The 1,153,433-nt window shown below is 40.9% G+C and overlaps 3 protein-coding genes, 1 long non-coding RNA gene and 1 pseudogene across 13 annotated transcripts; 3 read left to right on the forward strand and 2 right to left on the reverse strand.

Annotated features, from left to right (window-relative positions):
- Positions 1–23,496: 23,496 nt before the first annotated feature.
- Positions 23,497–211,704, reverse strand: AOAH (acyloxyacyl hydrolase). The gene is made up of 22 exons (XM_027539535.1): positions 211,565–211,704; positions 207,938–208,783; positions 189,725–189,820; positions 177,683–177,749; positions 170,432–170,531; positions 149,115–149,174; positions 143,182–143,252; positions 132,998–133,058; positions 131,823–131,893; positions 130,917–130,965; positions 127,335–127,383; positions 125,061–125,155; positions 106,569–106,660; positions 84,460–84,542; positions 63,481–63,517; positions 62,644–62,718; positions 53,815–53,987; positions 47,997–48,055; positions 47,853–47,912; positions 46,507–46,603; positions 39,645–39,721; positions 23,497–24,928 (listed from the first exon to the last, which is right to left on the reverse strand). The coding sequence occupies exons 2-22, from the start codon at positions 208,062–208,064 to the stop codon at positions 24,800–24,802; spliced, it is 1,728 nt and encodes a 575-aa protein (XP_027395336.1). The 5' UTR covers positions 208,065–208,783; positions 211,565–211,704; the 3' UTR covers positions 23,497–24,799.
- Positions 211,705–231,703: 19,999 nt separating this feature from the next.
- Positions 231,704–232,310, forward strand: LOC113891882 (annotated as a pseudogene).
- A 73,200-nt stretch (positions 232,311–305,510) lies between these two features.
- On the reverse strand, positions 305,511–895,294 carry ELMO1 (engulfment and cell motility 1). Of its 10 annotated transcripts, none has more exons than XM_027539540.1 (24): positions 894,927–895,294; positions 829,500–829,653; positions 783,365–783,514; positions 756,615–756,655; positions 755,508–755,580; positions 708,461–708,511; positions 699,548–699,717; positions 688,502–688,537; positions 679,493–679,592; positions 671,030–671,181; positions 668,573–668,651; positions 662,871–662,915; positions 661,775–661,825; positions 658,976–659,098; positions 657,195–657,326; positions 599,901–600,005; positions 560,172–560,280; positions 471,340–471,476; positions 346,303–346,466; positions 338,447–338,559; positions 328,284–328,391; positions 320,925–321,007; positions 312,070–312,147; positions 306,711–306,911 (listed from the first exon to the last, which is right to left on the reverse strand). In XM_027539540.1, the coding sequence occupies exons 3-24, from the start codon at positions 783,440–783,442 to the stop codon at positions 306,711–306,713; spliced, it is 2,229 nt and encodes a 742-aa protein (XP_027395341.1). In that variant the 5' UTR covers positions 783,443–783,514; positions 829,500–829,653; positions 894,927–895,294. The 10 variants fall into 10 exon arrangements, with proteins under 10 accessions (XP_027395346.1, XP_027395344.1, XP_027395345.1 ...); XM_027539539.1 differs by having other exon boundaries at positions 894,736–895,294; XM_027539545.1 differs by lacking the exon at positions 662,871–662,915 and having other exon boundaries at positions 305,511–306,911; positions 894,736–894,930.
- On the forward strand, positions 556,155–573,437 carry LOC113891468. The gene is made up of 4 exons (XR_003510768.1): positions 556,155–557,173; positions 557,747–557,899; positions 568,916–570,758; positions 572,609–573,437. It is a non-coding gene; the product is annotated as an uncharacterized LOC113891468 (long non-coding RNA).
- A 217,460-nt stretch (positions 895,295–1,112,754) lies between the features above and the next one.
- On the forward strand, positions 1,112,755–1,121,324 carry GPR141 (G protein-coupled receptor 141). The gene is made up of 2 exons (XM_027539547.1): positions 1,112,755–1,113,842; positions 1,119,175–1,121,324. Exon 2 carries the CDS (start codon positions 1,119,189–1,119,191, stop codon positions 1,120,098–1,120,100), a length of 912 nt encoding a protein of 303 aa, XP_027395348.1. The 5' UTR covers positions 1,112,755–1,113,842; positions 1,119,175–1,119,188; the 3' UTR covers positions 1,120,101–1,121,324.
- The last annotated feature ends 32,109 nt before the right edge of the window (positions 1,121,325–1,153,433 follow it).

Here is a 1,153,433-nt window from a genome sequence, read left to right on the forward strand (position 1 = left end):
TGTGTCTTCTGTATTGCAGGCCGATTCTTTTACTGACTGAGCCACCAAGTACTCTTGTAATAACTCACTAATTTTCTAGAATGTCCTGAAATTCTAAGGACAAAAGTGGATCTTTTCCTTTATTCAACAAATAGTATTTATCTAGTTAGGTTTCTCTGGTATAGTGGAAAGACAGATCAGAGTTGGACTATCTATCTGGTGCCAGTTATGTTAACTTACTTGAACTTTAGTTTCATTATCTGTAAACTGGCAATAATGCTAAACCATGTGTATTCCTAAGTTTAAAAGCATTAATAACTGTTCTTTATGTATGCCATAAGCAGCAAAATATTTAACCAAAATATAACTGGATCATTTTGGTTTTTAGATATCCTGCTATTTCCTGGGAAGATTCTCTTGGGGGATGTGACTCCTTTGACCAACTAGCCACAACCGATGAGGGCCCATCCATTTAACTGCCCCTTAAAGTTACAAGTTAACTTGTAAAAGCTGATATGGTGTATGTGTGTGTTTGACCTGATAGAAGATAACCCCAAACGTTATGGTGTTGCTGCTCTAAAGGAAGTTAACCAATTTTATATCTAACCTGACATTCTCATTTTTGCTTTCATTTTCTCACTATTATAGTCTTATTTCTCAAATGCTTTTCTTGCCAGCTCTTTTGTCTCTCTGTTGACCTCCTCATTATGTAGTTAAGTAAAGCTTTGTTTTATGTTTTCTAATTGTAAGAGAAAAAAGGTTTTTTTAATTAGTTTGAGAATTAAGCTTTTAACAAACTAAACAGAAACAAACCAAAAAAACCCCCAAGCAACCCAAACTTGGTTCCAGAATCTTTGAAGAACAACACAAACTGTCACTGAATATTCCCAGAGACAGGGTAGAGGGGATTATCATGCCAAATTACCAAAATGCACCCTGTAAGTTTCTCTGACTCCCCCAAGTCCCAGACGCATAAGTAGCTACCAAAATTCTGTTTGTCCGTCTCCCAAATCAGTGTCTTGCAGTCCCCACGCAGTCCCCACGAAGTCCCCAGGCTCTGCTGTTGTCACCTCTCCCCTCCTCTGGCAGACATACCCTAAGGTGACTCCCATTCAACGACATGGAATTGTATGATCTCCTTTGAGTGAGGGTGGGAGGAACCTCTGACTTGTTTCTAAGCAGTAGAATATGGTTGATGTGATGAGATATATTCCTGTGGTCTCATTACCTAAGACTGTTTTAGCAGATTGGAAGGAGACTCTCCTACTCGCCTCCAAGAAGCCAGATGCTATTATGTGAACTGTCTCTGAAGAGAGCTGTGTGGCAGAAAACGGCAGAGTCCTCTGTGAGCTGAAGACCTCCATCCTATCACCATAAGGAACGCAGTTCTGCCAACACCCATGTGAGCTCAAAAAAGGACCCCAGATTTCAGGAAGGAAACTGACCAGCTGTCAGTGCAGCTGGGTGAGACTCTGAACCAGCTAAGCCAGCCTATACCTGATCCTTTGTGAGTAGATCAAGTGAGATAAATCCACAATGAGATAATAACTGGGTGAGGTTTCAAGCTGCTTAGTTTGGATAAATTTGTTACACAGCAAAACCCTCTCACAGCAAAACCCTCTACACAGCTCTCTTGGCTTTTTTTGTTTTGTTTTGTTTTTCAGACAAAACCCTCTCTTTCTCTTGGTTTCTTTCATTTGCATTCCTATAAATCTTCTCAGGAAAATTAAAGGATATTCCTTAGCACCACACTCCTGAGAAGCCAGGGTGTGTGTGGGGATGTGTATGTGTGTGTGTGTATGCATGCATCAAAAACAGACCAAAAGTCTTACTCCACTATCTGATTATATTAATTTGCTCATCCCCCTGGCAAAATCTATTGACTAATAACTATCCAGATGCCAGTAGGCTGCTCTCCAGTATGTGTGTGCATTTCTGCTTCCACAAACAAATGGAAAAAGAGTCAATGTTGTTTGTTCCCAAATCTGATCATGCCAGTTGTAAATGTTATTGTAAATGACATAGTTAAATATTACATAAACTGAAAGAGGGAGAGGGGAATTTTTTTTTCCTATGAGAACTATGAGTTCTATAAAGAACTGCTATCATATTAAGCAGAAAAGAGGAAAGTAAGAGAAATCTAGAAGGATAGTACTCTGAGATGACATTACAAGTGTCTTTAAATTCTGATTCTTTTTAGGGACCTGAACATTGCACATTGGTTGTTTACGTAAGGCAGAAGCCCTATAGCTCATTCTGCACACTTCTGCTCAAATGAAAGGCCTTGTCCTCACAATACACTGGATGAATGAAAATGAATATTTGAGATGTGTGTGTAATCTTTTATAATGCTTTCCCACTATAATTGACTTTTTCAATTATTTGATTGTGTTAGATAAAAGGGCTCCTTCTGAATTTTAATTTTTAACATTTTTTCTGCTGTCACAATAAGATTGCATACAAGAAATTGTTTGTAAGTAAAGGAATGTTTTGGGCTTACTGGCTGAAAATATTTTAAGAAAAATCTAAGGCCTTATCATAAAGTGAACTCTTGGATTCTTCTGTTTATCCTAGAGCAGCAGCAAAAATAGCTGAAAAGTTAAATGATAGGTTTGACAACAAAACAGGAAAGTCATCTCCAGGTGGTAGCTCTTGATATGTTTTCAAATGAATAACTTAACGTGGTTGAAAGATACTGTTATTGCTGACCTTGACAAAGAATCAATGGCTGTTGAGAATTAATTTATAAAAGGTAAATAACAAAGGACTCCCAGAGAGGACTTCCTCCGCCCTTCCTTCTTTCCTGCTTCTTAGCTCTACAGTTTATAACCCATGTTTATCTTAAGGCATAATGAGATGCCAGACTTATTCCTGATGGTCAGTACAAGAATACAGAATGGTCATATCCCTGGAACTAAAAATCCAGACAGTTGGTTTACCAGTGGGATAGACTAATTGAAACTGTGGTATTGATTTCACTTTTGCTTTGGATTTATATAAAAAGAGCTTGTGACTATTGCTAAGAGCATAAGAATCTGAATTTGGACACTGCCTGAAAGGTTGCCTTATTTCTTTTCTGTCCTTGGGCAGGCCTTTGGAGAAGACAAATACCTTTCTTAGCCAAGGGAGTATTCAAAGTCCTGCTCTAGAATCTGCTAGGATAAGAGTCTTAGGAGGCAGGACATAAGCATAGTAGAAGATTTGCTTCTTTATGAAGATTCATGAAAATGGCTTTCCAGACAATAGGCTCCTTCCTGGGCTACAGGCTCTAGACACCTGCCTCTTCTTGCCCTGGTCCACATCCAAACATGCACTTCCTCTGTCAGGCCAAGGGCACATGTCCATTCAGAACCTGCACCTCCCCTCCTGGGCCATGCTCCTGGCTTCTAGGTCCTTAGAAATTCTTACCCAAATGGCCAGAGTCTGCTTCAGGGGACTGTGTGGCTCTTTCCTGGGTCATCCTCTCAGAGGTCAACCATGATGATATGCTTCCTTGACCCTGAGGGGTGGCTGTTTAGAGGGTGACATGAATAAGGACTGGAGGTGCGGGTGTCTACATGTGTGAATGCATGGACCGCCCCCTGAGTGTGGGATTCAGGGATTGAGAGAGAAGAGGTCAGCTGCAGGCCATAGATTGCTCACTAAGTTGTGTGGTAGAACTCTGAGCAACCCATGATTTCTAAATTCAACCTGGAAGTTATGGTCCTGTGAATATTTTTCACAACATTAGAATAGAACATATATACTTTATTTAGCAGCTTGTGAGCTTAATTTATAAGTTTTACATATATACTTTTCTATAAATGGTATGTAAATCTTCACTGTACTTTGTCCAAGACTCTGTGTATAGTTGCATTGCTGGTAAAAATACAAATTAGTGCAACCCCTTAGGGCAAGCTGGCAATATCTGTTGAAATGAGGAGACACAGCTTTGGGAAATGTTCCTGGTGTTCTCCTTACTTCCTGTAAGTAATAAATCCTTCCTTCTCCCCTCTCCAAAAAATCTTTCAAAATTATGTGTGTACTCTATGGCTTGGAGCTTGTCAGGTGGCTCAGCGGTAAAGAATCCACCTGTCAATTCAGGAGATGCAGGAGATGGGGTGTTCAATCTCTGTTTGAGAAGATCCCCTGCAGGAGGAAATGGTCACCCACTCCAGTATTTGTGGCTGGAGAATCCCATGGACACAGGAGACTGTGTCCCCCATAGTGTTGCAAATAGTCAGACGCTACTGAGCATGTGAGCACCCTATGGCCCAGAAATTCCACTCCTGGGAATTGCACAGATGAATTTGTACAACTGCAAAATAAAATATACACAGTGCAATTTTGAAATAACAATTAAAAACAACACATGTTCATCAATGAGTGGTAGTTAAATAAGGTAGGGTACATCTATACAATGGCACAATGGAATATCACCATCCTGCGTGCATGCTCAGTCATGTCCAACTCTTTGTGACCCATGAACTAAGATCTGCCAAGCTCCTCTGTCCATGGAATTTTCCAGGCCGGAATACTGGAGTGGGTAACTGTTCCCTTCTCCAGGGAATCTTCTCAACCTATGTCTCCTGCTGTGGCAGGCTAATGCTTTACCACTGAGCCACCTGGGAAGCCCTACAATGGAATATCATGCAGCAGTAAAAGAAGATGTTCAAGTTTTCCATGAACTGATGTGGAAAGATTTTCAACATTTATCATTAAATATAAAAGCAAGCTGCATAGAGGAGAGGGTGTGGATTCATATTTGCTTATATTTGCAAAAAGAAAGATTGGAAAAAATGAATAAAAATTATTATTTTTGTATATTTGGGGATGAAAACAAGATTCTTTACCTTTGTATATTATTTTTATTTTCATCTCCATGAATGTATTACCTATTAAAAATATAGGTAGATGTTTTTCCCCCTGGCGAAGGAAATGGCAACCCACTCCAGTATTCTTGCCTGGAGAATCCCATGGACAAAGGACCCTTGCAGGCTACAGCCCATGGGGTCCACAAGAGTCAGGCATGACTTAGTGACTAAACTATGTTTTTCATTTTTATTTTAAAAATAAAATATTATTTATATTTATTTTTATAAAAGTTAATGAATAAAATATTTCCCATTTTTATTTCTCAAAGGAAGAAATATATAATAAAAGAAAATTGAGGTCCAAAATGTGGTTTGAGCTCTGGAACTCTCAGTGAAATGGGCATCTGTGTAAGTTGAGGCAGGTGGCTGTACCACTTGGGAGTGATATCTGTCCTCACCTGGGTCCCAGGCAGGTGGGGCCTCCTGGCTGCACCATGACTGCACTTTACCCTCACTGTTCACCTCAGTCCGGGGACCCTCCTCCCTGGCATCCTGCTTCTGGCTTTTCCCTACCCAGGGGCTCAAGCACAGTTTCCTCAAGAGACCAGAAGAGGAGCCTCTGAGCAGCTTCTCAACCTGGGGCCTGGTTATGCTCTCGAATGGGGTGCGGTTGTGTGTGTGTGCGCTCAGTCCTGTCTGACTTTTGGTGACCCCGTGGGCTATAGCCCTCCAAGCTCTCTGTCCTTGGGATTCTCCAGGCAAGAATACTGGAGTGGGTTGCCATTTCCTCCTCCAGGGGATCTTCCTGACCCAGGGATCAACCCCCATCTCCTGTGACTCCTGCATTGGCAGGCAGATTGTTTACCGCTTGAATGAGGTTGGGGGCCAAGAAAAAGCTCTGAGGACACAAATGGCCTCCTTCATTCAGATTCTTCTGCGGCACCAAACATTGAGCTTCTAAAAGCCTCTTCACAGCCTTTTTCTCTGTGAACGTGGACTTAAAAAACTCCCTGTTTCCAAGAAAACCATTGTTGAGGGGAGTCAGCTACTTCTGTTTGGCACCCACGGGCCCAGAAGAGGCCTCTGAAGTTCTGAGGGAAGTGGGAGGAGCCTGTGTCCAGGAGGCCTGGGTCTCCAGCCACTGCCCTGGTGGCAGCTCCCAGCCCAGGCCTCTGGGAAGTTTTGCCTCCCTAACCTAGGCAGAGACCGCTGGGACCAGCACATGGGGAGACGTTGAGGCCCAGAAACTCAACACAGGACAATGACCAGATTCTCTAAGGGATGCTGACTCCCTTTTCCCTAGGACTCAAAGCCACATGGGGTGGAGGTGGGGGGGTTGGTCAATAGGAGCATGCTAGGTCTGATGAATTCCTTTCTACCCAGGGTCCTGTGAGTTTCCCTGCTATGAGGGGAGAAAGCGACCTGAGCCTCTCTGGTTAAGTGCCTCAGAGGAAAAGTTAGAGGTTTTATTATTTTTTTTTTAATAAATGTATTTATTTTAATTGGAGGATAATTACAAAGTTAGAGTTTTAACAGGGATGCTGGTGTGGAGGGTTGTTACTATTGCTCTAAGTGAGAGTAACATTGGCCAGCGGCAGGAGCTTTTTAATGCTGTTTTGCACATTTAAATATTGCGTGTTTTATTCTACATGCTATTTGTTGTTTTCTCCTTAGTTCCTCCCATCCTTCTTTATTGTCTCAAAAAAGTACCAAGAGCAGGGCTTTAACAGACTGCAGCCTCTTGTCTGCTCAAGGGGAACTGAGTGCAGTGATGTGGACCCAGGACTTGGCTTTGATGCACTCATGACAGGGCTCCTTCTTCTCAGGGTCCAGCTTCTCAGCTGTTGCGTTTGGCATGAGAAACCGAATACACAAAACAGACAATGACCAGACTACACGTAAGAATAGAACTCTGCCCCATGGTCTGCAGCAACCAGCCAAGAGCAACCAACTCATTATCTATAATAAACAGCCTAGGAAGCAAGTTTGCTATCTAGATTTGTAGAAAGTGGAGCCATATCTCTAGTAATTGTTCCAGGAAGCCAAACAGTAACCTCTGTAACAATCAACCCCAGATGGTCAAGACTTGATTACCAACTGACAGCTTCCCTAAAGTCTATCTCCAATTCCGATTTAGGACCAATGTGAGAAAGCTAAACGTGTACTCCTAACCAGTTGTATGTAGGATGCTGTGCTTCTAGGTAGCCTGCCAAAGCTTCCCCACGCCAGCCACCTCGAGTCAGGCCACTACTGAAGCCTTCCCCTCTTCCCACCATAAAACTTTCCCACTCCTCCATCTGCCTCTGAGTCTCAGCCAACACAAGTGAAAGATGGTGGCTGACTCCCTTGCTATAGCAATTCTTGAGTAAATTGTCTTTGCCTGTTTCTCATTTGGGTAGCCTTTGTTTATTTCCATGACCACCACAATTTTCCAAATCTCTCTAATTCTCACATCTAACCCAAAGGCAACATTTGAATGCTAAGAAAGATGACTCAAAATATTTATGTCTTTATTATTTACTTGATACATGCAAATATTTTTTGAAGTTTTCTGAGGTGGAGTGAAAGGATTAAACGTATTTGGAGTTGGGAACCTGCAAGTATATACACGTGAGCATGTATTTTGATTCTTATAAAATAGTTCCTTATAAAGCTTTTTTTATGTATGTTTTCTTGTAATGTATATATGACAATAGGGCTTTCCTGGTGGCTCGGACAGTAAAGAATCTGCATGCAATGCAGGAGACCTGGGTTTGATCCCTGGGTGGGGAAGATCCCCTGGAGAAGGGAATGGAAAGCCATGCCAGTATTCTTGCCTGGGAAATCCCATGGGCAGAGGAGCCTGGTGGGCTACAGTCCATGGGGTTGCAAAGAGTCGATATGACTGAGTGACTAACACTTTGACTTTCAAGCATGACAATATCTCAGTTTATTAGAGTGAATTTACAGAGTTGATTATAGAAATTTTGGAAGGAGACCAGCACTGGAGGAAGTAACGCTGACTTAATCAAATAACCTCTTTCAGTCTAAGGATTGAATTTGTAGCAGCTGAAAGTGGTACACAAATACATTTGTAGCTTTGAGTTTCACCAGAGGATGGCGCCCATACTTCTCTGATAGGTTTTGCCAAGTTGGTTTGGCATCCTTTCAAGCCGTATCCGAGAGACGTTTTAGAGACTGGTTACCTAAACTGTTAACCAAATTAAGGCCTTTATTATTAATTCAGTTAAAATGAGTGTAAGTGTATAACATCTTCAGAACAATTTATGCCAAAGAATTAAGCAGGCTGAAATGAATGGAAAGCTACTTATTTCCTGTAACTGTACTCACACTTTATATTTAATTTATACAACTTTTAAAAACCAATTTCTACAAGTCAGATCTTTCAACATTTTCATTTTCTTGCCATCTGCTGCTTTGTAAACCAGCCATTTAATATGAAAACTTGCTCAGAAGCTGTACTTTTAATGCACTTACTAGCTCATCAGATGATATCTCTAATTGAGCTGTTTGCTCCTCAATTGGAGGCAAGTGCAAGTTGCTGGTCTGTTTTCTCGGCTTTCCTGGTGGACTTGAGCCAAAGGTATGGTCATCTTCTCGTTTCCTCTTCCTTGATCCCCTCATTTGTTCAGTGGTGTCTTCTGATCAGCAGTGACCATAATTTTTCCTCCTTAAACTCTGTACCCTGGATACTCAAGGGCTGTCTGGAGGTAGCAGAAGCCTGTGCTCAGAAACTGTGCTTCTCTCTTGAACATGACCCCAACCTTACTTATATCATACATAGATGTGCTTAGTTCTCAGTCGTGTCTGACTCTTTGCAACTCCATGGACTGTAACCCACCAGGCTTCTCTGTCCATGGGGATTCTCAAGGCAAGAATACTGGAGTGGATTGCTATGCCCTCCTCCAGGGGATCTTCCCAACCTAGGGATCATACCTGGGTCTCCCGCATTGCAGGCAGATTCTTTACCATCTGAGTGCAACAGGGAAACACTTATGTAATAGAATCCACTCACACCACAATCAGCTCACATAAAGTCTTTCAACATAAGTTAAATCCATACATGGAAGGTTTTGCTGTGCCATGAAGTAGGAATATGCTATGCTAAGTCTCTTCAGTCGTGTCCGATTCTGTGTGACCCCATAGACGGCAGCCCACCAGGCTCCCCTGTCCCTGGGATCCTCCAGGCAAGAACATTGGAGTAGGGACTCTAAAGTACTAATAAAATGAAGATGTCAGATAGATTCACAATCCCATTTCTGAAATTCTTAGGGCCAGATGTGGTTTGGAATTCAGAATATTTTGAATTTATAAAGTTAATCTTGTGTGTAAACCACATATTATATGATACTCCAGAAGGGTCTAGGGCAACTCCCCCTAATCAGAACAGTAATACTTCTGCAGAGAAACATGAATGTTCTCATTAAGTGGGATGAAGACTGAATGGCCTCGGGTCAGGTCAGCTTTCGCTCCCAAATAAGTTAGGAAAAACTTTTAGTTATTTGTGGATTTGAGGAATGTAGATATAAGTGTTGTGGAGTTATATTAGGTGCTTTCCACGTGCTATTTCATTTAAATCTCACAGATGTTCTATGTTAACTGCAGGAATCTGAGAATTTAATTTAATTTAATCCAATTTAACTTCATTATTAAATTACTGCTGCTACTGCTACTGCTAAGTCACCTCAGTCATGTCCGACTCTGTGTGACCCCATAGACGGCAGCCCACCAGGCTCCCCTGTCCCTGGGATTCTCCAGGCAAGAACGCTGGAGTGGGTTGCCATTTCCTTCTCCAATGCTTGAAAGTGAAAAGTGAAAGTGAAGTCGCTCAGTCGTGCCCGACTCTTAGTGACCCCATAGATTGCAGCCTAGCAGACTCCTCTGTCCATGGGATTTTCCAGGCAAGAGTACTGGAGTGGGGTGCCATTGGCTGAGAATGTAATTTAATTTAATGCAATATTAAATACAAGAATCTGAGACCCAGGAATCGGGGGGTCAGAGTGGTTAAATAACTTTCCCCAGGTCACACAGCAGAGTCAACGTTCAAATTTTGGCTTTACTTCCAAAAGGCAATATGTTGCATTGTCTCCCACAGTTACTAAAAATTTTGAATATTCTAAAATGCTTTAGCTTCCTTGCCAATTTTGAGTTTTCCACCCATATTTTGTGCTAATCTTTATTTTCTTTGGGGTCTGTGACAGAGAATATGATGGCCCAGTGAACTATTAACACCATGATGGAGAGAGGTAAAGCGCCTCTCTGGCATCTTCAAGGAGCAGCCTTGTTTGGCTGGGAAGCAAACAGTCAATGTTGCAAATGTCAGATTTTCCAGTGATTAGACATTTCCCTTGTGGTCTTGGTCCACACAGCCACTCAGCTTTGACATCATCTGCAATATAACCCAGGATGTAATTAATGCCTTGCACTTTTCTCTGGCAAATGTTGCACCAGCCTGGCCTCCCATAAAGGGATTCTGCTTCTTTGAATGGGGACTGCTAGAAGTCATTTGGCTTAATAAAGTTGTCAGCCGGCCAGGGAGGAAGTTTGGCTTTATTCTGTACCTTTTCTCAGGATGGGAATGAATTAAGATAATTGTGTTTTAAAATTATGCTTTCAAGGTAATTCATGAGCCATGTTTTTTTTTTTTTTTTTGCATCCTAATTCTCCTTTTTTTCTTTTCCCTTATGTCTTTCCTTCTTCCAAGTTATGATCCCATTTATACTCTAAAGTTTGGGAGCTTACAGTCTTTTTTTTTTTTTCTCTAGTATTTCTTTCTTGTAATTAAACCAATAGCTTAGCAATTGCATAAACGTAAAACTCTTTATATGCCTGTAAAAATATTACAATTCACAATAAACTGTGAAATATTTGAATGGATTCTTCCAGTGACCTTTTATAGACTCTCAAGATTTGTTAGAAAAATGATTTATCAATAGGTGTACATATAACTATATGTTATCCTTAAGGTATTAAAAAATCCTCCTTGACATTTTTATAAAGATTAACAGCAGTTACAGGTATCAGTGCATTCACTAGCTTCCCACCAGTCCATAAAATTTACATACAACGAAGCGCACAAATCACGTTGTACTTTATTGTTTTTTATGTTGTATTTAAAATATATTACAATTTTATTTGTCAATTATTTCTCAATAAAGCTGACCCACTACAATAGGACACAACTTCAAACATGTTTGGATGGCTGTTATTTAAAACAAATAAAAATGGAAATTAACAAGTGTTGGTTGAAGATGTGGAGAAATTGGAAGCTTTGTGCACTGCTGGAAGAAATGTAAAATATTGCAGTCACAGTGAAAAATAGTTCAGTGGCTCCTCAAAAAGTTAAATGTAGAATTATCATATGATCCAGAAATTCTCCACTCCAAAGAATATACTCAAAAGTATTGAAAGCAGAGACTCAGACAGATACTAGTAGGCCAATGCTCCTAGCAGTATTATTCCCAATAACCAAAAGGTGGGAGCAACCCAAGTGTACATCAGCAGATGAACAGATTAGCAAAATGTGGTACATGCATACAAGCTGAATATTTTTAGCTCTAAAAAGGGATAAAATTCTGATACATGACATAACATGGATGAACCTTGAAAACGTGATGCTAAGTGAAATAAGCCAGACACAGAAGGACAAATATTGCATGGTTATAATGAGGTACCTAGAATATGAGGTACATTATATGAGGCACCGAGAATAGGCAAATTCAGAGACAAAAAGTAGAATGGAGGTTACTGGGACTAGGGGGAGGAGGAAATGGGGACTTATTGTTCAATCAGTACAGAGTTTGAGTTTGGGGTGATGAAAAATTTCCTAGAAATGGTGGTTGCAGACATCATGAATGAATGTACTTATTGCCACTGAATTATACACTTAAAAATGGTTCAAATGAACCAACACAATATTGTAAAGCAATTATCTTCTAATTAATAATAAATATTACAAAGTTAAAATTGAAAATATATATCATTAAACAGAATAAAAATGAAAAGGGCAAAAAGAACGTTTCCAATTCAATTAAAAATATACTTAGGGCTTTATTACATGTATATTTTTATTGAGGTGTAATTTACATATAAAATCAGTTTCAGTTTACAACATGATTCAATATATGTATATATCATAAGTGATTACCACAATAAGTCTAGTTAACATCTGTCACCATATCTAGTGGCAGTTTTTCTTATGATGAGGACTTTTAAGATCTACTCTTTTAACAACTTCAACTATACAATGTAGTATTATTAACTATAGTCAGCATGCTGCACTTTCCAAAATGTGATATAGCTGGTATCATGTAATACATACCCTTTTTTTCTTGTTTCTTTTTTTTTTTTTTTTTGGCTTGTGAGATCTTGGTACCCCAGTCAGGGATTGAACCTGGGCACTGGCAGTTAAACCACAGAATCCTAAAGCCTCTGTGTAGCTTTTTTGGCAGGGCATTTACCCTATTTGGTGTAGTCTGAGATTCTTAGATCTGAGCTTTGATGTCCAACCACTGGACTGCTAGGGAATTCCAATATGTATCCTTTTCAGATTAGCTTCTTTCACTTAGTAAAATACATTTAAGTTTCTTCCATGTCTCTTCATGGCTCAGTAGCTCATTTTTTAAAGCACTGAATAATAATCCATTGTTTGGTTGTATCACACAGCTAATTTATCTATTCATCTACTGTAGGACATCTTTATTGCTTCCAAGTTCTGGCAGTGATGAATGAAGTTGCTATAAACATCCATGTGCAAGTTCTTGTGTGGACCTAAGTTTTCAACTCTTTTGGGAAAATATCAAGAAGTGGGCTTGCTGGACTGTATCATAGAGTATGTTTGGTTATTTGGTTTTGTAAGACACTGCCTGTCTTCTCATATAGCTGTATTATTTCATATTCCCAGCAGCAGGGATGAATGAGAGTTCCTGTTACTCCATGTCCTCACCAACATTGGGTGTTGTCAGTATTTTGGATTTTTGTCCTTAGGTTTTCGGTGGTAACATGTTGTTTTAATTTGCTGTTCCCTAATGACATATGTTGTTGAGAATCTTTTCATATGCTCACTTACCATTTGTGTATCTTCTTAATTGAAATGTTCAGATTTTTGGTTCATTTTTTTATTGTTTTTTTTCTTATTGTCAAGTTTTAAGAATTATTTGTATATTTTGGATCACAGTCCTGTATCAGATATATATTTTGTAAATAGTTTCCTCCAGTCTATAACATGTATTCTAATTCTCTTGACAGTGTCATTGAGCAAACATTTTAAATTTTAATGAAGTCCAGCTTATCAATGGTTTTTTTCATGGATTGTGTTGAATCTAAAAAGTCCTGTCAAATGCAAGGTCATCCAGGTTTTCTCCTATGTTATGCTTTATAGTTTTGTATTTTATGTTTAGGTCTATGACCCATTTTGAATTAATTTTTGTGACTGTGTAAGATTTGTGTCTAGATTCATTTTTTTTGCATGTGGGTATCCAGTTATTCCAATACCATTTGCTGTCATTTTCCACTGTCTTCTTTCAGAATTTTTATCTCCTATTTTCTGCAATTTGAAAATGATGTGACTCTGTGTAGGTTTTTCAGCAGAGCGTTTAGCCTATTTGGTGTACTTTGAGAGTCTTAGGGAGAAGGCAATGGCAACCCACTCCAGTACTCTTGCCTGGAAAATCCCATGGACAGAGGAGCCTGGTAGGCTACAATCCATGGGGTCGAGAAGAGTCGGACACGACTGAGCAACTTCACTTTTACTTTTCACTTTCATGCATTGGAGAAGGAAATGGCAACCCACTCCAGTGTTCTTGCCTGGAGAATCCCAGGGATGGCAGAGCCTGGTGGGCTGCCGTCTATGGGGTCGCACAGAGTCGGACACGACTGACGCAACTTAGCAGTAGCAGCAGAGAGTCTTAGATCTGAGCTTTGATGTCCGACATTAATTTGGGATAAATTCTTAGTCACTGGGCTTCCCTGGTGGCTCAGACAGTAAAGCGTCTGCCGGCAATGTGGGAGACCCAGGTTCAATCCCCGAGTCGGGAAGATCCTTTGGAGAAGAAAAGGGCAACCCACTCCAGTACTCTTGCCTGGAAAATTCCGTGGACGGAAGAACCTGGTAGGCTACAGTCCATGCGGTCACAAACGTCGGACACGACTGAGTGAGTTCACTTTCTCTCTTTCTTTTCTTTCTTAGTCATTATTGTTTCAAATATTTCTTCTTTGTTTTCTCTTTCTTCCCCTGGTATTCCTATTAAATGTATATTATAGCTTTTATAGTTGCCTTACAGTTCTTGTATATTCTGTTCTTTTTTTCCCCATCTTTTTTCTTTAGCCTTTATTTTAAAATTACAGCTATTTTAAATTTCCAGTTTGGTAATTTCAACATCCTTGTCATATCTGAATTTTGCATGATGCTTGCTCTGTCTCTTTAAACTGTGGACTTCTTTTTGTTTTTGCCTTAAGTACGTCTTCTAATTTTTTGTTGAAATCCAGACACGATGTACTCTGTACTAGTTTCCTTGCAGGTTGTAAGATGTGATTCTCTGTATCTGCCTGTCTCTCCAACTTTGGGTGCAGTGGTTTGCTCTGTGACCTCAATTTTCTGGTAGATCTAAGAGGTTTTTAGTTTGTTCAGCTTTTTACTTGTTATTAGGATGGAGTGACAACTTACAAACTCATTATACACCAGACCAGAAACCAGGAGTCTCTCAGGGCAGTTTCATTTTGTATTTATCCAATTATGATCGAAGTTGAACATACTTTCCTATTTTCCTCTGTATAAGGGGCATTTGATCCTTCTGTAAACTTTTCCACTCATTCTCTGCCAAGTTCAAATTTAAATTATCTTTTTCCTTCTTTATTTTTAGGAATTCTTCATATGTTGGGAAGATGATGAGCTCTTCGTGAAATGAATTGAATTCCCTCACCCGCATTTTTCCATTTGTCCTTTGACTCTACTTGTGGTATGTGTGCGTGCTAAGTTGCTTCAGTTGTGTTGGACTCTTTGCGACCCTATGGACAGTAGCCTGCCAGGCTGCTCTGTCCATGGGATTCTCTAGGAAAGAACACTGGAGTGGGTTTCCATGCCCTCCTTCAGGGAATCTTCCCTACCCAGGGACTGAACCTGCGTCTCTTATGTCTCCTGCATTGGCAGGCAGTTTCTTTGCACTAGCACCACCTGGGAAGCCCACTTATGGTATATTTTTGCCTTATGAAAGGTTTTACTTTTAAAGAAGTAGATTTATAAATGTGTCAGTGTTTCTAGTATGGATTCTAAAAGATTTTGAAATGCATGAAAGTAAAGAAGAATTTTTTACTATTATTATTCCAAACACCATCTTCCACAACTACTTCTGTCTCCCAAGGGAGTGGCATTCTTTCTCTTCAAAGTAGATTTTTTGGTAATCTCCCTAATGAATCCTGTAATGTGAAAAGATAAACCTCAGAGGAGTAAGGTGAAGAGAGGAGAAATAATTTGCTCTGCACAATGAAGTAAAAATTGTACATTTCCAGGAATACTTCAAATAGGGACTCAAGGGAGGAACTGAGAACTGACCAATATGCTAAGTGGCCAGTGAGCCAGGAGCAGGAGACCAATGGAGGATTTCCAGGTGGGGAGGGGGTTGTTAAAGGCGGGGTGGGGGATGTGCAGTTTTATGTCCCTGCTATGCTGCGCTACAGTGTAACCCCTGCATTACTTCCAACCACAAAGTGCGGACAGACAAGCCAAAATGAAGAGAATGGGGTGAAATGGGAGCAAGAGAGTAGAGGCCCCAAACAAATTTTCAGAGAGTCAGGTGAGAGGCTGCAGCCAGGGTGACTCAGAAGTTATTCAGGAGACAAATTCTTTCCCCCAAATAGCCTAGAGCCATCATTTGCCAAACTCGGTTATACATTAGAATCACTAGCAGGAGGTTTTCAGAATCACAAACACCTGAATTTCACCCAGACCAATTAAATGAGAGGCTCTGTAGGTGGGACCCAAGCTTCAGGAGGCTTTAGAAAGTTTCCCAGGTGATTCTGACATACAACCAGGGTTGAAAACTGCTGTTCTAGGTCAGTGCTTCCCAAACTATTTCAAGTATGCAAATAAATCATCCAAGAATAGTTATAATTCAATTACGAATCATTAGCAGGTGGCCCAAGATCTTGCATTTTTAACAAGCTTCTGGTTGATGCTGATGATGCTGGTCTGAGAACCATGTTTCAAGTAGCAGGGGATGGAGGTAATTGACATGTGGGTTAGTGGTAGTGCTCAGTTGCCTTCCAGGGGGTTCTAATTTACCCTGAGTTGAGACTGCTACTTTTCCTACATCTATCTTCCCTTCTCTCCTGATAGTAAACTCATTTTCAGCTGCACACTTGGCTAGATAGAATTTTTAGCTTTTAGCTGTCTTTAGAGCTGGCATACTAACGCTTGGCATACTAAGGTACGAGTAGAAGTCATCTTCCAGGGAGGAGATGTGGCTGATCCTCTTCTCACCCTTCTTCCCACTGGTCCAGGAGCAGTTCAGGCAGCAGTTGCTCAGGAAACCTTTCTGAACTGAGTGGAAGCTAAATGCTGAAGATGGCAGTGAAAATAGAGAAGGAGCCTGGGCACCTGGCAACAGAGTCTCGTTCCAGCCTGGTGCCACCTACCACTACAAGTCTCTTATGTGAGAAATAACCTTCTTTCTTTTAGCAGACTCAGGGTTTGGACATCCTGGCTCTTTTTTGTATATTTTTAAAATTTATTTAGCTGCACCGGTCTTGTGGCATGTGGGATCCAGTTCCCTGACCAGGGAATGAACCGGGGCCCTCTGCGATGGTAGCATGAAGTCTTAGCCACTGGACCACCAGAGAATTCCCCTAACCTTCTCTCTTTTTACAGCATTATTCTTTGGGGTTTCACTCATAAGCAACTGAACCTTGTCCTAGAGATACTTATGCCTTCTGGCAGATTGTGTGTCTGTTCTGTATCTTCCCATCTGTGACAAAGACGAGGTGAGCTGGATCTTGAAGAACAAGCGGGAGTGTTCCAGTGAGAGAAAGGCCAGAAGGCTGAGGAGAGAGCAGATTGAAAGACATGGAACTGCAAGAGGGCTTGGCCTTTGTTCCTTCACTGTTGCTGTAGAACAGCCCCCTGGAAAACTCAGAGGCTTGAAATGAAAAGATATCCCATGATTCTGTGGGTTGGCTGGGCTCCATGCAATCTTGCCTGGGAATGCCTGTCCAGCTGCATCCAGCTGGTGGAGGGCTGGTCTAGGAGGTCCAGGAAATCCTCTTTCACACCTGTGAGGCCTTGGTGTGGGCTGGGGCACCTTGGATCGTCTCCCTGTGACCTCTCTCTTCCACATGGTGTCTCATCCCCCAGGGCCTCCCTCATAGCAGCATAACCTCGACCATGCAAGACAATTCTGAGACCTAAGAGGTGAAATGGCAGCTTGTCCTCCATAGTGTTAGGCCTGGGTATGGCCGGCCTGCCTGCACCTCCTCCTCTGGGCTGGGCTGGCTTACAGTGGTGGGGATAGGGGCTACGTCTCCGTGGAAGGAGTGGCAGGGAGGGCAGCCGGTGGAGACTTACCCACTGCCTGTGCTTGTAGTGACAAGTTCCCTTTAGCCTACATCTCCTGTGGGATGTAGGCTAAAAGAAACAGGCAGGAAAAGAGTGAGCCTGTAGAGGCCCAGGCTGTGTCTGTTGATGAGTTCTGGCTTCCTCTATAGACAAAGCAGACTCCAGCCTGTGTGGTGGCCAAACCACACTCTGGCTAGAGAGACAATGAGAGCAAGTGCTGATCAACCACTCGCCATGTTGTACAAGCATTATCTTTCACAATAAAGGCGGGCTTATCTCGGGGCTAACAGCACAGAGCCTGGAGCCAGATGGCCTGGCTTCAGAGTCCTGATTCATCATATATTAGCTGTGCAATCTCCATCTAGTTACTTGATTACCCTCTGTTTCTGTTTCCTTCTCTAAAAAAAGGAATAATCGTGGCAGACCTGCCTTATATCATTGTAAGGACTAAGTGAGATAATACATGTCACATTGCCCTCTGTAAGCATCCACTCTTGTCCTCAATAGTCTCAGTAATTCTGGGAAACAGGTGTTAATACTCTCATTCGGAAGAGAAGTAACTGAGGGACCAGAAGCTTAAACAAGATTCAAACCCAGACAAGTGATTCCAAAACCTGTTGCTTCCTAAAATTCCCACTGGTTGTGTTTTGATGTGTTCCCTAGCTCCAGGAGACAGAAGGATGGTGTTTTGTCTTTATCCTGGAGTTATATGAGCCTGGAGTCTCCACTTATTATTCCTCAAAAGCTCTCTGCTCCCTTAGCAGCCTCGCTCAATGTCCAGGCTCGGGCTGATGTTTGCAGAGGGACCATGTGGAGATCACTGTGAAAATACTAACACCTGGGTTTTTTTTCTGAGCCTGTGCCAAGTGTGCATCTCAGAGGGTAGAGTCCTCAGGGGAAGACTGAAAGCCTCTCAGGTTGGAAGCTGCCTTGAGCATGGGCCGCCACAGAAGCCCTTGGTGCACGCTCTCGCCCATCTTTCTGCCGCAGTTTATTGACTGCCGCTTTGTGAACCCGTGAGTTACATTTGCAGCGCTCTGAGGCTGAAAGGGTTCCTATAAATGGTCCACGTAATTAAGTATAAACAAAGCAGCCAGCCAGGAGCACAATGCCCAAAGAAATTCTTAGCAAACCTCATTGTGTTCTCTTTATTTCTCCTCTCTGTTTCTATCCATCCAAGAGCTTCAAAAGTGTAATCCTCTTTAATGACAGATTCATGATGATGAGGCTCTTATTTTTTGGTATTGCAGTTTTAAGAAGTGACCCAGAAACAAGCTTTTAAAGTAAGCTTTTAAACCCACCCCTAACTCCTTTACCCCAAGCAAAGGACCAGATTAAAAGAGCCCTGGCTTATATGAATATTTATGCTAGACCCTCTACCAGATCAGATTTGAGGAGTTCATCCTGCTAAGCAACCACAGATTCTGTACTCAGATTTAATGAGAAAACTGACATGTTAGTAGCATATTGATGCATTCATTTATCAGGAAATCTATACATTTGTCTCAGGGCCTAGGAGAAATGCTGCCTTAGTCATTTTTAGTTCTACCAGGAAAGCTTTTGTTGCAATGAGAGGAATTCCAAAGACATCCCGCTTTACTCAAGAGATGAGGAGTGGGGGTTCTAGTCTAAATATACCTGGGAAATTCTCTCTGGATACTGCTGGTGAGTGTGTTAGAGGTTGATTCCTCTTCATAGCATCTTCCAAGGTGTTTCTGTAGACCATGATGCCCACAGTGTTAATAGCTCTCCTTTGAGGAGAAGGGGCTCTCGGTCAAAACTGCTGGGCAAATGATGAGCTAAGCAGATCTTTTTACTGTAGAACTTTCACCCTATGACTTCCCAGGAAGCAGATAAATTCTGCTGTGCTCCCAGACATTTTAGACCGTGGAGTTCTTCCTTCTCAAAGCAGAACACCCCAGAATGTATGACTTTGTGTGTGTCATGCAGCCCTTTGGGAGGCTGGGCAAGCTGGAGATCCTTTCTCAGAATAACATTTTTAATTGCAAACACAAAGGATTACAAAAAGAAACCCTTCGTATCGAAATGAAAGTATCACAGTACTAAAAATATTTTGAAATATTTAAAAATGGGCGTCCATTATTGGGGTATAGCCGATTAACAATGTTGTGGTAGTTTCAGATGAACAGTGAAGGGACTCAGCCATGCATATGCATGTACCCATTCTTCCCATATGTACTTCTTTTACATTGGGTCTAATAACTACAGGTGTTTCAAAGTACTGATGGCCATAAATGATATTTCAAGATATGGTCATTCCGCATTATTCACAAATTCTGGATCTGTAAATTCACATACTGGCTAAAATATATTTGTAACCTCCCAATTAACACTCACGACACTTTTGCGGTCATTCGAGCAATGAGAAATTTCCATCACCTAACCTGCATGTTCCCATTGCTGAGATTGAAAAAGGCAGGACTTTGACTTCTTGTTTCAGTTCTCACACGGAAAACAAGAGTCCTTTCTACAACGTATTTACTGCCTCATTTTGGTCGTGTTTATGCTTTCTGTTGGTGATTCCACTGTTTAAAATAGTCCCTGAGTGCAGAGCTGAAGCGCTACATTGTGTGCTTAAGTGCAGGAGACCAAGATGTGCCTTATGAAGAAAATAGATGGGTAATTAAGCTTCATTCAGATGTGAGCTCTAGGGCTGTTGGCTGTGAGTTCAATGTCAATCAATCAACTATAAATTTAAAAAGGTGTCTTTAAACGAAAACCACACATTAAAAAAAGATTGTATATTGATTGATTCACCATGATGCTGTGACCAGATTCTCACAGGTATGTAACCCTGTATTTCCCCTAGGACCAGCAGTTCAGCATTTGCTAATTCAGTGTCCAAGGTGACTGTAGAACATAACTGTCCCAAGTAATGAAAATTGATTGCATCTGCAACAAAGTGAAGTGAAAATATTTGTGATCGACTGCTAACAATACAGCTATAAACATACAGTGTTTTGTTGCCCCATTCATAATTAAAGGAAATGGTGAATTTTACCCAGAGGGTACTACAAACATTTTTCCCATTCAAGTTCAAAGGCCCTCTTAATTCTGGAAGAGGGTGGTTCCCATAGACTGCATTTCAGAATCCATTCTCTTGTGGGACTAACTCAGGGAGAGGGTGGAGTGGCGTAGCTGCTGCAAATTCCTGGGGACTCTTGTCCCATGATGTGCATGCATGCTAAGCCACCTCAATGGTGTCCAACTCTTTGCAACCCTATGGATTGTAGCCTGCCAGGCTCCACTGTCCATGGGGTTCTCCAGGCAAGAATACTGTAGTGGGTTGCCATGCCCTCCTCCAGGGATCTTCCCTACCCAGGGATTGAACCCACATCTCTTATGTTTCCTGCATTGTTGTGTAACAAATCTCAGATAAGATTTTTTTAATTGATTTGCTCTTGCTTGGGGTCTGATTTTATTTTTCTACGAGAGCCTGAACCCAAAAGGCTCTACCAAATGAAAAACGCCCAGGAAGTGGGGATAGAAGTTCTTGATAATTATTCATGTGGAAAATGAGGAACCAAATTTCAGTAGCAAAGGATGAGAGAAGTCTTTGATCTGAACAAAAGAGAAACAAATTACAATATAGTGTTGGGGAGTTTAGATGAAGATCATGCCTCCCCACCAAGGGGGCCCAGAAAGGAAAGCATTCCCTGTGTTGATTGCTTTTCTCTTTTACCTTTCTCACCAAAAGGAGTGTGATTCAATGGGACTAACTCAAATGTGGCAGAAAAATGCTCCTTTTTTTTTGCCTAAATAGCAAGATATAAGGAAATGTATCCTGGAGAGCAATTCTAATATCTCATTCATTCTTTCACTCAGTAGTACAAATCGAGCACCTCTTCATGGACAGGTATTGTTGTAGGGCTCTGCATACAGAGTGAACCTGACTGGCCAGGTTCTCGTCTTGTGGAGCTTCTGTTCAGGTTCAGGTCCTTGTCTCTAGGAGGTCACTCCCGGATGGGGGAAGGGCATGGAGAGGGGTGCCAGCCACACCAATAAAGGGGTGCCTCTCAGAGGGCAGCACCCACATACTACGATTCTGAAAAACCAGAGGCTGACAATAGTAGCTCAAGGGGACAGCAGTACAGAAATACGGGATAGAAGCTGTCCCCCATGGCTCCACGATAAATTCTGGACACTCAGAAGTCATCAGACGTACACACAACACCTTACAAGGACAGGATATCTCCAAGCCAGAGAGAAAGCCACAGTGGGATCTCAAAGAAAGAACATGTCTGGATTAGAGCATATAGAGCATGCCCTAAGTGGACATGCCTCAGTCTGGACTCCCAGTCCAGGGGAGTGGACCTGACTTGGGAGTCCAGTTCTTGTGGAGACAGTAGTGATACCTAGTATTTATTTTGTGCAGTATTTGTGAGAAAGGAGTACCATCTTCCCCCATCCTTTGGCTTCTTGGTGCTGTGCCCAGGAAGGAGGCCAAGGCTCAGAACCCAGGGGCCTCCATTCTCCCATCTGAACTGGTTCACATGGAGAATGAGAAAGATGGAACTGGTTAAATAATCCCTAAGGTGGGAGTTCAGTCTCTAAGAGAATTTAAACAGGAAAAAGGAGCAAGGACAAAGATGACATCTGGGGTGGGAGACAGGAGGTGATCAGACTCAGGACAGTCCTCCCTGGGAACCCCCTCCCGGGACCCTCTAAGTCTCCCTATACCCTCTTCTAGTTTACCCCAATAAAATAACTCCATTCCTTCAGGGCCTTCTGGAAAAAGATCAAGGCCTGAAATGAATTCTCCATGCCCCCAACAACAGCAAAAGCAATACAAGATGATCAACTTCACTGGTACTCTGGGAAATAAAAATTAGAATAGCAATGAAGTAACTTGGAAGCATTTTAAACAGAGGGGATTGAATAGAATTCTTTCTAAATGAATACAAAATTTTAGTGCAGTGTTCTCTGGGTATATTTTGAGACTGAATGATTTAGATTTCAGATTTAAAAAAACAATAACAAAACAACACGAGTATTGGTATTTTAGTGCTTAGAAGTAAGATGAAATGTTGAAACATCAGAACCAGGAGGAGACAGGTATACCAGGTGTCCACAGCGCAACACCTCACATCTTTAATCTATTCTCCAAGTTCCCTTGTAGTTCAGTGGGCAAAGAATCTGCCTGCAATGCAGGAGTCTGCCTACAATGCAAGAGACCTGATTTCAATTCCTGGGTCCTGAAGATCCCCTGGAGAAGGAAATGGCAACCCATTCCAGTATTCTTGCCTGGAAAATCTCATGGACAGAGGAGCCTGATGAGCTCCAGTCCATGGGGTCGCAAGAGTCGGACACGACTTAGCAACTAAACCACCACCACAGCCCAACACCTCACATCTTTATTCTCCAAGTTTGTATTTCCTGCTTCAAACAAGCAGCCTCCTGAGGACTTGTTGGTCCCCTGCTGATCTACCTCCTGAGGACATGTGCTGGTCATTCTGAGCCAAGGATCCTACTCAGGTGACAGAAATTAATGGGTTGACAATATTTTAAGTGTGTTGGCCCTCCAAACACAAACCTGGCAGATTAATCTTGTGAGCAGAGATGGATTTACCATAAATCTAAGAAAGATTAAGTTTTAGAGTTTCTTCCAAAGCCCTGGAAGGGGCCCCAACAATGAGTTCACAGGGTCCAATGCTTTGTAAAATTGGCAAAAGTAAGATATTTTAAACACAATTGCTTCCTCTCTGTCACAATTTCCCTTTTATCTGGTGGCTCTGGAAAAGCCATGGGAATTTTGGGGAAGTTGAAATGGAGATCCATTTAGGTTGCACTGTGTGTGTGGTTAGCTGTTATTTCTGTGCAGGTTACTGCCAGCCATCCTGGGGCAGGAAGGACTTCCAGGTACGCTCCTACTGTCCACCAGCATGGAGACAAAGTGCAGGGCTGGTGGTCAGATCACAAGAGAAAGTGAACTACAGCTCCTGGCACGGGAAGTATGTGGATCATGGAGGAGAAATGAGATGTGAAATGCACAAATCTGGGAGCTAGTCTGGGGTAAGGTCTTCCAGTCATGGATACGATGACTGCAAGATGTGGTTCATGCTGGTGCCTGGACAAAATAGAAGTGTCTCCCTATCAGGAATAAATAAATAAATTAAAAATAGTAAAGTAATAAAGCATACACAATTATACACATACTGTCATTATAATTTCATCTTTATTAAGACAAAAATTTGGGTGCAGGTGGTTTATTTGGGGAGTGATCCCCAAAAGTGGGAAAGGAGAAGTGAGGAGAGTGACACAAGGAAGGAAGAAGAGTCATGTAGGGCGACGGCTCCTGTGAGCAAAGGAGGCTGATTCTGTCGAGACCCTCTGAGAAGCACACAGAGTATATTCCCAAACTGAGCACTAAACGGAGAGGCTGGAGCCTTTATTCCCCGGCCCCTGAGAACCCTGGTCAGAACTGGCCCACACTCTGGGCTGTGCCAAGCAAGCTCCTGAGGGCAGAATGTAGAAGGGCAGGCCTGCTCTGAGGTGGAGTGCTGGCGGCACACAGACTCTGAGCCCCATCTCCATTAGCGCCGGGAAGTGCCACATGGGTGAGAAGGATGTGCAATAGAATCTATCAGAATTCTTATATGTGTGCTTATATGAGCACAAAGCTTTACCAACACTACAGATAGGGTGTGTGTCTTTAATGACTCCTCCACAAAAGAAATCTGATCGAGGTCTTCCCAGTTGGAAAACCATCCTAGAAATTTACACAGCTTTACCAGTGATGAGTTGTGTAGCTGAAAGAAACTCTTCTAAACTATCAATAATAAGAAAAAAAATTTCTGTTCTACCTATAAACAATCATATTATAAAATCATTATTATAGGAAGAAGTAATCAGATTATGTAGCCAAAGAATGTAAGAAAATCTTTTAAAGTTGTCATTTTTTCCCTAGATTTTGTGGCGCTTATATTTGTTAACTTCTAAAAATTTGTAATTTGTTGTGATTTCTTCTCTCATTTCTTCTCTCATACATTTAAGTAAGTATTTAAGTTGTACCTAATTCTGTGTTGTAGTTGCATGTTCTGGTGTGAGAGGCCTTGGCAGCCAGCCAGCAGCCTTCCTGGGAAGAGCCATCTTTAAGGAGTCAGCCACAGAAGGAGGGTCACTTCCTGACACACCAAGACCCTGGGGAAGTTGCTGAATGTCACTCAAGCAGAGTTCTTATTTATTTTTTGGAACAACTAGCCATTCAAGGGTGCAGACAGATACGCTGTGACTCAGAATGGCACCCAAAGCACTTCATTCGGGGTCACTTGAGGGTTACAGGGGCACTGATCCTGGAAGCACAGAGTCACACCATTATTTAGATGAACTCTTAAATGAGAGAAAACCAAGATGATGCTATAGAGGGTCCTGTGAGTTTGTGACAGGCAGCCCCTATAGCCATTTGTTGAATGAGTTTAGCCAAGTTGCTGCCTCCCCAGAAGCACATGTCCTTGGGGCCTCAGTGCCCCCCTTGGTCTCCAAACACCTGCTCAATCTGCGGATTGAATGGATTCTCCTTTCCCAGGACGTGGGGCCACTGGTGCTGCATCTTCTTCCAGAAGTGATCTGCCAACAGCTGTAAAACCACCTGCAAGCAAGAACCCAAAGGAAAAGGAAAAGGGGGATTATACCAAAGTAAAGAACTTATCGGCAAGATTTACTCTATTCTTTGAGTGGTGGACAGACCTTAGGCTGGCTCCCAAGGATTCCTACCTTTGATGTGGGTGGAACCTATCACCTGGTTCTAAGCAACAGAGCACAATAAAGGATGTCCTTTCAGTGACTGTCGTGTTATCTATGACTCTGCTTTGCTGGCAGACTTGCTCTCGAGACCCTCCTTCCTGGGATGATGAAGTTAGAAGCCATGTTGGGAAGCCACATGGCAGGTAACAGAGGGTGGCCTCTAGCTCACATCTAGTAAGAAGTTGGGCCTTCAGTCCTACAGCCACAAGGAAATAAAGTCTGCCAACAACCCAAGTGGGTATGGAATCAAATCTTCCCCAGTTGAGTCTCCAAGTGAGAACGTAGATGTTAGTCTGTGAAATCCTAAGCAGGGAGCCCAGTGAAACTGTGCCAGTACTTCTGACCCACAGAAACTGAACCAAGTATGTATTGTTTTAAGCTGCTACCTTTGTGGAAATTTGTATTTGGTAATAGACAGCAAATATACTTTCTCAGAAAGCCATTTATTCACTTACCTATGGACAGCTAACACTTACTACAGGCGTAAGGCTTGGGTTTTGGAGATAAACAGGATGAATTCTTTCTTCAAGGAACTCCCAGTCTAGTGAGGGACTGAGACATGCAGAATGATGCTACCAAAGCCATAGGGAGGGCTGTGAGGGGTGCTGGCAACTCTGCTGGGTGGGAGGAAAGGATAGGTCCACTCTGTAGAGTGTGATAGCTGAGCTGAATTTTCAAGGAGGAATTCACCAGATGGATCAAGAGGGAAGTAATATACATGATAGAGGATGCAGCACACACCAAAGCTCAGAGGTACAGAAGAGAATGGCCCATGGGTGGGGACCCAGGGATGCCTGGGACATGAGGCTGAATGGGTGCCCTGGCAGGGCTGTGGGCATGAAGAGTGTGGCTGGAGTGCCAGGGTGAGGAACGTACAGGCTTAACTCACAGGTCTGTCCCTGGCTCTCCCAGCCCAGTGCCCACTCCCTGGTTCCATTGTTGTATGTCCCTTTATTCACAATGTCACCAGGATCCATTCTTGGTGTTCAGTCCTCTGGCCTGTCATTAACATGTCTTTGATGAGGAGTCTTTCTCTGCAGATAATGCCTTCATTTAGCAAATGGGGCTTGGACAAGCCTTCAGGCCCCAGATGGCTACATTTCCCTGGGGTTGGGTAGGGGGTGGTTAAAGCTGAATGAATAGAGGAATGTGATTGCTGAAGGCTTCAGAGGGGAACATATTGTTCAGCGCGGATGCTCAGTGATGTCCCTGACTTATTCAGAAGCACATGGACATTGTCTTCAAAGGGCACATCCTGTTCATCTTGCCAATAAGCAGTGCTGCCAGCTCCCTGTGGATGTGCAAAGCCCTCTTCTACTCTCTGGGCTGAAATTCTCTCGTTTGCAAAATGAGTGAATGATCTGATGACTTATCTGGGTCTAAACTTTGCATAAGATTTTAGCACTTAGAAAAAAACTAGAACTGGTTGAGTCGAGATATTAAACATCCTTGGTATTTTAATACATTCTGAGCCTTCTGAGGTGGATCCCAAATTCCATCCATCCACCAATGTAACCTGGATTATTTCTGTGTGGTGTCTAACACATACACACCCCAACTGCCACTATCACATACAACATGAACCACACACACACACACACTCAGACCTAAAGAGGCTGTCAGGCCAGCAGGTTTACTGGACGATCTGATCATCTCTCACACACTAAATCAGTCAGTGTTTTTTCAAAAGAGAGGACTGGTTTCAGACTGTTTTTCCTGCCACTTCTCAACATAGTAGCCTCCTTCTAAGTCTGTGGAAAATTACGAGTTCTTATTTTTTGGTTTTTGCATTTTACCTTGATATACCTAAGCAGTCTTCCTAATAATTATGTGGTACCAAGGTATCTGTGGTCATTTATTTCCCGGTCTGAATTAATAAGGGAGGAGATGGGGATGAGGATAAGCAGAGGAAAGTTAAAAGGAAAGAACTCAGATTTGAGTATGGGTAGCTGTTTGGTTTGAAAGCAATTAGTTGGCTGTCACTCTAATGGAGATTAAAATATTCATGAGTGTGCACTGCTGATATTTTGGATCTAAAATGAGAATGGCATCATTATTACTAAACTAGAAATTTGTGATAAAATGACCCACTATAATTATTCATTGGTCTGAGAAACGTGTACTGAGCACCTACTATGAGCTTCTTAAAACCAACCTTCTCTGGTAACTCCCATGATACACTGCTCAGCACAAGGCTCAGCTATCCTTATTACCCTGGATGAGCTGGTCCTTAAGCACAAATATCTTTTGTGCTTCCCTATTCACAATTTAAAATATTAAGGCAATACCTATACAGTTGAGAAAAAATTTAAAAGACAGTTAAACAAAAAGAAAAACAGGATACAACACGTCTTAGTTGAATAGAGTCACTGTTAGCATTGAGCCTTTCTGAGCCACACACACATACATACACTGGATCCCTCTGTAAATATTTTATAATCTGTCCTTTTTGAGGAATAATTTACACACAGTAAAATTAACTCTTTTTGGTAAACAGTTCCATGAGTATTGACAAATGCATTCAGTTGAGTAATCATCCCACCAATCTTTAATCTGCTTTTATTAATTCGTTCTATATTACAAACCTATTTCCATGTCACTGAAAATAGATCTCTATCGTTTTTATTCATGGCACTATACTCCATCAGATAAATGTAAGCTAATTTATTTCACCAATAGAGATTCTTGCCACACATTTCCCTAACATCTGTCCTCAGGTCGGGTAGAGACAATTTCCTGCTGCCGGTGCGTACAACATCTGCAGCCCAGGGTGGGTTCACAGGCTGCCTCATTCACTACCCCTGCTAGACACGTGCACGGAATGAAACTGGTCCAGCGGAAAGCTAGGGGACATAGGGTCCTGGGTAAGTGGAATATTGTGGTGAACAGGGTCAGGCTCTTCCTTGTCTCTTCCTCGGCAGTGACTCAGCTGCCTGTGCTCTCGCAGGGCCCCAGCTGCAGAGTCCAGACGGTTGCCACAAGAGTGGTGCTGCTCTTGTCCAGGTGCCACTCAGTTCTAGCAGTGCAGCCCTTACTCTGGGTAAGTCCATATCAGATGGGCACTGGTGCCGGTCTGCAGGCCGCCCTGCAGCCCCAGTGCTTAGGTGGGGCACTGTCACCCACTCATCTGCCTGCTGCAGAAGCCTTCATGGTAGCAAAACCATGTGATGGCTGTTTCCTCTTTGAAAAGTTTGCAAAGTTTCCCACTGCAAAGTTTCCTCTTTGAAACTCTCACAGAAGGGGTGACCAAGCAGGGTAACTTAACCTCCCATTGTTTTATGTATTTTAGTGAGCAGCTTTTTCAGTTTTTACTTGCAGCCTTTGCTCTCTCTAGGATTTGGGCATGAGTCCATGGAGAGGGGAGTTGGAGGGTGGGGACTTGGTGCTGTTTCTTGATTCAGTCCTTGATGACAGTCACCATGTGATTTTAGAATTGCTCTCCCTTCTGATGACAAGTTAAAATTGAGCCACATTTCTTTGCCTAACCATATTTGTACTTATGATGAGTTCTTCCCAGGCAGTACTGGTCCTCCAGGCAAATACACCATGCCAGATTCAGCCCACATGCTCATGATCTGCTCACATATGCAGACATGATAGAAGCCCAGCAGTGCTCATAGCTGGACATCATCTGAGATTCCTCCACACTCCCACTTCAGAAGATATTTGTATATACTTTTTTCAGTTCAGTTCAGTCACTCAGTCGTGTCCAACTCTTTGCGACCCCATGAATTGCAGCACGCCAGGCCTCCCTGTCCATCACCAACTCCCGGAGTTCACTCAGACTCACGTCCATCGAGTCAGTGAGGCCATCCAGCCATCTCATCCTCTGTCGTCCCCTTCTCCTCCTGCCCCTAATCCCTCCTAGCATCAGAGTCTTTTCCAATGAGTCAACTCTTTGCATGAGGTGGCCAAAGTACTGGAGTTTCAGCTTTAGCATCATTCCTTCCAAAGAAATCCCAAGGCTGATATCCTTCAGAATGGACTGGTTGGATCTCCTTGCAGTCCAAGGGACTCTCAAGAGTCTTCTCCAACACCACAGTTCAAAAGCATCAATTCTTCGGTGCTCAGCCCTCTTCACAGTCCAACTCTCACATCCATACATGACCACAGGAAAAACCATAGCCTTGACTAGACGGACCTTTGTTGGCAAAGTAATGTCTCTGCTTTTGAATATGCTATCTAGGTTGGTCATAACTTTCCTTCCAAGGAGTAAGCGTCTTTTAATTTCATGGCTGCAGTCAGCATCTGCAGCAATTTTGGAGCCCAGAAAAATAAAGTCTGACACTGTTTCCACTGTTTCCCCATCTATTTGCCATAAAGTGATGGGACCGGATGCCATGATCTTCGTTTTCTGAATGTTGAGCTTTAAGCCAACTTTTTCACTCTCCACTTTCACTTTCATCAAGAGGCTTTTTAGTTCCTCTTCACTTTCTGCCATAAGGGTGGTGTCATCTGCATATCTGAGGTTATTGATATTTCTCCTGGCAATCTTGATTCCAGCTTGTGTTTCTTCCAGTCCAGCATTTCTCATGATGTACTCTGCATATAAGTTAAATAAGCAGGGTGACAATACACAGCCTTGACATGCTCCTTTTCCTGTTTGGAACCAGTCTGTTGTTCCATGTCCAGTTCTAACTGTTGCTTCCTGATCTGCATACAGATTTCTCAAGAGGCAGGTCAGGTGGTCTGGTATTCCCATCTCTTTCAGAATTTTCCACAGTTTATTGTGATCCACACAGTCAAAGGCTTTGGCATAGTCAATAAAGCAGAAATAGATGTTTTCCTGGAACTCTCTTGCTTTTTCCATGACATCACCAGATGGTCAACACCAAAATCAGATTGATTATATTCTTTGCAGCCAAAGATGGAGAAGCTCTATACAGTCAACAAAAACAATACCAGGAGCTGACTGTGGCTCAGATCATGAACTCCTTATTCCCAAATTCAGACTTAAATTGAAGAAAGTAGGGAAAACCACTAGACCATTCAGGTATGACCTAAATCAAATCACTTATGATTATACAGTGGAAGTGAGAAATAGATTTAAGGGCCTAGATCTGATAGGTAGAGTGCCTGATGAACTATGGAATGAGGTTCGTGACATTGTACAGGAGACAGGCATCAAAACCATCTCCATGGAAAAGAAATGCAAAAAAGCAAAATGGCTGTCTGGGGAGGCCTTACAAATAGCTGTGAAAAGAAGAGAAGTGAAAAGCAAAGGAGAAAAGGAAAGATACAAGCATCTGAATGCAGAGTTCCAAAGAATAGCAAGAAGATATAAGAAAGCCTTCCTCAGCGATCAATGCAAAGAAATAGAGGAAAACAACAGAATGGGAAAGACTAGAGATCTCTTCAAGAAAATTAGAGATACCAAGGGAACATTTCATGCAAAGATTGGCTCGATAAAGGACAGAAATGGTATGGATCTAACAGAGCAGAAGATATTAAGAAGAGGTGGCAAGAATATACAGAACTGTACAAAAAAGATCTTCACGACCCAGATAATCACGATGGTGTGATCACTGACCTAGAGCCAGACATCCTGGAATGTGAAGTCAAGTGGGCCTTAGAAAGCATCACGACGAACAAAGCTAGTGGAGGTGACAGAATTCCAGTTGAGCTATTTCAAATCCTGAAAGAGGACACTGTGAAAGTGCTGCACTCAATATGCCAGCAAATTTGGAAAACTCAGCAGTGGCCACAGGACTGGAAAAGGTCAGTTTTCATTCCAATCCCAAAGAAAGGCAATATACTTTGTTACAAAAATGGAACTCTTTAGTAAGACAACCATAAAAACAAACCCTAAACAGTAACTACCTTTTTGCTATATATATATATATTTATTTAATTAACTTATTTTTAAATTGAAGAATAATTGCTTTACAGAATTTTGTTGTTTCCTTTTTGTAATATTTTTAAAGAATAAATTCTTGCAATTCAGAGAAAGATTATATAGACTTCACCAACAATTTATGAGCAACCTTTTAAATTGCTAAATTTAACACTGGGGTTCTACCAGACCAAAGTGAAAAATCTCTGAATTTATTTTTTCTGCAGGAAGAACACATCCAGTCTATCTTGGTAAGATTGATTTTAAACGCCTGCAAGGAAGCCCTCACCACAGGGAAGGCATGGTTTTATTTCTCTGGCCTCTTAATCTGCTCAGAAACACAATCTATTGGACCTGGTTGCTTTTGTTCCCAATTAATTTTAAATTTGTAAGCTTACAATGTGATAGTGGTATAAGATGTGTTTTAAAACATTTAAGGAAAAATGTAAGTTTCCAGCTCCAGCCCGTCTGTGCTGATTCAGTGTGCCACCACTCAAACCACTGCTGCCAGCTGGTGTATAAAGCAAACTGAACAAACACGGTCCTTCATACCTGGGTGACCAGCCTAAATGACCACTATTTGAGGGTTTCCTGGCCCAGAAGGCCCTTTCTCTTCTCTTTCCCCACTGCCAGCAGAGATGCCTTCTTTGAGGGACTCCACAAGTCTGCCATGGACCTGGGGTCCCAGGGACTTACGTGTTGAGACAAATAAAGATCTAGAGGCTATTAAACTTATTTAAAGCCACCCTACTGATTATATATATAGATGTTTGCTTCCAGCAGTGTAAATGAGTCAGGGCTCAAGAAAGAAGAGGGAGTTGATATCATGGAAGATTCACTGCCTGCAGGGAGAGTTTGAAAAGGTTGGTTTGAGTTGCTCCTTGCATGATAAGAGATGAGGCTGTTTTGCAGAGACTTTGTTGGATGGAGTTTCTAAAGGCAGAAGGTGTCAGGAATGTTTAACTAGAGAGTCTCAGCATAGCCAAGAAAACTGGACTTAATATGTTTGTGATTCTTTCAACATTTCCTGTTTACTATTGTCTGATTTTAGACTCAGAGATGTTTTGAGTGCCTTTTCAGATATTTAACTTTGCGAAGATTTTAAAAGGTAGACGTTGAACATATAGAATTGCTGCACCTTCCACAGGTCACCAATCTGGGTCTTGGGTCTTTACCATGATGTTTCTTTTCTAGGACAAACTTTCTTTGCATTTTGTCAGTAGTTTGACAGCTATTCCCAACTCTCTGCTACATCAGCTGTCTCCGGAGGCATCTAGTGATCTCCCAGATCTTCTTTCCAGTGGGTCCTGCTGGGAGGGCCAATAGTTCCGGATTCATGACAGTCACACCTGTGTAATCCCTCTCCTTTGAGTGTGGTGGAACTTGACATTTGCTTTTAACTTCCGGGATATGGCAAAGGTGATGGAACGTTACTCTGAGATTAGGTTGTGTACCATTGTGACTTCTGTTTTGCTGGCAGATACTCTCTGTTGCCGTTTTGTCCTCACTGATGAAACAGGTCACTCAGGTGGCCTCTGAGCAACAGCCAGCTAGGAACTGTTGCTAGCAACATTTTAGTTCCACAAGCCTCAAGGAACTAAATTCTGCATGTGAACTTGGAGGCAGATCCAAGTTAAGCTTTCAAATGATACCCAGCCCTGGAAGACAACTTGATGGCAACCTGGGAGAGACAGTGGAGCAGGATACCCAGTTAACCCATGTTGCTGGCCACAGAAACTGTCAGATAAGTAATGTGCATGGTTTTAAAATCATTTGGTATGCAACAGTAGACAACTAAAATACCTTCTCAATCTTAATCCTGTTTGATCTTTATTTCTCTTCATAATTTGATCCCATGGGCCAACCTCATCCCTGCCAGTGTCTCTAACTCTCACCTAGAAGCAGGTGATTCCCAAATCTGTGTCTCCAGGCCAGACCCCTCTCCTGAGATTAGAACTCATAAACTTGATCTAGTGACTGGATATAGGGCAGGTACCCCAAATTTAGAATGTTCCAATCTTCTCCTGACAAAATGTGGTCCACTGGAGAAAGGAATGGCAAACTACTCCAGTATTCTTTCATTGAGAACCCCATGAACAGTATGAAAAGGCAAAAAAATAGTACACTGAAAGATGAACTCACCAGGTGGGTAGGTGCCTAATATGCTACTGGAGATCAGTGGAGATATAACTTTAGAAAGAATGAAGGGATGGAGCCAAAGCAAAAACAACACCCAGTTGTGGATATGACTGGTGATAGAAGCAAGGTCCAATGCTGTAAAAAAGCAATATTGCATAGGAACCTGGAATGTTAGGTCCATGAATCAAGGCAAATTGGAAGTGGTCAAATAGGAGATTGCAAGAGTGAACATCAACATTCTAGGAATCAGCAAACTAAAATGGACTGGAATGGGTGAATTTAACTCAGGTGACCATTATATCTACTATTGTGGGCAGGAATCCCTTAGAAGAAATGCAGTAGCCACCATAGTCAACAAAAGAGTCTGAAATGCAGTACTTGGTTGCAATCTCAAAAACGACAGAATGGTCTCTGTTCATTTCCAAGGCAAACCATTCAATATCATGGTAATCCAACTCTATGCCGTGACCAGTAATGCTGAAGAGCCTGAAGTTGAACGATTCTATGAAGATCTACATGACCTTTAGAACTAATACCCAAAAAAGATGTCCTTTTCATTATAGGGGATTGGTATGCAAAAGTAGGAAGTCAAGAAACATCTGAAGTAACAGGTGAATTTGGCCTTGGAGTACAGAAAGAAGCAGGGCAAAGACTAATAGAGTTTTGCCAAGAGAATGCACTGGTCATAGCAAACACCCTCTTTCAACAACACAAGAGAAGACTCTACTCATGGACATCACCAAATGGCCAACACTGAAATCAGATTAATTATATTCTTTGCAGCCAAAGATGGAAAAGCTCTATACACTCAGCAAAGACAAGACTGGGAGCTGACTGTGGCTCAGATCATGAACTCCTTATTGCCAATTTCAGATTTAAATTGAAGAAAATGGGGAAAACCACTAGACCATTCAGGTATGACTTAAATCAAATTCCTTATGATTATACAGTGGAAGTGAGAAATAGATTTAAGGGACTAGATCTGATAGACAGAGTGCCTGATGAACTATGGACGGAGGTTCGTGACATTGTACAGGAGACAGGGATCCAAACCATCCCCAAGAAAAACAAATGCAAAAAAGCAAAATAGCTGTCTGAGGAGGCCTTACAAATAGCTGTGAAAAGAAGTGAAAAGCAAAGGAGAGAAGGAAAGGTATAAGCATCTGAATGCAGAGTTCCAAAGAATAGCAAAGAAAGATAAAAAAGCCTTTCTCCGTGATCAGTGCAAAGAAATAGAGGAAAACAATAGAATGGGAAAGACTAGAGATCTCTTCAAGAAAATTAGAGATACCAAGGGAACATTTCATGCAAAGATGTGCTCAATAAAGTAAAGAAATGGTATGGACCTAACAGAAGCAGAAGATATTAAGAAGAGGTGGCAAGAATACACAGAAGAACTGTACAAAAAAGATCTTCATGACTAGATAATCATGATGGTTGATCACTCACACTCACCTAGAGCCAGACATCCTGGAATGTGAAGTCAAGTGGGCCTTAGAAAGCATCACTATGAACAAAGCTAGTGGAGGTGATGGAATTCCGGTTGAGCTATTTCAAATCCTGGAAGAGGATGCTGTGAAAGTGCTGCACTCAATATGCCAGCAAATTTGGAAAACTCAGCAGTGGCCACAGAACTGGAAAAGGTAAGTTTTCATTCCAATCCCAAAGAAAGGCAATGCCAAAGAATGCTCAAACTACCGCACAATTGCTCTCATCTCACATGCTAGTAAAGTAATGCTCAAAATTCTCCAAGCCAGGCTTCAGCAATATGTGAACCGTGAACTTCCAGATGTTCAAGCTGGCTTTAGAAAAGGCAGATGAACCAGAGATCAAATTGCCAACATCCGCTGGGTCATTGAAAAAGCAAGAGAGTTCCAGAAAAACATCTATTTCTGCTTTATTGACTATGCCAAAGCCTTTGACTGTGTGGATTACAATAAACTGTGGAAAATTCTGAAAGAGATGGGAATACCAGAACATCTGACCTGCCTCTTGAGAAACCTGTATGCAGGTCAGGAAGCAACAGTTAGAACTGGACATGGAACAACAGACTGGTTCCAAATCAGGAAAGGAGTATGTCAAGGCTGTATATTGTCACCCTGTTTATTTAACTTCTATGCAGAGTACATCATGAGAAACACTGGGCTGGAAGAAGCACAAGCTGGAATCAAGATTGCCAGGAGAAATATCAATAACCTCAGATATGTAGATGACACCACTCTCATGGCAGAAAGTGAAGAGGAGCTAAAGACCCTCTTGATGAAAGTGAAAGAGGAGAGTGAAAAAGTTGGCTTAAAGCTCAACATTCAGAAAACTAAGATCATGGCATCTGGTCCCATCACTTCATGGCAAATAGATGGGGAAACAGTGGAAACAGTGGATGACTTTATTTTGGGGGCTCCAAAATCACTGCAGATGGTGACTGAAGCCATGAAATTAAAAGATACATACTCCTTGGAAGGAAAGTTATGACCAAACTAGATAGCATATTAAAAAGCAGAGACATTACTTTTCCAACAAAGGTCCATCTAGTCAAGGCTATGGTTTTTCCAGTAGTCATGTATGGATGTGAGAGTTGGATTATAAAGAAAGCTGACCACCGAAGAATTGATGCTTTTGAACTGTGGTGCTGGAGAAGACTCTTGAGAGTCCTTGGACTGCGAAGAGATCCAACCAGTCCATCCTAGAGGAGATCAGTCCTGGGTGTTCATTGGAAGGACTGATGTTGAAGCTGAAACTTCAGTACTTTGGCCACCTGATGAGAAGAGCTGACTCATTTGAAGAGACCCTGATGCTAGAAAAGATTGAGGGCAGGAGGAGAAGGGGACAACAGAGGATGAGATGGTTGGATGGCATCACTGACTGGATTGACATGAGTTTGGGTGGACTCTAGGAGTTGGTGATGGACAGGGAGGCCTGGCTGCTGTGGTCCATGTGATCACAAAGAGTTGGACATGACAAGGGACTGAAGTGAACTGAACCGAATCTTTTCCTTTTTCTGAGTTCCTTGACTTGGTATTTTCACCTCTCTTCATCCAGGTGTCTAATTTTGTGAGTCATCTCCTTCCTACTCATGAAATCCATTCAATCAGCAGGTCTGGCATTATATTCTTCTAGTCCCATTACCCCCTTAAAATGAAGAAGGTATTTCTTAAAATTCTGTTCTACATTTTGGGAATGAGATAAAAAATAAAGTGATTGTTAGTATATCAGGATTTTTCTATATTTGCTTACTTTCACTTAGATGGTGAATACAATCTGGCTCAAAAATTAATATCTATCATAAATTTGAACTTTTAAACAAAATCCATGTTTATACTTAATTACACTTGTCTCTCTGAGAAAATTGGAACAGTTGAATCAATAGTGATTATACACTGTCCCCCTCTGCTTCTCCACCATGGTTTTAGAAAGAAATAGGCCAATAAAATAAAGCCTGCTCCCCTCTTGGTGGTGAGGGGCCAGTAGCAACTGTCTTGCTCAGAGGTACAGGAAATGGTGAGGGGCACTGGACAAAGGTTCGTGTCTACTCTTTTGGTTGGCATTATGTCTGTGCCATCAACATGAGGTCCTGTGACTCAGCTTTGACCAACTAGCTCTTTCAAGATGGGAAAGGGGTAGACTCCTCTAGCTTCCCCATGGTGTAGAAGAATCCATTCACATGCCTTCTGCTATAGGGCACGCCATTGGGAGGAAAGTATATAGGGACATTCGGAGGCTGCCTTGAAGGCTTCAAGTCACAACCCTGTCCTGATGCTGCTCACATCTGTATCTACAGCTCGGATCCCTTCCTGAGCTTGCTGCAGAGACATTCTATAGGATCTTTAAATGCAACTTTTACTAACACCTCCTCAAACCACCCTATCCCCCTAAAGCTGTTCTTGATCTCAGCAGGCAATGTCCTGCTGCTCATCTATCCAATTTCCCAACTCACAAAAGAAGCGTCATGCTTAGCATCTCTTTCTCTTTCACCTTCACATCCAATAAACAACCATGTTTTGTTGATTTAACGGTCTGAATCACTCCAATAGAGGCTTTCTCTCTCCCACTCTCACTACCTCTGTTCAGGCTACCACACTCTCCCACACAAAAGTGTCCTCCAAACAGGTCTCCCTCCCTCTGGACCAAACCATTCTCCACGCCACCACCTCAGGTATCTTTTTAGAGCACAAAGTGAAAGAAGTGAAAGTGTTAGTCGCTTAGTCATGTCTGATTCTTTGCGTGACCCCATGGACTGTAGCCTGCCAGGCTCCTCTGTCCATGGGATTCTCCAGGCAAGAATACTGGAGCGGACTGTCATGCCCTTCTCCAGGGGATCTTCCCGATCCAGGGACTGAACCCAGGTCTTCCACATTGCAGGCAGATTCTTTACTGTTTGAGCCATGAGGGAAGCCCTAAGTCTGGGTATTTTTCCTTCTTGCTGAAAAAACCTTCAATGTCTCCACTTCCATAGCTGAAAGGTCAAATCCCATACAGACCCTATGTGATCTGTCCCTAAATCTCTCTCTTCATCCTTCTCTCTCCGCTCCACTCTCGTGTTCTGTGTCTCAGCCACACTGAAGCACTTTTACTTCCTCCAATGTGCTGTGCTTTCTTTTGTATTCAGGTCCTTGCCTTTGCACTTTCTTTGGCTCAAAATACTTTCTGCAGCCCCTTCCCTCTTCCTGTCACTTGACAAGTCCATAGTCTTAATTCTGAGTTCCCTCATCCAAAAGTTTTTCTCGTACCCCTTTGCTCCATCCCATCTCCCATAATGCTCCCTTAGCATCTGTGCTTGTAAATTAGAGGCATTGACTACTTTACATTTAATTATCTGTTTACTTCTCATTCTCCCACTCTATCCTATAATCTCCTTAACCGGCAGGGGTAGTTTTTTGTTCATCCTTGACTTCTCACTGTATTTGATACCGGATAGGCACTCAGTACACATTCTTGGGTGGCAATTCGCCATCTAGACTGTTCAGCTCAACATACAGGCTAAGTAGGCAGGCTTTAGGCATATCTCTCCATTGTCATCCACTTTAGTCATAGCTCCGCCCACTGTGGCCCACTCCATCACCCACTCCCAGCATGTGAACGAATTTCTCAGGAACGACTGAAGATTATAGCACACACTGATTTTCAGCTTTTGACTCTGTTCACAACAATTAGTTATTGGTGAAACCGTCTGAGTGCAAGAAAGAGCCCCAATCTGACAGAACTTGAACCCTAATGCTATTTTAAGAGGCAGGGACACAATACTCTTTTGATAGATCAGACAGATATGTCCCAAGGGATACAACAAAGCTGTCTTTGACCCTCTTCTTTTTAGTTTGTTCCTCATTACTCCCCATCCGACCATCTCCTCTCGTCCCTGTTCTTGGTAGAGTCAGAGGGTAAAATTCTGTGATGTACAAAGAACGATAAGAACTACTACCTCATTACTGCCAGAAAGCAGGTCTCCACGTGAACTATTCTAAAATCAGACATCATTGAGGGGAGGGGGCAAACTCTAATATTTAAGCAGCTTCTAGTCAATAATTCTCTGGATCAACATATCCAAGCGATACACAGGAAACTTAGATATTCTGAAGTGCATTACTTAGATTTTTTGGGTTGTTGCTATTTAACACATGGGCGTTTAATATTCACTTTAAAATTTACCCAGCATCTATGGGACTCCACTGTCCATCATCTGATGGTGGAAAAGCGGTCTTCCTTTTCTTTTGAGATAACTCTTAACCCTGCCCATGGGTACTCATGGGACCTAGAACTCGAGGGAAGGAGAACGTGGTTCTCTTCAAGCTTCTGCAGCGATGATCAGGCCTCCCTGTGGCCTGACTGACCAAAATGTAACAAGTGGCCGAGATAGCCCCGCCCCCGGTTCTTTTCCTATTTTCTGTATAAAGAGATATTATAAGGAAGTCCAGTATATAGAACAGATAAAAGAGGAACTTCCCTGGCTACAGCCAGGATAATGGACAGAATGAAGACAGGAGGGGACAGCATCCAACCTTCCAGCTCCCCTTGCTCTGTGAAGAGACCAGAGCAGAACTACTTTCCAGAATTGTCCCTTGGAATCCTAGATGGGAAACAGCTTTTACAGCAGGATATTGCCAAGGACATTGTTCTCCTCTCATACAATTCTCATTTTCTAGAATGATCTGTAGAAGAAATTTCTCACAGAAATTTCTCTAATTTCCAGGAATCCTTCTGATTTTTTTTTCTGAGTACTTAATTTATTTTTTTTTTTATCTTTTGAAGGCCATGGTTTATGCCTCTCTTTGCATCAGCCTCTTGGAAAGCCTGGAGTTGATTCTGTGGGTCCTTGCAGGGAGTACCTTAGGAATTTCTGGGACAAATCATGAATTGTAAACATTAAGTCAGGAATCCAGGTATCATTTCTATCTCATTTTCCTTTTACTCTGATTTTTACTTTATTCTTTAAAATGAATATTAAATTAATTTAATTTATGTTTATCTTCTATCTTACACATATATGTATATCACTTCAAACTCTTTCTGGAATAAAACAGGATAAAAATGAACATATGGATGCATATAATGAAAAAATAACAACTTTTAGCAACCATCATGTGACTGCTCTTACCTCATTAGGGTGAAATCCATCCACAGGTTCGATGAGCTGCCAAGGCTGCCCACCTCTCCTTTGCCACTCCTCCGTGACTGCAAGGCAGACACACACAGAATTAGAGACATGCTTTTCTGAGCAGTGGTCAACACCCAGAATAAGGGCTGTGAAGGATGCTCCTCCTGGGCTGATGTTTACCCAGCCACATCTGCCTCTGAGTCATTGTTTCAGGATGGGGGTTTTCTAAACAGAAGTGATATTTCCATTGTATCAGTTTCCCCCTTTAACTCAAGAAGAAAAACATGTGATAGTGTTGGATGAATGTGGTTTGTAGAGTAAGGGGGGTGGGAGGGAAGGGTGAGCTGTAAAATATTCAACATTGATTTAAGTCCATCTCATTTCTCAGTGACCAGAACAGAATTTCAGAAACAAGAGAAAACTATTAAACTAACCTTTCCTTTCATGGGTTGCCATTTCCAGACACTGCCTGCATATATCAAGCCATCATCATTAAAACTCACATAGTTCTCAGAAATATAATTACATAAAATGATCTCAACATCACATGTAGAGCATAGCTACAGAGAAAACACTATGAGCCTTAAAATGATGAGCAGCAATAAAACTGTTCTTCAACAGGGGTGAAACCCAGGAATGTCAGTTGCCCCAAGGCAATAGCACAATGAACTCTACATTGTAATATCATATTGTCAATAAGGATTTCTCAAGGAAATTTCAAATCCCCAGAAAACCTCCAGAGAGAAAATTGTGAGACCTACCGTTACTAGAGTAGCCCACCATGTCCTCACTTCCCTGGTGTCCTGAGAAGGGAGTGGGCACAGCTGTGATTCCCCCAGTTCCTCCCTCCTCGTGCGTATGTGTTCAATCACTGGTTGTGTCTGGCTCTTTGCAACCCTGTGGACTGTAGCCCATCAGGCTCCTCTGTCCATGGGGATTGTCCAGGCAAGAATACTGGAGTGGGTTGCCATTTCCTACTCCATCTTCCCTCCTCACTCCGCAAAAACTCAAGGGCAGGGATCTGTGCCCTCTTGCCCCACCCCCCACTTTTTATCTCCCTTTGCCCCAAGGGAAGAATGAAAATTCTATTAGGGGCTCTGACTGGACAAAAGAAGCTGGACTTCCCTGGAGCTGAATCAATACTATGCTGCTTTTGTAATTAGTTCTAATATCACGCCAGGCCATTTATACTTGCAGTCCAATCCCTGTCCCCAGATCAGATCAGATCAGATCAGTCGCTCAGTCATGTCCGACTCTTTGCGACCCCATGAATCGCAGCACGCCAGGCCTCCCTGTCCATCACCAACTCCTGGAGTTCACTCAGACTCACGTCCATCGAGTCAGTGATGCCATCCAGCCATCTCATCCCCAGAGGGGCTGCAAATACTGCTGCCCTTCTCACAGCACAGGAGACAATCCCTGCTGGTGGTTTGGAGTCTTACGCTGGATTACCAGTTCCTGTTGGCTTTTTCCCTGCCTGAATGGCCACCACTGAGCCACTCTCTTATACTTTGTGTTTTACTGGGTTTTATTGGAGTGTTCTAGAAGAAACAGCTATTGGAAAATGGCCTTTGCATTTGTTGTGACACTCAAATCAATGACATTGTCCACTGTGTCCTCCACATGTGGTCCTGAGGGAGACTGCTTCATGCTGGTAAATGATGTATCTCTCTGAAGGAGTAGCATATATCTGATCTTCTGATAGGAAGCTTAGAGTTGCAATGATGCTGAAACCACACTAACCCTTATGAAGACTTATTCTGCTGAACCAGCTTGCAGACCTCAACAGTTTCTTGCAGTTGGCCACAGGGACCCTGTGAAAGACAGAGCCTTGGGCAAGCTTGCCTGGCTCCAGCTTCAGTCTGCCTGGCTGTTCTGTTTTTCAGGCATGACCTTGGAATCAGATTTTCTGTTTCATGTTAAACTCCGGCTGCTGCACCTTAACCTCTGGCCCTGAAGCTGAAGCACCTGTGGGCTGTGCTGGCCTCCTGGGTGCATAGTGCTGCTCCCGCCCAGCTCTGCTCATCTGTCTTACCTGCTGTGAGCTCCCAGTGTTTGGCTCAGGCTGTTCCTTCTCCCCTTTGATTGACCAGGAGATGATGGGCCAGTTTCCTACTCACTTTTTTGGGGGGTCCTGTTTTTCTACTTTAGAATTTTACACTGATTCTCTGAGTCACTGTCAATCTGACTATCCAACCAATTACCCTTAATGGAGCACCAGGCATTTGGAAAGGTTTCTTCAAAGTCAGTGTCACCCATTACTGAGCCCACTCCATACTTTTTGCTCTTCTGTATGATCAGCCTTATCCCTGTCTTGCAGTCCCAAGAGTTTCTAAAACAAAAATCAATAATGATGCAGAAAGGTCCAGCCCAGGTTAAGACATCAGCCTCCCAGATTATCTATCCCAGGAGAGGTGACCTCGCTTCTATGCTACTTGTGCTCTCTCACCTCACCCAAGTTCTCAATGAGCTTTTCCACCCTTTCTCTTGCTTCTCCCTTTATTTTCAGTTTGGTTTCCCTTATGCTGAACAAGTGTGAAAAAGAAAAGAAAGAGAGAAAGAATCTCTATCCAGTGTTAAGTAATTCCCAGTCCATGTTAGACCATGGAAAGCAAGCCCAATGAAGACCTCAGAAAGCCTGATGAGAAGCTATAGAGTTGGATGAATAAGACATGAGGATTGTATTAATAAGATGGACAGCAAGGCATGGGTCTGACCTGGACCACCCACACATCCTCTGATCCAGCAGGGGCATGAAGTTCCTTACAGTATTTTCTGGCTCTCCTTGTTTGCAGAGAAGGTTCATCAACAAATTCAATCTAAACTTGTGCCTTTACTGGCTAAGAGAACATTCGGAAAGGAATTACAGTAATCTAGAAAGCTGGAAAATCCACAGTGGAAAGCAAATTTGAGCCCATAAGTGAAACAAATTTGAGCCTATAAGTTTAAGCCAAGATGGTGTTCCTGGAGAGAAATGTTTACTGAGAGCCCCATATTATAAATACCAGACTTCTTATAACTATGTTTCTCTAGTGTGATTAAACGCTAGCCTTAACCAAGCTTAAAGTTAGTCTAGACTGTTTCCATTTTGATTTGAATTTTATGTGCATTACTAACTACTAAATGAAAAACTATTTCCCTTAGAGGAAGGGAGAGGTGGTGATGGATATTATACTTCATGGAACAAATTCAGTCATCAGAATTAATGACTGTTTTTTAAATGAAAAGGAATGGTCATTCCTTCTACTCCCTTGGAGGCTTGATCTCATAATGTAGGATCATTTTCTCACATGATGATTCTATCTTTGAGGGTTACCAGTCACTAAATATCTGTAGACATCAGAATTACAACACTTACAGGAAGAGTCAGTAACTCACAGGCAAGAGTTTAAGGTTTCACCTGTGTTATGACCAGACAGAGTTAGATAGAATGATCCTTTTTAGTTTGTTTATCTCAGGATGAAATTTTGCTCTTTAGAATAAATACAATTGTAGACAGTAGTCTCTATTTCTTCCTGACTGATTTTGGCGTGGGATGTCCAAGCAGGGTATCATGGTAAATTGGTCAGTTTCCTTCCTACCTGGGACCATAATTAAAAATAGGTATACGAATTCCATTTTTTTCTTTGGAACAGCTGATTTAAAGCTCTTGAATCAGCATGAACGATCTCTTGGGATATGGTACCTACTGTATTTTCTTTATTGGTAAAGTCAAAACTTTGCTAATAACCAGTTTTTCAGAGATGCAATAGAAATCACAGGAGAAGACTCATAGAACATTTGCTAGCTCCTTGATGAACAGCAATATTAGCAGATACTTAAAGAAAAATCTGAGTTCTGGTCAGATTTCATGGCTATTGGTCATTTTACAAACACACGTGGGGGAACCAGGTTTATTCTAATTGAGTTGTCTTAGAAGCTGAGGGAAGCTGGTGGAATATTTAAAGTGTCAGTGAAAAAATGGCCTTGTCAGTCAAGTGGCATTTTCCTTCCCCCATTTGGGAGGTGTGGTAGAGATGAAGAAAAAGGACATCACCTGCTCAGGCTGGCATTTCCTGAAGGGAGAAAAAAATTACTGCCTCTGTTTAGCTCATAACCAGTTGGAGGATGAGTCAGCGAGAGACAGAAAAAGTCTTTAAGGTGAGCAATCATCTTTTGGAGCTGGACTGAGGCTGTCAGAGTGGAGAACAGACAGGTCTCATGTCTACCCTTGAGGGACAGGGACCCTCAACAGTCATTTGCTCTGCCTCAGGGTGTAAAATTGTGAATTACATATGAAAGTAATATTTGTGATGCTCAAATGCAGTATAGCAATGAGAGCAGAGATTTTCACGTGACTACTGAGACTGCAGATTTAGTAAATGACTCCATAGAGTTTCCCAGGAGGTGCAGTGGTAAAGAAACTACCTGCCAAGGCAGGAGACACAAGAGATGTGAGTTTGATCCCTAGATTGGGAAGATTCCCCTGGAGGAGGGCATGGAAACCTATTCCAGTATTCTTGCCTGGAAAACTCCATGGACAGAGGAGCCTGGTGGGCTACAGTCCACCGGGTCACAAAGAGTTGGACACGACTAAGTGTGTGTGTTGGAGGCTATGCATGGAGATGGATCTGGGAGTGGATGCGCCTTCTGCCTGCCCTGTAAAAATGCTAGTCTCAAGGTAGGCATTCTTTTTGGAGTAGTCTAACACTGGGCATCGGTGAAGACGTCACCACAGACGTCCTGAAAAGTAGATAGAGATTCCAGCTCTTTCAGAAGTGCACGTAGCTATTAAATGTGGGATGCTGAATCAGATGTTTTCAGAGGCAGATCCCAGGGTACCATTTCCTCTGTCTCCCCTCTCCCTCCCACTGCGTCTTCTCTAGTGGAGACTAACCTCATATGGAGAAGGCAAAGAAATCCCTGTACCAAAACTGGCCCTTCAATACCAGGAAATTCAAAAATTTCAGGAAATTCCTTGAACTACTGATGAGAACTGACAAACAAGGAGAGATACCTAGGAGGTTTCTCAGTAAGATGGTCAATCACCATGTTGATGTGGCATGTTCAGTTTAACTGAAACTTTTAAATTGCATTTATTGCTGCTCTGAGGATAAGAATGTGCTGAGGAACCTCTGCTTCCAAGCATGTGGAATGCTGGTAAGGATGGGGTCTGGGAGGAAGCTCTTTTCTCTATCTTTCATGAAGAGAAGGACTGTTCTGTTTTGTTAACTATATTCCCAGCACCTGTACAGCACATAGGAGGGCTTAGTAAAAATATGATGATTAAGTGACTAAGTTCTTAATCTTGGAGCATTATCGGATCCCCACTGATTAAGTTTTAATGTGTGTACGGAACATCTGTGGATTATGTCCAGATGCAGACAGACTCTGATTAGGCAGGTCCTAATTAGGAGTGGGGCCTCGGGCTCTGCATTTGCTGTATGGATCCCGTTCATTCCGAACTGTGTATTAAGTGGCCAGGGTATGAGAGAATGGTGCTCTTTCCTAGGTGCTGATTATGTTCCAGGCATGGCATTTAGGAGGATTATACATTGTTTCACGCAATCATCACAAAGACTTGTTGTGTAGATACAGTGTCTCTGTTTCCAGGTCTGGAAAGGAGAGTTTGAAAATGTTCAGGGACTTTCCAACAGTCCCAAAGATAACAAATGACAGAGCTAGAGATCACTGTGGAAATGAGAAAGTCTCTAGTGAAAGCTAGGCATTATTATATTTTTAAAACCTTTATCTACATTCAGGGTTGGTGATGATCAAAGACTACTTAGTGGTACATTTGTTTTCACCAGGAATTCATTAATGAGGCTTCAACTCTGCATTTTAATGAGAGGTTATTTATCAAAATGTCTCTCCCCATGAGGGAAATACGTATCACCTAGGCAGGAAATCTAGTTAAGAGAGATCAGTCTTGTTGAAAAGATGTTCAGAATTGAAGTACTAGAGTCTACAATGCAAAACGTGTCAGCTAATGCAACATTTGATAATTCATGATGGCCATCTGCTTCATCCCAGATGCTTGGGCTGGGGGAGCTGGAGGTGGGGAGATAGAGATGATAAACTCCTTATGAGAAATCGTCCATCCTTTGCACATACTGCAAAGCTTTTCGTTAGCATCATCTCAGCTGGCAGTCAAACAACAGAGGCTTTTGTCTTGTATAACAATTACTTAGAAATGAAAATGGGACTGGAAGGATTAAAGTCAATAGATAATAATTTTTCAGAGTCAAGATGTAAAGGATAAATCCAGTAATCATGCTTGCTTTCTTGTGACCGCTTATCAGTGACCCCAGTGTTTGGAGAGAGTGCTAGAAAAGCAGCAGCAATGTTTTTTCCCGAAAGCTGGCATATGGTTTGTCCATTTTACCATAGGCATCTGAAGTCCCTCCCTTGGAGACTCTGATTTGTTTCATCATGTGAGGGGGCTGGGAGTCTGCCTTGCTTTGAGTCCTTAGGGAATCCAGTGCCCATGAGAAGAGACATGGGCTTATCCCTCAGGCCTCTCACATCCTTAGCCCATTCATAAGCAGGGCATTACTAAACTGTCAAGAATAAGTAAGATGATTTCACTGACCTGTTGGCTCCCAGCCCAGAGCCGTTTCCGACTGGTCACTGGCTCTATTGCTGCAGGGATTCTAAAATAATGGTGAAATAAGGAAGCGATGCTAAGCTTCCACCTTTCCAGAAAGAGTATCATACTTTATTTCTTCCAATACTCAGAGCTATTAATGTGTCAGGATGGGCAACAGTGACCGTGTCCCTGCTACTGCCTGTTTGCTTGTAAACAAACACCTTGCCCAGGCAGGCTCTAAATGGTGACTGCTGCTTTTGTCTTGTGTCAATACCTAAACCAAGCAAAACTTACTTTCTTGGAAGTCGAAATCTAAGTAGAAAAGGTCGAAGTTTGTAAATTTCTGGCTGGTTGCAATTTTTTTCAGCGTTTTGGAGAGTTGTTCTGCTCTCTGAATACAAAGGAAACAGGGAGAATTTCATGAAACCTAGACTTGGGCTTTAGGGAGATAATTCAGGCAGAATAAAGAAATCAATAGTTCCCACTCCCACCCCCACTGCAAGTCATCAGCAGAGAGCAGCTCTGCATATTAAATTCTGTTCATGCACAAATGGCCAACTGTTAAAATTCATTAGGAACCAAATCAGTGCAAATTAAAGTAATAAGATACCATTTTCTCCCCATGGTATTGTCAAGGAAAAGATGAACAATTGTGATAATAAAGAGTATTGCCATGGGATATGTGATTGAGAATGTCAATTTGTTTAACCTTTCTAGAGAACGGTTTGGTGATATGGATCAGATCTGGTGTACTCTTTGACCTAATAATTTTCTAGGAATTTATCTTAAGAAAATAGACATGCCACACAAAGACATACATTTTTATATATAAAAAGGTTCATCACAATGCCATATATCATAGTGGAAAATTAGAAACAACTCATATATCCAACACCAAGGGATGATATAAACCATGATATATTCATGCACTCTGTATTCTAAAATGATTACAAAATAACGATGTAGAGGAAGAATTATGAACATTAGAAGGTATAAAACAATACATGTGTTCTGATACTATGCAGGCAAAGTCCCCAAAATATGAAAGTAATACTGGAAAGACATACATATTAATTTTGGGTGGTGAGATTTTGAGTGATTTTTGTTAATGTTTTTTGTATTGTTTTACATTCCAAAGTTTTAAAAAATTGAAACATATTTCCCTTGTAAAAACTTTTAAATAAATTCCTTACAAAGAGATTATTTACCATCTGTGAAAGAAATGTGGGAACCTTTTTCAGAGAAGAAAGGAAGGCTCTGGGGCATCTGGTCCTCCCTTGCCTTGGGAGACTTCCAGCTCTGTGTCTACCTAACCTTGCTCACTTCTCTGATTCTACAAATATGTCTAGGACAAGCTTTCACAGACATCTCTGTGTGTGCGTACATGCGTGATGTGCATCCAAGAGAGGCACACAAAGAGAAACTGGCAAGATGACAGGCTCAGGGAGGCAGAGTGGAGAGACAGGGCACCCCACATTCTCTTGGCTCCTCAAGCATCCAAGAGTTTGAATTTGTTTTTTTTTAATTCACCACCTTGGAGGACATTGCCCTGCCAAAACCCCATCCCCAGTGAAAGTCCTGCAGCAAACACAGGGAGAGAATGCTCAAAGATGGGATCAAAGGACCCACAACAGCCCTACCTCTGAAGTGAGAGTCCGCAGCGTCTTGTTGGAAGACATCCAGCCATGGCAGGGGCTGACCTGAGAGCAGGAAAACACTTTGAATACAGAAGAATGGTGCGAGTCGTGGGAACATGACCTTGGAAGCAGTCAGCGTGAGCTCACCTGGAGACAGTTGAGGAAGGAGTAGAAGTGCGCGTAGGTCACGTCCTTGTTGAGCTGGCCTGGAAAACAGAGGGATCTGGCCTGTGGCACGCACTCAGAGATACAGCAGCCAACGAGGGACCCTGATGGGTGATCCTGCCTCCCTTGAAGGAGGCTGGGGTCCCCAGGGATCTTCCCGGGTTTTGCACTTGGTATTGCTCTTGAGGAAGCCTAGGTTTTCCTTCTTTCTGAGCTCCCTAGACATTGAGACCCAGAGTTGGGGAGAAGCCCTAAGGAGTTCACTCCCATCTTGAGCTCTTGTCATGGGCTAGGGCAGGACTCCAGGGAGAGGGATACAGGGCACCATATGGACCAGAACACCACTAATGAAGGACTTGGCAGAGCAGCGGGTTTCTCCCGGCAATGGTATCAAACATGGGGCCCAGGGAGCATGCAAGGTGTAGTTGACCAAATCCTCCTTTTGTGTCTATGAAACACTGAAGTCTGACCCAATTAAATAAATATTCCAATTATGACAGGACAATCGAGTGTCTGAAGGTCTGATCATGCTCTATTTTATAGTTTGGTGAACTGAAGGTTTCCGCAAGTGCTTGGGCAGCCATCGAATGGGAGCAGCTAATGTTATACCCCTTCACGGCCCACAAGTTCTCTTACATGAGCCCTCATTCATAGATAGGCTCTATTTTTGGTGCTTTTGGAGCAAGTTAAAGAAGTACATAAGAATAAAGTGATAAGCACCAAATGCAAGCTCATGCAGAGTCTTTCCAAATATCACCTCTAGATCCAGAATCTGGGGGCATAATTTATTTTCTCTTCACACCTCCCACCCCTGGCCCTTCCACCATATCCCCTGCTCCCCACCCGCTCCCTCCCCTACTTCACCCCAGAGGCAATTCAACTTTCATGCTGCAGCTGGGACACAAAATCCAGGCTCTCCGGCATTTCAGGGGTGAATGACTGATGTCTTATCCATTAACACTTCTCTCACGCCCGAAAAAATAAAGGAAAATAATAGGGCCTATCTCGGAGCGAAGAGAAAGATTGAAGGTGATAGAACACAGTCTTATTTTTCACTTATACCTCAGATCAGTTAGACTGAAAGATAGATTCAATTTTCTTGTCGTAGGGGAAAAATATATTATGTCTCTGTGTGGGTGAGTGAATCCCAGGACTGGAAAACTGCAGGCTTATTATCGCCATTAAAGTCACAGTGACATGCGGGGCCTTCTCTGTGCTCCGAAGGTGTCTGCGTTTTCACATTTTAGATGAATCCCAAGCCACTGGCTCTTGTCTTCACTTTTATTTTATGGACTCCACATGGAGCTCTCAGCTCCCATCTTTCTCCAAGATCCCGCTCTCCGTCACTGAGTCTGCTTTCCCTGTGTGTGTGTGTGTGTCTGTGTGTGTGCGTGCGTGTGTGTGTGCATGTACTTTTGCAATTTGCCTCTTTTCTGCGTGTGTCCCTGCCTGTCTCAGCCTAGCCCAGCTGCAATGACTGACACCTCCAACCTGCATCGCCACCCTTAACTCTCCACTGCCGGGAGGCCTTGGCTCTTGCTGACCCAGCCCCTGAGTGCCAGCCTTTCCTCTGCCATCTTGTTTCTTTGTTGGTACTGGGGCCATGTAACAAACCTTAGAGAGCTTGGCTGGGGCCCTGACAGCCTGCTTGGCCCTGACTCTCACCCAGTGGCCTCTCTCTGTCTTTCCCCTGCCTGGTGGCTGAAGTCTCTTCAACCTGCCGGAAGTGGCACCTCATGCCTGATCACAAGAAACATTTCTACACCATCTTCTTCCTCCTCTGAAAGACTGGACTTCACTGATATCCACAGGGACTGGAGTTTATCCTGCTCCTGGATGCTGGAGAAGTCATCTGCTGTCTCCCCTGTGGGGGCTAAGCCGATCCATAGTCTTTCTGCGTCCCAGCTTACTCCCCTCTTCTTGCTATGCTACTGCCGAGGTCCCAGCAAACGTTAGGATGAGACTACAAGGCATATCCTCCTTCTGGATCATCTCCTAGTCCCTTTTCCTTCCCCTCTATGTCCTGGCTATTCTGGTTCTGTGTCTAATTGGATCAGGTTGATGGAGAGGAAGTTCTTAGGTGAGTAGGTAGGTCTGTGGATGGGATAAGGGCATATTAACTGTAGTTAGAAGATAAATAGGAGAGATGTAATGGGTTGGTTTCCCTTCTCTCTGGTATTTCTGCCTATTAAAGGTTAGGGTGTCTGGGTCTGGTCTAAGATCTTTGGATCTTCGTTCCCACAAGACAGGAACCAGCAGTGAAGCAGGTTAATGCTGGGTCAGTCTCAGGGCTTGGTTGCTTTGCCCAGGTTAGGGTGAATCTCGTCTTAATCAATAGACAAACACCTGAGTCTGGTTCCCGGGTCATAGTGCTCCAAAGATTGGAGGTGGAGCAGAAACAGAATGGAGACAATGCGAAGGCAGCAGCCCCCTACTCAACCGTGTCGTCTTACGTGAGTTAGGAGCCTGCCAGAGGAGGAAGGAGGATGCTGGGTAAATCCCACCTCCTTCCCCAGTCTGTCTAGGAAGGACCCTGATGCTTCTTGAGGAATTCAACACTTATTTCCCATGGCAACCAGACAGCAGGGATAATTTAAGATATGAATAATAACTGAAAAACATTAGACATTTTAGGTGGTTTCAACTTTCTCCCTAATTGGATCCCCCTCCCCCACCCCAATGCACCAAACTAGGGTTGTTTATATAGAACACACTTGTTCCACCTTTTGCTTTAGTGCTGTGAAATGCTAGTCTAGATCAGCGGCTGGAGGGAGGCTGTTTGAGGATAAGACAAAGCCTAGGGCTGGGTTTCTCAGCCTTGGTACTGTTGACAGTCATGGTTGTGGAGGGGCTGTCCTGTGCACTGTAGGATGTTTAGGAACATCCTTGGATTCTAACCCTTGGATGCCAGTAGCACCCTGTATCTCCAAGTGTGATATGGTGGGGTTGGGTGGGTAGTCCCTGGATGAGAACCACTGGCTGAGAGAATCCTCCAAGTGATTGAGTTCCTGATCAATCACCTTTTTCCTCTCCTTGCTCTCTTCCAAATTATGTAGAGTCATTTGTAAATACTATGGTTGAGTCAAGGGAATTGCATGGCATATCTGAAAAAACTTATGTATGCAGTCTAACTTCAGTTCATGGAAAAGGAATGGGATTTGAAGTCAGAAAACCCAAAGTCAAGTCCCTAGTGGTGTGAGAGAGTAAATTGGGAGCACATTTCCCCTGCCTCCAAGTTCCCTTCTCTAAGCATTTCTTAGTGTGGGTGAAATCTAGGAATCTGAAAACATCTGTTGTGCCATGCTTAGTCACTCAATCATGTTCGACTCTTTGGAACCCAGTGGACTGTAGCCTACCAGGCTCCTCTATCCATGGGGATTCTCCAGGTAAGACTACTAGAGTGGCTTGCCATGCCGTCCTCCAGGGGATCTTCCGAACCCAGGGATCAAACCCAGGTCTCCTGCATTGCAGGCAAATTCTTTACCATCTGTGCCACCACGGAATCTGAAAATATCTGTTAGGGGAACTGAAATTTTCATCCCCAATGGCTCAAAGAGATATTCTCAGCCCAAGTGGTTGTCCTTCACATGTCCAGGGCAGCCCAGAATGGAGTAAAGTTCACTGTGTAATCACACGATCGTTTCTTCAGGGTGTGGTCGAAGCCATGTGAACAGGTGGAACATGCTTTCCTTATGAAAGGCTAAACTATGTTTTCTTAGACAACAATAACATTCATAGTATATTTCATAACTGAAGAAGAAAATTACTTTAGTCCGTTGGTAGGGAGTGTGGTATGTGGACATCTCCTATCGTCCCCCAGTAAGGGGAACTCAGTGAAGGGATCAGAGCCCTTTGAGAGCTGGTTAGAGAGTCTCTGCTCTTTTCTTGTGTGGGGAAGGGTGGAACTTGCTGAGGGAGGTAGTAGGGAGGTTAGATTAAACAGGAACTGCAGGAAGAAGCAATGGCAAGCCACTCCAGTACTCTTGCCTAGAAAATCCCATGGATGGAGGAGCCTGGTAGGCTGCAGTCCATGGGGTCTCAAAGAGTCTGACGCGACTGAGCGACTTCACTTTCACTTTTCACTTTCACACAATGGAGAACGCAATGGCAACCCACTCCAGTGTTCTTGCCTGGAGAATCCCAGGGACAGGGGAGCCTGGTGGGCTGCCATGCATGGGGTTGCACAGAGTCGGACACGACTGAAGCAACTTAGCAGCAGCAGCAGGAAGAGGACATGAGAGGACTGAAAAGACACAGGGATGTTACGGATGCAAGGGAAAGCTCTCGCCTCCACCCACTATGGAGGACACAAAGGAAGGAGTTTCGGGTCACCCCCCTCTGAATTGCTCATCTGACTCACAAGAAACTGCTTGTACCTCCAGGGTTGGTCTAAGGAGGCAGACCTGGCAATACCAGGGAAGGGACAGTCTCTTTCCATGAGAGACTGGCACAGGTGCTGTGGATATGGGGCTGAGATGATGGTCCCCAGGCCTCTCCCTGTAGATGCCTCTCTGAGAGGCCTGAGGCCAGCGCTTCCCATCTGCCCTTTGTTTAATTTTCTCTAGTAACACTCAGCCTTCTCTGACTTTTGGAATCTTTATCCCACTGTAACCTAAGCCTATGCTGGCTGAGATTTTTGACTATAATGTTCACTGATGGTTACACAGTGTCTTGAACAGCACATAGCATACAATGAGTATTTTTTGAAAGGACATTCTTCCCTGAAACACAGAAAAAGAACCCTGCTACACCCAGGTTACATATACAATAAGCTGTGCAACATTTGGCAAGCTACCCAACCTTTCTGAGCCTTAGTTTTTTTCATCAATCAAGTGGAATGAACAGAAACATTTATCCTACAGAATTGTTTTAAGGATCAGTAATGGCAGCTCTTCCCAAGGTGAATTACTACTACTTGCCCAATCTTTGTAAAGCAGCATCTGGAATGCTACACATGCTATCAGAAATTTCCTGGAACTTTAAAGCATTTCAGGGCCAAGAACTCCAAGAATGTAGAAGCAGGAACCAAAGCTTCTGGAGGACTGTGTTCTGTAGAACTCCCAACTGGTCACTAGAGTGCACAGAAAGTAAAAGTGAAAGTCGCTCAGTTGTGTCTGACTCTTTGTGACCCCACGGACTATACAGCCCATGGAATTCTCCAGGCCAGAATACTGGAGTGGGTAGCCTCTCCCTTCTCCAGGGGATCTTCCCAACCCAGGGATTGAACCCAGGTCTCCCACATTGCAGGCAGATTCTTTACCAGCTGAACCATCAGGGAATCCCAAGAACACTGGAATGGGTAGCCTGTCCTTTATCCAGCAGATCTTCCTAACCCAGGAATTGAACCAGGGTCTCCTGCATTGCAGGTGGATTCTTTGTCAGCTGAGCTACCAGGGAAGATTCAGGGTGCACAGAAGCCATTAGAATTCTGGCCACCAGGGGCCGCTCACCACTGAGGTCTGGAGAAATCCTTCCCTTGGACTTACTTGTCCCCTTTCTGTCTCTTGTTTGGACTTCGTTGGCTTGTTCTGTGTTCTGTATCTCACCTTCAGCGAAGGAGTTTCCTTATTTAAACTCGTACCTTTCAATTTGTCCAAATTCTTTACTAACTGTGTCTGCCCTGTCTGACTTTGATATGGTTCTGGCCACCTTTGGATACTGACCTTTAGATCCTATACCTGGGTACTCTCTCCTTGATTGGTTCTGGTGACATTTAAGGTGTATTCTTATATAGTTGAGCTACATATATTTGAATTATGAATACACTGACATTGTTAAAGAGTAAAAGAATCTCTGATACCAAGAGGATGATATCTGTCATGCAAATGATCCCAGAGAAATCTTCCATCTGGTAAGCCATATAAAATAACATGACTGTCATTTGGCAGGTGGGAATCTAGATACTGCAGAGTCTGCATGACCTTGGAGTACAATTTCTCAGGAGTGGTCATTTCTGGGAGAGGATCAATATTCCTGTTGGCAAAAGAAACAGAAAACATCTTAGTAGGTTATAAGGATAAATGCATGCAAATACACTTCCCTGCCCATGACACACACACACTCTCTCTCACACACACACTGATTATTTATTTGCAAAATATTTCTGACTTTAGGACTCTCTTGTGATTAGGAGGGCCACTGACAGGTCTGGCCTACGAGTTGTGAGCAGCAATGGCATTTGTCATGTTTGGTTGTATGAGAGCCAACATACATCTGTGTCTCTTTTGGGTATCTAGGATACCCTTTCTCTTTGCCATGGGCCTGAACAATGTTCTAGAAGGCAGCTGCTCCACCAATGAGTACCGGAACAGGGCTCCATGGTGATCCTTGATGGACAATGTAGTGTGAGTGAGTAAATATTTATTGTGTTATGCTATTAAGATTTTAGGGGCTGTTTGTTCCTGCAGTATAATGTCACTGATCCTGACTATTGCACACAGTTAATGGAATCAAAGAAGTCTGGTACTGCTTATTATTTGTTTGGCGCTTTGAGATCTGCAACTTGGCCTTTGAAATTTTTCATATATATCATAGTCAGGGAAACAGACTTTCACTGCAAAATGAAGTGACGTTATGTGTCCATACTACATCCTTCCTTTCTGCACTAAATGTGAACTTTCATGAATTTCCTGATAGACTGCTATTCCAGACTGTACCCCTGCAACAATATCTGTCAGCAGACAATTCAAATTTTCATCACTGCCTTTCTCTATGTGGTAGTGCTTGTGCTCTATAGAGGATATTTAAAATTTAAAATTTTATTTTTATCTTTTTGTTCCATAAAAGTTAGTGAAAACAGAAAATGAAAGTATTGAAAGTATTATAAGAGCATGGTCCTAAAATCAAAGAATTTAAGACAAACATGTAAATCATAAGTGAATTAAAAGTAGCAAATCTGTATAATAGGCTCCACAGAGTGAAGTAAGCCAGAAAGAAAAACACCAATACAGTATACTAACACATATATATGGAATTTAGAAAGATGGTAATGACAACCCTGTATGCGAGACAGCAAAAGAGACACAGATGTATAGAACAGTCTTTTGGACTCTGTGGGAGAGGGAGGGGGGGGATGATTTGGGAGAATGGCATTAAAACATGTATAATATCATATAAGAAACAAATTGTCAGTCCAGGTTGGATGCAGGACACAGGAAGCTTGGGGCTGGTGCACTGGGATGACCCAGAGGGATGGTATGGGGAGGGAGGTTGGAGGGGGGTTCAGGATGGGGAACATGTGTACACCCGTGGTGGATGCATGTTGATGTATGGCAAAACCAATATAATATTGTAAAGTAAAAAAAATAAATAAATAAAATTAAAAATAAATAAATAAATAAATAAACAACAACAACAAAAAATAAAAGCAGCAAATCTTTAGCTTCAATGAGACATTTTTTAATTTAAGCTGGTTGATTTATTTTCATTTGTCTTGGAAAAGAGCAAAGAACAAAGATAAGAAATGTAAAAAATACTAGAAATAAATCATTGAAAATTTCATATAAATCTCCCTTCTTTTCTTTGTTTCTATCTTTTTTTCTTGTTATGTTTAAAAGGCAAGGTACAAATAGGGATTCTAGAACATTTTTTGGATTTAATATCTAAGCCTACTATTATTTTTGCACAACTGATTTTTGTACAAGCCCTAAGTACACATCAAATTTGACTTAAGATACTAACCTGCATTAACCTGGGAGAGAAAATAGAATTTTCTGATTTTCATCTACTCTTTAGGCTTTAAACTGCCTGTTGTTAATCTAAATGGAATCATGTTCTCTAAGTTCTTAAAATTTCAGATTTACCTAATGATCCTGTCTATGGATTGAATAGCATCCCTCAGACTGTGACCTTATTTGAAAACAGGGTCTCTGCAGATATAATCAGTTGATATGAGATCATACTGGATTGGGATGAGCCTTAAATACAATCGTTAGGGTCTTTTTAAGAAGAGGAGAGACGCACGTGTAGGGAAGAAAGCCATGTGATGCTGGAAGTGGAGACTGGAGTGAGGCTGCCACAAGCCAAGGAATGTTGAGGATTGCAGGGAGCCACCAGAAGGATGAAAAGACAAAGAAGGATTTTCCATAGACACTTCAAAAGGAACCTGGCCCTTCCCACACCTTGATTTTGGACTTTTAGCCTCCAGCGCTGTGAGAGAATGTTTCCTTTGTTTGAAGTTACCCAGGTTGAAGTATTTTCTCACTGCCACCCTTGGGCGTTAAATGCAGATTCTAAGCCAGAAAAAGTAAGTTCCTGACTCACAGGTTGGACCAGACATACGAGACATGGGAAGAGGGAATAGAAAGAAGTCCCGGGGGTATTCATTATTGTCACTTTTAAGGGACCTGCTCCTAAATGGATATCGGTGTTGTCATTTTGGAAGGAATTTTTCAAAATGTATCAAAATTTGAAGTTGGCTTAACTATTAACCTTGATTGACATTTCTCTTTTGGGAAATTGTCCTTTAATAATGTTTGCACAAATGTGCAAAAATGTACATACAAATATTGCAGCATTTCTTGGAATAGAATAAAATTGGAATAACTAAAAAGCCTGGCTACCTAAATTATAGTACACCCATGCAGCCATTCAAAGGAATGAAGTATCTAGATAAAGGTGATTGTTGCATATGGCACATTCTGAATGTACTCAATGCTACTGAATCATTCACTTTAAAATGGTTAATTTTACAATATGTGAATTTCATCTCAATAAAACAAAATTTTTTAAAAGAATAATCTAAATGTATTAACATGGGAAAGACTGATGAAAAGTATTGTTGATCAAAAAGAACAAATTGCAGAGCACTAAGCATAATAATATTTCATTTCAATGAATATTAATCAGCCTGTAAGTTAGAATTTGAATAGAAAAAAATCTGGATGCAAATACAGGAAGCTGTCTCTATTGGTTAGCTCAGAGCAGGCTTGTGCGGGCTGGTAGGGAGTGACTCTGGCATAACTCTCCCTTCCTAAATCCTGTATTATTTGAACTTCTTACAACAGATGTTATTTTGTGATCAGAGAAACAATCCAAATGAAAGGGGTCCTTGTATCATTTTATTCTTTCTAAAATAAGAAAGAAAACTGAGTTTTAATGGGAGGGGCAGAAAACATTGTCATCTTATGCCATTTCCGCTCTATTTATTTCACTTGGCCAAATAGACCTTTCGCATTGTTGCTATCCCGAGGGTGACAGACTGAGCATGCGTGTGAGGGTCACATGGGCCAGTTGTGACAAGCGTCATGTCCCCATCCAGAGGAAAAGGTGGAGTAGGCCTGATGTTTGGGGCGTTTGTTGCAGTCGGTGTATATGCTTCTACACTAGGTAATGAGTTCCTTGGACTTTGTGATAGAGATAGGAGGAAAGGGAAAAAGATGCCCATTTTACAAAACTCCAGCATGTAGAATAAAATTCTATATTTATGGTTTTTATTACTTTGGGAAAAATTATATGGTTTTATGAGCAAAAAGGCTCTGTAACCTACCAAAAAAAAGTACTCAGAAGAATTTGAGAATAGGTTGCCTACCTACTAGGGGTAAAAGACTGGTAAGGCTTGATTTGCAGATGTCCAACAGCACTAGAAGGACCCCAGTGTGTGGAGGGGATTCGGGCTGCCCCGTGGGCTTGTTCAGACCAGGAGAATCCACCCAGAGTAACCAGGGTTTACCTTCACTGTGTGTTTGGAGTGCAACAGCAGGGGTTAAACAAAGCAAGTTGGGGTCTGTGTCCTGTCTTCTGTCAGTGGTAAAGCTAGCATGCACACCTGTTAACTTTTGCCTTGGCATCTCAGGTTTTGTTTTTTCTGCTGATACAACAGCAGTATGGCACAGAGCAGTTACGCTGAGTAAGCCTCTCCAACCACCTAAAAGCGAGATGAGTTAAGAGGGAGGAAAGTCTCCCAAACTCCCTCTTTAATGATTCTTTTTTGGTTAGAGACACAACCCTGATGATAAACAAAGAATCTCAGCTAATTTGCATTTACGAAAGGGCACCTCACAAAATAAGCAAGCTTAACCAAAATGGCTTGAAATCAGAATAGAAGCCATGATGCTTCTGCTGGAACAGTCTCCAGTCATCTTTGCTACATCACGTACACCTAGATAATTTACATGTGTGCATTGCTAGGTATACCCTGTCATGAGCATAGCAAGCTCGGGCAAGTTCAGAAGGGTCTGAGTGGCAGATGGTGGGTCACTTCTTCTGGATGCCATACAAGGTCCCTGTGACTCTGTATCTGAAAAATTATCAATGCCACTTTTATCTGTGTACTCGTTTACTCATTGGAAAAGACTCTGATGCTGGGAGGGATTGGAGGCAGGAGGAGAAGGGGACAACAGAGGATGAGATGGCTGGATGGCATCACTGACTCGATGGATGTGAGTCTGAGTGAACTCCGGGAGTTGGAGATGGACAGGGAGGCCTGGCGTGTTGCAATTCATGGGGTTGCGAAGAGTCGGACATGACTGAGCGACTGAACTGAGCTGAGTACTAGCATTTTAGTGATCAAAGAGTTCCAGTGGTTTGGGAAACACCTCCCAGGCCTTGTGGGCATGCTAAGTCACTTTAGCCGTGTCCCACTCTTTGCGACCCTATGGCCTGTAGCCCACCAGACTCCTCTGTCCATGGGATTCTCTAGGCAAGAATACTGGAGTGGGTTGCCATGCTCTCCTCCAGGGGATCTTCCCAACCCAGGAATCAAACTAGCATCTCAGGTCTCCTACATCAGCAGGCGGATTCTTTACCACTAGCGCCACCTGTTGTCAAAGGCTGACTGGGCTGAGATGAAACTTTAAACTTCCCCAGGATGCTCTGGAGCCCATGTCAGATCCACTTTGCCATCCTGGGTTTGCCTGCCACCGTGGTGTTTGCATCCTTCTTCACCCACTGGTGAGCTCACACGAGTCACTCGTGGAGAGGTGAGGGGTTGCGGGGACAGAGCTTAGGGGAGAAGTATGAAAACCAGATTGAGAGACATGACGCTCATGCCAAGAAAATAACGAAAGACAAAATGGTGCCCAGCACATGCTGTCACATGTCAGGACCACAGGGCTGGGCTTGGAACAGACGATGAGCCTTGCCTTTGGGGTGGCTCAGACTCTGTCCTCATCCTAATGAATTGTGCCCGATCATGCAAAATAAGCCTCATGACTTGGATGCAGGGCCAGCCAACATCATTTCATTAGCCTGGCAGGTGTTTCAGCCAGATTGCACCTGGTTGGTGGCAGGTGTGCCCCTTCTCGAGGAAGAAGGCAAACAGACTCTGCAGAAAACATTGCCCAGAATCAGAGCAAGAGCCCAGAGACTTGTTGTGGTTGAGTGTTCAGATTTCACCCACAGCTAGTTTTGTGCTTTTGAAACATCCAGGTAAGAGAGGGCTTCCCAGGTGGTGCTAGTGATGAAGAATCTACGTGCCAATACAGGGGATGCCAGAGACACAGTTTCAGTCCCTGGGTCAGGAAGATACCTGCAGTAGGGAGTGGCAACCTGCTCCAGTATTCTTGCCTGGAAAATTGAGGCAGCCGTTTTCTCCAGGCCCGCCAGTTGTAACCACATTATTGACTTCCCACCCCAACTCTTTGAAAAGGCCTCTTGACATAGACGGGGAATGGGGTGGGGACTCACTGGGCCCGCATTACCTGATGCATAGAGGTCCTGGGGCCCTTAAAAGAGTATGTGGTCTGGAACATCCTGGCTGGTTGAGAAACTCCTTGGCCACCCACACTGCCACTGAGGAGGCTGGGAGAGAAAATGCCTCTGAGCAGGAGTTCTGTCCCTTCCCTTCTCTATTGGTTTTCTACCCTTGATTGGATGGAATGGATTGTTTTCTGGCAGCTGAACTCCTTGGAGTCTGTTATCTATCAGCACCTTGGCTGCTTCCTCTTAATGCAGTGCTGACCAGCTGTCCTGGATGACATCTGAAACAACGGCACTGCAGAAAAATGCTTTGCAGCTGGCGACACAGATGACCTCTGTAGGTGGCCTTGGCTCTCTCCATTAGGTAAAAGATATTTAGTTTATAATTTCTAGGTCCACTCTAAAAAATGGAATTAGATCCATTTCTGTGGCTAGTATTATGTGCTTATATATATGTATATGTATATCTATCTCTCTCTCTCTCTCTATATATATTTATCACATTTCCAGTAATTATGATATTCTTTTCAGGGATGTCGTGTTGGGATATTGGGGAAGGTTTGTGGTCACCCTTTATGAACTGAGGCTCTTGAGGCCACTCTCATTTCTCAGCACTCCTATTGCTACCCAAGCCTCTGCTGCTGTGGTTCACTCATACTTGCCCTATTTCCAGGAATTTTTTCTGTATCACTCATATTCTGCAGTTTTTGAAAGCAATGATAGCAAAAGCCCAAGTAAGCTGGGTGAGTTTAAGCCAAATCAAGTAGAATTACAATGACAAAGCTAAATTTGTCTATTTTACTTTTTTTTCTTGAATTCCTGATGCTAAAAGCTATTTTCCAATCCTGACCTTCATTCATTTAACAAGTACTTATTACCTACAAGAGTTTAAAGAATAGAGAAAGAAGCAGAGAACTATCATCATCATTAAAAAAAAAAAGAAAAGAAAAAAGTCAAGCAAATATCCTAAAAGGTTTTTCAGGACGAACTTATTATGCAATGTGTTGCTGGCTTGAGCTTTTTATGAAATCACTTTGCTCATTTGGGGTAATCTCCTCCACCTTGATGTTCTGGCAGATGGGAGGTATAGTTGCCATCTGTCTTTATTTTTCTAACCCCTCCACAGGACGTTGCAAAATGGGCACCGTGGGGACACCCCACACAGCCAACTCTATTCTTTCACCCAAATGCTTACTGTTTATTTGCCCAGACCCCCCGGGGGGAAGAAGGCTGGCGCAGGTCTCTGGCTGATGTCTACCTGCCCTTTAGCTCCTTGGAAAAGGAAGAGCAGGGCCAGGCTGGAGGGACCTCTGCATGTGCAGCTTCTGCTGAAAACATGCAGTTTCAGGGATTTGGGGCTTTTGCACTAGAAGTCTTTCTGCAGGTGTTTTTTACTCAGTATAACTGGCTTGTTCTCTATCCCCTCCCGGGGGATAGGATCCAGAGAGTGGAGGGGCACTGGCTGATCTGACCATAGGTTTTTTTCTGTTCTTTGATGGGACTGGGGGCTGAAGCTCATTGCTTTACCTTTCATAAGCTCTTTGAGGTCAGGGATGGTGGCCTCTTTGCCAGTGTATCCTAGAGCCAGGCACAGAGCTTGGCACATCGTAAGTGGTCAATACATACTTTTAAAAGCACGTGCATAAAAGAAAGCAAATGAGACAAGTATGGATTGTAGAAAGAACACAGAATTTAGCCAGAGAACCTTGCTGGGCTCTCATCTTTGCTTCTCACTAACTATGGAAGTAAGTTTCTTAATACCCTTGCTGAAACTGTTTCCTCATTTGTAAAATGGAGCAATAGCCCTTGCCTCTTAGAGCTGCTGTGGGGATGAGATGATACAGAGAGTGGTGTGGCTCTTGGCTCATGGAAGGTTTTGGGGGTGTTTGCTATTTACTGGAGACTACCAGGTGGCTCATCACAGAGCTAACTTGAGTCCCCAGAATGTAGCCTTGGCAGACTTGGGATTCTGGGGAGAGTGGTAAACCAGCCTAGGGGCTGCCAAGGCAGGGCACATGAGTATCTCTGGGTTGCAGAATGGAATCTCCTGCCCTGAACTCACTTCACTGATTAGGCCTCCACCTCCTTCATCATAAGAGTTCTGAGGCTCTCATGGAGGTTTCCATGAGGGCAAACACAATTTCATAATATTCAACCATGTTTTTAGCACAAGCTTAAAAAGCTCTTGGTGAGTGAAGTACAGAAAAGCAGAAGGTGGGCAGTGAGCAGGGTGGCCTGCTTTTAGTACCCCTTGGGTTGGAGTCCAGCTCTGCCATCCGTCACTAATTGGACAAGTCATGCCCCCTCTCTTGGCTTTGCTTTTCTGTTTTCCAAAATGATGGGTGGGTGGCTACTGGGGAGTTGTTTTAGATATGATCTCACCTTTTTTTTTTCTTTTTGGCCATGATCACAGGACAGATGGCATTCACATGCGTGGCATATTCTTAGGGGTATGCACAGACTTTGAGAAGCCTTCCAAAATGTTGTGGGGGAACGAAGGCATTCAACATTTTGAAATCACTACTGATATTAGCAGTTTAGCAAAACCACTTTCTTACTATGGGCCATGGGCACAGATAGGATTGGCTGTGAATCATGTGTAGGTTTCTTTGCAAAGCTCTAAGTCTGTGCTATCTCAACCATACGAGTAAGTAAATCAGAAGATGAGTGAAGAAGCTGTTCTTATGGGATAGCTGTGATTTTGCTTTATTTTATTTCAAAAGTCACGCTTCTCAGTCTTGGATTTTTGGCTAGCAGCAGCATATTTCTTGTGATGTAATTCAGAGTTGATCATGACACACCCATTTGTTGTGAAGCAGAGCAAAGAATTAATGGGATCAGATATTTTTCAGAGGGTCTTTCAGCTTTACAGGTTGATTCTATTGAGTCGACATGTGTCCAGAACTTGTTAAGATAGGGAAGCAGGCTACTATAATGGAGTGGAGATGAGGGGAAACTCAAAGAACCTTCCAAACATTTTTTAGTAACTCACCCACTGCAGACATCATTTCCAATCATGGCATATATGACAATGGCTGGATAATCCAACAGCTGGTTCCTAGATAAACTGAGAAACCATAGATGGAAGTTGAATATCGAACACTTGGAAACCTAGCTTTGGAACCAACCAATATGAGAAAGAATCTTTAAATGGCCATCCTCTGGGTAACTTTTTGCTATTTTTCTTTCATTCTAGTGTCTCCATTCCCACTTCCCCTCTTCTCTATAATCTTTAACTCACTTCTCCATTAGGAAAAGACCACATAAATACATACCTACATTTAGAGTAGGTTGAAGTCTCCAGTAGGGGGACACGCTACCATCTTTCACAATATTTGTCATCAGTAAATCCAGATCAGTTTCCTGAGGTACTTATGTCCAGATGTGTAGGACATTATGACAGCTGTGGACATAGTCAACTTTGAAAAATCAAGGATTTCTCAAGGTTCCTATTCTGGACACCCCAGGCCTTGCTAATGAATTTTAAGTCAAATATGAGCAAAAACTTGTTTTCTCATTCATAAAGCAGGAATAAGAAGCAGTCTTTTTTTGTCTTTTTCAGATACTTGGGCCAGACCTAAGTTTTACTCACTTTGTATACATTTTTATGACCCTTTTGAAAGTATACATGTAAATTAACCATATCCTGTGGTCACTGGCCCAAGAAGTGAAAACTTCCCAGTGTTTGGAGAGTGACTAACAAGTTATGGATGTTCAGTATAAGTGGCTACTGGATAATAACAGAGAGTTTTTTTTTTTTTTTTTTAATTTTTCAGAATAGAAACCCAACCTAAAAACAACTTCTTATATCCCTCCCTTTTCCACTTACCTTTCTATAAATCTCTCCAGGTTTTGGGAGGATGCACCTGAATAGTTAAAATTGAGAAAATAATTAAAGTTAATAAATCCAAGTCAGCACTATTAGTATGAGAATTAGACTGATGGACGGAAATCATGGAAGAACCATTATTGTATGGTCAAAGGTCATCCAAACCATCATACTGATGAGAATGACTTCATCCTACAACTTTCTTAATGGGCCTTCTGTTTACTTGGCATTATATTAACATAATCCTAACATTTTTGGATTCATAGATTTAAAGACATTTACTGAGCGCGAATGGGTACACTTTCTAATAGATGTGAGAAAAAAGTATAAATCTATCAGCAGAGACAGAAACTATCCACAGATTAAGGAATGAGTTAGGGAATGAGAGGGACAGTAAAAAGGATTGTTCAAGAACTGCACATCTCCCTGGAAATCCCCATTTAATAGCCTGCTGGTGTTCCTGCTCACTCCTGAGGCTCCTCCTGACTGGCTGGCCTGTGCAAGAGTCAGATTGTAGAGCTGATTTATTTAAGCTCCCATAGTGACACATATCGGAGAAGGCAATGGCACCCCACTCCAGTACTCTTGCCTGGAAAATCCCATGGAGAAGCCTGGTAGGCTGCAGTCCATGGAGTTGCGAAGAGTTGGACACGACTGAGTGACTTCACTTTCACTTTTCACTTTCATGCATTGGAGAAGGAAATGGCAACCCATTCCATGTTCTTGCCTGGAGAATCCCAGGGACGGGGGAGCCTGGTGGGCTGCCGTCTATGGGGATCACACAGAGTCGGACACGACTGAAGTGACTTAGCTGCAGCAGCAGTGACACATATGACTTCATTCCCCTATTCTTGATACCATCAATAATGAATCTCTTTTATGAAAATTGTATTCATTGAATGTCCTTTTTATTGTCAACACTCTGCTAAACACTTATTAATTCATTTAGGCCTTAGCACCACAGTACGAGGTAGCATCGTGTGTGTGTGTGCGCGCGCACGCACGCGCGTGTGCTCACATGGGCGTGTGCGCTTGTCTCTTGCATCTCTTGCACTGGCAGGCAAATTCTTTACCACTGTGCCAGCTTGGAAGCCCTAGGCATAGTAGGTCTCCATTTTATAGAGGAGGAAACTGAGGCTCACTTAAAGTGACTTTCCCAACGCCACATAACTAATCATTTGGAGAGTTGCACTTCAAAGTCTGTCCCTTCTGTAAGACTGAGCTCTGGTTCCCTGTGTGACACGGCTTCTCTAGACTGAGTTCACTGTTTCAAATAAGTTCTGTTTCTTTGTCCATTGGAAGATAGTCTGCAGTGATTAGCGAGTAATCCTCAGGTGTGTGGTACAATTTAAGTGGCAAGGGAGATTTTCCTGTAACTTCTAGCCTTGGAAGCTTGGGGGGAAAGCCAGTGGGTTTCTTGTGGAAACAAATGGGCAAAAGGGCAGTGCACAGCTATTAGGAACTAACTAGCCCATGTCCCCTCAAAATTGTGTGACCATGCAGGGTAGGCCTCCTTTTCCACATACAACTAGATACAAGCTATATGTGCAGCATTGATGTTCTCTTGACTGATTCAGGAATTATGCATAATAAATGAATATTGCTTTATTTCCCCTCTCATTGTGGTAAAATATACAACACATAAACATAACCATTTTAATCCTTTTTGAGTGTGCAATTCAGTGACATTAAATACATTTACATTGTTATGCAACGACCATCACTATCCATTTCTAGAATTTTCCCGTCATACCAAATAGAAGCAGTCTCTGATAACACCATTCTATCTTCTGTTGGTATATATTGAACTATTCTGGGTACCTCAGATAGGTGGAATCATACCTTACTCATCTTTTTGTGTTGGACTTATTTCACTTAGCATAATGTTCGCAAAGGACCTCCATTTGTAGCCTGTGTTAGAATTTCCTTACTTAAAGACTGAATAATTTTCCATTTTTGCACATACCACATTTTGTTTATCCATTCATCTGTCAATGGGCATTCGAGTTGCTTCTACCATTTGGTTATTATGAATACGCTGCCTATGAACATCGGTGTGCAAGTACCTGTTTAGGTTTATTTAGGTTATTGAAATCATTGGACCATATGGCAATGCTACATTTAATTTATTTTAGGAATCGTCATACACTCTTTGTTTCCTTTTTGTGGTGGGGCTTTCCTGATAGCTCAGCTGGTAAAGAATCTACCTGCAATGTGGGAGACCTGGGTTCTATCTCTGGGTTTAGGAAGATCCCCTGGAGAAGGGAAAGGCTACCCACTCCAGTATTCTGGCCTGGAGAATTCCGTGGACTTTATAGTCCATAGGGTTGCAAAGAGTTGGACACCACTGAGAGACTCTCAGTTCAGGGTAGTACTAAATGTGCACACAGACATGCAAATTAAGAGCCGTCAGTTCACCTTAGCATGTAAGCATTCGTTCACCCTCTCCATTCATTTGTTGAGAACCTGCCATATGCCTGACACATAGTAGGGAATTAACAGGTGAGTTGGACACAGCCTTTATACCTGAGGATTACCATCTATGGGGGCAGACACACGACTGAGCACTAGAGTAAGGTTGAGTGCAGATCCAAACCAGAAAACTCAATGTGATTTGAGCCTATTATCTCTGCTCAGAGAAGGTGCCAGGTTTTACAACACTGAGTCCTAAACATAGACTCGAAGTACTTCTGGGCGTGAGGTTGTTCCCTTTTGCTCTCAAGAGGGAAGATAAGAAGGACAGCCACTGGGAGCCTACAGTGGCTGACTCATCTTATCAGCTGGGCCCTTCATTCAGTGCCAGCTCCAGGACTCTCAACTTCCCATTTTCAGTAAGATAATAAATCAAGAGGTGTTTAATTCTCACTCTTTGATTTTTTTCTTAATGAGAAATGAAAACTCAAGCCATGAGTGGGAAAAAAAAAATAAAGGGACAGGTCAGGGATTGTCAATAATTTCCCTCATTATCCAGAGTACAAGTGGGAACTGAGGTGCAGAGTACCCACAGAGCTTGAGGAAAATGGAAATGAAAACCTGTCATGGCATGCCATATGGAGAGCCCGTGCCTGGGCCCACATCCCCTGATCTCTCTGCTGCCAAGACAATGATGGCAGGCCAATGGCAAAGGCTTGAGGTGGGTTTAAAAGCAGCAATCACAAACATCCACCCAAGGAGAGAGGAAGTATGCATGCTTCTTTACCCAAATGTTTATTTTTTTCTGGTGGGTGTTTGTAATAGGAGCAAAGAATTTTCTTTGCTCCAAAGTTGTTACACTTCCATGATTTCCATTTTCTTTTGGAAATCTCAGTTTTATGGGATTATGTAATGAGTTTACATAATTCCCATGTTACTTTCTCTTCTGAGCCCCCCTTTCCTGTAGTCCTGCTACTCTTCCACCAGTCAAATCATCATTTGATATCTCTCTCCCTCCCAAGCTCTATTTTCTCTCTTCTCCTGTATGTAGACTTCCTCCAGGCTGCTGATTTTGTTGCTGCTACTGCTACTACTATTACAGAAAATACTTAGTAAAGCAGTTGGAGCTGAAAGATGTGAGTAAAAGAGAAAGATAGCTCCTAGCCTGTGGAATGTGGCAAAACAAGAGCAGCATTCAAAGAACTGGAGATGCCCTTAAGAGGTCCCTACCTGGTCTCTACAGTGATAGATCAGAGAAATGGAAAAGCTCTGACTATGAAATAGGGACATTTAATTTATTTGTCAAGGTAGTCCAATGGAGAATCTACCTGTCATCAAGAAAGGAAAGAACAGTGTCCTTACTGGCCACAAGTCTGAATTTTGGCTCATCTTTTTTTTTTTTTTCCTTTGGGCAGTATGGTCATTTTAACAAATATTAATTCTTCAAATCCAAGAACTAATGGATATCTTTCCATTTCTTTGAGTCATCTTCAGTTTCTTTTATCAATGTTTAATAGTTTTCAAAACATAGGTCTTTTACCTCCTTGTTTAAGTTTATTCCAAAAAAAAAAAAAAAGTTTATTCCTAGGTATTTTTAATGCAATTTTATTTTATTTTTTTAAATTTTTTTAATTATTTTTTATTTTTTATTTTTTTAGTCCATAAGACTGTTCTATACATCAGTGTCTCTTTTGCTGTCTCGTATACAGGGTTATCATTACCATCTTTCTAAATTCCATATATATGCGTTAGTATACTGTATTGGTGTTTTTCCTTCTGGCTTACTTCACTCTGTATAATAGGCTCCAGTTTCATCCACCTCATTAGAACTGATTCAAATGTATTCTTTTTAATGGCTGAGTAATACTCCATTGTGTATATGTACCACAGCTTTCTTATCCATTCATCTGCTGATGGACATCTAGGTTGCTTCCATGTCCTGGCTATTATAAACAGTGCTGCGATGGACATTGGGGTACACGTGTCTCTTTCCCTTCTGGTTTCCTCAGTGTGTATGCCCAGCAGTGGGATTGCTGGATCATAAGGCAGTTCTATTTCCAGTTTTTTAAGGAATCTCCACACTGTTCTCCATAGTGGCTGTACTAGTTTGCATTCCCACCAACAGTGTAAGAGGGTTCCCTTTTCTCCACACCCTCTCCAGCATTTATTATTTGTAGACTTTTGGATCGCAGCCATTCTGACTGGTGTGAAATGGTACCTCATAGTGGTTTTGATTTGCATTTCTCTGATAATGAGTGATGTTGAGCATCTTTTCATGTGTTTGTTAGCCATCTGTATGTCTTCTTTGGAGAAATGTCTGTTTAGATCTTTGGCCCATTTTTTGATTGGGTCATTTATTTTTCTGGAGTTGAGCTGTAGGAGTTGCTTGTATATTTTTGAGATTAGTTGTTTGTCCGTTGCTTCATTTGCTATTATTTTCTCCCATTCTGAAGGCTGTCTTTTCACCTTGCTAATAGTTTCCTTTGATGTGCAGAAGCTTTTAAGTTTAATTAGGTCCCATTTGTTTATTTTTGCTTTTATTTCCAATATTCTGGGAGGTGGGTCATATAGGATCCTGCTGTGATGTATGTCAGAGAGTGTTTTGCCTATGTTCTTCTCTAGGAGTTTTATAGTTTCTGGTCTTACGTTGAGATCTTTAATCCATTTTGAGTTTATTTTTGTATATGGTGTTAGAAAGTGTTCTAGTTTCATTCTTTTACAAGTGGTTGACCAGATTTCCCAGCACCACTTGTTAAAGAGATTGTCTTTAATCCATTGTATATTCTTGCCTCCTTTGTCAAAGATAAGGTGTCCATATGTGCGTGGATTTATCTCTGGGCTTTCTATTTTGTTCAATAATAAATAAATAATAAATAAATAAATAATAAATAAAAAATCAATAAAATTAGAAACGAAAATGGAGAGATCACAACAGACAACACAGAAATACAAAGGATCATAAGAGACTATTATCAACAATTATATGCCAATAAAATGGACAACGAGGAAGAAATGGACAAATTCTTAGAAAAGTACAACTTTCCAAAACTCGACCAGGAAGAAATAGAAAACCTTAACAGACCCATCACAAGCACGGAAATTGAAACTGTAATCAAAAATCTTCCAGCAAACAAAAGCCCAGGTCCAGACGGCTTCACAGCTGAATTCTACCAAAAATTTAGAGAAGAGCTAACACCTATCCTGCTCAAACTCTTCCAGAAAATTGCAGAGGAAGGTAAACTTCCAAACTCATTCTATGAGGCCACCATCACCCTAATACCAAAACCTGACAAAGATCCCACAAAAAAAGAAAACTACAGGCCAATATCACTGATGAACATAGATGCAAAAATCCTAAACAAAATTCTAGCAATCAGAATCCAACAACACATTAAAAAGATCATACACCATGACCAAGTGGGCTTTATCCCAGGGATGCAAGGATTCTTCAATATCCGCAAATCAATCAATGTAATACACCACATTAACAAATTGAAAAACAAAAACCATATGATTATCTCAATAGATGCAGAGAAAGCCTTTGACAAAATTCAACATCCATTTATGATAAGAACTCTCCAGAAAGCAGGAATAGAAGGAACATACCTCAACATAATAAAAGCTATATATGACAAACCCACAGCAAACATTATCCTCAATGGTGAAAAATTGAAAGCATTTCCTCTAAAGTCAGGAACAGGACAAGGGTGCCCACTTTCACCATTACTATTCAACATAGTTTTGGAAGTTTTGGCCACAGCAATCAGAGCAGAAAAAGAAATAAAAGGAATCCAAATTGGAAAAGAAGAAGTAAAACTCTCACTATTTGCAGATGACATGATCCTCTACATAGAAAACCCTAAAGATTTCACCAGAAAATTACTAGAACTAATCAATGATTATAGTAAAGTTGCAGGATATAAAATCAACACACAGAAATCCCTTGCATTCCTATACACTAATAATGAGAAAACAGAAAGAGAAATTAAGGAAACAATTCCATTCACCATTGCAACAAAAAGAATAAAATACTTAGGAATATATCTACCTAAGGAAACTAAAGACCTATATATAGAAAACTATAAAACACTGGTGAAAGAAATCAAAGAGGACACTAATAGATGGAGAAATATACCATGTTCATGGATTGGAAGAATCAATATAGTGAAAATGAGTATACTACCCAAAGCAATTTATAGATTCAATACAATCCCTATCAAGCTACCAACAGTATTCTTCACAGAGCTAGAACAAATAATTTCACAATTTGTATGGAAATACAAAAAACCTCGAATAGCCAAAGCGATCTTGAGAAAGAAAAATGGAACTGGAGGAATCAACCTACCTGACTTCAGGCTCTACTACAAAGCCACAGTTATCATCTTTTTAAAATAAGGCACTGTACATTGCAAGTAAAGAACATTTCCCATAATGTCAGTGTTGGTTTTCCTTTCATGAGTAAATTTCAGCTTACAGTTTCACTGATGGATCAGTGTTGACTATAGCAGCAAGTGCTTCATATTCTGGACATTCAACGGTCTCTAAATAACAGTCTTCTAAATAACCTGTAATTTTTAAATTCTGTGCCTGGCCAGATACTTTTGGATTTTGTGGGAAAAGGCCAGGATGGAATGATTTGAGAAAGTAGCACTGAAACATGTATATTACCATATGTGAAATAGAAGACCAGTCCAAGTTTGATACATGAAACAGGGCACTCAAAGTCAAGCCGGTACACTGGGGCAACCCAGAGGGATGGGATGGGGAGGGAAGTGGGGGGGGGGGGAGGGGTTCGGGACGGGGGACACATGTACACCCCTGGCTGATTTATGTCAATGTGTGGCCAAAACCATCACATTATTCTAAAGTAATTAGCTTCCAATTAAAATAAATAAAAGCAAAAGATCTAGTTCTCATATGAGAACTTGTAAAAAAGGACTGTAAGGTGCATTTTACAACCTCCGCTATACAGTTTTTTTGTCAGATAGTTCCAACATTTTGGCATTGACATCTGTTAGTTTTCTTTTCCCCTGCAAGTTGAGATTTTTCTGGTTCCTTATGTGCTGAGTAATTTTGGATTTTATCCTTGGCATCTTGGGTTTTAAAAGACTCTGAGCCTTGTACTTTTGTCTTATTAGGCAATCCACTCAGGTTCAGGAGGCAAGTTTTACCCAGCCTTCTGGGAGGTTATGATTTCAATGTCCATTCCCCTCTCAAAGCCTCTGTAGTGTTATTCTGATTAGTCTCAGGTCTGTGCCACTGAGAGGGACCTAGACAGAAGTCTATGTCGAAGTTGAGTTCTGAGTCTTTGGTATGCAATTAAGGATCAGATCTGTGCATGTTCAGCTCAAGATTAAGCTCAGGAGTTCATACACTACTTTATGAGGTTGCTTTCCCAAGTTCCTCACACTCTAGAAGCTCCTTGGTCCTTTCTGGTTCCTTGGGCTCCCCTCCATCGTCCTAAAGCCCCAGTTTCCACTCCCCTACTCTCATGTACACTTCTCACAGATTAACTCATTATAGGATCTCATAATAAGAGGACAGAGTGAGAAAATGAGCGATGGGGGATTTACCTTACCCTTCTGGGAGCACAGCTCTTGTCATTAGAGATGTCCCTAGTGGTGGCTCAGATGGTAAAGAATCTGCCTGCCGTGCAGGAGATGTGGGTTTGATCCCTGGGTTGGGAAGATCCTCTGGAGAAGCGAATGGCAACCCACTCCAGTATTCTTGTCTGGAGAATTCCATGGATAGAGGATCCTGTCGGGCTACAGTCCATGGGGTCGAGTTGGACACAACTGAGTGACTAACACCCCCACACCAAGAATTCTAGGCACCTCCTCACTGCTGCCCTGACACTGAGAAGAAACTCCCTTCCCACTTCTAGAGTGAAAGCTAGAGGGCTTCTTCTAACTCCATCAGTTTGTGCCACTCTTCATTTCTGGATTTTGGGAAGTATTGGGTCTAGTTTGGAAAACATCAGAGGACAACAGAATGCCAACACCACTGCTGGTTTGGCTGTACTCCTGATTCTGGTTTTCTTCTCCTGTTTACTTTCCCAGAGTCCTCCAACATCTTTCCCATAGATTCTGTCTAGGTTTTATGGCTGCATTTCTTGGGACAGACAGGGTAGAGTGTGCTTACTCCATTATACCTGGAACCAGAAACCTGAATGCGTTATAAAGAGTATAAATAGTTCATGAAAAATGTGGTGTCATACAGTGACCTAAAATAAATTTAATAATGTCATTTAACTTTAATTAAATTTTAAATAATGCAGGTTTTGCTTATAAATTTAGGAAGCATTTTGAAGAGCACAATTCGTATAATTTAGTTTAAAAAAGTCAGCCATGAGAAATTTAAATTCTTTCTTTTCTCTAAAAGTGTTGCTTGTAATAAGCAGAAATATTCAAGCTAATACATTGACCTCCAACTCAAAATAGTAGGTACTTAATAATTGTTTGTTGTGACAGTTTCTGATGGTGTTTCTACTACTGAAAATGCTTTCAAATTCACAAGTGTGGTTCTGAATTTCTGTGACAAACTAGATAAATGATTCCCCAAAACACGTATTTTTAGAAGAATATAATAACCTCCCCAGAGTGGCTCTAATCTACCTGCTAGTCTCAAAACTTGACATAGCTTCACAAGTATCCTTCAGCTATGCTAAACTTCTCTCTCCTTTTTCCCCAAAGATACTTTGCCCTTGGAGCATGTATGCACTGAGTCACCATCTCCCCATGGTTTTTGGATTTCTATTTTTTTTTCTGCAAGGCTCTCTGCTCAAATGTATCTTCTCTGAAGATTTCCTCTCCTCCAGGCAGAGCTAAGTGGCTCCCACCTTCAGAAGACCTCAACCTCCCTCTCTTTTAGTGTCATTTTCTAAGAACCATAATTGTTTCCATCTTGTCTCTCTTTTCTGGTTACTTATGGTCTCCTTAAAGATGGGCACTTTGTCTTGTTCACCTTTCTGTTTCTAGCACCTATTGCAACATTGGAGAGGAAACAGAGAGAGTGGTGGGGCAAAATCCAATGGAGCGTGAGAGGAAGGGAAGTAAAAGAGAAGAGAAGACCAGTGGTAAAAGGCACAGCCCAAGATACTTTGAAACTGACAAAAAAATCCAGCAAGTTCATTTCAACTATCAACACAAGTAGCAGTGAACTTTCCCTATGATGGCCTTTATCTTGAGCCCTAAACCAAAGGGATTGATTGAAAAGAGACTCCTTGCCATGGACAGTTACATATAAAAGTGTAAGATATGCTTCTGAATCTGTCCTCTGCAGATGTGCTGATTCAAGAAGTACAGCATGAAAATCCTGACCTAACAGAAGAATCTCAAGCATACGCTCATCACTCTTCGTATTATAATTGTTATCAGTTACGCTGCCCTGCTATGATGTGTTGCATGGGACAAGCAGAAGCCAGAAAGGGCTGTGTAGATAAATCCTAAGAAATAGTCCCAATGGAATCACAATATCTCCATTCTTCAATGATTCTTTGAAATTCCAGAAAGTATTAAAAATTGGAATGATGTCCCCTAATAAAAGGAGGGAAATGTATCCCTCTATATGACATATGTAACACTAAAATAGAAACTTTTGAAATCACTCTTTCAAAAATTTCTATTATAGTTAAGTGCTGTATCTTGGAAGCATTTTTGGTCTTTGAGAGAAATAACAAGTTTTGATGCCTGCAGTCCTCCTATAGTATATCTGTGTGCATTTGCCTTTTAGATCAAGCATCTCAAAAATTGGTATTAAAATCTTTGTTTGTTGTTGTGATCACACTAGATCATAGCTCCCAAACAGAAATATCCTAGTTGTTTTGTTATAAATAATTTCTGTTATTTCCTCTCAACATCTTGGGTTGAGACCAAATATTCCACCCAGTGGATGGGTTCATCAAATATTTACTGAGGGCCTATTTCTGTTTGGCAAAGGTGACTTCTTTGCTTCTTCCAATACTCTGTGGCTTTAAAATATTGTCTTAAAAATTTCACTTTGAAAAAAAAAATTTCACTTTGAAATGATTTCTAAAAAGTTGAAATAATTTCCATAAGTTAGAATACTAAACAAGAAGTTGCAAAAATAGAACAAAGGATTTGCACATACCCTTTCATCCAGATTCCCTAAATGTGAAATGTGAGCATATTTCATAACCATAGTGCAGTGATGGAAATCAGGAAATTCACATTGGTTCAATACTATTGTCTGCTCTACAGACCTCATTCAAATTTCACTAATTGCCCCACTGATGACCAGGGCCAGCATCCAATTCAGGATTACATGTTGTATTTACTCTCATGTTTGTCTTTTTTTTTTTTTTTTTAATGTCTGTTTCACCTGCTTTAATCTGGGCTGATTCCTCAGTCTTTCTTTGTCTTTCACAACCTTGACACGCTTGAAGGGTGCTGGCCAATTATTTTATACAATATCCTTCATTTGGGGTTTGTCTTATGTTTCTTCATGATTTAATTCAGATTATAACTAAATACTACAGTAGCAGTAGACTACAGTAGCAGTTGCTCAGTTAAAGTACAAAACCTTTTTTCTTCCAATACAGAGATTTGGGGGAGGGGCTGGGAGGGTATGTAAATAATAAGCCCTTGTATATATAATTGAATTCAGCTAAGCCTGAATTAATACTTCATTTGTCGTTTTTCTCTTAATCCTTCTTTTACTTTTTTCTTGTCTCTATCCCTTTCTGAGAGGACCACTTTTGACAAAGAAAGCTGACACAGAATGCTGGGTCAAGGTATCTAATTCTGACATTCACCTGGCCTCCAAGGCAGGTATTGGTGTCCCAGCAAGTAAGATGGTGGCTTTAGAGTCTAGAATTCAAAAGCAGGACAGTATGGCCTGGTGGGGGCCTGGACAGACATGCTGGTGTGCCCAGTAGGATACAAGCAGTTTTCAGCTCTAACAAGCTAATAGACCATGGACAAGTTACTTCTCCCCACTCCCTTTCACTCTGATTCTGCTCCAAGCCCTCCTCCTTGGAGAGGAGTCTACCTTAGAATTGCATCCTCACCCCATCGCTACCCAGCTTTCTCTTCTCTTCCCCACTACACCCATTCAGCCTCCCTAAGACATTCTCCTGTAGATGGTCTGAATGTGAATTCCGCATGCAGCCCTGAATTTTGCCCCCCTGTTTTAGTTTCTCCAGGTCTGTCAGATTCTCTCCCATTCTACATATGGTTTAACTAAACAGACTGGTTCCAAATAGGAAAAGGAGTACGTCAAGGCTGCATATTGTCTCCCTGTTTATTTAACTTATATGCAGAGTACATCATGAGAAACGCTGGACTGGAAGAAACACAAGCTGGAATCAAGATTGCTGGGAGAAATATCAATAATCTCAGATATGCAGATGACACCACCCTTATGGCAGAAAGTGAAGAGGAACTCAAAAGCCTCTTGATTAAAGTGAAAGTGGAGAGTGAAAAAGTTGGCTTAAAGCTCAACATTCAGAAAACGAAGATCATGGCATCCGGTCCCATCACTTCATGGGAAATAGATGGGGAAACAGCGGAAACAGTGTCAGACTTTATTTTTCTGGGCTCCAAAATCACTGCAGATGGTGACTGCAGCCATGAAATTAAAAGACGCTTACTCCTTGGAAGAAAAGTTATGACCAACCTAGATAGCATATTCAAAAGCAGAGACATTACTTTGCCAACAAAGGTCCGTCTAGTCAAGGCTATGGTTTTTCCTGTGGTCATGTATGGATGTGAGAGTTGGACTGTGAAGAAAGCCGAGCACTGAAGAATTGATGCTTTTGAACTGTGGTGTTGGAGAAGACTCTTGAGAGTCCCTTGGACTGCAAGGAGATCCAACCAGTCCATTCTGAAGGAGATCAGCCCTGGGATTTCTTTGGAGGGAATGATGCTAAAGCTGAAACTCCAGTACTTTGGCCACCTCATGTGAAGAGTTGACTCATTGGAAAAGACTCTGATGGTGGGAGGGATTGGGGGCAAGAGGAGAAGGGGACAACAGAAGATGAGATGGCTGGATAGCATCACTGACTCAATGGACGTGAGTCTCTGTGAACTTCGGGAGTTGGTAATGGACAGGGAGGCCTGGCGTGCTGTGATTCATGGGGTCGCAAAGAGTTGGACACGACTGAGCGACTGATCTGATCTGATCTGATCTGAAACAGGGGAACCATCAAGATGAATTCTTTTTTTTTTGGAGGTGTGGGGGCTGGGTGCTGGGTAGAGAAGCCAAGAAGTTCAAGATTGAATCTGGTTCGTGGGAAGGGGCTTGAGGTTGGGTTGGGTTGGGTAGATGAGTCTGCAAACACATGCACTTTGGCAAATGTTAACACTCTCCACTTTTCGTATCTATATGTTTGCAGTCAGTCCCTTGTGCCCCACTCTCCTACTGAGTGGGTTAACATATGGGTGCATAGAGAGAGGCAATTTCTCACTGTGTGGATGGGCCTCTCAAGAAAACACACTCTTCAGCACTTTTGACTTTCTGAAAACAAAACAACCCCAAACAGGTGTTTACACCAGCTTTGCTAAACTTGCAAAAATAAAATGAAGGAGGTTGCCAGCAGAAAAAGACATTCTATTTCAAGATAGTAAAGTCCCGTTTGCAAACTGTAAAGAGATCCTCAGTGCAACCCCTAAGCCCGTCAGATGCCCTCCTTGGCAGGCTGTGGCCATGGAGATTTAGGGCTGGGATTTGCTTGTTTCTTAAAGCAGAAGAGTCTTGTTTATTTTGGAAGGTGATGCCTTATGAATTTTTATTTACTTTAAAATACATACTGATATTGAATACCATGTTAACATTTGTTTTTCTTCTACCCTTTATTTTAGATGGAGTGTAATCTTGTCACTCAGAGTTTTTGCCCACCATGGAGGTATTCAGTTTGGCAAAAGATTATTGTGTGTGTGTGCTTTTCCTCTCTTCAAAGGTTAAATGTAACCCCTGAGAGTTATTAGTTTAAAAAAAGCATGTTGGGTTGACAGGTACCTCCTACATGCAGCAGAGTCTGACCTCAGGGTTGTAGGTACATGTCCTCAGTGTCAGAGGAGGAAGCCAGACTTGAAGCAAATGACTCAGCTATAAGCGAGGAGATGCAGCCACAGAGGCAGGGACAAAGGGCTTCAGTGAGGGTTGAATAAAAGCTAGTATTTTTTTTTTAATCACACAATCATTTTTAGATGAACTTTTTTTCCCCTTTATTTTTGCTTTTTATTTGTTGGCTGCACTGTATAACATGTGGGGTCTTAGTTCCTTGATCAGGCATTGAACCTTTGACCCTGCATTGGAAGTGCAGAGTTTTAACCACTGGACCATCAGGGAAGTTCCCAAAGCTAGTATTTATTCAGTCCTCCCTGAGCACCAGGCCTGAGTCCCAGTGATGGGGTCCCAAAAACTAGAACATGCAGCATGGGTGTAGGAGGTAGTTTTGGGGTTCATGTTTGCTGTGTCCACCTTTGCAACTGAATACTGACTGGCATCCATGCTTAGAGCTCTAGTCTCTGATGGGTGATCATCACTGGAGAGAAGGTGAAACCCCTCATCTGCTTCTGCTCCTTCCATGTTCTAGACCTTCCAGCTCAACCAGCCAAGGCTTGTTCTCCAGCCCCTTCCAGCCACAGCTTCCATCTCTTGCCCCACCCATCTCAGTGCAGGGGTCCTCCACTGCCCCACCCTCAGCACTTTCTTTCTTGCCTTAACCCTGCCTTGCCTGATGTCTCCTCCAGCCTCTCTAGGGGAGCCCCAACCCTGCTCCCCAGGCTGCATCCACCTTCCATTCCCCAGGGCTCCCACTGTAGTCCCCTGATTTCTCCTCTACCCTTCATCCCAGCTCCTCTCTGTCAGTCTTAGACCTGCTATCTATCAGTTTCCATCACTTCCCACTCCTATCCCTAGCCCGACTTTTTCCTCCCAGAGGAAGCTCCCTTGTTTCTGCCAGATTCTTCCGGTGGGGCCGGCTGCCCCTCACCCATCTCCATTACCTTCCTGCTTGCCACTGTTTCCGTGGGCCAGGAAACTCAATGCTAGATGCCCGTCCTTTTGCCCTTGAATTCTGAAAGCCTTTCTGTCATGAACATGTGTCTTTTAAATTTACTTTTGTTTTTTCAAATCTACTTACTTCATAAAAAATGTTATATTGAAAAAGTGACTGAGTTTTAAAAATGCTGAGTAAATAATAGGCCAGATGATGAAGTTAGCAACAACAATGAATGATCAAGAAGCAATGTATTTCCTCATTCAACCTTACCACAGCCTAGTGAAGTTCACGTGTGGACTGCTATCTCCCCACTTTGCAAAGGGAGCCTCATGTGGGTTTTGTGATGAATTCCTTCATGTCACATGACATAGTTTAAGGAATTGGCTTTACTGGGGAAAGGGCAAACTTACAAGGCTGGGTTTGTCCCCTGAACTTCATCATCCTACTGAATTTAGGTACAGCCTTTCCCCCAGGGAGGATGGGGTAAAGAATCCCACTGGAGCTGGCTTGTTGTCTAGGCAACCAAGAATGAGATCCCGGCGTCACCTTGGGCAATTGTGCTCATCGCACCGTGATCCCCATTTTATAGATGCAGAAGCAGACCAGAGAAATTTAATAATTTGTCCAAGTCACATACCAGTTCCAGCGCCTAAATTCAAAAAATCAGTCTGCTATTTTTTACACAAAGGAAAAAGATTCTATGAAGCAGCAAGGAGGGGAAGACCTCTGCTCTCTGTTCTCTGGGCTTTACTTTACATCTCTGAGAAGTAAGGTGCTGTTCTGTGAGGACCCAGACCACTCTACGGTGTTTTGACCCTACACTGACCCCCACCCGACTCCCATGCTGTTTTGGGAGCTGTAAGGGGTGCTGCAACCGCTCCCCTTTGATGATTGTAAAGAAGGCTTAGCAGGAATCTTGGTGTGCCTAACCCCCAATGCCAGAGAATGGATACCCAAATTAAGATGACTTCAACAGTTTACATTTAAAAATGCCGTATAATTGCTGACAGTGGTTCATGGTAGAGGTATCTATAGAAATTTTTAAGATCTTGTATGTAAACATCAAAAGGAAAACAGGAGCTGTTTCTTTGATTCTCACTATGCAATTTTTAAGAAATGCTTTCATATTTCATTCAACTCTTTCTTCCCTTTTTCCTCTTTATCTCTCACTGGTTCTGAAAAATAAGTGTATCCATAAGTATGCAGGCTGTAGAAAGCTGGCTTTTTCTATATCTAATAAAAACCTTGGGGAGTAATTGAAATAACCTGGCTCCGGTAGTCAGGTTACATGCTGCATAATATCAAAGGAAAAATCCATAGTGAGGAAAGCAGCAGAAAATAGGAAGAGGAGCTGGAAAATAAAGCCAGAACATTAAATAATGAGTAACTATGAGAAACTTAAAAAAATTTTTTTAAATTACATCCTTAGAAAAATAGTCAAGAAGCATTTTCAAAGAAGTTATACTAGACAGAGTGTATGCTCTGTGTATTTCTAAGGATTGTGAATTTAAAGAAAAGAAAGGAAATACCACCCGCCCACCCCTCCGCATCCTGCAACTCCACCCTAGCATCTATTCATTAGATAAAAGTTTGACAGAAGCCATGGGTTTCAATCAAATTTTGACACGCATGTTTTTTCATGATTAGGCTCTCCTCCCATATCTTTTCTCTCTTTTTATCTCCACAATCTGAATTTTAAAGAAATGCTGTCAAGACAGTGTACCACAAAAGGAGAGATGTCGACTATAAATTGTACCAAGTACTTTTCACAGAATTTTACTTTGGTCTTTTTGATTTTACAAAAGATGGCTGCATTCATTGTGGGTACAAAGTGATGTGGAGATGACATGCCTGGGTCTTGTGAGAGAGAGATGCTGGTGTTGCAGGCACACAGGGAGAGCACAGCTTCCAGCTTGTGTTTCTGGCCAAATCCTATTCCTTATTCTGCAGCTAACATGTACCCTCAGCAGAGGACCTTGGACAAGTCCTTTATTTCACTCGGTTTCCTTCTAGATTTTTGTTGTTATTGTTGTTGTTATTTCTATATAAAACCAAAATCTTTGGGAAACAGGTTTAAAAAAAAAAGAAAAACCGATCACACATAATTTATCAAACGTTATGATTTTGGTGTATTTTCTTATGTGCAGCTATTTGTTTTTCTTTCCTTTTAAAAATATAGTAGAAATTAAAGCAATATCCAATTTTACATCCTGAATTTTCTTTTGGCAGTGTTTTGTCTTTCTAAATAAAGATATATGGGGACTTCCCTGATGGCATAGTGGTTAAGAATCCACCTTGCAATGCAGGGGACATGGGTTCCATCCCTGGTCAGGGAACTAAGATCCCATGTGCCACAGAGCATTTAAGCCTGTGAGCCAAAACTAGAGAGACTGCACACCAAAATGAAGGTCCTGCATGAGGCAAGGAAGATTCTAGGTGCTGCAAATAAGACTCGAAGCAGTCAAATAAAATTTTTAAAAGTATAAATAGGAACCAATGGCGTCCTAGTAGGTCTAAAAAAATATGTTGTTTTAAGCCTCATTTTCTAGAGCTGCATAATATTCCATGTGGGTGTTTTTGTTCTTTGATTTTTACAGTCTCTGTTGACAGAACTTTTGACAACACTGGGGCTGTTTAAATATGTCACTGAAGGAAAAAGAGAGGGCAACAAGCGGCCAGTGTTCACTTTATGTCTATGATGATCCTTAGCCAGATTTATTGACAACTTTCCAATAAACTATTGAGCATGTCCATACACAGAGAGACAAAGCTGATCTCTTTCTGCAGGTCAGTCTCAGATGATAGACTGGTGACTGTGTTATCTTTGCTGGTGTCTCAGTGGAGTGAGACAAGCTGGGTATAAATTCTGGCTCTGAACTTCCTATTGATGGGATCTGAACAAAATTCTTGGCTTCTCTATACCTGTTTTCTTAGCTGTAACAATGTGGATATCAATCATTTCAGTTCAGTTCAGTTTAGTCACTCAGTCGTGTCTGACTCTTTGCGACCCCATGAACTGCAGCATACCAGGCCTCCCTGTCCATCACCAACTCCTGGAGCCTACCCAAACTCATGTCCATTGAGTCGATGATGCCATCCAACCATTTCATGCTCTGTCGTCCCCTTCTCCTCCTGCCCTCAGTCTTTCTCAGCATCAGGGTCTCTTCAAATGAGTCAGCTCTTTGCATCAGGTGGCCAAAGTATTGAAGTTTCAGCTTCAACATCAGTCCTTCCAATGAACAGCCAGGACTGATCTCCCTTAGGATGGACTGGTTGGATCTCCTTGCAGTCCAAGGGACTCTCAAGAGTCTTCTCCAACACCACAGTTCAAGAACATCAATTATTTGGTGCTCAGCTTTCTTTATAGTTCAACTCTCACATCCATACATGACTACTGAAAAAATTATAGCCTTGACTAGATGGACCTTTGTTACCAAAGTAATGTTTTTGCTTTTTAATATGCTGTCCAGGTTGGTCATAACTTTTCTTCCAAGGAGTAAGCGTCTTTTATTTCATGGCTGCAGTCACCATCTGCAGCAATTTTGGAGCCCCAGAAAATAAAGTCTGCCACTGTTTCCACTGTTTATCCATCTATTTGCCATGATCTTAGTTTTCTGAATGTTGAGCTTTAAGCCAACTTTTTCACTCTCCTCTTTCACTTTCATCAAGAGGCTCTTTAGTTCTTCTTCACTTTCTGCCATAAGGGTGGTGTCATCTGCATATCTGAGGTTATTGATATTTCTCCTGGCAATCTTGATTCCAGCTTATGCTTCTTCCAGCCCAGCGTTTCTCATGATGTACTCTGCATATAAGGTAAATAAGCAGGATGACAACATACCGTCTTGACGTACTCCTTTTCCTATTTGGAACCAGTCTGTTGTTCCATGTCCAATTCTAATTGCTGCTTCCTGACCTGCATATAAGTTTCTCAAGAGGCAGGTCAGGTGGTCTGGTATTCCCATCTCTTTCAGAATTTTCCAGTTTATTGTGATCCACACAGTCAAAGGCTTTGCATGGTCAATAAAGCAGAAATAGATGTTTTTCTGGAATTCTCTTGCTTTTTCGATGATCCAATGGATGTTGGCAATTTGATCTCTGTTTCCTCTGCTTTTGCTAAAACCAGCTTGAATACCTGGAAGTTCATGGTTCATGTATTGCTGAAGCCTGGCTTGGAGAATTTTGAGCATTACTTTACTAGCATGTGAGATGAGTGCAATTGTATGGTAGTTTGATAATTCTTTGGCATTGCCTTTCTTTGGGATTGGAATGAAAACTGACCTTTTCCAGTCCTGTGGCCACTGCTGAGTTTTCCAAATTTGCTGGCATATTGAGTGCAGCACTTTCACAGCATCCTCTTTCAGGATTTGAAATAGCTCAACTGGGATTCCATCATCTCCACTAGCTTTGTTCATAGTGATGCTTCCTAAGGCCCCCTTGACTTTACATTCCAAGATGTCTGGCTCTAGGTGAGTGATCACACCATCGTGATTATCTGGGTCTTGAAGATCATTTTTGTACAGTTCTTTTTGTATTCTTGCCACCTCTTCTTAATATCTTCTGCTTCTGTCAGGTCCAGGTGGATATCATTAAAGAGCCTCAATTCTGAGAAATGTATTTTAACACATTTGATACTGGGTTGAGAGCTGCAATCTATATGTTGTTGTTTAGTCCCAAAGTCATGTACAACTCTTGCTGACCCCTCATGGGCTGTAGCTTGCCAGATTCCTCTATTCATGGGATTTCCCAGTCAAGAATACTGGAATGGGTTGCCATTTCCTTCTCCAGAGGAGCTTCCTGACCCAGGGATCGAACCTGCGCCTCTTGCATTGGCAGGCAGATTCTTTACTGCTGAGCCACCAGGGAAGTCTCTGTCGTTTTCCACTCCTTAACTCTCCACAGAGCTAACACAATCAGTGGTATCTTAGAATTGAAGAAATATCATATGAAATAATATAATATAATATGTTATATATAACAAATACTTGCTTTATATTTGTGGGAATAATTAGGTGAAATATTTTACATAAATTGTTATTAGCATTTGGATGCTGAGAGGGATTGGGGGCAGGAGGAGAAGGCAATGACAGAGGATGAGATGGCTGGATGGCATAACCGACTTGATGGACATGAGTTTGAGTGAATTCCGGGAGTTGGTGATGGACAGGGAGGTCTGGCATGCTGCGATTCATGGAGTCACAAAGAGTTGGACATGACTGAGTGACTGAACTGAACTGAACTGAAGAGATTAACACCAGCTATTATTTTATCAGTAAGAAAAGAGCTATGTTGTCTTTACAACAGAACATTTGTTCTGTGTAGAATATATATTATAAAAATGTTATTTGTAGGTCATATACTTAGATAAAACTTGTACTGCTTGGGAAATTCTGTAGTACTCTTGTTGATTAGAGATGGCACAGGGATGGCAAATAGGTTTAAGTTTCTGTGCCAAGTCTAATCTGTTGATGATGTCTGTCAGATGTGCTGTACTGTGAGAATCGCTGAGGTGGAATCTGAGTGCAGCAGACAAGAGTGCCAAGGTGTATTAGGAGTATTTTCCCCAGGCTTTGGAAGATGGAGTGGCAACACACACACTAAGTGTTTGCCATCTCTGCATTATTGTCAGAAAACATTACTTGGCAGCTCGTTAGGCAGTAGCCAGGCCATGGTTTCATTGGAAGGACTGATGCTGAAGCTGAAACTCCAGTACTTTGGCTACCTGATGCACAGAACTGACTCACTGGAAAGACCCGGATGCTGGGAAAGATTGAAGGTGGGAGGAGAAGGGACGACAGAGGATGAGATTGTTGGATGGCATCACCAACTCAATGGACATTAGTTTGAGTAAGTTCTGGGAGTTCGTGATGGACAGGGAAGCCTGGAGTGCTGCAATCCAGCACTGTGTCTGGGTCACAAAGGGTCGGACATGACTGAACGACTGAACTGAACTGAAGGCCATGGTTTATCAATCAGGAGTTTCGTCAAAATTGTGTGGCAATGGACTGAATCTGGGTTCAAGGTGGGAGGTGAGAACCACACAGGGAAGAACAAACCCAGACGACACAGATGTCTGGGACACACGGGAAATGGATGGAGACCTGGAAGTCATGACAACACTCTGAAAACAGTTTCTTTTTAAAATGGCTTTGGGGGATTTCAGCCACAAACTCTTAGCTATTTTTCCTAAAACCTCAAGCCCCGTAGAAATGTGGGTGACGCTGCACCATAGGGAAAGCAGAGTCTTTGCAATGACCTGGATTTCAACCTGCCCTTGTTCTGCTAATGCTCACTTAGTTCTGCTAATGCTCACTTAGTTCTTGCCTCCTGAACCTTGCTGTCCTCACTTTGGCCTTTCTAGAACTTTGTGGTTGGATAACTGAGATGCCTGTGTAGTCTTTGTCTTGACTGCATCTTGTCTCGTTCTCTTTTGCTGTGGGTGAAAGGCTTTGAACCCAAGGCCCCCTCTCAGAAAAGGCAATGGTATTAGAAGAGGAATTTGTTCATTTTAGTCTTGTTATCTAATTCTCTGCTTTTGGGTACTTATGAAATAAAACCAATCATTACAGGCACAGTGGTTAAGATTTAAATGGAACACTACATACCATTTTTTGAAATATTCTGATAGTCCCTGTGATTGCAGTGGTTTCTTTTCCGTAAACGAAGGTAAATAGAGTTTTCTTTAATTCTGAAACAAACATATATGTGTATATTTAATTTCAGGACATTTACATGATAGAGTTCAAAGCAGCATGTTTTTATTGTGATTTTTTAAAATGTGAGAATGAACTCAGAAAATCAAATCTCTGCAGACACATTTTCTCTAAATTGTCAATACATTACTAGGAATTGTTAGAAGAACAGTTCTACAAAATGGGGTTGCATTGGTGTGATAAGTTCAAATTTCTTCTTTTTTTTAATGACACTTCCAATCATCCCTTTCTAACCTTTTAACCAAGAGCTGTTTTAAATCTCTTGAGCAATTGATCATTTTTACCAGCTTGATTATTTTAAACCTGACCATGTTCCCTTTCTTCTTTTGGTTGTTGTAAAGCTGTGGCAGACACTCTTGTCTTTCAGATTTCTTTCTTCCCCTTCTTCCATTTTACTTTTCAATTTATTTTAATTAAAAAAAATTTTTTTTGGCCATGCCATGTGGCACATGGGATCCCAGTTCCCCAACCAGGGGTCAAACCTGTGTCCCCTACATTGGGAGCGGGGAGTCTTAACTGGACCACGAGGGGAGTTCCCCCCACCTTCATCCATTTTAATAGAAATTTTAGTAGGACACGTGTCTGCCCCCTGAACAATGATGGCTTTACTCATCTTTACCTGCAGCTAGGAACGCCCATCTCACTAAGCTTTGGACCATGAGATAGAAGTGAAATTCTCCAGTGACGGTTTCTGGGAATGCATCTCAGGAAACAATTGTCTGGTGACCTTGCTTAGTCCTTTTTATCCATTCTGCTGCCCACAATAGGGTAGCTGCCATTTTGGACTGTGGGGATAAGTTCTACACTGAGAAGGCAGAGGGGTGAGAGTTGAGCTCCCATATCAGACGTGGACTGCATATGTGAGAGAAATAAACTCCTTTGTTATCTTATTTAAATTCCCAGACATTGAGTTTCTCTGTTACTTATAGCTGAATCTATTGGGTTAACCAAAGAGTTTGTTTGGGTTTTTCCATAATCTTTTACTTAACATTCAATAATACTAATGGACACAGATCTTAGAGACGAATTTTCAACCAGTAGCAAGCTATAACTGCACATGTTTTAAGTCACTTCCTTGGCTCCTCTTTGTCCCATCTTTGATTTTCTATCTTCTTTTGCCAAATTTTAATTTAATTTAAATGCAATTTAATGTTATGTTCTCCATATTTTCATAGGTTTCCTAAAATCCTTTTTGAAATCAGACCAGCTATAAACTAATGAATAATAATTAAACTCAGACATTTTTTATTATCTTCTCAGGTGTATTTTATCTTCTCTTCATTAAAATAGACTTCCTGTCTCACAACCTTACATAAATTACTATTTATTTTTAAGTGTTATATAAATTTCACTCATTATATTTAGAGTGCTTGCCAACTATCTCAGTGCTTCAGACAGGTAAGCATGTATCAGGTTTGGGATACATATTTGTATCTCAAATATGTACATATTTGGAATACACTGCAAGTAGTGTTCTTTCTGAAGTCTAAGAAAATTAATAATAATAGAAAACAAACTTGTGGTTACCAAAGGAGAAAGGGGAAGGGGGGAATAAAATAAGGGTTTAGTAGTAACACATACACACTATTGTATATAAAATAGATAATGAAAAAGGACCTAGAGTACAGCCCAGGGGACCATACCCAATACATTATATTCAATATTCTGCAATAATTTATAAGGGAAAAGAATCTGAAAAATAATATATATATCTGAATAACTTTGCTATACACGTGAAGTTAATACAACATTGCAATCAACTATACTTCAATAAAAACTCCAAATCCACACCCCAACCCCCCCCCCACCCCCGCTAAATCTTAATGGCATGTATGTGTCAGTCCTGTTCTACTCTTTGCAATCCCATAGATTGTAGCCCGCCAGGCTTCTCTGTCCATGGGGATTCTCCAGGCAAGAATATTGGAGTGGATTTTCTCGACCAGGGTTTTCTGGTTGATCAAGGATTTCCTGCATTGCAGGCGGATTCTTTACCATCTGAGCCACCAGGGAAGCCCTGAATCGTAATAACATTTCTTAATGTTAATAGAAGACCAAGGTCTCTGAGCAATACTTTAATTATAGGATTTTTGCTTTGTGGTAGAGTTTTGAGGTAAGTGACTTATTTTACTTTTTAATATCAAAGCAACCCATGCATATACTTTTCAAAATCAATTCATTTTACCTGAGTGATGTTTATTGGCATACATAGCCTTATTATGTTCTATGTTCTGTATGTTCTACAATTGCACTCATCTCACATGCTAGTAAAGTAATGCTCAAAATTCTCCAAGCCAGGCTTCAGCAATACGTGAACCGTGAACTTCCAGGTGGTCATGCTGGTTTTAGAAAAGGCAGACGAACCAGAGATCAAATTGCCAACATCCGCTGGATCATCGAAAAAGCAAGAGAATTTCAGAAAAACATCTATTTCTCCCTTATTGACTATGCCAAAGCCTTTGACTGCATGGATCACAATAAACTGTGGAAAATTCTTCGAGAGATGGGAATACCCACCTGATCTGCCTTTTGAGAAACCTATATGCAGGTCAGGAAGCAACAGTTAGAACTGGACATGGAACAACAGACTGGTTCCAAAGAGGAAAAGGGGTATGTCAAGGCTGTATATTGTCACCCTGCTTATTTAACTTATATGCAGAGCGCATCATGAGAAACGCTGGGCTGGAAGAAGCACAAGCTGGAATCAAGATTGCCAGGAGAAATATCGATAACCTGAGATATGCAGATGACACCACCCTTATGGCAGAAAGTGAAGAGGAGCTAAAGAGCCTCTTGATGAAAGTGAAAGTGGAGAGTGAAAAAGTTGGCTTAAAGCTCAACATTCAGAAAACTAAGCATCTGGTCCAATCACTTCATGGGAAGTAGATGGGGAAACAGTGGAAGCAGTGTCACACTTTATTTTTGGGGGCTCCAAAATTGCTGCAGATGCTGACTGCAGCCATGAAATTAAAAGACGCTTACTCCTTGGAAGGAAAGTTATGACCAACCTAGATAACATATTGAAAAGCAGAGACATTACTTTGCCAACAAAGGTCCGTCTAGTCAAGGCTATGGTTTTTCCAGTGGTCATGTATGGATGTGAGAGTTGGACTGTGAAGAAAGCTTAGTGCCAAAGAATTGATGCTTTTGAACTGTGGTGTTGGAGAAGACTCTTGAGAGTCCCTTGGACTTCAAGGAGATCTAACCAGTCTATCCTAAAGGAGATCAGTCCTGGTTATTCATTGGAAGGAATGATGCTAAAGCTGAAACTCCAGTACTTTGGCCACCTTATGCGAAGAGTTGACTCATTGGTAAACACTCTGATGCTGAGAGGGATTGGGGGCAGGAGGAGAAGGGGACAACAGAGGATGAGATGGCTGGATGGCATCACTGACTCGATGGACGTGAGTTTGAGTGAACTCCAGGAGTTGGTGATGAACAGGGAGGCCTGGCGTGCTGCAATTCATGGGGTCACAAAGAGTCGGACACAACTGAACGACTGAACTGAACTGAACTCAATAGCTGCTTTTGTTCCTCTGCTTAATGTTCTGAAGTATTTAACATCAATTTACCCTTAAATCTTTTTATAAATATTTGATCTCCATTCAATATGCTCTGATATATCATATAGTTTGGTAATTTCATCTTCTTGTGGAATTGTCTCCTGAAACCTCTTGACCTGCTTAATCTGGACTTGTTCCTCTCTCACCCTGGTGTGCAGCACATGTACTGGGAGCTCCCTTCTTCATCCTCCTGGGGATCTTCTTCACCTCTTTCTGACTTATTGGATATCTCATTTCCTGGAAGGCCACATTTTTTTATTTTTGATGGAGCATACTCTTAAATATTATGTTTGAAGGATGTGTGGGAAGTAACATTATTATTAGCATTTGTATATCTGAAACTGTTTTTACTTTTTGACTTGGTGAAGTGTAGGGTGGTGAGGTATTGCTGGTGAGGTGGAGGGTGGGCCCAGAATCACAGCCTGTCACACCATAAGTATGAACACAAATAGGATTAATAGGACTTACTGGGGAAAAAATTCAAATAGAAAAGAAGCAGTGTTCATTTGGTTTCTGAACTCTCATTATCTCATAAAAAGGTGTCTCAGACAGTACATAGCTAGACTAGCACATCTATATATTTTTAGAGAAAGAAAACTCTTGAGTATATAAATCATTATGTAATTGTAATAATAATAGATTTCTGGAATAGGTAATTGGTTTGTTAAAAAGGAGGAGTCCCTTGGCTTCTTGCTAAGCTACCAATAGGAAGAAGGAAATGGGCTTCTAGGACCATCAGAGTTTGCTCATTGGCCAATATGGTGGATTTAAGAATGGCTTCATATCTTTGACAATCCTACCCTTAAATCTTGGCTGTCGTGTTACTTCTTTCACCAATAAGATGTGGTGGAAGTGACACTCTGCCAGTTTTGGCTAGGCTTTTAATATTCTTGTCAACTCTGGTCTCTTAGAGCCCTGGTCCACCATCTGAGAAGTCTATCTTTCTGGAGACATCATGTAAAAGAGCCTACAGTGGAAGCAACCAAGATGTCCTTCAATAGGTGAATAGGCAAATGAACCAGGTATATCCATACAATAGACTATTAGTCACAACACAAAGAAGTGAGCTATCATGGCATGAAAATACAGAGATAACTTAGGTGCATATTGCTAAGTAAAAGAAGCCAATCTGAAAAGGCTACATACTACGTAATTCCAACTATGTGACATTCTGGAAAAGGCAAAATATAGAGACAGTAAAAAAAAAAAGAAAAAAGGTGGTCTCCAGGGGTTATGAGGAGGGAGGGGAAGATTAACAGGTAGAGCACAGTGGCTTTTTAGGGCAGTGAAACTAATCTGTATAATACTGTAATGGTGAATATATGTCATTACACATTTGTCAAAACTCATAGAAAGCACAGCACAAAGAGAAAACCCTAATATAAACTATGGACTTCAGTTAATAATACTGTATCAATGTTGACTCTTCATTTATAACAAATGTACCATACTAATGCAAGTTGTTAATAATAGGGGCAATTGAGAAGATGAGGCATACATGGAAACTCTCAGTACTTTCTGCTCAATTTTTTCTGTAAACCTAAAATTGCTCAAAAATTAAAGTCTATTAAAAAAAAAAAAAAGCCCTACCTGGAAAGGAAGAGAGGCCCAGCTAAACCCAGCTTTCTGGTCACCCCTTCTCAGGCACTCCTTTACATGAGTGAAGCCATCTTGGACCCTCCAGCCCAGCACCAAGTGAATATCATCAGGTGTCTATGGTCAGTGCCACACGGAGAGGAAGAATTGGCCAGTCAAGTTCTGCTTGAATTCCTGAATTTCTCACAGTGCCAAACCGTGAGATATAATAATGACTTCTTTTAAGCCACTGAAGTTTGGAGTACTTTGTTATACAACAACAGATATCCAGAAAGGATGCTTATAGAATTCTGGGTTAATTTCATGCTCCCTCAGAAGTTTGAAGGAACCAATTCATTGGCTCCTGGCCTCCTAGTGTTGTTGTCTGAAGTTATTCTGTGTTTCAATCCTTTAAGAATCTGGGTAGCGTCCATTCTAAGTGTTCTGAAGCATCGTGATGATAGGCTTGGCGTGGTTTTATTTTCATCCAGTGTTAGACATTTGATGGACCTGGAAATTCATGTCACTCAGTTCTGAGCTATGTTCTTGAATTATTCCACTGATGATTTCTTCCTTTCTTAGAACTCCTGTTATTTAGGTATTGGGTCACTGATTTTCCTGGTTTTTCTGTCCTATTTTCTATCTTTTTGTCTTCTACTCTATTTTCTGGATAATATCCTCAACTTGATTTTTTTCAATACATCTATGAAAATCTTCCTATGTCACTAGTATAATTTACTTTTTTTGTTACCCGAATTAATATCTCCTCCTGTCTTTCTGAAGATATGCATTTTAATTACTTTTATAAGTGGGATATTGTTGTTGCTGTTCAGTCACCAAATCAGGTCTGACTCTAATAAGAGTTAAAAATTGTTTTTTTGGAACATAGTTTCTGTCTTCTTGAAGTTGTTTTTCTCTTTATTTTATGTTGTTTTTTACATTTGAAGTTTTTCTAATATATCTGATAATCTTAGGTTGTTGGCTTATGTTTAAAAGTGGAAATTAGTTGAAATCTTAAAAGTGGATTGAAAAGTAGGCCTGCTGGGTGTGGCTTGCAATCTATTGTCCTCGCTAGTGGGTGAGCTGGCTGGGTCTTTCTCAAGGAACCACTGCTGTCAGAGTCTTTGGGGCTCCTTCCTCTTGGGATGTGCAGGTTCCCCAGAGAAGGGTCTTCTAGTCTCTGGGTTGCCAGCTTTCTGGGGCTTGCAGTGGGTGGACCTTAGATTCAGCATGCTTGTGTTTTCATAGGGTGTTCCTTACCACACTTTGGCGTCTCCTAGTCCAGAAGCTCTTGATTTTGGCATCCCCAGAGAATAAACCCTAGTCTCATTCAGAATAAGGGAAGGGAAGCTTCTTATCTGAGGATCTTACTACTTCTTCAGTAATCTTCCAACTACTTTTCCAATTACCGCTTGCTTTTAGCCTCACTGTCATTTCTAGAACTACTATATGGAGCCAGTTCCCAAGTCCTTTGGGATTCTGCAGTGTAGACTGATTTATTTCTTGGTCTTCCATCCTCCTAGCTTAGGATGCAACTTTCCTGAATTGACTAAGTCAGTTACCACTTGTCCTTGTGTTTCTGGCTTTCAACATTTTATGACTGTTGGCTCTTTCTGTTCTCTTTGTCCTTGTGGACAAATTCATTTTCTGTCATTTTAGTGGGGTTTCTCAAGGGAGAGAAGTAAATGCTTTGTTCAATCTGCTATTCTACCCAGAAGCCTGAAATGAATACTTTATCCACTGCATCATTTATACCCTCTGCATTGACTATTTTATTATATTTCAAAAAAGCAGATGGGAAATGGACATTAGATCTGAGTTCAATGCTAAAATAATTTCACGGTCAATAAGGAGGGGTTATTTTCCTTTGGGAAAGTAATTGTTACCAATATTTAGCCAGAAATATATTTTTGACATCAAAAATCATTTCTAAAAATAGAATTTATGTACCGAAATACTGTTTTGCTCTTGACCTGCTCATGGAGAGTAAATACTGTGGATATTAATAATATAGGTACAGTTCTAATTCTTTCATTACAGAAAGAATATAGACATCTTTACCAATAGCTGAATAGTTCCATTACTATTTCTGACCACAATTACTATTTCTGAATTTTGGAGATGAGGTTTTGTACTAAGTACTAGAAACTATTTCACCTAATCAAAGACACAATTTTTTTCATCCTCATTCTCAATACATAATCTCCCTTATAAATTTTAGGAATTTAATTTCTCATGCAGTGCTCAGGGATTCTAAGAAGATAGAAGGATCAATACAATATGTTGAGAAGCCTGTAATACAATATTTGAGATGCCTATAAATTGAAAAGATTGCTTAATAGAAAGTTATTTATATACAGGGTCAGTGTAACTTGAATGAATAGGCTAAGCTGAGGATACCATGCATAGTAAGGTTAACTGTGATCACCATTCTGGTTTCACACCCCGCCTCCGTTTGCTCTCCCCTCTCTTCTCGGACTCAAGTTTCCCATATGATCTTTATTTCTCTATTTTTCCTCTGTTCTACCCAGTGCAACAGAGGAAACCCCAGTACAATAGGTTAGTAGAAGAGGTGACAGCTTCAGTTCTGTAATTGAGGAGTGTGGAGAAGGAGTGCTGAAAAGTTTTCTTTCTTACACCTTCCACACTGTCTAAGATAGGTGTGTCCTCAACATCCAGAGTAGGCTTGAAAGTTCACCATACTAAAGTCCCAGTTTTATCAGCCCCATCTATGGTAGGGCCTGGGAAGTACAGCCATTTCACTGACACACTAGTCAGATTTTGATTTCTAACCCCAACATTCAGAATAGATAAATCTTAGATCTAGTAGTGGCTTTTCCCAGAAAACACACAAAAACCCACTTTATCTAAGAACCTTCTAAGGACCCCCACCCCTATTCCATTTCACTATGACTGAAAGAAAAACACAACAAGAGAAAGAGTAAAACCAAGAATAAGCCTCAAGAATAATGCAGACAAATGGGTGGCTTTAAAACTGAAAAACGGTCACATCCTTTGTTGACTCAGAGCAGAACCCATTTGGAGAGAGGCAACAAAAACAGTTTCCCAAAGAGCTTAGCATATTAGAGGTTTTGTGGATAAACCAAGTATAATATTATTGAAGCAACAGAGATGTATCAAGTCCTTATAAATAGATTCTAAATCTATTTCTGAACTCTCATCAGGAGCACAGTCAGTTTGGGTACAAATTCTGAGGTACAAGCAATAAATGCTGGAGAGGGTGTGGAGAAAAGGGAACCCTCTTATACTGTTGGTGGGAATGCAAACTAGTACAGCCACTATGGAGAACAGTGTGGAGATTCCTTAAAAAACTGGAAATAGAACTGCCTTATGATCCAGCAATCCCACTGCTGGGCATACACACCAAGGAAACCAGAATTGAAAGAGACACGTGTACCCCAATGTTCATCGCAGCACTGTTTATAATAGCCAGGACATGGAAGCAACCTAGATGTCCATCAGCAGATGAATGGATAAGAAAGCTGTGGTACATATACACAATGGAGTATTACTCAGCCATTAAAAAGAATACATTTGAATCAGTTCTAATGAGGTGGATGAAACTGGAGCCTATTATAGAGAGTGAAGTAATCCAGAAGGAAAAACACCAATACAGTATACTAATGCATATATATGGAATTTAGAAAGATGGTAACAATAACCCTGTATACAAGACAGCAAAAGAGACACTGATGTATAGAACAGTCTTTTGGACTCTGTGGGAGAGGGAGAGGGTGGGATGATTTGGGAGAATGGCATTGAAATATGTATAATATCATATATGAAACGAGTTGCCAGTCTAGGTTTGATGCACGATACTGGATGCTTAGGGCTGGTGCACTGGGACGACCCAGAGGGATGGTATGGGGAGGGAGGAGGGAGGAAGGTTCAGGATTGGGAACACGTGTATACCTGTGGCGGATTCATTTTGATATATGGCAAAACCAATACAATATTGTAAAGTTAAATAAAATAAAATTTAAAAAAATCTTATTAAAAAAATTCTGAGATACTATCAAGCTGAATATCAGGGAGTAAGTCACACACAAAAACAGTGGGGCTTGGAAGGCTAGCAACAGGGTGAGGGAGAGATAAATGGTAACATTTGATGTGAAGGATTAGGACAGGGGAGTATACAGGGATAAAGGTGGATAACTTACAGACTACACAGACTTTATTCAGGGGCCTCTACGACTAGGAAGTTTTAAGAAAAGGGTGAATAATTTTCTTTCCAAGTGGTTGAAGGTCAGGCCAGCATGGGGCCAGGGAATAGATTAAAGAATTTTTTAAATTCCTTCTGGTTCTTTGATACTAGCCACAGCCCAGAGCTCTGTATAAACCTTAATTCACTGCATCACAGAAGAACCAAGGTTTCAGCCTCAGAGAGAGATAAACATGCAGAATATGAATCGTGTATTCAGAGAGTCTGGCAATGGGCTAATTATGCAGGGGGAGTTTGCAGGGGTGAGGATGACTGCAGAGGAGGTCCTAGGAGTTCAGACTTGAAAAGATTAGCAAGACAGCATGATAGATTTTGAATCTGGAGCAGCAGAATAGTACAGGGAAATAGACTTCATGGGCATCATGTTCAATAATTCATGAGCTGCTGTACTCACACGGAGCTTCTTACCTGTTAACTTTCCACTAAGATTCCTTTCTCTGATCTTCTCTGAGCTGGCAGCATTATAACTCTCTCCATCCTCATGTTTGCAGCCTCAGATATGATTCTGGGCCACTGTATCAGGGTAAATATTAAACTGTGATAAAACTTGGGGATTTAAGCCTGTGGATATTTATAAATCCGAAAAGATCACTTGTGGCGTAGAAGAAGATTGTTTCAGTAATCTCAACAGTGTTTCTCAAAGGATGCTCTGTACAACACTAGTTTCATGAAATGTATCTTTCTCATAAAACATACACACATCACATAGCTCTGTGGTCAAATTAGTTTAGGAAATGTTTCATATTATACCTTGGAGCAACATTCAGAAAACGAAGATCATGGCATCCGGTCCCACCACTTCATGGGAAATAGATGGGGAAACAGTGGAAACAGTGTCAGACTTTATTTTTCTGGGCTCTAAAATCACTGCAGATGGTGACTGCAGCCATGAAATTAAAAGACGCTTACTCCTTGGAAGGAAAGTTATGACCAACCTAGATAGCATATTGAAAAGCAGAGACATTACTTTGCCAACAAAAGTTCGTCTAGTCAAGGCTATGGTTTTTCCTGTGGTCATGTATGGATGTGAGAGTTGGACTGTGAAGAAGGCTGAGCACCAAAGAATTGATGCTTTTGAACTGTGGTGTTGGAGAAGACTCTTGAGAGCCCCTTGGACTTCAATGAGATCCAACCAGTCCATTCTGAAGGAGATCAGCCCTGGGATTTCTTTGGAAGGAACGATGCTAAAGCTGAAACTCCAGTACTTTGGCCACCTCATGCGAAGAGTTAACTCATTGGAAAAGACTCTGATGCTGGGAGGGATTGGGGGCAAGAGGAGAAGGGGACAACAGAGGATGAGATGGCTGGATGGCATCACTGGCTCAATGGACGTGAGTCTCAGTGAACTCCGGGAGTTGGTGTTGGACAGGGAGGCCTGGCGTGCTGCAATTCATGGGGTCACAAAGAGTCGGACACGACTGAGCGACTGATCTGATCTGATCTGAAGCAAAGCTTCTGGGGCTTATTGAAGTCTCTGATAAACCTTACACTGATTAAACTTGTTTTCCTTTATTTAAATCAGCACTTCCAAAACTTATTTGACCTAGGAATATTCTTAAAAATGTGCATAATACCTTTTAACATCTTGTGGAACTAGTGCTTCACAGAACAGGTTTTGAAGAACATTGATAAATTACCTCTGTGATCTATATTTGAGCATTATGGCATGGCCTAAAATCTCAAGTTCAGTCAGCTACAAGAATCCTACTAGAAAAATTCGGAGGTTGTACATATACTTTGGTCAATCTGGATTGCAGTCAAATTATATCATTCCAGACAAAAATTCACATCAATGCTTAATTTCTTCAAATAGCAGATCTTTCCTTTGTTTTATACTTTCTACTTGACTACTGAATGGATAATTTTACTTTAAACTTATTTTCTCCAATTTGTTGACTGCAGTTATTTTAATATTGTGATGACTTTTTGCTAATTTCTTGTAGAACATATTTATTTTAGAACACACTTAGAAATCCAAGGGCTTAAGTTACACTGATTTATTTTTATATGTATCCCGCTATGCAGCTGGTGATTCAATTCATGCTGTTTATATTCCTCCTCCCTTGTCCCTGGCGTTTTCCCTAAAATGTTAATTCCTGCAAATCTGATTTGATTTAGGCAATCTGAGAAATTGCAAGGGAAGGAGGTTTGTAGATTGTACCACACTCTGCAAATGTAAAGTAACGTCATTATGAACTTACTCAGTGATTCTTATTATTGAATACCAACCACAGTGCCACACAATGTGCCAGGAGCTCGGGCTTCAGAGAGACGTCAAGCCTGATCCCTGTACTGGAGATGCAGAGTCTGGTGTAGGGTGGGTGGAGTGGTCAGACAGTGAGTAAACAGTTATGACAAGTGAGATGATATTGGTATTGAAGGAGCAAAATAGGAGCACAGGAGAGAGTCAGATGGGGGTTAGTATGAAGATGCTGTCCAAGGAACTGACTCCTAACTTTGGTTGGTGAAGTACGAATGGGAGTAACTAGATATGACAACAATGAGGCTTAAATGCCTATGAAAAATATTCAAATTCACTCATAATCAAGAGGTTACATATGAGAACGTATGTAATAAAATAAAATGCAATAATAAAACAATATGCAATAAAATAGTTTTTGTTAGATTGGAAAAAATTAAGAAAATGGGCAATATTCAGTATTGACAAAGGTGTGGGGCAACAAGTATTCTTATGCAATATTTTGGGGAATGTAAATTGGTGCAGCCCTTTTGGAAAGATTATAATAAATTAAAAATGTATACCTTCTGATCCAGCACCTTTTTTCCTAAAGACATTCTCACATGTAGTCATAAAGAGAACCATAGGAAATTCATTAGAGAACTAATGGAATTTGTGAGGACTTGGAATTAAGTTGACTGTCCGTCAATAGGAGAATGAAACAGCCATACTATGAAATATCATGCAGAATTGCATCAGAATGCAAAATGCTTCAAGAAGTATTATGGAAGCATTAATTTATAGTATATTATGCACAGTATGATGTCATTTATGGGAAAACCCCAACAAAACATTTATTTCTTTATGTAACAAACACATAGAAAGAGTCTGTTAGGAAACCACACTAAATTGATAACAGGGCTTTCTTCTGGGAATGGGAATGAAATTAGGGGAGGGCTCTGATTTTTTTATTATATACCTCAGTATTTTTTTGGAAAATGAAATGTGTTTGTGGTTTGAATAAATAAATTAAAAATAAGTAGGGTTAAAGGGGACATTGTCTCAGTGGAGAGATTGGTCAGTACAAGACAGGAAGAGTCCTGGGCCAGGAGTCGGTATCCTCGGCCCTTCCTGCCCCGAGCAGTGCCTCCATTGCCTGCACTCCATCCCTTCCTGCCTTGTCTAATAACTGTTTCCGCCTCTGTCTGCCTTTCTCCCTCTTTTGGCTCCTTCTATCTCTACAAGCATGTGGTAGGATTTCTCATCTAAAAACGTCTCTCTTATCTCTTATTCCCTATGAGCTATCACCTCACTTCTCTGCTCCCTTTGATAGTAAAACCTGTTTAGAGTTGTGTATGTTCACCTGCATTTACTTCTTTACAACCTGAACCTATTCTCTCCAATCAGACTTCCATCTCTGCCCCACTAAATGTGTCTGGTCAGAGTGTCACCATGATCACCATCTGGACACTCAGTGGCTCTTCTCAGGGCTCATCTTCCTCTCCGTCTCCCACCATCTAGCTTCTGGGCACTTCTCCTTTGGAAAGACTTTCTTCACTTGGCATCCAGGACACTAACTGCTTCTGGTTTCCTTTGCCTTTTAGGGCGGTTCCTTCTCTTCCTTAACCTCTACATGTTGGCATCCCCCAGCCACTGTCCTCAGCCACTTTTCTTTTTCACACTCATTCCCTGTAATAAAAGATCTCAATTTTTTGCTCTCAGGACCACTTTATATTCTTAAAATTATTGAGGAAATCAGAGAGCTTTTGTTTATGTGAGTTATAGCTGTCAATATTTATATACTGTAAATTAAAACTTAGAAATTTAAAAAATCATTTAATTATTAATCATTTAAAATAATAAATCCATTACATATTAACATAAATGAAATATTTGTTTTCTAAAAACATTTTTTTTCCAACTCCTCCCCCAATTAGTGGGAAGAAAGGCATCATTTTACCATTTGGCTAATATCTTTAATGTCTGACAATAGAAGACACCAGGGTTCTCAAATCTGCTTCTGCATTTGTCTGTTGTGATGTGCTCTTTTAAGGGAACTATACGAAGGAAAGCTTGTCTTAAATATACATTTAGGTGGAAAAGGGAGTAAAATTTTAATATCTTTTTTAGATAACAACCAATTGCCTTCTTTGATTCTATACCAAAACTCAGCAAGTAATTATCTCTTAAAAGGCCGATTAGTTGCCATATGGAATCTGAAATGGACTTTTTGCACCATGTTACATTCAAATGATCTAGCTTGTCCTTTGAATGGCATGATTTCCTATATCAAACATTGGCCATTTAGAAAATATTGGTTCACCGAGTTATGCAGATATTCCAAATGTTGACACAACTTATGATGTTGTTGTTCTTGTTCAGTTGCTAAGTCTGATTTTTTGTGACCCTGTGGACTGCAGCATGCCAGGCTTTTCTGTCTTTCACTATTATTTCCAGAGTTTGCTCAAGTTCATGTCCATTGAGTCAGTGATGCCATCCAACTATCTCATCTTCTGTATCCCCCTTCTCTTCCTGCCCTCAGTCTTTCCCAAGATCAGGGTCTTTTCCAAGGAGTCAGCTCTTCCCATCAGGGGCCAAAGTATTGGAGCTTCAGCTTCAGCATCAGTCCTTCCAATGAATATTCAGGGTTGATTTCCTTTAGGACTGACTGGTTTGATATCCTTGCTTTCCAAGGGACACTCAAGAGTCATCTCCAGCACCACAATTCGAAAGCATCAATTCTTCAGCACTCAGCCTTCTTTGTGGTCCAACTCTCACATCCATACATGACACCTTATGACACAATATTGAAAATTGTGTATCTCATTAGAAAGGACTTGGAGTAATAGGAAGTTGTCAAGTTCATAACAGAAGATACAATTTTTAAAAAATTCTAAATTTTCTCTGAAAGCTCAAATTTTATGCTTGGCAACCAATACTGGCAGTTGTTTCCCTTGAAGTGACAAGCTCATTTCATTCATTGCAGATATAATACCTGCCATATATCCAAGTCTAAATAACTATAATTTGTTTTCCAGTCTTTTTCAACAAAAGGTGTTCTGTGAAAAACTGACTAATTCAGTTTTCAACTCCCTCACACAAGTGCTTTTCTTTAGGCCAAACATCATGTTTTGTTATGTAGCAGAAGTGCTCTATGCATATTTCTATTTCATCAGATGACATTCTTAAAAATCATGTATTTACTTTAATAAAATTAATATTTTTTTCCTATTTTATAGGTGAAATTTTCAAGGGCAGATGTCCTCTCTTTTTTAATCTAGAAGGTGTGAAGGTGAAGACCACTATGATTATTAATATGGCTTAGTGCAATTTTGATTCATGCTCATATGTCAGCAGTTTTATTCACCATTGCTTTTTTACCTCAGGTAAATGGCTACACAGTGCAAAAGACAACTACTGTCTTAGCATTGTTGTGAAGATACTGTTCTTATCCTGTGGACCCCCTGAAAGGGTCTTAGAGACCCAGAGGTCCATGGACCACACCTGGAAAATCACTGATGAAGTCTATCTCCCATTCCAGTTGGCCTCACCCAACCTCAGATTACCAACTCTCTGGCTAATTATTTGTTTTGCAAAGTATAATTATAAGATAGCTAATCATTTGCAATTATATCACATATAATTTTTGAATAATGGATTTAATAAGGTTATTAAGCCCATTAGTGCCTCATACGTACATGTCTTCTTTTTTTTTTTTTTCAAACAGGAAATTAGGTTAGCAAATCTTAGCTTCAAATCCCATCTCTCCAATTTTATGTTTTTAATGCCCCAAGTGACTTGATTTGGAGTTATACATTGCTTTTCAAAATTGTTCTCTCATATAATGTCTATTGGGTTGGAGAGAATAGATAACCTTTAACACTCAGATTCTAGGACACTTCTCATCAAAGATGTGTGTTTAAATGTCCTTGAATAGCATTACTGTGCCACTTATAACAATGGCTTTGTCTATTTCTTTCTAGGTGTTTGACTTGTTTCTGGCCCAAATAGCAAATTTAAGTCAGAAGCAGAGGGAGCAGCAGCTACTCTAGAAAATTCCATCTACTTTGCACCAATTTATGTTGGCCCACTGGTCTCACTCTTATCTCTCGAGCTTGATATGGTAACTTTGGTCACTGCTTTTGGTTCTTTTGGCTTTTGTGACTTTTTAAAATTTATTTTTGGCTGTACTGGGTCTTCATTGCTGAGCATGGGTTTTCTCTAGTTTTGGCAGGCGGGGGTTACACTCTAGCTGCTGTGAGGGGACTTCTCATTGTGGTGGGTTCTCTTGCAGAGCACAGGCTCCAGGGCATGTAGGCTTCAGTGGTTGTGGCTCATGGGCCTAGTTGCCCTGTGGCATGTGGGATCTTCCTGGCTCAGGGATTGAACCCGTGTCTTCTGCTTTGACAGACAGATTCTTGTCCACTGAGCCACTAGGGAGGCCCTGGCTTTCATGACTTTTTAAGGCTAACAGCAGTTTCTTACTTTTTTTTTTTTAAGTTGTGATTGTTGCCTTGCTCTTCCCTCCAGCTGGTTCTGCCTCCCAGCTTTGAAGAACTTCTTTATCATTTAGCCCTGGCAGGCAGAACTTCTCTGACTTCTGGCCTCACTTTCAGAAGGGGAGTTGGATAACCATAAATGCTCAGGTTAGATGTGTTGGGTTCAGGTGATTATTTCTGTTAAGGATTTGGAGTCACCCGTTTTCCTCTCTGGCTGTTGCTTGGAGAAAATAGTATGCATGAAAGATAATAATGGAGAACCACTTTAATTAATAGCTGGTCAAACACCTAATGCAGGGCTTACTATGCATGAGCTCGACTTCTATTACACAGTAACCCTGGCCCTACATAAATTTGGTTCTTAGAACATTTCAGACTCTGACCCACAAAATTAGTCACAAGCCACAGTTAGCTAAGGGTTGGAGAAAAGCATAGGAGGTGGCAAAAAGGAGGAGCACCTCTCCCCAGCAGTTTTCCTAATGGCTCTAATTCAAGCAGCAGCTAAAGAAGGACACGGACTCAAACGTCATGTTGCCCTAACAGCAACCAAACTTGAATAACAGAGAGAACTTCAGAGATCAGCAGGTGCAACTCCCCTTCATCACGTAAATGAAGTCCAGGAACGCTAAATGTTCCACCTGCAGCCACATAGAACCAGCACCCTTTCATCTGTCAACACAGACTTCCTCCTACTCTACTATACGGACTCAAAGTGCTCTGGAATTTTAGATGCTGCTTTTCTGTTGACACACATTACCATTTAAGTTAAAGATGTACAAAATAATGATCTGACTTACATCTATCATGAAACGATTATCACAATAACTACAATAACTTTGGTGAACATCTATCATCTCTTATGTGCTCAGTTGCTTAGTCATGCTCGACTCTTTGCCTATGGACTGTGGCCTGCCAGGCTCTCTGTCGATGGGATTTTCCAGGCAAGAATACTGGAGTGGGTTTCTATTTCCTCCTCCAGAGGATCTTCCTAGCCCATAGATCAAACCCATGTCTCCTGTGTGTCCTGCATTGTCAGGCAGATTCTTCATCACTGCACCAACTGGGAAGCCCCATCATCTCTTATAGATACAACATAAAATATTACTTTCCTTGTGATGAGAACTCTTAGGGTTTACTCTCTTGATAACTGTCATATATAATGTATAATAGGAAACTCCAGTACTTTAGCCACCTCATGGGAAGAGTTGACTCATTGGAAAAGACTCTGATGCTGGGAGGGATTGGGGGCAGGAGGAGAAGGGGGGGACAGAGGATGAGATGGCTGGATGGCATCACTGACTCGATGGACATGCGTCTGAGTGAACTCCGGGAGTTGGTGATGGACAGGGAGGCCTGGCGTGCTGCGATTCATGGGGTCGTAAAGAATCAGACAGGACTGAGTGACTGAACTGAGTGCTAACTTTGGTGAACAAAGTTATATTTTTATAACTTTTATAACTTTTTAGTTTTATCTTTATGATTTTGTATATAATGTCCCTAGTAATTATTCATCTTATAACTGTAAGTTTGTACCTTTGTACCTTTTGACTGTCTTCATCCAATTCCTCCTCCTCCTCCTATCCTTGGGTAACCACAAATCTGATCTTTTTCTATGAGTTTGTTTTTGAAATATAATTGAACTATAACACTGTGTTAGTTCCTGATACACAACATAGTGATTCAATATTTTTATGCATTTCTAAATGATCACCATGATAAGTCTAGTTACCATCTATCATCGTACAAAGTTATTACATAATTATTGACTATATTTTTCTCACTGTACACTTCACTCCTGAGACTCACTTAGTTTGCACCTGGAAGTTTGTATCTCTTAATATCCCTCATCTATTAATATATTGCTTTTAAACAAGAAGTTCTTCCTTCCTGAAGTTTTGGTATTGTTTTATATCCTTCTATATAGGTTACTGGGCCTTGGCTTCTTTAACTGAAATAGGATTTTCCCGTTACATTAGTTGTGTTTTAACGTGTTCTGAACACAAATAACTATTTTTAATCTTCAAAAATAGTTTTTTTTTTCTTGCTTCTAGAGTTCTCCCTATTGTCAGGCTCCCAGCTCCTAAGCTGCCAGCCGCATTTTTTGTTTTTGCCTTCAACCTACTCAATTTCTTTCAGAAAGCACATAGTTTTAAGGGATATTACTTTTTGAATTTTCTGAAGCCTGAGAGTCAAGAGAACAGATTTTATTAATGTTGACTCAACTGAGTGATGTAAAGATTTATAAAACTAAGTGGTTATGTTGTCTTTAAATGCATGCATGTAATTTCAATTAGAGTTACTTTCATCTCATAAAGGAGATATTAAATTTTGAGTGGGTGGAGGGTTTGACAGAAAAAAGAAAGGAAAACAACCATCTTCTCTTCCAAATGACATTTTTTTTTGCTTTCAAAGGTACATTTTTTTGCTTTCAAAGGTACATTTTCGAAATAACACTGTGAACATCCAAAGGGTGAGGCAGGAGGCATTTTCCAGAGATCCAGTTGAATAGAGAAATCCATAAATTTCATCCCATGTTGATAAGCATTTGGACCCAAAGGAACATTTGCTCAAAATGCCTGAGGCAGCTGCCACATCTCTCACAAACACTGCTTCTAAGTCAATGTTCTGCTTATTCTGATTCTGCCAGAAGAGGATCCTCATTCTAATGCCAATATCTCTTTAGTGATTTTTACACACTTCATAACTCTTTGTTCTTTAAAGGAGATTGGCCTAGCACAGGTTATCTGAAGGAATAATTTGCATTCCCTTCATGGATCCCAGCCCTGTCATCATGGCAAAGGGGCTCGCGTAACTCAATGGAACTATGAGCCATGATATGCAGGGCCACCCAAGGCTAAAGGTTCATAGTGAAGAGTTCTGACAAAATGGGTCCGCCGGAGGAGGAAATACCAACCCACTCCACTATGTTTTTGCCATGAGAACCCCATGAACGGTATGATTCTCAAAATCCTTTGAGCTAGGTTTTAGCAATACATGGACTGAAAACTTCCAGATGTACAAGCTATGTTTAGAAAAGGCAGAGGAGCCAGAGATCAAATTGGCAACATTTGTTGGATCATGGAGAAAGCAAGGGAATTCCAGAAAAACATCTATTTCTGCTGCATTGACTACACTAAAGTCTTTGACTGTGTGTGTGAATCACAACAAACTGTGGAAAATTCTTAAAGAGATGGCAATACCAGACCACCTTCCCTGCCTCCTGAGAAACTGGTATGCAGGTCAAGAAGCAACAGTTAGAACCAGCTTTGGAACAACTGATTGGTTCAAAATTGGGAAAGGAAGACATCAAGGTTGTATATTGTAACCTTGCTTATTTAACTTAGATCCAGAGTACATCATGTAAAATGCTGGACTGGATGAATCACAGCTGGAATCAAGATTGCTGAGAGAAATATCAACAACCTCAGATATGCAGATGATACCACCCTAATGGCAAAAAGTAAAGAAGGACTAAAGAGTCTCTTGATGAGGGTGAAAGGGGAGACTGAAAAATCTGGCTTAAAACACAACAATAAAGAGACTAATGAAAGGTTGTTGCTGAACCACAAAAGACGCTGGGATTCTTGGCATCCAGAGGAGAAGAATTCAGTCAGGGGCCAGAGACGAGGCTTGGCTGCTCAGAGCTTTTGTGTAATAAAGTTTTATTAAAGTATATAAGAGATAGAGAAAGCTTCTGACATAGACATCAGAAGGGGCAGAAAGAGTGCCCCCTCGCTAGTGTTAGCAATGGAGTTATATACTTTTTAATTAGTTATTACAGTGAATCAAAAGAATGTCTGGAGGTTATAAATACCTTACTAGGCTCACTCCCATAATTTACATTTTAAGATAACAGGATTAGCCAGGTTTTTCCCCAGAAACTGTCCTCAAGCAAGATACATTATTGTTATATAATCCTAAGGAATGTAGAGGGAAAAAAAGGTTCGTCCTTTCCTCTACCTTGAGAATTCCAGACCCCTCTCTCCTTGGGGACCCCCAGACTTCTTATCAACCTGCCTAGGAATTGACTCTCTCACTAAGATGATGGCATCTGGTCTTATCACTTCATGGCAAATAGTGGAAGCAGTGACAGATTTTATTTTCTTGGGCACCATAATCACCGTGGATGATGACTACAGCCATGAAATTAAAAGATGCTTGCTCCTTGGAAGAAAAGCTATGACAAACTTAGGCAGTGCATTGAAAAGCAGAGACATCACTTTGCCAACGAAAGTACATACAGTCAAAGCAATGGTTTTTCTATTAGTCATGTACTCCAGCTGTGATTCATAAAGAAGACTGAGTGTCAAAGAATTGATGATTTCAGATTGTGGTGCTGGAGAAGACTCTTGAATATCCCTTGGACAGCAAGGATATCAAACCAGTCTATCCTAAAGGAAATCAACCCTGAATATTCATTGGAAGGACTGATGCTGAAGCTGAAGTTCTAATATTTTGGCCACCTGATGCGAAGAGCCAACTCATTGGAAAAGACCCTGATGCTGGGAAAGATTGAAGGCAAAGGGAGAAGGGGGCGGTAAAGGATAGAATGGCTTGATAGTGTCACTGACTCAATGGACATAAATTTGATCAAACTTTGGTAGATAGTGGAGGACAGAAGAGCCTGGCGTGCTGCAGTTCATGGGGTCACAAAGAGTCAGACATGACTTAGCTATTAAACAACAACAAAAATAATTTGCATGACAATATATGAGATGGTTTAACAGAAGCTACTGCTACAAGGGACACACTGAATGGTGACACCCTGGGGCCATCATACTGCTGTGATTTTGCTTAATGGGGATCCATTACAACCCTTATTCCAGACAGAGAATTCCCTTTTCTATCGAAAGGAGTTAAATATATTCTTTGTCATGGCAGCTACATGGTAGAGAACACAGAAGCAGGTGGCAACTAGACACTAAGAGAAAGACAACCAGATAGCTTGGGCCCCCACAAATATATAGAGAAAAAAACCTCACACGGAAGGTGGCCAACCAGCCAGGGTGTGCACCTTCTTGGAAATAAAGCTGATAAGGACAGTGCTTAGAGTCAATGTGGAGCAAGTTCCGTGAACAGAGTGTGTTTGTAAATAGCAACACAGAGCCTAATACAAGAAGGTGCTCGGTCAGCGTAGACTAGCTCAGAATAGAGATAATTTTCACATAAGCCACAGCTAGATGGTTCCTTCTTTTGTGTCATGAGGTCAGAATCTCTCTGCAAAGCCCTTATAAGAATTATAAGCCATTTGTGTCTGAAGAATCAAAACTTTTTCTCTCCCTTTTACCCCACTGACTTTCTAAGGAGGACCTGTCTGCCTGCTGGGTTCTGAAGGATGATGGGTGGAAACTGCAATAGGATTGGGGAACTAGCGGGATTTCATATCGATCAGAGAGGAACCCCCTGGTCAGAGGACAGAATAGATGCAGAAAGGACAGGGGGCACTGGCTGTTCCCAGGCCCCGAGTCAACACCCAGGGACACAGAGCAGGCTGGGTCTGGGTGACACTCATGACTTGTCATGCGTCATCTCTACTTTCAACTTCCGAGCATTAAAGCCAGAATGACACTAGGACTTTGAGGCTTGCCTATTATCTTTTAAAATGTTAATGTATATATATGAGTGTAAATAAGAAAGTAAACTTCTTCGTCTCTTGAGTCAGAAAAATTCAGTGGTGTGCTAGAGTCTTTCTTATCAGAGGTCAACTCTAGGGCCCCTGAGCAGGAGTGCTCTTTCCCTGCCAGCACAGATAGAATGTAATTTGCAGGATGCTCCATCACAAGCTATGATGATATGAGTATGTCAGTGGTGGGTTTGTTGTGTCACTTGTGTTCCGGAGGCAATTTCTAATGATCCTCATTTTAACACCTTGGGAACAAACCTCATCTCCTATTGTTCCTTACATAGACACATTGCCATGTTTGAGGGTACGCAGACATACATACCTGCTGGTGGAGTACAGAAATCCAGTAGTACCAGATAGCTGGGGCCAGTCAAGCTCATTGGTAAGAGCTATTGGTAAATTGAGGAAGGATTTCTAAACGAAAAACAAGGTAGTAATTATCAAAATGGTCACTAGCTTTCAACAGGGAGTAAGGTTGTCTATTGCTCAGGCATTGCCCTCTGCCTGTCTCTCTCTCACCTTGTTAATCTCTTTAAGGGACTTTGCATTTAAAGCATATGCCTCTTAAGGTTAACCATCATCAGAAAATTCACAGAGATCAGCATTCACTCTTAAACTGGCTTCCATTCAGCTCCTGTGAAAGATGTAGAAGCATGGCATCTCATACTCATCCCTCATTTGAGAGGGATGCTTCAGGACATGGGTAAACTTTCAACTATTTAATTTCTGAGATTTTCTCCATTTTTAAGGTTGGGTAATCAGAAAATTGATCGTCTGAAAACTAATAATACTCAAGCCTCCAGCAAAAATACCTTCCCTGAGTTCACAGCTATGCCTTCAGTTATTAAGATGGTGTCTCCTGACATCCTTGGGTGGGCGGGGGTTCTTAGACATCTTTGCAAAATCTTATGGTTCCTTTTCTCATAAAGATGCACATATACTCTTGTGATTTTGAGGGGTTCACAGAACTCCTGCAACTCTTGCACAGCCTCCTGTTCAGGAACTCCTGACATGGAATTCTAATTCTAATTTAAACTAGAATTCCTTTGAACCACATTCTATGACTTATGCAAAATCACAAAAGAAAAATGTTGCTAGCTATGTCTCCTGATTGTTCCTTAATATAGATGATATCTGGGATAAACCCCTTCTCTAGTCTAATTCCTAGAAAAAGCTCATCTAGAATAATGTGTTTGGAATAGGCTTACTAGATTTAGCAAATAAAAATGCAAGTGCTCAGTTAAATTTGAATTCTATAAACAAAATGTGGTATACATATTCAACAGGATACTACTGAATCTTAAAGTGAAAGTGAAAGTGTTAGTTGCTCAGTCTGACTCGTTGTGACCGCATGAACTGCAGTATGCCAGGCTCCTCTGTCTATGGAATTCTCCAGGCAAGGATACTGGAGTGGTTAGCCATTCCCTTCCCCAAGGGATCTTCCTGATCCAGGGATCCAACCTGGGTCTCTTGCATTGTAAGCAGATTCTTTACCATCTGAGCCACCAGAGAACCCCATTCAATCTTAAAAAAGAAGGAAATTCTGATACATGCTACAATATGGATGAATCTTGAGGAAATTATGCTAAGTAAAAGAAGCCAGTTTAAAAAAAAAAACAACTCTTGCACGATTCTATTTGTATGAGGTATCATGTGTGTGTGCACAGTTGCTAACCAGGGATTGAATATGAGGTATTCAGTTCAGTTCAGTTCAGTTCAGTCGCTCAGTCGTGTCTGACTCTTTGCAACCCCATGAATCGCAGCACGCCAGGCCTCCCTGTCTATCACCAACTCCCAGAGTTCACTCATAACTTTCCTTCCAAGCAGTAAGCATCTTTTAATTTCATGGCTGCAGTCACCATCTGCAGCAATTTTGGAGCCCCAAAAAATAAAGTGTGACACTGCTTCCACTGTTTCCCCATCTACTTCCCATGAAGTGATGGGACCAGATGCCCTGATCTTAGTTTTCTGAATGTTGAGCTTTAAACCAACTTTTTCACTCTCCTCTTTCACTTTCATCAAGAGGCTCTTTAGCTCCTCTTCACTTTCTGCCATAAGGGTGGTGTCATCTGCATATCTGAGGTTATTGATATTTCTCCTGGCAATCTTGATTCCAGCTTGTGCTTCTTCCAGCCCAGCGTTTCTCATGATGTACTCTGCATAGAAGTTAAATAAGCAGGGTGACAATATACAGCATTGACGTACTCCTTTTCCTATTTGGAACCAGTCTGTTGTTCCATGTTCAGTTCTAACTGTTGCTTCCTGACCTGCATATAGGTTTCTCAAGAGGCAGGTCAGGTGGTCTGGTATTAGGGGTTCTTATAAGAAGAGGAAGAAGGGACATGGGTACTGGACAAAGGCCATGTGATGATGAAGGCAGAGACTGGAGTGATGTTTTCACAAGTCAAGGAACACGAAGGATTGCCATCACCAGAAGCTAGAAAAGAGGCACAGGACAGATTCTCTCTCAGATCCCTTAGAAGGAATCATCCTGCTAATATCCTGATCTCCAACTTCTAGCCTACAGAACTATGAGAATAAATTTCTGTGGTTTTAAGCCACCCAATTTGTGGTGCTGTGCTGTGGTAGCCCTAGGAAATGATGACATGGCCTGAACTGGACAATTTGCTTATAGTTCTCATGAGGGTCCAAGATATAAACCCTTCTCAAAATGAGTCATGTAGTAACTATATTCACACACAGTGGTTATCCCATGCTGTCCTTCCCTTTTTCCCATGGTTCTGTGAACTTCCTTCACTCCCTTTTCCTCAATCATCTTCTCCTTGTACATGCCAATCCCAAGGTCCCCAGTGTTGTTATTATTCTGAGTGCTATTTGCAGTACAAGTGGAGGCTGGAAGTGGGTGGGAGGTGGTTGGGAAGGATGGCTTCTTGGAATACAACTGTATTTGTTATGGTGTTCTTGCCTAGAGAATCCCAGGGACAGAGGAGCCTGTTGGGCTGCCGTCTATGGGGTCACACAGAGTCGGACATGACTGACGTGACTTAGCAGCAGCAGCAGCTGTGTCAAAGGAGCAGAAACTAACTCACGGAGGCTCCCAATAAGTCTCCACAGTGGATGGAATTCCAGCAACTGATACTTTGTCCCCTCTTGGCAGGAAGCACCCACCACTTTCTCTCTAAACTCCACAATTACCATGACTGAGCTACTCTCTCTTTTAGTTTCTGTTTCTCCTGACATTAAAATAAAATTCTTTCTCTGCTTTTTCATCTCATTTTTTCCCTAGGTCTTTCTGCTTATAATATATGTTTGCTGTAGGATTTTAGAATATTCAATTCTACTGGAAAAGACAAGAAAAACAAATAGAGTGGATGAAACTCATAAGACGTGTTAAGATAGTGAGGAAGCAAGTGGTTTGTGAAATGCAGGCAGAATTTATGAGCTGTGCTAAGTAAGTTAGCAGCCTGTAAAAACACATTAAAACTCTAAGAATGACACAGTACACCCCCACATTACTCTATCACCGTTTCTTCAGTCATCTGCACAATGAAAAGCCAGATTTTGAAAACTGAGTATGGAACTGGGCTTCTGATTCTGGGTGGGTCTGCTTTCTCTTCCGAAGAAGGTAGTAGGCAAGAACTCTTCAAACAAAGGGTGGTATGTCTGATATCCTCTGCAACCTGGAATAATAATGTCAGGGATGGTAGTTCTGACGTGTGCCGGCAGAGTAGGGGAGGGAGTCTGTTCTAGGAACCAGGAGATCTGATTTCTATGTCTGACTCTACAAATTCAGTACAATTTCATGATTTGGATATGACATACTGGAAATGGGTTCCATACTCCATGCAGCCCCCATTCTCAATTAGAAGTGGGTAAAAAAACTTTATCTTCCTGGTCGAGGCAGAAAGGATGTTGAGAAAGGAAATGGCCAGCAAACCTATCTTGAGAAGGGAGGGTGGTCTCCGTTCCCCAGTATTATCCCAGTTGTTCTCTCTGGATCAACCTGAAAAAATGGTCTCAACTACCTTGGAGAATCCTGGACTCTGCTGCTCTCCAGGAAGCCCTCCCTCACCAGTCCTGGAATTATCCCCATCAGGAGTGGAGAGCGGCTGGTGCTGAATTGCCACTGGGATCAGGGTGGGTGTGTGTGCATCCCACAGCTGAAGCCCTGAAAGGCCCAGGAAGGTCACCTGTATAGGCATATCCTGGTTACTTGATTAACCTTGAAATAATGCAAATCTGTGTTTTCCTGGTCTAATAATTCAGACTTCATTGATGGTGTTATGGCAAGGCTTTACTACTACTAGCTGTGCAAAAGTCAGGAAAATATAGCTTTACTAGTGTTCCTGTTCTGATATTGCTGACTATTAGCCTATCTACTTCAACAAGACTGTTGGGAGGATCAAGACAGCATCATATTTAGAGGATGGATCACCTACCATCTCTCTTTCCAAGTGGGTTGTTTCTGGTTTTAAGAAGAATAAAGTTTATTGCCAGAAATAATAGAAAATATTTGAGCAGACAAATGGAAACCTCACATATTTTTTTCTTCCTTAGTAAATTTGGTAGATAAAAATGAAAAGTAACAGCCATTAATAGCAAAGGTTTTATAGACCCTAGCATAAAGAGAATGTTTAAGTCATATCACATTAAACACTAAAAGCCTTATTCACGCAACATTATACTCAAGATATTTCAGGCACTTAAGGCAGGAAAAATGCAAATTAAGATCTCCCTCATCAACTCTTGCTTATTCCTCTGGAGCATTATGTTCTCAGGAAACTCATCTTAAGTGTACCTTAAATGTACATATGTGGAAAGACTTAATATTTAGCAAGAAAAAATTTCCAAACTTGTAAACAGCACCAGAAACTCAGTGAGTATTAAATCAACTACTGCATTGCTTCAAATTTTCTTCTGACTTTATCAATGACATAAAAATGTTTTATATCATAACTGGCAAGTGTATAGCATTTTTGTGTAATATTTTCACTTAACATTACTTTGTGTGTATTTCCATACTTTGAGAAACCTCACTGGTTCTCATTTTAATTAATCTTAGTATGTATAATACTTTGGGTTTGGGAATATTTTAAGCCCTAGCTTCAATAAGCAACTTATATTTTCATTTCATAAAGCCATCTTAAATGAGAGAAAGAGAATAATGGCATCCATCACCCATATATCTGGTTCTGCCAGCCTTTCAATGACTAAGGGAATATTCTTGCTACCTTTATTTTACTGTTTACATTTGAGCCCTCCCCATCCAGCAACGCTTTGCACAGAGTATTCTTTAAAAAAACAAACAAACAAAAAAAAACCCTCTTAACTGAGTTAGACCTAAATTGACTATTTTTGAAAAGTACAAAATCACATGGAGAAATCTGTAGCTAACTGCTATTTGAAAAAGATACCGAAGATATCATCAACAGTTAAACAAGTCTTTTTAAAAATTTATTTCCGAGGAACTAAATTCTCAGAGCAAACAGGTTTGTTGTTGGTCTTTTGATAATGGAGTGAGAGTCTCAAGACCTGGGAATCAGAGACAATAGCTCTATCTGTCTAGCATTTGAGACCACGGGGCTCCAGGTCCTGTTTGGTCTGCCGTTATTTCATCTGTCCCGCAGGTGGCATAGGTGAGGTTCTTCCCGTGCTTTACGCCTTTCGATCCCACTGTGCTACTGAACTGCCTCCTGCCTTCTCAGGAAGGTCCTTCCTCACTGCCCCTCCTCTGCACCTCCCCCCACACAACCATAGTGCCTTTTTCTTACAGGAATACCGAATCTATGAAACTTGACGGGTCTTCCTTGACTCTCACACACACTTTCTTCTTCTGGTCCCATTCTTTAGGCTTTGCTTTGTGCATAAATCTGAGAAATGGGCTATTTCCTGCCATCTCAGTAAACAGGGATTTCACAGTCATCAGGGACTGCAGCTCTCCTGTGTCAGCTGGTAAGCCCTGAGGAAACTCAGGAAGGAAAAGAATACCTGCCATCTAGCAGCCATCAGGCTACAACTACACCCTAAGGTGAGCCCCGAGGAAACTCAGGATGTGGAAACACAGGATACAGCCCCAGTTAGCTGAGGTGCATGTCAAAACAAAGATTTTAGTGAGCCCAGACCCTTACATCTTCCCATATATAGAAAAGTGCTAAATTCCTTAACTTGGAATATCTGGTTTTCTTTAACTAACAATAATCTTATGATGTTCTGACTACCTGCTCTTTGCTGCAAAGCTCCTGTGTATACTCATTCCCTCCTTTCCTCCTTGGAGCAGTTTCTCAGAGCTATCTAAAATACTGTCTCTCATTTTGCCCCAAATAAAATTTAACTTGCAACTCTCACATTGTGCATTTTTAAAAGTCAACAAATCTTATAAACTAATGTACACCCATTTTTGGTGCTTGAATGTGCTGTTTCCCAGATAACTTTTGCAATTTAAACCAGAGTGGGGAAGGGAACTAATCTCAAGTTCCCCTTATGTGCCAGGCACTGAGACAGGAAACTTATGAAAATTGTTCAACCTTATGGAACCACTCTGTGAGGCAGGGATTAGTTTTTCTTCCTCTCTTTCTCCTCTCTCTATTCCACACATGCTTTTTGAATAACTATCATTATCAGATGCTGAATATTACCTCTTAAAATGAACAAGTACCCAGGTCTCATATGAATAGCAGTGAATTAAATAACCATGCTTTATCCCAATCAAAGATACTGAAAAAGGGCCTCTTAAATGGCACCCCCCCACCCCCATCACTGGTTCCAGTCTGAGGGAGATTTTTGTATTTTCTGTTAGTGAATCCCTTACACTGGGCAGTGGGGCCCAGAAAAACTACTGTGAACAGAATTTAGAGGGAGTTTGGACAACTCCCAAATCACAGAGCTGGTAAATAGTAGAGGCTGGGATTTGAACCCAGGTTCTGGTGGAACAGGGGCTTCTCTGATAGCTCAGCTGATAAAGAATCCACCTGCAATGCAGGAGACCTGGGTTTGATCCCTGGGTTGGGAAAATCCTCTAGGGAAGGGAAAGGCTATCCACTTCAGTATTCTGGCCTGGAGAATTTCATGGACACGGCTTTTCATAGCCTTCTTGTATCTGATCCTTTCTTTTCTTTTTAGCTGCCAGATCACCTAGAATCACAGCGTTAGCTAGCTGGATTTGCTAGGTGTTGAAAATGAAGCCTCCTGCTGAGGAATGGTCTTTCAGATGCTGTTTCAGGTAAAAAGTTGAAAAATCTATACATAATTCTAGAGTTGCCTCCAACTTTTCCTCCTCTGTCTCTTTTATGGAAGCCATGCATAACTTATGAAGAATGCAGAATAAGTATTTTGCAGATAAATATTGAAATTATATGTGGACCCTACATAGACACCTCTGTAAACACCCCATTCACATTCCCAGGGCCTGTTCTGGCCTGACACAGGCTGAGGAAAGGCAGCCACAGGGAAAGAACAGAGCATTCTGCTGCTCTGGAGGTTTATCTTCCAGAGCGACCTGGCAGTTGAAGTTCTGGGAGAAAAAGGAGAGGACATTTCATCAGGTTTCTGCCTCTGTAGTTGCAGGCGTAACTACAGCAAGCAGCACTGTTCGTGCAGCCAATGTTTTATATAGACAACTTCAAGAACGTAGTGTAACTTTGAGTTAGATTTGCAAACTTTAGAATTTCATGTGCAGTGGGATAAGGCTATTGTCAAAGTCCCTGTGGCCCTATCATTCATTAAAGAGTAGAGAAACAAAAAAGAGAGAGAGAGAGAGATTGAGAAACGCAGCAAGTGCCAGCCTGACATTCTGTCTAGAGGGGCACAGAAAATAAATACTTCCCAGCTGGGTAACCTGGAAGACTTTCCTTAACTCCTCGGTGTCTCAGTCCCTTGTCTATAGAACGGACAAATAACAGCACCTGTATCATTGGAAGGTTGAGAGGATTAGAAAAGATAACCTACACCTAAAGTTTAGAATTGGAAATGCTCAATAAAAGCTAGCTGTTAGTGTTATCGACAAGAAAGAAGGTCAGGGTAATAGAAAGGATACCTATTCCACATGTGGATATTTAGAGAAGGAATCTTAAAAGAAGTGTTATCCAGTGTAAGCCCTGTAAAGTTAGTAAGAGGAAGCCAGTCAAAGACGGGGAGGGGCAAAAGAGTTTAAACATTAGCTGTGCCATATGCTTCAGGTGGCTCAGTGGTAAAGAATCTGCCTGCCAAGCAGGAGGTGCAGGTTTGATCCCTGGGTTGAGAAGATCCCCTGGAGAAGGAAATGGCTAAACCAACTCCAGTATTCTAACCTGGAAAATCCTATGGACAAAGGAACTTGGTGGGCTACAGTCCATGGGGTTGCAAAGAGTTGGACACAACTTAGCAACTAAACAACAACAATGTCATATGGAAAGTCACAAAGCTAAATTCATCATATTATATACACAGAAGACCAGTAAACCACCCTCCCCAACCAACCCCAAACACCAAGTGTGCCAGTTTCCTATTGCTATATAACAAATTACCTCTAAATTCAGCAGTCTACAACATACTATATATAAGCAGATCAGTAACAATAATTTCTCTGCTCCTGGGATGACATCTATTCAATGCACATTTAAACTTCAACTTGAGCTAAAGAAGTAATTTTCAGGGAGGAGGTATAGCATTTCATCTTTAACCCTATGCCAGTCCAGAAACTTATGGGGGCAGTGAAGATATAGTCAAACATAGAATTCTAGAAAATATGACCAGTAAATATAAAGAGGACAGTATGGTAGGCAACAATTTTTCATCATTTTGCCTGAAAATAGCTCTTTTTATTTTTTTATTTTTACCTCATCAGCTCCTCATAGTCTTTTCCTTTTCCCTTTTCTATTATTTATCGTTTAAGCTCTAACCCCATGGTTTATTTATTCGATGAATGAATGGAGGGATGCATTTATCTAAGTGCCCCATATCCAGTGAAAATGCATTGTGTAGCTGGACTTTTCATACAGAATTAAATTCTTTCCATCACCATTTTATAACTTCCCCAGTGGCTCAGTTGGTAAAGAGTCTGCTTGTAATGCGCGAGATTTGGATTTGATCCTTGGGTTGAGAAGATCCCTGGAGGAGGAAATGGCAACCCACTCCAGTGTTCTTGCCTGGAGAATTCCATGGACAGAGGAGCTTGGTGGGCTATAGTCCATGGGGTTGCAAAGAGTCTGACATGACTGAGTGACTAACTTACACTTTCACTTTCATCATCATTTCCAGAGGGACTGGAGAACTATATCCAAATTCATAAAAGTGAGAAAACAAGAGTTCAAAATGTCATGTTCTTACACAAAGATAATTGCAAATCAATCTTTTGTGGGGCAAATGAAAAAAATTCTTTCACAAACAGAAAAAACAACTCCTCTAAGGGCCAGGAACAGATAACAATGAATGAATATTATAAAAGTCCAGTCTTCAGATACCATCACTGGATTTTCTAAAAGTTTGGTCATTTCTGAAGCAGTCAGGCTGCCATTTGTCTTGGTGCGGGGGGGGGGGGGGGGGTAGTTTTCCTCTTTTGAGAGGCAACATCCAGCCTTAGATTCTAGAAGAAGCCCAAAGTCCACAGTCAAACTACAGAGTTGAGGAGAGGGAAAGCCGTTACTGGGGCACCTAATGAGCAGGCTTGAGCTGTGCTCTCCAATCCACTAGCTCACTCAAAAAATTGCTCTCATTTTCGTTCTCTCCCCTGTTTTACCTTAGCCCAAGAAGCTGTCACACAACCTCTCTCTTTCTATCTTTCCAACTCAAGTCAGTGCTACAGCCTCTGGCCAGGGTCCCTGCCTCCTCACATGCCCCCACCATCTTCAGCAGTGTATCCCAGAATCTCATGGGGAGCTTCTTTAAAACATGGATTCTGTTCAGGTAGGTTTGTGCTAGGGCCCTAGAATCCTTATTTTTCAGAAGTGCCCTAAATAGCTGCAGTCACTAGCCAGATTTCAGAAAGGCTGCTCTACAGGTTACTACAGTTACTCAACACCATCCTCACATGGCACCACCCACTGCCCCAGCCTCTTCTCCCAGTCCTCTCTCTCCCACCACTCAACCACCTGTGGCCCCTCGGACCTCAGGGCTTGTCACAAGCTCTTCCTTCTCCTTCTTCCTTTAACCAGTTGCTGTTATTGGTCAATGGAGAAGGAAATGGCAACCCACTCCAGTATTCTTGCCTGGAAAATCCCATGGAGGGAGGAGCCTGGTGGGCTACAGTCCATGGCGTCGAGCATTAGCTAAATCCTGACGTTCTTGACTGCTCTGACCTTCCTCTGTGAGGTACCTTCTTCCTGCTCTCATCACACCTTATTATATGAGAGGAAAGTTTGTTTCCATTGTAAATCACTAATTTGGAGATTCTTTCACAGCAGCTGAGCCTATACCCTGCTTGATTAATAATTAATCTTTTGAGAAGGGATGACCTACCCTTCCTTTTTTCTGGCTAATATGTTATCAATGTGAAATCATGACCTCCTTGGTTCTTTTTTTTAATTGAATTATAGTTAACTTATAATGTGCTAGTTTCTGGTGTATAACAAAGTGATTTAGTTGTATATACATATTATATACATATACATATTATTTTTCAGATGCTTTTCCATAATAGGTTTTTACAAGATATTCAATATAGCTCCCTGTGCTATGGGCTTCCCAGTGGGGCTAGTGGTAAAGGACTCATCTGCCAATGCAGGAGACTTAAGAGACCTGGGTTCAATCTCTCAGTTAGGAAGATACCCTGGAGAAGGGCTTGGCAACCCACGCCAGTATTCTTGCCTGAAGAATCCCATGGACAGAGGAGTCTGGCAGGCTACATGTCCAAAGGGCAAAGAGTCAGACATGACTGGAGTGACTTAGCACATACTCTGTGCTATCAGTAGGTCCTTGTTGTTTATGTATTTTATATATAGTAGTGTTTATATGTTACTCCCAAACTCCTACTAAATTTATTCCCTTTGGTACGCATAAGTTTGTCTTCTATGTCTGTGAGTCTATTTGTATTTTGTAAATAAATTCATTTATAACATTTTTTAGACTCCACATATAAGTGATAGCATATGACATTTGTCTTTGACTTACTTCACTTAATATAATAATCTTTGGTCCATCCATGTTGCAAATGGCATTATTTCATTCTTTTTAATGACTGAGTAACACTCCATTGTGTATATTTACTCTTTGGTTCTTCTTGATCTACTTTCCTTTGGGTTCTTTATCAACTAGGCTTTAAATTCTTGGTGATACCATCTTCAGTTTCTGCTTCTGGAATCTTTGAACCTTGTATTTAATTTTTTTCTTTTTCTTTTTAACACTGAAAACATTTTGTATTGGGGTATAGCCAATTAACCGGAGAAGGCAATGGCAACCTGATCCAGTACTCTTGCCTGGAGAATCCCGTGGATGGAGGAGCCTGGTAGGCTGCAGTCCATGGGGTCGCAAAGAGGCGGACACGACTGAGTGACTTCACTTTCACTTTTCACTTTCATGCATTGGAGAAGGAAATGGCAACCCACTCCAGTGTTCTTGCCTGGAGAATCCCAGGGATGGGGGAGCCTGGTGAGTTGCCGTCTATGGGATTGCACAGAGTCAGACACGACTGAAGCGACTTAGCAGCCAATTAACAATGTTGTGATAGTTTCAGATGAACAATGAAGGGACTCAGCCATACATAAATATGTCCCCATTCTCTCCCACGCCCCTCTCCCATCCAGGCTGACACATAACATTGAGCAGAGTTCCATGTGCTAAACAATAGGTCTTTGTTGGTTATTCATTTTAAATATAGCAGTGTGTACACAACCTTCCCAAAGTCCCTAATTATCCCTCCACCCCACCAGCAACCATGAGTTCATTTTCTAAGTCTGTGAGTCTCTTTCTGTTTTGTAAGTAAGTTCACTTGTATCATTTCTTTTTAGAGTCCACATATAAGGGATGTCATATGATATTTCTCCTTCTCTGTCTGACTTACTTCACTCAGTATGACACTTTCTATGGGCCTCGTATTTCATAATGCTCCCCATAATTCTCCTCTAGGACTGATGGTTTAGCTCCTACCTCTGACCAATCCTCCAGTCGTTGCCTTAAGTAGGAAATCCCCAGAAAATCACACAGAAGCCAGACTTGACTCCCAGCCCTTGGCAAGGACTGGGCTGGGTGATCCCCAGGAGAGGCATGGAGGGAACTATTTGAAGGAACCAGTGAATGAATGGTATATAGCAATCAATTCCAACCATTCAGAATTATTTTTAAATGCTAGAATTGTCCTCTTCCCCCATGCCAATGGATTTGAGATTCTAAACGTTTCCTCTATGAAGCATCACTATCATTAAACCTATTTTATGGCCGAGAAACTTGAGGGAGAGTGAAGCAAAATGGTAGATATAATTAGCTAGAGGGCAAGGATTGTTCTCTGGTCTTAGCAATACACTGGATTGCACAGGTGTTTACTGACTCATGCTGCCTCTCTATGTGGAGATCTCTATCTAACATGCCCCGGGAGCAAGCATGTGGGCTGAGTAATTATAAATGCCTTTCAGAAGTATGGAGCTTAAAATAATTTCCTCTTGTAGTTTTTCAAAACAACCAGTGTTTGTGTCTTTTTAATCCCCACAGAAGGCATAGAGGGCTAAGATCATCAATGATTTCAGAGGCATGAGGCTGCAAGAAAACCGGACTTTGCTGTCAGGTAAGAGACACAGATGCTCACCTTGAGCAGGAAGAAAGGGGCACTGAATTGATCAGGACTGAAAGCAACAGCCCGTCTGCCCTGTGCCCATAAACGGGGAAAGGGAACAGAAGAACATTCTTTCTCATGTGGCCTGTTTGCTGTTGGAGAAAAGGATTCACCATGGTACACAGAACTCTCTTTTCCTGACAGAATAAATGAGAAATAACTAGGATTGGGGCTTCATTCTTCATTGTTTAGCATCTTTAATCCATCAGCTTTTAAGATGTCTGAGGAGCAGAAAATGTAATTTTATCCAGTTTTATTAGACAACAGCCTTTCCTCATCTGAAAAAATAATTTAAAAAGTACCCTAACTCTTAATATTTCTGGAGTCGACATGAAGTTAGTGGAGGTAGAATTTCCATATTTTATTATGTACCGTGAAAATCAGCCTTTATGCTTAATGGAAGCTTTATGCTCACTGATAAATCAAGAGAGCGAAGGCAGGGCTGGGTAGTGAGAGGCAGGGTGAGAGCTGACACTGGCTCTGTTGTCTGTGGGCTAATAAAGAGTAGACTAGCTTGATTTACAAAATCATCTCCAAGAGAGGAAAGAAGTGCAGGGGGACTTGAAAGACTGGCGCTGCTTTGCTCTCGGGTGAATATGCATTTTATGCAGCCAGATTAAGGATTCATTTTGTCCTTGACACAGCACGAAATTCAATCTGCACTTACTTAGCCTACAGACAACAGCCTGCCAGGGGTCGTGTGAAGATTTTATAATAGTACAGGCAACAGTCTTCACCAGCAAAATAAACATTTGGGAAATTGTATTTTGAAAGCATTTCTTCTTCTTCTCTCCTCACCAATCCCCAGCCCGTCATGCAATTCTGGTTCAGTGAAACGCAGCATTTAATATTTTGGAAATAATTTTCAAGCAGATGGGGGAAGAGGCAGGAGGGCAGCTTCTATTACTAGCCTTGATGATCTCTCTACCTTCCCTTCTTTGTCAACAAAACAACTCAAGCAGTGATTGTTTTTCCTTTGCAAGAAAATAAAATAAGACAGCATGAAAGTGTTCTCAGATTTGCTGTCTGTTTGCTTCTGAAATCTTTCTAAGCTGAGGTCTTCTGTGTGATACAGAAAGCTCATTTTGAACCTGACTGCTGAGGATATCTTGGAGAGATGCTAAGGTGTGTTTTTTTTTCTTTTTTAAAGAGGAAGAGGGCAGGATTTTCTGTCCCTGGCAGAGTGAGCCTCAGAACCTTTTGTTTCTGTGTAACAACGAGGATAATTCTTCACACTCTCTTTATTGAACTACAAATATCTTTCCAGATGAACACTCTCCTAATCTAATTAGCTGTAAACAGGCCTCCCGGGTGCCACGCTACTTTAGCTATGGGATGGCATGAGCAGGAGGGGAGAGGGACTAGTTCAGGAAAGATATCCATGACTGTGAGTCTTTTCGATGGGCACAGTTGGGATGGGGTGATGTATCTGCAGGAGACTTTTCTGTCTTATAAGGAGACAAAAGCAAAGACTTATTGACTACTCTCCTAAAGGGCAGAATGGCCTACTATGAGCAAAGAAAGCTTGTTTTTCTATAGCACTTAACTGGTCTTCCCAGAATATGACTTCCTAGTTAGCATAGCAAAGGAATGGCATCAAGCACGCTCGGGGATCCTGAGGGGTCTTGGCTGATTAATATGCATCGCCACTGTCAGACCCTGAGAAAGGCCATGGAGCCAAATGTTCACTTTGGAAGAGGTGATCCCATTATGGTTCCTGGTGGAACACCAGATCATGAGGGATTACAGGGTGGGGTTAGGGGTCAGTGGGTACTTTCAAGTTTCACAGTCAATGGTAGAGAATCCAAATTCAGAACCTCTGTCTGTGCAGAAGGTTGGAGAAAGGTTGCACAGCTTCATTTTTAAAGACAACTTTCAGTTGTTCACCTTCTTCATGTCATTTTGGAAAGGATTCCTAAAGAATCTGCCTGGAATGTGGGAGACCTGGGTTTAATCCCTGGGTTGGGAAGATCCCCTGGAGAAGGGAAAGGCTATCCACTCTAGTATTCTGGCCTGGAGAATTCCATGGACTATATAGTCCATGGGGTCACAAAGAGTTGGTCTCAACAAAGCGACTTTCATTAACTCATTTTTGTTCTAAAGTCGGTATAATCAGTTCCCTGTATTAAATCCATCAGTGTAGCCAGTATCCTATATTAAATCTCCTCTGTTGGAATGCTTTCATTTTCTTGACTAACCCCTGATAAATGTTGATTCTGACAAGAAACCCAGTTTAAAAGGGTTCCACTTGTTGAATTAGCAAAAGGTTGGAGGCTTTCTCCCTTTGTGGTGACATCACTAAAAGAGAACCCATGGGCAGAGTGAGGACTGAGGACAGTCAGATGGGCAGAGATGCTCTCCTGGGGAACTTCAGTCTCTAACATCCTCCAGAAATATTCAGGTTGAGAGATGAGCCCACATCATGCTGATGGCTTCCCCATTTTGCTCTACAATGGTCTGTCTTAGAGTGCTTCTTCCTTGGCATTTCTACACGTGAAGAATTTTGAAAACTACACTGCAGTACTCTACAATCACATCTTTCTTTTGTAAATCCTCAAAGTTGGACAGTGGAGGCAGTGGGAAAATGACAGTGGTTCTCAAGTATAGCCTGAGGACCCATGGGGAATCATAGAAACCCTCAGAAAGTATTCATGAGATCACTATTATTATCACAATAGTGAGACTTGATTTACCTTTTTCATTTTAATTCACTCATAAGGGTACAATGAGATTTCAAGAGGTTACACACATGGATACAGAAACAGGTTGTAGGCAGAAGCAGATATGGGAATTTCAGTTCAGTTCAGTTCAGTTGCTCATGTCCGACTCTTTGCTACCCTATGAACTGTAGCATGCTGGGCTTCCCTGTCCATCACCAACTCCTGGAGCTTGCTCAAACTCATGTCCATTGAGTCAGTGATGCCATCCAACCATCTCATCCTCTGTCATCCACTTCTTCTCTTGCCTTTAATCTTTACCAGCATCAGGGTCTTTTCCAATGAATCAGTTCTTCCCAACAGGTTGCCAAATTACTGGAGTTTCAGCTTCAGCATCAGTCCTTCCAATGAATATTCAGGACTGATCTCCTTTAGGATGGACTGGTTGGATCTCCTTGCAGTCCAAGGGACTCTCAAGAGTCTTCTCCAACACCACAGTTCAAAAGCATCAATTCTTTGGCACTCGGCTTTCTTTATGGTCCAACTCTCTCATCCATACATGACTACTGGAAAAACCATAGCTTTGACTAGACAGACCTTTGTTGGCAAAGTAATGTCTCTGCTTTTTAATATGCTGTCTAGGTTTGTCATAGCTTTTCTTCCAAGGAGCAAGTGTCTTTTAATTTAGCTGTCTTTTATTCAGATATCAAGGAGATTCACAAAAGTAGAAAAGAGTGCTATTATTCTAATTTAACTTTTGTTTTGGAAAATAAAGTTATTTATTATAAAAATATGTTATTTATGTTAATATGTTTCTTATTTCTATTTTCTAGTGAACTAATAAATTCTGGTGTGGAGTTGGTATATTTTCTTCACTTTTACTAGTCACTTAAATTTCATCTCCAGCCCCTGGTCATCTGGAGTTTAGTCCCCACATGGATGTCAAATCCAGGGAAATCATTTCCAAAATTTTCAATGGCCCAGGCTGGTTCTCCCTTCCGTGGGGGGCGGTGGTCCATGTTTTGTCCCAGGACACATACACTTCCTGTCCTGATGCTTCCATCACCACCCTTACATTACTCACAAGAATGTCAGAGTCCAGCTTTTTTGACCCCAGTCTCAGGAGACACCTGTCCAAGCCACTTAGTAGCCTTCCACAGTGAGGAGAAGCATCGCACTCTTCCCCCCATGGGGACAGCTGAGCCCCGATGCCATACTGACACTAACCACCTCCCTTCTTCTGTGGGTTCTGCTGCAGTCCTTCTAATATTTGACTGTGGAAGGTGGGAATAGTTGACCCACATTATCTTGGGGTCTCGGTTGAAAGTTAGGTAGAAATAACTAGTCTAATTTTCAACACCTGTCATAAAATCATCCTGTATTTCTAATGAAATATCTCTCATTATTTATATATTATACATGAGGAAATTAAAGTTCAGAGAAAATATTAATAATTAAAGGTAAGTGAGTAAGCCAGGATTTGAACTCTGGTATGTCCAAAATTGAGAGGGGCATGACAACCCATTCCAGTAATCTTGTCTTTAGAATTCCATGGATGGATAAGCCTGGTGGGCTATAGCCTATGGTGTTGCACTTTATGCTCATTGTCAAGTTGCTTTCAGAGAAGTTCTAGCAACTTAAGTTCTCATTAGTGATGAATGAACATCTCCCTTTCATCTTGCTAAAAGTAGGCCTTCATCACTTTTTAACCTTTGCCTATTTATCAGACGATAGATGATATCTCATTGCTGTTTTAACTTGTTTTTCTTTGATTACTACTAAAGATGAAACTGTTTTTATATTTATTGGTCATGTTCTTGATCATTAAAAAATTAAATTGTTTTTTTCCTTACTGGTATGCAGGAACTCTTTATTATTAGAGGATTTAAATCTTGTCATATGCTACAAATATTGCTCTAGTTTTTCACTTATCGTTTAATTTTATGAATTTTTTGACATTGCACACATTTGAAGATTTTATGTAATTAAACCTAGTAATACTTTTTTTGGGCTTCCCTTTGTAATATCATGCTCAGAGAAATTGGAATACTTCCTAAAATATTTTTTTTCAGGAAGGTATAAATCTGTTATATTTTCTGAATCTTTGGATGACTGGGAATATGTTTCTGTGACTCTCATGTAGGAATAATATCTTGGCAGTTGGAGCATTTTTAACACACCATCCTCAAAATGCTGTAGAAGCTATTCCACTATTTCCCAAAATTTACTGTTGAGAGTGAGGTCTGATACCAAAAAGATTTTTATCTGTTAGTATGTCCCCAGTTATTTGTAAGAGCAGAATGACTGCAAGATTATTCTTTATACTTGGAATAAAAACGAAAAGCCAGACACGATGAGGTGTCTGTTTTACACTTTCTGGAGTTGAGTGGGTTTTGGATTAAAGTCAAGGATTTCTTCAACTAAAGAAAATTATCTTTTTTTTTTTTTTTCAGTTTGGTCACCACTTCTCTGTCTGATGTATTCTCTTCTTCTGGGTTTCCTAGTCAATCCCCAGGACTTATCCTATGCCTCTTATGTGAGTTTCAGAATTTCCCCAGTGGGCTGACTGGTTTTCTCTTTTTTTTTTTTTTGGCTTTATTTATTACTTTTTTTACACTTTATTTTTTTTAAATTTTATTTTATTTTTAAACTTTACAGTATTGTGTTAGTTTTGCCAAATATCGAAATGAATCCGCCACAGTGGTTTTCTCACCCTGTTTGTTTCGCATTGTCCAACTTGCTCGTCAGTATGGCCATCACATTTTTACATCAGGCAATTATTGTTTCACCTAAAAGTAGTCTTCCCTGATCTCAGACTGTTTCTTTTTCACTAGTGTTGTCTCCTCAAATTATTACTGAGAATCTGATTTAATATCTTACAAAATTCACTTTCCTGTTGCAAGCTTTTTTGAAAGAGCTCTCCTCTTTGGAGATCATGAACATTTTTTCTATATTCAAATGTTTCTCTGTTTTCTCATCCTTACGAGGGAGTGCTGTGTTTGCCCAGTTTTGGAAACTGGAAGAGGCCCAGTTAGAGAGTGTTCAGGTTCATGTCTGATTTCTTCAATGTGCAAAAGGATCAAGGAAGAATCGATCATTTCTGTAGTTTAATTTCTCTGGATCAGCAGTCCCATTTTCTAGAAGGTTGAAGATGGAACCACATCCCAAGGTGGTCATGTGACAAGCGCTTTCCCACTGTGCCTGCATTCCTTCCCACGTGTCAGGGGCACCATCCTCCTTCTCTGATGGACAAGATGGTCTTGCTGTGAGAGTGTTGTTCTTATCACATTGTTTGAACTGGACTGAACTGAAATGGCAGTGGAAGTGCCTTTTATGGCAGATTGTGCTGAGAAGGGAAATTCGCACCTGTTTGGAACTGACATTACATTTATAGAGAGCAAGGGGGGAAACAAACACAAAGGCTGGCACACTGGGGATGATTACTGCCAAAATTACTTACCAAAGACATCTGCGAAGCTGTGATCCAGTCAGGAGGGATGTGGAAATGAGCCCCAGCTGAGTCCCCCAGCAAAATGACTCCCCTGGGCTGTGAACCTAGGGGGCACAATTTATTTGCATTATTTATGCACTCAAGTAGTTTGGAGCCTCTAGGTTAGGTAGTTAGGTGAGCACATACCCTGGTGTGTATTCCATGCGTGGAGCATCATAACAGTGATACATTGCCACTTTTTGAGTGGATGAGGGGCATAGCATTTAGGAGCTGAATGAGATTTCTAGGCCACTGAAACTGCCAACTAAGCTGTAGAGATGCAGGTGTGTTTCCTAGCTCCGCATAAAACAAACTGCTGTGCAACCTCTTAAGTGAATGATGGATGAATAAAAACATCAGAAGTTTATCTGAACTCAGAAATATGCCCAGATTTTGGTCCTGAAAAATTGCTTTCTTGGAAAGCATACCCATTTCTGTTATAATTCTCTTTAGGAATTAGTGATATCATGGAGCAATTTTGATTTTTCAAGCATGTTATGGATTTTTAAAGTCCTGAATCTATAAAGGCAAAAGCACGGAATGGACAATTACGGCTGATAGATGGAGAAATGGAAAAATAAAGTCACTGTGCAGCCTTGTACATTTGAGGTTACAGATCACTTCATCTGATTCTGAGGAATTCACCCATGGGTGATGCATGTACTCTTCCAAAATTCTTAAAGTCCTGAAAGAATCAAGTGATACCTCCCAGAGTCAGAGAGGAGAGCTTCCTTTCCCCGCCTACAAACCCCCTGAATCAGGTCCAAGGATGCTCCAGCCTTGCTCCAATGGCTCCCTATCTCAGGACTCTGGGACAGCCAGCATTTGGCTATGCAACTGGGGACTGAGAAGGCCCAGGACATCGAGGAGGGGACGGGATTTAGGGAATCCAAGAGATTCCATAGTGACCCCAGAGCCTCACACCATGGTTTCACTCAATGTTTATTTATTCATTTACTTGTTAATTCATTCTTTTATTCATGCAACAGCATTTCTAAATGGTATGACTTATGTATTGGGTCCTTACATTTTCTACCTCTATCCTACTCCCCTGACAGCTTAGAGATGTTAGACTTTAAGTTGATTGAGGACAAGGACTATATCATGTTTGTCCATGAAAACTCAGAGCCAAGTATAGACCTTAGTGCATAATAGGAATAGGTATTCATGAAATATCCTGTTGAGTGAATGAAATATTTTTAAATGTTAGGAAAAAGCACTGCCTAAACAAAAATAGTGGTGCTACCATAGGGTCTTGTGTGAGGCTCTTTGGGCAACAGCAGTGCCATGTTTTCAGCACTATGTGGTTGGTATTAATAAGTTTCTCCTAAGAGTACTGGTAGGCTTCCCGAGTGGCGCGGTGGTAGAGAAACCACCTGCCAATGCAGGAGACGCGAGAAATGCGGTTCAATCCCTGGGTTGCAGAGATCCCCTGGAGGAGGAAATGGAAACCCACTCCAGTATTGTTGCCTGGGAAATCCCATGGACAGAGAAGCCTGGCAGGCTACAGTCCATGGGGTCTCAAAAGAGTTGGACATGACTTAGCCCCCCCAAAAAGAGTACAAAGACTACTGGTGGCCCAGGGGTCTGTGGCACGTGGGCATTTAGAATACAGAGCTTTTGTTCAAGTGTTTTCGGGAACTCTCAGCAGTTATAGTTTGGCGGCCTCCCTCAAATTACCCACATACAAGCCTTTAACCCATTTGACACAAGGACTTTGTCAGTACAAGCCCAGATGTCTGACCTTATGGTGTATTGAGAAGGACACAGAGCAGAATGAAAATTATCACCTCCACTTATCTTCTTATTTGGAGAGGTGCTGGATTTCAGTTACCATGGTATCTATTTTACAGCTTTTAAGAAAAAACTGAATTTTATATTGGTGTATAGTTGATTAATAATGTGTTAGCTTCAGTTGTACAACAAAGTGATTCAGTTGAGCATATACAAGTATCTATTGTTTTTCAAATTCGTTTCCCAATTAGGTTGTTACATAATATTCAGCAGAGTTCCCTGTGCTATACAGTAGGTCCTTGTTGGTTATCCATTTTAAAAGTAGTAATGTCCATCCAAAACTCCCTAACTATCCCTCTAATAACTTTCCAGTCACCCAATAAAGGAATCAGTTAAACTCATTATGCTGTAGCATCAGGCATTTCCTCATTTGTCTCTTCGACTCAATTTGACTCAGACTAGAAAAGAATATTCTATTAGGATAAGTACACTGACTTTTACCATTCATACCTTCACAGAATTTCTTCTCGTATGGGATTCCATCTTTTGGATCAACACCCTTTAAGAGAGAAGTGATGAGATTAGCAGTTTGCTTTTAAATTTATGAGACACAAGTACAAAATCCTCCCCAGATGGCTTTTAAAGCACAAAGGCAAATCAGTAGATAAAATCCTTTAAAGTCTCTTGAGCCCTTAATCCAAGGTAGCAACATTCTACGTAAGTGAGTTAGGCTTTAAGGACCTGGGGGCAGGAATAAGGAGAGATCCAAAAACTGGACCATCTTGTTCAGAAGGATGCAGGGCAGGGCTCTGAGTGCTGGAAGTGTCACTGGAGGGAGCACTGAGGGTCCAGTCAATGCTGGGACACAGGGTCAGAGTGGGCTCAGCGGTCTCTAAACTAGAGCTCTAAGTATCCTGACTTCTCCAGTGCCTAAGGAGTGATGTTTCTAGAGCAGTGATTCTCAACAGGGCTGGTTTTAAGGCAGCCCCCTACCCGCCCCTGCCCTGCACCCATCCCCAGGGGACTTCGGCAATGTCCAGAGACATCTTTGGTTGTTACAGTGTGGGGAGGGGGAGCTACAGGCATTTAGTTGGGAGAGGCCAGAGATGCCGCTAACCATCCTACATTTTTCAAGGCAGCCTGGACGATAAGACATCATCCCAAATGTTGATACAATGAGACTGAGAAACCCATCAGTGAGGTTGAGCTTGTGAGTTGGACAGGGTTACCATAGCTGAGGGCACTTTCTAACACTGAATGCTAGGTCTGTGCATTAGTAGAGTAACTGGTCCTTGGAAGGTTCAAGCAGAGTCTGGATAACCCTAAGGAAAAGTTAATACACATATATAGTTATGTTTTTTGTTTTGTTTTGCTTGTCAAACTCTGGTCTGGAGAACACTGGCATTCCACTAGATAGTAATGGTATTAACAGGATTCTAGGAAGAGCCTGATGGTCAGAGATGTATTGGAAACAGTGTGTTCACTCTCTTGGTCTTGGGGGCTCCCAGTGTGCAATAAAACATTAAAGACGCTGAGAAATTCGGAAGTAAAGCAAACTGTTTAGGCTTATTTGACCCAGTACTTTCTAAACCTGGGTATAGCACCCCTCCTCCTGTATCTTTTAACCTCCCACTTGACAGCGGAGTTCCTGGACACAGTTAGGGAAATGTTGGACTTGGTGGTTGCAAAATCCTCTCTGAGTTCATGATTTTGTGATTCTGGGAGTCATTTTTCCTCTATGGAAAGGGATAGGTGTGAAGGTCATGTGTCTTTTTCCTATTAACTGATGATGAACTCTGAGTCTTGGCTCTCTGGGCTCCTTGTGGATTTCCACTGTCAGACTTTATTTTTTGGGGGTTCAAAATCACTGCAGGTGGTGATTGCAGCCATGAAATTAAAAGACGATTACTCCTTGGAAGGAAAGTTATGACCAACCTAGATAACATATTAAAAAGCAGAGACATTACTTTGCCAACAAAGGTCCATCTAGTCAAGGTTATGGTTTTTCCAGTGGTCATTTATGGATGTGAGAGTTGGACTGTGAAGAAAGCTGAGCGCTGAAGAATTGATGTTTTTGAACTGTGGTGTTAGAGAAGACTCTTGAGAGTCCCTTGGACTGCAAGGAGATCCTACCAGTTAATTCTAAAGGAGATCAGTCCTGGGTGTTCTTTGGAAGGACTGATGCTAAATCTGAAACTCCAGTACTTTGGCCACCTCATGTGAAGAGTTGACTCATTGGAAGAGACTCTGATGTTGGGAGGGATTGGGGGCAGGAGGAGAAGGGGACGACAGAGATGAGATGTCTGGATGGCATCACCGACTCGATGGGCATGGGTTTGGGTGAACTCCAGGAGTTGGTGATGGACAGGGAGGCCTGGCGTGCTGTGATTCATGGGGTTGCAAAGAGTCAGACACGACTGAGTGACTGAACTGAACTGAACTGAGCACTGTCTCTTATTGGCCTTCCATATGTAGGTGGGGTCACACGTCAGAGGCAGCGATGGGGTCATGGAACAAAGATAGGAGCTTCACATACTAATAACCTCTGTGTCATCCAACAGGACAGCTAAGCTTGACTCTAACAGAACAAGAGCTGCCTTAGGGATCCTGACACCTCCATACCTTAAGACTAGGGGTGATGTCTTCCCCTCCTCATGAGAAGGCAATTTGACTAATGATAGGGTGGGTGGGGTGGGCTATACTGGGGTACAATCTGTCTTGCTCTCCACATCCCAGAAATAACAGGCCATCAGTGTCCTGGAGAGAAGAAACTATTTACAGAAACTTTCTCCTCTTCATCCAAGCAAATAAGGCAGCCATTCAAAGGCAATTTATCTTGAAGCTGCTGCTGCTGCTGCTAAGTCGCTTCAGTCATGTTCGACTCTGTGCGACCCCATAGACGGCAGCCCACCAGGCTCCCCTGTCCCTGGGATTCTCCAGGCAAGAACACTGGAGTGGGTTGCCATTTCCTTCTCCAATGTATGAAAGTGAAAAGTGAAAGGGAAGTCGCTCAGTCGTGTCCGACTCTTAGTGACCCCATGGACTACAGCCTACCAGGCTCCTCCATCCATGGGATTTTCCAGGCTAGAGTACTGGAGTGGGGTGGAATCTTAAACTTCAAGGCCCCTTGTTTGTATGATCCCTGCCTGTGTGAGTGCTGGGAGCAGCTGGGAGCTGTAGAGTGTTTTAGGTGGAGAGGAGTCTGGCTGCAGTCAGAACAATGTTTCCACTTAAGCACTCCTGGTAAATTGGAAAAGAGATCTCAAAAGAAAGTGACCTGAATTTCCAAGACTCCAGGAATTTGTTAAGATTTCTTTTATCATTCTAGTTAATCATACTTTTATACTTGATTTTGTATTTGGTATACTTTTTCCTTCATGCTGCTGCTGCTAAGTCGCTTCAGTCGTGTCCGACTCTGTGCGACCCCATAGGTGGCAGCCCACCAGGCTCCCCCGTCCCTGGGATTCTCCAGGCAAGAACACTGGAGTGGGTGAGGACCCCTCAAATCCTATAAGTTCAAGACCTCACAAAATTTAGATTTGCTGCCATTACTGTCCTCAGATAAGTGTTTGGCTTTTCTCCTTCCTTCCCTTTTCTCTACTGGAAGCTACTAATCTATTCATGAGGAAGCAGGGTAGCAGCATAGCTGCTTCGGGATGTAGGTAGTGGGGAAACTACAGGTAATTTCCACTCTGCCTGGCTAGCCTTATGAAACAGGAAAAAAATGGCTGCAATGAAACGGTGACAGCATGTGATTTGCTCCACCAGCTGTTTGGGTTGCTGTAAAAAGTTTGCTAACACCATGATTCATTTAATTTCACACTGTTTCAGACAGAACCAAGGGGTTAGATGTGAGTGACCTTAAACAAGACTTACAGTGGCTGTGACTGAGAGAGCCTCAGCTCTCATTACATCACTGACACTTTTCACGTGTGATTGGATTCTATGCCGCTCTTTCAAACAGCAGAAAAAGAGTTGCCTTAGCCTACCATCTTATCTTCTTCCTCAGGTCTACCTAAGCAAACAGGCAATGGGCTTGTAAGGAGGGCAGAAAGCCAGAGAATAGGGTTAAGTCTGAATTTAGTTGCTTACCCAAATGCCGTTACAGTTTGAATCTTGATATGAGTCCCAGTTGTCTGGCCTACAGAGAGGACAGCCACATTAGTCTTCAGCATATATTTATCACTCTGAATGTCAGCTTCACAAATGAAGGAATGAATCAATGAGTGCTACACCAAGTGTCACTGATGACCAACAGGTTCTTCAAGGGAAAATGCCACACACCATTGTGTGTTGTGGTCCACAGAACCCTCACTCTGCCTCTTTGTCATTCTCTTGGCTTTGGGTACTTGCTGGGAGCTGGGGACCAAATGCAGCCTTTTCATAACTGACTACGTTCATGGGTGGTATTGTTGGGTAATGGTGCTGATGAGCGTAATGAACACATCTGCAGTCTATTTTCTTCAGACAGGCAACACCATTAAAGTTACGCCTCTAAAGTCCCAAACATCTGGTTTATGCTTCAGCACTGTAGTCACAGCTAAGATGAAGGCTGGCATATCCAGTTTGAGTTTTGAGATGTGATTGGCTGAACATCATCCTGGGACTAAAATGAAACCGGCACTCCACTCCCTGCAGTCCTTGCCTTACTCTTGGTGGAAAAGGCTACTCTTTCTGGACCCAGGGCTGCCTGTAGAGCTCGAGCAGGCGGATGGATAAATGTCCACAATAACCTGTCTACTCACTTGTTTCTTCCACTAGACTGTAAACTCGTATTTCTATTTGTTTACCACACAGCATGATGCAGAATGCTTGGCAATGCTCGATGAGCATTTTGGGGGGCAATAAAATGAACAATTACTGGTTTTTTTCATTGAGTTTTACTTCAGTGAGGACACGGACGTCCCTTCTCTCTGTAAGCACGAATCCCCTAGGCTGGAGGAGATAATTATGCCTCCCGCCTCCTTTTCAAAATCAGTGATGAGCAGAGACCATTACCTTCTGCCTGGGTATGCCATCTTGTTGCTGTCGTTGCAATCTCTCCCTCGCCAATAAAAGCCCCGCAGTGTCTGAAAGTGAAGGGCACACACAGGAAGGGTCAGTTCTGCTCTGATGTTGTCCACGGTGAAGGCCAGTCCGAGCTGTCAGAGGGGGATTGACATCTGCAGTTTCAAATTCAAATATAGTCTGGGAACACCAGAGATCACCAAGAAAATTAAGGTGAATATGCTATGACCTCCCGAGTGAGGTGAAATATAATATGGTGCCAGGGCCAATCACAGGTGTAGCATAAGTGTGCGTGTGCGTGTGTGTGTGTGTGGTGTGTGTGTGCACTGTTGTGTGTGTGCCAATATGTGACAGCATGGGGGTGCACCTGTGTGAATTTTCAAGTTGTGAGCATGTGTACATTCACATGGGTGGTTATGCAAATGCATGTTTCACACACGCGTGTCTGTGTGTACATGTGTGTTCATGTGTATGTGTCTATGTGTACTTCCACACACAGCAGGGCCATCCAACTCCTTGAACTTTCTCTATTAATCATCAACCTTCTCAGGCCCCAAAGCAATTGGTTTATTTTGTTCAACGATTAATAATTTTACTGAATAATTAAAAACTCTAGCCAAACTGGTTACTTGCATGGATTTATTGTATTTTTGACATGTCTGATTCAAAAGGATTAAGAGCCACGATGATGTCAAACAATTCTTTTATTGCTCAAATTGCCAGGTACAGTATCTGAGATCCCATCAACTTTGGAAAGTTTGTGACATCTGTTACTTGCTTGTTGAATTTCACAGAGAATATTATGATATCCTAACTGTTCTAAATCAAACATGTGCACACAAACACATATACACTTTTAAAAAGTAAGTTAAAATATATTTAAGAATTTTGAAAATAATTCATGACATGTTTTCAAGATAACTGTTATCCCCATGGAGAATTCCAGCTGGGAATGGCTTCAGGAAATGAAAACAGTCTAGGACTAAGATCCACTTTGATGGTCCATGTGGAGATAGCATAAAGGTATATAAACATTATAAAAATGGTGTATTATCAAATTAATAATACATTCAAATGGCATTCAATCTTGTCTTATTAAAGGAAAGAAATTTATAGGAAGCAATGCAATATTTACTGAACGTCTGGTTACTCTTAACAATACTTACTGGGAAATCACTATATTTGTCTGAATCGGCATCTTTGAATGGCACAGAATTTTGTATACTTCTAGAAGAAAGAAAATGAAACACCTGTGAGCTAAGAAAAAAGAAAGCGTGTTTGTGAAAATAAATACAGACATGTTTAGATATGACTGTGCTGAGTTTACTTAACAAAACCCCATTCTAAAAATAAAATTAAGGGCCTAAATAAAAATTTTAAAAGTAAAGATAAAATTGAGTACCAGCCCAACTTTGCTTATTCCTACTCGCCACTCAACAGAATGATTTTCTCTCTGACATTTTACTTGGCCTATATGGGTAAGTAAAATATAATGAACTCAAGTGTTAGAGGCCATGGGATATGGCTGTTGAGGTCCTCAGGAAAGGAGACTGCCTTTTGGTCCAGTCAATGAACTTAGTACTAGAGATTTTACACATTTTACACATTCTGGGACAGAAGTCTTTTCTTAAGTTTCTCCTCTTTTAAATCACTTCATCTGAGACCCGTTAGGCATTTAGTTGTCACTCCCCTTTAAGAGCCGGGTGTAATTGATGTGATTGATGATCGAGCAATTAATGCCAAGAACTACAGATACCTCCTTTGAGCGAGGATTTCCCTTAAGTCCTCACTACCAGACTTTTCCAGCTTCCAAATGGCAAACACTGTTTTCCCTTTAGGAGAATCACTTACAGAGTAGCAGGCAAGTGCCATCATATGGCAGAGTGAGGTTACTCTTGGAGCTTAGAATGTAGAGAGAGTAACATGCTCCCTTATAGGTTTTAGTAAATGGTCTTCTGAATCAAGAGCTTCTCAGCAGTTCTGAGAGTCTCCAGGCTAGCGAATTCAGCCAGAGCAAGCATGGAGCCTAACTGGTGGTGTGGAGCCTGTCTTAGGAGCTCTGGGATGGTGGAGCCACTGGAGGTCCACTTTACAGATCTCTTGCGGATGACATCCCCTGGAAGAATAGGTAAGGTTCTCCTATGTATGTATCTGACCTCTTAGCTGATAGCTGATAGCTGTTTTAGGCTCCTAGTTGAGAAAAGGAGGAAAGACACAGAGCAAGAGAAAGAATAAGAGGAAGAGGGGGAGGGAGAGGGATGGGGTAGGGAGGAGAGAGAGGATGAACAAACCCACACAGCCGTATTATCAATCTGAGAAAAAGCACTGGGTAAAAGGTCTTTCTCAATGATGCCAAAACTATCTCCTTCTACCTTTGCCACCTTTGGGGTGAGAGTTTGTCCGTGAAGGAAGGAACAATGAGTTATTTCTAGAATTAGAACGTTTGGTCATTAAATTAACCTTTACTTGTTTATTTTAAAGGCTCAAAGTAACTAACCAAAACCATATATTCTAGACATACGTGGGTAAATCGGCCATCCTAAATCTCATAAGTTGCAATTTACATAAACTCCACAATCCCTTATTCATAGCCTGCATATCCAAACAGTCCTGAAAACCAAGAGTGGTTTCTTATTTTCAATGTTGAAGCTAATTTATTTGATGGCAAAATTTGACCTAAACCAATCTAAGGCAATTCATAACCTATACCCTACTTAATATGACTATCCATATATTTCACTGCTGAAATATAAATGTGTTTAATCAGGAGTGCTAAGAGTGTGAGTGTGGGGAGTTATAGTATACGCATGATATGTCACTTTCTTAAAATCTGGGAAATTCTGAATTCCAAATTACATCTGGCTCCAAGGTTTTGGATAAAGCATTGTTGACTTTTACTATCATTGCTTCTGCAAAATTGTATATAAATTTGAAACATTGTGTATCCTTACAGGTACCTGGTTGTATGCCAAAATATTCATTCATTCATTCCATAGCTATTTTTGAAGTCCCTACCATGTGCCAGACATCATATTAGATATTAAGGATGAGTATTAGATACATTTCCTATGCTAGAAGAACTCAGTGATGGTTGGGGAAAACAATGCATTAATAGATAGCTACAGTGCTATGGAGAAAATTCTCTAAGAGGGTTGTGCACGCAGAGGGAAGACATTTCCCTCTCTACAGGGAGGGAGGCAATCTTAAAGTGAAAGTTAAAGGATTAGACAGCATTTTCAAAGCAAGTAATTGGGTGACAGGCATTCTAGTAGGAATGAAAAATATGGGAAGCCCTATAACATAGCTCTAGGTTCTGAAATTAGACTCCCTGGATTTGAATCTCAGGTCTGCTGTACATAACCTTAAGGCAAATTATTTCATCAATTTTACATCTGTTGGCTCATTTGTAAATGGGGTCAATGTCAGTACCTGCTTCCTTGGACTGTTGCAAAGACTAAATGAGTTGTTATGTGAAGCAAGGAAGACCTGTGCCAAGCATGTGATAAGTATTCACAAAATATTAGCTCTTTTCTTTACTATGCACAGTGCTAACAGCTATTCCAAGGGTGGCTTCTAGGACTGGGCAAACAGGCCTAAGTTGTCTGCTCTTATAACATTTTAGTTTCTGGATATATCCCCAATTCAACCCATGGATTCTCTTCAGATTTTCAGGTTCCCAGCCATACAATGTCCAATCCAGTTATGCATGCCCGTTATTTTTAGATAATTTTACTGTAAACTTCTTTGCTGTAAGTACCTTCACAGCAAGCATTTTTGTTACAAACATTCTCACTGTGTAACTAATTGGCCATAAGACAATTTTCCCATAAAAGGTAAAATGACTGGTTGATAGTTTGTTTTGATATGTATCATACAAAAATCATGACAAATGATGATGATTTGCCCCAAGAGCCAGTTTCTTATTTCTAAACACACTGCAGTAGAGGAGAAAGAGGCTGAGCGCCTGAAAAATCGCGGGTTTGAGCTCACATTTCCCATAAACCTCTGGAATGTTTATCAACAGACATGTGACAAGACGCCAGGATCACACAACAGTGTAGAGGCTTTCCTAACGCAATACAAATGTGTGTGTGCTCAGAGGTGTCCGACTCTTGCACCCCCATGGACAGTAGCCCACTAGGCTCCTTTCTAGGCAAAAGCACAGGAATGGGATGCAATACAAAGCTTGGGTATAAATATGCATCCTAGTATTTGGAAGTTGATACCTCCTCTAACAAAGGAAGAAATTTTAGCAAAAAGAAAAACTGTGATGCCGAATGAGGAGGCGAATCAATGTGTAAAACACTAAGAATGAAAGCCCTGGAAGACAAGTGCTCAGGCACAAGTCACAGAATAAGGTCAGTCATCTGCACAGTAGTGCCGTTAAATCTACGCACCCTTTAAATGGACTTCCCTGGTGGCTCAGATGGTAAAGCATCTGCCTACAATGTGGGAGACCCAGGTTCAATCCCTGGGTTGGGAAGATCTCCTGGAGAAGAAAATGGCAACCCACTCCAGTATTCTTGCCTGGAAAATCCCATGGATGGAAGAGACTTGTAGGCTACAGTCCATGGGGTTGTAAAGAGTTGGACATGACTGACTTTCACTTTTCACCCTTTATATATATTCAGATATTTTGTATTTAGTAATAAAGTCTCTTTAATTGTGTAATTAACCTCATGGCTAATTAGTTATATGGTGAAACTAATGTTTGTGGCAGCAAAGATGTTTAAAACAGGGAACTTACAGTGAAGATACCTAGAACTCCAGTTATCACCTTGGCTGGTGCAGCTGATCACCTCCTTGCTGCTCCTGCCCTTTGCCTGGGGTCTGGCTGACAAGCTTGACCCAGTGAGCAATTGTGACTGCAGCTGAATGTTATTCGTTACATAATATTGAGCTATTCAAGCTCAAAACGCCTAAAACTGTGTCATGAAACTGGGGCATTACAACAAAAGAAAACTAGGGAAAATAAAGTATCCATGAGTATCTGCCTCACATTTGAATCCCAGGCAGCAGTGCAGGGTCAGAGTGCCTCTGTTTCTTCTGCACGTGGATGTGTTACATGCATCTCTGTAAGATGCAATGAAAGCAGAGCAAACCATGGAAAGACACTTCCTGGCATGTTTACGTGGCTCACTGTGTGGTGGGGATAGGGACTGAGGTGAGTGGCAAGAGCAGGGCAAAAGCAAGAAGGAACAAATGAAAAAAGCCAAGAACGATGAAATAAAAATGCAATTAACACAGGATATGATAGCCTGTGTGAATTTATGTGAAATAATACATAGGTGGGCTTAAGCATTTGGAAATTCAATAAAAAGAATAAATTATCGATATTAAGAGGGGGCCCTCCTGACTCACCATTGCTACAATAAAAAAAAATTAGGCAGTGTATAGGCACTGTGAATTCTGATCAGAACAAAACAACAAAATCGTTGGTTGCCCCAAGGTAGTAGCCTGGTATCCTACACATTTGTGTCTCTAATAAACTAGTGTTTTTTCTTTGTTTATTCATTTGTTTCTTCACTGAGTCCCTACTGAGGTCAAGCACTGTGGTAGGGAGCAGGGCTAAAAAGTTGACCAAGAAATGGTTTCCTCACTCTTCAAAAGTTGTTGGTAGGTGTGGGAGACTAATGGGGAAGCAGCCAGGGAAGAACAGGGTGCAGGAGCAGGTGCCGGGGAGTGTGGGGTACTGAGGAGGCTAGCTACATGGCTGAAGACAGGCTGGGAGCTGGAAAACTTCTTACCGTGGGTGGAGATGCCACCATTGCATTTTGATGGCATTAGAACAAACAGCAGGGCACAGGGAGAGGCAAGGAGCAGGAAAGGCATTCTTATTGGAGGGGATTTTATGGAAGGGTTAATGCAGTAGAAGACATGTGGGTCTTGTCTCTACTACCTGCTGACTGTGTTAGTGGGTCAGGCATTAAATGAACTAGAACCAACTTGTTCATCTGAAAGTGGGGCTCAGGGTCAAGGGACAGACAGTGTAGTGGTTCTGGGTCCAAATATCATATGTATCCATGACTAGTTCTGTGACTTGGGGAAAATAACTTTACATATTTAAAAAGGGGGACAAAAATGGGGTCTGCTAACAGGGCTGCATTTACAAGAGTTCTTGGTAAAGAGACAGTACTGGGTTATTCTTCCTTGTCATTATTATCACTGAGCCACAGGTTATTTGAAGAATAAATGAGGTTGCATTTAAATGTGCTTTATAAACCAAACAGCACTGAATAAATTGTGACCTGGTATGAATTATACTAGAAGCACAATGTTTTAGAAGAAGAAAAAAACATATTGCTTTTTCATAAAAAGAATTTCCCTTTTAAATTGGGCCAGGAAAATCTCTGGCCACAGATGCTCTTGAATTCAGTGTTTCAAAGGTGGTTCAATTGCAGAGATGTCGTTTTGGTCCTGCAGGCCCACGTTTGACACAGAAAATGTAATGATGATTTCAGCAAGGAGGAGACAGGAGTCTCAATTCAACAAGAGCTAGGTATGATGAAATGATCAGGGGCCTGGGGACCCAGGGACCTGGCTGTCTCTCAGCCTCCCAGCATCTTCTTTCATGTCTGATATTCCCCCTCCACTCCTCATATCCTGATGCTGTCCGCCTCCACCTCTATTCATGAAAAGCAGTGTTGATAACTGTTTCCGGGATCTAGGCCAGCACTTTGCACAGCTGGCTTACAGGAACTCATGTGGGCAGATGAACCAGGAAAAGTTTTTAAACTAAGAGGTTCTGAATGTGGGTCAGAAGCACAGCCTTCTCTTCTCCTGAGATACTTTCAAAGCAGACTGGGGGTTGTTCAGTGGCTTTAGCTTCCATGAAGCTGATGAGATGAAGGATGGAGGAACATAGGAAAAGTGCCTCTGTTGTGGGTTCAACTGTGTTCACCAAAGAGAGCTGTTGAGGTTCTAACCCTTGGTCCCTGTGAATGGGAACTTATTGGAAAGAGGATGTTTGCAGATGTTAAGTTTGGATGAGGTTATTAGTTCAGTTCAGTTCAGTCACTCAGTCTTTGTCACTCCATGGACCTTCAGCACGCCAGGCTTCCCTGTCCATCACCAATTCCCAGAGCTTGCTAAACTCATGTTAATCAAGTCAATGATGCCATCCAGCCATCTCATTCTCTGTTGTTCCCTTCTCCTCCTACCTTCAATCTTTCCCAGCATCAGGGTCTTTTCCAATGAATCAGTTCTTCGAATCAGGTGGCCAAAGTGTTGGAGCTTCACCTTCAACATCAGTCCTTCCAATGAATATTCAGGACTGATTTCCTTTAGGAGGTCATTAGAGTGGTCCCTACATTACCAGATGGCCAACATTGAAATCAGATTGATTATATTCATTGCAGCCAAAGATGGAAAAGCTCTATACAGTCAGCAAAAACAAGACCGGGAGCTGACTGTGGCTCAGATCATGAACTCCTTATTGCCAATTTCAGACTTAAATTGAAGAAAGTGGGGAAAACCACTTGACCATTTAGGTATGACCTAAATCAAATCCCTTACAATTAACAGTGGAAATGAGAAATAGACTTAAGGGACTAGATCTGATAGACAGAGTGCCTGAAGAACTATGGACGGAGGCTCATGACATCGTACAGGAGACAGGAATCAAGACCATCCCTAAGAAAAAGAAATGCAAAAAAGCAAAATAGCTGTCTGAGGAGGCCTTACAAATAGCTGTGAAAAGAAGAGAAGGGAAAAGCAAAGAAGAAAAGGAAAGATATACCCATTTGAATGTGGAGTTCCAACCAATAGCAAGGGGAGATAAGAAAGCCTTCCTTAGTTATCAGTTCAAAGAAATAGAGGAAAACAACAGAATGGGAAAGACTAGAGATCTCTTCAAGAAAATTAGAGATACCAAGGGAACATTTCATGCAAAGATGGGCTCGATAAAGGACAGAAATGGTATGGACCTAACAGAAGCAGAAGATATTAAGAACAGGTGGCAAGAATACACAGAAGAATTGTAAAAAAAAAGATCTTCATGACCCAGATAATCATGATGGTGTGATCACTTACCTAGAGCCAGACATCCTGGAATGTGAAGTCAAGTGGGCCTTAGGAAGCAGCACTATGAACAAAGCTAGTGGAGGTGATGGGATTTCAGTTGAGCTATTTCAAATCCTAAAAGATGATGCTGTGAAAGTGCTGCACTCAACATGTCAGCAAATTTGGAAAACTCAGCAGTGGCCACAGGACTGGAAAAGGTCAGTGTTCATTCCAATCCCAAAGAAAGGCAGTGCCAAAGAATGCTCAGACTACCACACAGTTGCACTCATCTCACACGCTAGTAAAGTAATGCTCAAAATTCTCCAAGCCGTGCTTCAGCAATATGTGAACTGTGAACTTCCAGATGTTCAAGCTGGTTTTAGAAAAGGCAGAGGAACCAGAGATCAAATTGCCAACATCTGCTGGATCATGGAAAAAGCAAGAGGGTTCCAGAAAAACATCTCTTTCTGCTTTATTGACTATGCCAAAGCCTTTGTGTGAATCACAATAAACTGTGGAAAGTTCTTCAAGAGATGGGAATACCAGACCACCTGACTTGCCTCTTGAGAAACCTATATGCAGGTCAGGAAGCAACAGTTAGAACTGGACATGGAACAACAGACTGGTTCCAAATAGGAAAAGGAGTACGTCAAGGCTGTATATTGTCACCCTGCTTATTTAACTTCTATGCAGAGTACATCATGAGAAACTCTGGGCTGGAGGAAGCACAAGCTGGAATCAAGATTGCCAGGAGAAATATCAATGACCTGAGATATGCAGATGACACCACCCTTATGGCAGAAAGTGAAGAACTAAAGAGCCTCTTGATGAAAGTGAAAGAGGAGAGAGAAAAAGTTGGCTTAAAGCTCAACATTCAGAAAACTAAGATCATGACATCCGGTCCCATCACTTCATGGGAAATAGATGGAGAAACGATGGAAACAGTGGTTGACTTCTTTTTGGGGGGCTCCAAAATCACTGCAGATGGTGACTGCAGCCATGAAATTAAAAGATGCTTACTCCTTGGAAGGAACATTATGACCAACCTAAATAGCATATTAAAAAGCAGAGATATTACTTTGCCAACAAAGGTCCGTCTAGTCAAGGCTATGGTTTTTCCAGTGGTCATGTATGGACGTGAGAGTTGGACCAAAAGAGAGTTGAGCGCCAAAGAACTGATGCTTTTGAACTGTGGTGTTGGAGAAGACTCTTGAGAGTCCCTTGGATTGCAAGGAGATCCAACCAGTCCATCCTAAAGGAGATCAGTCCTGGGTGTTCATTGGAAGGACTGAGGCTGAAACTCCAACACTTTGGCCATCTGATGTGAAGAGCTGACTCATTTGAAAAGACCCTGATGCTGGAAAAGACTGAGAGCAGGAGGAGAAGGGGACGGCAGAGGATGAGATGGTTGGATGGTATCATCAACTCAATGGACATGAGTTTGGGTAGACTCCGGGAGTTGGTGATGGACAGGGAGGCCTGGCGTGCTGTGGTTCATGGGGTCGTGAAGAGTCGGACATGACTGAGCGACTGATCTGATCTGAGCAACTGAACTGAACTAATCCAATATGACTGGGTTTAAAAGGAAAAGACAGACACACAGGGAAGATGTCCATGCACGAAGAGGAAGGCAGAGATGGAGAGATGCAGCTGCAAGCTCAGGGTTGCCAAGGATGGACAGCCACTGCCAGAAGCTAAGAGGTAAGGAGGATTCCACCCAGAGTCTCTGAAGGAATATCAGCAGGACTAGAGTCTCAGAGGGACCTTGCCCACACATTGCTTTCAAATTTTCAACCTCCAGAACTGGGAGAGAATACATTTCTATTGTTCTAAGCTACCCAGGTTGGGGTATTTTAGTACAGCAGCCTTAAGAAATGAATACAACCTCTCAGTTCAGGTATAAGGCCTGACTTTCATCTCTGGAGAGTTCTCCCCTCTATCCCTTCACAATGAGAGCCAGGCTGGACCAGAATGCACTCAAGTGATAGGAACTGCCTGCAGGAGAGTGAGAATAAAAGCAACAGGGGCCCGGGCAGATGGCATGGTCTCAGTGAATATGTTACAGAGAAGGAATATTATTTTGAATCATAGCATTATCTGTACATGTAGCACCTGTGGTCTGGCTCCAGAACTAGAATGTGAGCACTCGGGAGGACATAGTTAACCAGGAGCCTAGGAACCTGCCATGTTCCCCCACCAGGGCTCAGGCCAACAGTCTGCATCTTTAAAACCTCCCAAATGGCTCTATAGCTTGAGTTGAGACATGGGAAAAACTGAGGTTCGGAGACTTGAAGTGGCCCAAGTCCTCAAATCTGGCTCAAGACACAGCACTGCAGAGGAATCCAAAAGGGGATGTTTCCAGAGAACAAGTGTGGTCCAATATACCTGGTGGTGTATGTTGGGTCCTTGTGGTTGGGAAAAGTTACTTTTTTTTCATATTTTTGGCCACACCACGTGGCAGGTGGAATCATAGTTCCCTGACCAAGATCAAACCCATGCCCCCAGCAGTGGAAGCAGTCTTAACCACTGGAAAGAAGTCTTGGAAAAATTACCTCTGTAAGACTCAGTTTCCTTATCTTCGAAATGGGAATAGTGAGGGAATTATGAGAATTCAGTGCAGAAATGCAGTGGAAGTTCAGCATCTGGCCCTGGGAATAGTGGCCGTACAGTGGCAGGCAGCAGCCCTGCCACAGTTACAAGGGAAGGAGCTGGGTGGAAGGAGACCTATGCTATTTTGCCTCTTAGTCCAACGTGCCTCTCAGGATACTGTTCCATCTTTCAATAGTCTGAACAGTAGTTACTATGACACCCAGCACAATCTTAGAGTGAGCTGGAGCATGGGATTTTAGACTGAGACAGGAGGGCTTGGGAACTCTGGACAGTATCTCTGCATTTGGAATCCTGTTCATAGATATTAGAGCTCAGGTTTTTAGGTAATAGGTCGCGCTCTTGAAAACAAAGGTCCTTTACCAGCCTCTTGAGTGCCTTGCACTAAAGATGCTCAGAGAGTCCTCACCATAATGGGTGGCTGACCTCATCCGGATCTTACACAGCAAGGAGGGGCTGTCCTGTCCCCGGTGTGAGCATGCACTGGCAGGCAGGCTGTGTTCCAGCCCAGGACTGTAAGTCAGGCTTGGAGGTTCAAAGATGCTGGTATTCAGTATATTTCCAAAATGATTTGTTCTAAGCTAATTTATCTTCTGATTTCTATACAAGTCATGAGCAAGAAACACTTTCACCTTCAGAAAGATGCCTTTTAACTTGAAGATCATTTTCATCATTAGAAAACAGAAACCATTAAAGATGCTCTCCCCTGTTAGTGCTCAGGAGTGGGCATTCATATACATACAGTTTAATCTTCTGACAGATCTTGGCCAAAAATGGGAGTGAACAAATACCAGCACCACTTCTGGAGTACGTCTGGAGAGAAAAGCAAAAAGAGAAAGAGTTATTTATTTCAAGGAATGGTTCTCCAGTTTCTAAAGGTACTTCCTCTCTTCTTGGCTCCACATTTTGAATTTCTGGACTCTTCTCTCTCCAGAATCTGGGCCATATTACTTAACTCAATTTGCCCCTTGTTCCTGTCCCCACACTCCAAGTTCATTGCACCTGTGTGCTGGCTCCTTCGCTTGAAGGTCTCTCTTCCCCCAGCCAGCTAGTCCCATCTTCTTGTCTTTTCCAGCTCTTCCCAAAAGAAGAGACCCATCTTGGTCCATTCTATTCAGACAACATTCTTCTCCTCCCTATCTTCAGTGGCTTTAAAAAAGGATTTGAAAAATAAAGACTGTTTTCAAATAAGATAATTCCATCCTGTTAAGAGATAAAATAAAGACTAATGGGAGACATGGCTTAGGAAGAAGGAAGGCCCCTTCCCTGGGGGGTAGAGGGGTGGAAGGGGTGCAGATGAAGCCCCCAGAGTTTCCTGAACAAAGGGATTTCAGACAGCAGTTTACATAAGACTCTAGCTGGGGGATAAATTAAAAACCCGGGCTTTTTTTTTTTAATTAAACAGTGCTTTTAGAAGTATTGCAGTTCCTGTGATGCTTTTCACAGACAAAAGGAAAAACAACTGGGTAGAAAAAGTCAGGAACTGGCATTTATCAACAAAGAGAGAAAGGGAGACAGGTATCCCCTGCTTTTTCAACGTTCACTTCTCGCCACCTTGATTCGATGAAAGACCTACGTTAGTATCTATTGTCATGAACTGAAAGAAATCCAAAGAGGAGTTTTCACTTTCATAAAAACAGAAAAAAAAAAGCGAAAAGCAAAAATAGTGTTCATCATCTGTTGTCCAGGAGCCAGAGTGGAGCCAATGAGTAACCTCGAGTACTGAGAGAGGCCCCGCCCAGCTCCTTCCCCAGAAACCACACTGAACACTTAGGTATCAGGGAGAAATAGCTTTGAACCATGTCTGTGAGCTTCTGTGCTTGATCTCCACTTATTGTGTGCATCTGTTAGCAAGATGAGTGCTAAGGTAGTTGCTGCTTAGCCTTAGGAAAGACTTCATAGGAATGGTCTATTTTTGGATAGCAGGGAAGCATGTGGTAATTCTCACCAACCTAGAGAGTCCTTCAGATGGCTGTGAGTGTTACTAACAGTTGTCAGTATTCTGACCCTAGCAACGGCAGACAAGTAACCTTTTCTGGCTACAAATGAGATATTTAAGGATCTTTGTGATCTTTGTACAACTTTCTAGAATGAGGAACAATCCTGACTAGTGTCCTCAACTAAATGCAAGAGGTGGAGCAGAAGAGGCTGTCCTTGTCGTCATGGAGCTTACTGTCTAGTGGAGCATAGGGGTGGATAATCCCAGCTCTTAGCATGCTCTGTGAGGGCTGCTGTGGTCCAGGCATTAATATGGCTTTCTAGGAACTGGAGGAGGAGGCAGGCGAGAAAGGAAGAGACAGATGCTCCACGCTTTTCAACTCAAAGGCAGTTTGCAGACTTGGCTACAAATGTAATTCGTGGGCTCCACCACAATCTACTGACTCAGAAAGCCTGGGGAAGGCCTGGAAATTTGTGTTTTCATAGCTCCAAATCATTCTGATGCTCACTAAGGTTTGAGAAGCACTGCTCTAGACTCTGGCTGAAGAAAGTATGATCACAAACCAGAAGCACTGGATGTCATCTTAGTCTTAGGACTAAGAGTCTCTGGCCACACAGTTGACCTGTTGAATCAGAATCTGTATTTTAAAAAGGTCCCAGGTAGTTGGAGTCCACACCAAAGCCAGAGAAGCAGAGGAAGCACCCGGCACAGGGCTGTGGGCATATGAGTGGGGCTGGCATCTTGCAGGACATTTCAACCTGGCTGGAGCATAAGGAGCCAGGAGAATGCGGTGGACCATGGAAGGAAGGACACATAGGATGAGCCTGGAAAGCTGCATCATGTGCTGTCTTGCGGGCAGTGGGGAATCCTGGGAGAGATCACATGTATTTCAGAAAGACATCTCTGGAGGAGACATGAAAGCCTGGAGGAGGCAAGATGGGACAGAAAAACCCATTGGCAGATAAAGACTTCAAGGCCTGGTCCTGGGCTTTCTAACCTCAGCACTAGTGCCATTCAGAGCTGAATAATTCTTTGTTGTGAGCTGTCCTGTGCATTGTAGGCTATTTAGCAGCATATCTGGCATCTAGCCACTATAGTCAGTAGCCCCCAAATGTCTCCACTTGTTGCCAAATGTCCCCAGGAGAGGTGATGGGGGACAGCATTGCCCCCGGTTGGGAACCACTGATGGAAGGTGGGAGGAGGGGGGATTGTGGTACAGAGATGGGATGTTTGGAGAACTGGTAACTGAGTGAGCTGAGCAGTGTAGACACACTGTGAAACACATTCTGGCGTGCAATTACACCATAACATGGGTGGCAATTGGTAGAGACACATTCTAAGATCCAGAGTCAGGTTGCACTTGAAAGTTTGAGTTACTTCTTTTTATATTTACTTTGTCTGAAGGCCTTGGTCTAATTAACCTAATGGCAATGTAGATTTTAACACAGATGATAACCAATACATCAAACATTTTATAAGGACAGGCTGATAATTACTACACAGGAGATACAATGGAATAAAATGCACAGCTGTTCACTGTTAGAATTCAGCCTGAAGGCTGCAGCTGTCTTTGACATTCCTTGTGCAGAAGTTGAATCTAGGATGTAGGCAGAAGGTGATGTAACTTGTCCAGGGATCCCCAGAACTCCTTCTGTTAAGACAGATGTTTTGATCATCCAGCCTTTTCATCACATGGTATGGGAAAGACTAACGTCTTCTTACAACGTGCAAAGGGAACTTAGATGGACACAGAGCAGCACTGCAGAGACCCTCACTTGCATATTTGACAGCCCCTTCCTTTCAATTCAAACCTTACTAGACAGAGGCAGAATGGGGGCTGTTTTTATCTCAGAGATGGATTTAAAACAGCACATCTGGCTGTGTGTAATCCTATCTAAAATAAAAGTCCCAAATCTGGGCTCTCCTGGAGCATAGGATTCAGGCAACATTTTCATTTTTGCCATCTATTTAGCCAACTTCTACTTGCATCTGGAGCTTTGCCCACCCCATGATGTTAAATGAATACAGAACGATAAGCAGAGGTTAAATAAATGAGAATGTGGTGAATGTGGTAAATAGAGGCTCAAAGGGAGAGCATAACTTCTCTTCTGCATTGCAGGCAGATTCTTTACCACCTGAGCCACCAGGGAAGCCCCCTTCTGTACATAACCAACTTAAAATTGAATTTCTGAGTGATATAATACTTTTAAACCATTGTCATATATTATTTTACTTGAATTTGTATGTGTGCTAAATTGCTTCAGTCATGTCTGAGTCTTTGTAACCCTATGGACCATAGCCTGCCAGGCTTCTCTGTCCATGGGATTTCCCAGGCAAGAATACTGGAGTGGGTTGCCATTTCTTCCTCCAGGGGATCTTCCCAATCCAAGGATCGAAGCTGTGTCTCCAGCTTGGCAGGTGGTTTCTTTACCACTGAGTCACCTGGGAAGCCCAGGGCAAGTCTGAACAGTGGCAATTTTTAGTCTTTCCAGATGGTTCTATTGAGTAGGTAGGTTTACCATCAGGGCCATCGGGTTCAGCTGTACAGATTGTACACTGCACAATTTTAATAGTCACACAGCCTGTGGTGTGAATGGTGCTTCCTGAAATTCAGTACTGAGGAGGTCTGGTTGAAAGCTACTGTAATGTGGAAGGGTTAGAAACTGGGCAGAAGCTAAACCTGGACTTAAATGATGGGTTTCCCACTCACAAACTATGTGGAATGAGGAAATTACTTAACCTATCTGATTCTTAGTTTTCTTATCTATAAAATGGGGTTGATAACAAAAATATGCTCGCTCCTTTTAGGCATTTTTGTGAGAATAAACTGAGGACATAACTCAAGTATTCTAAACATTTAGATGCTCAGTGATCTGTCAAATCCACGAAGACCTCCCTACCCGACCCCTCGACCCGGCTCCCCAGCCACAACACTTAATCCACTTAATCCCCAGTCTGGATTTTCTGACAGGTTGTGCTGAAATGATATTCAACCTACTGTGTGTTTCTCTGCATTCTGGCTAGGTCTACAGTTACATCGGCCATCACAATGGAATTAATTGCAGGCAATATCCTCTGAGCAGTTTTTTAAAGATTCTTATTTGCATTTCCTGATTATTTTTTCTTTGATGGCTTTAATTTAGAGAGTAAATAAATTGCAGGATATTTTTGAGGAGCTTTTTTTTATTGTTGAATTGTTCAGTTGATTTTTTTTTTTTTTGCTTCTCGCAAGGCATGATTGGAATCCTGCCCCATGAATTATGCTGGCAATTTTGGTGACAGAAATGAAAAATTGTAAAGTCCTAATTAGCCTTTGAGTTCATGCCAAGGCAGTTTATGCTAGTGAAGTAAACAAGGCTCTGAGAATAAATTTTTAGATGCATGTTGAGAAGAATTAAAAGAAAAATGGTATTATTCTCCAGTCTGTTTAGAGTTCTGAAGGTGGTGGTCAAGGTTTCATGTGAAGCTTCAATTTTTTGTTCAATGTCTTAAGAGGATTAATTGAACCAGTTATGGTTGGCCTTTAATTACTCACTGAATTAAATAATAATTGACGTTTCAGGCATTATGATTGCTTAATCGATTGTGTAGAAATGTCTTCATGCTGTCATTCAACATGTATCAGACTTGCACATCAAAACCCATGTGCCCCCCTCAAGTAGGGTTGCCAAATAAAATATTGTGCTGGACATACTTATACTAAAAATTATTCATTATTTATTTGAAATTCAAATTTAATCTTCCATTTTTATTTGTTAAATCTGGCAGGCTGAGCCACAAGGAATTTTCCTCCCCCTTCATTTCCATGTTGCCAAATCAATACTACTTTGACTGTATTGCATCAGTGAAGGATAAGCTGGGCCAGCAGGGAGAAGCCAAGGATGAGGGCCATGTCCTCTCATCTCTGACGAATGCCTCCTTCCTGCCAGAACTGCTAGCATCAGGGGAGACACTTCTTCAAAGGTTTACCTTTCTGCTTCCTTTTCATCTGGGGCTGAATGACCACCAGGGCCCAAGTCAAATACTTGACTTAATGATAGCCAGTTTGAACTAACCATTCTGTCTGTTAAATAAAACTATGATTGCAAAGAGGAAAAATTAGGGGAAAAGAATAATAATGGTGATGATTTTAGCTAGCATCTGTTGAGTGCTTGATAAGCCCCAGGTATGATACTAGGCACTTCACACACATGGACTCTCTTAGGTCCTGATACCTAGCTTTGAGAAAGAAATGCTGTCATTGTCCCTATCTCACTGACAGAGGAACTGAGGCTCAGCCTAGATCACATATTTAGAAAGTGATGGAGCAGGAGGCTATAGTCTCCTCCAATGTCATCTGCTGGAGGGCAGCAATTCTCAACAGTGAGTGCCAGAGGATATGTGGCAATGCCAGGAGACATTTTTGGTTGTGGTGACTATGGTGGGGGGTGGCATCTAGCAGATTGAGGACAGGGGTACTGCTAACATCCTACAATGCCCTGGGCAGAACCCACAACTAAGGATTACCCAGCTCCAACTGAAGGTGAGAAATGCAGCTATAGAGAGAAGGGAGGAGAAAAAAGAGAAAAAAAGAGGACGGGGCTCATATTCCTACTTCAGTCCCAATCCAACTGTGGAGTGTTGCGGGCTTGTGTCAGGAGTAGCTCCTGGCCTTCGGAGTGGGAGAGCAGGGGCCAGAGGGAGGTGAACATGCCAAGGACAATGCTGGCATTCTCCCTGTCATTCATTCAGCTTACCAGAGCTGGAGATTTCTTGACAATCTGTCTGGCCTTCTCAAGGGTAAATGTCCATGCCTCCTATAAAAATAAAGTTAGACAATATTACAACTTGTATCCCATCTTTTCCTTTCCTGGGTTTCCAAAGTTAGGTTTTTTGTTTGTCACTTAGCAATAAATGCATTATTCTATAGCTTTCTGATAAAATAACTCACAGGAAAGCAATTTCATGTTAATAGCTCTCTTTAATAAGGGATTTGCTTTGTGCAAGATGCTATGCTAAGTGCTTTGCAAATATTATGTTATTTAATCTTCACAGCATCTCTGAGAGATATGACCTTTTTACAGATGAAGAAATTGAGATGCAGAAAAGCTAAGAAATTGGCTGCAGGTCTCAGAGCCAATGTCCAAAAGAGATGCCATCTGAACCCTTGTCTTCTTGCCTGCTTTGCTAAGCTCAGTGACTTGCCTTTGGGTCTGAAAGCCCCAGTGCAGAAGGTGCAAATTTCTGTTATGGTTTCCTTTTTGGCAGCCTTTGTTAGCTTAAAGTTCATTCTCCACAACATTGAGGGTGGTGTTCCTCTGCCTTAATTATGGGTCCCCTGTTTCTCTGCTTTGGAAATATCCCTTTGAATTTGAGGCCCATCTCAAGCATCTACAGCGTCTAGCACAGTTTCTGATACATCGTAAGTGCTCAATAGATAGAAATAAAATTTTATAGAAATAAAATAAAATTTTATAGAAATAAAAGTGAAAGAAAACATTTATGATATTGTGCCAAGCAAGGAAAAAATAGGTTATCAGATTTTGCACATACAGAAAAGAAAAAAAATCCTGCAAATGTTTGCGTGTGTGTGCTCATTCTACTCTTTGCAACCCTGTGGACTATAGCCCACCAGGCTCCTCTGTTCATGGAATTTTCCAGGCAAGAATACTGGAGTGGGTTGTCATCTCCTACTCCAAGGGATCTTCCAGACCCAGGGATCGAACTTGTATCTCCTGTGTCTCCTGTGTTGGCAGGCAGATTCTTTGCCACTGCACCACCTGGAAAGGCCCTTGCGAAGAAATATGCCATAATAATAGTCGGTGATAACTTTTTCCTAAATTTTCAATAATGAGCACAAATTCAGCAATAAATACTTTTTAAAAAAAGAACTCAATACACATTGCCCTGTTGCTTATTGGAAATGATCTGTTCCCAGTACAGGGATGTAGTGAGGACCCTGAGATCTGGGGGTGAACAGACACTCCTGTCTCCTGAAATTCCCGTTCTGGCAAGGAGGCACCAGGAACAGGTACAGTAAGCACAGCAAGTGGAAGTGAGATGAAGCAGAGAGAAGGTGCTGGCAACATCTTTTTAGGAAGGGCCATTTGGATCCCCTTGAGAGAACTGATCTGATTTTAACCCAGCTCAGTTCTCTAGGGAGACCAATGTTTAGTGAGGAATAAAGACAAGGAAGAAAAAGGAGGAGAAGAAGTGACAAGGGTTTTGCCAAGTACCTTCTGACCCCTTAGTGCTGGGCATAATTGCTGCTTCTGGGTCCCCCCTGGAACGCTGAGGGCAGATGTGTATGGTCTTGGCTTGACAAGAGCAGCACTGTCTCCCACAGTTAAAGTGCACTAATACCATCATAAGAGAAATCATCAGTGCTTTTAAAAGATGCTTTTGGTAAAGCTAAATCCTATGTATTGGAAAATAGTCACCGTAGGATATAGAGGAACACAGATATAATAATAGACTGCAAATTCCACCCAAAGGTCAGACATGCCACTATTTGATGAAAAATTAAAAGCAGAGGAGCTCCCTCCATTTGTCTTCCTACATAACAGAAATGGCCTCAAAGCCCCATTTGTCCTTTCCTCTTAACTCTTCTGTCTTCCACTGGAATTATTTATGCATTTACTACCTCCAGTGGGCAGTCAAGTCCTCAGGAACAGCTTCTTTCAAACCTTGCTCCATTTGTAAATTAATTTATGTCATTAAATTTGGGAGTGAGGAGCAGTTTGTCCTAATAAACTTTTAGAAAAGATCAGAAGTAGATCAGTGAGCTTCTCCCCACCCCTAAACCCCCTCATAAATGCTTGCTTCTTGACAATAAAAAAATTTCATGTCTAAAAGCATCATTTTATGTCCCAGGGGGCTTCTTCCTTTGTGGGAGCTTGTCACTGCTGTCAAAGTGTGATATGAAGAAAAGGCATTTTCTGTAATTTTCAAATCTACTGCTGCTATAATTGATAGCAGAGAACTTGATCACTAAAAATTATTCCCTGTAGAAACTCATGTCTAATAATACTATTTTTCTTTATTTCCTTCACTCCTGAGTGTACCAGAATTCAACTCTTTAACATCACAGAACTTGAGAAGGACCAGTTTGTGACTGTGTCCTGTCTAATTCATACTCCTGAAATGTTGAGGGACATTATGTTGAGATCCGGAGCATCCCGGGTGCACTGTATTCTCTGCGTGTTTTCCCATCCTTGTCAATATAGTGCAGTGTGCTTTGGCTGAAACATCTGAATGTTTGCGAAATGCCTTTCCAAATGATACTCCTTACCCTAAAGTGGCTCAACCCTTTGAATAGGCTAATATGTGCAATGGCTCTCCCAGCAGGGAATTTAGTTTACAGACTTCCCAAACTTTTAAAACTTAACAACAATTTTCTTTTCTAGCACACCCATTAACATCTCCCAGAGTGGGAGTAAAAGCAAGGCTTTTTGTGTCAAACATGTCTCATTTGAATCTGAACAGAGTAACTTACTGGCTCTGTAACTTGGGACAAGTTATTTATCAACACTAAGCCTCGGTTACCTCATCTATAAAATAAGGATAAAGTAATTACTACTTAACACTTTCTACATTGTAGTCTTACCAGTTTGCTGTCATTCTTCTCTCCCAGGATACAAAACCCTTGATGAGAAGGATTATGTGTCATTCACTATTACATCCCTAATATATAATTCATGGCACGACACAGATGCTTTAGAAGAACTTGTGGAATGAATGAATGAATGATTGCACAGAGAAATGACTGGTTGAATGAATATTCCTTTTTTCTTTCATTATCAATCATATGCTCGTGACTACGCTTGTCCCTGGGCTACATGAATTTCCACACAGGTGCGTAGGTGCTAGGCATACAGAGCCAGCGCTCTTCCAACCGTCTGATCCTTCGCATTAAATCATCCACATGCCATAGGAGCTAAGTTTGCCATTCCCCTGAGCCTTGGTGATATTATCTGGCTTGTGTTAAAATTTCAGACTTAATTTATCCTTGGAAAACAGCATGACAATGGTGGGGAAGGTGCTGGAATTCAGAGACTCGGACCACGTGCTCTGCTTGCAGACAGCCAAGGTTAAATTATATAACCTCCAAGTCTCTGCTATCTGTAAAATTGAATGTAAAGACGAAAGTCATTTGTTAAAGCTATTTGTTTGCTTGTCTTAAAGACGGGCAAAGGGGGCAAATTGTAATCAACATGAAAATGAAGATAATTGTTCTCTTACCTTGGTAGCATTTTCACTGTTGGCAATCTAGCATTTTTAAGCCATTGTTTCTAAAGCATGAGGACCACGCTTCTATCTTCTGGAAAACTACAACTTCAGAATGGGTGCAACTGTAATCAGTGATTGGAAAGAAAATTGGGGAATAGGTTCTGAGCCAGATATAAAACTCTCCTGGCTGGAAGCCATAATGATGTTTCTGACTCACTGAGAGCAATCATCTGAGCATAAGCAGATTCTCCATCAACAATGAGGGGCTTACTTCTGGAAATACTCATTTGATCCTGAAATTTGTTATGGTCAAATCTTTTCAATTTCTCATTACTGTCTCCCTTTGATTGCAGTGTTTCCTTATTCCAGTTTCAAATCTCCTTCAGAGTCTCATGAGTGAATTGCAGAGGAAGCCATTACACGGACTCACAGAGATATAAGCCCTCACTCTTGAAACTTATAGTCCAAAGAACCATGGATATGTATATTGCATTTTTTTACTCAAGGACTTGGAAAATTCCAAGGACGACATGACATGGCTCCCTAGCAGTCTAAAAAAGGGGAAAGGCCAACCCTTTGCTTGATCATCAGGGCACACAGTAGCATATACCCATGGAGGCATTGCTTATATAAGTTTGTAACAAATAGTAGCCTGTCCAACTGGAATTTTCTGGTTTATTACATTATCTGCATTCCACTGTAACCTATAGTGGCTATTTCCCAACATGTAGGGTTTAGCTCTCCCAAAGTCCAATTTGATTTTGATGTTCCCACATTTCCCAGTTTTATGACTCTGGAATATGTGAAAAAAAATCATATCAGTTTATGTCATTTTCTTCTTCTGGGGACCAAAAATGGGGGTGGGGGGAGAGAGAGAAAGAAAGAAAGAAGAAAAAACTGTGAAAGTAACTGAAAAACACCACCACTTTTGAATGCATTCCCTTATGCTGTTAAATATCTTTTCTTCATACATATTTTACCATTAGCTAAATTTCCTCTTTTTCTTCTCCTGGGCCATTTTTGCATTGTGGATCTATTAGTATCATTTGGACATTTAGTCACACAGTCTCTATCCTTTTTCTCCAGGAAATACCTTTTTAAAAAAGTCTTATTTTAAATAAGACTATTCCCACCCCACAACTTTGCCTGTCATTTCCTGTAGTTTCCAGAGAGAAATATGTTCCTTGCCTCTGGTTTCTAGCAGCTATACACATTACTTGGCTGATGGCCTCATCACTCTGATCAATGCATTTGTTATCACAGTCTTCTCCCATGCTGATCCTCCTGCCTTTCTCTTATAAGGAACTTTGTGATTACATGGGGTTCATCCAGATAATCCCAGATAATCTCTTCATCTCTAGATCCTTAATTTAATCATACTTGCAAAGTCTTTTTTGATTCTGAGGATTAGGATATGGACTTCTTTGGGGAGGCCATTATTCTGTATACCATACTGCTCATTCAACAAATATTTATTGAGAAATTAATATATGCAGTGAAATGTGCTGGGCTCTGGGGAAGTCACAAAGAATTTAAAAAATAAATCAGCCAGATTATCTGCTTTCATGGAGCTTACACCTTAACAGAAGGGGCAGACATTAAATCATAATTTTACAGTTATTTATCTTATTGTACAACTGTTTCATTACAATTATGATAAATTCTAGAAGCATGGAGAGCCATGAAAGGAGAGAAATCCTAGAGGACCTAACTTGGGGCATCAAGGAAAACTTCTTAGAAGAAATGATTTCTGATCTGAGCTCTGATGTGGGTGATTAATTAGGTGAAGATGAGGGCCAAGAGTGGAAGCTGAGAGACTAGTTATTAAAACTTTAAAACTCAAAGTATCTTTTAGAACTGTTCAAATTCACTAGGGTCATTAGCTTTTCTTGAGCTAAGGGAAGAAAGCATATTCTCAAGAGAGATAGAGTTGCCATTATTTTTTAAGTTCTCAAAAGCAGGCAAGAAAGGTTTACAAATTTGAATACCATTTAAGTACCTTCCTTGGAATTATCTTTTCTTCTCCCTATCAGAAGTCAAGGGTAACATTTGTGTTATTAGTGCTGTCCACTGAGGATTCTCGAGATCTCTAAGAGTTTAATGACCTCCAAATAAGACTGAAAATTTAAGTCTGTGTAGACATATTCTCCAAGCTTCCAAATGTGGGCTTAAACTGAAATGCAGCTTGGAATGTCTATCAAATCCTTTGAAATGCTGGGGGAAATGACTGAATAGCAGACTGTACATTCAAGAGTGGTGTTAAATTCTATTCTCAGTTCTGTTAGAGTTTTAAAACTTCAAGTCTTCAGGGAGTGATTTAATTTAGTGGTCTCTGATATTTACAGCCTTTCCATTTCTGTGATAATTTCTTGTCTAATGATCTTCAAAGAGTATTGTGGAAGCAAAATACATAAGAGGTCGATGGAATCTCACTTAATTTTTACTTTTTTAATTATGAGAAAAGGATCATCATTTCTCCCTATATTTTTGTTCCTTTGATCTTTCTCCATGAGCCATTTTTTTGTTCTTGCTGTGCTTGCTCAGGTGGTTTTTGTGTGTGTGTGTGTGTGTGTGTGTGTGTAAGAGCTCTTTGAATCATGGAGAAAATAATTCATAGTGTGGCATATTACAAAAATGCTTTCCCAGTTTGCCATTTGTCTTCTGACTTTGTACATGTCAGGTTTTTCACCAGTTAGATGCATTCGTATTTCCCTTTGTGACTTTGGGATCACAAATTACAAATAAAATTACTTAGATTTTTCTTCTTTTATGGTTCCATTCTTTATGACTCAACATTTAATTCATTTGGAATTTATTTTGCCATAAAGAATAGACAAGTATCCACCTTAAATTTTATTCCTAAATGGCTAGTCTTTAATCCCACCCATTTACTGAATACGCCAGTGTTTTGTCACTGATTTGAAATGCTATTTTCTTTTTATCAAAAACAAAAATCTCAAATGCATTTGAGTTTATTTTTAGACACTATATTTTGTTCCAATTTAAGCTTTTAGGCTGACTTTTCTGCATCTAGATGGCTATATTCCCCTGTAATTTATCTCATTGCTCATAATTTCCTGAGATGTTTAAAGAGGAACTTTAGAAACACTGTCAAGCAAACAACTCCACAACCAACAATTTACTTGAATTTTGATTTCTCATCTATAAAATTGGGATAATGGAATAACTCTGCAATTGTATGAGAGGATTTTCAATGATGTATGATAAGTAGTTAGTCCAGCTTTTGGTGTGTTACAGTCATTCAAATTGTGGTTGTCAATTACCTTTCATTTTTCATCCCCTAATGTGTACCTATCATACAGTAGGGGCTTAGTAAATGGATATTATGAGAATAACAGAATGACTGTCCATGACTTGAAAGTCTATCAGTGTCAGTCAAGACTTTTTCACCCTAGTACTGAGAGTTGGACTATAAATAAAACTGAGTGCTGAAGAATTGATGCTTTTGAACTGTGGTGTTGGAGAAGATTCTTGAGAGTCCCTTGGACTGCAAGGAGAACCAACCAGTTCATTCTAAAGGAGATCAGTCCTGGGTGTTCATGGAAAGGACTGATGTTGAAGCTGAAACTGCAATACTTTGGCCACCTGATGCAAAGAGCTGACTCATTTGAAAAGACCCTGATGCTGGGAAAGATTGAGGGCAGGAGGAGAAGGGGACAACAGAGGATGAGATGGTTGAATGGCATCACCGACTCAATGGACATGGGTTTGGGTGGACTCCGGGAGTTGGTAATGGACAGGGAGGCCTGATGTGCTGCAGTTCATGGGGTCGCAAAGAGTTGGACATGACTGAGTGACTGAACTGAACTGAACGGAACCATTCCTGGCCTCAGGTATCAAAGATATGTTTGTCTTCCAGGAATGGCATTAATTTATTAAGTGAGGTAATTTGGAAAACTTTATTAAGTCTTCCAGAATATTAAGGCACACAAAAACTGTTCTTGGATGTATGTTCTCTTCAAAAATAACATTTGATTTTCTAATGGTTTGCCAAGTCACAGTTGAAGAACAGCTATCACTCAAGGAGGAAATTTCCTTAATCTAAAACTCTGATGATCACACAATTGACTCCTTTTTTATTTAATAATTTGTTTTCTTCTAGACCTGGATTTGTGAGAAAACACTCACATACTATACAGAGTTAGGGTGGAGAACAGAAGAAGTGCAAATACAGCAAGCTGGGTAGGTTGACTAAACAACTGAAGGAGACAAGAAGCTTGATTTTATTCAGTTTAGTTCAGGTTTTGAGCTACTATTTTGCTAGAGTTGCCTGTGGTAGTAGCGATGGAGGCACCAATATAACAAGAGAAAGTAATTTCCTTTCCTTGTTTGACATAGAAATTCTGCTAAACTGAGAACACTTAATTCATTTTTATTTTATATGTACCTGACATAAAAAAGTCAAGTCGTAACAACACAAATAGATTAAAGAAATTTACCCAAACACACACACACACACACACACACACACACACACACCCCATGTTGAAAAAAAATGGAGCTCAGGATCAGAGATTACTTTTATTGAATAAGAACAAAGGATTAACTGCTGGTTACTAGAGAACATTTTGGTTTTAAATAGGGGAGACTCTAAACTCCATCCTCTTGTCAATTTGATTTTAGTGCTCATTCATGGATTCGTTTTATTTTTTAAAAATGTCACCATTGATTCCAAGAACCGTGGTAGCTGCTGTTCTGTAGTAGCCTTTGGAGGTATATTCTTATGCCTCCAAAACTTATTCAAGTTGGGGCTCCTATTATACTGAACTCTAGGTTGTTACAATAGGAGAATAACACAGAGATGCATTTCTGGGAGATAATTATGTCCTTATTCATAAAGGAAGAGTGGAAAGGACAGAATGCATGCCCATAATGAGTCATCTGGAAGATTAGTGGCAGGAAAGCCCAAGTCTAGATAGATGGATCAAGACATCCTTTTTAAAAAAAAAAAAAACTTTATTGTTAAAAAATGGGATCAAGGCATCTTAAGGATTAAGATTAAGACCATCTTAAGGATTGGTCTGTTAAAGAGATAAAGAAGAAGACGCACTGGAAGTATAGACACTAGCTAGTGTTGGGAAGGAATGTAGCAAGAAGAAGAAATATAAAGGCATTACTGTCCTATTTCATAGAAAGAACTGGGTTAAAATGTAATCCATTCATTCAATACACATTTATTGGGCAGTGTGCCAACCTCCTATACCCAGAACAAGCAGTGGGGAGAGAGAACTGGCTCAGATGTAGTCCCAGCCTGACAATTATAATCCAGCGGTCGATCTTATAGCTTCAGACACAGAAACTAATGACTAACATACAAACTGGAAACTGCAATGCTAGCTGTTAGGATATAGCTGTTAGTATCATGGGGACAATGAGGAACAGAATCTAATCCTCACTGGAGTAGGAACATAGGTGTCCAGTGGTTTCTTGAAGAAGGTGACAGCTGAACTAACTAGATCTTAAAAGATGACTCAGGGAAAGGGCATCACAGGTGCAGGGGAAAATAGAACAAGGTTGGGAGGTGAGAACAAGCAGGATGTGATGGGAATGATAAGTACTGAGCTGCTGCAGAGAAGTGGATGAACCAGTTCCTTCAAGAACAAGGCTGGGGAGGTAAGGACAGGCTAGTTTATGGAACTCAGGCTTTGTCTTGGCCTTGATGGATGGCTGTCCATCAAGACAGGGAGCATGTCAGATTTGCATTTTGGAAACATCACTTGGGTGCCTGGATTTGAGGGTTTCAAGGTGGGAGGTGGAGATATCAATTACAAAGTTGCTGCAGGACTCCACCCTAGAATGATTATTATTGTTGTTCAGTCACTAACTCGTGTCCAGTTCTTTTTGACTCCATGGACTGCAGCATGTCAGACTTCCCTGTCCTTCACTATCTCTTGGAGCTTGCTCAAACTCATGTCCATTGAGTCAAGGATGCCATCCAACCATCGCTCATCCTCTACTGCCCCCTTCTTCTGCCCTCAATCTTTCCCAACATCAGGGTCTTTTCCAATCTTTGCATCAGATGGCCAAAGAAATAATAAGTCCCTGAATGAGGCAGGAAGAATTGAAGATGAAGGGGAATAGACTAGGAAGAACCATTTAGAAGGGTGAAGGCTGGTGTCAATACTGAAATATGCAATATGGGAGGAATAGCTGATGTGGGCAAAAGATAATAGTCCAGTTTCTGACACGTTATGTTCAAGCTGTCTTTGGGACCTACAAAAGAAGATATTTATCTGGCAGCCCCATGGAGTGGCTGAAGCTCTGAGGAAAGTCTTGAACTTTGTTTGTGAGGCTTAATAACAAGAGCAAATGTTTTGTATGTTTATGATGATCAGTCACTATTCTAAGAATTTTCATACATGCCAATTTGTGTAGTCTTCACATTATCCTTTGGTGGTAGGCTCTACTCTATTCCTCATTTAACATATGAAAAAACACAAAGCAGTTGAATGATATATCTCAAAGCACTTAGCAAGTACATGGTGGGGCCAGGGTCACTGATCCCCGCAGGATGGCATTGGGCAGTCTGTGCTTAACTGCCAGGCTGTCCTGACTATAATTACTCAGAGAGAAAGCCCAGAGTGAGCAGAGTCCTGGCTGGGTGGGTCCTGGTGTTTAGGAAGGGAAGGTAGCCTCAAGGAGACAGAGTAGTACAAGGAGAACCAGGAAAGAGTAGAGAAGTTTCGGGAAGGGAGTGACAAGCAGTGTTAAACGCAAAGGATAATGGATAAGAATGATCCTGGATTTGATGTTGAGGAAGTCATCAGTGACTCCTTAAGTCATCAGCTTAAGGAGAAGTGTTTTATTAGAGTAATGGGGCTAGAGGCCAACCTGCAGTAACTTGAGAAGAAAATGGGACATGAAGAAAAGCTCTTCTCCTTTAAAAGATAGCTGGAAGTTGCTGCTGCTCCTAACACTTATTAATGCTTATTACAAGCAAAGAAAGCACCATCCTAAAACTCAATCTCCTGCCCCACTATAAAATGCATATACACACTTATAGGTATGTATGCATATAAACACACCTGGAGATATATATTAAATTTTAAAATATTCACAACTGCCCTATGAAGCCTGAGTATTACGTCCACTTTACAGATGAAGAAACTGAGGCCCAGAGCAATTGAACAACTTGTTTAAGGAGAGACAGAACATAAGAAATGCAGCCAGGTTTTGAGCCCAGGTGGTCTGGCTCTAAGATCTGTGCTCATAACCACAATATTGAACTACCTGTCAATTAGAGGAAGGAAAAAATTAGATAGTAGCTGGAGAAGAATGGGAGTCCTGGGGTTTATTTTTATATTAATTTTTGGAATGGGAGCAACCTGAGCTGGTTAATAGGTATCCTCCTTTCCCTCCTTGGGTGTAGATAACTTCAGTGTAATTTGGCCCAATTAGCAAACTGTTATGAGAAAATCCATAAAAAAGGAATGAACTCTAAATATATTGTTTCTAAAACCTTCAGTTCCCTCAGCCCTTCTAAGAGGTCTTAGCAGTGGGGGTTTGGAGACTTGAAGGCCATAAACAGAGTTTGTTAATGAATCCATGAGAAAAGGGGCAGAAGTCAAGGAACCAAGGATGAGACTGGGGGTAAATGGAGACATGTGACTTTGGGTGTCTGGGAAACTACCAGATGACAAAGAAAAGGCCAGCAGCAGGAGGAGAAACAATATTTTCAGGCTTGTTGATGGCAGCTTTCAGGCTTGGGCCAACAGTTTTTACCCTTCAGTGCTCATCAGAAGTTTTGAAGAAGTGCAGCTGCTCAAATCTCACCCCAGAAGTACTGAACCAGATGCCCTTGGGTGGGACTCCACACATATTTCTAAAAACTGCTTCACGTTCTAAAATCAGCTAAACCTTTTATACTCTGGTATGTTCCACTGAGATCAGATAAACCCTTGCAAGGGAGGAATAAAGCAAATACATGTTCAGAAAGGCCCTTTCCATCTTGTCTTTCATGTAACAAAACTTAAAGCACCTACTATGTGTCAGGCATTGCACAGTCCTGGAAACATGATGGTGAGTGAAAAAGACATGGTTCCTATCCTCAAGTGCTAGGAAAGAAACAAAGTGCTGTGTGAGAGCACAAAGAAGACCTTCAGATGGAGTGTGAGGAAGGACATTTCAACAGAAAGCTGAAGGAGGAGAAGTAGCTGACTGTGCAGAGAACTGGAAGGGTTCTAAGCCAAGTACCCAAAAACAAGGGCTCTGAGGCAGATGTAACCAGAAGCCTGCATATGCAGTCAACACCTCCTGCACCTTGGAGGTAGCCGTCTCCACTCCTTCCCAGGGAGAGCCCAGCCCTGCTCTGCTGAGCTTTCTGTTCCTCTTTGCACCCTCTGTTAGAACACTTGTCTCTTCGTCAGAGTTTGTTTACAACTCCCTTGTAGAATCACTATTTGCATCGTGACTGCCTGTCTCATTTATTGGAATACTGTCCTACATAATTCTCTCTCTATAAATATTTGCTGCCTAGGGAAAAAAAATCATTCTGTAGCAGCTACAGGACTATAGGCAAGTCTTTTGATCCTCCAGGTCTCAGTGGACTTACCTATAAAATTGAGGAGTCATATCTGTCCTGCAGATTTGTGATGGTTAAAAGAGATAGCTTACTCAATGTGCCTTGCAGTGGGGCTAGCACACAGTAAGTGCTCAAGAAATGTTTGTTGAGGCGTGGCTGCCTATGTGAATGACTGACCAAATGATTTAACTGGTAAGGAGAAAGTTGGGATCCTTGGGCAAGATTCTTAGAACTTAAGCTCTTCATAATATTTCCATTAAAACTAAAACCAAGAGATGTTTACTTTCTGATATTGAGAACTGGCTACTCTGAATGTGCTTCATAATCTCTGCCAAACACACATGTGCTGATGCGAAGAGTTGCAGGTCTGAAGTCTGAAGCCCCAGGTTAAGTTCAGGTTATTCTCACTAGATATGAAACTTAGGTCCAGACCTTAAGCCTCAACTCCACAATATGTTTAATAACTTTATCTATAAAATAGAGTTTGACCCTTTGATACTATCTAAAGTTGGAGACATCAGTACACACACACACACACACACATACCCACACACACACAAATGGATGGATTCATAGGTTACATACATACATACTTTACTAAATTCTCCACCAGGAGGATCTAGAAGCAATGTCATTCCAGTAACAACTTGAATACCCAGCAACTAGATCTTGGTTTCTAAACACCATTTTCCAATAAAAGGAACCAAACCATCTTAGAAAATGGTGGATTTTAGGGTTGGGGCGTAAAAAATACAAGATGACAATAAAATACTCATCTGGCATTACCAGAAAGTAAGGAAGTTTGAAAAGGAAAGAGGAAAAAATGAAAGAAGGAAGAACAGCAAAGGAAAAAAAAAAAGAAAGAAAAGGCACGGTGTTGAAAAGGACACAGGGCAATATGAAAGAGATCCTAGTAGATCCTAGTGGCCAACACTGAAAAAATCTGACCAAGAAAATAAGTAACAGTAGTGGATTATAACTCAAGTATAAAATACTTATATACAAGTCCATATTGACATAAATGAATAACTGAATAAATAAATAGGAAAGAAGAGACACATCTTTGCAGAAGAATTTCAAATAATGTATGTAGATAGATACTCCTTTCTCCAGGAGGTAAGCTTGGAGCCCCCATTCTGTTAGATTTAGTGACTGAGTTATAATGAATAAAGAAAAGAAAAAGGTAAAGATAGCGACTTCCCAGTGAGGAAACCTGGCAAATGTCACCTTAGCCAACTGATCAAGGTTAATATCCCCCTGAATATAGCGTGGTATCATGTATCCCTGATAAAATGTGATGACAAGGGCACTTAGCCTCTATGGTTTTCCTTCCAAAAACCTGTAAGTCTCTCTACTCAAAATAAAGACATCAGACAAATCCCAATTCGAGGGACATTATATGAATATACTTAATCAGTACTCTGAGAACTGTCAAAGTCATGAAAAACAAGGAAATAGTAAGAAGCTGTCACAGACTAGAGGAAACTAACGGAACACTAAATGCAACATGTGTCTTGGATTAGATCTTAGAACAGAAAAAAGGACATTAGCAAATTTAAAAAAAAGGCGAAAACCAAATCAAGTCTAAACTAGTAATGACTAATAATAGTCACGTGTGCATGTATACTCTGTCACGTCCGATTCTTTGTGACTCTAATAGCCACCAGTTTCTCTGTACATGGGATTTCCCAGGCAAGGATACTGGAATGGATTGCCATTTCCTCCCCCAGCGGATCTTCCCAATCCAGGGATTGAACCCATGTCTCTTACGTCTCCTGCGTTGGCAAGCAAATTCTTTACCACTGAGACACCTGGTAAGAAATACTCATGTGACTATTGATTAAGGACTAGTACATGACAATTACAAGAATAATGTGGCTTCTTTAGTTTTGACTAAGTAATGTTAAAATGTTAACATTATGGGAAACTGAACTTGGGTCAAGGTGTACTCTCCATGGTATGGTATGATATTTTTACAATTTTGGTAGATCTGAAAGTATTCCAAAATAAAAAGCTTATTAAAAATAGTTTGGGGGTGATTAGATGATAATGTATCTAAAAGCGTTTTGTGAGCTCACAGAGCTGAGCACATCATTATGAATGGAAAGGTGCTGTCCATTGTAGGATAAAATTTAGTGATTAATAAATCTTAGAAAATGTCGAATTTCCTGCTCATCTATAATTTTTTCCTAAACTCTACTACCTTCCATTAAAAAGATGCCAGGTATTTTATTAATGCCAGATATTTTCTTAATAAACTTAATGTTTAAAAAATATAAATCCCTGAGATCAGCTTGTTTATTCCTCAACTGAACAAGAATTTGTCCTGTGTCACTATGGACCGTAGCCCTCCAGGCTCCTCTGTCCGTGGGATTCTCCAGGTAAGAATACTGGAGTGAGTTGCCAAGCCCTCCTCCAGGGGATCTTCCAGACCCAGGGATTGAACCCACACTCCTTTGTCTCCTGCATTAGGGCTCCCCAGGTGGTGCTAGTGATAAAGAACCCACCTATCAATGCAGGAGATATAAGAGACACAGGTTCGATCCATGGGTTGGTAAGATCCCCTTGAGGAGAGTATGGCAACCCACTCCAGTATTCTTGCCATGGACAGAGGAGCCTAGCAGGCTACAGTCCATAGAGTCACAAAGATTCAGACACAATTAAAGTGACTTAGCACGCATTGGTAGGCAGGTTCTTTACCAGTACTGCCACCTGGGAAGCCCATCGCTTTCTCATAAAAAGTGCTAATCTACTCTTTCCAAATCTACTTATGTCAGCTTCCTGACTGTTTGGATTCCAGGGAAGCACAGATTCCTTGTGCGTGCCCACAGGCCCACACACTCAGCACTGGAGAGTTATGGTGGTTTCCTGCAGAAATTGGATTTACTGTGGGAAAAGCTGTTGCAAAATCTAGATTGCTTTCCTAAGGCAGCAGATCTCTTTAGCAGTAGTTTAAATGGGCCAGGGGCTCCAGAGAAATAGGAGAATCCATCTCTACTAGCATACACCTTCTGAATATAATTCTCTTTTAATGTGGATCAGAGTGCTGTGAAGTAAGTCTTGAGCACACCTTAGAGGTGCTGGTAGATGCAGCCTGTCTCTCCAGCTCAGGGGTGGTGAAGAAAGGGATCTGTTCAAAGCCACAGGGTCTGCTTGGGGATCTCAGAGTTAGGGGACCAGGAGGGAACAGCATAAAACTGAAGAGGCTCCAGGCTGCACCTAGCCCAGTCGGAGCATGAGCGCATGCACTGTTGTTCTCTGACTGAAAAATGAGAAGAGGTTCAAATCAAAAGGGCACACATGGAGGAACCACATCTGGTTTTCAGTTGGCGAGCTGTGGTACCAGAATCATGCTTAGGCACATGCACACAGAGACACACAGCAGCAGTAGGCAGGGCCTTGCTTGGTGTGTGACGAGAGGAGGGATGACATGAATAATCCCCCTAAAGTGGGTGACACAAAACCGTCTGGATGGTCTTTACAACACAGCCTGCAGGTTTCCTTTTCCTCGCCTCTTCCCCCTTCTCTTGTTTCTCCTTGTCTTGTCCTCGTCTCCCCTCCACTCCCCCTCTTCTCACTCCATCCTCCTGGTGCCCACTGTACACTGCAGACTGTTTCTTGCTTCAGTTAATTATGGATGGAATTGTCATTTTGGAGCACACGGTAGAAAAGGATATAAAGACGAGGCTGAAGGACTGGCAAGAAGTGGCTGAAATTTCAACTTTGCTGCAGATGATGTAGGTTCAGGGGATCCCTACAAGCTGTTCTACCTTTCGCTTTTGGCCCCCCTAAAGTCAGATGTCCATTTTTCTACACTGTGGAGCTCCCCCTGCAGGCCCCTGGAGCAGAGAGATTTCTTGATCCCTCCACCCTGTAAAATGCATTTCACAGGGACAATGGCTCGTATCACACTACATTTTACCGGCATCTGAAACACACACAAAGCAAGACCCCAAGTGTGTAGAGTCCTGCTTGTGAGGAACTAGCTGGCCCAGGAGCAGTGGTTTGACTCAAAATACCAGTACCCCAGGAGAATCAGTGGAGAATCAGAGCACAGTGGAAAGAACTTGGGCTTCAATGACAAACAGACTCAGGGCTGAAGCTTCTCATTGCCATTTACTAGCTGTGAAACTGGGAAAAACTCATCTTCTAGTCTCCGTTTCCTCATCTCTAAGATACATATACTCCCCCAAGAGCATTGCTAAATGAGATCACCCATGTACAGTGCAGTGCCTGGCACATTCACTCATGTATTAGGCATGTGCCTGACATGACGGAGGGGACAAAGATGGGCAAGATGCAGAACTGCTGCCTGATCTATTTACACTCGAACAAGGAAACCTATGTACATGTAACATCTTCCTATCTCTGTGCCTCCCTTTCCTCGTCTGCAACATGTGGCCGACAACACCACCTACTTCATAAGGTTAATTATGTATGAAGCATTTAGAACAGCACCAGCACATGGCAGTACTCAAAAAGCATTTCATGCTGATGACTGAGAGGAGAGTGAACATTTTGTCGAGAGGATTAGGAGTTATTTCACAGAGAAAGTGGCAATGAGACGAGCTAGAAGGATGGGCTTGATGTTGATGGGTCATTCTGGGCAGAAGGGATTATTAAGGACAAAGGTGCAGGGAAGGTGGGAAGGTTGAGGCAACAAACAAATATTTCTTTGTTATGTATAAAGCATTGTCCTACACATTGGGTATACAGTGTAAAGAAGATAGAATCTGACCTCCTGGAGGTTATAGCCTAGTGGGAGAGACACAATCACACAGGTGTATCATTCAAAACAAAGCAACTTTAAAGAAAGAAAAGAGGAGTGTGTAAAAGGATCCAGGGTAGGCTTCCTCAAGCTTTAGGCAAAGGTATTGGGGTGGGGTGACAAGATCATATCTATTTATAGAAAGACATTTCTGGCATCCATGTTCAAAATTTATTGGAAAGAGGGCAAGATTTGGTTGGACTAGATGGGACTATGTAGCAGGAGTAACATCAAAAGATGATTGTGTGACTACTTCATACAACGGTGCTGTTACTCATAATAACATGGATGAATCTCACAGACAAAAGAAGCCAGACACAAAGAAGAATATATCGTATTATTCTATTCACATGAAATTCAAGAGTAGATCTTCATATAAATAAACTACTCTGTGGTGGATTTCAGAGTAGTGGCTATCATGGGGGGTGTTATTGACTGGGAAAGTCAGGAGGAAGTCTTCTAGGGGGATGGAAATTATACCTGTCTCTTTATTACTAATTCACACTTGCTTTGCAGGTGTAATTTGTGTGTCATGAGAATGAAAGGAAGGTCTGATATGTACCATTTAAAAAAATACATACTCAAAACATAAAATTAAGGGGGAAAAGTAAAATAAAATATTGTATATACAACAGTATCATAACTCTCAAAGAAATTAATATAATTTATTTAATACTAAAAGGAAAGCATTCAATATTTTAACATTGGTTATTTCTGGTGGTGGGATTTCAGTTAACTGCTGTAAGGAGACACCCCAAGGGGATTTTCAAGAAACACTGACATAAAGGCTAAGAGATCAACCAGCCTCTCTGAATGAAGGACAGGGACATGAATCTCAGTTCCGGTCCTTCCCAGGGGAGTGAGTTTCAAGTTCCATAACCTTTCTAACTATCAGTTTCCTCAGTCTTAGAAAAGGGGTCATCCAAGTGTGCCTCCATGCTAGGGGTATTTGGGAGATTAAAGAGGATGAAGAATAAGCACAGTGAGTGCTCAGTAAATACCTGTTATTGCTATTAAATGAAATCGTGGAGGCAGATGACTGTCCACACTGCACCAACTGCTCCTCTTTTCTGGGTCATCTGTAAAGCTGGAAGTTGGCAATGCGGATTTGAGGAGGAAACTGATCATTTCTGAGATGAAATCCTCTAACTTCCTCTTACCCAGAAAGGATGGTCAAAATGTTCCCAAACTGGGAATTGAAAAGGGGGTGGTGATGGGAGGACAAGGAAATGCTATTTTGAGTATAAATTCTACAGAGTATAAAAATAAAGAATGTCATTTTAAATGGGATAAAGTTGAACATTTTGTGACTATGTATAGCTGTGAGTGTGAAAATATACGCTATGCTATGCTAAGTCACTTCAGTCGTGTCGACTCTGTGTGACCCCATAGACGGCAGCCCACCTGGCTCCCCCGTCCCTGGGATTCTCCAGGCAAGAATACTGGAGTGGGTTGCCATCTCCTTCTCCAATGCATGAAAGTGAAAAGTGAAAGTGAAGTCGCTCAGTCGTGTCCGACTCTTAGCGACTCCATGGATTGCAGCCTACCAGGCTCCTCCGTCCATGGGATTTTCCAAGCAAGAGTACTGGAGTGGGGTGCCATTGCCTTCTCCCGTGAAAATATATAAAATGATGTTATTTAAGGAAACCATGAAAACCCATATCACTTGCCTTTGTACATAGAGACGTTTCTTCTGTACATTATCAAATAGCAAATATTATAATATCATATTTGCATGCTATTTGAATACATGGAAAAATTTTAATTAAAATTAACAAACTCTTCCAGATATCAGTGGAGCCAACAGCTTCTCAGGTAGAATTAAGGGAAATTTAACTAGCAGTTTAAGTCAACCATCAAGTTAGCATGAAATGCACATGTACCCCAAATATTTACATCTCTATCTCTCTGCTCAAGGAACAGGCTTATGATATTTAATATTTGTTGTTCAGTCACTCAGTTGTGTCCGACTCTTTGTGACCGCATGGACTGCAGCACACCAGGCTCCTTGTTCTTCACTATCTTCCGGAGTTTCCTCAAACTCATGTCCATTGAGTCAATGATGCCATCCAACCATCTCATCCCCTGTCACCCTCTTCTCCTCATGCTGTCAATCTTTTCCAGCATCAGGGTCTTTTCCAGTGAATCACATCAGGTGGCCAATGTATTGGAGCTTCAGCCTCAGCATCAGTCCTTTAAATGAATATTCAGGGTTGATTTCCTTTAGGTTTGACTGGTTTGATCTCCTTGCAGTCCAGGGGACTTTCAAGAGCCTTCTCCAGCACCACAGTTTAAAAGCATCAATTCTTTGGTGCTCAGCTTTCTTTATGGTCCAACTCTCACATCCGTACATGACTACTGGAAAAACCATAGCTTTGACTAGATAGACATTTGTTGGCAAAGTAATGTCTCTGCTTTTTAATATGCTGTCTAGGTTAATCATAGTTTTTCTTCCAAGGAGCAAACATCTCTTAATTTTATGGCTGTAGTCACTGTCCACAGTAATTTTGGAACCCAGGAAAATAAAGTCTTGTCACTGTTTCCATTTTTTCCCCATCTATATGCTATGAAGTGATGGGACTGGATGCCATGATCTTCATTTTTTGAATGGTGAGTTTTAAGCCAACTTTTTCACTCTCCTCTTTCACCTTCATCAAGAGGCTCTTTAGTTCCTCTTTACTTTCTGCCATAAAGGTGGTTTCATCTGCATATCTGAGGTTATTGATATTTCTCCCGTCAATCTTGATTCCAGCGTGTGCTTCATCCAGCCCAGCATTTCTCATGATGTGCTCTGTGTATGAGTTAAATAAAAGGGTGACAACATACAGCCTTGATGTATTCTTGACGTACTTGACCTACTTCCCAATTTTGAACCAGTCCATTGTTCCATATCTGGTTTTGTTTATTCTTGACCTACATACAGGTTTCTCAGGAGGGTGGTAAGTTGATCTGGTATTCCCATCTTCTCAAGAATTTTCCACAGTTTGTGGTGATCCACACAGTCAAAAACTTTAGCGTAGTCAATGAAGCAGAAGTAGATGTTTACTGGAATTCTCTTGCTTTTTCTATGATCCAAGGGATGTTGGCAATTTGATCTTTGATTCCTCTGCCTTTTCTAAATCCAACTTGTACACCTGAAAGTTCTTGATTCACATATTGTTGAAGCCTAGCTTAAGGATATTGAGCATTACCTTGCTAGCTTGTGAAACAAGTGCAATTATGCAGTAGTTTGAACATTCTTTGGCATTGCCCTTCTTTCAGATTGGAATGAAAACTGACCTTTTCCAGTCCTGTGGCCACTGCTGAGTTTTCCAAATTTGCTGAGATATTGAGTGCAGCACTTTAATAACAGCATCATCTTTTAGGATCATGATATTTAATATTGCCAGTCAGCAAAACCATGCCAAGACCAAAAGTGTGTTAAACTGGCCTTTTTTCAATAAAAATAAAAAGGAAATGACAAGTAATCAGAAGCCTGTTATGTTATACACAGAAAGACTACAATTATGGGAAAGGGGGCATAAAATTTTGTTTTATTTTATTTTCATAGGAAGTTTCTGAAAATCATTATTTTGATACCCAACCAGATCTAATCTTATATTTCATTCATAGCATGGGTAAGGCTTCCCAGGTGGCCCTAGTGGTAAAGAGTCTGCCTGCCAGGACAAGAGATGCAGGAGACGCAGGTCTGATCTCTGGGTCAGGAAGATCCACTGGAGTAGGAAATGGCAACCCACTCTAGTAATTTTGCCTGGAAAACTCCATGGACAGTGGAGCCTCATGGGCTACAGTTCATGGAATTGCAAAGAGTCAGATATGACTAAGCACACAGCATTAGCAGGAAATTGTGTCAACACTTGCCTTTCTCTGTCTGCATTCCAAAAAAAAATTGTCCAACATGATAAAATGCACACAGGGTATTCTGAACAGCTATCTCTGAATAATAATAATATTGGTAATAATTATATTAGCTACCATTTTATTAATACTTATTTACACAGCTGGTATTGCACTAAGCATTTTATATGTATTAATTTACCTACTTTCCCCAACAAATGTAGTAGGGAGGTATTTCAGGTATTTGATTAGGCCCACATTAGTGAGAACAATAAAACTTAGACTAGGGGAACCAAATGCCTGAGTTTTCCCAGGATGTGGGATTTCCATTGCTGATACCAGAAAAGTCGTAGGCAAAATACATGAGTTGGTCACTCTATAAAAGTAACTTGCTTGAATTTTAAGGGGTAGAGAGGGATTTAACCTCTCCTCACCTTGGCTGGCCAGATTTCCTATGTACTGCCTGCCCAAGTCTAGATTACAGTCCAAAATAAACAGCAAAGACATTCTTTGGCAGCATGGGGGAGGCATTTAAGTTGAACTTTGGGAATATTATTTTGGGTGATGTAATGGAAAATGTCGTTTTGCAGGTCCCTGTCCCAAACCACGGAGCCAGGGAAGCTGAACCTCCCTTTACAACATGTCCAAAGGGCTTGCGTGTCATTGTGATCTGACGTTCGGAATGAAAAACCACTCACCTTGGGAAGGGGATAGAGGTGACACAAGGGTTGGCCGGGATCCTGTTTACAAAACTCCAGGGTGTGACACACCACATCAGCATTCATATCTGCTCTGAATCTGGAGGGAAATAGGGTAAAACAAAGGCTATTTAAAAGCTCTCAGGCATTAGAAAGCAGAAGTAATTTCAAAAGAAGGTAAATCCCCGGAATGGATTCTGGCATGGCCTTTGAGTCCAGTCCTGTGTAGCTGCTGGATCAGAACAATTTCCTGCCACTTGCATTCTACTTTCACATTAAGGTCCTGGGCGCAGGGAGAGAGGGGCTAACAGCACTGAGCTGTAAGCCAGCCTCTTGCATGGGCACTGGGATGCTTTTCTGGAAAAGCCATAAATAAAATTGAGATAGGAGAAATGGACAGGAGTGTAACAATATTTTAAAGTTTGCTGAGCCTTATAGCAAAAAATATCTTTATGATATGGCCTTAAACAACCGAAATCATTTTCTTAGGTGTAATCAAAGCATCTCTTTTCCTTTTAAAGTAAATTTATTTTTTTACCTTCGACTTTTTCCCCTGGGGATGATGTAAGGATAGTGTTCTTCAAGCATTTGGGTTTATGTTTAGATTTGAAGGGGCTAAAACAAAGCCTCCATATTCAGTTTCTACCTGCCACTCCCAACACGCTTCTTAAACCAAGAAAATGAAAACAAAAGAATTAAATGATACCATAAAAAAGAATAAAATAATGCCATTTGCTGCAACACGGATGGACCTGAAGATTATCATAAGTGAAGTAAGTCAGACAAAGACAAATATTATATGATATTACTTATATGTAGAATATAAAAAATAGCTCAAATGAACTTATATACAAAATAGAAATAAACTCATAGATATAGAAAACAGACTTAAGGTTACCAAAGGGGAAGATGGGAGGGATAAATTAGGAATATGGGATTAACAGATGCAGACTAACATACGAAATAGATAAACAACAAGGTTTTACTGTGTAGCACAGGGAACTGTATCTAATATCTTGCAATAAACTATAATGGAAAATAAAATAAAGAAATATATGCATAATCAAATCACTTTGTTGTACCCTTGAAACTTAGACAATATTATAAATCAACTATACTTCAATAAAAAAGAAAAAAAAATTGAAGGTCACTAGTATGTGAAAACATACTGGAGAAGGAAATGGCTACCCATCCAGTGTTCTTGCCTGGAGAATCCCAGGGATGGGGGAGCCTGGTGGGCTGCCGTTTATGGGGTAGCACAGAGTCGGACATGACTGAAGCGACTTAGCAGCTTAGCAGTAGCAGTATGTGAAAACATAGGCTAAGATCACGGCTTCCAAATTTCATTCCAGCTGAATGAGACTAACAACGTGACTGGCAAGATGGCTTTTCAGCCTTTTGTGAGCACCTGAGTTAAGAGGGCAAAGCGAGATCATCATGAATCATCCACTTGGCCCCAGGGTTTCCGCATGGGAGGTGGAGGGGAAGGTAACCAACTTAAAGGTGGCTAAGCAGTGGGACAAGCTATTTGTGACACACAAGGTCCATTACCAAAGTAATATCTACCCAGGGTCAGTAAATCAGGAGAGGGTGACTGTTTTCACACATCTGTTCTCGATTTAATGGTTCATTTATTTAACTGATGACTGCTGTCTTTGTGGGAATCTGGTATTTAGTGGACTCAGAAGGGTGATAAATAGGGCTCTGCTTAATTTTTTTTTTTTTTTAACCTAAGGCCAATATCCCATCTGTGGCAATTCAGAACCACAAGAGCCAACTCATCATATGGTGTCCACCTATTCTGTTTCCCCTGCAAATAGAGCACAATTTCAAGTAAGTGAACTTGAATATGAGAGTGAAGATGGGGGCCCCTCATTCAGACTGGTGTTCTCTAACTGAAAAATAGGAGAGGGAGGCTGGGCATGTGGTATCCCTCCCAAATCCTCTAAGACCAGAGTTTTATCATCAGAAAGACTGAATGTGAGAAGCACTCCTTTGGACAAGAATAGAAAATGCTGAGCCTCATATGTCCAGACAAGTGTATCACGACAAGGATGTGCAAGCTGCAAAAAAGTGGCAAAGTAGCATGTGTGCTCTTGACCAACCTCAGGACAAAGCCTAGGCTACACATATTTTGTGAAATCCTTAGGAAATCTCCAAATTTCCTACCAGGGGCTTCCCTGGTGGCTCAGCCGGTAAAGAATCCACCTGCAATTCAGGACACCCTGGTTTGATTCCTGCGTCAGGAAGATCCACTGGAGAAGGGACAGGCTATGCACTCTAGTATTCTTGGGCTTCCCTGGTGGCTCAGGTGGTAAAGCATCTGCCTGCTATGTGGGAGACCTGGGTTCAATCCCTGGGTTGGGAAGATCCCCTGGAGAAGGGAAAGGCTACCCGCTCCAGTATTCTGGCCTGGAGAATTCCATGGGGTTGTAAAGAGTTGGACATGACTGAGCAACTTTCACTTTCACTTAGGAAATCTCTAAATCTGTAATAACTATTCCCACTCAACATTGCTTTCTCTTTTCCAGAGCAGCAAATAAGACCAAAATGGTCACATTTCAATTTATATCCTTTTATGACCTTTACAGGAGTGAGTCTTGTGGGCAGGAAACTTCAATACATTTGACAGAGCTAATTAACAAATTTAATTAGGATCATGGTAGAATGAAGTCAATGCTGATGATCGTTCATCATCATCATAACTCAGAAGAAGGGAGCAAGGTCAGGGTTAAGTTTGGACAGACAGGTAGAGTGATAGCCTATGGCAGAGAGCAAGGACAGGGCCTTTCACACATGAAAGCTCTCAAATTTAAACCTTTGACATCACTTCCAAGGGAGGATTTATGCATTAATATATAGTCGCAGAGACACACTCATAGCATTGAAAAAAGATCTTCCTCATATGACTTAACACTTTTATCCCACTTCTGGACTATGCTCTTCAGAGTATACTATGAATTTAATCATTTCTAGAAATCTTGTAGTTATTTTTTCCTTATTTACTCTTATTGAATTATAGCTGATTTACAATGTTAATTCCTGTTATATAGCAAGGCAATTTTCTTATATCTATATATCTATATATATAGATCGGAGAAGGCAATGGCACCCCACTCCAGTACTCTTGCCTGGAAAATCCCATGGGGATCTACATGGGCTCCATGAGGAGCCCAGTAGGCTGCAGTCCATGGGGTCGCTCAGGGTCAGACAGGACTGAGCGACTTCACTTTCACTTTTCACCTTCATGCATTGGAGAAGGAAATGGCAACCCAGTTCAGTATTCTTGCCTGGAGAATCCCAGGGACAGGGGAGCCTGGTGGGCTGCTGTCTATGGGGTCGCACAGAGTCGGACACGACTGAAGCGACTTAGCAGTAGCAATAGCAGCATATATATATATATACACAGGGTTTTTTATTATTCTTTTCCATTATGGTTTATCCTAGGATTTTTTTTTTAATTGGAGGATAATTGCTTTATAATGGTATGTTAGTTTCTGCTGTACAACAATGTGAATCAGCTGTTAAGTATACATATATCACCTCCCTCTTGAGCTTCCCTCCCACCCCTTTGCCATTGTCCTGTGAATGGCTCAGTTGTAATACTTTATATTTTTGTCCTTTAAAAATACATTAATTACACTTAAGGTGTATCAAAATTGTTATAAACTCTGTTTTGCATTTTTCTTCTAAATGTGTTAGTAGTTTAGGCCTCTCCTGATCTCTGAGAACTCTTAAGTTGGAATATAGGAATTTATGATTGAGAGCATAGATACTATGAAACAAGGGAGATGAGCAGAAGACCAGCATCAGGTTTGGTTGGCAATATTTGGCACAGTGGATGTCAGAACAAGGAGGACTAGGCCCCTGGTTGCTGGCTGGGCCAGGCTGCTCCTGGAAGTAGCCCCACCCTGTCTGACCTGGGTTCTTGGGGGAATGAATGCCTGAATGCTAAGTGCCCCACTTCCTAACAATATCTTGTGGTTTGCCAGTGGGTAGAAAATGTAATTGCTGAATAATTAGCCCATGAATCACTGAGAATTGACTGGTGTGAAATAATGAGGAGAGATGCCCTCTGGGTTAGGAAACACATTTAATATTGGAAGCCTGAAACTTAGGTAAAACTAAATTATAAGATTGTCATGTTCAGGGTCTACATCAACCCAGAACTTCATGTGATTGATTAAAACAAGCTGTAAGAAGAGGCCACCATAGGAAGAGAAATTTCTATCAGCAAACAACTAATATGGGTCCTGAAAAATTACTCACAAACAAAACTAACAGCGGATGGAACCGCAAAGAGGGATTGTTTATTACATCTATCTTTCTTCATAGTGGCTTATCCCATGCTAGTGAGAATTAGCCATCTTATAACTTTGAGTCATCTCAAAGAAAGAACTTTCCTCCTTTCCCTATCACCTACTCTTTCAATGGCTTGCTGGGCCCATTCTTTCTCAACCCTCTGTGTCCATTTGTAGTTATTTGAGGTGGTGACTGTCTCTTGTACAGTCCACACCTATAGTACTAGTGCAAAGTCTGTCCTCCCTTTGATCCCATGCTTACCTGGCTCTTGCACTCAGCACCCTCCAGCCAGCTATAGAATAACAATGGATGTCCCAGTGAAGCCAGGCCACTTCCCTATTACTCCCAGCACACTTGGTAGCTAATCTCTGATATCCCTTTTAGATATCTGTGTGTACTGCCCTTTTTTGGCCTCTGTGACTCTCCAGTCCCCTAATCCAGGTCCAAGAAAACCTCTCTGGCCAAGCTGATGTTTCCCCAGCGCACCTGGCTCAGACTAGGTGTGTAAACAGATTCACTATAGGCTATTTTTTTTTCTTTTTTTATATGTTCAAGTAATTTTCTTTGAAGCAGTCTAGTCAGAGTTCATCTGTGGTGATAATTTTGTTTTTAAAAAGAATTAATCAATTTAACGAATGTTTATCGAAGACTTTCTATGCTTAAGTATTGCCCCAAGCCCTGCTGTTACAGGCTTCCCTGGTGGCTCAGATGGTAAAGCATCTGTCTGCAATGCAGGAGACCTGGGTTCGATCCCTGGGTCAGGAATATCCCCTGGAGAAGGAAATGGCAACCCACTCCAGTACTCTTGCCTGGAAAATCCCATGGACATAGAAGCCTGGTAGGCTACAGTCCATGGGGTTGCAAAGAGTTGGACATGACTGAACGACTTCTCTTTCTGGTGATACAAAGATCCCTCCTTCCTCCTTTTTTCCTTCCTTCTGTATATTCAGTATTTTGCTTAAGTATTAATATTTTGCTTAGATTAAAAAATGTAGTCTTAGTTCTCAGAAGTATTTCAATCTCATTAGCAACTTAGAAAAGTAAATGGAGAATTACATTACAAACAGATGTGAAAAGCACACAGGAGTTTGCATAGGAAAGGAAGAATTTGTGTGAGTGTGTGTGTGTGTGTTGGAGGTATCTATCTTAGCCTGGGGATAGTCAGGGAAACTTCCAGAGGAAGTGACCCTGGAACTAAGATCTAAAGAAGTAGGAGATGAGGGAACATTTCACGCAAAAGTCCTGAAGCAAAAACCTTCTGGTGTGTGTGGAAAATTACAACTGTTTTGGAGCGTGGTATGCTATAGAAGAGCCAGGGATGAGTCTGAACATGTTCTCAGAGATAAGGCCATAAACAGCTTTGTGCAGGGGGCTAAGGAATCCTGTAAAGTGTGTAAAAAACTTTATGTTGGAGATTGCCATAGTTAGTTTTGCATTAAGAAGCTATTTGACCAGCTAGAATGTGGATTATGGACTTGCAGGGCAATGGGGGATCCAGCAGGCCTGGGGTCCTGTTAGGAGGCAGTGGCAGTAATAGACAGATGAGCTAAGAAGATGGGAATCCCTGCCTTCTAAACACTCCCAGTCCAGGGTCCATGAAAAATCACTGACCACAGTAGACTGAGATTAACATAAATAGAGGCAGGGGCACAGCACGATGGAGCACTGATTGTCCCTCTGGTCTGTATTGTTTTAAGTTTCTTTTGTCTTTAGAAATCTTTAACTGCAGGCTACCCTGCTGTGGGGGTAGTTTCTCTGAGCCACTCTGCTCTGAGGCTAAGGGCATATAAAACAGGAACCATGTAAGAACGTTCACAGCAGCACTTTCTTCACAAAAGAGAAAATCAGAAAACAAGCCAGATACCCATCAATGGGAGAGTGAGGGAATAGATTCTTGTAGAGACACAATGGGATATTCTATGTACTCAGAGTGCATGAACTACAGCAATGCCACGAATCTATGGATGAATCTTAGACATACAATTTTAAGTGGTAGGTCCCCAAAGATTATGAATGATGTGATAATCTCTTCATAAAGAAATAACTAAAATTTTAAAATATGCTTTAAAGGAATATAGAAAATAATCATAATAGATTTTAATAATTACTTATATATTATTTTATGATTATAATGTATTATATTAATAAAAATATACATATATATATATATATATAACTATACAAAAAGGAAAACAAGAGAATGATGAACATGGACTTTAATACTTGGGTGGAGAAAATCATGAGAATAAAGACAGAGACCCTGTGGTTAGGGTAAGTTATTGTCAAGGTCCAGACTTTGCTTTGGGTGGTAGGTTTGGGGGCTAATGACATTATTCAGAATAACTAGGTAAATAACTGGATAAGAAATGCAAGAAAGCCAAGTTTGGATTCTTGATGAGAAAGAGCCATGGACAGGAATATGATGTGTCTGATTCAGTGTCCTGAGCTCAAAGAAGAAATAAAGGTAGAAGAAAGGAAGCAGACAGAAAATGACAATGGCATGCATACAGGATCCTAAGGGGCAGGGGTTGGAGAAGAGGAGAAGGCCAGGCAGCCAGCAAGTGGGAGGCAAGAAGAGAAGAACCTGAGAAGCATACGGCCTGAGAATCCAGGAGGGAGTGGAGGGAAAGCCCAAGAGAAGGGGGCAGACATCCAGTCCCAGCCACTAGGATCTCCCCATTTATTGGCATTATTGGTCAAAATTCTTCCAAACGGCCCTTGGAGAGAAACTGAGCCAAGTTGCCACACAGTAATTTGAAGAGAGCCTTTGCCTAGGATGACGATCTGAGTCAGGTTTGAATTTTCTACTATTAACAAGAACCAGATAGGACTTATGTCGTGTACAGTAAGTACATCCGGCTGGAAATGGAGCCGGCCATCTCCCAGTTTTCTCCCCACCTCCCACCATGTCCCAGCAACTGAATCAGATGAATGTATTAGTATACTCACAGTTTTGTGATGTCTGGTCCAAATATATGTACCACTAAATAGCAAGTGGTCTTCAAGAACAGTTTTTCTAAGAAAGATAAAGCAGGGGAAATAGATTATTATGATGAATTTAACACATGAGTCAATAATGATCTTTACTAGGAACTGAAGCTGAGTGCTTAATTTATCATTAATTCGAGTGATTAATTATAAGGATTTGGGAGAAATGTTACAGTTATTGTATCCATGAAAATATCACTTCCAGCTCTGGTTTATGTAAATGCTACTTTGCTTACTATACATGCTAAAGAAGGCTAGTTTTTGATAAAAATACAGTTAAATTCTGGAGTCTCATTTTCTTTTGTGTAGCAGGGAACGTCTGAATGGTAGTGAGGATCTCATCTGTTAATGATAGAAACAGGATTTGCTGGAAAGTAAATAATCTGAAGTATTGCTTTGTTGAAAATATTCTTCTCTGGTATTCATTTGGGGGGAAAAAAGCCTTGACTTTGACTATTTAGCTTTTGCTGTTGGTATCCCAGAGATAAAAAGATACTAACAGTCACAGGTGTCTCTGTATTGCCATCTACACCAGAGAGAGCACACACATAGGCACACACAAACCCATTACCTAAACAATCCCCTTCCTCCTGCCTCCCCTGTTATGACAGTACAGGAAGGCTTTGTGCATCAATCTGTTTGCACAATGAAACCTGTTAACTCTCTGGCCCTGTTTCTCTGCTTTGTCAGCCATTGTGGAACCCTGGTCATTCCAAGGAGGACTTTAGCAAGGTTAGGATAGATGGACTGTCCAGGAACAGAGGGGAAACTCTCCCTGGGAATTTTTCTTGTCCTGTTTACCTCAAACTGGGCTGCCAGTTATTTGGGGAGTAGGGTAGTGGAACAACAAGATAAATATGGGAACTCTCTCTAGTACTCTTGAAAGAGACAGTGTTCATCACTTATGCATGTTGCACTCTTTGTGACAGCATGGACTGTAGCCCACCAGGCTCCTCTGTCTTACGGAATTCTCCAAGCAAGAGTACTGGAGTGGGAGTACTAGTAAGAGTACCAATACTCTTGAAAAGTGAAAGTCACTCAATTGTGTCTGACTCCTTATGACCCCATTGACTGTAGCCTGCCAGGCTCCTCTGTCCATGGAATTTTCCAGGCAAGAATACTGGAGTGGGTAGCCTATCCGTTCTCCAGGGCATCTTCCCAACCCAGGAATTGAACCGGAGTCTCCTGCATTGCAGGCAGATTCTTAATGGTAAATAACCATAAGGGAGGCCCAATGTAAATACTACTTTCATATTAAAATAGTTTCATGGGACTTTTTTTTTCGTGATAAAGCACAAGACTTCAAATTCATTATGCTTTTTAAATAGGAACTTAAAACCTATCGCACATTACTATGGACCTTTCAGAAATAAAAAGAATGATAAGGAAATACTATGACATCTGCATGGCAGCAAATTAGATAATTTAGAAGAAATGGACAAATTCCTAGAAAGACAGACTGCTGAAACTGACTTAAGAATAAATAGACAATCTTAATAGAGATATAACAAGAGATTTAACTAGTAATCAAAAATGTCCCATAAAGGAAAGCCCAGGGCCAGACAGCTTCACTGGTGAATTGTACCAAACATTTTCAAAATGCGTCTGACTAGATATTCTCCAAAGAAGTTACACAAATAGCTAATAAGCACATGAAAAGATGGTCAACATCATTAGCTGTTAGAGGAAAATGTTAAAAACCACAATGAGATGCCACTTCACACCCACTATGATATGCTAGAATAAAAATAAAGATAAGCACAAGAAATGATGAGGCCATGAAGAAATTAGAATCTTCATATTCTGCTGGCAGGTATATAAAATGGTACAACCACTTTGGTAAACAGTCTGACAGGTCCTCAAAAGGTTAAATATAGGGTTACTATGTGTGCCAACAAGCCCACTGCTGGCATATACCCAAAAGAATACAAACATTTCCACACAAAAACTTACACATGAATGTTCATAGTGGAATTATCTTTATATAAAATCAAATAAGTGGAAACAATTCAATCCAAACGTCCATTAATGACTGAATGGATGAAAAAAATAGTCTATCTACGCATAACAAAATGGTATTCAGCTATAAAGAGTAATGACTTTCTGATACATGGTACAACATGGATGAACATTAATTATGCTAAATGAAAGAAACATGCTTCTGTGGTTGCATTTATATGAGATGACCACAATAGGCAAATTCATAGAGACAGAAAGTCAACTTGTGGTTGCTTAGGGCTGGAAGGAATGGATGGTTAGGAGTGGGCAACTGAGGTGGGTGGAGGTCCTTGTTGATATAATGAAAATATTCTTAAATATATGGTGGTGATGGACATACAACTCCATTCAGCTGGTAAAGAATCTGCCTGCACTGCATGAGGCCCCGTTTCCATTCCTGGGTCAGGAAGATCCCCTGGAAAAGGGATAGGCTACCCACTCCAGCATTCTTGGGCTTTCCTGGTGGCTCAGATGGTAAAGAATGCACCTGTGGTGCAGGAGACATGTGTTCAATCCTTAGGTTGGGAAGATCCCCTGGAGAAGAGAATGGCTATCCACTCCAGTATTCTTGCCTGGAAAATTCCATGGACAGAGGAGCCTGGTGGGCTACAGTTCATGGGGTTGCAAAGAGTCAGACACAACTAAGTGACTTAATTATTAATTGAAGTATACACTTTAAATGCATGTATAATTGAACTAAATCTCAACACTACTGCTATAAAATAAAAACAGCACCCCCTTGGGTGTTCCTTTTTAGGGGTCCTAAGGAACTTTGATGCTCCAGAACTCAGAGACTTGGGTTTCAGCACTGGGTAACTGGCTTTGACCTTGGTCAGGTTGATTTCCCTTCTGGGTTTCAGTTTCCTCATCTGAAAAATGTAGGAGTAGGATTCAGTCCCCTTCACTATGTTGTCTTGGAAGTTGGAGGATTATATAACTGACATTCAAACTTACACAGACTTGTAACGCACTTTGGAATGAGTTTCCAGTGTTGTTTGTGAGAACTAGTTTAGCCAAGAGCAGAGCAATTTAAAAATGGACACCAGGTGTTCTTTGATACACTTGCAGTGTTGCCTGAAAGGCAGGGAACAATTTTTTTTCTTTCTGGTAAAATAAGAGATGCTTCCGTGTGCATGTGTGTGTATGTGTGTATTTTTTCTGGAATCTTGTTTTGCTCAAGTTGAAGTAAGTGGCAACATTTCCTAATCTTCTGTGCAGGGCCAACAATCAGTTTCCTCAAATTTCGTGATGGTTAAGAATGACAGGCTACTGCAGAAATGGCTAATGTGGGACACGAGCTGGGTTTCTGAGAGCTAAACTCTAGATAGACCTAGAAGACGACAGAGCAGAGATAGGCAAAGTCTCTAGAAAAAGCCTGATCGGGCCCAGTCAGCCATAATTAGGCGATAACCTGTTATTGCTACAACTGAACAAAAGATTGACACCAACATAGTGCTGGTAACCTATCTGATGTAAAAAGTCTACAGTTAAATTGTGCTTGCGGCCAGGAAGTTACAAGAGCGTTTAATTTCTACAGAATGAAAAGGACTTGAAACAGCATAGGGATAAAAAGGTATGGCCAATTCCAAAGGCAAAGGAAGGTTAAAAAAGAAACAATTGCACAGTCATCATATGTTAAGTGTATCCATATATATGGGTGTAAATAAAACCTAGAACATTTCAGGTAGTAAGTCACCTTTAGGTTTACCATCATTTCTTTTCTCATAAGAGACTTTTGAGGGAGTGGTTTTTTCACCCTCATTCTATGAGAAGAAACTTTGAGAATTGAAGGCTTCCTCAAGGGTAGAATGGTTCAGTAAGAGATTAAAATCTTTTATTCCAAAAGCCCGTTATTTGTAGTATGCATTTCAATGTACTTAGGACATTTTTTGATGCCTCATCTACCTCGGGTATGGCAGGTGTATACCAACTTACTAATTAGAAATTTAAAACACAATGAGTTGACCACCAAGATAGTTCTGTGGCTGTGTGTTCTAAGGGTGCATGTAGATTTTCAGAACCTACAGAATGCGAAGAGAGTTGCCTTTCTCATTTTAAGTTGACATCAGTTTTTAACTATCATACTCCACGGAGATAAGATTTCTGCACAGGTGACCCAAGAAAGTGAAGTTCTAGCAAGACACTGAGGGCATAGGAGTCTGCTGACCCCTGGTGAGAATGATTCTATTAATCATTTTTCCATTAACAATTCTGAGATTCTTCCAAGGTGTTTACTAATGAGAGCCAGAGGCAAAAGCAGTGGGTGAAACTGAAGGTCAGAAATATTTTGCACAATTCGAAAAAACTGTCTTCCCAGGCACAGGAAAGGCCAACATGATTTACTGAGTGATTATTCTCAAGAATGTTTCTGCATGCTTTTTTCTGCTAAGGTTATGTTTTATAAACTTATTTAGCTTTGGAGGTAAAAGCAGTATTACTTAAAAGTAATTTTAAAAATCCTAACTGTTGCTGTGCATAATTTGACTTCCCCTCTCTCCCATTCTCCTGGCTCTCCAGAGAGAAGGCAACATTGGGTGTACTCAGGCAGTGCGGATGTTTTCATATTTCATAAACAAAGCAGTCCTAGGATGTCTTCTAGAAGGAGAAATCTTCAGCCAACGATCAGACTGCCACTGTTGCCCTACACAATTCGCATGACTGTTCTATATGTTCTTCCGCCTCCACAAAATGGAAACAGTAACGTCCACTCTGCCTTCCTGTCTGTCAGGTGAAAAAGCCTTTAATCTGAACTGAGTGCTTTATTTCCACCCAGACATAAATGTTAATTAATAAAATGAAAATACCCCCAAGTAGGCTTATGAATTCTTTGAAAATCTCCTCTAATTGAAAGGTAGCCCACTACTGAAAACAGAAATACCTCCTTTGCTTCCCTTTGGTGATGTGCCAGCTACTATTTTACTGGAATCTGACTTTCAGCCTCTCATTTTACCTGAACAAAAATTTTTTGTTAAGAGTCAGAAGGAGCCAAGATGGAACCTTGAATACCAGCAATCTTGGTTAATGCATTTTTATGTTTTGCTGGTACATTAGAACAGGATCATCTGAGAAACAGGATTTTTACTCACGCTTTCACCTTTGAACAACAAAACTTTGCCTAAAAAGAGAAAATCAAACTCAAGGCACAAATGGTGATATCTATCAGTGTGGTCTGCTACACAGAAATGAAAACTAGTCAAAACAAGTCTTAATGATAATTATGACTATTTATTTTTTTTCCTTGTAAAATGATAATAACATTTTCTTCTTCTTCCTCTAATTCAGAGATGTGAGAATAAAAAGTAAGGTTTATAATAGGTGCTGAATGTCCAATAATAAAGGGATGGATAAATAAAATAAGGGACATTTATATGGTGAAGGACTGTAGAATAACTTAGAGGCTCGACCTAAGTCTATGTATATCTTGACATGTATAGATCCAAAAACATACTGTTGACTGAAAACCAGAAGTTACAGAGTGGTATATGCAGTAACTATTGATGTAAAAATGAGATCCCCACAAGGGAGGATTCTGAGGCAGCAGAGTTTTCGTATTTCACTGAATCTCAATTAAAAATAATAATAATAATAAAGCTTCTGAATAGAAAAACCAAAACACTATGAACATTAGTTACAGCAAAACTAGATATCTCCATGAGCCCCCAAATACAATTAAGGCAACAAGAAATCACTCACAACTGTGAGACTTGGGGGTTATCAAGTGTGGGAGAAGGTAAAGGGATGCAAGGGGTAAATAGATGAATCGCCAAAACAGCCTGGGTATTGATGACAAAGTATGGTGGGCCAGTAAGAATATCAGCTGAAAGTGGGAAAGGCGGGGATGAGGTTTAGCCCACTTCTGTAGGAGATGAGTACAAAAGACTCAGGGTTAGAAGGACAAAGGCATTTGAGTGGTGAGGCATCCCCGAATGCTAGAAACTCGTCTACCAGAGCTCCCTTCCAGGATAAGACTCACACTGAGGAGAAACTAGCTGGATAGAAGCAAAACAAAGAGAAAATCCAGATAAAAGTGGGCAGGAAGATAGAATCAGAAAATCTCAAAATGCAAGCAGCCATGTGTTTATTTTTTAACACCAACAAAAACAACAGAGGAAGGAATTCTGTGCATTTGGAGAGGCTGCCCTGAACCACTTCTCTTTCGAAGAGTTTTGGAAAAATAATTTCACATAAAAATAAGCAACAGAAATGTATCTAGGTCAACTCCCATACAAAGTTATTATAAGAAGAAAAAAAAGAATAAGGAACAGAATCACATCCTTGCAGATAGCAAAAGCATGCCAGAAAATCGTGCCAAAAAAAAAGGATTAAAACATAACAGTATTTTTAAATGAGTGAGAAGTATTAATAAAACGATACAAGACATGAAAGAACAACAGAAATCAGAACTGAAAAAACTCAGAAATGGAATAAAAGAATTCAGGAAAGAACACAAAATTATAAAAGAAATGACATCCATATTAGAATGAATGTGAGAAGAAAGGCATACAATAGCTCACATTGTAAAAGAAATAGAAGATGAAAAAGAGGAAAACTTTCAAGATAAAAAAAGAAATGAAGTGATTAAGAAGTATTCATCATATATTAATGTATGTATATGGAGTCTAGGAAGATAGTACTAATGAACCTATCTGCAGAGCAGCAGTGGAGGCGCAGACGTAGAGAAAGACTTGTGACACAGGCGGAAAGGAGAGGGTGGGATGAATAGAGAGAGTATTGAAATATGCACATTACTGTGTGTGAAATAGGTAGCTGGTAGGAATCTGCTGTATGACACAGGGAGCTCAAACCCAGTGTTCTGATTACCTAGAGGGGTGAGATGGGGTGGAAGGTTCAAGAAGGAGGGGACATACGTATGCCCATGGCTAGTTCATGTTGATGTATGGCAGAAACCAACACAATATTGTAAAGCAATTATCCTCCAATTAAAAATAAATAAATTTCTCAGCCTAACGCCATCTTTTCAGAAACCTCCATGCCATGAGAATGAAGTGGAGGAAGAAGTGAACACACAAGCTGAAGCACAAAGGAAGAAAGATGAGGCAGAGGTCCAAGGAAACCCGTATAGCCATGGAAACCACAGAAGCAGAAATAAGGGAAGTTAGAGGCCAGTGATGCTGGTACAAATTGTTGGATGGCATGCCTACTATCTAGAACTTGTCTCAGTGGATCTGGAACATCCATAGCTATTCTGATCACCTTGACCACCTTTGAGAGACCCACCTTGCTTATATCAAAGGGGTCCCTTTAGGTCCATTGCCCTGGACCTGTGATTTTTGGACTAGTTATCTTCTCAATTGTGGCTGAATGTAACATGTATACGATAAATCATCTCTTTTGCTGTCTTAGCTGAAGAAAAGAAATTGTTAAATTATTCATTCAAGAGATAGGCAAAATCATTAATACAGGCAAAGAAGATTTAAAATATGGATACTGTAAATCCCCGAAGAATAAAACCAAATCAAGAAAACTGAGCAAATACTACAAAGTTTGTGAGATTTAAAAAAAATGTATTTGAAGCCACAGATTGAGAGAGCATACCGTGTGCTTGAGGACATCAACATACAACAACTGACACCAAGATATAGTCTAGTTAAATGACTAAATTTTATAAAAATGAAAAAAAATCATTCGAACTAGGCAAAAACAGTAAATAACTTATAAGAAAAGGAAAATTAGATTATGATTAAACTTTTAATAACATACTTATGACACTTGCTGTTACTGCTGCTAAGTCACTTCAGTCGTGCCCGACTCTGTGCGACCCCATAGACGGCAGCCCACCAGGCTCCCGCATCCCTGGGATTCTCCAGGCAAGAACACTGGAGTGGGTTGCTATTTCCTTCTCCAATGCATGAAAGTGAAAAGTGAAAGTGAAGTCGCTCAGTCGTATCCGACTCTTAGCGACCCCATGGACTGCAGCCCACCAGGCTCCTCTGTCCATGGGATTTCCCAGGCAAGAGTACTGGAGTGGGGTGCCATTGCCTTCTCCGATTTACGACACTTAGGGAAAGAAATTACATGCCAAGGAGTTTTATATCTGGAAAAACACTGACTTTCAAGTATAAAGGACAAGCCAGCTTGTTATTAACATGCAAGAATTCAGGGCCTATTGTTCCCATGAGTCGTTTCTGAGGAATGAATTTTAGATAGTAACTCGACTAGAGAGACATCTGCATAAGGGCTGGTGGTGAACATCAGTCTTATAGTTGCTGATGGAACTAAAACTAAATGAGGGTGCAAAGGGAATGTATATATTGTATGTAATGGCTGTATGCTAAAATAATACAGTACAATGATTAAAAAGTGTAGAGATATGGGGAAAGCATATTCAAATAACAATTTAACTGCTCTCAAGGATTATAAAATATATTAATAATAGTAGAATTAAGATTGACATCCTGAGCCTCTTGTATGTGAAAAGGAGAATAGGTAAATGAGTAATCATGAGATATTTTAATTTAATCAATCCCCTTGTCCATAAGAGTTAGGACTTCAACTGTGGAAAGAAGATATCGATATGAGACAGAAGATGCAAAGAAAAAATCCTGCAGTCCTGAATTTGAATTTAAAGTGACAGGATGAACTCATTTGATGTATTATCTTAAAATAATATAAGTAAATATATATATGTATGTTTTCTATCACTGTCAACAGAAGAAGTCTAGAAAGAATGACCGACTGAGTAGCAATGACATTCCTATGCACTCAGACCTTGTGGTCTTAATACTATTTCCCACTAAAAGAAACCAGAGCATCTAAGAGAAATGACTGATTTCAAGCCTGGGCTTGGAAATGTACGAGACAGGCTAGTACAACTCTCATACCAGTTAGTGAGGAAGCTATCAATGATTATGTAGACTTATGTCAAAAGGAGTCAGCTTACAGAAGTTCCCACTGGTCAAAGATGAGACAAATTTGAGCTTCAAAAGGATAATAACTGAAGTAGACTAAAACTCATCAAATGCATATGAATTCATGAGTTCATAATGATACTGTAAAGAAAACCTAGGGACATTACTTTGCCAACAAAGGTCTGTCTAGTCAAGGCTATGGTTTTTCCAGTAGTTATGTATGGATGAGAGAGTTGGACTCTAAAGAAAGCTGAGTGCTGAAGAATTGATGCTTTTGAACTGTGGTGTTGGAGAAGACTCTTGAGAGACCCTTGGACTTCAAGGAGATCAAACTAGTCCATTCTAAAAGAGATCAGTCCTGAATATTCATTGGAAGGACTGATGCTGAAACTGAAACTTCAATACTTTGGCTACCTGATGCGAAGAACTGACTCATTTGGAAAGACCCTGATTCTGGAAAAGATTGAAGGTGGGAGGAGAAGGGGATGACAGAGGATGAGATGGATGGCATCAGTGACTCAATGGACATGAGTTTGAGTCAACTCTGGCAGTTGGTGATGGACAGGGAGGCCTGACATGCTGCAGTCCATGGGGTTGCAGAGTTGGACATGACTGAGCGACTGAACTGAACTGACTAAATGACTAGTTTGGGATGATACCACAAGGGCAATGAATTATTTGAAAACTGGCAAGTAGAGAAAAAGAATCAAGCTTTTACCCTGCCTTTCTTAGAATAAATAGTACCATTAGTAACTGTGGAGAAAAAATACATGCAAGAATTCAGGGAATATTGTTCCCACGAGTCCCTTCTAAGGAATGAACTTTAGACAGTAACTCAACTATCTAATGGAGAAGGCAATGGCACCCCACTCCAGTACTCTTGCCTGGAAAATCCCATGGACGGAGGAGCATGGCAGGCTGCAGTCCATGGGGTCGCTAAGAGTAGGACATGACTGAAGTGACTTAGCAGCAGCAGCAACTATCTAAAGATATATCTAAATGATAATGAAGATGAGGGAAACTGACTCTAATGTATTTCAGCTGCTAAATGAAATATAATTGATATATTAGAACAGCACCATTTTGTAACCCCAATGCAGTAACAGTCATAGAGCATCAACAGTGCTAATATCACAAAAATAAAACAAGAGAAAAACACTTATGATGGCTTCCTGATGAAAGAAAACACCATTTATAGCCTTACCGAAGAAATCAAACTGGAGTCTGGTCAAGCCTCAGATCTAGCTGCCATTTTCAGGAAATACAGACACAGAGAAACACATTCAATCCTACCACAGGGATGCACCAACAAAATGCAGAAACTACAGGGCAGATTCCATAGCTCACTTACAAGGAAAAGGAAGGGATGGAAAAGAAACTGGTAGATTAAAATGAGACTTAAAAGACACATCAAAAATTTAAAAACTGAACAGAACTATGGTGTCTGGAGATACCCAGTTGGATGAGAAAGTTATAAAGCAATATAAGAGGATGATTATAGTAACAGGCAGGTTTTTTTTTTTTTTTTTTCTTTTTTTAGGGAGAAGGAGGAGTTTTTGATGAGATGGAGCATGTGGATGGGACTTCTGGAGTAGCCACCAATCTGTTCCTTTTTGAACACAGCCCTGTTCCTCTGGACTCTGTTTACAAAGATGTTCACCTTTCAATAGCTAATAAAACTATACATTTATTTTGTGTGGTTTTCTGCATTTGTTTCCTTTTACCAGGAAAAGATTTAAAAATTACCCATAGATAATACTACACATCATCTATAGATTCATAGACAATGACGTGAATGTAAAAGTATAAAATTTGATAAAGCTAATACCCATCAAGTTCACATGAATGGTTCTCTCTAGAGAGGTAGAAGGACTACGAAACTGGGATCAGGGGAGGCCAAAGCGCCTTCTAGTTTATTTGTCACATTCTAATTCCATGAAAGAAAGATGATGCAATTATGTCAAAATGTTAGCAGTAGTCAGACTGGGACGTTGCAAGCAAATGTATTTGTGTATTATATTCTCTTAGTTTTTATTTTTAAATACAAAACTGAGCTTATGAGTGTACATTGTGACTGTAAACAATAACTTTTCTAAAAGTGCATTGATGCCATTGACAGAGCATTTGTTAAGTCAAAGATAAAACTGTCTTGAGTCCAACTATCTTACTTAAAAATAATAATGTAGGCATCTTTGGAGAATTAGTTCCTTAACATTAAGTGAATGAATATTTGACTCTCAATGAAGTTCACTCATTGTGATTGTACACCTAAGAATATTCTAATACAAGGGAAATAGAATCAATATTTTCATTCTGATGAAATTTAAAACAACTATACAATTTGCTTAAAGGCTTCCCAGGTGGCTCAATGGTAGAGAATCCACTTGCTAATGCAGGAGATGCAGGTTCAATCCCTGGGTCAGGAAGATCCCCTGGAGAAGGAAATGGCAACCCACTCCAGTATTCTTGCCTGGGAAATCCCATGGACAGAGGAGCCTGGTGGGCTACAGTCCATGGGGTCACAAAAGAGCCAAACACAATTTAGCAACTAAACAACAACAGCATACCATTTGTTTAAACCACAGATTATTTCCTTCTTTTGCAGGATGTGTAAGTGATTTTATTGAGTTCCAATTCATATCAATGGACTGTTCCCAGATTATTTTCCAGTTTGGAATTTTAAGATCCATTGTCTTTTCGGACTAAATAAAGCTCTGTATTAGAAGGGATGTATGTGCATTTGAGAATGTGTATGTGGTTAAATTAACATAAATCATTGAAAATTATTTATTATTGATTTTTTTGCCTTCCTGGTACTTAAGGTCATGATCACTAGGTGGGCAAATCATTATAAATGATTCATAAAAAAATTGGCCATTTGACATTTTTCTCCCTAAATGTCCACAGCAATCTCATTCTGCTATGATGGAAAATGAATGTCTGGGGAAAAAAAATGCCTAGAGTGTTCTTTTGTGTGCTTCTTTTAATCCCTATGATCCCCATAAGAATATCAACTCACAGAAAGAACACAGTCAGATTCTCCTCTGTAAACTCATGTAGGGTATAAATTCACTCATGATGGCTCACAAGTGAGAAAAGAATCAGACCCATAGCCAAGTGACCCTTTTTACATTACCAGGCAAGTAGCTGCACAGTCTCTCCATTGAGATCTGGACTGTCGAGTTGTGAACTTGAGTGAGCTGTTCAATCATAGACACCACCAGCACACAACCTGCAGGGAGCAGAAGAGAAGTCAGCTATGTCACATGGAAAGGTTCTCTGGAGGACTGGAAGAAGAAAGGGGGATATGTGTGTGTCCTTAAGAACACAAACCTTCCCAAAACAGAGAACTTTTCTTTGCCATGATTTTTATAATCGACCACATGAATGAATATGCTGAGTTTTTAGTGAAATATGATAAGAAAATTATGACTTTGGGGGTCAGAAAGACAGGTTATCAGCTGACTTTTGTCACTTTTAAGCTATGTGATTTCAGGGAAGTAATTGAATCTTGCTTTATTTCCATTTCATTTTGATCATATGGGGGAAAGAGGTGCCATTTACAGGAGTTAGTGTGTAGAAGACAGCCAGCCAGCGCTGAGGACAAGCTCATAGAGACTGGCCTCTGCTGTCTGCTCTCCCTCCCTTCTGCCGTAGATAGCTTCACTGTGAGTAGGATCATCCCCACCTTACACATGCTCAACTTATGACCTGGGCTCAGATTTTTAATTGCAGAAAAGCAGTGGAAATTGCCCAACATTTGGAGTCAGAAGACCCGGGACTGAGTCCTGCCCTTGAATCTTGGGCTTATCATGTATCCTTTCTAAGCCTTGGCTTCCTCACTGCAAAGTAGTTAAGTTTCCTGTAGGGCTGCTGTGATGATTAAATGAGATGATAGTACAAATGAAGATGGCTTTGAAATCAAAACACTATTGTAAAATATTATTTTACCTCTCAGCTATAAAGCACTCTGCTTGAAAGCATGTACCAATACAATAAGTGTCCAGAAGGAACCTTGGATTAAATTAATAATATATTTCTCAAGCTACCTTGATAATGGTTAAGGCGCAGAATTGCTAGGCTAACACCCCTAGAACGTTCTGTCACCAGCCTAAATTGCCAGGGAAGACCAAACCTTCTTTGTCCAAAGGGAGGGGACTCTCATCTATACACAAGGGGTTGGTTGTTCAAAGATCAGTAATTCTGAGAAGAAACTGTTCAGCTTCACTGAGATAAGAGGAGTGGAATTTATTGGTAGAGGCTGGTTTCCAAGGAGGCAAAACAAGGACTACATCTAAAATAAAGAAGTTCCAGGGTGGCTGGCCCAGCAATCAGCTCACTATTATCCATCTGCTCAAGAAGCTGGGACCCAAGTTCACATGCAGTGTCATTAAAACCAAATTCCCACTAGGAATCCTTGAGGGAAAGTGGCTGATAACAGATGTGAATAGTACAACTGGGCTTCTCTAGACAGAAAGAAATTAAACCTCCCATAGAATGAGAGATTGCCAACAAAGAAGAAGAAACTTCCACCTTTCTAGACATTGCAACACCTGATCAGGCTTTGGCCTCGGTTGTTCTGTACCCTTCAGTAAAGCTGGGCTCACGAAATCTGAGATAGTTCAACCTTGATAACCACAGTCTTACTGCTCTGGGACCATCTTCCTCTGGGGCATTCAACTTCAATTACCAAGGTGGATTAGGTGTGTTTTTAACTTAATCCATGCATTGAGGGCTTTATTACATTGCAGTGAATTCAGTAGCTGATACTTATTAGCACTATACAGTCTTAAAAACATTTTCATGTATATTTTGTTTTATTTTACCAATAACTTTTCAAGAAAGGGGGCTTCTCTGGTGACTCAGATGGTAAACTCCTGCCTGCAATGTGGGAGATTGGGGTTCAATCCCTGGGCTGGGATGATCCCCTGGGAATGGCTACCCACTCCTGTATTCTTGCCTGGAGAATGCCATGGACAGAGGAGCCTGGTGGGCTACAGCCCATGGGATCACAAAGAGTCAGACACAACTGAGCAACTAACACTTTTTCAAAAGATGGATGCAATGCAATCTCATTTCAGAATATTTTTAAAATATACAGCAGTGTTAAAAGGATAAACATCACTTAAATCATCCAGAGATAAACAAATTTCACTTTTAAACACAAAATATATATAATATACTTGAATTTTTTAAAATTTATAATGCACTTTTCAATCTTGATTTATGTCTCTGCTAATCACTTGTTAAGTTAGGTGGAGCTAAATACATTTTAATAACTGCAATTTAAAATAATTATAAGTAATTATATTGCAATGTTATAAGAGGATGCAGTGTGGTATAGTTGAAAAGGGAGAAGCTTTGAAATAAAAATTAAACTTTTTAAAAAACAAAGTTCAAATACTGGATTAGTCACTTAAAATGGTGTAACTTTGAACAAGTTACCTAACCTTCTGGAACTTCTTATTAAGAGTTTATAAAGAAGACATACAGATGGCTAACAAACACATGAAAAGATGCTCAACATTACTCCTTATCAGAGAAATGCAAATCAAAACCACAATGAGGTACCATCTCACACCAGTCAGAATGGCTGCTATCAAAAAGTCTACAAACAATAAATGCTGGAGAGGGTGTGGAAAAAAGGGAACCCTCTTACACTGTTGGTGGGAATGCAAACTAGTATAGCGCTATGGAGAACAATGTGGAGATTCCTCAAAAAACTGGAAATAGAACTGTCATATGACCCAGCAATCCCACTGCTGGGTGTACACACCAAGGAAACCAGAATTGAAAGAGACACGTGTACCCCAATGTTCATCACAGCACTGTTTGCAACAGCTAGGACATGGAAGCAACCTAGATGTCCATCAGCAGACGAATGGATAAGAAAGTTTGGTACATATACACAATGGAGTATTACTCAGGTATTAAAAAGAACACATTTGAGTCAGTTCTAACGAGGTGGATGAAACTGGAGCCTATTATACAGAGTGAAGTAAGTCAGAAAAAAAAAAACCTATACAGTATATTAATGCATATATATGGAATTTAGAAAGATGGAAATGACACCTCTATATGCAAGGTAGCAAAAGAGACACAGATATAAAGAAAAGACTTTTGGACTCCATAGGAGAAGGTGAGGGTGGGATGATTTGAAAGAATAGCATTGAAACATGCATATTACTATATGTGAAACAGATGACCAGTCCAAGTTCGATGCATGAGACAGGACACTTAAAGCCGGTGCACTGGGACAATCCAGAGGGGTGGGATGGGGACGGAGGTCGGGGGGAGGTTTGGGACAAGGGGATACATGTACCCTCGTGGCTGATTCACGTCAATGTACGGCAAAACCCACCACAATATTGTGAAGTAATTAGCCTCTAATTAAAATAAAAAAAAGAAAAGAGTTTACAGTTAGAGTGTAAGTTCCTTTTGGGAAGGATTGGGGTCTTCCTATTTCTAACTTTGAGTACTTGGCTTGGAGGAAGGAGATAAGAGATGTTGGCTGACTGGAAGCAAACTGACTAGAGAGCCACCTGAGGCACAATTCAGTTGTCACTTGGTAGAGACCTCCATAGAAAAGGGTTAATGAATGCAACCGACTTTGTGTTCTAGCTCCGTCATCTCACGGATGACATTGCTTACTCTTTGTTCCATCTCATTGCAGGACATGGCTCCACTTCTCATCCTGCTGTGCAACAACCAGCACCCTCTCTTAAGTTAACCAGCAGATTCTCTAGCAAATAGTCACGACACACAGCTCAGGATCAAAGACGAACACGGTAGAGGTTGGGTTGAGCTCTTGCATAGCAGTCACTTCATAGAGTCTCATCAAGGAGCTGCAGCATTTGTCACCCAGAGTGGACTTGAAACACACAGGTACATACCTGTTTGTTTTCATCCTTGGCATGGAAGGACAAATGCAAAGAGAATTGTGCTGCTTGAGACCAACCTGCTTCTTTGTCCTTACAAAGGTGAGGTTTTCTTTTACTCAGAGCAGTCCCAACAAGGACTGATGATTTTCGTGGCTCCTTAGCACTACTTACTTAAATAGGAAGTCATTAGATAGTGCCACTTGGCAAGTCCTAAATAAAAAGGAACCCCTTCCCCCCAAAATTTAACTGTCTCTAAAGATTGGGTATATCTTGCCACTATCGCCACTCTGCCTAGTGAAGAGTTGTTATGATCAAAAGAACTCTGCAGAAAAGCAGGTAATGGGGCTTGAAATATGTAAACGCCCGTGCTGGGCTCAGCTTTGATTTGAGTCCCACTCACTTGGACATCCCCGCCCATTTCCACCGAGCTCAACTCCCCTTGGGTTGTTAATTTAGGGTCTGCAGTGAGGTGTGTCCTGAATCCTTTAGTAACAAGAATAGAGAAATTGACTTTGCTATAGTTTCTAATAAGAGGTTTCACTGTCTTGACAGGCTGAAAAAATGTTTTCCCTTGGAGAAATGCATGAGCAGAGTAATTTCTTCCCATTATAGACTATTCTCTGGCTGCTAATAAAAAGGCCTGGGTTTGCTGAAGCAAGTTTGTCCAAGCTACTGTTCATTTAAGAAGTGATGAGAGTGGGTGAGAACTATGTATTTTGCTCAGTGGTCACCATCTGAAATCTTCCATATGGAAAATCTCTTCTCACCTGGCATCTGAAAATAATGAGTATAATAGAAACAGACACCCTTGACATTGTAAGAAAAGAAGCAAATAGGCTAGAATAAAAACACCTGCTACAGGAATCTGCTTCTAGACACACATCTCAGGTAGACTGCAGACTGTACCATGGAATCTTTTTGAAATGAAACAGAACTCTTAAAACTCTAATTATAATTATATCTGTGCTGGCTGGAGATGCGGCCAACTGCAGAGAGAGGTCTATTAGATTTCCCATTTGTCTGAAGCCTGCACTTCATCGAGAAGCCTTGAAAGCACCTGGCAGTTATCAGAACCAGAGTCGGCGTGACTACACTTCCTTTTTGACCCTGGGTTGGGGCATAAATAATTCATTACATGGCTAGAATCTTCTTTGCCATTTTCAAAGAGTTTTGCATACATTTTCATCTCATTTAAACTTCACAACAACTTTACTCATCACTGTAGGAATTATTGCTCTTGTACAGACCAGAAGTCAGAGGCTCAGAGAAGTTAGGTCCTTTCCAAGTATGTAGCTAGTGAGCAAAGGAACTGAGACTGGAACCCAGAATGTAGTCTGGGTCCCTTCTGGATGCCAGGCACCATGCTGAGCTGTGAGTACACCCTGAGAACAAGCTGATATGGTTTCTGCCCTCTCAGAGTTTTGTAGATGGCCAAAGAGGTAAGGATTCAACTTGAGAGGAATGGGAAGCTGTGAATAGGTTTTTGAGGAGAAGACTGTTTCCATTCGATCTGTGTCTTGAAAATATCATGCTGGCTGTCCTGAGGAGGAAGGATCTTAGATGGTAAATATGGGGGCAGAGGGATGAAGAAGGAGGCTGTTTTGGGCCTGGGGAGAGATGATGGTTTATTGGATAGCGTAACGAGAGACAGTGGGAGTGGAAGAAAATAGACAAATCTGGGATCTACTGTGGAAGTTGACCCAAGGGGATTTATTAAGGAACTGATGAGAAATGTGAGGAAGGCAGAATCAAGGATGACTCTTTCATTTCTGGTTTGGGTACCAGAGAAGTGTAGAACACAGGTTTTAGAGTCACAGCCCACCTGGATTTTTGTCCTTGCATCCCTGTTGGACCAGCATGACATTTTCAGTTCATTTCCCATATGACCCATCTCCCCCAACCTGGTGCCCCTCCGCAAATGACTAAATTCTGTTCTCAGATTTTCCTAATCGGGTGGGAGCAGAGATTATAGTTTTATATGTTGTAATTCTAACCAACAACCTTTATACCCAGACTTTCTCACTTTGGTGAAAAGGAAATAAGAAAGAAAGGTAGGAAAACAACCACCTAAAATGATCCTGCAGCCAGCCTTGTTTCCCTAGGATATTATTTACCAAGCCAGATAGGGTAGCACACAGCCCATCTGTGAATACTACACTTTCACCTTTTTGTCCGCTTCCTTCTCTCAGTCTGGACATGGATAGGGAAAGAGGGTAGGAGAAGAAAAGAGACAGGAGGGGAGGAAAGAGAAGGGAGAAACCAGGGTACAGTAGAGAGTGAAGAATCTGGGGCTCAGACAGACCTGGATTCAAATCTTGCTTCTATCATTTGTGAGTTGTTATATTTGGTGGGATTGTTAACCTCTCTGAACCCAGATTTTTGGTACCCACAGAACAGAATAATAAAATGCCCTTGTGCGGTATACATTAAAAATGGTCACAGACATTTTATACTTCCTCCCATGAAGAGGTGATATCTATTTTCCAGCCCTTTGAATCTGGCCTTGTGACCTTGCTTTGATCAGTAGAATGTAGAAGTGACAGCTTTTCAGATCCAACTCTAGACCCCAAGAGGCCTTGCATCTTCCATTTTTCCCATTTAGAATTTCACAGCCATGAGCTTGAGCTAGTCTGCTGGAGAGGCCACATGAAGGGAAAGTCCGGTAATAGTCTGCCAACTACCAGGTTTGTGAATGTGTGTGTGTGTTAGTTGCTATGAGGCCATTCTAAATATCCAGCTCATCATTCCACCATCTACAAACTGAGTGCAGCAGCTGTAGCGAGCCTACCTAAGACCAGCTCAAGGGTCACTGAAAAATGCCCAGGCAAAAAACGCCAACCCACAGGCTTGCAAGCTAATAAATGATTGCTGTGTAAGTACACAGAGGTTTGTAATTCGGCAAAGGCTATCTGAAAACCTGGCAAAAGTCTTGTGAGGATTAAGTGATACAACACATATAATGCACATGGTGCCTGGCGCAGAGTAGATGTTTCAGGTTAGTTTCTACCCCACCTGCTGGGACCATCATAGGGTAAAGAACGTATCTTCCATGACTCTTTTTTAAAAATAGAAGCTCAGAAACCTATTTTTGAAAAACATGTAACATCACTAGTCTTTTTCCTTTTCTATGGTTGAATTTACTTTTATTATAGATATTTTGTATTTTCAATGTATTTGGGCAGATTAGGCTCTGTGTCCTAAACCAATCATCACCTGGAATATTATTTTTATGAGAAAATGCTCAGTGAGTTTCAAACTGCCATCTCTCCCAAAAACACTGGCAGTGAAAGAGGCACTATATTGGATGATTACTGGTGAGAACAAGGCTAAGGGCATCCAAGTGGGTGCAGAGTCCAAGCAAAGCAGCAAGAGGCAATTAGCAGCCTGTGCTGAGAAATACAGAATAGTGTGCTTGGCTAATTTAGAAATACATAGAAAACAATGATAAAGAAAAGACAGTGAGGACACTGGGAGTCGATCCATCCTGTTCTTATTCAACACGTACTTACTAGTGCCCACTACGTGCTCAGAGGCTTGAGTATACAAAGAATAGGAGAGCACAGGACACTAGGAAATGCTGAAGATTAGAAAAATAATCTAGTTATTGCAACCTGCAAGTGTTTGGTGGCGGGACCTATTAGTGCTTTGGGAACACATCAGAAGAAGAAACTAACGCTGCCTTTGGTAAGTAGTGACATTTTCCTGGAGGAGTTGAGTGTTACGAGATGGGAGGACCTTATTTGACAGAAAAAAGGCAGGAAAGGACTTCAGGAAGAGAGTAGCAGTATTTCTAAAGAACTGAATGTGAGAATGAGAAGAGCTGGCCAAGACTTGAGCCCAGGCTCCATGGGAAAGGAAGAGTAAGAAAGTTAGGAAGGAGATAGATCATGAAGAGGCTTGAAGCTCAGATTACAGACCACCAGCTTCATGCTCTAGAATATGCTGCTGCTGCTGCTAAGTTGCTTCAGTTGTGTCCGACTCTGTGCAACCCCATAGATGGCAGCCCACCAGGCTCTGTCCCTGGGATTCTCCAGGCAAGAATACTGGAATGGGTTGCCATTTCCCTCTCCACTAGAATATAGATTAATGGTTTTCAAACATTTTGCTCTGAACCCCCAAAAGAAATTTGAAAAGCTATGTACCCTTCTACATTTTAATGGATGTTAAAATATTATTAAGGGGTATAAGTTCCATTAGTTGCAAGGGGTACAATCCCAGGAAGATTGTAAATATTACAATAGAAAAAATACATTAATCTTCCATATGTATCCAAAAGAATCTAAATATTATAATGACTTATACTTACTCTCATCTACTTTAAAAATATATGATCAAATTCTTCTTTCACAGTGAAAAATTTGCATTGATAATTCCTTTCCTTGAACTCATATTTCAGTGAAAAGTCTATTTCACTGAATTTTCCTTCCACTAGAGTTTTATCCCAATATAGTGTATTTTTATGGTTGAAGGTATTTTTTCATGCTAAAAATATGTATAAAATTTAAATAAAACCTTTACTTTCTTGTGAATAAAACACTGAAAGTATTTTAAAAATTCTTCTGGATAGATTTTTCTTTATTAGTAAAATTAACTTATCTAAGCAATATGTATTGTTAATTTGATAAACAATTTCTAAATAATAAAGGTAAAATTTTATTGGAATTCCATCTTTTAATGAGATGGTTGGACTATTTCAATTAATACCTGTATCTTTTGAAAAATATTACTTACTCTTGTAAAGACACAAGGTTCATGTCAAGTATCATGTCTTTTTTTTTTAATTGAAGTATAGTTGATTATAATTTGTGTTAACTACTGCTGTACAGCAAAGTGATTCAGATATATATATGTGTGCATATACATTCTTTTTTAAATATACACTTCTCCATTATGGTTTATCATAGAATATTGAATATAGTTCTCTATGCTATACAGTAAGACCTTGTTGTTTATCCGTTCTATATACAAAAGCTTACATCTGCTAACCCCAACGTTCTTATTTTTCATTTTTAAAGAGATAACAGCTGAGAAAACATGCTTACTTAAAGAAGTAAAAGAGAATGCAAGGACTTCTGATACGGTGGTGTCACTCAATTCTTTAACTCCTCTGAGTTAAATGTCAAAAATCTGAAAGTGATCAATCACTGAAAATTATTAAGTCTCCCTTCAATTGTGTTGAAAGCAAAAAACTTGATAAAACTGAGTTGCAAAAACATTTGCTGCCCAATCAATGGAGCCTTTCACTTTCTCAATGTCTGAGAAATATTTTAAAAAGTTTTACTAAGACTTACCTTTTAATTCTACCTACTACAATTTCACTTAAAGAGATCTTGTTAAAAACTAATATGCTCAGAAATAATTGGCAAGTTGAAATATTGTTCTTTTCAATACACTTTTGCCTATACAACATTTGAGGTAAAATTCTTTATCTTATTGTGTACCTCATAGACATTTTTGTCAAATGTTGGAGCCACAGATATAGTTCATTCAAGCTATGAAAAATGTCCTCTGTATAAACCTAAATGGCAAAGTCAGATCTTATTATCAAAGAAATTAACCAATCAGATTTTCTTTCAGAAGAATATAACTTTATTTTTTCATTTACTTTTATATTTGAATTTTAAGATAGAGGATGGATGGATAGAAGAAGATGGATTAATGGGTGGGTGGATAGATGGACAGATGGATGAATAGAAAGAAGGGTAGACAAATAATGAGTAAATGGATAGATAGAAAAATAATCTTAGACTATGCCCAATCATTTTTATCCACAAACTTAATTGCTAACTTGAGAAGTTCTCACCTGCCAGCAACAGCTTACTACTGCCAAATTTCTCACATTTTGTTGAAAGAAAAAGGTGTTTACTTTTACTTGTCTACTTAACAATCCAAATTTAGAAATTAAATAAAACAATAAAACAAGATCTAAACTCATTATAAATATAAACCTAGATGGTTTTGCAAGGAAATATACCTGAATATCAATAGTGATCATCTGACTTTGGGGACTACAGTTCATTACATTCTTTAAAAATATCTGTATTTTCTAAAATCTCTATGGAAGTCATATATTCTTTTATAGCTACAAAAAAAAAAAAACCAATAAATTGTATTTTATCAAACAATATCTCATTGAATAAGCTTTTTAATAGTTGCCTTCTACTTCAATCAGCTTAAGGAAATTATGAAAAGACCTTTGTTCTTTCAGCTCTCTACTAGGTGTTTTCACAAACTATATCTCATTTAATCCTCACAGCAACCTCATGAGATTGGTACTTCCCATTTTACAGATGAGAAATATGAGACTCAGAGAGGTTAAGCAATATACCTGAGGCCTTTCAGACAAGTAGTGATTCAACTGCTCATGGGCTAGCTAGTGATTCCTACCCAGATGCACTGAAATTTGAAATTTATACACTGCTGACTATCACAGTGCATACATTAAAATTTTGGATTCTGAAAGTGAAAATTGTCATTTGTGTTAACTAAAATAATAATTGCTATAGTGATGTCTATATGATTTGCGAATATAGTTTCTTAATATTCTTTTCACTTTCTAATGATGTTTTCTGGAGAACAAAGTGTTTAATAAAGTACAACTTGTATTTTCTTTTTGTATAGTTCTTTTGATGTCGTATCTAAGAGTCTTCACGCAGTCTAAAATCACAAAGATTCTTCTTCTGTACTTTTTCTTAAAGTTTTTAGTTTTAGTTTTCACCTTGAGGTCTAAGATCTATTTTGAGTTAATAATTATGTATGATTTGGAGTAAGGAATCAGACAGTGTCAGCTCTTTAACTGGTTTCTTTGAAATTTTTGGCTATTCTGGCTTCTTGTCTTTTCCATACAAATTTTAGGATCAGCTTGCCAATTTCTACAAAAAAAAAGATGTTAGGATTTTGAAGTTATTGTATTTAGTCTATTAGATCAATGTGGGGAGTATTGCCATCTTAACACTATTGAGTCTTCTGATCCATTAGCCTGAAGTTATCTCTCCTTTTCTGTAAAGCACCTTTAATTTCTCTTTACAATGTTTTATAGTTTTCAGTATAGAGTAATTACATTTCTTTTGTTCGATTTATTCCTATTTTTATCACATTATGAATGGAATTGTTTTCTTAATTTCAGTTCTTAAACATTTGCTGTTAATATAAATAAATATAATTAATTTTTATATTAATCTTGAATCTTACCACCTTGCTAAACTTGCTAATTCTAGTACTTTTATTGTAAATACCTTAGGATTTTATATATTCAGGAACATGTCTGAAAATATTGTTTTACTTATTCCTTTCCAATTTGCTTGCTTAAATTATTTTTCTTTCTTTATTAAGCTGAATAGAATCTTCAAAACAATGTTAAGTACAAGTGGTGAGGTAGACATCTACCATGTTTCTGATTTTGAGAGAAAAGCATTCAGTCTTCCCTCATTAAATATAACATTAGTAATAAGTTTTCATAGATGCTCTATATCATGTTAAGGAAGTTCCTTTTTCTTTCATAACTTCTTGAGTGGTTTTAACATGGATGGGTGATTGATTCTGTCAAATTATTTTTCAGTTTCTATCAGGATGATAATGTAGTTATAGCTTCTATTCTACTAATCTGATATATCCTATTAATTGATTTTCAGATCTTAAAACAACCATGCATTCCTAGGATAAATGGTACTTTATTATGGGGTATAAACTAGTTTATATGTTGCTGCATGCAGTTTTTTAATGTTTTTTTAAGGATTTTTGTGTCTATGTTCATACAGGATATCAGTCTCTTATTTCCTTTTCTTGTGATGTCTTTTTCTGGATTTGATATTAATGTAAAAGATGGAATGATCTAGAAAGTATTCCTTCCTCTTATATTTTATGAAAAAAAGGGAATGAATTTAAATGGGTTGGTGAATACATTCAAAGTTGTGGCTAAGTTGGCTTTACTTTTCTTAGGCTCTTTCAGGTCTTCCCAACACTTGCAGTTTCCAAATCAGTCAGGGATGTGTGGAGACCTTATCTTGGCCTTCTATGATGCTCACATTACTAGGGCTTCACTGTGAAATTTCTGGCTGATCGTCATTGTCTCACCTAGGGCCAAAACCTTAAGCTAGCAAACTGCGTGTTCTCCTTGTTAATTCCCAACAGAGTCCATCACTTTTAGCCAACAAAGCCATCTTTGAATCCTGGCTGAATCAAGCCTGTCCCATTAGCAGTAGACCTGCTGGTTTTTGCAGACAGCTCCACGGTAATGAAACTACTGTTCTCACTAACTAAGCTGAGGGCCAGGGTAGATGGAGCAGCTTCAGGCAAAAAGGTCAGAGTTTTACTGTTCTTCTTGAAGTGCAAGCAGTTTTTCAAGAATAAACATTCCTCAATTCACTGTGGTCCAATGGTTGATTTTTAGTGTCCCAAAATGGTTGCTTAAGACAGTCTTTCCAGTTATGCTTGGCCTTTTGCACAGAGGGCTCACGAGCCCCTCATACCATAATAATCAGAATTCCCTCTTGCACTTGTTTATATCTGAAAGAATCTGGGGCTTATGTTAAAGGGCAATCTAATCTGTTTTAATTTACATTTGACATTTTTAAATTGTGGGAATCATACTTTTAAAAAAAGGACTTTGTCCAGGGAAAGATTCGGAAGATTTGTCTTCTTTGTTAACATTGAAGAACAATTAGTTTATTAGAGAAAGGGAATAATAGTGGAGTAATTTATTTTTCTTTTCAAATTCTAAGTGTGAAGGCTGGGAGAAAAAATCTTGACTATCAACCCCTTCCCCCTCAGAAACAAAACAAAACAAAACAAAAAACCCTCAACCCACAGCATTCTCTTCATCTATTAATTTCCTCTATATAGTCATGCCTATTTGGTGAATCACTTTGGGATTCAGTCACATACATTTTCTTTTGCAATACTCCTTAGCATTTAGTTTGGAGACTTTTCTTTTTTAATCATTTCTATGAGTGGTTGGCAGAATGACAAGATTAGTGAGGGCAGAACCTCAGAATGTGATTGGATATCACTTCTGTGATTATGTTATGTTCTATGATAAGAGAGGGGCTTCCCATTTGTTGCTAGTGGTGAAGAACTTGTCTGCCAATGCAGGAGACATAAGAGACTTGGTTTGGGAAGATTCCTAGGAGGAGGGCATGGCAACCCACTCCAGTATTCTTGCCTTGACAATCCCATAGACAGAGGAGCCTGGTAGGTTACAGTCCATGGGGTCGCACGGAGTTGGACATGACTAAAGCGACCTAGCACACAGGATAAGAGAGATTTTGCATATGCAGTTAAGGACTTTAGTTAGTCTACTTTGAGTTAGTCAAGTTTATTGGACCCAACATAATCAGGTCAACCCTGTAAACAGAGGATTTTTTTTTTCCCTCTAGCTGTTCTTAAAGAAATAGGTATGTTGTTAACTTCCTTTGTAAAGGAGTAGCCTCTAAGAGCTGAGAGTGATCCTGGCTGACAGCTTGTAAGTACATGGGACCTCAGTCCTGAAAATCCAAGAAACTAAATTCTGCTAACAACCAGTGAACTTGCAAGAGGACCTGAGTCTCAACTCACATTGCAACCCCAGCTGACATCTCAATTTCAGCCTTGTAAAATTCTGAGCAGAGAACCCAGTTATGCTATGTCCAGATTTCTCATGTGCAGAAATTGTGAGACAGTAAATTTACGTTGTCTTAAACTGAAGAATGTATGGCAATTTATTACACAGCAATAGAAAGCTAATAGACTATGAACGCTTTTTTTTTTTTCCCCATAAGTGCATCTTTCAATAAGATAGCCAAGATTTGAGAATTTGTAGTTACGCAGATAAAGATTGACAAGAAATTATTCAGTTTGCTCGGGCCTCTTTGCTTTATATTAGGTTCAATTTTAGGCCTTTTATAGCATATTTTCAATTGTTTTTTACTGATTTCCCAAAGAGTACATAATCACAACTCCTTTGGGTACTTACTATGTACTGAGCACAGTTGTAAGTCCTTCATGTGTATTTACTCCACATCACCCTGGCTTCCCAGGTGGCTCAGTGGTTAAAAAAAAAAGAAAAGAAAAACAAAACCCTGTCTGCCAATGCAGGAGATGTAAGATACCAGGGTTCCATCCCTGGGTCAAGAAGATCCCCTAGAGGAGGAAATGGCACCCCATTCCAGTATTCTTGCCTGGACAATCCTATAGACAGAGGAGCCTGGCAGGCTACAGTTCCATGGGGTTGCAAAGAGTCAGACACAACAGCGGTATGAACATATACCTAAGCCTCCACACCGTCCTAGGATGCAAGTCCCATGTAATTTCATCTTATAGACAGGGGACACGAGGTACAGAGGGTGAAGCTGTGCCCTTATGTCACGTATGTACAGAGAGGCAGAGCTAGGACTCAAATCCAGACAGTCTGAGCCCAGAGTCCAAGCTCTCTTACTCTTAACCACCATGTCTTACTATTGTTTATGCAAGCTCATCTAGAAAATGTGGAATATTCAGAAAGCGCTGAAAAGAAATTACAAATCATTTGTAACCTCATTACTCACAGATAACCACACAACCACAATTAGCATTTCTCTGTTCATCCTATCTGGGATAACAGCTATATAAACAGAAAGGTGGGTACATTATAACTTCTGGGGGATTTCACTCCACTTAATGTTTTGTGACATTTTTTTTTCCCTCTTTCTCATAATATATTTAAACTATAATCTAGTTTACTGTGTCTCCCTTTCCCTCCAAAAAAGAATTTATTCACTTTCTTCTTGAGGAAAAGCATACTGTCCACTGTTTTTCAATTTTGCACACTTTGGGATCTTTCCCCAGAATTGTGCCCCTCTCTCTAGAGTGTCTTTGTGGGTCTTCTCTGCAGGGGTATGACCCCAGAACAAGCCAGAAAAACAAAAGGCAGATGTGAGCTTAGTGAAAAATTGAGGTGATCATAAACCTACCATCTGCGCCAAGGTTGGGGTTAAATTCTATGATAATCTAAAAATATAAATAGAGGATTTAGGAGAGGGGAAACGGGAAAGTGAGGGACAAAGTGCAGAAGGTTGCATGAAGCTGCAGCTGGGAACCAGAGGGCAAATGGCTACACCTCGAGCCTCAGCAGGGCCTGTGAGGGTGAAGGTGAGCAGGCACCAGCAGGGAGTGACTGCGGACTGCCAATACCAGCCAAAGAGCTGCACCAGCCATGATACTTCCATGTGGGAGCTCTGAGGGCCGGGGACTGTAAGTGTCAGGGAGACACACAGTCTCTCCCCAAGAACCGAGAGCAACCCTCAGAGAGGGGAGAAGGAAAAGAGCCCTGAATTATCCGGAGAGACTAAACCTAAACCCACGAGTGGAAAGATGAAATGTTTTCTGTCCTCAGCAGTGACTGTGATGGTTTATGAACAAGTGTTCAGATATAGAAAAATAGAGAAAATAAAATTTCTGTCCATGTAAATTGTTATCATAGATTTTCAACTTTCTCTGCTGGCTCTGTCTAAATCTTTCCTATTTTTGTCAGTGACATTGTTACTTTACCATTCCCGCTGGCTGAATGCTTAGGATCATTTCCTCTTTATCATTCGAACATAAAATCATCCCTGACCATTGTATGTGTGATGTGGGGGTTGGTTTTAACTTTACTCCCAAGGCATTATATATACTTAACCAAACATGAATGATGGAAAAAAGGTTTTTTGTTTTCTTTTAAAACTCTTTAAAAAGCTTCCTGAGCACCAAATAGGGCTTAAATAAAAACAAAAAACAAAAACAACCTCAAAAGTCAATGAATACATTTAAATGTCAATGACTTCGAAATGTAAGGATTGTTTTGCCCCTAAATCATCCATGTAAAGAAAATAATGTTTTGCAAAAATGAACATGACTTAATATTGATTTCATAACATTTGAAAAGCAGCAGAAAGAGGCCCTGCCCATTCCAGCACAGTAGAATCAGAATTTGCTTGGTGATCAAATGAAATGTATAGTTCAGTGCAAAGAAATTATGGTAAAACTAGGGAAAGAGGCCATTAGGGTTTTGCATTGCTTAGTTCTGATTTTGGAATATGTTCAAGGCCATGCCCTCCAGATCTGCTGGCTGGTTCCCACTGCAAAGGCTCTTCCTGACATAGGCACTGCGGTTGTTTGTTTATGATGGGGATGTTCGCTCAGTCACTCAGTAACCTCTACAGTGGCTCCTTGTGGAGCATCTCTCCAGTCACGACAGTCCCCACTTCCGTGAGCATTGCCAACTCCCTCCCCGAAACTGGCAGCCACATCTGCACTGTGAGCTCTCTTCACTCCCACCTGCCTCTTATTCACTGATCTAAAGACTTAGCCCAGATTCTTTCTTCTAGGAAGTTAGATTGACAGCCAGAAGGAGAATCCCTCTCTGTGTGGGTTGACCTCTTATGTGCAAACTCTGGATTATGGGAGCCAGTAAATTGGAAGGCATATAGTCTTGCTTTTTCATCTGAAAGTTGTTGGGATTAACAGAAGTCCAACAGGCAACTCCTCCTTTACTCCCACCCTCTCCAAGAGGCTCTCCCTCTTACCACCAGCTGAGAGTGGAGTGAGCTTACTTTGCTGCTTCCTAAGACACTTCCACATTTGACCGGTGACTAAGGGCATCCCCAGGTCCCCTTTCAGGAGATACCTCCCACCGCCACAACTGCTGAAGGCACACACTTGACCCACAAAATTGTGGTATGACCAAATGGTTATTTTAAAATTTGTTTTGCAGTAAAATATAATCAAAACAACCACATCCTAGGAATCCCCTCAACACCTCTTGCTAACTCTCTGAGCCTCATTGGGAATGGGGCAGGAAAGGAAATGAGTATATTAGGTCTACTTTATGGAAGTGTAAGACCAAGTTATCTCAGTTCAACCATCCTAAAAATAAAACTGATTTCACTTAAGCCTTTCTCAAGAGCATTTCATTTTATAAGCTTGAGGTATTTGTTTTGAGAAAAAAGAAGGTGGTAAATAATTATTGGATGGAACCAAATATTGAGTGGGGACAACCTCCTAGGCATGTTTCCAATGGGACCACAGATCTCTGTTTCCAGGTCTGTGAAGAATAGATTCTCATGGAATCTGGGCCTTAAGGTTTTAATTTAAAAGAAGACTTTTAAACCAGGGATGTGTTCTTTACCATGTATAATGACTGGAAATCATGATTTTTTTTTTCAAGAAATAGGACTAAATCAGATATTTTCTCTACAGTCTCCAGAAATAATTTATGTGTCACACTCTGTATCCCAATTTTTCATTTGTAAGAGATGGCCACTATGCTTATCCCTTGAGTTCTTTTCTTGGCTCTTTTCCTGGGATCTGCTCATTGAATAATTACTACTCAGACTTTGGCTCCATGGACTGACCCTGTGAAAGCCTGCTGGGAATCTCCAGGTATGATATGAATATCAAAGGTCTTACCCTACTTTTACTCCTCTCCAAAACAACAACAACAACAAACAAACAAAAACACCAAACAACAACTTGGAAATAAAATACTTTAATAAAAGCTAAGTGAAAGAGCCTTATCTCAGCCAGTGTTCAATGTTTTCAGGTGACTGTTTATTGTCAACTCTGGACTCACTGACAGAAAGAACAAAACTAAGATTGCTGAATCCCTACTGTGTGCAAACACCATAAATTTACATGTATGATCTCAATTCTCACAGCATCCCCATGAAGTGGGTATTATGTGCCTCATTTCATTGGTAACACAGAGGCATGGAAGTGTTAAGTTAGTTGCTCAAAGTTTCAGATTGTACAGGATGGAGCAGAGGATGGGGATGGCAGCAGTTCAAAGGTCAAAGTCTACCTTCTTTCTGATATATAATGCTGCCTGTTGTCCTGAAAGGCAGTTGAGAATTTCAGGCTCTTATAGTTGCCATCCAAGGGGAGAAGATTTCAATCACCAATGAGGTGGAACACTTTTAATTCAAGCTAGCAACTATATAGCACACTTCTATACACGCATATTTGCATACAGAGTGAATGCTTACTTTAAGACTCAAAATTTTTCTCTGCTAGTGAGGTTATTGATACTTTAACTGGATTCTTTTGGCCATGGATGCCATTAAATAGGTGGTTTTCTATGAAAGCCAAGATTTTGACCCCATGATATTCACATTAAAAATACACAGAATAAGACTTCCCTGGTGGTTCAGTGGTTAAGAATCCTCCTGTTAATGCAAGGGACACGGATTTGATACCTGAGGAAGACCCCACATGTCTCGTGGCAACTAAGCAAGCATTCTACAACTACCGAACCTGAGGAGCCCATGCTCTGCAACAAAGGAAGCCACTGCAATGAGAAGCCAGACACCACAGCTACAGAGTAGCCCCCATTAACTGCAATTAGAGAAAGTTTGAGCACAGCAATGAAGACCCAGTGCAGCCAAAGATAAATAAATTTATATATCAAAAAAGAAGTAAATAAGAAGTAAAAAGAGCTGAGTTTGTTTTAAAAAAAAATGCACAGAATAATTACTTACCTATGCAGGCATGGCCATTGGAGTGTCTGGTGTCAGGCCAGTTGCCATAGCCTGAAGAGGCCAAGGTGTGAAGGGTCAGGAGAAAAAACACAGGAGCAGCCATAATGAGTTTCCGAGGAGACTTCATCTCAGAGCTATTATATCAGGAGACTTCAGGCTGGTGACAGAAGCTGCAGGCTGAAGGATGCTGAAGTTGAGGCCCAAGAACTGATTAGTCTCTCTCCATTTCTCTTCTGTCCTTTAACACACGCTCACCACACTCACATACACATTTTTTCACTACGCAGAACCCAGACAGGGAGCCGCACGTCTTGGGTCTGGGAAGAGCTGGAGGAGCCCCTGGTGCACAATTCTTCTAAGCTGCAAACTGAAGGAAAAGCTGCCACAGGTTGCATCTGAGGCAGCCAAGAGTGGTTTTGCACTTGCTGGCTGAAGTCAGTGGCGGTAAACCCTAGGAACCTCGAAGCCTCCCGGAATCATCCTGTGGGCTGGTTAGGCAGCTCTTCCTCTTTCTTTCTTGCAAAACAAAGCTAAACTAAAAGTAAAACTGAAGAAGAAAACCTCAACCACAAACACACAACACTTTAGCAATTTGATAGCAGTGTTCAGACTGTAAAAATTACCATCTGTTATATTCAGAAGTTATACAGTTTTGCTCTAAACTGTTTTATATGCTGAGATCAGGCTCCTTTGGTGGTTAAAGAATGTTCTGGTCAAGTAGTTGCTTTCCTTTGGAAATGTTGGATTATTCCTTCAAGGGTCAAGTTTTCCTAGGGCCTTTCATTGGTGTTCAGAAAATGACCAATGAGATAGTCATTGGGCACTTGGCACTGGTGGATTTTCAATCTAATAAGAAAAAAAATGAGCTGAAATTAATCAATTCATTTTTACTTGGCTGTGTATGATACATCTCTTTTCTGAAGAATTTCAAAGTATGTTCAGATCCCTCACCTGAGAATGATTCATTCATTTTTGAGAGGCTGATTTTCTACTTTGAAGTTGAGAACCGAATGCTATTTTTACAAGGAAAAAAAAAAAAAAAAAACTAACTGAAAACTCAACCAGACTGTAGATAAAGACATATAATCTAAATGCTTTGTTCTAAAACAGGATACAGCAAGGTCACAAGCCGTTTCTTATCCAATAAGATAAGAAGACTGGGGCAAATGGCCGCAATCTGATGGGTCTAGGGATCAAGCAATTAACATTCTCCCTTATTAGGCTCTGAAGAAAGCTTGTTATAGACTTTATAAAATATTATAAAAGCTATCAAGGGACTTCCCTGGCGGTCCAGTGGCTGAGATTCCATGATCCCAAAGCAGGGAGCCAGGGTTCTATCCCTGGTCAGGCAACTAGATCCCATATGCTGCAACTAAGAGTTTCCATGTCACTAAAGATTCTGCATGCAGTGACTAAGACCAGGAGCAGCCAAATACATAAAAATATTAAAAATTATTTAATTGTTTTAAAATTTTAATTAAATATAATATTTCTAGTAACATTTACTAGAAATCAAAATTGGTAAAGATTTCTTCTCCTCCTCCTCCCCCTGCTTTTACTTAAGGAGTAACATTTTAAATAGCAGGTAGAATTTTGGAGTTGTATTCTTTCTAGGATGTAGGAGATACCAATTTTTATGGTTTGAAGATTCCTTGAGAAAGCATCAGTTTAACAAATGCCAATTTGTCAAATTTCTGAATCTGTGACAAACACCAGAGTGTTTCCCTTCTTAAGTCCCCAGCACTGGCTGGGTCAATGACTACCAAAAATGTCTTGCTCATCAAGGGCCCTTGACTTCCTTTGAGGCTGATCTGCTGGTTTGCAAGGTCCCTGACCCTGTGGCCAAGGGAAGCTCTAGAGGTCACCAGGACCACCAGAGGGGTCAGGACCCAGGGAAATTCTAGAGAATTCCTGAGGAGGCAGAATCAGAGTTATTACTAGTACTGCCTGCAAAGACAAAAAGATACTTGTTCAGCTATCCTGTCTGATGTTCACTTCTAGGTCAAGTATTAGACGAGTGGTGGAACCTTTCTAAACTTTGGTTTCTTCATTTATGTTGGGATAATAATATTTCTCAGGATTCTAGGAAGGACTAAATTAGACAATGGATTCATGCTATAAAGCAGTGTGTCCTGCAAGAAGTGTTTGGTAAAACAAAGTTTTGGTTACTGCTATCCCAGCAGGAGTATGAGGAAATCTGCACCCGAGGCCAGATTTCAAGAGAATTATTATAAGACATTCACAGTAGTTGCAGGCCAAGATATAGGAAAATGATACTGCCTGCATTTATTAAAGGCTGCACTTATTGAACACCATCTGTGTACAGAACAGCCCTCCAGGAGCACAGAGGGTAGTTTGCTAACAATAGGTGGGTGAGGAATCTTTGCATAGGTTCAGAAAGAGCCACTGGCACAGGCTCTGGGCCTGCTGGGGCTTACCTGGTAATTCAGCAGTAAAGAATCTGCCTGCAATGCAGGAGACACAGGTTTGATCCCTGGGCTGGGAAGATCTCCTGGATGAGGAAATGGCAACCAGTTCCAGTATTCTTGCCTGCAAAATCCCATGGGCAGAGGAGCCTGGAGTGCTACAGTCCATGGGGTTGTGAAGAGTTGGACACTACTTAGTGAGTAAACAACAAGAACACACTGGAGCTCCTGAGGGTCTCCTAGTCTAGGTATGTAGCTGTGAGCCAGACTGGGCCACCTCAGGGTGAGGGACATTTCTCAGTGTTAAGACAGTGGGCAAGTTTTAGACCCGTGGTCATGTGTGCACGAACTCAGGGAGTTTCACCCACAAGCACTCCTGGAATTGTGGTCCTGAGGTAGACTGGATGCTTAGGCTTCAAGCAGGGTGGGCTGTACTGGGAATCCTGGGCTTAGTTCTGCAGTGGAGATAGTCCTTTGCCATTTCCAGGGCTGAAATTCCTCAGCTGCAGGGGAATGTCAACATGGAGTGGTTTTTCCCTAAACAGAGGTGATTTTCATGCTTGAAGGGTGAATTCTTAGTTAGCAGGGTCAAAAGAGGAACACAGAAATCAGGAAATGACTTGCTAATTGATACTGAAGGGAGTGCATGTGCCCACACACCGCTAAACAAACCCTCCCTCCAGCTGCCCAGGTGGAGGTGGAAGTGGGCGTGGAGGCCCTACCGTTTGCACAGGCTCTCTCAGACTCCTGGTCTCCTCTCCCCTGGGCGTCTCACTGGGCACTGAGTGCACATGGCCTAGAATCTCTGTACAACTTGCTGAAAGGCCCTGGACCTATGGCGTGGTTTCTCACAAAAAACCCCTTGTTGGACCCTGTATATGTCCCCTGAGGACCTCCTGCTGTCAGAGGCTCCAATTCTGATTTTCTCAAAATCTCTTTTTAGAAAATGAGATTTCTTCCTTGAAGCACTTTGTTACTTACTTCACCAGAAGCGTTTGGATTCGAATCACAGTCTGTCCTGCTGGCAGAAGGCTGAGGGTTTGTAAATTCTTGAATGTAACACTGGTGGTTTGTTGTGGCTTGTTCTGTTTGAGTATGCTTCCTGATTAGTTTTTGAACTGAACTGGCCTCAATCACCTCATTCACAGCAAGTTCCTTAATCAGAAAAACAAAAACAACAAAAACCCAAAACAAAACTGACCTGGGTGACAGAAGACACTGTAAAATCCGGTGCTCTCTCAAAAGCGCCTCTTCTCTGACTTTCTCTCTCCTCTTTCTGACACCAAGGATCCTTCTCCATGCTTCTGGCTTCCCAGGACTTTCTGGAGTGACTGTCTGTTCAAACTAAGCCCAGATCCTTTGCTGGCCCCTCCTCCGCAGTCAGAATTTATTTATTCTACTTTCATTCAGTCTCTTCTGTTCCTTGCTATGGAAATCCTAAATTAATTCAGGAGAAGGGTGCATGCCAGCTGATTAAAAGCATTCTGGTGGAGGGGAGGTGGGTTCCCTGGTGACTCAGCAGTAAAGAATCCACCCACCAATGCGGGAGACATTCCTGATCCAGAATGATCCCTCATGTGCAGAGAAACTAAGCCCACGTGCCACAACTATTGAGCCTGTGTTCAAGAGCCCAGGAGTTGCAACTACTGAAGTCCACGTGCCCTAGAGCCTGTGCTCCGCAACAAGACAAGCCGCAGCAATGAGAAGCACTGCAGCTAAGCAGTAGTCCCCACTCGCTGCACCGAGAAAACTCGCACAGCAATGAAGACCCAGCACAGCCAAAAGTAAATAAATAAATAAAATTATTGTAAAAAAGCATTCTGGGCTTAGGATCAGGTGAGCTTTCATCTTCATCATGGTTTTAGCACTTTACTGTATGTTCTTGGGCAAGCTGATCCACCTCTCTGAGTATCAGCTTATTTAACTATAGAATGGGTTATATGATGCCAAATATCATAGGGAAATTATGAGGATTACAGAGACAACATGAATTTAAAATAAACTAACAGTGTTAGATACATTTAAAACTAACAATGAATTAACACTATCCTTCTCCAGTATTGGAATTTTAACATGTTTTACTTTGTACATTTTCTCAGAACCTTTAAAGGGATGTCCATTTTAGTTATGCACTTAAGTAGATACAGAGTAGAAATTCAGAACACACTAGAGGAGTGGCCAGCCATGGGTATTATCAGTGGAGGGAGAGAACTTGCAGATGTATTGTAGGAAGTAACCACCTGATAAGAGAGAATGTGGAAAATCACCCCAAGAGGTACACTGGTAACTTCCAGCAGGAAAAAACACCCCCCAGAAAATAAGCCAGTGATACTCAATGTGTTAACAGTGTGGCAATGGCAGCAACGCTGTGACCCAGACACACAATGAGTTCTGTACTCCAACACTCCTTTCTTGCTCCCCGTTAATCATATCCCCCATTCCCACACTCTGACATTCTTAAGACTTTTAGAGATACATTCACACTTGCTGGCAGAGGTATGCCATTTATAACTACAACTGCCTTCTAAGGAGAGTGAATTCTTTAAAATGAACTTCTTTTGTCTGCTGGTCAGCTGACAGTAAATTTGGGAAAAGGAACTGTGGCACGAGTTGCTTTTCAGCAGTGAGGAGGTAGAATTTGGACACAACGTAGAAGGAAGGAAATAGCAGCAGAGAAGGGAGAAGCAGAATCAGATGAGATACTGGGGTCTTGCTGACTGAAGAGGCAGCAGAGAAGTGCTGGGACATGGAGGTGACAAAAAACCCTGAGCTAATAGGAAGTTGTGATATGAAGAGGAAGTTGTTTGCTGTGCCATGTGAGAGATGATGCTTTGCCCAGATTCTGAATGGATTCTTGTGGAAATCAATGAGGAAATGAGTTTCATGTTTGGATCAGAGCTGGGCAGAGCAAAGAAGGTAGTAACAGGTCCAGGGAGGGAGAGGGACCCAGAGTTTATGTGCTCAGGGATTCACGGGTATCTTGGGGAGGGCTTTGGACTTTCACATGTTATAAATAGTCTCATATGCTTTAGACTCCCGTATGCTATAGACTGGGGGGAATATGGGCTTAAACTAGTTTTACCTAGATCTGCAAAGTATAAAGCAGAGTTCGAATGCACAAAACAGAATAAAATAAACAGGTGAAATAAGCTTGAAGCACATTCATTCATTCTTTTATTTTTTTAGATAAAAGAAGTTCAGAGTGGGCAGTTTAGGGCTGTTAGGTTGTCCCATGGTGTCTTCAGGCACCCAAGCTTCTAATTTTCTGTTCGACTATCTTAGAACTAGTAGGGCAGAAAATTTTAGACCTAATATGGCTGCTAGAGCTCCAGCCATCATGTCTATGTTCCAGAGCAGGATTAGAAGAAAGCAGAAGGCTAGTGAAGCTTACACCTTTCTTTATAAAGAGCTTCTTTCCAAATCTTCCGAACATTTTTGCATACATCTCGTTGGCCACACGTGGCTACCAGGGATGCTGGGAAATAGTCATATAAGCCTTCCTAGCTTAAGGAATCTGGGGCAGGTGGTCTTTATTCTGATGGCAACATGCTCAGTGAAAATCCAGAGTTATAAGCAGAAGGAGAAAGAGAATTATTGGGAGGTAACTGTCTACCATGTGTATTATACATAAATATATGTGAATATTTTTCTTTCTCAATTGTATATATTTGATTACCTTGCATTATGAGCATTTGGAAGATGGAATGAGGCACACTGACTCGTCCTATTCTTCCCAGTGGTGTTTTCTTTAAAATATGGACAGCAGATGCTCCCTAAAGGCACTTTTCTCTCTAACTCTTGTTCCGGACAGCTCATGGAAAAACATATTGGCAAAAACTTTCATGAAAATCACAGCTGAGACTGAAAAGGGACAAGCTAACCTATCAGGGGACTGTCGGGAATAAGCCAGGGTCCTGACTTAATAGGGAGTTTGCCACTACATTTGAAAAATATGGATTAGTTAAATCTCTTCTGGGGATATTTTCACGGAAGAAGTGTAAATAAAATTCACTAAGCTTCAAGCTAACCATGAACGAAATGCTAAAAGCAGCTTCAAGTTACATGTGGAAGATGTAGGACATTGCAGCTGCAGAATGATCTCAGAAGCAAAGTGGCTAAATATAAGGAGACCTTGAGAACTTGTCTTGAGCTGCTGCTGCTGTTAAGTCGCTTCAGTGGTGTCCGACTCTGTGCGACCCCACAGATGGCAGCCCACCAGGCTCCTCCATCCCTGGGATTCTCCAGACAAGAATACTGGAGTGGGTTGTCATATCTTGAGCTAAGTGTATACTATTTTATTGCATGAGCCCCAGATGCACACAATGAGTTCAGAGCAGTCTATTACAGGCTTATTTGGAGTTCTACATTCGGTTCAAAGATCTCTTCTTGATATCCCCAGTCACTGTGTCAAGAGTTAGTAGACAGAAAGTAAGGGAAAAGGAGAGAAGATCATGAAATTGCTTCACACAGTATCTGGCACAGAGCAAGATGCTTACAATGTTGCATCCAAATCCACGTCCAGACTCCTGCCAAGTGCCTCCAAAGGGAAGGTGATGGAAGGGAAGCAAAGGGAGGGATGAATATACCTTAATAGATTAAAAAAAAACCAAATAACCAGAATAAATATATCCATGAATGACCTTATGTTATGATAATATGGGCTTTTAGAGAAAAAGAAAGATACAAGGAGTTTTATTAAAGATGAAATTAGAGTTGAAGAAAAATAGTAATCTTATTAAAAAAAACACAGTAGATCATATTATCCTGATGCTTACAACCCGCCATGGCTCCCTATGGTCCACCAAATAAACAGTGAATTCTTTGGAAGGGCTCACAAGTCTTCTCATCATTTTGAGACTCCATCCCTTCAGTCACATTTCTCATCACTTTCGCAGGTGTTCTGCTGGCATCAAATTACCAGTGTTGTGCCTAGACATGCCCAGCTGTTCATGCCTCAGTGCCTTTGCAAGAACTTTCACTCTGTCTGAAATATCCTTTTCCTTATCTTCCAGGACAACTGCTCCTTTTTGTTCAAGTTTACTTCTTCTCAAAAACCTCCTGTGTCCCTTGCCAAGCACAAGTGTTTGACCCATTCTCGTTGTTACCAAGACACTTCAGGCAAGCCTCCACTGGCCCTTGCCTCTGTAGCCTGGACATTAGTGTGGGCATGTGCTACTTCTTCCCCCCTACCCCCACCACTGGATGCTAAGGGCAAGTTGTTTAGCTCTATCACTGTGGAGTATGCACCTACTCATGGCAGGTATTCAATAAATGAATCATGGGGGGAAAGCGGGGAGCAAGCCAAAAGAAAAACTTTAAAGATATTATAAAAAATGCTGTGCAAGATTTAAAGATATTATGGCAATACAGTGGAACAGATGACATTTTTCAGCATGTTCTCAGGAGTATTATGCAAAAGGAAAAGCATTAAAGGCATACAATTTTGTGTTCAGAACTAAACCCTAGTATAAATGCTGTGGAATCATATCAGCAAAGGATGCAAAGGAGGCTGAGCACCTGAGTTAGGATTTGAAAGGCAGTCCTATATCTGTGTAGCAAAAAAAACAAGAAGTGAGAGTGTTATCTTTTCAGAGAGGAGTCTACAGTCATGCAATTTCCTCCCGATTTGTCATGCTTGTTTTAATAAGACGGCAGAGTTGATTTCCCTGCAAACTATGAACCTGCCAGTTTGCTCTGATCAAGGGTGACCCTTCTTCAGACCCTCATCCCTCTATCTTCTCCTGAAGTCATTAATTAGACCATCTGCTTCCCCTGGTGTTTTCTGCTTTGCTGGAATACATTTCAGGAGTGGTTTAGCCTCTCGGGAGATACCATCTCGCTGTTCTGTCTTACCAACACCCCTACCCTCCCTGTATTCAAGTCAAAAAGAATGGAACCATCTAACCGGGTGTTTCCTGTACACCCGGCTCCTTTGAAGCATCTCCCTGCAAACTGCCCAGTGGAGGTAAAGCAACAATCTGGCACCTCATTTTAAAAGCTCTGGTGAGATATCTCTCCCAGGAGGTTAGAATACCTTATGGCTGCAGGCCATGAGATAAGAAATCCACTTAGTTTTTGATTCAGAAATTTCTTTTCCACTCTTTGATGTGAGAAAGTGCTCAGACTTTAAAACAGACCTGTGGGTTTAGAAGGCGGGCCTGACTCAAGATACCCACGTGGAAATGATCTGTGCCAGGCTTCAACCAGCTATACTAAAGACAATCCCATTAACACATAGCACCATGAACGACGTCCTTGAATTTCACCGTGCAGGAAATAGTTCATTCTCAATCAGCAACAGCAGAAAACTTTAATCCTCACATTGTTAGCTCTGAAACTTGGATCTTTTACTTCCATGGAGTCAGAGGTCCTAAGTTACATGATTATTAATGGAAAGAATCAAGTAGTGGTCCTTTCTCTGCATTTTCTTTCATATGTAAATTTTAATAAAAATATAAGGAAATATTATATTGATGAAAGACAAGATTTTTCAGTAAACAGCTTTCAGACATTCAGCATGAAAACAATTATAATAAAATATGACAATGTTTGATTTAGTGCCAATATGTGGCTTTTAAATAAAACCAAATAATTTCCTATTAATTGTCAAGGAAATTAAAAAGTCAGCCTGATTTGACTGGATCCATGGACTGCAAGGAGATCCAACCAGTCTATTCTAAAGGAGATCAGTCCTGGTTGTTCTTTGGAAGGAATGATGCTAAAGCTGAAACTCCAGTACTTTGGCCACCTCATGCAAAGAGTTGACTCATTGGAAAAGACTCTGATGCTGGGAGGGATTGGGGGCAGGAGGAGAAGGGGACGACAGAGGATGAGATGGCTGGATGGCATCACTGGCTCGATGGACGTGAGTTTGGGTGAACTCCAGGAGTTGGTGATAGACAAGGAGGCCTGGAGTGCTGCAATTCATGGGGTCACAAAGAGTCAGACATGACTGAGCAATTGAACTGAACTGAACTGAACAGTCTTCATAGGGTTCTGGGAAACTCTTCATTGAGTCATTCAACACATTTATTGATCATCTGTTACTGATTGCCTTATGGCCAGGTGCTGTTGCAGGCATGGAAGTTAAGAAAACTCACAGATTCCCATCCTCACTGAATTTACATTCTGTGGACTCACAGTGGACCCCAAGTGCCATATGACAAATCAATTTATTTAAATATGGTTGAGTTAAGGCAAACTGGAAGTGTTCAAACAGGAGATGGCAAGAGTGAATGTTGACATTCTAGGAATCAGCAAACTAAAATGGACTGGAATGGGTGAATTTAACTCAGTTGACCATTATATCTACTACTGTGGGCAAGAATCACTTAGAAAAAAATGGAGTAGCCATCATGGTCAACAAAGAGTCCAAAATGGAGTACTTGGATGCAATCTCAAAAATGACAGAATGATCTCTGTTCATTTTCAAGGCAAACCATTCAAAATCACAGTAATCCAAGTCTATGCCCCAACCAGGAATGCTGAAGAAGCTGAAGTTTAACAGTTCTATGAAGACCTACAAGACCTTCTAGAACTAACACCCAAAAAATATGTCCTTTTCATTATAGGGGACTGGAATGCAAAAGTAGGAAGTCAAGAAACACCTGGAATAACAGGCAAATTTGGCCTTGGAATACAGAATGAAGCAGGGCAAAGGCTAATAGAGTTTTGCCAAGAGAATGCACTGGTCATAGCAAACACCCTCTTCCAACAACACAAGAGAAGACTCTACACATGGACATCACCAGATGCTCAACACCGAAATCAGATTGATTATATTCTTTGCAGCCAAAGATGGAGAAGCTCTATACAGTCAGCAAAAACAAGACCAGCAGCTGACTTTGGCTCAGATCATGAGCTCCTTATTGCCAAATTCAGACTTAAATAGGAGAAAGTGGGGAAAACCACTAGACCATTCATGTATGACCTAAATCAAATCCCTTATGATTATACAGTGGAAGTGAGAAATAGATTTAAGGGACTAGATCTGATAGACAGAGTGCCTGATAAACTATGGACGGAGGTTTGTGACATTGTATAGGAAACAGGGATCAAGACCATCCCCAAGAAAAAGAAATGCAAAAAAGCAAAATGGTTGTCTGAGGAGGTCTTACAAATAGCTGTGAAAAGAAGAGAAGGGAAAAAGCAAAGGAGAAAAGGAAAGATATACCCATTTGAATGCAGAGTTCCAAAGAATAGCAAGGAGAGATAAGAAAGCTTTCCTCAGTGATCAGTGCAAAGAAATAGAGGAAAACAATAGAATGGGAAAGACTAGAGATCTCTTCAAGAAAATCAGAGATACCAAGGGAACATTTCATGCGAAGATGGGCTCAATAAAGGATAGAAATGGTAGGGACCTAACAGAAGCAGAAGATATTAAGAAGAGGTGGCAAGAATACACAGAAGAACTATACAAAAAAGATCTTCATGACCCAGATAATCATGATGGTGTGATCAATCACCTAGAGCCAGACATCCTGGAATGTGAAGTCAAGTGGGCCTTAGGAAACATCACTATGAACAAAGCTAGCAGAGGTGATGGAATTCCAGTGGAGCTATTTCAAATCCTGAAAGATGATGCTGTGAAAGTGCTGTACTCAATATGCCAGCAAATTTGGAAAACAGCAGTGGCCACAGGACTGGAAAAGGTCAGTTTTCATTCCAATCCCAAAGAAAGGCAATGCCAAAGCATGCTCAAACTACCACACAATTGCACTTATCTCACACGCTAGTAAAGTAATGCTCAAAATTCTCCAAGCCAGGCTTCAGCAATACGTGAACTGTGAACTTCCTGATGTTTGAGCTAGTTTTAGAAAAGGCAGAGGAATCAGAGATCAAATTGCTAACATACACTGGATCATGGAAAAAGCAAGAGAGTTCCAGAAAAACATCTATTTCTGCTTTATTGACTATGCCAAAGCCTTTGACTGTGTGGATCACAATAAACTGTGGAAAATTCTGAAAGAGATGGGAATACCAGACCACCTGACCTGCCTCTTGAGAAACCTGTATGCAGGTCAGGAAGCAACAGTTAGAACTGGACATGGAACAACAGACTGGTTCCAAATAGGAAAAGGACTACGTCAAGGCTGTATATTGTCACCCTGCTTATTTAACTTATATGCAGAGTACATCATGAGAAATACTAGGCTGGAAGAAGCACAAGCTGGAATCGAGATTGCCGGGAGAAATATCAATAACCTCAGATATGCAGATGACACCACACTTATGGCAGAAAATGAATAAGAATAATGAGTCTCTTGATGAAAGTGAAAGAGGAGAGTGAAAAAGTGGCTTAAAGCTCAACATTCAGAAAATTAAGATCATGGCATCTGGTCCCATCTCTTCATGGCAAATAGATGGGTAAACAGTGGAAACAGTGACTGACTTTATATTTTGGGGCTCCAAAATCACTGCAGATGGTGATTGCAGCCATGACGTAAAAAGACACTTACTCCTTGGAAGGAAAGTTATGACCAACTCAGCATATTTTCATACTGTTCATGGGGTTCTCGAGGCAAGAATACTGAAATGGTTTGCCATGACCAACCTAGACAGCATATTAAAAAGCAGAGACATTACTTTGCCAACAAAGGTCCATCTAGTCAAAGCTATATTTTTTCCAGTAGTCATGTATGGATGTGAGAGTTGGACTGTGAAGAAAGCTGAGTGCAGAAGAATTGATGCTTTTAAACTGTGGTGCTGGAGAATACTCTTAAAGTCCCTTGGACTGCAAGGACATCCAACCAGTCCATCCTAAGGCAGATCAGTCCTGGGTGTTCATTGGGGGGACTGATGTTGAAGCTGAAACTCCAATACTTTGCCCACCTGATGCAGAGAGCTGACTCATTTGAAAAGACCCTGATGCTGGGAAAGATTGAGGGCTAGAGGAGAAGGGGACGACAGAGGATGAAATGGTGGGATGGCATCACGGACACAACGGACATGGGTTTGGGTGAACTCCCGGAGTTTGTGATGGACAGGGAGGCCTGGCGTGCTGCGGTTCATGGGGTCGCAAAGAGTTGGACACAACTGAGTGACTGAACTGAACTGAGACAGCATATTAAAAAACAGAGACATTACTTTGCCAACAAAGGTCAGTCTAGTCAAGGCTATGGTTTTTGCAGTAGTCACATATGGATGTGAGAGTTGGACTCTAAAGATAGTTGAGCACTGAAGAATTGATGCTTTTGAACTGCGGTGTTGGAGAAGACTCTTGAGAATCCCTTGGACTTCAAGGAGATCCAGCCAGTCCATCCTAAAGAAGATCAGTCCTGGGTGTTCATTGGAAGGACTGATGTTGAAGCTGAAACTCCAATACTCTGGCCACCTGATGCGAATAACTGATTCATTTGAAAAGACCTTGATGCCTGGAAAGATTGAGGGCTGCAAGAGAAGGGGATGACAGAGGATGAGATGGCTGGATGGCATCACCGACTCTATGGACATGAGTTTGGGTAAAGTCTGGTAGTTGCTGATGGACAGGGAGGCCTGGTGTGCTTCTGTCCATGGAGTTGCAAAGAGTTGGATATGACTGAGCAACTGAACCTAACTGAACTTAACTGAGTCACTTTTGCTTTTTTGTCATTATTCATTCACATGATCAGAACAGAAGCTGTAGGGAGAACACCTCCTTGGGAAACTCACAAACCTACCATTTCCACAGGGCAGGAAGCTGGCATCCTTTATATTACTCTGCCTTTGAGTCATCCTGACGCTGAGCTCTAGAGTTCACATAGATTGGTTCATATGTTGATTTTTAAGTACATTTCATAGATAAAATGAAACAACTTCTTGTATCAGTAAGTTAATGATAGGCCTTTTTTCTGATCACCTGATATAAAATATCTTCTATTTTATAGTCATAGACCCCTTTGGAAATCTGATGAAAAACTATGGATCTTTTTCCTGGGAAAAAAGCACATATACAAACACACTAAAAAAACAAATTTTACATGTGAATTTTAAAGCATCATAGATCCTTGAAACCCACTTATTTATTTTCTGAAAGTTCATGGGTCCTAGGTCAAGAACCCGTAACTTGGAAGATCTTACTTTTCTCAACTTCTTATTCTGTATTTCACAGATGTGAAATTCCCATGAACTGGTGTTTTCCTCTTTAAACTTATTCCCTTGGGTTGAGAAATTTTGTAAAGTTTGAAAGTGAAGTGAAAGTGTTAGCCACTCAGTTGTGTCCAACTGTTTGCTACCCCATGGACTGTAGCCTGCCAGGCGGCTCTGTGGAATTCTCCAAGCAAGAATACCAAAGTGGTTTGCCATTCCCTTCTCCAGGGCATCTTCCTAACCCAGGGATTGAACCTGGGTCTCCTGCATTGCAGGCAGATTTTTTACCATCTGGGGCACAGCTATTTCCGTATTAGCATGGTGATAGAAGCTCTTCCTGCTAGACAAGGCAGTCAAAATGAACATCAGCCCTGTGTCTGGCTGCTGTCATTAAGCAATGTTCAGGAAACTCCAGCCCAGGGGCTGATCTTTCCCCACACTAAATGTCATATAGTGGTTTTCATTTCTTCCCTCCAGTTTGTACCAGTAACATCAAAGTTCTTTTGCAACTTTCCTTTGCATATTTGAGCAAGCTCTGTTATTTCAGTTTGTATTCCTCTTTTCACCTTTCATAAAATCTGCCGAATACCTTATCACAGTCATTCAGAGAAGAGGGAGTCTCCCTTTTCCCTGCCATGAGGGAATGTTTGCAGAGGACGAAATGGTGACTTTAATTTAGAATTGTTTGTGAAATTCATTTTTCAGTGTGGTAGCCTAGATAATGGCCCTCCAAAGATATTCATGTCCTAATCTGGGAATATGTTACCTCACAAGGCAAGAGATTTTGCAGATGTGATTAAGTTAGAAATCTTGAGCTAGGGAGATTACTCTAGACTACCTGAGTAGGCCCAACATATTATGAGGATCCTCATAAGAGAGAGGCTGAAAGGGCAAAGTAAGAGTAGAAGATGCAAAGGGAAAAGTTGGAGTGATGCAAAGAAGGGACCAAAAACCAAGAAATATAATGCTTTTAGCCTTTAAAAGCTGATAAGGAAAGGAAACAAATTCTCACTAAACCCTTCAGAAAAAAATGCAGCTGTGCCAACACTTTGAGTTTAGCATACAAAACTCAGTTTGGAATTCTGAGCTCCAGAACTGCAAGATAATAAATGTGTGTGCGTGCATTTTACAACATTGATTTATTTATTTGACTACATCAGGTCTTAGTTGCATCATCTGGAACCTTTCATTGTGGTGCAGGGACTCTCTGGTTGTGGTGTGAGGGCTCAATATCACGCAGGCTTAGCTGCTCAGCGGTATGTGTGTCCTTAGTTACCTGACCAAGGAGCGAACCTGCAGCCCCTGCTTTGCAAGGAGGATTCGAAACCACTGCACCACCAGGGAAGTCCAAAATTTAAGCTCCTAAGTTTGTTGTAGTTTGTTACAGCAGCAATGGGGAGCTAATACCATCACTGACTATTTCATTCAAAAAGAACAGAAGAGTAAAGGAGAAGCAAGACCAACCTTCCAGAGGAACCTGCCTGTGCTCTGTCTGCTACAACATCCGGAATACAAGGTGTCTGGAGTTCGTCTGTGTGTCTCTGGTTATTTCTCCTCACCAACTGTCTCTAGACGGTTATGCCTTCATAGTCCTTGTTTGTGCTCCTGCCTTTCTGTCTCCTCTCTATCTTCTTACAGGGCAGATGCTTCCCTGCTCTCATTTAATGTCTCCATTTTCTTGTGGGCTGAAAACCAAACAAATTATGATTCACTTTAAAAACAAAAGAAAATAGGCTTTGAATGAGAGCTCACAGAATCTATCAAAGGGCCATATGACCTTTAAAGGTTTTACTGTGGCATCTATTTTGACCCTAGAGGTTCCATAGCTTGTCATCTTTGCTTAGAATAGTTTGATATTCTGGATAAGCATTCTCCAAATAAAAGAGAGTTAGCTCTGTATTATTAGATATAAATCTCACAAGTAATTTTATATTGATGAATAATTACTATGGTGCCATGCTATACAGAGGTTAAGAGGAAGTTAATTGGAAGCCTGCTTACCTTTGTGTTGCCTTGAAGCATCTTGAAGCAATCTGAACCTGTTTCTCCAACTATAAAATGGGCTTCATAGCACGTGCTCTCTCTTTTTCCTTACTTGATTCTTACAACTGTCAGATGAAATACTTTATGAAATGCTTTTTAGCTGAAAAAATGTGATAGAGTAATACTTGATAGCAAAAGTCGCAGTGAAAATTTTATTTATTTCAACCAGTGTTTGGATATTTCAAGGTTTTCTTTATGCCATTTGGTAGAAATTCATTCATCCATTCTTTCATCATTCTTTTATTTATATAATACTAGCTGAGCAGGTTTATATTTTTATTTTGTAATCCCTAACTCAACTGCCTGCAGCTTTCATATTGACTGAAACCTAGAGAATTCAGAACATATCTCCTTCCAGTGACCTTTGTCCTAGGGCAGTCAGGCCTTGAGATTTACTGGCCTAAGTAAGTGGAAGAAAATGATGTAAGAGGATTTCAGATCAAACAAAAAAGAGAGAGGGAAGCCTGCCCCTTCTGTGCCAGCAAATAGAGGAGAAGGACATAGAGATGAGTGACCAAGCAGTCATAAATATATACACAACTTCTTCTCATCAGCCAAACTGAGGGTCCTATATGTCAGAAAGATTGGAGGGTGGGGGAGTCAGAAGCAGAAAGGTTTCACCCTGCTTTGGGACTGAGAGGGGACACCATCCTACAGAAGGAATCTCTCAGCTGAGTGAGGAGCCTGTGGCTGAGTAAGAGGTGTGGTGAGGCAGGTCTGGCAGGGAGGAAGTCTGAGTTAGAATTCCCAGTTTCTCTCCTAGCACCCTGAAATCTCCTTGTTTCCCTTCATCCACTTGCCATATGGAACAGGAGGTGGGGTACTTCCCTGGCAGTCCAGTAGTTAAGAATTCGCCTTCCAAAGTAGGGAGTGTGGGTTTGATCCCTGGTTGGGAGGCTAAGATCCCACATGCCTCGGGGTGAAAAAACCAAAACATAAAACAGAAGCACTAGTATAACAAATTCAATACATAAAGAAAAAGTGGTCCACATAAAATAATTTTTTTTAAATAAAGGAAGTGGTAAGGAGGTCTGGAAGGCTGAGTGTTTCTCTAGCAGACCTGATCACCTCAGAGAGATTATTCAATCTCATGGAGACTGAGATTTTACTCACTGACTGGTTTAAAGTGTAACCTCTGTGCACATTATCCACAGGATGAAAGGGAGATTCTATTATTAGGAGAAAATAAGGAAGCAATATCTTAGTCACATAAGCTGGCATTGTGTACAATTTTTGACCCCAGTTAACCTGGCAATGATACCAAGAATGGAGGAGCTTGTGGTGGGGTGACCCAGCCCTTGCCCTGGAATAAGTTCCATTAGTTCAGGCTTATGAGTGACCAAAGGCTGAAGGACGAAAGGCCATAACTGGAGAGCCAGGGACCACTGAGCCAAAAGGTGGCTAACTCAGCTCAGGGAGCAGGCGGGCTCCACCACGGAGGGGCGTCTGATTACTGGAGACAGGGAATGTGCTCACCTCTTACAGGAGTGAGGCTCGCGAGGCCATGACACTGAACTGCAGAAGCCTGGCACCTTCCTCAGGCATTTCTAGTTGTAAGTTACAGGAATCTGTGGGAACCAGTTTGAGCAAAGTCTACATTTCAATGGCTGGGTAATACAGAAACTCATGGATACCAAGAGCAGAGACGCTGCAGGACTTTAGGAAGGCACAGGACCTGGGAACTATAAGCAATCCAGAATGGACGTCCTCCCTGTTTTTCTCTGAGCCTCCGCTTCACTCTTCCTTTTGGCTTGGGCTATCTTCCCCTACCCATGTTCAGCCAGGACGGCCACCAGGAGCACATGCGTTTACATGTTGCAGGGTCAAGTTTCTCTCCGTCTCAGTTGAAATTGTGACTCATTTGCCACCACATCAACTCTGGCTGGGAGGATGGGTGATTAAGTGCAAAACCGCTCCCAAAGCAGTGCAGCTTGCAGGAGGGGACTGGCAGTGGGCAGAAGAGAGCCTGTTACCCGTGGACTCAGGAAAGCAGAGTCAGCACCCTCCCAGCCATAAGTCAGGAAACACAGCTGTAGGCAACAGACATTTTCTCTCACTTTTTATATTTTTGTCACCTTAAAAAAAAAAGTGGAACTGTCTATGAGAAAAACAAAATTAATTGTGGGGAAACAAACCAAATCAGAAAATTAGATTAACATTGGAATTTCACAACAGGTTGGTGTACTTATTTTCTTACGACTCCTTAATGAGTTTCAGGGAAAAAAATCATGGTATAATTTTAATGTGATTTTGATTGCTTTATTCTCAGGTCAACCTGAGAGTTTTTTATGATGCTAAATTATTCTTTTTTTATAAGAAACTTTCATAGATAAAAGTATAAGTACTGGGGTGTCTGGGAGTTTAGAGAAAGAGGATGGAGAAAATAAGTGTGAGGAGACAGTGAGAGGTGCCAGAAAGAGGGGCTTTCTCTCTACTCCATCATAGCCAGAGCTGGAAGTACTCCTGTGTTTGGTTTTTTAATTTATTCAATATTAGAGATCCATTCAAAATTCAAGATGAAAAATGTAAAATATTTTCTGTTTTTCTATGGATGTTTTAATTTTTCTGCCTTAACATTTTGAAGTATGCACACAGCAAAATGTGCAGATTAAACATGCAGTTCAGTTAGTTTTGACACATATATATGTGTATCATTTTATTTTTAAATGTATTTTCTTCGTATGACCTGACTTAATCAACCTTCAAATAGCTTTAGCATAATAGTCAAGATTCATAAATCAAATGAATTTTTGTAATTTTGAATTTCATGAAGCTTATTGAAGCAACTATGTGAATTACCATTTTAATGCCAGGCTCCCCACACCAAGCTCACAACCACGCTTGGCTCATAGAACGTGAATCAATTTCTTCTAGTTTGAAGTAAATTGTTTGCTTTATTCGTAAAATTAAGTTGCTCAAGTCTTTGCCTCTGGTAATAAATAACTCTTAGTTTGGCAATTTTGTTTGAGTTATTTTTAACCACTCTTTATTATAAAGGTAAATCATTTTTATTGTTCAAAGGTGAAAAAAATGTAGAAAGGCTTCCCCCCACATTTCCTCGCTAGTAAGTCTATTCTAGATATAACCAATAGCTATAGCTTGGGATACATGCTCCCTGGCATTTTATGCATATTAATTTTTAAAGTAAAAAAATACTGTCATACATTTTTATAAACTGTTTTATATTTACCTTTACATTTACCAATAAACATTTGTCTCATGTCAACAATTATACTTCCATACTTCCATTTTAAATAAATGCATACTAGAGCATGGAATTTGCTTAAAAAATAACCTATTGTTGAAACCTTGGAGTATTTCCATATATTTGCCATTAAAACCCACATGATGTTATACATCCCCAAAGTAAAAACATTTTCCAGTCCACTAATTATTTCCTTAGGATAAAATTAATTATACCACTGCAATTGCTTAGTCAATGTTATACACTTTTTTTTTAAAAGGCTGTTTTTCATATAGCAAGGTTTCCCATGAGAAATTCTTCGCCAATTTGGGCTTCATCAGATGCATAGAAAAGTTTATATTCTCCCCTTACTTCACTAACAAAGGAAGAAAATACGTCATTTCTTTAATTTGTATTTCTTTTGTTACTATTTAGGTTGGGCCTTTCCCCCTTATGTTTATTCTCTCTACATATATATTTTCTCATTTTATTTTTAGAAATGTAAACAAGTCTTAATTAGTATTTATTTTTGGCTGTGCTGGGTCTTCATTGCTGTGCACAGGCCTTCTCTAGGTGTGGTGAGCGGGGACTATTCTCTAGTTGTGGTACACGGGCTTCTCGCTGCCATGGCCTCCCTTGTTTTGGAGCATGGACTTCAGTAGTTGCAGCTCTCAGGCTCTGGAGCACGGGGTAGTTGTGGAATGCAGGTTTAGTTGCCCCGCAGCATGAGGGATCTTCTGGGACCAGGGATCGAAACCATGACCCCTGCATTTTCAAGCGGATTGTTAACCACTGGACCACCAGGAAAGTCCCTATATTTTTATTTTTAAAAATGCTCATTTATGTCTTCTTTGTCTTTTTGGATGGCTCATGTTTTTCTTATTGTTGCTGTTTAGTTGCCACATTGTGTGTTTTGTGCTCCCATGGATCGCAAAGTAGCCCACCGGGCATCTTTATTCATGGGATTTCCCAGGCAGGAATACTGGAGTGGGTTGCCATTTCCTTCTCCAGAGGATCTTCTCAATCTTCTCCAGGGATTGAACCCATGTCTCCTGCATTGGCAGGCAATTCTTTATCATTGAGCCATCAAGGAAGCCACTGATCTGTAACAGCTGTTTGTATATAATATATGGAAACTGTTGCACTTTCATATATGTTGCAGACACTGTTCCCTGCTTGTCATTTGCCTTCTGGTTATGTTTCCTGTTGCAGTTCTGGTGAAGAATTACAGGTCAACCCTGCAGAGTCCTAAGCATGGAGTGCAGCAGCTCACCTAAGGGCTGGCCGCTCACGCAAAGGATCTTGGAGGTTCTACTGAAGAGGGAGGGATTTAAACATATCTAGGGAGTGAATTTTGCTGACTAGATGAGAGATGTGAGAGTGAGGGACTTCTGGCCCAAATAATGAGGCAGAGAGCAATGCCTTGAACTAGATGAGGGCCATCAGGTGGAAGCACGCATGGGAGGAAGATGATGAAGATTATTACATGGAGTTATCATCTTTGGATTGTCTGCAACACCCAGGTATAATGGACCTTCAGAGACACACAGACGAGTTCAGTCTCTGGCACATAGTGGATTGCTCAGTGGGTCAGATTTACCTGAAATGAATTCATTGTCAGCCTGCATATAGTAGGATGTTCTCCTTGGTGCCTTTTGATCTCTCAGTTCTTGGTGCCAGCCCCTCCCAACTAGTTTCAATAATCTCAGTTCTGCTTCTTCGGAACCCACAGATCCCAAAGAGAATAAAGGTCACACACAGGTGACAATCCCTTTACATCTGACCGAGGGCCAGGACCGTCCTAGGGGCTTTGTTTCTTTTCTTTTTCTACTCTGGGGTTTGTATGGCTTTCCCAACTAAGGTAAATATTTGCATGGATATGCATGGATTTCCTGGTAGAATTCAAAAAGTGGCTTTCACCCCTTTCTAATCTTCAGCAACTGCTTTGGCTCAGGTGGAGCAACTCATTTGAACTGTCTTTCAGCCTCAGAGGAGTTAGATGGTCCCTAGAGAAGGTAGTGCTCTGATTAGTAATGGCGTGAAATGCCTCTACCACCCAGCAAGTGCAGGGAGCTGCAGAGCATCCCGTGGGTGCTCATGGGTGAGAGAAGCAGTGTACTAGCTCTGGGGGAACAAAGGTAGGGGGTTGTTAGGTGAGTAGATGGAGGGGAGAGTATTAGAGGGAGGGATCTAAACAGAAAAGCTTGCAGGACATTCAAAACAAAAGTCACTTAATTTTGTAGTTTTCAAAATTCATTGCAATTATAAAGCTCACATTTGGACAAATTCTACAAGTCATTAATCATCTATTACTAGCTGTATGGTATTTGTGATCACATTAGAGGTCCATGAGCAATTGAAACTTCCCCTTTGTGCGTAGAATGGCCCGACTATAAATCTCAGAAGAGTTGGTCCATCTAGAAAAATGGTATAGATGATCATATTTGGAAGCAGAAAGAGATACAGACAGAGAAAAAGCACATGGATACCACAGAGAAAAGAGGGGGGGAAATTGGGAGATTGGGATTGACATATATATGCTATTGACTACTATGTGTAAAATAGATAACTAATAGGAATCTACTGTACAGCACAGGGTGACCTGGGCCGCCACTTTCCCCTCCTCCTCCTCCTCCTCCTCCTCTTCCTCCTCCTCCTCCTCCTCCTCCTCCCACAGCAGCTTCCTGGTCTCCACGTAGTCCGGGCAAGATCCTCCGGGCAGCCTGTTCACCTCCCACCTCCGCAAGTATTCATGACCCCATGCGGGCTACAGCCCCGGGTCTGGACACGGCCAAAGTCGGGGTGCCTGGAGCCCCGTTGGCTGTTGAGGTGGCAAGGACAATCACCAGTGATGGGCTTTGCATATAAAAAGCCAAGGGGTGGGTTGACCGCGTTCAGATCTGGGAGCTTAGGGATGTCGTCAGGCTCAGTGCACCCTTCTACCTCTGGTTCTGCTTCCCTGGGGTGGCCTCCTCCTCAGGGGACCCCAGCACCATTAGGCTCCCTCTCTCCTTCCTCCAGCTCAGCTGCAGAAGAGAATTGCCTCCTAAGTTCCATGCAAAGACCTTCCCTGGTAGCTCAGACGGTAAAGAATCTGCTTTGCAATGTGGGAGACCTGGGTTTGATCCCTGGGTCAGAAAGATCCTCTGGAGAAGGGAATGGCAACCCACTCCAGTATTCTTGCCTGGGAAATCCCAAAGGAGCCTGGCAGGCTGCAGTCCATGGGCCCACAAAGAGTCGACATGACTAAGGGACTAACACACATTCAAATATCATGTTCTCCTTCATCCACTCACAAAAGTATGCAAATTATGGGCAAGCAAGCTTCCTCTTAGGTGCTAGAGATGGTTTGGAGGTGGGAGGAAGCAACATGATCTACCCCATATGTAAACTTTTCATCCCTTTGATATTTCATGCTATTGCCTCTTTTTCATTCACACTTAAAATATTATTGAGTACCTACTTCTGCCACGCCATGCCAGTCATGGACATCTCAGAGATGAATAAAGCACAGTTTGTCTCAGAGAAGCCAATGGGCAGTAGGAGACCAGAGGCACATCAGAGTTTAGAATCCAGCGCCACTGTTGCTGTACAGATGCATGAACAAAGTTCTATGGGATCACCAAAAAGAATGAAAGTAACTCGGTGTGGTGGGGCTTCACAGAGGTCTATGCAATGCAGACTTGTGCAGGTAAAAAGGATTTCAGCGAGAGAAAAGTGTGGAGGGAGAAGCTGTGAAGGAGGAGTGAGCTTTATATGCAGATGTATGGAGGGTTCTTGAAGACAGTGGCTGGAGCAAGAGAGGGAAGAAGTGAGTGGAAATGTAGGAAGGCTGCGGCGTGGGAAGAATTTAGGACTAAGAGTGTGCATTTTCGGCTGAAAGAAAGATAACCCCTTGGGTTATCTTAGGGTATATGTTGAGGTGGTTCTGAAAGACCTTGCAGAAGTGGTTATGGCATAGAGGTTACGTCCCATCCTTTAAACAGACTGACAGTAGAAACTGAAAGGTTTTTTCTATTAGCTTTTAATTCTATTTCATTATCAACATCAAGTATTTATGCAGCTTCTGTAGGGAAGTGAGTCCCACAGTCAGTGAGGGGTAGGAGATACAGAGGTTAATCAAAAGATACAGTCCTTGGGTCTTTATGTTTGCAATTTAAAATAGAAATGCATGAGAAGAATTAATAGTAGGACAGATATATAACATTTTTGTTAATCAAATGTTAGCTATAAGGTTTAGCTAGGTTCTTTTATTTTGTTTGCTCCTTAGCACAGTGGCTTTCAAAGATTTTTAACCATGACCCAAAGAAATTCATTTTATACTGTGACCCAGAACCCATAAGAAAATTTCATCAAGTACTATTGAGATGCACTCTAATGTTTTATATCCTCTTGTATTTTATTATTTAAAAAAAATGCTGATCACTGACCCTCTAAATTGATTTCATGACCCACTGCTGAGTTATAACTTGCAGCTTGAAAATTCCTGTCTTCTCATGTCTTCGAAGGGGTGATGAGTACGTAGGGAAGAGGAATGATACCACAGATAGGGGAGAGAAAACGTGAGCAGGTCTGTCATCAGTAAAGAGGTGACAGAAGCAATCACCACTCTAACTTTCTGTGCCTTAAGAGGGGAGTGAATGACCGAGGGGGCTTCACTAGGAAGAGGGCTTTATTTCTCCAAATTAGAAGACAATCTTTTGATATCTGGTAAAGGTATAGAGTAGTGTGGATAAAACTATGTGGTGCGGAGCATTCTGAGATAATCATGGACATTCTTTAAAAAATCTGATGAGTGATGAAATAAGTTTGAGGAATGTTAAAATTTATATACCCAATTTGGATAGCTTATTTATCCACTTTTATCCAATGGATATTTATCCATTAAATATCCTTCCATATTTATAAACATATTTCAAGAGCTGAAAATACTTCTGGTAACGAAATAAATTTTATCCTTTTTTAAAAATCTAAGATTTGCTCTTCCTAGGCCTACTGGTGTCAGTGGCAGCAACAAGTGTTGGCCACATCTGCCAGGTGCAGGCCATGTTCATTTCCAGCGTGAAGATCATGAAGCCCAACATAGAGAAGTTGGAGGAGTCTGAATTGGGCATCTCCCAGGCCCTCTTGGAACTGGAGATGAACTCGGACCTCAAGGCCCAGCTGCGGGAGCCGAACATAACAGATGCCGAGGAAACTGAAGTTGGTGGTGGCTGGAAAGCTATCATCATCTTTGTTCCCGTTCGGCAGTTGAAATCTTTCCTAAAAATCCAGGGGCAGCTGCTGCACAAGTTGGAGAAGTTCAGAGGGAAACACATCATCTTCATCGCTCAGAGGAGAATTCTGCCTAATCCAACTCAAAAAAGTTGTACGAAAAATAAGCAAAAGCATCCCAGGAGCCTCACTCTGACTGCCATGCATGACACCATCCTGGAGAACTTGGTTTTCCCAAGTGAGATTGTGGGTAAGAGAATCCCCATGAAGCTGGACGGCAGCTGACTCATAAGGGTCCATTTGGATAAAGCACAACAGAACAACGTGGAACACAAGGCTGAAACATTTTCTCGTCTCTACAAGAAGCTCATGGGCAAGGATGTTAATTTTGAATTCCCAGAGTTTCAGTTGCAAACAAAAATGATTAAATAAAATATTATTCACAATAAAAAGCCCAAGATTTAATTGATTAAAGAACCGTTTGTGTTCTGTCACATTATCATCTTGCAAACCATTTGGGAAATGCAGATATAAACGGGCATCATTGCAGAAGACAAAGCTGAGAGTGCAGAGTCAAATGGGAGACTGTTTGCATCCATGGTGGTCTTTTTACTAATAAAGGGTCTAAGCCAGGAAAATGTCTTCTGTAAAGAGCCAGGTAGTCAAGACTGTAGGCTTTGGGAATTCCTTGGCAGTCCAGTGGTAAGGATTTGGTGCTCTCACTGCCATAGGCCCTGATTCAGTCTCGGATCAGGGAACTAAGATCCCACAAGAAAGTAAGTAAATAAGAATACTGTAGGCTTTATTTTTGTTGCAATTACTCAGCTCTGCCATTCTACTGTGCAAGCAGCCATAGACAATACATAAGGGAGTGAGTAGGCTGTGTTTCTGTTCAACTTTATTTATGGACATTGAAATTTAAATTTCATATGACTTTCCTACATCAAGAAATCTTATTCTTCTTATGCTTTTCCTAAGCATTTAAAAAATGTAAACACCACTCTTGGTTTGTGGGTTATGCAAAATCTGTGCTAGATCTTGTGTGTGGGTCATAGTTTGCCAGTCACTGGTCTAAATCTTTAGGTTTTGCATCTTTACAACTCAAAGGAGAGACCAAGAGTCCAAGTGAGGACCTAAGGAGGCCAAAAGGCTGGAATTTGGGGGAGTCCACCCTAACCCACTCCAGTACTCTTGCCTGGAAAATCCCATGGATGGAGGAGCCTGGTGGGCTGCAGTCCATGGGGTCGCCAAGAGTAGGACATGACTGAGTGACTTCACTTTCACTTTTCACTTTCATGCATTGGAGAAGGAATTGGCAACCCACTCCAGTGTTCTTGCCTGGAGAATCCCAGGGACGGGGGAGCCTGGTGGGCTGCCGTTGATGGGGTCGCACAGAGTCAGACATGACTGGAGCGACTTAGCAGTAGCAGGAGCACTCTAAGAAAAGTTGGGTGGAGGACATTTGAGGAGCTAATTTCTGGGTTACAACTGTGTTATAACCCTCAGGAAGAGGGAGAATATTATTAGAAGTCAGTGTATTAGTTATGGTAACACTGGCTGCTTAAACAACCCTTAAAGATAATTAAAGTCTATTTCTCACTTTCCAAAATAGATGTTTCTGATGATCAGCAGTGGTTTTCCTCCAAGTGTTTATTAAAAGAACTAGGTTGCTTTCTTCTTGTGGCCTCATCCCCTTTATCCCTCAGTTCACCATGCACTGTGGTCCCTCACATTAGTCTATAGATGGGAAAGAGCTTGGAGGATCTTATGTGAGAGGTTCTTAAGGATCAGGCTTAGAACTGGCACACCTCACTTCTGCTCACATACCATTGGCCAGAACCCAGTCACATGGCTACAACTGACAGCAAGGCAGTCTGGGAAATATAGTCTTAACCTGTGTGGCCAGGAAGAAGAGGAAATGGATTTGATGCACACTAGTTAATAAAGAAGTAGGGAAGGCATTCCAATAGAGGGGGCAGCATAAATAAAGGCAGAGAGAGGGGAAAGACTGAGACGAAACAGGGAACTACATGCCATTTGGGGTCGCCAGGAGTGTTTGTGGGAAGGAGACGTTAGAGATGGGATGTCTGTGGTATAGAGCTCAACACTACCAACCTCCCCCACCCCCAAACCCCACCTTGCAAGAGGTAGAAAAGGTGCATTTAATGTGAAGACTGAAATGAGTATTTGTGCAGGATGTAGGGGATGGGGGGCTGCTCTCTCATTTTCCCTTCCCCCTTGAAAACAAAGATCAGTGATCTCAGAGTGGGTGCAGGCAAGAAGAGGCCAGGAGCAGGGTGATCAGGCTTGTGTTTGCTTAGGTTCCAAGCCACTGGGCTCTGCATGGTCATACACTTCCTGACAATCTAGTGTCTCAGTCCATCAGACAGAGACTGGGAGCCCGTGTTCCAGGTGTAAAGAATCAGCATTTGGTTGGCATATTCTTTGCCTTCTATCCCCACAGGAGCTTCTGATGCACCAGTAGATGACTGGACACGGAAAACAGAGGCAGGATCAGATTTTAAATGACTACCAGCAGGCACACCCACCTTGTGCTAAAATCTTTCTCAGGTTCCTGCTGTGCTGTTTTATCTCCTCTTCCTTTCAAATGCCTCAAGCAAAAGTCCAGAGCCTTCCAGGGAGGCTGTGACATCCTCCTGGGAACAAGCTCCAAACCCAGGGTGAGAGGTATTAAAGACTGAAGGAACCTGCCATCTGCATTAACTTCTAAGTCTAGTCAAGAAAATTGTGTCTGTCTGCCCGGGCTTGACAAATCAATCAATCTATCACTCTGTTTCCCGAATTTCCTGGGAGCAAGCTCTCAGCTTTTCTGTACAAATACATCCCAGTACTGAGCTCGAGTAATAGACAGGAGGTTATCAGCAATCATATGAGAAGAGAACCTTTCTCTACCATCATTCTCAGCACTAAATTGCTCTTATCAGCACAACTTAAAAGGAGGAAACTGCCTTTATCCACTAAGCATCCTTCCTTTAGTGATGCTGTCCCTGTTGCTCCTCACAGGCTGCACGGTTACATCACTAAAGGTCACTGATTGATGCCACCATCTCCCCTTGAGACCCTTTTCTCTCTCCCTGCATTCCCTTCAGTGATGTTCATGCACCTTTTTCTCAGTCTCCTCTCCTGCCTCCATTAAGTCACAACAAAAACATCCCAGAGCCACTTGAGATCATCCATGCAATGATGGACAGGCTTGGCTATATAATTTGCAGGTCGCTGTGCAAAATGAAAATGTGGGTGCCTTGTTGAAAAAGCAGGAAAAAAAGAACCATATGTTGATTTTGTCATGCCATGAGTAATGGGAGAGGTTTCGTCCTCCTGTTTTACTTTGCTAGGGCTGCTATAACAAGATGCCACAGACTGGTGCCTTAAATATCAGAAATGTATTTTCTCACCACTTTGGTGGCTTGAAGTCTAACATCAAGCTGCTGGAAGGTTTGGTTTCCCCTGAGGCCTCTCTGCTTAACCTAGAGATGGCCACCTTCTTTCTTATCCCTCACATGGCCTCTTCTCTGAGTCTATTCCTCTTCTTATAAGACCATCACTCCTGTTGGATTAGGGCGCCATCCTAGGACCTCACTTAACCTTAATTACTTTTTTTTTTTTAATTACACTTTTTTAAGGACTTCCTTGGTGGCTCATACAGTAAAGAATTGTCTGCAATGAGGGAAACCCGGGTTCGATCCCTGGGTTGGGAAGATTCCCCTGGAGAAGGGAATAGCAACACACTTAAGTATTTTTGACTGGAAAATGTCATGGACAGAGCCCATGGGGGTCACAAAAGGCACGACTGAGCAACTAACACACATACACGCGTGCACACACACACATGCACACACGTTTCTTTAAAAGCCCTGTCTCTAATTACAGTCAAATGCTGATACTCTGGGGGACAGGGCTTCACCATATGAATTTGGGAGGACACTGTTTCATCCATAACACTCCCCAAAGTAAAATGTAATGTCGCCAAATGAAGGGGAAGAAGCTGTCAGGCAAGCAAGAGCAACAGAGGGTTCCAACCTTGCTCATCTGTACCCTCATTTGTAGCACAAATGTGTTTACCCAGCCCCAACTTTCTTTTCGTACTAGTACAATTTTGTTTTTTAATGGTATAAATGTATTAGGGTCAAAGGAGGAGATTTAAGAGCCTGAAGGAGTGCTGGTTAATTCTCAGTTAATCTCAGCCCCATTAACCCCCTGCTGCTGCTGCTGCTAAGTTGCTTCAGTCGTGTCCAACTCTGTGCGACCCATAGACGGCAGCCCTCCAGGCTCCTCTGTCCCTGGGATTCTCCTGGCAAGAATACTGGAGTGGGTTGCCATTTCCTTCTCCAATGCATGCATGCATGCTAAGTCGCTTCAGTCGTGTCCGACTGTGCGACCCCATGGACAGCAGCCTACCAGGCTCCTCTGTCCAAGGAATTCTCTAGGCAAGGATACTGGAGTAGGTTGCCATTTCCTTCTTCCATTCACCCCCATGTCTGCTGTAATAGTATAGGCTGAGAGAAGAGAAATAGATTCTGAGTAAGGCGGGAGAGACTCAGGTTTATTAACTGGACCACGAGGCCCATTTCAAGTGTTGGTCACTTTTATTCCTTAATCCTTAAGGTAAACTATACACTGATACTTCTGTGAGATTTTCTAGAACAACAATCAAACAAATTCTTCACTTTTCTTGACATAAATTAAATCTTCCCTGGTGCCTCCCTGTTTTCTTTCCTCTTTCCATACCTCAAATTTGTCCCAAATCCTCTCTTTAAGATCTATGGAGGATTAGAGATTTATCACTAGTATATCAGCTCTTAGATCTGCCTTCTTCTCTGCCTAGTGGTTTCTCATTATCCACAACTCATTATTATGTGTATTCAGCAACATATATTTATTGAACACCTACTTTGTACCAGCAATTGTTCTGGGTAATTTGGAAACATCAGGGAGCAAAACCAGATAAAGATGTCTATGCTAGGAGAGCTTACTTTCTACTAGAGAGGTAGAGAATGCTCCATAAGTATAATAAATGGATAGATCACATATTGTAGGTTCTGACAATGCCATGGGAAGTGAAAAGATGGAGTAAGAGAAGCAGGATGGGGAGTTCCAGGGCTTGGGGACATATTGATATATTAGAGTACTCAGAGTGGGTCTCCTGCTGAAGATGATGTGCTGGACAGTCTTCATTAGCCCTTCCAGATCTACTCTTCAACTTTCATCCTGCTCTGTGCCCAGGGAGGATGATCTATATGGGCTGTACCAATGGGCCTCTCTCTGTGTGACTTCTCATTGAGTTGGGCCAAAGGATGACACTGGCAGGGCATTAGAGGGCAGGAGTGCATTGAAGTCAAGGTTTTTATTCCCCTGGCCTCTGCATTTCTAGGTTACATATTGGCAGCAGCTATAATCCTTACTGAAGTTTAAGCTCTTTCCAGATTGCCTCTCTTGAGTTCCAAGGGGTGCTCCCATTGTTGCTAACCCCCTGGTGCCTCCTCTATTCCTTATTGGTGTCTATTAAATCTGTCCACATCTTTGTAAAATGGCCCTTTATTGTACTCTCCCATTATCCCCATTTGAATGTACTACTTGTTTCCTGCCAGAATCTTGACTTATATAATAATTAGTAGTGAGAGAAGTGCCCCTGGGACACAGCCTCTTAAAATGAGATTTTGTGATTGAGTTGCCTATATCTGAGAAGTATAGAGACAATCTCCATGACGGGAGGAGAGGGAAAGGGATAAGACACTGATCATCCTTGGCATGCACAACTGTCTCCTCTTAACCGATTCTTATACTCTAGTTATTTTTCCATTCCTAAAAGTACGGTGGGAACTAATGTACTCAACTGGCAGAATACACACATTAGCTCCCTATGGTGTGAAATGAAGATTACATTGACAGGAAGAGCCAAGTAGAAGCCCGCAAATAATCACCTTAATGCAATGTGGTATCCCTGGAGGAACTGCAGAGTTTAATGCCATCATCAGAGACTTAGAAGGTGCAGGGTGATTAATTCTACCATATTTCCATTTAACTAGTCTATTTGGCAGGTGCACAAACCAGATGGGTCTTAGAGAATAATTGTAGATTGTCCCAGACTAAATCAGGTGGTTATGGAAATCACAGTTGAGATTTTGGATGTGGTACGATTACTGGGGCAAATTATAATTACTCCTAGCACCTGGTTTTTAGCTACCAACATGAAAATGCTCTCGATGGATAGTGGGAAAGGTAGCTGTCAGTCATTCTCCTTCCTTGGCTACGTTAGTACTTCTTCAATGAGCCCATGTAGACCATGGCAACAGAGACTAAGATGGAGGTTTAACATGGACTTCTCATTCCCAAGGTTGACTTGGTGAGAGTCAATACGGACTGCCCAACTTTTCAAGTGCAGAGGCAACTGAGTCCTAATAAAACACCATTCCCTGAAGTAAGCAATGATTTGTCCTCGCAGGAATAAATATATATCCCAAATACACATTTGCCTTCCTTTCTCAGAACTCTTCTGCTGGCATTCCCACTTATGCGTCTACAAATGCCTTATTCATTGACATGGTTTCTCACAAAATGTATCCATTTAATGCACTTATTTGGTGGTGAAGGAGGTGTGGCAAAGGGCTCTTGCTCCTGTTACCCCAAAGCAGATGACTTGATAGATTGCTGGAATGGTCTGATGAAGATAGTTCCTTACAAGCAGGTACCATCTTCTTCAGTGTGCATGGACCTAAGAACCAAGAAAAATGAGAGTGGCTTGAGTGAAGTCTGATGTTATCACTATCTTGATATCTGTATTCTATGAAGGGATGTTCTGCCAGAAAAGAGAGTTCTAGTTCAATTAAATCGGGAGCTGAGCCTATTCCCCAGCCATTTTTAGGCTCCTCTTACCAGTGAACTAACAAAGAAGGTGTGGAATGCACAGTACTGGCTGGGGGAATTGGTACAGGGATCTTGTAAAACTAATTTCTGAAAAGACTAGAATAAATTCACAACCAACTGAAATAAATGTTTAAGCAAACTAAAGCCACAAAGTATCACAAAAGGAAATGGTTTATGCAAAATATATTAACAAGGACTTCTTCTTTAGAGAAGCAGAAGGTATGGTCCCCAGAGTCAGTAGGTAATTACACTATTCTTTTTCTCCAAGAGAAGCATCTGCCAAGATTTTCTCACATCCTGGCATATATTCCTTTGAAATATGCAAGGTTTCCACAGCCATCTTTGTAATTTGTTCTTCATATTCAACATAATCTTTATTCATAGCTACATCAGAGTTTGATGATTGGACCATAAAGTAAACATCATGCCAGAAACATAAAGACTTTAGCCAAGAGAAGAAATTGCCCAAAATTCTTGTTTGGGGAAGAAGGCAATTTTTTTTTTTCTATCAGCATCAGTCTTCTGCTGCTCTTTGCTGCACAGGATGCTTTAAGCACCATGATTCTGCAGAAAACACTGCACTGACTTGACATCAGCAGGAATAATCACTAAATCCCTTGGCCTGCTGGGTACTGGTCTGCCAGACATGGTGTGACTGAGACTCAGTGGTGTCAAGGTCATGGATCAGGAGTGGTAAGGCAGTATCAGTGAGACAACAATATTGTCTGGAGGCTGGGTTATTGTCCATCATTGGAGACAGACAGCTTGGCAAGAGAATGATTTGGCTGTTCTTTGGCTGAGAGTACACAATCTCATCCAGGGAATCTACAAAGCTGCAATAGGAACCAAGGGCAAAGGAAACCTGTGATTATAGCAGCTAGACTAGACCCAAGGCTATAATGGTTTCAGTAGTCACCTAAGTGCTACTGCCAGCTTTTAAGATAGAGCTACCTGCCCAGCCCTGCCATGCTTGGCCAGATCGTACAGATTTAAATGGTCTTTGATGACTGTGCCCTTGCTGTTCATGTCTTCTCCAAAGGCACTATTGCCAGTTAGTTGGGGCTTGAGTTAAGGGCAAAAATCCTAACTCTGACATCTACCAGCTGTTGTTCCCAAGGCCAGTTGCATGGAATTTCCCCAAATCTCGGATTCTCATAAGAAAAATGGGAATCATAATATCTACTTCACAAGGATGTTGTAAGAATTCAATGAGATCATGTTTGTAAAGCACCTTCAATAGCATCCGTATCGAGGCTCAATAAAAGATGGTGGTGCCAGTCAGTATCACCATCATCATGAAGACGGTTTCTCCAGAGTCCAGAAGAGCAGCAGATTCAAATGGCCCTGGGGATGGTCTTCATTTCAATGAATCTTTCATGAACTAGGTCAGGCAAGAGTTACACTAACAGGACTCCAAGATGATGAAAATGAGAGATACATATTTGAGTCACTGGCATTGAATATAGTCAAGACTCTGAGGACTGAAGACTGCCTGTACGAGAAAAGGAAGAGATACAATACATAACACGAATTATCTTAGGAAAATGACCAAAGTTAAAAGAACCAGAGGAATCAGAAAAACAGGAAAAGAGAGAGAGAGACTGGGAAGAGACCCTAAATGATATTTCCAAAGCCAAAGGGGAAGTGATGAGAAATCATCATTAAAGGAGAAATCATCATTAAAGAGGTGATGCCTAGTAGAGGGGTCATGCCAAATGAGGACTGAGAAAACTGTTGAATTAGACAGGAAGGAGGTCTTAGTCTCAACAAATGAACAGTTTCCAGGAAGTGGCACATTTATCAGTCAGGGTTCAATAAGAGTGGCAAAACTGGTAGGATACATATGTTGTTTATAAATTATCTGTCAATTATAGATGTTAATATGAATGTGTTCTTTATTGATTATGTCAATGATCAATATATTATTGAGAATAAATATTAATGTTTATGATTATCTGATATTGTTATAATATTATGTTAATTCTCATTAATATATTTCAGTATTTATTATATGGAGTTGGATTATACAATTGTGCTGATTGGCTCAGCTAACCCAAAGTCCATAGGGCAGGCAGTCCGGCAGAAAAGACCTCCAGCAGGCTGACACATTGTGGGGCCAGGCTGAAACTTGTTCACAGTCAGGGAGTTGGGAAGAAAGATCCAATGGGAAAAGAGAGCAATTGCAGGGCCAACTGCTGTTTGCAACTCTAGCTCAGGAAGGGCCTAGGTCCTCTTTCAGAGGTCTTACAACTGATTAACTCAGTCCAACCCATGATAATCTCCCTTTTGATGAACTTAAAGTCAATTGATGAGGTAGGTTACATCTGTAGGATCCCTTCACCATAGCATCTAGATTCATGTTTATTTGCTGAGGTAACTGGGACAACATGGGGAAACAGCTACTTCCTCTCTCAGTCCTCCAGTTTGCATGAAGCAGTGTCTTTTGCAACCTGCATGATGGGAAATACCAGAAGGAGACTTCCCTGGTGATTTAGCCTAGACTAGTTGACACACATCACAAGGCTTTATGTGGTGGCTGAGTGGTGGGGGTGCAAAGACAGTGTTTCTAAGAACTTTGAGGAGAAAGTGGGAGATATTCACAACAAAAGAGAGAAAAGAGCCTGAAGAAATATGTGCAAGGGAAGATTCCAATGCAGAGCAAAGGAATGAAACTGTGGTTGGAGAGGATAAGTAGGAATAAGACTTCAGTATTGTCAAAGGAGGATCTCAGTGCTAGGGAGGGCAATCCACCATGGACCCTGGGCCTCCCTATGCATTCCTGCTGGGTATGCCCAAAGTGAAAGGCCCTGGTTGCTCTTTATCTAGTCTGCTTCTCCGAGTAGTGTTTGCCGTAGGCAGTTTTGAGGGATGAGGTAACATCCCCTCCAGACAAAGAGTAGGTTTGCTTCCACTTGTCCCTCTCCCATGATGCAACCCATGGCACGTGTGGGCACCCACCATGAACTTTCTTTGCCACCCTTTGGAACTTGGTGGGGAGAAATTCAGTGTTGAGAACCAACCAATACAAACCAATGTAAACCTCTGGCTATTGCTTCAACCATGAGTAATAACATTCTTGGTCTCCAACTGGGAGTCTTGTATCCTCTGCCAGCATCCATAGAATTGTAGCAGTCTAAATTATTTACTTGTAAGTAGGGTAAAATCCCAGACCCTTTACAATTCTTGATAAGCAGAGGAGGAGACAAATATTCCTATTTATGACTGAAAGCACTAATAAGTCTTTAAATCTGACAGAAAACCATTCATAATTAACTTTTTAAATTTTTAAATAAATGAATTCCTTGATTCTTAAAATATTAATTGATTGGTTCTTCTAATCTGGAATGAAAACTATGCGTATCCTTATCTAAACCCCAAAGTCTACCTTCAAATGTATTATCAATGTATAATCTACTGATTTGGTTGTAGAATCATAAGACTTGGGCTTGAATGTAAGCTTTGAGCCTTATTGTCCTCAAATATGTAACTGGGACAATAATACCTGACTCTTGCAGTGTAGCTGCATAGGTCAAGTGAGGGCTTGTTGGTACACAGGTGAGACATTGTGGGCAACTCACAAACAATGGTTCTCTCTTCTCTCTTGCGACTCTTAACTTACACACCGCCTTAGAATTATTTTCTAGTTTTTGCATAGAGTTTTCATGTTTCTACTTAATCAGTGACTTTCAATATTGTCAGCTCTTTTGATAGTTCATAGAAGAGTCAACTATTTACTGGGTTTCCTAGTCCTCTCTCATGAGTTCAGCTACTTTGGGCTTAACATTACCTTTCTAGTCTCAGTTTCAATCCATACTCTTTTAAATGTGCTGCTTTCTGTGTAATAAATGCCATTTGCAAGCACTTAACATTTACAAAGAACACTCACATTTATCATCTCAGGTGAGCATCCCTTAGTGCATCATGTTTTATATGACAGCGAGATCAGAATCGTCCACTTTCCAGATCATTAAATGGAAATGTTATGCTGTCACCCAAGATCACAGCTTACCAAGGTCATTGGTAAATGGCAGAGTTGGAACATAAACCCTGGTGCTCTGACTCTGAGTCTGGTTCTCTTCTCACTTTGTCTTGCTGTTTGTTGTATCCACTCTTTTCTCTTCTTTTTTGTGTTTCGCCTACCTTTGGGCTAGATTTTCTGAGGTCTCTTTTTGACAACATTTCTTTGCCATGACTCTGTATTAGCCAGGGCTCCTTCCATTTCAAGTGACAGAAAACCTACTCGAAAAAGATGTATTGATTCGTGTACAGGGAAGAATGGGGAGTAACTGGTGACAGGCAGTGCAGGGTCTGAGGGCTCACAAATATCATTAAGAGTTTTTTTCTCCTTCCTGTTTCTCATCCTGCCTCTTTCTGGTCTTTGGCCTCATCCACTTCCTGCAGATGTTTCCTTTTTGTGGTAGCAAGTATGGCGGGCAACAGCATCTCTGTGTGTCGCCACCATGTGCTACTCAAGAGTAAAGAGAGAGTTGTGCTCTCCATCTGTCTGTATGAGATTAGCTCCATTAAAGTCATGTGCTTATTCATGGGACCAATCACTGGCCAGGGAGTGGGGTATTGTGACTGGTCAGGTCAGCATCATGTGTCTATTCAATCAACCAGAAGCTGAGGTTTTGTGTCTGGCAGCTCATTTGAGTCAGTTGATTAGAACAGGAGAAGCACGGCTCATAGGGAAAAAGTAGGGAAGGGGATGTTCAAGAGCAAAGCTAAACAAAAACAAAAAACCACAGATGTCAAACAAACCCTACATTCCAGATTGGCATAGATAATTCAAATGTCAAAAATATATTTTCTTTGAATTTTCACTTGAGGTTTTATTCTTTGCAACAAAGATTATCCACTAAATTTCATGTGATTTAATACCAGTGTAAGCCTTTCATAAAAATAAACTGAAACTCGGGAGAAAATACATTTGTCAGACCACACATCCGGATTTGGAGCTCAGTACACATGGTCTTGGTGAGTAAGGACAGTAGGGTCCGCGGCAGGGTGTGTCTGCCATTCCTCCACCTGCCCACCTCCGGGACTCCATTTCTTGGCAGGGAAGCCAGGCTGCTTGAGCACTCCTTGAATATATATTTAATGGTGTGACATTTACACGATGCCAAGGGGACTTTGACTAAATTTAAAATAGATCTTAATACCTAAAGCGAGAGAGAGAAAGCAGAACGAAATGAAGTACATTCTGTGAATTTAAAAGACAGTTTACAACAGAGCTAAACCAAATACGCCTGAAGATTTCTGAGAGAGATGTTTATTGTTTTGTCTTTTTTTCCTCTGTCTCTTCCTTCCTCTCCAATCAGAAGTACTAGGCAAATCAGTGAACAATAATAACAATGAGGATATTATTAATAGTGATTACTACTGTTTACAGAGTGCTTACCATGTGCCAAACACTCTGCCAAAACCTTTTGATATAATATCTAATTCAGTCTTCAAAATCACAGAAAGAATGTTATCCCTACTTTATAAGAGGAGACCAAGGTATAGGTAGATTAAATATTTTGTCCAAGTTCATTCAGCTGATAATACTACTTCTATTAGTTTCCAATTTATTCTGCACAGATTACCACAACTTTAGTGGCTTGAAACAACACATATATTGCCCGAGGAGAAGGCGTTCAGCTAGTTAGGGAAAAGGCTAAGATAAAGCAGTAAAAGACCCCACAATTGTTGTTGTTGTTTAGTCATTAAGTCATGTTCAACTCTCTGCAACCCCATGGAGTGTAGCCCACCAGGCTCCTCTGTCCATGGGATTTCTCAGGTAAGAGTTCTGGAGTGTGTTGCCATTTCCTTCTCCAGGGGATCTTCCTGACTCAGGGGGTCAAACCCCCATCTCTTAAATTGGCGAGCATTGGCAGGCGGGTTTTTTATTGCTAAGCCGCCAAGGCATTCCCCACAATACAGCACCCCAAATAATATGGACTTTTATTTGCTTCTCACATGACTGTCTTGCTGGCCGAAGTTGATGGGCAGCTTTGCTCTATGGGAACCACTCATCCCTTTGCCTTTGCACAGTTGAAGATGGGTCACAGACATGTCTGGTTCTAGCTTAAGGAGATAGAAAGCAAGGATGTCTGGGGCAAGCAATATTCTTTTAAACAAGTAAGACACAAACTTCATCCTGTGGCTACACCTATCCTCATGGGAAATGTAGTTTTAGCTGGAGAGTGCCAGGAATCAAGAGGAGATTGGTTGTGGGAGACAACAAACCCTCTGCTGCAGCATGAAAGGAAGACAGGGCTAGACTAAGAGGACACTGATGGCCATGTGAAAGCACTTAAACTTTACCCAGAAACCAGTGGGGTATCATCAGCAGCAGTCCCCAAACTTTTTGACACCAGGGATCAGTTTTGTAGAAGACAATTTTTCCATGGAAATGGAAGAGGCTGGTTTTGGAATGATTCGAGTATATTACATTTATTGTGCACTTTATTTCTATTATTATTACATCAGCTCCACCTCGGATATCAGGCATTAGATTCTGGAGGTTGGGTACCCCTGCATTAATGAATGATGGATTTAATCTCAAAAATGCAAATTCCTGCACAAGCAAGAACAGTAAACTGGACAAAGACAAGAGAAGGATATAGGAATTCCATTTAGGATGTATTTAGCAGTTACCTAGGGCAGAAATCGGAGAAGGCGATGGCACCCCACTCCAGTACTCTTGCCTGGAAAATCCCATGGATGGAGGAGCCTGGTAGGTTGCAGTCCGTGGGGTTGCTAAGAGTCGGACACGACTGAGCGACTTCAGTTTCACTTTTCACTTTCATGCATTGGAGAAGGAAATGGCAACCCACTCCAGTGTTCTTGCCTGGAGAATCCCAGGGATGGGGAGCCTGGTGGGCTGCCATCTATGGGGTCGCACAGAGTCGGACACGATTGAAGTGACTTAGCAGCAGCAGCAGCAGGGCAGAAATGATAAGGAAAGAAAATAAGAGATGAAATTGAGAGCTATTTGGGGGAATCAGCTAGGCTTGGTGATTGCCTTACTGTGAAAATTGGGTAAGAACAGGGAACTAAAGACAATTCTAAAATTTCTGTCTGAGTGAATGGATGTGGCCTTCACCCAGATATATAACTAAATGGAGAAATAAATTTTGGAAGAAAAGAAATAAAATGAGGCAGTTAGATTTGTTTTTTGAAACTCAAGAGAATGATTTGCCCTGAAGATACTGATGTTACTGTGCCCAGTGTATGAGTGGTCATCCAAATCATGGGAGTGGACAAGATTTCTCAAGGAGAGAGGATTAAGTAGGCAAAGACCCAGAGATGGAACTTTGCAAAACAGATACGTTTAAGGAGGCAACATGGAGGAAAAGCACTCTAGTAGGAAAACTGAGAATGTGCTTCAAGAATAGCAGCAGGAAAACCTGGAGATAGCAGTTTGTGGAAGCAAATATAGGAGAGCTTAAAAACAGAAGATGTGCTAAATTGTTTAATTCTGCAAAGAAGTCAAACAAAATAAGGGCTGAAGACACATCAGGTGGATTTGGCCCTGGGAGGTCATTGATCACTTTGGTGAGAAGGGGTTTAGTGGAATGTCAACACAGAAGAGGGTGGAGAATTGGGGATACAAATACAGATGATTCTCCAAGACATTTGGCTTTGAATGGATGAAGACATATAGGGCAGGAACCTTTTTTTTTTTTAATATGGAAGATCCAGGAGAGGTAAAAATTGAAGATAAATATGACCAAAGAGTAATTAATTAATCAAAATGATTAGGACAGAGAGAAATCAAAATGGAAGAAATCAATTCAGCAAGAAAAGACAGACCCAGAGCAATAAACCAATCCATTTTCCCCTTCAATTGAGACCCTTTAGAGAAAATGCTAGAGTGGCAATCAACTGTCAATATAAAGGTAGAAAATGGTAAACCAAGAATGGTGAGATCCCATCCATGATCTAAGGATTTATTTCTAGTTTTGAAGGTTAGAACTAGTTGCAAGACATAAACCAAAACTTGTATAATTAGGGAGTCTTCATAGACTAGTCAATTCAACCACAAGGCAAGGTTACAATATGAGTTGAGTCTAAGTGTTACTCTGAGATGTAATTAATTCCCTGCAGGTACAGAATTATCTTAACAGCAAAGAGATGAATTGGAATGTCAGTTTGCTTTTTTCCATTCTTTCCCTCCCTGCAAGTGTTTTCTCCTAAAGTGAATTCTGTACTAAATCATCTTAATGATGCCCCCTCTCTGACTTGGTTGTTTTTCTGCCAGTGGTATCCTTTTCTGCTTTCCTAACTCACCGAGTTTCACTTTGCTCTCTAAGCATTTCTCTGGGGAGCTTTTAGGTTTCTACATCCTAATTTCATTTTAGTATCTTCACTTTGTCTTTTGCATTATATCAATCATCTGTTACTTTTGGACTTTGCCTTATGGTACCAAGCTGATTAATATATGATTTTCAAAATATGTTTGCATGCAACAAAGTGCATCAGAGTCCAAAAAACAAAGAAGCAATTTGTGTTTACCTACAGACTGAAAAACCAGGCAGTACAGCATTGTACTGAGTCTATAAAGCATTGAGTCTATAAAGATGAATTTGGACTTGGTTCCTGCCTACCCAAATGATGTTTGTTAATTTCCCACAAGAGTGCTGAGTTCATCACAGGTACATATTCAAATGCTGGTTTTCTTTCTTCTTTCACTCCCTCACAGAGTTCACTATCAAATGGAGGAGACAAGCCTAAATAAATACTTATAAAAGGAGTAGAAGGGAACATTAGAGAGATGGAATTCCTTTTGAGAATGAACTGAGGTGTGAAAAAGCACTTTGCATGGAAAGAAGAGTGAGTAGAAACAAGTCCACGCTACAGTGTTTTCCAGAGCCTTGTTAACAACCACACTTGGATTTGGGGAAATCACTTTTACTAACGTTTATTGTTTTGGGTGGGGTGGGGGGCCTGGATTAAATTTCTTTGCTTCACGAGATCACCAAACGAGGATCTAGGCTATTAAATTTTGTGGCAGAGGATTTTTTTTGGCCAAATATAGCCTAGATTTCATTACTCAATATTCCTTGGTGGCAAACTTGTTAGTGAAAAAGTGTTAGTCGGTCAATCATGTCAGACTCTTTGCAACCCCTTGGACTGTAGCCCGCCAGGCTCCTCTGTCCATGGAATTCTGCAGGGAAAAATACTGGAGAGAGTAGCCATTCCCTTTTCCAGGGTATCTTCCCGACCCAGGGATCAAACCTGGTTCTTCTGCATTGCAGGTGGATTCTTTACTGTTTGAGCTACCAGGGAAGCCTCAAACTTGCTGGTAGTATTTGCTAAATATGCTCTGGTATATGACACCTATTACCTGCTAGCCTTGTGATCCTGGCCAAGTTACAAAATCTCCCTTCCTCAGTTTCCTCATTCCCACAGAGTTGGAAGTGGGCTTCAGTTGTTTGGGTTTTTATATTTCTTGAATGATTCATATCGGATAATGTCAGCAGGATAAATGTCTGTAAATTTTTGTTTCATGTATTTTGAAGCTCTCTTCTTAGACATAAACAATTATGATTGCTTTGTCTTCCTAATGAATTGCACTGTTATCATTTTGAAGTGCTTCTTTTTAGCTCCAGTAATTTCTGTTTTGCAATTTCTTCCCCCTGATATCAATATTGTTGCTTTGGTTTTCTTATATTTATTGCTTATTTTCTATCTTCATGGTTCAACTTCTGTCCCCTTTTAATTCTCTGTCTACATTTCTGCTGCTTCCATCTAACTTCTCTACAGATCTGTCTGCCTCATAGTATCTTCAGCTTTGTGGCTTTTGTTCACTACCTGCTTCTCCGGGTTTCCTGTCTTTCTTCACTCATTCTTCCACAAATAATATTACTATTGCTATTGATGCTACTGCTGCTACTACTACTTATCTAGCACTCTTAATACCACTTATACAGCACCTACTATGTGCCAAGCTCTGTCCTAAGTGCTTGACATGTGTTAAATCATTTAATTTGTTGAGTACCTGCTACACCTCCGACAGTCTGCATTTGGGTATGAGTCTTTGTGAGGCCTAGGAGGAACCTTTCACTTTTGCTTACTACTTAAACCTCAGCACTTACCATGGTGTTAGGTATACAAAGGGCGCTAAGAAGTTGTTGTTGTTTTTTTTTAAATGTCTGAGCCTCTAGTTATTTTGTAGAAGAAAAGTTCCAGCCTATCTGATAATCATTCTGTAAAAGGCAGGCTCCCCGCCAGCAGAAATGTTAGTCAGGATGCTCTTTGAGCCTTAGGCCAGCTTTAGATGGGGCCTTTGCACCATCTATAGTGAATCTATGACTTGCTAGGTTATAATCAGCATAGTGGGGTAAGTAGTACAAAACACGTGGTAACCTATGAATTTTTTTTGATGGAAACAATAAAAACAGCATGGGCCACCCAATGGAGACATTCAGGTATATACATATGCATTTGCATGCCAATTTGTGAAGTGTCTTACACATAGTTCCTAGATGTGGGTATGGGGAGAATTAGAAAAGAATGCATGTCTCCTTTAATTTTACTGCTGTGTATTCATTAGAAAAAAGAAATGTTAAATAAAATATTAACTAGTGCCTCAAGATTACCCTGTTAATATTGCCATGTGTGGGGAAAAAGTTTTGGTAGCTGACAGGACCTAGGTGCCAGAAGTGACACTAGATTGAATATATAGATTCTTTCCTTTCAAAACTGAACTTAGTCTATGATTATTGCATCTTGCTGTAATCACAACCATACCTCAGAGGTAAGAAGGTTAACCAATTGCCCTTACACTAAAAATTTCAGATAATAACAGTAGCGAGCAATTACAAGGATTATCTTTTACAGTATTGTTTAAAATGGGGGGGGGGGTGGTATTGGAAAGAATCTAAATGTCCAACGATTGGGAACTGGGTAAGCCAATAAGGGCAAATTTATACTACAGAATATTTTTCAGCTACAAAAACACTGCTGTGAAAGCGTGGGCAATAAACTTGGAAAGATATTAAAACATATTATTAAGTGAAAACAGCAAGGTATAAGCCATCTACATTTGATTCGTTTTTGCTAGGAAATATCTACCTGTTCACTTAGTTAGCCATCAATCAGCATCTACTGAAGGATTTAGTCTTTTAGTGTATAAACTGTTTATCTTAAGATGGAAATATTCTGGGTCATCTTATGTTTTATTTTCCTTTCGCTTATCTTTATTTCTGTGGTATTTTTTCTTTACTGACTATTTATTACTTCTTAAAATAAGTAACATAATTGGAATGTATTATAATAAGAGAGAGTAACAGTGAAACAGAGCAAGTGCCAGCATGCTAGAAAGTGTGTATGGGAGAAAAGAAAGAACGCATTAATTCAGAGATGGACTGGTGTCTCCAGGCTGCCACCTACCCACCCTAACTTTGAACATGACATTGGCTTTCAACCTGCCTCTTTCACTAAAGCAATTCACACCATGTTCCTGATGACTTAGGATGACTAGACCTTTTGTTTATGAGGTGTTTCCCAATTGCTCATACCTGTAACCTGAAATCAACTCATGCCTATCTATGTTGAGCTCCACTTGGACTCTCTCAGTCCATGTAGTGATAATATTCTGTTCTATAATAAGTCAGAAATTGGACTGTAGATGCTGTATCAGGCTGCATAAATTTTGTGATTGGTTAGGACTGCTTATCGGAGAAGGCAATGGCAACCCACTCCAGTACTCTTGCCTGGAAAATCCCATGGATGGAGGAGCCTGGTAGGCTGCAGTCCATGGGGTCGCTAAGAGTCAGACACGACTGGGCGACTTCACTTTCACTTTTCACTTTCATGCATTGGAGGAGGAAATGGCAACCCACTCCAGTGTTCTTGCCTGGAGAATCCCAGGGACGGTGGGGCCCGGTGGGCTGCCATCTATGGGGTCGCACAGAGTCGGACACGACTGAATCGACTTAGCAGCAGCAGCAGCAGCAGCAGCAGGACTGCTTATGGGCTTCTCTGGTGGCTCAGTGCTGAAGAATCCACCGGTCAATGCAGGAGATGTGGGTTCGATCTCTGAGTGGGAAATATCCCCTGGACAAGGAAATGGCAGCTCACTCCAGTATTCTTGCCTGGGAAATCCCTTGGACAGGGGAACCTGGTGGGCTACAGTCCATGGGGTCACAAAAGAGTCGAACATGACTTAGCGACTAAACAACAACAAGGATTGATTATAGGGCAAATACATACGAACATGTAGCAAACTTCCCTTCTATAACGGAGGTACAAGCTAATTGCCCATTATCATTTATTAATGCTTTTTTTTGACACCTAGATCAATTTTCTCAATTACTTTAACTGCCCCTGACGTATATTATATAAACATGAATGCAAATTTTTGTATATTGAAACTTATATTTAAGTCAGATCTCAATTGCTGAGATTTTCATATTTGAGGAAGTAATTTTTATCTTTATAGATTTATTACTTAATGTTAAAAATTATACATTCAAAATTACTTTAAGTTGGTTTTCTAATTCTTTTCATTTATCTAGCTGTTTCATTTGTCAAGGTAATGAAAAACAAAATTTAACTTGCCTGGTTCAACTGAGCAGTTTAATGAAGAGATGGTGCTATGGGCTGAATGTTTGCATCATTGAAATCCTAACCCTCAAGGTGATGGTATTAGGAGGAGGAGGCCTTTGGAGGTAAGAAGATCATGAATGAGATTAGGGCTCTTAGAACTAAGAGAGATTTCCTCATCCCTTCTACCATGTAAAGTTACAACAAAACCAAAATGGTTATCTAGGAAGTGGGGTTTCACCACAGAATCTGCTGATGCTTTGATCTTAGACTTCCTAGCCTCCAGAAATCTAGAGAGAAATAAATTTCTCACTAAGCCACCCAGTTTACGATGTTTTGTTATATAGCAGCCCAAATGGACAAGCACAAAATGGTTTACTATGATGTGGGCAGAGCTGAAGAAACCAAAATGGATGTGGAGACAGCCAGGACATAATAACGTAAGAAATTGTTATTAGCCTTAGACCTAAAGGGACACAAGGAGGGAATAATGTTTCTGAAGCCCAGTGAGAGCTGGTGCCATGGAAGAAGAACCACCTCATGGGAGCTGTGCTCGTAAGGGGAAGAGAGTCACACTGGGGGCAAAGTGCAGAAGGAGAGGGGAATGAGAAGAGGTTCTTAGTGTCTCTCTTCCATCTGCCAATCTCCTGTTGCCTGTAGCCATTGGACATGCAGCAAAAATGCCTGGATAATGCATTCCACAGGCATCAGGACAGAGACAGGCAGAAGAGGATGGAGAGCAGAATGTGAATGGCAAGGGGGGAAATGGAAATAGTGTATTCACTCAACAAATATTTTTTTAACTGATTGTTATGTTCCAGACATTGGGCTAAGTGTACTTAACACATTAAGCTTTGTTTGGGATTTGTAAGTAGATCTATTGGGCATAGATCTAAAGGCAATTTCTTTTCACTTGAATATTATTTCTATTTACAGTATTTCAATAGGGACAGCTCTGTGTGGATTAGACCTCAATGAGGTTTGCTACCTTTTGCTTCTGTTTGCCATTCCACATAATAGCACACTTTGAAAAGCTGTAAGTATAGAGCAGGCACAGATTCTTATAATTAAGCCGAGAAACAAAATACACAATTGAATTTTGGAATTTTACATAAGGGAGTTTTCTAGGCTCTTTGTTGGCTTTAAAGAAAAAGCACAAATAAGGACACAGAACACAGGAGACTGGAGGCAGGAACAAAAGCAAATAACTTAATGAGCTATTCAAAGGGGAATTCACAAACTCTGCTTCCTGAAGACTAGATGAGAAAGATGGAGGCATTTGGGTGGGAGTTCATATTACTACTAGGAATGTGTTGTATGGAGAAAGGCAATGGATTCTCAAAGGAGAAGGCTGCTGATAAAATTCAAAATCAGAAATTAAGGAATATGCTTCTTCATCCAGAGCTACACAATCCAGTACATGAAAGGGAAAGTCGCTTAGTCATGTCCGACTCTGTAACCCCATGGATTATACAGTCCATGGAATTCTCCAGGCAGAATACTGGAGTGGGTAGCCTTTCTCTTCTCCAGGAGATCTTCCCAACCCAGGGGTTGAACCCAGGTCTCCCTCACTGCAGGAAGATTCTTTATCAGCTGAGCCATTAGGGAAGCCCAAGAATACTGCAGTGGGTAGCCTATCCTTTCTCCAGCGGATCTTCCCAATCCAGGAATCAAACTCGGGGTCTCCTGCATTGCAGGTGGATTCTTAACCAACTGAGCTATCAGGGAAGCCCACACAACCCAGTCTGTGGAATAGTAAATGGACTTGCATTTCTCTCTTCTACCCTCTGGCAGGAGAATGGGACGACAGAGGATGAGATGGTTGGATGGCATCACTGACTCGATGGACGTGAGTTTGAGCAACCTCTTGGAGTTGGTGATGGACAGGGAAGCCTGGTGTGCTGCAGGCCATGGGGTTGCAAAGAGTCAGACTCGACTGAGCAACTGAACTGAGCTGAACCCTCTGGCAGTTTTAGAGTCCATTCCTTTATATTTTAAACATGGCCTTCCTCCCTTTCCTTCATAGAAGCCAAGCAAAAGAATTTAGATAGTACAAGTGTATCTTATATCACACAGTCGGTTAGTTACTTCTTAATTAATGTGTGAAGCTTGGGAATTAGAATGTCCATCTTCTGACTCAGGAAGTGTCCATCTTCTTGCACTGTGTAAACTTGGGCAAGTCACTTAATTTCTCAGAACCTCATTGTCCTCATCTGTGAAATAAGGGTGATGGGCGAGGATTAGCTGGGAAACAGAGGGTTTCCCTTCACTTTGGGAAGTCGCTGATTGCATGAATTGTATAGGCAGGTGTATCTGTAAGTATCTGTGTGTTCACAGTCCCCCTTGGGAAGAGAGGGTCAGTGTATTTCACTAGATTCTTTAAGAACTTTGTGGTCTCTAAAAACTACTATGTAATTCCAAACCAAAAAAAGTTAAACTAGAAAAAATTCTACAACTTAATAAACATCTTTGGTTTAGGTTGTAATTTCAGAGCTGCCTCAAGACCTTCCCTTGAGCTTCAATTGGTAGTGGCTTTGCTAATTCTGTTTATACTTTCTTCCCTGTTTTAATGATCTTATAAACACGTAAATCAGATTCTTAACAAGGACATAAGCCATCAAATATATTTGAAACATTCACATTTAAAAGATTATTTTTATGATGTGAATATACATGTCCTGTTTTATCTGTTATTAAAATCACCATTTGAATGTTTTGTTTCTCATAACATGCAAGGAACTACAGCTTGAGATATTTAATAGAATTTCAGAGTAAAAGAAGACCTTGCAGCAGCATTATTCAAAAGAACTTTCTGAGATGATGGAAATTTTCTATAAACTGACACTGTCTGGTATAGTGACCATCAGTCATAAATTTGAGCATTTGAAATGTGGCTAGTGCAACTGAGGAATCAAAATTTTAATTTAATTTAATTTTACTTTACTTTAGACACACACGGCAAGTGACCACCTTATTAAACAACGTAGTAGTAGAGAATGTTCCATATAACGCATTTCAGGAGCTGAAAGTCTCAACACCTCCTAAAGCAGTGGTTTTCAACAGTAACACTATTGAGCAAGGTCAGATAATTCTTTGTGGGGCATGAGGAGGAGGGCTGTCCTGTGCAATGTAAAGTGCTTATCGTCGTCCCTGGTCTTTACCCTCTCAGTTCAGTTCAGTTCAGTCACTCAGTCGTGTCTGACTCTTTGCAGCCCCATGAACTGCAGCACTCCAGGCCTCCCTGTCCATCACCAACTCCCAGAGTCCACCCAAACCCATGTCCATTGTGTCAGTAATCTCATCTCATCCAACCGTCTCATCCTCTATCATCCCCTTCTCCTCCTGCCCTCAATCTTCCCCAGCATCAGGGTCTTTTCAAATGAGTCAGCTCTTCGCATCAGGTGGCCAAAGTACTGGAGTTTCAGCTTCAACATCAGACCCTCCAATGAACACCCAGGACTGATCTCCTTTAGGATGGACTGGTTGGATGTCCTTGCAGTCCAAGGGACTCTCAAGAGTCTTCTCCAACACCACAGTTCAAAAGCATCAATTCTTCAGCGCTCAGCTTTCTTCATAGTCCAACTCTCACATCCATACATGACCACAGGAAAAACCATAGCCTTGACTAGACAGACCTTTGTTGACAAAGTAATGTCTCTGCTTTTTAATATGCTATCTAGGTAGGTCATAACTTTCCTTCCAAGAAGTAAGCGTCTTTTAATTTCATGGCTGCAATCACTCTAGGTATCATTAGAACCCAATCCCCAGTTGTGACAATGATTTCAGATATTATCAAATGTTACTTGGAAGGTATAGTCACCCCAGGTTGAGAAACACTGCCTTTGAGTTAGTTGTCCTTGAGATTTCTTTTTTTTTTTTTTTTAAATACCCAAGGAGCAGGCACCTCACCAGCTAGACAAATTTTGTCTTGAGTTCTTGAAATTATTAGGAGGTTATTCCATATATATATCTGCCCATAAGTTTTTCTCTCTCATCTTTGCACTTGTTGGCAACCCTGGTAAGCTGTTTGTTGAGGAGCAAAGTGAACAAGCTAGTTGAAATGTGTATTAACAGGGAACACAATGCATAGTGTTAAGAGTGTGAGCCCTAGAACTAGAGAGGTTGGGTCCAATTTATGCCTTATCAGGAACTAACTGGGTGATAATTCCAAGTTAATTCAGTTCTCTATTTTTCAGTTTTCCCATCTGTAAAATAAGAATAATAGTAACAAGGGTAGTTTTGGATTAAATAAAATCATGTTTATAATATGTTTGGTTATTATTACTACCAGTAATAACAATGATACCATTTTGCTCTCCTGTTGTGTTAATAGCTGTTTAATATTTTATCACAGGTAATCCTTCCAGTGATTTTGTTATTCCTATTTGATAAATAAAAAATGTTGAGGCTCACATAGTTTAAGAGATATGCCTAAGGGCATGCTTGCTAAGAAAGCTAGGATTTAAATCCAGTTCATCCACTCATATGTGGAATATAAAAAATGTTAAAACAAACAAACAAAAAAGTAAATGAACAAACCAAACAAACACACAGATACACAGAACAGAGTAGTGCTTACCCAAGGGGAAGGGTGGAGAGGGAGGTTGAACAGGTAAATGGATCCACTGTATGGTGACAGACGGAAAATAAATTTTGGGTGGTGAGCAAATTATGGGACATATAGAATAGAAATAGAATGTTATACACGTGAAAATTATTAAAATGTAGTAAGTCAATGTAACCTCAATAAAAATAAAAAATAAATCCAGTTCATTTGGTACTATTTTTACTGTTCTTTCTGCCATAAAGAAAGGACTCTGCCTGATCTCATGATCTTACATTCTTTACCCGTGAGGGATCAGTCTATGTGCTCTAGATATGAAAGTTTTACATACTGATCAGGGATTTATGTCACCTTTGGAAGGGCCAGGGTGCAAAGTCAGAGAAACCACTAGCCAAAGATCAAAGCATGAAATACTGAAGCCAGAAATTCTCCATCTGCCTTGGTGTCTAGATACAACCATCACTGCATCACTCTGCTTCTCTTCTTCCTGCCAAAGTTCTCTTACAACTGCTCTAACCTAGATCCTGTAGGGAATGGCATTCTGGGAAATGTAGTTCTTGCTTTGCTTCTGCAGTGCAGAGCAGATCTAGATGGGGATGGCAACAATACTGAGTTGACAATCAACAATCCAGCACACAGTCAAGGGATTCATTTAGTCACAGTAGGTTATAGAAGTCAGGATGATCTGTGGGAAAGTTCCTGAATCCAAATGCCCCCTTTGGCACCATAGTCATGAGTGGGCAAGCTACTTCACCTCTCAGGCTCTTTGCCTATCAGGATTATGGAAAATAACATCGACTAAATGATTCTCACAGAGTCTGGAACACAGTGGATGCTCAGTATTTGTTCTTGGTCCTGCCGGCTATAAACAGACTAGTGTCTTCTATGAGCTATTTGCCCTTAGTCCTCTTAAATACTTCAAGGCAAATACTCTTTGGGCAGAGAGGACTCCAATATCCACTCTTCCTTCCTCCATAATGATAGAGGCCCTGGGATATCTTCAGATGAAAATCACATTTCTGGACTCTTTTGAAGTCAAGTCTGGCCACAATTGGGCTTCCCTTGTGACTCAGCTGGTAAAGAATCTGTCTGCAATGAGAGAGACCTGGGTTCAATCCCTGGGGAGGGCAGATCCCCTGGAGAAGGGAAAGGTTACCTACTCCAGTATTCTGGCCTGGCAAATTCCATGGACTGTGTAGTCCATGGGGTCACAAAGAGTCAGACATGACTGAGCGACTTTCACTTCACTTCATTGGCCACAGTTCACCTGATATGCATGAGGAGTGATCCATGCAAATGCCAGGTATGGCCTTTGAAAGGAATTGGACCTGCACCCCCCTTCTCTCCCTTTTTCTGCTGCTTGGGATGAAGCCATGTTGATGAGAGCCAGACAGCAGTTTAGACCGTGTGTGAGTTCACAGCTATGGATTGAATGCAATAGAGGATCAAGAAGAAAGAACTAGACTCCTTAGACTTCTGGGACTGCAGGGTCCAACAAGACAGCTTAGGTTCAGACTACTTGATGAGTAAGAAATACACTTCTAATTGCCACCACTGAGATTTCTTTGCTGTAGCCTGTCTTCTAACTATATATTGTTGGATTCAGACGCTCCTACATAATCCCTCAATTATGATATTAAGGCAGTTTTGTGTAGGGGTGTGAATGCTCACTTGAGACAGATTTCAAGCCAGAATGGCCAGTGTCTCACTTAGCCAGCTAATTGCATTTTGAAGACAGATCCTGAAAATGGTAGATGAGCAAAAGAAGTGCAACAATGGGGAGAGGTGTGAGCACAGCCTGGATGCCCTGCAGGGGAAGCAGTGGCCCTTTAAAGCAGCAAGGTGTGCTGTCCAGGTGGAGAAGGCAATGGCACCCCACTCCAGTACTCTTGCGTGGAGAATCCCAGGGATGGGGGAGCCTGGTGGGCTGCCGTCCATGGGGTCGCACAGAGTCGGACACGACTGAAGTGACTTAGCAGCAGTGCTGTCCAGGAGAACAGTATAAGGAATGCTTTAAATGCACAAGTCAGCGCTATTTTCCTGGCTTTCATGAATACTTACGGTGTTAAAAAAATAAAACAAAAAACAAAAACTAACTTGCTCGATAGAGCGATGCTTCCCTTGGCTGATGCCTGGGTGATCATCTATGCTTAGCCAAGCAGCATGCATACTTTTACCAATAATCATAATTTAAAGATTGCAAGTGATAAAAGCATCACACTGAAATATCTGTTGCCTTTACAGACATGAAGAACTGGAAGGTACAGCCACAGTCGTTGGGTTCTTGGCTGGCACATTTATTGTGGCATTAACTGCATCATAACCTCATCGGTTGTATAGATGTCCTTTCTCTAGAATGTGAACCCTCTGTGAATTATTTGCCTTGGTACCCTCTGCTCCTAGGATGGCCGATAAATATTTAAATGGTTGAATCTGTTCAACCTTTTCACTTTGTAGTAACTTGTTCCGAGTCAAAATTAAAAATAAAGAAAAAAATCTGCTTGCTTTTTTTTCTTCCAAATGGAGAGTTCTATTTCTGCTTTCCCCATGGCCTGGATGGTTAAACAAAACTCTTATTAGGAATGCTAGAACCCAGGTACACATATACACACAAAACATATACATACATATACACAGGTATGCAAACAACCCCCAAACGGCTATAAACACAGAGGCCCACACAAGCACACACAAACACGTGGGTTTCACTTGAATTTCAAGTAAACAATGAGTTCTTATTTTAGTATAAATAAGCCGAAAATATTACATACACGAATACATATGGAGCATATTTATACTAAAATAATTATTTGATGTTCACCGGAAATTTAAAATTAGCTGTGGGACCTGTGTTTTTTTCTGCTAAATATAGCAACTCTGCTGCTACTGCTAAAGTCGCTTCAGTCGTGTCCGACTCTGAGCGACCACATGGACTGTAGCCTACCAGGCTCCTCCATCCATGGGATTTTCTAGGCAAGAGTACTGGAGTGGGGTGCCATCACCTTCTCCTCTCTGGTTCCTCTGCCTTTTCTAAAACTAGCTTGAACATCTGGTAGTTCATGATTCACGTATTGCTGAAGCCTGGTTTGGAGAATTTTGAGCATTACTTTACTAGCGTATGAGATGATTGCAATTGTGTGGTAGTTTGAGCATTCTTTGGCATTGCCTTTCTTTGGGATTGGAATGAAAACTGACCTTTTCCAGTCCTGTGGCCACTGCTGAGTTTTCCAAATTTGCTGGCATATTGAGTGCAGCACTTTGACCTTTTCCAGTCCTGACTTTCACACTCATCTGATGCTGTGAAAGTGCTGTACTCAATATGCCAGCAAATTTGGAAAACTCAGCAGTGGCCACAGGACTGGAAAAGGTCAGTTTTCATTCCAATCCCAAAGAAAGGCAATGCCAAAGAATGCTCAGACTACTGCACAACTGCACTCATCTCACACACTAGTAAAGTAATGCTCAAAATTCTCCAAGCCGGGCTTCAGCAATACGTGAGTTGTGAACTACCAGATGTTCAAGCTAGTTTTAGAAAAGGCAGAGGAACCAGGGATCAAATTGCCAATATCTGCTGGATCATGGAAAAAGCAAGAGAGTTACATAAAAACATCTCTTTCTGCTTTATTGACTATGCCAAAGCCTTTGACTGTGTGGATCACAATAAACTGTGGAAAATTCTTCAAGAGATGGGAAGACCAGACCACCTGACCTGCCTCTTGAGAAATCCATATGCAGGTCAGGAAGCAACAGTTAGAATTGGACATGGAACAACAGACTGGTTCCAAATAGGAAAAGGAGTATGTCGAGGCTGTATATTGTCACCCTGCTTATTTAACTTACATGCAGAGTATATCATGAGAAACACGGCTGGAGGAAGCACAAGCTGGAATCAGGATTGCCGGGAGAAATATCAATAACCTCAGATATGCAGATGACACCACCCTTATGGCAGAAAGTGAAGAAAAACTAAAGAGCCTCTTGATAAGCTTGAAAGAGGAGAGTGAAAAAGTTGGCTTAAAGCTCAACATAAGATCATGGCATCTGGTCCCATCACCTCATGGCAAATAGATGGAGAAACAGTGGAAAGAGTGACTGACTTTATTTTTTTGGGCTCCAAAATCACTGCAGATTTTGATTGCAGCCATGAAATTAAAAGACGCTTACTCCTTGGAAGGAAATTATGACCAACCTAGATAGCATATTCAAAAGCAGAGACATTACTTTGCCGACAAAGGTCTGTCTAGTCAAGGGTATGGTTTTGCCAGTGGTCATGTATGGATGTGAGAGTTGGATTATAAAGAAAGCAGAGCGCTGAAGAATTGATGCTTTTGAACTGTGGTGTTGGAGAAGATTCCTGAGAGTCCCTTGGACTACAAGGAGATCCAACCAGTCCATCCTAAAGGAGATCAGTCCTGGGTGTTCACTGGAAGGACTGATGTTGAAGCTGAAACTCCAGTATTTGGCCACCTGATGTGAAGAGCTGACTCATTTGAAAGAGCCTGATGCTGGGAAAGACTGAGGGCAGGAAAAGAAGGGGACAGCAGAGGATGAGATGGTTGGATGGTATCACCGACTCAATGGACATGAGTTTGGGTGCACTCTGGGAGTTGGTGATGGACAGGGAAGACTGGCATGCTGCAGTCCATGGGGTTGCAAAGAGTCGGACATGACTGAATGACTGCACTGAACTTCCTCTGTAATCTTACGACCCCTTCTGGGACAGAGGTTAACTCACCCCAGTTCCAGTATTTTGAAGAAAGGTCCGTAAATTCCTGGTGCTGAGTTCTGACTGTGCTTTTTTCTTTTGATTCTGTGATTTATTCTAATAGAAAAATAAGAATCTCCCAATGGGCAGCTCCTGGAGAACTGGGGAATCCTTTGAGTATATTCAAGAATTAGCTTTTTACTTTTTGTAACTCTTAAGTTTCTTTAAACTTAACAGAAACACTTCACTTATTTATTTTGAATCTTTCTCCCTTAATAATATTAGCTTAAACACTATGAATTTCCCCTGCATACAGTTTTCACTAGAATGTGGTATAGTCATCATTAGTATTTCCTAAGTAGTTTATAACTGCACTTTCGAATTACTCTTTGATCCTAGAGCTATTTGGGAGAAATATGTTTTGAGTTCCCCAAGACTCAAAAGCTTGATGATTTTTTGTTTTGTTTTGTTTAAATTTCTAAATTTTCTGGCTTTCTCACCAGTATCTAGCATATTGCTTGTCAAAATGGTAATGCCCATTAAATAGTGGATAAATGAATGAACAAATGAATAAATGAGAAAATGAAGCCTGTGGATTTTTCCATTCTTGAATTTGTTGATGTATGTTAAAAATTTTTTAACTTATTTTTGGCTGTGCTGGGTCTTCGTTGTTTTGCATGGACTTTTTGTAGTTACAATAAGTAAGGGCTACTCTTCATTGTGGTGCACGGGCTTCTTATTGTTGCAGCTTCTCTTGTTACAGAGCACAGACTCAAGGTGCCCGGGCTTCAGAAGTTGCAACCACAGGCTCAGTAGTTGTGGAGCATAGGCTTTGTTGCTTGGCGGCATATGCAGTCTTCCTAGACCAGGAATCAAATACCCGTCCCCTGCACTGGCAGGCAGATTCTTACCCACTGAGCCACCAGGGAAGTCCTGTTGATGTATTTTAATCCAATTTTTATGAAATTTTATAAACACTTTAAGGATAATGCATTCTTTTGGTAGGATTAAAAAGTTCTTTATTTATTAAACAATTTTGGTGTATGTTTCAAAACTTCTAAATCCTTATGTATCTTTCATTTCTCAGTTTATGAGAAAAAGGTTTAAAACATTCCCATGTTTTAATGTGTCAAAACTAGTGATGAGTATGTTTCTGGGCATGACTGACTGTGAGAATCCTTTAAAAGCAATGGTATAGAGATGACCTCAAAAACCAGAGTCCAAACAAAGCAAGATGAGGTTCAGCAGATAGTTTGCAAAATGGCTTTAATCTCTCTGCTAAGAAGGAAAAAGAACTGCTTTTCTCTACTTCTGTGCAGTTGCAAAATCCCATATTAGTCTAGTGTGAAAGTCACTCAGTCATGTCCGACTCTTTGCTACCCCATGGACTGGAGCCTCCCAGATTCCTCTGTCCTTAGGGATTCTCCAGGCAAGAATACTGGAGGGGGTTGCCATGCCTCCAGGGAATCTTCCCAACCCAGGGATTGAACCCAGGTCTCCCACCTTGCAAGAGGATTCTTTACCATCTGAACTACCAGGGAAACCCAAGAATACTGGAGTGGGTAGCCTATCCCTTCTCCAGTGGATCTTTCTGACCCAGGAACGAAACCAGGATCTCCTGAATTGCAGGGAGATTCTTTACCAGCTGAGCTACCAGGGAAGTCTGCTGCTGCTGCTGCTGCTAAGTCGCGTCAGTTGTGTTCGACTCTGTGCGACCCCATAGATGGCAGCCCACCAGACTTCCCCGTCCCTGGGATTCTCTGGGCAAGAATACTGGAGCGGGTTGCCATTTCCTTCTCCAGTGCATGAAAGTGAAAAGTCAAAGTGAAGTTGCTCAGTTGTGTCCGACTCTTCGAGACCCCATGGACTGTAGCCTACCAGACTCCTCCGTCCATGGGATTCTCCAGGCAAGAGTACTGGAGTGGGATGGCATTGCCTTCTCAGACCAGGGAAGTCTAGTTCCCTTAAATCAAAGAGGGGCACAAGGAGTTTGCCTTGACACAGGAGTCACGCTTGACAGGCTTTACTAGGTAGCTAGTTCAAAGAGGTTGAAATTCTGTCTCCTTTTACTATTTCTCCTGGCATGAAATTAAGGGGCCTAAGGATGACAGAATCATAATGCTATCAGATTTGAAATGCTAAGGGACCACCTTTATTTGTTTGTTTTTCTTTTTCTCTAATAGATACATTAAACAGCAAGCAAGCTTCATTTCCAGACAGAGGTAGAGTGTTCTAAGGAATTTTGTAAACATTATATGGTCTCTCTGGAAAAGAATATGGAGCTTCGAAAAACTGCCACAGTTTATTATTCCCATTTGTTTTCAAAGAGAAGAATAGTTTTTCACATGGAAATGCTGAAGAGCCCCAAGCCATAAAAAGAGATTTTTTTTTTTTCCAAAGAGTTTTCCTATAGCACGTCTTAGTCATGATCTCTTGTTTTTCTCATCTTTTTGTTTGTCTCTCTCTGGTCTATGTTATTCGACATAGAAAGGTGCACACCTGCTGTATTTCCACTGTGACTTGTACTTTTATCTTTTAAAAATAGTTTTTTTGTTTTATTTAATCCTTTTGCCCTGGATTCTACTCTGTCAGATAATAGTATCACTCCTACCTTTTTAAGTGTTTGCATTCACTTGGTAGATCTCTATCTCCCTCTTTCTTTTAAAACATTCTGGTTATTTGCTATTGGATGCATCTCTTAAAAAATCTTATAAAGTGAGGGCTATTGTCTTATAACAGGGAAAGTCATCCATATTCAGTGTTTGATCTCGTTCTTGTCATCTCTAAGAATTTAATTTTTTCATATTTCTACAATAATATATACTTTTTAATTTCTAATGTATATTTCTGTTCTCTCTCCTTTATGTCCTTAGGCTACTCAGAATTATATCTCCATCTTTTACTTGTCAATTGCTCTGTTTCAAATTTATAAATTTCAATTTATATGTTTATTATTCTTTTTCTTAGGTCAATATTAACAGAAGCATAGGTCATGTATTCTTATTCTTTTAAAAATGTATTTGATGTAGCTTTGGCTATTGTTGTTGTTAAATCACTAAGACGTGCCCGACTCTGTTGCTGCCCCATGGACTGTAGCCCTCCAGGCTCCTCTGTCCATGGGATTTCCCAGGCAAGAATACTGGAGTGGGTTGCCATTTCCTTCTCCAGGGAATCTTCCCAACCCAGGGGTCGATCTAGCGTCTCCTGCATGGCAGGCAGATTCTTTATCACTGAGCCACCTGGGAAGTTCCCAGCTTTGGCTATATTGCATTAAAATTTGAGATTCATTATAGCTGCTATCATTTTCTAAATCATCCTTAATTGCACTTTTAATTTCTTCTTACTTATTTATTTTTGGCTGACCTGGTTTTTGTTGCTGCGCTTGGACTCTGACTGCGCAGCGGGAGCTACTCTCCAGGTACAGTGCACAGGCTTCTCATTGCAGTGGCTTCTCTTGTTGCAGCGCATGGGTTCATTAGTTGTGGCTCCCAGGCTCTAGAGCACAGGCTCAATAGTTGTGGCGCACGGGCTTAGTTGCTTCAAGGCATGTGGGATCTTCCCACATCAGGAATCAGATCTGTGTTTCCTGAATTGGCAGGCAGATGCTTTACCACTGAACCATCAGGGAAGCCCTTCATTTCCTCTTTGACTTCAGTGTTACTTAGCTGTGTTTTTTCAGTTTCCAAGTAGAATTTTAAAAAGTCATTTGCTATTAATTTGCTGTTTTTTTGCAATCATGAAAAATTGACTAATATAATGTTTCTTTGGACCTACTGAGATTTGTTTTGTGGCCCTAGATGCCAGTTTTTATAATAAACTATGAATAGTATTATGTGCTATTCATGATAGATAGAATGGTAAATAGATAGATAGTAGAGGTCCAAGCTTATAAATTATATTAACTTTTTATATCTTTAGTAATTTTCTCTATTACTCCAAATTCTAAGCCAGGTATACTAAAATTTCCTATTAGACACATTTTTGCCAATTTCTCCTCCTAATATAATTGTGATGTTTTAATGCTAGTCATTGATTGAATAGATTCAATCATTATTCATGAATATTTTATCTTTATTGGAAATGTTATTCAAAAATATGAAGAAACTCCTTTGTTTCTTTTAGCTATTGTTTCTCTTTATTTCAACTTTATTTGGTATTATTATTGCCATCCGTGTATGCTTTTTTGGTCCAGTGTGTTTTTATCCAAGTCATTATTTTTAACTTTTCTTAATTAATTTTAGTTGAATCTCTGGAAAATCCCATATACTTCAATTTTTTAATTTAAATCTGATTTTTTCCCTGTTTTTAAAACTTCTATTAAATATGCATTGGAAGGACTGTTGCTGAACTCCAATACTTTGGCTACCTGATACAAAGAGCCGATTTGTTGGAAAAGACCCTGATGCTGGGAAAGACTGAGGCAAAAGAAGTAGCGGGCAGCAGAGGATGAGATGGTTAGATAGCATCACTGATTCAATGGATATGAATTTGAGCAAACTCTGGGAAATAGTGGAGGACAGAGGAGCCTGGCATGCTACAGTTCATGGGGTCACAAAGAGTCAGATATCACTTAGTGACTGAACAACAACAATAAGTAATTTAATATATTCATGTTCATTTTAATAATTAATTTCTATCACCTTGATTTTGTCATCTTATTTTGTACTTTAAAACATTTTTCCTCATTTTCCATTTTTTTTTCTTTTTCTACTCTTTCTTTTTTTTCACAATGGTCAAACTTCCCCAATTTTTTTTCTTTAAAAACTGAAATTTGTAACTTCAGTCTACCAGTGACAGTCTTTAAACTGAAAAAAATGTATTTCCCAATTAATATCAAGAATAAAACAATGTATCTTTTGGATACCTGTATAAGCTGTGGGAGATAAATACCCTCACACTTTCTTCTTTCTTCCTCCCTTCTTGTCTACCATCTGTCCTTAATTTTGCCAATAGACAGTGGAATTTCCATCCAGATTAATAATGATAATTTTTTAAATGTTATGAACATTAAATTTAAAGATCTATTCTTTTTTAAAATTGAAGTATAGTTGACTTACAATATTGTGTTAGTGTCAGGTGGATAGCAAAGTGATTCATTTATATATATATATTTTTTTCAGATTCTTTTCTATTATAGTTTATTACAAGATATTGAATATTATTTCCTGTGTTATATAGTAAATCCTTGTTTTCCTGTTGTCTGTATAGTAATTTGTATTTGTTAATCCCAAACTTCTAATCTATCCCTTCCCTCTTTAGTAAACATGTTTTTTTTCCTATGCCTGTGTGTCTGTTTCTGTTTTGTATATTGATTCATTTGCATAATTTTTCAGATTCCATGTATAAGCGATATCATATATTTGTCTTTCTCTGACTTCCTTCATTAAGTATAATATTCTCTAGGTCCAATCATGCTTTAAAGAATTATTCTTGAAGTTTGCATTAAGTTCCACTCCAAGCTAGTATTAATTATTTAATTCAAAATTTTACTTCTTTTATTGCTCATCACCATTAATTTCTTATCCAACCTCCAGACTCAATTTCTTGGCTTGGAGAATTTGTGCATCAGTACTTCAAGTAATTTTTATTAAGGAAAATACATGGATTCTATCCTTCTTAGTTCTCGCATGTATGAGACTCTTTTCTGATGTTCTTGTGTGTGTTAAATATCACTTCACTGGATGAAAAACCCATAGGTCACAATATTTCCCTCTCACATGCTCTGGTTATTTTCCTCTGACTTCTGGCATTTGAGATTTTTAAAGAAGTCTGGTGCCAACTGAAATATTTTTGTATTTGAACTACCACCTATTCTCAAGCCCTGGGTGCCTATAAGACTTCTCTTTTTTTATTCAAGCTTAAAAATTCTACTATATAAACATGCATTTCTTTTGCCTGATATTAAAAACATTTTTTGTGCTGAATCTCATCTTTATCTCATCTTCTTATAAATTCACCTGTCATATTTAAATAAAAATATTTAACATAAATTCACCTATGGTATCCCATCTTCCAAGGGAAACTTCTATTGTATGTTTAAAAAGAACACACAATAGACTTACGTTTAATATTTAATAATGCAAATAGCAAACTAAATCATCTCATTGATAAAAGTTAAAGCGAGTCAAATAAAATGAAAACTGCCCCTAACATTTCCCCAACTTACTTCCCTTCCCCAAATTAAAAAGACATACCTATGTTTCTGTATCTTTTTCTGTGAATTTACCCTCTTATCAAAATGTATGGCTTTCCGCACTATTATTTGCATGGAAAATTTCTATTCATAGTGTTTTGCATCTTGCTCTTTTCAGTCAACAACAGGTAGTGGAGGTCTTTCCACACCAGCTTAGATCAGGTTTCCTGGGAAACAGAAGCTGAGAGGAAATCTGTGTGTAGGAGGCTGATTAGCTGCTGCTCTTGAGAATAACACCTGGGGGAGAGTAAAGGGAGCATGACTGACCAGAAGAAGGTCAACTGCAACGCAGCCACAACAAAGCTCACAGCCATCTTGTGTGGGGCTATGGAGACCCACGTGCATGGGAAATTTGATGTGAACTGCTCCTGAAGGGGCCATGACTTGTACAGGTTATCTCCCCCTTGGCCAAGGACTGCTCCTGGGGAGGGACTTGGCTTTGAGACATTACCAGGAAACCCTCTGGGCAGCTGAGGAAACAGACAAAGCATTACAGCACCCACCGCACACACCAATACTTACAGATCTAATACCACTGAATTCGTGTATGATAACTTTAGAAGTAAGTAGATCATCTGAAAAAGAATACTCTGTTTCAGTGGCTGGTCACTGTGATAGTAGATCAGATGGCAAACACTAAGATATCACTGATACAATAAAAATATTTAACATGAATATTTTCAGACACCAAAAGCTAGAGAGAAAAAAACAATAACCCTCATTAACCAGCACCTGGATTCAAAAATTATCAATATACTGCAGCATTTTCTTTCTTTATTTTTATTGTTATTGTTGTAAGATTTAAAAATAGTCCCACCTAATATCCAGCATAATGACTGTGATTAATAATACTATATTGTATACTTGAGAGTTGCTAAGAGAACAGACCTTAAAACCAATCACTCCCCCCAAAATGGTAATTATGTATGAGAATAGAGATGTTAATTAACCTTATTGTGGTCATCATTTCATAATATCATTTTATACACCTTAGACTTATGTATACTATATTCATAATATAAAATCTTAATAAAGTTGGAAAAAAATTTTAAATAAAAACTATTCCAGTCATCATGTTGTTTTATCCCTGAACACAAAGTCTAAAATAAGATTAACATTTCCTTAGCTAAAACCACCATGCCACAATTACATCTAATAAAACTAAAAAAAATTCCTTAGTATCATACAATATCCAATTTCCTATCAAGATTCTCAGAATTTTTTAAAAGTCCTTTTGCCATTGGTCTGCTCAAACAAGGATCCCAACAGGGTCTGTGCACACCATTTGTTTGTCTTTTCGCCTAAGTCTCTTCTAGTCTAAGCAGCCCTTTCTCTCCTGGCTTGTTTTATGCTGGGCAGTTGTCTTCTAAAATGTCCTGCACCTTTGGGGTATCAACTGACTTGTCCTTTCTCTCTACGCCTACATTTTCTACACATAGCTAACCTTTAAAATGTTCTATTAGATTCTGTTTCTCCTCTTTTTTGGCCAGAGTCCTTCAGAGGTGGTGGTGTGTGCTTCCCATGGCATCATATTTGGAGGCGCAGATTGCCCACAAGAACAGCTTCAAGTGATGCTAAGGTGACTGACTGTGTGGATCACAACAAACTGTGGAAGATTCTTAAAGAGATGGGAATATCAGGCCACCTCACCTGCTTCCTGAGAAACCTGAGTGCAAGTCAAGAAGCAACAGTTAGAACCGGATGTGGAACAAGGGACTGGTTCCAAATTGGGAAAGGAGTACGTCAAGGTTGTATATTGTCACCCAGCTTATTTAACTTATATATAGAGTACATCATACAAAATGCTGGGCTGGATGAAGCGCAAGCTGGAATCAAGATTTGCAAGAGAAATATCAATAACCTCAGATACACAGATGATACCACCCTTAAGGCAGAAACCTTAAGGAACTAAAGAGCCTCTCGATAAAGGTGAAAGAGGAGAGTGAAAAGCCTGGCTTAAAACTCAACATTCAAAAAAGTAAGATCGTGGCATCTGGTCCCATCAATTCATGGCAAATAGATGGGGAAACAGTGACAGACTTTATTTATTTGGGCTCCAAAATCACTGCAGATGATGACTGCAACCATGAAAGTAAAAGACGTTTGTTCCTTGGAAGAAAAGTTATGACCAACTTAGATGACATATTAAAAAGCAGAGGCATTACTTTGCTGACAAAGGTCCATATAGTCAAAGCTATGGTTTTTCCAATAGTCATGTATGGATGTGAGAGTTGGCCCATAAAGAAGGCTAAGCGCCAAAGAATTGATGCTTCTGAACTGTGGTGTTGGAGAAGGCTTTTGAGTGTCCCTTGGACAGCAAGGAGATCAAACCAGTCAATCCAAAAGGAAATCAATCCTGAATATTCATTGGAAGGACTGATCCTGAAACTCCAATATTTTGGCCACCTGTTGTGAAGAGCTGACTCATTAGAAAAGACCCTGATGCTGGGAAAGATTGAAGGCAGGAGGAGAAGGGGATGACAAAGGATAAGATTGTTGGATGGCATCACCAGCTCAATGCAGATGAGTTAGAGCAAGCTCCAGAAGATGGTGAAGGACAGGGAGGCCTGGTGTGTTACCGTCCATAGGGTCACAAAGAGTTGGACATGACTGAGAGACTGAACAACAAATGTGATCACTGGCACTGTTAGTCTTCAATTCAGCCTGAGTACTCCCTTTATAAAGTTCCAAGCAACCTTTGCTCTTTTGAAGCCATATTGTCTAAATCAGTCCATGCATTTAAAATCCACTAACCAAGTTTCTCATATCCAATTAATATATTCTCTCGTCATCTTGATCCTCTTTCAATGGGACAACATTCTCTTGCATCTTGTCAAGATACTGAAAATACATCCTTTCAAACATTCATTTGTATGTGGCTGTTTTCAGTTTGTCGTGTATTTTCCTTAATTTCTCATATAAAACCCCTCTTATTTGAGCTGCTGAAACTTCTCAAATATCTGGCGATTTTTCTTTAGCAAGAGATGTCTCTCTTTCTGAAGTATGGATAATTGTTGTGATTTCAGTCCCTGCAAAAAGAGACAGGCATTTCAAAGGTGGTAGGAGGAAGGGCTACGGTCTCGAGGTGAATGAACCACACTCCTGGTGGTTCCACATGCTAGGGGGCTGAGGTCTGCCACTGCTCCTGAACCCCAGGGAGTCCCCTTGCATGGGGGGCTCTTCTCTGTTGAGATTGTGGGTGCTAGGGGCTCTGAGCTTGTCCTCTCCACCTTCTAGACTCTTTCTTAGTTTTTTAACCTTTGTCATGGAAATTAGGGAGGAATGGAAGTTAAACATGGGGTCTCCCATAGACCACATCAAATTTATCAGCTTAAACAAGGAACCATTATTTATCAATATTTATACAAAGTAGATTAGTGAGCCATAACTTTTGCTTAAAGGCTATGCAATGCTACAGTTGGAACATGTACCAAAACAGTATAAATAACTCCTGTGTATTGTAAGTTCCATTGCTAACTTAGCTGTTGAAGATTTTCTGTTAATGTATTTGCTTCCTCATCTTTCTCCCACGTATGGGCTTCTCAGGGCTGTTTCACAGTTCTTGGTCTTTTACAGCAAGATGAACTTTTACTGTGGAATAGAGATGTTCATTATTTCCCTTACCCACTTTAATTCCCCATTAAACTCCAAAGTGTATAATGGTTTTTACTTTTTCTCTCTGTAGAGTGGAGCATTGCCTACAGCTTGTCTCTCTAGAGACGCTCCTGTTTTTTTCCTCTGCTGTTTCTAAATAGTCTTCAATACGGTGATGTATGATGTCTATCTCCTACTGCTCCTAATTTGGGTTCTCATTTCATCTAAATAATTGATATAATCTGTCAATAAGAAAATCCAGACCTATATATCTATCTAAGATTCTGGTACTATCTATCTATTTTATTATTTTGAAAATATTCATGAAAATAAAACATAGATGCCAGTAGTTAAGTACCATCCATCCATTACTGTGCCATGGGCTGAGAAATTTTTTACGCTGGGTCTTGCTTTCTAAGGGATTAACCCTAAGCTATTCCATTCAATCTCAGGCCAGCAACATCTTTACTTTTTCAGGAAGTCCCACCATGATATTACTGCCTGATATAAATATGGTTGGTGGACTCACAAATCAGGGAATCATGGGACTTACTTGCTCTTTTCCCATACAAAGGTCAGGATTACAGAAACCTCCAAGAGGTAGACCTCTTCAAGGGAAACTTTAAAAAAAAAATCATAGAAAGTGAGCATGAGAAGTGGAAATAAATTGGAATTGTAGTGCAGTTTCTTCCTCAAAGTTCAGTCATGCTGAGTCTCAGTTTCTTCATCTATGGAGTAAAGAAAATGATATCACCCAGCACAGGTACAACATGTGTACCTGCTTGTTCAGTCATGTCTGACTCTTTGTGACCCCATGGACTATAACCCGCCAGGCTCCTCTGTCCATAGGATTCTCCAGGCAAGAATACTGGAGCCGGTAGCCATTTCCTTCTTCTGGGGATCTTCCTGACCCTGTATTGAAACTCTGTCTCCTGCATTGTCAGGCAGATGCTTCACCACTGAGCCACGTGGGAAGCATAGGCCAGAGAAGAGTCTCAGCTAAGTATCTGCCCAAATCCCCATCCTTCAGTCGTTCTCAGTTTTGTATCTTGTGCAAATAATTTACTGGAATCTGCCTTACTACTTTTCACTGTGAAATTATATATATAAAAAAACCTGTCTTTATGAGCACTTTTAATGTGTGTCTGGTTCTGCTCTAAGCACTACACCTGTGTTGCTTACATTTATCCTCCCCACAATCCTAAAAAATTGAGGTGCCATTATTACCCCTGTGGAAATAAATGAAGACCAACCAAATGAAAACAAACCTTTAGCGCTTGCTGTAGGAAGGGAGTTGGCCCCCGTCACTTGCACCTGGCAGAGACTCTGGGCAGTCAGGGGAGTGGGAAAGCTATAAAAAGGGACAGGCTTCATGTCTGCTCTGATTAGAGGCTGCTGGCATGGAGATGCAGGAGGTAGGTTAACTAGAAGTGGGGCATCTTTTGTGATTTGTTTGAGGAGTATATTCAGCTTTCTCAGGTTGGCTGTGAGTTGAAAGGAAGGACAAAAGTCTAGGGAAGCTGGCAGCCTTGGCCATATCCTGACAGTTCTGGGCCAATTACTGTACAGGTGATGGTTGGGCTTCCTGGGCTGGTTGCTATAGAGGTAACAGGCCAGAGTTCTACTGATAGTTTGACCATCTACAGATAGTTTGACCATCATTCATTTGCATATTGTCTCATTCCTACATTGCAGGTGAGGAAACCGAGGCACAGAGAACTTAAATGACTTGGCCAAGGTGTTGTAGCCAATAAAGGCAGATTTGGGATTTGGTGCAAAGCCAGGGCTCAGGTCACCAGGCTGTACCCCACCTCTGCCTGCCACCTATCCCAGTCCCTCTCCTTGCCAGTGTGATCCAGAGCAATTTGCTTCATTCTCCTTGCCTCTCTTTCCTCATTTAATGAAAAACAAACAAACAAACAAAAAACAAGCCAATTTCCTTGCAGGGTTTTGTGAGAATTCAAGGAGCTAACAGCTGTAAAATACCTGGTGTATGACAGATATTGGGAATACGTGTCTTACTTCTGAGAGAACAAGAATGAACTTTGTAAAAATAGATTGGCTTGCAAATAAGATATATCATTACTTACATTCCCCAATTTTTTTGTTTGTTTTTGACAAGGAGATTTGGAGAGTTTATTTGAAACATTTCAGGCTGCTTTACTCTGAAAGGAGTAAGCTTTATGGCTCTACACCCCCACTACTAATTTAATAAATTGTCTAAAAACTTACCCAGCATTTCTGCAAATCCTTTCCATTGAAATTGTCACAGTTTAAAGTCATTTATGCTATTTTCCTTATTCTGGCAGTCCCCACAGACGCATCTGCTTTCTATTTACAGAACTAAACCCAGAGACCATGAGCTGGTCTGATTAATTAGAAATTACCAGAGTAGGTTGCCCTCCCCAACACAGCAGTGACTCTTCTTCATATTCTCAATTGGTTCAGATGGTAAAGAAATCTGCCTGCAGTGTATGAGGTGCGGGTCTGATCCCTGGGTCAAGAAGATTCCCTGGAGAAGGGAATGGCTACCCACTCTAGTATTCTTGCCTGGAGAATCCCATGGACAGAGGAGCCTGACGGGCTACAGTCCATGGGGTGGCAAAGTATCAGACAGGACTGAGTGGCTAACGCTTTCACTTTTCATACTCTAATTTAAAGCATTTGGTCTTCATAGTTGGTTTATTTCAGGTCCAGAGAACAGTAATTTGCCCAGCCACATTGCTGATTACCCAAGGGGCTGCCTGAGCTTCTTTGGGGAATGAATAGCCCAAATCAAAGCCTCTGAGAACCTTGGAGAATCAAAATGCAGAAACCTTGATATTTGCAAGCAAATAGTACTGAGCTCACAGGGACAGAAAGCACAGGGGAATAAAGGTTGGATGAGACTTAATGAGTTATTTACAGCAGAAACCTACCTGTGGCTCTGCACACACTCTGTGTAACCTGAGTGGATCATAATCTTCTTGAAAACAGCACTCACCTCCCTGGGTTGCTATGATGTTTAAATGGAATAATAGATACAATGTGCCATAATAAACTCCACACACTCCAGGGGTAGCATGCTATTTTCCAACAGCTGTCTGGCCAAATAGTACCGAGATTCCACAGGGTGATTCACCAGCGTAATTCACAATCATAGGCATAGATTTGGCCAAACTTACAGTCAGAAGAGGGCTTCCCAGGTGGTGCTAGTGGCAAAGAACTGGCCTGCCAATGTAGGAGATATGAGTTTGATTCCTAGGTCAAGAAGATCCCCTGGAGGAGGGCACAGTAACTCACTCCAGTATTCATGCCTGGTGAACCCCATGGACAGAGGAGCTTAGCAGGCTATGGTCCACAGTGTCCCAAAGAGTCAGACATGACTAATGTGACTTTGCACAGCACACATGTTGTCAGAAGACCCTTTGATTTTTCTGGAAAAGAAAAGTTCTTTAAACTAGGTCTTTCTTTAAGCTGGGTCCAGATGCCCACTGTGAATGGGCAATAGAGAGCAGCCAGGATGAGGGCTCTGAGAGGATATTTGGGAGGAGAGGAGACTGACATTATTCCTGATGTGGTCTGATGTATTGGGAGAAGATTTAGAGAACTGACAGTCTGGGCAAACACAAAGAAAACTACATTTAAAAACAAGCCTACTATTCATTTTATAAACCAATAGTTGTTCATATTCCTATATGACTCGTTTAGAATATTGTTTGTGTGATTATAATGCTAATATTAAATATTGAATTAATAAAACTTTCATTCAAGTATAATTGAGATTTGAGGAGAAATGTGTGTGTGTATGAGAGAGCGATATACATACACGCACAGAGAGAGATGGGAGGAAGAGTGAAAAAGAACTAAATCCTTATTTCCATAGAAAGAAGTCAATTTATGCTGCCTAGCACTAAAAAATCACAAGTAGTGTTTAAAAAGTATGTAACTGAGGGGCGGTCCTAAGATGGCAGAGGAATAGAATGGGGAGACCACTTTCTCCCCCACAAATTCATCGAAGGAACATTTGAACGCTGAGCAAATTCCAAAAAACAACTTCTGAATGCTGACAGAGGACATCAGGCACCTAGAAAGGCAGCCCATTGTCTTCAAAAGGAGGTAGGGGAAAAAAAATATAAAGGATAAAAAGAGAGACAAAAGAGGAAGGGACAGAGATCCATCCTGGGAAGGGAGTCTTAAAAAAGAGAGGTTTCCAAACACCAGGAAACACTCTCACCGGCGAATCTGTGGCAAGCCTTGGTACCTCAGAGGGCAACATAACTGTGGGGAAAAATAAATAAATAATTTAAACCCACAGATTATGTGCCTAAGGCAAATCCCAGTGGAAAAGCAGCGCAGACGCTTGCATTTGCCACTAGCAAATGGGAAATGGGGGCTGGGCAGGAAGGCTCAGGCTGCATTGCTTAGGGTAAGGACCAGGCCTGAATGCCCCGAGGGCCATCTGAGGGAACTAACTTGAGATAGCAAACCAGACTGTGGGATAGCTATCCTGCAAAAAGCCCTGCAAAAAAAAAAAAAAAGATGTCCTTTTCATTATAGGGGACTGGAATGCAAAAGGAGGAAGTCAAGAAACACCTGGAATGACAAGCAAATTTGGTCTTGGGATATGGAATGAAGCAGAGCAAAGGCTAGCAAGGGTTTTGTCAAGAGAACACACTGATCATAGCAAACACCCTCTTCCAACAACAAAAGAGAAGACTCTACACATGGACATCACCAGATGGTCAACACTGAAATCAGATTGATTATATTCTTTGCAGCCAAAGATGGAGAAGCTCTATACAGTCAGCAAAAACAAGACCAGGAGCTGACTGTGGCTCAGATCATGAACTCCTTATTGCCAAATTCAGACTTATATTGAAGAAAGTAGGGAAAACCACTAGACCATTCAGGTATGACCTAAATCAAATCCCTTATGATTATACAGTGGAAGTGAGAAATAGATTTAAGGGACTAGAACTGATAGATAGAGTGCCTGATGAGCTATGGATGGAGGTTCGTGACATTGTACAGGAGACAGGGATCAAGACCATCCCCATGGAAAAGAAATGCAAAAAAGCAAAATGGCTGTCTGGGGAGGCCTTACAAATGGCTGTGAAAAGAAGAGAAGCGAAAAGCAAAGGAGAAAAGGAAAGATATAAGCATCTGAATGCAGAGTTCCAAAGAATAGCAAGAAGAGATAAGAAAGCCTTCTTCAGCGATCAATGCAAAGAAATAGAGGAAAGCAACAGAATGGGAAAGACTAGAGATCTCTTCAAGAAAATTAGAGATACCAAGGGAACACTTCATGCAAAGATGGGCTCGATAAAGGACAGAAATGGTATGGACCTAACAGAAGCAGAAGATATTAAGAAGAGGTGGCAAGAATACACAGAAGAACTGTACAAAAAAGATCTTCACGACCCAGACAATCACGATGGTGTGATCACTGACCTAGAGCCAGACATCCTGGAATGTGAAGTCAAGTGGGCCTTAGAAAGCATCACTACGAACAAAGCTAGTGGAGGTGATGGAATTCCAGTGGAGCTATTTCAAATCCTGAAAGATGATGCTGTGAAAGCTGTACTTAATATGCCAGCAAATTTGGAAAACTCAACAGTGGCCACAGGACTGAAAAGGTCAGTTTTCATTCCAATCCCAAAGAAAGGCAATGCCAAAGAATGCTCAAACTACCGCACAATTGCACTCATCTGACATGCTAGTAAAGTAATGCTCAAAATTCTCCAAGCCAGGCTTCAGCAATATGTGAACCGTGAACTTCCTGATGTTCAAGCTGGTTTTAGAAAAGGCAGAGGAACCAGAGATCAAATTGCCAAGATATGCTGGATCATGGAAAAAGCAAGAGAGTTCCAGAGAAACATCTATTTCTGCTTTTATTGACTATGCCTAAGCCTTTGACTGTGTGGATCACAATAAACTGTGGAAAATTCTGAAAGAGATGGGAATACCAGACCACCTGACCTGCCTCTTGAGAAACCTGTATGCAGGTCAGGAAGCAACAGTTAGAACTGGACATGGAACAACAGACTGGTTCCAAATAGGAAAAGGAGTTTGTCAAGGCTGTATATTGTCACCCTGTTTATTTAACTTATATGCAGAGTACATCATGAGAAACGCTGGGCTGGAAGAAACACAAGCTGGAATCAAGATTGCCGGGAGAAATATCAATAACCTCAGATATGCAGATGACACCACCCTTATGGCAGAAAGTGAAGAGGAACTCAAAAGACTCTTGATGAAAGTGAAAGTGGAGAGTGAAAAAGTTGGCTTAAAGCTCATATTCAGAAAACGAAGATCATGGCATCTGGTCCCACCACTTCATGGGAAATAGATGGGGAAACAGTGGAAACAGTGTCAGACTTTATTTTTCTGGGCTCCAAAATCACTGCAGATGGTGACTGCAGCCATGAAATTAAAAGACACTTACTCCTTGGAAGGAAAGTTATGACCAACCTAGATAGCATATTCAAAAGCAGAGACATTACTTTGCCAACAAAGGTCTGTCTAGTCAAGGCTATGGTTTTTCCTGTGGTCATGTATGGATGTGAGAGTTGGACTGTGAAGAAGGCTGAGCGCCGAAGAGTTAATGCTTTTGAACTGTGGTGTTGGAGAAGACTCTTGAGAGTCTCTTGGACTGCAAGGAGATCCAACCAGTCCATTCTGAAGGAGATCAGCCCTGGGATTTCTTTGGAAGGAATGATGCTAAAGCTGAAACTCCAGTACTTTGGCTGCCTCATGCGAAGAGCTGACTCATTGGAAAAGACTCTGATGCTGCGAGGGATTGGGGGCAGGAGGAGAAGGGGACGACAGAGGATGAGATGGCTGGATGGCGTCACTGACTCGATGGACATGAGTCTGGGTGAACTCCGGGAGTTAGTGATGGACAGGGAGGCCTGGCGTGCTGCGATTCATGGGGTCGCAAAGAGTTGGACACAACTGCACGACTGAACTGAACTGAACTGAACAAGTATGAAAGGGGAAATTAATAATAATGCAATAATAGTAGGAGACTTTAATACCCCACTCACACCTATGGATAGATCAACTAAACAGAAAATTAACAAGGAAATACAAACTTTAAATGATACAACAGACCAGTTAGACCTAATTGATATCTATAGGACATTTCACCCCATAACAATTAATTTCACCTTTTTCTCAAGTGTACATGGAAACTTCTCCAAGATAAATGACATCTTGGGCCATATATATAGCCTTGGTAAATTCAAAAATCATTCCAAGCATCTTTTCTGACCACAATGCCATAAGATTAGATCTCAACAGGAGAAAAATTATTAAAAATTCCAACATATGGAGGCTGAACAACACACTGCTGAATAACCAACAAATCACAGAAGAAATCAAAAAAGAAGTCAAAATATGCATAGAAATGAATGAACATGAAAACACAACAACCCAAAACCTACTGGACACTGTTAAAGCAGTGCTAAGGGGAAGGTTCATAGCAATACAGGCTTACCTCAAGAAACAGAAAAGTCAAATAAATAACCTAACTCTACACCTAAAGCAACTAGAAAAGGAAGAAATGAAGAACCCCAAGGTTAGTAGAAGGAAAGAAATATTAAAAATTAAGGCAGAAATAAATGCAAAAGAAACAAAAGAGACCATAGCAAAAATCAACAAAGCCAAAAGCTGGTTCTTTGAGAAGTTAAATAAAATTGACAAACCATTAGCCAGACTCATCAAGAAACAAAGGGAGAAAAATCAAATCAACAAAATTAGAAATGAAAATGGAGAGATCACAACAGACAACCAGAAATACAAAGAATCATCAGAGACTACTATCAGCAAATATATGCCAATAAAATGGACAACTGAGAAGAAATAGACAAATTCTTAGAGAAGTACAACTTTCCAAAACTGAACCAGGAAGAAATGGAAAATCTTAACAGACCCATCACAAGCACGGAAATTGAATCTGTAATTAGAAATCTTCCAGCAAACAAAAGCCCAGGACCAGATGGCTTCACAGCTGAATTCTACCAAAAATTTAGAGAAAAGCTAACACCTATCCTACTCAAACTCTTCCAGAAAATTGCAGAGGAAGGTAAACTTCCAAACTCATTCTATGAGGCCACCATCACCCTAAAACCAAAACCTGACAAAGATGCCACAAACAAAGAAAACTACAGGCTAATATCACTGATGAACATAGATGCAAAAATCCTAAACAAAATTCTAGCAAACAGAATCCAACAATATATTAAAAAGATCATACACCATGACCAAGTGGGCTTTATCCCAGGGATGCAAGGATTCTTCAATATCCTCAAATCAACCAATGTAATACACCACATTAACAAATTGAAAAATAAAAACCATACGATTATCTCAATAGATGCAGAGAAAGCCTTTGACAAAATTCAACATCCATTTATAATAAAAACCCTCCAGAAAGCAGGAATAGGAGGAACATACCTCAACATAATAAAGGTTGTATATGACAAACCCACAGCAAACATTATCCTCAATGGTGAAAAATTGAAAGCATTTCCCCTAAAGTCAGGAACAAGATAAGGGCGCCCACTCTCACCACTACTATTCAACATAGTTTTTGAAGTTTTGGCCACAGCAATCAGAGCAGAAAAAGAAATAAAAGGAATCCAGATTGGAAAAGAAAAAGTAAAATTCTCACTGTTTGCAGATCACATGATCCTCTACATAGAAAACCCTAAGAACTCCACCAGAAAATTACTAGAGCTAATTAATGAATATAGCAAAGTTGCAGGATACAAAATCAACACACAGAAATCCCTTGCATTCCTATACACTAACAATGAGAAAACAGAAAGAGAAATTAAGGAAACAATTCCATTCACCATTGCAATGAAAAGAATAAAATACTTAGGAATATATAAAGAAACAAAAGACCTATATATAGAAAACTATAAAACACTGGTGAAAGAAATCAAAGAGGACACAAATAGATGGAGAAATATACCATGTTCATGGATTGGAAGAATCAATATAGTGAAAATGAGTATACTATCCAAAGCAATCTATTGATTCAATGCAATCCCTATCAAGCTGCTGCTTCTGCTGCTGCTGCTAAGTTGCTTCAGTCATGTCCAACGTTGTGCAACCCCATAGATGGCAGCCCACCAGGCTCCCCTGTCCCTGGGATTCTCCAGGCAAGAGTACTGGAGTGGGGTGCCATTTCCTTCTCCAATACATGAAAGTGAAAAGTGAAGGTGAAGTTGCTCAGTCGTGTCCAACTCTTAGCGACCCTATGGACTGCAGCCCACCAGGTTTCTCTGTCCATGGGATTTTCCAGGCAAGAGTACTGGAGTGGGGTGCCATTGCCTTCTCCCCCTATCAAGCTACCAATGATATTTTTCACAGAACTAGATCAAATAAATTCACAATTTGTATGGAAATACAAAAAACCCTCGAATAGCCAAAGCAATCTTGAGAAAGAAGAATGGAACTGGAGGAATCAACCTGCCTGACTTCAGACTATACTACAAAGCCACAGTCATCAAGACAGCATGGTACTGGCACAAAGACAGAAATATAGATCAATGGAACAAAATAGAAAGCCCAGAGATAAATCCATGCACCTATGGTCACCTTATCTTCGACAAGGAGGCAAAAATATACAGTGGAGAAAAGACAATCTCTTTAACAAGTGGTGCTGGGAAAACTGGTCAACGACTTGTAAAAAAATGAAACTAGAACACTTTCTAACACCATACACAAAAATAAACTCAAAATGGATTAAAGATCTAAATGTAAGGCCAGAAACTATAAAACTCCTAGAGGAAGACATAGGCAAAACACTCTCCGACATAATTCACAGCAGGATCCTCTATGACCCACCTCCCAGAATATTGGAAATAAAAGCAAAAATAAACAATGGGACCTAATTAAAATTAAAAGCTTTTGCACAACAATGGAAACTCTAAGCAAGGTGAAAAGACCAGCCTTCAGAATGAAGAAAATAATAGCAAATGAAGCAACTGACAAATAATTAATCTCAAAAATATACAAGCAACTCCTGCAGCTCAATTCCAGAAAAATAAACGACCTAATCAAAAAATGGGCCATAGAACTAAACAGACATTTCTCCAAAGAAGACACACAGATGGCTAACAAACACATGAAAAGATGCTCAACATCATTCCTTATCAGAAAATGCAAATCAAAATCACAATGAGGTACATTTCATGCCAGTCAGAATGGATGCTATCCAAAAGTCTAGAAGCAATAAATGCTGGAGAGGGTGTGGAAAAAAGGGAACCCTCTTACACTGTTGGTGGGAATGCAAACTAGTACAGCCACTATGGAGAACAGTGTGGAGATTCCTTAAAAAACTGGAAATAGAACTGCCATATGACCCAACAATCCCACTGCTGGGCATACACACTGAGGAAACCAGAATTGAAAGAGACGCGTGTACCCCCAATGTTCATCGCAGCACTGTTTATAATAGCCAGGACATGGAAGCAACCTAGATGTCCATCAGCAGATGAATGGATAAGAAAGCTGTGGTACATATACACAATGGAGTATTACTCAGCCATTAAAAAGAATACATTTGAATCAGTTCTAATGAGGTGGATGAAATTGGAGCCTATTATAAGAGTGAAGTAAGCCAGAAAGAAAAACACCAATACAGTATACTAACCTATATATATGGAATTTAGAAAGATGGTAACAATAACCCTGTATGGGGGACAGCAAAAGAGACACAGATGTATAGAATAGTCTTTCAGACTCTGTGGGAGAGGGTGAGGGTGGGATGGTTTGGGAGAATGGCATTGAAACATGTATAATATCATATATGAAACAAATCACCAGTCCAGGTTCGATGCATGATACAGGGTGCTTGGGGCTGGTGCACTGGGATGACCCAGAGGGATGGGATGGGGAGGTAGGTGGGAGGGGGGTTCAGGATGGGGAACACATGTGCACCCGTGGTGGATTCATGTCAATGTATGGCGAAACCAATACAATATTGTAAAGTAATTAGCCTCCAAAAAAAAAAAGTATGTAATTTATTAATGGTGGTAGTGGTGGTTAGCCACTAAGTCACGTCCAATTCCTGTGACTCCATGGACTATAGCCCACCAGGCTTCTCTGTCCATGGGATTTTCCAGGCAAGAAAACTGGAGTGAGTTGCCATTTCCTTCTCCAAGGTATCTATCCAACCCAGGGAACAAACTCACATCTCCTGCATTGCAGGAAGATTATTTACTGCTGAGCCACAAGGGAAGTCCAATTTATTGATAAATGAGTAAAAAAAAAAAATAGTAGGAGTTTAAAAAGTTGCAGAAAGTGGTCTCCTAGAAATAAAAATTTGAGATTGTGGGCAATGACTATGGGATTGTTTTTGTTTGGTTTGATTTTGCACTATTTAACTCCATATGCATACACATTTAACCTTGATAAAAAATAAAAACTAAGTTATAAAAATTATGGTATTTGATCTGGAGAAAATCAATGACAATATTCTTCTTTCCCTTGGTAATTTATTGTTCTGTATGGATTCCAAGACTGAGTAAGGGAGACAAATTTTTTCTGCATGTGACCATACAAGTATATTGTGTGTGTTTGTGTGTGCATATGTGCATGTGCACACACATGTGCATATGTGTGTTCATGGGCATATAACATGCTTGTTCACTTACATTTGCTGAAAGGAAGAGATATACATTCATACATATTAATGCAGACTGGCTTGTAAGAAGCAAGAGAGTAAATAATGTGATGCTTATTAAAAAAGATAAGAAGCAATCTAAAATAATGGAATTCATAAAAGGAGCCATAAGCAGAGATTAAATTTTTAAAATTCTAACTGAACAGTTCTTTAGAATGTAACAGCATTGCTTAGATTAAATAATTGAGGTTATGGAAACAAATAATGGTTTACTTTGCATTTATTTTCTATAAATAGATCTAATGATTATCACTGTTAAAAATGATCTATTGTTCATTATAAAACTTATAAACAGAATTAACAAGTTCTTGTCAGTTTCTTGAACAAATCAAAGAAAAAAGCACTGAAGGAAATAAATATTTAAATGCCATCTGATATTTTTAAAGAGAAAATTTGTATTCAAAACATATAAATTTGGCTGATTAAAAATTAACAGGAGTCTTATAAAGACTTGTGCAGTAGTGTAGTGTTGGAGACTGCTGCACACTTCCAGAAAGAAATAAGATTTGTCAAGATAGAATTCTGGAAGGGAAAGTGTGCACTTGATTTGAACCCTGGAATTCTAACTCTCACTGTCTGCTAGGTACCATGCAGCCCAATAACTTTCTAGCTCAGGTGGCATGGAGATGATCAAACATGAACCCACTCCATTAATGGAAACCACATATAGTTGACATACATGTACACATACGTATATATAATTAATTATCCAAAAGTACACATGGAACTCTGATGTTAATCCCTGGCTACTTTTCTCTCTGAGAATGTAATACAGCCATCCTTGGCCAGTTCTTTTCCTGGGTGTTACACATCATACTTGACTCATAAAGGAGATGACCAATTGTTCTCCTTTGTTATAGTACTTAGTTAGAGTCTTAGCATTTGACTGTGTTTCCTACAGATATTAATAGCATGGTTACATTCTGAATCTTCATCACTGATTTCTAGAATGGGGATTGCTTGCTTTAACTCACTTGGCTGATGCTGTGGGTATAGATTCTGTGATTATCTGTTCTGGCTGTTACACCCCATGCTCTCAGCTCTGATGACCACGTGCTTGGCATACTGTAACAAGATGAAGGATGCTTTAAATTCCTTTAGGAGGGAAAAATCATTTCTGGCTTAGAACTGGAGATGAAATCATTCCTTTTTGTAAAGAACCACAGGCACCAAGATATTTTCTATGCAAGACAATTACACCCTCCCAGGAGCAGAGATTCAATGTGACACTGCTCAATTGTTCCAAACTTGGTATCATCCAACTTGCAGTAGAATATTTAACTTGTTCTCTTTTCCTCTTTCCAAGCTGGAGAGATGATTGTACAATGTCAGCAGTTGCCAGTTTCTCCAAGGTATGCATTCACATTGGTTTTTATTAATTCTCCTGTCCCCATATTCTGATAACAAAACTCCTTTTACAGTTGAGAACCCATTCCATGAGATTTATGAAACTGATTTCTCTGTCTTACTGCCCCTACAGGGAAAGGGAAAAGATGTATATTAGGCATTTAGGGAGTAGAAAGAGAGGGAAAGCCAGTGCAGTAGGAAATTCCATCTTCAGGACTTCACCCAAGTAAGAAGTTACAGGGACAGGCAGCATCTCATTTGCTTCCAAGACCTTGGTCTCAGCACATGTGAATTCTGATATGACTGTTTTAATGACTTTTTATTACTCTCTATTATTATTTTTGCCTGCCCTGTTTCCAAACTTATTTGATGATCAGGCTCATCTGAAGAACTTTCAAGTGAAGAAGATGAACAAAATGAATTCAAATCTTCTGCAAAGAGATCTAGGCAATGAGTATTTTTCAGAAGCTGCCCAGGAGTTTCTTAGCAGGAGCCAACTTTGGAATTCACTGACCTGCATAAGCAGTGTCACCCATGAATTAAACCATGAATTAAATGACCAAATTTCTGATCATTGCAGAAAGCTGACAGGATGATGTGACATTTCACAGCATCCATGTGTGTGCCTGCTGCAGGGCCTGTCTTCAGCTTTTATCAGGGAGATCAGAATAAATTCCACTTCCCACTCTATGGAGGAGGCTAAACCTAGGACAAACTGAGCAGAGAGGCTACATCTTCCAACAGAATGGAGTTTAGAATAAAAGTCATTTAATTAACGGATGACACTGCTTATGCAGGTCAGTGAATTCCAACATTAGTGGCTAATGCTTTCCAGGCTGTACTGGAGAAAAGTAAAATCTCTATCATTGAAAGTGTGCATAATTAAGGTGAACAGTGAACTAGTTCGTAAATTGAGGATGCAGGACTTTGCTTCAAAGCAGGCATCTGATCTCAAGGCAAATAATCCCGGAGTAAGAATAGAACAAGACCCACCACAGATGGCCAGCAGATCTTAGACTATCCGGACGGAAGAGGGACCCAGACTAGAATGGAGAAAACTCTTTGCCATATGGGTATCCAGCTTCCAAGATGGTTTTCAATGACACCTGTTTTCTGATATTTATACCCTGGGGGAGTCCCTCTCACATTGTACAGGGTTTATTTTTAATGAGTCTAGGTTGTGAAAGGCTGCAGCTTCTGTCTTGGGCACTCTCTCGTCTGCCTGTGCTCTTTCTCTCTCCTGGACTATTTGCTCCAAGGTGAGCCAGGTTGTGGGCAGTTCTCTGGAGAGACCCTTATGGGGAGGAACTGATATCTTCTGCTAAGAACTGTGTGACTGGTCTTGGAAGTGCATCCTTGAGCCTCAGTCAGTTCTTCAAAGACTGTAGCCCCATATGACACCTGGGATGTAATGTAACCTCATGTGAGACCTTGAACAGGAACCACCTAGCTAAGCCACTCTTCAATTCCTGACCCTTAGAAACTATAAGATATTGAAACTATTTGTTTCAAAGCAATAGATAACTGATAACCAAGCCAGTTCCACAATGAGAAGGGTCTGTAAACTTATTGTCAGAAAACACTCTATTTTTGAAACTTGTAATTTGCTGATTCTTTAGTCAATTTAAAGTACATAATTTATATTCTAGAATGTTGACCAGTAATTCTTGACTAATCTTTTTGTCACTATGATTCACTTACTCAGTAAACATTTAATCACCTATAATACCAGATCTTATTTCAGGCTCCATGAATAAAACATGAACAAGACTGACAAAGACCTTACCCTCACACAGTTTATATTATTGATGACCATAAAAAGTAAACACATAACTTAAAAGGTATTTTCATGTAGTGATAATTTTCATGAAGAAATAAACACACACACACACATATGTAGGTTCTTGGTGGCTCACACAGTAAAGAATCCATCTGCCAATGTAGAAGACATGGGTTCGATTCCTGAGTTGAGAAGATCCCTTAGAGAAGGAAATGGCAACCATTGTTGCCTCGGAAATCCCATGGACAGAGGAGCCTGGTGGGCTACAGTCCATGGGGTCACAAAGAGTCAAATACGACTTGAGTGACTACCACTTACTATATATATATATACACACAAATGAAAAAACTATATATGTATATAGTTGTTGCTGTTGTTTAATCACTGAATCATGTTCGCCAGGCTGCTCTGTCCATGGAGTTCTCCAGTCAAGGATTCTGGAGTGGATTGCCATTCCCTTCTGCAGGGGATCTTCCTGACCCATGGATGAAACTCAGTTCTCCTGCACTGCAGGCAGATTCTTTACTGTCTGAGCCATCAGGAAAATCCTATTTCTATATCTATCTATCAATGTATCTGAATCACTTTGCTGCACACTTGAAATTACAAAATTGTAAATCAACTATGCTTCAATTAAAAAATAAATTAAAAATTTAAACAAAGAAATAAACATGTGAGCTGAATGAGACTAGATGCAGAGCCGCGGTGAGACAACATCTCTTGATCAGGTGGTTGGGGAAGGTCTCTCTAAGGAATGGAATTTGAGCAGAAATCTAAGGATGCAAAAGAGTGAGTTAGGAAGGGCCTGAGAAGAGAAAACCAGGCAGAAAAGAGCAAAAGCAGGGCACTACGGTGGCAAATGTGACTGTAAAGGAATACTATCCTTACAGTGTCTTTTCTACCTGCTAAGGATTCCTAGGGGCTTCCCTGGTGGCTCAGATGGTAAAGCATCTGCCTGCAATGCGGGAGACCCGGGTTCGATTCCTGGGTCAGGAAGGTCCCAGATGTTGGTACCCAGGTGAGCAGATTTCCCTTCAGCAGGTTGCTAGTTCACAGCATCCAGGTGCTTACCTTGGCACATTGCTAATCATTTTTCTTCCCTCCAACATCCTTGGTGTCCTTTCTGAAGAGCGAGAAGAAATACTCTTGTAGATAGATTTATTGGAATATTGTTTCACAGACCAGAAAAGAGAGGCTATTACCCACTTCACTAGACAGTGGAACTCCCTGCTCTTCACACATGGTAGTTTTTAATAAGCATTTTTTATACTCTTAGCTCATTATCTATCTGTGTCTCCCAACTCTGAAAGAATTGAGAGTTTTGGAGACAAGAGCAAGCCATTCTCATACCCAAGTCTCTGGGGAAGCAATCTCATGCCCCTCAGTCTTAGCACTCCACACCTGCCATGTGAATTAAGGAGTGCCACTGGGGCAGGCGTATATCACTCTGAGCCCTGCCTCTCATTCCCTTGCTGTTGCTAACTCTCCCCTTGGTCCCATTCTGTGAGTCTTTCCATGCTTCTTAACAAAGCTTCCCATCTTTAGGAGACACAGCTGCTGTGCTCTGTGAAGGTTGCAAGACCCTCTGATGTGCTGGCCAGCTATTCCGAGCATCCAACGAATCATTACTTTTTCAACAATCTGGTGTGCAGTTCTGCCTGGTCATATTATTTAGCAGCAGATAATTTGGAGGGAAGAGTGAGATTTGCATTTGCAGTGTGCTGCAGTTTCAGAATCAGTCATCGCTCTTAGCTTGATGCAAATACTGTGTATATCAGGGTGAGCCGTGAAGTCACCATGACCGTTGGAGAGGAGCTGGCCTCTGTGCAGTCCTTCTGCTTCATGTGGCAGTGCGTTGCCATTGAAATTCTGGCCAATTTCTCTTTCTTGCCCCCTAAACTCCCTGTGACATAAATTACAGTGATGCTCCAAGTGTCATCAGATTGGTAATTGAAAGGACACTTGGCATGTTTGAGAAGGATTCAGATGGAGAAATAAATCTGTTGGAACATTGTTGAGCTGTTCTTCCCAGAAAATTTCTTCCTCCTGCCCGGATGGTTACAAACTGACCAATAGAATCATGAAATATGGTTTATATGAATCATGAAATATGGTCTAATATGGTTTATATTTAGACACAAATGCAGAGATAAATAAGTCAAAGCAAATTGTTTCTACAAATAAGGATGATAGACAAGTTTTTTTTTTTTTGATAGACAAGTTAGAAAGAAATTAGAAATACAATCACCAACACTAAGTTGAGAGACAACCCTGGATCGGGTTCTTTTAAAGGCTAACAGAAATAAGTAGGTTGTTATTGGCAAAATGCATGTTATGATTTGTTCCTTTTTCCATTCAGACATCTTTAAAACATTATATGCCTTTCCTGATGGGGCCATAACTGAGATGTATTCACCATTTGGTATGATGTTGATAATTAGTAACTTTTCAATGTCAAGTATATTAAAACACAATCTCATGACCTTAGTGTAGGAAAAACTTTATTAAATGTGATACATATATAAATTAAAACCATAAAGGAAAACATTTGTAATCTGGACTATATTAAAATTAAACATTGAACAGATACTTCAAAAACAGAAGGCTTCTAATGGATAATAACCGTATGAAAAGATGCTGAACTTCGTTGGTCATTAGGGAAATAGTTTAAAACCACAATGTGACACTAGTATACCTCCACCGGAATGGTGAAAATGAGAAAGACGGATAATAGTCCCTGGTGGCAAGGATGTGAAGCCACGGTAACACCCATAAGCTGAGGGTGAGACTGTAATTTGGTATAACAATTTTGGAAAAGTATTCCATAGCATCTATTAAAGTGAACATATATACACCTATGAGCCAGCAATTCCACTCCTAGACATATAACCAACAGAAATGTGCACATATATTCACCAAGAGACAGTAAGCACTATGAGCAATACCAAAAACTGAAACCCAAATATCCATCAACTGTAGTATCTGCACAATGGAAAACCATACAGTATTAAGAAATGATTGCCTATAATTACATGCCACAACACAAATGAATCTCACAAAAATAGAGTTGAGTGAAACAAACCAGACACAAAAGACAACGTAGTGTAGGATTTCACTTGTACAAATTTCAAAAACAGGCAAAACTAATCTGCAGAGTTAGAAATCAAGATAATGGCTGTATTTGGAGGGTGACAAGGGACTGGAAAGGGGTTCGTGGGGCTTTTGAGGTTCTGGTAATGCTCTGTTTCACAATCTGAGTGCTGGTTGCTCACTTGATAAAGATTGATTGAAGTGTACAATAAACATTAGTATAATCTTTCCCAGGTGTATTCCATAATAAATTAAAAGTTAACGTTAAAAACCCTCCATAGATGAATGGACAACCAAAATGTCGTGGATTCATGCAATGGAATACTATTCAGCCATAAAAAGAAATGAAATTCTGACACACGCTGCAACAGGGATGAACCTTGAAAATATTCTGCTAAGTGAAAGAAGCCAGTCACAAAAGGCCAGTCACAAAATATGTGTATTTCTATTCATATCAAATGTCCAGTATGACCAAATCCATACAGATTGGAAGCAGATTAGTGGTTGCTATGGGCTGGAGGCAGGACAAGTGGAGAGTGACTTATGATGGGTACGGAATCTTTTTGTGGAGCACTGAAAATATTCTAGACTTAGATAATGGTATTGCACAACTTTGTGAATATACTAAAAATCACTGAATTGTACACCTAAAAAAAAAAAAAAAAATAGAATCTGGGCTTTCCTGGTGGTCCAGTGGCTGAGAATCTACCTTGTAATGCAGCAGACACCAGTTCAATCCCTGATCCGGGAAGATCCCACACACCGCAGAGCAACTAAGCCCACGGTCCATGACTACTGAGCCCACCTACTGCAACTACTGAAACCCCTGTTCCTAGAGCCCGTGTTCTGCAACAAGAGAAGCCCCCACAATGAGAAGCCTGCACACTGCAACCAGAGAGTAGCCCCCACTGCTAGAGACAGCCCACTTGCAGCAATGAAGACCCAGGGCAGCCAAATATAAATAAAGAAAATTTTTTAAAGAATCTTATCATGTGTGAAGTATATCTCAATTTTTTTTAATCCTCTGGAGTACTGGCTTTTCTACAACCATCAAGACATATGGGTCCTTTAAGTTATTGATTATCTGACACAATCTGTCCAACTCATTCAAACTGTAGATTCCACATTAGTTTGACTATTCTGGATCAGGAATCTTAAATTTTTATTTTACATAGAGTGTGGCATTATCATTGAAAGCTTTGTGGATCACCAAACTGTTTTAAATATGCAAAGCTAAACCAGTAGATTGAGGGGAGTCAAGTGTTATGTACAGTGACAAGCACTAAAGCTCTGCTCTGCTCTTTTTTCCTTGGCTGTGCTGGGTCTTCATTGTGGCTCAGGAGTGTGTGGGCTCAGTAGTTGAAGCACATGGGCTTATTTCGTCCACGGCATGTGGGATCTTAGTTCCCGAACCAGGGATTGAACCCACACCCCCTGCATTGGAAGTCAGATTCTTAACCACTGGATTGTCAGGGAAGTCCTTGCTCTTTCTAAAAATTTATATTAATATTCCCATAAACAAATGTGTTACAGAATGTGCGTGTGTGTGCTAAATTGCTTCAGTCGTGTCCGAGTCTTTGTGACCCTATGGACTACAGCCCTCCAGGCTCCTCTGTCCATGGGATTCTGCAGGCAAGAATACTGGAATGGGCTGCCATTCCCTTCTCCAGGGGATCCTCCAGAGCCAGGGATCAAACCCTCATCTCCTGAGGCTCCTGCATTGGCAGGCAGGTTCTTTACCACTAAGCCATTGGGAAAGCCCCTGTTACAGAATGTTTTTCTATAATAGATTATCCAGTGGGAAAAAGCTAACACTTGTCTAATTGAATAGACATACATTAAGATTCTCAAATTTGTTCATACTCTTTGACCTAGTAATCCTTCTTCTAGGAGTCTATCCTAAAGAGATAATTAGGGATGTTTATTCATATTAAATGCCCAAACAATAAGGAAAGAGCAAAAAGGGGTGGAGGTAGGGCCTTCCAACACCCAAGCACAATTCTGGGCACAGAGTCTGAGGGAGTCAACCTGCTCCCCTCCTCCCCACCCCCACACATGTTCCCTGGAGTTAGAGGAATGTTGATAATAGAATTTCATAGATACTGAGGGAGACATGCCGAAGTCACTAATCCAAGTAGTCCACCAAGTATGTGACAGCATGTCCTGTCTCTTCCCTTTTGCCCTCCTCAGTCTTCTAGCTATTCTTTTCCCAGTTGCTCAGGGCCTGACCCTGGCTAACATCCCTAAAGACAACATTGACAAGCTTTTGGCCTTGACCGATTAAAGTCAGCTGGCTAGCTCTGATCCGGAAATCTCTCTTGAAGTGGCATGGAGCTGTGTAAATAAATATTTGGAAACAGGACAATGAAAGTAGTGGAGTGTTAAAACAGGGACATCTTCACTCATTCGCACCAATGAATTCTCTGCCAAATGTTTGATCTCCATGCTGTAGACACATAGAAGCTAAGTGAAAGGAGTGGAAGGAAGAGAAACTAGCAACCTCACCCCTCCTTGTTTAGATTCCAGTTCTTTGAAGAGGAACACGGCAGGGCCAGAGCAGATGAATTTCCTATAGCGGTGCTCCATGGAATTCCAACATCTGTCTTAATGTAGCAGGAGACAGTGTCAGTATTTTCGAGGCTATGTACTTGTAACTTGTTCTACTTTCTATCTTAAAGTCAAAAGAGATTCAGACAGCATAGGAAAATATCCAAAGGACTGTGTAATAACTTTTAAAATTATTTAATTAAAACTATTGTTATGAATGTAGCAAATGTTTATTATTTAAAAAATTATTTTTCCCCGCCATTCTGTCTCACTTCTCAGAAGTAACCATTATTCATAATAACTTCAGTGGCTTTGTATATATCTATTATGCAGATACAGATGGATAAATTTTAGTACAATAAAGCACTTGTTCTCAAATTTTAATATAAGTGATCATCTGAGAAACCTGTTAAAAATGGAAATGGGGCCGAGGTTGTTTTACAAAAACCTCAAAGATATTGATGCAAGTGGTCTGCAGAGCAGACCATTGAAATCTCTCTACTCTATTATCCTTTGAATTCTTTGGAGTCAAAGATTATCAATCCCATGCCTTCTTGTAATGTGTTGAAGTGACACATCATTCCAACTCTTCAGATGTGTATCTGCAGAAGCAGCTTTCTTGACTGGGAAGGGACTTCATTTTATAAGGTAAGAGGGTGTGTGTGTGTGTGTGTGTGCACGCATGGGTGCATTTGCACATCTAACTTACTTTAGAATTGTTTTAGAATTCACTTTGAAAAACCTATACGGCAAAATTTTGCAAGGGCAGAAAGAAAGGAGGTAAGGTATACAGTTAGAAGGGGAAAGATGTCTAATCTGTTTTTCACAGGAAATAGGGGAATTTTTTCCAAGACCTTAATGCAACAACGAGGAAAACAACAACAAACAGCAGGAGCAATGACAGACAACGTTAAGAATAAATGAAAAAGAAATTAAAAAGAGAAAACCTTGTAAGAAAATGACTGTGAGAGATGGGCTAAAAATTTAAGGTAGAAAATTTGAAAATGAATAAAAGAAAACATTTCTTTATGAATCAATAAAATGATTAAAGTAAAAATTCAAACATGCAAAGGGAAGGTTTGGAGATAAAATTTAAACAATTGAAAATAAAATCTTCTGCTCAAAAGCTGAAATGAAAATCAAAACAAAACCAAGTTTATATAATGTAATGTAAGGTAGAATGTTAAAATTAAAAACAAGGAAAAATAATAAAAGGGGACACTCTGAGCTCAGAAGGTTAAATGTTGAATGGGAAAGCAATTAAATAAGACTTGCTGTTGTTGTTTACTTGCTGAGTTGTGTCTGAGTCTTTTGGGACCCTGTGGACTGACTGTAGCCTGCCAGGCTCCTCTGCTCATGGGATTTCCCAGGCAAGAATACTGGGTTGCCATTTCCTTCTCCAGGGGATCTTCCCTGGAGATGACATCCCCAAAATGACATAAGAAAAAGCCATTTTAAAGTTGAGATATTAAAAATAACAATAATAATATGAAAAGTGAAAAGCATAAGCAAACAAGTAATTTGCTGCTAGGGCCGACTGTGGATTCTTCTGGGCCTCAAAGTGAAAGTGAAAGTCACTCAGCTGTGTACCATTCCTTGCGACCCCATGGACTATACAGTCCAAGGAAATGTCCAGGCCAGAATATCGGAGTGGGTGGTCTTTCCCTTCTCCAGGGGGTCTTCTCAACCCAGGGATCGAACCCAGGTCTCCCACATTGCAGGCGATTCTTTACCAAGTGAGCTGAGGGAAGCCAGGTAGGAGTCTTTCAGCAGTGAGAGTGAGGGTCTGCATCACTGAGCTTTGGAGACTAGATCTGCAGCCCAGACACTGTTTCAGAACTTGAAGACCAAGTCCCTTTTGTCAAGGTCAAGTTTTGGTGGGTCTGTACCTTCAAGGAAGAAACCAGTAGCCTCCTTCCTCTCCTATTTCCCCCACCACTAAAAATCTTTCTTTAAGACCATGGCTTGTCATTTTCTTTCAGGTCACCTTCTCTGATTTGTGTAGACAATGGAGCAGGGGTCCAGCTTGTTCAGGCAATTGGGATTGTGGCAATCTTCTCTCCTGGCACAGGTCCTGGGATGGCCCTGGGTTTTCAAACCTCCAGGACCTAAATTGAGATTGAGTCACCCATCTTCCCCCAAATGTGTTCCTCCCAGTCCAAGTTCACTCTGCTGTTTAATGTGTAACCATTGCCCTGATCAGTGAAGCAAGCCACTTCAATCACTCTGGACTGTTTCCTCGTGTTCACCCCTACAACCAATGGGTCACTGAGTGCTGCCTCTTTTATCTCCCGCATCTCTGTTCTATCTTCATCATGTCTGCACTTTACAAACCTTCATTGTAAGTGAAATGGGTGTGAAGAGATAAGCAAGGGTTTTGTGTTTTTTGTTTTGGAGCTGGGAATTCATGAAAACAGTAGCTTGCAGAGATGTATACCATCTCAAAGGCGAGGGTAAAGAGGAACTGGGAAAACTGTGCAGATGCCAGAATTAATTCCACAGCACTAGCTCTGCTCAGTGCCACCCTACTTGGCATGCTTTTCTGATGTGCTGTCATCTTAAGCAGCAGAGGTGGACAGTCAGCTTCTCCGTTATTGAATACAGTCTAGAAAGACAGTCTTCAGAGTTCCTATCTTGCTTAACATTTGTTTTATTCAAAGGAAGACAAAAAGCTCTGAGAGATAACAGAATGCTTGGGGCCAAGAGGCTTTTTAGTAATCATTATCAATCCCTCTGGCTTTCCTGGTGAGGTGGCTCAGCAGTAAGGAATCCACCTGCCAATGCAAGGGATGTGGGTTTGAGCTCTGGGTTGGCAATATCCCCTGGAGAAGGAAATGGCAACTCACTCCAGTATTCTTGCTTGGGTAATCCTATGGAGAGAAGGAGCCTGGTGAACTACCATCCTTGGGGTCGCAAAGAGTTGGACACAACTTAGCAACTAAACAACAACAATAGTCAATCACTCTTATCTTTATCCTCCCACAATAGAGCAGAGGCAGCACAAATCACATATTACTGCTTTTAATGAAAGAGGCTTCAAGTCAAGGGACTGCAGAACATGGCCCAGAGCCTTTTCTCTTACTAACCTGATTAGATACTCAATCTTCCGATGTTCTCTGAATCAGGCCAATGCTTATACACCACTGCATTTCTGGGTTCCCAAGAGAAGCTCTGGACTTAGCTCACATCAAAGCACTTTGAGTTTAAGATGCTGTGAACTGATAGTATCTGGAGACGGTTACAGGGGTGGGAGATGAATATGTGGTTGCAGAAACTTCTGGCAACAAATTCTGACACTGACTTTAGGAAAACACTGCCTCTTGTTTGAAAAGCAGCTCCAAGTGGATGTCATGCTGACAGTAATCAGATTTAAAATTAGCCTTAACATGCCTTCATCAAGGAGGCTTAATTGCAGGGCCCAATCAGTAGACAAAATAACTGCCACGACAATTTTGCTGACAAAGTAATTCTAAACAAACCATTTCAGAATGAGCAAAATCTCTTTGGAATCACTTAGTTTTTGAAGTCACTCAAGACTTCCTTCAGGTCCATCTCATGCACCAGGTTTTTTTTATTTTAAATGTACAAATTCAGAATTTGCATGTTTTCCTTTCTCCAACTCTAGGAATTTTTATTTTTTGGCTGGATACAGCATTCTGGTATAGATCAGATCAGTTCAGTTCAGTCGCTCAGTCGTGTCTGACTCTTTGCAACCCCATGAATTGCAGCACACCAGGCCTCCCTATCCATCACCAACTCCCGGAGTTCACTCAGACTCATGTCCATTGAGTCGGTGATGCCATCCAGCCATCTCATCCTCTGTCGTCCCCTTCTCCTCCTGCCCCCAATCCCTCCCAGCATCAGAATCTTTTCCAATGAGTTAACTCTTCGCATGAGGTGGCCAAAGTACTGGAGTTTCAGCCTTAGCATCATTCCTTCCAAAGAAATCCCAGGGCCGATCTCCTTCAGAATGGACTGGCTGGATCTCCTTGCAGTCCAAGGGACTCTCAAGAGTCTTCTCCAAAACCACGGTTCAAAAGCATCAATTCTTCAGCACTCAGCCTTCTTCACAGTCCAACTCTCACATCCATACATGACCGCACGAAAAACCATAGCCTTGACTAGATGAACCTTTGTTGGCAAAGTAATGTCTCTGCTTTTGAATATGCTATCTAGGTTGGTCATAACTTTCCTTCCAAGGAGTAAGCGTCTTTTAATTTCATGGCTGCAGTCACCATCTACAGTGATTTTGGAGCCCAGAAAAACAAAGTCTGACACTGTTTCCACTGTTTCCCCATCTATTTCCCATGAAGTGGTGGGACCAGATGCCATGATCTTCGTTTTCTGAATATTGAGCTTTAAGCCAACTTTTTCACTCTCCACTTTCACTTTCATCAAGAGTCTTTTGAGTTCCTCTTCACTTTCTGCCATAAGGGTGGTGTCATCTGCATATCTGAGGTTATTGATATTTCTCCTGGCAATCTTGATTCCAGCTTGTGTTTCTTCCAGTCCAGCGTTTCTCATGATGTACTCTGCATATAAGTTAAATAAGCAGGGTGACAATATACAGCCTTGACGAACTTCTTTTCCTATTTGGAACCAGTCTGTTGTTCCATGTCCAGTTCTAACTGTTGCTTCCTGACCTGCATACAGGTTTCTCAAGAGGCAGGTCAGGTGGTCTGGTATTCCCATCTCTTTCAGAATTTTCCACAGTTTATTGTGATCCACACAGTCAAAGGCTTTGGCATAGTCAATAAAAAGCAGAAATAGATGTTTTTCTGGAACTCTCTTGCTCTTTTGATGATCCAGCAGATGTTGGCAATTTGATCTCTGGTTCATCTGCCTTTTCTAAAACCAGCTTGAACATCAGGAAGTTCACAGTTCACATATTGCTAAAGCCTGGCTTGGAGAATTTTGAGCATTACTTTACTAGCGTGTGAGATGAGTGCAATTGTGTGGTAGTTTGAGCATTCCTTGGCATTGCCTTTCTTCGGGATTGGAATGAAAACTGACCTTTTCCAGTCCTGTGGCCACTGCTGAGTTTTCCAAATTTGCTGGCATATTGAGTGCAGCACTTTCACAGCATCATCTTTCAGGATTTGGAATAGCTCCACTGGAATTCCATCACCTCCACTAGCTTTGTTCGTAGTGATGCTTTCTAAGGCCCACTTGACTTCACATTCCAGGATGTCTGGCTCTAGGTCAGTGATCACACCATCGTGATTATCTGGGTCGTGAAGATCTTTTTTGTACAGTTCTTCTGTGTATTCTTGCCACCTCTTCTTAATATCTTCTGCTTCTGTTAGGTCCATACCATTTCTGTCCTTTATCGAGCTCATCTTTGCATGAAATTTTCCTTTGGTATCTCTGATTTTTTTAAAGAGATCCCTAGTCTTTCCCATTCTGTTGTTTTCCTCTATTTCTTTGCATTGATCGCTGAAGAAGGCTTTCTTATCTCTTCTTGCTATTCTTTGGAACTCTGCATTCAGATGTTTATATCTTTTCTTTTCTCCTTTGCTTTTCACTTCTCTTCTTTTCACAGCTATTTGTAAGGCCTCCCCAGACAGTCATTTTGCTTTTTTGCATTTCTTTTCTATGGGAATTGTCTTGATCCCTGTCTCCTGTACAATGCCACCAACCTCATTCCATAGTAGGGAGCACTCTATTTACCTGCTCTGTGGTCCTGGGCAAGTTACTTATCCTCTCTGAGTCTCAGTTTTCTCACCTGTAAAGTGAGGGAACAATGCTCACCTGAAAGACTGTCGAGAGGTTTAAAATACATGAAGTGTGTAAACCCATCTTTATTTCCTTTCTCTTTACCAAACCCAAATGGCTCTGGGTGTGTTCAGCTTAATGTCCCTAGGGACATTGCTGCTGGAATTTTTAAATCATTTGAAAATAGAATTAGTTTGATGTCGGCAGCAGCAGAATATCCCCCTATCCTCAACTCCTATATCTAGTTTAGTGATTCTCAACTGGGGAGAATCTCAATTTTTGGCCCACCCAAGGGACATTTGGTAATATCTGGAGACATTTTTGGTTTTTGCAACTTGCCGGGGGCAAGGGACAGGTACTACTAGAATTTAATGAGTCCAGGGAAGCTGCTAAACATCCTACAAAGTATGGGGCAGCCCCACATAACAAAGGATTGCTGCTGCTGCTGCTACTGCTGCTGCTGCTAAGTCGCTTCAATCATGTCCGACTCTGTGCGACCCCATAGACGGAAGCCCACCAGGCTCCCCCGTCCCTGGGATTCTCCAGGCAAGAACAGTGGAGTGGGTTGCCATTTCCTTCTCCAATGCATGAAAGTGAAAAGTTAAAGGGAAGTCGCTCAGTCGTATCCGACTCTTAGCAACCCCATGGACTACAGCCTACCAGGCTCCTCCATCTTGCCCTAAAAATCAGTAGCACTCAGGTTGAAAACTTGAACCTAAAGGATGGTATATACTCTCATTTGAGAGTTCCCTGAATGTAAGGCATGTGCCTTATACATCATTCTTTCTCATAGAGAAGGTTTGAAAGACAGTTGGGAAAAATACTCCAATGGGATTGCTCTTATTGTTGAATGTCAGGGGAAGATTTCAATTCAGCATGACTTTGCCTCTTTGGTGAAGTTGGGCTCTGTTAGCATTTCTCTAACATCCTACATTGTCTCATTTCCTTTTGATTTGCAGTATCTCCTTCAACTTTTCCCCATTTGATATATAGGATTTACTTGGATTTATTATCCTTCTCCTCTGTTCATACTGGATGCCGAGAAGCGTAGAAGCATCTGTATAGGAAACTTAAGAGAGATATCCTGGTATGTGAGGTTGAGGATGCCCAGACTGACCAGGGCAGTGACCATATGAAATGAGATGCCAAACATTAAAAGAAGCTAAGTAGAATCACTAGATGAGACCTCAAGGAAACCTGGCTACACTAAGGACACAATTGTATGGATAGACTTATTTCCCTAACTGACTCCATTCAGTTGACGATACAAACACTTACAGATGTGTGGAATTACACAGTATCTGTTTATTTATCTATTAACTATCATTTATCTGTCTAATATATGGATAAAAGCCTGGAAGGGGCATATATTAAAATATTAATGCTGGTCATCTTGATTAGAACTCATTTTTTCCCCTATATACATGCTCCTGAATATTCCAGATTTTTTATGAGTATTTGATAAATTGAAAAATAATAGATATAGTTTCAGAAGAATTTGAAGAGTTGTTTTCAACGTGTCTGCCTGAACCTTGTATGCTGAGGATTTCTCCTCCTCTGTAAATTTCAAGTTAGATGTTGGCAAGATGTGGGCAACCATGTGTGCTAAGAGATAAATTGCTCTCCCACCGCCCCAGCTGAGAGTCATGTCTGGGTAACAGCTGCTTTGATAATGACTTTATTTTGTGATGGATGAATTCTTGGTTGCTTTACAGATGTTGAAATGACTTGGGCCAACGAAACTGCACGTACGCCTGTTCATTTCGCCTCACTCCTCTCACAGTGGGTGTGGGAAACAGATAGCCCATTACAGGGCAGAAGGGATGGTGTGACCTGGCCTTCCTCTCCAGAGGCAGCATCAGCCTTAGGCGCTTGCTCTTGGAGAGCTGCATGAAGCTGGCAAAATTATGCACCAACGCAGTGATACTGCCCCACAGCAGGCTCTGCTGGGGTACAAAATGCCACTCCCATCCTTCTCTTATTCCCTCTTCCATTTTGCATTCTGCGGTGATAGAAGATTGCTCTTTTCCAAATGTAAACAGAAAAATGCAAAATCCAGTCTTGAGAAGGAATGATCTCACTTCTGACCTTGCTCTCATTGGTTCTGCCTGACTTCTAAGTATGTTGACTTAGTTTCCATTTTTAGCTTTCTTTCTGCTGATTGGGCCACTGATCCTGGTTGTCTAGGTAACATCCAGGGTCTGGTCCATTTGTTCAACATCACCACTACCACACAAGAAAGTGGAGGTCAGATCCAAATGGTGGAAATAAGACAGTAGTGATTCATGAAGGAAAAGTGCAAATGATATAGTAGAAAGATCCACATGGTCATCAGCTAGCCTAGAAAGAGGAGTAGAGTGTGGCTTGATTCAAACTCCAGCTCAAAAGGATTCAAATGGACATGTGTTTGATTTTTTTGGTATCAGAAAGGTCTAGCTATGAGTATTTACTACTTAGTATTTTTTGAGAATTTACTATACTGAAGATATTGTCCTGTGAAGCTTATGAACATGATTTGAAATAATCCTTCAATAGTTGTTATAAAGGAATTGTATAGACAAAGTGTTACAAACCAGGAAATAACTAGGTCACACAGCTAGGAAGCTTTGGAACTGGAAGTTGATGTAGGATTTCACAGCTTATATATTCTTAATAACTGCGTAACCATGACATTGCTCCAAAGTTGGACTTTTCCTCAACACACATGTACATTCTCATTCTCTCTCTCTCTCTCATGTATGTTTTTTCCTGGTATCATATTTTGTGCTTTTGTTTTTAAAGATTATATTTAGTAGCACCAAGTCGATAGCATTACTTGGTTCCAAAAATGAAATGAAGTGAAATGAAATGAAGTAAAATGAAAATAAAATAAAAATTGATTATGTTCTTAAGATTTAATTCTGTAGGAATTCTCTGCAAGTTCAGTAAGGTCTTACTTGCTAGACTGTCACAGTTTTAGAAAACTGTGATTGGCTTCAAGTGACATTTTAAATGGAGCACCATCAAACCAGAGTTTATTTATTGAAAGTGAGCTACAAACCATGTGTGTTATAGTCTGTTCAGGTTGCTATAACAAAATTCCACTGACTGGGTGGCTTATGAGAACTTTATTTCTCACAGTCTGGAGCCTGGAAATCTAGGGTCAGGGTGCTGGCTGGTCAGATATCGGTGAAAAGTCCTTTACCAGTTTGAAGTGACATCAGGTATTATTCTCATCAGTCGTATCCAAATGGTAAATTGTATTAATATTAAGGAGTATTACAAAATCACTTTCTTTTCCCACAGTTTTACTTGCCTGATATTTACCTGCCCATGTGTACCACAGTGGCTTTGTATTTGCTGGTATTTGCCCATCTCTATATTTTCAACTATTCATGTCATTTTATTTTAAGCATATATCTTATAACCTGTATTTGTCCAGATTTTGTTTCTCCAGCCAATCTGAGAAAGATTTGGTCTGGTTTCTATTTTTGTTTTTACATATTATACTTCAAAAATATATCATTTTCCTTTTTCTGTCCTTGCAATGACAATCAATTTCACCTCTATCACAGCACACACATATATTCTTTTCTGAACTCAGGTTGATCCTAGTAATTTGATTAATAAGCTAAGCTTTTTTAAAAGTGAGGCATCCTTACTTCCAACTGTAAAATAAGTCATGGGATGTAATGTGCAGCATAGGGAATAGAGTCAATGATATTGTGATAACTCTGTATGTGACAGATGGTAACTAGGTTTATCCTGGTGATTGTTCCTTAACGTAGAAAAGTATTAAATCACTATGTCGCACACCTAAAATTAATATAAAATTGCATGCCGATGACAATTCAATAGTAAATAACTAACTAAATAAAAGGGCTTGGAAAAACAAAGAAGGAAAAGCTGGATCCAGAAAATCTGGATTCAAATCCTAGTTTTGTCACTTACATTCCTGCTAAGGGACTTCTTCCAGTAACGTGTTATTGCTGCATTGGCAGAATGTTGTAATGATATTAAACTTATATAAACAGAATCATAAAAAGTGTTTAAAAAGAATGACTCACCTTGGACACACGTTTAACCTGGTCTTGTTGCTTCTAGAGCCACTCTTCCTCAACTTGTCTCTTGTGCTGTGGCCAGATCGAAAGTGGTGATCTTAAAATGTAAATCAGTTCATGGCCATTTACCGAAGTATCTATGTCAGTGGCTTTAGCCACATAAAGAATATAGTTCCAACTTCTGGGCCTGCCATTCAAGGTCCTTGACCTCTTTTCCAAGCTCATCTCTTACTGTTCTCTCTCCCACACTTATGTCTGTTCCAGCTATAATCCATTTCCTCTTTTTTTAAAAATTTAAATTTATTTATTTTAATTGGAAGCTAATTACTTTACAATATTGTATTGGTTTTGCCATACATCAACATGAATCTGCCACGGGTGTACATGTGTTCCCCATCCTGAACCCCCCTCCCACCTCCCTCCCTGTACCATCCCTCTGGGTCATCCCAGTGCACCAGCCCCAAGCATCCTGTATCCTGCATCGAACCTGGACTGGCAATTCATTTCTTATATGATATTATACATGTTTCAATGCCATTCTCCCAAATCATCCCACCCTCTCCATCTCCCATAGAGTCCAAAAGACTGTTCTATACATCTGTGTCTCTTTTGCTGTCTCGCATACAGGGTTATCGTTACTGTCTTTCTAAATTCCGTATATATGCATTAGTATAGTGTATTGGTGTTTTTCTTTCTGGCTTACCATTTCCTCTTTCTAATGGCTCATGCCCTTGATCAATTCTCTTAGAAAGTGCTGAAGGAATGCAGTTAGGTGCCCAGCACTGGGTTCAAGGTGGGGCATGAGAGTGGTGATAACCACTGGCCAGATGTCTTCTTTTATGGGGCTCCCAGCAAGTAAGGATGACAGTGAAAACTCATATGATCACCACAGGATAGGCAGAGGTGGTTGTGGGAGCACAGAGCAGGAGCCCACAACCTTAACTTTGATACCCAGGGAAAGTGACGACCAAACTGGAACCCAAAGGATGAGTAGGGAATGAGCCTGGCCTTCTTTCCCTAGTCACCTGGTGGCTTCCTGCTCATCCTTCCAAGCCTCTCTCAGGCCTCACTCCCTCTAAGTGGAAGCAGTTGCCTCCTGCTCTGTGTACTAGCTCAGTGTTCTCTACATTATGGCCCTTTAGCCATGGGTTGCACTTATTTGTCTGTCCTTCCTGTTCTAGGCCCTGAGCCTCTGGAAGGCAGAGTCATTTCTTATTACTTTTGTATCCCTGTACCCTGTGCATGGTGCACAGTGAGTGCCTGATGAAAGTGCATGAGATTTGGTTCCTGGATCCTGTGCTTCTCTGCCCAGCACATCTCCTAGTCCTGGACCCACTCCATACATTCCTGAACCGTTTTCTGGCCAGACTTTCCTTGGTTGCTCGACTCCCAGAATCCTCTTGATTCTTCTGTTGCTGCTGCTGCTAAGTCACTTCAGTCATGTCCAACTGTGTGTGACCCCATAAACGGCAGCCCACCAGGCTCCCCCGTCCCTGGGATTCTCTAGGCAAGAACACTGGGGTGGGTTGCCATTTCCTTCTCCAACGCAGGAAAGTGAAAAGTGAAAGTGAAGTCGCTCAGTCGTGTCCAACTCTTCGCGATCCCATGGACTGCAGCCTTCCAGGCTCCTCCGTCCATGGGATTTTCCAGGCAAGAGTACTGGAGTCGGGTGCCATTGCCTTCTCCGGATTCTTCTGTTACTCTGTCCCTAAACTGACTTCAGCATTCAGAAGGCTCCTTCTCTGGTACCCCATTGATTTCACTCCTCAAGGGGCTGCAAGGGTAACTCTTTTCATTCCACAAAATACAGAATGACAAATAGCTTCTACTAAGTATTTATCGATGGTGCTTAGTTGCTCAGTCATGTTCAATGCTTTGAGACCCCATGGATGTAGCCCACCAGGCTCCCCTGTCCATGGGATTCTCCAGGCAAGAATACTGGAGTGGGTTGCCATGCCCTTCTCCAGGGGATCTTCCCAACTCAGGGATCAAACCCAGATCTCCTGCATTGCAGGAAGATTCTTTACCTTCTCAGCCACCAGAGAAGCCTATTGAAGGTGATAAGTACTTTTAATAGAATGTCTTCTCTGAGATTAGGTGCTTGGGAAAGGATATTTTCTTATGAGGTGACAGAAATTTAATTTAAAAAATGAGATCTATATATCCCAACTTGCTTCCTTGTTTACACTGACTTCCAGGAAGCCCAGACTTAGATTTAACGTTCAAGTGTATCGCCTCTATTCACATCATGTTTCTGGTAGAATTATCTTCTTCCTTCATTTGGGTGTGTTTTGATTAGTTTTCTGAATTAGAAAAAAAAACATTCGAAGTGTTCAGTTTCTATTTTAAGGTCAGAAAAATTTAATTCCATTAAAATAAAAATATAGAATATTACTACATTTTCACATAGAATTATACCATATTTGCTCCACCCACCTACACCCAAATTTATTTTAAATAGTGGTTTTATTGCAAGTTACCTCAAATATTTAATTCAAGAGTAAGTTCAAATTAAAAATTTTCTTCTTTCCTCCTTTATTGTTTTCCTTTTTCATAAAACAGGTTGAATTGGTTGAAACATGCCATATAGTTTAACTATACTAGAGATCATTCAACCACTGTGTATCAAAAAGGAAAGGAGAGGATTTGAGAGAAGGAGAGGGCATGGATAGAGGACCAAAGGGATGGGAGAGGATTTATTTACTGAGTGATGACAATTTCCAGCCCTATCATCCACAGGCTTCTCAAGTCATGAAATTTCCATTTTAGGATGAGGTAAATGGCTCTCATTTCTTTGATTGGAGAAGTTCAGCAAACTCACTGTCTCATGATCCCCCCTTGCTATCATTTCCTAAAATCTCCCATCAAGTACTTGGTTTTTCAATTAAATTACTTGATTATAATTTTCTGATTTTACAAATTTTATTCTTGTTTCATTCCTAGTGTCTAGCTCTAAATATTTTTTGATTATTGTATTAATATTTATTTCCATTAAGTTAAAGGTTTATGTTTAAGACGGATTGAACCCATGTCTTTCATGTCTCCTGCATTGCAGGTGAATTCTCTACTCACTGAGCCATTGGGGAAGCCAAATATTTCATAACTATGACAAGATGAAACAAAGGTATATATGTCAACTACTCAGTTCATTATAGAACAGGCAAGTAGGAAGACGTTTAGCTGATAGTTCAAAAGTGGTTTAGAGTGGATTTGCAAATAGACTCCAGAAACATTCAGCCATGCACTTTTTCTTCTGCAATAGTCATCAGATTTTCCTATCCTTAGTAGTCACTTTTGAGTTTGAGAATGCCAACTAATTACCCTTCCCCCATAGCTTCTGAATAAGAGCAAGAGAGGAACTGAAGTATCAATAGATTAAAATTCAATGATCAATTTTATTTCAGGTAAAGCTGAATTGGAGAATGTGGCTTAGCCATAGGGACAAAACTGGGCTTTTCCTTCAGTGTCCTTTGGCTTGGCTAATTTGTCCAGGCTTAGAATCCTGTGGGGATGGGGGCTGAGCTGGGGGTGGGAGGCTCACTGGCTGGGAAAGCCTTGGGCAGTGTAGGCTGAGAAGATGGGGTGGCCAAATGTGGAAGGTAACCCAGCCCCACATTGCCACAAAATGAAGGAATGAGGTCACACTCCCAGAATCTCACTAGTCCTTGAGAGGAGGGTCTACAAGGTGGCAGAATACTCTTTTTAATAGCCATGAAAGGGTTAGTTTCTATTTAATGCACCAAAGCAAGAGCAACAGAAGGGAGAAGGGCTCGTTCCTCCCAGCAAGAGTCCCTGGATCTCGGGTACTTGGTCCAAAAAATTCCCTTTTTCATAGATGAAGTCTGGTAACTCCTAAGTGACAAATGGTCTGACTCTGTCTCCCTTCTTTTACCTACAATTTATCATTTTATCAGGCTGATGGGTAAATCTATAAATGCTCCTTATGTGAAGGACATACATGTTAATGTCATCAAAACTTAATGTAAAGGAAGCTTCAACCTGACACTCAGGCGTATGTGCATTGATGGGAAGCATAATTACTTGGGAATTACTATGGATCATAAAGGAAATTTTTTTCCTGTAATTTATGGAGGGTTCATGTCATCTCAACCCAGGTTAGCCTGTAATTGCACATCTTGGTGACAATAAAGAGCAGTGACCTGAAGGCATCTAACACTTCTGCCGTGAGTCAAGAGTGGCTTGTGCTGTGAATTCCACATTTGGAACTTCCTGACATTTCTTCCAGCTGTTGGGAGTTTATGATCCAGATATGCCTCCAATGGATATAACACTCAGAAAAATCCTTTGCTGGGCTCTGACCCATATTTCATTAATTCATGATTAGATTTATCTAGTTCTGGCTTGATTTATTTCTGGTCTGTGGGTCTGCATTCTTTTCTATCGCTAAATTTGTGCCTTCAAAGTGTGGTGTGTTTCATTTGGTCAGTTTTATAAATTATATAATGGTAAGGAAGAAAAATAAAAGATAAAGTCACAGTCAGGAGGTAATAGTGTAAAATGAATAGATTATAAATACATATTTTTAATTTTTTTAAATATCTGTTTTTTAAAAAGTAATTAATATGATCACTATACAGCATGTGGGATCTTAGTTCCCTGACCAGGGATCAAACCCATGCCCCTGCAGTGGAAGCGCCGTCTTAACCACTAGGCCACCAGGGAAGTCCCTACATTATATTTTTATGAAGTAGGTCTGATTTTCTAGCTGACTTGAGATGGTCTTCTTAGAAGGATCATTCTTTACTGATGCTCAGAGCCTATAGTGATCCAGCAAAGGTCAAGAGTCCCCAAAGCCAGTGCTTCTCAAACTTTAATATGCATGAGCATCACCTGATTCTTCAAGATTGGGGTGAGGTTTAGATTCTGCAGTTTCAACAAGCTCTCAGTGATGTTGATGACTGAGCAGCAAGAACCTAAATTACCAAATCAAAACACCAGCTCTCCAACTCATCACAATTAATTTTATTCCACAGCATGTTTAGGGGAATGTTATTCTCAGGAAGATGTTTAGGACTCAAATAATTAAACAAAAAAACCTGGAAAGTACACACATTTATGTATCTCTTCTTTTCATTAAATATATATCTGTTTGGCAAAAAATGTTAGACTCTTTTATACAAAAACAAAGCAAAAAAAAAACCAAACAAACAAAAACCAACCCCCAAAACCAACAACCCAAACCCTTTGCAAATTGTCAATACCTGTAATAACTACAATGATGTAAACTTGGATGTCTGACAGCTTGACCATCTTGTGGAACCTGTGTTGCAGCAGAACCCCCCAGACCCTTAGACAGCAACTGCCTGTCATCGAGGCTTTTAGATTTAGTACATTAGAGATGAAGCAGGACGACTGATTTCAGCATTGTGCTTTCAGCTAAGGGGCTGGAGGAATGTGTGGCAATGAAGAAGGCAGGTCAGGGATGGGGCAGGGAGAAGAAACCCAAGACTAGCTGAGAGACAGAAAGGGTGGTCACAGCCACAGGGCAGACGTGATGTGGCCATGGGACCCTCAGATCGTGTCTGCTGACCCAACGCTTGTGAGAACTAGGATGAGGCAACCGCTGCTGCTCTTGGGACCAGAGAGGAACTGGGCAGGCAGAGGCCAGAATGGGGGAGGGAGGGCATTTAGAAGCAGATTTCAATTCACATGGAACTGGTGGTGTGAGCAGACCCTCTGGGGAACAAGGAGTGGTGTTTGTCTTCTCGAGAAGCTAGATCGTTTCCGGTTCTTCCAGACCCAGAGCTTGAGGCACACCCCTGTGTCTGGCTGCAGATTGGGAGAAGGTCTGGATTGCTGGCTTGGAGCCGCTAGGAGGGGAGGACTTGCCTGCTGGAATGAAGATGGAAGGGCCCTTTGGCTCTCTCATTGGCGGTGGATTTTGCTTTTCTCCCACCTTTGACTGCAGCGACGGGAGGTAACCTAAAGCAATGGAGTCTAGGAACAGAATCGGGGTGGTGAGCAGGATGCCAGGGAGGGGCAGAAAAATGCCAGAGTTAGAGGAGGCGAGGCCAAAGGAAGTGTGGACCCACAGTGTCCCTTGACCACAGCGGATTCCACGGTGTGGGCGCCTTTTCATTCTTCTCTCCTATTAGCTAAATCTTCCAGTTTTGGAGGGGGTGCATCTGGGCCCAGGGTGCTTCAATTACAGTCATAGACGAAGTCATAGTTGCTGGGCTCCTTGGGGATGGGTGGAGGCGCGTCGGGGATCTGAATGTTTTCCAGGTCCAGGAGGCGGAGCTTGATTTCCATGCTGAGCAGCGTGTCCAAGTCATTCCGTGTTAGGTCACTCATCATGTCTTTCCCCAGCAGCGCATTCAGCCCATCTGTCCAGATACAGTACTGGGGAGAAAGAAGGTGACAATGAGAACGACTGATGACAATTACAAGAGGAATAACAATAGCTAACACCAACTGATCACTCAGCAAGGACTGGGCTCTGTGCTAAGGGCTTTGCCTACATCATCATTTGATAGTCAGCACCTCTATAAAATTGACACTTCTGTTAGCATCTCTGTTTTACAGATGAGGGAACTGAGACAATGAGAAATTAAGTCACTTGGCAGTATGTGGAGTAGGTGGGATTTGAACTTATGCAATCTGCCTCCATCGTCTGCACTCTTCTGTACAAATAATGCCTCCCTACATAGCAGCAGGAGGATTTGAATTTTTCTGCCTGTGCAACAGAATATCTCTAACATCCCACCAGTGGATCAAAGAGTTAAAGGTATTGGTAGAATATACCCTAACACTCCTGGACTCAACATCAGATCATACTTGCTACTCTCCTGACTCTGAGCAGTTCTAATCTAGAGCCAGTATCTGACTATCCTGTTTGATTCCTGCACTCAAAACGACAGTCGAACTCCACTCTGGGGCTAATGGTGGTCCTACCTTTGTATTTCTTTTTTTTTTTTTTTTAATTCTTACCCTTGCTTTCAAAGGCAGCGACCCAGGCTAGGCCTACAGTAGATGAGTTTGTTCTCTGAGGCAGGACAATGCAGCTAGGTTCCTGCCCGCGAGTTCCTAGGGGTGCGCGGCCGGGGAACAGCGGCCGCCCGCCTCCTTCCCCATCCGGGGCGCCGGGGTCGTGTCGATGGCTGAGCACTTCCGGGGCCGCTACAACCTCCGCGGCTAGAGCGCCCTTCCTCAGCCGGTGAGGCCGCGATCCTACCTTTGTATTTCTTAGCAAAAGATTTAGGAATAGCTCAGTGCTGCCCAAGGTCTGGTGGACAAAATGGCTAAAATCATTGGGTGATCTTAATGGAAGGTGGCTTAGCTGCCAGTCTACGGACCTCTTCTGCCTGGGCTTCTGGTTTCTAAGGGTTTTCTCCTCCAGGTCTTTGGAGTCTGATCCCTGGGGACATCACCTGTTTTGGAAAGCACTCCATAGTAACCAACTAAGGATTTGGTTCTTCCCCTCTCATTAAAAATTAATCATGCCCTTTTCTTCTTTCTCCAGTAGGCTATGAACTATGCTTCATTTATCTGAGTACCTGACTTGCTCTTGTCAGCATCCCTCCAGAGGCTGAAATCCTGCCCTGACCATTAAAGCCATAATACTTGGTGAAGAACTAGCCTCTGCTGCCAACATCAGAAAACTGCCTGCATTCTGGATGTTGTGCTCAGCTCACCTTTTAGGATGTCCTAGTCCTATTCAGGGCTTCTTTGATAGTAATTTCACTGCTCTTCCTGTGGGACTGATCTTCCTTCTAGAATGTGCTCTAGATTATCCCCTCTCTTGCCCTTACTGGGTCAAGTTGCAATTCCAGACCCTACTTAGCTTGTCCTTTGCACTGTGGTTACCTGGGCTATGTTCCAGAATATGACAGCAGATCTCAACAAAAAAGCACTATGAGACGGCAAGCTCTATACAGATCTTAAGTCACAGTGATGGCTTAGAAATCTACCCTGATGCACACTGGGGGCTCCACTTGTTAAGCCAAGGAGGTGTGTTATTAAGTCTGTCTGAGTAGGGCAGTCCTGAACTGTAGAGCTTTGGTTCGGCCTTGACTATGGGATCTCAGCCAGAGCACTCAACCCATCTAAGTATCAACTGAGGGCTAAGAGGTTTCTGGAAGTATTAGTGATCTTGTGAATGCCTTAGAGGGTTTCTAAACACATCTAAACGTTTGTTTCTTCATAAATAATCTTGATAAAAATAGAACCCAGGTCCTACTCTGTAGATCTTGATCTTACAAATCTTAGGTCAGGAAATTTTATTTAGAAAAGCTTCCAGCTAATTCTGATGTATCTCCATTTAGAAGCACCACTGAACCCCATGCTCTTTGAGGCCCCTTCCAGTTTAGACACTGTTTCACTGTAAATCCCTAAGTGCTGGGGTCGCTACTCTTTGTACACAGCCTTCCCAGTCCTGGCTAGCTTCCTAGTACAGATTAATTTAACCCACAGGAACACTTCTGTGGTGCTTTTCTTTTGAGAAGCAGCAAGCACAGAAAACTTTTTTAAAAAGCATCATGATCAATAAATAAAAACTGTAGTACTGAATCTGAGTTGGAAATATCGGTATAAATGTATGATGTATTTTGTCTTTTAAAAACATAACTCCAAGCTCTGTCTACAAAAATGCCTAAAAATAATCACCAACCCAGTAGTAATAGGCACACTGAATGTCCAGATTCTGGTTGCTAAATACCAAAAGGAGTCAAAACTCCATAGAGAAAAGGCAGGGAATGCTCAAGAAGAACCTGGAGTATCTTGTCATGCCAGAATGCCTGAAAACTGCCAGGGTCATCTGTCAATAGGACTCAGAAGCCAACCAGAAGGTATTCCTACTTTCTCTATAGTTGTTCAGTCGCTCAGTCATGTCCAACTGTGTGCCACCCCATGGACTGCAGCATGCTAGGCTTCCATGTCCTTCATTGTCTCTTGGAGTTTGCGAAAACTCACGTCCATTGAGTCAATGATGCCATCCAACCATCTCATCCCATTGCCCCCTTTCTTCTCCTGCCTGCAATCTTGTCCAGTGAGTTAGCTCTTCACATCAGGTGACCAAAGTATTGAAGCTTCAGTGTCCGTCCTTCCAATGAATATTCAGGGATGATTTCCTTTAGGATTGACTGATTTAATCTCCTTGCAGTCCAAGGGACTCTCAAGGGTCTTTTCCAACACCACAGTTCAAAAGCATCAATTCTTTGTCACTCAACCTTCTTTACGGTTCACCTCTCACATTCATACATGACTACTGGAAAAACCATAGCTTTGACTATACAGACCTTTGTTGGTAAAGTGATGTCTCTGCCTTTTAATACACTGTCTAGCTTTGTCACAGATTTTCTTCCAAGGAGCAAATGTCTTTTAATTTCATGGCCGCAGTCACCATCCACAGTGATTTTGGAGCCCAAGAAAATAAAGTCTGTCACTGTTTCCATTTTTTCCTCCCATCTATTTGCCATGAAGTGATGGGACCAGATCTACTTTTTCTAGATAAGATAATTTGGACACTGATAATGACAATAATGGCAACCTATTGAAATGTAGGACTTCCCAGGTGGCGCTAGTGGTAAAGAACTTGTCTGCCAATGCAGGAGATATAAAAGACATGGGTTCGATACCTGGGTTGGGAAGATCCTCTGGAGGAAGGCATGGCAACCCACATCAGTATTCTCACCTGGAGAATACCATGGACAGAGAAGCCTGGCGAGTTACGGTCCATCGGGTCTTTAGAGGTGCACAAGGGGAGTATTTACAAATAAAATGATGACATCTGGATGCGCTTTGAAAATAATCTGGGGTATGGCAGCTGGGTGTGGGCGGGGATACAGGTGAAACTTCATTGTCTATGAGTTGATAATTGCTGAAGCTAGGGGATGGGCACTGGCAGGAAGTCCTGAGTCCAGGTCCTGCTTTCTTCCTTCCAAGCCACCCAGTACAGGGCTCAGATAGAAGGTGTTTCTGGAACAAGACCCCCATTGTTTAAATCCAGGTTCTATCACTTACTATTTGTTTGATCTGGAAAAAGTTTTTAAAGTTCTCTGTGGAGCATTATTTTTTTTCTTTTAATAAAATGGGAATAACATTAGCTTGTTTCTTTTACAGTTACAGAATGAAGATTGAGGGAGGTGAGGCACACAAAGCATTGAATGGTGCCTGGTTCAGAGTATTCCAGTTATAATTACTATTGTCTTTACTATTGTTGAGGTAGTCAATTTTGGGAGGCTTCTCTCTCCTCCTTTGATCAGTGAAGATATCTGTAATAGAATTTTCTGCTTTATGGAGCAATTATGCAAATAAAATGAGGCAATAGATATGAAAGTGGTCTGAAGAAATTAAAAGTATTCACAAGTGCATGGCATTTTTCTCCTCACTGCATCAATAAAAAGTGGCAGATATGAATAAAAATTTGGCAGTCTCAGAGCATTTATCCTTATCTGGAATTAATGTACACTGGGCAAAACAGCCTTGTATAGATTTAAATAGCATCCTCAGTTCTACTATTTTAAGTGGTTTCCTATATATCTGTATATATCTTGAATATGGTGGCCTGCGTACAACCACAGTTTTATTTAAAAAGAGAAATGGTAGGACACGGTATCTATTTTCAAGAAGATGAAGACAAAGTCATTCCCTTCCATGAACTAAATGTCAAGTAACACAGAATTATATTTAAGCACCACTTTAAATGCAGGATTTGCATCTAATCTTTCTTCTCTTTGGGGGATGTACAATTTTATCCAAAAGCTTCAAAGCAGTAAAAACAAAACAAATACAGAATAACTTCTAAATGAGTTAAATCTCCCTGGGGAAATGGGGAACAAAATTCAAGTTCTATTAAAATGTTCCTTCCTTTCTAAAAGCTTTTTATGTTACCACATGCACAACAAAAATTTGAATGGTATCATCTAAAAATAAGAGTTTCAAGCATGATGTTGTGTTCTAGCTTACAAGAAAAGAAGTTAAATCAGCCATAGCTGCTACTTCATCTTACAAATGCATTTTCCTAGATTTATGCTAAATATTTTAAATATAGCTGACAGTGTGCTTCGAGAAGAGAAACAAATTATACATATAACAAGATGTCAAAAAGGAATAAAAGCATCTCAAAAATAAAATTCCAACAGCAGAGACAGTCCTAAACCTCTTAAAATAACTTAAACATGATAAAAAATCTAGTTCTCAAATGTTTTAAAGAATTGAGACAAATTTATTATGGGAAAATTTTGACCAAAACCTAAATATTCAATAAAAACCAAGCCATAGCTAAGGATGATATTTTTTCTGTAACAGTATGTCCTTACTATGAAGCACTTGTACCTTCTTCTTTACCATAAACTCTTGATTAAGCTAAGAAGAAGCTGAATCTGTTTAATTTGCAGTTTTTTGAGAGGTTTTCATTCTATTCTAAGTCAACAAAATGTGCATTTGCTCATAATTTTTCTTGGGTAGACTTAAAAAAAATTCTTTCCAGTATTTTTTTATCTGCTGTTTTTCTCAAGAAAATATGACATTCTCTCATAAATTAACCCCTGGAGATCTTTACCTCATGCTTGTCAGGAGCTATGAAGTTCAGTTGGCAGTTTGAGTCATACAAGATGGAGAAAGCAAGTTCAAGCACCTCCTGCAAGAGATTAGAGAAAACACCACACTGAAGACAATTTGCACGTTTTGCTTTTCAGTTACAAATGGCTGCAGATTGCACGTGGAATAGTGCCTGTAGTGGGTCCAGGCAAGAGGAGCGGTAGTGAGGCTGATGGGAAGAAGGACGATATTTTTCAAGATTCACAACACGTTTCCTTCTCTCTGTTCATGGGAGGTCTGCATGAACCAATTCGTTTAATTCTCAAGACAGTGCATGGAGCAAGTGTTATCATTCCCTTTTTATGGGAAGGAGCTCAGAGAGGTTAAGTGAGTTGTCCAAGGCCACACAGCCCCAAAGCTATGCTACTTTCCTATCTTCAACATCTCCCTCCCAGGGAGACCATGGAAAGTAGTAAACTCTTTCGCAATCAGCAACATTATGGGCTACTCTATCTTCTATCATTTCCAAAAAGACAGGTGTTCATAGTGGGTATAAACTTCCTAAAACATGGAAGCTACATAGGAGGTAATGAGGCTTCGGGACGAATCCACTATCTTTAGGTAGTATGTCTGCCCTTTGATCTCTGAACTACTGTAGAGCAAAGTTTATATGAAACCTAGTTTTATCCTATAGTGGCTGCAGGGTATAAAGGACAGTATGGGCCCAAGTGGCAGAATAGCTGGACTCATTCATTGGTGAATGTCTCTTCGTTCGAGTGCCTGGGTTCATTCATAGTACAGACTATGAGACAGACCCAAAGGGCCAAGGACTAAGTGTTGCAGTCATTCCATTGTAGCTGAATGACCTTGGCTGAGACACTTAGTGTTGTTCCTAATATGTGCGTTAAAATATGCTTCTCAAATTGTACACACTATGCACTAATAGATATAATGATTATTCTACTGGATTGAGCAGTCAGCAGGTACAGTCTCTGGAAGATGAGAGTCACTGAACATCTTAGCACCCTGTATTGTGTTTATGTGCGTGTATTAGTTGCTCTGCTGCTGCTGCTGCTAAGTCGCTTCAGTCGTGTCCGACTCTATTCGACCCCATAGACGGCAGCCCACCAGGCTCCCCTGTCCCTGGGATTCTCCAGGCAAGAACACTGGAGTGGGTTGCCATTTCCTTCTCCAATGCATGAAAGTGAAAAGTCAAAGTGAAGTCGCTCAGTCGTGTCCGACTCTTTGCAACCCCATGGACTGCAGCCCACCAGGCTCCTCTGTCCATGGGATTTTCCAGGCAAGAGTACTGGAGTGGGGTGCCATCACCTTCTCCAATTAGTTGCTCAGTCACATCCAACTCTTTGTGACCCCATGGACTGTAGCCCACCGGGTTCTATCCATGGAATTCTCCTGGCAAGAATACTGGAGTGGGTAGCCATTTCCTTCTCCAGGGGATCATCCTGACCCACGGATCGAACGTGCATCTCCTGTGTCTTCTCCATTATAGGCAGATTCTTTACCATCTGAGCCACCAAGGCAGCCCCTCTCAACACCCTAACAACTCCTAATTTGGAGGAAAGAGCCAAGTGAGTCCACATCGATGCTCTGCATCACTACAAAACTCATGTGCTAGCCTACCTTCTGTCTCTGTGTCTATTAGGCACCACTGAGGACTGCCCCTTTCCCTCACGGTATGATCTAGGAGCTGCATTCTCAGTAACCACCCACAGGCGTTCTTTCTTAGGGAAGTAGACCTCTCCACATCATTCTCTACCTCAACATCTGTCAGAGGATTTGTCTTTGGCCAGTAACTCACAGCAAGAATGCTCCAGAAAGAAGACAGAAGGGAGAAAGATGAGGTCACTGCCTCTAGATTTAAGAATTTCAGATGAGAAAGAATTCTCCCAAGCGGACTCCAAAGGCTCAGCATTAGGCGGATGCCTCTCCTGACACAGTCAGCCATCAGGCTATTTGTGGCTCTCATGAATTCTGTGTTTGGCTCGACTCTAGCTGTCCCCTCATTAAGGGAAAGCAGCTTTTGTTCTGAACCCAGACCTAACAGTATCTCATCCTCTTAGGGTATCCTCACCCTACCAGAAATAGAAACAGGTGAAGGAAAAACTGCTGAATCACAGACCAGGATCTATTCTGCAAGACTACCCACTCTGAATTTTTCATTCTTGTTTTCCTTAGGATTCTATTCAAGCCAGCCCAGGAAAGATCAATAAAATTGGAAAAGAGTTCACCAACAAACAAAAACAATTTCCCCATAAGTTTAGCATCTCTTTCAGGTCTTTTAGTGCATAATGAAAATGGTCATGGGTCCTGACAGTGGTGCCATAATTGGTGTCATCCTTTTAAAAAAGCCTGTAAGGCAGTCCATATCAAGAACAAGCCGTCCCACTTTTGGAGTTACTCCTAAAAAATTTCAAAAGGAAGCAAAACTGTATATACTATTATCTGTAAGAATGTAACAGAACAGAAAAACACAGCACTGCACTCAGTTGTGCCTGACTCTGCGACCCCATGCACTGTAGCCTGCTAAGCTCCTCACTCCGTGGGATTTTTCAGGCAAGAATACTGGAGTGGGTTGCCACTTCCTTCTCCAGAGGATTGCTCCATCCCGGGAATTGAACCTGGGTCTCCTGGGTTGCAGGTGGTCTCCCGCATTGCAGGTGTATTCTTTACCAACTGAGCCACCAAGGAAGCCATAAGAATGTAATACAAGGAACTAAATAAATGTCCTCCCTTCTTTGGGTAGAACATTAAATAAAGAAATCACAAATTAGCAACCCTGCAAAATAAATGCTGCTAGGCATTAAGTAGCAGCAGCAGCATATATTTCGCAGGGTTGCTAATGGGAAATGGCAACCCACTCCAGTGTTCTTGCCTGGAGAATCCCAAGGATGGGGGAACCTGGTGGGCTGCCGTCTACGGGGTCGCACAGAGTCGGGCATGACTGAAGCGACTTAGCAGCAGCAGCAGGCATTAAGTATAATTACAAACATTTGATTTTAAGTGGAAAAACAAACAAGAGAAATGAACATTATTTACATACTGATCACAACTAGGAACAATGTCTAGCTGTGGTTGGAGACTGGAACCGAATATGTGAAATGAAAATAATTATGTTAAGGTGCTGGGATCATAGGTGATTATTTTCTTTTAAAAAACTGAAAACATTTTTCAACAAAATGTTAAGCTCTAATCTCCTAAATTCATAAAAACTGTTCTTAGATGAGAAACATTGATATAGATGATGATTTCTTTACTAATCTTAGTGTCATCCCCTGGAAAAATTCTGACTCGTACTTAGGAGATTGGAGAGAAAGGAGAGGAGGGGCTTTGCTTCTGGACAACCAGTCAGTACATCACAGCAGCACCAGGTGACCTTCAGAAGTCAACAGGAAAAGGTGAGACTGACAACGGATTTCTGACTGATGCTAGACCATGCCTGCTGCTCTGCTTAGGGCAGGCACATAGCTAATCATCGCCTTGCTTACGACAGCAGGTGTGAGCATCACCAGAGCCCAGACGTGGCCTCTTGACTAAGTGCTGAAGTCTCTTGAGACCAGAGTGTCAATGTGGCTGTCCTTGTGACACTTTCTCTTCCACAGGGCATGGAGTAGGAAGAAAAAGGAGGGGGGGCTGCCAGCTTTAGGTTTTGCCCTTCTAAGGCATTTACCAGCGAGGACGTGAAAGAGAGGAACTGTCATGACCTAGATTTCTGATAAACACAGGCAGGGAATAGGAAATTCGTGACAATGTCAATCCCCACTTTAATTTCACCAAAGCTGCCTGGGAGGGGTTGGAGGAATTACTTCTCTGAGTCGCACGCCTGCGTTAAAGGCTGCTATCACTTATAATGAGTTTTATTGACGTCTCCAGTTGGCTGTCATTGAGGCTTTGGTGGAGGTCAGCTCTCTAGCACTTTGAGCAGGCAGGTTGCAGAGCTGGCAGCGACGGCCTCTCGGGCTAACACTCTAGAAGCGGCCACCTGTCCAAACTGTCTGTGAGGGAGAGAGGTGCCAGGAGGCGGTGGAGTAAGTGGTTGTGGATCTGGGGCAGCATCCCCCTCAGGGGCCTCTTGTCACACACCACAACACTCTCTTAGATATTTGATGCTCTGCGGTTTTGCTACTCACTACCTAAGGTCTTTTATTCACTCTGGATCTAAGTCAGTGAAAAATCATGTCCAGGAGTAGCTTATTTCCATCCTCCATCTCACTAATTCATATGTCCTCCCCTCACATGTGGAGGAAGGCCTGGGATAAGTGAGTTCTGTGGTTGGAGGATACAGGAGGAACTCGCCCTATGACCTCTGACCCTACTCAACCTTCTGGTCCTGGGTATAATGACAAGGCATACAGGGTCAGGGGATGCTCAGAGAAATTCTGGGCATGATGGTGTCTTGGTTTGGGGATTTCCACCTTCCAGGGCCACGTGATGGGCTGATGGAATATGAGAGTAGAGTTTTATACAACATAATTTCACTGTAAAGTGTTGGCTGCCATTCCTTACATTGTTTTGGGGTGACTTGTCTAATTTGGCCATCTCACCTGGCATTCACTTTAATCATGTTGGTTCTCCAGCATCTATCCATGTTATCTTGAGGGCAAAGCATTTTGATTACGGATGTGTACATAACTTGGCATGTGTGTGTGCTAAACGTGGCCAGAGAAATAGTAGATTTCATAGCTATTAACACTGCAGCTCATCTGTATACCTATGAGTTTGACTTTCTATTGTAGAAGGTAAAATCAGTCATTCATATATTATATAGTGAGAGGGTTTTGCCTTCTGTGAAGTAGCTTTATGTTAGGGCTCCATCTATCTGAGCCAATAGTTCTCCAACCCATTTTCATCTCTGTCCCCACCAATCCTACTGTGAATTCAATGTTTCTCAGTCAGAGGATACATCAGATGTCAAAAGGCCCCATGCGCCTTTCATATATTGTTTCCTTCTCCTAGAAGGTCTTTCCCTCTCTTCTTTTCAAAACCCAGCTCATACATCACTTCCTCCATGAACCTTCTCAAAATCCCAGGCTCCCCTTGTTTTTAAATTTACTGGGGCATAGGCACCATTGGATTATAATAGCATGTGGATCATTAAATCTTGTATCTGCTCTAGACACAAAATATCAGGGGCCAGGTCATATTTATCTTTGGATTCCCAGCACCTGGCACAAGTCTGGTATAAAGAAAATACTCAATATAGTGTGACTATGAATGATGAATGAAGTAACTCTGAATAAAAGGCTTTTTGCTTAAGATCAGGATTTTCAAGTCAATACTAGAACATCATCTTCTAATATAATCTGCTTCTAATTTCAGGTACATTAATCATACTGGAAAAATAAATCTGGGCTCTGGGCATGGTGAAATGGAAGCATCTCTCAGGTCAAACATATTCCTATCCCTTTCACTGATACCTGGTTAGAGTTTTCCTCTGGTGATTGCATGCTATTTAACTTCTAAAGCCCAAGGCAGTGGGATAAGTACCAGGACTGCCTACTTTCAAAAATACAGTAACAAATCAACTTTATTTCATGAACCACAGGGTTTGAATTTAGAATCCTTAATCCTTAAAAGTCAAATTCTTCCAATTCAATTTCCATTCACCCATGAAAATTCTTTTCAAGTATCAGGAATTTCCTAATCTCTCTGTGAAGAAGCCAATACTTTTTGTGTCCACAGAAATTTGTTGCACCAACTTCTTTTAAACAAGTTAGACTCAGCTCCAGGAGGACAGGGCTGTGTCTGCCTGTGCATCACTCTGTGCCTATAGCCCATCCTATCTCAAGTGCTCTAATGCTGACTGAGTGAAGGACTCTATGAAAAAAGACCTCTGCCTCAAGGGAAAGGATCAGTCCCTTTCCTTTATCTATTTCTAGGACCTTAGACTGTGCCTGGCATGTCAGCTGTTGAATGAGCAAGAAGTACTACCAGTTACCAACAGATCTGAATGTCCAGTTTGCCCTGCTCATAATTAAGCTAATGAAGAGTCCTGGGGCATAAAATGTCAGAATCTACCATCTAGCTGGAAAAGCTGAAGAGCCAGCAGCAGGCCTTGGTTGCTGCCCACTGCCATGCCCTGACAGGCCTCCTGTGGACACACTTTGGCCAGCCCTCCTTTTAAGTTGCAGGCCTCTTCTTTCCATCTCATCCCATCTCATCCTCCACTGCCCCCTTCTCCTTTTGCCTTCAGTCTTTCCCAGCATCAGAAGATATGGTTGGATAGCATCACTGACTCAATGGACAGGAATCTGAGCAAACTCTGAGATATAGAGGAGTACAGGACTTAGTGACTGAATGACAACAACTCCCCTTTCCTATCCAGAAGTCCCAGAGGTAGGGAGGAGCAGGCCTCTGGATCATTGGGGAAGGGGTGTGAGTGGGTTAGGAAATAAATTATTAGAATTTCGGGTTTCCTTTCTACTTTCTGACATTTTTCCTGATGCATCAAATATATGAACACTATTAATATTATAAGACAAATTATTTTCATATGTATACAAATGAAAGAGCCAGGCTAGCAGAGCTACTACTACCTCTCTTAGCCTTCTAGGCTAGCAAATCCCAGAAAGGAGCCTTCATTTGAAGTCTTATTATGTGTTTACAGCAGTGTGTCCCATTTATCAATCCATTCTTCCATCATCCAACCACCTCTCTCTCCATCCATTCATCTATCACTCATTCATCTGCCCACTTGCCCAGTTTTCTGTTAAGTGTCACCACAATTTTTAAAAATAAGGTTGGAAAAGTCATTCACTCAGTTTGTTTTGTTGGTCTCTTCTAAAGGGAGAGGAATCTGAAACAAGAAGGCCAAAATCAGCCACATATATCCTAGGCTCAAATGAGCTCATCTCCATACCTGTTTTGACATTGATGGCTTGTATCTTCTTTCATTTTCTTTTGGTTAGTCAAGCTAGAAATTTCAATTTCATTTATATTTTCCAAGGACCAAGTTTTGCATTTGTTGATTTTCTCTACTATTTTCCTGTTTTCAATTTCATTGATCTCTAATATTTATTATTTCTTTTCTTCTGTTTTCTTTAGGCTTAAATTGCTCTTCTTTCTCTAGTTCCCTAAGGTGGAAACTTTACTGATTTTAGACTTTTCCTCTTTCCTAATATATGCATTTAATGCTATACATTTCCCTTTCATCACAACCCACCCATTTTAGTAAGTTATATTTTCATTTTACTTAGTGTAAAACATTTTGTTATTTCTGTTTAGACTACCTCTTTGGACTATGGGTTATTTGGAAGTGTGTTCTGAAATTTCCAAACATTTTGGGGATTTTCCATCTATCTTTCTGTTATTGATTTCTAGTCTAATTCCATCGTGAATTAGAATACAGTTTGTATGACTGTTACTTCTACATTTGTTAAGATCTATTTTATGACCCAGAATGTGGTCAGTCTTGGTGAATGTTTCTTGTGAGCTTGAGAAAAATGTATATTCTGCTGTTGAGTAGATTTTCTATTAATGTTAATTGGATCAAGTTAATTGATGGTGCTGTTCAGGTCATCAATATCCTTATTGATTTTTCTGCTCACTTGATCTATCAATTACTGACAGAGGGTTACTGAAGTCTCCAGGACAATAATGGATTTGTGAATTTCTTCTTTCAGTTCTCTCAGTTTGCCTCGTGCATTTTGATCTTTGTTCATCCCATTACTTTCACCTCTCTTAGTTTCTATATTTAAGTGGGTTTCTTGGAGGAAAACATATATTTAGTCTTGCTTCTTATCTACTCAAATAATCCCTTTTAATTGGCGTATTTAGACCATTGACATTTAAAATGACTATTGACATAGTTATATTATGTCTGCCAAGTTTGCAACTTTTTTCATTTGTTGCATTTGTTTTTTATTTTCTCCTTTTTTTTTTTTTTTAAAAACTTTATCCTGTTTTGAGTATCCTTACTTCTTCCTCCTGTACATTTTGACTTTTCTGTTATTCATTTCACTTATCCATATGCTATAGATATAACACATTTTAAAATTATTATTTTAAGCAAAGAGTTACCTTTTAGATTAATTAATAAGAAAAAAATATACTTTTCTTTTACCTTCATATATTCCTTCCCTAATACTCTTTGCCTCCAAGGGCAAATGCCTCCAAACTGGGGACAAAGGAAATTCCTCTACCTTTTCAGACAATGCTGCCCCCCACACCTTCTGTTATGGAATCTAGGCTGTCATGGTGAACAACATGGTGGGAAGGGTGAAAAATACTGCAATGTGAAGAGTATTCAAGCAATATACACCTTTGGGAACATTTTCTCCCTTAAGCTGAATTTGAACTGTTTCAAATATGGGAAACAATATTTCCCATGATGCTGAAGAATATTAGGCCTTGAAAATTTTTCTCAGATTTTTGGGAGTCATCTGGTCTCTCTTCCATTTCCCAGACTTCTCTGAGACCCCATAGGGGTAACTAAGAAGAAGAAAATGGAAGAGATTGGGGAGAAAATGCAGAAGGGAGACTATGAACATAAATAGGAGGGTAGGAGGGGCCCAGAGGACGGAGATGAGTGGAAAGACTTGAGAGAAGACTGGTAACATCAGTGAGGGCAATTCCTAGGGCTGTATATGGACAGGAAGTGGGAGAATACAAGACATGGTAGGGATTCAGCAAGTGATCAGTGAGAGAAAGAGTAAGGCTGAGAAATGTAAAAGGAATCAGGGAAGGAAAAGGAACTGAGTTTAAGAGATGTGTAACTGCGTGACACATCTGCACACACACACACACACACACACACACACACTCCCCAACCACATAGGCATAGCTACCAAAGAAGGGCCCATTGCAGTCACTAACTGCGTTGTGCAGACAGAACTACTTAGAATAATTTGGAAATCATACCTTATTTTGTTTAAGGGCACCTTTCTCTTTCATATGAGGGCAGTCCTTTCCCGTCACCACAGCTTTGATATCTGCCACCGGCACTGAAATTCATAAGAGAAAATGAAAGTAACTACATCATGTGACCGTGTAAGTGTCCATAAAATAGCAAGACTAAGCATCATCGAGTCTGTTGGGACAGCTGCCATTCCCAGACACGATAGCAGGAAGAGACAAGAGATGAAGAGAGGGAGAAGTCAGGCAGGCTCCAGGACAAGGAACTAAAATATACTCTTAATATTCTGGTAGAAAGTATTCCTGGGGAGAAAAATCTATGTTCATAAGTAGAATTTGTTTCAAGAAAAGAAATACCTAAAAAAAAAGATTGCACACAATAAAAAACCCACCATAGTTGTGTTAAAAGTGATGGCATTAGAAGAACCAATAATGATATAAGTAATAGTGGTACTGATACTGATTTTATGGAAGACATCTATGTGCTAGGAGCAAATGCCAAGTGCTTCCTATAGACTGATATCTCTTACTATAGTAGTGACATCACTTTAGTTTCTGAGTTTTGGATAATAAGGGGAAGTAACCCTATTACAAAAAAATCTATCTGAACATAAACCATTCTGAACTCTCACTCTCCAAATTCTCCCTCTTGCCATCTCATTAATTCTCACAACAATTCTGTGAGGCAGGTTTTGTTATTCCTAGTTTATGGACAACAAAACTAAACTCTATTAAATAAAGGGAACATTCCTTTCTGTTAGGGAAATAGTAGCTGGCACTTATCTTGGAAATCCTGAGAATAATGCAGTTAGATAAAATGATGTTATCTATCGTCTTATTCAGGACTTGCGGGAAGATAAAAGATATGGAAAGGCTTTTGCCCTTAATGTTTTTGTTAAGATCATCTGATGGAGAGAAGGCTGCAGGATGGTTTGGAAACTTTGTGTTTTTTTTTGGTTTGGAAACTTAATTTTAAAAACTGCAGAGTTATCTGTCCCTTTCCAACTCCTAATCTTTCAGTCCCTCAAGGGACTCTAGGGGCTCAGTTAGGATGTGCAGAAGCTTTGATTCATCAATTCCTTGGACTCCTCCAATGACGAAGATAATGAGAGATTTGACCATTAAAGTTCACCTACTTTTATTGGGGCATTGGGTTCTGGGGGTGACATTTAGATGAAGATAAAATTATAAAATATGTAGAATATCAACATGATATAACAGGAAGGCTCTTTAAAAGCTAACATTTTCCGGGTACCCTAAAGTTGCTAAGAACTCTGTCCAAATCCGTGATACCTCCAGAGCTCTCTCGAATCCTAGCGAAGAGTGGTGCTGTGATGAAATCTTCTAGGATTCTCTGACGGCACCTCCTGCTCTCTGTCCCACCACATCTGCTCCTCTAGCTTGGACTCCTGGTTCTAGATTCCTTGGTAGATAGGACTTGTTCTCATTAATAACGTTCTGGGCACATGGAAGACCATGCTTCTCAGCAACTTTTGCATTTAGGTGGGCCCGAATAGTGATTAGCTCTGGTAATGAAACATGAGAGGAGATGGCCTGGCTCTTTTCCTGGCTGAGGCAGTGAGAAGCCCACTTCCATCAGCCTCTCTTCCCCAGCCGCAGGGACTGATTAGGCCACGTGGTCCCTCCAGATGGTACAGCTCTGGGATGTCAGAGCAGCCATCAGCCTGTGTCCCTGTGATCATGCAGAGCAGTCCTTTGAAAGCACATGTCAGTTATATAATTGAGGAGCGAGAAATAAACTGTTGTGAGTCAGTGAGGTTTGGGGGGTTATTTATTCCTGAAGCTTAATGTAGCAATGCAGCCTCTTTTGAGTGGCCTGACCCTTGACCTTGGACCCCCTTCCTCCCCTACCTGGCTTCTTGGGATCGGCATCTTCTTGTAGACAGTCCTTGTGATTTCTGAACTTTCCTTTGATCACAGCTATTGACTTTCAGCTTTTCTCAAATCCATTTTCATAACCAACAATTAACCCTGTTCTCAGTGGCCAACCTGGCTACCTACTTGCTTCTCTGGGAGGAGATACTTGGGCACTTTGGGAAGTTGGGTTTACTTAGTGTTTACTTTTCAGTGGAAAACGTACCACTGAAGTGAATTTGTGATATAATTAATGTACAAACTCCAAAACCCTTCTCAAGCCTCAGATGGAGTTTGAGTAGCAAGCACCTCCTAGAAAGTCTTCTGCTGTTCAAATATGTAACGTGCTCAGTGAATGAGAAAGTGTGTCTATGACTGGTAAATAGTAAGTTACCCCTTGGCTCTGAAAACCCATCATGTGGAGCAGGACAAGGGTCACACTAAGGTCTGCTGTGGGAGCAGTCTTCAGAATCTCTAATAAGCGGGCAGCGGGGGAGAGAAGGCATGCTTCCACCATGCTGGTGGCAGTACGTATTTTATGTGTTTCATATGCATCGCCCCCTGTCAAGGAGAAAAGCTGCTGTGTTTCTCACAGGATTGTGGCTAAAAGGAAAACACAAAGTTCTAAAAATACAGCGTGGCTTTTAAAGATTGTTCTTTGCATAGTTTGTTGTTGGATGCACTGGAAAATTAGGCATTGGAAGGGCCAAAATGTCATCTTCTCTAAACCCACCATCAGAGTTAGACTCACACATTTGGAATCTATACTGTAGGAGGTGACAGAGGGCTCTTGATTACTTCAAAATAGGGCCAGCGTTTCCATCAGGTCTTTTTTTCATGTGGGAGCAGGATAACAAAGTGGGGTTCAGAGATATGAGAACCAGAAAGGTCACCATTGGTTCCCTAGCCCCCACTCTTAACTCCTTGGGGCCTGCCCTCATTTCTTTCAATGCTATTTTCAGTTTGAGCTGGATTGAGACAATCTAATCCAACATTTCCATTTTATAGATGGGAAGACTGAGGCCTAAAGAGAAGAAATATGTCACACAGCTAGTGAGGGACAGAGCTGAGACAGCCGCTTTTTCTTCTATTCCATGGTCTCTTGCTAGGCCATGATTTTCTCCTATGTTTGGAAGGTGTCAGCTCCCCAGATCATGCTAAACACATGTCAGACACAGCCCTGGAAGTGGTTATCACTTCAGATATGTTCAGGAAGCTCTTTAATGGCTAATATCTGTGGGAGAAATTTTAATTGTGATTTAAAACAGAAATGTGTTTTTTTAATTAAAAAAGTAAATGTGGCCATCATGATAAAAATTGTTCTAGCTTTCACCCTTGGGAACCAGAAAGTTGAGGCAGAAATCACCCCAGGAAGCCAGTAAGTTGAGGCAGAAATCACTCCAGGAAGTAGCCAGTAAGCATGATCACTTGCCATATATATAGCTCCGCTGTGGAAACTCCTTTGGGCAGAGATACAGAGGAGGGGCAAGCTGATCCCAGGACAGTTCAGTAGAGGATCTGGCCTCTAACTGGGCAGTCTGGAGTGGCTGGAAGAATCACAGAGCCTGGATTTGAGTTCTAGATGCACCTACTGGCTATGCCACTTTGGGCTTAAGTTCTTGGAGCATAAGCTTCCTTGTGGGTAAAAATCTGGACCAGGGGTTGGATAGCTGCATTCAGGTCTTTGCTCTGTTATTTACTAGACAAGTGGCCTTCAATAGGTTACTTAACTTTTGTGTACCTCTGTATCCTAATCTGTAAAAGAAGGGCAATGGTACGTACTGCTTCAAGTCATGGGGAGGACAATTTGTTAATATGCAGAGCTCTTAGCACAGTGCCTGGTATAGAGTAAGCACTCCAAATATATTTGCAATTATTCTTATTATCAATAATCAGAGTTAATTCTCTTTGTAGATTGAAGGACCTAAATTACTTAGCATGCTTCAACGACCCAAATCGCCCCACTGTGCTTTGCTCTGGCTGCCACTCCTCTCTTCTGTGGTAAGAGGCTTAATGGTCTTGTGTGAGGGACTGAGCCCTCTCCTCCCGGCCCCTTTGATGCAGGAGTGAAGAGCGCTGGCCTAGATTCTCTCAAAGGGCGGTTCTGAGAGGTGGGGGCACTGCTGGAAAGCAGTGGAGTCTGGTTTCAGTGGGGTGATGAGAGTCTGCATACCTGGTGGGAGGAATGTGGGGCAAAGGGAGGTAAGGAGATATGGACTTTTCAAGGGCCATGTTTCCTGTCAAACAAAAGGAATACGAGAGAAGAGATTTGCTAAACTTTTAGGCACGAAGACAGCTGAGTAGCCCTCAATCTCCACTTGCATTCTCTGGATTAAGAGGGTTCAATTACACTATTTGACTCATCAATATCTCAATATTCAGCTGGTTAACTTAAGGGGTGGAAGACAATTTTCCCGTTGGTCTCAAGAGAGGGCAATCGTACATGGCAAGAGCAATGGCACTTGAAATTAATTAAAGGAACAGCTCATTTTTCTAGTGGAATGAGGTTTTTGACTTTGAAGGGCTCCAAGAGGATGGATTATTTTGCTCCAGGCAGAATGCAGAATTGGAATTAAATGCAAACCAGGTGGCAGGCCTGAAGCAGCAAACTTTGGTTTCCTGGGCTGAGGCCTTCTCATTTCCTGCACAAAACAGCTTCATCTGATTTCATTACATGAATGTTCCTCCTCACTGGCCCACCTGGCACACAGATATAATCTCTTTAATACACACACATCTACACACGAACACCTGCACAGGTATGCATTCTTGGTTTATCTTACAATGGGTAAACTGTTTGTAGAGCACCTCTTCTGGAACTCTGAATTCCTAGATTTCTAAGGCCACAGAGGAAACGGGCAGACAAGAGTTTCAGAGCCACAATCAGAAGGGACTGTTGCAATGCTTTCTCTGAACGAGCATCATGACCATGACCAAAAGCTCTCCAGAGATTTGCAGCTCTGTCCTGGCTCTTCTGCAACCACCCTGGCAAGCTGGCTCTCCCTGGCATCGGCACTCCAGTTTCCAGTCCTTGGGGATGCAGGCCTTGGTAGAGCTTGGGGTCATCAGCTTGTGGACAAGTCTAGAGACGGCCCCTACACAAGGCTTAGGTGCTGTCCATGCCCTGACCTTCTCTAGGGGAGAGCTACTGACTTCCTAAGCAGCAGGGCCAGCTAGAATGAGAGTGCTCCATTTAAACTACAACCCATGACAATCTATGAGTTGAGAAATGGATTAGATCCCTACAAATATGGGGATAAAGAATACATTCAGTGCGTGGGAGAGCCGACTCACTGGGCCATGTGGGTCAAGAATGAACCCAGATGTGTTTTATGTTTTCCGGCCCAGACCACTTTCTCTATTTCCTGGCCAAGTTAAGAGAGAGGCAGTGGGAGAGTTTGTAGAGAGCTTCTGATTGCTATGGCCAACAGTAACCTCAAACTCTTCATTTTACCACCTTAAAGCTCTGATTCCAAGTGGCTGGCCTTTGCACAGTTCTTTTGAGCTCATGAGAGAGGATTCTCAGTGAATTTTTCACCAGTTAATAGCAAAGACAGGAAAATGAAGACAATCATTTTTAGAGATGCCATGAGATTTTCATACAGCTTATTTAGTGCAAGGGACTGTCCTTTATTCCAAGGTTAGGCCTTTCTGGTCTTTCCTTTTTTTTGTGATCCAGTTCTTTTTACAATGAAAGGAATGTGATATTAAATTTTAGTTAGATTTTCTTTTTTAATAGCTTTTCTTTTTTTCCCTGCCAAAACCTGAAGTTGGCAACCCACTATCCACTCAGTTTTTTATTCTTTTAAAATGTTTACGTATTGGTGAAAGCCAAATTTAGGGACCCACTGGGAAGCATATCCAATAATATCTAGCCCTGTAGTTCTCACTTTAAATGAGCATCAGAATCACCTGGAGGCCCCATGAACCCAGAGACTGCTGCTCCATTCCCAGAATTTCTGATTCATCAAGTCTGGGAGGGAGTATCTTGGGATCTGCATTTCTGTAAGTTCCCAGGTGATGCTGCTGCTGCGGATGGTCCAAGGACCACAGTCTGAGAACCACTGTTCTAGCTTGTCCGTGGTGGGATGGAGGTTTTCTGAGACTTAAAGGGAGGGTCCTTATCACAAAAAGAGAGGCCTGGAATGATCCCACAACAGGAATGTATGTATAGACACTATCCCAGACTCTGCAGTACTGGGTTTCAGATTTCTTTCCTTTCCTGTTAACAGCGCTAATAACATGGACTGAGACGGCAGTGCTCCCATGAAAGGAAATAAGATTGCTTTCTGAACTAAATGACCCTACAAGGACCAGACTGTACCATTTTTAAGCTGGAGGAAGAGAGAATATGCCAGGTTGTCTGTCTGATACGTCAGCCTAGAGTCTGAGTGTGTCAGGAATTTGCCACTCGTGGTTAATTTTCCCCTGTGACGGCTAAGAGCTGCAAGGAAGACAGTACAGATTGGACTTCCATGGGCCCTGGGGCGATTTTGGGGAGGTGCCAGGACCTAGGGGTAAGGATTTTACCTGTGAATTATGTGATTCATGGAGAGTCAAGGTGACTTTAAAAAGTTATTTTAAAGTGTCTTTACTTTTTCCTCACTGTTAAGTTATTTTAAAGTGTCTTTACTTTTTCCTCACTGTTTGATTTCTCTACCTGAGATATCCTCTGACGCTATGTCTAACTTTATCTCATTTCTATTCCAAATTAATTCATTACCTTTGTGTATTAAAAATTTTTTTGGGGGCCATGTGGTACATGAGATCTTAGTTCCCCAGCCAGGGATCAGATATATACCCCCTGCACTGGAAGCATGGAGTGTTAGCCACTGGGCTGCCAGGAAGTCCCTACCTTTGTGTATTTTAATGTTTCCATAATACTGTGTTTAATTTATATACCTTGTTGTTGTTTAGTTGTTAAGTCGTGTCTGACTCTTTTGTGACCCCATGGACTGTAGTCTGCCGGGCTCCTCTGTCCATGGCATTTCCCAGGCAAGAATACTGGAGTGGGTAGCCATTCCCTTCTCCAGGGGATCTTCCTGACCAAGGAATCGAACCCTTATCTCTTGCATTGGCAGGCGAATTCTTTACCACTGAGCCACCATTCAGTCAACTATAATGAATAAAAGTGGTAGGGTATCAAACACACAATTCAGGTGAGATTATTTTGGATCATCAGAAAAAGACAGCTGACAATCAGGTTTATGCTGGTTTTGTTTCTTAGAACAGCACATGGACAAGTAATATAAAAGCAGATGTTGGAGTTCTAGAGTTGTATCTTTCAGGACAGATGTGTGAGTATTCCTTTCCCAAACCACAAATCCACCAAGGTCTTGTGCTTGATGAGACGGCTCAGGCCAGGACTCAGCAAGGTGGGCCATGTCCAATGGGTTTACTTAGGTTAATAGTCTTTCTGTATGATGTTCTGTGACCAGGAAACAACCAACCAACCAAAACTCAAGCCTCCTACACAGAAGAGACACTTACGTTTGTCCTGCAAGGAATCATGGGGCACTTCTCCCTGGGGACTTTCTTCCAGATCTCCATAGTGCAGGACCTTGTGGTTTGGTGAAAGCCGACAATACCAAAACTTGTCTGAGGGAAGGAAAAAAAAAAAAAAAAGAAAATGCAGATTTACCAGGTAAGTGATTCTGATTTTTAAAAAATATTGACATCCTTATTTCCTCAGAGCCTTTCCTGAGAGAATAGGCAGTTTCTTTGATTTTAAATCCTCAGAAAGGAATGAATTCTAAGAGCCCTGGCGGTCAGTCCCTTCTCCATTTTCATATGCAGTTAGCTCCTGCCTTCCACGTAGACATTTGGTGCCACTGGGAAAGTTACCAGATCCTTTGAGGACAATGGCAACAAGTCTGAGGTGGTGACTTCCAGAGGAGTAATTCATCAATATCTATAATGATGAGGGCATGATTAATTATTCAGTTGGGCCTGACAAAGTAGGGAGAGAGATGAAGAAAAAAGAGCTTTCTCAGAACTTTTCTGCTTCCACTTCCTTCTGTGAGATTCTAAGACTATTGAGATGTTTGTGCCATATCTCAGCTGGCATAGTAAGGCCTTCACCCCTGAGGCCTGTACACACAAACTAATCATGAATATATTATTAGGATGCTAGTAATCCATACACAAGGGGTGGGATTCATGAGGAACCACCCCAAGTCAGAAATGTATCCAAGAATGAGGATGTCACATTCATCTCTTCTCTAATTCGTAGAGTTTAGTTCCCTTGAACAGGCTTGACCAGTACCTTAGGATCATCCTTATAAATAACTCCCTCAGCTTAACTTCATCTGCTCCCTCAAAATGTAATAACAATTTTTGAATGAGCTTGTGAGGTAGTGAGAAGGAGGTAAAGAGTGCTTTTTCTAGATGAGAAACTTAAATTGTGAGAGTGATCTTTGTGTAGCTCTCAGGGCTGGGGTAGATGCTGCCTTCTCTGGGAAGCCCTCTGTGATTACTGCAGCCAAGGGGACTCTCCCCACCCTCTTAGCTGCTCCAGCGTCTCCTTTGATGGTTGGTGCCCTCGTGTTAAATCCCTTAGTATTCCCATTATCTGCCATAGAGCTTAGGCAAGCAACTTGCCCAGTGGGGACATGATAAACAGTTATTAACAAAAGAAGAAGACTCCAGGACACTTAACAGTCCCGACAGTGTACAAAGCCAAGGCTCTCCGATGACAGCCATGGCCTTCATGATTGCACAGCACCAATCCCTTGGCACAATGCCTGCCATGTAGAAGCTGCACAGTTGCTACTGGCTAAATTGATAAATGAAGACCCAAAAGGACTCAGTCAAGATGTGTAAGTCACAAAACATCCATGACCTGTACACCCTTTGTGCAATTACGTGGTTGGCAAGCATAGTGGCCTGGGTCAAATCACCCCATTACTCTGTCTCCCAATACAAATTGCCAATCTGACCAGAAAGCTCTCTATAACATTTAACAAAAATGTTCTTTTATCTAAAATTGCTTTCACCAAAAAGTATGTCTTAACTACAATTCTTTTAGTAGAAAACCAGGTTTTAAAGATGGAGGCAAAAGTCACACAGTGAACAAAGGAAACACCCAACTTGATCCACAAAAGCAAAATGCCTCTGTGATTCCTTTCTCAAGTATAAATAGGGTTTGAGAATTCCTGAATGTAGTCTGTATACAGCAATCCATAGATTTAAAAAAATCTAAACTCCAGTGGAAAAATTTGAGAGGAAAGAAAAAGTTATTTGAAGGCTAGGAAAACATCTGGAATTGCTAAATTTTCAAAATTCTGTTATATATATACACTCAACACAGGGAGGGCGTTTCAAAGGGAGAAAATAAAATCATTCCCTGAATAATTCATAACCACTTCAATTAGGCAGCTTTCCATGAGGAGAACATATTTGAGAATTTGACTTGTAATTCACAATAGGAAAACTGCAATTTGATAGGAGTGGGCTAAGCTTCAGCCATGAGTACCAATAGCGTTCTCAGGGGCCTGGCATGATGGACTATAAAGATCTCTTCATCCCAAAGGACCTTCCACCTTGTCTAAATAAACTGTGATGACCACAGCTGGAAAAACTTTCTATAGTGCTTTCCTTCCCCTGCTACCTCTGAGGTGGGACTTTGGCTAAGTGAGCAACTGTAATAGGGTAACAGAAAGCTGGGAGGGAAGTTGGTGAGCAGTAGCACTTGGACATGCTGGTCTTATTTTGAGTAAGCCTGTTCTTTCTAGAAATCCCTCACTTCTCAAGCTGAGGTAAACTCAAGAGACTAGCAGTGCTAACATGAAGCCCAGGAGTCAATATGGCATAATCAAAGAAGACTGTCATCCTCAACAGATTTGGGGGAGCATTAGGAAATTTAAGTGGTACAAACATATATTGTGGAGCTAAATGCACAATTTACATTCATTTGCAACACTTCAGAAATTTGCTGCATACACCTCCATAGCTTGTCTAGTTAATAGGTTGAGTCTGTTTCTCCAATGACTATTTGCAGAGTGCCTACAGTGCTCACAGGACTCTACTGGATGTAGCAAAAGTCATCAGGATGAAAGGCAAGCACGAGGGACAAAGCCGAAAAGCTCAAGGAGAAGGAGCTCCCGCAGTTCTCAGTGGCAACTTAAAGAAAGATGGTGGAAACACTTGTGTCTCAGGTCTGGGAAATATGGACAGTGACTCAGCAACTCTGCCTGTACTACAAGGAAAAACAGGAAAAGGAGAGATCTCTTGTGCAACAACATTCAGAGACTACTGAAATCAGTGGCTACTTATCATGAGGGTTGAAGACAATCATCTTTGCAATGTTGTAGTCGCTGTTTGTTTAAAGAAACACAAAAGGCTACCTGGAAACCTGGAAATCTACCATAACACTACAGTCTAGAGCTGACAGATTTTCCTCCTTCCAGAGGACTAAATTCTCTTGACTTCTTTTTTTTCTTTGTTTTCAGATCTGAAATCCCTGGGCTTCCCAGGTAGCTCAGTGGTAAAGAATCTGCCTGCCAACATAGGAGACATGGGTTTGATCCCTGCATTGGGAAGATTCCTGGAGAAGAAAATGGCAACCCACTCCAGTATTCTTGCCTGAAAAATTACATGGACAGAGGATCCTGGCAGGCTACAGTCCATGGGGTTGCAAAAAAGTTGGACTTAACTGAGCATGCATGGGCACCGGAAATCCCTGGTGTGTATATATTTATTTATGTATTTATTTATTATTATTGGAGTATAATTTCTTTACAATGTTGCTTTAGTCTTTGCTGTACAATCAAGTGAATCAACTATATGTATATATACATTCCTTCCATGTTGAATCTCCCTCCCACCCCCACACCTCCCTGCTGCCCTGCTCCATCCCGCCCCTCTAGGTTATCATGAGCGCTGAGTTGAGTTTCCTGTGTTATACAGCAGTTCCCTTTAGCTATCTATATTCCACATGGTAGTGCATATATGTCAAAAAATTTTCCCAATTTGTCCCACCCTCTTCTTCTGCCCTGGAATCTCTGGACTTTTAAGACACACTGTCTTTTGGTTTTCCTTCTACCTCTGACTACCTCTTCTCTTATCCCACAGAAGTTCCTCTTTCTCTGTCTACCACTAAAATGGCAGAGAGCAAAAGATCTGTGCATCATCAATGTGAGTGATGTGTTCTGCTCCTCCCATCAAATAAGAAGTCTTGGATGGAGGACAGAATATTGGAAAAAGGGCTGAAGGGCTTGGGAAGGTTGTTTTGATTCATAGACAAATGGGTGGATACTGAGCCAGTCTCTCCCTCGGGATAAAGGCTGGAGTCATTAGCTCCGGGAAGGTTTAGAGGCATCGTAACTTGTGTGTCTGTCTTGAAGGCAGAGCAGCTATAAAGGAAGCAGAGAGGCCGGCTCCAGCCAGCATAGCACACTGACTTGTTGGGTGAGACAGTTTCAGTGTTAGCCACTGGTGGCAGCTTGATTTGCAGTTTCTTTTATGGTAAGCAAAACATGTATTTTCTTTTCAAAACCCAGCATGATGTTACTAGTTCCCCAATCCCTTTGGGCAATGAATGAGTGGATTGTGTCACTAAAAGCAATTAGCAAGAAGCAGTGAGAACATTAGCGAAGATTGTTTACTAGCCTTTAAAGAGAAAGCATGAGTTAATATGGAGGTCTTTCAGTCAATTACAAATGTTACTACATCAATAGCCATTTTTAACTCCCCAAACTAAAAAACTGAAAATATGGAGATAATTTTGTGCTTCACTTTTTTCCCTGTGTGTATGTATGTGTGTGTGTGTGTGTGCATGTGTGTGTATCTGAAGGATCAGAGAGAAAAGCTGGTTTCAAAGCTCACAGCCTGGTAAGAAGGTCTCCAGGGCTGATTAAAGTTATTCCCAATGTCACATAGATCATTATGGAGCTAATCACCCCTGACAACTGTAATTCTTGCAGTAATATTTGATATAAGTTTCTGCACCACTGCAAATACTCTGTACCTGCTTTATTTAATAGTAAGGAAAGAAAATTTGAGTTTTATTTAATTTTAATTAACTCAAATAGCCATAGGTAGCCATACGGAACAGTACAGTTCACTGCCTGTCTTTGTATCCAAAGTGCAGATGAGTGTAGAGTTGGCCAGCAGGTCTTTAGGGCAGATGGGCAAGCTGAATAATAGCTACCATTGTTGAGTAGGAAATGTGGTTTGTAAAGTGAGGCACAGGCCACAGCAAGAACTGAGTCCTGATTGACTCTATCATGGACTCAGGGACATCCTTGTATTGTGTGCAAAGCCTACAGCTGGCAGCTGGCTGCTGGCCCAGGGGGCCCTAAGAATCCTGTGTTTGGGAGACAAGTGACCTTTACTAAAGCCAATTCTTATGGCATTTCCACTAAGATTTTGAGTCTTTCCTAGGTTAACCTAAAATGTGCAATGTCTTCGGTGTGCTCAGGGGAAGGTCCGCTTCAAACCTTCCCACGTTACAAAAACATCAGCGATCCTAGCGATGTGTTTAAAGGGAAATATTCTTGAGTTCGGTGAAGGAAGACAACAACCACAGATACAGAATGAAGGTCATTCTGCCTTTCAAATCTTCCTCACTACACTGAACATTTTTCAGAATAGAGACTCCTGTTTTGAGTCAGAATTCTGCCTCCCCGGAGACTCTTGTTTCACAGCAAAAGATAACTCCAGAGCCCTGAAGACATCTTCAAGATGGTTTAGCTTAACTGATGCTTTGGAGTCCACAAACCTTAGTTACACACCTGGCCTTGACACATCAGCTATGGAGTCTTGGCCAAATTATAAAAATCCTTATGGACTCCTATGGTTCCTTTGTTAGATAACACTAAAAGTTATATGAGTAAAACATATATAGAGTACCTGTCATTCATCTTTCACAGAGCCAGCTCTCAAGTATCAGTACCTTGGTATCTTTCAGTTAACAGTAACCCCTCTCATCCACACTACTGGATGATTATCTGTTATTCTGATCTATTGGAAAGTGCTTTTTTCCTGAAAATAATCTGGCTTTTATTCTTTTGACAATGTACATTTTATACATATTTGCCTTTTTTTGTAAAAATGAGTTATAATAAGGTTTGCTGCTGCTGCTGCTAAGTCGCTTTAGTCGTGTCCGACTCTGTGCGACCCCATAGACGGCAGCCCACCAGGCTCCACCGTCCCTGGGATTCTCCAGGCAAGAACACTGGAGTGGGTTGCCATTTCCTTCTCCAATGCAGGAAAGTGAAAAGTGAAAGGGAAGTGGCTCAGTCATGTCTGACTCTTCGCGACCCCATGGACTGCAGCCCACCAGGTTCCTCCGTCCACGGGATTTTCCAGACAAGAGTGCTGGAGTGGGGTGCCATTGATGATAAAGTTTAATGGAATATTAAAAGAACACTTAAGTCCAAGAGGAAGAAACAACAGGTGCCCCCAAATGGGCTGAATGTACCACTTGACTGCAGGTCTCTGGAGTGAAATGAAAGGGCAAGGCAGGTACAGCAACTGTGGCTGAAGTGCAGGAGCACGCCAACTCCTCTGGGTGCATGTTTTGTTCATCCCTGGGTTTCAAGTTATATTTGTCAAGTTAATGCTTAGAGAAGGGATGCTGGTCAACAAAATGGGCACTGTCTTTAAAGAGAAGTAGAAATTTCATGCTATGATTTCTTGAAAATGACACTCCAATGTGTAGCCCTGGGCTCTAATCAAGACTATTCAATGCAAGTGATTCTGAAAGACGCTAATCTCTGAAAAGGAAGGAAAATAGGAGGCAGTTCTGAGCCTATAGAGTCTCACGAAGCAAATAATGGCTTGAATGTAGGCAGCTTCTGAGATTTCATTAAAACTCTCTTGAGAAGCCCAGGGAACACAGATACAAGGCAAATTTATCATAAAGGACTGTGGACAAAAGCCTTTCACACTCCACAGTGAGTGCGGGACAGAGTGAAGCAGATATATGACAGTCACTACCAGTCCATGGCCTATGTTTAAAAACCTATATTCTAGGGACTTCCCTCGTGGTCCAGTGGTTAAGACTTCCAATGCACGTTCAATCCCTGGTTGAGGAGCTAAGATCCCACATGCCTCGTGGCCAAAAAAACAAAACGTAAAACAGAAACAGTATTGTAACAAATTCAGTAAAGACTTTAAAAATAGTCCACATCCAAAAAAAAAATCTTTAAAAATCAAAAAATAAGAATGTATATTCTGAGTAACTATAAATTAAAATACTAAATATCATTAATGAATGTTTGACAATGTGCTGAGCGCTAGACTAAGCGCTATGCATGCCTGATTTTATTTAACTCTCGAAACAATTTGATGTAGAAACTGATGTCTTCACTTGACAGATGAGGAAAGAGAAGCACAGAGAGATTTATTAGGTTGCCCAAGGCTAACCAGCTACCAGGCAGGGAGGCAGGACATGGACGCAGCATGGTGCATCTCCCATGATTTACTGCTTCTCAGTTCTTCTGTGGTCACAATTCCCAGAAATCCACATTTGTATATATCTCTATTGGACTAACCAAGCAGCAGAGTTGCAAATGAGGCAGACAGAATGATGGGCAAGTAGAAACTCAGGGACCTTCTAGCCAAACATGGCATGATAAAGGGCTCTACATCTGCTCCTCCCCTTTCCAGTTGGGTGGACAGGAGCCTCTTTCCTACTTTCCCCTAGAAAGTTAATACGTAAATCCACTCATCTGTGTCTAACTCCCTGTCGGACAAGTTTAGAGGGAGTGTGGTCATACATGGGCCCTTTGTACTTGCTCTTTAACCAGGGATATATTTCATGGGTGTCCCCGTCTCATATCTTACCTTTCTCAAAAGGACTTTGAGAAATAATTTTACTTCTCAAATAATTTTACACCTGCTGCTGCTGCTGCTGCTAAGTTGCCTCAGCTGTATTCGACTCTGTGCGACCCCATTGACAGCAGCCCACCAGGCTCTGCCGTCCCTGGGATTCTCCAGGCAAGAATACTGGAGTGGGTTGCCATTTCCTTCTCCAATGCATGAAAGTGAGAAGTGAAAGTGAAGCCGCTCAGTCGTGTCTGACTCTTAGCGACCCCATGGACTGCAGCCTACCAGGCTCCTCCGTCCATGGGATTTTCCAGGCGAGAGTACTGGAGTGGGCTGCCATTGCCTTCTCCATGTCCTCATTAATGTGTGTAAATCTGAATGGAATGTTTGGATGGGGTGATAGGAAACCAATTTCAGCACAGTCTGCTTTGAATCTCTATTTTTAAGCACACAAAGCTAGTCACCAGATTTTAAATCAATTTACCAAACCCCAAAAAGCCTTCCTTTCTGCACTCGGAAGGATGATTTTATACTAAACACAGATGGTCATGCTCCCTAGGGAGTTTAACTAATAAATTTATAGTCTAGATGCTAATCATTTTTTGTTCATTAGGTAATTCATTTTTAGAAAACTGAAAAAGTTGAACATTTGGAAATAACGCTTTTTTGGCCAAAAAAACTGTAATTATGACATCTAGAAACAGAATTATTCTAATAGAATCTACTCATTTCAGCCTAGAAAAGGAAGTCTTGTGGTGGAGTAGACTGGAAGGTTAAATTAGCTTCTTTGAATTATTATTATATTCAGAAGAATTGTATCAATAGCTGGCCATGAATGGGGGCATTTGGTGGCATGGGTATATTTGCTACCTTTCCCCTCCCCCACTTCGTGCTCTCTCCCCAGTGTCAAGTACATAAAAACTTTATAAATTACCTAATGTGGGCAATACACCCTGACTATTGATTTTGCCAAAGGCAACGAGGTGATCAGGGCATATAACAGACAATCAGGCTAACTGAAATAACAGATCATCTGATCTTGTACTCCCACTTAACGGATGAGAAATTGTGGACCTGAGAGGTCATGTGTCCTGCCAAAAGACACTCAGGTGGTTCCTCACCGAGTTGAGAAGCCTAGAACCAAGCCTTCTCACCCCCAGCTCCTTGTTCTTTCCTACAGGGTCTTCCAGAATAAAAGAGTAACTACCTTCTACTCCCCCCCACCCCACCCCCCCCTTTTTAGCTGCTTTCTAAGAGATGCATTCATGACCACTTTTCTTCCTCACAGTAAATTCAAGAGACAGGCATTGTTATCCCCATTTCATGGGGGAACTGCCCAAGGTCATGGAGCTGGACAGAGGAAGAGGCCGGATGGCACTCACTGTATCTGGCTCCAGGGCTCCTGTTCTCCTCACTGTACCACACTCTTTTCCTGGAGCACCATCCACTCTGATGAAGGTGCCCAAATGCAGGTGATGCAGCAAAGAAGGAGCAGTGAGCCAGTCCTTCCATGGCTGAATGGAAGAGGTAAGTGCCCTCCTCCTACTGTGAGCCTTTCTCAGTCCCAGCTGTAACTCAGCTCTTTCTTATTCTGCCCATTGTCCTCTCCTGAGGCCCAGCCTGAAGCTCACTGTCATCAGTGAGGGTTTCTTATCCCCTGGGAATGACCTGCATTTTCATTTGTCAAGGAAGTTCTGCCTTTGGACGTTTCTTAATATGATTTTTAATGGTTGCATTTGAAATACTTTGAATTTACTCAATATTCAGCACAAAGCCATTAAAAGTAAATGGCCGGGAGGATGGGCTCAGTATAAACATGAAGTGATGTATGTCATTAGTGGACGGGCGCTGTGTCTAAGCAGGGCATCCATCAGATTTCAAAAATATCTGCCAGGGTTTCTCCAGGGCCATAACTGATGTTTGTTCTTGGTACAGTTGCTAATGCTTATTCTTTTTCCTGACTGTTCCCCAATCTCTTCACCTCTCCCTGAATTTTATATTTCAATTTTATTTTCTATTTGTTTCTAGGACAGTATGAATACGAATACTTTGACTTTGCAATTAGCCATATGTCAAGAAAGCAATCAAAGGAGTTTACCTTCCTGGCTAAGAAACAGCTGGACATGCTTCCCATCTACTGGAACTAGTTTAATGGAACCCATTTGGACTCAATATTTTGGGATTAAAATTTATAAAGACAATTCAGAAATTTCTCTTGCAAGATTATGAAAACTGATTCTATCCCACCGTGGTTCACTGTTACTTATACTATGAATAAAATATTCTGACCTGGAAGAGAATCAGTATGGGGATTTGAAAACAAGGGCCATCCATGCTGAAAATTCCAAGATCAAATCACCAACAGTGGATGCTAGAACTCCTGACAGCATAGTGAATCATTAAAGGTTAGGGCCAGAGAGATGCTGGAGTTTAAATCCCTACTCTCTGTGACTGGGCAAGTTACTTTGTACCCCACTGCTTTAGTTTCCCTCACTGCCTTAGTTTATCTATCTGTAAACCGGGTGTAATCACAGTAGCTACTTCCTAAGGTTACTGGGAAGATGACATGCATTAACATGGGTCAAGTGAGAGCCTGGCACATGGTAAACACTCAGTAATGTTAGCTGTTGTGGGACCACTTCTGGCAGACATGAGACATGAAATGGTTCAGGTGACTCTTCAGTTCCACGGGTCTTCTGCTGATTTTAGATTTTGATTCTTCCTGGGTCTACATGGGAAATTAAAACTTACCTGGAATAAGTTAGAGCTATTCTTATTCTGAGTACAATGCTGCTTAGCCGACCCTTAAACGAACACCCATACCCATGTGATTCCTTAGGGAGCAGGCCACTGTTCTTCCTTGCTAGGTCTGGAAACAATACCTTGCCTCCGCCGGCAGTTGAGTTTCCTAAAGCAGGTCCCTTCTACGAGGCGGTTCAGGCGTTGTTGTTTGATCAGCTCCAAGATTTCTGGCTGGATCTTCTCCTTTAGTTCCCTGTGAAAGGATAAACACATATTCCACAACCCACCTTGAGAAAAGCACTTGTCTGAAAGGGCACCATGGCAGAGAGGGCAGGTGCGTAAAAGCTCCATCTTTTCCTGAACATCCCCAGACCTCCTAGGTTGGTGCTTTAGAGAATCATTTATTAAGCATCAGTAAACAGGGTTGTCTGCTGTAGTAACTGTATAGATTCTCTGACTTTTACAGAATACCCACAAGAGCCCCAATCACTTCAGTGACGTTCTTCTAGACTGATGTCTCCAGAGACATTTTGTCTCTTGTTTTATAAAGTCACAGATACAAATTTATGCAAAAATTCACTTAGTTCTTCTGAGACAATGAATTACTGGTCATATTCTACTCCGTACAGCAGATAGATAAACTCCTAGACTACATGTGTGATCTGACCAAACAGGAGTGATGGACAACCATGCGGTGACTATTGTACAGCAAACACAGTGTTGGGTGAAGCAAAGGACCACTTACAAAGCGGAATAACATATTGTCCGAGATTTTAGCCCATAGAGATGGGGATAATGAGGGCATAAATTAAGGATTTGCATCTTGTCTCAGGCTAATACAGTGTAATTTAGGTTTAGATGTACTATGCTGTAAAGATGAGTACAGTGGGTTGTGAACCCTTTTTTTTTTCTCAAGAGCAGAGATTTTTTTATCTTGTGAAATTTTAGGTAGCACCCTCATATTTGAGTATATTAAAGCTAGAGTTTTTCTAGTTGAAGATGTATAGAGAGACCTAGAGTCTAGCCCTCAGAGCAGTGTTGAAAGCAGTGACCCAAATTCAAAAGATTAGGATTTCCATCTAGGCTCTGCTCATAACTGGCATTTCATGTAGCTCCTCTAAGTCTCTCCTCATTCGTAAAATGGGAACAAGAATGTTTCCTTCCAAAGGGGATAGTGTGAGTATAAGTGAGCTGTAAGCGCTGGGCAGGAATGCCAAGCGTTTCTGGATTTGCTTAGATAATATTCTCGCCTTTCCTCAGGACAAACATTTCTTGTGCCCATGTGTAGTCAAGGCTCACATTTTTCGTAAGCTTCAGCCTTAACTCTGGGCTACTCTGGATCATAAGCAATCTATCTTCACGTGGTATTCTGTTCCCAGGTATGAAAGGCCCTACACATTCAGTCAGTGTGTGCTATGAGCCAGGCAGTGTACTAGGCAAATGTAGCTCATTTAACACCCTTCTCTCCTCCCCACCAAAGAACCCCCGACTTGTGGGAACAGGTATTAATATCATCAGTCCCATCTCACAGATGGAGAAATAGCTTACAGAAGTGAAGCCCTGAATAGGAGTACACAATCAAGTGTTTCTTGTGCAAACTGCTTCTATTCACTCCTGAGAAAAAAATAAAGAATAAAAAGCGATATGAAAGGATCTGGCCATCTAACCAGGTATGCTAGTAAGCTGTTGATACATATTTGGACTTAAATGGCCTCAAATACCAGGGCATTTGATACTGTTCCATCTGACCAGTTTTAAAGCTGAATGTGGATATTCACCCCAATGGTACAGCTTGGTGCATCTGCTCTCTGTGCATTTTCTCTTCTGGTGTGGGTCTCACAGGGTCTCATCTCAGGCATTCAGATCACTAACATTACCTATTATCAGCATTCAGTTTTTGCAGAATGGACTCAGAATTGCAGTTTTGATGAACCCTGCTCTGAATGGACAAGAAGGTGGAAGATAGCCAAGGTAGTCACACATGACAGTAAATCACTGCTTCTGGCTTCAAGTCGGGGTAATGAGGTGGAGAAATCATGGGAGAGAGAAACTGGGAATTTCATCCATTCTTAGGTTAGAGATGCACCTTTAAAGAATAGTTTTCCTAGGCTAGAGTTAACTATTAAAATGGAGATGAGGATGCAGAGATGAGGACCAGAAGGAGGAATAACTGAAAGAACTTGATGATTTATGATTTTTAGTGTAAGAGGCAGATGTTGTCATCATAGCACCTTCCGTTATGAACCATCTCTGGGGATGGACTGTCAGAATAAGCGGATCTGCTGCTACAAAGGTTACCTTTTCTTGTTATGAACCCCAAGGACCCCAAAACATGTTTAGGCAATGAGGGAAATGGAATAGCTTTTTTCTTTTTTGTAAGTGATGTCCTCTTCTTTCCCGCAAATGGGCTCAGTAGCTGCAGACTTCACTCATATTAGGAAAACATATGTAATCCCTACATGGTGTTTCTGTGAATGAGATATGACCTCTGGGGGAATCCTGGTAATAAACATGGGCTGAAATTGGGCTTTGACATTCTCAGCTTGGGGTCAATGAGGTCAAGGTCATGGGTTCACTAGCTCTGCTTTGATAAATATTCCTCTATTTCTAGCTAAAAGCTTTGTAAATAAATAAAAGGAGGAAGATTAATGGAGGTAGAATAAATGAGTGTATGAAGGGCAGTTCAAAGTCTAGCACTGTTTCCGGAAGAGAATTCCAAGTCTAAGCCCAATGAGGACGGTGACATATGCAGAGGACAGACAGCACCACTAGACTGGTGAGCCTCCTTTCTGGACCTGTGTTCACCTAGAACAGAGGCTGCATTGAACACTGGCATTGGCTATGAAAGCCATGAGCGAAGCTTGTGACCAGTCTTTAACAAGGATGTAGATTTGCAGGACAGGAAGTCCTGGCTCTATCTGCTTTTCCTTTTTCTTCCTCACCTACCTGTACTGTACACTCCGAGATAAGATGAGGTGTAAACGAATATATTCACAGTGTCAGTTTTACCATTTCTATATTGATAGTGAGACAACTTGTTAAATTCTGGTTATCGACTCATAATAAGAGTGACTAATTCTCAGAGTGTTTGTTAAGTGCAGGGCATATACTAAGGGCTTTTCATGTATTACTTCACTGAGTCCTCTGAACAACTCAACAGTGTAGACATTTTATTAACTGTTTTTAGAAATGAGAAAAACAGGTTTAGAATGGGTGATAGAACTTGACTGAGGAGCCACATTTGCAAGCGATGGCCTGGGAATCTGATCCCGGGTCTGTTAGCTCCTGGGTCTGCGCTTTCCACATTTTGCTACTCTGCTTCCATGGTGTCTGTCCCTGCAGCTCCCCTCCCCCTCCCCCAACATCATGGCAAATGATCTATTTGGGGACTTATTAAGCTTTTTATATCCATTGCTACTGCTGCTGCTAAGTCACTTCAGTCGTGTCCGACTCTGTGCGACCCCATAGACGGCAGCCCACCAGGCTCCGCCGTCCCTGGGATTCTCTAGGCAAGAACACTGGAGTGGGTTGCCATTTCTTTCTCCAATGTGTGAAAGTGAAAAAGGAAAGTGAAGTCGCTCAGTCGTGTCCAACTCTTGGCAACCCCATGGACTGCAGCCCACCAGGCTCCTCTGTCCATGGGATTTTCCAGGCAAGAGTACTGGAGTGGGGTGCCACTCAGGTCAATTGTGCGGATGAACTTATCTGCCCTGTAAAGTCACACAAGGTAGAAAGTAACAAATACCTTCTTCTGAAATAATTAGTCAAGAGCTAAGAAAGAAAACAGAGCTTCTTCAACCCACTGAATACACAGTCTTCCAAAATATTTGTTCACCCAGAGCTTGCATTTTTCTGCTCAGGAAATATAAACATTTTATAAAAATGAGATGTACGCCTTGAGGGATTGTCGTGGCTCTGAGATTTGCTTCCATGCTGTGTGCAGCAGCCAGGTGAGGGGAAGGGGATGGTCAGCAGTGTTCTGCACCAGAGATCAACCATCCAGCCCAGCCACTGCCCAATCTGCAAAATGAAAAGCTTGAACTGGATGACCTTAAAGTTGCTTTTCAGTTCTAAAATATGAATTCCTAAGCCCCAAGCTTGGGTTAGATGTGTCTCCTATGTGCTTTTGTGACAATCTACCCGCCTGCGCTTCCTCTCACCTGGCACTAAGCACAGTCCCTGATAATCCCTGCTAATCTCAGCTTTGAAGCCTGGCACAGGGACAACCAAGTGTCTCTGTTTCTCTGCCTGTCCCAGCACCTCGGGACCTTGCAGGAAGGAGTTACTCAATACATACTTGTTAAGTGAATGAATGAATGAATACAATCATACATGGTTCTCTGCATTTTCTTTGTTGTGGGTTTATCCCATGAGCCACTGTGGCAGCATTTAGACTTCATCCAACTACAATGAGTTCCTGTCTAGCAGATCATTCTAACAGACAGAGCATCACTGGAGAAGCAGCTGGAGGCTGGTAGCCTCCTGCCTACTTCAGGGGCCAGGATAGGGATAAGGCTGGTTCATGGCCTCCCCCATGAAATAGCTCTGACAAGTTTTTATGACTTTACCAGAGCTCTGGTGGACCATGGTGCTTTTTAGTCCCATGCCCAAGTGATGATGCCAATGTATATACATACAGGAGATTTCTTTTGTATTTTCATAGCTTCTCTCTATACAATAAGCATAAAGGTATATAATAATAAAAATAAAGATAAGAGTTTCTTATAATTACTGGAAAGCAAGGGAAATGAAACTTCAGAACGTCATAGCAGAGCCTTGAGAAGTAAAGATATGAAGTCAAAGCAGGAGCAAAATATTTGAACTTGACAAGCACTTAACAGTCTTATTTGGAACAAAGTCATGGTCAAACATTAATTTAGAATCACTTGGCCTTTTGGACTTAACTGAAGTGGTCCCTTAAGACTCTCTTTAGGCTTTAAGAATTGTTGTCAAAAGCATAATAAAATCTTCTTGTGTTCACACATCTGCTGAAACAAACATGAAATCCAACATTTCAGTACTGTAGGTCCCAGGATGGGGCAAAGGGCCTCTGTCCCTCCTTGCAAGAGAGAAACTGCATCAGGAATCACCTCTCACCAATCAGAATGGCCATCAATGAAAATCTACAAACAATCAATGCTGGAGAGGGTGTAGGGAAAAAGGAACCCTCCTACTCTGTTGGTAGGACTATAAATTGATACAGTCACTATGGAGAACAGTATGCTGCTGCTGCTGCTGCATTGCTTCAGTCATGTCCGACTCTGTGCGACCCCATAGACGGCAGCTCACCAGGCTCCCCGGTCCCTGGGATTCTCCAGGCAAGAACACTGGAGTGGGTTGCCATTTCCTTCTCCAATGCATGAAAGTGAAAAGTGAAAGTGAAATCGCTCTGTCGTGCCTGACCCTCAGCGACCCCATGGACTGCAGCCTACCAGGCTCCTCCGTCCATGGGATTTTCCAGGCAAGAGTACTGGAGTGGGTTGCCATTGCCTTCTCTGGGAGAAGTTCCTTAAAAACTAAAAATAGAACTACCATAGAATCCTGCAGCCCCACTCCTAAGTATATGTGTGGAGAAAACTATAATTCAAAAAAACATATGCACTTCTATGTTCATAGCAGCACTATTTACAATATCCAAGACATGGAAACAATGTAAATGTCCATTGACAGAGAAATGAATAAAGAAAATGTGGTGCATAGATACGATGGAATACTACTAAGTCATAAAAAAGAATAAACTAAGTCATAAAAAAGAATAAAATAATGCCACTTTCAGCAACATGGATGGGCCTAGAGATTATCATGCTAAGTGAAGTAAGTCAAACAGAGGAAGACAAATACCATTTAATATCACTTATGTGTGGGATCTAAAAAAAAAATGAATGTTATAAATGAACTTATACCCCCAAAAGAAATAGACCCACAGACATAGACATGGTCACTTGTGGTTACCAAAGCAGATGAAGGGGATAAATTAGTAGTTTGGGATTAACATATACACACTGCTACGCATAAAACAGATAATTGGCAAGGACCCACTGTATAGCATAGGGAAATATATTCAATATTTTGTAATAACCTATAAGGGAAAAGAATGTGAAATGTATCTATCTATCTATTACTTTGCTGTACACCTGAAACTAACATGACATTGCAAGTCAACTATGTTTCAATAACAGACTCTTTTAATTAAAAAAAAAAGAAATAAACAGCATCTCTGAGGAGTCAGCTGTTTATTCAAAGCTCTTTCTACTTGGTATTCAGGGGCTGTTATCTTCTTCTATTAATAGATGATGACCAAAGCAAAACCCCAGCTCTGCCTCTTACAAGTGCTGCCTGCTGCTTGCTGTGGATATGGGTTAGGTTTTACATAGATGTGAGCTTCCAAAGGGGCTTCCCAGGTAGCTCAGGTTTAAAGAACCCGCCTGCCAATGCAGGAGATGTAGGAGATGCGGGTTTGATCCCTGGGTCAGGAAGATCCCCTGGAGGAGGAAATGGAAACCTACTGCAAATGACAACCTGCTCCAGTATTCTTGCTTGGGAAACTCCATGGACAGAGGAGCCTAGCAGTGTACAGTTCATGGGGTCCAAACTGTCGCATGCAACTGAGCGACTAAGCACGAATAAGCCACCAAAGGCCCTGAGGAAGCATTTCCCCTCCCCTGCTGCCTAACCTCATCCCCACAAAAGCCCACAGTTCCGCTCTGCAGCTTCTAATGATGCTTCTTAAGGCTTGAAAACAAACACAGTAGATGCTATAGCTTGGCTATTTTTTTTTTCTGTGCACTTTTAAAAACTTCATCTTAGCCTTGCACTTGGCAAAGCAGCTCTGGTAGAGGAAATGAATATTAGCTAAGGGATCTGTGGGCTGGAGTTCAAGTCCTGGATCCTACACTTGCCAACAAGTTCCTTTCCTCTCTAGACTATATTCTGGTCCTCAAGTAGAATTAAGACTTGCCTTCCTCACACAGGTGTGAGGACATGATCATAGCATAAGGAACATGAGGAGGTGCTTTGCAAATCGCCAAGCACTGAACATATCAGATATATTGGAGCAAGAAACAGAAAGCAGGGATAAAGAAAAGGAATCAGAGAGAGAGAGATGTTGAAGAGGTGCTTCATGACACCAAGGATGTAAGATGGTTTCAGAAGAAGCCACATTCAGTCTTTCGAGGGAAGAATGAGAGTAAATGTCAAACACCTTCCTTACTTCCCATTCTGTTTCCTATTTTCTTTCCTATGAAGTATAAGGTAACAAAATTGACCTAGTTCTAAGAAAAGGACACAGGAAGATAAACAGCTCAATACTAAGAAAAGATAAAGGAAACAACAGTCTAAAACAGTGTGCATGTTCAAGGTTTAGAACATCATAAAGATGGAGATGAAATTACACAACCATTGCAAGTGCCCCTGATGCAAAGTCCTGTGAAAACGAGCCCCCTGATTCTTCACCTCAGGCCTCTGGGTTGATAGCTACAAGAGATGTTCTGCTGATAGCCATATGAGACGTTCTGATGCGAAGCAGAGCCAATGGGGCAGGGAGACAGTGGGTCTTTCCCTGTCAAGCTCACACTCCCTCCCACCCATGACACTTCAATGGTCCTCTTGTTTTAATTATCGTGAAGTCTCATTCTGGCTGGAGCAGAACATCTTGCCACTCAAGAGTGCCTACATAGAATATAGCTTTATGGACAAAACAAAAAAGATTGTCCCAAGTATTAGAAAAGTTGCCAGTCTTTTCAGCTGCAAATCCTTAGAGGACTCATCAGTAACGGGGTCACTTCTTGGTTTAGATTCTTCTGCCAGCACCTCCTGTCTCCACCTCCCCATAGCCTACCCCTGCCCAGCCTTTCTCAAGGAGTTGCTGAGACTTCAGGAACTGAGTAGAGATCTTTCATTGGCTTTCCATGCAACACAGCCCAGCTGGGTGATAGGCTTTCACTCTAGAAACGGTGCGTCAGAGCTGTTGAGAAGGCAGGGGTCAGAGGTAACTTACAAAATCGGGCGAGACTGGAAATCTTCCTGGTTCATCCTCTCAGACTGGCGGATTTTCAGGATTTCTGTGTAGCTCAGGTTCTGCAGTTTGCTCTTGAACTGGTCCAGGGAGCTAGGCTTGGTTGTAAGAGCTCTCATAACCTGTTCCTTCACCACCTGCATTACCTGTGAGATTGAAGGAAAACCATAATTTTCCTGGGGATTGACCTTACCCATTCAGAAAAATCTTCCACAGATTATGGTTCCCTAGCCCCCGGTTCCCTTCGTTTGCACTTTTGGCCCCAACTTGGAGTGTGCTTTTCCAAAGAGTCAACTGCTATGATATACAGCTTCCATTTCCTTCTATACTACTGGAATTGCAAGGAAAAGGTGGATTGACTAACTTTGAATTGGGAAGGGAGAGGGAGACTTAGGGTGGGAGGGTGTATACCTATTTATTTGCTTGATATATTATATGACTGTAGACAATGCAACTCAAGAGAAAAAGGAGTCTAAGCAACAGCTAGAAGTCTGCATAATCATTATTTTTTTCCAGGAGAAACTCTCTGAGACACAATTAACTGTGGAAGTTTGGTTGGCACTGGTTCAAGTGAATGTGAAATAATACCTACACCCGTCCCTCCTGGGTTGCTTTTGTCATGTAGTTAAGGTCTGAGTGTTCATACAGATGATATAGCCAGAAATGTGCATGTGGTATTGCCTCTCTGAGCCGGGCACTAAAAAAAGAGGTCTACTGAATTAGAGCTGACACATCCCATTGGAAGCCTCAAGGAAAAAGAAGAATATGGTAATTGGCTGCTTCAGGACAGGTCCAGACCACAAAGGCAATTAACCATTGCCTCTATTAATGTGGATTCATCTTCATCCAAATATCTAGAGCAGGAAAAGACCAGAAAACACACAGAGGCATCCAAGAGACTGTAACCTTGCAGCTTCTTTCTTTCAAATCCTCCATTATAGATGCTAACAACAATTGTTACCCTTGATAACATACCTACTATGAGCCAGATACTATGAAAGGTACTTCATATGTATTCTTTCTTTTAATCTACTCTAATTCAGGACGTGGGTATCATCATTATTCCTATATGCAGAAACTGAAGCTTTGAAAACTTTAACTAGTCCAAAATTCTATAGATGATGGGTAGGTGGTTAAGCTGAGATTTGAACTTAGGGCTGACTGTAAATGCTGTATTTTACTGTCTTCATACCAACATTCTGGGGTCATCTGCAACTTAAAAATAAGAGTAGATCACCAGTGCACCTCAATTATGTGCTAGGTTCGGTGTCAGGCACTTTGCTGTTCATCATTTCATTTAATCCTCTTTTCAATACAGTAAACTATATGTTTTTACTAGTACTTTAAAGATAAGAAAATGGACTCAATATTGGGAAAAGAATCTGAAAAAGAATAGATATATGAATATGTATAGTTAATCACTTTAATCACTTTTCTGTACAGCTGAAACTAACACAACACTGTAAATCAACTATAATATAAAGTGCAACATTTAAAAAATATATAAGAAAATGGTTACTGAGAAGGATTGAGAACTTCTCTAAGGTCACACATATCTAGTTGAGATCTAAGATACCTGTATGGTGAACAGAACACACACTGAGTGTTGAACAGCCCCGGGGTACCACCTAGCCCATCATTATGACTGTGATCTCAGTATGCTCCTATGGCTTCTAAACAGTTATTCATTCAACAATTCAAGTACGGTAGATAGTAATTGCTCACTGATGGGGGAAAAAAACCAAACAAACAAGTATTAATTGCTCGTCGTGTCTGACTCTTTGCAACCCTATGGAATGTAGCCCGCCAGACTCCTCTATCTATGGGATTCTTCAGGCAAGAATGCTAGAGTGGGGTGTCATGCCCTCCTCCAGGGCTTCTTCCTGACCCAGGGATCAAACCCAGGTCTCCTGTGCTGCAGGCAGATTCTTTACCACCTGAGCCACCAGGGAATCCCACTCACTGGCTATTCCCACCAAAATGTCAATATTTCATGAAATGTTATTGAACAGAAGTAACAGTTTTATAGGATGGAAAAGACCGTGGCAACCAGAACTTTCAAACCCGAGTGATGGCCAGGTGATGGCAAAAAATCTCACCACCTCAAGTAATATTAGGCAGATGAAATGTCCTCCACACATTGGACAGCTTGTTGCACCAGCTGAGCTCTGTTTAATGGCATTGCCCTTCTCTGATGGTACAGGGTGCTTTCTCCAAGTGGATGTCTCTAGCACAGCTGTCCTATTACAAATAAGGACCTGTCCAGTGATCTGCTGGGGTCCACAGACATTGAGAGGCAGAACAAGAAAATGAATCCTTCTTGGTAGCAAAACAAAATGTGCCCTCAGAAAAACCAAAGCCTTGGGGGAACCCATAAGCCCATGAGTCCCCTCAGCTCAGGGATGTCTGATAGCTCACTCTTTAGTCATCTGCATGCACATTGCTTGCCCTGCCCTTGTGTAACCAGGAATCCCATGTCAACCACATTTTCCTTTAGTCAACTGAACACGGCTGAACCAAGGGTAAGATGAGTCATAGGTGGCCGGGAGACAAACAGGTCTGTCTATTTTCAAGTGCTATCAACCCTTATTTTTCCTTAAATCCTTCTAACCTTTAAGAATCCATGCCCACAGTAAGACTGCCCACTACTAGGTAATCTATTTGCATTTTCATAGGAACTATGAGGCAAGAAGTATTTTATCACATGAAATAAATCTAATTGTAGGAATCTTGAGAAACTTCAGAAGAAAATGTGAAGGATGACAGATCTATATCATTCACTATGGATCTGCTTTATCCAGTAGGCAACACTATTCTCAGAGGACTGTGTGCCATGCTTGCCTTGTCAAGAAGAGGTTGCTGGTGATAACACTGATGTAAGACTCTTGAGAGTACCTTGGACTGCAAGGAGATCCAACCAGTCCATTCTGAAGGAGATCAGCCCTGGGATTTCTTTGGAAGTAATGATACTAAGGCTGAAACTCCAGTACTTTGGCCACCTCATGCGAAGAGTTGACTCATTGGAAAAGATTCTGATGCTGGGAGGGATTGGGGGCAGGAGGAGAAGGGGACGACAGAGGATGAGATGGCTGAATGGCATCACCGACTCAATGGACATGAGTCTGGGTGAACTCCGGGAGTCGGTGATGGATAGGGAGGCCTGGCGTGCTGCAATTCATGGGGTTGCAAAGAGTCAGACACGACTGAGCGACTGAACTGAACTGAACTGAAAGGCATGAAGGCAACTGTCCTCCAGGCCAGTGACTCATGGGACTTTCTGGGGCGATGGCTGGATTACTCTGCAGTGTAATTCCACTGGTTATTAGGATTACCATAAGTCAGACTACATTTTAAAAAATATTTTTATTTATGTATCGGGCTGTGCTGGGTCTTAGTTGTGGCATGTGGGATTTTTATCTGTGGCATGTGGAATCTAATTCTTTGATCAGGAATCTCTGACTTAGCCCCGGTGCATTAGGAGTGCAATTTTAGCCAACGGACCACCAGGGATGTCCCAATCAGACTGTATTGATCGAAACTTTTTTTTTTTGAGACTTGGGAACGGATTTTCTAAAAACCCAACTACATACTGTTAATAAGAAACATGTTTTTTTTTTTTAAATATGTGCTTTTACTAAAATTTTAATTTTTTTTCTTTTTCTTTTTTTAAAATTTATTTTAAGTAGAGGCTAATTACTTTACAATATTGTATTGGTTTTGCCATACATCAACATGAATCCGCCACAGGTGTACACGTGTTCCCAATCCTGAATCCTCCTCCCACCTCCCTCCCCATACCATCCCTCTGGGTCATCCAAGTGCACCAGCCCCAAGCTTCCTGTATCCTGCATCAAACCTGGACTGGTGATTCATTTCTTATATGATATTATATGTGTTTCAATGCCATTCTCCCAAATCATCCCCCCACTCCCTCTCCCAGAGTCCAAAAGACTGTTCTATACATCTGTGTCTCTTTTGCTGTCTTGCATACAGGGTTATCGTTATCATCTTTCTAAATTCCATATATACGCATTAGTATACTGTATTGGTGTTTTTCTTTCTGGCTTACTTCACTCTGTATAATGAGCTCCAGTTTCAACCACCTCATTAGAACTGACTCAAATGTATTCTTTTTAATGGCTGAGTAATACTCCATTGGGTATATGTACCACAGCTTAAAAATTTGCTCGAGAAGCATTATTTGTGAAATCAACATAACAAACATTGCTGAGTGCTCGTGGAAAACAGATGGAAACAGTGGTTGACTTTATTTTTTGGGGCTCCAAAGTCACTGCAGATGGTGACTGCAGCCGTGAAATTAAAAGATGCTTACTCTTTGGAAGGAAAGTTATGACCAACCTAGATAGCATATTAAAAAGCAGAGACATTACTTTACCAACAAAGGTCCGTCTGGTCAAGGCTATGGTTTTTCCAGTAGTCATGTATGAATGTGACAGTTGGACTATAAAGAAAGCTGAGTGCCGAAGAATTGATGCTTTTGAACTATGGTTTTGGAGAAGACTCTTGAGAGTCCCTTGGACTGCAAGGAGATCTAACCAGTCCATCCTAAAGGAGATCAGTCCTGGGTGTTCATTGGAAGGACTGATACTGAAGCTGAAACTCCAGTGCTTTGGCCACCTCATGCCAAGAGCTGACTCATTTGAAAAGACGCTGATGCTGGGAAAGATTGAGGGCAGGCAGAGAAGGGGATGACAGAGGATGAGATGGTTGGATGGGATCACTGACTCAATAGGCATGAGTTTGAGTAAACTCCGGGAGTTGGTGATGGACAGGGGGGCCTGGTGTGCTGCAGTTCATGGGCTTGCAGAGTTGGACATGAGTGACTGAATTGAACTGAACTGAAGGCATGCTCTTTGCCTTGTGTGAACTAAGGCTCTAATAAGAGAACCAGGATGAGCAAAGATTATGACAGCTGAAATGTGGATGTGACAGAGCAGATGGATGGATAAACATTGTTGGCAGATGGGAAGGTATTTCAAAGAAGAGAATGTCACATGAATTTAGAATGAAGTATGCATATTCAGTGATGTTGAAATAGGTAAATAATATGGAAACTACCACATCTTAACTGCTTGAAACCTGGGCTATGTCTGAATTGGAACCAGTTACATAAACATTGTTTCATGCCCCCAGTGTAACGGAAGAGAGGAAAATTTCCAGTTGACCTTCCACCTGATCTGCTTCTTTTTTTACTCAGGCAAAATGCTAAATTTGGGATGCTTCACAAATTTTGAAATTGTGACCATCTCATATCTTGCAGTATAAATGGTGGCTAAATATGGTCAAGGCTGAATTATAACACTTTGTAGTTTCATGTGAGGGGCACTGCAGGAGCTGTCCCTTTCCTCATTTAGAGAAACTCAGAGTTGAGCCAAGGTTGTAATTGTCATCTCCTAATGTTATTTGACCTTCTAGCGGGAGGTAGGACATGTAAGAGAGACAAAGATGTAGCAACTAGAACACCAAAAATGAAGAGGTTTTAAAATAGAATTAGGTTAATGCTGGGGGAGTCTTAACAGCTCTCTCCACTTTTCTCATTTTATAGATGAGAAAACAGGCTCAGAGGGCCAGGAGATTCTCTTATTTCATGAGTTTCTTAAGGAGCTGCCAGAGATGACAGTCACTAGACTACGTGTGACTAGACACAATGATAATGCTAGTAAGAGGGTATGCAGCATGAACTGACCAATCACCATCCTTCCCAGACTTTTCTGACTCGACTTGAGGCAGAATTGAAGTGTGCTCTTTTCGCCTCAAATTGAGAACTGTGAGAATGTCCCTTAACATATGGCAGAGTGGAAGATAATGAGCCCGATGCCAGTAGAATCAGACACAAGAAAGTTAGAAGCACGTGCACGTGTGTGTGCGGGGGTGGAGAGAGAGAGAGAGAGAAGGAGAGAGACAAAGAATGTGTTAATAATGGTGATGCCATGTGCATGTACTAAGTCGCTTCAGTTGTGTCCGACCCTTTGTGACCCTTTGGACTGTAGCCTGCCAGTCTCCTCTGTCCATGGGATTCTCCAGGCAAGAATACTGGAGTGGGTTGCCATGTCCTCCTCCAGGGGATCCTCCTGACCCAGGGATCGAACCTGCATCTCCTGAATTCCAGGCAGATTCTTCACCACTGAGCCACTGGGGAAACCCAATGATGAAGCTATGCTGTTGCTGCTGCTGCTAAGTTGCTCCAGTCATGTCCGACTCTGTGTAACCCCATAGACAGCAGCCCACCAGGCTCCCCCATCCCTGGGATTCTCCAGGCAAGAACACTGGAGTGGGTTGCCATTTCCCTCTTCCTTGCATGAAAGTGAAAAGTGAAAGGGAAGTCGCTCAGTCATGTCCGACTCTTCGAGACCCCATGGACTGCAGCCCAGCAGGCTCCTCTGTCCATGGGATTTTCCAGGCAAGAGTACTGGAGTGGGGTGCCATCGTCTTCTCCAACCACAAGGTTAGTTCAACTCTGGTATTTGCTGGTTTGATTACATAAGCCTTTTTTTCTGGAAATGGTTTGAATGGGATTCTTGTCACTTTCAACCGAAGATCTCAATGAACATAAGCAATGAAGTATGCAGGAATACCAATTTAAGAGGCTGACATTGCCCAGATTGGAGAAAAAATAGGAAAAGGTCACTGGGTAGGAACAATAAAGCTATTTTGAAAACAAATAAGTTAAAATCATCTTCATTTATACGCTCATGGTTGTACCTTTGCATGGAAATGATGATAATCCCTTATGCAAGTATGGGAAACTCTTCAGCTTCTACTTATACTCTGCACTTAAAATCCACTGTTAGAATTCCATTTCTCCTGCTTAAGACTTTGATCCCTGCTAGATGTAAGCATCCATAAGTGGAACAATCCTTTAAATCCCCAACAATCATTTACACTTCAGTTTGAAGAAAATATAGCCCTTTTCTTAAGAGTAGGTGGATAAGGGTGAAGAGGTCTGGATGGCACTGGCCCCAGGAAAAGGGAAGCAAGTGGTAGGTATACAGGATAAAACAGCAGCCAAATATTGGTTTTGCCTACCTCACAGTTTTGCTTGGCACTGGCCATTGTTCTATGTCCAAGAGCAATGACCTGAGCGACAGATGTCATTGTTTCCTTAAGAAGGGGCAAAATAGTCAGAGGGGTCAAACGGCCTTCTATTCCTTTGCAACATACCTTCTACAAGAACTAGAATTAATGATGTGAAGTCTCTGTTAGTGCTCTATGTGTGCAATTTAAATCAGGATACTCACAACCACCATCTTTAACCCCATCCTCTTTGGGAAACCTTTAATCATTTTCTGAAAAACCCACAATGGTGTTGCAGAGGCACGAGCAAATCAATGAACTTAAAACTTCTTAATTACAACATGTGCTTTGCCACAGACATCAAAGAAAACATACTCTTAGAATTTGCATTTGGTATTGACTGATTATGTAATCAAGGTCTGGACCGTGTCTGTGGTCTGAACCGTGTGTTTCTGGAATTTTCCCAGCACACACTGACTGTAATAACATCATATGTTACAAAAGAAGTGGGGGTCCCACAAGACACTTGTACTTTAAATGGAGAAAACCTTTTGGCTCCTTGGCAGAGTGGGTTAAATGTGTAAGTGCTGGGTATCCCTGAATAGAACCAAGCATGCTGGCAGTCTAACGGTGCTCCGGTTTCATTATTGTTAACTGCAATGAGCTTCTGATCCATGGAGCCTCTGTGTGCTCCTGGTCTCATCAGCTCTTTGACCCTGACACACCAGTTACATCTTTATCCAGCATCATTCATCCATTCATTCAACAACTGTTTCTGAGCATCTACAATGTAAAAGGCCCTAAGAGTGAGTGTTCTTGTGTGGAAGGAGCTCCTGGCCTGGGAAAGTGAAAGACTTGCAACTCCATCTGCATCTTCCAAGAGAGGACGTGACGTCATAGTGGTGCATGGGCAAGATATTCATCCTTCAAATATTTCCTGAGCCCCTCTCAAGTGCCAGAGGGCTGAGGGTGTAGAATGGGGATTTTGGCTGGGGTTTAAGGAGAGGCCAGATATGGACATGAGGAGGAGCAGGGAAGGAGCCTGTCTCAGTGGAAGAAACGGCATGAGGCAAGCTCAGAGAGAGGAGAGAACAGCTCTAGGTGGAGAAGAGTGGCTGGTGGTTTCATTTAATTGGAGAAATGAGGTGGAGTTGAGAGGTAAGGCTGGGAAGATGGTAGGTGGCTTTACTAAGATGAAAAATGCAGATTGTTTTTTTCTATTACTAATGATAAATCATCAGAGGATTTTGGGTGGTGTGATGGAATTCAGTAATGTATATTGGGACACATACAAAGGTATCTTTTTTCCTGGGCCAGTTGGGGAAAGGAGGGATGTCAGCAAAGTCTACACGGTTGAGACAAGACTGTTGCTGGGACTTGAAGGATGAATGGGAGTTACGATGTAATGGAAGAGGAAAACGTCCCTCCAGGCAGAGGGACTGGCAAGAGCAAAGGCAGGATGTAGGCAGTGCATGACTCAGGTATTAGAGAAAATATGCTTTTGGAGTTCACGTTAGTAGTTTTCAGCCAATGGATGGGTACTGGTTGCAGGGCAGCTACACAGCCTTTAGAGCTCAACACACACAATTTTGAAACCAGGCTGCCAACCTCCTCAAGATGCTCAATCCCTCCCAGACTCATTCCCATCATCTGTAAACTGGGAGAATGAATCATTTGAGATTCATCAGAGCGTTAGTGATAAAGAATCCTTCTGCCAATGCAGGAGATGCAAGAGATGCATGTTCGATCCTTGAGTTGGGAAGATCCCCTGGAGTAGGAAATGGCAACCCACTCCAGTATTCTTGCCTGGAGAATCCCATGGACAGAGGAGCCTGGCAGGCTACAGTTCACGGGTCTGCAAAGAGTCAGACACAACTCAGCAACGGAGCGCATGCGCATGCACGTGCATGCACACACACACAGACACAGACACACACACACTGTTTATTGTTAATGAGGTAAAGCCTAAAACTCTGCATGGTATATTGTAGATAGTTAGCAAACACTAGTTCCCCTTCTCAAGCCTTAGTTTACTCACTGTGAAGTGGAAATTATAGTACAGAGTTCACAGGGTTGTTGTAAAATCTAAACAACATACTATGTGCAAAGCATCTGACACAGTGAATGGAACATACTAGATTCATGACAAATGTGAGTCCCCTTACCTTCTGAGAATGAAATTATGTCAGAGGTTTCTCCTATAAAAATATTCCCAGACCACATCATCTGTATTATCTGGCAACTTGCTAGAAATGCAGCTTCTTAGGCCCACCCCAGGCCCATGGAATCAGAAACTTTAGGGCTGGGCCCAGGAATCAGCGTTTTAATAGCTGCTCTAGATGATTCTGATGCACCTTCAAGTGTGAGAACCTCTGATTTCAGCAGATGTCCAGCACCACTTCTGAGCCTTTAGTGTGGCCTCTATAGAGAGTCCTGTCATATGTCTATAAAGCAAGGAAGTTAATGACTAGTGTATCTGTAACCCCATCTAGATTGTAAATCCCTGGAAGGCAGGCACTGTTTCTTGTTTGTATTGTGGCCCATGGTACTTAACAAGTATCTGCCGGACTGTAATGATTGATAGGCTCAACACTGAAGATTCTCAGGCTTCTACCGTTCATCTATAGAATTAAACAAATGCAACCTTAACACAACTGTAAGACTGCTAACACACCTCTCAGAGAGCACTTTTCCACAGCCTAAGGAATAATGTCTGTGGCTTTGAGATGGTGTCTTGGGGTTCCAGAGGTCGTTCTGGGCTTTCTTTCAGAGGTGAGCTGGAGGGGGCTGATCTGAAGCTGAGTGAAGGGTTTTGGAAGAAGCCATGGCAGTATACCACTAAAGGGGATGCTTACAAATATACAATTACCCAACCAGTGGTGCCCGTTAAATGGATTTATCTCCATGATGAAGAGAAAAGGCTGTCTTAGAGAAGACAGATGCCAATGCGGTCTGGCTTTAAAATGACTCATGAGGGAGAGTTCTCATTGCTGGGTTTAGGACTGGAACCATTTTTCTTCCCAGAAATTTTCTTTACATAAAACAACAGAAGGCTCAGAAAACTTGAGGGATTCCACCTGGAGAGGAGTATAGGGGAAGGAAGACCCCAGGTACCCATGTATAAGCAGGATACTTTTCTGGAGACTAGGACTCACTCTAGGGGGCTACTCTCCAAGGTTAGAATGTGGGGAGAAGTGGCCTTGCCTAGAAAAAGTTCAAGAAGTTAGGGTGAAAACTGGTGACTTACCTGGAAGGGACAGTTACTGAACCAGATGTAGGCTGTCAACTGACCTCCATCCTTTAGAGGTCTTTAAACTTAGGATAGCTTCTGGAAACTAGAGATGATTCTACTTTATAGTTCTGCCATAGGTAGGGAATGGACTGCCTGAGTCAGTTCAAGCAAACAAGACTTTTGCTGAGTGCTATCAAGTGTATTGTCATGCTGCAGTCAATGGGGTCGCAAAGAGTTGGATACAACTTAGCGACTGAACAACAATAAATCAAATATATTAAATGAAAGAAAGAAAAAATAAAAGTGATTTCTTAGCCCAAGGAGCAGGATTTAATTTTTCTGTATTTATCTTGGGGCAGTTTGATCTAGAGCAGAGGTTGGCAAACTTCTCTTAAGGGCCAGATAAGAAATATTTTAAGCTTTGTGGACCATATAGTGTCTGTAGTAGCTACCCAGCTCTGCTGTGGTGCCATGAAAGTGACCACAGATAATAAGAAATGATGAGCATGGCTGTGTGCCAATAAAACCTCATTTGACAAGATAGCTGGTAGACTGGGTATACAGCCTGCAGGTGGGAGTGTGCTAACCCCTGGTATAGAAGAAAAATACCTGGCTTTAGAATTAGGCAGTGCTCATTTCACAGTGCCTCCATCACTCACTTAACTGGGCAAATTGCTCTAGCTTCTCTGAATCTTGTTTCCTTGTCTATAAAGTGGAGGTGAATATCTCTAGTTAGGATTAGAAGATGCACAATATTTACCCCATTACACTATACTCATCACTAGGAGGCTTCCTGTGAATCACCATTCTAATAACAGCTTATCCAAAGGAAAAAAAATCTTCCTTGTAGCATGCAAAAATCCTCATGACAACCCAGGGGGTTCATAACATGTGCAGGGCAATTCAAGATTATATTTAGGTTGCACTGAATAGAATTGGTTCAGACAGATTAAAGAGTTGTTTCTTTAAACAGTGTTCTCAGCTCTCCCTCAGAATGGTTTCACGGACTGGAAGACACTCTGGCCCATCCTTGCTTCCTTCTACCACACCTCCTACTGGGGTTGGACCAGTGCAGGCCCCTGCTGATGGGTCTGACTCTCCAGGGCCCCATGGGATCAGGCTTAATGTAAGTGAATAGAGACTGTTCTGAAATCACAAGTCAGCTCAGCTGGTGTGCAACCTCCAGCCCATCCTCAATTTCATTCTATGTCCTCAAATTATACCAGATGAATCTGAAATAGTCTGTTCATTAATAAATGCAATAAAGTGTCTCTGCACTTCATAGAGGACATGATCTAAGCCTGGCATGTGATAATCATAAGAACCAGCAAGCTATTTAGCTTCTCCCCATCTCTGATGCTCCAGTGGGTCTTAATAGCTCTCTGAGCTCCTGTGAGCATCCCTCAGAGGGGGTGTCAATGACCTAATTCTGAGCTGTGTGTAACATGGGCTGTGAGGACACCATGACCAGACCTCTCTAAGACAGCATTTCTGAATCCATCAAACACTAGGCTTACTATGCATCAACTCAAAAGCCAAGATATGAACCCAGGAGCTGAGAATAAGAAGAGTTCACTGAAGACTGGGATGTTCCATTGATTTGACTCCTCCCAAATCAGAGTCTGGAATGCAAACTGCTGACAGTCTTGTTCTTAGGGGCCCATGTATCTGTAGTGTGCTGGTATTGCATCTTGGAGTTTCATTATGTCTTTGGTGAGTGATGAAAAACAAAGTAGCAATGATCCAAATGGTGGAACTGTCTGAGCTGGGGAACCTTAATGTTCATGAAAGTTGGGTATTTTGCTAGGAGGATTATAGTTTTCAGAAGTGTGAGATGCTCATTCGCCTCTTAAATATCTATTCTTTTCTTCGACTTCCCTGACCCACCCCTGGAACCCTGCCTCATCACCTGATGCGACTTCCCAACAGCCTCTGGCTTCAACTCTGCCCCTTCCAGCCCCCCTACATAGAGGCTGGATTATTTCCAAAAGGTAATCTCATCACTGCCTGTTGGTGAAGACTGGCTCCTTCAGCGTGACCACGAGGGCCCTCATGGTTGCCTTCCACTCCCCTCTAGCCGATGCCTTCTACACTGTATCACCCTTCAGATTCCATGATCCAGCCACACTGAGATTCTCCCAGTGCCTTGAACTTCATCCTGTAGCTTCACTTGTGCTTACTTCCTCCCACCTGTGACTAATGACCTCCTTCCAATACCTGTTCATTCTTCAAATCTAGAAATCCATCTCTGACCTGCTGCCCTCTCGCTAAAGGCAACGTTGGACCACCTATTCTCCCCTCATAGGACTGTATCATAATGTCATGGGCTGTGTCCTTCTTGGTGATGACTCTTGTATATTTAGAGTCTGCATGATCTAATCACATAGTAATTGACAAAAGGTCTGTTTAATATATGACAGATGGACTCATCAAATGATTAAAAGAAGAAACAGCCTCAAAATCAGTAATTCCCAATTCTCAGTCTACAACAAAATTTAAAATGTACCTTTGGCTGGCCTCACCCCCATAGATTCTGATTCATCTAGCTGGGAATGGGTTTCACACACTGAAAACCCACTGGTCACACTCTACAAAGCTCCCCGCTGCCGCCACCACCGCCAAGTCACTTCAGTCGTGTCCGACTCTGTGCGACCCCGTAGATGGCAGCCCACCAGGCTCCCCTATCCCTGGGATTCTCCAGGCAAGAACACTGGAGTGGGTTGCCATTTCCTTCTCCAATGCATGAAAGTGAAAGTGAAGTCACTCAGTCGTGTCCGACTCTTAGCTACCCCATGGACTGAAGCCTACCAGGCTCCTCCGTCCGTGGGATTTTCCAGGCAAGAGAACTGGAGTGGGGTGCCATTGCATTTTCCACAAAGCTCCCCAGGAGGCACTAAAGTTCAGCTGAGGTTGAGGGCCACTGGTCTTAAATGAGGAGGCCTAAGAAGGTAGGAAGGAGCTATGATGATTGCCATTTCAGGAAAAAGAGAAAGGGACGTTCAACTTACAGATGAGGAACCCACAGCTTGGCTTGTTACAGCCCTCAAGGGCTCTAACAGTTCCCCTAAGGGCTGGCCTTCAGGTACTAGCTACAGTGTGGAGAGGGTGAGTGCTTTCACCTGGGACAGTAAGAGAGATGATCAGGAGACTGCATCTGCTCTGAGCAGGCTTGGACAGGGCTCTCTGATGCCACCCCACTCGGGGGCTGGGTAATTTTCCCTGGGCTGCTTCTCACTGAGGTGGCCCTAGTCACCATGGTGCAAGCATCTGTTACCTGGGCTCAGGTGTTGCTCAGGGACCCACTGTAGCAAGGGCAGCCACCGCCTTCCCAATAAGCCCACAGTCCCCTGGGCAGCAATCAGTATCAGCATTTCCAGATACATGGCAGATGCCTGAGTGCCAACACTGAGTGAGCAAGCCTGTGGTTGGCAGTGTCCAGACGGGCCTGGGGAACCTGATGGAGGGCTATTATTAGAGACACTATGAAAAATAACTTTTTTAAACTCACCCCGAGAGCAAAGCAGATGGCACCAGAGCTGTTAGAAACGGAGCTAGCTGCTTGGCACTGCCTTTTCCTTGCTCAGAACTTCCCCTAGTTCAACTACAAATAAAGTAGGAATCAGATGGCAGGGGGTAGTGATGCTCAGACAGGTTCAATCATCCTGAGAATCTGATCATATCCAAACTAAGAGCTCTGAGGGCTTTGCCATCAGCCCCAAATAACTTATTAAATGATGTCTGATCTGTGGTTCCGTGCAGGTGCTAACTGGGTGATTTCACATCTGATGATGAAGACACAGGCACTAACAGCTGCCCTGCTCTTCACAAGAAGGCATTTTAATTTAAGGTTTCAGGCACTTTTACAGCTATTAAAAAAAAACATTTCAACTAGCAATTCATCTCAAAATCAATTAGTGCTGGCTTTGTGGAAGAACAATGGATGTGGAAGAAACATCCTTCTCAGTTTCTTCAGCATCCACAGGGAGCCAGTTCAAAAGAGGAGGCAGAAGAGGTGAGGGCTGGGATTAATGCCTTCCCTCTGCATCCTGCCCTTAGAGCAGGGGAGAGCAAGAGGCAAACAGTCCTGTGACCAGGCTTCTTTTCCCCACTGAAACAGGGAGCCAGATTAATACAGCCATCAGGCTAGATTTGCTGGTTAGCTAATTGAAGGCCCTGGTGGACAGCAGGGAGCTATTTTCACTAGTGTCTGAGGATGCTTGCCTCAGGCAAGCAAAGTCCCTGCCAATCACATTAGTGGGTGGCATTTAATTCCATGGCTTTGAATAAACGACATGTCAAGTAAGTCAGTCAAAATGCATGACCATGTGTGGTGAGAGAAGCAGAAACCAATGGGGCTGGTTTTCAGGCCATAAAGTACCCTGAAAAGTAGGATAGTATAGTACAACAGCCGACATTCAGGGGCTGGCATAGAGTGAGCAGGAAAGAAGAGTTAATGACTGGAGGAGGGAAAGGAGATGGAAGATGGTAGAGCTGAAGGATCATCAGTAATAGAAGATGGAAGGCAAGATGCCATTTCACTCATGCTAGATATTCATGGCACATACATTCACATCTTTGAAATTTCACAACTTTGAAGGTTCTTATGGAGAAGACTTACTGTAAATGCATTGTGTACTTACTGTAAATGAGGGTGAATCCTGAAGCCTCCCACATTTGGCTCTCCTAGTAGGTTTGCATAAGCTATTAAATAGTGACAAATGAAAGAGGACAACCCACCCCTCTGGAAGGGAGATTGAATAAACTTTTCATAAGCAGACTGCTCAGGAAAGAACACGGGGGAAATGGGGTAGAAAAGGCAAGGTCTGGCTTCTATAAACCAGCTCTGCCACCAGGCAAGGCTGCCGAACTCTGAAGACATGAGGATCACTGCTTCGACAAGTCATTCCGGAAGGACCGTGCACCAAAGTGAACGTGCTGGTGGATGCCCCTCAGCAGACAAACTGCGCAGGGGCATGGCCATGCAGCAGAGCCCACTGGTGTAAACTCTGACATATAGGAGGGAATCTTCTTGTCGTCCTTCTCCAAATACTATTTCCTTTTCAGTACTCATCAAATTAAGAGTGTGATATTTTTTCCCTCTCAGTGGTCTTATTTCACTAAAAAAGTAATTATAAGCTTCAAAATTATGAAATATTTCAACAGAAAATACTACAGCAGATACTTCATCATCCACCATATTAATTTTATTTGTGTCAACATTTTGTTTTAGATGTCTTTTTTAAAGATATAAAATGCCATACCTCATTCTACCCTTGCCAGAGATATATTCTTTCTGTAGATATTTTTATAATTCTACATATGCCTGTATGTATAAATAACATGTAATATTTTCTTGTGTTTTTACAGTTTTAAGCAAATGGTATATCAAATGTTTGTTTCTATAGTTTACGGTGTGATATTATAAGTGGACCATTCTTCATTGAGAAATTTAGAAATGCCTTTTACTTTCCAAACAGATTCAGCTGAATCATCAACAAAACATATGAAGAGTAAATATGCTTTTATTTTCTAAATTTTATCTAATGAGTTGTCAATTCCGGGTATGGCATTAGAAGCTTTAAAAGTACAGTTGACTGTTGAACAACATGGGTTTGAGCTATGCAGGCCCACTTATTTGTGGATTATTTTCAAAGGAAATGCTATAGCTACATGATTCAGGGTTGGTCGAATCCTTAGATGTGGAGCCACACTTACAAAGGAAACGCCCAAACTACGTATCATATGTGGAATTTTGACGGTGCAGAGGGTTGATGTCCTAACTGCCAGGTAGTTTGAGTCAGCTGCATGTATTCAGTCCCGAAGTGCTGGAAACACAAAGAACTAGATCCAAGGCTCACTCTTACAGAACTCAAAGGCAGTCAGGAGGAACAAATAGATGTGAACAAAAATAACAGTGGCCTCAATAAGTGCTATCATGGGTGTGAGTTACCAATATAATTGGGGGCAGGGCAAGCAAAGAGACGATTTAGCATACCACTGTTTTCTGTGCATACAAACATGTTGTTGCTCTTGTCGGATCACTTCAAGGACTTCACTTCCCAGAGTGTCCTGAAATTATGTATTCACTACTGGTTTCCCTTTGAAGGAAGAGACTATACCTCATTTTTCTTCTTATCGTTAGTAGGTTTTAAAATTTCTCATACCTGGAAAATACCCCCTACAGTGTAGTAAACCAAAGGTCAATTTGACTGTATTTCTGAATTACATGCTTTAAAACATGATTTCTGGCCCGTCCTGGTGAAGTCTGGGGTCAAATCTGTGTGATAGTTTTAAGCAGAGGGAAAGAGAGGGTTTGTACAGTAGCAATGATGGATTAACTCTGGTTAAAACACTGATGTACCAACGCCCTGCTGTATTTCTCCCAGATGGTTGTAAATTGGGACATCTCATAAATCCCCAGGCCTTTCCTTTTCCACGGTTGGTTATTACAGAGTCCCAGGGCAGAAGAGCACTTTCCAAAGTAAAGCAATTGTGAGCTATTTATTATCTTTAAAGGAGAACCTGTCAGCCACCATGGCCACAAAGCTCAGACAATTAAAACCACCCAAAGTGCCCTGATTCTGCAAAATCCTTTCAGTCATTTGGTGGTTTGGATCTAATGCATCCAAGGAGGCAGCTACTGTCACAGAAATCCACTGGGTCTGCCCTGTTTTCACCTGAATGTGACACCCCCTGCCCCACTTACTGATGGGTCCTTTGAAAGAAACAGCCTAGATGGCAATTATATAGCACATATCTCAGCATTCTTCTCTCCCATGACAGTGGCAGACATGACTAATCCATCACAGCACTTTCTTTCCTGCTGAACCAGAACTCTGTCTGCAGGCAGTCACTACCAATCAACTGAATTTGGTCTTCACAATAGCACTTATCTATCATCTCTGAAGGAAATGATGTTAGTCAGCAATAGTTAATTTTACCTAACACATTTGATTGTTCAATAACTTTGGATTAAATTTTCTTAAAAGCCCCAGTGCCCCAAACCAAATTTATTGAGAAATAGCTCAAGTTCTTTCAGGGTCTGAACTTATGTTCAGTGGTATGTGCTTGTGAAAGTTGTTCAACCCAATAGCTAAACAGTATTTCTATCTCACTATCTTGGCAATTTGAAGTCAACAATGACACCTCTGGAAATGGTGTACTATCCATGGAAAGAACTTAGTTATGGGTCTAAGAACAGTGCCAAACACTCAGGAGGGGCCAACACATGTTTGTTGAATGTATAAAATAGTGGGAAGACATAGGTCATCTTGTTCAAACTGTAGACCTTCTGATGTTGAGCATGCTCACCTTTTCCTTTCTTTTCAAATTTCAGTTAGTATGAACATCTGATAGGTGAAGAGAGTGAAGTCACTCAGTCATGTCTGACTCTGTGACCCCATGGACTGTATTCTGTCAGGCTCCTCCATCCATGGGATTTTCCAGGAAAGAATACTGGAGTGGGTTGCCATTTCCTTCTCCAGAGGATCTTCCCAATCTGGGGATTGAACCCAGGTCTCCCGCATTGCAGGCAGACTCTTTACCATCTGAGCCACCAGGGAAGCCTGACAGGTGAAAACTGGGGTCTGAGAATTTTCTGGGGGATATGAGGGGAAGACAATGATATCTATTTTTCCCAGTGGTGTCTGCTGATGGATAAACAGAACCATTTTCTCCTAAAAGGAATGCTTGAGAACTTGCAGGAACCAAAATTTTAGGAGTCAAAGGGGACAAGTGTCACTGAAGATGGTGCAGAAGCCGATAGTCCTTTGAAACCAAACTTGAAACCTGGTGACTTCAGTTACTTGGTAGCCACCCATATTTCTATACAGGCCAGTAACTATAGGCTAGTATGCACAGGTGCACAGGATTGATGAAATGCTGAATAAACCATGACACTGCAAATGTTACAAACTGTTTACTGGTATTTGTTCAAACTTCTTTTTCTGAAATCTCATATTCTCAAAGTGACTTTTCCTTTTGGTTTCTTATTTGAGTATAAAAAGAATGAAAAGTTCTTACCCTCAAGGCAATAACTATTGCCCAATAATTTTGCCCAAACTATAGTTATTTTAGGCAATAACTATATTGCCTAAAAGTGGAGATGAGTCTTCTAGAAGATCTCAGGAAGTATCCTGGAAGTTATAGGAAAAGTCTGTGCTAGTAATAAATAAATAAATGGATGAGTAAGTGAATAAAAGAGACAAGCAAATAAAAGGGAGTGTGATAGAACTGAAGAGTAGATGTGGTTGTCCACAATACCATCTGTATGCCACTCCTTCTGCATAAGGCACTGCACTTGGCTCAGATGGTAGAGAATCTGCCTGCAATGTGGAGGACCCGGGTTTGATCCTTGGATTGGGAAGATCCCCTGGAGAAGGGAATGGCAACCCACTCCAGTATTCTTGCCTGGAGAAACCCATGAACAGAGGGACCTCAATGGAGGCTCAGTCCATTGAGTCGCAAAGAGTTGGACATGACTGAGTGACTAACACACACACATAGCCACTGGGAAATGGGGGTGAGACAGGCACAGAGGTATAGGACTTAATGCATACAAGAAATTATATACATTATATAACTTCAGAATCCTATTTTTTTTTTTACATTTACTAGTTTATTAAAGATATGGTAAAGGATACAGTTGAAAAGCCAGATGAAGAGAAACATGGAGTGAGGTCTGGAAGGTGCCAAGTGCAGGAGCTTCTGTGCCCATGGAATTGGGGTATATCACTCTCCTGGTGTGGATGTATTCACCAACTCAGAAGCTCTCTGAACCCTGTGCTATTGGGATCTTATGGAGATTTCTTCATGTGAGCATGGCCAACTATGACTGCCATTTCCAGCCCTTGTCCCCTATCTGGAGGATGGGGCAAGGCTGAAAATTCCAAGCTTCTAATCATGGCCTGGTCTTTCTGGTGACAATTTCCATCTAGGGGTCCACCCAGAGTCAGCTCAGTAGAATAAAAAATTCTCTTAGAGCTCTTATCACTTAGGATTTCCAAATGATTTGGGAGCCTTGTGTTAAGGAAGGAGTCAAAGTCAAATATTCAAATAAGAGATACATTAGTGTTCTTATCTCACAAGAAATTAAAAGAATCCTAAAATTCAGAATCCTAAAATTTTTAACAGAGTGGAACTCTAGAGGTCAGATTGCAGCATGTGCCAAGCTAGAATTAAATGATTTACTCAAAAATCACACACTGGAGAGTGGCATAGAGCCCAAAGCTCCCGATTCCTACCTGGCAGGTGAGACCATTTCCATCTGGGGTGGTTAGGAAGCATCCTATGAACAAAGCAGGTTCTGGTGGGGTTCTTCAGGATGGGTTTGATTTAGATCTAAAAACAGAAGCGAGGGAGATGGGCTTTCCAAGCCAATTGAAAAGCACTTTCTTAAGATCACTTTGGCTTTAGTAAAAGGTCAAAGGAAAACAGTGACCACTGGAGTCACACAGAACTGGGTCTGATTCATGGTTCTCTTACTTTTGCATCTGTGTGTCCTAGAGCATATTTTTTAACTCTCCAAGTCTCAGATCCCTAGTAAACTGGAGATTATAGTATAAACATTGCAGGGTGATGTAAGAATTAAGAGTATTTGTTGAGCAGCTTTTACAAGACCATACATCCATGACAGCTGTTGTTTATGCTTATTCACTTAGGGAGGTGTTGGTGGTGGTTTAGTTGCTAAGTCATAGCTGACTCTTGCGAACCCATGGACTGTGGCCTGCCAGGCTCCTCTGTCCATGGGATTCTCCAGGCAAGAATACTGGAGTGAGTTGCCATTTCCTTCTCCCTCACTTAGGGAGAGGAATAGGAAATAAGCTGTGGGAGACAGGACACGATCAAACTATGGATGCCTGTAGCTGCCAAGTAGAAGAATCTGAGCTCTATCTTGCAAGAAGTGATGAAAAATTAAAATCTTTGAGTAGAGGAAGCAAAGTCATAAAACCAAACATTAATAACTAAGCCAGAACACCTGGTGAATTTTCTTGTCTCATCTCCTGTGTAATCTTGAAGTCATCCTCTCATCTCTGGATTTTCTCCACCCAAATGGATTTGGGCATCCCTATAACTTTTGAATTAAGCATTTCAGATAGGTTAGTGAAAAAATGCCTTCTGAACAAGGGGATTATTTATCTTCAGGAAATACATATCCCTAAAGTTTCTAGCCAGAAGTTGGCAATGGAACTTCAGAAATGTTTTCTGTCAGTTTTATGTCAGTAATAGGGAGAAAAAGCCTGTTCTAGAAAGGATGAAATAAAGTACCATGCCCAATTTTGGCATGCCACAAAATGGATAAGACTCCAGTTAGCACTAAGATATTTTTTCTATAACTTGAAAATGAATGTCTTTCTTCCTCATTGTCTCACATAAAGGATAGAAAAAGGCAAAGAGGAGAAGTTTTGAGTGAAGAAATGGATGCTAAGCCAACATGAAACAACAGGTGAATGAAATGAGAAGGAAAAACAAGAGGTACATAAGGCAAGAAAAACACTATACACAATAACTTTTGTGTGTGTAAAGTTCAGTTGATAAAGAAAAAGTAAAGCTACAAATGCTTGCTCTTTTGCATAAGATCTTCAAAAGGAACATCTCAAAATACTCACACGAGTGACTTCTGTCTGAAGGTGTGGCTGAGAAGGCTCCATAAGCAAGTTATAAATGGTAGGTCCCACAGCATAGGGAAATGATGCAGTTATGAAAGTCTATCAGCAACATGCCTTACACGGAATTTGGGGTACCTACCAAGAAACCACACCCCAAGGCATTTATTTTAACTGCAGAACCTGCCTCTTCCCTAGTTATGACAACCAAAAGTCATACCACTGTTTCTAAATGACTCTCCTTTCTCAAGAGTCCACCTCCTGTGCTCCCATCAGCCAACTTTCAGCTATTTGTCTTAGGCTAACTGGGCTTCTAAGATGGGTCTGCAACTGGCTTATTCCATACACATCATTAATCAGTGCCAAGCTAAACAGGCTCCAGCCCCAGCTGAGAGTACAGTGTCTTGGCTCATCACCCCAACAACTAATGAACAAACATGACTGATGACTACTGGGCAAACACCAGGCAAAGAATGCAAGGTGCCCAGGTGAGTCTTGCTTTAGATGTTACACCTAGGAAGGCTGTCTGACAAATACTGACAGCCAATGTAGAACAACAGGTGAATGAAATGAGAAGGAAAAGTAAGAGGTACATAAGAAAAACACTATACATAAAACCCTTTTTGTGTGTAAAATTCATTTGATAAAGAAAAAAGTAAAGCTATAAATAAATGCTTGCTCTGTGGCATAAGATCTTCAAAGGAACATCTCAAGATACTCATATGAGTGCCTTCTGTCTGAACATGTGGCTGAGAAGTGAGCTTGTTTCAGACATATAGTGTTAATAATGTACCATCAGGTGAAGCTTGCTGGCTTTCATTTAAAGTGTTGGGACTTCCCTGGTGGTCCAGCGGTTAAGAATCTACCTTTCAATGCAGGGACCGTGGGTTAGATCCCTGGTTGGGGAACTAAGATCCCACATGTCCCGGAGTTACTGAGCCTGTGTATCACAACTAGAGAATCAGTGTGTTGCAACAAAAGATCCCACGTGTTGCACCTAAGATCTAATGCAGCCAAATAAATAGTGTTAAATTATAAAAAGGTTAAAACTTGGGTCATCTATTGAGCATATCCAGTAACTTGTGTGACACTGGGTAAATGGATCTAAGCTGTCATAACTGCCATGCAGTAAAGGAAACTTAAGAGTGGCAAGGATTCTTCAATATCCTCAAGTCAATCAATGTAATACACCACATTAACAAATTGAAAAAATAAAAACCATATGATTATCTCAATAGATGCAGAGAAAGCCTTTGACAAAATTCAACATCCATTTATAATAAAAACTCTCCAGAAAGCAGGAATACCTCAACATAATAAAAGCTATATATGACAAACCCACAGCAAACATTATCCTCAATGGTGAAAAATTGAAAGCATTTCCTCTAAAGTCAGGAACAAGACAAGGGTGCCCACTTTCACCATTACTATTCAACATAGTTTTGGAAGTTTTGGCCACAGCAATCAGAGCAGAAAAAGAAATGAAAGGAATCCAAATTGGAAAAGAAGAAGTAAAACTCTGTTTGCAGATGACATGATCCTCTACATAGAAAACCCTAAAGACTCCACCAGAAAATTACTAGAATTAATCAATGAATATAGTAAAGTTGGAGAATATAAAATCAACACACAGAAATCCCTTGCATTCCTATACACTAATAATGAGAAAATAGAAAGAGAAATTAAGGAAACAATTCCATTCACCATTGCAACAAAAAGAATAAAATACTTAGGAATATATCTACCTAAAGAAACTAAAGACCTATATATAGAAAACTATAAAACATTGGTGAAAGAAATCAAAGAGGACACTAATAGATGGAGAAATGTATCATGTTCATGGATTGGAAGAATCAATATAGTGAAAATGAGTATACTACCCAAAGCAATTTATAGATTCAATGCAATCCCTATCAAGCTACCAACAGTATTCTTCACAGAGCTAGAACAAATAATTCCACAATTTGTATGGAAATACAAAAAACTTCAAATAGCCAAATCAATCTTGAGAAAGAAGAATGGAACTGGAGGAATCAACCTACCTGACTTCAGGCTCTACTACAAAGCCACAGTCATCAAGACAGTATGGTACTGGCACAAAGACAGAAATATAGATCAATGGAACAAAACAGAGCCCAGAATAAATCCATGCACCTATGGACACCTTATCTTTGACAATGGAGGCAAGAATATACAATGGATTAAAGACAATCTCTTTAACAAGTGGTGCTGGGAAAACTGGTCAACCACTTGTAAAAGAATGAAACTAGAACACTTTCTAACACCATACACAAAAATAAACTCAAAATGGATTAAAGATCTAAACGTAAGACCAGAAACTATAAAACTCCTAGAGGAGAACATAGGCAAAACACTCTCCGACATACATCACAGCAGGATCCTCTATGACCTACCTCCCAGAATATTGGAAATAAAAGCAAAAATAAACAAATGGGACCTAATTAAACTTAAAAGCTTCTGCACAACAAAGGAAACTATAAGCAAGGTGAAAAGACAGCCTTCAGAATGGGAGAAAATAATAGCAAATGAAGCAACTGACAAACAACTAATCTCAAAAATATACAAGCAACTCCTACAGCTCAACTCCAGAAAAATAAATGACCCAATCAAAAAATGGGCCAAAGAACTAAACAGACATTTTTCCAAAGAAGACATACAGAGGGCTAACAAACACATGAAAAGATGCTCAACATCACTCAATATCAGAGAAATGCAAATCAAAACCACTATGAGGTACCATTTCACGCCAGTCAGAATGGCTGCGATCCAAAAGTCTACAAGCAATAAATGCTGGAGAGGGTGTGGAAAAAAGGGAACCCTCTTACACTGTTGGTAGGAATGCAAACTAGTACAGCCTCTATGGAGAACAGTGTAGAGATTCCTTAGAAAACTGGAAATAGAACTGCGTTATGATCCAGCAATCCCACTGCTGGGCATACACACTGAGGAAACTAGAATTGAAAGAGACACGTGTACCCCAATGTTTATTGCAGCACTGTTTATAATAGCCATGACATGGAAGCAACCTAGATGTCCATCAGCAGATGAATGGATAAGAAAGCTGTGGTACATATACACAATGGAGTATTACTCAGCCATTAAAAAGAATACATTTGAGTCAGTTCTAATGAGGTGGATGAAACTGGAGCCTATCATACAGAGTGAAGTAAGCCAGAAAGAAAAACACCAATACAGTATACTAACGCATATATATGGAATTTAGAAAGATGGTAACAATAACCCTGTATACGAGACAGCAAAAGAGACACTGATGTATAGAACAGTCTTTTGGACTCTGTGGGAGAGGGAGAGGGTGGGATGATTTGGGAGAATGGCATTGAAACATGTATAATATCATATATGAAACAGGTTCGATGCACGATACTAGATGCTTGGGGCTGGTGCACTGGGATGACCCAGAGGGATGGTATGAGGAGGGAGGAGGGAGGAGAGTTCAGGATGGGGAACACATGTATACCTGTGGTGGATTCATGTTGATATATGACAAAACCAATACAATATTGTAAAGTTAAAAAAAAAAAAAAGAGTGGCTTTGTCAGCGGTCTTGTTAAAAAGGACATGAAAAAGCACTGAAACATAAGAAAAGGTGCCTGCCATGTCTATGCCTTATTAAGAAATGCTCATACTTTAGGACAAAAGAAGGCATGCCCATTGAAAATTATCCTGTAAAGACAGCATGTTTAATTATCTCTAATATTAACGCTACCAAAGATGGGGTAAATCACAGGAGAAAGATAGGAGCCAGTTGCTAAGCCACATCCAAAGGGATTTATTTTTGAAATTATCATAATATTAATGATAGTTAAAGTTGGTAAGGTACAACCCCTAGGGATGTTCTGGGTATAAACTGACCCATAATGGGCAGGGCGAAAGAGATAAATGAAGTGGAGAGAAAACTGGAACACTGGGCATTAAGTAAATGGGTCATATTCTGTCTCACTTCATTATTTTGATGTATTTCCTAAGGTCCTTTAGCAATATAGATTGGAAATATCATGAGTTTCACAAACAAGGAACTCTTCAGTTAATTTGTCATTTCTGAGTCTTAATTTCTAAATTAAATTAGAAAAGGCTAATTAAGCCTAAATACAGGTAGGAGCATTCAATTAGAAAGTATAAATGAAAGTATCTAAAATAACTTCTGACACATAATAGGTACTTAATAAGTACTAGTTTCCCCTCTGCTTTTCTTCACGTGTGTGTGGCATGTTTTACTTCTACCTCCCATTAAAGCTTATTTTGTACATCTTCATTAAGCTGTCAAAGTTGCTCAAATTCAAGATTTGTCCAACTATTTACCCCTACAGCACCATGAAGCCCACTCAGGAGGGGTGCAATAAATGCTCACACAAAAATGACCAAAAGACTCAACCCATTAGGCAAGGGGCATCCCTGCATGCATGTTTTATAATCTCCTGAGTTCAACACCTCTACTAACATAATGATCACACTGTGTGCAATTTATAAATCCACATTTGCCTCTTTCACTAGACTGGAAACCCTCAAGGGAGACCTAGTACCTAATAGGCACTCAATAAATAATAGATGACAATATCTTTAATGCACCTTTGTATCTTCTGGGGGGACTCTGTTGGTCTGAAGCACTACTCAGCACATTAGAGGAGAGGAATGCCAACATTCCTCAGCAGGAGAACAAAATGTGTGAAAAAGTTTATCTTGCGAGAACATGTACAGAGCTTGTAGAAAAAGAGTTAAAATACAGAGACAGAAGCTGTGGGATGTTTATACTTTTGTCTAAACAAAAGTGAGTTGACTTCCGGACGTAGAATTTAACCAACTTGAGCAGAGAATGCAGTGGAAGATGACGTGAGTTTGTTCTCACAACAGCTTTCTCAGCTTATGAAATGAACTGGGACAAGACTACATTTGTCAATAAGTAGTAACAGAGTTTGAACAACCTCACATTCTGTTAGCTGCGTTTTGGGGGAAAGTCGGAGGAGGAGTTTATAACACAGGCAAAGAATGGGGTCATGAAAAAGATATGCGTAGTGTACAGAAGAGTTAAAACGAGCCTGTGTGCTCCAATTTTTAGGTATGTAACTGCCTGTCGACGTCCTATTGACTTGGGTCGGTAATAAACCATGTGGTTGCAATTGGACTCTGATCATATAGCAATAGCAGAATATCCTTGATAGTCTCTCAATATGTAACTTGGCAGCTCAGAGATTTGCATCGAGTTTTAAAGTTTCGTGTATATTAACCCTGCTTAATTCCAGGAGTTCTGCCCCTCTGATACTGACCTGAGTGTCAGCCAGCTGAACGATAATTCAGTCTTACCTCAATTTTTTATATGCATCAGCAAAGTATAATATTATTTCTTCATCAACAGCATTATTTGTGGCAAAAGAAGCCAATGACTTGCACAGCTAGATCTGTGTGACCCTGCCCAATCTCCTCATGCATACAGCTGTTTTTTAAAACTCATGTTCCTTTATACAGCTTAAGGCATTTTGTATCTGAATTTACTTAGGTGAAACAGGGATGATAAGATCTACCCCAGAGTAGTTAACATAAAAGGCATGACACATATGAAAGTATTTCATAAAGTATAAGGTGTTATGCAAACACCTTGCTCTCCATCATTTTAGAATGATCACGAACATTTGAGTAAATGGCTTCCTGGTGTAAAATGAAGATCCCAGAAGATCAAGTTGTGAAAACCAACAGCTTTCATTGAACAGAGCACAGTTCCATTTAAAAATCTGGCCCTAGGAATAAAAGGCCCTAGGAATAAAAGATTAAATATACCTAGTCTTGGTCATCTTGCTCAGGTCACTAGTCATGATATATGCATATTTGAAATAAAACTACTCAACAATGTTATTCAACATATTTACTCCTTTATTTAAGCAATAGGCAGGAGAAAGAGTGATTGTGTACATGGGATTCTGGTCAGAAGAGTGAAAACGAAGATAATCAATGCTGACACCACATTTGGCCTCTGTTTGTGTCCCAGATGCACACTCTCTGAGAATAGAGAAGAAGCTTTCAATCATGTAAACCTCCTCAGCTTGCAGCCCAGAAAGAATTCATGAATGAAGACAGAAAGCCAAGTCGAATCAACAACTTTGAAGGACCAGAAGGCTGGACTGCTGTTTTCCAATCTTTCTATCTGAGGCAAAACCAAAAATAGCAGGGGCTTGCGTTGGAAACCCAGGAAATCAAAGCAGGAAAGATGCTGAGGGCTGAGTCATGGCAAGTGACCTCATCAACAAGGAGGCTGAATGTAGCTATAAACGACAGATGATGCGGCTCCATCTGAAACAGGAGGTAAGCACCAGAGAGATGGAGAGGATCAAGGCATTGATATGATGCCCAGCGTGAGACGGAATGACTTATGAAAAGCTTCCTTCCAGACAGAACTGCTTAAATGAAGTTCAAGGAGGCTAATCTTTAAAAGATGTAATGTTTATGTGGAGGCATCCTTAATGCAGTGGGAAGAGTCCTGGTTTTGGAGCTTTGCAAAGCTCTGGGCTTTGGGGAAAAAAAAAAAAAAAAAACAAACCTTTGGGCTTTTCCACTTAAGCTGACATGGTTCACTTTCATCACCTTTAAAATGATATAATAATACCTCCCTCCCAGAGTGGCTATAAGGTGAAATGAAATGAGGCACCAAGCTTGGTGACTAGACCAGAGCACGTGTCCAATTAATGTGTGGAGGCTCCTCCTTCCTTCCCCAGCAGACAAAAAGCTTAGTGGTGCCAGTTCTTGTAATGTTACTTTCTTCTCTAATCATTCCCAGTTATAACATCTTTGCCCAAACAGAGAGATTAGATATGGCCTAGTTCTGCCTTCAACCTAAGCTGGTGATAATCTCGATCATCTCCTGACATATGGCCCTTCAGCCTGCCTGCTAGAACAGGCAGGTGCTACAAGATGGAACTTTAATTGTGAGAAAATTTTGCTGCAGCTGTTAAAATATGCCTACCTCACAAGAGTTTATAAATTCAAATAATGTCAGTGTTTTTCAAAATGTAAAGCACTATATAAATGTAATGTAAGCAAAGAGATGAAAATATATCAGTTTATATTAAGTAGTCTAGTTCTCTAAGGCAACACTTCTCCCCTTCCTCCCCCTTTATCAGTAGAATCCCTTTTCAAATAGATCTTATGTATTACCCAGTACTTTACACCAGGGCTTCCCTGGTGGCTCAGATGGTAAAGAATCCGCCTGCAATGCAGGAGACCAGTTTGATTCCTGTGTCGGAAAGATCTGTCGGAGAAGGGATAGGCTACCCACTCCAGTATTCTTGCCCGGAGAATTACAGGGACAGAAGCCCCTGGTGGACTATAGTCCATGGGGTCACAAAGAGTCAGACGTGACTGAGCGACTTTCACTTTCAATTTCCACCAGGGCTTCCCTGGTGGCTCAGATGGTAAAGAATCCGCCTGCAATGCGGGAGATCTGGGTTCGATCCCTGGGCTGGGAAGATCCTCTGGAAGAGGGCATGGCAACCCACTCCAGTATTCTTGCCTGGAAAATCCCCATGGACAAAGGAACCTGGTGGGTCCATGGGGTTTCAGAGAGCCAGACACGACTGAGTGACTAAGCACAGCACATTACTCAGTACACGCACCAAATAAAGGCAAAGCTTGACTGTGTAAACTGGAAGAGGGGCCTGTGCGCCCTTCCAGTCCCCAGCTCCTTCTTCCATTTCTCTTACACTATGAGACACCTGAACTGTACTGCAGGGCTCCTTGGAGAAAGGAAACTTGAAATCCCCTGTTCTAAGGAGACACAGAGCTCTGATATCAGCCTTGTACTTTCCTAGAAAAAGGGAGAGATGTCACAGAGAAAGGACTGGTTTATAGTGTTATTTGAGCGAAATGGCTCAATTTGAGTCCAAGTAGTAATTAGCTTAATGAAGGCCAAAGCTGTAATTACGTCCAGCCTGGTGGTAATGCAATTTGAGATACTTTGCAAGAATTTCAGGGCAGAAAGGAAAATTCAGTGAAATCTGAGGGACGCAAGCTGCAGACTGGAATTTTTGAGAGCTCTCTTAGTGAATTTCACAGAATGTCTTAGGTGCAAATAATACTTACTAGTTTAAAAGTGTTGTGGACACCACAATTTCATTATTAACAGCTTATTATTAATAGTTTCAAATCCTGCTATTAACTGATAATTATAAACACTGGGATTCCATTTCCTTACCTACAAAGATGGGAATCAAATCTTTATTCTGGGTGGGAAAGTACTTCATAAGATCCTAAAACCATTAACCTTAAGATGAAAAACTGTTGGATTTACCGACATTAAATAGTAAGGATATTTAAAAAGATACTGGTAAGTTACCAGGGACAAATAACAAAACTGGGAGTTAATTATTGCAGCAGCCAGAGCTGACAAAGAATTAATACCTAGAATTTAAAAAGAAATAGAAAAGTGGATGAAGGGCATAAAAATGCAATTCTTAGAAGGTAAGGTAAATAGGTAAGAAGCACATGAACAGAAGCTCAAATTCACTAGTTTTTCAAGGTATGAAAATCAAAACAACAATGACACGTGCTCTCAGCAATCAGAATGGCCAAATGTTCACCCAACGTTGGAGAGGGTATAAGGAGGTGAGACCACTCATGTGCTTTTTCCATTTATTAATATAGGAACAATCTGAAGCTAATAATCATATCATATGACTCTGAATCCCAGTTCCTGGGTATGCATCCCCCAAATAATGCTTAACACGGGTCCCCAAGGGTTACAAATGAGGATGTTTGTTGCGGAATTTTTCGTGACTAGTGGAGATCTGGAGGTGGGATAGGTGTATATCAACTGGAAGGATATAAATAATGTGAAATGAAATACAGGCAATGAAATACTATGAAAATGTCGGGAGTCTACATAATAATAGGGATCTACCTGAAAATATAATGTTCAGTAAAAACTAAGAAACATTTTTTATAGCCTATTTGTATTATAGATTTATCATTTACAAAAATGACAATATACACATACACCAATAATAAGATATATTTTATAAAGACACATGCACATTTGAGTTCCAGAATATGTAGGTAGTTCTCTATTGGGAAGGGGAATGGGTTTGGGAGCCAGGGTGAAGAGGAACAGTAACAAAATAAAAGGTAAACATTAGGAGTGCGATGGGGGGACAGAAGGGAGGCTCAAGAGGGAGGTGATATATTTATAATTATGGCTGATTTGCCTTGTATGGCAGAAGCCAACACAACATTGTAAAGCAATTTTCCTCCAAGTAAAAAAATAAAATAAAATAAAAGGAAAGTCTTCCATGGACTTATGGTGATAAGCTATAGACTGAGGAGTATGCACAACCCAAATCTGTATCTGAGGGCCAACTCTTAAAATGTTGGTAAGTTCCTGTGAAAATTAGGTGAAATCTATAAAACAAATTTCCTGGCATATTGGAAATGCCTATTTGGTTCCCCTGTGACTCAGGAAATATGAAAGGAATGGGGTTTTCTTCCCTTAGTTTATCTAATAATTTAATCTATGAAAATAAATGAGTCTTAAGAAAGCGAGGAACTAAGAGTAGGACTCAGATATGGGTATAGAAGATCGGTACTCAAATCTGGGTGCATATCAGAATCACCCAGAGGATTTACAAAAAAACCACAGATAACCAGGCTCCACACCCACATCTCCCAGGATGGAAGGGATCTTTTTCTCTACATGGGGGAGGTGATGGGGATCAGGGCTGGGGTCTGAAGAGCAGCATTTGAAAAGCGTTGCCATCATGCCTGTCTGTCCACTATATTTCAGCCACTTATGTTCTTTGGATCATTGCTTTTAAAACCTTCAACAACTTTTGCTAAATAAAGCAGCACTGAATTGCTCAAAAAGAAATACATTTCAAAATATATGACTAGTGTGTACAGTATGGTACTCCATCTGCTCTTCCAAAATACTTGAGTTTTAGAAAATAATGTGTAGATAGGTCTATAAATTGCTACCTCCCACAAAACAAAGTAGACTCACTTTAGGGGGTATGAGAAAATATATTTTTTCTTTTGGTTTATCCATAGATAAAGATTTATCTGTAAGAGCAAGCAAACCTGGCTTCCTTCCTTCCTTCATTTATTTAGTCATTCAGTCAACACCTGATGATGGTTCGACTAACTCAAAGTAATTCAACATCTGTAATAAAAATAACTTGCACAAGTTCAGCAACTTTCCTTCTCCTAGCTCAATACTCAACCCAGTAAATGTGCATTTTGAGTTGGATGGTCCTAGAAGGCAGAGAACGCAGCTCTCTCTGTTGGATGTCATTGTGTGCACACGGACTCCAGCATTTGGTTAATAATGACTAGGACAATCGCTCTTTTCTAAGATGCTTTTCTTTCACACAGTATTTAGTACCATGCAGTCTCTGCCTTTCCCAGTGCTGTTCAGATACTAGCTTTGAGCCTTGAGGCTCAAAGATGAGGCTACCTACCCCTTATCTTTTCCGAACCAATCTTTGTCACCAGTCATTGAGGTTTTGACTGGCTCAAGAGAAGTAGCATTTAGTAAAAGAGGAAGAAAGTCGGATAACTCTGGGTTTGAAACTCGGCTTTATCATCTACTGTCTGAGTCTCAATCTCTTCATCGGTGAAATGGGATAAAGACATCGACTTTGCTGGGTTGCTGTGAGCATCACAGAGTGAATGTACAGTGCCTGGAACAGAGTAGACCTGGCAAATACGGAAGTGAGGCTGCTGCTGCTGCTGCAAGTGTACTGCTACAAAACCAATATCTAGTCCTCTCATGTGAGCTCTGGCCCCCCAGTGCTCACAAAGCTCCAATTCATAGCTCAATGCTTTGTGATTCACGCTGGGCTCCTGGTGGAGCAGTTTCTTCAATCCAAAGTTCTCAGGAAAATGGAGCCTACCCTGAACCACGATACGATCTTAGCTGCAACTGGAACAACCCATCTGGCCATTACCAACCTTCTTTCCTTAGAGGCCTAGGCCCTGTCATCCAACCATCCAGCCTGTCATTCCTAAATCTCTAGCCAATGTCTTTTTTTTTTTTAATTTAATTTTATTTTTAAACTTTACATAATTGTATTAGTTTTGCCAAACATCAAAATGAATCCATCACAGGTATACATGTGCTCCCCCTCCTGAACCCTCCTCCCTCCTCCCTCCCCAGGACGACCTCCAGGTCGTCCCAGTGCACCAGCCCCAAGCATCCAGTATCGTGCATTGAACCTGGACTTAGCCAATGTCTTAAATTGAGATCTTAGATTTTATGGACCTCTCAGAGCTATACTGTATCATACTGAGAACTCTCCATGGGGTGCCCAAAGCGCCCAACCCCTTTTAGACACCAGCAGTAATCTGATCAGGATGCTTGGTTCTTCCTTCTGGTCATTCTAGCCTGGACTAATAAATATCTAATAGCTTTCACCTCCAGGGGTCAGCTTTAGACTTCATCCTCTAATCTGGCCTCTAAGACCTAGATCTCACCCCTTCTACTGTATGTAATATGCCCATTGACAGCCATTCAAGAACCAACATATAGGGTTCTGGACCTACACACAAAACAATTTGTTGAATATGAGTCAGTGAGTCCGTGGAAATGAATGATGGAACAAACGAATGCATCACTCCTATTTACAAATGAGATTTGGACTGACTGGGCAGCTGGACTGTTGCCCAGAGCAGGCAACTATCACCTGGCACTGCCTCTGGAGAGAAACGCTGATCTCATGTACCTCTGAAAGGCTTATATTTTCCCATTGTGCTGATTTGTGGATATTTAAAACAACTGCTACAACATCCGAAACTAAAAACAATGTTCTTTAAAGTTAAATCATAACACAGTGTTCAGTTTATACCCTAAAACATACTTTCTCGCTCAATACATTAATTTTCATATCTTCATAATGAAATTCATGTATATATATGTGCATATATTTTAATGAATATCAATAGATCATTACGGTTTTATGCAGGAAAGGTTTTTAAAAAATCTGGCATGAAACATATACATATTAAATCACTCTACAAAATGGTAATTTATGAACAGAATTTTCCATGTTGTTTTCTGCCATTTAACTTCTCTGTTGTTAGACTGACGATCTTGTCTCTTGAAATGTCATTTGTTTTGAGACGTCCTTTCTGACTCTCCTATGAGTCACTCTATTCTCTGTTCACCCAAAGCTCTTTTTATAGGCCTCTATGAACATATTTAGATGATCAATTTCCATGTCCATGAGAAGCAGTGCTACCTTGTAGTTAGGAGCTGGACCACAGGACCAGATCTGCCTTTAGAACTTAGCTCTGCCACTTACTAGCTATGTGGTCTTGTCAAGTTACTTAATCTCTCTTGGCCTCAGTTACTTCAACTGTAAAGTGGGGATAATAACAGTTGTTCAGTTGCTAAGTCGTGACCAGCTCTTTGCTGTTACTACTATTATTATTACTACTACTCCCTTTCCACCTCGTCTGTGACCTCCCTGACAGCTGATGAGGGTCTGTTTCTTGCACTTGGTTCAAGAGTCAAGTATAATCATTGGTATATTGTAGGTATTCAATAACTATCAAATGAACTCTCCCAAATACCTTATTTTCAACACAGAAAAGTTCCTAAATGTTCTTCAGTGGAGCAAGGATCCAGACAAGATTGTGTTTTAGTCTGTTGGAACTGTTATAGCAAAATACCACGTACTGGGCAGCATATATTCAACAATAGAAATTTATTTCTCACAATTCTGGAGGCTAGGAGTTTAAGATCAGGGTGTCAGTATGCTGGGTGGGGGCTCTTTTCCTGGTTCATGGCTGACATATTTTCATTGTGTCCCCACGTGGTAGAATAAACTAGAGATCCCTGTGGGCCCTCTTTTATAAGAACACTAATGCCATTCATGAGAACAGAGCCCTCATGACCTAAGCGTCACCTTCCAAAGGCCCCTTTCCTAATACCAAATGGGGTTTGGGTTTCAACATATTAATTTAGTGGAGATACAAGCATTTGGACCATAGCAGATTCACTGTAAAAATCGCCATATTTGTGGTAGTCGTTTATCTTTCAAAGTTGCATGTCTCTTGAAAAAGTCCTTGGAAGAAGGATCACGTTGACTCTAGGGCATTTGCTGGGCTTTAACTATGAGGAAGTGCCCAGGTGAGGTTGTTCCAGAGAGTGGCAGGACTTCTTTGCATGGTGCAGACCTCCTTCCCTTTCTTATGGCACTCTCTATCAAACTATCAAAATCTATCACTCTCTATCAAACACTTGGGATTCTCTATATTTGCTCTTTGCTAATTATTCTTTTGCCTGTTCCCTTATGAAAGTAAAAGGGTTAGTCACTCATTCGTGTCTGACTCTTGGCAGCCCCATGGACTGTAGTCTGTCAGGCTCCTCTGTCCGTGGAATTCTCCAGGCAAGAATAAGGCAAATTTCAGGGAAACAAAGTAAGGTATCTATTTACAGTAAAATGGTTGAAAGTTCCAAATATAAGACGTAGGTGGTCAAGTCCAGTCGAGTCCACTGTCCAGCTGAAACACTTTAACGTAAGAGAGGAGGTTAAATTGAACAATCTATTCTTAAAAGAAAATCTACTGATTCATTAGCTAGTTCACTATGAATACATTTTCTCTCAACCTCCAACTACACAGAAGCTCATAAACTTCTATTTATTATTTTACTTCATATCCTTAATTTTTTTTTTACTTTTTCCCTTTTAAACTCAGATATCACAGACTGAAGAAGAAACAACAGATAATTGAGTTTCTTTTATCAGCCTCCTCCACCAGGCATTTTAAGAGACATTTTATTTATTCCTGGCTTTTGGGAAAATTTCAGCCTACGGATTATTTGTCATTTTTCTCATTTTGGTCAATTTGTCATTTTAATTAGTTTTATTCTTGGATTCTGGAATCTTTTCCTTTTGAAAATTAAGAAATCTTCCCAAACATGACTTGAAAGAGAAGGAAAAGCAAAGGGAAACAAGGAAGACAAAGAAAAATATGAAAACTTCCATCTTAGAATGCGTGCTTTGTGCTAAGTCACTTCAGTCGTGTCCAACTCTTTGCAACCCCTATAGTCTGTAACTTGCCAGGCTCCTCTATCCATGGGATTCTCCAGGCAGGCATTCTGGAGTGGGTTGCCTCGTCCAGGGGATCTTCCCGACCCAGGGATCAAACCTGCATCTCCTATGTCTCCTGCATTAGTAGGTGGGTTCTTTACCACTAGCGCCACCTGGGAAGCCTGGTGGTACTACACCTTTTTCTTTTCTACATCCCCTAGATGCCAATTAATTAACTAATGAACATTAAGGAAGATTACTCAAACTTCGAGAATAGAATGCAACTTTGAGAACTAATGGGTTCACTAACCTGAGTGAAATTTTTTCTGAACTTGGACTCACATCTTGCAGGATAACCTTCTATGTCAATATTACAGCCTCAGGTAGAAGAGTAAAAGTAAAGAGGAAACTTATTTTCAGTTTAGAGAAAACAGTTCCAAGAATGCCATGGCAACTGAAAATGACAGAAGAAGGGAAACCATGACAAAAACCCTGTGTTGACTAAATTTGTAGCAGTGGAGGACCTCGTCTATGGGCTTAGAATTGGCAAAGCTTTCCAAAGAGCAAGAGGTTGGGTGGGGATCTTGGAATTTTCAAGGCACCTTCTGGAATTTAGAACTTCAGAGAATGAATTTTTAAAAATTCATTGGGATCTTTGGGACTGGGATCATGCGTTAACTCATTCAATTACATTCAGGGGATGTCCACTTTGTTCTCATTACTAGAAATTGAGAAAGGAATATAAATAATTATAATATGGCATGAGGAGAACCATAATAATACCATAGGTTATTAAGCAGGGAAGTAGCACCAAAGATAAGATCTTTCAAATTAGGTCAAGTAGGATGAGTAGGAATTTGCCAGGTAGAAGAGAAAAGAGAAGAGACATTTCTGGCAAAGTTATGAAAAACCCTGGCATATTGGGAAAACTGAAAATAGTTCTGTATAGCTGGAACACAGACAGTGAGAAAGCTGGCCAGTGGAAAGACTGGCAATGAGGCTTCTGTGGGCAAATCACACAAGCCTTCTGTTCCAGGCCGAGGAAGCTGGATTCCCCCTGCAGGAACCACCAAAGCATCTAAACAAAGAGTGAGATGCCCTTCTGAGCTATGTTTTGGAATGGTCCCTAATCTAAATTCTACCTATTCCAGCTAGGTTTCACTTCCAATTCTAAGTTTAATCTTTATTAAACATTTACCATTTAGACTGTTACCCAACAGCCCTGGTCTTGCCTCCATGGTTTAGCTCATCTTTCCTAGGAGAAATGTCCTTCTTTCTTCTTTGGAGGTATGTTAAATCTGGGAGCAAGAAGCTTACAAGTCTATGGGCTGGAAGCCTGTGACCACTTAGTATGAATCTCCACCACCTTACAGGTGGAAACGAGGGTAAAAGAACCTACTGCTGCTGCTGCTAAGTCGCTTCAGTTGTGTCCGACTCCGTGCGACCCCATGGATGGAAGCCCACCAGGCTCTGCTGTCCCTGGGTTTCTCCAGGCAAGAGTACTGGAGTGGGGTGCCATTGCCTTCTCCGGTAAAAGAATCTAAGCAGTACAAAAACAAAGAAGAATCTCTTCCAACACCAAAACAAACAAAAAACAACCCCTCTCACACAAAAAACTCCCCCCAAAAAACAGAACCATAGGGATCTTAGAACCAATATGTCCTCTATGCACTACCTTAAAACAGACACACACACACTCACACACACGCACACACAGGTAAAAAAAACCCAAATGGAAACACTGAGTGGAAATGTGTTTTCTCCCACTAAAGCGACACATTTGGCAAACTTCTTTAAAGAACATATATTTGGTAAATACAATGCAAATATTTCATGACAAAAACAGTGTGCATTAAACTTACTACATGTTGTGGGGGGAAAGAGGAGGGGGGAGAGCATTTGTCTTGGACAAAATTGGAGAATGGAGGGGGAATGTTGCCCCCACGGGATGAAGTGGATGCAAAGTGGGCCCCAGGGAGACCAGTGGTCTGGGGGACACCTGATCATTTAAGAAAAACTGAAGGCAGGGGCCATGGGAATGGTTGTGTCTTCTGGGCAGGGGTCTCACCTTGGGATAATTTTGCCCACCCCCCACCCCACGGACCATTCAGTAATGTCAGGCCACCGCAGGTGGAGGTGGGGCATGCTCCTGGCATCCGGTGGGCAGAGCCTGGGAGGCTGCAACACACCCACAGGGCAGAGGACAGCCCCAAGACAAAGGATTATCCCAAATGTCAATAGCACTGAGGCTGAGGAACCCCTGCACCCATTCTTGGCTGCACTTCCCATGGCTGCGTCTGAAGACTACTGCCAATAGATTTAAAAAAAAAAAACACTGTAATGTCTAAAAATAAAATCATTTTTATACTTCAAGGAACAAACAGAGGGATCATTTTTTTTTTTCGTGACTCTCTCAGTGCTTGAACATTTCCAAAGGCTGGAAGAGCAACCCTGCCTTCTATACATAGCTCCCAGGCTCTTGGATCCTCTCTGAGCTGGGCCGCGCCAGCCCTCTCTGGGCTAGATGCTGCTGCTGCAAAAGATAAGACCTTAATTTATAAAAGGATGCTATTCCTGGCAGGTAATGGCCAGAAATTTCCAGGAAAATCATCCTTTCTTATCTCCAGCCTCCCTCCCTCTCCATCATGCAACCCCTAGCATTTGATCCCTAATTTACCCCCTACTCATTTCAATTTTCCTGGACCCCAATTCTGGGCTCAAAAGCCCAGCAAGCTTTTTCGCCTTTTCTTTCTCTTTGCCCCAACTCCTCTGACTCTGAATGCAAAGACAGGCTGGAAAATGAATTTTCTAACAAGCAATTTTTTTAAAGGCAAAAGGTCCATGTGCCATTAAGAATCCCGAGTCCGGCCGGCCTATTACCTCCGATAAATCACCTCCTCCCAATTTTCTTCTAACAAATGAGGGCTGTGAGGGCTGCCGGGCTATAGCAGAAATTTGTTTAATGACAGTCTCTGGAAAATTAGCCACTGAGCAATGGTGAGGGAGGCCTCTCCCTTCTAGCCCCACCCCTGCGGCCTCTTTTCCACCCTAAACTCAACAGCCACATGGAGGACCAAATATGTGAAGAAGGCTCAGGGCCTGAGGAATCAATCTGGATTTCCCGTGCATTCTGCTTCTTCCGATATCCTTGCAAGTCCCCTTCATCTTCATTCCTCCATCCCCGGAGTCCAGTGCAGTACCGGCTCAGCTACACCTGCAGGGTAGTATTTTTACCTTCCTGCTCTCCTTTTCCTGACCCAGTTACATAAGGAATATCCCGGCTGCCCAAGGCAAGGAAGTGGAGGGAGGGAACTCGGAATTCATGACCGACCAAGACTCCGTCCTCATTTCTGCTCTGCTGTGTAAGCCTCGGTACGGTTCCCTGTTGTCAGGACGATGGCAGACTGTCCCACGGGAGGACGGGGCTAAGACTAAGGCCTGTCCCTTTGTTTTACAGAAGCACTAGGCTTGGGCCTGGAGTGACTGGCTCAAGATCACGCATTTTTTTAGTGGCGAGATTAGGGCCCACGTCTCCTGGGACTCCTGTCTTTGAAGAGCACAATGGGCGATTTTTCCTCTTGTCTCACGTGTGGCAGGGTTAGGGTAAGTCTTTGCCTGGGCCCCCAGAGTCCCATGGGGGAAAGGACCCACTCCAACTAGCAGTAGAATTTCAGATCTTTGTCCTTTTAACTTTGGGCATCACTCAGTTGTTGTCGTCTAGTCACCAAGTTGCATCTGACTCTGCGACCCCATGGACTGCAGCACGCCAGGCTTTCCTGTCCTTCACCATCTCTCAGAGTTTGCTCAGACTTGTGTCCATTGAATCGGTGATGCCATCCAACCATTTCATCCTCTGTCATTCCCTTCTCCTCCTGGGCTTCCCTGAGAATTGCACTTAAATCTCACATGATTAAACCTTCCCATCTCCTCCTTCTCTTCTTACTGTGAAGAAGGAGAGGATGGAGAGAAATCCAGTACTTGGCACTTGGCACCTTGTTCTTACTCTACAGAAGGTTGTATTCATGCATGGTTTCATTATGGAGGGGCAAGTAGGAAACATATGATCTGCCATTGGTAATTGGTACTATCATTTCACACAGTACTTTCTGAAGCCCAGAGCTTGTCCTTCAATGTTTCCAAACTATTATGTTCAAATTCCTATTTGACTCAAAATTTATAGCTTTCTATATAACTAATGCCATGGAATCCCATAATTCATTGTGTTTTCTACCTTTTAAATTAATTTTGACCTAATTCCACACATATTGGGGAGGAAGAAACTTATTTTGAAGCAAACAGTAAGCAATTATTCCTGAAAAAATTGGTGACTATGCAGTTTTCTGCTGCTGTCGTTGTTTAGTCACTAAGTTGTATCCTATTCCTTTGTGACCCCATGGGCTGTAGCCTGCCTGGCTCCTCTGTCCATGGGAATTCCCAGGTGAGAATACTGGAGTGGGTTGCCATTCCCTTCTTCAGGGAATCTTCCCGACCCAGGGATCGAACTGGTGTCTCCGGCATTGGCAGGCAGATTCTTTACCACTGAGCCACCTAGGTGCTCAAATACCCAGTCTTTTAGTCTGAAAAATTATAATAACAGCAATACTGCCCCTTACAGAGCACTAACCACATACTAGGCACAATTCTAAATGTTTTATATGGTTTAATTCATTTAATAGTTTTCAACAACCCTAGGAGGTAGATCCTATTATGATCCTTGTTTTAGAGATGAGGAAACTGAGCAACTTGCTTAGGACCACACAGATAATGAGTGGCAAGATAGGGATTTGAATCCAGACTATTTGGCTCCAGACTCCTTAACCACCAGCCTACCCTGCCTCAAGAGATGCTCTCCGGCAACAAGCTTAATGGCCAAGGAAAAATACAAAGAATATATTACAAATTTGGAGACAACTGGCAAATTCAAGATTCTTTGCTTAACCTAGAGTTCCCTCAGACTTGTTGGACTATGAAAACTTCTTCCTTTTATACCTGCTTACAAAATCTCGAACACATATTTCATGGGATGTAATTTAGAATCTGCTGCTCAGCAACAATCCCACACACAGGAATCCTTATTTAAATTAGTGCTAGTAAAGTTGCAGAGCCTTCCTAGGCTAATTCTCACACTAACAGCAAGCAGGGAGCTATAATAACCTTCTCTTGAGAAAAGTCATTATTAACTGTCCACTGTATGGCTTTATCACATCTCTTGCTGCTGAAGAGTCGTGCAGATATCCTAATTAACCAACTGATTTCACCATTTTTGGCAGAGTATTTAGAAAAGTGTAAAAGCTTGCACTATTTTCTATCAAACCAAAAAATGAGGGGACCAGGACCTGGGAATGGACCAAGGAGTGACTGAGACATTTCATGTGTCTGTGTTCCCCTTTTCTTTCTCAATTCCCCTTCCCAAAATGGAAATTGCTGCTCTCGTTTTCCCTTTGAGTGGATTTTCATTTCCAATTTAAAGAATCTGAGTAACTCCTGCTAGATACGACTGGTGAACAGCACATCAATGCCCTCGCCGTCTGTGGCAAACTACACCCATGTCCCAGCCAATGGGAGAGAATAAAGACTACAGGCCATTCCTTGGACTATGGCTCCAAGTCTCACATCTGGGGCAGTGGCTGCTGTTGTTTTTTTAAAAATCAATTTCCATCTTCACTTGTGAGAAGGACCCACAACTAGTAAGATTTACTCAGACATTTCAAATCACCAGCTGTAAATGCTAATAGACAAGAGTAATCTGGGAGTTTCCAGGTGGTTTCTGAGCTCTAAGAAGGATGAACTCTGATCTATGGGTACATTGCATGGATATACGTCAGGTAGGAATGTATCCTATTCCTTTGTGACCCCATGGTCTATAGCCTGCCAGGCTCCTCTGTCCATGGGATTCTCCAGGCAAGAATATTGGAGTGGGTTGCCATTCCCTCCTCCAAGACATCCTCCCCACCCAGGGATCAAGCCCGTGTGTCCTGCATCTCCTGCACTGGCAGGCGGATTCTTCACCACTGTGCCACTTGGGAAGCCCACAAGGTGGAGAGATCACAGGCTGTTACACAGGGCAAGACGGGCTTATGTGACCTATGGTAAACACTTAAGGAAGTTTCTTTATAAATATTGGTCATTTTTATGGAAACATATTATCTAACTCTAAGAAGTACATATTATATATTATTACATGTATTTTGAACAGTTCTTAATGAAGATCTAGTTAATGTGTAAGCAACCAAAGAAGGCACAGATCAATGATAGCTTCTTGAGGTCCATAATTTTAGAAAATACCTTAATTGGGTTCTAACATTCTTTTCCATAGGACAGTGCTTGCCCTCCCTTCCTCTTTTACAGAGCAAATTTACCTTAGTAAACTAGATTAAGAGCAGCAAGGTGATAAAGTAAACTTATACCCTGATCATTTATAAATGTTGACACAATCCTATTTTAAAGCTGCAGAGAGTAGTATACAGATCAGATTTATTTCTGAAAACATAAGGACATTTATAAGAACAAGTCACATTTCAGGCTACAGCTGCCTTTCCTTGCTCCCAGGAGCAGAACACCCAAACACAATACTGGACACCAAGCAGTAAACACACAGTGAATGGACGAAGCCTGCATTTATAAGCACCCTGTCATCCCCCAGTGCAGCTGGGTGTACCGCTTCTCTTTTACCTGCAGTCTACTACATCTTATCGATGATGGGGATTACACAAAGCTCAAAGCTGGAAGAGCAGATTTGGAAGCTTACAGTACACAGCTAGACAAAACTACCCATTGTGGTATCACATCCAGTTCTACTTTTGGGAGACCGTACCAAACCATTTTATTTATTTATTTTTTTGCAAAATACATGCCTGTTCTTTCCATCCAGTGAGTACAACTCTAGAAATCAAATTTGAAGGAACTAGTCCATACTAGAGTATGAATGATTGCTAGAGGCCCACAGGCTATTTACATATTTAAAGGAATTGGTTACTTCTTAGGACTGTCATTTCAGCTACTGTAATAGTAGCTCAAGGGGGAGAGATTTGGGGGTTCAAATTCAGAAAATAGGTGATTGGTCTCTCAATTCTTCTGGGAAACCAGACTTAAATTCAACAGGAATAAATCATATCAAATTCTGATTATTCAGAAATCCAAACTTCATCTCTTCATGCTTTATCATTTTCTTTGGGTATTGGTAAGTCCCTGATAATCTTAAAAGGCAAATGAGGGGAAAGAATATTCAGAAGTTTCATTTTTTGCCACTTGTTAACCAAGAAGATAAGCTCCTTGGTTCAAGTGAGGCTTCAAGATTAACTCCGGCATTCATAAATGTATCTTTCCTCTGCCCCAGAAAACAGAAAGCTGACTGTCTCTTGCCACCCGCACTTCTATCCAAGAATAGGATTATTTTAAGACATTCTGAATCTCCTCCTACCTTCTACCCTGCAGAATCCAGGGCTTTGACAGTAATGCTTACCCTCTCCATCCAATCAATAGGACTTTAAGCAAATCATTCAGTGTAACCAGTCAAAAGGAACGATCTGTATAAATCAGGTGCATAAGGCAAGTCCAACAGCATTAGTGACACATAAACAGCATTCTATACTTGAAAAGTTGAGTCTTTGATAAAAGCGATGTGTTTTGCCATCTTTTTTAAAAACCCTGATCCAGGAAGCAGTGACGAGAAAAGCAGCAGGGTAGTGACACCCTGCAACCAAAAGATAATGTCGACATCTATTTCAGGCCCTGCTTGGTTCCCACTGCCTGGTTAATAACACTTGCCTCCAGAGTCAGCCAACCATCCTCCATGTCTATTCCAAGTCCTCGCCATAAATACCAACTATGGTCTAAAAATGCAATCAATCATCCCACCCATTGGGCCAATTGGAATCAGACCACCAGGAAATCAGATGACCCTTACTGAAGAGCTTTTTCCTACTAGACTGAATGTGAAAGAGAGCTTTTCTGAATGGCAAGAATGTACCAAAGTGTGCATTCTATACATCTGACACATATAGAGCTGCTCAGCATGTGTGTGAACTTGTGTGCCTGTACAAATGTGGACAAAGGACTAGAAGCACAGGAGTGACAGACAGTAATGGCCGCATAGCCACACCAGCCACTGAAAACCAGCACTCATGGGATGTCTTCTCTGGCTAGCTATTGAGTTAAGCGATGCACCTGCCCTAGTAACGATGTTCTCAACTTCACATTATCAAGAAACGATAACTGAGAGAGGTTAAGAGCTTTACTCAAGGTCACATGGCTAGTAAGTAGCAAAATGAGAATCAAACAAAAGATGCATAGCACATCAAAGCCTGTACACCCTATAGCTGCCTTTGAGGACTGACCTCAGTGTGGGCAGTTGCAGACTGGGCTGTAGACTCACTTCCAATGTCAAAAGCCAGCCATATTGCTGAGCTTTGCCTTCCCCTGCAATATGAATGGGAGAGTAGGTGATGCCATCTCCTCTTAATCCCCTAGGATCACTTCTGGTGAACCTCCTGCCTCCCAAATCAGTTTTCTGAAAGAGGGTAAATACATTTCAAAGTGTTAGAAAATTCCTCACTCCAGGTTGGAATTAAAATTATCACGTAACTATTCCTTACTGGGCAAATATACAACGACTCTCAGCATCACTTTTTAAACCTTTACTAAGCACACCACCCTTATGGCAGAAAGTGAAGAGGAACTAAAAAGCCTCTTGATGAAAGTGAAAGTGGAGAGTGAAAAAGTTGGCTTAAAGCTCAACATTCAGAAAACAAAGATCATGGCATCCAGTCCCACCACTTCATGGGAAATAGATGGGGAAACAGTGGAAACAGTGTCAGACTTTATTTTTGGGGGCTCCAAAATCACTGCAGATGGTGACTGCAGCCATGAAATTAAAAGACGCTTACTCCTTGGAAGGAAAGTTATGACCAACCTGGATAGCATATTCAAAAGCAGAGACATTACTTTGCCAACAAAGGTCCGTCTAGTCAAGGCTATGGTTTTTCCTGTGGTCATGTATGGATGTGAGAGTTGGACTGTGAAGAAGGCTGAGTGCCGAAGAATTGATGCTTTTGAACTGTGGTGTTGGAGAAGACTCTTGAGAGTCCCTTGGACTGCAAGGAGATCCAACCAGTCCATTGTGAAGGAGATCAGCCCTGGGATTTCTTTGGAGGGAATGATGCTAAAGCTGAAACTCCAGTACTTTGGCCACCTCATGCGAAGAGTTGACTCATTGGAAAAGACTCTGATGCTGGGAGGGACTGGGGGCAGGAGGAGAAGGGGATGACGGAGGATGAGAAGGCTGGATGGCATGACTGACTCAATGGGCGTGAAATCTGAGTGAACTCCGGGAGTTGATGATGGACAGGGAGTCCTGGCGTGCTGCGATTCATGGGGTCGCAAAGAGTTGGACACGACTGAGTGACTGAACTGAACTGAAGCATCTTAAAGTCCTCCAGCTGCAGGCTCAGTGTGGTCCAGCTCTAAATGGGTTGCCACCCAGTCACCATTTGTTGAATGGATGAATAATGAATGGTTCAACCAGCTGATGAATTTAAAAGAGGGTATGACTTAAAATCACTATAGCAGAACAATATAAAAGTAGCTGGCAAAGGTATATTGAAATGTTAAGTATTAAAATCTATGGTAGCCAAATCCATCTTACTGGTTTCCAAATGCACTTGAAACACACCACTGCTACATGAGTTGCCTGGATATGGGCCAGTGCTTATCTGGTCAATGATCGACTCCCAAAGTGTAAGTAAGGAGGTTCACCAGCTTTGCACACCCCTTTGGGAACAATTGAGAAAATGAATAGCCTGTTGCTCAATGAGATCCGAGTGGCCTAATGAAATAATACACCTCCACAAGGGCCTAAATGATGTTTGGGGATTCTGTTGCTCATTAGGTAGCATCGTGCTGTGAAAAGAACTGGTCAACCCACAGTGAAAAGTGGTAGGAAGCACATCTAGTCACTGAGCAGCCATGAGCTTACTCCCTCTCACTCTGTTTCTCTTGCAATTGAACTAAGTACCATAGTATATGTGATTTCCCAGCTCATGGGCTAGCTGACATTGACCAGGGAGAAGCCATGGCCCCAGATGTGTCTAGAAATTGTAAGAGGGCTATTTGGGGCCCAAGGCAATTTTGTTAACAATATCAATAGCAGGTCAATGTCATGAAATTCAAAAACTATATTTTGCTTCCAAATTCAGTGAATTTTATTCCACATGCCTATACTTGGCATATTTTAGGATGTGCCTTTTTAAGATGAAAAGAGTTAAAAGCCTACCTCCCTGCAATTCCCTCAAGTTAAAGCTATTTTAAATTTCCTAACCTTTGAAGGTTTGTTTCTCTTATGCTGTCATTAAAATTACTTATGCTTTTAATTTGCTGAGTTGCATTTAGCAGGAAGCCTCCCAAGCCACATGCCGAGCTTCGTTACTTCCTCCTGTGTTCCACAGCACTGTTCCCCATAAGAGTAAGCCCTAATTGAAATGTCCACTAAAACAGGGTAAAATCATCTTCTACAGAATATGCTCAGGTACATCACATTTTAATGCTGTGTTTTTAGACACATCTCACTGATTTTTTAAAATAAACTTTCACTGAGAAAAGTCCATCATCCAAATCACATCATATTTGTCATTTCTGCTGCTTTCCAATCAGGCAAGTGGCAAAAAAAACCAAGCTTGTTCTCCACGGTGGGAAGGGCATGCTTCCTTTCTTCTGCATAAGGAGGGCACGCAGACAAATTCAGTGGACACTTCCAAACAGGCTCACCTGTGAGATGAGTGTATGGGCACTTTCAGTTTCTTTCTCTCTGCTTCCTTCTCCATAATATTATTAATCAGTGGAAAGGGTTAGAATGAAAATGAGTTTCTGGTTTTCCAAGAGCACTTGGTTCATTAACATCAATTTGATAGTTGATGCCTTTATTCTTAACATTGAGTTTGAATAATGTGGAATCTCTGGCCACCATCACTCTAGTCAGAATCATTTTACAGTGAGAAAGACAGATGTACGTTTGAAAAGAAAAATGCTTTCTTTAGAACAGGTAAGGCAGCTTTGGGGGATTCATCCCAAAGAGTCCATGTCCTAGGACTAGTACTAGCTGTGTGAGCTGTAAGAAGCACCATTTGAGATGGGCCTGTTAGTATGAACTCGTGACCTTAAATAAGACCTATTTATCTTCCTAAGGCCCCAGTTAATCACAACACTAATAAAGACTCTGTAGAGTTGTTGCAGGAGTAAATTATAAACACATGGACAGCACCTAATGGCACATCCAGCTCATAGCAGATCCTCCGCATATGTAACCTGAACACAAATCCAAAATGTGAGCTGGGACCTTGGGCACACATACAATAGCCTCCCTGAAAAAGGAGGATGCTATTACCTATTTTACAGAATTCATTTAATGACCATCTGTATGTATCAATTGGTAACTGGTCTAATATTATATGCTAGGAACTTTTGTGTGTTTGTGGCTCTCTTTAAAGATATGCATAAAAATCAGAAAGTTCTGTATGATATAAGGTATTATTTCAGGTAACCAGATACTAAACACAAAAAGCTGTACAGGCCCAGGTGGTAAACACATGCTGAGATGTAACATGACCTGCTCTTTAGAGGGTAAACCTTATTCATTCATTCATAAAACATTTTTGTGGGTAAGTTAAGAGGCAGGCAAGGCGTTATTTAGACCCAGTTTAATAAAACATGGTCCCTGTCCACACACAAGAGAGGGCTCCCATACAGTTCCTGGCTCAACATCCTTCATAGTCAGTATCAGTTTCCTTCTTTCCTTCCTCAAGGAGATCTCTGGTTAATGGGGAGACAAATGAACATCAGTTCAAGGATTGGGTAAAAAGTGCTTAAAGAGAGAAATGTGCCTAATACCCTTTTGTCACTTTCAGGTTCATGTATGGAAGGGGACGGGCTTCCCTGGGGGCCCGGTGGTAAAGAATCCTCCCGCAATGCAGGGGGAGATGCGGGTTTGATCCCTGGGTCAGGAAGATCCCCCTGGGGAGGGCATGTCAACTCACTCCAGTATACTTGCCTGGAGAATTCCATGGACAGAGGAGCCTGGCCGGCTACAGTCCATGGGGTGGCAAGGAGTCAGACACGACTGAAGCAACGGAGCATGCAGCACAACCCTGGTCTCAAAGAGTGTGTGGGCCTGAAAAGGACCTTTTATGCCACTCACTCTGCTTGAAGAAGACTTTACAAGTTCAGGTGGCAGGCTGGGAATGTCTGTACTCCAAGCTCGCTTAGATATAACTATTTACAATGTCACAGACTTTCCATAGCGAAAATTTTCTGGGAACAGACTGAAACTGTGATATTTGCAAGGACACTAATCTGCTTGGCTCAAGACACCCCAGATAGGAATGACTACTCACTTTCTTCCAGGAAGACCAGGTCACTTTCTCCTTTAAGAACAGGATGGACTCTAAGTCTATGCTTTTCTCTTGGAACTTGGATGTGAGAGGATGAACTGTAGCTCCCACCAATCCTCTAAGGTGAGAAGTTAGTTGAAATCACAATTGTAGGAACAACAGTGACCCATGCTTGTCTATCCACACATACCTTGAAAGCTCCCTGGGAAATACTTCTGTGCTCCAGCAAGCTACAGTGAGAGGTGCATGACCAATACAAGCCCTTGGAAGGAGACAGCTCCAGAATGAGGCAATAGATGAGGGTAACACTCACATGCGCTCAAGGGCTCCACCTCTGTGAGAATAAGGGCAATTCCATAGGAACCTTCCAGACACATGTACAACCTGGGGAGTTTGGAGTCTAACTACTAGGCAGGGAAGGCAGGGGCTGGAGAACAGAATGTAGGGAGGCAGGGGCAGCTGAGTCCCAGCCACACCAGAGGGCTCATGGTTTCAGGTCTGTGATTTTTACACTGTGTTCAAGAGAGATGGAGGGATTCACCTCAGAGAACCAGGGGTTAGGGCATTATTTAAGTGAAAATAGCTCTGCTTTTAAAAGTTTTCCCTTAGACATCTACCTCCTCCCCTCCTTCTTTATTTCTCTCTCTCTCTCTCTTTCTTTATTAGAAAAGTTTTGACTGTGGAAATGTTTGAAATTTGCTAATTCAGCTTTCCTGGTACATTCGTTACTGGAGAGAGCCCCATGGGAGTGAAGTCAAGCGTTGAGAACAGGTCTTACTCTTAGAGGATATTTGCAGCAACAGGAAGAGAAAGTAAGGTCTCATAGAGATTGGGACAATATGACAAGGAGCAAAGATGTAGAGAACTGGGGACAACTCAGGTGACTAAGAGGTTAAAGCTTCTGCCTCCAATGTAGGAGACCTGGGTTCGATCCCTGGGTTGTGAAGATCCTGGAGAAGGAAATGGCAACCCACTCCAGTATTCTTGCCTGGAGAATCCTATGGATGGAGGAGCCTGGTAGGCTATATAGTCCACTGGGTCGCAAAGAGTCGGACAAGACTGAGCGATTTCACTTTCACTTTCAGGTGACAAGTCATATTCCTGGCATCCTGTAAACCAGGTTTATTATGTGCACATTTAAGTCAGCTCTTCACCACCCGGGGACAGCGGGATCAAAGACGATGAAATACTTTCCCAATTGGCTCGGGAGCCAGAGAGGTCTGAGGAGTGGACAACATCTGCCCTTGCTTTGGAAACTCTGCAGGAAGAGAAGGGCACGAGCTTTACAGCACTTGCACTATTTTCTACTCCCTAAACACACCTGTGAAGCCAAACCTGCTGGGAGTGCCTTCCAAGGGAAAAGAGAACCTTCAGGCATGACTTGGTAAGGCTAAGAGCTGTTTACTTTGGGGCATTATAAACGTTAATAACATTTGGGATTATTTCTGCTTTGGATGCAAGTAATTGAAATGATTGAAATGGAAATGAAAACATGTGCTTTTGATGATTAGGAGATGAAAAAAGAAACAATTAGCATGAAGGTTAATAATGGGCAAAACAATTTTTTTCCTTGACAATACAGATGCTCACAAGAGGAAATGTCCTTGAAAAACTTTTGGATTTTGTAATGCTCCACTGGTATCGCTAGAAAAAATACTTAAAATAGCCAAGGGCCAGAGAAATGCTAAAGGAAATTCACAGAAGTAGTTCAACTAAGGGTTAGAGACAAATACCCAGGCTGTCCCCAAGGTCTGAGCCTGAGGAAACTCACTCCTCATTTCCCATCACTTGAGTGAGATGCTGGGCATGCAGGAAAGTTTCAGTTCTTCCATCTTGGACATTAATTGTTTCTGCTCAACTAATAGACACCACCACAGTCTCCCTCACTGCAAGTTGTCTCTTGAGAGGTTATAAAGGTATTACCTTGTCTCTCCCAAAAAAGAATCTGATACCTAACTGGTCTGACTGCAAAGTTGGAAGGTACAACTCCACCATCTCCATTCTTACTTGGGGAGTCAGCCTACCTGCTATCTTGCTCAGAGTGCATTAAAGCACAAAAAGGAAGCCAACAATCCAGTGGTTTTATTAAGGCTGTCTATTCAGGTGAGGGGAGAAGGCAATGGCAACCCACTCCAGTACTTTTGCCTGGAAAATCCCATGGGCGGAGGAGCCTGGTAGGCTGCAGTCCACGGGGTCGCTAAGAGTCAGACACGACTGGGCGACTTCACTTTCACTTTTCACTTTCATGCATTGGAGAAGGAAATGGCAACCCACTCCAGTGTTCTTGCCTGGAGAATCCCAGGGATGGGGGAGCCTGGTGGTCTGCCGTCTATAGGGTCTCACAGAGTCGGACACGACTGAAGCGACTTAGCAGCAGCAGCATTCAGGTGAGGGGATTCCCTAATAGCTCAGCTGGTAAAGACTCTACCTGCAATGCAGGAGACCATGGTTCGATTCCTGAGTTGGGAAGATCCCCTGGAGAAGGGATAGGCTACCCACTCGAGTATTCTTGGGCTTCCCTTGTGCCTCAGCTGGTAAAGAATCTACCTGCAATGCAAGAGACCTGGGTTCGATTCCTGGGTTGGGAAAATCCCCTGGAGAAGGGAAAGGCTACCCAGTATTCTGAATACCCAGTATTCTGGCCTGGAGAATTCCATGGACTGTTAAGTCCATGGGGTCGCAAAGAGTTGGACACGACTGAGTGACTTGCACTTTCACTTTTTCATTCAGGTGGGGAATCCATTCTCCTAGCCCAAGGCCTCCTAGAATTTTCTCTCGACACTCAACACCTCAACAGCCTTATTCATTCACAGAAGCACATCACGTGAGGCTCTTGGCACCCTTAGAAGAAGGTGCACAATCAAGGGTGTGGAGACCAAGTTTCTAAGAAGCTGAGACTACGTAACTAGTCCAAAAAGCACACAAAGAGCTCAGCCACTCCAGTAAGGGAAGTGGTACCTGCTACATGAGAAAGCCAGAGACATTTGGTGTTGAACGTTAGTCTAACACTCACAGGCTATGTCATTTTGGAAAGAAGTAATTAACCTCTCTAAATCTCTGTTATTTTATCTGTACACCTGTCTTGCTGAGGTGGACGTTAGTGGTAACTTATATAGTCATTGCCCCCTTTTCCTTCCTAAGAGAAGCCTCATTTTATTCAGATATCCACCTATCCTCTGGGCAGTCCTTGAGCCTGAGTTAACGCTAACGCTAACCCAGTCACCCTGACTGTAGGTGCCAGTCTGATTGGTCTGAGCTCCTCCCCACGCTTTTTAACACTATTTGGTTTGGAACAGGTGTGTATTCAAATTCTAGCCAAGGAGACAAGCAGAGCTTTGGCTGGGTGCTTCCACAAATATTCTCACTCCTTCTAGTATCATATTCTAAAATGACCCATGTCTCATGGGATGTTGTGGTGTGCAATGTCCAGCACTAAAGCTGCCACACAGATACGGGCAGAACCCGGGGAATTGCAAAACTGGAGTCCAGGGAATCCAGAGCTGCAGCCACCCTGGACTGAGTCAGCTCTGAATTCAGTCTCCATTTCTAGCTTTCAATTATGTGAGCCAATACATTTTCTTCTTGTTAAAGATAATGAATAACTGCAAATTTTCTGTTACTTGAAAATTAAAATATATAAAATAATAAATACCTATAAGAATTTGGCAGAAGATAAATAAAAATGAGATGTCCTGTGCTTAGTGTAAGACTAAGTGCAGGGTTTGCATTTAAAACATGCTAGTTCTTTTTGCTGTAGTGTCTTTCCTGGCTGCACTGCCTTACCTAGATTAAGGGATTCTCCCAGAAGACTTATTTTGGTTTTATTCAAGCACAGGGACATCAGTGGCCTTATAAATGTTGAGAGGCTTTGTTTTGTTCACTACTGGTATCTAGGAATTGAGGGTGCTGAGGACAGGGAGAAAAATATTATGGATTGAATTGTGTTCCCCCCAAATATAAACCAAAATCCTGATGCCAGTACCTCAGAATGTGGCCCTATGTGGAAAGAGGGTCATTACAGACGTAATTAGGTAAGATGAGGTCACACAGAGTAGGGCGGACCCCTAGTTCAGTATAATTGGTTTTCTTGTGAGTAAGTAGCAATGTGAAGACACAGACACACAGGAAAATGTCATACGATGACGAGGGCAGAGATTGAGATCACACAGCTGCAAGCCAGGGACTCCTAGGACACCAGCAAACCACCAGAGGCTAGAAAGAGCAAAGGAAGGATTCCCGCACTGGTTCCAGGAGGAGCGTGGGCCTGCTGACACCTTGCTTTTGGACTTCCAGGTCCAGAACTGTGAGACAGTCAATTTCCACTGTTTCAAGCCACCTTGTTTGTTGTGCTTTCTTATGGCAGTTCTAGGAAATGGATATAGTGCCTAATCAGAAACATGTAATAGAAAGAAACCAGGTGGAAAGCAAGCATTTAAAATCATCTCTTTTTTAAAAAGAACTTTAAAATGTTATCAGGTGTCCTCTCTCTACAGCAATGTGTGCCAGGTTGCTAAAACTCTAAAATTTTCTCCCTAAAAGCATCCCAGTGGCCCTTATTTAGAGATACAATCATTCCCTAAGTCTTTTCTTTAAAAATGGAATTAGATGCAGCAGTCAGATGTATAACTTAGATAAAAGCGCAGCTCCTACAGCTGAAGAAAGCTGGGGAGATTCAGACCTGCTGCCAACTCTTTATAATGACCCCTGAGTGACCCCAATAAAATCATCTGGGTTCCACAGCACTTAGGCTGAGAAACACTCTTCTAGGTCATGCAAATAATGGGTGCTTATGGCTATATTTAGAAGTACAATAGGAGTTCTGGTAAATGATTGCCGAGTAACTGACTTGCCATATTAAGAAATGCTCTCCTTCCTTTCTGTTAATATACTGACTGATGCTCAAGATGATGAAAAAAAGTGAAACTGTTAGTCGCTCAGTCATGTCCGACTCTTTGCAACTCCATGGACTGTAGCCCACCTGGCTCCTCTGTCCATGGAATTCTCACCAGGCAAGAATAAGGGAGTGGGTAGCCATTCCCCACTACAAGCTAATCGCCTAATTGCTGTTATGCCTCTGTGCTTTGGGCTTCCCCAGTAGCTCAATGGGTAAAGAACTCGCCTGCAATGCAGGAGACACAGGAGACACGGGTTCGATTTCTGGTCAGGAAGATTTCCTGGAGAAAGAAATGGCAACACACTCCAGTATTCTTGCCTGGAAAATTCCATAGCCAGAGAAGTCTGGTGGGCTATAATCCACAGGGTCGCAATGAGTCGGACACGACAGCACACACGTGGCACAGCTCTGTGCTTCTGCTTCTACCAGTTGTGGAGTGAGATTTTAGGGTCTGCCAATTACACTTGTTAGTGTTTCTGCCAGTTATGCTTGTTAGTGTAATTATGCAATTTGGTTGCATATTATATACACTGATGAAATGTGGGTGTGAAAAAAAATGCTCTCAGCTGCATGATTTAGAAGGCTAGGGGAAAAAGTGGCTAAAACAAAATCAACCTGCTGTAGGGTTAGGTGTGGGTGGGTCAACACAAAAGACTGGAATCTTCTGTACTTGGATTGGTTCCTAAGTGCCTTCAAGATCTCATTCTACTTTAAGAAAACTGAAACGAAATCATGGATGATGTCTTTTCAGCCTGGTTTCTCAAAGACTGGTCATTAAAATCTCCAATCAGCAACTCTAAGAAATGCTTTGGTCTCACATTTTTAAAAGGTGAATTAATATGCATTTATATTTTTTAAATTAAAGTAAAATATTTAAGGCATATCTATATCATGTTACCATAACCATTTCCATGGTCTTTTTAAAAAATTACCTAATCAGCTGCCAATTCCAGCTGCATAGGGTAAGAGGGCCCTTAATGGAAGTTGCTTCATTTTTCATCCTTTGTTCTTAGACAGGCAAATGCTGTTTTGTTTTCTTTCTTAACCTAGTTGTCATCAATGGTCACCTAGAATGTAAGTTCCATTAGGGAGGGGATGTTTGCTTTCTTCAATGAATGATGTTCTAGAATAAAAAAAATTCTATTGATTCAAAACATCAAAGACATTGTTAATTTTTTTAAAAAAGGGAAATGTGTTTACTTGCATAACTTTTAAAGCTATTAGAAAATGGAAAATGACCCATAAATCACCTTCTTTGGAGGTAATTATACCTTAGGAATGAGTCTCAGGAAAGACTTTGTTGATTTCCTGGCCATATCATATGTAGGTCAAAGACTTTGTCACTTACCATAGACAGAAGCCTGAGACCTGCTCCCTACCCTGACCCAGTCAGGTGAGGGCCAGCACTCTTAGAGCAGCTCTACATACAGATTTGGTATATTTCACCTCCTGGAAATGGAAGTCTACAGGGTGTAAACCTCATTCCAACATGGATTTCTGTGTTTATTGTATTCACTCACCCAGAACTGCGTTTTCTGAATTTCTCAGGGATGACATAGTAATAAAACATATCAGCAGTATTGTAGTGGTTCTGGACTATTCCACATGCATATAAGAGTCCTTATCCCCATCCAGATTGCAGATAAACTCTTCCCTTGGGGAGCTGCAGGCACTCTGAGAAAGTCAGGCCAGAAAGGAGAGAACAGGGAGCGTCACAGTGCACTCTCCTGCTTTTAGCTGAGGAGACTGGGAGCTAGAGGGGCCAACTGGCTGGCCCACAGCGTGCATGGAATAGTATCTGACCTAGAGTGAGAACGCAAATCTCCTGTTCTAATCTTTGCCACACTGTATGCCCCTGGAAAAAGGAAAATAGGAAGAGGAATCAAAAGGGTATGAATGAGTTCAAAAGGCCAGCCTGTCCCTACATGTGGCATGTACACAATAAATACTGGTTGGTTTGGCTGCCTGACTCCACAGGTGGCAAAAGGCTGAATATCATGGGGTGTGAACAACATCAAGACTTTGTAAATGAGAAGAATCTGGAATGGCATATGTTGTTGCCATCCTCCTAACCCCATTAGCAGCTGGGCAAGTGGAGATCAAAGAGACAACCTTTCCCAGTTCTGAGACTGTAATCTCTGGAGGGACTTCTGAACACAGCCTACATTGGCAATTAACCCACAACTTCACAAGGGTTTACAGTCATGGCAGGGCAAATCTGGTGAAAGCAACATCAGACAGAGCAGGCCAAGGAGAGCCTTCCACACTCCAAGTGTAGAAGGAAAGGCAATTGCCTGGTGGCTTACAAGTCTTTCATTTATAAGGGTGATTATCTCCATGGGCTTCCTTTATAGCTCAGTTGGCAAAGAATCTGCCTGCAATGCAGGAGACCCAGGTTCGACTCCTGGGTCAGGAAGACCCCCTGGAGAAGGAAATGGCAATCCCCTCTAGGGGATTTCCATGATTTCTAGGTTTTCCATGCTTGCCTGGAAAACCCCATGGACAGAGAAGCCTGGTGGGCTATTATAGTCCATGGGGTTGCAAGAGTCGGACACAACTTAGTGACTAAACCTCCACCACAATCTCCACAGAGGGACTTATAGAGAACAGAGAAGCACAAAGGTACCACTGAGGCTGCTTTTCTGGATTGTGAGTGTTTATCTATTCATCAGCCCCTGAGAGGGTCATGCTTAGTGATCTGAAGCACAGGCTTGGGCAAGAGACAACCCATAGTTTAGAATACTGGTTCTGATGCTGGGCAAGTTGTTTAGCATTTCTTAAAACTTCAGTTCCTTTATTTGTAAACTGAGGGGAAAATGCATCTACCTCAGAGTTTTGTTGTGAATATTAAAAGAAATAATCAATGCCAAGTGCTTAGCACATAGTAGATGTTTAACAAATATTGGCTAATGAATAATAAATAAGTAATGCATGTGTGCTAACTCCTTTCACTCATATCTGACTCTTTGAGACCCTATGGACTGTAGGCCCATATTCTCCTCTGTCCATGGGATTCTCCAGGCAAGACTACTGGAGTGGGTTGCCATGCCTTCCTCCAGGGGATCTTTCCAACCCAGGGATTGAACCCGGGTCTCCTTTGTCTCATGCATTGGCAGGCGGGTTCTTTATGACTAGTGTCACCTGTGAAGCCCAATAACTAAATAATAATAAAAACAGGAAATTGATAGTCTTAAGGAAATATGAGAAACTTTCATCATCTGAGTCAGTCATTTGAGCGTCTAGCACAGGCACACTCTCTAAGCACTCACAAAGCACAGGCATTGTGAGCCTCTAAGAAGCCCTCCACAAAAGGAGTCTCTTCACCAGTAGGGGAGTTATGCCATGTACATAATTAGCTTTTAAGTGAGGTAGAAGATTATAAATGCACAAGAGAGGCACAGTTAAAGTGTGACAAGAGGTTGGGAGAAGAAAAGACAACTTCTAGCTGGGGAATTCAGAGCAGCTTCATGAACAAGGTGGCACTGTCCCTCAGCTATGTGGTCATATAGTGTTTTTTTAGAATAAACTCTACCACTCTCTGACACCATGCCTTTCTATTAACACAGGTGTAAAAAGCTAAGAGTAGTTTCTTTAAGGGCTTCCCAGGTGGTTCAGTGGTGAAAAATCTGCCTGCCAATGCAGGACACTGAGGTTCAATCTCTGGGTTGGGAATATCCCCTGGAGAAGGAAATGGCAATCCACTCCAGTATTCTTGCCTGGAAAATCCCCTGGACAGAGGAGTACGGTGGGTTGAAATCCATGAAGTCACATGAGAGTCAAACACAACTTAGTGACTAAACAACAAGTTTCTTTAGAATTCTCTGCATCAGCATTTTTCAGAATATGCTTTGGGTTACACTAGTTCCATGATATGCTCAGTGGGGTAGGGGAAAGGAAACTGGATAAGAAGGAAAGAATTCTGTGATGTATAATTTTAAGAAACTTCAGTTTTTATACCCTTCTCCTGGAGGCTCACTATATGTATCAGGATATATGAGTTAAATCTATTCAACTTACAAAATAAACCTAGGATATCACAAACATATTTGGTCATGTAACACCTTTTATCTCTTAGTACAATACCTACTCGGAGAAGGAAATGGCAACCCACTCCAGTATTCTTGCCTGGAGAATCCTGTGGACGGGGGAGCCTGGTGGGCTGCCATCAATGGGGTCGTGCAGGGTTAGACACGACTGAAGTGACTTAGCAGCAGCAGCATAATACCTACAGATTTTCTAGTTCACCTTGGAAATTGTTGCCTTGAATGAGTTGCATGCAATGAATACCATGTCAAACCTAACCATATTCAGGCAATCTAGAAGGAAAGTTTGTGGCTTCTGGCTTTGTGCCTTGGGACCACACTCAGGGGAGATGATCAAACACACACTTCCAAAGGATTTAACTCATCTTTTCCATCTTTTCTACAAAACACCCTTACGTGGCCTGTCACAACACCTTGTGAGGTGGACTTTGTCTCCTTTCCACAGGTGAGCAAACTAAAGCTCAGAGAAGGTAGACCAGTGTGCCTAAGACTGCACAGCTGAGAAATGGCAGGACTTGGGGTCTGTTCCTAAGCCTTCCTGGTCACTCTACCCCAGTTGTCTTAGAGGTACAATAGTGCTAGAAAGCTAGGATCACCTTAGTTTAGTGCTGGGTGATTCTAGGGAATAGGGTTTTAAGGACAGACATAAGTAGTAATCTATAATTTATACAAATCTAGTGGAAATACAGTCATCATCTTATCAACAGATATTCAGAGATCCACTTTTTTAAGGTCCAACAGTCCCAAGCATTCTCCTGTTCGGCCAGATCTCCACACACTGGTTCACCACCTGGTGGACACTGAGCACAGAATTGCAGGGTCACTGGGCCACATCCCACCCTAACTCACTAAATGGTCCGCTCTCCTGCCACATCTGGAAAATCTTTCCTGTTCTACCAGGAAGCACTACTGCATGTTAGTTCTAAGACTCCTCAGCTATATATGGAAGAAACAAAGTGATTTTTACAAAACATCAGTCAACAGTCCTTGAAATAGAAACATGAAGTAATTACAAGTGACAGTTCTCCAATTGTGCTAAGACTCAGAAGCGGTGCTTTCCCGGTCTCAGGAGACCAACTGGTGCCACTACCATCTGAGAAAACCTACGACGTGGGCTGAGAATTTCAGAAGAGTTATGGAGAAGATGCTTTCTTTGCTGTAGACAACGAGTTATCTCAGTTGCACGAAATCCACATATTTACACCATGACTGAGAAAATCTGGATAAATGGCATGACTTGCTCCCTTTAAAGAAAGTGTTTCCTGCAATGGAGGATTCAGTGTATTTTAGTTTGAAGGGGTCTTAACAAGAGATCATACATGGCCTTGCATGATAATTAGGAGGTTTACTGCTCTAGCCAGGACACTCAGATAGTAAAGAATCTGCCTACAATGGACGAGACCTGGGTTTGATTCCTGGGTTGGGAAGATCCCCTGAAGAAGGGAATGGAAACCCACTCCAGTATTCTTGCCTGGAGAATCCCATGGACTGAGGAGCCTGGCGGGCTACAGTCCACGGGGTCACAAACAGCTGGATGCAACCAAGTGATTAACACAACACAGCATCAACTGCCCCAGCCAGGACCTTTTCAGGCTCCGTGAAAAGCCTGTACATAGGATGAACACTTGCTGAGAAAAGAAACACAAAGTATAGGAGCCTAGGAGTTGTTATACTATCTGGTAAGATGCTCCCAGGAGGGAGGAAGAGTTAGAAGAAAAAAGGTGGCTGTTACAACATACTACTGAGAGTTTCCAGGGTGCGCTTAGAGGGATAAACTGCCACGACAAGCCACCTTCAGATCACAGCAGCAGCAGGCTGGCCTAGCAGGATGGTGCACGGTGCCAGAGACCTCAGCTACCCATGGAACCTGGATTTCCATCTCAGAGGTGCTCCCTATCAGTTGCTCCCCCCATCAGTTGCTCCCCTCTTATTTTAAGCACCCGGTTCTTTATTTGCACATCAGGGAAAACCTTTACCACATGGTTAGAGGATGATGAACATGCAAAAGAGAATGAAATTCACCAAAGTCCTTCCCATGTATGCATTCATGGCCACTTACTTAGGTGGGTTATGTAATTCTGGGATTGTCAACAATATTTTACTTTAAGTATTAAACAAACTGAAATTATCATTAGTGTTTGTATAAATTAATCTTATTTGCCCCACATCCGTTCTTAAGCTCTGCCTTAGCTTAGGTACTATACTAGTCCTAACACAGAGTTACTCACTTCCCCCTTGTCTACAGTCCCCTCTATGGTGTTCTGGATCATCACTCATGGACAGATCTTCATCCAATTGTTTGAGTCAGAAGGACAATGAAGGACAGACCGCCATTCAGTTTCATTAATTGATATTACCAATTAGATTAGATTTTTGAGATCAAAGATAGTCTCGCTCCTACTTCTCTCCCCAGCACCTGGCATAGGTGTCCAATCGCTGCATAAGAGGGTTTGACTAAATGAATGATTGGAGTGTATATCTATCTTGAATTATGGAACTGTATTATATGCCTCTAAGTAATATACTCACCCCTTGCTAGGTAAACAAGAGTATTACTTTGGATTTTGGGAATACCTTGCAATTTTTTTCAATGAAAGAACATATGTTCATAACAATAAAAAACAAACAAGACCTTCACTCCAGCTCTACATAACAACACTTACCCTCCCTCCTGGGGCCTCAAAGGCCCCCTTTCTGGCTTTGTGTGGAAACTGGCACAGGTGCCCTCTTGATGAGGCCTTATGTACTAGACAACAGTTGTGCAATCCTTTATGAAGATGCCAATAATGTGGCTGGTTTCATAGTTAGTAAATGATCGGGGAATTGTTCAGAAAGGCAGGGATGAGTGAGCGAGTAGGATGGAGGGAGCAAGTACCCCAGGTGGGCATCTTTTCTCAGTGCCATCTGATACTGTCATAAACACACACAGAACACTTACCTCATGCCGTCTGAATCACTCTCTATATATGAATTACTTATTCACCACAGCAACACTCCCCATTTTAAACAAAAAGAAATTTAGGCACAAAAAGTTAAGGAATTTGCTACAGATCTCTCAGCAAGTAAATGGCAGAAAAAGGAGGTGAGCCTGGCCATGTGGTTTGAGTTCCTTCTTGCAACAGTAACATCCTGCTTCTTAGATATCACAGTCCAGAGAATTTGATGATCATTCTCATCTGTATCATAACAATTGAGAAGCTGAGATTCAAAGAGACTCAAAATCTTTCCCAGAGTCCACCGATTCACATAAGGAGTGCACAACTCAAAATGAAGTCTGTCTGATTACGAAGCTCTTACCCTTGGCAGTATCCTACTGGGGCTTCCTATATGATATGTTCTCCCCTTCTTACAGTTTTAGTGGAAGATGCCTCATTATTTCCTAGGCTGAGCACCTGGTTCAGCTATACTGTTGAATATCGAGCTGTAATTTTACCAGGAATAATTTTTCTGGTCTCTTCCCTAACATGGAAACAAGATTCCCTGATAATAAGAGCTCATAGAGTCAGCTCCACTCCCCAAACATTGGTCTGTTGCCTGCTGGCTGCTGGGTGCTGTACAGATTGCTCTGGAAGCAGAAGGCCTGGACAAGCGTGGCCTGGGAGGCATTCAAATCCCTTATTGGAAACATAGGCCTTTATCCATGGAGACAAGACTTGGGAGGAAAAGCCCAAAGCCCTAAACCCTAATAAATTAGCAGTCCTTTTGAGCGTGGAAGTATAACTAGAAGGTAACCAGGCCAGAGAAGCCAAGGAGACTGTGCTAGTGGTGATCAGTGGCCCAGGAGAGGAAAGAAAAGCCCTGAATTCACTCTGTGAACACAGAGCAGAGCAAATATATGTGCTATATTTTATACTGACGGCTGACTCCTATCAGCTTTACTCTCTTCTCTTGGGATAAGACTAAAGGGAAAAACCACAGACAACATTGCTATCGTTGCTTCTTCATTATTTATGTGTTATTTCCTACTGCAGTTCTCCACAATATCTTTCCTCCTAATTTCCTATTTTGAATTGTTCAATTGCATGGTATCTATTGGGTTTCCTTGGTGGCTCAGAGGTAAAGAATGTGCCTGCAATGCAAGAGATGCAGATTCTATCCCTGGGTCAGGAAGATCCCCTGGAGAAGGATATGGCGATCCACTCCAGTGTTCTTGCCTGGAAAATCCCACGGACAGAGAAGCCTAGCAGGCTACAGTCCACGGAATCACAGAAGAGTGGGACACGACTTAGTAACTAAACAACAACATGGTGTCTGTTATTATCATTTGCTTTCTCAATACCTTTTTTTTTTTTCTGTTTTGCTGCACTGTGAGGCTTGTGGGATCTTAGTTCCCTGACCAGAGATTGATCCCAAGCCCTCGGTCATGAAAGTGTGGAGTCCTAACCACTGAACTGCCGGGGAATTTCCATCAAAACTTTCGTGGAAGGGGAAAATAATAATTTTTGATTACTACTGCTATCTTAGGCACCTTCTAGAATCATTTGACTCACCTTATATGATTTATAACTTGTCTACTTCCAGAAGGAATTGAAAAGCCTTATGACAACACAATGCACCAGATCAGTGAGCCCTCAGAAACAAGAAGAAGCAGGAAATAAACATTATAGAAGGAGGGAAGTATACTCCAAACAGAGCCCAGCCACAGTGACAGAGTGTTTAATTTAGCACGAAGCTTTCTGGGCATCCTTAGAATGACCATTTAGAAGGCCATCACTTTAATCTGCATTATTCCAGCTATGGACACTTAGCCCACAATTTAAGAATAAGAATGGCTCTATATTTTTCCAAGAGTGGCTTACTGCATTCTCGTTGCTGTGGATGCACTGAGATGACCACTGGGCCAATTTCTTCTGCAAGATGACTTGCTGATGTAAATGGTTCCTCACCCCACCCATTCTCTTTTAGGTCAGCAGCCATGGTGTGCCCACACACAACAGCCAACATCTACCCAGAGCCCTTGAAGGCACTATTTTTAGCAGAGCAGCCACACAACACACAATCCAGAATGACTGTGTGTCTCACTTCACCTGCTTTTCTTTCCAACAGGATGAACTTAAATTAGAAGGGGCCAACTAATCACTATATCAGACAAATTTCCACTCTGACTGCCAAACCTGAAAAAGTGACATTTTAAAGAAACCCTTTTGGAATCCTGGAAGAACGGCACTGGAGGCAGGTTATTGAAATGACTGATTTCCACCTGTCCCTGCCTCTGCCTGCCAAAGGAGGATGGGACAGGGACAGGCTGCTGGCACAGCAGACGTGGCCCGAGCTCACAGCAAGAACAGCAAAGTTGACAGCTGTGCTTTTCTGCACCGAACACCCTGGGAAAATCAACGCTTGGGCAGCCCTGCTGCCATCTGTGGAGTTTCTACAGCAGACAGGTTATTTATAGAAACTTGTTTGTGCAAAGCCAATATTTACCTGTCTGGGCTGTCAAAATTTACAATTCATCTGTGCCATTAGCCTGCTGTTTTCCTGTTAATAATGGAAATTTCCATCACCAGGAAGAGAGGCTTGGGGTAGCTATGAGGGCTATACTGTGTCCCAGTAGGTAGAGCAATGAGTGGTATTAATGGTTACAGGGAAAATACATCTGCTGTCCAAGTGGCCACTGGACCCTCCTGCTTTGCTGTGAGGATAAAGGGTTGTCAGGACAGAAAAGTGGAACTCTCCCAGTCACTTCATTATGGTTGAAGCCTTAATGCCACCCCTGGCTAAAATCAAAATGGCATTTGCTGCAACAACCTTTATGTGTGTGTGTGTTGTGTGTGTGCATGTGTGTGTGTGTGTGCATACAGGTGGGTGTATGTTGGTCTGTAACTTCTAAAGGAAGATACCAATAGTGAGGATAGAGGTGGGGTGGTTTTCCATAAATTCCTATCCTTTCTTTCTGAAACCATCAAGACTCTATTTTTCACTGAGAACAGCCTTCTCTTCTACCTCACTGATCATCCTCTTCAGTATCTTTTGTGAGTTTGTGTTCATCTGCACGTCACTTAGATGCAGTTACAGGTGTAGACAATGAACTGATGGTTCCCAGGATGTAAAAGGAGGGAGGGACAAACTAGAAGATTGGGACTGACATATAAACACTGCTATATATAAAGTAGATAACTAATAAGGGTCTACTGTATAGCACAGGGAACTCTACTCAATACTGTGTAATGATCTATATGGGAAAAGCATCGAGAAAGATAGGATATATGTACATGGATAACGGATTCACTTTGCTGTACACTTGAAACTAACACAACACTGCAAATCAACTATACTCTAACAATAATTAAAATAAAAAAATAAATGCAGGTGCACAGTCCTGGACCCTCTTTCTCTTCTCACTCTCCACCTTCTCCCTCGGTGGTCTCCTTTATTCAAATGACTTACAGTTCTATCTCATGCTTATGAAACCAATTTTGTATCTCCAGCTAATCCCACTTACCTTTGCTCATCAGTCCCTCTAGCTCTGCACAGGACATGACTTCCATGTGTATGCACACAAATCCCTTTTCATCTAGATCAGAAACTGAACTCATCTCTCCCCAAATCCTGGTTTGCTGTTATTCTCAGAATTCTCTATCTTGGTTAGAGGTTCCAATATCCACCAGAAATCATATTCAATGTCTCACTTTCCAACTCACTCTCAATTGCAATCAACAAATCACCCAGCTCTGTTGATTTCACAGCCTAAACATTGATTGATTCCATTTCCATTTTGGCCTGTACCTTGATTCGATCTTGTATCATGTCCTTCTTGGATTAGCAACCACCTCCTAAACCTCCTAAACTGGTCTCTCCTCTAGTCATCTGGGACTTTTCAATCCAGAAAGTTTTCTTTCTAAAGCACAAAGACCACAGTGTCTACTTGGCTTAATATATTTCTGTAGTCTTCCATAACCCTGGGACAAAGCCTGAATCTCACAGCAGGTTGTACAAGGCCCTTCACAAGCTGACCCAGCTCACATCTACAGCTGTATTTCTTGATGCTCTCCTGCTTACACACAGATCAATGATCTGGAAGCATCCACAGTGGAGCAACCATATTCCTCTTCCTGGAATATCCCACAAGCACCTCTGCCCCCAAGATTCTCTCCTCCTTCAGGATGTTGCCTGAGGATATCAACTAAATCAACTATGTTCATGATAAAATTCACGAAGGTAGGGCTCAATTGACAGAAGATGAGCAAATATTTGTTTGTGACAAACAGCCAAGTGGAGGATTATGTGTTCTTTTGATTTAATTTTCCCAGCTTCTGTGATAGTTCGTAGCATGCAGTAGATGTTCAAGAAATGCAGACTGAATACAGAAGTGGTAAAAAGTGGTGAATAACATAACTAGAATGAATAGGATCTTGATTTTATATGGAATTTATCTTACAGCAGCTTATAAGCACTCTAAAGGACATTTTGCCTTTAAAATTGGTGAGATAAATGGGGGAGAGAGAGAGAGAGGGATGTTCTTCTGTGCACTGACGGGGAAGGTAAGGGAAACTAAGGCAACTTGTGGGATCCAAGTGCACATAACTTTGTGCAGAAGAAGCTGGACTCCTTCGGCTAAACTCTGGAGCAAGAAGATGATCTGTCATCTGGCTAGTAAGTCAGCCAGGTATAGGAACTCTGCATACATTATAATTTTATCCTTACAAAGGTTCTACAACATAGAGGAGAAATACAGAATTTTCTTTATGGCCAAGTAGATGCTCCATAAATGGGCTGGGCTTACTCAACTGCTCACCTTCTCGGGTTCTGCCTTTTTTGGTCAGAGTTTCCAAGCTCTCTATTCCCCCAGTGCTTCGTTACATCTCCTTTTCATCCCTCCTGTCTATCTTACCACTTTTTCAGAGTTTAATTTTAGAAGATGAAACCACTGGCATTTCCCAAATGAACACAGTTTGAGGAACAAAATACTATGCATGTTATACAAACAATGAGGTACATGGCTGATGGGAAGTGATTGACTCCTGACTGGCTGGACTGGCTGACAGGCCCATTATTCACAGATGTGAGAGAGGAGGTGACATTTCTTTTAGCCTCATGAGTGAGACTCAGGAACTGAGCAGCCCACAAGCAGCTTTTTATGTAACCAGCCCACCATCTCTGCAGGAGACATGAGTTAAAACATCTGTTTTCTTTCCTCTTCCCTCCTGCAGTTCACTTTTCATGGTGGGTGACTGGGCAAAGGGTCGCTCACCATGGAGCCCCAGGTTTCTCAAATTTCCTCCTTTGCCCCCAGCCACTCCTATCTTCTGTCCTTTGGTCCAACCTCCCCTGGATTTTGGTTCAACCTCCCTTGGATTCCAGGGCCGGCTGTGCTTCCTGGCTCCAGGAAGTTTACCTCTTTCTCTCTACTTCTTTGCTCATTCCTAAGGGGAAGGTAACAAGTGTGCACCTCTCAGCAAGGCTAGGGACGGACTCAGTCCTTCTTCAGTAGCAACACTGATTTACACAGAGATATAGCCAGTTAGGTATTCCTCAAACCTTTGTGCACACAAGACACTGTGCCTTAGGGACAGAGTCCTTATGGGGATCAGCTCTGGGCATCCTCTGTCAAGGCTCTGGGATAGACTGAAGATATAGCCCGAGAGTTAAGCTGAGGATAGGCTCCAGGAAGCTGTTACAGTGGGATGTGTGCCCAAACGGTTGGGGGTAGGGGTCTGAGATAAAGGCGAGGAGGGTATGCCTGCCTATTGCCCCTGTAGAGCCATAGATGACACCTTATTCTCCTGTCACACCTTATTCTTCTGTCCAAGGCAGAAATGGAGGAAGCTCCATTTCTCTGTAACTTCTCTCTACTCATAGTGGGACCATCAGCTTGTCTCTAAAATATATCTTGGAATCACTTTCTTGCCTCTATGCTCTATTGCCTTGGTCCAGGCCACCATCACCTACTGCTTGGACCACTGCATCAGTCTCCTCACTGGTCTTCCTACTTCCACTCTTAAGCTGCCCCTATCTATTCTGGGTTCAACAATGGAGATCATCTTAAAAGTAATTCAGATCTCATGTAAACATATATCTCTGCTGTATCTATAGCTGATTCACTTTGTTGTACAGTAGAAACTAACACAACATTGTAAAACAATTATACTCCAATAATAAAGTAAAAAAAATTATATTAAAAATGTGCAGGGGCAAACTTCAAATTAAAAAAAAGTAATTCAGGTGAGTGCATCATATTGCTTAACATGCGTCAATGGTTTCTCACATTGCCTAGACTGAAGTTCAACCCCCTCACCCTGGTCTACAAGAACCTGCATGATTTGATCCCTACCCAAATCACCAACATCATCTTCTGTCACTTTCCCCCTCACTCTGCTCTGGCCAAAGCAGTCTTAATATCACTTCCTTGAACAAACCAAGCTCTTTCCTGTCTTGGGTCTTCTGCACCTGCCTGGAATGTACTCTCCTCCACACACTTTCACATAACTGCCTTGGTAAATACAGACTGCACCAGAGGTCAGGGATACAGTCGAAGGACCTGCCTTTCTAACAGGTTGTAGGTGAAACTGATGGTGCTGGCCCAGGGACCACAGCTTTCTCTGACCACACTGTTCAGAAGGTTTCCCCTCCCCCTGGTAGGTTCTGTCTGTGCCCGTTTTGGTTTACTTCATAGTACTTCTTACATTTGAGACCATTCTGCCTCGTTTATTCTCGTGTTGCCTTTGCTTGCCTCCCCTGCTAGACCGTAAGCTCCATGAAAGCAGAACCACGCCTCTTTGGCTCAGCATTGCGTCCCCAGTGACTGGTGCAAGGCCTGGCAAATAGTAGGCTCTCAGTAAATACTTATTCAAGGAAAAACAACACAAAGGGGGATATAAAGGCCAGAGCAAGAGACTCTGAACTCAAAGACCTCTACATGAAATTAGCAAGGAGATTGCAGCTGGAGCTGGTTGGGAACCAGAGAGGAGGGTCTGGGCACCGGCAGGATGTCCCCAGGCAAGGGCCAGTGACTGCTGAAAGGTGTGTCCCTCTGGCAAACCCACTGCACACAGATGCTCAGCGTCAGGTGGAGGCACATCTCCACCCCTGGGGGCCGCCAGGCTCAAGGCAGAACATGGATCTTGAGAAGAACCTCCCAGAGGATCCAGGTAGATTTTAAAGGAAATCAGTCAAAGAGGCCATCAAAGGCCCTTTAATTAAATGTTCTGCTTGGTAACTTCTTAGCGATTGTTCCCTGTCCCTGCGGGGTCAAACACGGCACCTGGCCATGGGAGGTGAGAGAGAGATGGAGTTGGCCACGGAAGCTTCGGTGGCATTTTAATGAATGCTACAGAGAACGAGAAGGGTAGGCAGACAAAAGCCGTGAAAGATGACACTAATGAGTCTTATCCAGCTATGTGGATTTATGTGATAAATGCCCAGCACAGAAGAAACGTTTGATTAATAGGACAGCCTCTCTGTATCATCACTCTCACCTTAGAGTCTCCAGGTAAAGGGGTGGTTGTAAAGGGGCTGACTTGCTTTTAAGCAAGGTTCAAAGAAAAAACAATCACTCTAGACTCAGTTATGAAAATGAGTGGAGGGAAAGTGGGAATTGTAATGGTGCTTTTGGAAAATAAAAGGAAAAAAAAAAGACTTAACACGTTCTTTCCTATCACAGAGAGTCTCAAGAGAGGTCTACTTACATAAGAGAAGTTCTACTGGCATGTGAATGGATGGGGAGGGAAAAGTACTGACATCAAAGAAGACAGGGGTTCTTCTGCCCTTGGAGAAGACAATCTCTTCATTACCCCCAAAGCACTGCTTACGGGACCCAAAGGAAGGTGACAGGACTCTCATGACATTTCAGTACCATGAGGTCAGGTGTCGAATGGTAGAAGACAGGTACTGCTCTCTTCATATAAACATGAACATCACACACAAACCCCAAATTAGTTGTGCAAATACTTTTTAGGTCTGCAGTTAATGTCTGAAAACCCCAACTGTGACAATCTGTTAGATATATTTATGACACAAGTATGCTAAATTCAATGTAATTAAGTTAGAATAGGTAGCAATATTTTAAAATGTGATCCTTAATGCAACCATCTACAAAAAAAAAAAAAAACACTTAAAAATTTTAGTGCACAGCTTTCTAGAACTTTTCATGAGAATAGTTTTAGTATAATATTGTACATATTGTTTTTAAAACCTTTTTTATATAACATAAACATCTTTTCTATATAAAATCTATGCTAATACATCAACATCTTTAAGGAAAACAGTTTTCTATTTTCTTTTCTCCTATTGCTGAACATGTAGGCAGTTTCCAATTTTAACCTCTATTGAATGTACCCACAGAAGAGTTTGGCATCTTATGGGCATGTGTGTTAACATGTTGCTGAATGAATGACTAGATTTCACCTTTCCTTGCTCCAGACCTGGAACAGTATAGTGTGTGTGTGTGTGTGTGTGTACGTGTGCGTTTGGTCATCTCAAGGGTAATTTTGGAAAAAGGAGAAGTAAATGTTTCAATCTAAAGTTACTATCTTTATTCAGAAGCTAATAGACCTGTACTGAAAATTTTAATGCTCTGGACTCGATGCCTAAAACTTGGATACTTGCTCTGAGTCTCAGGCAGGCTTTCCAAAGACACTGCAGTTGCTCATAAGTACGTAAACACACAAGTTGCTGGAAGGAAGGAGAAGCCCATGTGCAAGCTTACATAGAGCATTAAGCTATCTCCCCTTATCTTCATAGCAGTGCTGTGAGCTAGGTGTGTCGACCTCATTTACGGTTGAGAAATGGAAACTAGGAAAGTAAAGGAATTGCTGGAGGTCACAGAGCCACCAAAGTATCAGGGTTAAAGTTCAGACTAAGTGCTCAGAGCGCCTTCTACTGAGGGCAGATGCCCCTGGGCAAGGCTGATGGGGAAGGACAGGCATCTCTGGAAGGCAGTCCAGGGATTGTTGGACTGCCAAATGAAGGATGAAGATAATGGGAAAGGGCCAAGAGGGCCCAGGTGCAGGAGTCTGTGCTCAGTAGCAGGTAGAGTTTTCAGTCCTCCACCCCAAACACCACCAAAGAACTTCAAAAAAGTAATGCCAGCATGCATGCTCAGTCCCTTCAGTCATGTCCGACTCTTTGCAACCCCAGGGACTGTAGCCCGCCAGGCTCCTCTGTCCATGGTATTCTCCAGGCAAGAATACTGGGGTGGGTTGCCATGCCCTCCTGCAGAGCATCTTCCCAACCCAGAGATCCAACCTATGTCTCCTGCATTGCAAGTGGATGCTTTACCCGCTAAGCCACCTGGGAAGTGCCCCCCCCACGCCCCCCAAAAGTGGTACCTTCTTGTTTTGGCCTAAGGCAGTGAGGCAAACTTCAGCTGTGGCACCTGGTCAAAGTGAACCTCAGACCTCAACAAGGAGTATGTGCACTTTCTCTTAAAAGATAAGAATCCAAGGTTCTGTTAACAGGCGGGGCACTTTCTGGCCTGATATTGCTAAGTGCATGTATTTTTTCAGCTCTTTTGAAACTGTTTCTCTAAAAATGGTTTCCTTGAACCACCTTCCTTGGAATCACATAATTTGTTTGTTTTTTAAAGCAGATTCCTAAACCGTATCCCTATTAAATCTTCCTGAATCAGAAATTTTGCAGGTGGTTTCCAAGATTTGGCATTTTTACAAGTATACCAGGTGAGAAATGTTTCTAGGTACTAAAATTTGAGAGTCATTCTTTAAATTCATTGTACAATTTCTGACTTTGGGGTCTTAACAAGACAAAGTTCATAACTGAAAGATTAGAGTCAGTATCAGCTGTCATGTCTATCACGTTTTAAGGCATGAAAAGGCTTTCATGTTACCTCATATATGGTCTCTGTGTAGTTCCCCTTCCACAGAGGAAGAAACGAATGCCAGGAGGTCGTGTGACTTTTGGGCTCACGGCTCCTAACTGCTCACAATAGGAAGTAAACCCTCTTCTCTAGGTGCAAATCCTCTGCTTCTTTTTCTACATCCTCTCATCTCTTAATTATCACCAGTATACCCCTTGGTCTCATTCCTCAAAAATGGAGAATCCATTTTTAAGAGCAAATTCTCCAAGTAAAAGCACTTGGAAAAGCAACATGCTTAGCGGGTATCTTCTTTTATGAAAACACTTCATGATGTCTTGGAAGCGCGTATACCTCTTTTTGTTCCCCTTAAATTCGTCAAAGCTGCCGTGCGAAGGATACCAATTAGAGCTGTGATATCTTTCTGTCCCTTGCTGCCTCCTCGGGGTCCCAAAGGCAACCCTGTCCATGCCTGTAGTCCTCTACTCAGGTTGTTGCTTCCGCTTTGAATTCTCTCTCACATGACCTCTATCCCACTCTAATGGATGTGGCAAATTCTGAATCATCTTCCAAAGTCCAATCCAAGTATCTCCTGCTCTTCGTAGGTTCTCAGCTGCCCCTGCCCCATCCTTTACCCACTTTCTTTTTGCCTCCAAGAGGATTAACTGTTTTCACATCCTCTACTTAAGTCTAATGGAATTCAACAGGGCAGTTGGTTTGTCTGTCTCTACTGCTAGACCACTTGATGCTTGAGACTAGATCCTTTTTTCATTTTTATGTCTCTCTCTTAGTCAGTACTTGATACAAAAATAGATGCCTGATTCAAATTTATCTCTCAATATTTGTTCCCTTTTTCAAAACCTTCTTTTGTCTAGGATGTCCTTAAGGCTATAAACATTTTGATTCAGGAACAAGTCAGAACAAAAATCAATAATTCTCTCCAAATCCTGCATTTGTTTTCTTTTCTTTTTTGAAAGAACACAATTAAGTGAGAAAATTTCCAAACAAGGCCTTGGTCTCTTCTGTATCCAAGAAGTAATTTTAGACCCAAATGCCATCAGATCAATCCATGTATTAAATGCTCGTAAAGGACAACTCTGAAATTGGCTAGGTTGCCTATAAAAAAAAAAGGTCAGTTTATCCAGGAAGTTTTGTTTTACAGCTTGAAAATGCGCTGAGGTGTATAAGAAAATGAGTTCGACTTTGAGACTGCCAAGTGAGGCTGTCTCGCGACAGCCTGGAGACAGACAAGGCTTTTTAGCAGTTGTTGGAAAGACTATCATCAAAAATATGTTGTGCCTACATACAGATGATTAGCCTACATAAACACCATCAGTTGGGAAATTCTTCAATGACTACTTTGAAATTGGAAAAGTTAAACTTATAACAGGCAAATAATGGGTGGTCTGTAGGTTTGATTATAGGGCAGGAAAAAAAAAGTAACAAGAAATGATTAACTGAATTGAGTTTCCACTGTCCTTTCACATCCATCAGCTACTTCTCTGGTAGTCTGAGTTTCCCAAGTCCGAAATGTCTAGTGGCGAGCAGAGGAAAATATCATTTCCAAGTTATGGTCCAAGTAATGTTGTCAATTTCACACCAACTGTGATCGCCCCAAGAGATGGCCAAAGCCATTTAAATGCTATCAGCCTTGTTTCTGTGGAAAGGATGGCACCAACTCTTTTCCAAAGTGAATTTGAAGTACACTCCATCAAAATAGTACTTGTTGAAGCATTCAACCAACCTAGTAATTCTGAAATACATTCAGGCAAAGACCCCAAATATCACTGGATGGTGATTTTCTAATCTAGAGAAGATAATGGACAACTGAAGGAATATGGTTTCTGAAAACCTTGAGGTTGCTCTTGACAGGTTGGAGGCGAAACCCCTAGGGATCCCCAGCCCCTGTCAGACCACTCTCCTTGGCATCCAAAGAGCCTTCCAAGTGCTCCTGGTTTCTGGTGCTATTTCTGCTTTTCCTCCTCCCACCAATCCCACCTCCTCATGAGAACCACCAATGAGACCAGTTCCAACAAGAAACTACTGTCAGTTCTGAGTAGCCCACTCTCTCTGAGACTCCACCGGAATCAGACTGTCACACCTCTCATTGCTTTGTATCTCAGTCAAGACTCCAGCTCATTCCTCATCACCCAGACTCTCACAGATCTGCATTCCCAAAGGTTCTCTGTATTCCCTACTTTGCCTGAAGCTCTGGTCACCCCCTCCTATTATCTTCAGACCTTTCCAGTGTGCCCTCTGAAACCCAAGGTCTGTCATCAGTAAATTCCCCTGTGTCTTCTGAAAGCATTTGTTTCTCTTTCTTGCCGTGGTGGAAATCTGGATGACTTTCTAGAAGACTGTTTCTCTTCTGTAGGCTTCTCTAGTCTTCCTTCTACCTCTTGGTACTACTGCTCTTGGAGATTGGATAAGTTGTCCTTGCTCTTCCTGGCTGCATCCAGACCACTGTCCTTTCTACTCCTTAACCCTTGTCCAGTTCCTTTGAGATCCCATCAGATTATACTACTCACTAGCCCTCCTTGTGTTACTTACTCTCCTCCCCGTCATGCCCACAATTTACTAAAGATTTTCTTACCCTCTTTCCTATTGCCATCGTTCTGTTACTATTCTTAGTAATCCCAATATCCTCACAGAGGATCCATCCAACATCTAGCTTCTTAGTTCCATGGCCTCCTCAACCAATGATCTTGTCCATTATACACTCCAAAGTCACTCTTTGCTGTGATTGTATCTTAAACATTGTTATTGCTGATACAGAACATTAGCCAAAGTTTCAAGTTGACAACTACTATCTCATCTTTACAATTCACTCTTGCTAATATGTCCATTCTGAACATTCTCTGAACTTACTGTGACTTCTGATATTGTCATCATTTCCTTCCCTATTCATGTCTTCACTTTTTTATATCATTTATATTCCATTATAATTATAATCACTCCCTTACATTTGCTTCCAAATACCCAGCACCTCTCCCCTCCATACTTGCCCAGCAAATCACCGATCTTCCTTAAATCCTATTCTCTGCTCTGCCCTTCTGCGGAGTTGAGTGGCTGGAGGAAAGCATACAATGGTGCAGTCTGGCGTCATTTAAAATCTATGACCATGGCTAACAAGTGAGTTAGTTCTGTTGGCAGTCCTACTGTGCTTCCCCAGTTGATCCACTCTTCATAGCTTCATTCTACTTGCAAACCTTCAGGGCCCCACCCCTTCCTTCTTAGTTTTCATCAGATAACTGATTCTCATTTCAGTAAGAAAGTAAAACCAATCACAAGAAAACTCCTCTAATTAGGCAGTGAATTAGAGCTGAAACTGCTTTAATCATGAGCACCAATGACCTCCAAAAGGCCCCTTCTGATAGATAATTTACAGTCTTCATTCCACAATAGGGTTTGAAACAGATGATTACTGCCTCTTCCTAAAAAAGTCTTTCTTCTCCTGACACTCAGAATACCACATTTTGTTGTCTGTGTGCTTTCTATTTTTTCTTAGTATCCGTTATTGAGTTTCTCTCTCTCTCTTTTTTTTTTTTTGGCTATATCAGATGGCATGTGGGCTCTTAGTTCTTCAATCAGGGATCAAACCTGTGCCCCTTGCAGTGGAAGCATGGAGTTTTAACCATTGGACTGCCGGGGAAGTCTCTCATCTTTCTGATCTCTAACTGTTGGGAGTGCCCTGAGTTTGGTTCTTGAAGCTTGACTGTCACTCCCTAGACGAGCCAGCAACTCTCAAATTACATTCTGGTCCCAACCTCTTTGTAGGAGTCAGATGCATCTATTGCACTGCTCTCTCCACATCTGTACTTAGATGTTTGTCAGGCATCTAACACCCAACAGCTCCAAACTCAACTTTTTCTTCCTCTTCCCTAACCCCAGATCTGTTCTTTCCCAGTGTTCCTCAACTCTATAAATGGTGCCATCAGAACCGAGAGTCATGGTTAATTTCATTCATTCTGTCCCATCCCTACTCCAATCAGCGTATCCTATTGGCTGTGTCTGGAACACAAATTCAAATGTGACTGCTCTGTCTTCTCCAACCCTTCCACCTTAGTCTAGGCCACCATGTCCCTTGCCTGCTGATCCCTGCAGCAGCAGCATCCTCATCTCTCATGTCATCTTAACTCCTCTGCAGTCACAGTGACCCTTTAAAACCTATCAGATCCTGCCACTCACGTGCTCACCATCTCCAAGGGCTCTGTGTCTTACCAAAAACAAAAACCAAGGTTCTTTCCATGGCCCTGCGAAGTCTGGACCCTGTCTACCTCTCTGACTCAGTCCCCTACCACTTTACTCCTTGTTTACTACCCTCCAGGCACACTGACTGCCTTGATGTTTTTTAAACACCAAGCTTGCTCCTATTTCAAGCCCCTTGAGCCTGATCTTCTCTCTTCCCAGAATGCTCTTTCTCAGCAATAATTACATAGCTTTCTTTCCACAGCTCCAGCATCACTTCCTTACAGAAACCACCCAAGGGAACTCCAACCAAAACAGCAGCCCCAACCTTTCTCTAACCTTTCAGCCTTGTATAAGTTTTTCTATGATGTTATTACTTGATACGGCATTATCTATCCATCTATACAGGGCTTCCCTGGTAGCTCAGATGGTGGATTGTCTGCCTACAATGCAGGAGACCCAGGTTCGATCCCTGGGTCTATGAGAGTGAAAGCGAAAGTGAAGTCGCTCAGTTGTGCCCAACTCTTTGCAACCCCATGGATAGATAGTAGCCTGCACCAAGCTCCTCTATAATTAATTAAATTAATTATCACATAACTAATTATTGGAGAAATAACTGTATAATAAACTGAAAATAATACTTTTAAAAGGCATTTTGAGGACTTCCCTGGTGACTCAGTGGCTAAGACTCTGTGTTCCCAATGCAGGGGGCCTGGGTTCAATTCTTGGTCAGGTAACTAGATTCCACATGCCCCAGCTAAAATATCCCATATGCCACAATGAAAATCGAAGATCCTGAGTGCTGCAAGTAAGACCTGGCACAGCCAAATAAATAAATAAATATTTTATAGAAGGCAGTTTGGAGATTCCTTGAAGTAGATAAGACTTTGATGAAGATCAGTGCTGTTCAAGGTGTGGTTGTAGAGCAGTGTTAGTCTATGAACTGCTTGAGATTCGACCACAAGATAGAGCTTGCATGAGAAATCAAGTCAATGTGCTGCTTCCTTCATTGAGAAAGTCTTACCAGGGCAAAGGTATAAACTGAACTAAACTGTATGTTTAATGACATAGTTGATTTAAATTCTGTTGCAAATCAGTTACAAAGAGCTCACTCTGAGTAATGCTGATGTAGACCATCTAGCCCAGTATCTTTTGCAACTTTTTCTTACCTCTGGTTTTGAAAACTATTTTTTAATCTCTGAGCATGCCTAGAGATAATTAAGTGTCCCTTCCACATACATATGAGGCATACATTGGTGACAATTTTGGAATATACGTATTGATGATGTATATCAAGAAAATAGAGGATAGATATGAAAGAAGACAAAATAGATTTTCTTTTGAGAATCATGTTGCAATGTATATAGCATGATCATAATTGGATAGATCCAGTGGGTTAGAAAAATAGGTAATGTCTACTATTATAAGCTTCTTTCAGGTTGAGTATGACATTTCTTTCTCCTTTTATATCTCCATAGAGGAGTATATTACACAAAATCTTCACTCTTTGGCTTGCAAACACTAACTCAGCAGATATTTACTGGTGCCTAATGAACAAAGGCCTAGGGACCCACAGCAAACAAGACAGAGACTCTGGCTTTGTGAAAATTACATTTTAGTGGAAATACAAAGAAAAGTAACCAATATTGTTTTAAAATTCCAACTCTGTATCTTCCAGGAATAATGCTAATGATATTAAAGACTATATAGGGTGTTCACATTACCTCGCCTGAGAATTAGGGGATTTTAGTCCACCAAACTCTTTGAGGATTAGCAAGCTGCTGCTGCTGCTGCTAAATCGCTTCAGTTGTGTCCAACTCTGTGCAACCCCATAGACGGCAGCCCACCAGGCTCCCCAGTCCCTGGGATTCTCTAGGCAAGAACACTGGAGTGGGTTGCCATTTCCTTCTCCAATGCATGAAAGTGAAAAGGGAAAGTGAAGTCGCTCAATAGTGTCTGATTCTTAGCGACCCCATGAACTGCAGCCTACCAGGCTCCTCCATCCATGGGATTTTCTAGGCAAGAGTACTGGAGTGGGGTGCCATTGCCTTCTCTGGAGGATTAGCAAGAGATGAGGTTAAATAAACCTCTATTATAGCAATGTCCTCTTCATTTTCACAAATGTGTGTTTTTTTTTTTTTAAACTCCACCATAAATCTCAAGAAAACATACAACTGTTCCAAAATCTCTTTCTTTTCTTTTAAGCTTGATGATACTTATGAATATCATTTTCTGTAAAAAATATAAAGGATTCAGTGATTTTTCAGTACTTCTCTAAGAAAGCTATATTTTAAATATCTTAATTGAAAAAAAAAGTTTCACATGGTGCTTTAACCAGATTTAAATGAAATGACCTCTTGCCCTTCTACCCCATAAAACAATACTTTATACTTTTACACAGCCAAACATGTAGTAGTCTCTAGAGCTGGACTCTAATTTCCACTACCTGTTTTGTATTAGCTGAGAAACAAAAAATCCTGACTCAGCAGGAAAAAGCCTTCATAGCTTCAAAATTGTGTCACTTAATTAAATTAGGCTTTCTAAAAGGAAATAATTTTCTAATCTATACTTGCAAACATGCTGCTCTTTGGTGGAATGCTTTTGAAATTTTTCCTAAAATAATCACATTGTGCTGGATAATTTTAAGCCTTGGCTGAGGGAAGTTTCCAGCTGCCTCTGGCCTCCTGCTTTACAGTGGGTTCCAAGCAGATCAGTGCTTCCTATGTGCCCATCTTGGGATTCACGAAGGGTCAAGCTGCTCACATGGAAATCACAGGGAAGGTTTAAAACATACAGATTCTCAGGACTCAGTCAGGTGACTAGTCCCAGAAACAGACACCTGTAAGCCAAGCTGCAGGGTTGGAATTTTACCTGGAAAGCAATATGGCACCATCACAGACGTTGAAGTTGACCGTGGCATCATCAGATTTACATTACAATGAAGTATGAAAGATGGATTAGAGGGTAAGCCAAACCCAAGAAGAGCAGAACATTTAAAAAATTCTATAGGGATTCAGTGGCAGATTTTATTTTCTTAGGTTCCAAAATCACTGTGGATGATGACTGCAGCCACAAAATTCAAAGACAATTGCTCCTGCACAAAAAGCTATGACACATCTAGACAGTGTATTAAAAAGCAGATCCATCACTTTGCCAACAAAGGTCCATATAGTCAAAGCTATGGTTTTTCCAGTAGTTATGTACAGATGTGAGAGTTGGACCTTAAATTAGGCTGAACACTGAAGAATTGATGCCTTCAAATTGTGATGCTGGAGAAGACTCCTGAGAGTCCCTTGGACAGCATGGAGATCAAACCAGTCAATTCTAAAGGAAATCAGTCCTGAATATTCATTGGAAGGACTGATGCTGAAGCTGAAGCTCCAATACTTTGGCCACCTGATGTGAAGAACTGACTCATTGGAAAAGACCCTGATGCTGGGGAAGACTGAAGGTAGAAGAGGTGACAGGATGAGATGGTTGGATGGCATCACCGACTCAATGGACATGAGTTTGAGCAAGCTGTGTTAGATAGTGAAGGACAGGGAAGCCTGGTGTGCTTTAGTCGATGGGGTTGCAAAGAGACACAGCTTAGCAGCTGAACAACTAATAATAGGGATTCAGGGTCAGTCATCTGGGACCAATAAACTAAACGGGAGAAGTCAGTATACAGATTTAGGATATTTTTTAGGACACAAAATGTAAAGAACTTGGTAACTTATTGGATGTGGTAGGTGTTGAGAGATGAGAGGAGCTGATAATGCCGTCCATGGTCTGGCCTGAGTGACTGATTGAAAGGACTTGATGGCATTGGGATGGGAAGAAAGGAAAAACAAATAATAATTTAAAATTCAGAGACTCATTCAGTGTTTTGAAGCTGCCTTTCTTCTGTATAAAGGATGGCTTCACATCATCTGCAGTTAGAGTCAATTGGCAAAGGTCTTAAGAAAAAGTTTTGGGTACATGTGTGACTCAGTTAGAACTAGGATAGTTATCCCAAATCACTGTTCTCTCCACTTCTAGAGAATGATTACAGAAAAGTATGAAAAGACGTAAAGATTGTTCACCCCAGCATTGATTCTAACATTGAAAACTCAATAACAACTCAGGTGTCAACTCTGGAAGATTGGTTAAACAAATAATGACACACCTGTGCACTAGAGTGTCACATAGCAATTACTAATGATATCACTGAACAGCATGTCTCTATGTTTAAAGAATGAAAAAAGGCGACCACATAACCAGTACAGATAGTGCGATATTCTCATAAACACACACAGAATAATGTCTGAGGGAACATAGATTAGAATCAACAGTGTTTTCATTTGGATAGATGAATTGTACGTGTTTTTCCTTTAGGAATGCTTTCATTTTCTATCTTCAACTATAAACTTGAATTAGTTCTGAAAAAGTGACAATGAAAGCATTAGCCGCTCAGTCATGTTCAGCTCTGCGACCCCACAGGCTGTAGCCCGCCAGGCTTCTCTGTCCATGGAATTGCCCAAGCAAGAACACTGGAGTGGGTTGCCATTCCCTTTTCCAGGGCATCTTCCCCACCCAGGGATCAAACCCAGGTCTCCCGCATTGCAGGCAGATTCTTTACTGTCTGAGTCACTTACCAATCAGTTCTACATGAATTAGTTCTGCATAAAACATACACTATTAAAATACATTCCTTTTCTTATTAAAGAAAAAAAAACACTATTCAATTTTCATAATGATGTCAGTTTTTCACCTACACATCTGATATCCAAAATACAAGTGTCTCTTCAGTTAGCAACACAGACGATGTGCAACTGAGGCTCTGGCAAAGAGTCACCTTTGAACTGAATGAGGACCAGCGCCTGTATGTGAGGTGTATGCGGGCAGAGAAAGCCAGCCTGCAGAGCCTGCCCTCTGCCCTGTCCCAGGGTACTGTGTGTTAAGACCTTGGGTTATAGCAAAGCTATAAACTTGGCTGGATACTTTAACTCTTACCTATAAACATGAAATTCTTGTAGAATCCTGTGACTGACATAAAATTCCATGAAGACCCATTTCTAGAGACTCTGAAAACTAACTTATATTTGTTTTATATCTTACTTTGTAGTACAGTTATTTGTGTATGTTTGCTATGCACCTTATTAAACTGCAAGCTCATGGAAGGCAGAATTTATGTTTGATTATGGTTTGTATTCCCTAGTGTCAACAGTTTGCATACATTAGGTATTCAATATTCATAGAGAATTATTGATGTTTCTTGTATAAGACCCAATGGAATACATTATGTTCGAATTTATTTTAGAAGTTCCTTCCCTTAAGAACGGATAGCCTTCCCTTTTAACTAACCAAAATTACATAAGACATCATTTTCTTTCTTTTTTTAACCCTGGCCCTGAGGAAACAAAGAACTACATTTAAAATTCTCAGTTCCACTATTACTTCATTCTCCCTCTAAATGGTCTTGAGCTTGAATGGACTGTGTTTAGGCATCATACATGTGAGTTACCTCAAAACCATTTAGGAAGCTGATGGAATAAAAATATGAAGAGCTTAATCATAAGTGGTTTAATAAATAATTAAACCAAAATGAAAAGTAAATTTAAATAAAATGAGAAATACTGAACTTCCATCACGGTCCACCAGACACTCCATCAACTAGTTTCCTTATCTTTGACCTCTCTGCCTCCACATTCTCACGGGGCTCCAGCTGCCTGGCTGTCAGACACATCTTGAATACCTTGGCTTTAGGGCTTTCAGAAGCTTTCTTTGCCTGAAACACTCCCAGGCTCTGGATAGATGTGACCACACTTTCTCAGCATTCTAATTCCTTGCCTGACTGTTCTTCCTGTGTTAGCCCTCTCTCTAGGACCCGTCTTTTCATCCATCATTCTTTACTGTCGTTATAGCACCAATCACCTCCCGGTTGCCTGGCTGTCTCTCTCACTGTCTCCCTAAGAGCAGACTCTTGGTCCTTTCTGTTCATTGTTGCATCCCCAATGCCTAGAAATGATGGCTTACAACAGGCACTGGAAAAAATATCTGTCTCATCAAAGAATGAATGAATAATTAAAGGCATTTCCTCCCTAGGTTATAAAGAAGAAATCTTGTTCTTTCTCCCAGAAGACTATTTGCAAACTCAGCTATGGGGAGATGTGAGGAAAACACTGGAAAAAGAGCTGGGGGAAGGGAAGGACCTCTGAGATGTTGTCCAACCTCATTTACATCACAGAAGTGTACTTTCAAGCTGTTTACAGTATAGGTTCTGAGGCTAAAATAAAACTTGAAAAGCAATGATCAACATAAATGATAAGTCTGCAAAAGAATCCTGTCTCTAGTTAGTACTGAAAATTGGAATGGCATTGCTATAAAAACATAATCCTTAACACTATATGTTGCAGTGTAAAGATGGCAGTGGAAAGGTTCAAATGTTACTGAAACCCATTTAGAACATCATTTCCTCTGCATTACCTAGCAGATCATTAACATCTCTTTGAAACATCCCATTTGCCTGTATGATATGACCTTAATTGGAATCAGGCATATCTCCCCACATGAGGAGTGTTAGACTATTAAACATATACCACTGGATAGAATGCTTACATTTTCATGTCTTGATCCCCCCATACTGTCTGTATTAGTATTTTTTTTCCTTACAAAATGCCTTCAAAGAAAAGCTCTGAAGGAAAAAATGAATACAGTTCATTTATTTTTAAATTCTGCCAAATCATCTCAGTCAGGCAATAGAAAGGAAAAGCGGAAAGTGCTTGGTGTAATAGCGCCATATTTTTTTCTGCAGCTTTTCCATTAATTCTCAGGACCTCTGGCTGCCTTCCTTTCAGAATGAAACCTCATTTACATCTTACATTATCTTGCCTACTTCCAGCCGTTCATTATTGCAGAAGTCATGCTACAATGGCATTCCGCCAGCATTAGTTTTAATGTCACTCTTATGACTGAACTGTGTACCTTGGAAGCCACTTGCGAGATGGGAATGAGACTTGAATCAATGGGTAAGCTCAAAGGTTATTTATATTTGAACTCCTTGTGTCGCACTGAATATTAGGACCACAGGTTTTTCAGGTGAGACTTCTGAAAACCCGATCCACACATGCTACTCCTCAGATAATGCTGTTTCACATGATAATCCTGTTTCCCAAAGAAGAGGCAGCGAAGGACACCACCTGTCTGTGATTCCTCAACAAGAAGGCTCTTTCCTCTCTTAATCAATAATGATGACAAATCTATTCTCTAAAACTTGACATGGAGATGATAAATGATTTGAGTAATGTGTTGATATTAATATGAACAGTGTCTTCTTCCCTGCAAGTACTATTAACACCAATGAATTGAATGAATGCGCCATTTGACAGTTTTGAACAAGGAAGTGGTGAAAAGGGATTACCAAAGACTACAAAGAAATAATGAAAAGAAACTTTGACCATGAAACAAATTATGCTACAACAGGGGCCAGAATAGATACACTGGTTAGAATTAGGGCCAGTTTTGAGACCCATTAACCATCTGGAAAATGGGATAGGCAGCATGTTGATGAAATCAGCTGGCTGTTCTGAGTGGAATGGCAATCTAGAAACTGAGAAATCTAAGGTATGGAGGATGTTTAGAAATGTGACTTGAGAATAATGAAGCAACAATTCCCAGGAACAATTGGCCTGTCTGTCATTTGTACTCTCATATGCTGGTAGGTAGTATATGAGGAATAAAAGTAGCAGCAAGTGTCCTCATAAGTGTTCCGTGTATAAAATTAGTACAAACACTTCTGGCTAGTTTATAAGAATTTATTTCTTCTCACGTTGCCTTTCTTTTCTATACCATACAGGAATACATACCCTAGGTCAATAGACCCAAACTTGAGTATTTTAATGATGCTTGTTAGATGAAGCATATATTTTAAGGTATACCCTTATGACGTGGAGCCCAGCAATATGTTTCATTAACAAGTGCCTCCATTAACCCAGCCTGGCACCAGTTTTCAGCCCTGGCTCTTGGGTAGGTCATTTCAGGAGATTTGTTAAATTGCCACTAGGGGGAGTGTTTGCCAAATTTTGTGCTTCTGGAAAAGGGAGGGTGTCCACTGCTTCCGGAAGCTCAGACTAACAAAAAGAAAGGATAAAGGATCAAAAAAAGGAAAAGGAGTCAGTGTTCCTAGGTGAGTAAGAGGCATTTTTAGTAGGAATTTAAATATCTGGCAAGAACAGCTGACTTCCTAGGGATTAATGATGAAAGCCCATGATGGAAGCACTGGGACACTATAGACCTAGGGTTTTGGAACCTTCTAGGCTCCAAAGGTCTCTAGCTAGAACGTTCTCCTGCCTTTTGTATGTTCTTGTGCACTAGCTGAACTTTATCTAGGATAGCAGCCCTTTGACACCCATAACATTCATTAATACTGTTTTAGTCACCCAATGCCTGCTTTCATCTCATTTTCAGTGATAAGTTTTTCATGTTTCCCCTATATTTTCTTTGATAAAATTGTCAATGGTTATTATTTAATGGAAGTAGTTCTTGGATTCACTATTGTTTCTGTTTCCTAGTTCATTATTGGTATTTATCTTTCTTCTTGCCCCTTCTTTGTTCCTTTGTTGTTGTTTTATAACTTGTCCTTGATTTATTTATTCTCATTCTTTCTATAAAAATAATGATTTTTAGGGCTATAAATATATCACATAAAGACAGTTTTGGCTGTATCTTGTAAGGTTCAGCATGCCATGTTCTCACTGTCACCACTTTCTGAATGGCCTCTAATTGTAGCTTTTATTTCTTCTTTAACTCAGTAGTTACTGAAAAGCCTCTTATACTGAGAATTTATTAAGGATCTTTGGCCATGTGACACATTTTCTTGAAAAAGTTGCATAGATCCTTGAAAAGAAGGCACACATTCAGTGTAAGGTGTGAATTCAATATGTACCTATTGGTTGATACTTATGTTTTAAAAAATTCTATATATTTAATTTGATAATATATTAAGAATGCTGTGATGTTTTATCACAACTATATTTTTGCCCATTCTTTTTTCTTAACTTTTCCTTTTCCTTTTGATAATATTGATATGTTGTGAATAAAGATTCATGACTATCTTTATTAGTTTGAACATTTTATCTATGAAATGATTCTTTATCCCATTTGATGATTTGAGGCTTAATTCCTTCTTTGCTGTCCATATTGCTATTCCTATTTCTTTCCAACTTGTGTGCTCTATTTTTCCTTCAAAATTTTTGTCTATCATTTATTTAGGTGGTTATCTTGTGACTAGAATATGATTATATCTTGTTTTATAATCCAACTTATCTTTTCTTAGGAAGTTTAACTTGGTGTGTATATGGCCACAATAGGTGGCATTTTTCATCTTTCACTTCCTCTCTAGCTCTGTACTTTAAGTTGGTACACATCAGAATCACTTGAGTAAGTTGGTGTGGTGGTGAGGTGTTGTGTGTGTTGTTTTTAAACACAATTAAGCCTCACTTGCAATTCTGGTTTATAAAGTTAAGGTGATCCAGGGGCTGGGTCTCTCAATTTTTAAAAGAATCAATAGGTAATTATACTGTGCACCAAGGAATGAAATCACTGCTTTAAATACTTCCAAAACAAACTCTAAATTATGTATCTTCCATAATCAAATTCAGAGTAAACACACTTTCCTATATTGATAATACTGTAAAAGGTTTTTATTTTTACTGTCAGTAAAGAATCCATCTGCAGTGCAGAAGACCTGAGTTTGATCCTTGGGCCAGGAAGATCCCATGGAGAAGAGAATAGCAACCCACTCCAGTATTCTTGCCTGGGAAATCCCATGGTCAGAGGAGCCTGGTGGGCTAGAGTCAATGTGGTTGCAAAGAGTCAGACACAACTTAGTGATTAAACCACCATGACCAATATTTAATTAAGATTTATATTAAAACAATTCATTTTGACATTGCATACCTACAGCAAAAATATGTACAAGAGAACATCATATTAAAAGTAAAAGTCTTCTTCTGCGTTCCTCCATCTCATTCTTCAGTTACTCATTTTTAACATTGTCTTATTCATTTTATAGACTTTTTTTCATATATGCAAACAGACACAAATGCATGCATACACCCAACACACACACACACACACACACACACACACACACACACACACAAATACCAGGGGTAATATGTTGTGTAGTATCCTCCTACCTTTTTTGTTCACTGAGAAATATTTCTTGGCCATTTTTCCATTAAAATATAGTTCATTCTATATAATAAGTTCACATTATCATAATTCATTTAGACACATGCCACTTGGGTATCAGACATGATAGCCTGGTTTGGGGAAGCCCATGCAAGCATAGAGTGCATTGCTCTTTGCCATGAGATATTTTTCCAAACATACAAGTGACAGAATGGTGGCCTATGACTTCATCTTTTTGAAGCTCTCAATTTTGTTATTAACTGGATAGTATCGTTCAAGACGATTTACTCTCTCATAAATTTTTTCACTCTTTTCTAAGATCCTGAGAGCAAAACCTAGATTGTATTCTCTTTGGATTCTTCCCATTTACCAAACACAGTACTAGGCACTTAGTAGTCACTTGATAAATGTTTTGTTGAATCAATGCATATTGATGACAATGCAAAATGACCACACTTCTACTACTCTTCTAAGATAAGAGCAAAACCATTTCTTATTTTCTATTTGCTCAAATGCAAGAACAAAACCCCAAACCCAGTGACGTAGGTACGTGGTTGTTTAATGTCAGAGCTGGTCACTCAGTCTAGAATCCCTTCACCAGAACTCTGCCCTGTGGGATCAGGAAGAAGCAGGAGTCACTCAGAACACAGATGCACAGCGTAGGCTGCCCATGCAAGGAGACTTTGGGGAAGAAGCCAACAGAACTGGATACCATGAGGGGTTCACCATTCCAGCTGTCACTACCACGGGGATGGCCCTGCCCCACCGAGAAGCTCCTTGCAACTACCAAGGGCTTGATGGTCAGGCTGTCTATGATTTTACAGTGAGAGAATAATTTCAGCTGAAGGGAGCTTGAGAAGGATTATCTGGAGAGGTCATCTTTAGCAAAGAATGAAAGGAATAAACATTCTGAATTTCACCAAACACTATCTAAGAGGATATGACAATTACCTACAAGTACTTAGCAGGCTTTAGCACCAAGGTGAGGCATGAACTGTGTAAGGTGCTTTATAGAGGTATGAGAAAGTCTTGGCAGGTGGTGGTAATTAAATTTGTTATTTTTCAGTTGCTCAGTTGTGTCTAACTCTTTGTGACCCCTTGGACTGCAGCACACAAGGCTTCCCTGTCCTTCACTATCTCCTGGAGTTTGCTCAAACTCATGTCCATTGAGTTGGTGATGCCATCCAACCATCTCATCCTCTGTCCTCCCCTTCTACTCCTGCCTTCCATCTTTCCCAGCATCAGGGCCTTTTCTAATGAGTCAGCTCTTCACATCAGGTAGCCAAAGTATTGGTAATTAAATTACATTGAGAAAAATTGCATTTCAGCTGGGGATGTCAGAAAGTCTCCCTTATCTGTTACACAAGGGTCCCAAAGAATATGCTGAAATCATTTAAAGCCAAACTGGACCAGTTATTTGGGAACATAAGAGAAGAACTAGTTTTAAATGTGGGGTGGTGGTGTTAGGAAAGGAGGAGATAGCTAGTTTAATTAGTCACATATGTCCTATTGCTTTGAAGGGTTGTAAACACCTCACTTCCAACTCTAGCTGGGAAAGACAAACCGTCAAGATTCTAGTGACTCAGAAAAGCAGTATCATCGAGAGATCTAAGTAAGCTTGGCATTATTTACCCACCAAATCTGCTTTGAGATGTATTTGGTCAGCTGTGCCTGGCTTCTGTGACTGGCTGTATTTGTCCAAAGGCTAATTAGCTCGAAGGGTAGAAAGATCAGCGAGTTAATCCATAATCTCAAGTGACTGATGAAATCTAACTGCCAACTGGTACCAGAGCAGATACTTTTTCTTTAAAGGATTAATAAGGCATGCTGGCTATTCTCAAATATTAGCCTTTGCAAGAATAAGACAGGATAAAGCAAGAGAAAAGATGATTAGAGGTTTTTTTTCAAAAACCCACTTCAAACATGTATATGGTCATTTCACAAATAAAACTTCCAGGCTGGGTGATTCATAGGTCCAAGGTAGTTGTTCCTTTGATCTCCAATAATGAAGACTTCATTGCTGAGCATCTGTTATGTACCAAACACTCTTTCACATGGTATTATCTCCGTCGGTTCTTACAATAACCTTATAAGGCAGGTACTATTATTCTTCTGTGAGTCGTCATGGCTCAGAGGGTGAAGAATCCACCTGCAATGCTGGAGACCTGGGTTAGATCCCTGAGTCAGGAAGATCCTCTGGAGAAGGGAATGGCTACCCACTCCAGTATTCTTGCCTGGAGAATTCCATGGACAGAGGGGCCTGGTGGGCTACAGTCCATAGGGTCTCAAAGAGTTGGACATGACTGAGTGACTGACACACACACACACACACACACACACACACACATTATTCTATTTAACAAGTGAGGCTATTCAGTCCTGAGGTCACACAGCTGGTAGGTACGATTTAAAACCCAAAAGCTCTGGCTCCAGAGTTTTTTATCTTAAATACTCTGCTGAACTTCTCTAAGCGAAAGGAAGGAGACGAGGGGCCAGGACCAAAGTCTCCCTGGTTCCAGGCCTCCATCCTTAGAGGTACTCTGATAACAGCTTATGTCTTCTCTCTCTGTCTTTTCACATCATCTTCCCTCCATGCATGTCTTACCTCTGGATCCAAATTTCCCCTTTTTATTGGGACACCAGCCATCTTGGCTTAGGGCCCATTCTAATAACCTCATTTTAACTTGATTACCTCTGTAAAGACCTCTGTATAAGGTCACATTCTGAGGTGCTGATGGTTAAGACCATCATAGCTTTTTTGAAGGACGACACAATTCAACTCCTAACATACATCAAGGTTGCTAGACAGGTTTAAACATCCACTTGTCTAGGACAACCCATAGTCAGGGCAGCTAGAGCACAGCACAGACTCCCATCAAGTCTGCAGGTACATCATGAAAAGCCCAGCCTTCTACCTTGTCAAGGAGCATGGCTGGCTGACAGAAAGGCCAGTACAGAGGCTCGTGAAAGGTATTTCTGATCTGAAGGACTGAACCCAGATGTCTAAGAAATCACTCTTTAGCACTGTCCTATTGGAGTCTTGACTGAGGGGTGACATTTACACTTGGGGCTCAGTTTGCCCCATGAGAAGAAAACAAATTCCCTCCATCACTGGATGACCTTGAACTATGGAAAGCCCCATCCCTGATCCTATCTTCTAGAGTACTGGTCTCCTAACTCTCTATTTTTTAAAAATCTACATACTCTTTAACAAATTTTTATGTTGACTTAGGAAAATTTTTTATTGAAGTTGAAATAGTTGCAAAGAATATAATTTTCAGTGTATCACAGTGTTGATATTTAAAAAATAAAATGGTTGCATCGCTTTTAAAAGTGTATCCTTGGATATGCATACAAGAGTGATTTGATACCCATAATTGCTCATTTAAACATATGTGAATAAGTTCTTCTTTAATAACTGGAAATTTCACATCTTCATTTTTCTCATTTAATACAGGTCAGCAAACTTTTAATATAAAAGGCCAAATATAATTTTAAGCCTTCCGGGCAGTCTCTGTCATACCTAATCAACACTGCTATTGTAGCATGAGGGCAGCCACAGACAGTACATAGACAAATGGGCATGGCTAGATTCCAACCAAATTTTATTTACAAGAATAGGCCATGGCTTGGATTTGGCCCATGAGTCACTTGTGAACCTCTGTTCTAGAACTCAAATTCTCATCCTGCTTCCCATTTTTCCCATTCTATCTTGATTCTACTCATAAACTTTTTTCATAATAGAATTTTATGCTTAAATGTTAGCTGTTAATCATACTATTGTACTTCTCTGAAACAGAATATATATATGTGTGTGTGTGTGTGAACTTGAAAGTCATATATATGTGTTTTATACATATATGAAAGCCTCATATATATATATATATATATATGTGACTTTCAAGTTAACTTGGAAGCCACATATATATGACTTCCAAGTTGATATAGGAGGCTTGGGAGTCAGAGAGACCTGGATTTGAACTTCCAGAGAGACCTGGATTCTTCCACTTACTTCCCTGGTGGCTCAGATGGTAAAGAATCTGCCTGCAATGCAGGAGACCCGGGTTGAATGCCTGGGTCAGGAAGATCCCCTGGAGAAGAAAATGGCAACCCACTCCAGTATGCATGCCTGGAGAATTTCATGGACAGAGGAGCCTGGTGGGCTATAGTCCAGAGAGTCGAAAAGAGTAGGACACGACTGAGGGACTAACATTTTCACTTTCACTGCCACTTACTAGATGGATCATAAGCTAACTCTTCTACATCTCTATCCCCTTACCTGTAAAAGGGGATATAATGTCTTTTAACATTGCTGTTAGCACGATACTGAAACTATGTTAGGAAAAAGGATGGAGACTGAGAATCACACTAAAGCCTCCCGGATTCTCGACTTCTATTCATCCTTTGAGTATACAGGGATGCACCTTTTGGTAAAAACTTGTATCCTGATAGACCATGGCATGTGGTAATTTAAAAATAATAGTTACACTGAAAATATTTTTTTAAAGGTTTGAGAAATTCCATTAAAAGGACCTAAGAATATGTAAAGTGCCTAGCATAGAAAAGGCACAATTCATATGCCCACCAAAACAAATGTTTCTAACATTACTCTGGCCTTGAAGCAAGTGACTGGGAGTGAGTTTATGAAGGACATAAATTAAGCAGGGGTGGAAGAAAATGATAGCTCGCTACACACAGTGTGATTATTGTATAGTTACCTATAATGCTCAGATATTGAGCTAAAAGATTTTCCTACCCACTCATACTTATACCTCTGCCCAGGAGACATGGAGTTGCCACAGTTCTTGATCACCATAGCTGGATTATTTCTTCTTTGACAATTCTAACAGTTCAGAAACCTCTGGTAAAGTGAAAAAAATCTGGTTCATCCAAATTTCAACTTGTAAGTTGTTTTGCAAAACTAAAAGAGTGCACAGCTCTTGTGTTTGCTCTTACAATTCAGATCTTCTTCTGTGTTCATTTCTAACTCTGTGCCAGCAAGGCCATAAACAGAGACCAGGAGAAAAGAAGGCAGAAGGTAAGGACAGTTATTGGCCAATTTGTTTTCATCGATTTCTTTCAAGTTGTTTTCAAACAGTTCTTCCAAGGCCCCAATTTTTGAAAGTAGATATTTATTCTTTATGCAAATGGGCATGGAAATAAATGCATAAGTGAATGCATGAATGAATTAATGAATATATAAATAACTTGTCTGTCAGAAATTTTTCTTATCATGGCCGCTGCATTTTAGGCAATTCCAATTTTGACACTAATGATTGCATTAAAAATAAACCTCCGTGCAGAATAATCCATAGATCGTCATACATTATCTATGTTCACAGATAATACTAAGGCCTAGAATTCATACACAGTAGGCATTCAGCAAGTATTGATTGTTGAATAAATTGAGAGAGCAAGCAAATGTGGCCACTGTCCTTTGTTAACAGAGACATATTAGCAAGTCAATCAATTTCTCTGAGCCTCATTTTTTCTACTTGTAATAATGTAACTGCATGGTGCTGCTCCCCTTCCCATCCATGGGACCACTGAGTCCAAATGAAGAGCCCTGGTAACTACCCCCAGTACCCCCAGGCTGTCACCAGACGAAATTTATTTGACATCCTGGGACTCAGGTTTCCTCAAGATCTAGGATGTTCAGTTCAGTTCAGTTCAGTCGCTCAGTCGTGTCTGACTCTTTGCGACCCCATGAATCGCAGCACGCCAGGCCTCCCTGTCCATCACCAACTCCTGGAGTTCACCCAGACTCACGTCCATCGAGTCAGTGATGCCATCCAGCCATCTCATCCTCTGTCGTCCCCTTCTCCTCCTGCCCCCAATCCCTCCCAGCATCAGAGTCTTTTCCACGGGAATACAATAAACAGATCACCAGATGTTACAAAGGAAGAAATCACACCTCCTCTCTTGACAGAATGTATAATTCAGGGGTATGAAGTTCATGGCTGGTGGTGGTAGAGGGTGGGTAGGGGAGGGGAAGAAAGCAATCAAGAAGTGTCTGAGAACTTGCATAGAGAAGAACTCAAAATATGCATGCTTTCAAAGCTGCTTATTATATTTTCAAGAAGAAGGACAGAATTGGTGTCGTATGGCTAAGACTTGGCTATCCAGAAAGATTTATGGGCCATCTGCAGAGACCCAAGAACATCTTGACTTACAAATGTAAACACCACCAATTATTTATGGCAGTTCACAGTATCCCTGAATGCCACAAGGCATCTGCCTAGAAGCACAATATCGTTTGATCTTGACTGGCTTCCAAAATCAGGAAAGTATACATCATCATCCTGGAGCTTCTGGTACTCTGCCTCCAGAAACATCTTCCCAATTATCCTTCCTCAGAAAAACAAGGCTGAGTCGTTAGGAGATATTAGATTTTAAATAATAATAGTAATACTTTATGTCATAATTCACAAAGCACATGGAAAATGTTAATTCTTTGGTTCTTTAGACATTTCTATATGTCAGATTAGTGTAAATAATATTTATATTTTATCTGTGAGGGAAGAAAATACTAATAATTGGAGAGGTAACATGGCAAGACCTAAATCTTAGTAGTGGCTAAGCTGGGACTTTTATCTTGGGCTTTGGTTCTAAGTGCTTCCCTGGTGGCTCAGTGGTAAAGAATCTGTCTGTCAATGCAGGAGACGCCAGTTTGATCCCTGGGTCAGAAAGATCCCCTGGAGAAGGAAGTGACAACCCACTTCAGTCTTCTTGCCTGAGAAACCCCATGAATTACAGTGGGCTTGTGGGCTACAGTCCATGTGGTCACAAAAGAGTTGGATACAACTTAGCAACTCAGCAATGAACAATGGGGTTCTAAGGGCAGTGCTCTCTTCTGGGTGGCCTCCAGCACTAGCAGAGCTGGGATAGCCCCTGTGGTTTAAGGAGAATGACCTGAGAGCAGACAGCAAGCACCCTGGTTGTCCAAGTAGAGAATCTTCCATAGCCAAAGTTTTGAGCTAGATATTCTATGAGATATGAAAAGTAAATGGCTTCTACCCAAGGACTATAATCATACTGTTTTCTCCTTATGTAGTGTATTACAGCATACTAACCACTCACACAGACATCACTCTAATTTTCATTCAACAGCCCTGTGAATTATGCATCTTTACTTCTATTTTAACAGATAAGGAAAACTAGGATTCATAAAGGTTAAATAATCATCTACACAGTGCTTGGAAAACTCAGAATGGACAGGGATGGTCCATAAGGCAGTCTTTGCAAAGCTTGTTGGGTCTAATTTGCAAAGGCATTTGAGCCTAGCTCATGGAGTCAATGAAGGCTTTTGCCCCTCAAACCCTACCACTCTCTATAGCTGGAGGGGTGTGGCCCTGCTCCCACTCTTTGGGGATACTAGAAAGAGTACCAGTGGACAGTACCAGCATAATACCCCTCAAACCTGAGTCTCAAATTAAAGCCTTAATGTTGAGAAGTCTAGAGGGAGTACCAGCATCAGTGACTTTCAGACGCTTCCTGCTTTGAAATCACTCTTTGCAAATGATAAAGCTTCTGAAATGCAGATTTCACTTTGCTGGCCCGTGAGACATGAGCAGGCTCTGCATCACCTGCTGGGACCTCTGGACTGGGCTGGCTCTAGATAGAAATGATTTGTCCCAAGAGGCTCTGACTGAATGAAAGCCAATAGCTGATGGGTGCTTCATTCCAACCAGGCAATTGGATGTTAGAATTGTCCCAGATGCTATCTCAAATGTTCAGCTAGAAGAATTCCAACCAAGTCAGAATGAAATTTTATTTCATTATGCTTCCAGGTCTGGGAATGATGCCAGTGAACTGCTCTCCTTGACAGGTCCCTCATCACTTAGAGCTCAAAGGAAGAGAGAAGTGAGCTCCCGAAGTGCCAGGCTGCAGCCCTCCCTGTCAGATGGCAACACCTCCATGGAACAGCTGAGCAAGGGGCTGAGGCAAGAACTGTCATTCCCTTATCGCTGAAACCCTGCATACTGATGATAATTCCCTGTATGTTCCTTTCCAAAGTCTTACACAAGGCACCGAGCTGATGATGTGACCTAGGAGAGGATGAAAAGTCAGTTTCAGCTTTAAGCCAATTCTGATCCTTTGGCAGTGGCTGACTTAGCGCTGTGTTAAGAAGGATTCTGAAGCTCTGTCTGGGTACAATGGGAAAGACTACTGTAATCAATGGAGCATGGGCCCTCGAGGACTGAATGTTTCCAACTTGACACATTCATGACCCGGGAAGTCACCAAGTCTAAACTCCTCCTTACCCATGTGAAGATGCTGAGGAGCATAAGCGTTAAGTGACTTGTAAAATTTAATTCTTAAAGTAGAGATGACAATACGAGACTACTGCTCTGTCCTCTATATGATAGTTTTCTAGTCCTGACTTTCTAGATGAAATAGCTAGTGAACTTCAAAATCCTGTGATAATGCAAAAGCAATTACTGTAATGATAATTTTACTTATGTAACATACAGCTAGTTCCCAGTGTCTCTGTAATTACTGAAATCCCACAGCACTTCTTTTCATTCATGATTGAGTGGATTAGCTCTTGGCTTGGCCAAATATCAGCAGATTCACATACCAAGTCATCTTGCTCTCAAGAGTCAACACTGCCTATGGTTTAATCTACTTGGTTTGCCACTGTTGTCTCGAACAAAAAGATTAAGTCATGTCATAGAAAGAAAGAAGTTGCAAAGGACTCACACAATTTCACCCAACCAACACTTGTCAAGTGCTTAAGTGCACAAGGCATTCTCCTTGGCAGTTCTGTCCAACACGCTAGAAATGGGTGGAGTTGAACCAGAAGGCATCCCCACTTCTAGGGATGGTATTTAACCGTATGGCATTTTTTTCCTTTCTCAATTTTTTCTATTATTTCTAAAAGAGCTCTTTACTAATGGAAGGCCTAAGAGCACCAAGCTTGGAGTGAGCTTTATCCTTCCACTGGCAGACTGGGCTGAAATTGTCAATGTCAGAATATCTTTAGGAGGCTGGAATTGGATACTTCTATGAAGACTTTGTAGCATCATTTTGATCTAGTTATTGAAGAGGTTGATTCTGTTTTCATGATTGCTTTTATATTTATAAAAAGAAAACTTTAGATAAGGATGTTGAAAGTAAAGATCTTAAGACCAAATTAATTGCAGGCACTATTCAGTCATTAATTTATGTGTTGTTGTTGCTCAGTCGCTAAGTCACGTCTGACTCTTTTGTGACCCCATGGACTGTAGCCGACCAGGCTCCTCTGTCCATGGGATTCTCCAGGCAAGAATACTGGAGTGGGTTGCCATTTCCTTCTCCAGGGGATCTTCCTGACCCAGGGATCAAACCCATGTCTCCTGCATTGGTAGGCAGGTTCTTTACCACTGAGCCGCCAGGGGAAGCCCTCAATAACTTTTATAAATAAATAAAATTTGCAGAATTGAATAAGATGACATCAGTTAAATCATCCCTTAGCCTCAATTATGCAAACAGAATTATCTGTTTGCAGCAAAGTTACCTTCTTATTCTGGTTTGCTTAGCTTATTATTAAAATGAAACTCATGTTCCCTGAGCATATTAAGTTGAAGGAAGTAGTGCCAAAGTGCAGTGAGTGGCAAGGCCAAGATATCTAAGGACTGAAAAATGCCACGGATGGCATATTGACTTTCTGCAATGCAGAATGGCACACCTTTTAATTCCCCCATGCCAAACAGTGCAATGGAGCAACCAGATTTAGCTATATGCTGGATGTGACACACACAATGGTTAAGGGCAAAAGGTAAACACATCTGTGAATACTAATGTATGGTTTTTCTCTTTGTTAGCAGGGCAAGCCTGCTTGATACCTAATAGAGGTAAAAGAGATCAAGGTGCCATGGTCTGATGAGTAAGTGAGAAATGTAACTGACCTAGTTTATAAGGAGAATTCTCTGAGGGTTCACCACTACACTGTCCAGGGGAGTAGCCACGAACCACACATGGTCCTGGGAACCTTGAAACATGTGGTTCATGAGACTATGCAGTTGAGGTGTTTTGTTGTTTGTTTTGCATTTTTTGTTTTAGAAATTTGAAATTTTATTTAATTTTAGCTAATTTAAATTTTAAAATTGATACTTCAGTTATTGGAAAACTTCTAAGTATGTTTAGAACAACTTCTGTTCCTGAATCTACTTTTGTAACTGTAAATTTTGTGAAATCTAAATACAGATTTCCCGTGAAAATTCAGTCTCCAAATTGTGTTGTGCTGTAAGTGTAAAATATATGTCAGACTTCAGAGACTTAGCATGAAAAACTTGAATATAAATATTTTGTTAATAATTTTGTAGTTTGATATAGAAAGGATAATATTTTGGACATATTGGGTTAAATAATATAATTTATTAAAATGAACAGATTTAGAGTTTGGTTTTTTTTTTTTTCTTTTTACTTTTTTAATGTGACTGCTAAAAAAATTAAAATTATATAAATTGCATTGTATTCCCGCTAGACAATGCTGCTCTAGAAAGAGATCTGTCATATTGTTTCTGGAGGACATTGTTTATTGAATGGTTATTAAATGTGTCTTCTACACATATGAATTGTTGCTGTTGCTGTCGTGTCCAACTCTTTTGTGACCCCATGGACTGTAGCCCACCAGGCTCCTATGTCCATGCAATTCTCCAGGCAAGAATACTGGAGTGGGTTGCCATTTCCTTCTCCAGGGGATCTTCTTGACCTAGGGATCAAACCTGCATTTCCTGCATTGCAGGCAGATTCTTTACTGTCTGAGCCACCAGAGAAGCCCACACAAATTAATACTTGGTGTAATACTAGAAACTGCATAATATTAGACACAAGTAACAAATAACCCATGTTTTTAAAAGCTGCTATTAAGACCCCTACAGATTCCTTTTCCATATAGCAATGTAAGCTTGCTTTTATGCTGCAGTCTTTCATTTCTTTATCTGCCAAACTGAAAATTTTGAGGTCAATAATTTTTGTTTTTCCTTCTAGGAACCCAACCTTTCAGGAACCCAACCTTTCCTTTCATTTTTCATTAGTAAGTCTTCAGTGGAGATTGCCAGTTTGCAAAACAGATAGAATGTAGATGCTCTGGTTAAAGTGGGAACTGAAGACTCACCCCTCTTCCACATTACCCCAGTTATCTCAATGATGGCAACTCTGAGGTGCATATTTTGAAATCTATGTCACTTGATGATTTCCAGGCCTAATCTTGACCTTTCAGTTGCTTCGTCTTTGTTTGTCCTCTGTCACTACCTGGAATCTTTCTGAGTTGGGGCCATCACTCCTGTTTGCCAAGTCTTCAGAAAGCATGGTAGCCCTGGAGATGCCCATAGCACACCCTGGCTGCTCTATTGTTGTGGCCCTTAACAACCCTCACCATTGCTATGGCAACTGCAAACCATTCCTGGCAAATGCAAGCAAAGGGCAGCTATGGAAAGAGTGACCTCCCACCTCTCACATATGGCCCAGGAGGAGCTGGTTTCATATAGAAATTGACCCAGTTAATACCAGTCAAATAAATACTCTGCAGAATAAGGTGGCACATCATACAGGAACACGGTGTGGTGGTGGGGTTGAACAAATGCAGCATTTTGGTGACAGGTTTTTACTTAGTTCAAATTTTTTTTCTTAAATGGTATTATTAATAATTTACTCAACTACCCCACAGTGCCTTTCTAATTTGACTTTAATTATTGCAATGACTCTTTAATTCAACTCCCTGGGGTCTGACTCCACTAGTCAGACTAGATGACCTAGGAGACCGCCTTCCTCTACCCACCTGGGCTCCGTCCACCCATAAATTCAGCATTGTGGTAAATCAATGTGTGTGAAAACACCAAGCACTTGCCAGTTTCTAGCTGGATAAACGAAAACAAGTTCTTTACATTTTTGGTGACTCCATCTCCTCACTTAGGAAGTAAGGAATACAAGTAGTTCTGCTGGGCTGCTATAAAGATTCGTTGAGCTATTACATCTGCATAAAATATATTGAACAGTGCCTGGCACACACTTAATGCTCAAGGCAGGTTAACTACCCCTGTTGTAATTGATTTTATTCCAACTGCTGGGAGAACTGAGGAATCTTATCATTCCAACTTAATGCTAAATTTCAGGAATTAGATTCAATGTACTTATATTCACTCTGACTTAATGTTGGGAAACTCTGATAGTCACTTAAAAATCTAAGGGAATTCACTTTTTGGTCTTTATATTTATCTTTATTTTTTAAAAAATATTTATTTATATATTTGGTTATTCTGGGTCTTAGTTGCAGCATGCAAACTCTTATTTGCAACATGTAGGATCTAGTTCCCTGATCAGGAATCGAACCAGGTCTCCTGCATTGGGAGTGTGAAGTCTCAGCCATTGTACCATCAAGGAAGTCTCTACATTTAACCTTCTAATATGTCCTACATCCTACAAATTCCAAGAAGAGGTAGTGGGAAGAAGCCTTCTCTTCCAAGAGCAAACTAAACAGTTACAAACATGCAATTAATTCTGGTCCTTGAAAGAACATTTTCAAGTCCCATAATTCTAGCTTCACCAACCCTCTAAGCTCAGGAGTGAGAAAACCACCATGATCTATAATGATTTCCAAAACTTTTTAATACAGATCTTAGGTGAGAACATCCAGGTTCTCATTCAGATACCGAAATCATTGCTTAAGCCAGACGCTGAGTGAGACCTGGCTGTAGCAGTACATAGTGGACCCATTTGCAAAAAGGAGACAATGAACATGAGCTCATAATAAATTCTTGGCTAGTCACATAGGGCAGAGATCTTACTTGACCCTGAAATGGGCTATCCCCAAAATGTTATGTGATTCAGCATAAAGGTATTTTCTTAAGCCAGGGGAGAGTTTCATAGCTTTCAAACTCTTAGACTTCCATGACAAAAAATAGGCTAATAACTACTCTTATTCTTTTTTCTTTTTTACATTTTGACTGCTTCCATAAAAGGCTATTTTTTTCTCTCATTCGTGCCAACAGGTGCCAGCACTCCGCTCATGTCAAATGACACTAGAGGGGGAGAGAAGAGATCAAAAGAGGATGGAGGGTCATTCTAATGAGGTGACAGGCACTTAATGCAGAGCCTCTAGAAACCAGACTTCCTCCAAATTGTGCCTATACTGAGGTGTACGGGGTAGTGAGATGCAGCAGAGAGATGCTCACACTCGCCTCCAATCAGGTGGAATTCTCGATCAGCACACCATCCTGAGCAGCTTGGGATCACAGGACAGCCTTCATTTCTAGAGAGCTTCAGTTAACAGACAAGACGCGGACCTGGAGCAGCCAGGTTTCCTGTGTGGGATGCAGGCACGCGGAGCTGGGAAACTCTCCATGTTCTCCAGAGAGTTAACCCTATCTCTTTACCAGTCACAAAAGCCGAAGATCTTTCCTAAACACCCAATCACCCTCGCTCTGTTTTCAAGTTTTCTACAGGCAAAACCTTCCTACTCTTTTGTTTCTTTACCGGTTCATCACTGAATCCATTCAGGACACAGCAAATTCCATTCTAGAGCCACGTGAAGACCTACAACGCTCTTCTGTCAATAGGACCTTGTTTTAAAGGACAAGCCAATGAGACTTCCCATATATGACTACTTTACACGCATCTTGATAATGCTTTTTTCTCTTTGTTTCTCTCTGTTATCTGAACCCAAGTGGACTGTAAACAGAAGACGTCAAGTGTGCTGTCAGTCTCCCTGGCACATAACGCGGGAAATCGCATTAAAAAAAAGTCACAGTAATGAAGCTTCAATATCAACAGAGATGCTGGGGAGAGGCTTATTAGGTAGAGCTGGAAGCCCCAAGTTCAGCTTCCACTCTCTGCACCCAAACCAAAGGCAATGCCTCTTCTCTCCACATTCGGAAAGACTGTAGTTCCCCTGGAATCCTACATCCTACTGCTGAGGATAGTGCTTGAGTTCCATTTCACCACATATATATTTAAGTTTGCAGCTAGAAGCGTCCCCAAAGGCAAAGAGTTTCTCCTTTCACACACCGCCCCTCCATTGCCTGTTTACAGCACTGCTTTCTTATTCCTCCTTTTTCTACTCAACAAAATTGAAAATTTCATCACCAGTGTCAGAAAATTAAACCCTAGGGAGCAGAGCACTAGCTCAGAGCATCGGTTCCCTGGCAAAGAGCCAATCCTTGAATTCAACTTTGCAAACCTTCTCTGGTTTCAAAGGATGCAAAACAGAGTCATTTAGAAGCATGCTTCTTCACAGCCGGAATCTCTCTGACTGCACTCTAACTCTTTCTGCAATTAATTTTTTAAAAAGAGAGAGAATATATTTCAATTTGGAGACCGATTTCATGAACGAAGAAAGGGACCCGACCTAGCTCAGTTGCATACTTCCCAAGCAAGAACGGCAGTGCACCCAGCAGAGATGCTTCTTTCTCTGGCTGAGGGTCTGAAGAAGTGTTTGACAAACCTTTGTAATAACATCTCTCTTCACAACGCAAACACCGGCAACACAATCAAGCAGCTCGAAGCTCAGGTCCGTGCCTGCACCCTTCTCTCTCCTCCCAGCCATGCACAGGATTGACTCTCATAAATTTAGTTTTAAAAGCTTCCTCTTTTGAAATGGATTCGTGCCCAGGAAGATAAAGCAAAACTCCACTCCTCACACTGATCCTAGCAAGACAAACCAACATCCCAGTAAAACACACAGTCAACTACAAACCCCATCATACCCGAGCGATGCATGCAGTCTTTGGAATACAGAGGCTCACACATCATGGGAACCCTAGCCTAGAGTGCTGATTCCTCCATGTGCTTGTTCCAATTCACCGTTTTCTTGGCAGACAATAAGACAAAGCTACATTTTAGCTCAGGCTGCTAATACCAGCGCACAGATGTGTAAGACTGAGGTTTACTCACCAAGCCCCCGTAAGTCCATCTTTCCCCAACTACAGATGCTGCTTCTAAGCTGCAGTTGCCACCAAATGACTTAAAGTCGACCTCCAGAAGAACAAAGTGCTGAAATACTGGACGGTTCCTGAGTGAGCTTGTTCACAAAATAGATTTCCAGTTGAGCCATGTGAATGGAGACCCGCCGCACACCTTTGAATGGTATACACTTCAAGTCCAGAAAAATAAGCATGTAGCTCTGCTTATGTTTATGGAGCTGGAACCCAGGGGTGCTCTGATTGGCAGAAGTCGCAGAAAGATCAGCCAATCAAAGGGAGCCTCCATTTCAGGGAAACTCCTGCTCATTTATTTAGCATCTTCAGAGATCATCGGCTTTTCGAGGGAGAGCTTTTCTCTTATAGCACCACAAGAGAAAACAATAACTTCATTTAATTTTAGTGCCCTATGCTCTTCTATCAATAAAGAGATACCTCCTCTTCTTGGTATTCCTCAGCACTCCCCCTTTTCTTGTAAAGAACTAAAAACAAAAGAAAAGGAGGAAGAAGAAAGAGCTAGTGGTGGGCTGGAGATAGTTCATATTCATCAGCCTCCACCTTGTTGGGAGAAAGGAGGGGGGAGCTCCCAGGCTCAATAATTACTGATTCTGTTGCCATGGAAACAGACTGGCTGCAGCAAGTTGGATTCGTGTAGAACATCTGCTGCCAGACCCACAATCTAACTGCAATCTCATCTCTGCCCCCTCCCTACTTTCATTTGATTGTGAGTTTGCTTTCTCCCTCCTTTTCTTCACATACAGTTTTTGTCCAGAAATGTCATGTAACAGCCTCACTCTGTACACACAGTACCAACACGCCAGGGGTGCTCACATACCCAGAAATGCGTTCATGCAAGAGTGCATCCCAGCAGGGCTCCCCCGAGAGGATTCATCCTCTGATTCATACTCAGGATGTAAACAAACACGCACAGCCCCTCCTGAGCCTCCACCTCTCATTAAAATGTACTGTAAGTCACCTATAGAATGAGTGGAGTATCGTTTAAAATATTTGTCATCTAACAGTGCTAAAATCCCTCAAATAAAAGTTTTCGGTGGCATTTCTTGAGGGCACTGTGGTGGTTCCTAGCAAACCTCTGGAATGAAGAGACGAAACCAGGTGCTTGTGGAAGAAAGCTTGCACAAACCCTTAAGTTCAACTTCTTTGCATTAGCACCTCACCAAGGTACCCTGAACGCTGGGGCTCCTCCCGGGGATTTCCTCAGCCCCTTTACATCCCCTCTAACTCCTCCCTTTGCATGCTCCAAATTCTGGTTGCATGACCAGTCAGTCACTTTAGATATGCTGTTATATTTCTCTATAACAGCAGGGGCCGCCACTGAGCAATGAATGGCTGCTTGGTCTGGTCAAACCCAGGTGATCTCACACCTGGGTCTGTGGGAAGCCCTTGACATGATGGAATTCTACAGAAACTGATGGAAAATGGCAAGTGTCAAAGAATGTTATAATTCTGGCTTAAGTTAGAGAGAAAGAAATTATTTTCTGTCCCATCATCATGAATCTTAAGGAGAATCTTTTCTTTCTTAACAGTCTCTATAAAGCCTGGTGACCTCAAACCATTAATGACACTGGCCAGGCTTCCTAGAGGGCTAAAGTCTCTTGCTCTTGGAGCCAAGATGAATTATTCACTACCACACAGACAGTGTCTAACAAGCAACAGGAGCCCTGGACCTCCTTTATTCCTTAACGACTCTTGGTCCAAACCATCTGTTTCCAAGTGCTCAGCTCTGGCCCAGTGGTCTTGATGTTATATTTGCTCTTTCACGAATCTGAGTCCTGGCTTTCCATTTTGTTTCTTTGTGCCACTGTGAGCTTGGGAAGGAATTCTCACCCATGTTCTGCCTCTCAGGCACCCAGCAGTCTTTCTCAGCTCTGTCCAGACTACCTCAACACTCCGGGGTCATGCATATCTCAGATTTCCTCTACCACCTTTCTGGAACCTTTCTAAGTTCCCCTGTCTATCTTCCTCTGCCATGGGGACACCTGCGCATTGCCCTCTCACCCTCCTGAGATTATCCAAATTGCTATTGTTTTTATGCAGAAACATGTCATTCCAACCAGGTCTTCTTCCCTGGTTGGAAATTTAATCAAAATTGAATCATTTGTTTAACAAATATTTAGTGAGTGTTTATGTGCCAAAAGTAATTGTGCTCATGACAAAACAAGCTAGCACGTGTTGTGCCTTACAGCACAAGGACCCTAGCAGAGACACAAAAGATATTAGAATGTAACTTTCATAAGGAGGATGAAGGAGAGCGGTGTGCTATGGGCACAAATAATAAAAAGACTGAACGTAGTGAGGTAAGGCAGAATACTTCGGAGGAAGAGGTATCTAAGATCTAAAGGAAGAGTAGAAGGTAATGAGTTGAAAGCAAGGGGAACAGTGTTTCAGACATAAGGAATAATACATGCAAAGGGCCTTCCTAGACACACACTGCCTACGAGGGAGGGTGACAGCTCTGAAAACCTGAAACAAGCCAAATGTGACTGATCAGAGAGAAAATGATTAAAAGGGCAGTGTGAGATGAACCCAGACAGCAAGCAGAGGCCAGATCTGCAGGGTCTCAGAGATCATGTCTCGGAGTTGGTTTTTATCCTATCACAATGACAAGCCACTGAAATACTTCACTCAGTGACTCCCTGACTTCATCCCTCAACACACCTACGTAACTCAATATATTCCCCAGTTAATCTCAACAACAAGTTAATCTCAACAACAGTCTAATTGACATAGCTGATTTCAAGGCGTGCATAACATGTTGAACTGACCTAGCTAACATTTACGAGTTAATAGTCTGGGTAGCACTCCATCTGGATTAACCAATTTAAGTCTTACAACAACCCAGTGAAGTATTATTATGGTCCCTATTATAACAGTGTGAGGAAATGGAAGTTTAAGGAAGTTAAGTAAGGTTACCAAGATAAAAAGCAGCAGAGCTGGGATGTGAACCCAAAGATTCCAGCTCCGGTTTCTTTAAAAGAGATCTACAGGGACCACCTGGATCAGAATTACCTGGAGCTCTCGGCCAAATGCGGGTTCCTAGGATCCCACTGTATCCCTCCTAACCTATGATCTTAGGAGTGGAACCTAGGAATGTTTTCCCAAGCTCTCCAGGGGATTCTCGTATACACCACAGCTTGACAATCACTCCAAGAGGGGTTAAAATAAGGAGAAAAAAAAAAAGACTAATCCTAAATTAATCTTTAATGCATAAAATGGAGAATGGCATGTGTGTGTGTGTGTGTGTTTGAGAATGGGGGTGGGTCTCACTACTCCAAACCAACCCAAAGAATCCCTTTACATCAGAACAAAATCACATTCCTTTGACTATCAATTTCTGAGTTGAGAGTAGGTACCATACATAGCACAGTTTGCGGCTCAGCAGCTCTGCTGGTGGTGAAGGAATTCACCTTTCAGTGTCATATCTTTTTGCCTTTTCATACTGTTCATGGGTTTTTCAAAGCAAGAATGCTAAAGTGATTTGCCATTCTCTTCGAGTCTCTTGGATAGCGAAGAGTTCAAACCAGTTAATCCTAAAGGAATCAGTCCTGAATATTCATTGGAAAGACTGATGCTGAAGCTGAAGCTCCAATACTTTGGCCACCTGATGTGAAACACTGACTCATTGGAAAAGACCCTGATGCTGGGATAGATTGAAGGTGGGAGGAGAAGGGGATAACAGAGAATGAGATGGTTGGATGGCATCACCGACTCAATGGACATGAGTTTGAGCAAACTCTGGGAGATGGTGAAGGACAGGGGAGCCTGTTATGCTGCAGTCCATGGGGTTGCAAAGACTCAAACATGACTGAGTGACTGAAAAACAACAACAATACTTGCTGGTGAGCAGGTATCTGAAGAAATAGCATGTAAGCTCCCGAAGACCAGATTTACCAGGTAGTTAGAGATGCTATCAGACTTGCCAGCAAGAAGACAGGTAGAGCTCATATTACCTGAATGATATGAAAGTGTTTTAGTTGCTCAGTCATGTCTGACTCTTTGTGACCCCGTGGACTGTAGCCTGCCAGGCTCCTCTGCCCATGGGATTCTCCAGGCAAGAGTACTGGAGTGGGTGTCATTTCCTTCTCCAGGGGATCTTCCTGACCCAGGGATCAAACCCATGTCTCCCACATTGCAGGCAGATTCTTTTATCTGGTGGCTCAGATGGTAAAATGCTAAGAACTGTCATAAATTTTCTTTGGGTAATTTTTTTCTAGAAAATTCATTTTTTAAGACAAAATTTGCAAAGACAACAGAGAACAATTTTTGGCCTTCAGTCTGATCTGCTGCTTAGTCGCTTCAGTCGTGTCCGACTCTGTGCGACCCCAGAGACGGCAGCCCACCAGGCTCCCCCGTCCCTGGGATTCTCCAGGCAAGAACACTGGAGTGGGTTGCAATTTCCTTCTCCAATGCATGAAAGTGAAAAGTGAAAGTGAAGTCGCTCCGTCATGTCTGACTCTTAGCGACCCCATGGACTGCAGCCCACCAGGCTCCTCCGTCCATGGGATTTTCCAGGCAAGGGTACTGGAATGGGGTGCCATTGCCTTCTCCTCAGTCTGATCTACCCCCTCCTCTATTCAAAAGTTAGCAAACAGGCACTTTGGTTCACCTAGCTACTTCTGAAAAATAAGCAGCTTTATCTACATTTCCAGAGGAGTCACTTTATACAGAGTAGCTACAGAATCTTCAGAAAATCTTCCCAGGATTTTTCCCATGGAATGTTGTCTAGTACTTTTGTTACTGAGATTCCAGACGGGGTTAGTCAACTTGGCCATTATTGGGTATTCTTCCCTTTCTACGCTTTGTAATGAAAAAAGTATACACAAGCTTAAAGAGCTACTGATGGATGTAAACTATTATACAGAGAATGGATAAACAACAAGGTCCTGTATAGTACAAGGAACTATTTTCAATATCCTGTGATAAACCATAAGTGAAAAGAATATGAAAAAGAATATGTATAACTGAATCATTTTACGGCACAACAGAAATTAACACAACATTGTAAATCAACTATACTTCAATTGAAAAAGAGACAGCTGCTAATGAACCTCAAAAAAAGGGAAACCTAGATTTTACTGCCTTGATATTATTTGAACTTCTGCTTGTCAAGTCCCCAAGAACTGGTACAGAGCATACATTTAATGGACTTGTACTCTAGAGGCTTAAAAGGTATTATTGGTAGCATATCATCAGTTATGAACACATTCATATTTATTATGTGCTGCCCACAGACAGAAGAAGGAAATCACAGCATCAAATACCTGGAAAATTCTGGGAGAAATAATGCCACCTGGGCATCTGAATAAAATCAGAGAAAAATATCTTTCCATTTTACCCCCACATTCCAGCCTGTACTCTGTTTCCTTCCAGGTAGGCACTGCTGGTGCCATTTATCCTGTGTTTTCTAGGGGAAGATTCAAGCTAATTAAATTCTATTCCTTTCCATAAACATGATTTATCAAATGTATTATTACCAGATTTGATGTAAGTCATATAACTTTGCAATACTTTAAAAATAAATACATAAACCAAAAAGGATTCTGTTAGGTGACAATATATATTTTGGGATCATAAAATAGAGAGATTATGGTGGAGTGATTTCTAAATTTGCAGTCTACATTTTCCTCAGTCTACCTACAGGTTTTAGCTAAAATGAACACCATTTATATTGGGCATTTAAAAGAGAGCTGAGGAAGATTCCATTTACTGAGTTATAAAGAAGTAGCACTAATAGCAAATCCTATTTGCCAACTCCTGGTCCTAAACAGATCACTTCCACAAGCCGGACATCAGTTTTGTTAGGATGCATGTTTCATTGCTGGCAATGTATATGATGGTAATGACAGCCTTAATTCATGATATGGTTACACTGAGATCAAGAAGACAGACTCCCATAGGCAAGGCGTCTAGAGCAGATTCAACTGCCCCACAAGCAGCCTAAGACACGTAACTCGCGTTGTGAGGCGTTAATATGAAGTTTATGTCCCTGAACCTTGCTATTTTTGTGTTTCCCTTAGAAATGCTTAAAATATAAGCAAAATCTACAAACACTGAAATAAAAGTAGATCCACAAAATGCAAACCCATCCATAAACAGGTCTCTAATCCATGCACTTCTTCCCTCCTTCAGAGCAACTGACCTCTGACAGGTGGTGGCCATGATTTGCATTCATAAGGTTGGAGAGTCAAGGTCTAGAAGTCCTTGGGTGTGAAGGATTTAACCAAATAAAATCATCTGGCCTGAGAAGAACATGGGGAGCAGAAGGTTTTTGTTTTTTTTTTGAAAAGTGTGAAAGTGGAAGTCGCTCAGTTGTGTCCAACTCTTTGTGACCCCATGAACTATACAGTCCATGGAATTTGCCAGGCCAGAATCCTGAAGTGGGTAGCCTTTCCCTTCTCCAGGGGATATTCCCAAACCAGGGATCAAACCCAGCTCTCCCGCATTGCAGGTGGATTCTTTACCAGCTGAGCCACAAGGGAAGCCCATGAATACTGGAGTAGGTAGCCTATCCCTTCTCCAGTGGATCTTGACCCAGGAATTGATCTGGGGTCTCCTGCACTGCAGGTGGATTCTTTACCAGCTGAGCCTGTAAAGGGGGCAGGAGAGTAAGGCCTAACATCATGCAGCTCTTATAATTTTGTCTGTCTTTAAAGGAGTACTGGTGAATTCTGAAAGTGTATGGACTTGCCAGCTCAAATTTTTCAAATATACTATGGAAGTGCATTCCAGAATTGCAGGCTGATGAAAAATCATGCCAAAAGGGAAAATGAAAATGCCAAAATCCTCAGCTCAGCCTTGCCAAGCATGTCCACTGCCAGTATGGTGGCAGAAAGCTGCTGGGCCAATGGTAGGATATGCTCTAGATGATACAAAATGGGAAACAGCTTCTTCACCATTTGGAAAAGGGACGCTTCTGGGCTGTCATCACATTCTTCTTGATTTTCAGATCTAATGCATAAGCAAATCTCTCCCAATTCTGAGAAAACATAGAATTTCACAAGCAAATAATTCTATCTTTTGAGAATAAGATTAGCTTCTGATATTCAGTAAAAGGACCAATTTCGTTTCAGTCAGCAGATATTATATCTATTGTTTTGTCAAATGGTTAACACTGGATGCCCTCATTCTTTCTGCTCTTTCTGCTCACAGATTTACAGATAAATTATGTGTCCTGGTCTTTAGTTATAACAGGCATTACACTGCAACATAACATGGTAAACCAGGGATGAAGTGGAAAATAGGAGGGTTTGCTGAGAAAGAGGGAAACCAAGAAGATTAAGAAGATAAGTAGATGTGGTTTATTTAGGCAAGGAGGGAGGAAGAGGAAGGCGTACAGACATCAGTTTCTGGGACGTCAGGTTCTAAGATGTGGAAGGGGATGCTACAAAGCAAAAGGAGTTTAAGGGCTTGAAATAAAGTCCAAGAGGTCTTACAGAACCACATAAGAAACCACAAGGGGAGGACACCCACAGGACCAAAGGGATCCAACATATGAAATTCTACTCTGAGCCCTATTTAAACTCAATCATTTTGCCTTTGTCCCTTAATAAAGACCGTGTTCAGAAGCCAGACACATTACAACCATGCCCCCACCATTTCAATACCAAAACAACACAGCAACTCTCTAGGAAAACCAACTCTGAGTGTTGTGACCACTCATGGCCAACTGGCATCACGACTACAAGGACAGACTCGTTCTGAAACTCAGCCTTCAATATTATCAGCTGGTAAGAGCCAGATTGCTTGCAAACTGTTCTCTATTCTACTTCCAATTAAAGAAAGCTATGAAATGTGAACCATGACCCCTAGGCAAATGATATTAACAGGTTATTCCCAACTCTCAGGAAGAATGAGCTTTGCAACCTAATTTGTGCAGCAATTAAATTCAGTCCAAAGTATAATTTTGTTTTATTGCTCAGTACTTGCCTTCATTTTTTAAGTCAGTAATTGCAGGAAGGAGTTAATTTGATAATATAAATAAAAATTGGCCCCAAAGGGCAATAACCCATCCATTTAAATGCAAAAATGCTCTCCCTCCAAGTCATTCCACAGCAAATATGAAACATGATTTCCAAAATGCATTGCTTGTAATACTCTTAATGCAGTGACAAGCAAAAGAATTGTGAAGCAGATATTTCAAATAATGACATATGTTCAACTATGAATAAGTGCTCTTGTTTACATTTTTGGGGAATCTATTGTGTGTCAGACATCTTAGTTTTTCTGTTCACACACTGAAGAAATATCTTTCACCAAAAAACTCCAGTTTGTAATTAAGGAATCGGGCCTCCATTCATTCAACTAATATTTAGGAAGTACTTATAATGTGCTTTCACATGTTTCTTTAAGGTTGTTTTTTTCAAGTCTTGGATACTGAAGAATACAGCTTTAATATCTTAAAAACAACAGAGCTCTGTTCATTAAGTTTTCTCTTCACGTATTCATTGTATTTCATGTCTTTTCCCCGCCAATTCTGTTCTGCTTACCTGGTGTCTAGTCATACATTAAAACCCTCCCAATAGAGTGCCTCTCCTATACAATTCCTCCTTTGAATTATTTCCATACAATGTATATTAGGTTTTTGCTATTGCATATGTCATGCTATTTTGTAATTATCTCTTTCCAGGGCTATGACCAATTCTGTGAACTCCTTAGAGTCTGATTTATTCACACAACACTAGGAACACCGTCTCTACATGTCTCTGATACCTTAGCCAAAAATATAAAATCTTTTTGCAAACCTTTACACTTAGGGAAGTGATAAAATCCTTCTGAGTACTTCTCTGTTATTCTACCCAACCTCAAGGATAAAGTTATGAGATGAGGATATCTTTGAAAACATCTCAGTGACTCATCTCATGTTTTCTTCCATTCCTTTCTCCTCCTACTTCTGCATCCCGAGGGGCCTCAGAGAGATGGAAAAGAAGTTAGATACCTTCCCTCCAGGAACCCATTTTACAAGCAGCCCAGGTGCTGGGACCCTCTCTCTATGAACTTGCTCACTTTCTCAAGGATGTCACATCTGCTTAGAACTTTTTTGCAGTTAATGAGTCTTCCTCGAATGGAGCCTCAGAGGGTTTTGATCTTAGTACCAATCAACTTCAGGCTGAAGATGCAGGGCACAGGCTCAGCTGGCACAGATAGCTCAAATACACGCTTTATTTTAAGGAAGAATAAATAAACTTAACCTGAGTTGATAATGTGGGCTGTTGTGGTCAGAGAATTCACCCTAGACCAGCACCACTTAGCAGATCACAACTGGAGCTTGATGACAGTTCTGTATTCTCATACTTTAAAGTTGTTCATAAAAATATGACTGTAAGAACATTTATGCTCAGTAGAGAATATGCTTAACATTATAAACTTAGTAAAACAGAAAAAATTACTATTAATCACACCATGAAGAGGAAACCATTGTTAAAATCATTCAAATTTCATGTTGAAAATTTCTTAGTTTACATTTTTTCTTGGTTAAGATATAGTGTTGCATCCTGCTCTCCCCACTACATTTAACATAATATTTTAAAATGTTTTCACAAATATCATTTTTAAATGACTACAAAAATTTGACACATAAATAAATGTGGCCATAAATTAATTTATCATGTTCTCATTGCTGAATTATTGAGTTAATTTCCATTTTCTTGCTGCTGTAAATAACAATGAAATGAACATCTGTATGTTTTCATTTTTTCCCTGGAATGTCCATAATTCTAAACACCTGTATTGTAGTGCATGACTTTATAAATTAGTTTATCAATTATTGGTAGATTTCCCAATAGGAAATTTGTCCCAACTTGTTTCTTAAAATTCTGCTGAAATGTCAAGATTTATGCCAGCAAAATGGTAGCAAGCAGCCCTCTAATGTCATTGTGGATGCCAATTCCTTCTTTCTTTTTTGCAGAGGGAGCTCCAGGTTTTCCAACTGATATAAACAAGGGAGGAGAGGAAAGGAGGTAATCAGCCTCACAAACAACTGGGGACTAGGTCTCCCAGGCTCTGCCACGGCCTGTGTTTGTAGCATCTCATGCCCTGGTCTCTGAACAGGAGTACACACCAGCACAAAACAATCAAATGGTTTTTGTCAAGCACTAAATACCATCAAAACCAAATGCAAAGGTGTTTTTAAGGTGCACACACACACATACACATAATTTCTTTTCTTTCTCTCCTAGAAGTGCCTGAATTTTCTTCCTGGTCCAAAGAGAAATCATCACTCTGTAGTATCTTCCTTCTCCTGCTCATCTTAGCTACACAATAATACCCTTCACTTAAGATTGACTTTATTCCATAATTTGCCAAGTTTGTTCTAAGGTAAGCTTTCTAGCTTATTAAAAAACAGAAACATTATCAGTTTCTTTTTTCCCATTTGTGGCTGGATAAAAAATTCAATCCATTTAATTTCCTGGTGGCTCAGATGGTAAAGAATCTGCCTGCAATACAGGAGACACAGGTTTGATCTCTGGGTCAGGAAGATCCCCTGGAGAAGGGATAGGCTATCCACTCCAGTACTCTTGCCTGGAGAATCCCATGGATGGAGGAGCTTGGTAGGTTACAGTCCATGGGGTTGCAAAGAGTTAGACACGACTGAGTGTCTAACAGTTTCAATTTCATTTCAATATTTGTTGAGTACTTGTATAATATTTCAGTTGGCCCCTTGGGATAGAAAGGCAATACCGAATTTTTCCTTATTCTCTGGAGTAGAGTCAAGAAGGAGAAAGTACATGTGATGAACTATAAAATAAGACCATGGTTTTCATGGGTCTTTTTAGGGTTCTACTGTATTGCCATAGGCAGGCATGAGGTGGGACAAAAGGTGGCTAGGGACCTGCTTGAAGCAAGATAAAAGAGGTTTTCAAACTCAATGTATGGCCAAGCATGTGAAGTGCTACAAGAAAGGGAAAAAGAAAGTGCATCTAAAAGAAAAAAAAAGATTCTACCTCCTTGGAAGGGCTCTGCGGAGCTCATGGGCTGAGTTTTGAAGGATGGGCAGACTTTCAATACAAAGAGTGACGGGTCTTCCTTGTTGAGGGAACATGGGTAGAGACCTGGACATTCAAGGCACACTGGAGGAGCCATCAATGCAATGAATTACAGGTTAGTAGGAGTGAGTCGCAGGGTGCAACAGGCATTTCATTTGGAAAACTGGCTTACAATAAAATAGTTTGTCATCATGCTGCAAGAAGAGGAAACCCAACGTTTCCGAGTGCAAATGTGTTATTAGAAGAACTGTGTTCTAAAAAGGTGTTTCTGGCAGCTAGGGAAAGAGAACTTATAGGTGGGCTGAGTCCGGATTCAGGGAGAATGTTAAAAGACAAACACAGGCTCCACAAGAGTTAATGGTGGCAGGAAGCAGGTTAAAAGTGGTAAAAGCCAGATGACCCTTTCTCATACACTCCTGGACCCACAGGATCTGGGGACGGGGGAGGAGAAGAGGTGAGGAAAGCCAGGGACCGCTGTAAGGTTCCAAGACTAAGAGACGGGGGGCCATTCTTAGAGTTGATGGATGATTGAAGATGAGAGGCTGTGGGACAAGAAAAAGGCATAGGGGGATGCCTAACCCTAAGGGTTGAGCGGCGGTTGCAGTGCTTTGTGAGTCAAGCAATGGAGATGATCCCAGGAGGCACAGGTGGGGACACAAGCCAAAGCTCCAGGGTCATGGAACAGGATGAACATAAGGGAACAGGCCGTTAGACTTGAAACTCAGGGGTGACTGCTGACCTAAATAAAGCAACTTCAGTAGGTGGACTTGGGTGAATGTCAAACCACAGCAAGTGGAGGAGGTGGGCAAGGAGATGGTGATCTCTCCTGGGAAATTTGGCAGAGAGGGGACAAAAGAGCCTGTGAAGAACCTGAAAGAGGAATCTTGAAGGAAAGGAGAGATTTTTAGGTGAAGAGAAGAAACTGAAGAGGGAGGAGGAGAGAGAATGTCAATAAGTATAAAGGAGAAAGGGATAAAAGATTTATTTTTATACATTTTTTGATGTCTTTTTTCATCAGAGCAGAGATTCTTAACAATGTGACTTCTTTCCAGTCTTAAATTAGAACTCAACAATTCGTCTCAATCTCCACTTGCCTCTAAGAAATCCTGTCTTTTATGGCTAAAGAGGTTTTCAAGTATTCAAAATGTGTATTAGTGCATTTTAGAGAGTCATATTTCTCTTCTCAAGATGTTATATTTTTAGCTGTCTTAAAATTTTTTTTTGCCTAAAATATCACTTGTAACTGGAACAATGATAATTATTTTACTTCATTTAATACATATAGTGTATCGTGTATATACCTTGTGCATGTGTTCATATCCAAAGCCAGAGTAAGATAGTTTTTAAGAAGAGAGCGACTAAAAGGGTCATGTGCTTCAAAGAAGGCAAATACGAGAGATTTTAAAATGTCCATCAGAGGTAATTCTTGACTTTGTCAAAACGGGAGGCTTTTGTGGCTAAAGAGTTTTCAAGTATTGACAATATAATTTAGTGTATTTTAGAGTCCTACTTGTCTCCTTTTGCTGAATTATATTTTTAGTGAGAGCAGAAGACAAGTTGCAGTGGATTAATGAATTAATGGAAGAAGAAAAAAGAAATGGTACACAGATGGAACTATATGAGGAAACCTAGCTTGAAGTAGATAGAGGATCAAGGAGTTACTTGTTTTTGTAAAATGCAAGAGATGTGAGTACCTTTTTATCATGGTGAGAAGACAGCATGCAAGAGGATGATACCGATGATGGGAAGATTAGAAGGGACATTGGTGCAGATGACAAGGGAGAGAATTCAAAGCCCAGAAGCAGGAAGCTGCCTCAGGGGCCACCTCTCTCTAGATAGGAGAGGGGTGGTAGGTGCAGGTGTAGGAGAACCATCCAGGATCAAGCACTAAAGGCAGAACTGGACTAGAATCCACGCCTCCCACACCTCATCTGGAGCACTGTGTAATCCTATGGAAATGGCCCAAGTGCTTTATATATATTAGGATAAACCATAAAGAATGTTCAATTTTGTAATTCAGAAATGGTCAAATATCTGCCATTTCATATGACCAGCTCATCTTGGCTCATTTAACTCCCACAACAACCATATCAAGTTGTTATATTAAGTAAAATATCTATATTATTTCACAGATAAGAGATTGAGAAACAAGGCAAGGTAATGAACTGATCCACCCAAGATCACGTAGCAAGGAAATAATGGCGCTAGAGTTTGAATTCCACTCCTTAGGTTCAGGGTCAATGCTGCTCTTGACTTACTGAACTTACTGACTACATTTCTTCTTTCTTTGTGAATCTCCAAACCCTCCTCTTGGTTCCTCAGCAGTGGGAGGGGGTTGGGAGTGGGGAGGTGAGTGCAGTGAGGGGTGGGGGTGGGAAGTCAAGGTTGAGGGCGTGTCTGCAGCAGCTTCTAGGCTCTTTTATCAGCCAAGTCTGTCCTGAAGTGTTCTATAACATGACAGTTTAATGAATACAAAATTTTAGTGAACTGCATCAAAAAAACATCAATATCTTTTATTCACAGTCTCATGTTTTCTGGTACATGCACGAGTGAATTTTATCTGTATGAAAAAAAAAATCAAAACCATCTCTACATTCTAACTGTTATCTGCTTAGTAGAGGCTTGGAACAAATATCCAAAGTTGCTTAGTGCCCGATAAAACAAGCCAGGCATCTTTTTCTAACACATTTGAGGGCAACGGCATCTCCATTTTATATATATTTCTTATCGCAATAGACACATTTTAATAAGCAGGGCATCTCTGAGACATGGTTCTTATCCTTTTCTGCTTCTGCTTCAAGAACACACAGTGGCCTGGGAGCTTTCGGACAGAATCCTATGCTCTGTGATTCAAAAAATGGAAATCTGGCATTATATGCCAATGACATTTACTTCTGTGGCAGCTCAAGCGGCAAAAAGCCATATGCCATACACCTCGATTCCAGCCAAGCCACGCAAACGGGTATGTGAAAGAGAAATAAGGAAATCAGGACCAGAAGAGTTCTAGGGACTTGACTGCACTTTAAACACACAATAACTGTGGCAAGAATCAAATCTTCCTGCTCTTATGAAGCTCTTAGGGAATGCAACTTTTTTCTAATTTAAGGGAAATTTGGGAGGCAAAGGTAAAATACAAATGACAATTTTTATAAACTGCATGATGCCCTCATGTTTACTATTTGACATGTGAGACAGGTACAGGTTTCTTGGGAGTGCTTGGGTAGACAGCAGTCATCTAAGTGGGATGAACTGCTGAAAGGCATGTCTGTCTTCCACACTGGAAAGTCTCTTGGTGGCCATCTTGTGAAAGGATAAATGCCATTACTGGTATTATTTTCCCCCGTGGCCTGGAGAAGAAACAAGACTAGGGAGAAATAGAATACTCCTCAAATGGCCAGGGCATGTGGGTTAAGCAAATCCAATAGTGGATATAAGAAATGAGTTAAGGTGAAACAATAAAACAGAGGTTTTCGTTTTTGTTTTAAACCAACTCCCCTTAGAAAAAAGAAATTTAGCTTATTTTGCAACTCTTCAACATTTTTGAAGCTTTCTATTCATCTTATTTAAAGTTACAGATGTGGAAAAATAATTTTAATTTTTCTTAAAACATGAATGGCAAAATCAGTTGTAACTCCCTCAAAATTCTGACATCTGAAGAGGAGATTAAGAAAGAAGGATCTAGAAGGGTTTTTCAAGATCTATTGGAATCCAGGACAAGAAAATTCCTTATTCTGTAGAACTGCAGAATTCTTAGTAACTATAGTCTCTAGTAATTGAACAACAGTGACCATCCCACAAAAATGGTATAAATTAATCCAGTTTATTGGCTGGGTAGGCCATTATAAATAATGAGTAAATTAAACATTTCTGGCCATTTATTCATTCAATCTTCAACCGTCCAAAAAATGAGCAGAGACTACTTTAAAAATAACAGGAAGATATTAAGATTTAAAACTATAGTTCTTGTTTCCAATGACATATTTAACTTAGAAAGGCAGATTTGTAAATACACTACTACTCTTAGCTCAAAGATATTTTCCAAAAGAAATTTTGAATTCCATGTTGTGGGGGCAGAGGTGCAGAATTTCAGTCTGAATGAAGGGGAGACAGTAACCATCTTCCTAAGGTTGCGCTTGTGCAAAATCCTGAAGTAGAATTTCAACAGGCAGATGGAGGAAGACATTTCTGGCAGAGGGAAGGACAATGAGCAAACACCTCAGCTAGGAAAGTATGATGGCACATGCAAGGAATGGTGGGCAGTTCAGAATATGCAGAGCTTCAGACAGGTACAGGTGAAGATATAAGGATGAAGCAGGGAAAAGTATTTTAGGCTAATAAAAGAGAAATGTGAACATCTTGTTAAGGTTAGGAAACTATATAAGTCAGGCAATGGACAGCTATAGATGGATTAAAATCAAGAATGATACGGTCAGATCAACGTTGCAGGACATTTGGAAAGTGGGAAGGTTTTAAAGCTAGGAGAAAAGTTACTGAAATAGTTGGTTTCTTAGTCAGCTATTAAGAGTGCTGTGTAACAAATAATCCCAACAGCTAAGAAGTTCTTCTATTCACAGGTCTATAGGTCAGCTGAGGTGACAGTGTTAAGCAAGATGTAATTTCATGGGATAGGTAAGGAAACTGCAGTCTATATGCCTCATTCTGGGAACTACAATAAAGGATTAATGGTTTCCCAGGTTATAGACTTTATTTCATGATGAAGGTAGAGTGCAAGAGGCCAACCCAACCACAGAAGCCATAGTCAGGCCTTTGCTCACTTCACATCCATGAACATCTCACTGGCCCAAGCAATCACTTGTACCAGATTTGGAGAGAAGAGGAATATCAGAACCAAGGCAATGATGAGAAGGCAGAGGACCCAACAGTGGTTGTATTGACTCTGGTCACTGACTGGTGGTTTCAGAAAGAGGGACTAGTTTCCAAATAGAAACATAGCAGACTGCCAGCTCCACAAGGGCAGGAATCATCAGTCTAGTCCTTTTCTGTATTCTCAGTGCCTGGGACAGTGCCTACTATGTTACCAACACACAATAATATTTGTTGAAAGGATGGGCAGCATTTAAAGTGTAGATTGGATATTAACACTACTAACCGAAAGTGGACCACTGATGTGGCCATGCTGTGTACATGATGGTTGTGGGAGAGTAACACTGAACACCTTCTATATCCCAGACATTGAGTAGATACCAAGAATACAGAAAAAGCAAGGCTCTACTCACTAGAAACCTGCCAGTTAGACAATTGCAGTTCCTTGTGGTAAGTTTTAGATATGGGTATTCCCAAGGACAGAGCGAGGGGAGCACTTGAAGAGATCTGAATGAGTTGTTGCCAAAAGCCACAGTGGCTTGAGAACTTTCCTTAGGGAGAGTGTTGACTGGGTGTAGGAATGATATCCGACTACCCGCCTAAACAACTTTCTCCATGTACTTCACTAAGCACTCACTATCATTTTTAATTTTACCAGAACTTCAAGGAAAATACATAGAAAAGAAAGGGGAGAGGGAGGAAAGGAAAAGAGGAAACTAGCAGTTTGGAATGTTCATCTCTCATTCAAATTTCCACATTGATTTTTCTCTCTATAACAAATAGGTAGAGAGACTGTGATAAAATTGAACCTTATTGAGTACCCTCTTTTTTGCCTCTCAATCTTAGCTTCTGTTTTTGACCTGTTAGACCCAGTAGCTTATGTCCATGCTTGGAGATGGAGTGGGCAGGCCAGCCTCTGGTGTCATGCCATGCAGGTAACTGCTTTAGCTCCAATTTAGGAAAATGAAGGTGGAGAGTCTTGACTCATCATTCATGGCTGCTCAGATGTAAAAGCATGACTTTGAAAAACCTACACAGGCACATGAGTAGTGTAAATGAGCAGTTAAACTATGTACATTTAAATAATTAAATATATATTTTTGCTTCTGACCGCCATGATCCAGTATTTTCACAGCGGGCATGTGGAAATCTCACTTGGGATCTTCTAACTTCTGCTACCTCTTGTACTGGAGTCTTTGCAACTGGCTTCTGACACTTCTGTCTCATTCTGACTCCTAATCTCATTTTATCTAGGGCCCCTCTTTGCCCTCTATCCCCTGCCACTACCCAACATCTAGTCCCCTCAGGTGGCAAGAAGTGCCTTCTGTACTTCTGTTCCACCTTATGATACACAGGTCTCTGAGGAGTGTCTTCTCAACTCCCTTTTAACATAATTTACTTTGCAAATACAAGATAAATATTTTCTTTTAAATCAAAAAGGACTTGGCATTTTTTGAGAGATTCCCATCAAATGGTATTCTTCTTAGCTATCCATCCCTGTTTCCTATCTGCCTTTTACTTTAGAATGCCTAAATCTCATTATGCCTAGCTTAAAATATAGGCAATTTCCTTTCAATTGGATGTATACTAATAAAATGGTTTCTGTGCCATTATCAAATCCCTCACATGATCCACCATGGAATATGGAATGCAGGTCATAGGAACCAGTTAGCAACTCATACACTGCCCCCAAGGTGTAGTTAATAAAAGGGAAAAGAAGCTTCCAAAGTCATTGAATAGAGTTATAGAGAACAGTTAACTTAAAGAGTTGTCATTATTTTCATGTTCAGGAAAGGTCTGCAGTCGAACCAAGAGACATATACACAGTGGTATAATGTATCACACAGAGAATATAGTCAATAATATTGTTTTAATTCTGTATGGTGACATATGGTACCTAGACTTGTTGTTGTGGTCATTTCACAACATACACAAAATTGAATCACTATGTTGTATCCCTGAAACTAATGTGATATTGTATGCCAATTATAATGCACTAAAATATATATATATATATATATATATATATACTTTTAAAGGAACTGATATGTCTCACCACTGTCCAGTAGAAGAACCTATCAATTCTTTGCTTCTCATAACTGGCAAGTCTTAATTTAGCACACAATCCACCTGCCAGTGCAGATCAAACCCAGGTTTGATCCTTGGGTCAGGAAGATCCCCTTGAGAAGGAAACAGCAACCCACTCCAATATTCTTGCCTGGAAAATCCCATGGTCAGAGGAGCCTGGTGGGCTACAGATCATGGGGTTGCAAAAGAGCTGGACATAACTCAGTGACTAAACAACAACAACACATTCAGAGAAAGATGCACCGAGTCTATGAAGACTTTGGAAACGAGAAAAGCCCTGAGCACATAAAGGAAACTTCAAGATGTATATTTACTATTGTCAAGCTTTTCCCCAAATTGTTCATGAGACTCAAACACAGCAAGTATTATTTTTTAAATGTTCCGATTTTAGAAAATGTCAAGAGAGAAAAACATGTTAGCTGTGTTTTCAACCAACTAAGCCTATCAGTCAGCTTTTAAACAAATTGTTAACAGTTTAACCATTTCTTGTGAAAATTACAAGAAAAGAGTCAACAAAATCTAATTCTTTCTGGATGATTCAGGATCCTTGTATACAACCCCTTCAGAAGGACATACACTCAGGCTGTTAGTGGCACAATCTCAGGATGGTCCCTGCAAATGAACCACTGTACGGTCACCCCTGCTTTCTCATAAAAGTTGCACGGACCCTGTGCAGCTGGGACCACTAAGATGGCATTCTGAGATGGACATTCTATTAAGCCAGTCACTTAAGTCAGAGGGAGAAGCCTGAAAACATTTCGTCGTCAGCTTTGCCATGAGTTTTCTTTTTCAGGGGAATTTAGAATCCTATGTCACCTGGTGCTCGCGCCAGGCCAGACTGAGCCAAGCAGTTTTGCGCCTGACAGGGTCCAGGGCTCAGAGCCCAGGTAGCCATGGTATTGCTCCTGCTGTTCCCTCACAGATGAGGAATCTGAAGCTGACAGGGCTGAAGCCCTTGCACAAGGTTATCCAGCTGACACTGGGGAACCTGGGCTCTTGAAGGACCAGTGTGTCCATCTCTGAGATTCTGCGAAGCTCCTGCATCACCGTGGTACATCTGTGGGCAGGCTGGGGAGAGCGTCCCTCATAACCACCAACTGCACAAAAGGACTTCCTCCTCACTAAGAAATGTGCCCCACTGTGTCAAAATCCCCCTTTGCGGCTAAACCGACGGAGAAGCAAACGGCAACCCACTCCAGTATTCTTGCCTGGGAAATCCCATGGACAGAGGAGACTGGTGGGCTACAGTCCACAGGGCTGCAAGAGTCAGACATGACTTAGGGACTAAACTACCACCACCACCACCCTGGGAAATCAAAGGTGCTCAATTATACTGAACAATCCAAATGCAAATTACTGTTTGTCCCCTGAGATCAGCACCTCCCATATGTATGGGGCAATTTACAAAGCCCACCACTGAGGGTCTAATTCTGTGATTCAGGGAAATATCATTGTTATTATTATTATTATTACTGCTACTCAGCTTACAGATGAGAAGGGACTTGGCGGCTAAAGGACATGCTCAAGGTCACATTTCAGGTGAGAAGCCATGCTGGGACTGCCTGCAGGCTCTTCTGTTGCTCTCCCCCAGGGGAGGTGAAAATTAGTTCTTGGAGGAGCAAAAATTCTTAGTCTTTTAACATGGAAAGTACAGATATACATATATAAACAAATAATAATATATCTGCATAATTGAAATTTCAGGAGGAGGGTGATTAGGTTTGAAAGATATGTTTGAAAGCTCCTTAATGGGGTTGTGATGCAAAAGAGTTGGAGAAATACTGCTTCACACTGAAGCAATCTTCCCATGTTAGTCAGGACTATGTTACCTATAATTAATACATTTCTGCTTAGAAAGTGTACACGCTGAGATCTATTTAAGAAGATACCTCTTGAAAACAATAAATTAGTACAGTTGATCTTTCTTGGTCTTTTCACTGTCTCTCAACAGCATAATTGATATTGATGAGGACATGCCATGATTACTGTCCAACAGAAAGTGGCAAATTACATGAAAAAGGGTAATACCACCTTAAGTGGATACCTTAAACACACTGAAACACAAGCACACACACACACACACACACACAAACCATTTGCTACCTATGCAATGGGAAACATCAAAGGAAAAAATAAACCTATTCATATAATACATTTGCTTCTAGAGGAGATTTGATTTCCTTCCTGCCAAACCTAAAGACCTACGTGAAACATGAGAAGCCTTTTGAATAAATACTTGTAAATGGCCTCGACAGCTGAAAAATGGATAATCCCATATGACATGAGGGCCTTTTAAAAGACTTCTCCTCTACTTAAATATTCATGTTTCAATTAAAACATACACCTACTTTATTAACCACACCAGGCCTGGGTTCAGATCAATAACGGCAGCACTAGTTGGAATTCTAATGAAGATAAACAACGCTGAGTCCCCCCCAGCTTCCCCTGGGCACAGATGCACAAAGCCTCCTTTCACAACTTGCTCCAAGATATTTTACAGTCACCTGCCTCATGCAAATGAGATTCATGTTTATTCATGGTGAGAGTTACAGACCACCTTTCATTCCCTAGGCCAGCTCAGCTAACCAACAGAGCGCTGTCTGCACCATGACGAAGTTGAGCTGGCCTAGGAAGGGGACTTCTGAATAGCTAATTGCCCCCTGAAAAGCATGCATAGAAAGTCAGTAAGCTGGAAGCGGTTTGGGGAGAAAACATATTTCCCTTTTTCATTTATGTGGTCACTGCCTTTGAGCTTTCAAACAATCCCTTTTCTATACCACATCAGAACCCATTAGATGTGACTATGGGACTAGAGAGTGGTTATTTTCCATGGATAACCTTCCAGGGGACTTCTCAGGATGTGTCCCCTGTCTTGTGTCTTGTTCTCCAATTCTTCCCACTGTGTTTTCACCCACTGACTTGGAAGAAGCTGGTAGCTCAGCCAGAGGCAGCTGCAGCTTTGTGTGGTGGGCCTGGGTTCTCCCCGTGCACAGCCTCTCCTCTTTGAAGGGACGATCTCTCATCTGTGAGCTGAGAGCATAAACTCTATCATGTGTGCTTTGCTTATTACGCTGTTGGGTAGCATTTTAAAACAGTGTTTTTACTCTAGAGTGACTGCATTTTTCAAATCATTAGTTTCTTCAGTTTTGGTAATTTGAAGGCATGGCAAAGTCATTTGATCTTGGTTTTTAAGGCCCATTTTGACAGCATCTGAAGTAACACTAATAATATGAACAAATATTTTGATGGTATTTTAGTAGGCTCAGCCACCCTGGGGAGAAGTCTGGGCAACAAGGTAATTGCTGGAGAGGCCTTAACTTTCACCAGACATTAAGTACATGAAAACTGGGGGACCCGCTGATTTTTAGGCTGCTACTCATGGCTTGTCACGGGGAAAATCAAGGTACCTAATAAAGATGTTTGGAGAAAAACACCACCAAATTTTCAGCTTCAACCTATTTCCACCAAAGTTAGATGAGCTGTTTAATTCAGTTCAGAAGTTAACTGGGGCTACATAGACAGCTTCACTTTGTTTTCCTCCCCCTCCCTCCTCTTTTTTTAAAACATAATAGCTAAAAAAATGTCTTCTTGTGAAAAAGCAATTTACTTGTATTTCATAGACAGGATTTATCTTATTACATACAAAAAGAGCACTTTACAACTGCATGTGATATTTTACTTCCTCAAAGTCTTTTTACATTTATGACTTCACCTTAAGATCACACCACTATAAGAGAAAGCGATAGAATTCTGGTATCCACTTTTTTTTTCTTTTTAATTTTCAGGCATAGAGCTCCTGAGTAAAAGAGTCAGGATTAGAACCTGGGCCTTGTAGACTGACAGACACACTGCTTCATCAGCACAAGTCATGAGTTGGTGAAATGTGTTACATGTGTCAACTGATGGTAATTCTATGGACATGATTTAACTTTAGTGATCAAATCTACCTTAATGAAAATCTTTAATAGTGCTGGCTCCACCCCAAAAAATTTAAATTGGCATGTGGTACAGTTGGACACCGGGTTAACAGAGCTTTCAAAAAAGCCCCCTAGGTGATTCTAATGTACAGACAGGCTGAGAAATGCTGTTATTCATAGATACTGAGTTTGATGTATATATATCCTTGTTCAAATTTTTCAAGTGGAGCAGTCCGACAAAAGCTTGAAATGAGATTCCCATACCTGAAATATCCAAGTCACTTGCATCCTCCTTCTTAACCCCCAACTCAAAAGTAAAGGCTTCAATGAAATGACTATGGGGCCACTTACATTTCGGGGGATCCAGCTGTGCTTTAGCTCTTCTCTAATACCCATGACAATGAATAATGTATGCTCTGAAATATTGGTAATAAAAGGCAAAAACACAGAATACAAACTCAATGGCCTGAATCAATGGATTACTCTGCAGAGACTGCTATATTGAGAAATTGAAAGTACTTTCAAAGCATAAATATTGTAATCACTCTTTAATTCTACTTTTCTTGAATAAATTAAAAAAAAAAAACAACATTGCACCTGCTGTTTCCCAGGTCTGGAGCAGCAGTGAGACAGCTGCTTTTCCAAACACTCACTTTCAGCAGCAGTGTTAACTTCCAAGCATTAGGTATTTACCAACGAGTGTCCTCAACAAAGTGGGTTGTAGAAGAGATTCCTGGGTCTGCCAGAATCTGGTATTGTTTGTTGGGAAGAAAAATCAAAATTTTAGATTGAGAAATACTGCTTCTCCACTAATAAGCCAAAGGAGGCAAATAGTTAAGCCTTTCTTAGAGAACCCTGTATCTCAGGTTGATGATTAAATCCACCATCCATGTTTTCATTCAAACAGGCAAAAGCTTGAAAAGATGTCCAAGAAAGTTCAAAGAAACTGTGTCTTCCATTAGACTCTTAAAATACTTCTGAATTTCCATTTGTATAATCTTAGGAAACAAGAAAAACATTAAATCTACCAGTAACACCAAACCCACATTTGTTCCTAAACTCAGTCTCTTCTGCTACCAAGTTAATAACAAGAAGAAAAGTGAACTGATTACAATTTCAGCTTTTCTCTTTTCCAATTTATTATCTGGTAAAGCAAACAGTGGCTGATAGACAGGCAGCAGGAAAAAAATCAGAGAAGACATTCTTCTCATTTAAGTAAAGGCTCTCACTCAGGGTCCTTCCCCACCACTCCCCCACCCACCCCACCCCCGCCCTTTTGTTGTTGTTGTTGTTAAGGCCAGCAACAAAAAAGAGAAATAAAAGAAAAAGGACATAGTTATACCTGCATTTGAGCAACCATTAGCAGAACTCTGCAACTGGTATTATGCTAGTCTACCAGAAAAAAGAACACCAGAAAAGCTCATCTGTCCATTGATTCATGTTTGAATCATGTTTCATTGATTTAAATTGATACTCACAGATACAAATCTATTATATTTACTAGTTAAGTACACATTATGGTAAGCAGAATAATGGCCCTGTGTTGATGTCCATAATCTAATCCCCATACTCTGTGAATGTATTTCCTTTTATAGCAAAAGGGAATTTAGATTGCAGATGAAATTGAGGTTGCTAGTCAGCTGACCTTAAAATAGGAACGATTACTCTGGATTACCCAGGTGGTCCAGTGTAATCACAGGGGTTCTTACAAGTGAAAGATGGAGGCATAAGAGGGATCAGAGTGAAGAGAAATGTGGTAGAAAGGACTGAACTAGCAATCGCTGGTTTCAAAGATGGACAAAGAGGGCCATGAGCCAAGGAATGCAGGTGGTTTCCATAGCCTGGAAAAGGCAAGGAAATGAATTCTCCCCAAGAACCTCCCCAAAGAAACATGGTTCTGCTGACATCTTAGCCCTGGGAGACCTGTTTTTTGCTTCTGAACCAGGGAGCTGTAAGATAAAAAATTTGTATTCTTTATGCCACTACAATTGTGACAATATGTTACAAAAGTATTAAAAACCTAATACACATGCGATTAAAAGTATATAACTGATATACTTTTCTGGTTACAAAAGTAAGGCATGCACAGTATTGAAAAGAAAAAAGCAAACACACCAACATTTGATGTAGAAAATTTAAATGCCTTGTCACACCCATTCCTGATCCTCCACTGATATCCATTCTTGACCAGTGGGCATGTGGAGTGGGGCCCTCTACCTCTCAGGCCTCCAGCTGCCTACCCACAACCATAATTAACCACCCCTATTTGGCAGCAGATTTATCATTTGTTGCTTAGTCGCTCAGTCGTGTCTGACTCTTTTGCGACCCCATGGGCTGTAGCCTGCCAGGCTCCTCTGTCCATGGGATTCCCCAGGCAAGAATACTGAAGTGGGTTGCCATTTTCTTCTCCATAGTTTATGATTGTCCAGTGCAAAAAAGATGACACTTAGGCTACAATAGGAAACTGTATTTGAACCTGGCTCTTAGATCTTGCTGAAGAATGTTTCTGCAACCATATAAGTTAATTAAACAGATTTTCACATGACCCTTTGGGGGCCTTACTGTCACCTACCAGGACCTCACCCTACGCAAGGAGAAAATCATCTTCACCGGCCCGAGCACACAGCAGCCATGAACAAAATGGATCTGAGAGCCAGGCTCACCTCCTCCCTCCAGCCCTGCTCAGCAACTCCAGACTGACGCCTCTGATTTCCTTTGTTACTGATGTATTCTTAACTTTATGTCCTAAACTTATAAGTTCTACAGTAATTAAGTACTTAAGTCTACGTACTTATTCCCTTGAGCTATTCCTTTGCAGGAATTTGCTAATATTTTCTATATACCTCATCTGTGCATAGATCAATAGCAATGATATTAGATTTTATCTTTCACAAAAATGCAGATATCTAAAATTCTGGGGAGGAAGGCTAGATGAACCCCTCCCCCGCCAGAAAGCAGATGGATACCTGGTACCAGAACACATGGGAGCCAGTGACATCTTCTCCTGAGGAACAGGTGTCTCCAGGACACAAGAGCTGAGGACTGAGTGACTTTCAGAAATGGTGCAGCATGGGAAGAGCTGCATTGACCCAGAGGCAAGGTGGGCTACAGCACTCTGGAACTCTCAGAGCCTGCCGACTTAACTCTCCACTTGGTTTGGTCTGATTGAACAAAGGTCTCCATGCTCCTTCTTCCCTCTCTCCTAAGGATAATTTGCACCTGATTTGCAAAGTCCCTCATAATCAAGTAGAGTACACTTAGGCGGCTACAGTTATAATCATAAGGGAATTAACGGGCTTCTTCTTTCTCACTTCCCATCCCAAATCATGTCTGTCCTTGGACACAGTTGCTCAGACACTTGCAGCTCTAGTACACAATCTACAGACTAGTGTTTTCCACAGAGGGGAGTCCCTGGGGCCAATTTCAAGGATTTGAATAGATGGCCCAAGCGAATATACAAAAGGGTTGAAGATCACTTAAACAAACCAGTACACAGATTAAAAAACAATCAAAACATTTCTTAGAAGTGGTTATAACTACAATGAACAGCAATAGGATAAACATGAAGATGTAAAACAGGACATCAAAATCATAAAATGTGGGGGAGGGTAAAAAAGGTCCATCTTTTAGAATGTGTTTGAACTTACATGACTATCAGTCTAAAGCAAGTAGATACCGTTATGGGTAAACTTTCTCAAAAACCAGGGTAACCACAAATCAAAAACATACAATAGATTCACAAAAATCAAAAAGAAAGCAACTGAATAGGTGGCCCAGAATGACTGAGATGGAATGGTGTTCATTCTCTGTTACAAGTGCAGGTAAGATCATTATGCTGATAGAGACAGGTTCTAACCTTGGGGAGGGCTTGGGAAAAGTGTCCTTTCCCTGGTTTTCTTTCTTTTTAGCCAATATTGGTTCAAGATGCCATGAACCTGAAATATGGTGGAAAAGAAGGACTAGATAGACTTAAGTTCAGAGAAAAGGGGACTGGGAGGCAAAGACCATGAAGAATATCAAATGACACCAGAATACAGATATTACGTTATGCCCCAAGCATAAGCCCATGAAGGCCCTGCAGGATGACTCTGAGACCAGACACTTAAGACTCAGAAACAGTTCTGTCCCCAGTACCAGGCCAGGGAACACGGGTGATGGGGGCTAATCAAACCTAGAGCCATATATATTAGCAAATCAGAATTATTACAGTCCTATGCACACCTGCCCCAACCGCCAGTTGTTAGTAGCCACGTCATGATTGCTAACAAGGCTTTGATCTAAGGATAAAGATTTTGTTTATCTTGAAAAGTGCACAAGATGTATCCCCTTTCTTTAAGTTGATCAACACTCTTCTCTCCACCCAACATTCACTCACAAGTGGAAATGTGAGATTCACACTCTCCACAAAAACCAAATGCTTTCTGTAAACCAAGAAATGTTCCATTTCAACTTACTCAACTCCCACAAAGAGGTCTTGCATTTTAATAAAAACTCTTTGTGACAGAGAAAAGGGCAGTTATCTCAACCCATTCATAACCCAGAGAGACCACAGCAGCCTTCCTCATCTCATTCTCTCCCTAGCAGTCACCTGCACAGGTGAAAGGGAGGTGCTTCCCCCACTAGATCTTATACTAACAAGGCCTCCCACCTCAATGCCATTAAAGGCAAAGTTCACCTTATCAATATTTCTCAAGAAAGAGTCTCTGCCCGTGGCTTCTGCTTAGTGAGCCAAAAGGAACAAACTGTTCCAAGCTTATCCCTAGAGAGATAAGAACACCATTGGCACACAGGCTCCTGTCTGTACAGGTATGCCTTCCGTTTTCCATCCTCAAAGCCACCTAAACTCACAGCCATCCTCATTCTCCTTTCACGCGCAGCAAAGAGACCATGCACAGGGTGGGGAGGAGCCTCTTCCAGGACATAGGAAGCTGATGCCTCTGCCTCAGATTCCTCTTACCTTGTTGAAGTCTTCAGAAGTTGCCCTCATTTCCTTCCATGTCTTGTTCAGGAGCTGGATACAGATGCAGAAAAACTCCTCAAAGGATCTGTCATGGGTGAAGAACATCGGGTGGAAATCGTTGCAGGTCTCACTAGCTGGAGGAAAGAGGAGGGAAAGAAGGGAGGAAGTTGAGAAGGGAAATGAAAAGACACGGCCACATCCCCCAGAGGGAGACAATGGGAGGCACATTCGGCTCAAGCCACCATAGAAAAAAAGGCACTTAAAAAGGGCAACCAGAGGCTAGTCCCCATGAAACCTCCAAGTTTAAGGTCAGATGGTCAGACCTACCCTTATGCACATATTTTGATTGATGGAAGTTAGCTCGTAATTCTTCCCATGTTATGATCATTATGGCTTTGTTCCAGGATGCCTGGTGTTGAATATGGGCTCTGCATCTGCCTTATTGACCTTATAAAGATCATTCAAACTGCCCTGTCAATCACAGCTCCTCCATCACCCATAATTTCCCATTTCTCAACTGAATAACTGGCAGAAGATGAGCTTTCCCGAATACACAATTAACTGCAACTTTGAAAATAGCATCCTTGAATTATTTCTCCAGGGGGCTCTTTTCCCTCTTATGGCGGTAAGCAGGGGACATCTGAGATCATTAAGCATCTGATACCATTAACCATTTGTTTGACATTCCCAGATACAGATGGTTGGAGGTCGAAGCAGCCCAAGTGTCTTTGAAGGTTCAGTCCTGGACCAAACCCTTAAGTCAGTCAGACTGCCTTCAAACCACCTCATTACAAAGTTTCCTTTGTCACGGTCAGACCCAGTGCTCTGAATTCTAGGTGTGGCCACCTGTCTCCTCTTCCCAGACCAGCACACCAGCCCCTCCCTTCTCCTCAGCTCTTTGTCAAGCTTACATTTTTACAGTCCTTTTACATACATTCATTTGCTCTTTAGAATACCTCTGACTGTTCATGTCATATGAATAAGGCTACTGGAGCCCAAAGAAGTAAGCTTTGTGACTCCCCTATCCCTGATTCCCCAGGGCCAAAACAGGATTCTACATTTTTTTTTTCTTTTAATATAGGCTGTTGCTGTTGTTGCTGCTGCTGCTGCGTCGCTTCAGTTGTGTCCGACTCTGTGCGACCCCATAGACGGCAGCCCACCAGGCTCCCCTGTCTCTGGGATTCTCCAGGCAAGAATACTGGAGTGGGTTGCCATTTCCTTCTCCAATGCATGAAAGTGAAAAGTGAAAGTGAAGTCGCTCAGTCGTGTGATACAGTGAAAGAATTTCTATTTTAATTGAACTCTATTTAAAGGCAAATTAGTCCTCAAGGCCCCAAATGGTTGAATTTCAAGCCCTAGCAGCCCAGGAGGGCAGGAGGGGTGGGGCGGCAGTAAGGTTCACAGCACTTGGGGAAGGTCAGGGAGCCCTTCCTGTAGTTGAACACAGACCTTATTTAGGGAGAATCCCCTGGGGAAAGCCCCTGGTGAGTGAGCCCTGATCAAACCCATGGGGACATGCTCCACTCTGGAAGGGGCACACCTATGCACAAACCTCTTTTGTCTTCATCCTTTAGAATAGATAGTAAATGCTGTTCTCTTCCTGAGAAGGTAGGGGCATAGGCTAGCAGCAGCCAGCAGTCACACTAAAAAGTTTGGGTCTAAGGGCAAAAGATTTGGGTTCAAGTCCATCCATGACAATGAGGAGCTCACTTCACCTTTATGGCTCTTGATTTTTGAAACTAAAAAGTGGAAATGAAATCTCCACGGCCTCCCCCATTCATGGGAAAGTGCTTTAAAAAGATAAATATGGAACAAAGCGGTGGTGATGACAATGAAGATTGTACCAGCAGATCACTTCCAGGAACATGGGATGTTCTCTGATGGCCCTCAGTTCTTAGTCAAGCCTGTTATTACATCTCAGAAATCAGAGGAAAGAACATATGAGTAACCCCAAGTCCAGCTCCTGTTAGTGGTGACTGGCCGACTGTTAGTCACAATCGTGTCTGACTTTTTGTGACCCCATGGACTGTAGCCCACCAGGCTCCTCTGTCCATGGAATTCTCCAGACAAGAATACTGGAATGGGTAACCAACCCTTCTCCAGGAGATCTTCCCGACCCAGGGATCAAACCCAAGTCTCCTGCCTTGCAGGCAGATTCTTCAGCATCTGAGCCACCAGGGAAGCCCGTTAGTGGTAGAGATGACGAAACTGAAGAAAGTGAAGTCCTGACCTGATATACAAAGCTATTTAAGGAACTTGAAAAGTAAATGCAGGAGGGTTGTGTGTTGCTGCCCTGGGCAATGAGCTGTCACTCTTACTTCCATAAGCACTGAAGCCAGTAAAATTTACAGGTCTACAGCAGCACTGTAAAGCACTATCACCATACAAAAACTTATTAATCACATTATCGCAGTACCTTTTTCAGGACTGGTATGATTATATGTGTACTTTATGCCCTAATTAAAGTTTTATGGGACTACTGGAGCTGTGCAAGCCAGACAAAACTGAGAACAACGAGCCCTGCTCTTGCTGGGGTGAAGAGGGATGAAAACGACATCCTTAATAATAGGGATCAGGTGGTAGAAGATTGTGTGTAACTCACAAGGGCTCTAGGGGTGTTATCTTCACAGCAACCCAGGAGGTAGGCATGATGCTTATCCTCATTTTATATATGAAACTTGAAGAAATTAAGCCTTCCATCATGTCAACTAAGGCACATGGCCCCAAAAGAGCATTGGAAACCTACAGTTTTTGTTGACCCAGCAGCAGCTTCCTGCCTTAGTTGACACCAAGAGCACAGGGCATTTCCTTGTGATTGATGCTTTGAAAGTTAAATTCTCCACCTACTCTCCCAGATCTCCTTGGATTCTTCCTTCAACAGAAACCATGATCTTGATGGACAGCCCAGTGAGGCTCACAGCAACTACACAGCCAGCACCTGTTGATGGATAATACCTGGCCACGTGACAGTACCAACAACGGCCATACCACTGTCATTAGCCACATTTCAGGCCCTACTTTCCTCTAGGAAAATAACATCAATTTCTTTTTATTTAAATTAGAAACCGTGTTAGAAGGGTTATGAAAGTTGTCCAGGGTCACACAGCTTTCAAGTGGCAAACTCAAACTCAGTTGACTTGGCTCCAAAGTCCATCGTCATTGCCCTTCCATTGTTGGGGTGACAGCCCATCATTGTTGCACATCCAGCATTCTACGCCAGAGCCATTCTTTCAACCTCCATAAGACAACAGTTTTCCCATCGTCCTAAGCTTCTTTGGGACTCATCCCTTGTGATGAGAAATGGGCACACAACAAATCAAAAACAATTTGCTCCCTCACATGTTACCAAAGAAACAATGAGAAGACTGGTGTATTTTGGGATTTATGATTTAAATATTTTTCCTATATTAAAGGCAAGAAAAAAGTAGTATTTTTTTCCTCAAAAATATTCAAACTGCAGATATTCAGGATTGAGGATGATTGAGCAGGAAGGACTGGTCCAGATTATCTGATCTATTTTCCCCTTTCATTTTTCAGGTAAGAGCAGTGAGAAAGGCAAAATGGCTTGTCCAAGAGTATGTGTTGGCCGAAAGTAGGCAAAGATGCTGGGAGTCAGGCTGCTGGGGTTCAAATCCTGGTTCTATCACTTACTGCTGAGCCAGCTGGGCCACACATCTCATCTGTCATTGCCCGAGTGTTCTCATCTGTAAACTGGGGGCAACAGTAGAACGAACTTCATCAGGGGGCTGTGGGGATCAAAAGGGAACATGACTACAGGAAGTAAGCTCAAGGCAACTATGGGCCAACAAAATTACACTGCTCTTCATCCCATAGCAAGTGGCCTTCAGCCCAGGCTGTCCCAGTGATAAACTAAACTTGCATCAGCTCACAGAGGTGGCCTGATTCTCACGAACAGGGTCCTTAATCTGGAGATTTAAACAAACAAACAAACACACAGATAAAAATAGGGAAGGGAAGGGTTATTACTGTTTTTTAAGGAAAACAGAAACACTTTTTTGAAGAAGTGTTGAATTTGTAGGCAATGATTTTATAAATGGAATTTAAAGAGAAATTTTCAATGAGACAAAAATAGATTTTTTTAAGAACCAAGTTGTTTTTAAGCACACTATTTTTAACACAATGAGATTCTCTTTTATTAAAAAAAAGGATCAACTTACTGTTCTTTTAAGTCTGGAATATTAAGGTATTTTCAGGGCTGGGAGTAAATGAGTTCTTATTAATTTGCTGACATTTAATTCACTTTTAAATAGGAAGCTTTGAAAACTTCTATAATCCACACACTTTGTTTCTAAAATGAAAAATAAGAATGCTATACACTTATGTAGCATTTTTGCCTTTCAAAGTAGATTTGTTCCTATTTTCCATTGGATACTGTAAGGTGAGGCAGATATGGTCATTGGAGGCTCAAAGAACAATGGCTTTTGTAGGGTAGGAAGTAAAGAATGAAAAGTGAATACAAAGAAAGGGTTCTAGTGCTGCCCTGTGACCTTGAGAAGGTCATCTCAGCTCCAGGGCTCCAAGTTTCTTACTTGTAAATGAGACCACCTGGTAAGGTTCCACACACACACACACACACACACACACACACACACACTACATAATGTATTTTGAAGTCCCTAATGTCCATTAGTAATTATAGAACTTGGAGATTACAACCTGCATTGAACTTTATGTCCTAAATTATTATTTCCTTGAATGACACATTTCAGTTAGGGTATTAGGGCATCAGAGTGGCATTTGATAGGCTTAGAGATGTTTGATAAGCTAGTATTCAATCTTTCTTTCATAAGAAAAGTGTTAGTGTTTTCAGCCCCTTTCAATCTATTAATATCATCGAATGCAGACCATTACATAAGAAAATTACACGACTAAAGATAGAATGACAAGATGACACAGGAAAATGCATATAATTTCTGCTCTTTCATGGGAATTTTCTCAGACAAATGTAATGTTTCAGATGCTGAAAAGCTCTGTTCCTGCTTTCGATGACCCTTGTTATACTCAGACTGTGAACCCAAGTTTGCAAGTGACTAAAGGGACATGTTTTGGTGGCACTAGGCAAATTCTGAGTATTTTTACCATGAAATAATGAGCCATTTCAACTAAACCAGTCTTTGGAAATGGCGCACTTTTGAAAGAGAGATAAGCACTGGCCTAACACAAAGGGCATTTTGTTTTAAAATTCTGAGCTACAGGAAGAAGGGGATAAATCATAAACACAAGAGCGCCGTGAAAAGTGTCAGAATGGCTGCAAAATCTTACTAGGTAGCCACAGCATGGAAACTAGAACTATCTGTGGCTCTAGGGTCAGTCTGGGAAATATATTGATGAATTCACAGATGCAAATGTCTATTTATACCTATGCACAAAATCTCACCCTTGCGACCTTTGAGTTTTCTATTTTTAGACTGGGTATTCCTTAATAGCTTGGCTTTGGAGTTTTGGTGCTGTGTGGGAAGAGGCTCAAAGTTCAAAACCTTTTGTAGGTGGGAGAGGTGAAAAGAGGCAAGGAGAGTGAGGGCAAGGAATGTGAAAAGTTCCCCACTGCTGAGCTCCACCAGTGCAGAAGCTTCCACTCCTGCTATTTCAGGACAGGGGATCAGATGCTTGAAAGCTGCTCAGCGCTTCCCAGCTCCTGAAATCTGGTTTAACAGAACTCTGGATATTCTTTTCTATCCTCTCTCATGCCTAAAAATAGTATGAAATTGACACTAAAAAGACATATCGTCTAATCCAGTGCTCCATTGTTCACTTTCCTTCTGGGCTTTTTTTTTTTTTTTAAGGACATGGAGAGAGAGAAAAAAAAAAAATACCAACTAGTGTTAGGGCTAAAAATCAGACTCTAGCATCAAAAGATAAACAATTCACCAAGAATGACCTGAGGCCATAGCTCAAGCTCACAGTTGTGTGTTAATAAAAGAGCAGAGATTCTAGAGTGAGGTTGATCTGGGCAAATCTTGGTGTCACTACTGAATAGCAATGTGACCTTAACCAACTTACTCTTCCTCCGGGGCTCAGTTTCTTCATTATAAAAAAGATAATGCATCTTACCTCATCAGATTGCTGCTGAGATTAAATTTAAAGTGCTACACGATTCACATATTAACTGAGATAAAATAAGTGCTGGTTGTTACCAGTTTTAATAGCAAAATAATTATTATTATACTTAGCTAAAATGGCAAATTTGGAAGAATTATACTTGTAGATAGACATTATGAAACTATAATAATTAGAACAGCTTGATATTGGTCCATGAATGGAAAAACAGAACAACAAAATAGGATAGGGACTTCTTATCTTCAGATATAGTCTTATATGTACAGTCACTAGATTTATGAAAAAGGTGACACTATAGTGAAAAGAAGTTTCAACAACTTGTGCTGAGCCAATTACATATGCATCTGAAAAATGAATTATAACTCCTTACCTCATACCATCTACAAAAATCAACACAAAGTAGATTATAGGTCTCAGTGTGAAAGGAAAAACAATGAGGCTCCTATATAATACAAAGAATAATACTGATAACTTAGAAGTGAGCAAAGATTTCTTAAACAGAATCAAAACAATAATTAACCCTAAAGAAAAAGGTTTGATCTGCTTATATTAAAATCAAGAACTCTTGTTTATCAAAGGGTACAAGAAGGATGGCAACTTCAGGGTAGGAGAAAAACTTGCAGCATTGTCTGGCAAAAAACTGATATCCATTGTATATAAATACTTCTAATAAATCAATAAGCGAAAGAAAGACAACTCAACAGAAAAATAAGCAAAACATAAGTAGATACTTCACAAGATATCTAAGTGCCCAATGAACACATGAAAAGATACTTGGCTTTTTTAATCGCCAGAGAAATGCAAATTTAAACTACAATGAGATATTTTCAAATATCACCAGAATGGCTACAATGAAAAGATTTAAAAAAATAATTAAATGTGGATAAGAATGTAGAAAAAAATGGAATTCTCATAAACAGTTGTTAGGAGTGTAAATCAGCTCAACCACCTGGAAAAGAAGTTTAACAGTATTTAGTCTACCTAAAATATTCATACTCAATGATACAGCAATTCTACCCAAAGATAGAGATCCGAAAGAAACGCATAAACTGGTGCTGCATAAGAAGGTATCTGAATGTTCACAGTGGCTCTATTTGTTATAACCCAAATCTTGAAACAGTCAAAATGTCCACTCAGTATATTAGATAAATTTTAGTTTATTCATACAGCAATATTTGTTGTTCAGTCTCTCAGACATGTCCAACTCTTTGCGACCCCATGTACTGCAGCACTCCAGCCCTCCCTGTCCATCAGCAACTCCTGGAGTTCACCCAAACTCATGTCCATTGTCGGTGATGCCATCAAAACATCTCATCCTCTGTCATCCCCTTCTCCTCCTGCCTTCAATCTTTCCCAGCATCATATCTTTTCTAATGAGTCAGCTCTTTGAAACAGGTGGCCAAAGTATTGGAGCTTCAGCTTCAGCATCAGTCCTTTCAATGACCATTCTGGACTGATTTCCTTTAGGATTCACTGGTTTGATCTCTTTGCAGTCCAAAGGACTCTCAAGAGTCTTCTCCAACACCACTTTATAGTAGACTTTGTAGTAAGTATATAGCAACATACTTACTACAAAGAAATACTTTTTAAAAAGCTATACTGCATACAATAGCATGAATGAATAGAAAACACAACATTGAACAAACAGAATCCTCTTAAAAAGACCACACACTATGTGATTCCATTTATGTAAAGCTCAAATTGGAAAATTTATCTATGGTAGTGGAAACAGGGTATTCTCCTATTCTCTTAGAGACAGGAAGAAATTGGGGGTAAGGCAGCCCCCAAGGGTCTCTGTGCTTTGCTGTACTTAGTCACTCAGTCATATCCAACTCTTTGTGAACCCACTAGGCTCCTCTGTCCATGGGGATTCTCCTGGCAAGAATACTGGAGTGGGTTGCCATGCCCTCCTCCAGGGGACCTTCCCAAACCAGGAATTGAACCCAGGTCTCCTGCATTGCAGGTGGATTCTTTATCATCTGAGCCACCAGGGGAGCCCCCACGGGTCTCTGGTGGTTGCATAATACTCTAGATCTTGAGCTAAGGAACAGCAAAATGGATAGCTGATTACTAAAAAATTCACTGAGGTGTGTTATGCTTTCAGGATTTGAATACTTCTATTCATTTAAATTAGATTGATATAAAAAGTTAAGTTAAAAGAGTAGAATATGAGCTTTCTAAGCAAATAAGAAGGAACAGCATTTCAGACAGTGTAAAAACTACTGCAGATGATTTTGATGGGCTTTCAGAAGTGGTGCTGTATTTGCCCTGCCCATTACCTCTAGAGCCAGGGATTGGCATTTCATGTAGTCAGGTTAACTGCTGGATAGAAAAGCATATAACCTGTCTATTCAGGCATCCTACTGCAATCACTTAAGTGGTATTAGCCTCTAAAATTGTTCAGGGGTATGTCTCCACACCTGGACTTTAGTTCAATTTCATCTGTTAGGTAGATAAAAGGGTATATGTGTGCATTTTCTTTTGTGAAAGAAATTCACTGAAGAGTATTGCAGATGCTGATGGAAAAGCTTTAATAGATTTGACTGGTTGTATACAAACTCTTAGAGTTACAAGTTTCTTAAATTAGTTTCCTCCCTCTGTCCCTCTCTCATTTCCTTCATTCATCTACAGATCCTTCCTTCCTTCCTTCTTTCTTTCCTTTCATCCACGCATGTGCATGTCCATCTATCCATGCATGTGCATGTCCATCTATCTGTCCATCCATCAGTCCACTGACCCACTGATTCGCTCATCCATCCATCCATCCATTCATCCACTCATTCATCCATCCATACATTCAACTAGTAAGGTGGTTAAGAACAGGGTCCTGGAGCCAGTCTGCCTGAGTTTGGATGCTGGCTCTGCCACTCATTATCTATATGACCTTGAGCTCAAGAAGAAGGAGAAATGAGTAAAATCTGAAGAAACCAGCAGGCATCAGATCATCTAATTCTTTGTAGAACACATTAGGGAGCATGGGCTTTATTCCACCTGCAATAAGAAGCCATTAGCAGGTTTTAAACAGGAGTGGAATAAAGTAACAACTTCCTATCACCTTTCTTCCTCTACCTTTTATCTCTTTTTAATGGAATTAAAATTCAGGTAATTTGAGGATCCCTGTTATTCTGGACTCTACTTGATACTTCAGTGTATTAAGGGCGAGTGATGAACTACATAAAAACATTAGTGCTAAGTAGTTAGGAGTCACCAGAATTGAGGCTAGAATTCTTTCTCTATACTTTCTCAACTAAGTCCTTTATGTCGTCAAGTCTATTATTATGATGATAATAACAGTAATTTACATCTGTAGAACTGAGTAAAGATATAGTGAGAGGAGTCCCTTAAAACACCTAGCATACTTGGCATATAATAAGCACTCAATAAATGGTAGCTATAAAATGCTGTGCAGAATACAAATATGATGTGCAATTTTCCCCAAAATCTTAAATTTAGATTCACACAGGTTTAGTCTGTGTGAAATCTTGTTCACTTGAACCTCCCTTCATGAAAGTAACAGACCCCCTGGAAAATTATAGAGCTGCATCTACCAAATGACAAAATGTGCAGAATTTCCAGGAAATTATGATTTCTAATAAGAATGAGCTAAGTGACTCCTAGATGTTGGCTTATAATTGAAAAATGGGCTTTCTGACATGCTCCGTGTTTGTGCTTCTTGGTCCTCTGGCTGAAACTAAGACGGGCAGTAAAACAGAATCTGGATCCTGACACCTTCTCTCTTGACAAAATAATTGCCTCTGGATTCACTTATACGTCTCTGAATGGTCTAAAGAAAAGAACATAATAGGAAAAACTGAATTCTTTGGGAAGAGTATCAAGTTTGTAGTATGCTTTAATAATACAAAACCAAAATGAAAAATCTAATTTGCTGACCTCCTGGGTGAGGGGTGGCTGCAGCATTGGTAGGCACAGTGAACGATTAGCAAAGAGGAAAGTTCTAGTTGGGTGCTAGACAGTCCAAGGCAGGGCAAAGGAGAGCACATCCAAGAAGTGATTACTGCATGCCCTTATTGAAATTTCCTTTATAAGGAAAATTATTCTCAGAAGTGACACATTAAGAGACTGTCATACAGCAAATTTAGCATGGATATAAATAATTGCCTGTTCAACCATGTGAGATGGGCACTCGAGGGTTATGTTGGGATAGAGACTGATTAATGAACGGCTGGGACGTGTCTCACTGAAGCCCCAGCAAGAAAGAGCTGTGCGCCATCACATGACCATGGATGACATCTTTACCTGAGGCTCAGAGCCTTAACCAGGGCTGCGGATCTGGCAAAGAGGCTAAAAATAAGTAACCCTAAGTCCAGTAAATAGCAAATAAAGGAAAGAGGACATGTCAAGTCTTGCTCATCGCATACATTCTTTCATGTCTTTGGTACTCAGTAATTGAGTCCCCTTAAAAACTTAGTGATTACATGTAGGTGTCAGGATAAAATGCAAATGATTTAGCAAAGCATTCAACACTTTCCAGTCTGCCCCTACTCCATTCTCCTAACTTTTCCTAACTGACCTAGGACTGAACATTAAATTCAACAATAAAGTCATCAAATAAACCTCTTCACTTATATCTGTGGGGCTGCCCCATGACTCAATGGGTAAAGAATCTGCCTGCAATGTAGGACACGTGGGTTCAATCCCTGGGTAGGTATTCTTGCCTGGAGAATCCCATGGACTGAGGAGCCTGGCGGGCTACAGTTCATAGCACTGCAAAGAGTCGGACATGGCTGAGCAACTACACGGGGACACATACTTGTATCTGCACATGTTAAGCTCCTGGGTTTCCCTCTTCATGAAGCCCAGTGAGTCAACCTTCAAAGTCCATCCCTTTGCTAAAGTCATTTCCCTCCAGCTCTGCCCAACTTCTGCTTCCTTTGTGTTTCCAGACCTTTTATTTCTTCCATCCGCTTGGAATCCCCACACTTGATTATGAGCCTCCAAGACACAGGAATCCTGATTTAGTAATTTCTGCATTCTTAACGGTGCTCACATGGCCAGCCTTCCACAAACACATGCCCACAATGCCTTCTCTGGTTTCCTCCTTCTTCTGCCTCCCTAGACATGCTTTTCTTCTATGTGGTTTCCATTACACCCCACTTCATGCACTGTTAATAAAATGGGATGAGAGAAGTTCCCAACTTTTGTATAACACACATTTCGGCACTCTTGCTGTGATAGGGCACTTTGGAAGGCCCCATACATGCTTCACCCACTACTTTAAAATAAATTGTCCAACCTACAAAATGACGCAGTCCTCTGTATCCTCTCTACCAATATCCTGAAATCCAAGTATAGGTGCTCTCTTAATAGACAATGAGCTATGGAGTCTGGAGTTAGCATGTACACACTGCTATATTTAAGCTGGAGAACCAACAAGGTCCCACTGTATAGCACTGCTGCTGCTGCTGCTAAGTCGCTTCAGTTGTGTCCAACTCTGTGCAACCCCATAGACGGCAGCCCACCAGGCTCCCCCGTCCCTGGGATTCTCCAGGCAAGAACACTGGAGCGGGCTGCCATTTCCTTCTCCAATGCACGAAAGTGAAAAGTGAAAGGGAAGTCACTCAGCCGTGTCCGACTCTTAGCGACCCCATGGACTGCAGCCTACCAGGCTCCTCCGCCCATGGGATTTTCCAGGCAAGAGTACTGGAGTGGGGTGCCATTGCCTTCTCCGCTGTATGGCACAGAGGAACTCAGTTATGTGGCAGCCTGGATGGGAGAGGAGTTTGGGAGGGAATGGATACATACATATGTGTGGCTGAGTGGCTTTGCTCTGTACCTGATACTATCAGAACCTTGTTAAAAGGCTATACTCCAATATAAAATTAAAAAGTTAAAAAAAAAGAAAAATGAGGAATTTTATAAGGGAAGCAGATTAATCACATAAATGTAACAACAACAACAAAAACGCCTCAAATCTGGTATGTACCCAAATTATGGTATATAACCCTCCTCCTGTAGATCAACTGCCAACAACTAGTCCTGCCCCAGGGTAGGGGCCTCTTTCCCTCTCCCCGCCCACCTCAGTTACCACATGTGGCTTTGAGCAGGAGCACCGGAACTCAGTGCTGATCTCGAGCCCTCAGCAGACTTCGTTACAAGGAATATATGGCCTCAAAAATTGCAGGACAGTGTTAACAATGTGTCCCCCTACCCATGGGGAATTAAAGGGAATATGGGGGATGTGAAGAGAATAATCCAGTGACAATCATGCTTTTGCCAATGTGGGCTTTGAGAGGATGAAGATTTCTGTCAGTGATCAAAACAGACTTAAACCCCTAATTTTTTGCCTATATATAGTTCCATCAATCCTCTTAAAGAAGAGTGCATATAAGGAGTACGGCTCTCTCCTACCCAGGGTCACGTGGGCAGGTTTGTGCAGAGCGGCCAAGCAGTGTATCCAGCAGAGCACCAGCCCAAGAAGTGTATCCTCAAGCATCGTGTTAATAATGTAGGAAAAAGTCAGGCTTCACACAGGCACTTGACTGAGATTTACCCCAGAAAAGAGGAAACGAAAAGATAAAGCATTCCATATCAAACCAGGAACAGCTGGCTGGAAAACTTTTCAGGACATAGTCTGAATTACCAGTCACTTGGGAAATCTGCCAGAGCAAGTTAGAAGGTGAGTAGCCTAGAAAGCTGTTATTTACTTGATACCATTGCAGTGGCCATGCAGAAGAACTGTTCTAAGCTCCTTACAAGTATTTTCTCATTTAGTTTTCATTACAATTGCATAAAGGAGGTAGAGCTATTATCACCTTAACTGTACAGAGGAGAAAACAAGGCACAGAAGAGTGATGTTGCTTGGTTCACAGAGCTAAGAAGAGGCAGAGCCAGGATTTAACAATAATTTGGGTCCAGAGTCCTTCTTATCAAACTACTCAACACACATGAATTCCCCTCTATGGAAGATTTTTATAGCACAAAGTTAATACTTTCTAGAATGCCTATTTACTGTGATATAAAAATAAATTTAATTCCATTTCTTTCTTCTCCAAGCCATTATTTTAATGAACACTTAATCTTGAAAACTAAAGTAATTTTTGGATATGCAATTCTTACAGTTGGTAAGAATGCTGCATTTTCCAATTTATCTATGGCAGACATGTATTCCCACGAAAATGTTACTGTTTTAATGCCAGGGGAAAATTCAACAATTCATAGACTTTTAATTTCAGGTACGTTTTATTTGTTCATTGGTTTCTTAATAAAGAAGATAGAAAATCTGCACGGAAGATTAGGAAAATCAAGCTAATGAGACCAATTTATTTTTAATCAAACAATTCTATAGCACTTAATATATTCCAGCCTCTGTTCTCTGTGCTTTACAACTATTAAATCATTTAATTCTCATTTGAGACAAGTTCGATTCTCAACTCTGTCTCACAAGTGAGGAAAATTGGGGCACAGAGAGGGTAAGTAACTTACTTGAGGTCACACAGCCAGAGAGAGACAGGGCAGAAAGTAAGTCTGGAGGCTTCAGCCTGCAGAGGCTGTTCTCTGAATATATGCGTAGTCAGTGTACTTGGAGGTCTCCTTGCCCTAGTAGCGTTCTAGTTGCTGCTGGTGCTGCCCTAACCATTACAATACTGATGAAGCAATGAGAGCTTCAGCAGTATTCACATAATAAGGCCATTGAGCTCCTTTGACCCTGAGTGATCACACACATATCCATGACTACCCCAGATGTCTCAGGTTTAGGGTAAGTAGCCAAATTATATTATTTCTATTTGTTAAAAATAGCCCCATGCACTCTAACTTCTTTTAAAAAATTATGTTGGAACTGGATTTCTATTTCACAGAAATAGCTTCAAACAAAAAAATCAGGCATCGGTGTTTTGGTGGTATTTTGGGAAATAAATTTGAGTAAAAATGTGGCACATTCACTCTGGGTGTGGTCCCAGAGTGCATCTCATTATCTTGAATACATGGACATCCAAGAAGTGAATACAGTTCTGCAGTTGATAAAATTATTTTCACTATTAAAGAGCACTAATAAAATTAGGTTTAAGTTCTTGTTATTGCTTTAATGAGACTAGTTTTTCATCTTACAGACTGTGGGCTAATTAGTATTCCAAGGAATGAAACATTGGTTTCTTGTTGTTGGGCCTATGAGACAGGTTCACATACATAGCTTCTGCCTCAGGAATGTGTGTCTGTAGTCAGTCTTAAATTGATGGCAAAGATATATTTTAACCCTTTGTTATCCACATTCTTTTTATATTGAATGTCTGCAGCTTTTTCCTCCATGGTCTTGCTGAGATATAATAATAGTTCTAAAGTTTCTCTAACATCCTTATATATTCAGGTGGTTATTATCCAACGACAGACTGCCTGCCGTTGAACTTGTTCTAAGCCAAATTCAACAAAAGTTATTTTGGCCTTCAGCTTCTTAGCCATCATCTTTCTCTTTCTTTTTAAACTCTCACCAAAAAGACATCGTTTTAGATAAGAACATATCTTAATGAAAAACCGAACTAAGGATAAGACTAAAATAAGATGCTTTTAACTTCAAGAGGACGATTTTCTGATGAAAATTCTCAGTCCTTCCTTCCATATGAAATAAAATGTAATGCTCTCAGACACTTTCATTTCCCTTCTTTGTAGACAGTTATTTTATTTTACTTTTTGGTCATACGATCTTATTCTTCATGTTTTGAAATAGTTTTCTCCCTCGCCTAGGACAAAAGCATTTGAGAACTTTGATTTTATAAAAATTCCCAATTCTCTAAAAACAGAGGGTGCTTCTGACATCACTTCCATTCTCTTACACACATAAATGATCATCAGGACATCTCCTGTGGTCACTAGAATGTACACAGGATACCCAATACGGGTACCCATGTTTCCTAGCAAGAAGGACATTATATCTAGCATGTAGAGTCCCTATAAATGCTTTTGAGGTTATTTGGCAGCTGTTAAGACTCGAGAGGGTAAAACATAAAAACAATAGCCTACTGCTGCTAAGTCACTTCAGTCATATCCGACTCTGTGTGACCCCAGAGACGGAATCCCCGTCCCTGGGATCCTCCAGGCAAGAACACTGGAGTGGGTTGCCATTTCCTTCTCCAATGCATGAAAGTGAAAAGTGAAAGGGAAAAAGTGAAATGCATGAAAGTGAAAAGTGAAAGGGAAAGTTGTGTCTGACTCTTCGCGACCCCATGGTCTGCAGCCCACCAGGCTCCTCCGTCCATGGGATTTGACTAGCACTGGATAATTGTTCTTCCCAATCTCACTGTTCTTTCTTGTCTTCTTCATAGACTTGTTTTTTGTTTGTTGTTTGGGATGGGGGTGGTGCTTTTCTCTGCCCAAGGTTCTGTTCTCATCTTTCTTTTCTTTTTTCTCTTCACTCTTGCCCTAGGAGAACTGAACTACTCCTGTGGCTCCCATGGTCACCGTTGTCAAATCTCGTTTTTGAGCTCAGAACTTTGCCCTGAGCTTCAGATAACCAGCTGCTTACTGGACATGTCTGCTTGGATATCCCTTAGTCACCTCACACTCAAAATGACCCAAACTGAACTCATCCCTTCTATCTAGTCTGGTTCCCCATCCAAGCAGTCTCCTATGCTTAGTCATCCACGGTCGACTGGACTCCTCTCTCAGTCACCTTAGTATTCTGAATATATTTATTTCCTCCTTTCCCCTCCTGCTGCCTCTGGGCTGGGTTCAAGTGTTCATTGTCTGCTGTACCAGATGGTGACAAAGACCTCAAAACGTCTTCCCACCCTCAAGACAGATTCATATTCCTCACTGTCCCACGAGGAATTCATGAAAATCTGTTGCCACAGCAAGATACAGATAGAGCAATAAGAAGCATTTAAACCTATTATTATTAGTGCTTTATCATAGTGAAAATAATTAAGTCACTCTGCTTAAAATCCCTTAGATAAAATCCCAGCTCCTCTCAAAGTCTTTACTGTGTGTACTCTGCCTAGCCTTTAATAGGCCCATTGCACATTTTTTAAAATAAAACTTCCAGAATGTATTTACTGGGGAGAGGGAGAAAACAATTTCAAATTTTGAGAAGGAAATAGAATGACCAAACAAATTAAATCAAATAAGCTGTTTACAAGACTTCTAGACTTAAATAAAAGTTTCTCTTCTGCCTGAAACACCCTGCCTCGTCTCATTCCCCGGTTGGTGTTGTTTAGTTGCTCAGTCGTGTACGACTCTTTTATAACCCCATGGACTGTAGCCCACCAGGCTCCTCTGTCCACGGGATTTTCCAAGCAAGAACACTGGAATGGGTTGCCATTTTCTCCTCCGGGGGATCTTCCTGACCCAGGGATCGAACCAGTGTCTCCTGCATTACCTGTGGATTCTTTACTACTGAGCCACCTACTCAGTGATAACTCCAAAGGTCTTCTAACATCCAGTGCAGTTACCACCTCCATGGGATGCCTTTATTCTCATTACCTGTAGTCTGATACCTCTAACTGTCTCCATCTCACCCTCCATCATTTACCATTCTCTATCTGTTTTTGTGTCTTTCCACAAAAATTCCAAGACTCTGGAGCTCCAGGACTATGCCTTTTCTGTCTTTAGAGTCTCCAAAAATGTTTGTGGAATGCATGGTTAGATGTGACACGCTACTTGTCCCATGGGACAACATTACTGAAGCTGCAACTTGCAAAAAGGCTCCATCTCCTTGCTACACTGAAACACAGCACTGAAATCTCATATTCTTGCCAGCACTAGTTAATCATTAAACATTTCTCCCCACTAACAAAACAAAACATGACCACAGGAGAAGGCTCTGCAGAGACCGTGCCCACACATTTCAATGCCTGGGCTAAAATAACCATGTAAGTGTGTAGGACTCTTCATCATATCGTACCAGGAAACTCGCCCTCCCATATTTAAAAATACACTTGTTTGGCTTGATTCAGGCTGTTCCTCATTCCAGGCCTGCATGAGTCATTGGAGAAACATCCTATTAGAGGGCACCCCACAGATTGGCTTCCTTTGTATGTTTTCGATGAGTCAGGATGTATGAGTCACAGTTCACTCTTATGACAAAAGGAACCTGTTCTCCCTTCCTTTTCATTACTAATATTTTGTGGGCTTCATTGGCACCTTTTAGAAACATCTAAGGCAGCCAGGGGCAGCTGGAGAATTGGCATTATTTATTTTTCACAAGCTACTCTACTTAAAGCCCCTTTCACCAGAACAGCAGGATACGGTGGAGTTCTAGCACATCCAAAGTTCACGTGGCTCCTGGGAGGCCTGCATTTGGCTTTTGCTGCTATGCATGTCATCGATGTGAGCAGGAAGGCTCACAGGAGAAGACACCCCACAAGGCCCCTTTCAGGACAGGTACCTAGAAACGGTCTCCCAGAGCTACCGTTGATAAAGGGCCAGTTGGCTTCTCTTTCTTGGCTATGATAGACAAATGCTTGGCTAAGGAGAGTGACATTTCTCAGCATAATCAATGGCCAACTAGTGAGCACAAAGCTGAGTGGAAAGACAGTCAAAGAACTGCAATCATCTAGATGTCATCCAGGACACTCAGAACCTGCCAATGGAAGAATTTTTAAGCTCCATGATAATTAGAAACAATAGAGGTTAATTCCTTTCATTCCATTCCAGCAAATCTTTCAAGTGGCTATCCACAGAGATAAATCGGGCATGGAATCAGTGGCAGAAGAAAGTACAGTGAGTTATATACGCCACAAAAGAAGAATATGCAAAGGGTCATGAGAGTCCCGGGGAAGGCTAAGTTTATTTTCTTAGAGGAATTGGCATTTGAATTGGACCCAAGGATGAGGAGAATCTAATTCATAGTTCTGAATGTGTTTTTCCTTCAGAACCCAGTCAGGCTCCTTTCAAATTCATTTACATTCAGACTCCAAATTCCATAATCAGCATCTCTGGGAAGCCATTTAAAAGCATGCATAGAAGCCTGCCTGCAAGGGAGATGCTTCTACCCAGTTCTATCAGGAATAGTTTTACAGCGGCCAATAAATGAAATAGAGAAGAGACTCACTAAGTCCACATCGTTCTGCTTTCCAGGGGATCCTAGTGCAGTGAATTCTGCTTCTGCTTTAATAGAAGGTGATAAAAATACTTGCCACCCACTTACCTCAGAGGAACACTGCCGGGATGCATAATGCTCAAAGCACTTTGAATTTTTTAGGTGAAAAGTGCTTTTGAAAACAAAGCTTTGTGATCATGAATGTTTGGTAAAAAGGAAGCAAAAACACTGTCTAGAGCATGTGTTTGTCGGGGTCGGAGGAAACCAGACACTAGATTATAACTTGTATAATCTTGTATAACTAGATTATACAAGAAAGTCAGCATTCTACAGTCAAGCCCTGAAAGTCCTTTCCCAGGAGGTAAGACCATAACTATTCAGGGTACATTTAATATATCAAGAAATGAGGCAAAATTGGTGTCTTTGATGATAGAGGTTTCTGATAAGAATAAAGAATAAGGAAAAGGAATTGCAATTTGTCCCATGATGAGGTATGGGGGATGTAAATTTTGCAGGCTGAGATAATCAGAATTGATTCTTAAAAAGCCAAGAAAAGAACACACAGAGGACACTGGGAGAAAAACTTTGAATGCCCAAGGACGAACGGGGTACATGATCCAAAATATTCAGTAGTGCAGTATAAAGACAACAGAAGATAAAGGAAAGTTGTAAACAGTGAGTAACTCTCTGAATTAGGCTACAGAGCTGTGTAGAAGGAAGAAATTAGACCCTTAGAAGGCTTGAGTGATAGTCCACTCTCTGGTACCAAGCAGATATATATATATATATATATATATATATATATATATATATATATATATATGTTCTCTATGTGAATGACTTAATTTCTCACAGCTTCACACAGCTGAGAGAATCAAAGGAGAAAATGTTAAAAAGTATCATCAAAGATGTGCTGGTATCTACAAACATCAGGGGTGGTGATGATGGAGCTGAATTGGTGGGAATGACAAAAAACCAGAAGAAAGTCCCCAAAGGAGAGCCACACATTTTGGTGGTAGAATTTTTTCTTTTTTAAAAAATACATGCAAAATCCTGGTGTTGAAGGAAGACTTCTGGAAAGGATCTAGTAACGCAGAAGGGATACAACCAGGGTTTAGACTTCCATGACAGGGAAATATTCAAGACATATTTTCAACAAATTGAATGTGGATGAGAAGACAAAAGAAACAAAAATCATGTCGAGAGCCCGTGTCTGCAGAAATTGTAGGAGAACAAAGTGGCCAATGTAAATGGGAAGCTGAGGAAAGAGGGTGGTAAAACGGTGGGGTTGTTAAAGAATAAAAGATAAGCTTCTAATAAAATAGTAAAATGAGGGGTTAAAAATTTATTTATGGAATTTTCTGCATCTGCTAGTTAGCCTCACCGAAAATAAAATGGAAACTCTTCTATGTAAAAAGATTAGAATATGCCCTTTAAGGTTTCAACCAAAGCAAATCTGCAATGAAGAGGTGTCCCGTGGGATTAGGTTGACGTCAACAGTTCCTGTGCATCATGTTTTCTGTTATTTTCAATAACCTCAAAAGCTTTTTGGTTTTACTCCAGAGTAATATTCATGCTTGCATTTCCTTCCCCAATTCATCCAAAAACCTGATCAGCCGTGCTTTCACTGGGTTCTAGCCAGTCCTATCCACTCACACCTATGACTGAGGAGCCTGGAGAATAACTGAGCTGTTATCAGGGGAAGACACAGACATCGCCTGTGATAAGAACTCAGTAAGAGGGGCCAGGAATCAGGCCATCAGATGGCCTGAGCAGAGTGGACATGGGCTTGCAGCCATTGGCAAAAAACCTTGTAACACAGACTAGAGAGGCCAGCTTTGTTTTTGAGAAAATTCAGACATGAAGAAGAGGGATAGGGTAGTGAGAAATGAACTGAGGGAAATAACAGTCTGTGACCAAACGTATAGGAATCAGGCATTAGCCTGACTCCATCATCACCCAAAACCTGAGTCAGAAGTCAAATTTGGTCTGTTTTCTAAGGACATGAAAATAGACACATGACAGTGGGTCAGTTGGAGCAATACCTTAAATTTATATCTATAAATATTTCTTTCTATCCCTACTAAGTTCTGGACTTCTTCCTGAGTATTTTTCATGTATAATACAGAGATTCTTATTAACAAGATGGGTCATTTTCAAAAGCTTTCTTGTTTTTGCTTTAAGACATCATCTCATTTTGACTGAATGAATGATATTGCAAAGTATACTCAGATGCATTTATCTATAGCTTTAGGATATGGCTAATCTGGGCAACTGACACTTCCCAAAGTGTTAATATAGAATAAAGAAATTACAGAAATTATGCAAAACACAACCTATATGAAACACACTGATTGGACATTGCAATCAAGAGGACAATAAACATTTCCAGAGAGGACGGTCTCAATTTATCAGACACTATGCTTAAGTGGACCCATCTGCTCTGCCCATCATCCCCCATATCTGAAAAATATACATTCTTTAATTCACTTGTATGGCCCGTGCTTTTCAATCAGGGGACCACACAAAGACCACCTCAATGGAAGCCAAAGAAAAAATAAGCATGAAGGAAGCCATGAGCCCCTTGGCAACAATTGCCTCAGCCCCTCCACTTCAACGTGTATCTCTCACCACCCCTTCTTTAAGACAGTTTCATCTCTACTTCTTCCTACTTGGCTCAAAATCCCATGTGCACTCGGCCCCAGACTCATACTGCCCCTGGAAGCTTTAGGTCACTGACCTGACTGTGCAGATTCTTGTACTCTAGCACTCTCCCCAGGTGGGCCCTGGTTTCTCAGAATAGTTTCTCTTAATTTAACGGAAACTTTGTTCAGATATTTTGCTGGTGACTCAAAAGATGCTCATATTTTGGAATGGATTTTCTTGTCTCCCTTAATTCTTACCATTGTAAGAAAATTGTAACATTTTCTGAATAATCTAAGCATCACCTACACCTTGGTAGCTACAGATGTTGGTATGACAGGTTTCTTCCTTGCTTAGAGATTTTCCTTCTAATATCACTTTTCTAAGCTCAGGAAACTTTGACATTCTTTTTATTCTTCAAAGAATTAGAAAAAATTCTGGATGAGGTTTAGTGAAACAAATCATTGCTGCTTTACGTAAGTAACTACGATTTAGTTTGCAAGGACACTCTCCTGGGCACACAGGATCACAAAATGGGGGGCACTTTACATCATATGTTTACCAAGGGGTGAGATGTACAGACTTATGAGATGCCATGGTCTGAGGTAAGGTTAGTTTTGTTTCAAAATGTCAACGCTCTTTTGATGATAACAGCCATATTCTCTCCATGCTCCCTGAAGCCTCCTTAGCACTCTGTCCATAGATCATGAAGAAGAGAGACACGGATGGCATCTACACCAGGGCATTTCCTGCCTTGAATCTCCACTGTGGGTCCAGGTAATGTGGGTGGATAGGATGTTCAGCAAACTGTATCTTGGTCCCTTCCCACAGAATTGCAAAAAAGCATCATCATCATATTTTTACTTAATACTGACCAAAACATGAGGGGAAATTGAAATTCTGCAAAGGCAATTTTGACCTTTGAAGTTAAAGAATCACCATCAGAAGCAAGCAATACAGAACACAAAGAATAACTCAATATCATCAGAATTAGGAAGGAAGGTATGTTTTGGTGGTCACTATGCACTTTCCTTATGGAAATCTTTCCATAGCCTGATTCCAGTTGATTCAGTCTATGCCTAATTCCTCCTGATCATTTATAATCAACACTATGACCCACATGATTCACTTGGATAAATGAATTTTTTGGTTTTACATACTTTTGACTTGTATTTATCTCCTCTCTTTATAGGAGCAACATGATGTTGATTTAAGATAAAATGTAGGCTCCAATACAAAATCACTGGAAATGCAATGACTTAAAAAAATCTCATTTTACCTGGGAAAGGTATTGCATTATAGTGTTTTCCAGAAGAACTTCCTGTAATCTTGGAAGCGTGTGTGTGTGTGTGTGTGTGTGTGTGTGTGTGTGTATCTAGTGAAGTGAAAGTGTTAGTCACTCAGTCATGTCCGACTCTTAGTGACTGCATGGACTGTAGCCCACCAGGCTTCTTCATCCATGGGATTTCCCAGGTAAGAATACTGGAGTTGCCATTTCCTTCTCAGGGGATCGTCCCGACCCAGGAATCGAACCCATTTTTATTGCATTGCAGGCAGATTCTTTACTGTCTGAGCTACCAGGGAAGCACCTGGAATGTTGCTAGTATGACTGAGAAACTAAATTTTTAAATTTTATTTATTTCTACCTAATTCAAATTTCAATAGTCAGATGTGGTGAGTGGCTAACCTCTTGGACAGTGCCGTTTTAGAAAGATGGATATTCAGCTTAGGAACCTCCTACTAGGCAAAACCATCCTCAGAGCACAAAACTAAAACCAAGTAGAAATAACCTGAGATGATTTTTTTCTCATCAGTAGCCCATTTGCCACAGACTGAAGGGGTGATGTTGTTCAAAGTAGCTGTGATGCTGTATGAAGAGTTCTTGCATAGATCTTCCAACCCACGACCAACAGAAAGGAGACCACATGGAAAGGAGTTAGTATCATTATGATAAAAACATTAACTGACACAGAAACAGCAAAAATACGGACACTAATGCACCCGACTGTGATCAGTGTGTGCCTGATACGATAGACAACACTGTAAGAGTAACACATCCCTCCTCCTCCTCCCCAAGATCGTACTTCATCGGCAGTGCGCCCTGGTACAACAAAGCCAGTCCCACACTTGAAGGACTCATGCTTCTCACACTATGCTGCCACCACTTGGTGTATTTCTCCACCAGCGAAGGAGAAAGAGGACATTCTATTGCCCACCCCGTCAGTCAAAAATGGTGGGTATAAGGAATAAATGCTGTGTTTCTTTCTACTTGTATCATTACCATTCAATATAAGTCTAAAAGCTGTTTGCAAATAGGAAGTTGGGGAGATCAGGAAAGAGTGTAGCATATATAATAGGTAATGTCAACATCCTGTATAGGAGAGGGAATAAGGAGAAACAACACTCAGGTTACATGGTTGCACGACCTTGGCTGTCTCTATAATGTCCTTAGGGGAAGGGAACAATGTGAAGATTAATGTTGCCATTTGTCATTTTATAGCCATAAGCCTGAACACATGAAGGCCTTATTCATCATGCACAGAGAGCAGGCCCCTGAAATATACAAGGTATATTTCAAACAGGAAGGTCTTTGCCTACATTGCTGAACTACTGTGGGCTTCTGAGTTATCACCAAAACATTTGAGGTCTGTGTGTGGCAAAGGAAAGCAGAGGTGGGGGTGGTGGGGTGGGGAGGTGGGGGGCAGTGCGTTGAACAACAGCCATTGTGTTCATGATGCTAAGGACAGTGTGGACACCTAGAAAAGATGAGAATGTATTTGGTCACCTCACACTGCCCACCACCATGGCAGGTACAGGAAGTCTGCCCTCCCTGATCAGTGCCTCAGAATCTCCATTCGCTTCTCTCTTCAAACCACTAGTAAAACAAAGAAACAGCTGCAGAAAATTGGAAGCAATAGATGGGCCTTCTCTCAGCTAATAGAGCATAAGCTTGAAATAAACTGATTGATTTCCTGAATGTATTAACAGAACACCTCAGGTTTCCTCTGCTTTGTCCCTGAATTTTAACAAAGGCTGAAGGCAGCTCTGCTGACCATGTTTCTGAACCCTGGATACATGTTAGAATAGTCTACTTTAAAAAATGCCAGTGCCACTGAAAACAAATGAGTGGTTTACAGGGCGTGGGGGAAGAGGTGTCAACCCATCGATTCAAAGTGGCCCATCGATTTTTAGGGTGATGCAAATAATCAGTGTGTTGACTATGGCACTGGTTGCATGACTATATGTATGTCAAAACTCAAGGACCTGTACACAAAGAAAGAAGAACTTTACCAAATGTAAATTATGTCTCCATAAACTTACCTGCAAAAAACTACTGATGTTTGGGCCTAACCCAGATAAATGAAATCAAATCATCAAAGCATGAGTCAGGACATTACTGAGAAGCTTCCTAATGATTCTCACATGCAACCAGGACTGAGACCAATGCAATTTGTGGCCATAGGAGAGTCACATGAAAAAGGGGCTGGGCCAAAGACCAGTGGTGTTGCTGGCTCTAGAGAAAGAATTCAGGTTCTCAGTTTTGCAGTTTGTGAACTACATATTTCTGCCTCTTCATTATAGGAATGCCATCCCCATTATCCAATGAGGGACTGGGAACAGTCACTCTTTTGTATACTCATCAGACAGACTCGAGGGAGGGTGGTGATGCATGGGATGTTTGTAAGGGAAAGTGCTACAATCCACTCATTTTGTCCAACAAAGACTTAAACAGGTGCTTGTTTGGTTGGTTTTGATTTTTTCTTTTTTTTTTCTTTTTTTGGTAATACAGCAGATAGGCTCTTTTGGGGCACATGTGAAAATCCTCCATGAGGTATGGTTTGGGAAGAGCTCTGTCCCAACAACCTTACTACTTCTCTCTAACCTCTCTGAAGACGAGTGTCCTTACTGTTAAACAAGGACAAAGATTGCAATGGCCACTGCTCTCCCTTAGATCACCTGGGACACTCAGAACAGCCAACCTGCAAGAAAGTGATCTATCAACTGTATCCCATTAAAATAGCTAGCGTGAATTACACATTTACTGTGCTAAGCATTTTCACATCGTTATATATTCATCCTGAAGTATCCTAAGTAAGACTATTCTTGTCTTCAGTTAAGAATGAGGATGTTGGGACTTCCCTGGCGGTCCAGTGGTTAAGACTTTGAATTTCCAATGCAGGGGTCAAGGGTTCAGTCCCTGGTTGGGGAACTAAGATCCCACGTGCTGCATGGCAGGGACAAAGGGGTAAAAATGAGAATGTTATGGCTTTGCCATCATCTCCACCATGCTAATAGTATATTTCACGTTACCTTTTTACTCCTCCTGAACATCCGTCTTGTTTGATGTGGTGATCACTCCTCCCCTTCCTCTTGGCTCTTGTTCATGAACAACTGATTGTCTGCTTACTGGTTCCTCCTCCTATCCTTAACCTCCAGGTTAGTGCTCAGTCCTGCACATCTAGGCTTCTCTAGCTGTCCTCACTCCCGGGGTGATGCAATCTCATCCAGTCTCTGAGCGCTGAGTCCTCTCCCTGCACCCAGACGCATATTTTCACTACATAGCTGTCAGCACCATTCAGATGTCTCACAGATACCTCAGAAAGACAGCTAAGCCTGGGTTCCTGATTTCCATCCTCAAGCTCTCCCCTCCCCCAGTCTTCCCTTCTGTAGTAAATGACCAAAGACCTGGAGGCATCTTTGGCTCCTGTTCTCTCAAACCCACATCCAATACACAAGCAAATCCTGCTGGCTCTTTCTTGAAAATAAATTCAGAACCTGATTACTGGTCACCATCTCCACCACTACCTGGTTTAGCCTCGTCACTGACTGTCTCATGTGGCCCCCTAACTAGACATCCTCTTCCACTCCTGCTCCAATCTCTTTTCCACAAAGAATCCAGAGGGATCCTTTTATAATGTAAATAAAATTGGCAATACAGAAGAGAATAGAATGTAAACTCCACAGGACAGGCCTCTGACTCTTCTGTTCATTTTGTACCCCTAGTGTCTACACAGGCTGGCTGGCACTTTTGTGAATACTGGTTGAGAGGATGAATGAGCTCGCAATGGCCTTATGTTCTGCACCCAGTCACAGTGCTAAGCCAGGATCTGCCAGGCTCTGTGACTTTCTTCTGCAGGCTGCACGGTCTCTTGGGTGGAATAGTAAGTCACAACTACTGAGCTGCTTGATTACTGCTAGCTTTACTTCCACACACGACACAGAAAGCTTCTAGAAAAGCTACTGTGAGATCAGCAGAGCCTAGAGTTAGATGTTGAGTTTCACTACTATGTCCTTCAACACATGTACATCATTGTTATCCTCATCATAGGGGTCTCTACTCTTATCATTGTGCTGAATTCAACAGCTACTAAAACCATTAAAAGAAGAATGCTTTTGTCCACACTATCTTCTGGGTCTTCAGTCTGAGATTACTCTAGAATTTCAAATAATCTTCAGCTATTTACAGGCTTAGACACATTCTGAGTCAGAGTTTGAAGCCTTCAAAATAGTATATGGTACCAAAATGGTTAGGAATGTGTGTAAAATCAAAATAAATAAGTATGAATTATAAAAGTAATAGTGGAAGTAGTGTGCATGAATGTAGTTGGCACTCTGTTATTTACTACAACTGTTTCAGGCTATTTTTAAAATTCCCATGCTAGTTTCTGCCTGTGTTTTGCTCAAACAAAGTGGCTACACAGCTGGGCTCTAGGTGGAGGTAATCTAGAGCTAGAGTCTCCCAGTATGAGGCTATGAATGCTTTACTAGGATGATCAATAGAGACCCTTAGAAAGAGTAACTAGTTTAACACAGAGACACACTATAAGCTAGGACTGACTCTGAACCACCTAGAGTATAAATCCATGACTAAATATAAAGTGTGTTCTGGGTAGGCTTGTGGAACAGAAAAGGAACATTAGTTAAAAACCAAGGAAATCTGAAAGTATGGACTTCAGTTAATATTACTATTATTGATGGAAACAAATGTAATATTCCAGTGTAAGATGCTAATAATGGCAAAAACTGGGTAGTGGGTATGTGTAAAATTTTTATATTATATTTGCAATTTTTTGTAAATCTAAACTTTACTAAAAAATCAGTTTCATTAAAAATATTTAGTGGCACAAGAAGGTAAGATTTTGCACTGTCTGCTTACTGCCCCCAAACTTATACCATTATTATAAAAATTTCTTTATTTGGACAAGACAGTACATGTATTTTTTTCAAATGACAGTAGCTCAAAAGCTTTTTTAAAAAGGCCCTCTTGCTGACTGCTTTTGCTCTGCAGCAATTTGCCTGCCCTTTATTCTCTATTAAATCTTAAAAATACCACTTATTTGCAAGGAGGAAGAATTATTTATATATTCATGCACTGCCTCATTCTACAAAGTAATCAAGTGAAAGGAAAAAGAGTTAAATAAAGTCTTCCTTTTTCTAGAGTCCCTAAAATAGCTTACAAGATAGTCTATATTTCCATAATAAAAAGTATATTTTATGCAGTAATTCAAAGTTAACAAAGTATTTCCCCACAGATTAGCATACATTAGGTAACCACTGTGAGGTTGAGAATTATCTCTACTTTAGGGACAAGAATACTGAGGCTCTGAGAGGCAAAGTAAAACCTTCCAACCCATGCAGGGCTTTCTACTTCCTGCAGACGTCATGACCTCTTTTATTCAGCTGATCCGGGAGCCACTGCCATCACACCAGATGCAGCCTTCAATGAATTAAATCCACAGACACATCTTGCCAAATTCTAAATCAATCCTCGCTGCGTCCACCTTTGCATATACACCAGTCTCCTGCTTTCTGAATGTAAATAAGCTGAGAGCCGGCTCATCTTTCCTTGTCACCTAACACATAATTTTACCTGTCTCTTTTTAAAATTATACAGTGTGTATAACTGTCCAACAATTATACACAATTTCAACAGATTAACTCAAGGTCAGCCTTGGAAAGAGAGAAAATTGCTTTCTGTACATACATAGTCATGTTAGAAGTCAGAACCATCTCAGATGACTCTGCAAGAAACATCAAGTATTCTTTGTATTTTTCGCACAAGGAATCCCAAGACATTTAGCACTTACTAATGTGAAAAGAAAGGGGGCTCAGGCCTCTGCCCAGCCACCTTCTTGTTGGAGAACACAGCGCCGTGCGCATCCCAGTTGGAGCTGCCTTCCGGGCTTCAGATCAGCTGAGAAAGAACCCTGGTGTGTCTGCTCTCATTAGAGCAGCAGTTTAGGTTTGATGTTTTTGATATGTCATAATCATCGAGGAATCAAACGGAGGAATGAGAATGATGAAAACAAGACAAAACAAAAAAATCAAAGCGTGAGACGAATCAAAGACCGAGGCAAACGTCTGCAGTTAACCCTGACGCTCTGAAACTCATGGAGAGATCAAGGGGAAGGTGACAATATGTACCTTGCTTGAGATTTTGACACATTGGGTAAGGAGATCTTTGAGAGATCAAGGGAGTTTCGTGAGCCAAATAACAGCTAATGTAAATTCGCTTTCTGATTTTTTAACGAGAACCTGGGAACTCTCTTTGTGCAATTCCAGCACAAAGCACAGAGGGGTTTTCAGGATCCTTTCAGCTTGTGGAAGAGGCTGTGAAATGCTGGGAACAACTCACTAGGTGCCACTAATGAAACAAATTCTCCTTCTATGTTTACAACTCACAGATTGTCATATTAAAAAATTATGCCTTAGGATCAATCAAATGTTACACTTAAAAAGAATCTGCACAATTTGTCAATGGAAGTTGTTGATGCTGCTTCTTCAGCTTGCAAAGGAGAAAGAGAAAGCACTGAGCCACAGAACTGAATGTCTAGAGGGGCAGGGCTAGGACTGGCTCACCTTTCTGTCCCCAGCCTCTAGCAAAACATGTTTGTTGAATACAAATGACCTGGCCTTCTACTTGAGAGGCCAACTGAACAAAATAGCTTGTTAAATACAGAAATGGCTCATTAATCAATGCACCTGCCTGTCACAGAATTTCCTCTCTATATTTACCTGATTTTTTTGCTATCTTGTGTAAGCTTTGAAACAAAAAGCTGACAGAGCTGGACTGACCACAAAAGAAGGTTCAATAATGGACCAGAATGCCAGCGTGGCCCCAGTTAACCTGGGTCCATTTTAGCTTATGAGAACTTGAGGTATTCAGGGGGTTTAGAGGAGAACAAATGCACAGAGTGGATGCAGCTGCCCAGGGTCACTTGTTCCCCATGGGATTAATATATCACTCTTCAAGAATCTTCCCCAATAAAGACATTCTGGCTGCACCACAGCTACCAACTCTTCCTGGCTGGGTCATGTGACCTACTCCAGTTAAGTATCTTAAGTATAACCATGCATGCCACCACAAATATATCTAAACTGTGCCTTAGTTCAGTTCAGTCACTCAGTTGTGTCCGACTCTTTGTGACCCCATGGACAGAAGCATGCCAGGCTTCCTTGTCCATCACCAACTATTGGAACTTGTTCAAACTCATGTCCCTTGAGTTGGTGATGCCATCCAGCCATCTCATCCTTTGCCGTCCCCTTCTCCTTCTGCCTTCAATCTTTCCCAGCATCAGGGTCTTTTCCAATGAGTCAGTTCTTTGCATCAGGTGGCCAAAGTATTGGAGTTTCAGCTTCAGCATCAGTCCTTCCAATGAATATTCAGGACTGATTTCCTTTAGGATGGACTGGTTTGTTCGTCTTTCACTCCAAGGGACTCTCAAAAGTCTTCTCCAACACCACAGTTTAAAAGCATCGATTCTTCAGTGCTTAGCTTTCTTTATAGTCCAGCTCTCAAAAACCATAGCTAAATTAAAAATAAATATACCCTGTGCATGAGTTTGACAGACTTCCCTAAATGAAATATATGAAATTTAATGCTTATTTATTTATCACCAAGAGACTTTTCTGCACTCTCTTTCACAGATGTTAAGATGGGATGGAAAGGATTTTCCTCAGTGAGCCTAATGGATGTGATGTGGTCAGACAGGCCCACCAGGAAAGCAATCACTAGCTTGATACTCTAACATTTTTGTCTTTTGATTTACTTACAACTGCTTTACTCATAACAATTTACAGTGATTTAATTTCCCTTTAAGTTGTTTTTTCTGTCTTCTGATTGGAATGTCGACCTTTAAGATAGAGATCACTACACTTGTCTTGTTAGTGGATAAATACAAAAGCACACACTGTACCACCTCGGACACAGCTGGCACTTAATATATATTATTGAATGAACTTGATAAATAAATGCAGGATCTGAGTTGGGAAGAGGTGCTTCCTGAAGCCTGACCACTGCCAGTGTTGCTCTGGGGTTCCCAGGATCCTTTCCCCCAAAGGTCCCTAGACCAGCTTTCCCAAAAGGATTCTCTCTGACTGCATCTCTTCTCCCTGGAAAGACCATTCTGCTGCGGAAAAGATTCAGCTGGGTGGCCTTTTTATACCAATTAATATATGGGGCATATTCAACACCCTTCATCTTTGTGCAACCCAGCTTTCCTATTCTAAAGGAAACCAACTGGCAGAGGCAGGGAGGAGGAGCTTAAAGCTGCAGAACTGTCCAGCTTTCCTTAAAGAACTTGCAAACTTTGATTTCCAACCACACACTTGCAAAAATGAATTAGCTGATTTTTGTCTCCAGATCAGCCCAGGGAAAGAGGAAGGCTTACTGAGAGAAAACAATGAAATCAATCTCCTTTAATAGATGTTTGGGTGAAGAAATACATCCTGAAATGAAATGGTCTCTACAAGGGCTATTTCAGGCTTTGAACTTTCATACTAAAGACTTACTTCTACTAACATGGTCAGAACAATCATATCCTGCTATTCCCAAGGACTAGCCTTGCTGAGGGCTTTCTCTAAGTTAAGCATTCTGGTAGATATTTTACATACATTAGTCCAATCATCCTCACGAAATCAAAAAAACCAAAAATTTTTTTCAAAGAGAATATTCAATAAGTGGACCAACTCTTTAGTAATTTGTATAATTTTTCTAAGCCTAATAAATCTGACCTTGAATTTGATCATGTTAAAAAAATGGCCTAAATTTTGAATGAGCATAATTTCTAATCTCCATTTTAGAGACAAGAAAACTGATATGTAGAGGTATTAGATAGTTTGACTAGGGCCACCCAACTATTAATGGTAGAGTTATGGGGATGTGAACCCAAGACATTTTGTCCTGAACACCTGTTCTGTTGGAAAATAAACCTTTTCATCTGTTAAAAAATTAATACCTTTAATGAGATACAGTTTATGTACCATAAAATTCACCCACCTAATGGTGAAATTCAACATTTTTTACTGTACTTTGAGAGTTGTGTAGCTATCACCACTGTATAATGTTAGAAGATTTTCATCCCACCAAATGAAACTTCAGACCCCTTAGCAGTCACTTTCCATCCTCCTTTGTTTTTAAATCTTATTTTCCACTTTCTGTCATTCTGGCCACTGAAAACAATTTTGTTTTCTTTAATAAATTTAAAATTTTGAATCCTAGCAGTTGACACTTTTCTCTCCAAATGTGGCTTTCTTTTGGGAATGTGTCTTATCATTTTCTTTAGAACAATTGGAGAAATCAAGAACTTAGGTCAGCAACCCTATTTGCCACATCCGATCATGGGATTCAAAGACAATTGCCCTCTGGTCCTCCCCTTGAGGAGATGGATCCATTACAGATTTTACTTAGTATGAATATGTAAAGCCTTCAAGGACAGATGATACCTAGGTGTTCGGTAAGAATGAAAACTTTACTTCCCAAACCTCTTTTTCAGTAGTCTTACAATAGTCTTGAAAGAGAAGGTGGAAAGACAATCAACAGTTGCTGTGTCCCTACAATGATCCATAATGCCTTAGAGCAAGTCTACATGGTAGTTAACTTTTATCAGATGCTTGTAGAAGCCAAGTTCAGAGGCTGACTTGGAGTATTTTTATAAGAGTCTCATCTGTGCTGTGGAAGAAAGTCAAATATTTTTTCATTGATATTTAGCTTGCCCTAAATGAGGTTAACTACCCTCTAGGGGGACACAATTTAACCACAGAAGATAGCACAAATGGAGGGCCCCATTTACTCCAAGGGCTTTGGGCAAGATGCCCTGCCATAAATGTGGAATTTCTCATGAGAATTCTTCCTTTGACATGTTCAGCTTCCTTCCTCCTCTGGCTACTACATGCTGCTTGATCAAATATTGTTTCCTTTCAGAGTGGATATATGAAACACCAAAATGTGTAAAAGAGCTGCAGTGCTAAAAAGCAGGAAGATGATGAGAAACAGGGCTTGTGTACTTGGCCTCTTAATCACATTGGGTAAGATATGATATAAAGAGCTTTTCAAATGGACACCAGGACATCTTTACTCTGGAGATTATTCTTCTTAGGGGAACAAAAAAAAAACTTTCAAAGAGAATTATTCAGTAAGTGGACCAACTCTTTAATAATTTGTATAATTTTTCTAAGCCTAATAAATCTGACCTTGAATTTGACCAGATGTTAAAAAAAATGGCCTAAATTTTGAATGAGCATAATTTCTTTCAGCTCAAAGTTCTTTATGTGAATTCTTATTTAATCACAAAACCTTACAGGATGAACCTTGAGGATTAACTATATCATTTGTTATATTTCCTAAAATCAAGTTTCTATTTTTTCCCTTTGATTTTAGGGAGATTTTTCTCTTTCTATCCATCTCACGTGTATCATAGAAAGCATTTACTAAGTGCATAATTGGGTATAGCAATGTTCTATAACTTAATAACTAGCGAAATTTGAATGAATCCTTTCCTCAAGGAAATTTACATTTAAATTCTAGCTATAAAATTTATGAATCTTAAATGGTTTGGCTTCCATGCAGGGTTTTATATTAGTTACCATTATATATCAGAGATTTTCCAACTTTTCTCTCCATTATGCTTTATGTTCCTTTTCTCCATTAGTAGTTCCTTTTCTTCTTTTTAATTTTAGGTTCACAAATTTTTCTCATTCGAGCTTAATCATAGATCTCTGGGTCCACAGAGAAAAATGCTCATTTCAGACAATTTCTTTGTGTCTGGTGAGACCCCATAGGAGGACAGAAGTACCTTCCCCTGTGTGTCCAGCTGTGTCCCTGTCTTATCTGCAGAACATGACTGTCTACTCTGCACAGCCTGAGTTTATGAGATTTCTGCTTTTGTGGTCAAGATGTTCTGTCAGCGAAGTTCCTCTAGTTGTCATGTGATGACCTTTACTCAAGCTTTTTCATTCTTGCAAAAACCATGGTAAAGAATTGATATCTCCAGCCACTAGAACAGGACTTTGTATGTATAAGAGAAACAAAAACTGAAGAAAAAGTCTAGTTTTCATATCTAGTTTATCAGTGATGTAATCAAACCCTTAATATGCTTTCTTAGCCAGATACCCATCTAATCCAATATTTGCCTCATGTCTAAGTCTACCAAGAATCAATGAATATATACCATGAGATAATTTTGCATATTATTAGAAATGTAATTAATAGGTCAAGAGAGCTCTAAGAACATCATGTTTCATCTACTGCAGCTTTCTCAAAATCTCAAATCTCTTCCATAATTTATCTATCTTGAGAAGTCAGTGGACTGGGGTCAAGGCAGGCTGGGTGCCAATCAGATTTAAGAAAAGCAGGCAAAATCATCAGAAAGCTTGATGTAAGGCTGTGATCTATATGGTATGGAGTCATAATACTGAGGGATGCCAACAGGCAATTGATGCAACCTCAATTGTTGCAGGGAGAGATAAGTAAAGGGCTTCCCAGGTGGTGCGGTTGGTAAAGAATTTGCTTGCCAATGTAGAAGACACAAAAGATGTGGGCTTGATTCCTGGGTCAAGAAGATCCCCTGGAGGAGGGAATGTCAATCTACTCCTGTATTCTTGCCTGGAGAATCCCATGGACAGAGAAACCTACAGAGCTATAGTTAATGGGGCTGCAGAGAGTCGGATATGACTGAGCGTCTGCAAACACACACACACACACATACACACACACACAGACACACACACACAGAGTGAGAGAAGTAAAAAGCAAACCTTAGCCTGGGGGAATGCCTGAAAGGCCCTGCCTTGATTCAGCACCACAAAGAGCACCAAACCACACGCCCTGCTTTCAGAGGTTGTGCGTGTTCCAGTTAGTTGCTCAGTTGTGTCCAACTCTTTGTAACCCCATGGACTGCAGCCCTGCAGACTCCTCTGTCTATGGAATTTTCCAGACAGGAATACTGGAGTGGTTGCTATTTCCTTCTCCAGGGGATCCTCCCAACCCAGGGATTGAACCCAGGTCTCCTTTATTTCAGGCAGCTTCTTTTTTTTTCTTCTAATTTTATTTTTAAACTTTACATAATTGTATTAGTTTTGCCAAATATCAAAATGAATCCGCCACAGGTATACACGTGTTCCCCATCCTGAACCCTCCTCCCTCCTCCCTCCCCATACCATCCCTCTGGTTCATCCCAGTGCACTAGCCCCAAGCATCCAGTATCGTGCATCGAACCTGGACTGGCAACTCGTTTCTTACGTGATATTTTACATGTTTCAATGCCATTCTCCCAAATCTTCCCACCCTCTCCCTCTCCCACAGAGTCCATAAGACTGTTCTATACATCAGTGTCTCTTTTGCTGTCTCGTACACTGGGTTATTGTTACCATCTTTCTAAATTCCATATATATGCGTTAGTATACTGTATTTATGTTTTTCCTTCTGGCTTACTTCACTCTGTATAATAGGCTCCAGTTTCATCCACCTCATTAGAACTGATTCAAATGTATTCTTTTTAATGGCTGAGTAATACTCCATTGTGTATATGTACCACAGCTTTCTCATCCATTCATCTGCTGATGGACATCTAGGTTGCTTCCATGTCCTGGCTATTATAAACAGTGCTGCGATGAACATTGGGGTACACGTGTCTCTTTCCCTTCTGGTTTCCTCAGTGTGTATGCCCAGCAGTGGGATTGCTGGATCATAAGGCAGTTCTATTTCCAGTTTTTTAAGGAATCTCCACACTGTTCTCCATAGTGGCTGTACTAGTTTGCAGCTTCTTAACCATCTGAGCCACCAGGGAAGCCCTAGAGGTTCTCTAATGATGACAAACTAGTCTCTTCCACAGAGAAAGCCTGGAACCAGCATCTGTGGTTTATAGGATGTTCAGCAAGTGTCTTGGGATGTGTGTCAGGTAGAAATGATCAAGTTCTCATTTTTTTCTATTCTTGGTAGTAGGTTTGTTAGAATATTCCTATAGAAATCTGCACTTCCAGACATGGGGGGAATTCATTTTAAAAAATTCCATAACTAACAACAACCACGAAAGACTGTCATGTAGTTTTGGTTCAAACATAATGAGCAATAACTCACGACTTTGCAGTACATATTCATTTGTTTTAACAAAATCAAACAATAGACAAAATCTGTGGTTTAATTTCCTAGTTTACCTCTAGAGTTACATGTGGTAAATCAGACACTTTTTCACTTGGCAATCCTTGAAACAGTTGAAGAAAGTTCTTATTTCTCCTCTTAGGTTTTTCTACAAAAGGCTAATCATACCCCATTTCTTCAGCTGTTACTTACAGACATCATTACTTTCTTCAATATATGCTTATTTGCCAAGGACAGTCTTAAAATAGGTGTCCCAGAATAATCCCTAGTATTGCAGGAATTGTCTGAGGCAAGTGTATCTACCATCAGACTATTACCTCTTCTTGGATTTGGAAACTATTTTGGTGAGTACAGCCTGAGACTTCACTGGTTTTACTTAACAATCATTTACCAAAGGTTTAACTGACAATGTCATCAACTAAAATGCTCAGGTTCTTCACCCAGGAAGATTGATCAAAGTCATTTCCCTGGTTTTAAAATTGTGGAATTGATTTTTTTTAATTGAAATGCAGAATTTTGTCAAAGGTAATTTTGATATTTATCCCACTGTTTCAGCCTACTAGGACATAGAAAAGTCTTTAATTATGAAAAGCTCCTCTTGATTTGGGTATTCTGAAAAGTATGATAAGTACAGTTTGCATTCCTTTATTCAGACTATGGATTCAATTTCTTAAAAATATACAGCCAAAGACAGACCCATGTACTCTCCAAGAAAATGATTCTAAGAAATTCTTAAAATATTCCCTCTCTTAGACACTAGATACACTATATTTAAAGGCACCTGTCTAATTTATCATATTAATACTTAGGACAGGAAAGAAAGTGATTTTTGGTAAAATTGAATTAGGGAACCCAAATGACTCTAAGTATTTGCTACTTTCTCTTACGAAAACCAAAACCTAGGCTTTTTCAATAATACATTTAAAATTTTTGTCAGTGGTAATTGTTTCCAGAATCCACTTTTAAAGATAATGAAAGTGATAACATTCACCCCCCGTCCCTTAGCATACACTGATTAACTGCCTGCCACAAAGACATAAGAAATGGATTCTGTTTTCAAAGATATGGGAAGAATGGGGAATAGGTTATGGACACTATTACATTGGTGTTAGTAACAAAAGGCAAAATGTGCTAATATTTTATTAAATACTTTAAGAAATCATAAGAGAGTATGTGAAATAGAAAATTTTTAGTATTTTATACAATCTCAATTCAAGTTAAATTTAAGAATTTATGTTTATTCAAATTATACTCAGCATACCTGGGGAATTTGTGTAAGATATATTATATAATTAATCCATATTATAAATGGATCTTCCCTGTAGCTCAGACGGTAAAGAATCTGCCTGCAACGAAGGAGACCTGGGTTCAGTCCCTGGGTTGGGAAGATCCTCTGGAGAAGGGAATGGCAACCCACTCCCGTATTCTTGCCTGGAGAATCCCACGGACAGAGGAGCCTGGTGGGTCACAGTCCATGGGGTCACAAAGAGTCAGACAGCACTGAGCCACGAACACTATACCACTATACTATATATTATGCAATATTTTACAGAATCACAGGATTTCAAAACTGGCAATGATTTTACCCTCCCCTTGCAAACAGCATGCATGCTGTAGTAATTTGGAGGAAGGCACCACTATGTAGCAATCTCCAATTTTTGGCACCTCTCCAATCTTCATTGAAAATCTGCTTTAAAAATTTCAATTTTCATTGCCTGTAAATGTGAAATAGACAAGCTTCTTTGGTTTAAACATCTTTCGAACCGTTCATGCACATATTAGCATATGTACTGCATTTCTTGTCCTAGCAATAATGCTACTGCTTATAAACAATGGAGTTAGGCATATTCCATTACCCAGGGAACAGATTTCTAAGGAGCTTATCATTTAGCTTCCCCAAGATACCCATGTCTCCCTGTCAGCCATGTCACAAGCAGTTGTGGCTCATCCTGAAATGTAAACACTGAACATTAAAATGAATATGAGAAAAATGGCTTCTGTGGCCAGTGAATAAATAGAGAAAATGATAAGAAGCAAAGAGCCGGAATGTCTATAAAATAAACTTGTCCAAACTAGAAGCAGGAAAGTATACTGCATAAACGCAAGTTTTAAAGATTTGGGTGAACTCCCTCTTGACCACTTACTAGGAATGGGAATTTAGGCAATCTGAATCCCTCTCTGAACCTCGTCTCCTTCATCTTTTAACAACTGATGCTACAGCAGAAGCCAAAGACCCATGAGTCCACGCAGGTATGTGTGTCAGCCTAAAATCAAAGCTTTAGCACTCAAGATACCAACCCACCCCCTGCAGACTCACAGCCCAGCAATTCTTCCCAGAGCTAACAAAGCATGGTCTCCACCATCCATTTGCAGGATCTGCTCCAACCGGCCTGTGAGTCCGTGTTCAACACAGTGTTAGCTCCAGTCCTCCTGCAGGTGGAATGTCTTATTAGGTCTGTCTCCTGAGATTCTGAGGGTAAGAAATTGTTTGGGGAATGTACCTGCTCACCACATCTGTAATAAGCCCTATAGTCACAGGTCTTGCTGTGCCCACAGATGCATTACTGTGTACAATTAAGCTGAGCCCAATTCTAAAGGGCACCAGAACCACCAGGGCCATGTGAATGGTGCCCCCTACAGCTGGGCAGTACCCAACTATACACAGTGGGCTGCCACAGTCTTTCTAAGGCGGATGCCTGCTCATAGTCTGGGCTGAAAGAGCAACCTTAGATTTTCATATTTCATTCTGTACAATCTAGTAAGATTTAGCATTGATCTTAATAGTAACCAGCAGCCAACCAATCACAAAATATTCAGTAACCATTAGTGCTTCGAGAGGAACAAAAGAAAGGCAAAAGCACAATCCTACCTGGAAAGAATTGATAATACTCTTGTCTCTCTCAATAATAATTCAAAAGAGTTTAGTTTGAGTAAAATTTGTGGAGTAGTTTTTATACTTTGGAGGAAAGGTGATTTATAAACACAAGCTATTTTTATTGACTATAGATCCCGAGCTGGTTCTTTTTATGAGGTCAGTGTACCCGCGAGGAAAGAAATGCAGTGATTAAAAAGCAACAACAGTTGCAGTTTCTTCTCAGTGACTTTCTTGACAGGAGTACTAGGTAGGGTCTGCTTTTCACACATGAGTTCACAACGAGATAACTGATTCTGGGAGCACCATCCTTCAGAACTCCTACTGCACACACTGTGATTAGACCAAGAAGAGCTCCCATGGAAAAGCTGAAACCCAACTGTGATCCGTTAGATGGGGGTGTGATTGCCTGTTAAAAAACAAAATAGGATATCCCTACCACAAAATAGATCTATTTAATCTGTCAATTTTTATTTTTATTTATTTTTTTTTCTGTCTTAATTTTTATTTATTTATTTAAATACAAAAGGTCCCTCTGTGTCCAAAGGGATCCCGCCCTGGTGCCTTGCCTAGGACCCCGGCTAAACCAGGTAGTCAAATGCTTACTGAGAGAGAACCAGACAAGAATACTGGAGTGGGCTGCTGTTTCCTCCTCCAGGGAATCAGCGAGAGCCAAGTACCATTTACCAGAGCATGATGCCACCTCGTCTTCAGAGAATCTCAGTACAGGAAACCCTGGGGTGGCTCGCCAGGCCAGGCCAGGCTCTGGATACTGAGTGTGGTATACAGATCCCCCTGGAAAACCAAGAGGCCCTGATTTCACAGGGGCAATATTCCTATCTGAGAATATTTGGTGGAAGGATTCCACAAAGACTGTGAGCCATTAGAAAGTCCAGAGTTGTGGTCTAATTTCACACACAGCCTAAAAGGATTTTTCAGAGATTTCTGAAACCCATGGTAATTTTCTTCCTTTCTACTACTCCCAATAAAGGACAAAGGGGAAGTGTGGGGAGAGGCCTGTGTCATCAGGCATTATGCTGCTATCCATGAGGCATCTATCAGTTTGAGATGTCCTGGCCAGGCCACCTGGGGTCTCTGTAGGTGAGAGTCTCCAATAAGGACTGGATGCTGGAATCTTTTCCAAAGCCCAGTAAGCCACCCTGAGACAAGTTCCCTTACCTTTGCTCTTCTGTGTTTTCTGTATTGATGAAGTCTCTTAATGAACCCAAGTCTGGATTCTGATATGCTTAGGGAAACCACCACATCAGTTAGGGGCTTTTATAGGCAGATGTTCTATAAGACAGGGAGCCTGATGACCCATAGTCCTCTGCAGTGCTTGTTGTCATGAGTGCCTTAACATAATTTCAACAGGAATATGAACCAATGTATCAGCTTCTCGCATATAGGACATCATAGAAATCGGATGTATCAATAGTAACAGTAGTAGTAGCAGTAGTAGCAGATATTTTATGGCCTATTAATTAGCTGCTATATTTTCCTCTTTCGTTGTATGGCAGAAGCCATTTCTGTGTTTCACTGCTTTACAGTACTGCCATCAATAGTATCTCACAGAGCCAAAGAATGATTCAGTACTATGTTAGTCATTAAGAATTATTCTAACTGGCAAGGAGATTAAGCTTTTAACTCCCACTTAAGGAAATGTGGCTTTGAAGTCATACGAAGGAGGCCCTAGATAGGACAGCTTAATTCTAGGCAGGTTTCTTTTTTCCTTTATTATCCTGTGCCTCCCTCAAATTTTCCTGCATGAGGCCTCATTCCACCAGAGCAATAATGATAGCAATGCCTTCCATTTTCCTGTTAGTTTCCAATGGCTCCAAATTACCAATCTGAGTTGGAAATGGAGAAAAGGCAAATTAATGATGGATAAATGACTTACCTAAGGGCAGGCACGGACTGTACCTCGATTACCTGTTGGCATGTTAGTTTTGACAGCAGTCACTTTTAGAGGTTTCCGTATTATCATTGCAGGAAGAAGTTGGCAATGAGGAGAGTTACGTACAAGGAAAGACATGTATTGAGCACCTTCTATGAATTAGGCCCTTTGTTAGGGAATTTCACATCTGTGATCTTTTTTGATCTTCACAACACAACTATGAGATAAGAAACATCGCTGTTGTTGTTCAGTTGCTAATTCATGTCTGACTCTTTGTAACCTCATAGACTGCTGCACGCCAGGCTCCTTGGTCCTCCACTATCTCCCAGAGTTTGATTAAATTCATGTCCATTGAGTCGGTGATGCTATCTATCTCAACCTCTGCCACCCCCTTTCCAGGTCTTTAAAAGCTGGTACAGAAGGGCTTATAAAAGTACTCATCTGAGGTCACAGAATCAGCAAGAAGCAAAGCAGGGATTTAATCATCTAACCAAACCCTGGTGCTGAGAAAGCAACAGGAATGTTTTTCATTGGGCATAGTCCCTTTCCCTTTGTCTGGTTAGAAATGGTCCCGTAAAATTCTACAACAATCAACCAAAACATAAAAAACTTAGGTCAACAATTATTTTATGCTTTACAGCCGACATAATGTTAGACCATTATCTTTATTTAAAGTATAACTAAACCAAGTAAATTAATTTGTCAAAAATGTGGGTTAATATCCCAAGTTTTAGCCCAATATGGTGATGGGCTGGGGACAGGCAGGAAAAGAACAGGAGGAGCAGGGAACTCAGACACACAAGGTTTCTGACCTCCAAGGCTACTCAGGCTAAGTCTGATTTCCTAGAACACATTTGAATGACCATTTTGATCCATGACTGGTTCTGACCTCCAAAATTTGCTTACTGTTTTATATTTGCTATTGGGAAGTAGGTACCTGGCATAATATCAGGTGTGTTTTAGGAAAAAAAAGTTTCACCCCCAATTTTCACTGACTAACAGAACAGAGAACCAAAAAATAGTTGGAATAATGGTGATAAGAGGATCATTTTGTATGGAAATCAAGTAAAATAAGGGTTTTAAGGAAGAAGGGATTAGAGGACTTCTCTGGTGGCCCAGTGGTAAAGAATCCACCTGCCAGTACAGAAGACACAGATTTGATTCCTGATCAGGGAAGATCCCACATGCCATGGGGCAACTAAGCCCCTGTGCCACAACTGCTGAAGCCCATGCAACAAGAGAGGCCACTGTTATGAGAAGCCCGAGCGCTGCAGCTAGAGAGTAGCCCCCATACTCGTGGCAACTAGAGAAAGCCCTTGCAGCAATGAACACCAAGAGCAGCCAAAAATAAAGTAAAAACTAAATAAAATTTAAAAATAATTTTTAAAATGTCCATGCCTGGGCTCACACCCAGGGACTCAAAAAAACAAAAAAAAAAAAGAGAGAGAGAGAAAGAGAAGAGATTAGAAAGGAACAGATTTAAATGGTAATAAAGATCTTAGTCTACCACTCACTATTGACTACCAAGAGAGATTTACAGAGACGGCCTCCTTTCTAAGCACTAGATACAGTCAACATTTATAGATGGAAAAATATATGTTCTAAACAGAAACTGTATTTCTTTCCTCATACAGTAAACCTAACAAATAGTCAAAGAAAGTGACTCAGGTTGCCCACAGTTCACACTCATGGTGGAAGTACTTACTGGCCCAGCAAGTACTCCCCTTCCTGCCTCCATCCTTCCTTCTCCCCTTTCCTCCCTGCTTCCCTCTCAGCCTCCTTCCTCCCTTCCTGTTTTCCATCCTTCTTTCCTTCCACAATGCTTTCTTGCCACCATATATAGAACAGATATCAAGTTGGAATCGAGGAGGTCAGAGTGATAAAGCAGACAGTGGTCTTCAAGAACTCGTGTCAATAAATGAAGTCATTTAGCAGTGGGGTGACTTAAAGAGGCAGTATTGTCTGGTGCATTTTACTATGAGAATGGATTATAGTAAAATTAAAAAAAAATAAAAAGAAAGTATGTTTGAATCAGTACAATAAATACTCATGGGACTTTGTGACTCAAACATTTAATTGATTACCAACCTTAAGAGTTTCCATGTTCTAATATTTTTCAATCAGGCTTTTATTCTTTTAATCCCTAAGATTCTGCAACTAATATCATCCCAAGTATCAGCTTCATCATCTAAAAATTGAAAATCACACTGAAAGACAACTCGTGACTTTGGACAGAAATAAACCCTGGCCAGGTTATATTTTCTTCTATGGAAAGTGTTCAGCATTCAACCTGCAGCATCCTAGTTGACATAGCAGCATCCTGTAATTACCCCTAAAGGCCATTTGATTTGATAATATATTCATCACCATGTATAATTTACATAATGTTTTACAATTATCCATTAATATGCAAATGTTAGGCTAAAGATTATGTGGCCTAGAAATGCAATGCAAGTACTTTCCTGATAGTCACACTCTGTGTGCATATAGATATCTAACCCAAGAGGCCTTTCAGTTTTAGCAAAGAAATGATTCATGCTGGTGGAAATGAAAGGTGAATTAACAAAACTTATCACCATACACAAAGCCATGTGACATTCAATCAACAGTTATTCAGTTTGGGGCACAAGGTTGGGCACCCAGAGTATGGGGATGAACAATATTTTTCTCTCTTTCAGCAAGGGCCTCCATGATGTTAGAAAGCCTGTCAAAAGTAGCACCAACTAAAGGCAGGAGGTAAAGGTTAGACACAGGCATCTTTGGACTTGTAATTACCATGAAAATAACTGGCCGGGTGAACATTGTGACACACTAATCAGATAAACTAGACTGTGAAAATCAATCCTCTCCTCCTTTGCCCAAGAGTAATCCATCTAACAGGATAAGGAAATGAAAGTGGGAAAAGGAAGACATACGTATATCACTATAGCATCACTGTTGATGTGTTAAATGTACTAACACAAGGAAATTTAGTTATGTTCCCATAGCAACTGCAGCTCGCCTCTTGGACCTGGTAAATTAAGTTATGGAAATTAATCCTATTTAGAGCACAAGGAAACACTGCCCCTAAGCAAGGGAAACCACAGCTACGTTGATCTTCATATTAACCAAGTAGCCAACACTCCTCGAGAGGAAGACCGGGAGGAAAGACGCTCACATTAGGAACTCATTATGGGCTGTTGCTCAGGGAAAACACTTGCATTATAACTCATTAAAGGCTATTGTTCAAAGCTATGGTTTTTCCAGTAGCCATGTATGGATGTGAGAGTCAGACTATAAAGAAGGCTGAGAGCTGAAGAATTAATGTTTTTGAATTGTGGTGCTGGGGAAGACTCTCGAGAGTTCCTTGGACTGCAAGGAGATCAAACCAGTTGATACTAAAGGAAATCAACCCTGAAAATTTACTGGAAGGACTGATGCTGAAGCTGAAGCTCCAATTCTTTGGCCACCTGATACAAAGAGCTGACTCACTGGAAAAGACACTGATGCTGGGAGAGATTGAGGGCAGGAGGAGAAGGGGGTGACAGAGGATAAGATGGTTGGATAGCATTACCAACTAAATGGACATGAGTTTGAGTAGACTCTGGGGGATAGTGAAGGACAAGGAAGCCTGGCAAGCTGCAGTTTATGGAGTCACAAAGAGCTGGACATGACTTAGCGACTGAACAACAGAAGGAATGTTTTCTTCCACCATCACCACTTGACTAGCTGGGGAAGGTACAGTGCACGTGGACCCAGAGACATCAAAGAGAATGAACAGACACCTTTGCCCTGAATGCTAGGCAATTTTATGTCATCCACTCAATAAGAGAAGGATCCCACAAAATGCACACTGTAACATACTATTTATTTGTGAATGCCAATTCCCTTTAGGTTTGATTAGAGTCCAAGAGAGAAAATAAGGTATGGATCTGAAACTCGTGTGAAGGGCAAAGTTTTAAGTCTTATGTGATTGTCAATTCACATGATGTTCACCCCGGAACAAAGTCTGATTGCAATATCTGAGGGGATCTGAAGATTGTATTTTAAATCAATAAGTAGCTTTTAGGGAATAACGAAACCATGACTAATATTAATCCAAATAGGATTTCTTTATTATGCCAGCACTCATTTTCAGGTTCAATACGGAATCTAAATCCTTAGAAAAGTTGCTAATAAAAGATTCCAAACTTAGTACTGAACAAAGTTTAAAATATTTTAAGACATGCTTATACTTTCCCTCTCTGATGAATACAACAAATCTGCGTGGTAAGTGAACTGCAAAACTGTCAGCCAACGCCAGCAATATCCAAAAGTTACACATGCAAAGGTGTCAAATGACAAGTTATTTAACAATAAATATTCCAGAACCAATATCATAAGTCTTTCTCTTCACCAGGACGTCTGCCTTCATCCTGGACTCCTTTTAGGTCCACATATATGACCCTTAGCCTCTGTGCTTTTTGGTTCTGCCCCTCCCGCTCCTGCCTCTCCTTTGCATGATCCTCTTCCTTTGAAGTGAAGGGAAAGTGTTAGTTACTCAGTTGTATCTGACTTTTTGTGACCCATGGACTACAGCTCACCAGGCTCCATGGGATTTTCCAAGATTCCCTTCTCCACGGGATTTTCCAGACCCAAGGATCGAACCCAGGTCTCCTGCATTGCAGGCAGACTCCTTACTGTCTGAGCCACCAGGGAAGCTCCCTTCTTCCTCTATGTGGTCCCTAAAGGAAGGTTTCCTGCAGGTTTATCTCCTAGACCTACACTAGTCACTCTCCAAATTCCCTTGAGGCAATCTTCCCAACACCATGACTTTACTACCAACTCACAGGGCGATGACTCCCAAGTTAGTATCTCTAGCACAGGCCTTCCTCCTGTGTTCTATGATCTGCATATGTATCTATTTTGACAGTGAAAACACTCCTAGAAGACTGGAGGAACAAACCAAGAACTGGAACACTGCCTACCTTGAACAGCAGTCAGGCCACCTGGGAAGAAGGGACAGTCAACCATGCAAGACACTGAAGGAAGGTCTGGAGCCAGACTTCCAGGGCACTGGAGGTGCCTGAGTTTTGCAGTTACCATTAGGAGTGGCATGTCCATTAACGGAAATGTTTATGCACTTATGCTTGAGCTTTGGAATCTAGTATTTAGCAACTTGAGAACAATGGCAAGAACTAGGCAAAATGGAATCTCCCTTGGCACAATGTGACTCTGGGGTCATTCTCTGATAAGGTTGTGATTTCGGGTCAGTGGATTTTAATGCCTCACATACTGATACTGAGAAAACTGGACTCAAGGGCTCATGCCAATTTTAGGTAGAGCAAAATTAACAATAACAATAAGGGAACTGGAGAGCAAGGTATTTGCGATTTGTTTCCAATACTTGAAAATCCACTTGCATTACCCAGTTAGGAAAAACTATGAGGGTACAATCACCTGCAGGAAGAACCACAACTGATTGGACAGAGATGCCAATAAAAAGGACTTGGGAATAAATTCTCTATCTGAGAAATATTCAGGACAGAAAAATTCTGCACAAGCTGTATTGATGAAGCAAACCTGATCAGAATTTAAAGAGGATTCCATAAAAAGGGGATCCATGTATTCTAGAGAAACTTATCCATTTGTCTTTAGATAAAGCTGTTAAATCCATAGACGTCACTGGTTCCTGAGGGGCAGGAGACAGCCCAAACACTCATCTGCAGATACAATGTTTCAGAAGTGAACATTTTAATCAAATGATGCAAAGGTGCCCTCTCAATTGAAAAGAATGAGAATAATTTACGTGATAAAAATCACCCATAGTACATATGTGTGCTGAGCAACTTACAACTTTCAGGAGGTCTCTAGGATGTGGGGTTACAATGATGAGCAAGATTTCTAAACACATATGCTCCAAAGATTGGCAGAAATGCAAAGAATATTAACAATGACTATTGGGATGATCTTTTACATTTTATTTTCTAACTTTAAAATTTCTAATTTCACTACTATGTTTAGGAAACTGTTGCACCATCAGAAAAAGAGCAGAGAGGTTTAAGAAAAAATAAGGAGATAATTTCAGAAATGACTTTAGATCATTAAAACATCTTTGTTTCTAAGTTATCTCTATTAACTTTAGAATCAGAAAATGAACAAACCAAAAATAGAAACTGTTAGTCTAGAATATCTTGAAAACTCACATAAAAAAATTCTTAAAGGGAGAATTGTCTCTATTACTAACACTGTAAAGGTTTAAAAGTTTCCTAGAAAGGAAGCTGGTAAGTATGTTCTTACAGGCTCTCCCTGGACTAGATTAATTCACAAATCTCAAAAGAATGAGTTTGAAATGACTCTAAGCAGGTTATCCTCACCTAGAAATAAAACAGTTCACCCTCTACCTGAGGTTATGAGAATCCCAAATTCAATATGATGGACATAGCCACACCTTCTTCCATCACAGTTGACACTGTGCCCCCTTCACTAAGGCATGCAAATTTTAACATTTGTTTGAGTAAAACATAAGTAAGGAAATTAACCTTACAAAAGAACAAAACAGTGACAATTCAGCTAGCTCAGACATCAGCATGATACACAATATTTAAACTTACAGAACTGGTTGAGTAGGGCACTAATAATGAGACACAGGAATGTTCAGGCTGGGTTTCCAAAGGAGGAGATGGTGCTGCTGACAAAAAAACGGGGATTCTGAGGGGTCCTAGAGAAATCCTCTTTAGAAGGTCTGGGCCCCTCAAGTAAATATTGCTCAGTAATGGTTCTGCTCCCGAGGTAATCAGATGGTTCCTCAAATTATTTGAAGACTGAAGATTCTAAATACAAATGTGGCTGATAGAAATTAATTATAAAATACTGTTTGAATTTAAGTAACAATTCTGCCTTTGAATATAAAAGTGTTGATGACTTCATTTTAAAATGATTGGTGGGTCTCTTGTCCTCAAATGCCTGGTTACTGCAGTTGAAAGTCAGAACCATACCATGACAATCCGGCAGAGGCCTCTCCCAGGACACACTACCACTCACATGTCTACTGTTCCAGCTGCTGCTGCTTGGGGAAGCTCCAAGTGTGGAAATGACTCCACTCCAGTTCTGCACTGCCTGGATTGGTGAGAATTATTGCTTTTACTTTTTACTCCACCATCTGGACAGAGTCTCTGCCCTTCCTACTGGGTCCAACTAGAAAAAACGGGGATACATATGAAAGCTTGCTTTATCCATACAATTTGTAATTCTGTTCCTAAGATGGATCTATTTAGAAGAAAAACTATCTCACAGCTCTGTGTGTCAGATAACTATCTAACTATCAGAAAAACTACCTCACTGTGCTCTGTGAGGGGAGCGGTGGGAGGGAGGTTTAAAAAGGAGGGGATATATATATGTAGTGTTGTTTGTTGTTTAGCCGCTAAGTCAAGTCTGACTCGTTGGTGATCCCATGGACTATAGCATGCCAGACTCCTCTGTCCGTGGGATTTTTCAGGCAAGAATGCTGGAGTGGGTTTCCATTTCCCTCTTCAGGGGATCTTCCCCACCCAGGGACTGAACTTGCGTCTCCTGCACCGGTAGGTGGATTCTTTACCACTGAGCCACCTGGTAGCTGATTCACTTCGTTGTACAGCAGACATTAACACAACACTGTATAGAAATTACACTACAATTTTTTTTAATTTTTTTAAAAAGAAGAAGTATCTGTTTCTAGATCCAAACCACTTCGATCAGACTGACAAAGAAACACCAAATTCCACTCTATTTCTTCCTAGCCCCTTCATCTATAATACTGGATAAAGATCCAGAACTGAAAGCAGAAAGGTTGTGGGCTACAAGTATGAAATGAAGAAATTCCAATTCTCAACCTGTGCCTCAGTGAAGCAAAGAAATGTGAACTACTAATAGGAGCTGAAATTTCTAATGTATCCCATCTCATAACATTTCCCAAATTTTTAATTTATTCCATAACAAGTATTTTTATGTCAATGTTTGGGAAAATTATTTCAAATGGAGCCTATCTCCAATTTTATACCAACAGTTAATGAGAAAATTGATCTCAGACTTAGTAATCAGCTTTGCTAGAATGCTCCTACTCATTCTGTTAAAAATTATGAATTGGAAGAATTTTGAAATCTGATTATGGGTTATGTTCTATTTCGCTCCATCTCACTAGCATAGTCGAAAATTTTCTTATGTGAAGTTAGTCCGATTTCACCCTTTTTAACTTTGAGAACATGAGTTAATTTGCGTGCTCACTCTGCATATTTATATCTAAATCCTAGATTTGCTTGAAAATGTGAATTTTATCAGTTGTCAGAGGCAACTCAACATGGGATGGTGAGATGGGAAATAATCAAATTATATTCACATGAAACTTAAGCTGGCTCCCATCTGGCTAAACTTTAAGCTTAAAATAAATGTAATTTTCTCTTCTTCACCTCATCCGATTAGACATGGGAGACATTCATTTGGGGGGTGAGAAGATAGTAATCAAGGGAGGTAAAAGAGAAGAAGCTGAAACTGCATCATTTAAAATCCTCATTACCCTACCTTCATAGCACCATTTGATGGCAAAAAGACTGCCTGCTTGACTCCCTTCACTCTGCAGTGCCCCCAGAGCCTTCCACCTCTGGGGGGAGTGTGATAAACAGACTTAAAGAGGATACTGCAGGCTGAGAAAAACTCATATGAAGATGCAATCTTCTTTTAGTCTTTATTTCTTTTTCATCAGTAGGAGAGGGCTTAGACCTAAAACAGGGGTTATTTATCAACTAAATAAGCTCACTAAAAATCACATCCTCTCTTGACTCCCATGGACATCTGTGAAATTTGTGGGCCTGTGTGTGCTTGTCTGTACTATACAAATTTGGATAGTATCTATCAATTAGGAATAATGACTAGCAAAAGGATGGGTTTACCTTCATGTGATCATCTATAGCCCCTTGTTTTCTTGAGCATGTGTTCTGGCCATTATTGACTTCTAGAAATAGATGGTGTGACGCATTGCAGATTGCAGGGCATGAGTTTTGCTCTGTTGTCAGGGAAAGGTTCTGGTCTATCTCATAAAACTACCATCTAAGATTAAGCAAAGTGTGGTAATCCAGTGGAGAGAAACACACGCCATCTCTCGTCTCTACTGTGACATTCTTTTATATATGCTTAACAAAGGGTAGGGGGACATGCTCATCAAGGAAAAGTTGTGTGATTCTAAAAGTTGAATAGATAAGATTGCTGAAGGCTTATGGCAATCAGGTTAGATTTAACTTCACCAGCTCCCCCCCACCCACCCCATCTTCCTATTGGCTAAGGACTATTTATCAAAGGCAAAATCAATTGTCAAGAGAACATTCTGAGGGGAGATGGAAATAGTATCTATTCTGATTGAATCAGTTCAGTTCAGTCGCTCAGTTGTGTCCGACTCTTTGTGACCCCATGAACCACAGCAAGCCAGGCCTCCCTGTCCATCACCAACTCCCAGAGTTTACTCAAACTCACGTCCATTGAGTCAGTGATGCCATCCAACCATCTCATCCTCTGTCATCCCCTTCTCCTCCTGCCTTCAATCTTTCCCAGCATCAGGGTCTTTTCAAATGAGTAAGCTCTTCGCATCAGGTGGCCAAAGTATTGGAGTTTCAGCTTCAACATCAGTCCTTCCAATGAACAACCAGGACTGATCTCCTTTAGGATGGACTGGTTGGATCTCCTTGCAGTCCAAGGGACTCTCAGGAGTCTTCTCCAACACCACAGTTCAAAAGCATTAATTCTTCTGTGCTCAGCTTTCTTTACAGTCTAACTCTCATATCCATACATGAATACTAGAAAAACCACAGCCTTGACTAGATGGACCTTTGTTGGCAAAGTAATGTCTCTGCTTTTTAATATGCTGTCTAGGTTGGTCATAACTTTCCTTCCAAAGTGTAAGCGTCTTTTAATTTCATGGCTGCAATCACCATCTGCAGTGATTTTGGAGACCCCCAAAATAAGCTACTGTTTCCACTGTTTCCCAATCTATTTCCCATGAAGTGATGGGACCAGATGCCATGATCTTAGTTTCCTGAATGTTGAGCTTTAAGCCAAATTTTTCACTCTCCTCTTTCACTTTCATCAAGAGACTCTTTAGTTCTTCTTCACTTTCTGCCATAAGGGTGGTGTCATCTTCATATCTGAGGTTGTTGATATTTCTCCCGGCAATCTTGATTCCAGCTTGTACTTCTTCCAGCCCAGTGTTTCTCATGATGTACTCTGCATGTAAGTTAAATAAGCAGGGTGACAATATACAGCCTTGAAGTAACTCCTTTTCCTATTTGGAACCAGTCTGTTGTTCCATGTCCATTTCTTACTGTTGCTTCCTGACCTGCATATGGATTTCTCAAGAGGCAGGTCAGGTGGTCTGGTATTCCCATCTCTTGAAGAATTTTCCACCGTTTATTGCTATTCACACAGTCAAAGGCTTTGGCATAGTCAATAAAGCAGAAATAGATGTTTTTCTGGGATTCTCTTGCTTTTTCGATGATCCAGAGAATGTTGGTAATTTGATCTCTGGTTCCTCTGCCTTTTCTAAAACCAGCTTGAATATCTGGAAGTTCACGGCTCATATATTGCTGAAGCCTGGCTTGGAGAATCTTGAGCATTACTTTACTAGTGTGTGAGATGAATGCAACTGTGCAGTAGTTTGAGCATTCTTTGGCACTGCCTTTCTTTGGGATTGGAATGAAAACTGACCTTTTCCAGTCCTGTGGCCACTGCTGAGTTTTTTCAAATTTGCTGGCATATTGAGTGCAGCACTTTCACAGCATCATTTTTAAGGATTTGAAATAGCTCAACTGAAATTCCATACATATATCAAAACTAAAGAACTGAGTGTAAAACAAATACCATATATTAACGCATATATGTAGAATATGAAAAAATTGGATATAGATGATCTTATTTACAAAACAAAAATAGACACAGATGTAGAGAACAAACATATGGATACCAAGAGGGAAAGAGGGGGATAGGATGAATTGGGAGATTGGGATCGACATATATACACTATTGATACTATGTATAAAATAGATAACTAATGAGAACCTATTGTATAGCACAGGGAACTCTACTCAATGCTCTGTGGTGACTTGGGAAAGAAATACATAAAAAAGAGGGGATATATATACACATGCATAGCTGACTCACTTACGGTACAGCAGAAACTAACACAACATTGTAAAGCAACTACACTCCATTGTAGAGCAACTTTAATAAAAAATTAAAAAAACACAAAACCATACAATAGAATACCTAAAATGGGTGAACTTTACTGTGCTATTTATACCTCAACAAACCTGACTTAAAACGGGAAGCGAAACAAAACAAAACAAAGCTCACCTGTCATGAAAACAGGAGGTGACAACCTAGATGACTCTCGAAAACATTGTATTGAGTGAAAGAAGTGACACACACAAGGCTACATACTGTATGATTCCATTTATATGAATTGTAGGTAGAACTGAATGAACGAATCATTCATCTCTTCCACCCACATACATACCTCATACTCCTCACCACACTTGCAATTCTAGGACGAAAATAATATTTTTCCCAAAGCTGGCCTCATGGTTTCAGGAAGAAACTAGCAGGATTTCATGACTGTATTTTAGAGTCTTGAAACGATTATAGTCCAAAGATAAAATCAATTTTGGACATTGTGATTAACTCTCTAAGAGAATTTCAGAGAACGCTCCTTGAAGATGCACTTTCCCTTATTACTCTCCTCCCCAAATTTAACTCAGTTCCAAAATTTAAATAAAGAGGACAATTTAAGTTTGATATCATATTCCTCTATTTGCATCTTCCTCTATTTGACATAACTTTAAAAAATACTCCTTCTACCATATCTTCTCTACTAACATTAGTCAAAAAGGTCATCTCCTGGAACCCTCAATTTCTCCAAAATGATTAAAATAAACAAAATGCCCTGAGGTAAATCTCACATTGCTTGTGTTCACATTTCAAACATGATATTAGGTCAGACGTTACTCTGGAATATTGCCCAGCTATTAAAATTAGTGAGTTCTATAATATCACACACACACACACACAATACATTAGTCTATGCAATCAGAGAGGACCAGACAAGTTCATCACACCAAGATTACTGCTGAGATGTGGGACTCAAGAAGAAGCAAACTGAGGATGGAGAGGGGAATTCATTCTCTTCATTTTAAATCTACTATATAATTTAAAGTACTTTATAATATCATGTGCTACTCTTTTAATAAAAGTATTAAAAATAAAAAAAGAATCTAAAACCTTAACAAATTTAAAGACTACCCTATACAGGCCTTTGACAACTCAATAATGAGAATGTCTCCCAAAGTGGTTCAAACCCCTACAAACGGACTTTTTTAAAAAGATGCTTCTGATAATAGGGTTTGGATTGCCACAACTTAATTTCAGAATGCTAGTTAATGCGTTCTAATACTAATGCTAGTTAGCTCCTCTAAATATTTTTAAAGCAGTCTTAAATATATAAAGTAAAATGATCACCCTACATATGTTTTAAATTAGAACCACCAATTCTGCTTTATTTCAAAGAATCGATCTTCTTAGTCCTCACCTAAAAATCATGTGCCACCTGATAATGTCATCAGTTTCTCTTATTTATATAACATAAAGAAAGAAATAAAGTGTAGTCTCTTAGTTGTGTCTGACTCTTTGTGATGCCATGGACTATAGTACGCTAGGCTCCTCTGTCCATGGGATTTCCCAGGCAAGAATACTGGAGTGGTTGCCATTCCCTTCTCCAGGGGATCTTCCTGACCCAGGGATTGAACCCAGGTCTTCTGCTTTGCAGGAAGATTGTTTACCATCTGAGCCACCAGGGAAGCCCTAAAATATGAATTACACATATGTGTGCATGCATGCTAAGCCACTTTAGTTATGTCCAACTCTTTGCGACCCCATGGGCCATAGCCCACCAGGCTCCTAACATAAGGCATGCACAATTCTCATGATGATGGGAGGGATTTGGGGGCAGGAGGAGAAGGGGAAGACAGAGGATGAGATGGCTGGATGGCATCACTGACTCAATGGACGTGAGTCTCAGTTAACTCCGGGAGTTGGTGATGGACAGGGAGGCCTGGCGTGCTGCGATTCATGGGGTCGCAAAGAGTTGGACACGACTGAGCGACTCTGATCTGATCTGAATCACTTTGATACATAAAATATAAATGGCCAATTCATCATCAAAAAATGTTTAACATTTCCCATAAAATAGCCAAAATGGAGATGATATTTTGAACTCTCAAGTGAATGATGAGAGTTCTGGGTTTTGTTCTTTTTACAGTAGTGTAGTGAGCAGACACTCTCTCACATTCTGTTGAAGGGGAGGCAAATATTGAGATAACCTTTTCAGAGGGTAGTCTGGCAACAAGTAATCAGAACTTAAGGGTGTACAAGACTAGCAATTTCACTTCTAGGAATTTATTCTAAGTAAAAGACTAAAGATGAATGTCAGATTTATTTACAAGGATGATGATCTCAGAGGTGTTTATGATAGCAAAAATTAGATAAAACCTCAACATGTAAAAAAAGACATCTATTAAATAAATTGTGATGTATCTACACAGTGGAATGGTATCCAGTCTTTAAAGAATATATCCTTGAAGGATATTTCAAGAAAAAGAAAGATGTTATAGATATGATAATTCTGAACAAAGAGAAAAATAGGATTCTGAACTGCAGAGGCAGAAAAACCTTACATTTTTAATATGTGCATATTTCTGCAAACATATGTATATTTACAGATAATGTGAGGATATAAACATAGATACAGTAGAGGGTAGAAGGACATGTATCACTTTGCTTATAGTTGTTATCATGGGGTGGCAGTATAGTGAGTGACTTTAATTCTCTTCTTTAAAAATCTTTCCCATTTTCTGGCCACACTATCCAGTGCAATCTACAGATTTAATGCAATTCCTATCAAATTACCCATGATATTTTTCACAGAATTAGAACAAATACTCCTAAAATTTATATGGAACCACAAAAGTCCCAAAATTGCTAGAGCAATATTGAGGGAAAAGAACAAAGCAGGAGGTATAACATTTCCAGACTTCAGACAACACTACAAAGCTATAGTAATCAAAAGAGTGTTGTATTAGCACAAAAACAGACATATGGATCAATGGAACAGAATAAAGAGCCTAGAAATAAACCCACACATCTACACTAAATTAAACTCTGATAAAGGAAGCAAGAATATACAATGGAGAAAAGACAGTGTCTTCAGAAAGCATTGTTAGGAAAGCTGGACAGCTGTATATAAATCAATGAAGTTAGAACACAACCTCACATCAAACAGAAAAATAAACTCAAATGGCTTTAAAGATTTAAATATAAGATATGACACCATAAAACTCTTAGAAAAGAACATAGGCTAAACATTCTGTGACATAAATCGTACCAAGGTTTTTTTAGGTTTTCTTGCCTCCCAAGGCAATAAAAATAAATGCAAAAATAGACAAATGGGACCTAATCAATCTATGTGTACTTGTACAACAAAGGAAATAATAAACAAATGAAAAGATAATCTATGGACCAAGAGAAAATATTTGCAAATGATGCCACTGACAGGAGCTTAATTTCCAAAATATATAACAGCTGATACAGATCAATGACAGAAAAAACAACCCAATCGAAAAATGGGCAGAAGACCTAAGCAGATGTTTCTCCAAAGAAGGCAGACAGATGGGCAACAGGCACATGAGAATATGCTCAACACTGCTAATTATTAGAGAAATGCATATCAAAACTCCAATGGGGTACCACCTTACTCTGGTCAGAATGGCCATCATTTAAAAGTCTACAAATAACAAAAGCTGGAAGGGGTGGAGAAAAGGGAACTCTCCTACACTATTGGTGGGAATGTAAATTGGTGCAGCCACTGTGGAAAACAGTATGGATGCTCCTCAAAAAACTAAAGATATAGAGTTGCCATATGATCCTGCAATCCCACTCCTGGGCATGCATCTGGACAAAACTATAAAAAAAATGCATGCATCCTAATGTTCATTGCAGTACTATTTACCATAGCCAGAAATGGAAACAACCTAAATGTCCATCAACAGATAAATGGATAAATACGTATTATGTATAAGTAATGCAATATTACTCAGCCTTTAAAAAGAAAGAAATAATGCTACCTGAAGCAACATGGATGGACCTAGAAGTAAGTCAGAAAGAGAAAGACAAATACCATATGATGTCACTTATATGTGGAATGTAAAATTTGACACAAACGAACTTATCTCTGAAACAGAAATAGATTCATAGGCACAAAGAACAGACTTATGGCTACAAGGGAGGTGGAGAGGGGGAAGCGTGGATGAGAATCTGGGAGAGGAAGATGCAAATCATTATATAAAGAATGGATAAACAGTGGGTCCTCCTATATAGCACAGGATATATTCAATATCCTGTGATAAATCATAATGGAAAGAATATGAAAAAAAAAATATATATAAAACTGAATCACTTTGCTGTAGAAACTAATGCAATTAATTAGAAATTAATGCAACACTGTAAATCAAATATACTTCAATAAAATAAATTTTTAAAAAATCCCCGTTTTCTAAAATTTCAATAATAGACATACTGTTTTTAAAAATTTATTTTTAATGTGTTGATTTTATAATCTTTATATATATACATATATATGTGATATGATACTGGTTTATGTAATTTTTTGATAAAGAAATGGCAGAGAGAAATCAAGGGCAATTATTATATAATCATTTATTTAAAAATAAAAATCTGATCCTATATAAAATGCACAGTATCATAAAGGAAATTTAGAAATAAAATATAAGCTACAAAATATCACTTGGCTAAACCAAATATAGAAACCAAAGACTAGTGAAGTCTTTTGTTTCTATGGAACACTTCTTCGTTGAACAGCTTAAGATGACGCATGGAGATTTTGTTATCTCTCTAATAAATGGTTTTATTCACATGGCTGCACTGATGTTAGACTATAAGTTAATGAAAAGCACAAAGATAATTCCACGATTGACTTCTATATTATCTTCAACAAATCAGCCAGGTTCCAGTACCAAGATCAAGATGTGTGACATTGCAGATGCTCAATAGATACTGTCTAATAATTCTGTATGTGGGCTTCTCAGGAGGGAGAGATGATGAAGAAACATGTATTTTTTGAGCACAGTTCTTGAACCATGTAAGTGCTCTACAGAAACCCACTGAATTCAAATTAATCAGGAGGGTCCGCAAACGTTTTGTGCCAATAACCTGGACCATATAGGCTGGGTTGAATTAGACCAAAAACAGTTACAGAGGAAAGTGCTAAAGAGCCAAGGAACAAAAGAGGTAGTTTGGTTTTTTAAGGTACTGCAAATGGCCTATATCTAAAGGAAATGCAAGCTGGTTGTGGCAGCTACTTTAGGGTTTAGGTTTTGTTTTGTTTTTTTCTTTTTTCTTTTTCCCAAGTTGTATAGAGAATAAGGTTAGAAAAGCAGACAGAAGCCAGATTATGGAGATTTTAAAGGTCCAAAGCAATCGGGGATTTTCCACAGTCCTAGGTTTGAGTGGGAGTGAATGACTATTCAGTGATTTTCTTATTAGTCAGGACCTCACAATTGCTTTCTCAGGTCCCACTTATTCTTATTCACATTCCCTCGATTGCATGAAGGGAGCCCAGGAGGAAGGAAGGGCATTTATCGTTTAGCCAGACATTTCTGCTCGGGTTTTAGATACAGGCTTTTACATACATGGTGGTTGAATGGCTTTCCATTTGGAACTGTTTAAAACAGAATATTGTCTTTCAGATGCAACACGGGTAAAACGCTGAAACAAATCAGAAACACAAAAGCTATTTTAAGGCTCCAGTCATTTCTGGCACAAAAGACTGGACACTGCCCTTTCATTTAAAGATATATCTTGTGGCTCCCTCTCATGTACATGTAAGAAATATCACACATAAAATTCTCATTTTCTAATCTGTAAAGAAGCCCTTCTAAAGAGCCTGGAAATTTGGGCTTATCACCAAGAGCTAGAAGTGGTACCAAGAGAAAAGATGGACGTGAGTAGTGAGTAGAAATCATGCAAGAGATGCTTATGGGCAATGATCAGCCTCACTCGTATCATTGGGAGGTAGGCAACTCATCCGTTAAGATAAACTCTATTGGAATAACACATCTGAATAAAAAAATATGCAACGCATACATTAATATAAAAACAGACAATGCTCTATAGCGCAGGTAATTTCAAGGTGAATTGCCTTATGAAGGAGTAGGGGAAGAGGCTTTTAAAGTTTTTCAACCATGACCGACAGCACCAAACGCATCTTGTATCCCAGTACACATGCAGATGAAACTGATCTAATGAAACACTTGTCTCTGCTACTTGTGAAGCACTCTAAAAATTATTTTATTCCATTTTTTAAAACCCTATTCAAAATTCACTACAGTGATTTCATTACCCAAATGAGTCACCATTCGCAATTATTTCAAGAGAGTAATCCATTTGACTGCCTCCTTCCTGATATTTTATTCCTATTTCTTCAGATAAGATGCTTATAACTACATCTCATGAACTAATCAAAGTTAGAAATCAAATGACTCGAGGCTATGACCCAGAGGAATATTCAGAACAGTAGAAATTATGCTATTATCTTAAGTATAAATGCATGCAGCCGCATGGCATAGAGATGGTTAAAAAAAAAAATGTCCACGGGTCCCCTCCTTACCATCTCATCAGCTACAATGACCAAAGTTATAAGAAAGAAGCAAAATGGGCCAAAATCTACAGGGTTAAATATATTTTGGTTTCGATTTTCTTGTTTGTTTCCTCATCTTCTGAAAACTCAACTCTCTAGCCAGTCAAAATAGCTATAAATGTCACTGCCTATGCTTCTGACTTTTTCTCAAGACTAAGAGCAGCAAAGAAACTTGGGCTCCACTCTTTCATAAAGAGAACAATCATCTTGCTCCTATTGGTGATGATCTAAACATAGCAGGATTCACCTGATGGTTTCTAACCTCCATCTGACGGACACAGTCGTATCAATCTGGGCCTGCCCCACCATCCAGCAGGCAGGCCCCAGCAAAGCATAGGGCCAACCCTGGGGGACCAGAGTCCCAGTGCTCGCCTTCTCTAGGATGAAGACAACAGGCAGCATCTGTTGAGTCAGCATCTGTTGAGTCTGTCAGACACTACGGTTAAGACCCATCCCACTGTCTTCTTCATCCCATATGACATCGCTTGTTCTGATTGGGAGGTTTCACTGACTCCCATCTGTCCAAATCATAGTCCCAGAGTCAATGGATTCAACTTTAAAACAAAATTTGTCTTTCCTCCAGTTCCATATGTTCCACTAGCTGTCCCCCAGTGCAGCCTCTGCGTGCTTTTCATCTATGCTGCGTTAGTAGACAGCCTTACGTAAGAATCTCGATGGAACTGTACTATAAAGTAAATGAAGCTGAAGGGAGAAAATGTGCAAAGACAGACAAGGAAATGTCATTTCCATGTATGTGAATGTGCTTCAGTTCAGGCCTCGAGTCCAGTCCTGTGTAATGTTGCTGTCAGGAAGTAGGGGCTGAAGAGTGAATCTGATGTAGGGATGCAAAGGAGCAAAGGATGGATGCTCTGGAAGGGGCCTATGTATGTAAAGGTCCAGAGTGAAGAGGAAGAGTGTCACGATGGGATTTCCGGAGGGCAAGGGTAGTAAGGCAGTGGCTGATTTTGCATCCCTTTCTAGTTATGGCTCAGTGTCCTACTCCTCTCCTTGGGAAGGACTTTTCAAGCTCCCTTGGGGTCATACTCTGGTTAGGAGGCCCTGAACAGCCCCTTATTTTAATCCTGTCTAAGACCAGCCAGAAGAACAAGATTTTATTCCTGGCCATATTCTACAAGGAGAAGACCCTTCAGTATGGGACAAAGGAATCCCTGGAAGGGCTTTTAACACCCAACCTGTACGAATCAGCCTTGGACCAGAAACTACTTATCCTAACAGGAGAGAATAAAGGAAGTTGGAAGAGAAGAAGGTTTTACAACCCCTCGTGGGTAAATTCCTAAGGCATGACCTTTTGGTGCTCTGCCAGTCTCTGTTGCACGCTCCTATTCTACCAGTTGTTAAGCCAAATGGGGAACGTACGATGGTACACGACCTTACAGCAGTAAACGACACAGTGATCCCCACACAGCTCTCCATGGCCATTCTTTATACATATTAACCCAAGTTCCTGAGGATGCTAAAAGGTTTACAGGACTCGATCTCAAGGATGCCTTCTTCTGTACTCCAGTTCATTCCTCATCACAATGTCTGTTTGCCTTTGAGTGGACTAATCTTGACTCAGGCCAAATGCAGCAATATAACTAGTTGCCTCAGGGGTTTGGGGAGAGCCCACCTGCTTGCTCAGGCCTGGGAAAGGAACTAGGGCTTCCCGGGTGGCTCACTGGTAAAGAATCTGCCTGCCATGCAGGAGACGCGGGTTCGATCCCTGGGTCAGGAAGATCCCCTGGAGGAAGGCAGGGCAACCCACTCCAGTGATCTTGCTTGGAGTATCCCATGGACAGAGGAGCCTGGCAGGCTATGGTACATGGAGTCACAAAGAGTCGGAAGCAACTGAGATGCAAGGGTAGTGAACAGAAGTTTGGATTTTATTCTGAGAGAAAACAGGAAGAAATGGGAGCCATCTTATTTTAATAAATCAGATTAAACAGATATGATTTATGCCCTAGATAAAGCCCAGGTTGCAGGATGGAGTAGGGATGGATTAGAGCAAGCAAGTGTGGAGGCAGTACCATGGTGATCTAAATCAGGATGATGGCAGCGCAAACACAAGGAAATAGGGAGACAGAAGAAATCTTAAGTGGTCAAAAGGTATACACTTCCATGTATAAGACAAATACAGCATAGTAACTACAATTAACAACACTGGAGTTAAGAGTGTTGCATATTTGAAGGATGCTAGAAGAGATCTTAGTTCTTATCACGCACACAAATTTGTAATCACATGAGGTGCTGGAGGTTAACTAAACTAATTCTGATCATCATTTTGCAATATATACATTTATCAGCTTCCCTTCCCAAATTATTACATCATAAGGGCTAACACTAATACAAACTTACATGTTGATTATATCTCAATTTTTTAAGAAAATCTAGAAAGAAAGCTTTAGGTGCTGTCTTGACAAGGCCTGGTCATTGACTGACTGTGGACCTGTGGTCGTAACTAAAGATGACCTCAAGTTTTGGAGTTTTGGGAGGACAGCTGGGTAAATAGAGGCAGGGATCAGAAACAGCAGCAAATTTGGGAGGGAAGCTGGAAAGGGTTTACCTTTACTTTTACCAAGTCTTCTGTTACAGTCCACTGGTGGGAGGGAAATGGGATGGAACATATGGGAGAAGAAGACTGTATATCTTCCCTTTGTAACTCAAGTGAAGTGAAACTACTTAGGGACCATGAATATTTATAAATTTTGACTGACATTTTTCTCTTTTATTTTTTTCATAAGTCATATCAATTCATTATTAAAATTACAGAGAAGCATAATCAGGGCCAATCTATCCATGGTGCTTTGCAGGCACAGTACTGAGGGCCTGTGGGTATTAATACTCTCCAGCCCATGAAACTGTTTTCATCTGAATTGCTTTAAAAAATTCACCTTCCCTCCTAGGTGGTCACCATAAAACAGAAAAAAGTTAGAAGAAAAACATAAACAGGATAACAACCAACCCAGAACAGTGAATCCAGCCTGGATTATAGTCATCTTTATGACAATATAGTCTTTTTTGCAGACTTTCACTAATCTCTCTTTTTTTTTAATTTTATTGGAGTGTAGTTGATTTACAATATTATGTTATTTTCTACATATACATATATCTACTCTTTTTTAGATTTTATTCCTATGTAAGTCATTACAGAATATTGAGCAGACTTCCCTTTGCAATACAGTAGGTCTTTATTAATTATCTATTTTATATATAGTAGTATGTATGTGGCAATCTCAATCTTCCAATTTATCCCCTCCCATCTTTATCCTCTAGTAAGTTTGTTGTCTACATCTGTAACTCTATGTGTGTTTTGAAGATAAGTTCATTTGTACCTTTTTTTTAGATTCCATATGTAAGTGATGTCATGCAGTTTTAAAATATAAATTTTAACATTGTTTTACAGAATAAGCTGACCACAAAGGCAAAAGCTCCTGGGGCTTACAAAGGTCATAATGTGTCTGTGGTATGGACAGCTATATGTCATATCTAGACCTATAAGCCTCTGTCATATACAGTAGATCCATGAGATACACGTCCATCTATCTGAGCAACTCCCTACGTCAGGAGGCCCCAGGCCCCACCATCTCAACTAGGCCCCACCATCTCAACTAGGTTTCTTGCCCCACTCCCAGTTTTTTCAGTAGTTTAAAAAACTGTCTCAAAGCTTGTATCTAAATCTTCATGACTGCTTAGTAGTGTGCAAATGCTTCATCCTTTCTATGGGTAAATTGTAAACGAATAAGAAACTTTAAATTTTCAGATCATCTGACATAGAACTTCCACTAAGAATTAATCCTCAGGAAATAAAATCAGATAGAATTACAAAGACGGATATCACAATGCTATTTCCACTAAAAAATGGAACATCTCTAAATATTCTGTAATAAGAGTCTGGTTAAATTAATTATAGTTGATCCACACAATGAAATACTAAGCAGACATTAAATAATACATATAATTATATATTTATTGTAGGAAGATAGTCACAACATATGAAATGGAAAAAATAAGGTATTTCATATATTATAGTTTAATCTCTTCATAAAGCAATATATATATACCAATCTATTTTAGTGATGGGATCATGGATAATTACTAGTTTTGCTTCTCTGAATTTAAAAATTTTTCAACAATGGGCATATGTTACATTGGATTAAAAAATACTAAAAGTACATACTCTTTGATTCAGGATCTGCTGGTAGATATTTAACAAGAAAATTATTACAGATGTGTGCACAGATTTAGCCACAAAGATATAGTTCTCCGTCATCATCAGTTTTTCCCTCTCTACTGAATTTTCCTATGAGCATATATAAGTACCATAATTTCTCCCATTGTTAAAAAAGTTCCACTTTCATGTAAATTAGTGTAGCCACTACCAGAAGATAGTATGGAGGTCCTTAAAAAACTAAAAACAGAGTTACCATATCGTTCAGCAATCCCACTCCTGGGTATATATCCAGAAAAGATGAAAATTCTAATTTGAGAAGACACATGAACCCCAATATTTACAGCAACACTATTTACAACAGCCAAGATATAGAAGCAACCTAAATGAATATCAACAAATGAATGGACAAAGAAAATGTGGTATATATAAACACAATGGAACATTACTCAGCTATGAAAAAGAATAAGATAATGCCATTTGCAGCAACATGAATGTACTTAGAAATTATCATACTGAATGAAGTAAATCAGACAGAGAAAGACAAATAAGCATTTACAGTATAGCACAGGGGACTATATTCAATATCTTGGAATAATCTTTAGTAGAAAATAATCAGGAAAAAATACATATATATATATACAACTGAACCACTTCGCTACACAACTGAATTAATGCATATAATATAATGCATAATCAACTATACTTCAATAAAAAATAATTTAAAAAACAGGTGATGAGCCCATTACCAGTAGTTTGCTGACTCCTTTTCTAGAACATATATTTAAAAAAAAAAAAGACTAAAAAAATCACACTTGACACTTGACTGTAACTTCCCCTCCAGCTTCCACTTTACTTTTTTGCTCTGCCGTAAAGCAAATCATCTTTCAACAGTCCACATCAACACCTATCAAACTCTGTGTAGCAAAGGACCGGTTTATTTTTCATTTCTAATCTGTGACTAGAAACAGATACTCATGGAAAATGAAATAAAATTAATCAATAGAAAAATGATCCTGTGCCTGAATGTCATGACCATGTCAAACTTCTAGAAAAGTTTCTAAAAGCTGACTTTGTACTATTAATACATCCCTGCAGCGATCCTCAGACACGCTGAGCAGGACTCTTCTGTACTCACTGTCCCAATCCTTCTGCCGTCTCTTGCTGTTAACCCATCCGGTCAGGCTCTCTTTCCATCCTTGTGCTGAAACTACCATTGCTCAGATCACCTTGAGCTTCCACACTGCTAAAATCAATGCTCAGATCAGATCAGATCAGTCGCTCAGTTGTGTCTGACTCTTTGCGACCCCATGAATCGCAGCACGCCAGGCCTCCCTGTCCAACACCAACTCCCGGAGTTCACTGAGACTCACGTCCATCGAGTCAGTGATGCCATCCAGCCATCTCATCCTCTGTCGTCCCCTTCCTCTCTTGTCCCCAATCCCTCCCAGCATCAGAGTCTTTTCCAATGAGTCAACTCTTCGCATGAGGTGCTCAATCCTCTTTTAATTCCACAGTCTGCAGCATTTTATACATGCAATCTCTCCTTCACCTTTAATTGAACTTTCTCTTGATTATCTTCCTACATCCCTATGATTCTACTCAGAGTCATTCTTCTTCTCCCCAGCCTTCAACTTTGGGGTGCTCAGAGCTCAGTCCTGGAACCTCTTCACTGTTCTCATCCAATCTCATCACTTTAAATAGGGTCTATATGCTGATGATGCCGAAAGTTAGATTTCCAGCTCAGAACCATCCCCTGAATTCTAGACATACACACACATCCAACTGCAAAGTCAACATCTGGATGTCTAAAAGGCATCTCAACATTAACATGACCAAAACAGAACTGCTAATCTTCTATGCCCTTCATCATTCTCAATGACAATTTCTTGCTTCTTTTTTTTTTTAATTTTATTTTTAAACTTTACATAATTGTATTAGTTTTGCCAAATATCAAAATGAATCCGCCACATCCTGAACCCTCCTCCCTCCCCATACCATCCCTCTGGGTCGTCCCAGTGCACTAGCCCCAAGCATCCAGTATCATCAAACCTGGACTGACAACTAACCACCCATCCTTGACTCCTCTTTTTATTTCCTGGAATTTAACTGCTTTTTAGCATCTCCACTGCTAACACTGGTTTAAGACATCATTATCTCTCAGCTTGGTCACTGTAGTGGAGTATATTAACTTGCCTTCCCCCATAGTCTAATCTCAATAGAAAAACCAAACCATTTTTTCAAATCATAAGTCCCATAACAGCATATGCATGCTCAATCCATCCCATGGCTTCATTTTTCACTCAGAGTAAAAGCTAAACTTGTTACAGTGGCCTACGAAGGGCCTGCAGAGTCTCTCCTTCCTCCGATCCTCTTTATCTCCTGCTACTCTCCCCGGGTTCTCTCTGCTCCTGCCACACTGGGATCCTTGCACTTTTTTTCTGCTGGATACATCTGCTTCAGGGCCTTTGCACTGCTGTTCGCTCTTTCAAGAAAGCTCTTGATTCGATACTACCTTGGTCCCTCCCTCACTTCCTTCATACTTTTGATCAATGTCATCATCTTAGTGAGGCAATGTCACGCATCTTCCCTTTTCTGTCTGATCTGTCTCTGTTGTACTTTTTACCACATGACATACTTCTTCATTTGCTTATTTTCTGTTGGTCTCCAAGTAAAATATACGCTACTTAAGAGAAGGGATGGTGTTCAGTTTAATTTTACTGTCACAGCCCCAGTACTAAGATGCAAACTGTATTTATTGAGCAAATGTTCATCCTGATGCCCTTCATAAAAAAAAATTATTTTAAGCAATTTAAGTATTTATCAATAAGAGATTCACACTTTCAGAAAATAGGATACTATTTATATCTGTATCTACATGATGGCCATAGATATGAAATGGAATACTATTCAACTGTTCAAAGTTTGCATGAACTGCAAATGACTACATTTACTGAGAGGAAAGAAGCCTGTAACATCTTAAAAAGAATCAGATTACCAAGTAATACACATGGCATTAGCTCATTCCTAAAAGGAAAAGTTTTTAAAGTATATGCATCAATGTAAACTCCTAATCCAAAACAACATTTTTTAAAAATTATCAAAATAGTCAACTCCACAAGGCCTTAAATCCGAGGTTTCCTCTGACAACATTCATGACACAGAAGAGCAGCAGGATGGGTTCTGATCTGGCCATGTTGGGATGGTCTGTGCAATTTGGTGGGATTCCATGGGCTCCAGGGCAAAGCTGCTCCTTAAACCATTAAATACCTAATAAAAGCCATAGAACCATCAGAGCTGTGCTTCTACAAGTGGGGATAGGAATGACTTGCAGAAATGTTAAGTAGCATTTGGATTTAGGCTTGTGTCTTCTTCCAAGTTTCAGGATTATTTAAACACTCCTGTTTCCAAGTAAAGATGGGTAAGGCAGCTGCTTCAGCCCCCGACAGCCCCACCGCATCATGGAGTGAGGCAAGAGCCACCAAACCCAGCCGAGAGGATGACAAGGTGGGAAAAGACAGGGTGAAATCATCTAGGCAGGGAAGACTGAAGTGAGAGGAAGGGTTTTTTTTTTTTTTTTTTGCTATTTCCTTTATCTTTTCTGGCAAAATTAAGGTTTAATTCTTTGCTGGCAACAAAGTTGATTTTTCAAAGGAGGAAAACATTCACAGAGAGAAAGCACATTTAACTAAATTTTATGTTCAAAAGGTGAGTGCACTGATATTTGCAAGTCCTCTGGTCCATGCTGAGAGGCTGCCTTATCACTAGGAGTTCCTCCTCACAAGGTCTTTGTGCTTCTCTTCAGTTCTCTGACACGGAATCCACTAACCAATCTAGGTTGTATACATGTAATTAGAGAACTAATGATGGCCAAGTTCTAATTAACTAATGCAGTGGTTAGGGTCACCTTCTCGGGTTCATATAAAGGATTCTGCTGAACATAGCAGTTTTGGACCTGGTGGCCACTTGGGCAATAACAATGTTTTCACCAGAGGAAACTGAGGACCACATAGGAGACGATACTTATCTAGAGCTGGTCAGTAGTGGATCTATTAATAGAACTAGATTTCAGGTCTTCTAGATGACTCAGACAGTGAAGAATCCGCCTACAATGCGGGAGACCTGGGTTTGATCCCTGGGTTGAGAAGATGCCCTGGAGGAGGGCATGGCAACCCACTCCAGTATTCTTCCTGGAGAATCCCCATGGACAGAGGAACCTGGTGGGCTACAGTCCATGGGGTTGCAGAGTCAGACAGGACTGAGCTACTAAGCAGCAGTATCCAATCTAGGGCTCTTAGCACTCCATAAAGATAACCATTTAACTGGGATCCAAATTACCACAGCAGGGAGAAAGGGGGTTGAAAAGAGATTTCCAAACCTAGGAGACGCCAGTCTCGCTGCCTGGAAATGAACTGGGGAGTTTATAAAATGTGCTGATTTCTGGATTCCATTGCAAGAATTTATATATCACAGACATTCCTCTCAAGTAAATCTGATGCACAACCAAGTTCAGGAATCACTGGCCTGGGTTATACAAGACAGAAGAGCATAGAACCCAGCAGATTTCTATTAAAAAAAAAATGCAAGTCATTCTCCTTACTCACTCTATGAAAAAATAACATGGAAATATGCAATTATAAAGCTCAAAATAGCTTCTTCAGGAGGAAAAAAAAAATGATTCACACTTCTAAAGATGCTCAGGCCACAGCTGCAATCTGTTCTTATGGCCAAAACCCTTGGAAAGCCCAATTAAGGGAAGCCACGTTGGGCTTGGTTGCCAAGACCCACCCAAAGCTGTGTTGTTCTCTCTGGAGACAGGGAACAATGACCATACCCTAGGGAGACATGCAGGCAGCTGACACTGACCTTCAAGGAGCTGGAAGCTTGGCTTCCTAACCTACAGCTGTCATCCCATGGGGCCAGGCTCCCTTCAGATCCTAGAGGCTAATGCACCTGCTTGGGCAGGAGGCATCTTGGGAGGAACAGTTTACTGGCCTTTCACTAGAGTCCAAGCTCTGGGCTGGTTCAAGTCCACCCCATTTCCCATAGCGAGGGGGTGGGTAGAGAAGAAGAAGCAGGCTGAGAGCTGTCTGGAGGCAGATGGGGAATATAATAAATTAGGAAGTCACACAGCTGTGTGTTCTGAAACACAAGATTGAAAATAGATCATGTTTTCCTCTTTGGGGAACATACTGTGGTGTTGATATTTTCTAATTCAAATTTGGACCCAGGAGGCCTCCTCACCAAATTACCCCAAGGCGGACGAGGCGGAGGGATGAAGAGGAGTCCTTTGGTATAATTCATTTTCACTTACTTTGGAAGAAAAAAGGATGCTGTTTAAGAGGTTTGGGGATAAAGCAGAGACATCATAAAAAATTTAGTGATATCTGAAAAATATTTTTGGAACTGATTTTGAAGCAAATGGAAAGTTACTCTATTTGTATGGTAAATACTTTTTTATTTTTTTGGACCATGCCACATGGCTAGTGAGATCTTAGCTCCCCAACCAGGGATCGAACCCTGACCCTCAGCAGTGAGAGCATGGAGTCTCTACCACTAGACCACCAGGAAATTCCCATTAAATATTTATTAAATGCAGATTTATGTAAAGCACAGGACCAGAGGCTTAGCTAGAACATAAATTCACTCTGAGCCTCATTCTTGGAAGCGCTTACAGTCTGTAAGGAAGATAGGGCATTCTTTAAAAAATGAAAGCAGTATTGATAGTTTTTCACAGTAGTTAAAAGTAAACAGCACAGTAATATCCCATAATAATTAACTGTATCGAATGTCTTCATGACCTCAGCCTACTTAACCTCTCCCAGGGATGGGGGAGCCTGGTGGGCTGCCGTCTATGGGGTCGCACAGAGTCGGACACGACTGAAACGACTTAGCAGCAGCAGCAGAGTCCCAAGTCCTTCAATTGTAAATGGTGATGCTATAAGGGTTAACAGTGTACTGACCTCACAAAATTGCCTGCCAAAGAGAAAGCATCTGAAAAATGGTAGTGGTCTTGATTTGCTTTTTTTTTTTTAAATAGATTCTTTCTACTTATCTTTAAAGATCAACAAGTGGTTTTTGATTGAAGTTCAAGTGCCCAGAGTTGGGAGATTCTATTGGCATTCATCTCCTAATCTACTCCAGCAACCAGGAAAATCCATCCAAAGCCCTCAGAAGCTTTAAAAGGCATCCTAGATCTTCTGTCCATTGCTGCTCTCTCAACCAATGGGGACTCCCTGGGAGTCAGTCCAACACTGTAGGAAATGAACTGAAGACTGGAGGTGTGGGTATCCTCCTGGATTTCTTGTGTGTTTGTTTTTGTTTGGCACATATATATTTTGGTTTTAAACCTTATAACTTAGCATCTCATCACTATTTCAGTGCAGTTTAACATCTTGATTGTGTTGTTTTAATTCCTTTCTTTTTCTGATCTATTTTATACTGCTTTACCATCTAGTTGAAACTTACAGCATTCTACTTATACTTTTTCTCTAATTTCATCCCTCCCAAATTAATATTCTATTTTTACAACATCCTTGGGTCTTTTATCTCATAACTTGGTGTGATACACTCCTACAATAAGTTCTGCAAAGTGTGACTAATGCTCTGGGGAAAAAAAAAAAACAAAGAGCCTATGGGTCTAACCCTGGGTTTTAGAAGAGACAGACATCTGCAGAACTAGAGGAAGATGGTTTTCATTTGTCACATTTTTGGAGTGAGACTAGTAACTTTAATACTAGATTGATTTCCCAGATGAGAACTGAAGATACCATCCATTTAGACAGCCTGCTTCATCTACTGGGATTACTTTACTTTAACGTTTTTTTAAAAATAATGTTTCTACTTATATAAGAAGCTGCATGTCCTGAAATCCATAGTTTTTCATGTATGTAACCACTGGATTTTTGGTAAGCCACATCCCCAGTATTGTTGAACAGAATGGAAGACAATGAAACTCATCATATATGCGGCTGAGCTGCACTGAGAAGGTGGCAGGTAGCAGTGAGCCTCTCTCAGACCCCCAGTGGTGAGATGTCCTGAGCCCGGCTCCTGCCACTGCTCTAATCATGATGCCTCATCCAGTGACATCCCAAACTTTCCTCCCCACAGCCATCCAAGGAAGCCTCTTGTGGGGCAGGGCTGCGGGCACTTTTTGTTCTAAGAGACAACAGGCCAGAGCTGGATCCAATTTAAAATCATATTTATTTATTTGAACTTTTAAAAAATATATTAAATTTTTTCCTGCAACAAGACACATTTTTTTTCATATTTCCACATACTCTCTATTGTGCATACGTGTATATATGTATGTATGTATGTATATACGTATGTATGTATGCGTAGACAGAGAGAGAGAGAATAGTAAAGCAGATATGGTAAAATGTGAACATAATAGTAGGTGAACCAGGGTGAAAGGTATAAGTGAATGAATTCTTTGGACTCTCTTGCAAAAAAATGTTTTTTAAAAAAGAAATACTTTTACTTCCACTCGTTTATCATTGCTCTTACTTATCAATTCTTCCTTACCAATTTTTACATTATTATTCTTCCAAAGGAACTCTACCATCGCTCTGTGATGTTCCCATCCCAGATCCCATTGGTATTTTGGAACAAGATATGAGCCTGTACATTGACTGGGGAGCTTAAATCTTGATATATGTATGTTTTCCTCCCAGGAATAAAACACTTATTTAAAATTTGTGCTGCATATCTTGGTAAACTCTTACAGTTTTCTTCACATTAGTCCCAAGATGTTTTCTGTTAGGATTATTCCGAAGCAGTTTACATTTTTATTGCCACTACTAGAAAAACCCTTTTTATCCATTTTATAATTAATTATTGCTGACATATGGAAATGTTACAAAGTTTTGTTTATCCACTATGTAGCTACTCTTCTAAATGATATTAATCCTAACAGCATTTCCATCGCTTCTTCAGGGATTTCTAGATAGTTTTATTGTCTATAAAGTACTTTGTTTCTATCACTGTGTTGTACCTCTATTTGTGTCTATCAGCATCCTTTGCATCCTACTCTAGTTCCAGATTTTAATGGCAAAGGAATTTTGTTATTACCATTTTAAATATCATGTTGGCTTGTTGCATTGTAGTAGTTTACAAAATGATGCTAAGAATGTATCCTATTCCATCTTTAACAGATGACATTAGTGCTATCAAATACCATTTTGGATTAATTGAAATTAGCATTTCAGTTTTCATATAGAGTTTATTCAGACGTAATGGGCACTGTTCTGTTTCTTTGTTACTGAGTTGCTTTGGCTTCCCTGAGATAAACGGATCTTTGAGCCAAATTCAAGGTCCACTGCTGCTGCTGCTGCTGCTAAGTCGCTTCAGTCGTGTCCGACTCTGTGCGACCCCAGAGACGGCAGCCCACCAGGCTCCCCCGTTCCTGGGATTCTCCAGGCAAGAACACTGGAGTGGGTTGCCATTTCCTTCTCCAATGCATGAAAGTGAAACGTGAAAGGGAAGTCGCTCAGTCGTGTCCGACTCTTCGCAACCCCATGGACTGCAGCCCACCAGGCTCCTCTGTCCACGGGATTTACCAGGCAAGAGTGCTGGAGTGGGGTGCCATTGCCTTCTCCCAAGGTCCACTGCTAGTAACTATCAATACAAAGGTCTTTATAACATGTACTTTGAAAACACTCATAATCTATTTTTTGTTTTGTTTTTTAATTGCTTTTGTTTTCACCATTTAATTATTTTCAAGTTATCTTTACACTTTTCAGTAAACCACCTCAACTTGTAGGGGAAACAGGGCCACAAATAAGGTAAAAACTCTTCACGTAGTCGAAAGTACAACAGAAGAGACACAGATAAAGTGCTTTAGGAGTTTAGAAGAGGATGTGATATCCTGTTACAGCTGGAGTTCAGGAAGGAATCAGAACAGTCACCCAAATGGGATGTTAAAGATGAACCTGGATGAAAAATATTGCTACAAGGCAGAAGGTGGCAACGGGCATCTGTATCCTGTCAGTATGTCTGTGTCTCTCCTCATCATGAGGTGGGCAAATCTACCAGGCTTCCCTCTCAATCTATAACCTAATTTGATAGGAGGAATGGATACTGATTGTTTCCAGCTATGTATCTTCTCAAAAATAATGTAAAAAAGGGCAAGTCCTAAAAAAGCCTATTGTAACTATAAATTATTTTCATCCATTTATAATTGAGATGTGCTTGATATATTCTTTCAAACTGCCAAACTTAATTTTTCTCAGCAACCATGTGTCTATGGAGACAACCATTACACTGTGATTCAGAAGGATATACAAGGACAGCCTTCTGACACACCAACAAAACACCCCAGAACTTCAGATTCGTATGACAGCCACTGGATGCACAGAAAGAGTTGGCTTTGCTATGGGATGAGATGCATTTCAGTGTCTCTGAATCTCTGCATATTCGAGTACTTCCTTCAATAGGACAGCATTTTATAGTTAACAAAACACTTTAACTGACGTTCTTCCTCTGATTTTCAGATGATGATGATTTTCCTGTGTTACAAATGGGAGACTAAGGAGCAATATGTCTGGCTATCATGACAAAGACAAAATCACTGATGTCTATCAACCAGGGCTTCTGATGCTGGATACAGGAATCAGGCCCTCTCTCTCATGGTACTACTGTTATAAATCCTGATATCAATTGTTTAATTTTAGTTTTAGTGGAGTATAACTGCTTTAAAATGTTGTGTTAGTTTCTGCTGTACAATGAAGTGAATATGCACTATATGTATGCGTATGTCCTCTTCCTCTTGAGCCTCCCTCCACCCCTCCCATTCAATCCCACCCCTCTAGATCATCACGGAGCACTGAGCTGGGCTCCCGTGTTATACAGCAACTTCCCACCAGTTTTCTGGTTTACACACGGTAGTGTATATATGTCAATCCTACTCTCCCGACTCGCCTCACCCTCTCCTTCCCATGCTACGTCACATCTCCATTCTCTACATCTGCATCTCTATTCCTGCCCTGCAAACAGGCTTGTCTGCACCATCTTTCTAGACTCTAGGTCCATTCACATCACAAATGACCTAATTTTGTTCCTTTTTATGGCTGAGTAATATTACATTATATATATTTTAAACAACCACTTTGGACTGACTTTTATACTCTCTCCTATGACATGTTAAATTGGGGCAAAAGTGCATGTAACTTCCTAAATCCAGGCTCAGGGCTTGAATAATTTTTGCTTATTTGCTTACATTAAACTTAAGGCTGAAATAGAGTATGAAAGTATAGAATATAAAGAAGTAGAATATAAACATTTAAGACAGAGTCAACATCTGAGAGGCTTCAACTTGCCATGGATCATGGGTACAAGCTAGTATTAGGAGGAAAAATGTCCTTAAGAGGTTTAATTGTTAAAAGCTAATTTCCTTGAGTTTGCTTTAGCCAGGATGTTCTAAGAATGAAAGTGATGGATGTATTTCTCCAAGTACGAAAACACCAATGTCCCAGAGTTAAGTGTCTATTCTAATTGTTGTGCACTCCAGAGTCCTTCAGATTGCTCATCTGTGTTATTTTTACTTGCTAAAGCAGAGGTGTCTGGGTGATGAATTATACAAGGTGCTTCACTCAGCACCACTGGTATGTGATAATAAATATTTCCACTGAAAGACAAGGTAAGAAAATGCTTAAAATTTTCATAGTGTGTGATGCAGATTTTGTTCTTGTATCTTTTTTTTTAAACAGAGAAGTAGCTATTAAATTTTAATCTAATTATGGTATAGTCAAACAGCTGAAGATGGCAAAGTTATTTCAGAGAAATATGAAGGCTTCAATCATAAATGTATGTCCATCCTGCCCTTCAGAACACACTGGAGAATAACACACACGAAGGCATAATTGAGGAAGTGGAATATCCATTTGCTAAAAAGAAAATAAGGTAGTGGAGCTCTAGTAGCAAAGTGATGAAAAATGAAATACATTATAATCAAACTTCAATTTCCATTTTTCTGCAACCTTTGATATTGTGACCTAAAAAAATACAGTGCATTTCCTCAACTCCAAATAAAGGCAAAATGACACAGGGCTATAATCTGAATTCAATTTGTTATAGTTTTTTGCAGCAGTAAAGAAAATGCAGAAAATAGGTTTCAAAGTACAGGGACAAAATTAAGGGTTTGAGCAGTTTCCCAATTTTCTTTAGCTACCCATCATCCTATGGCCACTCAGAGAAGACTAGTTTCAGTCTTGGGAGAAGCTAATGATTTCTATGACCTTTACATGTTCTAGTTCCCTCTCAGTGACTGAGTTTGACACAAGCAATGGTCACAGTGCTGGCCAAAGATACATGAGAAAAAGTTTGCTAAACGGCTTTTGAGTCTACAGTCACACCACCCTGAACACATCTATTTTATCTGAAGGGCTTTTGAAAAGATTCTTATACACCTAAGAAAGATTCTCTGGAAGACACAGCCTCTTGTTCCTCTGGACCATGTGATGATAGCTGCCATTTTGCTATAAGCACGAGAACAAATTTGGTATGCCAAGAATGGCAGAACCAAAAGATGGAAAGAACTTGGGTCTTTGGTGACATCACTAAACAGATATCCACCCCCAGAACCTACTCATGTCTGAAGCTGTGACATTCAATAAATGTTCTTCTTATGTTGGCCATTTTGAGTTGGGATTTTGATTACCTGAAGCTGAAAACCTCCTAATCGGCTCTCCATTCATTATCTGTGCTAGGCTAGAGTAAGATAAGTTTGTCTCTGGTCCTGGCACTGCATATTGTCATGCTTGCAAGGTCTTGTCACACCCAGAAAACATAATCTAGTTCTAGAATTCTATGCTTAGGACTGCAACATTTCTTTTTATTGTTAAAGTTCTTCTAGTGGTTCCCACTCCACTATCTGGTGAAATCCAGACACCTCCGTGCTGCAAATCCTTATACCTTGATCCTTGCCTCTCCTGTCAGAATCTCCTCCATTTGCCTGCTCCCTCAAGCTTCCTGCTTTTGCTATACTGAAGTACAAGCCCTCCATATCTGCAAGGGACTGGTTCCAGGATTGGTTGGATCCAAGGATGCGGAACCAGCAGATAAGAGCAGACTGCAGAATTCTCCAAACCTCCTGGTCTTTCCACCTACAGGTCTAACCCCCTGGAATTTTCAACAGCTTCTTCCCACCGTGCCTGCCTGGTTATTCTTTTCTTTATCTGATTACATGATTACACACACTCAGATACCTCTTCTTGAACAAGATGGCAGAGGAGCAGGTGGACGTGGAAAACATCTCTCTCCATGGATACATCAGGAATAACCTTCAGACACAGAAGTGCATGCAGAACACCAGCTGAGAGCAGACAGGAGTACCTGACCAGCGGAAAAGAATATATAGACCCACGCAAACTTGGTAGGATGAAGGAACTAGGGGAAAAACAGGAGGGTTAGTAGCACTGGACCTGCCCTTGGCGGGTGGGGGAACTGAAGCAGGGGTCTGATCCCCACATCAGGGCAATTGTCTGAGTCAGAGGAGAAACATTTAAGGCTGAATGTGTAACAGCTGATCTGTGGCAGCCTAAATGGAATGAGAATCAGACAGTCCTTGCCGCAGCCATACATACCCCAGACAGGGACGAAGGTCCCCTGAAAGATGCAGCAGCTGGGAGCTAGAGTTTAGAGATTCTGGAGCAATCCCAGGGCGAGGGCTGCTGTTGACTGTGGAGAGATGGATCGCGGGAATGGAAGAGAGGAGATTGTGGTGGGAAATGCCTATGGAGGAAAATGGTCAGCCACGGAAGCAAGGCTATACTGCTGAGTCATGTGTAGGGGGTGGAGACATCACCATAGCCTCTCTTGCCCCACACACCAGCATCAGCAGCTGAACAATAAGAGAGACTAGCCCATCAAACCCCTGATGCACTGAACTATAGAGTAGGATGCCACCCAGGATGCCCCTTTAAGTGCCGGATGCACGAATCTACAGTGTAGGACCCCAGCCAGAGGGGCCCCTCTATGTGCCTGACGCTCTAAACAACAGAGAAAGACCCCAGGAAAGGGAGCTCTCTATGTTCGTGAATGGGCGGAGCTATGGAGAAAGACTCGCCGAACAGGCCTTCTGATTGGCAGCTACAAGAGGCTCAAATAAAGACTCTGATAGGGTCATAACTCCTGCAGCTGAGGCAGTCCATGTCCCTGCACACTTGGTGCCGCCAGGGTCCCTGTAAGCTAAGCAGCTGCCCCACTTTCATGTTCAACTCTCACTGGGGCAGAACTGCCACAGGCAAAAAAGACTTGCATCTATGCGCGCAGGGTCACTTTGGTAGTGTCTGACTCTTTGTGACCCTGTACACTGTGGCCTGCCAGGCTTCTCTGTCAGGGAGCGGGGTTCTCCAGGCAAGAATTCTGAAGCGTATTGGCCAATACTGGTTGCCATACCCTTCTGCTGCTGCTAAGTCGCTTCAGTCGTGTCCGATTCTGTGCGAGCCCATAGAGGGCAGCCCACCAGGCTCCACCTTCCCTGGGATTCTCTAGGCAAGAACACTGGAGTGGATTGCCATTTCCTTCTCCAATGCATGAAACTGAAAAGTGAAAGTGAAGTCGCTCAGTTATGTCCGACTCTTAGTGACCCCATGGACTGCCCACCAGGCTCCTCCGTCCATGGGGTTTTCCAGGCAAGAGTGGGGTGCCATCGCCTTCTACGCCATACCCTTCTAGAGCACTATATTTCCTGCTGCCCTAGCTGCCAACTTTCCTGAGTACCTGGTGCTACCAGAATACCTGCGACCCAAAGAGCTGCACCACCTCCACATCTGGCCTTCACAGGGGCAAACCAAAGTCCTCCAGGGCAGCTTCAGGAGCAAACCCCAGTGGACGACACACATGCAGAGGTGGAAATAAAACCACAATTGAAACCCAGGGGCAGCGTGGCTGAAGAAGAAGACCCAAAACCTTCCCACCAGCTGTACAAGCTGCAGATTAAATCCACACGATCAACTAGGCAGACTTTGTATCTATGGAATATATAAAAGGTCATTGAGAATTCCCACAAAAATAAATGCACTAGTTCTGATAGCTGTGGACATTGGAGGCAAGAAAACACAGGAGTAGGACCAGATTAGAATCTGAGCTGCCCTCACAGCAGGTCCAGAGATCAGCACCGTGTTGGAGGGCATCCTAGGGAAGTAAGGTGGACTGTGACTTCCATCGAGGGAAAGGACTCTTACAGCAGTGACTCAAGAAAAACATTATTCTGTTTTGACGTGTTCTGTAGATTCTCTTGGAATTTTTTCCCCCGTTTTTCCTCTTCTGTTGTAGCTATGGATTTTATTGGCACTGCTGCTGCTGCTGCTGCTGAGTCGCTTCAGTCGTGTCCGACTCTGTGCGACCCCAGAGACGGCAGCCCGCCAGGCTCCCCCGTTCCTGGGATTCTCCAGGCAAGAACACTGGAGTGGGTTGCCATTTCCTTCTCCAATGCATGAAAGTGAAAAGTGAAAGGGAAGTTGCTCAGTCGTGTCTGACTCTTAGCGACCCCATGGACTGAAGCCCACCAGGCTCCTCCGTCCATGGGATTTTCCAGGCAAGAGTACTGGAGTGAGGTGCCATTGCCTTCTCCTTATTGGCACTATGAAATCTAATTGAGCTTTTGAGATTTTTTCCCTCAGTTAATTAATAATTAATTATTATTAATTATTATTTCATTGTTCTTAGAAACCTCTGCCTCTACAGTGGGCATTTGCAGTTCTGTGGAGTTTTCCTTTTTTTTTTTCTTTTCTCTGTTTTTAATTTTTAAAAAAATTTTTAAACCCAGTATTTTTTCTACATTTATTCCTTTGTTTTTTCCTACTGTTCTTTTCCCCTTGCAGTTAATCTTTAATGTATATAAATCTTCTTTATCTGCCTCTATTTAACTTTGCATATCTATTCTTTCTTTTCTTTCTTTCCTTCCTCTTAACACATTAGTTTTATTTTCATTGCTTTATTTCCCAATTGGCACCTTACTTTGGTTTTATTTTCCAGTTTGTGCTTTTGTTAGTTTTGTTCTGGTAGATACAATTTTTGGTTTCCTTTGTTCACTGGGTCAATCTATTGTACTTTATTTTTGTTGGACTGTATTGATTTTGCTTATGGTTGTATATGTATATGTGTATATTCAGTCACACTTTTTATTGTTGTTATAAACCTCTGCCTCTACACTGGGCTTTTGCAGTTCTGTAAAGCTTTCCTTTTTTCCCTCTTTTTTCTTCCTTTTTTTCCTCTCTTTTTTATAATTTTAATTTCTAATTTTTTAAGATCTACTTTTCTACACTTATTCCTTTGTTTCCCTTTTCTATTGTTCTTTTCCCCTTGCAGTTAATATTTAATGTATATAAATCTTCTTCATCTACCTCTATTTAACTCTGCATATCTATTCTTTCTTTCCTTTCCTCTCAACATATTTGTTAGTTTTGTTTTCATTGCATTATTCCCCATTTGGCACCTTGCTTTAGTTTTGTTTTCCAGTTTCTGCTTTAGTTAGTTTTGTTCTTAACTGGTAAATGTAATTTTTTATTTCCTTTGTTTGCCAGGTCAGTCTACTATATTTTATTTTTGTTGGACTGTTTTGACTTTGCTCATGGGTGTATATGTAAATGTGTATATTCCATTATTTTAATTATTATTTGCCTGATTTTGTAACTGCCATTTGTCTGGGGTTCATCTTTGGTTTCTCATCTTTGGGCATTTGTTTTAATCTCATTTAATGCCATAACAAACCATTTGTGGAATCTTCGTTCCTGACCAGAGATCAAGCCCTGAGCTTTGGAGTGGGAGCACTGACTCCAAGACCTTAGACTATCAAAGAACTAATCTTAGGGAGTTTCAAATAGTGAGCACTCACACAAAGGAAACCACGTCTATACAAGACCCAGCATCACTGAACCACCAGTAGCACCCTGTACAGGATGCCTCATCTAAACAACGAACAAAACAAAGTGCAAACACAATCATCAGCAGACAGGGCTACCACCTCACTCAGCCTTGCCCGTCAGAGGAAAAACAAACAAAAATCCAGCACAAATCTCACCCTATACGAAGCTTACACAAACCACTGGACCAACCTTAGGAGGGCAGAGACGAAAAGGAAGAAAGAATTCAACCTTGAAGGCTGGGAAAAGGAGACCTCAAACGCAATAAGTTAAAAAAAAATAATGAAAAGGCAGAGAAACACTACACAAATGAAGGAACAAACTAGAAACACAGCAGTCCAAATAAATGAAGAGGAAATAGGAACTACCTGAAAAAGAATTCAGAATGACGTTAGTAAAGAGGATCAAAAACCTTGAAACAAAATGGAGAAAATGCAAGAATCAATTAACAAAGCCTAGAAGAATTAAAGAATAAACATACAGAGACAAACAACACAATTACTGAAACTAAAAATACTCTTAAAAGAATCAACAGCAGAATATCTGAAGCAGAAGAATGAATCATTGAGCTGGAAGATAAAATGGTGGAAATAATTTCTGAAGAGCAGAATAAAGTAAAAAGAATGAAAAGAACTGAGGACAGTCTCAGGGACTTCTGGGACAATATCAAATACACCAACATTCAAATTATAGGGGCCCCAGAAGAAGAAGTGGAGAAGGCAATGGCACCCTACTCCAGTACTCTTGCTTGGAAAATCCCGTGAATGGAAGAGCCTGGTAGGCTGCAGTCCGTGGGGTCGCTAAGAGTTGGACACGACTGAATGATTTCACTTTCACTTTCCACTTTCATGCATTGGAGAAGGAAATGGCAACCCACTCCAGTGTTCTTGCCTGGAGAATCCCAGGGATGGGGGAGCCTGGTGGGCTGCCGTCTGTGGGGTCACACAGAGTTGGACACGATTGAAGTGACTTAGCAGCAGCAGCAGAAGAAGAAGAAGAGAAAAAGGAAGGGTATGAGAAAAATTTTGAAGAGACTATAGTTGAAAATTTCCCCAACGTGGAAAAGGAAATAGTCAGTCAAGTACAAGAGGCACAAAGAGTCCCATACAGGATAAACCCAGGTAGAAACATGCCAAGACACATACTCATCAAACTAACAAAGAAAGAATATTAAAAGCAGCAAGGGAGAAGCAACAAGTAACATAGAAGGGAAACCCCATATGCTTAACAGCTGATCTTTGAGCAGAAACTCTGCAGGCCAGAAGGGAATGGCGGGATATATTTAAAGTACTGAAAGCAAAAAACTCTACAATCAAATCCTTGTACCCAGCAAGGATCTCATTCAAAATTGATGGAGAAATAAAATGTTTTTCAGATAAGCAAAAGTTAACAGAATTCAGTACACCAAACCAGCTTTACAACAAATGTTAAAGGGACTTATACAGTCAAGAAATAAGAGAGGAAAAAAAAAAATCTACAAAATCAACCCCAAACAACTAAGAAAATAGCAGCTGGAACAGTGTGTGTGTTAGTTACTTAGTCATGTCCAACTGTTTGCAACCCCATAGACTGCAGCCCACCAGGCCCCTCCATCCATGGGATTCTCCAGGCAAGAACACTGGAGTGGGTTGCCATTTCCTTCTCCAAAAGGAACTAGAGAAAGAAAGAAAGTGAAGTCGCTCAGTCCTGTCCGACTCTTTGTGACCCCATGGACTATAGCCTACCAGGCTCCTCCACCCATGGTATTTTCCAGGCAAGAGTACAGGAGTGGGTTGCCATTTCCTTCTCTGAATTGGAACATATATATCAATAATTACTTTAAATGTAAATGGATTAAATGCTCCAACCAAAAGACACAGACTGGCTGAATGGATAAAAAAACAAGACCCATATATATGATGTGTACAAGAAACCGACTTCAGACCTCAAGACACATATAGACTGAAAGTGAGAGGATGGAAAAATATATCCCCTGCAAATGCGAAGCAAAAGAAAGTTGAAGTAGCAATTCTCATATCAGACAAAATAGACCTTAAAATAAAGAAGATTATAAAAGATAAGGAAGGACACTACATAATGATCAAGGAATCAATCCAAGAGGAAGACATAACAATTATAAATATCTATGCACCCAACATATGAGCATCTCAATACATAAGACAGACTCTAACAGACATAAAAGGAGAAATTGATAGTGACACAATAATAGTAGGGGACCTTAACACCCCACTCACACCAATGGACAGATCATCAAAACAGAAAATTAATAAGGAAACACAAGTCTTAAATGATACATTAGATGAGATGGATCTCAGTGATACCTTCAGGACATTCTATCCAAATGCAGAAGAATACATCTTCTTGTCAAGTACACATGGAACATTCTCCAGTATAGATCACATCTTGGGTCACAAATCAAACCTCAGTAAATTTAAGAAAACTGAAATCGTATCAAGCGTCTTCTCTGACCACAATGCTATAAGACTAGAAATCAATTATAAGAAAAAAACTGTAAGAAACACAAACACATGGAGATTAATCAACACATTTCTAAATAACCAACAAGTTTCTGAAGATATCCAAAGGGAAATCAAAAAATTTCTAGAAACAAATGACAATGAAAACACAACTCAAAACCTATTGGATGCAGCAAAAGCAGTTCCAAGAGGGAAGTTCATAGCAATCTTACCTCAAGAAAGAAGGAAAAGATCGAATAGACAACCTAACTTTCACCTAAAACAACTGGAAAAAGAAGAACAAAAAACCCCCAAAATTAGTAGAAGGAAATAAATCACAAAGATCCAAGCAGAAATAAATGAAAAGGAAATGAAAGAAACAATAGTAAAGATTAATTAAACTAAAAGCTGGTTCTTAAAATTGACAAACCTTTAGCCAGCCTCATCAAGGAAAAAAGAGAGAAGAATCAAATCAACAAAATTAGAAATTAAAAAGGAAAGGTTACAACAGACAATGCAGAAATACAAAGGATTATAAGAGACTATTACGAACAACTATATGGCAATAAAATGGATAGAAATGGACAGATTCTTAGAAAAGTTCAATCTTCCAAGACTGAACCAGGAAGAAATAGAAATTATCAACAGCCCAATTACAAGCACTGAAATTGAAGCTGTGATAAAAAAATCTCCCCAAAACACAAAAGCCCAGGACCAGATAGCTTCACAGGAGAATTCTATCAAACATTTAGAGAAGAGCTAGTGCGTATCCTTCTAAAACTTTTTCAAAAAACTGCAGAGAAAGGAACACTTCCAAACTCATTTTACAAGGCCACCATCACCCTGATACCAAACCAAACAAAGACCACACAGAAAAAGAAAACTACAGGCCAATATCACTGATGAACATAGATGCAAAAATCCTCAAAAAAATTTTAGCAAATAGAAATCAGCAACACATCAAAAAGCTCATACACCATGATCAAGTTGGGTTTATTCCAGGAAAGCAAGATTCTTTAATATATGCAAATCAATCAATGTGATATACCATATTAACAAATTGAAAGATAAAAATCATATGATAATCTCAACAGATTCAGAAAAAGCATCTGACAAAATTCAGCACCCATTTATGATTAAAACTCTTCAAAAAGTGGGCATAGAAGGAACCTACCTCAATTGAGTAAAGGCCATATATGATAAGCCTAAAGCAAACATTATTCTCAATGGTGAAAAACTGAAAGTATTTCCCCTAAGATCAGGAACAAGATAAGGGTCTCCAGTTTCACCACTATTACTAAACATAGTTTTGGAAGTCCTAGTTACAGCAATCAGAGAAGAATAAGAAATAAAATAAATCCAGATCAGAAAAGAAGAAGCAAAGATCTCACTGTTTTCAGATGACATGATACTGTACATAGAAAACCCTAAAGATAGTATCAGGAAATTACTAGAGTTAATCAGTGCATTTAGCAAAGTTGCAGGATACAAAATCAATACACAGAAGTAACTTGCATTTCTATATACTAACAATGAAAAATCAGAAAGAAATTAAGGAATCAATCCTATTTGCCATTGCAATAAAAGAATTAAATATCTAGGAATAAACTTACCTATGGAGACAAAAAGAACTGTACATAGAAAACTATAAGACACAAAAAATGAAATCAAAGATGACATAAACAGATGGAGAGATATTCCATGTTCCTGGGTAGGAAGAATCAATGTTGTGAAAATGACTATACTACCAAACACAACCTACAGATTCAATGAGATCCCTATCAAATTACCAATAGCATTTTTCACAGAACTAGAACAAAAACTTTCACAATTCATTTGGGAACACAAAAGACCCCGAAGAGCCAAAGCAGTCTTGAGAAAGAAGAATGGAGCTGGAGGAATCAACCTTCCTGACTTCAGATTATACTACAAAGCTACAGTCATCAAGACAGTATGGTAGTGGCACAAAAACAGAAATATAGACCAATGGAACAAGATAGAAAGCCCAGAAATAAACACACACACCTATGGGTACCTTATTTTTGACAAAGGAGGTAAGAGTATACACTGGGGCAAAGACAACATCTTCAATAAATTGTGCTGGGAAAATTGGACAGCTACATGTAAAAGAATGAAATTAGAATACTTCCTAACACCAGACACAAAGATAAAATGGATTAAAGACATAAATGTAAGAATAGAAACTACAAAAATGTAAGACCAAAACTAGAGGAAAACATAAGCAGAACACTCGACATAAATGAAAGCAAGATCCTCTATGACCTACCTCCTAGAGTATCAGAAATAAAAACAAAAGTAAATAAGTGGGACCTGATTAAACTTAAAAGCTTTTGCACAGCAAGGGAAACTATAAGCAAGGTGAAAGACAACCCTCTAAATGGGAGAAAATAATAGCAAATGAAACAACTGACAAAGGATTAATTTCCAAAATACACAAGCAGCTCATACAACTCAATGCCAGAAAAACAAACAACCCAATCAAAAAGTGGGAAAAAGACCTAAACAGACATGTCTCCAAAGAAGACATACAGATGGCTAACAAATGCATGAAAAGATGCTCAACATCACTCATTATTAGAGAAATGCAAGTAAAAACTACAATGATATCACCTTACACCAGTTAGAATGGCCATCATCAAAATGTCTACAAACAATAAATGCTGGAGAGGGTTTAGAGAAAAAAGAACACTCTTGCACTGTTGGTGGGAATGTGAACTGATACAGCCACTATGGAAGACGGTATGGAGATTCCTTAAAACACTAGGAATAAAACCACCATATGACCCAGCAATCCCACTCCTAGGCATATACCCTGAGGAAACCAAAACTGAAAAGAACACACGTATCCCATTGTTCATTGCAGCACTATTTACAATAGCTAGAACATGGAAGCAACCTAGATGTCCATTGAGAGATGAACGGATAAAGAAGGTGTGGTAATATACACAATGGAATATTACTCAGCCGTAAAAAGGAACACATTTGAGTCAGTTATGATGAGGTGGATGAACCTAGAACCTATTATACAGAGTGAAGTAAGTCAGAAAGAGAAAGATAAATATCGTATTCTAACACATATATACAGAATCTAGAAGAATGGTACTGAAGAACTTATTTACAGGGCAGCAGCGGAGAAACAGACCTAGAGAATAGACTTATGGACATGGGGAGAGGGGAGGAGAGGGTGAGATGCATAGAAAGAGTAACATGGAAACTTACATTATCATATGTTAAATAGATAGCCAACAGGAATTTGCCGTATGGCTCAGGAAACTCAAACAGGGGCTCTGGATCAACCTAGAGGGGTGGGATGGGGAGGGAGATGGGAGGGAGGTTCAAAAGGGAGGGGAAATATGTATACCTATGGCTGATTCATGTTGAGGTTTGACAGAAAACAATAAAATTCTGTAAAGCAATTATCCTTCAGTAAAAATTAAATTAAAATGAAAAAAAGTCTCTTCTTGAGCGATGTCATATCCCTTCCTCAGCCTGCATGGCTTTCCATGAACAAAATAACTAAACAATGCCCCTAGGAACATTAACATATCTTAAATGTAATCTACAAATAGTAAGATGCTTTATAATTATTTGTTTACATGAAAGACTCTCCAGTCAGTGCGTGAACTGCTAGAGGATGAAGTGTGTGTTCTAAGTCCTCGTCATCAGTATAGGTTTCCCAGGTGGCTCCATGGTAAAGAATCCTCCTGCCAAACAGGAGACCCGGGTTCAATCCTTGGGTCGGAAAGATCTCCTGGAGAAGGAAATGGCTACCCACTCCAGCATTTTTGCCTGGAGAATTCCATGGACAGAGGAACCTGGCTGGACCCATGGGGTCTCAAAAGAGGTACCACTTAGTGACTAAATAACAACATAGAGGAAGAGCTCTAGCTATTGAATGAATGCGAAATAAAAAATAAATATCCTAGCTCTAACTGCAATTGGAATATAACTTATCTGTTGGATCCTTATCCAGAGGATAAGTAATTAACCTATTTGTGTCAGAAATCAAATTTTCTTTGCATTCCTAAAAAGCTTATTATTGTTTTTGAAACAGTACTACAAAAGCAAAAACAACAGTTATCATTGTTAGCTCCTGTTAGGAGCAGGGTTTCTTCATAATGAATCGATTAGCCTGTATTATGCCTCCTTTCCTTTGTAAGGAAACCATTTCCTGCTTTTGCCTATTCTCACCCACCCCACATTCACAAACACACCTCTCCTTTTGAAAACGTTCTCCCTCTACTTCAATATTCTTCTACATGGGGCTGACAATTCTACAACCCAGGCCACGGGGATGTGAGACTACCTCTAGGTCAATAGGATTCTTCTTTTTCTGATTTTTAAAATTGAAACTAAGAGAACACAAGTGCCTCAAACAAGCCCCATGAAGAAAGCCAGCATCAAACCAGTCAATTCTAAAGGAAATCAATCCTGAATATTCATTGGAAGGACTGATGCTAAAGCTGAACCTCCAATATTTTGGCCACCTGAAGTGAAGAGCCAACTCATTAGAACAGACCCTGATGCTGGGAAAGACTGAAGGCAGGAGGAGAAGGGGACGACAGAGGATGAGATGGTTGGATGGTATCACTGACTCAACAGACATGAGTTTGAGCATGCTCCAGGAGATGGTGAAGGACAGGGAGGCCTGGTGTGCTGCAGTCCATGGAGGTCAGAAGAGTCAGACATGATTGAGTGACTGAACAATAACAACAGAATGTACAGAATGAAGAAACAAAGGATATGGTTGCAGATCTTGCTTCCAGTTGTCACTTAAATCAGAGCACTTTCCCTTCTTGGCTTAACTTGGCAGTTTGTTTGTTTACGGGAAGTAAAATCCTATCACTAGAAAAAAAGACTATCATCTTCCAACTAAAGCACATCCAAGATCTCATTTAACCCTCCCAACAATTATATGCAGTAGACAGTATCTTTATTTTATGGATAAGGAACCAGAAAGCTCAGAACAGAGAGAAGCATGCCCAAGGCATCTGATTAATAGCTGAGCTATGATTCAAATTAGGTCATTCAGATGCCAAAATGCAAACACTTGACTTCCCTGCCTCTTTCTGAACCACTCTTTGAGCAACCTGAACACCAGTTTGAATTCAGTGACCTTAGACAATAGGCAGAAAGCACAAGTCTTCTCTTCATTAATCAAAATAGATGCTATTGATCTTGGTTAACTCCTGGGGGTATTACAGACTTCAATTAAATACCTTGATAAAGTGCTCTGAGAATATAAAGAGGCATTGTTTTATAGACTACACTACTAAACATTTGCGTCTTACAATGCCAATAATTGGGATGTAGAAAAACAATGCTTTTTTAAAAAGTAATCCAAAAAAACCTTGTGCATAAATATTAGGTATTAGTAATTTAACTGAACATTAATATGTTTGCTTCAGACACTAAGATATAATTGGTATTTCAGAAGTGGGTTCCCTCAAAAGACCTTAAGTTAAATCAAAAGGCAAAACATTTCTAGAAAATTGAATCTTCCTACTACTGTAGAAAAATGAGTTAGAATTTTAATTAGTACTTCTTTCGTCTCAGTACTTGCTCATAGACGTAATGTGACCGTGATCTTCCCGGTCAATTATTAACACAAATCATTGATTTGGGAATGGAGAAAAGCAAACACACACAGACCAAAGGGAGATGGATTTGTGTGTGAACCTAATTTTCCTCAGAAGAAAAACAGACATCTCCTCCAACGTAAGGGTATGCTTAAATTTACTTTTTCTATTAGTAACTTATTTAATATGGCAACAAACAAAAGGCAATCCATTAAAAAGCAATTTTCCTCTTACTCCAGGGTGTTTCATCATTTGCTATCTAGCACTCAATCAGAATGTAGCAATCCTTTAATATTTTATGAGTAGAAAACAACCAATTTGGGCATGAAGACTTCAGAAATGTGGGGGTCTTTTGTAGGCTTGCAAAATGTCAGAAATGGGCTCTGAGGTCAGTAGAGGGTGAACACAGGTCATCCTGAAAGCTCAACTATCGAAATTTGAAAATTATGCTTTAGATAAGATAATGGGTGTGTGTGTATATATATATATATATATACACACACATGTATTTATGGATATATAAACACACATTTATAGCTAAGAGGAAAAAACATCAGTTTCAACTCATATACTTTCTCAAGTGGAAGACTGATTCCTGGGGACAGAGACCATATCTGGTTCACCTTTGCACCTACAGTGCTCAACATTGTCTCTGGCATATTGTAATTAATCAGTAGATTTTTATTAAACAAATGAATAGATGCATTTTTCATCTTAGAGGAAAGGAAGCCTGCCATGGAGATGTCAGAAACCAGACCTGACCTGGTGCTAAGCAAGTTGCAGCAGCATATTGGAGGTCTTCTCTGCAGCAGAAGGTTCTCACCTTCTGAAATGGTGCATAGTGTCTGGAACACCTCCAGGGATCCCAAAGGTATTTGCCTTCATTCTTACTTGATTACCTCAGACCACAGAATGGGATTCTCTCCTGGTTCCTGGCTTGACTACCAGGTCTTCAAAAATCTGGGGAGGGTGCTCTATACCAGGCAGAGGTCAGCCCCTAATCTATACCAATTCCCTCCCTCAAAGCACAGAGCTGACATTTACATGAACAGCATGCTCTGCTTAGACTCTTGTCACAAAAGTTCTTGTCCACACACCAGATGGGGCACCATTGACAGGGAGGAGAGTCCAAATCAGATACACATTAATCTTGCCCACATATAGCCTGAAATGTGGCCATCCTGTCCAAGTTAGTTTCCCGAGGTTGAATACTGCCTATTCCTAGGGTATTCCTTTCATACTTAACCCTTGCAATTTCAGACACCAAAGTTACTTGTGATCAAGCCAAAATGAATGCAACTACTCAAACCATCACCCCAACCCTGTCTGGGAAAATGTAGGAATATGAGCATGTAGTGAAGTTTGCTACTCGTTACTCAAGGACACAAATGTCATAAGTAGCCAAGACAGAATCCCGCTGCCTGTTGTCCCCAACATTCTCCCTCTAGTCCACCATATTTCTGCTCTGTGCTAACTTGTAGCATAATGGACACATGCCCATTGGGCAAAGGAGAAAAGCAGAAAGCTGGGTATGACAGTCGAAGCACACAAGAGCTTACCTTCTGCTATCATCAAGATGAGAGTAGGATAGCCAAAGCAGGCCACTGGGGCAGACAAAAATGAAGGCAGGACAGGAAAAGGACATTGCAAGGCAGTAATCTGGACACAGGATATACCAGCCAAGCAGAGCGTGACTGTTCACGTTTCTGAAAATCTTGGATAGTCATCAGTGCCTTTTAGCAAGTGACTTTCTAGACTTTTCCCCATCAAATTGAGATAAACAGGAAATAGTCATGCTTATCAGACTGAGGAATTCAGGAGGATTTTTTTGACTCAGGACTTTAATTCTTCAGTGGAATACCTAGTAAGCTGCACAGCAGACATAAGTCTCTACAAGTTAGTGAAATGAGTAGGAAGGATAACTCAGGTCAAGGATTAAAGTAAAAATGAAATGTTAGCATTGGTGATAAGTGAACCCAAACAGACTACACAGACATCTCTCAGGATAGGTTGTTACTCTTTTAATGCAAAAATGACCTAATTTGGGCTTTGTAATGACCTGAAAGCAATGACCTTTCATGGGAGTTCCGCACCCAATTTGGTTTCTTTCCCCCACCCACATTGGGAGGATGATAACACTCACTGTGCTTGGTCAAACAGGCTCAAATTCTTAGCTTTTTTCCTTATTAAGTTCTACATTTTTAAAATTTACCTTAGCAGTGATAGTAGTCAGTTTTACATTGTAAATAAAACATAACCCCCTTTCCAATTTCATCTTTAGATTCCTTCCCATCAATCATTATAGACCATTATTTTATGCTCTCAAACAGGTGACTAAATATTTATGCTTTCACAATAATACCAAACACTAGACATTCCTCTGGTATAAACAGCTTTTGCTGATGCCTATGTTATTAAGTCTACAAGAAAAGATTTATATGTGTGTCGGCTCTATAGCTGTTATAGGGAATGGAATTTAGCTGCTATAGGGAGACTCAGTGTTAACAATGATTGCAGGCCAGGTTAAATCAGATTTGCCTTAACTGGTTAAAACCAAATTATGCAAGGGAGCAAAAGCCAAGAGAATTATCATGCTCTCTATTTCTAGGTATCCTCTCTTAAATTCTGTAACACTGTGTAAGGGAGGAAAACAGCAATAAGCATATTTCTGACCACACAGCTACTCATTTCCTTCAATAATTCTATCTTTCATAGAGAAAGGATTATAAGCAAGTAAAATACTTGGAAGCAAGAGAATTTCATTAAAGTGTGCCATTTTTCTTTATATAAGAAAGATGTTTCAAAAAGCAAAAAGAAAATGATCTACTGGTAGCTTAAAACTGGAATTTTAAAAAAGAAACCCATAGATCTTTTCCTAAACAGAGCAATATACACTCTTACAATATTTTAAATTTGGTCACAATACCTGCACATTTTTCCATTCCTGTAGATTTTAGTATTTATTCCTAGAGCAGACATGCAGAAATACATACACGGGAAACCCGAGTTAAAGAATGTTTGGTCCGTGGGAATGATGCCCATGCTTAGCTGTCAGCACCTTGGGAACCCTGACTGTAGGTGGGCACCCCCAGAAGCTGGATCTCTGCCAAGCTTCATACCCTGTGGGAAATGAGGGTACTTACGCAGCTCGCCCACTTTCAGGATTTCACACAGCATCTTGGTCAGCTCTATACTACTGCGGCCAAAGGGACATTCATGCTTATCTTCTCGGCTACTGTTCTCAAGCACAATCTGCAAGCAGGAAAGGAAGGAGGTCAGAAAGGGAAGTCAGTTTACAGAAAACATCAAAAGTGTTGGCTGTATTGTAATAGAGACACAGATCCACTTCAGACCACCAAACTAGGTCTCTTGGGAGCAGAACAAAATTGTACTCTAAGTATAGTCTCTGTATATAGGGCTGAAAACCCTCTTGTTTTCCAAATCTCCTAAAAACCACTTCCAACTCTATAAGAGGATATTTTGCTCATCAGTTTCCACTTACCCAGAGGTGCCCATGGAGAGTTTTTAAAAATAGTACAATAAAGACTTTTTACTTAAGTAACAAAACCACTCTCTTATTCTCCCAATCATATCTTCCCTTTCCTGGGAATAGCAACTCTCCTTTAACGACTTCAGCTCCTACAGTTTCTTTCTTTTTTTTTCAAATATTCTTTTCCACTATGGTGTATCATAGGGATATTCTATATTGTATAGAACTGTATTCTATACAGTTCTCTATGCTATACAGTAGAACCTTGTTGTCTCTCCATTCTATAAAAGTTTGAAAGAAAGTGAAAGTTGCTCAGTCATCCGACTCTTTGCAACCCCATGGACTGTATAGTCCATGGAATTCTCCAGGTCAGAATACTGGAGTGGGTAGCCTATCCCTTCTCCAGTGGATCATCCCAACCCAGGAATCAAACTGGGGTCTCCTGCATTGCAGGTAGATTCTTTACCAACTGAGCTATCAGGGAAGCCATGTAAAAGCTTACATCCTGCTAATCCTAACCTGCCACTCCATCCCTCCCCTCCAATCCCCTTCCCCTTGGCAACCACATGATTCTGTTTCAGAATAGGTTCATTTGTTTCATATTTTAGATTCCACATAAAAGTGACATCATATGGTATTTGTATTTCTCTTTTTGGCTTACTTCACTTAGTTTGATAATTGCTAACTGCATCCATGTTACTGCAAATGGTATTATTCCATTTTTTTTTAATGGTTCAGCTCCTATATTTGATCACATATTTCCCACAGGAGTTTCCATGTTCTTACAAGAGCTCACCCCAGCATTAGTTGACCAAGCACACCTAATGGACATGTGACACAAAAATGGACCATCCAGAGTTCTTCCCTGAGACTTAGCACCATAATTGGGAAAATTGACCCAACTGTGCTTATATTACCCAAGAGGTATGAGTGTAGGAACTACCTGAAAGTGAGTCTGCAAAAAAAAAAAAAAAGGAAAAGAAAAGCAAGTCAAAATGCAAGGGGAAATAGAGCAGAGGCAGGGGTGGCCGTGGCAGCATTTGAGTGCTGAGCAAAACTACCTCCCCAAATTTATGGTTTATTTGCTCAACCCTCCCTTTGAAAATTATTTGTGCCATCTAACAAATTATCTTCTTTCCTTAAGCTGGTTTGAGATATTCCTACCATAACTAAGGGAGCCATTTAGCACATTTATTAAACAAAAGTAAAACAAAAAAGGGAAAACTCTACTTCAGGAGTAAAGGGCTATTAGCCAACTGTTCTAAAGCACACAATAATAATAAAAAAAATTAAGGTTGCCAAACTTCAAATTCATATGTTGACAAAAAGAATAATCAGCTTATTCATCTCTGAAGCTCCCTATAACTTTCCCAGTGGGGTTGTCTGGAATGTCCTTAAAAGCTATAGGACCTTCAGTAGGTGTCTCCCAGAAGCGTTTACCACTATGACTTCTTCAGTGGAAGAAATGGTGTTTTATTCATTCAATCAATAGTAGTAATTGAGTACCTACTGTCTACCAGAAAAATGCCTAGGCCCATAGAGTGGAGAGCAAGACCAGGGCTTTGACCTATAGGAGCATCCACTCTAACCATGGCAGACAGACAAAATGAAAGAGGCAATTACAGAGAGAAGAGCACTGATATATAAACACTATCATGTATAAAATAATTAGTGGGAAGTTGCTAAATAACACAGGGAGCCCAGACTGGTGCTCTGTGATGACCTAGAGCAGAGCAGTATGGGGTGGGGATGGAGGCAGGGGAGGGAGGGAAGGGATACACACACACACACACATACACACACATATATGACTGATCTGTGTTGTTTTACAGCAGAAAGCAACACAAAATTGTAAAGCAATTTCCATCAATTAAAAAATTAATATACTTTTTGAAAAAGAGGTAATTATAGTTTATAACAAGTGCTACCAAAAAGATGAACTGGTTGAGGTGGTAAAGAGTAACAAGAAAGACCTGCAGAGGAGAGTACAGATAACCAGGTGACTACTAGGAATCAAGGGATGAAACAGAGTTTGCATGTCAAGGTCTAGGAGAAAGAATAGTCCAGGCAGAGATCAAGGACAGAGCCGCTGAGTTGAGTAGGGTATGTTTCAGATACAGTCTCCTCACGTGGCCTGGTCTACAATGTGGAGGGGTCTGGAGCTGTGCCGGGCAGTATTAGGATTCCAGGAGGCCGAGCAGGGAAGAGAGAGCCAGAGGGTGTAGAGGTTGGCTGAAACCACTGCCCCAGGGCTCCAGTGGGTGTCATTTTCAAATTCTGAGATGCTAACCTGGAAGTTGAGACAAGTGAGCAACATGGTCTGATTTGTTTTGAAAGATCTACAAGTGTAAAGAATGGATAGTAGGGCCTAAGAAAGAAAGTGCAGTCCTTGCGGAAGGCCTATAGCATCCCTGGCAGAGATGAAGGTGGCTCGGCTCTGACTGCGAGGGTGCACTCATTACACAGTAAGTGATCAAAAAAGGCAAGGAGAATGAACACACAAGAAATGAATACGGAAAGTGCTTAGGAAAGACGGATAACAGGAAGACCGTTTGGAAGAAGTGAAGAAAAAAGGAGAAAATTAAAAGGGGAAGAAGGAAAAGTAAATCAAAGTGCTGTTTTATTTACACAGACAGGTTCCAAATAGCAAAGTAACATGAGGCAGCACAGGATATGGAGAATGGTTTAAAAACAAAGGAGTAGGGACTTCCCTGGCAGTCCCGTGGCTAAGAGTATGTCTTCCAATGTAGGCGGATCAGGTTTGACCCCTTGTCAGGGAGTTAAGATCCCACACACCTCACCAGCAAGAAAAAACAAAACATAAAACAGAAACAATACTGTAACCAATTCAATAAAGACTAAAAATAGTTCACTTCAAAAATAAATTAATTAAAAAAAACCCAAAGGAGTAGAATTTCAAAATGAATGTGCTCCCATGGTTTTCCTCACAAACACTATAACAATAACACACAGAAATATACACACACATAATCATACGCATTGACAGTATCACAAACAAATCAACCATTTCCATTTGAGGATGTTCCTTCCAGCATCACAGGTATACCCAACCCCAATCACAACAGAAACAGTTCCACTTGCTGCATCAGGGGCAGTTTTCAAAGCCTTCATCATTGTGGCTTTATCACCCTTATGATTGTCCAAGAAGTTGATGAACTATCCCATTTTGTGGGACTTGTCAACTGTTTGCAGCAAGTGTATGCTTGCTCAGTCACTCAGTCATGTCCGACTCTTTGCAACCCCATGGACTATAGCCCTCCAGGCTCCTCTGTCCATGGAATATTTGCAGCACATGCTCACATAAATGATTATGCATTGACTATCAGCATGAATCTAGCCTTTGCTGTCCTTAAGATTCATCATAAAAATTCTTACAGTCTCCTTAGCCAACACACATTCTGAGTTAGTTACTTTTTTCTCTCAGAAAGCTCATCATAAACTCCAACTAAATCCCTTTTCCTGCCAAGCAGAAAGGACCAGCACTGGAGTCCTTGAACGGCTCTGCCCCTGTTCATGGTCTTTTCTGGAAATCTGCCTGAATGTGAACAGTCTCATTCAACTGAGCCTGAATCACTTCTTCCTTTTAGGTGAATCTTTTCTGGTTCTAACCAGAAATTCCAGTTCAGAAAAGCAGAAGGGAAGAACGACCGTATTCCCATCCATCAGTGAATTTTCATTTCTCTTTGAAAATATTTGTATCTGAGACAGCCCCATCAAGGAGCAAATCTGAATCTGTGGATGATGGGGAAACGAAGGGAGGAAACCCAGCAGAAGACAGAACAGAAAGAAAAGACAGGAGACAGGTGGTTTTCAGCCAGCCTGTGGCTCCCACTGACACTCCCTGGCATTTCACATTAACATTCCATCAACATTTCATGAGCACATCAATATTTAATGAGGATGTGATCTGAATACACTGCACGTGGAATTACTGCAGCCAATAAATGTTCCGAACATTTCCAAGGCACTGTTTATTAGCAGGCACTAAATTAAGGAGTAATTTAAGTAACCAATATGTAAATCAGCTTGGAAAAGCCCTGCTCTTCACTTTTTAATGTACCATCCATCTTATCATATTTACCCACCTGAAGAAAAATAAACTCTCCTTCTTTACTGGTTTTTTTAGACAAGACTGACACATATCATTCAAGTTAGTTACCTGCATGGGCTTTAAGGTCAACATTGTCACAAAAATATTCAGAAAAGACTAAATTATGAATATTACTAATAAGATATTACTATAGTGAGAGATCATTCTTAGACAGTAGTTTTTTTAACTTAATATACTAATATATCTGTTTTCAATTTCAACATTCTGGTACTATCCATGTTTATCTGACATACTTAGGCCTCTATCTGGAAATATCAAAGCATATTTTTCATCTTTATTTTTTCGCCTCACTCTTTGGTTTTAAGAGCAAACAAACTGTAACAGAAACCTCGATGGGTGGAATACATATTTAAACTTTCTATTATCACTTACCTTAGAATATTTCATACAGCAAAAGAAGTTGTAACTGTCTGCATATTTTATAAAACACTGGATATTTATGCAATATTAAGTATAAAACATTTGATCAAATACTTCAAGTTTACAGTGTATATTTACATATATTCTATCCACTGACCCCAACAAGTCTATAAGATTAATGAGGCAGATACTATTATTATTCTCTTAGGAAAGCTGAAACAACAGGAAGAGGTGACCTGCTTAGATCATACCTAGGTCACTCCTGGAATTCAATTTTTAAGGTCTTCAATTTCCAAATCTCTTTCTGCCCCATTATAGCTTACAAATTGCTTTCACATACACTTTGCCATGAAACTCAATGGATTTCTTGGTCTCAAGAGGCTAAGAGAACTTTGATCAATTTCCTCTATCTCACTGAAGTGGGTCTATAAATCCCAGCCCCTCCTAGACAAAGGTATAAGGTTCTCTCTTGGTTCATTTATCCCCCGAGGGTCAGTAACAATTACCTGGGTGAATGACTTTGTGCAGAGTGTCCCTACAGGCTTTGTTTTCATGCATTTTGAGTTCTTCTTCTGCACTGGTGCAGATGACAAACCTCTCTGGCTTGGGAGTGACTATTAAGAGCTGAGAACAAGGCCAGCCACACTCTAATAACTGCCCTCCTCTGGCTTCTGGGACCACCCTTCCCCCTTAGCCTCAGCATCACATTGCTGACATTTACATTGTCCCTGGCACACTTTCCTCCACCTTTTCCTGAGTGAGGCTCATCTGGGGTGAGTCCGGTTCATTCAGCTTTCCCTGTAGCCAGCCCTGGAGCAAGCCTCAGGGACTTCCTCCATCTCCTCTCATCTGTGGAGACTTCTTGTGCACGCCACTTCGACTCTGAGTGTCACAGGAAGCCTCAAGGTCTCCTCACAGGCCACCAAAGACAGTGTGTGAACCTACTTACACCAGAAATACAAGATAGAAGGTCCGAGGTGCTTGTATTCAAGCAGGCATCTTCCACGGGGTTATACAAGTTATACACGAGGATATACAAGTTATACACGAGGTTATACAAGTGCTGCTGCTGCTGCTGAGTCGCTTCAGTCGTGTCCGACTCTGTGCGACCCCATAGACGGCGGCCCACCAGGCTCTGCCGTCCCAGGGATTCTCCAGGCAAGAACACTGGAGTGGGTTGCCATTTCCTTCTCCAATGCATGAAAGGGAAAAGTGAAAGTGAAGTTGCTCAGTCGTGTCGGACTCTTCGCGACCCCATGGACTGCAGCCTACCAGGCTCCTCCGTCCATGGGATTTTCCAGGCAAGAGCACTGGAGTGGGGTGCCACTGCCTTCTCCGTATACAAGTACAGACAATGAGAAAGGACCCCGAAACACAAATCACAGTCTGATAGTTTTGGCAATAAAATCCCAAGACTAAACAGTTACAGTCACCATAGGAACCTGTCCTCGGAGCCTTGTCAACCCCACAAGCTCTGCAAAAACTTGTCTCTTCACCCACTAGAGAAAATGCCAATCTTCTCCCTTGTTAAACCAATAAATAAAAAATAAAGACCTTTACTGTATCAACAAGTCCCCTCCCTATCCCCAACACAGCAGTACTTCTACATTAGTAATAGAATCATGGAACACCCCAGAATGAAGTGTTAGCCCTTAGATCTCATCATTGACACCCAGATATTTTCTGAATCAACGTGTAAGGCCGCCTTGGGGGGTGGGGTCTTACATCCACAGGAATTTGGGAGACAAGAGCGAGCCACCTCCTACATTTCCCTTTGTACCAAGGATAATGGTGATTGGTACCAGAAAGCCAGAGGGAAAGCTCTAGAAAGAGCACTGAGCTACCTCAAATGGGCTGCACAAGACCTTAATCATGATCATGAATTTTGAGCAAGTCCCTAAAAATTAAACAGGCATGCCAAATCCCTAATATGCTTTTAAGTGTGCAGAGAACAAAGTAATATTACAACCATAGAAAGTATGCCAAGCAGGAAAATAAACCAGAGCAAATCAGAATCCCAGGCAGTCAGTCTACCCAATCTACCACCACTTCTTCACAGATGAGCATAGTGAGCCCCAAAGTAAATAGCTTTAAAGGCACAGACAAGATGGGAGAAAAAGAGAAACAGAACCTAATATTTATCAAGAACTTTTATTTCCCAGACTTTGTTCTAAATGATTTCACTGATTATCTCATTTAAGGTACATATACTGCTGTGAGACAGGAATACTGCACTGTTCCACTTTACAGATGGAGAAACTGAAGCAAAAAGATGTGGTATAATTTGCCCAGGGTTCATGTAACAGAAATAAGCAGACCCAGCTCAGGGACTCAGGGTGTCTAACACTAAAGCACACATTCCTGGTTACTGACTCCTACTGAAACACATGATACTAACTTTTACTGAAAAAGGAGAGGGTGAGATAATTATAATAAAGCTTTGATCAGGAAAGTTCTTATCAAGGTAACAAATGACTAGAAAATGTGGCTCTAGACAGATACGGTTTCCCTGCATCTACTTCTAATAGATTTGGTGACTTGATAATGACATTCTTAATCTCAGTTTTCTCCCACAAAAACAGAAATAGGAATACCCACCCACAAAGGGCTGTAAAGATTAAATGGAAACAGAAAATGGAGGAAAAGATCTCAGTGCCTGAGACATCTCAAATACTCAATGAGGGAGACGACTGATCTACTATTACTATAGTAATTACATGAGCTCTTGTCTTACTGAAATATTCTTATAACTCTAGGGTAAAGATGTTGAAAAAAATAAAACCAAAAAACCCAGTCACAACTGGTATAGAAATTATTAATCTTGCTCTTTGGGAAAGCAAGAACTTGGGTGGAATAAATATTTCTGACTTAGGTTTCTTGAAGTTCTTTCAGCATCTTTTTACAATGGTAGTTGTCAAACTTGAGTGAGCATTGGAATTATTTGGGGGCTTATTAAACACAGACAGCTGGATTGCTCCCCCAGAGTTTGACTTAGCAGGTATGGGATGGAACTTAAGAAAATATAAAAGCAAGTGAATCGAACTCTAAATTCTTTGGAGGTACTGGGGGGATTGAGGGAGGAAGTGTTAGCAAAGCATTTTAGAGTTCATTTAAAAATTATTTTTAGCAGCATAGTCTTTAAGAAAGAGAAAAAAACTTCGCCCTGAACCTTAGTTGGCCCTTTAGAGAGAGATCACTGTCCATTGTATGCCCAGGGCTGAAAAGCCAGACCTCTAGGCCTTCTGAAGGGCCAATGATACCCAGCAATTCAAATGGAGCAACCAGATAAGAGTCGGAGTAACAGATTACCAAGGAAAAGACCATCCGCAGAAGAGTTTGCAAAAACTTAAGGAGCAGTTTCCAAGAGCAAAAGAACAATGCATCTCAGGAAAAGGAGATTTTTTTTCACCATTTTCAGACTGGTGAAAAACCAAAGTGGAAAGCACACACAGGGAACTGAGATAAATAACAATCTGGACAAATGAGAAGAATTGTATAAAACCCAGCTAATGAGGTGAAATTCTTTCAGAATAAAATTAGGCAATTGCACATACAGAGGCATAATAAAGGCCATAAATATAAAATGGCAAGGAATTGACTGGGTAATGGTGTAGTAATTAAAGCCTGGAGGTTCATAATAGACCTCGAATGGAACATTAATCAACCCAAAAGAAATGCTGCCTGCACTCTGATATAGTGCAACAAAAATAGGACGTGTGAAACACAGCGGGCAATCACATCCACACGCTGCTGAGAAGTCCTCCCTTTAAACATGAAGTCAGGGAGCACCAAGAGGGGAAAGGATTAAATAACAGCAGAGATGACTTGTGTTTGCACCTGTGCCTGCACAATGATGCCGCTGTCACTGGAGGAAGTCGCGGCAACAGCTCTGTTGACTGTTACAGGGGCCAGAGGATAGCAGGAGGAATTCCCTAGCTGATGCCTGCATCGAAGAAACCGGGTTGGAAGATCTCCTCTCTCTGGGCTGGAAGACCACCTCTCCTAGGCCAGTACATGTGTTCTTGGGCCCAAGAATGGTAAAGGTGTGAGGCACGTGTAGTGACCCATAGACGCTTGGAGAGGCAACATCTGGTTTATTTAAAGCAGTGGTTCTCTAACTGAAGCAGGCATTAGAATCATCTGGAAGCTTATTAAAACTCAGATTGCTGTGCCCCACCCTCAGAGTTATGATTCAGCTCTTCTGGGGCAAACCCAAGAATCTACATTTTCTAACAAGTTCCCAGGCAATGTGGATGCTGCTAATTTGGGACCACATTTTATGAACCACTGTTTTTAAAGTTATACCACGTCTCTCCTTCCAGTTTCCATCATTAGCAAACCTCCTGTTTTTAAGGATGTGAAAAGCAATGAGAGTAGAAAGAAGAAGAAATTTAAAAATCTGAGTTTTGGGGTTTTTTTTCCTGTGACTAATAAAAAATATTATTAATAATAATTAAATAAAACCCATAGAAAGAGAATGCAGTTGGTAGTGGCCAGGGGCTGGGGGGAAGGAGAATGGGGAACAACTACTTAATGGGTATATGGTTTCCTTTCAGGGTGAGGATAATTTATGTCTTAAAACCAGACAGAGGTGATGTTTGCATAACATAGTGAATATGCCAAATATCACTTAAAAGTTCACTCTGAAATTGTTAATTTTATGTTATGTGAATTTTGCCCCAGTGCGGGAAAAAAAGAATGAATATATATGGACTGATTACTATGTGCAAACTGTTAAGTGTTTTAACTCCTCTAGTCTTCATAAGCCGTCAAAGCAGGATATGTTACACATAAGGAAACCACACCTCAGACATTGAGTAACAGTTAAAATGTGATATGCCAGCAAGGTATGATTTCTACACTGCAGTTTAAACGGTTTCTTGGGTGACATGAAATGTGTCTGTCTCCAAACTGGGGCTTAGGACTAACCAGATATGGGCACTAGAGGACATAGTTCCAAAACGGCTCAGGATGACACTCCTACAGGACACCCAAGGACAGCCACACTCAAGGGAGTGAAACATGAAGGCCTTACAAAGTCCCCAGTATACACTGATGAATAAGGGCTCCGCTGCGTATGGCATAAATGCAAATCACATAGCTTTCCTTGCATTTATTTGTGAAAGCTCACATTTTTAATTATACTGCAGATAAACAGGACAACTGTAGGTCAGCTCAAACCTTCAAGCACTCACTGCTCACCTGAAGATCTTGTTAAAATACAGATTCTGATCCAGCAGTCTGGGGTAAGCCTGAGGTCCTGCACTGCTAACCAGTTCCCAGAAGATGCTGATGACGCTGGTCCAAAGATCACATTTTGAAAAGCAAAATAATTCCCCAAATGTGTCATTTGAATTCTAGCCCCACTCTCCTTCATACCCTTTGATTGAGTAATTCATCCAACAAGCATTTCTTTAAGCATTGATTATTGCTAAGTAACTTGCCAGAGGCTAAAAATACACATATAGATAAAATACCTTCTTTAGGGACTTGTAATCTATTTGGAAGACATAAAGGGATGGCAGGTCAGATATTCACGTGTAGGGCAGATATTCACTTGCTATGTACCTGTTTTGTGTCCCTCTATATTGTTTGCATTTTTTACACAGAAATAGGACTTTCTGGGATGAAGGTGCATATAAGATGCAGTGGGCAGGCAGGCTTAGCTTCATCAAGAGGGTGAAACTTGGAGAAGAAACTGATTCCAGACTCTATTCTGAGGCATCTCTTTAACATTCCAAACCAGAGGTGAGCTATGGAATGTAATAAAGATTAATTACAACTGGGAAATGGATGCCGGATGAAGGCAGAGAAGCCCCTCTGTATCTTGGGCAATATTAACAATAAATCACACGATCACAAGGCAGAATTTTGACTCACTCAGCGTTGCATTACTGAATACAAATGCCTCCTGTCTCCTTCAATGGAATACAAAGACACCAAGATGTTTGGCATTGTCTGACAGTCACTTTTAGATGAAAAATTAGGCTTGACATTTCTCAAGCCTGATTCCTTACTGAGAAATTGTCACCACTGTCTTAACAGTTATTGCAGTCTTAAAGCTATGTTACACTGAAATTTATTTGGATATAACTTGCTTTACTAAACAAACACATTTCAGGAGAGCTAGTGATGAAATAGATCACACCTGTTTTCTCACTTGGCTTACAGATTTATAAATTCACTCTGTTTTGGAAATATGGACATGAGGGGATGGAAAGGTGAGGAAGAGAGAACTATTTTCCATCATCATCTTCTGGACAATAATAAATTGGCCTTTGCAGAAGCATTTTCAAACAGAAAAGAGTGTCAATTTTCCAATTATATACATATTAAGTTAGCTACAATGGGAAAATTACTTATTGAAATCTAATTAAATTAGGTCATACATTGTTTTACTTCAAGTTAAAGGCATGTGAAAAGAGAATCTCTTCTATTAAATCTAGCTTTTTAGATGGAATTTATCTCATTATATCTGATTCTACATAGGCATCCCAAACTTTGGCTACTTCTGTCAAATAAGAGATCTCTGTGATGAGACAGCCTGCCTATAGAAGTTGGTCCAGATGTGGGTTCCCAGCAGTCCAGAACTGCTTCCCCTGACACCTCCCCACCGCCCCCTCTCCTCCTGTGCCTGTCTAAATTGTCCTTCTCCTTTGGACCCAAGCCAGTGCTACTTTCTCCATAAAATTTTATGCAATTCTTTTGTCTAAAACCTCATCCCTTTATCTGTGAGAAATTTACCTTATTTCTCACTGCACTTCTCACTTTCTGCTCCAAATGTGGCTCAATGAGTAAAGAATCCACCTGTAATGTGTGAGACTTGGATTCAATTCCTGGATTGGGAAGATGTCCTGGAGAAGAGAATGGCAACCCACTCCAATATTCTGGCCTGGAGAATTCCATGGGCAGAGGAGCCTAGTGGGCTACAGTCCATGGGGTTGCTAAGAATCGGACATGACTGAGTGACTTTCACTTTCACTTTTCATATATGCCTTATTTCCCCTAATGGGGCTGAGCCTTTAGGGTCAGAAACCACATGTTAGTCACCTGTGGATCTCCCACACTGCAGCAAAATCATACATACACTCAGTTCAGTTCAGTTCAGTTCAGTCACTCAGTCATGTCCGACTCTTTGCGACCCCATGAATCGCAGCACGCCAGGCCTCCCTGTCCATCACCATCTCCCGGAGTTCACGCAAACTCATGTCCATCGAGTCGGTGATGCCATCCAGCCATCTCATCCCCTGTTGTCCCCTTCTCCTCCTGCCCCCAATCCCTCCCAGCATCAGAGTCTTTTTCAATGAGTCAACTCTTTGCATGAGGTGGCCAAAGTATTGGAGTTTCAGCTTCAGCATCAGTCCTTCCAAAGACTAGTGCTCATTAATGAACAATTATCAAACAAGTGAATGAATAGTACAGGGTACAACTCCAGCCAGGCCCACCGAGGGTCCATCACCATCCTTTATGGTGACCACTAGCTTGTGAGAATTGAACATGGGAGTTTCCATAATCTATTATTTCTGTACATTCACATGCATCCTGAGTTCTAATCATCTTCTCATCCCCTGTGACCCACATTCCCCATCCTATTTCAGAAGCAACGACTTCTGTATGTTCCCAGCAACCTCGGACCTCACTCCTTTCTTCATCATGGGAGTACTCAGGACCCAGAAGTTACTTGCCATACAGCCATGCAGCTAGGAATCTAAGCGGAGGAGGAAACTTCATTTAGAAACTCTCTTGAGGAACTACTGCTGTGCATGGCCAACATGGCAGATGAAGGACAAACTCAGAAGGGAATGCTCTCTGGACCAAAGCCCACATTTCAAAGGTCTGCTCAGGGAAACTGTGTGCTCACCTTCTTTGTGCATTGTGAAAACAAACATTTACAGAGTGTTGGAATGTGTGAAAAATGTCCTCAGTTGCATGTTTATGGAAAACACTTGGCAAGTATTTGCTATAAACGCTTCCTATAAATGCTGAGAATGAAAACCAGCAGAAAAAAAATGTCTGTGATGTGTCTGGGAACCAGCTTCCATAGCAAAGGAATATGCCCTCCACATACCCACCATGCTCCACTTCTCACCCTCCTGTTACCATGAAGGGGTGGCACAGAATCCCCCCTTTTGGGTTTAGGTGATTGGGGCAACATTCCAAGGCCTTCAAATCCAGCATTCCAAATTGAAGTCATGAAAGAGAAGCCTACTCCTGTTTCCGAGGTAGTGATGCTCCCATAGGTTCCTTCTCTTCTGTGCACATTGGGCACCAGCTCTGATTCTAAGTCCCCTGTTCCTGGAAATAGTCTTTCCATACAAACCCCAATTTGCTTGCCTGATGATGAGCCTGTCCCTAAGTTAATTTTATGATTTGCTGTTGTTTAGTTGCTAAGTTGTGTCTGACTCTTTGCGACCCCATGGACTGTAGTCTGCCAGGCTCCATAGGATTTCCCAGGCAAGAATACTGGAGTATGTTGCCATTTCCTTCTCCAGGAGATCTTCCCAACCCAGGGATCGAATCTGTGTCTCCTGCACTGACAGACGGATTCTTTACTACTGAGCTGCGAAGGACACCCACTTTTTTATGATGTTTCCAGGTAAAACATAAAAAATGGGGGAAAAAAAGACTCAAAGTATTCCTTTATAGCAAGATTAATAGGGAAATTTCTTCTAATTACTGTACAATTGACAAAGATCGCTGAAGATATAGGTGGAGAGGGGAAGACAGTGTTGCAGGCTAAAGCAATGAATGCTTGTGATTTTCCCAGGAAGCAACCTTGACCAGCCCCAAACTGCCCTTTGGAATGAACCAAGCTCCTCTTGTGCCACCTGAGGTACATGTGGGGACCAAAGAGAAGGTGGCTGCTCTTGTTTCCAATCAGCTTACATGACAGTGTTAAGAGTGTAAGTATTAGGGAGATAAATGACCTCCCAGTTGTTATAGCCCCCAAAAGACTATTTTTTCCTTCATTTCAAAATCCTTTCTTTAAAAAAAAAAATGACACAAATCTTAATGCACTTAAAGCTGCCAAGGCAAAGAAATGCAGCTGCCTGGCTGTATTTGCATTTACATGGGTGCCAAATTCTGTTCCTTTACTCATACTCGTGTGCAGACACCTCCTGCTAACCAAAGGTCCTCTAAACTGCATGTTATTTGAAGCTAATGATAAACATCTTGCACAGCAATTGTTTTGCTTACTTATAAAATTATTTCCTGTAGGGTTTTCCTGATGGTTCAGATGGTAAAGAATCTTCCCGCAATGCAGGAGGCACGGGTTTGATCCCTGGGTGGGGAAGATCCCTTGGAGAAGAGAATGGCAATCACCTTCAATATTCTTGCCTGAGAAATCCCACAGACAGAGGAACCTGGCAGGCTACGGTACATGGAGTTGCAATGAGTCGGACACGACTGAGCGATTAACACTTTCACTAACTTTTCACTTCAAGTCCATTACTAGAAAAGGAATTAAGTCAAAAGAGCTTGTTTGCTTAAAATATATTTACTGATATAAACCACCATCCAAGAAGCTTGTATCTCTTTATACTCCCCAAGGCAATGGGAGAGAATTACCATTAAAATCATTTCACCACCAAAATCCAGAATACTGACAAAACCAAATGCTAGTGAGGATATGGAGCAATAGGAACTCTTATACACTGCTAGTGAAAATGCAAAATGGTACAGGCACTGTGAAAGACCGTTTAGTGATTTTTAAAATAAAACTAGGAGGAGCCAAGATGGCGGAGGAGTAGGACGGGGAGAACACTTTCTCTCCCACAAATTCATCAAAAGAGCATTTAAACGTGGAGTAAATTCCACAAAACAACTTCTGAATGCCGGCAGAGGACATCAGGCACCCAGAAAAGCAACCCAACTCTTCGAAAGGAGGTAGGAAAAAATATTAAAAACAAAAAAAAAGAGACAAAAGAGGGAGGGACGGAGTTCCGTCCCGGGAAGGGAATCTTAAAAAGAGAGAAGTTTCCAAACATCAGGAAACCTTCTCACTGCCGAATCTGTGCGGAGCTTTGGAAGCACAGAGGGCAACATAACAGGGAGAAAAAAATAAATAAACAATTTAAAACTCGCAGATTGCGAGCCCTACGGTAACTCCCCCAGCAGAGAAGCAGCGCAGACGCCTGCATCCGCCATTAGCAAACCGGGGCTGGGCAGGGAGGCGCGGCGTGGGCTGCATCGCTGAGAGTAAGAATCTGGCCTGAATACCCTGAGCGCTATCTGAGCGAAATAATTTGGGCTAGCAAACCAGACTGTGGGATACCTACCACGCGAAAAGCCAGCCCTAACCTAAGACCTCCAGGCCCGCGCACGGAACAAAGGACTGAACAGAGATAGCCGGCTGCAGACCTTCCCCCTCCGGTGACAGGCAGCCAGAGCCGGAAGGGGGCAATCGCAGCCCCAGAGAGACATTATCTATAAAATTGTAAGCAGGCTTCTTTGCTAACTAAAACTTCTTGGGGGTCTGGACGGTCAACATCTGCCTGAGAAGGTGCGCCGGATTTACATCCAGATAACCGAGTGGCGGGGAGGCGATAAGTCGCAGCATTGGCGCTCGCCTGGGAAGAGCAAATTGGCGCTCGGACCTGGGAAGAGCACAAAACGCAGGCCCAACTGAGTCTGCGCCTCTGAGGACTACCCGAGTGCCTGAACCTGAGCGGCTTGGACCTGGGAGGTGCATGCAGCCCAGGGCCAGCCTCGGATTGTTGCCGGCGGAACAACCTAGAGTCCGAGCAGTGTGGACAGGGAGGCTACACGCGCCGTGAGCAGGGGCAGACCCAGGGTGGCTGAGGCACTGCGAGCCCACGCCAGTGTTATTTGTTTGCAGCATCCCTCCCTCCCTCCCCACAGCGCGACTGAACAAGTAAGCCTAAAAAAAAAAAAAAAAAAAAAAGTGTCCTCCACCGTGCCCTTTGAGTCAGGGCGGAAACCAGATACTGAAGAGACTAGCAAACAGAAGAAGATATAACAGAGGGAAACGCCTTGGAAGCTATAGGCAATAGATCAAAACCCTGTGGATACTACGGACTACATAGGAAGGGGCCTATAGATCTTGAGAAATATAAATCTGACCAAGAAACTAGCCAAAAATGAACTGAACCCACAACACCCACAAAAAAAAACAAAAACAAAAAAGTCCTAGATATATTTTTATTATTTTTACGATCATTCTTTTTTTTTTAATTAAAAAAAAAATTTTAAGTCCTCTATTGTTCCTTTAATTTTCACTTTTATAACCTATTACTTTGCAAAAAAAAAAAAAAAAAGACCCTATTTTTTTCTTCTTCAGCAAACTTCATATATATATATTTTATAATTTTTTGACCTTGTCTTTTTTGTTTGTTTGTTTTTGTTTTTTTCTTCTTTTCTTTAACATTGTATTTTTGAAATTCCAAACTCTACTCTAGATTTTTAATTTTCGCTTTTTGGTATATGTTATCAATTTTGTACCTATAGTTTTTTTTTTATATAATTTCTGTGACTTTTTTTTTTTCTTCTTCTCTGTTTCTTTCTCTTCTTCTTTTATATAATATTGTATATCTGAAATTCCAAACTTTACTCTAGATTTTTAATTTATGCTTTTTGGTATTTGATATCAATTTTGTACCTGTATTTTCTTTATAATTTTTGTGACATTGTTCGTATTTGTTTGTTTGTTTTCTCTCTTTATTTTTCTTCTTCTTCTTCTTTTTTTTTTTTTTTTTTTAACATTGTATTTTTGAAATTCCAAACTCTACTCTAGATTTTTAATTTTTGCTTTCTGGTATTAGTTATCAATTTTGTACCTGTACTTTCTTTACAATTTTCACGACCTTGTTTGTTTTTGTTTTTTCGTTTTTTCTCTCTTTCTTTTCCTTCTTCTTTTCTTTAACATCGTATTTTTGAAATTCCAAACTCTACTCTAGATTTTTAATTTTCGCTTTCTGGTATTAGTTATCAATTTTGTACCTGTACTTTCTTTATAATTTTCGCGACCTTGTTTGCTTTTGTTTGTTCGTTCTTTCTCTCTTTCTTTTCCTTCTTCTTTTCTTTAACATCGTATTTTTGAAATTCCAAACTCTACTCTAGATTTTTAATTTTTGCTTTTATGTATTTGTTACCAATTTTGTACCTTTAAGGACCCAATCTTCAGGACCCATTTTTCACTAGGGAGTGAGATTACTGGCTTGACTGCTCTCTCTCCCTTTGGACCCTCCTTTTTCTCCACCAGGTCGCCTGTGTCTCCTCCCTAACCCCTCTCTACTCTACCCAACTCTGTGAATTTCTGTGTGTTCCAGACGGTGGAGAACACTTAGGGAACTGATTACTGGCTGGATCTGTCTCCCTCCTTTTCATTCCCCCCTTTTATCCCTCTGGCCACCTCTGTTACCTTCCTCCTTCTTCTCTTCTCTGTATAACCCCGTGAACATCTCTGAGTGGTCCAGTTGTGGAGTGCACATAAGGAAGTGACTACTGGCTAGCCCACTCTCTCCACTATTGATTCACCTCATCTCATTTGGGTCACCTCTAACTCCCTCCTCCCTCTTCTCTTCTCCATGTAACCCTGTGAACCTCTCTGAGTGACCCTCACTGTAGAGAAACTTATCATCTTTAATGTAGATGTTTTATCAATGGTGCTGTATAGAAGGAGAAGTTTTGAAACTACTGTAAAAATAAGACCGATAATCGGAAGCAGGAGACTTAAGTCCAAACCCTGACTCCAGGGAACTCCTGACTCCAGGAACATTCATTCACAGGAGCTCATCAAATGCCTCCATACCGACACTGAAACCAAGCACCACACAAGGGCCAATAAGTTCCAGGGCAAGACATACCAAGCAAATTCTCCAGCAACAAAGGAACACAGCCCTGAGCTTCAAGATACAGGCTGCCCAAAGTCACCCCAAAACTATAGACATCTCATAACTCATTACTGGACATTTCATTGCACTCCAGAGAGAAGAAATACAGCTCCACCCACCAGAACACCGACACAAGCTTCCCTAACCAGGAAACCTTGACAAGCCACCTGTACAAACCCACACATAGCGAGGAAACACCACAATAAAGAGAACTCCACAAACTGCCAGAATACAGAAAGGACACCCCAAACTCAGCAATTTAAACAAGATGAAGAGACAGAGGAATACTCAGCAGATAAAGGAACAGGATAAATGCCCACCAAACCAAACAAAAGAGGAAGAGATAGGGAATCTACCTGATAAAGAATTCCGAATAATGATAGTGAAATTGATCCAAAATCTTGAAACTAAAATGGAATCACAGATAAATAGCCTGGAGACAAGGATTGAGAAGATGCAAGAAAGGTTTAACAAGGACCTAGAAGAAATAAAAAAGAGTCAGTATATAATGAATAATGCAATAAGTGAAATTAAAAACACTCTGGAGGCAACAAATAGTAGAATAACAGAGGCAGAAGACAGGATTAGTGAATTAGAAGATAGAATGGTAGAAATAAATGAATCAGAGAGGATAAAAGAAAAACGAATTAAAAGAAATGAGGACAATCTCAGAGACCTCCAGGACAATATTAAACGCTACAACATTCAAATCATAGGGGTTCCAGAAGAAGAAGACAAAAAGAAAGACCATGAGAAAATACTTGAGGAGATAATAGTGGAAAACTTCCCTAAAATGGGGAAGGAAATAATCACCCAAGTCCAAGAAACCCAGAGAGTACCAAACAGGATAAACCCAAGGAGAAGCACCCCAAGACACATATTAATCAAATTAACAAAGATCAAACACAAAGAACAAATATTAAAAGCAGCAAGGGAAAAACAACAAATAACACACAAGGGAATTCCCATAAGGATAACAGCTGATCTTTCAATAGAAACTCTTCAAGCCAGGAGGGAATGGCAAGACATACTTAAAATGATGAAAGAAAATAACCTACAGCCCAGATTATTGTACCCAGCAAGGATCTCATTCAAGTATGAAGGAGAAATCAAAAGCTTTTCAGACAAGCAAAAGCTGAGAGAATTCTGCACCACCAAACCAGCTCTCCAACAAATACTAAAGGATATTCTCTAGACAGGAAACACAAAAACGGTGTATAAACTCGAACCCAAAACAATAAAGTAAATGGCAACGGGATCATACTTATCAGTAATTACCTTAAACGTAAATGGGTTGAATGCCCCAACCAAAAGACAAAGACTGGCTGAATGGATACAAAAACAAGACCCCTACATATGTTGTCTACAAGAGACCCACCTCAAAACAGGGGACACATACAGACTGAAAGTGAAGGGCTGGAAAAAGATTTTCCATGCAAATAGGGACCAAAAGAAAGCAGGAGTAGCAATACTCATATCAGATAAAATAGACTTTAAAACAAAGGCTGTGAAAAGAGACAAAGAAGGTCACTACATAATGATCAAAGGATCAATCCAAGAAGAAGATATAACAATTATAAATATATATGCACCCAACACGGGAGCACCACAGTACGTAAGACAAATGCTAACAAGTATGAAAGGAGAAATTAACAATAACACAATAATAGTGGGAGACTTTAATACCCCACTTACACCTATGGATAGATCAACTAAACAGAAAATTAACAAGGAAACACAAACTTTAAACGATACAATAGACCAGTTAGACCTAATTGATATCTATAGGACATTTCATCCCAAAACAATGAATTTCACCTTTTTCTCAAGCGCACATGGAACCTTCTCCAGGATAGATCACATCCTGGGCCATAAAGCTAGCCTTGGTAAATTCAAAAAGATAGAAATCATTCCAAGCATTTTTTCTGACCACAATGCAGTAAGATTAGATCTCAATTACAGGAGAAAAACTATTAAAAATTCCAACATATGGAGGCTGAACAACACGCTGCTGAATAACCAACAAATCACAGAAGAAATCAAAAAAGAAATCAAAATTTGCATAGAAACGAATGAAAATGAAAACACAACAACCCAAAACCTGTGGGACACGGTAAAAGCAGTCCTAAGGGGAAAGTTCATAGCAATACAGGCACACCTCAAGAAACAAGAAAAAAGTCAAATAAATAACCTAACTCTACACCTAAAGCAACTAGAAAAGGAAGAAATGAAGAACCCCAGGGTTAGTAGAAGGAAAGAAATCTTAAAAATTAGAGCAGAAATAAATGCAAAAGAAACAAAAGAGACCATAGCAAAAATCAACAAAACCAAAAGCTGGTTCTTTGAAAGGATAAATAAAATTGACAAACCATTAGCCAGACTCATCAAGAAACAAAGGGAGAAAAATCAAATCAACAAAATTAGAAACGAAAATGGAGAGATCACAACAGACAACACAGAAATACAAAGGATCATAAGAGACTACTATCAACAATTATATGCCAATAAAATGGACAACGTGGAAGAAATGGACAAATTCTTAGAAAAGTACAACTTTCCAAAACTGGACCAGGAAGAAATAGAAAATCTTAACAGACCCATCACAAGCATGGAAATTGAAACTGTAATCAAAAATCTTCCAGCAAACAAAAGCCCTGGTCCAGACGGCTTCACAGCTGAATTCTACCAAAAATTTAGAGAAGAGCTAACACCTATCCTGCTCAAACTCTTCCAGAAAATTGCAGAGGAAGGTAAACTTCCAAACTCATTCTATGAGGCCACCATCACCCTAATACCAAAACCTGACAAAGATCCCACAAAAAAAGAAAACTACAGGCCAATATCACTGATGAACATAGATGCAAAAATCCTTAACAAAATTCTAGCAATCAGAATCCAACAACACATTAAAAAGATCATACACCATGATCAAGTGGGCTTTATCCCAGGGATGCAAGGATTCTTCAATATCCGCAAATCAATCAATGTAATACACCACATTAACAAATTGAAAAATAAAAACCATATGATTATCTCAATAGATGCAGAGAAAGCCTTTGACAAAATTCAACATCCATTTATGATAAAAACTCTCCAGAAAGCAGGAATAGAAGGAACATACCTCAACATAATAAAAGCTATATATGACAAACCCACTGCAAACATTATCCTCAATGGTGAAAAATTGAAAGCATTTCCTCTAAAGTCAGGAACAAGACAAGGGTGCCCACTTTCACCATTACTATTCAACATAGTTTTGGAAGTTTTGGCCACAGCAATCAGAGCAGAAAAAGAAATAAAAGGAATCCAAATTGGAAAAGAAGAAGTAAAACTCTCACTATTTGCAGATGACATGATCCTCTACATAGAAAACCCTAAAGAGTCCACCAGAAAATTACTAGAAATAATCAATGACTACAGTAAAGTTGCAGGATATAAAATCAACACACAGAAATCCCTTGCATTCCTATACACTAATAATGAGAAAACAGAAAGAGAAATTAAGGAAACAATTCCATTCACCACTGCAACGGAAAGAATAAAATACTTAGGAATATATCTACCTAAAGAAACTAAAGACCTATATATAGAAAACTATAAAACACTGGTGAAAGAAATCAAAGAGGACACTAATAGATGGAGAAATATACCATGTTCATGGATTGGAAGAATCAATATAGTGAAAATGAGTATACTACCCAAAGCAATTTATAGATTCAACGCAATCCCTATCAAGCTACCAACAGTATTCTTCACAGAGCTAGAACAAATAATTTCACAATTTGTATGGAAATACAAAAAACCTCGATTAGCCAAAGCAATCTTGAGAAAGAAGAATGGAACTGGAGGAATCAACCTACCTGACTTCAGGCTCTACTACAAAGCCACAGTTATCAAGACAGTATGGTACTGGCACAAAGACAGAAATATTGATCAATGGAATAAAATAGAAAGCCCAGAGATAAATCCACGCACATATGGACACCTTATCTTCGACAAAGGAGGCAAGAATATACAATGGATTAAAGACAATCTCTTTAACAAGTGGTGCTGGGAAATCTGGTCAACCACTTGTAAAAGAATGAAACTGGACCACTTTCTAACACCATACACAAAAATAAACTCAAAATGGATTAAAGATCTAAACGTAAGACCAGAAACTATAAAACTCCTAGAGGAGAACATAGGCAAAACACTCTCCGACATACATCACAGCAGGATCCTCTATGACCCACCTCCCAGAATATTGGAAATAAAAGCAAAAATAAACAAATGGGACCTAATTAACCTTAAAAGCTTCTACACATCAAAGGAAACTATTAGCAAGGTGAAAAGACAGCCTTCAGAATGGGAGAAAATAATAGCAAATGAAGCAACCGACAAACAACTAATCTCAAAAATATACAAGCAACTCCTACAGCTCAACTCCAGAAAAATAAACGACCCAATCAAAAAATGGGCCAAAGAACTAAATAGACATTTCTCCAAAAAAGACATACAGATGGCTAACAAACACATGAAAAGATGCTCAACATCACTCATTATCAGAGAAATGCAAATCAAAACCACTATGAGGTACCATTTCACACCAGTCAGAATGGCTGCGATCCAAAAGTCTACAAATAATAAATGCTGGAGAGGGTGTGGAGAAAAGGGAACCCTCTTACACTGTTGGTGGGAATGCAAACTAGTACAGCCACTATGGAGAACAGTGTGGAGATTCCTTAAAAAACTGGAAATAGAACTGCCTTATGATCCAGCAACCCCACTGCTGGGCATACACACTGAGGAAACCAGAAGGGAAAGAGACACGTGTACCCCAATGTTCATCGCAGCACTGTTTATAATAGCCAAGACATGGAAGCAACCTAGATGTCCATCAGCAGATGAATGGATAAGAAAGCTGTGGTACATATGCACAATGGAGTATTACTCAGCCATTAAAAAGAATACATTTGAATCAATTCTAATGAGGTGGATGAAACTGGAGCCTATTATACAGAGTGAAGTAAGCCAGAAGGAAAAACATAAATACAGTATTCTAACGCATATATATGGAATTTAGAAAGATGGTAACAATAACCCTGTGTACGAGACAGCAAAAGAGACACTGATGTATAGTACAGTCTTATGGACTCTGTGGGAGAGGGAGAGGGTGGGAAGATTTGGGAGAATGACATTGTAACATGTAAAATATCATGTAAGAAACGAGTTGCCAGTCCAGGTTCGATGCACGATACTGGATGCTTGGGGCTAGTGCACTGGGACGACCCAGAGGGATGGTATGGGGAGGGTGGAGGGAGGAGGGTTCAGGATGGGGAACACATGTATACCTGTGGTGGATTCATTTTGATATTTGGCAAAACTAATACAATTATGTAAAGTTTAAAAATAAAATAAAATTTAAAAAATAAAATAAAATAAAATAAATAAAAAAAAAAAAAAAAAAAAAAAATAAAACTAAACATACTCATATTATTCTGTCCAATGACCACATTCTTTGATATTTATCTGAAGGAGCTGGAAACTTATCTTCATACAAAAACCTATCCATAGATGTTTACTGCAGCTTTGTTCTTAATTGGCAAAACTTGGAAGCAACTGAGATGTCTTAGAGTAGGTGAAGGGATAAATGAACTGCAATATATCCAGATGACAGAATACTATTCACTGCTGAAAAGAAATGAGCTATCAAGACATGAAAAGCCATGAAAGAAACTTAAATGCATATTACTAAGTGAGAGGAGCCAATCTGATAAAGTCATGATTTTCACGATTTCAATTACATGACATTCTAGGAAAGATAAAACTATGGCAATAGTAAAAAGATCAATTCTTGCCAGGGGAGGATGAGGGCAGTGAGGGGAAAGAGAGGCAAAACACAGATAATGTTTAAGGCAGTGAAAATACTCTATATAATACCATAGTGATGGATACATGTCTCTATACATTTATCCAGACCCACAGAATGTACAACAAGCATGAACTGTAATGAAAACTATGGACTTTGAGTGATCACGATGCATCAGTGCAGGTTCATCAACTGGAACAAGTACCACTCAAACATGGATGTCGTTAGTGGGGGCGGCTGTGCATGTGTGGGGGCAGGGTATGCATGGGACATCATTGTACCATCCCCTCAATTTTTCTATGAGCCTTAAACTGCACTAAAAAAAAATATAGTCTTAAAAAATAATTCATAGGACCCATCTGAACCTAGGATGGAAAAGGAAAATCTATATGTCCTTGACATTTTTCCCAGCAGGAAAAGGAAGTGATTAGTAAGCACCAACCTGTCCCAATTACCCCACAGCTCCAGGCTGCCTCCCCACCCATGGCAGCAGCCACTCCTGAGTCCTATAAAGCTGCACCTTTCATGGGATGGGATGGTGATGAGAGTGGGGGCGGGGGGTGGTGGTTCCCCTATAGGCTCTCAAGGGAAGAATTCCTATGTAAGTACGCTCAGTTTTGTCCTACTCTTTGCGATCCCATGGACTATAGCCCACCAGGTTCCTCCACTCCAGGCAAGAATCCTGGAGTAGGTTGCCATTTCTTCTCCGGGGGATCTTCCTAACCCAGGGATTGAACCCAGGTCTCCTGCATTGCAGGCAAATTCTTTACCATCTGAACCACCAGGGAAGCCCAGGTACAAATCACTAAATTCAATTAAGAAAATTCTGGATTCAGAGAAGCTTCATTCTTCCTCTTTCCACTTCTAAGGCATTCTAGTACAAACAAAGTCTCATATCACTCAGGGCCTCTCTCTTCCTGCTCAGAATCACCTTTTGTCAGTTCCTCAGCTTTGCTGACAATAGGTTCCTAGGGGAAAAAGGTCCCTGCTCAAAATTGTCTTATTTGAGAGAAATGACAATTAAATAATAAAACATGTAATTATAGAATTCCAAATTGAGTCAGTGCTCTATAGGAAGTAACAAAGAAAGAAAATCAATAAAAGAGGAGCCTTGAGGATGAAGTACTAAAGAATGAGAGTTACGTGGGCAAGGAAGTATGGGCAGAGAAAAGTGGAGCTGAGACAGTGGGAATGGCATGTGCAAGAGCCCTGTGGCACAGAAACATCACCATTCAAGAAATGAAAGTGCGCCAGACTGACTTCCCTGATCTTGGTAATCACAAGTTTAGGGACAGGTATGAATGACATGTATCTGTGTCTTCTAAAAGCCTCCAAGTATAAGGACCCTTGTATTTATTTACAGAATAGCATTCGATAAGTCAGAGAGAAATTAAGCTGTTAAGGCTGTTATATCTGTTACTAATAGTGCTTCAGCTACTTTATCAAATACAAGAAAAATATTGTCTATGATTTATCCTAAATTTTGGAGTCTTAGTCTTTTTCCTCAAGACAAAGGAAAAATTGATAAAATTGAGATCAAAAATAAAGCTACCTGACAATGTCAAATACTTCTGAGTGTACCAGGTGTATTGCACAGTTCCTAAGGGGAAAGCTATTTTTACTGAAGACAATGGGACATTCAGGAACACTACCATCTAAATTCTATTATACCAACACAAAATGCTTTCTGATTTGGTAGTCAGGCTGCTGATACTGGCTGGACTGAAGTCACATGAATACAATTTAAAAATGAAAGTCAGCAGTGATTCACCCAAGTATAAGCATCAGCATATCTGAGGCAAGGCCATTTTGGGGCATACCTGTATAACTGCTAATTTGGTTTCTATTCCAGAATGGACAAAGGACAGAAGGGCAGCTGCAGTTAGCATATTCCAGATAAAAACCCATCTCTGTGGCTTCTTACCTTGGGGTGACTGGTGATCTGGCCAGGAGGCAGAACACAAGCACCCACTCGATTCAGACACCCACTTAACAGATAAGTGCTGGAGAGTACGTAAACAGCATTACACTTGGAGTAAAACAAAGGAGGGAAGGTGGATGGGGAAAAAAAGATGAAATTACAATCTTATATTTGGTGGTGAGACGAGGCCACCCTGAATGTAGGGGAAGTGAGAGCAAAGGTACCCCTAAAAGGGGAGCAGATTCCCTGGAGAGGAAGCAGCAAGTGCAGACAACCCTCACAGATATTAAAGATTTGCTTCCAAACCACTGCAATGAAGCAAATATCAAAACAAAGCTAGTCACACAAACTTTTGATTTTCCAGTGCATATGAAAGTTACGTTTACACTATACTGTAGTCTATTAAGTGTGCAATAGCATTGTGTCTAAAAAAACAATGTGTCTAAAAAAACAATCATATCTTAATTAAAAAAAAAATACTTGATTGCTAACAAATGTTGACCAGCAACTGAGCCTTCAGCGAGTCATTATCTTTTTGCTGTTGGGGTTCTTGCCTAGATATTGATGAGTGCTGACTAACCAGTGTGGTGGTACTGATGGCTGGGGTAGCTGTGGCAATTTCTTAAAACAACAATGAAGTTGACCCCATTGATTGACTCCTCCTTTTATGAATAATTCTTCTGTAGCATGCAATGCTGTTTGATAGCATTTACCCACAGTAGAACTTTTTTCAAACTTGGAGTCAGTTCTCTCAAACCATGCCACTGCTTTATTAACTAAGTTTGTATGATATTCTAAACCCTTTGTTGTCATTTCAGCAACCTTCACAGCATCTTCACCAGCAAAGGATTGCACCTTAAGCCACTTTCTTTGCTCATCCATAAGGATTTTGTCTCTTAAAGGTTTATTATGAGATTGCAGCAATTCAGCCACATCTTCAGACTCCACTTCTAATTCTAGTTCTCTTCCTATTTCCACCACATTTGTTGTTACTTCCTCCACTGAACTCTTGAACTCCTGAAAGTCATTCATGAGAATTGGAATCAGCTTCTTCCAAACTCCTGTCAATGTTGATATTTTGACCTCTTCCCATGAATCACAAAATTTCCTTATGGCATCCAGAATGGCAAATCCTTTCCAGAAAAATTTCAATTTAGAGATAACAACAGAGGAGTCACTGTCTATGGCAACTGTAGCCTCATGTAATGTATTTCTTAAATAATAAGACTTGAAAATGGAAATTACTCCTTAATCCATGGGCTGCAGAATGGATGATATGTTATCAGGCATGAAAACATTACTCTCCACCACAGCTCTTAGGTTAACTGTCAATGACCAGTAATATTTTGAAATGCAATTTTCTTTTCTGGGCAGCAGGTGTCAACACAAGCTTAAAATATTCAGGAAATCATGCTGTAAACAAGCTGCAATACAGGCTTTGTTGTTCCACTGATAGAGTACAGGCAGAGTAGACTTAGTATTACTAATTCTTCAGGGCCCTCGGATTTTCAGAATGGTAAATGAGCATTTTCATCAAGTCACCAGCTGCATTAGCACCTAACAAGAGAGTTCTTTGAAACTTGACTTCCCCTCTCTAGCTATGAAAGTCCTAGATGGCATCTTCTTCCAACAGAAGCCTATTTTGTCTTCATCAAAAATCTCTTGTTTGGTATAGTCACCTTCATTCACTATCTTAGCTAGATCTTCTGGATAACTTGCAGCAGTTTCTACATCAGCACTTGCTGCTTACCCTTGCATTTTGATGGAGATGACTTCTTTCCTTAAACCTCGTGAATCAACTTTTGCTTGTTTCAAACCTTTCTTCTGCAGCTTCCTCACGTCTCTCAGCCTCTACAGAATTGAAGAAAGTTAGAGCCTTGCTCTGAATTAGTCTTTGTCTTAAAGGGAATGTTGTGGCTGGTTTGATCTTCTATCCAGACCACTAAAACTTTGCCAATATCAGCAATAAGTCTGTCTAGCTTTGTTATGATCCATGTGTTAATGTGAGTAGCACCTTTAATTTCCTTCAAAATTTTTTCTCTGCATTCACAACTTGACTAACTGGTTCAAGAGGCACAGATTTTGGCCTATCTGCCTTTGAATAGTGGTGCTGGAGAAGACTCTTGAGAGTCCCTTGGACTACAAGGAGATCAAGCCAGTCAGTTCTATAGGAAATCAACCCTGAATATTCATTGGAAGGACTGATGCTGAAGCTGAAGTTCCAATACTTTGGCCACCTGAATGTGAAGAGCCTACTCATTTGAAAAGACCCTGATGCTGGGAAAGATTGAATGCAAAAGGAGAAGAGGGCAGCAGAAGATGAGATGGTTAGATAGTATCACAGATTCAATGAACATGAATCTGAGCAAACTGTGGGAGATAGTGAAGGACAGGGAAGCCTGGCATGTTGCAGTTCATGGGGTCACAAAGAGTCAGATATGCAACTGAACAACACCATCTTTCAATATACCTTCCTAACTAAGCTTAATTATTTTTAGCTTTTGATTTAAACTAAGAAACATGTAACACTTCCTTTCTCCTGAACATTTACAGTCCATTGTAGGGTTATTAACTGGCCTAACATCAATCTATTGGGTCTCAGGTAGGGACATCCAAGGAAAGGGAGAGAGATGGGCAATAGTCTGTTGGCAGAGCAGTCAGGAAACATATAACATTTATTGCTGAAGTTTGTCATTTTATACAGGCATGGTTCATGCAACCCTAAACTATTACAATAGTAACATCTAAGATGACTGATCACATATTATATATTATAAAATATGATAATGATGAAAAAGCTTGTAAAGTCTGAAGTATTACAAGAATTACCAAAGAGACACAAAAGGAACAGATGCTATTAGAAAAATATTGATAGACTTGTTTGACAGAGGGTTGCCTCAAACATTCAATTAGTTAAAAAAATAATGCCACCAATATCTGCAAAGAGCAATAAAATGAGGTCTGCCTATACCAGACCCAGAGATTGGAATGTGTACCTGGAATGTAGAAAGTAGACAGAATGCTATGAACTGAACAGTATCTCCCCCTCCCCCAGTGTGTATGTTAAAGGTCTAACCCTTGGTCTTCCAAAATGTGATTATATTGGGAGATAAAGCTTTTAAAGCAGCAAGAAAATGAGGCCATTAGCATGGGGTTCAAATTCAATAAACTGAGATACTTATAAGAAGAAGAGAGACGCCAGGGATGTGAGTACACAGCAGAATGGCCACAGGAAGCCACAGTAAGAAGGCACCTGTCTGCAAGCCAAGGAAAGAGGCCTCAAGAGGAACCAACCCACTGGCCTCGACCTCAGACCTTCAGCCTCCAGAATTGTTAAAGGATATATTTCTATTGTCTGAGCCACCGTGTGTTTTGTTATGGCAGTCCTAGCAAACTAATAACCAAGGGGAACTTCATCAACTTGATAAAGAACATCTATAAAGACTCTACAGCTAACAACATCTTTAATGGTAAAAAACTTAACTCTTTCCCCCTAACATCAGGATTAAGGCTGGATATTCCTTCTGACTTATTCAACATCTTGTTGGAAATCCTAGCTAATGCAATAAAATAAGAAAAGGATATGAAAAGTACACAGATTGAGATAGAAGAAATAAAACTGTTGGTGCACAAATGACATGATTATTTATCCAGAATCTTTCAAAGGACACACACACAAAAAATCCTGGAACTAATAGTCAATTATGGCAAGACTGTAGGATATTGGCTTCATTAAATCCAACAAAGTCCACATTAATGCAAGATGTTAATAACATGAGAAACCATGTGTGGGAGAGGGACTGAGGGGGTAATACATGGGAGCTCTGTGTACTTTCTGCTTAATTTTTCTGTAAACCTAAAACTGATTTAAAAATAACATCCATTATTTAAAAATAACTTAAAGAGCTAAAGAGTCCTATAACACTTTCCACTTAGATACACAGAAGAGAGGGGATTCCCAGAAACTTTTCACCTCTTAAAGGGACAGGCAAAAGTGAATAGCAGCTCTTGGAACTTTAGAGAGTGGCACAGCAACTACAGCAGAAAGAGGAGAGGCCACACCATACCCCCAGCACAGCAGCTACTAAGCCCTCCACAATGAAGGTAGAAAGTGCATAATTAAAAGGGGAACTTAGCTGATGACAGCAGAAAGGAGACAACCTGTCACAGAGCAGGTACTCAATAAAAATGTATTTGTTTAACTAGAATAATGAGACAAACAATGGACAATGTGGACTGAGAAAGAACGGATGTGAGAAAGAATGAGAAGACACGGCTGGGTCTAAGGATGGACCCAGGACAGCCCCTGTTGACTAAGGGTTTAGCTGATACCCTCATGAGCACAGCGTCACCCACACATGAGGCTGCCTGCAGTTTCTAACCTTGCAGTTCACTAGGCCTAGTCTGTACTGTGTCAACTGCATAGAGTTCCTTCTATTGGTTGGTTACATTTTTTTTTTTAATCAAGCAATCCATCCACATGTTTTAAAATCCCACTATGTTTTACAGTTTAAAAACAACAACAACAAAAACCCTTTAGATACAGCTAAGTAAAAAGTTCTAAACCTAATACCCAGCTTGGGCTGGTGCAGAGGAAAATAAAACATGTAACTACCAGGTTTAGACCTGCTTCAGATTCCAGTTACTGAAGTAGGTACCAAAAGAACTCAGACGGTGAGAACTCAGGGCACATGCACTGCTATATCTAGCAATTGTTCACGGATGTGGAACCAGCCTTCATTCCTAAGATGATGGGTTGTCTGAGATAAAACCAAGCTCCTGCTGAACAATGATCTCATCCTGAGGCCTGAAGTATTCCATTCAAATCATTGGCTTTGGAAGTCAGAAATTCTGCTTTCCAGTGCAATTAGTAAATCTAATCACATATATTCACACTCTCAAGGGGTCCTGATTGTTTGGCAGGAACAGCTTGGTTATTCACAATCAATGAAATTAATGCCACTATTTTTAAAACATGGAAAAAATGTACACAAAAACAAGCCTTCAGGCTGCAGAACTTGGTCAAAGAAAGAGTCAAAATAAAAAGTAAAGAATAAAGTATTTAAATGAATAATTAGACAAAGATTAAAGTCCCAGCAAGGCTTTGCCTTGAGGTCCTTGTTATCCTATGGATTCTGTGCCCCAGATCACCTAGAAGGAAAATATCACTCTAATAAAAAAGGTTCCTTTACATGAAAACTCTGTGTTTAACTGGCAACATATAATTTCATTAAAAAAATAAAAAAATTAGGGGCAATTGCTGCTGTAAAGCCATTTCAGGGACAAGGGGAGGGAGGGATCTGTCAGCACTAGGGGAAGAAAAAAAAAAATGATGTGCCACCAAGCTTTATTCCAATCATTTACTTCATAGTTAAGTTTAATTACACATTACACACTGTCTTGTAATTATGCCACTTGGGAAACTGCCAATTTTCCCCTTGAAATGTTAAAAGTTCCTTGATTTATTTTAAAGGCTCACCATTGCCTCCATCAGCACCCCGTTAGTGCATGAGGGATACTCAGTTTCTGTGCCCCTTTATGTGCAGGCTGCGGGCAGCGAGAATTCCATTGCGTGGTCTGACACACAGCACCGAGGGCTGACTGTGCGGAAAGCCCCCAGACACTGGACTCATGTATTTATAATAATATCTGATGCCTTTTTTTCTTTAATATTTACAACCAGAGAATTTGAGAACCATGCCTAATCTTTTCCTCTACTCTTGGGAGGTTAAAATTAAAGTCCTTTATTCTCAGCAAGAGAACAAATACCGAATACAGGATGAAGCATCTGCTCTCCAGGAGCTGACAACAAGGTGAAAGACAACATTCAGCGCAGAAATACGAAGCCCCCAGGAGACAGGACAGTGAACCAAGTATAACTTTATGCACCAGGAAAAGAAAAAGTCAAGTAAGAGACGTTGAGCATCCACTGTGTGATGACAATGCACCCAGAACTTCACAAAGGTCGCTAATATCATGGCTACTACGTCAGGTCCCTGAGGCTGCAGGCAGCCAACTAGACTTCATAAAGCAGCCAGACAGAATGTAATAGGGAGTCCTGGAGCTCGCAATTCTTTTGGAGAGAGTGCAGGCCCTGCCACAGGCAATTTAAATTCTCTCTTCATTAAAAATACTGTGTAAGGTGAGCAAAATACATCCTTAGAACTTACTTGATTTCCCACAGTCCACACAGTCAGTTGCAACCTCTATATGAATCTACGAACCCCTAAAAGGCACAGGGTATGGACATGAAGCATGGAAGCAAACTTCAGTGTTAAACTCAGCTCTAGCACAAGCACTTACTTCAGTTCAGTTCAGTTCAGTCACTCAGTCGTGTCCGACTCTCTGTGACCCCATGAACTGCAGCACGCCAGGCCTCCCTGTCCATCACCATCTCCCGGAGTTCACCCACACCCATGTCCATTGAGTCGGTGATGCCATCCAGCCATCTCATCCTCTGTCGTCCCCTTCTCCTCCCTCCCCCAATCCTTCCCAGCATCAGAGTCTTTTCCAATGAATCAACTCTTCGCATGAGGTGGCCAAAGTACTGGAGTTTCAGCTTTAGCATCAGTCCTTCCAGTGAACACCCAGGACTGATCTCTTTTAGAATGGACTGGTTGGATCTCCTTGCAGTCCAAGGGACTCTCAAGAGTCTTCTCCAACACCACAGTTCAAAACATCAATTCTTTGGCACTCAGCTTTCTTCATAGTCCAACTCTTACATCCATACATGACCACTGGAAAAACCATAGGCTTGACTAGATGGACCTTTGTTGGCAAAGTAATGTCTCTGCTTTTGAATATGCTATCTAGGTTGGTCATAACTTTCCTTCCAAGGAGTAAGTGTCTTTTAATTTCATGGCTGCAGTCACAATCTGCAGTGACTTTGGAGCCCCAAAAAATAAAGTCTGACACTGTTTCCACTGTTTGCCCATGTATTTCCCATGAAGTGATGGGGCCAGATGCTATGATCTTAGTTTTCTGAATGTTGAGCTTTAAGCCAACTTTTTCACTCTCCTCTTCCTTAGCTGTGTGTAATCCTGTGTATCAGTTTCCCCATCCACAAAATGGAAATAATGACAGCATCAACCTGAGTGAGTTGATGTTGAATGTGAATATTGAAAGAGATTTCTCTTCCTTTGCCTGTGTGCAATTGCTTCAGTTGTGTCTGACTCTTTGCGACCCTACAGAGGAGCCTGCCAGCTCCTCTGTCCATGGGATTCTCCAGGCAAGAATACTGGAGTGAGTTGCCATGCTCTCCCCCAGGGAGTCTTCTCGAACTTGGAATTGAACCGGTGTCTCTTATGTCTGCTGCATTGACAGGCGCGTTCTTTACCACTAGCACCACCTGGGAAGCCCCTCTCTTTGGTTTGATGCTTTTTAGTATCTGAGAACAGAGAAGGCAATGGCACCCCACTCCAGTACTCTTGCCTGGAAAACCCCATAGATGGAGGAGCCTGGTGGGCTACGTCCATGGGGTAGCTAAGAGTCGGACACGACTGAGCGACTTCACTTTCACTTTTCACTTTCATGCCTTGGAGAAGGAAATGGCAACCCACTCGTGTTCTTGCCTGGAGAATCCCAGGAACGGCGGAGCCTGGTGGGCTGCCATCTATGGGGTCACACAGAGTCAGACACAACTGAAGCAACTTAGCAGCAGCAGCATCTGAAAAAATGAACCGTTTTTTATTTTCAGTGTGAATATGTCTCCCTCTGAGAAAGATATAAGCAATAACAGAAACATCTCATTTGCACACTTTTGGCTGTTATTGCAACATATTTAAATAGCTTATCTGACTTTTTTAGTGTCTAGGATTAATGAACAGCATGCTTCTGTTTGGCTATAATGCCAAGAAGTTTTGAACCTTCTGAAATTCTTCTGCTTGTCACTTCTCCTGTCACTAGTCTGAAGCTAATGACCACATCTGCAATCTGGAAAGCTTTGTAGTGATCCCTTCACCAGGCTCGATTACCCCTTTAAATAGCATGATGTAAGTAGCAATCAAATATGTGGTAATATGACAATACATAGGAAAAAGACAGCCTCGGTTTTCAAAGGATTTACAATCTAATAAAGACACTATGATATTTATATAAAGTCTGTAATAAAATGGAAGAAGTTGCCACCTCTCTTCCTTTTAGGAACAACCTTCTGATCATGCTAGATTTAGGAAAATCAGAACTGAATATAAACACTTGTTTGATGGTCCCATCAACTTCCCGTGTCTTTAAGCATTCCTCTGAGTCTGTCCCTTTACCCATCATGTCAGGAAAAACAGACCTGTTGCATTCATCACAATCCAAGCCCTGAGAAAGGAGGCTGTAGAATGCAAAGAGCCTAAGATTTGGAAGCCAAAGCCGAAGTTCAAAGTCAGCTGGTCTCCTGGCTGTTTGACCTAGTGGAGCTCTTAGTACTCCTGTAAGTTCTAGGACCTGAATCTATGTGATAACACATCTGTCTCACAAGCTTTTCTTGAAGATTGAGCTAAATATATGGAGCGCATCTTATGTCACCCAACCTGTACTAGGTACTTATTTTCTCTGAACAATCAGCGGAAGACAAGTATCACCATAAAGAATTACTTCCATCCTGAAATGACGTCTTTAGTTTAGCATTTTTCTCAGGTATTTTTTTCCAGTCCCAGTTCCTCCCCAGACCTGACCATTGTGTGTTGGGAATCCTTAGTTTCTTCCTCCTGCTTTGTGGCTAAATCTTGGCTCCCACAATAGCCAGTCTGAGTCTTGAACCAAAAGAAAACAAGTCATTTGGTCTCAGTGGTTTCCAGTGAATAATTAAATACAGCAAGAATATATGTTCTAAGACCCAAGGTTTTATTTCCAATGGAGTCACTAAGCTTCTTTCTTCCAAGGTACTAAGAATTGCCATTCCAGGGAGTGAAAGCAAAAGCAAGATGAAACCACACACGACACGCTCAGTTATCCGTCTCTGAGCGACAGCAGAATCACGGGAGTGAGCCAAGCCCCACCCTCCACCTCACACAGAGAGCCTTGGGTGGGAGTGGGATGGGGGGCTCTGGGAATGAAGCATTTCCAGAAAAAAAAAAAAGCAATTATGCCCACAGTAAATAAGACTCAAAGTCTGAAATCATGCTATGTCTTCAGATTTTACTCTGGGCACAGTGGGATGCTCAGATTTGCAATTTCTCCTTGTGTTCTGTGCCCGTCCAAGTGTGGGTTAATTCAATTATGTCTGCTGCTTTCATTAATACATGGTTACCAAGTTTATTCAAACAATACATGAAAAACCAGACTGCCCATCAATAAATTCATGTTGCAAAAATATACCTTTATATGATTGTTAAGAGAACCAAAGACCATGATTCCCAGATGATAAAAATGAATTGATCACTGGCAAGAGACGATCGAAATAAAACTAAAGAAACTACTCAACTAGCAAGCAATCATTAAAATCCACTATGTGCCAGGTGCCAGAGGTAGAGTTGTGGGCCAGGGGTGGTTCCCAAAGTGTTCTGAACTGTGGTTAGAAAAATCTTTCTAGCAGCTAGCCTGGAAGGTGGGTTCAAAGAGTGCAGGCTTTAGCAGGGATTATTAAGATAATATTGTAACAATCTACATGAATAGAAAAAAGGGAGAACAGATGAGAGGAAAAGAGAAAGTTTAGAATGGAGAACGCATAGAATGTGGTATCTATATAGGTTTGGGCTCACTGTCTATTAGAAACGAAGACCTGGACAGATGCCCCATGTACGTATAGGGTCTGGATGTCTCCAAAGGACTATCCCCTCACAGTGTGCAGATCTATTTCATCTATGACACCATTGTCCATCCACTCAAGCCAGTATTTCTCTCTTCCTTGGAGGGAATCAAATTTATCTCAGCTCCAAAATAATTCATTCAAACTGCTTCTCCCCAATGCCATGGCTACTACCCTCAATCAGGTGACCATCGTTTCTCTATAATTTCCCCAATTTCATTTTCACCACTAGTATTGATTTCTCACGTTTCTTTTCTGGCAGGAGAATGATTTTTCTAAAATCGACTCTCATTCTTTTTCCTTAAAATAGTGCAGAAATTCTTCACCGCCTTTGGGTTAAGGCCTAAACAACTTAATACTACATGAAGGATGCCTAACGAACCAGCCCACAATTATCTCCCAAGCCATGATCATATCTGCCACTCCCTGCCTTAACCATTCTGTGCTATTTGCGGTTCCTTAAATAAAGTGCACATCTTTATGCCTCTGTTTGCATATTTCCCTCCATTTAGAGTACTTTCTCACACCCTTTTCCCCTCACCTGATAACTAGTACTACCCAACAGGTCTAAGTGTTATGCCACTTCTTCCAGGAAGTCCTCCTTACCTGACGTCTATGTTTGTGATGCTCCTCTGTGTCCCCAGTATCACTCATACCCAATCAAAATCCACTGAGTGGCTTGGAAAGTGCTGGTATTTATCTCTTCCCCCAGCTCCCCATACTTGCCATCTGTAGACAGTAAAATCCTCAAGGACAGGACTCATGAGTGACTTGCTCCTTGGGGACTTGCTGTCTCCTCATTCACTGCAGGCTATTTGATAGTTACTCAGTAAACGCACGCAGCCTGAGTGCCTGAAAGGAAAGTGCTCCACAGACTGGGCCATGAGGATCATGCGCATTTGATAAGCAGAGAAACCCATCAGAGAGACTAAAACAGCCAAGGAGAGAACCAAGACAGACACCATAGGCTGCAGGCAAAAAAGGGAGAACCAGCCAATGGAAACAGTGCCCAGTGTCAATGGGAGGGCAAATGAGACAAAGGAGGAGGTGAGGGCTCTTCATGTAGCAGGAGAACAGTTTCTGGAAAGTGACGGGTGCCAAGTGTTGTAAAGTCAGGGGCAGGTGAGTTAGAACATGGCGCAAGGAGACAACAGGGAGGGAAAACAGTAGCTGAAGGGTGGTGGAGTGTATCAAGGGCAAAGAAGGAACGGGTATGCGTGTGTGTGTACATTAGAATTCTTTTTAAAAACCTCAGCCATAAATCTGACTGGCAAAGTGAAAAGTGAGACTATATATTCAGGTAGAGAATACATGCTTACTGAATGAAAGATATAAATAATAAGTGAATAACTGCATTTAGATAGGAAATTTACCATAAAAAAAAAACAAATTTTATCAAAATGTAAACTTATTAAAAACCCAAGAGCCCACCTTTATATTTCAGAAGAGACCACTCAGCTCATAGACCAAAATCTATAATTAGCTGCTGAAATGACAATTTTCATTGTCTCTATTTTACTGCCAGTGGGACATCTGTTTTCATGTGTGTGCGTGTGTGCTGAGTTGTGTCTGACTCTTTGCAACCCCACAGACTGAAGCCACCAGGCTCTTCTGTCCATGGAATTTTCCAGGCAAGAATACTGGGGTGGGTTGCCATTTCCTACTCCAGAGAATCTTCCTGATTCAGGGATAAAACCTTGTCCTCCTGCATCTCCTACATTGGCAGGAGGATTTTTTACTACTGTGCTACCTGAGAAGCCTGCTTTCATAGTCGCTACAAAACTTCTTTGCAGGGACTTGGCTAGTGGGTCAGTGGATAAGAATTGGCCTGCCAATGCAGAGGATGTAGACTCGATCCCTAGTCTGGAAGACTCCACATGCCACAGAGCAACTAACCTCGTGCGCCACAGCTGTTGAGCCTGTGTTCTGGAACCCACAAGCAGCAACTACTGAAGCCAGGTGCCGCCAGAGCTGACGCTCCACAAGAGAAGCCACCACAGTGAGAAGCCCGCACACTGCAACCACAGAGTCGGCTCAGTCTCCACACTAGAGAGCCCGACCAAAGCAACAAAGACTCACTGCAGCCAAAAATATGTACATTAATAAATAAACATTTTAAAAAATCGAAAAGCTTCCTTTGAAATGCCTCAGATTTTGTATACGATCCTGTAATCCCTTTCATTCAGATAAATAGCTTTAGCTTTCCAAGTAGCAGTTAATGACCCCGAAGTCAGATAGGACACAGAAAAAACATCAAGGAAGGGACACTTTTTAGAAAACAACAGATAACTCAGTTATCGGAATGTCTAACCAGAAAGTAAAGTGCATGTGGATGAAAAGGGCCACACTTTCCTTTCAAACAGGATTTTCTTTTAAGTTCCTATCAGATATAAAGTTCTATCAGGTTGCTGTGGTATTAGTTTAACTTATGATGGTTTAGAGAACACATCGAAGAACATGGGCTTAAAATATTATATTACTCTTCTTGAGACATATGTGCCTTATGCAATTAACAATACATTGAGCATCAATATTCTAATTTTAGAAACATTCATCCACAAACATGAATCAGTTAATGCTAAATTTAATTTCTAATAGGCTTCTTCTTTTCACACTCAACTCTCTAAGGCCATACTACATGGTATCTCAAAAATATTAATTTACTTACTGTGGGAGCAATTACATTCCTAGAAAAAAATCTGTGCAATAAATGTACGCACATATAAAACAAATTAAACTTTTTTGAAAAAACTATTTTCTTATGGAAAATTGTATTTCTGACCGAGTACCTGAGAAGTGCATAAAACTTTCAGAGAAATTCATAAAATCCTTCATATAATTAAATTATAAATAATGCTTCAATATAAGTCAAAGTTTGTCAAATTGCATATATAGAAAAATATAAAGTTAAAATATTTGAAAAGACCCTGATGCTGGGAAAGATTGGAGGCAGGAGGAGAAGGGGACAACAGAGGATGAGATGGTTGGATGGCATCACCGACTCAATGGACATGAGTTTGAGTAAACTCCGGGAGTTGGTGATGGACAAGGAGACTTGGCATATTGCAGTCCATGGGGTTGCAAAGAGTCAGACACAACTGAGCAACTGAACTGAACTGAACTGACAGTGCTTACAGGGAACTCAGATCTGGCATGGCTTTTTTTCAAAGGAGTCACTACTGGGTAGGATAATTTTTCATGGTGCAGACTGTCCCATGTTTTAGAGGGTTGTGGCTAGTAGAACCCCAATGGGCATGGTGACTACCAAAAAAGGAAAAAAAAACCCACACATTTTCAAATGCTCCCTGGGGGAATAAAGCTCCCTAGTTTGGAGAAGAAACTGTAGCCCATTCAAAAGGAATGGCTCACATTTACATCACCAGGTAACAATAGTGAAAGGTCTTGAGCCCTGGTCTCCAGAAAGCCAGTGCTAAGAGGGATCCAACAGAGAAGGTCTGGAGTAAATGCTCATGTGCTAAGTCACTTCAGTTGTGTCCGACTCTCTGCCACCCTATGGACTATAGTCTGCCAGGCTCCTCTGTTCATGGGATTTTCCAGGCAAGAATATTGGAGTGGTCGCCATGCCCTTCTCCAGGCGATCTTCCCAACCCAGGGATCGAACCTACACCTCTTAACGTCTCCTGCATTGGCAGGCAGGTTCTTTTACCACTAGCGCCACCTGGGAAGCCCCATACAGGCTCATATCCTACTCCGATTTCAGCTTTAGCCTTCATGCATTAGGATTTTCATTCATTGACTATTTTCTAAGTTTATATCCAGTCATCACTTTAACCACTCACCAATGCCCTTGCCCATTTATTCATATCCTCCTCCATCTCAATCATAGATCTATATTCCTGCCCCAACTGTGGTCCTCTTTCTAGAGACTGGGGACAGAGGTCAACACAAATCCAGGGTCTCCAGTGGAGCAGCCTTGATGGGCAGACCTTCTCTATCACTGTCTCCATGCTCCAGTTCATTCACACTCTGTCTTTCCTGCTGATGCAGAGCTGGGCACCTTCAACTTGCCTTCACCGCACCCACAAAGGAATCTGCCCTGGTAGCTGGTATTTCACTAATCTGTTATGAAATGCAAGAAGGCATTTCATCTCCCTCCCCATCTCTCCCACACTTCTCTGTTTATCTTATTGTATCTACAGCATTAGATTGAACAGAGCAGTACTAGACAGAATCCTGAGACTCTTCTCAAGAAGTCAGAAAAGTCTTAAGAGATTTCCATTTCTTTTTGTTATTTAAGGATAAGAGATTTTGCCATAATCAAATAACTGAATTATATATTTTTCCAGTATCTAATATATGTTTAAAATGTCATCATGTGAAAAAAACCTAAAAGTTAAAAATCCCTACTTTGGTGTTCATTTCATTTAATCTTCATTTTTTACTTTACTAAATAACAGAAGCAAAACTCTGGGGCCACTCATCTAAAGGGTAATCCCTCTATATATACAAGTTGGAAATTCAAATTCAGCAGAAAACCTACAACAGTTGAAAGAGGCCACATGCTTACCCGGATGTAGGCATCCTGATGGTGCTTGGCGAAGTACAGCATGTTGTCCAGAGCTAACATCCCAGGAGGGGTCTGGGTAAAGTCCATGGCGGGGTTGACATGATTCTGTGGTTAAAACAAGAGGTTTGATCAGGTTAGTTCTTCAGTAGATTTCATCAACAACCACTAGAGGTCTGGTTTCCCTCCACAAGACCACAAAGTACCACAGGGCAAGCTCCAAATAATCAAGTAGGACATTTGCCGTCTCCATGTGAGCCTGTTGTGGTGGCGATGGGGACTTCTTTCTACAAGTGCGTCAAAATCGGCTTCTAGACACAGGGTTGGGAGACTCAGCTGAAAATCGAAATATGGGATTATTCTTAGACATGTGACACTGCAAGAAAAGAAAATAATGCAAAAACAGTTATTTCTGGTGGTTGTGCTCTACTGGAACCAGTAGTATTTGGGAAGAAAGACCTGGGATAAAGCTGTATGTCTGCCATTTACCTTTCTGCACCTTAACTTCCTCATCCTCATGAGTGAGGGTAAAGTATGGTCACACCAGTCCATGGTGTTTGTGAACTGTCCAGACTTATAGGTCTCTGCAGACACATGACTATAAAATTCAGATGTTCACAGGATCCTAACATTTCCCTACTTCCAGGGAGTGCTCTGGCCTTGTCACCCACACAGTGTCAAGAACCACACAAAAAAACAAAACACAATAGTTATAAATATGCCCAATAAATTGTCCATATGCTCAAGATTATTCAGTAAACACCACCAGAGACCCCTAGTCAGGGCAGTAAACCACTTTCCACAGCCAACTGTCGAAAACAATTACCAACATCTGTCTTGAAAATTCAGATCTAAATGGCTAATGATTTGGGGGGCTTCCCAGGCGGCACCAGTGGTAGAGGACCTGCCCACCAATGCAGGAGATGTAAGCGTTGAGGGTTCCATCCCTGGGCTGGAAAGATCCCCTGCAGGAGGGCATGGCAACCCACTCCAATATTCTTGCCTGGAGAATTCCGTGGAGAGAGGAGCCTGGGAGGCTATGGTCCATAGAGTCCCACAAAGTCAGATACGACTAAAGCAACTTAGCCCACACGCAAATGATTTGAGGGAAGTCATTTTTCTGCTAAAGAGATTGAAAAGAGATGCTGAAGAGATACTCAAGAAACTACTCTTTCCTCATAAACTAGGTAATTTGTATGAAAGAATATATTTTATTTTGTTCCTGAATACTTCTTAGTAAACAGTCTGACCCTCTGATATGCCAGAGAAATTTTGGTCAATGGTAATTTTTTTTACTTTACATACAGGAAGAATTTTTTGTTCACTTGCTCAAACAACCCACACTTTTTTACCTCCTTCAAGAATACACAGAAGTTATCTTTTGCATGCTGATTTGACATTGTTTTATGAGCTAATAACATGTAAAATTATAGGACAGTGGCTGCCTACTGGCCACAGTTCCTCAATTTCCAGAAACCTCTGTCCATATCTGTAAAGCAATTTGGGCCAATGTACTGACTTCAATATTTTGTTTTAGCACTTTAACCTGATTTGTTTGTTAAGATGTTGAAAAATTTTTTAAATACCGAAGTACTACTAGTTAGGATAAGAAAGATATATTTCATAAAATAAATAAATTGTAACAAAAATGAAAATCATTGAGCACATCAAGTGCAGTGAGATTCAGCCTTAATCTGATACTCACTGGTGTATGAGAGTCAGACCTGTATTCAAAAGTGAGGGGGTGGGTGAAGCAAAATGCTGAAAATAAATGATCAAAGATGTAGACTAAAAAGTAACTTGCAGTGAAAATCTTGTAATATTTTCAGTCCTTTAGAAGAGAATGGTAGAAGTGCCCTCATTATGTGTACATTTTTATTTTGACTTGAATGTATTCGATTTTCATGAACACAGCTAACATAAAAATGTTACTATCTGTTGAATACTCTTCAGGGCTAGCACTAGTTTGGGTTTCACTAGGGTTCTCTCATCTAATAAATAGGTGGTGGGCACTATTGTTATCCTCATTTTATTAATTTTTAATAATACAATGCTGTTTTATTTTTGTTTAATTCTGGAGTAGAATACTCCAAAATTCATCTCATATTTTTTCTTAGGTGTACATTTTATTGAAGTACAGTTGATTTACAACATTATATTAATTTCAACATTTAAAGTTATTACAAAATATTGGCTATATTCCCTGTGCTTTACAATATGTCCTTGTATATTTTATTTTATCCATAGTGGTTTGTATCTTTTAATCCCATACTCCAATTCTGCCCCTCGCTGCTTCACTCTCCCCACTAGTAACCACCAGTTTGTTCTCTATATCTGTGAGTCTTTTTCTATCTTGTTGTAGTCATTCGTCTTATTTTTCAGATTACACACATAAGTGATAGCATACAGTATTTGTCTCTCTCCATCTGACTAATGTCATATCCTCCAGGTCCATCCGTGTTGTTAAAAAATGGTGAATTTTTTTTTTTATAGCTGAGTAGAAATCCATTGTATGGATGGATGTGTGTGTGTGTGTGTGTGTGTGTACACACATATATCTACATCTATGTCACACCTTCTTTACCCATTTGTTTGTGGCTGGACACTTTGGTTATTTTCATATCTTGGCTATGCTGCTATGAACACTGGGATACATGTATTTTTTTGAATTAGCATTTCAGTTTTCTTTGAATATATACCCAGGAATGGAATTGCTGGGTTATATGGTAGTTCTAGTTTTAGTTTTTTGAGGAAGCACCATACTGTTTTTCATAGTGGCTGCACGAATTTTATTGATGAGGAAACTACAGCTCAGATGAGATAAGAATCTTGCCCAGGAACTTGCAACTTGAACTTGGAAGTGCAGGCAAGGTCTTGCTTGGACAACAAGTTTCCACATGCTTTTGCTCCTACTTTTTTCCTTTATATGTTGAATGCATTTATTTTGGTACTGCTAGCCATTTATACTTTATATAGCCTGAGAAAAGCTTGAGAAAAAAGTAGGCTAATCAATATTAGCTGCTACACAGCATGGTCGGGCCAACAAAGGAGAGTGTGCCAAGTAAAAGAGAAAAACATGACATTTACTTCAGACTTATTTCTAGTGTTGGTTTATGAATCTATTCCAAAAATAAGTATATGGAAAGACAATCATCTGAAAAAGAAATTAGTTTCTCTGAATCTAGTTTGAACAACCCTCCAAAGCTATGTGTTAGTGAAGCTGACCAAAAAGAAGGCCCTGTGGGTCAAGGGTCATCAGTCTTGTTTGAACAGTGCTCCTAGGACCCTCTAGAAACCTATTTCAGTCAATTATACACTTCCTTAGGCACACAATGGGGGTATCAAATAGGGCACTGCTGCTTTCAAAGGTCTTACAGTAAAGAAAAAGTATATTTTTATAGCTCTTTTAAAGATTCATGTGGCTATTTAGCAAACAGTCCCAATAAAATAATGCCTGCTATCTGTTAGGTGTTATATAAACCACCTTGAAGATGTTAACTCTTAATCCTCATAAAATTCCCACAGAGCGGGTCTTATTATTTTCCTCCATTGATGGTAGAAAACTGAGGCACTGAGCATCTGGATAGCTTGCAGAGTTTTAGAGCCAGAAGGTGGCAGAACCAGAATCTGAACTAAGGTCACAGGCTTTAAACCAGGATTTTAGTGTCACATAGCTGTTCAACCAGACACCTTTGGAAATTTTACAAAGATGTCCAATGCAGGTTCTCAGTCGTTGTAGTTTTCCCCAGTCAACGCTTTGTTCAGGCAAAGTGGGCCTGTGATCTATCGTTTTCAATAAAAGCTCTAATTTCTCCATCCCTTCCAGACATAACAGACCAGAGTCTCTCTCATGTTCAATAAACCAGGTCTTATTGTCTCCAAAAAATAGGCTCTTATTAAACCAAAGTCAATTAGAAAATTGCCTTTGATTTTCTATGACTTGCTCTAAATTATGAAGCGTCACTGCATTTTAGATTAAAAAATAACTTGCCTTGTGAGTGAACGATAGTCTGGTTTTTTTCTGTCTCTGTCTTTTTAACTCATTTTTCCAGCCTCTCTCTCCTTGAAATGATTGTTTCCTCTTTCTCTTTTGGTTTTAACAGCCAGTGAAATTATTTTACAAGCATAGATTCTGATAATGGAAAAAGTATAAGAATTACTTGCCAAGACATTTGAGAGCTCTCTATACTGTGACGAAAATAATCTGAGAACCCAGCAAGGCCAATAGTTCCCCTATTCCTTCCTTATGTATGAGATGCTCTGGATACAGATTTATTTTCTTTTCTTGTTCCATGTTATTTTTTTCCCACCTGTCTTGAAATGGAAGCTGCAAGTGCTTTGATAAATGACTTGAAAATTTCCCTTGTTTTACTGCAAAGCCTGTGTACCTCTGTACATCCTCCTGAAATGCCATTTGTTAGAGCCTGTAGAAGTGCTGCTCCCTGAATCACATCAGACAGCTCTAAGCCTCTGGAGAAAGGGGGAGCAGCCACTTGCATTTCCAAGGCGCCAAAAATTTTCACTTTGGGAAAATGGTACCAACCAACTGAAGATAGCATGATTTATTTTATAGCGAGCACCCTACGTACGGTTTGTGTTTAGTGTTCCTAGAGATCTGTTTCTCTTCTATTATCCTCATGCCAGTTTTTTTAAGTTGAATTGTTTCAATCACACATCCAAGGTCTAAGACAGAGAATCTTTAAATATGTTCCAGGCCCAAATCACTGGAGGTCACTGGAGAGTTGTGGACTTCAAATATAAGCTAGGCTGGTCATCTGATTTTGCAGTTAAGAAAACTAAGCACCTGGTGAACAGTGGTGCTCCAACTTAAGCAGAAATCCAAGCCAAATCTCCTGAAGGCTCTGCTGAAGCACCAATTGCTGGCCCTTCTGATTCAGGAGGGCTGGAGTGAGGTCCAAGGATCTGCATCTCTAACAAGTTCCCAAGTGACACAGATGCTGCCGGTTGGGGACCACAATTTGAGACCTACTGATGACTGCAATGACTCATCTCAAATAACACAAGTAATATCAAAGTAAGATCTGGAATCCATATCCACTCATCCCCTGAGTCCCATGCAGCTTCTCTAAGCATCCCTGAGTCCCATGATCCCCTGAGTATCATGCTTTAAACTGACTGGTTCCAGGGTGTGACGCATTATAAATATACTTGTTGTTTATCTGCTTTGTGCTTTGGCCTCTTATTCAGAAAACAGAAATTTTCTTTTTCAGAAAAAGGAATTATAATTTAGAAGCCTCTCACTTCTATTTCTCAAATTTTGGACGAAAATAATATATATTAGTACCTCCACGGGGAAGGTAGGAACCTGTAATCAGTCAATATTTTTTACTCCTGAATGCTTCCTGGTTGGGGAAGCAGTGCTGGCACGAGCCTGAATGATTTTTAAATGATCTGTGTTTTTCAATTACCAATGCCATGCTAGTCCTTCATTAGTGTGGATAATAAAGAGATGATTACAATAATGCCTGCCAGATGGCATATCGCAGAGAAAGCCTTTGAGGATTTAGGAGTTAATATTTGTGCTATATGAGTGCCTACATTTGCTGAACAAATATAGCGTTAAAAGCAACCTTTAAAACAAATCACATTGAGTGAATATTCATTCAGTCTAGGAAAAGCCCCATCAAGGCTATTTCTTGAGGCTGGTAAATTAAGGTCATGTTCTCCAAGGGGAAGCAGGTTTTGATGGTTGCAAAAGATCACGTGGGAGTTGCGCCAAACTGTGCATTCCTTCCACTCCTTGCCTCCCAACCCAGGAGAAAGGGTATGTGGGCATTTCAACAGGTTCCTACAACAGCACTTATCCACCTTGGATGCCCCTGAAAATCCCCTTTGGAGCTTTGAAAAATTCTGATGTCCAGGCTCTACCCAAAATCTGCTAAGTGGAAACCAAGCAACTGGATTTCTGAAGCTCCAATGTCCAGCCAAGATTGAGAACACTTTCCCAAATCATTGGGTCTCAAATTTAAGCATGATCAGAATCTAATAGAGCGTCTGTTCAGTTAGATTGCTGGGCACCACCTCCAGAGTTTCTGGTTGAGGCCTGAGAATCTGCATTAATACATGTTTCCAGGGGTTACTGATGGTCTCTGGACCATACTTTGAGAACCTCTGCTCTAAAGCCACAGTAACCCAATGCAAGAGAGTTCTAGGGACCTATACGCACCAACTGATGGAGTTGGAACCTTGATTCCCTGTATCAAAGTGTTTGGTTTGGCAGGGACTTTTATAGTGATGTCTGCTTTAGGGAGGACATGCACTCTTCAAATTGATACAGGCTCAGCACTCTCTCACCTGGCTGCCTCACACAGTAAAATGAGGAAGTTCATAACAGTATCTGACTATTTGACCCCCAACAGAAATCTTTGCATTCTGTCCTTGGTCTCTTTCCATTAAATTCAATAAAAATGAAGAATTTGGATGAATACAGAGAAGGCAGCTTATTAAATCTGACCTAAGAGTGGGCAAGATGGTGAATATATTGAAGAGCAGAAAAATAGCTGTGACTAGGTACAGGTGGGCATTGTGCCAGGTACTCCAAAGGGGCGATTTAATTTAATCTTCCCAACTACCCAATGAGGCAAGTTATTAAGGAGGTAAATGTTATTCTTCTCTGCCTACAGATGAGAGTGATTCGTGCAAGATGCTGGTTAGAAGTGGCAAAGTCACAACTTCAACCCTGTAGCTTTTTTTTTTTTCCTATTTAGGTTCAAAAGGTCTTTGGAGAATAGGAAGATGGGTCCCATTAGCAAGTAGAAGTTTAATCAGAGAAATGTAACATCCCATAAAAAGACTGTTTTAAAAATTCAAGAACAAATCTACTACAGAAAAAGGGAAATCTGGCTCACAAATAATTCATGAGATTCCAGCTCCACATCATTAAAATTTGATTCTTTTAGGTAAAGCACAAAGGATCTACAAGAAAGAAATACTCAGAAAGATGCTAAGGGTTCAGGTCAACAGACTATCCATGCTTCTATGCTGGCCTCCCTCTGAGCTATACATTCTCTTCTTTGCCTGGCCTCTGGAACACCCCTACACCTTTGCTTGTCTTTCTAATGTCATTCACCCACCTGTTACTCTGGTTTTCCTGATCTTCAACTTGGCTCCATTTATCTTCTTCCACAGGTCCACAACTAACCTTTTGGGGAATACCTCCAATTCAGTTGAGCTCTGAGACCATCCACTACTATCCAGTGTCACTAGGAACCCCCTCCCTGGGTCTGTTCTGCAACCTAGGAGAGTTCATGACCTATTCTATATTAAGAAATATGAGTTAGAGTTGACAATATAAGTCCAAGATGAATCAATCTCAAGTGGCAGGCAGGAGGCTCTGACAGGCTAGGTTTCATTAACAGGAGCACAACCAGAAGAACAGAGGAGAATTCCACCATCCAGGCCCAGCTTAGGCCATACCTGTACACAACAGAGAGATCTGGGGGGCCCCACTGCGAACCAGCTCCCAACACATAGGAAATTATACAGAGGGGCAGCCAGGAAGAAGCAGAAATATCTGGACAGAAAGGTGTGTCAGAAAAGTTGGGGGAAAAAAAATTTCAGATATTTAGCCCAGGGGGAAAAGTATATGAGGTGTGACAGTGGTGGTATGTAGTAGGATGGAAGCCGTGATCACTATTGTCACAATTGATCACTATTGTCCTCAGGCATCTCAAGGATTGATATCACTGTAAGGGCAGCTACAGGAAGTAGAATTGGCAGAAAACAGCCTTTTCAGAAATACTGAAGCAAGGACTGGATGTCCAGCCAGAATGTTTTCCAGAGAACTAAAGGGTAGAGAATTGGAGCAAAGGACAATAGATACTTAGCAGCCCTGATTCATTCCTTTTCTTATCAAATAATTTTGGATTTATACTACTGTGCAAGGCACCACAGGAGACAAACATGATAAATTTCATCCAAAGATTTAATCAAAATAGTACTTGGCTTCAAGAAACTTCTGTTTCAGAAGTGAATTATTAAAAGCCTTAACAATACAGCTTTGAAATATGCACATGTGCACATACAGACACACTCTGCACACACATACACCCCACAAGCATCAATAACTTCACACATGCATACTGTGGAAGGTCTCACACAGAAAATTCTGGATTTAAGGCTAATTTCCTTAGTCAAAAAACATGTATATGTATGGGTGAGTCCCTTTGCTGTCCACCTGAAACTATCACAACATTGTTAATTGGTTATACCTCAATATAAAATAAAGTTTTTTTAAAAAATTGTCCTTTTAAAAATTACTCTTAAAAGGTCAGAAAAGGCCATGAAGTGCTATGTATACAATTTATGAAAAACTGGGCTCACTCTTCCTTCATTATCTTGAAGAAGCAGAGTTGAGACTTACTGAATAAAAGAATAAATTCTAATATTGTTTATTTTGTATGTTGATTTAACAGTCAATACAAAGAATTACCATGAAAACTCAATTAAAAACGCCTTGGGAATAAATTTCCTTTAAAATGAAACTGGTTACGGTTTAAAAAAAAGCCTTCATGAATAATGAAACAATGCTGTCAAGGTTTATAAAGATATCTGCAATTTTTCTACTGATCTGAATGCACGCAGGATTCTCATTGACCCAAGCACCGTGGCTCTTGCTAGCAACACCCTACTCTTTCTTCCCTGAACTCCCAGCAGCTTTTTCACTGCTCCTTTTAGAACTCCCTTTTTGCCAGACTTTTGTAGTTTTAAAACAGAAGGTGAACTAGCATCAGTTATGCACAGGGGGTTTTTCTGTCTCCCTCTTTCACCCATCTCCAGGAAGAGCACAGGCTAAAACGTCCATCAAAGGACACAGAACGTGTGCTACCCTCACTCCAGGGCTGGCCCTGCTAGTCATGCAGGGAACCCGTTCCCTCTGAGCCTAGCACAGCTCTCCAGGCAGCCTCTGATATGGGCACCACCACCAACATGGGAGACAAAACCTCTTTTCTGTGATGGAGCCAGGAGCTGGTCAAGATGCTGCTGCTATAGATGGGATGCAGGGGCTTGTGTACTACAATCCCCGCCACCTCCAGGACCTAGCACTGCATGGTGCTAGTGATGATGGTGATGACAGCTCTAATCATGGAAGTGTCACAGCTAACACACACACAGCACTTAATGAAGGCTGAGGACTATTCTAAGCCAGGGGTTACTTCTGCCCAGGGGCCAGATTGGGTCCAGCACTCAATTTTGTAGAGTTGTGAGTTTAAACGTGTATGTCCCTTCTTATATTTTCAAATCTTGTTTTTATTCAAAGGGAAAATAATTACCTTTGACACATGAAAATTATATGAAATTAAAATTTCAATGTTCATAAAGAAAGCTTTGTCAGAACACAGCTATGCACATTTATTTACATATTATCTGTACCTGCTTGAGCATTTGGCCTGCAAGGCCTAAAAGTTTTACTCACTGACCCTTCTTTTACAAGAAAAGTTTGCCAACCCTCTTTCTAAGTGTTTTGTTTTCACAGCAATGCTGTGAGTTAAGAAAATTAATGACTCTTTAATCAAAGTTAAACATCTCAACTATCAAAGAAATGCTAATGTTTGGTAAATGTTCAGTACCTGGATAACACAACCCCTATGTGAACGTTTAATGTTTTGCTCCCCTGGAAAACATTGTACTGATTTTAAAGATTACTAAATTTTAACTGGATAAATCCTGTGTCTTGAAAATGTTAAGTTGAAAGGAATGTTTTTAGTAGCCTTAATTTGTGATGCAAAGTCCCACCTTGGTGTCTTCAGGTCCCTTCTCCTTGCCAACCAAAGGCAAACCTGGGAAGGGACCTTTGACACACTTTTATATAAGACTTTTATACTTTATATAACTTTATGTAAGACTGCCTGCAATTTTGATGAGTTGGGGATCTGGACTGTGTCTCATAAGCATTCTCCTCCTTCCCCCTTTCAGCACAGCTTTTGTAAATGGCAAAGTCCTGGCTTTTAAATTTGGAGACTGTGTTCTCTTTTCCATACCAGTAGAATTCTTATGGTTGTTTTAAAGATGAAGAAATTGAGGAGCAGAGAAGTTAAGTGTCTTGCCAACATTCACACAAACATTATGCTTGGATTTGAACCCAGAAGTTCAGAGCTCATTTTTTAATGGCTATCCTAAAAGGAGAACTGGCTAACTACACAATGAGGGTGGGGTGGGGTGGGGTGGGAATCACTTAATAGAATATTGTATTTGTGCATGCTCAGTCACTACAGTCATGTCCAACTCTTTGCGACCCAAAGGACCATAGCCCTCCAGGCTCCTCTGTCTATGGGATTCTCCAGGAAAAAATACTGGAGTGGGATGCCATGTCCTCCTCCAGGGTATCTTCCCCACCCAGGGATCGAACCCGGGTTTCCTGTATTGCCGGCGGATTCTTTACCTCTGAGCACTGGGGAAGCCTGATATAACATTATACAGCCTTGAAAAATTATCTTCACAAATAAAATAGACAAGCCATTTGCCAGACATCAAGAAAAAAAGGGAGAAGAATCAAATCAACAAAATTAGAAATGAAAATGGAGAAATCACAACAGACAACACAGAAAAACAAAAGATCATAAAACACTACTATCAGCAACTACATGTCAATAAAATGGACAACTCGGAAGAAATGGACAAATTCTTAGAAAAGTATAACTTTTCCAAAACTGAATCAGGAAGAAATAGAAACTCTTAACAGATCCATCACAAGCATGGAAATAGAAACTGTAACCAGAACTTTCAGTAAACAAAAACCCAGGACCAGACAGCTTCACAGCTGAATTCTACCAAAAATTTAAAGAAGAGCTAACACCTATCCTACTCAAACTCTTCCAGAAAATTGCAGAGGAAGGTAAACTTCCAACTCATTCAATGAGGCCACCATCACCCTAATACCAAAAGCAGACAAAGATGCCACACAAAAAAGAAAACTACAGGCCAATAACACTGATGAACACAGATGCAAAAATCCTTAACAAAATTCTAGCAAACAGAATCCAACAACATATTAAAAAGATCATACATCATGACCAAGTGGGCTTTATCCCAGGGATGCAAGCATTCTTTAATATCTGCAGATCAATAAATGTGATACACCACATTAACAAGTTGAAAAATAAAAACCATATGATTATCTCAATAGATGCAGAGAAAGCCTTTGACAAAATTCAACATCCATTTATGATTAAAAAAAAAAAAAAACCCAGAATGCAGGAATAGAAGGAACATACCTCAACATAATAAAAGCCATATATGATAAACCCACAGCAAACATTATCCTCAATGGTGAAAAATTGAAAGCATTTCCCCTAAAGTCAGGAACAAGACAAGGGTGCCCACTCTCACCACTATTATTCAACATAGTTTTGGAAGTTTTAGCCACAGCAATCAGAGCAGAAAAAGAAACAAAAGGAATCCAGATTGGAAAAGAAGAAGTAAAACTCTCACTATTTGCAGATGACATGATCCTCTACATAGAAAACCCTAAAGACTCCACCAGAAAATTACTAGAGCTAATCAATGAATATAGTAAAGTTGCAGGATATAAAATTAACACACATAAATCCCTTGCATTCCTATACACTAACACAGAGAAAACAGAAAGAGAAATTAAGGAAACAATTCCATTCACCATTGCAATGAAAAGAATAAAATACTTAGGAATAAATCTACCTAAAGAAGACCTATATATAGAAAACTATAAAACACTGTTGAAAGAAATCAAAGATGACACAAATAGATGGAGAACTATACCATGTTCATGGATCGGAAGAATCAGTATAGTAAAAATGAGTATACTACCCAAAGTAATCTATAGATTCAATGCAATCCCTATCAAGCTACCAAGTGTATTTTTCAGAAAACTAGAACAAATAATTTCACAATTTGCATGGAAATACAAAAAACTTTGAATAGCCAAAGCAATCTTGAGAAAGAAGAATGGAACTAGAGGAATCAACCTGCCTAACTTCAGACTCTACTACAAAGCTACAGTCATCAAGACAGTATGGTACTGGCACAAAGACAGAAATATAGATCAATGGAACAAAATAGAAAGCCCAGAGATAAATCCACACACCTATGGACACCTTATCTTTGACAAAGGAGGCAAGAATATACAATGGAGAAAAGACAATCTCTTTAACAAGTGGTGCTGGGAAAACTGGTCAACCACTTGTAAAAGAATGAAACTAGAACACTTTCTAACACCATACACAAAAATAAACTCAAAATGGATTAAAGATCGAAACATAAGACCAGAAACTATAAAACTCCTAGAGGAAAACATAGGCAAAACACTCTCTGACAAAAATCACAGTAGGATCCTCTATGGCCCACCTCCCAGAGTAATGGAAATAAAAGCAAAAATAAACAAATGGGACCCAATTGAAATTAAAAGCTTTTGCACAACGAAGGAAACTATAAGCAAGGTGAAAAGACAGCTTTCAGAATGGGAGGAAATAATAGCAAACGAAGCAACTGACAAAGAATTAATCTCAAAAATATACAAGCAGTTCCTGCAGCTCAATTTCAGAAAAATAAATGACCCAATCAAAAAATGGGCCAAAGAACTAAACAGACATTTCTCCAAAGAAGATATCCAGATGGCTAACAAACACATGAAAAGATGCTCAACATCATCATTATCAGAGAAATGCAAGTCAAAACCACAATGAGGTACTATCTCACATCGGTCAGAATGGCTGCTATCAAAAAGTCTACAAACAATAAATGCTGGAGAAAAAGGAACCCTCTTACACTGTTGGTGGGAATGTAGACTAATACAGCCACTATGGAGAACAGTGTGGAGATTTCTTAAAAAACTGGAAATAGAACTGCCATATGACCCAGCAATCCCACTGCTGGGCATATACACCCAGGAAACCAGAATTGAAACAGACACATGTACCCCAATGTTCATCGTAGCACTGTTTACAATAGCCAGTACATGGAAGCAACCTAGATGCCCACTGGCAGAAGAATGGATAAGAAAGCTGTGGTACATATATACAATGGAATGTTACTCAGCCATTAAAAAGAATGCATTTGAATCAGTTCTAATGAGGTGGATGAAACTGGAGCCTATTATACAGAGCAAAGAATGTCAGGAAGAAAAACACCAGTACAGTATACTAACACATATAACAACAGACTGGTTCCAAATAGGAAAAGGAGTTCGTCAAGGCTGTATATTGTCACCCTGTTTATTTAACTTATATGCAGAGTACATTATGACAAACGCTGGACTGGAAGAAACACAAACTGGAATCAAGATTGCCAGGAGAAATATCAATAACCTCACATATGCAGATGACACCACCCTTATGGCAGAAAGTGAAGAGGAACTAAAAAGCCTCTTGATGAAAGTGAAAGTGGAGAGTGAAAAAGTTGGCTTAAAGCTTAACATTCAGAAAACGAAGATCATGGCATCCGGTCCCACCACTTCATGGGAAATAGATGGGGAAACAGTGGAAACAGTGTCAGACTTTATTTTTCTGGGCTCCAAAATCACTACAGATGGTGACTGCAGCCATGAAATTAAAAGACACTTACTCCTTGGAAGGAAAGTTATGACCAACCTAGATAGCATATTGAAGAGCAGAGACATTACTTTGTCAGCAAAGGTTCGTCTAGTCAAGGCTATGGTTTTTCCTGTGGTCATGTATGGATGTGAGAGTTGGACTGTGAAGAAGGCTGAGTGCCGAAGAATTGATGCTTTTGAACTGTGGTGTTGGAGAAGACTCTTGAGAGTCCCTTGGACTGCAAGGAGATCCAACCAGTCCATTCTGAAGGAGATCAGCCCTGGGATTTCTTTGGAAGGAATGATGCTAAAGCTGAAACTCCAGTACTTTGGCCACCTCATGCGAAAAGCTGACTCATTGGAAAAGACTCTGATGCTGGGAGGGATTGGGGGCAGGAGGAGAAGGGGACAACGGAGGATGAGATGGCTGGATGGCATCACTGACTCGATGGACGTGAGTCTCAGTGAACTCCGGGAGTTGGTGATGGACAGGGAGGCCTGGCGTGCTGTGATTCATGGGGTCGCAAAGAGTCGGACACGACTGAGCAACTGATCTGATCTGAACACATATATATGGAATTTAGAAAGATGGTAATAATGACCCTATATGCGAGACAGCAAAAGAGACACAGATGTAAACAACAGTCTTTTGGACTCTGTGGGAGAAGGCGAGGGTGGGATGATTTGAAAGGGTAGCATTGAAACATGTATATTATCATATGTGAAGTGGATCACCGGTCCAGGTTCGATGCATGAGACAGGGTGCTCAGGGCAGGTGTACTGGGATGACCCCTGGGGGACAGGATGGGGAACACATATGCTCCCATGGCTGATTCATGTTGATGTTTGGTAAAAAAATACTACAATATTGTAAAGCAATTAGCCTTCAATTAAAATAAATACATTCAAAAAATTATCTTCATAGAGTATTTAGGAATATAAAATATATGTTGTACTCTGTGTAGAATTTCAATAGTAGTATATATTCCTTGACATTGTATATTTTATATAGAGTACTCTCTATGTATTCTTATTACATATATATATATATATTTATATATATAACAGACATATACATGCAGGCAATATCAAGATATATACTTAGCATGTAATTGTGAGTTTTTAAAAACTGGAAGGAAACTTACCAAAGTATTAATGGTAATTTTTTTTGTAGTGGTAGGGAGATGGAAGACTTTTTTCCCTACCTGTCTGTATTTTTCAAATTTTCTCTAATGAAGATGCATTGCTTCTTACTTATATCTGAGTAGAGGTGTGCCCACTGTTTTCTAAAAAGAAACAGAGACCATCCTGCAGGAAAAGATGAGAAATGGTTTGGAGTCTCACACTGGACTCCGCCCAAGCCTTTGCTGAAGGCCCCCTGTAGGTCATGTTCAGCTGTGCCCAAGGGACACATCTGGGCAGAAAGGTTCATCTCCACCTGCCCAAGTAAGTCCTGTGCAGAACAGCTTGCCTCCTGAACATGGCATTTCAGAAAGTGTGAGAATTAAGAAGGCCAGGAAGAGGTCCCTTATCTGAGTCAGAGGCAATCTCAGGTCCTGAGTCCCCCTGGCTTGGACCACTGCATGGCATTTGCTCAATTTGTCAGCCCTACAAAAGGTACAGCCCTCTGGGCTTAAAGGACTCCCCTTCTTTAACCCGATCCTTTTAAGCCAGCATCTCCTGGAGCCTGACTGTTCACACCTCACTTCACTTTGTCAGGAAACTAGAATCACAGCTTCAGCCTGAGTGAGGCACTTCACTACTGACTGGGCAATCCTGGGCCAGCCCAGGGGCGGTCACCTGTAAATGCTGGCAATTAGACAATATTATCTTGATAGGACCCTTCAGCTCTAAAGTCTTCAGAGCAGTAAATGTTCAGGGTTCCCCAAATATGTAGGGCTGAACCTTTGAAACTGCCAATATCTGACCATTTGTGACCTGCAGTAATGGAATTTCACAAGGTTCAATCTAAAAATAGTCAAGCTAAATAGATGCAGCCACCCCAGTTATCTTGAAAATTCCTGAAAGAAGATGGCTTCCTAAAGAATGCAATGGAAGCAATTCCAAAGAGAATAGCTGGAGCTGAGGATAGAAAGAGTGCCACAGTTTTAGTTTGAAAATCAGTAATAAAATAGATTTTTTAAAAACAAACTTCCAAAAATGCGTCTTATGACACACCTTCTGCCTCTAAGAAATCAGCAAAACCACAGCAGAAAAATCTCCCCTCCTGGCTGTCACTCACAGGACCCAACAGAAAAGCAAGTGATCTCTGCTTGATTTGGTTTTGCTCACACTAAATCTACCCATCTGCAGATACAATGACTGTGACCGTCTCAGTCCTGAGAAAAACGATCTGAAAAACAAGGATTTGAGACCATTACCAACAAGAGAGCAATAAACCCTGAAAGAGGATAAGAATTATTGAAAATGTTAGATAAATAGCATGTGAATGCCAAGTTGCCCCTAACCTTAGCAAACAGATTGAATGGAATTATTAATACAAACTACCACGTCAAAAAAGAAAACACCTCCTGGTTATCTCGCAAACATCACGTGCTCTAGGAACTTGGTCCTAAAGGAGCCCCAGTGTGCAAGGATCTGTCAGGTTACTCAGAGGCTGAGGGCAGGGGTGAGGGACAAGAGAAACTGAAACTAACTTCTTAAAGTCTGATTTATTTTTTGGTGGTTATTTTAACTAAATTCAACCTCCTCTAACAACTGGGTCTTTTTTGTAATTAGATCTCAGAAAAAAATAACTTCAAACATACACATTATGACTTTAAACTGATGATATTATCACAAGACATGTATGTAAAGAAAATTGGACTCAAAATTTCTACAACCATTTTTTTCAAAGTACAAAAACATGCAGGGAAGTGATATGCATCATGATAAGACGGCAGAAGGATAGGGACAGGTGGGGAGAGAGGGGGACATGGACTTAATCTGTAATGTCCTGTTTTCTTAATCATGCCTCCTCCCCAAATAGAGATGTTTGAGGAAAATACAGTTAAATGTTACTATCTATTAAATCTGAATTGTAAGTACAGACATGAATATCTTTGGTGGTGGTGGTGGCTTTGTCACTCAGTCATGTCCGACACTTGCGATCCCATGAACTGTAGCTCATCAGGCTCCTCTGTCCATGGGATTTTCCAGGGAAGAATACTGGAGTGGGTTACCATTTTTCCCTGCAAGGGATCTTCCCCACCCAGGGATCGAATTCAGTTCTCCTGCATTTGCAGGAAGATTTACCACTGAGCCACCAGGGAAGCCCAATATCTTGTATCTTCAGTTATTTTTCTTTGAGTAAAATAGTTCATCATTACAGTGTAAATTTAGAAAGGCTATATTTTGTTAATGTTATTTGACTACAGCAACTGAAGTAGGTTTAATAATTTTAGGACTTTGCACCTTAAATATGAAGGCATAATAAAATGTAAGATGAAAGGTAATTGTGACCAGAACTGAAAATGGGCACTAACATCTGCTATTACTTTCATACTGATTATGTTAACTTTTTCCTCTGCTGTACCCTGGCATGTAAAAGAGAAATGAAATGTATTTTTAACAACAAAAGAGGAAACCAAATATAAAAGAAGACCCTTGGAGATCAGTTTTCCTATTACCTTTAGTGAAATTCAGTTGATACCTCTGTTTCTCTTAGATAAGGAATATTAATAGGAATATTTCAATCCTCCACAAATGAATCTTTCTTCAGCAGAGTGAGTGCATACATGGGCCGTCTGTAAAACCATTCTGAACATATTTATATAAATTCCTCCCTCGTCTACAAAAGAGCATAATTTCCTCTCCTATTCTCCCATTTTTCTAGTAAAAGATCAATTTTCTCTTCAGCACCCCGAATAGAAGAAACTTTGCTGAGTTCTTACATATCAGACAAAAGGCAGAGGAGGTAGAAAGAGTCTATTTGTTCACAAAGTGCTCACTCTTCATCAGTAAAGCTGGTGTAGGTGGTACCTCCCTCAGTGGCACCGTATGCAGGGGGTGAGATGGGAAAAATCAAGGGACAGTTCAAAGGGAGCACAGCTGGCCCCCCAAAAAGACCCCATAAAAGCCTACCTCTAGGACTATAGTGCAATGCTGGAAGAATATCCACCTGGGTCCTGTGCCCACCATGTTCACGGAGCTTATTCTCCAAATATTTCACCCTAAATCACTTTGAACAAGCAGGAAAGTCTCTTCAGTTCTGACAAGTACTTCCTCAGTAAAGGGCCTGGCTAACCAAAAAGGGCAAAACAAGCACCCGTAAAAGGCAGCAAAGGGTATGGTAAGCAGCACAGACTTGGAGAGACACCAATGCGGGTTCCAATGCAATCTTCAAAATCAGCTGATGCTCTTGGAAAAGAAATAGCATCACTGACTCAAGGGACATGAATCTGAGCAAGCTCTGGGATATACTGAAGGATCAGGAAGCAACAGTTAGAATTGGACATGGAACAACAGACTGGTTCCAAATAGGAAGAGGAGTACATCAAGGCTGTACATTGTCACCGTGCTTATTTAACTTATATGCAGAGTACATCATGAGAAACGCTGGGCTGAAGGAAGCACAAGCTGGAATCAAGATTGCCGGGAGAAATATCAATAACCTCAGATATGCAGATGAGACCACCCTTATGTCAGAAAGTGAAGAAGAACTAAAGAGAAGAGCCTCTTGATGAAAGTGAAAGAGGAGATTGAAAAAGTTGGCTTAAAGCTCAACATTGAGAAAACGAAGATCATGGCATCTGGTCCCATCACTTCATGGGAAATACATGGGCAAACAGTGGAAACAGTGTCAGACTTTATTTTTCTGGGCTCCAAAATCACTGCAGATGGTGACTGAAGCCATGAAATTAAAAGATGCTTGCTCCTTGGAAGGAAAGTTATGACTAACCTGGACAGCATATTTAAAAGCAGAGACATTACTTTGCCAACAAGGCCCCTCTAGTCAAGCTATCGTTTTTCCAGTAGTCATGTATGGATGTGAGAGTTGGACTATAGAGAAAGCTGAGCACTGAAGAATTGATGCTTTTGAACTGTGGTGTTGAAGAAGACTCTTGAGTCCCTTGGACTGCAAGGAGATCCAATCAGTCCATCCTAAAGGAGATCAGTCCTGGGTGTTCATTGGAAGGACTGATGTTGAAGCTGAAACTCCAATACTTTGGCCACCTGATGCAAAGAGCTGATTCATTTGAAAAGACCCTGATGCTGGGAAAGATTGAAGGCGGGAGGAGAAGGGGATGACAGAGGATGAGATGGTTGGATGGCATCACTGACCTGATGGACATGGGTTTGGGAAAACTCCAGGAGTTGGTGACGGACAGGGAGGCCTGGTGTGCTGTGGTTCATGGGGTTGCAAAGAGTCGGACACGACTGAGCAAAGGAACTGAACTGAACTGAGGGAAACCTGGCATGCTACAGTCCATGGGGTTGCAGAGTTGGACACAACTTAGTGACTGAACAACAATAACAAAAACCCCCACTTCTTCACCTATAACTCTATGTAGTATTCTCTCTCACTTGCTTGGTGAAGATCAAATGAGATGACATATAGAAAACATTTTGAACAGAGCAACAGGTAATCCCCAGGGAAATGGTAGCTGTGGGTTATTCACTTTCCATCTAGAATTGCATCAGTGTCCTCCCTCACCTTCTGCCAAAAGATCCCTCATTCGGAAATTCTGGTCCTTTTTCTAGTTCTGGTTCCCTTCAAGAAATCAACGGTCCTTGCATTCTTAAGCTTCAGCTTCCAGGCCCCACAGAACTGATTCCCAGACTATGCTCTGCTGTTGCTGAGTCACTTCAGGCGTGTCCGACTCTGTGCGACCCCAGAGACGGCAGCCTACCAGGATGCCCTGTCCCTGGGATTCTCCAGGCAAGAACACCGGAGTGGGTTGCCATTTCCTTCTCCAATGCATGAAAGTGAAACGTGAAAGTGAAGTTGCTCAGTCGTGTCCGACCCTCAGCGACCCCATGGACTGCAGCCTTCCAGGCTCCTCCATCCATGGGATTTTCCAGGCAAGAGTACTGGAGTGGGGTGTCATTGCCTTCTCCAAAGACTATGCTCAACCCACACTTACTCAAAGATCTCACCAATACTGTGCTAAAGGGGCCTCCTTCCCAACACTGTTGAATCATCTCCCCACCCCAGGATTCTGCCAACAGAATCAGAAAAGAATTAAAGAATCAAAAGTTCCCCAAAGATCCTGGGGGGATATTGTACCTTCCCCATCTCCTTGCATTCAAGTGTGGAAAATTTCAGTCTCCCACCTGCATAGTAATTTGTTCTATTTATAGAGACTTCTGGCAGAAAAGATTCAATAGCATTTTTCATTTTCCACTCATTTGTACATTCATCAACATTTTACCTGACTTCCAGGTGCCAAGTTACATAAGATAATGCAGCATTGTATGTTGAGTACTCTGTCACTTCAAAATAAGTGTCCCTAAGCCACCATAAATCTGAGATACATTAATTCTCTTCTTAGGAAAATGACTTAGGTACACAGTTAAGGTGATCAATGCAAAGTTCAAATACATATGAAATTTCCCTCCACTGATTTGTGTGTGTCTCATTGCTTGGCATTTACTGTGCTTCTAAGACATTATAAAAAGCCCTGAAGTAATCAAATAAATATATATCTCAGTTAAACATGATGTCATCTGCCATACCATTCCAAGTCAGGGAGCATTCCTTAATGGATAGAGAGACAGAGAGAAGAAAGAAGAGGGAGAAAATAGGACTGATGGCAGGAGAAGGATAATGTGAGAATAATCAGGGTGTGGGAGGGTAAACCGAACTAAATATATTTCATGTCTGATGATCCTTAAAGGACAAGGGTGATAACTCCAGGGAACAACTGCATACATGGTTGAGGGTTTAGAAAACCCCACTCCTGCTGCCAAAGGAGTAAATACAAAACCTACCTCTGTAGGGTACCCCTGAACCCCCAGGGCTGTTCTGAAAAGGCTCTCAGGATTCTGTAGACAGTTCCAGCTCTGGTTAGAACAATTCCCTACACAAGCCCAACTCCAGCTCCTGAAACTTCCATTCACACAAATAGAATCATTTGCTAATCACGCTGACATCACTGGGTAAAAGTCTTGCTCACATACATCCTCAGCAGTCTACTTTTGAACCTGGTAAATATGCACTTATTATGCTTTTGGGTTACTATGAACTACTACCACACACACTTGTCAAGCTACAAATATATTTCATAGTGACTGGTAATAACTCTATTTCACGTGAGAGATTAAAATCTTGACAAAGGGAAAGGTTCAAAACTTTAATAACAGGACTCCTGTAAAAATACAGAATAAACATGGGTCAAGATTTACTCAACTCAGTAATGAAGAAACAAGTAGGATGATAAAGCTGGTTCATAGTGCATTTGAAGAGGATGGTGTTTGTAGCATCTGCAAAAAGAATATTAGTAAAAGACTGCTATATTACTTATAAAGCTAGTTAATGTCCTACAGAGCATTATAATATTTGGGATAAGATTTCCTGCTAGGCAGCTCTACCAGCTAAAACCTACACAGTAGCATACCATTTCCCACTGACTAGGCTCTAGTAACAGTAAACAACCCAGTTAAACACAGGAATGCTCTCCTGGAGAATGGAATCATCTTTGGCCAGGCTTTTTTTTTTTTAATGCTCCAATACGACATTGAAAGGATATGCCACTCTACTCTTTGCCTCCTTTCCAAATTCTCAATTTTTTTCTTAGTAACTTATTGCCTATAATACTACACATTTCAAATAAAGGGAAAAAATAGCTGTGACTTAAACCAAGTTGGGTCGCAAATTAGAATTTTCTCTCATTGTTTTTCCCTTTTTCTATTAGAAGATTATTCTTAAATCTGATCTCTGAATTTCTTAGCGTAAAACAAAAAGCTGACTCACTAGGGGAGAAAAGAAAAGAGTTTTTAACCTGCCACTTAAATATCAAACTAACTCACTTCAGATGTTCTGAAAAAGAAATGTGCTGTCAATATTTGTGAGCATAAGAGGGAAGGGAAGGTTCACACTTATGAATCTAAGACATGTCAAAATCTCAAAGCTTAGTGCTTTTGACTTATGGCTTTGATTTATGAGCCTTGCAAAAGTCTACAATCTAGAGATAATTCTCATCTGAAAGTATAAAACTTCTAGAAATTCCATTTTTAATTAGTAAGACTCAGAATTAAGGTTATCATCTTCATCAATTCTAAGATGCACTTGTTTTTCATATTTTAATAGTTCTAAATCTGGGTAGAATTCCAAAATCAAGTGGGATCTTTGACTTCTCTCTACCAGACATCAGTCACAAAGTAATTTTCTTTGCATGAGCATGTGTGAATATTAAAAACCCAGCATCACATAGCAGAATGGGTATCAGGATCTGCAATAAAAACATTGAGACAATATTGGAGGTTTTCTTTTTTAACCCCAAGCCCCAGTGGTTGTGCAAAGGGGTAGAAGCAGAGGCAACTGAGCATGATTCACTACATTTTCAGCTGGGTGGCAGCCAAGAGTGGGCCAACTCTACAAAACTGCAGAAGAAGGATAGTTTAAGAGCTCAGCACCACTGACTTTTAATTTGTTTTCAGATTCTTTGTAAGCTGTATCACCAAATGGTTCTTGACAGCACATGGGGCAAATTGTTTGGAAAATATAGATAGATAATGAAGAACTGAGGTGGAAATGATTCAGAAGAGGTGGGTCCATGGATAGAAATTTCAGGAATGAAACTTATTTTCCTGCTACTTCCTTTTATGTGCTTTCAAGAGTGTTAAATATGTACCCAGGGATTGAACCCAGGTCTCCAGCTTTGCAAATGGATTCTTTACCACCTGAGCTACAAACGAAGCCCAAGAACACTGGAGTGGGTGGCCTATCCCTTCTCCAGCAGATTTGCCCAACCCAGGAATCGAACTGGGGTCTCCTGCATTGCAGGCGGATTCTTTACCAACTGAGCTATCAGGGAAGCCCATCTATGTATCAGTAAGTCTGATTGAGCTCTTTAAATAAACATAATATTTTAGAAAATACTTAAATAATTGGAAATGAAGTGTGAAAGTGTTAGTTGCTCAATTGTGTCTCTTTTCAACCCCAAAGACTATAGCCTGCTGGGCTCCTCTGTCCATGTAATTGTCCAGGCAAAATACTGGAGTGGGTAGACATTCCCTTCTCCAGGGGCTCTTCCTGACCCAGGTATTGAACCTGGGTCTCCTGCATTGCAGGTGGATTCTTTACCATCTAAGCCACCAGAGAAGACCCAAATAATAGGATTAAATAAATAGATAATAGTAAGTGTTGGTTAATAGTTCACTGAGTTAGGTTTATTTTCATTCTAAGTTGTACATAAAATGTATATCTCCCAATAAATGACATCTTTGACAATGAAATACGGAGATATAAATGTAATACAGTAGCAAGAAGGTTTATCCAGGAGAATTCTAGGTAAATTTACGTGATTAGCTAAATACAATCCATTAACTTATTACTGTCACTAAGCTTTACTTTCTCTTCAAATACATTTTAAACTGAAGGGAACCAATAAAACACATCTAACATAAAGAGATACTTAAACTCCATGAATTCCTAAACACATTCACACACATACCAAAAGATGAAAATAAGAACTGTGACAACAGTATTTGTCTCCAGGGAAGGGAAGAGGAAGGCTGGAGGAAAGAGATAGAAGGAATCATTTCACCATTTTTTTTTTCATCTTCTGTGCCTTTTAAGGGCTTCCTAGGTGCCTCAAGTGGTGATGAATCTATCTGCCACATCGAGAGATGCAGTTCAATCCCTGGGTTGGGAAGATCCCCTGGAGGAAAAATGGCAACCCATCCCAGTATTCTTGCATGGGAAATTCCATGGACAGAGCAGCCCGGCGGGTTACAGTCCATAGGGTCGCACAGAGTCAGGCACAGCTGAGCACGCTCACACATATACCTTTTGAATTCTGTACTTATCCTATTCAATATATAAGAAAAGATAGCAAGAATTTTTTTCAATAAAAAGTTATCATTTAGAAGAACCCTGTTTTACCATTTAGAAGATATCAATCATTGAACAATGGTAGAAGTTAGGAGTTAAAAGAGCCTCTGATGACCATCCTGTAACAACATTCTCAAAGATGGAGCTGAGTTTCTAGGACTTCAAGTACAATATATAGAGGAAAAGAAAAAGGAATTCCATATGGAGAGTTTTAATTTTAGATGACTTCTCTTGTCAGCTTCATTTCTATTTCTCCTCTTCTTTGAAATTCTGTAAAGGGTTGAGGGTGGAGAGAGAATTGTCTGTGCTTTCGTTTAAAAAAAAAAAAGGCATTTCATACTGAAATCCTCTTCTGAGCCACTTGAGATATTTCAGAAAAGAAATTTACTCTCAATAACTAGGAAGTGTTTTCTGAGTATATCTTTTTTACATAAGAAAGGCCAAGTGAGACATACCAATGCATCCCTCATTTTGCTTCCTTCCCAAGCCTCTCTCCAAAATACTACAACACCCAAATCAACTTATCGTTCTCCCTATCCTCTCAAAGAGTCCATCAGCTAAGCTAAGAAAAAGTAAGATTTGATATGACATTTCTGTAAATTTAGGAAGTAGCCTGCTACCAAGAAGTACTAATAGCCTTGATTACCATATTAGATTCTACAGCAAGTGGCCAAATGCCTTATCTTAGGTGGAGGGCACATTAGCAACAATACAAGAAGTACAACTCAAGTTAACTACTCAGTTGCTATCAAGTTAGTGCATGTATATGCTACGCCTGGAGGGAAAATGGCCATCTTAAGTTGCAACACTGGAGCTAAATAAATAGGTTCTGTGTATGCATATAAGTACACATGCTTGAAACCCCAATTTCCCACAACTGGAAGAACGCACTTAGTCATCTCAACAAGCTATTAGCAGACTAGATTTTCTACTGTGAAAGGAGTAGAGGGCAGCAGGGAACACAGATCCCGAAATAATGAGAAAATTGAGTTGAAACAGACACACAACAACCTCCTGTTATAGTAAACAACTTTCATAAGACTTGACTTTCCTCTGATGAAATGTGAAATAGCATTTCCTGTATCTTAATTCAATCTGCTTAATAAAATGTCTCAAAGGATTACCTCATCTGTAACTGTTCAGAATTTAAGGCAAACCCATTTAACTCTGGAGATACACTCTTTGAAATTAGACCCAGTGGCCTCAGAAATATTTCCCTGTTCTCAGACCCGGCCAGCACGGGCACGTGGGAATGCACCATGTCTTCTTCTATTCCACCTGGAAGCCCCTCGCGCCATCTGAGGGTCCAAGGAAAGGGGCCGCTGAGGTGGGTGGAAGCCAAGTTACAGTGGTCCCCTTTGATGCAAAAAAGCAACAGAGCTGCTGCCGCCAAGTTGCTTCAGTCGTGTCCATCTCTGTGCAATTCCATAGATGGCAGCCCACCAGGCTCATCCATCCCTGGGATTCTCCAGGCAAGAATACTGGAGTGGGTTGCCATTTCCTTCTCCAATGCATGCATGCATGCCAAGTCGCTTCAGTCGTGTCCAACTCTGTTGACCCCATAGATAGGAGCCCACCAGGCTCCTGTGTCCACAGGATTCTCCAGGCAAGAATACTAGAGTGGGTTGCCATTTCCTTCTCCAAGCAATGAAGAGGATGACTGGAAATCCCACTGATTTGCCTTTGAAGGTATTATTCCAAATCTCCCTTTGATTTTACATGAAGCCAATTATCAGAGAAGGGCTTCTCTGGTGGCTCACCAGGTAAAGAATCTGCCTGCAATGCGGGAGTCCCAGGAGACACAGGTTCAATCCCTGGATCGGGAATATGCCCCAGAGGAGGGCATGGCAACCCACTCCAGGATTCCTGCCTGGAGAATCCTATGGATGAAGGAGCCTGGCAGGCTGTAGTCCATAGGGTCTCAACGAGTTGGACATGACTGAAATGACTGAACACAATTATCAGAGAATTCATTTCAAAGTAAATAATGAAACTAAATTGCAAAAACTTAAATTGCCCATGATGACCACTTCCCCGTCCCCATGGTGGCATCTTCCCACAGGTAGGCTCAATGCATGAACTCTAGGTGAACTCCTTCGGTAATGCATCTTGTCTTAAGCTCAAAACTTATTCAGAGAAGAGATAAGAAATGCTTTCCTTTAAAGGACCTCTCTCTTTTTTTTGGCTCCTCTCAGGACCACTCCCACCCCCAAACTCGTATGCACAATGCAGATGGCACCTGCTCTGTTGGCTTTCCTGAGACTGGACAGAGAAAAGCCACGATAGTGGCTTTGATAGCCACTATCAAAGCCATGATAGTGACAGCCCACCCCCAGGTTCCTGTAATTCCAGGTTACTAATTGACTACATGGCCATATCTGCCCATCTTCTGGTGAAACCAAAGTCATCTGCTTCGTGTTCTGAATAAAATCTTAGTGATCACTCGAAGCCTGTTTATATTCAGTCCCTAAATCTGTCTGAACCACCCTGCCAAGCTCCTTAATTAGTAAATGAAACCATGATGGGGGTGCAAATCTTCTGTTCTGTACTCCTTCCCACCCTACCTCAACTTATCTTATGCATCTTAAGCTAATGAGAATTATCCATCCCAGGCTTAATACCCTCCCCACTTCTTTTTTTCTGTGTACGTGCTTGGCAGTCAGCTCGTGGTCTGTTAATCAACACAGAACACAAAAGCTGTGAAAAGGACTGAATCTACAGCAACACTCATTGAGGGAGGCAAGCCTACTTCACTATATGAATCTCTGAGCAAGATGTTTGGGGTTTGGGGAAATCTATTCAGAAGTCTACTTTAATCACCAAAAATTAAGCCTCCCAAGCTTCATCAGGAAAATAAATCAAAGTGTATTCTGATCATTTCTAACAGCCAACACAGATGCTGAGCCTAAGGAGAAAAGGGTCAGTTTGCCTCTGGGCTCCCGGGCACGTAAGCCTTCAGAGCTCATCCGCCATCTGTAGTGAGCAACTGTCTGGGGACACATGTCAGAGCTCTCATAACCCAGCATCAGGCAATGGAGCTTAAATGTCACTCCCGGCTAGACATCCAGGCACATCCCATGCCCACTAGTCCCATGGTTAAGATAAACTTCAGGCACCAGTATGTAGTATTATTCATTGAACTGCACTCACTTTATGATCTGAGGCTGGCACATTGTTAATTACATGGCAAAGAAAGGTCAGAATCAGGTGACAATGGAATCCAGCTGCCCCACAACACAATTGAATTCATCTGAGACACAGGGCCATCACCCTTAAATCACGGCCATAAGCACAAGCTCCTGCAGCCTCTCTTTATCAATAAGCCATAGAATGCAGTCCCTGAATCCTGCAGTTTCTCACTATGAAATGACATTCCCTTAGCATACTTAAAATGTAAAGCCTATTTTCCCAAAGGAAAAAGAAGGGAATTAAGAATGGCAGAAACTAAGACGGAAGGAGAGAGAGAAGAGTGACAGAGAAGAGTGATATAGAAGAGAGAGGAGGGTTGGAAGAAGAGATGTAGGAGGAGAAAAACTGCATTGGAAATACCAGAAAAAGGGACAACAGGAGAAAGGGGACACAAGAGTAAAAGGTCAGAGGGAGGGGACGTCCCTGGTGGTCCAGTGGTTAAGACTCTGCACTTCCACTGCAGGGGTGGCGCACTTCCAGGCATGGGTTTGATTCCTGGTTGGGGAACTAAGATCCTACATGCTGCGTGGCACAGCCAAAAATCATCATCATCATAATAAAATTTAAATTAAATTATTAAAAAATGACAGAGTAAAAGAAAAATAAATGTGGGATAATTTTTGAGATGAGCATATTAATAAAATGCTTATCACTTCCAAATGTTGAACATGGGCTTCGAATCAAGTTGCCATTTACTATCATCACCTCTCGGAGTACAAATTAGTAAGTACTCACAGCTCTTTAAATTTGTTCAGCATATTATTTTCCATGTCTGATCGGAATGAGACAACAATGGTAACCGGTCACAGATGACACTGCTGAGCTACAGAATGAATCCTCCCCTTAAGACAACCAAAACCAAACAGATATTAAGAGAGAGGACGCTACTGAGGAGTTACATCAAGGCTCATCTTCAACCACCTCTCTCAACCCTACAAGGACACTGCTTTGCCTCTGTTCCATGCCCAACTCAAAATGGCCCCGGTCACAGTACACAACAGTGTCTACTCTCTGTGAAGAAGAATGCAGCTATGTTTAATTGCAAGTTGGATTGTAATACTTAAAAATGATTTTCCACAGCAGATTGAGATTCCGGTTAGACATAAAAGAAAGCTTTCAAATGATATTTGGAATGATATACAAGACACCCAGCCAGCTTTTAAAATAGTCTTTGATATTGTTGAGAATATATTTTTACTAGAAAAAATTTCAGTATAGATTACAGCAGGCCGGCGAATGAATTTCGAATTGACCTTTTAAATCCCAACAATTTGATCGTCTCCCCAAAGACTCAATGGCTGCTTTGCTCTCACTATCACTTCCTAAAAGATCATTTTCAGAAGCCCAATAATAAGTCCACATGAAAAGACAGCTTCCAAATGGACTTCCTTATCACCGCCTGATCCCAAGACACGGGCAAAATGCCTTCTTATAAATGACATTGTGCTAAAAACAAACACAAGCAAAACACATCACGGAACCTGAGAACAACGAAAACCTTCAAGTACTTTGTTAGTGACCGACCTCAGTGAAATAATTCAAAAGAAAAGCAAAAGTCATAAAAACAAAGATGCACAATAGAACATTATTCATAAATAGAAAAATACTGCAACATCAAATGTCCAGCAATTAAAAATGTCTAAATACATGACAGTGTATCAACTTAATGACATTAACAGTCATTAGGATGACGGCGATGTAACAATATGAAAAAAATCCTTTTGATGTAATGCTCCAAGTAAAATATGAAATAGTCTGTTTTTTAGCATTATAATTAGGTAAACATTACATATATGATCAAAACTAGAAACAGAGAACAAAAATTGTTGATCCACTGTAATCTGAACATAGAACTCAATTTTCTTTTGTTCCCTTATTACTATTATGCCACAGTTTGTGCAATAAACAGAAATTGGAAAAGAAAAAAGAAGGAAAATGGCGAAAACAGATCACAGCTTTTAGAAGAATATATTCTCAATGTCAGACAATACTGATATAAACCAAGATGGAGTATACAGCTTAATGAGAAAGCACAGAGATGGCATAGCAATTAAAGGAAGAAGTACAGCTGTATACTCCAGTGAGGAAAGAGACAAGCTCAGAAAGAGACACAGCACATTAAAAACTAGAGAGAATGGGACAGAAGAGATCTCAGGGGCGCTGAAATTAAGAGCTTCAAGGAATTACCAAAGATCACCTTTCCAATTAGGAAGCTCACTCATCAGTACTTTAAACACAGCATGCTCTAGTAGAAGACTGAGGGTGCAGCAGATCTGAGATTTCCTTTTCTCTGCCCTGTCAGAAAACTTTCTGAACATATGCGGCTTATGAAAGCTCATGGTACTCAACTTGGTGGCAATGGCTGCCAAATACGTTCACACATCAAGTACGAAATACCAGCAATTAAATACATCATCTGCAAGAGGAAGTACAGAGAAGTGGGGTGGAAATGTGCTTGTTTCAATAGTTCTTGAACTTCAGAGCTAATTAAATTTCTTTTTTTTCCCCTCCCAATTGGAAGGATAGGTAATTAGCAATATTCAAGCTACAGCACAGTAATTTAGAATGTGTTCTGGGAGCCATAATTAGAATTAAATCATAGGAAGCAAACAAGAGTGATCTTCCATCTAAAGATGAATGTTATAAAATGAAAACTACATATTTGTTTTCTTTTGTTTTATGTTTTATTTTATTTGTCACTCTATATTTGGGAGGACGCTATTACAAAGATTTTATGCATTAAATACCAAACAGTTCTGTACACCTGAAATTAAACATAATGTCTTATGTCACTTATACTTCAATAAAAAGGGGGTATTTCTAAAGTAAGCCACGAATTAGAGAAAGATTGAGAGTGACAATTTCAGCTGCTGGTGGTCATAGACTGATTATAGTTTGTAGATCACTTAGGCCCTTCCTCATTTTGGCTCATTGTTTAAATTGAATATTTCTAGGACCCAGATAGTTCATGAGTGAATGGGAAATGAGATACAATCCACATGCATGTTATTCCTTATACTGGCAGGAAAATTTATATTAAGATTAAAATCAGCTTTCTGAAATATCCACAGATGCTCTGAGCCAAATAAAGCCCCATGTCTAGAACTCAAAGAGTCAAAGTTCAGCAAGGAGTTAGGCAGATCAGGACTCAGTCAAGCACATCTATGTCTCTAGCATGCTTTGTTCCAGCGCACAAATCTGACACACTGAAAATAACCTTAAAAGAAATCTCAAGATGTGCTACACTTTGTCCAAGACTCTCTAAACACTTTGAAAGTGGCGTACCCACTGTCAACTTAAAAAAATAGTCACGACCTAAAAGTTGAGAGTTACACTTTATTCGGCAGGAATTGTTAGGACTTTAAACCCAGGAGACAGCATCTCAAGTAACCCTGAGAGAACTGCTCTGAGGAGGTGCAGGAAGGAGTCAGGTTATACAGAAGTTTTGCAACAAAGGGCAGGCAGTCTGAACATCAAAAGATTATTGTTAATTAAAGATAACCAGATAACCTAACTTAAGAAATTTAGGACTTTTCCACATATGGGAAAATGCAAGAGTCTGGGCTCACTGAAACCATTCCTTTCACGTGCATCTCAGCTCTCCTGTGGCCAGAATCCTGTGGTTTTCACATCCTGAGTTCCCTTGGGGCTCACCACAGGCAGTGGCTGTAATTTGATGGCTGTTAGATCGCAAGTATTCCTCTCCTTCCTGAGTGCCCTTAGGCTCACCAGCTCACACTGGACCACTGGAATCATTGACAACTGTGACATCCTTGTTTACTGATATGGCAGGAAATATCCCACTTCTCACCATGCTTTTCAGGTGGAGTTGAGAGGTTGAAAGCATTTGAGAAAGAGGAAACTGTGCCTGCATTTGATTTTCTTTCATTGAAATACCCTATGTTATACAGAAAACTTAAATGAGCTCTGAGGATTTTATGCAAACAACCAAGTAACTGACCATGGTATTCAATTTTTAAAGACTAGTTGTAGCACCATGAAAGTGAAAGTGAAGTCGTGTCCGACTCTTTGGGACCCCATGGACACCAGGCTCCTCCGTCCATGGGATTTTCTAGGCAAGAGTACTGGAGTGGGTTGCCATTTCCTTCTGCAGGGAATCTTCCCGACCCAAGGATCAAACCCAGGTCTACCTCATTGGAGGCAGACACTTTACCGTCTGAGCCACCAGGTAGCACCATAAAGAGGTTTAAAACCGTAAAACAGAGAAAGAATATAAGAAAATTATAAAAGTCAATAAAGAAACCATATATCCCAGATATGATGTGATGAGATTCTCTGAGTAGAATGACACTTCATTTCCATCATATTCTTTCTTAAAAACCATAACCCCCCCCAAAGAAAAATCATAACTCCAGTCTAATCATGAGAAAACATCAGAAAAAAACACAAACTGAGGCACTTTCTGCAAAACACAACACTAGATCTCTTTTAAAAGTGTCAAGATTGCTACACAAAGGAAAGACTGAGACATTACTACGGGTTGGAGGAGCCTAAGAAGACAGGACAACTAAATGCATTCTGGAACCCTGGAAAGAAAAGAGGATATCAGTGGGAAAACTGGGGAAATCCTAGTAAACTCTGTGCTTCACTTAATAGTATCATACTAAAATCAATTTTTAGTTTTGAAAAATATACTACCATTGTGTAAATGTAACATTATGGGCAGGTACACAAAGGGTCACAGTAATTCCCTGCACTATAGTCCCAACACTTCTGTTCATCTAAAATTATTTCAAAATAAAAAAGTTTAAAATGGAAAGAGAACAACGGAGGAATTTTTCTTAGTGGGAACAGACTGCTGAGGGGAATTTTGTCCATGTGGCTTAAAAATAATCCAAATCTAATCTGCATATATTTGCATATAGCTTTTTCATTTCAACTTTTACAACAAAAGCCAAAATCCTTTTAGGAAAAGCTGAGTTATCAAATACAGCAGGATGGGGGAAAGGAAACACAAAGATTTGGGAGAGGCTGCATAAAGGGAGGAGAAAAAAACAGAGAGTCACTTCTCTGGTTCTGATAGCAGCTATAACACTACTAATAAAATAGTCTTAAGAAATTAGCCAAGTACCCAAATTGACATTGTTGATTTGCTTTATAAACTCAGGGTAATAATGCTTTTTTTCTTGGCAGCGGGAAATTCTACTGCCAAGGAAATAAAATGTACCATCCTCCCTGGGAAGGTATACAAGAGTCAAACAAGCAGCCTTCGCCATGCCCTAGAAGACTGGCTTAATTATCTTAACAATTTACATGGCAAATTGTCATTTTCTCACTTAACATTTGACAAGTGAATTAACATAAAGGGAACTCCATTTGGCTCCACAATATCAAAAAACAATGATTTTAACACAGAGGGCTACACAATATGATTCTGTCACTGCCCTCCAGTCCTGAAGCATAAAACTGCTGATAAACCATTCCTAAATCCCCATTCTGCACCCCACTCCAGTACTCTTGCCTGGAAAATCCCATGGATGGAGGAGCCTGGTAGGCTGCAGTCCACGGGGTCGCTGAGAGTCGGACAAGACTGAGTGACTTCACTTTCACTTTTCACTTTCATGCACTAGAGAAGGAAATGGTAACCCACTCCAGTGTTCTTGCCTGGAGAATCCCAGGGACGGGGGAGCCTGGTGGACTGCCAGACGTCTATGGGGTCGCACAGAGTCCGACAGGACTGAAGCGACTTAGCAGCAGCAGCAGGGAAACTAAACCCAAGCCCACAGGGTTAGGGCAGCTTTGCAATGTAGAGCTAAAAAATGCCATCTACACACAATTGCTAGTTTTTGAAGAGATAGTTTGAGATAAACAATGTTACCATGTCTAGCCTTTGGAAATCAGGACTCATTTTTCCACAGTACAGTATAAAATATAATGAGAACTTGAATCCAATGGTGAAAAATATTAGCCAAACTCAGGTTGAGAGACAATGTATGTAATAACTGGCCCATATCCTTGAAAACAGAGAAGGCAATGGCACCCCACTCCAGTACTCTTGCCTGGAAAATCCCATGGACGGAGGAGCCTTGTAGGCTGCAGTCCATGGGGTCGCTGAAGGTCAGACACGACTGAGAGACTTCACTTTCACTTTTCACTTTCATGCATTGGAGGAGGAAATGGCAACCCACTCCAGTGTTCTTGCCTGGAGAATCCCAGGGACGGGGGAGCCTGATGGGCTGCCGTCTATGGGGTTGCACAGAGTCAGACATGACTGAAGCAACTTAGCATCCTTGAAAAATGACCAAGGTTGGAACATGGAGAAAAGCATAAGAGCCACTCCAGATTAAGGGAAAGCAAAGAAAATGGCAACAAAGTGCAACGTGGAACTGTGGATCTGGACTGAATAAAATGGTATAAAGGACATGTGATTAAATTTGAGTAAGGACTGGACAGCAAAATAGTATGTATCAATATTAAATTCTGAGATTCTGGTAACTGTACTAGGTATCCTTTCAGAAAATAAATATATACTAAAGTTTAGTGGGAAATAAAGTTTAAATTGCAGTTGTGTTAAGACTGCATGTTCAGTACTACAGTCCTGAAAAAGAAAATGGGTGTTCTCGGTAGAGAAAAGAATTCTACAATACACAGAACACATCCATTCATATAATAAACCAAAGACTTTATTATGTGTGCTAACATACAAGGTTATGCCTCTCACTACCCTCCTCTTAAAAAACACTGACTGAAAATTGTTTTGCACTCATTTAGCCCAATTAAGATTGGGTCACCTGGCTTGGAAAATAAGAGGTGAAGGTCAATTCAGGTGTGGGTTCGATTCCTGAGTCAGGAAGATCCCCTGGAGAAGGGAATGGTAACCCACTCCAATATTCTTGCCTGGAGAATTCCATAGACAGAGAAGCCTGGAGGGCTACAGTCCACAGGGTTGCAAAGAGTTGGACATGACTGAGGAACTAACACACAAACTTGATCCACTAGGGCCAAACATGGCCCACTACCTCAAATGCCCACTAAATTGAAAGCTATGTGAAGATGCTGCCCTCTGGTGTCAGCACGAGGCAATTGGAGCAGCACAGTAAAGATGAGTTTCTCATCTTCTAGACCATTTTATAACATTGGCCATGCATCTTACATACCACTGCATTTCATACACTGGAAAATATTAGATGATATATTTATATAACAGTGCCATAGTTATTCACTTGCTTTTCAATATGTTCTTGAGAGTGAGAGACAAAGAGGCAGCATAAGAGAGTTCAGGCCAGAAGAAAGAGATATATACAAAATATAAATGAATTCTACCATGTGCTTTCACAGTGGGAAAAGGTTAAAAATTATTGTACCAGAAGCTGAACCAACCACTCATGCTCCAACACCTCCTCATTTGCATTCCTGAGTCCTCTTAACCTTTTATTTCAGAGAGAAGCAGTATGGTTCAGTGCCAAACAGCAGTGGCCTGGAGAATGAGACAAAATTATCACTGAATTTTTGGTGTCACTTCTTACCATCTGTGAGACTCTGGGCAGGTTATTTAACCTCAGTATATTCAGATATAAAATAAGGGAAAAACATCTATTTCACAAACTGGTTGTGAAGATTAAATGAAAAAAAAAAAATCATCTCAAACACCCAGGAGAGGACCTGCCACAGAATAATAAGCAGACAAAAAAGACTGAGTTTTTCTTTCACCCCTGGGTTGATGAACCAAAAAGAAAACTCATACCTCTGCTACTTGTTCTTTTTTTTTCTCTTCAAAGTCCTACACAAAGTGTCAAAAAAAACAGCTCACACATGGAAGCGAGACTCAAAATGCAGTGACTAAGATGCATTTGGTAAAAGTGACTGGTGTGTACACATACTTCTATGGAACCACTTTGTGCTCAGTTGCTCAGCCGTGTCTGACTCTTTGCAACTCCGTGGACTGCAGCCCGCCAGGCTCCTCTGTCCTGGGAATTCTCCAGGCAAGAATACTGGAGTGGGTTGCCATGCTTTCTTCCAGGGATCTTCCCAACCCAAGGATCGAATCCAGGCCTCCCACATTGCAAGTGAATTCTTTACCGTCTGAGCCACCAGGGAAGCCCTTAGAACCATTTTAAAGGAGACTGTTTTAGAGATGGACATCATAAAACCTTCCCAGAAGGACCAATAAAGGAATAGAAGGTGAACACAGGTGTGGAAGACTAGGAGGAGGAAAGACAGATCTATTTATAGTGATTGACCCTTTCATTTTCATCGTGATTAAATATGCTGGGCAAAATTAAAAGCTGATGATAAAGAAAAATGGCAAACATTCTGACAGCCTACTCAGTAAATAACGCTGTTTCAGTAATTATGCAATTTCTTGTAAAGCACTCTAAAACACTTGCAATAAAGACTCGACAATTCCAAGAAAAAGGCAAGGAGATAACAGCAGGAACTGACGGACCCAAAAGCTTTATTCATTCACGCAGTGCCCATCCATTCCACTCCTATTACAGAAAGAGATAAGAAAGACCTAGAAGCTGACCTCCTATTATTTAGGACCCACCAGGGGAGCGAGATGAATCGGGAGATGAATTGGAATTTGCTCTATGAAAAGCAACAAATCTGTGCACAAAGCACAGAAGTAGCACAGAAGAGAGAGGAAGAGTCTGTGCTACAACACCCCCAAACTCCCTCAACTTTCTCACCTCACTGCTCACCTTCCAGAACTTTCTCTTTCCTCAAGGTTAAGGATGATAAAGGTTAGAAGAGGAAAAGATGGACAGAGTTGCTCTGCTTCTATTTCACTAGTAAAAAATGTACTAAAATAAGAGCAAAATAATTTACCTTTTCTCTTACAAATAATAATAGCTTACATTTGCAGGTTTATTACATACTGGGAATCTCAGTGATTGTATTTCTTTTTATTCTAGACTGTCCATTTTGTTCTTTCCTATGGTTTTTATGTCTCTACTGACACTTCTAATTCTGCTAAGATTTTCAAACATTGAAAACATGGTTTGCTTTTTTCACTGTGGACAGTTTTCACAAACATTTTAAATTCCTCTCCTAGTTTCAACATTTGGTTCATCCTGGAGTTGGATTTGAGAGAAATTTGCCTTCATTCCTCATATATCAGAAAACATAAGACTGTTTTCCAGCCATTATGAATGTTAAGTTGCAAAGAGTCTGGATCCTGTTATTATTCTCTAAGGAGTGTTGTTTCCTCTGTTTTCGCAGATCATTTTCTTGCTTATGCTTGAACTGCTAACTGTTTGGAGGCTGAAGTTCTGGTCTCACTTCAGACTTTTTGTCTATAGCTACTGTTTTGGGTCTGCCCCATGCACAGGTGGTTCCGAGGTCAAAGATGAGTATAGACAGAGTTTGGGGATAATTTCACTGGCTACCAAGGTGGTCTGGCTCCAGGCACTAAAGCTATAACTGCAAATACCTGTAGATATGGGTTCCTACAAATTGCTCTATATAAAAAGGGCAAAAAGCCCTAAAATGTAGCCTGGGAAACCATAATCCCTGCAGAATAAAAATATAGCAAACCTAGACCAAATATTTATCCAAATCAACCCGCGTTCGTTGAATTGTCTGCATACATTTAAGTCCATCACAAAGCATGAAATTATTGTTTTTCCTCTGTTCTACATATTTGACCAATCTTCATGGGCTTCTCTTGTGGCTTGGCTGGTAAAGAATCCGCCTGCAATATGGGAGACCTGGTTTTGATCCCTGGGTTGGAAGATCCTCTACAGAAGGGAAAGGCTACCCACTCCAGTATTCTGGCCTGGAAAATTCCATACACTGTATAGTCCATGGGGTTGTAAAGAGTCGGACACAACTGAGTGACTTCACTTTTCATGTCTATTATGCAAAAATCCTCTCACCTTTTGAAGTCACAGCATATGAAGACTGAGGATCATTTCTCCATTATAAATAGGGGAATAAACAGAGAATGAGCTACAGGGAGGCACTCGCCATTCCCTCTCCCATCATGGCCTCAAAGACTTTCTTTCTAAGGAGTTATTCTGGATGAAATCTGATAGCTTAAAGGCAAACAAACTGCATCTTCTTTTGAATTTGCTGTCAGTCTCTACTTTTAACAAAGCAGCAAATAGAGTTTTAAAATAGAAACCATTTCTATACTTTTCAAAGAGAGTACAATGAAATTTGATACAATTTGAGCATAATAAAGAGGTCTAACTAGTATCATTTATGCAAAGAAAGGCTTTGATAACACTTATTGTTTCCACTTGTTAAAGTTTCCATTTGTTAATATAATGCTGCTTTAATAATTACAAGCAGCATTGAATATCCCTAAAAAAACTGCTGTGATTCAGTCACTAAGTCATGTCTAACTCTTTACGACCACATGGACTATAGCACACCACACTTCCCTGTCCTTCACTATCTCCAGGAGTTTGCTCAGTTTCATATCCACTGAGTTGGTGAAACTACCTAACCATCTCATCCTCTGCCAGTCCCTTCTCCTTTTGTTTCAATTTTTCCCAGCATCAAGGTCTTTTCCAATGAATCAGCTCTTTGTGTCATTGGCTATACTAAAGCCTTTGACTGTGTGGATCACAACAAACTGTGGAAAATTCTTAAAAAGATGGGAATACCAGACCATCTCACCTGTCTCTTGAGAAATCTGTATGCAGGTCAAGAAGCAACAGTTACAATAGGACATGGAACAACAGACTGGTTCCAAATTGGGAAAGAAGTATGCAAAGGCTGTGTATCGTCACCCTGCTTATTTAAATTATATGCTGAGAACATCATGCAAAATACTGGGCTGGATGAAGCACAAGCTGGAATCTAGACTGCCAGGAGAAATATCAATAACCTCAGATATGCAGATGACACCACCCTCATGGCAGAAAGCAAAGAGGAACTGAAGAGCCTCTTGAAGAAGGTGAAAGAGGAGAGTGAAAAAGCTGGCTTAAAACAACATTCAAAAAATGAAGGTCATGGCATCTGGTCCCATTATTTCATGACAAATATATGGGGAAACAATGGAAACAGTGAGAGACTTTAATTTCTTGGGCTCCAAAATCATTGCAGATGGTGACTGCAGCCATGAAACTAAATGACTCTTGCTCCTTGGAAGAAAAGCTATGACAAACCTAGACAGCATATTAAAAAGCAGAGGCATCACTTTGCCAACAAAGGTCCCTATAGTCAAAGCTATGGTTTTTCCAGTAGTCATGTATGAATGTGAGAGTAGGACCATAAAGAAAGCTGAGCACCAAAGAACTGATGCTTTTGAACTGTGGTGTTGGAGAAGACTCTCAAGAGTCCCTTGGACAGCAAGGAGATCAAACCAGTCAATCCTAAAGAAAATCAATCCTGAATATTCATTGGAGGGACTGATAATGAAGCTGAAGCTCCAGGGCGATGACCACCTGATATGAAGAACTGACTCATTAGAAAAGCCCCTGATGCTGGGAAAGCTTGAAGGCAGGAGGAGAAGGGGAGGACAGAGGATGAGATGGTTGGATGGTATCACGGACTCAACGGACATGACTTGGAGCAAGCTCCAGAAGATGTGAAGGACAGGAAAGCCTGGCATGCTGCAGTCCATGGGGTCACAAAGAGTCGGAAACAACCGAGAGACTGAACAACAACTTCGAGTCAGGTGGCTTAAGTACTGGAGTCAGCTACAGCATCAGTCCTTCCAATGAATATTCAGGGTTGATTTCCCTTAGGATTGACTGGTTTGATCTCCTTGCTGTCCAAGGGACTCTCAAGAGTCTTCTCCAACACCACAGTTCAAAAGCATCAATTCTTTGGTGCTCAGCCTTCTTTATGGTCCTACTCTCACATCCATACATGACTACTGGAGAAACTATAGCTTTTACTTATACACCTTTGTCAGCAAAATGATGTCTTTGCTTTTTAATAAATGAAAAATACATAAATACCCGCCAAAAATCAATATTTATGTGATCCCCAAGTTCCAAGCCAAGGTCCACTTGCTGGGCAGGGAGCTGCAGTGGACACAGTAAGCACTACACCCTACACACAGCCTCGTGTCGGAGAAACAGTTCTGGATAAGGTGTGGAAGGATCACAATACCCTGGGCAGGTCTGATTGGACCAAGGTGGTCATTTGACTCAAACTGGACATGATTTTCATTTAGAAAGTTTGAAGTACCTCCCTCAGAAGCCACCAATCATCCGTGAGCACAGGACTGAGTATGTTATGTAAAGCTAGAGATGGAACAGCCATTTCCTGCCATGTTCAAGCTGAAGAAAGAAAAATGCAGCTTGCAAAAGTGACCAGTGAAACAGACAAGCAGAGAGATACAAAACTGCTGGCTGGTATTCAGAGGAAGATGGAGCATAGTGGTCCCCTGGGGCCTACCCTGATAACAAGAACTGGATTACTACACTATCCTGAGTTAACTGAGTTACCATCCTTTATTCAAAGTGAGAAAAGTACTAAGCTCTGGGCTGTGCTTCTTGTTAGAAAGACAAATTAACAGTCCAGTGGAATAATAATAATAAATAAGTGCAAGAGAAGACTCTAATAGGAAGATAGGAAATGTGGCTGTGGAGGTATAGAAAAAAAGCATGTTAGGAGATTTTTCTTAAAAGCCTGTAAAATTAGTGAAGACAAAAAAGTAAAGTATTCAGAGTTATTGAAGATTCAGTCAAATGGGTACTTTCTAAGGCTCTTGGTGGAAATGCAAATCATTATAGTTCTTTTTCTAACAAACTGTGCAATATACATCAAAATCCCTAAAAAGAGAGTATGACTAAATCTTGTTGTGGACAAAGATTGCTTGGATGTGGCCGCAAGAGTTGCCTCCATGACTGCTCCTTCTGTGAGAAGCTTCTATGAATACAAACAGAAAAGACAGGCTTCATCAATAGTGCTTAGCTCCCATATTTTTTAATATTTTCACTAAGTTTCTGTCAGATAAAGCTAAGCATATGATAAGATGGCATAAAAATTCTACTACATTTTCACTAGAAACCTTAAAATAAAAATTCACTTTGAAAATTTAAAAAACTAGAAGATCACATTTAGAGAAAGTATACTTATTTATATAAGCATAGAATATATCTGGAAAAGATATGTACCAAAATTGTAACTATTTATATACGAAGGAATATGGTTTATTTTTTTCTAAATAATTTTAGTTAAAATTTTATGAATTCTCGGCACCATGTCTTGCTCTCAGAATTAGAATAGTTTAAAAAAAGAATTCAAATAAAGTAGGTAGAAACAATGTGAATAAAATCAATTTCATGGACAGCAGGAAGAATTTAAAAATAGGAAGTACAAATAAACAAAATTAAATTAGAGTTTCAAAAATATCTGTAAATGTTGACCCAAGTGTCTAATAATTTCTTCTAAGGAAATAATTCTAAATGTGGACTGCACAACATGATCATCGAATCATTTCCATAATTTATTTTAAAATGTCCTTAATTATTGGAGGACCACCTAAGTAAGTTATGGTTTAAGTACTTACTGCAGAGCATCAGGCACTAAACATGATCTTTATCAAAGTTTACATGTGACAAATGGAAACGATTGGAAATTGAACATGAAATTTAATCTCAAATATGAAGAGAACAGAGCCCATAGAAAAAGCAATTAAGGAAAAATACTAAACAATAACAGTTTGCTATTGGAGGGTAGGATTATAGGTGTTGTGTGTGTGTGTGTGTGTGTGTGTGTGTGTGTGTGGTTTCCTGTATGTTCGCTTTGCTTCTTCACAATTTCCTCTCCTTTCCTTTCCACAATAGGGAAGTACTAAACTGACCAGCAGAAAAAAGAATTTTAAAAAGTAGAAAGAGAAAGTCCGTGGGATAAAAACCAAAACAAAACACTGCACATCCCTGTTCAGATCTGGAGAGAGGATTTTTTTGAAGGGCTTTGAAGGATTCAGCCTGACAAGTAATTATCCGTTTACCATGTCTGCCCAACCTTGTGAAAACTACCAAGGACTCCATGAAGTCTTTGACCACCTCCCTCTTGGTTTATCCAGGAGGCAGGAGGAAAATGCCTGTGAGAAGGCAGGCTGGGGACAGGCAAGCATACTTGAAGCCCCCGTGCCTGACAGGGGTCACAGTGCACAGCCCCCAAAAAGATGCTCATCCACCCACAGGCCCCCTGCACTTCTGCTAGGCTGACATTTTCACATAGATCGCTTTTAAGACAGAGGCAATTTTTTTCTGACATGTAAACTGAATGAAGACAACAGGCTGTTAAAGAAGCAGCAGGGGAGGACAGAGAGGATGGACGGAGCTGTGGACCACGGGAGCATCAGACGAGGATGTGGCTCCACAAGCCTCCACCAGGGAAGGTCCTGCAGGACTGGGAGCTTGGAGGAGGAGCACCCTTGGAAACCAGCAGCCTTAGGCAGTAGACTCACACCCAGCACTAAAAATAGGGCAGGACTATCTATACCTTGTTGAGTCACTAGGAAACACTAAAAACAGGACAATGCATAAGGCTCTTTACAGGAAGAGTATCAATTTTGTTTCCTAGCTCTTGCCTGGAAAATCCCATGGACGGAGGAGCCTGGTAGGCTGCAGTCCATAGGGTCACTAAGAGTTGGACATGACTGAACGACTTCACTTTCACTTTTCACTTTCATGTATTGGAGAAGGAAATGGCAACCCACTCCAGTGTTCTTGCCTGGAGAATCCCAGGGACAGGGGAGCCTGGTGGGCTGCCGTCTATGGGGTCACACAGAGTCGGACACGACTGAAGCGACTTAGCAGCAGCAGCAGCAGCTCTTCAAAACAAATCAGACAGTTCCTATGTTACAGGCCATCCAATTTTTCTCTTCTTGTCAATTTCTCTCCTGCGAGCAGATGGGCACACACACCTGTGCACGTACACATAAGCACACACACATGTATGTGTGGAGGCGGGGGGCGGGACAGCGGTAGTGGGATGCCCCAAACAAGGAGTCTGGGTGAGGGATTAGCCACAGAAGCCCATAATCGGGGTATGGGAGCTGAAGTGGGGCTGGAGGTTTGGGAGTTCTTGTGGGAGTGAGAGGATGAGCTAAATAAACTAGTAAACCTATTACACATCCTCTGCTCAGAGGAAGCCACACTGAGTATTCAAACCATGCTATACTGACAGTATTCCCGCCACCGGAAGGCCTACAATACCCCCATATGCACACAGAGAAAAAGGGCTGCAAGAATCTATTCCAAAACAACATCCTCTTTATACTACCATCAAAGTGAAATCTTCATCTTTAACCACATACTCTCCTAATTTAAAATTATCAAACTATCACCCAAACCCCCAGGCACAAATTGCTCATGACTTGTCGTCAAAGGAGCACTTTCTTCACATCTTCCAGTTGTCCTTGCTCATCACTCATGCTCCTCCTTCTCAGCCAGGGCTAATCCGCACTGGTCCCTTTGTTTACCCTCGAATTCCTGCACGTCCAAACACCTCCCCTTCTATGATGCCCATCTCCAATGTCTGCGCCACACGAGCTCACCTCTAAAGTAGGAAAAGTCATGGCTGTGCCTCGTGCCTTGTGGAGGCTCCACTGCATGGGAACCGTTTGGCCCAGGTCCCTAGACGGGCTCAAATGCTGCTGCTAGTGGGGTGGTCACTGTGGCTGTTTTGTCACTGATATAAGACCAGTGGAAACCCTAGTGGGCCTCCTTAAGATGACATAGACCCAGCAGGCTAGTCAGTTTGGTGAACATTTTAAAGAGGAGGAGCAGGAATAATAAGAAAGCAAAGGGTTCATGCACACCCATTACCCTTTTCTGACTACAGAAAACTCCAGAAACAGCTCAGAACTGCGTGTCATCTCTTACTGGTAAGTCTGTGGGTTTTCAAGAGCGCACAGAGAATTCCTCCTGTTCCCCTTTCTTTCCTCTTTGGAGTGAACAACGCAGGACATGTGCCAAGATGCCTGAGCCGGGACAGTTCTTACATAACCACCTTATTCTCAAATTGGTTCTGGTCCCTCCCATTGGAAAGGTTTTGACAGCCTTCCTACACATACAAAATGCCATACCCAGAATTAGAATCCCACACCACGGAGCCAGCTCCTGGTGTATAAATTACTTCCTCCCAGACATAAAACAGGTCTGCATGGCTTGTTCACACCTCCTCTCCCAAGGTCACATCACACCGAATTCAGAGCTATGAGACACATGGACAAATGGTGACCATTTGGAAAAGACGACAAAAAATAGTCTCAGGAAAGAGAATGAGAATACAAGGCCCACTAACTTGACCTGGGGCTGTTCAATTGCTGTCCAAGGCAAGGTCGACAGCAAGCAGGCGATTGCACCAGGGGTCTCCGTCCTGGCATTTCTTCACCCTCTGGCCTGCACCCTGGAAGATCCAGCACTGCTTTTCAAGATGCTCTGATACCGGCCTGTGTGTGTGTGCTAAGTCGCTTCACTCGTGTCCGACTTTTTTGCAACCCCACACACTGTAGCCCACCAGGCTCCTCTGTCCATGGGATTCTCTAGACAAGAATACTGGAGTGGGTTGCCATGCCCTCCTCCAGGGGATCTTCCTGACCCATGGATCGAACGCACGGCTCTTATGTCTCCTGCATTGGCAGGCAGATTCTTTACCACTAGTGTTACCTGGGAAGACCCCTGACATCCTACCAGGGGCAAAATCAAGAGGCTCAGCCACGAAGCAGAGCATGATGGGAAGAGATGCTGGATGTTTACAACAATCCGTCATAGGTAGCAGAATCCCATAACTGCTTGTCCTATTCAAGACTCTGATCAAATGCTCGAGTTCCAGTGCAGTCTAGCCTAAGTCCAAGGTACTCTCAAGGGCTACCCTGTATGGAGTCAGCTAATTGAAAAGTGTTTCCTGTTTGAATAGCAAAATGTCTTTGATTTACATTGTGATTTTGAGCCCTCCTGCCTCTTGGAACTCCTCACAGGAGCAGGTGTCTATGAGGACCGAATCCCTAAGGACATACTTAGCCATGGGCCTGAATGCTGGTTCCTGAGCTGCTATTCAAGGCAGAGGAAAAGGATTTACCTCTTTATTAAACACTTCTTGAAGATTATAAAATTCCTGCCCTGCCAAACACTTTTAAAAAATTCTTTAGAATTCATGGAATTTGGGACCTATTGTATATGTGCGTGCATACTCAGTCATGTTTGACTCTGTGCAAGCCCGTGGACCATAGCACACCAGGTTTCTCTGTCCATGGATTCTCCAGGAAAGAATACTGGAGTGGGTTGCCATGCCCTTCTCCAGGGGATCTTCCTGACTCGGGAATCAAATCTGGTCTCTTGCATTGCAGGAAGATTCTTTACCGTCTGAGCCACCAGGGAAGCACTCTTGGGACATATTATCCCTCAGATTAGCTCCACTTTGAAGCCACTTATTTCTACTCTCTAATACAACTGGTTCCAGTCAATTGGAGAACTGTCAAAGTCAAAACGCAGACCCCACACTCACGGTGGTCACCCAACCCAAAGGGTAACAGCAATAATTAGAATTTATTAAATTTCTCTCAATGTCAGGCAGGTTTCTAAGAATTGGATTTCTGTAACTCATTAATCTCAACCACGAAGCTTAGGTAGGAACTATTACTATGCCATTCTTACTAATGCAGATAATGGGATATAGAAAGGTTAGGTAAATTGTCCAAGGTCACGCAGCTGAGGAGCAATGGAGCTGGGATGCAAAACCAGGCAGTCTGGCCCCAGGCTGTGTGTCCAGAAAGCAATGTTATATTATCTTAGATGAAACTGACTTCTTTATATATCATTAAGCCCACATTGGGAGAAGGCAATGGCACCCCTCTCCAGTACTCTTGCCTTGAAAATCCCAAGGACGGAGGAATCTGGTAGGCTGCAGTCCATGGGGTCACTGAGTCGGACACCACTGAGTGACTTCACTTTCACTTTTCACTTTCCTGCATTGGAGAAGGAAATGGCAACCCACCCCAGTGTTCTTGCTTGGAGAATCCCAGGGACAGGGGAGCCTGGTGGGCTGCCGTCTATGGGGTCGCAAAGAGTTGGACACAACTGAAGCGACTTAGGAGCAGCAGCAGCCAAGTCCACATTGAGCTATTTCAAATCTTAAAAGATGATGCTGTGAAAGTGCTGCACTCAATATGCCAGCAAATGTGGAAATCTCAGCAGTGGCCACAGGACTGGAAAAGGTCAGTTTTCATTCCAATCCCAAAGAAAGGCAATGCCAAAGAATGCCCAAACTACTGCACAATTGCACTCATCTCACACGCTAGCAAAGTAATGCTCAAAATTCTCCAAGTCAAAATTCAGCAATACGTGAACTGTGAACTTCCAGATGTTCAAGCTGGTTTTAGAAAAGGTGGAGTAACCAGAGATCAAATTGCCAACATCTGCCATATCATCAAAAAAGCAAGATAGTTCCAGAAAAACATCTATTTCTGCCTTATTGACTATGCCAAAGCCTTTGACTGTGTGGATCATAACAAACTGTGGGAAATTCTTTAAGAGATGGGAATACCAGACCACCTGACCTGCCTCTTGAGAAATCTGTATGCAGGTCAGGAAGCAACAGTTAGAACTGGACATGGAACAACAGACTTGTTCCAAATAGGAAAAGGAGTACGTCAAGGCTGTATACTGTCACCCTGCTTATTTAACTTATATGCAGAGTACATCATGAGAAATGCTGGGCTGGAGGAAGCACAAGCTGGAATCAAGATTGCCAGGAGAAATATCAATAACCTCAGATATGCAGATGACACCACCCTTATGGCAGAAAGTGAAGAAGAACTAAAGAGCCTCTTGATGAAAGTGAAAGAGGAGAGTGAAAAAGTTGGCTTAAAGCTCAACATTCAGAAAACGAAGATCATGACATCCAGTCTCATCACTTCATGGGAAATAGATGGGGAAACAGTGGAAACAGTGTCAGACTTTGTTTTTTGGGGCTCCAAAATCACTGCAGATGGTGACTGCAGCCATCAAATTAAAAGACACTTGCTCCTTGGAAGGAAAGTTATGACTAACCTGGACAGCATATTAAAAAGCAGAGGCATTACTTTGCCAACAAAGGTCCGTCTAGTCAAGGCTATGGTTTTTCCAGTGGTCATATATGGATGTGAAAGAAAGCTGAGCACCGAAGAATTGATGCTTTTGAACTGTGGTGTTGGAGAAGACTCTTGAGAGTCCCTTGGACTGCAAAGAGATCCAACCAGTCCATCCTAAAGGAGATCAGTCCTGGGTGTCCACACCTGATGAGAAAAGCTGACTCATTTGAAAAGACCCTGATACTGGCAAAGATTGAAGGCAGGAGGAGAAGGGGACGACAGAGTATGAGACGGTTGGATGGCATCATCAACTCAATGGACATGAGTGTGGGTAGGCTCCGGGAGTTGGTGATGGACAGGGAGGCCTGGTGTGCTATGGTACATGGGGTCGCAAACAGTCAGACATGACTGATTTTCTATACTGAACTGAACTGAACTGAAGCCCACATTCCCTGTGCACCACCCTTGTACCTGCTGAATGGTAACCCTTGTTGCAAAATCCCATGTACAAAGAAAGAATGCCAGGAGAGGGCAACTTGAAGGAGTTCGTGACTAACACTGTTTAATAAGTTGCCTTCATAGTTTTGTTTGCAAGGAGACAAAATTCTTGTCGGTTTTAAGCTAAAGTTTAAGGCAGACGGTTTTGGCTGGCCCAGGGTTCAGTCTTTTAAAAATTACCCCACCAAGTACTCTGACTTCTACGAGCTGCTCTTGATAGAAAATATCTTCTGTCTGGAGAGTAACTAACACACATGCCTTTGTGTGGAGCGCCCCCTAGTGACTATAAATCAGCACTGCCGCTGCTGCTAAGTCGCTTCAGTCGTGTCCGACTCTGTGCGACCGCATAGACGGCAGCCCACCAGGCTCCCCGGTCCCTGGGATTCTCCAGGCAAGAACACTGGAGTGGGTTGCCATTTCCTTCTCCAATGCATGAAAGTGAAAAGTGAAAGTGAAGTCGCTCAGCCTTTGTGTGGAGCGCCCCCTAGTGACTAGAAATCAGCACTAACAGGAGATAAATGGCCCAGCTTGGGTACAGTGATGCTGAGAAAGCTTGAGGGCACGAGAAGCGGGTGTCAGAGGACGAGATGGTTGGATGGCATCACTGACTCAATAGACATGAGTCTGAGCAAAGTCCAGGAGACAGTGAAGGACAGGGAAGCCTGGAGTGCTATAGTTCATGGGGTCGCAAAGAGCTGGACACGACTTAGCGACTGAACAATAACAGGCCCAATGAGTACTGAACAGGAGGAGAGTGGGGAAAACGGAGCAGGAGAAACCCATCCTCTCACTCACTTTTCAGTAGTCACCTGAGAGATTCTGCCTAGAGTTAAAACTAATTGCATTAAAATACGAGAGGAGAACAAAGCTCAAATATTGTCATGGCAATGAATCACAGTCCATTTGTTTGTAAAAATTTTCCTTTTCAATATTTCTTTTAAAAATATAGCACTTCAAGAGCGCAGTTATTCACATGTCCCTTATAGGGTTGTTGTACTTTTCTCCATCTTCATGGCATCCATGGGTAACAGCTGGCTCTTGGGGGGCTGATTCTGAGATGAGACTGTCCCCAGTTCTTGCACCTCTGCGCTCCTCTCCCTTGCTAGGGAAGGGAGAAGGGAAGTAACCTGTCACGTACGTGAAGTCACCGAGCTGATGGAAGTGGCAGCAACAGCACAAGCCCTGATACAGGAGTCAGGCAGTGGTAACGGGCCCATCTGTCAGCTCCAACAGTGACAGAAAGCCTGCGTGGGGGCTGCCCCTGCAAGCCCGACACACCACGCCCACTTGGACCATCCGTTCCCACCCCAGCCAGACAGCAAAGGAAGAAGAAGAAGAAACAAAAAGTCTGCAAGTGTTCTACACGGAACTTCTTGGTGTCTCCCTGCATCACCAGCAAGTGTGATGATGCGACCCTGCGATGCAGGCGGCCCTACCACCACACCAACCAGAAAAGCCCACCGCGCAGCAGCTCTGCCCAGTGATCTGCTCCCCACAGTTCAATGACAGAGAAATGAAGCCCAATATCCCATCTTCTGGTTCTGCCAGAGACTTTCGGAAGCGAACTTTTATTCTTCTATGTGCGCACCCACAACTCCAACAATGCTATGGTCTCAACACTTAAAACCAAATGTGAAGATAGCAGATGCCACACTGTGCATCACTGATCAAAAACATCCAATCAGACACTGCAGAGCCCATCCTGGCCAGGGTGTCCTCTCTTCACCTGTCATGAGTAGTTGCCAGACCCTTACCTGCCAGTCAAGGGAGTGACTGACAGAACTGCCTGCAAATTCTGGCTTAAACTATGAGTATCCTCAAACAATGCCCTTCTTTGGCTTTCCCTTTCACAACCCCCTTGCTATTTGTTGAAGTGAGGAAGAGAAAGGCAGGGATAAAAGGGAAAGAAATGTTCACGAGGTTCAAGTACCCCATACCATCAAGATGGGAGTCTCGGTGATCTCTCTGAACAATTAGTTCCAGAAATGGCTACTTGAAAGGGGCTTTCCAGGTGGCACTCTGGCAAAGAATTAGCCTGCCATGCAGGAGACACAAGAGACACAGGTTTGATTCCTGGGTTGGTAAGATCCCCTGGAGGAGGCATGGTTACCCACGCCAGTATTCTTGCCTGGAGAATCCCATGGATAGAGGATCCGGGGGGGGCTACAGTCCACAAGGTCACAAATGGCTACTAAAAGAAAAAGTTGAAAAATGAATCCATAATGTTCTACTCACCTGAGAAATACGTATCAAGAATGAGCTCAGACTTCCACAATAGCTTTGTACCACATCCCAGCTGGTTCATTTTTACTCTGCTACACACTCCAAGTTATTGTTGCTCCACGTTTTAATTATGTATATTTTTAACCCCCCAAATACATTATTATTATCATTGTTTCTACAGTCGATATTCATCTGGATTTTCTATTTACAGTGCATTCTTTCTTGCATTTCCATGTTAAGACAGAAGAAAATATTTGATGTATAGACTCTTAACGCCCTATATAAAATATTTTCACGACAGCATAAGGAAAAATAATTGGAAATGAGCATCAGGAGATGTGGATGCTACATATACATGCTCACTGGCTATGAACAGCAGGCCAATCTCACTTAACAAGGAGGCCAGGTGGGCATCTTAGAATGGTCCTAGCTTCTGTAGGCAGAGAAGGCAATGGCATCCCACTCCAGTACTCTTGCCTGGAAAATCCGATGGGTGGAGGAGCCTGATAGGCTCCAGTCCGTGGGGTCGCTAAGAGTTGGGCACGACTGAGCGAGTTCACTTTCACTTTTCACTTTCATGCATTGGAGAAGGAAATGGCAACCCACTCCAGTGTTCTTGCCTCGAGAATCCCAGGGATGGGGGAGCCTGGTGGGCTGCCCTCTATGGGGTCACACAGAGTCGGACACGACTGAGGTGACTTAGCAGCAGCAGCAGCAGCAGCTTCTGTAGGACCTTGATGAAGGCTAAGCAGACCTCCTGAAGAGATCCTAAGGCTTCTTTTCTTGGCCCTACAGCTTCAAACTCTGCAGGCTGATAAGCAAAGCTGTAATATAACTGGGTGTCCCAGTGGCTGATACTCCCAAGTTCGTGGGGGGTGAGGTCTGACTGAGAGTCGTCAGCGGCTGTGGGTTTACTCCATCTGCTGGCTGCTTCTGCTCAGGCTTCACTAATAACTGTATCTCTCGGCTAGTTCAGTAATGCCCGACTCTTTGTGACCCTAAGGACTGGAGCTCACCAGGCTCTGCTGTCCACGGGACTTTCCAGGCAGGAATACTGACTGGAGTGGCCTGCCGTTTCCTCTCGCAGATGCGCAGTGCTCTGTTAGTTTCCTTTCAGATGGAGCAAGACTAGAAATGATTAGGACCAGGGCCTCACTGCATTTTGAATAGGGAAAGGGGATTTCTGAACAGAATGGACCAGAACACAGTGTCCATGAGGCAGAAGATAGAAGATGTGGTTCTGGGCAATAGGTGCATGTGGTAACTGCCTGTGATTTCATCCAGACTGAACCTAAACATTCAGGGAGTTCAGTTATCCCTTCATCACAGTCTGTAAAAGGTCCCTCCCTCGGGTGGAAGGGGTAGGCTGGGGCTGGGTGGACTGACTAAGACTTGCCAGAGCTTCCGTGAAGAGCAACCCAGCCTAACTAGTTGTCCCATTTTTTATGACCTAATTTTCATGGGTCACATCTTTAACTATTTGAAATTAGGGTTCTTGATTAGGAATACTATTCCAATTATTAAATCATCCCTATGGGAAAAAGTGATTTTCTTTATTAAAATCTGCTTTAACTTGTGGTTCCAGAAATGCTTGAGAAAGGGGGTTAAGGACAGCAAAAATTAGGTAAATGTTAAAATTTACTTTCCATATAGTCTAGATTCTTGCTAATGCTGTCCTTGTAGTCCAAGGGACTGAATCACATTCTCAGTGACAAAACCTTTAAGAAAGTCCTGTTAGGAGTGATGCTGAAATATAAGCCAGACCCACCTGAGGCTGCATTCTCATCTATGCAGAATGAGTTTGGAATGAAACTTGATTATAGGATGAAAATTCACCTAATTACCGGGATGTAGTATTTGATACTGGAGAAGGCAATGGCACCCCATTCCAGTACTCAGAGGAGCCTGGTAGGCTGCAGTCAGTCCATGGGGTTGCTAAGAGTCGAACACGACTGAGCGACTTCACTTTCACTTTTCACTTTCATGCATTGGAGAAGGAAATGGCAACCCACTCCAGTATTCTTGCCTGGATAATCCCAGGGACGGGGGAGCCTGGTGGGCTGCCATCTATGGGGTTGCACAGAGTCGGACACGACTGAAGCGACTTAGCAGCAGCAGCAGCAGCAGTTTCAAGGCAGCCTCTTGAAATAAACAACTCAAGTCACAGTAGGTTATAGTATTCACACCCGCCCCGACTGTCCTGAGTGGTGCCATGACTTGCATACATTTGTTGACGTCTCACATACCTGTGAGCTCTTGAAGGATGGGCCATCTCTTCCCAACTTAGCATGTACAGGACACGTGGTGAGCACAGAACTGAGCCTAGGACCACCTTAGCTTCTCCTCTCCATGGCTCACCCAGCCTGAAAGCTCTCCAGGGCCTTACAGTATGTTGATTCTCTTTGTCTCCTATACCTATGGTCTATGAAATCATCACGGACACTGAGCCATTGTTCCTAAGGGCAGTACAGGTTTAGGTTCCTTTGAGCCCCTGGTCACAAATTTTTGTCAATTGATCAATATATAACCTTGTTTTGCGTGCATTTCTGTTTAAAAACTCACTATGTAGCATATTGTTGATTCATTAACACAACTCACAGCAACAGCAGTGTCACTCATGCCTGAAGTCAGTTTATCTAATACACAGGTTTTCTCCGTAAGGCACGTACATCACCTCCTCTACACTTAGGAAGACTAGACAGCACTTTAGCACAAAGTTTGGGGGCCATTTTTAATGGCAAAATCACCAAGAGAAAGCACAACATTTCGAAAATGTGTCCTTGGCTGGACTGCAAAAGGGATACTCGTTTAAGAGTTGAAATAAGACAGCAGATCCCTTGCTGATCTCGTGAGACTGCCCAGTAACTCAATTTTTTGGCCACTATGTGCTTGTCTGCAAATGACTGTGAAAGCCCACGATGACTGATTTCAAATAAATTGTAGGGAATGGGTGAATATTCAGGTATGGAAGCCATGAAGATTGACTGTCTATTTTAACCCCTCTGAATTTAAAATTCTCTATAATTGGTCTCTTGCTTGTAATGCCAACTCTACTTCTCTGCCCCCAGGACAACATGAACACTGGTCATGACAAATTTCTTGCAGTTTCCCAAGCACACATTATTCCCTCATCTTTGTTATTTTGAACCATGCATTTTCTCATTATCTTCCTAGGAGCAACTTACAACGCTCACATTCCCCCATCATTGTCTCTCACAGTGTCATGGGACACTGCGCAACATTCCAATAATAATATTAATAGTAGCTGTAACACTGTCCAAATTGCTATGTCCGGGTATCATTCTGTACGATTTGTAAGAGTTTACTCATTTAATCCACACAACAAACCTATAGACAGAAACAACTAACATGCCCCATTTAAAGATAAGAAAATTGAGACATGACAATGTCAAGTACCTTGCCGGAATCACTCAGCCTGTGAGTGGCAGACTCAAAGACAGCCCTGGACAAGCGTAATCCCAATGTCACACTCTCCTAGTAGCTGTTGATTTCAGCAGCACTTAGACTAAGACGCTGTCTTCTGTGGTATGGGAACAGAGATGGAGATGGAGATGGAGGAAGAGATATATAAATATGCATCTCATTTCATATCCTGCCATCTGTATTTGAGAAAAAATATATTAAAATGACACCAAGCACTGCATATATAATTATGGATAATTATACTTGTGCATAAGTATCTTCTATCACCCAAGAAGGTAAAAAAATCCTTTAAAAATTTGAATATAAATCTGTATTCATCATTTGTTTTTTCATTTTCTTATATTTTCTGATGCTTTGGAATCTTGGGTCCTTGCTGACATTGGAGGGGCTCCCCTTTGCAGAGTGACCTACTTTCTAGAGATAAGAAGGCTGCCTTCCTTCCCCAACAACCTCCTTTCTCAGGTGTTTACACTCGGGGCCACCATCCACCTGCCCTAATGAACACAGGGCCAAGTACTGGACAACGCAGGGTAGTATGCAGGCTTCAGAACTCAGGGAGATTATTCAAACCAGCCAGTTCTGAGTCTGCTTACCCGCTGTGCCTTAGCTTTCCCGTGGAAACCACAACAAAGGCTATTGCCTTAGCTTTCCCCTTGCTCCCTGTCTCCTGACCGACCCTAGTTCCCCCTTAAGTTCCTGTGAGGTCACATGCTCCCTCCTCTTGGGATCTATGAATAACAACCTGCCTGTTCAACAACAACCATCTCCAGGGGCAGGGCTGGCCTTATTATACCTGAATACAATAAAACCTACATTTTAAAAGAGTCTTAATTCTGAAATAATATTTTTCCCACTACCTTGTTTCACCATCACGTTAGCCATTTTTTTTTATCTGCTAAGACCATCTGACAATGTTAAGGTAAATGCTTATCAAAACACTTCATATTAAAAGCACATTATGCTGTTCAGAAAGAGTTTCTTTTTAAAAAATGAGCTTATTTTATCCCCAGTCAAGCTCAAGAAGAAGAAAAAGACAACTAAGGAAAAAACCCACTCTTTTCCATTTTCTGACATCTGCCTTAGTCTACGAGGGCTCAAAAAAAGAACTACAGATATCTCCTTTTAGACTGGACAAAGGTAAAATCCACAAATAGAGAAGCTATCAATTTGACATCAAGACAGTCACGTTCTGAAGGGTCTGTGGCTAGGAACTCAACTCAACTCTTCTCAGAGTATGCAAAGCATTCGTCACAGTTCCTGGTCATTATAGTCAGGTATTTCCTGTGTTTTCAAAATAAAATCATTCTAAAAATGTGAATCTGCCTTCTGTCAGGTTGAGAAGCACACATGCTCCTCCTTAGAAGTTCCAATAAGATTAGTATTAACCCAGACATCCTTGACTCCCTCTTCTTACCAGGGAATCTATAAGCATGTCCATTTTGCAACTCAGAAACAATTCACTAAAAGATCTTGGAAGAATAAGCAGCTTTGTGTTAAGAGCAAGTGCTTTTCTGTGTTATGACTAACCATATAAGCCATTTAGCCACTTTACATTGGGACTTTAGAATGATTTCACCAGAAAAATCTGCTCTGTTGGGATGCTGCACTGAGAAGAAATGTGAGGCCCATCTGCCTTCTCAAAAGTGTCGTGCTTTATTATCCGGTAACAAACTGTTCTTCTTGCCTTGTTGGAGCAATGGCCCCTCCACTTCGGAAAACTGAAAAAGCTGCCTATGATTTCCTTGATATGTGCTCTCCGAAAAGTAAGGGAGGGAAGTGCCGTTTGCTGGGTGCCTCCACCATGCAGGTGCAAGGCCAGTTGCTAAAAGATGGTCTTGAGCAGGGCCCTCCAGCAGCTGCGAACTAGAAGAGTATCTGCCCAGTTTCATCCTGAAGAAACTGACACCCAAATAGGTTAAGTAACTGCCCCGTGCTTGCATGATAAGTCACTTCAGTTGTGTCCAACTCTTTGCGACCCTATGGACTGTAGCCCATCAGGCTCCTCTATCCATGGGATTTTTCCCAGCAAGAATACTGGAGTGGGTTGCCATGCCCTTCTCCAGGGAATGTTCCCAACCCAGGGATCGAAACCGCGCCTCCTGTGTCTCCTGCTTTACAGGTGGATTCTTTACCACTGAGCCACCAGGGAAGCCCAAGTAACTGCCCCACTGGCCAGTTATTAATAAATGGCTCGTTAGCAGTAAGTGGCTTTTTAAGTGGGAAGGATGGAATTAAAATCTAGACTCACTCAACTCCAAAAATTTGTCACTTAACATTTCCTGGGCATGCCTACTCAGGAGATGTAAAAAAGAGGAATAACAATCTTATATGACTTGAAATTTTCTTCAAAGAGATCCAAAAGGTTACCCAAATCTCAGATTGTGGAGGAGGTCGGTAAGGAGTTTACAGACAAGATTACTCCTCCTTTGGAAGCACAGAGAGAATCCTTTACCAGGACAGTTTCCAGCATCCAGAGCTTTCCGGGCCAGACACTTGAGGTCCTCAACCAGCTTTCTGCGTTTTGCACAATGGCCTCTAGGTGGCACCACCAGCCTGTCTTTCCATTAGTGAGGCCTGTGTATTTCTGCTGACAGGTAGTCAAAAGAGAAAATTTCTGCTTGTGAAAGTGGTTGCATCATTTCTAGCATTAGAAATCATGACTGGTCTTTTCAGTTTCTCCATTACCTGATGCAAGATTGTGGCCTGGAAGAAGTTTCAAAGGAAGGACTAAAATTGAAAGCTAAAAGAAAAGTACCAGGGAAATATGAAGGAAATCAACACTCCATTTTGGTTATTCTCTGTTCAAGATTTTTGCGTTTTTTTAAATGACTTTTCAAATCCTTGGAGTGGAGGCCACATAAGTGCTGAAGGCCTTAAAACCACATAAAATTAACTTTTACTTTAAAAATGCAACATTCTTCATAAAGTACTCACAAAGCAAAAAACACTCAGCAGACGTTGAAAGCTAAGACAGAGACAGACCCCAGAAGCCAACTGTGGAAGGAATTATCAATCGTGTTATGACAGATGGAGTTTCATTGGGAAAAATCACTCAGAGTTTGGCTTGTGGGATACCCTGGAGATTTCACACAGGACTAAAGTATGGAAATAAAAAAGGAGGTGTCTCATACCTCCCACCCTCATTAAGTCTAATCCTCCCTAGAGACCTGCAGTAACACAAAAAGCTGGGATAATCCAGGTCCTACCGAGTGGTCTTTCCTCAACTTCCCTCTCTCCTCCATCCCTCAGACACATGCCCAGGACAACAGATAACACTGTGTGTTCTGGGACCCAACTGCCCCCGACAAAACCCACTAGGACCTGGGTCAGAGACACACTGTGTCCAGGGATCAGTGTGTGTAAAGAGTTCACTTTGCATTTTCCACATTGTTCAAATGCACTAGAAATCCAGGTAGTTAAAAGGAGGAAATCCAGGTAGTCAAAAGGAGGAACATGAATGGCAGTAACTCAAGTGTATGCTATCCACAGGCTGTCCTCCAGGACAGAATATCAGGATTGAGGGGAAGCAGTTCGAAGTGTACACACCTTGGTCTGTGCCCTGGCCATTCTGATATGACCTAAGGGTAAGAGATTGGATGATTTTGCACAACTTCCCAGGTGATTTGCATATAACTCCTGGCTCAACACGGGGCTTCCCTGGTGGTTCAAAAGGTAAAGAATCTGCCTGCAATGCAGGACACCTGGGTTCAATTCCTGGGTCGAGAAGATCCCCTGGAGAAGGAAATGCAACTCACTCAAGTATTCTTGCCTGGAGAATTCCATGGACACAGGAGCTTGGCAGGTTCCAGTCCATGGGGTCCCATAGAGTCAGACACGACTGGGCGACTAACTTTCACTTTCACTTTCCTCACTGAACACATTAAAGTAAAACCTGGAGGGAACTGTCGGGGAGGTAGAGTGTGAGCTTTCGACGGCTAACTCCCTAGCAAATGGAGTCTGCCAACACACGGGTGAGGGCAGGGCCGGGGCCACCTCGGAGCCTTGAGCATCGACACACACCAAGCACAGGGACGCTCACCTCTCCATTAGTCTTGGAGCTTTTTGCTAAAATTTAGACAAACAGATTCAGCTAAAAGATCAAATGGAATGTCAAAGTCAAAACTTGGGATATGACAACATAAAAATGAAGCTCTGTAAAGCAAGCTGCAAAGTTGAATACAATGCTTCAGAAGTGTTCTTCTTAGAAAAAACATGTTAAGACTACCAGTAAATAAGAAATAACATCAAATTATTTTTTTTCTAGTTTTACAAATATTATTGGAGAGGTTTATAAAAAAGTTACTCTGATGCACCAATGGTTAAAGTGGAAATTACCCAGTGTTTATGGAAAGCAATTTGATGATATCAAAAGCTTTAAAAATATATATCATAGAAATGCCAGTTCCATGGATTTATCCTAATGACATGATCAAGGATGTACATCAATACTGAGAGGCACAGATGTTAATTGCAGACTTATCTGTAATTTTAAAACACTGAAATACTCAGTAAAAGAGCTTGGCTAAATAAACTGTAGTACACTCATATAATAACAACTCTTTAGTAATGAAAACAATGCATATAACTGACATGGAAACATTTTCAAAGAAGTCCCACAAAAGATAAGGTTTTCCAAATAACAATAAAGCATAAATACCAATGTGTACAAATGAATATTAATATTAGTGTGTGTGTATGTATATTCAAGGAAAGAGTATTTGCAGTTATAAAATAATGCCTGATCATTTCTAATTACTGAAGACAAAAGTCTGATTTATGTTGGTTATGAAGGAGGTAGAAAGAAACCCAAATTTACACCTGCAGAATTTGAGGTTAATAAGCCAAAGGTCATATAGAAATGTGATAATGATGAAAGCAAAACTGGACCGGAAGCAGAAACAAAAACAACAGATTATATTCAGGACAAGGCTGTGTTCTGATGTGCAAACCAAGTCAAAAGAAAATCTAGGTGGTGACTAATTAGCATCCACAGCAAGACAAAACTTTCAGGACAATATAAACTGCAGGTCACACCATGATCAAATTTCAGGAGACTCTCAATCTGATTTTGATATGGAATCGACATATGTGAATAACCCAGTCACCAGCCCCAAATAAGATTTCTCCCACAGTTGCCATCACCCATTTAATTTAAATAGAATTTTCAGCCTCCTGTGAAGTAGATCTAACGAAGTCTAGATGCTTTCCGGGCTAACTACTCTTGGTTACACTTAATCAGAACTGAATAAACAAACTCAGTATTAGTCACACTTGTACAAGTTATTCCATTCCGCTGCAGCCAGAAGAGATTTTCATGTGATCCTGTTTAAACCAGCTAAACATCTGGAAAATGTGGAAACTATTCTGTAAGGCACAGGAGGACCACACGCTCAGAGGAGACATCGCTTATGTGGCTGAGGTCAGGTCCCCGGGTGCTGGAAGGAGAGAGCTTACTGGAGATGGCTTACTTACTATGAAGCCAAGTTTTTTATAATCCCGGGTGTACATGGACTTGCGCTTCTCCATGCTGCCACTGCTGTTATTTGGTTCAGACTCTGCATCAAAAGCAATTCTTCGAAGTTCAAATATGATGTCCCGCTGAGCCTGAAGGGGTTAGGAAGGAAAAAACGGGAGGGAGAGAGAGCTGCCTTCATTCTGTGATGTTTCATCCACTCCCTCATTCCCCAGGGTCTAAATGAATCATTGGGTACAGGCAAAAGGGAAACAGATAAAGGGCAACCAGTGTTCTAAGTTACAGCTCTGTGAACTTTTTTCCCCCTCCTGCCACTCTCCCTGCTGGTCAGCCTTGGCTTTATTCCACAATTATCCTCATGGCCAAGCCCCTTGGACCTCTGGTATCAACTGCCCTGTGACATTCTCAATGAGGGCCCCAAATATGATGGAAGGCTTCTGATTGGAAAAAGCCAAGTTAGAGGATCTTGAAGTCCTGTACTGTCAGAAATAAAGTGAGAGGTACATAAGGTTTAAGAACAATAGGTAAGTGACAAGGGACCCCTAACTCCACTGAGAAGTGACTTCATAGAGACAAATCTGAAAAATGGTTAAAACGGTAAAGGTTCTGTGGTGCATGTTTAACCACAATAAGAAAAAGGCATGTATCTTTTACATAAAAAGGAGGAGGTTTCCAAGAAGGGAGGGCTGTTCCACCTCTGGACGCACTGCCTTTCGAACTAGAAGTCATAAGGCAGTCTCATCTTTCTGTGATGATTGCACTTGGCCTTGCCAGAAGTGTGGGGCACATTAGACGGCCGCTGGAAGCCTCTGGATCATTCTTAATCGCGTGGCCTCAAGCCACGAACGAAGTGCTGCGGCGGTTACACACTTCGCATGTGCATCCACATCTGCCAGAGATCAGACCCTCACGTGCCAATAACGAGTGTTTTCCTTTCCAAAGCTGCAGCGCTGTTTAAGCTGCAAATATGCTACAGCAGCGCTCCCAGCTGTTTCCTCTCACTCTGTCTTCACACAGTAAAGTTCCCCCAGAGCCTTTTGGATCAAGACTTAACCTCTCAGGCACAACAGCCAGAGACCTAGAGAGATCTGTAGCAGAGAGCCAACCGACAGAAATGGAAGCCCAGAAATCACATGTAACCTGGGACCTCCACCCACGGCTCTGACCACTGGAGAATGGAAATACTCTCTCAGCCTGTAGAAGCCATATCACACAGAGCTACCAAGTGGCTCTGTGTCCTGGGGACTTGAATCCAAAGCTATCACCAATGAAGGCACTAGCCAAGAGTCAGTGTTTGTAGTCATGCGACGTCAGGCTTTCTTATCCAATAAGGAAAGAGTATGCATGTGTTCGATACATAACAAAATATTTCATTTATTTTATTCTATGATCCTATGCATGTTTAGTCACGTAGTTATGTCCAACTATTTGCGACCGTTTGGACTGTAGCCTGCCTGGCTCCTCTGTCCATGGAATTTTCCAGGCAAGAATACTGGAGTGGGTTGCCATTTCCTACTCCAGGAGATCTTCCTGACCCAGGGATTGAACCCCTGTCTCCTGTGTCTCCTGGATTGCAAGAGGAGTTTTTATCCACTGACCTGTCAGAGAAGCCCTCTCTGATTCTAGATTCACCAAAATTTTAAATCCATTTCCCTAAGTTCTGAGATGATAATAATATTACCATCATCAAAAGCCTCCTGGTTTCTAAGAAGCTCAAGAAAAGACTTTTAAGGATGTTCTTTCCCTCATATGCTTTGACTGTTGTCTAATGAGCACTCACCTGGTCCTGTGGGTCCATCTTGGTCATCATCCTATCTTCCAAAAGGTTAAAGGTCAGCACCTGCAGCACATACAGCTGGTGTGCCATTTCATTGTTGATGGCCCGCTGAGCTCGGATGACATGCTAGGGAGATGGTTCATGAGTGAAACATTTTTAAACAAAGGAATAAAGTAACAGCAAATAACCTAATTTACCCACCCCACCCCCATCATGATGCCAAGTAGAACCTCAGAAGACCTCATTTGGAAGCACGGGGCATGGAGGTGGGTGGAACCACTTTCAGGAGAAAGATGAGTGCACAGGTGACCCTGGTATAAATTTTCCTTTACATTTCAGGACCCAATAAGCTTCCTGATCTTTAGGCCAGAACTGGGGAAAGACCTACTGTGTTCAGGGAAGAGTGGAGGTGCAGCAGGAAATGGAAATGCGGTGGCTATTACAGCCATATAAGAGAAGGTATGCCTAAAATGAGAGCGTCTTGAGGAGAGCTGTGGATTTCTACAACAGAAGCACTCCTTGCCTGCTTGCCTTGCCAGAAAAATAAATGGTATACATGTACTGTAAGCAGTTCTGCCATCCTCTTACCCTACAGCTGTCTCTGAGAAGTGATCCCACATCTAAACAGGGAAAGCTTTAGAAGCATCACACAAAGGCAAAGTAGCTATCAGATCTGTCATTAATTCACTGTGGACATTATACAGTGACCACTACCCCAACAAGGCAGTGAGTGAATTTTTTTTTTTTTGGAAAATGACCCTTCCCCTTAGAAACAGAACTAAAATGGAATAAATATAAAGAGTGGCAGCAGACTATAATACGTGGGCCTTTGTCCCCTCGAGGGCTGGGTTTGAAACGGAATTCAAGACTTGGACCTAATATGCATCTGCTTTGGCAGAAACCACAGTTGTGCCTTAAACATGCCAGTCAACCAGAGATTTTCCTGGTGGTTCAGTGGCTAAGACTCTGTGCTCCCAGTGCAGGAGGCCCAGGTTCGATCCCTAGTCAGGGAATTAGATCCTGCATGCTTCACCTAAGACCTAGTACAGGCAAATAAATAAATAAATACTTTGTAAAATGCCAACCAACCAGTCAAAGAGGTGAAACACCCACTCGAATGAGTTATTTTGAATTGCTAGGCCCAACCATGTCTTGCTGTCTCAAGGAATTTTCTCTGGGTGCCCTGAACCTGGACTCCACAGCCTGGCTCTGAGCACCATGATGAAACAGCCAATTAAAGGAGAGGTGGGGTGAAGAACAAGACATAGAAGGAAGTCGCTGAACCAAAATTAGGTGCGTTGGAGGGTGGGAAGCCAAGCAATGGGATGGGGAGAAATCAAGCCTCATATCTTCCAATCTTCCCAAGAGAATGTTAATTCTTGGTATATGTTTAATGTCCAAAGTGTATGGGCACTAAAGCATGTGGCTATTTATTTTATTAGCAACTCAACAGTATCTACACTCCACGTTCTTGCCAGAGAATACCAACCAATCTTAAACTTCCAGTCATCAAGGTCTCATTTAAAACAGTCACGCTGAAGTAAACTGATCTTTGAGACATGGTAGCTACAGTCAATTCACCCACTCCATCTCTGGGCATTCTAACTTCAACTGCCACACCAAGGCGGTATCAACAACAGGCTAAGACTTTAATTCCAGGTTTCTGCTCTTTCATCACCCTCCACCCCCTACACAAATACCTTCATTTCTCTATGATTAATATTGTTGCTTCCACTTTTATTGAGAGTGAGTATAAAAAATAACCGTATTTTGAATCCCTCTACAATTTCTACAAAACCATTCTTGGACAAAGAATATATTAGAATGTTCTGACAATACCCGTTTCAGATTCCAGTTCCAGGGGGTGGGAATATGTCATCCTCCAAAGACCTGGGGTACCCCTTTTATCAAGTAATGAAAAGTACACTCATATGGTTTCTCTTTATCCTTAATAGCCAGGAAGTTTAACATCATACTTGATGACAAATTGTAGTCATTATTATTGGCTTTGGATTCTAGAATATTTATTTTATTTGCCCTCATAAGGTTTTTAATTTTTAATGGCCTCATGGTATTGGAATGTGTGTGTATGTGTATGTGTGTATGTAACTGTATGCTTGCAGAACTCCTTTTTGGAATTACACACACATAAATCTTTATTCTTTTCTTTTTTTGGTAAGCAGAAGAATCAATCACACATGTTTCTTTCAGCCTTTAGTTAAAAGTCAAGTAGCAGATAAGGCCTCAGGAAATCTCGCTATCTGATTTACTTCTAAACATTCACAACATAACATGTAGAGCCTCTTCTTGACTGAGGTTTCAGGTATTTTTTGCATTACAGTGAATGAGTGGGTTTCATGCCTGACCTTCCTGCCTTTCTGTAGCAAAGTGGCCCAGGAAAATGATGGTCAAAATTTCAGGACTTCTCTCAGAGTCTGATATGTTTCTCTCTAGTTTCGTCCTTAAAAACGGTATTAGCTCATATTGGTGGATTTGTTAAAGTCAGGGAGTCCCTAACTTCCTTAAATACAAAGCTAAAGCTCTGGTGAGTTATAATAAACCTGCCACAAGGCGTTTCTCTCTTCCAGGGACCCCCGCCCTCCAATCACAAGGCCATCTCTGGGGGAAAGCTTTATTTATTCCATTTCCAAAAGTACACTTTTACTTCCTTTCTACTTCCCACTGCTTGGCCACAGAAGCAAGTCACAGAACAAACCACAAAACCAAGCCAAAAGAGGAGATCAATAAATCTTACCAGACCCTTCCTCCCCAGCAAGGTGCTCACAACACACAGGTACTCACCGTTAAGATGATGGAACGCAATTGCTTCTGAGCCAAAATATTCGCCATCTCCTGTGGAAGAAAACACGCAGATAGAAAAGCATCAGTTTGAAAGAAACATTTCCACGTGGCCCCAAATGACTTTATGCTGGGGTGTGCTTCAAAACTGGATATCAGCAGTATTTCTTACCAAAGAAAGGGCTCAAATGGACAGTACTACTCAACTGACTTTGTGAATGTTGTTTAGATAATACAGCAATGTCCAAAAACAAAGGAAAGAAATATGGCACCTGTGACTTCTTTCTTTTTTTCTTTTTTTTTTGAATTTCTTCCTTCCAGGGAAAGGTGAGTACTAAATCAAAATCAAACACTCCAAATGAGAGCAGTGGCTCTCCACTGAAATGGCTCATCAGCTTTTATTAGAATATATATGTGCAGAGAGTTGTTACTACAAGGCAACTTATGCCTGCGCCTAGGAGATTTCAATACTAGACAGCCATCACTTTAAAGATCTAAGACTTCTAAAAGCCATTTCATCTGAATCTGTGCAAAACCAAACACTGAGTAGTATATACCCCAAGGCTTAATAGTCTATCCAAATGAATTGAGTGAAGTTTTAGCAAAGGACAGACATCTGGGCAGATGCTATGCTCTAGGTCCACACCCAGTCTCCCTGGGCCTCAGTTCGGCAGATTGTGCACTGGCCTATCTGAGTGGCATAGAGGTTTTGCAGGTGATTTTATTAAATGACATGATTTACAGATGCTCTTTCTAGACATTGTCAAATAGATACTAAGGGAAAATTAAACAGTTGGACGCAATCGGGGTACAAACATCCAAAAGGAAAAATACTGCTCATATTCAGGAAGTCACTGGAATGTTTATTGGCAAAGGGGGTAATTTGAGGGTCACCACTCTTACTGAGTAGAGAAGAAACTAAGTTGTAATTTAAAAACACAACCATGAATTTGATCAAGGTCAAAACAAACTTGTAGAAAGCAAGGGGAACTCAGAACACGGGGAGGAAGTACAAGGGGGTGCACAGGCAGGGCTGGACAGGAGCAGAATGAGGGCGCAGGGCCTGCTGAGTGCTGACGAAGGGAACGTGGGGACTTACAGTCAGAGGACACTCAAGGATGTCAACACTGCTGTCTACACCAACCTAACGGCCATCGCCACCACAGAAAGGAAAGCAGGTAGGAGAGAGAGGGATGGAAATTAGGAGCACTCTGTTAGACATCACAGCTTAATGTTAACGTCCCTGCTCATCCACAGCATTAAAGAGACACGCGTACAAATACTCTACGGTGATCTAAAAAGCCTAGAGACGGCATCAGTCAAAATCCAATGCTGAATCCTCTTCCAACCTCTTGAAAACAAGAAGGCAAGGACAAGGACACCTTCAGAAATAAGTTAAATGGTGATCCAGAAGGAACTGCCCTTCGACGGGGTGAAGAAAGCATGCCTTCTTCATGATCAAAACAGAAAAAGTCCATCTTTTGTTTTTTTCCTTGGACCAGATGAATAACAAAGGCTCAACATTCCTTTCATTCCTTTTCTTTTATAAAAATAAAAGTATTGCGTTATTGGCACACACACACAAATCCTCTGTGCCTATGTTAGCCTGACATAGATGTGCTTAGTCAATTAGTCGTGTTTGGCTCTTTGTGATCCCATGGACTATAGCCCTCCAGGCTCCTCTGTCCATGGGATTCTCCAGGCAAGAATACTGGAGTGGGTTGCCGTTTCCTCCTCCAGGGGATCTTCCCAATCCAGAGATCAAACCCATGTCTCCTGTGTCTAGTGCATTGCAGGGGCATTCTTTACTGCTGAGCCATCGGGAAGTCCATATTAGTCTATCAACTTACAAAGTTTTAAAATAAGTTAGAAGGAATGATATACTTCCAACATCTACTAGAGCAGTTATTATAATGATCTGTTTATGATATTTATCTTCTGCAGAAGAGTATGGTCCTCTCAAGGGCACACAGACTGTCCTTTTCATTTTTGTATTCCCAGCCCACAGCACAATGACTGACACAGAGTAGGCAATGAATGTTTGATAAAACAGTCCGATACCCTCTTAAAGGAACTGGAGCGTGATCAGAGAGAAAACGGAAAAATCCTGGTCCATATCATGGATTTTTTTTTTGTCCAATATTAAAGAATGATTTGAGAGAACTTGAGAATCTATGGAGAATATTTTATATCATTCAGTTCAGTTCAGTTCAGTCACTCAGTCATGTCCTACTCTTTGCGACCCCATGAATCGCAGCGCGCCAGGCCTCCCTGTCCCTCACCAACTCCCGGATATAAAAGTGTATGATTGTGGTTTAGTCACTAAGTTGTGTCTGGCTCTTGCGACCCCATGGACTGTAGCCTGCCAGGCTCCTCTGTTCATGGAATTGTCCAGGCAAGAATACTGGAGTGGGTTGCCACTTCCTTCTCCAGGATAAAAATATATAGATAAATATAAATATGGATATGGATACAGGCATACCTCAGAGATATTGCAAGTTCAGTTACAGACTGCTACAATACAGCAAATACCTTGATTAATATATGTTTACACTAGACTGTAGTCTATTATGTATGCAATACATTATGTCTAAGAAAACAAAGTACATAAAACATTTTTTTACCCTCCTAAAGGAACCAGTGCTTGACCAGAGAGAAAATGGAAAAATCCTCATCCACATCATGGATTTTTTGTTCAATATTAAGGAATGGTTTGAGTGAACCATTAAGAATACTTTATTGCTGGTGGTTGCAATGGTAAGAATCTGCCTGCAATGCGGGGGACCTAGGCTCAATCCCTGGGTAGGGAAGATCCCCTGGAAGAGGACAAGGCAACTCACTCCACTCTGCTTGCCTGGAGAATTCCCATGAACAGAAGAGTCTGGCGGGCTACAGTCCATGGGGTCTCAAAGAGTCGGACATGACCGAGTGACTAAGCACAGGACAGATTGCTAAAAAATCGTAACATCATCTAAGTCTTCATTGACTCATAATCTTTTTTGCTGATGGAGAGCTTGAAAATTTGCAAGAATTACCAAAGACACCATGTGAATAAATGCTGTTGGATAATGGTGCCAGTAAACTTGGTTGATGCAGGGTTGTCACATTCAATTTATATATATATATATATATATATATATATTAGTATCTGTGAAGCACAATAAAGCAAAATGCAGTAAAACGAGGTCTGCCTGTATAGATATATTGACATGGAAAGATGTCCACAAAATCATGTTTAGTTTTAAAAGCATTTTTAAAAATAAACAGTGCATGCAGTATGATCACATCTAGTGAAAAATGATGTCTGAGGGGAAGTCTTTGCACAAAAAAAGTAGGAAGTAGGACCACGACAGTCCCACAGGGATAAGTAGTGGCAGTGTTTCCCTCTCTGGGGACGCAATTATAGGTGTTTTTATTTCTATTTTTTTATTTTAACTTCTTTTGTTTTTTATGATATTATACATGTTTTAATGCCATTCTCCCAAATCATCCCCCCCCCCTCCCTCTCCCACAGAGTCCAAAAGACTGTTCTATACATCTGTGTTTTTAAAACTTCTTCCTTTGGAATCTGTATTTTCTGATTTTTCTACCAAATCTTTAAGCTAAAGGGTTTGTTTGTTTAAAATAATGCTTATCAAAACATAAGTGTTTGTAGAGAAATTTGGAAGTGATCTGACAAACTTCTTCATCATGGAAATAATAAAATGAATAATGGCAACTAGTTGTAAAAAAAAGGATCCATTTGCCCCCTTAACAACAATCCCCTCTCCGATAAAACAGTACCCTTTCTCTTCATTTGGGCAGGAAAAGGGAGCTTCTCCAATATCCGAGAGGCAGGCATGACCCAACCCCTCACCTCCCAGGGCGGCTGACAGGGTACCATTACACAGGAGGCAGTTATACCCCTGCCCCAAGCTCAGTGCTCCCTCAGGCAGGTCAACTCCATGAATGCAAAACAAAAATGTCGCTCAGGTTTGCCTGCCAAGTAAAAATATTTGACTTTGGCAGTATCTTTCTTCAGTAAAAGTAGAAATAACATATTGGTATTCAAAATCCTTCCAAATTCATTAACATTTAAAAAAAAAAAACACCCAAATAATGGAGTCCTACCAATGTGTCTGACCCCGAGTTGGTAAGAGATGTTGAAATAAATAAAACTTTTTGACCGAAGTAGAATTTATCCAATGTCTAAAAGCTTTAAAAAAACAAAAAGGGACATTCCTGTAAATCCAATAAATAAGTGTTAAGGTTATATTTTAATCTAACTGGAGTAAGAAAATGGGCTTGATGTCTCTCAAGTATCAGGAAGTTGTTTACCAGACAAATACAAGGTCATTCTGCAGGAGATGCTTCCTTGACCAGCATTCAATGGGATGCTTTGCAGATAAGAGCAAGAGTAAGGCTGGAATTCTAACATGGACTCTTAATCAGCTCAGCAACCAGTCAAGTTCCTTACCTCTTTGACTCTCAATTTCCTCATTTATAAAATAGAAATAATAAGATTTTCTATAGATATGAGGATTAAATGAAATGACATAAAACATATTTGCAAGGCAGACTCTCAAATATTATCAGTGACAGGCTTTGGCAAGTTTTCTTATTTGCCAAAAATTTCAGAACTTTCAATCTTTCAAAACATAAATCAATCAATAACAAATATATAATATACAGTAAGATATTACCAATTAGCTTGAGCTTTTGCTTTATCAGACTCTACTGATATTCAAAAAATAATGACAAATAAGCTTTCCTTCATTATGAACTTGAAGTAATTTTTAGAGCCAACTCTCTCTTAACTCACTAGAAAGTATTTTATAAATTAAAAATCAAAATACTCCTTTTCTTGACAAATAGTCACTGATTCATCCTAAATTCAACATAGTCTATAAAGTCCAAGTTAATTTTCTATTGACAAGTATTGTCATTTTTATCTCAAAGACTAAAATCTGAATTTTCTCCTGGTTGATAAACAGTCTTTCTTAGTTGAATTGTTTACTTAAATGATTTAATGTTATTAGACTACCTTTTGTGATTTAGTATTAATATAGTAATATATGTACAAACTGTGCTATGTCGGTTTCATATAGCCTAATTTTTCAAAAATAAAAAAGATTTGATTAGCAGAATTCAAGCCTAATATTAACGGCATTTCTAGTATAATGGTACCCCATTATATTTTCATTGTTATCATTGCCCTGGAGTCAGCATAGATTGGCATCTAATTCCCTACTTCTTCACGGTCATTCAATTCCAGTTAATCAGATTAATAGTAATTTTAGTGTAACAGAAAGATGCAAGGGGTATGCATCTTACTCATGCAGAGGTCTGAGTGAAATTGTAGCACTTGGGGTGAGTGTGAGCTTTCCTTTCCTCTAATCTAGCCACAGAGGGAAAGACAGTTTCAAGAGTCTAGGTCAGTTTAGTCAAAGTCTTAGTTCTGGCCTGGCTCTTGACCCCACTCTACAAGCAGCTATCATTGGTCTGGCTAGGCATCCCTGGTCTGGCTAGCAGAAGAATCAAGCTTCTCTGTGATGCCCATGTCAGGCTTGTGAACATATGCAGGCAACTTACTGGCCTGATGGGAATTATCATGCTCCCAGTATTTAGATATAAATATAAAAGGAGCAGCCCTGCCCATGATCCCACTTAAGATCTGCAAAGCTGCCCTGAAATATCCAGACTGGAAAATAGGCTTGGAGACGGCAGGCACCCCCTGGCTCCAGCCAATACCAAACCAAAAGCACAGGAAACTAGAAAGCCACTCTGCTTCTTGTGCAAATGTAACTCCTAGGAATGAGCAAACAAACCTAAATGGAAAACAAACCAGAAACCCTCATATTTAGCCACTGAGGTTTAAAATCCCTGGCAATGAAAAAAATAAAGTAAAAAAAAAAAGTAAAATTCTTCCAACAGTGTTCAGTAGCATGCTAACCTCCTAAATTCTTCTAAAACGATTTATTAGTAACTGTCATAAGCTCCCCAGTATACTTTCTAAATGCTGAAAGATCTCATATTTCCATCTAGTTTCTAAAGGGAGTCAATTGTGACCTAGGTAACAAGTATGTTATGTTGCTGGAAAAAAAAAAAGAAAGGATTCTGAGATGTGAGCCAAATTCTAAGACATGCAAAAGCGCCACTTGTTCCACAGCCACTTTATAATAGTCCTTTCCCTTGCTGAAGAAGAACCAAAGATTGACAAAGGACAGTATTGAAGGGTACGTTCCAAGCAGGTACATTTAAGGGGTTCCCTCCTTCTGATGACACAGAGGACAGGAAATGAATGCTCACTTCTCCTGGGCACATCCACACACGGACAGCAGAAATACCACTAAGCAAAGAGCCTCTTACAGATGAAAGGTTCTCTCAACTGCGGCAGCAATTTACACATTCCCTTTCCCATCTTCCCACCCAGCAAAGTGTGACAGTTCTCAGAGTCTAGCTTTCCTCATCAGGAAAATGGGGACAATCCCTCCCTGGCCCCAGTGAGTATCCAGTGAAATGACAGAAGGCCACAGGGGCTTCTAACTCTGCATCCACCACAAAAGCAGTTTCCTCTTTCTTTCAGCTCTTTGTTTGGGGCTTCTATACTGGGTTTCACATGATGAAAGGGCTTTACCTCTGAAACACTTCATCTCCAACTAGCTCCCACTGGATCTGTGAATGATCCCAGTCTGGCCAGGCAAACTGCCGAGAAGCAGAGAACCCCAGAGGAGTTGCTGGGATTGGAAGGGGAAGGCTTTCCCTGCACCAAAGCTTGTCAGCCCTGGGCACAGGCTTTAAGGCAGAAGAAATGCAACTTACCTGCCTCCTCTCATCAGGGGCCTTCAGGAAAAGTGCATTAATCACTGCAATGGTATAGGTCTGGATTTCTTGATCTGTCCTGTAAAGACACAGACCAACATCAAAGTCAGAAAAGACCACCCCTCAGTGAGACCATGATAAGGGTCATGATTATTGCCCCAAAAAAGGTGAGAGAGAAAGGCAGGACCCAGAGAACGCAGTCAGCACTGTGTATTTCAACCATGAAAAGCTGGAAACATGTGAGGAGACAATTACTATTGCTAGCCGGACAAAACACACTCACCCAGAGATATAGGTGGCCAGCTGGCTCTCTTCCTCTCTCCTCTATTAGAGTTAAAAATATGGACCAGTGTGCGTGTGTTTGTGTGTGTGTAATTTTCATCTGATGCATGAAGTACATCTGGGAACAGTCCTGGGTGTCCCCACATTCCTGGGCTTATTATAGAGGAAACTGCTTTGTCTCCATGGCAATATTACATATTCTAAAAATCTATTTTCAACTAGAAACTTTTAAAGAACAAGAAGGATAGGTTTTTATGTTTACAAATTTGCTTTTCACAGGAATGAAATCAGAAATTCTAAATGAAGCCAAGATCTACAGTTAGGTGCATGGTAAATAGTAAATATTAAGCACAGCACAGCATAAATAGTAAATAAGAAGGACCCAAGGCATAAACAAAGAGCAGAGGCCAGCGAGCTACATTTAGAGATAATTGAGGAAGAGGCAGAGCTTATCACACACAGCCTCAGGAAGGATGAAATTCTAAGCCCAGTGCCCCACTGGCTGGCTGTGTGGCCTTGGACAAGTTCACAGGGTGTCCCTACACAGCTTCCTCATCTGGAACACTGGGTAAAAACACACTCATTTCAAGGAGCTGCTTTTAGGATAAAATGAGGTAATGCACATAAAACCTTTAGTACAGCGCTTGGCAAATAAGAAACTCTCCTCTTGGCAAAGTGCACTGTAAGTGCACAATGATGCCCTTGAGATTCAGAGGAAAGATGCAGACTTTTAAGTTGATACAGGTCGCATTCAGGGACACGTGAAATTGGTACCATTTCCAGCATGAGTTCACACAAAATCATCATTTTAGAGCATGGGCTAATTTTCCCTGAGGCCACAGTCTATAGCTTTTACACTCTAGTCAACCATCTCCTACCCCCAAACGAAGGAAACATCTAATGCATTTTGGTAGTTTAATATAAAGTTTAATTATAAACACATAGTCAACATTTTTGGTATACTGAGAACTACTGAATACTCCCTTGAATCCCCATTCTACACCCGCAACCCAAACAGGCCAATCAGGTTTCCTCTTGAAAATCTGCCAGTGTGACCTGAGAGAGCAGGGGCAGCACTTACTGGGAGCCAAGTCACATTACTGCCAGCCAATATGCCAGAGAAAAGGCCTGTTGTGAGAACTCCAAGGAAGCCATAGTTTCTGTCCTTCCCAAGGCTTAGCTACTCAAGTCATTCCTCGGTTCTATAAAACACGCCAGTATCCTTTCAATAAACTCCCTGTCCTAGTCAGGATGCTTCTTGCCACCTGCAATCCAAAATACTTTCATTGATCAAGTGGCATCCTACAAGGATTCCTTCTCAGGCTGGTATCATCAGAGGCAACCTTGCTAGTTATCTAAGAGTGGGGAGGAGAGATTCCCCCAAAACCCAAGGCTGCTAGGGCAGCTATCTCATAGCTCAAGCGTCTTAAAATTTTGTATTTTATAAAATACACTAGAAAAAGGTTATTGTAATCACCTGGAGACAAATAAAGAAGTCTGGCTTTAAAAACTCCTAATTAACTATGAAAATTCTCGTATCGCAGAAAATACTGTATGATTAAGGATAAAGACTCTATTGAGATTGTAAGAGAACAAATTGCTTTATTGTATCTTATTAAAAGAAAAGCTCTACACTATCTAGCAACATTTATCAGAACTGAGTCCCTACCAAGGCATTGCTGCTAAGCCATTTCAGTCGTGTCCGACCCTGTGCGACCCCATAGACGGCAGCCCACCAGGCTCCCCGGTTCCTGGGATTCTCCAGGCAAGAACACTGGAGTGGGTTGCCATTTCCTTCTCCAATGCATGAAAGTGAAAAGTGAAAGTGAAGTCGCTCAGTCGTGTCCGACTCTTAGCGACCCCATGGACTTCGGCCCACCAGACTCCTCCATCCATGGGATTTTCCAGGCAAGAGTGCTGGAGTGGGGCGCCATTGCCTTCTCCGACCAAGGCACTAGGGACACACTAGTCTCAAGAAGAGGCAAGGGGCGCACCCAGGGCAAGTCACTGTGTCATGTCAGTGTGATGGGGGACAAACATGAGGCGTGGTTTGATTATATACCAGATCAAGATTCTTTTACTGTATATATTTAATGAAACCAATACCAAACCATCATGGGAGCTGTCTGCCTGAAGAACATTCCCTCCCCCTGTGGCAGCGTTGATCTTGCTCACCCTTGGAGATGTGGAATGAGTTGGCCGATGGTGATCTCCTGTGCCACCTTCTGATAGAGGTCGTGGCTGTTGAGCACCATGGACTCCAGAATGGCCAAGGACCGTTGCAGGATGGAGACATCTATGGCCGACTTGTTGACAAAACTTGCTATCTGAAAACCCGAGAGAGACACAATTGATTACTCACGCTAAGCAGAGCAGAGAAGCAGAGAAGGGAGCAAATGAAGTCAATCGGTAGCTCATTTAAGAAACACCAGATATTCAGTGTGAAAAGTACCTGGAATTATAGCAGGATAGCCAGAAATGCACGGTGTCAACAATGATTGTTCACCACCTTATTACAAACCTCTATTTATGGCCTATTTCTCTAATTTGGTAATAAGCAATTTTAGAAAGGAGATGGTTTCAAAGAATTATTCTGTCTGGTGTTTTTGGAATGGTTCTTCTGAGTTTCAGCTTTCAGGGGTAGATAATTTCAACACATATATTGTAAGAACTCTTGTGTTTCTTTGAGACAGCAATTTCAACATATACTAATAGCCATTGCCTCCCATTTTCAGGCTACTCCTTCACCCACACAACCCATGGCTTTTATGTTCTTACTATGCTTCTGTTACATTCTTAAGGGACTCACACAAATCACACTTGTCAACACAGTTCAACTGGCAACTTTTCAGTCACTGGCTAATCTCCTTTTTATTCCTCAGTGAAGCACTCTTTCCCCCATTCTTTCCATTTCTTATGGTTAAAATAAATTCTTCTAATCACTCTCAAATTCAGCAAACAGGAAACCAATTAAATTAGAAGTGCTAAAAGTTAAAATAGTCCTTTAAGCTCTAAAATACATTCCCTTAGGAATTCATCACTAAAGCCTCAAACATAATAAATCAGAATGTAAGAGGGAAGTAAAATAAGGGTTAGAATAATGGATCACAGAAACCCAAACACATGGGTACCATAAAGGTTTTATTTTAGAGGCCTCATTAAATGTTATTACTGTTTGTTGACAACTCACATTAAAATGCTATTATTATATCATCATAATGACTGCTTTCTTAAAAGCTATTTGGTTCCATGACAAATTGACACTTATAGCTTCCCCTTATCAACACGAATATTTCCCTTTTTGCTATTGCATTGACCCCTTCTCCTCATTCCCTCTTCATCTTTGCACAAGATAAAATTCAAAGGCACCATGGCAACTTACAGTTACCAGCTCAACCATTTTTAGCCCAATGACTCCCCAGTGAAAGCAGAGGGTACAGTGAAAAACAGAGGTGGGCAAGTACAGTTATCAGTATGCTCTCTGCCTCCAGATACACCTGGATTTAGGGGATAGAAAATATGTGACATAAAGAAGTAAAGTAACATTATACTAGTATATTCCAAAAGGGTATTATTTTATAATACAGACTATAGGAAGAGTATGAGATTTTTAAGATTCTCAAAAGACTGCTTTAGCTCCTTTCACAGCTAATAAACTTCTTCAATGTGTTTACTGTCCCTGGCAAGCCCCTGCCTTAATCCTCACTGTCTGGGTCTATTCCCCTATCAGATCTACCACGATGAGGCCACTTTTCTTTCCCTAAGTCCATCTATCTCTCACAAAAATCCAGTGACCCTCATGCTGTGCTTAGGGTTAATGCCTAACTTAGACCTCTTCTAAATCCAATATTAATTCCTTGACTTCCTCATCAATGCCACACCAAAAACTTTTCATAATCCCAGTACAATTTTTGACACTTATTGGAAAAAAGAACTTATAAAGAAATATGTTGACAATACCACTGATTTCTTGGCACTGATTCTATTTTCCTTCCATGCTCCTATTCTTACTTCCATGTAGTAAATTTGGATGTACCTTTAAGACTCTGTGGAGAATCTTCTAGTTGAAAGTTTATGACCAAACCCCCTCCTCCACCCTCTTGCCTTCATCCCCTCTTTTCATTCATTCAGGTAATAGGTGTTGACCATGTACTACAAAACAGGCTTGCACTGACCTAGGATCTGGAAATCAAGAGATGAGCAAAGCCACATGATTTTTAACTTCAAGGACCTTATAATCTAGCAAAGATGGACACACAACAGTCATTTACTATAAAGTATGTCAGAGAAGGCAATGGCAACCCACTCCAGGACTCTTGCCTGGAAAATCCCATGGACGGAGGAGCCTGGTAGGCTGCAGTCCATGGAGTCACTAAGAGTTGGACACGACTGAGCAACTTCACTTTCACTTTTCACTTTCATGCATTGAAGAAGGAAATGGCAACCCACTCCAGTGTTCTTGCCTGGAGAATCCCAGGGACGAGGGAGCCTGGTGGGCTGCTGTCTATGGGGTCGCACAGGGTCGGACACGACTGAAGCGCCTTAGCAGCAGCAGCAGCAGCATGTTACATGCTTATTCTTGGCATCCAAAGTATAAGTCCACTTAGATATTCTAAAGTCTAAAATTAAATGGGCTAAAAATCAATCTCACTGACGTCTTTCCTATTCCCCTCTTCTCAAGTATCACCTTTCTCCAAGTTTGCCATGATCATTAGTGATAAATAGTCCCAGTTCCCTACTTTCTGTCTCTGTGAACACATTTGCAATGTCTGAAAGTGTTAGTCGCTCAGTTGTGTCTGACTCTTTGTGATTCCATGGACTGTAGCCCACCAGGCTCGTCGTCCACTGAATTCTCCAGGCAAGAATACTGGAGTGGGTTGCCATTCCCTTCTCCAGGGGATCTTTCCAACCCAGGGACTGAACTTGGGTCTCCTGTATTGCAGGCAGGTTCTTTACCATCTAAGCCACCAAAGAAGCTCTGTGCAACATCTACCCTCTCACATACATGAAGTCGTATATGCACATTGGAACATGGTCCAGCTCATTCCTGGGTTACTATGACAGCAGCTTCTTCAATTTCCTCTATAGTCAAGATTTCCCTCTGATACAAATTTACCCTCTACTTCTGTAAATATGCCTTGACAGTATTTCCTTTCTGGAAATACTCAAGAAAGCATGCATCTGACTCTTTAGAGTCTAATGTACAATTCTGTAGGAGATACTAGTTGTCTTTTGAAACTAACTTTTATCTTTTGGCTTATTTATCAGTAATTTCAGCTTGACATTTAAATGACCCAATACTTTCATCTAATGAATACTAATAAACAAGGTATCAGGGCTGACTGAGCAAACATGATGACTGTCCTCATTGGTGAATGGACAACTTTGTGAGAGTTTAAATGTTACTTTCTATGTCTAGTTTAAAAACTACAGATCGAAGTATAGCTATAGAAGGTTAAAAATCATCTTGTTAAATTTTAATTTCCCTTGTCTTCCTCAAAATCAATCATGACTTCCTTTGCCTTTAAATTTTTTCCAGCTGCATTTCTGTACTTTGGCCAACATGGGTGAACCAGCCTAAACCTGTCAAAGTACAGCTTCTTGAAGGTAGGTCTGTATCAGAGAGAAAAAGAAGGAGGAGGAGCTAACAATAATGATATCTATTACTTCCACATGCTTCCACTCATTTTTAAAGTGCTACCTAGAACTTTGGGGAAGTTATACACACAATGCCATATTTAAAATGGATAACCAACAAAAACCTACTGTACAGCACGTGGAATTGCTCAGTGTTATGTGCTCACACCCCTGGATGGGAGGGGTGTTTGGGGAAGAATGGATACATGTATACGCATGGCAGAGTCCCTTCACTGTATACCTGAAACTATCACAGCATTGTTAATTGGCTATACCCCAATCAAAAATGTTTTCAGTGTTAAAAAAATAAAAACTAAAAGAAAAATAAATAAATAAAGGTGCTACTTAGATAAAACATAGGAATATCTGGGTGACTTTTAAGAAGTTAAGGGGCATCACAGTGTATGAAATCAATAATACAACTTTTTAAAATCACAGAAACACTTTGAATTACTTAGAAAGAGACCTTAAAATGATCCTCTGTTATCAAAACTGAAAAGATACATGGAGAACATGGAGCCCCTCTCCCATATTTTAAGTTATTCAGGCAGTGGTCCATAAATCTCTCAAGCTTTTAAGAGGCAAAAATGACTGGGTCTCTAAACTGAAATTGGCTGGATGTTTATCTAGGCACTGAAAATACTGCAGAGTGAACCAGGCCCTCCTGCAGAGCTAAGGTTTCAAGAGCATTTGTATAAAACTTTCCTTCCAAGAAAAGGCTCTGATGTTATACTTGGCCAGGGTAAAACCAACTCGTAACACAGAAAGTTCTAGGTTGTTTTTCTTTTATTTCATTTCTTTCTTCCCCATGCCTTCTGACCCTCTCTCTAAGTCACCAAATCTTTAAAAAGCAGCAACATTAAAGACTGGCATCAAGGGATTCCAAGTTTCAAAGTGTCCATGAAATGATATTTCTTATTACAGAAAAACTTTGTAAACTAGACTCGAGATCCACACATAACAAAATAGATAGCAGAGAAGGATATCAGGGCTGGCAGGGAAAAAATATTTCTCCAAAGTTGTATGAATTTGGCATTAATAGGAAGCCAAGTCTGGACCACAGAGATAAGCATCTTTTGTCAGCACATTTCCTAGCTGATTTTTGTCTAGATAAAGCTCCATTTAAAAGACAGTTGCCTGTATACAATTCCTGGGTTGTCAAAGTGCTGAATTTGATCCAGCTAATGAATAAAAAGATAACCTTACAAAAACTTTCAATTATAAAGTCATTTTCTGATGACCACTTTTTAAAATTCACGTAAGGAGTAGAGCTCGAAGTAGCAATGCAAGGAAATAGAATGGCTAGGAATGAGGATGGAATACATTATAAACATGTTGTCTTCTGAAAAATACTCAATGTTTAATTTAAACTGCCAAGACTGCTAGTCTTTGCTTCCCTGAATCTGATTTTTTGGTTAATTTCAATGAGCGAAAACCATTTTCATAAGCAATTAGAAAATTAGATTATTGTCAGTCTCTTTAACCACATCTCCCATTTAAAGAAAGATACCTTTGTAATTCCTTTCCATTCATGGCTGAAGTTTTACTTGAAATATATTTTAAATATGGTGGCACTGTATTCTTTTTTTTTTTCCTTCAAGTTTTAGAGTTTAGAAAAATACTTCCAAAGCAAATTTCATTTATTCATTTTCACAGAAATGTATTAAGGTCTGACTCAATGCCACACCCTGAGGAGAGAGGCCAGAAGAAAGCCATGGTTCCATCCTAGCTTTCTTGGACTCATGGTCTTGGGAGAGCCAATCAAAAGAACAAAAAATTCATAGGAGAGTGATAACTGATGGAACAGGGGCATGTACAAGATTCAAGGAGAATGGAGAGCAGAAGAAATCAGTTAACTCTGCCCCAGTGAGGTCAGGGAGGGCTGAACAAGAGGCTATGCTGTTTCAACAAGTCTGTTCTTCTGTCCTTCAGAATCTCTTCTTTCCAACATTTAAAGTGCAGGTACATGCTGATGCGGGAGGGAGCCCTGAAATGGGGGGCCAACGACACCCCACTCTCCATAACCTCACTCTACCTCCCCAAGCCACTGTGTCCTCCCCTCCTGACCAGGAACACACACTTACTGCTCTCTTTTGCAAAGGATTGCTACAGGAATCAAGAGATAATGTTGCTGAAAGCACAACCTAATTTCAAGGAATTCACGTTGAGAACAGCATTGTTTTTATAGCAAAAAAGGCTATAATATCAGAGAAGCAAAGCAATTTGAAAGTAGAAAAGAAAAGCCCACCATAAATCCAGAATGAATTTAAAAATTTTAAGTATAAAAAATATCTGCAAAACCCAGTATCTTCAGATTTAAAGTTGCCTCCCAAGAACTTTTTTTTGTAATTGGAAATATAGTTGAGTTACAGTGTTGCATTAGTTTTAGTACAGCAAAGTCATTCAGTTTTATATGTATTTACGTGCATGTGTGGGGGTGCTCAATCTCTCAGTCAAGTCCGACTGCGATTCTGTGGACTACAGACCTCCAGACTTCTCTGTCTACGGGTTTCTCCAGGCAAGAATACTGGAGTAGATTGTCATTTCCTTCTCCAGGGGCTCTTCCTGAGAGAGGGATTGAACTCTCATCTCCTGCACTGGCAGGAGAATTCTTTACCACTGCCCTACCTGGGAGGTCCATGTATATATATACATACATATTTTTTTTTATTTTTCAGATACGTTTCCATTACAGGTTACTAGAAGATATTGAATATAGTTCCTTGCACTATATAGTATATTCCTATTGTTTACCTATTTTATATATAGTAATGTGTATATGTTAATCCCATACTCCTACTTTATCCCTCTCCTCTTTCCCCTTCGGTAACCATAAATTTGTTTTCCATCTCTATAAGACTGTTTCTGTTTTGTAAATACATTCATTTGTATTACTTTTTAGATTCTACATACAAGTAATATCATATAATATTTGTCTTTTTCTGTCTGACTTACTTCCCTTAGTATAATAATCTCGAGGTTCACCCATGTTGCTGCAAATGGCAATATTTCACTCTTTTATGGGTAAATAATACTCCATTTCTCTAGAACTTTTATCTTGGAGAGACAAAATACAGTAATATTTTCCAATGCATTTAAAACCTGACACTTATATTTATTACCTGCCACCACCAAAGGAGAGTACTTCCTAACACATCCGGATTACCTTGGCTTTCTCTTCTACACTCATTTCTCTCTCTCTCTTTCTTTTTTTCTAAGCAATTCATGCCACTGATAAATACAGGCAAAAAGAGGCTTCATCCTTCTTTTTGTGTTTTCTTGAGTAGTTCTTACTACTCATTTTTTCTCGGCTTTATGCCCTTATGTAAGAAAAAAGGATTCAAAAGTACATCAAGAAGAACTTGGGTCCCCAAACGGTTCTTGCCTGAAATAAACAGACAACATCATTCTGGTATTCAATCTGTGAGACTTTCGTTCCAAACATCCTCATTCGACAGACTAAGGGCTCTCCTATGCTCTTCAGTTTAAGGCAGTAACTCCCTCCAGGTACTGATTGACTTCAAAAGGAAAGGACGTAACTTCAGAGTGGGGAGACCCAGTGGTATCTGCTGGGTCTCAACCACATAATCAAGGTCACCATTAAGAAGAGATATCAACATCACACATTCTAATGTGATCCTCTAAAAAGAGCACAACATTACTTCTCTGACATTCTTGCCAAAAATGCATAACCTTGATTTAAGGGAAATATCAAACAAACCCAAACTGAGGGACATTCTACAAAATAACTGACCAGTATTCTTCAAAACTGTCAGTCATGAAAGACAAGGAAAAACTGAGGAACGATCATATTGGAAGACACTAAGGAGACATGATAACTAAATGCAGTCTCGAGTCCTTAACCAGAGAAAAACTGGTGAAATCAATTAATGGTGATAAGTCTTATAGCACTGTTAATTTCCTAGTTTTGATAATAGTGTTATCATGCAAAATGTTATCATTAAGGAAGTCGGTTGAAGGTCATTTGGAACATTTTGTACTTTTTTTTTTTTTTTAATTTTCTATAAGTCTACCATGATTTCAAAATAAAAGTTCTTAAAAACTCAAGTGACTCATCCTGGATTTTGTTCTTATTTTCTAGCTTTCACAAAGACTCTCTGAAATTATTTTAGACCATTCTTCCCAGGAATCTAGACCTATAAGATAAATATATGAATTCCAAATATCTCTTCATTCTCAGTAACAGCAGAACGAAAGATGCCAATACATTTATAAACCATTTCACAAATACAAAGAGAGGAAAAATAAGTTAACAAATTAATAATGATGATTCTTGATTTAACACTACGTTTAATAGTGGAAAAGTCAAGGCTATTCATTTTTGGTTAGAAGACTGGAAAGAGAATTGTAAATCTGCAGATGTGTTTTTATTACTATTCAACGGCTAGGGATGGTGGGGGGCTCTCCTGCTCCCTCCTCACACCAGGTCCACCTCTGCCTGCCCCTTTGTTACCTTCCTCCTAAGGACAGCAGGAACCAACTGAACGAGTTGATCCCAGAGACACGTACTACAACAAGATTACAAGTGAGCAGGCTTACTCTGCCCAAGAGGCATGGACCCAAGCACCCCATTTTCTCTTACATTTCTGCTTCAGACCCAGTCATGTAGCAATCAATATATTTTGCCTCTTTCCCTTCTCCTGAACACCTAGTTGAGGAGAGAAGGTTCAGGAAAGATACTAGGAACTCTAGTTAGGTCTTAAAAACAATGGAGCCCAGAAGAGGGGTTTTAACATGTCACCTTGACTTCTCTCAACTAGGGGTTCTCTTGTACAACGCCTATGATCCCGCTGGGGAGAAAATGTCATTTTTATATAGAATTTAGGCCCTCAGACCACCATATATATAATACTATCAAAAATCACACTCACGCTTTAACACAAAGAACTAAAGGAAACAACTTTGCAATAAGCTCAAAGCATAGAAAAATATCTGCAGAAAACCAAGTGGTTTGAGCTTGGGAAGCACAATCTGAATTACCTTCTTAATGAATGCCACTGAAAACGTATCCCAGGACACTATTCCATGGTCCATCAGCTCCACAAAGGCCGTCAGGGTGAAGGACAGCATGTCTCCAAAGCTGGAAAACACAAGGAGGCGTGAGCGTGATAGGCCAGGAGTTCCGCACAAGGAGAGACGGGACTGAGAGAGCTTTAGAGGGATGAGTACAAGCAGAACTGGACAAGATCACTGGGATAAGCAGCTGGGCCGCAGACAACGTCCTTACACACGTGGCTCAGTAGGAAGGAGGCAGGTAGCTTCACAGTGAGAAGCCTGGGCCTCTGGGGGACAGACCTGGATTCACAGTCTCACTCAGGTGAGCTGTGTTGCCCCTGAGCGGGTCCCTAAGATTCTCTAAGCCACCGTCTTCTCCACTGAAAAACTGGATAGTGAAATCTGTTCCATCACAGGGCTGCTGGTAGAGCACTGAATAAAGTTCAGCATACAAGCATTCAGAAAATGATAGCTTAAAAAAGCTCCTCAGCAAACAAATATTAGGAAGAGGGCAACACGCTTCTCTTATAATCTCTGGGTATCCAACAGGGAAGGTTATAAATAAGTCTATTAAAAGTATGAGCACTTTGCAAAAGATTCATGTGGCCCATAAATACCTAGGGGTGTGTGTGTGTGTGTTTGTGTGTGTGTGTGTGTGTGTGTGTTTGGTGAGTGCATTTACACACATACACACACTCACAGATACAAACATATATGTAAGTAAGCATATTAATTTCTATGTTACACTGTCCAGCATTTTAACTTTAGTTAACAGGCTTTATAGAATATCTTTCTAGAATATTATAGATAATAACGATTTGCTGGCCATTGACTTGCTGTGATTCAGAAGCTGTAGGAAGTGTCTCATGAATGAGTTAGAAATTTAAACAGATCAGGCAAACTCAGGTAAGAGAATTGCCTTCTATAATAGCTCCACCCACACCCCTTACCAGACAACAACCTGGTTTCTAGTGCTTACAAAACAACTTTGAGAATCTTTTACAGAAACTCACCTCTACTGTAAATTATCACCATAATAGTATTAACTTAAAACCCTCAAGGTAAGTTTTGTCTCTTCGGGTATATTAAATTACATCCATCAGAATCTCCATACTGTATACAACCATACTGATTCATATGCTTGACTTTTTAAAAATAAATTTAGTAGTTCCGATTTTTAATCTGTAGACTCCTATATATCATGACTGCTACTTTACAGAGTTTCATAAAGTGTTTAGATGGAGTCTTCCCATTCATTTTCAATGAACAGAATAGAAAACTGGCTCCTATTTCTTTTAAAACACCTTTGCAGTCCCCCTTCTTCCCAGTGTTCTCAGCCTGGCCTCCATGGAGGACCTTGGAAATCTTGCATCATCTCAGAAGCTGTGATGCTGAAAATAAATCTACAAAAGAGGAAGTGAATCTCAGGCAAGGACTGTAATCCAAAGGCACCAGACACAACAGAGGGGATGAGATGTGCTGGATGGAAATGGTTCAGTGGGTGGTTTCTGGAGTCAGACAGCAGAGGTGGACAGCTGTAAGTGGACAAGTCACTGACACAGTCTGTGCGCAAGTTTCCTCATTTTTTAAAACAGAGGATGACAATGATGCGGCTAGTGGCGGTGATACTTTACTCAAAGGATTCCTGGGGAGATAAAAGGAGTTACCACACGTACAGCCCTCTGAACAGTGTATAACACACGGAAGGCAGCATATGAATATTAGTTATCATCATTATGCAAAGAGGTATTTTAAAAAGGTACACGAAGCTCATGATTTTCAAATGTCTGTCTTCACTGTGACAAGAATTCTCTGTCCTTGGAACCAGAAAAAAAAAAAAAAAATTCAAGGAAAGCCAAACCTTTCAAATCAGATTTAAAAAGCAGCATATATTTTTAAAAGACTTTTCTGAGTCACAGACAAGCAATCCCCATCTTACAGGTTCCCCCTAGGTGGCATCAGAGAATCATGCCCCAAAAAGAAATTCCAAACCAGAAAACTCAAGCTTACTTTAAGAAAACAAAAAAAGTAGATAGTCAGGTGGAAAATGGACTAAAAGGACAAGTAAGAAAGGTTATAGAAAAATTCCAGAATGACTCTTCTACAATGAGTCATAAGAAAATCTAAACACTAGCTTGCAAAAAAAAAAAAAAGGAAATTTCTTCAGGAAAATAAGAAAGCCAGGAAATAAAAACAATTAGTAAGATTTATTAACAGATTATTAGATATTAGTATCACTGTGAAAACATTACATAATTATGTATAGAATTTTTAGTGAACAATATTATGTAATTTATTACTTTGTTGTATTATTAGTGGTAAACAATATTAACTAACTTCCCTTGTGGCTCAGACAGTAAAGTATCTGCCTGCAGTTCAATGCCTGGGTCAGGAAGAGCCCCTGGAGAAGGACATGACAACTCACTCCAGTATACTTTCCCCAAGAATCCCTATGGAGAGAGGAGCCTGGTGGGCTACAGTCCAAGGGGTCACAAAGAGTCGGACGTGACTGAGCAACTAACACACACACACAAACAATATTAACAAGTTTTTTACTCAAAAAAAGGGGAAAAAAAAAACACTAAGTGATAATGAACCTGGAGTCGGAAATGGCAAGTGCTCCAGTATTCTTTCCTGGAAAATTCCATGGACAGGGGAGCCTGGCGGGCTACAGTTCACGGGTTTGCAAAGCATCAGACATGACTGAGCACACACATACATACACAACTGATAATGAATGGTTTGCATTTCTTTACACCTGGCCTGCTGAAAGATCTCAATTGCTAAAAAATGTACATGACATTGGAGGATGGCATTCATAGGTTCCATGCAGTGTAAAAACATTGCCTTGGTGTTGTCACTAAGAGAAAAGCAATGGAAACAGAAAAAGGAGTAACACATGGCTAGAAACAAGCTCTTCTTTACATTCCCTATATCTTGGACTAAAGACAGTATCAGTCCTCATTAACTGCTTTAAAAGCAAAAGATAAATTGTACTTATGCGCTCTAATTATCTGAAGGCAACAGAACTCTGTTCCTCCCTCAATGGACTCATAATCCAAATGGCCTCAGTGACATCTTGGGATACTCCCTCTTGCTCAAATGCCCCAGAACTCTGCCTACAGATTCCTCAGACAGGCTCCCAGGACCTGGGGCAAAAGATGCAGAAAAAGAGAAACAGTATTGTTTGGTTTCCAAATCTCCAAGCTGCTTTGGGGAACTAGTGTTTCAATCTCCATGGTTGGAATTGGAGCACTGTTTCTGAGACTGCCCCTAGGGCTTTCTGTGCTTGGCAATCACCAGTTAGTGTCAATGGTTGAGAAGTGAGAGAAGTTTCTTTACATCACACACCAACGTGTCCAGAGCAAGGATCACTCTCTTGATCCAAAAAAGTTTTATATAAATGTTATATCATGCGTGCTCAGTCACTCAGGAGTGTCCTACTCTTTGTGACCTTGCCAGGCTCCTCTGTCTGTGGGATTATCCAGGTAAGAATACTGGAGCGGGTTGCTATTTCCTTAATGTATACTTATATAATTATTATCTAATAACACTTTCTGTACTTGTGAAAGTGAAAGTGTTAGTCACTCAGTCGTCTTTGACTCTTTGCGACCCCATGGAGTATAGCCTGCTAGGCTTCTCTGTCCATGGAATTCTCCAGGCAAGAATATTAGAGTGGGATGCTGTCCCTTTTCGAGGGGATCGAACCCATGTCTCTTGTATCTCCTGCCCTGGCAGGAGGATTCTTTACTATCTGAGTCACATGTATAATTATAAGCGGGCTCTCCCAGCGGCTCAGCTGTAAAAAATCCACTTATAATGCAGGAGACACAGAAGATGTGGATTCGATCCCTGAGTCAGGATGATCTCCTGGAGGAGGAATTGGCAACCCACTCCAGTATTCTTGCCTTGAAAATTCCATGGACAGAGGAGCCTGGTGGGTTAGTGTCCATAGGGTTGCAAAGAGTTGGACACGACGAAACGACTGAGCACACACACATGTAATTATAAACTCTACAGATTAATGTTATTAGACATACATATGCTATATATTCATATGTATGTATATGTATAATATATAAAATATGTTATTAGATATATTTTATATATTATACACATTATATATGATATGATATCTTGTATATATAATGTATATCTTATATACTGTGTACATATATAACATACTTTATCTATTATATGATATATACATATATATTATTATATAGAATATGTATATAATATATTATATTATATATACTATATATATGACATATATAATTCATTATAACTGGTTGCTGGATGGCATACTACCTTTCCATGGGAGACATTTTTCAAAATTCAACTTTAAATCCTCAGTTGCAAGGAAAAGATGGCAGTGCTAAAATGTTATTACCTTCCAAATCAAGGGACTCACTCACCTCATCTCAATTGAGGCAGCTACAAAAGCTCTTATTGAACCCTGACACAGATGTTTATTTCCACTGCTAGAGGAGTGATTCAGGTTCCAAAGAGGACAGGCAAGAGCCAAGATCCTGTCTCTGAAATCAGTGCTGGGGGCAGAAGATCAAGGCTAAAAGGATTATAGATATAAAGCAACCACATGGCACATGCGTGGAGCATTTTTATTTGTTTAGTTTATTTGTTTTTTTATAAAGTGCTAAGCTAAAGATTTTGCAGTACTGGCTGCGACAGATTAAGCTGACTACAAACTTTACATGCTGGTCGAGAGCCATGTCACAGCCAACACACCATGTGTGCTGGAATGATTCAAATAAATGTTTCTCATCAATTCAGTAGAGACCATCTTCTTTCCAAGAAAATTCAGCCAATCTCAAAGCATTTAAATTTTATGCTGTTAGTTTTATCAAATAGTGCTTCCAAATGTTTTCATTGGGTGCCATGCCCAAGAGAGAAGCAGAGAAAAGATGAAAATTAAGACCACTTTTAAAGTTATTAATAAATCATACTGAATATATCCGTAATTGCCAAGGTTAATGATATAACTTTGTTCTACCTTGCCTGTTGAGTTTTTCCAATTATTTTATTTGTGTGGTAAAACTTATAGACACAGAAATGTATGGATTTCTAAACTGCCCCAGTGGACATTCCCTTTAGAATCATAGCATGATATATCAACAGACATTCTTTCAGCTCCTTTGTTGAAAATTTAGCTGTGGATCAATGTTAGACTCTTTATTCTATTCTATGGATCTGTCTATCCTTTTATACCAATATCACAGTATGTTAATTACTGACTTTGTAGGAAGTCTTTAAGTCAGTTAATGAAATCTTCCAACTTTATTGATTTTTATGGGTTTTTCAAGATTGTTTTGGCTCTTCTAGGTCCAATGCATTTCCTTTAAGTTTTTAGGAAAACTCGTAATTTCTTTTTTAGAAACTGTATTGCACTAAACCTAATTTGGGGAGAATTGCTATCTTAACAATACTGTGTCTTCCAATCCATAAAATGCTGTATTCTCTACTTATTTAGGTCTTCATTACTTTCTTCCAGCAATATTTTTTATTTTTCAGACAACAGGTATTAATGTCTCCTGTTAAAATTAATTCCTAAGAATTTTATCATTTCTGACGTCTGTAAATGGAAATTATAAAATTTCACGTTTCAGTTGTTTGCTATTAAAGTATAAAAATATATCCCTTTTACATACTGATGTTATACTCTGAAACTTTGATAAATTCAGTTATGAGATCAAGCCATTTCTTTGTAAATGCCTTAGGATTTTCTGTGGATAGAGTTGATTTTACTTCTTTTTTTCCAACATGAGTATCTTTAAAGACTTATTTATTTTGGGTTGTGCCCCGTCTTCGTGGCTGCGCAGCTTTCTCTAGTTGCGGCAAGTGGGGCTACTCTCTAGTTGGGGTGTGCAGGCTTCTCATTGCGGTGGCTTCTCTTGCTGCAGAGTGCAGGCTCTGCGGCCCGCAGCTCTCAGCAGTTTAAGCTCCTGGGCTCTAGAGCATAGGCCCACCAGTTGTGGCACGCAGGATTCGTTGCTCCTTGGCATGTGGGATCTTCCCAGATCGGGGGTGGAACCTGTGTCTCCTGCATTGGCAGGCAGATTCTTTACCATTACCATTAAGCCGCCAGGGAAGCCCTTATTTCTTCCTTTCTGACCACGGTCTTTTATTTCTATGTTGACTTATTGCTAAGGCTAACAACTATAGTACAATGTTGACTAGAAGTGCAAAAAGTGAATATATTTGCCTTATTCCCAATCTTTAGTGGGAGGAGTGGGGATTCATCTTCCAACATTAAGTATAATGCTTTTTTTTTTCTTAGATAGTCTTTATCAGGTTGAGGAAGTTCCCTCTCTTCCCAGATTGCTGAGAATACTTATGAATGAGTGTTGGATACTATGAAATGCTTTTTCTGTATCTGTTATCTATTTTCTGTATCTATAAAGGTGGTTTTTCTGTTTAAGTTTTCTCCTTTATTTTTCTAAATCATGGTCACTGATTTTCAGATGTTAAACTTCTTCTGAGATAAATCTTTGTTGCCACAAATCTTCTTTATACCTTGCTTGATTATATTTGTTTATATGTTTCTGGGGAGTTTTGCACTTTTGTTCATTAGGTGGCCTATAATTTTTATTTCCTAAATTAGCTTTGTCAGGTTTTGTTATCAGAGTGATACTAGCTTCATAGGCCTCATAAAATGATTGGGAACTTTTCCCCACCATCTCTCTTTTCTGAAACTGTATGTGTAGATTCAGTATTTCTTCTGCATCTGCATAATAAAACTCACCAGTGCAACCAATTTTCATTGTGTAACCCTCTAACAGTCTGTATTTATACTGAGCTTCCTCTTGGGTTAGCTGGGACTGTCAGATCTACATCTGCTTCCTCTTTTCTTCTTCCTTTCACAGGCATCAGCTCTACCTCACTATCTGAAAGGTATTCATATCCAACCTCACTTTGTGCCACAAAGTACCACCCATCCTCCAATAAACCTCTTACTCTCCTTACTCCATCTCAGCATCAGCTGCTCAGGGACTAAACTGACACATCAAAACTGACCACGAGCAAACAAAAAATCTGAATACCCTTGGGGTTCACATACACATGTGTACATTCACACTTCAGTGATCAGTGATATATTTGGGCAGAATTCATATATATTTATGAGGGTTTCATATCCTCTGAGCCTCCTTTCTTTCATGGATTTTCCTTAATTATCTAGTTGTTCTGCCAGCCCCAAATTATGTCGCATGGACAGAGGAGGCATGTACCACCAGTAACATTAAGATTGAGGGTTTTCATCACTCCATAATACCTGGATGGGGCTTCCCAGGTGGCACTAGTGGTAAAGAAACCGCCTGTCAACTCAGGAAACGTAAGGCATGCGGGTTCAATCTCTGGTTCAGGAAGATGTCCTGGAGGAGGGCATGGGAACCCACTCCAGTATTCTTGCCTGGAGAATCACCACGGACAGAAGAGCCTAGCAGGCTACAGTCCATAGCAGGCACAGAGTCGGACACGACTGAAGTGACTGAGCACACATGCAGAACGCATGCTACCTGGATGAGCAGGGATCCTCAGGCAAAAAGCTGTAAACACACAAATCTCATCTAGAGCCAATTTGTTCTCTCAAAGACTGACTTACTTCTTTCCGTCTGTTTCAGTTGCAATCTAGTTCCTTAAATGCTTGTTTTTAGATGTTTTTGTTTGCAATATTTTGTCTAGAGGTCATAACTGTTATCTATGGTCCTTAGTCTGATTAGGCTACTTTGCCATTACCAGAACCAGGATCCTGAGCATTGATTTTGTCCACCATAAATACAAATCATGATTCACACTTGCAATGCCCCTATAATCCAAAAGATTAAAACTGCTGACAGATAAATTTTGAGAAGTTATTTGGGCTGGAGTCCAAAATTTTACATTAACAAATTGTATTAGGTTATTAGAGAAGAAATAACCAGTTTGAATCCCAATACCACTTCACTTTAACTTCCGCATCAGGGAAATAATGCTAATTTTACTCATCTTGTGTTGTGGATAAAAGTGTGAATTAGAAGTAACAAGTGTAAACATTTAAACATTGAGACAGTGCCCAGGACAGAGTAAATTCTCAACAAAAGATGGATTTTATTGTCATTACCATTAAGTGTTTCTACTGTATTAAAATATATATCAAAATCAGATTTAAGAAGCTTTATCCTAAAAATTCAATGTTTCTACCTTATTAGAATTTAATAACTGAAGAGTTCCTGCAACTAATACTTTTTCTAGTGGGAGGGGCAGGGGAACATGAAAGCTTGGAGACCACTATTACACTGTTCAGGATTTTCTCTGGAGGCTTAAAAATAAGGTGCACATTTTCAGATGCTGTTCAATCTTCCTTCTCAAGCTGAAACTGTATGCTTAACAACTGGGCCAAATGGAAATTCATTCAGCCTATTACAGAGAGTTTATAAGATCCTATTTGGACTCCTCTTGTTTAGTGAATAATAAAGGCATTGAGGAGGGAATACTCTAAGAAAGAACTTTTGAGATCTCCAGACACAATTATCATGCAATTCAAATACATGGGTGACTGAACATTTTCTCAGACTGAAAGTAAATAATTTTCCTTCCATACTTCAATCTTCAATATTTTTATGTGGATCTTTTTCTTACCACGTCATTGAAGAAAATCAAAGATTTTTGACTTTCAACATTACATAGGCCACAAAAAAGAAAGGTTTTGTTTAAAGTAATACATAAAATTATGCCTAGCCTTGCTCCAAGAGAAGGGGAGCAATCCTGATGTGATCATTCTGTGGTTACAAACATAAAAACACTCTACCACAAAGCAAACAGAAAAGGGAAATAATTTTTTTAAGAACCTGTTTATAAGAACATAAAAAAGAAAGAAAAAAAATCACTCAAAATATCTAGACACATAGTTACACAATCATTCAGAGGACAGAGTTTAAATATTCAGAGAAGAAGGAAGTGTTACATCATCTATATCAACAGATCAGAAATTCTTACCAAGGCTTCATGATCTTCTGCAATTTCTGGTATCGTCTGTAAAATTCAAAAGCAACCATGTAAGGCTCATGCATGACAGCGATGGATTTTACACAAATTACATATCATGAATAAAGCCCAGAATGAGCTATATGACAGGTTTAACAGCCATTAAGGGCATTTCATTCATTTCAAAACATTTCTCCAAGTAATAAATTTGTGTTTATTAATGACACAAAACAATCAAAAATAGGGATTAAACTACTATAACCAACCTGATGCATTTACTTTTGAATAAAGGCAACAAAGGGGGCTTCCCAGGTGGCTCAGTGGTAAAGAATCCACCTGCAATGCAGGAGCCACTAGAGACGATGGGGGTTTGATCCCAGGGTCAGGAAGATCCCCTGAAGGAGGAAATGGCAACCCACTCCAGTATCGGCTATAGCCTATGGGATCACAAAGTTTCAGACACAACTTAGTGACTGAGCACGCACACAAAGGCAACAGAAACACTCCCTTTGGCTCAGAACGAGTATATATTCAACCAAGGAGGACATCACTAGAAATAAGGGGGAGCATGTTTTCAATGAAAAAGTAGAGCCCCAAAGCCTTAAACCAGTTGTTCTTTAAGTACATGCTCAATAGGAGAGAAATAGTTGATTATCTTTCTTTGGTAAAATGCTCACTAATTCTACTTCCTCTTTTCTCAGAGGGAAAAAAAAAATGCTTCTTCTGAAGGAAGACATCATGAGACAGTGCAGTAGTCCTGGATGACAGCTGGACCTCAAGGATCGTAGCCTGCAAAAACAGCACACAATCGACAACACTTGTCTGCAAAAAAGGACACTTATGCTTCTTAAAAAACTAAAGATTAGGTCAAAAAAATTAGGTAATAAGTGATTCTATCCTTATCAAGCCACTTCCCATTCCTCAAGCCTGCCAAATCTCTGGCATTAAGTGTGTTCTTCCCTCAGTTGGGGGAATACCCTTCTCCTCCTTGTCAGACTAGCTAAACCCTACCCCACATTCATTCCAGGCTCCTCTGTGAAGCCTCCCTGACCTCTGATTTCCCTTCCTTGACTGGACTGAGTGTGGCACCCATGTTGGCAGCGCTGAGAATACACCGGGCATTTGAGTTAGGACATCTCACAGCCCTTCCAGCACCATGAAGGCAAAGGCTGGCTCTGTAACTCAACTACTAACTATACCATCAGGCACCTGCAGAGTAGGTATTCAATTCAGAAGAAGTTAAATTTCACATTTCAACCACATCAATGTAAATGTAACCACTTCGGAAACCCAAATGACCACGAGGTGATCAGATCTAGTATTTGATAAAACTGGGGAGTTAAAAATGTATGTAATCTTCCTCTTCCTCCCCTCTTCCTCCTCTTTTACTTAGCTTTATCAATAAGTAATAGATATAATTAATTAAATAATATATTATATATGTATTCAGTGTATATATATACACTGAATAAATGCTCTACCTAAAAGTTGAGGATTTTGTTCTAGTTGAAGGACCTGGACTTAAGCCCATAGTACAGCCTCTCAAGACTGCTTCTGAGGGACTGCTCCAAGGCCTTAAGGGAAGAATCAGTATACAATGGAATTTTTGCAACAAAAACCAGTAGTCAGAACATCAAGATTACTGTTAAAGACAAATCGGACTTCTTAAGCTAGTGGATTTAGTGCTTTTCTAAGTACTAGAAGATGTAAGAGTCTGGGCTCCTTGAAATCATTCCTTTGATATGCACCTTAACTATCTAGTGAAGGAAATGGCAACCCGTTCCTGTATTCTTGCTTGGGAAATCCCATGGACAGAGGAGCCTGGTGGGCTACACAGTCCATGGGGCTGCAAAGAGTTGGACATGACTGGGCGACTCTCACTTCACTTAGCTATCTAGGGCCATTATCCTGCTTTTTTCCATCAGGAATCCGCACAGGGAGGGGGTGCAGCTGCAGTGGTTTATGGTTTGATGGCTCTAATGTCCTTTTTTAGCTGAGATGGCTGGAGGACATTTTTCATCCAGATCTGTATTAGCTTCCTTTTCTTCTCCTTCAAATTGCCATGGGCAGAGTAAAAGAAGTAGGCGGCCATGGAGAGGCAAGCCTGAGCAGAGTTTGGGCCCTTTTGCAAGAGCCAAACACTACCCTCCACTAAAAGGAACTGGGGCTCCTTGGAGAAATGACTCTGGCCAGGATTGGGGCAAGAAAAGACCAAGAAAAGCTCAGAACATTTCATTGAGCCAAAAAGTACAGAAATGTTCAAAGAATAATGGGAAACAAGGTAGAACACAGAAGACAGCTTGAAGAAGTTTCCAAAGCAATACCGGGGACACTGAGCATCAAGGTAAATAATAATGGTGATGAGTTCTAGCCCAGGGAATAAAATAAGAACAAATGGGCCTACACTGCTTTTTTTTTTTTTTTTCTTTTTTTTTTTTCTTTTTTTTTTATTCTTCCAATTTTATTTTATTTTTAAACTTTACATAATTGTATTAGTTTTGCCAAATATCAAAATGAATCCGCCACAGGTAAAGGTAGTATGCTGGTACTGTTGAAGAACTAAATCTCTAGGGAAAAATATATAAATCTGATTTGTACCACTTTCCATTTCCCATGGGTAACTACTCAGGATTCTCTCTTAATTATTTAAAAAAGGGGTAAAAAGCATTACTGGGAGATACTTGGAAGGCACTATCTTAAAAAGTGGTCAAAGTGAACAGCAATAATGAGACAGAGATATCATGTGCCATTAATAGGATGCAAAGCATTTGTGATATTCTAGCCAAAGACATACGTTTTCTAAAACAAGAAAACATTGGATAAACCTATAGAAAAAGAGAATTTATGTTTCAAAGGGAAATTGGTGTCCACAGTTTTGTCTAGTGGTGAATTAACTGACTTCTTCCCTGCAGGTGAAAAACTAGTTTTGCCTCTATTTGCAGTTCATTTCAACATTCTTCTGTTTCATGGAAATTTGTGTCCTTTGACTCTTCCTTTGAACCGGTGAAAACACCTGCCCAGTTCCCTTATATCAAATGAATAACATACATTCTTGTAACATATGTTCAATTTTATATGTATGAAAGCCATGCTTTTACCTTTCCCTGATAATTACCTTTTAATTAGCTACTTATTAATAAACCTCAATTGGAGAATATTCTATAGATGGCTGACCTATGATCTTGAAAGTGTCAAAGCCATGAGAGAAAAGGCAAGATTAAGGAATAGCTCCAGACTACAAGAGATTATACTAGGGAACCAGTGATTGAAACTTACATGAGTTGTCTGGCAACAGGAGGTCCCAATGAGGAAGAAAGTGCTGCCACCAAAAACTAACCAGGAGAATTCAGGAGGGGCGGGCCCAAAGGACGGTGGAGAAGCCAACCCGTATGTCCTACCAACCTCCCGAAATCCTTGCTGGAATCCATCTTGGCTGAGAGATTGCATGTACAACCAGGAAGTATGCTGAGTCAGACCAAATCTGGGCACAAGCAAGATGATTGCCCAGAGACAACCCAGAAACTATGCATGACCATAAAACCTGAGATTGTGATCCACAAGGCAGAGCAGTTATTCTGGGTTCCTGTACCACCTTGCTGCTCTCTGTCCAGGCACCCCTTACTAATAAAGTTTTTTTTCTTGTATTTTGTCAGTTCTGTGTCTCCTAGAACAATTCATTTTTGAATGTTCAACAAGCACCTACTGTTCAGACCTGGAAAAGGTCCCCCTTCCTGCAACAATTAGGAGAAGGCAGGACAACTGGGTGCAAAGGGCTCTCTGGGATTAGATCTTTGTAAAGGACACAATCAGGACAACGGGTGAAACTTGAGCGTGCAACTTTTCCATTAAGTTTGGAACTGTTAAACTACTTGAACAAGCCACCCTTTAGAGCAGGCAGCTCGAATACTCTGGCTTCCTATATAATCAATCCAAAACCTGAAACCTACAAATGCCTCCAGGTTAGGAAATGGAAACCTAAGGACGAGCAACCAGACTTGACTAACAGTCTAACAAGGCCCTCACTTGTTTCCACTTCTTCTCTGGAAGAGACTCTTCCCTCCCCAACTAGCTCCTGTGGACAGAGTGTTTCTAACCACTTCCAGTTTGGCACTGACCAATTCTAACTGATTTCTGTTCAAATACACTCTAAAAATGTTTGCTATGGGTCAGTTAATCTTTTAACACAACTGCTTCAAAATTAATGCTTGTCAGAGGTGTATGTGTGTGAAATATATAAAGCAATCAATGCAATTTTTCAAAATAACCTTCTGGCCTCAGGCCTGTGCATCCTTAGGTATATATAAGCGTGTGTGTGTGTGTGTGTGTATGGGTGTGTTCTAACCCCTGTAGCAGATTCTGGCTTTAGAAAGTTCTTGACCAGAGTACAGAGAGAGAAATTCAGTGTTTCTCACTTCTCTACTTCCTCACCTTGGCTTCAGAGAAACATAAGCAGAAGAGGAATTTTTTGTTGTGATGTCTGTTTTCTTATCTGAAGTTCTCTCTCTCTCTTTCTCTCCTTCTCCTTCTCTCTCTTTCTCTGTCTCCATATATATCCACTTCAAAAGAAACATAATCAGGAGAACAAATGATTCTCCAAAGACAATGCTTCACAGTGATCAGAAGCCCCTTACCTTAGCCCAAGCTGTGGCATCCTTTCCCCCAGCAGAAGACAACCTCTCCTTTAAACAGGCTGTATGACCCCTTCTTATTTCTATTATGAGAGTGATGGACAAAGACACAGAGACAAAGCAAAAAGGGATGGCGAGGCGGAGTTTCAGCATAAAGAATTTTCTGCCACACAACCCCCCAACAAAGCCCAAGAAGATCGGCCCCTTTGGCGTTTGTGATGCAAATTCCTGGCAGGGCCCCAGAAGGGCTGCTCCTGTTGAAACTCCCTGAGCTCTGTGTTCTGCAGCGCCAAGAAGGTAGACTGAGGGAGCTGGAAGACTCAGCCAGCTTCTCAGCTGGGGCCCACGGACCACACAGAACTGCTTCTTTCTGGTTCGGCCTGGGGAGCCGCTGGCTCCTCCTCGTGGCCTCTGTCCGAGGTGAAGTACAGGACACGCATGGTGTGACCTGTGCTTGGCGGCTGGCAGAGATTCCCTGATCAATCTGGCCTGGCCTGGACCTTCCACAACAACCATGGTTTATAAGAAACACTGAATTCTCAGAAGCAAGAGCCTGAATTAGAGCCAATAATCTGTGTCCGTGAAGCTTAGCAAAGTCACTTTCAAGAAAGAAATTTATCTTTTGTGTGAAGACAAAAAAGGTCACACATAGTCCCAAACTGTCATATGCATGACTGTGTCCTCTCCCTCCCCACCCAACAACACACACATTCTGTGTCTAACCCATTGTCAGGAATATCTGGCATTCAAAGAATACATACTTAGCTGAGTGAATAAAACCTAGAAACCCATTCTCAAGTGTGAGTGCCAGGCAACATCAAGGCCAAGACATCCTTTTGCATGCTTAATTTAGATCATAACTGAATTTCCACACCTGCCACACAATCACAACTCTGACTCCAGCCAGCAGAAAGTGACCTGAATCATCAAAGTTTAGTATGAAACTGTGTATTAACAATGACAATTTATATGAACAACACACATAGCTATACACACACCTGAACAGCCTCATCTGTGTCATCTATATGACAGAATGGGGAGGAGACTGGCAATTTATACAACAAATGTGGTTTGTTTTTAAGACAATTATTTAAGGGCTTTGCTGTGCTGTGTGCTTAGTCACTCAGTCGTATCTGACTCTGACCCCATGGACTGTTGCCCGCCAGGCTCCTCTGTCCATGGGATTCTCCAGGGAAGAATACTGGAGTGGGTTGCCATGCTCTCCTCCAGAGGATCTTCCCGACCCAGGGTTCGAACCCAGATTTCCTACACTGCAGGTGAATTCTTTACCATCTGAGCCACCAGGAAGTCCACTTAAGGGAAAGAGTCCCATAGTTATTTTAGAGATATACATATAAAGTAACTACGGGACTCTTTCCACTGTTGCTAGCATAGCCAAATTTTGGAGAAATCAACTAAGCAAATAAAAAGTCTTGTAAATTCCCCAGATTAGTGAAAACTCCTCAAATACCTCACTGCTATTTTTTTTTTTTTTGCTATTTTTCTTAGGAAAGCCAGAATCCCTAAGGAAACACCAGCCCAGTATTGCCCAGGGTGTTAGGAATGGACATACTCCTACAAGAAGGGTAAAGTACAAATTAGGACACGTCAGCAAGCTATGGGGCTGTTCTTATTTTAAAACAGTTTGAATATGTGCTGAATTAGTAATTTTATTTCAATAAAAAAATTATTCACAAAGATTCTGCTGAATGAAAAACTGATGAGAGAATGTTCACAATCATAATAAAACCTCAAAACAGTAAATATCCAACAATAGGGGAAAGGTTAATTTCACTCTGCATATCCTTCAAATTATCATATTACAGTGCTTACCAACTGTACTTCAACAGAGCTTTAAAAATGAACTAATAGGCAGACAACAACCTAGAGGGGAGAGATGGGGAGATGGGAAGAATGCTCAAGAGAGAGGGGATATATATATATAGAGAGAGAGCTGATTCACTTTGTTGTACTGCAGAAACTAACATATTGTAAAGCAATTATACTCCAATAAAAAATAGGCAGATAAAAATTATGAAGGGAATATTTAACGACATAGCACTATTGTTAAGTACAAAAAGATTACAGAGACCATTAATATTATAATTCTACCTTTGTAAGACCTGTGTCTGTGTGTGTAAGCCTATGTGTGTGTGTATCTATAAGAAATGTACAAAAACAATATACACCCAGATGTTAAAAATATTTGCCTCTAGTAAGGCAGAAGACAAATGATTCTTATTTGTTTCTTTCTGCTTACTTACATTTATTTTTAAATAATAAATAAATGAGTTTTTGGTAAATATATGGATTTAACTTTTTTCACTCTTAACTTTTCTGCCCAGGGTGGTGCTACTGCTTACTCATACTCCAAGGGCGTAATTTGCCTGTCATGTTGCCAAGTGGGAAACTAGAAGGATCCTGCCCTTTCATTCTTGGAAATGTTCCTCTGTTCTTCTGATTGTTGAACAGCAAAAGGGCACAGAGTAAACCATCCAATTGTGTGTGTGCACAGCAGCATAGACGAAGAACACGGCGTTTAATTAAAACCCTAAGAAAAGCAGTGTTATTCACTACAATGGATTTAAAGTTGCAGGTACAATTTTTTTTTCTTTCAAATAAAACAAAATATATCATTTCCGAGAATCTTTTAATATCTATCCTTAAAAAAAAAAAAAACAGAAAACAAAAATAATTGCCCATTCCTTAATGGATACCATTTTCTGACTCAGGCTGGAGAAACAAGTTTCCCCCAAAAATGTATATGCTTCCACATCTATCGCTCAAGCTGAAACTAGGAATGGAATTTCAAAATGATACAAGAATGGAAAAATGAAATTCAAGTTTTAGACACTGTGTTCTGCCAAAGTGTCACTGCCTCTCGCTCCTCTGTTGTTCATTTTTTCCCTGTAGTCTCTCCTGGTACCAGCTGAAAAGAGACGTTAAAAAGCTCAGCCTTGGGTAATGGCAAGCAGGCAAGCAATCTTTGAATCTCATCATAGCTCAAAGTAAGAAGAAAAATTCCAGCTACATTTCTTCAGTGTTTCCTAAAAATTTCCACAGGTCCTGCTCAGGAAACTGCTGCCTTTCCCACCTGGAAGTCTGCCCAGGAGTCATAAGTAAATGCCTTCCAAATTGCAGGATCTATTTAATTTGTGCAGCTTCTATTCCAAAGGTTTCCTGTTAATTAATTAAAGTCTTGTTTAAGTTTAATTGAGAAGCTGAGTTTCCCTATGACAAAAAGGTCCTTCTCTTTTCCTTTTCATCTGAGCAAAAGATCTGAAAATAACTGTTCATCAAATGAGCAGCTTCCTAGCATGAGTGGCAAGACCTTGCAGAAGGAAGGCAGGAAGGTTGTACAGCTCCGGTGCCCTCTTTACTCCATCCCTATGAGTAGTGTGACTTTGAACTTATATGCAAAATGGTGATAAGGGCACACACCAAGGTCATTCAGAGAGATAGCATCCCTTCCCAGTAACACACTGTGACGGGAAAGTATCAGAGACAATGCAAACCAGAACACACTCAAGATCTGGTCTTGAGGTCTGTTCATCTGTCTGCAGTCAAGGTGGATGTAACAAACTGGGATGGCTTACAGATTACAAATAATTAAAACATGAATGAGTATGATACATTTTGGAAAAAAAAAGAATTCAATTACTGTGGTTCACATACAGTAAATTCGGTATTGACGTGTGAAACCTAGTGATATAATTCAGATCTGCTGTCCCCAATGTTCATTGTGTAGGCCACTCCATGAGTCAAGATAAATTACAGAAAAGGCAACAGCACAGATGAAAACCACTAAGGTTGACAAGGCCATTCATCCGTTTTCACTCTTTCTCCTCTCCAGCACAAGTGGTAGTGTCTCCTTGATGGGTGTCATGGGCTGAACTGTATCCCCTGAAATTCATATATTGAATTCCTGTCCCCGATACATCAGTATGATGTATATGAATACAATGATGATTGTAGTTCTGATAAACCTGGAAGTATTAACACAATGTCATTCTGAATATGCCAGAGTTTAAGCCCCTGGACACTTAGGTATCTGTGGCAGAACCACCTAATATTATCAGGTTCCACTGAAACTGGTTCTAGTACATTGTTTTTGATATGCCAATGGCTGAGATTCAGATAAATCAATAAATGTGGGAACACATTTATGTTTTTGTTTAACATGTTACAAATGTAATGGAGGCAGAAGCTCCCAGGGCTCACTATCCCACCAGAAGTGGTAATGGGTGTGAAGAAGGGCCTACCATGTATGGCAAGCTCATGAAGTCATCCACAGTCACCAGTGAATGTGTTTGTAATCACAACTCACAATCCACTGTCCACTAGTTACAAGAAGTGAAGAATCTGATACACTCCTCACCGGATTCTAGCCTGGAGCTTCCGACAGACAGAATCCTCTTTCTCCTTTTCCTTGAGTGAGCCTCATGGATGGCTAAACTTATTCAACTTCCCTTCAAGTTGCTGCTTCAAGCACCAACTCCAATTTACAGTAACCACTTTGGATTTTGATGACACCCAGAATTTGAGATTCCCTGTCCTACTCCAAGTCCATGTTTGCCAAAAATTTAATAAGCCGAGTTTTAGTCATCATTTACAAAATAGATAAGGAGATAGTTGGATGCATCACTGACTCAGTGGACATGAATCTGAGCAAGCTCTGGAAGACTTGAAGGATAGGGAAGGATAGGGAAGCCTGGCATGCTGCAGTCCATGAGGTCACAAGAGTCGGACACGACTGAGCAGCTGAACAACAACAACAAAACAGATAATACTGTCTACAACTGACCCTTTCCAGGTCACCCAATCCTGATTCCCAGTCCTCTTGGATTAGACTTTCCCCCCTTCCATTATTCACTCCTAGATGTTTTCTCTACTTGTCTGTGAAGTAAGACCCCCCCAGCTCCAAACTCTGGAGAACATTCTAATATAGGAGATATTTCTATTGTTATAAAACATGCTCTTTGAAATAGAAAAAAAGAATCTTTTATTAGCCAGTAGCAGAGGCTAAATAATGCCAAGTGTAGGAGGAGACAGGAAGGAAGGAAGGAGGGAAGGAAGGCAGTGGGCTGAGACAGGTTTCTACTATGTACAGTCATCAGGTCATTCTTTAAATCACCACATACTGAAGAGAGATTTAAATGACCCAGGTTTAAACTGCAGTTCTCGGTGATATTTATTCTTTCCTAATAAATACCTACCCCAGCTCTGCACATTATTCATTTGGCATATTACTATGTAGTTGGCTGGCTCAGCATCCCCACAAGGTCTAACTGGCATACTCTAATAGTCTTTACCAGTAGCACCTGACCATATAGAAATGAGCAGTTTCCTGTGGACCCTAAGCTGTCATTCTGTGGTCAAGGGAATGATCTGTCCACACATATAAAAGCTAGGTCCATCTAGCTCCTTAGACTTCACAATCACACCACAGAATCAAACCTTTCCCTAAGAAGATGAACTCCTCAATCAGAAATGCCCATTCCTTCCTTGCTCAGGATAGAACTCCAACTCCTTAAAGCCCATTCACTGACACCCTCCTGTAAGCTTCCATGAGATGTAACTGGTCCAACCTCTAGATTCCCAGCCCTCAGGAGGAATTGCACCTCAACTGAATTCTGCCTCTAAAAAGTTTTGGATGGCAATATTCACATCTTGTAAAATTTTCCCGACTTCTAATTTTTTGTACACAGTGGGTACCTAATAAATGCTTATTGTGCATACATGCTAAGTCGCTTCAGCTATGTCTGACTCTTTGCTACCCTATGGACTGTAGCCCACCAGGCTCCTCTGTACGGGGGATTCTCTAGGCAAGAATACTGAAGTGGGTTGCCGTGCCCTCCTCCAGGGGATCTTCCCGACCCAAGGATCAAACCCATGTCTCTTTATATCTCCTGCATTGGCACGTGGGTTCTTTACTGCTAGCACTACCTGGGAAGCTGAATGTTTATTGTACTTAATGGTAAATAACTAAATACATGTATTTGATCAGTCAAATGTTAATGTAAAAAAACAATTACTTTAGGGATGCTATTTAGACCTGATTTAAGACTCTGAAATCTAAGGAGGTATTCTAACTTTCTTTAAAAATGGAGTGAGGGGAGGAGAATTCTTTTTGCAGATAAGCAAAGGATGTGAGGGATTTATATTTTAAAGAACTATAATTTGTGTTGGAAAGGCCCTTAGAGATAATGACCTAATATTTCTCCTTCTAAATGTGAAATTTCAGACTGTGTTAGACACTGACTAGTTGGTGGGTGGAGAACATAGTGATCCTTAACAAAACCACACCCCACACACTATCTTAAACGCCATTTTTTTTTCCTGAGCCTAGACAATTTCTGGTATTTAAAACTAGAAATTCTAAGAACAAGGAAAGTATACCCAGAATGAAGTCTAGATAAAAGGTGCTTACTCGGTGCCACTTTCCACCATCTGTGTCAAGAGAGAGATGCCGTCCAGATTTATAAACTCCTGGGCAAATGTGACGTCCCGGGAGAGGCTGGCCAAGTCCTTTAGGGCCTCCAGCTTGGCGTCCATACTCGATGACTGGATTCGCTCATGGAGCTGCTGGGCGTTTTGAGCCTCACCGGAGAGAAAAACAAAGCAAAGAGTGTTCACAGAGGAAACCACCACAGATCAAAAAATAAAATAAAATCACCATCTCATTGAGAAAGGAAGAAACAAAGGCCAAATGCAAAGTTCAGTTAAGTATTACAAACCAAGGGAGGTTTCCAACCATAATGACTTCACCTTCAGGCAATGCTTGTCAATTTCACAACGAAAATCAGTTGCCTTTCTTTGACAGGACCCATATTCCCATCTCAAGGAGAAGCAAGAGCCCAAGAACAGTAAAACCCCGGAAATGGAGCGGGTATGGCAGTGTGGAGGGGAAAAGGGGGAGAATGTTTACTTTTTAAGTAAAATTATTATCTACAAATGACAAAAAGCTATTTGCTTAATTAAGCAATTGCACAAATTTATACAGCATGTTCAGCCATTCAGTCAATACTCTGAGTAATAACTGCCTACACAAAATGTTCAAAAGCATCATTAGACACCCAAATAATCTTTCGGGGTTACTGAAAATCTTCCAGCACAACACAACGGAGCTTGTAAATTCCACTTTTCAACAACATGTGTTTCATGCGCATTAGTTATTTACAGCATGATTTTAAAACAAAGTAATTAAACAAGCAAACACAAATACAAAAAAAATTTTAAACCGAATTAGCAGCTTTGCCTAGAATTAGAGTTCTCATTTTTAAGGCATTGGCACCTGGCTTCTACATCCAAGACAGAAATATACTGGAGGATCTGAATGTCTAGATAATAACGTGTCTTCACATTATGTGGTTTTCAGGGACAAGCAGCCTAAGAAAGCGACACTGATGCAGGGGTCTAATCGACAAAAACTCAGCCACATTGGGGAGGGGCCTCACGGAGGTATGTTGGGCAGCACGAACGGTTGGTGCAAAGGAAAAACAGAAGGAACAGGCCTAGGATGTCTGCAGGGATAGAAAGAGGACCAGTGTGCCTGCGGTTGGAGGACAAAGAGGAGCGTGTAAGGAGGTGAGGACAGGCAAACAGACTGGGCCAGGTGGCCTAAGAAGTTCATAAGCAGAAGCAGCAGAGCTGGAGGAATCCTGGGTGGTGATGATCTTCCCTGACTGATAGGATGAATTTAAACATCTAGACAAATGTGTGGTACCTTTGGAGCTCTTAAAATAGCTTTCATATTCAAACACTAGAAGCAATGAATATATAAATGCACACATATTTGCATAAACATGACCCAAGGAAACAAATCAAGATGTAGCCCACTGTTATTTATGAATTGTAATGTTCTGCATAATTTTTTGTTGCAAGCTTCACTTTTCAAATTTTCCATGAGTCTGTAATATCTTTATATTTAGGGGAAATTTTACATTATTAAAAAATAAAATAGCCTTAGTTTTGATTTTCCAAGCAGTTAGAACAACTGAAAAAGACTCTAACAGCTGTGTGGGTGATTGTATCAGAGAGTATTATTTTCCAGCATTGTCCTAGGAGAGAAAACAAGTTTCATCTTGAGTCACTCAAATAGCATGGTGTGGCTGCCTAATGTCCAGGGATGAGAAAGTTCTGGGCCCAAGCTCAGAGGCAAACAGCCTCTGAGGGATCACAGTGGACACAGAATAGGTATATGCAGTAGATGCGTGCCAAGTATTTACCATCTTTGTTCTTTACGGTCCTAATTAAAGCTTTTCCCAAGGAATTTCCCGAATGGTTCTGGGTCCATGATACCAGCGAAGAAGTAATCAAAAAAGTCTATAGGCTCAGATATTTTCAAATGTGCACTCAATATTGCCCAGCAATCCAACCAAGTTTCCCTGGAATGTCTGCTGCATGCGTACTAAGTCATCAGTTATGTCTGACTCTTTGTGACCCTACGGACTACAGCCCGCCAGGCTCCTCTGTCCACAGGATTCTCCAGGCAAGAATACTGGAGTGAGTTGCCATGCCCTCCTCCAAAAGATCTTGCCAACCCAGGGGATTGAAGGTGTGTCTCTCAGTCTCCTGCAATGGCAGGTGGGTTCCTTACCACTAGCGCCACCTGGGAAGCTCTCTCTAAAATGACTCTTTCACACCTTTTCTTATTTCCTTAAACTCCCTCATTTCCTGTTTCCCTCACACTGGTGATCTTGCCTTACATTTTATTGAGGAAATCAAAGTAATCAGCCAGGAATTTCTGCATCTTCGTATTTCAAAAAGCACAGAGTTCCTTCAGCTTCCTGTTTGCAAGGACACGGCCCCGGGGCCTCTATGCTCCTGCTCTGCTTCTTTCTGAATCTATGTACCTGACCCCTGTTTCCTGTCCAAGGTCAATCGTTCCCTTATCCCCAGCCCTAGAGCTGTCACCCTCTCACTTTCTCAGGCATTCTGCCCCTACTGTGTCCCCCTTTCTTTTGTACATCAGTCTCTCTCTGTGCAGTAGATCAGGTCCAGCTACAAACATCTCTAACAGGCCCTGTTTTAAAAACAAATGAAAAGGTGTGTACATTTGTCACACCTTTGCACATTGAGTCAATTCACTTCCAGCCAGGCCCTCGTTTCACTGCTTCCATTCTCCACAACAGTTCTGGAATTAAGAGTGGGTCTAAAATTGCCACTCACCTCACCTCACATTCTCCTCCTCACCTCCATCCACGAGCTTCCATACTCACCCCTATCTACCCATACAACGTCTCCATGACGCCCTGTCTACCTCGCTCATCTGGTCCTCCTTACCTTCTCAGCAGGCCTCAGCATACCTAAGTGTGCCTAACAGACTCCTAACTGCCTGGTTGACGTGTCCTCATGGACACAGGACAGGCATCTCTAATTCTTCATTTCCCGCTTCCTAAACTTTCTATTCCAGTAAGCAGCACTGCTGTTGATTGTGCCCAAACACCAGGGACATCCTTGCAGTCTCCCTCAAGGAGAACCACAGCCCCAGGATCAGGAAGTGCTGGGGCTTGCCCTCCAACACTCCTTCAGACCCTCCATGTCCAGAACACACAGGCAGCCCGCGCCATCATCTCCAACTGGCACTGCCATCCCGTCTCCTAACCCGGCCCCTTGACACTGGCAATCTGTTCCGGGGCAGCACCCAGAGTGATCCTGTGCCCCCCTCTGCCTAAAAGCTTCCACTGGCTTCCCTCTGTGTTAAGCTCATAGGGCAACGGCAAGAAACAGAACTTAAGACATCCTGCCATCTGTTTTAGGTTTCTCAGCTCAGGAGAAAGAAATTGGCTCAAAAAATCATTAACAGTCTTACAGTTAAGAATCTCTGACAACCTGAATCCACAGAGTGACTGGGGTAACACTGTTTTTCTTTTCGCCACAGTAACCGGCCCCCCAAATCAGCGCAGCAGGCTCTTTAACCCAGATGCTTCTAATATCAGTTCCCCAAGTGCAAGAGAGCAGAAGGCAGGGTTGCGCTTAAAGCTGACGAAGCAACAGCAGATACTTGATAAGGAATTTTATTTAATTTGTCCACATGGGCCAAAATGAGGGATAAGAGGCAAGAAGAGTTCAGGTCATATATAAAAGGGCTCCTAAAAATCTGATAGTTTGGAATACTGGAATGGTTTTAGCATGGAATGTCATGATTCATCTCTCGTATACTGTAGTGACATTATGAAATTTGTTTGCAGATTTATTTAATTAAAAATAACATCAGCCGGGACTTCCCTGGTGCTCCAGTGGCTGATTCCGTGCTACCACCACAAGAGGAACAGGTTCGATGCCTGATCAGGGAAGATCCCATATGCTACAGTTCAGTTCAGTTCAGTTCAGTCACTCAGTCGTGTCCGACTCTTTGTGACCCCATGAATTGCAGCACACCAGGCCTCCCTGTCCATCACCAACTCCCGGAGTTCACTCAAACTCATGTCCATTGAGTTGGTGATGCCATCCAGCCATCTGTCGTCCCCTTCTCCTCCTGCTCCCAATCCCTCCCAGCATCAGAGTCTTTTCCAATGAGTCAACTCTTCGCATGAGGTAGCCAAAGTACTGGAGTTTCAGCTTTAGCATCAGTCCTTCCAAAGAAATCCCAGGGCTGATCTCCTTCAGAATGGACTGGTTGGATCTCCTTGCAGTCCAAGGGACTCTCAAGAGTCTTCTCCAACACCACGGTTCAAAAGCATCAATTCTTCAGCATTCAGCCTTCTTCACAGTCCAACTCTCACATCCATACATGACCACTGGAAAAACCATAGACTTGACTAGACGGACCTTTGTTGGCAAAGTAATGTCTCTGTTTTTCAATATGCTATCTAGGTTGGTCATAACTTTTCTTCCAAGGAGTAAGTGTCTTTTAAATTCATGGCTGCAGTCACCATCTGCAGTGATTTTGGAGCCCCCCAAAATAAAGTCTGACACTGTTTCCACTGTTTCCCCATCTATTTCCCATGAAGTGATGGGACCAGATGCCATGATCTTCGTTTTCTGAATGTTGAGTTTTAAGCCAACTTTTTCACTCTTCTCTTTGACCTTCATCAAGAGGCTTTTTAGTTCCTCTTCACTTTCTGCCATAAGGGTGGTGTCATCTGCATATCTGAGGTGATTGATATTTCTCCTGGCAATCTTGATTCCAGCTTGTGCTTCTTCTAGCCCAGCATTTCTCATGACGTACTCTGCATATAAGTTAAATAAGCAGTCTTGACATACTCCTTTTTCTATTTGTAACCAGTCTGTTGTTCCATGTCCAGTTCTAACTGTTGCTTCCTGACCTGCATACAGGTTTCTCAAGAGGCAGGTCAGGTGGTCTGGTATTCCCATCTCTTTCAGAATTTTCCACAGTTTATTGTGATCCACACAGTCAAAGGCTTTGGCATAGTCAATGAAGCAGAAATAGATGTTTTTCTGGAACTCTCTTGCTTTTTCCATGATCCAGCAGATGTTGGCAATTTGACCTCTGGTTCCTCTGCCTTTACTAAAACCAGCTTGAACATCTGGAAGTTCATGGTTCATGTATTACTGAAGCCTGGCTTGGAGAATTTTGAGCATTACTTTACTAGCGTGTGAGATGAGTGCAATTTTGTGGTAGTTTGAACATTCTTTGGCATTGCCTTTCTTTGGGATTGGAATGAAAACTGACCTTTTCCAGTCCTGTGGCCACTGCTGAGTTTTCCAAATTAGCTGGCATATTGAGTGCAGCAGGGTGCAGCCAAAATAAAATAAAATAACAGCAGCACATGGTACAGAAATATGTATTATCAGAAGTTATAAAGTGAAAAATAGAGTTAGCATAATGCTAAAAGTTTCTTGTGATATTCCTTGAGAACCATTTCTATTCTTTTATTGACATATACCTATTTTCCCTGTGCATCAGGGGGATGACTCTACACATCGTGTTCTGCAACCTGCTTTGGCACTTAATAAAATTCTGAGGTGCTTCTGAGGCAGCACATGCCACATTCTTTTTCACATCTACACAGTATTCTGTCACACAGTTATCACCTAATGCATTTAACTAGTCCCAACTGATAGCTAATAGGTTCCAATAGGTTTTGATTATGGAAAGCAATGATGCATACAGCCCTGTATGGATGTGTATGGGGTGTGTGTGTGTGTCTGTGTGTCTGTGTGTGTATCCTACAGTGCTTTTGTGAGACTATCTACTGAATAAATTCCCAGGAGTCAAATTGTCAGAACAAAGACACATGCATTTTAAGCTTGGGTGAATACAGCTAAATTGCCCTCCAAAAGGCTGTACCAATTTATACTCTTGATCCCACAGCATCTTTGCCTCGTGCCTTGATTATCAAGAAATGTACATTTTCATCTCTTTTTTGAGAGGAAGATTGAGTTTCTTCTTTCATAGCTATAGGTATATAGCCATATATAGGTCTATGTAGATCCTGCTTGGCAAGATAAGATAGATAAATATATAGATTTATAGACAGAGAGAAAGAGATCATTTTTGTTTATAGATTTTGGACCATATATTTTGGGGGCAGTTTATTTATTCACAAGGGATCCTGCAATTTGAGGAATTAACCCTCCATTTTTTACTTACATTGCCAATAGTTTTTCTTAATTTGCTATTTTTTATTTTGTTTCTGGAATTTTTCGCAAATATGAAAGTTCTGTGGTGTTTTTATTTTTGGTAATCAAATTTATTAATCTTTTTCTTTGTAACTTCTGAGTTTTGTGTCCTATTTAGAACTTAGAATGGCTTTCCATACTCCAAAACTACAAATATATTTACTATAAAAACTTTCCAAAACAAAAATTTCAGGAATGTGAAAACAATGGTCTGGAAACCTAGGCTTCCTCTATTAATAACAGGAACAGTAGTCAAAATTTATGTAAAACATGCTTCATGCAACATGTGACCTCAGGTTAGATTTCCATAGCTATTATTAATATTATCATGACAGATACAAGGAAATACTACTTAGCAGCATAATCTGAAGGTCTTCAAACCTTTAAATGCTCAAAAACTCACACATATTCACACACATTTCCAGGGTGGGTTCATGGCTATATTTTCATACCACTGGGGAGATAGATAAGGATATGACATCTAAAAAAGATATATATTTAAGATGGTCAGTAGAGAGATTGTCTGAAGATATGCAACATAGAGGAAGACCATATGCCAAGTGTTGGGCTATTAAAAGAATAACTATGCAGTTTTTTTAAATCTTTTATTATTAATGCCCTATTTTGTTAGGAATAATCCAGAAAGAATAGTTTTATAACAGAGTAAGACTGAAAATAAATCCTTCAAAATGCCATTGATAGAGTGGACATGAGCTGCACATTACCTAAAACAAGAGTGTGTGCATGCATGTGTCTATGAGTGTGGGCGAGTGTGATACTGTGGCTACAGAGAGAGTTCAGCTGAGGTAGATACAAAAACTTGTAAAAGTTAGCACAACACCATTTGCTGGTTTCTTTATGGTACTCTAACACCTCCTTGCAAATTCAATAGAGACAGTTTTCAAAAATATATTTTTATTGTGTATATAAGAAGTGAAAGAGTTAGCATATGCTGACCCATATTTTTTCAGTCAAACACAAAATCTTTAAAAAGAAAATCTACCAGCAACAAACAAAGTTTAAAGATCCAATATGTCTTGCTTATAGAGTAATTCCCAATGCTAGACTCCATGGCTACAGTCAAACCATAAAGTGCTTACTTAAAGTGCAGGAGCTTGGACCCTTGACATCTTAGAAAGATGTCATTATTCAGCTTCTCTTTGAAGGCCCAGACATCAGCATTTTTAAAGTTCTACCAGTGATTCAACTTTGGGGACCACTATTCTCTGGCAAATGTAAACTAGTCTCTTGCAGGGGGACTCTATTGTATGGTGTTGTTTTTGTGCACTGGTTTTTGCACGTCTCCCTTCACTGTGTTGGGTACACGAAGGGCACAAGCTCCAGTGTCCCCAGTGAGGCCAAGTCACACCACAGTGTCAGCACATTGGCTTTCTGGATGCTGAGAAACTTCACCCTGACAAACACTAACCTTCTTGCAAGCAGTAGCTTGGCACTGCAGAAATTTTGTTCATGAAGCCAAGGCGTAGATTAAAAAAAAAAAATGGCGTCTTTCTAATTCTGAGATGAAACAAAAGGTATACTCTTTCTTCCCATCAACCAGATGAATAATTTCAACAGGATATATAGGAACTACAAAACCCAAATGAAACCATGGTCTCTAAAAGTCAAATTAAGGTGAATTCATGCTAACTGAAGTAAGGTCAGTGCTAAGGCAGACAAAAATGTCTTGGCTCAACATGGAGTCACTGAAAAAGGAGTGTGAATGGTAATTTCCCTTTAGTGGGAAAGAAGGTACCAAAAGCCAGTTTAGCCAACTCCAGCAGCGTATTCTATTGAGCCCATCACTGTGTTTACGCTCAAGATGTTACTGGGTAAAATGTTTAGGTGTTTGTAAGCCTCTCTAATGTAATTTTCAACAAGAAGAATTTGTGGTGGTTACAGTACCCACAATTTAATTTTAGCCAGATGCTTTTCCCAATTTTTAAATTTATTTTTAGCCTAGCACATGGCTTCAGTGGAAACTGAAAATGAGAGCTAGACACAGTTTTCATCACATATGCAGAGTGAAAATAGTAACACTTGGTGTATTTTGTGCAGATTATTTTTTAGGAAAGTGATAAAATGCACTGTGAAAAAAACATAGTTTAAATATGCTAATGTTACTACCCAAAGTCTCCATAAGCAAGTAAGAAAGATCAAGTTAAGCAATACAGTTGGCTACAGTAATCTAAATATATTGTAGCATTTTGTTTAGCAGTTTTTATTTGGAAAACTTGAAAGGGTTTTTTTCTAGAATCAGCTGTCAGTGAAACAACAGAAGTGGCAAATATTTCTTAAACTATATTTGATGAATCGTCACAATAACTGACCAAACCTTAGGAAATACTTAAACTTTTTCACTCTTCCATACACAGACACACGCCTTTTGACTTTCAAGGGAAGTTTAACAGGCTGTCTCTACTTGTGTTCCCTTTGTTTGTTCAGATAGTCTTAGGTGGATCTGTGGGTAGGTAGGTAAAACCGATTCGCAGGGTAGAGTTATCCTATCTATGTTATGAGAATTGTTGATATGACCACGGAATTCAAACTTTAAAGTGAATTTACTTGCACATAACCTGGAACAAAAACTTCCTTTTCTGTGCCAGGAAATCAAAGGGCGGCATTCCTGCTACTCCAGAATAGGGGAACACTCCAAAAATCTTTTGTTTCACATGAGTCACCTTGAAAATTTAATATCCCATAATCACGTATAACAAACTGCAAATCACAGAACCACAAACAAGCATCAACTTACCGGAGATGTGGTTAATCGAAGGATAGTGCCATTTTTTATTTCATTTCTATTCTGGAAAAGAAGAAAAAAAAACTGTAAATCTTCAAGTGGAAGCTTGGGAAAGAAGAACACAAAGGCACATATCACCTAGCAGAGAGTCTATATATAAATAATATGCATTCATATGATTCGGTCTATTGTCACTTGAATAATTTTTAATTCTTTCTACAAAGGACTTTAATCTGGGTCCCAAGGCAATGGCACCCCACTCCAGTACTCCTGCCTGGAGAATCCCACGGATGGAGGAGCCCGGTAGGCTACAGTCCATGGGGTCGCTAAGAGTCGGACACGACTGAGTGACTTCACTTTCACTTTTCACTTTCATGCATTGGAGAAGGAAATGGAAACCCACTCCAGTGTTCTTGCCTGGAGAATCCCAGGGACGGGGGAGCCTGGTGGGCTGCCGTCTATGGGGTCGCACAGAGTTGGACATGACTGAAGCGACTTAGCAGCAGCAGCAGCAGATGCATTAACTTTATTTCCCCCTTCAATTCTTTTTTTTTAATTTAATTTTTATTTTATTTTAGAGTATAGCTGACTTATCGTGTTGTGATAGTTTCACATGTATAGCAAAGTGATTCAGTTATACATATGCATATATTCTTTTTCTGATTCTTTTCCTATATATGTTATTACAGAATATTGTATAGAGCTCCTTGTGCTATACAGTAGGTCCTTGCTGATTATCCATTTTTATATGTAGTAATGTATACATGTTAATCCTAAACTCCTAATTTATCCCCCCACTCCTCCCTTTCCCCTATGGTAACCATAAGTTTGCTTTTGGTGTCTGTGAGTCTATTTCTGTTCTGTTTCTTTCTATCATCATGGACAGCATACCATACAGAGGAAGCGAATATGAACCCAGAGAATAGATACATGGGACACAAGGATAGCAATCAAAACAAGCAAGTTTAAAAGATTATTAAAAGGAGTATTATCCAGCAAAATCATTCCTACATACATCCCCAAGAGAACCGAAACTACATAACCATACAAAAACTTGTACCTGAATATTCAGAGAAATTTTATTCATAACGGCCAAGGTATAAACAACCCAAATATCCATCAGCAGATGACTGGATAAACAAAACATGGTAAATCCATTCAATGGAATATTACTAAGCCATTAAAAGAAACAAAGTATTGATTCATGCTACCACACGATCTTGAAAACATTAAGTGAAAGAATTGAGATGCAAAAGCTATGTATTTTATGATTCCATTTGTCAAAAGAGGTCCATCCATAGAGACAAGGAAGCAGACTAATGGTTTCAAAGGGCTGATGGAGGAGGATTTGGGAGTGAGTGTTAACCGGCACAGGAATTTTTTTTCAGGGGTGATGAAAATGCTCTAAAATTGATGGTGGTGATGATTTTAGAAATCTGTGAATATAGTGAAATCCAACAAATTGAAGAATTAAAAGCCAGTGAGTTAAAGAGCCTCTTGATGAAGATGAAAGAGGAGAGTGAAAAAGCTGGCTTAAAACTCAGCATTCAAACAACAAAGATCATGGCATCCGGTCTCATCACTTTATGGCATAGATGGGGAAACAATGGAAACAGTGAGAGACTATCTTCTTGGGCTTCAAAATCACTGCAAATGGTGACTGCAGCCATGAAATTAAAAGACACTTGCTCCTTGGAAGGAAAACAATGACAAACCTAGACAGCATATTAAAAAGCAGATATATTACTTTGCCTACAAAGGTCCATATAGTCAAAGCTATGGTTTTTCCAGTAGTCATATAGGGATGTGAGAGCTGGACAATAAAAATGGCTGAGCACCGAAGAATTGATGTCTTTGAGCTACGGTGCTGGAGAAGACTCTGGAGAGTCCCTTGGAGAGCAAAGAGATCAAACCAGTCAATCCTAAAGGAAATCAACCTTGAATATTCATTGGAAGGACTGATATGAAGCTCCAATACTTAGGACACCTGATATAAAAAACTGACTCACTGGAAAAGACCCTGATGCTGGGAAAGATTGAAGGCAGGAGGACAAGGGGACGACAGAGGATGAGACGGTTGGATGGCATCACCCACTCGATGGACATGAATTTGAGCAAGCTCTGGAAGATGGTGAAGGACAGGGAAGCCTGGTGTGCTGTAGTCCATGGGGTTGCAAAGAGTTGGACATGACTGAGCAACTGAACAACAACAGCAACAAACTGAACACTTTAACAGGTGAATTTTTGGTCTGTGAATTATCTCAATAAAGTTGTTCTCTTTTTTGGGAAAAAAAAAGTTAAGAAGGAATCTGGTTTCTGGTTTCTTAACATTTGCTGGTTTCTATTGAACGTTGCCTTGAAGTTAAGAACAAACAGCATATATGAGCAGATTCCAAATTGGTCCATCTCCACTCAGCAAGTATATTGGAAGTGAGTGTTGTGAAGCTTTCACTTAGCATCTTTGGCATGCAAAGGAGAATTTCACTGGCAGTTTCCTCTTCTGCCACCAGAGTACGCACCATGCTCAGCTTTCAGGAGTTGACCTTCTGGGAGTCACACCACCGCATCCCCCACCCCGGAGCACTGAGCCAGGAGGTTAATAAAGTGCCTTGTGGGTCAATCTCCTGCACCATTTCTGACAAGCCACAAGCTAGAATTTGCTCAGGATGCAGCAGGCACATTGGAGTAGTAGGAAATTTCTCAGAATGAGATGCCATAAACACAGAATACTCACTCTCGCCCTCAGCCAATTCTGATGACTTATTGGAAAATGAATTTTCTAGAACAATTATCTGAAAGCGAGCAGGCCTCAGGCCAGTACTTTCTCCCAAAGAAATCCTAATCTGAACGTTTTACACTGAGTTCAGCAGGCCTGAAAGCTCCACACTGCTAGATCCAAACTTTCCTCGGGCAATTTCAGCCCAATTTAGAGCATCCCCAGCCAGACACCCTGGGCCACCTCTTGAGAGAGCAAGGTCTTCATTACCAGAAGTGTGTAGGCAAGGGCTGGATGACCACTGGGCAGCCCGGTTCAGTTATAAGATGGTGAAATGAATTTCAGTATTTTTTTAAAAAATCTTTCAACTCTAAAATTCTATGCCTCTAAGAGAAATGGAGAGGAAAACCAAAAATACTCATTATAGAATATTAAGGAAGCCAAATAGATAGCTATGTCTTTCCTGCTCAGGTTTTATATGAATGAAGAAATAAAGGAGTCAGAAGGTGAAAACCTAAAATATCTCCTTTATTAGTGATTATGGAACACAGGGCTGAGAATGATAACCAGCAGGCAACTAACGAAGCCCTCAGATTAGCATACCTGTTGAGGTTAAGACCCAAGTCGGGTTCCTTCCCAAGAGGAAAAGGGGGCCTAGTTTATTCTTCCCAAGTAACAAATCAAGCAGGAAAAGAGGGTATAAAGAGGCCTGGAGGGTTTAGCAATAATCTCTCCTCGTGAAAATTAGTAGTGGTGATGAAGCACTCCTAATAAAAGCGGTAAATTAACATTTATTGAAAGGCACTGTGGTGAGGGATTTGGGGTTTTGTTGGAATGGTTATTTAACCATCATAACAATCTTATGTTCACTTTAAAGATAAGAAACCAAAGCTGCCAAGAGGATAAGTTATTTGCCCAACATCAAGGAGGGGGAGGGGGGACTCAAACCCCTCAGGGTGGAGGCAGATGACGTCAGAGGCTGTGCTCCCTCTGGAAAAGGTAAACAACTTAGACCTTGCATTCCTCGTTAGAGGGGCGAGCTCATCATCTGATTGCCATACATGAGAGCAAAGAAGTAAGTGCGGTATTAACAAACGCTCTGCAGATTCCCAGGTGCTCTCCAGGATGTCCTGGACATGAGGCACTGGGTGGAATTATGGCTGGGGTGACCTCAAGCAATTGACCTCCATGTTGACTCCTTCCACACAGACTCCTGACTTTCTGGGATCCAAGAATGAGTACTCTGAAGAGAGTCTTGAGGGTTGTTTATTTAAAACAAAAGCAGTGTCAAAACCACTGACAGGCAGGGCTGGGTTCAAATTCCATCTGACTCACACCACCTTGTAAGCTCAGTGCAAGCTATTCAACCACTCCAATCTAAAATGGGAAGAACAAGTCATTGCTTAGAGAATGCAGCAAGAACCAGATGTGACGTATGAGCTGTGCCTGGCCTAGAATTCTTTCAAAATGGGATTGTTACATTGAGAGCAGCACGCATCCCTTCTCAATCGGCAGCTGATTTGCTTTCTGTCTCTTCCTTATACCCAAAATACATTTTTTAATCAGTGTTTAGTATTTTGGAACAATAGATAAACAACAACAAAAAAAAATAGAAAAGCCACAAATATATGCATTAAAAACTTTAAGGTCCCAACAGAAGGGTAGATCAAACTCAAAGAAAGAGCCAATGGTAGACATCTGCTTCGTAGACTTTTCCATCAAGAAAATCCCCTGGATGCCACCTCTCGTGCCACTGACTGATGATGACGCCTTTTGCTCTCCAAGGAAGTCGAACTTGGGATGTAAACACAGGAAAAGGCTTGGACTTATTCTTATTTCATAAGTCTCATCCAGACAGTGTAGGGCATCACTGATGAGTTGGGTTTCCGGCTAGGATAGTCTGAACTAGATCCACATCTCACTTCTTACCTGGGGAATCTGGTACAAGTGACATAGCTACCTTCTGTGTCAGCTTGTTCATGTGTAAAATAAGGATAGCACCCGTCTCCTAAGGCTGTTCTGAGGATTAACTGAAATAATCCATTTAAAGTGCTTAGGACAGAGAATGGCACCTTGCAAACGCTCATGAAAAAAGTTAGCTGCTTATTATTAAGTGCAAAAATAACATCCGAAAAGCACATTGCTGCATATGCTTACTTGTTTTGAGCCAGTCTCTATATGTAATCCAGCCAGTAAAAATAACAGTCCGTCTAGGTGATCTTGAGTCTCAGACTTCAGGAAGTCAGCAGCACATATCCAGCGGGATAACAAATGCTATCAACCATTCACCTATTCCATCAGCAGATCAGCACGGCTGAGGGGAGGTCTGGCACACAGCATGCTCCACATTAAAGGCTGAGGACCTGGCACCCACTCTTTTATCATACTCTCGGGCCTCTACATCTGTTTCAGAAGGGACTTCTTTGATGCAGTCCTCCAAGCATCCAGCAAGCGGTGTGTGTGTGTGTGTGTGATTTTACTTACTTATCCTGCCCATTGCCTGCCTCCCTCTACCTCCTGTCCATTCCCTCCAGCTTACCCTGACCAATTCACCTCCATCCGCTGATACTCTGCCCCAGCTGGCATGGATCCATTCTTCCTTAGTGAAGTGAGTAATACTCTAGCCAGCTTTGTCTGATCAACAGGTTATGTCAGTGACCTTTGGTAAGCAGATTTCAACAGGATCAATCCAGCAGCATTCAATAGAGGCACTTTTCTCAGGCCAGACAAGGAACATCATTAAATGACTTATAAAAGCATGTGTGTGTGCGTGACGGGAGTACTTCCCTGATGGTTCAGGGATTAAGGGGAAAAAAAAAAAAAAGACTTTGCACTTCCAATGCAGGGATTACAAGTTTGATCTCTTATTGGGGAACTAAGATCCCACATGCTTTGTGGTATGGCCAAAGAAAAAAATTAAATTTTAAATTTTAAAAAATATATAAAATTTTTAAAAGATATGCACTTTAAAGAAAAGCATGTGGGAGAAGGAACAGCAACAACAAAAAAAAGTGAACTCCCTCCCTCCAAACAGAGAGGGGGATTCTGCAAAACTAAAGAATGTATTCATCAACTCACAGAGCCAAGAAACTGTCCCATGCCCCTCTCTGGGAAATCAGTCTTTAATCCCTGATTCTCATGGGATCTTCATAACACTGGCTTGAGAATCACTCTGAGTATTAAAATGCAGATTTCTGGGACTCCCCAGCCCGCCAAGCACACACTCAGGGGCCTCAGCGGCTACATTTTCACTATGCTTGCAAATAATTCTGATGCACAGTAAAGTTTAGAATCATCCCGGTCTAATTCATAAGACCATGCAGCACATTTAGAGTCAGTGTTTGGAATTTCAAGGTAATAAAGTAAGGCAAACAAGACTAATGGCAGCTCCTTACAAATGAAGAAGAGAGCAGCAGAAAGAACATTTCTGCAGAGAATGTCCTAAAGTAACAGCACACAATGTACGGGAAGAATGACAAGGGCCCAGTGAAAGCCGCTAAACCCCGCTGTCACAGCTCCTGCCACCCAGCAGTGGCAGACTGTACTAGCCCCTGACATTCACAAGCATCTCCATAGGATGTCTTTGTGCTTCTTCACAGAACCAGCTCAGTGACTCGGCCTCTGTGTGGATCAGATAATAAGATTCCTCAGGAAAATGTCACTGTTGTCATATTTTGCCTTCTGAAATTTGTTTATCTCAGTAGGCCAACTTTCTATGTAGCCAGGCAATATTAAGAATTATTCCCTGGTCAAAAATTCCAAATTCTACCCCCTTCCTGTGACTGAGAAAGGAAAGCAGGAGGTCAGAGGGGGAGGGGGCACTCACGACCAGACCCCGCAAGTCCAGGCAGCTCCAGGACCTTTTCTCTGGTTCTGCCTTTGTCTGTCACTGTCTCTCTCCCCTGATGTGATGGGGTCCTTACTTTGGAAATAATACTAGGAAATAACGCTGTTCTTTGTATCCATTACTCAGTCATCACAGAGGCTGATTTTTCACTGTAAACCTGATCCTTTCTATCCTTTATGTGTCCATTTGCATGATCTTCAAATCTTTGGGCTGAGGGAAATAACTGAGGACCACATATGACATGCCGGTTGCTAGGTTACAGAGCAATGCCTCTAGACAGAGGACTACAGGTCTAACATTTGAGGAGGAGGATAGAAATACCCTAAAATAAACCTGAACCCCCAAAGGCCAGGAGAAAAAGGCTGAGAGGTGCGGTGGGGAAAAAGAATAAGAAAGAAAGGGTGGCAAACTCTTCTAAAAGCACATTTCACATAACTAATATTGCAGACTTCCCTGGGGTCCTTACCATCAAGGACCATGTTCCTTCCCAGCCCCACGCCCCAGCTCCATATAGCTTGAGCAATTCATCATCATCCATGGACGGAAGGATCTGGATGTGACTTCTTTCCACTATTTTTTCATGCCACTAACTAGATTCTATTCTCAGTTATTGTCTTTCTTTAGTCAATTTATTTTTCATAACACCATGTACCATTCACACAATTCCCCAAAGCAAAAGAAGATAGACAAGACAGGTGATAAGGAATATTTAGCTAATTACCTATCTGTCCTATGTAAACACAGACCATGATAGGGGAGGGCCTGTTCCATCAGAACGCTTTGTTCTCTTTCTACCTGTAATAAGATCTGGGTAAAAGGAATGGAGAAAAGCTGGTAGACAGTCCTCAGGAGCCCAGGGAATCTATGGGATGTAGTGATCCCAGGGGAGAGCCAGAGGAGAATGCCTGTCCCCCTTTTCGTTTTCATCAACTGCTTGTAGGAGACAAAGAACAATGTTTTCTGGAAAAGAGCATGCTTATCTTAAAGGAACAGGCACTATTAGATTTCACTGCTGCTTGGAAAGAGGCACCTTTTAGAAAGCCAGGGAAGATGCTTGCTTTCTCAGCCAATTTCATATGGCAAGAGTGAGACACAACTACCTTTGCCAGTCCTAGGTCCGGGCCCTAGGACCAAAAACTCAGGGTAGAACCCAATCCATGTCTCTGTCCTTCTAACATCCTAGAGAAAAAACTGATTGAGTCCAATCTGTTAAGAAATAATAAAAGGTCACTATGTAGATAGCATATTCAAAAGCAGAGACATTACTTTGCCAACAAAGGTCCGTCTAGTCAAGGCTATGGTTTTTCCAGTAGTCATGTATGGATGTGAGAGCTGGACTGTGTAGAAAGAAGAGAGATGAAGAATTGATGCTTTTGAACTGTGGTGTTGGAGAAGACTCTTGAGAGTCCCCTGGAAGGCAAGGAGATCCAACCAGTCCATTGTAAAGGAGATCAGCCCAGGATGTTCTTTGGAAGGACTGATGCTAAAGCTGAAATTCCAGTACTTTGGCCACCTCATGAGAAAAGTTGACTCACTGGAAAAGACTCTGATGCTGGGAGGGATTGGGGGCAGGAGGAGAAGGGGATGACAGAGGATGAGATGGCTGGATGGCATCACCGACTCGATGGACATGAGTTTGTGTGAACTCCGGGAGGCCTGGCGTGCTTCAATTCATGGGGTTGCAAAGAGTCGGACATGACTGAGCGACTGAACTGAACTGAACTGAACTGATGTAGATGGTGAATCAACCTTGAAGTCAGAGTAGTCAGTTCCCTTGAGCACAGAAGGTGACAGGGATAATTTTGGTAATACAGACAGTGGGGTAAGCACTAGCAACATCTCAATACAATAAACAAAGAGAAAACATTTAAGACTTTTGAACATTATGACGGAGGGAATGTTTCAGAGAAATAAATCTGTCAGCAGCAGTGAATTAGAATGGAGAGTAAGTTAAAGAGATTGGGCAAGGTGGTGGAGGGTTGCAGCAGTACACAGCTGCTTCCATCTCTGCAAGGCTTGGCATTCACTATATTAGACCCCGGATTCCAACCACAAGACTCCTGGCTGGGAGCATCTCCTGTCTCCAAGTTAACAATCCAACAGAGAGACCCAAGAACTGAAAAACTAGTAATAAGCTCTGTGACAAAAATCTGTGCCTTTCTTCCTACACATGACTTGCAGGACAATGAACAAAGACACATTTTTCATGGGTGATTTCATAATGTTTAGCAAAAGCCTTAAAAATCAAAATCAAATTCTATGAAGTTTTTTCCTTTGGAAACACCAGAAAGGCAAACATTTTATGAAAGATGTCCACCGAGGCATCATTTATAACAGAGAGAAAACAACTAAAAGCAAGCCCAGATACTTTAGTTATTCATTTACTGTCTCTTAACCCGAAATCCAACATTCTTGGCCCAACTGCATATTGGAGCTGGGCCCTGCAACCATTTCCCTTTTGCCATCTAGGAGAATGTTAAACTTCACCAACAGAGAGCACTGGAATGATCCTGCCCGGTCATCAAAAGGCGGTTCTCTTTTATCATTGTTATTATCATCACCATTATTATTACTATTATACAAAGAAGTCCACAGGCCTCATCCACCCTCAACCCTTCCCCTAAAATAACTTGTGACGGTCTATCTACTTTTTGGAACCCTATTCTAAAACAACCTGGGATTCTGTAAGGACAAATATTTTCTGATTCAGGTGAGTCAGTGACAATTCTCACCAGGCATTTTTTTTTTTTTTTGCTGCGCTGGGTCCTCACTGCTGTGAGTGGGATCGTTCTCTAGTTGTGCAGAGTAGGGGCTACTCTGGAGTTGCAATGCACGGGCTTCTCATTGCAGTGAATTCTCTTGTTGCGAAACACAGGATCTAGGCACATGGGCTTCAGTAGCTGTGGCTTGCAGGCCCTACAGCGAACACGTTCCAGTAGTCGTGACACACCGGCTTAGTTGCTCCATGGTATGTGCATTCCTCCTGAACCAGGGATCAAACCTCTGTCCCCTTCATTGGCAGGTATGGAGTCTTATCCACGGCGCCACCAGGGAAGTCCTCTCCAGGCAACTTTTAACAACCTTGTGGCTTTTGTCTTTAAAAGCTCCTGACTCTCTTCCTTGGAATATTCTTTTGTGTTTACCCCAAACCTGTGTCTTCTGAATTGCAAATCTTAAGACCCCCCAAAAACTCTTTTCTAATATGCAGCCTCCTGCATTATTTTTAAGTTAGCACATAAAAAATGTAGGTTGCATAATAGTATTGCACTATGAATCCAAATTGATGGAATATATTATGTGTGTATAAACTGATAAAATGCTGATGTCCAGGTAGATCCAGTAACAACTGGGCAACAATGCTTTTTACTTACAACATATGAAAAAAAAGAAAAGAAATTTTTAAAAATGGCTGATATTGTGAGTATTTGCCCACCCCAGCTAATGAACATTGGTTATGTTTCTAGGGGAGAAAGCAATCTCCATGGTTTTGGACAGAAAGATTTGCACAAGCTAGGGTAAACCACATAGATCAGGCCTCCCCTATGGTCCTTTTTTTCTATCTATTTGAGATAGAGATTTCATTGCCAGCCCCTCCTGCTATCAATTTTAACATAACCCCCAATCAGATGGCATGTGTAAATGTTTAAACCTGGATTGTGAAGGGCAAATCTCAGTGGTCTCAGAAATCCACAAAGTGCTGGAGAAGAGAGCTGCACTTACAGGAAAGAAGCTTATGCTTGTAAAAAAAGAAAAGATTTTAAAGGGCCATTCCAGTGGCATTGACAAGCATCACTAAGGATGCTGCTTGTTTTTCTTTGGTCACGTAAGTCATGTCTGACTCTTTTGTGACCCCATGGACTGTAGCCTTAGGCTCCTCTGTCCATGCAATTTCCCAGGCAAGAATACTGGAGTGCGTTGCCATTTCCTTCTCCAGGGGATCTTCCCGACCCAGGGTTCAAACCCCCATTTCCTGCACTGGCAGGCAGATTCTTTACCACTGAGCCACCAGGGAAGCCCAGGAATGCTGCTACAGCTAGGAAAATACAGACGCTATGGCCTACTCTAGGCAAAGCCAATGCAGACAACAGACTATGGAGTGAGAACGAGACGCAAACCTTTATGATGGAGGGGAGAGCTACTGAATAAAATGGGATGGAAACACCAGAAAAGGAAGAGTAACTGAGCTTGCTGCTGGTTTCAAAGAGACAGTGTGGTGTCTGGCATCTCGAACACAACCTGCTGTGATGTGAGCCACCCTAACACTGGTATCAGATGGGACTGATCCAAACCTCGGCATCACTACTGACAGCTTTGTCACCTGGGCATTTGGCATAGAGCCTGGCACATAGCAGGTGCTCAGTGAACATCCGGTCAATTAATACATGGGCATGACAGCTCCTCCGAGCCCACCTCACTGCTATAAGGAAGATCGTCACACCTAGACCGTATGGTGTTGTCATGGGATAAAATTAGACAGTGCTAATAAAGGCTCTGCCTGGCACTGGGTAAGGACTCGATACATCATTCACAAAGAAGAGGCAGCTTGGGTACTGGGTACTGGAAATACGAAAAATCTGTCAGATCAAGAAGCGGGAACAGAAGCTCAGGCAGAGTAAATGCAGTTCAGGCCATTAGGTTCCCCTGCCTGAGATCCTGTAAGGCAGAGATTTAAAGAATCTCTTTTCTTTTTGCCCCCTTTCATGGATGTTTTGGAAGTCTAGTGAAACCTACAGATCACTTCTACAAATAACATTTTTAAATGCATAAAATAAAATACAGAAGCTTGCAAAGAAACCAATAGTTATCCAAGTTTTTGAACTGTATCATAGTAATACATATGCTACTTTTTCAGTATCAGTTCAGTTCAGTCGCTCAGTCATGTCCAATTCTTTGTGACCCCATGAACCGCAGCACGCCAGGCCTCCCTGTCCATCACCAACTCCCAGAGTCCACCCAAACCCATGTACATCGAGTCGATGATGCCATCCAACCATCTCATCCTCTGTCGTCCCTTTCTCCTCCTGCCCTCTTTTTTATCAGCAAACTTTTTCCATCAAGCGCCAGTTACTGAGAGGGAGGAGCCAAGATGGCGGAGGAGTAGGATGGGGAGAACACTTTCTCCCCCACAAATTCATCAAAAGACCATTTAAACGTCGGTAAATTCCACAAAACAACTTCTGAATGCCAGCAGAGGACATCAGGCACCCAGAAAAGCAACCCAATTCTTCGAAAGGAGGTAGGAAAAAATATAAAAGACAAAAACAGAGACAAAAGAGGGAGGGACGGAGTTTCGTCCCGGAAAGGGAGTCTTAAAAAGAGAGAAGTTTCCAAACACCAGGAAACCTTCTCACTGCCGAATCTGTGCCGAGCTTTGGAAGCACAGAGGGCAACTTAACAGGGAGAAAAAATAAATAAACAAGTAAAACTCGCAGATTGCGAGCCCTAAGGTAACTCCCCCAGCGGAGAAGCAGCGCAGACGCCTGCACACGCCATTGTCAAGCAGGGGCTGGACAGGGAGGCGTGGTGCGGGCTGCATCGCTTAGAGTAAGAATCTGGCCTGAATACCCTGAGCGCTATCTGAGCGAAATAATTTGGGCTAGCAAACCAGACTATGGGATATCTACCACGTGAAAAGCCAGCCCCAACCTAAGACACCGCCAGGCCCGCGCACGGAACAAAGGACTGAACAGAGATAGCCGGCTGCAGACCTTCCCCCTCCGGTGACAGGCAGCCAGAACCGGAAGGGGGCAATCGTAGCCCCAGAGAGACATTATCTATAAAACTGTAAGCAGGCTTCTTTGCTAACTAAAACTTCTTGGGGGTCTGGACGGTCAACATCTGCCTGAGAAGGTGCGCCGGTTTTACACCCAGATAACCGAGTGGCGGGGAGGCGATAAGTCGCAGCATTGGCGCTCGCCAAACACCTCATCACCTGAGCTGCTCGGACCTGGGAAGAGCACAAAATGCAGGCCCAACTGAGTCTGCGCCTCTGAGGACTACCCAAGTGCCTGAACCTGAGCGGCTTGGACCTGGGAGGTACATGCAGCCTAGGGCCGGCCTCCGATGGTTCCCGGTGGAGCAACCTAGAGCCTGAGCAGTGTGGGCAGGGAGGCTACACGCGCTGTGAGCGGGGGCAGACCCAGTGTGGCTGAGGCATTTCAAGCGCACGCCAGTGTTATTTGTTTGCAGGATCCCTCCCTCCCTCCCCACAGCGCGACTGAACAAGTGAGCCTAAAAAAAAAAACAAAAAAACAGTATCCTCCACCGTCCCCTTTGTTTCAGGGCGGAAACCAGACACTGAAGAGACCAGCAAACAGAAAAAGTTATAACAGAGGGAAACGCCTCGGAGATTAAAACCCTGTGGTTACTATGGACTACATAGGAAGGGGCCTATAGATCTTGAGAAATATAAGTCGGACCAAGGAACTAGCCAAAAATGAACTGAACCCACAATACTCACAACAAAACCAGAGAAAGTCCTAGATATATTTTTACTATTTTTACGATCATTCTTTCTTTTTTTTTTAATTAAAAAAAAAATTTAAGTCCTCTATTGTTCCTTTAATTTTCACTTTTATAACCTATTACTTTGCAAAAAAAAAAAAAAGACCCTATTTTTTTCTTCTTCAGCAAACTTCATATATATATATTTTATAATTTTTTGACCTTGTTTTTTTTTTTTTCTTTTTCTTCTTTTCTTTAACATTGTATTTTTGAAATTCCAAACTCTACTCTAGATTTTTAATTTTAGCTTTTTGGTATATGTTATCAATTTTGTACCTATAGTCTTTTTTAAAATTTCTGTGACTTTTTTTTTTTCTCTGTTTCTTTCTCTTCTTCTTTTATATAACATTGTATATCTGAAATTCCAAACTCTACTCTAGATTTTTAATATATGCTTTTTGGTATTTGATATCAATTTTGTACCTATATTTTCTTTATAATTTTTGCGACATTGTTTGTTTTTGTTTGTTTGTTTGTTTTCTCTCTTTATTTTTCTTCTTCCTTTTTTTTAACATTGTATTTTTGAAATTCCAAACTCTACTCTAGATTTTTAATTTTTGCTTTTTGGTATTAGTTATCGATCTTGTACCTGTATTTTCTTTATAATTTTCGCGACCTTATTTGTTTTTCTTTGTCTGTTTTTTCTCTCTTTCTTTTCTTCCTTCTTTTCTTTAACATCGTATTTTTGAAATTCCAAACTCTACTCTAGATTTTTAATTTTTGCTTCTATGTATTTGTTACCAATTTTGTACCTTTAAGAACCCAATCTTCAGGACCCATTTTTCACTAGGGAGCGAGATTACTGGCTTGACTGCTCTCTCTCCCTTTGGACTCTCCTTTTTCTCCACCAGGTCGCCTGTGTCTCCTCCCTAACCCCTCTCTACTCTACCCAACTCTGTGAATTTCTGTGTGTTCCAGACGGTGGAGAACACTTAGGGAACTGATTACTGGCTGGATCTGTCTCCCTCCTTTTCATTCCCCCCTTTTATCCTTCTGGCCACCTCTGTCTCCTTCCTCCTTCTTCTCTTCTCTGTATAACTCCGTGAACATCTCTGAGCGGTCCAGTTGTGGAGTGCACATAAGGAAGTGACTACTGGCTACCCCACTCTCTCCACTATTGATTCCACCTCATCTCATTTGGGTCACCGCTAACTCCCTCCTCCCTCTTCTCTTCTCCAGGTAACGCTGTGAACCTCTCTGAGTGACCCTCACAGTAGAGAAACTTTTCATCTTTAATGTAGGTGTTTTACCAATGGTGCTGTATAGAAGAAGTTTTGAAACTACTGTAAAAATAAGACCGATAACTGGAAGCAGGAGGCTTAAGTCCAAACCCTGACTCCAGGGAACTCCTGACTCCAAGGAACATTAATTGACAGGAGCTCATCAAACGCCTCCATACCGACACTGAAACCAAGCAACACACAAGGGCCAAGAAGTTCCAGGGCAAGACATACCAAGCAAATTCTCCAGCAACAAAGGAACACAGCCCTGAGCTTCAAGATACAGGCTTCCCAAAGTCACCCCAAAACCATAGACATCTCATAACTCTTTCCTGGACATTTCATTGCACTCCAGAGAGAAGAAATACAGCTCCACGCACCAGAACACCAACACAAGCTTCCCTAACCAGGAAACCTTGACAAGCCACCTGTACAAACCCACACACAGTGAGGAAATGCCACAATAAAGAGAACTCCACAAACTGCCAGAATACAAAAAGGACATCCTAAACTCAGCAATTTAAACAAGATGAAGAGACAGAGGAATACCCAGCAGATAAAGGAACAGGATAAATGCCCACCAAACCAAACAAAAGAGGAAGAGATAGGGAATCTACCTGATAAAGAATTCCGAATAATGATAGTGAAATTGATCCAAAATCTTGAAATTAAAACGGAATCACAGATAAATAGCCTGGAGACAAGGATTGAGAAGATGCAAGAAAGGTTTAACAAGGACCTAGAAGAAATAAAAAAGAGTCAATATATAATGAATAATGCAATAAATGAAATTAAAAACACTCTGGAGGCAACAAATAGTAGAATAACAGAGGCAGAAGATAGGATTAGTGAATTAGAAGATAGAATGGCAGAAATAAATGAATCAGAGAAGATAAAAGAAAAACGAATTAAAAGAAATGAGGACAATCTCAGAGACCTCCAGGACAATATTAAACGCTACAACATTCGAATCATAGGGGTTCCAGAAGAAGAAGACAAAAAGAAAGACCATGAGAAAATACTTGAGAAGATAATAGTTGAAAACTTCCCTAAAATGGGGAAGGAAATAATCACCCAAGTCCAAGAAACCCAGAGAGTCCCAAACAGTATAAACCCAAGGCGAAACACCCCAAGACACATACTAATCAAATTAACAAAGAACAAATATTAAAAGCAGCAAGGGAAAAACAACAAATAACACACAAGGGAATTCCCATAAGGATAACAGCTGATCTTTGAAAAGAAACTCTTCAAGCCAGGAGGGAATGGCAAAACATACTTAAAATGATGAAAGAAAATAACCTACAGCCCAGATTATCGTACCCAGCGAGGATCTCATTCAAGTATGAAGGAGAAATCAAAAGCTTTTCAGACAAGCAAAAGCTGAGAGAATTCTGGACCACCAAACCAGCTCTCCAACAAATACTAAAGGATATTCTCTAGACAGGAAACACAAAAATGGTGTATAAATTCGAACCCAAAACAATAAAGTAAATGGCAGCGGGATCATACTTATCAGTAATTACCTTAAATGTAAATGGGTTGAATGCCCCAACCAAAAGACAAAGACTGGCTGAATGGATACAAAAACAAGACCCCTACATATGTTGTCTACAAGAGACCCACCTCAAAACAGGGGACACATACAGACTGAAAGTGAAGGGCTGGAAAAAGATTTTCCATGCAAATAGGGATCAAAAGAAAGCAGGAGTAGCAATACTCATATCAGATAAAATAGACTTTAAAACAAAGGCTGTGAAAAGAGACAAAGACAGTCACTACATAATGATCAAAGGATCAATCCAAGAAGAAGATATAACAATTATAAATATATATGCACCCAACACGGGAGCACCACAGTATGTAAGACAAACGCTAACAAGTATGAAAGGAGACATTAACAATAACACAATAATAGTGGGAGACTTTAATACCCCACTCACACCTATGGATAGATCAACTAAACAGAAAATTAACAAGGAAACACAAACTTTAGACGATACAATAGACCAGTTAGACCTAATTGATATCTATAGGACATTTCATACCAAAACAATGAATTTCACCTTTTTCTCAAGCACACATGGAACCTTCTCCAGGATAGATCACATCCTGGGCCATAAAGGTAGCCTTAGTAAATTCAAAAAAATAGAAATCATTCCAAGCATCTTTTCTGACGACAATGCAGTAAGATTAGATCTCAACTACAGGAGAAAAACTATTAAAAATTCAAACATATGGAGGCTGAACAACACACTGCTGAATAACCAACAAATCACAGAAGAAATCAAGGAAGAAATCAAAATTTGCATAGAAACGAATGAAAATGAAAAGACAACAACCCAAAACCTGTGGGACATGGTAAAAGCAGTCCTAAGGGGAAAGTTCATAGCAATACAGGCACACCTCAAGAAACAAGAAAAAAGTCAAATAAATAACCTAACTCTACACCTAAAGCAACTAGAAAAGGAAGAAATGAAGAACCCCAGGGTTAGTAGAAGGAAAGAAATCTTAAAAATTAGAGCAGAAATAAATGCAAAAGAAACAAAAGAGACCATAGCAAAAATCAAGAAAACCAAAAGCTGGTTCTTTGAAAGGATAAATAAAATTGACAAACCATTAGCCAGACTCATCAACAAACAAAGGGAGAAAAATCAAATCAATAAAATTAGAAATGAAAATGGAGAGATCACAACAGACAACACAGAAATACAAAGGATCATAAGAGACTACTATCAACAATTATATGCCAATAAAATGGACAACGTGGAAGAAATGGACAAATTCTTAGAAAAGTACAACTTTCCAAAACTCGGCCAGGAAGAAATAGAAAATCTTAACAGACCCATCACAAGCACGGAGATTGAAACTGTAATCAAAAATCTTCCAGCAAACAAAAGCCCCGGTCCAGACAGCTTCATAGCTGAATTCTACCAAAAATTTAGAGAAGAGCTAACACCTATCCTGCTCAAACTCTTCCAGAAAATTGCAGAGGAAGGGAAACTTCCAAACTCATTCTATGAGGCCACCATCACCCTAATACCAAAACCTGACAGAGATGCCACAAAAAAAGAAAACTACAGGCCAATATCACTGATGAACATAGATGCAAAAATCCTTAACAAAATTCTAGCAATCAGAATCCAACAACACATTAAAAACATCATACACCATGACCAAGTGGGCTTTATCCCAGGGATGCAAGGATTCTTCAATATCCACAAATCAATCAATGTAATACACCACATTAACAAATTGAAAAATAAAAACCATATGATTATCTCAATAGATGCAGAGAAAGCCTTTGACAAAATTCAACACCCATTTATGATAAAAACTCTCCAGAAAGCAGGAATAGAAGGAACATACCTCAACATAATAAAAGCTATATATGACAAACCCACAGCAAACATTATCCTCAGTGGTGAAAAATTGAAAGCATTTCCTCTAAAGTCAGGAACAAGACAAGGGTGCCCACTTTCACCATTACTATTCAACATAGTTTTGGAAGTTTTGGTCACAGCAATCAGAGCAGAAAAAGAAAGAAAAGGAATCCAGATTGGAAAAGAAGAAGTAAAACTCTCACTATTTGCAGATGACATGATCCTCTACATAGAAAACCCTAAAGACTCCACTAGAAAATTACTAGAACTAATCAATGACTATAGTAAAGTTGCAGGATATAAAATCAACACACAGAAATCCCTTGCATTCCTATACACTAATAATGAGAAAACAGAAAGAGAAATTAAGGAAACAATTCCATTCACCATTGCAACGGAAAGAATAAAATACTTAGGAATATATCTACCTAAAGAAACTAAAGACCTATATATAGAAAACTATAAAACACTGGCGAAAGTAATCAAAGAGGACACTAATAGATGGAAAAATATACCATGTTCATGGATTGGAAGAATCAATATAGTGAAAATGAGTATACTACTCAAAGCAATTTATAGATTCAATGCAATCCCTATCAAGCTACCAACAGTATTCTTCACAGAGCTAGAACAAATAATTTAACAATTTGTATCAAAATACAAAAAACCTCGAATAGCCAAAGCGATCTTGAAAAAGAAGAATGGAACTGGAGGAATATACCTACCTGACTTCAGGCTCTACTACAAAGCCACAGTTATCAAGAGAGTATGGTACTGGCACAAAGACAGAAATATAGATCAATGGAACAAAATAGAAAGCCCAGAGATAAATCCACGCACATATGGATACCTTATCTTTGACAAAGGAGGCAAGAATATACAATGGATTAAAGACAATCTCTTTAACAAGTGATGCTGGGAAATCTGGTCAACCACTTGTAAAAGAATGAAACTAGAACACTTTCTAACACCATACACAAAAATAAACTCAAAATGGATTAAAGATCTCAACGTAAGACCAGAAACTATAAAACTCCTAGAGGAGAACATAGGCAAAACACTCTCTGACATACATCACAGCAGGATCCTTTATGACCCACCTCCCAGAATATTGGAAATAAAAGCAAAAATAAACAAATGGGACCTAATTAACCTTAAAAGCTTCTGCACATCAAAGGAAACTATTAGCAAGGTGAAAAGACAGCCTTCAGAAAGGGAGAAAATAATAGCAAATGAAGCAACTGACAAACAACTAATCTCAAAAATATACAAGCAACTCCTACAGTTCAGCTCCAGAAAAATAAACGACCCAATCAAAAAATGGGCTAAAGAACTAAATAGACATTTCTCCAAAGAAGACATACAGAGGGCTAACAAACACATGAAAAGATGCTCAACATCACTCATTATCAGAGAAATGCAAATCAAAACCACTATGAGGTACCATTTCACACCAGTCAGAATGGCTGCGATCCAAAAGTCTACAAATAATAAATGCTGGAGAGGGTGTGGAGAAAAGGGAACCCTCTTACACTGTTGGTGGGAATGCAAACTAGTACAGCCACTATGGAGAACAGTGTGGAGATTCCTTAAAAAACTGGAAATAGAACTGCCTTATGATCCAGCAATCCCACTGCTGGGCATACACACTGAGGAAACCAGAAGGGAAAGAGACACGTGTACCCCAATGTTCATCGCAGCACTGTTTATAATAGCCAGGACATGGAAGCAACCTAGATGTCCATCAGCAGATGAATGGATAAGAAAGCTGTGGTACATATACACAATGGAGTATTACTCAGCCATTAAAAAGAATACATTTGAATCAGTTCTAATGAGGTGGATGAAACTGGAGTCTATTATACAGAGTGAAGTAAGCCAGAAGGAAAAACACCAATACATATGGAATTTAGAAAGATGGTAACAATAACCCTGTGTATGAGACAGCAAAAGAGACAGTGATGTATAGAACAGTCTTATGGACTCTATGGGAGAGGGAGAGGGTGGGAAGATTTGGGAGAATGGCATTGAAACATGTAAAATATCATGTATGAAACGAGATGCCAGTCCAGGTTCAATGCACGATACTGGATGCTTGGGGCTAGTGCACTGGGACGACCCAGAGGGATGGTATGGGGAGGGAGGAGGGAGGAAGGTTCAGGAGGGGGAACACATGTATACCTGTGGGGATTCATTTTGATATTTGGCAAAACTAATACAATTATGTAAAGTTTAAAAAAAAAAAAAAAGAGCCAGTTACTATTTTAAGCATTGCAAGGGAAGAAATTTTCTGTTGCAACTGGGATACATAAATGAATGGGCATGGCTGTAATCCAATAAGTTTCATTTACAAAACTAGGTGGCAACCTGGATTTTGTCCACAGGCTGTAGTTCACTGGCACCTTTATTAATGTGTAAAATAACAAGATATACTATAAGCGCTAATAACTACTATAATTTATAATTAATGCAATTATCATAAATGACATTTTGAGATCATTGCAATAATAGCAATAAATGGAAATATCTATCATTTCTACCTGTAACGCAAACACAGATATTATTTAAACTAGCATGGCTTGTTGTCTACAGTCTCATTGAAATAATGTGACTTTTTTATTGTCATACAGTTATAACTTTCTTCCTATACAAATTCATAGACCCTGGGTTAAAACAATGGCATTCTGTGTACTTAGAAGAAAATCCCAATTCCTATCATGGTTTAAAAGACTCCCGACATGGCTGTGGCCAACCTCTACCATCCTATCTGATACTCCCCCAATGCCCCATCTCACTCTCCTATTCCCTTCTGTCACTTATCACACCAAGTTCTTCATGCTTCAAGGCTTTTGTACTGGTTGTGCCTTTTGCTGCAGTGCTATGATCTGCCTCCTTGTTATTCTTCAGGCTTGGCATGAATATCACCCCTTAAGAAAGATACTTCCTGATGCTTTACAGCAATCTTGACCACAGATGGACATCCGGGGCCTTGCAGAGAGATGCAGATTGTCCCAGAGCTGGCACAATCCCAGTGTAAAGACCCAGAACTCAGACATTAAGCTTGAGTAGCCCAAACTCGGTACCTTAGAGGAGGAGTATAAGTTTGTTTCTTGGGGCACACATAATTGGAGAAGAAGGGTCATAGGCCCCCAGTTCTGGAAACTGTGTCCACTCTCCTGCAGCCTTATTTCCTCTATATCTGTTTATTTGGAAATTTAAAACAAGTCAAGTCATATTTCTGACCCATTCTTGAACCTAAATTACATGGCTAGCCTAGCAGACTGAGCTCCATAGCCATGCCTGCCTACCACACTCTGCTCACAAATCTTTATCACATTACCTCACTTATTTCGTTTGGAGTCTTTACTTCAATCTGAAAAATAAATACCTTGTTATTTAAAAAAAAATCTCCTGTCTCCACCCACGCCCATGAGAACATATGCATCAGAGGAGTAGGCATCCTCTGATTGTATTTTAGTTTTATTCATAGTATTTTAAGTTTTATTCATAGTATTTTAAGTTTTATTCATCATCAGTGCCTAGAACAGTGCATGGTATGTAAAATGTGTTTAATACATACTTTTTAAATGAATGCAGTGGCTATTTTAATCATAATAGGGCCTGAAGCAATAGTCAGAATATATCTGTAAACTAAAACTAACTGCCCACTTTTCTCTTCAAAGATAGAGATACTGTCCCTTTCTTCCTCCCACAATGCAAATAAATCTAAGCCCATCTTTCTTTCCTTGCCCTATTTTACAAACTGCAGTCAATCTACGGCTATTTATTTCATGCCTACTATGAGATACTTGTATCATCTTTTTTTTAAAAAAAAAAGGGAAGAACAGAGATAATAATTGTTCATGTTCCACTATCAATTCTTGTGTTCCCATAATGTCCTGAATGGATGTTCACCGAAGCCACAGCATCAGGCTGCCCTAGCACAAAAGTAGAGTTACAGAGTCCCAGACATCTACAACTGAGCTCTGGGACTCACAAGACCATCCAGAACCACTCCTAGAAACTAAACTGTTACAATCCTAAGAGGAATTGCCCAGTTATGAGAAGAGACCAGATAGAAGCCTTAGAAAAGCAGGATCTGGCCTCGGTGTTGGAAGTGAAAGTACCCAACAGAACATATTAGAGAAAGAATGGATTTGAGCTTGACAGTCCCACTATAGGTTTCTCCCTTCTAGCCTCTCTCTTCCTTCTTGCACTAGAATAAAAACTAGATTTTAGGTAGATCTCTCTAGATGAGTTAGTATGGATGACAAATGAAAGAGAAGGAAATTAAACAATCAAAACTTTGAAAGTATTACCATAAAACTTCCAGAAGAAAACATAGGCAGTAAGCTTTTTAACATGGGTCTTTCTGGGACTGTTTAGATTTGACACTAAAAGCAAAGGCAACAAATATAAAACAATAAACAAGTGGGACTACTTTAAAAAGCTTCTGAACAGCAAAGGAAATCACCAACAAGATGGAAAAGCGACATATTGAATGACAAAAACTGATGTACAAATAATTTACAAATCATGTATCTGATAAGGGGTAAATATCTAAAATATATGAAGAACTCATGCAAGTCAACAGGAAAAAACCAAACAATCCAATGGAAAAATAATGGGCATAAGTCCTGAGTAGAGATTTCCTTAAAAGAAAAATGGAGAAGAGGTACATGAAAAGATGCTCAACATCTCTGAGGGCAATCCAAACTAAAACCACAATGAGATAATGCATCACGCCTGTTTCCATTGATGATCATAAAAAGATAAAAAAATTAAGAGTGATTGCAAAAATGTGCAGAATAGGGAACTCTACTGCACTGTTGGTGGGAATGTAGATTGGTGCAATCACTATAGGAAATAGTATGAAGGTTCCTCAAAAATTAAAAGTAGAACTAGCATATGACGCCACAATCCCACTTCTGGGTATTTACCAGAGGAAAATGAAACCACTTGACTTGAAAAGATATATGTACCTCCATGTTTACTGCATCATTTTTCTAAGTGAAATAAGTCAAAGATAAATACTGTATGTTTCACTTACATGTGGCATCTTAAAAAAAAAAAAAAAAAAAACCTAAGTTCATAGATACAGAGAACAGATTAGACTGGCAATTGTCAGAGGGGGCGAGTTACAGGGTGGGCAAAATGGGTGAAGGGAGTCAAAGTGATACATTTCCAGTTATAAGATAAGTAAGTCATGGACGTGTCGTTATGGCATGGTGACTATAGTCCATAATACTGTATTGTATACTATATGACTCAGTGGACATGAATTTGAGCAAACTCCGGGAGATAGTGAACAACAGGGAAACCTGGCGTGCTACAGTCCATGGGGTCACAAAGGGTTGGACATGACTTAGCGACTGAACAACAACAATACTATTTGAAAATTGCTAGGAAAAAAATATTTGTAATTATTTAGATAAGGGACGTTAACTCCCCACCTCTGACAACTGCCAGTCTAATCTGTTCTCTGTAACTAGGGACTTAGGCTTTGTTTCCTTTTTTCTTAAGATTTCACATATAAGTGAAACATGCAGTATTTATCTTTGACTTATTTCACTTAGCATTCACTTAGACTTATTGTGGTTATCAATTTACAGTATATACAAATATCGAATCCTTATGCTGTACACCTGAAATTAATGGGGAGTGAGTGAAAGTCGTTCTGCTGCTGCTGCTGCTAAGTCGCTTCAGTTGTGTCCGACTCTGTGCAACCCCAGGGACAGCAGCCCATGAGGCTCCTCTGTCCCTGGGATTCTCCAGGCAAGAACACTGGAGTGGGTTGCCATTTCCTTCTCCAATGCATGAAAGTGAAAAGTCGTTCAGGCGTGTCCAATTCTTTGCGACCCCATGAACTGTAGCCTGCCAGGCTCTTCTGTCCATGGAAATATCCAGGCAAGTATACTGGAGTGGGTAGCTATTCCCTTCTCCAGGGGATCTTCCCAACCCAGGCATCAGACCCAGGTCTCCCACATTGCAGGGAGATTCTTAACCATCTGAGCCACCATATAAAGTTATGTCAATTATATCTCAATTAAAAAAAAACTTACAATGTATTAGAAAGTTCATCTACATCCTCATTTTTCACTGGAGCACCTGCCCTGCAGTTGGACCTCTGGGCCTTATCTCTAGAAGCTGTTTGTCTTGCTGGGAGGACTAACCCTCTTAGCACAAGTAAAGTAGTGAGCAAGAGAAAAAACACACTGGCAATTAGAACAGGTGTTTTCCTTAAGAGTTGATTTAAAGATAACTGCCAGAGAAACATTTCTTTTATACACGTCTTCTCTTCCATAAATGTGTCTATCCAGATGAATCAGCTAATTGACATGAAGGAACTTCTACTTGGTGGAATAAATGCTTTTTTCACATAGAGACTCTACAATGAGATTTTTGTTTTTACTATAAAAAGATACTGCGAAACAAGGTGACATACATCAGAGAAACATTAGCTGATTTAAAAGGAAAGGCTTTTAGCAAAAGGTAAAGAATTAGATAAAACTGAGTTAAAATCCAGGTTGTACAATTAGTCATATACAATCCTCAAGTTAATCTCTCTGATACTTAATTTTGCTAATAATAAAAAACAGGAAATACACTGATAAATATATCTAGTGTATTTGCAGAAATTAAGCTCAGTAGAAAACTTTCTATACAGGAAACACTCAATGAATTATACATAAATAGTTATAAAGAGTAGAAGTTCTTAAAAACAGATACAATTTATGATAGACATAAAATTGTGAGTCATATAAATATATATAAGAACTTTGAGGAAGAAATTATAAGAGTTTGTTTAAACAGGTTAAAAAACATTCTAATAAATGGGAAAATATATTGTTCACATGGAGGAGATAGACAGTATGCTAATAAAAGCAAATTTCTTCCAAAATTAATCCATAAGTTAAATCCACTTTAATCAAAATGAGTATCAAAACTTTCTAACTTTTGAAAGAAAATAAAAGAGAATACCTTTATAATATATGACTAGAGGAAGTGCTTTCAGACAAAACGTAATAAGCCCAAGCAATAAAAGGAAAAGTGATTAGTTTGATCATACTGTACTCAGACACTTAGTCATGTCCGACTGTCTGTGACTCCATGGATTGTAGCCTGCCAGTCTTCTCTGTCCATGGAATTTTCCAGGCCAGAATACTGGCATGGGTTACCATTTCCTCCTCTGGGGGATCTTCCTGACCCAGGGATCAAACCCGCATCTCTTACATCTCCTGAATGGGCAGGTGGGTTCTTTGCCACTAGTGCCACTGGGAAGCACAATCATACTAAACCGGTCTTACTAACATCTCTTTAACAACAGACAGCATAGAAAATTAAGCAGTTATGGACTAGTGGACTAGGGTTTCATAGGACTTCATACAAATGAAATCCACACGCCTTCACCCTCCATCCAGTTAGCATCAGTAGGCCTATGGGATGACAGAGGAAGAGATGGCTGGATGGCATCACCAACTCAACGGACATGAGTGAGCAGACTCCGGGAGATGATGAGGGACAGGGAGGCCTGGCAGTCCATGGCGTCACAGAGTCGAACATGACTGAGTGGCTGAAGAACAAAGCCGTACTATGACAAGTACTGGGTAAAAAGAAGGGAAGAGGACTCTATTTTGTGAGTAGGACTGTGTGTGTGTGAAGTCACTCAGTCGTGTCTGACTCTTTGTGAGCCCGTGGACTGTAGCCTACCAGGCTTCTCCATCCATGGGATTCTCCAGGTAAGAATACTGGAGTGGGTTACCATTTCCTTCTCCAGGGGATCTTCCCAACCCAGGGACTGAACTCGGGTCTCCCGCATTGGAGGCAGACGCTTTGACCTCTGAGCCACCAGGGAAGCCTGGTGGGACTAGGCTAAAAGAAATGCTTTGGAAAGCAGTTTGGCAACTCCTAGTAAAGTTAAAGATACAACCCAACAGCTCCCTACATTCTATTCTAGAGAAATGTTCAAATGGGGTCACATAAATATATGAACAAGGATATTTATGACAGTACTATTTATAATACAAAAATTGGGGAAACAACTTCATTGCTTGTCAGCAGAAAAATGGTGATCAACTGTGTTTTAAAAAATCAACTGTTTTGTTCATGCCATGGGACATTACCTATCATTTATCTTGAAAATATAACTTTGAGTGAAAAAATTAAGTTACCTTCAGTATGATACCAATAATTTAAAATTTAAAGCATAAAACAATTCTTTATATTATTCAAAAATACAAACAGACATAGAAAATTTATAAAAATTCATGAGAATAATATACATCCATTTCTGGCTAGAATTTACCTCTGGGGAGGGAGGAATAGGAGGAGAGACAGGAAAAAAGATTAAGCAGAGTTGCAGCAGGACTTGCACTTTTTTAAACAAAACTTGAAGCAACAGGCAAAATGTTAACATCTATTAACACCTAGATGATTGAATATATGGGAATTAGTTATGTCATTTTCTGTACTTTCTTATGTTTGAAATACTGCATGATTTTAAAGTTTTAAATTACTATTTAAAAAACCATCACTACTGTAAAACTCATCTGACTCAAAAGTAGTGCCTGGATTCCTTACATCTATGCATTACTTAGTAATGAGGAAACAATTAAAGACAAACATATATTTAAAAACAATGTGCTGACTATAAATTAGCCTCACACAATCCCACTTTTCTGTTCCCTGTCAAAAGTTACATTCTTAAAACAACCAAAATGCAGTCTTTTTAAAAAGTGCCTATTAGTCAAGCCAATGATTTTCAAATAATGAAATCTTTTTGTTCTAGAAAGGGAAAAGAAATCCCTCAGAACCGAAAACAGACAAAGAGGTTTTGTATCAATATTATCATGTTTTATGTGCTTAGGTTTGTAAATGTATATTTTATTAAAGTTATCAGCAGGAATAATGAGGCTTTTTTATTAACATGAAAATTCAATATCTGGCATTATGGATGGTCGTTAGAATAATACAACGAGTTTCTACATTCAATTTGCTTCTGTGTTTTGTTATCTTATTCAATATAGAGAAAACCTGGATACATCTATACAGTATGCTAGTTTTCTATTGTTGCAAGACAAATTTCCACAACCTTAGAAGCTTAAACAAATGTGTAATGTCACAATCTCTATGGGTCAGGAGGATAGCTCATTTTAACTGGGCCCTCTGTTTAGGGTTGCACAGGGATAAAACCAAGGTGTCAATTGGCTGCATCCTTATTTGGAACTCAGAGACCATTTCCAAGTTTATTCCAGTTGCTGCCTAATTTGTTTTCCTTGGTTGTTTGACGAAGATCCTGCTTCTCCCTATTTCCTCGCCAGCTGTTGCCCAGGGACCACGTTCAGCTCTGAGGTGGCTCTCAGGTCTTTAGCCTGTAGTCTTCTCTGCAACCTGGCAATTTACACCTTCTCAAGCCAACAGAGAAGCATCTCTTTAATGCTTCACCCTTTTTAAAGGGTCTGTCTGATTAAGTCAGGTCCACAAAGACAGTCTCCCTTTTGATGAATCCAAAGTCAACCCCAAAGTCAAGTGATTAAGGATCTTAACTGCATCTGCAAATCCTCTGACATACACTGTGATGTAACCACAGGAGTAAAACGATCATATTCCCAGGTCCAGACCACACTCAAGAAGAGGGAATTATACAGGGCATGCAACAGTAGGGGATGGGAATCTCGGGAGCCACCTTAACTTACAATTCTGCCTACCATACCCAGCTATGTATTATGTAATAGCTATAAATGATGTCCTTTAAGAAATCACCTTGAAGTCTCAGGAGTTTCTCAAGATGGTTAGGGAATAATAGGGCATATTTTTGCCAAAACTGTTTTGCTGTTGTTCAGTCATGTCCGACTCTTTATGACCCCATGAACGGCAGCACACCAGCTTCCCTACCCTTCACTATCTCCCAGAGCTTGCTCAAACTCACGTCCATTGAGTCGGTGATGCCATCCAAGCAGCTCGTCCTCTACTGTCCCCTTCTCTTACTGCCTTCAATCTTTCCCAGCATCAAAGTCTTTTCCACTGAGTCCATTCTTCCTTTCAGGTGGCCATGTACTGGAGCTTCAGCTTCAGCATCAGTTCTTCCAATGAACAGTCAGGACTGATTTCCTTTAGGATTTACTGGTTTGATCTCCTTCCTGTCCAAGGGACTCTCAAGAGTCTTCTCCAGCACCACAGTTCGAAAGCATCAATTCTTTGGTGCTCAGCATTCTTTATGGTCCAGCTCTCACATCTGTACATGACTACTGGAAAAAACATAATTTTGACTATACAGACCTTTGTCACCAAAGTAATGCCTCTGCTTTCTAATATGCTGTCTACGTTTGCCATAGCTTTTCTTCCAAGGAGCAAGCGTCCTTTAATTTTATGGCTGCAGTCACCATCTGCAGTGATTTTGGAGCCCAAGAAAATAAACTCTGTCACTGTTTACATTGTGTCCCCATCCATTTGCATGAAATGATGGGACCAGATGCCATGATCTTAGTTTTCTTAATGTTGAGTTTTAAGCCAGCTTTTTCACTCTCTCCTTTCACTTTCAAGAGGCTCTTTAGTTCCTCTTTGCTGTCTGCCATAAGGGTGGTGTCATATGCATATCTGAGGTTATTGATATTTCTGAGGATATTGAATCAAGCTGGCAATCTTGATTCCAGCTTGGGCTTCATCCAGTCTGGCATTTAGCATGATGTACTCTGCATATAAGTTAAATAAGTAGGGTGACACTATATAGCCTTGATGTACTCCTTTCCCAATTTTGAACCAGTCCGTTGTTCCATGTCCAGTTCTAACTGCTGCTTCTTGACCTGCATACAGGTTTCTCAGGAGGCAGGTAAGGTGGTCTGGTATTTCCATCTCTTTAAGAATTTTCCACAGTTTGTTGCAATCCACACAGTCAAAGGCTATGGAGTAGTCAAATCTGTATAACTAACCTCAACTCTCATTCCTCATAATAAACACTAGAAGTCAAGCAAAAGACACTCAAAACTTACTGAAAGGAATAAAATTAGGTCTCCTCCTGTTACTGGACACCTGATGTGTACCCAAGCCATGAAGCCTGAACTATCCCTGATTGTACATGAACCAGGCACTCAGGTTCTGCGGCAGTAAATCTGCTGGGATGATTTTACTTGAGTAGGCGGGTATATGCTTGATTTAAAACAAAACAGTCCAATCTTTCCAGTCAATGACACATTTATAAGTGTAAATATATGCACAAGGATGAAGGCAACAAAATGTTTCATGTTGAGATTTGCCTAAAGGCAACTTATCCTGGGAGGTTTAGTTAAGAATAATGAGGCTATTATTAGAGTTTATGTTGACCTTTTTTATTCATGTTGAAATAGTTCAAAGCAACAGTTTAAAAGGCCAGATAATTCAAATATATCTACAATTGCTAAGCCATCTCTAAAATCCTCTGAAATGGAATCTTCTTCACAATAATATAGAAGATCACAAGTTCAGCTCCAAAGATGACACTCAAAGTTGTGCGACCTAAAACTCCAAGCTTCCCCAAGACCCTGCGAACCTTTACTGACTGAATGAAATCACACAAGAACATGCCTGACACACAGGGGTTCATCAATAAGCAGTGGCTGTATAAGTCAGGATAATCCAGTTTGATTCTTCATTCAAGTTCTATTGATAGTTTATAAGGAAATAGTTAAAGAATCGGAGAAGGCAATGGCACCCCACTCCAGTACTCTTGCCTGGAAAATCCCATGGACAGAGGAGCCTGGTAGGCTGCAGTCCATAGGGTTGCTAGGAGTCAGACACGACTGAGAGACTTCACTTTCACTTTTCACTTTCATGCACTGGAGAAGGAAATGGCAACCCACTCCAGTGTTCTTGCCTGGAGAATCCCAGAGACGGGGGAGCCTGGTGAGCTGCCGTCTGTGGGGTCGCACAGAGTCGGACACAACTGAAGCAACTTAGAAGCAGCAGCAGTTAAAGAATTACTAAAAGACTCAGTTTAAGGAATGGACATTTTAGCATCTTAAAAAAGAGAGAGGGGAAGAAAGAAAAAAAAGCAAACAACCTAAAATACAAACAAAAAGAACTAATTTTAAAACTGAGTTGGATACTTCTCAGCCATTAAGAAAGTTTGACAAATACATAGGAAATATAACTCACTGAGGGATGACCACGGGCAAAGCGCCTGGCATAGTGTTTTAGCAGCATTATCCCATTTAATTGTCATTACATAGTGGAGTAGGTAGAGTGTATTAATGTGTCAAGATGCATATTATACATTAAGTTAAAATGCAAGTTATGAGAAGAATGTATATGCTATGATCCCAGTTTGCAAAGCAAATTATGCATACTCAAATATATCTGAAGTGTTTACATTAAAATGTCAGTGGTTTTCTCTGAATACTAGGATTCTGATAATTAAGCAATTTTTATTCTTCTTTTTTACTTTGAATGTGTGTCCAACATGTTTATCTGCGTGCATAAATTTTTTAATGAAATTGAAGATTTCATATCTGTTTGTTTAGGAGTAGCAGATACCAAAAAAAGGAAATTTTTATGTAAGTTGCATTAAATTAGTAAAGTGGCACCTTACTATTTTTATATCTAAACTCTAAACCTAACTACAGTGCTTGCAAGTCTAAAGTTTCAAGAGAGAAGGAGAGAAAGAAAAGTTGATGAAGAGAGACTAGGAAGAGAAATTTTTAAAAAGATAGTTAATATTCTAAAAAAGGAGATGGTAATGAGGAAAGATAGAGTGAAAGGAATCAGTAGGAAGAAAAGGGGCCACAGGAGAATTAAAAATAAATATTGGGGACAGAGAAAGAATGAGAAAAGAGAAGAAATACATCAAAACAATAAGAATAGAGGAGGAACCATCCCTTCCTATTCATCTCTAAATGAAATGGAAAAACTTCAATAAGATCACAATGAATCACTTTTAAAGCTATTTTTTATTTTTTGTAATTTTCCCCTGTAAGAGTGAGAAGGGGTTGAAGAATGTACTTGATAACCAAGGTTAACTTGTCCGACACCACCCCAGAACCTCGACAGGACTGCAATTAACACAACAAGTATTTTTCAGCTTTCTCTTTAGTCACAGTACCAAGCACAAGACTGTCTTTGTTTTTTTTTTTTTTTTTTTTTTGATGTTTGAGCGTTAACTCATTATTTATTTTTATCGGTCATTGCAGGCAGATTCTTTTTTTTTTTTTAATTTTATTTTATTTTTAAACTTTACATAATTGTATTAGTTTTGCCAAATATCAAAATGAATCCGCCACAGGTATACATGTGTTCCCCATCCTGAACCCTCCAGAGTAGTGACTGGGTTACAGGTGCCGCTGATGGTAACAAAACTCTTATTTTTTAACTACAGTCTTCAGACATGGTAAAGGAAGTGAACCCATTTCCCCAAAAATTATACTCAAAAGGAGGTATAAATATCCAAGTGCCTAATTCTCTCTAATTTCCTCTGAACACTTGCTCAATTTACCCAGCTTCCTCCTGCCACCCTTAAGAAAAAGAAGCAATAAATTATTCCTCTACCTATACCCTTTGTCAACGTGAAAAATCACATCGCTGATGCTCTGTGCTTTAATGATGTAAACTTTCTTCAATTCTTCTTATTTTAACTATCTTGTCTTCTTCCTCTTAGCTTAAAACATTAAAATCAAGCAAAAGTAAAAGATCGAGTTTAATTTTTGGATAACTTCTGGAAAATAGTAACTCCGCTAACAGCTTTTCCCTGAAGGAGAAAGGTAAAGTGATGTGGCATGTGGTGGTTTAATTAAAAAGCCCCAAAGTTGTTTGCCATCCTTTCCATGGAGAGGAGGGGCCCATATCTTCTCCCCTTGAATTTGGTCTATTTTCAGCAATAGACTACAGCAGAAGCTTCGACAGAACTTACCAGTCTAGGTCATAAAGCGTCAAACATCTGCTCTATTCTCCTGGAATATTGGTTCTCAGGAAGTACCCTTCCAGGGAGCTCCTAGGAATATTGCCACCATGCTGTGAGGAAACCCAAGCCTCATGGAAGGACCATAGGAAGGCACTCCAGTGTACAATCCCACTGGAGCTCAGCCTTTGAGTCATCCCAGCCCAGGAGCCAGACATACAAGTGAAGATGCTTCCAGATGATTCTGGCCCCGGTATTTGTGTCTTCCCGGATGGGACTCTAGACGTCATCACAGACAGGTTATCCTTGCTTTGCCATGTCCAAAAGGCTGACCCAGTAAGTATAACTAATCATCTCTGCTGATAATAGGTTTTCGTTTTATGTTACTAAACATGGGGTATTTTTGATGCAAAAATGAATGGGAACTATGGAGATAAAAAAGAAATGGCATTGAACATGTAAAATATCATGTATGAAACGAGATGCCAGTCCAGGTTCAATGCACGATACTGGATGCTTGGGGCTGGTGCACTGGGACGACCCAGAGGGATGGTATGGGGAGGGAGGAGGGAGGAGGGTTCAGGATGGGGAACACATGTATTAGAAATAAATTAAAAAAAAAAAAAAAGAAATGATCTTGCAATCGTTATTACTGCAACTTAACTCTGATTACAGTAGAAAGTGGGCATCCTAAAACCCCAAATGTCACAGAAGGCCGTATCCAGAAAACACTGAAGACACACCACCTTTCTGGGGTTGCAACCAGATCTCTTTCCTCTGCCCTCTTCCCAATCTTTCTACCAAACTTTTTATCTTCGTTTTATTTCTCTTCCTCCTTTCGGTCATGCCTGCTCCTCAAGTTTGCCTTTAAATCACTGACACATTATTGCTGTGGGCATTCATTCTTTCATTAATTAAATTTTTGAGCATTGTTCTAGATACTGCGATAGCAAAGGTGAGGATATCTAACTTTGTCTGTGACCTTGTAGAGCAAATAGTGTAACGAAATGCTTTTCACACTACAGGTCACAGTCAGTGATAGTCGTGAAGTCATCCTGACGGGTCCTAGCAAACATTTTTAAAAATATAAAACAAAACAGAAAACAATAAAAAAATAATTAAATTAACAACATTATGACAATTGTTTCATGACTTTTTTATGTTACCTTTGGCACACAGAATGTTGTGTTATCTTATAACTTTGAGAAACATAGTTCAGTAGCTATTCAGAACTAAACCTCAGAAGGAAAAACAACAATACAGTATAATAACGCATATATATGGGATTTAGAAAGATGGTAACAATAACCCTGTGTACGAGACAGCAAAAGAGACACTGATGTATAGAACAGTCTTATGGACTCTACGGGAGAGGGAGAGGGTGGGAAGATTTGGGAGAATGGCATTGAAACATGTAAAATAGCATGTATGAAACGAGATGCCAGTCCAGGTTCGATGCACGATACTGGATGCTTGGGGCTAGTGCACTGGGACGACCCAGAGGGATGGTATGGGGAGGGAGGAGGGTTCAGGATGGGGAACACATGTATACCTGTGGCGGATTCATTTTGATATTTGGCAAAACTAATACAATTATGTAAAGTTTAAAAATAAAATGAAATTAAAAAAAAAAAAAAGAACTAAACCTCATTCTTAGAGCAAAAAAACATGAATGGGATTGTGGTCAGGAAATTTGCAATTAGGTTTCTGGCTTTGAAATACAATGTCACAGAGCCGTTCTCAGAATCTCCTCTACTGATACAGGTTTTTGCTTTTTACTGTCTTTTGTTTTGTTTAAAAGGGTATTCTGGGTCATTTTTGGTAAATAAGTGCCTGCCTTTGCGGGAAACCCATGTGTCACTCGTTCTGTATCTGAACATTACAGTTAAATGCTTCAGTACTTGAGTCAATCTATTCACTGGTTTAATAGCTGAACTGGAGAACATGGAATTATCATGACCTCTGGCATTTATTTTTGCCTGCAATTCTAGAAGCAGCCGTATCTTACCAAACACAAGCTAGGGAGCCTAAGCAAAAAAGTTAGCTGCCTGTGTAATCATCTTGTTATAGCCTCTATCCAACAGTCACTGGTAAACATTAAATAACATGTCATAAAACCCACTGACATCTGAGTAATGCTGGTGGCAGTCGGTACCCTCCCTCTCTCGCTCCCTCTCATTTATATGACTCAACTGAGACTGTTTTTTTTTTTTTTCTTCATACTGAAATAAGTATATACTCTTCCAAGTCTTCTCTGGAGGAAAAGCACCAAATGATTTAAAATGATAGCTCCTGCCCAATTCCTAAACTCTTAATTAGAAAACTTTAAAAAAATACCCCACAAATGTTTTCAGAGACTTCAGAAAGTCTAATGCCAGTTTACTTTGAGTCACTAAGAGCAAAGGTACCAGGAGAGGGAGGGTGACTGGCTGGCTGAAGCCTAATGCCAGGGCTGGATAGCTCCTGGGGAAATTTGGAACTGTCTGATGCCTGTATGCATACATACCAATGTGTGTGCATATTTCCATTTTCACAAGTTGGGCTTGATGAATTGAGTGAGAAAGGTCTGAGGGAACCCAAGAGTAGTACCTATCATTCTATCCCAACAACACGCCAGGAACCAAATACCCAAGTATCACGTGGCTATCATCCTGCCCTTTTGTCTTTGACAACTGAACTGGGAAAAATCCAGTATGTCCTTAAAGTAAATATTAATAATCTTTTGGTTCCTGACTTGGAGAAACTCAAAATGTAAGGTCTAAGGGATGATAATAAAATTTTATGGGTTCACATGTGGCATGTGCTACAGACTGTGTCACCCCAAAAGTCATTTGTTAAACCCTAATGCTCAATGTGATAGTATTAGGAGGTGTGACCTTTGGGAGGTGAGCTTCCCTGGTGGCTCAGAGGTTAAAGAGTCTGCCTGCAATGCAGGAGACCAGGGTTCGATCCCTGTGTCGGGAAGATTCCCCTGGAGAAGGAAATGGCAACCCACTCCAGTATTCCTGCCTGGAGAATCCCATGGACAGAGGAGCCTGGTGGGCTACAGTCCATGGGGTCGCAAAGAGTCGGACACGACTGAGCGACTTCACTTCACTAGGTCATAGGAGCAGAACCCTTGTGAATGGGATTAGCGCCCTGATGAAAGCTGTCTCTCCCATTCTGTCTTAGGAGGGCACAGTGACAAGATGGCCACCTATAGACCAGGGAGCAGTCCCTCACCAGATGCTGAATCTACCAGCGCCTTCATCTTGAACTTCCAACTTCTAAAACTGTTGTTTTTAAGACAGTCAGTCTATGGCAGTTTTGTTACCCAAACTGAAAGGTCTAAGACACAGCAAACACAATAGGATAAATTCCAAAGTGCTTTTCCTATTGGCCAAGACTCTCACTACAGCTTCTGTTCTTAGTGACTTGCTTTCACCATGTGTGCTGTGGGCTTAGTCACTCCAGTCATGTCCGACTTTGTGACCCCATGGGTTATAGCCCACCAGGCTCCTCTGTCCACGGGATTTTCCTGAAAAGAATACCGGAGTGGATTGCCTTTTCCTTCTCCAGGGGATTTTCCTGACCTAAGGATCGAAACTGCGTCTCCTGTGTCTCTTGCATTGCAGGCCAATTCTTTACCACTGAGCCACCAAGGAAGCCCTGTTTTCACCATATGAACATATAATTCCAACTACAAACAGCTGCATTCACTTGTTCCTTAGTTATTGGAAAATGTGGCACCACAGTGGACTGTGACTATCCTGTCTCACCTCCATTTAATGAAAAAGAGTGTGTGGGGTGGGCAGAAACTGCTGACAAGGTTTCAAAGTTATTGCCCCTGTTTTCCTTCATGGAAACTCTAAAGCATGTATTTAAGCCTAGAATTCTCTCTGCTCTTCTGTGATCACTGTTTCAAACAGAGTCAACTCCCTGATAAAGAACCAAAGATGGGTGAGCCACAAGAGTATTAATGGATCCCCCAGGGTGAAATAAAGTAAAACTCAGTTTCTCAGAATTGAACAACAAAATAAATCACAAAATTTGGGGTAAATTTTCTGTCCCAACTACAGTTTGGTTCTTAGAGGTTGTTGCCTGCTACAACAAAAATACATGATCATACTGACTTTGAAACTGTATTACTGTTTGATCATCTGCCTAATGATGAATTATTTGCATAACATGAGTTACCAGAGGGTCTCTTATTTTTCCCTTCCCATAGCTATTGCTGTGAGTTCTCAAAAACAGGTCACTGATTCTAAAGAAAGAGTACTGAAATCCATAGATTGGATTTAAGTATCATCTTGTGAAATCTCACGAATCTTTAAAAATTTTAGTCGACATCCAGCACAGTATAAATATTATGTGTGTGTATGTATGTACGTATATACTTATTTTGGGAAAGAAAATTAATCAGTGGTGGAGTACTGAAAGCCAACTTTGTCACACTGATTTAAGACTCTTAAGAGGAGCATTAAGATTCATTTATTCACTCTAGGATTCCTCCACTGTGAATAATCTGAAAGTGTATGTGCATATTCTGGTAATTGAATTAACCAATATCATACATAATTTATTAAGCAACTAATTGTACCTTTTATCTTACACACAAAAAAATGCATCACATAAAATCCACAAGCAATCTTCGAATACCTACAGAATATGTTCGAGGAACCACATGAGACACTGTACAGGGCCCCCCGAGGTAAAAAATGAAGGTTTTGATTGTAAAGTACTTGCAACTTGGTGGGAGGGGGGATAAAAATTAGCCCACAAATAGTTAAGTCACATTTTAAGGCAACAGTCAAGAGATGCAGATCCTGCTTAGCTAACAAATGAACCTAAGAGATAATAAACTAAAGAGACAATCATTCCTACAACAACAGAGCCAAGGGAAGGGATTTAGAGCTAAGGACTGAATGAAGACACTGATCTCCAACACTGGGGAGAAGATTATTTCAGGCAAGCACCCAAGGTCTCTTCCAGCTCAGATCATTTAGAATTGGTAGGGACAGAAGGGTTGACTGTCCTGAAATGGCAGTTATTTTAATGGCATTATTTCCCATGTGTATTCCTTGTTAAGACTCACCTCCCCCAGAAGCAAGGCGTCTGCCATTTCATCTCTTCATACCCAGCATCTAATCTAGTACCTGAAACAGAATAGGAGGGAGTGGGGGGGGGGGGGGGGGGTTGGGCAGGACTGAACTGCAGGTGAGTACAGCTACCAGGGGAGTCAGAGCAAAGTTTATTTGGAGAACATCAAGGCAATTTGGCTAAAGCAGAGAGAATAAGAAAAAGAAGGCAAATTGAATGTGTTGACTGGGGCTAGACTGTGACACACCTTGACAGCCAGGTTAAGGAAGGAGGTTGGACTTCATTCTCTCTCAGCAACAGTGAAAGTCAAGTGAACGCTGTCTCCATTATTAGGGAGCACACAGGACTACAGGCTGGTAAGAATTCATAATATGGGTTTTCTTCTGCAGCCAAAAACACTGCCTGCCATTCTGGTAAACAACAAATGTTGCCCCCAATAAAGTCATCAGCCACAGTAGCCAGTTTCCATGGCGTGCCCTGAGGACAATTTAGGATAGAGAAAAAAACTGGATACTGACCCTAGATACTTAAGATGCATATCTAAGGAATAACTGCAATGAGTCCAGACTCTGCATCTGCCCAAACATAGAAAGCACTAAAATCATTAACTTGAGATGCCTGGTTTTCTATGAGTAGCAGGAATCTTTGATGTTTGACTAAATGTTTGCTGTTGTTTTTCAGCAAAAACTCCCACATATCCTGGTTCCTCCTTTATCTCTTTGGATAAAAGCTATCTGAGAAGCTGTGTCCTGTCCTCAGTAAAGCCCCTGAATAAAACATAACTGATAACTTTTAGGTCATGCATTTTTCTTCAGCCGAGACATTGCATGCAGGAATAAAGAGAAAGGTCCAGAGGCTGCTCACACTTCTAATGGGTAAGGTTCAAATGCGGCACTGGTGGTACCACTTGGACTTGTTAAAAATATTTGAACCCCAGACTTGATCTATTGGATCTGCATCTCTAGATCTGAGGCCATGATCTATATTTACATTGAGAGCTGCTAGATTGGAACTTAAAAATGACGTGACTAGAAACAACACAGCTTTACCATCTAAAAAATAAAGTGCTGTACAACTTTGTATATATACTAGAAACCACTGCACACTTAAATGGTAGTTTTTATGTGTATGAGTTATATCTCAATTAAGATGCTAAAAAAAATCTCAAGCTTAGGACAGTGCCTGGCACATACAGGAGGTCAGTACAAGTTACTTTTCTCAAATGCATGCATGCATGGCTCTTTTCCCTGGACAGCCTTGGATTATGAGCTGGTAGATCCAGGACAAGCAGCTTGTGTAGAAGAGTCCAGTACTTTCTAAAGACTGGTGACAGGCACACAAGCAGCCAACAGGGCAAGGAGCATCCATACCAGAAGTCAGGTTCGGTTACAAATCAAAAAAGGAAGAATTCAGCAGCAAGTCACATGTGAATGTAGAGTGAGGATCAAAGGGAGACAGGCAGCAGAGTGTGAGAAAGGCAGGAGATGGGGCAAAGGGGCAGCAGGAGAGAAATACTGGGAGTCAGAAGCCTCAGAAGAGCTGAAAGGCCAGGGCAAGCTGAAAAGCAGGAACATCTTTCTCTGCCCGTCCCTGCCTGCTGAGTGCCAGTCCTGGAGGCGCTTCCCCAGATCAGCAGGTCACAACCCATGCTGGTCACACCTGGCTGAGGGACAACTTGCTGAGGCAGCCACAGTGGCTTCTATTGAACAAATCCAGAATCTTTCACCATAGGTAGCAGAAAAGGGGATGTCTCGTACAGATGTGTCGCTGGGTTAGGAAATTTACAACATTCCTGGGCTCTGGTTTGCTTAAATTAAAACACCTGTCCCAGTGAAAATTCTTTGAACGAGAGTAACTGAGACCTGCATACAGTGGTTTCAGGGGCAGAACTGAAAATGCCACAGCAGATCTTCTCACAGGGATGCGAAGACAGAAAACAGAGAACAGAATGGAAATAGGATTGGAAGCCTCTCCCCCTCCTCTGGCTTCCTCACAGGCCTTCAGCCCCACCTACCTCAAGTCTCAATCCTTTCTGCAGCCCGGTGTTCACCTTGTAGGAAGATGCATTCGCGTTGACACCTCAGTAGTTTTGACTCCATATGTCCTTTCCGTTCTAGCAAACACCATGGCCCAACTCACCTCTCAAGTTCAGATTTCCAGGAGAGAATGTAAGGGGGCAGGGCTCAGCTAGGGTAAGGCATCAACCAGTCCCTTAGCTGTTGGGGGCAATAGAGAAGGGACAAATGGCCTCCCAGGAGCCACTGGAGAGGCAGCTTCCCAGGAAAAGACATGCCTCAGTTTGCTTTGTGTTTTGTTGGGTGGCAATGGTAGTCGGTGTGTGGGTGTGTGTTTGTGTGTGTGTATTCCACTCTTCAACAAAGAATACATTCCAAACATGAAACTTCCTTAAACTACTTAATATGCAGCACTTGTATGTATTCTCCCGAGTGAATCCCCCCACCTCGTAAATATTTTCAGTGACTTTCAAACATTGTTAACCCCAGGATAAAAAATAAGACTACACGTATATTACATATGAAGCACACGAAACAAATGCTTCACAAAACAACACATGTGATGCACCCTGATCTTTTCTATCCTATTATAGCCATTTTAATGCTCCTTCAACCTGCTAAATTGATTTAACACCCACTAACAAGTGGTGACCAGTGATCTGAAAACCCTACTATTACCTCTATCACCTATAATTTTATCATTTAAAAACAATTTCACACTTTTCATATCATACTTATATAGAAGAAAATTCCCCAATTCTTTCCCAATAATATCCTAAATTCCACAATATTGTAGACAGTTTTAAAAGATGAACCAAGTTTACAAAAGATGTCTAATGCTTTAAATTGTTTACACAACAATGTTCTTAAGCCAGTCACATGACACCCCTGTTCTCAATCTGTTTAGTGACCAGTAGGGACTCATGCACTGTGTCAACCAACCTAGCTGAGAAGCACCACCCACGGTCTCTGTACAAAGCCAAGCTGCCCACACAGGGATGGAACCAGCTCCCTTGGGCTCACCAAACTTGTCCCAATGGGAAAAGAAATTCTGTTGGTAATGTGTGTATCTCTGGGGAATTTCTAAGGCAGATTACTTTCTTCAGCAATGCCGATGCAATTGGGTTATTGGGTCATGGATATAAATAGGATCAAATGCTTGTTGGAGGACCAAGAGGTAGCAGAATGAGGACTGTCAGTAGAGGAAGCTAGGGAGGTAGAAGAGAGGATGGAAAGATGGATTTCCCTCTCCAGCACCAAGAACTGGTGTGACTTCCATCTGCGGCACAGCATGTTGAGAACTGCCGAGATTCCTGCCTGTCCCACAGCATGGCCCAAGAGTGTGGGACACGGGCTCTTCAGTCAGACCTGAGCCCACCCCTGATCTTTACTGACGTCCCCTGAGCCTCAGTTGTGTCCTCTGTAGAATGGAGCAGGTACCAATAAAACCCGGTTCACAAGCTTCCTGTGAAGACTCAAGTACAACAAAGAGCCCATGTGAAGCGCTAAGCCTAGTGCCTGCCACAAAGCAAGGATCCAACATATGTTCCGGACAGTTGTTATCATCCCCCAACTAACGCCCCAGCTCACCTGCCAAAGTGCTTAAAACACACAAGCAGATGTCTTGTCTTTGAATGAGTACTTTTCCCATTAGCCTCTCGAATCTCTTATCGGACATGGTTAGCCCACTCCAGGACCTTTTTGGATCCCTCCTCTCTTCTATAATAAATTGATTCCTTCCTCTTCTTTCTCAAAACCAATGCTCACTTCAATGTTTTCTCCCCCACTAAACCCTGAGATCCATGGATACACAGAATGAAAGGGACTCATCTCACTAAACTATTTATAGTGCCCAAAGCTTGATGGTTCACAATAATTGGACTGAATTCCACACGATAATCAGGTGGTCTCCGGACCCAAGTCAGACACACAAGTACCAGAGAAACGCAATACCTGTCTGCCCAGGGATTCTGGGAAGCTCAAGGCCTGTCTGAGAACCCAGAGCATTTAGGAGGTAGGAATGGCACTAAAAAGGGGTGCCCTTCAAAGACACCACTTCCTTCCCAAAGGTTCCTGGGGCCAGCTTCAAAGAGGAGTCTTGATGAGGCATGGTTATCTCTATTTTTACAAAATAAGAACTTCCGGAAATAAGATACTGCCAAGGTATATCACTATACTTCACACATTCTGAGGTAGGTCTTAGCACACGGGGACCAAATACCATTGTGAAACTGTGAGAAAACTTCAAGGGTCCACCAGTACATGATCTCCTAAAGGTGCCTTCTACCACGCCCTGTGCTTTCAGGGAACCTACCTCTCTGCATGCTTAGGGTTAAGGATAACAAGGCAACTTTCCTATTTCCTTAAAAAATATAGTATTAATCAATGATACTATTTTAGATAATCCAGACCAAAGGCAAATGAAAATGTATTTGCTAATCTCTACTGAGTAGAAGACTATCTGTTATAACTTCCTCCATGCCATCTTCTTAAGGAATAAGGAGGTCATAATAGCGTGGCTCAGTGGTGAAGAATCCACCTGCCAATGCAGGAGATGTGAGTTCAATCCCTGGGTCAGGAAGATCCCCTAGAGAAGGAAATGGCAACCCACTCCAGTATTCTTGCCTGAAGAAGCCCATGGACAAAGAAGCCTGGTGGGTTATTGTCCATGGAGTCGCAGAGTTGGACATGACTGAGCGTCTGACATGCGCACAGACTAAAGCTGGTAACCAGTGCTCACAGGTTGTAACAGCCTATATTTATTGTCCTGAGGCGATTACTAATATCATCAGGATCAATGGCCTAGTGTCAGCAAAAAAAGGGGGGCATCATAAACAAACTAGGGCCCTTCCAGGAGGTGACATAGGTAGATTGGAGGCTCAACCACTGCCCATCTGTACGACCTAAACAAGCTGTTGCATAATCTTTCTCTGTCTCATTTTGCTCATGGTAAAATGGAGATAATAATACCAGCATCATCAGACTGCCATGAAGATAACGGACCACCCACTTTAGCCCTCTCTCTCTATAAAATTATCCTTTCAGAAGACAAATTCTACTAGAATACTTAAACAAATGGGCCTACATTGAATTAAAAAGCTTCTTCACAGCAAAGGAAAGCACTGACAAAATGAAAAGGCAACCTATGAAACAGAGAAAAGTATTTGCAAATCATATATCCGATAAGGGGCTAATATCCAAATTAAATAACAAGTTCACACAACTCCATAGCAAAAACAAAAACAAAAAACACTCCAATTTTAAAAAATGGGCAGAGAAAGTGAATAGACATTTTTCCAAAAAAGACAAGTAGTCAACAAGTATATGACTAATCAGTATCACTTATCATTAAGGAAATGCAAATTAAAACCATAATGAAAAATCACCTCACACCTGCTGGAATAGCTATTATCAAAAACAAAACATAGAAAGAGATACGTATTGGTGAGGATGTGGAAAAAAAGGGAATCCCCATAAGCTGTTGGTGGGAATGTAAATTGGTATAGGTACTAGGGAAAACATAAAGGTTCCTCAAAAAATTAAAAAAAAAAAAAAAAAACGGAATTAAAACAGGATCCAACAGTCCCATTCCTGGGGATACATCCAAAGGAAATGAAAACGTGATATTGAAGAGATACTTGCATTCCCACATCCATCGAAACACTACTCACAATAGTCAGGATACGGAAACAACCTAAGAGATGTCAATGGATGAATGAATAAAGAAGATGTGGTAGAAATATACAACAGAATATTATTTAGCCATAAGAAAGAAGGCAATCTGGCCATTTGTATCAACATGGATGTACCTTCATGGCATCATGCTAAGGGAAAGAAGTCAGACAGAGAAAGACAAATACTGCATGGAATCCCTTATCTGTGGAATTTTTTTAAAAAAGAAAAAGTCAAACTCATTGAGGCAGAGAAACAGAGAGTAGAAAAAGTGGTCAGGAGCTGAAGGTTTGGTAGAAATAGAAAGAGGTTGGTAAAAGGGTACAAAACTTCAGATTATAAGATGACTAAGGTCTCAGGATCTAATGTAAAATATGATGACTTAGCTGATAACACTGTATTATATAGACATGTGCTAAGAGATTAGAGGACTTCCCTGGTAGATCAGCTGGTAAAGAATCCGCCAGCAATGCAGGAGAACCCGATTCAATTCCTGGGTCAGGAAGATCCCCTGGAGAAGTGATAGGTTGCCCACTCCAGTATTCTTGGATGTATTGGTGGCTCAGTATTCCTGGTGGCTCAGACAGTAAAGAGCCTGCCTTCAGTGTGGGAGATCCAGGTTCAATCCCTGGGTTAGGAAGATCCCTGGAGGAGGGCATGGCAACCCACTCCAGTATTCTTGCCTGGAAAATCCCCATGGACAGAGGAACCTGGTAGGCTACAGTCCATGAGATCGCAAAGAGTTGGACATGACTGAGTGATTAAGCACAGCACAGGGCAAGAGACTAGAACTTAAATGTTCTCATCAAAGAAATAATTAGAGGTGATGCCTGTGTTATGAACTAGATAAGCATCATTTCATAATGTGTATGTATATCAAACCACCATGACATATGCTTAAATATTTCACAATTTTATTTGTCCAAGTACACCTCAATAAAGCTGAAAAATACACAATTCACTTTTTATTTTGTATTCTCTCTCTGTCTCTGAGCCATCATTCTGAAATATAAAGTTTCTGGGGCAGAATCTGAACTTGTAAATAGCTGAATCTTAATGTTCTCTAAGCATTTGCATGCTATGCTTCTGCTGAACGCTGCTCGACAATATGACATTTTTTTCCCTTGTGCTGAAAAACAAAAGTTAATGGCCCAATAAGCAAATGAAGACAATTTCAGAAAATGGGCTTGGATAACATGAGAAAAGCAGGGGAGGTGCCTTCCTGAGGATCTTAGAAGACTGTCAACATCCGTCAGTTACAGAATATGTTAGCTTGTCCTGCCAGAGCTGGAGAATTTTTCTTCTTTAAAATTACAGGTGATATTTTATCCCTGCCAGTGGGAGGGGGAACCACTTCATATACAAGGGAAAGTCAGTAACTAAGAATATGCACAAGTTTCAAAAATTAGTCACTGGTTACCATGGTAACGCAAATATTGCCTAACAACTCACTGGGCTGTAAGTAACCAAGATGATGCTAAATACATCACTTCAAAATGGGAAATGGACTCTATTTTTAGGAATACTTGCAAAGAACTAGATGGACCTAACCGCAGACTGAAGGTGGCTCAGATTGACCCCTGTGGACCCAGGATTCAAGGTCCATCTCCTGCCCTGTGTGCATCGAGTTCTGTGTCACACGCATGTGCTATGCCCAGAGACAGCTGCAGGAGGAAGAGTGACGACATTTTATTTACAAACAAAAAACGAGCTTTCTCATTCCTTAAACTTTTAGTAAAGGAAGAATCCTTGCTATTGGGCAGTGGAGACATAACAGATTTAGGCGGCAGTCCCTTTAAATTCAATGTTAAGGATCTCCTCAGAGAAAATAACTAGCATGCCCAATGAAATAAATAATTTTCCTTTTGATTTGAGTAGTTTGAATTTTCTGAATAGATATTAATGTTAGTTAGAATAAAAGTATAAACAATATATGAATTTTTAAATTATTCTAACAACTGACCGTACTTCAACACCCTCCTAAATGAAACTTAGCATATGACTTCTGTTCATGGTGCACAGTGCCTGGGACACTGGGGCCCCAAGTCTTCAGAAAAGTGGTCCCAGAGCAGTGTTCTTCCTAATGGTCCCTGAGTATCGGCATCAGAATTCCAGAGGGCCCTTACAGTGTAAAATCCTAGGCCATATCTAAGGCCCACCCATTCTGAGTCTCTGAGGTTGGGATCTGAGAAATCTCCATTTAAAAAAGATGCTCCCTGTGATGTTTATGTTCTCTGGTCTGCGAAGTCCATCCTTAGCAATCACCAATAAATTGAGGTCTCCTGACAATGAAGACAGAGACAGGACAGTCATCAGGGGACACAAACCAACATGGTTTATCAAAGGCAGAGCTGTTGTGACTCAGTGGCTTTTGGGCCACAACCTAAGGTATAAAACCAGCACAAAATACTTGTATTATATGTGTGTGTGTGTGTATGTATGACCCAAGTTTTTCAGAAACAACATGGGTGATGTACTCTGGCCTACTCTTATTATATTCTAATTTTTAATGTTACAGCAACCAACTAAATTGATTTCACTTCCCACTAATTGGTGGTGGTTGAAAAACTCTATTATAATATCTGTTGTCCTATATTTTTATCACTTAATAATTTAAAAATTTTTTCATATCGTATCCTAAATAGTAGAAAGCCATTCAGTCTTTTCCAATATACCCCCAAAGTCACAATATTTTAGTTACCTTTAAAAAGTGGATCAAGGTAAAGTGACACAGTCTTCTGTTTAAAGGAATCAAAACAATACATTCAACTGCTAGCATTTAACTTTTATTTATTTACATCCTCTTTATCTCATAAATAGCATGCAGATTATATAAGTGTTAGGGGAAGCACACTGATTGAAACCGCCCACCCTGGCCAGGCACCATAGTAACCATTTGCATGAGCTGTTTTATGACAGGAGATCCTGATAAGGAATATGGAACTAATAAGCCACGACCAACCAGAAGAGTTCGGTAAAGGTCGAAAGGAGACACCGCGTGTCCGTCCACTTCCCAGAATCCCTCTCACTAGCATCCACCTTGGCTGAGCGATGTGTGCCCACCAGGAAGGACTCTGAATTAGAATGATTGGCCAAAGACCACCCAGAATCTAATCCCATCACCATAAAACCCGAGACTGTGAGCCACGCGGCAGAGCAGTCCTCCTGGGTTCCCTTACCCTACTGCTCTCCACCCGGGTGCCCTTTCCCAGTAAAGTCTCTTGCTTTGTCAGCACCTGTGTCTCCTCGGACAATTCATTTCTGAGTGTTAGACAAGAGCCCAGTTTCAGGCCCTGGAAGGGGTCTGCCTTCCTGCAACATAAGTATAAAATAAATTAAAAATCTTAAGAAAGTGAAGCAAGAAGAAAAGAAAGACACAAAATTGAGTGCTTATGGAATAAATCAAAGGAACAAGTACAAGTAATAAAGACAATACAGGCCAGGAAATCTAGGCTACATGTTAACTCTTAGCTTTCTGGCCATCAGTGTGCAGAGGAAAACATGATCAGCTATGAAAATTCCAGGACCCATCTGGGAAGAATAAGCAATTTCTAAGAAGCATTTTCAGGCCTCTGGCTGTCTTCCCTTCAGGCTGGACTGAACACTTGTTGCCTCCTCAGGGTAGAGAGGGCAGTCACAGTGGGACAGACCCTTATTAGTGCCTCCACCCTCCACCACCATTTCATTCACAGGGAAGCTGAAGATCGCTCTAAGGATTGGGACAAAGCAAGCCAGGAGCCATAGGCCACCCAGTTCTCCCTTTTCTTGGAGCACTCTGTATTCACTCCTGTCCCAGAGCTGGCCAGCTTCCTGTGATGAAAACTGTTCACAGACCCATCCTCTTCCTCCCCACCAACCCGAAAGGCCATCAGCTCCATGAGGACAATTTTGGCTCCTACGCGTATCAGTGAGCTCTCCATAAAACTGAGCTGAATACTAAACTTCTCCATGAATTCCCCAAAGGAAAAGTGATAAAAGCACAAAGATCTGAATTGGCTTCTTGGTCTACGGTTTATCACTCCTGAGATTTTCGCTAAGCCACCTGACTGCTCCGATTCAGTTTCTTATCTGTTAACCAAAGCCAATGCGGTTTCCACCACAGGTTAGTCTTGTGGACGAAATCAACAAACAGATGTAAGGAGGCGGGCCCAGTTTCTGGCACACAGCAGGTGCTCAATAAATGTTACTTTTCCCTTCTACACAGAAATCTCTAGGATATTAATTGTACTTTCTGCTACAGCCACTATAGTATTCACAATCCTTCTCTCACTTTCAATTTTCCCAGTTAAAATCACCCACGAAAAAGCAGAGTTCCCAAGAACCACAGAACACTCAATGCCTACACAATGCCACCTTCAAAATGGTTTTTGTCATTGTTTCAATAACTTTAAGCAGGGCTTAGAGGTTATTCTGAGGAACAAAAAAAAGTCTGAGAAAGGAAAGCTTGACTAAGTCATTAAGTATCAAATAAATACTTAAACCAAGCAATAAGGAAGAGAGATCATTAGTAAATTCACTGTTAGAAGGCAAATGCTGTTGCTAAAACAGAACACAGAAACATATTTGGTCTTTACTCTTGAATGGGCTAAATATCCCCTTGTTAATACTAAAGTAGCGGTTGGTTGCTTTGCAGACTCTGTTTTCGTGAGAGATGTAAAATTTAGACCAGCATGTTTAGTCTTGAGCAGAGAAAACATCAGCTATGTTTTAATTTCCTTTAAATATAAGTGTTCCAGATTAAATAACGTGGATGACCTACCTTTTCTGTGATATAGAAGTTTGAACTATCAGCATGCTGCAGTGCAAAGTATTCATGGTTTGCAAGGGACCATCTGAAAAATGCAAGCAAAAGCTGATTAAAAAAACAAAAAAGAATCATTTTCATGTTCATATGATAGACTTAGATGAACTTAGCACCCTGTGATTGGAACTGGGCCAGTACCCAAGATATGCACAGGGCAGTTCCTAAAACAAAATGACTTTAGCTCCCTTATCATGACCCTGAGACCAAGATCTTATTCCAAGCCTATTGTTCACCCTTTAAGTATTTTATCTTCACAGCTTTGAGGGAGGGCTCATTAAATATAAAGTTCCATTCTTCCCTATGATGAAGGAGTAAGTGGAGCAGAAAGAGGAAAACAAAGGAAATGAATGCTATTTAAATTTTTGATAATTGTTACATTTCAGTTGTCTCTGTAGTCTACCATCCCCAATCAGTATGCCTGCTGTAGACTGGAACATTTCAGTTAAGAATTGTTGTTGTTTAGTCACTAAGTCATGTCCCACTCTTCTGTGATCCCACAGACTAACTCGCCAGTCTCCTCTGTCCATTTAAGGATCGCAGGTCTTAAACAAACTCCAGGTAAAATTCTATTCATAGTTCTGCCTTAAAAATTCAAAAAACCTCAGGCAACTTCCATATGCATGGATTGTTAGAGCAGCCCAAGAGAAGTAGGAAAGCTCACTATCTTTGTGAAGTTCCACCCACTGATCTGTCTTTTAAATTATTTTATCTTCTGTGGGGACCTGAGTGGTCTTCTCATTTTATATCAGATGAAGTGTGCACTTAACTTCGGGAACTTAGACTGCTTCCTGCTGAATAGGATGAATGAACCACATCTTTTCAAAGTAAATAAGATCAATCCCAATGTCCACATATCAGGACTTCTACACTTCCCACTCTTTGAGAAACAGAGAGAATGTTTTGGTAGAAAAGACAAGGAAATATTACACAGTAATTCTTGGTGTCTTGAGGCAAGTCAAATAGTGACTTAATGAGTAATATTTAACAATTGCACAAGAATATTTTATTTGCCTTTCAATATGGTGCCTGGAGCTCCCTGGATAAATCCTGAGTAACACTTACCCATCACAGACTTCCTTTATTATTGCAGACAGTGGTTTTTTCTGAAAAATAGAAAAAAAGGAAATACTTTCTGTTAGTTTCATTTCATCATTTTAAGCTCTAAAAAAAGAAGAAGAAGAGGCCTAATAAAGACACTTGAGTAAGAACAATTTACATTTTCTATTCTTGGTTGTTGTGAGTTTGTTTTTCTCAAGGTTAATAATCGACCAGCCATCACCACCAACTGCATTAATGATGTATTATCCTTTGGGTCCCTTTTTTGTTGAACAAAATATACATCATATTTCACTTGAAAGTGAAAGTGTTAGTCGCTTAGTCATGTCCAACTCTTTTCAATCTCATAGACTGTAGCCCACCAGGCTCCTCTGTCCATGGTATTGTCCAGGCAAGAATACTGGAGCAGGTTGCCATTTCCTTCTCCAGAGGATCTTCCTGACCCAGGGATTGAAACCAGGTCTCCTGCATTGCAGGCAGATTCTTTACCATCTGAGCCACCAGGGAAGCCCCAGTATTTAACTTAGCCACATTAAAATCAGGATGAAACATAGTTTTGGTCAAAGATCTCATAGGCAATAACAACCTACAAAGTCAATTGATCACCAGAATTCCTCAAGAGTAGTACATGGGTTCAGAGAAGGTAATGGCACCCCACGCCAGTACTTTTGCCTGGAAAATCCCATGGACGGAGGAGCCTTGTAGGCTGAAGTCCATGGGGTCACTGAGGGTTGGACACGACTGAGCGACTTCACTTTCACTTTTCACTTTCATGCATTGGAGAAGGAAATGGCAACCCACTCCAGTGTTCTTGCCTGGAGAATCCCAAGGACAGGGGAGCCTGGTGGGCTGCCGTCTGTGGGGTCGCACAGAGTTGGACACGACTGAAGCAACTTAGCAGCAGCAGCAGTACATGGGTTGGAGAAGGCAATGGCACCCCACTCCAATACTCGTGCCTGGAAAATCTCATGGACAGAGGAGCCTGGTAGGCTGCAGTCCATGGGGTCTCGAAGAGTCAGACATGACTGAGCGACTTCACTTTCACTTTTCACTTTCATGCATTGGAGAAGGAAATGGCAACCCACTCCAGCGTTCTTGCCTGGAGAATGCCAGGGACGGTGGAGCCTGGTGGGCTGCCGTCTATGGGGTCACACAGAGTCGGACACGACTGAAGTGAATTAGCAGCAGCAGCAGCAGTAGCAGTACACGGGTAGGACAACCAGTAGTTTGGCTTTTTGCAAACAAGCTTGGATGTAGGGTAATTTTATGAGAACACGAGGCAAATGGAGTATGAAGCGTAGTGACATTGTTCCTACAAAGTACATAGAATTCTTCCCACAACTGTGGTCCCGGCAAATGTCAATCATGCAGCAGCTTGAGCAGGACACACGCGAGTAACGGGACCATGACACCATGTGCTGTGGTGTCAACTGGCGGCTGACTACAGCTGTACTCTTGGCCTAATAGCCACAGCTGTGCTCTGCCTGCCTCCAGATAGAAAGAATGTAGTGAAGAGACACAGACAGCTCATCTAGAGATGTTGAAACTCTTTCTGCTTTGGATGTAAACAGACCCCAGCTGTCTCCTGGGATGGGCAGGAGTGTGTCTACCAAAGGAACACATCACAGACAAGAAACAAATGGGGAAGAGAAATCAAAGAAATACAACACATGGTCCTGGATTTTCAAATACAACCACAGAATAGCATCTAAACACTTTCTCCTCCGGTCCCTCTGCACACTGTGGTATGGCAGAAGGAATTTGAATCAAGCAGAATTGGTTTAAATTCTAGCCGTGTCAACTTGCATGCAGTGAGACTGACAACTTCCTTAATTTGCTGAGCCACAACTAGCTTATCTGCAAAATGGGCAGAAGACCTACCCACTCCTCAGGGTTGTCCTAAGAATTAAATGAAAATTAAAATAAAGGGCAAAAGCCTCAAAAAAGGGTTAGGGCTCCACTTCTTTACTCTCTCGTGTCACTAGAAGAGCTTGATCTCCTCTTTGCATCCTTGCCCTCGGACCCAACGTTGCTAGGTCCCCCTCTTGGTTAATTCCAAGCACCCCATTCTTCACAGTCCTTCCTGAGGGCTTCAGGGCCCCGGTAAAGGCTCCAGTGCTGCCCTCAGTGTTCCTCCAATGCCCTCCTGCACTCTGGAGCGTAGGGTCTATGACTAAGCCCACCACCATGTTTTCAAAAGAACGTCTGCCTGCAACTCTAAATGCAGTGGGCAGAAGAGGGACCGAGAATTGTGGAGGGGTGGAAAGACAGTACATATTAGCATTTTGAGTTAATCTCTTTTAGACTAAGATTAGAAATGGAGATTGGATTCGACAATGAGGTTACATGTTACAACTTGAGGCCTTTGCAAGAACTTGTCCATTGTTTACAGCTCTGGCTGTGAGTCAAAGAGCAAATGTACACTCCCAACCAAAGGAGAAAGGAGCTTTAGGAATAAAACTTTTTTCATAAATTGAGGATTTTGCACTTCCAGTTGTCAGAGACCTCTCCAGGCTATTAGTATTTCATGAGGACCTACCAGTCTCCTAGATAAGCTGCAGTCGTTCAGATGGTAAAGAATCTGCCTGCAATGCAGGAGACCTGGGTTCAATCCCTGGGTTGGGAAGATCCGCTGGAGAAGGGAATGGCAACCCAATCCAGTACTCTCACCTGGGAAATCCCATGGACAGAGGAGGAGCCTCGCAGGCTATAATCCATGGGGTTGCAAAGAGTTGGACACAACTGAGTGACTGACACTTATTTACCTACCAGTCTCCTAACTCCCCCAATCTTCTTGCATCCTCAAAACTAAAATATAAATAACAGGGTCAAATTTCAGACTTAAATTATATTGAAAGGACAGATCGAGCCAAGAAAGTATTGCTAATGATGTAGGAGAAGGCATTTAAATTACTGCTTTCAGAATGGGAATCCTTAAAGTCTAGGTAACTTAGAGGAATTCAGATTTTAATCCAGGTCTAATTCATAGTTTCAGAGTCAAATTTGAACAGACAGAAGTGGGCTTCTAGAACTATTATATCTAGAACATTCTGAAGTTGGCTATATGAAAGGAGTAAAGACTCTGGAAGAACAAAGTTTAGAGATTTAATAGAGAAAGATTAGAGTAAAACTTCAAACCCCAGAGGAAAAGGACTCACAGTTAACATAACTGCAGCCTCACCAATTGAAATGAATGCTGTGTAAGCATGGGCGGGTCCCACTGCCTGCATCCTACACCCGCCCCCTCCCTTCTTTACATGTTCCAATGAAACACTGAACTCCACCACCCAAACCTAATTCCAATGACTTCACAATTTTCAACTCCCTTAATTCGTCCACATTTTTAATGTCATTACTACCTTCTTTTTGAAACCACCTTTCCAGAGTTGCTGTATTGCCTTCCATCTCCTACAGTTATAAGCAATAATCCTCTGATAAAATCCACGAGATCCTTCATTATTTGTTTTACTTCTAACTTCAGATTTATGTTTCTATCTCTTCTGTTTTCATTCAACTGGTCAGTTCCTCATTCATTTCAGCTATCCCAAGTCTGCAATCTGATTCCACTCTTAGAAATCTCTGGCAGCTTGTTAGAAACAGCATGTTAACTCTCCTTCAAGCATCTTATTAAATATACAAACAAAAATCATTACTCTCACGATTCCCTAACCCAAAAATAGCATGTCCCCACCCCAAAATTCTCGCCATCTCAGTCATGATTTTTTCTATGACACCACTACAGCCCAGAGCATCATTAACCTTTATTTCTTCACACTCTGAGTCTGATTTGTTACAGGTAGTATTACATCTTCCTCTGTGACATTCATATCATTACTTCTCACCTCCTCCAAATTGCTCTTCTAAAATCTTAGCATTCCTCATTCCAACTCCTACCAGATAAATCATACCCCAGTTCCTTCACTCTTAATTCTGCTTTCTCAGCCCCAGTGCCTTTCCTGAGGAACAGCCCATTATTACTGGCATTAACTACTTGCCATAAATTTCCAGTCAAACATTACACTGGCCTATCAAACACAGATTCTGGTCTTGCATTAGTTCCTATATTTGTATTACCTACGTCTAGTAGTTCTCTCATGTAGATTTCTAGAGAACTTATCTTTGCCTTCTCTATTCTGTGAAATACAGATATCTACAAGACACTGAGTCTCATCAATACTTTGCAAAAACCTCTCTCTGCTTTATCCCTTCCAGACCTAAACTACCACCTTTGGTTAAGAATTCTCAGGATCCTGGCATCAGATCCTTGCAAATAAGTCTGTACATCACCAGTTTCTTTCTTTCTAATTCCTGCATTAATTATAATTAGGTAAAATTAGACTTTCCCCATAAACTTTGCTCATGTTGTTCTTTTGCTCTAATATCCACCATAGATCTTCAATGACCACCACCTGTATTGTATAAATCTTTTAGCTTGTCATCCAAGGCCTTCCAGAATCTGGTCTCAAGCAATCAAACTGTCTACTAATGTTGTACACGTTCCCCATACTTTTGGATTAGCTAATGATTCATCCAAAAAATCCCACCCCCATATTTTTACTTTATGCCATTTTTTAAATATTATTTTTGGCTGTGCTAGGTCTTCATTGCTGTGAAGGCTTTTCTCTAGTTGCAGTGGGGTCTACCCTCTAGTTGTGATGTGCAGGTTTCTCTTTGTGGTGGCTTCTCTTGTTGTGGAAAAGAGCTCTAGGGCTCGTGGGTTTAATAGTTGCCGCTCCCAGGCTCTAGAACATGAATTCGATAGTTGTGGCACATAGATTTAGTTGTTCCACCGCATGGTGGGATCTTCCTGGATCAGGGATCAAACTCATGTCTCCTGAATTGGCAGGTGAATTCTTTACCACTGAGCCACCAGGGAAGCCCCAGTGTTTAGGCACTAAAGTTGTCCCCAACTCTTTGTGACCCCATGGACTGTGGCACGCCAGGTTCCTCTGAACTTCCACCATCTCTCAGAGTTTGCTCAAATTCATGTCCATCGAGTCAGTGATCTCAACGTCTGTTGGCCCCTTCTCCTTCTGCCTTCAGTCTTTTTCAGCATCAGGGTCTTTTCCAGTGAGTTGGCTCTTTGCATCAGGTGGCCAAAGTATTGGAGCTTCAGCTTCAGCATCAGTCTTTCCAATGAATATTCAGGGTTGATTTCCTCTAGGATTGACTGGTTAGATCTCCTTGCAGTCCAGGGGACTCTCAAAAGTCTTCTCCAACACCACAGTTCAAAAGCATCAATTCTTCAGCCCTCAGCTTTCTTTATAGTCCAACTCTCACATCCATACTTGACTACTGGAAAAACGACAGCTTTGACTAGATGGACCTTTGTTGGCAACAAAGTCCCCCTATACTTAGCGTATTAAATGAATCACTCCTAAGGACCTAGTATATCTGTCTTACTTTCTTGTCCCTTGAAAACAAGGTATCTTACAGTTCACAGATGCTAACAGGATATAAGAGGAAACAATATATTTCTGTTAAATGGAAAATTCACTTACTTTATTTTTTTTAAAAAAAGAACCAACAGAAAAGCCTTGACTATAAAAGTAAACCATTTCCTAAATGCCCATCAATAGATGAATTGATAAAGATGTGGTACATATATACAATGGAATATTACTTAGCCATAAAAAGAATGAGATGAGTCATTTGTAGAGATACGGATCGACCTAGAGAGTTTCATACAGAGTGAAGTAAGTCAGAAAAATAAGTACTGTATATTAACACATATATGTGGAATCTAGAATAATGGTACAGATGAACCTGTCTGCAAGGCAAACATAGAGACATACATGTAGAGAACAAATGTGTGGACACCACAGCGAGGGGAGAAATGGGGGATGGGATGACTTGAGAGATTGGGATTGACATATATACTATGACTACTACATAAAAAATAGGTAACTAATGAGAACCTATTTCTAATGGAGAATCTTCATTGGAATGACTGATGCTGAAACTGAAGCTCCAATACTTTGGCCACCTGAAGTGAAGAAATGACTCATTGGAAAAGACCCTGTTGCTGGGAAAGACTGAAGGCAGGAGGAGAAGGGAGTGACAAAGGATGAGATGCTATTCAACTGGATAGCATCACCGACTCAATGGACATAAGTTTGAGGAAACTCCAAGAGACAGTGGAGTCAGAGGAGCTTGGCCTGCTACAGTCCATAGGGTAGCTATGTATACATGTGTATACATATAGCTCATTCACTTTGCTGTACAGCAGAAACTAACAAAATATTTTAAAGCAAGTATATACTCCAATAAAAAATAAGGAAAATGATTAATGCATATTAAAAAACAAAACAAAAGAAAAAAAACAACCAACAACATCAAAGTAAACCATTTCAAAGTATAGCCTGGATTAATCAGCACGAATCCCACTTCCTACCATGTAAACCACTGTGGGGTGGCTATAAGCAGCTGCTTAGACATGTGAAGGTTGTCACCACTCCCCACACAGACCGCTCTGTGATTCACAGCTTGGGAGAGAATTGAGCCAGCCAGCTGATGAGGAGTATAATTCAACAGGTGATAAAGCAGATACCAATCAAATGATTGTCACCATCCTTTAGCAAGGCCACACAGGTGAGCAGGAACTATTGCTGTAAACAGGGATGGAACAAGATACTCCCAAATACACTATTTTGGTAGCAGTGCTTTGCTCACTTTCTATATAAAACCTTCAATCTGACATGACCTCCTTGCCTGACTTAAATTCTAAACTAAAGTTTGGCTCTATGTTTTAGTTAATATTTGTTCAGGTTACATAAGATGTTTTTATAATAATGCAAGTTTCACCTGAGGAAAAGAAAGCTTCCAAGGCATGCTTGGAAGTTCACTAAAACTTGGGAGTAGGGTGACAAGCGCATTGCCTTAGTAGCTTTCTGTGGACCCACAAAATATTTGCCTTTCATCTCACTGAGAGAAAAGACTAGAAGAAAAGAAAATTTGATCTAAAAGGATAAAAACTGGCTCTTCTATGAGTCCATAAACCATAAAGGAACTAAAATAAATTCTATACTCTATACAAATATATCTCCATGTAAAATATCAAGGCAAAATTATTTTAATTGCCTGAGCGTGTTTTTGTAACTTAACAAAAATCATAACTAAATCCCTTAAGCTTTTTGTTTTGAAGGTCAAATCGGTCTTCTCAGACTCAGTAATGAACTAAGATGGAAAGAATAGAAATGTTTTTAAGGATAACCCAGAGGGTTAGTCAGTTACCAGATTTCCAAGTGCAGGTGACTGGGAATTAAATAGACTCTCCACTTGTTCCCTTTAGCAATGGTGAGGTCATTGTTCACCACATGAAAGTATTTCTTCTCTTTATACTAATTGGAGAAAATTTCAATAATGACACAAATATTTTTATTCATCAAACAAAGTATGCATTTCCAAATGAATTTTATTGGCAAAGTACTATGTGCCAACAATTATATTCATGGAGTAAATAAGCTTTTTGTTGTTGGATTTGTTTTTTAAATTTATCCCTCCCTTTTAAACTCTTACTCTCCAAAAGAATTCCTTTATTCAACTTAATTTATCATAGACTACATCCAGAAAGCCAATTTCCAGTACAAAAAGATTTTTATTTACTTTTCATAAAATCACCTAGATTCCTGAGAATGGTCAAATTCACTAGCAATTAGCTTGTGATCTATATCTCTGCCTCTGTTCTCACATGGTGTTCTCTCCTCTTCTTACAAGAAGGATGTAAATCCAGGGTGATTCCATCACAAGATACACAATTATATATATAAAACCCCTTTTTCAAATAAGGTCACCTTTTCATATTCCAGGTGTTATAATTTGGACATACCTTTGGGGCCACTGTTAAAACTATTGCAATTGGGTAAGAAAAAAAATATATATATATATTTTTTAAGGATTAGGGAGAAAAGAGAATGCACCCTTTTCTCCCTAATCCTTAAAGTGGGTGTTGGTCCTTCACTTTTCTTCCTAAACTCTTTCTTGCTTTTAATGAAATGCCAGTGTCCCAAATCCCTGAATCCATGCCTCCCACTATGACCCCTCTTCTAAGGTCTGATCCTGCATTTCCAACAAGCCCTGGTGGATCCACATAAACGTCCTGCCACCTCTTCAAGGTTAGCACTACATTCTCTTCCTCACTAAACCATATCCTCCTCCTGTCTCACTTTTATCTAAAAAAAAAAAAAAATATATGTATATATATATATATACATGTATTTATATCTCACTCTCCCTGCCCAAAGCTCATGGTTCCTTTCAGACATGAGAGGGCCCCCCAGAAGAAACATCCTTGGGGATCTCCAGTTGTTTATTTCAGAGGCTGTGGAGTCCAGCCTGCCTTGAGGCACGTTCCCCGGACACAGCCCAGCTGTTGCCCCTCGTCCGTGTCCCCTCGCTGATGAGTGCAGTTCCCATTCAACCACCTGTTCCTGCCTGTTGGCAGCGCACTCGGCCTGGGGATACTATGCGTCCCAAATGCTCACCTCAGAGCTCGCAGGTCCCCTCTGCCCACATTTCTGCCTTGACACTCGCCTGTGGAGACTGATATCTCCCTCATCTGAAGTGATACACACTGGTCAGCAACTATAAATTGTGGGCTGCCGTTCCTACCTCTGACATACACTTCTCAGGCCCATGTCTGTCCTAAAAAGAGCACCACATCAGAAAGAAAGCTTGGCTTCTTCAAAACCTTATTTATTTCAAATGTTTTTAAAGATATGGGGTGGGGGTATGCTTATGAGATAGCAGTAGGGACACCAGAAAAGCACTCAGAATGCTGAATTTTTATCAACAACTTGCTTTTCTACATCTTACCCCCAATAAGCACTGGAATAACTTTAGAAAATGATTTCCTGGGGTAGAACCCCAACTTCTGCAGCCCCTGGTTTTGTAGCTTTAGGCTTACTACTTCTCCTCTCAATGTTTCCATTTTCTTTTCTGAAAATAAAAGTAGCACCTCATTTGTAGAGTAGTGAGGACTAGTTGAGAGGATGTTATATCAAACTCTCAAAACCGCACCTGGTACACAGCGAGGCACTGGATACGTGTTACCTCTGAATAGGTTCTTTCATTTTGTGTATCCAGCTTGGACACTTTGCAGGTACTTTCTTTAAATGTCGGTTAAGAAAATAAAATACATGAATGAATGAACATCCAGTTCTTCTTCCTTCTTCCTGGAGTGACTCCAGCCCCCAGGGCTGCCTTTGGCACTCATCTCATCCTGTTCTTTACTCTTCAATGCATTTTTGTTTCCTCTGCCAACCAGATTATACACATTTGGAGGGAAACACTGCCTCTGAGACTCACCTCTGTCACTTCCCAAGCAAATGGCTGCTAGGCTACAAGGCGCGCAATTAATGAACTTTTCTTTTTTAATTAAAAACACATCTTTTTTCAGACTTTCAGCTTCTTTCCCTTTCTTCTGGTCTCTTCCAACTGCCTCTGAAGCCCAGGCAGAAGCTAAAGATGGAAGACAGCAAGAGAAAGGCAGGAGCAGTCTCCCATCACCACCTCGTAGCCACTCTGCCAGAGGGCCATTGTCAGACAGCCCTGTAATTGCAAAACCATTTTCCACCAAGACTGAAGGTTCTTGGTCCCAGACTATTATAAAGTCTTTCTCCAGTGCTTTCAACGAACGTGACAGATGCTTTGGTTTGACACTCTGAGGTGGTACAGCACAGCACCTGGGATTTTTACTTTCTTTTATAGACGGAAATTCATTGAACATATTCTGCCCAGCAGTTATGAGTGATGTTGGTCCAGAAAGAAAAGAAAGCCAGCTCCTAAATGTCAGGACACCTCTGAGAAGGGATATATGCATGTTGACTAAGATGTAGCCCACAATGTGACTTGGGAAAACTTGCAGGTGCGGTAAGTAACCCATCTAGTTCCCGGAGGTGCCTCCTGACACCATGTCAAAAACACCAGTCATTTTTACAACAGCTTTATTCTTCCTCCAACGAGCCTGGTGACTGCTCTCCATGCTTCCAACCATATACCTTTAATAAGGAGGAATCAGATGTCTCTGAGAGGTGTGTATGAATATTCTGTTTTCCTAATAGCTGCTTAGATAAACTGAAAGTTAATGACAAAACCACACTTCCCTGAGGCAAATTTACTAAGAGCTGGTTCTTGGAAAGCACACATTTTGACAACAGTTTCAATGGGAATCACTGACACAAGATTCCAGTGACTGTTAGAAATGACAGAGGCAGGGGGTGAGGGGAAAGGACGCCCAACTCCGTCTCCAAAGCAGTAAAAACTACGTATCCCATTAATTTTAAAAATAGAAAGATGACACTCTATGACACCTTTTTCTCGACAGATGATTTGTTTCAAAAATAGTTTACTAAAAATGACTTGTTTCAAGCTTTATGAATCTAATTAAATATTAGATTCAGCAAGACCAAGTGCAATCTTTGCATCATAAAAATCACCGGACTATGCAAATGAGCAGACACAAAAAATAATCAGTACTCTCACTCAGTTCAGTTCAGTTCAGTCGCTCAGTCGTATCCGACTCTTTGCGACCCCATGAATCACAGCACGCCAGGCCTCCCTGTCCATCACCAACTCCCGGAGTTCACTCAGACCCACGTCCATCGAGTAAGTGATGCCATCCAGCTATCTCATCCTCTGTCGTCCCCTTTTCCTCCTGCCCCCAATCCCTCCCAGCATCAGAGTCTTTGGTATGAGGTGGCCAAAGTACTAGAGTTTCAGCTTTAGCATCATTTCTTCCAAAGAACACCCAGGGATGATCTCCTTTAGAATGGACTCTCATTAGTAATGAGTTAAAGAGGAGGAGAAGGTTCTCTTTCTCTTTTAGGTCCTCTGATATACCTCTGCTCAGTAGAAACTGTATTCTGCTTCAATTGGAAGCAAAACTGCAATTTTAGAAAATGACAAAAATGTAGAAATGAACAATGCAAAAATAAAGCCCTACTCACATCAATTATCTATTCTGAGTCTTCTTCCTTCTTCTTGAGTATTTTACATTGTCCTAATACCAATGTTACTATGGATATAATTTTTTTTTCCAAATTTCAATATCTCAGGCAGCAAAAACAACAACTTTCCCAACTACTATATCCTTCTCTACCTTCCTTAATATCTGTCTTTTCTAAGAAGTGCTCCCAGATAATTCCAGCCTGTCTGGTGGGCCATTTCATTCCACCACACCTTGAGTCAGTTCAGTTCAGTTCAGTCACTCAGTCGTGACCAACTCTTCAGGACCCCATGAACTGCAGCATGCCAGGCTTCCCTGTCCATCACCAACTCCCGAAACTTACTCAAACTCATGTCCATCGAATCAGTGATGCCATCCAACCATCTCATCCTCTGTTGTCCCCTTCTATTCTGCATTCAATCTTTCTCAGCGTCAGCGTCTTTTCAAATGAGTCAGTTCTTTACATCAGGTGGCCAAAGTATTGGAGTTTCAGCTTCAGCATCAGTCTTTCCAGTGAATATTTAGGACTGATTTCCTTTAGGATGGACTGGTTGGATCTCCTTGCAGTCCAAGGGGCTCTCAAGAGTTTTCTCCAACACCACAGTTCAAAAGCATCAATTCTTCAGTGCTCAGCTTTCTTTATAGTACAACTCTCACATCCATACATGTGAAAAACCATAGCTTTGACTTAGACAAACTTTTGTTAGCAAAGCAATGTTTCTGCTTTTTAATAGGCTGTCTAGGTTGGTCATAACTTTTCTTCCAAGGAGCAAGCGTCTTTTAATTTCATGGCTGCAACCACCATCTGCAGTGATTTTGGAGTCCCCCAAAATAAAATCTGTCATTGTTTCCACTGTTTCCCCATCTATTTGCCATGAAGTGATGGGACCAGATGCCATGATCTTAGTTTTCTGAATGTTGAGTTTTAAGCCAACTTTTTCACTCTCCTCTTTCACTTTCATCAAGAGGCTCTTTAGCTTTTCTTCACTTTCTGCCATAAGGTATGTCATCTGCATACCTGAGGTTACTGATATTTCTCCCAACGATCTTGATTCCCACTTGTGCTTCATCCAGCCCAACATTTTGCATGATCTACTCTGCATACAAGTTAAATAAGCAGGTGACAATATACGGCCTTGACGTACTCCTTTCCCAATTTGGAACCAGTCTGTTGTTCCATGTCAGTTCTAACTGTTACTTTTTGACCTGCACACAGATTTCTCAGGAGGCAGGTCAGGTATCACTTGAAGAATTTTCCATAGTTTGTAGTGATCCACACAGTAAAAGGCTTTGGCATAGTCAATCAAGCGTTCTGGGAACTCTCTTGCTTTTTCAATGTTCCAAGGGATGTTGGCAATTTGATCTCTTTGAACCAGAGATCAAACTGCCTTGAGTCAAGTGTTCTCTTTTATACGGAAATGAGTGAGTGATTCACTCTGTGACTCAATTCAGGTCCTAAGGTCTGCCTACCTTCTCTTCTGTGAAATAGTCCACTTACTAGTGTTAAGCTCATATGTGGAAGGTTAATCCTATTTATGTGCATGGTATGAAAGGATTGATAAAAAGTCAGACAAGCTGGATAGAATAAACAGAAATGACTGCTGACTGTGATGGATAAGGTAATAGCAGACCAGATGGGTAGATATGAAAAAGCCAGATAAGCTCTGGAGGCAAAGTAGGGTTCAAGTTCAATTTAAACACAGGATTATGAATGTTTATCAACTGCGAAGAAACTGACATTAAGACAGCTGTCAAAAGAATACTAAGCCATAGCAAAGAGAGTTTTAAGAAGTAAGTTTACTTTTTTTTGACTTTTTAGTTCCCCTTCTTCTCCTTCTTGTCTCTCTGTGCCATGTAGGTGGTTTACTGTTTGAGTGGATGAGTGGTTTACCATGAGAGGATGCACTAGCACCAATTCACCTTTCTTTTTGAAAAAGTTTATTTATTTGGCTGCATTGTGTCTTAGTTGTGACACATGGGCTCAGTTGCCCCACAGCACCTGGGATCTTAGTTCCCTGACCAGGGATCAAAGCTGCGTCCCTTGCATTGGCATGCAGATTCTTAACCACTGGACCACCAGGGAAGTCCTCCATCCTTCTTTCTTCAGTGGTAATGGATGTGCTGAGAAACGTGCCAGCAAGTAGTGGAGAAACATGGGCTTCTAGGTCTCAAATATATGTCTCATGAGTGTGACCATGGCTATGTGAGGCTAAACCACAGCCTGGAAGAACAATAAAACAGGCTCTTCTGGAAGGATCTGAAATAGGCAAAGAACTTTTAAAATTGCCCTACCTTTGACATACCATTAACCCACACTTTCATTGTCTATCATTATTTGGTCAGCCCTTCTGATAATAATGATAATAGCAATAGCTGTCATTTACTGAGTGACTACCATATCCCACTGCAAGATGATGTTACTGAGCCTACATTACAAATGAGAAAACTGTACGAGGATCTCAAAATGTTAAATAGCTTGCTCACTTGTCTCACTTCTTTTTGTATCCTCTGTCACTATCCTGTGCTGTCCTAAGTCACTTCAGTCATATCTGACTCTGTGCATCACTATGGACTATAGCCCACCAGACTCCTCTGTCCATGGGATTCTCCAGGCAAGAATACTAAAGTGGGTTGCCATTCCCTTCTCCAGGTCACTATCCTAGGCCATGACATAATTATTTCTCACTTGGGCTACTGCAACTAATTACTGTCTAACAAATCTTTCTTATTTAATTTTATTTCTCACAAAACAGTTCTTCAACTTTGACCCTCTAAAAATGCAGATCACATCATGTGCGGTCAAACCTTCTGCTGAGAAACATTCCTTTTTTTCCATAACTCTTGGACAGAGTATTGAGTCCATACAGTTCCTCATGACACACCGTCTATCCATCCAGTGGGCCAAATCCAGAGCCCCGTGTGGAATTTGTTTCAACTCCAAAGAAAGAAGGTATTAGGCAGGATCTCAAATATTACCTCTCCACCATTTCTTCCATTCTTGTTCTTTATTAGTAGGATTGCCAGTTAGACACAGGATGGGACTTCTTAACCTGTCCTTTCAAGATAACTTCACACTTGTATTTTTTGTTCCTTTATCTTTTGGAATATATTCTGGATGTATTCCTTACTTCCAACCTCCAAGTTACTGGTTCTCTCTTTAGCCAAACCCACCATAGAATAACTCTGTGTATTTTACTGCTTTTTTCCTGTTGTAGAGTTTTTCTTACATTTTATTTCTTACTTTTACATTTCTGAGATTTTCAATTGTTTCTTTCTCAAATTTATCTATTCTCAATTTATGTCTACCCATTTTATGCGCATAATTTTCTGTTTGTGAAGATACTATTCTCTCTCTTTTAAAGTCCTTCCTTTGAGGGCCCATGACACACTTATTCTTAAGTCCTCCCTTGAGCGCTATGTTCCTCCACATTTACCAGATAGAATAGAGCCACCTGGAGCAGCAGCAGCCCGTGTGATAAAGAGGGACCAGATGCAAGTTTTCTGAGGTAACTGACTGTCTAGAAAGGCTGAGGGAAAGAGGAGAATCTAGGAAGACATGCAGTTGCAGCTTCAGCAAACTGGGTATATGTTCATACATCACTGAGAAAAGAAATTATTAAGGAAAGCAAAACTGCACAGGTTTGGGGGTGGAAGGAACAATGGGGACTGATTTTGACTATTTTGAGTTTAAGGTGCAAGAGGCATCTAGATGGTCAAAACAAGTAACAGATGGACACTGTTCATATGGGTCAGGAGGTCAAGAATGATGTGACAGTGGAAATTATGAGCATCTTATGGTGATAAGGCTGATGAATGCAAATAGATCACCACAAACTTGTTCCAGTGTAATGATCATGGCTCAGATGGTAAAGCGTATGTCTAGAATGTGGAAGACCCAGGTTCGAGCCCTGGGTTGGGAAGATCCCCTGGAGGAGGAAATGGCAATCCACTCCAGTACATTTGCCTGGAAAATCCCATGGACAGAGGGGCCTGGTAGGCTACAGTCTATGGGGGTCACAAAGAGTCCGATACAACTCAGCAATTTCACATCTCAAAGTCATTTGGCTGTCTTTTGATTACGGAATGCTTTGATGGAAGGATAAAAATAGATCTTCATAAAGTCAATTCATACGATAAAACAATATATTTAGAATGCGTGGTGGGGACAAGGGGAGGGATGTTCTTCTCAAAGGGCCACTCCTTTCATAACTGTATTTAATTGCATCATCAGACAGAGAAGGTGTAAACATCACCTATTTCCTTTGCTCCTATTCTTATGACTGTCCCACACACCAGGCACTGTACTAGGCACGGGGAACACACATGGCCTGTGCAGAGCATCACATAATGAATAAGTGGAGCCATATGGACTGTTACAAATGCATATAACAAGGGCCTGGATCTGATCTGAGAAATCAGATGACTTCTAAGGAGTTTACATTTCATCTGGGATCAAGAGGGAATGGGAGTTAGATGAGCAGAGAAATGAAAGGATGGTAACTTCCAGTTAAAAGAAAAATCACATTTGTAAAGGCTCTGAGAAGTGTGCAGTTATGAAAGAAAAAAAAATTCACTTATAATTAGAACCAAGATAGGAGTTTGGTGGAAGTTGCAGTAACTCTAAGCAAAGCTGGTGAGGTAAGCAAAGGCTGGGGATAGCAGGTTCGTAGCCAGAATGTCTAGATTTTATTCTAAGTGCAGTGGGAAAGCACTGAAGGTTGCTAGGCCTGGGAGAATGCCTTAGAAGGGAAGTAAGAGTGGAGACCAGGAGGCCAGCCGAGGAGGCAAGTGGAGGCAAGCGAGAGCAGTGAGGATCAAGAATGGGGAGGGAGGAGGGTTCAGGATGGGGAACACATGTATACCTGTGGCGGATTCATTTTGATATTTGGCAAAACTAATACAATTATGTAAAGTTTAAAAATAAAATTAAAAAAGAAAGAAAAGAAAAAAAAAGAAAAGAAAAGGTAGACAGAATCAAGAACCACTGAGGAGGTAAATTCCACAGGATTTGCTATTTGAGAGACTTTAGGAGTTGCAGGGGAGGTGGTCCAGCACCATGGTGGTACCACTGACTCAGAGGACTCATGAGTACATCTGATGGAAATTCTAGGAAAAAAAAACAACAACCAGAAAAGCACATATTTCTTTCCCCCTGAGGCTGCTCTCATTCCCGAGAAGTTCTGGGCACCTTGCACAGGTCTACACACCCCTAGAGACAAAGTGCAAGCTGCCTTTCTCTAGAACAAAGCACCTTTTTAGGAGAAGCCAGAGTCCTGCTTCATGCTGAAAGCTACATATTTATATACTCCACCACAAACTGCCAGTTGACCTAACAGGAAAACAAAATACACAGTGTGACATACACGAAAGGTTCTAGAAATGTGAGATGTCTTAGTCATCAAAACCTTAAGGAAACATGGTTGATAAAAGGTTCTGTCCCGAGTTACCCAATCTGCTCTTAGTGACAGAGCTGAGGAAGGGAAGTAGACGGAGGAGAATATCACCCTACCTACCTAGAAAGCAAACTGAAATCTGAAGTTCATCTTCAGAGAAAAAGCAGAATGCTGGAGTTCATGCTTGTGCAATTAACCTGGGTTCTCAGCTAAGGGGAAACATATGTTTTCCATCTTTCTCCTCCAAAGCATGGCAAACTCTAAGATTTTAAGAGATTATACACACTCTCACATACAAAGGGAGAGAGCTAAAACCAGAAAGGGAAGTTCTTCGGTCACTTTATATTAAAGGAAGTTTAAGAAATAGCTGTTACGATACCAAATCCAACAGTTGCAAAAATCAGATGAGCCATGACTTTTCCTGTCTCAGTATCATTCTACCTAGTTATGACAGCACAAAACCCAGCAGTGTAACATCACACAGGCTTCATCACACTTTTCTTGCTGCTGCTGCTGCTAAGTCGCTTCAGTCGTGTCCGACTCTGTGCGACCCCATAGACAGCAGCCCATCAGGCTCTTCTGTCCCTGGGATTCTCTTAAGCGGGACCAAATAAACTCTTGAAAGTGTCATGTTTGTATTCTTTATAAAGTAAGAAAAAGCGAAGAACTATTAGGACCATTTTACTGAAGGAAGCATTAAGGACTCCCTAAACATTACTGTGGGAGCCAGAGGCAGCACCAGCAGAGAGAAATGTATAGGGCCGCACAACAGTTTCTAAATCTGTGTCCAAGAACATCAGCATTACTACGAAGCTTGAAGAAACAGGAATCCCCAGCTCTTGAACCACATCTACAAATAATCCTCTCTGTGTTCAATACGTGTCATAAACAATTCAGATGCAGAACCAAGCTTGGAGCCACTGATTCAGTCCCCCCTTGATATGAGGAAATTTGTCCACCACCCAGGGGACATTGGCACTGTCTGGAGACACTGTTGGTCGTCACAGATGGGGGAAGGAATGCCACTGGCATCTAGTGGGTAAAAGCCAGGATACTGCTAAAATCCTCAAATGCAAAGCACAGACCACAAAACTAAGACTTCTCCAGTCTAAAATGTCAGTAGTTCTGAGATTGAGAAAGTCCAGTGTAATACAACCGTTCAGGAAAAGAGTTCAGGACAGGCACAAGACTTTTCATTTCTGCAGGGCAAGGGTAGAACCTTGTTTTCCAGAAATTCAGTCTCATTTTCTTGATTCTATGGGATCTTTTTTATTATGAACACTGTGGCAAAATACACATTACATTAAAATTACAATCTTAACTATTTTTAAACATACTGCTCAGCAGTGTTAAATACACTCAAATTGTGTATTCTATGTGACTGCAGGGAAGTCAAGAGATACCTGGAGTAACAGGCAAATTTGGCCTTGGAGTACAAAACAAAGTAGGGCAAAGGCTAACAGAGTTTTGTTAAAGAGAATGTACTGGTCATAGCAAACACCCTCGTCCAACAACACAAGAGAAGACTCTACACGTGGACATCACCTGATGGTCAACACCAAAATCAGATTGATTATATTCTTTGCAGCCAAAGATGGAGAAGCTCTATACATAAGCAAAAACAACACTGGGAGCTGACTGTGGCTCAGATCATGAACTCTTTATTGCCAAATTCAGACTGAAATTGAAGAAAGTAGGGAAAACCACTAGACCATTCAGGTATGACCTAAATCAAATCCCTTACGATTATACAGTGGAAGTGACAAATAGATTCAAGGGATTAGATCTGATAGACAGTCAATCCTGAAGGAAATCAGTCCTGAATATTCATTGGAAGGACTGATGCTGAAGCTGAAACTCCAATACTTTAGCCACCTAATGCGAAGAACTGACTCACTGGAAAAGACCCTGATGCTGGGAAAGATTGAAGGCGGGAGGAGAAGGGAACGACAGAGGATGAGATAGTTGGATGGTGTCACCAACTCAATGGACATGAGTTTGAGTAAGCTCCAGGAGTTGGTGATGGACCAGGAAGCCTGGCGTGCTGCAGTCCATGGGGTCGAAAAGAGTTGGACACGACTGAACTGCACTGAACTGAACTGAACATGATTGCATCTGAATTCAGAATGTTTATTTGGAGCTCAACTGTTTTAGTTCACCAGGCTCTCAATATTTAAATGTCTTGGGAATTACAGGTTTTTAGGCTGAAGAGATAACTTTAATGCACTTAAGGAAAGTTTGTATTATTGGTTCCAGTCTTGCTTGAAACATAAGAAAATGGTTCTATTTCATGTATGACCCTGAAAAAAAATCATAATTGGCTCCTAAATGATTATTAAGCAGGGCGCTGAATGACTACCTCACTGAATCCCCACAAAGTCAGGAAGGACCCAAGAATATTGACAGTTCATCCTTACAAAGCAGGAGGCTTGTCCCCTGTCACACAGCACTTAGTAGCAACCCAGATTTTGAGTCCAAATAAGCCCATCCAAAGGCTGTGCCTGTAAGCACCAGGCCAGTCTGCCCCTCCCAGTGTCCAACCCCAAAGAAACCCCCACGTTTCAAGGCTCTGTCTCATTTCAGGTGGGCTCCTTCAATGATAACCCAGACCATTCACCATCTTTTCCCTAGTTTTTAAATAAATTCAGACTTGGCTTTCATCATACACTGTGTCCCAGGAAGTCATCTTGTCAGTGGATGGAGGAGGCAATCCGGCAGTGGTAGAAGTGTCTGTTTAAACGAGGCTGTTGTTACTGGTGTGAGCCATTGAATGGAGCCATAAGGGATGGAGAGACCCAAACAGAACCACCGAACACACAAAATCAGACAGACAGCGAAGGACAAATACTGGTTTGATCCCTGGGTCGGGCAGATCCCCTAGAGGGAGCAAACCACTCCAAGATTCTTGCCTGGAGAATCCCCATGGACAGAGGAGCCTGGGGAGCTACAGTCCATAGGGTTGCATGAGTCGAACACAACTGAAGTGACTAAGCACACACACACAATATCACTCATATGTGGAATCTACACACACACACACACACAATTCAATTTCCTAGAAACAGAGGGTTGAAAAGAAGTTGCCAGAGGTTGGCGAGTGAGAGAAATATGAAGAGATTGGTCAAAGCATACAAACTTTCAGCTGTAAGATGAACATGGCCTGAGGATTTAATATAAAACATGGTGACTACAGTTGATAATACTGTACTGTATGATTGAAACTGTCTAAGAGAATAGAACTTAATTATGCTCCCGACTTCCCTGGTGACCCAGTGGCTAAAACTCCGCACTCCCAGCACAGAGGGCCCAGGGTTTGGTATCTGTTCAGGGAACTAGATCCCACATGCCGCAACGAAGACTGAAGAGCCTGCCTGCTGCAACTAAGGCTTGGTGCAGCCAAATTAATAAATAAATATTTTTAGAGAAAAACAAATGAATTGTTCTCATCCTATGTCAATTGTACCTCAATAAAGCTGAAATGAAATTTAAAAAAGAGCTACCAAACAGAATTATGATTTAGTACAAACGGCCTGGATTTTTTAGTGTCACCCAAAAGTGAAAGTGAAGTCGTTCAGTTGTGTCTGACTCTTTGCGACCCCGTGGATTGTAGCCCACCAGGCTCCTTCCTCCATGGGATTCTCCAGGCAAGAGTACTGGAGTGGGTTGCCATTTCCTTCTCCAGGGGATCTTCCCGACCCAGGGATTGAACCAGGGTCTCCCACACTGCGGGCAGATGCGTTAACCTCTGAGCCACAAGGGAAGCCCAATCTGGATTCAGATCAATAACATCCTATCTGTGTGATCTCAGGTAACTCGGAAAAATTATGAAATGAGAAGTGTAAAGCCTGCCTTGCTAGGCTTTAGGAAGGGGATGAAGTACTCCATGCAGGGCACTTATGACACTGCCGGGCACATCATATGTGCTAATTGGATGGTATACATTATTATTAATATTACCACTATTACTAGTACTATGTATAGAATGAGTTAAACTCCTGTGTCAAGCACAAAAACTTCAATGCGCTTTATGCAATGAGTGAGCCATTAAAAGGTCTTGGGTAAATCAAATTTATGCATATTGAATTATATCTTAAATATATTACAGAAATAGGATAGCTTAAATATACTACAGAAATCAGATAGTTGAGGGAAAACCATGAGCAATCATTTTGTGCACGCTTGCCTAAAAACACATGCATCTATGTTCCTTTTAGAAAAATAAAATCTGCAACCATGTATGAAGAGGGGTTGCTATTGTAATTTCTTTCTGTTTGAAGAATGGAGAATACCAATGTTTTATTCTTATCTTTACTACTCACGATTCAAGCCAAAAGTCATCCCACAGAAAGAGACCAATGTGATGGCCTGCAGAATACAAATGTATATAAAACAGACTGACCACCAGAAGCTTATAATCTACTTCAAAAGACTTAGGCACATTTTAAAAATGTAAATAATATCAGGCTCAAGTTATGTTAACTGTAAACAAAATCTACAGGCAAAGAAAACGATATAAGGAATTAAAAGGATGGGACTTCCCTGGCAGTCCAGCAAGCAAGACTCTGTGCTTCCACTGTAGGGGGTAAGAGTTTGATCCCTAGCCAAGGAACTAAGATCCCTCATGCTACGTGGTGCAGCCAAAAAAAAAAGGGGGGCGGGTAGGGATTAGAAGGATGGAGAAACAACTGCATTACAACAGAACTGAAAAAGACTTGAGCAGAAAGGAGGCTCTGTGTGATGCTAGCAATGCCAAGATTTAGAGTGGAGGGAGTAAGAGAGAGCAGAAGAAAAGTGCATGGGGGAAAGAAAAGTGCAAATATGGGCAGGTACACACACTCGTAAAGGGGCGGTTTGTCCAAAGCAAGAGGGTACTTGAGAACTGTTCACAGCACATGCAAATACCTTGAACCTGGGATAATGTAAGAGAAAATCACAGCAGGACATGAAGCAAGCCAAGGAATCTGACAAGTCTCAGGGTCACCAGGAAGCTCACGGATCATCCATGACTTTTTCTTTTAATTGTGGTATACTTTCTTCAAACAAAATCTTTCCCCAAAGCATCCAAAAGTGAGAAAAGGTCAACAGCCACTGCTGTGGCAGAAGTGGGCATGGAGACCCTGGAGGCCTATGGCACACACCCTTCACCCTGAACCATTTGAGGAGGATCTGCAGAACTAAGGTTGAAAACCATGCATCTCTTTTCATCATCCCTTCTGGGCAAATACACAGCAGAGAATATCTAAGGCCCAGATTGGAGTGGTGGCTTTCTGGCTTCAGTGTAATCCTTGTAAAGAAAGGCATGGGGGGCAGAACAGAGGCAGGAGGAAGACAGTGCAGCAGACAGAAGAGCAGGTGGCAAAGAGGTGGGAGAAAATATTTTGGAGAAATACTAGGGAGCCAGTGAATATTCCACAGCATGAACTTGTTGTGTGGCCAATTAGCATGTTCCTTTATTACTAGGTGATGCCTCCCTCCCACTTGCCCTTTAACTTTTTCTCTTTCCTAAATATTTACAAAGTCATGCAGAAAAAGAAGGATAAAGGTGGGAAACCATTCACGATAGAAGGGCAAGTAAAAAAGAAAACCTGAGCATCTCATTCTCTTATTGGATGAGAACTTGCTTAAATGAGCAGCAGAAAAGCCTTTGCATGCATGCTAAGCCACTTCAGTCATGTCTGACTCTTTGTGACTTTATGGACCATAGCCCACGAGGTTCCTCCATCCATGGGATTTTCCCAGCAAGAATACTGGAGTAGGTTGCCATGCTCTCCTCCAGTGGATCTCCCCAACCCAGGAATCAAACGTACATCTCCTGTGGGTCCTGCATTGCAGGCAAATTCTTTTACTGCTGAGCCACCAGGGAAGCCCAACAATGCCTTTACTGTGCAATTACTCTGAACTGGGCAGTGTCCTATTCTTTTCATACATTTTCTTTAATCTTCACAATGATCATAAAAGTGGTGACTTATTATCTTGACAAGACGAAGATAATGAGGTTCAAAGAGGCTAACTGGGTTCTCACAGAAAGGGGGCCACTGGGCCCACCCCACAGGTTTAAATGTCCCGGAGCCCACATCGTGTTTGTTAGGACACACTGCATTATGCCTCTTGTCCAAGAGCTGGGGGTTCTACACGCTTGACCGAAAAATATCTGTTCAGAAAGCATTAGGTTAACGGGAAGAGTGGACAGGAAGCCTTTTTGGCTCTGTATATCCAGACAATGATCACCTAAAACCGCAAATGGTTCCTGAGGTTGAAAGCCAGCAACAGACAGTGAAGACAGGAGCAGAGGCCGCCGCCATAAACAAAGAAGCTAGATGACAGCTCTTTTGAGAGCCTCATATGATAGAGCAGACTTCACTTGTAAAAGGTTCCTCGGGGCTTTTCCTGTGGAGTAGAAACACAGAACTGTCTCCTCAAAATTTAGAATGAAGATAAACCAATCCACTCCAAGTAGACATCCCCTGCAATCGGGATGGGCCCTGACTGAGCAGACTTGATCCCCACTCAGGAATCTCCCTCTCCCAGCTAGTCATTAATTATTTACTTATATAGAAAGGTTGGTCAACAGGCACTAGAAAAAAAGGTATTCAGAAATGGAGTAATTCAGGCTCAAGGTGGTTTCCTCTCAAGCCCCTGCAGGATGCAGTGAGGGTGACTCTGCTCTAGATTCATTTACTGCTCGTCGCAAACCAGATCAAGGGTCCACCCCAGGTCGGCAGAATCACAATCTCTGCAGTGGGCCTGGGAGTGCACCTGGGATGTTTGTTTCTCACAAGCTGCCCTGACACACTCAGGGTTGAGGACCACCAGTTTAAGTTGATAGATAAGGACAACACAGTGTGACAAGTGGAGGGATACTGGAGGTTTGGGGGAGAAGACAGAGCAGCCATGCTTGACCCAGCTTCCAGAAATACCTTGTAGTGAAATGGTAGCTAAGAGCAAAGGAGCAAAGGTAAAATGCGATGGGAGAGAAGCAGGTGATGTGACCTTTACTAAACAAGGTAGAAGATTAGGAGAAAACTGCCCAAGTCTTCCTTGCTTGTGCAGATACATTTGCGATCCTAGTGCCAACTTCCAACTCAATCAAGAAACAGTACCTGATAGCAAGGCTGCCACTCACTCCAGCTTCAGCCACTGCAGGGCCAAAAGGGACTGGGTCTCCTAACACCTTGTGGAGGTCTCCATATGGCATTAGCAGGAGGTCTACAATGTAGCCAATGGTTGAAAAGTTCGGTCTTCAAAGTACAGAAGGCCTGTGTTTGTGTTCTGGTCTCATTGACTAGGAAATCATCTAATTTCTAAGAACCTCAATATTAGCATCTGTAAATTTAGAACCATCACAAAGAATGAGACAAAGCAACTTTATGTACCTCTTGACGTGATGCCCTGAAGAGGACCCTCATCTCTCCTTTCTGTCTGCCAAAAATGCAAAACATGCATCTAATTGGAAAGAAACACTGGAGAAACCCAAACTGAAGGCCATCCCACAAAATACCTGTACTATACTCTACAGAACTTTCTAGGTCAGGAAAGATAAGGAATCTCCAAAGAACCATTCAAGAGCCGTAAGACCAGAGGGACATGACAATAAACGTATTGTTATGATTGATCCTTTCAGGATCCTGAAAGGATGTCAGACTGAGGAAAATACCTATCAAGGATCTTATTGGAATAACTGATGAAATATGAATATGGGCTTTGGGCTCTGAACCAGATGATAATGTTGAACTAATGTTCAGTTTTCTGGTTTCTATAAAGAGAGTATGGTTATGTAAGAGAATGATTTTGTTCTTAAGGAGGACACATTGATTATTTGGGGTAAAGAGAGATGCTGCCTCTAAGTCACACTCAAATGGTTCAAAAGGGGATATGTATACAAGAGAGAAAAAATAATGAAGCAAAATATTAATAATTAGTAAGTCTGGATAAAAGGTAGACAGGAGTTCTTTGTACTATTCTTGTCATTTCCGTGTGTGAAACTGTATTGAAATAAATTACTCCTCAAAACTATCAGGCCATGAAAAACAAGGGAAAGACTTGGAAACTGTCAAAGACTGGAGAAGACAGAGGAAACAAGATGGATATATTACAGTGCAGTTGGTATTCTTGTATTGGATCCTGTCACAGAAGGACATTAGTGGAAACACTGATGAAATCCTAATAAATTTTGTAGTTCAGTTACTAGCAATCAGCACAGTTGAAGCAAATGTACCACAGTTATATTAAGATGTTAACATTAGGATAAACTTAGTGAAGGGCGTACAAAAACTCTCTAACAATCTTTGTATTTTGTCTGTCAATCTAAAATTGTTACCAAATAAAAAGAATATTTTAGAAAGATTATTGATACACATACAACAAAGGCCATCCCCAAAGGCAGGGACAGGACATGGATTCCACAGGCCCCTAAGAGTATACGTCAGGAATTGCTGTCTTAAATAAGAGGTTTCCAAACACCCTTGGCCATGGCAGAATCAAAAGGAAATAGTTTACCTGAACCACTGACTTAGAATCTCTGGAGATGGGGCCCCAGAGAACATTTGAACAAGTGCCCCAAATGTTTCTGATATGGCCTCGGGCTTGGGCACAGGTATCCAGCTCAATATTTCTCAGACTTAACTATACAAGGAATCCCCTGGGGACCTTGTTAAAATTCACATCTGGGTCAGGAGGTCTGGGTAGGGTCTGAGAGTCTGTATATCTACTGAGCTCCTAGGTGATGTTCAAACAACTGATCCTCAGCCCCACCTGCAGACAAGGCAAAGCAACAAAACAGAATGGGCCTGGGTCCATGACACTGGAGCATCAGTGTCATGTCACTGGAGCATGCCAGCCCAGGATGGCCCTGTGGACTTGAAAGAAAGAAGGAAAGAAAGTTAAGTCACTCAGTCGTGTCCGACTCTTTGCGACCCTGTGGACTGTAGCCTACCAGGCTCCTCCATCCATGGGATTTTCCAAGCAAGAGTACTGGAGTGGATTGCTATTTCCTTCTCCTGGGGATCTTCCCAACCCAGGGATCGAACCCAGGTCTCCCACATTGTAGGCAGATGCTTTACCATCTGAGCCACTAGGAAAGTACTATGGACTTGGGAAGTGCTGTGGACTTGAGAAGCCAACTTCTATCTCTTTGAAACAATTGTTGTCTTGGGTTGTAGACAAACATAATCCTAACAACATTTAGTCTTCACCAAGTAGCCCCAGCCATATCTTGCAGTAATTTTCAATGTGTACCCTCTCTCAAACAGCACATGAAAAAGCGTAAACAACTGTTGTCTGACACAAATGTATGTAAAATAACTGAGCGCACTTCTCTACTTTCATGGATTGCTTCTAAAGTCAACAAAATCTGCCTCAAAGAGCAGTTACAATGATTATGACATGTTGGTCTGATGACACCTTTTTTACAACAAAATTTACTCTTCCTTACATCCATGCTCAAACTCAACTAATTCTCATTTGACCTTTATAATTTAATGAATCATTTGAATGCACACAATAGCTTATAAATCTTCCAGTAGTCTTCAACCAGATAATAAAATCTGACCAGAAAAAAAATGTACAGCATAATCATAAAATAGTATCGAGTACATAAAAAGTAGAGTTGCTATGGTACCCTAATTTTGAAAACGTAGAAAGCCATCCAGAACCCCATACTACATGCTTTATGAAACCCTTAAGCATATACTAGGTCTCGAACTTTTTTGTTTTTAAGTCATTTCTTCTAGAATGACAAAAGTGAGCTCCCTGAGATTGCCTGCAATCAATTACATCATAAGACTCAGTACCCAAGCTAAAGGATGCTTCCATAGGTAAAACCATGCTAAAAATCTTTGTGATATTTTTTCGTGCAGTAAAAATTTACTGGGCATTTTTCATATACCAGACAATACACTAGAGCCACAGTGCATTTAACTCTAATAATGAAATGACAACTGGCTAAGACCCAAGACCCACCCCTCTATGCTAATTTCATCATCAAAATAGTAATAGGACAAAGTCACATTGTACTTGATGGCTGCTTCTGCAAAAACCAGAGAAGAGTGACCCCCAAAACTAAGTTTTGTGTTGTCTATAATAAAACAATCTACTCATAGTCATGAGTCTCTGCAAGGCAGTGCTGGGACAGCTCCACTGCATCAGCTGCCCAAGTCCAGTCCCCTCGTCCCTCCAGCTCCTTCACAGCTTCGGACACAAACCCTGTACTGACTCACTCTGAGTAGATGTTGGACAAGTATAAAAACCCCATCCTTCGCCACTACATGTGGTACAGAAATCAAACTATACTGTAACTATTATCACACCAATTTTTCAACACAGCCAGAGAGAGAACAGGAGAAAAAAGAACTAAGTCTGGGAAAAATTCAGAATAGAAGGGAAACTAAAATAACCGCCAAATGACTGCCAGTCTTACTAACCTGGTCGATCTCCATGAGCTTGGGGTAGGCACCTGGCCATTCTATGGCCACCTTGACGATGTCCGCGGGCGGCGGCATTGCAAATTCCAGGAATGTCCAAAGCCAGTGGAAGTGGGATCCTACGGTGTAGACGGCTGCACGTGTCTACACCTAATGAGGAATGACGAAAAGAGAAAGAGAAGTCGCTCAGTACAAATACAGGGTGAATTTTGCTTTATCACTTCCTGTTTTCACTGGTGGTTTAGGTACAAGAAACGGCTCTGGGTGCAGCAGACTCAGGGCGCCAACTGCACCACTCAGTGGCGGCTCCCCAGGAGGGAAGGTACCAATGCCCTGGGCTCAGAGCCACCGGGAGATGAGGCGCTGGCGAGGGATAGGCTCCCAAGTCTCCAGTGTGAAGCAAGGTGGAACCCTTACCGCCCAGTTCTGCTCTGACCGGTGCCCGGGGTCTGAATGAGCCTGGCTCACTCTGCCCAGAAGCACATGCGAACTCCTCGTGCTCAACAGTCTCCGGAAGGACAGATTGCCCAGGAAGTCATGGCCAGGAAGCAGCATTTCTTTAAAGTGTTTTCTGGGTGTCACAAATAGAGCTCTGCACTATAGCAACCAGGATATCATGAGGAAGGAGCCACGCCCCACGGTTCACACACATGTACACACACCCTCCCTCCCCAAGGCCAGTTCACAAGAGGCGAAGAAAATTAACTGTGGTGGTGAATACAGCATTCAGAACAGACCTTGAATTCTCACTGGAATGAATAGTGTTGCTTACACAAGGGAAGTAAGATTAATCCTCTGCTGCCTCTCTTTCCCAGACTCCCTCATTTCTTTAAGAATGACTTTTTTTTAACATAATATTTTTGAACAGGTAAAACATTCATGCAATTCAAAATGAGAGAGTGTGTGTGTGTGTGTGTAAAGACAGTGTGAATCTCCCTCCTCCCGAACGGATATAACTTCCATCCCATCCATCCAGCTAGCCACTGTTAATAGATTCTTATGTGTCCCTTCAGAATTTCTTCATGTAAGTCAAATGTTAAAACATATATTTCCCATTTTCTTTATATAAAAGGCAGCATTCTAGACCCTATTTTATTCATCTCATATGTCTTCTAAAACCTTCTATATTAGTATAAACACTGTGTCATGGTTCCTTCTACAGCTGCATAGTCATTCTTTGTATAGGAGTGTCTTATCTGAAGAGCGAGTCCCCTGCCATGAGCCACTGGGTGATCTCTCACCTCTGGCTGTTATAAACAAGCCTCTGGTGAATAACCTTATACATACATCATTGTGCTCACTTGCAAGTATACCTTTACAGTAGATTCACAGAAGTAAAATTGTTGGGTCACAGGGTATAAGCAGTTTTAGATTCTGACACCATCTCCAAATATCCCTCCCTAGTGAGAGTTGTACCAGTCTACCCTCCCTTTAGCAATGGATGAGTCTGCCTATTTATACAGACTCACCAACAGATTGAACTTTTGCACACCTCCATGCACTGAAAAAATATATTTCAATGTACTTCCAATATCTATTTCTCTTATTGTGAGGGAAGCTGAACGTAAAGATGTGAAGTCCCATGTCTACTTTACTGTGAACTGAAGTAATACTTTGCCCTTTTTCTACTGGGTTCTTGGTCTTTTATTCAGAAATTGATCTCTGTATAAAGCTTCTAGTCAAACATATGCAACTGATTCTTTATCAAACCCGAGTGGGGCTTGTCAGTTACTAACCCCTGTCTGTGGCAGTTGGACATGGCTAAGATAATAGAGATAACAGAGCTAATAGTGACAGCCTAATGTCAGTTAATAATAACAACACAAGCAGTGATATAAATAACTAACTTCACCAGAGCTGACAAGTAAAGGAAATGAACCAAAACAAAACGGCTGCCCCTCTGGCCAAGGATGATGAAGCCAGACTGGTGTGAAGATAATCAGTGCTAACCAGCAGGAGCATGTCTCCAAAGCAGTGGTGCAGTGGCTCATTCAACAAATAATTATTAAGCCCAATTCTGTGCCAGCTGTTTTCTCAGTGCTGGGGATACAGCAGCAAATCTGCACCTTAGGTGGCATCAAGGGACATGGAGAGAAATAAGTCAGGGAAGGAGAATCTGAAGTCTGTGAGTATATCTGTGTGGGAGGGGCAGGATGCAGTCTTAAATAGGGAAACCAGGGAAAGCTTCAGTGAGAGGCAGAATGTGAGCAAAGGTCTATGAGAAGTGAGGAGGTGAGTCATGCGAACACTTGGGGAAATCATGTCACAGGCCAAGAGAGCGTGTTGACTGAAATAAAAATGCACAACCTAAAAGTTGAGAGTTATGTTTTATTCAGTGGATGTTCTTAGGACTTTGAGCCCGGGAGGCAGCATCTCAAATCACCCTGAGTAAACTGCTCCCAAGAGGAAGCAGTGAGCCAGGATATATAGGAGTTTTTGTAACCATACCAGGAAGTCGAAACAAAAGATTACTGTTAATAAAAGAATACTAGATATCTCAAGTTAAGGAATTTAGTGCTTCTCTGTATATGGTAAGATGCAAGAGTCCGGGTTCACTGAAATCATTCTTTGATGTGCACCTCAGCTGTGTGGGGCCAGAAGTGCTTTCTCATAGAGGAGGGGAGTGGCTGCAGTCTGCTGACTGCTGGATGGCAGACATCCTTTGTTTCCTTCCTGAGTTCCCTCAGGACTCACATTTGGGCCGACTGTAACATGGTGGCTAGATCCTTTCTTTACCAATATGGCAGGTAGTACTTTATTTCAACTAGCAAGTGCAAAGGCCCTGAGGGAGGAGCATGCCTTACCTGTTCCTGAAATAGGTGAGGGGCCAAAGTCAAGTAAGTAAGAGGAAGAGTAATAAGAGATTGAATTCCAGCAGTTTGGGGCCACAATGTGGTAGGTTCACTCACTGTACTCTTGACCCTCCTAGACATTCCTGTGCTAACTCTTGGTCTTAACTTTTAAAGAAGCAAGTTCATGTCCATGCATATCTATCTATTCTGAGTATAAATTAGTACAACTTTCCAGAGGTATCTTTGGCAAACTGTACTCAAAGCCTTAAAATTCTATATTCCCTTTGAGTAATTTTACTTTTCTAGGATGTTTCCTTAAGAAATAACTATTAACTCAACCATAACAATGTCAATTGCCGTTTTGGTTGTAGTTCCCAAAACTTGAAAACAATTGAATATTCAACAACAGGGACTGCTACATAATTATGGGTCTCATAAGTACAAATACAAGCAGCCAGTCTGCACTGGGACAGATTTCTTCATAATGTGTATACTCTTTTAATTCACTTGAGAATTCTAAGATAGTGTATTTTATCTGTACCACATCACTTCAATCCAGGATCCATATTGAATTACATATCCTAGAATAAGAGTTAAGAAAACAAGTTCTAATGTGAAAACAGACTCAGTGCAAATATCAGGTAACACTATTCAAACCAAAGAACACATAATCATGGTGGTGAAGAGAACAGATAATAGACAGTAGAAATAAAAATGCATTTTGAGCAATTTCCTCCCAACTCTACACAAAATAGTCTGGAGTTACTTTGAAAGAGGTCATCTGGCCTTCCAGGAATCAAAGGCCAAGTGTGCTTTTTTTCCCCTTTAAAAGATATTTATTTCTCAAAGACTGTTCAGACAAAACCTGTTGAACAGGTGAGAATAGAATAACACAGTTCTCCTTGTGCCTCAGTAGAGAACAACATAAGAGCGGTGCACAAAGCAGCCATTGAGAGCAAAGAGGCTGGGAGCACCCCTTGGGAACTCACCTAACCAGCCCAATTAGTCCTCATCAGTTTTCCCCACATTAACAAGCAGCAGAGATGGGGTACAGCCAGGTTCCCATAGGTAGAGTCAGGTGTACAACTGCAGAATGAATAATCCCATCCACCTCATTATTCTCAGAAGTCCACATTTTATCCTCTTGAATTCATATTTCCACGAAGAAACAGTTAGCTTCTATATATAGTCATGTTGCTACTGATGAAATTCAGAAGAGAACGTTTCTAGCTCAGGTTTTCTCACCCTTGTAAGATGTTTAGCAGCATCCTTGGCCTCTACCCACTAAAGGTCAATAACCCTGTTTAGCTGTGACAGAAATGTCAGAAATGTCTCCAGACACTGCCAATGTCCTCTGAGGGGAAAATCATCCTCCAGTTAGGTGTGAGCTGCCAAGTTCTCAGGACTTCCCTGGTGGCTCAGATGGCAAAGAATCTGCCTGCAATTCAGAAGACCTGGGTTCAATCCCTGGGTCAGAAAGATCCCCTGGGAAGGGAATGTCTACCTAGTATTCCTGATGCAAACAGCCAACTCATTAGAAAAGACCCTGATTCTGGGAAAGACTGAAAGCAGGAGGAGAAGGGGATGACAGAGGATGAAATGGTTGGATGGCATCACGTACTCAATGGACATGAGTTTGAACAAACCCTGGGAGATGGTGAAGGACAGGGAAGCCTGGTGTGCTGCAGTCCATGGGGTCACAAAAAGTCTGACATGACTGAGCATCTGAAGGACAACAAATTCTTACCTGGGAAATCTCATGGACAGAGGAGCCTGGTGGACTACAGTCCATGGAGTCACAAAGAGTTGGACACAACTGAGTGACTAACACATGCCAAGTTCTCTGGGAAGATACTAATGATCAGGGCAAGCCATGGCTGAAGAGACACAAGACAGGCTCAGCAAGAAACATGAACATTCAGACCCAGTGCCTGGTCAGGCATCACTGAGATGCAAAAGTATTTCTAAATTTCAGTCAACAAATGTAGTCTCCTGGCATCTTTGCATCTTCAGACACAGTGCTCATAGCTTTTGAGTCTTCTCGTCAACCTCCCCCAACCACAGCTTGGAGCACTGTAAGGCAGGGTACACATCCTGATCACAGTTACATACCAGGGCCCACAGGCATCTCATGCATGGTGTTGGCTGAATGCATCCTTTCTACAACTGACATCTCATCAGAGCTACTGGCAGTAAAACTGAGTCTAATCAAAATTGCCCAGTAAATATAAGCTGCATGAATTTATGTAATAAACTCCTTGATATAATAATTGTTATGCAAACTATAATTTCAGAACCACTGAAGGGCAGTGTAGGCGAGATCTTTTTTAACCACTCTGCCTTGTGGTCCTCCCTACCTAAGGAATGAGTGGAGAATTCTACAAGGTTCTGGCTTGGTTGCTGATTAATTTACTTTATGCCAATACTAAGATTCTACAACCTTAATAAGATGCATGTCAAAGGACTTGTTTACAGTTAAGTAAATTAAATGAATAAAAAAGGAGTCACTTCTTACTTGGAAGTGAGTTACCAAAATCCTCAGATGTAGCCCTGAGCAAGTTGAAGTTGTCGTTATTATTCTGCCGAATATCTCCTCCTTATCTTTGAATATCTCCTCCTTATCTTTGGGTCACGTATCTGATACAATGGAGAGAAATCACTCTTGATTCCTATCTAGAAACCTATCACTGTGCATTGTTCTAAACCCAAAGTGCTACATGTTCTGTGTTTGAAACTCATTCCACTGAAGTCTCCTAAAGATGTGTCACATCTCTGCATGTTTTTCCAGGCAGTTTGATTAGATCTTGAAGTTCATAAAGTTCCCAAATATCTGACCCATTTTTTTCCCTGAATTTTCCATAAGAGTTTTAGCTTTGGGTCTCTGAATGGCTTTGAACTCTTTTATCTTATTTCTAGCCTTCCTGTTACACCAGCAAACCCTATTAAGAGAAGAGAAAATCAAGCCTATAAGGATGTTCTATAGGAGTTGTGTAGTGGGAAAGTTAACATGATTGCCCTGTGAACCATGTATCCCCACAACTGTACTGAAAGAGCCTGATAGATGGACCAGTAGAAGTCAAAAGGCAGATCGATGGGAAAGAAATAGCAAACAGCTGGAGAAACAATTTGTTTCAACTCCTCTGTCTCTTCCTTTCCTCCATAGGCAAGCTGTCCCCTGCTCCACTCGCCATCATTATCTACTTGTGACAGATAATAGGTTTATAATGAGTATGGGAATAGTGGGGAGGGAGAACTAGTTCCAGATATTAAATGTTCAGTGGTCCCAGATAGAAAAAGAGATAAGACAACATTTTCCTGTGGTATCCAAGTTATGTAAAAAGGGAAAGGACCTCTGAAAGTGGCTCTGAGAGTAGCCTTTCATTGTAGGAAGGGGAAAAAAAAAATCCCCTTTCTCAATCCTCTTAGGTTCTTCAGCTGGGGACTGCAAATTAAACTAACAAAAAAAATTAAAAGAAGAAAAAAAAGTTTATTTATTTATTCATACAATGCCTGCACATGCCGAAGAACTCAGAGATGAGTAACTCAAAGAGACAGTTAAAATTTGGAGCTCATAACCATCTTAGCAGGGGTGATTAAGCGAGGAGAAAAGGCTGGAGAAAAGGCTAGACAGAGGAAGAGGGGTTCAGGACTTCATGGATGCAGGTGGAAATGTATGTGGTAGAAAGGTAACTTGGAAATGCACACTAAGAAAGGGTTGTTTACTAAGGTTTGTTATGCAGTCAGGTAGATGAGCCATGATCTCCAGGGACCATGGGAGCAGGGGGAGCAGACTTGTGTTTCCCACACTGCAGGGTCCAGATGGAGTGACACATGGTGGGGGTGCCATTTCAGATTCTCCATCTCTGTTAGAAAACTGTTGGCCATTGTGAGAAGAGCGGAGGGGCCAAGGAGGAAGCTTTATGACTTTATAAACGGGGGAAAACCCTGTGCAAGACATAAGCATTCAGAAGAAAGTGAAGAAAAGAGAGAAGTGAATCAAATGCAAAACCAATATCCCATTTTATGGATATGCAGTGCACGGAAACCACATATGGTATCTCACTAATAACTTGGCCCTTTACTTACCAGGTGGGGGTAATGTGCTATTAGATACCTTTGGCTTACAATAGGTTGCAAACTTTCAGAGAAAAATGCTTTCACAGAGGCTTGAACTGTCATCATGGAGGCTATGGTACAGTTGGCAGAAAGGGGCAGGGATGAGCTGAGACCAAGCACTGGATTGGGCATTTGAAATACATACTTTCTTACTTATTCTTTACCCCAGCCCCAAGTGACAGTTGGCAATATCTGCAATAAATGAATGAAGATATAAAATCTCAGCAATTTGAACTACTTCCTCCAAATATTTACCTACTCTCCAGAGGATGATACCTCTCCTCTTGGTCATGATACCTACTGTGGGCTATTGCATTTATTTCCTCCTCTTGATGAAAGTGAAAGAGGAGTGAAAAAGTTGGATTAACGCTCAACATTCAGAAAACTAAGATTATGGAATCCGGTCCCATGACTTCATGGCAGATAGATGGGGAAACAGTGGAAACAGTGGCTGACTTTATTTTGGGGGGCTCCAAAATCACTGCAGATGGCGACTGCAGCAATGAAATGAAAAGACGCTTACTCCTTGGAAGGAAAGTTATGAGCAACCTAGACAGCATATTAAAAAGCAGAGACATTACTTTGCCAACAAAGGTCCTCTAGTTAAGGTCCTATAGTTAAGGCTATGGTTTTTCCAGTGGTCATGTATGGATGTTAGAATTGGACTATAAAGAAAGCTGAGCACCAAAGAATTGATGCTTTTGAACTGTGGTGTTGGAGAAGCAAGGAAGTCCAACCAGTCCGTCCTAAAGGAGATCAGTCCTGGGTGTTCATTGGAAGGACTGATGTTGAGGCTGAAACTCCAATACTTTGGCCACCTGATGCGAAGAGCTGACTCATTGGAAAAGACCCTAATGCTGGGAAAGATTGAGGGCAAAAGGAGAAGGGGACAACAGAGGATGAGATGGTTGGATGGCATCATCGACTCAATGGACATGGGTTTGGGTGGACTCCGGGAGTTGGTGATGGACAGGGAGGCCTGGCGTGCTGCGATTCATGGGGTCACAAAGAGTCGGACACGACTGAGCAACTGAACTGAACTGAACTAGATTCACACGATGAAGTCGCAACTCCCAGTATCTAAGATTGTGACTGTAGTTGGAGATTGGGCCATTAAGGAGATAATTAAATTAAAATGAGGTCATTAGGGCAGCCCTATTTCATCTGATTGGTATCCTTATAAGGAGAAGAAATTTGGACCCACGTACAAAGGGATGACAATTTGAGGACATAGCAAGAAGAGAGCCATCTTCTTATCTCTTGGCTTGATTATTTGAGGACAAGCCAAGAAAAGAGGGCTCACTTAGCCAACCCTGCTAACACCTTATCTCAGACTTCCGGCCCCTAGAACTGTGAGACAACAAATCTGTGTAAGCCACTCAGTCTGCAGTACTTTGTCATGGCAATCCTACCAAATGTACAACACCAAAAACAGAAAACATAGGGAAGGGGCTATAGTTGTTTTGAAAGATGCTTAAAATTTTCTGCATTCCACAGCACATGATAAAAATTTAAACACAAATTACAATCTGAGAGCGTGGGGTCTTAGCCACTGTACCAGTAGGAAAGTCTCAGTTCAGGGAGCCCAGGTACCATCCCTGGTCAGGGAATTAGATCTCACATGCTGCAACTAAAAGTTCCCATGCCACAACTGAAAAACACCACGTGCTGCAACTAACACCTGGCAGAGCCAAATAGTTCATTAAATATTTTAAAAATTGCAACCTGAGAAAGTATTTGCAATAACTATGTCTCATCTTGCCTGGAGAATCCCAGGGACGGGGGAGCCTGGTGGGCTGCCGTCCATGGGGTCGCACAGAGTCGGACACGACTGAATTGACTTAGCAGCAGCAGCAGCAACCTGAGATGGAAATCCCATGGACAGAGGAGCCTGGCAGGCTACAGTCCATGGGGCTGCAAAGAGTCAGACACAACTGAGTGACTAATACTACTACTATATTGTTACCATCAAGAAAAATGTAAAAGCAAAAGCCCTTTAAAAAAAAAATTACTTTGTTTTTAATCCATAATATTTAGTGTAATAAATCTAGCCATTATAATTTCTGTTCTGATGAAACCACTAAAGTAACATTTCTTTAGTGGTTTATTGACCACTGATCTATTGATATTTTGGACAACATCCATCCTGAGAGACTGTGGATGTTCAGTGACATCTCTGACTCCGTCCACTAGAGCCAGGAGCACTGCCTCAGCTGTGACCATCAAAATGTCTCCAGGCATTCGCCCAGTGTCCCCTGGGGGACAACATTACCCATGGTTGAGAACCAGGTCACTCAGGTTACTAAGTCTAATCTTGCTTTAAAAAAAAAAAAAACAACTTTATTTCATAGAGACCAACTTTACAAAGTGGATATTAAGTTGTACATATGATATTTTAACTGCAAAAAAAAGGGAGATGAGATATAAAGATCAATTGAAGAAAACCAACAGGAAAGGGAAGTTGACACAAAAACATGAATACCTTGATACCACTTGAGGGTAATTCTGTAACATTTTACTCCAACATATTTCCTTCACACACATCTCTAATGAGCGCTTGTCACTTGTCAAATAAAAAGATGGATAACATGAGAGTTGCCAGTTAAGTTTTCTTTGGGACAAAATGAGAACGGCAGCTCTGAGAGACTGCTCCAGAGATGCGGTTGGGAGAACGTCAACATATAAGATTTTGGCGGAGGGGGGTGTTCATGCAATCAAGCACTTACTTTACAAGAGATCTTCTGCGAGTCACGAAGAAAGGATGTCACCATGAAGAGATATAGTGGTTTTCTAGACATGAAGAGATGCAAAGACTGGGATCATGAAATCAGTTCCTGAAAACACCTAGGCACCTGAAGACCTGTTCCACCAGATTCCCTGGCTTACAGAGTGTCTCACTCCACCCTGAACTCCCTCAGAGGGTGTTGAAGGTCAACAGGAACAGCAGCACAGGGCTCGGTCTCCGCAGAGGTAAATGGCAAATGCCCTTGTTGTTGTTCAGTGGTTGGCAAATGCTCTAGCCAAGTACCAATTTTTAGTTGACAGGCAAGTGCCAATTTGTAGTTGACACACTCCAATTTTTTTGTCTAGTGGTCTAGCAAGCTTTTCCATCTCATTTCTTCACGTATTAGGTCCTGTCTCACCAGCTATTAAGCAAGAGTAGGCATGCAGCCAGGCCTGACCAATGACAGCCCCCATCTCCTTGGGAACAGTGGTTGGCCCATGGGACAGACATGGTCCAAGCAAATCGATTTCTGGGGATTGATTTATGAGGCCTGGAAGGAGAGTGTTCTCTCTTTCTGCATGGCTTGTTGAGCGAAGCTGTCAGTAGATAGATCCCATCCATGGGGGGGAAGGGCTGTCTGTTACAGGAAGGAATGAGGCAAGGAGAAGCAAAGACAATCAGAGAGGAGAGACAGGAGGGTGAATAAGAGGCCAGGAATCCTGACTATGTAGAGTTTCTGTCTTCTACACTTTTCCTTCCACTCTCTGATCTATCTTAATATTCTTCCTAGACTTTTGAACTCTTAAATTCACCATTATGCTAAGTGAGTTTGGGTTAGGGTTCTATCACTCGTCACTGAAAAATTCCTGACTAAAAAAATCAACTCGATCATAACTGTTTATTGCTCTGAATTAGAATCTTGTTGTTCCCTTAGAGATGACTGGTACATAGAACACACAGTCTAACTTTGCAGCCAAGTGGGAGGGATACTTTGCTCTACAATTCTGGAGCTGTGATACCTGCCCGTCCATATTTCTGATGGAGCCCTCTCTGCCTAGGACCTGCCTTGGCTCTCCTAGACTGCTAACAGAAGTCGTTAATGCATATATGTGCAATCTAAAAAAAAATGGTACAGATGAACCTATTTGCAGGGCAGGAATAGAGTCACAGATGTGGAGAACAGACGTATGGACATGGGCAGTGGGGGGGGAAGGGGAAGGGAAGAGAGTACCACTGGCATACATACACTTCCACGTATAAAATAGATAGCTAGTGGGAAGCTTCTGTATAACACAGGGAGCTCAGCTCAGTTCATAATGACTTAGAGGGGTGGAATAGGGGGTGGGGATAGGAGGGAGACCCAAGAAGGAGGGGATATACGTATACATTTAGCTGACTCACTTCATTGTACAGCAGAGACTAACACAACACTGTAAAGCAATTATATTCCAATAAAAAAAAAGTCATGCCTGCGTTTTAGGAAGTAGTCTTAGGCAAGCATTTCCCACAAACACTACTTCTTTGATATATTAACATAAAGCAAAAAAAAAAAAAAAAAAGAGTCAAAGCTCTTGTAAATCATTGAATGGATAATAGCTAATAGTAATAACCAGTTCATGGACTTTACATACCAACCTTATGGAATAGGTACCACTTACTAAACCATTTTATAAACGAGGAAACTGAGATGCAGAGACATTAAGTTGCTCAAAGTCCCATATCCCCCTGTGGAGCCCAGCCAGAACGCAATCCACATCTGTCCAATTCCAGAGCCCATGGTTTTAATTGCTATCCCATATGTTGAAGAGGGCACATATACTATAGGTCTTTAATATAATGCCCGTGTACTGTGAAATCTTCATATGCAATACACAATATTTCCCAAATGCACCTATCCAGAAAACTCTGATTTTTTCATGGAGCATCTAGTGACTGACACTGGTTTCTCATGGGACACACTTTGAGAAGAGATGCTTTGAGACCATTTGCCTCCTTTACCTCTCAGGAAAAAATGAACTGTTGAAAAGTCTGGGCCAGAAATACACTGGAAAGTGACAGAGAAAACTCTTTCCTTTAGTCCCATATTGAATTATCATCACCTGTGTCTATGGGATTGTCTCCAGGAAAGAAGCCCTGTTCTTTGAGTAATTCTTTCCAGTTCACATAGGAATTCAACTAACCACAGTTTCTACTGTGCAGGCCATCAGAAGATATATAAAAAGAAACAGAAGATTTGTATCTGTGATAGCTGGATTCTGAACATCTCACTTCTCACTTTAAATCTCTGGCAGGTGATTCCAGGCACATAAACCTTTCTGGCGCCCACCTGCCTCTGAGCACCACACCACCAGGGCCCCCTTCCCCATCAACTGTATCCCTGCTCCCCACCCCCTCAGACGCAGGCAATAACAGGTTTTCCCATAAAATCATCAATGATTCTTTTGCAGTGGCTGGTGGTAGCACTACTTAAAGAAGACAAGTCCCAGACTGGCCAGGTCAGGATCACTCTCCAAGTGTATCAAAATCTACTGAGGGGAGAGGGACAGTCCTGAGAAAAAGGTTGGCTATCTCTCTCCTATCAAACTCCTGGCCATTCCCCGAGCTTGCCAAATTTTTGCAGCTCCTGCTTCTGTTCAGTGTTCCCTCTGCATTCCAGAACGTCTCTTTCTCTCCCCCTGGGTTGGCTTCAAAAAAAAAAAATTCCCACCTAGCCTTCAAAGCCAATTTCATGCACCCACTTCTCTTGAGAAATTTCTCTGACTCCATAGGCTCCAAGGCAAGAAGGAAGAGCGCTCACATCTGTCTTCTTAGGTGCTTACAATGCACTGGTCAGAGCACCTTTCCACCTTTCCTTACGCTGTTGGTTAATGAGTTCCCCGAGGGCAGCGATCATCTTACTCATCTCTGGACCTCTGTTCCTGACCAGATGGCACAGCAAACAGCAGCTCAGTAAATATTTTTCAGACAAGTGAATAAATAAATCACTCTTTCCTTAAAAGCAAGTTCAGAGTTTTTGGTTTTGGTTTTTTTTTTGATGTAAGGGATTACTCGAGCCAAGGATGCATTTTTAAAAATCCAGAATCCTTTGCATAGAAAACCTTTAGGGGTTTTTTCAAGTGCAACTGTTCATTTGTCTCATGGGACAGAAACAGAAATGGAGGTGCTCCGAGGTGAGAGCAGGGTTGATTCCGAATTCATTTTCCTCCCAGAGAAATTCTGTCAAAATACAAGATGAGATTAAAGCCACTGATGCTCATCCCTTCAACTCTGAGCTCTCTCTCACACTTTAGGGAATCAGCATCTCAAATGGAAAGTTCATTATTTTCACACTAACGTACACACTTTCTCCCTTGTTCTGGTTTTTGGATATTTGCTTTTCAAATTCCTTTTCAGCTGTTGCAATGCCAGTGTCTGCTCCCCACAACTCCCCAGCATCTCCCCCCAGCTCCCCTCCTCCTCAGGCAATTCCTATCACTCTGTGAGGTGTGCCGGCATTCCCAGTGGGGCAGACAAAGCTCAGGCCCAGTTTCCTATCTCAGAGCCCAGACTTGAGGCCACAGGAAACGCTGGAGCGTTTCCACCATCCTGTGAGCCAAACACTCAAAGTTTCCAAACCTGCTGATCAAAAAACAATACGCAAAACTTCTCTCTCCCTCCCTTTCCAGCAACAGCACAGCCCTAAAGGCCACCCTAGGAAATTCAATCCTATCGGATTAGCAGGGAGGGCCTTCTGCAGAAGGTGGGTGTCCGGCTGCACTTCCACAGGCTTCCACTGACAACTCAGCACAGAATTAATCATCCTAAAAGGCGGTGCCTAATGCAATGCCGAGCACCCCCCAAACAGGATGGCAATAGCCTCTGCCTTTTTCTCCCTCCTCTGGCCTTTTAGGTTTCATTCTTCAGATGAGCACAGACATGTGAGTGAGCATGCTCAGACGTCCACCTGGGTTAATCCTGGTTCTCCTCATCCACAGCTCCCTGACTCTGGACAAGTTACATACCATGGCTCACCTTCAGTGTCCTCATCTGTAAAACAGGAGCAACAGTAGAACCTTCCTCGTAGGTCTGTTGTGAAGACAAAACACATAAAGCAACTAGAACAGGGCCTGCTACAGCATTCTGATGATTATTAATTGACCAGGCATGTGGTACCTGGATGAATAAACCAGGGGATTCTGTCATCTTCTCTAGTGAAATACACGGCATTCCAGTGTGTGTGCTCAGTTGCTCAGTTGTGTCTGACTCGTTGCGACCCCAAGGACTGTAGCCTGCCAGGCTCCTCTGTCCATGGAATTCTCCAGGCAATAATACTGGAGTGGGTTGCCATATCCTCCTCCAGGGATCTGGCCGACTCAGACATCGAATGCACATCTCTTGTGTTTCCTGTATCTCCTCTAGTGAAATACATGGAGGTCCTACCACAGGGGAATTCTTTTTTCCCTCAAGCATCATAATGGAAGTACACAAACTGTTAGGAGGGTAGAGAATGATAACTTGGCCTAAAAGTCTCAGGGTGGGGAGTGGGTCATAGATGAAGATTTTTCCGGGGTTTTAAAGGATGAGCAGAAAAAAAATAAAATAAAATAAAGGATGAGCAGAAGTTTCCAGGTGAGTGACTGGCTTGAGAGGAACTGGAGATGAAGATCAGGGTTAAGATTCAGGAAGGATCGACCTGCACTGCAAAGGCTGGGAGTCGCAGAGAACTGCCTGAGCAGATAGCCTGCTGAAACAGGCACAGGCCTCCCGAGAAAATTCTCTCAAGTATAGGGAGATGACCAGAACTCAACTTCCTCTTGATACTTTCTCCCCAGGGAGGAGTGGATGTGGTCTTCAGTTAAGAGGCAATTAATAGTCCCTAAAGAAGATGATACCACCCTTATGGCAGAAAGTGAAGAGGAACTAAAAAGCCTCTTGATGAAAGTGAAAGAGGAGAGTGAAAGAGTTGGCTTAAAGCTCAACATTCAGAAAACGAAGATCATGGCATCTGGTCCCCCATCACTTCATGGGAAATAAATGGGGAAACAGTGGAAACAGTGTCAGACTTTATTTTGGGGGGCTCCAAAATCACTGCAGATGGTGACTGCAGCCATGAAATTAAAAGATGCTTACTTCTTGGAAGGAAAGTTATGACCTACCTAGATAGCATATTAAAAAGCAGAGATATTACTTTGCCAACAAAGGTCCATCTAGTCAAGGCTATGGTTTTTCCTGTGGTCATGTATGGATGTGAGAGTTGGACTGTGAAGAAAGCTGAACGCCGAAGAATTGATGCTTTTGAACTGTGGTGTTGGAGAAGACTCTTGAGAGTCCCTTGGACTGCAAGGAGATTCAACCAGTCCATTCTAAAGGAGATCAGTCCTGGGTGTTCATTGGAAGGACTAATGCTGAGGCTGAAACTCCAATACTTTGGCCACCTCATACAAAGAGTTGACTCATTGGAAAAGACCCTGATGCTGGGAGGGATTGGGGACAGGAGAAGAAGGGGACAAAAGAGGGTGAGATGGCTGGATGGCATCATTGACTTGATGCACATGTTTGAGTGAACTCCGGAAGTTGGTGACGGACAGGGAGGCCTGGCATGCTGCGATTCATGGGGTCGCAAAGAGTCGGACACGACTGAGCGACTGAACTGAACTGAACTGAAAGAAGGACTAAAGGGGTGTTCTCTGCTCAGCAGGGGGCCGGCCCCAATTACTTCACAGCTTCTCCAGCTGTCTGTCCTTCCAGCTTGGCAGAAGCAGGGATTTTAGAGAGGACAAAGGTACAGTGGCCAATGATTACACAGCTCCTCTCCTAGCTTTAAACAGAAGCACCTCAAAACATTTCTCAGGAAAGATTCCACTAGAAAACATGAATCTCCCCTATTTTCAGGGTTTTAGATAGTTTATCCTCTGGTTACAAGGTACCACCCCACACCCCCAGCAAGACAAACAAAAACACAAGCCTGTAAGTTTTTCGGTTTTATCTCTTCCACCTTAGAAGGTGCTATCAAAACTCCCTGGATTGCAAGAGGGAAATCTCTTCCTTCTGTTTTTTTATCTGGGTTCCCTCACAAGTTTGCTGCAGTTTGTTTTAAGACAAAATGCTATCAGGAGACATGCTATCAGGTAGCCAGGCTTTGAAGAGTGTTTCACACAAACATTAAGATAACAATGGGTCCAGTGAGTGGGCCAGCGTTCCCTGTGGATGGGGGAACAAAAGAATTGCTCTTCCATAGACATATATCCAGAAACTGCTTACTGTTTATTTAAAAATAAAGCCAGGGTACAAACTGGGGGAAAGGTAGCCTGCAGTTCTATTCTGAAAGCCAGTTTTACTGATTACACCCTGAGGTTATTAACATCCAAAAGATCACATTCTGGATGGATTTTTTTTTTTTTTTTTTTTTTTTAATGCTTTTGCCCTTCACTTTTCACTGGGCAGAGCTTCTCTACAATCTGTTTGCATGGCCCTGGGAAGCAGTGAGATTAAAAACCGGTAAGAGGAAGACAGAGGGATTCCAATTCAGTGTTCACAGTTTGCTAACTGAGGACCTTTTAAAGTTTCTGTTGGTAAATTAACAGGATGCTGATGATTTAGGATTCTTTTTAGTTAGCAGATGCAAGCTATTTTATATCAAATGGATAAATAACAAGGTCCTACTATTGCTCAGAGAACTATATTCAATACCTTGTGATAAATCATAATGGAAAAGAAAAATAAAAGGAATGTATAATTGAATCACTCTGCTATAAAGCAGAAACTAACTAACACTGTGAATTAACTATACATCAATTAAAAAAAATTTAAGATTCTTTTTATCTATAAATAGTTGTAGAATACTTGGGACTCAATCTGCTACTATCTACTTTGATAAGGACTCAGTCATACAAAAACTAACAAACTGATAATAATAAAAACAACCCTGCACACACACACACAAACCTTGCTAGATTAGTGAAGACGACTGTGGAAAAAATTAGGAAGAACTTCCATGTATCTTAAGTTCTATTGCAATATACTTTGCTTTGCCTAGAAAAAAGGTCATATATTATCAATCTTTGTGGGACACTTGAGTTCTGCTGACAGATCTGATAATGGGGTCAGACACTAGGACCTAATTATCTGAGGCATGAATTTAATGAATGAGGTCAAAGAAAATCAGATTCTACTTGATACCTAACAATCTTACTTTTTCCAGTTCTCAAATCAAAGCCAACAGCTCCAAAGGGGCAAGATGGCATAAGAAAGAGGATAAGTTTTAGAGTCAGACAGAGCTGGATTTGAATGCAAAAATGGCTGGTGTTTTAAGTCAGGGCACAAGAAAAGCAGATTTGCATTCTGCCTCAGCCTACAGGAAAACAGACACATGTGGAGAAAGAATGAACTGGTAAAAAGCCTGGTAAGATTGATGGCAATGGCTTGCGGGGTTGGCCTTGTAGATGGAGAAGGTGAAGGATTTACAAGCTATTTTTGAAGATTAAAAATCAACAGACGTCAATAAAATGGATCTAGGGGACAAAGGAGAAGCTGGAGTCAAAGATGAGCTGGCTCACTCTGGATGAGCCAAAGTGATGGTGATGTCATCACTGAGCTAAAAGTGAAAGTCACTCAGTCATCTCCAACTCTTTGAGACCCCATGGACTATACAGTCCATGGAACTCTCCAGGCCAGAATACTGGGGTGGGTAGCCTTTCCCTTCTCCAGGAGATCTTCTTAACTCAGAGATTGAACCCTGGTCTTCCGCATTGCAAGTGGATTCTTTACCAGCTGAGCCACAAGGGAAGCCGATTACTGAGCTAGGGCTATTCCAAAAGGAAGATTCATGGCAGCCAATTTGTTGACCACTACCAGTAAGATCCACCTGGAGGACCCAGTGGTAAAGTCCAAGGCACTAGTATAAGAAACATCCTCTCCCCTCTTTGTAAACCTAATCTGCTTTACTGCAGATTACCTCCAAAACTCATGGCCATTTCCTTCTTATTAAGTTGAGAGGCAGCAGAGGATAGCAGTCATGGCCACAGACTGAACTCAGATTGCATGTATTCTAATCTCAGTTTCACTGCCTCCTAGCCTGAGGCCTTGGGAAAATTGTTCTCTGTGCCTCAGTTTACTCAACTCTAAAATGGGGGAAACCACAGTAACTATCCCACAGCTTTCTTGAGATAAGTAATATGATGATGGTAATAGCTAATGGTTGTATAACTTACTATCTGCCAGGTACCCTACTGAACAGTTTACGTATTTTAACCCATTCAATCCTCCCAACCTCCCTCTGACATAGCTGCCATTCTAATCTCCATTCTAAAAATGAAAAATGGAGTCAATGAGGAAACCAGCCACTAACTTGGCTGGTTAGCAATCTAGCCAGTCCAAAGTCTGTGCTCAGAACCATTATAATCAACTTCCTCTGACTATAACATACACAAAAAGCCTAGAACAGGGCCTGGCAGAGAATGAAACCAAGCATTAACCCCAGGAATCAGTAAATCCAGGCTTTTACAACCAGCAAGAAGGAGGCCTTAAGACACTTTTTCCATCATGGATCCCTGCTTCACCTTCTCACCCAGTTCTTACATAATACTGATAGTGATTTCCTGAATTGACTTCTGACTTTGACCCCATAGACAGGAATCATACAGCCTGAAATTTTAGGCTCATCACAGATATATTTGTTGATGCTGTGACAGAACCTGCAACTTGAAAGGAACTCTGAGACACACCTCAGCAGAAAAAATACCCCATGGCTACAATCATCACTTCCGGTGAGTTTAGACAAGGATCTTTTCACAATCTCTAACTTTTTACATTTTCATTTAATGAGTAGATAAACCTTGTATGAGTTTATTCATCTCTCCCCCAGAGAAAGAACAGAAGGAGTCTTTTATAAGCAGGTAACATGATTTTATTTCCACTAACAAGGAATAATCTTAATTGACATCTAGCTCTGTCAGAGTACAGCCTCAGAACAAGTACTCAAAACTGAAATAATGACTTTTTGGTAGCAGGCCTCAGCATTTAATGAGCTTATTATGGCAAAGAACCTAAATAGCAAATCAATTCACTCAGGTACAAGAGAGTTCACTGGGAAGTTATACAGCTTAAAATGAAAGTTTATGAAACTCCACTGAGATTAAAAAAATAATAATAATAAGGTAGACATTTCAAACATCTACTTAAAAATTTTCCAGGCAAAAATTAATTCAGCCATGCAGTAAAGCATAAAACTCTGGGAGGCCAAGAGACAGAAATTATTTATTTTGAGAAAAATCCAGGATCTGTTTGAGGGTATTCTTTGGCATATCCACCAGGAGGTAGGGTGACTGCCTATTCAAAAGTAGGATCAAATTAAGCTCCTCAAATTTCAAAAGGATTTCTACTCAATCCCCAGATCAACTGACTAGTTAAGGCATATGTGGTTCCAAGTAACTGCCAAGAATGAAGAGTAATTGCACTCTGTAGCCTTATCAGTAAGAATAACGTTGAACTCGCTGCCATCTACACAGATGGTGCACTGTATTGTCTTCAATGGAAAAATGTTATAAATAGGCATAATGTTTACTAATAGAAAGTTGATTTAATCACTTATGATAAAACTTTAAGATGGAATAAGCAGTGGTAAAGGATATACCCTCCCAGGATGCCAATCTGGAACCCTAAATACATTTTTCTTTGAAATCAAACTCTCTGATCAGTGTTTATCTCTATCTTTATTAATACAAAATGAGACTTCAGAGATACTCAGGGGACCCTCATATGACTGTGTGTCTAATATCAATTCTGCCAAATTGGCACAGTGGTAAAGAATCCGCCAGCTAAGGCAGTAGACGCAAGACACACAGGTTTGATACCTGGGTTGGGAAGATCCCCTAGAGAAGGAAATGGCAACCTGCTCCAGTATTCTTGCCTGCAAAATTCCACGGATAGAGGGGCTTGGCAGGCTACAGTCCAAGGGGTTGCAAAGAGTCAGACACGACTGAGCAAGCATGCACAGTATTGAATATATGACTAACAGAGTTCCAAATTTCAGACAAAAATCTAGAGTGCTGAAATCTAGAGTGTTACATTAAAAATCTTCTGAAAGGTTTTACTCAACGCACTCCAGTACGCTTGCCTAGAAAATCCCATGGATGGAGGAGCCTGGTAGGCTGCAGTCCATGGGGTCGCTAAGGGTCGGACATGACTGAGCGACTTCACTTTCACTTTCAACCATTTTTCCTTTCACCTAAATGTTAATCCAATTAGAAAAAGGGATTTCTTCCCATATTTATTCATGTGTTTCAAAAATCTTTAATGTATAGAAAAATCAAGGAGTTCTATAAGGCATGCTTTAGTGCTTTAATTCTGGTCTTTATTTCTGCTTTGAAATTTTTTTCCAGAATCCTTACTTTTAGTAATTAAAATTTTTAAAAATTCATGTCAAACCAAATTTCTTCGGCCTTTCTTTTCACAACCTTAACGTTTGGCAATGTTTGCTTGAGAAACTGGAGCACACTGGAGCACTTCTGTGGACACATCCTGTTCTTCAAGTGCAAGACAGCTCAGGATAATTCCTGTTCCATCACCACTGATGGAAAAATAAGATAAAAGATGAATCCTATTGCAGATGGGCCAGAAGCTCTTAACAAAGCTCTGGTGTTTTTATAAACTCTTTTACGTCTCGCACTTGGAACTTGTTCTCTGAATGGTGTCCAAACATCTTTATATTTGACATTTGTGAATGACTGTCATAGCTTGAAAGGTGAGAAATGCAGGTAAGCTTTGAGCCTTTATCAAATGAAAAGCTCTTCCGCCCCCACAGGTTTACATCTGAGCCTGCATAAGGTGGGAAAGCAATCTTAGTTTTCCTGTCTCTTCCCATCTGTTAGGAAACACAGCCACTTTTACTGAAAGGACTTCTAATATCAGGCCACATTTCCACTTTGTGTTTTAAATTCTATGATGTGGTCCTAAATTCCTAGAGTAATCAAAGGCTGTGAAACCTCACAGAGTGAAGAGTCTTTTAAATGGGGATCTGAAAATAAAAGTTGTTTTGGTGAAACTCCTCTTTTCCCAAGCTCACTACAGGGGATCATGTTGAAATGTGAGGAAAACAGGAGTGTAGACAGGACTCAGCCCTCAACAGGGAAGAGAAGCATCCAGTCTCCCTCCGTTAGTGTTGGCCAGCACCAAAGCCGCCGCAGGACAGAAAGCCAGCGGGAGATCTCCTCAACACGGGTCCCTGGAGAGGCACTCCACATTAGAAAAGCAGAAGAAAAGACTGTCTTCTGCTGCAGAACTGACAGTTCTCAAATACCATCTACCCATCTCAGTCACTAATTCTAAAAGCCAAAACTTTGATCTCAGTGATCGTAAAAGTTCAAACCTAATGTAAAGACACAGAAAAAAAAACTGTGGCTTCTGAGGTAAAGTGAAGAGTTGAAGAAGTAACCAAACAGTTAATCAATGCACACCATCTGAAGAATCTTTTCCTCAGTAGTAGACTCTTTTTTCTCCATTACTTGCAATTATCCCAACTCATGACTTATCTTTCGATAGGCAGATAGAGACATACTAAAGTATCACCATGAGCACCATTCTCTTTCCTATGTTGTCACAATATCCACCATGTGCAATGATTTTAAGCTTCATAAGTATAAAAATGTAAAACAGTTAATATTCACTGTATAACCTACTAAACTAAGATCATGACATCCAGTCCCATCACTTCATGGCAAATAGAAGCGGGGAGTGGGGAAGCAGGGACAAATTTTATTTTCTTGGGCTCCAAAATCACTGCAGATGGTGACTGCAGCCATGATACTGAAAGACACTTGCTCCTCAGAAGAAAAGCTATGACATATCTAGACAGCATATTAAAAAGCAGAGGCATTGCTTTGCCGACAGGACTCCATACAGTCAAATTTATGATTATTACAGGAGTCATGTTCTAATGTTTCAGTTTGATGATAAAGAAGGCTGAGCACAAAAGAACTGATGCTTTTGAACTGGTGTTGGAGAAGAGTTTTGAGAGTCCCTTGGATGGCAAGGAGATCAAACCAGTCGATCTTAAAGGAAATCAGTCCTGAATATTCTTTGGAAGGACTGATGCTGAAGCTGAAACTCCCATACTTTGGCCACCTGATACAAAGAGCCAACTCATTGAAAAAGACCCTGATGCTGGGAAAGATTGAGGGCAGGAGGAGAAGGGGGCAACAGAGGGTGAGATGGTTGGATAGCATCACCTACTCAATGGACAAGAATTTGGGCAAACTCTGGGAGATAGTGAAGGGCAGGGGAGCTGTGTGTGCTACAGTCCAGGGGGTCGAAAAGAGTTGGACATGACTTGGCGACTCAACAACAACAATCTACTAAAAATAAAAACCACTACAATGATAAGAAAACATCAGATGGATGAGTCACCAAACTAAGATTTCACTTCCATCTACCACTTACAGGGACTTTTCCACCAGTGAGGTTCCTACCATTATTACAATGACCTAGAATTTGTCTCTAAATTCTAAGCAGAAAACCCCATCATACTCAAAAAGGCTAAAGAATGAGAGGGAAAATTCAGAAAGTTTCCTTACATTTGCCCCTCAATTTTCATAATGGTGCCATTTTTCTAAAAGACAAAGGAAGAAACTATATTCATATTTAGGTGGTGTCAGTGGACTGTCCAGTGTATTTTTTCTTCAAAGTTAGATTATGTTTCATAGAAGAAAAATAAACATTATGAGTAATAACTATTTTATGTCAGACTGTAATTATTTCTCATATATTAAAACAGGCAAACAATCCTTCCAACATCCATCTCATATCATCATATATAAAATCTCTGTGAAGTACGTGGGCAAATACTATTACACAAATAGAGAACTGAGGCATAGAAATTAAGACCCAACTCAAAATCAGATTAGCTCCATTCCGTAACACCTAGTGTTCAGAACAGTGGCTGAAGTAAGACAAAGTTATGGAATCGTGAGTGAATCATTTACCTTGTCTAAATTATGTTTCTACTCAAAGACAGGAAGTCAGATTTTGAGAACTGGCAGTAGTGGTAAAGAATCTGCCTGCCAGTGTAGGAGATGTAAGAAATGTGGATTCAATCCCTGGATCAGAAAGATCCCCTGGAGGAAGAAATGGCGCCCCACTCCAGTATTCTTGCCAGGAGAACTCCATGGATAGAGGAACCTGATGGGCTACAGTCATTGGTGGCAAAGAGTCAGACTTGACTGAGCATCTGGGCATTCATTCATTCATTCAACCCTCACATTAAGGAGCCTCATCTATGGAGCACTTCAAGGCTGGAATGACATCTAACTTACATCTACCCCTTTCCAGTTACATTCCTCCAGAGTCTCTGCAGAACAGCAGCATCTCCCAGCATGATGCAAAGAACCTGCCCCAGTTCAGTGACAGTGTTTCTCAAACTCCTCTAAGGGAAAAAGAGACATTCTCTATTTATTTCATAATAATTAACAAGGATCTTTTGTTTCATCATTCATGGAGCTTAGAGTCTCTGACACAAGAGTGAAGAAAGTCAGAATTTACATATTTATTCTGGACTGAAGAAATCAATGAGACAGTAAAAGAACAAAAAGATACCAGATGCTACTGAATTACTTTACACTCACCTAGTTCCATTATGTCAACAAGAATAGGAAAGTAAAATCTATCTGATGAGTTTTTACAAGCCCAACATGTTCTGGCATCTGTCTCTTTCTCTGTCCCCACCTCCTACTCTGCTTACTCTCTTCTGACCACTCAGGAAGTCTTGAAGCTATTCAGATTTATCACACTTTCCACCCACTGTTCCTACAACTTCCCATAGCTGACATGTTCACCGAATTCAGGACACAGCCCAAATGTCATCCCCTCAGGGAAGCCTTCTCCACATGACCTAATGCCAGTAAAACTGGCATACACACCCCAGCGTACACATTCCCAGTCATCTTTTCCCTCTCTCATTCACTCTCCTTTACTCCTTATCTGTCACTACCTTGTAGCATATTATACACTCATCTGTTTGCTCCACTCTAGAGTTCAGACTCTGTAAGAGGCAGGAGTACTGTTATCCTCACCATTATGTCTCCAGTCATATAGTATATTCTTAATGAATATTTGGTGAATTGGGAAATGAATAAATGAATAAATTGATTAGATTTGGGGGAAGCCATTTATTTCTTAGATGCTTTAAAACAATTCCTTGGCAATACAGTGAAAAATAACAGGTTCCAGATTAAATTCAACAGAGGTGTAACCTAGAGAGACTGGGGAAGACAATAAAAGAAAGAATTAGTTAAGCAAAGTGCAAATTAAGTATTGCCAGGATGTAGTAGGAAAAAATGGTGGGTATCAGACATGGGTTCCAGTCATATTTATGGAATCAGAATTCTCTAAACAAGAAAAAGAAGCTGGAGGACTTCCCTGATGTTCCAGTGGTTAAGAATCCACCTTGCAATGCAGGGGACATCAGTTCAATCCCTGGTCCGAGAAGATCCCAAATGCTGCAGAGCAACTAAGCCCATGTGCCACAACATGCCAGCCTCAACTACTGAGCTCAAGCACCACATCTACTGAAGACCACACCCCCAGAGCCTGTGCTCTGCAACAGGAGAAGCCACAATGAGAAACCCGTGCACTGCAAACAAGAACAGCCCCATTCACATGCAGTAATGAAGACCCAGAACAATCAAATAAACTAATTAATAAAAAACAAAAAACCTGAAAGTAATAACCAAGATGTGGTATTGTAAATGGAATTGTTTTATAGCATATAAACAATGAGAAATAAGCATACAACAGTCACATGTTACTTCCTCTTACCTTTCTCTCTCCACTAACATCCACTGCAGATACATTCATCAATCATTAATAATAAACTTAACTGCCTTCTGTCATAACCTAACAGGGCATCAGAATCACCAACTCATAGTCAATCATAATTTCTTAAAGCCTTTCAACAAAGTAGACAAATTAAGAGTAGAGGGGAATTTTTCTCCTAAATAATGTATACAAAAAGCTGTCATAAACAATAATTTCATTTTTCAAAAAAAGTTGCAAAATAGAGTTTATATTTGTGTAACTCTAATAAAAAGGAAATCATTAATAAACCATTGAAGACAAAGGTTACAAGGCTGAAGGAAGGGTAAGGAATCAGGACTTCAAAGGCATCCGTGATGGTGATGTTCTATTTCTTAGGTTGGGTGGTGGGTACCTGGCTACTAATTTTATTACTCTTCATTAAACAACATATATGAACCTAACAGAAGAAGATATGAAGAAGGGGTGGCAAGAATACAGAGAAAAACTATGCAAAAAAGATCTTCATGACACAGATAACCACAATGGTGTGATCACTCACCTAAGCCAGACATTGTGGAATTTGAATTCGTGGGCCTTAGGAAGCATCACTATGAACAAAGCTAGTGGAGGTGATGGAATTTCAATTGAGCTATTTCAAATCCTAAAAGATGATGCTGTGAAAGTGCTACACTCAACATGCCAGCAAATTTGGAAAACTCAGCAGTGGCCAAAGGACTGGAAAAGGTCAGTTTTCATTAGAATCCCAAAGAAAGGCAATGCCAAAGAATGTTCAAACTACTGGACAATTTTATTCATCTCACATGCTAGCAAAGTAATGCTCAAAATTCTCCAAGCCAGGCTTCAACATTACGTGAACCGTGAAATTCCAGATGCTCAAGCTGGTTTTAGAAAAGGCAGAACAACCAGAGATCAAATTGCCAACATCCACTGGATCATCAAAAAAGCAAGAGAATTCCAGAAAGACATCTACTTCTGCTTTATTGATTACGCCAAAGCCTTTGATTGTATAGATCACAACAAACTGTGGAAAACTCCTCAAGTGATGGGAATACCAGACCATCTTACCTGCCTCCTGAGAAATCTGTATGCAGATCAAGAAGCAACAGTTAGAACTGAACATGGAACAACAGATTGGTTCCAAATAGGGAAAGGAGTACGTCAAGGCTGTATATTGTCACCCTGCTTATTTAACTTATATGCAGAGTACATCATGCGAAATGCCGGGCTGGATGAAGCACAAGCTGGAATCAAGATTGCTGGGAGAAATATCAATAACCTCAGAAATGCAGATGACACCACCCTTATGGCAGAAAGTGAAGAAGAACTAAAGAGCCTCTTGATGAAAATGAATGAGGAGAGTGAAAAAGCTGGCTTAAAACTCAACATTCAAAAAATGAAGATCATGGTATCCATTCACATCACTTCATGGCAAATAGATGGGCAAACAATGGAAACAGTGAGGGACTTTAATTTCTTTGGCTCCAAAATCACTGCAGATGGTGACTACAGTTCCTTTTAATGAAATTAAAAATGCTTGCTCCTTGAAAGAAAAGCTATGATAAACCTGCGGCTGCATCGCTTCAGTCATGTCTGACTCTGTGCCACCCCATAGACGGCAGCCCACCAGGCTCCGCCGTCCCTGGGATTCTCCAGGCAAGAACACTGGAGTGGGTTGCCATTTCCTTCTCCGATGCATGAAAGTGAAAAGGGAAAGTGAAGTCGCTCAGTCGTGTCCGACTCTAGCGATCCCATGGACTGCAGCCTACCAGGCTCCTCCGTCCATGGGATTTTCCCAGGCAAAAGTACTGGAGTGGGGTGCCATTGCCTTCTCTGATGATAAACCTAAACAGCATATTAAAAAGCAGAGACATTACTTTGCCAACAAAGGTCCATCTAGTCAAAGCTATGGTTTTTGTAGTAGTCACGTGTGGACGTGAGAGTTAGACTATAAAGAAAGCTGAGCGCCAAAGAATTGATGTTTTTGAACTGTGATATTGGAGAAGACTCTTGAGAGACCTCTGGACTGTAAAGAGATCCAACCAGTCAATCCTAAAGAAAATCAGTCCTGAATATTCATTGGAAGGACTGAAGCTGAAGCTGAAACTCTAATACTTTGGTCACCTGATGAGAAGAACGGACTCCTTGGAAAAGACCCTGATGCTGGGAAAGAGTGAAGGCAGGAGGAGAATGGGACTACAGAGGATGAGATGGTAGGATGGCACCACCAACTCGACATACATGAATGTGAGCAAGCTCCGAGAGTTGGTGATAGACAGGGAAGCCTGGCGTGCTGCAGTCAATAGGGTCACAAAGAGTGGGACACAACTGAGCAACTGGACTGAACTGAACTGTTTTTATATATCATCATTAGTCTATATGGTATACTTAATAAAATTATAAAATTCCATCATCGTTTACTAAAATAAAAATGTTAAAATTTGCTATTTATTTACCTAGAAAATTCCCTTATGTGAAAGACCAAATTTTAGCATCATAACAAAAGAATGATGCACTCGTTTACTAATTAATAAATCATGGGAGTACTTTGAAACCTTCCGGTATATAGGTAAATTAGTTATGTCTTAAGAAACTATTGGAGAAAGAAATGGCAACTCCAGTATTCTTGCCTGGAAAATTCCATGGACAGAGGAGCCTGGTAGGCTACAGTCCATGGGGTCTCAAAGAGCCGGGCATGACTGAGCAACTTCACTTCACTTTAAGAAACTATGCATAATGCTGAATCAATAAATCAGAAGATACAGATAAACGATAATGAATATTTTCTTTCTTAATCAAGTAAGGAGCATATTTTCTAGTGATGCATAGCTTAAAACCTTGAGATTCTAACAGCACAGACTAACTGCAGTTTCTTCCTGATTCTCTTAACCAGTGGCATGTTTCTTATTCTTTTCCTGAAATACCCTCCTCTCATGAACCACCTGCATCACTCCCTTGATGAGCTGATGGCCTGTCATGTGAATACTTAGCAACTCCAGGGAATGATGGGCTGGGGGTGGGGGTTCTTACAGAGAGAAATGAGAAAGCAGTTGAGATGTAGGCTCAGAAATACCTTCTTTCCATGTCCCTGTTACTAAAACTAATCAAAAGTAACTGTCAAAAGTAAAATCCTGAAATGACTTAAACTGCTACAAATACTTGTTAATAATTGCCATTTAGTCATTCTCTTGACCTTCTGTAATGAGTATCAGGGTGAACATTAGCTCTTCTCAGTTTCAGTTTAAAAAAAAAAAAAGCAAAGAGCTTCTAGTTCCAAAACTCTCTGATTAATCACAAATAATCTAATCCTGATCCCTAATTTTAAAATTAAGAAAACTAATTGGAGAAGTTAAGTGACAGAGGCAACAAATACATCCTCATGTGTTTAAGACCATAACTTCTGAAATCAGGAGGCCTGGCTTGGAATCCTGGCTCTGTCACCAACTAGCCAGGTGACTCTGGGCAGATACTCTCCCTTAAGCTCTCCAGGCCTGTTACTCATCTATAAAATGGGAATAATACTGCTACTTCACAAGGTTGCTATGATGATTAAACGATGCCAAGTGCTCCCATGAGACCCTGCCACACAATATGTTCAATAAATGATTATTATTATTATTTTTATTTTCCAAGGTCACAAAGCCTGCTAGTTCTGAAACAGAACTTTCTATAGATTTCTTTTTTATCCACTTGACCCTAACCCACATGTCTCATATTTAAAGTTACGTCACCTTAATAATAAATTTTTTATAACTCCAAATTGTAGTAATATACTTTTCTTTCCTTTCCAGGGCTAACTGGAACATAGGTAAGTGTATTTCAAACTAATAAAAATGCAGGAATTCAACAAATAATTGTCAGTCTACTTTCTGCCAATCCCTTCAGTCTAGTTTACACATTTAATGGGTATTTTCGTCTGTTTTTCTAGATAAATCCTTCACTCATAAAGGGATCTGGCGGTTGGCACGTCTCTTTAGCACTCTTTTTTTCAAAATTATCTTTCTTTTCAACCTGGCATAGAACAGAAGGCAGGTTAAGATTAACATGAGAGACCTCCCACCTCAGTCAGACAGGCTTTTATGATGGAAAAATGCAGTTAGAAGCCCATCCTGAGGCTTGTAAAGATTCCACTAGTCTTCCACCCAAACCCTCAGTGCTGAGAAACAGTCACAACACGCTGTAACATCTCCAGGAAAAGATCACCCTAAAGATTATCACCTCAAATCCTGCCTCTCCAGCTGCTCTGCAAGTCAGCATTTCCTAGGACAGCAGGAGAGTCAGGTGTAAAGATGAAGATGGCGCTGGGGGAGGTCTGTTCTAGGAAAGGCACGCTTATTTACCCTAAAGCCAAGAGCAAATAATCTAACTAAGCCAATATGCAAAAGTGGTTGTCTAATAAATACAGATTTTTTGTGGCAAATCCCTCTGTTGAGTATTTTGTTTTATTTTTTTTATTACACGAGGTCTAAAGCTTGTTTGTTCATGGTGCTATTTTAATTCAAGCAATGCTTTTTCTTTTAAACAACTTTACACGTTACCATAAACGCTTAATGGCTATGCAAACAATTTTTACTCACTTTAAACCAACACAACTACTCATGGAAGTGCAAAATGTAAACAGAATCAATGCATAAACTCCCAGTTCTCTCCTATCCTTGCTGCCTTAGGAGACCTGCTCTGAGCTCAACAAGGGCTCGTGTTTAAGGCACTGACAAAAACTGATTTCTCATCCAATCAATGAGAAAATAAAACATTATTTGCTACTTAGGAGTTCTAAAAATAAGCTGAAGAGAAAACATGCACTATGTTGGACTTCCTGACACTACTTTATGATTTATTTTTCATTTAAATTATAGCTGGGGTATGGGTACCATGTAGCCCAGGCCCCACTTCAGCCAGCTTTTCCTAAGAGCTGTCGTTTATTATACCCTGAGATTGCATTAACACAGCCACAGGGGCCCAGTGACCAATCAGAATGCACTCTGCCCCCAAGGGACCAGTATAACAGTAAGTGCTGGCTGAAGGCCAGTGCCTTGGAGACCCAGGCAGCCCCAGGCAGCCCCAGGAAGGAAAAAGAGGAGGTAACTGCTAAAGCTTTGCTATTCTTATGCAATCATTTGTATCTAACTGTATCAGCATTCAGGTCCCATTTCTCCATGTTGCCCAAGAAACCAAGACCTTAATAATAAAATTATTATTTTTTAAATAATAAAATAAAAAATTTTGGAAGTCTTGCAAAAGCTCAATACATTATATCCACGGCATCATTACCACTTGCCAGATGAAAAGAATATTAACTGTGTTTTTAAAAAAATTGAGAACTTTTACATAGTAATTTTGGTTATTTGTTCCTATCTCCTTGACTCCTCTAACAGTTCCTCTTCTTGGAAGCAAAGCAGAACTCAAAAGTATGCATAATCACACCTTAACAGGTTACCATTTCTCTAAAAACTTGGTAACTGAAAAAGAAGGAAATTTTGTTTTTACAGACCAGTAATCGGACATCAGATTTATCCCGATCAAAAAGGACCAGCTCCTGCAGTCCAAGAGAGAAAGGCTGAACCAACCCAGCAAGTTTCAGGATTATACCTCTGAACAGAGACCTGACCTTATAACCACAATTTTGTAAACATTTTTGTTTATCCAAGATCAAAAAGTTGCAAGAAATCTGTGAACCTGTAATTCATAGCATCCTTTCATTATCCATTAGTTTAAAAAAGCCATATCCACAGGATGTGGCAGGTCTTACAAGTTTCAAGAAGGGGAAGCTGCTAGGCCATGAGTTTGTCTTCGGGTCACTAGAAGCAGATCTTAGTTCAGAGATGAGTCAACTCTATGGCCTCACACAATTATGCAAATGAGGGGTGAGACACTAGTACCTCCCCAGGAAAGGGAAGGTCATGACCTTTGTGTCCTGAAAGGGTTCCCCTCCCAATATTCCTTGCTAGGCACAGCACTTCAAAGGGGAGAAGATGGGTAAATTTGCATAAGGATAAGGAGTTGCCTTATTTTATTGGGTTCCAAAATCACTGTAGATGGTGACTACAGCCATGAAATTAAAAGACACTTGCTCCTTGGAAGAAAAGCTATGACCAACCTAGACAACATATTAAAAAGCAGAGACATTACTTTGCCAATAAAGGTCTGTCTAGTCAAAGCTATGGTTTTCCCAGTAGTCATGTATGGATGTGAAAGTGGGACCATAAAGAAAGCTGAACACTGTAGAATTGATGCTTTTGAACTGTGGTGTTGGAGAAGACTCTTGAGAGTCCCTTGGACTGCAAGGAGATCAAACCAGTCAACCCTAAAGGAAATCAATCCTGAATATTCATTGGAAGGACTGATGCTGAAGCTGAAGCTCCAGTACTTTGGCCACCTGATGGCAAGAGCCAACCCATTAGAAAAGACCCTGATGCTGGGAAAGATTGAAGGCAGGAGAAGGGGACGACAGAGGACAAGATGGTTGGATGGCGTCACTGACCCAATGGACATGAGTTTCAGTAAGCTCCAGGAGTTGGTGATGGACAGGGAAGCATGGCATGCTACAGTCTACGGGGTTGCAAGGAGTTGGACATGACTAAGCGAAGTGACTGAACTGAAACTAATAGCAGAGCCTCCTTAAAATACAGCTGCCCTCCACCTCCCCTTCAGGAGGAAGACAGACTCTCACCACCAGGAAGTATGAATTCTGCTTCCATCAGCATCAGAAAGCCTAAGAGAACTTTCCATACTTTCCCACCGAAGCTCTAACCCCACCCCCCCACTTTTTTCTTAAATTGATGTATACATCTTTACTTCTGGACACTTGACAAATTACTCCTTACTGAGTACTCCTACAAGCACAGGTAAATAAGCCTTCTCTTTTCTCCTGTTAGGACTTCTCTGGTGGTTCAGATGGTAAAGCATCTGCCTACAAAGCAGGAGACCCGGGTTCGATACTCTGGAGAAGGAAATGGCAACCCACTCCAGTACTCTTGGCTAGAAAATCCCATGGGTGGAGGAGCGTGGTAGGCTACAGTCCATGGGGTCGCAAAGAGTTGGACACGACTAAGCGATTTCACTTTTACTTTCTCTTTTCTCCTGTTAAATCTGGCTACTAATTGACTTGCAACTAATGTGCGCAAAAGAATGTTCAGAAAATTGATATGAAAAATAAAGGAATAACTGACCAAATTTGAATGCTAGTACATACAAACTCACAGAGAGACAGACAGGGAGAAAAAAGAAAACCAAATAGTCTAACAACTTTTATGGCTAGGATAACAAAAAGGGAAAAGAAACTAATATCGAAGAGTGGTTTTCTATGTAAATACACATATCTAATTTGCTAAATTCTTGACTCTGCTCCCTACAATATTTCACCTTTTTAGGGAGTGAAGAATCTATCCAAGCAATCTAAGAGTCATTCCTAACTCTTTCTTTTCTTATCCTATACATTCATATTCATTGTCAAGACAAGCAGATGTGACCTCCTAAGCATCTCTACCCATCTTCTTCTACCTACACTGTGACCATCTCCACTTCCTCTGGGACCTCTTTTTTTTTTCTTAATTTTTATTGGTGTATAGTTGATTACATTGCTAGGACTACTGAAATAGCCTCCTAACTGGTCCCTGGCATTCACTTGCTTCTCCTGCCACTGCCAATTCCATTCACTACAGAGAACTTTTAAAATAGCTTATCACTTCCAATCTCAGAATCCCCCAGTGGATTCCCAGTGCTCCCAGAATCTTTACCATGCACTTATCTTGCATCATTCTCTCCTTGTTCATTACTTTTCAGCCACTAAGGTCTTTCTGGAAAGGGTCAGGCTCTATCCTACCTCACTCTTTACTTGGGAAGATCAAATGAAGCTCATCATCTGATCTCAGATTAAATGTCACCTTTTCAGAGACCTCTTTGCTGCCTGCTCGTGGAGGAAAACTGCCCCCTGCCATAGCAGTAAATAAAGAACGTTGCCTGCAAGCCATCAGCTACTACAGTCGCCCCCAACTGTGCATCCTGAGAGGACTCAGAACGGGAGAAAAGTTAGCTAAGGTACATATCAAAAGAATGATTTCAGTGAGCCCAGACTCTTGCCTCTTTCCATACATAGAAAGGTACTAAATTTATTAATTTGAGATGTCTGATTTTCTTTATCTAATAGTCATCTTTTGACATTCTGACTACTTGGTTTTGTTGCAAAACTCCTATTATGTCCTGGCTCCCCCCTTTGTTGTTCAGTTATTAAGTCCTCCAACTCTTGTGACCTCGTGGACAGCAGCACTCCAGGCTTCCCTGTCTTTCTCTATCTCTTGGAGTTTGCTCAGACTCATGTCCATTGAGTTGGTGATGCTATCCAACCATCTCGTCCTCTGTCGTCCCCTTCTTCTGCCATCAATTTTTCCCAGCATCAGGGTCTTTTCCAATGAGTCGGCTCTTCACATCAGGTAACCAAAGTATTAGAACTTCATCTTCAGCATCAGTCTTTCCTTTACCTCTTCCAAACAGTTCTTCAGAGCTGAGAGGCTGCCTCCTGGGCTTAAAGTCTTCAGAAAGTTCATCGAATAAAACATAATTCTCAACTTTTAGGTTGTGCATTTTGTCTCGATCGCCACATCCAACTTCAAAATTAAGTATTTATTCTCTACAATTACAACCTATCGAACTGGTTATAATTTTCTTCATAGAATGGGTCAAAATGTGTGACAATATACTTCTAAACTCCACGCAGGCAGGGGACATGGTGCTTTTGTTTCCACTGATACCTACTGCCCAGTACAATATCCAGCACCATAGGAGAGGATCAAGAAATATTTGCTGTCTGCTAATGAAATTAGGTATTTTAATCTCCACATTACCTGTTATAAGATGACCATGTGACCCGGTTTGCGTGACACTGTCTTTGTTTACACCTGTTGCACTACCATTATGACTGACAAATTCTCCCTTTCACTCTGGACTTTATGATGAGTAATATAGTTATTCTACCTATAAGGAAGTTGAGATTCGAAGAGATCAAATAGACTCAATTCTCCTTATCCATGGTTGTTATTCTCTATAGAGTCTTCATGAACACTGAATTAGCAAATGCTGAACCCCTGCTCCAAGGTAAAATGCAGAATCACACTCCCTCACCCCAATCCAGGGAATGACTGGTTAAAACACTTCCTTCAGCCAATCAATAAATAACCTGGCTTCATGTGTGTTTCTGTTTAAAGACACCTTATTTAACATGTATTGTTGATCCATTAACCTTGAACTCATGGCATCAACATGCTTACTCATGTCTGCACACAGCTAATTAGCTTCCATAGTTTCTTTTTAAGGCATAGCACAGCCTTCTTGCATTTGGGAACACAGAGAGCACTCCATCACTATGCTTTGGGCTAATTTTAAATAGTGAAATCACAAACAAAAAGAATAAAACTTTGGAAAATGTGACACTAAATAGACTAGGAAAAAAAGGACATTTGTTTACAGTACAAGAGATGAACCAAGAAGGCAGAGTACCTTGTTTGACCTCAGCTGGGAACTTGCTCACTGGGCAATTCCAAATGTTCACTGCTCCCTTCATGTCTTCAAGTACTACAAAAGCACCCTAAGCACCAATTTGAGGTTATAAATAAATAATCTCAAGTAGGCAAATTCACAAATATGGAATCCTCCAATAATGAGGATGCACTGTAGCTTGTCTAAGGTGATTACAGACACTGTAGAGTGAAGACAGACCCCAGAAAATGTCCAATTTCACATCCATTCATTATACCAGTATTACCAAGGGAAGAGCTGCTCTTTTTGAAGCAAGGTACCACTACTCTAGATTTCTTGTTGTTCAGTCTCTAAGTTGTGTCCAACTCTTTGCAGCCCCATGGACTGTAGACTGCCAGGCCCCTCTGTCCATGGGGTTTTTCCAAGCAAGAATACTGGAGTGGGTTGCCATTTCCTTCTTCAGGGGAATCTTCCCAGACCAGGGATGGAACCCACCACCCCTGCATTGGCAGGCAGATTCTTTACCACTGGGCCACCAAGGAGGTCCATTACTCTAGATAGATTGGTTATAATTATTAAAACCCCTAGATTGCCAGTTTATCAAAGTTTCAATAGAAAGTACAGCGAGAGGCAAAACTCCTTCACAGAATGGACACAGATCTGTATAAAACTAGTTAGCAATTGACAACTCTACACTCCTCAAGAGTTAAATTGTAAGAACCAGCTACTAATAAGTGACAACTCACAAGGGAGCCCCAAGTTACTTATAATAACAATAGGTGATTTCACAATAAGATGTAGACCCTAAGATTTACCCAAAAAATGCAAATTTATGAGAATATAAATATTTTAAGACTCAAAATTTGAACCACTCACAAACTAATGTACAGGTAAGTTGATCTACAGACCATGAGAAATCCAGGATCTACACTTCGTCCTTGTCCACAGGGGAGGAAAAACTCTTCAACAACGTTCCAATACTTGATTACTCTATTTAGGAAATCCTCTCTATGGTTTCTCACTTCTTACTGAATTTCTTTTTACTCTTTCACTTTTTTTTTTTTTTTTGCAGAGGGCGGCGGTGGGTGTGGGGGTGGTTTGTGGCATGTGGGATCTTAGTTCCCTGATCAGGGATCCAACCCACGCCATCTGCATTAGAAGCTCAGAGCCTTAGCCACTGGACCGCCAGGGAAGTCTCTCTATTTATTCTTTTAAAACACATTCAATCACAAGGGTTGAGACCAGCCTATAAGTTTATGAGAAGTATGAATAAAAATAGTGTAAATTACAACTTAGTTTTCTACTTAGAAATTTAAAAGACTATTTAAGAATTCAGCATTAGACAAATACTTCCTACTGGTCCACTTTATGCTAACTGGCTTTGTTACCATGTCAAGACATACACTGCTTTATGGATAGAAGGCATAATATCTGAAATAGCTAATTGATATGAATTGCTTTATACTTAAAAAAAAAAGTCTTCTTCCTACCATTTAGAAACTAGAGAGGGTTTAGAGAGGGTTCTGAAATTTGGGAGAAAATTAAATGTTCTCTCCTAAACTCAATTTAGAGTTCATGATTTGAAATAATTTCAGACTTACATAAAAGTTTCAAAATGATCAAAAAAATAAACAACCCAATTAAAAATGGGCAGAAGACGAATAAACACTTTTCCAGAGAGGACACGCAGATGGCCAACAGGCACATGAAAAGATGCTCAACATTGCGAATCATTAGGGAAATGTACATCCAAACCACAATGGGGTAACACCTCATAGCTGTCAGAATGACCATCAGCAAAAACCAAACAAACAAAACACCCACAAATAACAAGTGTTGGCGAATATGTGGAGAAAAAGGAACCCTCATACGCTGTTGGTAGTAACGCAAATTGGTGCAGCCCCTATAGAAAACAGCATGGCGGTTTCTCAAAAAAATAAAACTGGAACTACTATATGACCCAACAATTCTATTCCTGGGTATATATCCAAAAAAAAGTAAAAACAGTAATTTGAAAAGATGCATGTACCCCAGTGTTCAAAGCAGCCAAGAAATGGAAGCAACCTAAGTGCCCATCACCAGATGAATGGATGAAGAAAATGTGGCACATGTTTACCTACGGGCTTCCCAGATGGTGCTAGTGGTAAAGAACCTGCCTGCCAATGCTGGAGACGTAAGAGACTCAGAGGTCCATCCCTAGGTGGGGAAGATCCCCTGGAGGAGGGTGCAGCAACCCACTCCAGTATTCTTGCCTGGAGAATCCCATGGACAGAGGAGCCTGGTAGCTACAGTCCATAGGGTTGCAAAGAGTCAGACAGGACTGAAGTGACTGAGAATGCACATGCATATGTGTGTGTGTATATATGTGCAAGCATATGTACATATACACACACACACATATACACACACACACATATACACACACACATATATACACACGCACATATACACACACACACATGCATATATATATACATATATACACACATGTATGTGTGTTTTCAGCCGCTTCAATTGTGTCTGACTCTTTGTGACCCTATAGCCCTCCAGGCTCCTCTCTCCATGGGTTTCTCCAGGCAAGAATATTGGAGTGCACTGACGCACCCTCCTCCAGGGGATCTTCCCCACCCATGGATGGAACTCTGAGTCTTATTCTCGAGCATTGGCAGGTAGTTTCTTTACCGCTAGCACCACCTGGGAAGCCCCAAAACAGAACACAACTTCTCCTTACAAAGGTATCCCTAGCTTCCCATACCAAGAAGGGAATAGCAACCTTATCACCTGAGATGAGATGGCGCCAGATGGACCTGCACAAGCAAACCCCACTAATTTTGACCCTTACCTTCCATTAGTTTCCACATAGCTTTACTTTCCTACATTTTACCATTCTTGGAAGCCTAACACCCCTTTCCTTCACCTTGTCACTGTTCCAAAAATTTTTGTTCTTTGTTAAAGATACCATACAAGCCCAAGTTCTAACCACCCTTTGAGTCACTCTTCACTGAGTTTCTCCCTTATGTATGCATGCTGCTTGTGTCAGTCAACTCATGTGTTTTTCTCTCATTATTCTATCTTTTCAATCTAATTTGTAGGACCCCAACTAGAGAACCTAGAAGCATAAAGGAAAAAGACGTGTTTCCTCCCCTATAACTATATATGAATAACATGATATCATATATAGTTATAGACATGATATAGACATAGTTATAAACATGATATCCCTGTACCCTAAATATTTCAACATGTACTTCTGAGGATCAAGAGCATTCACTTACAGGGAATTCCTTGGCAGTCCAGTGGTTGGGACTCCAGGCTTTCATTGACAAGGGCATGAATTCAATCTCTGATCAGGGAACTAAGACCCTACAAGCCGTGCAGTGAGGCAAAAAAAAAAAGTTCACTTACATAAACAGAGCATAGTTATCAAAATCAGGAAATTAAAATTGATACAACACTAGTATATAATCTACAAGACCTATTCAAATTCCACTAATGAGCCCAATTATGTCCCTTATCGTACAAAAACAAAGAATTTGCTTCCCTGCCTGGGAGCCAATCCAGGATTGCTAACAGAATTAAGTTTTTCATCTTTGGTTTCTTTCAGTCTGGGAGATTGCTCAGCCTTTGTCTTTTGTGACCTTGACATTTTTGAAGACTACAAGAAAAATCTACAAAAGTTACTTTTCAGAATGTCCCTCGATTTCGGTTTGTCTAATGTCTCCTGGCAATGAGATTCTGGTTATGGATATTTGGCAGAAATACAACAGGAGTGATGTCACATTTCATATCAGGTGGCACCTGTAGCTTGTTTATCCCATTAAGGGAGGTGTCAACTTTGAGCACTTCGTTAAGACTGCCCGCCTGATGAGCTTACAATTTTTTACTTGTCAATTACATTACAAGCATCTGACACAAAAATCTCGAAACACTTCACAAATGAGTCCACTTACATAGTTTCTACTGTCTGTATTCTTTGTTATATTTGTAGAGATTCTATTTGGGGGTTCTTTATTTCCTACCTATTTAATTATTTATTTATTACTATCATGTTTCTATTACTATTCCTTTCTTATAACGTGTTACAAGAAAAATATCTAAACAGATTTTTGTTTTCAGGCAATGTTCAATACGATGTGGGTTTTAGGTAAATTTTGACATACCCAGGTTTTGTTGGTTTCTTCTATACTTGACCTCTAGTATGGATAGAATATGTTGCTTAGACAATCGACTGGATTCCAGTACCTACTTTGGCCATAGAAACAGAAAACAAATGCACATGCATGATATGCTGATGTGGACACTCTTTTAGTCCATTCAGGCCCATAACAAAGTGTCATACACTAAGTGGCTTGTAAACAACAGAAATTTACTTCTCACAGTTCTAGAGGTTGGAAGTCATGGAGCCTGATTAGATTCTAGTGAGAGTCCTGATTTGCAGACTGCCTAGCTCAGCTGGTAAAGAATCTGCCTGCAGTGTGGGAGACCTGGGTTCAATTCCTGGGAAGATACTGTGGAGAAGGTTACCCACTCCAGTATTCTGGCCTGGAGAATTCCATGGACATAGAAGCCTGATGGGCTACAGACCATGGGGTCAAAAAGACTTGGACACACCTGAGTGACTCTCACTTTCACTTTCTTTCATTTTACTTCACCTTTCATCCTCATTGTGGCAGAAAGTAAAAGCTGGCCATCTTCCTGGCCTCTTCTTACAGGGGACCGTAAAAGGCCGAGTGCCAAAGAACTGATGCTTTGGAATTGTGGTGCTCTTGAGAGTCCCTTGGACAGCAAGGAGATCAAATCAGTCAATCCTAAAGGAAATCAACCCTGAATATTCACTGAAAGGACTGATGCTGAAGCTGAAGTTCCAATACTTTGGCTATCTGATGCAAAGAGCCAACTCGTTGGAAAAGACCCTGAAACTGGGAAAAACTGAGGGCAGGAGGAGAAAGGGACAACAGAGGATGAGATGGTTGAATGCCATCACTGACTCAATGGACGTGAGTTTGAGCAAACTCTGGGAGACAGTGAAGGACAGGGGAGCCATGTGTGCTGCAGCCCATGAGGTCACTGAAAGTCCAACACAAGTTAGGGACTGGACAACATAACAACAACAATCTCATTCACGAAGGCTCCACCCTCATGACCTAATCACCTCCCAAAGCCCCTACCTCCAAATCCCAGTACATTAGGATTCCCTCCAAATCCCATAACATTAAGGTTAGGCTTTCAACATAAAAAAGGGTAGAGGGGAACATGGGCTTCCCAGGTGGCTCAGTGGTGAAGAATCGCCTGCCAATGCAGGAGACACAGGAGACTCAGGTTTGTATCCTGGGTTGGCAAAATCTGTTGGAGGAGGAAATAGCAACCTACTCCAGTATTGGGTTCGATCCCTGGGTCGGGAAGTTCCCTGGAGAAGGAAAAGGCAACCCACTCCAGTACTCTTGCCTAGAAAATCCCATGGACAGAGGAGCCTGGTGTCCATTGGGTTGCAAAGAGTCGCACACGACTGAGCGACTTCACTTTCTTTCCAGTATTGCCTGGGAAAACCCATGGACAGAGGGGACTGATGGTCTACAGTCCATGGAGTCACTAAGAGTCAGACACGATTCAGCAACTGAGCACACAAAGAGAGAAACAGAATTATTCAGTCCAAAACACACATTTAATTACTTACACTCGAACAAATAAATGAAGTAATACAAATGCAAATAAAAAGTGCAACTATTTAGAAAAGATATATTTAAATGAGTGATCAAAATAATTATACTGTGGAAAGAATTTCTATTTGTCAGGAAAACACTAAGGTCTAGAATGACTCAAAAGGCTGCCCAGAAATCTGGCCCTGATAAATTAGTTCTTTCACGCTAATCTGTAATAAAACCAGCAAGTGTTGTACACACACCCATACAAAACATCAGTATAAATGCACACAAATTGGTTTGAGTGTGTGACCTTGTTCAAATAACATTGCAGGTATCATATTTGAAAATATATGCAATTATTTTACAAAGTATAGAGTATACATTCCATACTTTGCTTTTAATAAGCACCATCAACATGGCCTAGGGATAAATTCAAAGATTTAGTTTAATATTTTTCTTGTGGCAAATGCATAAACTTCCTTGTACACTGCCTGAAAGTCTACCTCTTAGCAGGTCTTCCTTATTCTACTCTTGCTTGGGATAGTTAATTCTCCAGAATGATCCATCTAAATACAGATCAGATCATTTTCACTCTTTTGTCCAAATCTCTCAGAGGCATCCCATCACATTTAGAAAAATATTCAAAGCTGTATCTATAGTCTGTCATCAGCCTCTCTGATCTGGCCTCCAGGCTCTCTCTGCACCTCCTTCCCTTGTCTCCCCCTCCATTCAAGCCTCTCTGGCCTTGCTATTCTCCAGGACACCAAGCTTCTCTGCCTAGAACATGCACCCCCACAAACTGTCCTGTGACTCCCTCTCCCTCTTCATTCAAGTTCTAATGTCACCTCCCTGGGGAAGCCTGCCTTGACCCCTACTTAAAATAGTGTCCCGTCCTTCCCACCTCCTTCCTCAACTTGATTTTCTTGCTGATGCTTCTCAAAGCAGGATAGCATCTCAGGGATTTGTTTACTTTTTTATTTTCTGCATTCCCCACCAGAAAAGAAGCTGCTTGTGAGCATGGGTGTTTCATTCACTGCTGTACATCTAGAAGAAGGCCCAGCACATACTCTGTGTGTGTGTATGAGTGTGTATCTGTGTGTATGCTCAGTCACCCAGTCAAGTCTGACTCTGTGACCCCAGGCACTATGAAGTGAAGCGAACTGAAAGTCCCTCAGTTGTGCCTGACTCTTTGTGACCCCATGGATTGCACAGTCCATGGAATTCTCCAGGCCAGAATACTAGAGTGGGTAGCGTTTCCCTTCTCCAGGGGATCTGCCCAACCCAGGGATCAAACCCAGGTCTCCCACATTGCAGGAAGATCCTTTACCTGCTGAGCCACAAGGGAAGCCCATGGATTATAGCCCTGATGCCTAATAAATATGTGTTGAATAAAGCAGTGAATGAGTGCCTGTGTACACACACAGAGTGAGAATATGGAGAGTGGAAACTCTGTCTTTACATGAAAATGGCCTTGCATCAGAATGGAGTTTTGAAACTCCAAACATCAGGTCCAATCCCTGGAGATGCCAGTGCACAGGGACTCACAGTGTTCAACACTCCACAATCGATTCTGATTCAGAACCAAAAGCCAAAAACCTCTCTCAAAGGCTGAGCTACCTGTTAACTGAAGATCTTCAATTTGAGGGCTCCAAGGCAGAATTGAAGTTGCTGTGCTTCAGTTGCTGGCTCTTGGCTGGAAATGACTTCACCTATACAGTTAATGCCCACAGGCCACAGTCCTGTGGGCCACAATGACCCTATCCCCAGCACTGGAAATAAGAACACTTCTTAACTAACCTGTTTGATTTGTAAAGAAAGGGTGTGCCAACCAAGAATGCAGGTTTCCTTTTCTTTAGAAGCCTACTGAATGTTGTGATTGTCAGGAGCAGAACTTGGGGAGGGAGAAAGGAATAAGGAAAGAGGAATCAAGGCTTGGATAATGAATGGGCATAAGGTAGCAAGACAGGTTATTCCTATCTCGGGAATCTCACTGAGGAGGAAGGGGAGAATAGGATTGAAGCTTTCCTGAGGTGTCTCCAATGGTATAATGCTTGTCTCTCAGGCCCTGAACTCAATGCTTCACACACAATTTTTCCATGAACCATCATGTTACAGGCTGAATGTCTGCATCTCCAAATTCCCCAGGTTGAAACTTTATCCCAGTGTGATAGTACTGGAGGTAGGGTTTGGAGGAGGTGATTAGGTCCTGAAGGTGTAGCCCTCATGAATGAGATTAGTGCCCTTTCTAAAGAAACCTCAGAGAGCTCCCTGCCCTCTTCTCCCAGGTGATGACGCAACAAGAGGATGAACTTATTGTCCTGACAATTCACAAGCACAGTCGTCTGTTAAAGACCCAGAAAAGGCCTTCAGTAAAGCAATCTGTTGATTCTGTTTTTCCCAGTTTTTCCCAGTGTCTTATTTAACCATGGAACACTTTAACCATCACATCCGTTAATGACCTGTGAAACACACTTTAGGAAACATCTTACATGCTTGTATGGAATGTCATGATGAATTAAAACCTCACACGAGAGTGAAAGTATCAGCACCCAGGAGTGGACAGGCTGATATGGAGACCTGGGTTTCTCCTCGAGCAAACATCCATAGAAACCAAAAACAAAAGATAAATTATGTATATCTGTGGCGGATTCATTTTGATATTTGGCAAAACTAATACAATTATGTAAAGTTTAAAAATAAAATAAAATTTAAAAAAAAAAGAATAAACATTAATCTGTCTTCTAAAAAAAAATTATCATGAACTGCAATTTTTTAAAGTGCTATTTATAATAAACAATTCTGACTTTTGCTCTTCAATCTATGCAGCTGATTTTCTGTAATATAATAGTTCACATGCCACCACACTTTGCAAAAATGACATTTCAGCCTTCTGGGAAGTTGAATTTGGGGAAGGAATATTATAACTTGGGGCAAGACATGTTGTGACTGAGGAAACCAAGTGTCATCTTGTCTCCCTGCCAATATCAAGTTATTGCTTAGAACTAGTCGGACACGACTGAAGTGACGCAGCAGCAGCAGCAGCAGCAAACAGAAACTGGAGAAGGTAGCCTAGGACTTCTCCCCGCCCTGCCCCAGCCATCAGAAATCTGTCCTGTACATGATATGGTCCTGTATTTATACAAGAGACCACACAGAATACTGCTGCCACCTGGTTGAACAAAATACATTCTGAATTGCAACAAAAGCTTCAGAAAAGGGTAACTTGAAGTAGCACACATAGTCACCCAACACACAGTGTGGCTTCTAAAAATAAAACCATGTAATTTACATATTTCTATAGCAAGACTTGCTCAAATAGTTCCCTGAACACAGGGAACCATAGGCCATTTAAACTGAAAGGATTGAATTTTTCAGGTTTTCTCTTTTGAGCAAAGTACACCTTCTTTTTTTAAAACTTTTAATTCAAGAAATAAATTACAATGCAATGCCAAAGCACTATTATCCACAGCAGCAAATTAGAGAGGGCTAATTTGTGGACACAGCCATGCCCTGTTATCTGTACCTTGTCACTTTAATTTAGCACAACCAAAACCTCACCATTTCTTTCGTTTTTACTTCTCCACATAGCAGAATTTTAGCCTTCATGCTGGGTTTCAAAGAGTCCAAATAAAACCAGCACACATTAAGCAAAACAGCCACATAAGACCTGTCCTTTATGTTTGAAGAAAAAGACTTTCAAAGTTTAGGAGGAGGTTTTTAAAAGGCACTAAGTCTTGGGAAGGTTTTTTAAAGTCTATTTTAAAACATTGAGATTTATTCCCCACCATTCGTTGACATGAATGTGAACAGACACATGTATTTCTTCAAACAGAAGCAATGAAGTTGTTTCTTGAAATCTGCACACAATAATCTGTTGTTAAAACATCTCAGCTATGCAAGAATCTCAAAGAGTCACAAATTATCAAAGTTAAAAGATAAACCTATACTGTCTATCATGCATTACAGGCAAGAATGATAGATTGGGCTCAGAGCTAGTTTCCAATTCTCAACATCCTGTTCTTACAATAGCGAATACAGCCATCTCTCAACCATAGGAAATAAGATTGTCAAGTTGCAGTAGACCCAAATGCTTCCACCTTCACCTAAGGGCATGCATACAGCATGAAGCATGGGTGCCCCCAGGATCCTTAATTAACTCTCTGGCACACGCAACCCTCAAGAGCAAGAGCTGCTATTTGAGACAAAAATCAATAATCGTAAACAGAAATATACGTTTTCCACACAGCCTCACGGGTGTCACCCAATTTCCAAAACCTCATCATCTTCTTTCCCCATACCACCTTCCTTTCTCACCCCTTGAAATTCAGAGCATATTCCATGGCCCTTTCATCCCCCAAGCAGCAAAGCCTTAAGTATCCGTCACCTGTGCTCTCATTCCATAAATCAGTTGCTTAGAAATATTAGCAACAGTGGATGGCTATGTATCGGCTACCACAGTGACAAGTTGTAAAAATGCACCACGGACGCGAAAATGTCGACTCTTTTGAAACTCAACTGGTAATTGGAATTCAGAGATAGTGCCCCACCATAAATCTGTACTTTGCAGCTGTCACTGGGAGTAAAAAGTCTGTCTTTTGACCGAGCAGGGACCCAAAGCCCATTACAGGGAGCGCTTCCTTACACAGCTGTCAGCCTCCAGCCCCTTCGCCACTTGGAGGAGCGGGATCAGTTTCACATCAGTTTCACATCCAGCTATCCCCTCTCCCCCCTTGTCCTGGCCAACTTCACCTAGCAGATGCCTGGCAGAGCTGAAGAGGGTAGAACTCTTTCTATCAAATATGAAATCTGACTAACAGAGGCATAGCTTAGTAAGATACCCCAAGGAACACATTTTTGTTCCTGCTTGTCTCTCCCCGCCACCCCAGCCCCCAGTCCCTGATGCAAGGCCACCTAGGGACAAGGTAAAAGTGAAAGTTATAGGTCCCTAAGCAGACCACAGGGCCTACCTGCTTTGAATACATGTTTCAGGTGATTCTATTTCTAATTCTTTTCACTGGTCCACAGAGTTTGGTACTTACCACAGCCTCTGACCCTTAAAATAAATCAAACAGATGGCAAAAACTGGTGCCACATGGGGCTTTTTGTTTTGTTTGCAAATGGAAACCAAGTCTCTGTTTCTTGAGCCTTGCAGGTGCTCACCACTCCACCCTCCAAGCTATTGTTTCTGTCCACCAGGTGCTAAGGGCCATGAACTCCTCATGAGGCAGCACTTTTAGAGGAGAGGACGATCTGGTTGCCAACATCTGCCACAGAGCACAGATGGCCAAGCTAGGACTCAACAGCCAACCTGGTGACCATGTAGACACCCCAACTGAACACGTGGTTCAATGTCCACAGTGTAGAGACGCAAATCAGGCATGTTCCAGAAAAGAAGTAGTTATCCTTTATAAAGGCATTTGTATGAAAGGTCTTATCATGGTATGGGCAAAGGAGTAAACAAAATATAAAATTACACTAAATTGAGGACCCTGAAGTTGGACCAGGGTGGGCTGGTCCATGTATATATGTGTGCTTCCTTTATAAAAATCAAAACAACCTTCTAAGCTTTATTTGGGGAATACAGGGTCCATGCCTAAGAACTCCTGTGGTCTTCATCACTCAGAGAAGTATTCAGACCCTGTCGGCTCATCTCTCACCAATGAGCCACACAGAACCATTGCTGCTGGGCTGCAGGTAGACGTACTTGCATGCCAGGTTTCCAGTTTGCAGCACCTCTTCAGAAACAGATTCTAGCACTAAGAGCCTCAAGGTTTGGGTAACTGCAGTAACACTCACTAGAAAACAACCAGCTTTTTTACATAAGGAGCCATTTGGGACCACAGGTTCCAGGGCTAAGTACCTGGGGGCCTTGAAGTGCTTGGCCACCAGTGTGAGAAAGAACAACAAACCCTCCAGGGGAGAGGGGATTGAAGCAGCAGAGCTCTGAGGCGTGGGGGCTCACCCCTAGAGAGGCAGCATTACTCACTTATAGAAAGTGAATTATCATCTTCATGCACAGACAACAAGCCCTCAATGGACTTTGTGCCAAGGAGCCGAATTCCTTTGGTTCACAGTAGTGGGGGCACACTGGTCTCAACAGGGAAAAAAATACCCATTGGGACTAAATCTCTAAAAGAAAGTCTGCAACTGGGGAAGTTAAATAGAAGACAGTAAGATATTCCAAGAACGTAAGCCTCTTTAAAAAAAAAAAAAAAGCTTTCCTTCCTTTTACATGGCTTAAAAAAATAAATAACAGAAAAGAGGGAAGTTGCTACTCTACAGTCTCTCTCTAACCCAAGTTCCCATGTGGCCAGTGGCAGAAAAAAAAAAAAAAGATCTCTAAGGAAACTGAATAAAGTGGTAAATGTTCCTGAGAGTGAACGTATAAAATCAACCCAGAAGGAAGTCACACAGAATCACACACAAGCAAAGGCATTCAGGGGTCTTCAAACTGCCTGAGGCTATTTCAGTATCTAAAGAAAGAACACAAGCAGAGAGGTGGCCAACCATGAAAGCAGACCCAAACTGAAGTTTGGGAGGCCACCCCAGCTGTACCCAAGGCAGGGCAAGCCCCACCCCAGACTCACGCCTCCACGTAGCATTACCAGGTGCGAGGCTCCCACGCAGAATGCAGGAACCAGGCTGCCCCGGACCGGATGCCTCTGGACCTTCTGATCACACTGGCCAGCTCCTCGCTCTGTGCGTCCTTATTTACCAAGCAGTCTCCTGACTGCACCTGGCTTCCTCCTTGAAGATTTCCTACAGGGAGGAAATCTGCTAGTCAAAGAGTGCCAGTGGCCTTGAGTACATTTCCCACATTCAATCATCAAATTGGCATCTCTCTCCCCAGTCCCCAGAAACTTGCTAATTGCACCTGTCCCTGGGAGGTAGCTCTACTCTTCTGGAGCTGACAGTCTTTCTTCTGAGTCTGTTTTCACCCGCTGAGAGCTATTGAGATGCAGGCTTGTTCCTAGCTATGCCCTAGGCTTCACCACCTCTTCACCCCTAAATCTTCTCAAGGAAAACCAGGACCCCTCTTCCCCACATTTCCATCAGCATATAATGCAAAGCAAATCTCATCAGGACAATTCATCTGTGGAAAGAAAGTCCAAGTTTGTTTATTAACATTTTTCTTTAAAATACTTGTTTTTAATTTTCAAGCAATCTCAAAGTTACAAAAAAAAAAAAAAAAAGGCAACTAAAGTACAAAAAGCTTGCTTCCTTTCTGAAACACTTGAAAATAACTTGCCAAACAGAAGCCCATCACTCAATAACATTTCAGTGTGCATTTCCTACAACAGTGACATTCTCCTCCACAACCACAACAAAACCATCAATATCAGGAAATGAACATTTAATACACGCTGCATTTGCTCCTGGACACTATTCAAATTTTACCCAATGTTCCAGTGTTGTACTTTATAGCAAAGGGAGTCAGTTCATTCAGAATCACACAGTGCTTTTAAGCTGTTATGCCTCTTTGTGTGTGTGTGTGTGTGTGTGTGTGTTTATGCATGCTAAGTCACTTCAGTCATGTTTGACTCTTTGCGACGCTATGGACTGCAGCCTACCAGGCTCCTCTGTTCACGGGGATTCTCCAGGCAAGAATACTGGAGTGAGCTGCCATTCCGTTCTCCAGGGGACCTTCCCAGCCCAGATCGAACCTGTGTCTCCTGCATCTCATGCATTGGCGGGTAGATTCTTTATCACTGCGCCACCTGGAAAGCCCATTATATCCCTTTAGCCTCCTTTATTCTAAAACATTATACTCAGTCTTTCCCTGATTTTTCTGACCTTGACGGTTTTTAAGATCACAGGCTGTTTATTTTGGATAAAGTCCCTCAATCTGGCTTTGTCTGATGCTTCCTCTGATTAAATTCAGGTTGTGGATTTCTGGCAGAAAATCATGGAAAAGTGATGCTACATCCTTTCCCTTGAATGTTATCAGGTGATCCATGATTTTGAACTGTCCCTTTGCTGGTTATGTTCACTTTTTCCCCTGGTTTGTGTGTGTGTGTGGTGTTCAAATCCCCACAAGTCCACGAAGATTGGCCTATCTAACCCAAAGACAGGCTGAGCAAGTGAGGGCCCAGGAGTACCTCGGTTTGTATTTGGTTGGCCAAAAAGTTCATTCAGATTTTTTTCTGTTACATTGTATGGGGAAACCCAAACAAACTTTTGGGCCAACTCTATATCTTCTCTGCCCTCTATCACAAACAGTGCTCCACTGCTCTGCCTCCCCCTTGTAGGGAACAGTAGTGATGGCAATGAAAGCAGATTTATAGAGATGGATTTATAGAAACGAGACATACAGAAAAGGAAAGAAGAGAGATGAGATGCTTTTGTGGGCAAATAACAGAATTCCTTAGGTCCTACTCACACAATTTTTCCCTACAAGTAAGTTGCATTCACTTCCTCAAGCAAAAAAGGTCCCCCTTCACTTATTCATTCACTCAATCTACAAAGAAATATATGGAGAGCCTCTCTGTTAGGCATGGGGACACCGATACACAGAGGACACCACCCTGCCCCAAAGGACAGAATGGTCCCTTACAGAAATACCATAAACAAACAACTACAATGAGTTATTGAGGAGAACCTACTTCAGGTTCACAGGAAAGCAATCCAGCATGGAGACTGGCTAGCTCAACACAGGCTGGCGTGTTCTGCTGAAAGCAGGTGTAAACAGATCCCAGGTCAGCCTGAGAGCAAAGCTGAGCTGCAGGAGACGACAGATTGGAGAAAGAGGTAGACAGGGACTGGGTCAGAAAGACCTTGGTAGGTTTAGCAAAAGTCTTCATTACTCATCCCTTAAGCCATGAAGAACCACTGAAGGATCTGAAGCCCAGTGGCAAAATCATGCAGATACTTTTACAACAATCTGAGGAACTATGTACAAAGAGGAAGAAGGGGAAACGGAAGGGAAGCTAAGTACACAGAATATATTGAGGAGAAAATTGCAGTCATCAGCCGGACCAGAGGCTGATGAGGGTTAATCTGGGGCAGGAACAATGAGGAGGAAACAGGGACCAGATTCCATGGAAACACAGGATGCAATATTCAAGGGATTTTGCAGGAGCATGAGAAGCAGGAGATCAAGACATATCAGAAGTGCCTGGGGGCTTCTGGATTAAGTGGATATGAGTACGGTGCTTTTAATCAGAATCCAGACTATAACAACAATAGATGTTGCTAATGACACTTCCAGACACAAAACTAATTTCCCAAACTCTTAAATCTGGTATCCTAGTGAATTTATACTCATCTGGGTTGGTAGAGGATTTCAAGGACTGTTTGCTGCTACGGATAGATACCACAGCATGCTGAGTTTCAGCCCCAGTATTTTAATTACATTTGAGTTCCTAACATTACCTACTGCTGTGATTATTGTGGGCATAGCTGGGAGTGATTGTACAGTAAGAGAAAGAGTGAGAGAGACATTTAAGACTTGTTCATCCTTGCCTCACTCACTGCCACCTACCACTTACACTTCCCTAATCATTTTCAGAAATGTTGAAGAAGCCTATTATTGACTTAATGACACAGCACACTTCTCATACATTTTTAAGTAATATGAATTATAACCAATTTTGTTTTGAGAACTTTAAGAGGTAGATCATGGCATCCAGTCCCATCACTTCATGGCAAATAGAAGGGGAAGCAATGGAAACAGTGACGACTTTATTTCACGGGTTTTCAAAATCACTGCAGATGGTGACTACAGCCATGAAATTAAAAGACGCTTGCTCCTTTGAAGAAAAGTTATGACAAGCTTAGACAACATATAAAAAGCAGATACATTACTTTGCCAACAAAGGTCCATATAGTCAAAGCTGTGTTTTTCCAGTAGTCATGTATGAATGTAAGCTGGACCATAAAGAAGGCTGAACGTCAAAGAACTGATGCTTTTGAACTGTGGTGTTGGAGAAGACTCTTGAGAGTCCCTTGGACTACAAGGAGATCAAACCAGTCCATCCTAAAGGAAATCAATACTGAATACTCATTGGAAGTCCTGATGCTGAAGCTGAAGCTCCAATACTCTGGCCACCTGATGTGAAGAACTGACACATTAGAAAAGACCCTGATGCTGGAAGATTGAAGATTGAAGGCAGGAAAAGAATGGGATGACAGAGAATGAGATGGTTGGATGGCATCACTGACTCAATGCACATGAGTTTGAGCAAGCCCCAGGAGATGGTTGATGATAGACAGGAAAACCTAGTGTGCTGGAGTCCATTGGGTCACAAAGAGTTGGACACGACTAAGCGACTGAACAGCAACAACAACAGGAGAAAAACTGAAAACACCCTACAATGCTCAAAAGCTAAGCTTAGGAACTGTACATTTACATGGTGAAAGATGAAAACTATGTTTGGCTGAAATCTAGAGGCATTTATGGTTCTTCTCCTCTCCCAATATTTTGTTTGTCCTGCTAATGTAAAGCAAACACCTCTGCTCTATCTTATTTTAAACTACTTCTCTCTATACACCCAAAAAGCAAATATTCAGGTCTGAGGTAAGAGATGGGGACTTTCCAAGTACAAATCTATGCAATGAGTCAAAATAATTGCACAGACCTTTTACACACATTGTTTTTGATTTAAAAAACAAAAAACCCAACAGTATCATAGCTTTTCTGTAGGCAGTCTCAGCTCTTTTTCCTTTACTTATTTCTTCCTTTTATCTATATTCTTTGGTGCACAGTATTGGGTCACCCTCAGCCACACTTTGCCATCACTCACCTTGGTGAGAAGCATTTGAGTTTTCTGGGCAACACAGTGAAGTATATATAATCAGCAGTGGACCTTGATTCATATAAACCTGAGCTGATCTGGTGCCTCCACATTACACCCTGTCTACCCTAAACTAAGTCACTTGAGCACTCTTAAGCCTGTTTTCCTAAGCACAATGATGATAATGATAAGCTCACCTAAGAAGATTTATGTGAATATTAAATCACAATGCATGAAACAAAGATTCTCTCCTTGCCAAACTTTGGTCAGGCTCCCCTGAGCCCTCTGCTTCCGTCTCTGTCCTTATAGAACCCAGTTTTAATAAGAATTCTGCTAAATTAGTTCAGAAAGAATTCTTAATATCTGATCAAATTCCTCATCCTCCAGTTGAACCGTGATCACCCTGGCCTGCCTTTAGCCAGAATCCTGTCAATGCTTGCTTGGTTTAGCAAGAATCCCATATTCTTAGCTTTCCCCCTTAGTGACTTTCCTTCTACTGTCCATTCCCCAGCCCTGCTGCACACGTGCATGCTCAGTCATGTCGACTCTTTGAGAACCCATGTACTGCAGCCTGCCATGCTCCTCTGCCCATGGGATTTTCCTTGCAAAAATACTGGAGTCAGTTGCCATGTCCTTCTCCAGGGAATACTCCTGACCTGGGAATCGAACCCATGTTTCTTGTATTTCCAGCATTGCAAGCATATCCTTTATCCTCTGAGCCACATGGGAAGTTCCCCCAACCCTGTTCCTCGGCTATAAATCTCCACTGTCCCTTGTTGCATTTGGTTGGAATTGAGCCTACTTCTCTACTGAGGCTTATTTTCCCCCTATTGCAATGGTTCCTGAGTAAAATTAGTTTCACAGCTTTAACTACCATCCAGTTCTGGTTTTACTATGAAATGGGTGAAAGACTCTAACATTGTTCCTAGTGTAAACAAATTCCAAAATGTTATAAAATGACCCTTGTAAAATACTTACACATTAAAGATGCATTTAATTCCATGAGAAAACCAACAGAACAGAAATATTGTTTCAAAGGATTATAGGAGAAGATAAATATTTATATATAGTCACTGAAAGAAAGAATGCTGAAATTAGGTTGTTAAAGTAGATACAAACTTTGTTTAATGCCTTGCAGGGCATCAAAATTATACTTTTGGATTATCTTTTCTAATGAAAAAGAATCATTTGCATTGCACCATTTTCTGTAGGTATTCATCTACCCTTATAGACTTGTAAAATATTTTAACCAACAGTAAATAGTAAATCTAAGAAAAGCAAAGAAAGGCACACAGGCCTAGAGAATTAGCTAATCCTTGGGTAGGGATTATATAATTCAGTATGACTTTGAAAGGACACAGAATCATCCTTTTGCCTGTTTCCACATTTCAGGTATATACATATATTATTTATTTTTCTTTTTTTTGTTCAGTCACTCAGTCCTGTCTGACTCTTTGCAACCCCATGGACTGCAGCCAGGGGTCTGCAGAGTATATACATATATATGTATATACCTTCTACACTAGAACATCACAAGTGTTCAATGTATTAGCCAGAAACTATTTTGAGAAAACTATATAGGAAATCCTATAGGACTCAAGTGCTGGAGAAGTCTCCTGAAAGTCCTTTGGATAGCAAGGGGATCAAACCAGTTAATCTTATGGGAGATCAACCCTGAATATCCACTGGAAGGACTGATGCTGAAGTTGAAGCTCCAGTATTTTGGTCATCTAATGCGTACAGACAACTCGTTGGAAAAGTCCTTGATGCTAGGAAAGATCGAGGGCAGAAGGAAAGAGGGCATCAGAGGATGAGATGGCTGGATGGCATCACCGAAGTAATGGACGTGAACTTGGGCAAAACTTTGGGAGGTGGTGAGGGACAGGGAGTCTTGGCGTGCTGCAGTCCATGGGGTTGCAAAGAGTTGGAGAGGGTGACTGAACAACAACAGAAGAAGTAATAAGAGGAAAGTTCATAGCATCAAATGATCTCATTAAACAAGAAACAAAAGGAGAATAAAAATGACTGCATCATGTTATGAAAGAATATTTGTCTAAATCTGATAATATAACCCTAAGACAGAATGGTATAGACTGAAGATAGGGATTTTCATGAGAAAGAAACAAACTGGGTAGAAATATAAAATTAGTCATACTCTAACCATAATGATGGAGAAGGCAATGGCACCCCACTCCAGTACTCTTGCCTGGAAAATCCTATGGACGGAGGAGCCTGGTAGGCTGCAGACCATGGGGAAGCGAAGAGTCGGACAAGACTGAGCGACTTCACTTTCACTTTTCCCTTTCATGCATTGGAGAAGGAAATGGCAACCCACTCCAGTGTTCTTGCCTGGAGAATCCCAGGGACCGGGGAGCCTGGTGGGCTGCTGTTTATAGTGTCGCAGAGTTGGACACGACTGAAGCGACTTAGCAGTAGCAGCAGCAACCATAATGAACAGAGTAGAATGTCTGCAAAATGTATAGCCAACTGAATTTTATTTAACTTACTTATATGTTAAAACAAGACTCAAGGGAAACTCTAGATGCTTTTTTATAATTTTTTTTTAACTTTTTGGAAAAACTTTATTTCTTTTTTTTAATTTTATTTTATTTTTAAACTTTACATAATTGTATTAGTTTTGCCAAATATCAAAATGAATCCGCCACAGGTATACATGTGTTCCCCATTCTGAACCCTCCTTCCTCCTCCCTCCCCATACCATCCCTCTTGGTCGTCCCAGTTATAGTATAAAATTTCTTAATTTCATTTCTTCTTTCTCTTTCTATCCCTTTGGATAGCAATGCTTAAAATACTTGATGCTCGAAATAGGAAGATTCGATTCAGTTATCAAAGATTAAGAAAGTTGAAGGGTGATTCATGTCGATGTATGGCAGAAACCAACACAATATTGTAAAGCAATTATCCTCCAATTAAAAATAAATACCAGAATACTTCTTATTCTGAAAACCCTATAATTAAACTTTAACAAAAATTATTATGAAGGAAAAAAAAAGAAAGTTGAAGGAAGGTTCAAGCTCAGCTTTGAAACAATATTTGAGGAATATGTCTTCCCCGGTGGCTCAGATGATAAAGAATCCTCCTGCAATGCAGCAGACCCAGGTTCAATCCCTGGGTTTGGAAGATCCCCTGGAGAAGGAAGTGGCCACTCACTCCAGTATTCTTGCCTGGATAATCCCATGGAGAGAGGAGCCTGATGAGTTACAGCCCATTGGGTTACAAAGAGCCGGACATGATTGAGTGACTAACACTTGAGGAATACATAGGGTAAAAGTAATGGTTATAAAATATATCTGTAAGATAGTCTCATTTGGTAGCACAGGTACACCAACAGGGTTATGAACAGCATGATTGTGAAAACAGAGTTGGAATCTGCACATCCATTTACCAGTGATTTTCCTGTAGGCAGCCCACATCACCTCTCTGAACATCAACTGTCTCATCAACATGGCCAATAATATACATTTCATTAAGACTCCTTTGAGCATTAAATGAGCTCACGTCACACAAACTCCAGTCTAGTCCTTGACACATGGTAGACACCAGAGAATAAGTACTACCTTTTTATGCCCCCAGGGTCATTTTTTTTTGGAGGAGGGATGTCTAAATACATGAAAAGCAGTAAAGGACTTTTGAACTGTATTCTAAGTAACCTAGAAAGTAAGGAGGTTTATTTTTTTATTTTTATTTTCCCTTTCTATCTCCAGGACTTTCAAGTTTCTTTCACAGGAAAATCCAATCTATATATTAATTTTAAAGTTTTTAATTAACCACGACACACTCTTTCTTCTGAAGCCCTGTTTGCTGCTTAATTCAAGTAACAGGATAAGAAAACTCAGATGGCAACCAAAAAGGGACTGATTTCACCAACCTTTTTTATCTTTCTGCTTTGTTTCCATTATTTTATTTACCTCATGACATATGATTCCTGGACCCTTGAAACAAATGAAAACTTTTCTAAGTAAGGAAGCCAAAAGGGGAAAAGTTTCCTCCCCCAGGGAAACAAGAAAGAAGGGCAAGAAATCAGAAGAGAGCACGGGCTCTGGTGTATCGCTGCTATTGTCACATCACGGTCTTCCAGCCTCACGTTCACGCATAAATCCCTCCTGGAAAATGACAGAAAGGATGATCTTAACGGAGACACACTGATACTTCTTGGACTCAGTCCCCCGAAAGATGTGATAAACAGGTCTGTGCCCTCTGTGTGTGTCCTTTGATCACCACCTCCATCCTCAGCCCAGAGGCACAGGGCGGGGCTTCCTTCAAGAATCCCTATCCCATTCCTGGGCTCCTTTCTGGGAAGCATCACACTCAGCTTAAGATTCTGACCTCCTAAGAGAATCATCCCCACCTTGCAAGCATATTCTAACCCAGTACCAATTTGAGATACATTGGATCACTAGAGAGAGCTGGTCCAAACACAGCTTCATTAATGCTGATACTTAATGTGTCAAGGAGCAGCCCCCTCACATATATCCTCATCAATCCAACAACTGCTGGCCAGACATGTGCCCCTGAGACTCTCCAGCCTGGACATCACCTTCTGCCACTTGGCTGGACAGGACTCTTCAGTCCCCAGCTGGCTTATTCCCTCCCATCTGCAACCCAACTCCATCCAAGAAGCACATCCATCCAGGTTCAGGCCCCTCCTCCATCTGCCTTGCCTCAATGTCATTACCCACCGGGCTCTGCCAAGGACAGGACAAGGAGGGCTGGGAGCACACCCTTGATTCAACTCACTGAGCAAACTCCTGGGGGGAAGAAGGGTGGGAAGAAAATTATTTTCTTCCAAGACTTGGGGAAATGGAGCGTCAGGCAATTTTGATCTAAATGTCACAATGTGCCAGCCCATCATATCCTCTACTTCAGCCTAGTCCAGATAGAGAGAGAACCCAAGTACTCTGACTGTAAGCCACTGTGAAACTGTGTGGGAAAAGAGGAAAGACTGAACTTTTTATCTTTTCCTTCCAGTAGACAGACATTCACCATCCTTTTGGACAAGGCATGGCACTGTGCTATACATAAAAGGAATAAGCTGAGTGACTGCTTCCACAGAGGCCAGAAACCCTATTATCTGAAATTTCTTGTAGTACCATTACTCCAACATCTTGAGCAGATTTTCACACGTCCTTTAAAGGACCCATTTCCTCTAAAATTCTCAATCTTCAATTTGCTGTGACTTCCCTGGTGATGCTAGTGGTGAAGAACCTGCCTGCCAGTGCAGGAGACGTAAGAGACATGGGTTCGATCCCTAGGTTGGGAAGATCCCCTGAAGGAGGGCGTGGCAATCCACTCCAGTATTCTTGTCTGGAGAATCTCATGAACAGAGGAGCTGATGGGCTACAGTCCATGGGGTCGCACAGAGTCAGACACGACTGAAGCGACTTAGCAGGAGCAGTGGCAAAATGGGGAAAATACTGTACTCCCACTGCAGGTATTGGCATAAACTCTCTTTCCCCTAGGGTTGATGTGAAGATTAAATATTTAAAATATGCAAATTATCTGACCCAAAAGAGTATTCCAAAAATTGATCCTTCTCTCTTTTCCCTGCATTTATGTGAGATATGCCAATTAACTGCAAAAGGGTAGAGGAACTGACTTAGTGGCAAATGTTCAGGCTTCTGGGAAGACTACAGCTCCAGCTCTGCCATTTCTACTGCAAAATGTAATAACCTCTGCTTTGAAGGGAGTTATGCATCATAATGAGATGATACAGGACTGTGTAGAACATCAGATGGCATATGCTCACTTAGAACTGAGGCCCTTTGTCTTGCACACAGCAGGGTTCCTCTGTCTAAACTCTGAACCAATAAGACCTGAAAAGCAACACGCAGCCCAGGATCAGGGGGGGCATTCCTGGATGGAATCAGCATCAGCATGCTGTCCATTTATCACAAAGTACTGTGCAAACTACGAAGCCACTGGAATTATTAAAAAAAAAAAAGTCAGCTTCACTTAGCAGTCAATTCATCAATTTGTCCTTAGGGAGCACAGACCTAGTTTGTTTGTTAGGTTGTTTTCCTTTTCTTCTGCCAGTTTCTTTGAGAAACGGGGCTTCCCTGGTGGCTCAGCTGGTAAAGATTCTGCCTGCAATGTGGGAGACTTGGGTACCTGGGTTCGATTCCATTGAGAAATAATTGACAATTTAAGGTGTACAGCATAATGGTTTGACTTATATACATCATGAAGTAAGTTTAGTGAACATCCATCATCTCATATAAGATACACAATTAAAGAAATGGAAAAAAATTGCTTTCCTTGTAATAAGAACTCAGGATTTATCCTCTTAACCTTCATATATAACATATGGTGGTACATATGGTGGTGTGAATTACGTTCACCATGTTGTACATTACATCCCTAGTACTTCCTTATGCTTCATTGAAAGTGAAAGTCGCTCAGTCATGTTAGACTCTTTGCAACCCCATGGACTGTAGCCCATCAGCTACAGTGGGAAGCCCAAGAATACTGGACTGGGTAGCCTATCCTTTCTCCAGTGGATCTTTCCAACCCAGGAGTCGAACTGGGGTCTCCTGCATTGCAAGCAGATTCTTTACCAACTGAGCTATCAGGGAAGTCCTTACTTACTTACTTCCTTACTTAAGTACTTACTTATCTAAAAACTGGAAGTTTTGACTACCTTCATCCAATTCCCACTTCCCCCATGCCTCACCTTTGGTAACCACAAAGCTGATCTCTTTTTTTGTGTGTGAATTTGTTTGCTTGTTTTTGACGTATAATTGATCTACAATACTATGCTAGTTCTTGTTATACAAAATAGTGATTTGATATTTCTGTACATTTCAAAATTATCACCACAAATCTATTACTATTGATAGTAAATCTATTTGATCTGTCACCATACCAAGATACAATTATTGACTGCATTCCCCATACTATACATTTCATACCCCTGACTCACTTATTTTGCAACTGAAAGTTTGTACCTCTTAATCTCCCTCACCTATTTCTCTCCTGCCTCCGTCCCCTCTGGCAACCACCTGTTCATTCTCTGTATCTATGACTTTGTTCCTATCTTGCTATATTTGCTCATTTGTTTGTGTTTTTTAGATTCCACAGTCAGTGAAACTACGTAGTATTTGTCTTATTCTGTGTAACTTATTTCACTTAGCATAAATACCCTCTAAGACCATTCATGTTGTAGCAAATGGCAAGATTTTATACTTTTTAATGGCTGAGTAATATTCCGTGTGTGTGTGTGTGTGTGTGTGTGTGTGTGTGTGTGTACAGTAGTTCTGTTTTTAATATTTTGAGAAATCTCCATACTGTTTTCCATACTGGCTGCACCAATGTACATTTCAGCCAGTGTACATGAGGGGGCCCTTTTCTCCACATGCTCACCAACACTTCTTATTTGTCTCTTTTTATAACAGCCATTCCAACAGGTACTAGGTGATATCTCACTGTGGTTCTGGTTTGCATTTCCCTACTCTTTCCTGGAGCATCCCCATGGACAGACGAGCCTGGCAGGCTACAGTTCAGGGGTCACCAAGACTCAGACACGACTGAGCGACTAAGCACAGCACAATGATTAGTAATGTTGAGCATCTTTTCATGTGCCTGCATGTCCTCTTTGGAAAAATGTCTATTAAAATCCTCTGCTCATTTTTTAAACACAGATCTACTTGTGGGTTTTTTTAATATATTCTCTTTTCCTAAAATTTCATAAAATCACTTCAGGGGATAAATATTAATTACAAAGCATTTTAATTGAAATAATTTTAAAAGCCCACAACATTTTTCACTATAAATGAAATAGCTACATCAAAGGTAAAATCTCCATCTGAAAAGCCTCCCAATTTCACATAAATATGGAAAAGAGTTCAAAGAGGATAGGAGAGAACACAAAACTATCCTTTTCAATTACAGGGACATTTGATTAATTTTGCTTGAAAAGATCAAGGAAGATCAAATTTTCACCCTTTAGGGGTAACACTCAGGCTGTTGACTACTGTTTTATCTTCTACCTCCAAATGCATCTCCTTGTCAAGGAAGAAGTAAGATTTAAACCACTTTACAAATGGCAAAGTCCTCCTCCTTTAGGACAGAGGACAAAAATCTATGCACAACATGTGCATCTGGTAAAATTTTCAAGGCAAAAATCCTAAGAATTTTATGAAACACTGAGGAGGAGACTGATAGCTTTGTCTTACTTTGGTCCAAAACTTTGACTCTCAGAACTGAAACATTCACCATCATCTAATCCAGACTGCTTTCATCCTTAATTTTAGCTGTAGAAGCCTTATCCAAAGGAAACCCTTCAGCAGCCCTAATCTGTGAGGAAGCTGGAAGAGTGCTTATCAAGGAAGAAGTGGGAGGCCAGAGCCTGGCTCACTCTCCCCGCCCCCCCACACTCCCTCTACAGGGACCTCTAAGCTCATCTTCAGACAGTCTGGGCTCAAGGAAACATAGTTTGAAAGTAATTGATACCACATATCATATCACAGATTAATGAGGATGCTAAGGCCAAAAAAGGGACAAGTAGCTCCTACAATAGTCCCCACGATAAATGAGGGCTGGTCAAACACTCAAGGGGCTCAGAAAAGCCACTTCCTGGCCTCTGTGCAGCTACAATGACTAAATGACCCATGTGAGCCCCAAAAAAAGACATCAGAGGAAATCTGCTAAAGGTCATTTTTCTAATACAAGAGACAAAGGGAGAGGAGAACTGCTGGTGTTTCCCCTTCCTCTTTCTTTCTGCTACGGCTGTGAGGTCATAGTGCCTGGTGCTACAGCAGCCATCTTGAGACTATGAAGCATGAAAAAAAGACAAAAGGCCAACATATTCAGTATGGTTGAGCAGAAGAAAAGATCTTGGGTCCCTGATGATTCCCCTCAGCTACCTGATGAATCTGAAGCCACCTGGCCCTGACTTCTGGTTAAGTAAGTCATAAATGTCCTTACAGTAAGAGACTATTGGCCAGGTCTTCACCTACTGTATTCTACCTAATATAAACGTTTCTCCAGATATTTCAGAATCAAGTGTACTACACATTAAGCAGCACCTACATTTCCCCACAAATTATCTCTAAGCTCTGCTCCCAAACTAAAGTCATGTGGAAAGTTCAAAGCAAGGAGAGAAGGTACAGTCAACCTGGAAGACAGTCTGGCATCTTCTTACAAAGCCAAACTCTTAGGCTATACCATAGAACCCAGCAACTGTGCTGGAATATCAAAGCATAACATAATGCGGATGAATCTTAAATGCATATTTCTAAGTGAAAGGAGTCAGTGTGAAAAGGCTATAGACAGTTTGATTTCAACTACATAACATTCTGGAAAGGCAAAACTATAGGAACAGTAAAAAGATCAGAAGGTGTGTAGCTGTCAGGGGTCGGGAGGATGGGGATGCAGGTAGAAGGGACGGGAGAGCAGAGTGATGAACAGAGAGAGCACAGGAGGTTTTCAGGGCAGTGAAACTATTTTGTATGCTATTATAATGCTGGCTACATGACATATGCAGTTGTCAAAACCCATAGAATGTACAACACAAAGAGAGAACCTTAATGTAAACTGCAGACATTAATGGATATTAATGTATCGATATTGGTTCATTAATTTTAAAAGATGTAAGATGTTGCTAGTAGGGAAAACTGTGTGCAGAAAAGGGAAGTATATTGGAACTCTCTGTACTATCTGCTCATTTTTTTCTGTTAAATCTAAAACTGTTCTAAAAAACAAAGTCTATTAATAGAAAAAAAGGAAAAGGAAAGAGGGAACTACTAGGAGAGGGGAACAATTCCCAAAATTATGTTTTTTGGTTTCTGTTTTTTTTTTTTCTCAAATCAGTACAGAAATTCATCCAATTTAAGGAGTGTGTGGGAAGGTTTGAATGAGCATCTTCCATCCTCACTGGTCTACAAAATACCTCTCTCCCTTCCACCAAGACCCATCTCTGAACTTGACCCTGGGTGGCTCCTCCCCTTCACCTTCACTTCACTCCAACGAGTGCACTTTACTGCCGATCTGCTCTGTCAGCTTTCCAGGGCATCCCTAGGGTCCTCAGCTTATTTTTACTTCTGATAATGATATCTGTGGAAAAGGAGGCATCCTTCAAATGTGTCTCCACATTAATGGAAGTAACATCCTAGTAAATAATAGATAAATTCCCTGGGGCCCTTCAGGTTGTTTACATTAGGGTTATCTCATACCCAAACACTGTCCAACCACTCCCCAACTGCAGCACCTTGAATTCCAATCAGTGTTGAGATCTAGCTTCTCTGTGGAAAGGTAAGTAAGGATTCTGAATTCAGCACAAATAGAAGGAGGTCTCATACTCCAGTCCCAAAAGTTTCCTAGATCTTTTTTTTTTCTTCCCATAGTTTTCTATGGCATCTCAAAGGCTGGTTTAAAAGTTTAGTACTAAAGAGACTGAGGCTGTGGCTGGATAATTGTTTTGATGAAAAAACAAAATATCTATTAAAAAAAAATCAGCTATTAGTTGGCTCAGATTTCTTCCCTGTTTTTCTGCCTTTTTCATCTTTTCTGAATAAAATGCAAATGGGCACATGATCAGGAGTCCTCCCTAAAAGTGTGGACACTATGAAATTGGCCCCAGAAGGAGGCATTTGCTGAGCAAGCATTCCCTGGGGAGCAGTCACTGTGGCCAGATCAATGAAGCTTTGGTAATGGGGCCACCAGCTCAGGGCTGAAATGCTTGTGTAACACAACATAACTTGGGGGTGACAATGGGATTTTATCCAAATGAATCATTCCCACCAGTAGGGCATGGGTGTTTTAAATACATCTAGACCAAACAACAAGAATGAATACTAACTAACAATTCTTCCCCAAAGGTCAGGCTTTCTCAGGGTTCCTGGCCTTAGCACATTGAGTTCCCTCTGCCTGGAGTGGCTTCCCCTTTCAGCCCAAGCCAAGCCTTATTACCATCCTCACCCCCAATCTCTGTCATACTCACACATTTTTCAGGATACAGCAGGAATGTTCCTCCTTTGGGAAAACCTGGAATTTACCCAAAGTGGTTATTCAATTCTTCCTCTCTGCCCCCTATTCTCTGCATGTGTCTCCTTTCTCAACGACTGTTAGCAAATCTTTGTCTTCACTTGACAGAGGGTTCCAAAGGCAGGGCATTCCTCTTAGTTCTCTTTCTAGCTCCAGCCATGTGACAGTATGCTGCCCATAGTAGGTTATCAGCAGATGCCTACTCAAAACACAGATCACAGAAGAAATGCACACACAGTATCCTGCATACAGTGGCTGTAAAAAAAAAGCCTCGAAACAGAATCTCTTTCAGCAAGAAATATTTTTTCAGCTTGACAAAATATTAACATGCATTTTATGCATCATTTAGCATAAAAATAAGCTCACAGAGTTTAACTCTGGGGAAAGCCGGCTTATCTGCAGTTATTCTCCCAAATCACAAAATAAAACAAATACATTTCCATGTTGTTTTGACTGACACAAATACCTGTGATGAAATGAACTGCACAGAAACACAATGCTAGCCTTGAAAGTAATAAGTTTCTTCATTTCATATCTGAGGCAATCATACAGCAATTAAACTTGCTTGTGCGTGGGGCACTGAAATCATGTCTGGCATGCTTACTGGGACTCGGGATGCTGGGTTCGTTCATTAATGGGGATGAGGTTTTGGGAAGACAGGCTTATTAGAGTCAGGACAGTTATAACAGAGACAGGCATGACCTCTTCCAGTCTGGAGGCCTTACGGAGAAAACCACATGTCCCTCAGGGGACAGTGCCCACGCTGTTCTGCCCCTGAGGGTCAACTGTCTGGTCTCAACAGCTGGCCTCCAAGAATCTCACCTCAAGAGGGGCAGACCTTGGGAGCATGGATCAAAATTCACCAGGAAGCGCACCCAAATAAGGGAAATATTGACACTTCCTCCCCTGCTTAGTAATTCCCAGGTCTGCTGAGGCTACGAGCAGAATTAGGAAACTAAACTTAAGATGCAGAGGAGATGAGAAAAACAAAGGACTAGATGCTGCTAGGATTTTGTCTTTTGCTCATTACATCTCAGGGTTCACTCCATCATTCATGCAAACACCTGTGTACCCTCCTCGGTTTAGGTCCTGTGCCTAACATAACCAGTTCAGTAAACAGCCATCTTCTTGAGGTGGCTGGTGAAAAGAAAATATTGCAAGAAGGAAATCTATACTGTCAAAATCTTTCTTTTTTTTTCTCTATACATTTCCTGCCTTCATTGCCAATACGAAAGATTTCCATTTGATTTGCTCCTGAATTCAAAATGATAAAACAATTTAAGATATAAAACAATCAGGCAGAAAAATATTCTTAGTGAAGAAAAATAAAGGTAAGAAAGAAGTAAGAAAATATTCTTAGTCTCGTTTTTCCATCTTTAAAATATGTGTTGACTAGAAAACTCCAAAGGTCCTTCCGGGTTTAAAACTTGATGACTCGCTAGTAATCAGGAAAATGTAAATTAAAACAGCAATAAGATAGCATGTTCATCTTTCAGATGAACAAAGGTTAAAGAATTCTACAATATCAAGTGTCAGAATGTGGTGTAAATAGGATCGCACATACTGCCAACTGGGAGTATAAATTAATATAACTTGTTTGGAAAGCAATTTGGTCATATATAGTGAAGTCAAACAAATTCTGTGGGCCAATTATTCAGTATCTAGGATGATCACATACATGCTCAGGGTGACATGGATGAAAATAATCACCAAGGAATAGTTTTCTATGGCAAAATTAGAAACAACTTACATGCTCATCAATAGATAAATAAAATGTGATACAGTCTAAAGGGAGCTTCCCAGGTGGTGCTAGTGGTAAAGGACCTGCCTGCCAACGAAAGTGAAAGTAAAGTCACTCAGTCGTGTCTGACCCTTTGTGACCCCATGGTCACAAAGCCTACCAGGCTTCTCCGTCCATGAGGAAGAATACTGGAGTAGGTTGCCATTTCCTTCTCCAGGGGATCTTCCCAACCCAGAGACTGAACCCGGGTCTCCTGCATTGTAGGCAGACGCTTTACCGTCTGAGCCACCAGGGAAATCTTGTAATAGATGCGGGTTTGACGCCTGGATTGGAAAGATCTTCTGGAGAAGGAAACAGCCACCCACTCCACTGTTCTTGCCTGAAGAATCCCATGGACAGAGAAGCCCAGTGGGCTACAGTCCACGGGGTCACAAAGAGTCAGACACGACTGAAGTAACTTAGCAGCACGCATGGTCTAAAGGTGACCCAATATACACCAATTAAATATAAATAAACATTGGAGAAGGAAATGGCAACCCACTCCAGTGTTCTTGCCTGGAGAATCCCAGGGACAGAGGACCCTGGTAGGCTGCCGTCTATGGGGTCACACAGAGTCGGACACGACTGAAGCAACTTAGCAGCAGCAGCAAACTATAGCTATATACGTGGCTGAATCTCAAAAATATTAACAAATGTACAAAAGATGAAGATCAATACATACATACTATACCATTTAGGCAAATTAGGCAAAAATAATATTAACGCATCCTTCGAGGATATATGTATTTGTTTATACATATGTGTATATAAACGTCTATATATACATATAGATGTATATATAGACATATTATATGTGTCTGAATATATAATATACAGACATATTATATAAAATCAGTGGTCGTCCAACAGTAGTGGTTCTTCTTCCCCTAGGGTCAATTGACAATGTCTGGAGATATTTTTCTTTGACAAAATGTGAGCAGAGGGTGCTACTAGAGAGAGTAGTGGCCAAATATTCTGATAATTTCCTATAATCCAAAGAACAACCCTCCAACAACAAAAAATTATCTGGCCTAAAATGTCAATAGCACTGAGGTTGAGAATCTCTGCTTGAGAACTATGAAATATACTGGTCGTTACATATCAATTATTTAACTAATAATTTCCCAGCACAAATTTAACTTTCTCAGCATATATAAACCTCTTCAGTGGCCACTGGCTAGAGTTGGAAGGCAGTAAGCTCCAAGACACAAAATGCCATGCTTCCTTTTCTTTAAAATAAAATTTAAAAATCACCAGTAGGTTCTGAAATACATTTTTTTGTCTTTTGAAATGAGAGATTAAAATATTCCAAACATCCACAATCAATATCTTTCATGGGTTCCAACACTATGGTCAAACACCATTCATCAGGCCTGAAACAGGCTCACATTCACAAGGACTCCTTCCTCCCTGCATCTCGTGTTCTCTCTCATGACTCTTCCACTTCCTCACAGTGCTATCATTTGCTGGCTAGTAAATACCCAAGGGTACTTCATTGGAAAAATTATTTGTAAATTATGTTTCAGTAAATTGAATCATGTTTTAAATGAACTAAAGTAGGTCACCACTTAAAGGAACTTGCTAATAAACATTAAGTGACATTATAATAATATACGTATCTATTATACGATGCAAATAATAATGAAAGCCTGTTTTTTTCTGCTGTGTAAGGACTCATGAGTACATTTCAGGATCTGCAGCAAAGCACACGAATATTGAAGTCAAGCCTGTCCCAAGTTTCCAGTGTTCTCACTTTACTCAACTTCACTAAACGGTACCTTTTTGCATTACCCATTGCAAACCTTGCAGTGCAGTGTGCAAACGTCGTCTATATGTACAATGGAATCTTACTCAGCCTCTGAAAAGAAGGCAATCCTCTCACATGCTACAACACGAATGAATCTTATGGACATGATGGCAAGTGAAATAAACCAGTCACAAAAGGACGAATAGTGCATGATTCTATTTACATGAGGGAGTCAAACTCTTTGAAACAGAAAGAAGAAAGTAGAACAGTGGTTGCCATGGGTTGGGAGGATGGAGAACAGGGAATGGGAGTTGTTGTTAAGTAGGTATAGAGATTTAGTTCAGATATATAAGCAGTCTATTGCACAAGAGTGTTCATATAGTGAACAGCACTGAACTACACCCAGATGGCGCTAACTGCAAAGAACCTGCTTGCCAGGGAAGGAGATGTAAGAAACACAGGTTCTAACCCTGGGTCAGGAAGATCCCCCAGAGGAGGGCATGGCAACCCAGACTGCGGTATTCTTGCCTGGAGAATCCCATGGACAGAGGAGCCTGCCAGGCTTCAGTTCATAGGGTCACAAACAGTCAGACACAGCTGAAGTCACTTGGTACACACAGCACAGCACTGAACTAAACACTTGAAAATGATTAAGATGATAAATTTTACATTATGTTTTTTTAACCACAATAAAAAAGCTTTTAAAACATCAGAAGCAGGACCTTCACAAAACATTCTAGAAGTTTAAACGTTGATTACAGGTCTGGTTGTGACACTGAAAACCTCAGTAAAAACTCTGACTCAACAGAGGATAGAGTCCAGCATGGAGTCAGCATCATAAACACAGGAGAAAAGGGCTCCAGGAAGCTGACACATGACAGATTTGGCAAATGACAGAAAAGCAAACAAAGCAAGTTTCCTAAAAACTACTGGATACCAGAAGTTCATGGTGGCTAGAGGGGGGAATTTAGGTTGTGACAAAACTTTGAATTAATGCTTATTTCTGCTAAATATCTTCTCAACTACCAAGGATAATGAAAAAATCTTAGTGAAGCATTAGTTTTGTGCTGGTTTATATGCATCATTTCATCAAATCCTCTTGGCAACCTTATATGGCAAATGTCCTGGTTACTTATTGCTGCATAACAAAACATCCTAAAACTTAGGCCTTCAAACAACAGTCATTTACTTTGCTCATGAAACTACAATTTGGCAGGATTGGGCTGGCATGGCTGCTCTAGACTCCATGTGAAGGTAGCCAGGGTGGCTTGCATGGGGCTCATGAAGGATCCAGTTTGCAAGATGGTTCACACATATGCTGGAGAGCTGAGCTAGCAGTCAGCTTGGAGCTCAACTAGGCTTGTGGGTCAGGGAGCTCAATTACTCCCACTTTTTACAGCAGGGTGGCTGGCTTCCAAGAACAAACACCACAGAGCAAAATGGAGAAGCACAGCACTTTTGTGATTTGGCCTTGCAAGACAGATAGCATCACTTCTGCTATATTCTGTTGGTCAAGGGGGTCACAATATTCCACTCCAGATAAAGAGAAAGTATGTAACCCTATCACTAGAAGCAAGGACAATCAAAGTGATACTGTAAAAAGCAAATATGAGGGGTCAGACTGAATATCTTTAGAAAATATAATTTCCCACAGTGGTCCATGGAAAAGGGAATGGCAAACCACTTCAGTATTCTTGCCTTGAGATCCCCATGAACAGTAGGAAAAGGCAAAAAGACAGGACACTGAAAGATGAACTCCCCAAGTCGGTAGGTGCCCAATGTGCTACTGGAGATCAACGGAGAAATAACTCCAGAAAGAATGAACAGACGGAGCCAAAGCAAAAACAACACCCAGTTGTGGATGTGACAGGTGATGGAAGTAAAGTTTGATGCTGAAAAGAACAATATTGCATAGGAACCTGGAATGTTAGGTCCATGAATCAAGGCAAATTGGAAGTGGTCAAACAGGAGATGGCAAGAATGAATGTCGACATTTTAGGAATCAGCGAACTAAAATGGACTGGAATGGGTGAATTTAACTCACATGACCATTATATCTACTACTGTGGGAAAGAATCCCTTAGAAGAAATGGAGTAGCCATCATAGTCAACAAAAGAGTCTGAAATGCAGTACTTGGAAAAATCTCAAAAACGACAGAATGATCTCTGTTCGTTTCCAAGGCAAACCATTCAATATCACAGTAATCCAAGTCTATGCCCCAACCAGTAATGCTGAAGAAGCTGAACAATTCTATGAAGACCTACAAGACCTTCTAGAACTAACACCCAAAAAAGATGTCCTTTTCATTATAGGGGACTGGAATGCAAAAGGAGGAAGTCAAGAAATACCTGGAGTAACAGGCAAATTTGGCCTTGGAATATGGAATGAAGCAGGGCAAAGGCTAATAGAGTTCTGCCAAGAGAAAGAACTGGTCATAGCAAACACCCTCTTCCAACAACACAAGGGAAGACTCTACACATGGACATCACCAGATGGTCAATACCAAAATCAGACTGATCATATTCTTTGCAGCCAAAGATGGAAAAGCTCTCTATATATAGTCAGCAAAAACAAGACCAGGAGCTGATTGTGGCTCAGATCATGAACTCCTTATTGCCAAATTGAGACTTAAATTGAAGAAAGTAGGGAAAATCACTAGATCATTCAGGTATGACCTAAGTCAAATCCCTTATGATTATACAGTGAAAGTGAGAAATAGATTCACGGGATTAGATCTGATAGACAGAGTGCCTGAAGAATTATGGACAGAGATTCATGACATTGTACAGGAGGCAGGGATCAGACCATCCCCAAGAAAAAGAAGTGCAAAAAGACAAAATGGTTGTCTGAGGAGGCCTTACAAATGGCTGTGGAAAAAAAAAAAGTAAAAAGCAAAGGAGAAAAGGAAAAATACACCAATTTGAATGCAGAGTTCCAAAGAATAGCAAGGAGAGATAAGAAAGACTTCCTCGGTGATCAAGGCAAAGAAATAGAGGAAGACTATGGGGAAGACTAAAGATCTCTTCAAGAAAATTAGAGATACCAAGGGAACATTTCATTCAAAGACGAGCACAACAAAGGACAGAAATGGTATGGACTTAACAGAAGCAGAAGATATTAAGAAGAGATGGCAAGAATACACAGAAGAACTATACAAAAAAAAAGATCTTTATGACCCAGATAATCACAATGGTGTGATCACTCACCTAGAGCCAGATAACCTGGAACGCTAAGTCAAGTTGGCCTTAGGAAGCATCACTATGAACAAAGCTAGTGGAGGTGATAGAATTCCAGTCGAGCTATTTCAAATCCTAAAAGATAATGCTGTGAAAGTGCTACACTCAACATGCCAGTAAATTTGGAAAACTTTACACAGGACTTTACACAGGACTAGAAAAGGGCAGTTTTCATTAGAATCCCAAAGAAAGGCAATGTCAAAGAATGCTCAAACTACTGCAAAATTGCACTCATTTCACATACTAGCAGGAGAAGGCAATGGCATCCCACTCCAGTACTCTTGCCTGGCAAATCCCATGGACAGAGGAGCCTGCTAGGCTGCATTCCATGGGGTCGCTAAGAGCCAGGCACGACTGAACGACTTCACTTTCACTTTTCACTTTCATGCATTGGAGAAGGAAATGGCAACCCACTCCAGTATTCTTGCCTGGAGAATCCGAGGGACAGAGCAGTCTAGTGGGATACCGTCTATGGGGTTGCACAGAGTCAGACACGACTGAAGCGACTTAGCAGCAGCAGTAGCACATGCTAGCAAAGTAATACTCAAAATTCTCCAAGCCAGGCTTCAACAATACGTGAACCGTGAACTTCCAGATGTTCAAGCTGGATTTAGAAAAGGCAGAGGAACCAGAGATCAAATATCCAACATCAGCTGGATCACTGGAAAAGCAAGAGACTTCCATACAAACATCTACTTCTGCTTTATTGACTGTACCAAAGCCTTTGACTGTGTGGATCACAACAAACTGTGGAAAATTCTTAAAGAGATGGGAATACCAGACCCACCTTACATGCCTCCTGAGAAATCTGTATACAGGTCAAGAAGCAACAATTACAACTGGACATGGAATAACAGACTGGTTCCAAATTGGGAAAGGAGTACATCAAGGCTGTATATTGTCACCTGTTTATTTAACTTATATGCAGAATACATCATGCAAAATGCTGGGCTGGATGAAACACAAGCTGGAAACAAGATGGCCAGGAGAAATATCAATAACCTCAGATACACAGATGACACCATCCTTGTGGCAGAAAGCAAAGAAGAACAAAAGAGCCTCTTGATGAAAGTGAAAGAGGAGAGTGAAAAAGTTGGCTTAAAACAACATTCAGAAAGCGAAGATCATGGCATCTGGTCCCCTCACTTCATTGCAAATAGATGGGAAAATAGTGGAAATAGAGGACTGTTTATAACGGTCTATTTGGGGGGGAGGCTTCAAAATCACTGCAGATGGTGACTGCAGCCATGAAATTAAAAGACGCTTGCTCCTTGGAAGAAAGGTTATGACCAACTTAGACAGCATATTAAAAAGCAGAGACGTTACTTTGCCAACAAAGGTCCATATAGTCAACGCTGTGTTTTTTCCAGTAGTCATGTATGGATGTGAAAGCGGGGACTATAAAGAAAGCTGAGCACCGAAGAATTGATGCTTTTGAACTGTGTGTTGGAGAAGACTCCTGAGAGTCCCTTGGACAGAAAGGAGATCCAACCAGTCCTCCTAAAGGAAATCAGTCCTGATTATTCATTGAAAGGACTGATGCTGAAGCTGAAACTCCAATACTTTGGCCACTTGATTCGAAGAACTGACTCATTTGAAAAGACCCTGATGATGGGAAAGATTGAAGGAGGGAGGAGAAGGGGACAACAGAGAATGAGATGGTTGGATGGCATCACCAACTCAGTGGGCATGAGTTTGAGTAAACTCCGGGAGTTAGTGACAGACAGGGAGTCCTGGCGTGCTATAGTCCATCGGGTCGCAAAGAGTTGGACACTCCTAAGCAACCAAACTGAACTGAATAGTAAGTATTATCAGTATCATCTCCATTTTTTAGATAGAGTATCAGAGGTTTGGAGTGGAAATAAACTCCTCCCACAAAAAAACACAAAGCTATTAAGTAATGACTCCAAAATCCAACCCAGATACCCATGACTCCTAGAGTCTGAACCCTTAATTACTCTTAACTATTCTGCTTCCCAGTTCTTCCACAATTCTCACTCTGAGTACTTCCCTTCCTAAGATCTTTACTCTCTTTGCATATAAGGGGCTTAGTTCATATGTGTGCTTAGTGGCCCAGTTGAGTCTGACTCTTTGCAAATTAACATGAAAACAAACGAACTTTCCAACTACACTAGTTGGAAACTATAACTATAAACAAACTATAACTTTCCAACTACTGAGCCAGAGGTAGCTCTCTAAATATTTGCTCCCACTATTATTGTGTTTTTGTTAATTTCCCCTTTCATACTTGTTAGCATTTGTCTTACATATGGCGGTGCTCCTATGTTGGGTGCATATATATTTGTAATTGTTATATCTTTTTCTTGGATTGATCCTTTGATCATTATGTAGTGACTGTCTTTGTCTCTTTTCACAGCCTTTGTTTTAAAGTCTATTTTATCTGATACAAGTATTGCTACCCCTGCTTTCTTTTGGTCCCTATTTGCATGGAAAATCTTTTTCCAGCCCTTCACTTTCAGTCTGTATGTGTCCCCTGTTTTGAGGTGGGTCTCTTGTAGACAACATATATAGGGGTCTTGTTTTTGTATCCATTCAGCCAGTCTTTGTCTTTTGGTTGGGGCATTCAACCCATTTACATTACATTCAACCCATTTACATTTACATTCAACCCAATAATTTAAGGTAATTATTGATAAGTATGTTCCCGTTGCCATTTACTTTATTGTTTTGGGTTCAAGTTTATACATCCTTTTTGTGTTTCCTGTCTAGAGAATATCCTTTAGTATTTGTTGGAGAGCTGGTTTGGTGGTGCTGAATTCTCTCAGCTTTTGCTTGTCTGTAAAGCTTTTGATTTCTCCTTCATATTTGAATGAGATCCTTGCTGGATACAGTAATTAACTCTCACTGTTTGCAGATGACATGATCCTCTACATAGAAAATCCTAAAGAGTCCACCAGAAAATTACTAGAACTAATCAATGAATATAGTAAAGTTGCAGGATACAAAATCAACACACAGAAATCCCTTGCATTCCTATACACTAATAATGAGAAAATAGAAAGAGAAATTAAGGAAACAATTCCATTCGCCATTGCAATGAAAAGAATAAAATACTTAGGAATATATCTACCTAAAGAAACTAAAGACCTATATATAGAAAACTATAAAACACTGGTGAAAGAAATCAAAGAGGACACTAATAGATGGAGAAATATACCATGTTCATGGATTGGAAGAATCAATATAGTGAAAATGATTATACTATCCAAAGCAATTTATAGATTCAATGCAATCCCTATCAAGCTACCAACGGTATTCTTCACAGAGCTAGAACAAATAATTTCACAATTTGTATGGAAATACAAAAAATGTCGAATAGCCAAAGCAATCTTGAGAAAGAAGAATGGAACTGGAGGAATCAACCTGCCTGACTTCAGGCTCTACTACAAAGCCACAGTCATCAAGACAGTATGGTACTGGCACAAAGACAGAAATATAGATCAATGGAACAAAATAGAAAGTCCAGAGATAAATCCACATATCTATGGACACCTTATCTTTGACAAAGGAGGCAAGAATATACGATAGATTAAAGACAATCTCTTTAACAAGTGGTGCTGGGAAAACTGGTCAACCACTTGTAAAAGAATGAAACTAGAACACTTTCTAACACCATTGCTACTGTTAAGTCACTTCAGTCATGTCCGACTCTGTGCGACCCCATAGATGGCAGCCCACCAGGCTCCACCATCCCTGGGATTCTCCAGGCAAGAAAAGTGGAGTGGGTTGCCATTTCCTTCTCCAATGTATGAAAGCGAAAAGTGAAAATGAAGTTGCTCAGTCATGCCCGACTCTTAGCAACCCCATGGACTGCAGCCTACCAGGCTCCCCGTCCATGGAATTTTCCAGGCAAGAGTACTGGAGTGGGGTGCCATTGCCTTCTCCATCTAACACCATACACAAAAATAAACTCAAAATGGATTAAAGATCTAAATGTAAGACCAGAAACTATAAAGCTCCTAGCGGAGAACATAGGCAAAACACTCTCCGACATACATCACAGCAGGATTCTCTATGACCCACCTCCCAGAATATTGGAAATAAAAGCAAAAATAAACAAATGGGACCTAATTAAACTTAAAAGCTTCTGCACAACAAAGGAAACCATAAGCAAGGTGAAAAGACAGCCTTCAGAATGGGAGAAAATAATAGCAAACGAAGCAACTGACAAACAACTAATCTCAAAAATATATAAGCAGCTCCTACAGCTCAATTCCAGAAAAATAAACAACCCAATCAAAAAATGGGCCAAAGAACTAAATAGACATTTCTCCAAAGAAGACATACAGATGGCTAACAAACACATGAAAAGATGCTCAACATCACTCATTATCAGAGAAATGCAAATCAAAACCACTATGAGGTACCATTTCATGCCAGTCAGAATGGCTGCGATCCAAAAGTCTACAAGCAATAAATGCTGGAGAGGGTGTGGAGAAAAGGGAACCCTCTTACACTGTTGGTGGGAATGCAAACTAGTACAGCCACTATGCAGAACAGTGTGAGATTCCTTAAAAAACTGGAAATAGAACTGCCTTATGACCCAGCAATCCCACTGCTGGGCATACACACTGAGGAAACCAGAATTTAAAGAGACACGTGTACCCCAATGTTCATTGCAGCACTGTTTATAATAGCCAGGACATGGAAGCAACCTAGATGTCCGTCAGCAGATGAATGGATAAGAAAGCTGTGGTACATATACACAATGGAGTATTACTCAGCCATTAAAAATAATACATTTGAATCAGTTCTAATGAGGCGGATGAAACTGGAGCCTATTATACAGAGTGAAGTATGCCAGAAAGAAAAACACCAATACAGTATACTAACGCATATATGTGGAATTTAGAAAGATGGTAACAATAACCCTGTATACGAGACAGCAAAAGAGACACTGATGTATAGAACAGTCTTGTGGACTCTGTGGGAGAGGGAAAGGGTGGGATGATTTGGGAGAATGGCATTGAAACATGAATAATATCATATACAAAACGAGTTGCCAGTCCAGGTTCGATGAACGATACTGGATGTTTGGGGCTGGTGCACTGGGACGACTCAGAGGGATGGTATGGGGAGGGAGGAGGGAGGAGGGTTCAGGATGGGGAACACATGTATATCTGTGGTGGATTCATGTGGATATATGGCAAAACCAATACAATATTCTAAAGTTAAAAAAATAAAATAAATAAATAAATATTTGCTAAGTTAGTTGCCTTCTTTTCTGTGCTTAACAATCAACTCCTTGAAAGAAATGAAGTTCGGTAAAACCTGACATCTGTATGATATGTGATTCACTTTCAGGAGTTTCATAAGTACTTGTTTGAAATGGCCTACCTGTGTACTTATCTATCTCTCCAACCCTCCACCAGACTGTGAAATACTAAAAAGCAGAAAGACAGAGGGCTGGATGCTTAGATCACAATAACCTCTGTGCCTCATGCCCCACCCCAACACACAAACAGCCCTACAGAGTGTGCCTTCATTAAATGCTATCCTGAAGAAATGAATGAATGGCATACAGAGATGAGAGCAGAATGAACAATAATCCAGGTTTATAATAACTGTCCTCATTCAAACAAGAGAAACTTTCATTCAAACAAGAGAAATGAGATCCCATTTATTGGGCCCACTGGCCTAGTCCTAAATGAAGGCAACCAGAATTATATTTTGGTGGAGAAAAAAGAAACAGAGGGTTGCATGATAGACCTGTAAAGGGAAGAAGACATTAGATGAAAAATGTTTCAGCTGCATGAAGAAAAGATACTATTTATAAGCATCTTATAAATGCTTTTTGACACCCTCCCAACTTAGATGTTGAGGTCAGTGCAGAAATGCATGAGGAGAAGAGGAGGAAGGAAATTTGTTTCCTGATGCTACTCCATGCCAGTCACTCTACTAAGAAAGAGCTCAGGCTTCCACTCCCACAAGTAATACTTTCACATAAAATCTAGAACAGCTGGAATAGGAAGTAGAAACAAAAACTAGTGTGGCATTTTGCTGCTGCTACTGCTGCTAAGTCACTTCAGTTGTGTCCGACTCTGTGTGACCCTATAGACGGCAGCCCACCAGGCTCCCCCGTCCCTGGGATTCTCCAGGCAAGAATACTGGAGTGGGTTGCCATTTCCTTCTCCAATGCATGAAAGTGAAAAGTGAAAGTGAAGTCGCTCTGTCGTGTCCGACTCTAGCGACCCCATGGACTGCAGCCTACTAGGCTCCTCCGTCCATGGGATTTTCTAGGCAAAAGTACTGGAGTGGGGTGCCATTGCCTTCTCCGGCATTTTACTAGCTCATAGCAAATGATTTTAAGAAGCAATTGTGGAGATACAGCAACTCATTTCTACCCTAGCAATACTCTAAAAGGGAAATCCCACTGGTATGAATACTGATTGTCAGTTCAGTTTAGTTCAGTTGTCCAACTCTTTGTGACCCCATGGACTGCAGCAAGCCAGGACTCCCTGTCCATCACCAACTCCCAGAGTTCACCCAAACGCATGTCTAATGAGTCGGTGATGTCATCCAGCCATCTCATCCTCTGTTGTCCCCTTCTCCTCCTGCCCTCAATCTTTCCCAGCATCAGGGTCTTTTCAAATGAGTCAGCTCTTCACATCAGATGGCCAAAGTATTGGAGTTTCATCTTCAACGTCAGTCCTTCCAATGAACACCCAGGACTGATCTTTAGGATGGACTGGTTGGATCTCCTTTCCGTCCAAGGGACTCTCAAGAGACTTCTCCAACAGCACAGTTCAAAAGTATCAATTCTTTGGCTTCCCTGATAGCTCAGTTGGTAAAGAATCCACCTGCAATGCAGGAGACCCCAGTTCAATTCCTGGGTTGGAAAGATCCCCTGGAGAAGGGATAGGCTTCCCACTCCAGTATTCTTGGGCTTCCCTTGTGGCTCAGCTGGTAAAGAATCTGCCTGCAATGCGGGAGACCTGGGTTCGATCCGTGGGTTGGGAAGATCCCCTGGAGAAGGGAAAGGCTACCCACTCCTGTATTCTAGCCTGGAGAATTCCATGGACTGATTGTCAGTGGATGAATTAAAAAAGCAGTCATCTCTTTTCACATACACACACATCTGTGTAAAAAATAAATAAATAAATGAAGTCTCCCTTCTTTCATTTACCACCCAGCCTTTGGTTTCTTCTAGGCTTTCTATATCTGCTACAACATTTCTTTATTTTCAAAAGAAATCATTGCAGCAAGCTTTATACTCTTTCTTTTCCAGCAACAAGTGGGTAAAGTGGATTGTAGCAGCAATAAAAGTGGAAAGTGATAGTGGAGAAAAATTAATACTTCATGCTTTTCATCCTCAAAACTCTTCAAATAAAATTTAATTTTGCTAGCTATTGCCCTTTAATGTGCTAAATTAGAAGAGGTAATGCACTATGCTTTTCCAATTTCTTTATTGTATTAACGAATCTCTTTCCCTACAGTCTACAGAAATATTTTTTTGGGGGGCGGGAGGAGTGTGCAGATTTTAGCAAGTATATTCTTGTATTGAGAAAACTAATATTCACATGAGTAATGAGCATATTTTTCCTTACCAGGTTCATAAAAATTTCCACTGTTACTTCTGGTAATTATCAAAAACACTCACACCAAACACACATATTCTCCACTTCTCAGAAGTTTGCCTCCCACTCCACCAGTCATACTGTGATGCTTCAAGGTCACATGGTCATGGATGGCTTCTAGTTTTGATACTGACATGAGAATGGTGCCTCCCAATTTTCATTGCTGTCACTTTACGTTTCAATCCCAAGTGTGTGTACATATATTTAACTAATATATGTGCTCCACAGAGGGGAAACTTCTGTTCAAATTGAAGTTCCCTCCTCACTCTCAACTACCTCCCACCACCACCCACAAAGCAAACATTTTGAATGAAATAATACTAACCATCATTTGGTGTCATGATTCAACTATGTTATTTAAATGACAGAAAATAATTCTTACCGTTAGAGTACATTTGACAAAGCAATTCTAAATCCCTGAATAAGGAAGAGTTTTTCAAAAGAACAAACTGAATTCTCAAAGAAAATCATAAAGAAATTTGGTGGCTTTCAAAGTGAGAACTATTCTCTGGGTTCAAAGCATTTATAGGGTCCTCCTGGGTGCTGACTGGAGGCTGCACCCTTCCTTCACCACCCCAGCCTGAGCCACTTCTGTTTTGTCTCTCTTACGTAGTAAGTTTCTGCTACAAGATAACTTTTGAATAAATTACCAATTTTTATCTTAAATAACTAGTTGAGTAGATAAAAACATACTTTTGATATCATTGATACCATTGTTTACCAATCAAAACGCTATTTTTTTCCAGTAGTCATGTAAGGATGTGAGACTTGAACCATAAAGAAAGCTGAATGCTGAAGAATTGATGATTTCAAACTGTTGTGCTGGAGAAGACTCTTGAAAGTCTCTTGGACAGTAAGGAGATCAAACCAGTCAATCCTAAAGGAAATCAACCCTGAATACTCATTGGAAGGACTGATGCTGAAGCTGAAGCTCCAATACTTTGGTCACCTGATGCGAAGAGCCAGAAAAGACCCTGATGCTTGGGAAGATTGAGGGCAAAAGAAGAAAGGGGTGACAGAAGATAAGATACTTAGATAGCATCACCAACTCAATGGACGTGGATTTAAGTAAACTCTGGAAGCTAGCGAAGGACAGGGAAGCCTGGCATGCTACAGTCCATACAGTCACAAACACTGAGACATGACTGAGCAACTGAACAACAACAGATCAATCAAAACACTCTAGCCTGGCCAACTAAGATGAGTAAACGCTGTGGCAGAGAAAACTAAAGGAAAACCACTGTGAGGCAACTGTTGTTTTTGCTCCTGGCTGTTTTCAATAACAGCAGTGGTTTTAATATTATGTGTGCACATTCTTTGACACTCATCTCTTTAAAAAAAAAAAAAAAAAGACTCCTGGTTCTCCTCCCCTTAGAATGGCCTTTTCTAAAACACAGAGTGTTTGTGATTTCCAAGGCTAGATCATAAAAAGATATAGCTGCCACTTGACTATCTCTATCTCAAAAGTTCACCCTGGGAGAAGTCAGCTGTCATGTCAAGAGCACAAGCACCAACCGACCAAGCATGTGAATGAGCCACCTTGGAGCCAATCTTCCAGCTCCCATCGGGCCTTCAGATGACTTGCAGACCCCATTAACATGTGTCTATGACGTCAGGCCAGACCCTCAACCAGAACCCCTCAAGATGCTCCTGGATTCCTGACCCACAGAAACCACAGAAGAGAGTAAAGACTGTTGGTTTAGCCATAAAGTTTTGGGCTACTTTGTTATACAGTAATAAATAACTGGTATAAGAATCTTTTTTTTTTTAACTGCTAAGCATTTAGACTCTAGCCAAACTAGATCATCGTTTTCCCAGCTCTTCCCTTGTCTAAAGTCCCCACTTTTTTCCCTTCCCCCACCCACAAAGGACTCATCTCCCCAGGAATCTTTCCCTCCTCTTTCCCTCCTCTTAGCCCCTTAGACTTTTTTCCTGTGCCTCCCTCCACATTTGACCCTCAGTATTAGCTATTTGGGTGCCTGTCTCATTTCCCTGACCAAGCTGAAAGACCAGGAAGGCTATACTTCTAAGGAAAGTCTCTCAATCAACTTAGACTCAACAGAGTAACTTGCACAGAGCAGCCACTTGGTCCCTTTACTAAAGAGAAGAAAATACCAGTTGGTACAACATGGCAAAAAAGGGCAACCACCAAATGAATTATGTCATCTGAAGGCATTTCTCACTTCTCAGAAGAAATCCCCAGGGCCAAAAGCGAGTGTCCGTGTGACACGCAAGCTTACAGCCCTTAGTTCTCTTTTTCTTGCTGCCTAAAACCCCAGCCTGTCATTCAGTGAAACATCCTTCAGCATTATTATATACTATATCCATACATACAAGGTGAAGAAGAAAGGAGATTAATATATTATTAATTTAAAATAGAGGTACCCAAGTCACTGGCCATGGTGGACATTTGTTGGCTGCCTCTCAAACATCCATGCTCCCATTCACTCTTCTAAAAAATCAAATGTTTGTCCTGCCATTCTTAGGTGATCACTTTGCTCATTAACTAGAGGAATTTGTCCCTTGCCCAGCTCCAAAGTTCAACTCCGGCAGACAGAGAAAAACAAAAAGAAACCAAACCCTAAATGACCTAGGGAGTGGCTGAATCAAGCTATTAATTAATTCTACATCTTCCTATACCTCTAACCTTTTCATTTACATAAACTTTTACAGTTTAAGCCACTTGGCACAGGGTTTTCTATTACTCACAATCAAAGTTATCCTAACTGCTAGACTGGAAAAATCTAAAAAAACACATCAGGGGTGAATTATGACAAAATCTTATCTGCCAGAACAAATGATCAGATAATTGTCAGGGACATTCCAAAAACACTTAATACTCCTTTTTTCAACCTTCTTGGAGACTGAAATATACATAGCATACATATAATAAAGAAGACCTAAAAAATTTTCTGAAATGAAAAAAAAAAAACTTAAGTTGTTAAACCAGTTACCTAAGTTGATTTAACTTTGCTATTGTTTATTACATAAAACCAAGCAACACCCTATGTTCTGAAACACATACTTTGGGCCACAGTTTTCATCTTGATAACAACTGAGTCAATCTCAAGGATATCTATGTATGAAGCCTGTGAATTTTTTAATTGCATGCTAACGTATCTTGCAACCCAGAGCCCTACTAGGGTACTTCTCATGCTTCCAGTTACTGACTGTACAAATTAGCATGATATCAACTTGAACAAAAGAAATTAAGCGAAGTGAATTAAACCACTGGCCTGAAATGCATATTACATGGAAATGCTGAGGTCTTCTGATTGACCAAAAAGTTCTAGATTGCATCTGTAGTTCTCTCCTCAACTGCAAAGATTTGCTTGTATCTGCAGTATCAAGGGTATATGGTGAAGGAGCAAGGGATCCTAAGCCAGAATACCTATGTTTCAAACCCTGACTTCATTACTTACAAAAATGTAGCCTCAGCAGGTTTGCTTCTCCAGGTCTCAGATCCCCACTACAAAATGTGAATTCTAACAGATATTACTCAAAAATCTAGTAAAGACATAAAAATTGAATAATAATAATCTAAAGCAGCACAGTGCCTGGCATAAAATAAGTGTGCAATAATGTTCACTGCTGAAGTTACAGTAATTAATACTGAAAAGGAAAGTAATGAATATGCAAAAAGGTTTATCTTCCCAAAGATACATCAGAACTTCAAGGAAAAAGCAACATGAATTAGAGTAATAATAACTCTCAATACGAAGTAAAAGGATCTCACTTAAAGATGAATGTTAATCCTTAATTATTCACTTTGAGAAGAAAAAAGAAGGGAGTACATTAAAAATAAATAGCACCTCAACAACTCATAAACCAAATAGCAACAGCACATCTTCAACGCATCTTAGAACAAAATTCCCAGAACAGCAATAGACCCACATGAAATTAAGTTCAAAGTATGTTCCATAATGAAACTACCACCTTTCTAATAACCAGCATTTCAGCTGATCAGCACCCCTAAATGAGCATGCAAATTCAAGCCTGTATTTTCAGACTTACAACTGACTTGTACCAGAAATAAGTGAACTAACTATAGATAATTCCTTTATTGGACTTCAATCTAAAGCTAAGCTTTATTTAGGCCTTCAACGTGTAGAATCTATTTCCTAAATCAGATGTGCTGCCAACTATAAAACTGACGACACCAACCTCACAAAGATGAATCAGGGAGAAAAATAGCAATTTGACTTGCAGTCAACTCTTAGGTTGTACCCTGCTGAATAATATAATAGACATATGTGTTCTCCAAACTTAGGGACGGTGGTTTAGAATCTTGAGAATCCCGTTTCTATTGAATAATTAAGTCAGCAGAATGTGGTTCAAGTTTCACCCCACGACTATGTTACTTGTAAACCTCATGTTACCCCAGGAATGACCCGAAGCCACCTTGCACAGGGCCCAGGCGTGCCGCAGCATTCACACAGACCACCATATGAACTGCACCCTGGAGCTGAGTGGACACGACAGGTGTCTTACAGGACCACCTTGAAAGGATAGACACATTTGCTCAGTCCAGCCTAGAGTTTCTTGAACTTGCCCAACAAGGTTATTTTGCATTCCCTTTACAGAGCAGCAGAGGAGATTTCCATCAAGCAAATACTCGAGCAGAAGTAGAGGTGACAACAGCCCTGGAATCAGAATTTGTCTGCAGATGAGTCCTGTGGGCCACAGCATCGGAAGAGTTAACTTCTGATTTCCCATAGTGTTACTCGGTGTGGGGCTCATTCACTTCCTCAATTTCTCCATGAACTAGCTTGTGAAATCCTAGACTGGAAATGACTGGCCATAAAAGCGCACCCCTACTGAGCACTTTCTATAAGCCAGATACTATCCAACTAGCCTTTTCTCATTTAATTCTCACAGCAATCCTCTAAGAAAGGCTATTATTATCTCCACTTTACAGCCACCAAAACTGAGACCCAAAGCAGTCTGGCTGATGGCCACACCCCTGAAGTGGGCACCCAGGACTGGATCATAGAAGGTAGTTATGGGTTGAATTGTGTCTCCCCAAAAGCTATATTCCTAAGCCTCCATATTCACGAATGTGACCGCACTTGGAAACAGGGTCCTTGCAGATATAATCAAAGTTAAGATGTGATCCTTAGGGTGAACTCTAATCCAATATGACTGGCATCCTTTCAAGAAGAAGAAAACGTCATGCCAAGACACACACACACACAAAGAAAACGGCCATGGGGAGATGGAGGTAGAGACTGGAGTCACACTGTACAAGCCAAGAAATGCCTGGAGCTACTCGAAGCTGGAAAAGCCAAGGAAGGAGCCTCCCCTAAGACTGGGTCCCAGGGAGCAAGACTCCCTGACATCTTGATTTTGCACTCTTAGCATCCAGAACTGTGAGAGAACAAATGTCCGCTGTTTTAAGTCACCCAGTTGCAATTTGTTAGGGCCAGGCCTAGGAATTGAACCCACAAGTCTGGACTCTCACTGACTACTCTTTCCCCCACCCACACTTCCACTTAATCTGACCTGTGTGTTAAAGAAGAGACACGAAAACTGCCATTCCACGATACTTTCCCAGATTTGAGACTGTTACAGATAGCAAGTGCAACATCTTTTGAACTGTCTTGAATAGTATTTTTACTCAAAATTGAAATAGGAGTATCCTACCCCACTCCCCAACTTCCAGCCCATCCAGCAGTCTGCAGTTCTGCTGTCCTGTAATGGGTTAACAACTTAAAAACAGGTTGTCTTTTCAAAACACAGTATCTGGTGACCTGGCCCAGATCACTGCAATGAGGTAAGATTGGAATCTCTCCCATGGGAGATTCTAGAACCTGGAAGTGGATCTGCCCAAACCCCAGGGGTGAGCAAGGCTGAGAGCAAGGACAGAGGCAGCTGAGGTAGCTGGGAGTGCACTGCCCCAGTGGAACTCTGTACCTGCTGAATATCAAGGCCAAGGATGCCTTAGAGTCAGCTCAAGTAGCCGCATCAGCTGCTGCAGGTCAGACTGGGGACAAGAAACATAAGGCAAGGCCAGGTATGGAGAGGGCCAGTCAAAGAATACACAGGATTCCCAGGTACAGACAGGTGGTCGGAATCAGGGAAGTTTTCACCCAACAGGGTGCAGTCAGTCACCAACAGGGTGCAAACTTCAGCTTCTGCAGTTGGAAGGCCAGAGAGGCAGGAAGGCGAGACTGGTACGAGTCCAGGGCTCAGCTCTCAGTGGGTTCTCCCAGCAAGGATTCGGGCACTTGGAACAAAGCAGAAGCCAGGTACAGAACACCAGTCAGCCAGGAGAGAAGAGCAGCCAGGGTGACCTGATCAGGATGTGTTGGTCCCTGGTCCTAGAGACCCCTTCAGCAGTCCACCTGCCAGCTTCAAAGGCTGGGCCTGCAAGGGAGGGAGCAGTGGGGAACACAGAGCAGAAAGCAGGCAGGCTCTGATTCAAAGTGAACTTGTCACCTCCTAGAAATGCAGAAAGTGTTTTTGGGGAGAACGAGGCTAAGGTTCAAGCTCTACTCTTAAACTTTCCATGAAGAAATAATCCAGGCTTCCCTGGTGGTCCACCGATTAATAATTGGCCTTGCAATGCAGGGGACACGGGTTTGATCCCTGGTCCCAAAAAACTCCCACATGCCATGAAACAGCTAGGCCCCTGTGCCACAACTACTGAAGCCTGCATGCCCTAGAGCTCATGTTCCGCAACAAGACAAGCCACCACAATGAGAAGCCTGAGCAACACAGCGAAGAGTAGCCCCTGCTTGCTGCAACTAGAGAAAGACCGTGCACAGCAATGAAGACCCAGTGCAAACAAAAATTTGGTTCAGTTCAGTTCAGTCGCTGAGTAGTGTCCAACTCTCTGCAACCCCATGGACTGTAGCACGCCAGGCCTCCCTGTCCATCACCAACTCCTGGAGTTTACTCAAACTTCTGTCCATTGAGTCGGTGATGCCATCCAACCATCTCATCTTCTGTCGTCCCCTTCTCCTCCTGCCTTCAATCTTTCCCAGCATCAGGGTCTTTTCAAATGAGTCAGCTCTTCACATCAGGTGGCCAAAGTTTTGGAGTTTCAGCTTCAGCATCAGTCCTTCCAATGAATATTCAGGACTGATTTCCTTTAGGATGGACTAGTTGGATCACCTTGCAGCCCAAGGGACTCTCAAGAGTCTTCTCCAACACACAGTTCAAAAGCATCAATTCTTCTGCACTCAGCTTTCTTTACACCCCAACTTTCACATCTATACATAACTACTGGAAAAACCATAGCTTTGACTAGACAGAGCTTTGTTGGCAAAGTAATATCTTTGCTTTTTAATATGCTGTCTAGATTGGTCATAACTTTCTTCCAAGGAGCAAGTGTCTTTTAATTTCATGGCTGCAATCACCATTTGCAGTGATTTTGGAGCCCACAAAAATAAAGTCTGTCACTGTTTCCACTGTTTCCCCATCTATTTGCCATAAAGTGATGGGACCAGATGCCATGATCTTAGTTTTCTGAATGTTGAGTTTTAAACTAACTTTTTTACTCTCCTTTTTCACTTTCATCAAGAGCTGTGAATAGAAGAGAAGCAAAAGGCAAAGGAGAAAGGGAAAGATATACCCAAGGAGAGATAAGAAAGCCTTCCTCAGTGATCAATGCAAAGAAATAGAGGAAAACAACAGAATGGGAAAGACTACGGATCTCTTCAAGAAAATCAGAGATACCAATGGAACACTTCATGCAAAGATGGGCTCAATGAAGGACAGAAATGGTATGGACTTAACAGAAGCAGAAGATATTAAGAAGAGGTGGCAAGAATACACAGAAGAACTATACAAAAAAGATCTTCACGACCCAAATAATCACAATGGTGTGATCACTCACCTAGAGCCAGACATCCTGGAATGAGAATACAAGTGGGCCTTAGAAAGCATCACTAGAAACAAAGCTAGTGGAGGTGATGGAATTCCAGTTGAGCTATTTCAAATCCTAAAAGATGATGCTGTGAAAGTGCTACACTCAATATGCCAGCAAATTTGGAAAACTCAGCAGTGGCTACAGGACTGGAAAAGGGCAGTTTTCATTCCAATCCCAAAGAAAGGCAATATCAAAAAACGCTCAAACTACCACATAATTGCACTTATCTCACAAGCTAGTAAAGTAATGTTCAAAATTCTCCAAGCCAGGCTTCAACAGTACATAAACCATGAAGTTACAGATGTTCAAGCTGGATTTAGAAAAGGCAGAGGAAGCAGAGACCAAATTTCCAACATCTGCCAGATCATCGAAAAAGCAAGAGAGCTCCAGAAAAACATCTACTTCTGCTTTATTGATTATGACAAAGCTTGTGACTGTGTGGACCACAACAAACTCTGGAAAATTCATAAAGAGATGGGAATACCAGATCACCTTACCTGCCTCCTGAGAAATCTGTATGCAGGTCAAGAAGCAACAGTTAGAACTGGACATGGAACAAAAGACTGGTTCCAAATCGGGAAAGAAGTATGTCAAGGCTGTATACTGTCACCCTGCTTATTTAACTTATATGCAGAGTACATCATGAGACAAGCTGAACTGGATGAAGCACAAGCTGGAATCAAGATAGCCAGGAGAAATATCAATAACCTCAGATATGCAGATGACACCACCCTTACGGCAGAAAGCGAAGAAGAACTAAAGAGCCTCTTGATGAAAGACAAAAATTAAAATAATTAATTTTTTAAAAAATAATTCAAACTGGTACTGTTAAAATACTTGTGATTGAAATTTTAAATAGAAAACTATATTAATTGAGAAGACAGTAGTCTTTGTTCCTTTTTTACAGTGCTTTGCAAACAGCAAAAGTAATTAAAAGGACATGAGGCAGGGATGCAGATTTCTGTGATGATGCTGTCTGGAAATTTCACCCAATTGAAAGTTTTTCATGGTTGGGTGGGTTTGTTTTGTTTGATCTTTTTTCCACTAAAAACATGTTTTTTCCTTTGTTGTTCTGTAAAGAGTTGTGCTGAAATTACGTGTGATGTGATCGTTCTTTGGAAACAATAAAATTTTAGGATAATTGAAAACTGCAATAATGCCATTTATAAGGCAGGATCAGCAATATCATTATTTAAATAAATATATACAATTTGCCAGGTGCAGAAACTATAGCTGAGGATAAAGTTTGGTCCTTTGTCTATCATCCAGAGATACTAAGATACTAAGGTTTTCCTAATTTCAGCACTTTTTTATTTGCTCATTATTTATAGAATTCAGATCATACTATTTCATATCATTCGGTTTTCACTTATTTGTGCATTACTTTCACAAAAAATTTATGATCATTTCCAATTACTGTAATCGTCCTTTGTATGGAGATGTAATTCAAGTGTTTACCTGTCATTGGACAATTAGAAAGCTTTCATTTTTACACATATGACAAGGCAGATTGAACATCTCCAAACATAAATCTTTGCCTAGTGTGATAATAATTTTAAAAAGACAATATGGATTAGGCTCTTATTAAGTTCTGGGTACTAAGCTCAGTGCTTTAAGTGTGTTAGCCCAACGAATCTGGATACCAGCACTGAGTTATGTGCTCTGCTATGTCAGCTGCATCAATCTGTGGTGAGGGGAGGCAGACATTTTAGTTTGGAAAAGCTAAAGAATTTGGAGCAAACAGTGGCTGGGATTCAAACAGCCTGGATCTCTGTCTAGACCCTCAGCCCCTTGCAGGCACACAAAGGCAAAGACCACTGAGTTATAGCAGAAGACAAGTCACAGGCTTGTCTGAATAGCTGAGAGGCTCCCCAGAAAGACTGGGCCAATTCTCACCCTGCAGGGCAGCATGAGATAGCTGGCCTGCGACCCCTCACCAGCACTAATGGCTCCTTGGGGCCCCCAAGCAAGTTGGGGAAAAACACATTTTATATGCTGACATCTAAGAGAGTAACAGAAGCTAAAGCAGGGCCTCTCATCCTCTTTCTATTGAGTCCTTCCCATCCTCTTTCTATTAATAAATAAATGTTCACTTGTGCACCTAATTTTGTGTAAGTTTCAAACATAATCCCCAAACTTGCATAAATTCCAGGCCTCACAAGATTTGAATCCACAACTGTCTAGGAAGAACATTAAGAGTTGTGGTAGAGATGATGCTATATGTTCAATCACATCAATTGCATTTTCCACAGGCATATGGCAAAAATGTATTTCCCAGCCTCCTCTGCATTTGGCCACATCTGTGCTGAGTCTTCGGAGAAGGCAATGGCACCCCACTCCAGTACTCTTGCCTGGAAAATCCCATGGACAGAGTAGCCTGGTGGGCTGCAGTCCATGGGGTCGCGAAAAGTGGGACACGACTGAGCGACTTCACTTTCACTTTTCACTTTTGTGCATTGGAGAAGGAAATGGCAACCCATTCGTGTTCTTGCCTGGAGAATCCCAAGGACGGCGGAGCCTGGTGGGCTGCCGTCTATGGGGTCACACAGAGTCGGACACGACTGAAGCGACTTAGAAGCAGCAGCAGCAGTGTTGAGTCTTGGCTAAAGGAAGCCAGAAGATGGGGAGTGTGTTGGGTAGATATTGATGCCTAGGCTGACCTCATTGGACTTTAGGGTGATCAAAAATTACATTCTTACTGTGGTGCCATTGATAGTTGGGGGTCATTGTAATGGCATTCAGGGTTAACTAAGGGAACAAAGCAAAAGACTTCAAAGAATTTGCCACACCTTTGATGGCTCTCTTTGCATGCCTATGTCACAATTATCTTGCTAACTTGGCATCTTTCCCTCTTATTTCTAAGCAAGCAAGTAAAGCAAATTTGCCGCAAGTATGCACGCTTGTATCTGACAGCCTTAGATTTCACTCCTAGGAACTCCTCTGCCACGTGGTATGCAAAAGCAAAGCCCAGAGCCATAAGCCACGTCTTCCTTTTAAAAACACACTCTGTGCAGCAGAGGCTCCACTCTTAATGAGGAGACAGAGTGAGTGGCAGTTACACATTTTCCACCAAACACTTTGGAATCCTGAGTTTTCTGCAAAGGAGCACAGATGTTCATATCTCCGACAACAGCCAGAAGCTTCTTGCCAACACATCAGCCCATTTCAAGAGAAAAACAGACACAAATACCAAATATATGCCAAGTTCTCTCTAAACAGCAATTTTCCCCTATTTCCTTATTTTAGCCAACTTGACTCTTTCTACCTTGCCCACCACATAGTTTCTGATTTCTTAGCACATGTTTATTTTGCGAATATCAGCCAAGAGGGTTCAAGATGACTTGTATCCTTCAGAAATCTACCCTCTTCTATATCCAGCAACTTCCTCAAGCACCGTATCAAGATAAATGCCGCAATCCCTCTGGGTCACAGTGCTGTTTCCCCAGAAGTCAAAAACCTTTCCCTGGGAGGATAGTCCTCCAGATTTCAAAGCTGAGCAAAAAAGGCTAGAAACTCTCTACTATAATCACAACTTCTAAACTTCAGGTCGTCCTGAAATTATCATCTCAATTCAACCTCAGCTTCTTCGGGGTTGACTATGCAGCACATAGAGGAAGCTGCAAAGGGAAAGGATGGAAAATGAAAGGTTTTATCAAAATAGGAAGGTGCAGTGGATTTTTTCTGAATGCTCTTTCTCCAGGCAAAGAGAAAAGAGCTATGCCTCATAAACAGCAGCAGAAGAGGATGTGCCAGAGGGTTAACCACTTTCACTGGTCAAAATTAGCCCTTGCTCTTGGGGCTTACAAATGCACTGGGATTTAAACTCAAGGAGCTGAAGCCACAAAGGATGGTCAGTGGTGTTTCTGACCTGTGTAGGGCCAGGGAGCCAACCTATGCTCCCAAAACACAGACAAGAGGTGCCTCTGTCCCCATACACAAGTTGACCTTTAAAGATTGCAGCTCATAAATCCAATTGCTTTGTGCAAGTGAGATATTTGTGGCCTAGTCTGACTGGTTAGCTCTGATGGTTAGACCATCTGGCTAATAAGATTACAGTCAGTCCCAGCATAAGAAAATTAGCTTTCTTCTCTTTCAACACTACAGATTCATCTCTTTCCCAACTTGAAACAATTTTACAAAGCCAGCAAATAAAGTTTATTGATTACCAATTATATACATAGCATCCAGAGAAATAAATTCAATAAAAAGAGGAATTTGCATTATTTATCAGTGTTTTTCAGCCCTGAAAGACTTATTTCTGTGAGTTTAGACAAAGAATTTACATCTCTCTGGCCAAGAGGCTGAATGTTATTGGCTTAATTCATCAGATTTCCCCCCTCCAAATCTGTGCTTCCTTTTGGCCTAAGGGACGTGGTACAAGTCCCAACACATCAACAGCATTAGGAGAGAGAAGCTCATGTGGTTTTCCTGCCTCTTTCAGAGGATTCAGCTGTTGGCAGGAATATACACTTTCAGGGAATTTTGTTTAGTCATGAAGCAATTGGCTTTCATAATTTTAAATGTTTTTGGTGGATTTTTAACTGCTTAAACAGGTGTACAAATAGTCAGATGAAGCGGCAACACCTGCCTTGCTATTTAGGAAAAGGGTTTTAGAATTAGTTAACTGATTTTAAGAACTCCAAAATGTGTTTCCATAATGATGCACTATAAGATTTCTTTGGAAATAAACAAAATCGGACAGGCATGATGCCACACTCAGTTAAATCACAGGGTCCACAGCACCTCAGCAGGGCATTTCAGAGCTCCCTTCCAGGTGTGGTGGGCATCACTTAGATACTTTCCTATTTATAGTTCCTAATAAAAGCTACCATTTACTGGGCACTCCTTGTGCCAGGCCTGTTAAGCACTACATACATACAGAAGTCTGTATTACTATCTAAATCTTACAGCTGAAGAAACTGAGATTTGAAAATATAGCATAACTTGCTTAAATTTCCATATCCAGTAAATGGAGAATGTGGGGTTCAGCTCTGGCTCTTTCAAGCTCCAAGTACCATTTTGACCTTTACCGATGTCTTTCATATTACAGCTTACTTCCTAAAACTATGGAAGGGAAACATGACCACCGTTTCCCTTCTAGTCATTTTTCTATGCGGTCAGGCATTCCTCTCACAGCCCACAGTAAACTCCTATAGACACGATTAAGCCTGTGTCTCTATACTTAACCTCTTACAGCTTTGCTTTCGTTTCTGAGACTAAATAAAACTTGCAGCTTTCCATTTTATATAACTTCTCAAACATCTATCCCAATTCTTAATCTTTTTAAGATTTTTTTTTTTTTTACCTCTTTTACCTAGAATTAAATGTCTGATTTTGCTCTGATCCATAAACCCACATAGGAGGAAATAAACAATCCCTTCTCAGGGAAATACTCTCTTGGGGAAACCCAGATTCTCATGGGAAACATAGAAATGAGTTTGACAGACAGTGTCAGATTTATTTCCTTTTCTCTTCTTTTAAGCTCTAAGTGCCCTCTGTCAGAGAGATGGCATTTCTAACCACTAAAATATCCCTCTATAAAACTGAGGATACCCTTCTCCTAAATTAAATGATCTGCTTGAGATAAAGTGTTCCCTCCTGAAGTCCATGCTGATAGACCTCATGCGTGAGGGCCCGTTAGAAGCAGAGTCCCCTGCGGAATGCAGAGCAAGGTTTAGCATGATACTTCCCCCCTTCCCAGGATAAGAGAGCAAACTGTAAAAGATCCATGAGCATACCAGGATTAGATCATCATTTCCTCCATAGCAGAATGGTCTTCCTCAGTTAGAAATCCCTTTTCCAGTGGAAAAGCCAGTGGCTTTGTTGACCTTCTTTGTCTTCCATCTGGGCAGCTCAGAACCATTAGCCCAGCAGACTCATCGATCCTTTGTACTGTACCAACATCAGCCATTTTTTGTATACTTGAAACGTATAATTCACAGAAGCTTTGTATCCTTCCGTGAGTCCTTTTCAGTATCCCTGAGCAGAGATTTACAAGGCCACAGTGTGCTATATAGTTCAGAAAATGGCCAGATGGACACACTACCAGTACCCACAGGTAGTTCTTCCAAACTGAAGCCATGAAGGACTAGCCATCTGATACAATTCTGTGTCCCATCTCTATTATAACTGAACAAACTATATCTTTCTCAGGAATCCATTGATACTAGCAATTTGGGTAGAACCTTAGAGAATCTGGCACTGTAGCACATGGCCCAAAGCCCAGGAATCAAAAAACAGATGTGATATGAAACTCCAGCCAATGAAACAATTTAGCAATGCCGAGAAACCTATAGAGATGATTTTCCAATGTGACTTCTTTCATAAATAATCTGTCTTCTAATGACTGTCTAAGGTCAATGGTTTCAGAACTGGACTTCTTAGCAAGGATGACCAACAGACTTACTTCAAGTTCTGGAACAGTTTATTTTTAACATCCCAAAGAGCAATACGTAGTCCAAATAATAGCAATAGCAGTTATATACATTGGATGTACACCCACTGAATAAATTAACAAATGATACAAACTCTGCCAACAACTAGTTTTGACTTTGGTCAAATCATCATGGACCTTAGATTTCTCATGTTTAAAATGAGTTATAAGGATTAGGTGAGGTGCCAAATGGGTGCTCCACAGAAAACTGGTTCTGTAAAATGTGATAGGTGTTATCTAAGAAAGAGGGAAACTGTGGTTAATTAATTTTGAAAACTGTCATGTTACAGAAGAAAACAGATTTCTAACTGCAGGTTTCTGAGCATTTAACATGCTCATACATAAAAAGAATATCCTCAAGCAATTTTTATGAGAGCCACCCACTTCAACAAAGCTATAAAACCCTTAAGTCACAAGAGTCTCCAGGCAAGTCTCTGGATGCCTGGTGCCTCACAGTTCAGCACACTTTTAGGCTCTCAACTAATATCTGCTCCACAGGCCTTCAAATCTCCTAATAAAAGGACCCTTCTTCAAGGTCATCTTTGATATTAATTATTCTCAGCGACCTAAGATCAGCTAATGTGCAGTCCATCTTTCCCTTCAGTTCTGCCTCCTTCTGGCTCTATGACCTTGGGCAAGCTATTCATCCCATCTAAATGTCGAGTTTCTTACCTATAAAATAAGAGTATTAATAGTAGTTACTCAAAGGACTGTAGTGAGAATTAAGAGAGATAACGTGTATAAATCACTTTGCATCACATATAATAAACGCTCCATAAAAGGTTATCTGTCCTTGTTGTTATTATTAATATTATTCACTAGTGTAACACACTGTTGGGATTCCTGTCTCAATGTCACCACTAAGCAGCTTTTGGTGAGTTGGTTTGTATACAGCCTCATCAGTGGCAAAAGGCAGACTTTGGATTATATGAGCATTTCCCACACTCTAGCTCTTCAAAGCTCTTATTTCACCTTAGTCTCACCCTACGCAAGAAAGTCTGTGAAGTCATAGGTTTGATGTGCTTTTATACTTTTTCCAATATGCATTAAAATGAACAATTATTTAAATACCTTTTAAAAGCCAGCATTAATACCTAATTCATCTTCAACATCTTTCCACCAAGTAACTGGAAAACAGTAACGTAGGATCTCTAAGATCATTTCAATAGAAGATACTGTATCATCTCTGCTGAAAAACTACAAACAGAATTTTGCAAAAGCTAACCTGACCCTCTCAAGTGTCATGGTTCCAACCATCAAAGGGGTCCTTTTAAGAAACTAGATTCAAATCATTTAACAGCTGGAAATCTAAGATGGCAAGGGGCACAGAGTTGCCTGTGACTTTTCAAAACAAAAATGGCATTTAGGATTCTCTCCCAAATTCAGATATATGTTCTTTTTCTGTCAAGCAAATTAACGTGTGTACTTATTTGGAACAAAATGGTTTGCCAAAATGGACCACTATTCTCTAGTTCAATTCACAATAGAAGAAAAGATATCTCTAGGATGTGCTTCATTAGCTGAGAGGTTGAGAGATGCTTTTAAGATATGTTTGGGCTAAGACATTCTCAAATTCCAAAACTGAAACTCACAAAAAAGCACATAACAGGCAGAACAATGCCCAGCCAGGAACGGGAGCACCTTTCCCACCCACCCACCCCACCCTCAGGAAAAGCGCATGATGAACAGCTCTTAACATTCAGATGAAATAACCCCCAGTCACCTCACCCCAGGTTGGCAGCAACCATTGTTGAAAATGTGTCACAGCTCACTCCAGTGTAATGTCACCCTCCTTCAAATGTCAGCAAAAGAAAAGCCACGAGGAGATGGAGAAAGACATAAACAGTACTGTAGACTGGTCCTTAAGAGAAAGACCAAGGATACTATTTTGTAAACATTTAATGGACTCCAAATTTCAGCCCTTTCATGAGCAGAAACAAGTCTAAGTGGCAGTCTATAATATCTTTGCTGTAATATCTTTACTTTTAACTGCAATCATTCTAAAGCTCTTTTAATAGCTGTCACCTATTCATTTCCAGGCTCTGGCAAATTATAGTTAGAGGAGACAGCTGCTGACAGCTTCCCTTTTTCTGTGAATGGCACGCTCTCATTCTTGCAAGGCCATGGTCCTCCTCCATGGCACATCTACCAGGAACACAAAAGTCCTGCTTAAAAAGGACAATAAAGACAACAGTGCCCAGGTCTGCCAATTCAGAGAGACCTTGGTTACTCCAGCTCTCTCTCACAAGACCAAGGCCTCTCCCATGCAAAAAGGAGGAGAAAAATCAGTTTTCCCCATATATACTCGAAAGGCATTTTAGCAACATAAAGGATGCGTGTTTGGGAAGGGGATGGTGTGTGTCTGTGTGTGTATGCATGTTTTGGAGGAGGATGGGGACAGTGATTCCACTTGAAAGGAATCAAACTTCCAAGTATTACTAATATCATAAACTTCATCCTCTCAGGACACACATCCCAAGAAAAAGAGAACTGGGTCAAAGGCACACAGCAGTCCATAAAAAAATAAAATATTTTGAAGCTAAAATAGTACTTAATAAAAAAAACTGAGTGATCACTTTTGGCACCTGGAAAGTGGTACAGCCTGTCCCCAAATATTAAAATTGTATGAATACAAAAATAACTCTTCAGAGGAGCATTCAGAACTCAGGCTAATGAATCCAGTTATATTGCTTCTTAACTGCCTTGATTAAATGGAACATTCGACTCCGAACGGGGATGGGGCAGAACCAGTGAACAACAGAGTATATGCTTAGAGTCCTGTCACATCTGTGTCACGGGGACGACAATCAGGAACCAGAACCTTACGGTGACATTTCTTTCTTTAACGCTGGTTCTTTTTTAAGTCAACGTGTAGCCTAAAAAGCAAAACAATCCAGTGAGAAGGCACATAGGAGAGATCCCTAGGAAATATTTTTCAGTCTTTATGTTTTCAAAAATTCAAAGACTCAACAGATGAAAGTACAGCAATACACAAATTAATTGCTCCTCAGAAGATGAGCTTTTGACTTTTTAATTCATGTTCTGTCCTTAACACCAAAGCAGAAGGAAAACATACAACATACAGTGCTTACATACCTCTATGGCCAAGTGTCACCTTTTCCCTGGGGCTTTCTTTATCCTCCTGCGAATGTGTTTAAATTTAAGATGCAGTCCTGGCAGTATGTGTAGCTCAGTGATGCAAATAGTGTGGGATGGCGCCACCCAGAACTCTGTGAGTAGGAGGGCAACCAGGAAATCAACTTTCCTTTTCTCAGTGTGACTCTATTCCATCCAGAGGAGGGTTTGGGCACGCATATTGTCGGCTGTCTTTTTCAATTGGGGAAGGGAGGAGGCATAGGGAGGGAACGTCAAGTCATAGACTGAAAGGGCTTATATTGGCAAAACACCTGAATTTAAACCATCAGTTAATTTCCAACTTGTCTTCTCCCTACCTCACTTCTCTCGGTGATCCCACATCCGTCCTGGGGTGGGGGGCGGGGGGTGGTCTCAAGGCTATAGGATGGAATCCAGTTATACCTCTAGAACAGTCAGATATTTGAAAGGGAGGCATCAGCTCAATGGGCAATGGCAAATATGTTGGAGTGATTTATTTGAAACATTTCTTAAATCTTTTCCAGAAGTGCTAAAGGCTGAGAGAAGGGCTAATCTTCAGTTTCACTACCCTCTTACCTTGCTGTCTTGAAAAATGCCCCTTTGGGCACATTCTACCTGCCAGACAATGGGCAGGGCACAGAGGATGCGAAGATAAATATGGAACCTTCATTATATTCAGGAGCCTCCAGGCCAGTAGGGAGACAGAAAAGTAAATAAGTGCAAATTGATGAGTTTTATCATTCTTTTTTTGCACAAGGCATGAATTAGTTCTCTATGGTGGGCCAATCAGTCAGAGGCCAGAAGGCTTTCTGAAGGAGGCATTTAAGAGGGCAAAAGGTAAAGGATGAGGAATGGAGAGATAGCGAAGAAGAGGCATCAGAAGTCATCCAGGGATTCCCCAAGGGGGCTCCACATCACCATTAACTAGGGCAGGAACTCTTTGTTTAAATACAGATTTCAGAACCCACCCAGAATCCAAATGTCTTGTGTTGAGGACCCAGATTCCAAGTTTTTGTAACTGCTGAGATGATTCTAAAGCAGCTGACTGATTCACGGATCTTTGATTGGGATCCATCAATTACATCCAGCCCCCTTCCTGCATATTACAGAGCTAAGAAAACTGGAGCCATCAAGGAGGGCACAGATAACAGTGAGTTACAACCTCAGGACCAAGACTCTGGCCTCTTGAACCTGAATTACATGCCTGGACCACCAGAGCCCACAGACCTCATGAGGCACAACATTTTCATTGAAGCAGGACATTGACCAATAGAAACAGCGGTTGGTGCCTGCCTGAGAGGACCAGCGACACTGAGTTACTGGTGTGTCCATCACTGCCTCTTCCCCCACTGGAGGGAGGCAAGTCACATTCTGTGTATCACCACTTCCCCGGCGTCGAGTGTTTAAAGAATGATTCAGGGGAGCTGCCCTGGTGGCTCAGTGGTAAAGAACCCTCCTGCCAATGCTGGGGACGTGGGTTCAATCCCTGGTCCAAGAAAATCCCACATGTCTCACAGGCAACTAAGCCAGCACACCACAACTCCTGAGCCTGTTCTCTAGAGCCCGTGTGCCACACTACTAAGCCCACAGGCCACAACCACTACACACTGACAGTGCACACTCACACCTACAGCCTGGCACCACAAGAAAAATCACCACAATGAGAAGCCCATACACCGCAGCTAGAGAAAACCCAAGTGCGGCAACAAAAACCCTGTGCAGCCACTGATAAATAAAAATGAATATTTTTTAAAAGATAATGAGTCAGTGAATGAAGTTTACAAATGGGGTCTACAAACAGGACTCCCGACAGCATTGGGCAAGTACTGAGAAGGTCCCCTGTCCTAGGGACCTTATTTTCTCTAAAGGGTCTTCTAAAAGAAGACCCATGCAAATCTGGTAGTGGAAAACACAATGAACTTTAAGTCTCAATGCAAAGAGCATTCTTAATGTTAAGAACACTATTCTTAATTCAAAGAACAAACTTCATGAAATGCTTTTGCGGACATAACCAATTCTAATGAAATGGCCTTTTCTCCCTACAAAAGTTAAAATCAAGCACGTGTTTCAGAGTCAGCCAACCAGAAGGGGGTGGAAAGATACAGGAATGGTGCATCTTGTGACTCCTAATTCCATTCCCTCTAACCAACCATTGGCCTTGAACACACAATTTTTGAAGAGAGGCTCAAAAAGTATGTATCCTTTCACATCTATTGCATGCTGGCTGGAGCCAAGGAACTCTGTTCCTTGGTGACATGTTTCATTTTCTCATGACATTACATGGACACCATTTCCATTTATACAAGAGGATATGGAAGCTATGAGAGCTTAATGAATTTGCCCACAGCAAGTAGGGGATGAGTAATTTCAGACTCCATCTGTGTAGCCGTGGCGATCCTGCCTCTGTCACTCCCCCAAAGCAGCTCAGCAAAGTGTGTAAGAGAGCGAGGGCGTCAGGCCTGAAGCCAGTCAAGGGCTCTATTTAAGGACCTTCTAGTGTTGCGTGATTCCCATATAGACAGCAGAATCAAAGCAGCAGTCAGAATAGTCAGCTTTGCACAGACCTATGGGGTGTGGCTCAATGGATAAAGAATTCACCTACAATGCAGGAAACAGAAGAGATGTGGGGTTTAATCCCTGGGTCAGGAAGATCCCCTGGAGGAGGACATGGCAACCCACTCCAGTATTCCTGCCATGGACAGAGGAGCCTGGCGGGCTATAGCCCATAGCATCACAAAGAGTCGGACACAACTGAATCGACAGTATGCACATGGTATTGGCGAGTCAATTATGATATTTCTAAAGGTGAAACAGCCAGCCTACTAAATTCTTACTGGAGCCATTGAAGCAGAAAAGCTCTAGGTCAAGTGAATGCAAGTCCAACCTGAACCATTAAAAACAGAGTCACGGCCCTTCTATTAATTCCCCAACTTGAACCAGTTTGTAGACCCAAAAATCCCTTAAATAAAGATGAGGGTGGGTCCCCTTGAGGAAGGGCCCTGGTACATTGCTAAAAGCATATACTGTTAATCTTTCTCCTAGCCTTCCCCCAGAGGGACTAACAGCCTCTTCAGGGAGACTGTGCAATGGGGAAAGGGAAATAATCAAACCTTTGGGGGATTACTGGTCACTGACTCCGAAGTGACACTAATTCCAAGAGACCCAAAATGTCCCCAGTGGCCCAATTCAGGTGATCAGTGGAGTTTCAGCTGAGATCCATCTTGCAGCAGGTCCCTGACTCCAAGCTTTGGTTATTTCCTCGGCCCTAGAATTCATAATCCAAGTAGACATACTCAGCAATTGGCATGATCCCCACAGTGGGGAAGCAAGGAGTTGTTTGGTTATCTAATTGAAGTTGAAAAGGGCTGGGGAAGGTCGGAGAATGTGGCTCCAAAGGCCCAAACTCACTCCACCTCCAGAGTGAACTCAGAACACTTAAGTTTGGGGTTTACTGTGTGTGTGTGCTATCTGGCTTAAAAGAAATGGGCTCAGCTCAGCACTTGAACACCAGGATAAATCGTTCCAGCAATGAAGAGCCACGACACCTATCAAGTTTCAATTGCTAGCTAAAACCCTTGATAGCTGCTAGAAAAATAATGTGCGATTTTAGCTGAGAAACATAAATTATCAAGGCCATGATACTCTCAGAACGTAATAAATGAAATGTAGGTAACCACAGATGTGGTAAGGATCCCAGCCCCCAGCATGTGTCATGAATGCTTGGTCGCCCACAGGCACCGGGAGGAAGGAAGAGAGAAACAGATTGTCCAGATTCAACACGGGCTGAACCGTGGATGAAGACACAGAGGGGGTAGAAGTTTCAGGGTGGAAGCCAAGAAATGTTTTCTACATTCTTCCAACTTATGTTCTCCTGATATCTCCGCCCCATAGGCTTTCTGGTGACGAGGAGAGAATTACAAGCAGACACATGAAGTATAAATACTTCTGCAGGCAGTAACGCGCTGACAATGTTGGTGTTCTCCTCTGGAACATTCATTACACACGTCTGGGTCCAGTGGAATGACAGAAAAGCAGTAACCACTGCCACCACAGGATTAGGGCACTGCAAAGCCAGCAGCCGCTCGCCTCCCACATCTGACATCTGTCTGGCCCGTGCCTCCATCACAGTGACCTCAGGCGGGACCAGTCTTCAGCAAAACTGAGAGCAATCAGAATTACGTGCCAGGCATCCCCCAACCACTTGTCCCTGGGGCCCTAACTCAGCGATAAAGAAGCCATTTTAAAACGTCTTCCAAAAGGACGCTGGGCTCACGTGCATGCATCATAGCGCTTCTTCCTGCAGATGCTCACTGAGCACCTGCTGCGGGATCAGCACTGGGAATACCCGCAGTCGACCCAGGAACAAAGACCGGAAGCGGAGTGTGAAGAGACAGCACAGAGAAGCACTAGTGCGTGCCAGGAGGGCACATGGGGAAATCACGGAGGGCTCCCAGAGGAGGTGACCACTGAGCTGGGTCGTGTTGACCACAGGGACATGTGGCTTCGGGGTACTTCACTCTCTCTTCTCGCCACCTGATGCCTTTTCCGTCACTTCTTTTCTGCTGTAAATTCGCCCTTAATATTCATTTCTACCTGATTTCACCTGAGAAGGAATTCTGGGCTCTTATACTTCCCTGGGGAACCGCTGTGAGCCCACTCTCTTCCTCTTGATTGGTTTCCAAGCAGAATTTTAAGACGGCACCAGAACAGGGGAGCGAAAGGAGACGCCCTTCCCGAAAGTAGTCCCCCTGGTATCCCTGGCCCTTTGCTACTGCTACTGCTAAGTCACTTCAGTCGTGTACGACTCTGTGCGACCCCATAGATGGCAGCCCACCAGGCTCCCCCGTCCCTGGGATTCTCCAGGCAAGAACACTGGAGTGGGTTGCCATTTCCTTCTCCAATGCATGAAAGTGAAAAGTGAAAGGGAAGTCGCTCAGTCGTGTCCGACCCTCAGCGACCCCATGGACTACAGCCTTCCAGGCTCCTCCATCCATGGGATTTTCCAGGCAAGAGTCCTGGAGTGGGGCCCTTACGTCCCTGGAAAAAATTCGACATTGTGGCAACTATGGGCTGACTGGTCTCTCCCCTGCACAATGTGCCAGTCTCCTGCTCCAGATGGCAAACTGAGCAAAACCCATGGAAGGGCTTCTCACCACCTCCTCATCGGGGCAGGCTTCCCACCACCTCCCCACCTCATAGCTTCATTTGGGCCTTATCTAAGAAGATTCCCAGGCTTCCCTGGTGGTGCAAGTGGTAAAGAACACGCGTGCCAATGCAGATGTAAGAGAAGCAGGTTCGATCCCTGGGTCGGGAAGATCCTCTGGAGGAGGGCACGGGCAACCCAATCCCATATTCTTGTCTGGAATATCCCATGGACAGAGGAGCCTGGTGGGCTATGGTCCAGAGGGTCACAAAGAGTCCTACACTGCTGAAGTGACCTAGTATGCACAGAAGAAGATTCTTATTAAATGGCAACAAAATGAAAAGTAAAATATCAGAGACACAGAAGTAGTAAGCCATAGATCTGAGAAAACAGCTGCATATGAAAGGATTAGGAAATAAATGAGAAGAAACCCAAAGGATTTAGAATCCATTTCAGGTGCCCTGTAAGAAAATCCCACCAGTATGGGGAGAACAGGCCCACGCTAAAATCCAGGCAATAAAGAGGTTCTATCCTGGACTGGCTGCCTGATAATGTTTTACCTTGAGGTTTATAATTCTTTTTTCACTCTCTAGCACTTTCTAGGATGAGGCTTCTTAAAGTGGAGAGAGGGCCACTTGCATCAGAATCAACCTGAGGGACTTGTTAAAACGCAGTTTCTGGGTCCCCGGTGATTCTTAGGCATTTTGAAGTCTGTGAACCACAGAACTAGGGACTTTATCCTTCTTAAGTGGTTGAGATATCCATGCTAAATCACTCAGTTAAACTGCTCTTTAAAATCTGAAGGAGACACTAGTGGCTCAATTGATTATTTTAGAAATTGTGAAGATTCTAAAAGTAGTAATAGTGAGGTCACATTGTGACCAGTTTTAAATGATGTAAAAGTTAACACACTGAAGTCAGAAAGATTATTGCAAAACATAAATGTGATCACATCACTCCCCTGGGTAAAACACTTCAGCGATTGCTCATTGCTCTTTTGAGAAAGGCCCAGACCCATGGTCCCAATGAGCCCTCTTTTCCAGTCTAATCCAGGCCTGGAGAGTTCCCTGCCCTGTGTTCTAGCTTCAGTTCCTTCAACATCCAAGTCTGCCCTTCAAATGACCTTCACACATACTAGCCATAGGCAGGGACTCTTCTTTCCCCAGTAAAATCTGTTCTTTCCCTTCCCAGCTCTGGCTGTATTAATCCCCAGTATCAGACCTTTTCCTCCATAGCCCTCGGCACAGTTTGAATGCCACATTTTTTTGTGTGATTCTGTAATTAATGTACACTTCCTCCACTGAGGTCTAAGAAGTCCATGACATCAGCTACAGGGCTATTTTTTTTTTCCCTAGGAAGGAGACCCACCATTGTTTATGTATCATCTAGCATACCCATGGTACATAGCTGGTGCTCAATAAATATTTGTGGATGAACAAAGGAATTAAAGAGTATTTCAAAAGCAAACACTGGCAGCTGATGCAGATCCCACAGTAGCCACCAAGAATTTAAACGTACTCTGATCTCTCTCCTAAAGGTTAAAGGTTCCAGGGTCTCTCCAGCACCAGGAAGAATCAAGTCCTCTGGTGGTTTCCCTTCCCCTACCTATGTTACAAGATACCTTCCTTTGCATTTACCATTTCAAAAGGATGAGCCCAACTCTTCCTAATGCGATTCCTGGAATTTGAAAGAAAAGTGGAGTTCAACATTAAATGCTATTATGCCATTTCTCTGGGCCTTGCTTTGATTTGGCTGTAAAAAATTACCCTAAAGCCTGTTCATTGTCTAAAAAATATATGCTGAAATAAAAACAGACCTCGGGGTTTTCACAATGACTTACTTCCTATATTTTTGTACACCTTCATGAGTCTTATCATTCTCGGCTCCAGGTGCCGATTCTCAGACTGTTTCAAGGCATTTTCAAATGCTGGAATTGTTATCAGCATATTTGAATGATTTCAAATGGCCCTAAATAAGCTGGCAATAATCACAACACAATTTCTACTACAGTAGAATGAGGCTTCACGAGGATATAAATGAACCCACCATTACCGCCCTCTCCTCTCTGCCATCTTGCCAGCAGTTGGCCCTGGCTCAGGTAATGAAGGGCTTGCAGCCCTGACTGTACTCTTTCACATGTTCCTGAAGCAAAGTTCTCACAGCATTGTTCCCCATCCTTCACCAAGTAGACATAATATTCCAATGCAACGGGTTCAAGTGAGGCAAAAATGACTTAGACAAATCAACAGAGACACGGCAGCGAGAGAGCATTACCGCATTTGATGTGCTACAGAAAAATCCTGGATTTTGAAAGAAGAGTGAAATTCAACATTGAAACTGCTATTATACTGTTTCTCTGGGCCTTGCATTGTTCTGCAGCCAGTCTCCCTGACATGTATTATCTATAAACGGGTCCAAGGTGAATGAATATGTTTGAATCACTGTTGATCTGATCTATATTTTGCTGTGGATGTAACTCTCCAGTGACGTATCGTAAATTTATATTTCACTATATAAATCTTTGTATGGGTCTTTAACATTTATTTTAACATTGGATCCTATTTAAAAGCCACATACTAATCCTGATAGATAGTAAAGAGGCCTTACCACACAACTGACAATCTAGCAATGAAAAATCCATACTTATCACCCTACCTGGGAGAAGAGAACGTGACTGGGGATTTTGTTGTACACTAAAGAGAGTGTATAATTTGTCAGGTACCAGACAAGATTTGATTATAGTGATTAGATAAGAGATTTTTCATGACTATAGTAAAAGGGGTGTGGGGACTATACTTTTCAAAGCACAGCCTTGGAGAAGTAGTTTTCACTTGGCACATTTCTCTCCTACACCCATACTTCATGGCAGTTTAGTGTCTATGTTGAGGCTTTTTGTTTTTTCAACCCACTTCATAAAAGCCAGTACCAAGTGGCAGCTACATGAGCTACTGCTTAATGAGCTGGTGAGCCTTTCAGCTAGTTGTTGCCATCCTGAAGGAGCATGAAGTAGAAAAGGCATCCAAATAAACTGGAAAGGGCCCGGGAAAATGAGTAGAAATGGAAACAGGTGGCTTCTACTTAGGTGGCCATAAAATGAACTGTCCAACCTGGGGCACTTGTGAAAGAGAAACTTGGTACAATTACTCACGCTGGGATGACAGAGCTATACTGTGGCTGTACACTCAGGATTGTAGACATCCTAGTTTTAGTTTCCTATTGCTTATATCCAGAATATTTTCTAATCTGATTTATAGGCTCAAATTAAAGAAGAAAAATGAATACTTTCTTACCATTCACCTGCCAGTGAACATTTCAACCATCCCCTACTCATGAGAAGTTCCAAACGACTTAGAAAGGGACAGTTACAAAGCATTATTGGAACCACTGAGCTAAGTCCTTAACATGCAGCATAATCATATGAAACCCAGTTCAACTGAATGAAATTCCTGCCAAATACTTCTCCACTATTGCTCCACAAACTGTGGGTTTCTCACGGGGCTCCCCTCCACACCAAATAAGAACAAATAGCCTCAGGAAGGCTGAATTCAAGGAAAGGGAAACACCCCCAATTAGCAACCTCAATTCTCTCTACCCAAAGTAAAATAATAATAAAACAGTAAAATTCCAGGTTAGTTGTCAAAGAATGGGGGATAGAGATCCATTTACAAGAGCTTTTATTTGAGGGCCCCATGTTGCTAACATTATTCATTATGTCAGTTCTTTTAATTCACAATCAATGGTAATTTTCCCTAACCTACAGTCTATTTCTCCTGTATTCCTAAAGAAAAGATATGTAAATCAACCTAACAGTCTAGTCAAGATTTTAGGAGGAATTCCCCAAGCTACTTAAAGAGGATAAAATAATAAATGTATGTCTTTAAATGATTTCAGGAAAATATCTGAATAAAAAACTTGAATCAAAACTACTGCATCAGTAATGATAACATCAACAATCACAGCAAATCCAACCCAACCCAGTACTTTTGGGGTATCTTATTTTACAATCATTATTATGTTTAGTTACCTCAGCAACTCTAAGAGGTAGGGACTTATGCCCATTTGAAAGGTATAAAATCTGAGGCTGAGAAAAGAACCCTCAACCAACACATATTTATTTAGATTTAAACCTCAAAGACTTTTCCCTTTTTTCCAAATCCATTCAGTCGCCAAATCTTTTATTTTCATCAATGCCAATATTTTTTCCTTCTGGCTTGAATCCAGCCTGGAGAGGGGGAAAGGTTGGCCCTCTGAAAGTTGTCTCTTTAAAGGAAGAGGACTGGCCCACTCCTCAGACTTGAAAATGGAATTGCATTTATACAGGAAGTTTTATTTACTCATTTGATCAAGACTGTGTGTTTCCTCGGGCGGGCCTAGAAGGAAGTGGCGTACAGCTTCCATCTTTCCTTGGCACTTCCCGCCTGCTGTACCATCCAATCTATCTTCCCTGTGGCTCTGGGACTTATGCTCCTTATTGAATTCCAACTGAGTCTTTTTCTTGCCTAAAATCGTTTAGCATTCCTTTCCACTCAATCCAAATGCCCAGCTCCCAGAAGAGTTGACACAAGGCATCTCTCAAACTTTCTCCCCACCACGCTGATTGCTGTATTCCCCAGACTTAACCAGTTCTTTCTTTTAACATTCAGCTTTCCAGAACATTCTCAAAGTCATTTCATTGTGAACTCCTTCCTCTGTGATCTACACACACTAAACATACATTTGTCACACTCTATTATGACTATCTATTAATGAATTTGTTTCTGTGACCGCTCCCCTCACCAAACTGCTCATCTGAAGTGGGTCTTATAAGGACCAGCAAGAGTCTTGATTGTATGACATAAAATGCTATCAAAATGGCTACTGAATGAATGAAGTATTATGAAGCATGCTATAAGCCCAATCATATTTCAACTTAAAAATACTTACATGCATATGTAAGTATAAGGCACACATTTAAAACATTCTCACTGTTGTTTGAGTCACCAAGTCGTATATGACTCTTTTGCGACCCCATGGACTCTAACAGCCTGCCAGGCTCCTCTGTCCATGGGATTTCCCAAGCAAGCATACTTGAGTGAGTTTGCCATTTCCTTCTCCAGGGAATCTTCCCCACCCAGAGATCAAACCACATCTCTTGCATTGGCAGGAGGATTCTTTAGCACTGAGCCACCAGGGAAGCCCGTTTAAAATATATATACTACAATAAATAAATAAACTTTTATTGTGCTTCTCTTATCCTAATCCAGGCAAATGTTTCTCCAAATCCTCAAAGAACAGGCAGTAATTGAGAAAGTAGTTCTAACGAGTTGAAGTCACTACTTGGCAGTAAAGTAAGTTTAAGGATGATGGAAACAAATACATTCCTTGATAAAAATTTTGATTTAATGTGATTTATACTGACTTGCTTTAAAAATAAAAATGATAAGCACTGGAGAAAACAGGATTTAGCAGGTGATAGAAGAGTTTCTTTGTTCATAAAGACTTTTCAATATTAGGAGAGCTACATGGATATGTGTGTGTGTGTGTCTGTGTGTGTGTTTGTCACACACACACACACATACATACACAACAAACATTTACTATTTTAGTGTATGAAAGGATCAGTCCTATCCCCCAAATCTAAATGTCTGAATACTTGGCCACTTCCTACAGAATGGTGCATGGCTGGAATAACGAGGGCACATGGTCCACCATAAAAATGCTCTGAAAATGATGGGGTGGGGCAGTGGTGAAAGTGGGCAAGAGTCAAGGCAAAACTAGTCTTACTGAGTGTTATTGGAATTCTCTCTTCACTCAGCCAAAACTACGCAACCTAACCAAAGTCCCTCCACTGGCTCCACCTCCCAAGCCACATGCCTTCTGGGGGCCAAGGGCAGAGCCAGCTGTGGCTCTGCATTTGGATAAAAGAGCCTGAAAACAGGGGAAAAAAAATTATTTTGAAATGCATTATGCTTCGAAATTAAGGGTAATTGTGTGTAGCAGCCTGGAAAATATAGCTCATCCAGGACTGCTCAGCCACAGAACCCCAGAGCACAAAACACTGGCTTTCTAAATGCAATCTCAAACTAAAAAAAAAAAAAAAAGCACAAAGGGCGGAAGGAAGGGTGGAGGTTGGCTATAGGGCTGTGACTTGTAAGAAGGTGGCTGCCTCAGGGAGATACAGCTAGTACATGAGCCGGCAATATCGCTATATCTACATCGTCTAAGCCACTAGACGCTGCCCTGCTCTAGCAGCACAACAGTGAAGGTAAATAAAAGGTTGACAGATAATTACATAAGAAAACAAATGTGGCAAGAGTAGGACAGGGATCTAATGGACGGAGTGGAAAAGGACTCCACATCTAGCAGCATCTTAAAGCAATGTCCTGATCACCCTAACGGACCATTAGTATCTATCACTACCCAACTAGCCAAGGTGTATTTTACCAGCAGAGGAGGCATTTCACCCTCTCAATTCATCCCCACACAGACAGTTCTTTAATCTCGTAACAGAGACCTATGAACAAGCCCAGCTAAATTCTGCGACCATCCTCCTGTTTCATTGATTTTATTCCCATTATGTGGAGGATATAGCTAACGCGGTAACCATGGGCCAGAATTCAAGACCTTGTGAGGAAACAGAGACATAAAATCACTAGCTACAGTTTTTTTCAACCAGAGGGTGACAGGAAGAAACACACATGAAACTGACTTGAAAGCAATTTGGGTTAGGAAAACAATTGCAGTTTTAGGAGAGGAAGCTAGAGAGGAAACTTGGAGAACTAGAGGAAATAAATGAACATAAAGGGTGAGACCACCCACGTGTGAAAAAGCCACCTTAGGGCAAAGGAATCACCAGTGAATAGAAAACTGGGCCACTTATAACTGCTGTCAAAAGTCTAGCCTGTTGGATAGCCCAGAGTTGGACTAATTCATGCAAGAAAACCAAACAGTGGTTCTTACTATGGGAAGGGTACTGGCAACTGATTATGTCTGGAGACATATTTGGTTATCACACCGGTGTGCTGCTCCTGGCATCAGGTGGTAGAGGTCAGAGAAGCTAGTAAACATCCTAAGAGTCACAGGACACAACAAAGGATCATCTAGCCTCAAGGGTCAACAGTGCGAGGTTGAGACTGCCTGACACAAAGGATCAACATAGAATTGGCAATAGCCTGCATGAACAAAAAGAGAATTTGCAGCCTCAGCATCACCCAATGGAGAAACCATCCTGGCTAAAGACTCTAGTCTCTGGTTCCCTTGGTTGGTATTAATATATGGAGCAGGACAAGTAGCAAAAAAGGTATGACTAGCTGGAAGATACTTTAAATGTATTCCTTCCTCCAAATTGGTCCCCATCACCACCACACCAAGTAGTTCCACGCTTTTGATTTCATCATGACTCATCCACAAAGAGAAAAAACTGTTGGTTAAAGAATATGTGTCTATTCTCCTTGACAAACCTCAGTCTCATTTTTGATTAATGAATTGCATTCTGGCTTATATGCTTCAATATCATGAGCTTAGGTGATGGGCGTACTCTCCCTGAGAGAAGGATCACTGACTCCCAGGACTAAAGAGGTCAGCTCTGGAATGGGATATACAAAGTTAGGCACTGAACAACTTGGCCTCAGTGATGACAGACGCATCCCTAGGTGCCATGGCAACCAGGACACATCCATCAGAACCCAGGGCATTTCTACTAGCATATAGGAGTGAAGGGTACCCTGGATGGGCTGCAGCATAGCTTGACATGGGGGTCCTGGCCTCAGACTAGGCTAGTCCAAGAGAACCAACAAGAAGAATAAGCAGTCAACATAAGAGTCATGCGGCATGTGAAAGAAACAGCAGCATAAAGAGTCAGAAAGGGCAGATGTCGGTTCAGATCTACTAGCCAAGCACAACAGTGACATTTCATTTCTCCAGGCCACTTCTATAAAATGGATAAGAACACTATACCAGTTTTTCCCCACTGTCTCCAAAACAGCATTCCTGGAGGAAGCATGTCAGCTGCCGGCACAAGGAGGAAGATGTAGCATGAATCCTGTGACCCCAAGGCCACTGGGGCAATGCTCAGTCAGAGTTACTCACTCCTGCCGCCCTCTAACCTCTGCTCCTTATCCAGCAAGTATAACCCACCCAACCCACAGCAGTCTGGGAGCCCAACAAGTAGTACGCTTGCCAGTGTTTTCTACTGAGGAAAGTTATGTTCCCTGCATTAACTGTTAGAACTAAAATAGCCAAAACGGTAGCCTCAACTCCTAAAATTAAGGTTCCAGTAATAATCTTGCTCAGATTCTGGAAATCAGTGTTTGTGGGGGCCTAGAACACTGAGACTCATCATCTCCTTCTATTTATACATGTGACTAATCTCTCTACTCAGTAGTAGGCCAGGTTGTTGCTGTGGTTAATACTGTTTGATGATCTAGCATTCCCTCTCCCACACAGATTCCTACCAGATACTTGGCTGTTCACCCCACCTTAGGCTGGTGACAAAATTCTGCTCAAACTGACCTGCACTTATCTTAAAAAAGTTCAGAAATCATAGTGCTAAGTCACAAGTTAAATTAATCATGGATCATAAGAGTGATCTGAGGTGTTCAGTTCTGGCTATTAAACATAAGTTCCAATTGTTGACACTCAGACAACCTAAATTATCCAGGGACCCAAAAACTGCAAGCAGTGTGTACACTGTGCTTTCAGGCTAGCTTCGCTGTATCTAAAAGTGCCGCACCAGGCATATTCAAAGGCTTTCACAGGCCACACACATTTCATGGGAGCCACACTCTCTTCCCTGGGTAACTGGTCTTCAAAATCCTGATGTTTTGAATGGTACTGAAGTTCTCAGCCTTTTTGTTTTTTTGGTTGGCCAGTTCCAAGCCCTGGTCAGCTAAGAAGCTTAATCTAATTGTGTATCACAGCAGTGTGGCAGCCACCAGACAAGATTACTTCTGTCTTTGCAAACCTCTGAAAGTAATTAAAATCATGCATTTGAGAACTGTGAGGTGTAGAATATGAAAGAAAAAGTTCAGTGGAGTAAGTTCCAAAGACCTCAAAAGCTTAAAGACCTCATAAGCTCTAAACTAAAACTTAGCCAGAAAAGAGTATTTTTCACTCATTTTATGCTAAGTTATTACATACAATCTACTGCCCTTCTATATCACTAAAGTGAAAACCATACACCTGGATCTCCAGCTTTGTCAAAATGGCATTCTTGGGGCCTAACAGACCATTGAGTTCTATAAACAGTAGTATTTTAAAGGTTGAGTCAATGGCTGATGCTTTTATTGCATCTGATTCAACACTGGGAAATAGCATCTCTTGCAGGAGATTAAACTAATAGCATTTTGTAATGAGGGAGGGTGCTAAGTGTTTCTTAAAGTATGACCCCGTGAACACTTTGATCACTATCCTTGGCAAATGATTTAAAGTGTATATGCCTGCTGCTGCTAAGTCACTTCAGTCGTGTCTGACTCTGTGCAACTCCATAGACGGCAGCCCACCGGGCTCCCCTGTCCCTGGGATTCTCCAGGCAAGAACACTGGAGTGGGTTGCCATTTCCTTCTCCAATTGTATATGCCTAGCATTATTAAAACAGACTTTTTTCAACACGACTCATATTAAGTAATATATTTGGCATTTAGATTTGGTATCTGTTTTGTAAAACACTCTATTTTCCATTGTACTCTCTTCTATTTCGTGTTTTCAACTGCTGGTCTGGACCTAAGAAATTGATGTTATGATCCATTCCTTGTTGCAACCCTAAGCTTTAAAAACACTAGTTAACTAGAAGAAGCAGAAATGGAGTTGAGTAATTAGCAGGAAACACTTGAGGCTTGGTGATGTAGAGAGGCTTTGTGATGTCTTAAAAATCAAATGATCCACTTGGATGGTTTCAGGCATTAAAAAGTGGTTGCAGGCTTCAGTTACAAACCTTAAGGGTACCCATTGTCTTAGATCCAGACAGGATATGTCCTCCATAGGAATGATTACCTATAAACCTACAGTGTTCAGAAAAACGATAATGTCAGCAAAGTGTGTGTTTGGAGCCCCTTGGCACACCCCCAGCCACATCCTCTCTGCAAGGGCTTCAAAGCATGCCCTTCCTTCACCTTTATCCCCACCCATTCACACCCAAAACCCAAAGGGGGGTTATTTATTACTTTAAAACACTCAAATGTTGTCTTATCTCAATTTAATAAATATGTATGATTTGTTAACAGCACTGTAGAAGCCCCTCGTCCCATTTCCTCTCTTTCACTTTTCTTCTCTTGGGCTTTTCTCATCTCTCTTCTCCCCAGCATCTGCTACCCAGCTCCATTCTATCTTCCTCTCCTTCCTCCTTTATTCCCTCTCCTCCTCTCCTTCACTCCCATCTACTGGGGGAGTGGAGTGGCATACAGTGGCCGTCTCTGACTTCACTCTACTCACAGTAATACCTTTCTTCCCAGGGGAGTCTTCCTTTGGCTAAAGTAACACACACTTTAAAAAGACATTCTCCAAGGAGAGTGATGAAACAGATACCAGATCTAAAGCGGTTATGTGTTATTAATAAACTGTACTGGTTGTTCACTCTCCCAAGGAATCATTTCTCAGTTCCTTTCTTCAGGCTGAAATTCTACAGGGAGGAGTTTACTCAAGGCAGAAAGGGATCTGCAAGAGGTGCGGCTGAGCATGGGGAGACGACAGAGGAGAAAAGGCAAAAGTCTTTTCTTACTTGTCCCTGATGCTGTAGTATTTTCTCGACATATTTCCCTGGTGAGCCTCTCCCATGAAGGCCCATCTTAGTCAGTCAACAAGTATCTATTGAGCACCTACTAGGTAGGAATCAGTCTAGGTTCTGGCCCTGTAAATAAGACAAGGTTTCTGCCCTTGTGGAACTTCCATTTTAATGGTCAAGATAGACAATAAGCAGACAAAGAAATGAATATATAATACCAGAGGGTAATAAATGTTTAGAGGGAAAACTGAGAGACTGAAAAGGACCAGGGAGTGGCTGGTTGCTATTCTACAGTCATCAGGGAAGCCCTCCTATAAACTGACAACTGACCTGAAGGAAGCATTGGAGTGAGCCATCTGGACACATGGGGGAAAGCTCCTTGTGACAAAGGAATAATATGTGCAAAGACCCTGGGGACAGAACTTGGTGAAAAAGGAGAATGTGAGGCAATCAGAGTTGCTGCAGTCAAGAAGGGCAGAGAGATGAGACAGAAAGAAGAAGGGGTAGATGTGTCTGCTCCCGAATTCCACCATCTCAGGTGTGGGCCAGCCTCGCAGCCTGCCCCTCCCTGACACCTATCCAGCTTCTTCACAGTTCCCTTCCCTCCTGCAGAGTCTGAACACTCAAGGTTATTCCCTCAGATTTTCTGAGAGGACATCCAGTCCATCTAATTAAAAACAATCAAAATCAAGTCATAAGCCATAGTAAGAAAGCAATATATATGCACATTTAACCACAGCCCTTAAGAGATAGGAAATCTACCGCAGTAAAGAGCAGGGGCAGAGGTCAGCTACAAGAAAAAAAAAATGTCCCCCACATGACAGCAGGGGATCTGACCTTCCAACTCACAAACTGGGGAACAATACACTTTGAAACAACCTTGGGCAGTAGGTATGGAGGTGAGATACTATGGAAAACCATGATCAAAGGAGGCTGATGGTAATGGCCACTGACACCTTTTGGATCTGAAAGCGAGCCTGAGTGGTGTTAGGCCCCTCTAGTTCCCAAAGTTATCCTCAAAGAGTTGATATATAAATGCCGGTCATTAATTATTTTTATTTTATAGACCAAAAAAAGAACAACTCAAAAATTCACCCCCAAGTCACTGGCAGCGCTACCGTGGGGAGCACCGCGGCCTCTGTCTCAAGGGTGGAGAAACCCTTGTCACAGATTCTCTGAAATCTTAAATATAACGATCTAAGTTCGTATCATTTAAGGCCAGTGATGTTAGCAGGCCCAATTTTGGGGCACTGGGCACCACAGAGTATGCCCTGCGACGACCCGGGGCTGTCCAGAGACCCGCAGAGCCGGGTCACACCACCGGGGTCCAAGCCCTTGGCTTTAGGTCAACGCAGGTCCCACCGTCAACAACCCTTGTCCGGATCAGTCAATTTCAAACAGCATCTAGGCGGCAGAGGGTCACTCAGCGGCATGGACTCCAGGGCTCCAGAGCCCCTCTCGTCTTTCGGTCTGTCTCTCTCTCTCTCTCTCTCTCTCTCTCTCTCTCTCTCTCTCTCTCTCTCTCTCTCTCTCTCTCTCTCTCACACACACACACACACACACATACACACGCTCGCCGCCCTCGCGCGCGCCCGCGGCACCACACGGACTTCCCAACCCCAAACACACGCGCGCACCCCACGGCCGGCTGAGTTCTGTATTTCCTCTTCCTCAAAGCTACTCTTGTGATCTTAGCCGCCCCGCTCTGCTTCGGACTCCAGGGCCCCCAGAACTCTGCTACCTCCCTTCCCTGAAGGCACGCCCCGTGCGCCCCTCCTCTGATGCCAGGGTCACCCATCGAACCGCACCCCCTCCACCTCCTTTCCGGGTCCCAGCCGGGACTTCTGAGTGTCCCCGGGAGGCGGGTATTTACTAACAGTCGTCCGGGGCTCCCAGCTGTCCCTGCCGCCCCTTCGCGTCCCTCCGGGCCCTCCACCCCTCTAGACCATCACCGCCCCCTGCCAGGAGCGCGCCTGCCGGGGGATTCCCTCCCATCTTCGAGCGCCTGAGAAAAGCCGGGAGTCCTCGCTGCCAGTCCTTTCTCCCGCGCACCCTCTGTGGTGCCCAAGCCCCCAGTCCCACTCTCCCCGTCCCTAGTCCCCAGTCCCCCAGCTCCAGCAGCGCAACCCCAGGTCGACCCCCTGCAACCAGCCCTGGCCGAAACGTCTCGGCTGGTTCCCCGGTCACGAGCCCTGCGCCCCCTCCTCGGAGCCCCCCCTCGGCTCCCATTCCTCCTGCCGCCTCCCCCTCTGCCCTGACTTCCCCAACTGCGGAGTGCCCGGGCGCGCCAGCAGCCTTCACCCCGCCGAGCCCGCGGCCACCCCCGCCTGCGCCGCGGCGCCCCCAGAAAGGAAACAAAAGTCTCCGCGGCGCCCAGAGTCCCCCGGAGCAAGACGCCTCCTCCTCGCCCCAGCCCCAGGTCCCTCCCGGGCCGCGCTGAGGTCAGCGAGTCAGGGCGCCGCGCCAGCCCAGGAAACTTTACGAACCTGCCCGGGGTCGCAGGACCGCGGCGGCGAGGGTTCCCAGCGATAAGATCTCTAGCGACCCCGCGACCGTGGAAGGGGAGCCGGAGACTCTGTCGCCCAGCTCAGGGGCCCCGGCGGTGTGAGTGGCTCTGCTTCTATCTATCCCGTGCCCATCCTCGCCCGCTCTCGCTCGTCCGAGCACACGCACTTACACTCCGGGTCGGCCGGCTGCTGCGCCGCCGGCTGCCGCTGCTCTCACTTCCTCTTCCTTCCTCCTGCTGGCCAGAGACACATTTTGCATCTGCAAGGCATCCCGAGATTAGCCGCGAACTCTCCTACAGAGCAGACGCTGCGGAGTGGCCGCCGGCGCCCCCGGCACCTGCGCCGGGACCCGCGTGGTTGGCGCGTTCGCCTCCAGCCGGCGCTCTGCTGCCTGCCCACCGCACTTCGCCTGGGGGTGGGGGGGGATGGGGGTGCCCACGACTTTTTGTAGTCCCCTTACTTAAAGAGATAGAAATGTCAAACACCGTGCACGCCTCAGTTCTGCTATAAATAATATGTGTGCAGAGCATGACTTCTCGGATGAGCTCACAAGCGGCGTTTTGCAGGCACTAATTAACTCCGTCACCCTCATAGCGCCACCTCCGGGAGGCCGGGAGTGCGTGGCATTTTTTTTACAAGCTTTCAATTTTGGCAGTTGGTTTGGGATTTTGAGGGGAAACTTCGGTGGGCCGTTTTAAAGCTACTTGAAGCTGGACTCTTGGACAGCTCGACAAAATTAACGACAGAACGTTTCCTCCTCCTCACAGTCGCCTGTGCGCTTACGGACCACGGGATTTATTTCTCATCAATTAAGCCAGGGATTCCCTAATTTTGCATAACTTTGCATAAAGACGTTCTATCCCCAATTTGGTCTGTAAGGTACATTATTTGATTCATATAACCTATTTTAGTCCTTTTTAAAGCAGAAATCAAGCACGTTAACTGAGTAGCTGCCAGAAGGGAAATGACAGTTGTTGCAAGGTTGCAGGAGAAACACCTGTCCTGTCCAAAATTCTGAAGTATCTATGCTGGCTCTACCAGAGAAGGAAAAGACAATTGCTATGCATTCCCTGGAAATTGGCAAAGGAGATAAATTGGGACAGGGAGGCATTAGAATGTAAGCAAAGGTGTTTTTTAGGTTTCAATCCCACCCACTCCACCACCTAGGCCCCAAAGGAGATTTAAATTTTAACCCTGCACTGACTGCAGCCATGAAATTCAAAGATGCTTGCTCCTTGGAAGGAAAGCTATGATAAACCTAGACTGTATTAGAAAGCAAAGACATCACTTTGCCGACAAAAGTCCATGTAGTCAAACCTATTCACAATAGTCATGTCCAGATGTGAGAGTTGGACCATAAAGAAGGCTGACTGCCAAAGAATTGATTCTTTCGAATTGTGGTACTAGAGAAGACTCTTGAGAGTCCCTTGGACTGCATGGAGGTCAAACCAATCAATGCTAAGTAAAATTGACCCTAATTATTCATTGGAAAGACTGATGCTGAAGCTGAAACCCCAATACTTTGGCCACCTGATGCCAAAAGCCAACTCCTTGGAAAAGACCCTGATGCTGGGAAAGACGGAGTTGCAAGAGGGGACAGGGGCAGCAGAGGATGAGATGGTTAGATAAAATCACCGACTCAATGGACATGAATTTGAGCAAACTCTGGGAGAGAGTGAAGGACGGGGAAGCCTGGTGTGCTATAGTTCATGGGGTCAAAAACAGTCGAACACATCTTAGCGACTGAATAATAACTGTCCATTAGCAGCCAAGAGCTCCAAGCAGCTATTGAATGCTTGAAACGTGGCTAGTGCTAAGATGTTCTGTAAGTGTAAAGTAGACACTTGACTTCATGTGAAAATAGAAGATAAAATAGCTGGTTAATAATTTTAATATTGATTACATCATTCCAACAAATGATGATAGTTTAGATGTGATGATTCAGTTGGGTTAATTATTGGGTTAAGACATAAATGTATACTATATATACTAATTTAAAATAATTTTACTGGTTTCTTTTTACATTTTAAATGCAACTACTAGAAGAAATAAGATTATACACATGGTTCTCATTAGTGGCTCACATTATATTTCTAGTGAACCACTCTGATCTGACCCCTTATTATATGCATAACCCCAGGAGTTAGTATCAGGAGCATGAATACTTGGGTGCAGATCATTATAAACCAATAACTTAAAGCAGGATGATTCCAGGAAAGTAATTTCGCTTCTTTATTTCCCCATCTGTAAAACAGTAATGATACAGTAATAACAGTCAACAGGGCAGCTATCAAATGAGGTAATTTAATAAGCAGTCAGTAAATGGGGCCTTTACTAATGATGATGAGATGCTTATAATAATAAGTATGAATTTGATCCACAACTTTCTAGCTCAGGCACATAAAGACCTTTAGTGCAGACATCATGAACATTCAGTAAATGTTAGCTGTCATCATTGTTCCAAGGGTAGACAGGGAACTTCTCACAGCAATTAGACAACTCCACCTCTTTGTAACCTTTGGTCCCAGTACTGCCCTCTGCAGTTAACACGGAGTAAGTCACATCCTTTCTAGGGAGATAACCTTTCAGATCTTTGAGGATAACCCTAGAATTCTACCTACACTTTCTCTCCTGAGGATTAAACATTCTCATCTATCTAACTCCTTTCAGGTGATAGGGCTTCAAATCTCTTTCACCTTTTTGTAAAGGACACCTGTCTCTGTCTTTTTAAAAAGTATAAATGAACTAACTAGACATTAAAAGCAATTTATGAACTATGGTGTTGGAGAAGACTCTTGAGAGTCCCTTGGACTGCAAGGAGATCCAACCAGTCCATCCTAAAGGAAATCAATACTGAATCTTCATTGGAAGGATGATGCTGAAGCTGAAACTCCAATACTTTGGCCACCTGATGTGAAGAACTGACTCATTGGAAAAGACCCTGATGCTGGGAAAAATGAAAGCAGGAGGAGAAGGGACAACAGAGGATAAGATGGTTGGATGGCATCACTGACTCAATGGACATGAGTTTGAGTAAACTCTGGGAGTTGGTGATGGACAGGGAAGCCTGGCATGCTGCAGTCCATGGGGTTACAAAGAGTCGGACACGGCTGAGCAACTGAACTGAACCGATGTAGCCTAAGCTCTTGGCAGTTATTTTTCAGATTCATCCAGTGCAAGGGGAAGACTGAAAATTATTTGCTGTGTTACCATTAGGCAATGTCCGTGCTTACGAGGTTAGTCTTAGAAACCAAACTCTCTGGTCCACCATCTCTAGGTCTCTTTGGATTTGATTCAGGTGTCCAGTGTCTCTCCATGTCTGCAGGTCAAGTAGAACGCTAAGGTTCTGGGTGACACCCTATTAACAAACTCCCTCTGCCATTGTGGGGGTCAGCATTCTTTGGGTTATCTGGTTCATTCAGTTTCTAATAACAACCCTCTTAACTGTGCAATTGCCAAGCCTTATTTTTCTGTTGTATTCATAAAAACATCTTAGATGTGTCAAATGCCTTAGAAAAATCCACCTTCACCCTGGGCTAGCTGGTGGTCTGTAGCAGGCACTCTGTGCAGAGAGGGCGTTGTGGTGGTATCATGTGGAAGGGCTCTATCTCTGGACTTGGTTGTTGGACATAAATTTCAGCATTGACATTTACTAGCTGCATTACCCTATGCAAGTGACTTAACTCATGGACTAAAACTATATCTACCTGGGAGGGTTGAGTAAGGATTAACTGAGTTAACACAGTAAAACTCTTAAAGCAGGGCTTGGCACGTACAAGCATTCACTAATTGTTAGCTTAGCTATTATTACCTAGAACAGCCTTCTAATCAGCAAATAAACAGCAACATCTCCCGTTTCCTACCTATCAGTTTCTATCCGTAGGGGAGGAAAAGAGCTAGTATGAATGACTCTGATTTTATTTTAGCTCCTGGTCAGAGCCCAGATCATTCAATCATCAGGTCATGCTGTGGTAGAGAGAGGGACCACTTGATAATAAGGATCAGAATCCAAGTGCAGCCCATCACTCGTACCTGCAGGAATTCCACCAGGACAGGGCTAGTCTCTCTGCAAATGGGCCAGCCTGCGGATAGGGAAGTGGGCTCAAGATCTCCTCTGCAGGACCACCCACCTCAGTCTCAAGATGGCTAGGAGAAAAGGAAGCATGGAAGAGAGGGCTAGCTAAAGAACAAAATTCACTGAAGCGTCAAGTCTAAACTGCCTCCCACAACTATGCTTACAGGACAGCTTTGTACTGTTGAAGGATAGAGAGCTATTTGGGTGAAATACCCAGATTTAATAACTCTATCCTGTGTTTCCCACCTCTTTATTCTCTGTTGTTACAAAACTTACAAAACTCCAAGATAAGATGGATGAGTACTCAAATATCACCATGAAAACCCCAAGTGCAAAAATGGCCTGTTATATTTTTAATCAATGATGACTCATGTTGATCAACTCTTTCCTTCCTAAGCATTTACAAATATTCATTTCTAATTCATTTTTTAAAAACATTTATTGGACTGCAAATGGGTCCTGTGCATTTAATAATACATTTCATAATTTGCTTCAGAACTCTCCCTCAAATCAGCCTCAACTTCCTTGATCTATAACTTGAAGAATCTGTTCTCTTTTCCTGTCTTAGAATCAGGCTTATGTTGGCTTGACTCCAGTCTTGAAACAGCTCTGGGGGTAGAGAGAGTGACCTCAGCTCCAGGAAGCTGCTGTACCAGAGATAACAAGGTCTGCGGAGCAGGCAGGCACCTGCAGTCCAGAGCCACTGGGGTCAGCCCTGGGACAAACAGAGTGGCAGGGAGGTGTGTGTGCAGAGCCTTCTTTCTCTCTATCATCCATTAATTCAATGTGTGCTGAATGCCTTAAATGACAGCCACTGTGAGAAGAAGGGAGGCTACAGTGGTGGGCATGAGAATCATGGGGGTCCCCCTCCTGGCACTTTCAACCTAGTTAAAAAGAGAGACTATAGTAGAAGGATATAGTAAAGGAAGGCTGCAGTACCATAGGGGGCAGGGATGCTACCATGATCTGTAAACCCTCCTGGGGAAACTCTGCTAGAGCTGAAACCCAAAGGGTGAGTGAGTAGGTATTAGCCAGGATGGCGAGGGGTCTGTGAGCTGGGTAATGGGAAGGGGTTCTAGATCAACAGGAGCAGTTTGTATAAAGGTCTATAGATGTTATAGTGCTTTTTAAATTGACCTTTAAAAAGTCAATTTGGTTAAAGTATGAGAATATCAAAATTGAATCCAAGAGCAGAGGGCAAAATCTAAAATCTGGAAGCCATTGGCATTATTAAGGTTAATGGGAAGGCACTGAAAAGCTTTTTGTTTGAGGGTTTTTTGATTTGTTTTCCAAGTGAAATATTTTAAGCAAGAGACTGTTTTTGTATATTGATGGTTCATCCTATCAAATAGAGAATGGATTAAAGGGGACACCAAAAGGCACAGGGAAGAACAGATAGGGAGTTATTGCAGTAAACCAAAGATAGAGAGGATGGAGCCTAAGTCACCAAAACCGAGAGGCTAGGAAGAAGTGGAGAAGCAGAAATGATACAAAGGAAGCTTAGGGCACGTAGAACAGATGGTCATTTATCCCAGCTGTAGAAGCCCACAAACAAGGATTTGCTTTTGCCTTACTGCCTCGGTGCAACCAAACATTGAACTTCTACATTATTATGCATGGCAGAACCAAATAGTATGACTGTACCTAAAGACAAGGAATATAATCTTATGTCATTAAGCCAGTCACTCCTGAAGAGTAATGTGTCAGGAATAAAAGACTGAACAGATTCTCTCTTCTGGACTCTGTCAGATTCCCACAATTTGGGTATATTTTCATTTACTTCATGGAGGCATCACAACTTTGTGGTTTTCCCTCCTTGGAGTCTTAAAATTGCCAAAACATACTAAAGTCTTCCATACCCTTACACGTGGAATCCACTTTACTCTTGAAGACATTCTCCACAAAGCCTTCAGATTTTCCATCCCAACGTCACTTATTCCCTCACAGTTTTCCCAGGATTTCTTTTCATTCCCCTTTAGTTATGTCCCATGTTTCTTGAATACTCTGACTTCTGCTTTGTAAGATTTGTTTCGCTGAATTATATAAGAAAATTGATTTTTTAGAAAGTATGAATGGAAGATAAACATTTCTGAGAATCTTCATGTATGACAATATCCTTTTTAATGTTTTTAAAAGTTTTATTTGTTGATATATAGTTGCTTTACAATGTTGTATTAGTTTCTGCTGTGTGACAAAGTGAATCAGCTATCAGATCAGATCAGTTGCTGTCATGTCCGACTCTTTGCGACCCCATGAATCGCAGCACGCCAGGCCTCCCTGTCCATCATCAACTCCTGGAGTTCACTCAGACTCATGTCCATCGAGTCAGTGATGCCATCCAGCCATCTCATCCTCTGTCGTCCCCTTCTCCTCTTGCCCCCAATTCCTCCCAGCATCAGAGTCTTTTCCAATGAGTCAACTCTTTGCATGAGGTGGCCAAAGTACTGGAGTTTTAGTTTTAGCATCATTCCTTCCAAAGAAATCCCAGGGCTGATCTCCTTCAGAATGGACTGGTTGGATCTCCTTGCAGTCCAAGGGACTCTCAAGAGTCTTCTCCAACACCACAGTTCAAAAGCATCAATTCTTCGGCGCTCAGCCTTCTTCACAGTCCAACTCTCACATCCATACATGACCACAGGAAAAACCATAGCCTTGACTAAACGGACCTTTGTTGGCAAAGTAATGTCTCTGCTTTTGAATATGCTGTCTAGGTTGGTCATAACTTTCCTTCCAAGGAGTAAGTGTCTTTTAATTTCAGGCTGCAGTCACCATGTACACACATATCGCCTCTCTTCTTGAGCCTCCCTTCTAGCCCCTCAACCCATGTCCCACCTGTCTAGGTCATCACAGAGCACCAAGCTAAGCTCCCTGTGCTATACAGCAGGGTCCTACTAGCTATCTGTCTTACACACGGTAGTGAATATATGCCAATCGCAATTTCCCAATTTATCCCGATTCTTCACTCTCCCCACCCCCATGTCCCCATGTCTGTTATCTGCACCTGCATCTCTATTCCTGCCCTACAGATAGGTTCATCTGTACCATTTTTCTAAATTGCACAGATTAATAGGTAGAAACATGTAATATGTAAATACAATGGAATATTCTGTGTATGCTCAGGCTCTTTGCAACCCCAGTAGCCTATATATAGTTTATAGTCTGCAAGGCTCCTCTGTCCATGGAATTTTCCAGGCGAGAATACTGGAGGGGATTTCTAATTCCTACTCCAGGGGATCTTCCTGACTCAGAGATCGAACCCAAATCTCCTGCAACTCCTGCTTGGCAGGTGGATTCTTTATCACTGAGCCACCAGTGAAGTCCTTATTCAGCCATAGAAGGGAACGAAGTTGGATCATTTGTAGGGATACAGATGGACTGAGAGTCGATCATACAGAGTGAACTAAGTCAGGATAAGAATATCTTTATTTGCAGGTACATTTGATTGGAAGATTGGCAGCCATCAGAACACTAAAAAAGCATGGCTTCCTGTCTGCCAGCTGATAAAAAGTGAGAGGTCAAAGTGGTCTTTCTCTCTTGTGGTTTACTTCATGTGTCTGTGTATGTGCCCATGTGTATGTGTATTTTCTTTTCTAGAAGCATTTAGCATCTTGTCTTTATCCTTGACATTCTGAACTGTTGTCAGGATGCAAAAGGGTGTGGGTATTTATCACCATTCTCTCTTGGCACTACATAAGCCTTTCAAAAGAAAGGGTTGTCTCTCTTCAACCTCAGGAAATTTCTTTCTGTCTTTTCTTCATTTTCATCTCATTTTTTGTATTCTCTTTTCTGGAAGTTCTATCTAAATCCTTGTTGGATCTTCTGCATCATATCTCCTTATCTCCTACCTTTCTTCCTTTTTTTGCTCTGTGCTTTTCTAGAAGATTCCTGACTTTATCCTCTGACCCTTTTAGTGAATGCTTTTAGCATTAGCCATCATGCATCTTGGGCTTCCCTTGTGGCTCAGCTGGTAGAGAATCGGCCTGCAATGAGGCGTGGGTTTGATCTCTTGGTTGGGAAGATCTCCTGGAGAAGGGAAAGGCTACCAACTCCGGTATTCTTGCCTGGAGAACTCCATAGACTGTATAGTCCATGGGGTCGCAAAGAGCCGAACATAACTGAGCAACTTCCACTTCACTTCATCATGCCTTTTGGTATTTCTGATTGTTCCTTTTTTCACAGCAGCCAATTCTTTTTTTAAGGACATATCTCTTGAACTCTCTTCTGGCATTTTAATTAAAAACTGATTTGTTTTGTTTTTAAATTCTCTATTTCCAGAATCATCTGTTAATTTGAGGTTTTTTTGTTTGTTCACATTGGTGCTTGTCTCTGGGACTGATGATTTTCTTTAATAGTCTAGTGATCACAGATTATCGGTTTATATTCCTTAATATTTATATCTATGAAAATGAATAGTATTTTCAGGCAAATCTTTTAGTTTCTTCAGACAGCAACTTCCCAGGTGGTCTAGTGACAAAGAACCCACCTGCCAATGCAAGAAACATCAGAGACACAGGTTCGAACCCTGGGTTGAGGAGATCTCCTGGAGGAGGGCATGGCAATCCACTCCAGTATTCTTGCTTGAAGAATCCCATGGACAGAGGAACTTGGCAGGCTACGTCCCTAGGATCGCAAAGAGTTGGACACTACTGAAGCAACTTAGCATGCATGCAAAAAGTACTGCTGCTGACCATCCTCTAAATATAGATGGGACCCACTGACCCAGCTGTTCTGTACCCGGTCCTTGATTGTTGCTTGATTAAATTCCTCAATCACTGTTCCGCAGTCCAGTCTTGCTCCCAGTGCCCGCAGCCTCTAAGCCAGTGTGGAGTCTGCTGGACAGATCTGTGTCTGTGTCTTTGTGTCCCCTTTCCCCCGGGTCTCCTCCCAGCATTAGCTCCCTGCACTCTGGATCATATAGATCCAGTCTACTGGCCATACTACATAATTTCATCACTGCTCTGGCTACTGGTCCCTCTTTCTGTTCTCTCTGTGGTTTCCTATTGATCACCTTTTGTATACCTTTACTGTTATTTCAATGGGAATTTTGACAAAGGTGAGAAAACCCAAGTGCTCAGGCTACGTTCTTCAATCCAGACCTCCCTTAATTTTCTAATCACTATACTCCAACTTAGCATCCGCTTACCAAATTGGCTAGAGATCCAGTCTCAGTTGATCGTACACATCCATCACCCGCTCCATGATCATATGAGTGGATGAAAATGTTTATGGGTGACCCCAAAGAGTTTTTTGGTCTGTGGCATTTTCGTGTTGGAGCCTTTGTGTTGAGGGCAGACAGGGCTGCTGCTCTTGAAGCTCATTCTGAGCCCACATGGAGATCTTGCTTACTGTGGTTTCCAAAGCCCTGGTGCTCAATTCCCCATGCTCTCGGGCACCAATACAGTCAAGCTTTCCAACTCCTCATGCACAGGAGAGCTTACCTGGACTCTGCAAAATGTCAGTGTCATGACAATTTTGAAAAGAAAGCAGAAAAAAACAGTAAGGAAAAAATAAAGAGATCATTCAAAACTATAAGAAAGAAAGAGGTCAATCATACATAAAGACTGGAGAAGACTCTTGAAAGTCCCTTGGACTGCCAGGAGATCAAATCAGTCTATCCTTAAGGAAATCAACCTTGAATCTTCATTGGAAGGACTGATGCTGAAGCTGAAACTCCCATACTTTGGCCACCTGATGAGAAGAACTGACTCATTAGAAAAGACCCTGATGCAGAGAAAGATTAAAGGCACGAGGAGAAAGGAGTGACAGAGGATGAGATGGTTGGATGGAATTACTGACTCAATGGAATGAGTTTGAGGAAACTCTGGGAGATAGTGAAGGACAGGGGAGCCTGGCATGCTGCAGTCCATGGAGTTGCAGAGTCAGACATGACTGAGTGACTGAACAACAGCAATTCACATAAATAATACAGTAAGTAAGTTTTGATTAGATCCTGATTCACTGAGGAAAGCTATTAAATATATTATTGGGACAACCTGGAAATTGAGTCACTGAATCAGTTCAGTTCAGTCACTCAGTCGTGTCTGACTCTTTGTGACCCCATGGACTGCAGCACGCCAGGCCTCCCTGTCTATCACCAACTCCCGGAGTTTACCCAAACTCATGTCCATTGAGTTGATGATGCTATCCAACCATCTCATTCTCTGTCATCCCCTTCTCCTCCTGCCCTCAATCTTTCCCAGCATCAGGGTCTTTTCAAATAAGTCAGCTCTTCACATCAGGTGGCCAAAGTATTGGAGTTTTAGCTTCAGCATCAGCCCTTCCAATGAACACCCAGGACTGATCTCCTTTAGGATGGACTGGTTGGATCTCCTTGCAATCCAAGGGACTCTCAAGAGTCTTCTCCAACATCACAGTTCAAAAGCATCAATTCTTCGGCGCTCAGCCTTCTTCACAGTCCAACTCTCACATCCATACGTGACTACTGGAAAAACCATAGCCTTGACTAGATGGACCTTTGTTGGCAAAATAATGCCTCTGCTTTTTAATATGCTATCTAGATTGGTCATAACTTTCTTTCCAAAGAGATAGCGTCTTTTAATTTCATGGCTTCAGTTGCCATCTGCAGTGATTTGGAGCCCCAAAAAATAAAGTCTGTCTCTGTTTCCACTGTTTACCCATTTATTTGCCACGAAGTGATGGGACCGGATGCCATGATCTTAGTTTTCTGAATGTTGAGTTTAAGCCAACTTTTTCACTCTCTTCTTTCAATTTCATCAAGAGGCTCTTTAGTTCTTCTCTACTTTCTGCCATAAAGGTGGTGTCATCTGCATATCTGAGGTTATTGATATTTCTCCCAGCAATCTTGATTCCAGCTTGTGCTTCATCCAGGCCAGTGTTTCTCATGATGTACTCTGCATATAAGTTAAATAAGCAGGGTGACAAAATACAGCCTTGATGTACTCCTTTCTCAATTTGAAACCAGTCTGTTGTTCCATGTCCAGTTCTAACTGTTGCTTCCTGACCTGCATTACAGATTTCTCAAGAGGCAGGTCGGGTGGTCTGGTATTCCCATCTCTTTCAGAATTTTCCACAATTTGTTGTGATCCACACAGTCAAAGGCTTTGGTATAGTCAATAAAGCAGAAATAGATGTTTTTCTGGAACCCTCTTGCTTTTTTGATGATCCAGTGGATGTTGGCAATTTGATCTCTGGTTTCTCTGCCTTTTCTAAATCCAGCTTGAACATCTGGGAGTTCACAGTTCACGTATTGCTGAAGCCTGGCTTGGAGAATTTTGAGCACTACTTTGCTAGCATGTGAAATGAGTGCAATTGTGCAGTAGTTTGAGCACTCTTTGGCATTGCCTTTCTTTGGGATTGGAATGAAAACTGACCTTTTCCAGTCCTGTGGCCACTGCTGAGTTTTCCAAATTTGCTGGCATATTGAGTGCAGCACTTTCACAGCATCATCTTTTAGGATTTCAGTCACTGGATGGTAGATAATTTTTTTTTTTTTACTTTCTTGGGTATAAAAATAATATTGGGCTTATGGAGGAGAATGTTTTGATATAAATATATAAATGAAGTTGGGCAAAATGTTAACAATTCTTAAACCTACAAGGAGGGTACAAAGATATATTTATTAAAATAGTTTTTTAAATATTCTGTATGCTTGAGATTTTTCAAAATAAAAATGTGGGGAACAGAATTGTATCTTTTGAAGGGATCTGTCCTGGGTTATTTTATCAAAACCCATCAAGGTCTTAGATTTACTTGTGTTGGCCAGCTGGTGCAGAATACTTGGGTTGGTTCCACTGAATTAACAGAATGCTCCTGTAAGGTGCTCTCCCTGAGTACTGAAATGAACTGGGGTCTACTAGTAAAAAGCTACAAGAATATCTGAACAGCCATTTATTTTATGTGAGACTCTATAAGGACAACAAAAGGACAAAGTAAAAATGACTCAACTCATGTTGAATAAAAACTATACTTATTTAATTGTTTAGTTAAATGTGTACTTATATTCTACAAATGCTTCATAGTGAGACCCTGGTCTTTTTTAAAAAAATATTGTTTTAAAAACTTTTTATTTTGTATTGTACTGTGGTTGATTAACAATATCAATCGTTGTTTAAAAAAAACAATTGTTAAAAAGTTCAGTTTTTCAGGGCTATTTCATTTTGTAATTGATATGAATTTTAACATTTGTACATCTCCAAAAAATTCCTTAGGATTACTACTTTATTTTTTTCGAGATCCAAGAGTACTTTGTCTTCAGTGAAAGAAATTCAGAGAGCCTACACATTTTAAAAATCAGACAACATATTTTAAAATAAGTTTTCTGCCTCTTTCCTCTATTTCAATTTCTTATTACATTAACTCTTATGTTGAGCTGACTAATACCTTCTACCTTCTCAGATTGGTCCCTGAGAGGCCTTCACCTCTCAGGTGCTGCTTCTTCTAAAATTTTTAAGCTTATGCATTGGTTTTATTCCTTATGTATTGGGATATAGCCAATTAACAATGCTGTGATAGTTTCAGGTGAACAGCGAAGGGACTCAGTCATACATACACTTGTATCCATTCTCCTCCAAACTCCCCTCCCATCCAGGCTGCCGCAAAGCACTGAGCAGAGTTCCATGTGCTGTATAGTAAGTCCTTGTTGGCTATCCATTTTAAATATCGCAGTATGTACTGCGTCAATTCCAAACTCCCTAACTATCCCTTGCCCCCATCCTTCCCCTCACCACACCCCAGCAACCATAAGTTTTTTCTGTAAGTCTGTGATTCTGTTTCTGTGAGACCCTGGTCTTAACCTCTGATTTTTTTCTTATTAAGCACTGGATCTAAAGATTTATCAGGAGTTTCTTCTTCAGTCATCTGAGTTATAACTGTCAATTAACTTTATCTAGAAACTACAGTAGTATATTAAGAGGTGAAATGCTCCCTTCTATCTACTACTAATTAGTATTAATAATGTGTGGGGCCCAGGCAAATCCTCTTATAGAATAGCAAACACTCTGGATTTGCCTGTTGCCTCTGGTGTCATTTTATTTATCCCTCTATTCTTTGTGCTTCTGGAGGAGTTAGGTGTGATGACCTTCACATTAAACATTTTGGGCATGAACCCTTCATGGGTGACATAGGCAGTTGGCACCGCATCACATCCACACATGCATCATTAGGCTATGTCACTCTTGGGAAGGTTGTCACCACCAACTAGACTGAGCCAGTGAAAAAGTACTTTTCTCCCTTTACAATTAATAAGAAATCTATGAGAGGACACTTTACACTGTACAAATATCCTATTCCAGAACCATCTTTTACCCTGCAGTTTTAGCATCTGCAGATAATTCTCCCCGATTCCAATTTAATTCCAGCTTGCTTCCTGTTTCTTTTACTTTGTTCTCCTAGTTCTGAATTCCAGTAACTGTAGCTTACTTCTCTTTTACCGCCAATCTCCCTGGAATGGATGTTTATCCCTACTCTCACCTTGATTTGAACCTCTTTTCTTTTGTTCTCTTTCAGACTCAATTCACACTTCCAGTGTTCCATCATTTTTGCTTCAGTTTCTCTCCCTACAACCCAGGTAAGTACTGTCTCCTTCAAGGGTGGAAGGGATTTGGCACATATAATGTGATAAAAAGGACTTATTTTCATCTGAGTATGCCATTTACTGGGCTTCCCTGGTAGCTAAGCTGGGAAAGTATCTGCCTGCAATGTAGGAGACCCCAGTTCTATTCCTGGGTTGGGAAGATCCCCTGGAGAAAGGATAGGCTACCCACTCCAGTATTCTTGGGCTTCCCTGGTAACTCAGATGGTAAAGAATCTGCCTGCAATTCAGAAGACCTGGGTTCGATCCCTGGGTTGGGAAGATCCCCTGGAAGAGGGCATAGCAACCCATTCCAGTATTCTTGCCTGGAGAATCCCCATGGACCAAGGAGCTTGGTAGGCTATGCAGTCGCAAAGAGTCGGACATGACTGAGTGACTAAGCACAGCACAGCACATGCCATTTACTACATCAGCACGGTAAGTTTTTTGGAGGAGTAGAGAGGGCTTCCAGAAGGACATTTGTGGAAAATATCACATTGTATTTCATCATGAGAGACACCCAATCCAAGAAAAGCAAATAAATTGTTCTTTGTTTGCTTTCTGCTATTAGAAGTAATTTCATGTCATAACCAATTAATGGAATCAGAGAATTACTCCTTTCAAAGATCACACTTGCTGTCCCAATACTTGTGTGTCCTGGGCTAAATTCTCCTACAGGACCCAAAGAAAAACAGCTCACACACCTGTGTAAAGACCACAAGCTAAGGAGGGGGAATTTGCATATTACAAACTTGACAATAAATAGATGGAACTCACATCCTGGTGTTACAATACTCCAACCAGCTTTCTGCAGTTGGAAGCCTTGTTATGCTTTCCCCCCAAATTTCCTCTGTTTTCACGTTTGGGGTTCATTATTCATCCATACCTTGATTCTTTAGGCCTCTATTCCTACCTTACTCTTTTCCTAGCCTCCACAAACAAGTTTGTTTTTTTTTTCCATCAGTTTCTTGACTTCTGTGAAAAGGAAGTCTCTTTATTCTGAGCAATAGATTCTCTCCAGGTTGAGGGTTTAAAACGTTCTCTGACTACGAAAAGCTTTCTCATGCCCCTTTGCAGTCAGTCTCTCCCCTCATTCACCCAGCCCTCAGCAACCACTATCTGCTCTCTGACACTTGGGTTAGTTTTACCTGTCCTAGAAATCCATATAAAAGAAATCGTAGAGCATATGCTCTTTTATGTCTTGCCTTTTTTCACTATGTGTGACATTTATATCAGCAGTTCATTTCTTTTTACTACCGAGTAGTATTGCATTGTACAGATATATCATTATTTATTCATTTTTATTCATCTATGGTTGGTCATTTGGATTTTTTCTAGTTTTTGAAAGAAAGTGAAGTGAAGTCGCTCAGTCGTGTCCAACTCTGCGACCCCATGGACTGTAGCCTGCAAGGCTCTTCTGTCCATGGGATTCTCCAGACAAGAGTACTGGAGTAAGTTGTCATTTCCTTCTCCAGGGGATCTTCCCTACGCTGGGATCAAACCCAGGTCTCCCACATTGCAGGCAGAGCCACATTACCATCTGAGCCACTAGGGTTTTTAGCTATTGTGAATTAAACTGCTACAAGTATTCATGTAGTTTATGTGTGAATGTATATTTTCTTTTCTCCTGGGTAATTGTCCTATTTATTGATTTCAGCAATGATTCTGTGGTTATTTCAATTTGTCAAAACTCATCAAAAACTTAAAATTAATACATTCTGTCCTTCATTAGAGGACTGGCTAAGCAAACTGTGGTCATCCATACCATGGAATAATACTCAGCAATAAAAAAGAATGAAATACTGATACAACGACTTGGATGCATTTCCAGGGAATCATGCTAACTAAAAAAAAGTCCTACCATAAAAGGTCACACACTGTATGATTTCATTTAAATATTGTTTCTAAAATGACAAACCTATAGAAATGGAGAAGAGATTAGTGGTTACCAGGCACTAGTGGTGGTGGGTGGGACAGTGGGGGGATGAAAGAGGTGTGTGATTATAAGGGCTGCATGAGGGAGCCTTGTGATGGAAATGCTCTTCTTTCCCACTGTATCAATGTCAATATCTTTTTGTGATAGTATACTATATATATTTTTAATACATCTTCTTATATATGTATACTGTATAATATATATATAAAATATACACCATATTTTATAAAATAACATTGTGATATTTTGCTATGACTTCACTTGGCTACCAGCTTAGGTAAATAGTTCATGGAATCTTTCTGTATTATTTCTTATAACTGCGTGTGAATATACGGTTATCTCAAGATGAAAATGAAAAATTTCAAAGAGGTGAATCTTTTAAAAGGTATGTAAATTACATCTCATTCAAGTGGATTGTTTTAAAAGTTCTCCTTTCAGTCTGTAGAACTCACTTGCCCCCTCCAGAGACCAGTCAGAATTTTCCTGAAGATCTGTTCCCACTTTGTGATTCACATGACTCATGAATCAGGCCCTCTGAGCCATTTCGCTCTTCCACTTCTTTCCTTACTCACATCTTCTCCAAGAATCGGGATCACATTTTCCATCTTCCCCTCCTGGGTAACCACACATGATTCAGGGTCAGCATACCCGAGCTCATCTACTACCTTGGTCCCTTCAAAGACACACATACCTGGAGAAATTGAGTTCATCTATAATTCTATGTACATTGATTTTGGTTTAGGATTGAGGTCCCAGATTTTGATTGAAGGTTACTTCCTTTAAAAGCTCCATAGTAAGTCAGACAGAGAAAGACAAATATATGGTTTAGCTTATATGTAGACTTTAAAAAAAGTGATACAAATTAACTTATTTACAAAACACAAAACAGACTCACAGTCTTAGAAAACAAATTTAAGATCACCGGGGGAAAGGGTGCAGGAGAGGGATAGATTGGGAGTTTGGGATTGACATGCACACACTGCGGGTATTGAAAATAAATAACCAAGAAGGACCCACTGTACAGCACAGGAAGCTCTGCTCAGTGTTCTCTAATAACCTAAACGGGAAAAGAATTTGAAAGAGAATAGATACATCTATATGTATCACTGAATCACTCTGCTGTATACCTGAAACTAACACACCATTGTTAATCAACTATTCTCCAATATAAAAAAAAATCCTCCATGGCTTCCCTGGTGGTTCAGATGGTAAAGAATATGCCTGCAACGCAGGAGACTAAGGTTCAATCCCTGGATCAGGAACATCCCCTGGAGAAGGAAATGGCAACCCATTCCAGTATTCTTGCCTGGAGAATTCATGGACAGAGGAGCCTGGTGGGCTACAGTCCACGGGGTCACAAAGAGCTGGACCCAACTGAGGAGCTAACACTTCCACTTTCTTTCCATGACATCGATTTTATTTTAAAATCAAAGTCCCAATTTTTTCAACTTTTTGTCAACATTCTATATTGTTTGCCCCCAAACATGACCTTATCTCTGCTTTTCATTTCAAAAGAAAAGGGAAGGATTATATGTGAAAAGATATTGAATACTTTAAGGACAGTGTAGTAATTTTACCATTAATTGCCAGTTTTAAGGATTTGGACTTGATATGGTTCTTATATAATTTTTTTTTTTAATTTTGCTAATTACCTGGATAAAATTTGGAGGAATAATATTAGGTTTTATATTAATACAATAACATTTATTATAAAATACAGCAATTACTCACTTCTAAGCATGTGAATTTATTTCCCTAGTGAATCTAATATTGAGGGCACGAGCCAGGAAGATAAAGAGCAAGTAGGATCCTTCTTCATATATTTGCCCAAAGGCAAAAATCTTAAATAGCATTTTGATTCCATGAGCAAAAGGTTTTAGATGAACCTAGAGAAGGTAGGCCCTCTTTTCTGGAAAATCCACTACGGATTTTAAGATAAGTTCAAAGTAGGTTATGTAAATAACATAATTATGTTATCTTGAGCACTCATAATTGAGGTGAGATCTTCAATTTGCATATGCACTTATGAAAATAGGAAAGTTTTATGATATTTGAGGGAAATGATCTGTGGTTTATTCCAAAGAGACTAATTATAAAGGGAAAACATTTTAGCATTCTAGGCAGTGGGTTGTGGGTATATTACTTCTAAGTAAAGTAAAAAATAACTTATTTTTGCTATTGATATTCTTTGTCTGAAATTTCTAATCCTGAAAAGCAAGGATTAAGCAATGAAAGGTCTTTTGTTTGTGTTCAGTTCCACAACTAAAGGAAACAACACATTTTATTGTCCCCATTTTAAATATGAAACAGAGACTCAAAGAGATTATGTGACTTGCCAAGTTCATACAACTACAAAGTGACAGATGAGAATTGAAAGCAAATGTCCCAGTCCAGAGCCAAGATCACTCTGCTATAGTAGACATCCAATAAGATTTGCTTTAGAAACCACTACTGTGGTTAAATCTTACAAGTATCTTACAAGTATCACCAGGGTAAGATGATAGATGGATTAAAGTGAAGGAGGAGGCACTCTAAGTGTAGGCTATTTAAGTATATTATGAAGCTATTTCAAAGTTTATAAATACAGATGTACATCATGATAGTCATTTCACAGTATTTCATCTTACACAGTAGTCCATCTTATGAATTGTTGGATGTTTAGTCTTTACATTTTCTCTATTACATATGGCAATTCAATGAACATCTTTGAACATACAGCTCCAAACACATATCTATTATTTCTTTAATAAATTCCCAGGAGTGAAATTGTAGGGTCAAAAATGGGTATGTTATATTTGTTGCCGCATTATCACCAAATTGCCCTCTGGAAATGCTGTACCAAAGCAATAAACTCCTAACTGAGATTTCTGCTTCTAGTCTCTTTCCAGTCCATACTGCACATTCTAAGGCTAATGCCCCCAATAAGCTACTTTATTCAAGTCTAAAACTTTCAGATTACCTATTATCCACAAATAATTCTAAACTCTAACACTAATGCTTTCTGCTATCAGCCTGTCAGCCTCTTACAGTTTTCTCTCTCCTACTTTTCTATACAATTACCAGGATTTAGTCAAATAGTTCACCAAACAAGCACATACTGGAAAAGATAGGTTTATGTTCCTTTAATATCAGTTGCATAAACACTTTCAATCTATTGATCTCTTCACTCGTCTTGGCCTATTTTATTCCTTCCTCTGAGAAAGAAATGTTGACCCTTCTTCATTCCATATTTTAGTTTTAAGGTTAAACATTTTAATTTAAACATAGAGAAACTTAAAATCATGTAAGTTAAACCCGGGAGACCACAGAGGAGGCTCTTGCAACAGTCCAGGAGCTGACTGAAAACATCTTTGACTGCAATCCATCTCCCTCTCTACCACTAGGTCTCCATTTCCAAGAAGTGTATCTGATCGTGTCACTTGTTTTAAGCCTCCAATAGTTCATCATTGCTTGCAAACAATAATGTGAAGTATGAGCTATACACAGCCCTTACTGGCCAGGATGGAGGAATACATGTGTCTGGAAATGCCACACCCATTTCCTCCCACAGGCATTAGGAGTTTTAACACATCCTTGCCTCTGTTTCTGTCCTATTTTGTGCACAGAAAGCAGAGACACAATTGAAAGGCAAACTATTAGTGAGGGACATATTTGGAAATATGCATTATAGGTGTTATAAAGGATTATCATTCTTCATATACAATGAACCCAAACACATCATTAAAACACTAAAACTCCAGAAAGCAAATGAGCAAGGATATTAACAGATAATTTATAAAAGGGAAAATGCAGGTGGCTAATGGAACATTAATGGAATTTAAATAAAATCTCTAAGAATTCAAATAGCTTTGAGTAATTGTTTTCTTCATCAAACTCACAAATGTATTTTTTTTTAAGATTTTCATTATAGTGGTCCAGAGTTTTGTGAGATAGACACACCTATATATTCCTTGAAGAGGTAGAAATTGCTTCAGTCTTTCTGGAGACTCACTGACCCTGAAGTTTCACTTACTCCTGGTGATGTATACTTAAGAAAATGATAAGAGATAGAGACAAACACAATTGGCATGAACATGTTTATCCCAGTTTATCTTATAGCTACAACAATCAAAAGTTGCATGAAACTCAAATGGTCAACAGCAGGGCAATGCTTAAATAAGTTAGTTTATCCATACAATGGAGTATAAATGTTCATTAAAATGACATGTATATATGAAGAATTTTTAATGATGTTGGAAATTATATCATGTGGTACAAAGAAAACATATCATTTTGCAAAAATGAAAAAGAGATAGACATTTGTGCATTATATTTCAACTATATAAATGCATATCCAAAAATATATCAATGCTATCTGAGAGTGAATTGTGTGTGTTTGTTTTACTTCTTTTGTTTGTAATTTAAACACTGGACATATATTTCCTTTAAAAATTTGCAAAAATTAAAAAAAAAAACTATGCCTTGTATTCTTTAATGTTAATGTCACTCCTATGTCTGTCGCTCCTTTGGCACTTGGCAGATAAGGTAAAGAACTCTTCTCTCCATGAAGATCATAAATTCCTCAAGAGTTTACACCTCTTCTTTTGCAATGCTGAGTGCTTAGAAAAACTCAAAACCATTTGTGAGATGACTAAATGCAAGGATGATTGAATGGCTGTCTGCCTTCAACATCTCAGAGTCACGTTGAGTCATTTTGCTCTCTGAATGCATAGAGTAACTATTGATTTGAAGATCCAAATGGGTTCTGTTTTAAGGGGTCATCCATCCTGTGTAATGCTCACACATCCCACAAGTCATTTCTTTATGTTTATGTATTTGGTGATATCTTTAGGTAATGCATGAAACTCAACTTTTCTACCTGGATATTGCCTTAATGACTGATGGAATGCAAAGGTTCTAGTTTGTCAAAGGTTTGGGGTGCCTACTTTTTTTGTAAACATTCCTAAAAGCTACTGCTATAAACACATTTCCATAAATCCAGTAAATAAAGCATGTACTACTACTTTTACTCAGACAGTTCTCTTACGACTATCTGGGCCATATGGTTAGAGACCTTATTTAGAATATTTAAGTCTAAGTATCCAAATTTAGTAGGAAGATTATGATGTTTCCTAAATCCCTTTCCTTCTTGCATTAAAAAAAAGAGAAGAACTCATACCTAAGGCCTCCATTCATTTATTCTCAGCTACCAGCAGAATTATCTAAATTACTGCTAGGGATTATTCGACAATGACATGAATCTTGTTATCAAAATTTTTAGTGAATAAAGTAAGACCATTTTTCTTTAAATGAGAATGGCTAAGATTCTAGTTTTATCCCAAGTCATTAATACCTTCTTTGTTTCTCCATCTCTTTTGCAAATGTTGGGAATGCAGACGCTGTATCTTTGTTGGGTCTTCATTCTGCCTCTACCACTCACTAACTCTGTGGTCTGGTGTAATTGCTTCACTCTCTTGGATTCTTCATCTCTAAAATGGGATAGTATTTGTCTCACAGTGTTGTTAGGAGTATTAAATAAAGTAATATATTTTAATTATGCATGTGTTTACACTCAGTCTTATCTGACACTTTGTGAATCTAGCCTGCCAGGTTCCTCTGTCCATGGAATTTTCAAGGTAAGTATACTGGAGCAGGTTACCATTTCCTTCTCCAGGGGATCTTCCCAACCCAGGGATCGAACCCATGTCTCTTGTGTTGCCTGCATTGGCAGGCAGGTTCTTTACCAGCTAAGCCACCAGGGAAATTATAGTTTCCTTTAAGATGTCAGCTATTATTGAGTTGTATAGGCTAGTACAGAAAGAAATGAAAAACTACTGTGACTGAGCAAGGGCTCGTGCACCCACGGCACAGAAAACCAAACTCTGACAGCAGATGTTTGCAGCAAAGTCAGGGTTCATTGTAGAGTACCAAGCAAGGGAGCCCGAGAGGAGCCTCAGATCCACTCCAGCTTGGTCTTTGAGTTAGTTGCTTTTTAGAGGGGAAGAACAAAAAGATTGGGGTTAATCAGTCTTGTGCCGTTTCCTAGTTGTAGTTTTGCTCAGGTCATCTTTAGTTTAGGAGTCTCTGGTCTGATAGTCCATGACTGCGGGATCTGTTAATTCATTTTGTCTAGGAGAAGCAACCTGAGTCCCCATACATTAGTAGTGTTACTGACAACAGCAATATTAGTCATCTGACTCTGGATGTTTAGCATCCAGTTAGCACAATATTGAGGTCAGAGGAAATAAGAAAGGGAATAAAATTTTGGATAGAAAAGTTAATCATAAACTCAGCAGGGAAACTCAGTTTTAGGGGCATTCAGCTTCAATACTGTGATTAAAGGAAGACGTCTCCCAACCACACCATCTATTATAAATATTGCTCTTTGGTCAGTTGATTCTTTCTGTATTTTTGAGCATACTGAAAAAGAATCTGCCTGCTAATGCAGGAGAAAACAAGAGGCAGAGGTTTGATCCCTGGGTCAGGAAGATCCCCTGCAGTAGGAAATGACAACCCACTCAAGTATTTTTGCCTGAAAAGTTCCATGGACAGAGGAGCCTGGTGGGCGACAGTCCACAGGTCTCAAAGAGTCAGACATGACTGAGCACACATGCGCACAAACACTCACACTAAAAAAGAAGCATTCTTGTGTGTTCAAAAACGTTATGTCCCACGTGTGTTTTGGAGTAGTCAGAAAGTGATTTCTCTGTTCCCCTTCACAGCAACATTTCTTTTGAATGCCAACTCCTTCACCATCTCTTCTCCCTCTACAATCCACGCCAATCTGACTTCTGTTCCCGCCACCCCATCAAAACTGCTTTTGACAAGGCGGCCAACCACCTGGGATTTATCAGTGCAGAAGGACATCTCCTATCCTCCTTGACTTGCCCTGCCAGCAGCATTCCACACAGCGAGCTGTTTCCCTCTTCTGAAATACTCCCCTTTTGTTTCCCTTCAAGTCACACTCCCCATCCCCGACCCCACATTACTGGCTTCCCTTTCTTGGACTCCTTTGCTCTTTTTCCCGCTTCTATCTGACCTCTAAATGATTGGTTGCCTCAGAACTTGACCTGGGTCCCGTTCCATTCCTTCCAAAATAATCTGTTCCTGTCCCATAGCCTGAAATACCATTAGTTGTGATTACCTCCCAAATTAAATCTCTGAGCCAGACATTTCTCGTGAAGTGTGAGTTCATAAATCCGCCTACCTTGCTGACTGTTCCACTTGAAAACACTCAGTGCCTAACCCCCACCCCCAACATACACAAACACACTCCATGCCCCACCCTCTTCCCAATTTCGGTAGGCAGCACTACTATCCACCCAAAATGTGTCTCATAACAGTCCACTTCCACAATTACCTCTTAAAAATAGAAATGAGGCAATGGCACTTCTCAATTTAAAACCCTTGAGTGGGAACTCATGGCCAATGAAATTAAGTAAAACAAAATCCCCTCCATTACCCCTATCAGGGTCTGCCTATCTGACCTCAGTTCATGTCCCTCTTCTCATCTGCAGGTGCCTCTCACCCTCTGTTCGACACACACTGACCTTTTTCTCTTCTTTAAACAGAGCAAGCCTGTGCCTTCCTCAGGGCCTTGGTATGTGTTCTTCTCTCTGCCTGGAAGGCATTCACCTGATTCTCTAAATGCAAGCTCCTTATACATCAGACCTTGGCCTTAGTTTCCCCCTCAGTTAGTCCTGCCTTCAGAGAAGGCAATGGCACCCCACTCCAGTACTCTTGCCTGGAAAACCCGATGGGCGGAGGAACCTGGTGGGCTGCAGCGAAGAGTCGGACACGACTGAAGCGACTTAGCAGCAGTAGCAGCAGCAGTCCTGCCTTAATCACCAATCAGAACAGACCCTGCCACACTGCGTGTATTCATTGTATTTAGTGACAGCCTTTCTTGCTGTTGTTTAGTCACAAAGTTGTGTCCAACTCCTTGCAACCCCAAGGACTGTAGCCCCTCAGGTTTCTCTGTCTCTGGGATTTCCCAGGCAAAAATACTGGAGTGGGTTGCCATTTTCTTCTCTAGGGGATCTTCCCGACTCAGGGATCAAACCCACATCTCCTGCACTGGCAAATGGGTTCCTTTTCACTGAGCCACCAGGGAAGCCCTGGTCACAGCTCTATTTGGCCCTTATCTTATTAAATAAGTTTGGGAGCTACTTGAGGGTAGTGCCATGTCACTGTTCATTACCTGTTCAATGTCACATCCTGGGAGTCTGATGGAGGGCTTGGCACAGAGTCCACTCTCAGTATACTGAATTGATCAAATGCTTATATGTCATTGTGTTCTAGGAATGGAGTTGGTATGAAGGAGACAGAGGCCCTGCCCTGCTTGAGAAGCACTATCATAATGATCACACAATGTGTAATGGAAACTCATGGCTGAAGAAACTTCATAAGAAGTTATATCAGAATTCAGATGAGCATAAATATACTAGGGGAAAAGAGGTGTGGGCCACGTGAATAGCATGAGCGAAGGCCTGGAGCTGTGAAAATGCAGGTCATGTTTAGATTATCGGCTCAAACAAGTTTTCTGAAGAAAGTAAAATTAATGCAGCTCTTTAGAACTTGGGAGAAGAAAAGTCAGGACCTAAATAAAATCAGATGGAAAAAGCTTTATATGTAAGCAAAGAAAACGCAATTTTACAACTATGACTCATTTAAGCTACTGGTAACTAAAAGCACATATAGTATCAAAGACCGCCTTGGTTTTGCAGGTGTGAATAAACTTAAAAAAAATGGAGGTAGGAATAGTTTGAAATAGCTCAAGATGCAACTAAAGAAAGCTGAGTGAGTTCAGTGCCTTTTGTCCAATAATGGGAATGAACATGGTGATGGCGACAACCATGTGGCAGAATAATTTCATTTCACCTGGGATAGGTAGTAGGAATAGAAAAAAATAATCCTGGGCTTCCAGGAGACCACAGTCTAATAAAAGGCCAAAGTATGTGAATAATTGCCAATCTAGGATTTCAAGAAAATAACATTCTATATAACCTCAATAAATGTTCTAGCTAGTTGTCCAACACAATGCAGAATAATTTTTCCAAAAATTTTACTGGAAGTTTGTGCTAAGCCCATTTTCTCATAGGATGTTTAATTTAGTCTGCACATGAGGACAGTTCTGATGGTGAATTATACAGAAAAAACAAACACTGGTCATGGAAACTAGCTAGAAAATGCCAATGAATTCCTTTGCATTTATGTATGAGAGACATCTCTTTTTTAAGAATAAAACATTTTATATTTAAAGATAATATATGTTCATTTTAGAAAACACTAAAAATTTAAATGAAAATAAATACATGCCTACTACACATACATTTTAATAGACATTTTTAAAACTAAACCTAAGCTCACCTCATAACATGTTTGCATTTGTCTTTTCTGACTTGAAGGTTATATATTTGAGCATTTCATGTTGTTTTATCAGTTGTTTTGAGGCCTTCCCAGGTGGCGCAGTAATTAAAGAACCTGCCTGCCAGTGCAGGAGACTCAAGAGGTGCTGGTTCAATCCCTGGGTCGGGAAGCTCCCCTGGAGGAGGGCATGGCAATCCACTCCAATATTCTTGCCTGGAAAATTCCATGAACAGGGGATCCTGGCGGACTATAGTCCGTGGAATTTCAGAGTCAGACACATCTGTGCGCACGCGCGCGCACACACACACACACACACACACACATCTGTTGTCCTTACACTTTTAAAATGACATTAAAAACTGTAATCTTTTTATATCAGATTAAGAATGGAAAGCAATCTTCTGAGTCCTCATATGAAATGTAGAATTTAAAAACCTGTTACCACCCTAATTCTTGAATTTTGTAACATAATTTTAAGTTTTAGGAACTAAATGATTTTGAGAATTAAATGATTCTTTTGTCATATATATCTTGTTTTTCAAAAAAAATTTTAGACTTGTCTCTCTGGTATTGTAACTAAATTCTCAATAGTTATTTGTACTAAGTGGTTCCTGTTGTTATCAGCTGACCTTTTTCACACTGTAATATCTAGTCATAGATTAGCGTCACAGAGGCCAACCTAACTTTTATCCTTTGCACATAATCCACTTTTTGGCTTTGGCATATATATATATATATATATATATATTCTTTCTTGTAGTTCTTACATATCAAGTATTTGTCAGGATGTACCTAAATTGTCTAAGAATGTGATGAAGCCTACTGAGTCAAATTCTCCCGTATTTTTGGTCTGGGAAAGTGTTACATATTTATGTCTGACTCATGCTCTTGTTCCATCTTTGTGTTTCCTTCCTCAGGTCCACCACAGAATTGCTCAGCTGAATCTCTGTTCTCTGTCATAGATACTTATCCTCTTTCTTGTCATTTTTTTCTTTATTCTCTTTGTCTGTTTTCCTGAAGAGTTTCTTAATCTTGCCTTCTCTACACTGATTTGATTTTCTGACCGTTTTGGTTTTTTCTCAGTAAGTGCTCTGGTTTGGGGTTCTGCTATTATTATATTTTTAGTTTTCCTGAATGCCTTTCTTATCTTACCCAGTTCCCTTTTCATCTCAGACTCTCCTATTTTTTTAATCTGCTTCTTTTCCATGAAAGTTATATCTTCTTTCATTCTGTTGAGGTTGACAGTTTTTAAACAATTTCTTTTGGTTTCTGAAATAAAGCCATTTCAGACACGTGTTTTTCCTCTGGAGTTTTTAGCATCATGTCTGACATTTTTTATTCATTGCTAATACTTTCATTCCATGGGCATATTTTGCTACTGTTTTTGCTTTGCTTGCATATCTGTTAGGTGGTTAGAATAGGAAAAAGGAGTCCAAAATGGCAGTGGCTAAAAGACAAAGAAAGGGAAAAGCCCACAAAAAGGGAACAAAGGAAAAATCCACGGACCTGAGTAAGAACCTCAGGTGAAACAAACACGCCTCCTTCCTGGCTAGCTCTACTTTACATAGGGCAGGCTCAGGAGAGAGGAGAAAAGTGTATAAAAAGAGGGAGCCAAGACAGGTTGAGGCCTCTCCTTTGGGGCTGGCCCACCCTCACATGTCAAGGGTGCACTGTCCATTGTTTACCAAATAAAACCCTGAGCTCTAACCAACCTGCAACACTGGTCGGCCATTTCAAGTCTTTGTTGTGGCGAGACAGAACCGAGGCAATTACACACTCTCTCGACATATCCATTCCAGAGGAAGATATATCTGTATACTGCCTCCTGAGTTCCACCACGCAGGATATGAGCACTGCAAGAAAAAAGCAAGCTCTTCTTAAGTTTCAGTTCAGTTTAGTCACTCAGTCGTGTCCGACTCTTTGTGACCCCATGAATTGCAGCATGCCAGGCCTCCCTGTGCATCACCAACTCCCAGAGTTCACCCAAATTCATCTGCATCGAGTCAGTGATGCCATTCAACCATCTCATCCTCTGTCGTCCCCTTCTCCTCCTGCCCCCAATCCCTCCCAGCATCAGGGTCTTTTCAAATGAGTCAACTCTTCGCATGAGGTGGCCGAAGTATTGGCGTTTCAGCCTCAGCATCAGTCCTTCCAATGAACACCCAGGACTGGTCTCCTTTACAATGGACTGATTGGATCTCCTTGTAGTCCAAGGGACTCTCAAGAGTCTTCTCCAACACCACAGTTCAAAAGCATCAATTCTTCAGTGCTCAGCCTTCTTCACAGTCCAACTCTCACATCCATACATGACCACTGGAAAAAACATAGCCTTGACTAAATGGACCTTTGTTGGCAAAGTAATGTCTCTGCTTTTGAATATGCTATCTAGGTTGCTCATAACTTTCCTTCCAAGGAGTAAGTGTCTTTTAATTTCATGGCTGCAGTCACAATCTGCAGTGATTTTGGAGCCCAAAAAAATAAATTCTGACACTGTTTCCACTGTTTCCCCGTCTATTTCCCATGAAGTGATGGGACCAGATGCCATGATCTTCGTTTTCTTTTTTCTTTTTTTTTTAATTTGATTTTATTTTTAAACTTTACATAATTGTATTAGTTTTGCCAAATATCAAAATGAATCCGCCACAGGTATACATGTGTTCCCCATCCTGAACCCTCCTGAATGTTGAGCTTTAAGCCAACTTTTTCACTCTCCACTTTCACCTTCATCAAGAGCCTCTTTAGTTCTTCACTTTCTGCCATAAGGGTGGTGTCATCTGCATATCTGAGGTTATTGATATTTCTCCCGGCAATCTTGATTCCAGCTTGTGCTTCTTCCAGCCCAGCATTTCTCATGATGTACTCTGCATATAAGTTAAATAAACAGGGTGACAATATACAGCCTTGACTCCTTTTCCTATTTGGAACCAGTCTGTTGTTCCACGTCCAGTTCTAACTGTTGCTTCCTGACCTGCATACACATTTCTCAGGAGGCAGGTCAGGTGGTCTGGTATTCCCATCTCTTTCAGAATTTTCCACAGTTTGTTGTGGTCCACACAGTCAAAGGCTTTGGCGTAGTCAATAAAGCAGAAGTAGTGCTTTTCTGGAACTCTCTTGCTTTTTCGATGATCCAGCGGATGTTGGCAATTTGATCTCTGGTTCCTCTGCCTTTTCTAAAACCAGCTTGAACATCTGGAAGTTCACAGTTCACGTATTGCTGAAGCCTGGCTTGGAGAATTTTGAGCACTTTACTAGCGTGTGAGATAAGTGCAACTGTGCAGTACTTTGAGCATTCTTTGGCATTGCGTTTCTTTGGGATTGGAAAGAAAACTGACATTTTCCAGTCCTGTGGCCACTGCTGAGTTTTCCAAATTTGCTGGCATATTGAGTGCAGCACCTTTACAGCATCATCTTTCAGGATTTGAAACAGCTCAACTGGAATTCCATCACCTCCACTAGCTTCAAATTGACATTCATTGAATGAGCCACTGAGTATAGCTTTCAATTCAATTCCATCAGCTTTAGTGCTGGAGAGAATTCTTTACAAACTCCAATAATATATTGGTAGGAAATCTTAGTTTTTGATGTGGCTGAATGTTTCCCCTTCTTTTGACATCTTCATCTGGATTTTATTTTTGGAATTTAAGAGCCTCTTAGGGCCAATAACCTGCTGTCTTTTTTTCTCCTCTATGAAAGTAATTTCCTGCAGACCCATTTCTCCAAGGTTCTGAACTTCTATTGACTGATAAGAGCTTCTACTATTGATGTACAGGTCAGAGTTTCACCTTGCAATAGAGAGAAAATCTCCCTATTTTCATCAACAGTTCTTCAACCATCCTTTTCCTTCATACTGTGACAAGCTAAAGGTTAATAATGAAATATAAAGCATCCTTCTCCTGAAGCACTTTGCTTAGTATTCAGAGACGGCAGATCCCCAGGGTAAGGATGAGAATGGTCCCCAGGCAGTAGAAGCAGTTTATTCGTGTTCACTGAGGAGCTCTTTTTGGTTTTGGATTTTTAGGGAGCCTGACCTTCCAAAAACTGAAGTTCCATGCTATGATAGAAATCACCAAGTGAAACGTTTTACTAGTCTAGTAAACTGAATCTATGTAAGTGCCTTTTGTATGAAGCATGTCTGTGATTCTCTGCATTCTGATGCTTTGACATCTAGCCTTGCTGACCTTGGAGGGACTAACCTTACCAGGGCTAGCCAATTCCTAGAGACAGTGAACAAATGACCAGTAAGCACACCTTTCAAATGCAAACCAATCTATCCAGAGCCCTTAACCTCAATCACAGCCTTTATCCAGCGTTTACATTCTGGGCCATCATCTACTTGCCCCAAGCACCACAGGTTCAGGTACTGAACAACTAGGGACAGACTCTGTGCCCGGAGCCCATTGAAATGATCCAAATTAGCCAATTTTAAGTTTGCTTATTGTGCCAGACCCATTCCTTCCTGCAGAAGTCACAATAAAGGCTCTTGTTCACAACTTTCCCTCTTCCTCTGCCTCCTGACCAACCCAATGCTTCCCTAGAGAGCCCTCCCCACCATATTGTGGTGTTTTCCCACTTCTTGGCATCTGTAAATATAATAAACTATCTTTTCAGTGGCGGTTGTCTCTGACCTGGAGGCCTCCCCATGCTCATAAAGGATAATAAAATCTTTGTTTTGGCAACATGGTACAGCTTACTGGATCTTAGTTCTTCAGCCAGGGATTGAACCCGGACCCTCATTAGTGAGAGCGCAGAGTCCTAACTGTACCACTGTACCACTAGGGAATTCTCCAAACCCATGTTTTAAAGCACCTTTGAATGGCAGAATTAAAACTAGTTTAGCCTCCTCCTTCATGTTTACCCTCAAAGCTGATGAAGCAAAAGAATGTTAGACATAGGAGTCGTAGGAGCTGCTGCTGCTGCTGCAAGTTGCTTCAGTCATGTCCGACTCTGTGCAACCCCATAGATGGCAGCCCACCAGGCTCCCCTGTCCCTGGGATTCTCCAGGCAAGAACACTGGAGTGGGTTGCCATCTCCTTCCCCAATGCATGAAAGTGAAAAGTGAAAGTGAAGCTGCTCAGCTGTGTCCGACTCCTAGCGACCCTATGGACTGCAGCCTACCAGGCTCCTCCGTCCATGGGATTTTCCAGGCAAGAGTACTGGAGTGGGTTGCCATTGCCTTCTCGAGTCATAGGAGCTAAGACAGGGAGAAAAGAGAAAAAGAAGACCCCAGAGCTACTTTGAACTCCACGTGGACAGAAATCTCCCATCGGTACTCATGATTTTGATGCCTCTTCCTAAAATAAGTAGGTTCTAGAGTCATCATCAGGATGTTAGTGAGTATTCTCCCCCTTGTCTGGAGAGCAGGAAGCAGGTGGTGGTGTAAGTGTGCCGAGGGCAATGCCCACATTTGCAGGTGGAGAGGTGTGTGCCAAGCGCACTGCCATGCAGGGCTGGTCTCCCTGTGGGTTTCACCTCACTTTGTTTCCCCACACTTGATTTTGTTCACCACTTTTCAGTCTCTAACCTTCCTATTCTGACATTAAACACAGTATTTCTTTTGTTCCCATTTAATTCTTTATTTTTTTTTTTACAAATTGAATTTTCCCAAGTGCTTAAATTAATGCATGGCTTTAAGAAGTAATTATTTTTCCCTTCCTTGCAGTGTCAGCGGTGCTGACAGGGAACCCAGCTCAGCTCTGGCAAATGAGCAGACTTGTTAGCACTGGCTTCGGCTTGGCAGGGAGAGGACGTGGGGCTGATTCCTTGAAGGTCACTAATAAACAAAGTTCCTTTTTAATTCCTTTGCTGTTAAATGAAGCTCCTGCTTTTGTTACTCTAAGCTCTTGGTGAATTTCATGATAAAATTCTCCATAAAATTCTTCATCAATTATTAAAGAATTCCATGCCTAAGTTCTCTTCAAAAACTAAATGCAAATGTGATTAGAAACTGATTGAGACCCTCTTGATTTTTTAAAATTGGTTACATACAAACATTTAAACAATGAATATTAATTGAGTGTTTACTCTATGGCTGGGCACTGTTCTTAGTAATAGGTATGCATCAGTGAACAAAATAAAATTCCTTCTATCATCATTTAAATTTAAGATCATTTCACCATAGTGTTGGCTAACAGTGCATAGAAGAAATGTTGCCAAAAATATAGAGATAAAAATCTATAAATCCAACCTTTTCTACCTAAATTGATCTGAAAAGATTGGTATATTCCAACACTTTGGCTTCCCAGATGGGGTAAGGCAGAAGAACACTTGTCCAAGTTATGGCTGGAACAGACTCAGATCCCTGGGTCAGGGTGGAAGGGATGGGTTTTTTAAATTCCCAAATGTTGGCTAGATTCTGCTAAATCTAGTATCAGTCCCATGAATAGTAAACTCCACTAATGAATTAGTCCAGCTGCCATACATAGTCTGGTAGTAGGTAGGCTGTCTGTCTGAGAGTTCATTGTTCTCTGAGTCCCAATGGGCATTTCAGTGGAAAACTGGGGGAGGCCAAGTAAGAAACTATGAGTTAAAATGCCACTTGAAACCAGCAATGGTGGATTTGGGGAGTTAGATTTTCAAAAGCCTGTTTTTGTTTTTGTTTCCTGCAAACAGGTGATAGTCCTTTCAACTTAGAAACCCCCTAGTCTAAAGCTACATGAGAGATGCAGACATAGAGAACAGACTTGTGGAGACCGTGGGATAAGAGAAGGTGGGATGAATTCAGAGAACAGCAGTGACATAGACTCACTGTCCTGTGTAAAGTGTCTATCCAGTGGGAAGCTGTTATATAACACAGGGAGGTCAGTTTGGTGCTCTGTGATGACCTGGAGGGGTGGGGTGGGAGTGGGGGTGGGAAGGAGGCTCAAGAGGAGGGAAATATATATGTGTATTTACCGCTGATTCATGTTGTCGTATAGCAGAAATCAACACAACATTGTAAAGCAATTATCTTCTCAGTTCAGTCGCTCAGTCGTGCCCAACTCTTTGTGACCCCATGGACTGCAGCATGCCAGGCTTCCCCGTCCATCATCAACTCCCAGAATTTACTCAAACTCATGTCAATTGAGTCAGTGATGCCATCCAACCATCTCATCCTCTGTTGTCCCCTTCTCCTCCCACCTTCAATCTTTCCCAGCATCAGAGTCTTTTCCACTGAGTCAGTTCTTCACATCAGGTGGCCAAAGTATTGGAGTTTCAGCTTCAGCATCAGCCCTTCCAATGCATATTCAGGACTGATTTACTTTAGGACGGACTGGTTGGGTCTTCTTGCAGTCCAAGGGACTGTCAAGAGTCTTCTCCAACACTATAGCTCAAAAGCATCAATTCTTAGCTTTATTTATAGTCCAACTCTCACATCCATTCATGACTACTGGAAAAACCATAGCTTTGAGTAGATGGACCTTTGTCAGCAAAGTAATGTCTCTGCTTTTAATATGCTGTCTAGGGTGGTCATAACTTTTCTTCCAAGAAGCAAGCATCTTTTAATTTCATGGCTGCAGTCTCCATCTGCAGTGATTTTAGAGCCCCTAAAAATAAAGTCTCTCACTGTTTCCATTGCTTCCCCATCTATTGCCATGAAGTGAAGGGAGTAGATGCCATGATTTCAGTTTTCTGAATGTTAAGTTTTAAGCCACCTTTTTCACGCTCCTTTTTCACTTTCATCAAGAGGCTCTTTAGTTCTTCTTCACTTTCTGCCATAAGGGTGGTGTTGTCTGCATATCTGAGGTTATTTATATTTCTCCCAGCGAACTTGATTCCAGCTTGTGCTTTATCCAGCTCAGCATTTCTCATGATGTACTCTGCATATAAGTTAAATAAGCAGGGTGACAAAATACAGTCTTAATTTGGAACCAGTCTGTTGTTTCATGTCCAGTTCTAACTGTTGCTTCTTGACCTGCATACAGATTTCTCAGGAGGCAGGCCAGGTGGTCTGGTATTCCCATCTCTTTATCTTCTTCTAATTAGAAATAAATTAAAAAATAAAGCTACATGATGAAATATCTAGTTTTATCTCTTATCTAAGGCAGTAAAGATTTTTTTAATAGTCAGAAACTCTTCTTGTTATGTATTTGTGTTCGAAGGATTAGGGAGAACCGTGTTTCCTCCAGTAGGGTGTTAATGGCACTTTTTAAAATCAGCAGCTGGTCCAAAGTGACTGGAAAGATGGTCTCTCTCAGTGGAAGTGTTAGCCTTGTCTAGCCGCAGGAGCTAAGTTAAGGATGAGGGCAGTGCAGAAACGCCACACTTGAAGCATGGCAGAGATTTGTATCATGCCAGGCACAGAGCTGATGCCTTTTTGGATGAATAAATGGTGACCTGTTCTAGAGAATACATAAAATGTCTCTCAGAACCCTCCCAGAAATATTTGGGGGTGAAGGTCCTTTATTGGAAGCAGGTCTTGTGTGAGCTAGTAAGGCCTCCTCTGTGAATGATATCAGCACCTGAATGTGATCTTTTTTATGCCAAAAATCTTGTGAGGATGCCTCTGTGAATTCATATGGTCTAGATCCCTAGGTTTCAACACTTGCTTTAGTAGAAACACTGATAAATTTCTTCTCGAAGCAGAAACTCTGTATTTAAAACAAGTAGAAGCAGAGATGCTCAGGTGGAGGACCTGAAGCATATCTTCCCTGGCTCTCTCCCAGCAGCAGCCTCCATGGGGCACAGTCTGAAAATACTGGTCTGGAGACACATTTTGGGCACATTATCTAGATCCCATGAATAGGTTCAACTATATTTTAATCTTTGTCCTTACCCTTCCTGATTCAAGAGGTGAGATTTCAGTTATTTGAATTCATCCTCAAGATTCACTGATTACTAATCAAAATCTGGGAGATTACCCAACCTGTATTCTTAGCTTCATGAAAACAAAAAGAAAAATACTATCAGGTTGAGGCTTTGGAGGTGAAATACTGTGCAAATACCATCTAGTAGTCGGCTGTTTGACACCAACTTCACTTTGAGGCTTCTAATTTTTGAGGCAAATGTATGGAGGATCAAAGTTCTGCTTGAGGAAAAAAAAAATCTCACTTATGTAAGACCCCATCATTAAAATTCACACCATGGTGCATGAGCCTTAGGGGATGGATTAGACATTAGGATGAGGTTTCATTTGAGCATTTTCTTTTCCTTTTGTCCTGAACTTTTAATTCACCAACAATTTCATTGATAGAGCTTTGTTTAATAAATAGTTTGAGATTTCTGATGGAGTGCAAGATCATGCTGATTGCTTCCTTTTTCTTTTGCAAAGTGTTTTTGAAATAATAATTCACATACATTACCCATTTAAAGGATGACATTTGATGGCTTTTAGTATATTCACAGAGTTGTGCAACCATTATAATAGTCAATTTTAGAACACTTTTCATCACTTCAAAAGGAAATCCCTTATCTTTTTAGTTATCACCCCTATATTCTCCACAGACCTAAACAACCACTAATCAACTCTCTTGTCTCTAGAAGATACTTCATATAAATGGAATCATATGATATGTGGTCTTTTTTGAGTAGCTTCTTTTACTTAGCACAGTGTTTTCAAGGTTCATCCATGATATAGCGTGAAATCAGTACTTAATTCCTTTCTATGGCTTAATATCCCATTGTATGGATAACCACATTTTGTTTACCCATTCATCAGCTGATGGATATTTGGGTTATTTCTACATTTTGGTTATTATTAATAATGCTGTTATTAATATTTGTGTATAAATTTTTGTGTGGGTATATGTTTTCATTTCTCTTGAGTACATTTCTGGAGTGGAATTACTGAGTCAAATGTTAATTCTATGTTTATCTGTCTGGTATACTGCTGAAAACAGTTTTCCAAAATAGCTGTACCATTTTACATTCCCAGTGGCAGTGTATGAAGGTCACATTTTCTCCATATCCTCACCAACGCTTATTATTATCTAACTTTTGGGTTACTGGCATATCTCCTTTCATTGTGCTTCATGGATAGTGCATTTTCACAAATTGAAGGCTTGGCCAACTCTGAGTTATCAGATGATGGTTAGCAATGAAGCATTTTTAAATTAAAATATGTACTTTTTTAAGATATAATGCTAATAACTTAATAGACTACAGTGTAGTATAAACATAACTTTTATATGTACTGGGAAATTTAAAAAAAAATTGTGTGACTCCCTTTATTGAGATAATCACTTTATCTCAGTGGTTTGGAATCAAACCCTCAAAATCTCCAAGATATGCCTGTATCGCTATTCTAGTGAGTGTGAAGTGGTATCTCATTGTGGGGCTTTGTTTTTTTTTGGCTGCGCTGGGTCTTTATTGCTGTACGGGAGCTTTCTCCAGTTGTGTAGAACAGGGACTACTCTCTTCAAGTAGAAAGTAGCGCACAGGCTGCTCTTGTCACAGAGCACAGGCTCCAGGGTGTGTGGGCTCAGTAGTTGTGGCTCACGGGCTTAGTCGCCCCACAGCATGTGGAATATTCCCAGCCAGGGATTGAATGGGTGTCCACTGCGCTGAGGCATGGATTCTTAACCGCTGGATCACCAGGGAAGCACCTCTTTGTGGTTTTGATTTGCATTTTTCTAATAACTAGTAGCAGAGACTACTATTGTTTTTCTAATAACAAAAGCAGAGACATTACTTTGCCAACAAAGGTCTGTCTAGTCAAGGCTATGGTTTTTCCTGTGGTCATGTATGGATGTGAGAGTTGGACTGTGTAGAAGGCTGAGCACCGAAGAATTGATGTTTTTGAACTGTGGTGTTGGAGAAGACTCTTGAAAGTCCCTTGGACTGCAAGGAGATCCAACCAGTCCATTCTGAAGGAGATCAGCCCTGGGATTTCTTTGGAAGGAATGATGCTAAAGCTTAAACTCCCGTACTTTGGCCACCTCATGTGAAGAGTTGACTCACTGGAAAAGACCCTGATGCTGGGAGGGATTGGGGGCAGGAGGAGAAGGGGACGACAGAGGATGAGATGGCTGGATGGTATCACTGACTCGATGGACATGAGTCTGAGTGAACTCCGGGAGTTGGTGATGGACAGGGAGGCCTGGCGTGCTGCAATTCATGGGGTCGCAAAGAGTCGGACACGACTGAGCGACTGAACTGAACTGAATAACTAGTATATGCAGAGTACATCATGAGCAACACTGAACTGGAGGAAGCACAAGCTGGAATCAAGATTGCCAGGAGAAATATCAATAACTTCATATGCAGATGATACCATCCTTATGGCAGAAAGTGAAGAAGAACTAGTTTCTTGATGAAAGTGAAAGAGGAGAGTGAAAAAGTTGGCTTAAAGCTCAACATTCAGAATACTAAGATCATGGCATCTGGTTCCATCACTTCATGGCAAATAGATGTGGAAACAGTGGCTGACTTTATTTTTCTTGGCTCCAAAATCACTGCAGATGGTGATTGCAGCCATGAAATTAAAAGACACTTACTCCTTGGAAGGAAAGTTATGACCAACCTAGACAGCATATTAAAAAGCAGAGACATTACTTTGCCAACAAAGGTTCATCTAGTCAAAGCTATGGTTTTTCCTCTAGTCATGTATGGATGTGAGAGTTGGACTATCAAGAAAGCTGAGGGCTGAAGAATTGATGCTTTTGAACTGTGGTGTTGGAGAAGACTCTTGAGAGTCCCTTGGACTGCAAGGAGATCCAGCCAGTCAATCCTCAAGGAAATCAGTCCTGAATATTCATTGGAAGGACTGATGCTGAAGCTGAAGCTCCAATACTTTGGCCACCTGACGCAAAGAACTGACTCTTTAGAAGGACCCTGATGCTGGGAAAGATTGAAGATGAGAGGATAAGGGGATGACAGAGGATGAGATGGTTGGATGGCATCACCAACTCGATGGACATGAGTTTGAATAAACTCGAGGAGTTGGTGATGGACAGGGAAGTGTGGCGTGCTGCAGTCCATGGGTCACAAAGAGTCAAACATGACTGAATAACTGAACTGAAGGGTTCTTTATATATTTGAGATTCAAGGCCCTTATCAGATATATGATTTGGAAATATTTCCTCCCATTCTGTACGTTGTCTTTTCACTTTCTTAATAGTATCTTTTGAAAGTACCTAAGTTTTTAATTTCAAAGAAGTCCTGTTTATCTATCTTTTCTTCTTATCTTGCTTATGCTTTGGGGTCATATCTAAGGATCCTTTTTCCAACCAAAGGCCACAAATTTACAGATTTCCTCTTATGCTTTCTTGTATAAGTTTTATAGTTTTGGCTCTTACATTTAATCCTGTGGCCCATTTAGAGTTAATATTTGTATATGGTTCTTGTTTTTGTTATTTCTTTCTTCTTTCACTTTTACATCTTCAGAGATACAAAAATCAAATTTAAGGCAAATCGGCTCAATAGTATGTGGAAATATTCATAAACTGGTTATTAGTGTGTTGAAGGGGAAATTTTAGGCAATGGGGTTAGTTGGTTTTGAATTTGTATTTGTATTATGTGATCTACACATCTAAAATTTCCTGGATAAAATTGTGGCCAAACGATATTTAGAATTTCATCTTTACTTCCTCCTTGCAAATGAACACTTCTTCCATTTTACTTATGAATATTCATAACTTGTTTCCATTCTTGCTATACAAGCCATTTCAAATTGTGCTGCTTACATAACCCAGCTTTTGTTTTCATTAAAAAAAAAAAAATCTGCTTTCTCTATAGGCATACTGTCTCTCTCTCACACACACAAACACACACACACACACAAACACTGCTCCCTCTTCCCAATATGTTCATGTTTTTGCTGGCACAGATGTCCCAGTAATTCCCCTCTTCTGTCACTCACCTTTCAAGTTATATACACATCTGAGGTTTCTCCATTATTTTCACAGGCACAGTTCAGCATGGGAGCAATCCGGATGATAAGAAAAAAAATCACAAGGGAAAGGAAGGGGAAGATAACACACTAGCGTGTTTAGTCGTTCCTTTGTGTTTTAGTATAGATCCTATGCAGGATTTAGCCATGGAGTAAGCATAATGTATAATTATCACATTGGGATGCTAAACACAGACGCTGCATTCACTCTGTGCATAGAGTAAAATCTGGTTCATGGAAAAATGCAGGTTTTGCATTTTTCCAACAAAATAAGTGAGTGGGGGTGGAAGGAGACTGGCATTCTGATGATTATTTCAGAATACTAATGCCTACCAGAGGCGGTGGCAGTGCTGGCAGATCTCCACTGCATTATGTTGACAGAAAAATGAGGGTGCTCCTTCCCTCTTTAGATGTCTCTTATGGCAGTAGCCCAACAGGTACTTTTGACCAGCCAGCAAGTAAGTCTTTTATACCTCTATGGAAAGAAACATTATCCAAATGGTCAGGGACAACCCAGCCAGGAAAACTGAAGCAATACTCATGCAGTAATTGGAGGACAATTGAGCATCAGATTGTGTGATCCTGAATACGAGGGCTGAAGGAGTACGGAGGAGGGAGGTCGATGAGCCTTGGAAATGGGGGTGGTGGGGTGTCAAGAAGCTTTCACAGAGAATGTAGGCTGGGATTAGACTGTGAAGAATGAAAACAATTTTTTTAAAGTAAAAGGGAAAAAAAGAGAGGGTGCGCCATACTCAGTAAAAGGACAGAAACTCAGCTTTGCAATGGACCAGGCTCAAAGCAGAGCCTTGTTGTGGTCTCACTTGATGCTGTACTAAGTCACTTCAGCCATGTCCAACTCTTTGTGACCCCATGGACTGTAGCCTGCCAGGCTCCTCTGTCCATGAGGACTCTCCAGGCAAGAATACTGGAGTGGGTTGCCATGCCCTCCCCCAGGGGATCTTCCTGACCCAGGGATTGAACCCCTGTCTCTTAACATCTCCTGCATTACCAGGCAGGTTCTTTACCACTAGTGCTACCTGGGGAAGTAGTTGTAAGTCCCCATTTGAGGAGTTTAATAACTTGATTCCTGGTCATGCTGCTTCTAAGCAGCCACACAGTGTTTGGATCAAAAGTCCTCAGTCTTCCCAGCAGGGCACCCTGTAACTGCTGTCCTGCAAGTACAGAGACTGGAGTTATGATCAGTGGTCTCTGCATCAGTTCTAATTCCTCCCTACTGTTCTGTCTCTGACCTACCGGCAACACAGATATTGAGAATCACTGTTTCAGGTTTTGAGTTCTCAATCTGTGGATCCTCAGAATTATCTTAGTAGCTAAAAAAAAAAAGCAACCTGTTTCAAAACCCCACTCCATACCTAATGATACCAACTACCCAGAGATGAGATGCTTGGGTCATTTCCAATTGTCCTCCAGCACCTCACATAGAACCCTGGATAAAGCAGGCATCAATAAACATCTATCAAATGAATGAATAATTAATGCCTCCATTAAATCATTATTTTATTTACTAATTTGTTGATTGTGAGTTCCTGGTTGCCTTGGTTTATTTCTTCTGTATTACACCATGATGATTCTTTTGTGGAAATATCTGTTTCTGAGTGATAAAAATGAGGACTTATGGGCTTTTTCCAGCTTGGAGTCGTTGTGAACCCAGAGTATATTTTTTAAAAATTGAAATACAATTGACATACAGCATCATGTTAGTTTCAGATGTGCATAATAGTAATTCGATATTTATATAGATTTTGACATGGTCATCATAATAAATCTAGTTGCCACCTGCCCCAAAGTACATTTGACTAGGACTTAAAGAAAGCAGATGCATGTCTCTGGAGCTGGGTGAATACACACTCCAACTTTCCTCTCCTTATTATCCAGGCTCTCTTTTCATCCTAAATCTAAACCTCTGTGTTAAGACCAGCCTTTACTGTTTCTCTTTTTCCACAGTTAAACATTAGGTTTTTAAAAAAATCCTCTTTACAACTTTTGTGCTATGGAATAGACCCTGTTAATTTTCCTAAACTGACCCAAATCACTTCTGTGAGCTGAGTTTCATAGTGTGGTGGAAGACGGAAGCAGGCAAGTAAACTTACCTGGTCTTTATTAATTACGTTTCTAATCTGATTTATGTCAAGAAGTAGATGTGTTTTGGGTTGGATTATATTCATCAGGATGATTTAAACATTGCTTCATCTGGTTCCAAATTGAAGTGCTTGATAAAGTGGTCCTGTGATTGTCCCATCACTTTCTTCCATCCACTTCAGCATGCTACCTAGGCTTCCACGCTGTATCATCAGATTCTCATATAAACAAATGATTGGAGAAATGTGATACCATGATTAGAAATACTAGCGTTCTCCAAGTTTAAGGGTGCTTCAGTCATAGCCTTAATTATTAGTGCAATAAAAGCAGGAAAAGTCTAATTGAGATTCACCCCTCTTTAGCATCAATGGATCTGAGATTATATTTTAGCCTTGCTTCATTTTCCCTTCTGCATTTATTATTCCATTATTATAAAATGTCACTTTGCCTATAAAATATTTTGCTTTGCTGTCAAGTTTTATTTGGTTCAGCTTTTAAGTCAGTATCACTTGTGGCTGATCAGTCCATGCCAAAGGAATTTTCCAAGCTATAGTGTGTGTTTGTTTTGTAAACACACACATTGTTTTTAAGGTAGCTTGGGAACAAACATTCACTTTAAAAAAAATCATATTTATGCAAAAGACACACATTCACAATCTGACGAGGGTCTGAGGGGAGCATCCTTTATCATATAAACCGAACTTTAAACATTGCTCTTAGAACTGATTTGAGTGGAAGAAAAAAGGCCAATAATCTATGCCATTCATGGGACAGTTTGTCACCGGGGAGAATAGCAAACTGTTTGAAGCAAAAAGAAAAGAGTTCCTTAAAGTCTTGAACACGTATGAGATGATTCAGTTTTGCCATATTATCCTGGTCTGCTCCACTTTTTCACCCACCATTTCAATTTCAGTGACCTTCTCCTTATCATCCATCTTTCAAAACTGTCATCCAAATTTCCAGCTGCTTCTCCAGCATGTAAAACCCCGTTAGCCTGGTGGAAGCTGCAACTGTTTGCCTTTCCTCCTACTGCTTTTTCCTAAATAGAAACTCTTCATTAAATTAATTCTCTCCATATAGTTTGATGAGCAGCTGCTTGTTAGCAGGAGTAGCAGGAGTATACCCTTAGTCTTTGAAAGGGAAACAAATTAAAATACTGTTTTGAGATAAGGAACTATTTTTGTAGAAAAAAATCCAATAGGAGCTCTGGTTAATTTATGCACTCAGTATGTTTTAGTTCATGCTTATGAGATTTGCATGACCACACAAATTTAGTATTCTGTCTACAATCTACCAGATTGCTTTTCCCATAAAATAAACCTTCAGTGCATCCCTTCCAGGCATAAGAATAGACATGAATTATTTTTGAGGAACGCCAGTGATTCCCATCTAAAACCAGTTTTCAAGTGTTTTGTCAATAGACAGGATAGCTTACCATTACCTCTAAGGGCATCAACACTTTTGATAAAAGTATAACAAGTTAATAGATTTTCATTTTTATGGAGAAAAGGCTTTGCTTTGATGAGGGTTTTGTCTTTGCTAAATTCAGTGTGGATGGAATTCTTACCTTTATCACAGCTCTGGACTTGCTCTTAGACCACCCTTTAGAATGTATCACAATGGCCACTGTCAGCTTTCAATAAAGACAACAAATGAGGACCAACGATTTATGGCCAGTGCCACCCTGATCTGTATGTAGTTATGGATTGTCTCCATTTCAGACTCCCTTGCTGTCAAACAGCTTGCGTTAGAGATTGTTCACTATGATTGAATAACTATATTTGAAGTTGCAACATTACTGTATGAATAAAGGCTAATGCAAGGGAAAGACAGTGGAGAAGGAAAACCCCAAATTAGATGTGCTAAAAATATTCTACACATGATTAACTTATAATATAGTTGGAGGCCTTATGATAAGAGCCCCAGTCAACTTCTCACTGAAAAGTGTGGATTGGGGCTCAGAAAGCATTTCACTTGATCATTACCAAAGCCCAGGATAGATATCAGAAGAAAAAGGGGAAGAAATGCGGTGCCAGCTGTAGGAAGGAGAAAAACCCAGGAGGAATTTAATGTTATAAAAAACAGGCACGTGGAAAACAGTGGGCCCCTGTGACATGCTCATGTCATGTGCTCTGTGACATGCTCTTGCACTCACATCATTCTTCAACAATTTAGACCTTCAGGGGCAGAAGGGAAGGTGAAGGTGAGGATCAGCAACTTGTTCAGTTGGTCAGTTTTACAGTTGAGTTCAAATGCCAAGAGCCATCGAACGTCCCTGTCTCAGTCAGATGCGCCGTGAAGGGCAATTTGCAAAGGTGGATTCCGGTACTGGGTCCAACTGTCTTGATAAATCGTGGAGCTGATGAAAACCTCCTGGCAAGGGACTTGTGGTAATTGAATAGATCCCCAGGGGCTGGCTGCCATCTGAAAATATAGTCCCAGACACCCACTTGCTAGGCAGGGCCACTGGGCAGCTCATCCTGGTCAGGGGTGCCCCTGCTTCCAGAGCTAGAGGCTCTATTCTCATTTTAAAGGCATCTCATATCCCCATGTTACCCAGAACAATTGTGCTCAGCCTTCAATGTGCCTGAGAAACCACTGAGCTTGCCTTGCTCCAACTGCCCCCGTGCACAGAATAGACTGATTTAATATGGATTTTTGTTTCTGCCTCAACAGAATGGGTTTCCTGCATGAATCACCTTTATTGTGTTCTACCCTGGGCCACTTAGCCATGTTATAAATGATCTTTAGAGGCACGAAATAAATCTGCTGCCCCTTTGGTTCACCAATTCTACAAACTAAAAAAGCTTAGGCTTATTTAGCAATCTATTTACAGAGAGGCCAACAGGGCTTTGGTAGGTTGACGGCAGAAGACAAATGGGCAGTTTCAGGGCAGCCTGTGAAATGGCTCGTACGAGAGCTCCTTGTATTCCCTGCCCCGTCATTCGTCTTCCCGGATTCTGTTAGCAGGTCTTCTGCCATCTCTGAATATATGCTGTTTGCAGCAGGCAACTATCTTTTCAAAGTTGCAGCCTTTTTCCCCCAAATACCACCTTCAACAGGTTCCTCTACTACAAACTGGGGACAAACCCCCTTTATTTGGCACAGCATTTCTGGGCAGGATGCATCAAAGTGAGTTCCAGGAACTTCCAGGATCAGCCTCATTAACTAGATGAAGCTGTTGAGTGTTTCCCTTTTCTCCTTCTTAAGAAAAAGATTGCATTTCAGACAGGTGCCTCCAGAACAAATCGTTCAATGTTTTCGTCGAGCTTCCTTCAGTTCTTTACTCCTGCTGCTGCTAAGTCGCTTCAGTCATGTCTGACTCTGTATGACCCCATAGATGGCAGCCCGCCAGGCTCCCCTGTCACTGGGATTCTCCAGGCAAGGATACTGGAGTGGGTTGCCATTTCCTTCTCCAATGCATGCATGCATGCTAAGTTGCTTCAGTCGTGTCCGACTCTGCACATCGGCAGCCCACCAGGCTCCTCTGCACACAGGACTCCCTGGGTAAGAATACTGGAGTGGGTTGCCATTTCCTTCTCCTCAGTTCTTTACACCAGTATCTTATTTTGAGAACTGTCCCTAGTTGCTCAAGGCATTTTACAGAGAGAAAATTTCCTGAGGGAATGTGCAGCATCCTCCTGATGATTAAGGACCTGTGCCCTCCTGGGGCTCGGCTCGGGACTGGCCTTGATCTTCCACTCAGGATTGCTTTGCTTTTCTCTCTACAGCACACTCTGTTCCCAGAACCCACAGTCCTGTGATTTGTCCTTGTCAGGGTTTGAAGTTGATACATATCGATAAATAAGCAGAGGCAGGGGTCAGGCAAGAGCGTGATACTTCCTCCCCCGCAGGAAGGAATTTTGGGCTCAGCCTGTCACCTAGTGAGTGCTTCCTGTTCAGGGGGATTAGCGGTGGTTGGGGTGGTTCCACAGCAGGCAGACTTTCATTTCTAATGAGGCTTTGAGAGGCAGCCTGGCCCTCAGCTAGTTTCCTGGAGAAGGGTATGAGGTTGACCCTCAGATGCAGGTTTATGGACATGTTCCTAGTATGCTGACAAATTGTGTCTACATAGAAGGAGAAGGAAGCGACAGAGGATGAAATGGTTGGATGGCATCACTAGCTCTATGGACATGAGTTTAAGCAAACTCTGGGAGATAGTGAAGGACAGGGAAGCCTGGTGTGCTGCAGTCCATGGGGTCACAAACAGCTGGACACGACTGAGTGACTGAACAACAACACACATCAGTGATTCTTCAAATCTCTGGCCAAATCCTGAAGCAGAAACGACTGGATGAAAGTACCAGCTGCAAAAGTCAGAAGTTCATTTCCCAGGCAAAATGGAAATTTGGCAATAGTTTAAAACTTTTGGGGGACTTCCCTGGTGATCCAGTGCCTAAGACTCCAAACTGCCAATGCTGGGGGTTCAAACCCTGGTTGGGGAACTAAGATCCCACATGACATAAATAAATAAATAAAACTTTTTATTTTGAAATAATTAGAGAGTCATGAGAAGTTACAAAGCTAGTAGAGAGGTCATGTGTTCTCATCACTCAGCTTTCCCCAATGACACCATCTTATATAATATATCAATATTACATTAATATGATTAGGAAGCTGGTAGTTTTTTTATGGCAAGAGAGAATGGGTATCAAAAAACCTGAGATACACTTAGTATTTGGAGTTCTGGTCCACTATTTGTTAAAGAATGGCTATAAATTAGTCACACAGGAAAACTCCATGTGTCATGAAAAAGAAGGATCCCATTAAAAGCTACCACAAGCCACCTTGAACTCTAATCCTACTCAGAAAAACTTTTATGCAAAAAGTGGTGCGTTATGCTTGGCAGGAGGGGAGGCTCCTTTACCCCCCAAATAAGAGATTTACAAACAGTCTTAGTTATCTTGAAAGACAAGTGGTTTTGGCTAATTGGGTCACTCCTTACATCTTTTTGTGGAATCCCAATTCCCCAGACATCTTGAACACTATGTAGGCAGAATGAAGCTTAGGAAGAATGGAGAAGTACGCCTTATTAATAGTCATGTAGCTAGGATGGGTTGGCAAAATTTAGTTGACATTTATTTATTACATAGGAGTTAAGAGCTTGGATCCTGAACTCACATAGGTCAGGTTTAAGTCCCAGGCTTGCCACTTACCAGAAGTTAACTTTGGACAAGTTACTTGACTCTCTAAGACTTATTTTTCTTATGCATAAAATAAGGACTACAGAGCACCTGAGAAATCAGTGTCAACTGATTGGAAACTCTCAGGCATCTAGTTGGTGCTCAGTAAATTTTGCCGTTGCTATGAATAATTATCTCTGATTAGGGTGTTCTAGGAAAGGATTTTTATTCTATTCAGTTTCTTGGACTTATTTCCAAAGCTGATCCAGATAATTTGTGAAATACTTTCCAGTCCTTTCATGAGGCTGGATGAGAGTAGCTCTTCATTATATTTGGAAAAACCATTTTGATTCCCATTCCAGTTATTATTTTAAAATAGTAATTGCTCACTATCTCATAATGCATCATAAATCATTGTAAAATTTACACATTATTGGCTATTTGTTAAGTTACTTACATTATAAAGTAGCCTAAAATCAGATCAAAATCATTTGCAGAATTTTAAAATCTAAAGTCATTAAAATCCAGGTCCATATAACTAACTTAAAGTTAATGGATCTAGATTCATAGTTACCTTCTTAAAAAATGTAACAGAGGCCACTGGAGTTGTTTGTGACAGCTAGTCAAACATCAAGAAACATTAGTTGTTTTCGAACAGTTTTTATTTGTTGTGAGAAGTAGATCTATCTGTTACCATGGTTGCCTGTGTCTTGCTTATAATTGTAGGTTTTCTTTTCCTGGCATATTAGCAACCAGTAGCAAAAGTACCCTTTTCAACATCAGCCCTACTTTAGTTGATAATTAATTAATAAGTCATAAATCACTGAAAATTACATGTAAATAATTTTAGGCTTAGATTTTAGAGTGGATGGAGAAGCTTTGCACTGTTTTCCATAAATATGTTCTTTTTAAACAGAATATTATACTCCCAAATATCTTGACACAAATTAGTAGAATGAAGAAAAAATGGTTTATATCAAAGCTTTTATGTGAAGAATTATCAGCAAATAGTGTTGGCAAAATGAAAGAAGCCTAATTGTAGCATTGGGAGGCTTTCTGGCCTTTTAATGAGATGCTTTGTAAACAAAGACTACTCTACAGCTGTCAATCTCAGAAGGCAGAGATCTCTGATTAAAAGTACATCCTGTCAGGGCTTAAATTTTAAAAGTAAGCCCTCACCAGTAACTAATCTTTTGGTGTCTTATACTGAGAACCAGCGCAAGTGAATTATAGTGCCAGGAAGGAGGAACTTATATTGGTGACACTAAAACAGAATCCCTGGAACCAAAACTCAATCCTTTGTGTCAGATCGTCATCAGCCATGTGTATCTATGCTTGCATTGCTTCCCCATTCTTGGGCCAGCCATGGGGTGTGAGGATGGGCAGACAAAATTGCTGCCTTGAAATTTTTTTTTTAATTTTATTTTATTTTTAAACTTTACAATATTGTATTAGTTTTGCCAAACATCGAAATGAATCCACCACAGGTATACCTGTGTTCCCCATCCTGAACGCTCCTCCCTCCTCCCTCCCAGTACCATCCCTCTGGGTCGTCCCAGTGCACCAGCCTCAAGCATCCAGTATCGTGCATCGAACCTGGACTGGCGACTCGTTTCATACATGATATTATACATGTTTCATATGAATTGTGTTTTCAGAGTACCAGAAATGTTAGAGAATACTTGTTTCCGCTTTGATTCTAACAGTACAATCTTGGAGAAAAAGAAGAAATCCAGGTCTATCAGGAAGATTTTCTTTTTCAAGGAAAAGATACAAGTTTCTAAAGAAAATCTAAATTAATAACAATCTGATACCTGTAAATTGATTACTTTCTGAGTATCAAAGAGATGGGAGGAATCGCAAAGAGAACTTACAATATATTTTACTGCTTGAAAATGAAAAACTTTCAGATATCCCAAATATAAATACAATTAAACACCAAACAGGAACAATAGTTAACCAAAACAGACACAGACAAATCAGAATATTTTTAATACTTAGTAAGGCAAATTTGGCCTTGGAATACGGAATGAAGCAGGGCAAAGACTAACAGAGTTTTGTCAAGAAAATGCACCGGTCATAACAAACACCCTCTTCCAACAACACAAGAGAAGACTCTATACATGACATCACCAGATGGTCAACACCGAAATCAGATTGATTATATTCTTTGCAGCCAAAGATGGAGAAGCTCTATACAGTCAGCAAAAACAAGACCGGGAGCTGACTGTGGCTCAGACCATGAACTCCTTATTGCCAAATTCAGACTTAAATTGAAGAAACTAGGGAAAACCAATAGACCATTCAGGTATGACCTAAATCAAATCCCTTACGATTATACACTGGAAGTGAGAAATAGATTTAAGGGCCTAGATCTGATAGATAGAGTGCCTGATGAACTATGGACAGTGGTTCATGACATTGTACAGGAAACAGGAATCAAGACCATCCCCATGGAAAAGAAATGCAAAAAAGCAAAATGGCTGTCTGGGGAGGCCTTACAAATAGCTGTGAAAAGAAGAGAAGCGAAAAGCAAAGGAGAAAAGGAAAGATATAAGCATCTGAATGCAGAGTTCCAAAGAATAGCAAGAAGAGATAAGAAAGCCTTCTTCAGCGATCAATGCAAAGAAATATAGGAAAACAACAGAATGGGAAAGACTAGGGATCTCTTCAAGAAAATCAGAGATACCAAATGAACATTTCATGCAAAGATGAGCTCGATAAAGGACAGAAATGGTATGGACCTAACAGAAGCAGAAGATATTAAGAAGAGGTGGCAAGAATACACAGAAGAACTGTACAAAAAAAATCTTCACGACCCAGATAATCACGATGGTGTGATCACTGACCTAGAGCCAGACATCCTGAAATGTGAAGTCAAGTGGGCCTTAGAAAGCATCACTACGGACAAAGCTAGTGGAGGTGATGGAATTCCAGTGGAGCTATTTCAAATCCTGAAAGATGATGCTGTGAAAGTGCTGCACTCAATATGCAAGCAAATTTGGAAAACTCAGCAGTGGCCACAGGACTGGAAAAGGTCAGTTTTCATTCCAATCCCAAAGAAAGGCAATGCCAAAGAATGCTCAAACTACTGGACAATTGCACTCATCTCACACGCTAGTAAAGTAATGCTCAAAATTCTCCAGGCCAGTCTCAGCAATATGTGAACTGTGAACTTCCTGATGTTCAAGCTGGTTTTAGAAAAGGCAGAGGAACCAGAGATCAAATTCCCAACATCCGCTGAATCATGGAAAAAGCAAGAGAGTTCCAGAAAAACATCTATTTCTGCTTTATTGACTATGCCAAAGCCTTTGACTGTGTGGATCACAATAAACTGTGGAAAATTCTGAAAGAGATGGGAATACCAGACCACTTGATCTTCCTCTTGAGAAATTTGTATGCAGGTCAGGAAACAACAGTTAGAACTGGACATGGAACAACAGACTGGTTCCAAATAGGAAAAGGAGTACATCAAGGCTGTATATTGTCACCCTGCTTATTTAACTTATATGCAGAGTACAACATGAGAAATGCTGGACTGGAAGAAACACAAACTGGAATCAAGATTGCCGGGAGAAATATCAATAACCTCACATATGCAGATGACACCACCCTTATGGAAGAAAGTGAAGAGGAACTCAAAAGCCTCTTGATGAAAGTGAAAGTGGAGAGTGAAATAGTTGGCTTAAAGCTCAACATTCAGAAAACGAAGATCATGGCATCCAGTCCCACCACTTCATGGGAAATAGATGGGGAAACAGTGGAAAGTGTCAGACTTTATTTTTCTGGGCTCCAAAATCACTGCAGATGGTGACTGCAGCCATGAAATTAAAAGACGCTTACTCCTTGGAAGGAAAGTTATGACCAACCTAGATAGCATGTTCAAAAGCAGAGACATTACTTTGCCAACAAAGGTTCGTCTAGTCAGGGCTATGGTTTTCCCTGTGGTCATGTATGGATGTGAGAGTTGGACTGTGTAGAAGGCTGAGCAGTGAAGAACTGATGCTTTTGAAGTGTGGTGTTGGAGAAGACTCTTGGGAGTCCCTTGGACTGCAAGGAGATCCAACCAGTCCATTCTGAAGGAGATCAGCCCTGGGATTTCTTTGGAAGGAATGATGCTAAAGCTGAAACTCTAGTACTTTGGCCACCTCATGCGAAGAGTTGACTCATTGGAAAAGACTCTGATGCTGGGAGGGATTGGGGGCAGGAGGAGAAGCGGACAACAGAGGATGAGATGGCTGGATGGCATCACTGACTCGATGGACGTGAGTCTCAGTGAACTCTGGGAGGTGGTGATAGACAGGGAGGCCTGGCGTGCGTCGATTCATGGGGTCGCAAAGAGTCGGACACGACTGAGAGACTGATCTGATCTTATTTGAAGCTTATACTTAAAAAAAAGAAGTCACTAAGTAGCAAGTGATGGAAACACAATTCACACTGGGTGGAAGAAATACAACTGGCTAAACAGCTATATCAGGAAAGCACATAAAGTTGCTGATATTAACATAATGAAACTTAGGAACTACAATGAGATACTGTTTTTTCTTCTATATAGTTAGCAAAGAATTAAAATACCAGATTTAAGGGGTACCTTTCAATGCTGCCAAAGATTCCTTCAGTATAGTAAGGGCCAGGGCTCTGGCAACTGATCACTTGGCTCCAAAAATCCAGTTGTATGAGTCCAGGGAAGTTTGTAACCTCTTTGTGCCTCAGTTTATCATCTTTAAATGGGTATAAAATAATACCTACTTCATATTGCTATGGGTAAAGTTAAACGAGAAAACACACACATAAAGCATTTAGTATGGTATCTGGCACATAATAAGACTTAAAAAAAGGTTAGCTGCTATCAGTTACTATTAGAGTCTCATTCACTGCTGTTAGAAGTTTTGAGCCAGGAGGCAGACTGGCCCCAGCAGGGTAAAGCAATTGGAAATTCATTCTCTATTGACCGGAAACTCCAAGATGAGAATAGCAATTAAGGGAGGAGGCTGGGCCCTGCCCAGACCACACATCTCTCATTCCCCAAAGTCAGGAGAACTCCCCAGCCACACAGGCACAGAAAGGCTCCTTGCAGGCAAAAGTGGGAGCAAAGTCTAGAGATGCCATACCCAGACACGTTTGCATTAAGATCCATCTTGGCTAAAAGATGCGTGTTCACACATGGAAGGATGCTAAGATATACCAAATAGGGACAGTGAACCAGGCAAATCAAAATGACTGACCAAAGGAAAACCAGAAGAAATGCCCCATATAAGTGATTTAAGCTGCCACTCAGGCGCAACTCGGGGATTCTCTGAGTCTGCTTGTATGCCTATCCACACATGCTGTATTCTTTACCCTCTTAAAACACACACACACACACACAAACTTTACTTGCTTCACTACTTTCCGTCTTTGTGGAAGCTCCTTTTTGCAAAACCAAAGGGCCAAAGCCCTTGTCACTGACCACTGGCCTAGAGGCTAGAATCTAGTGCTCTCAGTGCTGTGACAGCCCCGTCTCTGGGACCAACCCAAGTCCCACTCCAAGCCATTGCCGGCCAAGGCCACCTGAGATCCATTTATTCTACTAATTGTAATAAAACCAGAAGGCAGTGTGGTAGTACTTAGATCAAAAGCCTTAAAAATAATCAAGTATGTTTTTAGGAAAGTGTTCCAAGAAAGCAATCTGATGTTCACAAACATTATGTGTAAACATGATCATGAAGATAAAAATATTCCAAGTGATCTAAATGCCCAACAGTAAAAAGAAAGAAAAAGAAATTAACCTGATTATGGGACATCCCTCTATGGTGGCATACAACATGGCTATCAAGATTATGTTTTTTAAGAGGTTTTGATGATATGGACCACAGCCTTGTCTAACTCAATGAAGCTATGAGCCATGGCATGTCAGGCCACCCAAGATGGATGGGTCATGGTGGAGAGTTCTGACAAAATGTGGTCCACTGGAGAAGGGAATGGAAAACCACTTCAGTATTCTTGCCTTGAGAAACCCATAAACAGCATGAAAAGGCAAAAAGATAGGACACTGAAAGATGAACTCCCCAGGTCAGGTGAGTGCCCAATATGCTACGGGATATCAGTGGAGAAATAACTCTAGAAAGAATAAAGAGATGGAGCCAAAGCAAAAACAACACCCACTTGTGGATGTGACTGGTGATGGAAGTAAAGTGTGATACTGTAAAGAACACTATTGCATAGGAACCTCGAATGTTAGGTCCATGAATCAAGGCAAATTGGAAGCAGTCAAACAGGAGACAGCAAGAGTGAATGTCGACATTTTAGGAATTAGCAAGCTAAAATGGAGTGGAATGGGTGAATTTAACTCATATGACCATTATATCTACTAGTGTAGGAAAGAATCCCTTAGAAGAAATGGAGTAGCCATCATAGTCGACAAAAGAGTCTGAAATACAGTACTTTGATGCAATCTCAAAAACAACAGAATGATGTCCATTTGTTTCTAAGGCAAACCATTCAATATCACAGTAATCCAAGTCTATGCCCCGACTAGTAATGCTGAAGAAGCTGAAGTTGAATGGTTCTATGAAGACCCACAAGACCTTCTACAACTAACACTCCAAAAAGATGTCCTTTTCATAATTGGGGACTGGAATGCAAAAGTAGGAAGTCAAGAGATACCTGGAGTAATAGGCAAATTTGACCTTAGAGTACAAAATGAAGCAGGGCAAAGGCTAACAGAGTTTTGCCAAGAGAACACACTATTCACAGCAGACACCCTCTTCCAACAACACAAGTGAAGACTCTACACATGAACATCACCAGATGGTCAACAATGAAATCAGACCGATTATATTCTTTGCAGCCAAAGATGGAGAAGCTCTATACAGTCAGCAAAGACAAGACCGTGAACTGACTGTGGCTCAGATCATGAACTCCTTAAAGCCAAATTCAGGCTGAAATTGAAGAAAGTAGGGAAAACCACTAGACTATTCAGTTATGACCTAAATCAAATCCCTTATGATTATACACTGGAAATGAGAAATAGATTTAAGGGACTAGATCTGATAGACAGAGTGCCTGATGAACTATGGATGGAGGTTCATTTCATCATATGAGAGGCAGTGATCAAAGCCATCCCCAAGAAAAAGAAATGCAAAAAGGCAAAATGGTTATCTGAGGAGGCCTTACAAATAGCTGAGAAAAGCAGAGAAGTGAAAGGCAAAGGAGAAAAGGAAAGATATACCCATTTAAATGCTGAGTTCCAAAGACTAGCAAGGAGAGATAAGAAAGCCTTTCTCAGTGATCAATGCACAGAAATAGAGGAAAATAATAAAATGGGAAAGATTAGAGATCTCTTCAAGAAAATTAGAGAACCAAGGGAACATTTCATGCAAAGATGGACACAATAAAGGACAGAAATGTCATGAACCTAACAGAAGCAGAAGATATAAAGAAGAGGTGGCGAGAATACAAAGAAGAACTATACAAAAAAGATCTTCATGATTCAGATAACCATGATGGTGTGATCACTCACCTAGAGCCAGACATCCTGGAATGTGAAGTCAAGTGGGCCTTAGGAAGCATCACTACAAACAAAGCTAGTGGAGGTGATAGAATTCCAGTTGAGCTACTTCAAATCCTAAAAGATGATGCTATGAAAGCACTGCACTCAATATGCCAGCAAATTTGGAAAACTCAACAGTGGCCACAGGACTGGAAAAGGTCAGTTTTCATTCCAATCCCAAAAAAAGGCAATGCCAAAGAATGCTCTGACTACTGCATAATTGCAGTCATCTCACCTGCTAGTAAAGTAATGCTCAAAATTCTACAAGTCAGGTGAACTGTGAACTGTGAACTTCCAGATGTTCAAGCTGAATTTAGAAAGGCAGAAGGATCAGAGATCAAATTGCCAGGATCCATTGGATCATCGAAAAAGCAAGAGACCAAAGCCTTTGACTGTGTGGATCACAACAAACTATAGAAAATTCTGAAAGAGATGGGAATACCAGACCACCTGACCTGTCTCCTGAGAAATCTGTATGCAGGTCAAGAAGCCACAATTAGAACTGGACATGAAACAACAAACTGGTTCCAAACTGGGAAAGGAGTACATCAAGGCTGTATATTGTCACCTGTTTATTTAACTTACATGCAGAGTACATCATGAGAAAAGCTGGACTGGATGAAGCACAAGCTGGAATCAAGATTGCTAGGAGAAATATCAATAACCTCAGATATGCAGATGACACCACTCTTAGGGCAGAAAGCGAAGAAGAACTAAGGAGCCTCTTGATGAAGGTGAAAAAGGAGAGTAAAAAAGGTGGCTTAAAACTCAATACTCAGAAAACTAAGATCATGGCATCCGGTCCCATCACTTCATGGCAAATAGATGGGGAAACAATGGAAACAATGAAAGACTTAATTTTCTTGAGCTCCAAAATGGTGACAGATGGTGACTGCAACCATGAAATTAAAAGACGTTTTCTACTTGGAAGAAAAACTAAGATCAGCCTAGACAACATATTAAAAAGCAGAGACATTATTTTGCCAACAAAGGTCTGTCTTGTCAAAGCTATGGTTTTTCCAGTAGTCATGTATGGATGTGAGAGTTGGACTATAAAGAAAGCTGAGCGCCAAAGAATTGATGCTTTTGAACTGTGGTGTTGGAGAAGACTCTTGAGAGTCCCAAGGACTGTGAGGAGATCCAACCAGTCCATCCTAAAGGATATCAGTCCTGGGTGTTATTTGGAAAGACTGATGCTGAAGCCGAAACTCCAAAACTTTGGCCACCTGATGTGAGGAGCTGACTCATTTGAGAAGACCCTGATGCTGGGAAAGATTGAGGGCAAGAGGAGAAGGGGACAACAGAGGATAAGATGGTTGGATGGCATCACCAACTAAATGGAGGACATGGGTTTGCGTGGACTCCGGGAGTTGGTGATGGACAGGGAGGCCTGGCATGCTGCAGTTCATGGGGTCGCAAAGAGTCGGACACAACTGAGCAAATGAACTGAACTGAACATGTATGGATGTGAGAGTCGGACTATTAAGCTGAGTGCCAGAGAACTGATGCTTTTGAACTTTAGTGTTGGAGAAGTCTCTTGAGAGTCCCTTGGACTGCAAGGAGATCCAACCAGTCCATCCTAAAGGAAATCAGGCCGTGAATATTCATTGGAAGGGATGATGCTGAAGCTGCAACTCCAACATTTTGGCCACCTGATGTGAAGAACTGACTCATTTGAAAAGACCCTGATGCTGGTAAAGATCGAAGGTGGGAGGAGAAGGGAATGACAGAAGATGATAAAGTTGGATGGCATCACCAAATTGATGGACATGAGTTTGAGTAAGCTTCAGGATGATGATGGACAGGGAAGCCTGGTGTACTGCAGTCCATGCGGTCACAAAGATTCGGACATGACTGAGCAACTGAACTAAACTGAATGATATGGCATATGCTTAAGAAATAACATTTACATTAAAAGCAGAATATGAAATTATATTTATAGTACTGAATTATGCAAATATAGATATAAATTAAAGATATAAATACAGAAAAATATGAAGGAAACAGCAAACATTTTAGTGGTTCTTATTTCTGGGCAGTGAGATTTGGGTATTTTCAAAAATATACTTTTCTACTGTGAGCCTGCATCACTTTTTCTGCACTTAAGATGAAACCTGAATTCAGAGAAGGAGATTTGAGATGGCACAGTGGAACACGTCATTGCTCCTCATGAAATTTAAAATAGGTTTTCAGGGCTATGTGAGGGGAAACAGAGGAAATAAATCAGTAAGACACAAAAAAAATCACATTTATGTTTTGATCCGACTGATTCCGTTAATGTTACAAGTCAATCTCAACCCACTGATGACTTTCTGTTTCAACTACTGTCAGTCAGTTGATTAACAATGTTTATCACGGGCCTACTGTGTGCCAGGCACTGGGTCATGCCACACAAACTGTGTGGAGCAAAGCAAATCCAGTCTTCACCCTCCTGCAGCTCATGGTCACATGGGTATTTAGTAATTCCAGATACAAATCTCAACAAACAAACCTCATGTATTTAGACATTTATAAATTTACTGGAGTTGTTCTTTAATGCTAAAAAAAACATAATTTTTTTTTCAATTAGAAGAAAATTTTTTTAAATTAAAAAAAAAAGCAAGGTGTTCAATTTGTCTGAGATGCTGTAGATTGTAGATGTGGCTGGAGGAAATGTTAATGTGGATCTTCAGGAAGGAGTTAATGTTTGAGGATCCAGGGTTACCAGCTGTGCTCCAGGTCACAGAGAATGCCATTGTTCTTTCTTGGAAATGGCTGCTTTTGTTCATCAGCTCCTCCATCCTGCCCCTGAGAGAGCAGACAAACAATTCCAGTCCTGGTATATTGCTCCTTTGTAAACTCTCTTATTCCTGTTTTTGTGGTGCTTCTACCATGTAGTGACCTTGATGAAGACAATTAAGCAAGGAAAGTAACTCAAATAAAGCAGATTCGTGTGAAGTCACTTCCCAAAGTGGAAAAATGGCTCCTTTTCCTCTCTGCCCCATATGAAAGACACACTCACATATATGCATGTATAAATACATATACATAGAAAGCAATGCAAATATGCTGTCTCATAAAACACTCAGAAGCACATCTAGATTTTTTAAGAAAGAAAATATGCTCTGCTATTAGTAGATGAAAAATAAAATAATTGAAAACATTTATATATTTTAGGGGGCCACAAAGCTTTTCTAGAAATGTTATGATTATAACCACAAGTAAAAGTAGATTCAGAAGATTTACTTGAAACAATAGTTCAACTACCTACAGTCTCCCCCATGGGAAAAACAATCAAGAATGAGGAAATAATTAGAAAGCACTGGCAGAGTAGATATTTCAAAGTATCTCCTACTTCACTGATTTAGTATTCCTTAACTCCACTGCGTTCCTACTCTCCTTCTTACTCTGTACACATTCCTAACAAACTAAATGTGGTTATCAGCCTTCCAAAACTTCTGAAGATTAGCAATAGAAAGAGTCCTCCCTACGGCATTGGTGTATTGATAAGAGACATGAAATAACAATTGAAAGTAAGGTGAAAAATAAGAAAACCTTACCATTTAGGTACAAGAATTCAAAGAGCAAAGATGCCTGTGTTAATGTACTATAGGGGCCAGTAGCCCTCAGTGGACTACTTGCAAACTCTACAGAATACACTTTCACAGACTGTGTTAAGTCTTAACACAGTGGTTAAATTTTATTCTGTATACTCAGTCGAAGTTGAGTGATTATCTGAGTATATTATCCATTCAAAAATACTTTACAAGTGACTTTAAAGGAGCAAGCTTTTGATGCTACCAAAAAATTCTCATTTAAAATAAAACTCAAGAGCTTCCCTGGTGGATCAGTGATAAAGAATCCGCCTGCCAATGCAGGAGACATGGGTTCGATCCCTGGGTTGTGAAGATCCCACATGCCGCGGAGCAACTAAACCTGGGTGCCACAGCTATTGAGCCCATGTGTGGCAACTGCTGAAGCCTGAGTGCCCTAGAGCCCACGCTCCACAACGAGAGAAGCCACTGCAGTGAGAAGCCTGCTCACCACAGCTAGACAATAGACCCTGCCTGCTGCAACTAGAGAAAAGGCTTCGTAGCAGCAATGTCCCAGCACAGCCGAAACTAACTAACTAAAATTATTTAAAAAAAAAAAAAAAAGCAAAAACAAGAAACCCAGAACACTCATTTCAGGAGGTTCTAGAGAGCACAGGAACACACACACAGGAGCATGAGCACATACATGTACACATTCCTCAGAATGCTATTGCTGCTGCTGCTGCTGCTGCTAAGTTGCTTCAGTCGTGTCCGACTCTGTACGACCCCATAGACGCCAGCCCACCAGGCTCCCCCGTTCCTGGGACTCTCCAGGCAAGAACACTGGAGTGGGTTGCCATTTCCTTCTCCAATGAAAGTGAAAAGTGAAAGGGAAGTCGCTCAGTCGTGTCCGACTCTTCAAGACCCCATGGACTGCAGCCTTCCAGGCTCCTCCGTCCATGGGATTTTCCAGGCAAGAGTACTGGAGTGGGGTGCCATTGCCTTCTCCTATTCCTCAGAATAATTCGCTGCAGTTCAAGAAGACACTTTTCTTTGTGACTTGAACTAGAAGGAAAAAAAACTGCTTTGGTTTTTTAAAAGAGGTTTGGAAAATATCCGCAGGGAATAAGCAATACATTTCTCTAACTCCAGAGATCAATGTAATTACTTCAAAAGACAGATCAATGTGGTTCGACTTTTGAATACCTAATATAAATACCACCCATTCCTCCCAGAAGAGATTAATTTTCATTGCATTCTATAAAACACATTTTCCCCATTCTACAAAGCTCAAACTGCTTTCCAAAATTCTGTTACATACAGTGTTGAACCTGCCACTCTGAATTTTCTTGGGGTAATAGTAACTTAGCAAAAATTCATCTGGAGACCTTAAAGTGAAACCTACAACTGCTGATTTTCAAGATAAAAGCTAGAGGAGGCTGAAAACAAAGTTTCTGAACATCAGAACGTTTCAACCAACTGGGATTTTTTACTACCAGGCAGATTTAGAGCAATGTAAATCTAGTTCTTAGAATTTTGCATAAAAACCATATGTTAGGAAAACAGGTTCAGGTCTCTAGTTTATCCTCACCAGTCTGATGTGATAATTCTGCACCATGGCAGTGTGGCCTAGGAATGTGTGTTTTAACTGGCTCTCCTGATGGTAGATGGCTTACTCATAGAGAATCCCTATTTAGAAATATCCCCAAAGCTATTTAAACCACTTTTCCGTGCTTCTCTGACTCAGTCTGTTTTCTTTATCAAACGCATTGGAATTCTATATAAAATAATTACCTCTTTCCAAGTTTAAAATGATCTTCTCCATTTCTTTTGACCTTGCTAAATCAAATGTATTCATCCATTTAATAGCTTTTTTTTTGGTCTTGAGTCCACCACCTAGCGTGAAAGGTGGTAATTACAGGTTCTTCTGGAAATGCAAAATGATTTGAATACTACTTTAGGTAGAGATTTGAAAACTGGACTTTTCTGTCTGACATTCCAAAATGATTTGGATTCCCTATAATTTCCTTACAGTATCTTTATATCCTAAGCATTTAGCAAACCTCCATTTAATCAAATATTATAAATTATTTATTATTACTTGAGTAAACATTCTATTTAGGGTAAAATTTCTTAAATATTTAGACTGGCATTTTACCATTTTGTAGATGATGCATGTATATTTTATGGTACATTAGGCGCCTCTGTATAATTAGCATGTTCAACACATGTATGATTTTGTGTCCGATGTGATGCCTATGTCATGGGACTTATAGCAGAGTGTTAACCTTCTCAACAATTACCAAAGTTAACAGTTTTATCTGCATTTATGATAAGATGTTGGTCAAAAAGGTTGTCTGCTCTGCATTTGGTCAGCGTTATAACTCTCAGCTTTCATGTTATTCCTTCCCTGTAGTGACAATTTGTTGGGTGACGTCAGCATGCAGTGGTTTTAAAGATGGGCTGCCTTTATAAGGGATGTAGGGAAATTACTAGTTTAAAAGATGACTTGACAAATGACACCAGGCAGAAAACTAATTTTGTGCAGAAGATGAAGCCACAAACAAATGACAGTGTAGCATTTCCTGTGCTAAGATTTCATGAATAAAGTAAAAGCTGAATTGTCCTTATTCCACCCCAAGTTTTAAATTAGCAGTGCATTTTGGTACCTACTCCCCAAACTGTGCCTTAATTTTAGAAAAGCTAAATGGAAAATATGTTTTAAATATGATACTATGCACAAATATGATATAAATATGAACACATGGTATCAGACATAAATCTGATATTATAAAGAAAAGGGGACCTCTCTGCCCTTTCTTTCCTCCTATTTGTGAGACATCATCCTCTCCCAAATCATCTCAATCAAGTGCCACAGTAAGCACGACTATTGTCACAGATGGGTGCTTTTCAAAATAGTTAACAATCCTTTTACACATGCCCCCCAAAAGGAGATAACATTATTCATTGAATTAGAAGGACTGCCTGTGAAAGAAGAGCAGAATTTGTAGGATTGGAAAACATAAGCTAGGCAGTCCTCCAACAGAGTACCACGTGGCATGTGTCTACTGCTTCTTCTTGTGTTGTGGTAGGAGCACAATCCACTCCAACAAAAATCTTCCACGTATGCTGGGACATCTAGGTCTGACCTGTCTGCCATGTAAAGGGCTGGGTAGAATAAGTCATGCAACGTTTCTCAATGTGTGTCCACAGAGTAGGTGAGTCTACTTAGTCTGTTCAGTCTGTACCTGACAAAATTGCAACATGGTCAGAGAACTGTTGGCACTACTGTGTTCAAAAGTGTCTGCAGGGTTCTTAGTGTAGGATATCTCAGAATATTTAATTTCAACTTTCCCTTTTTCATTGAGTAGCTCATGAAAGAAACATTTCTAGGAATTTGCTTTGAAAATTGTTGGTGTTTGGGGTTAATTTTAACTCAGGAGTATTTTGTGTACACACACACATATGATGTGTGTATATATAATAAACATGATTTTGAAACAACTGAGCCATTGTCCTCTGTGCTCTATAATTTATTACATAGTTTATTGTTAATTTGAGAATAATGTTTTTAAAGACATTTTAAACTATCCATTGTAAAATGGAAATAATCATTTCATGGTAAACTCTTGAGTTAGGAATTACTACACCAGCACATCAGTTCTGTTCTGAAGACCTCAGTTGAGGGGGAGCTGTGAAAATTAAAAGGGAAACTTCATGGAAATGGAGCTGGGAGGCCAGAAGGGGAGCTCTCATGCATATACTATTTGTGCCAGCACAGATCCCAGTAGGAAAAGACATACCTTGCATCTCTGGCAGAAAGCGACATTACAGGGCCAGCAGGAAGAGGAAACATTTTCTTCTTGCCTGACAACAAACAGCTCAGCCAAGGAAAAACTGCTGTACTTTGGACTTTGTGTTTATAACAGCTTCTCTCCCTTGCTTTACCTGACTTGCCTGTGCTTCATCATAATTGCATGTCCAGAATTGCAGTTCTTTGCTGCTCCCAAGTAAAAACCCTGTTGTGCTGGAAAAATAACTGGCCCTTTTATTGTTTTAGGTTAACAGAGAAGAAACAGACCTGGGAAGAGAGAGTTTCAATGCAATGGGAAGAGGTTTTTGAGCTACTGCTACAGAACGCTCTAGGAAGCCACATGAATGGGTTTTTATTTCACTCAATGGACAATGAGTCTTGCAGGAGACAATGCTTGTGCTGAGTACTGAAGAATAAACAGAATTAGTCATTCAAAGAACTGGAGTTGGTGGGGCATGTGAGCTTGAGGCATGGAAGAGCACATGGTATAATAGGTGGGAAGTTTATTTTATTAAGAAGGAAAGGGGGAAAAGTAAACCTAAGTTTTCCAGCCAATACCTGGACCATGTTCCTTTGTGGCCTGTCAAACCCTTATAGGATCTTGGAAATTATCACCACCTGAAACATTCCCCACTATGAGGACACAAGATAAAATTTCTTTGTTTTGGCATTGCTTATTTAGGCACATTGGAAATCATACTTATGTCCTATTTGTTAAAAGGAAAGAACACATTCGATCCTAGAGTGTTTCAGAAAGAGGTAAATTAAAAAAAAAAAAAAAGCATACAAAAAGGTGGGAAAAACAAAAAAAAAGAAGGAAAAGGGGAAGATGAAATTGTAAGTAGGGAAAGCCCAGACTATGGGAGGAGCTTGAATAGAGTAGTACCTTATTTTTTTAAATTGTATTATGACTATCATTAAACAAACAAAAAAACAAAAGCAATTTTGTATATATTTTAGTGGAAAATTAGAGAGTCTCTCAGGGACTGCTAGTCAGATGTAATTTTTAATCAATTCATTTGAAAATCTGTAGCAAATAATGAAATCTGTGAGCTACTTATTGCTTTAGAAATCAGCACAGCTATTTATTTGACAATTTTCACATGAAAAGCTTAATTTTTAGAAGCATATTATTAAAAACATCACTATACACAGGACACTTTATTCTAACGTTTATATCCACTTGAACCTTGTTACAGCAATTTTGAAGTTAGTGTTAATAGCTGCATTCATGATTGCTTGACTTTTTTCCAGATAAAACTGTGAGGTTGGGGAAGACTCTTTATGAAAGGTAGTGTGTGTGTGTGTGTGTGTGTGTGTGTGTGTGTGTGTGTGTGTGTGTGTTGGGGTGTGTGTTTTACTCGGTGAGGATTTTATAAAATTTTGCTTAAAATAGCAGGTAAGTTTCAGGTCTAACTGAAGATCACCTGACCAAAAACCTATCATCAGCCATTTTCTGTCCATAAACATGGCAGAGATTCTAGAATAGATAGAGAGGCTGGCATTTCTGGTTTGAGCCAAGAAAATAAAAAGGCCAAAGTATCAAGCACACAATGTTCTGCAATAAGCATCACATTCTGCAAGGTCATCATACTCAAGGACGTCCTTAAGTGGCTATGGTTTTATTTTGGTAATGTCTTTGGCTCTTAACTCCAGTTTTTAAAAACAGGTTTGTCTCCAAAACGGCAGTATTGACATAAGTTATAGCCACCAGAGTGCCTAAGGGTGAATGTCAGCTTGGCATTCCCTGGAGGTGAATATATTTATATATATACATATATATGTATACATATTTTTTTAAGTTTTCAAGTTTAATCACCATCCAATTTCTCTTGATTTAAATGAATAAAATGTCATCTTATTTATATGATCATACTGCTTTAAAATGCTAATCTAACATATATGAGCCTTTATAAACCAAATGACTTTTCAGCCTACATAGATTTTATTCAAAGAAATCTACAAATTAGACATCATTATCATCCTTATTTATAGGGGAAAAAACTGAAGACTAGAAGGTCCCAGACTCTTGGGAGGTGGAACACAGGATGTGAACACTGTTCCTGTGACAATCGTCCCCACTGCAATAGTCACTGAATCTAGACTCTGTTAGAACTTTTTTCTCCTAGATTGGAAAGGCTTCCTTTGTTTTAGTTTACACACTAACAGCTTAGAAGATATCGCTTTATTTTTAAACTTTATAAAATCTGCCTAACAACATTACAGCATGTTTATTTAATATATGGGGGTTGGGAAGTGTTTAAATGCCAATGCAGAGACCCACTCAGATCCCTAAAATTAATATAAAGATTATTTTAAAGTAAAGACATTCTAGATCTAACAGATGTAGAAAGAAACCTTCCTTTGGCACGGAAAGCAGAAACTTCTGGGAGTGAGACTGCTAAGAATTCCCTACCCAGAAGCTTTACGGCCATGAAGGTAAAATCTGAGATGACCACTCCCACTTGCATAAACAGACATTATCACAAACGTCCTTATCTCCCATTTGTTCCCCTAGAAAACCATTTGTTCTTCCCAATGAAGATTTTTCTCTCCCACCTCTCAGCCCCCACCACTAAGTTTAGGGATATAAACTCCCATCTTAAGCTATTTGGAGAGCTACTTTTCTTGGTGTATTTTCGTGTGCATATAAATAAGCTATTTTTTTTTTTTAATAAATAAACTATAAGTGCAAAGATTAGTAACCACCAGCTCCTCTGTCTATGGAGTTTTCCAGGCAGGAATACTTGAGTGGGTTGCCATTTCCTTCTCCAGGAGACTTTCCCAGTTCAGGGATCGAACCCGCAGCTCCTGTTGCGTCTCCTGCATTGTAGGTGGATTCTTAACCACGGAGTCGCCAGGAAAGCCCATTTGTTCCCCTAGAAAACCATTTGCTCCTCCCATAGAAGATTCTTCTCTCCCTCCCCTCATCCCCCACCATTAAGTTAGGTATATAAACTCCTACTGCTGCTGCTACTGCTAAGTCACTTCAGTCATGTCCGACTCTGTGCGACCCCATAGACGGTAGCCCACCAGGCTTCCCCATCCCTGGGATTCTCCAGGCAAGAACACTGGAGTGGGTTGCCATTTCCTTCTCCAATGCATGAAAGAGAAAAGTGAAAAGTGAAAGTGAAGTCGCTCAGTTGTGTCCGACTCTAGCGACCCCATGGACTGCAACCTACCAGGCTCCTCCGTCCATGGGATTTTCTAGGCAAAAGTACTGGAGTGGAGTGCCATTGCCTTCTCCGATATAAACTCCTATCTTTAGCTATTTAGAGAGCCACTTTTTGGTGTATTTTTGTGTGCATATAAATAAGCCATTTTCCTCTGTTAAACTATAAATTTATGTTTAATTTGCACATGCCAGTACTAAACCTAAGAGGGTAGAAGAAAATGTTTCTCTCTGACACTATTACACCAAATCAGATTGCTTATTTTTTTTTTACCATAGTAAAAAACACATAGCCTAAATTAGATTGTATCTTTTTATATATTTCAGTCCAGCTCTGACATTTTTGTAGAATTTTCAATATATCTGTACCTTTTTAGATATATGTAATCATTCCTCTAGATAGAATTCATTGAGCACTACCCGTGCCAATAAGTGGGATAAGTTGCTTCATATTTTAGCCCATTTAGATTTCCTAAATCTTTAAGGTAGATGTTAACTCCCTAATGGCATGAAACCAATGAAATATGGGATGCACAGTTGGCCCTCAGAAAGGCAACTGTGTACCAGTCGTGTATTTCATGATAAATAGGACGTCCACATGCCTGTAATAAGATAGTGTGATTCTCCTGTTTCACTGCTTCCCAACTGGGTTTGTGTTTGGACTTTACAAATCAAAAAACCAAAACTTTGAAAATGGATCCATCAAGGAGTCATAAAGTGAAGCTCATGAATCAAGATCCAGGGAGGTGAAGTGATTCAGCCAGGAAGAAACCTTGTGGTCCTCGGGTGCCATGAGAAAGAGGACCATCTCTTCTGGGGGTAGGATACAGTAAAAAGGCTCTTTTATCTACTTAATGTGTGGCTCTAAGTAAATTCTGATCTCCTTGGGTCTCAGTTTTCTCATCTGAAACATGAGGATGATATCCTTTTGAAAGAGCTGCTGGAAGGACTAAATCAAGTAATATGGTAACGTATCCGCAAGAGGATGATACTCAGAAAATTCAGGATGGCACCTTTTCAGGGAAGGAAGGAGGGAGAAGAAAGGACTCAGGAAGGGAGCAAAGGGGGCTTCTGTTTTAGCTGGAATATTCTGCATCTTTTATACGAATGTACAAAGATCTGAACCAAGTAGAATACAATATTGGTATTTGTTAATCTGGAAACAGTGCTTGTTAAACTATTTTCTGTACTTTAAATTTTTTTAATGAAAATTTTTTAGTGCCTATCACATAGGGCACAGGGAGTATGGATTCAGATCCTTTCCCACAGACCTTGTCAGAAGCTAGAGCCTCTACTGTGATAAATTTAGGTGCGACCCAAGGAAACAGACCCTGCGGTGAGCCTGAGCTGAAGTGGAGTGCACCCTGGGGAGCTGGGCATTCACCTTCCACAATGGAGTTCAACAGACAAGTTCACCCTCCTCTGCAGACTGGATGAACACAAGCTCGCTGCACTGCCTTCCTCAGCTTCGCCACTCAGTGCAGAATAGATAGTGCTTTATGTGGTCTGCATTCTACAGCCACATTCCATTTTCCATATGGGATTTTCTATCAAGGAAAGCTGTTTACATTTTAATTTATTGTAGCAGGCAGCTCCTGCCAACGCCATGTGTCACCAAGATTTCCATATGGGAGCCCTCCCTTCCCCACAATGATGTTTATTTGGTGTGTACAATTTGTTTAGATTTTCCTCATGGAAATTCGGGATTTGGGTTTTTGAAAATAACTCTTCCAGAGCTCCTACATGTGGTGAACTCCACAAGAAAGTGGGTTTTCCTGAGCCTTATGGTAAACCAAGCGATTACCATATATAGAAAGGTAATTGAAGTAATTAGAGAGGACATCGACTCATCTTTACGTTGCCACATAACACACAACACAAGGTAGCTCAACTCAGGGGGGTTTGCAGCCTCTGAGAGGACTGAGGGCTATTCAGTGGTCTAGTTCTTTTGAAATGGCAGCCCACTCCAGTGTTCTTGCCTGGAGAATCCCAGGGACGGGGGAGCCTGGTGGGCTGCCGTCTATGGGGTCACACAGAGTCGACACGACTGAAGCGACTTAGCAGCAGCAGCAGCAGCAGCAGCTTTCCACCCTTATGCCCTCTCACTCTCCCCTCACCTTGACTCTGAAAAAGGAAGAGAGAACATTCGGGAGACAGAAATTAAATTAATCAAGCCTGTCCTACCGCACTTAGTGATGGGTTCCCCCGTCATTTCTTTTCTATAGAAAAAGGCTCATGGTTCACACACACGGATCTTTGAGAGCAGTATTCTTCCACTGCCGGAGAAAGAGAAAAATAGTTTGTTTTCTTTTCTATTTGCGGGGGGGGGTGGGGGTGGGGGGTGGGGAGGGGGGCAGAATTGATGCAGGGGACACGTGACTCTCAGCTCACTCAGGATACGCACAGAGGAATTTCAAACTGCTTTCAGATCAGATCAGATCAGATCAGTCGCTCAGTGGTGTCCGACTCTTTGAGACCCCATGAATCGCAGCGCCAGGCCTCCCTGTCCATCACCAACTCCCGGAGTTCACTCAGACTCACGTCCATCGAGTCAGTGATGCCATCCAGCCATCTCATCCTCTGTCATCCCCTTCTCTTCCTGCCCCCAACCCCTCCCAGCATCAGAGTCTTTTCCAATGAGTCAACTCTTCGCATGAGGTGGCCAAAGTACTGGACTTTCAGCTTTAGCATCAGTCCTTCCAAAGGAATCCCAGGGCTGATCTCCTTCAGAATGGACTGGTTGGATCTCCCTGCAGTCCAAGGGACTCTCAAGAGTCTTCTCCAACACCACAGTTCAAAAGCAGCAATTCTTCAGTGCTCAGCCTTCTTCACAGTCCAACTCTCACATCCATACATGACCACAGGAAAAACCATAGCCTTGACTAGACGAACCTTTGTTGGCAAAGTAATGTCTCTGCTTTTGAACATGCTATCTAGGTTGGTCATAACTTTCCTTCCAAGGAGTAAGGGTCTTTTGATTTCATGGCTGCAGTCACCATCTGTAGTGATTTTGGAGCCCAGAAAAATAAAGCCTGACAGTGTTTCCACTGTTTCCCCATCTATTTCCCATGAAGTGGTGGGACCGGATGCCATGATCTTCGTTTTCTGAATGTTGAGCTTTAAGCCAACTTTTTCACTCTCCACTTTCACTTTCATCAAGAGGCTTTTGAGTTCCTCTTCACTTTCTGCCATAAGGGTGGTGTCATCTGCATATGTGAGGTTATTGATATTTCTCCTGGCAATCTTGATTCCAGTTTGTGTTTCTTCCAGTCCAGCGTTTCTCATAATGTACTCTGCATATAAGTTAAATAAACAGGGTGACAATATACAGCCTTGACGAACTCCTTTTCCTTTTTGGAACCAGTCTGTTGTTCCATGTCCAGTTCTAACTGTTGCTTCCTGACCTGCATACAAATTTCTCAAGAGGCAGATCAGGTGGTCTGGTATTCCCATCTCTTTCAGAATTTTCCACAGTTTATTGTGATCCACACAGTCAAAGGCTTTGGCATAGTCAATAAAGCAGAAATAGATGTTTTTCTGGAACTCTCTTGCTTTTTCTATGATCCAGCAGATGTTGGGAATTTGATCTCTGGTTCCTCTGCCTTTTCTAAAACCAGCTTGAACATCAGGAAGTTCACGGTTCACATATTGCTGAAACCTGGCTTGGAGAATTTTGAGTATTACTTTACTAGCGTGTGAGATGAGTGCAATTGTGCGGTAGTTTGAGCATTCTTTGGTATTGCCTTTCTTTGGGATTGGAATGAAAACTGACCTTTTCCAGTGCTGTGGCCACTGCTGAGTTTTCCAAATTTGCTGGCATATTGAGTGCAGCACTTTCACAGCATCATCTTTCAGGATTTGAAATAGCTCCACTGGAATTCCATCACCTCCACTAGCTTTCTTCGTAGTGATGCTTTCTAAGGCCCACTTGACTTCACATTCCAGGATGTCTGGCTCTAGGTCAGTGATCACACCATTGTGATTATCTGGGTCATGAAGATCTTTTTTGTACAGTTCTTCTGTGTATTCTTGCCATCTCTTCTTAATATCTTCTGCTTCTGTTAGGTCCATACCATTTCTGTCCTTTATCGAGCTCATCTTTGCATGAAATGTTCCTTTGGTATCTCTGATTTTCTTGAAGAGATCCCTAGTCTTTCCCATTCTGTTGTTTTCCTCTATTTAGACATTATAAAATTGTAAGTTAACAGCCAACAGAGGTATTTACGGAAATTAGACCATCTTTCAAATCATTTATCAGTGTGCCTCCAATTCCCATCGCAAGGCAGGTGAAATAATAATGGATTTGGGGAACTTGAATCATATTCAATGCAGGAAAGAGAAAGCTATCTGCATCCAGATTATCCAAATAAAGGGAAGAACTAGAATTGCCTCAGCAGATAATGCTGCTGCCCTCAGTTTTAACTGGGGGAGGATTCCGTGCAGCCTCCCAGGGAGAAGGCAGAAAGCTAAGGCTCACTCTTATTACACAAAACCCTCCTGGAGAATCCCAGTGCCAGCCCTGAGCCTCCCAGGCTGCCGGAGACCAGAAGTCAAAAAACAATCTGCAACCTTAAATGTGACAGCAAGCGTTTGACTTCCTTTAAGAGAGGAGAGAGAAAACTCTTGTCATAAAAATGCTGCTCTCTGCCTTTAAAATGATTCCCTTGGTGTTTTAAAATAATAAAATGGCAATATCCTTTTAAGCCAAAGAGCAATCTCCCCAAAGTAATTACTGCGCATCAAGGATAATTGAAAATATGTAGAAAATTGAGGGAAAGAAAAGGTATTTCTTCCGTTAAAGTGAATGTAAATGGCAGCACTTTTGTGGCATTTGGTTATGACAGTGTAGCTCACAGCTGCCAAGAAGGAAAACACCGAAATACCTGAATCCCATTAATTCTACAATAGTCTTTCCATAGGGCTTCCAGTGAGACTTAGTGCAGTTCTTCCTGTCCTTTTGTGGGAACACCAATACAACTATTCACAGAGAACTTTGCAAGATAAGTTGGAACTTAGTACCACCAGAAAAACCAGCACAGACCAATTATTTCCATGTGATCATTTAAATGATGTGATTAACTCAGTGGAAGAGTTGTTTATCCTCTGTCCTCTAATGTGGTTGTCTTAGAAAGACTTTCTCTTTTAAAGACAATACCATTTCATTAGGCAGCAAATTAGAAAAGAATGAACTAATACACAGCCAAAATTGAAGGCGAAATGCCTCCTTGACTCTCTTCTGCCCTCTGCTGGGCACTGTGTATATCCTTTTTGTCCAGGGGGATAAAAACAAAAAAAAAGGATATTTTCCCATCTCAAATCTTTCCAAAAGATAGTGTTGAGGTGGGTCTGGATGTGACAAATCATTCTATTATGATGGATCTTGTAGGTAAATTTCTTAAGAGTGAATCAGGTGTTTATTTATTTTATTTCTATTTTTTTTTAAATTATGCATCAGTTCAGTTCAGTTCAGTAGCTCAGTCGTGTCCAACTCTTTGTGACCCCACGGACTGAGGCATGCCAGGCCTCCCTGTCCATCACCAACTCCCGGAGTTTACTCAAACTCATGTCCATTGAGTCAGTGATGCCACCCAACCATCTCATCCCCTGTCGTCCCCTTCTCCTCCTGCCCTCAATCTTTCCCAGCATCAGTGTCTTTTCAAACAAGTCAGCTCTTCACATGAGGTGGCCAAAATATTGGAGTTTCAGCTTTAGCATCAGTCCCTCCAATGAACACCCAGGACTGATCTCCTTTAGGATGGACTGGTTGGATCTCCTTGCAATCCAAGGGACTCTCAAGAGTCTTCTCCAACACCACAGTTCAAAAGCATCAGTTCTTGGGTGCTCAGCTTTCTTTATAGTCCAACTCTAATATACGTCACATAAAATTTACCATTTTAACGGTACACGGTTCGGTGGCACTAAGTACATGCCCATTGTTGTGACACCATCATCACCATCCATCATCAGAACTTTTTGCATCTTGCAGAACTGAAATTCTATATCCATTAAACACAACTCCCCACCGCTCCTCCCCACCCCCACACCTGGAATCCGTGATGACCACTCTTCTACATTCTGTCTCTATGAATTTGACTATTCCAAGTACCTCCATATAGTATTTGTCCATTTGCAATCATGTGTTAATTTTCATTACTTATAATGAAAAAGTAAAGCATATGTAGATAACAGTGAGGGGAGATGAAACGGAGTATATAATTGGCATGTACTGGACAAGCATGTGAAGGAGACAGGAAGTCAGCATAAACAAAGTGACGAATAGAAGAGCAGTGTCACAACTCCTGGCAGGTCCTTCACTCTTACAACCCCGTGGCAACTAAAGTGCACAAGGACACAGCTAATGGGTGGCAGAGCTTGGTCTGAGTCTAGGATTTTCAGATTCCAAAGTTTCACTGCATTGGTATTTTATCAACCAGTATCCTCCAAGGCACCTCCTCACCTTTTACAACATTAAGAAATTCCCCAGCGGGAAAGACCATGTCCTGTCCTTACTGTTCTCTCAGGCATGTAGTAAACTATCAGTTCATTTTATATGTTTGACCCTGAGACCTGAACCTCAAATATCTCTCATCTCACTTTTTGTCTGAAACATTGTAGCAGAAGGGTGGCTGCTGACTTTAAGCTTGGACTCATTCAAGGCTCCAAGATCTTGACAGTCATTGTCATGTGGGTCTACTCCATTTTAGAAAGATTCTTTGAAGGTGCCTGAGAGGTTTCTAAACTGGAGATCTGTAGAATCAACCCAATAATTAGTTGAGACAAACTGGATCTATAGGAGGTTCCCTTTTTATTAAATGCAGGTATAGCCAACAAGCAAGCAACAAAGAGAAAACTAATTTTAGGTTTGATGAACAGCACACCTTGTTGCCATCCCATTGGAGCACTGGAAATGTTGCAAATTTAAAATAAAAATGTTCTCTGTAACTTGCCTTGTAAATGCACTAGCTGTTTAAAAACAAGCAAATAGGCTATCCTTCTCATTGTTGGTGCTGGTGTCGAGGGAAATTTCTAGTTTCTGTCAGTTTTGGTGGGAAGAGAAAAAAGTACTTCCCAGACCGTGTTTCTGCTGCTGCTGCTAAGTCACTTTAGTCGTGTCCAACTCCGTGTGACCCCATAGAAGGCAGCCCACCAGGCTCCCCCGTCCCTGGGATTCTCCAGGCAAGAACACTGGAGTGGGTTGCCATGTCCTTCTCCAATGCATGAAAGTGGAAAGTGAAAGTGAAGTCCTCAGTCGTGTCCCACTCTTAGCGACCCCACGGACTGCAGCCCACCAGGCTCCTCCGTCCATGGGATTTTCCAGGCATGAGTACTGGAGTGGGGTGCCATCGCCTTCTCCGAGACCATGTTTCTGGTGGGTCCTTATTCTGTGGTGGCTTCCCAGACAGGACTGTCAGTGCTACACTCCTGCATAGCAATGAGATTCAGAAGTGTCCTTTGCTACTCCTACAAGAGTTTATTTTAGTGTTTATTGAACAATGCTGTGCCCAGTGATGACATTTACAACTGAATTGTCATTTCTTATTAAATGGTTAGTGCTTGAATAGACCATTAGAGAGGACTTTAGTTAAAATATTTAAGGCAATATTTCTCAGAATATGATCAACTCTCATCCTTTTATATGACAGTAAACTGAATTATAGGAATCAAAGGCAAGTTACAGAGAACATTTTTAATTTAAATTAGGTTTGTTGGCATAACATTTATCTTCCCACTCTGGTTTACAAAGGCCAGAGAGTACATTATAGTTAGTATCTAATAGTATACTATTAGATATATAGTATCTACCTCTAATATACTATTAGATATAATAGTATCTACCTCTAATATAAGCCAAGAAGTGTCTTTATTTGATCTTGGTAAGATTGCCTCCTGGAGTGCTCTTCCTGGGATGGACATCAGTTTGCCCTGGTCAGTACAAAGCTGGCCAAGCGATTTCCCCACTAATTTCTGCTCTGTTGATGAAGCTGTCAACCTTGAGAACAGTGACTGTATCTTTAGCTCCATCAGCATGACCTTTGGCTTCATCAGCGTAGCCCCTGGCCAGCTGCAACTGATTCTTTGTCTCAACCTTCTGAAAGGCATAGCAAGCGTTCTGAGCTCCAGTTCTGCCTCTACCCTTCCAGAAAGGCATTCAGACCCCATCTCACCCTCTCACTGGCTAAAAGACCTCTGGCAAACCACTTCCCTCTCAGGGGTGCTGGGTGCATCTAAGGAGGTGATGCTCTAAAGTCCCACCTCGGTTCCCGGCACCACATGCTCATTTTGTACATAGGGCCCCCTCTGGACAGCTGAAAGGTGTCTGGGCTTCCAGCCTGGGGCTCTGCCTTTTGGCTCCATCCCTCATTCTTACTTTTGTCTTTCTTCTTAAAACCATGCTTGTTATGGGTGAGGCCCTGCCACTCTTTTCCTCTGTAATCCAATTCTAGGCTGAACAATGGCTTAGCTTCCTGGACATGTATTCACTTATTAGCACATCTTCAGTTATCATCTTCCTGGCTGCTTGGGACTTTCCAAATTAAAATGACCTTTTAAAACAACTGAAACAGTCTCTGAAGTGGCAGCATGGGACTACTTGGGTCCCCACTCCAGCTCGGCCTTGCAAAGTCAGAATGAGCTTTAAGAAAGTCCTTTCGCTTCTGTGTGCTTCAGCTCACTTATCTGTAAAATGGGGGCTAATGGTGCTTCACAGGTACCTGTGAAGATCTGACGACCAGGTACATGTAAATTATTTTAGAACACTACCAGACTCTGTGATTAAACGGGACGGTCGCTGTTTATGCCTTTTCTAAACAAAGCGTTCCACTTTGGGGTTGCTTGGTGATGAGGTATGTGGAGGACACAGAAGGAAGGGGGAGTAGACAACAGGGAGGGGCTAGAAGCACGTGAGGCCCTAGGGAAGGGCCAGGCGGAGTCTGACACGGCGGGGTTGACACGTCACCCCCAGCCTGAAGCGAATACATTCCTAAGGCACAACCTGTTCTGTTCCCCGCAAAGGCTGACTTGCTTGTACACAACCCTCTCAGAGCAGCTTGTCTCAGAACTGTTCATGCCCATGGTGATGAGGGGACATGAGATGCTTTTAGGACATTTCTGTGATTTCAGGATTTGTGCACTTAGTTAAGGGGCCCCTGTTATCAGCTTGTCTTCCCTAAGAGCACTCAGCCTTACTCTTTTTCTTCTAACTCTTTGAAGGATGTACTTTAACCAAGAAAGTAACTTGATAAAACATTCCAAATACCCAGTTCCAAAAAGCCATATACCTAAGTCACCCTAAGCATATTATTTAGGGACTAAATTCCTAACATTCTCTTTTGCAAAATAGAGATGATAATATCTGCCTTACAAGGTTGTTTTGAAGATCAGACAGAATTACATTGGTGCTAACCACAGAGGTTGGCATAACTGAAAAGACGGATGAATATTTCTTGTTGCTGATGCTGGGGAGGATAGTGGTTATAACAGAGGTGCCCGCCCTTCGAGGACACTGAAACTAGCATGTGGATGGCCTCGATCAAGCTTTATATCACACTCATGGATGGTGCTTTCTAGGGACTTAGCAGAGTTTACAAAGTACGGGCATACACCTTGTCTTAATGGCTCCTCCTAACAGCAAAATGAGGAAGATAATGGGACAGAATAATATTCAAAGAGTCGGGCTTCCCAGGTGGCGCTAGTGGCAAAGAATCTGCTTGTCAATGCAGGGGAAATATTCAACCAGCCACAGTGGGAATGGGAAAGGGAGGGATAAGGAGAGGGTGAAGGGTGAGACCTGCATCTTTCCTGGATTCTTCCGACAGCTTGATAAACTCACCAAGTAGTCAAATTTAAAATTTCATTAGACTTTAACATTTGGAAAGCAATGACCCAGTCTCTTGGTTTTTGGCCACCCCCATCCTCCCATTTGGGACCTGCCTCATAGCTCAGTTGGTAAAGAATCCAACTGCAATGCAGGAGACCCTGGCTTGATTCCTGGGTTGGGACGATCTGCTGGAGAAGGGATAGGCTATCCATTCCGATATTCTTGGGCTTCTCTTGTGGCTCAGCTAGTAAAGAATCCTCTTGCAATGACAGAGACCTGGGTTTGATCCTTGGGTTGGGAAGATCCCCTGGCGAAGGGAAAGGCTACCCACTCCAGTATTCTGGCGTGGAGAATTCCATGGACTGTGTAGTCCACGGGGTTGCAAAGAGTTGGACACGACTGACTTTCACTTTCACTTTCATCTTCCCATTCCCCCTTTCTGGCCTTTCTAGATAGTGAACCTCCTATGGCAAGTGTTTAATTGGTGATCTGGTAAACTTTGTCAAGGAACAAACTCAATCAAGGGCTTGTCCCAGGGTTGATCTTGCAAAAGTCACTCCCAGAGAACAGAGCTATTGATTCCTCTCTGGGAATCAAGAAAAAAGCCTTTCTCTTTTGCAGGCAGTGGAAAATCAGTTCAGAAGGATTCTGACACTTCTCCGTTTTAGGCAAGTGGCCTGGAGCCACCTTCCTGAGCCTGTTTCTGCATCCGTAAAATGGAAGTAGTGCTAACTGTCTTGTCTTAGAAGGATTAGAGATAATGCCCATGTATACGTTAGGAACACAATCAGTGGCAGTAACTATAATTACATCTGCGCTTCCAGGGTGGAAGGATGAGGGGTTGGAGAACGAGGGAGAAAGAGTTGTGTTGCAAAGACATCATAGACTGGAGACTATTTTTGTTTATTTAGGGCCTATCCATTTTCTGAAATCCATCTTCTATCTTACAACCTAATCTAGACTATTACAGAAGAAAAATAAAACACCCTACTAAACACACAACTTTCCCAGGATTAGTTTTTAAAAGTGTGTGTGTGTGTGTGTGTGTATGTGTGTATTTATTGGAAAACAAGATGAGAGCTCTGTTAAAAGCCTGACTCGAGTCCTGTGTTGCAAGGACACCTCCACAGCTCCATAACGTAGATCATCCCCTAGGAAACCCAGCAGAGATCTGTAGCGTTCACGGTGCTCGTGTCCTCTCCATTTATAGCTGACCTAATTTTTCTCTAGATGAAAGATGCACACACCACACAGCTCTCCGTGCAAGCCCGTGGCCAGAAGCTGATGCTCCTTCCATCCTGAGGCCAAGTCCCTGGCTTCCAGCCCTGTTACCACACACCTGCCCAGGAGGGGTGGGGTGGGGGAGAACTAATGAGATGGGGAACATTGTATTCTCTTAGTGGTTGTTGAAAAGTTCCTCTCAGACGAGGTCTACCTCGATGCAGAAATGCATTTAAGATCTCCACTTGAGTAGAAATAGTTCTGGGGCTGGAGAAAGGAAGTATGTGGAGGGGGAGAAGCTCTGTCTTGGTGGAGGTAGGAGAGAAGAACATGAGGCAGGGAGGGACGAGGGAGGTGGCAGATGGAGTGGGCTGGGTGAAGCTAGCTTTCCCTCGTGTACTCCAGATCTCTGTACATGTAACGGCCATAAGCTGCTTGTTGTGGTTAGTTTCTTATAAAAAAGCTGTCGTAGGTTGATTTTTGGTTGTCACCAGGTGAAACCAACACAGCAAAGGAGGACAAAGGGGCAGGAGCAGCAGGACATGGAGAACTTTAGGTCCAGGACTGGGGGGGCAGCCTTAGATGTTCCCACGCCTGGATGTTATTGGCATCAATTTCGATTTGAAATTGATTCACCTCCTCTCTCGCTGCTATCTCTCTTGCTTCTCTGCATCCCAACACTGGCTGCTCCCCAGCCCTGCACAGGGCATTGCTACCAGCTGCTCCCTCCCCAGATACTTTGTCTTCTTGAATGGGACCTTCCCCAGAAACCTCTCTGCCGCCTCATCTAAGATTGCACCTGCCGTCATCAACTGTTAGCACACCCCCTCTTTAATTTTCTCAGAGCTCTTATTACTCTCAGACATCTATAATACATCAATTTATTTATTTCTTGTCAGTTTCCCCTGACCAGTAGACTTGCTGTCTGGGGGCAGGGCACTTGCCTTTTCTGTGTATTTCCACATCTCCAGTTCAAGGGCGCTCAATAAATATTAGTTGAAAGGTGACATCTGGGGGCACAGTATTGAAGCCAGAGTCCCTCCTCAGGACAGATCATATTCAGCTTGCTTGGACTGGCACCAAGCTCATTTCTCAAGGGCTGCCTGCTGACCTGGAAGATGGTGTGGTTATTTTGTCTCTTCTCTCCTTCTCTACCCTTATCAACACATTTCTAGAGCCTTTGGGATGCTCTTAGCCCCCTTTCTACCTGCTCTCATACATATCCCTGCAACATGACATGGAGGCTATTTCCTTTCTCTTCTTCTCATCACTGACTCCAGGCTGCCCAGCATTCACCTGCCTGGGCACACACATATTCCAGTGACCTCTTGGCCCCTGATTTGGAATTTGTACTTTTATCTGCTCTGGGTTTGAATTTTGGCTCTTAGCTGATTAAGGATGAGACCATGGAAATCACTCACCCCTCTGTCTCAGTTTCTAAATCTGAGTCAATGGTTTTATCGACCTCAAAGGATGAGTGAGCTCCTGCCCCATGCTCCCTCCTAAACTGGCAAAGGGCTTGGTAAGTGACAGCCATTGTTGTCATTCAGCCTCTGGAGCACTTGGAGAGCTCCCATACAGGAGGATGGGGCAAGGGGGACATTCAAGTCTACCTTCTCTTGATAAATGTTATCATGAAATGCTTCGACATTAGCCAGACATCATGGCAGAGATTCAACTTGTAGCCTCAGTATCTTCCACAGTTATTATCCTGACACACTCCTTGTGACTCATGGCCCCTTACAGCGAGTGCACTTTTGGTCTTGCCCCCAGGGTGGTGAGTTTCTAGTTTAGAAAGGAAAAAAAATAAGAACATCTCTGTGTTTTTCAGATCACCCAGAGGTGGATTCTGAGGCAAGTACCTCAGTGTGTGTGTGTGTATTAGTCGCTCAGTCATGTCCAACTCTTTGTGACCCCATGGACTATAGCCCGACAGCCTCCTCTGTCCATGGAATTCCACAGGGATGAATACTGGAGTGGGTAGCCATTCCCTTCTCCCGAGGATCTTCTCAACCCATGACCAAACTTGAGTCTTCTGCATTGCAGGCAGGTTCTTTACCATCTGAGCCACCAGGGAAGCAAGTACCTCAGTGCTGGTGGCTTATTAGAAGGTGATCCCAGGAATCAGAAGCAGGGTATGAAGCAGTGAGACAGAAGAGAAAGCCAATGACACATCCATGGGTGAGGCAGCTGTGGGCACAGCAGAGACTTGGTCCACCAGGGCCTCTCAAGAAACTGTGGAACATGTCTCAGGACTGTGCCAGCCAGGCATGGGGAGGTGGGCATTTATCCTGGGTCCTCCTGGGGGAGTTAATCCCCCATATGCCCTGCTTCTACTTGTATGCAACCTGTATTGCTAAGAAAGCCCCAGGCAAGACACCGAGAGATGCAGGCGCTCCAGGTTGGAAGCTGTCAGCCTCCAGATTGTCAGCCTCAGCTCTAAGTCAACATGGAGGTGGGCTGAGGGCACAGGGGACTTGCCACAGTTTGGATTCCAGGAAGCTGACTCTGAGATGGAGATTAGTATGCAAGATGTATTATAGGAAGAGCTCTTGGGATCAACATCTGCAGAGGACAGAAGGAAGGAGGCATGGACCAAGACAGACATTTATTTGGCTACGATGCAGTTTCAAGGGAGGTGCAGCTGACCCCTTGGGGAGCTTAGAAACAAGGATGGCTCTTTAGAGTTGTTCTGAGTTGGAGCAAAGGAGAAGGGTATTTACATCCCCCTGCGGACCAATCTTTGGATGAGGGTTGTCCATGGGCAGTTCCTGGACAGGGCTCAGAGCTGAGTGCTATTGGCCAACTGCCTACTGAACAACCAGGAAAACAGGCCCTTAATTTCTGAAGGGAGACCTAGGTTATACACCACAGCATCTTCCATGGACATCAGCAGCGTCTGCATTATGCAATTTGGAAGGGAGAAGCAGAGGCGGAGAAAGCTCAAGGTCCAAAGCCCAGGTCTTTGACCGTGAATCTGGGCTGGAGGCCAGCAGTTGAGAGCTTACTTTTCCTCAGGATAAGAAAATTACCAAAGCCCCACTGCTATCCAGACTTTAAAATATGACATGCACATCCATCTAGGATTGTCAGATTTATTTGGATTCATCACTTGATGTGAAAATACTAGATCTGGTTTCTCTTAACTCATTATCTGTGGTGGCAGTGGTGGTGATGCTGATAAAAAGTCATGAAAATCACAGTGACAACAGGCTGAAGCCAGGTTCCCCAAACCCATTATGAGCCATCTGATTTTGAGGTGGCTTCCAATAAATATATTTTCTGGTGGCCATTGAGAGAGGCACAAGAGAGAAGATCCAAAGTGGATGAGTGGTCACGGATGCTTAGGTTTTTCTGACAGAGAGAACAGCACTTTGTGGGCTTGTGGAAAAGGACTTAAAGTGATGACTGTGTTCATTTAGTTGCTCTGCTGCTGCTGCTGCTGCTAAGTCGCTTCAGTCGACCAAAAAAAAAAAAAAAACAAAAAACCAAAACCCTACATTTCCTTAAAATTCTTTACCAGCTTCCCTAAAATTCAGACTGGATTAAAAGATGTTGGAGGTTATCTCTGAGCAGTTTTGCTGTTGTTTCTTGGCCAAAACAAAATACATTTTGTTGACATAAATAGCTGCAATGATGATACAAGTATTTCTGGGTCCTGAGCATCCTCAGAAGATCCAGAAGTGCCTGTGAATCATCTTACTAGCATTACACATCTGCCTTCACCTCCGTCCACCCAGGGCACATTTGCAGTTTGATATCACAGTAATGGTTTCTTGGCTAATTTTTCTTGAGCTCTACACTAGGCTGCACAGGATTCCATGATTCCTGAGTTTGAAAAAGCAGTTGACAAATCCACCAAGGTAAAGTACCATCCACACTGAAAACTATTTGTGAAGTGGAAACTCTCTCTCGGTATTTGTGATTCATTCATTGATGCTTTGACCAAAATACCGTGTCACAGGTTAACAGAGGATATGATCGGGAAAGATGGCAAGAAATGTGCTCTTTTGCACAATCCTGCGTTGGGGGTGGTGGGAGTGGGGGCATCTATAACTGTGCGCTACTCTCTGTAGCTCAAGGTGGGCTTTGTAAAACAAGGAGGACGTGGTGGCTTTGAGTGAGGTCTTGGGATACTATATTTAAAACTCTTAGTCTTAAAGGCAGGAAAAGTCTCCAAAGGTAACACCAACCCTCCAGGAGCAAGGAGGGAAGAGACAGGCAAATAGTTTTGTTCTTGGGGTGGTTTTACTTTAGGGACAAGCAGAAAAGACAAGCAGTTTGCATCCTGTGCATACTAAGTCGCTTCAGTTGTGTTCAACTCTGTACAATCCCATGGACTGTAGCCCTAAAGGCTCCTCTGTCCATGGATTCTCCAGGCAAGAATACTGGAGTGGGTTGCCATGCCCTTCTCCAGGGCATCTTCCCATCTCAAGGATTGAATCCACGTCTCTATGTCTCCTGCATTAGCAGGCAGGTTCTTTACCACTAGTGCCACCGGGGAAGCTAATTACAGTGTGGGTCTCGGCTATTGTGTGCTCAGAAATATTCAAGTCACTTTTATGCTAATTTGTATTTTAGCAGGAGCTTGGGTCTGTTAGGTAGTTAGAATAGGAAAAAGGAGTCCAGAATGGCGGTGGCTAAGAGACAAGGAAGGGAAAAGCCCGTGAAAATAGAACAAAGGAAGGTCCGAGGACCAGAGTGAGGACCTCAGAACAAACAGCAGTCCTGGCTAGCCCAGTTTACATAGGGCAGGCCTAGGGGGAGGAATGGAGAAGGCAATGGCACCCCACTCCAGTACTCTTGCCTGGAAAATCCCATGGACGGAGGAGCCTGGTAGGCTACAGTCCATGGGGTTGCAAAGAGTCCAACATGAATGAGCAACTTCACTTTCACTTTTCACTTACGTGCATTGGAGAAGGAAATGGCAACCCACTCCAGTGTTCTTGCCTGGAGAATCCCAGGGACGGGGGAGCCTGGTGGGCTGCCATCTATGGGGTTGCACAGAGTCGGACACGACTGAAGTGACTTAGCAGCAGCAGCAGAGGGAAGGAAAAACATATAAAAAGAGGAGCCAAAGGGCTGGGGGTCTCTTTCTCTCCTGTGTGCGCTCTCGTTCTCTCTCTCTTCTCTTCTCATCTTTTGGGTCAACATGCCCTCATGAAGTGAGTTAGCAGCAGCAGCAGCAGTCCTCACACCTCGAGGATGTACTTTCCTTTATTTTCTAAATAAAACTGGTCTGTCCAAGAACTATAACAAAGACTGTCCAAGAGCTGTCATGTGCTGAGGGCTTTAATTCCGTCGCTTCAAATCTTTGTTGTGATGAAACAGAACCAATGAGATTACACTCCCCTAACAGGTCCATTCTGAAAGTTAGGTTTTGGGGTAGGCAAGAACAAAGTGTTTGGAATATGATATAAAATATGCTGATGCAAATATTCACTGGCTTCTCCTCTAGGTACTTGGCCATAGTCCTTGGTGGAGGTCTGGGGGCCTCAAAGGAACCACGTCCTTATAAGAAGCCACCTCTGTGCCCATCAGAGCAGCATAAGTAATTTTGGAAATGGGGGTGTAGGAATTAGAGGTGGCAGCCACACGAGGGGTTTTCTCTCCATCTTGATCATCTCTTACACTCTGGATTGACATTTGAGAGCACTGTCACCTACTCAAGTGATTCCACATCACAGGCAGGACAACGAGCAGTAGACCAGGAAATGGACCTGAAAATGGTTGCAGTTACTCACTTTGGGCAAAAGAGTTGTAAATGTCAGAGCAGAGCACAGAACCAGGACTTGGATTCCAGTGTGTAGTGCTTTCTGGCAAGTGGTAATGATTTGTGTCTCCTCTGAGGTTCAACCTTGCCTTCCATTTCTGTATACCCAGATTGCGCTCTCTCCCTATGTGTCTATCTACCTACCTATCTATCCATCCACCTATCTTCCTATCTATCCATACATACATACATGTAAAAGAGGGTCTAACATGCAAGTTATTCTTTTAAACAAGGAATGAAGTTGATTGCTGGACAATAGTCAAATAGCTATTACTGGTGAAATATCTCATTTAAGCTACACAAATTCATCATTTTTTTTTAATATTCCCCTAAAGCATAATATGAACTGTATGTCAAGATGAAAATAATCAGTGAGAATAATTATACAAGGGGACAGTTTTAATTTAGAAAAAAAATAAGAACTTTAGACATTAACAAACTCCTGCAATTAATGTTTGTTGCTGTATATAAACAATTAACATAGTAAATACCCTGACCATCAAAGCCAATTTAGCAAGGTCTCAATTTGAAAACACTCAGTTGATTATTTGTTTGAGTGACTCTATTAATAGAGTGAAGTATGGTGTTATTAAGTGAAAATGAACTTGAGAATATAGGCTGTTGTTAGAAAGTGTTATTCTATCATAGAATTAATCAGACCCCAGCCTTTATTATTAAAAAGCAGAGAACAATAGCCCTAGGAGGCCAGAAGAGGATGCCATCTAACCTCCAGGGAAGGCATAAAGCTTCTTTGCATTAACCCCACTGCATCCCAGATGAGAGGAATCTTATGTGAATGGATCTAAGTCCAGGGATATTTATTGACTCCAAGCACTTAGAGGTGGAGATTTTTGAGAGACAAGGAAAGAAAGCTGAGATTGCAGCTCAGAATGGAAAGTTTGCCCTTTTCTTTTCTGCAGATTTATTCTCCTTCCTCCAGAGACTATCTCTCTGAAAAGAGTGAGGCTCTGTGTCCTCTTACAAGCTTTTTCCTCTTGGCCTCCTCCTACCCCCATGGGCCTGTTCGTCAGATTCATACTCCACCTCCTTCTTCCTTGTTTTTACTTGGCACAGTTTTCCTTGGAATGGCCTAACCTGGCCATTCAACTGGCAATAATTAGAGGGCTAGACTACGAGTTTGGACCCAAAGGAAATGCACAGAGGAAGTATCTCTCTCAGCTTTGCCCCTACATCTCATAGCTGTCAAATGTAAGCAAGAACAGTCACTGAGTCTCCATTAAAGGTTCCATATTGGGTCTAGTCCCAAAGTCCCACTTAGTGATAAAGAGATACTTTGCCTAGTCTTATTATGCTATGTATGTGGATCCTTGGTGCATTAATTATCTACTGCTAGAAAATAAATTACCCCAAAGACCCCTGGGTTGGGAAGATCCCCTGGAGAAGGAAATGGCAATCCACTCCAGGACTATTGCCTGGAAAATCCCACGGACAGAGGAGCATGGTAGGCTACAGTCCATGGGATTGCAAAGAGTCGGACACGACTGAGTGACTTCACTTTCACTTTAATGACTTAAAACAATAAACATGTATTGTCTCACATAAATGTTTTTTGAGGTCTATTCCAAGTAGCTTTGCTGGGGGCTTCTGGTATAGCCCTTTTGTGAGACTGCATTCATAAGCTGGGCTGGGGCCACGATCATCTGAAGGCTACACTGGGGCTTGAACGTGAATTCCAAGATGGCACCCTCTTGGGCCTGTTAGGAGGAAGTCTGGCTCAATGTATTGGTGTTTATGGGCAGGAGTCAAATTCTGTATCACTTTAACCTCTCTATAGGACTGACTGAGTGTCTTTTTGATGTGGCAGCTGGCACTTGCTCAGAGTAAGTGACTCTAGAGAGAAGACAGAGTGAGCAAGGAGGAAGCTACAGTGCTTTTTATGACCCAGTCTTAGTCACACAGCATCATTTGTATGTGTTAGAACTTGAGCCCACACTCAGGGGTAGGGGAATTAGGTTCTACCTTTTGAAGGGAGGCGCATCAGAGAATTTGTAGGCATGTTTAAAACCACTGCACAACCCAGAGACTGCTACTGTCACCAGCTTCTGTGTGTCTCCTGTTATGTTGGGCACAAAGCTACGTCTTAGATCCTCATCCCTTTCAGTCAGTGGAGTCAAAGGAATGTGAGCAGAGGGGATGCACGCCTCTTGTAGATAAGTCTGTCCCTTCAAAGGCTCACACTGCCCCTCTCCCTCCCCATAGTGACCTTGGAGACACATCACAAATGTTGCCCTGAGCTCCTGGCATCACAAGCTGGGAGGAGCCCTAGAGTTCAAACCAGAATCTCTTTTCTGTCAGCAGTGGTCTGTGATCTGAGAATGCAATACCCTTTATCATTTTAACATGCAGATTTCTGGGTTTATGTCTTATGGTAGCTGGATTTATTCACTTTAACAGAACCTCAACAGGGACTTACAGAATTGATGTTGGATATGTGTGAGTGCATGGAAACTGTGTCATTTTTTACATATTGGCATGGAAAGTTTCTGGAAAAAATACAAATTACGATGTTATGATAATTTGGGGATAACTTTCCTTCTTTTGAATATTTTTGAGGGTATTTTCTGATGTTTGTCATAAAAATGTAGCTTACCTTTATTTTTAAAAATTTTATTGTGGCTTAATTGACATATAGTATTATTTTGGTTTCATGTCATGATGTAATGATGTGATAGGTTTATAGGATATATGATCACAGTAAGTCTAGTTAACTCTCCTCATTCTTATACATAATTACAAATTTTTTTCCTATGATTGAAACTTTTAAGATCTACTCTTTTAGCAACTTGAAATATGCAACACAGTATTATTAACTATACTCACCATGCTGTATATTACATTCTCTGGGACTTTATTTTATACCTGGAAGCTTATACTTTTTGACCTTCTTCACCCATTTCACCTACTTTCTACTTCTGGGAACCATCAATCTGTTCTCTGTATCTATGAGCTTTTTTTTTTTTTTTTTTTTAAACTATTTCACTTATAAGGAAGATCATACAACATTTGTCTTTCTCTGTGTTCCTTATTTCACTTAGTATTATGCCCTCAAGGTCCATCCATGTTGTCTCAAGTGCAAAATTTCTTAAGATTTCATTCCTTTCTATGGCTTTATCTTTATCCATGTATCCATTGATGGATGCTTAGATTGTTTCCATATCTTGGCTCTTATAAAGAGTGCTGCAGAGAACATGGGAGTCCAGATTTCTTTTTGAATTAGTGTTTTGATTTTCTTTGGATAAATACCCAGAAGTGGAATTGTGAGATCATCCAGTAGTTGCATTTTTAATTTTTTGAAGAACTTTCATACTATCTTCCACAGTTGCTGATCCAATCTACTTTCCCAACAACAGTGCACAAGGGCTCCATCTTCCCCACTTCTTTGCCTATCATTTTAATTCATTCTTGGTTTCACTTTTGCATTTTGTATTTCTTGCCTTCTTGTACTTTTATATTTTTGCCAGTTCTGCAAGTTCCCTTTGTGTCTCTTCTTCCATCTCAACCACTTCTGTTCTTATGGTTCCCTGATCCTGTTTCCTAGAGGTCAAGCCCTCGGGGTCTTTTTGAAGACACCAACTTAATGTCCTCTATAATTTTCTTTCCTATTCTTTTCTTCCTTCTTCCCTTCCTTCCTCCTTCTCTCTTTTGTTGTTGAAAGCCATTTTTAGATATATGCTTTTCTGTATTTTCAGGGAGCATTACCTTTTCCATATGTTTCAAGATGTTTTATGAATTACCTTGTGATTGTTTTTCTGTTTTCACACACTTCAATAGGAAACATTTTTTTCCCCCTAGGCAAACAGTTAATATGCTTTGCCTTACAGGATCTCAAAGAGAAGAAAAGTAAGAAGGGTACCTACCACCCGGGCCCGCCATGGCAGCGTGTATCAAGACATTCTAACAATTGGGAATACTAAACCTCATGTCAAAGGGACACCTGCAGTATTCTGGGGTTGTACAGCAGAGGGCAAGTAATACTGCCTAGAACAATCAGGGAAGCTTTGAAAAGAATGTTGGATTTGAGTCCTGTGTTGAAGAATGGGTCATAACTCAGTAGAGTAGAAAAGGAAAGCATATCAGTAAAGTTGTGGAGATGAAGAGAGAGAGTGAGTAGTTTGGGATCTTGATCATATGCGATGATATCTGAGGGCAGGAGATGATGGCAGAGGGGTAGGCAGAGGCCATCATGAAGGGACTCATGGGCCATGCTGATGATTGTAGTGTTTACTTGAAAGACGAAAAAGTAGCAACCATTGTCGGGAGGCTGTGAACAGCTGTGCATTCGATAAAGCTCTCCAGAGGGCATGAGGGCTGTGTGGAGGATGGAGAGAGGGCATCACTGGAGGAGGGGTGATTCCCACATTCCTAAGAGATTTCTGTAGATTCAAGAGCACCTGGGCAAGAGGCTGCCAATTATTGTGAACATACATTTGAATGGTACTTCATTCAAAAGAATCCAATTAACCATTTTTCTTCCTTCTATATAAATATAAATATTTCTACTATATGAAGGATTTAAGACAGTTCCAGTTAAAAACATATTTTATGTGTGATGGGCATGTACCTTGTTGGCAAGAGAAGGGGGAGACAGAGATGAGACAGTTGGATGTCATCACTGACTTAATGGACATGAGTTTGAGCAAACTCAGAAAGATAGTGAAGGACAGGGAAGCCTGGCATGCTACAGTTCATGGGGTCACAAAAAATTGGACATGACTGAGCAACTGAACAACAATCTTTTTGCAGGCTGTCTTTGCCTGTTCCCTTGTGGTTCAGATGGTGAAGAATCTGCCTGCAACGCAGGAGACATGGTTTTCATCCCAGGGTCGAGAAGATTTCCTGGAGGAGGTAATGGCTACCCATTCCAGTAACCTTGCCTGGAGAAGTCCCTGGTGGGCTACAGTCCTTGGGGTTGCAAAGAGTCAGACACAACAGAGCAACTAACATATATACATTTGCCTTTGGATAATCTGAAAATCTCCTCAGTGGTTAAAATGATGAGAAGCGTTTCATTTCACCTTAAAGCACTTTCATGCCAATTTCACCTCTGTGTCTCCCACGTCCCATTCTCTGACATTAACATTCAAGTCAGTGTGTGTCTGTCGCCTGGGCTCTGCCTGCTAGGACCTGGGAAGGTGTGTAAACCTGCCAGTTCCCATCCCAGGACCTCATACTCTCTGCCCCATCGTGGCATCTGCCAGGCTGTGTTTGTTCACTGGGCCTTTTGGCAGCTCCAGTTGCTTGTGAAAATAAGATCATTTGTGTTAGACAAAGAAGCGCTGCCAAAATGTCGAGCTTTGTGCTGTTGTCAGGTGGCGGCAGGTGCTCTGCGTGGAGTGCCAGCTGTGTCATTAGCAGTTACCTTATGGCAGGTTTGTTGTGTGGGTAAAACCTTTCTCCATAATCCCCCCTTTGCATAGGAGCAGAGATGCCCAGGGAGTAAAATTGTCTGGCTGTGTTCCTTGGCCCCAGGGAGTCTTTGTGTTGTTGGGATTAGACAATATCTTTCCTGTCGATGATTGTCATACTATGGGATGCTTAAAATCAGCAGGAAGGGAGCTTCTCCTTGAAACCCAGAGGTCAGTGAGTGAGGAATAATCTTTGGGGCAAAAGGTGTCCCAGAAATGTCTTACTCTGAAGAAGCTTATGGGGAGTTTTACTGCATTGCAATTTCTCTCAGTCGTTGAGTGGACCTGTTTGGGCCTCTATGGTTTATATGAGTTGGCTAAGGCTGTCATCACAAATGACTACAGACTGGGTGGCTTAAACAACAGAAATCCATCTATTGTCCTGAAGTTCTGGGGGCTGTGTATCCAAGATCAAGGTGCTGTTGGATTGGGTTGTGGTGAGACCATCTTGCCATCTTCTCACTGTGTCCTCATTCAGCCTTCCCCTGGTGAATTCAAGCTGGGTGAGTAGGAGTTTCCTGGGACTGACGTCTTTAATGTGAACTGCATATAAAACAACACATTTTGTTTAGTTGTATCGACTATTTGATTTCACTGTGAAGGAGAGACAGCAGCTAAGATTTGCTCCGAGGCTGCATGGGCCAGGTACTCTGCTGTGAGTTTCTTTACAAATCTTCTCACTCCACTCTTACTCCACTGTGAGATGAGTGCTATGCTTATCCTCTTTCTACTGATATGGAAACTCGAAACTCAAGGCTTAGAGATGGTAAATATATTGATTGATTCAAGGTCTCACAGGTAAAAAAACAAATGCCTTAAGGAGGAAATAAAAGTGGCTTGACTTAGGTTTGGAGATAATATTAACAACAATAATGATTTGCTGAGTACTTACTACGTATCAGTTATGGTTCTAAGCACTTTTCGTGTATTAATTTATGTAATTCCCACCTTCACTCTGATAGATAGATGCAATTCTGATCATCTCTATATTTTAACTGAGGAAACTGAGGAGAAGAGTTGAAATAATTTGTCTTGTACCATCCAGTAACACAGGCAGAGCGAGGTGTTGAACCCCAGCCGTCTAGCTCCAGGGCACTTTCTCATGACCTATGGTTAGAGGATCCACACAGGGGTGAGAAGAGTCTGACTGATTTCATGCCATCTGCCTCTCCTCCAGTCTACTCTTATCTTACTAATTCAGGGAAATATGTAATTCAGGTGAAATCAATTCATAATAGATACCAAAGGATGTTTATGGATAAAAATAAGTCACAAAAGTACAATGTGGGGGATGTGCTGGATAAAGTGTGTGTGTGTCGGCAACCATGATTGCAATGATTTGCCATTGCAATAGAGCTGATGGGGTTTCTGTACATAAAATGTCTCAGGCTGCTTTTTGCAGTATATTCTTTTTCCTATTAGCTGCCTCCCTGAGTCATTCCCCCAACGTCAGTCCAAACTCTGGGTTGGGGAGAATTGCCCTAGCTCATCTTATACTGAAAATTGTTCTACATGTAGTAATGTTGACCCAATGCTAATGACCAATCCACAGGGCATCTAAATGGGGACTGTGTGGGTGTGGAAGGGAGGGGCCGCTTAGACCTCAGCCTGAGAATTGACGTGCTTTGGGAGTGAGGGGAGGGCTGAATCTGAAGCAGTGTTCACCAACTATGTGCCCATCAATCACCTTGGGATCTTGATAAAATGCAGATTCTGATTCAGTGGGGCTGGGATGGGGCCCATCATTTGACATTTCTAAAAGCTCCTAGGTGATGCTGATGCTGCTGGTCCAAGGATCACATCTGGAGAAGCAAGGTCTACCTGTTATAGACAGAATAGATGTTGAGTACCACTTCTAATGGACAGGCTAGTGCCCTTGAGAGCAGCTGATGGAAGAAAGAAGAGCAGATGAGCCAAAATGTAGGGAAAGCCAAGCCATTTTGCCCATGTCTCTCACCCATGACAGCTCCCAGAGCTACTGAGTAGCATGGGATAATAATTGATATTATTGAGGGGCTAACTTTCTTTTGAAAATAGGTCATTATCTTCTGGATTATACATTGAATAAATTAGGAAGGTGTGAAACATCTGTTAAAAATATTTCCATCAAAATTTTTACATTAAAAACAAAAAGTGAGAGTTGCAGATAGTGAACATCTGTTGGAAAGAAAAAAATACCTCTGTAGATTTCCCAAAGGATTAGGTCAATAAAGTGTTATTTAAACTTGTAAAGCCATTTGTTAAGGTCTTGTGGTGCCATGGGTTCTAGCGGTGAGATAAAATTTCAAGAAAACAACAGATGTTCCTCCCTTTCTTCAATTTGCTAGTTGTTCCCAGATCGCTCACCCATTGAGCCATCCATGGTTCTGGGAGATGGTGGGTTCAGATCAGTCAAGTTTCTGAATAGAGTTAACTATTTTGAAAACTGCTGGTAATAGAGCTAGAGCCAAAATTTGGAGAGAAAAAGTTTTTTGAATTTTTAGGGAATGAGGAAGTATTCAGTATGATGGAAGAGCCTGTTTTTGCTTCCTCAGGAATATTCAGTGGCTTGTGACTCATTGGTACAGGAGGACGCTCAAGGCAGACAGGAAAGCTTTGACTCTACTATTTCAGCAGTTTGGTGGCAGTGGGGTCAGATATGCCTATGAACGAAGATCCAACAGGACAAGAACACTGTTCTAGATGTCAGCACGCATGGGCCCATATGGAGGAGGAGACAGGGACCCCTCACGCTGCACTGCAAACCTCCGTGCCCCAGAAACTAAGCTCACCTCCAGGGAGAGGCCCAGTGAGTGGGGTAAAATATTATATTGACCATTTACCCAAAGAAAAGTCTGAGGAAAAACCCAGAAGAGAAAGGTCTACCTTGAAATGTAAAATTTTAGATTCTTTCAACCAGTAAAAATTAGGGTTTGAGAATAAAATAAAATACAATTATTGCAAAATATTTTCATTTTTACTTACTCAAGTTGGTGACCGTAAATCTTGTGCCTGCACTAGAATTTGGTAGTCTGAATAAAGTAACTGCTAAATAAATCCCCATTTATATCCAATGGATTTTTATTGAATTCCTAGTATGTGCCAACCACCATTCTAGGTGCTAGAGAGATAGCAGTGAACAAAATTAAGCTTCTTCTCTTTTGGGTGAGAGGAACAGATTAAGTTAAAAAAAAAAAAATCTATATGCCAGGTGCTGAATTCTGTGAAGAAAAGTCAAGTAAGGTGAGGATACATTGTGCACATGATGTGGGTCCTCGTGTTGCATGGGCGGGAGGATATTTGTCTGAATGTGTGTGTGTGTGTCTGCTGGATGTTCTCTTGTACAATTTTCCATCAGCTGATCTAGGAAAACTGCACAGAAAAGTTAGTGTCTTATTTTGGAAAAACCAAACCTCTCTCTGGGGGAAAGTATTCCAGACAAAAACCCCCCAGCAAATGTCAAGGTTTGAGTGGACTTGAATGAGTGAATGACTCTACTAATTCCCCATTCTCCCAAATTTATTGTTTGGTTTTACCTATTTTTGAACTTTGTACATTTTCTCCTATGACTTGTTTTTTTCCCTTGCTTAGTATAAAGTTTTGAGTTTCCTTCATAGTCACATGTTGCTGTAGTTCACTGATTTTCCTTACTGCATCCTATTCCACTGAATGAGCTCACCACCCTTTATCCATTCTGTGGTCAGTGATCTTTTGGGTGGTTTTCTGTTTGTTTACTATTATAAAGAATCCTGCTATAAAGTACATTCTTGTGTATTTTCCATGCAAAAGTTTCTCTTTAATACTATGCCTCTCGAGCCTTCATGGCATACACTGAAATAGATGGTACTTGTTTAGCACATTGCGGCGAGGTGGAGCGGAGTTGGGGCACCTTCACAGGTATTGGTGAAAAAAGAACTATTTTTATGTTTCATAATTATGTTAAAAATTAATTTTTTAAATATTTCATAATCATTTTAGGAAAAAGTGTAACACTTCCACATACAATCTTTTCACATTTTTAAAAGAGAAACTTGAGATTTCCTCCTTAAACATACTTTTCTAAAAAAAATCAAGTTTTCTGCATGAAATAGTTACATGCAATTGTGATCAAGATTTTAAATGATGATCTCTTTACATTTTGATAGTCATCATGGACAAAAGCCATTACTCTCAAGGTTGGGAATAAAATTTTAAAACACATAATAACAATTCACGCAGGATACTTGAAGAATCAAATGGCTTTTTTTTTCTTTCACTGACAAATGTTAGGTTGAAAAATCCCTTGATAATGGCACTTCCCTGGCAGCCCAGTGGCTAAGACTTTGCCTTCCAAGGCAAAGGCATGCAGGTTTCATCCCTGGTTGGGGAACTAAGATCCCACATGCCTCGCAGCCAAACCAAACAAACAAACATAGCAGAATGAAGCAATACTGTAACAAATCTAATAAAGACTTTAAAAAAGTGTTCACATTATAAAAGGGGGTTCTTTCTAAAAAAATTTTAAATGCCTTGATAATGCAACTGGATTTCAAATTCAATTGCAATTTTTTATATCAACTGTTGCAAAATTGGGGTTTCCCAGGTGGTGTTAGAGGTAAATTGCCTGCCAGTGGAGGAGACATAAGAGATGCGGGTTCACTCCCTGGGTCTGGAAGATCCCCTGGAGAAGGAGATGACCGCTCACTGCAGTATTCTTGCCTGGAGAATCCCACCGACAGAGGGCTGCATTCCACAGGTTTGCAAAGAGTTGGACATGACTGAAGCAACTTAGGACGACTGCAAAATAATGAGGAAACACCTATTTGCTGTGGAGGCCTGTCTAGTCAGAGCAGTCCCCCTACAGCTATATGGATGTCATAAAAGAGAACATCAGCTACAATCTTATTCTTGTCCCCTCCTGGGAGTCCTGCCCTGCAACACAGAAAGGCCCATCCTCAGTTTGTACAGTTTGAGCCAAACTACCCGACTGTGTAAAAGAGTTCATGTCTGTGCCTGGGAAGACTTTATTTATTTTGTGACCTAAGAGGTAGACATCCAGAGTGGAGAGGACCCCTCTCCTGGAGGAAATGCCTATGGGAGGGAAGCTTGTGTAGGGTTTTGCTCAGCATGCTCACATCCTGCCAAGTGTCTTGTCACACCTGGGCCTCCTCCACTTCCGCATCCTCTGAGGAGCAATCGGAGGTCACAAGCAGGGGGTTCCACTGGCTGGAGAGCTTGACTGCATGTGGGAATCATCTGGATGTTTTAAGATACCAATCCCTTGGTCTCACCCCTAGAGATTCTTATTTAATTAGTCTGGATGCAGCCTGGGCACAGGATTTCTAAAAGCATGCCAGGTGATTAGGACATGCAGCAAATGTGGGGATCCACTCTAAGGAGTGGACTTAGGTTGTAGGGTTGTGGGTTTTCAGTTCTTCTTGGCAAGACCTAATTGTGTTACAAAATGGTGATACCCAGTCACCTCCCTCTAGCAGCGCATCTGAGTCCCAGATCATTATTGTCTAGCCATGTTTCACATGTTATCAACTTGGTGGGTACGAAAGAGCATTTTATTGTGATTTTAACTTGCATTGTCTTGTCTTCTCACAACACTGAGTATACTTTCATATGTTCATTAACTTTCCTGTCTTCTCTTCTGTAAAATACCTGTTCAGATCTTTTGCTCATTTTTTTGTTAGTTTGTTTGCTTTTTTCTTATTGATTTATGGACATTCTTTTATTCTGGACATGAATCTTTTGTCAGTTAAATGTCTTACAAATCTCTTTTCCCAGATTGTGCCTATCTTTTCAATATTTTATGGTATCTTAATGAGCAGAAGTGCTTAATTTTATGTAGTTGAAAACAATAGCTTTCAAAAAATAGTTTCACAATAGCTTTCAAAAGATATTTTCTTTAAAAAGTCTACTCTAAGACCATAATGATATCCTCATATGCTTTTCTTCTAAAAAATTTAAAATTTTACTTTTCATGTTTAAGCCCTTAATTTATTTCTATCTGGATTGATTTTTTATATGAAAGTAGGGATTTTCCAGGCAAGAGTACTGGAGTGGCGTGCCAGTGCCGTCTCCTGAAAGTAGGGAAGGAGGGCTCTATTTTCATTTCCTTCCCATAGGGGTCATCAGTGGTCCCAGCATCATTATTAACATATTCATTCTTTCTTCACTGATCTGCAATAGCCTATCTCTCAAGTCACAGGATAAGCTGCTGCCGCTGCTGCTAAGTCGCTTCAGTCGTGTCCGACTCTGTGCAACCCCATAGATGGCAGTCCACCAGGTTCCCCCGTCCCTGGGATTCTCCAGGCAAGAACACTGGAGTGGGTTGCCATTTCCTTCTCCAATGCATGAAAGTGAAAAGTGAAAGTGAAGTCGCTCAGTCGTGTGCGACTCTTCGAGACCCCATGGACTGCAGCCTACCAGGCTCCTCCGCCCATGGGATTTTCCAGGCAAGAGCCATAAGAGATAAGCTATTGTATGTCAAATCCCATGACACACATGATTCAAATTTGTGCTTCAGAAAAATTATAAATACCATTATCTCTCACATATTCACCACTGTTCTTGTCCTCACAAAAATCATATGAAGAAGTATTTTTTCTCATGTGCTTTTTAGCAATGGGAAAACAGGCTCAGAGAGGTTGTCAGCAGTCCAAGGTCACAGAGCCAGGATTCAAATGCAGGCTGGCTCCAGAATCTGTGCCTTGACCACTGTGGTTGCTGTGCTGCCTCTGTAAATGAATGCACATTCTGAACCTTTTCAGCTCCTCACTCATAATTATTAATCATTAGTGCCTCTACTGTATTGATAAATGACATAGAAGTTTAAATACACAGATTAGGAAACAAGATAGATGATTCCTAAACGATGTCCTTTAAAGAACCACTCTATTTTTAAGCATTCAAAAACAGAACCCAAGAAATCTACAGAGGCCTTCAGTTCTCCAAGTCTCTATTCTCAGAGTCTCCTAATGACTGTAAACAGCCTGTCACTCAAGCTGGCAGGTCAGAGTCCACAACTATGCCTCCCTCTGCCAAGTTCACCTTGAGAGTTAACACTGCAGGTCTTGGTTATTTTCAAAACCAGAAAAGAAATATATATATACCATCCTCTGTTTTAAAAAAAGAAAACAACTTAGAGAAGACCTGGTTCTTCTAAGCACTAACTGGGCCCAAGAAATGGGGACTGAGTGGGGTGCAATGGGGCAGGGTGGACCAGATGTCAGAGGGGAAGCAGGACTTTGGTCAAAGGCACCCATTGGGCTGAGATCAGGTCTCTGCTGCTAGAGGGGTCAGTTGGAGGCCCACTGAAGTCAGAGCATAAGGAACAGCTGTTTCTCCTTTCTGAAAGCTGGCAGACAAGTAAACTGATCTGAGACCAGAGGGCTTTTGTGTGTGATAACTGGATTCTCCTGCAAACAAGCTGGCGGGCAACACTGGCTGTTGGCAATCCTAAGGACCTTTTTGGACGACTATAGAAAAAATTGCCAAATGGCTCTAAAATAGCTGTGTATTCTGACATCTTCATCAGCCTTTTTCTGAACATTGTTTCCAGAAGAAAATACATGCAATGATACTGATGTCTATGAAGACTTTTTAGCTCAGCACCTTGAAAAGACCAGGCGTTGTCTACCTGTCTCCAACTTCCATGTCAGCTCCAGGGGAGACCTGGTTCACAGATGTTGGAATCCCAGTTCATTTTTCATTATCTTTGTTGACACCAATTGCTGCCAGTGCTGGTGGGTAGGCAAGAGTTGAGTATTTAATGCCTTTCTGTCTTCACTCCCACTTTCCCCAGATGAGAAACAATCACACATAAACAAACCCAACCAGATGTCAAGCATGAAACAAAAGTTAAAATTCCAGATCTTTCTGGGAATCACCATTCCTGAAGATGGGGTGAAAATAACAAGCCTTTGTTCTACAAATGGATGGATTTTTTACACCAAAATTCCCAAAGACTGGGAAAAGATGTGTTCTTTCTTTCGTTTATTTTTCCATGAGGCTGAAAATTAATAATTCTCTACATAATTCCTTTATGTAGGGATGAAAGGATTTGGGGAAGAAGAAATGGGACTGGATGTGGGATTAGCAATAGTTGGTTGCTGTTGGGGAGAGGATTCCTGCTCATCACTAATAAGAAGGAAGTGAGTGGGCCATGGTTCCCACTCTGATTTCCTTGGGTAGATGAATTTAATGTAATTTTGTTCTTTGTCAAGGCAATTAATTAGAGGCTTAACTAAATATGATTTGATTGTCATATGTTTCAGATTATCTGAAAATTCAAAAATCTCTTGTAAAACAAATCATGCATTTTAGTCAGAAAAATGTACACTGTGTCTGTCTACCTGAGGCCCTTCTGTTCAAAAGCCTGAGAGCGGGCTTGTCTAGGACCTGCTGGGCAATTAAGGTCAGGATCAGCACAACATTGCCAAAACAACCTTTTCTTCCCCACTGGGTGAAAGTGTTGACTAAAGCCAGGGGGTGGGGTGGGGTGGGTGAGGCTGTCCGTAATGAGAAAGTTAGTAAAGTGAGCAGGAGTAGCCTGAGGGATGAGCCATGGCTCAAGAGACCTCATTAACACCTGGGGACTCAGGAGAACCATGGGTTTAGTGGGAAGAAGAGAGGGCTCCTGGTTTGAAATCCTTTTCTCATGAGCCATACATATTTCTCTCTAAGAGAGGACAGTCGTGCATGTCCTGTGTTGCCTTTGTCATTCCATCACTTTAACAAAAATGTACAACACCATTTACTCCGAAGACATGGAAACCCAGAGAAGTTAGACAAATTGTCCTAAGAAGAACATGCTGTTGATGGCAGAGCCAAGTCTTAGAAACTGAGTCTTAGGACTCCTGATGCAAGGTTACCCCCAGCTCCATACTGCTGAGTGCTAAGTGCCTTGTGCTTTTAAGCCATTTTGCTGCAGGAGCTTAGCCTTTACACCAAGAAATGACCAGTGTATTTTGGTGGCTGGAGACAGGGAGGACAAAAGAACATATAATAAAGGTAATATTTCTTTTCTTAGTAGACTTCAGAGCTAGGCAGAAGGGACTGGGGAATAAATAACTTAAAAACTATGAGACATGGCGAAACCCACTTCCTCCTAATCTACGAAGCTAGCCTCTGTGACTAGACACAAGGCTTCCATCTGCCTTGTTTCCTCTGGGTAGTTTTCTCTACGATCCTTCCTGCTGAAGTAAAGATGCTTCTTACCCAGTCCGGTGGTACTTAATGCAAATATGTGAATTTGAAATAGTGTGGCCTGGAAGTAATAACAAAGTCTCAATTGGTTACTCAAGTATGAAAAAAAAGCTATAAATTCCTCAAATTAAAAACAAATTCACACAATTTCAAAGCAGGGGGCCTGTATGAATTGCATCCTGCGTTCACATTCTCACCAGGCGACACTGTCACTTTAGCTGCTTAATGGAAATACCCTGCATGCTCAAGAATTTCTGCAAGGGGTTTTGATCCATTTTGCACTATTATTGTAATATTCATTGCTACTTAAACATTTAAAACTCTCTGTATCACATAACAGTATCATCAAAGATGTCACTGTCATATTGCTTGTGCAAGTGCTGGAAATCAGTAACTTTGTAATGAAAGGTACATAAAATGCTACTACATGAACCAAACGATCACTGAGATAGGCCAGGCAGTAAATTTAGTGAGTCTCCAAAGAAAAATACTAGAGAAGATACTGAGAAAAAGAAAACGAGGAAATATTAACAAACTAAGTGATAAATATATGTTGAGATAATAGTCCCTCCGCCTTGCCCTCAACTATTGTTTTTCCTTTAGAAAAACTAATTATGAAAGTTTCATATCATATGAGATTTTTAGGAATGCATTCTTGACACGAATAAGGATACATTGTACCTAAGTGTCATGGGTTAAGCTGTGTACCCTGCAAAAAGTGTTGGTGTCCTATCCTCGAGGACCTGTGAATGTGACGTTACGTGGCAATGGGGTCTTTGCAGATGATCAAATTAAGATGAGGTCTTTAGGACGGTCCCTAACCCAGTATGACTGGTGTCCTTATAGGTGTCCTTATAAATGGGGAAATCTGGATGCACAGACAGACATGTACCGAAGGAAGGTGATATGAAGACACAGGTTGAATGCCATCTACAAGCCAAGGCGTACCTGAGGGTACACAAGCAGGGGGAGGGGCATGGGACAGGTTGTCCCTCACAGCCCTCAAAGGGCAACAAGCCTGCTGACATCTTGATTTCAGACTTTTGGCCTCCAGAACAGTGAGATAATAAATTTCTGTGGCTTGAGCCACTCAGTTTGTGACACTTTGTTATGGCAGCCCCAGCAAACTAATGCACTGACAGCTGTACTGCTCAGTCGTGTCTGACTCTCTGTGACCCCGGGACTACAGCCCACCAGGCTCCTCTGTCCATGGGATTCTCCAAGCAAGAATACTGGAGTGGGTTGCCATTTCCTCCTCCAGGGGATCTTCCCAACCCAGGGATCAACCCACATCTCCTGAGTCTCCTGCATTGGGAGGAGGATTCTTTACCACTAGCGCCACATGGGAAGCCCCAGTGCACTGACTGACCTTTGTTTAAAGAACTCATTTTTGCAGAGGGTACAAAGGTTCCTGGACTATAAAGAAAGCTGAGTGCCGAAGAATTGATGCTCTTGAACTGTGGTATTGGAGAAGACTCTTGAGAGTCCCTTGGACTGCAAGGAGATCCAACCAGTCAATCCTAAAGGAAATGAGTCCTGAATATTCATTGGAAGGACTGATGCTGAACCTAGAACTTTAATACTATGGCCACCTGATGCAAACAACTGACCCATTAGAAAAGACTCTGAAGCTGGGAAAGATTGAAGGCAGAAGGAAGGGGGACAACAGAGGATGAGATGGTTGGATGGCATCACTGACTCAATGGAAATGTGAGTTTGAGTGAACTCCAGGAGTTGCTAATGGACACGGAGGCCTGGCGTGCTACAATCCATGGGGTTACAAAGAGTCAGACATGACTGAGTGACTGAACTGAACAAAGGTTCCCAGAGTTTGGGCCAATGGAGGACCCTGAGGAATTCCTACGTGTTAGGTTACAGTCCCGAAGGGGAAGCCTTTTCTTTCTCACCAGTCATTTACGTGTCAGTGTGACTAGTCCATCAGATACACTTCTTGAAGGTTGATTGACTTTACAGGGAAAGGAAGGCTCTTAATTGGGGTGAGGACATGTGAGGGGGAATTTGGAGCACTGCCCGGATGACCATGCATACCCCCTACATCTGACTCACACTTATAATAGAGCTGGAGTACATTGATGGAAACAATCAGGAAACTGAAGTTTTCCTAAGAAGGTCAGAGGCAGTATCAATGACCTGCATTTTGGTCAAGAGCCAGGTGTGTACAGGTACAGAAGAGCATGGCTAGATAGGGAGGAGAGGGCAGAGGTGGGCAGGTTGAAGGGAGGAGTTGAGGCTGAGGCAGTGAAGGGGGTGCAGCGGGCTGTATCACAGCCTGAAGTGTGGCACAGAGCTGGTACCCCAAGGGGGATGAGGCTGGAGGTGTTGGTGGACAAACACCAGGTCGGCAGGGATGCAAACAGAAACCCTTTTGTCTGTGCTTGGCCAAAGGTGAGTGGCAGTGTCAACCCAGGTAGAAGGGAGGGATAAATACAGCCTGGGCTGTCCACACTGGGGAATTCTAGAGTCACGTGTCTAATTATTCCCAAAGCAAGATGGTTTCTTGGGATGATGCATATTTCTTATGCAGGTTGGTGATTTTGGAGATAAAATCAAGTGTCAGGCTGCTGTTATTTCTGAAGCAGAAGTGTCTAATGAGGACTCTGTGCTCAGAATACAAAAGAGAGTTATCAAAGAGGCTGCTATACAGATGGATCTCCTGATCCAGGAACAGCTCAGACCCTTTCTAATCTAGTGGGCCCCAAGTTTTTGCTTCCATTTCTTCCATGGTCTTCATCTCTCCCTCAGCCATTATAGGAGCAAATATGGAGGCAAGCAGACATGTCATGGGACAGAGGATTATGTATCTTTGGGAGAGGGTCCATGGGGTCGCTAAGAGTCAGACATGACTGAGCAACTTCACTTTCACTTTTCACTTTCATGCATTGGAGAAGGAAATGGCAACCCACTCCAGTGTTCTTGCCTGGAGAATGCCAGGGATGGGGGAGCCTGGTGGGCTGCCGTCTATGGGGTCGCATAGAGTCGGATACTACTGAAGTGACTTAGCAGCAGTAGCAGCAACAGCCATGACAGCAATCACAATAATAGTAGTGGAAATCATGGTAATGGATATTTCCTGAGAACTTTGCCAGTCCTGTGCCTGGCCCTGGACTAGGTATGTTGATTTTCACTGTCATCATGCAAGGAAACTCTTATTATTCCTTCCTCATAGACAAGAAGCCAGTGTTTCCCAGACATTATATAAATGTTCTATGTCACACAGACGTTAAGTAACGGACTATAATAATATAAGATATTATAGTAACGTATAGGAAATAGAATCTGTGGCCTGGCTTCTTGTCATCATAGGTGTCATCCTAAAGAGACATGAGCCATACTAGGCCCTTGCCACAAGCTGTGACGGGACTGGAGGGCAAAGCTCACAGGACAGCTGGCTCTATTTTTCCTACAGAGGTCTAATAAGTGGCTGTGGAATGAGATGAAAAGTAGAAGTAGACTGTGTAAATCTGGGGGACAAAAAAAGGTAAGGTAATGGCAATTGCATCAGATGAAACTCACGGTCTGGTCCTCTTGTTCTTACTGTGACTTGCTGTTGCTGTAGGCTGAAGCTCTCAGGTCATCGTGATGAAATTTCAGAAATGGTCCCTTTGCCCATTGTGTAATACAAGTTAGAGAGGAACATTTCCTTATCAAACACTGTTTTAGGGATGTTGCTTGCATTTGAGTTCCTCTTTTGCTCCATTCCTCAGCTGCCAAATGCTGGCCGAGTTTCGGCAATACTGGCTTGGGCAGTCATTTGGGTGATAAAGGGGAGGGAGTCTATGTTCTCCAACACCTCCAGGAGCATTCTGTGCAGCTAGAACTATGATGAATGATGAGGCTGGTAGTGAAGTTAGACTATAGAACTTGGCTGAGATCAAGGTGGGCCTGAAGCGTGGCCTACAAGAGGCCATCTGAAGAGCAAGATGATGCAGTTGAGTGGAGGCCCAGAGGAAACCAGGCGGGGGCTCCCTGCTTGAGCTGCAGCAACAGCCCTGTGTCAGGGAGAGAGTCTGAAGGGCGGGTGGCAGAAAGCAATGGCGAGGACCTGGGCCAATGCCCTCTGTGGAGAGCCATGAACTGCTTCTTCCTCTGGCCAGCCAGAGCCGCTCTGTAAACACTTGTACTGTAGGCTGCTGTGTTAGTTTCCTGAGGCTTTGTAAAAGTGATCTGAAACTTGGTGGCTTACAACAGACATTTACTTTCTCATGTTGATTTTCTGCGGGCCAGGCGAGGGTCCTCCCCTGCCTCGGCTAGCTGCTGGTGGCTGTCAGCCCTCCTTGGCCTCTTTGGCCTGCATCTCTCTAACCTCTACCTCCGTGGGCACAGTCCCTTCTCCTCTTCATGTGTCATCTGTTCTGTCTCTTATGAGGACACCCATCACTGGATTTAGGACCCACCTGAGTAATCCAGAATGATCTCATCTCAAGATTTTTAAATTTTTTTGCAAAGACCCTTTTTTGAAATAAGGTAACATTTGCAGGTTCTGAGCTTGAAGAAATGGACAAGTCTTTTGGGGCCCACAATTCAATGCATCATAGATGCCAAAAGAGAGAACTATGAGGACTTATATCTATATTGTTTAAAAATACATCAAAAAAAAAAAAAAAAAAAAACTCCATGTCACATGTATTGCCTGGGCTTGAATTTGTGGGTGGCATTTAGTGGCCAAACTTCAGAATGTCTTTTAGCCAAAACTATGCTCCTGGGTGACCTGTAGGAGACTATTTTCTCTCTGGAGTCTCCCAATATAATCTACAGCTCCTCCTCTGCCTCTTCCCTTCATCCCATGGTGGGCACATTAGGATCAGTAACTATTAAGAATGGAAGGGTCTTCAGAGACCATAAAGAAGGTTGACCACTGAAGAACTGATGCTTTTAAACTGTGGTGTTGGAGAAGACTCTTGAGAGTCCCTTGGACTACAAGGAGATCAAACCAGTCAATCCTAAAGGAAATAAACCCTGAATATTCATTGGAAGGACTGATGCTGAAGTTGAAGCTTCAACCCTTTGGCCACCTGATTCGAAGAATGGACTCATTGGAAAAGACCCTGATGTTGGGAAAGAGTGAAGGCAGGAGAAGAAGAGGGCAACAGAGCATGAGACGGTTGAATGGCATCATCAACTCAATGGACATGAGTTTGTGCAAACTCCAGAAGACAGTGAAGGACAGGAAAGCCTGGCGTGCTGCAGTTTATGGGGTTGCAAAGGGTCAGACACAACTGAGCAACTGAACAACAACAATCAGAGACCATTCGAGTTCAAATGTTTAGCACAACTATAACCGGCTCTACCCTGGTTAGTTCAGATCAGTCTCTCAGTCGTGTCCGACTCTTTGTGACCCCATGGAATGCAGCACACCAGCCTTTCCTGTTCCATCACCAACTTCCGGAGCTTGCTCAAACTTAGGTCCATCAAGTCGGTGATGCCATGCAACCATCTCATCCTCTGTTGTCCCCTTCTCCTCCTGCCTTCGATCTTTACCAGCATCAAAGTCTTTTCAAATGAGTCAGCTCTTCACATCAGGTGGCCAAAGTATTGGAGCTTCAGCTTCAGCATCAGTCCTTCCAGTGAATATTCAGGACTGATTTCCTTTAGGATGGACTGGTTGGATCTCCTTGCAGTCCAAGGGACTCTCAAGAGTCTTCTCCAACACCACAGTTCAAAAGCATCAATTCTTCAGCGCTCAGCTTGCTTTATAGTCCAACTCTCACATCCATACATGACTACTGGAAAAACCATAGCCTTGACTAGACGGACCTTTGTCGGTAAAGCAATGATCATCCATTTATTATGACACTAGGTGGCGCTAGTGGTAAAGAAGCCACTTGCCAATGAAGAAGAGATACCAGTTGGATTCCTGGGTCAGGAAGATCCTATGGAGGTGGGCATGGCACCCCATTCCAGTGTTCTTGCCTGGAGAATGGGGTCGCAAAGAGTTGGTTATGACTGAAGGACTAAGCACATCGTGACACCAGCCCAGCTGGAGCCTCAGATTTCCCAGACCAGTCCTCAGCCACTTCCAAGGGTTAGAGTTAGCACGCGAAGGGAAACTTCTTTGCCATCCCTGACCTGAAACAAGCCTCATTTTTCTGGATAAGGAAACTGAGACCCAGGGAGGAGGTGAGAACTGGTAAAAGTGGTACTCTACGCAAGGGGTACTTCAACACTTCATTTCCCATCTTAAAAAAAAAGATCAGATTAAAAATCCCTAGATTCTCCAGTTATGATTTTTTTTTCATCTTCATAACACCTAGGTGTTGACCTGATTTTCTTTTTTTAATGGCTCCCTACTCCCCGCAGACACACGGAACCTGTCACCCTACCAATGTGACTTATAACATTTTGCACATCCATTCTGCTCTGCAGCTTTCAGGCCCCATCTGCTAACTCATATAAAACAAAATTTATATTAAATGGTATATTAGAAAAATCATCACGGCCTAAATTGAACATCATTTGTCAGGAAACAGAGCATATATGCCAATTTTGCTTTTGATTCTTGGCTTGGCCCATCTGAGTTCTAGGTGGGGAAGAGGATAGTGCCCTCCCCCTCCCCCCCCTCCCCCCTAAAACACACATTCAACTCAGTTTCTCCTATAGTTCTTTGGACTGCTACGTCTGGGGAAAATTAGCAGCATCAGCTTGGGCAAGGGTTAAGAGAAAAGAAATGAAGCTGTAAGGTTAGAATCAATATTTAACTTGGTTTCTTTGCTTCTTAGGGACTTGTTCATTTGACACGTGGGATGAAGGAACATTGATGGGGGGTTTGAGGTAGAAGGGACTGCAGTTTTCAATGACTGAGGGGCCATGTACAACACTCCATATTAGGTGAATGATAAATATCTAGGATAGCTGTTCTTCCACCCACTTGACAGAGCGGGAAACTAAAAGTGGGAAAGTTTGTTATTTGCCCAACATCAGTTAGCAGATGGCAAATGAAGTAATGGATTTCCAGTGTCTTCTTCTAATTAAGTAAGGTATACCAAGAGGAATCTAAGGGCTGTTTTCCATCTTGTATATGGCATTTCTCTAGAAGAAGAATCTAGGACTAAATGAAATGTGGCCAGTCCTTGAAAGGAGGAGTCAGGGAAGACTTCATTGCAGGTTGAAAGCTGAGATGTGGCACAGATATGAGAGGACAAATTATACGATGAAGTATATTCCCTTTATACATCCCAAACTGGAGTTTGTTGATTTCCTGAACACCTTCTTGAGCTCTTCTGATAATCTGAATTTTGCTAATTTCAATGGCATTGTTTATTACATTTTGATTATATTTTGAGTGACCATTAGGGCTACCGTAGTAGGTGCTTGGCAATAGCTGAGATTAAATATCTCATTTAGTCCTCACAACAAGTTGCGGTGGATGGAGTAAGTATTGTCATTTCCAGTCTATAGATCAGGAAACTAATGCAGAAAGTTACATAGTTTTTCCCAAGTCCCAATCCTAGGGCAGAGTGGGATTTACCTCCAAGGTTATGACTCTCCAGTGTGTTCCAGGTAACATCCTCTGGTTTGAAGCTCCACTGAAGGCAGGAAGAGTGGCTTGATTTTGTTTGTTTCTAAGTTTTCCTTTAATTGGAGAAGAATGTATTATCAGTGAGTCCCTTTCTTTGTTCCTTGCTGCCTTTGTCCTTTTAATATCCACAGTCCTGACTCATTCCACTTTGATTTGGATTTCAACCAACTGAAATCTAATCCCTGACCCTCTTAGCTAAGACAGAGTATCAAATATTAACCCTCTAGGGAAAGCGTTTTAAAAAGAAGACTCTGAAAGGGCAAAAGGCCTTTAAGACTCAGATGCTCTACTAACAAAAACTGAAGCAGGCTGATGGGAAGATGCTTTTGAGAGGAAAGATCTCAGAGCTTGAGAACAGGTAGAGAAAAGGTGTGGCTCAGGGCCCTGCAGCATTGACACAATTTGCGAGCTCATTAGAAATGCAGAATGTGGGGTCCACACTTTCACAGGATCCCCAGGTGATTTGGGAGGACGTCCACTACAGTTTGGCAAGCACTGGTCTAATCCATACTCTGACTTTGTCTGAACTCAGGCAATAGGCTGGGCTCAGAGCTAGAACTGAAAAGGTGAATTTGAACTGTATTTTTCAGGTGATCAGGCAAGAGGGAACTTCAGGCAAAGACAGCAGAAAATCAGATGTAGGCCTACAGGAGCTGGCGGTTTGTCGGGAAACACAGCCGACTGATTCAAAACCGGATAAAGGGGCCAACCTCATCGTGTGGTGGATGAGTTAGCAAAAATCTACCCATCAAATCCAGTCCACAGTGTTTTAGCTTTAGATAAGCAATTTCTAGCTTTCCCTTCATGAGGGTAAATGTAAAATAGTCTAAAATTTGTATTAGCAGTTGGTGAGTTGGCCAGATCCCTTTTCCTCTGGGAGCCAGTGCATTCATTCCTCTCACAGCTCAGTTCATGAATTAACTATTTCCCCTGGAATTGAAATTGTAAGAGCTTCGCTGAGCAAAAAGCAATTTTGTTCCCCTCTGATTTTTTTCTAAGTGCAGGTTAGCTTGAAGCTCCATGCCACCCTGCTCTGCAGACATGCTCCAAGCTGACCTGTTCCTCTCTCCCCACAATGTCATCTCACAGATAAATCAGAACTTAAGAATCAGAAGAAAAACCAGCCTTAGAATTTGGCATTTTCTCTGCTTATCACACTGAGTTCTTGGCAAGTCTTCTAAACTTTAAGTGTTTAAAAATTTCCCTAATATAATATCATTTACCTTGCCATCTTCTCTGGGGGTGAAGGTTAATGAGATGATGCAGCTGCTTTGATCTCCTGGGGAGAAAAAGAAGCCTATAAATTTATCACAGACAATGACGAGAACAAGATTTTTAAAGAAAGGATAAATCATTAACACAATTACAAATCTTCATTAATCATGCTATCTCCAGGCTGGTCTTATTTACAAGTGTGGCCATCGAGGTTATTCTGATGAGCAAGGGCTTAGAGAAGGTTCTATCTCTAGCACAGAGGATCCTTTCCTTCTCCTACCGCACACTTTGTAATGTGTCCCCATTGCCTTCCGACATCCCAAAACTTCCATTTTTGTGTTTTGACCTTTGCTCACCTCTTCAAGCTCAATTTTTATCATTGCCTATCTCTCCTTTCACTGTAAGACTATTTTCTGTTCTTTAACATACCAGGCTCCCTCTTTCTCTCTCTCTCTCCCTTTAGGGTACTTTCTTATGACATTTACTATTCTCTTTGGTCAGAATACTGTTCTTCCCTCAGCTTCTCAACATCAGCACCTGGGCCAGTTCTCAGGGCCCCGTTGGGCTCAGCTGCCTCCTCAGGGAAGTCTCTCAGGATCTCCCAAGCTAGGGTGGAGAGGGTTGCACATGGTTCCCCTGCATCAGGGATTTAAACCCTTTCTAGTAATTCCCTGCTTATTCACCATTCTCTCTCTCTAGACTAGTGGCTCTCAGCTGTGGTGGCACATTTCGTGGGACACCTGGGGACATTTTGAAACTGCAGACATACAGATCACAGGCTAAGGAAATTACAAGCTCTTGGAGTAGGATTCAGGTATCGGCTCTCCTGGTGATTCCAGGGTACAAGTCAGTTTGAGAACAACTGTTACATTTACACTATATAGAGCTCAGATGAATCTGACTCTTTGCCATCTCATGGACTGTAGTCCACCAGGCTCCTCTGTCCATGGGATTCTCCAGGCAAGAACACTGGAATGGGTTGCCATTTCCTCCTCCATGAGATCTTCCTAATCCAGGGACTGAACTCGAGTCTCTTGTCTCCTGTGCTGGCAGGTGAGAACCACCTGAGAACCACCATACTAAGCTGTAAAATCCCAAGGGGTCACCACAATTACCATAATGTTTGGTATGTAATTGGCATGCAATAGAATTTGCTGAATGAAAGAATGAATGAGGTGTTTCAGTCTCAGCTTTGCAGATCCTAAACTTTGGCTCCTGGGTCACCACTAGAGGATGAGGTTGTTAGGTACTTGAGGTTCTAAGATTCATATTCAATGGAAACCAATTAACTTTATTTTCAGGAAATGCAAACAAATCAACCAGATACTTTTATCACCTTTCCTCTCCTGTTCCCAATCATGAGCTCCTTCTTTTCCCAGTATGAAAGTCTCCTCAGAAAATCAGATTAAGATTAGATAAGAAAAGGGAAGGAAGTTGAAAGTCTTACAGGATATTTTTATTTGGCTGTGATGCTGATAAACATCAACTTTCTACTATAGAAATCCCATGGATATGCTTGGTATTTGAGATAATTTGTCTGGAAGGGCTTTGAAACCATAAAAACAGTATTGTTATTAGTATTATGCATTTCACTTATTCCCATAACAAATATTTGGAGGGTCTTTATGATTGCACTAGATAATAGAAATATAAAATGGAAAAAGGGCTGTTGCTGCTCCTACAGGGAGAGCATGCAAAAGTGTCCTCAGAAAGGGTCGCTGGCACCCAGGGTGGTGAATCTGGGAACTCAGAGAAAGTGAGTGCTATCCAGCTCTGTCTTCTCCTGGAAGGTTAGTATTGTAAGGGGAGAAGCCATCCTGCTGGTGTGCAGTTCACCAAGGCCTCACACAATAATTATATCCATTACTAAGATGAATAAATTATGGGCCATTTGGTAATTTGGATGCTTGAGTTCCAGGTACTAGAAAGCCAAATAGATTCATCTAAGTACAAAAAGATTTAGTTGAGGGATCAGGGTAGTTCAGAAAGTCAAAACCAACATCAGTAAAAAACCACAACATAAAAGCAGAGCCTTAGGAGTGCTGTATCTAGGGCTTTTGTGAGGACATTTTTTATTTTTTTATTTTTTTAAATTATGAAAGCATACTAACACAATTACAGGAGACTTGGAAAATGAAGAGCAAATTTACATATAGTTCCACTATATATTACCATTATTTTTAAGTAGGTAAGATTTTGAGTTGGAGTTTCACTATCATATTCTCAAAAATAATAGAACGAATATACAGAGAAGTAGAAGATTATAGCAGACCTGAAAAGCACTATGAACCAATTCAACATAATTAAGATGTATACAATTTTCATACAACAGTAGGATACAAATTCTATTTCAGTTCCCATAGGCTGTAAACTAGGAGACATTGGAATATATCCAGGGACACTAAACAAGATGCAAAAATGGCATGGTGTAAAGGTATTGAAATCATACAGAGTCTGTTCTCTTATCACTATGAAATTATAATTATGTTAGAAATCAACATCAAAAGATATCTGAAAGTAGCCCACATATTTTTAAGTGTAATGTGACGCTTTCTTCTGAAGTCTTTTGAGACTAGGAACTTGGGCCCCCTTGGTGTCACTCACCTCTTCTCTTGTTTGTAACAAGGTCCTTCTCTCCTCCTGCAGGTGTGTTTGGACAGGCAGTGGGCCCAGAGGCAGCAGAGGGCTCTGGACTCAAATTTTCCCAGTCTTACCTCCAGAGTGGAAAGGGCTGTCTCTGCTAAGCTCAACACACACATTCCATGGGAAGGACTCCAATTTTCCAGGATGAAGATGTTAAAACCCCTGCCTAGTCACAGAGACAGAGTACAGGTGTTACCTGTATGAGGACCAGAGTGCAGGTCCTCAGATAAGGCTGATGATCTTCTCAGAACAGTACCATCTGCAGGCATGTGGTTATCAAAGGAGACTCCTGAGTCAATCAGATACAGAAACAGGATTCACAGGCTGAGGCTATTATTAATCTGTTATTGCAGATCTTTAGGAAAGGAACAAGGAGTTCTACTTGCCCCTCTGTAGGTGATTACAATTACAGTTGTCAGGGGGAGTGTGTAATTTACTTGGTTCTGTCTCCTCACAAGAAAAATTTGAAGTGACCGACGTTAAAGCCCTCAGTGCATCACAACTCTCAGTGTTACAGCTCCATGTTAGAGCTCAGTTTTATTTAGAAAATAAAGGAAAATACATCCTCAAGTCGTGAGGGCATGCTCACCCAAAAGACGTGGGGCGGGGGCTGGGGGGGGGGTGGCGGGGGGGGGGGGGGGGGGAGGGAGAGAGAGAGAGAGAGAGAGAGAGAGAGAGAGAGAGGGAGGGAGGGAGAGAGAGAGAGAGAGAGAGGGAGGGAGGGAGGGAGGGAGGGAGGGAGGGAGAGAGGGGGAGAGAGAGAGAGAGAGAGGGAGGGAGGGAGGGAGGGAGGGAGAGAGGGGAGAGAGAGAGAGAGAGAGAGAGAGAGGAGAGAGAGAGAGAGAGACTGCGCATGCGCGCACGGAAGAGCGGCCCTCCCCCGCCCCCTCCAGCCTTTTGGCTCTTCTCGTTATATGTTTTTTCCTCCTCCCTGGGCCTGCCCTATGTAAATTGGGCTAGCCGGGACTGCTGTTTGTTCTACCTGAGGTCCTCACTCCTGTCCTTGGACCTTCCTTTGTTCTATTTTCGCAGGCTTTTCCCTTCCTTGCCTTTTAGCCACTGCCATTCTGGACTCCTTTTTCCTACTCTACCTAGAACAATGAAGGAGAATGTAACTTTTGCAAACCCTAGACTGAAAGTCCATCTGCTTAGAAATTGTGCTGACTTACTTTAATGTTTCTACCAAAATTAAGGTGACATTTATTCCATAGTGTCCCAAATCTGGTAAGGTGAGTTATGATCATACCTTTGGGCCTGAATGAAATAGCAAAAGGGTGGAGATGATACCCCTGCCCTGGAAAGTCATTCCAGTATTGACAGAGTTCTGGTTGCTTTGAAGGCCATGACCCGCTGACTGGGGCTCCCTGCAGGTCTGCAGCTGAAGAAGCCCTTCTTTATCCAGGAGTGCAGGTGCTCTTTACCTATGACCTGTTACTTCATTTAATAAAGGATAGGAGAGTGATACTCTTGAACAAGTTTTTATTTCTTATTGTCCTGAAGCTTCCATTTTAATGCAAGGAAAAGACTCCAACACAATCTTGCTCATAACAAGGTGTTTGGCTGGCCTTAGACTGGAAATGTTTCCATGGTTCTTTCTGATGGTTCAACGATTCCAGAAGCAAGGCAGAGAGTGCACGTCACTCAAAGTGGAGGACTGATCTAGACCTCTGGGAAGAAACATCTTGTGGGAGCTGGGATATTGGAGGAAGAAATGACAGGGAAGGGATGATGTTCCTCAAGGGTTTCATAAGGCTGATGGATGGAAATTGGGATTGGCAAAAATGATATGAAAGCAGAGCTCACTGAATCCAGCTCACATGAAGCCAAATGGATTAGACAGAGTGGGGACAGTGCACAGAGAACAGATTTTTACAGAACCAGGATAGATTCAGAACAGGTTCAGGATCCTGGCAGAGGAGGAACAAAGTAAGACCCCCAAAAGGAGTTGAAATTCAGGTCAAAAGAGTCTGAATAGAATTGAAGAGGCTGAATAGAGCTGCCAGTGGGAGGGCTGAGTCAAGAATACCAATGATAGTTGGGCATATCACCGGGCTGGGAAAAGGGGGTGGGGGTAGAAGGCTTTACGTTCTCAATTGTCTGGTCCCAGGCTAGTAACCCAGGAAGATACAATGACAGGAGCATTCTCATAGCTCATTTTAAATAGGATTGCCTTTCTGCCGCACAGGCTTCACAGACAAAAGGTTCACATACAAATTGTTACTGAGCGTTTGCCACATTTTAAATAGGGTTCTTTGGTGAAGCCACAGTTCAGGGTAGCAACAATTTTTCTAATTGCTATTTAAACAAACACTGCATCTCTGTTTTTGCCCTCTGCTAGCATAATTGCTCTCAGGGGGCAAATGATTTTTTTTGCTTAAGCAAACGAATTAATATATCTGTGGTTCTATTGAGTGCAATGCTCCCTCCTACCACCCAGAGACACAGGGTTTGGAAGCAAGGGACAGAATATAGAGAACTGAGTGGTTCTGCATGAGAAATTGAGTTGAATTCAGAGTTTGCGAGGACAGAAAGAGGAAGGGGTGTGGGAGGAAAGGGAATCAGCTGAGCATGTGACATGAAGCTGGGCTTCAGGGAGAAGAGAAAAGCAGCAAAAACCCTTAACCTGGCCCCCCTGGTGGGGGGACTGGCCAGGGGACTTCTAGAAACAGCAGTGGCCATCCTTCAGTTGTCTTACTTTATTGAAAATATTACTTCAAGAGTAGGATGTTAAAGTGCATGACATTTTAAAACTGTAAAGGAAAACAGTGTTTATAAGTTTGATTTTAAAAAATTCCATTTTCATTCATGTCCTTTGATGCTCTGTAACGTAAGCCCCTCCTCCAACCATTGCCCTAGGATCTTTGGTTCAAGGCATCCCAGGTGGCACAGTGGTAAAGAATCTGGTCTGCCAATGCAGGAGATGCAGAAGATGCAGGAGACATGGGTTCGATGCTCTGATCAGGAAGAGCCCATGGAGAAGGAAATGGCAACCCATTCCAGTATTCTTGCCTGGAATGTTCCATGGACACTGGAATCTGGCAGGCTACAGTCCTTTGGGTTGCAAAGAGACAAGCAAAGAACGACTGAGCATGCATGCACGCACACCTTATGCAGGGGGTTTTGTGGGAATCAAGGAAGAAAGGGTCGTATTCCATGTTTGGCCCATGTTGGGTGCAGAGAAGGGAGCATCTGCAAACGAGGAGAGAAGGATGAGAGGATCTGGCAGTGCAGGAAGTCAGAGCAAGTTAATGCCTAAGAGAAATGTGGGAGGCAGAGATTTCCCATCCATTGGGCAAGCGCCTTGATGTACTTTTTCTTGCTTTTTATTATTTTTGAAAGATATTTCAACAATGAAAAGTTTAAACATCCTGAAATGTTGAGAGAATAGCACTCTGACCTTCTTATGCCATACATAGAGTCAAGAATTACTGACAGTCAAGATTGCTTTATTCATCTTTTCTATGTTGTCGTTTAGTCGCTCAGTCCTGTTCAACTCTGTCACTCCATGGACAGTAGCCTGCCAGGCTCCTCTGGTTCATGGGATTCTCCAGGCAAGAATACTGGAGTGGGTGGCCATTTCCTCCTCCAGGGATCTTCCTGACCCAGGGATTGAACCTGAGTCTCTCATATCTCCTGTACTGGCATTTTACCTTTGCTTTACCTTTCTTTTCCTACTATTTCTAATTAAGTATATACATTTGCTGCGACATGTATATGTCACATATGTACATGGGGGTGTGTAATGTACATGGGGGTGCAAAGGGAGTTTATTTGTGAGCAGTGGTGAAGCAACACAGAGGTGTCCTGGCAACACCATGCATGCTGCCGAATGCTACCACATTGCCTGGCCACACAGTGGATTTAATCCAGGGGTTTATTCCAGGCCCTTCTTTGCTGCAGATACTCTTTAAACCACATATTCTAAATGAAGCCTTGATAGGTGGGCAGCCACCTGGATGAAATTACTCATTTCAAAACTGAAAATAAGATGTGCTGTGGTGTCAACAGCAGAAGCAGAAGACTTTCTAAGTGAAGTTTTACATTCAGGCCAGGTCAGGTCTATTAAGCTTTTTGCCTCAAGCATTTGGCAGGGAAAATGTTTCAGTGTGAGCACAGGGAGGACAGTAATTTCACCAACTTGCCAGAGACCACAGTTCAGAGGTACGGAAGGTGCGTCACTTGACTGTCTCACCCCAGAGAACCCGCGATCTGCTTCTGGTTGGCAGGGCACTCACTTTGGTTTGTCATTATACACTCATCAGTGGGATTACATTTTCTTATGAGACCTCAAGCTCAAAGAAGAAGACAGAGACTCTGTCTAGCATAGTGCTTGGCACACAAAAGACTTTCCATCGTCAAAAGGAGGAAAATGGATATTTGCTCACTACATATTTATGAGTTCCTGTCAACTGAATGCTAAGTAGACAACAAATGTATCATTATCAAATGTAGCTAGAGAAGAACAATAATGTTTGAATAATTTGAATCTGTAAATTTTGTATCATGCTCTAATTAATCTTTCTCCTCTAAATTGATATTTTAAATAAATCCTTTTATTGGATTTTGAGTTTGTTTTTTGCGGTGCTTCAATAACAATCTTGCATGCAATTGAGATATGTATGTACAATAAAAGAATGGGACTGTGAGTTTTAATATTTTTCAAGACATTAAGCAGAGGTTGCCCTTTTAAAAAACAAAATATCTAATTATGAACAAACATCAATTTTCTCAATGGTAGCACAGTTAGTTTTTTGTTTTGTTTGTTTGTAGAAGGAAATGAAATGAGAAGGTAAAAGCATGAATTGACCAAGAATCACTCAGAAGCCAAAGGAAACTAAAGGTAGGGAACAAAGGGTGTGATTCGAGCATGAAAAATTTCTTGAATCCACTGAATACATGCTGAACTAGAAATGGAAGAATAACATGAATAAAGCTTCATTGACAAAATATGAGTTATTGAGATAGATAGAAAAGGCAGGGTATGAGATCAAATACAATTCACTTGTGCTGAAAAACAATGTTAGTGGCCATGTTTCATACTATGTTTAATATAAAATAAGTCATTATTTGAAAAGAAGAAAGCAAGCTCACCTTATTACATCACATCAATAATGCATTTTCTGGAAGCTCATCATGGTTCTTTCCATAAAGGCCAGATAACACAGAGAAATCATCTTTTATGTCTGTTTCTGCCTTCCTGCCTAGAAGGGTTCATTTCATTATTCTGTTTTGGCTCAACCTATCAAAATTCTCAAGGAGTTTCAATGCAGATGAATCCAGGCACTCTACGTGTAGCCATCTAAAATAATTCAAGACAAAAAGAAAAAGTAAAATAAACAACCTGTTTCTATTAATGCTTCCACTCTCAACCTCATCCTCAGAGCAAGGTGCTTTTTATTTTAACAATCCAGATAATTAGCTCATTTTTTCACTTAGCTTTGACTTTACATAAATGGCTGTAGAGTATGAATGTTCTATTATTCTGTAATTTTTAGCATTTTCTACATGCCAGGTACTATTGAGGGTGATCCAAATTCCTAAATTCTTGGTCCTTTTAGCTCTAAAAAGGGAGCAGTAAGGCTTATTTCCTTGGAAATGAACAGAGATCATTCTGTCATTTTTGAGATTGCACCCAAGAATTGCATTTCAGACTCTTTTGTTGACTCTGATGGCCACTCCATTTCTTCTAAGGGATTCTTGCCCACAGTAGTAGATATAATGGTTATCTGAGTTAAATTTGCCCATTCCAGTCCACTTTAGTTCACTGATTTCTAAGATGTCGATGATCACTCTTGCCATCTCCTGCTTGACCACTTGCAATTTACCTTGAATTATGGACCTAACTTCCAGGTTCCAACACAATATTCTTTACAGCACCGGACTTTACATCCTGCACCAGTCACATCCACAACTGGGTGTTGTTTTTGCTGTGGCTCTGTCTCTGCATTCTTTGCAGAGTTATTTCTACACTCTTTTCCAGTAGCATATTGGACACCTACCGACCTGGGGAGTTAATCTTTTAGTGTCATATCTTTTTGCCTTTTCATATGTTCATGGAGTTCTCAAGGCAAGAATACAGAAGAGGTTTGCCATTCCCTTCTCCAGGGGACCACATTTTGTCAGAACTCTCCACCATGACCCATCTGTCTTGGGTGGCCCTACAAGGCATGGCTCATAGTTTCATTGAGTTAGACAAGGCTGTGGTCCATGTGATCAGTTTGATTAGGTTTCTGTGATTGTGGTTTTCATTTTGTCTGCCCTCTGAAGGATAAGGATAAGAGGAGTATTGAAGCGTCCTGATGGGAGAGACTGAGGAAAACTGGGTCTTGTTCAGATGGATGGGGCCATGCTCAGTAAATCTTTAATCCAATTTTCTGTTGATGGGTGGGGCAGTGTTCCCTCCCTGTTGTTTGAGAGCAAACTATGGTGGAGGAAATTTTCATTCCAATCCCAAAGAAAGGCAATGCCAAAGAATGCTCAAACTACCACACAATTGCACTCATCTCCCATGCTAGCAAAGTAATGCTCAAAATTCTCCAAGGCAGGCTTCAATGGTACATGAACCATGAACTTCCAGATGTTCAAGCTGGATTTAGAAAAGGCAGAGCAACCAGAGATCAAATTACTAACATCCATTGGATCATCAAAATAGCAAGAGAGTTTCAGAAAAACATCTACTTCTGCTTTATCAACCGTACCAAAGCTTTTGACTGTGTGGATCACAACAGACTGTGGAAACTTCTTCAAGAGATGGGAATACCAGACCACCTGACCTGCCTCCTGAGAAATCTGTATGCAGGTCAAGAAGCAACAGTTAGAACTGGACAAATGGAACAACAGACTGGTTCCAAATTGGGAAAGGAGTACGTCAAGTCTGTCTATTGTCACCCTGCTTATTTAACTTATATGCAGAGTACATCATGAGAAACGCTGCTCATTTAACTTATATGCAGAGTACATCATGAGAAACGCTGCTTATTTAACTTATACGCAGAGTACATCATGAGAAACGCTGCTCATTTAACTTATATGCAGAGTACATCATGAGAAACGCTGCTCATTTAACTTATATGCAGAGTACATCATGAGAAACGCTGCTCATTTAACTTATACGCAGAGTACATCATGAGAAACGCTGGGCTTATGAAGCACAAGCTGGAGTCAAGATTGCTGGGAGAAATATCAATAAACTCAGATATGCAGATGACACCACTCATGGTAGAAAGCGGAGAAGGACTAAAGAGCCTCTTGATGAAAGTGAAAGCGGAGAGTGAAAAAGTTGGCTTAAAACTCAACATTCAAAAAAACAAAGATCATGGCATCTGGTCCCATTACTTCATGGCAAATAGATGGGGAAACAATGGAAACAGTGAGAGACTTTATTTTGGGGGCTCCAAAATCACTACAGATGGTGACTGCAGCCGTGAAATTAAAAGACACTTGCTCCTTGGAAGAAAAGCTATGACCAACCTAGACAGCATATTAAAAAGCAGAAACATTACTTTGCCAACAAAGGTCTGTCTCGTCAAAGCTATGGTTTTTCCAGTAGTCATGTATGGATGTGAGAGTTGGTCTATAAAGAAAGCTGAATGCCAAAGAATTAATGCTTTGAACTGTGGTGTTAGAGAAGACTCTCGAGAGTCCCCTGGACAGCAAGGAGATCAAACCAGTCAATCCTAATGGAAATCAGTCCTGAATATTCATTGGAAGGACTGATGCTGAAGCTGAAACTCCAATACTTTGGCCACCTGATGTGAAGAACTAACTCATTGGAAAAGACCCGGATCCTGGGAAAGTTTGAAGATGGGAGGAGAAAGAGACAACAGAAGATGAGATGGTTGGATGGCATCACTGGCTCTATGGACATGAATTTGAGCAAGCTCCAGGAGTTGGTGATGGACAGGGAAGCCTGGTGTGCTGCAATCCATGGGGTCACAAAGAGTCAAACACGACTGAGCAACTGAACTTAACTGAATATTTATTTCATAAACCTCAGTTGGTATTCAATGAGATGAAGTACATGAGGTGTCCACAGTAAAATATGATACACAGAGGGTGGTTCCATTCATTCTCTTACTCATTCTTTATCTCTTTTGACAACAATAATTGTTGGTCACTGGTTAGGTGTTTCCCAATAGGAATTTAGAATCAAATATGTGAGAAAAACAAGCAAACAGAAAATAGTGTGTGAGTCATGCAATGATGTTGGAGAAGGCGGCACCCCACTCCAGTATTCTTGCCTGGAAAATCCCATGGATAGAGGAGCCTGGTAGGCTGTAGTCCATGGGGTTGCTAAGAGTCAGACACGACTGAGTGATTTCCCTTTCACTTTTCAGTTTCCTGCATTGGAAAAGGAAATGGCAACCCACTTCAGTGTTCTTGCCTGGAGAATCCCAGGGATGGGGGAGCCTGGTGGGCTTCCGTCTATGGGGTCGCACAGAGTCAGACACAACTGAAGCGACTTAGCAGCAGCAGCAGCAATGCAATGATGTAGCTATGTACAGGTCACCTGCCCCACCAAGCTAGGTGGTGAAGGTGAGGGGATGTGAGTGTTATAGTAGAAAAAGTTGTGAGAAGTCAAGAAGGTGCATGTGGACAGGAGCAAATGCCCAGAGAGTGAGAGTGAGCTTTGCTGTTTTCAGAGAACTGAAAGTCATTCTGTCCAGCCCTGGACTGTGGTAGAAGAGATAGTGAGAAACCTCTCGTGTTAAATAAAGGTCAGATGATGAAGAAATGGGCTTCCCCAGTGACTCAGTGGTAAAGAATCTGCCTGTAATGAAGGAGACGCGGCTTCATTCCCAGGGTCAGGAAGATCCTCTGGAGGAGGGCATGGCACCCCACTCCAGTATTCTTGCCTGGAGAATCCCATGGACAGAAAAGCCTGGTGGGCTATGGTCTTTAGGATCACAAAGATTTGGACATGACTGAAGGAACAGAGCACGATGAAGAAATACATTCCTTCTAATGAAATTTGGACTCAATTATGAGGGCAATAGAGAGCCTCTCAAGAGTTGTTTAAAAAGGCAAACAAACTAGTATTGCTTGTTTGCAGAAGTTATACCTCTTCATTAAAGGGAAAAACAGAAAAGTTTACAAGTGAAAACATAAAATAAAAAACCTCTACAGTCCTCTGATTATGAGAGAACCATCAATGATATTCTGGTGTAACATTATTGATGATTGAGACAGTACATTTTATTGTTTTTGATCTTGTTATTAATGTTGCATATTAGTTGTAAAAGGAAATTACAGATAACTGAAACAAATTAAAATGAATAAAAACTTTCTTCACATAGCTACATTTAACAGCTCATGTAATACATTACATATATTATTTGCACACTGAAAAGGTCCAGCTTTTCTTGTACCAGACATATATGTCTGCACCCCAGCCACTGATGTCATCAGGTTTTTAAATAGTTAGTTTTATAGATAAGACATGGTAACTCATTATTATCAAATTGCATTCCTTTGCTTAATAATGAAGTTAAGCATATTTTCAAGTATCAGTTGGTTAGTTTTCTCTTCTCTTCCAAACTGTGTTAATGAAACTTTGCCATGTATTGCATTAATTATTCTCTTATTAAATCTTATATTAAGGAGATTTACCCTTTGTAGTATACACTGAAAATGTTTGTGTTAGTAAATAGTCTTGTGTCGAATTATGTTCATGGATATTTTGTTGCCTGGAAGCTATAGCAAAAATGTTTTCAACATTTCAATAACTGAATTCATCAATCTTTTCTTTATGCTCTTTTAGGCTCATAGTATTCATCTTAGAAAGGCATGATTGCCTGAGTACTACCCATGATTTATCTTGGTAATTACATTTTTATCCACGTGGAATTTACATTTGTGTAGTGTGTAATGGAAAACTTTAGTTTTCTTCCCCCACCACCTTCCACCCTGCTTAGCCACCATCACCATATGTGTTGAGCAATCCAACATTTCATCCTTCAGGATACAGGATGTTTGGGGCTGGTGCACTGGGATGACCCAGAGGGATGGTACGGGGAGGGAGGTGGGAAAGGGGTTCAGGATGGGGAACATGTGTACACCCGTGGCGGATTCATGCTGATGTATGGCAAAACCAATACAATACTGCAAAATTTTTAAAAATAATAATAATAATAAAAAAAATAAAATACCATTCACGGCTGACACTGTCATTACTATTTATAACCAATTCTCATTCTTTTCTGGACTAAAGGAACCCAATTGTTGGGAGCAATGGGTCCATGTTTCCTCTCAGCTGACCATGTGAGTCAGAGAGCAGAACAACTGAGGTTCCCAGGACGGCCCACATTTTCTCAAGTGGTGGTCTCACTGGAAGGTGTCACTTCACCTCTCCCCTTTCTTGTTCCTGGAATGTGAGATGGATCCTGTCGGTCAGTGGGTCAGCCATCTTCCCACTTTGGGGGCAAATGTGGCTGCTGAGGATGGTGGGGCAGGAGGTCAGAGAAGTCTGACCCCAGGTGACTTTCTCCAGTAATCATGCTAGCTTTAGACATCTTCAGTGTGAGAAACCCAAATTCCTCTTTGGTGAATTCCCCATAATTGGATTTCTCTTTCATTCGGCCAAATTAATGTTCACTGATAAATCATTTTTGTTATATAATTAATATATTTTTATATATACTAGAGGGTGTGTCAAGGCCTTCTAATACGTGTCATTGATCTGCATGCCCTGTGTTATTCTGAAAGTGTGCGTACATGTGCTCAGTCACTTCAGTTGTGTCCGACTCTTTGCAATCCTGTGGACTGCAGCCTGCCAGGCTCCACTGTCCATGGGATTCTCCAGGCAAGAATATTGGAGTGAGTAGCCATGCCCTCCTCCAGGGGATCTTCCCAACTCAGGGATTAAACCTTCGTCTCCTGCATTGCAGGTGGATTCTTTACTGCTAAGCCACCGTGAATGCCCGTACAACCATACAACCCAGGCCAATTAGACAGATCCAAAATAACCTGGCTTCTTAGCACAACTGCCCTGTGAATGTTACAATCCTTCTTTCCTCCAAAATGACCCTAATCTCACATGAAAACAGTTACTGTGGGAGAACCAGAAATCTGGCTGTGTGGCCAAAAGTAAAGTGAAAGCAGGAAATTCTTCCCTCCCGCTGGGCTTCTCTGCTTCTCTTAGTCTTGCTTTCTGAGTCCCTCTTTTTCTGCTGATCCATGTTTGCTCTCGGTAGGTTTGAATACACCATTTGAAGTTTCTTTGGTGCCCACCACAATGCTAATCTGCTTTTTCCTCAAAGGAGCTCTTAACACTTGTCCCAGGCCTCAGAGGCCTCCATACAACCTCTTGGTTTGACCATCACATCGTGCTACAGCAGGGTGATAAACTAGCTGCCTTGTAACCAGCAGTTCTGGTCGGGTCAGGTGAGTTCTATAAGGAACTGCTGGCTTTGCCTTATCAGCCCATGTGCTTTTCTTATACTGCATTTCTTTAGATAACTTGATATTTGTTTTCTCAGACTCATGTTGTCTCTCCAGCTATCTGAACCTTCATTTATGTCCCTCACTGGAGCTGAAACATATTATTCAGGTCCATGATATTTCTTTTGTTTCTTTCCTATTTTTTGTGGTTATTGAATATTGGAAAATTTTTTCCATTTCCTAATAGCTTTTTTTTGTTGTTTTTAATATACTTTTGATCTTTTCTTTGGTGATTACCTTGTTGAACATTCTTATGATTTCAAAATTTATTGGTTGGCTTCTTTGAATTATTTTCCTGATAACCAGTCATTATAAACTAACATTACATTATTTTTCCCTTCTGTATTTGTGCCTGTTATTTCTTTTCTTGCGTCAGTACCCCAGTGGGAATATATAAGCATTCTTATATAAGCGTACTCTTTTTTTTTTTTTCTTTCTGACTTTAGCAAAAATGCCTCTAATCCATCATTGTGAAATTTCATGTTGCCTCTTAGTTTTGAGGTACACTCCAGTTTCTGTTTTCCAAAGTTGTTCAGAAAAATGAACTTTGAATTTCATTATTCGTTGTTGTACCATCTATCAAAATGATCACCTGCTTTCCCTCTCTACTCTATTGACAGGTGGAGTATTTCTCAAACTGAGTTATAAAGACATTACTTCTAACATTAAAGAAGATTTTATAATCAACTAAATTTGGAAAGGCAGAAGACAATTACTCCTTCATGTACATGAACAAATTAAAGGCACTGAGAAGACTTGCAACCAGGAAATTTCTTTGACCTTTTTCAAATCAGCTCTTCCCCTTTTTCTTATCCAATCACCTTAGATTCCACCAGACATTGAGAAATTCTCAAGTAATTAATACATTTAAATGAAATTATAATATTGATAACTGAATTTCTGAAATGTAAAGTAATGTCGTGTGCATGCTTAGTCGCTTCTGTCGTGTCTGACTCTTTGTGACCCCATGGACTGTAGCCCATCAGGCTCCTCTGTCCATGGGGTTCTCCAGGCAAGAATACTGGAGTAGGCTGCCATACCCTCCTCCAGGGGATTCTCCCGATCCAAGGATGAAACCAGTGTTGATCTCTGGTTCCTCTGCCTTTTCTAAAACCAGCTTGAACATCAGGAAGTTCACAGTTCACGTATAGCTGAAGCCTGGCTTGGAGAATTTTGAACATTGTTTTACTAGTGTGTGAGATGAGTGCAATTGTGTGGTAGTTTGAGCATTCTTTGACACTGCCTTTCTTTGGGATTGGAATGAAAACTGACCTTTTCCAGTCCTGTGGCCACTGCTGAGTTTTCCAAATTTGTTGGCATATTGAGTACAGCACTTTCATTGCATCATCTTTTAGGATTTGAAATAGCTCAACTGGAATTCCATCACCTCCACTAGCTTTGTTCGTAGTGATGCTTCCTAAGGCCCACTTGACTTCACATTCTAGGACGTCTGGCTCTAGGTTAGTGTGAGCGATCACACCTTTGTGATTATCTGGGTCATGAAGATCTTTTTTGTACAGTTCTTCTGTGTATTCTTGCCACCTTTTCTTAATATCTTCTGCTTCTGTTAGGTCCATACCATTTCTGTCCTTTATTGAGCCCATTTTTGCATGAAATATTTCCTTAGTATCTCTAATTTTCTTGAAGAGATCTCTAGTCTTTCCCATTCTGTTGTTTTCCTCTATTTCTTTGCACCATCCCTGAGGAAGGCTTTCTTATCTCTCCTTGCTATTCTTTGGAACTCTGCATTCAAAAGAGTATATCTTTCCTTTACTCCTTTGCCTTTCACCTCTCTTCTTTTCACAGCTATTTGTAAGGCCTCCTCAGACAGTCAATTTAATTCTCAATTTGGCAATAAGGAGTTCATGATCTCAGCCACAGTCAACTCCCAGTCTTGTTTTTGCTGACTGTATACAGCTTCTCCATCTTTGGCTGCAAATAATATAATCAATCTGATTTTGGTGTTGACCATCTGGTGATGTCCATGTGTAGAGTCTTCTCTTATGTTGTTGGAAGAGGGTGTTTGCTATGACCAATTTGTTCTCTTGGCAGAACTCTGTTAGCTTTTGCCCTGTTTCATTCTTACTCCAAGGCCAAATTTGCCTGTTACTCCAGGTGTTTCTTGACTTCCTACTTTTGCATTCCAGTCCCGTATAATGAAAAGGACATCTTTTTTGGGTGTTAGTTCTAGAAGATATTATAGGTCTTCATGGAATGGTTCAACTTCAGCTTCTTCAGCATTACTGGTTGGGGCATAGGCTTGGATTACCATGATATTGAATGATTTGCTTTGGAAACAAACAGAGATCATTCTGTCATTTTTGAGATGGCATCCAAGTACTGCATTTCAGACTCTTCTGTTGACTATGATGGCTACTCCATTTCTTCTAAGGGATTCCTGCCCACAGTAGTAGATATAATGGTCCTCTGAGTTAAATTCACCCATTCCAGTCCATCTTAGTTCTCTGATTCCTAGAATGTCGATGTTCACTCTTGCCATCTCCTGTTTGACCACTTCCAGTTTGCCTTGATTCATGGACCTGACATTCCAGGTTCCTATGCAATATTGCTCTTTACAGCATTGGACCTTGCTTCTATCACCAGTCCCATCCACAACTGGGTATTGTTTTTGCTTTGGCTCCATCCCTTCATTTTTTATGGAATTATTTCTCCACTGATACCCTGTAGCATATTGGGCACTCACCTGACCTGGGGAGTTCATCTTTCAGAGTCCTATCATTTTGCCTTTTCATACTGTTCATGGGGTTCTCAAGGCAAGAATACTGAAGTGGTTTGCCATTCCCTTCTCCAGTGGACCGCATTCTGTCAGACCTCTCCAGCATGACCCATCTTGGGTCATGGGTGGCCCCATATGGCATGGCTTAGTTTGGGTGGCCCCATATGGTCTTGGGTGGCCCCATATGGCATGGCTTAGTTTCACTGAGTTAGACAAGGCTGTGGTCCGTGTGATCAGACTGGCTAGTTGTCTGTGATTGTGGTTTCAGTCTGTCTGCCCTCTAATGCCCTCTCTCAGTGCCTACCATCTTACTTGGGTTTCCTCTTACCTTGGACGTGGGATATCTCTTCAGGGCTGCTCCAGCAAAGCGCAGCCGTAGCTCCTTACCTTGGACATAGGGTAGCTCCTCTCAGCTGTGCTCAGGATGCAATATGTTTTGGTTTTGCCTTCTATGTTATTTTCTATTAGAGTTAGTAATCAGGATTATGTTAGCTTTTTAACATTAATAAGTGCCGGGGACCAGCCCCGGCTGATCCAGGGTATTCGAAGGAGAGACGGCGTAGGCGAAGATCAGGAAACAATTGCTTAATTAAATGTTAATTAAGGATATAAAGAGTAATAGAATGAGGGTAGCTCAGTAAAATTCAGTGAATAAAAGAGGCTGAAATAAGGATAGCTCAGTGAGGAAATTCAGTGGAGAAAAGAGGCTGAATAATTCAGCCAGAAGGTAAGAGAAAGAATGACATGGTGAGACCAAGTTTCGGTGAACAAGACCCGTATTTTATTTTCCAAAGTAGTTTTTATACCTTAAGTTATGCATAGAGGATAATGGGGGAAGGGGTAGAGTCAGGCAGCAAGCCAGGCTTTCTTCTTGCAAACTTAGCATATGCAAAAGTTAGGTGATTTGCATCATCTTCTGGCCCGGAGGCCTGTTAACATTTTAAGACCTTTTCTTCAGAAAACTTATTTTTCTCTAAAGGTGATTGGTCAGGAGCCACCCTCCAAAAGCATTAGATAAAGTTGCATTCCTACAGCGCAAAGGTGTGGTGGGCTATAACAAGAAAAAGAATTAACTCAAGGGTCCCAGGTTACAAACATTAAAGCTACTACTTACACCAATTATATTAATCAATACACTGCCAGGGACACAGCAGGTAAGGGATATGGAGACTTAGCAGCAAACATTGGCCCAACAAGTGAAAATCCCTTCACCAATACAATTTCTAATCAATCTTTTAACTATTCAAAAGAATCTGTGTTTACACAGTTTAGAACATCTCCTGCCTCTCACAGTTGGGAGGCTCTGAACAATCACATGTGGCCGGAAAAACCTATTCAGGCAGGCTAGAGGATTTCCAAAGGAGTTTGTAGGTTAAACACTGTCACACCCAGGAATTATTAACTGGAGCTGTAAGCTAACTTTTTTCAGAGAGGTAGTGGGGGACAGCCCCCCGTAAAGTCAGAGGTGTAGGTGAAAGCACAAAGCAGAAAGTAGGCAGACTCTGGTTTTGGGGGTAGATTGCTCAAGAATTTCCAGGGAGACTCCTGAGGCTTGATCCCGCCTTTGCGTATGCCAAGCCTCCTTCCTCATGACCTTTGCCAGAGGCGGAGCTCGCTCCCCGCAAATAAGGTAGATTTTTAAGCTCAAAAGAAATCTAAATAGCAAGGACAAATTTTTTTAAGATCTGAACAAACTTCCCTGAGCAATGATTCCCTGGGGGCAGCTGCTTCTATGTTTTGACAGCTTCATCTTTTTCTTCCATGATTATTGGTCAGTTTAGGTTTCTTTTTCTTGTTTTAATTTGGTTTCTTGTTTTTCCTAAAAGGTCATCAATATCAATGAAATTTTCAGAGTTTCATCATACAATTATATGTGGGAACTTTCATTTTTGAGTCTTCTCATTCTGCTCAGACTCTGCCACTCTGTGCTTACCAGGAGCTGCTGCTGCTGCTGCCAAGTCGCTTCAGTCGTGTCTGACTCTGTGTGACCCCATAGACAGCAGCCCACCAGGCTCCCCCGTCCCTGGGATTCTCCAGGCAAGAACACTGGAGTGGGTTGCCATTTCCTTCTCCAATGCATTAAAGTGAAAAGTGAAAGTGAAGGTGCTCCGACTCTTAGCGACCCCATGGACTGAAGCCTTCGAGGATCCTCTATCCATGGGATTTTCCAGGCAACAGTACTGGAGTGGGGTGCCATTGCCTTCTCCGGCTTACCAGGACACATCCCACTAAATGGTTTTGATAGTGTGTCGTTCTGAAAACGGAGGGAAAGGAAAAAAACAGGAAGACGAACAAAGAGGAAGAACAAGATGGACTTTTTAATCAATGATGTTGACAAAACTAGATACCTATTTGGAAAGAGACCAATCTATCTATTCTTCTACTATGTACTAACATAAATTCAAATTTATTAGAAAGTTAAATGTGATAAGTTATTTAAACACTAGAAGAAAACATGGATGAAGTCCTTTATGGACTAGGAATGTGGAGTATTTTTCCACTTATGACTCAAATTCCAGAAGCAACTTTTACATGATAAAGAAAGTAAAAAGACAAATGATTGACTTGGAAAAACACTTCAACTTTTATCACCTCATGTATAAAGGACTTCTAGAATAGAAAGGGAGAATATTTAGAAAAATTAAAATAATGCAAATGGTCCTGAAGTGTGAGAAAAGATGATCAATCTTACTCAGAATATGAGCTATGTAATTCAAATTTCACTGAGGTATCATTTCTCACATAGCAGACTGGCAAAAATCCAAAAGTTTGACAGCACGCATTGTCAGCAGGCTGAGAGAAAACAAAAAATTCTCATTCACTGTTGGTGATATTTAGAAAAAATTACATATGCATTTACCCTTTAACTCAGCCATCCCATTTTTAATAATCTATCCAGAAAATAACAGTAAAGAATCTGCCTGCAATGCAGGACACCACCTGCAGTGTAAGAGACCCAAGATCCCCTGAAGAAGGAAACGGCACCCACTCCAGTGCTCCTGCCTGGGAAATGCCATGGACTGCAGGCCGTAGGGTCACAAGAGTCAGAGACAACTGAGCAACTAAACCACCACCAGAAAATACACTAGTAAAAAAATGAAAAGAATATATAATGTAGACTATCTATTGAAGCACTGTCTCTAATAGCAAAAGCTTAGAACCAACCAAATATAAGTTGTAGAGGCATAAGCCCTAGTAGTTCAGGACACTGCAGGACCATGCAACATAAAAAACACATGAAAGCTCTCCATGTATCACTAAAAAGGGATCTCTATAATTTTTCATGTAATGAAAATAAGCAATCTGGAGTCAAGCTTATAAACTATGCTACATTTTACCTAAGAAAGAAGAGGATACAAATATATATCTACATTTGCTTATATTTAAAAACCAATCACTGCAGATGGTGACTGCAGCCATGAAATTAAAAGATGCTTACTCCTTGGAAGGAAAGTTATGACCATAGATAGCATATTAAAAAGCAGAGACATTACTTTGCCTACAAAGGTCTGTCTAGTCAAGGCTATGGTTTTTCCAGTGGTCAGGTATGGATGTGAGAGTTGGACTGTGAAGAAAGCTGAGCGCTGAAGAATTGATGCTTTTGAACTGTGGTGTTGAAGAAGACTCTTGAGAGTCCCTTGGACTGCAAGGAGATCCAACCAGTCCATCCTAAAGGAGATCAGTCCTGGGTGTTCTTTGGAAGGACTGATGCTAAAGCTGAAACTCCAATACTTCAGCCACCTCATGCGAAGAGCTGACTCATTGGAAAAGACCCTGGTGCTGGGAGGGATTGGGGGCAGGAGGAGAAGGGGATGACAGAGGATGAGATGGCTGGATGGCATCACCGACTCAATGGACATGAGTTTGAGTGAACTCCAGGAGTTGGTGATGGACAGGGAGGCCTGGTGTGCTGCGATTCATGGGGTCACAGAGTCGGACACGACTGAGCGACTGAACTGAACTGAAAAACCAATGGAAGGATAAATCTAACAATAGCTGTCTCTAGGGGGAGCAAGAAAAATAGATTGGAAGGGATAAAGACAAAAGTTAGACTTCTTTACATGTATTTTATTTAGTGGATTTTATTTGGAATCATGTATATTCTTTACATTATTATGAACAAAATTAAGTTGAAGTCTAAAAGGCAAAATGACACAAGTGAAACTGTGTATTGAGTTGGTGGTTTTGCCAATAAGAGTAAAATTATTTCCAGTGGTTGTGAAACATGGTAATTTGATACATGCACATATATGTATATATATACACTGCTGCTGCTGCTGCTGCTGCTAAGTCCCTTCAGTCGTGTCCGACTCTGTGCGACCCCATAGATGGCAGCCCACCAGGCTCCCTCGTCCCTGGGATTCTCCAGGCAAGAACACTGGAGTGGGTTGCCATTTCCTTCTCCAAAGCATGAAAGTGAAAAGTGAAAGGGAAGTCGCTCAGCCGTGTCTGACCCTTAGCGACCGCACAGACTGCAGCCCACCAGGCTCCTCTGTCCATGGGATTTTCCAGGCAAGAGTACTGGAGAGGGGTGCCATTGCCTTCTCCAGATATACACACTAGGATAAAGTAAATAAGTAATTATGTTAATGTGGTTAAGAGTCAATATTTAAAATCAAAGAAATTGTGTAAAAACCCATAGGCCAAAATTTGAATTGGAGATAATACAAACTTTATAAAAAGCTGACTAGTTTTCTCTTTAAAATTACATATTTTCTAAGTTTATCCACTGAAAAAGATTAGAAAAAATTATTAACTCAGAGCAAAGATCATCCCAAACATCCAGACTGTAGTCCCTAAATACTCATTTCCATAAAAGGAACAAGAGCTCTTTGGAGAGATGGCTGATACCAGGTCTGTGGCAGCAAATGTACAAAATTAGCCTGAAACTTCAATCTTGAAAGTAAGGAGAAAATTGAAAATCACTGGAGCCATATCAAAAGGACTCAAGAGGCAACTTGAATTGGCTTCCATTTTGTCTCAAAAATGTAAAATTGAACCATCAATAGGGATAATAATACAATGAACTGAAGCACATCCAACATGCTTAAACCCATGAGTTCATAAGACTTTGAAGGAAAACAAACGTGTGATCGCTGTTGGAAGATGCTCAGGAATCAATTCATTCTGAGCACTGAACAAAGGAAAAGCAATTATCCTGGTATACAAACCCTAATAAAGACTATATATACACACATATTCAACTTCATTGATATAAAATATTCTTTATAAAAGAGTTTTAAATGATAAATGCAGAAAAAAATGACAAAATTAGAATACCAACATTTCACAACCCCTAATGAAAACCTAAATCAAATCCCTTATGATTATACAGTGGAAGTGAGAAATAGATTTAAGGGACTAGATCTGATAGATAGAGTGCCTGATGAACTATGGAATGAGGTTCATGACATTGTACAGGAGATAGGGATCAAGACCATCCCCATGGAAAAGAAATGCAAAAAAGCAAAACGGCTGTCTGGGGAGGCCTTACAAATAGCTGTGAAAATAAGAGAAGCAAAAAGCAAAGAAGAAAAGGAAAGATATAAGCATCTGAATGCAGAGTTCCAAAGAATAGCAAGGTGAGATAAGAAAGCCTTCTTCTGCCATCAATGCAAAGAAATAGAGGAAAACAACAGAATGGGAAAGACTAGAGATCTCTTCAAGAAAATTAGAGATACCAAGGGAACATTTCATGCAAAGATGGGCTCAATAAAGGACAGAAATGGTATGGACCTAACAGAAGCAGAAGATATCAAGAAGAGGTGGCAAGAATACACAGAAGAACTGTACAAAAAAGATCTTCATGTCCCAGATAATCACGATGGTGTGATCACTGACCTAGAGCCAGACATCCTGGAATGTGAAGTCAAGTGGGCCTTAAGAAGCATCACTACGAAGAAAGCTAGTGGAGGTGATGGAATTCCAGTGGAGCTATTTCAAATCCTGAAAGATGATGCTGTGAAAGTGCTGCACTCAATATGCCAGCACATTTGGACAACTCAGCAGTGGCCACAGGACTGGAAAAGGTCAGTTTTCATTCCAATCCCAAAGAAAGGCAATGCCAAAGAATGCTCAAACTACCGCACAATTGCACTCATCTCACACGCTAGTAAAGTAATGCTCAAAATTCTCCAAGCCAGGTTTCAGCAATACGTGAACTGTGAAATTCCAGATGTTCAAGCTGGTTTTAGAAAAGACAGAGGAACCAGAGATCAAATTGCCAACATCCACTGGATCATGGAAAAAGCAAGAGAGTTCCAGAAAAACATCTACTTCTGCTTTATTGACTATGCCAAAGCCTTTGACTGTGTGGATCACAATCAACTGTGGGAAATTCTTCAAGAGATGGGAATACCAGACCACCTGACCTGCCTCCTGAGAAATGTGTATGCAGGTCAGGAAGCAAGAGTTAGAACTGGACATGGAACAACAGACTGGTTCCAAATAGGAAAAGGAGTACGTCAAGGCTGTATATTGTCACCCTGCTTATTTAACTTATATGCAGAGTACATCATGAGAAACGCTGGACTGGAAGAAAACACAAGCTGGAATCAAGATTGCCGGGAGAAATATCAATAACCTCAGATATGCAAATGACACCACCCTTATGGCAGAAAGTGAAGAGGAACTAAAAAGCCTCCTGATGAAGGTGAAATAGGAGACTGAAAAAGTTGGCTTAAAGCTCAACATTCAGAAAATGAAGATCATGGCATCTGGTCCCATCACTTCATGGGAAATAGATGGGGAAACAGTGGAAACAGTGTCAGACTTTACATTTTTGGGCTCCAAAATCACTGCAGATGGTGACTGCAGCCATGAAATTAAAAGACGATTACTCCTTGGAAGGAAAGTTATGTCCAATCTAGATAGCATATTCAAAAGCAGAGACATTACTTTGCCAACAAAGGTCCGTCTAGTCAAGGCTATGGTTTTTCCTGTGGTCATGTATGGATGTGAGAGTTGGATTGTGAAGAAGGCTGAGCACTGAAGAATTGATGCTTTTGAACTGTGGTATTGGAGAAGACTCTTGAGAGTCCCTTGGACTGCAAGGAGATCCAACCAGTCCATTCTGAAGGAGATCAGCCCTGGGATTTCTTTGGAAGGACTGATGCTAAAGCTGAAACTCCAATACTTTGGCCACCTCATGCGAAGAGTTGACTCATTGGAAAAGACTCTGATCCTGGGAGGGATTGGGGGCAGGAGGAGAAGGGGACGACAGATGATGAGATGGCTGGATGGCATCACTGATTCGATGGACGTGAGTCTGGGTGAACTCTGGGAGTTGGTGATGGACAGGGAGGCCTGGCGTGCTGCGATTCATGGGGTCGCAAAGAGTCGGACACAACTGAGCGACTGAACTGAACTGAATGAAAACTGAATCTAGGCAAAGACTATTAAAATCATTTGGTGAAAAGGTAATAAAATCTTTATTGTGAACTGCTCAGGTGGGCAACTCTTGGATTTACTGATTAATTTTAACATAACAAAAAAGAGACAGTTACTCTGTGACTCTTAAAGTGCTGTAAAAGAAAGTGCAAAACACCAGCTATGAAGTATTCTAGCCAAACATTTAAAACAAACCTATAAAGCCTACAACTGTACAGGAAACACAAGAGATAGAAAAGCATGTTAAACAGCACCCTAGTGACATATCAGCGAAATACAGTAAATGAGAGACTCTACAGAACAAACAACCCGCTTCTTCAAAAGATAAATAAAATAAAAACACAAATAAAATTACAAAGGAGAGGGGAACTATTGATTAAAAGAGATGTAAGGGATGTATCAGGGCTTCCCTAGTGGCTCAGTGTTCAAGAATCTGCCTGCAAAGGAGACACGGGTTCAATCCCTGGGTCAGGAAGATCCCCTGGAGGAAGGCATGGCAACCCACTGCAGTATTCTTGCCTGGAGAGTCCCCATGGACAGAGGAGCCTGCAGGCTACAGTCCACAGGGTCACAAAGAGTCAGATACAACTGAAATGGCTTAGCACATTTCACACGTGCACATAAGAGATACATCAACCAATGCAAGCTATGGACTCTGGACTTTGCTTCTAACGAGCCAACTGTAAAAACAAACAAGCAGTAACAACACAGAAACAACCAACCAACTAGCCAACCAACCAATAAGCAGTAAAGATATTTATGTGATATGAGTTTGGAGTATGTATTAAGATACTAAGGAATTATAATTTTTAAGTACAACAATGGTATTGTGATTATGTTAAAAAGAAGAGTAATTATCATTAAGACTGTCACATATGTGGATGAAATAATGTAATACCAGTGATTTGCTTCAAAATAATCTAGTGTTATGGGAGAAATGGTTGGGGGTATAAATGGAAGATTTTTCATATATTTAAAACAATCGACGTTTGAGCCATGGGTGCATAGATTTATTGTATTAGTCTTTCTACTGTTGTGTTTATTTGAAATTTTCCATTGTTGGAACAAATAAACAAAATTTAGAGGGCTTGCCTATGCTGAAGCCAAACAGATTTCTTAGGCAATGTCTCTAGAGGCAAGCACCGCATGACAAGCATCTCCTTATTTTTACCTATTCAAATCTGGTTATTTTTTCAGTTAGCTAAGAACTTATCTCAGTGATTAATTAACACACATTCTTATTTGCCTTCTACTTCAATTCTTTCTACTGTAGCACTAAGCAAATTTAAAAAAATCAGCATTTTATTCCAGCTACAGTTCTCTCTTCTAAATCACATATATATAAAACTTGTCCTCATAAGTCACCATTAATTTTGCTTGTCTATGGCTGCCTGCATGTCTTAGGACCCTTCTCTTCATGCATGCAGTTTCTTTAACAAGAATTAATATATAGAACACAATGCTTGCTATACATCCTAGACTGACCTACAGAACACAGAATAAAGAGAATTACATCCTTCCCTTCAAGGAAATGGCATAGGCAACATGCCTGGCATATCACCTGAGAGCTATGGGCGGGGATGCCCTTCCCCTTCTGGGTGCCTGCTGTTGTTCAGAAGGGCAGGCTACATAGTCATAGAACAGAGATAACAACTCATATTATCCTGGGTGGTGTATGCATGCTGCCACCAGACAACGTAGTATGTAACATGTGTTGTTGTGTTGTTAGTTGCTCAGTTGTATCCGACTCTTTGCAACCCCACTGACTGCAGCCTGCCAGGCTCCTCCATCCATGGAATTTTCCAGGCAAGAGTACTGGAGTGGGTTGCCAATTCCTTCTCCATATGTAACATAGGTCTAACCTAAGGATTGACCATAAGGTATCCGAAAAGCATCCTTGATTTTCCCTAAGACCCTGGCTGTTCTCCTCACTGTTCCAGTGAATTCCCCTCTTATGGGGACATTTTAGCATCACCCTATGGGGGGTTGAGGCTTAGGGATATTTATGAGAATGATTCTTTTTAGTGGGTCATTACCAATACTTTTGACTTTCTGAGTGGCTCAGTGAGTAAAGAACCTACCTGCAATGCAGGAGATGCTGGAGATTTGGGTTCAATTCTTGGGTTGGGAAGATCCCCTGGAGAAGGGAATGGCAACCCACTCCAGTATTCTTTCCTGGAGAATCCCATGGATGGAGGAACCTGGCAGGCTACAGTCCACAGGGTCACAAAGAGTCAGACACAACTAAAGAAAGTTAGCACATGCAACACACCAATACTTTATTCATTCAACAAATGCATGCCTGCCTACCATGTGCCTGGCACTGTAGTCAGTGAGGTGACATAAAGGAGAAGAAAACAAAGCCTTTATTGTTCTGTAACCTATGGTGTTGAGGAGAAGGCAGACGTTTATCAAACACATACACACACACACATACAAATATATATAACTGTAACTTGTGACAAGTTAAACAAAAGGTACACTTTCTGATTTTAGAGTGTATAGCAAGGGGACCCACCTCTCCTAAGCAGTTGACTGAGGTCTGAAGGCTGCACAGGACTTAACTAAGAGGTGAGACTGTGCAGAGACTGGGGTGAGGGAAGAGTCCCTAGGAGGTGACAGGCAATGTGGCAGAGTGTGTATTAAAGAAGCTGAGATGGAAACCACATCATCCATCAAGACATTGCAGCAGAGAACAGGGGGCGAGCACCTGGAGGTGCCACGTCAGGCATTACCCATAATTGCAAATTATAGGTAACTCTAACCTGGGAAATACATGCAGACCATAACACAGAGATAACCAACTCAGCTTGGCTGTTAAATACTCACTGAGATGAAGGAATGTTGTGGGCTGATGAACAGAGCAGCTGGCAGGAGAAAAAGATAGAGTTTTAAGAGAGCAACATGCATTCCGGGGAATGCTTTTTCACTCATCTCTGTTTGCCCTGAAACCCTCTGTTTCCTACTGTTTATAGTTTTGAGAAGCAGGTTACTAAGATTGGATAGAAAAATCTAAGTCATTGTTCTTCCAGGAGAAGAGAGACGGTGATACTTTCTTTAAGGCATCAAAATATATCTTAGATCCAAATCAAAATAGAAAAATGGATTTCAGAGTTATCTCAGGCATTGGGCCAAAAATCAGGTTGAGATAAGGAAAGAGGGCTGAACCAAAATAATCTAGGAATCCAGGGTTTACTGTGTGTTTGAATGAATGAATGCACGCTGTTAAGTACTTTATATGTACATAGTATTTGTAATGTATTTATATGTATAATACACACCACACATATAGTTTCTTTAAATTCTCCCAACAGCTCATTGTAGTTATTATTTTTACCAAAATTTACCGATCAGGAAAGGTAGCTAATTCAGGTTACCAGGTTAAATATGTGTAATTTTTTACTAAACTTCGTAGGCACAAGGATTGCATAAGCTTTCTTAGCTGTTTTGTCATCCTGTCCATACTGTCCATTTGGCTCGGTACAGTGCTTGGCCCTTGCCTTGCCCCCTGTATGAGCTAACAGCCCACATTACCCAGTGTCATGGTAATAAGAATGCATGTCCTCCTCTGCCAAGGCCAGTCAGGAAGCGGGTCTTTGTGTTCTCACAATACAGGCACTTCTCCTGTGTGCAGAAGTGGCTGCATTTTTTTTGTAGATTTTCTTCGCAAAGCTTTGGTTTTTCCCTTGGGTCCTCCCATGTATATGCAGGACAGGTTCTGTTTATGAGTCTTTTATCATCAATTTTTTATTAGGTTTTCATATCTTTGGTGAGTCGTTTAGATTACAAGTTGAAAAGCTTATTTTTTAAGCTGAAGTCAAGCCAGCATATTATCCCCCCCCCCAAAGTGTCTTTTATTAAAAACAAAACACACACACACAGGCCTCACATGGAAAAAATTCTTGCTGCCGACAGACCCATCAAGGTCTTATTGTATATTAGAAGTGAGGCACTCTTTCTCCAGGCAGCATCCTCCTGGGTGCTCCTGGTCTCCTTGGAGACCACCAAGAGGAGAAAAGCAATGTGAAAGTCATGGGAGCTTCATGGGCAGTGGAATAACAAAGGCTGACTGCAGCCTCCTCAGGTGAGGAGCGACCCAGAGGAACAGCCCAGAGGAACAGCATGATTCAGACCCAGGAGCAATCTTTAATTTTGACTTTACCACTGACTGGCTAAGGAGATTCTGCAAATCACTGAATTCTTTATGATGCAGCTGCCTCATCTAAAAGCTAAAAACAAAAGATATTGTTTCATCTTTCTTAAGCATGGATTATTAAAACTCTTAAAAGACATATTTTCCAAGTGATTAAATTTGCACACTCCACAAAGGATTCCAAGGGTTTGGTAGTCATTAGTCAATTTAATATTGGCTTCTCTGAACCACGTGTGTAAAACAATCCTTAGCTGAGATGAGCTCATGTATTTGAAACACTTACCAAGTAATCAAAGTGTAAACACACTTGTACCCAGTAAACATTTCCTACATAATTGTTAATATTGTAAGACAGAGCATGATGCAATGATTTTTATAAACTACATGGTTTGCAAACAGACAAGCCTGGGTTGGATTCTTAGTCTGCCCACATTTATGTGGGTGTGTGTTGAGTCGCTTTAGTTGTAGCTGACTCTTTGTAACCCTGTTGACTGCAGCCCGCCAGGTTTCTCTGTCCATGGGATTCTCCAGGCCAGAATACTGGAGTGGATTGCCATGCCCTCCTCCAGGGGATCTTCCTAAGCCAGGGCTGGAACCTGCATCCCTTGAGTCTCCTTCATTGCAGTTGGATTCTTTTCTGCTGAGCCACCAAAGAGGCCCCCATTTAACCTTGGTACAATAATAAACCTTGATGCTTGAACACTTTTTAAGTGGAGAAATAATTCTATTGTGAGCAGTTACTATGCAAAGTACTTAGTGCAGTGTCTGAGGCATAGAAAGTGCTCAAGGAATAGTGGCTTCTTTCTAAATATTCATGCACCCGTCCATTATGTGTCTATATCTACAGTGTAGCTTATCATATTTTGTAAGACCTGGTTCTCTGAGACTGAATCACTTTGGAAAAATTGACTCACCGAATTCATAGAGCTGCATCCCAAATTTAACCATTTTCCAAAGAAAAATATTAAGATGAGAATATGTAACAAAAACACCTCCTCTTTTCCTTGAAATACTACCTGCTTGGAAAATTCAGGGCTCTGTGCCTGTATAGTGCGGTGGAGTGCACAAACAGTAATAGTTGCAGCATTTGTGGGTAATTATTAACATGTATCATCTCTGCTTCTTTGCACCACTATCTCAGTTTTCTGCTATAAATCCGGATGTTTTATTTTTCTTCCGTGGTAGTAATTTGGCCCAGTATCTTTGGAGTTCAGTGTTTTGCTCTTACTAATTACAGATAGTATCAGTGAGAAAAAGCATTGGAATTTCTGGTGCCCTAAATGTCTGAAATCAATCTATAATGCTGGGACCAATCCCCATGCTCCGCACATACTAACTGTTACTGTTCTCTTTCCCCTCTAACCTAATTTGCTTGTCAAGGAAAGATATGTAGTGTGATTTAAGCAAAAGGATGATTATCTGAATAGGTGGAATCTCATCACAGCCAGCATAACGGCCTGTCACACTCGCTTGGTTATATCTGAAATCTGTGTAAATGGGTATATATTGCTATTATATATAATGTACTTGATTTAAAAACATTTCCCCAGAGGATTTCCTGAAAGTGCCTGCTCTTTTCTTTCCTTAACTTTATTAATCAGCTCTCTCTATCTGATTTTTACTTATTTAGAATTAAATTAAACTAAAATAAATTAAACTCTTATTAGAACAAAAAAATGTATCTGTCCTGAAGCTATCTGATTTTCAGATCCTGAAATTTCTACAAATACTTTATAGAGTTTATCACAGTAAAAACTCTTACATTTTAATACTGCTGTAGCATTAATGCTAAATTTAAAAATACATTAGTTTCTATATTAGTATTGAATTCAGCACCTATTTAGCAGAACTATGTGTACATAACAAAACAGAGCAATGCACTACTTACTAATAACAAGGTAACTAAAGCATGGGCTTTGACGTCAATGAATATAAAATCCTGGGGTGTGTGTGTGTGTTAGTCGCTCAGTCATCTCCAACTCTGCGACCCCATGGACTGTAGCTCGTCAACCTCCTCTATCCATGGAATTCTCTAGGCAAGAAAACTGTAGTGGGTTGCCATTCCCTCTCCAGGGGATCTTCCCAAGCTAGGGATTGAATCTGGGTCTCCCACACTGCAGGCAGATTTTTTACCGTCTGAGCCACCAGGGAGCTTCACATCCTAGGGTAACCATAGCTAATTAAAAATTCTAAAGTCATGTCAACTGCATCTGCTAGTATAGAATTCTTTTAATGGTATTTTTATCATTGGCTCAGCAAAGTATTTTCCCTCTAGGCTATCTAATTCTGAAAGCACACAGGAAATTAGATGCTAAAATATTTGATAAAATGAGTTTTAAATGATATAATCTCATGTACAGAAATGTGGTTAAACATACTGTGTAAAGAAATTAGTAATTAGAATGAAAGTCATAAATTGAAAGGATGAATTTTGCTGATGGAGCTAAAGATTATACCTGCAATATAGACTATAAGGCTAAAAGTAAAATACTCCATTGCTTACTTTAATGATTAAATAGACGTCAGGAGGTTTAATCCCTTCGATTTAGCAAACTGAGAATGAACTCATATTTACAAGAAAATCACAACTCATCCAGTTTATCTCTTGCTTGCTATCTGCTGTACTATCCTGAAGATGAGAAAAAGAAAAAAAAAGTTGCTTTTAAGTTCAGACTATATCTGATAACCCTGTAGTGTATAATTGAAATTTATTAAGAGAGTAGAACTTAAATGTTCTCACCTCCCCTGTCCCAAGAAGAAAAGAAAAGATGAATAAGTGAAGTGATGGATATTGATATGTTAATTAACTAGACAAGGAAAATCCTTTCATGATGTATACACTTATCAAATATTTAAATTATATTAAAATTTTATATGTCAATTATGTCTGAATAAATGGAAATTAGAAAAAGCAGTTCAGACTTTCATTTAATAATGTAACAGCTTTAAAATAATGTAATAGCTTTAAAACCATCAATTAATGGCTTTCTATTTTTTATTAGAAATCCTGAGTATCTGTGCTGTTTCCTACCCCCTAATCCTCTGCCAGAGACTTTTGAGTTGGGAAAGGAGATTTTAAAAGATACAGCATTTTTTAAAGGTTTTAGAAGATACAGCAAGATTTCCTGCTCCACAATAAAATAATTAAATGAGAATTTCTGAGAAGTTGCCAAGAACAATTAAGAAAAATGTTGCTTTTTATGCAAAGCACTTACTGAAGAATAGCTTCACATCTTAGTCAATGAGCAGCTTCTCATTAGTTATTTAGGTTTATCTGTCAGCTATTCTCTGAAGGGCTCATTAGAGGAAATTACTCCAAGATCATATACATTTACAGACATTTTATTTATCCCTATGTTTACTTTCATATCTTTTCAGATTTTACCCATAAATGTGTCTTGAATCTAGTCACATTTCTCTGTCCATACCACCATAAACTTAATCCAGACTTTCAGTCTTTCACTTAGCTGAGTGGCATTGCCTGTAAGCTGGGTTTACCATCTCCACTTTTGCCTTTTCCATCTGTTCTCTATCCCACTGTCCCATGATGACTTTTCTGCAAACAAGCCAGCTGGGATTTTGGTAAAGATGATATTGAATCCATAGATCAATTTGGGGAGTATTATCATCTTAATAATACTAGGTCTCTGATCCTTGAACACGAATATATTTTCATTTATTTAGTTTTTTTTTTCTAATTTCTTTCAGTGATGCTTTATAGTTTTAGCAGTGCAAGTATTGCAATTCTTTTGTTAATCCTACACCTAAATATTTTATTCTTTTTGATGCTATTTAGTGAAATTGCATTTTTAAATTTCATTCTTAGATTGTTCATTGTTGCTATTGAAATACAATTGATTTTTATAGGTTGATCTTAACTCATTAATTAATGGATAAAAGGATAATGCCATTTGAAACTAGAGTTAGTTTTACTTCTTTCTTTGTAATATGGATGTCTTTTACTTCTCTTCCTTGTCTAATTGCTCAGTCTAGAACCTCTAGTACAATATTGAGAGAGGGTCAGCTATGTTTTGTTCCTGACCTTAGAGGGAAATAACCCTGATAGCTCAGCTGGTAAAGAATCCACCTGCAATGCAGGAGACCCCAGTTCGATTCCTGAGTCAGGAAGATCCCCTGGAGAAGGGAAAGGCTACCCACTCCAGTATTCTTAGGCTTTCCTTGTGGCTCAGCTGGTAAAGAATCCTCCTGCAATGTAGGAGACCTGGGTTCGATCCCTGGGTTGGGAAGATTCCCTGGAGAAGGGAAAGGCAACCCACTCTGGCCTGGAGAATTCCATGGACTGATCAGTCCATGGGGTCACAAAGAGTTGGACATGACTGAGAGACTTTCACGTTTAGAGGGAAAGACTTCAGTGTCACCACTAAGTGTCATATTAACTGTGAGATTTTTGTAGATGCTATATATCAGAGAGCTATTTGTATTTTTTTTCATGAAAACATGTCGAATATCATCAAATGTTTTTTCTAAGTATATTGAGATTACCGTGATAGCTGCAGGGGATTGGATCCAGAACACCCACAGTTACCAAAATCTAGTCATGCTCAAATCTCTTATATTGAGTAGTATAACAGAATCAGTCCTCCATACGTGGGCTTCTGTATATGTAGATCCAACCAACCTTGAAATCGGACATGTGGTTGTTGCATCTGAGGATGTGGAACCAGCAGTTACAAAGGGCTGACTATAGATTTTGTCCTTTTTCCTTCCATTCTTCAGATTACATTATCTCTATCAGTCTATTCTTTCTTCTGACAGTTCAAATCAATTGGACCAATTCAGTGAATTTTAATTTAAATTATTGTACTTTTCAATTCCACAATTTCCATTTAGTTATTTGTCATACATATTGATATTCTTTATTTGGTGAGACATTGTCATCTTTTTTTTTTTTTAACTTCTATAACATGCTTCTTTTAGCTCTGATATTTATAATGGCTACCTTCAACCCCTCAAAGGTAAATTTTGTTGTCCACTCCTTTTTTCTGTTTATGGGCAACAATTTCTTGTTTATTTTTATGTCTCATCCTTTCTTTGTTCTTGAAAATCAGACATTTTCAATAATATATCATTGCAAACATGCATACCAGTTTGTCTCCTCCTCCATCTTCTTTGGTATTCTTATCGTTTGCTTGGGTATTTGTTTGATCACTAATTCAGTGACATGGCTGCACTAGTTCAGTGGAGTCTGTCTCCCAGGCAGTGTGCGTGCTCAGATGTCACTCCCTAAAGGGTGCAGCTTTGCATATGTGCACAGTTTCACTGACCTCCTTCCTCAGAGATGTTTATGGTTTTAGCTGGTTCTCTGACTGTTTCTTTCCCTGAACCCCCTGTTAAGCTTCAGGCTGGTTATCATACTTAGCTATTAGCCTCAACTGTTTGCCAGCTGGTTTTTCTATTGTTTTTGACAACACTCTGGGTCATAAACTGCTCCATAGTCTGATTCAATTAGAGTTGGGCCCCTCTGCAGACATAACTTTGAGGCCTCAGGAGAGCTCTTCTTAGCTAGCTTGTTCTCAGGTTCTCTCTGCTATACTTCTAGTTGTTCTATGATTTTTCTTGTTGCTATCAGGAGACTTCTCTTAATTGCTCACCTCCAAGAACTCTTTTGCTTTTATCAATGCCCTTGAGCTTGAATATCCCCTTGCTCTGTGACAAGTAAAGAGATGCCTTGACAGATATCTCTATTTAAATTTACATTACCTGTCACTCTCTCTTCATTTGCCCTACTATATTTTTCTTCATAGTCCTTACATAGACTTGACATTAGATTACATATTTGTTTATCTTATTGTCATCTCCTCCATGATAATATTAGCTCCCTGAGGGCAGCTTACTGCTATATACACAGTTTCTGTACCATATACGTAGTTCCAAGAATTCCACCTAACACTCAGCAGGCATATGAAATAATGGTTGGATAAGCAATTTAGTGAATAATGAAGGAATACATACATCAATAAACACCACTATCTAATGAAAGTAAAAGGGGAAATTTGCAGTGAAAATCAAGTCTTTGGGTACTGATGACTATTCAGAAAATCTCTGAAGTCACTGATTAAAAAAAAAAACATGTTGAGAAAATGAAAACTATAATGGGATGAGTAGGACTAATGCCCTAAATGAAGATGAATTCAATAATAATGATGATATTACTAATGACAATAACAAAACATGAACTAGTGTGAACAGAAACTCTTGCTTATAGAAGACTGAGTCCTGTACTATGTTTGAATCCCTGATGTGATTTAATGAAATGGCACTTTGAAGGAGGTACTATTTTGCAGATGTGTATACTGGACAGAGGAGCCTGGTGGGCTGCAGTCCATGGGGTCGCACAGAGTCGGACACGACTGAAGCGACTTAGCAGCAGCAGCATACTGAACACAGGAAGAATAAGGAGGAAATACAGGAAAGTAATACAACTAGCAAATGGAAAAATTGGGAGTCCAGACCAGGTGGTTAAGTTTCAGAGCCTATTTTATCAAATAAGCTAAAGTGATTGTATGCTTAAACATACATGATATTAGGAATTAAGGACATGGTAAAAAAATTTTTTTAAAAAGAAATAAAACCAAAATCTTCATAGATCCAAGAGCTGTGGTTAAAAGTGATGCCATGTTACTATTAATTGTCAAATTATTTTGGCTTATTACCTTGTTTCTTGGAGTATGACCCTGGTCCTGGGTGAAGACAGCTTCCTGCAGTCTCCACACAAAAGTTCTGAGGGACCCCCACAAAGTCTCTCATTTGTCTCACAATAATTAGAAGTGCATTTCAGGTACTGCCATTTTTCTGCACACGTATCCAGTGGGCTTACACCACTTCCTGGTGGACCTCCTGGTCTCCATGGGTGTTCAGTCACTACTCTGTGGTCCCCATCATCAATGCACTAGTTCACAGGTCTAGAATCACGATAGTTAGTGGTTCTGAGCAGAAATGAGGATCATGCTCACGGTACTCACTCTGTGTTGCATTTTATCTATGGTCTGAGAAGCCAAGCAACCCTACCCATGCCCCAGTCTGAAAGTGTTTCTTGTAAAAAGAGATGTTTTAGCCTCTACAAATTTAGAACTGGGCCCATGGACTCAGTCTTGGGAAGATGTTTGAAGCTGTTTCCATCATTCCTTTTTAAACCCTTATGTATTCGTGTAAACCTGCCTGATAGCATCCTTTCTCTTCTTAAACCAAAGCAAAACTGCTGGCATGAATGGATCTCTGTGAACTGATACTATTTACATGCCATTTTCTAATTATCATCAGACACTGTTGAATTCCAGCATGGTGCAGCCTCAGCTTAAATTGGTTGCTCCTGTTTGTCTCCAAAGTTGCTGCTCCTGACATTACATTTTAATTTTGTTTCTGGTTAATTTCCCAACTTGTATGTTATCTTAAGTTTGTGGACCATGGGAAGAAACTAGAAAATACAAAATGGAGGCACATTGCTTATCCCTTCTGGGGTTCTAGTCTCCAAAACTCTTGTCTGGACACTCCTGTCCAGAACAGATTACAGAATATGCAAGTGATCACCTGGGAAAATGCTTCATGCTAGAGCCAAGGGATTGCAAGAATATGAAGTTTCCTTACATTGCCGTGGGAGAGAGCAGTGTCTTAACTCTAAAAAATTAGAGCAGTTGTCAGCTCTGATGGTAGACCATGGTGAAAACTGTATACTCTGAAGTCAGACACACCTGGATTACAGTCCTGATTCTTTTATTTCAATTGATTTCAGCAAACATGCACCGAGTACCTATGCTATGTTTCAGCCACTTCTAGGTACTGGGCTTCCCTGGTGGCTCAGACAGTAAAGAATCTGCCAGCAATGCAGGAGACCTGGGACCCATCCCTGGGTTAGGAACATGCCCTGGAGAAGGGAACAGCAATCCACTCCAGTATTCTTATCTGAAGAACTTCCCACGAACAGAGGAGCCTGGTGGACTACAGTCCGTGGGGATGCAAAGAGTTGGATATGACTGAGTGCCTGACACTTTCACTAGGTACTAGTGACAGAGATAAATAAACCATTATCCTGAAATTATACGGTTCAAAGTCTAGACGGGGCAAAACACCTAAAAACAGAAAAAATAGATAAAAAGATGTACTAGGTCAGGTGTAGTATAAAGATATCTATTGTTGGGAATTAGATCAAGTTCATTGTTCTTAAGCCTCAGTTGAATCTTTCATCTATAAAATTGATCATAATAAAAGATCATATTAAGGCTTGGAAAAAAATATATCTATACACATGTGAGCATGCATGCTAAATTGCTTCACTTGTGTCCAACTCTTTGCAACTCTAGGGACTGTAGCCCAGCAAGCTCCTCTGTCCATGGGATTCTCCAGACAAGAATACTGGAACGGGTTGCCATGTCCTCCTCCAGGGGATCTTCCCCACTCAGGGATCGAACCCGTGTCTCCTACATGTCCTGCATTGGCAGGCAGGTTCTTTACCACTATTGCTACCTAGGAAGTCCATGTATACACATACACACACAAACACACACAAAGACAGAACAAGATAGAGAGTAAGTGATAAAGCAAAACCTTACATCTTTATCAAGATTTGCCTTTTGTTAACAAGGTTAAAAAACCTCTTCAAACTACTGCTGTAAGTTGAAGGATGTAGCACTTGAATCTCTTTTTTCTTCTGTCCAAAATTTCATTGACAGATCTGAAACATGTACTTCAAAAGAAAAATTTCCAACAGCAGCAGAAAAACATGAAAATCTGCTATAAGTAGAGCAGAAGTCTTGCAGTATTGCAGTTATGAATCAGAGCTAAAGGAATATAACCCAAAATACAGATTGGAGCAAAATAGATGAGATTATTTCCTCTCCAAAGAAATCCAGATAAATTTTAAAGTCACGGTCAACAAATGCAACCAAAGCAACCATTGGCCTAATTCATTGAAGGTCTTCAAAATAGCTGGGCTAGTTGGGGCTTCTGCTTCTCTACTTACACTGCCCACCAGTGAGTTCCCTGGGGAGACCAGGTTGGACCAAGAGTCAGGGCAGAGGTGGAGATAAGGCTCTACCCTTGGGTGATAGCTGGGAATTAAAAATGGAAAAGGAGCAATCGACACCAGGCTTTACCCCTAGATGAAAGCCAAGGCAGGATTTTCTACCAAGAAAGTCTTGACTCAGAGATTCCCAGACAAGCATTTGGTTGACAGGAGGATAAGAGAGTCCTACTCTGCTCACTTGGCCTCCTGCCCACTCTACCCAACCTCTTCCCCTGTCCCTTCTCTCGACAAACACCATGAGTCCATGATCAGGGCTTCTAGTCACAACAAAGGAATGAGAACTCTTTGGGGGAATGAAAATAGACCAGTGACCAACAGGGTTTTAAGTCTAAACCCTCAACTCAAAGTAGGAGCATACGGTTCTAAATTTTCAACATTTCAAGAAGACTAATAGTGTGAAACAGGTTGCAGGGGTTGGTTCTGATGCTACACAAAAAGAGAATTCTCTGACTCATGACCACTATCAGCAAAGCTGGTGTTTTATCTGTGTTTCAGAAGCCAAAAGCCAAGAAGGAGTCCAGGTAGGTTTTAGTATTAATTGTATAGGCTTTATATTCCATAGAAGTCATTTTTTTCACACTATTTCCTTCTCTGTGTTAAGGCTTTATGGCTAACCAAGAGAATGAGAGCCTGAAGGTGTTTCCCAACGTGAATGTAAATGTGAATGTGAATGTGAATCAGCCACCACCATCCATGGCTCACAATTCTTTTCTAGGATCAGCCAGGCAGTTTATTCAAAAGGCCTTGTAGGGAGAATTATTTCTAAATGTCTTCTGGTGGATGGCTGAATAAGAAACTGGATCTCAGCTTTCCAGTGTCTGGTACCTACTGAGGAGAAAAAGGCAATCTCCAACTCTCTGCTCTGCTGGGGCCCATAACCCACAGTGGATATAAAATGCAGATGTTGTTTTATTAGAGAAACTGTTAATTTTATGACAGCAACTCTGAACTATTTATATGGTAAAACAAAACAAAACAAAACAAAACAAAAAAACCTCACACAGGAGTTTGCCACAGTTTCACACCCCAGCCTGACGCTTCTGTAAATGCTATGGGAGCACGCTGTGAGATTGTTAAAATGGAGCTGGCTCTGAGTGTGTTCCCAATGAGCCACCTGCGAAAACCAGCCAAGTTAGAGACTTATCCGAACTTATGACCCAAGATAGAATTTATCTGAAAGTACCTTCTCTGATGGGATTAACACATGCTTTCCCCTTAGACTGCTTATGTGAATAAAAGTGGGGTTTTTTGTTTCTTTGTTTGTTTTTTAATTTTAAATTTTTTAAATTTTAAAAAATTTTTAATTTTTTAAATTTTAATTTAAGAGCTTTTAATGACAAAGCTCTCTTAAATTATCATATGCAGTGCTCAGTCACTCAGTACTCTTTGCGACCCCATGAACTGTAGCCCACCAGGCTCCTCTGTCCATGGGATTTTCCAGGCCAAGAATACTGGAGTGGGTTGCCATTTCCTTCTCCTAAACTATGATAGATAATTTTAAAAGACATTTACTATTTGGCAGGTGGGGAGGAAGCATGAACAGCCAAGATGGGGTCAAGTTTTATTTTGGAACATTTTAAGAAAAGGAATGGGAAATTGATCAGGGAATAAACTTCAAAACCTCTAAATGTGTGAGTTTCTAAAAGCCTATATATAATGAGATAATTTTGTTTGTGATGACTCAATTAAGGTAGGTATTGTTGATTGATTTAGCAAGACCCAAAAATTTAAAATGGATGAGTTAACAACTTAAAATTTATTTCAGAACAAAGTGTCTTTCAAGATTGTAACTGGGTACAATTTGCCATCAATCAGACTAATTTATCTCCTGAGAGGCCTGGGAGATTTTATGCATCATGAGAGGCTAGAGAACAGTGATGAAGCCCACTCTGTACCAACCGAACAGATGGGAGCCTTTCAGTACAGTTCAGTGCTCAATCGTGTCCAGCTCTTTGCAACCGAATGAACTGCAGCACGCCAGGCTTCCCTGTCCATCACCAACTCCTGGAGTTTACTCAGACTCATGTCCATTGAATTGGTGATACCATCCAACCATCTTATCCTCTGTTGTCGCCTTCTCCTCCAGCCTTCAATCTTCGCCAGCATCAAGGTCTTTTCAAATGAGTCAGCTCTTCACATCAGGTGGCCAAAGTATTGGAATTTCAGCCTCAACATCAGTCCTTCCAATGAATATTCAGGACTGATTTCCTTTAGGATGGACTGGTTGGATCTCCTTGCAGTCCATGGGACTCTCAAGAGTCTTCTCCAACATCACAGTTCAAGAGTATCAATTCTTCTGCGCTCAGCTTTCTTTATAGTCCAACTCTCACATCCATACATGACCACTGGAAAAACCATAGCCTTGACTAGACAGACCTCTGTTGGCAAAGTAATGTCTCTGCTTTTTAATATTCTGTCTAGGTTTATCATAGCTTTTCTACCAAGGAGCAAGCGTGTTTTAATTTCATGGCTGCAGTCACCATCTGCAGTGATTTTGGAGCCCAAAAATATAAAGTCTGTCACTGTTTCCCCATCTATTTCCCATGAAGTGATGGGACCAGATGCCATAATCTTTGTTTTCTGAATGTTGAGTTTTAAGCCAACTTTTTCACTCTCCACTTTCACTTTCATCAAGAGGCTTTTTAGTTCTTCACTTTCTGCCATAAGGATGGTGTCATCTGCATATCTGAGGTTACTGATATTTCTCCCAGCAATCTTGATTCCAGCTTGTGCTTCATCCAGCCCAGTGTTTCTCATGATGTACTCTGCATATAAGTTAAATAAGCAGGGTGACAATATACAGCCTTGACGTACTCCTTTTCCTGTTTGGAACCAGTCTGTTGTTCCATGTCCAGTTCTAACTGTTGCTTCCTGACCTGCATACACATTTCTCAGGAGGCAGGTCAGGTGGTCTCGTATTCCCATCTCTTGAAGAATTTCCCACAGTTGATTGTGATCCACACAGTCAAAGGCTTTGGCATAGTCAATAAAGCAGCAATAGATGTTTTTCTGGAATTCTCTTGCTTTTTCCATGATCCAGCAGATGATGGCGATTTGATCTCTGGTTCCTCTGCCTTTTCTAAAACCAGCTTGAACATCTGGAAGTTCATGGTTCACGTATTGCTGAAGCCTGGCTTGGAGAATTTTGAGCGTTACTTTACTAGTGTGTGAGAGGAGTGCAATTGTGTGGTAGTTTGAGCATTCTTTGACATTGCCTCTCTTTGAGATCGAAATGAAAACTAACCTTTTCCAGTCCTGTGGTCACTGCTGAGTTTTCCAAATTTGCTGGCATATGAGTGCAACACTTTCACAGCATCATCTTTTAGGATTTAAAATAATTCAACTGGAATTCTGTCACCTCCACTAGCTTTTTTCATAGTGATGCTTTCTAAGGCCCACTTGACTTCACATTCCAGGATGTCTGGCTCTAGGTCAGTGATCACACCATCATGATTATCTGGGTCATGACGATTTTTTTTGTATAGTTCTTCTGTGTATTCTTGCCACCTCTTTTTAATATCTTCTGCTTCTGTTAGGTCCGTACCATTTCTGTCCTTTATTGAGCCCATCTTTGCATGAAATGTTCCCTTGGTATCTCTAATTTTCCTGAAGAGCTCTCTAGTCTTTCCCATTCTATTGTTTTCCTCTATTTCTTTGCACTGATCACTGAGGAAGCCTTTTTTTTCTGTCCTTGCTATTCTTTGGAACTCTGCATTCAAATGGATATATCTTTCCTTTTGCCTCTGTTCTTCACTTCTCTTCTTTTCACAGCTATTTGTAAGGCCTCCCCAGAGAGCCATTTTGCTTTTTTGCATTTCTTTTCCATGGGGATGGTCTTGATCCCTGTCTCCTGTACAATGCATGAACCTCTGTCCATAGTTCATCAGGCAGTCTATCAAATCTTGTCCCTTAAATCTATTTCTCACTTCTACTTTATAGTCATAAGGGATGATTTAAGTCATACCTGAATGGTCTAGTGGTTTTTCCCACTTTCTTCAATTTAATTCTCAATTTGGCAATAAGGAGTTCATGATCTCAGCCACAGTCAGCCCCCAGTCTTGTTTTTGCTGACTGTATAGAGCTTCTCCTTCTTTGGCTGCAAAGAATATAATCAATCTGATTTCAGTGTTGCCATCTGGTGATGTCCATGTGTAGAGTCTTCTCTTGTGTTGTTAATAGAGTTTTGCCAAGAGAAAACACTGGCTTTAAACTTCCTTTAAGTTGAAGGAAAAACTTGAAAAGTGTTAGGACCAATATTTAGATGATACGTTTATTCTAGTAAAATTATTAAACTAGAGGTTCTACCTATTTTATATGCTCAAAGATAATGTAGAGGAAGAAAAAAAATGAACCAAATAAACTCAGAAGATCTACACCTACTCTCCCACAATTTCCCTGGCAAGAAGTCAGAAAGGCAGTGCTTTAGTGAAATATCTGAGGTACCAGATTTTATATTATAGTCTCCAAAACTACTTCAATGTTTGTTTGCCTTAGAACCCTGCATCTAACTACAATTATTTCAAGACTTTCTGCAGGTCCAGTGGTTAAGACTCCATGCTTCCAATACAGGGGACATAGGTTCAATTCGTGATCGGGGAACTAAGATTCTTCATGCTGCATGTGGCCATAAAAGAAAATTAAGATTAAAAATATTTTTTAAAAAGTTACATAAAAAAGAAATATCATATAAGTACAGTTGTTCTGTTAATAGCAGAAGGCCACTACCTATGGCCCACAGACCAAACCTGGTATTCTGCCTGTTTCTATAAACTCAGTTTTATTGGACCACAGTCATGTGCATTTTCCGTGACTGCTTTTCACTTGTAAGTGCATATTTGGGTAGTTTTAGCAGAGCTTATCGGAGAAGGCAATGGCACCCCACTCCAGTACTCTTGCCTGGAAAATCCATGGATGGAGGAGCCTGGTGGGCTGCAGTCCATGGGGTCGCTAAGAGTCGGACACGACTGAGCGACTTCACCTTCACTTTTCTCTTTCATGCATTGGAGAAGGAAATGGCAACCCACTCCAGTATTCTTGCCTGGAGAATCCCAGGGACGGGGGAGCCTGGTGGGCTGCCGTCTATGGGGTCGCACAGAGTCGGACCCAACTGAAGCGACTTAGCAGCAGCAGAGCAGAGCTTATATGCCCTGCATAGTCTAAAATATGTACTATTTGGCCATCTTCAGAAAAAGCTGGTTGACCCCAGACTAAAGCATCCCAAACCATGATACATGCTTCGTGAAGATGCTCATTCAAAATAGGACACAGAGTGGTGAGTAACAAAGGCCACGAAAGATAATGAGTGCATCAGTATAGATAAAACTCAACTCAAAGTAAATTCGCCTTTGTTGTGAGTCTGTGCAGTGGACAACCTAAACCTACTGGGGTCACTATTGTGACACTGGCCCTGGGGTGTGCTCACAGGTATCTCAGTCTGTTGGCACCACAGCCATAGGAGGTTTAATTCTCTGTATATCTACACAGTTGTGATGCAGCATTAGCTGGTTGGAGACCAGCCTGTACCACTGAAGATCTGTGTCCTTGATGAACATCCTTTTTCACAAGTCTCGCTGGAGCTGGTGCCCAACCATCCTTTCGGCATCATCACATCAGGATTTAAAGGCTGACCAGGACCAAAGGTATATCATTTAGATTTATGTTTTCAAAAGGTGAAATAGTTAATGACTAGAAAAGAAATGTGATTTTCTACAGTTATCCTAGGGTCACTCCTCTTCAAAGCAGTTTTTGATGAGAGTGATGTCAACATAGTGGTGGCAAGAGCCCTTCCCTTTTTCTCTTCTTTTGGTTCACAATTAACCATACATCCATGACCCAACAGAAGTGCTTATGCACAGTAACACCAAGACACCTGAGAGACCAACCCACCTGTGGTAAGTGAGTGGCCTGAACTTCAGAGGGAGAGATCCCGGGGAGTCACAGTCTACTGATCCCTACTTGCCACCACAAGGAGCAAGGCAACCTGGAGGGTGCAGACCCGGGCACCCATGGGAGATGAGAAGCTGTGGAGGTGCAGCCCGCCTGACAGGAGACATCAGCAATCCATGGAGCAGGAGTTTGGAGGAGGTGGAAAGTGAAAGTGTGTAGTGTGAAGACTCAGTCCAGTTCAGAGAAACCAAAACCTTGCGTTACAGCACCATCTTCTGGAAAGCAAAAGAGGTTTCTGATGGCTAGATGGTTGATTTGCACTTCTCTTGTAATTTGTGTTGCTGAGAATCTTTTTTTTTTTTTTACATTGAGCTGCATGAACTGTTTGTATTTTTTTTTTTGAGATTAACCCATTGTCAGTCACAAGTTTTGAAAGTATTTTCTCCAATTCTATAAATTGTCTTTTAATTGTGTTTAATAATTTAGAAGTTTCATTGATAAAAATAATAAAATTAAAGGAAGTCATATATCTTTCTCCTCACTTAACCAATTAAGCATGTACACTGTGATCAAAAGTGTGTCTATAGCATATGTAATAAAAACTGGAGAGAAAATACCAAACTTAATAATTATTATTTATGATCATGGAAATGTGAGTGAATTTCCTTTCGCTTTGTGTTTTTCTATAGTTAAAAGAAATGTTCTGGAGTAAACACATAATGCCTTTTCAATCCAAAAACATTTAAAAATTAACATTTGGGTTTCTTTTTGTACCATTGGAGGGCATATTTGTCTCTTTATTTTTTTGACCTCAACCTACTTTCCCCACTCCTCAGTTTCTATAGTTTCAAATATCTTGTACAAAGTATAGTTTTATATGACTTGGATTTTTAAGGAAAAAATATATTTTAATATTTTTCTTACTTCTCAGTTATAAGTGATAAGAATGCTAATAGTTCAAAGTCAGAAAGGTTGATTCCTCCAGCTCCGTTTTTCTTTCTCAAGATTGCTTTGGCTCTTTGGGGTCTTTTGTGTTTCTACACAAATTGTGAAATTTTTTGTTCTAGTTCTGTGAAAAATACCACTGGTAGTTTGTTAGGGATTGCATTGAATCTTTAAATTGCTCTGGATAGCACAGTCATTTTCACAGTATTGATTCTTCCAATCCAAGAACGTGGTATATCTCTCTGTTTGTGTTGTCTTTCATTTCTATCTTCTGTGCCTCTGGTGGTAGGTGGCCCTCAGGTGTCTATTCCCTGCCCAGACAGGAAGGGGCAAAAGTAGCAGCTTACTAAGGCTCACTTGCACAGTTGGGCTGGGGAGAGGAAGGGATGTGGCAGACACGGTTAGGGTGTGTGGGGAGTGCCCACTGTGGCTGAGACCTGCAGGAAGTTACCACAGTTTGAGACGGGTTGTGCGCTTCCCCAGGGGAGTTGGCCCTGTGTTGTGGGTCCCTCAACAGAGCAGAGCCATTATCAATAAAATAAACCTTAACCAATACCCAAGTATGAAAACAATTTTTAACACAGCACAGGCATGTCTTTACAGAAAGATTCAATAAAGCCAAAGGAACTAAGCAATCAGAAATCCTTCCTATTTACCAAAATATTATGTATAATGTTTTGTAAAATATTTTTATTTTGTGGGTTTTTTTCCAAATAGTTTATGGATAGTGTCATTTAATCCAGAAAAGGGTTCAGGAAATCCATTTATTGTTTGCTTCATTGATTGTGCCTCGGTGTCAGACCTAAGAAACCACTGAAACAGACAAGGTCATGAAGACATGTGTTTCCTCATGGATTTGGAAACAACTTCTAGTGTAAGATTGAGTAAGAGTGGTTTAAGGCACCATCTTGACCTTATTTTTTATCCCATGTGGGATGCTGCACAAGCAGATGACAGGTTCCCCCGCAAAGGCAGAATCAAACCTAACAGGCAGCTTCTGGAACTCTGCTGTTAAGTGGCCTGGTACCACGCAAGTATTTGTTGAATAAATTAATAAATTTATCCTTCAAGAAAAAAAAGTGCTCTGGAGATACAGCTACCAAAATGGAGAACTGAAACGAATATGGTAAGTAAACAGAAAACTTGGGAAGATTTTTTTTTTTAAAAAGAAGAATGAAACTTTGGGGGCTGCTAAAGGAAAGGTCTAGGACTTCCCTGGTGGCTCAGTGGTCAAGAATCAGGCTGCAATGCAGGAGACCTGGGTTCGATCCCTGGGTCAGGAAGATCCCCTGGAGGAGGGCATGGCAACTCATTCTAGTACTCTTGCCTAGAGAATCCCATGGACAGAGGAGCCTGGCAGGTGGCAGTCCATAGGGTCGCACAGAGTAGGACACAACTGAAGCAACTAAGCAGCAACAGCAAAGGAAAGGTCTATTGCAACTGTTTCTTAAACTTCTCTGGCGAGAGCTGGCCATTCTCAAGGAAATGCTCTGAAACTCTCCCCTGAGGATTGTTAGGTAACCAAGGAAACCATCACTGATGATAAGCTCCAGGTTAGTGCTTGATCAAGTGGGGAGGTTTCCTGGAACTGAAAAAGCCAAATCTACCTTCAGCTACAAGGGATAAGAACAGAAGACAAAGCCAAACAGGAGCTAGGTGTATGTAGACATGGGTGGTGAGGCAAGAAGTTAAGGTTAAGTTCAAGAGAAAAAAAGCCCAAGACTGTGTTTTTTGTTTTTTGTTTTTTTCAACAGGGTGGGAATATGTGAATCTTAGATTAGGTGCTGGCCTGGTTTAGCCTAGAATAAAGGATTTTGGTGATCCAGTTACTAGATCTGTCTGTGGGGTGTGTGTGCGTGTGTCTTTGAAATGTATTGATGAATAAACACACTGAAAACTAAAATTCTTCACCAGTGTTCTAAGACTTCCTGCCTAAGTCAAAACACCCCTAGATTTCTTATCTATTTATAGGAGTGTGGTCTCCTACAGTGCAAGGGCTGATGCTCTGCTTCTAGAAAAACTAGTTCTGTTTTAAAAATGGCACCATGAAGCTTGTTTCCTATGAATTACATAGGCCTTGAATCCAGTCTCTTTTTGAGAAGAAGTACAGATTTGAGGTACATTTATATTTCCTCATAAAATTCATTGGTCACCCTAGCAACTGTCCTGAAATGCCTTGTAATATCCTGACATGCAGAAAAATAGAACTCATGCTATGAGAAGCCAAGTGAGTGTTATTGTTATGCCAACAACAGAAGTATTACAGTGTGGACTTCAGGGTGGGCTGTCAGTTTCATTATCAAGGGCATGATCATCATCATCCTCACTATGGTTGTTGTCATCCTCATCTTCCCACATAACAGCATTTCGTCACAGGTGATAACCTTTTTTGTGTAAGTATAGTGTCTGAATGCATTAACCTGTGAAAATCTTGAGCCTTTGCACCGATGGGGATGTTTGATGGTCTCTATTTCAGAACAGTCTCTATGTACAGTTTGAAATTCATGGAATACTTTACAGGGAAAATACTGGTTTAGACAAAGTTCATGCATATTATAAAACAAATTAAAATTCTACAGCAGGGGTCTAGGCAATTAGCCCATTATCTTATTTAGCAAGATGAGGCTCAGAGAGTCTGGATGTTTTTTGCTGAGGGCACTCAGCTTACTAGGTGAAAGGGAGGAACTTGAACGCAGATGAACCTCCAAATCCTTGTGTTCCACTGTGAGTACAGACTCCACAGGCTAATTCATGTGGCTGGAAGGTTAAGTTTAGTGAGGAGTATTTTGGATAAGATATCAGAATAAAGATAAAAATCATTACACAAAGTTTATGTGGTTTTCATGCAGGCATTTAGCAAGCTTGCTGCTGGCCACATAGGCATTCTGGAAGCACAGGCTGTGTGATATTTGGAGAAAAGCTCTAACTGAAGGACACACATGAATGGACTGGTGCCCAACTGGAAGTTTTCAGGTGGCTGATGAAGGCCTTGAACTTCAGTTCTATTCTATTGGACATCTTGAAAGATGATGCAGTGGTCAGATTTAGGATCCAAGAGAAAAGGTGCGGAAAAGCCTGGAACAAAGTAAAGTTTAGTAAAGATCAATGCAAGGATCTTCTCTTGGGTCTAAAAGCACAAGATGGTTAGAAGATATGTTTGTAGGCAGCTCTTAAAGAAAGCACCACGTAACAAAGAGACATTGTTTCACAGGATAGAGAACACTGCCGGCACTGGGTGTCTTCTGGATAAACCCTGAAAAAGAAGTTAAATAAACTGAAGGGCATTGAAGGAAGAGTGGCCAGGAGGGTGGAGAAACTCAAAGCCACCTCAGATGAGTATTGTTTTACCAGAACACAGCCCCAGGCATTGAGAAGACAGACTGGACTAGTCTAATGTCATCAGTATTCACAGCACTGTCATATAGAAAAGGGATTAAGCTTTTTCTCTGTGGTATAATGGGAAGTGAACATGTGGGTAGATGGTATCGTGAGACAGTTCAGCTTGTGAGTAATGAATAACTTTAAATGTCAGAGCTGTCAATGAACAAGTAGAGTCTGGATGAATACTTGGAAGATGTTTCTAGTATCAGTGCATATCTTCAAACACTGAAATTCTCTGCTTCATAGACCCCTCCCCTGCTCTTTAAATACTTGACATTTTATCACCAGCCTCATTTTTATAGGGGATGCCAATATTGGAAAGCATTCTTTTTATGTGATTAAGATGATTTCTGAAAATCTGCAGCAGAGCTCAACTAGAGTTTACTTTGCATACTGATGTAATAGGTAAGAGCTGGGAGCTAACAAATGCCACATGCAACTTTTTTCTTGGTGAAGAGGTAAAAGTCGCTCGGTCGTGTCCGACTCCTTGTGACCCCATGGACTATACAGTCCATGGAGTTGTCCAGGCCAGAATACTGGAGTGGGTAGCCTTTCCCTCCTCCAGGGGATCTTCCCAACCCAGGGATAGAAGGCAGGTCTCCCACACTGCAGGCAGATTCTTTACCAGCTGAGCCACAAGGGAATGAGCTTTAAATATGGATTTGGAGCTAATTATTCTGATATTTATTTCAGTGGGGATGAAGAACTGAGCATACATATTTCAAAAAAAAAAAGGAAAAAGAGAGAGAAACATTTTCAATATTTCCCATTAAAGCATGATGTTTGCTATTAGATGCTGTAAACATCTTTCTATTTTTAGTTTGTAGGTTTTCTTTTTTAAAATCATAGATAGATGTTGAATTTTACTGAATGATTTTTCTGCCTCTATTTAAGATGATTATGATTCTTTAGTCTGTTTATTTGGTAATTTGCCTTCATAGATTTTCACGTGTTATACCATTTTGCTCTCCTGGAATAATTGTCCCCTGGCCATAATGTATTATCATTTTTATATATCACTGGATTTGCTTTGATAGTATTTTGAGAGTTTTGTTCTATATAAATAAGAAAGTAGTTTCCCTTATGCCCTTTAGTGTAATGTTCTTACCAATATTTGCTACCAAAGTAATGATGACCTCAAAAGATGACTTGGGAAGTTTTTCCTCTTTTTCTGTCTCTGGAATAGTATATGTAAGATTGATTCCATTTCTAAATGTTTGGAGGAATTCACTAGTAAAACTACCAGGCTTGGAAAAATTTTTTCAAAGAATTTTAGTTACAGATTCAATTTCTTTACTACATATTAAACTGTTTGTATTTTATCTTTCTTTTTGTGGCATTTCAGCAGTTTTGGAAAATTATGACATTTTAAACCTTTTAATTATTTTATTGAAATTATTACCCTGAAACTGTTATGATAGTCTCTTGTTTTCATTTTCTTAACTGTGGGATCTACACTTAAATCTCTCCTTTGAAAAAAATCATTCTTAATATTGGTGTTTTATGCCCTCTTTACTTTCTTCTTGACCTGTTTTTCAGGGATTTATCAGATTTTAAAACCAACTTTTTAAAAAAAATCAACTTTTAGATTTATTTCCTCTAGTGCATGTTTGTTTTATATTTTAGTGACTTTGTTTTTATTTTTATTATTTGTTTCCGTTTGCTCTCCATAGATTTATTTTTTTAACTCATGGAGCTGGATGCTTAGAGAATTCATTTTCAGCTTCGCTCCTATTATAAGCATTTAAATATGGTGTTAGTTGTGTTCTGAAATATTTGACGTTTATTTTTAATTACCATTCAAAGAAAAATTTTCTGATTTTCATTGTATTCATTTTTTAGCTTTGAATTATTTAAAAGTACTTATATCAAGTAACTTTCAAACATGAGAAGATTTTAATATTACCTTCTTTTTTATTGAGTTCTAACTTAATTGTACTATTGTCAGAAAATGTACTCTGCATAATTTTAGTTGTTAGATCTTTGTTGAGATTTGTCTTATACCTATCACTTAGCTAATTTGATGTAAATTTCGCTTTTGCTGGGTATAGAGTATGTAAATTAGGTCAAGTTTATTGATGGCATTGTTAAAAATCTGTTATATTCACATGGAATTTCTGTCTTCTTGGTCTATCAGTTACTAAGAGATAGCTGTTAAAATCTCCCTATGATAATGGGTTTGTCCATTTTCCTTTTAGTTGTATCATATTTCCCTTAGTTGTGTCATTATATATTTCGAAACCGCACTATTAAGTGCAATAAATTTAGAATTGTAATATTTTAGAAAGACTGTGCCATTGTTACAATGAAATTCCTATTGTTTATTGCCAATAATGTCTTACCTTATCATCTAACTTCTCTCATAAATATATAGCTATACTGAATTTCTTTAAAATACTTTTTCATTTTACATATATTTCATCTTTTATTTTAGATTTTTTTGTGTTGCTGCATTTTAGTTGTGTCTCTCTTAATCAACATTGAGTTGCATGTGGTTTTTTCATCTGATCTAAAAATGTTTGTTTTTGACTGCTTACTTATTTCAGTTCAGTTCAATTCAGTTCAGTTGCTCAGTCGTGTCCGATTCTTTGCGACCCCGTGAAATGCAGCACGCCAGGCCTCCCTGTCCATCACCAACTCCCGGAGTTCACTCAGACTCACGTCCATCGAATCAGTGATGCCATCCAGCCATCTTATCCTCTGTCATCTCCTTCTCCTCCTGCCCTCAATCTCTCCCAGCATCAGAGTTTTTCCAATGAGTCAACTCTTCGCATGAGGTGGCCAAAGTACTGGAGTTTCAGCTTTAGCATCATTCCTTCCAAAGAAATTCCAGGGCTTATCTCCTTCAGAATGGACTGGTTGAATCTCCTTACAGTCCAAGGGACTCTCAAGAGTCTTCTTCAACACCACAGTTCAAAAGCATCAATTCTTCAGCACTCAGGTTTCTTCACAGTCCAACTCTCACATCCATACATGACCACTGGAAAAACCATAGCCTTGACTAGACAGACCTTTGTTGGCAAAATAATGTCTCTGTTTCTTGATATGCTATCTAGGTTGGTCATAACTTTCCTTCTAAGGAGTAAGCGTCTTTTAATTTCATGGCTGCAGTCACCATCTGCAGTGATTTTGGAGCCCCCAAAAATAAAGTCTGACACTGTTTCCATTCTTTCCCCATCTATTTCCCATGAAGTGATGGGATCAGATGCCATGATCTTCGTTTTCTGAATGTTGAGTTTTGAGCCAACTTTTTCACTCTCCTCTTTCACCTTCATCAGGAGGCTTTTGAGTTCCTTTTCACTTTCTGCCATAAGGGTGGTGTCATCTGCATATCTGAGGTTATTGATATTTCTCCCGGCAATCCTGATTCCAGCTTGTGCTTCTTCTAGCCCAGCATTTCTTATGATGTACTCTGCATGTAAGTTAAATAAGCAGGGTGACAATATACAACCTTGATGTACTCCTTTTCCTATTTGGAACCAGTCTGTTGTTCCATGTCCAGTTCTAACTGTTGCTTCCTGACCTGCATACAAATTTCTCAAGAGGCAGATCAGGTGATCTGGTATTCCCATCTCTCAGAATTTTCCACAGTTTATTGTGATCCACACAGTCAAAGGCTTTGGCATAGTCTATAAAGCAGAAATAGATGTTTTTCTGGAACTCTCTTGCTTTTTCCATGATCCAGCAGATGTTGGCAATTTGATCTCTGGTTCCTCTGCCTTTTCTAAAACCAGCTTGAACATCAGGAAGTTCACGGTTCACTTATTGCTGAAGCCTGGCTTGGAGAATTTTGAGCATTACTTTACTAGCGTGTGAGATGAGTGCAATTGTCCAGTAGTTTGAGCATTCTTTGGCATTGCCTTTCTTTGGGATTGGAATGAAAACTGACCTTTTCCAGTCCTGTGGCCACTGCTGAGTTTTCCAAATTTGTTGGCATATTGAGTGCAGCACTTTCACAGCATCATCTTTCAGGACTTGAAATTTACATATTATATTAAGGGTTTTAAAGTTATCCTCTTACCCTTCATTTCGTACTTGTCAACCCATTCTAGATGTCTTTTCCTTTGCTTTGAGCACTTTTTTGGATTAATATTTTTTATCATTTCTTTTCTTCTATTTTATCTTGTTAATTATATGTTCTATTGTTATTATTTTAATGGCTACCCCAGAGATTACAATGAGTATTCTAGACAGATTTAAATTTGAAATAAATTAGTGCTTTTACCACCACCAAGAAGATGCAGAAGTGTTAGGACACTTTCATTGAATTTACCTTCTTCTCATGTTTTATTCTAATATTGTCACGTATTTTGGTTCTCAGACTTCCCAGGTGGCTCAGTGGTAAAGAATTCTCCTGCCCATGCAAGAGACGTGGGTTTGATCCCTAGGTCTGGAAGATCTTGGGTCGGGAAGATCCCCTGGGTAGAAGATGGCAACCCACTCCAGTATTCTTGCCTGGGAAATTCCATGGACAGAGGAGCCTGGCAGGGTACAGTCCATGGGGTTGTGAAGAGTCAGACACGACTGAGCAACTGAGCACATACTTTGTTTTCTCTACATTTTGAAGCTCACAAAGCATTATAATAATTGTTACCATATATCTTCAAAATTTAGGTTTACCCATATTTACTCCTTGTTTTGCTTCTTCCTTTCGACACGCAGTACTGACTTCCACCTTGGATACACTTTTGCTCTTCCTGAATAACTCCTGCTCATTCCCTTAGCAGGTTATAAATGTCTGCAGGTTTTAAATTATGTCAGTTTTGATTTATCTGGAAATGTTATATATTGCCTTCAAGATAATTAATGTATTCATCGAATAAGGAGTTTTAAATTGGTAGTTGTTTTCTTTCATAGTTTTGAAGGTGTTCTTTCCTTTCTTTTGGGTTTCATTGTAGGGAAGTTTACTTTTACTTTTATTGTTGCACTTTTAAAAATAATTTTTCCCTTCAAACTGATTTTAAGATTGTTTGATTTTGGTTTCGGTTGTTAGCAATTTTTCTAGATACAACTAGGTGTAAATTTTCTTCATTTCTGCCGTGCTTGAAGTACATAATGCTTCTGGAGTCTATGTCTTTTTAAAATTATTTAATATTTAAATTTATTGCCTCTTTAACATTGTTTCTGCCCAATTATTTCCTCTCTTTCTTAGGACACCAATTATGGGCATGTTAGAACATTTCTGTTTGTCTTTTTTTTTTTTTTAATTTAAGCTTTACAATATTGTATTGGTTTTGCCATATATCAAAATGAATCTGCCACAGGTATACATGAAAAGACCTTTTCCTGTGTCTTTTTTCTGCTTCTCTGTTCTTCAACCTGATGTTTTCTATTGAACTATTCTAATTCTCATCTTCTGGGTCTAATTTTCTCTTAGTCCCTACCAGTTGGGTATTTAATTTTAGCTGTCTTATCTTTTAATTTCAGATTTTCCATTTGGTTTTAAGAGATAGATTCCAGTATAAAATTTAAAATCCTCTACATTTTACCTAATTTCTTCTATTAATCACAGTTATTTTAAAGTCCCTCAATCCTATATCTCCTTGCACATCTGTTTCTGTTTTCTATTTATTTTCATGATTTTGGTTATTTAATCTTATCTTCTGATGTGCCTATTAGTATTTATTGAAATTTGGACATTGTGCATAAAAAATTTGAGAGCAAACTTGTTGATCTGGATGTAGATGTAGGTTGTTATAGTGGTGCTAAACTAGATTATCTAATTACTGTGCCTACTGATTTAGTACCTTGGGAGAAGGAAATGGCAACCTACTCCAGTATTCTTGCCTGGGAAATCCCATGGATAGAGGAGTCTGATGGACTATAGTCCATGGGGTCACAAAAGAGTCTGACACAACTTAGCAACTAAACAATAACAACTAATTTAGTTGATTTAAATTGGACTTCAATCTTGTGATAGCACAATATTTCTAGTTAATGCCTTCTCCTGAGATATAGCCCTGCAGGGGTTCCACTTGAAACCTTAGGGTGACTATAAAGATACCACCTCCTTGGTAATTTCTAGGCTCTAATTTTGCTCCCTAATCCAAATATCCTTCACTTCTGAGTTTCCTAGCTACCCCTTCCTGCTTGATTTTTCTGCTTCTGAGTAGCCAGTTACAAACAGGAGCACTTTGAGTAAAAAAAAAAGAATAGAAAATTAGGTTCACATTGTATTTCTCTTCTCCTGGGGATTTGGTTTCTTCGGGTTCTCACTGCCTGGCCAGCTTTCTGAAGTGTTGAAACCAATAAACATATTCTAATCCATTTTTTTAGGTTGTTCTCAGAGGGTGAGTTTATCTAAAACAGTCTTCTCTACCATTACTGAAAATTGAAATTCTTCTAGGATGAGTTATTTTGAAGCATATAACATTTTTATTCCTGTGACACAAATGGTGCATACCTGCTGAAGTTGAAGATTTTCCAGATGTAAAATATTTCCCTTGCAATTGAAAAAAACAAAATCAGGTGTATTTGTAACATTATGTTTGAAATGAGAAATGTGAACAATAAGAACTGAAAAATGTTTGCCTAGAATATTAGTGTTCCAACACTGCAAAGGACACCAGAAATTATATGAAATAACCAAACTCATAATTCTACCTAGGGCCTTTAAAGTAGAGAGAACTCAGGGATGGTACAAGTTTGATGCTCCCATAATTTTTTTAAAGAAATGTCAAATTAGAGTTTAAAAACTAGAGTCGTGTTTAAAATATTGATATTTAATAAATTAGCATTTTAAATTCACAGATATCTATATATTATTACATGATTTACAAGATATAGTATTTATAAAATGTTAATTTACAGGTTTGATACCTGGTTTGGGAAGATCCCCTGGAGAAGGAAATAGCAACCCACTCCAGTATTCTTGCCTGGATAATTCCATGAAGAGAGGAACCTGGCAGGCTACAGTCCATGACATCGAAAGGAGTTGAACACAACTGAGAATGCACACACACGTAGTGTGGCGTAAAATGACAGGCAAGTGAGAGCAGTTTGAGGAACTTATATACTTTCAATATTTGCAATATGTATGGTTTCTCATGGGTCTAAAAAATGAGGCTGTGAACAGACACACTTCCCTCCTCTGGCACTTTAATAGACTATCATTCTAATATCCTCTTTCTTAACTCTAATTAACTGAGCTGAAGTTAGTGTCATATTGTAGTCAATATTATATACAATGACAGAACTAATCACTGAAATACATTATAAGAGTAGCAATCCCACAGCACAGAGTTCATCTTCTCTTTTCAGTTTTGATAATATCACTGTTTCCCCCCACTTCCCATTCTCTACAAAATTCAGTTTGAATACTTTTTAAAAATGGATTCTCATAGTAGTCCTAACACCTTAAAAAATATTTGGCAGTTGGTCTTCCTGTAATTTTGCAACTTGGAGTTCATCTTTAAGAGCTTGGTTTTTCAATACTAATGTGTCTGAAATGATCTTGAGGTTTTGTGGTTGCTGGTGATTCTCTGAAGAACTTAAAACACTAGCTTCCTTTCGTTTGGTGAACTGTCTAGGCTGTGTGAGTGCTCGCAGACCAGGGAAATGCCCAAGCAGCCTTGCTATTAGAAAAGAATTCTGTTTGGAAGTCTGTCAGGTGGCCCATCTCTGCACATTTCCCTGAGAAATCTGTCTTATTCAGGTAAGTGCAAAAGATTTGAGCTGGGGGGTATGTATATGGAAGTTACGCATAAAGAGAGCACGCTGGACTTGCCAACGCTGTTCTAATTCAGAATCTCCACACAGTCTTACTGTAAAAAAAACAAGTTTATTTACACTGACCACAACTCCTCATTTTAGAAAGAACTGATCTGTTCTTGTGTAGTACACATGATGTTGAGTGTGACACCCAATTTTTATTAGGGCTTAAATATGAACAAAAATGTTCTCAGAATGTGTCAGAAAAAAAAAGAATTCTGGCTAAAAACATCATTTAAGAAGTCTTTAGGGAATCTGGTATTGTTTTCACATACTATTCAAATGTTTATCTTTGAAGAAGTTTTAGTATTTTTATTATGAAAATCTCTAAACTCTATCATTGGTAATATTGTCATACATACTTTGAAACCATTCTGGCAACCCTACTGATAGAAGAAATCAGTAGTAATTAGGTGCTTTGAAATTTCTAAAAGAATATATTCAAAATAGCACATGTGATTTTATAATAATAGCTATCATAATTCTTTGTATTTCATGTTTATAGTACTATATTACAGGAGAATCTGAAAATAACCTTAAAAATCACTTAATTAGTAGTTAACAATAGCATCTGTTCAAGTATTTTGCTTTAAGTAAATTCCTTCCATATCATTATTTCCGTTTACAAAAAGTATTACATTTCAAACATGTGGAATAGAAAGTATTCAAAGTAAAAAAAAAACAAAAAAACAAAAAAACCAGTAACACACAATCTGAGTTTGACAGCTTAGTCTTGCTTCTTTAACTAATTTGTAAGGATTTTGGGTAGGTCACTAAGTTCTCTGGATTTCAACTTCCTGCAAAATGTCCAATTATTTATCTAAGAAATTGTTTATTAAATACTCCAAATATACAATTTCTTTTTTTCTTTTTATCAGGTTTAATTCAATCAATAAGTTAGTCAATATTTTAATTGGTCAATAGGAGTAATGAGAGACCAATGGATGAGAAGTCAAGTGGTATGAATCCTAGTCCTCTATCTTATAGTAACTGGCTGAGTGATTTGAAAGATATTTTCTAGCCATTCGGGGGCAAGGATTGGCAAATTTTTTTCTATAGGGACTAGAAAGTGAATAATTTACGTTCTGCAAGTCAATAGGTAAAATTGAAGATAATGTACAGACTCTTACATAACTGTTTAAGATATAATTCTTTGAAAATGTGAAAGCCATTCTTACCTCAGGCTATAAAGAAGGAGAAATGTACCAGATCTGGCCTCAAGGCCATAATTTTCCAGTTCTGATTCTTGGGAATCATTTTTAACAGTTATAAAATGGAAGATATAGACTCACTCATGTGACCGCAAAGGAGTTCATGAATGATACTTAAGGTAATTCACCAATCCCCTAATATTGTATACAAAAATCTGAGTGTTTGTAAGTATGTACTTTTTTAATGGGAAACAAACTTCCACAGATTTCCTTAAGAGCAGGAAATCATTCTTTTAGGATGATTTTTTTTTTTTTTAATCTTGTATTCTGGAATGGAACTTCCCAGGTGGCACAGTGGTAAAGAATCCACCTGCCAATGCAGGAAGCACAAAAGATGCAGGTTCGAGCGCAGGGTGAAGAAGATACCCAGGAGTAGTAAACGGCAACATACTCCAGCATTCTTACCCGGGAAGTCCCATGAACAGAGAAGCTTCGTGGGCTACAGTCCATGGAGTCACCTGACAGGAGTCGGAACCACTGAGCAACTGAGCACACATTCTGGAATGGTGTGTGTGACATACTGAGTATTCAGCATCTCTGGAATGAGTATATAAATGAATGAAAGAACGAATGAATGGAAAGTTAAAGACACCACCACTGAGATTATGTAGATACTGAAGGCTTAGGGCCTCAAATGCTCTAAAAACAGTAGTTGCTAAATCCAAAGATTGCCTTTTCTTTCAAATTTGGATGTAACTGGGATTTCAAAATACTTGGTCAACTAAAGATTGCAGTTCCTGGACATTATGTCATTTTTTAAAAACAGTGAAGTTGGTTGAATTTAATTGACACATTACAGGTTTTCCCAGTAACCTAGCCTCTGGGGTCGGGGGACTGGAGAATGAAGTTTTGTTAATGAATAGTGGCATTCTTGGCATCAGGCAGGAGACTGTACTGGCTGGAGCGTTACACATAAATGGAAGGTTTTCCTGGGCAATTCAAAAATCAGGCCTAACAGAGTTTAGGATTGCACTCTGCTCCCTGACACAGAAGTTCAGTCTGGCCTTCAGTGCCTGGTTAACTGACGACACCAAAATCTGAGCTCCGTTGGCTGGGGAGTCCCCACAACTACCTGGAGTGGGAAATGGCTTGAGATCTAAACATACCTCTCTTCTCTCTCTATGAATAATTTCATTTTCTGAAAGAGCAATTCAATCTACAATAGCTGGTTTACAGTTCATTCATTTCTTTAGGGAAATTTGAATTCTAAGATTGAAAACCAATGTAAGAAATGCTTACTGAAAAACCTACACAGCTTTGTATAATCTGGTACTATGCCTGAAATATCCTTATTCAGAGTGCATCCCACTCCTCCCCTCCCTACACTATCCCTCCACCTCAGAAACAGCAACTTGCAGTTTACTTTGTGGTGTGTTTACATACTGGACCTGTGCAGTATCTGTGTATTTAAGGGTACCATGGTTAGATAGCATCACTGACTCAATGGAGTTGAGTTTGAGCAAACCCCGGGAGATAGTGAAGGACAAGGAAGCCTGGCATCCCCAGTCCATGGGGTTGCAAAAAGTTGGATATGACTTAGCAACAGAACAACAATAATAATTTGTTCAATTACATAGAGGTTGTGCTGGAGTCATATCCCTGGATCTGCTTAGGGGTTAAGATTAGTCCCAGAGAGAGTCCAAAAACCAAAACCGTCATGCATGAAATCTTAAATATATAACTCACTTCTGTTATTGGTACAAGGCCTCACTTAAACAATGACAGGAAGCTCAATCTCCTGTTGAGGATTTCTGAGACCTGGTTTACATACAAATCCGAGACAGAGGGTGTCCCTCACTCTTACTGCCTCAGGTCTGTCTGTGGGTCATCTTCCCACTTGTCTGGTCTGCTTTATTCCAACAGGTAGACAAGGCCCTTCCAATTCCCTCTCCCACACAACTGACTTGAATCCATGACACCCTTTGTTGGGACAAACTCTTGCTGGGACCAGATAATCAGTGTTTTAGGTATTGTGGGCCATCCAATCTCTGTTGTAACTACTTCATTCTCCAGGAGTAGTGTAAAAACAGTCAGAGAAGATATATAAATAAATAAGCATTGCTGTGATCAGATAAAAACTTTACGAACATGGCTGGCCCATGGGCTATAGTTTGCTGGCCCGTAAACTATATTGAAGGCTTGATAACAGCTTAAGAAATTACAATGTTTTAGACAGAAATGAACAATTCCCAACCTAGGGAGCACCTTCTTCCCAACAGCCATTCTCATTAGTCCTTGTTTGAGGCCACGCTGCTGGAGTCTACTTATAATCCCAGGCAGAGGTCTTCTTTCTTCCTTATCCTTACATTCACAAATTCAAGTCTCTTCCTTCCTGCGTTAATTACCAGTTCAGTTCGGTTCAGTCGCTCATTCGTGTCCGACTATTTGCGACCCCATGAATCGCAGCATGCCAGGCCTCCCTGTCCAGCACCAACTCCCGGAGATCACTCAAACTCATGTCCATCCAGTCGGTGATGCCATCCAGCCATCTCATCCTTTGTCATCCCCTTCTCCTCCTGTCCCGAATCCCTCCCAGCATCAGGGTCTTTTCTAATGAGTCAACTCTCCACATAAGGTGGCCAAAGTACTGGAGTTTCAGCCTCAGCATCAGTCCTTCAAATGAACACCCAGGACTGGTCTCCTTTAGGATGGATTGATTGGATCTCCTTGCAGTCCAAGGGACTCTCAAGAGTCTTCTCCAACACCACAGTTCAAAAGCATCAATTCTTCGCTGCTCAGCTTTCTTCACAGTCCAACTATCACATCCATACATGACCACTGGAAAAACCATAGCCTTGACGAGACGGACCTTTGTTGGCAAAATAATATCTCTGCTTTTTGATATGCTATCTAGGTTGATCATAATTTTCCTTCCAAGGAGTAAGGGTCTTTTAATTTCATGGCTGCAATCACCATCTGCAGTGATTTTGGAGCCCCCCAAAATAAAGTCTGACACTGTTTCCACTGTTTCCCCATCTATTTCCCATGAAGTGATGGGACCGGATGCCATGATCTTAGTTTTCTGAATGTTGAGCTTTAAGCCAACTTTTTCACTCTCCTCTTTCACTTTCATCAAGAGGCTCTTTAGTTCCTCTTCACTTTCTGCCATAAGGGTGGTGTCATCTGCATATCTGAGGTTATTGATATTTCTCCCGGCAATCTTGACTCCAGTTGTGCTTCTTTCAGCCCAGCATTTCTCATGATGTACTCTGCATATAAGTTAAATAAGCAGGGTGACAATATACAGCCTTGACATACTCCTTTTCCTATTTGGAACCAGTCTGTTGTTCCATGTCCAGTTCTAACTGTTGCTTCCTGATCTGCATACAAATTTCTCAAGGTATTCCCATCTCTTTCAGAATTTTCCACAGTTTATTGTGATCCACACAGTCAAAGGCTTTGGCATGGTCAATAAAGCAGAAATAGATGTTTTTCTGGAACTCTCTTGCTTTTTCAATGATCCAGTGGATGTTGGCAATTTGATCTCTGGTTCCTCTGCCTTTTCTAAAACCAGCTTGAAAATCAGGAAGTTCACAGTTCACATATTGCTGAAGCCTGGCTTGATGAATTTTGAGCATTACTTTACTAGCATGTGAGATAAGTGCAATTGTGCGGTAGTTTGAGCATTCTTTGGCATTGCCTTTCTTTGGGATTGGAATGAAAATGGACCTCTTCCAGTCCTGTGGCCACTGCTGAGTTGTCCAAATTTGCTGGCATATTGAGTGCAGCACTTTCACAGCATCATCTTTCAGGATTTGAAATAGCTCCACTGGAATTCCATCACCTCCACTAGCTTTCTTCGTAGTGATGCTTTCTAAGGCCCACTTGACTTCACATTCCAGGATGTCTGGCTCTAGGTGAGTGATCACACCATCATGATTATCTGGGACACGAAGATCTTTTTTGTACAGTTCTTCTGTGTATTCTTGCCATCTCTTCTTAATATCTTCTGCTTCTGTTAGGTCCATACCATTTCTGTCCTTTATCGAGCCCATCTTTGCATGAAATGTTCCCTTGGTATCTCTAATTTTCTTGAAGAGATCTCTAGTCTTTCCCATTCTGTTGTTTTCCTTTATTTCTTTGCACTGATCGCTGAGGAAGGTTTTCTTATCTCTCCTTGCTATTCTTTGGAACTCTGCATTCAGATGCTTATACCTTTCCTTTTCTCCTTTACTTTTTGCTTCCCTTCTTTTCACAGCTATTTGTAAGGCCTCCTCAGACAGCCATTTTGCTTTTTTGCATTTCTTTTCCATGGGGATGGTCTTGATCCCTGTCTCCTGTACAATATCACAAACCTCTGTCCATAGTTCATCAGGTACTCTGTCTATCAGATCTAGTCTCTTAAATCTATTTCTCACTTCCAGTGTATAATCGTAAGGGATTTGATTTATGTCATACCTGAATGGTCTAGTGGTTTTCCCTACTTTCTTCAATTTAAGTCTGAATTTGGCAGTAAGGAGCTCATGATCTGAGCCACAGTCAGCTCTGGGTCTTCTTTTTGCTGACTGTATAGAGCTTCTCCATATTTGGCTGCAAAGAATATAATCAATCTGATTTCAGTGTTAACCACCTGATGATGTCCATGTGTAGAGTCTTCTCTTGTGTTGTTGGAAGAGGGTGTATGCTATGACTAGTGTGTTGTCTTGGCAAAACTCTATTAGCCTTTGAGCTGCTTCATTCCGTATTCCAAGGCCAAATTTGCCATTAATCCAGGTGTTTCTTGACTTCCTCCTTTTGCATTCCAGTCCCCTATAATGAAAAGGACATCTTTTTTGGGTGTTAGTTCTAAAAGGTCTTGTAGGTCTTCACAGACCCATTCAACTTCAGCGTTACTGGTTGGGGCATAGGCTTAGATCACTGTGATATTGAATCCCCATGTCCAAGGAGTGGTGGCTGCGCGATGCAGGAGGGCCGAGAGGAGCTACTCCATGTTCAAGGTCAGGAGGGGCGACCTAGTCCAAGGTAAGGAGCAGCAGCTTCGCTTTAGTGGAGCAGCCGTGAAGAGATACCCCACGTCCAAGGTAAGAGAAACCCAAGTACGATGGTAGGTGTTTTGAGAGGGCATCAGAGGGCAGACACACTGAAACCACAGTCACAGAAAACTAGCCAATCTGATCACATGGACCACAGCCTTGTCTAACTCAATGAAACTAAGCCATGCTGTGTGGGGCCACCCAAGACGGACGGGTGCTCCACTGGAGAAGGGAATGGCAAACCACTTCAGTATTCTTGCCTTGAGAACCCCATGAACAGTATGAAAAGGCAAAATGATAGGATACTGAAAGAGGAACTCCCCAGGTTGGTAGGTGCCCAATACGCTACAGGAGATCAGTGGAGAAATAACTCCGGAAAGAATGAAGGGATGGAGCCAAAGCAAAAACAATACCCAGCTGTGGATGTGACTGGTGATAGAAGCAAGGTCCAATGCTTTAAAGAGCAATATTGCATAGGAACTTGGAATGTTAGGTCCATGAATCGAGGCAAATTGGAAGTGATCAAACAGGAGATGGCAAGAGTGAACGTCGGCATTCTAGGAATCAGCAAACTAAAATGGACCGGAATGGGTGAATTTAACTCAGATGATCATTATATCTACTACTGTGGGCAGGAATCCCTCAGAAGAAATGGAGTAGCCATCATGGTCAACAAAAGAGTCCGAAAGGCAGTACTTGGATGCAATCTCAAAAACGACAGAATGATCTCTGTTCTTTTCCAAGGCAAACGATTCAATATCACAGTGATCCAAGCCTATGCCCCAATCCCCAGTTAAAGGATGTCAAAAATTAGTTCATGTCATAATTATCTCTGAAGAGCAAATCCCATTGAACAGAAATGTGGTCCGTCTAGGTGTGAAGCATGTTCAGGACTCACAGCAGCACTTACCTTCCATTTGTACAGCTAAAAGACTCACCAAAATTTTGCTTTCTTGATTAAACCACAGTCTTCCCTAAAAACTATTTTCCTAATTTTTCTTTCAATTTTGGTAAAGTATACATAACAGAAAAATTACCATTTTCACCATTTTTATACGTACAGTTCACTGGCATTAAGTACAGTCATTGCAACTAACATTCTCCAGATCTTTTTCATCATCCCAAGCAGAAACTCTGTGCCTTTTAAACAGTAACTTCCCATTCCTCCCTGCTCTGGCCCTTGGTAACCACCATTTTATTTTATGTTTCTTTGAATTTGACTATTCAAAGTTATTCACATAAATGGAACCATAATATCTATTCTTTTGTGTAAAAAGTAAATTCTGGCTTGTATTCTTAAAATTAAATGAAAAAATAAACTGGCTGTCTATTCTGGCTTCCAGCTTTCTCTTGTCTAGAGATACTGGGGACTAGAGAACACCTGACTCTATCAGTCAGTTCAGTCGCTCAGTTGTGTCTGACTCTGCGACCCCATGGACTGCAGCATGCCAGGTCTCCCTGTCCATCACTAACTCCCAGAGCTTGCTCAAACTCATGTCCATCCAGTTGGTGATGCCATCCAACCATCTCATCCTCTGTGATCCCCTTCTCCTCCTGCCTTCAATCTTTCTCAGCATCAGGGTCTTTTCCAGGGAGTCAGTTCTTCGAATCAGGTGGCCAAATTATTGGAGCTTCAGCTTCAGCATCTGACCTTTCAATGAATATTGAGAACTGATTTCTTTTAGGAATAACTGGTTTGATCTTCTTATTGTCCAAGGGACTCTCAAGAGTCTTCTCCAACACCAGAGTTCAAATGAATCAATTCTTTGGCACTCAGCTTCCTTTTTGGTCCAACTCTCACATCGATACATGACTAATGGACAAACCATAGCTTTGACTAAACAGACCTTTGTTGGCAAAGTGATGTCTCTGATTGTTAATATGATGTCTAGGCTGGTCATAGCTTTTCTTCCAAGGAGCAAGCATCTTTTTATTTCATGGCTGCAGTCACCATCAGTAGTGATTTTGGAGCCCAAGAAAATAAAGTCTCTCACTGTTTCCATTGTTTCCCCATCTATTTTCCAGGAAGTCATGGGACCAGATGCCATGATCTTTGTTTTTTGAATGTTGAGTTTTAAGCCAGCTTTTTCACTTTCCTCTTTCACTTTCATCAAGAGGCTCTTTAGTTCCTCTTCACTTTGTGCCATAAGGATGGTGTCATCTGCATATCTGAGGTTATTGATTGATATTTCTTCTGGTAATCTTGATTCTGGCTTGTGCTTCATCAAGCCCAACAGTTCACATGATGTACACTGTGTATAAGTTAAATAAACAGGGTGGCAATACACAGTCTTGATGTACTCCTTTCCCAAGTTGCAACAAGTCCGTTGTTCCATGTCCAGTTCTAACTGTTGCTTCTTGATCTGCATACATATTTCTCAGGAGGCAAGGAAGGTGGTCTGGCTCTACACTTTTCATGAGTTATATCCCACTATTCTCCTGTTTGTTTCCTCAGCATCAACGATTAGGACATCTCATTTTCCCCAAAATGCACATGGCACATTACTTTCTTTGGAATATTGGGATTCATGCCTTTAATGCCACCAAATGGCAATGGTTTTAGGAGCTCTGTGAACCAGTGGCAGAGTAACGTGTTTATTTCTTATTATTTCACAGCAGGTACAGTGGTACTCATGATTAATTCATCATGGACTACATAAGATTATTTTAGTGCAGGTCTTATCTTTCCCTATACTGTAATCTCTTTGCAAAGTAATGACCATATCTAATACAGGTTATTCTATGCAAGGACTTAATTTAGAGAAACTTTAGTTGGGATTTGAACATAAATTCAAGAATTAAGGAAAAACTGCCACATTCATCAATTACCTCTTTCCTTTCTCCCCTTCTCTCAATCTCTTTCTGTCTATGCTCCTTTAAACATAATCTACCCTATAAACGGGCTTCCCAGGTGGCTAAGTGGTAAAGAATTCACCTGCCAATGCAGCAGGTGTGGGAGATGTGGATTTGATCCATGGGTTGGGAGGATCCCCTGGAGAAGGAAATGTCTATCCACTCCAGTATTCTTGCCTGGAGAATCCCATGGACAGAGGAGCCTGGCGGACTATAGTCCATGGGATTGCAAAAGAGTCGGACACTGCTTAGTGACCAAACAATACAATACAATACCCTATAAACATCTCTACCAGGAGGAATATTGTTGGTCTGTTTTAGATCTCTTCCCATGAAGAAACTATGATGTAAATTTCTTTAGTTTCTCTTGAGTTTTCAGGAAAAAATGTAACAAAAATATAAGAATTATTATATCTACTTCACTCTTTATCCTGTTGTGGAGAGAAAGACAAAAAGAAATATTCAAAGATTTGTTTATGTTCTCTGCTTTCCAGGAAGCAACAATATAGCTGGAAAGACACAATTTATCCATGTGAAAAAATGCAAAGGTCATACGTCATTATAAGACTCTGAACGTCAATGGTTTGACTGATCTCCCTGGGTGACTATGAAGACTTGTGGTTAGGCAGTTGCTTCTTTCTTATCTCATATTCCTAATCTCGTATTTTAAGTGCTAATAGCAGAGACATAACTAACAGCTGCTCCAAGGGGTTTAAGTCTAAGGGAAAGAGGAATAGAGAAGGTTCTAAGATGTTCAGAAAGACAACCTATGCATCTTGGCCCCATGCCCAACATGGTGTAATACATACAAGAGAGGCTAAGAGGAAGACAGAGGCTTTAATCTTCACTACACTGGCTTTCCTTAGAAAAGACAGTGATTCTCTCTGCCATTATACACTTCTAAGTGACACACACATCTGCCATGCCCCAGACTCAGGTGACTCAGTGGTAAGGAATCCTCCTGCCAATGTAGTTTGATTCCTGGGCGGGGAAGATCCCCTGGAGAAGGAAATGGCCACCCACTCCAGTATTCTTGCCTGGGAAATCCCATGGACAGAGGAGACTGGCGGGCTATGATCCAGGGGGTTGCAAAGAGTCAGACACAACTGAGCACACACAGAGTGAACAGACCTAGTCACCTTCAACAGTCCTCAGCTTCTGTGTCAGTAAAAGGTAGATCACAATATCTAACTCAAATGAGAATTATGAAAAAAAAAAAAGCACTTAAAATGCCTGACATAGTATTATTCAATAATTATTACTTTTCTTCCCTATAACCACCACTGTACAGTTTATATTTTTTAAAATACAAATAAAACAATCTGACGTTATTCCCATCTCACTGTCCCATCTGTCAACGACTTTCAGCCAAAGACCATAAGGACACCTGTAGTTGGACAACTTGAGTTTATGATTCACTGCAGGGAGGGGAGGGTCTATGGAGGTGTGGGGTTCACTCTATACTGGATGCTGTCAGAAAGCAGAAACGATTTTATGCTCGGCAAGGAAAAGGAAGCCATTAATTTTTAACCAGGAAAGTGGGTGTTTGTCATTTTATGGCTAGTCCCATGACCTTGTGTTTGCCTGTGCTTAGACAAAATTACACAGGGACCTTGTTTTGTCTCATTTTATCAGAGCGACTGTACTCAGGTACTTTCTTCTGAGATGAAACAGAATGTAGGGGGGAAGTTGATATTTACTTAAATATTTATTTAAATGAAGAGATCAAACATTTGGCGGGTACTTTCAGCATCAGGCTTAGCTTTAACCCTCTCAACAGTCTCACATGTATATTATCTACATAAGGTGGGATATGAAGCCAGAGCTAGCTGAATTCTAACTACAGAAACTTCTAGTCTGATGTGTTGCTGCCTTGTTGAGCTGTGCTTTGGACATCATTGGATTTCATGAATAAATTCCTGCCCATCACTTTAAATGGATTGCCTTCAACTTTACTTCCAACAGAAAAGATCCTTTTATCTATAATTAGAGACTGGCAGCATTTTTTGTTGTTGCAAAAAGATAGATAGCAAATATTTTGAGTTTTGTAGGCTAATTTGGTCCCTTTCATGACTACTCAACTGTCATTGTGACAGGAAACAGACATAGACCACACGTGAACAGATGCACGTTTAACTCTGAAAATTTGGGTTAGGGTGAATGTGGAAACTGACATTCAGTAACATCATAGCATCAGAAGAAGATTGCACATCCACTCAACCTCCAGTTCCCTTTTTATAGATTCCTCTTTTGGCAAGGCATAACATAGTGTCTGAGTTAAAAACAATGATCACCTACCATCAGCATATCAGATTGTCTTCAATTTTGGGTGGAAAGATGGGGTGAGGCACGTCACAGGAGATGTTCTACTCAGTCTCCCCAAGCATATGTGATGCTACTGCTCTGGTGGAAAGAGATTTTTTTATTAGAATCTCCCATTCTTCAAATGTGCAGAAAATGCAGTTGTGTATGGGTAACTGACACATATATTTTTTATAATTTCATACTTAAAATTGCATATCACACAATGATATTTTTCAGGTAAATTGAAACAGTCATATAGTTTATATATTCATTTATATTGTTAACCCAGATCCTACATATTTCTATGATATTGCCTAATAGGCAATATTGTTTTTTAAAGAGAGGTCCAACCTATGTTCTTCTCCTCCCATAAAGCTTAAGTTAAAATGCATCTGCCCCAGGAAATCTATGAATAACCTCGCCTGGGTGCTTCATCCTTCCAGTTCAACCAGGATTTGTATCCTCCGTTTACAGTACAAATAAAACAGACTGAAGCAAATATGGACCCCAATGATGCTTGAAACTATATCATTGTGATGGGACATTCTTATAGTATATATATTTCTAAGAGTTCCATTTGAAAATTAGGGACAATAAATCTCACAATTCACTTCTAATTAGGTAAGTTAAAAATAAGTCCTCTAAGTGCTCAAAATGGAGTATGGCAGAAAGAGAATGTATTAATATTTTCCCTGATAAGCCCTGTCATCTCAACTCTCTTTTAGTTTATCCCCACCTAGAGTTGCCAAATTTAGAAAATAAAATTCAGGACTCCCTGTTAAATCTGAATTTCAGATAAATGTCAATAATTTTTTTTTTAGTATAGGTGTGTCCCATATATTGCATGGGATACATATACAAAAATAATTATCTGTTACTTATCTGGATTTTAAATCTGAGTACTCTGTATTTTATCTGTCAACTCTACACACAAATCCTTAAAGTTCAGTTTTCACATAGAGAGTTTTCTGATTTGACAGAATTTGATTCAATTTCCTGTTCAGCCACAAAAGAGCCCTTAGGCAATCTATTAATACTTAGCCTGGAAGTAATAATTCACATTGTGGAGAGTTATCATAAGGATTGCAAGGAGAGAGTGCAAATAAACCACATGCGTGAGGGCCAGGAATAAGCAGTTGTTCAACAAGCATTGGCCAAATGTTATTGCCTTTTCTTCCTTGAACTTCTTTCTCTTCTTCCCCAATTTTTCTGAAAAGAATTAGGTGCTACTCCCTAATAGACTGTACCTATTTCATACAGCATTTATTATACATGACTTATGGCCTGTTTTATGATAATGGCTACATTAACTTCTTTCTTCCATCCCTTCCTTTCTTACTTTTTATTTCTTTAGAGTTTGCCAGGTATAGCATTTTAATTTTTTTTCTTTTAAGTTTTCCAGGCCCTTTTATTTAAGATGTATCTAAATAATGAATTCGAATGGATTTTTAAACATAAATCTGAGAATCTTTTTTGACTGTGAACTTTGGTCCACTTAAATGAATGAAATGTGCATCTAGTCCTACCTTTAAATTTTTTGCATCTATTTGTACGCCTTGTTGTAGGTTTCCTTTTTTCCCCCTTCTTTCCTTCCTCTTTTCTTTCCTTCTCTCCTATGTTCTTTTCTTTTGGACTAACTGAATTTGCTTTTTCTTCACTTCATTTTCCCCCATTACTAGTTTGGAAGATAAGCATTCTATTTTTATTATTCTAGTGCTGTTAAAGAATTATGAACTTCCATGTAGTTTAAAAACCCTGGAAGTTAAACAATGTCTTACTATCATCCTAAGTAATACACAGATCTTAGAACACATTGACAGAGAGCCCCCTCCCAACTTGTATTTTTATATGTAAAACTTCCATGATATTATTACCCAATATTTTAGTATTGTCTTGTATTTTTATCCAATAGACATCTTTAATATTGTTATTTTATACAGAATCTGATTAGACTTGCCATATATTTAGTTCCTTTGATTAACATTCTTTTCCTTTGTAACTTAGACTTTCCTTCTTGTATAACTTTGTTTCTTTCTTAAATATATATACATGTTCCTTTAGAAAGAATATATTGGTGTTATTCTCTTTCAATTTTCTTTTGTACGAAAGGTCTTTTTCTTGTCCGCATTCTTGAAAGACAAGTTTGCTGTGTATGCTTTGTAGGTTGATGGTTACTTTCACTCACTGTTCAAGGTAATATCATATCATATTCTTGCCTCCACTGCTGCTTTTAAAAACCCACCTATCTCTGTAAAGCCTTTTCTTTTTAGGTGATCCATCCTTTCTAACTGGCTGCCTTAAAGATCAGCATCTCTTTTTTTTGAGTATTCTGCAGTTTCACTAGGCTGTGTCTAGGTATGGGTTTCTTCTTATTCACCGTACTTAAGATTTTTTGACCTTACTGAACCTGACAGTCAATGTTTTTCATCAAATCTAGAAAATTCTCAGCCATTATCTCTGAGAAAATTGCCTTTACTTTGCTCTCTATCGTTTCTTTTGGAACAAATTTAACCTCCATGTCACTTCTCTTTTGTGCTAAGAAAAGTATACAATGGGCTTGCTCTTATTATTTTCCTTTCTGAGCTGCGTTCTGAGAAAGTTTTATCTATTTTAGAGCTCACCAATTTTTATTTTCTTTGTTGAATATGTCTTGAGATTCTGCTTCTATTGATACATGTTTCATTTTCAAAATAGATTTTCAGTTATTTTGCAAACTGCATGACCAATATTTAAAAATCACTTATGTTAAAGATTTTATTTGTTTATATATTTGTATTTGCATTGGCATTTGTGTCTGCCATGTGGTTTTTAGCCAGATATCCAGAAACCCTAGGCCAGTTTGAAAACTGCTTGTACTGGCCTCTCTTCAGTTTGCTGGGAAAACACTGAAGGAGGATAAAGTGAGCTTCCTGACTTGTTAAACCTAATTTAAAATGACAAAAAAATGAAAGTCTGAGAGAAAAGAAACGAAATCCTGAGGTTGGGAATTCAATTTGAGACAGTAGTTTTCATTCTTGGATGCCTATTGGAAATATCTGAAGAGCATTGAAAAAATATGGATACCTAGGCCCCTTCCCAGAAGTGAAAGCCATGCATTAGTGTTTCCCAAAAACTTCCAGGCAATTCTACCATGCAGCCAGCATTGATGCATCAACCAGAGTATCATGGAAATAACAACAACACTCTAGGTGTTCCAAACAGGGAGGAACTTAATGTAGAGGATGAGAGGCTGCAACACCATTGGAAGGGCCATAAGAATAAAGATTAGAAGCAGTTGCTGATTTTTTTCTGGAAATCAGGAGGTACAGGAATCTCAAAAAAGCACCACTGAAAACTACAGCTATGTATGCTCCAAGAAGGGTTATTCAGAGGAAGACTGAGACCCTTCATTAGCAGGGTTTATCTGCTCTTGTCTAAGTCCTCAGGCTGGATGTTGTTGACACAGGAAGAGTCATGGCGTCTCTTCAATTTCACCTTCAGATTGCCATGTGGATACTTACTACTGGTGGCATCTAACACTAAATTCTTTGGTCAGAGACCCCAGGGGATGCAGAGAAGGGGGAAAATGGTGCAACTCTGTCAACAGATTGAGAATCACTGGTTTGGGATGGGTGAACCTCCAAAATTCAGAACTCAAAGGGACTTGGGCCTGTCAGTATCAAAATGCTTGTAAAAGATCCATGAAAGCATTTTGAGGTTAAACTCTCCCAGTGGAGAGAAATTTTGTCAATCCTTTAGATTTCTGTAAGTACTAAGAGGAAGTGGAAATATCTTCTACCACCCTGCTGCTGCTGTTAAGTCGCTTCAGTCGTGTCTGACTCTGTGCAACCCCATAGATGGCAGCCCACCAGGCTCTCCCGTCCCTGGGATTCTCCAGGCAAGAACACTGGAGTGGGTTGCCATTTCCGTCTCCAATGCATGAAAGTGAAAAGGGAAAGTGAAGTTGCTCAGTAGTGTCCGACTCTAGCAACCCCGTGGACTGCAGCCCACCAGGCCCCTCTGTCCATGGGATTTTCCAGGCAAGAGTACTGGAGTGGGGTGCCATTGCCTTCTCCGCTTCTACCACCCTACAGTGCCTTTAACTTTTCCAACAGTGCTAAAGAATTCACAAATGAATCATGAAAAGAATCTATAAGAAGAATCTTAGTCACATGAATCAAAAGCTATACTTTGCAGAGACAGCTGAATCTGGTATTCAAATGGAGAGGTTTAAAGATGGAGTCCATGAAAATGCAACTGTTAATAAAAGGAAAATGCATCTTTGTTCTTCATGCCATTGCTTCTTAATAAGCAAGTTACAGTATGAATATTGTAAGGCTATTTTCTTTCTTTCTTCTTTTTTTTTTTTTTTTTTAACATAAATCTTATAGGCCATATAGCTCAGTCATGTCCAGCTCTTTGCAACCTCATGGACTGTACAGTCCATGGAATTCTCCAGGCCAGAATACTGGAGTGGGTAGCCTTTTCCTTCTCCAGGGAATCTTCCCAACTCAGGGATTGGACCCAGGTCTCCCATATTGCAGGCAGATTCTTTACCAGCTTAGCCACAAGGGAAGCCCAAGAATACTGGAGAGGGTAGCCTATCCCTTCTCCAGCGGATCTTCCTGGCCCAGGAATCGAACCAGGGTCTCCTGCATTGCAGGCAAATTCTTTACCAACCGAGCTATCAGGGAAACCTGGTCTGGCATGGGTTAAGAAAATTTTTAAAAAGCCCTTCTCTTGGTGGTTCCTCTCCTGTTCCCTCTTTCTGAGAGTAACCACCCGCTTGGTGTGTTCCCTAGTTCTCTATCACTGCTATGACCTCTTCCTCTTTCTCCCCTACACTTCCTCAACCTTCTTCTCGTCTTCTCTTTGCCTCCTTCCTGTTAAACTGTCTGATAGTGGAGCCAGCCAGAGATGTGGTCAGGTCTGTATGGGGTTTATCAGAGGTGGGCTCAGCTCAGACTCTGTGCCTACTGGGAAAGTATCATGCTAGAGTTACACAGCTAGTACCTCCTAGACCATCTCCTGTCATAACAATATTGAATGTACACAGTGTGTCAAGATGTGCTTAGAACCATGATTCGTACCTACTTAGGCAATGGCACCTCACTCCAGTACTTTTGCCTAGAAAATCCCATGGATGGAGGAGCCTGGTAGGCTGCAGTCCATGGGGTCACTAGAGTCGGACAAGACTGAGCGATTTCACTTTCTCTTTTCACTCTCATGCATTGGAGAAGGAAATGGCAACCCACTCCAGTGTTCTTGCCTGGAGAATCCCAGGGATGGGGAAGCCTGGTGGGCTGCCTTCGATGGGGTCGCACAGAGTCGGACACGACTGAAGCGACTTAGCAGCAGCAGCAGCAGTACCTTGTATATCACTATTACTAAAATGTTCACAAAAGCTTTACAAAGAGAATAATCTTATTATTCCCATTTTATACATGAAGAATCTGTAGGTTTTAAACATATTGAATAACTTGCTCAATTTCAAGTGGCTAACATCCTAAAAGATGCTTACTCCTTGGAAGAAAATTTATGACCAACTTAGAGAGAATATTAAAAAGCAGAGACGTTACTTTGCCAACAAAAGTCCATCTAGTCAAAGCTATGGTTTTTCCAGTAGTCATGTATGGATATGAGAGTTGCACTATAAAGAAAGCTGAACTTTGAAGAATTGATGTTTGTGAATTGTGGTGTTGGAGAAGACTCTTAAGAGTCCCTTGGACAGCAAGGAGATCCAACCAGTCCATCCTAAAGGAAATAAGTCCTGACTACTCATTGGAAGGACTGATGCTGAAGCTGAAACTCCAATACTTTGGCCACCTGATGCGAAGAACTGACTCATTTGAAAAGACCCTGATGCTGGAAAAGATTGAAAGCAGGAGGAGAAGGGGACAACAGAGGATGAGATGGTTGCATGGCATCACCAGCTGGATGGACATGAGTTTGGGTAAACTCCAGGAGTTGGTGATGGACAGGGAGGCCTGGTGTGCTGCGATTCATGGGGTCACAGAGTCAGACATGACTGAGCGACTGAACTGAACTGAACATCCTGATCAAGTGGTGAGCATCCCAGTGTGTTCTGAGTTTTCCTGATTATGTTTCTGCTACCAGTTCTGCCACTATAATTTAAGAAGGACACTGGCAAACTAGAATGCCCAAATCATCTAGCCATATGAGGAGGTGCTGGAAACCATACCACCTCTATCAATGATGAACATTTATGGGGGCGGTATCTATTCCAAATCTTATGATGTGTTTTATGTAGACTATCCACATGCAAGTAAAACATTTAGAGCAATAGCTTTGTGAAATACGTAATATTATAATCCTCCAACTGACAGATAAGGAAAATGAGGTATGGGGATATTAATTAAGTTGCCCAAGATGGCCGAGCTAGTGAATAATAAAGCCAAGACTTCAGTGTCAAAGCTTATAATCCCACATTATGCTGGAAAACTTAGTTACTTGTCTGAATAAGAAAAGATGACAGCATACAGAAGTTGAGAGAAAAGGCAGATGACAGGAATATTCAGTTGATTAAAAATATAATTTTAAAAGGAAAAATACTTTTTTCAGTGCTAACTTCCTTTCTGTGTCTTATGAAAATTACTGTTTTCCCTCTTCTCCCCTTTTTGTTCTTAAACAAAGTAAAAGTGACACCTCAAAGAAAAAAGGAAAAACATTTATGTTGTTAAGATCCCCCAAATAGAACTATGACTATGGTGGGGTTGTTAGAGGAAGGTAGACTTCTGTTCAATATAATAAAGAACTTTACAGCTATTATTTCGGAGAAGGCAATGGCACCCCACTCCAGTACTCTTGCCTGGAAAATCCCATGGACGGAGGAGCCTGGAAGGCTGCAGTCCATGGGGTCGCTGAGGGTCGGGCACCACTGAGCGACTTCGCTTTCACTTTTCACTTTCATGCATTGGAGAAGGAAATGGCAACCCACTCCAGTGTTCTTGCCTGGAGAATCCCAGGGACGGGGGAGCCTGGTGGGCTGCCGTCTATGGGGTCGCACAGAGTCGGACACGACTGAAGCAACTTAGCAGCAGCAGCAGCAGCAGCAGCACAGCTATTATTTTTATCTAACAACATCACAGACTATCTCAAAAAAAATGTGAATTTTATGAAGCTGAAAGTATCTTTGTGGCTATGAAAGAAATTTCTTAAGTTGAAAATATACACTTTGGAAAGTGTATGACCTCTTAGATAATATGAGACCTCTGAGATGCTTTGGATCTAGAAGTTAGCTCGTTTAAACCATCACAGAAGCCCAGTAGATTTAAGACTGCAATTTTATAGTGGCCATATTGAAGCATGATGAGGAAAAATGGCTGAACCTAGGTAAGGGGCTAATTTAGAGCTCTGATTTAGTCTTTTATTCCTTTCCGCAATTTTTGTCCAGTTGTCTCCTAACAAATTACTTGGCAAAAAAGCTGGCCAAATGCAGTCTGTGTTCCAATTATACACAGAGTTGCTGTTCTTTCTAAATTTATTTTTGTGCTGCTGCTGCTGCTAAGTCGCTTCAGTCGTGTCCAACTGTGCGACCCTAGAAACAGCAGCCCACGAGGGCTGGGATTCTGTGATTCTCCAGGCAAGAACACTGGAGTGGCTTGCCATTTTTGTGCTAAGAGACACATTTCTTCTTCCACAGCTTAATGGGAGTTCTAACAGGGTGGTGACAAAGGAGGGTGTCATCCCCAGGGAGTAGTGAAAGCTAAAAGTGCCCTGCTAAAACTTGGAAAAATGAATAAATGATGTTGTGTCTGAGCAGAACTCAGTGTTGCAGGAGAGGCATGAGTCCCTCTTGGGAAAAGGCAGATGACTTCAGGAAACCAGTGATGGAGAACAGGAGGACAGGTGCAGGGCCTGACCCCAGATAGACAGGATCCTTTCTTTGTATAATCTTTGGCTTCATTATACAAGAGGGTGTGTACAGAAACAAGATGTCGAAGTCCAAATGCCTTGCTTAAAGTACTCATTCAAAAAAGTAGTAATAATAATGGCAGTTTTCATGGATTACACTGTATGTTCAGGTATGGTGTCTTACCCACGTCTTGTCAACATTTTATATCATGTATACAAAGGAAACCGAGAACTTGAAGGCTGCTTATAAAGACTGTATTATATGTTGTGTCTTCTTTATCTTCAAAATGACCTTGAGATAGAGCTGTTATTGTGCTTTTAACTAGGCCAAAGAAAGCTATATATAGATGTAGAAGCCATAGGCGCTATTCTGAGTATATCTTAAGCTGTTGTTTGTGTCTGTCACCAAAGTCACTATCATCAGGCAGCTAAGAAATACAGGGAAAACTAGAAGGTCCTACCATACGGCACAGGGAACTAGTCAATATCTTGTGATCAACCATAATGGAAAAGAACGTGAAAAAGAATGTACGTATATGTGTATATAGATATATACATGCATATATAAAATGAATCACTTTTCTATATAGCAGAAATTAACTCATTGTAAATACCTCAATACATTAAAAAAGTTTATTTTTAAGAAAATTGAAATGAGAAAGGAAAATAAAGAAATACAGGGCAATTTTACATGATGGAGGAATTACTAGAAGAACTAATGGTTTTAAAATACTTGGCAAAACTAATACAATATTGTAAAGTTTAAAAATAAAATAAAATTTAAAAAAAAAAGCAGCACTTCCATGGCAAAAAAAAAAATACTTTTGTAATAATGAAACATATTTTTATTACTGAAGAAAATTTGGCAAACATTGAAAAAGTCTGCAGAAAGGGAAATGAAAAGTATTCATGATCCACCTTCCCAAAGCAACTGCTCAAATATTTGATAAAATCACTTTCAATAAATACATTTATTCAGATAATACAGTAGAGATCATAGTGTATAAACAGTCATTTATCACAGGAATTTTCTATTTCATTTAAAATTTCTTTAGAAGCATTATTTTAGTGCCACAGTAGGTCAGAGGTAGGTAGCAGAATTAACTTATTGTTCGCAAGTCTCTTTGCATCTAGTGTGTACATTTTGAACACATTGATGGTATTGCTCTTAGTAATTCCTAGCAGAGGGTTTACGGCCTCAAAGAGCATGACTGCGAACTTGCCATACACTGCCAAATGGATTTCTAGAAATGTGATCTCCATTTCAACTCTAATGAGCAGTGTTACCTTATCTGTGCCAGCACTGAGAATGTCACAATATTTCACTTCACTGGATGAAGAAGATCTTATTGCTGTGTTGGTTTTCACTGATGGCAATGATTTTCAAATACCAATACAGCTTACTAAAAACACAGATAAAAGTATCTGTGAAGGGCAGTCTTGAACTAGATGTTTCCTGAACTTCCTGGTGAAGTTCAGACAATCACGTCACCCCCAACTGGGCATGAGCGTGGATATTGAGTGCAAGATCAGGGGAGCACAGTGGCAGGGACTCCAGTGTGTCTGTGAGCTGGCCTCCCCTCCCTCCACCAGGAGTGTTTTTTATCAAGTGAACAGTCACTGAATGGCTGTTATGTGCTCAGCAGGCTTGCACTAAGAGGCATTTTTTTTCATAGCACAGATTGTATTCACAAAGCTCTCTTTTCAGAGGACAAAGTGAGGATGCACTGCTAGAGAGAAGCTGAGAGTACTTGGTGATCTGGAGGGAGCCCTGCTGGCAATGTTTCCTTTGCAGGCCTTGGATTTTATTGTATTCACCCCTCATCAGAGAAAATGGGAGAATATACCTATCTTTCACCATCGTTTGTCTTCTTTAAAGAAAATGTTTTCTGTCTTTATTTTTTCTTTTCAGATTACTAATTAAAACTGTCATTATGGAAAATTTAAATCATACCGCACAGTAGATCCCATATATTAATCATTGCCTAGCTATGTTCAGGTATGGTGATGCAACTCACAGCTGCTCTGGTTTGGTTTATTCCACCTCCCCTGAAACTGGATCATTTTGAAGAAAACCCCAGAAAATTCCCAAAGTAAAATCATCTTATCCATAAATATTTTGGTATGTATCTGTAAAAGATAAGGACTCTTCTTAAAAAGAAAAAACAAAAACATAACCCTAATACTATCATTTTGCCCCCAAATAATTCTTTAATATTGTCAAATAGCCAGTTACCACTCACATTTTTTTTCACACAACCTTTCTCTGCATCTCTGGATAATGTATCTGGTTATGAATCAAAACTATTAAAAAAAAAAAACCCATAAACTTGATACCTGAAAGATAGCAAAGAATAGTTGCCTTTGGTTGCAATGTGTGAGCAGATGGGGACATTATTTTTAAAAACAAGACACCTAGTAAAGACACTGTATTCGGCTAGATACTGCCAGCGAAATATTGTGTGATAAGTCATCTCAAGACTCAGAAACATTATGAGCAAGTATTTATCCTTTTGGAACTGTGTATTGGCTAAGGGTCAACCAATTGGTCTAGGCCCAGCTGGTTGGCTTTCCAAATCTCACTTGGTCTTGCTCCAGCATCTGTGTCTGCTGCCTGAGGCTGGACTCTGGTTTAGCTCCACTTTCTGTGTCTCTCATTCTCCTCCTGGGAGCAGATACTAGCCCAGCATGCTCTTCTCGGGTAATGGCAGAGCCATGGGGATGGGCAGAAATACCAACTCTTAAGGTCTAAGTGAGAAACTCTCACACCATCATTTCCCGCCTTAGTCTTTGGGCCAAAGCAGTCACTTGGCCAAATGCGAAGTCAAGGGAGCTGTTTCTGTGGTGGGAAGGACTGCAAAGTCACACTTCAGAGGGTGTGCACACAGGGAAGGGTGAAGAACTGAGCAAAAATGCCCTGTCACAAATATACACAGTATGATACCAATCAAGTCAAACAACATTACATATAAGAAAACTCAGATAAAATACCATTAGATTTTGATGCCAATTTATAATGCTTTCTTATGGATAAACTGTTTTTTTTTTATTTTATTTTTAAACTTTACATAATTGTATTAGTTTTGCCAAATATCAAAATGAATCCATCACAGGTATACATGTGTTCCCCATCCTGAACCCACCTCCCTCCTCCCTCCCCATACCATCCCTCTGGGTCGTCCCAGTGCACTAGCCCCAAGCATCCAGTATCGTGCATCGAAACTGGACTGGATAAACTGTTAAAAAAATCACACACCCATAAACTTTAGTCAGGGTCTCTAAGGCATATCTCTCAGGTCTTGTTTAGATTTCTCTTCCTTTTTTGCTGCCTAGACTCTTCTAAGTGTTCTTCTGGGTTTTAAGTGGGTCCAATATTAAATGTGTCTTTGTTGAGCCTTATTACTTAATGAAAGTCCCCAGACTCTATATGTACAATTGTTCCATCACTTTAAATATATGTCATCTTCAATATATGCTGCCTTGTTGCTTAAGAACCTTTAATTCACTATGCAAAATACCCATTAATTACATATTTATGTGATTGAAACCTTATTTCTCTACTTGACTATTCTGTGTCATTTCAGCTACCTTTTATTCAGATCAGATCAGATCAGTCGCTCAGTCGTGTCCGATTCTTCACGACCCCATGAATCGCAGCACGCCAGGACTCCCTGTCCATCACCAACTCCCGGAGTTCACTCAGACTCACGTCCATTGAGTCAGTGATGCCATCCAGCCATCTCATCCTCTGTCGTCCCCTTCTCCTCCTGCCCCCAATCCCTCCCAGCATCAGAGTCTTTTCCAATGAGTCAACTCTTTGCATGAGGTGGCCGAAGTACTGGAGTTTCAGCTTTAGCATCATTCCTTCCAAAGAAATCCCAGGGCTGATCTCCTTCAGAATGGACTGGTTGGATCTCTTTGCAGTCCAAGAGACTCTCAAGAGTCTTCTCCAACACCATAGTTCAAAAGCATCAATTCTTCGGCGCTCAGCCCTCTTCACAGTCCAACTCTCACATCCATACATGACCACAGGAAAAACCATAGCCTTGACTAGACGAACCTTTGTTGGCAAAGTAATGTCTCTGCTTTTGAATATGCTATCTAGGTTGGTCATAATGTTCCTTCCGAGGAGTAAGCGTCTTTTAATTTCATGGCTGCAGTCACCATCTGTAGTGATTTTGGAGCCCAGAAAAATAAAAGTCTGACACTGTTTCCACTGTTTCCCCATCTATTTCCCATGAAGTGGTGGGACCAGATGCCATGATCTTCGTTTTCTGAATGTTGAGCTTTAATCCAACTTTTTCACTCTCCTCTTTCACTTTCATCAAGAGGCTTTTGAGTTCCTCTTCACTTTCTGCCATAAGGGTGGTGTCATTTGCATATCTGAGGTTATTGATATTTCTCCCAGCAATCTTGATTCCAGCTTGTGTTTCTTCCAGCCCAGCGTTTCTCATGATGTACTCTGCATATAAGTTAAATAAACAGGGTGACAATATACAGCCTTGACGAACTTCTTTTCCTATTTGGAACCAGTCTGTTGTTCCATGTCCAGTTCTAACTGTTGCTTCCTGACCTGCATACAGATTTCTCAAGAGGCAGATCAGGTGGTCTGGTATTCCCATCTCTTTCAGAATTTTCCACAGTTGATTGTGATCCACACAGTCAAAGGCTTTGGCATAGTCAATAAAGCAGAAATAGATGCTTTTCTGGAACTCTCTTGCTTTTTCCATGATCCAGCGGATGTTGGCAATTTGATCTCTGGTTCCTCTGCCTTTTCTAAAACCAGCTTGAACATCAGGAAGTTCACGATTCACATATTGCTGAAGCCTGGCTTGGAGAATTTTGAGCATTACTTTACTAGCGTGTGAGATGAGTGCAATTGTGCGGTAGTTTGAGCATTCTTTGGCATTGCCTTTCTTTAAGCAGTTCTTAATGCAAGCCTCTAAACTGGACCCTTTACACCTCTTTATTTAAGAATTCTGCAATGTTGTTAGTGTAATCTCCATTACACAGAGGAACTGAACTCAGAGAGATTAAATAAATTGCTTAAGTTCAAACTGATAATTTTATAGTATCAGATTTAACATACGGTCATTTTTGGCCACAAAGCCAATGGCTTTTCTATTATTTTCTGCATGTCTTTTGTTTCATCCTCTTCTTCCCTCCTGGACCTGAGTTTCTAGATTTTCCTCTGCGATGCAGTGAGGGGATAGGTTTTATGGCAGGTATTTTGGTGGCAAATGTTGGTAGGATCATTTTTTACTCTCTTGAGAGCCTATGGTTTTGGCAGGGCATGTATTATTATCTATAAAGCTGAAGGGGTATTTTAAAGTGAAGAGATGTACACAGCCAATAAGTGGTAGCGCTAGGACCCAGGCTCAGGCTATTTTTCTCCTATATCCTGTAATTTATTACATTTAATTATGATAATTAAAAGAGTGGTAGTTTACAGTTTTGCTAATGGAACTAACAAGTTAACTTGACTATTAAGGACTATATTTTCTTTTAAGGCTCTAAAAGGATTCAGGAATAAAAACAGAGAGAGTTTTTCTCACATTACGACAAAATAAAGGGTAAGTTGGTAGAAGACGATTACTATATAGGCTTACAGGCTGCTGGCTTCCCTGATAACTCAGCTGGTAAAGGATCCACCTACAATGCAGGAGAGCTGGGTTTGATCCCTGGGTTGGGAAGATCCTCTGGAGAAGGGAACGGCTACCCACTCCAGTATTCTGGCTTGAGAATTCCATGGACTGTATAGTCCATGAGGCTGCAAAGAGTTGGACACGACTGAGCGGCTTTCACTTTCTTGCCCTTTACAGGCTACTAGATTCTAGAGTGTTGGGTTTGTAATAGGAGTTTTGGAACTTTTGGAAAGTAATTGCTGGTTCTACAACTTCTTAGGCAGTTCAAGTTAAACAATAATCCAAAAAGAAGCAAACTTGAATTTATCCAAATATCCTTGAGTTAATCAAACTGAAGTTTCTTCCTTTACATTATCCTTATTGTACTTTTTACTGCGAAGATCTAATTCAAGAAATTGAGAGTTTATATTTCTTTGTGTCCTAACCTGCCCTTTTGTGTAGCAAATACTGTTACACCATGGTTTGTTGTGTAGAAATAGGATAAGTCATTAGGTTATTTGCAATGGTTTCCCATTAATCTGTATCTCAAGCACTAGGAGTCCCCAAAATACCAGAGTCCTGGTTTGGGTTAGTTGTCTCCTCATGAAAGTTGGAGGATGAGGTTTCATTCCTAAGTATTATTTATTTTTATTCTGAGTTCTTCAGAACATGCTATTATAAGAATTTTGAGTTATTGATATATTTCAGGGTTTTTATTGTTTTTCGTTTGTTTGTTGTTTTGGAAAAAGACCTCTGGACAGAAAAGAAAGGGAAACTAATGAGATTTATAGGGTGGCCACTCAGGGTCAAGGCACATGCTGAGTGCTTTACATACTTTATCTCACTAGTGGTTCCATATTATCAATGAGGAAATACTGTAGTAACAGTTTTATGAAGGCACACTGGGTAAAACTTTAACTTCTTTAATTACCAGATTTTAGTGGTACAAAATTTGATTAGGGGATCTTCTGTTTTTTTTTTTTTTTTTTTCCTATTAGAACTTATTTCATATACCAGATAGCTAAATGTCTACTGCCAAGCTACCACTTAATCAGCATCAAGAGCCTAAAATATGTTGATTTCTGTTATGGTAGTAAAATCACTGTAGCACTTCTAAGTCTCAAATATACTCACTCTACTTTGTAAAAAAAGAAAAAGAATTTGGAGAATTCCCTGTCAGTCCAACGGTTAGGAGTCCACACTTGCACTGCAGGGGGCAGGGGTTTGATCCCTAGTCAAGGAACTAAGATCCTGCAACTGCATGGTAGGGTGAAAAACAAAACCAAAAACAACACAAGAAGGTTTGCCTTTTCCTTGAAGGAATCTTGAAATTCTTTCTGAGTGGACCATCTGAGTCATGTGTTCATATTGAACCAATTATTTTAATTAGGTATAAGATGAGGAATGAAATATACCACTCAGTTTACCTTAACCCAAGTTTAGAATCCCATCATGAAGTTGAGGCATGAAGTGAACATCTTGAGAATGACATAGATCCTGAAATGGAAATGATGGGCTTTGAGGAATGCAGAAATGACATCTGAGGAGGCAGGCAAACACCACTGTCCACAAATCATTTATCCTTCTGATGAACCACGGAGACCACAGTCTTTCTAAGAATCATGGGGGAAACTGAAAAGACAGACACATTCCTGCCCTGGGAGGTCTATATTTTATTATAGAGAGGGGGGAGTTAAATTAATAACTATAATCAAACCCTGAGATGATGTGAAACAAAAGTGGTGCAACTAACTATTAGAGTGGGAAAAATTCCTCGGGGAGGAATATGGAAAATTCTTAAAGGAAGTGAAAAATTACTTAGAGCATAAAGGAGTAGTCAGAACTATTTTTGGGGCCATGTTTAGTATATTGCCAAGAGAAACTGGGACACGGGGAAAAATAAGCTTTATTAGAGAATAGGATGGACAGAGATTAAAGGAAATAATATTCAGGGCTTTGGTAGAAAATGTAGCACCCTAAAGAACAAAAATTACTCTATTTCACTGTTTTATTTGGGTATGTTTCCTCAATATGGGTGGTAAAAAAAAATATAGCGTGTGATCAAAAGTATCATTTCTTGCTGGCTGAAAATGGCAACTTCTGTATTCTCAGGTGAGTTTGTTCTGTTGCTCAGGAATCTGTGTACCACAGAGCAAGTTTTTCTTTCAGTTTACATAATTCCCTCTAAAGAGTTTCTATTTCTGAACGAAGTTTCAACTTATTTACTTGGATCTCATTTGTTGTAAAAGAGGACATAATGTTGCTGAACTTTCAACTAGGTTTTCAACTCAAACTCTTTGTATCTGAGCATTAAAGGAAAGGTTTTCCCTTACAGTCTAGAGATGCATCGGTACCTCCCAGGAGGCCAAGCCCATTGTGAGCATTTATTAGGATCCAGATCTATATAAGGTGTCCAGGAAGATATGTGGAAAGTGCCGTAGCCAGAGAACCTCAATTTTCTGTGATGGATATTATGAAAATGGAGCAAGGCCACATGCAAACCATGGATGTTTCTGCTTACAGACAGATCTTCCTAATGGTGGGTTTCTCTAAGATTAAAATTTACATCATTTTTAAAACACACAATAACTGTCAGCAGGGAATGTAGGCTTGGAAAATGTGGACTGAGGCTTGTGAGAAGAATGAGTAGCTGCTTTCAGATCTATGAAAGGAAAATGCTATGCATCTTTCTTCCAGTCTAAAGCATATGGTCTAAAACAAACTAATAAAAGAGAAATACAAGTATATCTCCTACTGTCACCACCCTTCTCTCCAAAAGTAAAATGCATTGAGGACATCTCTAAACACAGCCAAGACTAGAAAATCACAATCTATGGAGGTTGGGTGTTTGCTGGTTGACACATTCAGGCTGTGTTATGTTCCTTAACAAACCCTTCAAAGTGTGGTGTCTGTTCTTTGTGGTTCTGGCAGTTCCATCCCTTGAAATTTCCAGTCTCCTTCTCCCTTCATCTGCTCTCTTTCTGCCTGCAAAATCCTTTGCATCCTTAAGTTCCATTTTAAAAGCAGCCTCTTCTGTGAAGCCTTCCTGGGTTCTTCCTTTTCCTAGTGTGGCTTGTTCTCCCCCCACCACTGTGCCCTCAAGGCACTATTTCATTCCATCTGCATGTATTTCTGCTACACATATCTGTCTCTTGCACTAGGGTATAAGGTACTCAAAGCCAGGCCTGTGTCTCCTTTTACTTTATTTTCCCTCCTTCATTACTATGTAATCTTTATACATCTCTTGGGAAAATATATGCATCTTAAATATAATTACTCAAAGACAATAAATATACTAGGAAATGGGTCCCCTGGTCTCACAGCTTTGCAATGTATTCCTTCTTCTCTCAGGGATAAAATATATAAATTATATAGAAAGTTTCCACCATTGAAAAATTTGTACCTAGTAAGGGAGATCAGGAGTCTTAAACTCAACAAATAGTCCACAAAATATTTAATGTTTACTATGGACCTAGCATCATACTAATAATGGACTAAACAGTTACGGTCACTGCCCTCATGGAGATCCTTGTCTAGTGAGGAAAATGATCAATCAGTATAGAAAGTAACAAATAATTAGAAGTTAGGCATTGCATTAAGTGCTATGAAGAAAGTGAGTGATGATTCTGGATAAAATAGAAGCTTCAGAGAAATTGTGAGTTAGAAAGTCTATTCTGCTGGTAAACCTGATTTGAGATGAGCAGAGTGACAACCATTCAGGGATTTCTTGAAAGAGCCACCAGTAGGCAAAGGAAACAGGATATTTGCCAACCAGTACCTCATCTGCATAAACCTTGGCTCTTCTGAAGTCCCAAGGGCGATAGAGAATATGAAGATATCACTGACTCATAGAACCTTAGGGAATTTTTTGAAGTCTTGGATATCCACCAACAGCATGGAATTTGAAGATGTAGTATCTTAAGCAGAGCTTAGTTTCGTAATACTCTTTTATTTTAAACTTCTCTGGTAAGTAGTATGCGTGTTTTTGTGTGTGTGTTTTGGGGTTGGGGTACAATACACAGACATGCAAAGTCTACTCTTTGTAAACAAGGAGTTTCATCAGATGTTCCTAACTTTCTTCTGTGATCTGTGAAGGCAATGGTGTGGAACATAGTCAATTTGCACTTGAAAATGTTCCCACAGATCTGGGTGGTTCTAACATTACAGACTCAGAGGTTCTGCTACAATTCAGACTGTCTTCTCCTGTACCAAATAATGTACCAAAATAATATCCTATTTCCTGGCGGTAACATAACAAATCACCACAATCTTTGTGACTTAAAACAACAAAATGTATTCTAACACAGGTCTGGAGCTAGAAGTCTAAAATCAAAGACCCAAAATACAAATAAGATAAAATAAATAAAATCAAAGGCCCACAGGGCTGCACTTTCCTTGAAGGCTCCATGGGAAAATCTTTCCTTGCTTCTTCCAGCACCTTAGAGGTTCCAGGAATTCTTTGCGTGTGGTTGCACAAGTCCAACCTCTGTCTCTGTGGTCACATGAGCTTCTCTTCCTCTTTCTGTGTGTCTCTCTTCTGTGTGTCTCTCTTCTGTGTGTCTCTCTTCTGTGTGTCTCTCTTCTGTGTGTCTCTCTTCTGTGTGTCTCTTTCTGTGTATCTCTCTTCTGTGTGTCTCTCTTCTGTGTGTCTCTCTTCTGTGTCTCTCTTCTGTGTGTCTTTTTTTAAGGACACTTGTCATTGGGTTTAAGGCCCACGTGGATAATCCAGGATGATCTCAACCTCATCTTGAGATCCCTAATTTCATTACATCTACCAGGATTCTTTCTCCAAATAAGGTCACATTCATAGGTTTCTGAGATACTAACTGAACATATCCTTCTGGGTGCTGGCCATCATTCTACCTCACTACACCATCTTATTCAGAAAATATGGGAAAGGCATTTCTATTTTTATTGTACATAGTTATAGCTATATATATATATATATAAGAATATAAAAGATAATCCACAATACTAGCATGTTATCTGAGATGAAGAAGCATCATCCAGGGGAAAAGTATTGAGGACAAGTCAATGACACAGGTTTTGGATCTCTGGTGAATGCTTTCCCCTATTTGTCATTTGCAGAACTTGAAGGTCCAAGTCCTTTTTGAGTATTCTGTCTTAAGAATAATTCTTTAGCCAGAATACAGAGAAGCTGCTGATACCAGTATTTGGTAGCTTTAAAAAGCTGAAGGGTGGGCTTCCCTGGTGGTTCAGTGGTAAAGAATCCAACTGCCAATTCAAGAAACACGGGTTCAATCCCTGATCTGGGAGGATCCCACATGCCTTGGAGCAACTAAGCCTGTGCACCTCGACTACCGAGCCTGTGCTCTAGAGCTGGGAGCTGCAAGTACTGAAGCCCAGACATCCTAGAACCCACACTTCACAAAAAGAACTGCCATCACCATGAGAAACCCATGCACCGCAACTAGAGAAAAAGCCCTTGCAGCAGTGAAGAGCCAGCACAGCTAAAAAAGTAAGAAAGAAGCCGAAGGGTGAACCAGAAGCCTAGAGAGAAATAAATGCCTTTGGCTGTTTGGTAGTTGGTTCACAAGGTGGTTCTGTTGTCTGAGCCTAAAGCAGAAGTCTGGTGAGTTAAAGAGATGGAGTGAAGATAGGACTGAAAAAGCCAGGTCTTTGTTAAATTATAGACTCTCAGAATTGGTCATCTTATCTTATCAGATTCAGTGATGAGTTTTCTGTACAACAATCTGTCAAGAAGTTTTCCAGTTCATGTTTAAATATCTGGCACTTCTTGTTTCATCTGGCAATATGGTTAATTGTTTCTTCCACTCACCCATTTTAATTCTAACATGGATTTCACCCTGTGTTTCATAATGAACAAGCTGGTCCTCCTCTTCCTGTATAAAGGACCAAAACTCTCTTAGCAACTTAGTTCCTCTCTTCGAAAGTTGAAACTTATCCTTTACCACCTGTATCCGAGAGTCATGAATCACTTTTGTAAGAAGGGACTACATTGTCTAATCTTAGAATTCATCTTTGTTGTGGTTAGAATATGCTGTTCAGAGGCAGCTGGGTAGCAAACCAAAAATAAAGGAGTTGGGGGAGCTGAGAATTAGGTGGGAAACTGAGGAAGTAAGTGGTACCTCCTCCTACTCTGGGATTCCTGTAAAAAATTACTTCAGCCCCTGTTGGGTGGGACAGCAGAGAAACTTTGAAGGAAAGAGATATGGGAGCACATAGCACAAACTTGAATTCTTCCAGAGATTCCATTAGGAATAAGGCAACCATGAGGGGAAGCAGAAGCAGCCCTTGGAATCAGGCAGAGTCTTTCATGCTGAGCCACACCAGGGAAGCCCTTGTCATCAGATAAGAGTACCCAGACCCTAGACCTCTTGGGAGGATTATAAGTGATGTAGATGACTTTTCCATCATAGGGCCAGGAACTGAGGAAGATCTGAGGACGTGGCAGCTATGTTATTGACAAACTGTGCTAGAATCAACACTCTCATTGTTGATGAGGAAGCATAGACCCAGAGACACCTGGGGCTGAAAATGAGAGGGGGGAGAGCCTCAGCAGATTTGTCTGGCAAATTTCTCAATAGTTTTGAATGCAGAAAGCCTTACTGCTCTAAGATATTTCACATTCACCTTGGAGGTATGGTGTCTTCCATCTATAGCTGTTGATGAGCTCTCAAATGAAAGGCTATCTTTCTCTTAATAAAGAGGCTCTTTTTAGTCATTTCTAATTTAGTCATTTAGTCATTAAACATTCTTTTAAGTCATTTCCCACTCCCCGTTTCCCCAGGTGTTCTGTTGGCATGGCATCTTGATTTGTTGATAGATTGCACTGAGCTCCAAGACAGAGGTCAATGATTTTTCCAAAGCTCTATTTAGATGAGACGCCAAGACAGGATTTGAATAGGAGAATACCTGTAGAACTTCTGGAGTGCTTCTTTCCTTGTTGGCTTAGCTCGCTGAGGGCTAAGAGTATGGTTTCAAGTGGCAATGAGTTCAGTTCAGTTCAGTCACTCAGTCGTGTCCGACTCTTTGCGAGCCCATGAATCGCAGCATGCCAGGCCTCCCTGTCCATCACCAACTCCTGGAGTTCACCCAGACCCACGTCCGAGTCAGTGATGCCATCCAGTCATCTCATCCTCTGTCGTCCCCTTCTCCTCTTGCCCCCAATCCCTCCCAGCATCACAGTCTTTTCCAATGAGTCAACTCTCCCCATGAGGTGGCCAAAGTACTGGAGTTTCAGCTTTAGCATCATTCCTTCCAAAGAAATCCCAGGGCTGATCTCCTTCAGAATGGACTGGTTGGATCTCCTTGCAGTCTAAGGGACTCTCAAGAGTCTTCTCCAACACCACAGTTCAAAAGCATCAATTCTTCGGTGCTCAGCCTTCTTCATAGTCCAACTCTCACATCCATACATGACCACAGGAAAAACCATAGCCTTGGCTAGACGGACCTTTGTTGGCAAAGTAATGTCTCTGCTTTTGAATAAGCTATCTAGGTTGGTCATAACTTTCCTTCCAAGGAGTAAGCGCCTTTTAATTTCATGGCTGCAGTCACCATCTGCAGCGATTTTGGAGCCCAAAAAAATAAAGTCTGACACTGTTTCCACTGTTTCCCCATCTATTTCCCATGAAGTGGTGGGACCGGAAGCCATGATCTTCATTTTCTGAATGTTGATCTTTAAGCCAACTTTTTCACTCTCCTCTTTCACTTTCATCAAGAGGCTTTTGAGTTCCTCTTCACTTTCTGCCATAAGGGTGGTGTCATCTGCATATCTAAGGTTATTGATATTTCTCCCAGCAATCTTGATTCCAGCTTGTGCTTCTTCCAGTCCAGTGTTTCTCATGATGTACTCTGCATATAAGTTAAATAAGCAGGGTGACAATATACAGCCTTGATGTAGTCCTTTTCCTATTTGGACCAGTCTGTTGTTCCAAGTCCAGTTCTAACTGTTGCTTCCTGACCTGCATACAAATTTCTCAAGAGGCAGGTCAGGTGGTCTGGTATTCCCATCTCTTGAAGAATTTCCCACAGTTGATTGTGATCCACACAGTCAAAGGCTTTGGCATAGTCAATAAAGCAGAAATAGATGCTTTTCTGGAACTCTCTTGCTTTTTCCATGATCCAGCGGATGTTGGCAATTTGATCTCTGGTTCCTCTGCCTTTTCTAAAACCAGCTTGAACATCAGGAAGTTCACGGTTCACATATTGCTGAAGCCTGGCTTGGAGAATTTTGAGCATTACTTTACTAGCGTGTGAGATGAGTGCAATTGTGTAGTAGTTTGAGCATTCTTTAGCATTGCCTTTCTTTGGGATTGGAATGAAAATGGACCTTTTCCAGTCCAGTGGCCACTGCTGAGTTTTTCAAATTTGCTGGCATATTGAGTGCAGCAGTTGCACAGCATCATCTTTCAGGATTTGAAACAGCTCAACTGGAATTCCATCACCTCCACTAGCTTTGTTTGTAGTGATGCTTTCTCAGGCCCACTTGACTTCACAATACAGGATGTCTGGCTCTAGGTCAGTGATCACACCATCGGGATTACCTGGGTCGTGAAGATCTTTTTTGCACAGTTCTTCTGTGTATTCTTGCCACCTCTTTTTAAGATCTTCTGCTTCTATTATGTCCATACCATTTCTGTCCTGTATCGAGCCCATCTTTGCATGATATGTTCCCTTGGTATCTCTAATTTTCTTGAAGAGATCTCTAGTCTTTCCCATTCTGTTGTTTTCCTCTATTTCTTTGCATTGATCGCTGAAGAAGGCTTTCTTATCTCTTCTTGCTATTCTTTGGAACTCTGCATTCAGATGCTTATATCTTTCCTTTTCTCCTTTGCTTTTCGCTTCTCTTCTTTTCACAGCTATTTGTAAGGCCTCCCCAGACAGCCATTTTGCTTTTCTGCATTTCTTTTCCATGGGGATGGTCTTGATCCCTGTCTCCTGTACAATATCACGAACCTCCATCCATAGTTCATCAGGCACTTTATCTATCAGATCTAGGCCCTTAAATCTATTTCTCACTTCCAGTGTATAATCATAAGGGATTTGATCTAGGTCACACCTGAATGGTCTATTGGTTTTCCCTACTTTCTTCAATTTAAGTCTGAATTTGGCAATAAGGAGTTCATAATCTCAGCCACAGTCAGCTCCTGGTCTTGTTTTTGCTGACTGTATAGAGCTTCTCCATCTTTGGCTGCAAAGAAGATAATCAATCTGATTTCAGTGTTGACCATCTGGTGATGTCCATGTGTAGAGTCTTCTCTTGTGTTGTTGGAAGACGGTGTTTGCTATGACCAGTGCATTTTCTTGGCAAAACTCTATTAGTCTTTGCCCTGCTTCATTCCATATTCCAAGGCCAAATTTGCCTGTTACTTCAGGTGTTTCTTGACTTCCTCCTTTTGCATTCCAGTCCCCTATAATGAAAAGGACATCTTTTTTGGGTGTTAATTCTAAAAGGTCTTGTAGGTCTTCATAGAACCGTTCAACTTCAGCTTCTTCAGCGTTACTGGTTGGGGCATAGACTTGGATTACTGTGATATTGAATGGTTTGCTTTGGAAATGAACAAAGATCATTCTGTCGTTTTGAGATTGCATCCAAGTACTGTATTTCAAACTCGTTTGTTGACCATGATGGCTACTCCATTTCTTCTGAGGGATTCCTGCCCACAGTAGTAGATATAATGGTCATCTGAGTTAAATTCACCCATTCCAGTCCATTTTAGTTCGCTGATTCCTAGAATGTTGACATTCACTCTTGCCATCTCTTGTTTGACCACTTCCAACTTGCCTCGATTCATGGACCTGACATTCCAGGTTCCTACTCAATATTGCTCTTTACAGCATCAGACCTTGCTTCTATCACCAGTCACATCCACAGCTGGGTATTTTTTTTTGCTTTGGCTCCATCCCTTCATTTTTTCTGGAGTCATTTCTCCACTGATCTCGTAGCATATTGGGCACCTACTGACCTGGGGAGTTCCTCTTTCAGTATCCTATCATTTTGCCTTTTCATACTGTTCATGGGGTTCTCAAGGCAAGAATACTGAAGTGGTTTGCCATTCCCTTCTCCAGTGGACCACATTCTGTCTGATCTCTCCACCATGACCCACCCATCTTGGGTTTCCCCACGGGCATGGCTTAGTTTCATTGAGTTAGACAAAGCTGTGGTCCTAGTGTGATTAGATTGACTAGTTTTCTGTGATTATGGTTTCAGTGTGTCTGCCCTCTGATGCCCTCTTGCAACATCTACGGTCTTACTTGGGTTTCTTGTACCTTGGGTGTGGGGTATCTCTTCACAGGTGCTCCGGCAAAGCGCAGCTGCTGGTCCTTACCTTGTACTAGGGGTATCTCCTCACCACCGCCCTTCCTGGCCTTCAACATGGGATAGCTCCTCTAGGCCCTACTGTGCCCACGCAGCCATAGCTCCTTGGATGTGGGGTTGGTCCTCCCGGCCCCTGCCCCTGGCCTCGGGCTTGGGGTTGCTCCTCTCAGCTGCCCCTGAGCTCGGACGCGGGGTAGCTCCTCTCGGCTGCCCCGACCTCAACCTCGGACATTGGGTAGCTCCTCTCGGCGTTCCTGCGCTGTCACAGCCTGGCACTCTCGGCCGCTGCCCCTGACCTCGGACGTGGGGTAACTCCTCTTGGCCTCCGCCCTTCGGGCATGGGGTCCTCCCAGCTTCTGACCCTGACCTCGGACGTGGGGTAGCTCCTCAACGGCCGCGCGCGCTTAGCGCGCCGGTCGCGGCCGCCTGCGCTTAGCTACTTGAGTTACAAAGAGTTACTTGAGGATTTTATCCACAGCTCCTCACTTAGTCCGTTACAGAATTCTGACAACAAGAACAACAAATAGAGATTGCTGGCTGATTGGAATCATTTAGATAAAATATATTTTAAAAAAAACTGCTTAATAGAAACAGATTAAATTAGAAAGCAGGAATAAATTTTTTACTTTAAATGAATATTTTGTCAAAAAAATGTCAATGTAAAACAATTTGACACTATAAATATAAATCCATAAATATTTTCATGTCATACAACCACTCTTTTCTTGGATACCAGAGAAATAATCCAAAATATGTAAATACTTAATTCACAAAAATGTTCATATCATAGAAGTATTTATAGCAACAATAAATTGGAAATGTCCCACAGCTGAAAATTTGGTTAGATAACATTGAAGATGACCATTTGATGGGATGTTATGCAGTCATTTAAAAGTACAGAAGCTTAAAGGCTAAGTCCTTCAATATATCACTAGTGAAAAATATATGCTGAAAATTGAGGTACAATATAATTATAGTATCTCACTAACAGAGATGCATAGAAAGATCCCAGCAGAAAATATACTAAAATACTCAAGAGAGTGGAAAAATTCTGTTCAACTACTTTTCCTTTAGTTTTTTTTTTTTTTTTTAGTTTAGTTGCCTCTTTTTGCAATAAAACAAGACAAACATACCAAGAAAAGAAAAGGAAATAAAACCCTGGTAGTTATCATGAAGGAAAAAAGATAATGGGGAAGATGAACAAGTAGATAGTTAAGCACAACATGGTCAGAGCAGTGCAAAAAAGAAGACAGCCTACTTGTGATACTCTTGATGAAACAGCATGAATCATGTGAAATGAAAATGTGAAAAACAGCCTCTTTAGTGATATCCTATCCTTCCTCTGTTTCAGTTCTTCACTGGGCTCAGTGGGAGCTTACGGGTGAGGAAATTACTAACATGGCTGACTACGAAGTTCTGTCTACTGGACATCGTCCTTCCTTGCCTGACAGGTTGTTTCTGTCTTTGTGAGTGGAGTGGATTAAGTCGACCAGATTCCGCAGTGAGGCAAGAGGAAGATCATTACTGCAATGGGCATAGAGCAGTTCCAGGAACACTCTCCCACAGATTTACCATTTCCTGAGGACAAACAATTATTGGGCAAGAAAGTATTAGTATCTTTTTTAAGCAAAGATTTCCAGGAGGTGAGGGACATATGCGAGGGTCAGAATTCATAGCACATTTTAGTAACTATAGATATGAGGAAAGCTCCCCCTGGGAATGGAAAGAACTCACAAAGTGCTTCTCATTTTGCGGAGAGCAGGTGGTAGAATAGCATGCCGAGGTGACTTGCAGGCAATGTGGCTCTTACTTGTACAAACACAGAGACTCTGAGTTTCAGTCTCATGGGGATCCTCTCTCAGCTTTCACTTCTCTTATGGGTCACTGGAAGTTGACAAGTCAGGAGCAAGGTTTAACTCCTCAAGTGATTGCAAAAATAATAGCTCAACCCAGAATGCTGTTGTTGTTTGAAACAATTTTTTCATTCGAGAAGCTGCAGATTTAAAACTTTACTTAAAATTGCTTAAGCAGGCTTTTCTTTTTTTCAATTTTAGTTGAAGACTCAGGAAATTCCTTTCAAACTTCAGAAATAGGATAAGTAAAGGAAAATGACCACAAAAGAGGGAATTTGAGGGAAAAAAACAGGAGCGGGATGACTGTTTAATATGTTACTTAGGCATGTAATTCTTTCAAATGGCTTTCTTTAGAGTTGACTTATCTGCTTTTTTTGTTTTTCATCTTTTTTATGATATTTCAGCAAGTTTTTTTTTAGCTACACTGAGGTGGTTAGTTCTTAATATGGAGCTGTCATTACAGAGTCTTTTCTCAAAATACTTTGGATAAAATGCTGCTTGATTTTCATGATTAAAATGAATGTTCCTATTTGGTTCCAGTAGAAAGAACAAAGTGTAATTTGTTCTAAAGCTGAATGTGGTTCAGTAAAGAATCTGCCTGCGATGCAGGAGACCTGGATTTGATCCCTGGATCAGGAAGATCCCCTGGAAAAGAGAATGGCAACTCCAGTATTCTTGGCTGGAGAATTCCTTGGACAGAGGAGCCTGGTGGGCTACAATCCATGGAGTCACAAAGAATCAGACACAACTAAGCTACTAACACCTTCACTTTCAAAGCTATCTCAAAGGCAGGGAAGCCATGTGTCCACCAATGGCCTTTTCTCCCTCTCTGCCTCTTGTAGCTGGAGCTGAATATTCACTGTGACTCCTAACAGGTATCCTTGAAGAGGGGTATATGGGGATGGGCTTAAAGCATGGCTTTGCCACAAAGAACCTGCCTTCCCTAGGCCTCTGGGGTCCTGTTACAATGATGCTGTGTCATGGGGATAGTTCTGGACTGGAATAGGGGAACTGAGATTTAGCTAGTGACTCTTGAGTTAGGTAAGGAAGGTCTTGGTTGTGCTGCAGTGTTTTCTTCCATTTAATGGTGTGTTGGACACAACAGCCTCTAGGTTTCTCCCCAATGTTAAGATTTTGTGATTTTTGTCTTCTGATCCTTGGTAGAGGTGTTCCTCTGGACCTAAAGAAACAGTGGTAACTCAAACAGCTTTCATGGATCCTTTCTTTCCAGAAGGGTGCAAATGTGGGTGTGGAGGGTGACAAGGAAAAAGCACTCTGACGAAATGACTATGGTTACTTTCTCATACTGAATGATCAGGAAGCTGAATCGCCCATAGTCCCTTCCGTTCAGTCGGCAGCAGCAGAAGTGAGTGATTCAGAGATGGAGTGGGAAGCAGAGAGGAATGAATAAGGTCTGGGGGACGAGGCCTTTTATCACGAGCCTGGCCAGGCCACCCAGTGTTCTTAGTTACAGACATAGCAACCACTGTGGGTCACTTCACTACTCTGCTCCCGACCTTAAGGCAGCCACTTAGCACCACCAGTCCTCTGTATTAATTCTTGCCTGCTAATGCAGGAAACGTAAGAGACATGAGTTCAATCCCTGCATCAGGAAGACTGTCTGGAGTAGGAAATGGCACCCTACTCCAGTATTCTTACCTGGAAAATTCCATGGGCAGAGGATCCCAACAGGCTACAGTCTATGGGGTTGGAAAGTGTCAGACATGATTGAGTGAATAAACACACACACCCACACACACACACTTATATTTTGGGTTACTATTATTGTATTTCTTACTGCGGAAACATCGATTTATGACATTATACAAGTGTTATGTGTACAACATTGTTTTTACTTTATTATATTTCTACCACCATGACCACCACCAAAAGTTTAGCTTCCACGTGTTACCATACAGTTGATTCCCTTTATCCAATTTAGCCTCTCCTTCACCCTTTCCCCACTGGTAACCACTATTCTGCTCTCTGTATCTACATGTTTATTTTGGTTTGTTTGGTTTGTTCGCTTGTTTTTTATATTCTACATATGAGGGAAATTATATATTTGTCTTTCTAGGTCTGACTTATTTCGTTAAGCATATTTTCAAGATCCATTCATGTTGTCCCAAATGGCAAAATTTCATCTTTTTTTTCATGGCTGTGCAGTATTCACACACACACACACACACACACACACACACACACACACACACATACACACACATCTTCATTCATTGATTTGTTAATGGGCTCTGAGGTTGTTTCCATATCTTGACTATTGCAAACAATGCTATGATGAACACATAGGTGCATATATTTTTTTCAAGTAAGTGTTTTCATATTCTTTGGGTAAATACCCAGAAGTGGGATAGGTAGATCATACGATAGTCCTATTCTTAAGTTTTTGAGGAATCTCCATACTATTTTCCATAGTAGCTGTACTAATTAATGTTCTCACCAATTATGTGACTGATGCTTTAGCTGAAGCTCCAATACTTTGGCCACCTGATGCAAAGAACTGACTTATTAGAAAAGACCCCGATCCTGGGGAAGAGTGAAGGCAGGAAAAGAAGGGGGTAAAAGAGGATGAGATGGTTGGATGGCATCAATGACTCAATGAACATGAGTTTGAGCAACCTCCGAGATATTGTGAAGGACAGGGAAGTCTGGTGTGCCGCAGTCCATGGGATCACAAAGAGTTGGGCACAGCTTAGTGACTGAACAACCAATAGTATACAAGGGTTCCCTTTACCCACATCCTCTACAACATTGTTATTTCTTGCTTTTTTGATAATAGCCATTGTAATAGCTGAGAGTGACTTTGATCTCCCTTCATTTTGAGCCTATGTTTGTTGTTAGAGCTGGGGGAAGCATATAATTCTGTCTTATTTTTAAATCCACCCATTCACTCTGTGTCTTGATTGCTGAATTCAATCCATTCATATTTAGTGTGATTATTGATAGATGAGGACTTAGTACTGCCATTTTATCTTTCGTTTTATGGTTGCTCTATATCTCCATTGTTTCTTTTTCCTTGTGTTTCTGTCTGTCACTTTGGTTTGATGGCTTTTTAATAATGTTTACCTCAGTTTCCTCTTTTTCTGTTTCATGTCTCTGCTCTAGACTTATGTTGTATGGTTGTCATGATGTTTGTATAAAATGTCTCATTGATAAAACAGTCCATTTCTGTTGATAGTATCTTATCTTCATCTATCTATGAGATCCATCCTTCTTTCTTCTTTTTGTTATCTCAAATTATCACTTTTTATGCATTTTTTAATCCAAATTGAAGTAGCTATCATTATTCTTTCCTGCTTTTCTTCCCTTTAAACTTCATGCTTGAATAAAGTACTCAAAAACATATGCTGATATAGAGTTGCAATTTTCTAATTCTATTTACCACCTTACTCAAATGTCTATGTATTTTTGCCTTTTTGTTTGTGATAGAAAAGTTCCTATCAATATTTTTTTATAAAACTGGTCACTCAGTCGTGTTCAACTCTTGAAGAACACATGGACTATCACCCACCAGCCTTCTCTGTCCATGGAATTCTCCAGGCAAGAATACTGGAGTGGGTTGCCATTTCCTCCTCCAGGGATTTTCCTGACCCAGGAATGGAATCCGGGTCTCCCACATCGCAAGCAGGTTCTTTACCGTCTGAGCCACCAGGGAAGCCCCATAAAGCGGTCAGGTGTTGATGAACTCCCTCAGCTTTTGTTCATCTGGGAAAGTCTTTATTTCTTCTTTGTATCTGAATGACAATTTTGCTGAGAGTATTCTTGGATGACAATTTTTATCTTTCAGCATTTTGAGAATGTCATCCCAGTCCCTCCTGGCCAGCAGAGTTTCTTCTGAGAAATTTGTTGATTGCCTAAAGGGAGTTTCTTTTTAGATTACAATCCTTTTTATTTTCTACTGGCTGTCTTTAAAATTCTTTTTTTGTTATTGACTTTTGATAGTTTTAATATATTGTGTCTTGGAGAAGGTCTTTTCGTGTTAAACTAATTAGATATTCTTGCAATGGCAACCACTCCAGTACTCTTGCCTGGAAAATCCCACGGTGGAGGCTGCAGTCCATGGGGTCGCTAAGAGTCAGACACGGCTGAGCAACTTCACTTTTACTTTTCACTTTCATGCATTGGAGAAGGAAATGGCAACCCACTCCAGTGTTCTTGCCTAGAGAGTCCCAGGGACGGGGGAGCCTGGTGGGCAGCCATCTATGGGGTCGCACAGAATCGGACACAACTGAAGCGACTTAGCAGCAGCAGCAGCAATTAGATATTCTTTTAGCATCACAGTCTTGTATATCCAGTCCCTTCCCCAGGTTTGGGAAGTTCTCAGCTATTATTTCTTTAAATAATCACTCTCTTCTCCCTCTCTTCTCCTTCTAGGATGTATACCCATTACCCTACTGTTGCTCCTCCTAAAAGAGTTGGAATATTCTTGGAGAATTTCTTCATTTTTGGGGGAATCTCAATTTTCTTTCCTCTTCTGTCTGTATCATTTCTAGATTTCTATTTTTGAGCTCACTAGTTCCCTCTTCTGTATGGTCCACTCTATTTCTAATGCTTTCTAATGTATTCTTCATTCTATTTATTGAGGTCTTTAGCTCCAGAATTTCTGTTTGGTTATTTTTTAGAGTTTGAATCTCTTTGGTAAACTTTTCCCTCTGATTATTAGTTTTATTCCTAAGCTCATTGAACTGCCTTTCTGACTTCTCTTGTAGCTCATTGAGTTTCTTCATAATAGTTTTTTTGTTTGTTTGTTTTAATTCTCCTATCAGTTAGACCACAATCTTATGTGACTTAAAGTCTGGTTTCTGGAGACTTGCCATTTTCTTTTTCTAGTACCATGTTACTTTGGTTCTTCATGCTGCTTGATGACTTGTTCCTTTGCTGGTGCATCTGAACTGTTCAAAATCTTTCTTTAGGTAAAGTTCCTTTTTTTTTTTTTTAACTTGTCTCTAAGAATTATCCAACCAGTCTATCCTAAAGGAGATCAGTCCTGGGTGTTCTTTGGAAGGACTGATGCTAAAGCTGAAACTCCAATACTTTGGCCACCTGATGTGAAGAGCTGATTCATTGGAAAAGACCCTGACGCTGGGAAAGATTGAAGGCAGGAGAAGAAGGGGACGACAGAGGATAAGATGGTTTGATGGCATCACCGACCAAATGGACATGGATTTGGGTGGACTCCGGGAGTTGGTGATGGACAGGGAGGCCTGGCGTGTTGCGGTTCATGGGGTTGCAAAGAGTGGGACACGACTGACGGAACTGAACTGAACTGAGGGATTCAGCTGGTGCATCTAGAAATTAGAGGCCTTTCTTTTGCGTTCCAGTAGGTGGCGCCATACCATGATTTTGGTTTCTTTTACCTGCGCTGCCTCTGGTTAAATTTGAGAATTGGCACTTTTCACCTTTCAGGGCCTCTGTCAAAAGAATGGCCCAAGACCCTCATTATCACGGCTGTGCCTCCCTCCAGGATGGATCAGTGGTGCCTTGCTGCTGCTGGTGTCACTGGCATCACTGGCTGGGGCTCCAGACAGTGGGCTCTTCCACCAAGCTCAGGATCTTTTGAGTTGTGGGCTCCTGAACCACAGGGAACGGGCAAGGTGGCAGGGAGCTGGTGGTGCAGGCACCTCTGCCGTGTCTGATTTTGTCAGGTTCATAGGCTCTGCTGCTGGCAGGCAGAGGGCGTCATGGGTGTCTCTGTGACAAGGGACAAAAATACGGGCCCTGCCACTCACTGCTGCCCATTTTCCTGTGGCTGTGGTCGCATGGTGGCTGGGAGGCTCTTGCTGTCTGCACCTCCTCCTCTCCTGCTCCTGGGTTCTCTGGGCTCTGGGCTCAGCTGCTGTGGCTGGTGAGCGGGGATTGCAGGCGCCATCTCCACTGTGTTTCTGGTTCTCCCTCCTCTGTTTGTTCTCGTCCACCCATTTTTAGATGTACAGATAATGTGGAATGCCCCAGCACCCTGGTGCGTTGAGCAGAGACACCTTTGTTGAGTTGTGGACGTTTTACTGGTTGTTGCTTGAAGGGGAGAAACAAAGAGAGCATTTCACATCACTGTGATGATGGTGTCACTCCCCCACTACTTTATTTTTGGTATCCCACATATCTTTTTTTAATTTTTAGAATATACATTACTCATTCAAGGAAAATCTGAGAGAGGTAAACTTTCTGAGTGTATATGTATTAGAATACCTGCTTCCTTTTCTCTCCATCTCAAATGGTAGTTTGGTTGAAAGCAGACTTCTAAATTCAAAATTGTCTTTCAAAGCCACTCAAATGTTTTCTCCAGCATTCAATATGTCAAAAGTCTGATGTTGATTTGTCTTAAAACCTTTTTTAATGCATCTGGGTTTTTTCCCCCCTCTATGAGAATGTTTAGTATGTTTCATTTCATTCCTTCAACAATTATTGATATTTATTAAGAAGGTATTATATGCAAAGCACTATTTCCAGTGCTGGAGGTAAAAAAGTGAACAAAACAAAATTTCTTGTCCTTCAGGAGTCTGAATCATAGTGGAGGGAGCAAGAAGACAAAGAAACAAACAACAAAAACATATGGCATGTCAGCGATAAAAGCTGTGGAGAATAAAAGAATAAAAAGAGGATGAGGTGTGCTGGGTAGAAGTGGTCAAGTGCTGACATTTTAAATAGAAAGGAAAGGAATCAGTGAAGCAGCTTTGGTCAGAGATGTGATGAGGGTGAAGGTACGAGTTGTGCAGATATCTGAGGAGAGAACGCTCCTCAAGAGGAAACTTCATGTGCAAAGACCCTGAGGTGGGAACATACCAGGGAAGCTTGAGGGTAAGCAAACAGCCCATTATGTTTACTTGGAATTCACCAACAGAAGGGAGAGTTACAGGAGATAACATCAAAGAAAGAGAGGATGGGGGGAGAGGGTTAATATGCCCCTGTAGAGCGTATTAGGCGTTTTCCAAATCTTGACTTGACTCTGAGAAAAATGAGAAGTCATCAGAGGGTTGTGATGAGAGGAACAACCCCTTCTGAATTATATTTTGAAAGATTACCTCAGTTGCTCAGCAGGAATAGACTATGTTGTTGTTGTTTAGTTATTAAATAGTGTTCAACATTTTTGTGGCCCCATGGACTGTAGCCTGCTGGGTTCCTCTGTTCACGGGATTTTCCAGGCAAGAAAACTGGAGTGGGTTGTCACTGCCTTCTCCAGGGTATCTCCCCGACCCAGGGGCCGAACCCACATCTTCTGCATTGGCAGGCAGGTTCTTTATCGCTGAGCCACCTTGGAAGCCTGGGGAACAGACTATAGGGGAGACAAAAGTAAAAGAAGGGAGAATTCATGAATTTGTTATAATATTCCTAGTGGAACATTATGTGGTTTGAATTACAGTTGTTTTAGCAATGTAAGTGGTGAAGAGAAGACACAACTTAGACTTATTTTTTTGTATTTTTCAACATAGAAAAATTTTGTATTTCTAAAAACCTTATACAGATGGTACAAAGGACTCCAATATATCCTTAACCCAATTTCCCAGTTGTAACATTTATCACATTTGCTTTTCACTTTTTACATATATATATAAAACAATATTTTGACCCTTTTGGAAATAAGTTGAAGATGTGATGCTTTTATCTCTGTGACCTGCAGTATAGACTTCCTAAGAATAGTACATTCTCTTATATAACCACATACAGTGACCAAAGTCAGGAAAGCAACACTGATGCAATTCTGTTACTTAATCTATACATTCTGTTCAGATTTTGTCAATTGTCCCAGGAATGTCCTCTATATAAAAAAAAATCTTTTTTTTTTTTTTTTTGGTTTCATAGTGGACTTTATTGGGAAAAGTTAGTGTAAAAAACATTCAAATTCATAAAATTTAAATAAAGTAAAATTATACCTTGTAGTTATAGTAATCGCTATAGTAATCACAAATAAGGTAAGTCTAAATTATTGCCTAAGCAAACACTATTTTGTCAGGCTTCTCCTAAGCCCAAGGCAGGAAGCGCTGCAATTATTAGAAGTGAACCCAATGATGAATTTACATTTGGAAGCTGAAGGAAGTTAAAAGAGCATGTTCTGATTATGGCATCACAACATTCTAGCCTGAAAAAAAGCAACTTTATTAATGTCCCACAGCAGAGTACATTAGTAATTGTAACCATGCATTAAAATCCTCCTTTCATGTTATAAAGAGAGTAATCCATTTTCTTTGTGATACATTGTTTTAATTAGTTTTGTGTGGTCTGTCCCTCTAAAGACCTGTCTGGGAATGTTCCTTTCTCCAAGGCCTCCTAAGACGCCCGGGATGCTTCCTCCGGGTTGTCTTTGGTCATTTACTACCAGCCAAGTGGCCAGAACTGGGGGAAGCCCCTCCCTGAACCAAGATAAAAAAGATATCCGAACCAGATAAAAAAAATCTGATCCAGGGATCCTCTGTTAATTATTCTGAAGAAAAGACGATAGGACTGGAGACCAATTTGGGGAGAAAAAGAGGAGTCTAGTACGACTTTAAGGTTTTTCACTCAGGCAGTAGAGAGTGGAGTTCCTATCAAACCTAAGGCTGGAAGGACTTTGAAAGTCATAAGTTTATATGTATGTCTGGGAGGTGGGGAAGAAAGCTATAGGAGTTCAGCTTTGGATATACTAAATTTGAGATGTTTATTAGACATCCAAGTGGATACACAAGTGTGCTGTTCTTTGTGGTTTGAAATTCCATCTTGATGTCTCTAAACGTGAGTCTTTTTTATTAATTCAGCTCAGTACTGGATAAGAGCCTTTAACATAAAGAGGTCATCTTTTTTTGTAGGAGATGCTCTTCAATGATTTGAGCATCCCATTCCATTCTGCTCTCTCCAGATGATGCTGGAAGTTAGATTTATCCTAAGTGCTTTGTAGCATTCCCTTTCAGTGCTCTCTGTTGGCTACTTTTTGTTCCATCTGTGAGAATCTTTCTGAACATTTTTATAAGCTCACCAATTGTGTTTCTGCTACATCTTTTATTCAATAACTGTAATAGAATTTCTTTCACATCATTTTCTTCTTCTGAGGGTATTGATTACATTTAAAGTTACTTTTCATCCTTTGTCCTTTTAGCCAACTAGCTAGTCTGTTAGTTCATTTGCCTGAGGAGTTTGATTTTTTTTTTAAAGTGGCATTTGTTTTCTTTAAACGTTAGTGATTATTCCTGTCTTTTTATTGTTGATTTGACATATAGATGTCATTACTTGCTAACTGATGCACCTGAAGTATACAATGTCTTCTCCACCCCTAGTGTCTTCAATTTTCATTTAGTTTGGGGGTTAATCTTCCTAGGTGGTATCAACTTGTACCAGTCCATGTAGCATTTAAACTTAATCAGCATAATAGCCTACTATAGTATCAATTTTTTGTCCTCCAATCCTTCCTTCATTCTGTTGCCAGAAGTAAGCTTTTGCAATTGAAATATTAAAATGTTGATATTTTAAGTTTTGAATCTCTTATAAGTTTCAGGATACAATAGGAAATCCTCAGAGTGGGAACATGTTTATTTGGTAGGCCTCATCTATAGATATTCACTTATTTTTCTACTCATTTACTAATGTTCCTAGCATATCAGATTATTGGTATTTTCCGGAACATGCATCCATGCCTTCTCTAAGACTCTTGTCTTCACCCAGAGTGCCCTACTTCTTCCTCTCCGCATCTAGAACTTCAGTGCCTCCTTCAGGATCCAGCGCCTGGTACATATCTGGGCCCCAGCACTATCCACTGCTATGACATTTTGATGCCTCCACTTTCCACTATTGGTTAAATACATTACTCCCCTTTCTGGATTCTTGGGGCATTATCAATGTACCTGTAGGTGTTGTTGTATTGACAAATAATTTATGTACCACTTTCTCCCCTCCCAGACAAAAGGAGATTTAAATGCAGTGAGGGATGGGATATGTTTTATTAATCTCAGAATATTAACTACCTACTATATGAAAGATACTTTAAGTGATGTGATTTGTTTATTAAATGAAGTGAGAGATCCCAAAGTAGATTTTATATGCTCTTCTTGAAAGGAGGGGTGGTCCCGAGACCTGTAAGCTATGCACTCATGAGGATGTAGATTGCCTAATGCCATTTTGTAGGACTCTACATTTTTTTTTAGGATTCTTACTTCATAGACTGGCCTCTGATGTTAGTTCTATAATGGATTCCTTATCAAACAGCCACAGAAGCCACTTCTTGTCTTGCTGCTGATATTGAGGTAGTCATCCATCCAAGGGTATTGACCACTTGGACACCAGGGAATTCCCCCAAATTAGGAGAATGAGCGAAGGCAGAGATTGGAGTTTGAGGTCCAGCTGTACTTCAGGGGTCAATCACAGAGATAAAGAAGAGCTCACTGTCCAAGGTAAGGAGGTTCCCAGAGGGCCAGGGAGGCAGTCCTGCTCTTAGGAGACTGTGCTCTGGGCCATATTTATTCTAAGATCCTGACATCAGCTACAGAATTAGATCCAAATTTGGTCCTTCCAGAGGTATGCTTAATAAGGTCAAGGTGGTTTTTCCACCCTTATCTCCCCATTCAGTTAAAAACTCATGCCTACTATAAAAAATATCTTATTAGTTCTGAAAGAAATTCAACATTAAAAACAGATACACAAATACCTAAAATAAATAATTAAAATGGGAATTAAAGAAGAAACAAACAAACAAAAAAGGAATGAGATGCTTAGGTGAAGCAAGAAAGCAGCTGAGAATCTATAAGGGGGTGGAGGGTGGTGGGGCCTGAAGGAAAAAGAATTTGGAGTTTGGACCTCAGGAATGTTCAGGAAAGAATGAACAGGTTAGACTATTTGGGCAAGGGGAAGCACAGTGAAGACATATGGGTGACATATCTGAATAACAGCAGCAAAAAAGTGCTATAGATATTGCTCTAAAAAATTCCCTGGCTCCTTGGATTTACAAATGGATCATCTCCATGGAAGCATAAACTATATCCCTTACTTTCTTTCAGATATTACAAAGGTCAACCACTCTTTTGTAACCAGTTCATATATTAGACAATCAACTGGGTAAATCATTATATTTGTATTATTTCCAGGTATAAAGACTCTGATGCCAGGAAAATACTAGTCAGCTCAAGGCCTGTAAGTGATGATGGCATGGTTGGCCGGGATTCGTAGAGCCTGCTGCCTTCTTCCTCTTCTTCTCTCCCTCTGCCTTATTCCCCTTATTCTTTTCATTGTTCCTGTTGCTTCTCTGTCCTTCTGTCCCCCATTTTCTCGATTTCTCCCTTTATCTTTCACAACCTCATTCAATCATTGCAGATATACTTGCCACTTGTGCGTGTGTGTGTGCCTAAGAAGTTGCTTCAGTTGTGTCCGATTCTGCAACCCCATAGGCTGTAGCCCACCAGGCTCCTCTGTCCATGGGGGTTCTCCACGAAAGAATACTGGAGTGGGTTGGCATGCCCTCCTCCAGGGAACCTTCCTAACCCGGGATTGAACCCATGCCTCCTGTAGTTCCTGCACTGCAGGGAGATTCTTTACCACTTAGCCACTGGTTACCATGCAGTAAGTTATTGGGCTGGGGCTCACATTATTTTTTCCTGCAAAAATTGGGGGGAGTCTTTTTTAAACTTAATTAATTTGAGCTAGAGCTCTTAAATAATAATAACTAGTGTGGCTCAAACATTTGACCTGGCTCTCTTCTGTGTTTCGGGTGCATCCTCTTCAAAATGTCTTTGTCCCAAAGCACAGCGCAAATTTCCAAACCTGAGCCTGAATACTTAAAAATCCAAACACACAGCATCTAAACTTGATATTCAGGGAAAGAAACAGCTTCTCTGTTAATAAGAGACTATGCACTATCTGTAGGGATTTATCAAACCTTGCTTGGCGAGTTCTGTATATAACACACATCGATACCCTTGGCTGACCTTGCTCTTGAGTGAGCATTGTGACTGTGGGTGCTGGTTCTGTTGTTCCAGGTCCCAGGTACTGTCTTCCAGGCTCATCTGTCACAGATTTCACTGCTTCTCTCAGACATTTTCCCCATCTAGGGACTGTTCTTACTAGCAAGCAATTGTTCTGCAGTGAGGCACTGGAAACATTTCTGAATGGAATTTACTATTTTTGTGTGTGCTCAAAGTTTTTGAAATAAAGGCATTTCTTTCCAAGACTTTTAAGCTTTGAAATTCCAATTTTGCGCAAAAACTTGAGATACCCCCATTCTTTTTGGGTATCCAACTTCAACACATAAAGTAATAGATCAGGAAAGATTTAATTGTCCAGGTTCAAACAAATCTGTTTACTTTGTTTAAATTGATGTTGTTATTGAAATAAACTGTAGAAAGAAATTTGACATAAAAAAAATGTGACATTGCTCATAATGCAAGTGAGAACTTGTCTGCAGGCTTCAATATTTCAACTTGCATTCGCAGAATATAATTCCCTAATGTAATATTCATAAAATAGTGCTATTCATCCATGTGCCCATCTCTTCTCAAGCATCCAATACTGTGAACATGTGGCATGAGCCTGTCCCTACACTGGTGTGGAAGTGACTGACAGGGTGGTATTGGACATACACAGTCATGGCTACAAACAAGTCATGTCTGTGGGAAACTTAAGTGTTTCTCTTAATTCTTAGAAAGGAAGAAGGAGAGGAGAAAGAAATTTTTTATGCTAACTAATTTAAAATGTCTATTAATCACTGGAGTCATATCCCACATGCACAGGAATATTTCTTGGACACATTTTTTTTTTTTTTTTTCTTCCCAGAAGAAACTGGGCCCAAATCCATATCTGATCTCCCTTACTACCTGTGACTCTCAAAAGCCTTTACTGCTTCATTGTCATCTTTCTCTAGGCTCCATTCTAGTTCTGTTTTGCTTTCAAAAGCCAATGAGTCATCTTGGTGGTGGAGGACAATCCCGTGGAATGGAGCAGTCTTCAGGAGAACAAAAAAGAGAAAGTTCCATGGACAGAGGGGCAAAGAGGAAGAGAGTCTTTAAAAAGAAGAACATGCTCTAGGAAGAAAGAGTCTTTAAACCTCTTTTCTCATTCTGTTACCATAGTGGAGCTGGTTCCTTGGCAGCGATGTGAGTGAGAGAGTGTCCCCTGCAGGCAGACTGAGAGAGTGCATGGCACAGCTTAGCTGAAAGGGCACAGTGCAGCAGCTGCCATCTAAGGCAGACCATCTGGGAGTCTTGCATAATACCTGATGAGCGCAAATGCAAAAATGCTTAACAAAATATTAACAAACTAAATTCAACAGTACATTGAATCATACATCATGGCCAAGTGAAACTTATCCCTCTATGCAAGAACGGTTCAATATACAAAAAACCAATCTATGTGATACACCTCATGAGGGATAGAAATCACACAATCATCTCAAGAGATGCAGAAAAAGCATTCAATAAAATTCAACACACTTTCATGATAAAAACTATCAAAAAATTATGTGTAGAGGGAACTTATCTCAACACAATAAACACCACATATGAAAAATACAGAGCTAAAATCAGACTCAATGGTGAAAAGCTGAAATCTTTTCCTCTAAGATCTAGAACAAGGCAAGGATGCCCATTTTTGCTGTTTCTATTCAGCATAGTACTGACATTAAAGAGAAATTTAAAAAGCAAGTAAAAGAAATAAAAAGATCAAGGAAAAGAAACAAAAAAGCATGTAAATTGGAAAGCAGTAAAATTGTCTGTTTGCAGATAATGTTACCTTATATGTAAAAAACTGTAAAGATTCTACAGAAAACCCTGCTAGAACTAATCAATAAATTCATTAATGTTACACTATACAAAATCAACATACAAAAAGTCAGTTGAATTTCAATAAGGTAATAATAAAATATCTGAAACAGAAATTAAGGAAACAATCCCATTAACAATAGCAGGAAAAAATGAAATAAAATAGGAATAAACTTAACCAAGGGGGTAAAAAACTTGTACACTGAAAATTATACAACAGCGATGAAAGACATTAAAGCAGAGAGAAATAAGTGGAAATATTCTACATTCATGGATTAAAAGACTTAATATTATTAAAATTACTACTTATAGTAATCCATACTAGTATAAGTGATCTGCAGACTTAATACAATCTCTATGAAAATCTCAGTGGCATTTTTTTACAGAAAAAGAAAAAAGTCTTAAAACCCATATGAAACAACAAAAGACTCTGAGTAGCCAAAGTCATTTTGAGCAAGAAGAACAAAGCTGGAGGCAACACATTTTCTGATTTCAAAATGTATGACAAAGCTACCATACAAAGCTGTAATACAAAACATATTACAGTGTAATGCAAATAGTATACTACTGGCAAATAAGCAGACACAGACAGAACAGAATAGAGAGCCTAGAAATAAACCCATGCATGTATATCAAGTGATCTTTGACAACAATACATGATGAGGAAAGGGTAGCTCTCTTTAATAAATGGTCTTGGAAAACCAAATTCAAAAGAATGAAATTGAAGCCTCATCTTATACTACATACCAAAGTTAACTCAAAATGGATTAAAGACTGAATTGTAAGACCTGAAACCACAAAACTCTTAGAAGAAAACATATGGTACAAGCCTCTTGACATTGACCTTGGAAAAGAATTCTTGGATGTGACATCAAAAGCACAGACAACAAAAGCAAAAATAAACAAGCAGGATTATGTTACACTAAAAAGTATCTGCACAGCAAGGGAAGCCATCAACAAAATGACAAGGCAGGGATTGTGCGGAAGGGAAAACAGGGAAGTGTTAGTCAAAGGGTACAACATTTTAGTTATACAGCAACTGACAAGTAACTAATCTCAAAAATATACAAGCAACTCCTACAGCTCAATTCCAGAAAAATAAATGACCCAATCAAAAAATGGGCCAAAGAACTAAATAGACATTTCTCCAAAGAAGACATACAGATGGCTAACAAACACATGAAAAGATGCTCAACATCACTCATTATCAGAGAAATGCAAATCAAAACGACTATGAGGTACCATTTCACACCAGTCAGAATGGCTGCGATCCAAAAGTCTACAAGCAATAAATGCTGGAGAGGGTGTGGAGAAAAGGGAACCCTCTTACACTGTTGGTGGGAATGCAAACTAGTACAGCCACTATAGAGAACAGTGTGGAGATTCCTTAAAAAACTGGAAGTAGAACTGCCTTATGATCCAGCAATCCCACTGCTGGGCATACACACTGAGGAAACCAGAATTTAAAGAGACACGTGTACCCCAATGTTCATCGCAGCACTGTTGATAATAGCCAGGACATGGAAGCAACCTAGATGTCCATCAGCAGATGAATGGATAAGAAAGCTGTGGTACATATACACAATGGAGTATTACTCAGCCATTAAAAAGAATACCTTTGAGTCAGTTCTAATGAGGTGGATGAAACTGGAGCCTATTATACAGAGTGAAGTAAGCCAGAAAGAAAAACACCAATACAGTATACTAATGCATATATATGGAATTTAGAAAGATGGCAACAATAACCCTGTATACGAGACAGCAAAAGAGACACTGATGTATAGAACAGTCTTTTGGACTCTGTGAGAGAGGGAGAGGGTGGGATGATTTGGGAGAATGACATTGAAACATGTATAATATCATATATGAAATGAGTCGCCAGTCCAGGTTCGATGCACGATACTGGATGCTTGGGGCTGGTGCACTGGGACGACCCAGAGGGATGGTACTGGGAGGGAGGAGGGAGGAGGAAGGAGGGTTCAGGATGGGTAACACATGTATACCTGTGGTGGATTCATGTTGATATATGGCAAAACCAATACAATATTATAAAGTTAAAAAAAAAAAGCATAGTGGCTATAGCTAGCAATACTGTATTGTAGTCTTAAAAATTTGCTAAGGGGAGAGATCTTATGTTAAGTTTTCATACATAATAATAAGTAAAGGAGGCAGGATGATTTTTTTAATTGGAGGCTAATTAGGTTACAATATTGTGGTGGTTTTTGCCATACATCAACACGAATCGGCATTAGGTATACATATGTCCCCTCCCTCTGGAACCCTACTCCCACTCCCCGCCTTATCCAACCCCTCTGGGTTGTCACAGAGCACTGGCTTTGGGCTCCCTGGGTCATACGTGGAATCCACACTGGCTACCAATTTTACATATGGTAATGTTATGTTTCAATGCTATTCTCCCAAATCATCCCACCGCCTAATACCCTCACTGTGTCCAAAATGTCTTTGTCCTCTTTGCTGCCCTGCAAGTAGGATCATCAATACTATCTTTCTAGATTCCATATATATGTGTTAATATATGATATTTGTCTTTCTATTTCTGACTTACTTCACTCTGTATAATAGGCTCTAAGTTCATCCACCTCATCCACCTTGACTCAAATGTGTTCCTTTTTATAGCTGAGTAATATGCAGCACAACTTCGTTATCCATTCATCTGCCAACTGACATCTAGGTTTCTTCCATTGCTTAGCTGTTGTAAACAGTGCTTCAATGAACACTGGGGTGCATGAATATTTTTCAGTCCTGGTTTTCTCAGGATATATGCCCAGTAGTGGAATTGCTCAGTCATATGGAAATTTTTGAAGGCGATGGACCAGCTTATGGCATGGATGATTGTGGTATATACTTATCTTTAAAGTCATTGAATTGTATACATGAATGTATATAGCTTTTTGTATGTCAATCATACTTTAATAAAATCTTTTTTTTAAAAAAAGAGCAATGGAAAGAAAACTGAGTAAATATAAATGTCTATCGATTATTAACCATACAATACAATGATAATATATTGTGGAGTTTAAAATGTACGCAGAATTAAAATATATAACAATAAAATGGAAGTAGAGAGTAAATGGAATTTAAATGTTCTGAATTTGTATCAATAGGAGGGAAGTGGCTAGAGTAATAATTTATATTAGGCTTGTTGTTTGGTTGCTAAGTTGTGTTCAACTTTTTTGCAACCCCATGTACTCACCAGGTTCCTCTGTCCATGGAATTTTCCAGGCAAGAATACTGGAGTGGCTTGCCATTTCCTTCTCCAGGGGATCTTCCTGACCTGGGGATGAAACCTGTTTCTCCTGAATTGGCAGGCAGATTCTTTACTGCTGAACCACCAGAGAAGCCCATAATAGGTAAAAGGATGCATGTTATATCTTTAGGGTTATCACTACAAAAAAAGTAGAAAAATATATAACTAAGAAGTTAATAGAGGAGGAAGGGATGAAATAAAACATACTTGAATAATCCAAAGGAAGGCAGAGAAAGAGGGAAAGAGACTACATGAATGGTTGACTCAAACAGAAAATAAAATTAAGATGATACATTAGACACAACTTCAATCAGAAGTTCCGTCACATGTAAAGAAACAGTTGAAATAAGAAGAGCTGTTAGACTGAGTTTAAGAAACAAGATCTAACTATATGATATTTACAAAGACACATTTTAAATGTTAGAACCATAAAGGTCTACAAATAAAAGGATAGAAAAAAGATATAAAGTACAAATAAATATTTAACAAAAAAAGGCTTTGCATATTATAAAAAGTAGATATTAAGGAAGAATAATTTTGGAAATAAAGAGGACATTTTATGATTAATATATACAATCACTATTTTAAACTTTTATGGTCTAATAACATAGTGTAGAAACATGAAATAACAGTTGACAGAATGAAAAGAATACTGCACCATCTATAATAAGAATATAAAATCTTAACAAACCACTCTCAATTGCTGCTAGAATCGGGAGACAGAAACCCCCCACAAAACAGTGTATATGTGAAAGATTTAGATAATAAAAATAAATTTAATCTCAGTTGAATACATAGAATACTGAAAGAAATAACCTCAATTGTACACAAAGTCTTTTAGAAAATGGTAAATGAGAGAACATTTCTAAGCCCATTTAATGAAACCAGCAAAACCTTTTTATACCTGATAAGGGCATTGAAGAGAGAATTATAGATCAGTCTTTCTCGTAAGAGAAGCAAAATTCTATACAAAATACTAACACTTCAAATAAGCTGATATATTAATGAAGTTTATATGTAACATCGAAGCATGTCAGTTGCCCAGTTGTATCTGACTCTGTGACCCTATGCTCTGTAGGTCACCAGGTTCCTCTGTCTATGGGATTCCCTGGACAAGAATACTGGAGTGGGTCGCCATACCCTTCTCCAGGGGATCTTCCCAACCCAGGAATTGAACCCTGCTTCAAAATGGGTTTTATTCCAGGTTCACAAGTATGGAACATGTACAAATCAATCACTAATCCACCACATTAAACAAAAAAGGGAGAAATATCATATGATTATCTCGATAAATATTTTTAAAAAACATATAAAATACTTCTATATAGAAAATCATAAGACATCATTGAGACAAATTAAAGAAGATATAAAAACATGGAAGGATATATTATGTTTAGTTATTAGAAGACTCAGTGTTGAAAAGCGATTGCTATCTGTTTAAAGCTATCAGTATGTATAATTTTAATGTAAATTCATTAAAAACACCAGAAGTTTTATTAATCAGATTTTAGAACTTGTATGGAAATGCAGAATATCAAGTATAGCTCAGGGGATCTTAAGGAAAAGAAAGTTAAAAAAATTAGACTACCTGATATGAAAATTTACTATACCACAATAGTAATTTAAACAGTGGTTCTGGCACATGTGTAGATCAACAAACCAGCAGAACATATCAGAGACTTAAAAAAGGGCTAACTTGACTCATATGTGGTCACCTGATTTATGACACAGTTTAGTGAGTGTGGGAATGATATTTCCAATTAATGATTCTGAGTCAATTGCTTATCCATATGGGAAAAAATAATCATGGCTCCTACCTTACATTATATTAAAAAATCACTTCTAGATAAACTATATATGTTAAAAAAAGAAGAAGATGAAAATACTAGTATACTAGGTTAAGATAGTATACTATCCTTATTACTTTTGTGTAGCCAAGCTCCTTACCAGGACATGAAGGTGCTGACTCTGTTAAATTACCAATTTAACAAACTGGTAATACCAAAAAAGTAAATATTCTGTTCATCGCAAAATACCTATTAAGAAGTATAGGAAGTATAGGAAGAAGAACATATCTCTAATAAAGGAGTGGTATCTAGGCTACATAAAGACTACTGCCAATCAATAAGAAAAAGGCAGACTACCAAATAGAAATATGGTGAAAGACTGCAACAGGCACTTCACAAAACAGAATATCTTAGTGTCCAACAGATACATATGAATGTGGTCATCTTTATTATTCAGTAAGCTAAATGCAGACCAAAACCACAATGAAATACAACAACATCTACTACAATGGCAAAAATTAAAAGGACAGAAAATTCTGAATATTCTGGAGACTGTGGAGCACTGAAACTCTCCTGTACTGTTAGTGAGAATTTATATCAGAAACTGTTTCTGGGTTTCACTGAAAGAGAACAAATACACATCCTACAATCCATCAGTTACACACTTACGTAAATTCCCAACGGAATTTGGGAATTTATTTATTTTCACAAAAGATGAAATGCATACTTATTTTCACAAAAGAAATGTATAAGAATGTTCGGGTAGTATTATTTATTTATTTATTTTTATTTTATATTGGAGTACAGGTGATTTACAATGTTGTGGTAGTCTCAGGGGTACAGGAAAGTGATTTAGTTACACATATACTTACATCTGGCTTCCCAGGTGGCACTAGTGGTAAAGAACCCGCCTGCCAATGCAGGATACTTAAGAGGTGCTGGTTTGATCCTTGGGTCATGGGAGATACCCTGGAGGAGGAAATTGCAACCCACTCCAGTATTCTTTCCTGGAAATTCCATGGACAGAGAAGTCTGGCGGGCTACACACAGTCCATGGGGTTGCAAAGAGTCGGACACAACTAAAGCGACTTAGCACATACATATGTATCTATTCTTTTCCAGATTCTTTTCTATATAGGTTATTACAGAGTATTAAGTAGAGTTCCCTGTGCTATACAGTAGATCCTTGTTGATAATCTATTTTATATATAATACAGTGTATATGTTAATCACAAACTCCTAATTTATCCCCCACACTCACCTTTCCTCTTTGGTAACCATAAGTTTCTTTTCTAAGTCTGTGAGTTTATTTCTGTTCTGTAAATAAGTTCATTTGTATCATTTTTTAGATTCCACATATAAGTGAGCTCATAGGATATTTGTCTTTGTCTGAACTACTTCATTTGATATGATAATGTCTAGGTGCATCCATGTTGCTGCAAATGGCATTAATTCATTCCTTTTATGGCTGATATATTCCATTGTATATATATATGTATCACATCTTTTGTATCCATTCATTTGTTGATGGACATTTAGGTTACTTCCATATCTTGGCTATTGTAAATAGTGCTGCAATGAACATTGAGGTGCATGTATCTTTTAGAAGTATGGTTTTCTCCAGATGCGTGCCTAGGAGTGGGATTTCTGGATCATATGGTAGCTTTATTTTTATTTTTTTAAGGAACCCCCTATAGAATTTTCTCTAGTGGCTGTACCAATTTACATTCTCACTAAGAGTGTAGGATGGTTCCCTTTTCTCCACACCCTCATGTGCTTTTTGGCCATCTATATACTTTCTTTGGAGAAATGTCTGTTTAGATCTCCTGTGTATGTTTTGTTTGGGTTGTTTTTTTTTTTTTTTTTAATATTGAGCTGCATGAGCTATTTGTATATTTTGGAGATTAATCCCTTGTTGGTCGCATTTTTTGCAAATATTTTCTGCCATTCTCTGGGTTGTCTTTTCATTGCTTATGGTTTATAGAGTTATTTATAATAGCTCTATAAGTGGAAATAATGCTATTGTCCATCAACAATAGAATGGGTAAATTGTGAAATATTCATGCAATGATACAATATACTAAATAAAATTATACACATGAATGAATCTTAAAGCATAATACTGAGTGCACTAAACTAGATACACACAAAAAAGGACACTGAATTTATATAAAATTCAAAGTAGACAAACATATTATATGGTTTTAGCTGTCAGGATAGTGATTGTCTTTGGTGAGGGTATGGTTAAAATTCATTGAACTGTATACCTATATCTGAGCACTGTACTATAAGTATGTTAGTTTTCAATAGTAATGTTTACATTCATTTAAATAACTTCATTAGATTATATGAATACAAAGGAAAACTCAGTTCTTCCCTCCTCAATCTTGTTCGGAAGGCAGAAATGTAACTGAGTGACATAGTAGAGGTAAGCATGGTTGGTATGTTCCATGGACAAACAGGGATTACATACAACCTGAATTGAGAATGGAAATTAGTAAGGCTTCCCAGGGGAAATGATGACTCAATTGATCCTTAGAATAGGAATTAACAAGGTATATCATGGTTGTTTGGAGAAGGCAATGGCACCCCACTCCAGTACTCTTGCCTGGAAAATCCCATGGGTGGAGGATCCTGGCAGGCTGCAGTCCAGGGGGACGCTAAGAGTCGGACACAACTGAGCGACTTCACTTTCACTTTTTCACTTTCCTGCACTGGAGAAGGAAATGGCAACCACTCCGATGTTCTTGCCTGGAGAATCCCAGGGACGGGGGAGCCTGGTGGGCTGCCGTCTATGGGATCGCACAGAGTCGGACACGACTGAAGTGACTTAGCAGTAGCAGTAGCATCATGGTTGTTACTTGCAGACAAAACAACCCACTTAGGCTGGTCTAGTATCACCCTGCTTATTTAACTTATATGCAGAGTACATCATGAGAAACACTGGACTGGAAGAAGCACAAACCGGAATCAAGATTGCCGGGAGAAATATCAATAACCTTAGATATGCAGATGACACCATCCTATGGCAGAAAGGGAAGAGGAACTAAAAAGCTTCTTGATGAAAGTGAAAGTGGAGAGTGAAAAAGTTGGCTTAAAGATCAACATTCAGAAAACGAAGATCATGGCATCTGGTCCCATCACTTCATGGGAAATAGATGGGGAAACAGTGGAAACAGTGTCAGACTTTATTATTCTGGGCTCCAAAATCACTGCAGATGGTGATTGCAGCCATGAAATTAAAAGATGCTTACTCCTTGGAAGGAAAGTTATGACCAACCTAGATAGCATATTGAAAAGCAGAGACATTACTTTGCCAACAAAGGTCCGTCTAGTCAAGGCTATGGTTTTTCCTGTGGTCATGTATGGATGTGAGAGTTGGACTGTGAAGAAAGCTGAGCACCAAAGAATTGATGATTTTGATCTATGGTGTTGGAGAAGACTCTTGAGAGTCCCTTGGACTGCAAGGAGATCCAACCACTCCATTCTGAAGGAGATCAGCCCTGGAATTTCTTTGGAGGGAATGATGCTGAAGCTGAAACTCCAGTACTTTGGCCACCTCATGCGAAGAGTTGACTCATTGGAAAAGACTCTGATGCTGGGAGGGATTGGGGGCAGGAGGAGAAGGGGACGACAGAGGATGAAATGGCTGGATGGCATCACTGACTCGATGGACGTGAGTCTGAGTGAACTCCGGGAGTTGGTGATGGACAGGGAGGCCTGGCATGCTGCGATTCATGGGGTCGCAAAGAGTCGGACACGACTGAGCGACTGAACTGAACTGAACTGAGGCTGGTCTAAGCAGAAGGTGTTTATTAGAAGGTAACAAGTTACAAAATATCATAGAATATCTGGGAACCAGATTTGGCTGCTACAAAGACATGATCCATATAGACAGAGAAAAATATCCAATACCACTATGAAATTAATAGCAGAAACATCACTGACTCTATTGCTTTCTGAAGTCCATGATATATAGTACTGGATTCCTGTGCCACTACTGTCCCTGAGAAACCAGACATTTCTACTACTGTCTTGCCAAATAACCTAATCTCTCATTACACTGACATCCTTCACTTTTGCCTCCAAGTTTTGCAGTAGTGCAACAAACTAGTAGAGACTAGCTCACTTACAAGCACTATAACTGCAGAAAACTGTACAGAAAATTTCTGACAGACCAGAAAGGGTTGGAATGGGCTATTCCAATGGGCTATTCCAATGTTGAATGAGCTAACATATGGGATCTGCAGTAAATCAAGTAAAAGGAATAGGAAAGTAAGAAATGCAAAAAGAAGGAAGAGCAGCTTTTAAGATATATTGGCATACAGCTATGTGAGTAGAACCAAATATCTTCACGGCTTCCCCTCCTTCTTACGTTAGAAGCTGCACAACTTGCTTGTCTATGATGCAGGAGTTTGTATATTTCTGAGTGTGTGTGTGTGTGTGTGTGTGTGTGTGTGTGTAAAACTCTGGAGAACTTGGCAAATGATATCTGGACTAAAGCTTAGTTTCTTCATTTGAAAATCAGTATAGTGATACATATTAATACACAAAGCCCAGGACTGCTTTGAGGGTTAAATGAGCCCATGTTCAGGTAAGCATCTCATGTAGTACCTGATATATACAAGAGATGTGACATAAACTTCTTTTATCTGAAAGAGAGAGATTATGGCAGTTGGTGAGAAAGGAGGACTTGAGACGGATGTTGTGCAACTAATCATATTTTCTTCTTTTAGAAGCTGAAACTTCTAGGTAAATAACTGAAAAAAAAAATGACAAGCAGAACTTACGATGGCACATTCCTCCTTGATTCAGATACGAACAAAATATAATTTCACATTTACCTGATGGAACTACTTTTCTACAGAGAAAAATAAAAGGTGAGTGCAGAGATTACACATCACAGAGAGCCAGTATAACAGGAGGCAAGCTTTAATGTCTGTTACATGGAAATCCTATTCCAAACCCAGGAAAGCGGAGACTCTCTGGGGCCAGGTTATTATGATTTTTTAATTAGTCCTATTGACCTATAAGTTATATGCAAGAAAAGTCACCAATTTTAAGTGTACAGATCATTGAGCTTTGACAAATAACTACAGCACAATATAAAACATCCCATCATCCCATAATTTCCCCCAGGCTCCTCTGAAGTCAGTCCCTTCACCTTCAAACTAGGCCCTGAGCTACACTGATCCTTCTATCATATCGGTTTTGATTTTCCAGAAAAAAAAATCATTCAGCATGTAGTCTTTTGTGGCTGGCATCTTTTATTTAGTGTGGCGTTCTCCACTTTTTCACTGCCCCTCTAAAGAGCCTTTCTATACCTATTTCCCTAATTATCTCTCCCCCTTTTATGAAATTTTAATGCCACAGATATACTGTTTGTGTGATTATATACTACATGTATACCTGCATTTTATACACTAAAAATTAGATTTTTCACACCCCCAGAACAAACATTTCCCCCCTTGGAGACAATATTGCCCAACTGAGAATACATGATTTAGTATGATGCTTTTTTGATTCATCAGTATTATATCATCAGTTGGTTCATTTTTATTGTTTTGTAAGTTTGATTGTATGAAGAGACATTCAAGAATGAATAGAATAATTGTGAATGTGTTACAAAGGTCAGGTATTAACCACATGATTCAACTACTGTTCTTCCTTAACTTTGATCCTTGTTGTCCCTGGTATTAGTAAACAGACCTCCTATCACACAGTTGTTCAAGCAAGAAATCTAGGAGGGATTGAGATACTGCCTTTCCCTTCATTTCTCCTTATAAAATTAAAGTCAAATCCTGTTAATTTAATCTCTAGATTATTTCTTGAATCTGGTCTCAAGGGATTGGATTTTGCTATAACCCAGAACATTCTAGACATGTTAAGACTTTTGATTTTTACCTTCAAAGAAATGGGAGGCCACTGAAGGAATTTAAACAAGAAAGTGAAGTGACTTGATTAGTGTAATTAAAATTAATATGTCTTTTATTTAGTAAGTAGCAACTTAGAATGTAGATAATAATTAAATCACTTCCCAGGTGGCACAGTGATTAAGAATCAGCCTCCCAAAGCAAGAGACGTGAGAAACGGGGGTTTAGTCCCTGGGTTGGGAAGATCCCCTGGAGGAGGAAATGGCAACCAGTATTCTTGATCACACGGACCACAGCCTTGTCTAACTCAATGAAACTAAGCCATGCCATGTTGGGTCACCCAAGACGGACGGGTCATGGTGGAGAGGTCTGACAGAATGTGGTCCATTGGAGAAAGGAATGGCAAACCACTTCAGTATTCTTGCCTTGAGAACCCCATGAACAGTATGAAAAGGCAAAATGATAGGATACTGAAAGAGAAACTCCCATACTGAAAGAGAAACTCCCCAGGTCAGTAGGTGCCCAATATGCTACTGGAGATTAGTGGAGAAATAACACCAGAAAGAATGAAGGGGTGGAGCCAAAGCAAAAACAACACCCAGTTGTGGATGGAACTGGTGATAGAAGCAAGGTCCGATGCTGTAAAGAGCAATATTGCATAGGAACCTGGAATGTTAGGTCCATGAATTGGGGCAAATTGGAAGTGGTCAAACAGGAGATGGCAAGAGTGACCATTAACATTCTAGGAATCAGAGAACTAAAATGGACTGGAAAGGGTGATTTAACTCAGATGACCATTATATCTACTACTGTGGGCAAGAATCCCTTAGAAAAAATGGAGTAGCCATCATGGTCAATAAAAGAGTCCAAAATGCAGTACTTGGATGCAATCTCAAAAGTGACAGAATGATCTCTGTTCGTTTCCAAGGCAAACCATTCAATATCATGGTAATCCAAGCCTATGCCCCAACCTGTAATCCTGAAGAGGCTGAAGTTTAGCGGTTCTATGAAGACCTACAAGACCTTTTAGAACTAACACCCAAAAAAGATATCCTTTTCATTATAGGGGACTGGAATGCAAAAGGAGGAAGTCAAGACACACCTGGAGTAACAGGCAAATTTGGCCTTGGAATACAGAGTGAAGCACGGCAAAGACTAATAGAGTTTAGCCAAGAGAACACACTGGTCATAGCAATCACCCTCTTCCAACAACACACGAGAAGACTCTACACATGGACATCACCAGATGGTCAACACTGAAATCAGATTGATTATATTCTTTGCTGCCAAAGATGGAGAAGCTCTATACAGTCAGCAAAAACAAGACTGGGAGCTGACTGTGACTCAGATCATGAACTCCTTATTGCCAAATTCAGACTTATATTGAAGAAAGTAGGGAAAATCACTAGACCATTCAGGTATGACCTAAATCAAATCCCTTACGATTTTACACTGGAAGTGAGAAATAGATTTAAGGGACTAGATCTGATAGAGTGCCTGATGAACTATGGATGGAGGTTCACGACATTGTATAGGAGACAGGGATCAAGACCATCCCCATGGAAAAGAAATGCAAAAAAGCAAAATGGCTGTCTCAGGAGGCCTTACAAATAGCTGTGAAAAGAAGAGAAGCAAAAAGCAAAGGAGAAAAGGAAAGATATAAGCATCTGAATGCAGAGTTCCAAAGAATAGCAAGAAGAGATAAGAAAGCCTTCCTCAGTGATCAATGCAAAGAAATAGAGGAAAACAACAGAATGGGAAAGACTAGAGATCTCTTCAAGAAAATTAGAGATACCAAGGGAACACTTCATGCTAAGATGGGTTTGATAAAGGACAGAAATGGTATGGACCTAAGCAGAAGATATTAAGAAGAGGTGGCAAGAATACATAAAAGAACTGTACGAAAAAGATCTTCATGTCCAAGATAATCATGATGGTGTGATCACTCACCTAGAGCCAGACATCCTGGAATGTGAATTCAAGTTGGCCTTAGGAAGCATCACTATGAACAAAGCTAGAGGTGATGGAATTCCAGTTGAGCTATTCCAAATCCTGAAAGATGAGGCTGTGAAAGTGCTGCACTCAATATGCCAGCAAATTTGGAAAACTCAGCAGTGGCCATAGGACTGGAAAAGTTCAGTTTTCATTCCAATCCCAAAGAAAGGCAATGCCAAAGAATGCTCAAACTATTGCACAATTACACTCATCTCACACGCTAGTAAAGTAATGCTTAAAATTCTCCAAGCCAGGCTTCAGCAATAAGTGAACTGTGAATTTCCAGATGTTCAAGCTGGTTTTAGAAAATACAGAGGAACCAGAGATCAAATTGCCAACATCCGCTGGATCATGGAAAAAGCAAGAGAGTTCCAGAAAAGCATCTATTTCTGCTTTATTGACTATGCCAAAGCCTTTGACTGTGTGGATCATAAGAAACTGGAAAATTCTTAAAAAATGGGAATACCAGACCACCTGACCTGCATCTTGAGAAACCTATATGCAGGTGAGGAAGCAACAGTTAGAACTGGACATGGAACAACAGACTGGTTCCAAATAGGAAAAGGAGTATGTCAAAGCTGCATATTGTCAACCTGATTATTTAACTTATATACAGAGTACATAATGAGAAATGCTGGGCTGGAAGAAGAGCAAGCTGGAATCAAGATTGCCAGGAGAAATATCAATAACCTCAGATATGCAGATGACACCACCCTTATGGCAGAAAGTGAAGAGAAACTAAAGACCCTGTTGATGAAAGTGAAAGTGGAGAGTGAAAAAGTTGGCTTAAAGACCAACATTCAGAAAACTAAGATCATGGCATCTGGTCTCATCACTTCATGGCAAATAGATGGGGAAACAGTGGAAACAGTGTCAGACTTTATTTTCTGGGGCTCCAAAATCACTGCAGATGGTGATTGCAGCCATGAAATTAAAAGATGCTTACTCCTTGGAAGGAAAGTTATGACCAAACTAGATAGCATATTCAAAAGCAGAGATATTACTTTGCCAACAAAGGTCCGTCTAGTCAAGGCTATGGTTTTTCCAGTGGTCATGTATGGATGTGAGAGTTGGACTGTGAAGAAAGCTGAGCACCAAAGAATTGATGATTTTGAACTGTGGTGTTGGAGAAGACTCTTGAGAGTCCCTTCGACTGCAAGGAGATCCAACCAGTCCATCCTAAAGGAGATCAGTCCTGGGTATTCATTGAAAGGACTGATGCTGAAGCTGAAACTCCAATACTTTGGACACCTCATGTGAAGAGTTGCCTCACTGGAAAAGACTCTGATGCTGGGAGGGATTGGGGGCAGGAGGAGAAGGGGACGACAAAGGATAAGATGGCTGGATGGTATCACCGACTTGATGGACATGAGTTTGGGTAAACTCCAGGAGTTGGTGATGAACAGGGAGGCCTTGCGTGCTGGGATTCATGGGGTTGCAAAGAGTCAGGCACAACTGAGCGACTGAACTGACTGATTCTTGTCTGGAAAATATCATGGGTAGAAGAGCCTTGCAGGTTAACAGTCCATGGGGTGGCAAAGAGTTGGACATGACTGAGTGACTGGGCACACACACAATAATTAGAAGGGACAAAGACTATATAGAGAAAGGATATTTCAGAAGTCCAGAGGAAAACTGATAGTGGTTCTTTTATGAATTTAAGGGTGTGTGATGGGAAAATTGGGAGACATGCTATGGTCTCAGGGGGGCCCATGATAAAAACTTAGTCAAGCTCTCACTGTTAGATGATAATGTTACTGTGATGAGAAATTCAGATAAATCCTCCTATTGCTTGCTGCTGCCTTGATTTAGTCTTTTTTTTTTTTGCCAAACAAATCATATCTTAAAGAAATAAAGTATAAATATTCTTGGATCATTTGCTGATGAGTTGGAAGGAATTAGAATGATATAAAAGAAAAAAACATTTTGTGTACTTAATGCATCCACTTTGCTTTCTGTCCATCTTAGGATATCCTCCCCTCCCCCACCCCCCCCCCCCACCCCTGCCCAGTGGTTACTGCAATACTAGTATCTATGTATGAACTTCAAATGGTCTGAAATCAAGCTTTATGCAAATAGTTTTGACTGTGTAGATATACACGTATCTCTGGGGGCCTCTAGAAGTGGTCATTAACCTACTAAAGGTCAAGAAGCAATGACTTACTGTGTTTTCAGTGTAGAGTACCTGGAAATGCATATGATAATATTTCTCATTCTTAAGGCATATAAGGCTTACATCATGTAAACAGAAAAATGACAAAGTCACACTGCCAGTTTAATGGAAACAAAATATGAACAAAATTCTGGAAGCTTGTTAGTTACACTCGTGCTTTATCTCTTCCAGGTGACTTCTGAAGCATGGCTGCCCACAACAGTTCCTCCTGCGATGACCCCATATTGACACCCCATTTAACCAGGCTCTACTTTGTAGTGCTTATTGGAGGGCTGTTGGGCATCATCTCCATTTTGTTCCTGCTTGTGAAAATGAACACCCGGTCTGTGACCACCACAGCAGTCATTAATCTGGTGGTGGTCCACAGTGTTTTTCTGCTCACAGTGCCTTTTCGCTTGACCTACCTCATCAAGCACACTTGGACATTTGGGTTGTCCTTCTGCAGGTTTGTGAGTGCCATGCTGCACATCCACATGTACCTCACATTCCTGTTCTACATGGTGATTCTAGTCATCAGGTACCTCATTTTCTTCAAGCACAAGGACAAAGTGGAATTCTACAGAAAACTACATGCTGTGGCTGCCAGTACCGCCATGTGGCTGCTGGTGATTGTCATTGTGGTACCTCTGGTTGTTTCTCAGTATGGCATTCATGAGGGCTACGACAGCCACCACTGTTTCAAATTCCACAAAGAACTTACTCATGCATATGTGCAAGCCATCAATTATTTGATAGTCGCTGTTGTCATAATCATCGCAGTGATTCTCCTGGTCCTCCAGATCACCATCATCGTGTTGATGGCACGGAAGCTTGGACACTCCTTACTATCCCATCAAGAGTTCTGGGCTCAGGTGAAAAATCTGCTTTTTATAGGAGTCATTCTTATTTGCTTCCTTCCCTACCAGTGCTTTCGAATTTATTACTTGTACACGGTGGCACACTCAAGAGACTGTAACTACAATGTTGCATTTTATAATGAAATCTTCTTGAGTGTAACAGCAATTAGCTGCTTTGATTTGCTGCTTTTTGTTTTTGGGGGAAGCCACTGGTTTAGGCAAAAGATAATTGACCTATGGAATTGCCTTCTGTGCCGTTAGCCACAGACTACAGTATTCAACATTACCTCCTTAATATTGACAGTAAAAACAGGAATGGCTATTTCTTTACTCAATTAAAACCATGTCTTGATGCAGCCAAACAAAAGGACTGTAAAATGTCAGAGCATTCATTTCAGCCTTTGTGTAATTCTTCTCATCTTTGAACGATACATATACGAAGACTAGTGATGTTCAATCTACCTGGAGCTGCAGTACTGCATGATTTTCCAATATAAAATGTCTACTTGGCCCATCCAGGTACCATGGGTCCAATGGTTTCTGAGTTTTACTACCTTATTTTCATTTCCTCAGTTTGAAACATGGCCTTTCCTTAGGTTTTGGACTGGACTCAGCCCTCTTTTCTTTTCATTCCACTTAAACTTAGGTAAGTTAATCATAGTCATGATTCTACATCAAAGACTCAAACTTCACTTGGCTAGCCAGAGGAGATGACCATACAACTCACACTCACACACAAACACACACACACACACACACAGATGAGGAGGAGAATACTATGAAATAAAAAACAACAAAAAACTTTTTTTAGATTATCAAAACTTTGATGGGAAGTCACTAATCTAGACATCAAGAGAAACAGAACTCTTTCTGACTAAACAAGGTACCTAGTTTGTCTTTTGAAAGATAAATTGTAAGGATGAGATCACTTTCCTCAATATCTCCAAAAATCATTTAAAAGTTTACTGAATATATCTAAATAATGGTGAAACTGTAACTTAGAGAATAACCCTGACCAATATGCTTCTAGGCATAAAAATTAGTTCCCAAGAGAAGTGATTAAATTTTCCCCCTTTCTGTTTTTTGAAGGATTTCTAGTTGTCTTGGGCCACAATTTAGATTTTCCTTGGAGACAGAAAGTTATACTGAAATTTTAGAGTTTCCTTCCTCCCTTAGTTATGTGTCTTTAAATAAATGAAAACAATATTCTAAAAAGAGAACTTCTGAGAAATATATAGAAAAACCATTAAGCTAGATTATGAGATTAGACTGCTAAATTGAAACATAGGACTATGGATTTTTTTCCCTCATGCTCGCATTTCTACTATTTCCCTCAAAGTTTCACAATCTTGAAACTTAGCAAAGAACTGATCCTGTTTCCTATTTGATTCTTCAAAACCTGAAGTGATTCTTGGTAGGAAGAGAAGAAATGAGTGAATCAATGTAATTTTTTTCTTCTCCCAGCAAGGTAAATGTTTAGGATTTAAAGATTTTTCTTTATTTGTTATACCCTGCTGCTGCTAAGTCACTTCAGTCATGTCCGACTCTGTGGGACCCCATAGACGGCAGCCCACCAGGCTCCCCCGTCCCTGGGATTCTCCAGGCAAGAACACTGGAGTGGGTTGCCATTTCCTTCTCCAATGCAGGAAAGTGAAAAGTGAAAGTGAAGTCGATCAGTCGTGTCCGACTCCTAGCGACCCCATGGACTGCAGCCCACCAGGCCCCTCCGTCCATGGGATTTTCCAGGCAAGAGTACTGGAGTGGGGTGCCATTGCCTTCTCCGTGTTATACCATATGCATCCACAAATTCATCAAATGAATAAGAGATAATCCTTGTGAGTTTTATGATTACCGAAACTGCTGAGTCATAGAAATTAATTTTGAGGAAGAAAAGTGACAGCATACTGCATAGGTGACTTATTCAAATTTTTTTCCTGTTTTAAATTTTCTTTTAAATGTTTTTTTCTTTTTAAGTTATAATTATTTAAAAAATTATTTATGAGAATTACATTGTTTCTCTCCTTGTATATCCATGTCTTACTATCATAATGTCTTGTTAGCTTGTAGATTGTATTAATATTATAGTCTCTTTCAGTCTTTAAAGATGTTAAGGTCAGGCAATTATGCTTTTCTCTGTATTATCATATATTATAATAAAGAGCCTGTTTTACAGACCTATAAGAAATGCTATCCCAAATATAAAGATGCAATGTATAAAATATCTTATTCATTAATATTTACAAAATAAACAAAAATTTCAATTTGTCGGTTCTTTGTCTTTAATTGCTTTGAAAGTGAATCTCATGCAGGAGTAGGAGTGGCATTGGCCTCTCAGGCTACTTTTGGATATCACAATTATAAAAGAGTACTACTGGCATTTGATGACTGGGATTAGAGGCCAGCCTTGCACACAATGAAAAATTATCAAGGTGTGCAGCCTTGCACACCTTGCCTTGCACACATTTAAAAATTATCGAGTCCGTGAAGACTACCCTGACGGTCCAGTGGCTAAGATGCCATGCTCCCCACGCAGGGGGTCCAAGTTAGATTCCACATGCCACAACTAAGACCCAGTACAGCCAAAGAAAGAAATATTAAAAAGAGAATCATCAGGCCTTACCCTGTATTAGAATGTTCTTCAAGGCATTCGTGAAATAAGACACATGATCATAATAATCAGAGCAGTTACTTAGGTTTTATTCACTTTACATAAACACATAGTATTTGTGGGATGGTATGATGTTAATTTTTAAAAATTTCCAGAAGCGTAGCTACCATGGATATTGAGGAAAGATTTTATTCTGTTTTCCTCAGAACTTTACCAAGAGTTGTTCATACCTTTGGAAAATCATATTGTCAATGGCAATACCATCTATGACATTAATATACAACACACACACCTGTAAATAATATTTGTAGTTGTATTCAGGTAGATATTAAATACAGGTGCCAACATCAGACTGCCTCATTTGTCTCCTTTGAGATCATGTCTGAGCACTTACACGCTGCAATACATATCTTTCATTACAAATAACTTTCTCTTTCATTGCTCATTTATGTTACAGTTAGAACATTTTATATATATATATATATATATACACATATATGGATTGTATTATGGGTTGTATTATCAGTGAATTTTATTTTAGAATGGTAAAAGTATTGCCAAATATTTGCAATAAAATTAAGACATTGGGTCTGCAAGAATTGAGAACCACTGAACTACCACAAATAGGGTCAGTTTAAAAGGGAGCATTGCCAATTATGACATTATGAACTGGAAAAATACTCCTATATTTTGGAAATACTTAACCTCAGTGTTATTCAATTGTGTTTTTTCTTGCTACACCACGCGGCATGTGGAAATTCCCCAACCAGGGGAAGACTTTTCCTGGTGGCTCAGACGGTAAAGAGCTTGCCTGCAATGCAGGAGACCCGGGTTCGATCCCTGGGTCAGGAAGATCCCCTGAAGAAGGAAATGGCAACCCACTCCCGTATTCTTGCCTGGAAAATCCCATGGACAGAGGAGCCTGGCAGATTATAGTCCATGGGGTTGTAAAGAGTCGGACTCGACTGAGAGAACCAGGGGGACCAGGGATCAAATCCATGCCGCCTTCAGTAGAAACACAGTCCTAACCACTGGACCACTAGGGAAGTTCAGAGTGATTCAATTGTAAATTATTTTTTTCATTACTATAGTGATTAAAAAAGTAAATACAACTTCCAGGAAAATACAAAAAGAATATATATGTATTTTTTCCTTTTTGATAAGACAAAGGCATTTCCCTGAACTGCATAACTTCCAGATTGGCTCATGATCAGTATCTACCAGATTTTGAACCCATGGATAATGGTAATTTTTTTTTTTTTTAATGAAATGAATTTTCTGTGGATTGATTCAAAAAGTGCTGAAAATCCCCAAAACTTTCCCAAATCCGTCTTAGTGGGACTGCCATTAAAGCTGCAGTCCAAGATTAATATGGCAGTTCTTCTGAAGGAGTTCAGTTCAGTTCAGTTCAGTCGCTCAGTCATGTCCGACTCTTTGCGACCCCATGAAACACAGCACGCCAGGCCTTCCTGTCCATCACCAACTCCCGGAGTTCACTCAGACTCATGTCCATCGAGTCGGTGATGCCATCCAGCCATCTCATCCTCTGTCGTCCCCTTCTCCTCCTGTCCTCAATCCCTCCCAGCATCAGGGTCTTTTCCAATGAGTCAACTCTGCATGAGGTGGCCAAAGTATTGGAGTTTCAGCTTCATCAGTCCTTCCAATGAACACACAGGACTGATCTCTTTAGGATGGACTGGTTGGACCTCCTTGTAGTCCAAGGGACTCTCAAGAGTCTTCTCCAACACCACAGTTCAAAAGCATCAATTCTTTGGTGCTCAGCCTTCTTCACAGTCCAACTCTCACATCCATACATGACCACTGGAAAAACCATAGCCTTGACTAGACGGACCTTTGTTGGCAAAGTAATATCTCTGCTTTTTAATATGCTATCTAGGTTGGTCATAACTTTCCTTCCAAGGAGTAAGCATCTTTTAATTTCATGGCTGCAGTCACCATCTGCAGTGATTTTGGAGCCCCCCAAAATAAAGTCTGACACTGTTTCCACTGTTTCCCCATCTATTTGTCATGAAGTGATGGGACCAGATGCCATGATCTTCATTTTCTGAATGTTGAGCTTTAAGCCAACTTTTCACTCTCCACTTTCACGGTCATCAAGAGGCTTTTTAGTTCCTCTTCACTGTGTGCCATAAGGGTGGTGTCATCTGAATATCTGAGGTTATTGCTATTTCTCCCAGATAAAACCTCTTCGGTCAGCTGTTCTTGAGTGTGAGGTCAGTGAGGTGAACGTTTGTGAAACTGCCATTTCTTAGATTTGGTAGATTTTGCCCACTTAATCTCTAACGAAATAAGGCATAAGGCATAGGACTCTCATACCTACTGGGGCTGATGGGAACAAGGAAACTCTGCTTGGAATGAAAAGTGAAAGTGAAAGTCGCTCAGTCGTGTCCCACTCTTTGCAACCCTATGAACTATATCGACTATTCTCCAGGCCAGAATACTGGAATGGGTAGTATTCCAGAATACTGGAATGGACTATTCTCCAGGCCAGAATACTAGAATGGGTAGCCTTTTCCTTCTCCACGTGATCTTCCCAACCCAGGGACTAAACCCACGTCTCCCGCATTGCAAGCAGATTCTTTACCAGCTGAGCCACAAGGGAAGCTCAAGAACACTGGAGTGGGTTGCCTATTCCTTCTCCAGCGTATCTTCCTGACCCAGGAATCAAACTGGGATCTCCTACATTGCAGGCAGACACTTTTCCAGCTGAGCTATGAGGGGAGCCCCCTGCTTGGAATAGTAGCGGCTAAAGCACTTTGAAAACAGTTAGCAACAAAAACCCTATGGTAAAGGGGCGTGGCAACGATGGATTCACTTGAATAAAGCTGCAAAATCTCAGAAGGCCAAAGAGCATCTATAGATACCAGAAACCGGGCCTTGGCCAGGGAACCTGAGAAGGATTTTGGTCTTGGTCATGGCTGACCATTGTTCCATTTCTGTGATAGAACCAGAATGCCAGGCATTACCAAAATAAAACTCAGAAAAATGAGCAAGTTCTATTTCCCGAAGGGATATACATGTCGAATGGAACTTCCAGAGATAGCTGGGCCCCAATGTCAAACTGTACCTGATGGAGGCTTCAACACGAGACACATTGGAAAAGAAATAGAAATCAAAAAGTATGCCCTCTGTAATAAGGATGTAAAAACAGACACATAGATCAATGGAAGAGAATAAAGAGACCCCATTAAACCAGTGCATATATAGTCAATTACTTTATGAAAAGGTGCCAAGAATATACAATGGAGAAAGCATAGTCTCCTCAATACATGTTATTGGGAAAACTGAAAAAACCACATGCAAAAGAATGAAATGGGACGCCTATATTGTACCATATGCAAAAATAAACTCAAAATGAATTAAAGACAGATTCAAGATCTGAAACTGTAAAACTTTTAGAAGAAAACATAAGGAGCAAGATGCTTGACAGAGGTCTTGGCAAAGATTTTTTTGGATTTGTCACCAAAGGCAAAGGCAATAAAAGCAAAAATAAACAAGTGGGACTTCATCGAAACCAGAAAGCTTCTGTTTTGAGGAAAAAAAACAGCAATAAGATGAAAACTTTCAGGATGAAGAAAATATTTGCATATATTTATATAATATGGGGTTAATATCCAAAATTTACAAAGTACTCACACAGCTCAATAGCAAAAAGTCAAACAATTCAATTAAAAAATGCACAGAAGAAGTGAATAGATATTTTTCCAAAGGAGACATACAAATGACTAACAGGTATATGAAAAATTCTCAACATCATTAATTATCAGGGAAATGCAACTAAAACCATAATTAAATATTGCCTCACATTGTTAGAATGGCTTTCATAAAAAAAGAATAACAAATGTTAAGGATGTTGAGAAAAAAAGAACTCTTGTGCATTGTTGAAGGGAATGCAAATTGACATATCCACTATGGAAAATAGAATGCAGTTTCCTCAAAATAAAAATGGAACTATGGATGTAGCAATATAATTACTGATTTTTAACATCTAAAGAAACTGAAAGCAAGATCTTAAAGAGGTATTTGTTCTCTCATGCTCATTGCAGCATTATTCAGTGACAGCCAAGATATAAAACAACCTAAGTGTCCATCAACATAGGAATGGATAAAGATGTATCATATATATATATTTATATGTGTGTACATTTACAGGGACTAGGATGATGGGGAAAATAGAAATGTTGGTCAGAGGGTACATATTTGCAGTTTTGTGAGTATGAATAAGTTTAGAGATCCAAGGTTCAAGTATGATGACTATACTTAATACTGTATTAAACAGTGGAAATACGCTGAGTATAAATTTCAGGTGTATTTGTCACACACAAAACATGATGACTATGCTATTAATACTAGTTTGATTATAGTAATCATTTCACTGTATATGTATATCAAATTGCATGTTATATACCTTAAATATATTTAACTTTTATTTAAAAAATATTTTAATTATAGTATCAGCTTTTAACTTCTGTCATTTTGAAAATACTATCAATACAGAATTTTTCAAAAGGAAAAGACAAACATGTTCTTTATTTTAACACTAGATGGCAGCCAAAAGTAACAACTTGTATCTGCTTTTCAAAGCTTTGTTACTTGAGTTTGAAGCTTAATTTATTTTTAAAAAGGGGGTGGGGTTGAGAAAAAAAAGAAAATGAAATAATAACAGTTTTAGATGGCTTTTGAAACTGTGCTAGATTCTCAGGGTTTTTTTTTAATTAAAAGGGATATATTTTGGAGTAACTTCCTGTGGGAAGTAGACTGAGAAGATATTATTAAAATATAACTCTTTAGCTATAAGAGCAAAAATCATACTGAAAGCAAATATTTTGGCTTATGTCATAGAGATATTCATGCCTTATTTTGATAACAGTTGTTGTTTTTCAGTCGCCCAGTCGTGTCCGACTCTGCCACACCATGGACTTCAGCACACCAGGCCTCCGGGTCCCTCACTATCTCCCAGAGTTTGCCCAAGTTCATGCTCATTGCATCGGTGATGCTGTCCAGCCCTCTCATCCTCTGATGCCCTCTTCTTCTGTCCTCAATCTTTCCCAGAATCAGGGACTTTTCCAACGAGTTGTCTGTTTGTTTCAGATAACCAAAATACTGGAGCTTCAGCTTCAGCATTGGAGAAGGCAATGGCACCCCACTCCAGTACTCTTGCCTGGAAAATCCCATGGATGGAGGAGCCTGGTGGGCTGCAGTCCATGGGGTTGCTAAGAGTTGGACACGACTGAGCGACTTCACTCTCACTTTTCACTTTCCTGCGTTGGAGAAGGAAATGGCAATGCACTCCAGTGTTCTTGCCTGGAGAATCCCAGGGATGGGGGAGCCTCGTGGGCTGCCGTCTATGGGGTCACACAGAGTCGGACACGACTGAAGTGACTTAGCAGCAGCTTCAGCATCAGTCCTTCCAGTGAATAATCAGGGTTGATCTCCTTTAAGACTGACTGGTTTGCAAGTTGTACAGTTAGTTAGGAAAAATTTTGTGGAGGCATTTCGAGATCTTCAAAGAAATGAAGAGGTTGAATTATGCTAATAAAAGGTAATGCTTAATGAACAAAACAAAACAAAAAAAAGATTGACTGGTTTGATCTCCTTTCTGTCCAAGGGACTTTCAGGACTCTTCTCCATCATCACAGTTCAAAGGCATCAATTCTTTGGTGTTCTGCCTTCTTTATGGTCCAGCTCTCACAACCATACAGTAGCTGCAACTAATTTTTGAACCCAAATTATGTTGATTCTTGCAAATACTTTGTAGAATACACAGTTGTTTTTTTTAGAGGATTGAGATTTAGGTGACCTATTATTATTTTTTAATCACTGCAATTTGCATAGCGTTTGAATGTCTTTAACACAAGATTTCAGGAAAATTCCCTACATCTTAAATCCTGAAAAGGCTGGAGCATATGAGGAAAAGTATCTTACTGACCTTCCCTTTCAATGACAGCCTTTGATTAGCTCAGGGAAACTTTTATTCTTGTGACTTGTAAATAGTGTGATGGAGTATTTCTCCAAATTCTATGCTATATGATTTATAATGGCTGAAACTTATATCAACCAAAAATAAAAAATCTAGGAAAGAGAGAGCATATTAATTTTATCCTCCCTGGCCCAAGGTTGAATGTGTGGTGTCCATTGGGTGCCAAGGAAAGAGAAGTGCTCATGAGGATTACTGATGTGAAAACTTATTTTGTGTTGTTTTAATAATCTCAAGCATTCTCAAAAGTTATAAATAGAACACAAATAGCTTCTTTTTCTGAACCATTTGAGGATAAGTTGCTGACCTGATGCCCCATCTTCCTAATATTTTAGTGTGAATTTCCCACAAGTAAGACTTTTGTCTCCTATAAGTCATTATACAACCTTAATACAAAATCAGGAAATTAATGTTGATTCATTCATTACAATCTAGTCCACAGATCACATTTAATTATCATATTTCCTCAGTCTCTTTCACTCTGGAGCAGTTCTTCAGTCTTTCCTTGCCTTCTGTGAACTTGGCACAAACAAGAATTTTTTTGTAGTTTGCCCCTCAGTTTGCGTTTGTCTCATTATTTAGTTCAGTTCAGTCTCTCAGTTGTGTCCGACTCTTGTGACCCCATGGACTGCAGCACGCCAAGCTTTCCTGTTCATCACCAACTCCCGGAATTTACTCAAACTCATATCCATCAAGTCGGTGATGCCATCCAATCATCTCATCCTCTGTTGTCTCCTTCTCTTCCTGCCCTCAATCTTCCCAGATTCAGGGTCCTTTCCAATGAGTCTTGGAATGAGTCTTTTCCAATGAGTCAGTTCTTCACATCAGGTGGCCAAAGTATTGGAGTTTCAGCTTCAACATCAGTCCCTCCAATGAATATTCAGGACTCATTTCCCTTAGGATGGACTGGTTGGATCTCCTTGCAGTCCAAGGGACTCTCAAGAGTCTTCTCTAACACCACAGTTCAAAAGCATCAATTTTTTGGTGCTCAGCTTTCTTTATAGTCCAACTCTCACATCCATACACGGCTACTGGAAAAACTATAGCTTTGACTAGACAGACCTTTGTTGGCAAAGTAATGTCTCTGCTTTTTAATAAGCTGTCTACATTGGTCACAACTTTTCTTCCAAGGAGCAAGCATCTTTTAATGTCATGGCTGCAGTCACCATCTGCAGTGATTTTAGAGCCCCCCCAAATAAAGTCTGCCACTGTTTGCAGTTTCCCCATCTATTTGCCATGAAGTGATGGGACTGGATGCCATGATCTTAGTTTGCTGAATGCTGATCTTTAAGCCAACTTCTTCACTCTCCTCTTTCACTTTCCTCAGGAAGCTCTTTAGTTCTTCCTCGCTTTCTGCCATAAGGGTGGTGTCATCTGCATATCTGAGGTTATTGATATTTCTCCCAGAAATCTTGATTCCAGCTTGTGCTTTATCCACCCCAGCGTTTCTCATGATGTACTCTTCATATAAGTTAAATAAGCAGGGTGACAATATACAGCCTTGACGTACTCCTTTTCCTATTTGGAACCACTCTGTTGTTCCATGTCCAATTCTGACTATTGCTTCTTAACCTGCATACAGGTTTCTCAGGAGGCAGGTCAGGTGATCTGGTATTCAAATCTCTTGAAGAATGTTCCACAGTTTATTGTGATCCACACAGTCAAAGGCTTTGGCATAGTTGATAAAGCAGAAGTAGATGTTTTTCTGGAACTCTCTTGCTTTTTCGATCATCCAGTGGATGTTGGCAATTTGTTCTCTCTTTCCTCTGCCTTTTCTAAATCCAGCTTGAATATATGGAAGTTCACAGTTCACAAACTGTTGAATCCTGACTTGGAGAATTTTGAGCATTACTTTGCTAGCATGTGAGATGAGTGCACTTGTGTGGTAGTTTGAGCATTCTTTGGCATTGCCTTTCTTTGGGATTGGAATGAAAACTGACCTTTTCCAGTCCTGTGGCCACTGCTGAGTTTTCCAAATTTGCTGGCGTATTGAGTGTAGCACCTTCACAGCAGCATCTTTTAGGATTTGAAGATGATGACTAGATTAGATTCAGATTACCTATCTTTGGTAGTAATATCACAGAAGTGATGTTGTTTTCTCATTATATCTCATGAGGTGGTCCTTAATATTAATTTGTCCCACTTCTGATGATATTCACTTTGATCACTTAATGAAGGTGGTGTCAGATTTCCTAATTGTGAAGTTCTTTTTTCTTTGTTATAAGTATTTTGTGGGAAAGTATTTTGAACCTATGGGTCATCCTATTCCTCATCAAACACTGGCCAACTATCATGAAAATATGTTCACTATCACTGTTGCAGAGAAGTCAATTCTGACTCTATGTTGAAACTCTTTCTTTGACTTGGTTTTCATTGCTTTTGTTATTATGTAGCGAAAGTCACTCAGTCGTATCCGACTCTTGCGACCCCATGGACTGTAGCCCACAAGGTTCTTCTGTCCATGGAATTCTCCAGGCAAGAATACTGGAGTGGGTTGCCATTTCCTTCTCCAAAGCTGATCAGCTTAAGTCAGGTTTAAATCCCTTATGAATTTACCGATGGCATTTTGTTGATGCTGATCACAATTCTTTCTCTGAACTACCATACTACAATGCTCTATAATTTTTTTTTTTTTTAAAGGCGGCAGGTGTTTAAAAATGGACTCATTTTTTGGTTTCTTAAGACAATTCCACATAATGTTACTCATGGGCTAATGATGGAATTCAGCTTGCCACCCACCCCCCTACCCCAGGCCACTCTTCAAAGCAAGCTGCTTTATAGAACTTTCCCTACTGTGTGAGAATTTTGGAGTTAACTAGCAACAAGCCTGAAAATTTGGTTATGTACGTAAGTACAAAGCTGGACCATCAAACCCTTGTTCTGGCCCTCAACCCAGTGCATTTCAACTAAGGCATCATCTGCCTCCTTCTTAACGTTTATCGGACACTTGACTAAGTAATGTCCAGCCACTCCTTGGAGATGGTTCCCTTTTTCAGACACTGGGCTGCTGAAGGGCTCAGGAGCCTCGTGGTCCTGGGCTCCATTACTAGAGCTTTTACAACCTTCCAGAACCTCCATGTCCCCCTTTTCCTCACTCCTTTCATCCTCCATGGGTTCTGGGTTTTCCTCCAGGAAAGCGAGTCCTGGCTGGAGCTATGGCCCCCCAAAGTGGCAGACTCGCCTTCCAGTGGAGCAGGGTTCCCCGGGGCACTCTCCTGGGGGCCCTGGGCAACATCCTGGCTACTGCCAGACTCTCTGGGGGGAGACTTATTCTCTTCCAAGGCTTTGATCACATTCTTGGGAGCGAGTTGTCTCGCTCCATCTCTTTTCTTTCTCCTTAAGTGAATCCAGGAGTTTTCTATAGCTGTTAGGAAAAGGCTGATTTCCTCCTTCCACAGGGAACTTGTTTATGCTGGACCTTTAGATCAGTGAGGATTTTTTCAATCCATGTTGTCACAACCACGACGCCTTCTACTGTCTCAGGGCCCAGAGATGATGCTTTGAGGGCTAGTTCTTTCATCACAGACCCCAGGACTACAAACGTAATATTATAACCACACATAACAGCCTGCCTCAGAGGACCCTGCCCATCAACCTGACTGTAAACACAAGTGCCTTTGTTCAGCTCATGGAGAGATAATCTGACTCTCTCCACCTGTGAATAGCTACAACAGAAAGAAGAGATTAACAAACTACTACCAATCCTGGAGATGTTTTGGAAAACTGAAGACTCTCACTTTACCTCCCCACTCCCTCTCCCTCTGTAGGCTGCTTTTTGACTTTAGTTCCTCATATCTTCTCTCTCTCTCTGACTCTATAGAAGAATCTGGCATCCAGACACCAACAAGATGGTTACTCTGAGACATTAGTCTGCCATCTTCTTCTTCAGCCAGCTTTAGGAAAAAAGTTATATTCCTTGCCCCAACGTCTCAGTCTCTTGGATTCATTGGCCTGTAGTGGAGAAGCAGAGCAAGCTTGGACTTGGTAACACCACTAGCATTCAAGTAAAAGCAAATAAGATAACAAAAGTTTTTATCCTAAGATTTTTTTGAAGTTTGATAGAAGTCTCTTGATGATGAAGGTGAAAGTCAACATAGTTAGAAGGCTTTGTTAGTACTGCTTTTTGGAGTGCAATTTGGAAATAATAAAATAATTTTTAAAGGTATACATTTCTTGGTATAGTAATTCTATTATATGTTGGTCTTTTAAAAAGTGTGCCTGTCAATGCAGGAATTCTATGACTTAACTGAAAACAAATAGAAGTATATGTTTTAACTTAGAAGAAGACCTCCATATTACTAAGTAGGGGAAAAAAACTTGGATCCTTTCTCCATATCTCATGCTGCATACAAACATCTAGTCTTTCAGTGGATCCTGTGAAAATATATCCTGAATTCAGCTACTTCTTATCATCCTCACTATTCAGTTCAGTTCAGTTCAGTCACTCAGTCGTGTCTGACTCTTTGTGATCCCATGGACTGCAGCATGCCAGGCTTCCCTGTCCATCACCAACTCCCAGAGCTTACTCAAACTTATGTCCATTGAGTTGGTGATGCCTTCTGTTGGGGGAGTGTGTAATTTTCCGTCTCACCAAAGCAAAAATTTGAAGTGAGGGAGGAATCCCTGTTAAGCTCAGTTTTATTAGGAAAAACAAAGGATAGTACACTCGAGGAGAGAGGGTAGGTCAACCCAAAAGACAAGAGAAGAGAGGCTTCAATCCTTCTAGGCTTCCTTTTTTTATACATTTGTCTCCTCCCCCTTGAGCCTGCCCTATGTAAATTGGGCTAGCCAAGAGGGCTGTTTGTTTTACTTGAGATCCTCACTCCTGTCCTTAGACCTTCCTTTGTTCTATTTTCACTGGTTTTTCCCTTCTTTGTCTTTTAGCCACCACCATTTTGGACTCTTTTTCCTATTGTAACTACCTAACACATCCAACCATCTCATCCTCTTTCATCCCCTTCAGTCTTTCCCAGCTTCAGGGTCTTTTCTAATGAGTCAGTTCTTCCCATCAGGTGGCCAAAGTATTGGAGTTTCATCTTCATCATCAGTTCTTCCAATGAATCTTCAGGATTGATTTCCTTTAGGATTGACTGCTTTGATCCCCTTGCAGTCAAAGGGACTCTCAAGAGTCTTCTCCAACACCCCAGTTCAAAATCCTCACTATTATCCTGTGCCATTGAAGGCCCAGCAAGATATACGTGGCTCCTTAAAATGAGGTAATTTGAGGAGTATATATTGAAAAGACTGCTTAAAGATATAAGTAGAATTTAGGAAACTCCATAAGGGTTAGTATAAAATCTTGGCATTAGCAGCAGTGCAGAACACTATCACTATAGTCTAAAGGGGCGACTGATGGGAGATGTTATAGAACCACCGGGAGAGAGCAGATATTTGGAGAGGGCTGCCTGGGAAGAGCTATGGTAAAAACAGCCCAACTCCTGTGACCTCGAGGGAATGAATCTGGAGAATAAGAACCCTACTGACTCTCCTCCTGCTCTCCAGTTTCCGCCAGTGTCTTCTACTGACTGAATCAAACCAGTCTTCTGGGCACAAAACATCCATGAAGGATTGAAAGGCAATGGAGATGCAAACAGAAAATATCCAGCACACATCCTAATCCAAGGCATAGCCTTCTAACTGCTCTTAATTGTTCTCAGGGCTTTCTTACTTGCCCCTATGGCCATTTAAGTGAAGTGAAGTGAAGTTGCCCAGTCGTGTCCGACTCTTTGCGACCCCATGGACTGTAGCCTACCAGGCTCCTCTGTCCATGGGATTTTCCAGGCAATAGTCCTGGAGTGGATTGCCATTTCCTTCTCCAGGGGATCTTCCCAACCCAGGGATCAAATCCAGGTCTACTGCATTGTAGACAGACGCTTTACCATCTGAGCCACCAGGGGAGTCCATTGCCATTTAAGGAGTAGGTAAAGGAAACTTCTTCTTTTTTTTTTTTTTTTTTGCCAAAGAATACTCAAACTACTGCACAATTGCACTCATCTCATATGCTAGCAAAGTAATGCTCAAAATTTTCCAACCCAGACTTCAACAATATGTAAACCATGAACTTCTAGATATTCAAGTTGGTTTTAGAAAAGGCAGAGGAACCAGAGATCAAATTGCCAACATCCTCTGGATCATCAAAAAAGCAAGAGAGTTCCAGAAAAGCATCTATTTCTGCCTTATTGATATGCCAAAGCCTTTGACTGTGTGGATCACAATCAACTGTGGAAAATTCTGAAAGAGATGGGAATACCAGACCACCTGACCTGCCTCTTGAGAAATATGTATGCAAGTCAGGATGCAACAGTTAGAACTGGACATGGAACAACAGACTGGTTCCAAATAGGAAAAGGAGTACATCAAGGCTGTATTTAACTTGCTTATTTAACTTATATGCAGAGTACATCATGAGAAATGCTGGGCTGGATGAGCACAAGCTAGAATCAAGATTTCCAGAAGAGATATCAATAACCTCAGATATGCAGATGACACCACCCTTATGGCAGAAAGCGAAGAAGAACTAAAGAGCCTCTTGATGAAAGTGAAAGAGGAGAGTGAAAAATTTGGCTTAAAGATCAACATTCAGAAAACTAAGATCATGGCATCCAGTCCCATCACTTCATGGCAAATAGATGGGGAAATTGCAAACAGTGGCAGACTATTTTTTGGGGTTCTAAAATCACTTCAGATGTTGACTGCAGCCATGAAATTAAAAGACGCTTGCTCCTTGGAAGAAAAGTTATGACCAGCCTAGATAGCATATTAAAAAGCAGAGACATTACTTTGCCAACAAAGGTCCATCTATTCAAGGCTATGGTTTTTCTAGTAGTCATGTATAGATGTGAGAGTTGGACTATAAAGAAAGCTGAGCAACAAAGAATTGATGCTTTTGAACTGTGGTGTTAGAGAAGTCTCTTGAGAGTCCCTTGGCCTGCAAGGAGATCCAACCAATCCATCCTAAAGGAGATGAGTCCTGAGCGTTCATTGGAAGAACTGATGCTAAAGATGAAACTCCAATACTTTAGCCACTCGATGGAAGAACTGACTCATTTGAAAAGACCCTGATGCTAGGAAAGATTGAAGGCAGGAGGAGAAGGGGACGACAGAGGATGAGATGGTTGGATGACATCACTGACTCAATGAACATGAGTTTGAGTAAACTCTGGAGGTTGGTGATGGACAGGGAGGTCTGGCATGCTGCAGTCCATGGGGTTGCAAAGAGTCGGACACAACTGAGTGACAGAACTGTACTGAAAGGAATCCTTTATTTCTCTGCTCAAATTTTTTTAAAGGTGTCTCATCACAGAATAAAATCCAAAGGTATCGGCCATATCTCCAACGTCATTTCCAACCATTCTTCTTAAGGTCAGTTTCACTGATCTTCTGCTATTCCTTGAATTTACCTACCAAGTTCCAGCCTCAGGATTTTAGACTTGTTGTTCCTGCTTATAATATTCTCTCTCCAGATATTTCCATGGTTTTTGAAAGTTTTTTAAATTAAAAAGATATTTTACTTATAAACATTTAAAAATTTTTACATAATTTTCAAGATTTCTATTTGCAGTTATTACAAAATGTTGGCTATATTCACTGTTTTGTTCAATACATCCTTGAGCTTGTCTTAACATCCAATAGTTTGTACCTCCCACTCCTTTCCCTCTGCCCAGCTCCCCACTGATAACCACTACTTTGTTCTTCTCTCTTCAGATTGAATGTAAGCCTTAAAAGGGGAGGAATTGTTTTTCTGGTTTGTTTACTGTTGCAAACCCAGAATACAGAATCAGATCAGATCAGATCAGTCGCTCAGTCGTGTCCGACTCTTTGCGACCCCATGAATCGCAGCACGCCAGGCCTCCCTGTCCATCACCAACTCCTGGAGTTCGCTCAGACTCACGTCCATTGAGTCAGCGATGCCATCCAGCCATCTCATCCTCTGTCGTCCCCTTCTCCTCTTGCCCCCAATCCCTCCCAGCATCAGAGTCTTTTCCAATGAGTCAACTCCTCGCATGAGGTGGCCAAAGTACTGGAGTTTCAGCTTTAGCATCAGTCCTTCCAAAGAAATTCCAGGGCTGATCTCCTTCAGAGTGGACTGGTTGGATCTCCTTGCAGTCCAAGGGACTCTCAAGAGTCTTCTCCAACACCACAGTTCAAAAGCATCAATTCTTCAGAGCTCAGCCTTCTTCACAGTCCAACTCTCACATCCATACATGACCACAGGAAAAACCATAGCCTTGACTAGATGAAACATTGTTGGCAAGGTAATGTCTCTGCTTTTGAATATGCTATCTAGGTTGGTCATAACTTTCCTTCCAAGGAGTAAGGGTCTTTTAATTTCATGGCTGCAGTCACCATTGCAGTGATTTTGGAGCCCAGAATAATAAAGTCTGACACTGTTTCCACTGTTTCCCTATCTATTTCCCATGAAGTGATGGGACCGGATGCCATGATCTTCATTTTCTGAATGTTGAGCTTTAAGCCAACTTCTCAGCAATACGTGCTCATCAAATATCTGTTAATAAAGAAATGGATGAATTAATGACTCCTCCAGAGCACAGGTCTAAGCAAGAGTTTTTGCAATGAATACAAATAATCCAAAATATACTTTTTGATATATACCTAAATAACTAAAAAAATAATAGCTTTTAAATTAAAGTTTTTATTGAATTACAATGTAATTATGTCAGAAAACAATTCAGTTTGTTCAATGGGTAAAATATTTTTATATCTTAGTAACCTCAAGGGATAAAATAGCTTTTCTATCATTTTTCCAACAATGGTTACTAAATACAAACCACTCTACTATTGACATGGGACTTTGTGTATCCAGAGAAACCAACACTTTTTAAAATGGGCATTATTATTAACTGATTTATGAATGTATATAGATTGTATATATCGAGCTTTGGGGTTGATATAATTTGTTTATAAGTAATTTTCTTTAAAAAGTCTGCTTTGTAGCCAATGACTTTTGTTAAAACCATAGAAAAGATTTTAAAAATTGACCTTCTGAGCTAATAAGAGGCTGGAAGTTTAACTCATGCAACTCGGTTTCCCTTCAGTGGGCATATAAGCACCGTTTTATTTTCTTCATTAATCTGAACAATTTTGATAGTACCACTGTAAAGCTAAATGAAAAGAGCTCACTTTTTAGAAGCATGGCATCCATATGAGGCTCAGAGTGATTTTTAATATGCCCCAAGGAGATGATCCTTTAATGGCAACTTTTTCTCTACACTATTTTTGTTTAATGAGAATGATCTTGCTTGAGCAAGAAAGGAATCAATGACTTTAGATACTGACTGTGTTTTCTGTTGCTATACAATTATTCTTTATTAAAGAATAAAAAGGAAGATTAAAATCTCACAATAAACATATTCAATTACTTTACATACAGTTTTCAATTAAGTTCTCAGCAAGCCAAATTAGATATTAGGCTTTTACTAAAAGTAATTTATGATCCAGGATGTTCTTTTCAAAGCACTAGAGATTTGATTAAATATAGAATTCATTTTTATTTGTATTTTCATCTTTATTGCATTGATTATGATCCTCTCGGCTAAAGCAGCTTGCAAAGCTCAGAATAACTTTTAAGTTGCAGAGGGCTCCACATGTATCCAACATAAAGCCTTTTAAACTGGAAAAGGTCATTCATTCCAATCCCAAAGAAGGGCAGTGCCAAAGAATGTTCAAACCACCAAACAATTGGGCTCATTTTGCATGCTAAAGTAAGGTTATGCTCAACATCCTTCCAGCTAGGCTTCAGCAGTATGTGAACCAAGAATTTCTAGATGTACAAGCTGGATTTAGAAAGGCAGAGGAACCGGAGATCATATTGCCAACATTCGTTGGATTATAGAGAAAGTAAGAGAATGCCAGAAAAACACATTCTTCTGCTTCATTGACTACATGAAAAACTTTGACTGCATGGATCACAACAAACTTTGGAAAATTCTTTAAGATATAGGAATACCAGACCATCTTACCTGTCTCCTGAGAAACCTGTATTCAGGTTAAGAAGCAAAGGTTAGAACCTCACATGGAACAACAGACTGGTTCAAAATTGGGAAAGGAGTATGAAAAGGCTGGATATTGTCATCCTGTTTACTTAACTTAATATTCAGAGTGCATCATGTGAAATGATTAATCACAATCTGGAATCAAGATTACTGGGAGAAATATCAACAACCTCAGATATGCAGATGATACCACCCTAAAGGCAGATAGTGAAGAGGAACTAAAAGCCTCTTGATGAAGGTGAAAGAGGAGAATGAAAAAGTTGGCTTGAAACTCATCATTCAAAAAACTAAGATCATGGCATCTGGTCCCATCACTTCATGGCAAATAGAAGGGGAAAAAGTGGAAACAGTGACAGGTTTTCTTTTCTTGGGCTCCAAAATCACTGTGAATGGTGACTGCAGCAATGAAATTAAAAGACTCTTGCTCCTTGGAAGAAAAGTTATGACCAACCTAGATAGCATATCAAAAAGCAAAGTCATAACTTTGTCAACATAGGCCCGCATAGTCAAAGCTATCGTTTTTCAGTAGTCACGTATGGATGTGAGAGTTGAACCATAAAGAAGGCTGACTGCTAAAGAATTGATGCTTTTGAATTGTGGTGCTGGAGAAGACTCTTGAGAGTCCCTTTGACAGCAAGGAGACCAAACCAGTCAGTCCTGAAGGAAATTAACCCTGATCATTGAAAGGATTGATGCTGAGGCTAAAGCTCCAATTCTTTGGCCACCTGATGCGAAGAGCTGACTCATTGGAAGACACTGAAAACGAGATAGTTAGATAGCATCACTCACTTAATGGATATGAATCTGAGCAAACTCCAGGAGATAGTGAAGGACAGAGAAGCCTGGAGTGCTCTAGTCCATGGGATTGCAAATAGTTGGACACAACTTAGCAACTAAACAACAGCAAGAGAGATTCTTCCAGAAGCAAATGCCCTATCACAGATTCATTCAATCACAAGATATGTTACAAAGCATTCCAAAATCTGAGCTAGCTTAGTACCATGGTATAGTTTACCAGCCATAACCTCGTGGCTCAACCCTTGCTTTGCTACTCAAACATTTCCTTATACATGAAGATGTTTTTATTTTCTCTACGAGATAATACTGAATAATCTAACCTGTTCATTATAGCACCTTGAACATAAAAATAAGTCAGAATTAACTGAAGACCAGAAAGTGTCCATCACCTTAAACTCAAATAGCTGTGTTGGCAAGAACTTTTATAATTTTTAGAAATTATAGTCTCATTCTTGCACTGTGGAGAGGAACAAACTTTCTTAGGATATACTACTTAATATGGCAGATTTGCTGGTGGCATTTTTCCAGATTTTTTCTCACCTAATCTGAAATATTACAGCCATATTTATGAGGCCAGATAATAGAGATGTTTACCTGTATTTATACAAGTCATTTTTCTGGTTATCTTCTTCTGTGTCACAATCCCAAACTTAGTGGTTTAAAACAACAAACATTTTATGTACTTCACAATTTCATTGGTCAGGTATTTAGGTATGACTTAACTTCTGTTCCAATGTCACTGATTTAAGTCACTTAGTAGTGAATTCAGCTGGTGGATAGGCTGGTCTAGAGGGTTCAAGATGGCTTCACTTCATGTCCGGTGCCTTGGTAGGTATGGCTACAACAGAGGCTCAGATTATTGGCTGGAGCATCTTCACATAGCTTCTAGAGCATAATAAGCTCAGAGAAATCTGCCTTCTTACATCTGTTTCCCCAAGAATGAGTGTTGCAAGAGGCCCAGATAGAAGTAGGACTTTTTATAGTCTACCTTTGAACATTCCAGAACATCACTTCTATCACATTTTATTCATTAAGCAAGTCATTAAGGCTAGCCCAAAATCAAAGAAGAAAAGGAATGGGCTCTTTCCTCTGTCTCTTGATGGGAGTATGGCATGCTTGTATAAGGAGAGAAGAAATTGATGGCAGCCCTCTACCATCATGACGGTACTGGAATCATGATGACTATGGACCAACACCAAGGAGCTCATCACCAAATGACTGCTTTACCAAAAAAAAAAAAAAAAGAAAGTATCTTTAAAATACTGCAATCTGTAGCAGCCAGGATCTGTAACTTTCAGTTCTAGGCCTGAACTATCTGTTAATATTTTTGATAATAAATTATTCCAGCCAAGGATATCCAAGACATATATGATTTGGATTTTCATTACTAGTATTTTTTCATCCCAGTGATAGTTTTAGCCTTTGTTTTTTTTTTTTTTAATTAATTTTATTTTTAAACTTTACATAATTGTATTAGTTTTGCCAAATATCAAAATGAATCCACCACAGGTATACATGTGTTCCCCATCCTGAACCCTCCTCCCTCCTCCCTCCCCATACCATCCCTCTGGGTCATCCCAGTGCACCAGCCCCAAGCATCCAGTATTGTGCATTGAACCTGGACTGGCATCTCGTTTCATACATGATATTTTACATGTTTCAATGCCATTCTCCCAAATCTTCCCACCCTCTCCCTCTCCCACAGAGTCCATAAGACTGTTCTATACATCAGTGTCTCTTTTGCTGTCTCGTATACAGGGTTATCGTTACCATCTTTCTAAATTCCATATATATGCGTTAGTATACTGTATTGGTGTTTTTCCTTCTGGCTTACTTCACTCTGAATAATAGGCTCCAGTTTCATCCACCTCATTAGAACTGATTCAAATGTATTCTTTTTAATGGCTGAGTAATACTCCATTGTGTATATGTACCATAGCTTTCTTATCCATTCATCTGCTGATGGACATCTAGGTTGCTTACAAAGTTAAATAAAACTTTGTAAGATATTCCAGGTAAACATACACACAGGAAAGCACAATACATTGCAAACCAGAGTTAATAGTAAATCATGACACTTGAGCCAGCATGTGATATACTTCATTACTGGGTCTTATTTTCCTACATGAAAAGAATATTAAAGATGGTCCTTGACTCAAGGGTTGCTTAATAACTGGAATAAAAGAGGGATAGATATCATTACAGGTCCTATAGACATTAAAAAGGTAATTTTGTGAACACCTATATGCCAATAAATTTGACAACTTAAATGAAATGAAGTCTTTGAAAAACATAATTTACCAAAACTAGTACAAGATCACAAAGAAAACCTGAATACCCTTGTTTCTATTTAAAAAATTGAATTTGTTTTCAAAAACTTTTCCACGAAGGAAACTTCAGGTCCAGGTTATTTTGCTGGTAAAGTCTATCAAGTATTTAAGGAAGAAAATGAGACAATCCATCATCAAAATGAACAATCTTCTAAACAAAGGACATTGAAAGAATGTGTAAAAACAAAGTAAATAAAAAGTGTTTGAAAATAAGTGTGAAACAAATTTTCCATAGGTTCTCTATAAATCCCACATTAGAAATGAAGTAAAACAAGTTTAGGAGGAAAAGATAATCAAAACAAACTTGCTAGAGACATATTTCAGAAAAAACAGTTCCAACATGTATTTTGTTTCATTTTGTCTTACTTAAAAAATATAAACTGCCAGAGTTTATGTGGAATTTGATGCTACATTTAAAACAACAACAACAGACATATTGCTAAGAAAGACAAAGCAGTTGAATTGAATTACTCCATAAAATGAATTGATATAAAATTTAGGAAGATCAGTAAATGAAGTGTGGTGGTGTTACTCATGTTATGATGTGACATTAAGAAAATCCATATTGAACCTAGAACTTGTTATACAGAGTGAAGTAAGTCAGAAAGAGAAAAACAAAAATAGTGTATTAACGCACACATATATATGGAATATAGAAAAATGGTATTGATGAAGCTATTTGCAGGGAAGGACTGGAGATGCAAATGCAGAGAACAGACTTGTGGACACAGTGAGGGAAGAAGAGAGTGGAGCAGATGGGGAAGATGGCATAGGCATATTTGTATCACCATACGGAAAACTGACAGCTGGTGAGAAGTTGCTCTATAACACAGGGAACCCAGCTGGTGCTCTGTGACGATCTCAAGGGGTGGGGTTGGGGGAGGAGAGGGAGGCTCAATGGGGAGGGGATATATGTACAATTATGGCTGATTTGTGTTGTGGTAAGGGAGAAACCAATACAACATTGTAAACCAATTTTCCTCGAATTACAAAATAAATGAAAAAAAAAAAAAAAGAAAATCCATATTGCATTAAAGTGTAGTGAAAACCACTTTTCATGTCTCAGTAGATGAGTATGGTTCCCAAAACAATCATAAACAGTAAATATGTGTTGCCTCGAGGGAGTTAGCAGCAAACATCCTATGGCAATAAGAACAAAGGTCAGTTTCTAAGTCTCAAAGTATACTTATTTCGCTCCCTGTTCAAGCATGAAAATTGTGACTAATTAAAATATTTATAAATACTTCTAGACATAATATATCTGTAAAGGTACAGAATAAAATGCAGCTGGAGCTTAAACTTTATAAAATAAAATCCAAATCAAGAGAGAAATCATTCAGAATGAAGATAACTGTCTAAAAAAATATGAAAGGCTTGCCTTAAAAATTTCCATTTAGTGAGTTCCTTGGTTGCCCAGTGGTTAGGACTTGGTGCTTTCACTGCCATGGCCCATGTTCAATCCCTGGTCAGAGAAGTTAGATCCTGCAAGCTTCTCAGTGTGGCCAAAAATATTATTCTTCAATTAGAATTTAGATAAGTCCAACATAGGAAGATTTAGGAGTAGCCAATAAGTCGCCTATAGTATCATTGGGTTTTAGACTTTCAAATTTTATTTATTTTGTAAACATTATATATAATGCCTTTGAAAACAGAAGTCTTAGAGTAAATATTTTGTGGTTTTCTCAGTGATGCCTCAAATTTTTCAGTTTCAAGTGATAGTTATATTTTTAAACTATCTTAAACATCTTTCAGATCACATCAGATCAGTCGCTCAGTCGTGTCCGACTCTTTGTGACCCCATGAATTGCAGCACACCAGGCCTCCCTGTCCATCACCAACTCCCGGAGTTCACTCAGACTCACGTTCATCGAGTCAGTGATGCCATCCAGCCATCTCATCCTCTGTCGTCCCCTTCTCCTCCTGCCCCCAATCCCTCCCAGCATCAGAGTCTTTTCCAATGAGTCAACTCTTTGCATGAGGTGGCCAAAGTACTGGAGTTTCAGCTTTAGCATCAGTCCTTCCAAAGAAATCCCAGGGCTTATCTCCTTCAGAGTGGACTGGTTGGATCTCCTTGCAGTCCAAGGGACCCTCAAGAGTCTTCTCCAACACCACAGTTCAAAAGCATCAATTCTTCGGTGCTCAGCCTTCTTCACAGTTCAACTCACACATACATACATGACCACAGGAAAAACCATAGCCTTGACAAGATGGACCTTTGTTGGCAAAGTAATGTCTCTGCTTTTGAATATGCTATCTAGGTTGGTCATAACTTTCCTTCCAAGGAGTAAGCGTTTTTTAATTTCATGGCTGCAGTCACCATCTGCAGTGATTTTGGAGCCCCCCCAAAATAAAGTCTGACACTGTTTCCACTGTTTCCCCATCTATTTGCCATGAAGTGATGGGACCAGATGCCATGATCTTTGTTTTCTGAATGCTGAGCTTTAAGCCAACTTTTTCACTCTCCACTTTCACTTTCATCAAGAGGCTTTTTAGTTCCTCTTCACTTTCTGCCATAAGGGTGGTGTCATCTGCATATCTGAGGTAGTTGATATTTCTCCCAGCAATCTTGATTCCAGCTTGTGTTTCTTCCAGTCCAGTATTTCTCATGATGTACTCTGCATATAAGTTAAACAAACAGGGTGACAATATACAGCACTGACGTACTCCTTTTCCTATTTGGAACCACTCTGTTGTCCCATGCCCAGTTCTAACTGTTGCTTCCTGACCTGCATACAGGTTTCTCAAGAGGCAGGTCAGGTGATCTGGTATTCCCATCTCTTTCAGAATTTTCCACAGTTTATTGTGATCCACATAGTCAAAGGCTTTGGCATAGTCAATAAAGCAGAAATAGATGCTTTTCTGGAACTCTTTTGCTTTTTCCATGATCCAGTGGATGTTGGCAATTTGATCTCTGGTTCCTCTGCCTTTTCTAAAACCAGCTTGAACATCAGGAAGTTCACGGTTCACATATTGCTGAAGCCTGGCTTGGAGAATTTTAAGCATTACTTTACTAGCGTGTGAGATGAGTGCAATTGTGTGGTAGTTTGAGCATTCTTTGGCATTGCCTTTCTTTGGGATTGGAATGAAAACTGACCTCTTCCAGTCCTGTGGCCACTGCTGAGTTTTCCAAATTTGCTGGCATATTGAGTGCAGCACTTTCACAGCATCATCTTTCAGGATTTGGAATAGCTCCACTGGAATTCCATCACCTCCACTAGCTTTCTTCGTAGTGATGCTTTCTAAGGCCCACTTGACTTCACATTCCAGGATGTCTGGCTATAGGTGAGTGATCACACCATCATGATTATCTGGGTTGTGAAGATCTTTTTTGCACAGTTCTTCTGTGTATTCTTGCCATCTCCTCTTAATATCTTCTGCTTCTGTTAGGTCCATACCATTTCTGTCCTTTATCGAGCCCATCTCTGCATGAAATGTTCCTTTGGTATCTCTGATTTTCTTGAAGAGATCCCTAGTCTTTCCCATTCTGTTGTTTTCCTCTATTTCTTTGCACTGATCACTGAGGAAGGCTTTCTTATCTCTTCTTGCTATTCTTTGGAACTCTGCATTCAGATGTTTGTATCTTTCCTTTTCTCCTTTGCTTTTCACTTCTCTTCTTTTCACAGCTATTTGTAAGGCCTCCCCAGACAGCCATTTTGCTTTTTTGCATTTCTTTTCCATGGGGATGGTCTTGATCTCTGTCTCCTGTACAATGTCACGAACCTCCATCCATAGTTCATCAGGCACTCTGTCTATCAGATCTAGTCCCTTAAATCTATTTCTCACTTCCACTGTATTACCATAAGGGATTTGATTTAGGTCATACCTGAATGGTCTAGTGGTTTTCCCTACTTTCTTCAATTTAAGTCTGAATTTGGCAATAAGGAGTTCATGGTCTGAGCTGTAATCAGCTCCTGGTCTTGTTTTTGCTGACTGTATAGAGCTTCTCCAATATTGCACGGGAACCTGGAATGTTAGGTCCATGAATCAAGGCAAATTGGAAGTGGTCAAACAGGAGATGGCAAGAGTGAACGTTGACATTCTAGGAATCAACAAACTAAAATGGACTGGAAAGGGTGAATTTAACTCAGATGACCATTATATCTACTACTGTGGGCAAGAATCCCTTAGAGGAAATGGAGTAGCCATCATGGTCAACAAAAGAGTCTGAAATGCAGTACTTGGGTGCAATCTCAAAAATGACAGATGATATCTGTTCGTTTCCAAGGCAAACCATTCAATATCACGGTAATCCAAGCCTATGCCCCATTAATCCTAGTAATGCTGAAGAAGCTGAAGTTGAACGGTTCTATGAAGACTTACAAGATCTTTTAGAACTAACACCCAAAAGGGATGCCCTTTTCATTATAGGGGACTGGAATGCAAAAGGAGGAAGTCAAGAAACACCTGGAGTAAAAGGCAAATTTGGCCTTGGAATATGGAATGAAGCAGGGCAAAGGCTAATAGAGTTTTGCCAAGAGAATGCACTGGTCATAGCAGACACCCTCTTCCAACAACACAAGAGAAGTCTCTACACATGGACATCACCAGATGGTCAACACCGAAATCAGATTGATTATATTCTTTGCAGCCAAAGATGGAGAAGCTCTATACAGTCAGCAAAAACAAGACCAGGAGCTGACTGTGGCTCAGACCATGAACTCCTTATTGCCAAATTCAGACTTAAATTGAAGAAAGTAGGGAAAACCACTAGACCATTCAGGTATGACATAAATCAAATCCCTTACAATTACACACTGGAAGTAGAAATAGATTTAAGGGACTAGATCTAATAGACAGAGTGCCTGATGAACTATGGATGGAGGTTCGTGACATTGTGCAGGAGACAGGGATCAAGACCATCCCCATGGAAAAGAAATGCAAAAAAGCAAAATGGCTGTCTGGGGAGGCCTTACAAATAGCTGTGAAAAGAAGGGAAGCAAAAAGCAAAGGAGAAAAGGAAAGATACAAACATTTGAATGCAGAGTTACAAAGAAAAGCAAGGAGAGATAAGAAAGCCTTCCTCAGTGATCAGTGCAAAGAAATAGAGGAAAACAACAGAATGGGAAAGACTAGAGATCTCTCAAGAAAATCAGAGATACCAAAGGAACATTTCATGCAAAGATGGGCTTGATAAAGGACAGAAAGGGTATGGACTTAACAGAAGCAGAAGATATTAAGAAGAGGTGGCAAGAATACACAGAAGAACTGTGCAAAAAAGATCTTCACGACCCAGATAATCATGATTGTGTGATCACTGACCTAGAGCCAGACATCCTGGAATGCGAAGTCAAGTGGACCTTAGAAAGCATCACTACAAACAGAGCTAGTGGAGGTGATGGAATTCCAGTGGACCTATTTCAAATCCTGAAAGATGATGCTGTGAAAGTGCTGCACTCAATATGCCAGCAAATTTGGAAAACTCAGCAGTGACCACAGGACTGGAAGAGGTCAGTTTTCATTCCAATCCCAAAGAAAGGCAATGCCAAAGAATGCTCAAACTACCGCACAATTGCACTTCTCTCACAAGCTAGTAAAGTAATGCTTAAAATTCTCCAAGCCAGGCTTCAGCAATAGGTGAACCGTGAACTTCCTGATGTTCAAGCTGGTTTTAGAAAAGGCAGAGGAACCCGAGATCAAATTGCCAACATCTGATGGATCATCAACAAAGCAAGAGAGCCCCCAAAAGCATCTATTTCTGCTTTATTGACTATGCCAAAGCCTTTGACTATGTGGATCACAATAAACTGTGGGAAATTTTTCAAGAAATGTGAATACCAGACCACCTGACCTGCATCTTGAGAAACCTATATGCAGGTCAGGAAGCAACAGCTAGAACTGGACCTGGAACAACAGAGTGGTTCCAAATAGGAAAAGGAGTACGTCAAGGCTGTATATTGTCACCCTGCTTATTTAACTTATATGCAGAGTACATCATGAGAAATGCTGGGCTGGAGGAAGCACAAGCTGGAATCAAGATTGCAGGGAGAAATATCAATAACCTCAGATATGCAAATGACAGCACCCTTATGGCAGAAAGTGAAGAGGAACTAAAGACCCTCTTGATGAAAGTGAAAGAGGAGAGTGGAAAAGTTGGCTTAAAGCTCAACATTCAGAAAACTAAGACCATGGTATCTGGTCCCATCACTTCATGGAAATAGATGGGGAAACAGTGGAAACAGTGTCAGACTTTATTTTGGGGGGCTCCAAAATCACTGCAGATGGTGACTGCAGCCATGAAATTAAAAGATGCTTACTCCTTGGAAGGAAAATTATGACCAACCTAGATAGCATATTCAAAAGCAGAGACATTACTTTGTCAACAAAGGTCCACCTTGTCAAGGCTATGGTTTTTCCTGTGGTCATGTATGGATGTGAGAGTTGGACTGTGAAGAAAGCTGAGCGCCAAAGAATTGATGCTTTTGAACTGTGGTGTTGGAGAGGACTCTTGAGAGTCCTTTGGACTGCAAGGAGATCCAACCAGTCCATCCTAAAGGAGATGAGTCCTGGGGTTCATTGGAAGGACTGATGCTGAAGCTGAAACTCCAATACTTTGGTCACCTCATGCAAAGAGTTGAATCATTGGAAAAGACTCTGATGCTGGGAGGGATTAGGGGCAGGAGGAGAATGGGACGACAGAGGATGAGAAAGCTGGATGGCCTCATTGATTCGATGGACATGAGTTTGGGTAAATTCTGGGAGTTGGTGATGGACAGGAAGGCCTGGCGTTGTGCAATTCATGGGGTGGCAGGGAGTCAGACATGACTGAGCGACTGAACTGAACTGAACTGAACTGATTTTCTCTTAGAAGAGGTGACTTTTTTTTTTTTTTTGTATTGGGGTATATCCGGTTAAAAATGTTGTGATAGTTTCAGGTGAAGAGTGAAGGGACTGGGCCATAAATAAAGTATCCATTCTCCCTTAAACTCCCCTCCCATTCAGGATGCCACATAACATTGAGCAGAGTTCTGTGTGCTATACAGTAGGTCCTTGTTGGTTATCCATTTTAAATATAGCAGTGTGTACTTGTCTGCCCCCAACTCACTAACTAACACTTTCCCCTGTTGCTTCCCCCTCAATCATAAGTTAGTTCTTTAAGTCTGGTAGTCTGTTTCTGTTTTGTAAATAAGTTCATTTGTATCATTTTTTAGATTCCACATATAAGGAATGCCGTAAGATATATATCCTTCTCTGTTTGACTTTCTTCACCAACATGACACTCTTTAGGTCTATCCATGTTGCTGCAAATGGCATTATTTCATACTTTTAATGTCTGTTTAATATTCCATTATATATATATATATATATATATATATATATATATATATATATATATATGCCATATCTGTCCACAGACAGAGGAGCGGATCAAAGTCGTCTAGCCAAAGCTATGGTTTTTCAGTTCTCATGTGTGGATGTGAGAGCTGGACTACAAAGAAAGCTGAGCACTGAAGAATTGGTGCTTTTGAACTGAGGTGTTGGAGAAGACACTTGATAGTCCCTTGGACTGCAAGGTGATCAGACCAGTCAATCCCTAGGAAGTCAGTCCTGAATATTCATTGGAAGGACTGATGCTGAAGCTGAAACTCCAATACTTTGGCCACCTGATGTGAAGAACTGACTGATTGGAAAAAACCCTGATGCTGGGAAAAATTGAAGGCAGGAGGAGAAGGGGACGACAGAGGATGAGATGGTTGGATGACATCACTGACTCAATGGACATAAGTTTGAGTAAACTCCAGGAGTTGGTGATGGACAGGGAGGCTTGGCATGCTGCAGTCCATGGGGTCGCAAAGAGTCGGATACGACTGAGTGACTGAACTGAACTGTCGATGGACATTTAGTTTGCTTCTATGTCTTGGCTATTGTAAACAGTGCTGCAATGAACATTGGGGTGGATGCATACTTTTGGGTCATGTTTTTCTCTGGGTATATGCTCAGGAGTGGGATTGCAGGGTCATATGGTAGGTCTATTTTCAGTTTTTCAAGGAACCTCTATAATGTTCTCCATAGTGGCTGCACCAGTTTACAGTCCCTTCAACAGTATAGGAGTGTTCCTCTCTCTACACACCCTCTCCAGCATTTATTGTTTGTGAATTTTTTGATGATAGCCATTCTGACTATTGTGAGGAGATATCCCATTGTAGTTTTGACTTGCATTTAAAAGTTGACATTTAAACATGTTCTTCAGTGATACATAGGGCCAACCAAACCCCTTCCCCCCACCAGGAAGTTCTGGTTCAGTTCTTTCCAGATTAACAAAACAAAGACAAAAGACAGATTGTAACAGGAGGGAAATGGGCAGGGCACAACTTTTGAAAGAATGACATAGCCCAAGGACACAACATAAACTGATTAGAATCAAATGAGTCCTGAGATGGCTGGCAAGTGACAACTTAGATTAGACCTTGATCCTCAATCAGCAAGCTAAATGACACACCCAGAGGTGCCAGGCTTTCCTCCTAGCTAAGTAGGTTAAGAATCTGCCTGCAATGCAGGAGACCTAGGTTCCATTCCTGGGTTGGGAAGTTCCCCTGGAGAAGGAAATGGCAACCCACTCCAGTATTCTTGCCTGGAGAATTCCACAGACAGAGGAGACCAGCAGGCTAGGGCCATGGAGTCACAAGAGTCAGACATGACTTAGTTACTAAAGCACCAAAGGTTCCATGACAGTTCTAAGGCACTGTCAAAAGACCAAGCAGTGGGCAGTGGCCCAATTCCTAGAAATCTCTACCCTTTCCCCAAAATAGTTGGAATAATCCTCCCACTCATTAGCATATGAAATTACCCAGCCTATAAAAAGTAACAACCACATTCCACTGCCACCTGACTTACCCTCTGTGATGGCCCACACTTTTTCTGCTTTGAATCTGAACAAATCCACTTCTTACCTATCACTTTGTCTCTCATTGAATTCTTTCTGTGATGAGACATCAAGAACCTGAGCTCATTAGGTCCTGAAACCAGATATCAAGTGTTTTGGCTGGGTTAGTCCCAGCCAGGTGGGTTCAAGCCCCAAGCAGGCTTTTGGCCAGGTTCAAGTCCCAGCACATGTGTTCAAGTCCCAATCTGAGGTAAATGGTTTCAATATCAAATTATTTCCCTTTGCTTTTTATCATTTCCTGAATTAATGATACTAAACAGGTGAACTGAAAGTTGATATGTTGCAGGATATTTCAAACCTCCATAGCACCAAATTTTAACAAGGAAAAATAAATATCTCTTTAACTTATAGAACACCAGAACTTACACAGGACTGGGGAAACAGACTCTGGGAGGGCACAAACAGAACCTTGTGCACACCAGGACCCAGGAGACAGGAGCGGTGATGCCACAAGAGACTGACCCAGACTTACCCTTGAGTGTCTAGGAGTCTCTGGCAGAGGTGTGGGTCAGTGGTGGCCTGCTGCAGGGTTGGGGGCACTGAGTGCGCAGTGCCTGCATGGGATCTTCATTACCTCCACCATAATTTGGCTCCAGGTAAATAACAGGGAGGGAACACAGCTCCAACCGTAAAAAAAAAAGTTGGATTAAAGATTTACTGAACATGTCTCTGCCCATCAGAACAAGGCCCAGTTTCCCCCTTAGTCAGTCTCTCCCATCAGGAAGCTTCCATAGGCTCTTATCCTTCTCCATTAGAGGGCAGACAGACTGAAAATCACAATCATAGAAAACTAACCAGTCTAATCACATGGACCACAGCCTTGTCTAACTCAATGAAACTATGAGCCATGCCATGTAGGGTCACCCAAGATGGATGGGTCATGATAGAGAGTTCTGACAAAACATGGTCCACTGGAGAAGGGAATGGCAAACCACTTCAGTATTCTTTTTTTGAGAATCCTATGAACAGTATGAAAAAGCAATAAGATAGGACACTAAAAGATGAACTCCCCAGGTCAGTAGGTTCCCAATATGCTACTGGAGATCAGTGGAGAAATAACTCCAGAAAGAATAAAGAGAGCCAAAACAAAACAACAACCAGTTGTCCATGTGACTGTGATGGAGAAAAGTCCAATGCTGTAAAGAGCAATGTTGTATTGGATCCTGGAATATGTTAGGTCCATGAATCAAGGCAAATTGGAAGTGGTCAAACAAGAGATGGCAAGAGTCAATGTCGACATTTTAGGAATCAGCAAACTAAAATGGACTGGAATGGGTTAATTTAACTCAGATGACCATTATATCTACTACTGTGGGCAAGAATCCCTTAGAAGAAGTGGAGTGGCCACCATACTCAACAAGAGTCCAAAATACAGTACTTGGATGCAATCTCAAAGATGACAGAATGATCTCGGTTCATTTCCAAGGCAAACCATTCAATATCACAGTAATCCAAGTAATTTAGCCAGCAACGTTGAAGAAGCTGACATTGAATGGTTCTATGAAGACCTACAAGACCTTCTAGAACTAACACCCAAAAAAGATGTCCTTTTCATTATAGAGGACTGGAATGCAAAAGGAAGAAATCAAGAAGTACCTGGAGTAATGAGCAAATTTGGCCTTGGAGTACAGAATGAAACAGGGCAAAGGCTAACAGACTTTTGCCAAGAGAATACACTGGTCATAGCAAACACCTTCTTCCAACAACACAAGAGAAGACTCTATACATGGCCATCACCAGGTGGTCAATACCGATTGATTATATTCTTTGCAGCCAGAGATGGAGGAGCTCCATACAGTCAGCAAAAACAAGACTGGGAGCTGACTGTGCCTCAGAACAGGAACTCCTTATTGGCAAATTCAGACTTAAATTGAAGAAAGTAGGGAAAAACCACTAGACCATTCAGGTATGAAAAGAAAGAAAGAAAGAAAAAAAGTGAAGTCGCTCAGTCGTGTCTGACTCTTTGCGACCACATGGACTGTAGTCTACCAGTTTCCTTTGCTCATGGGGTTTTCTAGGCAAAAATACTGGAGTGGAGTTGCCATTTCCTTCTCCAGAGGATCTTCCCAACCCAGGGATGAACCCGGGTCTCCTGCATTGTAGGAAGATGCTTTACCATCAGAGCCACATGGACCTAAATAAAATCCCTTAAGACAATACATTGGAAGTGACAAATAGATTCAAGGGATTAGACCTGATAGAGTGCCTGAAGAACTATGGACAGAGGTTCATGACATTGTACAGGAGGCAGTGATCAAGACCATCCCCAAGAAAAAGAAATGCAAGAAGGAAAAATAGTTGTCTGAGGAGACCTTACAAATAGCTATGAAAAGAAGAGAAGTGAAAGGCAAAGGAGAAAAGGAAAGATATACCCATTCAAATGCAGAGTTCCAAAGAATAGCAAGGAGAGATAAGAAAGCCTTCCTCAGTGATCAGTGCAAAGAAATAGAGGAAAACAATAGAATGGGAAAGACTAGAGATCTCTTCAAGAAAATTAGAGATACCAAGGGAAAGATGGGCACAATAAAGGACAGGAATTGTATGGACTTAATAGAAGCCGAACATATTAAGAAGAGGTGGCAAGAATACACAGAACTATACAAAAAAGATCTTCACAACCCAGATAATCACAATGGTGTGATCACTCACCTAGAGCCAGACATCCTGGAATGTGAAGTCAAGTGGGCCTTAGGAAGCATCACTGTGAACAAAGCTAGTGGAGATGATAGAATTCCAGTTGAGCTATTTCAAATCCTAAAAGATGATGCTGTGAAAGTGCTGCACTCAATATGCCAGCAAATTTGGAAAACTCAGCAGTGGCCACAGGACTGGAAAATGTCAGTTTTCATTCCAAGAAAGGCAATGCCAAATAATACTCAAGCTACTGCACAACTGCACTCATCTCACATGCTAGTAAGTTCAGTTCAGTTTGGTCGCTCCAAGCCAGGATTCAACAGTTCATGAAC

The sequence above is a fragment of the Bos indicus x Bos taurus genome, chromosome 4, assembly GCF_003369695.1.
Source record: "Bos indicus x Bos taurus breed Angus x Brahman F1 hybrid chromosome 4, Bos_hybrid_MaternalHap_v2.0, whole genome shotgun sequence".
In the NCBI taxonomy this organism is placed as follows: domain Eukaryota; kingdom Metazoa; phylum Chordata; class Mammalia; order Artiodactyla; family Bovidae; genus Bos; species Bos indicus x Bos taurus.

What these genes read in the sequence shown, in the direction of transcription:
- AOAH (XM_027539535.1), bottom strand. Translation starts at nt 208,064, where the DNA reads ATGAAGTCTCCTCGGAAACTCATTATGGCTGCTCCTGTGTTTTTTCTC. An exon ending in TCAAGAAATCTCCAGCTCTG is followed by an intron (nt 143,253 to 149,114) that starts GTAAGCTGAATG and finishes TTTTCTCTCCAG; the next exon opens with ACGTACTCCAGAAGTGGTGC. An exon ending in CAGCTTCGCAGATGTCTTTG is followed by an intron (nt 106,661 to 125,060) that starts GTAAGTAATTTT and finishes TTTTTCGTTTAG; the next exon opens with AAATCCTTCCTCAATTTACC.
- ELMO1 (XM_027539542.1), bottom strand. Translation starts at nt 783,442, where the DNA reads ATGCCGCCGCCCGCGGACATCGTCAAGGTGGCCATAGAATGGCCAGGT. An exon ending in CAGTGGCATTCATTAAGAAG is followed by an intron (nt 671,182 to 679,492) that starts GTAATTCAGATT and finishes TCGGGTTTTCAG; the next exon opens with ATAGCAAGTTTTGTCAACAA. An exon ending in ATCAGGATGCCTACATCCGG is followed by an intron (nt 560,281 to 599,900) that starts GTAAGCATGTGG and finishes TCCTGCTTGCAG; the next exon opens with ATTGTGCTTGAGAACAGTAG.
- GPR141 (XM_027539547.1), top strand. Translation starts at nt 1,119,189, where the DNA reads ATGGCTGCCCACAACAGTTCCTCCTGCGATGACCCCATATTGACACCC.